General features: G+C 42.4%; 8 protein-coding genes, 1 long non-coding RNA gene and 1 pseudogene across 15 annotated transcripts; 4 read left to right on the top strand and 6 right to left on the bottom strand.

The window, feature by feature from the left end:
• Positions 1–91,991: 91,991 nt before the first annotated feature.
• Positions 91,992–115,707, bottom strand: LOC309795218. Its single transcript, XR_014292226.1, has 3 exons — positions 115,540–115,707; positions 93,950–94,146; positions 91,992–92,038 (listed from the first exon to the last, which is right to left on the bottom strand). It is a non-coding gene; the product is annotated as an uncharacterized lncRNA (long non-coding RNA).
• An 11,978-nt stretch (positions 115,708–127,685) lies between these two features.
• On the bottom strand, positions 127,686–177,984 carry SETD7 (SET domain containing 7, histone lysine methyltransferase). Its single transcript, XM_082644990.1, has 8 exons — positions 176,595–177,984; positions 167,734–167,863; positions 156,342–156,543; positions 152,440–152,629; positions 145,610–145,691; positions 143,223–143,340; positions 138,174–138,331; positions 127,686–133,375 (listed from the first exon to the last, which is right to left on the bottom strand). Exons 1-8 carry the CDS (start codon positions 176,632–176,634, stop codon positions 133,195–133,197), a joined length of 1,101 nt encoding a protein of 366 aa, XP_082501116.1. The 5' UTR covers positions 176,635–177,984; the 3' UTR covers positions 127,686–133,194.
• Positions 177,985–178,440: 456 nt separating this feature from the next.
• On the bottom strand, positions 178,441–258,973 carry LOC309798627 (transmembrane 9 superfamily member 1-like; annotated as a pseudogene). The gene is made up of 4 exons: positions 258,929–258,973; positions 194,352–194,975; positions 193,852–194,034; positions 178,441–178,571 (listed from the first exon to the last, which is right to left on the bottom strand). The product of its transcript is annotated as a transmembrane 9 superfamily member 1-like (transcript).
• A 14,564-nt stretch (positions 258,974–273,537) lies between these two features.
• Positions 273,538–303,954, top strand: MGST2 (microsomal glutathione S-transferase 2). Its single transcript, XM_082611140.1, is given in 8 exon segments — positions 273,538–273,633; positions 278,470–278,523; positions 278,526–278,568; positions 301,353–301,423; positions 303,193–303,200; positions 303,202–303,277; positions 303,364–303,466; positions 303,776–303,954. Coding segments are annotated over 8 exon segments (543 nt in total). The 5' UTR covers positions 273,538–273,575; the 3' UTR covers positions 303,906–303,954.
• On the bottom strand, positions 277,118–277,529 carry LOC309798626 (ribosomal biogenesis factor-like; the record flags this gene model as incomplete). The annotated part of the gene is given in 2 exon segments (XM_082611141.1): positions 277,118–277,310; positions 277,314–277,529. Coding segments are annotated over 2 exon segments (372 nt in total). The 3' UTR covers positions 277,118–277,154.
• Positions 303,955–308,087: 4,133 nt separating the features above from the next.
• On the bottom strand, positions 308,088–747,418 carry MAML3 (mastermind like transcriptional coactivator 3). Of its 2 annotated transcripts, none has more exons than XM_082644936.1 (5): positions 746,068–747,418; positions 493,921–495,426; positions 320,996–321,235; positions 316,437–316,521; positions 308,088–311,741 (listed from the first exon to the last, which is right to left on the bottom strand). In XM_082644936.1, exons 1-5 carry the CDS (start codon positions 746,539–746,541, stop codon positions 310,747–310,749), a joined length of 3,300 nt encoding a protein of 1,099 aa, XP_082501062.1. In that variant the 5' UTR covers positions 746,542–747,418; the 3' UTR covers positions 308,088–310,746. The 2 variants fall into 2 exon arrangements, with proteins under 2 accessions (XP_082501062.1, XP_082501063.1); XM_082644937.1 differs by having other exon boundaries at positions 316,437–316,518.
• On the top strand, positions 528,048–529,439 carry LOC309815232 (Golgi apparatus membrane protein TVP23 homolog B-like). The gene is made up of 2 exons (XM_082641893.1): positions 528,048–528,359; positions 528,598–529,439. Exons 1-2 carry the CDS (start codon positions 528,068–528,070, stop codon positions 528,963–528,965), a joined length of 660 nt encoding a protein of 219 aa, XP_082498019.1. The 5' UTR covers positions 528,048–528,067; the 3' UTR covers positions 528,966–529,439.
• A 204,879-nt stretch (positions 747,419–952,297) lies between the features above and the next one.
• SCOC (short coiled-coil protein) lies at positions 952,298–961,153 on the top strand (the record flags this gene model as incomplete). Its single annotated transcript, XM_082633965.1, is given in 5 exon segments — positions 952,298–952,453; positions 952,455–952,479; positions 958,338–958,409; positions 958,777–958,860; positions 960,304–961,153. Coding segments are annotated over 5 exon segments (480 nt in total). The 3' UTR covers positions 960,447–961,153.
• Positions 961,154–968,274: 7,121 nt separating this feature from the next.
• CLGN (calmegin) lies at positions 968,275–1,013,746 on the bottom strand. Of its 3 annotated transcripts, XM_082610963.1 has the most exons (16): positions 1,013,619–1,013,746; positions 1,009,851–1,009,962; positions 999,370–999,522; positions 996,567–996,640; positions 995,838–995,896; positions 992,483–992,624; positions 988,859–988,940; positions 987,255–987,447; positions 984,126–984,315; positions 976,016–976,129; positions 975,741–975,891; positions 973,992–974,207; positions 972,725–972,850; positions 972,337–972,508; positions 970,975–971,075; positions 968,275–969,153 (listed from the first exon to the last, which is right to left on the bottom strand). In XM_082610963.1, the coding sequence occupies exons 3-16, from the start codon at positions 999,511–999,513 to the stop codon at positions 969,073–969,075; spliced, it is 1,845 nt and encodes a 614-aa protein (XP_082467089.1). In that variant the 5' UTR covers positions 999,514–999,522; positions 1,009,851–1,009,962; positions 1,013,619–1,013,746; the 3' UTR covers positions 968,275–969,072. The 3 variants fall into 3 exon arrangements, with proteins under 3 accessions (XP_082467089.1, XP_082467088.1, XP_082467090.1); XM_082610962.1 differs by lacking the exon at positions 1,009,851–1,009,962 and having other exon boundaries at positions 1,013,619–1,013,745; XM_082610964.1 differs by lacking the exons at positions 1,009,851–1,009,962; positions 1,013,619–1,013,746 and adding an exon at positions 1,013,482–1,013,603.
• A 12,828-nt stretch (positions 1,013,747–1,026,574) lies between these two features.
• On the top strand, positions 1,026,575–1,055,129 carry ELMOD2 (ELMO domain containing 2). 3 transcript variants are annotated; one of them, XM_082611634.1, is made up of 10 exons: positions 1,026,575–1,026,679; positions 1,027,466–1,027,548; positions 1,027,812–1,027,959; positions 1,029,850–1,029,878; positions 1,038,688–1,038,785; positions 1,040,374–1,040,503; positions 1,042,927–1,043,060; positions 1,046,262–1,046,330; positions 1,047,078–1,047,211; positions 1,051,593–1,055,129. In XM_082611634.1, the coding sequence occupies exons 3-10, from the start codon at positions 1,027,818–1,027,820 to the stop codon at positions 1,051,736–1,051,738; spliced, it is 882 nt and encodes a 293-aa protein (XP_082467760.1). In that variant the 5' UTR covers positions 1,026,575–1,026,679; positions 1,027,466–1,027,548; positions 1,027,812–1,027,817; the 3' UTR covers positions 1,051,739–1,055,129. The 3 variants fall into 3 exon arrangements, with proteins under 3 accessions (XP_082467760.1, XP_082467761.1, XP_082467762.1); XM_082611636.1 differs by lacking the exon at positions 1,026,575–1,026,679 and adding an exon at positions 1,026,779–1,026,798; XM_082611635.1 differs by lacking the exon at positions 1,027,466–1,027,548.
• Positions 1,055,130–1,055,434: the final 305 nt, after the last annotated feature.

The following is a 1,055,434-nucleotide window of genomic DNA, read 5'->3' as shown; positions in this document are numbered from 1 at the left end:
GCCCTCACCCTCCTTCCCACTCAGGATGAGCTGGAGTCATCCTCGACCCCTCACCCTTACGCCTTCACAGCCTGTCCATCTTTCAGTCCTGCTGACTTGCTCTCAGAGCTCCCAAGCCCTCCCCCTTCTCATGCCGGCCTCACCGTCCCACCAGCATTCAGGGGCTCACCCCTCCCTCATGTAGACTGAAAGCTGACCATTCACTTTCCTGCTTAAAATGTTTCAAGGCTCCCAGCTTCTACACGCTAAAGTCTAAATTCTAAGGTCTTTGTAATGTGGTCCCAAACTGCATCTCTAGCCAATTCCCTGTACGCTCGACCTGTTCTGCAATTTTCTGAGGAAGGCTGGCCCTTTCAAGACTGTGCATTTGCACATGCTTGTCCCCTACCTAGAATGCCATTCCCACATCCATTTGTCTCCATTTGGAATCAACCTAAATGTCATCATGAACAGTAACTCTAACAGCAGCTACCATTCATCGAATGGCCACAGGGAGGTCTTCGTGCTGACCTCACATGTCCTGCTTCCCACCTCCTCCTGAGTACTGGATAGATTTGCACTTCCTGTCCCCTCAAAAATTAGGCATAGTCATAAGAAGGTGTAGTGAAATGTAAAGAAAGTAACTGGTGTCTCTTCTGAGTTAGAACTTTAAAGCCTGAGTGTGGTTTGCCAGATTTTTTTTTTTTCCTCCTGACTTAGGGTCTTGAAAAAGCAAATGTCAAGATAAAGCCATGATCTTTATCTTGATCATGGCTTTGCCTTTGAATGATTACAAAGAACAGGGACCACATTAAATGTGTAGTGTGAGTGAGAAATAAACATGTGCTGTGTTTGGTCACTGAGATTTGTGGGTTATTTGCTACTGTAACATAACCTCACTTATCCCGACTGCTCCACCCCTGTAGGCCAGCTGGTTGTAGTTAAACACTTCACAGGTGTTATCTCGTGCTGTCCTCAGAACATGAGGACTCTGTATCAGCCAGAATGGACTAGGTTGTATTGCAGCAAAGCATGACCCTTGGAAAGGCAGTGCCTTATAGAATCTACTTCTCACTCATGCCACATGCCCATCACAAGTTGGCTGCAGCTCTGATCATTGGCATCCTTACTCTGGGAGCCAGGCTGACCAAGCAGCCCTACATTTGGGCATTGCTGGGGTCATGATAGAGGTGAACAAGAGATGAGTGTCGTGAGCTCACTCTTACAACTTCATTGGCCCAAGTAAGTCACATAACCACGACTCATGAGTTCAAAGGGCAGGGAGGGACACTATAGGTCACATGACCACATGACCTCAATGGCACATATAAGTACAATCCTCCCCCAAGGAGGGACTACAAATATTTTGCACTATAGCAGAATCTACAACAGTACTCATTTTATAAATGAATAAACAGGCACCAAGTCACCTCCGAAGTCACCCACTAGTAAGTGGCCGAGCTGAGATTTACCCAGGTCTGTGTGAATACAAATCTTGTACAGTTAGCCCATACTAGCTGGTACTAATGTAACTGTCTCTCCACCACCTTTCCCCTGTGTGACTACCCAGGTCCCACAGGGAGTTCAGGGTGGTCTCTTGGTTCTTTTCGCCACTGGGAACTATCTGTTTTCCCTGGAGAGGTGGCCTAAAGCAGTACCCGGATGGATTTTTCTCCAGTGAAAGGCTAGACAAAAACCCAGCCACCACCTTAGTCTAGGTCACAGTGCCTCTGGATAGAGAATGTCTAAGCACGCTGAAATGTGCTAAGACCCATCAAAGAGCAATGTCACCAGGGAAGGACCCAGGGCTGTCATCTCGCCACACACTCAAAGTTTAGTGATTTTCTGCCACTGCAGAAGTAACACTCATGATAGAAAATGTGGAAAGAAAGGAAAATAGAGAGTGTCGTCCTGAATCCAAACATAATTACCGGAAACCTTTTGGAGTGTCTGATTCTGGGGCCTTTCAAGATAGAGTTTTGTTTTTACACAATCATGATCATACTTTATTTTTTGTATTGTATTTATTTTAATGAGATATAAATAAACAGAGACTAGAGTATATTATTACAATCCCCCACCTTTTGAATATCAATTCAAAGGAATCAGTATTAAGATTCTGACATCTGGGCTTCCCTGGTGGTGCAGCGGTTAAGAATCCACCTGCCAATGCAGGAGACACGGGTTCAAGCCCTGGTCTGGGAAGATCCCACATGCTGCGGAGCAACTAAGCCTGTGCGCCACAACTACTGAGCCTGCAATCTAGAGTCCGTGAGCCATAACTACTGAGCCCGCGCACCACAACTACTGAAGCCTGTGCGCCCTAGAGCCCATGCTCCGCAACAAAAGAAGCCACCACAATGAGAAGTCTGCGCACCACAACAAAGAGTAGCCCCCGCTTGCCACAACTAGAGAAAGCCTGCGCAGAGCAACGAACACCCAATGCATCCAAAAAAAAAAAAAATAGATTCTGACATCTAATATGTCAGAATCTTTTAATGTAAGAAATAAAATTAGAGATATTGAAGCTCCTTTGCATCCCTTCCTAGTCTTAATCCTCCCATTCTCTTTCCAAATTCTGCCCCCAAATTTATGTTTTCTTCTCATCCATGCTCTGTTCTTTAACACATGTACATGCATTACATCATTTTGTGTAATTTTAACATTTATACAAACATTATCACATTGATCGCACCATACTGCAAATTGCTTTTTCTCTAAGACTTATTTTTTCAGCTCTACCTAGTTTCTTTATTGATCTCGAATGCTAGGAGAAAACAAACAATGGTGTGCCGGAGCCTGCCCCAAGAACCTTCTTGCAGGAACGGATTGTGTGTTTCTCTTCCAGACTCTGTGTTCAGTGATGTCATGGTGGTAACTAGGAATCAGCCCTGGTGGGAGTTATTTACAGCCCGGAAATCAGCAAATGCTACAGATTCAGGCTTTTTCCCTTAGATAGTAGGTTGTTAAACATTTATGAGCAGTGACTGCAATTAATTTATTATTTCTCCCATCCTCTCCACCCACTTGGATGGATATTTAGGTTGTTTCCAACCTGTAGGAATTTCAAACAACAATACAGTGACATCATTTTACCTGGTTCCTCATAACAACCATGGACACCTGGAGGCAGGGTTATGGTATGTATATATTTAACTTCGTACATGTTGCCACAGCAAGAAACAATTTACACTCCTACAGCAGTGTATCGAATTTTGAGTAGCACTTGAAACTGAGTAAATGCACCTCAAGTTGGTGGGTGAGCTGATAGGTGATGGTTGTCTAATTTGCATTTCCTGATTACTAGTGAGGCTGAGAATCTCCATTTCCTCTTCTAAGAATTGTCTGATCTTCCCTTGCCTCTTTGGCTTTTTTCTTACTGATTTCCTGGAGCTTCTTACATAATTTTACTACCTATCCTCTGTCTGATCGTGTGTGTTGCAAACATTCTCTTCTAATTTATTGCTTTTCTCTTAAATTTGTTTATGGTATTGTTTTCCTTCAGAAGTTGCTGATTTTGATGTAGTGAAGTTTATCAATATTTTCTTTTAAGTATTTTGCCTTTTGTGTCCTCTTCAGTAAATACTTCTCTACCTGCTGAGTTATGAAGGTGAGCTATAGAATGTCTTTCTTTTATATTTACATTTAGCCCATCTATAGCATAATGGTCTGTTTGGGGTGAGGTAGGGATCTAATTATACACTTTTTTTCCACATGAAGTACCTAATATCCAAATCATTTATTGACTAATCCATCTTTCTCCCTCTGATTATAATGCCAGCTCTCATCTATACCAAGTTCCTGTATAGGTGTGGGTTTATTTCTGAACTCTCTATTCTATTCCATTGGTCTTTTTATCTGGCCCATGTGCCTTAGATATTATAGTTTTATAATAAGTCAGTATCAAGTAGATCAAATGGTATAGTCTTTGTTTTTCTCAAAATTGTCTTGACTATTCTTGGACCTTTGCTTTCCTATATAAATTTTCAGTTGATCAGATCCCATTAAAAAGCCCGTCGTCATTTTCATTGAAACAGCAAAGAATTTATAAATTTAACCAGGGGGAAATGATATTTTTCTAATGCAGAATTGTCCCATCCATGGTCATGATCTATCTCTATATTTATTCAGATATTCCTTCATGTTCAATTGTGTTGTAATTTTCTTCCCCAAAATAATAACAAACATTTATATATTTATATGTGCCAATTACTCTTCTAAACGCTTATATTTAACTCAGTTAATCTTCCCAGAGAGGTACATATTATTGTCTCCCTTTACAAATGGGGAAACTGAGGCAGAGAGTGGTCAAGTAATTTACCCAAGCCAGTTAGCAGTAGGGCTATAATGTAGAACCAGGCATTCTGAGTTGGAGGCTCTTCTCTGACCCGTGCTGCTATACTGCTTCCATATAGGGCTTGTACATCTGTTCTTAGATTTCATCTTAGATACCCTATAGATTTTACTGCCTTTGTGAATGGAGTTTGCCTCTCGTATATGTTCTAAATTGTATTCCTGTTCAGGAGAAATGCTATTGACTTTAGTGTGCTGTCTTGTACCCAGCAGTTATGTTGAACTGTTATATGGTTTTAAATAGTTTGAGAGATTACCTTGGATTTTCTATGTAGACAATCATGTCTGCAATTAAAGACAATTTGGACCTTTTCTTGCCAATCTTTCCCCATTTTATGTCTGGCTCAGTTGGTTCCAGTATAAGGTAGAGTTGAATAGCAGTGGTGACAGAGGGCATCTTTGCCTTTGGTCTAGCAATGCTTTTAAATTTCCACATGAAAAAATGTTTGCTGTTGGGTTTTGACAGGTGCTCTTTCTCACCCTTCCTAGTTTTCTGGGAGAGTTTATCAAGAACTACTATCAAAATTTGTCTAATGTGGGGTGTTTTTGTTTGGCTAGTTACTTTGTTTTGCTGTATCTATTGATATGATTATCTGGCTTTTTCCTTTTAACCTATTAACGGAGTGAGTTAAATTAATGGTTTATCTTTAAACCATTCTTGCATTCCCAGAGTGGACTCAACATAATCATAAAGTTTTACTGACACGTAGCCATACTCATTCATTTATGCATTTTCTATGGCCACTTTCGCACCATAATTGCAGAGTTGTATAGTTGCAATGGAGGCCATAATGTCCACAAGCCTAAAATACTTACAATCTGTTTTTTTAAGAAAAGTCTGTTAACTTTTCCTAGAAATTTTATAGGTTTGGGTTTTCCGTTTTGGTCTATGGTCCATTTTGAATTAATTCTTGTGTATGATGCGAGATAAGTTTCATTTTTTTTGAAGTATAGAAATTCACTTTTACACACACACAATTGTTTTAGCACCAATTGTCTATTTATTCTCCAATGAACTACCTTTTTATTTTTGTTCGAAATCAGCTATATCAGCTGCCATAAATGTGTGGGTCTATTTCTGGGTTCTCTATTCTGTTCCATTGATCTATTTGTTTACCTTGACATAATACAACCAATACCAATGTCAATTACTGAAACTTTATAATAAGTTCTTGAAATTAGATCATATTAGTCTTCCAAATTTGTTCTTTTCTTTCAAAGTTGTTTTGACTATCTTAGATCCTTTGCATTTCCATGTGAATTCTAGAATCAGTTTGTCAGTTAAAAAAAAAAAGCTTACTGAGATTTAATTTGCACTGTGTTGAGTCTATAGATCAACTTGAGGAGCACTGACATGTTAGCAATATCGAGTCTTCCAACCAATAGAACACTTTCTCTTTATTTAGGTTTTCTTTAATTTATCTCATGTTTTATAATTTTCAGTGCATAGGTTTTTCACATCTGTTAGATTTATTTCTCCATACTTCATATTGTAAGTGATATCTTTAAATTTTAGACTCTGATTGATCTTATATCCTGCAAATTTGTTAAATTTATTATTAATTCTGGTAGTTTTTTGTAGATCTCATTGGATTTTTACTTAGACAATCATGTCATCTGTGAATAAAGGCAGTTTTACTTCCTTCTTTCTAATCTGAATGCCTTTTATTTCTCTTTCTTGCCTTATTGCACTGGCTCTAACCTCTAGTACAATGTTGAATAGTCATGGTACAAGTGGCTGTCCTTGCCTTGTCCCCTGTCTTGTGGGAAAGTATTCCATATTTAAGACCATTAAGTCTGTGGGTTTTTCAGAGATGTTCTTTATCAAATTAAGGAAGTTCACTTCTATTTGTAGTTTGTTGAGAGATTTTTTTTTTTTAATCAGGAATAGAGGTTGGGTACTGCCAAATGCTTTTTGTGTGTCTGTTTAGATGATTGTAAAGTTTGGATTTTTTATTGTTAATATGATGAATTACATTGATCAATTTTCAAATGTTAAACCCAGCTGGCACGCCTGGGATAAACCCACTCAGTCATGATGTATTATCATTTTCCCCTGTTATTGGATTAGATTTGTGAAGAATTTTCGTGTTGATGTTCATGAGGGATATTGATATTGGTTTGTAGTTTTCTTTTCTCAAAATGTCCTTGTCTGGTTTTGATACCAGGGTCATGCTGCCTCACAGAGTGATTTGGGAAGGGTTCCCCTTTCTTCAATCTTCTGGAAGAGATTGTGTAGTATTGGCATTATTTACTCATTAAATATTTCATAGAAGTCATCAGTGACTGGGCCTGGAGTTTTCTTTGTGGAAAGGTTCTAAATTATCAATTCAATTTCTTTTAATACTTATAGGACTACTCAGGATATCTTCTACAGTAACCTTTGGTAATTTGTCTCTCAATGAATTTATCCATTCCATCTAAGTCACTGAATTTATTAGCAAAAAGGTGTTCATAATATTCCCTTATTATTCTTTTAATATCTGTAGGATCTGTAGCGATGTCACCCTCTCATTCTTGCTACTGGTAATACTGTCTTCTCTCTTGTTGTCCTCGTAAGTCTGGCAAGAGGTTTATCAATTTTATTGATACAAAAGCTCAAAGAAACAGCTTTTGACTTCATGAATTTTCCCTATTATTTTTGTTCTATATTTTGTTAATTTCTCTTCTGATCCTTATGATTTCCTTTCTTCTTCTTACTTTGGGTTTAAGTTGCTCTTTTTTACTAGTTTCTTAAGGTGGAGCCTAGGATAATTGATTTGAGAACTTTCTTTTTTTCCAATATAGATGTTTAGTGCTATAAATTTCCCTCTAAGTATTATTTTAGTGACATATCACAGATTGTGACACGTTGTGCTGTATAAACCACACACTCTGTTGTCATTATTTTTGTTTCAAGAGCCAATTATATTTTAAAGAGACTAAAATAATAAGGGAAAATACCTTATATTTACTTGTGCAGTTACCATGTCTGATGGTAATGCTCTTCATTCCTTTGTGTATATCCATATTTCATCTAGTATCACTTTCCTTCTGTTTGAAGGACATCCTTTAACATATTATATTTAGGATCTAGTAGAGGTGAATTCTTCTAGTTTTCATAGGCGTGAGAAGCCTTTATTTTGCTTTTATTCTTGAACGACTTTTTTTTTCTGGATATGGACTCTAGGTTGACAGTACATATTTTTTCTTATTCAGTACTTTAGAGATGTTGCTCCACTGCCTTCTCACTTGCATTGTTTTCTACAAGAAATCTACTGTAATCCTTATCTATGTTCCTCTGTATGTAACATGTTCTTTTCCCCACCCCCATCCTTTCCAGCTACTTTTAAGATTTTATCTTTATTATTGATGTTGAGCAATTTACTTATAATATGTCTTAGTGTGGGTTTTCTTCATTTTTGTTGTGCTTGGGTTCATTGACACTCTTGTATTTGTAAGTGTATAGTTTTCATCAAACTTGGAAAGTTTTTGGTCATTATTTCTTCAGATATTTTTCTATTCCTCCCTGTTCACTATTTCAGGGACTCCAATTGCACATATATTAAGCATCTTGAAGTTGTCTCACAGCTCACCAAGGCTCTGTCTCTCTTTTAAATTATTATTTTTGTTTTTTTATTCACTATGTTTCTTTTTGGATAGTTTCTATTGCTGTCTTCAAGTTAACTAATCTGTTCTTCTGCAATGTCTACCCTGCTGTTAATCCCATCTGTTGTGTTTTGCATCTTAGACATTGTAGTTTTCATCTGCAATAGTTTGGTTTAGGATTTTTTATATCCTAAACCAAATATTTTTTATATCCAACCTATATTTATTGTATGTTCCATCTTTCCTGTAACTTTTTGAACAAATGGAATAGAGTTATAATGACTGGTTTGGCATCTTTGTCTGCTGATTCTAACATCTGTGTCAATTCTGGATCAGCTTCAGCTTACTGACTTTTCTCCTCATTATGGGTTGTATTTTCCTGCTTCTTGGCGTGGCTGGTAATTTTTACATTGTTTTCTGTCTTTTATTTTTTTAATTTTGAAAACAATTTTTTTGAAATATAGTTGATTTACAATGTTGTGCTAGTTTTAGGTGTATAGCAAAGTGATTCATATATATATGTGTGTGTATATATATATATTCTTTTTTAGATTCTTTTCCATTATAGGTAATTTTTTTACTGAATGTCAGACTTTTACCTTGTGGGATGCTGGGTATGTCTGTAGTTCTATAGCTATTCTTGAGCTTTTTTCTGGCTTGTTGTTAACTCAGAAACAGTTTGATCCTTTCAAGTCTTACTTTGGTGATTTGCTAAGCACATTTGGACCAGTTCTCAATCTGGGACAAATTATTCTCCAAGACTTGCCTGAGAAGGCTGCCCAATGCCCTGTGAAATGTAAATTTTTCCAGCAGGCACTCTTCCCAAATCTGTGTGTGCTCGAAACGCTGTTCCCTCTGGTCCTTTTGGGTGGTTCTTTCCCTGACTTTGGTTCTTTCCTCCCGTGTATGGGCTGAACAGTTCTGAGCTGAGTGCTCATGCTGGACCTCTCCATACCTCTAGAACTCTCTTTGTAGCTCTCTCCTCTACATTATTCTGCCCTGGGTACTCTAGCTTCCTTGATTTCCCCAGAATCTCAGCCCAGTTTCCTCAGCTTGGGGATTTTACCAGACTCAGCTTGGACAATGTCTCCCTGACACATGGCCAGGAAACTCTCAAGGCATAAACTGGAGCAATCATGGGCTCTCCTTGTGTGTTTTCATTTCTCAGTGATCACTGTCCTTTACTGCCTGTTGTCCAGTCTCTTGAAAACCACTGTTTCCGATGTTTTATCTTGTTTTTCAGTTGTTTTGGGAGGGAAGGTAAATCTGGTCCCTGTTATTCTTTCTTGGCTGGAAACCCATCAGGTACATTTTAAGCTTTGAGTCATCCGTCCACACTTGGCTACAGAGAATGGGCAGGTACCTCCTCTTCCTCCCACTTAGCAGTGATAGGAGCCTCAGCACAGCCCCCTCCAGAGCAACACTCCTCATGACTTCCCGTCATTACCCACCACCCTACCCTGTCAGGAAGGGGTGGAAGAATCCTTGCAACCCGCTCTTAACATTTTTCTTTGAAAACCCGTTTCTTCATCTGGTTCCCCACTTTGGTGTATTATATTTATTTTATCTGGATATCTCAGTGAGGATTAAAGCAGATGATATACATAGAGCCTGGTATATCACAGGTGCTCAGGGAGTATAGATTGCCCCTCATTTCTCAGATTCTGCCAGCCCACCACTCAAACAAGGAAGTCAAGCCTTGAGGGGATGGGGTGCTCAGAGCAACACCTCTTTGCAGTACCAGGTAAAGCAAGAGTCCCTCCCCCCATTTAAGCACCCGAATTAATCCCATCCACAGCTTTCAAACTTAATACCAAAGAGAAATGGACGGCATCCCGTTTTACCCCACAGACTGGATTCAAGCAAAATAAATGGGCACAGAACTAATCCCCACACACCAGGCCAGCCCTAGGGAAATTTGGAAAACAGGCAATTAAGCACGATGGAGCAGTTTGGCCTAGGAGGGAAATGACCTTGCCTATACATTACTCTCTGGTGATCAATAATTCACAGCACTGCCAGCTGAGTGTGCAGCCTCCACTCAGCCACCCCTCTGACCAGACATTGCGAGAGGGTCCTGAAGGTCCCATGCTCATCCCCATGTCTCACCCAGGCCTGGCGGTACCAGGGAAGAAGACTCCAAGTCTCCTGAGGGTGGGCTCCCAGGAGATCGGTGCAGCAGCCCAGAGCCAGACCCTCATCTGGGGACACATATTCATCTTTCAAGGGGAGACTGCAGGACCCAGCCTTCCACAGTGAGACGGGGTTCTTCTTTCCCACTGGCAGTTCCAAGCCACCCTCTCATGACACTTCTTCCATGAAGCCTTCATTGATTACTTCAAAGCTTGAAGTCATTGCTGAGTCCTTACAGCATTTATTCACCATCCATTAATTTAATTAGAAATTATTGATCACCATTAAGTATCAGGCCTGCAATGGACATTGGAGCAGAGACCAATGACTAACACACATTCCTGACTTCAAGGTCTCAAGTAAACTCGAGGGACAGATTCACGGGGAACCAGATGGACAGATGGACGAGAGCCATCCAGATGATCACAGAACACATTAGCATTTAAACCTCAAAAATGAGGACCATGCTGTTCACTGCTGCTGAGCGTAACATTCCTGGACACAGAGCATGAGGGAATCTACACATCTCAGGCCACGAAGAGAAGGTAAGATTGGGGAACCACTCACATGGCATGCACTGTGCAAATGCTCTAAATGCATTATTTCACTCCACCTCCAAAACCTCAATGGGTAGGCACTATTAGTGTCTCCATTTCACAGATGGGAAAATTGAGGCTTAGAGCAGTTGAGTAATCTCTGTCAGATCACTCATGAGCAGCAGATGGGAGGTGAAGCCCGGCAGCCTGGCTCTAACACTGGGTTCCAACCTCTCCCTACGCTAAAAAAACGGGCACCACCCCATCTAGAATTGCAGGCTTAGCCCCATCATTTCATACCCCCTTCTCTGCTTTACTTTTTATCTCTTTAGTAATTATCACTAACATAGCATATCTTTTAACAACTTATCTTAGTGTTGTTTGTTTCCCCCGCTTCCCCCATTTCAGCCTTGGAGAATGTCAGCTCCACGGTTGCAGGGACTTTTGCTTGTGTGTTCAGTGCTGTGTTCCCACCCACCTACCACGCCCCATCCCCCCCACCCCACCCCCACCCCCGGTGCCTGGCAGGAAGTAGAAGCTTATGCAGTACTTGTTGGATGGATTAATGAACAAATGCATGATTGGGGAAGCCTGTCGGCAATGCAGATGGCCAACCCGTCTCCTTCCCTCCCACCACAGTGGCTCCCATAAGGAGTGGTGCAGGCTGCCCCACAAAGTTTTTGCCATGGGCCGATGGTGCAGGGCCGGCTCAGATGTCTTGGTGGGTCAAGCCAGGGGCCATGCTGGGTGGCAGGACCATCCCAAGCATCCCTCAGGGAACCAGAGAGGCAAGTCCAATGGGGCTGTCAGAACCCAGAGGGCCTTGGAGATCCAAGGCAGAGGCAACTGATTCATACAGGAGGGCAGCTGGGCCTGTCACGGAGCAGGGCTGGAGTTGGGGGATCTGTCACTGTGGCTGGGATCTACCTACTAGCCTTGCTACAGAGCCTGAGAACTAGGGTCCTTGAGGGCCCAATGGTGCCAGGGATGATGGGAAGCGTTGGTCAGCACCCTCGGGTTGCAAGTGACAGAAAGGCGGTCCAAACTGGCTTAGCAAAAAGGGGACATGAATCCAAGCTTCAGAAAGCAGACCCAACCTGGGGGACACATGGCCCCTGGAGCTTGAACTTCATCGGACCTCATGTGCCTCTCCTCTCTGTTTCTCCCAGGGGCTGGCTTCGTTCTCCACCTGCTACAGGCAGGCTTCTCTGGGTGTGGGGAGACCACGGCTAGCAGCAGCTCACATCTCACAGCATCTCTGCTGGAGCAGGAAAGCCGTCCCCACTCTCTGCAGTCACAGACCCCAGCCTGGACACCTGCCCACTCCTGGACTAGTCCCTGAGGCCAGGGAGGTCCCATCTTTGGCCTGCCCAGGGTCATGGTGCTGAAGAATGAGACTGGGGCTGGGAAAGACACCACGACAGCCTCAGCCGTCCTCTGGTTCTAGTCGCAGCTGCGGTGGACCATTGGCCAGGCTCCGACTCGCCCAGCTGCCAGGTCCCCTCTAGCACTCTGGCGTCCTGCTGAGTTCTGCTCCCAGGCCTTCACCGACACCCCTGGGTCTTGAGCCCGTGCAGCCTGGAGTGCGGGGAGTCAGTGCCACCTGGGCACCCCGACTTATTTGGAAGAAGAATCCCTGGAGAACTGCTGCTACCCCTCTCCTTCAGGGATCCGTTCCAGAACATTCCTTCCACGTCTCAGTGGACCGGAGCCCCCTTTCCCCACAGCAGGGAGCAAGCGATGAGCCCTGGGATCCCCTCCCAGCTAGACTGCCTGCACCCACATGCTTTCCAGGCTCTGATTGCCAGGACCTCACACTCAATCACATCACTGAGAGGGCCCAGTGCATTTGGGAGACTCTGAAACATGGACACAAGGAGCAAGACGGGCCCCCGCGACAGGGAGGCCTGTGTGCAGGGCATGGGCCCCGGATCTGGGACTGGATTTCGGGGTCGGGATTCTGACCTGGGACCAGCATGAGAGGAGCACCGAGTGGTCGCTGAGGCTGGGGCGCTGCATGAGCCGCTCCCGCCCAGGGATCCAGAGGGATAAGAGCCTCCCAGAACTGGAGGCTCTCACAGCGGTCCTTTCTGCCGTATGATGAGCACCTACTGTGTGCCAGGCATGGCGCTGGGTGCTTTGCTGGCAATTGACCAGGTGGGTGTCACGGGAGCCTCTTTGCAGTTGAGGAAGTGGAGCGTCCACACAGCCATGAGTTCCCCGGGCAGATTCAGGCTCTCCCTAGGCTCCTTCTCTTCCTCTGGTCCTTGTTCAAATATCCCCTTCTCAGATAGGCCTTCCTGGATGTGACGCCATTGCAAATGGCAACTCTGTCACTCTCTGATTCCTTCCCTGCTCCATTCTTCTCACAGCACTTAGCATTATGTGATCATTTAGAATAACATAATTGACCTAATATCATTTCCTTGTTTGTTTATTCACTCTCCATCTGTGTCTCTAGAACATACACTTCATGAGCACAGGGCTTCACAGCTAAAACAGTACTAGGCCATAGTAAGTGCGCAGTAGTTTCTGAGAGGGTGACTGAGTGAATGAATGAACAAATGAATGAATGAACAAAGGTAGAGTTCCTTCTTCTCCTACTTCCCCATGGTCACCATCGTCCAGGTGCCAAGTCCTACACATTTGCTGCAATCCCCCCTCCCAGCAGAGACTGAAGGGGGCTCTGAGTCACAGAGGATGCAGCCAGAGGAGCTGGAGCTGGGCTGAGACCCCAGAAGGCGCATCCCAGCTTCTTGGAGGCTGTGTTGTCCTGTCCTTCAGCCCAGCTTCCTCCAGGCCCCTGGGAAGTCCCTGTACTGGTGATAGGGGTGGGGTAGAGAGACAAGGGGGGCCTGCAGGGGTCTGTACCAGGGGCCCAGGGGCAGCTACCAGTGTACACAGTGAAGATGTATGTATGTATGTACATATGTATGTATGTATGTATCATGGGATATAGCCCAGTTCTCCAGGACTGGGACCAGCACCTGCCATCTGCAAGATGGAATCCTGGAGCCACGGGACACACATGGGCCTGCAAAGAGCGTGTGAGTGTGGGCGAGACACGAACTGCAGTGTACGGTCCTCCCAGCTAACCGCCCTCTGCCCCGTACGTCACTTGTCTCTCTCTCTCTCTCTCTCTCACAGGCTGCTCCGCACACGTCCATCCACCCTCTCTACCTGCTCCCTCTCTCCCTGTCCCCTTCCCTCCATTCATTTGTTCAATAACCACTTGCTGAGTGAGCTCTGGGGACCAGGTGTAAATCAGCCTGGGGACAGGCCCTGGAGGGCCCGTGGTCCAGAAGAGGGATCCGAAGCCCTCATATAAGTGGGGTCGGGGGGCAGGTCCTGGGGCTGCAGGGACACCAAACACAAGGAGTGCAGATGGGCTCAGCAAAAGCTTCAGAGGGAGCGAACATTTGAGCTGCGGATTGAAGAATAAGTAGGAGTTTGTGGGAGGAAAAGGCAGGGAAGGAGCCAGCAGGTAAAGGCCCAGATTCAGTCTCCGCCACTCAGCAGCTTGGACCTCCTGCTGGCCCTTCCCCAGGGGCCTCAGCCTGCTTGTCCATGAACTAGATAAGTGAGTCTCACCCCTCTCAGGTGCACAAACCCCCAGCACAGGACCTGGCAGAATGGTCCGGTGAACTGCGGTTTCCCCTCCCCACCAAGTGCCCCCCTCTTCCTGCCACGATGTCCCCCCAGTGGCCTGAGAACCCCACTTGATCTGCTTCCCTCTCCCCACTCCTCCCACCTCACTCCACTCTAGACACACTGGCCTCCCTGCTGTTTCTCCAACCTGCCTCAGGGCCTTTGCACCTGCTGGATTATCCCTTCACCTGGCTTGTTCTTCCTTTATCTCCAAGGCTTAGTCTCTCACTTTCTTTAAGACTTGGCTCAAATATTTTCTCAACAAGACCAACCAGGATTCTCCTATTTACGACTGCAACCCTCCCCCACAAGACACTCACCCCTACTCCTGGACCCCTTTACTTGGCTTTGCTTTTTTTACTTTGTAGCATAAAATACACTTTGCTTGTTAAGTGTGACTATTATTTAGTATCTGTCCCCCCCAACCCCTACTCCGAATGTCAGCTTCACCAGGTGGGGACTTTTGTCTCATTCACCCTGGACCCCCAGCAGGGTACACAGAAGTATCAGTGAGTGCTCGGAAAGTGAACAGAGCTGTTGAGAGGCTGGAGCCCTTTGTAACCTAAGTGAAGACAATGAATCCTGACCATCAAGATGACACACTTCATACGCTTTGCACACTAAGAGTGCTGTGTTAGAAATCGGACACGTACTAAATCGACTTACTGCAAAATAAGAGAGAAATTCACGCTGGCGTCTGAAGGAGAAGCCATGTCAGCAGCTGGCTCTCCACCCCCGCAGCTGAAGGCGCCCGGGAAGGATTGCAGACATGGAGGGTTGGATACCCTTGGCTTTGCTCTAATTGCTGCTAACCGTTCCTGTCCTCTGGGCTGCATTTACACTCTCCCCCAGCCCCCAGCCCGATTAATGGTTTTTTCTTTGGTCAGGAGCCGCAGCTTGAAAATCACACCCGCCTCAGTGTACTCTGTTACCTAGCAACAGCCATAAATCAACAGAACATGCTGGAATGTTCAAGCCAACCTCCCCGGCTGTTAGATGCTTCGGCTTTTTTGAAACCCAAACATGTTCATTTGCCCCCATGCCTCTTCTGCACCCACCTCTCCACCACTGGCTTCATAGAGCGCCCGGGTTGGTATATTTTTAAACTATCTTATGCCCTGTCTGATTTTGCAGCAGGGATCTTTTGTGCTTTCTCTGAACTCTGGCCATTGCCCAGGAATGGGACCAGGACTGTCTGTCCAGCCCGCATGCTTCCACTTCATGCAGCCAGGGGACCTGGATCGACCCTGCAGAGTGTCTGGACACACGGTCCTTACTGCAGGTCCCCAAATAGCCTGTCCACATGGCACCCTGGGTGGATCGGTATGGATGTGCAGTCCCTCCCCTGGATACCCTCACAATGACGTCTGTCCTGCATTCACTCATTCATTCGTTCAATCACTCAGTCATTCAACAAACAGTTACAGAGCACATCCCTCATGCTAGGCCTCTACAGGCAGAGAGGACTAAGCCCTGGTCCCTGCCTTCAAAGACCTCTCATTCCTTGGGCTTCCCTGGTGGCGCAGTGGTTGAGAGTCCGCCTGCCGATGCAGGGGTCACGGGTTCGTGCCCCGGTCCGGGAAGATCCCACATGCCGCAGAGCGGCTGGGCCCGTGAGCCATGGCCGCTGAGCCTGTGCGTCCGGAGCCTGTGCTCCTCAACGGGAGAGGCCACAACAGTGAGAGGCCCACGAACCGCAAAAAAAAAAAAAGAAAAAAAGCCAGGCTCAGCTAAGCACTAGATGGTTTAGGGCTACAGCTTTGTGATGAAACTGTAAAGAAACAAGGTGATGATAGAGATACCATTCAGGAGAGTGGTTACTTTTGTGGAGGGGGAGGGGGAGGGTTTGGGCAGGAAGGAGCACATAGAACAGTATGTTCTAGGCTCAGGGTAGGGTTCACAGCTGTTTTAATTTAATTTTATTATTATTATTATTTTTAATTTATTTAATTTATTTATTTTTGGCTACGTTGGGTCTTCGTTGCTGCACGCAGGCTTTCTGTAGCTGTGGCGAGCGGGGACTACTCTTCGTTGCGGTGCGCGGGCTTCTCATTGCAGTGGCTTCTCTTGTTGCGGAGCACGGGCTCTAGGCACACGGTCTTCACCAGTTGTGGCACGCTGGCTCGATAGTTGTGGTGCACATGCTTAGTTGCTCCGCAGCATGTGGGATCTTCCCGGACCAGGGCTTGAACCCGTGTCCCCTGCACTGGCAGGCGGATTCCCAACCACTGTGCCACCAGGGAAGCCCCACAGCTGTTCTTACTTACTGTTCTGCTCCATGATCTACACAGCATTATGGTATATCTATTTGTATGTGTCAAATAATTCTTAATTTTAAAAATATAAAAATAGAAACTAAAAGTGCCAAGGATTTTTTTAAAAAGTGAGGTGGAAAGGTTCACTGGGTGTGCTGTGGAATATTAACGAGGGACAGCAGTTTGCCAGGGGGGCTGTGAGAGGTGACACCCTCAGCGTTCGTTCCAAGGCGGAGGAGCACATGACTGTGCAGAGCCTGGGGAACCAGGGCAGCAGAAGCCACCCAAGCAGATGGCTCATTCTCTTGTGCAAGAGACACCTGTGGAGCCCAAGATGCTCCCAGGCTGTGCGAGGGCCAGTGGGGGGACACAAGGTGTCTCCAACAGTTACCAACAAGGGAAAGGTCTCTTCCCTGAGCCTTGGTTACTTTTGTCATCTTTCCCCATCCTGGGAGGGACCTCATTATCTATCTTCACGGGGATAGTATTGTAGCAGGTGCCCCTAAATCTAAACCAGAAATCAAGAGGGATTTGGTCTGGAAAGGAGATGGCTAGGGACCATCTCTGTCCTTTCTGATCTGAAGGGCTGCCTGAGCAGTGGGATGAGCAGAGTGGGGTGTGGTGGATTTCTGGGGAGAGGACAAACGGGACAGAGTGCTTCTTTCCACGTCAGAGTGACACTCCTGCCTTCAGAGCTTCTCAGCACTGGAACCAGTGAGCCCTGGAGCTTCCCCTGTCACACGGGCACAGGGTCCTCCCTTCCTCCCTCCCCAGCCCCTTGGCCCCTTGGCCCCTACACCTGTCCAGTCCCTCTTCTGGGTCTCCCAGTGTTTCCCCCCTCCTCCCTGCAGGAGAAGGCAGCTTCACAGGGCAGATACCAAGCAGCTCTGACAAGCTTAGAAGAACTAAACGGAGATTTTAGTTGCTCCGCTCTGCAAGGGACACATTTACTGTTCGAATTCAGAAGTTAACTATCTATAAAACCAAAAAAGGCAACACTCTTAGGTGTAACATAATAGAATCCAGAGTGTCTACAACGTTTTGCTCACAAAGTTCAGGGTACAAACCAAAATCACTTGACATAAGAAGAAACATAGGAATCAACTGGGACTGACCTCAAATGTTGGAATTTGCAGCTGATAATTTTAAAAGAGCTGTTATCACTGTTCTCAAGGATGTAAAGGAAAATAAGTTCGTAGTGAATTAAAAGATAATCTCAGCAGAAAAATAGAAACTACTAAATGAACTAAATGGGAAATCTAGATCTGAAAAATATTGCACCTGGAATAAAAAATTCACTAGATGTACTAAAAGCAGTACAAATCCGAGAAGAAAAACTCAGTGAACTTGGAGAGAGATCGATAGAATTTACCCAATCTGAAGAACAGAGGAGGAAATTTAAAGTAACAACAACCAAAGTCTCAAGAACAGGACAATTGACTGGACAGGGGAGCCAGGGATCTTTTTGAGGTGATGGGGTGTCCAATAGCTGATTTGGGTAAAGGTTACACATTTGTCAAAACTCATCAAATTGTATGCTCAGGATACACTTTACTGCATGAAATTATACCTTAATAAAATTTTTTTATTTCAAATGTTGACATGGATCTCTGTGTTATGACTTTGGCATTTAGGCAGAAGACAAGCCGCTGACAAAAACCCCACCTGTAACACAGCTCCACCAATGTCCACACCAGATCCTGTTCCCACGAACTAAGAGCACAAGGCAGCTACTGAGGCAACCAGCACACAGAACTGATGAGGCCTTTGAGAAGTGACCTTTGAAGAGATGATTGAGGAGAAGGGGTCAATTGTGAAAGATCTGAGGAAAGAATTTTCAGACATGGAGACAGAAAAGGGAAGACCTTGGGTAAGTGTTCCAGTCAGCTGCTGTTGCATAACAAACTCTTCCTTAAATAGCAGTGTCTTTTCACCTTCCCTGGTTCTTAGACTGACTGGGCTTAGCCGAGCTGCTCCTCTTGACTTTCCTCATGAGGTTTGCAGAGAGAAGCTGGGGCTGCAGCCATGTGAAGGCTTGGTGTGGCCAGATGTCCAGGATGGCACTTTCCCATGCCTGGTGGTTGATGCTGGTTGTCAGCTGGGAGTTCAGCTGGGCTGGTCAACAAGAGCACCCACACATGGCCTCTCCACGAGGCTTGAGATTCTCACAGCATGATGGCCAGTTTCCCCCAGGGTGGACATCTCAAGAGCAAACTTGAAACACCCAGACAGAAGCTACATGGCTTCTTATGATGCAGCTTCAGAAGTCCTAGAACATCATTTCCACTGCAGGGACTGATGCTAAGGAAGACACCACAGCCAGCTCAGGTTCCAGGAGATGGAACCAGGCTCCACATCTGATGCAAGGAGCAGCCCTACATTCAGGGAGAGAAGAGCTGATGGTGGCCATCCTGGAGACTCTACCATAGACAGGAAAGAGCTGGGAGACTCGAGGAAGAGCGAGGAGGCCAGGGTTCCCAGCACACAGTGAGTGGGCATGAGAGAAATAGGAAAAGAGGCGGGAGGAGGGGAGGAGGTCAGGTCAGAGGGCCTGGCAGACTGTGGTAAGGACTTGAACTTCATTCTAAATGTTTCTCATGATCGGATTCACATTTTCAACAGACCATGCTGGCTCTTGTGTGGACCATGCATGACAGACAGATTAGGAGAATGCTGAATTTGTTCAGACAAGAGGTGCCGATGCCAATGAAGATGGAAGGTGTGGACTGATTCAGAACATATTCCAGTGGTTGGGCTGATAAACCTGCTGGTGAGCTGGATGTAGGAGAAGAAAGAAGAGGACCCAGGTGGACTCCTGAGTCTGGGGCTTGAGGTCTGGGGCCTGAGGAAAAGACCAGCCAGGGGAGAGGGGATGCTGGTGAGAAAGAGGGCTGGGCAGAAGAATCAAGAGTTCCACTGTGGGGCTTCCCTGGTGGCGCAGTGGTTGAGAGTCCGCCTGCTGATGCAGGGGACACGGGTTCATGCCCCGGTCTGGGAAGATCCCACATACCGCGGAGCAGCTCGGCCCGTGAGCCATGGCTGCTGAGCCTGCACGTCCAGAGCCTGTGCTCCGCAATGGGAGAGGCCACAACAGTGAGAGGCCTGCATACCGAAAAAAAAAAAAAAAAAAAAAGAGTTCCACTGTGGTCATTTAAGATTACAATGCCTGGTGTAGACATCTAAGACACTATCAAGTCACCACAGATGGGGATGGAAGCCAAGAAGCTCAGGGACAAGGCCTGGGCCTCAGTTTCCTCAGCTGTAACGTAAAGCACACCGGCATGGCTGATGCTGGGGACCTTTCTATCTCTGACCATGTACAACTTTGGGACACCAAGGCTGGGAGCAAATGTTGATGTTGTAACAGTTTCACAGGAGGGCTGAACTATGTTCTACTAAAGGCTAGAAGGCATTGAATTTCTCTGAGCTTGCCTCATTTGGGACCAACTCTCAGGCCACCTGCTTGTTTTAGCTGCAGAAGGTTTTGAAGGAGCACTCCCACTCTGCATGTCCTGTTGTACTGTGGCTTTGCCACTCCTTCTGCCAAGAGGTGGAGTTCATTTCCCCTCTATTTGAATCTGCGCTGGCCTGTACCTTGCCTTGGCCAATAGGAAGAGGAAGAAGTAGCCCAGGGTGACTCATGAGGCCTTGAAGCTATCATCTCTGCCATTTTTCATCTCTGAGCCACCATACAAAGAGGGCTGGCTGCCTTGCTGGACTCTCCCTTGGAAAGAGAGCAGCCCAGTCTGCCTCCAGCTGTTCTAACCATCCTGGCTGGGGTTATCTTGAATCCCAGTCAGCATCCACATGACTGCTGGAGGTCACTGAGCAACCCCAGGTTGACCAGCAGAAGAATCACCCAGCTGAGACCTGCCCAGATTGCAGAATCATGAACAAATAAATGGTTGTTGTTTTCAACCTCTAGATTCTGGGGTGGTTTGTTACACAGTGATATCTACCTGATACACTAAGTAAGGCCCATCTATCCCACTCCCCATGTCCTATCCTAAACTGGTCCTGTTCAAGATCAGCCCTCATTCTCTGGGCAAATCACTTTCCTTGCTTAGAACACAGTTTCCTCATCTATCACAAGGTAGGGTTGATCATAGTTGCTGAAGTACATTTCAGCTCTGAAAATTCAATGACACTGAAAGACCTGACTCAAAGTTAGAGTGAACGTCAGGGTGTGAAAACAATGACAATGTAGTGTTCAATTCTTAAGAAGGATAATCCAACCATTGTTTTAACCACAATGTTGAAAACACCTCGAACTTTTCAGACAGGAAGCTAGGTGAAACTGGGCTTCCTGTGGTTGAGAAAGGACAATTACAAAGCTGCAACACTCTAACTTTGAAAACAAAGGGTTCAAACAGGAGACCTTCTTGAGAGACGGTGACTTAGTCTGCATCTCTGTTTTTCCCGTAACAATCCAAAGACAGGGCTAGAGCAGTGTGTCAAGGATTTGTGAGCTGAAACACAAGAGATATTCAAGAGGGAAAGTTGAAATGTCATTTAGAAATCAGTGAGTGCAATGAAAAAAACCCAATTCAGACTGTGGCATAAGTAAATGGGAGATAAACCTTTACACCAGAGGAAATGGCACGTTCAGTAAATCTACCCAGAAATCCAACCACACAAATTCCAATTGCATTCAAGGGACCCGCCTACCTCTGATCTGATGAAGCCACCTCTGCCAGGAGCTCACAGCCATCAGGTGTGAACAAGGCTACCCTGCACTCACTTTTCCACCTGCCCTGGAATCTGTCTCTGCTCCCTTCTACCTGTGTGAGCTGAGCTCTCCATGCCTCAGTTCCTCCTGTGGTTTCCACAGTGCCAACAGCGATACCTTCCTTCTCTTTTCTTCTATTCCAACAACACACCTGAACGGCGTCTGGCCTGGGTAAGTGTTCGCTGTCATCAGGGTCTTTAGCCTTCTTTCTTGCACCCCCATGTCTAACTGATCAGTTCTTCTTGTTGACTCCGTTTCCCCAATGGATCTCAAATGCTTCTATTCCCCCACTTCCATGGTCATCACCACAGTCTGGACAACGACCGTCTCTTGCCTGGATGACCACAGGCTCCTTCAGACCGGTCTCCCCATCTTTAATCCTGCTCTCCTTCAATTCTGTCTACACAGCAGCATGAATGGCCTTTTAACACACAAGAAAGACCATGCCACTGACCTACTTAAAACCCTTCCCACTGCACACAGAATAAACCCAAACTCCAACCCTTACCCACAGGGCCTGGCCTTGCCCCTCATCCCAGGCTTACTCCCAACTCTCTCCCCTGCTCAGGACCCTGGAGACTCACTAGCCTCTTTCTCTTCCGAACATGGCTGGCTTGTGGCTGGTGTGGGGTTTTGACACTTGCTCTTCCCTCTCCCTGGAATTCCACCAACAGATCAACCCCTTCTTGTCTTTTCAGTCTCCATTCAAATGTCACCTACACAGGTATTCCCTGACCAGCCAGTCTCAAGTAGCCCTGCCCCGTCACCTTTGTCGCGTCACCCTGCTTTAATTGAATCACAGCACTTGTATCTCTCTGAAATTGTCTTTGTTCATTTATTTGTTTACTTCTTCATTGTCTATGTCTTTGCCTCACTCGGATGTACACACCCATGCTTGCTTGAAGGCAGGCACATACACATACATGCACATGCAGGCACACACAGGCATCGGCCCCTACACACACATACATGTGCACTGTGGAATGTAAACCTGCCTCTGTCTTCTTAGTTCTGTACCTCTCAGCCCCTGGATTGGTGCCTGATACTAGGAGACCCTCTCAGAGAGTGTTTGCTGAATGAATGAATGAGACTAAGCATCTGATTTGATTTTCAGCTCTTTCACTCACTAGCTGGGTATTTGAGAAAATCCCTGAGTTTATCCTAATATTAGTTTCCTCATCTATTAAAAATTGAGATAATAACTGTGTCTGTTTTATGGGGTGTGTGTGAGGTGTACCTGAAAAAACATGTTAAATACTGAGGCAAGTGCCTGATATGGAGTAAGTGCTCAAAATTAGTTGTTCTGGTGGTGATGGTAATAGTGATAATGGTGGTGGTGACAGTGATGAGGGTGTTGATTATGGTGGTGACAGTGGTAATGGTGGTGGTGATAAGGATAGTGATGATGGTGATGTTGGTAATGATGGGGCTGCTGCTGAGGATGGTGTTGATGGTGGTGGTGATGACTAATGAAGAAAACACTCAGGATGAAGCATCACCTGGGCCCAGCATTCCGTACAATGATGGAATGTATATAAAAGTGCCCAGCCTGGTGCTTGACGAATGGTAAGTGCCTAAGAACTGTAGATTTCAGTTCCATTCCATTCAGTTCAGAACAAATGTATCATCTTATGATAAAATTCAGTGAAATCAGATCCAATATAACCACACTTATAAAATTCTGATTTAACAGCATTAGCTGGTCATATCAGGATTATGGAAAGGACTTCACTGCACTTTATTGCATCGTGGGGAATTTTTAAAATAATATAATTAAATTTGCTCTCAATGTGAGGGTTTTAAAAAGACTTGCTGCAGCTAATATAATTTGATTACATCTTAGGGCTAGAAAAATCTTCCAAAGGAGAATACCTGATTCAGTCACTCACCCACTAACTCATTCATTCATTCACAAACATTTAAGAAACTTCCACTCAAAAATATGCTCAATTTCGAGGACCTCAGATATTAATGAATTGATTGTGTTACTGGAGGCCTTGGTTTTTTGTTTGTTTGTTTGTTTGTTTTTGCGGTACGCGGGCCTCTCACCGCTGTGGCCTCTCCCGTTGCGGAGCACAGGCTCCGGACGCGCAGGCTCAGCGGCCATGGCTCACGGGCCCAGCCGGTCCGCGGCATGTGGGATCTTCCCGGACCGGGGCACGAACCCGTGACCCCTGCATCGGCAGGCGGACTCTCAACCACTGGGCCACTAGGAAAGCCCTAGGCCTTGTTTTTCAATTCAATGGGACAAACAGGCACTGGATTGGGATGGGGTCTGTCCGAAGGGTTTTTGCCTTCCAGGAGCTGTGGAGCAGCAGGAAGAGGGGAGCCAGAGGGAAGAGTCAGCCCAGAGGAACCCTCCCGAGCTGGGAAGGAGGGTGAGGGGTGAGCAAATGAATGCCTTCCTAGGAAATGAGAGGCTCCACAGGAACTTGGAGGGAGGGGCTTTGGTAACCAGGCTGCGCAGACGGATGCCTGTTTGTGCGGCTCTGAGCCACTAGGTGGCGGGCTGGAGTGAGGCAGGTGAGCATGAGGGGACAGGTGCCTTGTGTGACAAGCCTGGGCTAGTTCACGAAGGGCATCCCAACCAAGTCAGCGAGCTTCAGCTTTCTTCTCTGGGTGATGCAGACTCAGGGAAAGGTTGCACACAGGAGAAGCCCCTGGCGGGGCGGGAAGGGTGCACCTAGAGGCGGGAGGCTGGGGAAGGGTCCCTGCCAACCCCCATCTCTTCCCCGCTTGCTCAGTTTTGTGCATCGGGGAGCACCCGCTCTGCAGACACCACCTATTCTCCCCGCGAATGAATCACCTACGGTTCAAAATAGGCAAATATTTTGCAAATCTCTGGTGAAAATAAATTAAATCAACACTAATTTTGAGGCTTTCTAAAAGTGTTCAAATGGGGTGTATGAATCAGGCCTCTTATATTTAGGAAGCTGAAGAATACAAAAGCAGAGCCATGTTAATGAGCAGTGAATTAATTTTATGTAGGGAAAAAATAACTTACCTCCCTTTGACATTTTTTTCTTTTTAGAAAGTACAAAACCTGGTATAATTGTTATTCTTTTCCCATGTATCTAAACTGCAGGTGAAACTATTGTGCAATTAATCTTTTCAATTTTGTGAGCCTATGATATTAACAGAAATTTAATTTCATCTATTGAATGAACCGCCCCACTGGGGGGTACTTATTGTATTCATTTCAATTCAAGAAACGCTTGTTGAGGACCAGGTAGAATCAGGTACTCTCCAGGTGTTCGCACATCTGTCCCACTTAGTCCTCCCATCTCTCAAGGCAGTGCCATCGTGGCCACTTTTCTGGAAGAGGCGGCTTGAGGTGTTACCCGGTGGGCCCAAGTTCTTAGCTCGGTAAGGGACAGAGCTGAGCATTTAATCCGCTACTGGCTGACTCCAGCGCCCTTGATGTTTCTAGAACTGCACCTCCTTGCCCTGCATACACAGAGACGTAATGCGGAGAGGGGAGAATGGTCATGTCATCTGAGCTATTAAATGGGGGAAGTTCAGATACCTGAGTTCTAGAACATGCTGGAAGAACGTGGGGGGGAGTTTAGAAGAGGAGGAGCGCAGTCAGCTGGTGGCAAAGCTTGGGGTATATGTTCATTTCCTGGGGCTGCTGGAACAAAGTACAACAAACTGGGCGGCTTAAAACAAGAGAAATAGGTCCTCTCTTAGTTCTAGAGGCCAGAAGCATGAAATCAAGGTGCTCGCAGGGCTACACTCTCTCTGGAGGCCCAGGGAAGGTCTCTTCCAGGCCTCCCTCTAGCTCTGGTGCTGATTAGCAATCCTTGGCATTCCTTGGCTCGTAAATGCATCACTATAATGTCTCTTCCTTCATCACATGGCGTTTTCCTTGTGTATCTCTGTGCCTCTTCTCCTTCTTTTTATTTATTTATTTTACTTATTTATTTATTTGTTTTGGCTGTGTTGGGTCTTTGTTGCTGTGCGCTGGCTTTCTCTAGTTGCGGCGAACGGGGGCTCTTCTTCGTTGCAGTGCACGGGCTTCTCATTGCGGTGGCTTCTCTTGTTGCAGAGCACGGGCTCTAGGCGCCCGGGCTTCAGGGGTTGTGGCTCACCGGTTCTAGAGCGCAGGCTCAGTAGTTGTGGCGCACGGGATTAGTTGCTCCGCGGCATGTGGGATCTTCCTGAACTAGGGATCAAACCCGTGTCCCCTGCATTGCCAGGTGGGTTCTTAACCACTGTGCTACTAGGGAAGCCCTCTATGCCTCTTCTTATAAAGACACCCATCATGTCACATTAGGGCCCACCCTAATCTAACATGACCTTTTCTTAATTTGCTTGCATTGGCAAAGACCCTATTTCCAAATTAGGTCATATTCACAGATACCAGGGGTTAGGACCTTCGCATATCTTTTCGGGGGGACATAATTCATTCTACAACAGGGTGTTAATAGAGATGAGGGCTGGTCAGGGAAGGCCTCCTGGAGGAAGTGACAATTTTAAAGATAGAATCAAATCAGCCCTTATTCAGTGTATCTCAACCAGCAAACCAGAGGCTCTGGCAGCCTGAGGTGGGAAAGAAAATCCTTCTCTTGTTTGAAAACCAAGGACTGTCATAGAATCCCAGAACCTTCTCAGCACAGCTGGGGAAAAGCAGTGAACACGTAGGGGGTAGTCAGCATCTATTGAGCACCTACTGTATACTGTGCCATCAGCAGGGAGGCAGTATTGCAGTGCTGACCAGCCAGGGCTCTGGACTTAGAGCAGCTTACAAGACCCTAGCAAGCGGCTCGTCACTCATGTCTTGGTTTTCTCCTGCATAAAATGAGAACAGCAGTAGTACTCTCCTCAAAGCATTGTCCTGTGCATCGATGAATGAGTACCCTATAGTCCTCGCAGGAGCACACGGCACGGAGCAGACACACGGGAAAGTTCAGCTCTCAGCAAATCCTCAGCTCCTTGCCTGCTATACAGCAGGCACTCAATAAACATCACTCCTTCAGCAAACAGTTACCAAGCTCCCACCCTGCGCCCTACCTGCGTTAGGCATTTGTGTCAGTTTCCAAGGCTGCCGTGACGGCGTACTGCCACAAAATTCTGGAGGCTGGAAGTCTGAAGTAGAGGTGTCGGAGGATCCTTCGTGCCCTGCCCCTCGGCCACCCTTGGCTTCCTCGACTTGTAGCTGCAGCACTGTGGCTGCTGTCTCTGTTGTCACATGGCCGCCTGCATGTGGGTCTGTTCTTACCAGGACACCAGTCATATCGGATCGGGGCTCACCCTAATCCGGTATGACTGCATCTTAACTAATTATATCTGCAAGGACCCTATATTACAAAATGAGGTCACGGGGCTTCCCTGGTGGCAGAGTCGTTAAGAATCCACCTGCCCATGCAGGGGACACGGGTTCAAGCCCTGGTCCGGGAAGATCCCACGTGCCGCGGAGCAACTAAGCCCGTGCGCCACAACTACTGAGCCTGCGCTCTAGAGCCTGCGAGCCACAACTACGGAGCTCACGTACCGCAACTACTGAAGCCCGGGCGCCTAGAGCCCGTGCTCTGCAACAAGAGAAGCCACCGCAATGAGAAGCCTGCGCACCACACGAAGAGGAGCCCCCGCTCGCCGCAACTAGGGAAAGCCTGCGTGCAGCAACGAAGACCCAACACAGCCAATAAAGAAATAAATAAATAAAAATGAGGTCACATTCCAAGGCACCAGGGGTTAGGACTTCAACATATATTTTGAGGGGACTCCATTCAACTCATATCAGCATTGGTAATTTCTTTTTCTGGCAGGCCTCCTAAGGCCACACTTCTGCTTGCTCCCAGCTGCCCACTAACTCCAATGCATCCCCAGAACCCTGACCCAGGCAACTCCAGGGGCCCCAGGACCACCCTAACTGTGCAACCTGCAAAGAGGATCATGACAAGGACTTCTTGTCCAGACAACAGAGCTACTGCAAATTCTCATCCATTGCCTTGTCTTCCTCTCAGTACCAGCCTGCGAGGTGGGAGTCAGCATCCCTATTTGCAGATACGCCAGCTGCATCTTAGAGGGGGGCTAGTTATCCTCTTCACCCCACACCCACGGGACCAAGCATAATGCCCAGCCTCCCGATCTCGGGCCATCTGTCCACCTGTCCACCCTTCCTCCCCAGGTGTGGTCAGCACCTCAAAGCTTTAGGGTCTGGGACTCCCCACCACCAGGCCCCAGGGGCACGTGTGGTCCATCATTGTTTTCATCAGCTTCTGCTAAAATTAGAACAGCTAGGACCCTGCACTGAATTTTCCATTAAAACATGTACTCAATTTCCTGACCGGCCCTTCATTCTAAGATTATGCAATTTCTTCTTTTTTGGGCATTAACAGAGTGTTTCTTTTATGACACGATGGTGATAATAGGTGATCCTGTTTGTAGAAGTCCTTACGTGACAAAAGGAACCGCTGGCGACATTGCTGGCCCTTGAGTTTCCGTGGAAGATGTCTCTGGTTCATGAGATCCTGCCCCAGACGGCCCCGGATTCCCTTCCACTGTACAATCACCCAACAGTCGTGGTGCGTATCTCGCCATCCCAGAAGTGTCGGCAACTCAGAGCGAGTCAGGGGCTATTTATAGATAAGCACAGTTTTCTTTAAAAAGCTCTGCCGCAGCTGGCTCCTCCACAGTTCCCCGCACTCCCGGAAAACGACCTGGTGGGCTTTCCCCTTCACCAGGACCTGGCGGCCAGAAAGAGAGCACCATGTGGATACCCACCCTCCTCCCCAGCAAGGCCACCAGGTGGCTCACCTGGCAGGTGGGCAGACCCTCTGGGTCGGGGGTGGGATTGGCCCTCCCTGATGACGCCCACCCCCAGGGACCACTGCCGGGCACCTGCCCTGTGCGACAGGCACCATGCCGCAAACACAGCTCACCTGATCTCCACGCAGCAGGTACCCTAGAAGCAGCCCATGTCACGTTCGTCCAAAGCCAGGCGAGGCAACCTGGCAGCTGGGTGAGCCCGGGCAACTTACTTAACCTCTCTGAATCTCGCCGTCTCTTCCGTGACATGGTAACAAGAGTGACTACTTCCCAGGGATCATATGAAGAGTACATATGACAAGGGAAAACACTAGCACATAGAAAGCCCTGCTTATGTGTCAGGCGCTGCTGTTACGACCAGTCTCTGAGTACATATCATCCCCATTTTGCAGATGAGGAAACAGGTTCTGCATCACTAGGAAGTAGGAGAGAGAAGGTGTTACCTCGCAGGCTACCTGGGAAGTCCTCCTGCAGAGACGCATCCCTCCCTATGCTCCTTGCCTTCCTTTGTCATTTCAGCAGGCATCCCTGGTTTGGGAAGGAGGGAAAAGACGTGGGTGTGAAAACCAGGCAGACGGTGTTCGGATCGCAGTTGCTACGCTCCTGGCACGACGGAGCCTCTGGCCCTCCCTGCCCTGGGGGTCCCGGCACAGTGGGGATGCCTGCGGTCCAGGGCTGCCCGGGCTTGGGGTGAGTCCGGCCCATTCTGGGGCTCAGTCTGGGGAGCCGCTTGTCCTCAGACATAAACCACATTTTCCATTGTCAGTTTCCTTGGTCACAAGGCTGCTATTTTGATGTCCCGTCTGCCCCCTTTTTGTGTCTGCCATTTAATTGGCTCCAAGCCTGGCAAACAGGTGATTTATTGGCCCCTGGACTTCCACTCCCTCCTAAACCTACAGCCAACGGGCATGGACTTAACCTGCCCAGAACAAACCTGGGCCTCGCCAGCCTGTCCTCCCTCCCTCCCTGGAGGGCACCTCAGCTGCTGACCTCGCCCCGACCCTGGAATTCAGCCTTGCCTCATGCTCCCTGGCTTCCTATCTCCGCTGCAGCCTCTCTCCCCCAGGCGTCTCCCCTCACCTGGAGCACCTGGATGGAAAGTCCTGATCAGCCCTCGGCCCTGCCCTCAGCCCGCAGACTGCCCAAGGCTCCCTGTCACTCCGGCCCTGCAGGCTGGGCTCTGGTACACCGACTGTCCCAGGCGCCGCCCTCCTCTGGGTGTTCCGGAGGCGCCTCCAGCTTTAGCTCAGCACAGATCCCCCTACAGACACCCTCCCACAGCCCTTTGCCCGGCTTCTTTCCCAGCACATCACATGCCCTTTCCTTAGGCTAAGGAGGTGGCTGATGGGAGTGGAAAAGAGCTGGGACTCCCAAATCTTCGAGACCTGGCTCAGGTCCCAGCTCTGAGCCAGCTGCAGAGTCTTAAGCCGAACGGAGAGACTGGCAGCTGGTGTCGGATCCTGCTGCAGGGTCAGTGGTGGCCCTCCAAAAAGATGCATTCGGGCCAAACCCTGAAACCTGTGAAGGAGGTCTGTGAGAGGTAATTAAGTTACGGATCTTGGGGTGAGGTCGTTACAAGAGGAAAGAGAGGGAGATTTGAGACCCAGGGAGAATGCCATGTGACGACGAGGCAGAGACCCAGGTGATGGGTCTACAAGCCCCAGGCAAAGAGCAGGTCTATCCGTGCGTGTCACCGTCCACCCTCCTTTTGGACAAGATCTCTCTGTCCCACGTTCGCGGCAGTCCTGCCATTCCATCCTGGTGAAAAACGACCCGGCCACATACAGATGAGGGGCTGCCTGGAACAGATGATGACAAGGCTGTCCTGCAGTGCCAAGCACAGCCCCCAACAAATAAAACCTGGCAGCAAGACTCTGGCTTGATGCTCGGCTGAGCTGCATGATTCAAGTCTGACAGGCACACAGTGAGAGCCACCATCCACCCACCACCAGGGCACTCCTCACCCCCACGTCAGGGCAGTGGGCGGGATGCAGGATGTGCTGGACTTGGAGCCTGAAGACTTGCCACTTTAGGAAGGGCCATGATGTGCCCGGGTGTGTGCGGAGTATTCTCTACAATGAGGAGGCACACATCCTGCACCCCCCCACCCCGCAGCTGCACTGGACACATAGAGAAACTGAGGCATGGAAGGGAAAGGACATCTCTTAATGACCCACGGCTTGAAAGGGAAATCCAAGCGTGCCCCGTTTCCACACTCTTTGTACAATGCTCTGTTGCCTCCCTCTGACAGTCATGTTGATTTCACCCAGGCTCAGTTTCTTCATCTGTGAAATGGGCAGAGAGGGGAAGCAGGTGAACCACTCTGGCCCTGGTAAGGAAAGGTCAGTCTGCTGACCGGAGGGCTGGGGATTGTTCTCCAGGAGCTTCCCTGTGCTGGTGGAAGGAGAAAGCGTGGAGGTCGAGGCTCTGTGTGCTGCTCCCCTCTCCCCTTCTGCCTTTACATCTCGTGAGGCCAGTGCCAGCTTGTGAGCAAGAGGTGACAAGGAGAAAGAAATAAAGCCAGTGCACTGATGAAGCCCAGGTGGGAAGATGAAGGTGACTGCTCCCTGATGACAGCGGGTTGGGATCCGGTGAGGAAAGAGAATGTCTCCCCACCTGCCTCCATGGTGGTGAGAACTGTGAAAGGGGGGCATCGGGAAGGCACCACAGGGAAGCCTCCGGGTTGGGTTACTAGGATTCTCCCAGATTCCATTGAGGACACAGGTGTCAATGAGTCCAAAGCAACAACAGGGAGATTTACAGAAATTCTCTGTAAACAAGAGATGAATAAAGAGCTCATAGGCTCACAAAGAAGGCAAACAGGGGAGAAATGAGGTGTCTCCACATATCATCTGGGGAAAGGGCATGGTCAGGCTGGGCAGCAAGAGCCTCACCTGTTAGCAGTGGTCAGAGGGCGATGTCCGGGCCAGGAAGGGAGGGAGGACAGGGGTCAGGGTCTGGGGCGATGACATCCGTCCGCCCCCTCGGTGCCAGCACCTGTGTGGACATCATCCCACCTGAGCCTCTCAGCATCCCTGCGGGCAAAGACTCTCACCTCCCCATTTATAGGTGATGAGACTGAGGCCCACAGCTCAGGAGGCCCTGGATGCCCAGAGGAGATGCCCAGACTCGCCCCCTGGACTGTGTGACGGATCACCCACTAGGAAGTCTGTGGTTTTTTTGGTTTTTGTTTTTGATCACCCACATACCATTTGTGTCATGTAAAAAGATTTACCACAGGAATAAATGAGAAACAAACAAAATACATGCATGTTGTAATAACCGAAAAATCCAGAAGACCATGAAGAGGGAGGAAGAGGGGTGCCCTCAGGCCCCCCAGAGACCGAAACTCATTCCTTTTCACGACTGTCCTGAAGCATCTCTTTGCCAAGGTGGTGTCTGTGTGTCAGGACTGTCACACTTGGGCTTTGCCTCATGTAGTGTGCATGTGCCGTCGGGGCCTGATTCAGTGATCTCGGGGTAGCACACGGCGTGGGGCAGGTTACCTGCAGACTCAGCATCACAGGCTCAGACAGGACTGGATCCTCGCCCACCTCTTACAGGTGGTGGAGCCGCAGCAGGACACAGCGGGCGTCTGCCTTGGCCTCGTCTTGATGGCCTTAAGGACAGGAGGAAGGTGGCAGTGCGGACCCCTGTCTGTGCCAGGCACTTTATACTCACCTCCATTCCACATCCTCACCCTCCCTAGGAAGCAGCTAACACGGCCCCCACTTGACAGACAAGAGAACTAAGGCTCAGAGACGGGCAGGCTCTTGTCCCAGGACACACAGCTGCTGTGCAACAGAAGGACGAGGGGGGATTCAGCCCAGGTCCAGCCCATGGTAACATCCCCCAGCACCCACACAGGGGCCGATTCCGAGGTCTGGAAGGTCTTTGTCCTGCTTCACTGCTGTGGTCATCATTGGTCCTGTCCTCCAACCTGCCAGTTCTCTGGAATATTCTCTCTGCCTGGGCCCCTGTGAAGGGTGGTGTGGTCTCTGAACCCTGAGGCCAAGCCACCATGAACAAAGGTGTTGTGTCTTGTCCCACGAAAGCTTTTTCCTGCCTCTGAGATGAGGAAGCATGTGTTGAAATACAGCGTCCATCTGCTGGGTCCCTGGTGACCAAATGAGAAGGGCCTCTCTGCCGACCTCCACTGGATACATGGCCTAGGGTCAAAGTGACCTTGTGCTGTGTTAGGATCATGAGTTGGGCCGCTTGTTACGGCAGCATAAGAGGTTTGCCAAATCTGTTCTCTGCCTTCCTAGTGAGGTGGCTAAGGAGTGCAGGTCTAGAAACAGGCCAGGCTTTCTGGCATCCTGAAAAGGATGATGATGGTGATGCAGGTGGTGGAGATGATTATGGTGAGGAGGGGGAGGATGCTGTAACTGGGATTGTAATGGTCTGCGGAGGCAGGGACCCTCATGCCATCCACCGCTGCTCCCCTTAGCAGGCCCCAGCTCACTTCTCTCTAGGAGGAAGGACTTGTTTGACCCAGCCCCTTTCTCCTCCTCTTTGGTACAAGCTGCTTCCATGAGATGTGCTCTCACTGGGCTTGGCCACACACACAGGTCTGTAGGGAAGGCTCCACTGCTGCAGGGGAGGCCCCCCACTTCTGTGACAGGCGGAGTGAGGTGCTAGAGGTCAGTGTTAGGAAGCCACCGGGCTGCAGGATAGCGCCAGTCTGCAACACCCACTTTATCAGGTACAAAGGTGGTATTTGGCCTCTGCCTCTGCCTTTTCCTCCTTCTTCTCATTCTGCAGACACTTACTTTGGAGTGTGCCAGCCCTGGTGGGTCTCTGGGAACAGCAGCGTGGCTGAGGCACAGTTAGTCCTGCCTTTGAGATGCTCAGGGCGTAAGGGGGCAGATAAGGGGCTGCAGGGGCTGTGGCAAAATGACTAGTTGGTTCCTGGCAGCTGTGTGCCCCACCAGGAGGCCCTACCAGACGCCCTGCTGTGGGCTTCCCTCTGTAGGCGATTAAGAGTCCAGGAGGGGGTGTAACGCTGAAAGTTTTTCAGGCCGGGTTGTCCTTTGTCCTTGAAGCACCACTGTCCTTGGGGCACCACACTAGATACCACCAAGGTGACACAGCACAGGCAAGGACAGCCAGGACTGCAGAGACTGGAGCAACTCATTTCTTCATCGAAGTTTCATTGAGGAAGGACCGTGTGCCAAGCAGAGGTCCAGGAGCTGCGTGTCTGGAGCAGAGATGGACCCTCATTTCCCCTTTCACCTGCTGCGAGCATCTGCTGTGCACTGCACACAACCAGAGGGATGGACCTCAGCTTTAGAAGTACAGCCGGATCTCGGTCATGAGCCGCCCCTCCAAGATCTCCATTCCCAAGAAATCTCCAAGATCAGCCTTCCACGCTGGCCCTGCGGTAGCCTCGGGCATAAACACGTAGTTATGAGAATTGGGGGCCTGGTCCATATCACCATTCACGTGGTACCCCATGAACTCCTGGATCCTGTGTACTGTTCGGTTACTCTGCAGAGACAGGAATGAGAAAACAGTGTTATTGTCCAGTACAATGTCTCCTGGGCGTCATCCTCACGATGGGAAGCAGGCTCACGGTATAACAGACAAGAGCTAGATCAGGACTCCATGTTCCATCTGTTTCTTTGACTTTAACCTTTGCGATTTGTCGCTTTTGTTATTGTAATCATACACAATGGCCTGCCTCCGGGGAACCCTGCCCCTCTGCCTGAAGGGTAAACTAAAGTGCCTCTGTTCAGCTCACAGGGAGACAATCTGACCCCGCCCACCTGTGGATGGTTGCAAGAAAGATGAAATTAACACATGCCCTCATGGAGGCTGGCCATTCCAGAGGATATTTGCAAATGTTATGGCCTTTTTACTTCACTTCCTCATCTCCTCCCGTCTCTGTGCTATAAAAGAAACTGGCATCCAAACCCTGATAAGATGGTTTTTCACAGACACTAGTCTGCCGTCTTCTCGGTCTGCCGGCTTTCCTTGCCTCAACACCTCGTCCCTGATTCATCGGCCTGTCGTGAGCAGCGTGAGCTTGGACTCCGTGAAAACACCGCCTCTATTCAGACACCAGCCTGGAACCAAGAGTGAACGAAAATAACCTCCTCAGAGCCTAAGTGACAGTGATGAGGTCACTCGTTGAAGCTCATGCACTTGGTTTGGAGAAAAGCCCTCTGGACCCACCCAGAGCCTGTGTGGCATCAGATTCCTTCCCTGTCCAGGAGCAGATCCCAAAGGAGGAGGGGGACAGAGACTGCACAACAGGCTCCTGAGAGCATAAGCAGAGGGTGTATCACGGCTGCAGAGGACCCTCACTGGCCATCCCCAGTTATCCTAGAGGCTGGCAGGGGTCAGCCTCCTCCTTTCAGGAGGTTCCCAAACCAGTACATCACGGACATTTGTCATGCTGACTGGTGCTGTCCAGATGTCACTTGCCAGGGCCTCGACTCACTCATCCAATTCTTCTGACCCCTGTGGGCAGGGATCATTGCCCCATCTCACAGCTGAGGCACACGAGACTTGGAGATATGACCTCACTTACCCAAGATCCCACACCTAGGAAGTGCACAAGCCAGGACTCAGGTTCAGTTCCAAATCCACATTCTTTACTCACTTCATTATGTTAGGACTTTGGGTTAGGATACCATGGGATATCCTAGGCTCAGAGCCTTGGACACACGGATTTGGATTATACACCTGGGTGTGGTCTAAGCTAAGACACAGTGATGCATTCCTATCCAGCCTGGCCCTGTCTGGCGGCAGAAGATGAAGAAGCAACACCTCTGTATCACTTTGGGGATTTCTATAGGGCTGTTGTGAGGTCGTGGAAGGAAGCAGAGGCATCAGAGGAGGACCCTCTGCTCAGCTCCTTGGAGGTGGAGAGAAAGGGATCCTTTTTCTTAGTCCGTGGGCATTGGTCAGCTGATACCAATTTGTCCCATTACAGCTGATGCTAATTTTGCTCGCTTGATTCAGGGGCTATCTGCCAGATTCCTGGACTGAAAAGTTACTAATTTTCCAATTATCCTTAACAGGGTCTTGGAGGGAGTTACTGAGAGTTGCATAAACCACCATCTCGTGAATACTCCTCCTGTCTACTTCATTTCCCTTTACTGGTAAGTGACTTTGCAAAGTGAAGGTTCACCTTTGTTCAGGCTTTTGTTAATGAATGTTCTGTAAATTTCCATTTCGTTCCACAGTCATGTCACAGTTCTTCTCTTGTTTATTGCTTTTTGCATCTCCAGGAAAAGAAAACAGGAGTCCTATAGTGTATGTGCAAGTCTCCTCAAATGCTATAATATAATCAGTACAAATGAGAAATGAAGTCATTTCAAGGAAATAGAGGTTTGCTGCTGCAAAAAAAACCTTCACAGTGTTTCATCTTGTCCTTCTCACTTCTTGAGTTGATCCGCATCTTTCACTTTAGATCAGTAATCATTCTAGATATTTAAAATGAAATAAGATATTGTTGCCCACATCTTAAAATCGGATATCCATTCCTGATTTTTGATTGAGTAGTACTTGGAAGTAGAATTAAGGATCTGCAAATTAGAAATGCTTCCTAAGTGTTTTAAAGGGGCTTTCAGGAAACTATTTGGTGAAATAATTTTCTATAACTTATAATGTCCTATCTTCTCTACTGAACACAGGACTGGATGGGAAATTGTAGAAGCCCTGGGATGAGTCATGTTCCTTTTTTAATAAACAGGTCTTGCTGTCTCTAAGCTGAACCTGGTCGCCTTTTGGGGACAAAGGAAAGAGCCCTGAGATGTAAAGAAGAGGAGATAACAGTCACACACCCAGGTAGGTGGGAATGAATAAAGCAGATAGCACAGGGGTGATGTCCAAAGGTGGAGGGGGAAGCTGGGCTTTAAAATGTTGTGTGGGAAGTTCTGCTTCAGTGGAAATTATGTTGAGAAGCCTAGGTTCTGTCTCTTGCTGTCACAGGGGTACCTGACCTGCTCCACTCGTATCATGCTCCTAAATCCTCTAAGGATTTTCCTTTTGCTCCAGTGATCTTCCATGGCAATCAGAGTGAGAGCCAAAGGCCTCCCCATGGCCAGTGAGGGTCTGTATGTTCTGACGCTTCTTCCATTGCTTATGGGGGCCTGGGAAAATCTGTGCACATACAGAGTTCTCTTATGGAGTTTATGTGAGTTTCTCCTCCCTTATCTGTGGAAGCACTTGTCTCCTAGAGACACCTACACATTCCACTATAACACTGGGAACGTGAGATTCAGGTCTATGTAGAGCAGGTTTCCTCATGGACCAGACCCTGTACTAGGTCCTCAGAAATAAACCTGGGAGCCTCACAGCATTTACCCTGGCCTCACGATAGAATAACCTGGGCCACTTCATTAAGAGAGCATTGATCTTGGGCCCCGGCAAAGACTAACTGACAGAATCTATGGGGGTGGGACACAGGGGATGGCAGCTCTAAAAAAAGTACATGAATGATCCCAAAGGGGAGTCAAGGCTGAAAATGACTTTGGTGAACATTGCTCATCAGAATTTCCTGTCTCTACAAATCACTTAGGGATCCCTTTAAAAACAGACACTGGGGCCCCCCACTCTCCAAGTCTGGATGAAGGTCATGAATTTGCAGTTTGAGCGGCCACTGAAGTTGCTTCCCCCAGACCTCATTTCCGGCAGCATCAATCTAGAGAAACCAAGAAGGGCGCCTGAGTGCCGTATACACAACCACCCTAACCGAACACAAACACTGCTTGTTCCCAGGGAAGACCACTAACAACTTCGGAAAAGATGACATTCTCTGCTCACCACTTTCAAGTTGAGCGGGGACTAGAGGAAGCAGTGGGGTCTGAACAAGACTATGATGGGGAAACAACATGTATCCGTTCTTGAAAGGAATGTGTCATGAGGACCTACTGCAGGTTCACAGGTAGGAGAGGACGCACTGTGTTCAAGACACTGTGCTAAGATCCTCCCATTGTGAGAGGTGACTGTCATCTGCTGGGAACTGGGTATTCTATGTTCATCTTTCCCAGGAGGATTTAGATGTCGGGCGTGCCTTCCTGGGAGTAGAGGTTATCGTCTCTTCTCTTTCATTATCCAGATGATAAAGATAAAATCCACCCACCACATTTCAAGTTCTTTGCTCTCCTTTTTCTGAGTCTGAGCATCAAAAGCTGTGAATGCCAGATCCATTCACAAATGTGGCAGCGTTCCCAGGAACTCTGGTCTCTGAGCTGCTCTGAAAAGGATGACAGAGGAATGCGGGCGGAGCCATCGCAGGACTTTTTTTTTTTTTTTTTTTTTTTGGTTGTTTAAGTGGTCATTTTAAACGGAATCTGAATTGACATTTCCTATTAAGCTCTGCAAGTGTGATTTTGGAAGAGGGACTATATTCTGGATGGCAATTCTGGAGCGGCAGAGCTGTGCCCGCAATGTTAAGCCTGAAGTATGTAACGGGGATCTGCGGCATCAGATGGGCTGCTCTAGAGGTGGGACTGGTGGGTGCCTTTTGCGTTTGTATTACTCAGGGCGATTCTGGGTGGCCAGGGCCTGATTCCAGACCGCTCTTGGGTCATATGCATTGTTAGAAGTACTGGATCCAAGGCCTTATGAGTTTCTCCTGCATTCCCTGTGTGTGCCTGCGTGAAAGTTTGGGTTAAAGGAAAGGCAAAAAAGGGAAGGGTTGTCAAAAACCCAGGGGTGGATGTGCCTGGTGGTCTAGTGGTTAAGACTCCTCGCTTCCACTGTAGGGGCCCGGGTTCGATCCCTGGTCGCGGAAGTTCCGTGTGCCGTGCGGTGCGGCCAAAACGACAACAACGGCACAAAGCCCGGGGGTCACAGCACAGGGCAGAGGGGGAGCTAGTCTGTGCTGCACACTGTGGTACCCGCTTGCCTGGACTGCGAACTGAGGTGTGTGGGCCTCATCAAAATGGGACTGAAGACTGGTGAGCTTGAGCCCCTGGCTGGTGAAGGCAGGAGCCTGTGACTGGGTGTTCTGGCCCTGCGAGGGGCTGGTGTGTGCCAGGAGTCCTCTGTGCCCTGCCCAGCACGTGGTGGCAGACTCCGACAGCGCAGGCAGTGTGGTGTTAACTATCAGGGGTGAAGTCTGGTCAAGTGAGGGCCTAGCTGCGCTGGTGTGCTGCCGACATGAGTGAGTGCGGGCAGGGAGAAGTGGGGAGAGGCTTCACACTGAGTCCTCAGGCCGCGCTGCACCCCAGTGACTTGTTTAGGGACTAGGTGAGGAAAGTGCTCAAAATGAAATGGGGCGCCGTGTGTTAAAGTATTGATTTATGCACATTCCAATTTTCAAGGGTTAATTCGAGCATACCTCTATTCAGTTCCAGCAGCCTCAAATCATAGGTGGCTTGCAGCAATTTATCTGCAGACACTAGGGGAGAGGCTTTTCTAGAGAAGACACCAAATCAAAGCAAGGGTAATAGTTGATTGTATCTTAACCAGTCATCTCGGTGTTGGAAAGCCTCGTTGGCTGTGTGTGGTTGATTGTTCTTAATTTATTTTCTCAGATTAATGTGCCTCAACTCTGGATTAAGTTTTGCTTCAATAGGCCACCAAAGCATGAGAGTCACCTCAGCCTAATGGCCTCCTTGTTTAATTACTTGAACACTGGAAATGCAGTAGGTGGGGTGTTATACTTTTCATCCATTTGCAAGGTAATTTAGCAATTGTCCACCTAATGTGGAAATGCACAGCCATGTTGGTGCAACAATTTCATGTCTCAGAACCACCCAGATGAGCCACATGTGTAGAAATCAAAGATCCACATTCTGTGACGGCAGGAGAAAAATACGTGTAACCATGTACATGTATAACTAGGGAGTGTTTCAGTAAAGCCTTTTTATTCATAATTACCATGGAGCATGATGTGTGTTTGGGAATGCGGGAAATCCATTTCTACTTGTGTGAAAATATCACCTTCATACGTCATTGGTTAAGGAAAGCAATTTGATTGACAGGAAGTTTGATTTGACAATATGTATGTCAATATTGAACCATGTACATAATATTTTATTGTTTGTGTACATGCAGGTGTGTATTATACATACTCAGATGGTTTTTACACTTGGAAATTGCATAGCAAGGAGCATATACTTGGAACTGATGATGTTACATCTGGAGATAAAATTTTATTGCTTCTGGGGGGTGGTTAATGAATGGACATTTTTCCTTGATTTTATTGTTCAAATATTTTATAATTTCGTATTTTATAATGTTTATTATTTCATAATTAAATTTGTTCCTATGCCTAGTAGTTTTCTATCACTGCTATAACATATGACCACACAATTAGTAGTTTCAAAAACACTCTACAGGGCTTCCCTGGTGGCGCAATGGTTGTGAGTCCGCCTGCCGATGCAGGTGACACAGGTTCGTGCCCCGGTCCGGGAAGATCCCACATGCTGCGAAGCGTCTGGGCCCATGAGCCATGGTCGCTGGGCCTGCACGTCCGGAGCCTGTGCTCCTCAACGGGAGAGGCCACAGCAGTGAGAGGCCCATGTACTGGAAAAAACAAAAAACAAAAACACTCTACACTTCATAAGTTAGAAATCCAGTGGTCTTGGCTGGTCTTTCTGTTTAGGGTCTTACAAGGTCAAATATCAGGGTTGCATGAGGCATAGGATCTTATCTGCAGCTTCCAGGGGAGAATCCACTTCCAGGACCATTCAGGTGCTAGGCAGAATCCACTTCATTCTGGTGGTGTCCATGCGACCCCTCCATGGTCACACCTGCATCCGGTGTCCCTAAAGGAGAGAAGAAGTATTGTGTCACTGCTTTCCTCATTTGCTTCTCTAATCCTTTATTGTGTGCTCAGTTGAAGGGATCATCGCACGTATTTTATGTAAGTAAGGTTATTACCTCAAGGTCTCAAACTAGAAACTATTCACAATTAGGTTATGATTTGAATGCAAATCATGGAATTAGTGAAGAGGAGAAAGAATCAGTGACCCTCCATCCACCCACTGCACCTACCATCCCCCCACCTCCATCCCTTGACTCCATCATTCTCTGTTCATCACTGTGACCTCAGTCTCTCCGCCTGTGTGACCTTTAGATATCTCTAGAACTAAGTCTTCCCCTTCTAGGCTTCTTTGTTGCCCTCCCAGGTCCATCCTGTGCATTTTCGACCTCCATCCCCATGAAAACTCTATCCCCCAGGATTCCAGGCTCTCAGCCCAACCTTCCTTCCCTTTATTGCTCCCAAGTCTTTTATCCTTCGTATCCTCCTTCTCCCTTGCCCTTTATCTTCCCCTCATTCCAATGACTTCAGCCCATATCTCATGTCCTGTATGTCTAATGCCCTCAGAGGATCCAGTCACCAGTTATCAAATGTCCTTAGTTTCCTCATGACCCTGCACCCATTTTCCCCAACCCTATAATTCCTGACTCTGCAACTTCCTCTGCAATTTTCTTGAATAGTTTGAGAAGAATAGGCGTTAACTCTTGTCTAAATGTTCGGCAGAATTCATTTGTGACGCCATCTGCTCCTGGACTTCTGTTTGTTGGAAGTTTTTCTTTTTTTTTTAATAACTCATTCAATTTCATTATTGGTAATTCGTCTAATTATATTTTCTATATTTCTTCCTCTTTCAGTCTTGGAAGATTGTACATTTATAGGAATTTGTCCATTTCTTCTAGGTTGTCCATTTTATTAACATATAATTGTTCATAGTAGTCTCATTCTCATTGGTACTTTTCGGTGTCATTTGTACCTTCCCTTTTTCATATCTGAACTTATTGATTTGGGCCCTCTCTGTTTTTTTTTTTTTTATAAGTCTGGCTAAATTTTATTTACCTTTCCAAAGAACCAGCTCTTAGTTTCATTGATCTTTTCTATTGATTTTTAGTCTCTATTTTATTTATTTCTGTTCTAATCTTTATGATTTTTTTAAAAAACATTTTTTACTAACTTTGAGCTTTGTTCTTTTTCTAGCTCCTTTGGGTGTAAGGTTAGATTGTACAGTTGAGATTTTTCTTGTTTCCTATGGTAAGTTTGTATCACTGTAAACTTCCCCTTTAGAACTGTTTTTGCTGCATCCTGTGGATTTGGATTATTGTGTTTTCACTTTCATGTGTCTCCAGGTACTTTTTTATTTCCTCTTTGGTTTCTTCAGTGATCCAATGGTTGTTTAGTAGCATATTGTTTAGCCTCTACGTGTTTGTGGGGGTTTTTGCAGTTATTTTCTTATAGTCAATTTGTAGTCTCATAGCACTGTGTTTGGAAAATTTACTTGATATGATTTCAATTTTCTTAAATTTACTGAGAGTTGTTTTGAGGTCTAGCATGTGATCTATCCTGGAGAAATTTCCATGTGCACTTGAAAAGGAAGTGTATTCTGATGCTTTTGGATGGAATGTGCCCCCCCATATATATATATCTCCATCCATCTGGTCTAATGTGTCATTTGAGGCCAGAGTTTCCTTATTGATCTTCTGTCTGGATGACTTGTTCATTGTTATAAGTGGGGTTTTAAAGTTCCCTACTTTTATTGTGTTACTGTCAATTTCTCCCTGTATGTCAATTAATATTTGCTTTATCTATTTATGTGCTTCTATGTTGGGTGCATAAATACTTACCATTGTTATATCTTCTTCTTGGATTGATCCCTTGATCATTATGTAGTGTCCTTCTTTATCTCTTGTAACACTCCTTATTTTAAACTCTAATTTGTCTGGGAGTTCCCTGGTGGTCCAGTGGTTAGGACTCGGATTTCACTGCCAGCCCAGGTTCAGTCCCTGACTGGGGAACTAAGATCCCGCAAACTGAACAGCCAAAAAAAAAAGGCAATTTAAAAAATCACTAAAAGGTTAAAAACATTGGTATGTGGAGCATGAAACACTTATTGGGATATACTAAAAGATTTGAAAAACTGAAAATGGAACTACCATATGACCCAGTGATTCCACTCCTGGGTAGATATCCAAAAATACCCCAAACAGTCTTGCAAAAAGATACATGTACCCCAATGTTCATAGTAGCACTATTTACAATTGCCATGATATAAGAGCAACCTCAGGGTCCAGCAACCAATGAATGGATAGAGAACAGATGGTGTGTGTATATATATATATATATATATATATATATATATAAAATGTTACTCAGCTATGAAAATATGAAATTTTGTCATTTGCAGCAACATGGATGGACTTGGAGGACATTATGCTAAGTGAGATAAGTCAGACAGAGAAAGGAAAATACTGTATAATATCACTTATATGTGGAATCTAAAAATGCAACAAACTAGTGAATATAACAATAAAAAAAAATCAGACTCACAGATGCAGAGAACAAACTAGTGGTGACCAGTGGGGAGGTAGGAGGGGTACTATAGGGGTTGGGGAGAGGGAGGTAGAAACTCTTGGGTGTAGGACAGGCTAAAGGATGTATTGTACAACATGGGGAAATAGCCAATATTTTATAATGAATGTAAATGGAAAGTAACCTTTAAAAATTGGATTAAAATTTTTTTTAAATAAAATAAAAAATTTAAAAGATTCAATATTCTCAAAGAATATTTGATAAATGGATATGCATTTCTCTAATTTTTACCTTAATGAATGCACTTTAAAGATGTGAGAAAGTATAAATATGTGACGGGGGTGGGGGGAGAACAAACTGTGGCACCACAATTTATAACACACACATATAGACACACACACAATCAACAAAACATTCTGATCTGTTGATGCAGTTATAATGTGCTTTATTAACATAGATCACAACATCCTTTGTGAATCATCAAATATGCATTCATGGCATCATTTTCAAAGGCTTCTTCAACACAGAATGTTAATCCAGCCTCCACTGCTGCCCTTGATTTGTTTTCAGAGATTTGTTTTTAATCTGTGATGCAAACAACTCCGTGCTCTGATTCTTTTGGGGTATGGAGTCTCAGCTCCCCTGAGGACAGGTGGTCATGCCCTCCTTCCGAGCACTCCTGCTGGTCAAGTGGGCCCTGAGAGGAGAGGGGGCTAAAGGACCTGAGGACTAAGGGTATCTTTGGGTAGATTTCTAAGGGCCACCCTCGCACAACCCTAAACCCACCATGTGATTCCCACCAACCCAGCAGCATGTTCCCTAGGCAACAGCAAGGCCATACCTATTCCAGAAGGAGCTCAGCCCCTAGGAATCAGGCCCAGGGAAACTACACTTTTAGAAGTTCTTACCCCAAACCTTCACGCTACTCAGTGGTCTCAGGTGTGCTGTGCCAGATAGCTCTAGCTCAGTACTACTGAATACGGGTCTGACAGAGTAATATCGGCACCAACAGAAAGCTTGTTAAAGATGTCATTTCATGAGCCTCACAGGAGAATCATCATTAAGAGTGGGGCCTGGGTTCCCCCCAAATTTGTAAGCATTTTAAAGCTTTGGAAGAAATGTTTGCTACGTGGCTCCCATGCAGTTTCTCATTAGTATTACATGATGCGTATTTAGCAATAACATCACCTGTGCCCTCCCCACAGAGTCTATTGATCTGGGTGGGAGCATCTGCGTTGTTTTAACTCCAGGTGATTCTAAGGTTAGGCCCGGTTTAAGCACGAGGGCTGCTTGGGTACCTTGATGAGAGTTGCTTCCAGTCTTTGGTCCTTTGGCCTCTGGGGAGGTATCGGTGTCTGCTCAAATGGGATTGGAAGGGGCAGGGCTGTGTGGCCCACTTGCTCTGTGCTGTAGCAGGGTTTCTGGGCATCTGTGTGAAGGGAGAGCACGTGTAGACAGGAAAGAAAAAGCTCACAGTTTGGTCTCCACGCAGGAGCTCCTTGTTCCTGAATCTCTCTTTTTCTGAAGGTTGGTATTTCAGCGTTTCAAGGCCTTTTGCCTGTGGGTATGGTGGGAACAGGTGAAGGAGCTGTGCTGATGCCGTTGAAGGCATATTCTCAAGATGCTGATGTGATTCCTCAACATGATATCAATGAGAAAATGACCAAGAGCGGGAGGAAGAAGAGGACGAAGTGGCAGTTTCTCAGGTAAATGTCCTGTCCAGGGTCAGAGGCTGTGTCTGCTTTTCCTCCTCAAATGTCATGGATTGGGAACCTGCAAACCTTTCATTTTCTACTTCTGACATTCCTCCCTAGCAAGGTTGTTTTCAACTACTTGTTTTTTTTCCTCCTTATGATAGTCAAAGTTAGCTCTTTAAAATATTTCTCCCCTGTGTTCCAGAGCCTTTTCCCCATTGTCTGCATCCAGGCTCCCTACAGAGCACAGAGAATTCTCACCATGAATTAATGACCTTCAACTATCGAAATTCCTGTTCCTTTTGTGAAAGATCAACATGGGAAGGCATTAGTATCCAAACTTCCCTATGGGATAATTTCAGACGTTGAGGTATTAGTGAAGAAAGGGAAATGGAAGGATTAATGAACATCTGAATGCAACATCAACTTATCACAACAGGATTAAGAAAATTCACTTTTAACTGGGATGGCATTAGTGGTCCAGATAACTCAAAGTTCTGAAAAAAAAAGTAATTAGGAGAGATTTGCTCTGTATATTGATAAGAAAGACTATTTAAATACAGTATTAGAGTCAGAGAACATGGGAGGTATATGTGGACTGAAATTTGCTTAAAACTGACATTTTTTTTCATGATAGATTCAGATTATGATTTTCTTATGTATTTTGCCCAGAATACCAAGGCAGTGATAATGTTTTGTGTGCTTCACTCACCTGATAATCATTTGTGCCATTACACCTGATGTTCACCTGGTGCTTTCTGCAAGCTTCCTCTATGAAGTTTATATGTTTTATCTTTAGTAAGGGTTTGGTGTGATTCACTGAAAAATGTGCATAAACCATCATGGTAAACCTTGAAACTCCCATTTCTTTTTAGTTTTCCTTTGCTTGTAGTTTGCTTTAGAAAGTGAACGTTGCCCTCTTTGTTTATTAAAGATATTGGTTTTTCAAGTGGAGTCTGTAATCAGTCAAGGCTTGTTCTTGTAAGTTTCCATGATACTCCACACTCACGCAACAGACATACGGTTCTTTATCACTTCTTTGCATTTTCCAAAAGGTTTACAAGGACCATATTATTAACGTATGCTCAGTTGTGTTAAATTTCTGAAACATAGCCCAACTCAAATGATAAATATCTTCAAAGACATCAAAGATTCAGAACCAATAGCTCTAACATCCTTTATATCATTGTCTCCCCTAGTGTATTTATAAAATGCAAATTGTATCATCCACAAATAGATTCATAAGATTTATCCAGTTAAAAGTAATTCATATTAATTCTTCTTTAAAAGTTTGGTAGAATTCACCAGTGAAGCCGTCTAGTCTTGGTATTTTTTTGTTGGGAGGTTTTTGAGAACTCCTTAACAGTAATTTGGTCTGTTGAGATTATTTTCTTTCTTCATTATTCAGTCTCTTTATTTTTTTTATTTTTATTTTTTGGTATGCGGGCCTCTCACTGTTGTGGCCTTTCCCGTTGTGGAGCACAGGCTCCGGATGTGCAGGCTCAGCGGCCATGGCTCACGGGCCCAGCCGCTCCGCGGCATGTGGGATCTTCCCGGACTGGGGCACGAACCCGTGTCCCCTGCATCGGCAGGCGGACTCTCAACCACTGCACCACCAGGGAAGCCCACACTGATTCTTAATGTTTAATTTCCATATATTTGTAAATTTTCCAGACTCTGTCCTGTTGTTCATTTCTGGTTTCTTACCATTGTGGTTGAAAAATACTATGTAAGTGAAGTAAGTCAGAAAGAGAAAGGCAAATACTATATGATATTACTTCTATGTGGAATCTAAAATATGACATAAATGAACCTATCTATGAAACAGAAACAGAATCACAAACATAGAGAACTCACAGGCGGTTGCCAAGGGGGAGAGGTTTGTGGGACAGATGGAGTGGGAGGTTGGATTTAGCAGATGTAAGATTTTATATATAGAATGGATAAAGCAACAAGGTCCAACTGTATAGCACAGAGAACTATATTCAGTATCGTATGATAAACCATAATGGAAAAGAATATTAAAAAATATAAAAATATTAAAAAAAGAATGTGTATATATATATATGTATATATAACTGAATCACTAAAAAAAATGCTTAGTATGATATCAGTCTTCTTAAATTTGCTAAGAGTTGTTTAGTGACCCATCACATGATCTGTCCTAGAGAATGTTCAATGTACAGTAGAGAAGAACATGTATTCTGCTGCTGTTGGATGGACTGTTCTGTTTTTGTCTGTTAAGTCCATTTGGTCTAATGTATTATTCAAGTTCAATACTTCCGTATTGATTTTCTTTCTGGATGATCTATTCATTGTTGAATGGTGGGTATTAAGGACCCCTACACTGTTTTTGTATTGTCTATTTCTCTCTTCAATCTGTTAGTATTTGCTTAATACATTAAGGTCCTCCACTGTTGGGTGCATATTTATTTGAGTGTTGTCTTCTTGATGAATTGACAACATAATCATTATATAATGACCTTAAATTTTTTCTTGTTGCAGCTTTTGCCTTAAAGTCTATTTTGTCTGGTGTTTTGTCTGGTGTAACTCTAGCTACCACTGCTTTCTTTTGGTTTCCACTTGTATGGAATATCTTGTTCTAAAGCTTCACTCTGAGCCTAATTTGTGTTTTTTACACTGAAGTGAGTCTCTGATAGGCAGTATATAGTTTGATCTTGTATTTTTTTTCCCTAATGTTTATGGAGTATAGTTGATTTACAATGTTGTGTTAGTTTCAGGTGTACAGCAAAGTGAATCAGTTATTCATATACATATATCCACTTTTTTTAAAGATTCTTTTCCCATATAGGCTGATCTTGTATTTTTATCTATCTAGCCACTCTATGACTTTTGACTGGAGAATTTAATATATTTATGATTACAGTAATTATTGATAGGTAAGGACTTACCAAGGCCATCTTATTGTTTCCTGGATGCTTTGTTGTTTCTTGTTCCTTTTTTCCTCTTTTGTTGCCTTTCTTTGTGAATTAGTGATACTCTGCAGTGGTATGTTATGATTTCCTTCTCTTTATATTTTCTGAATCTACTATAGGTTTTTGCTTTGTGGTTCCATGAGGCTCACAGAAAATGTCTTATAGATACAACAGTCTATTTTATATTGATAACAATTTAACTTCCATCACATCCAAAAATACCTACTCTTTTACTCCCCTCTGTGAATTTTTGTATATGGTATTACAATTTACCTCTTTGAATATTGTTTATACATTAAAATTTTTATACCTGCAGTTATTTTAATAATCTCATCTTTTAACCTTTATACTAAAGTTAACTGGTTAACACACCACCATATCACACTATTAAAGTATTCTTACCTTAACTGTGTACTTACATTTACAACTCTGTGGTGGTGTATTTTCATGGTAGTATTTGGTGTCTTTTTTTTTTTTTTTTTGCAGTACGCAGGCCTCTCACCGCTGTGGCCTCTCCCGTTGCGGAGCACAGGCTCTGGACGCGCAGGCTCAGCGGCCATGGCTCACGGGCCCAGCCGCTCCGCGGCATGCAGGATCCTCCCAGACGGGGGCACGAACCTGTGTCCCCTGCATTGGCTGGCGGACTCTCAACCACTGCGCCACCTGGGAAGCCCAACTCTTTTTATCTTTGCTCTCCTCTGAGTGTATATTTTCAACTTACTGTCTTCTAACTCACAGAAAATTTCTTCTGCTTGATCTGTTTATTTTCAAATTTATCCATTTATCTTTGGCTGCATTGGGTCTTCGCTGTCGCGCGCGGGCTTTTCTCTAGTTGCGGCGAGCAGGGGCTACTCTTCGTTGCCGTGCGCGGGCTTCTCATTGCGGTGGCTTCTCTTGTTGCAGAGCACGGGCTCTAGGTGCGTGGGCTCAGTAGTTGTGGCTCGTGGGCTCTAGAGGACAGGCTCAGCAGTTGTGGCACATGGGCTTAGTTGCTCCGCGGCACGTGGGATCTTCCAGGACCAGGGCTCGAACCCGTGTCCCCTGCCTTGGCAGGCGGATTCTTAACCACTGCGCCACCAGGGAAGCCCTCTTGATCTGGTTAGATATTGATGATGCTTATTGCGCTTCTTCTATTTTCCTTGTGATGTATTGACCGCATAATCGTATTTGAATTTCAGGTGCACAGCATGGTGAGTTGATACATTCACATATTATACTAAGAGTGCCGTTGTAGCAGTGGTTATCACCGCTATCAGGTCACAGAATCATTATTTCCTTATTGTGTTTGGAAAAATTAAGATCCGGTCTATTAGCAAGTTTGATCATAATATGATACCATTGTTTAGGTTCACTATACATCAGATCTTTAAGAATTATTTACTATTGGTTAATGTTTGTACCCTTAAACAACATCTCTCCTATTCCCCACACCTCAGGCCCCGGTAACCAACATTCTACTCTTTGTTTTTATGAGTTTGGCTTTTTAAAAAATTTTATTTTACATATAAATGATATCACATAGTATTTGTCTTTCTCTTTTTGACTTATCTCAGCATAATTTACCCAAGGTACATCAAAGTAAAAAATGGTAGAATTTCCTTCTTTCTAATGGCTGAATAATATTCATTGTGTGTATGTATATATAGGTATAGCTATCACATCTTTCTTATCCATTCATCTGTTGATGGATAAATAACCACAACAGGATAAATACCTGCCCCTAGGTTCTTCAGAACCTTTTTTTTTTTAAGATTCCATATATACGTGTTAGCATACGGTATTTGTTTTTCTCTTTCTGACTGTAGCTCTATTTACAATAGCCAGGACATGGAAGCAACCTAAGTGTCCATCGACAGATGACTGGATAAAGAAGATGTGGCACATACATACAATGGAATATTACTTAGCCATAAAAAGAAACAAAATTGAGTTATTTGTAGTGAGGTGGACGGACCATTGGATTTTTTAGAGAGATTTATTTGAATCTACCAATGGCAGACATTGAGATAAGTACTTTTCAATCTTAGAAATTCCTCTGATCAATGAACATAGGCTATCTTCCCATTTGTTAGTGTCTTCAGTTTATTTTATCAATGTCTTATAGTGTTCATAAGTAGAGACTTTTCACCAACTTTGTTAACTTTTTTCCTAAGTATCTTATTTTTGATGCTATTGTAAATTAGTTTATTTTTTCAGATGTTTCACTACTTGTGTGTAGAAATACAACTGATGATGTATGTTGATTTTATATACTGCAGTTTTACCAACTTTGTTGATTAGTTACAACATTTTGGGATTCCTTGGGATTTTTTATACACAAAATCATACCATCTTCAAATAATGAGAATTTTTGTTCTTCCTTTCTGATTTGGGTGCCTTTCTTTGTCTTTCCTGATTGCCCCAGCTAATACTTTCAGTACTATACTGAATAGGAGTGATTAAGTGGGCATCACTGTCTGGTTCTTGATCTTGGCAGAATAGCTTTTACCTTTTTACCATCAAGTATGATGTTAGCTGTGGGCTTGTTTTGTATGGCCTTAATTATGTGGAGGTGTGTTCCCCCATAATCAATCTATTCAGAGTTTTTCATCATAAAAGAACTGTATTTTGTCCAATGATTTTTTGGCATCTATTGAAATGGTTATGATTTTTATTTTTACTCTATTAAGGTGGTGTACCCCACATATTTATTTGTGTATGTTGAACCATTCTTACCTCTCAGTGATAAATCCCACTTGGCCCCAGTGTATACTCCTTTTAATGTATTGTTGAATTTGCTAATATTTTGTTCAGAAGTTTTGCATCTCTATTAATCAGTTTTATTGGCCTCTAGTTTTCTTGTAGACTCATTGTCTGGCTTTGGTGTCATGGAAATGCTGGCCTCATAGAACAAGTTTAGAAGTATTCCTTTCTCTTCAATTTTTTGGAAATTTTGAGAATCATTGGCATTAATTCTTCATAGGTTTGATAGAATTCACCAATAAAGTCATCTGGTCCTTGAGTTTTCTGTGTTGGGAATTTTTTGATTGCTGATTCAATCCCTTGTTATTGGTCTGTTCAGATTTTCTATTTCTTCCTGATTCAGTCTTTGTAGGTAGTGAATTTCTAGGAAGTATCAGTTTCTTCCTTAGTATCTAATTTTTTGGCATACAACTGTTCATAATAGTCTCTTGTGATCCTATGTATTTCTGTAGTATCAGTTGTAGTGTCTGCTCTTTCATTTCTAATTTTGTGTCTTCTCTCTATTTTCCTAGTCTAGCTAAAAGTTTGTGAATTTTATATTTTTGAAAATCCAGCTTTTAGTTTGTTGATCCTTTATGTTGATTTTCTTGTATATGTTTTATTTATTTCCACTCTAGTCTTTGTGATATCCTTCCCTCTGCCAACGTGGGAATAAATTTCTTCTTTTTCTACTTCCTTGAGGTGTAGAGTTAGATGTTTGAGAGCTTTCTAATTTCTTGTCGTATGCACTTATCACTATAAACTTTCCTCAATGAACTGCTTTTGCAGCATCCAATAGGTTTTGGTAAGTTGTTTCCATTTTCATTGGTTTTGAGATTTTTTTTTTTTTTTTGCGCTACGCGGGCCTCTCACTGTTGTGGCCTCTCCCATGGCGGAGCACAGGCTCTGGATGCGCAGGCTCAGTGGCCATGGCTCACAGGCCCAGCCGCTCCGCAGCATGTGGGATCTTCCTGGACCGGGGCACGAACCCGTGTCCCCTGCATCGGCAGGCAGACTCTCAACCACTGCGCCACCAGGGAAGCCCTGGTTTTGAGATTTTTAAAAAATTTCCTTTGGCTTTCTTTTTTGACCTACTTTATTTTTTGGAAGTGTGCTGTTTAGTTTTCACATATTTGTAGATTTTCCAGATGTTGTCTTGTTGATTTCTAGTTTTCTATCATTGTGTTCACATAGTTGGTATAATTTTGATCTTCTTAAATTTGCTAAGACATGTTTGTGTCCTATCATATGATCTATCCTGGAGTATGTTCCACGTGCACTTGAGCATAAGTTGTTGGATGTAATGTTCTATATACGCCTGTGAAGTCCATTTGATGTAGTATATAGACCAGTGTTTTCTTGTTGATTTACTATATGCATGATCTATCCATCGCCGAGAGTGGAGTATTGAAGTCCCCTACTATTAATATGTTGTCTATTTTTCCCTTCAGATCTGTATTTGCTTAATATATTTAGGTACTCTGATGTTGGCTGTGTATATTTATAGCTTCTTGATTTATTGACCCTTGTATCATTATATAATGACCTTCTTTGTGTCTTGTCATTGTTTTTGGCTTAAAGTCTGTTTTGTCTGATATGAGTATGGCTAGCTCCACATTATTTGGCTTCTACTTGCATGGAATATCATCATCCATCTCTTTACCTTGAGCCTATGTGTGCCTTTAAAGCTGAAATTAATGTCTTATATAAAGAACATAATTGGGCCCTATACATTTTTAGCCAGCCAGCCACTCTATAGCTTTGATTTGTGAATTCAATCCATTTACATTTAGAGTGATTTTTGATATGTAAGGACTTATTACTGCCATCTTATTAATTGCTTTCTGATTGTTTTGTAACTCCATTGTTTCCTTTTCCCCTCTGTGTCTACCTTTGTAAACTGGTGCTTTACCATGTTGCTGTGTTTCCTTTCTTAATGTTTGTGATTCTACTAAAGATTTTTGCTTTGTGATTACCATGAGGCATTCATAAAACATCTCATAGTTTAAAAAGTCCATTTTATGCTAATAGAAACTTATCTTTGTATGTCTATAAAAGTTCCATTCTTTTATTCTTCTCCTGTTATATTTTTTATGTTACAATATACTTCATTTTATTCTGCATATTTGTTAAAAAGCTATTGTAACTATAGATTTTTCTATTGCATTTTTCATTTCATTTATTTCAGCTCCAGGATGTTTTTTGGTTTTGTTTTTACAATTTTTGTCTGTTATATTTTTCTTTTCTTCATGTTTTTTCTGATTTCATTGAATTTTTTTTTCTGTCTTTCCTTGTAGGTCAGTGAGGCTTCTTATAACAATATTTTAAAATTATTTATTAGGTAGATTGCAGATTTCTAAGTATTTGGGATTGATAACTGGAAGATTTTTGTAATCCTTTAGTGGTGTTAGATTACTTTGATTTTTTTCTTTTAATGTTCCTGCAGTTTTGTGCTGCTATCTTCACTTCTGAAGTAGCAGCCAACTGCTCCAGCTTTTACTAATTGTCTGCAGGAGAGAAACACCTTCTGTCAGCCCTCTAGAATTAGAGATCCTGAGGCTTTCTCAAACCTTTATGGATAAACCTGTTTCATGCTTCTTGTTACAGCTTTTGGCAGAATTCTTTTTCTGTCTTTTTTTTTTTTTTTTTTGCTGCTTTTCACAAGTCGAGGGATCTTAGTTCCCTGACCAGGGAATGAACCCACAGCCTTAGCAGTGAAAGCACAGAGTCCTAAGCATTGGACTGCCAGGGAATTCGCATGGCAGAATTCTTAAGCTTATACGCCATCTTTTGATCTTGCAACACAGTAGTCTGGGTGCTGACAGCCCCTCTTTTATTCTCCTAAGGGTGGTGCTAATACAGAAATTTATGGTCTGTCTCTGGCCTGCAGATGTGAGCCATCTACCTGTGTGTGTTCTCAAACTCTGTGCCAAAGCTTGCCCTCAGTACTTTAGTTGGGAGCATACATGCTGAACTGACCACAGTGTGAGGATTTGTGTTGGTACAGTTTACAGAGGACCAAGGGTGCCCATTGGCCAGTTTGGGAGGATCTATGGGTGAGGCATCCCTATTGGCTCATGGATAGGCTTCTTGATGGAGTCTGTAATACAGCTAGTAGACTCTGCAGCACATTAATGCCTTACCAGAATCCTATCTGCTACGTCTTCCCCACCCCCAGTCATGCAGCTCATGATTCAGCACTCTGGAAGGGGCAAGAAAATAACAGGCCTTTTTGGCAGCATCCCATACAGTTGGAGAAGCTTCATGCTCACTCACATGCTTTCAGTTGCCCCTGCAGGGGAAATCACGGGCCAGGAAGATCTCTCTTGGCCCTAAATTGTAATCTTGGTGGAGGCATGATATTGGTAAAGTGAAACTACTCCCTTTACTTTGTCCAATGCATCCAAACTCATATATATATATATATATATATATATATATATATATATACATATATATATATATATATATATGTATATATATATATATATATATATGTATATATATATATTATTTTTTTCTCCTTCCAACATTGTGCTAATACTTCTCTACTAGAAACCTGGATATCCACAAAACCTCTTTTCTTCATGAGTAATGGATTAAAATAGTATTTTCCAGGTGCCCCTGGGCTTTATCCAAGAGGAGCCAGTTAACACATGACCGCCAAGTCCAGAGCTGGGACTGAGGTCTCTATGCCTATTACCCTGTGCACGGATGGGTGAGATTCCTCCTGGTCCCCTTGATGTATGGTGCTGTATTCTACACCTCGCACAAAGACACTTGTCTGTGAATGAAGCCAAGTTGTTGTTGAAGGGGGACATGAGGCACATGTTATTCAAACTTAATGCTGAGGGAACTCCTCTCTGAAGTATATTCAAGTCAAATTGGGTAACTCAACGTGAGCTTCCTTTACTTTGCTTTTATCTTTTCATTGGTCTTGAGACCTCAACCAGGAGGCCATCTGGAGTCTTCCTCACTCAGGGAAGAAATCCGAGAGAGAGAGAGTGAGAGTGAGAGAGAGAGAGAGGGAGAAGCTTCCCTGAGACAGATTCTCACATGGAAAAATGATTCGGTTCTTTGCCCCTCCTAATAGCATCCCATTCTCTATAAAATGACCCACACTTTCTTGACCCAGTTCAGAGTTTCTTCCCATGTTGGAAAAAGACCAGAACAAGTCAGGGAACAGTTATCCTTGCTCTTCACCTGTAGGAGTTCTCAGACTTTGCCTCGCATCATTGTTACTTGGAAAACATTTTAAAATTCCCATGCCTAGGACTTAAAAGGATTCAGTAAAGTAGTATTTCTGGGCATCAGTATTTTTTAAAGATCACCATGTTATTCAAATTTGCTGTCAAAGTGAGAATAAGGACACTTGCCCTACATAGTAAAAAAAAAAAAAAGTGCATGTGAGTCACCTGAAAATATTGTTAAAATGCTGTTTCTGTTTCAGGAGCCCTGAGTTATGCCTAAAAGTCTGAAATCTAACACAGTTCAGGGACGTAGACTACACTGAGACTACTAAGGTCCTCTTTTATACTCAAGTAAATAAAACTTGGTGTCAAAAGAAAAAAAAACCTTACAAGAGATGACTGGAAGTGAAAATATCTGTACAATATATCACATTGGGAGGATCTCATTATCATGAAGAAACTAAATATCATTTCCAATGATTTTTAATAACCAAAATTTACAAGATGAAGACCATATCCTCCATTATGGTTTTAAGTAGGACTTTTCCTCGTAGACAAAACTTCTAGTCTCAGGAGAGCCTCAGCTTAAAATATGCAGACCTTTTCATCCCTACATAGGTGTCTATTTTATCCAGTTTCCCAAATTCCAGTCACTTGCACACTGAAGACAAATCAATGTTAATTAATAGCTTCCTACTGACATTATAACTTAATATTTTCCAATGTGCTGACTCAGTTTCTTATTAATTTACTAATATTTTCCTTTATTTTGCTTTCAGTTCTATTGAGATATAATTGACATACAGTACTGTAGAAATGGTGGGTGTACAGCATAATGACATATTGTAAAAGGATTAGCAAACAATTAAAAAATTTTAAAATTTACTGAATACTTCATATGACAGTTTGGTAACCTCCATTTAAAACATAAGTTAAATTTACACAATTTATAACATTACATGAAATGGGCTGTGCAAGTCTCAATATTATCTGGTGTTCTGAAATTTGTACATAAACCACAGCTGGGGAAGTGCTAATTCATGAGACAAATTCTGCTCCTTTCTTCTTTCTTTTACTCCAGTAGTCGCCTCTGAGCCGTGTTAGCCTGGAGGCTGAAACTTCCATGCCTTGGGGCAGGGCGGGTCACTCCCCTCAGAGGAGACCAGAAGGTCGTCCTGGAGAACATGGACTAGGACACGGGTCAGTATCACCCAGGTTCCTCTAAGAGGTGAAACATCTGACTTGTAGGAGAAGGCTTCTTAGGAGGATGAAATGAAAGGCGTTCTGAACCTGGGGCCCTCCCCGCATCCCTTGTCCCATCATGAAGACAATTCTGAAGTGTTGGTCTGGAACATGTGTAGGTGGTGGAGTTTGGGGGCCAGTGCAGGCCTGGATTGGGCTCAGGTGAGGTGAGTTGGGTAGAGGCTGGGAGTCAATGCTTAGCATTGGGGCAGGTGTCCTTATGGTCATTTGGTGTGCCTGTGTGAATCCAAGTCCAGTTGTACTGGGAAGAGGATAAAGGCTGTGGATAATTCCACAGATCAGGTCTCTGAGTATCCTCAGAGGATAAAAGGGACCTGAGTCTTACTTTTGTGGGGGGAGAGGGGAGAGTGGAGGGGAGGTTCTAGCATAACAAGATGGAGACCCAGGCAGATCTCTTGCCTGCTGCCTGAGTTTGGAGTCCTGAGCACATTTACGTGTGAGACTCTCTGGTCTGCACATTGAGTCTACACTTCAGTGCTCTGTGGTTGGTGACGTGGTCCAGACCAAATGTCTTGGTGACAAGCTGGGGAACATCATAGGAGAAGCTCCCAGGCCTGTTGTCTGTCAGCTTGGCAATGATGTTTGAGCATTAACCAATGTGCTTGGGTGAGGTTGTGAGGTTTAACGATATCCTCATCTTGTCCTTTAACTGGTCCACAAGTTGAGACAAAGAGCTCAGTACAGAGCTCTTGATGTAAGGCTGTGCATGGCAGATGGCCCTCATATCAAGTGTCTTGAGTGATGGATGACCTGTGAAAACAAGTTCCTTGACAAATTTTTTAGTGACTGTGTGCACAGTAATTGGCTTGGAAGGATGTGGGAGAAGACACCACAAATATAAAGTATATTTGAATTGCCTCTCAATCAAGAGAAAAAAATAGAAGCAAACAAAAATATTTGGAACCTATGAAATTAAATTTCACTGTACAAGAAAAATGATCATTTTACATATGAAGAGGCACCCAACCTCAATGATGGTCAGGGGGAAATAAATTACAAAGCCAATGTAATAATTTTTCTTCTCTTATATAGAAAACGTAAAGTGCCTTTGTAGCGTCTCTTGTCAACATCAGTGGAAACAAGCCTTTTGATGTACTCTTGCAGGGAGTACACATGACTAATGTCCCTTTTGAGGCAGTTTGTCCCCTCTTTTGCTTCTACACGTTCTGGACTTTAGGGGTTCTGTGATGCTGATGTCTGTCTGATGATCTGGAAATTTGCTATGTCCTTCCACCTCTAGTCAATCTCCTTCAGGCATTGATAACTTGATTTCCTGAAGTAGAAGAAAAAAGGCAAAAAAAATCATATACACATTGAAACAAGACAGTGGACTACAAGGACGTGGAGTTCAAAAAGAAAAAAAAAAAAAACGAACCACCAAATAGTTCTGTCTCATTACTTCAAACTCACGCTTCGCCCCCAGACAAATCCCAACTCCTGGAAAACCACTCTGCAGAGGGAGCTGTCCTCTGGAGGTGGGGAGACTGTAAGTGAGGAGGTTAGAGGTGGGAACCTTACCAGCAGGAGACCTGGAGACCAGGTAACTTTTCAGAGCTCTTCCAGCCCAGAGAGTCCACCGTCCTTTGGGGGGATGGGGCTTCGTTAGGGGTAGGAGTGCCCACCTGGATCTGGAGATGGTGGTCCCATGCAGTGGGGACCAGGCACTACAGGTCCAAGGAGGGCTCAGTTGCTGCACCATCCTTCCCAGGTCCCTCTGTCCCAGGTCAGTCCAGCCTTGGGACCCAAGCCGGCTCATCTTCTAGGGATGGCACAGCAGCCCGGGTCACTGAGGCCTGAGGGGAACACACGAGGCATTGTTTTAAATTTAGTTTTTATTTTATATTGCAATTTAGTTGATTTATCATATTGTGTTGTTTTAGGTGTTCAACAGGTTGATTCAGTTGCACATAGACATATATATGTTCTTTTTTCCTGTTCTTCTCAATATAGGTTATTAAAGAGTGTTGGGTAGAGTTTCCTGTGCTAAACAGTAAGTTCTGGTTGATCATCAATTTCATATATATTCCGGCATATATGCTAATCCCACCTTCTCATTTGTCCCTTTCTGCTACCTTTCCCCTTTGGTGAACACATGTTTGTTTTCTAAGTCTATGAGCCCGATTTGTTTTGTAAATTGATTCCTTTGTATCAGTGTTTGAATTAGACCTATAAGTGATATCATGTGATATTTCTCTTTCCTTTCTGACTTACTTCACTTAGTATGATCACTTCTAAGTCCATCCGTGTTGCTGCAAGTGGCATTATTTCAATTTTTATGGCTGAGCAATATTCCATTGTCTATATGTACTCCATCTTCTTTGTCCATTCATTGGTCTGTGAACATTTTCTTTGCTTCCATGTCTTGGCCATTGAACATACGGATGCTATGGCCGTTGGGGTACGTGGGTGTTTTTGAATGTTGGTTTTCTCTGGATATCTCCAAAGGAGTGGGATTGCTGGATCATCTGGTCTCTTTATTATTAATTTTTTCAGGAACCTCCATACTGTTGTTTAACGTGGCAGTTACCAGTTCCCATTTCCACCAGCAGCATAGGCAGGTTCCCTTTTCTCCATGCTCTCTCCGGCTCTTATTGTTTGTAGACTTTTTGATGATGGCCATTGTGACTGGTCCGAGGTGATACCTCCTTGTAGTTTTGATATCTATTTCTCTGATAAGTAGGGATGCTGAGCACCTTGACTTGTGCTTTTTTTTTTTTAATTGGTGTGTGTAGAAGTTACCTCTTTAAATTGGCTTCTTCACGGTCGTCAGAGTTTTAAATTCTTTTTCCATTTCCTACCCAAGGACATTTCTTGAGGGCAGGTGTCATTTACAGCCCCCCAGGCTTTGTGACTATCAAGTGCTCATAAGCCCTGGTTTTAAAGCTGTCGTTGCGGTATTGGCCACAAGGTGGCAGGATTTCTTCATCCCCAAAGCTGGTTATTCTCGCAACAAGAACCTGAGAGAAAGTTGTATTTCTGGGTGTAAATTCGAGTGGTATGGGGCTGAACAATCAACCAAGGAGACGTCCCTGGCGGTCCAGTGGTTAACACTCTGATCTTCCAGTATAGGGACTCGGATTCAATTTCTGGTCTGGGAAATTGGATTGCCCATGCCACGTGGCCAAAAAAAAAAAAAAAAGAAAAAAAAGAAAAAGAAAAAAAAAAGAAAGAAAAACAACCTAAGAGGTTGCGTCTCATTAATTCTTTGCCCTTACACTTCACCCCCGGGGAAATTCCAACCCTTGGGACACCATACTGCAGAGGGAGCTGTCCTCTGGAGGTGGGGAGACTGTAAGGGAGGAGGCTAGAGGCGGGAAACTCACCAACAGGAGACCTGGAGACCAGCTGACTTTTCAGAGCTCTTCCAGCCCAGAGAGCCCACCGTCCTTTGGGGGCACTGGGCTTGGTTTAGGGGTAGGAGTGCCCACCTGGATCTGGAGATTGTGGTCCCATGCAGTCGGGACTAGGCACTACAGGTCCAAGGAGGGCTCATTTGCTGCACCATCCTTCCCAGGTCCCTTTGTCCCAGGTCCCTCTGTGCCAGGTCAGTCCATCCTTGGGACCCAAGCCGGCTGAGAGTCTAGAGATGCGACACAAGCGCAGGTCACCGAGGCCTGAGAGGGACGTAGGAGGCACTTCGTTTTTTAATTTGTTTTATTTTATATTGGAGTAGATTGATTAACAATGTTGTGTTGTTTTAGGTGTTCAGCAAGTTGATTCAGTGTTACATAGAAATATATCTGGTTTTTCTTTCTGATTATTTTCCCACATAGTTTATTAAAGAGTGTTGGGTAGAGTTTCCTGTGGCATACAGTAGGTCTTTGTGGATTATCGATTTCACATATATTATGGGGAACATGCTATACCTCATTTGTCCCTTTGCACCACCTTTCCACTTTGGTATCCATACGTTTGTTTTCTAAGCCTGTGAGGCTGTTTATGTTTTGTAAATTGGTTCCTTTGTATTAATGTCTGGTTTCCACCCTTAAGTCACATCATGTAATATTTCTCTTTCCTTTCTGACTTACTTCACTTAGTATGATCACCCCTAAGTCTGCCCGTGTTGCTTCAACTGGCATTATTTCATTTTTTTTTAATGGCTGAGAACATTCCATTGTCCCGCACCTAGGCATATAAACGGCGAAAACCAGAATTTGAAAAACTTTCACCCCAACATTCACTGTAGCACTATTTACAATAGCCAAGACATGGAATCAACCAAAATGTCCATCAACAGATGAATGGATAGAGAAGAACTGGTACATAGACACAACAGAATATTATTCAGCCATAAAAATGAAGGAAATCATGCCATTTGCAGCAATACAGATGGATCTCAGACGATCATACTAAGTGAAGTAAGTCAGACAAAGCAAGACAAATATCATATGATATCCCTTATAGGTAGACTCTAGAAAGTGATACCAATGGACTAATTTCAAGAGAGAAACAGACTCAAAGTTAGTTATTAGAGACGTGCAAATCAGAACTACAAAGAGGTATCACCTTGCACCAGCTAGAATGCCATCACCAAAAAGTCTACAAACTGTAAATGCTAGCGAGGGAGTGGAGAAAAGGGAGCCCTCCTACACTGTTGGTGGGAATGTAAACGGGTCACAGCCACTAGGGAGAACAGTATGGCGGCGGTTCCTTAACAAGCTAAAAATAGAGCTACCATATGATCTGGCAGTCCCACTCCTGGGCGTGTATCAGGAGAAAACCAGAATTTGAAAAACAAACATGCACCCCAACGTTCACTGCCACACTAGTTACAACAGCCAAGGCATGGAATCAACCAAAATGTCCATCAACAGATGAATCGATAAAGAAGAAGTGGTACATAGAGACAAATGAATATTATTCACCATGAAAAAGAATGAAATAATGCCATTAGCAGCAACGTGGATAGACCTAGAGATGATCACACTAAGTGAAGTAAGTCACATAGAGACAAAAAAATGTCATATGATATCACTTAGTAGTGGAATCAAATAAGTGATACCAAGGAACTAATTTGTAAAAGAGAAACAGACACAGATTTAGAAAAACAACTTATGGTTACCAAAGGAGAATGTTGGGGGGAAGGGATAAATTAGGAGGTTGAGATGTATGTAAACACACTAATAACAATGAAATAGCTAATCAACAGGGACCAACTGTATAGTTCAGGGAATTCTACTCGACACTCTTTACTAACCTATTGGAAACAGAATCCGAAAAAGAATAGATAAATGTATATGTATAACTGAATCAACTTGCTGTACACCTACAAATCACAACATTGTAATTAAACTTTACTCCAGGAAAAAAACAAAAATTAAATTTAAAAAAAACAAGAAGCGATTATCACAGGCATTTGGGTGTATGTTCTGGTTAATTCCCCTGTAATTTACAACGCACAGAGGAGTGCAACTAAGGCTCTGGTTGCCCCAGTAACCAGTGTTGGGCATGAAGAAATCCTTCCACCACGCTGTGGTCATTTTCTTTAACAGCAAGTTAAAAACCAGGTCATTTGGGCACTTCATACTCACAAGCACTCCAGGGCTATAATGACACCTGCCCTCAAGAAATGTCCTGGGGTAGGTAATTGAAAAAGAAGTCAAAGAGGGCAGCCTTTCAAGATGCCAATTTCAATAGGTAAATTTTACTCTCACCATTAAAAAAAAAAAAAGCACGTGAAAATTTCTTCAACATAGCTAATTATTAGAGACACGCAAATTGAAATCTCAACGAGGTATCACCTTGCGCCAGCCAGAATGACCACCATCAAAATGTCTACGTACTGTAAATGCTGGCAAGGGTGTGGAGAAAAGGCAAGCCTCCTACACTGTTGGTGGGACTGTAAACTGGTCATAGCCACTGTGGAGAACAGTATGAAGGTTCCTTAACAAGCTAAAAATAGAGCTACCATATGATCCGGCAGTCCCACTCCTGGGCGTGTACCTGGAGAAAACCAGAATTCGAAAAACATGCACCCCAACGTTCACTGCCACACTAGTTACAACAGCCAAGGCATGGAAAAAACCAAAATGTCCATCGACAGATGAATCGATAAAGAAGTGGTACATAAAGACTATAGAGGGCCTCCCTGGTGGCGCAGTGGTTGAGAGTCCGCCTGCCGATGCAGGGGATACGGGTTCGTGCCCCGGTCTGGGAGGATCCCATATGCCGCGGAGCGGCTGGGCCCGTGAGCCATGGCCGCTGGGCCTGCGCATCCGGAGCCTGTGTTCCACAACGGGGGAGGCCACAACAGTGAGAGGCCCGCATACCGCAAAAAAAAAAAAAAAAAAAAAAAAGACTATAGAATATTACTCAGCCATAAAATAGACTGAAATAATGCCATTTGCAGCAACATAGTATAATCATCCCTAGGTCCATCTGTGTGAAGTAAGTCAGATAGAGAAAGACAAATCTCATATGATATCACTTATAGGTGGAATCTAAAAATTAATACCAATGAGCTGATTTACAAAAGACAGATCACAGACTTTGAAAACATATTTATGTTTACCAAAGAAGAAAGGTGGGGTAAAGGGATAAATTAGGTGGTTGGGATTAAATATACATACTAAGACATATAAAATAGGTAATCAAAAAGAACTACTGTACAGCACAGGGAACTCTGCTCAACATTCTGTAAAAACCTATGTGGGATAAGAATTCAAAAATGAATAGACATATATATATGTAGAACTGAAGAAGTTGATGTTCACCTACAAGGAACACAACATTGTAAATCAACAGTCCAACAAAAAATTAAAATTAAAATTAAAAAATAAGTAATGAGACGCAAGCTTTTGGGTGTTTGTTCTGGTATAGTTGACTCTAATTTACAACCCAGGAACATGAATCCCACTAAAGCGCTGGTTGCCTGAGTAACCAGAGTTGGTCATGAAGAAATGCTGCCGCCTTGTGGCCGTTTTCTATAACAGCAAATTAAAACCGGCGCTTCTGGGCATGTAACACTCATAAGTACTGTGGGGCTGTAAATGAACTTGCCCGGAAGAAATGTCTTGGCGTAGGCAATCGAAAATCAATTCAAAAGAGGACAGACTTTGAAGAAGCCAATTTCAACAGGTAAATATTACTCACACCGTTAAAAAAAAGTTCAAAGACGCTAAACATCACTAATTATGAGAGACATGTAAGTCAAAACTACAAGGAGGTATCACATTGCACCTGTCAGAATGGCCATCATCAAAAAGTCTGCAAACAATAAATGCTGGATAGGGAACCTCCTATGCTGTTGGTGGGAATGTAAACTGGTCACAGCCACTATGGAGGTTCCTTAACAAGCTAAAAATTGAGCTACCTATGATCTGGCAGTCCCACTCCTGGGCATATAGCCAGAGAAAACCAGAATTTGAAAAGACACTTGCTCCCCGACTTTCACTGCGACACTATTTACAATAGCTAAGACATGGAAGCAACCAAAATGTTCATCAACAGATGAATGGCTAAAGAAGAAGTGGCGCATGGGCACAATAGAATATTATTCAGCCATAAAAAAATAATGAAATACTGCCATTTGCAGCAACACGGGTCAACCTAGAGATGATCATACGAAGTGAAGTCAGAGAAAGACAAATATCATATGATATCACTTATAGGTGGAATCTAGTAAGTGATAAAAAATGAACCAATTTGCAAAAGAGAAGCAGACTCAAAGACTTAGAAAACAAACTTACAGTTAACAAAGCGGACTGGTGGGGGGAAGGAATAAATTAAGAGGTTGGGATTAACATATACACACTAATACAAATCAAATAGATAATTACCAGGGACTAACTATAGATCAGGGAACTCTGCTCAACGCTGTAATATCCTATATGGGTACACAATCTGAAAAAGAATGGATATATGTATATGTATAACTGAATCAACTTGCTGTACATCTACAAAACACAGCATTGTAAATAAACTTTACTCCAATAAAAATAAAAACTAAATATATAAAACAACAAGAAGTAATGAGACAAGTTTTGGGGTGTTTTTTTCTGGCACATTCCACTCTATTTTATAACCCAGGAACTCAAGTTTCACTGTGGTTCTTGTGCCCCAGGAACCAGAGTTGGGTATGAAGAAATCCTTCCACCTTGTGGCCATTTACTGTAACAGCAAGTTTAAAACCAGTGGTTTTGGGTCCTTTAATATTCACAAAGACTTCAGGGTTGTAAATGACAGGCGCCCCCAATAAATGTCCTGGGGTAGGTAATGGAAAAACAATTCAAAACAGGGCAGACTTTCAAGAGGCCAATTTCATGAGGTAAATTTTACTCACACTGTTTTTTTTTTTTTAAAAAAAAGCACATGAAAAGATGTTCAACATCACTAATTATTAGAGACATGCAAATCAAAACTACAACGAGTTATCACCTCCCACCAGTCAGAATGGCCATCATCAAAAAGTCTACAAACAATAAATGCTGCAGAGGACCTGGAGAAAAGGGTACCTTCCTATGCTGTTAGTGGAATGTAACCTGGTAACAGCCACTACCAAGAAGAGTATGGAGGTTCCTTAAAAAACTAAAAATAGAGCTAGTATATGATCTGGCAGTCCCACTCCTTGGTGTATATTGGGAGAAAACCAGAATTCGAAAAGACACATGGTCCCCAACGTTCACTGCAGCACTATTTACAATAGCCAAGACATGGAATCAACCAAAATGTCCATTGACAGATGAATGGCTAAAGAAGTGGTACATACAGACAGCTGAATATTACTCAGCCATAAAAAAATAATGAAATAATGCCATTTGCAGTAACATGGATGGAACTAGAGATGATAATACTAAGTCAGATAGAGAAAGACAAATATCATAGGATATCACTTTTATGTGGCATCTAAAAAAATGATAGAAATGAACTAATTTATAAAACAGAAAGAGACTCACAGACTTCAAATATCCTTTCGGGAGAAAATTTTTAAAATCTATTACAGGTCATTAAATGTCAACCTGAAAAAAATAAGTAATAATTAACATTGTAAAGGTATTTATTCTCCTCAAATTAATCTGTACCAGGAATTAGCACACTAAACCATCAGATCACATCCAGCCCACCATCTTCTTTTGTAAACAAAATTTTATTGAATGGCAAAAAAAGAAACCCACGAGACATCACGTCACACCTGTCAAAATGGCTATTATCCAAAAGTCTACAAATAACAAATGTTATTGAGGATATGGAGAAAAGGGAACCCTAGTACACTGTTGGTAGGATTGTAAATTGGTACACCCACTATGAAAACAATATGGAGGTCCTGAAAAAACTAGAACTATCATATTTGCTAACAATTACACTGCTGGGTATTTGTCCAAAGAAAATGAAAACACCAGTCTGACAGGATACATGCACCCCAATGTTCATAGTAGCATTATTTCCAATTGCCACAATATGGAAGCAAACTAAATGTCTATCAACAGATGAATGGGTAAAGAAGATGTATACACAATAGACTATTACTCAGCCATTAAATAGAATCAAATTCTGCCACTTGCAACAACATGGATGGGCCTAGAATGTATTATATCTAGTGAAATAAGTTAGAGACAAATGCTCTATGTTCTCCCTTGTATGTGGAATCTAAGAAATGCAAGAAAAGAATGTATACAACAAAATAGGAATAGACTCAGAGAATTAGTGGTTACTGGTGGGGAGAGTGAAGGGGGGAGGGAATGATAGTAGTTTGTTTCTCTTAATCCAATATCCCTATGTAGAAAATAAACAAATTAGGATATATTGTACAACCCAGGGAAATATAGCCATTATTTTGTAATATCTTTAAATGGAGCATAATCTATAAAAATATTAAATCAATATGTTATACCCCTGAGACTAATGTAATATTGTAAATCAACTATACTTCAATTAAAAAAATCCATACAGTGGCTGAGTGGATTAAAAAAAAATCAATTATATACTATGTACAAGAGATTCGTGTGAACTTTAAGGCCATACATAGGATAAAACTGAATGACTGGAAAAAAGATATTTCATGCAAATGACAATTACCTGACTAGTCTATTATCAGGCAAAAAAGACTTTAAGTCAAACCTCTCACAGAAACAAAGGTTATCATATAATGATAAAGTGATTAATTCATCAAGAAATTATGACAATTATAAATATGTATGTATCCAGCATTGGAGCCTCTAAACATATAAAGAAAATATTAATACATATAAAGGGGAAAATGTGCAGAAATGAAATAATGGTAAGAAATGTCAATATCCAACTTTCAACACTGTATAGATCATCCGGACAGATTATCAATCAGAAAACATTGAACTTGAACACACACTTGATATCAAGTGAACCTAACAGACATATATAATACATGCCACTCACAGCAGCAAAATTTCCATTCTTCTTAAGTACACATAGAACATTTCCTAGGATAGATCAAACGTTAAGCCACAAAAGAAGTCTTCAAAAATCCAAGAAGACTGAAATCGTATCAAGTAACTTTTCCAACCACAAGGTATGAAGCTGAAATTCAATATTAAGAAGAATAGGGCTTCCCTGGTGGCACAGTGGTTGAGAGTCTGCCTGCTGATGCAGGGGACACGGGTTCGTGCCCCGGTCCGGGAAGATCCCACATGCCGCAGAGTGGCTGGGCCCGCGAGCCACGGCCACTGAGCCTGCGCGTCTGGAGCCTGTGCTCCGCAACGGGAGAGGCCACAGCAGTGAGAGGCCCACGTACTGCAAAATAAATAAATAATAATAATAATAATTGGGTAGAGGAGCTGAATACACATTTTGCAAGAAAAAAAAAAAAAAGATGGCCAAAGGGCACATGGAAACATGCTCAACATCACTAATCATCAGGGTAACACAAATCAAAACCACAACAAGATATCACCTTACAGTTGTCAGAATGGCTATCATCAATATGACAACAATTAAGTGTTGCTGAGGATATGGAGAAAAAACTCACCTGCATTGTTGCTAAGAATGTAAATCAGTGCAGCCACTATTGAAAACATTATGGAGGGCTCTGAAAACTAAAAAAAAAATAAAGCTACCATATGATTTAGGAATTCCACTTTTGGTTATTTATCAAAGAAAACAAAACCAAGCAAAAAACTAATTTAAAGAGATATATGCACATTGTTCATATATATATATATATATATATATATATATATATATATATATATATGCACTATGTTCATTGCAACATAACTTACAATAGCCAATATATGGTAGCAACCTAAATGTTCAATGATAAATTGATAAAAAAGTGAAATACATATATATATACACATATACATATTTATGTACACCTATACACACATAGATACACATATACACACATATACATACACACATATACATATATTATTATACATATTACTCAGTCATAAAAAGATGAAATCTTGCCATTTGCGACATGAATGGACCTAGAGAGTATTATGTTAAGTGAAGTAAGTCACATAGAAAAAGACAAATACCACATGATCTCACTTATATGTGTCATCTAAAAACAAAACAAACACAACAAAACCAGTCTTACAGACAGAGTTAAAAAACTGGTGGTTGCAAGAGGGGAGGTGAGTGGGTGTTGGACAAGACAGGTGAAGGGGCATAAGAAGTACAAAAGTCCAGTTATAAAATAAAAATTGACAAGAATTTAATATACAGAATAAAGAATATGGGTTCATGATATTGCAATCACTGTGGATGGGGACAGTTGGTTACTAAACTCATCATGGTGATTATTTTGTAATAAACTTAAATGCTGAATCATTATGTTGTACATCCAAAACTAACATACTATTGTATGTCAACTATTCTTCAATTAAAAAAAAAAAAGAAAAGGAATGCATGCCTGACAGCATTTTAACTGAGCCATTTCTTGGGAGTGTGTTTGTAACAAATAGCCTCGAGGAGTGAGGTAATGTGTCTCCCTCAGACAAGGAGTAAGCTTGCTAACCTCTCATTTTAAAAGCAATGGAGTCCTCAAACTCAGTGGAGTTCATCAATGTAACACAACTGAGTACACAGAACACCCAACTGGATCCCTCTGTGTCATCCCTGTTGGAATTGGTGGGGGAGGGAGAACCAATACAATATTATGCTCACGCTTGCTGTGCCATAAGTAATAAAATCTTTTGTCTCTGAAAAAAAATCTCAACTAAAGAACCTAACTTTACAACAAAAGGAACTATAAAAAGAACAAACTAAGCCCAATATTGGCAGAATGAAATAAATAATAAGGATTAGCAGTTATAAAAGTAATAGAAAGGAGCTTCCCTGGTGGCGCAGTGGTTGAGAGTCCGCCTGCCGATGCAGGGGACACGGGTTCGTGCCCCGGTCCGGGAAGATCCCACATGCCGCGGAGCGGCTGGGCCCGTGAGCCATGGCCGCTGAGCCTGCACGTCCGGAGCCTGTGCTCCGCAACGGGAGAGGCCCACGTACCGCAAAAAAAAAAAAAAAAAAAAGTAATAGAAGGACCTACTGTATAGCACAGGGAACTCTACTCATTATTCTGTAATGAACCTATATGGGAAAAGAATATTAAAAAGAGTAGATATATATATGTGTATAACTGATTTACTTTACTGTACACATGAGACTAACAAAACATTGTAAATCAACTATACTCCAATACATTTTTTTTAAAAAGTAATGAAGACCACATGTATAGCAGAAAGATAATAATATTAAGCAGTTTTTTGGGGAAAAGGTAAAATTGACAAACTGTTAGAATAACTAAGAAAAAGAGAGTATATATACATACATAATATTTATATATATAAAGCTATTACACTGATGCCACAGAAATACAAAGGATAATAAGAGACTACTAAGTATTAACAATCATATACAAACAACTTGAATTACATAGAAGAAAATGGACAAACTCCTAGAAACATACAACCTACCAAGACTAAGTAGTTAAGAAATAGAACATCTGAACAGACCAGTAATGAGTAAAGAGAATGAAACAGTACTGAAAAACCTCTAAATAAATGAAATCCCAAGACCAGGTGGTTTTACTGGTGAATTATGCCAAATATTTAGAGAGAAATTAAAGCTAAGACTTCTTAAATACTTCCAAAAATTTAAAGAGAAGGGAACACTTTCAAACCATCTTATGAGGCATTACTCCAATATCAAAACCAGATGAGGGCACTAGGAGAAAAGTACGGATCAATATCCCTGAAAAACATAGATGAAATATACTCAAAATACTGGCAAACTAAGTTCAACAGCACATTAAAAGGATCATTCACCATGATCAAGTGGGATTTATGCCTGGATGCAGGATGGCTCAATATATGCAAATCAATAAATGTGTTACATCACATTAAGAGAATAAAGGGAAAATATGGTCATATTAATAGATATGGAAAAATTATTTGACAAAATCCAACTTCATTTCATGAAAATTACTGTCAAGAAATTAGTTATAGGGCTTCCCTGGTGGCGCAGTGGTTGAGAGTCCGCCTGCCGATGCAGGGGACGCGGGTTCGTGCCCCGGTCCGGGAGGATCCCGCGTGCTGCGGAGCGGCTGGGCCCGTGAGCCGTGGCCGCTGGGCCTGTGCGTCTGGAGCCTGTGCTCCGCAGCGGGAGAGGCCACAGCAGTGAGAGGCCCGTGTACTGCAAAAAAAGAAAAAAAAGAAAGAAATTAGTTATAGAAGGAATATACCTCAACACATTAAAAGTCATATGACAAGCCAAAGCTAACAGTATATTGAATTACGAATCATGAAAGCATTTCTTCTAAGTTTTGGACCAAGACATGGTTACCTATTCTTGCCTCTTCTATTCAACATAGTACTGGAATTCCTAACCAGAACAAGTAGGCAAGAAAAGTAAAAAAAGTAAATCATAATCATAAAATTAAAGCTAAATTTTCTCTGTTTGCAGATGACATGTTTTTATATCTACAAAACCCTAAACATGCCACCTCCAAAAAACTGTTCAAATTAATAAATAAATAAAGCCGCAGGATACAAAATCAACATACAAAAATCATTTGTGGCTCTATACACTAACAACAGAAACTATCAGAAAAGGTTAAACAAGTCCCATTTACCCAAAAGAATAGCACCCAAAAGAATAAAATACTTATGAATAAAGTTAACCAAGAATGTGAAAGACCCGTACACTGAAAACTATAAAATAGTGATGAAAGAATTTGAAGAAGATGCAAAAAAATGGAAAGATGGCCCATGTTAATGGATTGAATAAATTAATACTGTTAAAATGTCCATACTATCCAAAGCAATCTACAGCGTTAATGCAATTCATGTCAAAATTCTGAAGACATTTCCCCCAGAAAATAGAAAAAGAAATCTTAAAATTCATATGGAACCTTAAAAGACCCAAGATATCCAAAGCAATCTTGAGCACAAAGAGCAAAGCTGAAGGCATCATGCTTCATAATTTCAAACCATACTACAAAGCACAGTAATCAAAGCAGTATGGTAGTAGTATAAAAACAGACATATAGAACAACAGAACGAAATACAGACCTCAGAAATAAATCCACATATTTACAACCCATTTATCTTTGACAAAAGTGCTGGGAATACACAATGAGGAAATGATCCTCTCTTCAGTAATTTAGTGGGAAACTGAATATTCACAAGCATAGGGAAGAAATTAGACCCATATCTCACACTATATACAAAAATTAATTCAAAGTGGTTTAGAGAATTAAATATAAGATCTGAAACTGTAAAATTAATAGAAGAAGATATAGGGGAAAAAAAACTTCTTTACAGTGGTATGTATGGGCAATGTATTTTTGGATATGACCCCAAAAACACAGGCAATAAAAGCAAAAAAAAAAAATTGAAAAATAGATTGCATTAAACTATAAAGGTTTGGACTTCCCTGGTGGCTCAGTGGTTAAGAATCCTCCTGCCACATGGAAGCAACCTAAGTGTCCACCGACAGATGACTGGATGAAGAAGATGTGGCACATATATACAATGGAATATTACTCAGCCATAAAAAGAAACAAAACTGAGTTATTTGCAGTGAGGTGGATGGACCTAGAGTCTGTCATACAGAGTGAAGTAAGTCAGAAAGAGACAAATACCATATGCTAACATATATATATGGAATCTAAAAAAAAACATTCTGAAGAACCTAGGGGCAGGATAGGAGTAAAGATGAAGACATAGAGAATGGACTTGAGGACAGGAGGAGGAGGAAGGGTAAGCTGGGACGAAGTGAGAGAGTGGCATGGACATATATACACTACCAAATGTAAAATAGATAGCTAGTGGGAAGCAGCTGCATAGCACAGGGAGATCAGCTCAGTGCTTTGTGTCCACCTAGAGGGGTGGGATAGGGTGGGTGGGAAGGAGACGCAAGAGGGAGGAGATATGGGGATATATGTATACATATAGCTGATTCACTTTGTTATACAGCAGAAACTAACACACCACTGTAAAGCAATTATACTCCAATAAAGATGTTAAAAAAAAATCCACCTGCCAATGCAGGGGACACGGGTTCGAGCACTGGGCCGGGAAGATCCCACACACTACTGAGCAGCTAAGCCCGTGTGCCACAACTACTGAGCCCACACACCGCAGCTACTGAAGCCCGTGTGCCTAAAGCCTGTGCTCCGCAGCAAGAGAAGCCACGCCAGTGAGAAGCCCCTGCTCGCCGCAACTAGAGAAAGCCCGTGCCCAGCAACGAAGACCCAATGTAGCCAAAAATAAATAAATAAAATAAATTAATTTTTAAAAAAAGACTGCATAGTTTCCAGGGAAACTATTTTTTAAAAAACTATAAAGGTTTGAACAGCAAAGGAAACAATTTACAGAGAGAAGAGTGTACCTATAAAATGGCAAGAAATATTTGAAAAACATATCTAATATATAAAATACATAATATGCTCAAACAGCTGAGTAGGAAAAAAACAACAAATAACCTGATTTTATTTTCAATGACACTTTGCTTTGCTTTAATATTTGTCTTTTTCTGCCTTTGAAGTGAGCTCTTGATTACAAAATATCAAATGACAGTCAAAAATGCCAGCCACTGGCACAGGATGGAGAAGCCCACAAGTAAGGACATATAGCAGCAGGTGGCAAGAGGTGGGAAGTGATTGAAGCAGTGGTTACAAATGTTCACAAGAAGCGAAAACTATCCAACAGATTGTGCCCTAATGTTAGTACAGGTTAGACTAGTCACTACCTTGGTGCTTGACCTCAGTATTTTTGGCTTCAGATTGTACATGGCAATACAATTTCTTCCAGTTAAGAGTTCTTGGCTTGCACCAATGACGGTAGCTGGAGGGCACTGGACCAGTCTATTAGTTTTTCAAAACGCTATTGTAGACCTGAAAGATGTACTGGGAGACGTCAGGAGCTCTGCACTTAGTGACAGCGTGTAACTGGGGTTTCCTGGCTGGGCTACAGAGCTTGGCCAAAATCCAAATGCCCTTAGTGAGCTTCAGGGATTGATACAGAATGTCCTGCCCTTCCACATTCGTCTTGGCAATAGTATCAACATTGTTGTTTTGCAACTTGCTGAAAACACTGTCAGCATTTAAATGACATCCCTTAATCTGAAACTGAAGTTCATTTTCATTGGGAATATCCTTCCATGTTGCAAGGAAGACCTGGCACTCCATTTTACTGTCTTCTACCAAAAAGCACGTTGAGTGGGATGAGGCAGCTGAAGAAGACATCAGTGTTGTTTTTCACAGCCACCTGCAGGTTGTTCAGAGGTTCTCTCTTCATGAATGGGCCCAAGATGTTGAGAGGCAGGGAGCCATCAATGCTCTGGTTTGGTATCAGTGGTGTAGGGATGGCCAGAGGAGTGCTGGGGATGACACCAAACCTATGATTGTTAAACTGAATTGCAAAGTCTGTCATGTGCTGCAGAGCTTTGTTGGTGAAGGTCATTTCCATATAGATGTGCCCTTGGCGGTGAGTAAATATTCCCGAAAACTTCAAGCCTTTAGCCTTTACTGCAGGCAGCCAGACAGCCTTTGGAGCCACATATCCACCAGGAGCCATGCCTATCCTCATGGAGAGGTCAAATAGGTCATTCAGGCCACTGCTGACCACAGCAGGAGTAGGTGAAGGAGCAGAGATTGCAGGCACTGATGATGGGATGAAGGATTGTCCCACCAGACTATCTAGCCCTCCACCCAGGAGATCCATCTTTTCGAATTATAGTTTTCTCCAGATATATGCCCAGGAGAGGGATGGCTGGATCATACGGCAACTATACTTTTAGTTTTTTGAGGAACCTCTATACTGTTTTCCATAGTGGCTGCACCAATTTACATTCTCACCAACTGTAGAAGGGTTCCGTTTTCTCCACACCCTCTCCAGCATTTATTATTTGTAGACTTTTTTAATGATGGCCATTCTGACCAGTTTAAGGTGATACCTCATTGCAGTTTTGATTTGCATTTCTCTAATGATTAGTGATGGTGAGCATCTTTCCATGTGCCTTTTGGCCATCTGTATGTCTTCTTTGGAGATATGTTTATTTAGGTCTTCTGCCCATTTTTTTGATTTTTTTTGTGTGTGTGTGATTGAGTTGTATGAGCTGTTTGTATATTTTGGAAGTTAAGCCCTTGTTGGTTGCATCATCTGCAAATAGTTTCTCCCATTCAGTAGGTTGTCATTTTTTTTACGGTTTCCTTTGCTGTGCAAAAACTTGTAAGTTTGAATAGGCCCCATTTGTTTACTTTTGCTTTTATTTCTATTGCCTTGGGAGACTGACATAAGAAAATGTTGGTATGATTTATGTTAGAGAACGTTTTGCCTATGTTCTCTTCTACAAGTTTTATGGTGTTATGTGTTATATTTAAGTCTTTAAGCCATTTTGAGTTTATTTTTGTGCATGGTGTGAGGATGTGTTCTAACTTCAATGATTTACATGCAGCTGTTCAACATTCCCAGCACCACTTACTGAAGAGACTGTCTTTTCTCCATTGTATATTCTTGCCTCCTTTGTCGAAGATTAATTGACAATTGGTGTGTGGGTTTATTTCTGGGCTCTGTTTCATTGATTCATATGTCTGTTTCTGTGCCAATACCATGCTGTTTTGATTACTGTAGCTTTTGTAGTATTGTCTGAAGTCTGGAAGGGTTATGCCTCCTGCTTTGTTCTTTTTCCTCAGGATTGCTTTTGCAATTCTGGGTCATTTGTAGTTCCATATAAATTTTAGAATTATTCTAGTTCTGTAGAAAATGTCATGGGTGATTTGATAGGGTTGGCATTAAATCTGTAGATTGCTTTGGGTACTATGGCCATTTTATCAATATTAATAATTCCAGTCCAATGGGATATCTTTCCATTTCTTTGAGTCATCTTCACTTCCCTTTATTAATGTTTTATAGTTCTCAGCATACAAGTCTTTCACTATCTTGGTCAGGTTTATTCCTAAGTATTTTAGTTTTTTGGATGCAATTTTAAAAGGGATTGTTTTTTTCCATTTCCTTTCTGATATTTCATTTTTAATGTAAACACATGCAACTGATTTCCGTACGTTAATCTTGTATCCTGCTACCTTGCTGAATCTGTTTATAACTTCTAGTAGCTCGTATGTGGAGTCTTTAGGGTTTTCTATATATAGTATCATGTCATCTGCATATAATGACAATTTTACCTCTTCCCTCACAAGTTGGATACATTTTCTTTCTCTTTCTTATCTGATTGGTACAGATAGACTTCCAATATTATGTTGACTTAAAGTGGTGAGAGTGGGCATCCTTGTCTGTGTTCCAGAAGGCTAAGTGCTTTTCACCATTATGTATCATATAGGCTGTAGGTTTGTCAGAAACAGCTTTTAGTATGTTGAGATATGTTCCCTCAATAGCCACTTTCATAAGAGTTGCTTGTGAGCTCCCAGAGCTCATAGAGGTGGCACCAAGAAGGAGGCTGCTATGGCAGCTCTGCCCCTCCCTTCACCCGCCCCTCAACAATGGTGTTTTGCTTCTATGGCCGGCCTGTGCTTCTTCTGCATACACCCAGGTTGGGCCGGTACCACACTCCAGCCCCTTCAGGCTGTCTCCATGCAGCCAACCCCAGTCCTCTCCCCTGGTTTTTCCTCTGAAGCCCCAGTTTTAACACCCAGCCCCACCCCACATACCAGTAGGCACACTTCTTGGGCTGGGAACTGCACAAGGTAGCACAGATCCTCTGTGCAGGTCTCTGTTTTGTCTGCTGCAAACTGGCTGCTGTGCTCTCCTCCAACCCTCTGAAGCTCCTTTTCTGCCCCAGATGATCTCCTCACTGGTGAAGGGGCTTCCCAGGGTGAGGGAACCTTTCCTCTTTCACAGCTTCCTCCCAGGGATGCAGGTTTTCTTCTTTTTTTCTTTCATCCTATCTCATTACATGGAGACCTTTCTTGCACTTCTGGGTGTCTGAGACCTTCTGCTAGCGTTCAGTAGGTATTCTGTGAGGACTGTTCCACATGCAGATTTTTTCTGACATATTCATGGGAGGAGATGAACACTGTGTCCTTCTATTCCACCATCTTGATTCAATCTCTATATGATTTTTTTGCCTTTTTTCTTCTACTTCAGGAAATCAAATGATCAATGCCTGAAGGAGACTGACCAGAGGCCCAAGGACACAAGAAATATCAAGGTCATCACACAAACTTCAGCCCCACAGCACCCCTAAAACCAAGAACTTGAGGAAGCAAAAGAGGGGACAAACTGACTTAAAAAGGACATTAGTCATGTATACCACCTGCAAGAGTATATCAAGGGGCTTGTTTCCACTGATGTTGACAAGAGACACTACAAAGGCACTTTACGTTTCCAATATAATGGGGGGAAAAAGCTATTACAACATTGGCACTGTAATGTATTTTCCCCTGACCATCATTGAGCTTGTGTCCTCTTCATATGTAAAATGATCGTTTTTATTCCTTTTACTGTGAAATTTAATTTCATAGGTTCCAAATATTTTTATTTGGTTGCTTCTATTTTTTCTCTTGATTGAGAGACAATTCAAATATACTTTATATTTGTGGTGTCTTCTCCCACATCTTTCCAAGCCAATTACTGTGCACACAGTCACTAAAAAATTTGTCAAGGAACTTGTTTTCACAGGTCATCCATCACTCAAGACACTTGATATGAGGGCCATCTGCCATGCACAGCCTTACATCAAGAGCTCTGTACTGAGCTCTTTGCTCTTAACGTGTGGACCAGTTAAAGGACAAGATGAGGATGTCGTTAAACCTCATAACCTACACCGAAGCACATTGGCCAATGCTCAAACATCATTGCAATCTGACAGACAACAGGTCTGGGAGCTTCTCCTATGATGTTCCCCAGCTTGCCACCAAGACATTTGGTCTGGACCATGTCACCAACCACAGAGCACTGAAGTGTAGACTCAATGTGCAGACCAGAGAATGTCAAACACAAATGTGATCAGGACTCCAAACTCAGGCAGCAGGCAAGAGATCTGCCTGGGTCTCCATCCTGTTTTGCTAGATCTTCCCCTCCTACCTACCCCCTCCTCACAAAAAAGTAAGACTCAGGTCCCTTTTATCCTCTGAGGATACTCAGAGACCTGATCTGTGGAATTATCCACAGCCTTTATCCTCTTCCCAGTACAACTGGACTTGGATTCACACAGGCACACCAAATGACCATAAGGACACCTGCCCCAATGCTAAGCATTGACTCCCAGCCTCTACCCAACTCACCTCACCTAAGCTCAATCCAGGCCTGCACTGGCCCCCAAACTCCACCATCTACACATGTTCCAGACCAACCCCTCAGAATTGTCTTCATGATGGGACAAGGGATGCGGGGAGGGCCCCAGGTTCAGAACGCCTTTCATCTCATCCTCCTAAGAAGCCTTCTCCTACAAGTCAGATGTTTCACCTCTTAGAGGAACCTGGGTGATACTGACCCGTGTCCCAGGCCATGTTCTCCAGGAGGACCTTCTGGTCTCCTCTGAGGGGAGTGACACGCCCTGCCCCAAGGCACGGAAGACTCAGCCTCCAGGCTAACACGGCTCAGAGGCGACTACTGGAGTAAAAGAAAGAAGAAAGGAGCAGAATTTGTCTCATGAATTAGCACTTCCCCAGCTGTGGTTTATGTACAAATTTCAGAACACCAGATAATACTGAGACTTGCACAGCCCATTTCTTGTAATGTTATGAATTGTGTAAATTTAACTTATGTTTTAAATGGAGGTTACCAAACTGTCATATGAAGTATTTAGTAAATTTTTAAAATTTTTAATTGTTTGCTAATCATTTTACAATATGTCATTATGCTGTACACCCACCATTTCTACAGTACTGTATGTCAATTATATCTCAATAGAACTGAAAGCAAAATAAAGGAAAATATTAGTAAATTAATAAGAAACTGAGTCAACACATAGGAAAATATTAAGTTATAATGTCAGTAGGAAGCTATTAATTAACATTGATTTGTCTTCAGTGTGCAAGTGACTGGAATTTGGGAAACTGGATAAAATAGACACCTATGTAGGGATGAAAAGGTCTGCATTTTTTAAGCTGAGGCTTTCCTGAACGTAGAAGTTTTGTCTACGAGGGAGAGTCCTACATAAACCATAATGGAGGATATGGTCTTCATCTTGTAAATTTTGGTTATTAAAAATCATTGGAAATGATATTTATTTTCTTCATGATAATGAGATCCTCCCAATGTGATATATTGTACAGATATTTTCACTTCCAGTCATCTCTTGTAAGGTTTTTTTTTTTCCTTTTGTCACCAAGTTTTATTTACTTGAGTATAAAAGAGGACCTTAGTAGTCTCAGTGTAGTCTACATCCCTGAAATGTGTTTAGATTTCAGACTTCTAGGCATAACTCAGGGCTCCTGAAACAGAAACAGCATTTTAACAATATTTTCAGGTGACTCACATGCACTTTTTTTTTTTTTTTTTTTTTTTTTTTACTATGTAGGGCAAGTGTCCTTATTCTCACTTTGACAGCAAATTTGAATAACATGGTGATCTTTAAAAAATACTGATGCCCAGAAATACTACTTTACTGAATCCTTTTAAGTCCTAGGCATGGGAATTTTTTAATGTTTTCCAAGTAACAATGATGTGAGGCAAAGTCTGAGAACTCCTGCAGGTGAAGAGCAAGGATAACAGTTCCCTGACTTGTTCTGGTCTTTATCCAACATGGGAAGAAATTCTGACCTGGGTCAAGAAAGTGCGGGTGGTTTCATTAGAGAATGGGATGCTATTAGGAGGGGCAAAGAACCGAATCATTTTTCCATGTGAGAATCTGTCTCAGGGAAGCTTCTCCCTCTCTCTCTCGGATTTCTTCCCTGAGTGAGGAAGACTCCAGATGGCCTCCTGGTTGAGGTCTCAAGACCAATGAAAAGATAAAAGCAAAGTAAAGGAAGCTCAGGTTGAGTTACCCAATTTGACTTGCATATATTTCAGGGAGGAGCTCCCTCAGCATTAAGTTTGAATAACATGTGCCTCATGTCCCCCTTCAACAACAACTTGGCTTCATTCACAGACAAGTGTCTTTGTGGGAGGTGTAGAATACAGCATCATACATCAAGGGGACCAGGAGGAATCCCACCCATCTGTGTACAGGGTAATAGGCATAGAGACCTCAGTCCCAGCTCTGGACTTGGCGGTCATCTGTTAACTGGCTCCTCTTGGATAAAGCCCAGGGGCACCTGGAAAATACTATTTTAATCCATCACTCATGAATAAAAGAGGCTTTGTGGATATCCAGGTTTCTAGTAGAGAAGTATTAGCACAATGTTGGAAGGAGAAAAAAATTATATATATATATATATATGAGTTTGGATACATTGGACAAAGTAAAGGGAATAGTTTCACTTTACCAATATCATGCCTCCACCAAGATTGCACAATTTAGGGCCAAGAGAGATCTTCCTGGCCCGTGATTTCCCCTGCAGGGGCAACTGAAAGCATGTGAGTGAGCATGAAGCTTCTCCAACTGTATGGGATGCTGCCAAAAAGGCCTGTTATTTTCTTGCCCCTTCCAGAGTGCTGAATCATGAGCTGCATGACTGGGGGTGGGGAAGACGTAGCAGATAGGATTCTGGTAAGGCATTAATGTGCTGCAGAGTCTACTAGCTGTATTACAGACTCCATCAAAAAGCCCATCCATGAGCCAATAGGGACGCCTCACCCATAGATCCTCCCAACTGGTCAATGGGCACCCTTGGTCCCCTGTAAATTGTACCAACACGAATCCTCACACTGTGGTCAGTTCAGCATGTGTGCTCCTAACCAAGGCACTGAGGGAAAGATTTGGCACACAGCTTGAGAACACACACAGGTAGATGCCTCACATCTGCAGGCCAGAGACAGACCATAAATTTCTGTATTAGCACCACCCCTAGGAGAAGAAAAGAGGGGCTGTCAGTACCCAGCCTATTGTGTTGCAAGATCAAAAGACAGCATATAAGCTCAAGAATTCTGCCAAAGATGTGATAGGAACCATGAAACAGGTTTATCCATAAAGGTCTGAGAAAGCCTCAGAATCTCTAGAGGGCTGACAGAAGGTGTTTCTCTCCTGAAGACAATTAGTAAATCCTGGAGGAGGTGGCTACTACTTCAGAAATGAAAATAGCAGCAGAAATCCCCAAGAATATTTTTAAAAAATGAAAGTAATCTAATGACATTAAAGGATTGCCAGTCTTTCAGTTATCAATCCCAAAGACTTAGAAATCTACAATCTACCTAATAAATAATGAAAAAACTGTTATAAGAAAGCTCAGTGAACTACAAGGAGAGACAGAAAGACAATTCAAGGGAATCAGAAAAAACATGAAGAAAAGAAAAATACAACAGACAAAAATTGTAAAAAAAGAACCAAAAAAAAATCTGGAGCTGAAATGAATGAAATGAAAAAATTAATAGAAAAATTTATAGCTATGATAGTGTTTTAACAAATATGCAGATAAAATGAAGTACATCATGACATAAAAATATGAAAGGAGAAGAATAAAAGAATGAAACACTTATAGGCATACAAAGATAAGTTGCTATTAGCATAAAATGTACTGTTTTAACTATGAGATGTTTTATGTATGCCTCATGGTAACCATAAAGCAAAGATCTTTAGTAGAATCACAAACATTAAAAAATTAAACACAGCATACTGACATGGTAAACCACCAATTTACAAAGGTAGACAGACACAGAGGGGAAAAAGAAACAATGGAGTTACAAAACCATCTGAAAGTAATTAATAAGATGGCAGTAATAAGTCCTTACATATCAAAAATCACTTTAAATGTAAATGGATTGCATTCACAAATCAAAGCCATAGAGTGGCTGGCTGGATAAAAAAAATATAAGGCCCAATTATATTCTGCATATAAGACACTCATTTCAGCTTTTAAAAAAAATTATTTGTTTATTTTTTGTCTGCATTGGGTCTTCATTGCTGCGTGACTTTCTCTAGTTGTGGTGAGTGGGGGCTACTCTTCACTGCAGTGTACAGGCTTCTCATTGCAATGGCTTCTCTTGTTGTGGAGCACGGGCTCTAGGTGCACGGGCTTCAATATTTGTGGCTTATGAGCTTAGTAGCTCTGCAGCATGTGGGATCTTCCTGGACCAGGGCTCAAACCCGTGTCCCCTGCATTGGCAGACGGATTCTTAACCACTTCACCACCAGGGAAATCCCCTCATTTCCAGGGGAAGTCCCCTAAGCTTTAAAGACACACTTAGGGTCAAGGTAAAGAGATGGATGATTATATTCCATGCAAGTGGAAGACAAATAATGTGGAGGTAGCCATACTTATATCAGACAAAACAGACTTTAAGCCAAAAACCACAACAAGACACAAGAAAGGTCATTATATAATGACACAAGTGTCGATATATCAAGAAGATATAACAGTTGTAAATATATACACACCTAACATCAAAGCACCTAAATATATTAAGCAAAGACAGATCTGAAGAAAGAAATAGACAATACAATAATAGTAGGGGACTTCAATACTCCCCTCTCAGCAATGGATAGATCATCCATAGAGTAAATCAACAAGAAAACACTGGTCTATACCTTACATCAAATGGACTTAACAGGCATATACAGAACATTCTATCCAACAACTTGTTCTCAGGTGCACATGAAACATACTGCAGGAAAGATCATATGATAGGACACAAACATGTCTTAGCAAATTTAAGAAGATCAAAATTATACCAAATATCTGAACACAATGATATAAAACTAGAAATCAATAAGAGCATATATGGAAAATCTAAAAATATGTGGAAACTAAACAGTACACTTCTGTGGGTCAAAAAAGAAAGCCAAGAGAATTTTTTAAAAAATCTCAAAACCAGGGCTTCCCTGGTGGCGCAGTGGTTGAGAATCCGCCTGCCGATGCAGGGGACGCGGGTTCGTGCCCCGGTCTGGGAGGATCCCACATGCCGCGGAGCAGCTGGGTCCGTGAGCCATGGCCACTGAGCCTGCGCGTCCGGAGCCTGTGCTCTGCAATGGGAGAGGCCACGACAGTGAGAGGCCCATGTACCGAAAAAAAAAAAAAAATCTCAAAACCAATGAAAATGGAAACACAACATACCAAAACCTATTGGATGCTGCAAAAGAAGTTCAAAGAGGAAAGTTTATAGTGATGAGTGCATACGACAAGAAATTAGAAATCTCTCAATCTAACTCTACACCTCAAGGAAGTAGAAAAAGAAATTTATTCCAAAGTTGGCGGAGGTTAGGATATCATAAAGACTAGAGTGGAAATAAATAAAACATATACAAGAAAATCAATAGAAAGGATCAATAAACTAAAGGCTGGATTTTCAAAAACATAAAATTTTCAAACTTTTAGCTAGACTAGGAAAATAGAAGACTCAAAATTAGAAATGAGAGAGGAGACATTACAACTCATACTACAGAAATACATAGGATGATAAGAGAATACTATGAACAATTGTATGCCAACAAATTAGATACTCAGGAAGAAACTGATACTTCCTAGAAACCCACTACCTACAAAGACTGAATCTGGAAGAAATAGAAAATCTGAATAACAATGTAAAGCTATTATACTCCAGTAAAGATGTTAAAAAAAAAAAAGAAAATCTGAACAGACCAATGATAAGGGATTGAATCAGTAATCAAAAAAGCTCCCAACACAGAAAACTCAAGGACCAGATGAATTTATTGGTGAATTCTACCAAACCTATGAAGAATTAACACCAGTAATTCTCAAACTCTTCCATAAAATGAAAGACTAAGGAATACTTCCAAACTTGTTCTATGAGGCAAGGATTTCCAGGACACCAAAGCCAGATACAGACTCTACAAGAAAAGAAAACTGGAGGCCAATAAAACTGATTAATATAGATGTAAAAATTCTGAACAAAATATGAGCAAATCAAATTCAACAATACCTGAAAGGGATTATCCACTGGGACCAAATGGGATTTATCACTGGGATATAAGAATAGTTCAATGGTACACAAACAAATATGTAGGATACACCACATTAATAGAGTAAAAATAAAAATCACATGATCATTTCAGTAGATGCTGAAAAAGTACTGGAAAAAATGCAATTCTTTTATGATTAAAAACTCTGAACAGATTGAGTATAGGGGGAACATACCTCCACATAATTAAGGCCATACATAACAAGCCCATAGCTAACATCATACTTGATGGTAATAAGGTAAAAGCTATTCTTCTAAGAACAAGAACAAGACAGTGATGTCCACTGAATCACTCTTATTCAATATAGTACTGGAAGTATTAGCTGGGGCAATCAGGAAAGACAAAGAAAGGCACCCAAATCAGAAAGGAAGAAAATTCTCATTGAAGATGGTATGATTTTGTATATAAAAAATCCAAAGGAGTCCCAAAATGTTGTAACTAATCAACAAAGTAGGTAAAATTGCTGAATATAAAATCAACATACATCATCAGTTGTATTTCTACACACTAGTAAAACATCTGAAAAAATAAACTATCTGATTTACAATAGCATCAAAAATAATACGATACTTAGTAATAAATTTAGTAAAGTTGGTGAAAAGTCTCTACATTGAACACCACTAACTAATTTTTGACAAGGTAACCAAGAACAACCATGGGGAAATATTAGTGTCTTCCATAGATGGTGTTGGAAAACCTGGATAAATGTAAGCAAAAATAAAATTGGACCCCTATATAAAACAACTCACAATAATTAACACAGGATGGATCAAAGACTTGAACCTAAGACTTGAAACCATAAAAGTCCTAAAAGAAAAGGTAAGAAACTCCTCCACATTGGTTTGGATGATGTGACTTTTTTTTTTTTTTTTTTGGATATGACATTAAAAGCACAAACAACAAAAGCAGAAATCAACAACTGAGAATAAATCAAACTTAAAAGCTTCTGTGCAACAAAATAAACAATGAACAAAATGAAAAGTCAACCTACCAAATGGGAAAAAATGCAAACTATATATTCAATAAAGGGGCATACAATCAAAGTACATTTAGAAAACCTCATAAAATGCCACAAGATACCAAATAATCCAATGTACAGATGGGTAAAGGAAATAGATTTTGTTTTTCCAAAAAAGACATACAAATGGCCAATAGACATATGAAAATGTGCTCAACATGAGTAATCATCAGTACAATGCAAATCAAAACCACAATAAAACATTATCTTACACCCGTTAGAACGGCTATCATCAAAAAGACAAGAGATAAGCATTGGTGAGGATGTGGACAAAAGGGAACATGGGAACTGTTAGTGGGGATATTAATTTTTGCAGCCACTATGGAAAACAATATGAAGGTTTCTCAAAAAAGTAAAAATAGATCTATTATATGATTCAGCAATTCCACTTTCTGGTATTTATTCAAAGAAAATAAAAGCACTAACTTGAAAAGATATATGCACTCCCATATTTACTGCGACATTACTCACAATAGCCAAGATATGGAATCAACCTAGGTTCTTATCAACAGATGAATGGATAAGAAAGATGTGATATTTACATCTATATATTTATCTATATATACATACACACAATGAATATTATTAAACCATTAGAAAGAAGGAAATTCTACCATTCTCAACATTGATGGCCTTGGGTACATTATGCTGAGATAAATCAAAAAGAGAAAGACAAATACTACCTGATATCACTGGTACGTAAAATCCAAAAAAAAAAAAGCCAAACTCATAAGAATGTTGGTTATCAGGGGGCTGAGATGTGGGGAATAAGAGAGCTGTTTAAGGGTACAAACTTTTAACTAATAGTAAATAATTCCTAAAGATCGATGTACAGTATAGTGAATATAAACAATGGTATTGTATTATAATCAAACTTACTAATAGACTAGATCTTAATTTTTCCAACCACAATAAAGAAACAATGATTAGAAAATTGAAATAGTATCAAGCATCTTTTGTGACCACAACACTATGCGTTAGAAATGTATTTCAGGAAAAAAGAAAAAAAAACTATGAAAAACAAAACACATGGAGGTTAAACAATATGCTACTAAACAACCAAGAGATCACTGAAGAAATCAAAGAGGAAATCAGAAAATACCTAGAAACAAATGACAACGAAAACATGATGACTCAAAACCTATGGGATGCAGCAAAAGCAGTTCTAAGAAGGAAGTGTAAAGCAATACAATCCTACCTCAAGAAACAAGATAAATCTCAAATAAACAGCCTAACCTTACACCAAAAGCAACTAGAGAAAGAAGAACAAACAAAAACCCAAAGCTAGTAGAAGGAAAGAAATCATAAAAATCAAAGCAGAAATAAATGAAACAGAAACAAAGAAAACAATAGCATAGATCAATGAAACTAAAAGCTGGTTCTTGAGAAGATAAACAAAATTGATAAACCTCTAGCCAGACTCATCAAGAAAAACTGGGAGAGGACTCAAATCAATAAAAGTAGAAATGAAAAAGAAGTTACAACTGACACTGCAGAAATACAAAGGATCACAAGAGACTACTATAAGCAACTATATGCCAATAAAATGGACAACCTGGAAGAAATGAACAAATTCTTAGAAAGGTACAACCTTCCAAGACTGAACCAGGAAGAATAGAAAATATGAACAGACCAATCACAAGTAATGAAATTCAAACAGCAATTTAAAATCTTCTAGCAAACAAAAGTCCAGGACCAGATGGCTTCACAGGCGAATTCTATCAAACATTTAGAGAAGAGCTAACACCCATCTTTCTCAAACTCATCCAAAAATCGCAGAGGGAGGAACACTACCAAGCTCATTCTACGAGGCCACCATCACCCTGATACCAAAACCAGACAAAGATACTACAAGAAAAGAAAATTACAGAGCGATGTCACTGATGAACACAAATGCAAAAATCCTCAACAAAATACTAGCAAACAGAATCCAACAACACATTAAAATGATCATATACCACAATCAAGTGGGATTTATCCCAGGGATGCAAGGATTCTTCAATATATGCAAATCAATCAATCTATGTGATACATCATATTAACAAACTGAAGAATAAAAACCATATGATCATCTCAATAGATGCAGAAAAAGCTTGTGCCAAAATTCAACACCCATTTATGATAGAAACTCTCCAGAAAGTGGGCACAGAGGGAACCTACCTCAACATAATAAAGGCCATATATGACAAACCCACAGCAAACATCATTCTCAATGGTGAAACACTGAAAGCATTTCCTCTAAGATCAGGAATAAGACAAGGATGTCTACTCTCTGCTATTATTCAACATAGTTTTGGGAGTCTTAGCAATCAGAGAAGAAAAAGAAATAAAAGGAATCCAAAATGGCAAAGAAGAAGTAAAACTGTCACTGTTTGCAGATGACATGATACTATACATAGAAAATCCTAAAGATGCCACCAGAAAACTAGTAGAGCTGATCAATGAATTTGGTAAAGTTGCAGGATACAAAATCAATACACAGAAATCTCTTGCATTCCTATACACTAACAATGAAAGATCAGAAACAGAAATTAAGGAAACAATCCCATTTACCATTGCAACAAAAAGAACAAAATACCTAGGAATAAACCTACCTGAGGAGGCAAAAGACCTGTACTCAGAAAACTATAATATACTGATGAAAGAAATCAAAGATGACAAAAATATATGGAGAGATATACCATGTTCTTGGATTGGAAGAATCAATATTGTGAAAATGACTATACCACACAAAGCAATCTACAGATTCAATGTAATCCTTATCAAATTACCAATGGCATTTTCCACAGAATCAGAACAAAAAATTTTACAATTTGTATGGAAACACAAAAGACCCCAAATATCCAAAGCAATCTTTTCTTTTAATTAATTAATTTATTTATTTTTGGCTGTGTTGGGTCTTCGTTGCTGTGTGTGGGCTTTTTCTAGTTGTGGCAAGCGGGGGCTACTCTTCATTGTGGTGTGCAGGCTTCTCATTGCAGTGGCTTCTCCTGTTGTGGAGCACAGGTTCTATGCACTGAGGCTTCAGTAGTTGTGGCTCAGGGGCTCTAGAGAGCAGGCTCAGTAGTTGTGGCACATGGGCTTAGTTGCTCCACAGCATGTGGGATCTTCCCAGACCAGGGCTCGAACCCGTATCCCCTGCAGTGGCAGGTGGATTCTTAACCACTGTGCCACCAGGGAAGTCCCCACAGAAGCAATCTTGAGAAAGAAAAATGGAGCTGAAGGAATCAGGCTCCCTGACTTCAGATTATACTACAAAGCTACAGTAATCAAGACAGTATGGTATGGGCACAAAAACAGAAATATAGATCAATGGAACAGGATAGGAAGCCCAGAGGTAAACCCACACACCTGTGGTCACCTAATCTATGACAGAGCAGGCAAGAATATACAATGGAAATGATAGCCTCTTCAATAAGGAGTGCTGGGAAAACTGGACAGCTACATGTAAAATAATGAAATTAGAACACTCCCTAACACCATACACAAAAATAAACTCAAAATGGATTAAAGACCTAAATGTAAGGGACTTCCCTGGCAGTCCAGTGGTTAAGACCCTGCATTGCCAATACAGGGGCCCTGGGTTCGATTACTGGTCAAGGAACTAGATCCTGCATGACGCAACTAAGAGACCGAATGTCGCAACTAAAGATCCCACATGATGCAATGAAGATCCCTCATGCCATAATAAAGATCCCACATGCAGCAACTAAGAGCCAGTGCAGCCAAATTAAAAAAAAAAAAAAGTAAAGACCTAAATGTAAGGTCAGACACTATAAAACTCTCAGAGGAAAACATAGGCAGAACACTCTTAGACATAAATTGCAGCAAGATCTTTTTTGACCCACCTCATAGAGTAATGAAAATAAAAGCAAAAATTAAAAAATGGGACCTAATGAAACTTAAAAGCTTTTGCACAGCAAAGGAAACCATAAACAAGATGAAAAGACAACTCTCAGAATGGGAGAAAATATTTGCAAAGCAACTGACAAGGGATTAATCTCCAAAATATACAAACAGCTCATGCAGCTCAATAGCAAAAAAAACTAACAACCCAATCAAAAAATGGATGGAAGACCTAAATAGACATTTCTCCAAAGACATACAGATGGCCAAGAGGCACATGAAAAGATGCTCAACATCACTGATCATTAGAGAAATGCAAATCAAAACTACAATGAGGTATTACCTCACACCGGTCAGAATGGCCATCAACAAAAAAATCTACAAACAGAGACTTCCCTGGTGGTTCGGTGGTTAAGACTCCATGCTCCCAATGCAGGGGGCCGGGTTCAATCCCTGGTTGAGGAACTAAGATCCCACATACCACAACTAAGCCTACGCAGCACAACTACTGAGCACTCGTGCTCTAGAGCAGCAGTCCCCAACCTTTTTCGCACAAGGGAGTGGTTTTGTGGAAGACAATTTTTCCATGGACGGGGGGAGGGGGGGATGGTTCTGGTGGTAATGCGAGTGATGGGGAACAATGGGGAGTGGCAGATGAAGCTTTGCTTGCTGGCCCGCTGCTCACCTCCTGCTGTGCAGCCTGGTTCCTAACAGGCTGTGGATCAGTGCAGCCTGGGGGTTGGGGACCCCTGCTCTAGAGCCTGCATGCTACAACTAGAGAGCCCACTCACCGCAAAGAAGAGCCCGCATGCCACAAGGAAGACCCAGCACAGCCAAAACAAACAAACAAACAAATCTACAAACAATAAATGCTGGAGAGGGTGTGGAGAAAAGAGAACCCTCTCACACTGTTGGTGGGAATGTAAATTGATACAGTCACTATGGAGAACAGTATGGAGGTTCCTTAAAAAACTAAAAATAGAACTACCATATGACATAGTAATCCCACTCCTGGGCATACACCCTGAGAAAACTATAATTAAAAAAGATACATGCACTCCAATGTTCATTGCAGCACTATTTAAAGTAGCCAGGACATGGAAGCAACCTGAGTGTCCATCGACAGAGGAATAGATAAAGAAGGCCTGGTACGTATATACAATGGAATATTACTCAGCCATAAGACGGAATGAAATTTTGCCATTTGCAGAGACGTGAATGGACCCAGAGATAGTCATACAGAGTGAAGTAAGTCAGAAAGAGAAAAACAAAATATGGTATATTAACACATATATGTGGAACCTAGAAAAATGGTACAGATGAACTGGTTTGCAAAGCAGAAATGGAGACACAGACTTGGAGAACAAATGTATGGACACTACAGGGGAAAAAGGGGGGGTGGAATGAATTGGGAGATTGGGATTGACATATATACACTACTATGTATAAAATAGATAACTAATGAGAACCTACTGTACAGAACAGGGAACTCTACTCAATGCTCTGTGGTGACCTAAATGGGAAGGAAACCCCAAAAGGAGGGGATATATGTATACGTATAGCTGATTCACTTTGCTGTACAGCAGAAACCAACACAACATTGTAAAGCAACTATACTACAATAAAAATTTTAAAAAAAGAAATAATTATTATGTAACATGACAGAGGTGATAAATATTGCTACAATGGCGATCATAGTATAATATGTAAATGTATCAAATCACCATGCTGTACACCTGAAATTCAAATAATACTATGTGTTCAATATATCACAAGCAAAAAATGCAATAAGCATCATCAATATCAAAACAGATCAAGCAGAAGAAATTTTCCATGAGTTAGCAGACAGTAAGTTGAAAGTATACACTCAGAGGACAGCAAAGATAAAAAGAGTGAAGAATGACTATGTGATCTATAGATACCATCAAAAGAAGCATCCTGTAAATTATGGAGTCTTAGAAGGAAAAGATATAGACAGAAGGCTTATTTAAATAAATAGTGGCTGAGAACTTTCCAAGCCAGGGAATAGATTTGGATATCTAAGTTCATGAAGCTCATAGGGTACCAGACAAACTTAACTCAAAATAAAAAAAATTCTTCTCCAAAACACATTTCACTAAAACTGTCAACTATCAAAAACAAAGAATCTTAAAAGCATCAGGAGGAGAGAGGCTTATAACTTACAAGAGAACCTTCATAAGATTAAAATTTGATTTCTCAGCAGAAACCTCACAGGCCAGGAGAGAGTGGGATGATATTTTCAAATTGCTCAATTAAAAAAACAAACAAAAAAAACCCTGCCAACCAAGAATATTCTATCCATCATAACTATCCTCCTTAAATGAAGAGATTAAAAACTCTTTTCAAAAAACAAAAGCTGAGGGAGTTCATCATCACTAGATCTGTCTTAGAAGAAATTGTAAAAGAGTTCGTCAAGCTAAAATAGAAGGACACTAAATAGGACCATGAAAACATATGAGGATACACAATAGACTTGTAAGTATATAGTTAGGTAAGAATACTTTAATAGTGTGATATGGTGGCGTGTTAAACACTTAAATTTAGTATATAAAGGTTAAAGAATTAGATTATTAAAAATAAGTGCAGCTATAATAATTTTAATGTGTAGACAGTATACAAAGAGGTAAATTGTAATACCATATACAAAAATTCACGGACGGGAGTAAAAGAGTAGATTTTTTGTATCTGATGGAAGTTAAATTGTTATCAACATAAAATAGACTGTTGTATCTACAAGACGTTTTCCGTGAGCCTCTTGGAATCACAAAGCAAAAACCTACAGTAGATTCAGAAAATATAAAGAGAAGGAAATCATCACATACCACTACAGAGTATCACTAATTCACAAAGAAAGGCACCAAAGAGGAAAAAAGGAAGAAGAAACAACAAAACATCCAGGAAACAATAAGATGGCCTTGGTAAGTCCTTACCTATCAATAATTACTATAAACATAGATATATTAAATTCTCTAGTCAAAAGTCATAGAGTGGCTAGATAGTTAAAAACACAAGATCAAATTGTATGGTGCCTATCAGAGACTCACTTCAGTGTTAAAAACACATATTGGCTCAAAGTGAAGCTTTAGAAGAAGATATTCCACACATGTGGAAACCAAAAGAAAGCAGTGGTAGCTAGAGTTACACCAGACAAAATACCAGACAAAATAGACTTTAAGGCAAAAGCTGCAACAAGAAAAAATTTAAGGTCATTATATAATGATTATGTTGTCAATTCATCAAGAAGACAACACTCAAATAAATATGCACCCAACAGTGGAGGACCTTAATGTATTAAGCAAATACTAACAGATTGAAGAGAGAAACAGACAGTACAAAAAAAAAGTGTAGGGATCCTTAATACCCAACTTTCAACAATGAACTGGTCATCCAGAAAGAATATCAGTAAGCAAGTACTGACCTTGAACTATACATTAGACAAAATGGACTTAACAGACAAAAACAGAGCAGTTCATCTAACAGTAGCAGAATACATATTATTTTCAACTGCACATTGAACATTCTCCAGGACAGATCATGTGATGGGTCACTAAACAACTCTCAGTAAATTTAAGAAGACTGATATCATATTAAGTATTTTTTTAGGGATTCAGTTACATATATATATATATACATATATATATATATATATATATACACACACACACATACATACATTCTTAATATTTTTATATTTTTAATATTCTTTTCCATTATGGTTTATCATACGATACTGAATATAGTTCTCTGTGCTATACAGTAGGACCTTGTTGTTTTATCTATTCTATATATAAAATCTTACATCTGCTAAATCCAACCTCCCACTCCATCTGCCCCACAAACCCCTCCCCCTTTGCAACCACCAGTCAGTTCTCTATGTCCGTGATTCTGTTTCTGTTTCATAGATAGGTTCATTTGTGTCATATTTTAGATTCCACATAAGAGATAACATATGATATGTCTTTCTCTTTCTGATTTACTTCACTTACTAAGTATTTTTTCAACCCAATGGTAAGAAACCAGAAATGAGCAACAGGACAGAGTCTGGAAAATATACAAATATGTGGAAATTAAACACGATCCTAAGGAATCAATGGGCCAAAGAAAAAGTTAAAAAATACAAAATAAAAAGACTGGATCACAAAGAAATAAAACAATCGCAAACAGACAAAATTACTATTAAGGACATTGAATCAGTTCTCAAAAACCTCCCAACAAGAAAATACCAGGACTAGATGGCTTCACTGGTGAATCCTACCAGACTTTTAAAGAAAAATTAATACTAATTATTTTTAACTGGATAAATTTTACCAATCTATTTGTGGATGATACACTTCGTATTTTATAAACTCACTTGGGGAGACATACACTCAACGATATACAATAAGTTAGAGCTATTGGTTCTGAATCTTTGATGTCTGAAAATATTTATCATTTGAGTTGGGCTATATTTCAGAAATTTAACACAACTGAGCATACATTAATAAGATGATTCTTGTAAACTTTTTTCAAAATACAAAGAAGTGATAAAGAACCATATGTCTGTTGCATGAATGTGCAGTATAATGGAAACTTACAAGAGCAAGGCTTGACTGACTACAGACTCCACTTGAAAAGCCAATGTCTTTAATAAACAAAGGTTTATTAATGTTTATTTTTCAAAGCAAGCTACAAGCAAAGGAAAACTAAGAAGAAATTCAAGTTTCCAGATCTACCATGATGGCTTATGCACATTTCTCAGTGAATCACACCAAATCCCTACTAAAGATACAAGAAATATATGAGCTTCATAGCAAAGGAATCTTGCAGAAAGCACCTGAACCAGTGAATATCAGGTGTAATGGGACAAATGATTATCAGGTGACTGAAGCACACAAAACATTATCACTGCCTTGGTATTCTGGGCAAAATATATAAGAAAATCATAATCTGAATCTATCATGAAAAAAATGTCAGTTTTAAGCAAATTTCAGTCCACATACACCTCCCATGTTCTCTGACTCTAATGCTGTATTTAAATAGTCTTTATAGATCTCTCCTAACTACTTTTTTTTTCAGAACTTTGAGTTATCGGGACCACTAATGCCATCCCATTTAAAATTGCATTTTCTTAATCCTGTTGTAAGTTGATGCTGCATTCAGATGTACATTAATCCTTCCATTTCCCTTTCTTCACTAATATCTCAACATCTGAAATTATCCCATAGGGAAGTTTGGATACTAATGCCTTCCCACGTTGATCTTTCACAAAAGGAACAGGAATTTCGATAGTTGAAGTTTATTAATTCATGGTGAGAATTCTCTGTGCTCTCTAGGGAGCCTGGATGCAGACAATGGGGAAAAGGCTCTGGAACACAGGGGAGAAATACTCTGAAGAGCTGACTTTGACGATCATAAGAAGGAAAAACACAAGTAGTTGAAAACATCCTTGCTAGGGAGGAATGTCAGAAGTAGAAAATGAAAGGTTTGCAGGTTCCCAATCCATGACATTTCAGGAGGAAAAGCAGACTCAGCCTCTGACCCAGGACAGGACATTTACCTGAGAAACTGCCACTTCGTCCTCTTCTTCCTCCTGCTCTTGGTCATTTTCTCATTGATATCATGTTGAGGAATCACATCAGCATCTTGAGAATATGCCTTCAACGGCATCAGCACAGCTCCTTCACCTGTTCCCACCATACCCACGGGCAAAAGGCCTTGAAACGCTGAAATGCCAACCTTCAGAAAAAGAGAGATTCAGGAACAAGGAGCTCCTGTGTGGAGACCAAACTGTGAGCTTTTTCTTTCCTGTCTACACGTGCTCTCCCTTCACACAGATGCCCAGAAACCTTGCTACAGCACAGAGCAAGTGGGCCACACAGCCCTGCCCCTTCCAATCCCATTTGAGCAGACACCGATACCTCCACAGAGGCCAAAGGACCAAAGACTGGAAGCAACTCTCATCAAGGTACCCAAGCAGCCCTCGTGCTTAAACCAGGCCTAACCTTAGAATCACCTGGAGTTAAAACAACGCAGATGCTCCCACCCAGATCAATAGACTCTGTGCGGAGGGCACAGGTGATGTTATTGCTAAATACGCATCATGTAATACTAATGAGAAACTGCATGGGAGCCACGTAGCAAACATTTCTTCCAAAGCTTTAAAGTGCTTACAAATTTGGGGGGAACCCAGGCCCCACTCTTAATGATGATTCTCCTGTGAGGCTCATGAAATGACATCTGTAACAAGCTTTCTGTTGGTGCCGATATTACTCTGTCAGACCCGTATTCAGTAGTACTGAGCTAGAGCTATCTGGCACAGCACACCTGAGACCACTGAGTAGCGTGAAGGTTTGGGGTAAGAACTTCTAAAAGTGTAGTTTCCCTGGGCCTGATTCCTAGGGGCTGAGCTCCTTCTGGAATAGGTATGGCCTTGCTGTTGCCTAGGGAACACGCTGCTGGGTTGGTGGGAATCACATGGTGGGTTTAGGGTTGTGCGAGGGTGGCCCTTAGAAATCTACCCAAAGATACCCTTAGTCCTCAGGTCCTTTAGCCCCCTCTCCTCTCAGGGCCCACCTGACCAGCAGGAGTGCTCGGAAGGAGGGCATGACCACCTGTCCTCAGGGGAGCTGAGACTCCATGCCCCAAAAGATTCAGAGCACGGAGTTGTTTGCATCACAGATTTGTCTGGAAATAAATCAAAGGCAGCAGTGGAGGCTGGATTAACATTTTGTATTGGGAATGGACAGAAGCCTTTGAAAATGATGCCATGAATGCATATTTGATGATTCACAAAGGATGTCGTGATCTATGTTAATAAAGCACATTATAACTGCATCAACAGATCAGAATGTTTTGTTGATTGCGTGTGTCTATGTGTGTGTGCTATAAATTGTGGTACCACAGTTCTCCCCCCACCCCCGTCATGTATTTATACTTTCTCACATCTTTAAAGTGCATTCATTAAGGTAAAAATTAGAGAAATGCATATCTACTTTTTGAATATTCTTTGAGAATACTGAATCTTTGGAAAACTTTATTTTATTTTAAAAAAATTTTCAATTTTTAATATAATTTTTATAGGTTACTTTCCATTTACATTCATTGTAAAATATTGGCTATTTCCCCCATGTTGTACAATACATACTTGAGCCTGTTCTACACCCAAAAGTTTCTACTTCCCTCTCCCCAACCTCTACAGTGCCCCTCCCACCTCCCCACTGGTCACCACTAGTTTGTTCTCTGTATCTGGGAGCTTACTTCTTTTTTGTTATATTCACTAGTTTGTTGTATTTTTTAGATTCCACATATAAATCATATCATACAGTATTTTCCTTTCTCTGACTTATTTCACTTAGCATAATGTCCTCCAAGTCCAACCATGTTGCTGCAAATGGCAAAATTTTATTTTTTCATAGCTGAGTAGCATGGTGTTGTATATATAGTAAGCCCCTACACACAAACAAATTCTGTTCCAAGAGCACGTTTGTAAGTCCAATTTGTTTGTGAGTCCAGCAAAGTTAGCCTAGGTACCCAACGAACACAATAGCTATATAGTACTGCACTGTAATAGGTTTATAATACTTTTCATAAAAACACATAAAAAACAAACACAAAAAATAAAACATTTTTAATCTTACAGTACAGTACCTTGGAAAGTACAGTAGGACAGTACAACAGCTGGCATCAGGGGTTGGCATCAAGTGAACAGGCAGGAAGAGTTACTGACTGGAGGAGGGAGGGAGGTGGGAGATGGTAGAGCTGAAGGATCGTCAGCAACAGGAGACGGAGGGCAAGCGGCAATTTCACTCGCTCCTGACATTGATGGCACAAGTTCCAGTTCCTTTCTGAAACGAGATGCATGTTCGCATCTTTGAAACTTGAAGGATTGTATGTAGGGTACTTACTGTGTGTATATATGTGTGTATATATATATATATATACACATACATACATACACACACCACATCTTCTTTATCCATTCATCTGTTCATGGACACTGAGGTTGCTCTTATATCATGGCAATTGTAAATAGTACTGCTATGAACATTGGGGTACATCTTTTTGAAGTAGTGTTTTGGGGGTATTTTTGGATATACACCCAGGAGTGGAATCACTGGGTCATACAGTAGTTCCAGTTTTAGTTTTTCAAATCTTTTAGTATACCCCAATAAGTGTTTCATGCTCCACATACCAATGTCTTCAAGATTTTAGTGATTTTTAAAAGAGCCTGTTTTTTTTTTTTTTTTTTTTTTTTGGCTGCAAAGCTTGTGGGATCTTAGTTCCCCAACTGACCAGGGATTGAACCCAGGCCATGGCAGTGAAAGCCAAGTCCTAACCACTGGACCACTAGGGAACTCCCAGACAGATTAGATTTAAAATAAGGACTGTTACAAGAGATAAAGAAGGACACTGCATAATGATCAAGTGATCAATAAAAGAAGAAGATATAACAACTGTAAGTATTGATGCACCCAATATAGGAGCACGTAAACACATAAAGAAAATATTAACTGACATAAAGAGAGAAATTGACAGTAACACAATAAAAACAGGGAACTTTAAAACTCCACTTATAACAATGAACAGGTCATCCAGGCAGAAAATCAATAAGGAAACTCTGGCCTTAAATGACACATTAGACCAGATGGATGGAGATATACGTATATGGCACACTCCTTCCCAAAGCATCAGAATACACTTCCTTTTCAAGTGTACATGGAACTTTCTCCAGGATAGATCACATGCTAGGCCTCAAAACAACCCTCAGTAAATTTAAGAAAATTGAAATCATATCAGGTATATTTTCCAAACACAGTGCTATGAAACTACAAACTGACTCTAAGAAAATAACTGAAAAAAACCCCAAAACACATGGAGACTAAACAATATGCTACTAAACAACCAATGGATCACTGAAGAAATCAAAGAGGGAAAAAAAAAAAAACCTAGAGACAAGTGAAAGTGAAAACACAATCCGTACCTACAGGATGCACAAAAGCAGTTCTAAAGGAGAAGTTTACAATGATACAAACTTATCATAGGAACCAAGAAAAATCTGAACTGTGCAACCTAACCTTCCACCCAGAGGAGCTAGAAAAAGAAGAACAAAGCTCAGTTAGTAAAAATTTTTTTTAAATCATAAAGATTAGAACAGAACTAAGTAAAATAGAGACTAAAAATCAACAGAGGGCTTCCCTGGTGGTGCAGTGGTTAAAAATCCGCCTGCCAGTGCAGGAGACACAGATTCGAGCCCTGGTCCAGGAAGATCCCACATGCCACGGAGCAACTAAGCCCGTGCGCCACAACTACTGAGCCTATGCTCTAGAGCCCACGGGCCACAGCTACTGAGCCTGCACACCTAAAGCCCGTGCTCCACAACAAGAAAAGCCACCACAATGAGAAGACCACGCACTGCAATGAAGAGTAGCCCCTGCTAGGCACAACTAAAGAAAGCCTGCATGCAGCAATGAAGACCCAACACAACCAAAAATAAAAATTAATTAATTAATTTTAAAATGTTCATACCTTAAAAAAAAAATCAATAGAAAAGACCAATGAAACTAAGAGCTGGTTCTTTGAAAAGATAAACAAAATTTAGCCAGACTCATAAAAACGAACAAAAAAAGAGAGCGCCCAAATCAATAAAATCATTTATGAAAAAGGGGAATGTACAAATGACACCGAGAAGTACCAATGAGAATGTGACTGCTATGAACAATTATATGCTAATAAAATGGACAACCTAGAAGAAATGGACAAATTCCTAGAAATGTACAATCTCCCAAGACCGAATGAGGAAGAAATAGAAAATATAATCAGATGAATTACCAGTAATCAAATTGAATCAGTTACAAAAAAAAAAAGAATTTTCCAATGAACAAAAGTCCAGGAGCAGATGGCCTCACAAATGAATTCTGCCAAACATTTAGACAACAGTTTACACCTATTCTTCTCAAACTATTCCAAAAAATTGCAGAGGAAATTGCAGAGTCAGGAATTATAGGGTTGGGGAAAATGGGTGCAGGGTCATGAGGAAACTAAGGACATTTGATAACTGGTGACTGGATCCTCTGAGGGCATTAGACATACAGGACACGAGGCATGGGCTGAAGTCATTGGAATGAGGGGAGGATAAAGGGCAAGGGAGAAGGAGGATACGAAGAATAAAAGGCTTGGGAGCCATAAAGGGAAGGAAGGTTGGGCTGAGAGCCTGGAATCCTGGGGGATAGAGTTTTCATGGGGATGGAGGTCGAAAATGCACAGGATGGACGTGGGAGGGCAATAAAGAAGCCTAGAAGGGGAAGACTTAGTTCTAGAGATATCTAAAGGTCACACAGGCGGAGAGACTGAGGTCACAGTGAGGAACAGAGGATGATGGAGTCAAGGGATGGAGGTGGGGGGATGGTAGGTGCAGTGGGTGGATGGAGGGTCACTGATTTTTTCTCCTCTTCACTAATTCCATGATTTGCATTCAAATCATAACCTACTTGTGAATAGTTTCTAGTTTGAGACCTTGAGGTAATAACCTTGCTTACATAAAATACGTGCGATGATCCCTTCAACTGAACACACGGTAAAGGATTAGAAAAGCAAATGAGGAAAGCAATGACACAATACTTCTTCTCTCCTTTAGGGACACCGGATGCAGGTGTGACCATGGAGGGGTCACATGGACACCACCAGAATGAAGTGGATTCTGCCTAGCACCTGAATGGTCCTGGAAGTGGACGCTCCCCTGGAAGCTGCAGATAAGATCCTATGCCTCATGCAACCCTGATATTTGACCTTGTAAGACCCTAAACAGAAAGACCAGCCAAGACTACTGGATTTCTAACTTATGAAGTGTAGAGTGTTTTTGAAACTACTAATTGTGTGGTCATACGTTATAGCAGTGATAGAAAACTACTAGGCATAGGAACAAATTTAAGTATGAAATAATAAACATTATAAAATACGAAATTATAAAATATTTAAACAATAAAATCAAGTAAAAATGTCCATTCATTAACCACCCCCCAGAAGCAATAAAATTTTACCTCCAGATGTAACATCATCAGTTCCAAGTATATCCTCCTTGCTATGCAATTTCCATGTGTAAAAAACTACATTTGAGGGTTTCCCTGGTGACGCAGTGGTTGAGAGTCCGCCTGCCGATGCAGGGGACACGGGTTCGTGCCCTGGTCCGGGAAGATCCCACATGCCGCGGAGCAGCTAGGCCCGTGAGCCATGGCCACTGAGCCTGCGGGTCCGGAGCCAGGAGAGGCCACAACAGTGAGAGGCCCTCGTACCGCAAAAAACCAAAACAAAAACACAGATTTATTTGTAATCTATGTAAATTTTGCTGTTCACCTAAAACTATGTTGTACATCAGAATCAAATATAATATTGTAGGTGAACTACATTTCATATTTTTTAAAATGTGCTCTCAGGCAGAATCTGCGAAGGAGGTCACAGGTGATAGTAATTAGAACTCACCACATCATCTTCATTGTAAGCCTAGAGTGATAAAGCACTTATGTAAATCTTTCCTCCCAAACTTTAATATGCATAAAGCATTCCAGCGCCGACGGAAGATTTGTGATTCTGCAGGTTTGGAGTGGGGCACATGACTTGGCATCTTTGTCAGGTTTTATCTTTGTGCTGATGCTGCTCCCCCAGACCTGTTTTTAGTAGCACGAGAGAAAGCAGGCACACCACACCTCAGCCCCTAACCCCAACCACCTTATCTCAAGACAACGACTGTTGGCTCCACCAAAGACCACCATCATGGTTTGGAAGGATCACATGTTTGGCTGGCACTTTAAGGTTTACAGAAGGCTACTAAAGGCTGCAACACCTGAGTAAATCTCTATTCGGAACCCAGCATGTATACAGTCACTAGTGCAATGTACTGAGCATCTGCTGTGTGTTTACAAGTAGGTTACAGCGCAGTGTTTTGGAAACCTCACAGCTATTATTGGAGTTAATAATAAAACCCTGGGATTTGGGCACTAGGAATCTCGTAATAACCATGAGGATGTAGATACTGGGACTCACCTTTCTGTCTCTCCTTCTGTTTCCCTATCATTGATTTTTTTAAAATTAATTAATTTATTTTTGGCTGCCTTGGGTCTTCGTTGCTGCACGCGGGCTTTCTCTAGTTGTGGCGAGTAGGGGTACTCTTCGTAGTGGTGCATGGGCTTCTCATTGCCGTGGCTTCTCTTGTTGCGGAGCACAGGCTCTAGGCGCACGGGCTTCAGTAATTGTGGCACGTGGGCTCAGTAGTTGTGGCGCACGGGCTTAGTTGCTCCGCGGCATGGAGGATCTTCCCGGACCAGGGCTCAAACCTATGTCCCCTGCATTGGCAGGCGGATTCTTAATCACTGCACCACCAGGTAAGTCCCCTATCATTGCTTTTCTAAAAAATGTTTGCCTACACTAGAAGCTACCTATAGATGGCTGGAGGAATATAGAAAGGAAGGGTATCTTAGAAGTTCAGAGAGTTTTCATTGTTTTATGTATATTTTCACTTTTTTTTCAAATATGGTAAAGTTTTAAGTTTATAAGTAAAAGCCAATCAGTTTTCCTAACTGGATGTATTTTTTATATTCCCATCAGCAATACATGGTAATTTTAATTCCTTCCCATTCTCACTAAAATTTGATGTTACCAATTTTTGTTTTTGTATTTAATTTAGGCATCTGGAAATTTGAGGTACAGTCCTATTATTGTTTCCCTGGTGTGTAGCATAAATAGATAAAGAAAATGTGATATATACAAGTGAATATTTTTCAGCCTTTTAAAAAAAGCACATCCTTCCATTTGGGACAACATGAATGAACCTGAAGGCCATTATGCTAAGTGGAACAAGCCAACACAGAAAGGAAGATACTGTATTATCTCAATTATATGTGGAATCTACTAAAGACTAACTCATAAGACAGAGCTGAATCTTGACTTTCTGGAACTTGCTGTGGGGGAGATGGGAGACGTTGGGGAAATGGTACAAAAATTCGGTTATGCAGGATGAATGAAGTCTGGAGCTCTAAGTACAGCCTGGTGAAACAGCCAGTTATAGGGTATATTATACTTGAGATTTGCTAAGAGAGTGTATTTGAAGTGTTCTCACCAGAAAAAGATGCAAAAAATGAGATGACAGATATGTTCATTCGCTTGAATGTGGTAATCATTTCACAACATACACGTTTATTTACAGTTTTGAACTTGACCAAATACTGTATCTACAGGAATGGAAGCAGCGTGCTGGATGGGATGGATCATGAAGTGCAGGATTTAATGAGAAATTAAGATGACACTGTAAATCAACTACACTTCAATTAAAAAAAAAGAACTCTAAAACATACAGGTCTTTGCTCTCACACACCTGCTTTAGGGTTTCAGCAAAATGTGAGCATCTTCCCCTGAGACGTGGGAGGAGCAGCCAACCCAACACTGATCTCCCGTAACTTGTGCAGGGAGGGGAGGACCCAGGGTGGGGACTGGCCTCCCGAGGGGGTGGATCTGGGCGGGGCTGGGGAAGGTGCTGGCTCCCTGCACTGCTCTCCCTGTCTCTGGGGTATTTCCCTCACTGTCTTTCCTAAGCCCGCCTAACAGAAACTTAACTTCCAGAGTTCACATTCTTTTAACCCACTTAGTCACTTCCCTGCCTATTTTATAAAATAAAACAAAAAGCATTTTAACATAAACACAGTTTTCTGGGACAATTATACTAGAAACTATTTTATTCTTAACAAGTTCAAAGAAATGCAAGTCATCGTCATCATCATCAATATCATTCATAACTTCTCCTGTCAGTTGATGACCCTTCAAGGGGTGATATCAGGACTCACACACAACAGAGAAAGGGAATTGGCCCAAATGAAGCCAAAGTCCCCTACAAAGCACTCCTTTGGGCACCAGCCACACAATCCTGAATTCAAACATTTTAGCCATTTGTAATATCCTTTGGGTCAGGCTCTGTGAAAGAGTTCAGGTAACATCAGCCATTCACAACTATCTTCTCACATGTTTGCTTGTGCCTTTCCTTAGAATGGCCATGTGATAGAAGTCTGACCAATGATACGGAGAGAGAAGATCAGGGGAGGACTGTGTTCCCCAAATCAAAAAGGAGTGGCTTCGAATCAAAACCTCTATGTCCTATCATATTCACATGGAACATGGTTTGAAGCTTGATAGTTGCGCAACCATATTGGAATTATGAGAGAACAAAAATGTGCTCAATGCCTGCATGTAGACAATGCCAGAAAGAAGTGAAAAATGAAAAGGTACCTTATAAGTTTTCACAGCCATTTTATCAGCTATGAGCATCTATCTGTTCCCTGTGTACATATCACCAAACATACATCTTCTTTTCTGTACATATGCATTAGCCCATTCTTGGTAGAGCTGAAAATAAACTACCAGCTACAGAAAATGACACATTACTATATTTCATTTATACCAGTGTTAAATGTGAGCATAACTTGCTACTCAACCCCATCATATCAATTACCACAACTGAAAAAAAATCCTCCTTCCACTTCAGTCAAGATGGGTAAAAAGACAATATGGGCTGTGAAAAACTTGGGAACTTCTAGCCTAGAAACTAAATAAACCATTTAAAAAAGAAATGCTCACTGCCTCTGACTGGTGAACTTCTCAAACAACTAAGTGATGCCTGGTACAGAACCCAGAACTCTTGACAAGGCCATCACTCTGTTAAGAGAAAGTGAGAAAGGTCCCTGCCACCTGTGGGTTAGCTTCCCTGGAAGGTCACTCTTTTAAAGTAGATACAATTTATGTTGCACTTGAATCCTATAAGTGATCTCAAATTTGTCACTTAAATTTCTCATTGTTTTAGAAAGAAATTGAAAGTACACATCAGAAACTGCCAGGGCCTGCATGGGTGACTGTAGGTGAGGAGAGCAGTGAGAACCCTGTGTCCATAACAAAGGCAACGAAGGATGATGACTGTGATTCATATGGAGCAAGGATGACAATGAGGTTAAATAAGAAAACTGGAGATAATTAGGAAATTAGATTTTTTCTCCTAAGATCAGAGTGTCAGTTGTGCAACCAGAGAACAGGTATCCTCTCTCCACATGCAGGATTTATTCAATTCTACATTTAATCCATTTTCTGTCTCTTACCTCATGCTACAGCATTACTCAATTGGAATATTTTTCTCCTAACTATACAGTATCTACTATACATCCATCACTGTCATGTGTGTTTGTTCACTCCATATAAATGCCTAAACAGCCCCATGACTTAGGAATTCTCCAGGTTTTCACCTGCTCAACTTGTCACAGTAAAGTGGATAATTTTGATAATGTCACTTATAAGAATTGGAAGAAACAATAACTGAAGAAAAGTTGTCTTACCGTTTCTCTCTAATTAAGAGGAAAGTAATGAACTCTTAAACAAAATCAACATAATATTCTCCCTGTGGAATTACCCTCATCTTCAAATTAATTTCTGAACACTAGTACATTTAATGAAAAGCATTCTTAAAGTGCCTGAGAATATCATAAAAGCAATGGTTCATGAATTTTGGACAAATAAACATAAACTGGGTTTTTCATGATGAACAGGCAACTAAACAAGATAGGATCTGCATGGGGAGCATCTCAAATCATGACTCAGGAGATATGAAATAAATCAATTCAATGTAAGACAAAATAAATTCACATTACAAATCTGTAAGTTTCCTTAGTCAGTAATTCATCCACAATTTTGAAATGACCAGTTGTGATCCAATATTTCTAAAGTATTTCTAAAGCTATGTATACACACACATTCTTACTTCTCAGTTTTCTTACTCCTAAATATATCTCCATATATTTACATATTGCAATCCATGTATATCAAAACCATGAGAATCAGTTTGTGTTTTGTCTGCCGAGTAAAGAAACTTGTGCAAAAAAAAATACAGGGTAGCATTTTTATAAATATCGTCTCAGGATTGCAAATGTATGGATTTTTATTATACTTGTGACTTTACTAAATTAACATTTTAAAAATAGAACTGTAACAGGGAAGAGCAAAATCTGACCCCATGTTGGATCTATTTCTTTGACTTTAAATTTTGCTTTTTGTTGCTTTTGTTATTATAATCATAAACAATGGCCTGCCTCAGGGAACACTGTCCCTCTGCCTGAATATTAAACTAAAATGCCTTTGTTCAGCTCACAGGGAGACAATCTGACCCTGCCCACCTGTGAATGGCTGCAGAAAAGAAGAAATTAAGGGACTTCCCTGGTGGCGCAGTGGTTAAGAATCCACCTGCCAATGCAGGGGACACGGGTTCGAGCCCTGGTCCGGGAAGATCCCACATGCTACGGAGCAACTAAGCCCATGTGCCACAACTACTGACCCTGCGCTCTAGTGCCCGTGAGCCACAACTACTGAGCCTGCGTGCCACAACTACTGAAGCCCGTGCGCCTAGAGCGCCTGCTCTGCGACAAGAGAAGCCACCGCAATGAGAAGCCCGCACACCTCAATGAAGAGCCAACGCAGCCAAAAATAAAAAATCAATAAGTAAATAAACAGAGATCTGAGACTTGGGAAACGCTACTAGACACTGTAAAACATGGTCCTCTTCCACAGGACCTCTGTGGGGCTTTAACGTGCTGATGTAGGAGGCAGGATGGTTATAGGGATTAAGGGCCAAACCCTGGAGTCACACAGACTTGGGCTGACACAGGGATTCAGGCATTCATCAGCTGTGTGATCTTGGCAAATGACTCAACCTCTCTGAGCCTGAGTTTCCTCACCTCTAATATGAGAATAACAAGAGTACCTCCCTCCCAGTGTGGCTTGGAGGATTCAGTGTGTCAAATTCCCATTCTACGAATCATAGCTTAGCCTTGGCCCCCGTGGAAGCTCAGAAAGAGCAGCAAATTGTACCCTGGGGGTTTTGAAAGAGGAGGAGGAGTTTTCCAGGGAGAGGGGAAGGGGAAAGGAAACCAAGGCAAAGGAAAAAGCAAGCACAAAAGCATGGAGATAGGGGACTGGCCATGGTGGACTTGAGAACGGCTGAGACCCAGACGTGTGGGTGACTCAAGCACGGTGAGTGTGGGAGTGAGAGAGGCAACAAGGGAGCAGCGGGAGAGCGGGGCTGGTCCCGAGCCCAGTGGCTAGGAGCCAGGGAACGGCTCTGGAAAACTCATCTGTCAACTGCAGCGAGCAATGGAGGAGCGCTATGTGCGTGGGGAGGAGGGGCCAGCCGGGACACGACCCTTCTCTCCCCCCGCGGCATGGCTAAGAAGTCCCTCTCTCCTGCAGGAAACGTGGAAGGAGATCTGGCCCCGCAGTCAGGCTCAGCAGAGCTGAGAGGACCCTCAGACAACCAGGGGAACCCCGAGGGATTAGAGCGGGTGAGCATTGCACTTGAAGCGACGCACTGGGAAAGGGTGCAGGCCGCAAACAGACCGTTTTGATTTACATTCCCCTGGTGTAAGATAGCAAACGTCACGTGACCAAAGGACAGAAGAGACACAATGGTAAAATGAGGGGGGCGGGAGCAACCCCTGGGCCAGTTTCCTTTCCTGATAAGTAAACTAAAACTAGGTCCCCAAAGTGCGATCCAGCTTCTCTCCTCGAGTACCAAGAGAATGCCCAGACACTCCTGCATTTGAAGAGCACCAGCCTGAGTGAGGTCCGGAAGGAACCACGCAGGCAGGCAGAGAGCAGCCAAGCCCCTGACCTGGAAACGGGGGTGGGCTTTCAACTCCCCACCGAGAATTGCAGCTCATCCTGGTTGCGCAAATTCTGAAAAATTAGGAAAGGAAAAAAAAGTAGGAAAGAATTAAGATTCCACACCTGGCACTTGTAACTTACAAAACAAGTATTTATTAATGTAGTTGTCCTTCTCTTGCTGTAATACAGAAGCATGACGCTGATGGCCTGCCACACTGGTGTGAAGCTGTTGAAAGCCCAACCAGTCACTGATTCCAACATTCCGTGACTGGCCTTTGTTAGGCAACGGGACTGCAGTCCATACAGGAAGCCGACCAACCCCGGGGTCTCCGGCCCCTGCCAAGGCTCACAGGGTGGGCCAGAGAGTGTGAGAATCGACAGCATGGTGCGGACGGACAGAGAAGGCTCTGGGCAGGACCCCGGTGTGAGGTACCTCCCTTGACAGAAGCCGGAGCTGTCCCCCTGCAAGGCGGCTCAGTCACGGGCCTGCTTCCCTGGGAAGCATCTCCCTTTGGCTGAGGGTCAGAAGGCTGCGCACACAGATCGCCCTGGGAAGCGGTCACCACACACCAACCCGAGCCTGAGCCGCCATCACTGTCTTTCCAGTGGGTCCACCCAGCCCGCGGGTGCTACTGCTGCTTGTGTGGAAGGGCCTTCCGGGGTGGTGGGAGCTCCCTGTGGATCAGGGTGAGTCCGCAGAGGATGAGGAACACTCCTCCTCACCACGGGACCTCCTGGCACTCTCCATACGACACAAAGCCCAGGAAGACCTGCGGGACAGAGACAGCTAGGAGGCCGGGTGGGCACATGCCCACAGGACTCAACCACGGTGGGTGGGCACCACCTGACTCCCCTGTGGCTGAGTGCCTTCCTAGGGCAGGAGGAAAGGTCTGGAGCTGGAAGTCTTGGGCCCGAAACCCATCTGTTACCTTCAGCATATCTCACCTGGAGAAGTGGGGAGGGTCCCTTCCTCACGGCATTGGACCCCAGCAAAGCACAAGAAAGCCCAGCAGATATATACAACAGAATGTTACTCAGCCATAAAAAGAAACGAAATTGAGTTATTTGTAGTGAGGTGGATGGTCCTAGAGTCTGTCATACAGAGTGAAGTAAGTCAGAAAGAGAAAAACAAATACTGTATGCTAACACATATATATGGAATTAAAAAAAAATGGTACTGATGAACCTAGTTGCAGGGCAGTAATAAAGATGTAGACATAGAGAATGGACTTGAGGACACAGGGTGGGAGGGGGAAGCTGGGGTGAAGTGAGAGTGGCATGGACATATATACACTAGCAAGTGTAAAATAGTTAGCTAGTGGGAAGCAGCCGCATAGCATAGGGAGATCAGCTCGGTGCTTTGTGACCACCTAGAGGGGTGGGATAGGGAGGGTGGGAGGGAGTCTCAAGAGGGAGGGGATATGGGGACATATGTGTGCATATGGCTGATTCACTTTGGTGTACAACAGAATCTAACACAGTATCATGGAGCAATTACACTCCAATAAAGACCTATCAAAAAAAAAAAAACCATTTGAGAAAAAATAATAAGAAAGCCCAGCAGAGGCTGGCAGCTAGGCCTAGCACACAGCTGGCCCAGCAAGTCCTCCCTGCCTGGACTGCAGGGCTGACTCGCTCAGCCTCACCTGGGAGGGAAGAACCTGGACCCTCCACGTCTCATGCCCCAGTTCACAGACCCCTGAGGAGCAGCAAACAAGTAGGCTTTTGACAGTTGGACTTCATCCCCACCCAACTTGAGAATTCCTCCAAGTATGAGAGATTGGAAGAGCAGCCACCAGGGGTCAAGCCACAGCCCAACCTCTGCTTCAGTTCCTGTCCCTCCTCCTATGTGGGAAAGCAGGGGTTGCCCAAGGACGACCCACCAAGAACCCTCCCAGAACCCAGGTTTGGGACGGAGGGACCGTACGCTCAGGCTACTCACCGAGCTGAGGACATTTGAAAAAGTCACCATGACAGAGGCAATGGCCGAAGACATGGAGAAACTGAGGCCCTGGCTAAAGAACATTCACATCAGAGAATTGGTGGTAGCTATCACAGTAATACCTAAGACACACATGCCCACGTTCGCCTGCAGAAGAACGTGTCACTGCAGCCGCGGCCAGCCCTGAGCAACATGACCAGCAGACCCCCTCACAGCACACCCAGGGTCAGGGTTACTGCTGGCAGCCACCGGGCCACCACAGCCTGGGGGTCCTCAGAGCTTTCCTGCACAGGATTTCACTTAACCCTCAGAAGATGCCACACCCATTTCACAGCTGAAACAAATTCAGAGAAGACACATATTTGGCCATCTTGCCAGCCTTGTGGCCTTGGGCAGAAGTAAAATGCTAATCCATATCCAGTTTTATGTTCTATTGAACACCAGTCCCTTACTGACCCCGCAATGACCAATGCTTGACGTGCAGTCCCAGTGGGCCAAGGAGTTATTACTTGGTCTGAGGTATGAGTAAATCAGGGGCAGAGTCCTCACTGCCCGGGATCAGGTAAAGCATGAATTAGTTGTCTTGCCCCCATTCTGTACAGGCTACAACCCACTCAGGCCAGTCCCACTGGGCATTCTTGAGCTTTAACTCTGTACCAGGCCCTGTGCTAAGTGTTTTAGGTACATTTTCATTTATTCCATAACTTCATTTTACAGATAAAGATCCTGAGGCATGAAGTCACTTGCCTAAAGTGCCACAGCAGGGGGGAGTCGCCAGGATTCTAGCCCAGGTAGTGTGGCTCCATGCTCTGAACTAGGACACAGACATGCCTCAGGAAACCACACCTGGGACTAATTGACTGGTGATCCCAGGGGTCACTTGGAGAACTTGCCGATTTCTTTCTTTCTTTCTTTCTTTCTTTTTCAAGGAGTGTATTGCGAGAAGTGAGGATCTTTAGAACCTTCCTATACAAAGAATATGCAGACCTCTTGCTTGGTTTTGACTTATAAACTTGCCTGCAGACAGAGCTGCGTCCTCTGGGGATGGTGCCCATCTAAACCTCAGACTCTTATTTCTTGTAACAGTCTTCCAGCAGCTGAATATATAGTGTCTTGAGGAAGGAGTGTCTCCGTATAATTTACATAGGAGCATTGTATGTGCCAGCGGCAGCCTGCTTGTATGAAGGCTTATGAAGGTCTGCTGCACAACTGAGAAGACTAGAAAACCTCATGGCTCAAGTCACTCGTCTTGCTTTGGACCACTTACTCCAAGAATTCCACCCAGCAGGATGGAAGCTCCCACTGGATTAGCTCTAAATAGGCTTAAACCTAAAGAATTAGCCTGTCAACTGTCCAGGTCAGGGACAGACCCTGGGTTGCAGATGCAATAAAGCCTCTTTAATAAGCAGAAGCTGGCTTGTGAGTCGGAATGGGAGAGGCAAAGGTACACCTTAGCAGATGTGGGCAGGCAGTTCGGGAGTTCTCAGCATAAGGGGAATATCCAGAACGTCTCTCTCAGTCTTCCCTTATACCTGGGATATCCTAAACTCCCAAGTTTTCTGGCATCAGGGTAGACCAGTCAAAACACCCACTAATTACACAGTTAAAGAGATGGGAAACAGGCTTCTCATCTTAGGAGTCACGGGGAGAGAAATGTTTAGGCACAAAGGGCTTAAAATGAGGGTAGAGAGTGGATGTAGGAGGTGTGTGTCTTCCCCAAGAGTGAACTAGTCCAATCGGAGGACAGACTTTAGGTCCCTGGTAAGGGAACAAGCCTCAGTCCCCAACATCACCAGATGAAGGTTGGGTGTGGTAAATGCAATATTGCCTGCCGTATCAGTAAACGAAGTATGTCACGGTCATCAGCGATTGCAGCCACCATCAGATGGTGAGCTGGTGAGCCCTGAGGGAGCTCAGGAAGGAGAATACCTGCCATCCAGCAGCCGTCAGACTGCAGCCAGTCCCTACAGCGAGCCCAGAGGTTTAGGGTTAGGCTTAGGGTTAGGGTTTAGCGTTAGGGTTAGGTAAGTCCCTGGCTTGAAGTCCTAAAAATTCCTGCCAAATAAAACATAACTCTCGGGCTTCCCTGGTGGCGCAGTGGTTGAGAGTCCGCCTGCCGATGCAGGGGACACGGGTTCATGCCCCGGTCCGGGAAGATCCCACATGCCGCAGAGCGGCTGGGCCCGTGAGCCATGGCCTGCGCGTCTGGAGCCTGTGCTCCGCAATGGGAGAGGCCCGCGTACCGCAAAAAACAAAAGCAAAACATAACTCTCAACTTTTAGGTTGTGAAAATATTTTTTTAGTCGACAGTTATGGCCGACCAACAAAGGGACCAGAGCAGATTCCTCTCCTTCACCTGAACTCTACGAGGATCCGGAGCCTTGGTACCAGCAGAGGCCTCTTATACCCATCCACCTCCTTGGGGAGTCCAGGTGAATTTGGGTGAGTCTCTCCTGGTTCCCCCGTTATTGGTTGTGCCACCTACAAATGGGCACTTGCCATCGACCTCTACAAGGATTAAATCATGAGCTGCTGCAGCTGCTGACCCCCAACATCCCCTGAAAGGAGTTCAGGGTGGAGATCAGAAATGAGGCCCTCTGTGCTCTGGAAAAAAACTGGCAGAATAGGTCTTCAGATAGATATTTTCAGGAGATGATTTTTTGAGCCCAATTCTTGCAATCTCCTCATATCTAGAAAAGTCCTAAAATCCTTCATGGCGACATCTGCTCCTGGTGACTAGCAGAAACCTTCGGCAAAAATATGTGCTTGATTGCATGGACTCCCCCTTCACCAAAATCACATATATACTGACCTCTCCCCCTGCCTCTTTGGAGCTGTTTCTCAGAGCTACCTGAAATGCTGTCTCCCGGGCTATAGTCCTCAGCCCCAAATAAAACTTAACTCACAACTCTCACGTGCATTTTTTTTCAGTTGACAGTTTAGGATTTTAAGTTTTATTCTGTGGGGGAATAGCTTACTCTTGAAACTTAGTTTCAAGAAGAGGCACCTGGGTTAACCTCAGTCAAAGGACTGGGAAGCTTTTGCTCAGTTTAGACCCTGAGCAGCTTATCCTCAGTGAAAGGCACTGGGAAGCCTCAGTTTAGATACTGAGTGGTTATCCTCAGTTTAAAGACTGGGAAGACTTTGCTCAGTTAAAACCTGAGTAAGGCCTTTTGGATATTCCACCTTGCCCTTCTCTTTCAGGAGACTTTGAGAAACCTTGGGAATTCACACCATGAATGCAAAAGAAAAATAACCGAGCTCTTTGGTTTCTCATTAAACAAAATAAGATGGCTTGCCAAATGTATTTAAAACCAGGGTCCATTTATTTATATCTTGCAGAATAAAACTTTGGAGACACCTGTTGGGGAAAATGTTGGCTTAGAAAATTGACTTGTTTTTTCCATTCATTTCAAATACATAACAAGCCTGTACTACTATGAGAATCTGCTGGGTGCTATGAAGTCTGCCATCGGGACTAAGAACCCTAGTCCAATGGAACCTAATCTGCGGACATAGGGCTCCAACATGGCGGTTGAGAGCGTGTACGTGAAGTCATTTGAGCCTAAATCTGGACCCAGCCCAGCCCATTTCTCACTAGCAATTGGACCTTAGAAAAAAAAATCGTGAAATGTCTTTGATCCTCGGTTTAGATTCTTCATCCGTGAAGTGGAGCTAAGCAGGTAACTACTATTATATGTGATTTTTAGATTCTTTTGAACAATTTTTATATTATTTTTTGGCTTGATGTGTGGATTGATCTGGACCCTTCCTCCTTCCTCTCTAACTTTGCCTCTTGGACCCCAGACTCATTTTGCTCCAGCCCCACTGGCTTTCTTGTTTGTGCCTTGAATAAACCAAACTCATTTCCCAAAAAAAAAAAAAAAACCTGAGTAAGGTGGGACTGAGTAATTAGGGAGAAGACTGGCCTGTCATTTTTCCTTGAATTGGCTACCTTAATAGAGCTTGTCGAAATAAAACTGAAATCTTATGAGAGCTTCTGAGCTCCAAAGAAGGGACTCTTTCCTCCTGGCTGGCAACAGCTTTCTCAGGCTGAGGCAGGAGGTAGATGGGTCCCCCCAGGGTAAGCAATTGGAGATTCATTCCCTGTGGACCGGATACTCCAAGATAAGAATAGCAGGACAATTGAGAGAGGAGGCTGGGCCCTGCCCAGATAGAAAATAAGACACCACATATTTCTCATTCTTGAAGTCAAGGAAACCTTCCCAACTAGAATGCTCCTTGGAAGTCAAAAAGGGACGGGGCGCCACTGCAAAATAAGTGATGCCAACTACCCATAGGCCTCTTTGGGGGAATTCATCTTGGCTAAGAGATGCCTGCACACACCTGGGAGGATCCTGAGATATACCAAATATGGACTCTGAACCAGGCAAATCAAAATGATTGGCCAGAGGAAACCCAGAAGAAATGCCCCATGTATATGATTTAAACTACCACACGGGCATGACTCTCTGAGTGATTCAAACCAATAAGACACAAGACACATGTACTCTACGCTTTTTTTTTCTCCTAATAAACACTTTACTTGTTTCACTCCTTTACGTCTTTGTGGGAATTCTTTTCTGCAAAGCAGCAGGGCTAGGGCCTTGTCGCTGACCACTGGTCCCTGGTGGTCTGGTGGCTAGGAGTCAGAGCTCTCACTGCCATGACCTGACCTCAATCTCTGGCTGGGAACCAAAATCCTGCTTTAAGCCACTGCAGGCTGAGGCCGCCTGAGATCAAGGCGACTGAAAAAGTTGCAGGAGCAGTGGAGGCAAGACCTCATGCCGTGCATTTGTCCCTATAGGGAAACCCACTCATTTAATTAACAACCTGCTCAACTGGGGACATGAATAAGAACTGGCCATTCCATGATCTGAGCACCCGCGGTAGTCTTATATGCCACTGGGAGAACCCGAGACACGTAAGAGGGAGCTGAAACAGCTCTGGGGAAAAACCTAGAGGAGTTAAGCTCTCAAGCAGCACGTTGGCCCACCACACGATCCTCACTAGCAATTTTATTTTGACAAATCGACCTCAGAATGGGAAATAAAAGCTTTCAAAACAACAAAAGAGGAACAACAGATTGCCAGCCTACAACAGATACACCAGCCAGGTTTATGTATGTACAAAAACACAAGTACTTACTTAATTGGAAATTAAAGGAAATCTCGCCCTAAAAATGAGGGGGCTCTTTTATTGTGTACACAGTCAATTTACATTAAGTTTAAAAAGCCAGCTTGGTAAAAATATCTTTTCAGAATTCTGATTTTAAACAAAGGCCTTCTAGGGGGGAACTCGCATTTCTCTTCCTATGTCTTTGAGATGTAAATATTCTACCTGATCTTCCTAGGATGTTCTGTGTGTATAAATGTGTATGTACTTGTTTTGAAAACTTGACCTCTGCCATGCTATTTTTGAGAGTAAACTCTCTGGATTTTACTTAGGTGACATCCTCCTCCACTCTTATGGGGAAGCCTCTTGTGTCTTATTGGTTTGAATCACTATTAATATATATGTTTTGTTAATGGCCATGAGGCAGGAGATTGATGGGCTCCAGGCTAGGCATTTACAACTAGCCTCCTGTTTACACTTCCTGAGGAAGGAGGCAGGTGAGCTCTAGGCTAGATATTTACAACCAGCCTCCTGCTTGCACTTTGAGACAGAAATTACAACAGGAACAAGGTAAATAGCTGGACTTTGTTTCCTGTGGACACTTTAAGATAACAGTCATGGCAGGGACAGAGAGGGGCTAAATCCTGTTTGAGTAAAAGATGAAGAGGTCACGTGTTTCCCATCCCTGGGGCAAAGGGAGACACTGCACCTTGGAGGCTTCTTGGGGGTCAGTAAGGAGGGGGCACCACCCCAAAATAGGTGATGCCAAGGCCCCCCATAGGCCTGTGGGCTGGAATCCATCTGTGAAAAAAGTTGTGCATACATGTTGGGGAGGTGTTGGGGAGGTCCTAGGGCAGCTCAGGTGTGGAAAAAGAAACCAGATAATTGGCCAAAGGTGAACAAAGACCCAGAAGAACTGCCCTATAGAAATGAATTAACCACCTCTTTACTGCATTCCTCATTAGGGGGGATGCCCACAGCTTTTCTCTCCTGGTGTGTATCTCTGCCTCACTTCTGTCTTAACTAAACAAACTATTTCTCTGTGTGCTCTCCCACTTGTTGTACCATGTCTCTAATAATAAACTTTGTACCTGTTTCTACAGTTTTTGCCTCCTTGAGAAATGCATTTTTCAATGAGGGCAAGAGACAGAGGAACCTTGTTTCTAGCCTCTAGCCCCTGGTGGACTAGCGGCTAGGATTCCTGGTTTCCATCTAGGCTACCCAGGTCCAATTCCTGGGCAGGAAACTAAGATCTCGCTTCAAGCCACCGCTCACTGCCCATCTCCCGGAGATCAGTCAAGTGATGGATTCATTTACATTGGAGAAACTAATAAATTGGTGAATCTAGAGCTCCCTCATTGTAAACAGCTGTTTTATTGATACCTATAAAAACAAAAATCAAACTAAAGGTGGAAAAAAGAAACATATCTACTGGCTAATCTAAGAACTTCTTTATTTTTAAAGCAAAGAAAAACTAGTTTGGGAAGCTTAATTTGTGGTCTTTGCTTCCCCTCAATGGGTCTTACAGATGCTAATAAAAGCATCAGAATAATTAATGTTAACAGATTTAAAAATTTTGTAAGGAAAGTCTAAATTGTAAGGAAATTTTTAAAAAGGACTTATCTTAAATGAATAAAGAAATCTTTAGATGGTTATTAAAAATGGGATAAAATGGACATTTATGTGATTAAAACATATGGTTTTGATATTACACTATGGTTAATGGGCCAAAAGGGACTCCCTACTCGTCCTCAACGTTAAAAGCCAAAGAGGTCCACTCTATTTACCTCAGTTAAAAAAAAAAAAACTATATATATATATATAATATATTTATATATATATTAAATATATATATATATATATTTAAAGGGCTGAAAAGATTTTTTTTGCACTGACATACCTAACCAGCAATTATTTGGGGCAACAGTTTGGCCAAAGAACCTGAGTTCCCTGGCTCAATCCCCCTTCTGGGGATCCCAGAGCTTCTATATTAAAATAGATAAAATGGACAGGGAACAAAAAGAAGAAAAACTTCTAGAACTCCTCCTATAAGATCAAAACTTGTTGATTGGATCCTAATGAAAGCTAAAGTTCAAGGTAAAAAAGTTGACAGAATTCAGATGAAAGTGTATAGAATTGGTATATTTAAATGGGCTTTATATAAGATGGTTACATCTCTTTTGTTTAATTACATTGTGGGGTAGGCATGTTTCACTGGGGAATGCTTCTCCTGTGTGGTATAAGACAAGGCATATAAATCTGCACCTTGGAAAATATTAATTGAACATACTAAAGGAAACCAATAGGGTTACCTGAGCCATACAAAATAAGTAAAAACTGGGAACTACCATTCAAGGGCTAAAAAACAAAAATAGTGATTTTTCTTTGGGTTTAAACTTGTAAACTCAGAAAGAAGGTCTTTGCTGAATGCCTTATACAAGCCTTTGAAGGCGTGATAAATTAAACTCGAAAGTTCTAGAACATAGGACTCGTAAACTTCAGTTTAGTTAGAAATCTTCTCACTGATATAATATATAGTTGGACAAATCAATCTTTTAGTATCCTTTAGGTGACAGGATGAATATTACACTAATTAAGTTTATTTGATATGATAACTTACTTCAAAACATTGTCAAGTGATGGGAGATGAACCTTAGGTTATAGTGTATGGATAGATGTTATTAATATAGCTATTCCAAAATTTATATGAAATTACTAACATCTAATATAATGTTACCAGCCATAATTCTAGTTATTCTAAAATGTTATATGTCACAGAAATATCCAGTTTCCTGATAATTGCATTGTACTCAAATCTTTAACCATGCTCTTTTAAGTTTTCTCCTTTATAGGCAATCATTATTTTACACTGATGCTTTTACAAAATGAAGATTTTCAAGAAGACTCATAAAAAGAACTTTTAAACAAATATAAGTTTCTGATAGCCTTCAGATAATACCACTGAACTGGGTAACAAATGACAAAACTCTAATGGAAAACCTGATTACTTCATCCAGATCAACAGGAATGAATTACGTGGGACTGAACTAACTTTTGTTTTCCAGAAAAACCTTTTCTCTTATGCTATGACCTACAACAAGTTGATAAAGCATACCTTTGTAAACAAAGATGAAACATTTATCTTTTTCTCTCTACCTGATCCTTCCAGAATTTGGCTTCTCCAGCTGGCTCTCCTGTGGACTTGATGGTTTATTATTGGGGTGGCCAAAACGCTCGTTCGGCTAGTGAATATGTTGTTCACTAAAGTTCTTTGTGAAAATGAAAAACGTGTCTTGGGACTTCCCTGGCTGTCCAGTGGGTAAGACTCTGAGCTCCCAAAGCAGGGGGCCTGGGATTCGATCCCTGGCCGGGGAACTAGATCCCGCATGCATGCCACAACTAAGAGTCTGCATGCCACAACTAAGAGTCTGCATGCCGCAACTAAGAAGTCTGCATGCTGCAACTAAAAAATCCACATGCTGCAACTAAAGATCCCACATGCCTCAACGAATATCCCGTGTGCCGCAACTAAGACATGGTGCAGCCAAAATAAATAAATAAATAAAAATTTTTTAAAAAGAGCCTGGCACAAAGTAAGTGCTCAATGTTAAAAAAAAAAAAGAAAAAAGTCTTTTAACTTAAAACCGAGCGAACTTTTTGGTCAGCCCAATACAACTGGATTACAACTGGTTATACTAATCATTGTTCTAATTTGTTCTTTGTTTCCGAATTGTTTATGATTTGTCTCCCTGCTGCACTATGACCTTGTCAGTGTTACTACCTACATTACTTATACCCTGCCTATTTTGCTGTCTCTTACAGTACTCAATGTGTAACCAGGCCTCCAACAAAATTGATGGCTAAACATCTCGAGGAAATAAATCACATTTGTAACTCTACATAGAATAATTGTAATAGTGTGATCCGAGGTATGGGAACAAGCAACAAGGGAAAATATCTCCTGGATCATAACAGACTAGTAAGACAGAGGATCCAGAGAATCTTTATCAACAGGGCCTAACCCAGAAATTAGCACCTGGAGTGGCGTATCAACACGAATTTTCGCCTGATCTGAGATGAGCCTCCTAGCGCCATGGGACAAAAATTGGTCATGAAATGTCTCCCAAATATTGGTCGAATTTCAGACCAAGAGGAGGAACTGATAAATGGAATATTGCCTGCCATATCAATAAACAGAAGATGTCACAGTCATCAGCCACCTCATGGTGAGCTGGTGAACCCTGAGGGAACTCAGGAAGGAAAAGAATACGACATCTAGCAGCCATCAGACTGCAGCCACTCACAAAGGTGAGCCCTGAGGAATCTCAGGATGTGAAAACACAGGATACTGGCCCAGATAGCTGAGGCGCATATCAAAGGAACGAGTTCAGTGGGCCGCCCAGACTCCTGCACCTTCCCATACATACAAAAGCGCTAAATTCCTTAACTTGACATATCTGTCTTTCTTTAACTAACAACAATCTTTTGACATTCAGAATACCTGCGCTTTGTCGCAAAACTCCTGTATATGCTGGCTCACGGAGCAGTTCTCTCAGGGTTACTTGACGTGCTGCCTCCCAGCTTGAAGTCCTAAAAATTCCTAAAACTTTCAACTTTCAGGCTGTAAAAATATTTTTTGAGTCGACAGGTGTGACTTCCAGGGTAGAGATGCTCTCCTAACCCCGCTGTCTGTAGTGCCCGGCAGCCGAGGGGACCAAAAGGACCACCGGGTGTGAGGCGGCCCTGGCGCCCCCAGCCCTGCTCCACCCTGGAGCCCAGCAGTCCCGCAGCGCCCCTCCTCCACTCAGCCCCACCTGCCGGCCGCCACAGCCGTGCTCCAGCTCCACGTCACTGCCCGAGGCCAGCTTGGCGGAGGCGGCAGCCAAGGCCCCAAACGCACTGGCGCCGGCGCACGGGCAGCTGAACATGCTCCAAAAGCGGCGCCGCATCGCGCCGGCCTGCAGGCGCAGGGTGAATCGGGGGGAGGCGTCGGGGAGGGCGGCGCACACACACAGCCGCCTGCGGCCTGCGACCTTTACGCCACAGGGCGCTACTCCACGGGGCGCTCCGCCACACCTCCGTGGGTGCCCCGCGCCAGCCACCGGCCTGGCGGAGTGCGCTCCGCCATTGGACGGCGGCCTCACGTGACGCGAGGCTTACGTCAGCGGGTTGGCCAATGGAGGCTCCGCGAGGGCCTCGAGGGGCGGGGCCGCCGGCTTCGGTCCTGTCGCCCTTGTCCCCAAGGTGAGCCGCCGCCGCGTTAGGTTTAGGCTTTCCGGGGAGCCTTCCGGGACCGTTGTCCGAGGCTGACAGTGGTACTGTGCTAGCTGTTGTAGAATAACTCTGCGTGATCTAGCAGTTTCAGTCCTTGCCACTAGGGGAGGTCAAGCATCAGCTTCCCCAGGGATTTTTTAAAACGCCGAATCCCGGTCCTGCCCCAGACCCATTGAATCAGAATCTGCGTTTTAACAAGACTCCCAGGAGACTGACCTACACCTTCTCGTTCCGGAAAGCACAAAACGTAGGGATGCTTCGGCAGAGGGCGCTAGAGACCTGCAGACTCAGCAAGAAAGCGGGCTGGAGGGTGGGACGGGGTTGGAGGTTAGGGCGTCTCACAAATCAAATGGCCCAGATGGATACACGCTCATTGGAGGAAATTTAGAAAGCATAATTAGGAGAAAATGTCATCCGTAATCACCCCACTCAGATAATCAGGATTAACATTACTTCCAATTTCCAATGCACTTACTTTTAAAATGTTTTCGTTTAAGAAGTAGTACATTTCTTTGAAAATAAACTGCTATTTAGGTGTATAAAAGCCTACTTCCGCCCTCCAGGAAAGTCACTGTTATTACAGAACTTTTTCTCTATGTATAGCTTTATATATAGCACACGTTAAAAAATAGTATATGTGTGGGACTTTTTTTCTAAACATGATTTCACAGTGCTCATACTGTCCAGCAGCATTCTTTTTTTCCATTCAGTAAATTTTCCTGTTAGTCCTTACTTGCCCTTCTCTCTCACAAGGTGCCTTTGTTGCTCTAATAAAAGCCAGGAAGGTTAGGGACTTCCCTGGCCAGTCCAGTGGTTAAGACTCCATGCTTCCAGTACAGGGGGCACTGGTTCAGTCCCTAGTTGGGGAACTAAGATCCCACATGCCTGCAGTGCAGTGTGGCCAAAAAAAAAAGTTACAAATTGTCTCATTTTGCAGCTGAGAAAATGGAGGCTCAAAGAGGCACGGTGCCACTGAACAAAGAGCTGTGTGAGATGATCCCCCCGGAAAGCTCTTATGTTACTTGGAACCTACAGGAAATTGAGTGGTGTTGCACTGGATAAACTCTTCATGCTTTATAAGGAGTCTTCTTAGAACAAATGATGCCTCCACCTAGCACGAGAGCATCTCAGAGCTACCTCCTCTGTAGGACGAGGTTGTGTGGTTCTGTGCTTGTTACCCTGTTAGCCTGCAAGCTCCTTGAGGGCAAGGACACATTTATTTCTTCTCTAGGTCCCCAGTGCCCAGCACAGGGCCTTGTTCTGGTGATAATGGTTGAGTTGCTACCGTTTTTTGGACACCCTGCTGGGAAGTGATTTCTGTCTCCTGGACAAAAGCTCCTGTGTACATACATACCACCTGCTAGCAATCTTCTTAAAATGAAGATTCTGATTTAGGTCTGGAGCTGGATTGAGGTTCTGCATTTCTACCAGGCTCCCAGATGGTGCTGTGCAGGCATGGTGGGGTGGCGAGACCACACAGAGTAGCAAGACTGTAACTGACGGTTGCCCTCAGCATACTCACGCAACTTGCAGCTTACCTGCCTCCCTAACTGGGCTCCATCAGGCAGATGCCATGCATGTTTTCTCTGTTTCTGCCACAGTGCCCAATACTGTGACCAGCTCCTGTCCTTGCTACAAGTGCTTGAGTGAACAGACTATGATTTGATTATAAAAGATAAATAAAATTTAAAACTTACTCACAGCATCGGAACCGAAAGTGGGGTCCGGCTGCTCACCACTCAAAAGCCAATACAGCGGCAAGACTGGCGGAAAGCAAAGTTTGCTTTATTTTGGATGCTGGCAACAGTGGGTTGGGGGCGGACTCCTCCCCAAAGACTGACTCACCCCCACCCCAACCAGTGGGCAAGAGCTTTTATAAGCAGAGGCAGGGGGCTACGTGCAGAAACAGCACCGTCAGCTCTGACCGTCATCTTGAAATTTGGTCATCGGTGGTCTGACCAGCGTCACCTTGATTGTCTTAAGTACGGTTAATCTTCAGCTCCAGGGTCGATTTGTTTCCATTTCTTTGAGGCCAATTCTCAAACTGTGGCAGCTTATGTCCTGCTTACCTTCTGGTTGTCATGTAGTTAACTTCTTCCACCTGATGGGGGTTTCAGTATCTCTAAGACAGCTCAAAGGATGCGGCTCAGAATATTATCTGTAGCCCTTGAGAAGGAACTAAAGGTCCTTGACTATGCTTAATGACTAAACTGTTATTATTTGGTCTCCTTTGACTGTTTTCCTTTGCTTCTGCATTTTCTCACTTCTCTAATTAAACTTATTCTTTGGCTAAAACTTTTCCATGGACAAAAGGCAGGCTGAAGACATGGGGGGCAAGGACTATAGGGTCCTGATTCATTTCAGCATCATGGTGCAAACTGGAGCACCCTGAACTGGGAGTGTGGAGGGGAAGGAATACCTCATCCCACATATATTTAAAAAGCAATGAAAACAAACCTCAAAGATGGCTTATGGACAAAAGATGACCTGTTGAATTCTGGGAGACCCATTCAAATTCTCCCTCACCTTTAGGGGCTAAAGTCACACACTTAAGAGGCCTTAGGGACCAAGGAGGGAATCTAAATATGAGAACCACCCCGCCCCACCCCGTGTGAGACAGGAGGGATGGGTGTGGCCTGTGACGACCTGGGGAGTGAATGTCTTGTCTCTCTCTTAAGCCTCCTCTCCAAACTTACCTCAGTCTCTTCCTCTCTCTCTTCTCTTTTCACTGTGTCCATTTATTTCTCTGCCCAATTAAACAAATGAGCACACAGGTACTCTGGGCCAGGCCTGTTCCAGGCAGCGGAGTTGCCAGGATGACTAAGATCCCTGCACTCCTTGGGTTCTGGGTTTTTGCAAAACATTCAGTTCTAACTCCCTGTCCTGAACCGGCTTAAGGCTTTATCTCCTTTTCCTCGCTATGAGTGATGTTATGGGATGAATTGTGCCCTCTCAAAAGATATATTGGGAAGTCCCTGGTAGTCCAGTGGTTAGGACTCCGCACTTTCACTGCCAGGGGTGCGGGTTCAATCCCTGGTCCGAGAACTAGGATCACACAAGCTGTGCAGCAAGGCCAGTAGATAGATAGATAGATAGATAGATAGATAGATAGGTGGATAGATAGAAGTCTTAATCCCTGGCACCTGTGAATGTGAACATATTTGGAAATGGGGTCGATTGCAGATGTGATCAAATTAAGATGAGGTCACTAGGATGGACCCTAATGTGACTAGTGTCCTTAGAAGAGACAGAGACCCAGGGGAGAATGCCATGTGACCACAGAGGCAGAGATTGGAGCGATGCATCTACAAGCCAAGGAACACCAAGGGTTGCCTGCAACACCACAATGTAAGACAGGCATGGAACAGTTTGTCCTCTGGAGGCCTGAGCCTTGCCAACACCTTGATTTTGGACTTACAGTGTCCAGAATTGTTAGAGTAAAATTTACCTCTTGAAATTGGCTTCTTGACAGTCTGCCCTGTTTTGAATTCTTTTTCCATTCCCTATCGCAGGACATTTCTAGAGGGTAGGTGTCAATTACAGCCCCCCAGGCCTTGTGAATATGAAGTGTCCGTAAGCATGTTATGAGAAACGGCCACAAGTTAACAGGATTTCTTCATACTCATCTCTGGTTATTCTGGCAACAAGAGCCTTAGAGAAAGTTGTGCTCATGGGTTGTAAATTCGAGTGGTATGTGCCAGAGCAAACACCCAAGGGGACTTCCCTGGTGGTCCAGTGGTTAAAACTCTGCGCTTCCAAAGCAAGGGGCACTGGTTAGATCCCTGTTCGGGGGACTAGGATCCCATGTGCTGCATGGCCAAAAACAAACAAACAAACAAACAAACAAACAAACAACCCAAGGGTTGTATCTCATTAGTTCTTCCCCCTTTCTCTTTACCCCTGGGGCAAATCCCAACCCCTGGGACACCATACTGCAGAGGGAGCTGTCCTCTGGAGGTGGGGAGACTGTAAGGGAGGAGGCTAGAGGCAGGAAACTCACCAGCAGGAGACCTGGAGACCAGCTGACTTTTCAGAGCTCTTCCAGCCTAGAGTCTGCCTGGATCTGGGGATTGTGGTCCCATGAAGAGGGCACCAGGCACTACAGGTCCAAGGAGGGCTCATTTGCTGGCACATCTTTCCCTGTACCCTCAGTCCCAGGACAATCCAGCCTTGGAACCCAAGCCTGCTCAGGCTCCAGGGATGTGACTCTAGCCCAGGTCATCAAGGTCTGTCAGGAACATAGTAGGCATTTCTTTTTTTTTTTTAATTTTAATTTAATTAATTGTTATTTTATATTGGAGTATAGTTGATTTACAATGTTGTGTTGTTTTAGGTGTTCAGCAACTTGATTCAGTTCTACATAGACATATATCTGTTCTTTTTTGGATTCTTTTCCCATATATGTTATTACGAGTTTTGAGTAGAGTTCCCTGTGCTAGACAGTAGATCCTTATTGATTATCTATTTTATATATATGTTAGGGTGTATGTGCTAATCCCAGCCTTTGAGTTTATCCCTTTCCTCCACCTTTCCCCTTTGGTAATCTTAAGTTTGTTTTCTAAGTCTGTGAGCCTGTTTCTGTTTTGTAAATTGGTTCCTTTGTATCAATTTTTGGATTCCACCTATAAGTGATATCATATGATATTTGTCTTTCTCTTTCTGACTTACTTCACTTAGTATGATCATTTCTAGGTCCATCCATGTTGCTGCAAATGGCATTATTTCATTCTCTTTTATGGTTGAGTAATATTCCATTGTGTGTATATATATATATACCACATCTTCTTTACCCATGCATCTGTCAATGGACATTTAGGTTGTTTCCACGTCTTGGCTATTGTAAATAGTGCTGCTATGAACATTGGGGTGCATGTATCTTTTCAAATTAGAGTTTTCTCTGGATATATGCCCAGGAGTGGGATTGCTGGATCATATGCTACTAGATGCTATATTTTGAATGGTTCTACTATATAACAAAATTTTAAGAAATTTCTCTAATATCTCAATTCTACTGGGATAAATTATAGGGTTGGCCAAAAAGTGCATTCGGGTTTTTCCATTCAATGTTATGGGAAAAACTCGAACCCACTTTTTGGCCAGCCCAATATTTTCCTTTTAGAAACCAATTTCAGTAGTTATGAGATAAACATTCATACTCCCCCGCAGTGTACATTCCACTCACATGGTAAGCTTGAATACGACTCTTTTTATTTCAAGCTACTTAAGATTTCCTTATTGTGGAGAAACTATATTCCTCTGCCCCAGGCAGGAGCTAGATTCTAGAGTTTAGAATAAGTTCGGGAAGCTGGTTGTCAGTGAAGGTATCTACGCGCTTCCATTTACCTCTGTATAGTTCATGCATGTGGTTAACTAGGAGATAACTTCCCCCGGTGATCCATGACCCTTTCACCACCCCACTGGTGACTCATTTAAAAAAGTAATAATAAATAAATAAAATGATAGGTCAGGGAAGTACAAGATAAGATTGATTTAGGACTAGTGAACTCATAACCCATGTTTTGCAGAAAACTGTGCTTTTAAAGAGCTACATGACCTAAAAATGCTTTTTTTTTTTTTTTTGGTTTGTTTTAAAAGAGAAACAAGCTTTGTTCAACTTAGTTTTATTGCAAGCTCCAAACGTGCTATTAGACCTTTTGAAATTTGGGCTTATTTTAAAAATAAAAAAGCCCTGGAAATTGTGTCTTCATTTGTCTATACAAAGTTCAACCTGATAATGGGAATAAATAGACATCAGCCCAGTTTTCATGTTTGTTTTCAAAATGTATCAAATCATCCTTTTGCTAAAGTTCTTTCTGATTCCTGTCAGAAACAGTTATGAGAATAAATGCTCACCGCAAGGGGGAGCTGGACCACGAAGAAATTAATGGGTTGTTTTGGAAATAGAAATAAAAACTGGGAGAGTGTAGGTGATTCAGGGTAAAACCATCAGGACTGGCAGAAGTGATGTTCACAGTGATTATTCCATTCGTTCAGTTGTTCAGACCAAAGATCAGAGTCGTCCTGGATTCCTTCCTTCCCAACGAACTAAGCCTGTCTTTCTCTTCTGATGCTTTGACATCTGGGGCCTTGCTGACCCTGGGCCACCAATTCCTTGAGACAGCAAACAACTCATCCTTTCATATGCAAACCAACCAATCCAGAGCCCATCTTGCAACTGGCTTCTTTCAGGGCTCTTTTTTAAACATCTTTATTGGAGTATAATTGCTTTACAATGGTGTGTCCGTTTCTGCTGTATAATAAAGTGAATCAGCTATACATATACATATATCCCCATATCCCCTCCCTCTTGCGTCTCCCTCCCACCCTCCCTATCCCACCCCTCTAGGTGGTCACAAAGCACCGAGCTGATCTCCCTGTGCTATGTGGCTGCTTCCCACTAGCTATCTAATTTACGTTTGGTAGTGTATATATGTCCATGCCACTCTCTTGCTTGGGCTCTTAAAAGAAGAGCCCAGGCCTCTATCACCCCAAGGCCAGGTACCAGGTGACTAAAAGCAGCCCCTATACCGCAGAGCCCGTTGAAATTATTCAAGCTAATTCTAAACCTTCCTGCCAGTTCCTTCCCCCAGAAACCACAATCAAGCCTCTTGTCCCTGTTTGCGCCTGTTCTCTCTGCCTCCTGACCGACCCTGGCGCTTCCCTGCGTGGCCCCTGTGGCTTGGTGTCCCCCCTCCCCTTGGGAACTGTAACTAACTTCCATGGCTCTGATCTGTTGGCCTCACTGTACCTGAGAAGTAATAAGACCAACACCTTAAAATCGCTACCCCACATCTCAGCAAATGTCTCTGCCTTTATGGTGTAGCCCCAGTTCAAGCACTCCTCATGGCCATCGCCCCTGTGTCCCACCCGCCATCATCTTGTTCTTCCTGTTTCCACCTGCCCACCACCCCACTCCCTGCCTCCTCATTCCAGGCTATTCTGCACCGTGAACAGTCAAGCTGAGCCTGTCACACAAGTAACGCAGGTCTTATCACTCTTCCCCTCAGAGCCCTTCAGTTGAAGCCCTAACGGCAATTATGGTTTCAACAGCATTTTTGGAACCTTCAGGAAACTAAGTTGGATAAAGCTGGTTTGTTTTTAAAAACACACAAAAGTGGTTTATGTCATCGGTTGACTTTCCATCCACTCTGAGTTAAAAACCCAGTCCTTAAAATGGCTTTGGGGGCCCCTATAGAGTTGGGTTCCTGCTTGCCCTCTGAGCACAGCACCCGGCCGGCCCTTTCTCCTCACAGCCCTGGCCTCCACCCTCCCAGACCCCCCTGATTTGCACTCCCTCCCTCAGTGCGGTCCCCCATCTAACCGCCACACCCCTTGCCTTGTTCCATAGCACTTACCTGGCACTTACAGCCATTCCTGTTTCATGATCAGTGTCGCCATGAAAACGTAAGCTCCACAAGGCAGGGACTTTGTTTTTGTTCACTGCCAATTTGTTAATGGCTTAGAATAGTGACTGCTAGATGGTAAGAAGTATGTGTTGATTGAATGAGCAAACCGAGAAAATGGTTTTTTTTAAAAACGACACTCCAGCTCAGTCATTCTTACATCAAGCATTTGGAGAATGCTTTGTATGCATCCAGAAAGACACACTTGCTGGCCCCGAAGCCTGTCATCTAAGGGGGAGGCCAGCAAGATGTTTCACTCATTAAACAATCGAGAATACAGTGTGGCCCATGATGTCCGTGGGTGCAGAAAGGGGGGGGGCAGTGAAGGCAGGTCATGAAGAGTCAGGCCAGCTTCCCCTGCCCCCTCCACCCCCCACCCCCCACCCCCCAAAGGTGGCATCCAAAGCAGAAAGGATACAGCTAGTGAGTCTCCTCCATGGGTCAAGCACTCAATCTTTTTTTTTTTTTAGGTATCATTATTAATGTAAATTTACAAGTAAGGAAACTGAAACATAAAGAAGTTTTATCATACAGTTGGGAAATGGCAGAGCTGGGATTTCAATCTAAGATGATTACCAAAGCTCTCTTAAACATTACAATCTGCGGACTCCCGTTCATTCAGTTTATTGAGTGCTTACTATGTGCCTAACGTTAAGACTTAGACTAAGGATATTAATCGTTGGTTTTACCCTGTGGAGAGCATGAGGAAGTGAAGGGCGGGAGGAGAGAGGAGCTCCCATAAGTGTGGTCAGGAGAGCAGCCTGGAGCCCAGCTGCCCGGCTTCATGCTTTGCCTCTGCCACTTCCTTGTGAGTTCTGTGACCGGGGTACCTAACTGCAAGTCAAGTTACTTAACATCGGTATGCCTCAGTGCTTCCCTCTCTAAAATGGGGTGATAGCAGTACCTATATCACATGGCTGTTTGTGAGATAAATGAATAACCTAAACATTTAAAACTGCCTTTAAACTTGACTAAGTGTATCTTTGTAGAACTCTCTCCCACACCAGCCACTGGAGAATTCTCTGAGTTGATTTGATTAATTAGAAAATCCATTTATGTATCTGAAGAGACTATTTCCTTTCTTCTCTGAAGAAAATGAGACAAAACCTGTGATGTAGAAGAGGCAGACACTGTGAGTGGTCAACCCAACCCTCTTTTCTCCTTTCTTCCTTGCTGGGAGAATCCCAGCTTCATTCAGGCCCTCCACCCTTCTCCACACAGCAGTAAGCTTCCCTCAGGTAATCATGGTGCCCCCATGGCCCTGAAAGGGATTCGTCTAGGTTTCCTCCATGGTAGAGACCATACAAGAGATTTTCATTTCTCACCCACTAGATGTTGCCAAATCTGGCTGTGATGTCTGCACCTGTGACACCCATGTTGTGACTGTAGGGTTAACTGGCCCCTAAGGGCAAACCGGACCTGCTAAGAATTGCAAAGCAGAAAGATAGAAAGTTGGTTAGAATTAACCAACTCCAGGGTCACTCAACACTTCTTGTTATGGGAGATAGTAAATCTTTATTGCTTCAGCTATACTGGGGCAGGGTGTTAGGCTTCTTGAAGCTGGAAGCATTCTGATACTTGCAATATCAGAATGATACTGATACTTGCAAAATCTGATACTTGCCAATAAAAATCTGGTAGCAATCTAGATGGAGCCATTCGTCTTTTTCTATGTACATTATAAGAAGTGACGCTCTAAATTCAAAACCATGGCTTTTGGTTTTCACAAAGAAACAAAACTTTAAGAGAAACACATACCAGTGTGTTGCAGGGGAGTTTGCATCATCTTTTTATATAAAAGGCAACAGCTGTTTTCTAAAATACTTTTGGGGCAAAACTTTCTAGTTGAACAACCTCAAACCAGTCAGATGCATAAAATCCTTCTGAATGATTGTTATCTAATTCTAATTCTAGAAATGAATAATTTAAATAATTTTAAGTCTAGTGTGAATTAGCAGGCTAAATGGTCTGGAACATTAAAACCCAAAGGCAGATATTCAGTAAGAAGTATATGTGGGATGAGTATTGAGACTAAAACAATTTGGCTTCAATCTTCCTCACAATCCCTTATGCTACAACACTTGAGCCTACATCCATCTTAATCTACAAAAAGTTGCCTGTTTGAGAACAAATGTATGGACACCAAGAGAGGAAAGGTGGGGTAGGATGAACTGGGAGATTGGGATTGACATATATATGCTAATACGTATAAAATCGACAACTAATGAGAACCTGCTGTATGGCACACGGAACTCTACTTAATGCTCTGTGGTGACCTAAATGGGAAGGAAACCCAAAAAAGAGGGGATATATGTATACATATAGCTGATTCACTTCTCTGTATAGCAGAAATTAACACAACATTGTAAAGCAATTGTACTCCAGTAAAAACAAACAAAAAATGTTGCCTTATCTTTCACTTTTGAGAGTTGAGCTTCTTAGACTTGCCCCAGTTTTATTCAATTTTTAATCTCACACCCCTCTCCCACACAAGGAGGAAGAATATTAATATTGTGTGTTAGTGGGTGAAACTCTGCCTTAAAGATCCAGCGTATGGATGTGTCTTCATCCAAGTGGGGAAACTGATCTAGCCCGGTTTGGATTGAGTCATCTCACTTGCTTCAATGGAAGGAAGTGTGATAAGATCAAAGAATGGGCCACCGAGGGAGGTAAGATAAAGCAGGCGGGCTCATGGGCTGCTTCAGTTTGACACCCAGCTTACTGGAATTCACTTCTTTGGGACCATGGGTAGATGGCCCAGCTGATAGCAAAGTACTATTTTTACCTCCTTTGTCACTGGCCTTTGTGCTTTGGGAATGTTGTAGGGGAGAGTTTGGGAACGTTGACAGTGATTGGGCAGAAATAAGGGGTTTCTGGCTTCCTTGGCTCAAAGCTGTCCTAAGATCACCAAGATCTACCACAACATCTAACAACGTTCCTGTATCTTCAACCACAAGTGGAAGCTTCCCATTCTTCAGATATTTTCCCTGATCTTCTGATTTACGTTCAATATCCTTAACATTTATGGAGTCCATCAGATACGTTTGGCTGATGTTGCTAATTTTTCTGGATTCACGGGTGTATGGGGTGCCATGCCAAATACACAGCAGGCCCCTCAGCTTTCCATACCCCTCCCTCAGGTCTTACTATGATGCTTTGAAAATGGTAGAAGGTTAATACAGTAAGTCCCCCACCTACGAACCTTCAAGTTGCGAACTTTCAAAGATGCGAACGTGCGTTTCATCAGCGTCAGGCATGAGTGAAATTGCAGCTTGCCTTGCATCTCCTGTTGCTGACGATCCTTCAGCTCTACCATCTCCCACCTCCTCTCCCTCCTCCAGTCAGTAACTCTTCTTGCCTGTTCACTCGATGCCAGTCCCTGGATGCCAGCTGTTGTACTGTACTACTGTACTTTTCAAGGTACTGTACTGTAAGACTAAAAATGTTTTCTTTGTCGTTTGCGTTTGTTTTTAATGTATTATTTGTGTGAAAGTATTATAAACCTATTACAGTACAGTACTATGTAGCCGATTGTGTTAGCTGGGTACCTAGGCTAACTTTGTTGGACGTACGAACAAAGTGGACTTAGGAACGCACTCTCAGAATGGAACTCGTTCGTATGTAGGGGACTTACTGTAACGTTTTTTTTTTTTTGCGATATGCAGGCCTCTCACTGTTGTGGCCTCTCCCGTTGCGGAGCACAGGCTCCAGACGCGCAGGCCCAGCGGCCATGGCTCACGGGCCCAGCCGCTCCGCGGCATGTGGGATCTTCCCGGACCGGGGCACGAACCCGTGTCCCCTGCATCGGCAGGCAGACTCTCAACCACTGCGCCACCAGGGAAGCCCTGTAACGTTTTTAAACAACTTCAAATGTAAAGTTTGCTTAGTAATTTAAATATACAGGAAGACATGGCAGAGAAATATGTTACTGCCTTCCTGCCCCACGCAACCAAAGGAAGACAATGACAGGTGATTGTATATTTTGTTTAATACTTGCATTGTTTCTATAGCGCAATTATAGCAATCTTTAAATTTACTTTTCATTACAAATATTTGTCAAGTTTTGTTTCAGAAACATTTTTCCTACTCTTGCACATGCACCCAGACACACTACAAAAAACTCATTCATAACACAGTAAGGGCAAACATTATTCATGTAAACATCTTTCATTAATTTCCCATAATTTAAAAAAATCATAGAATTATAGATATTGAATAAGGCTCATAGATTTAGTTTAAATTCCACAAAAGACCAATCAAAGATGCTCGTTAACTGTGATGAGGTTAACTTCTGGTTGCAATAAATGCCGAAAGCATTCTCCTGGCTTCCAACCCTTAAACATACCTCACAACCTGATCAATGCATTTCAGGATAAAAAGAGAACACAGAAAACCCAGGAGGAAAAACTTTTGAAGTAGGGAGCTCAGAACCATGAACCCAACTTTCCTCTATGATAAGCAGACATCATGTAGTCCCTGTAGTTTCCCAGTACATGACTTGAGATGAATGACAGTCATCCAAAATGTAACCAAGTTGTCTGTTACGATACATTGGTATGTGTGTACATATTGCTAGTATACACAGTGAAAATTTGTCATCATATTTATCATTTCATTATATCCAGGACGAAAGCGGAAAAAAAAAAAACCCACTCAAGTTGAATATCCTTATAAAGGAGTGTTCTAGTAAGAGTCAGGGGAGTTGGGAGGTATGTCCTAGAGGGAGGTGATTGGTCTTGATGTTAAAACGACTTCTAACAACGGTGTGTAAAGTCACAGACAGAGGAAGCAAGGATCTGCGTTATCCGAGGATGTCTCTCTCTGGTTGGAAGTTTGGTGCTTGGGTGCATAGTTTCCCAGAGCTGAGACGGGAAGTGTACTGTGCTGAGAAATGGGCCCCTTGCCAGCAGGACCCTCCTCCGTCCTCTCTCGAGGTGGAGGCCCAGAGGCAGGGACTGCTGGCAAAACCGTGAGGTCCCACCCGGGGGTCTGAACCCCATCTCCACTGAGGGCAGCCTCCCTGACACGTGTGACTAGGCAGTAAGGAAAGCGGTGGATGGCGGCCAGAAAACCCGGTTCCGAGGTTCCCATGGCCACGTCTGGCTTCTGATTCTGCTGCCCTGCAAAGGAATTGTGCTCCGGATAACTGCACCGGTGTCTCTAATGCCTCTGAGTCACTCACGGGCCCCCAAAGGCCCGGAGTGATGTCACTAAGGGTGGACATACCTCCACGAGCACCTAACTTCCACCAGGAAGCGGCTGAGGCACTGGGGAAGCCTACGAGCTCTCTCCACGTCAGGTGCAACAACGCGGGGAAGTTGCCATGAGTCAGAGTTTTTTGTAGGCTTTTTGATTTTGTAAAAATCAAAACTGATCTGCATTATATCTCAATAGACTCAGAATTCTCACCAAAAATTTTTGCAATTTGTCTAAATAGCACTGGAATAATTCAACTTCACTTAAATATATTCATTCTACCATGAAAATAGTTCATACAAACATCTATTTACATACAAACACGTTAAAATTTGTGAAAAGGGTTTCCATCCCTGTGGTTGTATGGCTTGAAATAGTTTTCATTGCTTTGAGTATGTCTGCACCCATTTGGCAAAATAAAACGATTACAATTTAGTATTTTAAAAATCAAAATGGACACTGAGGCTCCAAATTCCTGAAGGGAAGGATCAAAGACAAAAAAAAAAAAAACCAGTCTATCAAGGTACCTCAAGTAGATGTAAATTCAATATATTTTGTGAACCTTTGATCTGTGGCAAATAAACATTACGACTATCAGTCTTGCAACATGGTTTTGCTTGTTTTTCTAAAACGAAAGATGTCTGGATTCTAAATCACTACTCTTAAGACAGAAACTTGAGGCAACTGTTTTAAAACAAAGCACAACAGAAAACGATACCTTCCTGGAAGATCTTAAATGCATTTTGCAGTGAGTGATTTAAAATTTCATATAGTAAAGGAAATTTACTAAAGTGCCACATACGACTCACTGAGAAGACAACCCTTGAACTCACTGTTCACAGTTACTGCAATTTTACCTTTACAATTAAATGTTGTCAATGGTTACACTTGGCCTTCACTTTGGCCTTTTCAGGTTGTTGGTGATAAGGAAATTGTTTTTCAAGTGTGAAGAACCCCCAGAAGGCAAATAAGTTTAACGACAGCCCCAGACAGGTTCAAAGGGGTCTTGAACAACAAATTTCCTTCTCAGTTTCTCAGGCAGACCAGGGATGAAGCAGGTTAAAATAAGAATAGGTAACGCAAAACTCCAGTCTTCCTTGCCTGTAGCTTTTAAATCTCATCATTCCTTTGTGTCAGAAATTCAGTCCTTACGGTTGTTTTTTGTGAGTCCTTTCAAATGCCCATTTGGGGACATACTCCTACAGATTAGTTCCTATTCCTAACTCTAACACAAGATAATATTTTGGCATAGAAAAGCTGCTAAGGAAAGATCTAGTCATGCAGGAGTTGGACTGAGACGGCTCTGAGTGAATCTGATGGGGACCATGGCATCAGGCACCCTCCTCGTTTGGAGGAGAGCAGAAAGTTACTCCTTTATCCCCACCACCTGGACTCTTCCACATTTCTGTTACGATGCTGATGAAACTACCTGCTTCCTGACCTATTTCCTTCCACAGCGGACGTCAAGATTCAGTAGAAAAATACATCCCAAGGCTTCCCCCTCAGCTTTGGCTCAAACAGGGAACAAACCCTATTCCCTCACCAGTTAATTCCTCACGGGACCCCAACCCCCTTGACTGTTTTATCTACCTACAGAACACAGTGAATCTCAAGGCCCCCTACGACCCCACCCTGTGACAAAGCCTTACATTTGGCCGGGGGTGGGGTGTCAGGGGGACAACAGCAGCAGCAGAACCAGACGTGGACACAGAGTGATGGAGAGAGGTACTCGCAGAGGGACAGACAGACAGAGAGGGTCCAATGGGCCAGAGAGACGGGCAGGAGAGGAGGGAGAGAGGGAGCGGGCCAGAGGGATCAGCTGGCACGTTGTTACGTACAAACACCAGCCATTCTCACAGCCAACAGAGAGAGAGAGAGGAAAGGGTAGGGCAGGAGAAAAGAAGAGCCAGAGAACAAGGGAGACAGGAGAGAGGACGTGGAGAGGCTCAGCGTGGATGTACTGCTTCCTCTGATTTGTCTGAACGTCACAGACAGACACACTGCCGGGCTTTACACTCAGAGAGTTATTCACTCTCTTGTTTGAAAAATGGATTCGCTGGTTAATCACTATTTCCAACTCTTCAGCCACTTTTGTCAAAAGAAAAGAAAAATTCCATTTGAATGGGGTAGCCCATTGGGACAGAAATTACACCCCATGGCAGCCGGCAGCCTGAAGTCCTTGCTTTGGAGTCCTGCGGCATCCTCCCCTGACCGCACTCCCTGATCTGGCTCCGCAACCCAACTCACTGGGGTTGATTAAAGCCATCTTTCTCCTGAAGACACTCACTTACTTTGGGGCGCGTTTGAATGAAAGCACCTATCAGAATACAAGTCCCAAGGCTCTGCCCATCTGCCAGTTTATGGAACGGTCTCTTTCTACAGAATAGAAGCGATCCTATCCTGGTGCCTTTTATTCTAGAAACTCTATTCAGTTCACTTCGTAGAAGATCTTCCTGGCAGCCTCAGAACTTCTCACGAGTGAACCAGCAGCTTAGGTCCCTGAAACCATGGCCACCTAGCTGCACTGCTGGGGACAAGGGAGCTCTGGGAAGCCTGGACTTACCAAGGGAAAGGGCCACTTCTGTCACTGTCTTGAAGGCTGAATCCTGTGCCCAGGAGCTGCCAGAACTGAAAGTTGTGAGCAGCCCCTGATGAAGCACTTTTGTTAAATTCTTCCCAAGAGCAATGTGTAACTGACATGAAATAGCAAACTTCCTCCTGCCTGTTTCTTTTCTCTTTTCCTGCTCCCAGCATGCCTTCCCTACTAGCCAGAGCTACAGTGTGGAAGGCTTCAGCTTTCAAGACCAAACTGACTCGGTGACAGGTGCCCCAGCTGACAGTTGCAACTTGTAGCAACTGCTGCTTTCCAGACCTCCCAGCTCCTCAGCTGGGCATCTGAAGAAGACACAGCTATGGCATGTGGTGAGGGCACTTACAAAAACCCCAAACTCCCAGAATTCCCCCAGAGTAATCCCAGTCAGGTTACATACCTAATTAGCTAAACTAAAAAACAGGGGCTTTTCTCCTTATTTCTGCAGTTGTGATTACACACGGCTAGCAAAAATGGCTGAAATGCTATTGATATCGTTGCTTCTAAACTATACAGGTGTTAGTCTTAATTCACAAGGCTGTGAAGCAGATAAGTGCTTTGAAATTACAATGATGAAGAGTTTTAGCATTAAGGTTTGATTTGTACCTAGTGATCAGTACGTCTCTCTTAACAGTAGCGATTTAAAAAAAAACAAACAAAAAATGAAAGAAACCTTTTGAATTCTGTGTTATAAGTCAAGTTTGCTATTTGACTTTTGAATTCAATGCACTGTGCCACAAGCCAGACTGCTCTGTTATGTACATTTAATGTGTACCCAAGGAGAAAAAAAATTACTAGCACTATTGAAGATATTGCAAAATTGCCACGTCTACTGCTTAGAAATACTAATTTCCCTCTCTTCTTTCTTAAAGTATATGTTACAACTCTTCCATAACTTAATGCAAACAAAGTAAATTCATTTCTTCTCACATCTTAAAGCAAAGATACCTTTGTTTACATGCGAGAATAATAATTCTATAATAATAGCCCGGCCCTAGGAGCCAGGTCTTTATATTAGGACATAATAATGAAACAGTGATATAGAGAGAGCCAGAGAGACCTACACACTGGCACTGAAACGAAATCCATTTGGAACTTTTCTCTTGTGAAAGATACCTAAGATAGAGGAGAGGACTAAGGGGTGAAGTGACTCAAAAAGTGGGGTTCTGTTCGCTAGGGAATAAACAAAGCCATTCTATTGCAAGAACAGATCAAAGGTTAAAAGGCAAATGATACTACATTTAGAGAATAAAAATGTAGTAATTCTCTGTCCTCCATATGGCGCATATGCAAGTGTGATAACGCAACTTGCACTGGCCACAGAAATAAACCTCATGGAAAAGCCAGTGACTAAAAATGACTGAAAAACCCCCTTTTTCCCTTTTTTCAGTCTAATCGTTTGGCATCTCTGAATGTGGTACAGATTTAGTCTTGAACCACCCAAGAACATCACGCTGTCTTCTGTCAAGTGCTCAACAGTACCTCTCAGGAGGGCGTTGTTGCTAGCTAATTTTAAATCTGGTATGAGTAATACAGTCAGACCTAGTTAGTATTCGAGAAAGTTGTAGCGAACGCAGAGTGAGAGGATGTGATGTCACAGCATGAACAGTCCCTGGTTGTCCCGTTGTCGGATAAACGTAGTGCATAGATCCAAGTTTCTATTCCAGGTCTCTGAAGCCCACAGCCAGGCCTTTCACTTCTGCTGGGTGGCCTGGAAGGCCTTCAGCTCCACCTGGTACCACTCGGGGGCTTCAGGCCCACTCTTCCCCGGGGGGCTGTGGTCGTAGCCATAGGCAACAGTGAGTTCCTCGTCGGCCTCCACGGCTCGGAGCGTGCGAATGCATTTGATGGGTCCAAAACGGGGGTGGACAAACCTAGACATCAAGATGCACATGGTCATTCCCAGGCCGGACCGGGAGGTCAGATGCAAAGGCTAGAAGGGCTGAGGCAGGAATCACCCGTGTCCTTGCTGCGCCCTGGACACCACCGGCAGGTCCTCAGTGTGCGGGCCACAGAGGAGCCGGCATCAGCTTTCCCTGGGAGCCTGGTGCTCACGGGGATACTCCGGGCTTTCCCACCCAGACCTGGTAGTGGAATCTGCATTCTAACACCCCGCCACCCTCCCCCTCCCCGGTGATTCCTATGTACATTAAGGTTTAAAAAGCACGGCCCTATCTTCCTTTCTGAGCCTATTTGCCACTCTGTATTTGTAAATCAACAATCAGGATCTTCAACAAAAATCTGTCCTTTTTTTTTTTCCAAAAATCTGTCTTTAATGAGAAATCAGATCCAATGCGGTCTGTCAGCATTTCAGCTCCTCTGGCCTGTTGCATCAGATTACCTGGCTGTACCTCGGGGAAAGGCTTTGCCAGGGCACTTCTGGAGTTGTAAGAAAGAGCCCTGTGGATTTTCAAAAGCAAAAAACTCTGTTTTCCATCCTGTACCTATAGAGGAAGAGTTATTTTCTAGCATAAAAGTAAATGAAGACTTTTTTCCCCAAGAGGGAAGCCCAGACCGCTCTGCCATCCTGCTTCTTTCAGATTTCCCTCTGATGCACCCTGTGATGGGAGAGGCCGGGCTAAAGCTAGGATTACGCTCCTCTGCCAGAGGTTCCCAGCCTGGCTCACCTGCACAGCTCCCTGCAGGGGAACAGGAGCTAAATAAGTATTAAGAGACTCATCTCCTCTAACAGCTGCTGAAACCCAACACGGATAACCTGGAAGGCAGGCCACAAAGAAATTAACTTTGTTTTCCTATGCATCTGGTCAAATCCATTCAATTATAGTTACATTTTGAACAAAGGGCATTGAAACACCAAAGGAGGAGGTTCCAGGCCTGAAGTCAGAGGTACCTGGGGCTTGATGCAAGCGCTTGGTGGGAGAGGGGTGTGTCTGCAGCCTACGGACATATTTTGTGGGGAGTAAAAAGGAACAGCCACACCCTCACTCCAAGGGGGCCTCTATGTCCACGCCCTTTGGCTGTCCTGTTTCTTGGAAAGCACACTCGATTTGGGCCCGAAGACTTGGGTGTGAGTCCTGGTGTCACACATTATTACTGCCTCCTTCTGGAAAGCTCACCTCTGCGTCTCTGAGTCTCACTTTACTCACCTGCCAAATCATGATAACACCAGTAATCCTTATCCTCCAAGAGTCCTTGTGGTGACAACATAGGGTCACATAAATAAAGCATCAGTCGTGCAGTGCCTGGCACAACTGAAGACTTGTACCAGTTGTGACATGTGTAAGCAAGCACGTGGGTATATGAGAGCATGCACGTGCACAGAAGTCTCAGACTGGGCTCCAGCACACAGGACATCCCTGGATCAGGGATTTGGGAATTCAACTCTTTGTATCTAAACTAAAATATTTCATTAAAAAGTAATGGAATATTACTCAGCCATGAAAAAGAATGAAATACTGTCATTTGCAGCAACATGGATGGACCTAGAGATGATCATACTAAGAGGAGTCAGTCAGACAGAGAAAAATATCATATGATATCGCTTATATGTGGAATCTTAAAAAAGATGATACAAATGAATTTATGTACAAAGCAGAAACAGACTCGCAGACATAGAAAACAAACTTATGGTTACCAAAGGGGAAAGGCGGGGAGAGGGGGAGGGATGATTAACAGACACACACTACTATATACAAAATAGATAAACAGCAAGGACCTACTGTATAGCACAGGGAACTATATTCAATATCTTGTAATAACCTATAACAGAAAAGCATCTGAAAATGAATATATGTATATCCACATCATTTTGCTGTACACCTGAAACTAACAGAGTATTGTAAGTCAGTGATACGTCAATAAAAAAAATACTCCTGAAATGGAGCTCTAGTTAACCTTCTGGTACACTGAAAAAAAATTGCACAAGAAGCCTAAGATTTCTCTTATCGTCCTCTTGTATTTTAATTTTCTTGCTCATTATCGTTATTCTCAGGGAGTAGAAAATGGACAGACTGAAAAGACAGAACTCAATCTCAGGTGCTGATTCTTCAAAGCAGCCCTAAGGCACAATGGTTAAGACCACTTCTCCACTTTGACAAGAGCCCTGCGTTTCTTTTTTTTTTTTGCGGTACGCGGGCCTCTCACTGCTGTGGCCTCTCCCGTTGCGGAGCACAGGCTCCGGACGCGCAGGCTCAGCGGCCATGGCTCACGGGCCCAGCCGCTCCACGGCCTGTGGGATCTTCCCGGACCAGGGCACGAACCCGTGTCCCCTGCATCGGCAGGCGGACTCTCAACCACTGCGCCACCAGGGAAGCCCGAGCCCTGCGTTTCTTGTTGCTGATCTGGGACCAGCAGTAATACCAGGGGCCCCACGAAGTTACTGGGAGGATTGAATGACCATGTGCACAGAAGGCTTTAGCACAGCACCGACCTAGAGGAAGTGCTCAGGAAACACTGGCTGCACGATTAGCAGTCAGACCAAACCTCTGGGCCACACTCTTCGGTCCCTTGTCGACAAGTAACCTATATTTACAGAGAGAAAAGTAGTTCCTGCCTATCTGTCCATTTGGCACGCTGTACCGGACTCCAGTTAAAACAGCTTACAGAGGTGCTGTTCTGTTTAAGTTACAGTGTGCATAACAGTACCAATGAGTTTAGAAACAAGTGAATGCCATGGATTGGTATCTGAATGTTATATTTGATTATTATTCAGCTAGTCTCCCCAGGACCCCAAATAACGAATCGTTCACAGTGGGCTTGGGAAAAAAAACCCTCTAAGGAGCGACTTGATTTTGCACCAATGGTTCCTTCTCTTGTCTCCTGTGCTCTCTTCTTTTTGATGAGAAAAATCAGGTGCTTGCCATGAAATCACAGGGCTCATTTGTTTTAAGGGGCAGCCTAGGTAGCATTTGTTATCCTTAGTTACCACTGCTTTAAAGGGTTGTTGTTCAGCTGTGTGCAGCCTGCAACGATGCTCTGGCCTAATTCACACTGGCCGTGAAAGCCTTGGAGTTAATAACAGTGTCAGTTTCATTTCACATGACACATGTCCTTTGCCATTTCTACCCGCCCTTTAAACAGAAGTTGTAGCTTCAGTACTTGGTACTGGCTGCCAAGGAGAGCAAGTCAGTGCCAGAACAATTTTAAAGCCATCTCAGGGATGCAGGAAGGGACATTCAAATCCTGGCAATTTTCCTACAGATTAAATGCACATGATCAGATCCTGCTTATGTTAACAAGCTAGAGGACTAAGTGACAGCAAACTACAGCCGAGCAGAAAAGGTTGCACACAGCTGCCTAACTCCTAGACTCCTAGCCTGTCCTCAGGCTGAGTTAAGGACAGCAACAACATGGAATCTCAGCTGTATCCTTTAAGGCATAGTCGGAGATGCTTGCCTTTTGGAAGAGAGGGTTCAGGGGGCACATGAAAACTACTAAGATATTTGTAGGACTACTATGTGGAAGAGAGACTGACACTGTACACAAGAAAAAAAGGGAGGTAATTAGGGCCAAGGGCTGGATATTACAGGGAAACCCATATGGGCTCAACAGAAGGAACTTTCTAATCATCAGAGCCCAACAGCTAATTCCATGATATGTATTTGCTTGTCCAGACAGCCGCCTTTGTGGATAATGGTAAGGTTCTCATCAATGGAGGTTTCCAAGAGGTTCAATGCACCGTTGGAAGGGGAAGTAGGATTATCTGATTTTTTTAAATAATGATTTTGTTGAGATATAATTCATGTCTCATAAAATTCATCCATTTAAAGTGTACAATTCAGTGGTTTTCAGCTGTGCAACCATCGCCACTAATTTTGGAAGCTTTCATCAGCCTCAAAAGGAACCTCCACGCTCATTAGCCATCAACTTCTACTCCGCCCACCCCCACCGCCAGCTCTAGGCAACCACTGATCTGCATTCTGTCTCTGTGGCTATAGTGGACTGTTCATATACATGGAAATCATACACTACATGCTCTTGTGACTGGCTTCTTTTTAAATATTTAGTTATTTATTCTGGCTACACTGGGTCTTCGTTGCAAGCATGCGGGATCTTCGTGGCAGCATGCGGGATCTTTAGCTGCGGCATGCAGGCTCTTAGTTGCGGCATGCATGCGGGATCTAGTTCCCCCACCAGGGATCGAACCCAGGCCTCCTGCATTGGGAGTGTGGAGTCCACTGGACCACCAGGGAAGTCCCCATGACTGGCTTCTTGCACTTAGCATGTCTTCAAGGCTCATCCATGTTGTAGCATGTGTTCAGTATTTCATTCCTCTTGATTGTTAAATGATAGGGACTCTGATTTTACATGTTTTTTCCCAATACTGAGAGCTCATGCCCTAGGCTTAGGATCTTTTGGTTCTCCTTCCTTTCACATAATAAAAGGATTCCCTAATCTCCACTGTGCAGAGTCATTTCAATTTGTACTATTACTTCAAATGACACTACCCTTAATTTTCCAGAATGAGACAACTAAAGGACAAAAAAGCCACAATAAAAAAAAAAGCAACCACTAAGTATAGCATTTCCACAGCATTTCTACTCTTTGAAGCACTTTTCCATTTCTGAGTTTCAAGTTATAACCATGAGGCCCCTGGCCAGAGGACCCTCGAATATTCTGAGGAAGCCACCTTCCTCGAGGCAGGATGACACCTTTGAGGTGCCCGCCTCATTCTCGGGGCCCCAGCCACTGGCCGCTTGGTATCCTACTCACATGTCATAGATGCAGTTCGGAGTGAAGGAGTGATTTGCCTTGTGTCCCAAGGAGGCACAGTACTTGGATACACGGTTGTAGGGCTCAGGCACATCAATGACCGTTTCTTCATCGAGGGAGAGGGTGTTCCCATTAAGAGCCCAGTCCCTGCTGTCAACCTGTAGAAAACAAGTGAACATTAGAAAGGCCCTTCCTCCCAGGAGCTCAAAGGACACCGGAGATATTAACTCATTTGTCCTTAAACTTCACAGTTTGAGTGCCACATACATGGAAAGAGCCTAAGGCATCCCTTGCACCTCGATGGTGCAAACCCTGCACACTGATGGTGCAAAAGGCGTATGTGGGCAGCGCCAGGCAGCTCAACTTAGCATTTATTGATTTTCCCCTATCTTATATGAAAAAAAGGATTTAAAGTCCCTTTACAAAGACACAAAAAAATAACCAGATGTCTTTTTTTTTAACATCTTTATTGGAGTATAATTGCTTTACAATGGTGTGTTAGTTTCTGCTTTATAACAAAGTGAATCAGCTATACATATGCATATATTCCCATATCTCCTCCCCCTTGAGTCTCCCTCCCAGTCTCCCTATCCCACCCCTCTAGGTGGTCATAAAGCACGGAGCTGATCTCCCTGTGCTATGCGGCTGCTTCCCACTAGCTATCTATTTTACATTTGGTAGTGTATATATGTCCATGCCACTCTCTCACTTCGTCCCAGCTTACCCTTCCCTCTTCCCATGTCCTCAAGTCCATGCTCTACGTCTGCATCTTTACTCCTGTCCTGCCCCTAGGTTCTTCAGAACCTTTTTTTTTATTGATTCCATATATATGTGTTAGCATACGGTATTTGTTTTTCTCTTTCTGACTTACTTCACTCTGTATGACAGACTCTAGGTCCATCCACCTTACTACAAATAACTCAATTTCGTTTCTTTTTATGGCTGAAAGAAACATTGTATATATGTGCCACATCTTCTTTGTCCATTCATCTGTCGACGGACACTTAGGTTGCCTCCATGTCCTGGCTATTGTAAATAGAGCTGCAATGAATGTTGTGGTACATAACTCTTTTTGAGTTATGGTTTTCTCAGAGTATATAATGGTATATAGTGGCCCAGTAGTGGGATTGCTGGGTCATATGGTAGTTCTATTTTTAGTTTTTTAAGGAACCTCCATACTGTTCTCCATAGTGGCTGTATCAATTTACATTCGCACCAAGAGTACAAGAGGGTTCCCTTATCTCCACACCCTCTCCAGCATTTATTGTTTGTAGATTTTTTTGATGATGGCCATTCTGACTGGTGTGAGATGATATCTCATTGTAGTTTTGATTTGCATTTCTCTAATGATTAATGATGTTGAGCATTCTTTCATGTGTTTGTTGGCAATCTGTATATCTTCTTTGGAGAAATGTCTATTTAGGTCTTCTGCCCATTTTTGGATTGGGTTGTTTGTTTGTTTTTAATAAATTTATTTATTTACTTACTTATTTGTTTATTTATTTATTTATTTTTGGCTGTGTTGGGTCTTCGTTGCTGCGTGCGGGCTTTCTCTAGTTGCGGCGTGAGTGGGGGCTACTCCTCATTGCGGTGAGCAGGCTTTTCATTGCAGTGGCTTCTCTTGTTGCAGAGCATGGGCTCTAGGCCCAGAGGCTTCAGTAGTTGTGGCGCATGGGCTTAGTTGCTCTGCGACATGTGGGATCCTCCTGGACCAGGACTCAAACCCGTGTCCCCTGCATTGGCAGGCAGATTCTTAACCACTGTACCACCAGGTAAGTCCCGGGTTGTTTGTTTTTTTGATATTGAGTTGCATGAGCTGCTTGTAAACTTTGGAGATTAATCCTTTGTCAGTTGCTTCATTTGCAAATATTTTCTCCCATTCTGAGGGTTGTCTTTTCGTCTTGTTTATGGTTTCCTTTGCTGTGCAAAAGCTTTTAAGTTTCATTAGGTCCCACTTGTTTATTTTTGTTTTTATTTCCATTTCTCTAGGAGGTGGGTCAAAAAGGATCTTGCTGTGATTGATGTCCTAAGGTGTTCTGCCTATGTTTTCCTCTAAGAGTTTGATAGTGTCGGGCCTTACATTTATAACCAGATGTCTTGAATTAAAAGCAGGTGAGTGTTATGTCAACGAGTCAAAAGACGGCCTCTGTGTATGGGCCCCTAGGTTGTTTATTTCTTCACTGCTGGCTGAGACCTGTTACCTTAAAAGCCCATTACCACCAACCTTAAATTTTTACATACCCCGCTGTTCATTTAAATAGCCCAAACAGAGCTGAGTTTTAGCCATTCAGAGTTTGCTTCGTCCACAAAACCTCACCCCACATCTGCTAGGAGCAGATAGATAAACCCAGGACCATAAAGATGCCAGACTGTGGCTGTCCTTTGGAGTTCTTTGGCCCAGAGATCCTTCCCAGGCTACACATCACCTAGACATGTCAACCCCCTGTCCAGCCCCTCTCTCTCCCAGGAGTTCCCTTGCCCTGCTCCCCTGTGGACCTTGGCCCCTGTGCCATAAGCCTCTGAACGGCCTCATGCTGGGAGGACACACCCCTCTCATGCAGCCCCGCCCAATCACCACCCACCCAATATCTCTAAAGCTTGTTGTACGCTGCTGCCCCTTGTGGTCTTTTTCTGTAATCAGCCCTCAAATCCCTTGAACCTCTACAGAGAGAAGGATGAAGCCAAAGAAAAATGAAAGGAAGAACATCAAACAGAACCAGAAACCTAAGGAATGCAAAACTGAGCTCCAGAAAAGTCCTACACCTTTGCTGCAGGTGGGCAATTGGTGTGACCAGCAGAGTCACGGACAACCAGTGCGCTTTCTCACCCACAGCCGGACTCACTATCCGCTGTGCAAGCAGCAGGCATCCCTTCTCCCAACCAGACCTGACCAACAGGCCCCAGCATCTGTGCATGCCAGCAAGGACAGCGTTTTGGAACCAACGGGATCACACTTTCATTCAAAAGCTGTTGACACTCAGAGGTATACCTTCTCTCCTGTCTGTAAGCTACAATTATGCTTTTATCTGTATCTGATATTCATTCAACAGATATTGACTGAGCGCCTCCCATATGCTAGGCACTGTTGTAGGTGCAGGGGATACAGCAGTGATGAAAGTGAAAAACTCTTCACGGACTGTAACATTCCAGACGTGTGATGTGATGTGATATATGACACTCAGTACCATCCTCCTTATGTGGCCACTACTTGTGTATTTTTCTCATCTAAACTTCATGAAGGCGAGGAGGCACCCGCATTCATTTATATAGTGAGTTTCAGCACACAGCCAGATTCTGCTGTTAGAAACCTTGCTTGAATTCTGCCACTTACTATATTTGTGACCTTAGGCAAATTGCTTAACCTCTCTTGGCTTCAGTTTCCTTAGATGTAAAACATTTGAATAAATTATGTATCAGTATCCTGAGCCACCGTCCATAGGCTGAATTTCTTGGACTTTCTGGATTGACCATCACAAGGGGACACTGAGAGGCAGATCACAGCTCGGTTTGTGCACTGACATCTTTGTCTGGGCGGCTGCTTTGAATGTACAGTGACTTGATTATTTCTCGGCCTTTTGCTTTTTATCATTCCATAGGAACAAATGAAAAATGAAGACGTGAAGGTGGGATGTGAGTGGTCGGCTTAAGTCCCACCCAACTTCACACAGGTGAGACCAGGATGGACAGAGCCCTAGCTGTGCTCAAAGCATCAAGCTTTCGCCCTTAAACAGACACTTAAGGAAGCTAGTTGTGAAGTAAAGAAACAGAAACAAAAAAATATATGAAATCTGAGAAGTGTATCAAAGATTGTGTCTTAAAGGCAAGAGGTGATTCAACTCTTTAACTTTTAATCTTCCAGGTAAGATGTAAGCTATTGTATGGCTTTTGCACAAACAGAAGTAGGGGCCCTTCCTGTAAAGCACCCCACCCAAGGTCATAAATTAATTATTGACAGAGTCCGGTTGGATCTCAATTTTTCAGATACTGGGTGTAGTCCAATACAAAGCAATTACTGTCTCCCTGATGGCACCAGCTCACTTTCTATAAAATAGCTGTGGAATGTTAAAAAAAAAAAAAAATCATACTAAGGCTCAAAATAAAGAGGAAAATTGGGACTTCCCTGGCGGTCCAGTGGTTAAGACTCCGCATTTCCACTGCAGGGGGTGCGGGTTCAATCCCTGGTCAGGGAACTAAGATCCCACATGCCGTGCAGTGTGGCCAAATAAATAAATAAAAATAAATTTAAAAAAAAAGATGAATAGACTTGATTTCACAACAATTAAAAAAAAAAGAGGAAAATATCTGCTATAGACTGAATGTTAATGTCCCCCCTCCAAACATATGTTGAAATCTCATCCCCAATGTCAGGGTATCCGGAGGTGGGGTCTTTGGGAGGTGTTTAGGTCATGACAGCAGGCAGAGCCCTCATGAATGGGATTGGTGTCTTATAAAAGAGATCCCAGGGCTTCCTGGTGGCGCAGTGGTTGGGAGTCTGACTGCTGATGCAGGGGACACGGGTTCGTGCCCCGGTCTGGGAAGATCCCACATGCCGCGGAGCGGCTGGGCCCGTGGGCCATGGCCGCTGAGCCTGTGCGTCCGGAGCCTGTGCTCCGCAACGGAAGAGGCCACAACAGTGAGAGGCCCGCGTACCACAAAAAAAAAAAAAAAAAAAAGAGGCCCCAGAGAGCTCCCTCATCCCTCCTGCCGTATGAAGTTACAGCAAAAAGAGGGACATCTATGAACCAGGAAGCAGGCTCTCACCAGACACTGAATCTGTTGGCACCTTGATCTTGGACTTCCCAGCCTCCAGAACTGTGAGAAATCAATTTCTGTGGTTCATAAGCTACATAATCTACGGTGTCTTTGCTAAAGCAGTCTGAGGCTGGCTATAAGACAATATCCAAGCATTTTACAAAAACCCCTAGCTTTTTGTTCCTTTATATTCCTAGTGAATATTAAAGTAAAAGGACTAATGAGAAAATTAATAAGGGTGTTTGAAACAAAACTCTTTAACCAATCACGCTGATTTTCCACTTCTACCCCGCTCACCTCTTGGTGTGTAATTCGGACTCCATTATAAAAAGACATAACAGTATTGGGTCCCACTGCTACCTTTGAAAACAGTCCTTCTCCAGCACTGGAAATGAGAGATTCCGCAACATAAACCCTAAACAGAAAAAAGGGGCAAATAATGATTTTTTTTTTAGTTTGATATGTCATCCCTTACATCAACCACCAAAATATTCTTATAGCTACGGAATCCAAAATGTCAGTTCATAATAATCCAATGAGGAAGTAAGAAACAGTGAAACCACATATTTTGGCATTAGAAACTGGAGAACTGTTACTTATTTCTCTCACTTCTCTCTAATAAAGGGATTATTAGTATATACTCACAAGGTAACTCAGTGCTTGATATAAGGTTTTTAAAAAGTTGTCTGTTTTAATTAATGACAATTTCCACTGTCTTCCTAAACAAGGCGAACATTTCCCAAAGCTAATTAAAGCTCTACCTAAGTTTCTCAGTGCCAAATAGGAGGGAAAGACTGTTTTAATGGAGCCCCGAGATGAATCTTTTACATGAAAGAGTGATAAATAGTTAATAAAATATATCCAATAAGCACTTCCCAACAAAGGAGTTTATAGCAGATCAGCTCAAGGACTAAATCTGGCTGTGTCCATTTTTGTAAATAAAGTTTTATGGGAACACAGCCACAACTATTTGTTCAATATTATCTACGACTGCTTTAGCATTACAAAGGTAGACTTAAGTAGTTGCCGTAGAGACCCACAAAGCCTAAAATACTGACCACATGGCCCTTTATAGGACAAGTTTGCCAACCACTGGTTTGTAAGAAAACAGCACTCATGATTACGGAACTGTATTTAGTAAGTAAGTACATGCCCCATCCACAGGATTTCAGTTCTTCTGGCCCCTGTGATGTAATGACTCTGGTGGAACTGGTCATCTGGGATTTCTGTTATGTAGATCTTCTGCTTATTTGCTGGGCTGGAAGGCTGAATTATTGCGTTTACCTCTTGACTCTCTCCCTGGGACAGAATTATACGTCCTGCTGCTTGGCCGCATGACTGCCTTTCAGCTTGGTCTGAGGATACATCCCTGCCTGACTGACTTTGGTCTTGGCCATGTGATCTGCTTTGCGACTAGGCAGAAGTGACTGCAAAGCTAGGTCTTGGATATTAAGAAGCATGGCAAGTTTCTGCCAGCTTCCTTGAGTTTCCATTCATCTCCACAAGAAGAAGATGCCCCGGGGGGCTGTTGCTCCCTTAGCCTGAGTCTTGGAATGAAGGCATGTGAGACAGACTGGAACCCAACTTGAAACCTGGAGAGTAGCCTAGTCCAGCTGAGCCGAGGTGAGCCCAGTCAAAAGTGGCTGGACGTCAGCCAATCTACAGAAGCATGAGCGTAAAAGAAAATGTTTGCTTTCATAAATCACTGATAGTCTGAGGGTATTGTTATGTGGCATCATCACAATGACAGTAACAAAAAATGACTGATGCATACGGTTATGGTACTGTTGTGTTTTGGGGGCTAACAAGAGACCAAAGCTTTCTCCCTGCAAACAGGCCAGAGCCTCGTGTCAAGAAAGAGGCCATTCATTCATTGTGACATTGTGGTGTCAGCCTTGTCAGTTAAACCAGGGAAGAGGCCTTTTCTCAGATGGGGACAGGACAGAAACTGAATAGAAGCCACGCTTACAGAGTGAGACCGAGAGAAAGCCAACTGCAGATGGCACTCTTACCCACCAACAGGCCAGTCACTGGGGAATAAGAACCCCAGGCAGGGGACCAGAGAAAACCACACCAGGAATCAAGAGCTTAGAGTTTAGATAGGGTATGAAATGGAACAGGGCTTGACACTCTGGGAGGGAGCTTATAGAATCAGAAACTTGTAATTTATAAGCTGGAATGTTTTTATGCTTCTTGTATTTTCTTTGTTTCACTCCTGTCTTCCCTCAGTGAATAAAGAAATTATCTCACATTCCAGACCCCCTCAGCTGGGCTAAGTAGAAAAGGAGGCATTTGGTCCCTGCCTCGGCTAGAGCTTTCAAGAGTGTGAAATGCTCCCTAGGGGCCAGCAGGGGCTAAGGCACACACTGTGGCACCAGAGCCCCAAGAAAGGGGACACTTGAGCAGGGCATAGCTGGCTTCCTGGCCCAACTGCTGTCTTTGTAGAAGCTTCATTCTGGGACTGACACACAAGCTGTTCCATGCTTTATGGGTGGAAAAACTTCCTTACAGGGACAGATTCTATATGACAATAAAAACACTCCCTCTCCTCAGAACATATGAATATTTTTTTCTGCTCAAGAACTTGGCCTTAGCAGAGGGCCACCGAGGAGCAATAATTCCTATCATGAGGGTTATTTAATCTCACATAAACGGTGCCGTTTAAACCACATGGAAAAAATTACCTCTCTGATTCATATGGATCTGGAAGAAGAGCATTGGTAGAAATGCAAGATGAAGTTGACTTATCAAAGTGGTACACCGAACCTAAAAAGCAAACAAAAATCTCAGTACAAGGCCCAGAGTTAGGGAAGAGCATTCTCTCTATCCACAGGACCAGAAAGAGTTAAATAATGAAAAATGTTATTCAAGTTAGATCAACTAGAATGAAATTCCTCAATATAAATGGATAGTTTTTTTTAATGATAATAGGTTTTTATGATAAGAAAGTTTACTGGAGCCGGTTAGGGAAAAAAAAGTTTACTTATGCTGAGTAAATGTGCAAACATAATAAATTTCTTAGTTTCATTCTCTATCACATTCATCATGAATCTCTTGGTGATTAAAATAACATTCATTATATTTAAGAGAATTTACGATTGTGAATAGATAAACCCCAACTCCTCATTTTGTTACCTAGTAAAAGATACACATAAGAGTTTTATTTCTTTTCCTGAATATCTAAGTGGAAAAAACACATACAGATAATCAGGAAAAAGTTAATCTAAAGAAATAATTTTTATATTACTCCTGAAATGCTTTCACTTTATTCAAGAATATAATAATGAAGATGGATACCATGTTATACAGCATAATTTACTTTCTCTCTTTCATTCTACAAATATCTGGAATTACCTGGGTGGTCTACATCTAAGCATCATCCACACCATTTGGTACAACTGATGTTACACCTCTAAGATCATTTATGATTGGAGAATCATAAGTATAACAAATATTGCCATAACATCAAATATTCTTATCTGAGGGGATTAAAATCTGCTGTTTTGTTTGTTGAACTTTGTGATGTTGAATTGAGTTGCTAAAAGATATTTTTAGGTTATTATTGAATACGGCAATTGGATGCTTAGTAGATGGGAACGGTAACGTGGTAATATTAGTTCTAATTAAAATATGTGATAGAGGGACTTTCTTGGTGGCGCAGTGGTTAAGAATCCGCCTGCCAATGCAGGGGACACGGGTTTGATCCCTGGTCCGGGAAGATCCCACATGCTGTGGAGCAACGAAGCCCATGCACCACAACTGCTGAGACTGTGTGCTGCAACTACTGAAGCTCGTGTGCCTAGAGCTTGTGCTCTGCAACAAGAGAAGCCACTGCAATGAGAAGCCTGAGCACCGCAACGAAGAGTAGCCCCTGCTTGCTGCAACTAGAGAAAGCTCACGCACAGCAACAAAGAACCAACGCAGCCAAAAATAAAAAAATAAAATAAAATAAAATTTAAAGAAGTTCAATGCCGAGGGAATACTGTGTAAAAAAAAAATATGTGATAGAATGAAATAGTCACTGACTGGCTAGATAACATGCTTCCTATAGGCAGGTTTACACCAGTAATTACAGACTGCTGTGCAAGATGTAAATGGAGAGCTTTTAGGTTTGTTTTGGAGTTTCGTTCTCAGGTCTTAATAAACAGCCATCAGAAGTATCTCTTAAAATCCCATTTTTGCTTTTGAATTTTCTTTATTCATATGGTTTAAAAGCTGCTTGTGTAATTACAATTTTTAATCAAGAAAAAGCTTTGTCATGAAAATTTGAGATCTCTCTGGTCAGATCAGATTGGATAATAGTTTTAAATTTTTCTTGTGGTTTTTTTCATACTAGACACAGTCTATAGAATCCAACCACCCACCCTTGGCAATTGTCTCCTTCACTAAAAATAAATTCAGCCTCAGCAGAATTAAGGAGAACAGACTGCTTTTGATAAAGCATTAACAAAGTCATCTTATTTCTATTAAAGTGGTTCAGAAGCCAATTAGTAATTTATTCCAGAAACGAAGGTACACAACCGTCCTAGAATTAACGTTCGTTCTCTGCAAAGAATTAGCTTCAGAGCATCCTCCCAGAGCACAAGAAAGACATACGGTGTTCCAAAGGCTAATAAGTAAAGAAACACGTTTTGGAACTGGAGGGCTTACTCCAGCAAAGTCAATTATTTTAGGTACTAAGGCATCACAAATTATTCCATTAAGCAATTCCTAAGTGGTTACCAATGGCTACCGGGTCCTCTTTCTGTTTCCTTTTTTTATACAATCAAACCCCAAATTAACGGGCTTCCCTAGTGGCACAGTGGTTAAGAATCTGCCTGCCAATGCAGGGGACACGGGTTCGAGCCCTGGCCCGGGAAGATCCCACATGCCGCGGAGCAACTAAGCCAGTGCGCCACAACTACTGAGCCTGCGCTCTAGGGCCCGTGAGCCACAACTACTGAGCCTGCATGCCACAACTACTGAAGCCTACGCTCCTGGAGCCCCTGCTCTGCAACAAGAGAAGCCACCGCAATGAGAAGCCCGCGCACCGCAACAAAGAGTAGCCCCCATCACTGCAACTAGAGAAAGCCCGTGTGCAGCAACGAAGACCCAACGCAGCCAAAACTAAAATAAATAAATAAAATAAAACCCAAATTAATGTCTCAAACTAAAAGTCAGAAAACAATCCAGATCAGTCGGTGTCTAACCAGGAAACAGACCATTTGAGTATTTCAGAGAGAGAGAATTTAATACAGGGAATTGGTTACACAGAGGATGGAAGAGCTGGGAAGCCAAACAGGGCAGTGAAGAGCGCAGAAACTGGCAAGAGCAGGAGGCCAAAACCCTGAGCCACAGGGACAGAGGCAGAGGCACTCCTGGAGCTCTAGAGCTGGGGGAGTCCAGGGAAGCTGGACCCGCGGGGAACCGTCCTGCTGGGAGATGGAATCAGGAGACAGGCCACTGCTGGGGACTCTGCTGGACACAGAGAGGGCTTCTCCCTGCTCCTGTCCCTCTCCGTGTCCCCAGCCTGTGGCCAAACCCAGACAGAAGCCAGAGGCACAAGGACCTGGGAAATGCAGCCTGCAAGGGGCAGGAGCCCCATGCAGTAAAGCAGGGCAGGGAAAGGCTGAGGAACGCATCTGGACCAGCACACAACCCATTAAAGGAAGTTAGTTCAAAAAAAGAAGAAAAAACCACTTTCAAACCAAACATTTCTGTGGAATACACATTCTATTGTGCAGAAATTCTCCTGTGAATTCCCATCTCCCTTCCTTAGACTAATACTTTCCTCACAAATGTACTAAGTGCCAACCACACGTAAAGCACTGTGTTAGGGGCTGTGCAGATACAAGTGGGAGTCACATGTCTTCCTGCCCTTAAGGAGCTGATGCATCTTCTTCAACGCATACCGTCCCTCCCTCTACTCCCTTAGACAGGCCTCTGCTCCAGGCAGACGGAAGGCACCCTTTCCTCTTCCTCCTTTCCCCTATCGTTGGTACTATGACCTGTGACTAGAATTCATCCATTCACTTGACAAACGTTACTTCTAAGAGGGGAGCCAAGCTGTAAAGATGGAATAGGCAGGGACTTCCCTGGCGGTCCAGTGGTTGGGACTCCTCACTTTCACTGCTAGGGCCCAGGTTCAATCCCTGGTCGGGGAACTAAGATCCCACAAGCTATGCAGCCAAAAAAATAAAAACTAATAAGGACCTACTGTGTGGCACAGGGAACTCTACTCAGTCCTCTGTAATGGCCTATATGGGAAAAGAATCTAAAAAAGAGTAGATATATGTACATGTATAACTGATTCACTTTGCTGTACACCTGAAACTAACACAACATCGTAAATCAACTATACTCCAATAAAAAATTTTTTTAAATCAAATTTAAAAAATTGGGAATTCTGATTTAACAGTCCCAAAGTGGGCCTGACAGCCTGCATTTCTAAGAAACATCCAGGTGATGCTGATAACTGCATTTGAAAAAAAAAAAAAAGATGGAATAGACATTAGCCAGGGAATGGAATTCCTATGGAAAGAGGCAAAGAGATGAGGAGAAAAGAAATTCCAGGCAGAGGCACAAGGAGAGACTCAGCAAGAAGTAAGTGGAGACAGAGAAGCAGTTTGTGGATCCAAAAGCGCAGAGAAAAAGGAGGAGAAGGCAGTTGGAGGAGGATTTTAGGTGAGATACTCGACTTCTGTTTCCCTCGTCCCCTCCCTCAACCACTGGACCAGAGGCCACATGGCCCGAAAGCCCTCATCTGTCAGCCAGTCAGTGGTTCAATCACTGCAACTGGAAGAGGAAGGAGAGAGAAACCAAAGGAGCAAACACAGAGTAGAGACTGTGCCTGGTGCCTCCCGGTCACCCAGAGCAGCTATGGTTCCTGACCCTTTTTTTTTTTTTTTTTTTTTTTTGTGGTACGCGGGCCTCTCACTGTTGTGGCCTCTCCCGTTGCGGAGCACAGGCTCAGCGGCCATGGCTCACGGGCCCAGCCGCTCCGCGGCACGTGGGATCTTCCCGGACCAGGGCACGAACCCGTGTCCCCTGCATCGGCAGGAGGACTCTCAACCACTGCGCCACCAGGGAAGCCTTTCCTGACCCTTTTGAGACCCAAATTGTTCAACCTATCCTTAAAAGAACTGATGCCTATAGGAATCTTGCCAATAAATCCACCCCCCCTCCTTTTTTTGGCCTTAAGTTAGTTTGAAGAGGGTGTTTGTTATTTGCAACCAGGAGTTCTAAGAAAAATCATCATCCCCCGAGAATGATCACTCTCACTTCCCAAAATGTGTTTCGTACTTATACTAAGGAGAATGTAATAACCACAGTAACTTTCCTGATGGGGGCTTTATGGTAGGGGCCACTATCTGTATTTTATAATGAAAAAAACCGGGTTCTGAAAGGATAACTAACCTGCCCAAAACCATAATACAGTAAATGTTGACACTGAGACTCAAACGAGGTGACTCTTAAGACCAAGACTCTTGCCACTAAAAATGCTGCCCCTTCCAAATGCTGCCACTTTTAAAATCTGCATCACCAAGTGGGATCCTCCCCTAGCTGGAGTCTACTCATTTCTAAACATTATAACACTGTCTCCTTTTGGAATGGATGTGAAGAGTGCAGATATTAGAGTCTGAACTTCAAAGATTACTGTTACACTTAAAAAACCCTTCATTTTGGAATGATTTTAAATTTACAGAAAAGTTGCAAACGTAGTACAGAGAGCTCCCAATGCCCCTCACTGCTTCTCCTAATGTTAATTTCTTGTGTTACATGGTACATTTGTCCAAATTAAGAAACCAACATAGCTGCGTTAGTATTGACTGAACTCCAGACTTTATTCAGATTTCACCAGTTTTTCCACGAATGTCCTTTTTCTGTTCCAGGATCCAATCCAGAATCCCATATTGCATTTAAAATGCCTCAATTTTTAACTTAAAAAAACAAAACCAGACATTTATAACAACCCAAGTTGGACCTAAATGTAAAGTGCTAGGCTTCCTATTTTTGGACTACCACCCTTTGGAGAATCTCCTTCCAATCCAAACAGCTAAGTATTATTTAGGCCTATCAGTGCCTAGATATATTATCTTTTCTTTTTTTAAAAAACAATTTATTTATTTATTTGGCTGTGCCAGGTCTTAGTTGCGGCATGCAGGATCTTTAGTTGCGGTGCTCGGGATCTTTAGTTGTGGCATGTGGGATATAGTTCCCTGACCAGGGATTGAACCCAGGCCCCCTGCATTGACAGTGTGGAGTGTTAACCACTAGACCACCAGGGAAGTTCCTGCATTATCTTTTCTACTTTATTCTCCCTTAGACTTTAACTTGGATTGGAAATACATATACGCATATTTCAAGGAATCAGACCAATTTAGCTTTCTTAATATTGTGCCACTGAAAATACAAAATCTTGATTTTTTTTCTTTGTATATTTTCCAGATTTTCTACAAGAAATAATTTTATACTCAGAAAAAAAGTTTGGTGTGCCATCCGGTACTTTTTTTTTTTTTTTTTTTGCGGTACGTGGGCCTCTCACTGTTGTGGCCTCTCCCGTTGCGGAGCACAGGCTCCGGACATGCAGGCTCAGCGGCCATGGCTCACGGGCCTAGCCGCTCCGTGGCATGTGGGATCTTCCCGGACCGGGGCACGAACCCGTGTCCCCTGCATCGGCAGGCGGACTCTCAACCACTGCGCCACCAGGGAAGCCCCATCCTGTACTTCGAAAAGGAAATAGGATTTTTTCTATCATTGATTTCAATAGGCTCATTCATGTATGGACTATGTCCTCCAAGAAGATGCTAGACTTTGAAGAGGGCCCGGGTGCCAATGTGCATTTATCTTTCCCAGTCAGAGCTCAGGCTGAATCAGCATTACAATCTGTACCAACTTGGAGATCTACCTAATTTGATTCTTTATCAGTTAAATCATTAAACTGTAAGTTTTTTTCCCTGAGATATAATACTTAAAACTGATTGAATTAATGCTGTCATTTCTTCACTCCTTCTGTGCATTAGAATTATACAGCTGTGCCCTTGTCAGATGACTTTTTAGCATCTGCCACTAAAGTGCACGGTGTATATTACCCTGTCTCACCGATGTCCGCCTTGGCCATGTGACTTGCTTTGACCAATGAAAAGTGGGTGAAAGGGACTTTGTGTCAGTTCCAAGCTGAGGCTTTAAGAGGCATCATAGGTGTCTGCTCATGCTCTGGCTTCCTGTGACCACCTGAGAAAACTGACCCAGGCCACCACTGTCCCTTTAGATTGGGCCCAGAATTAAGACATAGAACAGACTCAGAGCTGACTAGAAGCCTCAGGTCCAGCCTGGCCTGGCCACACCCCACCTGGACCAGTTGAGTACAGTTACTTAGCAGACCTGTGTTTGCTGTTGTAAACCACTGAGATGCTGAGGCATCTGTTATGCAGCCAAGTTAATACACCAGAGTAGACAAAGAAATTAACTTCTCTTAAGCTGCAACAACCCGTTTTGGAATTAGAGCAACCCGTCTGAAGCAGATGCAACTTACTTCCAGGCATCAGTTCAAAGTGAGGCCTTCCTTCTTCAGTGGACAGAAGAGTAGCCAGTTTCCCTTCTATCATCTCTCCATCAATGAATTTTCCATACAGGGCAGTCCTCTCATCAGGGTACACATAGGCTATCTTCTCTCCAGTCATCTCCCCATCTTCATTGACTTCTCCTACAAGGCTGCCTCCATCCTGATGGGAGAAACCCAAAACCAGAAAATATTATATATAGTATTTATCTATATGACACGAGTGCAAGACATTTCTCTTGTGCACTGCCATGGTTAACAGCACTAATATGGATCATAACAGTTTCAGAACGCAGAGCTTTTCACATGAGCATGAAAAGCATGATGCATCTCTCCCCTCCCCATCCAGTCCCCTGTAAGTTATATGCACAGGGGGCATATAGCCTGATGTAGAGAGTCAAAGACGGAGTTGTGCTTTATAATCCTTGGACAAGCTACTGATACTCTAACTTGGTTTGTTATCTAAGAAACAAACATGTTGTATTTGTGATGTAAGTGACAATCATCGAAAGGAAATGTAACTAAGGATTACTTTGGGGCAATATCAAATGTGATGAGGATCTGTAGCAGGACAGTCTTACTATTCCTATGATTTCACTTCTCAAATATTGAATTCTGGATTTCTGGTCTATTAAGAAAATCTTTAGTTCCAAGGTACTTAAGAATTAGTTCAGTATACATGAGTAATGAGAGTTATCTGCACTTTCTAAGGGATAAACAAAAGGACTTTTGGACACTGCCTTTCTGAGAATTCTATACCATCACTTTTTTTGGAGTTAGAAGGAAAAGTGAAAAAAGATCAACTAAATTCTACTCCCTTCCCCATCACCTCTTTCTTCCCACTCGTCTTTATTTACTTCTCCCTTATCCCTCCTTCCAGGAGAGGAGTCAGCTGTGCTTCCTCTTTAACTGTCATTTGCTTCATTCCAAAGGGTCATTAAATGCTTCAGGGCAGAGGCTCTCAGAGAATTCTGTATCCTGGTACCAGTACTAGGGATACAGTAGGTGAAATAAACATTTTTAAAACTGAATTGGGATACTAAAACCAATAAATAACTTTAAAAAAATCTAATCTAGGGTGCAAGAGATGTTTCCCTTTTTTTTTTTTTTCCCATCCAGAAGGTCCTTATGGCATAACTGAAAATCTAAGACCTTCGTGGGTTTGACACAAGACTAGTAAGCCCATGCCATCTTCTAAAAGCCTGGATATTCCCCCAACTGAAAGGTTCTCGAAGCAGCTACTCAAAGTCAGTGACGTGGGACGACTTTTAAGTGATTCCAAATGCTGTTTACAGAGAGACCGCAGGAAGAAATACCACCAGGTACAGGATTTCTACAGTTCATCGTAGTCCAATTGCTCTTTGGAGAAAAAAGGTTATCAATTAAAAAACGAATCACAGCACTTCCATAGAAAGAAAAATACTTGGAAGCATTTTTCACGGACAGAAAGTGCATTAGGGACGTATTATTGCTCTTTCTCCTCCCCGAGTTAATTCTTAATAACCCAGCCTGAACGGGGATGATACTTTTTGCAAGATCTGCCTTCAGGCTTTCAGTGACTGAGCTGAATGGTCTTAGAGTATTTATGCTTCTTATATGCCGTAACTAATATAAGCCATCAACGTGACTATTTCTTCAGAACAGGATTCTGTCTTTCTAGGGTCTCACGCTTTTCTTCCCCCTTATGTGCTTTAAACTTCCAGTTTTGGGGGCAAATGATTTTATTTGTCTAGAATGATAAAGCAGAGATGCTTCTTTTTTTTTCCAAAAGGAGTTATGCGTTTTTAATTAAAACCTTTCCATCACTGTTTCAAGGTCACATTTTGAAAGAAATAAACTGTCCTTAGAGTGAGCTTACAAATCCTGTAGGGAGGATCATTATTTTTGCCTCCCCTTGTTCCTGCTTTGACTTCATGTCACAAACACTTCCTTGTTGGCTGTGTCAGGGGTGCTGGGGAAGAAATTGCTCCTTTCTCTCCTCTGCTCAGTGGCTCCCCCTCACGGGAGGAGCAATCATTCACTTGATTAGTGAGAAGGCAGGACCTGACACACCCACTGACACCCAACTCTACTGGGCAGGAGTTCACAGCATCAAGCTGCTGCTGTCACGTGTTCTGCACTTTCGCTCACCTGTCCTGGGAACTGGCAGTGCCCACAGGCTGCACCTGCTCCCCTCTCATTCCTCTCCTCTCCTTGGGGAAGCTCCCCTAGGCAGCCCGACTCCCCACGGGAAACCTGCAGCTTTCTAGCTGCTCTGTGGGCAGCTGGCCCATCCGTATAGTTCAGAGGGGCAAGAGTAGAAGCCCAGGCCACATGTCCAGTCCAACTCCGCCATAATGAGACCTACATCCTGGTCCCTGAGACCTATGTCTATTTCTTAATTGATCCCCCGTCCAGAGAGCAGAACAAGTGGGGTGTGATTACCAGCCTCCCCCAGCCCCGACCCCAAATGCCAACAGATACTGTATACAAAGTGTTATCAACCAAGTTGATTTTTACAGCTTGTAACTCCCTAGTGCTTCTTCCTTCCTAAGGCAGAGTCTTCTCTTGGTGCTTTAAAAGACAGCGATTAAGGCTGAAGGCTAAAATGCAGCTGCGCATTCTAGGTTTCAAAATGCAACTACGTTGAGCCAATCGGATCCATTCACCTTAGTTCATCCGTTGATCTCCTCTAGGGACTTAAATTGATCATAGTCAAATGACAGGTAGTGGGAGAATCTGGTAATCCATTACCTCTTTCCTAGACCCACCCTCATGAGGAATTCCACTTTCCCAGACTTCAAGATTCACTGTCCTATCGGCAGCTCCCAGCACTGGGCAGCAGGAAGCTTATCCTGCCTACTGATGAAGCAACAAAAGTTTCAGGCTTCCTAACTGGTAAGTACCTCCATCTCTTCTCCCTCTGTAACTGAAAGGACTTGTGAGCTATTGCAGATCCTACCAAGAGAATGTGTAAATGCTTTAGTAATTATTTTTAAAAATGTTTTACAATATTTTTTCTTATGCCTAGAGTATAACTTATTTTTTAGGAACAATAACGTGTAAATAGATTTAGCTGGGACTACTTTTCTTGTTATACGTGTTTTTATTAATACTTTTAAATCATAAGAGGATACGGTTAAGAGTAAGGAAAAAAACATATTTTGACTTAAGCTCTGGACAAAATAAAATATTAGATTAAATATTTCCTCAGGTTTATTTTCTGAAACATTTTCTGGAAATTCACTACAAACAGATGGGGTATTTGAAATGCAAAGAAAAATTACAGCATTAATTCCCAGCCACGGGTTTTGCCACATTTTTTTGCTCTAGTCAGCTCCAGAAAGATCATAAAATGTTATCAAATACTAAAAGGCAAGTTAATTTTAATCACCTTGATTTAAGCAAGATAAACCAGAAAGCAGGGAGTAGGATTGTAAAATCAAGTAACAATAGTATAGTAAGTCCAAAAAGATGGGAAATTGCTGGATCAGTTCTTACATATGAGAAAGAATAACATTAATTGCAACAACAAGACATTTCACCATCTCTTTCTATATCCCAAAGGAATATTTTTAAAAAGCAATATATTTTTGTCTTTATTAGTGGTACAATCAAACCAGTTTGTCCCAGTTTGTTTTCATCGTGACTAATCATTCCTTTCCAAAGCCACCCTGAGGAGGAATTCATAGTAGATCGGAGGACAACAATCTAAGTCAGTAGTGAAACAGTGAGAGGATATCCCCCTAAGCTGCTGGCTTCAGCTACTGACTCTCAAGTTTCACAGCCTCACATTTTCTAAGATAGAGAATACATTTTGTTATTCATTGGGAAGACTCGAAGCATTGTCTTAAAACTTGTTACTTTCCAGCAAAATGAACAGTCGTGAGGCTTACTGGGTAATATATCCAGCACACTCCATGCCGAATGTTATCTTTATATTGTCCCTTGAAGATCAGTCTTCCATCTGTGTCGTACTCCTGGGCGGGTCCATTCAGCTCTCCGTCTACATATGTGCCCTGGAGAACTCCTCCATCCTCATAAGTGTAAACTCCCTGGCCCTGCAGGGCATCATCCACATAATATCCCTCCAGGGTGCTGTGAGAGAAGGGAGAACAAAAGAGAAGAGTCAGACAGTGACTCAACTCTCTTAAAAGAAAGGATCACACCACGCCCAGCTCTGTTCCAATGCTGGCCTGTATTCAGTACATCCTCCTGAATTCTCCGAGATTGCTAGGAAAAATACTCCCAAGATGTGGGTAGGATTAGATACTGAGAGGGAGATTTAATTCCTAATCTCCTGGTTCCTATTAATCCAATTTCTCTACTGGAGGAAATACAGAAGAAAGAAGCCACAGGTGGAAAAGAACACACCTCATCTAAGTATGTTTCCAAGGCTAGATGCCAACCAATACCGGGCAATAGAAATTCTGGTGTTACCCTTTCCACACATAAACCACTCATGTTTAATTTCCCTCAAGAGTGGTCCAGAATTCACTGGGAGTTCTCAAGGGTCTTTCAGATGGCTTGTATATAGTGGTCTCTAATAATACAAATGTGGTTTAGAACGTGTAGATGTCTGCCTATCTGTCTTAAGCCATTAATGCATTATTTATCGGTGACAACCATAACTGGTATCCAATCAAGATTATCCCCATCCCTCTCTTTGGAAGATATATGGGGATTTACTTGTGTGTGCGTGTGATCATGGGAAATAGGGGCAAGTAAGGAAGATGGCCCCCTAAACCTTGCTAATATTAGCAGCCTGATGAAGTTGGAGACCCATCATCCTAGAACAGAAGAAAGCTCACAAGGGTGCTCATGGTGATGTTACAAGAACCTTTCTCTCTCCTCATAAAACACTTTTGGAATTTCAATACATGTTTTCAGTGTCAGCCTCGCAAAGGCCATTATGCAATGAAACTAACTTTATCCAAAAATTCCCTTCATGAACTGAAATCTGGAATGAGGGGAAAGACCAGCTCAAATTATTTTTTACAATTAAAAAGTAAGATGTTTAGCAACAAAGACGTTTTCATCATTTTAACATGTGCAGATAACACTCTTTCATTAATTCAACTAACAGACATTTACAGGGTGCCTTCAAGTAGTGAGCATCGTGTGAGGATCTAGAAAGCATGATGCACAAGACAAACACAAAACCAGGAGACAGGTGCTGGGGACAGGTGGAACCCACAGCGGGCCATGGGGACCGAGGTGGCTGCACCTGAGTCTGCCTGGAAAAGTGTTGTCTTGCTCTAATGAATGACAGAATGATCTGTAATTATTAAATGAAAAACACAGTCTAAATAACGATAGCCTCTGATTACATTATAATTATACTATTTGTAGTCTCCCAAGGAGATAAATCGTGCTCTTTCAGTTTTGTTTGTACTATCAATGATAAACAGGCCTAGTAAATTCATGAAGAGAAAAAGGTGCACTTTAGCACAGCCCTTGCATCAATAATCAAAATTCTATGTCAGTGAGGTCGGAATTAAGGGGATTCGACTGTCATTAGACTCCCGCCATGAAAAAAAAAGAACCTTGGTGAAGGATTACTAATCCACTGACATAATGATGCAATAGACAGGGCAAAAAACTATTTAATCATCTCTTTTCAGTTTGGGGATTGCCAGATAAAACAGAATATGCTCAGTTAAGTTTGAATTTCAGATAAACAACAAATGATTTTTTAGCATAAGTATGTCCCACATATTGAACGGGATATAGTTTTACTAAAATATTTTTCGTTGCTTATCTGAACCATTTTACCTGGGTGCTCTGGATTTTTATTTGCTAAACCTGGTGACCCTATTGACTTTGAATTCTCAGCAGCATTCAAAATGTTACTGTGTATGTTTGGGCAGAATTATCCCTTGACAGACTAGTCTGCCAATGTTTCTTAGGTTTATGATGAAATCTACAAGGCATGGGTCTCATGAATCACTTAACCAGTCATGTGGGTTTGCACATATTTCCCCCAGGTCATGTCCCGTAGTTTGTCCCGCCCTCCCTCAGAGCAGAACCTAACCTTATTAGTATCATAATCCTAAGAACAATTTGCACTTTCCCGTAGCTCAACAAACAAGATTCCCAAATGAAAATCCTTAGGTACTGGAGAGCAAAACTCACTGCATTGTTTTCCAGCCCCTGCCTGAGGAAACAGCTTAGCTTCCTTGGTACATTTTTTTGGTAGCTTGGATGGAATCTGATAACAAAATGGGGGCATGTTATCACATGAACTGGGGTCTCCAGGGCAATAAAAAATGATAAGGCTTTGAAATCCTTTTATTTCAAAGGAAATAAAAGCTTCTTAGTCTGGTGTTAAAGGCACCACCTTTCTTTCTAACTTCTTCCTCCAGAGGAGGCTGGCAAACCATGGCCGGCTGCCTGTTTTTGTAAATACAGTTTTACTGGAACACAGCCATGAACATTCCTTTCCGTATCCTCTGTGGCTGCTTTCATATGACAACAGCAGAGTTGAATAGTTGCAACAGAGGCCGAATGTGGCCCAAGAAGCCTAAAATATTTACTATCTCACCCCAGGCAGAAAAGGTTTGCCGACTCCCGCTCTAGAATCCTCTGCCCACATTAGTTTATTCACTGGCCCCAAGCACACATCTATGTATCTTAGCTCCTATACTATGTTTTCCCTGCGTCTTCCCTTAAAACATATGTAACCAAACTTTAAAATCCCTGAGGACACATTCAGGAAAAAAAAGTTAGGGGTCACATTTTCCTTTTTTTAAATTCAAAACAAAAATGACTTTGGGAAAAGAATGAATATTCTCCAACCTCTGGTCTTTTTCTATTTCAGAAAGAAATCGACTATGAGAAAATGGCACTATTTTGTAGCAACTCAATCATTAATATCTGGTCATATCTGAGAAGTAGCTACGGTGGAATAACTTTCTAATCTTTCTTGCTGAAACTGGATTGGGAGCTGCGTTGTGGAGGAAGGTGTGCTCATCACTGGCCTTCCCAGAGCCTACCCATCCTCCATATGGAGCCCTACTTCCCACAGAGTCCACCTTGACCTCTGCAACCACAGTCACTGAAGCCTAGTCATGGACTAATAATACAGGATGCGCCACGCCTTTATCCATGATCAGCTTACGGGTCCTATTTCTCTAAATAGATTGTAAGCCCTTTACAGGAACAAATTAGGCACTATGTATTCCTCCCTAACATATAAACACAGCATATCTTCAAGTGATATTTCCTAAATGAAAGAGTGGAACTGGGATAATCTTGCTTTGAGAAGAGAAAATTGAGAGGGAACATAAGGATGCTAAGAGTATTTCTCAAGTGCAGGGAGGATTCTTTATATGAAGGGTATGTGCATACAGTCTGCAAGTTAGGAAAGTTTCTTAAACACTATGCTTTATGTCTCCATTTGTAAACTGCAGTACTAATAGGGTTATTAAAAATTACATGGGTTAATACATATTAAGGGCTTAGAAGATGATCTGGGACATAATGATTGCTCGAATAAATAACGGCTATTATTATTAAGCATGAACTTTCATGAACATGATGGTGAGCTTTCTACTGAGAAACTTGGCTTAAAACAGCAGCATCAGGGAAATAGTTATGAGACACTGGAATAGATAGTCAAAGAAACTGACAACACTGCTCTAAATCTACTTTAAAAAAAAACAAACAAACAAGTAAGGCCTTCCGTGGTGGTGCAGTGGTTAAGAATCTGCCTGCCAATGCAGGGGAAACGGGTTCGAGCCCTGGCCCGGGAGGATCCCACATGCCGCAGAGCAACTAAGCCCGTGCGCCACAACTACTGAGCCTGCGCTCTAGAGCCCATGAGCCACAACTACTGAGCCCTTGTGCCACAAACTACTGAAGCCCATGCGCGTAGAGCCCGTGCTCCGCAACAAGAGAAGCTACCCCAATGAGAAGCCCATGCACCGCAATGAAGAGTAGCCCCTGCTCATCGCAACTAGAGAAAGCCTGCGCGCAGCAACAAAGACCCAACATCGCCAAAAATAAATAAATTATATATATATATACTACTTAAAAAAAACCCACACAAGTAAGAAAGATCCCTCTCTGTCTGAGGGAAGGATGGAATAAATGCTTCTTTAAGTGAAAAAAGTAATATGTATTCATTGTAAAATGAACAAACAAACAAATCAAACACTACAAAGATGTAGAAACTCCCAGTACTCTTACCCAATTTGGCATTTACCAGTTAAGACTTTTTTCCATTTATATATTAAGCATTTTCCCACCTGTGTGGTGTTTTTTTTTTTAACAAAAAGGGGATCATATCATACACAATGTTCTTGACTTGTATTTTCTTAAAATTTCTTTCAACATCTTGGCAGATTTTTTAGTATGTTAAGAAGCTGCAAAAATGGTTTGATTTTTCTGGTACCAGCATCTGAATCAAATAACTCGAAAACATGGAGAAAATGTAAAAATCAATTTTAATTAGATTTCTTTCTTTCCATATACACAGACCATTTTCATCTGTTTTATCAAAGCTCTTGTACTTAAATTTCCAGTATTAAATTAAATGAGAAAATCTAACTTGCAAAGAAATGAAAATTTTTTATAATTGTTTACCTAGACTGTTACAGCTGCAATCTATCCAACTATTTTCATTTTAAAATTCTCTTTAATATCTGAATACACAAAAGTGTTCTTAGGAGACTAAACAGCTTTGGCTTTCCTTCGTATTTTGGACTCCTGAAGGTTTGGGGCTTTCCAGCTCCTGAGGCATAAACTCTGTTCCCTCCCCCACTGTGTTCCTTTTCTTTTGCCTGGTATAGAATCAAGAGGGAAATTTTAAATGAATGATAATTTTACTTTAAATTCCAGTCTCTAACCAAATTAAATTGTGACTCTTTGTATTAAAACATTGTCTTAAGAACTAGTTATATGACAATATATATTATCTCTTTTTTTAAAAATTGAGATATTACTGACATATAACATTATACTACATATTATCTCTTAAAATCTTGAAAACTAAGTAAAGAAGAACATCAATAACAAACCCAAATCATCTGCTGGGGCTATATGCAACGAGAAACTTCAACTTCTTCCAAGATGTGACAAGCAAACTGAATGGAGCTCTGTAATGCTTCCATGTAATCCAGTGCACTATCTTCAAAGTTTCTTATCCTTTAATAGAAGATCTATGAGTCTGTAGGTTCTGGTTGTTATAAAGGCTCAAGATAACAGTAAAATATTTGAAGAGGAATTAGTGAAATTTAGTTTTGTTCTCTAAAAATAAACCCTGAGAAAACCCTGCTGGCCATTGTTATCAATGGATAATAGTAACAGCAGTAATAAAATATAATAAGAATAATGATAACAATAATAATCCATCCTTGACCATGAGGACATTATGCTAAGGGAAATGTCAAACAAAGACAAATACTGTATGTCCCCACTAATGTGTGGAATCTAAAAAAGCCTAACTCATAGAAAGACAGTAGAGCAGTGGCTGCCAGGGGCTGGAGGATGGGGAAATGGGGAGATGCTGGTCAAAGGGTACAAACTTCCAGTTCAACTCGGCTTGAATCTCAGCGCCAGCTCTTACCAACGAGGTCACCTGGGGCAAGTTATTTCATCTCTCTATGCCTTAGTTTCTTCATAAGTACAACAAAAAAGGATTATAAAATCTACTTCACAGATTGTTGTGAAGGCTACCTGTCCAGCGTTTGAGCAGATGGTAGGTATTCAAAGCTATCCACCTCATTCCCTCTCCCTTTCTTATACATCACAAAAATCTTTGCCTCGATCAGAACTGTTCCTTAGAATACAGATGAATGTATTTGTTGGGCCTGGTTCCAACAAAAGCGATACAGAAGGGACTTTTGCCTTGTGTGGGAGGTCAGGAGACATGAGTTCCAGCTCCAATTTCTCTAAAATGTGACCAAGCACTTTCTAAAAACCAAACAAAAGAACTCCTGCATGGACCTGTCACCTGGAAAACATCAGCCTTCTCAGTGGTTCATCAGATGGGCAGCTTCTCTTAGGTTACCTGGTCAATGATCAACTACAAGGAGCCCACTTAGCTGGATTCATTAGTGGAGCAAATCAACATCAGAAGATGACTTGGGCAGAGGAGGATGAAGTCATGGAGTAGCAAATAATATCTTGAAATCTAACTGGCATATCAGGAGGAAGCATCAATAATGTAAAAAAAAAAAAACCTGAATGAATTCACTTATCTCTATCTCACAATCAGGCTAAAAACCACATGATGCCCTAATATCTCACAGCCCAAAGTCAATCTGCATTGAAATATCTCTTTCTTGTTACCATTCTAAGATTTTGAGAAGTCCTGCTAAATTGTCTTTACATCCACCAATCTTGTTTGAGATGAGAACAATTCAGGAAAAACATACATTAACATGAACATCCAGAATCTGGGATTAGTATAAAAAGTAGAGATGTGTAAATCAAAGTATTCTGCATACTAAACATTTTGTAATACCTCACAGTACTCCAGCAAATCACTGGTGCCAGAGGACTCCAGGAACCACCCCCAACAAAGCCTCAAGATTCCTTTCTCCTCGCTGCATAAATGCCATTATCCCAGGACCAGAGCGGATGTTAGGAAGTCCCATTACCTAATCTTAGGACAATCTTCTTTTTTCCTTTAAAAAGGGGGGAGGGCTTCGCTGGTGGCACAGCGGTTAAGAATCCACCTGCCGATGCAGGGGACACAGGTTCGAGCCGTGGTCCAGGAAGATCCCACGTGCCGCGGAGCAACTAAGCCCGTGAGCCACAACTACTGAAGCCCATGCTCCGCAGCAGGAGAAGCCACCGCCATGAGAAGCCCACGCACCGCAACCAAGAGCAGCCCCCGCCCGCCGCAACTAGAGAAAGCCCGCGCACAGCAACGAAGACCCAACGCAGCCACAAATAAATAAATAAATAAATTTATAAAAGACAAACAAAAAAAAAATCTCAAAACTAGCGAACATTCTGAAGCTTCTGAAGCTGACACAGTAGTAAAAAGGTAAAAATGTACATTTTGGCTATTTAAACTGGTTTAGAAATAGCTAGCTAGTTCCTTATTTTACCTCGAGTATTCTCTGCCAACAGTGGTGGCAGAGAATAAGACGCTTAAATTCTCTGCCAACAGCGGTTTACCTCTGTGACCTGAGGATGGGGGTAAAAAAAAGGGGGGAGCATGTTCACTTTCTACATTTCTGTATTTTTTGAAGTTCTTTTTTCTACCAAGTATTTGCTACCTATGTAATTAAAAAAAAAAAAAATATTCTGCTTCTGTTTTTCCAGGCCATCTTTCCTGGTGATCTGAATATTTAAAATTCTTATTCAGGTTTATCATATTCTATGTAAAGGGGAAAACTGATTCCAGAACTTTCTTGATATAAATTTTTATTTGTTTGAAACGTTCTCATAAACCACACACCCAGTCTATGGCATAGATTGTGGTGACAGTTTCATGAACGTATACTTAACTCCAAATTCATGAAGTTGTATATGTTAAATATGTACAGCCTTTTGTATATGAATCATGTCTCTAGTTAAAAACAAAAATCGCCATCAGGTTTTATATAAGATTAGAATGCATCAGGCCAAATCTTCTGTCACTACACTAGAATTTTCCAAACACAGCCTCCTGTAACTGCAAATAAAGCCTCTGATGGGAACATAGGCGAGTACTACAGGTTTGAACAACTTTTAAAAACTCTACCATAAACCTTTTGTTTCCTCAACTGTTATTTCAAAACCTTGACGTCACCCTTTTGGGAGGAATTTTTCCAGACTAAAGCCTCCTGACTGGCAGTAAAAGCACTGAGTGCCCACTTTGTTTTACCCAATATATCAGACCCTAAAAATGGGAAGCAGTCATAGGGAGAAAAGTTAATAGAGCAGTGTAAACTAAGGTGCTGCTTCATTAGTGGTGACTGACCTCTCCATGGCCACTTCCTGCATCCCCCTTAGAAAGATCTAATAGATTCCACAGCCTTTATTTCAGTCATAAGACTCACTCACTAACTTTTCCGCCAATGCTTTTAGCAGATGTCTCATAACATGATCATTATTGGGCTTATGAATGAAGGTGATGAGGACCTTTTGAGAAACTGTCACCACACTGCTTCACCCCACGTCATAAAAGCAGTGATACTGACCTTCTCCCCTCAAGGTATTACCCCCATCTATCTGCAGAAGGCTAACAAGTGTAAACTTTTCAGGTCCTTGCTAATACCACCACTCTTTGAGTCTACCATTGGACCCAAGTCTCTCCAGGTGTTTGAGTGGTAGGTATAAAAACCAGTGAATTCGTGCCTCTAAAAGAAAAAAGAAAGGCAATGAATGTCTTTCTATTCCATAGATAGTTACTGGCCTAGTGCTTCAGCCTCAGCCAGTGCTCCAGCTTTCCCTGGTCATGACTCCCATGCAGATCACTGCATTTGTACAGCACACTGGGGGAACTGGATGAAGCTGGTCAGAGCCAGACGTGACTGGCTTGACACAGGGAGGGAGGGAGGTGCTTGGGAAGTCTCAGGCCCCACTCAGCCCCGCAGGGCTCATTCCTGACACACTGGTTGGGAAGCTCAGCCTAGCCCTTCAGCTCGCTGAGTCTCAGGTCTGTGAAGCAAGCCAGTAACCAATACTAAATTCAACGAAGCCTGCTGGACTGTTTTCCCAGAGTCAGTCAGTTACTGGGTATGACCTTCAAACTACGAGATTTAAAACAGCAGCATGTGCACGTGCGTGTGCGTGTATGTGTGTGCGTGTGAATTTTACCCTCTTTTTCGTCTCCCATCCTCATTTAGCAAGAATTTTTTTTTTAATACCAAATTAACAGAAAGTGCTATGAAGCATAGAAGATGGAACAGATACAGATTGTGCCCTCAAGGAAACCTCTCTCCTGTAGGGGAAATAAGACATTTATATAAATATATATTTGCTGAGTGAATAAAAGATTAATTGCATGAGGTAAACAGTGACACTTTCCAGAAAAGAGTTATAAATAAACTTCTATGGCAGTGAGACAGGAAAAGTTTCCTTCTGGACAGGTTAAAGGCATCGTGAGAGAAGAAAGCACTGATACCAAATCGAGTAAGAGGCTGCTACGGGACTCAGTGATCCACCAGGGCAGAAGAAAGGAAGCAGAATATTCGACCATTTAACATGAATAGTTTGGAAACCAATTTCTGCTAAAAAGAGGTGGAGTGTGGGGTTGAGGACAATGGGAAAGAGAAGGTTGGAATTAAAATTAAAATGTACAAAAGTTTTCCGATAGGTTTTTATTGCTTTCCTCACCCCTCCTCATATCAGATAATTGAGAGCCTGAGGACCTGTTAATATTTTTTAAAAGCGACTCACTCCACCTACAGAAAAGGGATTCTGGGTTACAAGCCAGTCCCTGCGATCACCCTTCAACTATCAGTCAGACGTTTTCTTTCCTGAAGGAATTCCAAGGAATAAGGAAGCTTCAGCTTATCACCAATGTCAAGAGTTTACAGTAAGCAGTGCTGTGTCCCACAGAATCCTATAACCTGCTTTAGCTAAATCCATTTCTGAATTACCCAGTCAAGTGGTATGAAAAGAGCTAGTCCTTCCATGGCTCTGAATTCCTCTAAATGCTGGAGAAATTCATACGACCACTTTTCATTTCTGAAGCTGGCACAGCTTAAAAGTCACTGTTGGGCTTCCCTGGTGGCGCAGTGGTTGAGAGTCCGCCTGCCGATGCAGGGGACATGGGTTCGTGCCCCGGTCCGGGAAGATCCCACATGCCGCGGAGCGGCTGGGCCCGTGAGCCATGGCCGCTGAGCCTGCGCGTCCGGATCCTGTGCTCCGCAACGGGAGAGGCCACGGCAGTGAGAGGCCCGCGTATCAAAAAAAAAAAAAAAAAAAAAAAAAAGTCACTGTTGGAAAGCTGGGCCCATGCAACCCCATCTCTTCTTGAAAGAGAAAAGTCCTAGTTATTTCCACCTGACTCAAGAGGGTGAGAAGCTTCTGCCTCACAGCGTTCTCATACAGGGGGTGAAAGCAAGGTAAAAGAACCCTGCTGTGAAAAATATTTTAACTAGTGGTAGAACATAGGAAATACTCGTTACGACATCAGCATTAAGGTATCGCACACAATGTCCAGTCACCCCAAAGACAAGCATTTAGAACACTTTGAGTCTGGAGCTGTACCCCTCCTATATCTACCCATCTTACTGCTTGGACCGTGAAGATATGGCTTTGAAGAACTTTGCTAAATAGTCTCCTGACTAATCTCAGGAGGAAAGAGAATATGCTGAGAAAATTATGAGGCTGCTGAACCAATGAGGTGGCTGAATCTTCTTTCAAAAGGAGATCAGGAAACTGGACCACGATGTCCGAGAGTGTGCTGAACACAGAGTGAGTGTGCATTACACTTGGAAGAGAGCGTGAATCAGCCACTACCGGAACTACACACAGTGGTCCCTGACAAAAACGATCCCCACCTGTGTGACTTTATGGAGACTCATTATCTGAAGGAGGAGGTGAAATCCATCAAAGACCTGCGTGACCACCTAACCCACCTGTGCAAGATGGGCGTCCCTGAATCTGGCACGGCAGAGGCTCTCTTTGACAAGCACACCTTTAGAGGCAAAGACGGCAGAGCTGAGTCTTAGGCCATAGCCACGGGGGTGTAACTAAGCAGGACGCTATGGGACCTTCCCGGGACAGACCCCTCCCCCATATCCTCTGCTGGATCTCCTCTCTGAAGTACCCAGATAACAGGAGCTGATGCACATTTCCGGAGTTGTTTTGCAGATGCTAAAACCACCACCAAATGGAAGAAATTAACTACTTGAGGTCAGACATGGTCATGACTACGTAGCCCACAGACCTGCTGGTAATGTTAACCCCTGTGACACCACCCTGTTCCCTCACCATCAACCAAGCAGAGAAATGTGTGCCAGCTGATCACATACTCTGGGACTCCCCTCCCTCCCCTGAAACCCATCTGGCAGTTGGGGTGTTTTGAGCACTAACTGCCCTGGGTTCATTGCTTGGCGCCTGCACTCAACGCTGCACCTTCCTTCACCGCAGCCAGATGTCAGACTGGCTTTACTGCACACGGGTGAGCAGACCCAAGTTTGGTGCAGTAACAGGGGGTGACTGACATCCCCGGTCCCCAAAGCAGTACATGCATGTTGGTGTTACTTTGACTTTTTCTATAAATGGTACTGAAATATTCACGTAAAATTCTCTCATTCATATCATTCCTCCAAATAAAGTAATTAGGTACCTACTCCCCGCCCCCCAACAAACGAAATAAAACAAAACCGTGAGGGCTACCTGCCATCAAAGAAGAAGAACTTCCCCCGTCCGTTCTTTTCTCCGTGAATGAAGTTGCCCTCAAATCTGTCTGTGGAGGAGTAGGTGACTGTGCAGAAGCCGTGCGGTAATCCATCATCATCCAGGTGCCCTGGAGAAAGGGAAACACAAGGCAAACCTTAACATCGTCCACGCTCACCCACCATCATCTGTGCTCAGATGCTGCCAGCAAGTGCCCCGTGCAGCTCAGGGGTCCCTTCCCTGCCTGAGGGGAGAGCGAACACCAAGCTTTCTCTGCCGGCATCGGCACCATCAACTCCGCTCTTAGGTACACTTTAGAAAGGACGGGTCCACAATAGAGGGCCTTAGACACGTGTAAGGTTATGAACCAAAACCACGCTCATAGTTCACTGGGGACTGAGAGTTATTCTCAATAATAACACTGCAGTGTGAGTTTCAGTTGACCCAGTACTTCCCCACAGGGTACTGCTTACATTTGGAATTAACGCCCCCGATCTCTCATGCTTCACGGAAACATAGCTGAGATGGCACACTGTCTTGGCAATAAGTTATCTGGTTCTAGAACTAAGTATACAATACGACTTCATACATCATTATATAGTATGATGTGGAGCACTGCTAGCCAGGCGCCCTCTGAAAAGGATAGAGCCACGTCTTCAAGACTGCCCTAATATCTACACCTCATTGTACTGACACATGAACTCAGAGTCCCTCTAAGCTTAAACTTAACATTGAACTTACTGCTTTACCTTACAAAATCTTTCAGCTTTGAATGTTCAGTAATACACCTTCTACCCACTGTGTTCAGAGGGTTTGTGCTTTAAATGTAGCTAGAAGTATCCACATGACCATTTAAGCAGTGATTTTGAACATCAGCAGCAATTACTACACCGTGATCTTTAAACTGCTGGTTCTTCTTGGGTCACCGATTGGTGTACTCTTATATTTACGGTTACAGTCAACGTTTAGGTTTTTTATTATTATCTACATATTTCACAAAACCCAGGAGTCACCTCACTGGTGTCTCCCCAGTCATTCTGGTGAATTAATTTTGCAGAGGCGGGTGAAAATGAAGGCAGCAGTTAATCTACTGGCTTTCTCCTGGGTTAATGACCTGAGTCATGGATGAGAAAGGTATAAAAGCATTAAATACTATGTGCAATGCAGGGACATTAAACACTTAAATGTGGCTTCCAGATGGCTCACAGACATAAAAGAAAACACAAAGCATATCACCACAATGAATGCTTTCCTCTCCTAAAAGAATTTCTTCTAAAGTGATAAACGAATATCATCCCTTAGAAGAGATAGGAAGTAAGCTCTCTTATAAAGAACGAAAAAGCTCTTTATTTGTACTATTGATTACACAGACATAAAATAAAAATGAACAAATGCACTGTTGTACTGCTACATCTGATTCTGCATAGAATGAATTACCTAGAATAGATTACATTAAAACATGGCTACTTAAATAAATCACAATCAATAAGGTTCCTTTCCTCTTAACCCAAATTTTTTTCTAACAAGGGCCAGGAAATTAATGGTTAGGAGGGAAGTAGGCCACAATTGCTTCCTTCTTGCTCAAAAACCAAAAACTGTACCTGACATAATTCAATGACACTTGAGTCATATGAAGTAATTTGCACAATTATTTTCTAAATACCTACTGATGGCGTTTCTCTCATTGAAATAAATTATATCTACTTTTTCTCCTTTCATTAAAAAAAACCACTCAGTGTATAGTTAAAAGCTTTCTTTTATGAAATGTTGCTCAGATCAAGTTAAATTTAGCTATTTGCATTGCTACAAATTTAGTATTCCACTTCTGATTTAGGTATAACTATCAGAATAATCATTTTGACCTTATATTGAGGTACTTACTAATTTATTGAAAACACTTTCCCCATAGAAAACAGTTCACATATTTCAGACTTTATAAAGTTAATGTTTGATAAAATTAGTTAGTCTACTTTAGATCAAGAGAAATATTATGATAAACATGAACACTAAGGGGAAAAAAAATCCAATGTTAATTCATTTCCACCTTTGCTCAGTTGCAACAGTCCTATCCTATTTCTTTTTTTTTTTTGCGGTACACGGGCCTCTCACTGTTGTGGCCTCCCCCGTTGCGGAGCACAGGCTCCGGATGCGCAGGCCCAGCGGCCATGGCTCACGGGCCCAGCCGCTCCGCGGCATATGGGATCCTCCCAGACCGGGGCACGAACCCGTGTCCCCTGCATCGGCAGGCGGACTCCCAACCACTGCGCCACCAGGGAAGCCCAGTCCTATCCTATTTCTGAATAAAACACTGCAGGTGCACCCTCAGCAATGGCATTTAGATATTAGAGAAACTTGGAAGCATCACAGAACACACTAAAAGCACCTGAAGGACAGTACTGAACCCCACTGAGATGAAAGCAAAAAAATCAACCCTGCTCCATGAAGGATGCTCACGCCCATGCCTCCTTCCACAGGCCAGTGAACAGAAGTCCCATCACCTGGTTAGGTTCTAGGGAGGGAGAACAGAGAAGCTGCTGAATGATGGCTGTTTCTCTGGTGACACTGTGTGTTTAGAAAGAAGGCTCAGACTTGTGACGATTCCCTGCCTTTCTAAAGGTGTTTAGGCTGCCTGCTGTGAGAAATCCCCCTCTATCAGATCACAGCAGAATCCTCCGGTTGGCTCATTTGTTTTGTTTTCTTCTCATCCTTCCAAAAGGAGGATGATGTGATCAATGACCAGGATGTGACCAATGACCGGGATCAATGAAAAGGAGCTAAAAGTTAAGGCTTGTGATCATTCAAGACTTCCACCCTGAATATGTAACAGCCGGAGGTGGTGTTCCTAGCAGTAGAACTTTATGTTTAGAACAACAGCCACAAACAAAACAATAACAACAACTAAGGGACCTTCCAAGGAAAGAAACGTCAGGAAGAAAAGACATTAGGCTGGGACTTCCCTGGTGGCACAGTGGTTAAGAATCCGCCTGCCAATGCAGGGGACACGGGTTTGAGCCCTGGTCCGGGAAGATCCCACATGCCACCTGTGCTTTAGAGCCTGCGAGCCACAACTACTGAGCCCGTGTGCCACAACTACTGAAGCCTGCGCACCTAGAACCCATGCTCCGCAGCAAGAGAAGCCACCGCAACGAGAAGCCCGCGCACCGCAACGAAGAGTAGCCCCTGCTCGCTGCAGCTAGAGAAAGCCCCCGTGCAGCAACGAAGAACCAATGCAGCCAAAAATAAATAAATTAATTTAAAAAAGAAAAATAAAGAAAAAAAAGAGAAGAGATTAGGTTACTGAGACCTCATATCTCCTATCAATGTTAGTGCAAGAGAAGCTTCTGGTACAACTCTTGTTCCACTGCCATTTGGACAATAAGATCATGTAATATCTGTCTTGCTAGCAACAGTCAATTTAATGGAGAGGGAGACTGATATACAGAGAAGAAAAAAATCTGTATACCTACTATGCATCAGGCACTGGGTTATGTAATTTCCTGTTATCCAAATTAAACCTTACAACCATCCCTCAAATTCCAATCTTATAGATGAGGAAGTCACTGCTATGTGCCCAAGAAACACATTACCTGCTACCCTGAATGCGCTCATGGATGCTGAAGGCCCCTTCCCCCAAACCTCCAATCCCTTTTCTCTCTGGTCAAGGGCAAACTGGCTGAACACCCTTTCTTCCCTGCCGATGGTGGAAGAAGTGACCTCTAAAGAGGGGGCTGTTCTCAGGTCCCAGGCAGAGAAGTGGAAGACGCCTTCGAAGTTAAGATAGTTCTCACAGAACCACCAGGATCTTCAGCAGCATATCCTGGTGGCAAATGCCTGTCTCTTCCAAGTGTTACCCAATGCAAAGAGAAACACTAGTCCAGCTTGCTCTGATTGAGATCAATCTGTGCAATGTGCCAAGTCAGCCAACAGCCTTCCGGGCCAATTCCCACTCAACAGAGGTTGAACGCCAACCCAAACAACAAGGAAAACCCACTTGAATGACTGCTCTGTGTTGGGAATGCGGTCCCAGCTCGTGTGCCATATATCTGTCTGCAGCACGGTTTTAAATATTGACTGAAGTTAGAGGAAGAGGGAATAAAACATAACCGTCTCACAAGTCTAGTTTTTCACTTTGTTCTAAAGATCATTATCTACTGAACAGAGAGAAAGTTCAATTTTTTTCCCCATGGGTTCCCTCAGAGCTTTTTCCTGAACCTGATGAGAGCCAGGCCTGTGTTCTATGCAGTGACGTTACCTCTCAGCACAGGAAATTCCCTCTGGATTGGACACCTGGCTGCTTACTGCCACAGACTTATCCACAAGAGATCTGAGTGTGTGTGTATATATGTGTGCGTTTCCCTCAGAACCAGAGGCCCTTACATGCGTTGTTGGTTTTGTATAATAGAACTACTTTAAAAAAAAAAAAAGTAATAATAATAAAAAGGCAAACTTATTCTGTTTAGTGCAAAGAATGTGCCCTCATGATGATACACTTACGCTGGTGGTTAAAAACATAATTTGAGGGCTTCCTTGGTGGCGCAGTGGTTGAGAGTCCGCCTGCTGATGCAGGGGACACGGGTTCGTGCCCCGGTCCCGGAAGATCCCACATGCCACGGAGCGGCTGGGCCCATGAGCCATGGCCACTGAGCCTGCGTGTCCGGAGCCTGTGCTCCGCAACGGGAGAGGCCACAACAGTGAGAGGCCCGCGTGCCGCAAAAAAAAAAAAAAAAAACACCATAATTTGAGTTTTGAGAGTAATCCCTTGCAAGAACTCAATTATTGTGAGGGTCTTAATTTTAATGTGAGGCCTACACATAGAGGGTGCTACCAGGACACCTAGCCTGTATTTTTCCTAAGTACAGAGCATGAGCAGTCTTATTAGAGACAGGCAGGATGAGATAATAGGGGGACTGTTAGAAATGCTCTTAATATTTGAGGGGTTGGGACAGTGAAACATGGAGATGCTTGTTTTCATTCTGGCTCCTTAGTTCTGGAGACTCTGCTATTTCCCATTTTTGAGGATCCTTCCTCGATGTCTCTTTTATGTTTCGAGGCCTTTCTGTTTTTTCCTACCCTCGAGGGCGCTACTGCAAAGAGCCTGTTAGGTGGTCGCCTCGCCAGCTCCCCACTGCCTGTTCATCCCATCCTCCCGCCCTCCCAGAGCAGAGCCTTCATCCTCCACTCCCAGCTCTAAAGAGCCCTCACATGGCCCACGGCCTCCAGACGGAGTCCACGATCTCGGCCTGTGACGAGCCTCCTTCCCCTGTCTCATCCTCCACTTTTCTCCTCCTAGGCCCTCTGTTACAGCAGAACCCAGGGATTCGTCTCTGAATGTACCTGCATAATTCCACTCCTCTCTTTTTTTTTCTCCCTTTCTTTTTAATGTCTTTGTGCTCCTGGGTTAGTATTCAATTAGCTGAAATTCCTTGATGATATTAATGAGTCACACGTAAGGGTGTCCCTTTCCTTGTAGGATGATATCCGTCTCATTGAATTTTGCCAATCTAATTAGAGAAAACTTTTATCTCAACATTTTCATTTGTATTTATTTAATGAAATTGTGTCTTTTCAAATGCTTATTGGTCATCTGCGTTTTTCTTGTGAATTATTGTTTCATTCCACACCTTTCTTTACTCCCAAAGTTCCCCTCTGGACTGGACTCAACTCCACGCCACCTCTTCCGGGAAGTCCTCCCCCATCTATTTCCCCAAGCTAGATGCAATTTTTACTTCCTCTCAACCACCATCATTCAATGGTTTAGATGTGATATATTTATTTCAAATTATATTAGGGACTACATTGTATTCATCTTTGTGTCTATGTGTAGATGAAGAAATAGACGTAATGACGATTTCTATTCCCAAAGCTAAACATCACGCCCAGAAGAACCAATGAGCCTCAAAGAGTTTTTTAAAAACCACAGCAGGAGCTCAGGTGATGTTTGCAGGCCTGCTGAGGCCCAGGGCTACCTTCCCAAGGGAGCGCAGCCAGCGCTGTACACAGACACTCCCTCCACCCACCTGCCCTCGGGGATTCATCCACCCTGAGCTTAGAACTCCACCCAAGCTACAGTTCCACCTGACAGAGAATCCAAATGTACGTGAGGTGACAAAAGACTCAAGTCCTGAAGAGATCAATTTCTTCCCCAGAGTATGTTTCTAAGGAGGAAGAAACAGAAGAAAAAGCGTATCTGTTGCAGAGGCTGTAAGTTAAATTCTCTTTCCCCAAATACATTTTTCTGAAAGTCACCAAACTCTTTCAGAACCAACCTCTAAAGAGTGACATTGATAAAGAACGACACTGATGCAACATTTAACTGTGGCTTCCAAGCTCAGTTACCAACTATTTCATATATTTGACTGACTCATTAAAAAAAAAGAAACATGTAGAGAAACAGTTTGGTATGGCACAGTGCGGTTCTGGAGGTCCAAGCCTGTCTCCTACCTGGCTGAATGTCCTCAGATTAGTTCTTAACTTCTCTAAGCCTCAGTTCCCTCCTTTGTAAAATTAGGATAATATTACTAGGCACGTGATAAGACTGAATGGATAATGTGTGTGTGAAACACTTAGCACAGAGCCTGCACATGTAAGGACTAAACAATTACAGCAATGATAATTTCAGCTAAGACAAATAAACTACCAAGAGCACAGGCTCTGTATGTGGAGAGATATTCAGACTGGCCTTTTACCAGTCCCCCATGCATGTGTTAGATGTTAAGTAAAGACTATTACAGACAGCACTTAAAAGTCCAAGAATGGCTAAAGAAAAGCCTACTTTTACACATGCATGCTCTAGACACTGTGAGTTTGAGCCTTGGGTGCATCTAAGGATTTTTAAAATTTCTGTGTTACTCTAATTGTTTACTGTTAGGTACAACTGAGTCACTGTGTGTCCCGGATTGCCCCAGACATTCAAGGTTTAAGCCAGTTGTCCCAGCGTAAGTATTAAATAGTGACCCTTCTCAAGTATGTTCTGATTTTGGACAATAATGCATGTGGTCACCCTACATAACAGAACCTTCCTTGCTTATATGAAGAAATTTCTCTGCTTTCACCCATTGAGCAATCTCAAAAACAACATCGGTGCATTTCTAAAGCTGCTTGTTCACATTCTGCAACGAGCCTGGGACCGTGGACAACTGGGCCTTGTGTTTCCAAACAGCTTCAAAGGGGAAGATGGGTTAACCTCGGGAGCACTGCCTGTGATCAAGGGTTTGAGTTAAATTTTTATGAGTAAGAGTAAACTTCTGAAGAATGAGAGCCAGTCCTAACAATTTGAGAAGAGCATTTTTCAATTATCTTTTGTAATATGAAGGCACACGTAGTCAATAATTTACATTTAAAGAAGGCTTCCAACTAACATCTTTGGGCCCCAGTAAGTCCCAGCATTGGCTTTACTCATTGGAGATAAACAGTTCAGGACACTGTGAAATTAAAACACCACCATCAACACCCCTTGAAGCTGGATAAAGAAATAAGAAGTTTCAATAGTTACATTAAGGCAGTTAGCTTTTATAGAATTCAGAAATCTTATTCTACTTAATGTCTCCTTAAGACCTCGGGAGCACTACAAAAGGAGTCAATGATGTTGATGTAAAAACTGATTTTTTTTTCTCCCAAAGTAGCAATAAGTATGCAACCTCATGCATCTGTAAGGGTCGCCACTTTGTCTTTCTTGACCATTTCTGAGAGCTTGTTTATACAAATTAGATAGAAACCATATTCAACCAAAAGCTTAAAAAATATTTACCTAGGTATCTGGTTAAAATATTCCGGAATAACATCACGCAACACTGCAAAACATGACGACGTACTGTGTACGGTAGAATCAAATAAATAAATACGCTGAAGAGTATTTTCCAGTATTCACTGTTACAAAATCATAACATCTCCTGATACAAACAACTAGATTGTATAACGTCCCCACCTCGCTTTTTAGAACCAGCAAAAAAAAAAAAAAAAAAAGGTGGAGAAACTCAGCAAAACAAAGTGGCGAGAAAAGTCGGGGGAGGGGCGCTGGAAGCGAAGGGGCGGAGAAACACGACACCAAGGCGGTGATATCACCCACAGCCAACAGCATGGAATTCAGAAAGTTAAGTGTCACCCAGCAATTTCAGTCCGGGCTTGCGGCGCGCCTGCACAGCGTGGCGGCGGCGGCACCCGCCTGGGAAGCAGGAAGGGGGAAGGGCGGTTTGACTGAGTTCGCTCGGGGGCAGCAGAGGCCAGAGCCACCCGCCTCTCCGCCGGCGTGCGTTCAAGCCCTGGGTCGGGAGCGTTGTCCATGGCTCTGCAATGATTTCATCGTTTCGGAGAAGCGACCGCCCGGACCGCGGCTGCCACGTGCCTGGTCCGGCCCCGTGCGCTGCGCCGGGGGACGGACCCGGACGCGGCCGCGGTCACCGCGGGTCGCAGCGGCGAGCGGAAGGAAAGGGCTGGCGCCCGGAGAGGGGCTCGGGCTTGCCAAAACCGGGCGGGGGGACTGCTCCACGGAGACGGCCGGCCGCGGGGGGCTGAACTCCTGCGCACCGCCACCTCCCATCCCCGAAAGGGGGAAGGCCGGAGTGCCCGGCAGGTTTCGCAACTCCGAAGGCGGATGCAGGCGGTGACCGGGCGGGATGGAGCAGCAGCGCTCTCCCGGAGACCCCGGCCCAGCCGAGACCCGTTCCCGGCCTGCGCCCCGCCGCGCAGTGCGCGCTCCCAGTGGCGTGGCCGTGGCGGTCCGGCCCCTGCCCAAGCAGCGGGCCACCCGCATAGGGGACAGTGGCGGCCGCGGGGCCCGGCGCCGCGCAGGTCGCAGCCCGCCACTCCTTCCGCGTTCCGTGCCCTCGGCGCCTCCTCCCCGGGCCCCAGAGAAATGCTTGTACCTTCCACAGCCTCCTCCACCATCTCGTCGTCGCTATCCATGGCGGCTGGGGACCCTGCCCAGCTCGGGGCCGCGCGGCTGCCTCCCGTCCCTCCGGGTGCTCCCGGCGGCTGAGCGAGCGCTGGGGCTGAACCCTGCGAGTTTGGAGGAGGAGGAAGAGGAGGAGCAGTCGGGGCTGGCTCGCACTGCCTCCCCCTAGAGCCCTTTCAATTCCTTGGCCTTAAGCTGCTCCCGCAGCAGCCGTCCCTCCTCCTTCGCCCACTTGCCCCTCGCTTCCGAGGCTCCGGGGTGCCGCCGTGGCCGCCGCCGCCGCTGCAACTTTCTCCTGTAATACCCCCTCTTTGTTATCGAGCAGCTGATCCGCTGACATCACCCAGCGCCGGTGCGCTCCCTCCCTCGCTGATTGACAGTTCCCCGTCCCTTCCCAGAAGTGAGGCTCCTTAAAACGAAAGACGCTCGGGGTCCGCGCTGACGCTACGCCCCAGCCCACCAGCCCCCGGGCCCATCAGGGTTTATCTTTTGCTTTTGCGAGGCTTGGTGCGCTCCGAGCGCCAAGCCTGGTCCTGGGCGCCGCGGGCTCCTCGCGGGCACTTGGGACCTCCGGGTATCCGCCCTCTGGGGCTCAAAACTCCGACCTCCAACTGTGCCGGGGACCACTTGGAAGTCCGCCTGCAGTGTCCGCCAGTGCCCCCTCGGGACAGCCTCCAAAGAGCAAGGCAAGCTAAGGCAGCGTTCCTAAAGCTCCAGCGCCTCAACTTCCTCTCGCCCTCGCCCCCACTTCACCCCGTTTGCCACCCGGAGCTGCACGAGTGCGGCACGCACTGGAGAGCAGGTGTCTCCGCGTTGCCGCATCACATCCGCGAGCAGGTTTCCCAAACTCAAGGGGGTGACATCCAGCCCAGATGCGGGTCTGCGGCTCCCACCCGTGCGCGCTGCGGCCCCCCCTCCTCGGGACCGTCAGGCGTCTCGGGTGATTCAGAAATTCAGCAGATCCAAATGGCAGCGGGCTCTTTATCAGGCAGGAAACAAGCGGCGCGGAAGGCCTTGGCAGTTCCCTCCTCGCGCTTGTGGTAACAGAAAAGGAGCCACCGAGCGGAGCTACTGAGGAGGGACCCTCCGTCTGGCGCGCCTCCCCCCCTGCACGTGTGATGTCCCCAGCCGTCTCCCTGTTTCTCCAAGTGCCAACCTTCCACAGATTCGGGCTCTTTAAGTGGAGAACATCACGGGGCACCCGCTTCGCAGCCCCGCCACTTAGCGTCATTATGGCGTTGCCTCTTACAGGTGGCGGCAAAGGGCGGCTGTAAATAGCTGGTTAAATGGATGCAAATGTACACAATGTGCCGTGGAATTACCGGGTGCCGCTTTGGGTGTCTGCCAAGAACAGCTACTGCACGGAGGGGGCGGGGGGGAGGATAGGAGGGAGCCGAGAAAGTTGTTCCATTTTGTTTTCTGAACCACGAATGAGACTTTGTGGATTTCAAAGTACTTCCAGTACCCAGGAGACCACGCCTTGCTTTTGGCTTTGTGCTTAAATGCCAGGTATTTTTATCGAGTATTGTGAGTTTCTTATTAAATTCAGTTTTTCCTCTGCGAAAAAAGAGAACAATGCTAGGGACATTTGTCCCATACACTGCCAGAAATTTCAACCCCTTTTGACTGTTTCAGAAAGAGAGGGAAGGGCCCTGGACCAGGTGTTAGGAAACTTGGGTCCTGATGCTGCTCACCTGCCTAAGGGCCCTGGGAAGACACTCCTCCCAGCCTGAATTCCTCCCCTAGGAGATCACAGGCTTCGGCTACACTGGTATCTGGCCCTCCAGCTTAGACTAGAGGCTCTGAGGTCCCCCAGCTTAGGCTAAGTTGATCAGAGGTCCTTCCGGCTTAGTCGATACCTTTCTGAAGTCTTCTGGCTTAAATTTAACCTCCTTAAAGTCCTCCAGAGCAGATACCTGGGCTCCAAAGCTGCAAAGAGAAGGGGTTCCTGCAGTGGAAGATGAAAGCCCCACTTTGGATTACATCATTTTCAAACATGACCCACAGAAACAGGATTTTATTTCTGATGTTAAAAAAAAAAACAGCCATCACGTACTGAGCTTGGTCACTCACTGGTTTTGAGTTATATGATATTTTTTCTCATTTTCCCCTTTTAAACATATCATCTCCTCTCTTACATGTTACACTGATGCACAAAAACCCGCCAGATAATCATCTTCTCCAGTTTCCAGTTTATTATCCAGGCAAAAAAAAGATGCCGAGGGACTTTCCTGGTGACGCAGTGGTTAAGAATCCGCCTGCCAATGTAGGGGACACTGGTTCGAGCCCTGGTCCCGGAAGATCCCACATGCCGCAGAGCAACTAAGCCCGTGCGCCACAGCTGTGCTCTAGAGCCTGTGAACCACAACTACTCAAGCCCCTGCGCCTGGAGCCCGTTCTCCACAACAGAGAAGCCACCGCAATGAGAAGCCCACGCACCGCAACAAAGAGTAGCTCCTGCTCGCCGCAACTAGAGAAAGCCCACGCACAGCAACGAAGACCCAATGCAGCCAAAAATAAATAAATAAAATAAATTAATTAAAAAAAAAAAAAGGTTTGCACATGAGGCAGGCAACACCCAGGACATAGTCCCAGCCCCCTCGCCCGACCACTCATGCCTGCTGACTCTGGGCCCAAAGTTTAGGCAAAATGTTTTGATGACTCCCTTAAGAGCCATTTGCATTTTTACACATCATTTTGTGTGTTTTCAATCCCCTTCTCTAGACTGACTGACTGATTCTTCTTTATAGACCCAGAACCCAGCACAGTGCCTGGTACAGAAGGAAGGTGAAGCTTTGTCAGTGATGATTGTGCAGAGAGGAATATTCTGTTTTATATAAACAGTGCTGAGTCTTTCTCACACTGCATCCTCTTCCTGTGTTTGGCAAAATGCTTTGTTTCAGTTCGAGTCTGAAGAGCGTTTTTGAGTTCTATTTTCCCACATCTACTGGCCCCAAATCTGCTTCCATTGCATTCTTTCCCACAGTTTTCTTCATTGAGAGCTCAGTTCATAAACCCTCTTTCCACTTGGCTTCCCGCCAGTCTCCTCTGTCATACTCTGTCCCCACCAGTGTGGTCATGGGCTAGAAAATCAATCATTGAGCTCTTAATCACAGTTTGGGGCGGCGGCAGCAGAGCTCAGCTCCTAACTCAGCAGATCCCAATGCACCAGAACAAGCCCTACCAGGGACGAAAAAGGGGTGGCTCAGGACATCCAACAGCCAGGCTCTGGGGTGGGACTTGCTTGCACGCTCACACCAAGGAGTGGCTCTTCTAAGATGCCCTGCCTTGCTTCCTCTGCATCCAAGGATAAATCCCTCTCTTCCCACTCAGCTTGGGAAACAGAAGTCCCTCTTCCACTGCAGGAAGCAGTCAAAATACTGAGTTATTTTATTCATTTTACCACCCATGTCTTTCCCCAGAGAAGGCTGGTGCTTACTTACAAGACTGATACAACTTTTGCAATAAATATATTTTCATAGGCATCATGTATTTTATGCATCTTTTTACACTGAGGGGGAAAAATTCTGTCAATTCACCACTATGCGTGTGGGCAAATAGTGAAAAGCCTAGTGGATGTGGGACTTGTGTGGAATTCATTAGTCTGGCTGTCCCTGAGCCCTCATCCTGTCCTGCTGGTAGGGGCTGGAGGGGCCCAGGCGGTCTTCAGGGTCTTCATGCTCCTACGAGGCAGACCCTCGCCCGGTGTCCTGGTGGATCTATGACTGGCGTGCCCGCTCTGTTTTGATCTTTTGCTTACACTGCTGGCAAGGAGATGAGGGCAGGATGAGTGAAGGAACTCTTCAATCATCATCAATACTCATTTGGGCACTGCTCACCCCTCAACAAGACTTTTTCCCACCAAATCTGCCAATGTGATTGAGTTTTCACCCTGTTTGTTTTGGTTCCTGCAAGGGCTAGCCATGCAACTGGTCAATTAAGCTCTCTGGACCTTAGTTTTCCCATCTGTAAATGAGCAGGTGGGGCTACCAAAATGCTAAGCTCAAACCTTCTCTGTCCACCTTTCCTGGGGAAAAGCTAAATAGAGCATGAAGAGCTCCGGGGACATGCACAGAAGAAGAAAGGGGAAGAAGCAGGAGCAACCCTGGCAAATGGGATATTCAAGCCCCCGTGTCATCTCAGCATAAGGGCCCTGAGATGTGGGGTTGAGGGAGGCACTTCATCTTGCTCTAGGAAGAGAAGCATGGGCCTTTCAGGAGAACCAAGGTTCTTGGCTTCTGAATCACTGAGTTGCTAATCAAGTGGCTAACTGTGTTAGTGACAACTGCAGAAGCTGGAGGGAGGGGCGGGGAGAGCAGCACTGAGGAGCAGGGTGTGGGGGAAGAGATGTGGATGAAAGGGAAGCATTTACAGCATGTGGAGCACAGCGAAGAGCAACTGGCAACATCAAGGGCACCAAATAAAGGTCCGGGAGCAAAGGAAGAGATGGAGAAAATTCATTCTGCTGGAAATAGACACGACTGCAGTCCTGAAGAGGACTCACAAATTCAGGGTGACCTGATTTGATTACAGCAACAGGAAGTGCAGGGGAGAGAGGGCAGGATGACCTGACCTGAGGAAGTGAATTAAATAATAGAGAAGACATCAGAGTTGCCATGGCATTTAAATATCTTGCACCACATTAAGCTTATTTTTCTCCCTTTGGCTTGATTCTTGTTCTTGCAACATGTTAATGTCATTGCAGTATATCCTGTAAACTAAATTTAGCCCTTTGGGGGCATGGAGGAAGGGAAGACACAGCCCAGGTCTCCCTATTTGGGTCCACTCTGGACAAATATTCTTCCTCTGCAGTGTGCCTGCTTCTTTTGGTCTTTCCATTATGGGATATGAAAACCTTTGTCAGGCTTGGGTCTGGTGAAGCTGCTGAATGACATGATTTGAAAAAAAAAAAAAAAGAAAGAAAAATTGGAAACGATTTCAAAGAGGTGATTGCTTTAGAAAGTACTTCAGAAAAATCAATAGGATGCAGGAATTTGAAAATACAATGATCATCAAAACCAAATGTGTTTTCTTAAGTATCAGTTTATTTTATTGCTTTTTTAAAAAATTATTTTACTGGGCTATAATTAAAGTTATTGGGTCCTGTAATCAGTCATGTGCAAATGCTAACATTGCAGGGGTGGGTACATGGTGTATCTTTTAACATTACTGTCCACAGAGTGAATGGAAGGGCATTTCCAGCTGTCTTATTTATCACAAATGTCACAACATTCATGACGGCTGAGATCCTGACCTTCCTCAAATAAACTCGCATTAACCAGACCCCAGAGACTGATGGACATACCCAAATTATGACCAACAGACCAGAATACTCACATTGCCATGCAAGATCAGTCTCTATAGATAAATGTACTTGAGAAGACAAGTTCCATCCAGATGTTTGCTTAGCCTGGAGTTAGAATAAATGAAATTTGTTGTATGGTCCACAGAGAAATGCCCCTGACACAATGCCCTGAAAGAATGAGGCACCCACCCCCACCCCCCACCCCCGCCATCCATCCTTGCTTAGATGGCCCTGCCACCTTCTGAGAGTTTGGGCTTCCTTTCTGTATGCACTAGTCTCTTCAAACCAGTTTCTCCACACAGCATCCTATACACCTAACTAGGCAGATTTACACTTTTAAAGTCATAATCACATTCCATGTCTACCTTGCTGATATTGCAGTCAAGTCACTTTGATGGGAATTTGGGGTATTTCCAAATTCTTCGGTCACAAATTCTGTCACTGTCTTGGTCTACTCCTGCTGAATTCTAGTCCAATCCATCATACGCACAGATTTTAGTCTAACTTTCTGAGGGTGACCTGGTTTCCAGATTCTTGGAGAAGCAGCTCATTTTGCTTCATGGGCTACCAACAGTGACCTAACCTTCCTTTGGCCACCATGCACTTTGAATAAAGAGATCAGGCTTATTAAGGTCCATAGGTCCTGTGATGAGATAGAGTTGTCCATCTTTTCCTGGGCACCCAACTCAAAGATATCTTTCCTCTTCTCTGCATGAGAAGAGAGGCTGGCCTTTTGCTATGGTGACTTAAGTTGTGAAATTTCACCTTGAGGATGCAGGTACTATCTACTCCAACATAGATGGAGAGCAAACAGGACTCTGATTTTGAACTCAATCCAGAAATGAAAATATTCACATGGCCTTGTTAACTCAAGTTACCAACAAGGACAGATTGACAGAGTGTTTCTGGAACCCCTGACATTGAAATGACATCCTTGACACATAGGTAGCCCCCACCCAGAGGGGCTTGTTGCTAAGCCACCCCTTCCCCAGAGGGACTTTGTTGGGGACCTGCAGTCTTTTTAAAAGTAGAGTGTCCTTTCAGGTCATTTAAGGTCCTATTGATCCTCCTTGCTGAGTCCATAGATCGGTTCCCAGGAAAAAATGCTGTGGCCAACTTTGGAATATCTTTCAGCCCAATTTAAAGAACCCAGCTCAGATGCTCCTGCGCTCAAGATAGAGGAACACAAAGAAGCAGCCCCGTGGCAGGACAGTGCAGGGCCTTGGAGAACAATGCTAGTTGAGCATCCGTGTTACGCGGGCAGGTCTTCTACAAGCCCTGAGCATCCTTTCCCAACCTGGCATCTGGGCAGTTCCTCAAGCATGGGCTGAGCATGGGTTTTCTATGGGTGTGGGCAGCCTAGTTATTGCTCAGCTGGGAAGACAGGGCACGTTCTCCATGCTGCCTATGCTCCCCCTCTCTGGACTGGCCTGCATCGGCAGGCGAACTCTCAACCACTGCGCCACCAGGGAAGCCTAGAAGTTTGTTCCTTTTGACCACCTTTGAAGGTATGCTTTTATGGGGGTGTCCCAGGTGACCTTCTAGTGTTTGAGATGACATACTACTTGGCCGCACATTGTTTGGTTTGTTTTTCTGGTGATGGTGGCTGAGGTAGAGGGCAGAAGTTACGTTTGCTGCTGCACTAGGCACTTGGGGTGCCTAGTACAGTCTGGACACGTAGGTGTCTAGGAGATGTGTGGGAGCTTGTTGCCAGGAGGTGTTCTCTGCCATTGAGGGACCAATCCAAACAAGCCCATCAGGAGCAGGTTGCTGAGAATAGCCATCTTGGGAGCAATTTATGTCTGACAGAGATTTTTGAGCTATGGACATGGAATAGGACAGAAAAATGTTTTTTGAAGAACTTCATTAAATTAAAAACAATCCAGTCTTTGGGGGGGGCGGTGCGGGGGGAGGGCAGTGCCGCACGGCTTGCAGGATCTTAATTCCCTGACCAGGGATGGAACCTGGGGCCCTGGAAGTGAAAGCACTGAGTCCTAACCACTGGACTGTCAGGGAATGCCCCCAAAACAATCCAGTCTTTTTTTTTTTAAATTTATTTATTTTTGGCTGCATCGGGTCTTCGTTGCTGTGTGCGGGCTTTCTCTAGTTATGGCAAGCAGGGGTTGCTCAGCAGTTGTGGCTCACGAGCTCTAGAGCACAGGCTCAGTAGTTGTGGCACATGGGCTTAGTTGCTCCGTGGCATGTGGGATCTTCCCGGACCAGGGCTCGAACCCGCGTCCCCTGCCTTGGCAGGTGGATTCTTAACCACTGCGCCACCAGGGAAGTCCCAACAATCCACTCTTAATCTATAATTTTAAATCACTATTTACTTTATTACTTTTAGAAGAAAAACACTACTTGTAGAGATATTAGAAAAGTAGAATATCGAAAAGAAGAAAGTAAAACTCGAAATCCTAGCAACCAATAGTAACCTCTATCAACAATGTGGTATGGGACTTCCCTGGTGGCACAGTGGTTAAGAATCCTCCTGCCAATGCAGGGGACACGGGTTCGATCCCTGGTCCAGGAAGATCCCACATGCCACGGAGCAACTAAGCCCATGTGCCACAACTACTGAGCCTGCACTCTAGAGCCCGCGAGCCACAACTACTGAAGCCTGTGTGCCTAGAGCCCGTGCTCTGCAACAAGAGAAGCCACCAGAATAAGAAGTCTGCATACCCCAACGAAGAGTATCCCCTGCTCTCCGCAACTAGAGAAAGCCTGCGTGCAGCAGAAAAGACCCAACACAGCCAAAAATTAATTAATTAATTAATTAAAAAAATTTTTTCATATTAGTTAACTATCCAATAGTATACTTGATTCTGTGTATTACGATTTAACATTTTTTTCATACTGTCATTCAAAATGGATTTGTGGGCAGTATTCTTAAAAGTAATAATAAAAATGTAAAAAAAATCTGTAATCTAGGAATTATGTCATGTATAGAAGTAAGTGGTCCTATGCTTTTGAGAACAGTAGATAATGTATTTGCATAGCACAATGACTGGAAAAGCATAAGCTAAAATGTTAACGTTATCTCAGGACAATGTGATCTCAAGTGCTTTAGTTTTTTTCTTTTTGTTCATTTAAAACAATTTTCTTGGGACTTCCCTGGCGGTCCAGTGGTTAAGACTCTGCCCTGTCAGTACAGGGATCATGGACTCAGTCTCTGGTCGGAGAACTAAGATCCCACATGCCACACAGCACAGCCAAAAGATTTTTAAAAAACCCCAAAAAACAGTTTTCTTATAATGACTATTATTAACTTATATAATTATAAAAGGATATTTTTTAAAAAAACCTACCAGCTGGAGACATGTTTCTTTACTTTTTAGGCTTTATTTTCTTTATGTGTAATATGGAAATTCTAATAATTTCTACTCCATAGACTGGTCATGAGGATTCATCAAGTAATGCAGGTAAAGCACTTTAAAGAATCCCAGGCACATGGTACATACACACTACCTGTTGGCCACAATCATCCCTGCTGTCGTTAATTAAAACTTCGGCTTCTAATCTTGCCTTCTCATGGAGTAGGAGAGAGGCCTTTCAAGTCAGTTCACTTCAGACATTGCCCTGCTTAAAACCTCCCAGTGTTGCCCATGTACTTAAGATCAGATCTAAACAGTTTACCCTGGTTGCAAGGCCCTGTAGGATGTGGTCCCTGACCAGCTCTGCAAGCAACTCTCACATTACCCTCCTTCCTTCTCAGTTGCTACACTCCAGCCACACTCACCCTTTTGTTCTTGGGATAAAATCAAGTTCTCTCCTACCACAGGGCCTTTGCACTCCCTGTTCCGTTTACCTGGAATTCTCTTCCCTGTAACTTCTTATAGCTGGGTTTTGGTGTTAGTGTAAAAGTCCCTCCTCAGGGAGGCCTTCCTGGCCACCTAATCAAAAGGAGCTACCTGGGCACACCTCTCCGGTTTAATTCTTCCTCTGTTTCATTTTCATCATAGCATTTGCGACATGTTGTTGTTTATTTGTATTATTCTGTTACCTAGTGTCAATCACCCCACAGACCTTGTTTGTTCAGTCAGAATTTCCACTGGAACACCTAGAACAGTGACCAGCTGGTTGTAACACTCAGTATATAGTTGCTGGATGATTTAATTAAGTAAGTAAATTATCTTTGTCAAGTGAATGAACAATTCAGTCACTTCTCACCACCTTCTCCTCAGAGGGCTGGTGTTTTCCTAAAGAGGAAGAAGGCAGTCATATCACTTTATTTCTAACCCTCTCTGCCAGTTAGAAAACGGATGATACAAACATCAAAATGGTTTATTTCTTAGGATCTCCCACATGTGGCCAGACTCATAGCTTTCCAACCCAGATTGAGACATTTAAACAAAAAGGGCTGATTAGGTTTCAAAAGAGAACCCTTGGAGGCTTTCACTCAGATACATGAGGCTGGACAGGCAGTCCCCACTCTACAAAGAGGTGGTGTTCACCGCGTTTCTCTGTGTATGTTGTTTGTTTCCAACACAGAATGCATTTTTTACTGGAAACAATGTTCCCAGACTAGCCCACAAAAGCCTATTTAACCTACCATGCTCAGTAGGAAAAAAAAAAAAAAAATCTTGGAAATCTAGGAAACAAAACTGGGAAAATGAATAAGAAATACAATTGAAATGTTTATCTTGAATACCAGTGCTTGAGGAAAAGCAGCTTCCAACAAAGGAGGATGGGGAAGTAGGGTGAAGGGTGTGGACGATTCAGAGAGCAGGGGGATAGCCAGCTGTCATGGCCATGCCTCACTCCTGCATCTGATGGACCGAGGCTGCTGACAAAAGCCACGTCTCCTAGGCGCGGGCATGTCTGAGCCTGTCTGAGGGAGCATTCCTGCAGATCTGTGTGCCAACAGAGGGCAGGCAGGGCTGACACCAACTCTTCACACGCTTAATTCTAGAGGCTAGAATCAACATGTGAGAATTCTTCCATGAGATCAAGCTCCAAGTATGTCATACTGGTGACCCATGAGCTTTCTCAGGAAATTTCTGCTTGAGTGATCTACGTATAAACATGACAACACAGCTTAAAAAAGAATAGGTTCGGGCTTCCCTGGTGGCACAGTGGTTGAGAGTCCGCCTGCCGATGCAGGGGACACGGGTTCATGCCCCGGTCCAGGAAGATCCCACATGCCGCGGAGCGGCTGGGCCCGTGAGCCATGGCCGCTGAGCCTGCGTGTCCGGAGCCTGTGCTCCACAACAGGAGAGGCCACAACAGTGAGAGGCCCGCGTACCTCAAAAAAAAAAAAAAAAAAAAAAAGAATAGGTTCAGTTTTGGTTTCATCATGGAAAATCATCATTTCATCATTGAAAATACCACAAGGTAATTTCAGTCATCTTTTCCCTGTATCTGATCTTTGTGCTGCCACTTTGAGGCCAAAGCTTTTATTGCCTAAAAGTTAAGCTTCAGAAAGCAGGGGAGCTCCTTTGATGGGAGCTTCTAAAATTTCTTGCATTATATTGCATAAGAAAGTGTTCCGTTTGGGAAAGACCCATTATCCTGAAAAACTCCAATCAACCCTAATTCTGGAAGTTTGTACAGAGCATCTCTAAGATAAAAACTTCACTCTCTGAAGTGGCTCAGTTTCATCAACTGTAAAATAAAAACAGTCACACTTTTCGTATCACTGTTTTTGTCACCTCTGTTATAAATACGTAGACTCAGTCATTGATTAGCTTATATTAATAGAAGCAGGGTCTTATCCCTGCTTATTTGATTTAAATCTCAGATGACTTAACCTAAAACCATTTTACATTTTACTTAATGTGCTTTGGTATTTACCTAATCGTAGGTATCTGGCCTGCAAGTTTACTTTAAACAAAATAATGACACTAGGCCATAAATATTGGCATCAGTAGTTGAGGAATTGCTTAGGTTTACTTTTCTAGGTTTAGTTCTTCCATGGAGGCTACTCTAGGGTCAGCAGCAGTAAGCCTTTGGGGTCAGATAGCCCGAGATCAAGTTCAAGTCCCATTCCTTTTTAGAGCTGTCTAATCTTCAGCAAATTTCTTAATCTGACTTGGTCACACCCGCCTTTTTTAAAAAATGGACATGACAATAAAATAAAAGTAGGGATGATAAACCCATTCCATGGTTATCGAGAGGATTAAATGAGACCATGCATGTAAAACCAAGCAATACATGGGGCCATTACTGTTGTTGTTATTATTATTATTACTTTAAAGTCTAGGTTGGTAATTGTATTCATTTCCTAGGGTTTCTGTAACAAAGTACCATAAACTGAGTGGCTTAAAACAACCGAAATGTATTGTCTCACAATTCTAGAGGCTAAGTCCAAAATCAGGGTGTCAGCAGGGCCCACGCTCCCTCTGAAACCAGTAGGGGAATCCTTTGTCTTTTCCCAGCTTCTCATGTTTGCCAGCAATCCTTGGCTTATAGGTGTATCACTCCAGGCACATGGCATTTTCTCCATGTGTGTCTTTACATGGTCTTCCCGGAGTGCATGTCTCTCTCTGTGTATTATTTTCCTCCTTTTATAAGGACCCAGCCGCACTGGATTACGGCCCACACTCATGACCTCATTTTAACTTGACTTCTGCAAAGATCCTGTTTCCAAATGATGTCACATTCTAAGGTCCCGGAATTCAGACTTCAGCATATCTTTTTTTTTTTTTTTTTTTTTTTTGCTGGGGCGGGGGGTTGGAGACACAATTCAACTCATAACAGTAATAGAAGTTTACAAAAAAAAAAACCTCCAGGGACTTCTGTGGTGGCCCAGTGGTTAAGACTCCGCGTTCCCAATGCAGGGGGCCTCGGTTCGATTCCTGGTCAGGGAACTGGATCCCGCATGCCACAAGTAAGACTCTGTGCAGCCAAATATATTAAAAAAAAAAAATTCTCTAAAGTAAGAACTAGCATCTCACGTTTTGCTGTCTAAAATCTCTTCCCCACCAGATGTTATTATCACTGAAATTTTGCTCATCAAGGATATTTAGATACAAAACATAAACTCTTAAGTTGGCTGTGTTTGTCAATAAACTTGAAAGCAAGGAATTTGCTTTGTTTAAAGGAGTCACTCTTTGCAGCAGGATTCTGTCAAGTACATGTTACCAGTGCCCTATCCACTCCCTTCCATCCAGACAGGCAAGAGCCAAACCCCATCCTCTTGTGGGTGGCAGCCAAGCCCCTCCCTGGGTCTTGATTTCAAATGGTCATTCAAATCCATCCTCATGGTCTCTGTTCTGCAACAGAAACCAGTGTCCCTGTTTTATGTGACATTTGGGATGTACTTGGCAACACCAGCTACGTGACGATGCTATCAAGTTGCCCTTAGTGGGGTAAGGGAAACTATCATAAGTTCTTGGAGTTGGAAGGTATCTTAGATATCATTTCATTCAGTGGTTCCCACATCTGGCCGTGGGTAGGGATCCCTCAGGGAAATTCTAAAATATAACAATTCCTAGGCTTCATCAGAGAGATATTCAATCAGAGTGGCAGGGGCGAGCTGGACCTTAAAAACGCTCTCCAAAAAAACAAAAACAAACAAACAAACAGCTCTCCAGATGAGGCCCAGAGAGGCTGACTGACTCTTCATGCTTGCTCAGTGTTTAGTCGTTGACTGACTCCTAGTTAAGGGCTGGTTCCATGCTCCAACTTTCTTCTCCAATGGTGCCAGGGCTTTAACCCTGGTGAGGTTTGCAAGGTAAGCACAAAGACTCTCACTGCTGCTTTTTCCAGAGAGCCTTTCCAGGGCACAGCAGGTGTTGGAAGCGTTTGTGATTTATTCGTCGTGTAGCTTTGCAGCGGGTTGTGCAGGCTGATATGTCTCCTTCTAAGGGTTCTGTCTTTTATATTCTTTGTTCTGACATAATTTTTTACATCACTGAGCCATGCTTCCACGTTTTAAAATATGAATGTAGTTTTCTTTTTTTTTTTTAAAGGAGAACTAAAAGGATAGTTATAAAGAGCTGTCAACACCTTTCCATCAGAAACCACCCATGAGAGGTAGAGAGGTTGAAGAGAGCGGGGGCAGGGCAGAAAGAAAAACTGCAGGAAATCAGGTTCCCACAGAAGTGAGAATTTGGGATATAGAAGAGGAGGGCAAGGACTATGATCCAGCTCCATGTATTAGGACACTGTCTGGCTCTCGGGGCAGCTTGGAACGAGTCAGCCGTCTCAGAGTTAAGCTGGATGTAGAGGAAAGTTAGGAACCCGGGTGTTGGAGTCAAGCAGACCTGGGTTCACATTCAAGCTCTCTCACCAATTAGCCACATACGAATGTCTCTGAGCCTCAGTTTTCTCATCTGTAACATGAGGGTAGTAGCACCTCATAGGATGGAGGTGAGACTTGGGGTGTCTGATACCTGGTAGACAGTATACAAATGGCGGTGCTATGATCATGGAAGAGTTATGTTTGGGGGACTTGTGGGGACCTTTTTCTGTCTTGCTTGAGGCCTTGTGCATATATCCTTCCAAGAGAGAACATACCACTTTAGCAAATCATGTGGTATGAATTGAACATGGCCCTACTTTGTTATCAGAGGGAGGAGGCCCTGTCTCTGACCATCTGTTCCCCTTTCTGGTCTCCTGTTGCTGGATCTGAACTAGCAACCTTTTACTTTGCAAAAATGTGTCAATGCAGGAGAAGCGAGTTATGTTGGGAGGGGAGATGGAGGGGGAGGCCTCGAGTAGAAAAGTGTAGCTGGCTTTGGAGAGGACCTGAGGTGAGGCCAGAGGGGGTCAGCTCCAGACACTAGGGTGCTGGGCAGACATGAGGTTGAGGACGCAACATCTACAAAGAAAGTAAGACAACAAGTAGGAGCAGAGAAAGCGGGGACGACAAAGACAGGACAGGCTTCTGAACCTTACAACTCCACCCAGGCCTACCTTGCTGGGTGGACTTCAGTTTAAGCTTTGAATTCCTTTCTGGATGATGACTGGTCCACCTGAGCAGGATGCTCCTCCCCAGGTCCCAAGTTTTTCATCTCTAAGATGGACAAAACCCAAGGCCTCCCTCCTACATTGATTAGAACAAGTGAGGAGAGATCAGAACAGCTATAAAATTCTTGACTGTATTCCTTGAGGGATACATGAAGAGACCCTCCTACACTGTTGGTGGGAATGTAAATTGGTGCAGCCACTATGGAAAACAGTGTGGAGGTTCCTTAAAAAACTAAAAATAGGGCTTCCCTGGTGGCACAGTGGTTCAGAATCCACCTGCCAATGCAGGGGACACGGGGTCGATCCCTGGTCTGGGAAGATCCCACATGCCACGGAGCAACAAAGCCCATGTGCCACAACTACTGAGCCTGTGTTCTAGAGCCCATGAGTCACAGCTATTGAAGCCCGTGTGTCCCAACGACTGAAGCCCGCGTGCCTAGAGCCTGTGCTCCGCAACAAGAGAAGCTACTGCAATGAGAAGCCCGCACACTGCAATGAAAAGTAGCCCCCCGCTTGCTGCAAGTAGAGAAAACCTGCACACAGCAATGAAGACCCAATGTAGCCAAAAATAAATAAAATAAACAAATTTATTTAAAAAACAACTAAAAATAGAATTGCCATATGATCCAGCAACCCCACTCTTGGGCATATATCCAGAGAAAACTCTAATGTGAAAAGAAACATGCACCCCAATGTTCATAGCAGTACTATTTACAATAGCCAAGACACAGAAGCAACCTAAGTGTCCATCGACAGATGAATGGATAAAGAAGATATGGTGTATATATAATGGAATACTACTCAGCCATAAAAAAGAATGAAAAAATGCCATTCTCAGCAACATGGATGGACCTAGAGATTATCATACTAAGTGAAGTTAAGTCAGACAGAGACAAACACCATATCATATCACTTATATGTGGAATCTAAAATATGACACAAATTAACTTATTTATAAAACAGATTCAGAGACATAGAGAACAAACTTATGGTTACCAAAGGGGAAAGGGGGTGGAGGAGGGATACATTAGGAGTTTGGGGTTAGCAGATACAAGCTATTATATATAAAATAGATAAACAACTAGGACCTACTGTATAGCACAGGGAATTATATTCAGTATCTTATAATAAACCATAATGGAAAAGAATATGAAAAAGAATATATATATATATAATATATATCTGAATCACTTTGCTGTACCTCCGAAACTAACACAACACTGTATATCAACTATACTTCAATTTTAAAAAAAGAGACCCTTGAGGGCACATTCCCTCTCCCCTAGGGCTTTGGAAGGGGCAGTCTCTAACCCTTGAAAGGACTCAGGCAGGTCTGTGGGAGCCAAAATGCATCAACCTTATTTCTAAACTTTCGCTCTCTTTGACTGTGGCTGAATTAGTTGAGTTGTATTAACACAGGGGTAAATGCTGAATTTTGTGTGAGTCCACTCTTCATGCCTCAAAGACAATGCCCAGATGTTATTTTTATCCCAGATCTATTCTTGGCTTCTGAAGGTTTCTAAGCCCTTTGATATAGTGATTATCACTCAATCACTTAATACCTTAACAACAAAGTTTCTAGACAAAACAGCTATCCAGGTCATATCTTCTCTCTGAGCCTCAGTTTAATACGTAAAAGAAGGTTGTCTGAACAGCAAGGAAGGCTCCTTATTGTGATAAAATCCTACATCTCAAGAAGCAATGGCCCCAGGCAGTCCTCGGTGGGGATAACGCAGGGCACGTGGTTGACTGTAACAAGCAGGCGAAAGTAGGATAAAATGTGTGTCGAGCATTCTCTCAAAGGGGAAGAATTAAGCCATTCACTCTTCTTTTACCTTTCGTTTAATACACATGTATTGAGCAGTCAGAGTGCATAAAGGGGGACTTCCCTGGTGGTGCAGTGGTTAAGAATACGCCTGCCAATGCAGGGGACATGCGTTTGAGCCCTGGTCCGGGAAAATTCCACATGCCACGGAGCAACTAACCCCAGGAGCCACAACTACTGAGCCTGCACTCTAGAGCCCGTGAGCCACAACTACTGAATCCCGTGCTCCACAACGAGAGAAGCCACCGCAATGAGAAGCCCGCGCACCGTGACGAAGAGCAGCCCCTGCTCGCCGCAACTAGAGAACGTCCGCACACAGCAACGAAGACCCAACACAGACAACAATAAATAAATAAATATTTATTTATTTTTTTTAAAAAAATGCATAAAGAAAGAGTGCAGAAAAGACAGGTTCTGAGGAAGCTCCCGATGGAAGGAGGTGGGGCGGAGCACAGACCTCTTAGAAGGGCTTGTGCTGGGGGAGAGATTGTCCAGGCGGTGACATGGGATGTAATCTTTACCCTCTGATTTAGAAAAACCCACCTAGTTTCTCTATAGGTACCTTTCATTTGTGAGGCAGTTAACCCTATTTTGGGCTCAAAACATTTGATCAGGGTAGCCATGGGATAAGAGAGAATCATGAAAAAGCACCCTCCACAAACATCATCTGATATCACTTATATGTGGAATCTAAAATAATGATACAAATGAACTTACAAAACAGAAATAGACTCACAGGCATAGAAAACAAACTTATGGTTACCAAAGGGGAAAGGGTGGGGAGGGATAAATTAGGAGTTTGGTATTAGCAGATACAAACTACTATATGCATAAAATCGATAAACAATAAGGACCTACTGTATAGCACAGTGAACTATATTCAATATCTTGTAGTGGAAAAGAATCTGAAAAAGAATATATATATAAATTATAAATATATAAATATATATATTATAAAGAATATTTTATATATACATATATATATGAATCCCTTTGCTGTACACCTGAAACTAACACAACATTGTAAATCAACTATACTTCAATTAAGAAAAAGGCACCCTCACAACCAGAGCTCAGTCGTCTGCGGGTCAGCACAGCCTCGAACTGGCAGATCCAGGATGAGGAAGCAGGTTCCATGATGTGTTCTAAGTTCCTAAATTGGCCCACCAGGGAAAGGGCTGTCCTCACCGGAGAAGAGACTGGTGGTGAGAATGATGTTCCACACCCAACATTGGCCTCTGATCTGCCAGTAGAAGTGGCTGGACATGTAGCTAGAGATGCAGCAAGTCAGGGCATACAAGATGGCTGCTGAGTTAATGGCCCCAGGATGGTGCACACTGAACATGCCCAGCAGTGCCATGACAATAATGCCTGCAGGGTGGTAGTGGAGAGCCTGTGTTAGGTCTCACTCAACCCTCTTCTGGCAATTTCAGAGGAATCAGCTAGCCCGCTTTCTCCCAGACACAGGGCTTCCTGGATATCCAAACAATATCCCCCAGTTCTGTTGTCTAGAAAGCCACAATAGAATAACAATAGAATATACACATCCTTGCTAGAGCCATCCACCCCTTAGGTCTGCCCCTCACCTTGGACAGAAGAGAAGATCTGCAGATATTTTTTTCTGAACAAACCACCTACTTGGTTCTACCCCTTGAGAGAAATCCCTGATTAATTTTTTATCACCTCACCAGTGCCAAGGGCCAGGAACTGGGCACCCACACCAAGCACAGCACAGAGCAGACCACGATATGGAAGGACGTGGAAGACATCTGTATGGATAATTTCCTAGCCATTGTCACCTTGGTCAAAGTCATCACCAGAACCTCCAGAGGTTGGCTCTTTATCCAAGTTGTACTGAGCCAGGTCCTTTCGAAGCACACGCATGAGAATGACAGCCACAAAACCCACCAGTAAAAGCACAAGCACCATGGAATTGATGATGGACTACCAATGGATTTCCAGTGTTCGGGGAAAGAAACCGCCATCATCACCATGCACCTGTCACTCCAATGCTCACCTGACGTCTCAGACCAGTGCACGCTGTAGGTGTGGGTGAGGCCTAGGAACTCATCAGGTCATCATAACCCATCTGAACTGTGGGGCTTGACATCCTGCACTGAGACTCTGGCACATATAATCCAGTCTCTGTGGAATTCTAGGTGGAAGTCTAAATGGGTCCAGAGTCCTGCCTTGTGGCTGTGAGGCAGGAAGCAACTCTCCTCCATGGAGCCCACAAAGCCACAGATTGGCAAGTTGTCCACCACAAATTCAAAACAGTATAGTTCCTTTATGGCCTGGCATAGCTGTTCCACCTACAAAGAGCAAGTCAGGAGTCAGACAAGGCTTCCCCAGGCATTGGATTAGAGCAGGGTCAGCACTAATGACATTTTGGGCTGGATAATTCTTTGTTGTAAGGCTGTCCTATGCCTTGTAAGATGTGCCATCCCTGGCTTCTTACTAGATGTCAGTAGCGTCCCCCAGTAGTGACAATCAAAAATATCTCCAGACATATCTCCAAATGTCTCTGAGAGACAAAAGCCCCCTGTTGAGGGACTTCCCCTGTGGTCCAGTGTCTAAGACCCCTTGCTCCCCATGCACGGGGCCCACGTTCGATCCCTGGTCAGGGAACTAGATCCTGCATGCCACAATTTAAGATCCTGCGAGCCGCAACTAAGACCCGGTGCAGCCAAATAAATAAATAAATATTTAAAAAAAGGAAAAAAACCCCTGTTGAGAACCACTGGTTAGACCCTAGTATGTTGAGATTCTCCGAAATGAGCAAGTATGACTTGACAGGATGAAGGCCTAGAAGAAGAGGGATCAGGTGTAGGAAGGTCTGGAGTAGACTAAGGAAAAGTGCCCTAAGATAGAAATTGCTGAAGAAAAAAGCATGACAGGGAAAAGTAGGTGGAGTGTACAGGAGCCAGTTAAAAAAGCCGAGACGTAGGAATGGAAAAAAAATGACTATGTAGGACTGATAGGTGGGCCCTTATTACCAACAGAGAAGCTTCGAGTCAGGAGCCCTGGGTTCTGATATCAACTCTGCAATCCACTATCCATGTAATCTTGAAGTTACTTCTGAGCAAGTATGTTTCTTCAACAACCAAATGCAAATAATACTACCTGTCCTGCCTGCCATATGAGGTTGTAGTTAGAATCAAATCAGATCATTTCCCATAAAGGTGCTTTGAAAACCAAAAAAAAAAAAGACACCCTACACCTCTCCCCATTCTCCCAGTCAGAGGGACAAGCCAAGGGCTGAAGTGGCCCAGTCTGCCTTCTTGCCCGTGTCAGGGCTGGGTTAGAAGCTCAGGTTATGCATGTGCATGAGCTAGGGAGTCTTTAAAATCCTAGCTTTTCCCCAATTTCTCCCTGAGTTTGGGAGGAAGTGGGTGAGACTGGCCTGAGGTACCTTAGGGCCATCTCTGCCTGTGGCTCTTTTCTCTTAAAAACTTCTTTTCTGGAGGTTGAAATGAATCTCCCCATCAGTCTGTGAGGGGGGGGAGGAGGGGTTATCATCTCTCATATTTCACAGACAGGAATAGTAAAGAATTAAAAGCTTAAGTAATGTTCCCAAGGTCATGTGGTGAATTAGTAACCGAGACAGGGAAAGGATTCAGGTTTCTGGTCCTTTCCGTTTTGTTGCCTCAGCATTAGATCTCGCTGTCTCTTGTTAGGATTAGGGTCTGTAGCTGTGTATTAGTTCCGTCTTAACTTTGCTCATTAGAAAAAAAAGTGGGGCAACCCTTCCTTTCCTAAACTTCTACTGCAAATCTGCTTTGTGACTTTATTGGGCAAGACCTAAAAGATGTTCGAATTTTCCCCCAGCACAGCTGAATATCCTTGTTCTTTTGGCTATTGGTATTCTGCAGCAGCTGTCTGACAGAGATGGAGCGCTCCAACAAGGATGGGCCGGAACTCCAGCTGCTGGTAAGCAAGTGTTCACTATTTATAGCCAGAGGGGGGCTGTAAAAGAGTGGAATTTTTTCCTTCTGAGTCGTTTTGATGCAACCAACAGGAAGTGGGCTCTGATAGATGCTAAATTTGATGACATGAATGAGGTCTATTACAGCACTTCTCAAACTTGTCTGTGCATCAGAATCACCCAGAGGGGAGGGGCTTGTTGAAACACAGACTCCTGGGTACCACCCCCAGAGTTTGTGAATCAGTAGATCTGGGATGGGGCTTGAGAAAATGCATTTCTAACAAGTTTTTGGGTAATGCTGATGCTGCGGGTTGGAGAACCACTGCTTTATTGTAATGGGTGGAGTGTCCGGGCAAGGGCCATCGTATATGGTAGCAGATTGAACCCAAGAAAGGCACTGACATGCACCAAAAGACTCTTTCTGGTGATCTTACTGTCCTTGTCCAATCAAAATCAGTCACTTCTGAGCCGGCATTTCCAGGGCAAAGGTATTATTTTATAAAGAAAGAAAATGGCATAAGATTTAAAGGATAGGGTTCATAAGAAATATGTGTGTATATTATTTAATAAAAATTATTCCCTCCCCCCCCCACCTTTCTCCAGTGAAAAAAGTGTGACTTGTTAGGTCATTTTATCACATCGCAATGTTTGGAGTCAAGACTGGCAGGTTTCACCTGCACTTTCAACTCCAGCCAGAGACAAACACCGGCCTTGCCGGCTGAGGTATCCACCTTTGATCCATGGCCAGGAAAAAGCAAGCAGACAAGTCCTGGGAGAACATGGCTGATCTGCTAAGTAGACCAAGACTTTGGCTTTGGCCTTTCAATTTCTGGTATGAGATGGGCCTGTTTAAGTTTCCTGCTTCTTTTTGAATGAATTTTGATATTTTATATTTTCCTCAAAAATGATCCATTTCATTCAGACTTTGAAATAAGGAATATATATTTGTACAAATGATTCTTTTACAAGAATTTAAACGTCTTATATACAAATATCAAGTCATTATCATTATTTTACACCTGAAACTAATATGATGTTATATGTCAAATATATCTCAATAAATAAAGTTTAAAAAAAGAAGAATTATAGTTTCCTATATATGTGTGTTAATCCAGTTCCTAATTCCTAACTTTATTTGTATTTTTCCCCTTTTTCCTTGATTAGTCTAACTTAGTGGATTATTTATTATTGTAGCTCTTTTCTCTTTTCTGGGATGAACCAGCTCTGGATTTCTTTATCAATATGAAGACCTGCAAAGGGTCTGAGATTTTATCCTATTCGTAAGCTAACAGGTTAGTTAGTCTGTTGGTAGAGCATGCAAGCCTGCCAGGTCCAAGACAGCTAGAGTATTAGCATTTTTGCCACTTCCCACAGGTCCTTGCCATGGAGGCCGTGGGATGCTTTCTCACGTAGTAGGTTGGAGGAGAGGAATCCGAATCCTAAGCTTAGCAAACTCAACTCTTTCATAAGGAAAGTAAGAATGCCTGCCCTTGGCTCCAGGTAGGGGCACTCTCTCTAGCTTCCCAAGCTGTTTGCTACACAAACCTCCTTGAAAAGATAAGTCTAGAACAAAAGTACTCAGTGTGTCTGCTCCTGAGATGTGCAGAAATGCAAGCCACCCATGGGAGCACTGTCTCCCAACAATCAAGTCCACTGACTTTGTTTTCAACATCATCATGTTCTGCTTTCATTTTAAATGCTATTTTCCTTAGATTTTAAAAATTATTCTTTTTTTAGTCTTCTTGAATAGTCACTTCCTTCATATTCATTCTTAAGCTAAAAAGGTTTTAAGATTATGACTTTTCCTCTGAATAAACCTTTGACTACATCTCATAGATGTTAATAAGTAGTGTTCTCTTGATCGTTATTTGCTAAATTATCTAGCTTTTCTTTCTTATTTAGGAGGTTCCAAAGGTTTGAACAAAATGAATCCATCATCTTTGGCTCTGCTACTCTCTCAGTCTACTCTGGAAGCTGTTGTCTTTTCCTCAAACTTTGTAGATTAAAGCCACAAAGCCCTTTTTAATAGGATCTATGTGACTTGTGTGCTAAACAAGTTTACATTGCACTTCATTGCAGTTTAAGAGGAAATGGGATTTGGAAGATGAAGGTTCAAGCCTGACTCTGCCACTTCATACTGGTAACCCAATAAATGCCCATTTTGAGTCTCACTTTTGTCCACAAATGTCTGATTGAATTATATTATCTCTCATGTCCTTTTCAATTTATGACTCTAAGAGATTTGGAATTAGTTTCAATTACACTCTGAATGATTTCTAGGCTGACTTGTTAGCGGAAGCAACACAGCCAAGTGGAAAGCTCTCTGGCCTTAGAAACCGGAAAAGCTGAGTTCAACCCTTGCCATGGGCAGCAAATGCTTGATTCCTCACATGTTTTCTTGTGTGATGCTTTCAGAGGAAAGAAAATCACATGGCCCTGGCAGCTCATTTCCTCCCCCTTTTGTAGCAAGAAGCCAGCTCAGTTGGTCAGAGTTCACTAAGGAAGAAAGAGCCTGGGACTTCTCTGGTGGCGCGGTGGTTAGCAATCTGCCTGCCAATGCAGGGAATATGGGTTCGAGCCCTGGTCTGGGAAGATCCCACATGCCGTGGAGCAACTAAGCCTGTGAGCCACAACTACTGAGCCTGCGCTCTAGAGCCTGCGAGCTGCAGCTACTGAGCCCGCGTGCCACAACTACTGAAGCCTGCATGCCTAGAGCCTATGCTGTGTAACAAGAGAAGCCACCGCAGTGAGAAGCCTGCACACTGCAAGGAAGACTAGCCCCTGCTCGCTGCAACTAGAGAGAGCCCGCGTGCAGCAACGAAGACCAAACACAGACAAAAATAAATAATTTTTTTTTAAAAAAGGGAGGAAGAGCCTGATGCTGGAGGCTGAGCCTGGGAGCTTCCCTGTTCTAACACGCCTGTCTGTTTCACAGCTCAGGAAGCTCCATTACTACAGAATTACCTAGATGTTCCCGTGCTTCTTTCTCTAAACGTGTGTAGAGCGCTAAAGGCATGGAACACCTCTCCTGGGATGTGTCTGTCTGCCTCCTATGCTGAGTCCCACACACCTCTCTGGGGCATGATGGGACCTCAGGGATTCACGAACACTCGTTACTTCTATGCCTTCAAGTTTCCCCCTGATAAATCCTAGTTTTAATTAACACCATGTGTGCTGTTAATATGTGTGTTCCTGTCCTTTTCGTACAACTCATACTGTTGTTTTTTTAAAAATAAATCTATTTATTTATTTTTGGCTGCGTTGGGTCTACGCTGCCGCGTGGGCTTTCTCTAGTTGTGGTGAGCGAGGGTTACTCTTCCTTGCGGCGTGCGGGCTTCTCATTGTGGTGGCTTTTCTTGTTGTGGAGCACGGGTCTAGGCGCGCGGGCTCAGTAGTTGTGGCACCCGGGCCTAGTTGCTCCGCGTCACGTGGGATCTTCCCAGACCAGGGCCCGAACCCGTGTCCCCTGCATTGGCAGGCGGATTCTTAACCACTGTGCCACCAGGGAAGTACCCAACCCATACTGTTCGGTGAGCATCATACTAAGTGCTTTACACACAGCATTTCATTTAATCCCCATAACGAGCTTGACTGTCAGGTATATTATCCCCATTTTACAAACAGGGGAAACCTAGTGCTCAGAAAAGTTCAGCAATTTGCTGGAAGAGGCAAAGCTAGAGTTTGAATCAAATTGTTTGGTTTTCGGGCCTGTGCTTTTAACTCTAAAAGGGCTCCAATCACATCCTAGACATCACAGATAATTTTCCTGCAGCTGGCGCAAAAAGGTCTTATTAAAAAGAAAAATCAGTATGTTAAGACAATTTTTTTTTTTTTTTTTTGCGGTCCGCGGGCCTCTCACTGTTGTAGCCTCTCCCGTTGCAGAGCACAGGCTCCGGACACACAGGCCCAGTGGCCATGGCTCACGGGCCCAGCCGCTCTGCAGCATGTGGGATCTTCCTGGACCAGGGAACGAACCCGTGTCCCCTGCATCAGCAGGCAGACTCTCAACCACTGCGCCACCAGGGAAGCCCCAAGACAACTTTTTTAATAGATGAACATAAAGTGTAAGGGATGCCTTTTCCAATATTTCTGAAAACACCATGTGGAGAAGCAGCAGCTCTGATGTAACATGACTATGTTGTAAGAGGCAATTAATACATGGTGATGAAAATGTTTTTAGGGTTGTTCTTTTTTTTTAAGGAAAGGTTCAATTCAAGATGCATTCAGCACTCTTGAGGATGCAAAGCCCAGTCTCAGAGGGAGGAGGGAAGGAAGGTCAGGGCTGGCGGTGGTGTTTCAGGAAGCCCAGTACCTTGACCTCTGAGGTCCTAAGGCCAGAACACTCAAGGTAACTGCAGCTTCTCATTCTTTCCTTGCTGCTCTGTTAACACGATTTCCCAGATCTCACAGGAAAATTATTGGGAGCTCTAGTGTCTGTGAGAGTTCCCCAGCACTGCTGCTTAAAGAAAATAATTTGTTGTCCTACTGGTGACATGGTAGACTGTGACTAAGGACACCCGTTGTACAAAGGCAGATGGAGGAAAATCTTCATTTTTAGGAAATTAACTTGATTATGTTTCATGAGCTAAAAATGACCCTTTGGATCCATAGTGCTACAGACCCACATGGGTCTGTAGAGATTCCCTACCTTCCTAACAGCATTTTGTTACAAAATACTCTTTAATTCTTTTCCATAAGGCTCAAATGTCCTACTTTGACATGCTATTTTCAGTTTTTGTGAGCAAAATACTCTTCTGAGACTTGCCAGCACTCACATTAACTCATTCCTTTCTTTTCTCCCGGCTCAGCAAATAACAGATTCTCTGGGGTCCGAGCAGGGCCTAGTCTTCTAGATTCCCCCTTGACTCGCCTGTCATCTGATTTAAACAGATTCTCACTTCAGGGGACCCAGCAGTCCTCCAAGTGTCCCCGGAGGACTTGTGATAGCAAATATGTGTATATACTCTCAGCACCCAGATAGGTATAAGTATGCATCCTCGCTGAGCGATGTGCTAAAACAGTGAGGTGAATGGCCTCACTGGGCTTGTGAAGTAAAGCACAAGACTTTGCTGGTATACCTAAACGCAGATGCATGGAGAGCCACACAGAAACACATGCACGTCCATATAGAAATAGATACATTACCCAGAGAAAGCAGATGGAGGCTCGGAGGACTTCCTATAAGAGGTATATGTCAGGGAGGAAGAAATTTTCCTCTACCCTTCTAGGTTCTTTTGGCTGGTCTAAGAATTAATTTGACATAAGATGGATGAACAGGAGAAAATCAAACAAAAGTTTAATAACATGCATACAAGGGAGAGACCCAGAAGTGAGTAACTCGCCAAAACGGCCGAAACCCTCACCTTAAAGACCATCCTCAGTTAAAGACAAAAGAGGATGTTGGGAATAGTGGTTTGGGATCTCAAAGGGGGAGGAAGGCAATTGACATGGAGATGGAAAAGCAAATGTTTGGTGAACAAATGTTTGCTGGGCCATGCAGAGATAACAAGACATGGAGAGGAATTTTGACAAACAGGCCTTGCCAGGTTCCTCCCTGTCTGCGCACCTAGTTCATACTATAGTTACCTATGGTGAAGGCTCCCTTCCTGGAACTGGTCCTCTATCTCCATCCTTTAGGCAGTTAGGGGGAAGATCAAAGGTTCTTCCTGAGTCTTTTGGGCCTTGATTATTTTCAGCTCAAAATAATCCACATGCCAAAGGGATATTTTTGGGGTGGTGAATTTTGCTCCCCTACACCAACAAATACCTTCAATAGACTTTTGATTTCAAAGGATGCCAGGAATTGAGAGGCAGGTAAAATTGGCACAAACTCAAGAAGACAGCTGCCTTGATGAGAATAGGTTCACAGACAGCTCAAAGCAAAAAAATAGGGTCCTGGAATTTCATGTAGGTCTAGTTCCTAGCTTGGAATCTAGGAAAAGGAATAATTCTAACAATGTGACTTGCTGTGATTCTTCAGCACCACCAAGAGAGAGGAGAATTTGATCTACACAGGGGTGTGCCTAGTAGGAAAGTGGTTTTATGTAAGTTGTATGGGTGACTTGTGTGAATGTCCTTTAAACCTATGTAGTTTCCTTTTTACAGATTCCAGATTCTTCTATATTAGCCTTCTGATAACTACTTTGGCTCCCCGAGAGGTCTCTAACTACTGCTCAACTCAGCAGAATTGTAGTAATACCAAAGATAGTTTCCCTTGGAGTTTTTTTGGGTGCTTCCTAGAGAAATACTAAATCAGGTATGTCTCCCACTACAAAAATAAAAAGTATATCCTGGTGCATAAATTAGTCTCTTGAGAGTTGAGGTAATACAAATTCATTCAGTAGAATGTGAGCTAAGAAAATGGAGTTTATCTTTAACGTCAGCCAAAATAGCACTTCCTAAAAGAATTTACACTAACCCTTCAAGAGGTAAGCTCATAGCTCTCATTCATCCATTCATTCATTTACTCACTTATTTGACAAATATTGATTTAACACTTTATATATGCCAGGCCACCTTCTAGGTGGTAGGGATACATCAGAGAACAAAATGCTCAAAACTCTCGTGGAGCTTATATTCTGGTGGAGTTACTGCCTTGGGCTGTCCTTTTTTTTTTTTTTTTTTTTTTTTTCTTTTTGCGGTATGCGGGCCTCTCACTGTTGTGGCCTCTCCCGTTGCGGAGCACAGGCCCCGGATGCGCAGGCCCAGCGGCCATGGCTCACGGGCCCAGCCGCTCCGCGGCATATGGGATCCTCCCAGACCGGGGCACGAACCCGTATCCCCTGCATCGGCAGGCGGACTCTCAACCACTGCGCCACCAGGGAGGCCCTTGGGCTGTCCTTTTATGGAGCTTCACACAGCGTGCTGTTACTCATTTGTGTGATCATCTGATTCGTTTTTTTCCTCTTCTGTAAGGTCGATGAGGACTGGGTCAATTTTGCTGAGCACTGTACATCTAGCACTCAGTGCCAACTCGTAAAAGACACTCAATAAATATTTGCTGAATGAATAAATTAGTAAATTCTCAAAGTTTTACAGCTGGACTCTGGGCCTCAAGCAACCGCTCCTAAACCCTTAGAACTTTAAGGAGTATGCATGCTTGGTAATGGCTAATGGGCATTGCTCTCTTGGCAGGAAGTGAGAGAGCCAGGATTCAAATCCAGTCTTTCTGACTCAAAAGCCGATGGTTTTTTTTGCTTTGTTTTGTTTTTGTTTTTGCAGTACACGGGCCTCTCACTGTTGTGGCCTCTCCCGTCGCGGAGCACAGGCTCCGGATGCGCAGGCTCAGTGGCCATGGCTCACGGGCGCAGCCGCTCTGCGGCATGTGGGATCTTCCCGGACCGGGACACGAACCCGTGTCCCCTGCATCGGCAGGCAGAGTCTCAACCACTGTGCCACCAGGGAAGCCCAAAGCCGATGTTTTTATTCACTGTACCAGGGGTCTCAAACTGAGAACCCTATCCCGAAGGTATTCAGAGACTTATCAAAGGGAATGTAGGTGCAGGAGCTTTTAAGGGTATGGTTGATTTTACTTTCCAAAAATGGCTTAAACAATATTTCCATCCGCATCTTTTTCTGGAACCTTGCCACGCCCCCATCAGAAGGAGGAGTCTGCGTATCTTCCCCTTGAACCTGGGTGGGCCTTTATGAACACCTCAACGAATAGAATGGGCAGAAGTGATGCCACGTGACTTCTGAGGTGAGGTCCACCTGGCCCCTTCTCTCGGGATACTTGTTTTTGGAACCCAGCCACCATGCCATGAGGAGGCCCAGACCTCATGGAGGGGCCCACATGAAGAGGAGCTGTGTCGGGGGTCCCAAGGCCACCCCCAGGTTTGATGATTCACTATGAGGTCTCACAGAACTCAGCATAGAGTTGTGCTCGCGACTAAGATTTATTATATGAGAGGATACAGTGCCAAATCAGCAAAGGGAAAAGGTGTGCGGGGCAAAGTCAGGAGAAACAGGCACAAGTCTCTGGAGTCCTCTCCCTGTGGAGTCACACAGGACGTGCTGAATTCCTCCAGCAACGAGCTGTGACCACATGTGTGAAATGGCATCTACACAGGAGGGCTAAAAGACAAAGTGCCCAAGGTTTTTATGGTGGGCTGGTCATGTAGGCACCCTCTGCCTAGCATGTGCCAAGATTCTAGACCCCCAGAAGGAGGCTGGTATTTAGCATAAACCACATTGTTTGTATAAACAATTTAAGCAGAGAGAGCCACTCTTATCAGTTAGGGAGGTGAGCAACCTCCCCAAATCCAAATTCCCAAATACTAGTCAAGGACCAGCCTTGCCAGTAGGCCTTTCTAAGGAGAGCAGTCAGGCCCGCTGCACAGGATATGAAGTCTGCAGCCTCTGCCCCCCTGAGCTCCCAGCTGACAGCCATGGACAACTTGACATCCATGTGTTGTCTTGGAAACCCATCCCCCAGCCCTTAGCTAAGTCACGTGGAGCAGGGGTGAGCTTTCCCCTGTCAGCCCTACCCAAGTGACAGATTTGTGAGCAAAGGAAATGACTGTTCTTCTTCTTATTTTTTTTTTTGCGGTACGTGGGCCTCTCACTGCTGTGGCCTCTCCCGTTGCGGAGCACAGGCTCCGGACGCGCAGGCTCAGCGGCCATGGCCCACAGGCCCAGCCCCTCCGCGGCATGTGGGATCCTCCCGGACCGGGGCACGAACCCGTGTCCCCTGCTTCGGCTACCAAGTTTTGGGTAGTTTGTTATGCAGCAATAGATAGGGAATCATTTGCAGATTCGAATGCACCATTTGTCCTCTTCTAAAATTGATCATCTTAAGAATCCAGCATCACAATAGATCCTTTCACAAAAGCCAGTCTTCACTGTACAATTAAGGTGTGTAGTCACCCTCCTGACTCTTACCAGGCTGCTTTGTCCTAGATTTACCTGTAAAGGGTCAGATAGCAGATATTTCAGAATTTGTGGGCCACATACTGTCTCTTTGAATGTTCGTCTCTCTCTGTGTGTATGTGTGTGTATGTGTGTGTGTGTGTGTGTTTTACAATCCTTTAAAAATGTAAAAACCATTCTTAGCTTGAAGGCTGTACAGAAACAAGATGGGCAGAATTTGGTCAGCACCAGCTGGCCTTAGTTTGTCAAACCCTGTCCTAGATAATTAAAAAAGCAAAAAATCACAAACAAATAAAACAAAACCTCCAGTGCAGCAAAGAAAGGGACAATTTGAAATAATGGTGTCAATACTGAAAAACAGAATGGCTCAAATATTTGGTAACACTTTTGCAAGCCAGGTGGTTTCTAACTTTTTGCTTTCAACTGTATTGAAGGAGACCTAATCACATTTTTATCTGGTAGATCATAAAAAATAATTCTAGATGTTAGATCACTGTGAGATTGTTGGTCTATAACTTGGAAGTCATTCAGAGAATTAAGTAAAATTGCAGTTACATAATTCATTCCATTTTCATGTCAACAGTATTCTTTGGTGCTGTGTCTATAAAAAGTAAAAATTGGAGGGCTTCCCTGGTGGAGCAGTGGTTGCGAGTCCGCCTGCCGATGCAGGGGACGCGGGTTCGTGCCCCAGTCCGGGAAGATCCCACATGCCGCGGAGCGGCTGGGCCCGTGAGCCATGGCCGCTGAGCCTGCGCGTCCGGAGCCTGTGCTCAGCAACGGGAGAGGCCACAACAGTGAGAGGCCCGCGTACCGCAAAAAAATAAATAAATAAGTAAATAAATAAATAAAAATTGGAATAGAATTCATATAGAAGCCTGTGTCATTCTAGCAATAAGTAATGTTAATTTTAAAAAAAGAACTAATTTTGAAAAGTCCCATCTTATTAAGAGCTACATTTCCAATAAAATTTCACTTTTCATCTTTAATAAATATATATATGTTGTTTTGTTCAATTGTATACTACTAGTAATCGTAATAATAACTTAATCCAAAATAAAAATTTTTTAAACTCAGAGCCTAATAGTTACAGGAAATTTAAATAAATTTCAATTTCAACTTCTATACATACATTTATGACAGATAATGCAAAAGAGTGATCAATAAAATACTTTTAAGAATAAAATATATTACATTAGCATAAAATTCAATGGAGGAAGTAGGATGGAAATAAAAGCTCAAGGAGAAAAAGGAGCAACATAAAATTTCCAATTGTCAAGAAGAGCTTATTCTTGTATTTTTTTTTTTTTTTTTTGCATTATAAGGGCCTCTCACTGTTGTGGCCTCTCCCGTTGCGGAGCACAGGCTCCAGATGCTCAGGCTCATGGGCCTAGTTGCTCCGCGGCATGTGGGATCTTCCCGGACCGGGGCATGAACCCCTGTCCCTTGCATCAGCAGGCGGAGTCTCAACCACTGCGCCACCAGGGAAGCCCTATTCTTGTATTTTTAAAAATTGGATGATGCTGGCTCTCAAATTGCTGCCACTTTTAGATTCCACTGGATGTATTTAAAGGAGTGATAGGACGGTTTTATTTTAAGATGTCAATATTTACAATACAGCAGAACAGTAGTTCTCAAAGTGTGGTTCCTGAGCCTTAGCACTGGGATCACCTGGTAACTTTACAGAAATGCAAATTCCCAAGCCCCACCTGAAACTTACTGAATCAGAAACTCTGAGGACGGGCCCCAGCAATCTGTGTTTTCACCTGCCCTCCAAGTGATTCTGATGCCTACACAAGTGTGAGGACCACTGTGTCATCCGTTGCTGCCTTTGCAGTTACTTAAACTTATAATAGAAAAATTTTAATGTCAATTTAAAATGTGTGAGGTAATTCCCTGGTGGTCCAGTGGGTAAGACTCCACACTACCATGCAGGGGCCTGGGTTCGATCCCTGGTGGGGGAACTAGATCCTGCATTCATGCTGCAACTAAGAGTTCACATGCTGCAACTAAGAAGTCAGTGTGCCACAACTAAGAGTCTGCATGCCGCAACTAATGTTCTGTGGTATCCTAAATGGGAGAGAAATCCAAAAGGGAGGGGATATATGTATATGTATGGCTGATTCATTTTGCTGTGTAGTGGAAGCTAACACAACATTGCAAAGCAACTATACTCCAATAAAAATTAATTTAAAAAAAAATGTCTGCATGCCACAACTAAGAGCCCGCATGCTGCAACTAAAAGATCCTGTGTGCCACAAATATAATCCGGAGCAGCCAAAATAAATAACAAAATAAATATTTTTAAAAATTAAAAAAAATAATCTGTGAGGGGACACACCGACTTGTAAAAAATTATTTGATGCATACACAAGCAAAAATGTTCGAGGACTACTACACCAGACCCTGAACCTCTTAGATCTTTCAGCTAAAGAAAGTTTTCTCCTGAAGAGGAATTAGTGGCTCGGACAAGTGCTGAGGATGGTTTCGCATAGAAACGGGATAGGATTTGGACAGGCACAAGAGAGGACAGCATGGCAGGCAGAGGTATGGAAAAGGCTCAGAGGTGGTCGAGCATGGGCGTGGGTGAGGGAGGAGTTGGACTAGGCTGGTGCACGGGGTGTGGGGAGAGAGCAGTTGGAAATAAACCTGGAAAGACAGGGTTGCAGTGATGCCAGGACTTTATTTTGAGCAGGAGAAAGATACAGTCAGAGATGTGCTTTTATGGAATGAGTCTTGCATAGATCAGGTGGGAGAGACTGGAGGCAGTGAGATCAGATGCTAGGGCGTCACCTTGGAGCCCGTCCGCACCCCAGGAAGGTCACTACCCTCTCTTAGCTGGAACGGTCCTTGTCTGCCATCACTGAAAAGTGCAGGTGATGCCCACTGGGGTATAATAAGTATATCTGGACTTTCTCCCTGGTTCCTGGCACAGAACTCCTCAAACCCTTGGAATTTCCTGAGTGACAGGAGTGTCTTTTGTTCTTCATAAGGAGCCCCCTTTTGAGCACATCTGAGTTTACATTAATGAGGTGACTTAAGGTGGGACCCCTAGATCCCCTCAGATGGGGCTGGTCACCAGAAAGACCAAGTGATTAGAAGGTTGGAACATTCAGCCCCACTCACAGGCTGGGAAGGGGACAGGGGGGAGCCGCAGATAAACTCTATTAAAACTCTCAAACAGGGCTTCCCTGGTGGCGCAGTGGTTGAGAGTCCGCCTGCCGATGCAGGGGAAACGGGTTCGTGCCCTGGTCTGGGAGGATCCCACGTGCCGCGGAGCAGCTGGACCCGTGAGCCATGGCCGTTGAGCCTGTGCGTCTGGAGCCTGTGCTCCGCAATGGGAGAGGCCACAACAGTGAGAGGCCCACATACCGCAAAAAAAAAAAAAAAAAAAAAAACCAAAGAACTCTCAAACAATGCAATTTGATGAGCTTCTGGATTGGTGAATGCACCCATGTGCCAGGAAGGTGGTGCACCCTGGTCCCCAGGTACAGAAGTTTCTGTATTCAGAACCCTTCTGGACCTCACCCTACGTACCTCTTCATGTGGCTGTTCATCTGTATCCTTTATAAATATCCACTACAATAAACTGACAAATGTAAGTTCATGTTTTCTGAGTTCTGTGAGCTGCACTAGCAAATTACTCAAACCTAAGGAGGGGGTCGTGGGAACTTCCTATTTACAGCGAGTTGGTCAGAAGCACAGGTGGCAACCTGGACTTGTGACTGGTGTCTGAAATGGGGACTGTGGGACTTCAGCCCTGAGCCCCGTGGGATATGAGGCCACCTCCAGGTAAAGAGTGTCAGCACTGAGTTAAATTTGTAGGACAGTCAGTCAGTGTCCACTGAGAACTGGAGAATGGCTTGGTGGTGCTGGAAAACACTCCAGGCCCCCCAACGCAGGACAAAGTTCACCCACCCCAGGGAGACTAGGAAACCCTAGGGACAGAGAGAGTCATGCTGTTCTGAGGCAGCTATGTCCATCTGTTGCTTTGGGCTCATTTGAAATCTTGGCCGTTCCCTAAGTCGGGGGCCCACCTCCTGAGATCAGTGAGATGCGTGCAGAATGCCAGGAGTTGTTCAGGCAGAAGGAATTTACAAACCCCTGGAGTACATTATTGTTATCTTTGTTTCCATTTAACCAAGGACTCACCAGGGAGAAAAGATATTACATCATCAAAGCACTCTCTCATTGGCTGCCCATTTCCCAAGGGGCAGGTTCTCTTTCCAGTTGCTTAGTTCTCCTAAGTATTATATGCGGCACAGAGGCAGGTCCTGTCACTTCAGTTTCCAGATTCAATGCCTCTGATGTCATTAGGTTATGGCAAGAGAGTGAGATCACACAATGATGGTAAATTTTAGTTGACAGTGTGATGCACCTTAGAGTAAGCTGCTCTGAGCCTCATGTTTTCCCCTTTAAGGTTGCTTTCAACTTTGCATCGCTACATTAATTCATAATGCAATATGCATAAGGGATGGGGATAATGAAATTGTGACACTAGGTCTTCTACTTAGTGTCTTACAAAATGGGATGTAAATGAATTGGATCTGTCGGTGCCTTTTATCACAAAGCTTTGATCTACAGTTCCTGCAAAGATTGCTGTCCATGTGCTGATGAGTTTCAGGTGTCATCTCAGTTTTCATTATCTGTCTCATTTTTTGCAGATTAATAATTGAACCGATTTTTTTTAAAGTCATATATAATTATGTTGAAGAAAAGGAGGCAATTGTCACAATTTCTTTTCTCCAGACCTGAATTTGATGTTCCTTTTGGCTGAGAAAAGTTAAAACAAATACCTCATTTTGGGGGGCAATTAAAAAGCAACATAGCTCTAAAGTGAAATTTCACTTAATCTATCACACAGTCCTAATCATTTGAGGAAAAAAAAATGTCAAGAATAAAATTTCAAAGGGATTCTATTTAAAAATAGCCACTGGACATGTACTGTAATAAAACTTTTAATGGCCATTTTATTTTTCATTTCTGTGCTCATCTTTAGTGAAATTGATTGGTGGTGAATAGAACCAGTGTGAAGGCCTGGGAGACAAAACTCCTTGGTTTCTGAAATAATAACAGGTAGCATCCTCTGGTGACTTAAGACTCTTTCTCAGGAACTTACAGCTCCCTCGAAACAGGCTTGCCCCATCCCAGGCACATTCATTCCCTCTGGGCTAGAGGGGCTGGAGGTGGAGAATATTACCGCACCAGCCACATTTCTCCTGGTCTTCCAGACATGACGGTGAGGAAACCCTGGGAGGTGCCATAACTTTTCTGAGGATCCACAGCCCTGATCAAGTGAAACTGAGGCCTGGGGGCTCCTGGGAAGAGCCTGCCCATATACGTACAGCTCTTCCAGAGTTACACACCCAGCAACTTCATGGTTCCAGAGTTAGGGAGGCTGCAGGGGAACCAGATCTCCTGAAGCCTCTCAGCATCACACAACTCGGAAGGATCTGACCCAGGATGTGCTTTTTTTTTTTTTTTTTTTCCCCCTTTCTCACACTAGTCTTTCTGGAACACAAATCAAATTCACTGTAATGATGTCCAAAGGAAACCTTCAATAAAATGGTGTTTTGTGAAGGGCTTTTCTGATTTCAGAGGGTGTTTGGGGTGATTTTTTACTTCTGAATGTTAAGAACCAATAGAGTATTGTGGTTCAAAGCTCACGCTTTGGAGTTATACTGGGTTGGGCTCCTGGATTCTGTGGCCTTGTTAATGGAAACTTTTTGAGCCTCAATTTACTTCTCTGTAAAATGGGGATACAAAATCTACATCAGAAACTTGGGGTATGGATTAAGTAAGATAATATGTGTGTATACATATAAATAATATTTTATAGTACAAATATATAATGCTCAGCACAATGCCTAGCACATAGTAAACACTCAAAGTAATTAGATTTCTTCTTATTACCACTACTATTATAAATCTGATCCTTTGTTCACAAGTTCCAGATGCTGAATCCTTTTCTCTATGCAAGATAACCCAACAAACTCTGAGAGAACTGGGGTAGAGAAAGAAGTACTTTTTTTTCTTTTCTTTTTAAAATAAATTTATTTATTTTTATTATTTTTTGTTGGCAGTGTTGGGTCTCCGTTGCTGCGCGCGGGCTTTCTCTAGTTTCTGCGAGCGGGGGCTACTCTTCGTTGCTGTGTGTGGGTTTCTCGTTGCGGTTGCGGAGCACGGGCTCTAGGTGTGCAGGCTTCAGTAGCTGCAGAACACGGGCTCAGTAGTTGTGGCTCGCAGGGTTTAAAGCACAGGCTCAGTAGTTGTGGCACATGGACTTAGTTGCTCCGCGGCATGTGGGATCTTCCCGGACCAGGGCTCGAACCCCTGTCCGCTGCATTGGCAGGCGGATTCTTAACCACTGCACCACCAGGGAAGTCCGAAAGAAGTACTTCTGATCTCCTCTTAAGGAGTCCCTCTCTTTCCTTGGTTCTGGGAGACTGGGTCCAGGCTGGGACAATTCCCTGGTGTCCCCAGCCCCATCCTGAGCAAGCTGAGGATTTTCTGTCAGGTACAAGGGTACGGAGGTCTGCAGAGTAGCTGTGGGATGGATCTCTCTTCCAAAGGGCTCTAACTGTTCCTATTTCCCCAACAATTTCTCTTTTGCTGGAATTGGAAACAGCCTACCAGGCTAATCATTTTAGAGGACAAAACATTTCCAATCCTTACCAAAAAAATCTTTCTAAAGAAGTGTCTCGGCTGGGGACAGAGTGGAGACTCAGAGGGTCCTGGTGAGGACGGTGAGGCAATAGCCTGTTCTCCCATCAGGCTGTTCACAATCTCTGACTCCCCGAGGGCTGAGGAGCCTTCTGGGGAACACACGTCCTTACTGACCTTGAGGACGACTCACTGTAAAGGGCTGAGCTGCCTTTCCAGAGCTGCTTCCCACCCAGGCAGCACGACTTCATCCCCTGGGGGAGAAAAGGGCTTTGTGCCTGAATTGAAAGGGCTTGTGACTAAGGCTTCTGACATTCTGAGGCTCAAGGACCCTTGTGTTGTCAACCCCGTAACTGAATGTAACCAGGGAATGTTCTGACTTCACCAGCGACAGGAGCTCGTGGTCCACTCGGAGTTTCAGAGCTGTGCCAGCCCCAGGGACGCCCAGTGGGGCAATGGCTCTGTGCAACCACTAGCATGGAGGGGTTCTTCTGGGGTCAGGTTTGAGACCCCCTCTCAGCGAAGCTTACAACTTTAGGGACACTATAAATACACACCCTGGGGATTTCCTAATACACTCAAGGGAGGGGAATTTGGATGTCAAGCTGGTGGAGGCTGTGAGTCATGGAGATTTGGATATTAATATTGATGGCATCCCATTTGCGGTCACAGACCAGTGAAGCCTGAGATATTCTGGCTACAGAGACACAGAAACAATTTCCACAAGATGTATTTTTCAGGATTTAGCGCTCGATTCTCTAATTAAACCATTTATTATCATTCACAAAAAAGCCCCAAACTGCTCAAGGTTTAAGCTGGGTCTTTGGGATGACCACTCGGTGGAAAATCTAACCCATCGCTTCATGCTACTTCTCCCCTTTTCACCCCTCCATGAATGACAACTTGCTTAACTCCATTGACTGATTTGACCAGATGTTTGGCATGGTGTAACAGAATTCAGTCAAAATGGTGGAATTTTTTCACTTGTCTAATTGTTGTCTCGGTTCCTGGTGGCTACACTATTCTCTAGCAGTAGTTTAGAACCTCTTAAAACAGTTTCTCCGAGTGATTTCCCTCACAGTCCTATGAAGGATATAATAAGGCCTTTACCTCAGGAGCTTCAAATGAGGAAAATGGTGTGATTCCAGGCAGCGATAGCTCTTGACGGTTTCTCCTACCTTGTGTGGGGTTGAGACAGACGCCTTTCTTTCCCTTCTGAGTCAAAGGCAGTAAACACTGACCCAGTGAGAAGGCTTTGCTGATCAAACTAATAACGCAACGCTTTGAAAGCATACTTCATTATTAGGAACTTCAGGGTATCTGTTATGATTTCAGTCAGATGCCACTGGCTTTCCCACATCATAAAAGAGGAGTTACATGAAAATTGCACAATTTTGTTATAGGAAACTGCAGAGGAAATTTCACCTTTCACCTGAAGCCCTAGGTCTGAGAATTGGCAACTATGATGCCATGGTCAGAATATGGAGTTGATCACTCCTTCCTCCTTCTAGCAATTTCTCCACTCAGCTTCTAGGACCTTACATGCTTCTGTTTCTCCTCAACTTGCCCGACTCCTCTTCTCAGCTCTTAGCTGCATCCTCTGAACGCTGGCATGGCTTCCCTCATTTTTCTTTCTTTTTTCTTTGGCCGTGCTATGCAGCATGCAGAATCTTAGTTCCCCATCCCCAGCCAGGGATCAAACCCACACACCCTGCCTTGGAAGGGCAGAGTCTTAACCACTGGACCACCAGGGAAGTCCCATGGCTTCCCTCTTCTGTCTCCGTCCCTCCCGGGGTTACATCACAGGCCCCGTGGCTTGCCATGCTGCCGCATCCTGGTACCTCCGTACTTATGGCTCAAGTCCTGCACTGCCCTCAGCTCCAGGCTTGCTCATCCAGCCGCCCGCCCAACATCTCCACTGAATATCAAGTAAGCCTCTCAGACCTGACGTGTCCAACACTGAGGTCCTAGACTCCTCTCCCAACCCTGTTCAACTCATATCTTCACCATCTCACTTAATGGCAATTACATCCTCATGGTTGCTCGGGTTAAAAGCGTGGTCATTGCAGTGAATTTAATGATGTTTCCCAAAAAGATACAGCCACGTTCTAACTCCCAGTACCTGTGAGTGTGACCTTATCTGGGGGAAAGGTCTTGGTGGAGGTAGTTAAGGATCTTGAGATGAGATCATGCTGAATTATCTGGGTGGGTCCTAAATCCAATGACCAGTGTTCTTATGGGACAAAAGAGATGACATAGACAGAGGAGGAGGCCATGGGAGGGTGGAAGCAGAGGCTGGAGTCCTGCAGCCTCCACCTAGGGAAGGCCTGGATCCCCAGAAACTGGGAGAGGCAAGGAGCAGAATAGCCCCGGAGCTTCTGGACTCCGGGCAGCCCTGGCAACTCCTTTGTTTCAGCCGTCTGGCCTTTAGAATCGTGACAGAATAAACGTGCGTCGTTTTAAGCTGCCAAGTTTGTGGTGGTGTGTTCCAGCAGGCACAGGAAATGAGTAGAGCGTTCTTTAACCTTTCGCTTCCTTCTTCCTCTTGAGCCAGCCTCCCAGAAAATCCCGTCGGCCCTTTCCCCAAAATACACCCAGAATCTGACCACTTCTTACCACCTGCATTGCTGTCTACCTGGTCTGAGCTCTTAACGTCTCTTACCTGGAATATGGCAATCCTACTAGTCTCCCTGATTCTGCCCTTGACCTCCCCCACCCCAACCCGAGATCCTTTAAACACAGAAGTCAGATCATGTCATTCCTCTAGCTGCCATCTCAGAGTAAGAGCCAAAGTCTTACTAACTGTGGGCTACCATGGCCTTCGTGATCTGGGATGACCTCTTTGATGTCTCTAACCTCATCTTAGACTACTTCCCCCTTGCTTACTCTGCTTCAGCCACTATGGCCCCTTTACTCTTTCCTGTATGTCCCAGTCATGCATCTGCCTCAGGGCCTTTGCACTGACTTTTCCTTTTCTCTGGAACATTCTTCCCCCAGATACTTCCATGGCTACCTTCCTTAATTCAAGTCTTATTCATATATTTCCTCAGTGAAGTCTCCTCTGACAATTCTATTTAAAATAACAACCCTTATACATGTTTTATCCACCCTCTCCATACTCATATTGCCATCTAAATACTGTATATCTTTTTTCTTTTATATAGTTTTTTCTTTCTTTTCTTTTTTTTTAAAGGGCTTCAAATGCTTGGCTTTTTTAAAATTTATTTGTTTGTTTATTTATTTATTTATTTTTGGCTGTGTTGGGTCTTCATTTCTGTGCGAGGGCTTTCTCTAGTTGTGGCAAGTGGGGGCCACTCTTCATCGCGGTGCGTGGGCCTCTCACTATCGCGGCCTCTCTTGTTGCGGAGCACAGGCTCCAGACGCACAGGCTCAGTAGTTGTGGCTCACGGGCCTACTTACTCTGCAGCATGTGGGATCTTCCCAGACCAGGGCTCGAACCCGTGTCCCCTGCATTAGCAGGCAGATTCTCAACCACTGTGCCACCAGGGAAGCCCTGTTTTTCCTTTTTTTAAATTGAATGAAAGATTCTTTAAATTCTACAGTGCTTTACAATTTTCAAAACTTTCACACACGGTTTCATATAATCCCATAATGACCATTCCCGCCACCCCTAAGTTGCCCCGCCCCTTTCCTCTCCCCACTGATAATCACGTGTGTTCTCTATATCTGTGAGTCTGCTTCTTTTTTGTTTTATTCACTAATTTGTTGTTAAATACTATGTATCTTACTTGTTTATTTTCTTTATGGTTTTTCTCCACCTGCTGGAAGGTAAGATCCCTATGCATAGGAAATTTGGAGGACTTTTTTTTTTTTTTTTTTTTTTTTGGTACGCGGGCCTCCCACCGCTGTGGCCCCTCCCGCTGCGGAGCACAGGCTCTGGACGCGCAGGCTCAGCGGCCGTGGCTCAGGGGCCCAGCCGCTCCGTGGCACGTGGGATCCTCCCGGACCGGGGCACGAACCCGTGTCCCCTGCATCGGCAGGCGGACTCCCAACCACTGCGCCAGCAGGGAAGCCCTGGAGGACATTTTTTGTTTGCTGTCAGCCTCTAGAACAAGGCCTAGTACATAGTAAATGGTCAGTAGATATTTGTTTAATGAATAATTGAAAATCAGGCCACCTCGATGCAGTGGTCTACAGGAATAAATGCCACAAGATGGCACATCCTCCCTACTTTATGCTCCCTCTCATCTTCTAGAGACCAAGAAGAGGGAGAGAATTTTATGCCATCAAAAGCTGCACTCTTAAGAAATATATTTACTTAAAATTTTTAATTGTGGGAAAATACACAAGTTACCATCTTAACCATTTTAAGTATACAGTTGAGGGGTTTTAAGTACATACACATTGTTGTACAACCATCTCCATCATCCGTCTCCAGAACTCTTTTCATCTTGCATTCCAGAGAGAAGGTCACAGTTCCATAACCTCGAGAACCACAGAAGCCCATCATGGGACTGCCTGAAACCAGCCTTGAAGGTTCTGAGATGATCCAGGGATGACAAGAATGCAAGCACTGCATGCACCCTGATTCTTTTTTTTTTTTTCTTTATAACAAATTTAATCAGTTATACATATACATATGTTTCCATATCCCCTCCCTTTTGCGTCTCCCTCCCATCCTCCCTATCCCACCCCTCCAGGCGGTCACAAAGCACCGAGCTGATCTCCCTGTGCTATGTGGCTGCTTCCCACTAGCTATCTACCTTACGTTTGGTAGTGTATATATGTCCATGCCTCTCTTTCGCTTTGTCACAGCTTACCCTTCCCCTTCCCCATATCCTCAAGTCCATTCTCTAGTAGGTCTGTGTCTTTATTCCTGTCTTACCCCTATGTTCTTCAGGACATTTTTTTTCTTAAATTCCATATATATGTGTTAGCATACAGTATTTGTCTTTCTCTTTCTGACTTACTTCACTCTGTATGACAGACTCTAGGTCTATCCACCTCATTACAAATAGCTCAATTTCATTTCTTTTTATGGCTGAGTAATATTCCATTGTATATATGTGCCACATCTTCTTTATCCATTCATCCGATGATGGACACTTAGGTTGTTTCCATCTCCGGGCTATTGTAAATAGGGCTGCTATGAACATTTTGGTACATGTCTCTTTTTGAATTATGGTTTTCTCAGGGTATATGCCTAGTAGTGGGATTGCTGGGTCATATGGTAGTTCTATTTGTAGTTTTTTAAGGAACCTCCATACCGTTCTCCATAGCGGCTGTACCAATTCACATTCCCACCAGCAGTGCAAGAGTGTTCCCTTTTTTCCACACCCTCTCCAGCATTTACTGTTTCTAGATTTATTGATGATGGCCATTCTGACTGGTGTGAGATGATATCTCATTGTAGTTTTGATTTGCATTTCTCTAATGAGTAAAGATGTTGAGCATCCTTTCATGTGTTTGTTGGCAGTCTGTATATCTTCTTTGGAGAAATGTCTATTTAGGTCTTCTGCCCATTTTTGGATTGGGTTGTTTGTTTTTTTGTTATTGAGCTGCATGAGCTGCTTATAAATTTTGGAGATTAATCCTTTGTCAGTTGCTTCATTTGCAAATATTTTCTCCCATTCTGAGGGTTGTCTTTTGGTCTTATTTATGGTTTCCTTTGCTGTGCAAAAGCTTTTAAGCTTCATTAGGTCCCATGTGTTTATTTTTGTCTTTATTTCCATTTCTCTAGGAGGTGGGTCAAAAAGGATCTTGCTGTGATTTATGTCATAGAGTGTTCTGCCTATGTTTTCCTCTAAGAGTTTGATAGTGTCTGGCCTTACATTTAGGTCTTTAATCCATTTTGAGCTTATTTTTGTGTATGGTGTTAGGGAGTGATCTAATCTCATACTTTTACATGTCCCTATCCAGTTTTCCCAGCACCACTTATTGAAGAGACTGTCCTTTCTCCACAGTACATTCCTGCCTCCTTTATCAAAGATAAGGTGACCATATGTCCGTGCGTTTAACTCTGGGCTTTCTATCCTGTTCCATTGATCTATCTTTCTGGTTTTGTGCCAGTACCATACTGTCTTGATTACTGTAGCTTTGTAGTATAGTCTGAAGTCAGGGAGCCTGATTCCTCCAGCTCCATTTTTCGTTCTCAAGATTGCTTTGGCTATTCGGGGTCTTTTGTGTTTCCATACAAATTGTGAAATTTTTTGTTCTAGTTCTGTGAAAAATGCCAGTGGTAGTTTGATAGGGATTGCATTGAATCTGTAGATTGCTTTGGGTAGTAGAGTCATTTTCACAATGTTGATTCTTCCAATCCAAGAACATGGTACATCTCTCCATCTATTTGTATCATCTTTAATTTCTTTCATCAGTGTCTTATAATTTTCTGCATACAGGTCTTTTGTCTCCTTAGGTAGGTTTATTCCTAGATATTTTATTCTTTTGGTTGCAATGGTAAATGGGAGTGTTTCCTTGATTTCACTTTCAGATTTTTCATCATTAGTATATAGGAATGCCAGAGATTTCTGTGCATTAATTTTGTATCCTGCAACTTTACCAAATTCATTGATTAGCTCTAGTAGTTTTCTGGTAGCATCTTTAGGATTCTCTATGTATAGTATCATGTCATCTGCAAACAGTGACAGCTTTACTTCTTCTTTTCCAATTTGGATTCCTTTTATTTCCTTTTCTTCTCTGATTGCTGTGGCTAAAACTTCCAAAACTAGGTTGAATAAGAGTGGCGAGAATGGGCAACCTTGTCTTGTTCCTGATCTTAGTGGAAATGGTTTCAGTTTTTCACCATTGAGGACGATGCTGGCTGTGGGTTTGTCATATATGGCCTTTATTATGTTGAGGAAAGTTCCCTCTATGCCTACTTTCTGCAGGGTTTTTATCATAAATGGGTGTTGAATTTTGTCGAAAGCTTTCTCTGCATCTATTGAGATGATCATATGGTTTTTCTCCTTCAATTTGTTAATATGGTGTATCACGTTGATTGATTTGCGTATATTGAAGAATCCTTGCATTCCTGGAATAAACCCCACTTGATCATGGTGTATGATCCTTTTAATGTGCTGTTGGATTCTGTTTGCTAGTATTTTGTTGAGGATTTTTGCATCTATGTTCATCAGTGATATTGGCCTGTAGTTTTCTTTCTTTGTGACATCCTTGTCTGGTTTTGGTACCAAGGTGATGGTGGCCTCGTAGAATGAGTTTGGGAGTGTTCCTCCCTCTGCTATATTTTGGAAGAGTTTCAGAAGGATAGGTGTTAGCTCTTCTCTAAATGCTTGATAGAATTCGCCTGTGAAGCCATCTGGTCCTGGGCTTTTGTTTGTTGGTAGATTTTTTATCACAGTTTCAATTTCAGTGCTTGTGATTGGTCTGTTCATATTTTCTATTTCTTCCTGGTTCAGTCTCGGCAGGTTGTGCATTTCTAAGAATTTGTCCATTTCTTCCAGGTTGTCCATTTTCTTGGCATGGAGTTGCTTATAGTAATCTCTCATGATCTTTTGTATTTCTGCAGTGTCAGTTGTTACTTCTCCTTTTTCATTTCTAATTCTATTGATTTGAGTCTTCTCCCTTTTTTTCTTGATGAGTCTGGCTAATGGTTTATCAATTTTGTTTATCTTCTCAAAGAACCAGCTTTTAGTTTTATTGATCTTTGCTATCGTTTCCTTCATTTCTTTTTCATTTATTTCTGATCTGATTTTTATGATTTCTTTCCTTCTGCTAACTTTGGGATGTTTTTGTTCTTCTTTCTCTAATTGCTTTAGGTGCAAGGTTAGGTTGTTTATTCGAGATGTTTCCTGTTTCTTAAGGTGGGATTGTATTGCTATAAACTTCCCTCTTAGAACTGCTTTTGCTGCATCCCATAGGTTTTGGGTCGTCGTGTCTCCATTGTCATTTGTTTCTAGGTATTTTTTAATTTCCTCTTTGATTTCTTCAGTGATCACTTCGTTATTAAGTAGTGTATTGTTTAGTCTCCATGTGTTTGTATTTTTTACAGCTCTTTTCCTGTAATTGATATCTAGTCTCATAGCATTGTGGTCGGAAAAGATACTTGATACAATTTCAATTTTCTTAAATTTACCAAGGCTTGATTTGTGACCCAAGATATGATCTATCCTGGAGAATGTTCCATGAGCACTTGAGAAAAATGTGTATTCTGTTGTTTTTGGATGGAATGTCCTATAAATATCAATTAAGTCCATCTTGTTTAATGTATCATTTAAAGCTTGTGTTTCCTTATTTATTTTCATTTTGGATGATCTGTCCATTGGTGAAAGTGGGGTGTTAAAGTCCCCTACTATGATTGTGTTACTGTCGATTTCTCCTTTTATGGCTGTTAGTATTTGCCTTATGTATTGAGGTGCTCCTATGTTGGGTGCATAAATATTTACAATTGTTATATCTTCTTCTTGGATTGATCCCTTGATCATTATGTAGTGTCCTTCTTTGTCTCTTCTAGTAGTCTTTATTTTAAAGTCTATTTTGTCTGATATGAGAATTGCTACTCCAGCTTTCTTTTGGTTTCCATTTGCATGGAATATCTTTTTCCATCCCCTTACTTTCAGTCTGTATGTGTCTCTAGGTCTGAAGTGGGTCTCTTGTAGACAGCATATATATGGGTCTTGTTTTTGTATCCATTCAGCCAATCTGTATCTTTTGGTGGGAGCATTTAGTCCATTTACATTTAAGGTAATTATCGATATGTATGTTCCTATTCCCATTTTCTTAATTGTTTTGGGTTTGTTATTGTAGGTCTTTTACTTCTGTTGTGTTTCTTGCCTAGAGAAGTTCCTTTAGCATTTGTTGTAAAGCTGGTTTGGTGGTGCTGAACTCTCTCAGCTTTTGCTTGTCTGTAAACGTTTTAATTTCTCCATCAAATCTGAATGAGATTCTTGCTGGGTAGAGTAATCTTGGTTGCAGGTTTTTCTCCTTCATCACTTTAATTATGTCCTGCCACTCCCTTCTGGCTTGTAGAGTTTCTGCTGAGAGATCAGCTGTTATCCTGATGGGGATTCCCTTGTGTGTTATTTGTTGTTTTTGCCTTGCTGCTTTTAATATGATTTCTTTGTGTTTAATTTTTGACAGTTTGATTAATATGTGTCTTGGCGTATTTCTCCTTGGATTTATTCTGTATGGGAATCTCTGTGCCTCCTGGACTTGATTAACTATTTCCTTTCCCATATTAGGGAAGTTTTCAACTATAATCTCTTCAAATATTTTCTCAGTCCCTTTCTTTTTCTCTTCTTCTTCTGGAACCCCTATAATTCGAATGTTGGTGCGTTTAATGTTGTCCCAGAGGTCTCTGAGACTGTCCTCTGTTCTTTTCATTCTTTTTTCTTTATTTTGCTCTGCAGCAGTTATTTCCACTATTTTATCTTCCACCTCACTTATCCGTTCTTCTGCCTCAGTTATTCTGCTATTGATCCCATCTAGAGTATTTTTTATTTCATGTATTGTGTTTTTAATCGATGCTTGATTCATCTTTAGTTCTTCTAGGTCCTTGTTAACTGTTTCTTGCATTTTGTCTATTCTATTTCCAAGATTTTGGATCTGGGAAATAGAATCTTGGATCATCTTTACCATCATTATTCTGAATTCTTTTTCAGGTAGACTGCCTATTACCTCTTCATTTGTTAGATCTGGTGGGTTTTTATCTTGCTCCTTCTCCTGCTGTGTGTTTTTCTGTCTTCTCATTTTGCTTATGTTACTGTGTTTGGGGTCTCCTTTTTGCAGGCTGCCGGTTCGTAGTTCCCGTTGTTTTTGGTGTCTGTCCCCAGTGGCTAAGGTTGGTTTAGTGGGTTGTGTAGGCTTCCTGGTGGAGGGGACTAGTGCCTGTGTTCTGGTGGATGAGGCTGGATCTTGTCTTTCTGGTGGGCAGGTCCACGTCTGGTGGTGTGTTTTGGGGTGTCTGTGGACTTTTTATGATTTTAGGCCACCTCTCTGCTAATGGGTGGCGTTGTGTTCCTGTCTTGCTAGTTGTTTGGCATAGGGTGTCCAGCACTGTAGCTTGCTGGTCGTTGAGTGAAGCTGGGTGCTGGTGTTGAGATGGAGATCTCTGGAAGATTTTTGTCGTTTGATATTATGTGGAGCTGGGAGGTCTCTTGTGGACCCGTGTCCTGAAGTTGGCTCTCCCACCTCAGAGGCACAGCACTGACTCCTGGCTCCTCAATTTGGGATGATGTGTTGTCTATTCATGTATTCCACAGATGCAGGGTACATCAAGTTGATTGTGGAGCTTTAATCCGCTGCTTCTGAGGCTGCTGGGAGAGGTTTCCGTTTCTCTTCTTTGTTCTCACAGCTCCTGGGTCTCAGCTTTGGATTTGGCCCCGCCTCTGCGTGTAGGTCGCCAGAGGGTGTCTCAGACAGGACAGGGTTAAAGGAGCAGCCGCTTCGGGGACTCTTGCTCACTCAGGCCGGGCGGGAGGGAGGGGGACGGAGTGCGGGGCGAGCCTGCAGCGGCAGAGGTCGGCGTGACGTTGCACCAGCCCGAGGCGCGCCGTGCGTTCTCCCAGGGAAGCCGCCCCTGGATCCCGGGACCCTGGCAGTGGCGGGCTGCACAGGCTCCCGGAAGGGTGGTGTGGGCAGTGACCTGCGCTCGCACACAGGCTTCTTGGCGGCGGCAGCAGCAGCCCCAGCGTCCCACGCCCGTCACTGGGCTCCGCGCTTTCAGTCGCGACTCGCGCCCGTCTGTGGAGCCCCTTTAAGCAGCGCTCTTAATCCCCTCTCCTCGCGCACCAGGAAACCAAGAGGGAAGAAAAAGTCTCTTGCCTCTTCGGCAGCTCCAGAGTTTTCCCGGACTCCCTGCCGGCTAGCTGTGGCACATTAGCCCCCTTCACGCTGAGTTCTCGCCGCCAGCCCCAGTCCTCTCTCTGCGCTCTGACCGAAGCCCGAGCCTCAGCTTCCAGCGCTGCGCGCCCCGGCGGGCGAGCAGACAAGCCTCTCGGGCTGGTGAGTGCCGCTCGGCACCGATCTCTGTGTGGGGATCTCTCCGCTTTGCCCTACCCAGGTATGTGGGGAGTTTCTTGCCTTTTGGGAGGTCTGGGGTCTTCTGCCAGCATTCAGTAGGTGTTCTGTAGGAGTTGTTCCACGTGTAGCTGTATTTCTGGTGTATCCGTGGGGAGGAAGGCGATCTCCGCGTCTTACTCTTCCGCCATCTTACCCGGAAGTCTCCACCCTGATTCTTTTTTTTTTTTTTTTTTTTTTTTTTGGAGGGACTGGTTCTTTATTTCAAAAAGACATTATCAGTTTGCAGTATCAAAACAGTTACAGTATTGGTTTTTCTTTCTCCCAATCAGCCCCCAAAGAGACCACACCAAAGGAGTATATTCAAGCCAAGTAAGCTGTAGGATGCCCACCTAACAGACCTCACTGAAACTTCACCAAAAAGGGGGGGATTGTGTAGGGAAAGAAACTTTAAAAGATCAGCACACTGCCAGCCCACAGACTGTAGACAGCTCTCACAGCCAGATGGTGCACCCTGATTCTTATCTACAGCCCTGCTTCTTTGACCACTACTATAAGATTCTGTGCTACCCTCCCCAAGGGAGGACACAGTTTGGGGGCCACTAGCCTGCTGTGTCCCCCTTTGCCTGGCAAAGCAATAAAGCTATTTTTTTCTACTTCACCCAACAACTCTGTCTCTGAGATTTACTTCGGTGTCAGTGTAGAGAGGCCGTGTTCAGCAAAAATGCCTCCAACGTTGTTCTTTTTTTTCAAGATTGTTTTGGCTATTTGGGGTTCATAACAACTTATAACAGAGAGTTACTATCTTTACCACCATTTTACAAATAAGGAATATGAGGCACAGGAGATAAAATGACTTTTCCAAGGGCACAGAACTCATAAATGGCCATGCTTGTTTTCAAATACAGGCAGTCTGACTCTAGGATTTATACTCAACTGTTATAGTCTATTGCCTCCCAAGTCTTTAAAACAATCTTCACCTCTCTACCCTATTCATATATATATATCTCATATATATATATATATCTCATATATATATATATATCTCATATATATATATATATATATATCCCATTTCTCTCTAGAAAAAAACAAACTGTAAAATCTCACCATTGGAAGAATCATCTTGCAAGCAGTTGCATCTTCCAGAAAGCATTTGCATCATAATGCTTGGGTTCTGGCTCTTTTTAAGAACCTTGGGGACATGAGTTTCTCCTCTGGTGGGTTTATACAGATATACAGTGCTTTAAGCAAGTAGGAAAGTGAAACTAGGAATATTCAAAACAAACAAAGTCAGAGGGTGGTTGTTTACATTACCAAAGGACTCTTTAATTTAGAAAGGAAACCAGTCTTGAGTGCCTATAAATAGCCGCTCCCTTGTGCAAATCAGTGCTTGTTTATTTGACCAAATGGTTGAGGTCAGAAACACTTCAAACTCAAATGTTAACAGGTCGGCATGATCCTTGGAAAATCAGCAGAAATGATGGTAAGTTATCGCTAAAATGATGATGTAATCCGTGAGAAAAAAATGTATTTACTTTGTCCTCCCAAATTATCTTCAAATGGCACTTTGGAAAACACATCTTTGACGTGAAGCTAAGCATAGTCATACACGCGGTTGCTATGTGGAACTGTCTGGCATTGCAAGTCACACAGAATTTAAAATTGGAAGACTGTGTAGCTGTCAGCATTTTTACAAGATCAGGAGATGAAAAGTAAGTCTGTTTACAGACAGGCAGCCAGACCCATAACTTCTCATTTACAAACAGCACACAGGCATCTTTTTATGTATGTGGTTTGTAAAAAAAAATAGCAACTTGGGACTTCCCTGGTGGTCCAGTGGCTAAGACTCTGCGCTCCCAATGCAGGGGGCCTGGGTTCGATCCCTGGTCAGGGAACTAGATCTCACATGCTGCAACTAAGAGTTCACATGCCGCAACTAAGACCCGGCACAGCCAAATAAATACATTAAAAAAAAAATAGCAACTTGATTTTCAATCTCAATAAAGGTTTAAGGGCTTTGGAAAGCACTTAAGTCTTAGTTATCATAAGCAGCTACTTACAATACAGTGTTAGTTTTCCAAATGACATTAAATTCTACCATAAACAACGTGGCTATTTGAGGAGAAAGTGTAAACGCAATCTGAAATTTCGTATTTCACAAGGAAATCTTAATATTCAAAACAAAACTCAAGGTGACACCTGCAAAGGCTTTGGAGGTTATGTGGTATATGTATCTTTTATCGACTTCATGGTTAAATACATCATTCCAGTTGATTTCTTTTAACGGTAAGGAGAAAATTCAATTTCTTCATGAGAAAATCGCATACAGCAGCAGGTAACTAGATTTGTGTCAGTCTTGACAGACTTACAATGAGACAATTCACTTCTGTCACCAGAGGGCACCAAAGCTCAAGTTGCTAGGAAAATTGCAAACCACTGGGTCACAGCTGTCGAGGGGCTAGAAACTCCTGAAAGGTCATTCTGGGGTCTCTAGACAAGACATTACCTAATTATTTCAGAGGACTGAGAATATCGCCTATAAGGAACCATTTCCCTAGCTTGTTTTCATAGCTCAGTCTATTATTTATCAACTCTCCCAGCCAAGAAATCCTCAACACCAGCTCATTGACTCATCCATCTCATAGATATTTATTGAGCATGTACTATGTACTATGCCCGGGAAGTAGTGGTGGACAAGAAAGGCAATCTCTGCCCTCTTGAACCCATAGCCTAGAAGAGAAGACTGACTCTAAACAAACCCTTACCATTCAGTGTGATGTGGGTGATGGAAAGGGCAGACAGGACCTGTGGGAGCAGTGAACTGGCGGCCTCACCTTGTCTCTGAGGTCACGGACGTGTACTCCTTTTCTGTTGCTTCTGTAACAAATTATCACACACTGAGTGGCTTAAAACAACAAGAAGTTATTGTCTCGCAGTTCAGGAAGCCAGAAGCAGAAACTAGGTGCTGGTAGGGCCGCACTCCCTCCCAGGGCTCCTGGGGAGAATCTGCTCCTGTCTGTCCCTCTTCTTGGGGCTCCAGGCATCCCTTGGTTTGTGGCTGCATCACCCCAATCTCTGCCTCTTGGGGCACATTACTGTCTCCTCTTCTCTGTGTATCTCCTCCTCTGTGTGTCTACATTATAAGGATCCATGTGATTGCATTTAGGGCCTGTTGTGGACTGAATGGTGTGCCCCTCAAATCCACGTGTTGAAGCCCTAACCCCAATGTGACCATATTTCCATATATGGAGATAGAGCCTTTAAGGGAACAAGGTTAAATGAGGCCATAATGGTGAGGCCAATTCAGTAGGACTGGCAGCCTTAAAAGAGGAGGAGACATCAGATCTCTCTCTCTCCCCCCCCACCCCCCAAGGAAAGACCATGCGATGACAGTGAGAATTCAGCAATCTGCAAGCCAGGTAGAGAGGTCTCACCAGAAACCAACCCTGCCAGCATCTTGATCTTGGACTTCTAGCCTCCAGGACTAGGAGAAAATAAATTTCTGTTGTTTAAGCCCCCCAGTGTGTGGAATCTTGTTATGGTAGTCTAATGCCCCGCCCCACCCCGAATGATTTAGGAAAATCGGGATCCTTAGCTTAACTACATCTTTTTTTTTTTTTTTTTTTTTTGGTCGTACGCGGGCCTCTCACTGTTGTGGCCTCTCCCTGTTGTGGCCTCTCCTGTTGCGGAGCACAGGCTCTGGACGCGCAGGCTCAGCGGCCATGGCTCACGGGCCCAGCCGCTCCGCGGCACGTGGGATCTTCCCGGACCGGGGCACGATCCCGTGTCCCCTGCGTTGGCAGGCGGATTCTCAACCACTGTGCCACCAGGGAAGCCCTGATTTTATTTTTTAAGATGAGAGATAACGAGTATGTTTAAATGCTGATGGGAAGAGTCTGTAGAAAAGGAGAGACTGAATATTGAAAGCTGAGCCAATCTGTTCCTGAGAAGGTGGTAGAGGAGGGATTCAGGGTCCAGGAGGATAGGATGGATGAGGGTAACCCGTCCGCTGTAACCAGAGGAAAGGGGGAAGGTGGAAGAAGGCGGGTGTGATGATTTGGTGGCTGTTACAGGTGCTCTTTTCTGGCAGCATCTACTTTTTTTTCTGGAGGAAGCAATGTGTGGTGATCTGCTGAGGGTGCAGTGGAAGAGACAGGATTGCAGGTGGAGGTTTGCAGCAGTCACCCTGGAGATCAGGAGAGTTGAGTCAAGAAGGATGGGGGAAAAAAAAGAAGATAAGAAACAAGGCGGGGCTGCAGAGATCAAATAGATGTTACCTGGGCAATAATTAAGGAAGCTAGTTGGAAGAGTAAGAAATTACTGTTTTAGGTATGATTTCTGAGGAGGCGTGGATCTGGTGTTACAAGGTCAAGAGTATAACAATGAAGTGAAGAGTGCTGGTTATCATGGTGGATCTTGAGGTCACCCAAGATGCTGACAGGTTTCAGAGTGGAGAGAGGAGCTTAGATCAAGAGCCAAAATCTTCACTGGAAGACAGGAGCCTGCGTGGAGTAGGGTTTTGAAGGTGAGAAGTCCTGGAGCCAGGACTTTAGAAACGGTGTTCCTCTGGCTGACAGAGGTCTACAGATCAGTCCAAGGATGGCCTGGTTTTTTTTTTCAAACTGTGATAAAAGCTAATTAAGATGCCTTAGTGAAAAAAACTGCCAAAAATAATCTATCAACTGGTCCAGTCAATTGTGCAATAAATGAATGCAGCAGGGGAAAAAAAATCCGCAAAACAGTTAATGGTTGTCTTCATAAAGACATTCCCTTAATATGTGTCAATGACTTCACTTCATAGACTTTTTTTTCCATTATAAACTGGTTTGCATTATCCATTCCTTGATTCCTTTTTCTAAGTGTGTTTAATCCAGAGTTGGGTAAATCTCTACTTTAAATGCCACAGTTAAGCCTCATAATTCATTTCTGTCTTAGTGGCAATGGAACGGAGCTGACCACTATACTCATCATAATAGCTTTTAATATCCTTATTGAAGAGAGCTATTAATTTCACACACCCTGCCTTCCTTTATTCCAAGTTAAATCCTGCGTCTGTTATCTCTTTCACAGTGTACATTTCTCTACCCCTTAATAATTTTATATGTAAGCCAAAAAATCCCCCTTTTAAAAAGCAACAGATTGGATAGAACCATGTATTTTTATTAAGAGCATCTGAAGACAGGTCGGTACATGGACATTGGAGAGATTATGTCTAGGAAAATTTCTACCATAACAAGGGATTATTTTTTTGCAGATATAATTTTTGCCATCCTGTGGGTAAGCCAGGGTCTGTGTCTGATCTTCAGCAGAATGAAAGCAGCCCCAGAGGAGTTTCTTTTTACAAACATCTCTACTGGTGAGGAAGCTGCCATAGGTACAGCTATTGTATGCCATTAAGTGAGAATTTACAGTGTGCCAGGTTCTGCGCTAAATATCTTAGATGCACCCAATTTTGTTTTTTTGTTTTTTTTTGGCCTCCCCATGGGGCTTGTGGGATTTAAGTTCCTCGACCAGGGACTGAACCTGGGCCATGGCATTGAAAGCCCGGAATCCTAACCACTGGGAACTCCCAGTACACCACATTTTAACATTACAAAGCCCCTATGAGCCCCTTGTATTAGCCCTATTTTATGGACAAGGAAGCGGGCTTAGAGTTTAGATATATGCCTGATGGGCACAAGTCAATAAAAAGCAAAACTTGAATTCAAAACAGATCAGTCTAAATCTAAAATCCATGCAGTTAAAGTACTGTTTGCTGCTGTGATAAGAATTCAGGATGAATGTGCATGCGTGTGTGTGTGTGTGTGAGAGAGAGAGAGAGAGACAGAGAGAGAGTTTGGCAGTGGTAAAGATGTTGGCGGAGGGACAGGGACAGGCATATAGAATAAAGAGTGTGGCAAAAGGTTTGGGAAGAAGTGAAGCAGAGAAGCGCCAGAACTGAGAAAAAAATGTAAAGAAGCACAGATATATATTTAATGGTGAAACTCCAAAATGAGGTGTGCGGGAAACCCTCACCCCTTCAAGAATATGCTTTTTCACTCTTTTACTCCATGGAAATCAATAGGAACAGCCTAGAATCTAGGGGTAGCCTAGAATAAGTTTTCTTAACAGTATTCTGATCTTCTTATCTGTAATCATCTTTTCTTATCGGGTGGGAGGACTATAATTGGAAGCCCGGCCTTCCCTTAGACTGGGAGCAGACACGTGACTCCAGTTACGAGAGTCACCTGTTCATCTCACTTTGGAACTTGACTCTTAGTGGCACCATCTCATCCCAGTGGTTGGTCCTCATCAGAATTTTCCAAACCTGTGGTTGCTATTTAGACTTTGATTTTAAATCTGGACTCCCAATACCATTTCCTTGATCTTATGCCAGTACCACAGTCTTGATTATTGTTTCTTTGTAATAAGTTTTAAAATTGACAACTCTGACCCATCCAACTTTGTTCTTATTTTTCAGGATTGCTTTGGATATTCTGGGTTCCTTTCATTTCCATATGAATTTTAGGACCAGCTTGTCCATTCATTTCTGTACAAGAAGGCAGCTGAGATTTTGATAAAAATTGTATTGAGTCCATAGATCAATCTGGGGAGTGTTTCCATCTTAAGGACGTTATCTTCCAATCCATGAACTCAGGAAGGTTTTCCATTTATTTAGGTCTTTTAAAATGTCTTTCAGCGCTGCTTTGTAGTTGCAGTGCTTACGTTTCTTTTATTAAATTTATTCCTTAATATTTTCTTCTTTTTTTTTTTTTTTTTTTTTTGCTGTACGCGGGCCTCTCACTGTTGTGGCCTCTCCCGTTGCGGAGCACAGGCTCCGGACGCACAGGCCCAGCGGCCATGGCTCACGGGCCCAGCCGCTCCGCGGCATGTGGGATCCTCCCAGACCGGGGCACGAACCCGTATCCCCTGCATCGGCAGGCGGACTCTCAACCACTGCGCCACCAGGGAGGCCCAGTATTTTCTTCTTTTTAAAGCTACTGTAAATAGAATAGTTTTCTTAATTTCACTTTTGGATTGTTCATTATTAGTATATAGAAATACAATTGATTTTTATATATTGATATTGTATCCTGACATCTTACTGAATTTGTTTATTAACTCTAATAGTTTTTTTCATGGATTATTTAGGATTTACTATATAAAAGATTATGTCATCTGCAAAAAGAGATAGTTTTACTTCTTTTCCAACTTGTATCTCATTTTCTTGCCTAATTGCCCTGGATAGAACCTACAGTACAACGTTGAATAGAAGTGGCAAGAACTAACATCCCTGCCTTGTTCCTGATCTTAGAGGGAAAGCATTTAGCTTTTCACCACTAAGTATAATGTTAGCAGTGGGTTTTCCATAGATACCTTTTTATTAGATTGAGGAAGTTCCCTTCTATTTCTAGTTTGAGGTTTTGTGGGGTTTTTTTTTGTTTTTTTTTACCATGAAGGGATGTTAGAATTAACTACATGAAAAAGACCTGTGTTCTATCCATCCTTTCCCCACCCCATAGATGAACTAGATCCACTCCCGTTAAAGCAGAGTGAAGGAAGAGCACACAGATAGGCATCATGTTGCTGGAGCTTTGATACACATCATATCATGTTGTAATTGCTAGGATTATCTTTGCATGTAAAAAAGAATACTGACCACAGTGGCTAAGCCAAAGAATGGCTCATTTTTCTGATGTAACCATCTGGAGGTGGTCAGTCTGGGGCTTATGTAGCTGTTCATGGATGTTGCCAAGGACCCAGGACCCTTCCAGCTTCCTACTCTACCATCATCAGACCTGGTGTTCGTCTTCTTCATTGAATGGCTGTTCCACCTCCATGACCACATCTGTGTTCTATGCTGGACATAGAAGAAAATAGTGAAAGGCTATAAGGATGAACTAGGTGAGTCTGTGCTTTTTCTCTTTTCTTTCTTTCTTTCTTTTTTTTTTTTTTAGTTGTGAAAACAGTAGTATTCCCAAGAAGCTCCATTCAGCAGATTTCTGCTTTTATCTCATTGATCAAAATGAGTCACAGGGTAATCTCTAGTTGCAAGGGAGGCTGGAGCGATGGATATTTTTAACTGGGTACATTGCTGCCTGGTTAAAAATTGAGGTTCCGTTGGTAAGAAAGAATGGGAGTCAGGGAGAAAAAATAGGTGTCAAAGTCAAAAAAAAAGGTACCATACAGCTAAGAAAAGATCCTTCTTTCTTGGAATTTTGGAAAAATAGATTTGGAAATTTAGATTTTCTTCTAATGCTCTGTGTATTTTTCAGGTTTTTCATGGTTAATTTCAGTTGTGTTTCTAAAGAGGACTGAATCTGTAGGTCCCTCATCATAGAGCTGGCTTAGAGGGCAGCCCTCCTGTGGTCACGTGGCAGAGAAGTTGCTCCCTCAGGCCACAAGCTGCTGTTCTGATCCTCCAGTCCAATGGTCTAAAGCAGGGGTCAGCAAACTTTTTCCTAAAGGACCAGAGAGTAAATATTGAAGGCTTTGTGGGTTACATGGTGTGATAGACTGAACACTGAGAGGTCCACATCCTAGTCACCAGAACCTGTGACTTTGTTACTTTCCATGGCAAAAGAGATTTAGCAGTTGTGATTAAATTAAGGATCTTGAGATGGGAGATTATCCTGGATTATCTGGGTGGACTCAATGAAATCATAAGGGCCCTTATAAGAGGGATACAGAAAGGTCAGAGTCAGAGGGAGAGATGATAAAATGCTACCCTGCTTGCTTTGAATATGGCAGAGGGGACCATGAACCAGGGAATACAGATGACCTCTAGAAGCTGGAAAAGGCAAGGAAACAGATTCTCCTCTAAGGCCTCCAGAAGGAATGCTGTCCTGCAACACCTTGATTTTAGGACTTCTGACTTTCAGAACTGTAAGAAAATAAATTTGTATGGTTTAAGCCACTCGTTTGTGGTCATTTGTTACAGAAGCAACAGGAAATGAATACGTAACAGTTTCTACCACAACTACTCCCCGCTGCTGTTGTAGTAAAAATAGCCATAGATAATATATAAATGAGTGGGCGTGTCTGTGCTCCAGTAAAACCTTATTTACAAAAACAGGCAGGCTGGATTTGGTCCATGGGCAACAGTTTTCTGACCTCTGGAATAGCCTCAGATATATACCACTATTCTATGTAATCTCTAACTTTGAGACATAGTTTGTCTCCATGTTCAAATTACAATACATAATGTTCCAGTGAACATTCTTGTGGGCAGTTCATTGGGCCTATGTCAGATTACACGTCCAGAATAAATTCTAGAAATGTGATTCCTGCGTCAAAGTGTGTGTATCCTTTTCCCTAGGCTGACCTTTTGCAAAGCCACAATAATCCACACTCCTGGGGGAGCGCAGGACGGTCTACCACACGCTCAGAGTAGCCAATTCTTGGTAAGTAGATGTAGGGACTGGAGTAAAACACCAGGATAATGGCTCACGTTCATATTTTATACACAAATTTTAAAGCACTGGGGCAGGTTATTTATCTGGTAACCCTGAATTTAGACTGTTTAATGTGCAATTTTAAATATGGGCAACAGAAAATAAAATATAAGTTCTTACTTCTGACACTTAAGCATGCTAATAAATGATTATAATCTTTACATTTTATTGGCCCCTGGAACTCAGTATGTTCTTAGTTGGCAACAGTACTTGGATTCGGTACTCTACATGTTGGCCCATTGGGAATGAAAATGGCTGGGTGCATGTGACTTTCTCATCAATTGTTTAAATAGAGACTTTCAAGGACAGTATTTCTGGAATGTGCTCTTTTTTTTTTAAATATAAATTTATTTATTTGTCTGCGTTGGGTCTTCACTGCTGCACGTGGGCTTTCTCTATTTGTGGCGAGCAGGGGCTACTTTTCCTTGCCATGCACGGACTTCTCATTGCGGTGGCTTCTCTTGTTGCAGAGCATGGGCTCTAGGCACATGGGCTTCAGCAGCTGTGACACGTGGGCTCAGTAGTTGTGGCGCACGGCCTTAGTTGCTCCGTGACACGTGGGGTCTTCCTGGACCAGAGCTTGAACCCATGTCCCTTGAACTGGCAGGTGGATCCTTAACCACTGCGCCACCAGGGAAGTCCTGGAATGTGCTCTTGATGAACTTATTTTTATTTTAAGAAAATTTATCCTTGTATTCACAACCTTATTTCTGTCAGTCTCTACAGGAGTTTGGAACCCCTGATATGGGGTGGTAGCATACAGGGAAAATGATTAGTCGATTCATTCGTTGCTATTTGGAGGGAAGAAAAATCGATACCTCCTATTTTCCAGCAAAATTCATTGTTTTTCTTTTTTTTTTTTACATCTTTATTGGAGTATAATTGCTTAACAATGGTGTGTTAGTTTCTGCTTTATAACAAAATGAATCAGTTATACGTATACGTATGTTCCCATATCCCCTCCCTCTTGCGTCTCCCTCCCACCCTCCCTATCCCACTCCTCTAGGCGGTCACAAAGCACCGAGCTGATCTCCCTGTGCTATGCGGCTGCTTCCCACTAGCTATCTACCTTACGTTTGGTAGTGTATATATGTCCATGCCTCTCTTTCGCTTTGTCACAGCTTACCCTTCCCCCTCCCCATATCCTCAAGTTCATTCTCTAGTAGGTCTGTGTCTTTATTCCTGTCTTACCCCTATGTTCTTCAGGACATTTTTTTTCTTAAATTCCATATATATGTGTCAGCATACAGTATTTGTCTTTCTCTTTCTGACTTACTTCACTCTGTATGACAGACTCTAGCTCCATCCACCTCATTACAAATAGCTCAATTTCGTTTCTTTTTATGGCTGAGTAATATTCCATTGTATGTATGTGCCACATCTTCTTTACCCATTCATCAGATGATGGACATTTAGGTTGTTTCCATCTCCGGGCTATTGTAAATAGAGCTGCAGTGAACATTTTGGTACATGACTCTTTTTGAATTATGGTTTTCTCAGGGTATATGCCCAGTAGTGGGATTGCTGGGTCATATGGTAGTTCTATTTGTAGTTTTTTAAGGAACCTCCATACCGTTCTCCATAGTGGCTGTACCAATTCACATTCCCACCAGCAGTGCAAGAGGGTTCCCTTTTCTCCACACCCTCTCCAGCATTTATTGTTTCTAGCTTTCTTGATGATGGCCATTCTGACTGGTGTGAGATGATATCTCATTGTAGTTTTGATTTGCATTTCTCTAATGATTAATGATGTTGAGCATCCTTTCATGTGTTTGTTGGTAGTCTGTATATCTTCTTTGGAGAAATGTCTATTTAGGTCTTCTGCCCATTTTTGGATTGGGTTGTTTGTTTTTTTGATATTGAGCTGCATGAGCTGCTTATAAATTTTGGAGATTAATCCTTTGTCAGTTGCTTCATTTGCAAATATTTTCTCCCATTCTAAGGGTTGTCTTTTGGTCTTATTTATGGTTTCCTTTGCTGTGCAAAAGCTTTTAAGTTTCATTAGGTCCCATGTGTTTATTTTTGTCTTTATTTCCATTTCTCTAGGAGGTGGGTCAAAAAGGATCTTGCTGTGATTTATGTCATAGAGTGTTCTGCCTATGTTTTCCTCTAAGAGTTTGATAGTGTCTGGCCTTACATTTAGGTCTTTAATCCATTTTGAGCTTATTTTTGTGTATGGTGTGAGAGAGTGATCTAATCTCATACTTTTACATGTCCCTGTCCAGTTTTCCCAGCACCACTTATTGAAGAGACTGTCCTTTCTCCACAGTACATTCCTGCCTCCTTTATCAAAGATAAGTTGACCATATTTGCGTGGGTTTATCTCTGGGCTTTCTATCCTGTTCCATTGATCTATATTTATGTTTGTGTGCCAGTACCATGCTGTCTTGATTACTGTAGCTTTGTAGTATAGTCTGAAGTCAGGGGGGCTGATTCCTCCAGCTCCATTTTTCGTTCTCAAGATTGCTTTGGCTATTCGGGGTCTTTTGTGTTTTCATACAAATTGTGAAATTTTTTGTTCTAGTTCTGTGAAAAATGCCAGTGGTAGTTTGATAGGGATTGCATTGAATCTGTAGATTGCTTTGGGTAGTAGAGTCATTTTCACAATGTTGATTCTTCCAATCCAAGAACATGGTATATCTCTCCATCTATTTGTATCATCTTTAATTTCTTTCATCAGTGTCTTATAATTTTCTGCATACAGGTCTTTTGTCTCCTTACGTAGGTTTATTCCTAGATATTTTATTCTTTTGGTTGCAGTGGTAAATGGGAGTGTTTTCTTGATTTCACTTTCAGATTTTTCATCCTTAGTATATAGGAATGCCAGAGATTTCTGTGCATTAATTTTGTATCCTGCTACTTTACCAAATTCATTGATTAGCTCTAGTAGTTTTCTGGTAGCATCTTTAGGATTCTCTATGTATAGTATCATGTCATCTGCAAACAGTGACAGCTTTACTTCTTCTTTTCCGATTTGGATTCCTTCTATTTCCTTTTCTTCTCTGATTGCTGTGGCTAAAACTTCCAAAACTAGGTTGAATAAGAGTGGTGAAAGTGGGCAGCCTTGTCTTGTTCCTGATCTTAGTGGAAATGGTTTCAGTTTTTCACCATTGAGGACAATGTTGGCTGTGGGTTTGTCATATATGGCCTTTATTATGTTGAGGAAAGTTCCCTCTATGCCTACTTTCTGCAGGGTTTTTATCATAAATGGGTGTTGAATTTTGTCGAAAGCTTTCTCTGCATCTATTGAGATGATCATATGGTTTTTCTCCTTCAATTTGTTAATATGGTGTATCACGTTGATTGATTTGCGTATATTGAAGAATCCTTGCATTCCTGGAATAAACCCCACTTGATCATGGTGTATGATCCTTTTAATGTGCTGTTGGATTCTGTTTGCTAGTATTTTGTTGAGGATTTTTGCATCTATGCTCATCAGTGATATTGGCCTGTAGTTTTCTTTCTTTGTGACATCCTTGTCTGGTTTTGGTATCAAGGTGATGGTGGTCTCATAGAATGAGTTTGGGAGTGTTCCTCCCTCTGCTATATTTTGGAAGAGTTTGAGAAGGATAGGTGTTAGCTCTTCTCTAAATGTTTGATAGAATTCGCCTGTGAAGCCATCTGGTCCTGGGTTTTTGTTTGTTGGAAGATTTTTAATCACAGTTTCAATTTCAGTGCTTGTGATTGGTCTGTTCATATTTTCCATTTCTTCCTGATTTGGTCTTGGCAGGTTGTGCATTTCTAAGCATTTGTCCATTTCTTCCAGGTTGTCCATTTTCTTGGCATGGAGTTGCTTGTAGTAATCTCTCATGATCTTTTGTATTTCTGCAGTGTCAGTTGTTACTTCTCCTTTTTCATTTCTAATTCTATTGATTTGAGTCTTCTCCCTTTTTTTCTTGATGAGTCTGGCTAATGGCTTATCAATTTTATCTTCTCAAAGAACCAGCTTTTAGTTTTATTGATCTTTGCTATCGTTTCCTTCATTTCTTTTTCATTTATTTCTGATCTGATTTTTATGATTTCTTTCCTTCTGCTAACTTTGGGGTGTTTTTGTTCTTCTTTCTCTAATTGCTTTAGGTGCAAGGTTAGGTTGTTTATTCGAGATGTTTCCTGTTTCTTAAGGTGGGATTGTATTGCTATAAACTTCCCTCTTAGAACTGGTTTTGCTGCATCCCATAGGTTTTGGGTCATCGTGTCTCCATTGTCATTTGTTTCTAGGTATTTTTTAATTTCCTCTTTGATTTCTTCAGTGATCACTTCGTTATTAAGTAGTGTATTGTTTAGCCTCCATGTGTTTGTATTTTTTACAGCTCTTTTCCTGTAATTGATATCTAGTCTCATAGCATTGTGGTCGGAAAAGATACTTGATACAATTTCAATTTTCTTAAATTTACCAAGAAATTTAAGAATTTGTGACCCTTGATTTGTGACCCCAGATATGATCTATCCTGGAGAATGTTCCATGAGCACTTGAGAAAAATGTGTATTCTGTTGTTTTTGGATGGAATGTCCTATAAATATCAATTAAGTCCATCTTGTTTAATGTATGATTTAAAGCTTGTGTTTCCTTATTTATTTTCATTTTGGATGATCTGTCCATTGGTGAAAGTGGGGTGTTAAAGTCCCCTACTATGAATGTGTTACTGTTGATTTCCCCTTTTATGGCTGTTAGTATTTGCCTTATGTATTGAGGTGCTCCTATGTTGGGTGCATAAATATTTACATTGTTATATCTTCTTCTTGGATTGATCCCTTGATCATTATGTAGTGTCCTTCTTTGTCTCTTCTAGCAGTCCTTATTTTAAAGTCTATTTTGTCTGATATGAGAATTGCTACTCCAGCTTTCTTTTGGTTTCCATTTGCATGGAATATCTTTTTCCATCCCCCTACTTTCAGTCTGTATGTGTCTTTAGGTCTGAAGTGGGCTGTTGTAGACAGCATATATGTGGGTCTTGTTTTTGTATCCATTCAGCCAATCTGTGCCTTTTGGTGGGAGCATTTAGTCCATTTACATTTAAGGTAATTATTGATATGTATGTTCCTATTCCCATTTTCTTAATTGTTTTGGGTTTGTTATTGTAGGTCTTTTCCTTCTGTTGTGTTTCTTGCCTAGAGAAGTTCCTTTAGCATTTGTTGTAAAGCTGGTTTGGTGGTGCTGAACTCTCTCAGCTTTTGCTTGTCTGTAAACGTTTTAATTTCTCCATCAAATCTGAATGAGATCCTTGCTGGGTAGAGTAATCTTGGTTGCAGGTTTCTCTCCTTCATCACTTTAAATATGTCCTGCCAGTCCCTTCTGGCTTGCATAGTTGCTGCTGAAAGATCAGCTGTTAACCTTATTGGGATTCCCTTGTGTGTTATTTCTTGTTTTCCCCTTGCTGCTTTTAATATGTTTTCTTTGTGTTTAATTTTTGACAGTTTGATTAATATGTGTCTTGGCATATTTCTCCTTGGATTTATCCTGTATGGGACTCTCTGTGCCTCCTGGACTTGACTGACTCTTTCCTTTCCCATATTAGGGAAGTTTTCAACTATAATCTCTTCAAATATTTTCTCAGTCCCTTTCTTTTTCTCTTCTTCTTCTGGAACCCCTATAATTCGAATGTTGGTGCATTTAATGTTGTCCCAGAGGTCTCTGAGACTGTCCTCAGTTCTTTTCATTCCTTTTTCTTTCTTCTGCTCTGCAGTAGTTATTTACACTATTTTATCTTCCACATCATTTATCCGTTCTTCTGCCTCAGTTATTCTGCTATTGATCCCATCTAGAGTATTTTTCATTTCATTTATTGTGTTTTTAATCATTGCTTGATTCATCTTTAGTTCTTCTAGGTCCTTGTTAACTGTTTCTTGCATTTTGTCTATTCTATTTCCACGATTTTGGATCATCTTTACTATCATTATTCTGAATTCTTTTTCAGGTAGACTGCCTATGTCCTCTTCATTTGTTAGGTCTGGTGGGTTTTTATCTTGCTCCTTTCTATCTTCTCATTTTGCTTATCTTACTGTGTTTGGGGTCTCCTTTTTGCAGGCTGCAGGTTCGTAGTTCCCGTTGTTTTTGGTGTCTGTCCCCAGTGGCTAAGGTTGTTTCAGTGGGTTGTGTAGGCTTCCTGGTGGAGGGGACTAGTGCCTGTGTTCTGGTGGATGAGGCTGGATCTTGTCTTTCTGGTGGACAGGTCCACGTCTGGTGGTGTGTTTTGGGGTGTCTGTGGACTTTTTATGATTTTAGGCAGCCTCTCTGCTAGTGGGTGGCATTGTGTTCCTGTCTTGCTAGTTGTTTGGCATAGGGTGTCTAGCACTGTAGCTTGCTGGTCGTTGAGTGAAGCTGGGTGCTGGTGTTGAGATGGAGATCTCTGGAAGATTTTCGCCTTTTGATATTATGTGGAGCTGGGAGGTCTGTTGTGGACCAGTGTCCTGAAGTTGGCTCTCCCACCTCAGAGGCACAGCACTGACTCCTGGATGCAGTGCCAAGAACCTTTCATCCACAGGGCTCCTCAATTTGGGATGATTCGTTGTCTACTCAGGTATTCCACAGATGCAGGGTACATCAAGTTGATTGTGGAGCTTTAATCCGCTGCTTCTGAGGCTGCTGGGAGAGATTTCCCTTTCTCTTCTTTGTTCTCACAGCTCCCGGGTCTCAGCTTTGGATTTGGCCCCACCGATCCGTGTAGGTCCCCGGAGGGCGTCTGTTCTTCACTCAGACAGGACAGGGTTAAAGGAACAGCCACTTCGGGGACTCTGGCTCACTCAAGCCGCGGGGGAGGGAGGGGCACGGAGGCGGGGCAAGCCTGCGGCGGCAGACGCCGGCGTGACGTTGCACCAGCCCAAGGCGCGCCGTGCGCTCTCCGGGGAAGCTGTCTCTGGATCCCGGGACCCCGGCAGTGGCGGGCTGCACAGGCTCTCCGGAAGGCGGGCGTGGACAGTGACCTGCGCTCGCACACAGGCCTCGTGGTGGTGGCAGCAGCCCCAGCGTCCCACGCCCGTCCGTGCCCGTCTCTGGAGCTCCTTTAAGCAGCGCTCTTAATCCCCTCTCCTCGCGCACCAGGAAACAAAGAGGGAAGAAAATGTCTCTTGCCTCTTCGGCACGTCCAGACTTTTTCCCGGACTCCCTCCCGGCTAGCTGTGGCTCATTAGCCCCTTCAGGCTGTGTTCACGCCGCCAACCCCAGTCCTCTCCCTGCGCTCCGACTGAAGCCCGAGCCTCAGCTCCCAGCGTCGCCCGCCCCGGTGGGCGAGCAGACAAGCCTCCCGGGCTGGTGAGTGCCGGTTGGCACCGATCCTCTGTGCGGGAATCTCTCCGCTTTGCCTTACCCAGGTACGTGGGGAGTTTCTTGCCTTTTGGGAGGTCTGCCAGCGTTCAGTAGGTGTTCTGTAGGAGTTGTTCCACGTGTAGCTGTATTTCTGGTGTATCTGTGGAGAGGAAGGTGATCTCCGCGTCTTACTCTTCCGCCACCTTCCCCGGAAGTGGCAATTCATTGTTTTTCTAAGACTGTTCTTTGACTCTTTTGGTTTTAGCAAGGATCCTCCAATTGGGGGTTATATTCAGATTGGCCACAAGTTTTTGTATGATTCTTGGGGGAACTCCACAGGTGCAGTGTCAGGATCCTGTATTAGAATGAGATACAGTGTGTGTAGATGCCAGGCGCACACTAATAATAACTAACATTTGTTGAGGATTTAGCACATTCTGGATAAGGGAAAATTATCCCGATGAACTCCGACACCATCTTTGGGATCTAGACATTACTATTATCTTACCAATATTATTGTTGAGGAAACCAGGAGTAATAAGTAACTTGCCCTAGGCTAACAGTTAATAAATAGAGTTGCTGGGAGAGAATTTCCTGGCAGTCCTGTGGTTAGGACTCAGTGCTCTTACTGCCAGGTGCCCAGGTTCGATCCCTCATAGGGGAACTAAGATCCTGCAAGCTGCACGGTACAGCCAAAAAAAAAAAAAAAAAAAATAGAGTTGCTGGGGGTTGAACACAGGCAATTTGATTCCAAAGCCCACACTTTGCATTATGGATTATAATAAATAATCAATAGATTCATTTTCCTTTAATTTATCCAATCATTCGATCAGTAGGTGTTTGTTCATTTATTGGGCTTAGTATATATCAATAAGCAAAACAGATAAAATTTCTGTCCTGTTAGAGATTACCTTCCGGGGGGGCCAAGACATTAAAAAACCAACAATTAACATACTAAACATATTAAATCAATCAACAATCATAAAGTATGTTGGAAGGTATTAAGTACAATGAAAAAAAAAGAAATAGAGCAAAGGTAATGGGAGCCAGGAGTGGGTGTATGGGCTTCGCTGAGAGGGTGGCGTTGAGCACAGATTCAAGGAAAAGAGGGAGTTCTTTGGATTCCTATCCAATCCTTTCTTTCTATACTTGTGAACATTTCTCAGTGAAATTTAAACCAGAATATCTGCCACCGCTTATCTAGAGGGTGATATTGTATTTACTGTACCATCTGTAGGCTCCTTGGAATCTTCATCCAGCAGAGGACTCAAACTTAGATGATCAAGTTACTAGGAAGTGTAACTAATAATGTATAGCTCAGCCTCAATTATTTGGACATTAGATGAAAATAGAATCCCCCCCATACCAGTATATCTGATTTATGTACGTATGTTGACTCAATCGCAAGGACATCTGTAGAACTCAGGGGCAAGATACACAATATAGGCAACTGACTTAGAGAACCAGGAGAGAAGCTACTGAAAAATAAAACCAAACACCTGTTTCCTCTCTGGCTTTGGTTGTCAGGCAAACACATTCCAGTGAAAACAGCACAATACATGAGAAGTACTGAGGGTTGTTTGTTTTTGCTTTCACTTTAGATGCCTGGTGTCTTAACATAAAATATTTATTGAACTGCATTTGAGAAATATTTTGGTAGGTCACTTATCACAAAAGAAAAAGGAATTAAACTGCATCCGCATCCACATGTTTGGGCTGAGTATCCAGTTTGTTTCAATCCTTCACGGGATTGTAAATTCCATGAGGCCGGAGTGTGTGCCTTGTCTTGGTGATGCTCAATACTTGTTTGTTGAATTAAAGGATGAGAAAAGGAAAGAGGAAGGCAAGAAAGAAAAAAGGGACAGGAGGGAGGAAGGAAGGGAGGGAGGAAGGGAGGGTGGAAGGGAGGGAGGGAGGGAGGAAACCTAAGGAAGAAAAGAAAGAGTGGATTCTATTTATTCAGGAGCCTTAGATATATACTGAGCAGTATTCGAACAGAGGATAGTAATGTAAGATTAGGCTGCAGGGACAAATCATTTAACTTTTGTGCTGTATGTGTGTGCACTAATTGTTTTTTGAGTATAACAATTGTGAAAGAGGCATTTGTGCTTGCAAAGAGCGACACTAATTCACTCTTTGGCTGGTGTGCTGATGCCTGTCTTTGGGAGGTGAAAATCAAGGCAGTGGCAAGAATTTTCATAATGATTTTTTTTTCTGTACAACATCCATGTCAATCAATATTTGACCATGTATGGATTTCAGCTGAGAAAAGATCCTTTTATTAGTAATTTCCAAATTGCAGAAATCAATCTAATGGTTTGTGTTGAGCACTTTTAAAAAATGGTACAGAACAGAAAAGAATCGAACAGACCAGAGTACATTGTATGCTGTGAGGGTGAGTGTTGCGTCACACGTGTGTGTACTGGATGAAGAAGTAAAATGCATTTCTTACCATGAAAAGTGCTTATTTTTTATTATTTTTTATTTTTTACTTTTTGGCCACGCTGTGTAGCATGCAGGATCTTAGTTCCTCCACCAGGGATTGAAGCTGTGCCCCCTGCATTGGGAGCGTGCAATCTTAACCACTGGATCTCCAGGGAAGTCCCTGAAAAGTGTTTTAAAGAAAAGTTTGAAGTTCAAACTTTGAATCAATGAAGTGATTGAATTGGTATAACTACGATCTCCAGGTCAGGAGTAAGCCACTGAAATCCTTCTGAAGCTCAAATCATATTGAGTTTAGTAGAGAGGTATTGAGTGAACTTCTATCCTGATTTTAATCCAACTTCTATCACTTCCTAACAGCCTGACTCTGGGCCTTTGTTTCCGTATGTGTACGATGGAATAATAGGAGTATCTACTTTAGAAAGTTTTTTGTGCATTAAAAATGAATTAAGGGCTTCCCTGGTGGCGCAGTGGTTGAGAGTCCGCCTGCCGATGCAGGGGACACGGGTTCGTGCCCCGGTCCGGGAAGATCCCACATGCCGCTGAGCGGCTGGGCCCGTGAGCCATGGCCGCTGAGCCTGCGCGTCCGGAGCCTGTGCTCCGCGGTGGGAGAGGCCACAACAGTGAGAGGCCCGCGTACTACAAAAAAAAAAAAAAAAAAAAAAAAAAAAGAATTAATATATGTAAAGCGCTTAGAAAAGTGCCTGGCACATGGTAAGGACTATATGAGTATCAGTGATTGTTATTGTTATTTTGGTTGCTGTTGTTGTGACGTGATGAGCCCTCTGGGAGAAAAGACCCAGACAATGTCTTATGTAACCCGAGACCGAGTATTAGTTTCATCACATGCAATACTTTGTACCTATTTGAAGTCGAGTCTGACTACCTGGCTTTTAAGCAGAAACATCCGACACCTTAGAAACCAACCATCTCCCTGGATGTTCTTCTATCGATACATAAGATCATATGTAGTAACTAGGGGGCATGTTTTATTTGGATACGCAGTGTTTATTGTGTGTTTCTGTTTAAAAACATTTTTTTTTAATTTTTAAAATTTGAATGCCCTAACTTCTTACGGTAGAAACCAAATTTCTTTTAATATATTACATATATATGTACACACTCAAGTGAAACATATGTACTTTGAGGGGATCTGTTTATGTTCCATTGGGAGTCATTCCTTCCTATCAGGAATCTCACCTGTTGTTTTGTGCATTTGGTCAGATTCCTGACATGTGTTGTTTCCTGTTGTTTAGTAAAGATGCTCTTCCTGGTATATACTAAACCTGGTGACTTTTTTGGAAGATTTTTTTCCTTTTGATTTAATATACTGAGAAAGAAATGGGAAGGTTAAGATCAATTTTAGGAGTACTTTGGGTTGTGTATTAAATAGCCATTCATTCTGGAACACAAGGGTAGGATTGTAATAAAAGGTGATGGAACAGTAAAAAAAAAAAAAAAAAATTTACCCCAGTTCTTATCACTTCCTATTGGCTAAAGCCACTTGACAATTTATGTTATCTGTCTGATCCCTCGATGCATATGACTTTTAAATCCCTGCTAAAGATTGAAGTGCCTAAAACTTCTTCACTCTGCACTCTGCACTACTCTGCTCGTAGCTTCAGATCTTTAAACTGAATTAACACATTATTACTTAACTGGGCTGCCTGCTTTCCTCCATGTCTCCTGGCATTTTACCTGGATGCAAAGGGCAGCAGTTGCTCTGCTGTAAGCATCTTATCCAGCTATCTTATGGATATCACTCTAAAATGGAAAGAAAGGCTTCTATGAAGCACATATTTTTCCAGGCACAAAGACACACACATCCATCTAGGGACCACACCAGACTCCTGGACTGAACTCCAGAACTCTTACGATGGCAGGTAGAGGAGGTGTGGGAATGTTCTGTGTCTATATTGCAGCCTAGAGTACAATCAAATATATGTAAGCTGGTGTATTATGGGCTTTAGCTCATTTTTAACAAGGTCTTGAATTTACATGGCACCATTCTCTAAAAAGCTAGCAATGTACACAAACTGGATCTAATTCATCACCACACCAATTCCTTTAGAGTAGATAGGTGGGTGGCATAGAGTTGGGGAAGATGGAGCCATCCAATGGCTGCTCACATTAAAAATATCTAAGGTTAGATAGCTGAAAAAGCCATAGGTTTCAACTATTCCACAAAAAGAGTACAGAGGTCTGACTTTTCTGGTTAATCTGATGGATGTAGATAGCTCAGAGCTACATCATCTGGCCATCCCTATTGATAACATTTGCCATTTCACATAGGGCTGCATAGACTCCCAAGGTCTACAGTTCCCTCAACGGCCACTAGAGTCACTGAGAAGAAAAAAAAAACTTCAGAAAACACAGCGTGAATAATAGCAGCAAGAGAAGTTCCTGGTTAGAGCCCACTCATGTATTTTTGAAATGTAGGTCAGATTTAGAGGAAGTGAAAGAAACTTCCTGTTGAATTTTCGTTTATAGCATGTGTCTGGAAATCTCTAAATGTAATTTCTTGGTGTAACATAAACTGCAGAAATCTGGGATGTGTCAGTCTGCTTTATGTTTATTGAAGCCATTCTATTTGAAGCTGAAATGTAAAATTATATAGTGGAGTGAAGAGCTACAATTAGTTTAACAGACATGACCGTATTCCTCAATTGAAAAGCTGTCAAGACCTCAACAATCAGATACAAAAAAGATCCAGGAATGCCATGAAATCTTGTGTACTAGGAAAGATTACACTTCCCTTTGGTGGCTACACATCGCTTTGAATATTGTACTATCGTCTACCCTCTTTTTAAAATTTTTAATTTTTAAAAAATTGAAGTATGGTTGAGTTACAATGGCCTGTTAGTTTCAGGTGAACAGCAAAGTGATTCAGTTATACATATATATCTCTCTCTATTCTTTTTCAGATTCTTTTCCATTACAGGTTATTACAAGATATTGAATATAGTTCCCTGTGTTGTACAGTAGGTCCTTGCTGTTCTACTCTCTTTTCTGTGGTTTAAAAAAAAAAAGCACTTCCCTAAAAGTCACAAATAATGGGGTATTTTTGTTTTGTTTTGTTTTTTAATTTTTGGCTAGGTCTTTTTTGTTGTGCGCCGGCTTTCTCTAGTTGCGGCGAGCAGGGGCTACTCTTCTTTGTGCTGTGCGGGCTTCTCATTGCGGGGGCTTCTCATTGCGGTGTCTTCTCTTGTTGCAGAGCACGGGCTTGAGGCGTGCGGGCTTCAGTAGTTGCAGCATGTGGACTCAGTAGGCGTGGTGCACAGGCTTAGTTGCTCCGCGACCTGTGGGATCTTCCCGGACCAGGGCTTGAACCCATGTCCCCTGTATTGGCAGGCAGATTCCTAACCACTGCACCACGAGGGAAGTCCACAAATAATGTTTTTATAAATTTGAACTGGTTAGAACAACTTAGATGTTCTCATGACCACAACCAAGCTCTCAAAATAAAAAGGGCTTTGGCAAAACTAAAATTCTCATCACTACCGTGTGACAGACACCCCCATTTAACTTATCTATAGTCTACTTTGATTTTGGATTTTCCTTCTAAATTGAGGTGAGGACTCTATTAGTTGTAAAAGGAATGCTACTTGATGACACTTGGTGTCACTTGTAGCAGACACTGTTGACGGCCTAGGCAACCAACAGCAGAAGCTGATTCTGTGGTTGTGTCCACCCTAATATGTTCTGTGAAGGTCACTCTATTTCCTATCTGGGGGGATAGGTCATCATTTTGCTGAGCCAGTCACGGTCATCCCATTCTCCTTGACAGAGCAGAGAGATGGAGTGAACCTGGGTCCTTCATGATATCATGAAACCATCAAACCCTGAAGCAACCTACACAGAGGCTTTTAAAAATGTGAGATAATTAATTTTTTTTAATGTGTAAGCCAAATTCAGTCAGGACTTTCTGTTACTTGGTTCCCCAGACACCCTAATATTGCTGCAAAGAAAGTATCTCTGTAATGCTATTGGGGGTAGAGCCTTCTGCTTCATGGGCAGAGCTAAGACTTTGCCTCTGAAAGACTAGAAAGACAGCATACTATTGAGCAAAGAGCCCTGGATTTAGGGTCAGAATAACCAGTTCTAAATCACACCTGTCATTTACTATTTGTGTGCACTCAGGCAGGTAATTTAGTCTGCCTGAGTCTCAGATTAACAATACCAACTCATGGGCTGATTATGAAGGTTAAATGAAACAATGTGTTTCACAGGCCATCAGATGGAGTACGCTTGAGGGCCAATATTGTGTTGTGCTTATCTTTGTTATCCCTATCACACACTGGCCAGCATATAGCAGCAAATACTTATACATCATCCACTCTGTGCCCATGTTTTTCATGTATTAAGTATTTTTCATGTATTTTAAAGCTCATTTAATTGTATTAACTCATTTAATTGTCACAACAACACTATTCTTTTATTCCACTTTACAGATGAAGAAAGAGGCTCAGAGAGATTAAATAATTTGCCCAGGGTCATCCCGATAGGAAGTAGTAGAGACAGAATTTGAATCCAGGCAGTCTTTAAAGTCTAGGGTCTCAACTACACAATATTCTACATAGTGGGGGCTTAGTATTTACTTAATGGCTGAATGGTACCTGTGAAGTTCAGTGAATATTTATTGAACAGGTGGGATGTAGCAGTTGAATAACAATTTCTCTTTCTTAAGAAGAAATGTTATACTTCGATTTTTTTTCTCTTGGAGAAAAAAGTAGTTCTTCCAGGTTTAATGAGATTCTGTGACCATGGATTACTTTGGGGGGGCATTTTCCCATCCATGTTAATGAACGTGGCCCCCAAGGCAGCCACCAGTAGGATCAGGTCTGAAAACAAGGATTATTCAGCACCCTTTTATCATCTGACTCCCATGTATAAACAGCCCCCAAATCACGTGACTCCAATTGATTAAATCAGCCCCTTAAACATCTCCACCCCCATTAAATCAATCATCCTCCTTAAATCTCCTGACACCCATTATACCAATCAAACCTGTTAGGTTTCCTGACCCCCCCAAATCAATCTGCCTTCTTAACTCTCCAGACACTCATTAAGTCATTCTGCCTTCTTAATTCTCCTGAACCCCATTAAATCAATCACCCTCTTAATCCTCGACAGCCCTTAAAACAATAAGCCCCCTTAAATCACGTGATTGCTTTGATTCAATCAGTGCCCTTAAATGGTAGGGCTACCAGTGATTCAATCAGGCCCATTGCATCACGTCACTCCCATTGATTAAATCAGCTCACTTAAATATTGTTAACCCCTTTAAATCAATTGTTCTTCTTAAATCTCCTGACTTTCATTAAACCAACCAAACACCTTAGGTTTCCTGAGTTCCATTGAATCAATCTGCCTTCTTAAGTCTCCTGACACCCATTAAAGAGGATGATTATTTTAAATAGGGTCACCATATTTAAGAAGGCAGATTGAATCAATGGGGGGTCCAGCCCAGGAGGGGGGCGGTTCCCCATGGGGGATGGGGGCAGGGTATCCCCGAGGGGTGGCCCTGGCATCCCCCTGGGGTACTCAGTTGTGTATATGCATTGTGTACACAAAGTTCTTTTGGGGAAACATAGTATGTCCACCGTTGTGTATATGTATTGTGTACCCAAAGTTCCTTTGTGGAAACAGTATGTACACTGTTGTGTATAAGCATTGTGTACTCAAAATTTTTTGTGGACACATAGTATGTATACAGTTGTGTATATGCATCGTGTCCACAAATTCCTTTGTGGACACACATTATATACACAGTTGTGTATATATATTGTGTACACAAAGTTGCTTTGTGTACCCATATTCCATACACAGTTGCATACATAGGTGCTGCCCCCCCTGGGGGGGTGGTGCTTGGGCTGATTCAATCAGCCCCTTGGATAACGTTACTCCTATTGTTAAATCAGTCCCCATAAATCAGGGAGGGGCGCTGTCCCCTCTGGGACAGTCTCTGAAATGCAGAATACGCTTAGTTTTGTCTATCATCTCCTCTCCCAAATGGTTAGTTAGAGCACATGCTCGGACAGTTCTGGCCACTAGAACGTCCTGGTCACACACCCATGAGTTGCTGTAGCTAAAGTTTGGTTCGGTAGCTAAGTGTCTCATTCCTCTGCCGTGTCCCCAGTCCCTGGGGCACTCCCGTGCCTCGGTCACATCTTCAGCACCAGTGGTACTCTGCTCGCCACCCCCGAACCCCCTTCCCCCATGAAAATCTGTGGGCAGCAAACTGTCCAGAAGTAAAGAACTCTAACAATGGAATCAAACACATAAATGACAAAACTCATGAACTGCACACCAAGTTATGTAGTTGACTCGTAGCTTAATGAATACGTTCTTCCTCTGAGGACAGTGGATAGAAAAACATTTCTCAACTCCAAGAGGTCAAGCTGACAGGCCCGCAGGAAAGAGCTGGTTTGGGAAGGACGCCTTCTCCAAAATGACAGGTGACATCTTAGAAGGAGACCACCTACTTGTATTTCCAACATTTAGTTGTCTCAGTGACCCTGTCACCTCTGAAGTAGGTGGCCTTCCTGCTTTCCTCTCCAGGCCTCCTTCTATCCTCCCAGGGAAGTCACAATTTCCATTATCTGCCTAAAGTCTAGTATAGAATGTAGAAAGCCAGCTGTAGAACTGGTCTTTGTGGAAATATTGCTTTCAAATTCCTTCTATTCCAGACTTCATACACCTTATAAATATAAACAGAACAAGAAATTTAGCAATTTTATAGAAAGAGGACCTAATAAACATTAAACTCTAAACTTAGCACTGTCCAATAGAAATATAATGCAAGCCACAAATGTGAGCCACATACGTAATTTAAAATTTTCTGATAACCACATTAAGTAGAAAGAAACAAGTGGAATTCATTTTATTTTTTATTATTATTATTTTTTAAATTTATTTATTTAATTTACTTTTGGCTGTGTTGGGTCTTTGTTGCTGCACGCGGGCTTTCTCTAGTTGCGGTAAGCAGGGGCTACTCTTCGTTGCGTGAGCGGGCTTCTCATTGTGGTGGCTTCTCTTGTTGTGGAGCATGGGCTCTAGGTGCGCAGGCTTCAGTAGTTGTGGCTCACGGGCTCAGTAGTTGTGGCTCATAGTCTCTAGGGCGCAGGCTCAATAATTGTGGCCCACGGGCTTAGTAGCTCCGTGGCATGTGGGATCTTCCCCAACCAGGACTCGAACTGGTGTCCCCTGCATTAGCAGGCGGATTCTTAAGCGCTGTGCCATCAGGGAAGCCCAGAATTCATTTTAATAATATGTTATTTAACCCAGTGTTTTAAAAATACAACCATTTCAACAGGTAATCAACATAAAATTTTTGATGAGCTATTTTATATATTTTTTCATATTAAGTCTTTGGATCCAGTTTTACACTTAGGACACACGTCAGCTCAGACTAGCCATTTGTACTGCACTAACCATTAGTACTCCATTTCCAGTACTCCATTCCATCAGCTACATGTGGCTGTTGGCTATGGAATTGGACTGTGCCTTCATATCTTTTCACATATTCTTCTAATTCTTCTGAAAAGTGACATGTGTTTTTGCATGTATCTAACCAGTTGTTCACACTCTCTTGGATTCTTTTCCCCTGAATTACTGTGTATATGAACACATCACATGTATTTATATGTGGCATGCATTATGCATATTTAAATATGCAATATATGTTTATCTCTAAGACTGGTGTGACCCATATAAATAGCTTACCATTTATAAAATCAATCTAATAATCTTCTGCTGTGTTACTATACTGACTGTATGGGCATTCATCTATTGGACATCTGGGTAATTTACCACTTTTCTCTGTGACAAATATTACTGCTATGAATGTCTCTTTTTTTTTTAGAGTGGAATTTGTTTTTTCTCTTTCTATCTTTGTCCTTTTTTTGCCTATTCTACTGTCTTTTTCAGGATTACAGAAAGTGAGATTGGGAAACCCTCCTCCCTCAGTTGGTCCAGGATCAACCAACTTTCCACTCTACAAGCGCTACCTGGGGGCATCTCTGTCTTCTGTGATAAATTAAAATCAGTTACCAACCCTGGGCCCAAAGCGGTTAATTCATCAATGTGTAAAGAAGAAACAAAGATGATGGGGGCGGGGGCCTGAAGGGTATAGAACAAACAGCTTCTTTCATAAAAGCTTCTGCAGGAGAAAAGCAAAGCCCCTTTCATTCTGAAGTGTAAGGAGAGAGGGTGTAGTAGCAATAGATAGGAAACACAGGCATGAATATGGATATAGTTTTCCACACGGCCCCACTGACTTGAAGACAACAATGAGAAAGCTATTATGGCTCCTATTCCAAAGGTGATGGGCTGGATATAATTAGGGATTAAATCTGAAATTCCCAGTACCTACTCAGCATCTCGGGAACTTGACAAGCTGCCATCACCCCAAGATCCCTGGGAGGAGCAGTGCGGCTGGCTTAATCAAAGAGGGCATCAGTGGGGCCTGCTCATAGCAAGCCACTTACCACAGCGCTAATGAACAGGGAGGCCTTCGAAGAGGGGAAGTGGAGCAGTGGTGTCACTTTCCCTTTGTTGTGTGCACATCAGCTGGCTTCTCCGCAGGGGCGGTGACTTGTCAGAAAGGAGACAAGTTGCTAGGTAACCAGGGAGTATGAGGGAAGCCCCCTCCCCCATCCCCAGGGAAGCAGAGTGCCAAGGGGGCTCCAAGAAGGATTTGTTGGTTAAAAAACAACCAAAAACAACCATAGCCTCAAACGTGGAAAGATTAACTGCTACCCTGAGGAGCAGCAGGCTACTTTATTTTTTTTTTTCCGGAAGGGGAAGGCTAATTGGAAGAGAATTACTGTGACCTGGGAGTCGAAGGAGAGGGAAGGAAAGGGAGGGGGAGAAAGCCAGAGAGTACAGGGGGCACAAGTATTAAAAAGAGGGAGAGGGAGAAGACTGTGGGAAAGAAAGCATCTCCATCAACTCTGGAAATGACCTTATTACAGGACAGTATACTGGGGCCACCATGAACTCCAGGGCCCTTAGAGGGTTAAGATAGTCTGTGCAAAAAACAAGTTAAAGGGCTTCTCTGGTGGCGCAGTGGTTGAGAGTCCGCCTGCCGATGCAGGGGACGCGGGTTCGTGCCCCGGTCCGGGAAGATCCCACATGCCGCGGAGCTGCTGGGCCTGTGAGCTATGGCCGCTGAGCCTGCGCGTCCAGAGCCTGTGCTCCGCAACGGGAGAGGCCACAGCAGTGAGAGCCCCGCGTACCACAGAAAAGCAAAAAAACAAACAAAAAAAGCTAAAAAGTATGGTCTCTGTACCAGCCATGTCTTATCTGGAAACTTTTTGGAATATGTCAAGCCCTGACCCAGGCCTACTGCTTTAGCAACTGTGTTCTTTTTTTAAAAATATTTATTTATTTATTTATTTTTTATTTATGGCTGCACTGGGTCTTAGTTGCGGTGGCACTAGGGATCTTTCGCTGTGGTGCACGGGCTCTTTGTTGCAGTGCGCGGGCTTCTCTCTCTAGTTGTGGTGTGTGGGCTCAGTAGTTGCAGTGCACAGGCTCTCTAGTCGTGGCACACAGGCTCCGGAGTGCATGGGCTCTGTAGTTGCAGCGTGTAGGCTCTCTAGTTGTGGTGTGTGGGCTCAGTAGTTGTGGCTCACGTGGCTTAGTTGCCCTGTGGCACGTGGGATGTTAGTTCCCCTACCAGGGATTGAATCCGCATCCCCTGCATTGGAAGGTGGATTCTTAACCACTGGACCACCAGGGAAGTCTGAGCAACTGTACTTCTAACAAGCCCTCCAGGTGATTCAGAAACATATTAGTTTGAGAGCCACTGCTGCAATGGAATGAGAAGCGTTTGGAGGCATGAGCAGGGACATGTCAAAGCAAAGATTGCATGCTGCAAAGTTAAACAGGCAAGGAAAACTTCATTCAAGGCTATTGCAATAAGGGAGAGAGGCCAGAACTCAGTCTGAACTTAACTCCCCTGGATCAGAGGGTGGAAGGGTTTTTAAATGCTGGGGTGAGCTAGTGGAAAACTACTGGGCGGTGTTAGGGCGCTGTCAAAGGCCATCTGTGTTTGCTCATAAATCTCTCCTGTCTTTTATATATATATATATATATATATATATATAAATTTATGTATTTTATTTATTTATTATTTCTGGCTGCATTGGGTCTTCGTTACTGCACACGGTCTTTCTCTAGTTGTGGCGACCAGGGGCTACTCTTCATTGTGGTGCATGGGCTTCTCATTGCGGTGGCTTCTCTTGTTGCAGAGCACAGGCTCTAGGCACGTGGGCTTCAGTAGTTGCAGCACGCAGGCTCAGTAGTTGTGGCTTGTGGGCTCTAGAGTGCAAGCTCAATAGTTGTGACACACAGGCTTAGTTGTTCCGTGGCCTGTGGAATCTTCCTGGACCAGGGTTCGAACCCGTGTCCACTGCACTGGCAGGCGGATTCTTAACCACTGTGCCACCAGGGAAGTCCCTCTCCTGTCTTTATGGCAGAAGTTAGCTTTACAACTGGGAGCAAGGTGTTCTCTAACGTTAGGCTTCTACCCTCCCTCAGAGGCTGAGAGATAGAGAAGTTGTCTCCTCTGATGATTACCTTTCAAAGAGACGGTCCACAGGTCCTAGAGAAGGACATTCCTAGAGCCATATTGAAGGTGACAGGGATGATAGGCAGTTTATTCCAGAAGGAGACTTCTTCAGGGTGATGGAGCAGGGAGAAGGATGGAGTGGCGTGGGATGGAGAAAAGCAGCTCGTGTGGAGTCTTTTCTCTCGATGCTGCTGCTGGTTTCATTTCTTTCACGGGAAACCAGACAAGGGCACACAGAGAGCGCGGGCACACGGAGAGGGAGGGCACACGGAGAGGGAGGGCAGCTTGGGCTTGATCCGCCTGATTCTCTCAAAAGGTTTGCTTGGAACCAAGTGTCTGTGGTTCAGATGACAAGCCCACGGCTGTCCTAGTCAGCTCAGGCCAGGTCTTCACTGCTGCACCAAAAATTGTAACTTCCCATAGGCCTCCCTTTCAGGGACCTGGCCAAGATGAATAGCCTTCCAAGATGGATTTACTGGAAGGCTTCAATGCCTCTAACTGTGGGGTTCCTGCGGCGGGGTATGGCCACTCTTGTCTTTGAGCATTAGGAGTCCTGCCAGAAGGGCTGGCTTTCTTCCCACCTCCATTGTCTGCCGTGGCTGTGCTTCTTCCACCTCACTGGTGACCGAGCACGCAGCACTGATCAAGGCTGAACTGTTCCAAAGGACGAAGAGGCTTTTGCTAGTGACCTTTTGGATAATCTGCCTCACTCCTCCCTTCTTCTCTTTTTCTCAGAATGGTAAGGAGACAGCTGTTCCTGGAAGCCTAGCCAAGGCCAGGCATGAGAGTGTGGCTAAGGCACTGTGGGAGGCTGTGTAGCTCCTGTATACCCAGTCCTGGTCACCACCCATCCTACAGCACCATGGCTCAGCTGACCTGCCTCCTGCTCTGAACAAGGGGTGAGGCCACCAGGACCAAGGGCTCTGGTGCTTAAGGTTGGCTCAGCTGAAAGACACATGCACCCCAGTGTCCATAGCAGCACTATTTACAATAGCCAAGACATGGAAGCAACCTAAGCGTCCATCAGCAGATGACTGGATAAAGAAGATGTGGTACCTCTATACAATGCAATAATGACTCAGCCATAAAAAAGAATGAAATAATGCCATTTGCAGCAACATGGATGGACCTAGAGATTATCATATTATCATGTCTCTCAGAAAGAGAAAGACAAATACCATATGATATCACTTATATGTGGAATCTAAAATATGACACAAATGAACTTATTTACAAAACAGAAACAGACTCACAGACATAGAGAACAGACTTGTGGTTGCCAAGGGAGAGGGTGGTGGGAAAAGGATGGAGTGGGAGTTTGGGATTAGCAGATACAAACTATTATATATAGGAAGGATAAACAACAAGGTCCTACTGTACAGCACAGGGAACTCTATTCAATATCCTGTAAAAAGTCATAATGGAAAAGGGAAAAAAACTGGCTCAGTTGAGTACCAACCAGTGTCTGCCACAGCCCATCTCATTTGTAAGATGCTCCTGGGCCAACCAGATGGTGACATTTAATAAATTAAAAAGGTGAGAATTCCCTGGCAGCCCAGTGGTTAGGACACTGGGTTTTCACTGCCAAGAGCCTGGGTTCAATCCCCAGTTGGGGAACTAAGATCCTATAAGCCTCACAGCATGGCCAAAATAAATAAATAAATAAATAAATAAGCTATGAAAATATCCATCATTATCACTTTACCTTGTCATCACTAGCTCATTTGTATCCCTAGACTGTGGGCTTCTTAAGGCAGGGCTGAATCCCAATAAATGCCTGTGTCAGTGTATGAGTAAAAGAATGAAGGGGTGGGCTTCCCTGCTGGCGCAGTGGTTGAGAGTCCGCCTGCCGATGCAGGGGATACGGGTTCGTGCCCTGGTCCGGGAAGATCCCACATGCCGCGGAGAGGCTGGGCCTGTGAGTCATGGCCACTGAGCCTGCGCGTCCGGAGCCTGTGCTCCACAACGGGAGAGGCCACAACAGTGAGATGCCCGCGTACCGCAAAACAAAACAAAAATGAAAGGGAGTGCCCAGGACTCCTTTTGTCCACCCTGTGGTTGCCTCTTACCATCCCTTTATTTTTCTGGTTTTTTTTAAGAATTACTTTTTATTGAGGTAGAGTTGATTACAACATTATATAAGTTTTAGGCATAAAACACAGTGATTCACAATTTTAAAGGTTATGTTCTATTTATAGTTATAAAATATTGGCTGTTTCTCCTGTGCTGTACAAAGTACCCTTGTTTATTTTATACATAGTAGTTTGTACCTCTTAATCCCTTATCCTTATGTTGCCTCTCCCCTCCCTCTCCCCAGTGGTAACCATTAGTTTGGTCTCTATATCTGTGAGTCTGTTTCTTTTTTTTTTTTTTTTAATTTATTTATTCTTGGCTGTGTTGGGTCTTCGTTTCTGTGTGAGGGCTTTCTCTAGTTGTGGCAAGCAGGGGCCACTCTTCATCGCAGTGCGTGGGCCTCTCACTATTGCAGCCTCTCTTGTTGCGGAACCCTGGCTCCAGACGCGCAGGCTCAGTAGTTGTGGCTCACGGGCCTAGTTGCTCTGCGGCATGTGGGATCTTCCCAGACCAGGGCTCGCACCCGTGTCCCCTGCATTAGCAGGCAGATTCTCAACCACTGCGCCACCAGGGAAGCCCTGTGAGTCTGTTTCTTGTTTGTTATATTCACTAGTTTGTTTTATTTTTTAGATTCCACATAAAAGTGATATATGATATTTGTTTTTCTCTTTCTGAGTTGCTTCACTTAGTATGATAATCTCTGGGTCCATCCATGTTGTTGCAAATGGCATTATTTCATCCTTTTTTATGGCTGAGTAATATTCCATTGTGTACATGTACAACATTTTCTTTATCCATTCATCTGTTGATGGACAATTAGGTTCCTTCCGTATCTTAGCTACTGTAAATAGGGCTGCTTACCATCTTTCATTTCAACCATAAAAATCTTTTTGAGCTCCAGAGACCAAAAAAAAAACCCCAACAACAACAACAAAGCTGTGCTTTTTTCACCATTCTTTAGAGTTTGAGAATTGTTACCAGAAGAACTATATGTAGACTGGCAATCTTGGTAACATTCATGGATATTAAATTAATAAAAAAAAACTTAACTTAACCAGAGAAGAACATCATCTAGCACATGGTAACACTTTTTGGTTGAACTGCTAATAACCCAATGAATCCAGAGGAAACACCTATTCCTGAAAATTATTTACAAAAATGGCCAAACCAACATTTTAGAGTGTGAATTAGTCTAAAATAAAAGATTAATGCGACCACACCATAAATAATTCACCAAGGAAATTATTTAGTGAGTGCTTACCATGTGCATGGCAGGCACCTGACCAGACACAGAAATGCTAAGACCACATTTACCTCCTGCAGGTCTCTGCAAGCAAGATACCCTGATGATGAAGAAAGAAGCCCAGGGAGCCTGGAATTGTGCACATAAACATAACATTTCCAAGGCAAACGGTTTTAAGAGACCCATTTAAAAGACACTATTCTAAATAAATTTAAAACAAGAACAGCATTAAATGGCTCCCGGGAATACCCTGGCAGTCCATTTAAGACTCCACACCCAGAAGCCTCCTCGCTGCCAAAAAAACCCCACCCACCCAACCAAACAAACCGCCCCCCCGCCCCAAAATACATTAAATGGTTCCCATTTTAAACTGTTGGTGCTGAAGAACAAAGTAATTTTCCTTGTGATATAAACTCTCAACACAGCAAAACCAAAGGATGACCTGGAGAAACTAGTTTTAGCCGTAAGAGGAAAAGATTGGAAACGAACCAAGCCATATCCCTCCGAAGTGTCTTTATTCCATCTAATTTTAAGGAACAAGCTGGGATGCTCTTGTAAGTATTTGCATGCAAAGTAGGCTGGAAATTGGCCTTGTTTAAACAAGTGCTCCTAGCAAGGCCTCCCTCCCTCGCCCACCCTTGGCATCAGGGACCTGCTGGCCATAAAAGAGGCAGCCACGTGAGCGTTGCAGCTGAAAAGAAGCCTCTGAGTCGCTCAACTGTTTAAGTAATTAATGCAGTTCTCCCGCTAAGGTTAGAAATGAAAGGAAGGGGGAATGAATTTCTGAACGATCCACCACTTTGGGTCCATTATGTGCTTGCAAAGAGAGATGCAACGTCCCCACACCCACGTGTGGCTCTTCAAGCCTCTTGTGGAATCCTCCCTAATCCCAGGCATTCCCTGGAGCACAGCGAGGCCTTTGGCTGCAGAGTGGCTCTCAATGGGTCGATAACCACAGGCAAGACTCCATACATTTATTTATTTATATTTTTGGCTGTGTTGGGTCTTCGTTGCTGCGTGCAGGCCTTCTCTAGTTGCCGCGAGCGGGGGCTGCTCTTCGTTGCAGTGCGTGAGCTTCTCATTGCTATGGCTTCCCTTGTTGTGGAGCACAGGCTCTAGATGTGTGGTCTTCAATAGCTGTGGCATGCAGGCTCAGCAGTTGTGGTTCTTGAGTTCTAGAGCGCAGGCTCAGTAGTTGTGGCGCACAGGCTTAGTTACTCCGCAGCATGTGGGATCTTCCCGGACCAGGGTTCGAACCCGTGTCCCCTGCATTGGCAGGCGGATTCTTAACCACTGCACCACCAGGGAAGTCCCAGGGAAGCTGCTTTTGATCCTGGCATAAATCAGAAGGAAAAAAACAAAACAAAACAAAACAAAAGAACAAAACCCACATCTCCCACCACGGAACTTTAGTTATCTAAACTGGGATGTTTAAAAACTAAGCAAATCTTTGAGAGGTCTATAAAGTGGCCCAAGGTGAAGGCAGAGGGCTCCCAACTCAAACAATTGCTTTTGCTGGAGGCAGAGTATTTGCCGTAGTCTGACAGCCAGCCCCAGAGATCCAGGGAATGGGGAACAGCAAAAGGGGACTGGGGAGGTGCGTGGGCTGGCCAGGTGAGAACCAGTGTCTTATTGTGTGACAAATCCGCCACTGTCACATCCCTCCCCTCTCCCTTTCCCTCTCCCTTTACACCACCAGAGCCAGACCTTTGCAAAATTATGAAGAAAAATCTAGGTTCAGCATCCTAGACAAACCTCCCCCCCCTGATTATTATTTATATTTATTATTATTAATTTTTTTTCCCTGTGTTAGTCTGCTTGGGCTGCCATAACAACCGTACCACAGGCTGGGTGACTTAAACAACTGAGATGAATTTTCTCATGAACCTGGAGGCTTGAAGTTGAAGATCAAGATGCTGGCAGGGTTGGTTTCTGGTGAGGCCTTTCTTCCTGGCTTGCAGACAGCCACCTGCTCTTGTGTCCTCACATGGCCTTACCTCTGGGCCTGTCAGCTCCTCCTGTCTCTTCCTCTTCTTATGAGGACACAAGTCCTATTGGATTAGGGCCCCACCCTTATGACCTCACTTAACCTAGTTGCCTACTTAGAGGGCCTATCTCCAAATTTAGTCACACTGGGGGGTTAGTGCTTCCACATATGGATTTGGGGGACGTACAATTCAGCCCATAGCACATCTCTTTCCTCTTCTTTTCACCTTAGCAGGCCTGTCCTTTTTACTTCTCTCCCCAAGACTCTTATCAAAATATTCACTCAGGAAAGGGCATAGTTGGCACTGCCCTAGGCATATTGGGGGGGAGATGTAAAGAACTGGATGCTTGGGAGGTGCCCTTTGTTAGAGTCTCCTCAAGATACCATGAGTGTAAAATAACTAGACTGCAGAGCAGAGTATGGATCCTGAGGAGTGCTGGAACTAAGTGGCTACTACACTGTTGTTCTCCTTTTCACATTTAGCTTCTAGAAAAAGAGAGTCACACTTGTTTTATCCATTTTCTTATTCCCTTTCATCCCCTTCTTATTCCCCACTTGGGTTCCACCGCAATTCTGAAATGTTTTTTATTGAGATGGCTAAAAAGTACTTACCAAGCACCTCCTTGTGTTACACTGTAAAGGAAAACCTGTTCCTGTGGTTCTCTACTTTCATACTTCCGACACAAGATGTGGGCTTATTCCCATGCTGACCAATTCTGCAACACCAGCTGGGTGTCCTACAATTTAGTTCAGTTCTGACACTCCCTACCTAGAGCTGGCATCAGATTCCACAGGTAAGGGCTCAGTCCCACAAGACTGTCCCCATCCCCAGATGCCAATCGCAAGTCCAGATTGTCACCTGTGCTTTTGACCTACCAACTGTAGGTCGGAGGTTCCCACGATCTCCTCCTCCAGTTCCATTAATTTGCTAGAGCAGCTCACAGAACTCAGGAAAACAGTTTACTTACTAGGTTACCAGTTTATTATAAAAAGGTATGTCAGGAGCAGCCAGATGGAAAAGATGCGTAGGGCAAAGTATATAGGAAGGGTCATGGAGCCATTCTCCCTGCACCGCCATATGTTCACCAACCCGGAAGGTCACCAACCTCCAATAGGTCACCAATAGCTCCAATGGCTCTGGAGTTATTTCAGGAACCAAGGCCAAAGACTAAATATTATAACAAAAGATGCTCCCATTCTCTTATCACTTAGGAAATTCCAAGGGTTTTAGGAGCTCTATGCCAGAAGACCAAACGTATATTTGTTATTATAAGTCATGATGTCATATACAACTCTGCACATTTCATTCATTAATTTAGGCATGCATTCAACTGAGCACTGCGTTTAGTCACAACCCACTTTCCCCAAGTCTGCATCCCTGGGGCCTTGCAGACAAATGTATCTTTGGTTCTTGGATCATCTCCTTATTAGACTGGGTTATGCGATTGTACATACAATTTCTCTCCTCTTATATTTGAATTAGAAAAGTGCTTTTCAGATTTTAAACACTGTGGTTTGCATGATGTCACTTTAACTTGGGTAATAACAGGAAAGTGAAAAATTTGCTTTATTAGAATAATGCCATGCCTGTTGCAACTTTGTATTCTGGGGAAGCGGCAGAATTCCTCTTAGAGGTTGATGGCTCTTTTCTTTAGGAAAATACCTTGACAGGCCTTACGGAAATAAAAGGTGGGACCCCCGTGGTGGCAAGAGTTGTTGTGAAAGGACTGCACCACTGAATGTGTGTTCCCTGTATGTGAATTTAAGAGCATTATCCCGGAAGCTTGCAATAAAAGGAGTTTGGGGGACCAGATGTCCCAAAGAAGAAGCAAGGTAGAGAAGGGTCTCTGTGGAGAGAGGCGACCTGAACAAAACTGGCAGAGTCAGGACCCAAGGGGAAAACTGGTCCTTGAGAAATTCCTATTAAGGACTCTAAGACTTCATAGGTGATGTTCAGTTTTAAGTTATTTCTAGCCTATGCTCTGCTATGTCTCCTCTTTTATCTGCGAATAGTTGGTAAATGTCTGTTACACATAACAACTTTGTGCTAGTGGGGCTTGGGGAATGAGAGTAACCGTGGCCACCATCGAGGGTCATGGTGAGGGAGAGAACAAGATGGAGCCCCGCTCTCCAAGGTTTAAGCAAGAGAGGAGAGACCCAGATCCTTTAGAGGTCTTAGGGTGGGTCTTCAGTATCCACGTAGATAATCCACTCAACAGTAATCCGTCATCTCCTCATTTCCATTGATCTTGTCCTCCAGCCTGTCTCAGCCACTCACTCTCATGGTCTTATCAATTGCCGCATCTCTTCCAAAAGTTTGATTTCAAGCATCCTAATCCCTGATTACCCTTGCATACCCTTTTGGCTCACTCCCTGTAGCACCTGTGCTCAGAAAATGATCAAGCACACATGGAGTTTTAACCCATTGGCTCTCCCAGCTTTGCATTGCTATGCACCCTTTCATAACCTCACTTATCTCTTAACCCAGCCGAGAGTCTTTGGGTCATTCTTAAAATCATCTTCAGCTCTTCCTTCCATCGGTTTTTCTTGGCAAGACTCCAGTGCTACTTAGATCCAACTCTCTGCCTATTCTCTGTCTACACCTGAAGAAAGCTGAAGGCTACTGGGAACAATCACATGCTCTGCTGATTGGTCTCTCTTTAACTTTATGAACTCAGACTTCACGTGGGCTGTTATCAGTCTGGGTCCAACCAGGCAAAAAGAAACTAAGTGTTTAAAAGAGTGGGAATCTGATACAGGGAATTGGTTCTGTAAGTGATGGTCAGACTGAGAAGTCCAGGTCGCCGGAGAGGCAACCCGAAGCTTAGCAGTAGCATGGAGCTCTGCCAGCCTTAGGTTGGAGACAAAGATGGGGACGGCATCACCAGGGCCAGGACCAAAGTCACTGGGTGACAGGTGACCACGGTAGGAATGTTCAGAGAGAACCAAGATGAGATGATATAGCCCGCGGGGATCGGTGCTCTGCAATAGTTTGTTCTCACTAAAATAGACACTCATCCTGGATACAGATTTGCCTTCCCTGCCTGAGATACATCTGCCCAAACCACATGCGGCCGGACTCACAACTATTGCATATACGCACCTGTGGCTCCAGCATCCTATAACTCTACTGCACCATGATGTAACACGTGAGTACAGAAATCTGAGGTCTTGAAGAAGGCAAGAAACCCTTAAGAGGGCTGAGTAGGGGCTGGGTTGAGAATTACTTAGGTTATCAAAGTAGTGTTAGTTTTCCCTCTGAGGGGAAGAAGAGCAGTCTGAGAACAAGAAGGTGCTGGAGATCCATAGCTGTCAGATGACCACACAGTCATTCTCCAGCTGAGGGCAACCCAGCCCTCAGCCTCTGGTCATGTTGGCCACTGTCAAACGGGAGCAGCCTTCTTTAGTTTCTAATTAGGCATTTCTCTTGTCTTTCCTCCACAATTCTCCCTTGGGGAAGAGACGACCTCTTTGGGATTTCTTAATTCTCTATGAATTTCTTCTAAATGAGGCTGCATGTAGCCTGGCTTGGGGACATTCCCAGATTCAACAGACCTTCTGGCCTAATCTTTCAACCTGGGGACGACTATGCCATCCCTACAGCCACCCAGGGTGTGTCGGGTAGATCCAGGTTTCCATCCAAGAGCTGTCTCCCAGGTAGACAGACCCCAGGGCAGGAGGGAGTTCTGTGGGCTCTGGGAGTGCACTGCATTTGGGGGTGTTCAAAAGAGAGAGATGAGGGGAAACCGCTTTTCAAAGGGAAGTAGACACTTGCTGATGTTCTAGTTAGTTCATCGGTTAGAGACCCCAAACCAGATCCATCAGGGTTACCATGTGAGCCCCGCGATGGGCCATTTTGCAGTTACTTGGATTATTTCAGCTATGTTTATCCTTAACATCACACACTTGATGAAGTTCATGAGCACATTGTGACCTATGACTTTTCCTGTGACCTCTTGGGGCTAAACTTAAGCACAAAATTCTGCCCTCTCCTCAGGATGTTTAAACATTAGTGATCGGATCCTGTTATGGACTGAATTGTATCCCCTCACAAAGTCATATTATTGAAGCCCTAATCTCCAGAACCTCAGAATGTGACTGTATTTGGAGATAGGACCTTTAAAGAGGCAATTAGAATAAAATGAAGCTGACTGTGGGAAACAGCATGGAGGTTCCTTAGAAAACTAAAAAAAGAAAAGATGAAAACTCTAATTTGAAAAGACTCATGCACCCCAATGTTCACAGCAACCCTATGTACAATAGCCAAGACATGGAAGCAACCTAAATATCCATCAACAGAGGAATGGATAAAGAAGATGTGGCACATATATATAATGGAATATTACTCAGCCATAAAAAAGAATGATATAATGCCATTTGCAGCAACATGGATGGACTTAAAGATGATCACACTTAGTGAAGTTAGTCAGAGAAAGACAAATAGTGTATGATATCACTTACACGGAATCTAAAAAAAAATACAAACGAATCTATATACAAAACATACAGACTCACAGACAGAAAGCAAACTTGTGGTTACAAAAAGAGAATGTGAGGGGACGGATAAATTAGGAGTATGGAATTGACAGATACAAACTTATACATCAAATAGACAAGCAACAGCATTTACGGTATGGTACAGGGAACTATATTCAGTATTTTGTAATAACTTATAATGGAAAATGAATCTGACCAAAAAAATGTAGCCAAATCACTTTGCTGAACACCTGAAATGAACACCATACTGTAAATCACTATACTTCAATTAAAAAAAAAAGAATAGTAATGCACACACAAAATAAAATGAGACTGCTTGTATGTGCTCTAGTCCAATCTGGCTTGTGTCCTTCTAAAAGGAGGAGAATAGGACACACAGAGAGATCGGGGATGCTCACACAGGGAAATGGCCATGTGAGGACACAGCAAGCCACAGAGAGAGACCTCAGAAGGAAACAAACTGTCCTCACCTTGGCCTTGGCCTTCCAGCCCCCAGAACTGTGATACTTTGTTATGGCAGCCAAGCAGACTAAGATAGGTCCTTTAGATTTGGGGGGTGGGGGGGGTCGTGGGAACTCTGCGATGGTCCACGGGTGGGAAGGGTCTGTGTGGGAAATGGCCCACCAGTCGCTCTGGGGACCGGCTGCAGGCCCCGACTCCGCACCACCCAGCCTGCCTGCTGACCTCTCTCTTCAGGACACACTATTCCCTGATGTGGGTGGGACTCGTGCCCTGGTGTCAGAGTTGGAGAGAAAATAGAATCGAGATGTGGGTTAGCAGTAGGATGGGGAAGGAAGAAAAAAGCAAATTCATTTATAGTCTGTGGAGAGCCAACCAAGGATCCCGGTGGGAAACAGGGCCGGGCAGAAGGCTCCGCTTTCCTAAATAGAACTCTGTTTTGACACTCTCCCTGCAGCTGTTCCACCCCACGCTTGTCTGTCTCGCCAAGGGCGCCGGTAAAAAGCAGCAGGACTTTAGCCTCTCACGGCGCCATCTGGTGGCGCGCAGGGAGAGGTACAGTGGTTCTTGTGCCCACAGCCCGGTCTCCCCACAGCCAGAGAAATGCCTTCTGTACTTTAAGAGTAATAGAGGGGTGGGAAGCAGCCTCGGGGAGCAGGGAGATCAGCTCGGTGCTTTGCGGCCGCCTGGACGGGTGGGATAGGGAGGGTGGGAGGGAGATGAAAGAGGGAGGGGATATGGGGATATATGTATATGTATGACTGATTCACTTTGTTATAGATCAGAAACTAACACACCACTGTAAAGCAATTATACTCCAATAAAGATGTTTAAAAAAGAAAAAGAGTAATAGAGGGGTGGATACAAAGACTCTAGGGAAGAATGGGATGATGCAAAGAGCCGTGGACTGGAGTGAAAAATGGACTCTGGCTTTGAATCTTATTAGCGGCACAATCTTGGGCACGTTGATGCATCTCTTTGTGCCTCAGTTTCTTCATGTGAAAAATATGGGTGACTAATACCAACCGGATTTTGTAAGGATTCATTGTGATAAAGCCCCCCAGAACAGGAAGGTGGTGCCTCCGTGAATGCTTCTTCCCTCCTTTTCTTCATTCCTCCTTGTATTCTGCACCCCCTCCCCGCCCCGACACGATTTTGTAAATAATCAAAAGTTATTACTGCTGCAGGCACGGCCTTTTTACGTTTAGCGGAGGGGTTGAGGGAACGGGGTCTGGAAGAACCTGAAACTGTGTTGGGAGAGCAGCGGGGAGCGGGTCCCGGGAGTCCCAGCTGGGACTGGGAGACCCCTAGGCTCTGCCCTCACAGGAATCAGAGTAGCTCAGACCTGTCCTTAGACCTGACCTTGACTTCTTGTTTCGGAAGAGGATCCTGCCTACCTGTGGTAAGGGACAGAAGGTGGCAGGCTCCCATCACCTCAGGCATCCAGGCACTGGTGATTGTTTTGCATTATTTCCTTTTGAGATCTCCTCCAGGCCTAGGGATATTATAAATCCGTGAACTAAAGCGACATTGACAAGAACATCAGTCAAAAGCACCAATTATCTAAACATGCAGTGCAAAACAGGCTAACAGCTTGCATATACAGGACATTTGCAATTTGGGTTAAAAAGTGAGAGAGAAGAGAAAGAGGGGCGCTGCGTGCTGAGAAAGGGTTCCAACATATTAAAGGTAACTAAACTATTTCCCCCTCACATTAAAAATAATAATAATAAGTAAACCTGATGGTACCTCTCCTGCCAACACTGGGATATAGGGCATGGGTTTATATATGGCAGCTCTTGCAGATGCCCCGTTCTTTCCTGGAGGCTCCCTTTGCCTTCTCTAACACACTAGCCTTGAAATACATAATTCAGCCGGACAAGGGTCCCAACCAGAGACCTGGAAAATATTCATCGCAAATGAAAGGAGATTCAGGGACAGGCTTTTAAGCCCTCTTGGGGCCCTGGAGTCTTAAGGTCAATGACTTTGAGCCTCTTGGGTGTTCTGGGCTCCTACCTCTTGCCATATCCAATGCACACACAGGTACCTCGAACTGAGCCACCTCCTTTTTTTTTTTTTTTTTTTTTGCGGTACGCGGGCCTCTCACTGTTGTGGCCTCTCCCGTTGCAGAGCACAGGCTCCGGACGCGCAGGCTCAGCGGCCATGGCTCACGGGCCCAGCCGCTCTGTGGCCTGTGGGATCTTCCCCAACCGGGGCACGAACTCGTGTCCCCTGCATCGGCAGGCGGACTCTCAACCACTGCGCCACCAGGGAAGCCCAAGCCCCCTCCTTTCATCCAGTTCCTCGCTCAGTAAATTGCACTAATGATTTCAATTAACATCATGAATCTACCCGGTTGCTCCAGTCAGAAACCAGAAATGCGAGAATCCTGAGCTCCTGCCTTCCCTCTGCCTCACCCCTGTATCAGACGTATTAGCACACCCTGCCTGACGCCTTGACCTTGTGTCTCTCCTGAATCCTCTGCCACACGCTCTACCTAGGCTCCACTGTGGTTGGCCGACTCCCTGTAGGGTATCTGTAAGCTGCCATCTGAGGACCCCCAGCCATACTGCTGGTGTCCCTGGCTCCTGTCTGAAGTGCCACATGGCAGGGTTTGGGGTGAGGTCGGGCCAAATGATGCAAACCAGAAGGCTGAGTCATTAACCTGTGACAAGGGTGTTCCAGTGACTTCAGGGGTGACAAATTACCCCAAAGTTCAGGGGCTTAAAACAATCATTTAATTAGGCTCGTGGATTATGTGGGTCCGTAGGGCACCGTAGGACTGGCCTGTCTCTGCTCCTTGATGTCTGAAGCCGGAGCTGGGTGACTCACGGCTATGAGTGAACCTATGCTCGTGCAATAGAATCACCCGAAAGTATCTTCACTCCCAGGGCCGGCAGTGCATGCTGGCTCTTGACAGGGTCTGTGGTTGGAGCTACAAAGCAGAGCCCCTCCACCTGGGCTCTCTGTGTGGCCTGGGCTTCATCCCAGCACAGCAGCTTTAGGGTCGTCAACTCCTTACAGGACAGCCAAGGACTCCAAGCACAGGTGCTCCAGTGAGCAAGGCAGAACCCGCATGGCTTTTTAGGTCCTAGCCTTGGAAGTCCTACAGCATCACTTCTGCTGTGTTCTCCTGGATATGAGTGAGTAATTCAGGCCGGTCCAGATTCACGAGAGGATACAGTTCCCATCTCACGATGGGAGAAATTTGCAGATGTGTTTTAATGGGAGAATTTGAAGATATGTTTTAAAACTGCCACAGGGGAAACTTTGACCAGTGAGAGATGGGAGATAGAAGCTGTATTCTCCTTCCTCTCTCCAGTGGACTGTTCTAAGGTGCAGTTACTCTAGCACCCCATCCAAAGATATCCTGGGTGGCTGGCTGGGTGCCTGTTCAGTGACTAGCTGTGTCTCATCACAGCTTATCTGGAGCAGTGGTCTGGGTGGAAACGCACTGCTTCCAGTCATTCTGCCTTACTTCCCTTTCCCTCACTCTTGCTGTCCTGGTACCCGGCCGTCCAAGTAAAGCATCAGCATTTAAGCCTTGCCTCAGGCTTTGCTCAGCCCTGTATCTCAGTACTTAGCACAGAGCTTGGCGAGTGGTAGGTGCTCAGCGCATTTGGGAATGAATGAATGAACGGACAAATACTACTTATGTGTATTCTTTTTTAAAAAATTTATTTATTATTTCTTTTTGGCTGTGTTGGGTCTTCGTTTCTGTGCGAGGGCTTTCTCTAGCTGCAGTAAGCAGGGGCCACTCTTCATTGCAATGCGCGGGCCTCTCACTATTGCGGCCTCTCTTGTTGCAGAGCACAGGCTCCAGACGCGCAGGCTCAGTAGTTGTGGCTCACAGGCCTAATTGCTCCACGGCATGTGGGATCTTCCCAGACCAGGGCTCGAACCCGTGTCCCCTGCATTGGTAGGCGGACTCTCAACCACTGCGCCACTCAGGGAAACCCACGTGTATTCTTGAGAGTCTTCACATTCCTTCCTTTCCTTGCTTTAGATTTTCCTCTGTCGCTATGAAGCGGGGCTCTCACTGCATGTGTGGGTGAAAGCCCCATTCTCTGATGTTTTATCAGCCAAACTCTCTGCCTGATCCTGAGAATCTTTCCAGACTCTGCTCAGCTCTTTGACCTGCTCCTCTACAAAGAATTTATGTAAAATACTTTGCAGAGTACTTTTAAATTTTACAAAACTCTTCTAGAAGCCAGAGGTACATTGAAGGATCAAAGTCCAAGATGTGGTATTTGATTCGTCAAAATATTTACCAAAAGATGGAATCTCCTCTCTTGGCTGCTTGTCCACCAAATGGGACTTCTTTTGTCTTTTCTCACCTTTCATTCCTGACTACCTCCTGCAGGGATGCCAAATGTGACGTGTTGCCTCCTGTTTTGGACCGTTTCTCAATGGAATGTAAGCCTTTAGGGCAGAGTCTGTGTTTGGCTTGTGTCTAGTTTTGAGTGGGTCAGGACTAAGGGTTAAATTCTGGTCATTTTACATTTAAGCACCAGTGGGTTTTTTTTTTCTTGTTGTTGTTGTTGCGGTATGCGGGCCTCTCACTGCTGTGGCCTCTCCCGTTACGGAGCACAGGCTCTGGACGCGCAGGCTCAGCGGCCATGGCTCACGGGCCCAGCCACTCCGCGGCACGTGGGATCTTCCCGGACCGGGGCACGAACCCGCGTCCCCTGCATCGGCAGGCGGACTCTCAACCACTGCGCCACCAGGGAAGCGCGCACCAGTGGGTTTTGTTCCTATCACAAGCTCTTGCTGGGAAGTGTCCATATGTTGATTTCTGAAAACCTGACATTTTTTAGGGCATCCTTTAGAAATGATTCTGGCAAACAGTTTCTGTTAACTGACTTGTTCCAGTTTTGCTGATGTGCATTCTCAGGGCATCTGGAAAGCTGGAGGAGGAAGTTTAACTGAGCCGGGAGGCTGGCCCATGGTGACGCTCCAGCTTCCTCCCAAGGTTGCTGAATCCCTGATTTCTGGTAACCCTGGGATTTACTCCCCCTAGTGGTTTGACAAAATATAACTTCTCTCGATGGAAAGGACAAAGTTTCAGCTACGACTCCCAGCTCTGAATGTGTGGCGGCTCAGAATCTAACGAATGCAAATCAGGGATGAAAAGAGATGATAAGCCGATGGGTCCTCTGAGAAGAGGATGGGAAATCGGCTCATGGAGGTGGGAGGCGCAGAGGGCGGAGGAAGCTGTTTTGGCTAAAATTCTGGTCCCAGAAACTGCCAGAGACTGAAATCCCGAGGATGCTTTGCTAACGAAGTCCCAGAAACAAAGGCGAGAACCAAACACAATCTAAGGTATAGCAGGAGGAATAAACAAGAAGAAAGAAAGGAAGAGAAAAGGAAAGTGAAAACCAGGCATCCAATCTTTGAAATTCCTTATCCTCTTGCTAAGGTAGCAGAACAAAGCAGTCAGAGGCCTTCAGGCCTCGGTTCGTGTCCCGCAGGGTTTTCCTGTTTGGGGGTTATCCACTAGCATTGTGGGACCCTGTGGCAGCTGACTACCCTGAGAGGTGTCTTTCTCTTCCGTCAGAGAGATAATAGCCTGTTAACCTCAGAGTCTCTTCTTTCCCATTTAAAAGTAGCAACCCCATGCCTGTGGTTCACCTGACTGCATGGGGATGGCTGGTGAATACAGACAAAACACAAGACCTGGATTATCTACAAAATACAAGCATACCCCTCACCCATCACTCCTAAACAATGATAGACACAGGCTTTAGGGATATTAACTCGGGAACAGGCTTGTGAATTGGACGTGGCCAGTTACCCAGAAATATGTATACTATATATATGTATGTAGGTATGTGTATATATATATATATTCTTTTCAGATTCTTTTCCATTATAGGTTATTACAAGGTATTGAATATAGTTCCCTGTGCTATACAGTAGGTCCTTGTCATTTATCTATTTTATATATAGTAGTGTGTGTCTGTTAATCCCAAGCTCCTAATTTATTTTGTTATATTTCTTCTTCTGCAGGACCTGACTGGGCCTTCGATCTGATAGATGGGTGTCTGGTGAGTCATGTTGGCCCAGGCTGGGCTGTGAGGCAATTACCATGGTTTGGCGTGTCAGCCCCGTGGCGGATTTAGTGCCACATTTCAAAGGCCGAGCTGCTTTTAACTGTTTGCTCTTAATCTGCGACCTTTTGTGTTTTCTCATCAAGAGCGGGAATAGCTGCCCTTTCCTTTGCTTTAACAAGCCCCGGAGAGACAGGAGGGGAAGCCACAGTCCCCCACTTTTTTCTGAAGTAGCCCAATCACACTGCACCCTCTGCATGCTAGATTTCTGTCCCGCCTACATAGGATGGGATGCCTAGTGAAGGAACCAGGCAACGCACGAGAGACGAACTAACATTTACGCCTTAAGGACAAGCCAAAGAGAAACGTCGTGTTTTCGTTCAGAGGAGGCGAGCTCTCTTCCTTTCGTGTGTAGAAATCTCAGTACGTTTTTGGAGGTAGTAGCTGGCCGTGCTGATGTCACAAGATCCAAGAGATTTCTCAGTTAAATTCGTGTCTATTTCAAAAGCGCCTTTGGTGATTCTAAAGTGAGAACTGCCAAGTCTCGATGGACATCAAAACCAGTGAGCGGGCAAGTACTGGTGGACCTGATGAGGAATGAGCTGAGACACCGGCTCCAGCCAGACTGCTCTCTGCTGAGAACTCGGAGCACCCCTTCTCCCCCACCTCTGCCTTGATTTCTCTCCTGTGTCTGTCTTTTTCTCCTTCCTCCACCCAGGCACCCCCCCATAGTCCTGCCGTGGAAATCTCCCTCCATTTCTCCTGGGCTGCACCCTGAAGCCCCCAGGATCCCGTTCCTCCCACCCTCACCTCTTCCCCCCTGCCACTGCAGAAACTTCCATACCCTTTCCTCTTCCTTCCCGGGCTCCAAGGACACCCACTTTGGCTCCCACCAGCTGGTTCATTCCCCCAACCGCACCCCAAGATGGTGTGTGATCGTTCCTCTTTGGGAAGCAGTGAGATGGAGTGACTAGACCAGCTTCCCGAAGCTCTCTGGGTCTCAGTGTCCTTACCTGTAAACTGAGAATAATTTACAGCTTTAGAGCAGTGTTGTGTGAGTTATATGAGCCTGCGGATGCTTAACCAACATGAAACTGATGTTCAAAAACGGATCCTGAATGAGGCCTAGAAATCTGCGTGTTTATATCACCTCAGGTGATGGTGGCAGGTGGTGAGGACTGAGAAACACTGGTTAAGACGGTGGTTCTCTACCTTGGCTGTGCATTAGAATCATCCGGAGAGTTTTTAAAAAGTTCAGGTGCCTGGGTCGAACCTGAGATCAATTAAATCAGAATTGCTTTTGGTGGGGAAAGCTAAGCGCCAGTATTTTTAATGACCCCCAGGTGATTCCAGTGTACAGCCAAAGTTAAGCACAAAGGCTTTGGGAGCAGCAGGGCTGGGCTGTACTGACCTTGGGCCAGTCACTAACCCCTGAGCCTCCGTTTCTCCATCTGAACAATGGGAATAAAACATGTGCTTCATTGTTGATTAGGCAGATTAGTTGAGACATTTCTGCATGGGGCCTGGCACATTGCTTGAAACTTCCCTTCTGTTGAGTGGAATTGGGAGCTGGGGTGGTGGACATCAGAGCGCCCGTCAGACTGAGGCCCATCCAGGGTGTCTCAGCCCTCTGGGCCCAGGGTCCTCCTGCCTCCTGCTGCTGTGGTCCCAGCAAGTATATATGAATCCAGCTCTGAGCATGGCCCACAGGGAGCCTGGCTTCTCTCCATGGGGGGGGGGGTGGGCAGGGAGTTTTTGCCAACAGCCCTCTTTTAAAAGTGCTTCATTTCAAATACTATTCGGTTTAAAAAAATTTACTAACGATTAAACAGAAGAGGCAAATGAAGTGTTAGTTCCTCTCGTTGTTGTTCAAATGCCAATATGCAGCATGTTATCTCACTTACGGGTTACAATTTTCTTTACCGTGAAGCCACCTGAGAACATGGCCACCATTTATAATGTTATTTTTGTGAGAATATGTGCCTTGAGGTCCAAACATTCAGTTTACAAATCCCCTTTGGAGACATGAGGGTAGCGTGTGTGTGTGTGTGTGTGAATATATGTGTGTGTTACTGTGCATATTTATGAGAATGTGAGTGTGTAGGAATGTGTGTGAATCTGTACCTGAGTGTGTTTATGTATGTGTGCACGTGTGTGTGTGAATATATGTGTGTATTACTGTGCATATTTATGAGAATGTGAGTGTGTAGGAATGTGTGTGAATCTGTACGAGTGTGTTTATGTATGGGTGCGTGTGTGTGTATGTGTGTGTAGGGCTGCGTGTGCGGGGGCTTGTCGACGAGAAGTTCTAATTCCCCTCCCCGGTCTCTAGATCCTGCTTTACGTTATCCTCTCCCAAGCCTTATGTACACTGAAGACAACTCAGGTTCAGACCTATTACTGTCCAGAGCCGTTCTGAAGCAATTCAAGCGCTCTGTTTCCATTCTTCTGGGAAATTATAACGGCATCCTGTGATCATCGCTGCTTTGTACCGGGCCCTTCCCGACAAATAGACCTTGTCTCTTCTGCATTCACTAGGCCTGAGGGCATGGAGGGGGCGGCAGAGAGACCTCGTGGATGCCCTGCCACGTGCCACGTGCTGTGCTGCTTGCTTCCCGCATGTTATTTCACTGTCATCAGACGGACCCTGTGTGGTTGGTCCTATGATTTCCCTTTGAGAAAACAGGTCAGGGGATATTTAGCGACTCGCCCACACCATACAGGGATGTGAGCCTAGATCACTAGCTCAAAGCTTGTGCTCTTCTCACTACACTACGCTGGGGACTGATCTTTAGTTTCCTCTCCTTTCTGCTCCCCTTTTGTCTCTGCCTTTGAGCCTGGATGGGACATTCCTGGTGTTGGATGACTGTCAGTTTCCGCCTGAGGCTTGGTGTAACCTACTCTAATCCTCTGCCCTGTGCCCTGCCCATCCCAGGGCAAAGGGCTCCCCAATGTAGGAAATGCCTTAGCACTCTGTAGCTTGATTTCCACACCCAGGGTCACAGAGCGAAGTGCTCCAGCTTCTGAAGGGGGAGAAAATGTTCTGCAGGACCGCTGCAATTCCCTGAACGTTTGCAACATGTAGGCTGGGGCATAATTTCTCAAGTTTGGTTAATCTGAGCTTTGTTTAAACAATTGCTGCATTGTTAGGGTGTTTTCAATTGGTCAGGGCTTTCAGCAAGAGAATGAAATAAACACTAGGCAGGTGGAAACCCTTTTCTGGGCTCGTTTTCAATCAGGAGTATTATGGTCCTTGATAATTGTGATCACTGACGGTTTCTGGGCATCCTCGGGCAGGCGGTGTGTTTTCTGTCTCTCTGCGGCCAGGCCTGTTGGCAGCAGAGGCGTCTTGCCGTAGTGCCAGTGGAAACCAGGACAACAAGCTGTCGTTTTTTGGAGGGACAGGGGTGAAGTCAGGGAATAATTAAGGGGGTGCAGTTGGCCTGAGAGAACATGTCTATGGTTATATATATATGTATCTTTTCATCTATCAGCAAAATTATTCAGAAATGGGCTTCCCTGGTGGCGCAGTGGTTGAGAGTCTGCCTGCCGATGCAGGGGACACGGGTTCGTGCCCCGGTCCGGGAAGATCCCACAGGCCGCGGAGCGGCTGGGCCCGTGAGCCATGGCCGCTGAGCCTGCGCGTCCGGAGCCTGTGCCCCGCAACGGGAGAGGCCACAACAGTGAGAGGCCCGCGTACCGCAAAAAAAAAAAAAAAAAAAGAAAAAAAAGAAAAAGTTCTCAGCACAAGAAAAAAACTGTAATTATGTGAGATGATGGGTGTTAACCTAAACTTATTGTGGTGCTCATTTTGCAATATATACATATATCAAGTCATTATGTTGTACATCTGAAACTAAGACAATGCTATATGTCAATTATATCTCAACTAAAAAAATTTATGGTCACCACGATGATGGGAGAGTTGGGGTGACAGTGGGAGGAAGCCTGGCGGGGGGCTTAGGGCACTGTTGGAATATGCTGGACACGGGTTCAAATCGTAGATCTTCCATTTACTAGGGAATAAAGTTAGAATCGTCTTAAATTAGCATGTTAATCTCAGTGGGGTTAAAGAAAATCTTCCATGGCCTCTCTTTTCCCATGGGAGGTGGGAAAGGTCTCATCAAGGCCTTGGAAAGCCAGGCAGGGGACTCAGGAGTCCAGACTTCGGAAGAGAAGGAGAGGGAATTGTTTTCGAATTGGCTGAGATGGGTTAGCAGCAGGTGCTGAGGCTGGAGGGCTAACCCCGCAGGCCAGGAGATCTGAAGCAGGTGGGGGAAGCTGTGCCCCATCCAGGTGAAGATCTTTGACTGACAGCCTGGACCCGCCTGCCTCTCTGATTCCTGTTCCGGAGCAAAGGTCACACAGCCGCTGGAGCCTCCTTTTTTTGGTTCTCTCCTTTCTCAGCTCTGTTCGCCTTATAAGGAAGGTCAGCCTTGCCAAGTCGGAAGTGCCTCTGTTATCTTCCCCTCGATTTCTGCGAATAGTCCCGTGAACCAGAACTTTCCACATGAAAAATGGCCGGGAATTCGAGCTTGCTGGCTGCTCTCGCCGTGCACTCTGCCTGTCAGCAAAGTAAGCGTCCCGGGGTGTGTGTGTGTGGGGGGGGGGGCGGAGGGAGGGAGCGTTTTGGGATTTCTACTCACTTGCTGGTGGTCCGTGGGCTTTGCAGAGCACGCTGTGCTCAGGGTCATCGGTGCCCCCTTCCCTGGGGACAGGCAGAGATTTGGAACATTCCAGGGGTTAGTTCTTCCAGTGGGGATGCGGTGGGCCTTCGAGCCCAGAGATTCTGCATCACCTGTAGTTACAACCCACAGCCCAGTTCGAGTGAGCATTAGAAATGCGGTAACCTGGGGGAAGTGGGCTATAAATATTAAGCTGGAGTGTTCCAAAGGTAACATTGTACCTGCTTATAAATCATGGCTGTGATTTCTTGAACCCTGATCTTTAAATTACTGTGTGTTTCTTAAATAAGCTGGGTATGGCAGGTATGATGATCAGGTTAAAAAAAAATCCTCCTGAAAAAATATGAGCTTCAGATTAAGTAGTTCATTCTAAACTTTAAAGTGCCTTCCCACTGGGATTATTCAGTATCCTGATTGCCTGGTTAAACAGAGGCTTCTTCTCCTCTGGGGTCACTTTTGCTCAATTCATGTTATCTTAGGCACATGCTTCCTTAACATGCAAAATGGGGAAAAGGGTCTGAGCCCTGGTGATCAAGACTTCTTATCAAGAACACGTATTTCTTTTTCTTTTCTTTTTTTTTTTTTTTTCCGGTACGCGAGCTTCTCACTGTCGTGGCCTCTCCCGTTGCGGAGCACAGGCTCCGGACGCGCAGGCTCAGCGGCCATGGCTCACGGGCCCAGCTGCTCTGCGGCATGTGGGATCTTCCCGGATCGGGGCACGAACCCGTGTCCCCTGCATGGGCAGGCGGACTCTCAACCACTGCGCCACCAGGGAAGCCCCAAGAACACGTATTTCTTTATTTTCCCAGTGTGCTTGTACCAGGAAACAGGGCAGAGCAGCGGACTTCTCAGCCCCAAGCACGGAGGCACCACGGTTTAGGATAGATAAAGAGTCTGCACGCACACTCAATGGCAGACTTGCTAGCCAGTCTGTTTTGTGAATTTATGAAAACATTATACCTTAAAACACATGTTTTGTGGTTTGATTTACCGTCTTTTCTGGAGTAAAGCAGGATGCTTATAGCCAACTAAAGCAGCACTTAGGTCTGAAACACCTCGTGTTGACCCTCTACACGTAGGCACTGTCCACCCCGTGTGTGCCCACGTCCTGGCCCTGCAGAGAGCACAGGGGCAGGTCCACGGATGCCCCAGGCTGGCATAGCCTCTGCCATCCCTGCAGAGAGGTTCTGTTTGCTGGTGGGTGCAAGGGATGGTGTGAATTGCAGTCTGAAGTTAAGGCAGCTGAGTTGGGAAAGGGAGACTGGGCCAGTGGTGGTTGGTGATAGACGGGGAAGAGAGAGAGAGGGAGGGAGTTGGCATTAAGAACCAGAATTCGCTGCTTTAGCGAAAGTCTGGTGTTTACAGAGGTGAGACGCCCTGTGCTATAGTAGAAGCAACTCAAGGCTTGAAAACAGACTTGTATCTTCTGGTCCAGCCACTTACAAGCTGGGTGCCCTTGGCCGGGAAAATCTGTCCTTCAGTGTCCTCATCAGAGAGGGTTAAACAGGACACTGGGTAGGAAGTGCCCACCATGGTGCCTGGCCCAGGGTTGGTGTTCAGGACAGTCACTTCCAGTCCTTGGCTGCTTCCCCACAGAGAGAAGCTTCTGGTGGATTGAGAGGCAGCCTTGCGGTGAAGAAGCCCAGCTGTGGCTGGGCTGAGAGTGGGGGGCAGGATGAGGGGTCTTGATTTACTTTCCCCAGCACACGTGTCCCCCTGGAGAGAGCAAAGGAAGAGGAAAGGCAGGCAGAGCAAAAGGAGCTTATTCTCAAGTAGGTTTTAATCAACTCATAAGAGGGAAATAAAATGGAAGCTCTCCAGAAAAACGTGGTGAAGGAGCCTTTCCACCCTCATGATGTTGCCCCGGACTGTAGCCACAGTCTCTCTGAGGCCCCTGACCTGAGACTCCTTGGAAGTGGAGCTGATGCACCTGAGTCCTCCTTCCTGGGGCTGGAGGTGGGCGGGGTCATCGCTTTACTGAAGCTCATTCCTCACATTTGCTGCTGCTCCAGACAGATGCCGACCAGGTGCAATGAACAACCAGAAAAAGCCAGCCCTGCAAAGCTTTCAGTTTATTCACCTTCATTTGGAAGCTCTAGGTTCTGGCATCATTGCCAATAGAAAAATCTAGGAGCACACATCTTTCATCGTTTCCGTTTTATCATGAAAACAAGAAGCCTTGCCTGGTGTGTTCTCTGAGGCTGTGGAGCGCGTTAGAAGCCGTGGTTAACAGCAGGGTCCAGGATGGCCAAGTCCCACTTTTCCCCTCCATAGATAGACCTCTTTGGCTCCAGCTGAGGCCGTGAGCCATTGGCCTCTCCAGCTTTATGCTGCCTTGAAAAGACTTAGCCCAGGGTTGGAAACCGTCAGTGCCTAATCCCACACTTATCTTCACTCTACTCTCCCAGAGTTCAGTGATACAACTACAGTTTGAACAAGAAAGAGGCCAGTCCTAAGTGCTTACACATTTAGATGTTCAGCTGTAGCTTCTAAATCAGGACCAACACTTTATTTGCAGCAGTGGGGAATGAAGAGGAAGGAAAGTAGCCGGCTGTGAGAGGCTTACTCGACCCAGTTCAGTATTTACTGACTTCTTGTTGGAGGGGAGATAGTACCATGTTTCAGGAGGGAACACATGGCCCCTAATACTGTCACACAGTGAGAGACGGAAGCTGCAAACTTGGTTTGGAAAAGGAAATCATTTTTAAATTTTTATTTTAAAATTTTATTTTATAAAATTAAAATATTTTATTTTAAATTTAATTTATATTTTATTTCATTTAAATAAATTTAATTTATTTTATTTTAAATTAAAATATTTTATTTTAAAAATTTAAAAATTTTAAAACATTAGCAAGTAGGAAATGGATATCAAGGTAGTAAAATAAGGGAAACTCCAGGAAACTGTGAGAAACTGAAACTGGAAGAAATCATCTGAAGGGAAATAATAGACCCCAGAAGTTAATTACAGGGTAAAACGAGGGAGATAAGGACAGGAGGTGAGAACTATTTACAAAGGAGGAAATGTGGGTCTGAAAGTGAGAGAGGGTCACAGAACTGATGATTAGAGGCAGGTGATCCCAGGCATTGGGGTTTCGTAATCTAATGTATTTTCCATGCAGCAAATGAAGAAGAAAATCATAATCATTTCATAATAGGGAAGCTGAGTCCTGCAGGGAGCCATCACCCCCAGGTTTTCTTGTGACCCACCCCTTCCTGCCCCTCCTCATCTCCAGGCAACTACTGATCTGCTTTATGTCACTGTAGATTCACTTGCATTTCTGAGAATTTTATACAAATAAACTTATACAGTAATACTTTTTGGGGGGTCTTGCCTCTTTCATTTACAATAATTTTTTGTATAAAACAATTTATTGGTCTTTTGGGGGAATTTGATGCATCACCAGTGTATTACAACTGAGCCATTAATCTTGTAGCTTCATCAACATTAACTGGTTCGTTTTCATGACACTGCTGAGGAATCAGCTGTTTCTGCAGAGGTTCAAGAGAAAGGCCTTTTGAGAAGTGTGCAAGTTCCTTTTGTATATCTACGAAAGCTTTATTCACTCAGTTATCTTTTTCATCATTCACAATGTTTATCTTAAGATTAGTGGTAACTGGTTTTGCTTTATTTTTAACCTTAAAGCTTCTTTGGCTGGCTATGTGGAATACATTCCTGGACTTCTGCCCTCTTAGTTTGTCCTTGGCCAGTGTCAGACCTCCGATACCCCTCGTGCAGCTGCTCAAGTTCCAGGTGACACCAGCTGCACACACCTCATTCTGCATAATTATTCTGAGATTCATCCATGTTGTTTCATTTATTAATAATTCATTCCTTTTTACTGTTGAATAGTATCCTGTTGTATGGACAAAGCACAAACTATGTATCCACTCACTTGTTGATAGACATTTGTGTTAGTCGGCGTTCTCCAGAGAAACAGAACCAATAGGATATACACACACCCATACACACTCTCACATATCTATTTTAAGAAATTGCCTCATACAATAGTTGGGGCTGGTGAGTCTGACATTTGCAGGGTGGGTTGCAAGACTGGAAATTCCAACAAGAATTGATGTTGCAGTCTTGGGTCCAAAGGGAGGCAAAAATCTCTTCCTCTTTGGGGGACCTCAGACTTTTTTCTTAAGGCCTTCAACTGATTGGGTGAGGCCCACCCACAATATGGAGGGTCATCTCCTTTACTCAAAGTCTACTGATGTAAATGTTAATCACTTCTAAAAAATACCTTCACAGCAACATCTAGACTGGTGTTTGACCAAACATCTGGGCACCATGGATAGCCTAGTTGACATATAATCTTAACCATCAGGGAGTTGTTCCTAATTTTTGGCTATTATAAATAAAGCTGTTGTAAACATTTGTGGACGGGTGTTTTTATGGACATATGATTTAATTTCTCATGGGAAAATTCTAGTTGTGGAATGACTGAATCATATGGTCAATGTATGTCTAACTAAAAAATTCCTTCCAAATGGTTTTCCAAAGCAGTTGTATCATTTTACATTCCCACCAGCAGTGTATGAGAATTCCAGTTGATTTTGTATCTTCACTTGTCTGTCTGTCTTTTCTAGTTGGTATGATCTGTCTTTTTAATTTTAGACATTTTAATAGGTATGTAGTGTATCTAACTGTGGTTTAAATTTGCATTTTACTAATGAATAATGATGTGCCACATGTTTAATGTTCGTTCCTCTTTACTTGCAGGTTATTTCGCTTTGCAGGTAGGAAAGGTGAGATCAAAATACAAAGTTACACCCCCAGCGTCTCTGGGTCACCGGAGTTTGAGAGAATATTTCATGCACAGTGAGTAATGCTTTTCCCTTCAGGGGTATGGATCTGCCACATACAGACAATTCCTAATTAGGGGAAAGATATGCAGAGAAGATATGCCATTATAACAAACCACTCTTCATGGCCAAGACCCTTCTCGTGATCCTTGAGGTTCGAAGTAGGCAGTGCATGGAGTTTCTACCCACCTATATTACAAATTCAGAGGGTACATTTACAAAAAAGGCTGGGATCTTAGGGGGGATTGCTATATGTCTCTAAGTGTGGCAGTTTGGTCCAAGAGCCTGGAAGGGGCTCCCTGAGAGTTCAGTAGCCTCATGTTGAAATAGTTATGCTATCAATTTTCTATCTGAAATCTTCTTCCTCTCCACTTCAAAACAGAGGTAGGTCAGTGTTATCCTCTGCCAATAACCTACTTCCTAAAATCAGAAACATATAATAATGAGAAAGCTTTCTATTTCATATGTATTCATAGTTTTTTTTTTTAACATCTTGTGCTCCTTTTCAGATCCACACAGAATGTTCCACTATAAACACCATGAATTTGCCTGATGCAAGATGCTAGGGCTCCCTTTACATTTAATCCCCCAAACCCGGTGCTTTTAAAAACATTGCACATATCACCATTTATACATTGCTTGGTTCTTTTGTTAATACTTTGGGATTTTTCATCTTTGTTCATGAGTGAGGTTGGACTCTAATTTTTCTTTTTTGTATGGTCCTTGCTCATTTTGGTATCAAGATTATATTAGCCTCACAGAATGAATTAGAGAATTATTTTCTCAGAGTTTTAATAAGATTGGAAGAGTGTGTTCCTTCAAAGTTGTTAGAATTTGCCTATAAAATGATCTAGACCAGATGTTTTTCTTGTGAAAAAAATTTAAACTATGAGATTTGATTTCTTTAATGATTGTGGAATTATTCAGGTTTTTTATTATGTCTTGAATTAGTTTGGGTCAGACATGGCCCTTGAACTGTGAACATTGGTCTCTTGTCCATCTAATTGCTCCAAGGAGAATGGCACACACTGTTCCCTAGGCTTGAAAGTGTGATGAATACCACTGGTAGTACAAGAGATAATTTTAAGAGGTGCATAGACATGTTTAAACATTTTAAAAAATGTGGTAAGAATGTGTAACTTGAGCTCTACCCTGTTAACAAAATGTTAGGGTATAATATATTACTGTTGACTAGAGGTACAATGTTGTACAACAGATCTCTAGAGCTTATTCATCTAACTTGGCTGAAACTTTATGCCCAAGGTATGATTTTATTTTATTTTTTTAATTAAAAAATATTTTTGTTTATTTATTTATTTTGGGTTGCATTTGGTCTTTGTTGCTGTGCACGGGCTTTCTCTAGTTGTAGAGAGCAGGGGCTACTCTTCTTTGCAGTGTGCGGGCTTCTCATTGCAGTGGCTTCTCTTGTTGTGGAGCACGAGCTCTAGCTGTGAGGGCTTCCGTAGTTGTGGCACGTGGGCTCAGTAGTTGTGGCTCGCGGGCTCTAGAGTGCAGGCTCAGTAGTTGTGGCGCATGGGCTTAGTTGCTCCGCGGCATGTGGGATCTTCCCAGGCCAGGGCTCAAGCCCGTGTCCCCCTGCATTGGCAGGCGGATTCTTAACCACTGGGCCACCAGGGAAGTCCCCCAAGGTACGATTTTAAATACCATTGGACCACATGATGAGAAGGTCATTTCCACTGTCTTTGAATCTTTCTGTTATATCACGTGGAAAGTATTGATTTGGTGCTGGTATGCCCCACATCCCCCAATATTTATTTTTATCAGGGTAATACATGTATGTAGTCTGAAAATAAAGTGAGGTCACAAGCCTTATAACAACAAATAATTCTCCTTATCCCCCACCCATCCCCAGAGACAGCCATTGGCGCTCCTTTTGACTACGACTTTGGTATTTATTTCCATATTTCTAAATACTATGTGTTCACTGCTATTTATTGACTCACAAATCTTAGACATTATCCATTGACTTCCTTTTATGGCAGAAAACATTTCATGTTCCTCTGTTTCCTCTTTGCCTCACTTCATCCTTCCAGAAAAGTTATATCACTTTGTTGAGTTAAGTCAATGTTTATGTTGTTGTGATTAAGTAGATAATGTTCAAAGCTGAATCAAGCAGTATACTATGGTTACATTTCCTTCTTGTGTAGTTTTTTGTTTTACACGGGGTTAATAATTGCCTCTTTGTTTGTTTGCTTAGTTTCATCTCCGAATCTTCAGCAGAACTGAAAATTTCCTCTCAGTACATTTAAATACATTCAGTAAGCTAGTAATACCACTTGTTTTTTTCTTGGAGTCATTTGTGCTTTAGTCTTCCATATTTCTTCTCCAATCTGGAGGTTGCACTTTAGATCTGTTACATAGCTGTCATCCCACAACTTCCTGTCATCATCTTAGGAATTTCCCTTATACCCTACTGATTTGGATCACCTGTTTCCTGGATTTCATATTATCCTATGTATTGGTTTTTCTCTCTCTTTTTGGTGGACCACATCCTCCAGACACTTCCTGAGAGAAGGGGAATGGTAGGTCTTGACACTTCTGAATATGCCTTTATTTCTCTGTGAAAAATCCTTACCCTCAGAATTTCGAAAACATTGTTTTCATTATTATCTAATTTCCACTGCTATTGTTGAGGTGTTCTGTGCTGTTCTGATGCTTTGTTTGGAAACTGTAGAAGCTTTAGGGTCTTCCCCTGATCCCTGGCCTGGGGTGTTACAGTGCTGTGCTTGCTCAGAGGCATTTTTCTTCACTATGCTGAACCCTAGAGGAGGTTTTTTCACAGCCTGAAAACTCATGCCCTTCTGTTCTAGAATATTTTAAAATATTGTTTACCCCTAAATTTTGTCTTCTTATTTTCTGTGTTCTTTCATTCTTTTTAAAAATATTTATTTATTTATTTGGCTGCACCGGATCTTAGTTGCAGCACGTGGGATCTTCGTTGTGGCCTGTAGGATCTTTTATTTATTTTATTTTATTTATTTATTTTAAAATATTTATTTATTTATTTATTTGGTTGTGCTGGGTCTTAGTTGCGGCAGGTGGGCTACTTAGTTGCAGCTCGCCAGCTCCTTAGTTGCGGCATTCAGGCTCCTTAGTTGTGGCATTCGAACTTAGTTGCAGCATGCGTATGGGACCTAGTTCCCTGACCAGGGATCGAACCAGGGTCCCCTGCACTGGGAGTGGGAGTCTTAACAACTGGACCACCAGGGAAGTCCCTCATTCTTTTTTAAAAATAAATTCATTTATTTATTTATTTTTGGCTGCATTGGATCTTCGTTGCTGCGCATGGGCTTTCTCTAGTTGCGGTGAGTGAGGGCTACTGTTCATTGCGGTGCGTGGGCTTCTCATTGCGGTGGCTTCTCTTGTTGCGGAGCACAGGCCCTAGACGTGCGGGCTTCAGTAGCTGCAGCATGCAGGCTCAGTAGTTGTGGCACACGGGCTTTGTTGCTCTGTGGCATGTGGGATCTTCCCGGACCAGGGCTCAAACCCGTTTCCCCTGCACTGGCAGGCAGATCCTTAACCACTAAGCCACCAGGGAAGCCCTGACCCTCATTCTTAAAATATATATTAGTCATAAGTTGACCTCCTGGACTGATCTTCAGTTTTCTTTCATCTTGAGTTTTTCATCTTCTTGGACTTTTGTTCTTTCAGGGAATTTCTTGAACTTCCAACTTTTTACTGATTTTTTAAAAAATTCAAATATGAACTTAATGCCTAAGAATTAATTTTTATCCTTTGATTGTTCTTTAGTTCTTCTTGTTGCTGCTGCTGTTTTATCATTCCTTTCTCGTTTCATAGATGCAGTTTATTCTCTTCTATCTGAGGATTTTAATGATTTTTAAAAAATCTTCCTTTATCATTTCTGTTTCTTCCAAGTTCCTTCTTATTTTTCTATTTTGGCCTTTGTCTTTAATTTTTATTTGTTATTCACCTGTTAAATATTTTTTGAGCACCTCTCTATTAGGCACTGTTGGGAGATAGTACTGAACAACTCCAACAAAGATCCTTGCCCTCTTGAAGTTTACCTTATAGCCAAGGAAGACAGAAAATACACAATAAGCAGATAATACCATAAGAAAATAAGATATTGTGTAAGAGGGTGGTGTTAAGCTATACAAGAAAAACAACAGCATTATATAGGAATGTGGGGGAGGGTTGCTGGGGGGTGAGCTAGAGTGGGTTGCAGTTTAAACAGAGTGGTCAGTGTAGTCCCCACTGTGAAGGTGGCACTTGAACAAAGACTTGAAGCAGGTGAAGGAGTTAGCCATGTGGCCATGTAGGGAAGACGCTCTTGAGATAGAGGAAGTAGCCAATGCAAGGACTTTAAGTGGAAATGTGACCGGTGGGTTAGCAAAGAAGTTAGTGTAGCTGAGAGAGGAAGCTGGCAGAGAGTGGTAGGAGGGAAAGTCAGAAACGTAATGGATGACCAGACCAGGCAGGGCCTTGAAGGCCATTGTTGGGACTTTGGCTTTTTCTCTAAGTGAAATGGAAAGTCATTAAGCAGAGGAGTAACATGATCTTGTATTTTAAAAGGATCACTTTGTCTGTTTTGCAGAGAATAGACTGTCTGGGCGCATTGGTAGAAGCAGAAAATACAGTTAGGAAGCTACTGCAAAAATTCGGGTGAGGGATGATGGCGACTTGAACCAGGAAGATAGCAGATGACATATGAGATATGACAGATTCTGTATATATTTTGAGGGTAGAGCCAATAGGATTTCAACAAATATGGAGTGTGAGAAGAGTCAGGAACGGCTTTCAGATTTTTGGCCTGAGCATCCTGAAGGATGGAATTGTGATTAACTGAGTCAGAGAGGGCTGCAGGAGGAGCAGTTTTGGGGGGAAGACCAGGAGATGGGACTTAACGCTACAGCTAAGGAGAGGCTTTAGACACTGTGCTCTACTAAGCTATTTGGATCGTTTGTTATTGCATCATAAACTGGCTAATACATTGTTGCTTACGCATCCAAGCAGAGATAGAGAGTAGACAGTTGGATATACCAATCTGCATTTTAGCAGGGAGATCTGAACTGGAAATATAAATTCAGGAGTCATTGGCACATGAAGACGATTTAAAGCCAGGACACTGGATGACATCTTTAAGGGCGTGGGTATAGGTCAAAAAGAGGAGAGGACCAAGGACTGAACCTAGAGCCCTCCAGCCTGATGAGGCCAAGAAAACAAGGGTCCAGCAAAGAGATCTGAGCAAAATGTCAGGTCATTCTTGATTGGCTATCTGTGCAATTTAAGAAAGAGGCACTAGGGAGAGAGCTGGGGGCTCTGTGTGCACAGACGGGGCTTACTGAGTAGGCAGCTTCACTGAAGGGTGATGGATCAGGAGGCAGCTTTCTTCTGGGGGGACCCCAGATCATGGCATCTGTAGGTCATCTTTATGGGACCGTTAACTTCCTCTAGGAAAAGAACCCTTAACTCCCCCATGAGGGAGGAGGGAGTGAAGGGTGAGGGAGGAGGGTGGGTATATTAGGCCTGCCGTCTAGTCGTCTGACAGGGTGGTGGGTGTAGGAAGGAAGCTTCTTCCGCTGTGCAGTATGTGGATTCGCACGATGATCAGTACAGAATTTTACCCTCACGCTCCACTGTTCTTGGAGCCCCCAGCGATTCTCCGGTTCAGTTTCTCCAGACAATAATCCTCCCGTCTCCTCTGACGGAGGAGTAGGGTGGGGCTCAGAGGTGCGGCAGAGCCACAGGCCTCCTTCTACAGTCTTTCAAGAATTCTTCTGTTTCAGCCTTTGGCCTCCAAGGGACCTGGGCCCCAGGTGCTGAGCCTCTTGGGTTCTGGGATAAGGTTTGTCTCAGTCTTTTTTTTTATTTGCCGTGCCGCATGGCTTGTGGGATCTTAGTTCCCCCACAAGGGACTGAACCCGGGCCCTCGCCAGTGACAGCACGGAGTGCTAACCACTGCGCTGCCAGGGAATTCCTTGTCTCAGTCTTCACTGGTTCTTCCTCCTAGAGGCACGTAGCTTCAGCTTTCTGCACTCTGCCAGCTCAGCTCTCGTTCCCCTTGTGCTGGTTTTCCTTCAGAAATTGGCTACCATCTCTCTTCCACTGCTGTGTCTGCTCCCGTTCTCTCTGTTCTTAAAGACTTTCTATTCCTTTACTGGCATTTTAGTGAGGTTTCAGGAGGGAGAAGAAACAAACACGGGTTCAATCTGCCATGTTTAGCAGGAAGTCCTTGGGATGTGTTCTTGACACCATCTGGACACCCATTTCCCCCCATTCAGCAGAGGAAGGGTCTCCAGCAATCAATAGCATCTAATAAGAATCTGACAACTTTCTGTTTTCATGGCATTTATTTTTATACTTATCTTTTATTTAGAAAGTTATACTCTTACATCACTACCGCAAGTGGGAACAATTTCATTTTTCCGAATTTGCTTGAGTCAAAAAGAAGTTGATTCGTAGAAAAATAATAAGAGGTATATGGAGAAGCTAAATTTTTGGCAGTACTATATTAACGTTTGGAGTTTGGGAGATACCATACTATTCATACAAGTGATCACAGGAGGAAATTCTGCATCTTCTCACTTTGTCTTTCATGTTCTGAGACTTTGTTGGTGAGTGTTGGCTTTCCAGCAGGCTAGATTCTTGGGTCACTTCTGGTTCTATGTTCATTCACATAGTTTTCACAGATTTGATTTTCTTTCGAGTTACTGCTCTCTTCTTCCTTTTCTGCATCTGGACTCCTCTTGTCCTAGGAATAAAGCTGGACACCATTTCCAAATATTTCTCTTAAGTTGCTGTTTATAAGTATCCAAATCCAATTTCCTTGTTAAATGTGTTTTGTTTGATTAATCATGGCAGAACAGAGAGGGGTTAAAAAATAATAGCCAATATTAGGGTGGGGTGGGGGATTTGGAGCCATAAAATACCTTTAAGGTCACAGTATAGTTGTCCTGGGTTCTCTCTGAAGGGTGGATGGGAATGGTCCTACTCCCTTCTCTGAATTTCTTCTTGGATATTCCAGGGCACTAGAAAAGTTCTTGTCTTAGGTTCGAAGGTTTACGATGAACTTGGCCAGATCAGAGAAGATTCATGGCTGGTGAAGCCATTTCGACTTTATCTGAAGTAGTTAGGGCAGGAGCCCCTGGGATAACCAGTTTATTCCAAAGCCTACTTGGCTACCTATTCTCTTTTTCAGGGAAGGCTCCCTTGAGCTCTGCAAATCCCCAAGAGGGAATGCACTTTCTTTTCTGGCTCTCCTGGACCAAAGCATTGAGTCCCTTCAGCCTCCCTTGAAGATCTTATGGCCTCATGAGTAACAGAAACGCTGCCTCTTCCCCTAATCTTTCTCCCGCTGCTTTGCCCTAAGCGTAGCCAAGAAGCCCGCTGTTATGACTAATTCTTTCTTTGAGCGGAATTTGACATCTCATAGCAACCATTTCAAGGTCCCTCTGACCACCCCTGAAGTACCTGTTTCCTGTCTGAGGGTCGCCTCAAGTTGGATACTTACTTGTCAAGCAGCGATGATTATTATGGAGCCCGCTTACCCGAGTTACTAGCCCAGGGCCCCTTCTCTAGAGGCCCCATTCACTTCCTCTTCCCTTCCTCCAGGGAAGGCATTAGAGGTGACTCTTTCTAGAGTTTTGCAGTCTTTTGCCAGAATACACTCTTTGAAATTATGAAAATAGCAGCTACAATTTCACGGAGGGCCATTTCTTCATGGTATTGCTAAGCTTAGAAAATTCTATCTAGTCTAATTTGAGTACCTTGATCCCTTTAGATTAAAGGCTTTTATAAATTTAAAAAGTAGATCCAAGTAATAAATTGATCTTGTTGTAATTTAAATATATTTCCTCTGATTCTGTCCTCACCGGAAGAGAAGAATAGCTGCTGATGACCTCACTCTTTTTCATACATTTGAGGACCGTTATTAAATGTCTTTCATCTTCTGTATTTTGAGGCAAGGTAGCAGAAATTCAGTTTTTTTTTTCAATCATTAAAAAATTTGGTGGTTCTCTTTAGACTAAAATGTTTCATATTATTTCTAAACCTGGAGCCTAGAAATGTACATAGTATCCCAACAATGGTTCCATCAGTTCTGGGTGAGGTAGTTCTTTCTTGTATGTACTCGATTTGCTTAATGCTGAATTATTAAGTTCCTGTTCCAGAATTAACCTGCCACAAGGCACAAGTAAACCCAATCATCATGAATCTGAGAACTGTTTAGAAATGTTAGCCTTTTCTTACTCTACTAGAGTTCTTCTTTTTCTTCTTCCTTTTTTTTTTTTTTTTTTTTTTTTTGCCATTTACTAACTCCTTATAGTCACTTTGAATCCCGAAATTAAAACTGTTGACCATAATGCATGCCTAAAACCTATGGAGAAAAGGAAAATTCACAAATAGAGTAATTTTTCAAATATTCTGCAACACCAGGATTATAGTAATGTGAGTCACCTACTTTTGTAGTAAGTACAAAAATGATAAATAATAGAGAGACAATAAACACATCTCCATTCTTATTACAAGTGTACCAATCTTACATATTAGCTGAAATCCCAAGATGTACTTTTTCACTGAGTTATAAAGGGCTTGGGTTCTCCAAGATGAGAGAATGACTAAATGATGAGTTCTTCAAATTCCACCCTCCTCTAAAACCCACCTTGTATTAGTCAGCTGGGGCCACTGTAACAAAATGCCATAGACTGGGTGGCTTCAATGACAGATATTTATTTTTCACAGTTTTGGAGGCTGCAAGTCTAAGATCAAGGTTCTGGCTGATTCTATTTCTGGTGAGAGCTTTCTTCTCTTGGCTTAATGTGTCCTCACATGGCCTTTCCCTGGTGGAGGGGTGGGAGAGGGAGAGAGGGAGAGGAGAGAGAGAGAGGGAGAGGGAGGGAGGGAGAGTCAGAGTCAGTCAGTCTGGCAGGTGTCAGAGAGCTCTGGTGTTTCTTCTTATAAGAAGATCCTATTGGATCAGGGCTCCACACTTCTGGTCTCATGTAACCTTAATTACTTCCTTACTCCAAATACAGCCTCACTGAGGGGTTAGGGCTTCAGCATGTAAGTTTTGGAGAGACAAACATTTAGTCCACACCACCACCAAACAGCTTCTGTCACACAAGCTGGGTGATTCTCAGGTAGTCAGGGGACGAGAGGCAGCTAGAATTTGGTTGAGCTGCCAGCCTTACTCCCTCATCTCCCCATCCTGTTCCTTATCAGCAGTACCACTGAAGTGCTAGTTAGATTTCATGCCCTCCTGCCATTAGCAGCAGCCTCCCTCCGGTGTCCCAGAGGGTTGTTTGACAAGGAACGATTTAGGTAGTTACAGATCTATATAAAAGATTAGCTCCAGCAACCTCTCATCCCCAAGCCTTTTCTGAGCATATTAACCTGTTGCTCTGACCCCCCAGCCAGTGTAATAATCCAAAACACTTCTTAGGGTCAAAAGCCAGCAGACCAAGGCTGGGTCATCTGTTAATAGAGCAGTAGCTCATGGAGGTCTGCAACCTACTGGTGGTGTTTCAGAACGAGTCACCAAAACAAAAGAAGAAAGAAAAAGGAGCAGCAAAAATCTTGAACGAGGGAAGCCTCCTTTAAGTTGCCTTGTCTGCTTTTTATGTTTAAAAGATGTCATACTCTAAACATGGCATTAGAAGTGTCCTCTGGCTGTTCAGGTTTTCCTCTATGGGAAATGGTTCAGATTTTCTATGAACACGATTGTCATAAGCAAAGTTTCATGTTGAGTGTTTACGAGAAATCTGTCAAATAGCAGAAATATTCAGAAGTGTTTTAAGGCCAAAGATTTCCCAAGTGATGTGTACACATTGAGGGAGCACACTAAGGACTCTGCTGCGGGGGTGGGGAAAACATTGGAGCTCCTATTCATGTTTACTCTGAAAACATCATCCTTTAACTTCTATCTTGTGTTGTTTTATAATGTATATGATGCTCTTTTCCAGTCGAGTGTTTTAACTGTGCTCACGGATCAATCCCGTATTCCCAGTGGTTTAATGTAATGGAAGTTTACCGTTTTTCTTGCTCATGTCAAGTCCTACTTGGGTGCTCCTGGTTGAGTGGCCTTTCACATGGTCATTTAGGGACCAAGGCTTCTTCCATCTAAGGGTTCTGTCCCCATCCGGGTCCTCAGCATTCTCTCCATTGCAACCAGTGCATGGGGTGAAGGGAGCTTGGCACACCAGCTGCTTAGCCATGTGGCTCAGAAGTGACGTATTTCATTTCACTCACTTTCCATTGGCAAGAAGTAGCCCCACTAAGATCCCAGGAGGCTGGGAAGTATATCCCTGACTGGGCAGCTACTGCACAGCACCAACTTCACACCATCCCTGTTGTCAGCCAGCCGCCTCTGCTATAGTAGGACATGTGGATATTTTTTATTGGGGTTATGCAATTTAAAAAAGTCACAGACTAGGGTTTTAGGAACTGCCAGAATTCAATATGATTCTTTCTTTTCCAGTATGGGGTGAGCTTTATAGTACATACACTTAACGACAGAGACAGGGCCCAAGCAGTACTTAGTTTAGGACTACCTTCACTGCTCCCAGCCTTCGGGTCCAGACAGGGATCTGCAGTGGTCACATGTCCTGAGCCCCCAGGCCCAGGCTCCCTTGGAGTTGGGGACGGACGATGGGGGCTTTCAGTGGCTTTAAATATTCAATCTCCATGGGCTCCATTGGTCCATCTTCTAGGGTGACCAACTCTTTCCAGTTTGCCTGGGACTTCCCCAGTTTTAGCACTCCGATTTCTGTGTCCCAGGAAATCCCTCCGTTCCAGGCAAACCCCGGATTGTCCTGGTTTAAAAAATCCAAGTCCCACGTTCTGAAAACCTGTTCAGTCCAGGGCAAACCAGGATGGCTGGTCACCCCACTGTTCTTCCAGTAAAGACTCTTTCTGTTATTAGCCCTGGGTGGAACTTGAGGCCCATGGTGACATCTGCCTATAACAAAAGAGAAGCTTCTCCCTCATCTTTTTATGGGAAGCTTAAATATCAAAGAGCACAGGATTATAGTGCAAAGAGGGCTCTCCCCAGGGAATGAGTAGACAGACTCAGTTTCTCTCCGTGTGGACACGCAGGAAGCGGGGCGGTCCAGCAGTGGTCAGAACCCACATACTCTCTGTTCCCATGCAAAGGGAAACTGACACAGCTGCTGCCAGCTGATTTCTGTCCCGTTTCTGTCCCGTAGATGTTTCCTGAGGATCTCCTATAATATAATCTGCCTTCATGTCCAAAAAGAGATCATCAATTATTTTCACTTTGGTTTTCCTGGCGAGGTGACTGTAATTAGTCACTGATAGGATTGTAAAGGACACATTGTCAGTGTTTGGTCCCCTTGAGTTAAACAGTGTCTGTGGACAGCTCACTGTGAACAAGCTGTTCTGGAGCACATCCGGGCGTGGACCACTTAACGGTGCTGTGGGATCTGCAGGGACCCGAACGTGCTGGTGGTGGAAGGACATGGTCACGTAGTGGAGGAGGTGCAGGAGGTCAGACTGAGCAGCCAGAATGGGATTCTAGTTTTTTTTTTGTTTTTTTTTTGCGGCACGCGGGCCTCTCCCTGTTGTGGCCTCTCCCGTTGCGGAGCACAGGCTCTGGACGCGCAGGCTCAGCGGCCATGGCTCACGGGCCCAGCCACTCCGCGGCATGTGGGATCCTCCCGGACCGGGGCACGAACCCGTGTCCCCTGCATCGGCAGGCGGACTCTCAACCACTGCGCCACCAGGGAAGCCCAAGGGATTCCAGTTATTTTAACGCCAAGCAATACCTGGTGTCTTCAGCAGGCAGCAGCAGGGAAGACCCCTGGCAATAGCAGGGCCCCAGGCTGGCTGTCAGAGAATTATTTTCAATCTCTGAAAGATGACAGTGGGACACATCTTCAGGGCTTAAGGCGGGTCGGTAGACAAGGGACCAGGAGAAAAGTACAACGAGCGCAGCTGGCACGTGAGGTCAGGGTGAGACCAACAGTGACTACCGGCTTATAGGGGACCAAGAGTCTCATTTCTTAGGAGAGGAGGGTGCAGAGATATGGCACTCAACTGCCCACGTACACCAGGCTGTGCCCTCTGGGAGCACAAGTGCAGTTACGCTCACATCCCTGCCTGAGTCTCCTTGACTTCTAACCGCTCCCCCGGGACCTCGGCACCCCTTTCCCCCATCTTCTCAGTTACTTCCTGGAGCCCCCGGGGACGTGGGCGGGGACAGCTCTGCTGCCTAGCAGTTGAAGGGAGGGGCCATGCCACTGCCCTGCTCCAGTCCTCCGGTCCTGTGAGTTCGGGACCCCTCCCCAGGTTCTGGAGTCTTCCATGACTGCTCTCCGGCGGCTCTTTGGTCTGTGACAGAGGGAGGTGAGGGCTGTGGCTCTCTGCAGCTGTTTGGCCCTTCTGTCTGAGGCGTAACACCGCAGGCATCTGGAGTTTCACCAGTCCTTTCATGAAGACCGTCCTTCAGCTTTCAGCCTGGTCTCCACTCAGGTGTGAAACCGGTCCCCTGGCCTGGGCAGGGGTGGGAAAGACCCCAGAACACCCCTCCGTTTTCCTCATTTCCTCTTTCCTCACTGTTTCTTGCCCAGAGGACTTCTTCCTCTTGCAAATAAGAGACACAAAAGCACACCTGCATCTCAGTGTGTGTGGATGGATGCCCACAGGGGCCACAGACCCAAGCTTCTGCCTCTGCAGCTCAGCAGACTTGGCTGGGATGCTTTTATATAATATCATCTGCCCCACATGCCTAGCCAAGGCTGCTAGTACAGTGGGGAGAAAAAACCTTCTAAATAGTTAGACTTTATGAAGAATAATATGGATTGGTTTTGAGGGTGATTTTTAAAAAATTTTTTTATTTATTTCTTTTGGCTGTGTTGGGTCTTCGTTGCTGCGCGCGGGCTTTCTCTAGTTACAGCAGGAGGGGGCTACTCTTGTTGTGGAGCACAGGCTCTAGGGCGTGTGGGCTTTGGTAGTTTTGGCATGTGGGCTCAGTAGTTGTGGCTTGCGTGCTCTGGAGCGCAGGCTCAGTATAGTTGTGGCGCATGGGCTTAGTTGCTCTCTGGCATGTGGGATCTTCCTGGACCAGGGACTGTGTCCCCTGCATTGGCAGGCAGATTCCCAACCACTGCGCCACCAGGGAAGTCCGAGGGTGATTTTTTAAAAAAATCTCCTCGTGGCTGATTTTGTGTCGTGTTGTGGAAGAACTTACCCTTTAAATTTTGGGATAATTTAAGGTGTTTTACAAGACTAGAAGATGGGACAATTGTGTTTTGTTTCCAAAAAGGATAAAACTCATAGAAGAAGACAAAGGGGATAATATCCTTGACATTGGGTGTGGAAAATAGAGCAAGCTACTGCTCCTGTTCTCTTTTACTTCATGGAAAACAGGTCCATGGATTTAGCCGAGGAAAAGGAAATGTTTTTTAACATAGCTGTCATTATTCTGACTGTTCACATTTGTAAAGTACCTTTTCACGTAACCTACCATAGGAACTCACAAACTTTAAAAGACGTTAGTATAAAGGCAACCATCAGAAGCAAAATAATGCCAAGGATAGGAAATGGCAGAAAGACAAAACTCAGTTATTTCCCTAAGAATGAGAAAGTTGTGGCTATGGTTTGTGAGGGTATCAATGTCAGGCCCTGGACAAAATATTCCTTAGGTCATTCCAGTGGCCTTTCAGGCCTTAAAGGCAACAGTAAAAAAAAATGAAGAGGAAAGCATTTGGCATTCATATTCTGCATTTCTGGTGTGCCAGGGGTCTGATGATCGCTCTTCTGGCTCTTAGAGAGGTGAGTGGGTGACTTTACCATCGTCATTGCTGGCTCAGGGTTAGAAAGGTCCACTCATGCTTCTGACTCTGCACCAGCTGTGGTCTTTATATGAGCGCTGAGTTATGCAGTTAGTTATGAAGCTTTTTACCCAGCTTTAAGAGATGGCTGAATGATCAGCAGGGAGTTTTTTCTAATGTAGTTGAGTCAGAAACTAATAAGGTTGAGTTGACCCATCCACAATTTCCTGTAGATTTACGGAGAATGAGGAAAGAATGATGCTTTGTAATTAGGCTTTCTTCTTCTTTTTTTGAGTTAGAGATTTTTTTTCAGATTTATTGAGGTATAATTGCCAAATAAAATTAGAAGATATTTAAAGTGTACAACATGATGATTTGATAAACGTATAATTTGTGAAAGGATTTCCCCCACTGAGTTAATTAATACATCCCTTACCTTACATATTTACCCTTTACATATTTAGTCTTTTTTTTTTTTTTTCGGTGAGAGCACTTAAGTTCTACTCTCTTAGCATATTTCAATTATACAATAAAAAGTGTTATCAACTATAGTCACCATGTTATATACTAGATCCTCAGACCTCATTCATTTAATAACTGAAAGTTTGTACCCTTTTATTAGGCTCTCCCTATTTTGCTCACCCTCAGGCCATGACACCTACCATTCTACTCTCTGTTTCTGTGAGTTCACCTTTTTTTTTTTTTTTTTTTTTTTAAAGATTCTACATGTAAGTGATACCATGCACTATTTGTCTTTCTTTATCTGGCTTATTTCACTTAGCATTAAGGCCCTGCCGGTTCATCTAGTTTGTCGCAAATGGCAGGATTTCCTTCTTTTTAAATGTTGAATAATATTTCATTACATTTATGTATATCACATTTTCTTTATCCATTCATCCACAGTTGGATACTTAGGTTGTTTCCATATCTTGGCTACTGTGAATAACACTGTAATCAAGATGAGAGTACAGATATCTCTTCAAGATGGTGATTTCATTTCCTTTGGTTATATACACAGGAGTGGGATTGCTGGATCATGTGGTAGTTCTAGTTTTCATATTTTGAGGACCTTCCATACTGTTTTCCATAGTGGTCGCATCAGTTTACACTCCCATCAGTGGTGTATAAGGTTCCCTTTTCTCCAAGTTATTGCCAGCACTTGTTCCTTGTCTTTTTGATAATAGCCATTTTAACAAGTGTGAGGTGATATCTCACTGTGGTTTTGATTTGCATTCCGCTGATGATTAGAGACATTGAGCACCTTTTCAGGTACCTGTTGATCATTTATGTCTTTGGAAAAATGTCTTTTCAGGTTCTCTGCCCATTTTTTAATTGGGTTATTTGGTTTTCTCTGCTGCTGAGTTGTATGTGTTCTTTGTGTATTTTGGGTAGTAACCCCCTATCGAATGTGTGGTTTGCAAATATTTTTTCCCATTCCATAGGCTGCCTTTTCATTTTGTTGGCAGTTTCCTTTGCTGTGAAGAAGCTTTTTAGTTTGATGTAGTCCCACTTGTTTATTTTTGTTTTTGTTGCCTTTGCTTTCAGTGCCAAGTCCAAAAAATCATTGCCAAGGCCAATGTCAAGAATATTTTCCCCTATGTCTTCTTTTATGAGTTTTATGGTTTCAGGTCTTATGTTCAAATCTTTAATCCATTTAGAGTTGATTTTTGTGTATGGTGTAAGACAGGGGTACAGTTTCATTCTTTTGCATTTGGCTGTCCAGTGTTCTCAACACCATTTACTGAAGAGACTATCCTTTCCCCATTGTATATTCTTGGCTCCTTTGTAAAAACTAATTGACCACATATGCATGGGTTTATTTCTGGCTGTCTATTCTGTTCCATTAATCTATTTGTCTCTTTTTATGCCAATACCATACTGTTTCAATTACTACAGCTTTGTAATATAATTTGAAATCAGGAAGTGCAATGCCTCCAGCTTTGTTCTTCTCTCTCAAGATTCCTTTAGCTATTCATGTTCTTTTTTTGGTTCCATATGAAATTTAGGAGCTTTTTCTATTTCTGTGAAAAAGGCCACTGGAATTTTGATAGGAATTGCCTTGAATCTGTAGATTGCTTTGAGTATTATGGACATTTAACAATCTTAATGCTTCCAATTTATGAGCATGGAATACTGTTTCATTTATTTGTGTCTTCTTCAATTTCTTTCATCAGTGTTTTGTAGTTTTCAGTTTACAGGTCTTTACCTCCCTGAGTAAATTTATTCCCAAATATTTTATTCATTTTGATGCAATTGTAAATGGGATTGTTTTCTTAATTTATCTTTCTGATAGTTCATCATTGGTGTATACATACACAAATGATTTTGTACGTTGATTTTTTTAAAAATTAATTAATTAATTAATTAATTTTTGGCTGCGTTGGGTCTTTGTTGTTGGGTCTTCGTTGCTGCGTGCAGGCTTTTGCTAGTTGTGGTGAGCGGGGGCTTCTCTTCATTGTGGTATGTAGGCTTCTCATTGTGGTGGCTTCTCTTGTTTCGGAGCTCAGGCTCTAGGCACATGGGCTTCAGTAGTTGTGGCACATGGGCTCAGTAGTTGTGGCACATGGGCTCAGTAGTTGTGGCTCGTGCGTTCTAGAGCACAGGTTCAGTAGTTGTGGCACACGGGCTTAGTTGCTCCGCGGCATGTGGGATCTTCCTGGGCCAGGGCTCGAACCCATGTTCCCTGCATTGGCAGGCAGATTCTTAACCACTGCACCACCAGGGAAGTTCTGTGTGTTGATTTTGTATCCTGAAACTTTACTGAACTTACTAGTTCTAACAGTTTTTTGGTGGAATCTTTAGGGGTTTTTATATATAATGTCATCTGCAGAGACAGTTTTACTTTTTCCTTTCTGATTTGGCTGCCTTTTATTTCTTTTTCTTGCTTAATTGCCAAGATTTCCAGTACTGTGTTGAATAGGAGTGATGAGAGTAGGCACCCTTGTCTTGTTCCTGAGTTTAGAGGAAAAGTTTTCAGCTTTTTATGGTTGAGTATGATGTTAGCTGTGGGCTTGTCATACATGGCCTTTATTATGTTGAAGTGTGTTCCTTTTATACACAGTTTATTGAGAGTTTTTATCATAAAGGATGTTGAATTTTGTCAAATGCATTCTCTGCATCTATTGAGATGGTCATGTGATTTTTACCCTTCATTTTGTCAATGTGGTGTATCACATTGATTGATTTGTGTATGTTGAATCATCCTCGCTTCCCTGGGATGAATCCCACTCAGTCGTGGTGTATGATCCTTTTAATATATTGTTGAATTCAGTTTGCTAAAATTTTGTTGAGAATTTTTGCATCTATGTTCATCAGGGATATTGACCTATAATTTTCTGTTCTTGTAATGTCCTTGTCTGGCTTTGGTATCACAGTAATGCTGGCCTCACAAAATGAATTTGAAAGTGTTCTCTCCTCTTGTATTTTTTGGAAGGATTTGAGAAGGAATGGTATTAACTGTTGTTTCAGTATTTGGTAGAACTCACCAGTTGTGGTCCTGGTCTTTTCTTTGTCAGGATGTTTTTGATTACTGATTCAATCTCCTTACTAGTAATTGGTCAATTCAGATTTTCTATTTCTTCATGTTTCAGACTTTGTAGGTTGTATATTTCTAGGAATTTATCAATTTCGTTTAGGTTGTCTACTTTGTTGGTATATAATTGGTCATAATAATTTCTTATGATCCTTAGTATTTCTGTGTGATCTATTGCAGTGTCTCCTCTTTCATTTCTGATTTTATTTATTTGAGTCTCCTTTTTTTTTTCTTCTTGGTCTAGGTAAAGTTTTGTAAATTTTGCTTAACTTTTCAAAAAATCAGTTTTTAGTTTCATTGATCTTTTATCTTTTTAGTCTCTATTTCATATTTTTTCTCTAACCTTTGCTTTTTCCTTTCTTCTACTAAGTTTGGGCTCAGTTTGTTCTCCTTTTTCTAGTTCCTTGAAATGTAAATTTAGGTTGTTTATTTGAGATCTTTCTTTTTTTCTTAATGTAGGTGTTTGTCACTCTAAACTTCCCTCTAGAACTGCTTTTGCTGTACTCCATAAGTTTTTGTATATTGTGTCTCCATTTTCATTTGTCTCAAGATACTTTTTGATTTCCCTTTTGATATTTTTCTTTGACTCGTGTTCAAGAGCATGTTTTTAAATCTCCACATATATATGAATTTTCCAGTTTTCTTCTTGTAATTAATTTCTAGTTTCATACCATTGTGGTCAGAAAAGATGCTTGATATGATTTCAATATTCTTAAGTTTATTTATTTTTTGATCTATCCTATTCCATGTGCACTTGAGAAGAAATGTCTGTTTTGCTTTTGTTAACTGGAATGTTCTGAATATGTCTGTTAGGTCTACTGGTCTAATGTGTAGTTTAAGCCCAATGTTTCCTTATTGGTTTTCCATCTGGATGGTCTATTCATTGTTGAAAGTGGGGTATTGAAGTCTCCTACTCTTATTGTATTGCTGTCTGTTTTCCCTTCAGATCTGTTAATATTTGCTTTATATATTTAGGTGCTCTGATATTGGGTGAAAAAATATTTACACTTGTCATATCTTCTTGATGAATTGATCCCTTTGTCATTATGTAATGACCATCTCTATCTCTTGTTAAAGTGTTTGGCTTAAAGTCTATTTTATCTGAATCTCTTTTAGGCAGCATGTAGCTGGGTCTGATATTTTTTTATCCATTTAGCCACTGTGTGTTTTTTGATTGGAGACTTTAGTTCATTTACATTTAAAGTCATTATTGATAAGTGTGAACTTACTATTGACATCTTGTTAATTGTTTTCTGGCTGTTTTGTAATTCCTGTGTTCCTTTCTTGCTCTCTTCCTTTGTGATATGATGATTTTCTATAGTGCTATGCTTTGATTCCTTTTTCATTATCTTTTATATATCTACTATAGACTTTTTTTTTTACTATAGACTTTTGCTCTGTGGTTACCAAGAAGCTTACCTAAAACATCTTATATTTATAACAGTCCATCTTAAGCAGATAGCAACTTAACTTTGAATGCATTCAAAAGCTCAATATTTTTACAGTCCTTCCCCATTTTATGTTTTTGATGTCACAGATTTATATTTTTCAATATTGTATAGCTATTAATAAATTATTATTGTTTTGTTTTTAATACTCTTGTCTTTTAACCTTTATACTAGAGTTGTAAGTGATTTACCCACCATCACTGCAATATGAGAGAATTCTGAATTAAATTATATATTTACCTTTATTGGTGAGTTTTATGCTTTCATATATTTTCATATTAGTCATTAGCATCCTTTCACTTCAACTTGAGGACCTATATTTTTTACATATGTCAGTATTTTTTATTAATTTTTAAATAAAAATTTCAAAGGTTACTTTCCATTTACAGTTGTTACAAGATATTGGCTCTATGCCCCATGTTGTACAATACGTCCTCGAGCCTGTCTTATACCCAGTAGTTTGTACTTCCCACACCCCCACTCCTCTAGTGCCCCCTCCCACACTGGTAATCACTAGTTTGCTCTCTATATCTCTGAGACGGCTTCTTTTTTGTTATATTCACTAGTTTGTTGTAAATTTTTAGATTCCACATGTAAGTGATATCATACAGTATTTGTTTTTCTCTGAAGACCTCGCTTTAACCTTTCTTATATCAAGTCTGGTGGTGATGAACTCCTTCAGATATTGTTTCTAAAATTCTTTATCTCTTCAATTTTGAAGGACAACTTTGCAGGGTAGGGTATTCTTCGTTGGCAGTTTTTTCTTTCAGCACTTTGAGTATATCTTCCCACTCCCTTCTGGCTTGCAAAGCTTAAAATTGCTTCTTTGTTTGCTATGGTCCTGTGAGACTTGTGAATGCAAGCCTCATGGGCTATCAGAGCTAGGTGATTTGGAGGCCGGTCCCTCAGAGAGAAGCTGCAAAAGCTGGGGTGCCAGATGTGTGTACAGACTCCTTCCAGACAGATGCTGGCAATCTGGTTTTATCAGTGGAGCAAATTGAAGGAAGTAGGCAAGAGAAGTGCCCATGAGCTCCCCTGGGCTCCAGAGAGGATCTCAGCTAGCCCTTGTATATGTGCTAAACTAGAAACTGGGTCTCCAGGCATCAGCTTGTAAAGTATGGAGTCAGACCCTTTCTAGAGAAAGACTGGAGACAGGAATTTTTGCCTGCTCCCTCTGCACTGAGCCCTGGAGGCTTAGCTGTACTGAGTGTTCATGTGCTCTGTTAAGAATTGCTTCTTTGTTTGCTATAGTCCTGTGGGTCTCATGGATGCAAGCCCCATTGGCTTGCAGAACTAGGTGTTTTGGGGACCCAGCCCTCAGGTGGAAGTCTTAAAAGTTGGGGTGCTAGATATGCAGTCTAAACCCTTTGCTCCTCAGGGAGAAGCTGGGGGTTGAGGATTTTCTCCTGAATGTATGGTGCTATGCTAGGGGTGGCGTTTATGATGAGAGTGTGTCTCAGCTTCTCCTACTTATTTCAGTGTGGCTACCATTTCTTTCTTTTTTTTTTTTTGGCCATGCCACACAGCTTGCAGGATCTCAATTCCCTGATCAGAGGTTGAACCTGGGCCACGACAGTGAAAGTCTGGAATCCTAACCATTAGGCCACCAGTGAACTGCCAGTGTGGCCATTTTCTTATTCGCCTGATGTGTAGGAGTCATTCAGCTGGTTTCTGGATTTCTTTCCAAGGGAATTGCTCTGTGTGTATCTGTACATTCAGTGCATCTGTGGGAGGAGGGAAGTTTAAGAGCCTCCCATGTCACCATCTTGGTCACAAAAGAAAAGAAAAGAAAACAAAACACTTTTTTTTTTTCATTAAGAAAGAAAAGAGAAAAAAAAAAGCAAAAAAAAGAAGGAAGAATCATTCATGGTGACCTGGGTTAGAAGACTCAGCCTTCAAGAACCAGAATCAACTGTTTCTGGGTCAATTGCCTCATAACCTTACATACTTAAGCTTTACGGCTTAAGGAAGGATGTAGGATCATTTCTAATCCTGTAGACTGTGACTCTTCCACCAGGATCAACTCAAGACCTCATTATGAATTACATTAAAGTTTTTTTTCTGGTTGTGATATTGTCAGGAAAGAGCTCAGCCAACCTAACCAAGATCACTTGGGGGTGTAGCACAGGAAGGAAGATGAATATAGTTCATCTTTTTTCCTTTTGCTAGGTGCAGATGAATTAATTATAGTTCCCAGAGAAGCATTCCCTTTCGCTTAAAATAGTGTCAAATTTTCCATCCAAGTCTTCTATGAATAGAAGCTATTTGACTTGACATTAGGACAGAGCTTTGGAATCTGGAGATGACACAGACTACCTCTGTTTCTCTGCAAGGCATCCATCAGCTTGGGTTCTCAGTCTTTAGTTTTTTTTTCCTCCATAAAATGGGAATGAAATACACTCATTCATTTATTTCAGGAGGCTTTAGGGGAATTATTTAAAAACCATTTTTAATGTGCTGAGTAACTCAAATGGAAGGCAATAGATGCAAGGGAATTCTGGGGAAGAAATCCATTTAATGTGAATTGAGTTATTTTCTGGGTTATTTAGGTAAGATACAGAATGATCTTTAGGCTCGGAATCAGGACCATCTCCAGGCCTGTCTTTTGGAAAAGAGCTACACTTCATTTCTATTGCTGGCAACTTACATGTAGGAGAGTGATTCTTAGCCCTGCTCTGAGGTTTAAAAAATGTTTGAGTCCCACCTTGAAAGACTAATTTTACCTGTAAGGACATTTATGCTCTTTAGGTTAATTCTTATAATTATTTTTGTAAGAAGAGGGCAGACATTTACCTACAGATGAAAACTCACTGCTTTGGTGTATAGTCTTTTTTCATAAAATAACCCACGTCTTTATTTTCTTCCTGCAGACAAAACTGTGTGGAGTTTTACCCAGTATTTATGATTACATTGTGGATGGCTGGATGGTATTTCAACTAAGGTAAGTTTAATGATGACTGTGGTCCTTACAACTATTAAACAGCAGATACGCAACCAGACATCTACTGATCCTGGAAGTTGTTTTAAACACAATAAGGACTGTCTGTTTGCATCCAAGAACACTGTGCTGCAGATAGGCTAACTTTGGCGTCATTGCAATTTAATTCAGTGATTTTTTAAAAACTTGGAACAAACTGTACGTGGGGGAATCCAGAATGAATATGACATGCGATTTTGTCTTCAAATCTAATATGCTAAATTCTAATTTATTTGCAGGAACAGAACACAAAATTAACAGTTCACCCTAATAATTATAGCTAATATTTATTGAATACTTACTTTGTGCCAGGCACAGTTTTTAAGTGTCATGCATGTATTATCTCATATGTAGGATTTACCTTCCTCCGTAGCAGGGTCTGTAATTCATTCCTGCTTTACAGGTGAGGAAACTGAAGTACAGAGAGGTTAAGTCGTTTGTCCAACTTAACATTCCCCAATGTAGGAGGAAAGTAGCTTTCGAGTGCAGAGCAGGGTTTATAGGTATTTGACCCAACAACCCGTGTACTTTTTGTTAAGAGTTTCCAAGGATGTAGTGCTGCTACTCCTGTATGTAGAAGTTCTATAAACATCTGCTTTCCATTTGAATGGGGCATCCTTGGCGAGCTGAGGGCTGTACCCAAACTCTGCCTGCCCCTTTCACGGGAGCTCAGACTAGCATCAGCTACCTTATTTGGAGAAATTCAATCCCTTTTTCTTTCTGATAACTCTCGTGGCCTCATTTGGGTTTGACACTTGATTGCTACGATTTAAATAACCCCCAATCTAGCTGGTTTTTAAAGGCAACCCTATCACCTCCCCTCCTGTCATTTTTACTGTCAACTGAGAAATTTCAGCTAAAATGTCCTCTAGAGAATGACTTAACTTTTTTCGAACCTATATTTTTATCCCTTAAGGGCGAGAATGAAGGCGGCAGGTCCTTGTCAGGTGAGACCACATTCACAACTAATAACAGAAGTGCCTTTTGATAATGGGGCTCGGCCTCTGCCATTTGAACCCTTGGATTTCACTGTGATGGGCTGCATGAGGCTGACCGCCTCTTTTCTTCCTGCAGACAGAACTGTGTGGAGTTTTACCCAGTATTTATGATTACATTGTGGATGGCTGGATGGTATTTCAACCAAGGTAAGTTTAATGACGACTACGGTCCTTACAACTATTAAACAGCAGGTACGCAACTAGACATCTACTGATCCTGGAAGTTGTTTTAAACAAACTAAGCGCTGTCTGTTTGCATCCAAGATCACTGTGCTGCAGATAGGCTAACTGGCGTCAAAGGATATCTTGGGTATCTTGTTGTAATTTGCACTCTTTCTCATCCAGAGTAGGTTGCCTATTAACTGCCTTGAACAGTTCTCATTGGATTTGTGGGAGTAATGGATTAGATAGGGAGTTTCTAAACCGCACCGTGCTCAGAATCTCTCCCCTTCCTCAGAGGCCAGGTGGCCCTTCCACCCTTTCTCCTCCTGCTCTCATCCTTCGGGGCCCAGCACAGGTGTCACCCCCTCAGAGGGGCCTTCCGTGACCCTTCCTAAAGGCGGCCTCCTCCAGTTCCTGGCGGCCCATCCTCCTTCATTTCCTTCACAGCACGTTCAAGTCTATTTTTCTTCTTGTTTTCCCCTTTGTTGTCTGTCTTTGATGATAAACTCCATAAGGGCAGGGAGCTTGTATCTTTTTCACAGCTAACTCCAATCCTTAGAATAATACCTGCTATATAGTAGAAGCCAAAAAAAATGTTTATGACCTAATAAAATAATGAATTTCATTTTATCCAGCATATCAGAGTCCCACAGACAGACTTCTCATGTTTCTAAGAGGGCTCTGGCAATTTACATGTGTGAAGTGTTGAGGAAGACAGAGGGTCCCTAGTGTAGGGAAGATATTGAGAGTTTTCATTGGACTGGATGGCAGAACATAACCCACATTTTACATTTCTTTTAGGTAAAATTTGTATTTAGTGAAATGCACAAATCTTAAGTGTACCATCCGATGAGTTTTGACAAGTGTATACACCTGTGTCACTCAAATCCCTATCAAGATATGGAACATGACAACCACTCAGAAAGTTTCCTCAGGTCCTTCCCAGTCCCTTTCAGAGGCAGACAATGCTCTGATTTTTTAAAATCATAGTTTAGTTTTGTCCATTCTAGAACTTTCTATAATTGGAACCATAGTATGTACTCTTGTATAATGCTTCATTCACTCAGCAAAATATTTTTGAGGTTCACCATGCTGTTTGTTGCAAGTTGTCTGTTTCTTTTCATCGCCAGTGGGCCTCCATTGTATGGTTATCACAGTTTGGTTATCCATTCTCCTGTGGATAGATTTCCAGGCTGTTTTCAGTGTTTGGCTATGAGTAAAGCTGCAGTGACCATCCTGTACAAGTCTCTTTATGGACATGTGCTTTCATTTCTCTTGGGTAAATACACAGGAAAGGAAGGAATTGCTGGGCCAGAAAGTAATGTTTAGTTTTATAAGACACTACCAGAACTTTTCCCACAGTGGCTGCACCATTTTGCATTCCCACCAATAATGTATGAGATTCCGACACCCCCGATATTTTATGCTTCAGTCTGTTTAAACGTCCGCCAGTCTGGTGGGTTGTGCAAGTGGGGTCATCTCATCGTGGTTTTGAATTGCAGTTTTGCTGATATCGAATGATGTTGAAAAAAGTGTCATGTGCGTATCAGTACATTTGTTTATCTTGCCGTGTGAATTTTCTATTCAAATATTTTGCCCATTAAAAACATTAAGTTGTCTTTCTTTCATTATTGAATTGCCAGAGTTCTGCACACAAGTCTTTTGTCAGATACACGTTCTGTGAGTGTTGTCAATTTTCACACCGCGTTTTGAGAGGCTGCCATCATGTTCTTGTCTTTTTTTTTTCTCTATAGTTTTTGGATACTTGTCTAAGTCTGGTGTACATATATGTCCATCACCAGTATTTCTGGGGATACTCAAAAGCTGCTAACAGAAAAGGTAAGGAACACCCAAGAGTTGTGTATTTAGACGAAAAGTAGCAGGATGGAGTCTCTGTTAGCTTCCTGTTCCTGAGGGTGATACAGCGCTGACGGCTAAGACGGCAGAAGTGATCTGCGTTGCCTGCGGCCACGTCTCGCCAGGCCCTCCACAAGTAGGTGTGAGCCAGGAGATCGCAAGGATAAAACTGTACACTAAGTGTGCACTCTCTTGGCCACACTTTAAACCCTTGCACGCACTGTGCACGATCTCCAAATTTACCAAAAGGAAATAATCCCTTTCGGCTGTGATAATCCTCTGAATGTCCCAAAGGGGCCACTTGACCTCTGTGGCTAGGCATCCTCTTTAATTTATCTGATGAATCAAAGTGTTCAAATGGCAAAAACATGGGAGTTCTGGGCGGTGTCCACAATGAGAGTTCTGCCCCAGGCTCCCCAGCTTCATCCCTGTAGCCCAGTTTATTTATCACCTCTCTCTCTCTCACACATCCGCCCGCAGGATCACTGGTTTCCGGTTGAGTCTGGGGGTTTTGGCCTTGTTGACTGTCCTAAGCACCGTGGGGACTGCAAACAGCTTTCTGGAGGAATACCTGGACTTCAGTGTTGCCAAGAAACGGAGGCACTTCTAACGTTCCCCCTCCCTTTGCTCAAAGGCTTGCAGAAGATGTTTCCACTCTAAAGGTTAGATGGTGCCACTTGTTCAATTAAAAGAAGTAGGTCTCCTTTTTTTTGAAATGGCTTTGTAGAAACATCCCCTTTAGATCTTCCTGTTAGTTTAACAACTGTAGTTTGCTCTGAGGGGGAGGATCCGTAGCATCAGTGGAAGTGGGTTGAGCCCAGGTTTTAGAAGCACATGCCGAAGTCATGACTGCTGGTGTAGGGAGAAAGCAGCCTGACCTGTCTGTGTCTAGGGCTTTCCGTGGACCACTGCCGTCACTCACCTCTAAGACTGCTTCTCTCTTGATGGAAAGTTCCAGATAGATGCTGATAAGGCAGCTGAGCGCACTTCATTAGTTGCAGGAATGCAGCAGTTGGTGAGGGAAGTCAGGCAAACACATCAAGTAGCCAGAGAAGGGAGTCATCAACTAACAGCACAAAACACATCTGGCTGTGAAAATGGACTTTGTAACGAACAAAGGAAAAAGAAAAAAAAAGGTCTGTCATTTTCAAGAAACCATCCAGAGAAGTGTGCTCGGGGGATATCTTGGCCCTGGGCAGGGGAAGGAGGGTCATGGTCGTGTCTGGAGAGCCTAGGCTGGGTTCCACTGCACTTCCCATGCCACGCGGCGCTGGGGGCCTGCTGCTGTTGGACCCTGACGTGCAGTCACTGTCTGGCACGAGGCAAATGACCCTTCTTCACTTTCTTCATCTGTAAAATGGGAATGAGTCTTCAGGGGCCTTAGGAGAATGGAATTATGAGCACATATAACTTTTTAGTATCAGGAAAAGAGCTCTCTGTAATTTTTCTAAAGAAAGTGGGACAGCCTTGAATCTGGTGTAGGCATCTCCAAGAAACTTTTTATTGGGCCTTTTTTTGGTGTGTGGGTACAAAGGCAGTTACAGAGGCTATGAATAATAGAGAAAAATAAAGGCATTAAAACACTAGCGTTTCCAAAATAGTAGGGGGGAAGACACGACAACCTCTTGCATCCCAAATAGCTGGGCTAAATACCCCAGAGTACACTGAGAATGACCAGTCTGGGAATGGGGTATCTGGATATCAGCCCAGTTCCCCCACTAACTGGCTCTTTGACTCTGGATAAGGCAGCTCACCATAGAGGTTGTACAGCAAAAGAAGTGAAGACTCCAGGGCCAGTCAACACTAATCCTGTTCTACCACTCACTGGCTATGCTACCACAGCCGTGTAGCTCTCTGCCTCCGTTTTTTGTTTGTTTTTTTTTTTGCGGTACGCGGGCCTCTCACTGTTGTGGCCTCTCCTGTTGCAGAGCACAGGCTCCGGACGCGCAGGCCCAGCGGCCATGGCTCACGGGCCCAGCCGCTCCGCGGCACGTGGGATCCTCCTGGACCAGGGCACGAACCCGCGTCCCCTGCATCGGCAGGCGGACTCTCAACCACTGCGCCACCAGGGAAGCCCTCTGCCTCAGTTTTTTTCTCAGGTAAAATGGGGCTAATATTTTAAAATGCTATGATTCTAAGGTCTTTTTACTTTTTAGTATTTCAGTCAGTTATAGTGACTCGTATTGTGACATTTTAATTGTTTTACACATTGAAGACAATAAAGGAAGAGAAAGTGCAATTTTTTTTTCATGGAGAACTTAAATTTAATGTGTCCCACCATGGGGTAAAGTGCAAATTTTTGACCATAAAGCATAATTACTGCAAACTCATTATCCTTTGGAAGTGGGAAAAACCCCACAACTTTCCAAATCTTACACTTGAGAATTTTTAAACAATTTCTATCTTGCATTTAAATTGGAACTATTTAAAGATGTAAACTATAAACACACACACAAAGACACACACACAGAGTTTGGTTAGACAACATATGGAAAAAAGATGGTCCCACCCGCATTTCAAAGCCTTTTATCTTTAAAAATATCTGAACTATAGAATTTATTTCCTTTGTTCCAATTCTATTGTCACCAAGGCAACCTCTTGACAATTTTAATTCCTGTAATTTGGTTACATGGAGCAAACGTGTTGGCCAGGGAGATGTGAGTTTCTGATCTGACATACCTATTTTTTACATATTAGTAAATTGACTGATTTTATTTTTAGAAATCAGATTCCTTGCCTCAAAAAGTCAATGTTATAAACAAAGGGATGGAGAAGAACTTTTCTGCATTAAAAGATACCCTTAAGAGGCATAAAACCCAAATGGCAACGTGGGATCCTTCATCAAATCCTGGTTAGAAAAAAACAGCTATGGGAGACATTTGGGACAATTTGAATAAGGAGTGAGAATTAGACATCAGGGAATTCATTGTGTTAGGTGTGATAATGATGTTGTGTCTAGGAAAGAAAATGCCCTAATTCTTTGGCGAGGTATGCTGGGAGGTTGAGGGGTAAAGTGACTGCGCGTGTATAGCTTACTTTGAAATGGTTCCACAAAATATGTATGTGAAGCATATATGGTGAAGAGTTAACAAGTATCAAATCAGGTTGGTAAGTGTATAGTTATTCATTGTACTATTCTTTTTTTCTGATGGTTTGAAAATGATTGTCATACAAGTTTAAATATCTGAAGCAAAGTTAAAAGCTAAAGTCAGGTTCTCAGTAGCTCTGAAGAGTCTTATGTTGAGTGCTGCATCCTCCTTGACTTGGGATCTGAGGTGGGGATAGAACCATAGCATGAGCTGTGGCCCAGCAGCTGTCCTGGACGTGGCAGGGACACTTGGGCCCCAAGTGTGTGAATGTTGCCCTCATTACCTCCGCCTGTTATGAAATGAAACAGGTGTCTGTAGTAACTTGTCCAGAGAACACCAGCATGGAAACATAATGTCCTTAGAACTTAAAATGAAAAATAAGTTAGAAAGATAAAGGACTGATGACACAAACAAGCAGCCCTGCTCTCTTCCAAGGTATTTTTCCTCTCGCACTTTGCAGGATTGGAAGTAGAGGAGGTGTGGCCAAAAAAGTCATTAATAAGGAAAAATATCAGGTCATTTGTTTTTTATCCTTTTTCTCTAGATACAACCTTCCTTGAAAAGAATGGTTAAAGGCAGAAATAGCTCCTTTAATGCTTTCGAATGTTCCTTAACTTTCAGCAATAAAATACCTCCTTCTTACGGGGCAGGTGCCTAGTGACTTCTTGGAAAGATGTTTATTCTCCTTCTTCCCCCGTTATACACTTGCTGTGCTGGGACTTTATAAAGGTCAACACGATTATAAATAAGAAATTTTAAAGGAGAATGGTATTCCATCCATCCAGTGCAGTAAATAAAAATATGTGGTTTTGACCCATCAGGACAAGGAGTAGTACTCAGCCCTTCTCAGACTTCATGTTTTTATTCTGTTGTCAGCCTTCCCATCCCCACCCGTGAATCAGTTCATTTTTGATCTCATGTCACTAAGCCCATATCACTGGGACAAAGCCCAGTGTCACATTGTTTTCTACATGGTGTTATTTGTCAGCTGGTCTGGAACCGCAGCCCACCATGGGTAGGGCTGGCCTCTTCTTCCATAGTCAAGTTCACTCTTTCTCTTGGTTTGTACATATTAAAACTCACCTTTGCTTTGGATCTATTTTTGATGATGACCTTTTTCTATTCTTGTGGCCTCTTTTTCTGCTTCACCCAGACAGTTTTGAAACATGTTGCTTTACCATGCTTTTTAAAGTTTGATGGGAAGACTTAGGTCAGGTCTTCTAGAAGTGGAGTGGATTCACATGTGTGTGATTTGTCACCAAAGGGCTCCCAGGAGGGGAAACTGAGGGAGTGGGGGAAACAGGGCAGAAAAAGGCAGGAAGCCAAGCAAGGGGGCACCTTCTGGCAAAGTCCCAGCCTCTGCCTGATCCTGCAGGGGACCTTGGAACAGAAATGATATCTCAGGGTTTGTCCAGCTCCTGCACCAGCCTGTCATTCGTCAGTCTGGGTGGTGCTGGCCAGGTGTGTGTGTGTTGGGGGGGGCGGGGCCAGGCCCAGTATATTCCTTGAGTTTTCTTCCTTTTTAAATAAAAAGTTTACTATCAGTTTCCAAGTTCGCTGAGTGAACCAGGTGGAATTTGAATTGTTATGGTTCCGAGTCTACAAATGGATTCAGTATATTCCTTTCATAGATGACTCTCTTCTTTTACCTTTGCCACATCTCCTGGAGTGCAAATTTAGAACATTTTAGTAGCGTGGTAGAATTAAAAAGGCTGGGAATGACTGATCTCCACTGTTACTTGAATGTTTAAATAATGATATAAAAATTTGGAGACTAGAACTGTAGTTAATCAATTAAAACCCAGGCATAATCCATCTGCTTAACTAAGGCTGGAGCTCCAGTGACAGTCCTAAAACACACTCAACTTTGGATTGGTTCAGATAATGATCTTTTATTTGTTTTTTTCTTTAAAAGTGGTATGTCAACATCACTTCATTTCTACATTTCAGAGTTCTGTACATTTCTTAAAAGGAAATAAGCAATGCTCAATGTACAAAGTAAAAACAGAAAACTAGAAAAATCTGAATCAAATGGAGGAAGTTGCCATAGGTCATACAGTACAAATTAGTAATATGATGTCATCTGAAGTGCAATACCACTGCTGGGATGATGAGTTAAGGAATGAAATAAAAATACTCTATTTTAAACAAACAGTATATATATATTTATATGTATATTTTTTACAGATAGTAGACCCAGTGATATCTGTCATATTGTAAAAACTTATTTACAAATAACTTTTTTTTTAGACATTACATATACATCAGCACCGTAGTAAAAACAAAAACAAAACAAAACCACCTTGTTAAAATCTACCTCTCTATGTAGTTGGTCCCAGTACTGAGCATTCGGAGGAAGCTTTAAAAAGAGCATGGAGCACCCCTCCCCCTCCATCAGCCACCTCCAGTTTCTCATCATTTCTTATACATTGATTTCCTGTACCTTTCAGAAAAAGGTAATTATATATTCTGTGTCTTCTCATTTGTTTACTTTCTTCTGTTTGTTTTTGGTTTTCATCTGTTTCCACTCAAGAGTTTTCCTGGCAGTGTCCCTCAGTGTGAACAGGGAGTTCACAGTCAGCCTGCCACCCACCGCCTCTTCCCAGGGGTGGCCCACTTGTTCTCCATCCTGCCCTTGGCTGAGGAGGGCCATGACCTTGGTACTTGGCGAGCGAGTCAAGGGCAGTGTTTGCCTGCCTGCCGCCTCTCTGCATCCTCTGCCCCCAGCTCTTCCTTCGAACCCCCTTCCTTCCCAGGACCCGCCGCCAGTGCAGCCAGTCTGGCTCGGTGGCTGGGCTGGGGCTCCGGTGTGGCGAGTTACACACGAGTGCGCAGACGCAAGCCTGCCTTTAGGATGCGGAGGGCGGGGGCGGCGGGAGGAAAGCTCACCCCACTCTCACTCACTTAGGACAACGGTTATGCCCCGCGGCCTCCAACACCTGACCGTGGGTGGGGAGGAGAGGACGGATGAGATCAGCTGTACGACAGCGGAGGCTGTGGATCCCTTCAGACAGACTTCAGTTAGGGCAGAGTTGAGTGAATTACCAAGAGAACGACCGTACAGACCTTCAGGAGGGGATCGCTTTGCCCACAGGAAAGGAACCATACCTGCTTGCTTTTCGTTCTCAACATGTGGGACGTGGAGCAGTCGACTTTTCAGTTCCTCAGCTTTCAGGGTTTGAGATTTGTCTTTCCGGTGAGTAGGGATGAAGGGCCGGGCTGATTTTAGAGCATCACCCCTAGGATTTTCCCAAAGGGAGCCAGAGCCAGCGATGTCCAGGCCAGTCCTCCCTGGTGTCCCAGAAGCATAGAGTGGCCCGCTTAGTTCCAGGCAGAGAAAGAAAACTCCAGTGTCACCTTTGCATTTCAGGCACTGTCTAAGTTCTTCTCGCACCTATTTTCCCTCTGCCCGGGCTCCCTGAAGACAAAAGCTTCATTTCTTCTTGGCAAGGGCAAGGGCAGGCTGGGGTAGAGCGAGGAGGAATAAGGACAGGGACCGGGGAGGAGGGCGGCCGTGCTAGCAGACACACAGCGTCCAGCCTGGGCCTCTCCGTCCTCGGCCTCCAGGAGTAGATGGGGACTGCCCAGATGGGTTGGGTCCTATCGGGTCCTCAGGAGGCTCCAGCTCAACTCCCCAGAGCAATGGCCACCCCGGTCACCAGCAGAGGGCTGCCCGCCCAGGACTGTCAGGACCCTTCTCCAAGCTCACCCTGTGAGGCAATGGCTCCAAAATTCCTGAGGGTCATCACGGGCAGGAGACAGGCCTGTAGGATCCTGTGTCTTCCTGTGACATCTCACTGTTCTTTGCACCCACCCTCCAGACCAATAGTATGTCTTGAAGCCTGACATCTCTTTGTAGCCGGAGTTCAGCGCGTTTCTGACATGTGCTCTTGGCTTGTGCCACCACCCAGCAGGCTCCGTGGGACTCTCAGTCCCAGGCTCTCTCTCCTTTGTGTCTCCAAAGCTACAGACTCTGGACCAGGGCCAGGAGGGGCTGACGGCCACCTCACGTCAGGCAGCAGTCTGTCTTGGCCAGAGCAGCTCTTGTTGGGCCGGACGATCACAGGGAGGGCCGAGCAGAGGGGCTACAGAATCATCTTCCCCACCTGTCTCTGGTGCGTCCCCCTCTTTCGCAGCGGGATTCGCAGGGCGTCTGTCTTGATTGCTGTGTGAAAATCAGGTGAAATGAGGCCCAGCGGGGCTGTGGATTGGCACCTGGATCTTCCACTGTCAGCCGGCTGCAGTTTTGCTCAGATTACGCAGGTCAAATAAACAAAAAAACAAGGATGAGGCAACATCCTGTTTCTTTTTCACGGTTGAAGCTTTAACCACTAGAGTTGTGGCTGCCGGGGCCCCTCTTGACTAGGGGTTTCCAAACAATTCATCGAGCTCCTGCATCCACTCATCCCCCGGCCCACCTTTGATGATGGCGTCCACGAGATCGGCACTGTCCGAGAGGCTGGGGAAGGATGCCCCAGCTGTGTCGCCACTGTAATTGTATGACATGTCCTGAGGGGGGTTCCGCTCGTAGCCTTGGCTCTGGCTGCTTGAGGCAAAACTGCCACTGGACATCTGCTGCTGTGCCGGGGGCTGGCTGAATGCTGGCATGCCGGGAACGCCCTGGCTTAGGCCAGACATGACCATTGGCCTGGCCTGGCTGCTGCCTTGCTGCCCCGGGAGCGGTGGCATCATCTGCCGACCCATGGCAGCTGGGTTGAGGGTTCTCACCGTGCCGGTGTTCGCATCCACCACCTGGCTCAGTCCCTGTGGGAAGTGTTGCTTGGTCAGCCTCGGTTGGCCAGCTTGCAGTGGGTAGCTGGCGCCGTTGTTGAATGATGCTAATTCTCCACTAGTCCTCCCAGGCATCCCCTGTAAGCTCCTCTGTTGCCAGCTCTGTGTTCCCTGCTGGACTGTTCCCATAATGCTTTGCAGCCTCGGCGGGCCCTGGGGCCTGGGCAAGGCCTGGCCTACCGGCCCCTTCATTTGCTGGTGCTGCTGGGTAATGGCCGAGTTCACCAGCATGCTCTGACCAAAACCACTCACCATCCCAACCCCTTGCCCCGAGGTGGGCTGCCTCGGCCCCTGGGCTTGGTTGTGTGGGATACTCATGCCACTTTGGTTTGGGTGCTGCAACATTTGGGTCATTCCTGTGCTCATATTGTACATTCCCGGTTGGCTGGTAGGTGGGGTGCTATAAGGGGCCAGTCCCATCTCTGACTGGGCTGCTGTGGCCATTGTCCCTGGGTTCTGGGAGGGTCCCATTCCCATCATGCCTGCGTTCTGTGCCATCAACCGTGAAGTTCGCATGCTCTGGAGGGCTGTCTGGCTTCTCACGGCTGCTATGTCCTGGGGAGACCCTGCAGGGAGAAAAGGACAGACCTGTTCACTCATCTCTACAAGCAATGCATGGTAACAAGTTGTTGGACTTTTCTTTGGGACTGACAAAATTCTCTTAGATGAAAGGAGCTACTCATAATAAATCCTTAAAAAAACCAGAGTATTATTTTTCTGACTGTAACATATGCTGATTGTAAAAAATTTGGAAAATAGTGAAAAGCATAAAGATGAAAATTAAGGTCATTCCCATCATCCAGAGATGACCACTAACTTACATTAATATATAAATAGACACGTCAAAATTGGGACCATGCAGTACATAGGCTTTTGTAGTTGACTTTTCTATTTGATATACCCTGATATTATTTTTGTTCACATTTCAGAAACAAATCGTTTCTCACCCGTCTTGATATGATGCCATCCTCAACCAATAAGATACCATCTTTCTGGAGGTGAGAGGAAATTCACCTCCTGGGCTAAATCAGGCAGAAATGGCTGATCACTTTGCATATCCTATTTGTAAAGTGGAATATGGTTCAGTAGAGAATACTATCAATAAAGACCATTAGGCTAATTTCCCCTAAGACTTGAGTAGGATTTGAGAGGTTAAAGGCTATCACTTCTGCTAAGAAACTATTTCGACAGATGGGACATTTCTTGGATCCACTCTGTAGACTTCCACATGCTCCAGATTCTCTGAATCATAATATGTCGGTGCGAACTGGCCAGCTTCCTGAGTTAGAAAAAGAAATCATCCTCCTACTTGCTACTTGGCAATGAACTTTATGCATTTCTCCAACAAAGGCTACTCCTTCAAATCAGCAATGACCACTAAGGCAGTTTTAATGATGCTGCTTAAAAGTTGACCACAATATCAATGCCAAGTCACTCAACCCTAATCAGACATTTGAGTGAGTCCTTCTTTACACGTTTCCGGGAAATTTCTAAACCAGTCAAGAGAATAGAAATGTCACCCTTAGAACCCGTCAGTGTTGTCAAGGGCTAGGAGGTGCACAGAAATGGATTTTTCTGTGTCCCTGCTAATGATTAAGTCTATGAAAAAAAAAATAGTTTTTTTCCTGGACATTTAAAAAAGGTGCAGCATGGGAGCCAATCGATACTATAAGCAAATTTGATCCTACCTGGAACCTGGATGAGAAACCAGATGAGAATAGTGTAACCTTGTTAAGCCTGGCACCCTGGCAGATAACTGAAGTGTGTTTTTGTCTTCCTGATGGGGTTATTGATTTCTGGGCAGCAAATATGTCTCCATATTTTCTTTCTTTCTTTAAGAAAGAAAATTATGGGAATTTTGATTATGACAAGTTTTTGTGGCTTGAGATCAATATCATGCTGAATTGAAAAATGAAATGGTTACTGTGGGGAAAGCAGAAAGATCTGGGGGAGATCCCTAGAAACGTTTCAGTTTTTTGTTTTGAGCTTAATTGTATCTAAGTGGAGTTTTTAAAAAAAGTTCCTGATTAAACACTGGATGGTGGTATATATTGCAACTTGCAATCTTGTTATGAAGCTTTGTGACCTTAACAACTAAATTTGTATTGACTACATGGCCAATCTGATCAACTGTGGTGAAATGGGTTATTGAGTTGCTTATAAAAAAATTTAAGGGGGCTTCCCTGGTGGCGCAGTGGTTGAGAGTCCGCCTGCCGATGCAGGGGATACGGGTTCGTGCCCCGGTCCGGGAAGATCCCACGTGTCTCGGAGCGGCTGGGCCCGTGAGCCATGGCCGCTGAGCCTGCGCGTCCGGAGCCTGTGCTCCACAACGGGAGAGGCCACAACAGTGAGAGGCCCGCGTACCGCGAAAAAAAAAAAAAAAAAAAAAAAAAAATTTAAGGGAAAAATATTGCTAACTCAGAGATTGATTGGATAGACCCAGATTACATAAACAGGCTGCTGGAAACAGATGGAAGGACTTTTCATATTTCGGACATTTTTGTTGTAACTTAGAATAAATATGTTGAGGGATTAGATATTGACTGGACTAATTTTGTGAATGAGAAATAGTTTCCTTTCTTTAGAGGGCAAAAATGCTGCAGTGCCTCTTAAGAAGTATCAAACCATTAATCCAAGCCGACCTTTATTTTTACTTGGTGTCAATGACTACACTATCCAGATGTAATTCTTATTAAAAAAAAAAAAGGACCTTTTAATATCAGCAGTCAGCACCATATTTTCAACCTAAGAAAAACAAAAAACCTCATATTAATCTGGTTTTATGAACTTGGGTAATTTTAAATATACAAAGGAAAAAACTTCAAATGCCTTCAAAGAATGAATGCGTCTTTATCTGACAACTACATATGTTAAACAATGGACTACTTTCTCTTCTTTTTTATTTTTGTCTATAACAGATATGACTGTGAGATACTGTAGTCAAATTAATTTTCTTGTCTGTTGGTTAACATCACAACGTCAAAGAAAATTTTCCATATTCAAACAGAGACGGTAACATGCAATTTTTTCCCTAGAAGGGTCTGTGTTCTATTTTCACTCACAAGAAGTCTATACTTATGTAAAATAAGCTTTTCCCCTAGGCATGTAACATTGCCCAGAGACACAGAACTCAGTAAGAGAAAGTTCGTCTTTAAAACCTTTGAAAACTGTAGTGGTCAGTGGACCTGTAGGTCTCAGACAAGTTATTCCTAACAGAACTTCTCTCCAAGGACAATATTTTTTAATCTATGAATTTGCTATTTTCCCAGATACATAACATTATGATATCTAGGATGTCAGTAAAATACATGAAAATACAGAAGAAAAATTTAAAAATTATCATATCAACCAGCTTAGGAACCCTAAAATGTCACTGGTTGTTTACCCTAAGCATAGCTAAGTTTTTTAGGTTGATTACCTGTGATCTGGGGTTTTAGAAAAGTTCAAAGAGTAGAACTTTTAAATTGGGTCCAAACCATTCAGAATAACTCATAACATAGAGGAGTTACTAAATTTTGGTGGGTCCCTATATTCCAAAAAATAATACATGAGCTATGAACCTAGGAAACTCAAGGGACACAATACCAGGTGCATCAGATTTAATGGTTTAAATTAGTTCATAATACAAAGCACCAGTTCCCAAAGTATGGCCCCAGGCCAGTAGCAACAGCAACTGTGGGGAACCTGTTAGAGATGCAAATTCTCAGGGCCCCGCTCCAGACCTACTGAATCAGAGACTCGGGGGGTGAGGGCGGGCTTCTGTTTTGAACCAGCTGTGCTGGTGATCTGATGCAGGCTCAAGTCTGAGAACCACAGGTACAAAAGAGGGCTCCGAGTCTGCAACAAAAATTACACAGGTAACAATGACTATTTCCCACTCTTCCCTGCCACTGACCAAGTGAGAAACAGAATTCTTCAAAGAATATTGGCACTGATTTAGTGCACAGAACAATTCCCTTTGTCCTTCCCTGTGTCGAGGCCAAAGGGATCTGAAGTGATATAAATGTCCCAGGGATGGGAGGGGGTGAGAGTGGCTCAAGCCCCAGGGGGTCCACAGGCAGTCTTCAGGGAGATGTGGCCGTGAACATCAGTGGCTTTCAGACTCTTTAAGCCACAACTCATAGTACATACACACGTGGGTTTAGGACAGAAACAAAAGTTGCCCTAATTATGATACACTCCAATCATTTCTATTATTTTGTTAAAAAATGTTGGTTGTGGCCAATTATCTTCACAACCTACTTGAGTGTTGCAACCCAAAGACTGAAAAAAGGCTACCCTAGATCACAAAATTTTCACCCACAGTCTGTGGAAAAGGGTAACACTTGTGAAATGATCCACAAAGTTTGTATTTATTTATATATATGGATATTTCTGTGCAAGGGGCTTCATAGCTTCTGGCAGATTGTCAAAGCAATAGGTAACATTTGAGAAGTTAGGATGCACTGATCTAGGTCTTCAAAAAGGACAGCGGACAGGAATTAGGATTTCTGCTGCTTCATGACCCCTGCGGCTCCCTGAAAACTCATGTGGATGAGATTGGGAAGGGTCCTCAGACCCATCCTCCACCCCATACAAGACCCACAAGGGACCCTCTCTGTTAGAGAAGGGAGCGACTGATATTTGAGTGGACCTTCTACTTTACAGAGGAATGGCAACGCCAGACAAACAGTGCACCCATTGCTCCTGGGGCCATGATTCAGGATTTGTGCAAAGGGCGGCAGGATGAAGAAAGTCCAATCAAACTCAAGTCCCTATTTGTCTTCTATGTTCAGCAGAGATTAGTGGCTGCCAAAAGCCAGATTATTTTACTTCGGTTGCTGGAAGTGAGGGCTATGGTCAGCTGACCTGCTGGGATTAGCAAGAAAGATGTGACACGGGATTCCCCCCACTCCTCCCCATGGCCACTGAGATGACGATCCAGACTTAAACAGGGCTGATATTAGGTCCGTCGGCGCCTGTACGTCTTTGCTGGTTGTTAAACCACCGAAATACTTCCGTACCTTTGGTAAAGAACAGCTGCTCCAGTCCCACTCCCACCGCCACCCCGCCCCCGCCCCGGGCCCACCAGGACCTCTCTGGGGCCCAGCAACCCAAAGGTTAACGCCTGGGATTCTGATTGGTTGGCATCATCAGTTCTTAAATATTTTTAATATTACCTGGACACAAACACAGCAGCCGTGGCATTGTCACTGGCTCTACATTCACTTACACTTGCCCACTGGAAGGGATACAATGGCAGAGGTGTGCACCGGCCTCACCTTGAAACTGGGCGACCTGCTGCACTGGGTACGGGTTGCGCGGCCGCTGGAGGTGCTGCCGGGGTAACTGCGGCGGCTGCAGCTGCTGAAACGATAGGACAAGGAGGGCCGGGGGGCGGGGCGGGAGGAGGCGCACAGTTAGATCTCCTGGCTGTTCTGAGGAAGCGGTTTTCAAAAACTGAACTCTGTACTGAAGACTAACACGCATACAGGTCAGGGCACAAGCGTGTAGCATCCATGCCCCGTGCGACGGATTTTCACAAAGGAACACGCTCGTGGGTCGAGACGCAGAATGCTGCTAGAAGCCCCTCCTGCCCGTTCCCAGCCACTGCTCTTCCCCTGACCCGTGGGCGCACCATCCCAGCCTAGCAACAGGTTAGTTACATCTGCTTCTGTGCTTCAGGGAAGTGGCCTGAGACAATGTACTTGAGCCTGTTTTCTGGAGTCTGGCTTCTTGCATTCATCGCGTTTGGGAGCTCCGTCCACGGTGATGCCTGCAGTGGGGTCCATTCATGCTCACTGTCGAGTGGTATTCCCCCCATAAGAACAGCCCACGATGCCTTTGCCCGTGCCATAGGGGTGGCTGTTCAGGGTGCTTCTGGTTTCCGGCTGTCAGAGCCCCGCCTCTGCTGCAAACACCCTCGGTGCACACCTGCGGCATTTCTGCCCTGTGGACTTGCTGGCTTCTGAGGGAGGTGTAGCCAGGGAGGCAGTTCTGACTTTGCTTTTCCGACATCAGCCTGCGTGCTTTCCTCAGCACGGTGGGTACCGAGCTCAAACGGACAAGCAGCTAACTTTTTTTTTTTTTTTTTTTGCGGTACGTGCGCCTCTCACTGTTGTGGCCTCTCCCGTTGCGGAGCACAGGCTCCGGACGCGCAGGCTCAGCGGCCATGGCTCACGGGCCCAGCCGCTCCGCGGCATGTGGGATCTTCCCGGACCGGGGCACGAACCTGTGTCCCCTGCACCGGCAGGCGGACTCTCAACCACTGCGCCACCAGGGAAGCCCTAACTTTTAATGACCTAAAACAGATGCTTCGGGTATAGGAAGATGGGATTCTCAGGGCCTATTAAAAAAAAGGCTCATTTTATTCCCAGGAAGCCACCCTGCCTGCAAAATACATCTCCACAAGCCAAACATACAGCATTTACTGCCTTGAGGAAACCGCGTGGGATTCCACGTACACCAGGAACCAGGAGGCCTGCGTTTTAGGTTTTCCTCTTCCAGTCACGGGGCTTCTGCACTGCCGGCACACTGTTACCAATATACAGGGAAGGCTATTATGATCATTATCATGCTGTATGTGAAAAGGGAGAGAAGAGAAGAGTGAGGTGCAAAGAGCAAAGAAAGGGGTTTTCGTTCTGGGTCTGCCGTCAAGGAGCTGCGTGACCTTCGGCATGTCATCTAACCTCCTCTGCAGCTGTGGAATATGCATCAAGCACCTTTCATCTGCAAGGGCTAGGAAAACAGACAAGGGCCCCGCCCTTTACAGTGTTCATTATAAAAATAACACACATTGACCACTTCTTAACACATGTGTTTATTTCTATTTTTTCTCTTGTTTTTGTTCCTGGGCAGCTCTGTAATTTTCCTTTTCTTTCTTTTTCTTGACAAGGCCAGCCAGCACTGGCAACCAAAGAAAAGAAGGGCCTCTGTTCACCCCATCCTGTGGTGTTTTGCACGAAACCGTTGAAATGAATTAATTGTATAGACACAGCGTAGACAAGAAACCATGCTAATCTTTTAGGCAGCAATCTAAGAACATTACTGAGAGTAAGGTGAGCATTTAAAAGCTTCTCAGAAGCCAAACTTCCCATATTATGTAAGAATTTAACTGTCCCACTTACAGCTGGGCATCAGCCCTGGGGTGGCCTGGGGTGGACTGTCGGTCAGCAGTCAGGGGGCCCAGGTGCCAGTCCTGGCCCTGCCCCTCTCTAGCTCTGCGATCTCTGAAAAAAATAACGTAAGCTCCCTGGTCTCAGTCTCCTCGTGTGTAAAATAAAGGGACTTCATGATCCTCAATGTTTCTTTCAGATCCAAAATTCCAGATTCCGTTGACCCTTTGTGAATGGGTGGGATTTGACACGCTCTGTGCTCTTGAGAATTACACATTAAATGTTAATTCACACCTGCTTTCAACTTGCTCTGTTCTGATTTCTAAGTCCACTGAGAACCATTTGAAAGTTCCCAAAGATATGCAAGATATCCCCGGTCTTTCTGTTTTCCCTCACATGTCCTTTCCGGAAACCCAAAGTGTTCCCAGTACGCTGTTGGCAAAATTGAAAGTGTTAGGATGCCTTCACTGCCGCTGCAGGGACCAAGGAAATCAGCTTGGCGTTGATACGGCCACATTCAACCTCAAAAGTGTAGGCATCAATAAGCACTTTCCCCAGGTGCAGGTGAGATGCTACATCCCTCTGACTTACTTCTGGGCTAGTCCCACAGGATGGCTGGCACGTGTGGCTGCAGCTCTTACGCTACCTCCCGTGACACCAGGGTCCAGTGGCAGATCCACACCTTGTGCAGTTTCCGAAGGGTTTTACACTCATGACTCACGTTGAGCATCAGGAGGAAGGCTGGGAGATTAGGAAAACCTTATTTGGCAGATGAGGAGAGAGGTTAGGTGGTTTTTCCAAAATCATACCGTAAGCAAAGGATGTGACCCAGAGTGAACTGTTCTTTCCTTGGTTCCTCTTCAGCTCCCGGCACACACAGTCGTTAAGGAATTATACTCATTTTTTTTTGCAGTTTCCCATTTCCTCATCTCTTCTGAGGAGCCCTATGTCTGTCTTTCTGTGTCCCGGGTTCTGAGGGGTCCCACACTCTCTCACCTCATGGTCTGTGGGCACCATCCTGTGAAAGCAATGCTCCCGGTCTCCTGCCTTCCCCCTCATTCCCGGGGTTGGCTGACCTTGCCAAGAGGGGACACCCCTGGGCTGGCACAGCTGAGTTTGGCCTGGTTACCCCGACTCCCCCTTGTGTCTTGGTCACAGCACAGACATCAAAGACCATCTCTCCAAGGATCAGGCACACCTGAAATTTCCTGGGATTGGCTGAGGGGCGGATTTGCAGAGCCCAGCTTCCCCTCGGCAGCTCCATTTATCACTGTCTGAGAGATACGAGCGTGGCTCCTTGTCACACACCTTATGCAGGGTGAGAGGGATAGAGGTTTGTTTGTACAAGAGATGCCAGGCAGCTGACTGACCTCAGTAAAAAGGGAGATAATTACACAGCTGTTCAAGAACAAAAGCGAACAAGGGAACATAAGTGAACTGTGCTCAACAGTACAATTTTTCTATTTGGGGGATGACTGGTGTTACTTTGAACTGCTGCCCTTGGTTTACTAAGGACTTCGACGTGTCTTGTGTCCTACACAGCCTCTCCTATAGATATGGTGGAGGATGCTTAATACATTTCCGAAATTCTGATCCTATTAGGAACATTCTAGAAGGGTAATTGTGGGCCTTGAGCCTTAGATGACAGCCTCACGTCTCCTATAATAGAAGGGTGAGACGTGCTGGAGAGGCCCCCACGGGAGGCATCCAGGGACTCCTGGGGAAGTCCTCAGGCCTCTCCCGAGATAACACGAAATCAGGCAATGGCATCTCGAAAAACAAAACCCACTGAAACTGAGAGGAGTCGCCCGCATGGAAGGCTTTCTTTCAAAGCTGGAGGAATTATATATGTCAAGGGTTGTCAAAGATGCCTAAGGCAAAGCTTTCTCTGTGTTAGGCCTTTAACTCAAACATTTCCTGAGCTGTGTTCAAAGCTGCTGGGAATTTTCTCCAGTTGGCACCCTTCCTGTGACCCCGAGTTCAGGCTTCCAGGTAGTTCTGTGGGCCCTATTATTCTGCTATTGTTCCTGTTCCATTGTTCGTAACCAATTCTGTAAGAATTCTTCTCAGTCCCTCCTCCTGACACTTTCCTCCAAGAAGCAAAGTTCTCTGAATTATTTTTTTTCTTCATGCTGGAAATGTCAGAATTTACGAAGAATGTGAGCCAGCCCCCTTCCGCCCTTGCCCCCCATGCTGATTCTACAGACCCCGGTACCAGAAGCCAGAAGAAAAGAGCCAGACTTGAACCGAAGAACGGTCTCTGGCAATTGGGTCTTCAAATGGATGGCTGAAGCCTGTCTTTTCAGAACAAACTAATTCATGCTAAGAAAAAGCCTAACTAACGGAAAGGTCTACATTCTGCAGGTTCTTCTGTGATCTCAGGAAATGCTGGCTTGTGAATTTCTCTTTTTTTTTTTTTTTTTTGCGGTACGCGAGCCTCTCACCGCTGTGACCTCTCCCGTTGCGGAGCACAGGCTCCGGACGCGCAGGCTCGGCGGCCATGGCTCACGGGCCCAGCCGCTCCGCGGCATGTGGGATCCTCCCGGACCGGGGCACGAACCCGCGTCCCCTGCGTCGGCAGGCGGACTCTCAGTCACTGCGCCACCAGGGAAGCCCCTGGCTTGTGAATTTCTTGATGAAGGACATGAACTGAGACCCCCTCACAGACACCAGGCACTGAATAAGCGTTTGCCGAACGAATGAATCACACCACGGGCGTGACTTACCTGCTCTGCCAGAATCTGCTGCTGCTGCTGCCTGTGCTCCCGCAGGAACTGTTGCTTCTGCTGCTCCATCAGCTGAGCCCGCTGATCAATGAGCATCTGCTTCATGAGGGCTGCCTGGGGCTGGCTGCCCAGGAAGCTGGGCCCCGCGGGACCGGCTCCGGAGACCATGCCGCCTGAGCCCGGGGGCACGGAGGACTGCATGGGGCCCGTGGTCCGGGGAAGCCCGACCGGATGCTGCTCCTGGAAGGACAGGAAGAGAAGAGAATGCAGCCACTCCACATTTGAAGGAAAGCACAGGGGTTAGGGGGAGGGGGTAGGTCCCGGCTTACGGACCTACGGGAGCCCAAGTGGCACACATTCCATTTCCATAAAAAGAACCCAGTGGTCCTCAAACCTGGCCTTACCACAGGTAGGACTGGAGAGGCTACAGGGCGACAGTCATAGAGCACGGCTCTGGGAAAATCTGAGACCAGGTCCAGTCGGTTTCTGACGGGCCTGGCTAAGGAACAAGAACCGCGTTTTCAGCTAACAATCTGTGCTCCTCCAAAGGAAAGGGGATAAGCCCTCGGGTGGGGCTCATTTTAAGTCTGGAAGGAGACATCCTCACCTTACCTCTTCATTCTTACTGCCTGCCTGGCTAAAATGGGCTTTTTAGCTAGTAGGAGAGACATTTACAGAAGACTGCTGGAGTTGATTCATCAGCAGATTGCTATCTGATGAAATTCTAATTAATTGTGACATTTGAAAGCTTTGACATGTGTAAAAAAAAAAAAGCCTGCTAGTGAGAATTGGTGAGAATTAGGAGTGTGTTACCCTGACCAAAGATACGAAATCTCCCAACACCTTTAAAGACAGAATTGGGTCTCAGGTGTCTGGGATAACTTAAACGTGGGGGGTTGAATTGGGTCTCTTGATTCTATAATTATGTGTCAGTCAAATCAAATCACATGATGGCAACTTTTAAGGACTGGTCCTTAAGGAACAGGAGGTAAAGTGTTAGAGAACTCCTCACACACAGCCCAAGCCACTACTTGGAGACTGTACTCAGAGGGGAAATAACAGCCCGACGGTGTAGACCACTGGGGAAAAACAGCTGATGGGAAAAGCAGGTGTGTGACCTTAAGATGTAGTTTCTCGATGCTTCTTTTCCTGTTCATTCTATCAAGCATAGCTGGTAATGGCAAAGTATTGTCTGAACATTTCACAGAAAGGTTTCTTTTAATTCACTGAAGTTTCAAGTAATTAATCTGAACAAAGAGAAGCTGCTGTCTGAGAGGTACACAAGTTAAATGGGTATACGTGTAAGGACATACACAGTCATATCGTGAGGCACGATTATGAGACTTAGATCATGAGAAGTGAATGTGAATAACTACAGTATTTAAATTTTTGTATCCAGTTAAACTGGATTAAAAAAAATTTCCTCATTGTAAAATCTAGATATTCTTTTTTTCCACACTGGTTATTATTTCCAGTTATATGGGGTGAAGGAAATTAAGACGACACCGATATATACAGGCAAGTGACTACCTTAAATGGATGTGGAGTTATCAAATTTTATTTGCAATGGTATTTCCATCGTTATTAATGCATTCCTTCATTAATGCATGCAACTAGCCTGCTTTGTGAACAACATGTATTTTATCCGCCTCTTCTGAGCCATCCTATATGAAAAACAGGGTGCAGTCAAACTGGATTTTAATATTTGTCCTCTTTGTGTTGGTACAGTCAATCATGTGGGCAGTTTCCTCTCAAAACAGAGAGTTTTGTTTGACACAGCTCCTAGAGACGCAGCCCTGCACTGGAGCCCCCGTAGCCTGGGCTTGTTGGACCCCCTTCCCGCTACTGTGTGGAGCTCAGCCATTCACGGTCTTCCTTCCAGGTACACCGAAACCGCATCTTCAGGGACTCTTCGTCCCTCCCATCAGCACCCAAACAAAACAAAACAAGCAAAACAAACAAACAACCAAACCAAACCCCATTACTCCTCTCATCTGGGAAACAACAGCTCAAGAAGTTTTGGTTAGTCAGTGCGGTGGCCCAGGTCACACAGTTAGTAAATGGAAGAGCCAGAACTTGCAGAACTGGAACACTGATTTTGAGTCTAAATTCAGGATTCCTTCCACAAGCATAGGCCTTTCCCAGACGATGGGTCCATGGTGCCAAGTGTGTGCCTAAGAATTGCCTGTAGACTAAATATATAGTGTGTCTCCCATAAATACACTGTGTTCTATTTTTCAAATGTTAAGTGTGGTGTGACTGAAATTAAAACTTTTTGTCTTTGTGTATTTTCTCTGTACATAGACAATTATTAGGTAGAGAGCTATGAGATATTAATGTTAATAAAAAGACCTTATACTCAGCAATGCCTGGAACTTTATGCCACCAAAAAGTTTACTTTAGGGCTGACCCCTGCAGAGGTCACGGTATTTCACTCTTTCATTTCCCCCCCAAACTTGCTACCTGTTTTCCAAACCCTTCCTTCCAATGGGATGAAGCTGTTTCTTGCCACCTTTGGAGACAAGTGGCTGATTGACTTAATACTTTAACAAACGAATTCACACGGACGTGCAGATAGTTGACCAATCAGCGAAAATACAGATATACAGTTTTTTTTCTGTGTATTTCAGAATATTTGATATTTTCCAATTTTGATAATGTGAAGGGAGTTGAAAAGAAAATGAGACCCAAGGGAAGATCAAGTTCTCTTTGGCTTGGTTTTATGAGAGGACTGGGCTGGGCTGGCCCTGTTTATCTTCGTACACTTTGAGATATTCTTGTCCTGTGAGACTAGCCCTCAAGTACCCGGTGAGCTTGCCCAGGAGCCATAAGTAGTGACGTGTTGCTCTCCCAGCCTTCTCTCCACCCAGAAAGAAAGAGAGAGGCAAATGAGCTGAGGATGTAGATTCATCTAAGCCTATCTAGTCCCTGTCTTCCTAGACCAAAAAGAAATACAAGTCCGCCACTTTTCAAGAGTTCAATTTACGCCACTTCCCTTTTAAGAAACACCTACACTGGTATCTGTTTTTGCTAACTGGAAGAAATCTGAAGAGGATTTTCGCTTTTACCAAAGAAGGTGAAAATCTAAGATAGCGTTCAGTGTTTGTTTTGCAGAGTGACTGTAGAGACAGCAGGCGCCTCCAGCAACAAGAGGGGCGCCACCAAGCGCCTTCCCCAGGAACTACACTCAGCGTCAAGCTGCCATAGCTTTGAACTGTGTGAGCATCTGTGCTCTATTTATTTCGCACATTCTTAGCAAGATGTGTCCTAAGGTGCTTGCTTCTTCACTGTAAGCCATTTCGGCTTAGGAAAGGTTTCCTAGGAAAGCTCTACTTTCAGATGGGGCGGGGTGTTGCTGAACTTCAAAAGCACAGTGGGTAAAACCCTTCCCAAAGGGACAGTCTGGTTATTACCCCCCAGGATTATGTATTTCCCCCAATGGTTCTCTCTCAAAGATTTTGCTTTCAGGTTTCTCACCGAAGACCTGAAGACCGAGAGGCAGGAGGGTTATGTGCACTTTTAAAGGACTGCCCTCCCTATGAAACATTTGTGAGCCTAGGTTGATACACCTTTCCCAACCAGCTCTGCTGCATTCAACAGCAGGTGAGTGACACCCAGAGCCCCAGCCTCAGGTGTGTATGCCAAGTGTGAAGACGCGCCCAGTGACACCTTACACATTGAGCTGGCTGAGGCCATTAGCGGATGCATATGACACGGTGGCTTTTAACCCCCAGTCTAAGAGGGCTTAATGGGCATCAGCCTGTCGAATTTCAGAATTTCAAGCCCCCGCTTTTGTTTCTAAGGAGGACACACACTGTGCGTGCAATCAGAGAAAACCAGGCCGGGCTTTCGACACCAGAAATGTAATGCCTTGAAGCCAAATGATGCAGTATTTTTAGTTTTAATTACTAGCTTGTTCTCCACTCCACCCCCTGCCCAACGACCTCCCTTGCCTTCTACCCAGAATCTTAATTCAGCCTCTTCCTCTCAGAAATCCAATTGACTACATAGATCTTCATTACTCCCCAAAGCTCTCACTCTTCAGTAAATTTTAAAGGGAGGGGGGAAAAAAATCAAAACCAGTGAAACTATTTTACATACCTTCTCTTCCAGGGAAGAGATCTTAGCAATTTTCTAAGGGCTGGAGATAGGTAAGAGGTGTAAAAAACACCCTAATTCCCCCACAGAGGCAGTTTTTACTTCAAAAAGCAGCTGTGGTAAAAATCTCTCAAGAGTAGCCAGCTGTTTATTTATAAATCTGTGCGTACGGAAGCTTTATTTTCTCTTACGTGTTTTCAAGAACATGCCTTGTGTTGGGGTGAGAGGGACCGGGGTTGCTGGCGGTGGACCAAAGACTGCTGACTCCTTGGAGGGGGGATTGCAAGAGGCTTCCGGCGGTGATGGGGACTGGGCTGCCGGGGCTTGGTGGAGAACTGGCTGGAGGACGCTCAGGGCTTCGGCCTTTTTTCAGGTGCTCTCGTCGGGGGAAACAAGGAACAGCTGCTGTTCCTCCTCGGCCCCAGCAGATGGTGGTGTCAGCCCAGTCCTCGCCGCCAGCCCGCCCGCTCCGCCCGCGCGGCGTGTCCCCCCCGCCCCCCTCCCAGCCTGCAGATGGCTTAATCAGGACTCGCCTTCCTCCCCCCACCCGGTCCCCCCGGCCCCGCGCGTCTGGGCTAACGCTACGAGCGTGGAGCCAGGCAGTCAAGTGTTACTGCGTATAGCAGGTAGCCTGGCAACTGAGAGCATAATACCGAGCAGATGGTGTGCGCACGGCGTGATGGACATCACACACGACAGCCTGAGACAATCCAGGAATTCCCTGGTGACTCGAGGCCCTCTTTACACAAAATGAGTTCTCTCTCCAGTGCCGTGTATCTCTGGGGTTATCTCCCTCCTCTCTCCGACTGACACTGAACTGGTTTCTTATTACTGACCTTGCTGCCAGCCCGAGGGGAGGGAGATTTCTCGTGTGGGTGGGGGAGGCCGTGGAAGGAAACGGAAGGGCCCGGAGATGGAGGAGGTGATGGGGGCGTTGGCGACCCGAGAGGGGAGGGACAGTGGCGTACCCCAGACCCAGGGGCGGAGTGTCCGAGAGGGTCAGCGTTCCCCGTAACCCGGGCTGCACGAAGCCGGCGCGGTGAGGGCCGCGCCGGGGGCGAGCCTGGGCTTAGTGTCTTTGCCATCGCATGGCTTACGAACAGCCTAAATGAAATTTAGGATTTTACTCAAAAAGTCCCCTGGGGCGTAATTTAGCCTCTCGACTCGAGCCTATATGCTTACAAGTCCTTAGGGGACTCTAAGAAGTCAGGAGTGAGGCCCGTGCGCCCCTACCGGGGCCGAAGATGCGTCTCCGCGCAGGCGTCCTTAACAAAGAAACCGACTAGGCGGTCTGGGCGCGGGCAGGGGAGCGGAGGGAGGGCGTGCGGCGGGCGAGCCGCCCAGGGGCCCCGGGATCCTCGGCCTGCGCGCTGCTCCGCAACCTGGGAGGCCGCTGCGCGCTCCCCGGGGCGCATTTCACCTCCCGCTCCGCACCACGTCGTGTGGGCCGGTCGCCGGCAAGGAAGTGGGAGCCGGAGGGCACTGGGGGAGACAGGAGGGTAGTTCACGGTAGGAAGAAGTAAAATTAATACATAAACAAAAAGCATGTCCCAGAAGACAGACCTGCGCTTTTCACACACACTGAAGTGGATCAATTAAAAAAAAAAAAAAATCCAGCCCCAATGGAATTTTGCCTAGATTCTATACAACAAGCCACTTCTCTGTCCAACCTCTCACCACTGTCGGGGGTCTTCTCCTGCAAAGGTACTGTTCAAGTTTTAAGTTTCAGAAGGAGGAAGTCTTTTCAAAGGTGGAAGCTGACGTTTCACGCAGAACCTCACACTTGTTGGGAAGTTCAGTACATTCATGTCAGAGAATCCGACACCCACTGCAGAGCTGGCTGGAGGCATCCGGCTGTGACTCCCTGGGGCTCAGGTGGTGAACTGGCTTCCTGAGGCTCAAGGGGCCATCTGACCTCTGGGTCTCAGTCCCCACCTCTTCAAACGGAAATCCTATCCATAGGACTCCTCCCTCGACAATGGAAACTTTGGAGATGAATGAGCTACAGAGGGAAAATGGCTAAGAAGGTGCTAAAACGTCTTCCAGTTTAAGTGTGGGCTGTTGGGGAACCATGAGGGCTACATCAGGGGTTCTCAAAGCGTGGTTCCAGGACCAGTACCATTAGCATCACCTGGGAGCTTGTTAGAAATGCAGATTCTCAGGCTCTGCTCCAAGCCTCCTGAACCAGAGTCTTTAGGAGCAATTTAACACGCCCTGCGATAATTACCATGCCCCACGTTTTGAGACCCACTGGGCAAATAATCCTGGTTTATGGGCACTGACTGCAACCTGGGGTATCAGCGCTCTCCGTGATTTGACTGCAAACCCTGCACTTTCAAAAGCAAGTCAGAGTGCTGAGTTACTTAAGTTTCTATTGCCAATTCTTCTGCATTTGGAACAGAACTCTCTAATTTTCAGAGGGCTGTGCAGGCAGTGTAAACTCAAGAATTCCGAAAGGAGCCTATGCCATGATTCTTCCAGAAAGGTCGGTGCTCCTGTAGCTCTGCTCTGGAGGCGCAGCCAAGAGCAAGGAAGGGGTGAAGCCAGTTAAACTCCCTCCCTTACTCAGGGAGGAAGCATCAAACATCACTAGACTTCCCATCCCCTGGTCTGCTATAAGGTAGGAAAGCTATGATTTGAGGAAAGTCCCCTCTTCAAAGAAGAAGAAGACCAGAAGCAACAGTGGAAGAAGACAACTAACACTTATGGGGCACCTACTGTATGCAAAACACTCAGCTCAGTGTTTTCTTCGGTGTACTTAAAACTCATTTTGCTGATTAAAAAGAATCCGAGTCTCTGAGAGGTTAAATAACTTTGCCTGATGTCCCACAGCTGATGGTGGTCTTTGGGATTCTGACTTTTCCACTGACCAGAACATGCATCTGGTCTAAATTGAGCAGACCACCCAAGAGGACTCTGGAATAATGAGAAATGGGAAGGGGTGGGGGGGGAGAGGAATGGGCATAGAATAAAAAGGTAGACACTCGATTGGGATCAAAGGATGAAGCTGAAAGAGCACAAAAATATACATCATTTTTTATATGTTGCCTGATACCCCAAATTAGGATGCCTCTGTGGTATCAACTTTGACATTTAAAGAAAGGGCGTAAGATTAGACCATTCAACCAGAAATGGAAGGAAGAAACAAAATAAAATAAAACCTTAGAATTCTCTTTGAAGTTGATCAAGTGTCAGGGCAGAAACTTGGTTTCAGGATGGTGGCTCCTTTTACAGACTTTCTTTGTGCTTGTCCAGGATAATTTTTCAATGTGGGTTTGGAGAGTTGCTTGTCATAAATTCATAGCAGAGCCCCAGTAGGCCCACCCCAAGATAATCTGCTTCTTCAGCAGATTACTGAAGAAATTTGGATAAAAAAAAGTGTTTTGTGATGTGTCGTGGCTGTGTTGCCAAGACAGTTGAGGTTTGAGGCAGTTTACCGGTTTAGGAAGCTTATCACAGACAGGGCAGTAACTTGGGGCCCAGTGCTAAGCCTGCTAAATGGGTTCAGGAAAGTTCTTTGTTCGGCTTCTAAGAAGGAGCAGTTTACATTGGGGGAAGCCAACAGGCTTGGGTAGAAACTCAGCTCCATCGAGGGTCCCGTGACTGGCACGTAACACATAGCTTGTTATCACTGTTATTGCTATGACCTCTTGATTATGCAGCTTTAGAAAGTCAGGGTGAAGGAAGTGCTATGGCTCTGCTTCTAGCTTAATTCCTAAGATAATGACGTCTAAGACTTTAAACTTGGCTTTCTTTCTAGATTCTCAGTGAGCAGGGTGGCATTCCTACCCGGACTTTTGATTCTTTAACAAATGCATGTTTTGCTGACTTTGCCCCCAATCACGGGGAAAATTTTAAAATATTCTCTAAAAGTATTTTAAAAAGGCAACATTCATTTTTAACACTCACAGGCAACCATGTTAATATTCTGATGTGTCTCTGTGTTTCTTCTCAGCTCCCCACCCAGTGCACTAATATATTTTCCATGCCCATGATCATGGTATATACATGATTGTACCAGTATTTCTTACTAAGTAACATAGGAGAGGTAGAAAGTTCCAGCTTTCCAAATGCTTATAAGCAGTCATTTTCTGGTAGGATATTACCTTATGACAACATTCCTGCAAGGTCTTTAGGTTTCGTTATGAGGCTCCCAGCATCAGCACAGAGCTAGGTCCACGGTTGCAAAACAGAATAAATATTTGCTGAACTGAACTAATTGTCTATGATGAATTGTAGCTTAGACCAAGATCAGGTATGACCAGAGAGGAGGAAAAAAGACAACCCTCATAATGGACTGCTTCTCCAGGCTACCGGAGCTTCTGCTGAAGATGAAAGAAAGGGTTAAAGTTGCTGGTCCAGAGTAAGATGGGAGAGTGCCATCAGCGACAGGAAGGTCAGTTTTTCAAGGACTTACTTGGAGGTAAAAACAACAAAAATACCATTTGTCCTTATCAGTGCTTTGAACATAGTTACCATAGGTTCCTCCAGTGGAAAAACAACTTTGAGGGTTATGCTTTTCCTCTGCCTTTGATGTAAATTATAGAGTCCTTCTGGTCCCTTTGTTGTGATTAATTCCACCACCAAAGCAACTCTAAATTGGTTAGAAGTTCATTAGTGTGCAACAATAGGAGCTTGATTAAATAAATTATGGTACATCCATACCATGAATACTAGGCAGCCAATAAAAATCATTCCTTTTCAGATTATCTAATCAAATAAAAAAAAGCTTACAATATATACAGTGAAGAGAGGAAGAAAAAGCAGTTATTAGAACAGTAGCCACAGAACAATCATGTTAGGGGAGGGTTTTAAGTGATTTTTATTTTCATACTCTTTCAACTTTTCTATTATGAACGTATTACTTCAAATAAATATTAAGTCTCATGCTCTAAAAAACTAAAGTCTTTAAGTTGACAGAAAAAGAAAGAAAAGAAAAAGGGCCTATTTGCTTGGTTTCCAGGAGGCCACAGTTCTGATGTGGAGTGAGGATCTCTTAGTTCCTGAGCAGCTCGTGGCATCTTTGAAGGGGACGTGGCACCAGCCACATCCCTGGGCCTTCCTCCAGGAAGCACCTGACTGTGCCCGGGGAGAGGACTGAAGGCTTCCCAGAGGAAGCGATGTCTTGGAACGGCTCAGGTGACCAAGAGGGGAAGGGGCTCCAGGGTGGAGGAACAGAATGATCAAAGACTTGAGTACATCATACCCTGAAATTCCATCTCTAAGGACTCGTCTCCTGGAACTATTCATAGCTTTGTGCAAAGATTTATCTTGAATAGCGTGAATGGTTTTGAGTAGCAAAAAAAGAAACCACCTAAACGGCCAACATTTAGAGGATTCATTAAACTATAATACAACCTCCCTGCCTCCCTGAAAAAAACCCAAAACCTCATTAAGATTATTTAGGTTCCACAGATCAGGAATGGAACGTAGCGAGTTTGAGAGGGGCTCAGGCTGTATCCGGGATCTGGACTATTTCCACCACTCACACTGTGGGGTGTGCCACAGACATCCTTAACGGGGTAGTTTTCCTGTCAAGACCTGGACATGGCATGAATGTGAACAAACTGGGTTTGGCTACAGATTCAGTAACTAGGCTAGCTTTTCGTTGCTTCAACAAAGAGCCCCCAAGTGCCAGAGAAGGCTCCGAGGGGACTGACATCTTCCAAGAATCCTCTGATGCACCTGGCCAAGCGTCCCTTTGGGCCTCACCCTGCTCTCTGGGTTTTTTTCTCCATTCTAGGCTCGAAACCACAGAGCAGGGTCAGAACCAGCCCAGCCTTTAGAGTTTAAGAACTTGTGAGATGAGTGAAAACCGCTGTTGACCTGTATAGGCAGTCTCCTCTACAGGGCTTAAGAAAACCCAGCCCAGGGGCTTGAGACCTGCCCCACAGAGGTGGATACCGCATCTGCCCGCATCCAAGTGACCACTGTCCCGACACGACTGCAAGTGGTTTGTCAGTGGCTCCAGGAACTAGGCTTTTTACCCATACGCCTGCTGCCTTTGTTTCCCCCTTGATTTAAACATCGAGAGGGGGAAGGAGTCTCAACTGTCTTCAGCCGAGCTGCTGGGAAATCTTTCCTCCCGAGCTACTGTTCCCCCATGCTGTACCTTTCTCTTTCATTGCCCCTTCCCCCCTCCCCTTTCTGATGAAGTCATCACAGCCAAGACTGCATAACTGCTGCAGAGACCTATCTTGTGTTATACTGGGAGTCAGGCCAATGTTTCCGTTTACAGCCAAGAGCACCACCATGCTGCCAAATGGCGCTCTCTGCTGCAGCCACTACAAGACAGGAAGAAGGGAAGGAAGGCTTGGAGCTGGAGGGCTTGCTGTGCAGAGAAGGTTTGGGCACATCCTCCATGCTCTCCATCAGCCTTGGGAGGGTGGCTCAGGGATGCTCCATCTGAATGCCTGGGAAGAGCCACTTCCACAAAGTGGTCCCCCTATTCCCCCTGGCCCCCAGGAGACGCTGCCAGAGGGAGGGTCCGTGTCAGCCTGCTCTGCTGGTTTTCTCACGGTTGAACCTGTCTGTGGGCAAACCAGGTGTGATCACAGCGAGGCTCTGGAGGAGGACAGCCCTCACCACAGCCCTGAGAGCAGAGCTAAGCCAGCCGTCGTGGTGGGGTTACAGGAGGCCATGAGAAAGGAGAAAGAAGAGGAGGAACATTTAGAAATCTGGGGCTGGTGCTTTACACACTTAGAGATTTGGGCTGAGAACCAGGTTCTTAGAGTAAGCAAGTCTAGGACAGGGGCTCACACTGGGTCAGGGAGGGCCGATGGGCAGGTAGTGATGGGGGGCCACTGACCCCTAGGCCTTACGTCCACAGTGGTCTTCCAGTTCAGATCATCAGATATATTCTTTCTTTTTTTTTTTTTCTTTTGGCTGCTGCATGCAGCATGTGAGATCTTACTTCCCAGATCAGGGATCCAACCTGTGCCCCCTGCAGTGGAAGCATGGAGTCTTAACCACTGGACCACCAGGGAAGTGCCCAAGATCCTTAGATATATTCTTCACACAAGGTTTTACAGGGGGTCACTGAGAAACCCTGATATGATTGAAAGGTACCTCCTATTTTATGGCTTAAGTTGTGTCCTGTAACTAGATCACACTGCTCTAAGTCCATTATGAATTAATATTCTTCATTAAGTCCTGTGTTTATCTTGTGAATGATATAATTACACCAGACTGTGTTTTTTCTTAAATAAACTTTGCTTTCTTTTTTTAAAAAAAATATCTTAAAAAAAAAAAAAAAGATACAAAAGACCCCGAATAGCCAAAGCATCTTGAGGGAGAAAAACGGAGCTGGAGGAATCAGACTCCCTGACTTCAGATATTATAAAGCTACAGTAATCAAGACAACATGGTACTGGCACAAAAACAGAAATATAGATCAATGGAACAGGATAGAAAGCCCAGAGGTAAACCCACGCACCTATGGTCAACTAATCTATGACAAAGGAGGCAGGAATGTACAGTGGAGAAAAGACAGCCTCTTCAATAAGTGGTGCTGGGAAGACTGGACAGCTACATGTAAAAGAATGAAATTAGAACACTCCCCAACACCATACACAACAATAAACTCAAAATTGATTCGAGACCTAAATGTAAGACCAGACACTATAAAACTCTTAGAGGAAAACATAGGAAGAACACTCTTTGACATAAATCACAGTAAGATCTTTTTTGATCCACCTCCTAGAGTAATGGAAATAAAAACAAAAATAAACAAATGGGACCTAATGAAACTTCAAAGCTTTTGCAAAGCAAAGAAAACTATAAACAAGATGAAAAGACAACCCTCAGAATGGGAGAAAATATTTGCAAATGAATCAACGGACAAAGGATTAATCTCCAAAATATATAAACAGCTCATGCAGCTCAATACTAAAAAAACAAACAACTCATTCCAAAAATGGGCAGAAGACCTAAATAGACATTTCCAAAGAAGACATACAGATGGCCAAGAGGCACATGAAAAGATGCTCAACATCACTAATTATTAGAGAAATGCAAATCAAAACAATGAGGTATCACCTCACACCAGTTAGAATGGGCATCATCAGAAAATCTACAGACAACAAATGCTGGAGAGGGTGTGGAGAAAAGGGAACCCTCTTGCACTGTTGGTGGGAATGTAAATTGACACAGCCACTATGGAGAACAGTATCGAGGTTCCTTAAAAAACTAAAAATAGAATTACCATATGACCCAGCAATCCCACTACTGGGCATATACCCAGAGAAAACCATAATTCAAAAGGACACATGCACCCCAAAGTTCATTGCAGCACTATCTACAATAGCCAGGACATAGAAGCAACCTAAATGCCCATTGACAGACAAATGGATAAAGAAGATGTGGTACATATATACAATGGAATATTACTCAGCCATAATAAGGAACAAAATTCGGTCACTTGTAGAGATGTGGATGGATCTAGAGACTGTCATACAGAGTGAAGTAAGTCAGAAAGAGAACAACAAATACCGTATATTAACGCATAAATGTGGAACCTAGAAAAATGGTACAGATGGACCAGTTTGCAGGGCAGAAATTGAAACACAGATGTAGAGAACAAACGTATGGACACCAAGGGGGGAAAGTGGTGGTGGGATGAATTGGGAGATTGGGATTGACATGTATACACTGATGTGTATAAAATGGATGACTAATAAGAACCTGCTGTATAAAAAAATACATAAAATTCAAAATTCAAAAAAAAAAAAGAAAACATATGAGATGCCTCTGCTGCTTTAAAAAAAATAAAAAAACCTTATTGGCATTTCTTCCGTTTGTAAATACACCTGGTGACTCCAAAAAACAAACGTGGTCCAGGCCTTTTGTTAACTTTGAGAAGAGTTGGGGACAAACTGGGATAAAAATAGCCTTAGAAGGAGTATGGGCCTCCAAGGGACTTTCCTCCATCACAGTGAACAGAGCTACACACACACACACACACACACACACACACACACACACACACACACACACACACACACACACACACACACACACACACACACACACACACACACACACACACACACACACACACACACACACACACACACACACACACACAGTAACCTAGATAAAGGAACCTGGAAGCAATCAGAAGCCAACCTTTCCACAGATCTTAAACTTTTCACTCATTTTACCAAAACTTCTCTCAGGTAGCGTGATTCAACAGTGCTTGGCATATAGCAAGTGCTCATAAATGTTTGCAATCATTATCATCAATATTAATAATCATGAGGTATTAGAAACTTTAGGCAGTGCCTATAAGTTCAGCTCATATTTTGTTCTTTCTTAATGGTCAGATCAGTTCCTCATCCTTCTGGAGAAAAAAAATCCCTGTTCACAAATGACCACCTTTCGTTTAGGATAAAAATTAAGTTGGTAACTAAATATGGAACTAGACCCTGGAATGAGGGTGAAGTTTATGTGAAACTTTCATTTTCGTGAGGAATAAATCCATTCGTGTTGGCAACAGCAATAGAGGCCTTCTAAGATGGGGGTTATGGGCCACAAATCTTTTGCCCCACACATCCCCTCTAAAAGCCTAAGTATTTTTGCTTAAACATCTGGAAGGTATCACCAGTTTCCTATTCCTTTCTACCAGAAGCTAAAGCCTGGTCTGACCCCCTTACCATAATGTCATCACAAATGCCCAGCCCTCCCCACTTTCCCCCGAAGTTGCTTGTGTTAATTCTTCCTCTAGTTTAGCCCCTCTGCTTCCCAGATCCGGTCACCTTTACAACGTACACGGGATTCACCTAAACCTGCACAGCTCCTTTAAGAGCTTCCACAACTGCATCTTCTCTCCAAGTTGACTGCTCCTAGGAAGGTCAGGCTGATTGATGCTGGAGTAGGACTAGCAGATCTAACTTGCTGCTCAGGGTATTTGTCAACCCGGGAAAGCTACCCCAGCCTTGAGGAGCCTATTTCTGCACTTTACCTTTTGACCATTTCTCTAATACACGCTTAGTTTCTTTTACGTTGGTCCAACTAATTTGCTTTACTTTCTCTTCTTTATCCTCCCCCTATCTTCATAGAGAATTTCTCAATCAGAAATGATGAAATCCTTCCAAGTCAACCAAACCTTTTCTGGGAGCTGAGATGGAGTATAAATGGCTGGAAGCCTTTATACACAGGGGTGGGGATGACGAACCTCTGAATTCAACTTTAAGTCTGTCTCACGTCCCCATCATGTGACACACAGGAAAAGACAGCGAGAGTAAGATTTCCTTCTTTATTTACCTTAGGTTCTCAGGGCTTAATTTTTACGGAAGTTTACTTTTTATGTAGGGCCCAGTGAACACTACCTCTTAATTCATATTTAGAAGCATGTAAAACAGGCTGACAAGGCCAATCTTTCATTCCTTTTTGGATATAGTAGTAGAGAATTTCCCAGCAAAGAAGGAAGCCACTGAGTCCCCATTAGCCAGTAAACATAAGCCCTCAGGAGTGGATGTCCATGTACAGTCTTCCCTGTGTATCTTCAGGGGGTACCAGGACCCCCCTGTGGATACCCAAATCCATGGATGCTCAAGTCCCTTATATAAAATGGCGTATTTGCACATAACCTATGCACACCCTCCCGTATACTTTAAATCATCTCTAGATGACTTATAATACCTAATACAATGTAAATGCTATGAAAATAGTTGTAAATACAATGTAAGTACTATGTCAATAGTTGTCAGGCACAGCAAATTCAGGTTTTGCTTTTTGGAACTTTCTGGAATTTTTTTTCTGAATATTTCTTATCTGTGTTTGGTTGAATCTGCAGATTCAGAATCCGTGGATTTGGAGGGCTGACTATACAGAATGCTGAAAGATATCTCACAACATGGAGAGGCCATCCCCTGCCACAGGGCCCAGCCACGTCACCACGGAAATACCTGGGGCTGTTGCCGGGTCCCCCTCGCTCTCAGCATGTCCCAGAGGCTCACTGGGGACAGAGCCCCAATATATCCCGTAGTCAGATGCACAGACACCCTGGGTAGGAAGCTAGAGAGGTCTGGAATACTCTGATTCACTTTCTGCTAAGGGACTCAGATATGGAAGGGTGATGAGGTCAGTAAGATATATTGCCAAGGCTGCTAAACTAACGGAAGTTCAGGGATCTGGTTCAAGAACGTGGAGCCTCATGCCCGTCACTGGACATCATGGCACAAGCCGGAGTGCCATTTTCAGTTCAATTTCCAGGTCTCAGAATTGATTAGTCCTAGAGAATCCTCGGCCACAGGTAAAACCAACAAACCAACCAACAAAACAAAAAAGCAAACAACTGACCTGTTTAATCAAATACCAAAAACCCATGGGCATGGGTTGTGTTTACAACTTCACTTTGATTTTACGTGCAGTAGAATACTACAGTTCCATGCCCAAAATGGAAGCCCACCGAGAAAACAAGCATACACCACAAACCCTTCACCCGTAGTTGGAGCTCTAGAACATCATGCGTGGAATGTATAATTTGCCATTAAAGTTTTCTTTCAATTCAGATATAAGATCCCACTTTTAAAAAAGTTTTGAGGGGTTTCCCTGGTGGTGCAGTGGTTGAGAGTCCGCCTGCCGATGCAGGGGACACGGGTTCGTGCCCCAGTCCAGGAAGATCCCACATGCCACGGAGCGGCTGGGCCCGTGAGCCATGGCCGCTGAGCCTGTGCATCCGGAGCCTGTGCTCGGTAACGGGAGAGGCCACAACAGTGAGAGGCCTGCATACAGCAAAAAAAAAAAAAAGTTTTGATTGCTCCAGGAGTCCACAGGGCCCTCCAGCACCCCAGCACAATGGCAGGTGTTGTGGGTGGAATCTAAGAGAAGGGCAACCGTGGCCTCGGTTCTGGAGGGACACTGAAGTCCCAGAGGAGAGACAAAGTTCCCCTTCGTTGAAAAGCTCAAGGACGACCCCAGCCTGTCAAGGGTTAGACTGTGGCATGTGCCCTGGTTCCACAGGATTCCCACAAAGCCCTCCTGGTCAGTCCTGGGGTGGTCAATTACACAGTGGAAAGGGGGTGGAAGGGGACACAGGACACAGGGGTTCTAGGGATTGTTTGACCCAGGGCAAGTCACTGAACAGCTTTGAGCTTCATATTCTCCTTTATAAAATGAGGACACCTGCTCAGGTGAGCTCTCAGGGTCTATCTGCCCTAAAATTCTCTGGGAAGAGCTTTATGGATAAGGGGGGGACTTGACTGGGAGCCTCGATGTTAGTGTAGATTTGGATTTGAGGGAGCAGAGAAGGAGGGAGGAGTAGCCACGGGCAAGGAGGGAGGTGGCCGTACTCAGGCCCCAGCCGAGGTGTGTGCTGGGGCGTGAGGGAGAAAAGCCTCGAGGGGCAGGGTGGGTCTGACCATGGACAGGTCTGAGTGCAGCACAGACGTGTGCCCCAACCAACAGCCAGGTGCCACAGTAGGCTCTTAGAGGAACTAAAACAATAAAAGCAGGTAAGGCAGAGATGAGAATGGGGCTGGATCAGAAGGAAGAAAGTGGGGAGGGAGGGTTGGGAGAAATCCATCCAGGACCTGAAGGGGAGGTGGCCGAGAGAGACTTTGTTACTGACAGTGGGAACTGAAGAGTAAAGAGTCAAATTTAACTGCAAGGTCTATTTCGACAAGAATAAGAATTCACACGCTCTTTGCTGAATGCAGATGTCTGGGGTCACTCCCTGGTCCACTGGCTCCCACCTCCTCCCGTTCACTCCCAGACCTTTCTCTCACTTGGCCCTCCTGTGGCTACTGGAAATCTGGCAGAGATAGAGATCCCTGCTTAAAATTTGAGCGGCTATATCAATTTACATTCCCACCAACAATGCATGAGGATTCCCTTTTCTCCACACCCTCTCCAGCATTTACTGTTCGTAGATTTTTTGATGATGGCCATTCTGACCAGTGTGAGGGAAATTGATAACAGCCACTATGGAGAACAGTATGGAGGTTCCTTAAAAAACTAAAAATAGAATTACCATACAACCCAGCAATCCCGCTACTGGGCATATACCCAGAGAAACCATAATTCAAAAAGACACATGCCCCCTGATGTTCACTGCAGCACTATTTACGATAGCCAGGACATGGAAGCAACCTAAATGCCCATCGACAGATGAATGGATAAAGAAGATTTGGTACATATATACAATGGAATATTACATAGCCCTAAAAAGGAACAAAATTGGGTCATTTGTAGAGACATGGATGGACCTAGAGACTGTCATACTGAGTGAAGTCAGAAAGAGAAAAATAAATATCATATATTAACACCTATATGTGGAATCTGAAAAAATTGGTATGGACGATCTTATTTACAAAGCAGAAATAGAGACACAGACATAAGAGAACAAACATGGATACCAAGGGGGAAAGTGGGAGGCGGGATGAATTGGGAGATTGGGATTGACATATATACACTATTGATACTATGTATAAAATAGATAACTAATGAGAACCTACTATATAGCACAGGGAACTCTAGTCAGTGCTCCGTGGTGACCTAAATGGGAAGGAAATCCAAAAAAGAGGGGATATATGTATACCTATAGCTGATTCACTTTGCTGTACAGTATACACTAACACAACATTGTAAAGCAACTACACTCCAATAAAAATTTTTAAAAAGTATACAGGAGGATGTGTGTAGGTTATATGCAAAAACAAACAAACAAACAAAACCGATGCAGCTTAATAGTAAAGAAACAAACAAGCCAATCCAAAAATGGGCAGAAGACCTAAATAGACATTTCTCCAAAGAAGACATACAGATGGCCAAGAGGCACATGAAAAGATGCTCAACATCACTAATTACTAGAGAAATGCAACTCAAACCTACAATGAGGTATCACCTCACACCAGTTAGAATGGGCGTCATCAGAAAATCTACAAACAACAAATGCTGGAGAGGGTGTGGAGAAAAGGGAACCCTCTTGCACTGCTGGTGGGAATGTAAATTGACACAGCCACTATGGAGAACAGTATGGAGGTTCCTTAAAAAACTAAAAATAGAATTACCATATGACCCAGCAATCCCACTACTGGGCATATACCCTGAGAATACCATAATGCAAAAAGACACATGCACCCCAATGTTCACAGCAGCACTATTTACAATAGCCAGGTCATGGAAGCAACCTAAATGTCTATCGACAGTTGAATGGATAAAGAAGATGTGGTACCTATAGACAATGGAATATTACTCAGCCATAAAAAGGAATGAAATTGGGTCATTTGTAGAGACGTGGATGGATCTAGAGACTGTCATACAGAGTGAAGTCAGAAAGAGAAAAACAAATATTGTATATTAATGCATATATGTGGAACCTAGAAAAATGGTACAGATGAACCGGTTTGCAGGGCAGAAATTGAAACACAGATGTAGAGAACAAACGTATGGACACCAAGGGGGGAAAGTGGTGGTGGGATGAATTGGGAGATTGGGATTGACATGTATATATTGATGTGTATAAAATGGATGACTAATAAGAACCCTGCTGTATAAAAAAATAATAATCTATTAAAAAAAACTGAATGTAAATCATTCCACAAGGAACATTCATTTCCTTGTTCTCCCAACTTTTTAAAAACTGACTTTATTTACATCTGAATTCAGTACAGGGTATTTTAAACATAGCACCTGGCTTTTAACCGGGAGTAGGATGGTAGGTGTATACCTTGAATATTTTCAAAGCCCTGACAATATATCCTGGGGATGAAAATGCCAAACAATAACAGGAAATATGCCCAAAACTACTTGGAGAAGAAGAAACCTTTTCATTTTTGTGCTTCCTTACCTGGTTCCCCCAACTTTCTATTTCCTGCTAAGTGTTTCACTTAACTTTTTTTTTTTTTTTTTTTTTTTTTGCGGTACGTGGGCTTCTCACTGTTGTGGCTTCTCCCGTTGTGGACGCGCAGGCTCAGCAGCCGTGGCTCACGGGCCCACCGCTCCGCGGCATGTGGGATCCTCCCGGACCGGGGCACGAACCCGTGTCCCCTGCATCTGCAGGCGGACTCTCAACCACTGCGCCACCAGGGAAGCCCTTCACTTAACTTTTTTAAGAAGGCCTGATGAAGAATAATGAAAGTTAGAATAATAATGAAATAATAATAATGAAACCCGATTTTATTAACCCAATTAAAGGGTTTTAAGGACAAGCAGAATTTGTAACAAATATGATAACTAAGTATTTCCACCAAGGCCGTTAGTGGGTTTATGCTCTCTAATAGATTTTTTATTTTTATTTATTTTTTATTTTTTTGGCTGTGCCACACAGCTTGAGGGATATTAGTTCCCCAGTCAGGGATCGAACCCAGGCCCCGGCAGTGAAAGCGCTGACTCCTAACCACTGGACCGCCAGAGAGGTCCCTCTAACGGATTTTTTTAAAAGTCAGCAAATCACTCTGAGCCTTCATGCTAACCCTTGTTTGCAACAGAAGGGGTGTGATATATTTTCATAAGAGTTAATGTTGCATTTATTCCACTGATCTTTTAAATCTCAACTGGAGATGGGAGTAAAAATAATTTCTAATAAAATAGTTAATCTCTAAGAAACCAGTCAGGCCATTGCAAATTTATGATTGAAGAATACGTTGGTGGCTCCAGGTAAAAACATGCTTTATTATCAGCAACTTGGAAACTAGGTGTCTCCTCTGAACAAATGAAAAATCTCCTTGAAAATCTTCCTACCCGGTATTGAGAGAACGTTGAGAAGCAGGCGCTCTGGTCTACAGCGCTCTGAAATCTCCACGGGGCTCTGGAAAACGGACTGCTTCTACCTATTTGTTCTGTCTTCTAATCTGAGGGAGGGGCCGCAAATCTCCCCATCTGCCTCTCTTGCTCGTTCTCGCTGGGCCCCTCGTTGCCATGGTCTTTCCCACAGTGTCTGAAGGAACAAGATTCCTCTGACGCCTGACACTGGACCTCTGCGAGCAGCCAATTTGTTTTTCTTTCGCCTGCCCCTCCCCCTGCCCTCTCCCTTTCTATTATAGCAGATTCTTTCTGTGCATCCACCGAAAGTAATGTGTCAAACTATGATTATGTTTTCTTTCATTAAACAACTAGAAGAGAGACAGATTGCTTTCCTTCCTTTGACCAAGTAAAGGTAATAAAAGGCCCAGGGAAGGCAGAGGTGGGAGGGGCTTGCTGCAGTCTGCGGTCCTGGGCTAGGCCAGCTCTTGTCGGGGGTTCATCTGAAGGAATTCTGGGCCACCCATTCCCAATTTTACTCAGTGGCCAAAGGCCAGCTGCAGCAGGCTCTCACGGTGTCTGCATCCTGAACAGCTGAGTCTGTGCAGCCTGCAGCCCTTTTGGCTTGTGCACTGGGGAGAAGCAAAAGGGGTGAAAATAGAGGGAGGCCCTGCCCTCCAGATGTGCAGGGAAATCAGTACTTAAATATCATTTCTGTAGGATGGGTTGCTTTTGAAGGGAGTTAGTAGGTGGGGAAAAAAAAAATCCATTGAAACCCTTAACACTTACTACCACATCCATACTATCTACACTGCTGAGAAAGGAAATATAACTTGGGAATTTGTGTGTTGAGGAGAAGGGTAGAGAGCTTAGGGAAATTTTCTCTCCTTTTAGAAAGGGATTTTTCCTTCAAGTGTCTTTATCCCTTCAGAGTTAGAGAATGAATTTGTGGGGGAAGAACTTTAAAAATTCTGGTAGGCTAGTTATTCCCTGCAGACATGATTTTACCATGATACCTGTTAGGTGCATCATGAATGCACGTGTAGAGCTTGGAGGGCCTCTGACGACGACTCACAGTAACACCGGCCTGTGGTGCCTCAGCTTCCCTCCACTCATGGGCTCTCTGTAAGAGTGCCTCCAGCCCTTTAAATTGTCAGGGGGCTCATTGAGAAGGGAGTCCTTGAGAATCGAGACTCAGATCACTTGGGCCACTTCCTAGGTTGGGGTTTCTGGAGCTGGTCACCACGAGTCTCTCTGTCGATTACTTGATCACTTTCCTTTTAGGGGCTCCGGAGAAACAGGACCACCCCTCAAATCAGAGCCACTAAAGCCTTCAATACCAGGAGGAGGGGCTAGAAGCCGAGAGGAATGGAAGTCACGTCAAAAACCACCGGAGAAAAGGATATCTGGGACTGAACTGCAAAAACAGACAAAATGCATCAATGCAAATGATGGCAATTGAGGGAGCAAGATGCAATCGGAGAAGAAATCAGGCTGAGAAAAGTCCAAGAACAGACCCTGGCTGGCAGACAACTCCATCCCCATCCCCAAAATCAGGACGAGATTTGGTTTGGAGAAATTCTTATCCAAAGCTGTGCTTTCTGGTGCCTATACCTTTGCAGGTTAAAGCCTGAAAGCACTATTGGGGTGACATTTCTTATTTTTCTTTTACTCCCAATGCAAGCAGCTTTGGAGAGCCAAGCAATTTCGAGTGAATGCTTCTGAGGTCTTAGACAGTGGAAGGGCAGGGGAAAAATCAGGAAGGTCTTAGCCGGACCAGATATTTTGTCGACAGCCGTTTTCAAGGCCTGCAAGCTCACCCCAGCTTTGTGTTGCTGGCCTCAGAAGACAGCTTGTCTTGGGGGCCTCCCTTTGTGTGAGCGCCATTCAGAAGATCGTGTGTCACTGGCCAGCAGAGTATGGGCATGATTTGTGGCTGCTTAAGCCCTTGAAGCCCCAGAGGGTACCTCCTCCTTCCCATCTGGGCCCTCCAAACTGTCATCAAAAAACCCCAACAGTTCTAAACAGAGCTCAAATGGAACAAATAATTTCTTCTTCAGGAAAGATTAGGAATTTCTTCATATTGGGGAAAAACAAAGAATGGTTTATAAATGTACAGGTACTATATTTACAATGATATGATACACCCTGATTATTATTAAGTGAAAGCAATTTCATATTTGACCTGACACTTCTTTTTGGGTATCTTTGCCTTAATACCAATTTTTAAAATATGAAACATATATTCATGCTAGAATACTAAAAAAGGTTTCCACTAAGACAAATGGCTACTCAAGCACCATGGGGCCAGGGTATAGCTTTGGTGGCTTTAACATAGATATTTGCATGTATTCCCTTCCTAATCTGTTTTCTCACAGTGAAAATCTGATTTTTTTTTTAAGGCAAAAGCCCAGCCGCAGGAGCAGCTCGTAAACCTCACCACAGACATAGTACTTGGGGCAACAGGAGCTGTTTCTTTTGGCTTCTGAGCTCTGGTAACTGTCAAGGGTGGGGGTCACCGATCAGAGAAATCTGGAAAGACACGAGTCTGTCAGAACACGTGAAAGCACTTGACACGGAAGCCACGTTCGTGTTGCACAATTTGCATGAACACTTCTGGACAAATTCTGTTTTCACATGCAATTCACAGACCCGCAGCGGCAGGGCTAATTGGTGAGGTTGCCACTCAAGTGTGGTACTGAACAGGGGCTCTCACTACACGGATGAATAATACAGAGTTTTGAGCAACTCGGTAATTATTTTACAGTTATTTTGCATCACCAGCATTCCATTACCTCTTTGTCCCATTCCCCCCACCAGAGTGGAGTTGAATAAGAGAATCCACCCCCCTCCCCCCAAAAAAGTGAGACTCATGTTATTTGAAATCAGCTTAAGAATAGGAAAAGACATGGCACGGAACAGCTATCATTTCATTAATATGGATGGATTATTCATGTCACTAGAGTGACAGTGAATCTGATTTTACCCTGAAGTGCCAATAGGATGCCAAACACAGCCGTGAAAAAAAAACACAAGAAACTCTGGATGGTAGCATGCTTTGGAATTCATCTGCGAGAATTCCAGTCCTCCAAGATAAGGTAGCTCCTGGCCCACATGATATTTCAGTGCTAAGTGGGAAGGAAGGGAGGGTTAAGCTTCCCTGGGTGCACCCCCTGCCCCCCCCAATACGAGAAAGAGAAGGGGAGGTAACAATTCCCCAGCCCCTTCCTAGGTGGCATTAGAAGCTTGAGAAACTTAACCCCGGGCGGGCCCTCTCCTGTGGTTTACTCTCCACCTCCAATAAAATCAATGGATTCGGAGGGAAGGAGAGGCCGTCCTGCTGGAGGGTCACTAGTGCTCCTTCTGCAGACCATCCAGCATTTGCTGCCTCTGCATTAAATGCAAACCAGGCTGCCTGTAGAAATGGTCTTTGGTGCAGTTTGGGGCTTTCTTCCCCTTTGTTCCTCGGAGATATTAAGCCCTCTATTCTCTCTGACTCTGAGTTACTGATGGGGCTGTGTCTAAACCGTGTTGCGTCACTGGTGAAATCTGACACACTGGCTTCCCCCTCCTCCATTGTTCACTCTGTCTGACCTCAGTGCTGAGCCTACACTGGTGCAGCTGAGAAAAACAGACATTTAAGGAGGCAGTTAGGCTCTCTTTAGGCTCAATTCGCTTCTTTTTCTTTTTCACCTAAAAATGGTCTAAGACTACTGTAGTTTGTTTGTTTGTTTTTTAACAGTGCACTGAAAGATTAAACTTTTTTTTTAAGTTTATTTATTTTTGGCTGCGTTGGGTCTTCATTGCTGCGCGCGGGCTTTCTCTAGTGGCGGCTAGTGGGGGCTACTCTTGGTTGCGGTGCCCAGGCTTCTCATTGCGGTGGCTTCTCTTGTTGCGGAGCACGGGCTCTAGGCACGCGGGCTTCAGTAGTTGTGGCTCATGGGTTCTAGAGCACAGGCTCAGTAGTTGTGGTGCACGGGCTTAGCTGCTCCGTGGCATGTGGGAATCTTCCCGGACCAGGGCTTGAACCCATGTCCCTTGCATTGGCAGGTGGATTCTTAACCACTGTGCCACCAGGGAAGCCCTGCTGTAGTTTGAATTTCAAAAGTCAGTGATACATTTTCATCCTAGCATTTCCCATCAGCCAATCTCATCACTACCACCACTACCCCCTATCATTTTTTTTTTTTTAATAGAGGTGAGAGGAGGTTTGGGGAGAAGGGTTTTTGTTTTGCTCTCACATTTCTGATTTCAGCCTTAGTTGAAAATGATTATCCTTTTGTGGGCAGTAGGAGCAGAAGTGTCGCCTCCTGGTTGGGACAGCTAGCAAGCTGTCTCCTGTGATCCAGTCATTCCTTTTGCCATGTTAAAGACTTTCAGACCTGAAAATCAGCCCAAGTTTCAGGCTCTAAGTCTGGATCTGGCATGCAGTGTAGGCAAAGGACGAGTCTTAAGTGGAGGTAGGGTGGGTAGTTACCTGTAGGTATGATTTGCCAGATAACAAAATGCCTCTTAAAAATCTCTCTTCCAGGTCTCAATCTCAGTGTAACATTTTCACCTATGTGTTTAGGTTTTCTAGAAGATTGCTATGATACTTAACATATTACTGAGAGTGATATATATATAACTCACACAGCCCCTAACCCTAGAGAGTTAGGTTCTAAGGGGTGACACACAGGACTGGTAGGTTCAATGAACCCCGGGGAGCCAGGGGACAGGACCTTGTGCCTGGCAGGAGGGAAGGAAAGGACAGTGAAATAAACCCAGCTCAGTTAGCCGTTTTGCCCACAGCAAGTCACAGAGTTACAATGACATCTGTGACCTCTAATCCACAAAGGATCCATTCTTACTTTTTGTAGTGTCTGCATGCAAGGTTATAGCCCCTTTGTTAAAGAAAGGTACACATTCAAGCAGAGACTTCCACGGAGCCCGCAGGAGAAAGGAGGCCTGTACTGCATTTATTACTACTGTGCTCTGGGTCCAGCAGTAGAAATCTGAGGCTCACAATAATTAGCCTGACTCTAAAACACAGACTTGTCTTCTCCCTTGCGCCTGACTCAGAGATTCAAATTCTAACTTTCCTTGCAGGTAGGGATTGCAGCGATTGCTACCAAATGGCTATCTTTAGGTTCTCCCTAATACGTTGTATTTCATCAACTCTAAGACTCATAAACTTTAAGGTACACGTTATGTACTGCTAGAAAGAAAGAAAAAAAGGTACGTACGAAACTATGGCAGGTCACCAAGTGTAAGGTGCATCCTGATTTCAGAGATGTAAAACTGTGTATCTCAGGCTCAAGGGGAGATGGTATTTAGGCCCATTGGTTACGTGGGCCCAGACTTGGGCCGAGGCTCCTGTACAACCAGTAGGACCAGAGCGGTGGTCACTCCTCCACCCACAAGTGGCGTCCACCCTGGACTTAGCCATGCTCTCTCTGTGCTCACGGCCCCATCTCTGAAAAAGGGTGAATGACGACACCCACCCCCACCCTGTTCTGTGGGAACGAAAGGGGAAAGTGGCCGTGGGTCACCGGAGCTTCGGTGGCCAGTGTTTCCCTCTCACGGCTTCATTCAGAGCAAGACTTGGAACAAACACCTTCTGTATTTTTCTAAATGATAGTTAAAAAAAAATCTTTACCACAATGCATCGCACATATTTCTTCCAAGAGAGCATGTGTATAGATAAGAGGTAGCATGGCCAGTCAAATAAACCCAGGGCTAGCACCGAAATCATTTTAGTTCGATTCTAGAAGAAAAACGCTAGGGGAAGGTAATAATTTTAAAGGAAAAAAATGAGCCCCTACATTTATAACCATAGTTCTTCATCCTGCTAACGCTTATGGTCATCAGTGGCCTCCTTGTGGTGACAGCGGGATAAGCTAAAAGGAAGAAAGAAAATGGAACAGCAAAGTTTTTGCAGGCTGGAGTGATTTTTTTTTTTTGGACCTATCTGCTAGGTCAAGACAATAGGATACAAGACAAACCTGAGGAATTTATTCTTCCTGTCTTCAAAAAGACTTACTGCAGTCTTGCATCTTATTCAGGAAAGGGCTCAACTAGTAAAAAACAGATTTATGGAAGGACTGGGTGCCACACGACTCAATGTCTATTTTCCGTCCGTCCTTCCCTCTTTTCCTCCTCCCTTCATTTGTTAATTGTGGTAATACTCCTTCATTTATCATTTCCATCATTTAAAAATGTACAATGCAGGGCTTCCCTGGTGGCGCAGTGGTTGGGAGTCCGCCTGCCGATGCAGGGGACACGGGTTCGTGCCCCGGTCCGGGAGGATCCCACATGCCGTGGAGCGGCTGGGCCCGTGAGCCATGGCCGCTGAGCCTGCGCGTCCGGAGCCTGTGCTCCGCAACGGGAGAGGCCACAGCAGTGAGAGGCCCGCGTACCGCAAAAAAAATAAAAATAGAAATGTACAATGCAGTGGCTTTAAGTACAGTCACAACACTTGTAACCATCACACTATTTCCAGAAGTTTTTCATCATCCCAAGGAGAATCTGTGTACCCATTAAACAGCCTTCTTTTCTTTGTTCTTCTTTGTTTATTTTTGCTACGATCATTTTCACTGCTATTATGGGTATTGATAGAAATTTGGAAAGGAATGTGACAAAGGCAAAATGGGAAAAGTCCTGATCAAAAAGTTAAAGATGAGTTTTAGAAGCTGGTAAGAGAACTGTTACAAACAGGCCTTTATAACCCAGGGTCTAAAACTTACTGTGAAAATAAATGTCGATTTTACAAAATGACTAAAGGGGAAAAATCTGTATTGGGGCAACTGCAGGCCTTTTATGCTACTGACCTACACACTTCCCTGAGGCTGAGGTCAGAATCAGTATGTTTGCATGGCTCCTCAAGCCGGACAGATACTAAACCATCAAATCCTAGCCCTGTTCACTTCTGTCCGTCCATCGTCCGTCTCTCCTTCGTTTCACGTGTCCAGCTTTAGTGAGCAGGTGTGATACATGTACCAGACCCAGTGCTAGGCACTGTGGCTACAGAGACACACAGGCACTGGCCCACCCCCAAGTAACTCCTACATCAGACGGGAGATCAATATGGAAACAAAGAATTATGTAACGAGCAAAACACAGATGAAGGAATGAATAATTCTGTCCTTGGACTGGGGTGCGGGCAGGAGGTGGGACTGAAAATCCTCGTCACCCAAGGCAAACTTAATATACCTCCTGTGTGATTGTACATTAATATTTGATACTGTTACACAGTTATAAATATGGATGTATAGACTATGTATAATATGTTCAACTATAACGTTAGTTGAAAAGCGGACTATAAAATAGCATATGCCCAATGACTGCTACTGTGTTAAAACTTAAACAAGTGTATAATGTGAAAAATATAAATATGTCGTGTTAGGTTGATGAATTTTGGGTGTTTTTTTTTAAATTTAGAAATGTAAACATGCTCTTATGTTAATATAACATTCATTTCCTTAAAATTGTTTTCCTTTTTGATTATAAATTTATCCACCATAGAAAAATTGGACAACCCAGAAAAATATAAAACAAGAAAGCAAAAGCATTGGTAATCTTTATCAAAAAATGATAATCACTTGGTAATTTTCCTTCCAAAGTATTCAGTCAAATAACATAAGGATCATATTATTTCATTGCATGGCTGTGTTATCATTTATTTAACCAACTGTCTACTGTTGGACATTTAAATCATTTTCAATTTTTCACCATTTTAATTCATGCTGAAATGAACACTCTTGTCCATAAACATTTGTGCATATCTCTGATTATTTCCTTGGGATAGCTTCCTAGAAGTACAAGTTCTGTGTCAAAGGGCATGAATATTTTTAAGGCTCCTGTTTTGGAACATATTCCCAAATTGCTTTCTGGAAAGATTTCAACTATTTACACTCGCATCAGGAATATGCAAAGGGTCTCTGTATTACATGTTGCATTCAATTTTTTAAAATGACCAATTGCTCCAGTGCAATTATGATTCTACGTGTTTCCTTCCTAAGGAATACAATGGAAGATGCTGCAAATAAGATTAATTTATAGCATGTTGTCATCTCAGCTTTTCCCTCAGTTTCTTGTCCTCTACCCAAAGCCTGGGGAGTAGGCCTGGTCAGGCTTTGCTTTCCTTAATCAGCATGCTGACAGCAGATGCCTTCTGCCCGGCCTCTTCAGGGTGGTAAATGCCTGGGTGCCACAAACACTATTCCTGGGGGCTGTCACCTGAGATTCTTCAGCTGTCTGCTCGCAGCCAAGGCCCCCGTGTATCAGAGTGAAAAGGCACGTCTTTATTCCTGGAGTTGGCTCGGCCAGCTGGCCAGCACCAATTCTTATGAATGACAGCTGTTTGCTGTTCCATATTTCAACAGCCCTAAGCCAGGAGAACACCTGTAGGCTCTGAGAATGAAAAGCGCCTGGAACGACACTGGAGAAAGGCTGCTTTTGTTATCTGGCTTGGACATCACACTACTTTAGCATCTTGGATCAAAGATAACTATGCCAATAATGAGGGCAACCAATCAAGTTAGAATCTATTGCTCTGTTACAACTGCAGTTGATTTGATTCAGGGTTTCAAATAACTTTTTTGGTTCCCCATATGTGGTTCACTACAATAATGAAAAAAAGAAAGAGAGAGAGAAAGGTTTTGTCTGTCAGTATTAGATAAACATCGATGCACGTAACAAAGAGACACTGGGTACTTCTGATGACACTATTAGAGGCTAGGAAGTTCTCCCAAAATTTCTGGTTGTCTGAAGTTCAGGCAGTGCATCAGGATATGACAATAATTAAAATAGAAAAAAAAAACACCCCAAAACTCTTAACTCTGTAATTTCCAAGTCAATGTATTTAATGGACCTTGTGGGGTCCAAAGCTGGTTGAGAACAGTTTTTGCAAGTTTGAAATTAAATTTCTATTTCTTTAGAACTTATGTTGGGATACTCTTGGTGGTCTGAGAATAGATATGTGTGAGAATGGGAAATGGAAAGTTAACTTAAAAGTTATTTGTTCATCTACATAATTCATCAGAAAAGCTGCACATAAAAGACGAAAAAAAAGCAGCTTTCTGTAGACTACTGAAGCATGTGGGTTGTCTGAGGAAGAATGTTCTTTGAACATTCTAATCCCAATTTATTAGCTGTTTTAGTATGTTTTAAGAGTAACACTTCCCCACCGTGAAAAAGTTGATGATTTTGAAAAATATGATGTGTGTTGATAAAGGGTTATTCACTTTAAAGTCTACCATGGTGTTGAATGAAATGGATCTCTAATTTTGAGAAGATTTTTATTATGCCCCTCAATACAAACTAAAGTCAGAAGTATGTGGGTCTATGTAACAGAATCACATTTGGCTGAAAGATGGCCTTAAAAAGTCACCCCTCGACATTCTCACAGAGTAGCCCACAAACTATACCTGGGAGTAAAGTACTCCAAGCCTAGATCTCAAATAGACCCAGACGTACCAGCTAAATTTGACCTCAAAGGGAAGCTGCCTTGGAGAAGGTGGGGTGCAAATGCAAGCTACTGGTAATAAAATATTCCTGGAGATGACTTGGATGCGTCTAAGCAGTTAGGCTGTGCTAAGCCGGTTTAGGTTCCTGCCCGCATGGACCAGCTCTTTGCTCACTGTACACCCCTTCCCCACCTGCAACTTTTCGTCTGGACTCCGTCAGCGTCTGACAGCTTGGCACCCGTGAAACAGCTGTGACTAGGAATATCAGCACACAATATTCTTGAGAACCAAAGTAATTCTGAGAACCAGGTAACTCAGAACCAAACAATTCCCTCAGGAAACATCCAGGTTTTTGCAAAGCCCAAATCCCCTGCCCTTTTCCCCAAGGTTTTTTTTTTTTTTTCTGGGGCAGGCTTTCTAGCTTTGCAGGACCTGATATGAATGCGTGACTAAGTCTCCTGCCAGTACGGCTCTACCATCAGCAGCTTGGAAGCAAATTCTCACGGCAAAGAGATACCCACAGTGGGACCAGAATGACATCAGCTACCCCATGTCCCCCTGCCCCTTGCAGCCTTAGACTCATGCCCCTGAGGATGGTGCTGCCATCTTGCTAGCCTGATGGCTGGGCCAGGGGGTCATGCTAGACTCTTCCTTTCCCCTCTCATTCTCCAGGTCTACTCCATTAAAGAATCTGGTAGCTTCTATCTCCTTTCTATCATCCCACCTGGTATTTCATTGGTCCAGGTCATCAACACTTCCCTTGGGTCACTCTGTTAGTCTCCTCATTGGTTTTCCATTTTTCTCTCTTGTTGCCCTCCAGCATACTCTCCAGTCACCCAGCCACGAGGCTAATCTCTCTGATGATGCCTGTACTACTCTTCATCCCGCCCCCGGCCCTTAACTGCATGCAGGGTAAAAATCATATTCTTCAGCAGGGTGTGCTTCGCGACCTAGCTCTCCAGCCCCATCTGTTGACTGCCCCCATCCTACCCCCCCCAAAGCCAACTCTGGCCTTACCAAACTACTTTTATTTGGCTGAATGTGTCTTGCACTCCCCTATCTGTTTCCTCTGCGCCAACCCCCCCCCCACTTTCATTCTTCACCTGGCTAACTCCTTCTCCTCATCCTTGAACACTGAATTCTAATATCACACGCGAGAAGCATTCCCTGTCATCAGCTCGGCTGGTTGCTTCCTCTCTGAGCATCCAAAGCACCCTGTGCTTTTTCTCCGTTGGCCTCCTCACTGCCTGGATTAGGATCATGCACTTACCTGTGCATCTCCCCTGTTAGGCTATGAGTCCCTTGCCAGCCTTCATCTTTGTACTCACCTGCCTCTTGCAGGTGAGTACCCGTCACACGGTAGGGACTCAATGAGTGAGTGAATGAATGAATGACAGAAAACAGGTCTGTGATTAGCTCCTTCATATAACCTTCTAAATTCCCTCTCAACCCCTCCTCAGGTCAACTCAGGATAATAACCTTTTTTTTTTTCGTCTTGGGAGAGCGCCGTCTGCTCCTATCTAAACTACAGCTCTCAGCGTCTACGGAAGAGAAGGTGTTTTCCTACCTGGCAGATGCCTGTGTACACATTACTGTATAAAAGAAAAGAACTGAGGAGGCACTGTAGGACCTAAATACATCTTCTAAGGTTTTTTTGGACAATATTTTAAGACGTGGCTACTACAGCTGATGGTTATCTATGTGTGTGTGCAGAAGTGGCCAGAAAGACTGATGCGTTCCCAACTGTTCATTTGCTACCAGACATGTAATTTGATCCGTGTCTGAAACCTCTGCTTGTGTGACCTGCTGTTGCCTTTTGAGGTTAAGTTCTTGGCATAATGGTCACTTCCATTTTCCTTTCTCCTCTCCTGCCATGTATGATTGCAGGATTAGGCTGGGGTGTTATCAAACCCTTCTTCTGGTCCTTTCTTGTTTTCCTCCTTTATCTTCCATCAGCAACTTTCCCAGGACAGGCTTTTCCACATTCCTACCTATGCCATCTGATGACTAGCTTGTCTCTTCCCCAAGCTCCTCTAGACAACTCATGTTTCCTCGAGGCTTTCCCTAGACCATACTGAATTTTCATGAAGATTGCCAGCCACTGACAAGTATATCAACTGATATCCCTGTTTCCAAAATATCAATCACACATTCAAAGAATCACTGAGCTGGAAGGGACCTCTAGGCAGCGCTGCACCTGAACTTCTCTTGATGAGAATCTATTAGGCATTTTGTTAGATGTTTGTCCATCCATCCATCTGTGAAAAATCACAGTGATTGATTGAGAGATTGGTTCTAAACTGAACCTAATGTATTTGGAGACAGATGTCCAACATATCACAGTCACCCAGAGGGAACCTTCTCGCCCATATGATTCCTCTTCTAAACTCTGATGTTCAAACTGACGTTTGAGGGGAAGAGAGAAATGTGTCCAGATAGAACTCTCAGGCTGGATAGTGGGGGGCACTGCAGTTATGACAGAAAGAGGAAAACCACAGCTGGAGAGCAGCCAAGGAATTCCTTTGGGGAAACAATATCAAGAGGTTTGGGGACTACCATGTGCTGCCTTGAACATCAGCAGAAACAGAACACACTTGGCTGAACAGGGAGACGCCCTGGGGGTCCCACCATACATCCCACTCTTCCCGGGGGCCCGGTCTTCTTCCTCACCTTGCACCAGCAGCATTTCTGCCTAATTCTCCTTTTTTTTTTTTAAGATTTATTATTTACTTATTTATTTTATTTATTTTTGGCTACGTCAGGTCTTAGTTGTGGCATGCGGGATCTTTTGTTGTGGCACATGGGCTTCTCTCTACTCTAGTTGTGGTGCGTGGGATCCAGAGCATGTGGGCTCTGTAGTCTGTGGCACATGGGCTCTAGTTGAGGCGCGCAAGCTCAGTAGTTGTGGCCCGTGGGCTTAGTTGTTGTGGAGCGCGGGCTTAGCTGCCCTGAGGCATGTGGGATCTTAGTTCTCTGACCAGGGATCAAACCTGAGTCCCCTCCATTGTTAGGAGAATTCTTTACCACTGGACGACCAGGGAAGTCCCTCCCTAATTTTCTAGCTGCTCTCAGGCTGTAGGTGTGGGAAATCAAGCCTAGGTCTTGCCATAAATTACGTTAGCACATAGGCAAATTGCCTTCTAGATTATAAAAAGAATTAGGAGATGTCAGAGGCTATCTCTAGGATTATTGGACCATTTTAGTTTGTGTTTTCTTTACCTATATTTGTACTTCCCATATTTTCATAAGAAGTATGCATTATTTTAATATTTGGGGAAAAGAAAAATGATGAAAGATAAAACTTTTTTTTTTTTTTTTTTTTTGCTTCTGTGGTGGTAGAAACACTGCTGATGTTGAAATGAATGAATGAATAACATGAGACTAGAATGAATAATGAAGCCTAGAGTCAAGGCAATAGCTCACTTTCGCACGGGGACTAAAGGTGAACGTGCTATTGATTTCTGGCAAAATTTTTGGACCAAAGATTAAACACTTAATTTGTGAAAATAAATTAAACAAAGAATCCACCTTCTGCATTATTTCTTACTGTTGTTAATCTGTTAGAGTGGAGGCGTGCTACGTATATAACGTACCTCAAACCAATGGGATATTTAACGGTGTCTCTCATGATGACTTTTGGACAAAAGAGAAAAAGGGGCAGAGAATTCAAAGGTAGGTTGCTTGGAAGCTGATGGAAATTCTGGGCCCTACTGGTGCCCAGATGGTGTCAACCCAGAAGGAGTTCTCTAGTGGGGAACTATAAGGCATTGTCGTTGATCTGGAACACAGGTATGATGATACACACCTGAGCAGATGAGCTCAAAACTCTACCCGTGGAGTTTCTGAGATGCTGGAAACTTGAGTAGAAACTCAGATCAAACTTAACAGAGCTAACTGTGGCAATTTAGGTGAAAAAAATCAGCTACACAAGTTCAGGAGGGGAGGTAGGGCAGTGGGTTAAATAGAATGCGAGCTTTGGACAGGCTGCTGAGTTCAACTCCCAGGACTGCGGATAAATGACTTAACCGCACTCAGCCTCAGTGTAGATGGGAGAATTAAGGAAAGCAGTGATGGTACAGTGATCCACAAGGTCCCTGGCTCATGGGCACAGGGTGTGCTCAATAACCAGTAGCTGCTATTAGCACAATTATTAAACGTGGTCTGAGGAGCCTGTCGTATGCAGGACACGAAGGAGTTTCACTGCCCACAAGAGTAGTGAGAACTGACAAAGCGACGAGGCTGTAAAACAAGGGAATTCGACATCATACCACTATAGCCCATACTGATCAGAAGCCCTCTGGAACATACTGTTCAGCTCGGGACACCATGTCTTAAGAGAGACCTCAGGAGGCTGTAGGGTGTCCAGTTGTGCGACATGATAGGGAGAAATAGCTGAAGGCACTAGAATGATTTCGTAAGGAAAAACGAATCTGATATGGGTCACGATAACGCTCTTCCGATATGTGAAGTGTTCTTATATAGCAGAGTCAAGTTACTCTGCTGTTCTAGAAGACAAAGCTCTGAAAATCGTCAGCGGTGTCTGCTTAACAAAAGGGAGAACTTTTCAACAGATGTGACAGAGGAACAGATTGCTTGGTGAAGCAGCAAGTTCTCGGTCACTGCAACTGTTCAGAGAGAGAGTCTGGGTGCGCATCCCTTCAGGGAGATGGAGAGGGTTTCACAACCGCTCTCCTCCAGCAGCCACTGCCTCTAGTGCTCCCCCCACCTGGCTCCCTTTTGTCCCATTAATTACTACCAGGTAAATGCAGAGTCTCCCGATTCCCAACTTTTTCCACTAGGGCAGAGAAGGGACATTCTCATGTCCAGATGCATATTCACCCCACAAGTGTTCACTGGTAGCCGTCTGCAGGTCAGGACCTGTGCTGCTTGACAAAGGCAACAAAGAATGGAGCCAGCATGCGCCCAGGGAGCATGCAGGCTGGTGAGAAAACAGACCCCTCAACAGATTCCCCGGGAAGGGGTGAGGCCAGGTGCAGTGATACAGGTGAGCACAAGGGGCCCCGGAGGCACAAAGGCAGTTCAACTAACCCAGCCGGACTGGGGCAAAAAGGGTCAAGGTTTTCTGGGGGCGTAGACTCTGGAAGCAGTGCAGAGGTGGGTCAAGGAAAGTAACAGAGGCAGCGGGAAAAGAGGAGCAAAGGGAAGGAGGTAAGATACAGCGTCTCCTGTGTCGCTGGACTGGGAAGAACAGAGCATGGGGCAGGAGGAAACGGGGCTGGAGAGTTGAGCCCAGACAGTCCCCCATGGGTTTCTTCTTCTTTTCTTTTTAATGTTATTTATTTTTGGTTGCATTGGGTCTTCGTTACTGCACGCGAGCTTTCTCTAGTTGCAGCGAGCAGGGGCTGCTCTTCGTTGCGGTGGGGGGGGCTTCTCATTGCGGTGGCTTCTCTGGTTGCCGAGCACGGGCTCTAGGCGCGTGGGCTTCAGTTGTTGCAGCATGCGGGCTCAGTAGTTGTGGTTCGCGGGCTTAGTTGCTCCCCGGCATGTGGGATCTTCCCAGACCAGGGGTCAAACCCATGTCCCCTGCATTGGCAGGTGGATTCTTGACCACCGCACCACCAAGGAAGTCCCCACCATGGGTTTCTAACGGCTCGCAAGCCACATGCACAAATTTGAACCACACACAGGACTCTTCCTCAAGCTGCAGGGTCCCGGCTGGTCCCCGCCCTCTAGGAATTATTGCGCAATTGTTTGTTTCACTCCCTTAGGTCTGTTCTGCTCCCTGCGGGCAAAAGCCTTGTTTATTTCCTTCACTGTTATATTCCCAGTACCTAGCCCAGTACCTGGCACATAGTAGGTGCCCAATAAATATGTTTTCACTGAAAGATTGGAAAAAGAGAGGATGCAACCTCACAGGACTGTTGTGAGGTTTCTCTCCGTTACTATGCATATCTTGTTTGGAGCAGCCCCTGGCCCTAGTAAGTCCTAATAAGGGAGAGTTGTTATTGTTATTACTGTTACTCATTAGTGTTTCTTGTTCTCCTGTCTGGTTGGCTTTGCAAGCCCACTGCTTAGTACCTTTGCTTTTGTGGCCACCCTTGTTGAATACATTTTGATGAGTAATGGTGTTTGCCAAACAATAAGATCCCAAAAAGAAATCCTTGAAGTACAGAGAGTTACGGAAGTACTTAGCATCATAAACCACAAAATGACATGTGAAGGGGACAGTTGAGAGATTGGTTTCCTCCATGGGATCCTCAGGCCTATCTCTGCGTTTCTTGGAGAGAAGGTGTACGCGTCAGACAAGGCTCCACTGCCAGACTGATGGCTAAAATGTGTGCCCCCAATGTGGCCTCTGGGTAAGAGGCAGGTGGAACACTGTGGGGATAGACAGGCTCTGTAGACCCCACTGACTCTAACGAACGTCTGAAGGGAGTCTGATCTGGTGGGGTGAGGGCAGGCACGACCCCATAGCCTCCATAAGGAGGGCAGGAGTTGGGGGGGGTGCTTATTTGTTGGTCCAAGGCCAAAATCCAGGCTTCCTCACATTCCTCTGGCTTCTCTGGATGTAGCGTCTTCCTGGTCTGTGGATGGCCTGGGATTGGCTGATCTTAGTTACAGGGAAACTGAGCAAGGGTGTTTGGTGTACACTACTGCTTCTGAAGATTCACGGGAAACATAACTTTCTCTGAGAATCCAAGGCCTTATCCAAGAACAACAATTTAACTCTTTAGGGTCTGGTAAAAAGGTCAGTGCATCCCCTGTGGACAAGAACTTTAACTCCAGAGGGGAAATTCTTCCTTTCACAGGTCTCCTACGAGCCCGGGAAAGAATTGAACATTCTTTGGCTTTCTCAAGTCTCAAAAGGATACGCTCCTTAAAGAAAATCCTGGATCTCTCTCCTCCCCTCAATGACGAAGGCACTAGGCAAGGCTGTAGAAGAGTCTGGATCCTGTGAGACCATGTACGGAGCTGCCCTGAGTCTGTTGCTGTGCAGCCGTCTGTTTAACCAGGTACAAGGATGGGGCTAAGAGGCGCATGGAATTAAAACATACCTGGTATAGGTCCCTGTACCTGAGCTTCTGGTCGGATGTCGAATCAGGAGAGAGAATGAAGCCTGGTGTTCAAAGCTCGGGTAGGTGGAATAACTTGGACTGCCCAAGTCACCAGAATTACTTCATTAATCTAACTGAAACAACCTGCTCAGCACTGGATTAAAAAAACTCATGTTGATGCTGTCCCTGTTGATCTGGCTGAGTGCTGGACTGAGAGGGTATATTTAGCCTCAGTGTGCTTTTGCAGGATTGCATCTTGCAGCTCAACAGGCAATATCTGGAGTCACCGCTAAAGATATCGCTGCATGTTCAGAAATGTACAAGCAGCTGTAAAAGTGGAGCTATGGTGGTCAGAGGGCTGGAACAGGCTCCCTTTCAAATGAGAGAGGCTGCTGAATTAAACACTTGAATATACCGAGTTCACGGCAGGCGGAGTGCACCTGACAGGTTAAAAATAGCCAAGGCTGCAGCACTTCTGTTGCTAAAATAATACTGAACTGATACACTCCTCTTCTAAACCTACAAAGAAATGGGTGAGAGGGGAGAGGGTGGGCTCTGAGGTTCCCAAAAGAGGTGAGAAACCATGCCACAGTGAAGGAAGTAATTTCCTACCTCTGCCACTTTCCAAAAATAAATAGCTTCCCTAAGTAAACTGAAGCGGCAGTAATCAATATGTTATTTTTTAATAACGCAGGACAGAAATGGTAGCTCCAGAAAGACACTGCATACCTGGATCTGCAGTCCTGCTGACATGCCATCCTGCTGACAAGCACACCCTTTCCATCTTGGTCAGAAACCATTTACTTTTTTTTTTTTTTTTTTTTTTTTTTGCGGTACACGGGCCTCTTACTGTTGTGGCCTCTCCCGTTGCGGAGCACAGGCTCCGGATGCGCAGGCTCAGTGGCCATGGCTCACGGGCCCAGCCGCTCTGCGGCATGTGGGATCTTCCCGGACCGGGGCACGAACCCGTGTCCCCTGCATCGGCAGGCAGACTCTCAACCACTGCGCCATCAGGGAAGCCCAAACCATTTACTTTTAAACATCATTTTGCTGGACTCTCTCATCAGCAACCCTACATCCTGCTCACTAATGCCCGGCTGGAAAGGTCCCAACTTACTCCGGTCACATGCCTGGCAGAGCCACTTGCTTGAGTACGGACAAGGGTGAGTATGTGTGATTGTGTGTCGGTGGATAGAGCAGGCCACTACCCCTTCCAGAATGCTCAGTGGATCCAAGCACAAGTTCACATTCATTCTTTCAAGAACTTCATTCCTAGGACGTGGCCTCACCTCCCCAAGTCTCAATTTTTTTAAAATTAATTTTTATTGGAGTATAGTTGTTCTACAATGTTGTGTTAGTTTCTGCTGTACAGCAAAGTGAGTCAGCTATACGTATACATATATCCCCTCTTTTTTGGATTTCCTTCCCATTTAGGTCACCACAGAGCACTGAGTAGAGTTCCCTGTGCTATACAGTAGGTTCCCAAGTCTCAATTTCTCTTTCCTAGAATGTGGAGCTAAAAAAGAGCACCCTGATGACCTACTAAGGTTGTCGTGGAGATAGAACAAGCGAATGCAGGCGAGAGCATTCTGTGAATCGGAAAAGCTGGAAGCTTGATGGAGGATGTGTTTGCTGTTGTGATTGGGCATTCTATTGGAAAGGCAGGGAAGGAACAGCAACATCTCATGTGATTAGAAAGTGCTGTGCACACAGACTGTGTTCTCTTGTGGGATGGAGCCATCTCAAGCAGGTAAAAGCAATGCCCACATCCCAGCTCAGAGCAGCAGAGGGTACAGGGTATTTTCTGCTTCCTTTCAACCTCGACTTGGTTCCTTGTCATAATCTCTGGCTCTACTCTTGTTTCAGTAGCTGCTCCTCTTCTGGGTGGCTCGCAAAGCAGGGTTGGGCCTGGAGTCATTGGGAAGCAGGGACCGAAGCAGATGTGGGCCCAGCCTTGATGTGAATGGAGCTAGGTTAGCCCCAGGGCCTCCCCTGGGACTGGTCCCCCAGGCTGGTTAGCTCTAGCTGGGAGGACGAAAGATGCCCATCTTCTCTCAGGCAGCCCCACTAACAGCTGCTGTTTAGCCATCACTTAACCGAGGTGATTAAAAAATATACAGGGGTGTTGTCTAAATCTGGGAGAGAATATTAAAAACGGAAATTACTTGTTGTGTAAGGATGGTGGGATTATGAATGCTTCCCTTGCCTCTCCCACACTATCTTTTCTTTTTCTTGGCTGCACCAGACAGCATGTGGGATCTTAATTCCCTGACCAGGGATCGAACCCACACCCTCTGCACTGGGAGCACAGAGTCTTAACCGCTGGACGGCCAGAGAAGTCCCTTTCTCACACTATCTTAATGTTGTTAGTCTTTAAAATAAAGAAGGAAAGGAACTGTAATTGGAGTTGTAACATTTTATAAAATGGCATCCGGTTACCTTGGTCTTGCCTTTACTGTGCTTGAAAGTGCAAAGTTAAAGAAATGCCACGTAGGCTAAAGTATTTCAATGTAATGATTATATTTTCACCCTCTAAAATGTTTTAAGGGTGGCCTCCTTCACTTCAAGGTACTTTTTGGAGTATGCAGTAAATGGCAAAGGGAGTGAGAGGTTTAAACATTAGAAATCGTATCATAGCTTTTTAATTTGGAAAATGCTTTGACATCTATAATCTTTTCAATTAATGAAGGACGAACTGTTTATCGAGAACCTACTATGGGCTGAACATGGGGCTGAGTGTTGTGTATTTCCTCTTCGTTCATCTTTTTCCCTATTCTCCTACTACAAAGGGATCATCACTGGTTGCTTTGTAAGGCACTCAGCAGCGACCTTGCTTCATGCATGTTTTTTTTTTTTAAGCTGTAGGTGCCAAAATAATGGCAGTGAGGGGGAACTTCTAATAACTTGGGGTTCGTCCAAAGAATAACAATAAACCATTAGAAAATAAAGCCTGGCACCTTAGGGCAGACCTTAGCTGTTTTTTCAGGGGACAACAATAGAAGGGGCAACTTCTCAGTCCCTCTGATTTTTCTGCACACCATTTCCTCTAGCTTGATTTCAGAAATCACTCACTCTATTTGACAAGGAGGTACATGGAGATAAGGTGACGTGAAGGTTCTGGTTGCAGGGCACCCAGCAGAGGAGGAGCAGAATGGAGGAAACAACCAAGGTTTGCTGGTACACTGTCTCCCTGGACCCTGGCTCTATAACCAGTGGAGCTGGTGAGCCTCACAAGATTTTATGTGTGAAGCTGAGCTAGTTACTTACTTTCTGTACTTCAGTACAGTAAGTCTCCTACATACGAACCTTCAAGTTGCGAACTTTCAAAGATGCGAACGTGCGTTTCATCAGCGTCAGTCGTGAGTGAAACTGCAGCCTGCCTTGCATCTCCTGTTGCTGACGATCCTTCAGCTCTACCATCTCCCACCTCCTCTCCCTCCTCCAGTCATAACTCTTCTTGCCTGTTCACTGGATGCCAGCCCCGGATGCCAGCTGTTGTACTGTACTACTGTACTTTTCAAGGTACTGTACTGTACGATTAAAAATGTTTTCTTTATTTTTTGTGTCTTTTTTATGTATTGTTTGTGCAAAAAGTATTATAAACCTATTACAGTACAGTACTATATAGCCGATTGTGTTAGTTGGGTACCTAGGCTAACTTTGTTGGACTTGCGAACAAACTGGACTTACAAACGTGCTCTCGGAACAGACTCGTTTGTATGTAGGGGACTTACTTATATACATATGAAACACTGGACGTAATGATACACGGTCCTCCCTCCCTCACAAAAATGTCTTGGGTACACATAACAAGTGTACACATCACCATGATTGCCCATTTCATTAGCATACAAATTTGGTCACTTACATAAACCAATTTATATCTCTTTGCCTCCCAAAGAAACAAACACACAAACAATAAGACATCAGCACCGTAACTTTCCAGTTGGTGAAGGTGATTAATTCTAACCTAAAAACTCCACTCTGGGTCAGGCCCCCCATCCATCCATTCAGCTCAGCACTGAATCTCTTTTGGTGGCACCAAGGGACAAGGTGAGGGACATGTGAAGGAAGATGGCTGTCAATGTTGATGTCAACCTCAGATGGTTAGGGCCACACACCAAACCACTGAGTTTTCTCTAACACCCCTCATCACAGACCCATCATCCATGAAATTGGTTTAAGCCATTTAAAAAATAGCTTTGAAATAGCCCTGGTGGCGCAGTGGTGAAGAATCTGCCTGCCAATGCAGGAGACATGGGTTCGAGCCCTGTCCCGGAAGATTCCCACATGCCGCGGAGCAACTAAGCCCGTGAGCCACAACTACTGAAGCCCACGTGCCTAGAGCCCGTGCTCCACAACAAGAGAAGCCACCGCAATGAGAAGCCCCCGCACTGCAACAAAGAGTAGCCCCCACTCACTGCAACTAAAGAAAAGCCCAGGCGCAGCAACGAAGACCCAATGCAGCCAAAAGTAAATAAATAAATTTATTTTTAAAAAAAAGCTATTTGTAATTCTGGCCTTACCACATCTTAAGTTAATGAAATTAGGGACTTCCCTGGTGGCACAGTGGTTAAGAATCCGCCTGCCAATGAAGGGGACACGGGTTTGATCTCTGGTCTGGGAAGATCCCACATGCCGCAGAGCAACTAAGCTCGTGGTGCCAAAACTACTGAGCCTGCGCTCTAGAGCCCGTGAGCCACAACTACTGAGCCCGCATGCTGCAACTACTGAAGCCCATGTGCCTAGAGCCCATGCTCTGCAACAAGAGAAGGCACCACAATGAGAAGCCTGCGCACTGCAATGAAGAGTAGCCCCCGCTCGCCACAACTAGAGGAAGCCTGTGAGCAGCAACAAAGACCCAATGCAGCCAAAAAAAAATAAATAAATAAATAAAATTTTTTAAAAAGTGACGCTTAAAAAAAAAGTCAATGACACTCCATAAGCTTATGAAACCTGCCACGTAAATCAGTGATGCTATTTTTTTTTCTTTTGAATTTGCCTCTTTCAAACTTCAGGGTGGTCCTCCTGATTTGTCTTACTACATCAGGATTTGGTGAAAATGTCCGTGTTGGCACTCATCACACACTTGGTAATTTAAACAAAAAATCTGATTACATACAGCTTCTCTCAGTCTTTCTGTATTGAGACAGAAGAATCCAAACGTTAACATTTATTCTCACATAGTATTTTTTAAACCAAAGTTTCTTAACATTGGTCTGACTACCACAAGTCAGCCACAGATGGGCATGAGATGGCACGCAAAGTTGTGTGGGCACATGCTTGCTGTTCTCTTTGAGATTCGCAAAGGCTTCTGTGACTCCAAAAAGCTTACGGACCACCACCTTTGATCACTTGGTTCCTTCCTGAAGCTTCTTTAGTTCTGGTTAGCTATTTCTTGAGATATAGTAGCCAGAATGGCATGTAAGATTCTAGATGAGGACTGTGAAAATTCTGAACAGATTATTTTGTTATATATTTGTAATCCTTCACCAGCTAATGTCTGTTATTTTGGTGGGTTTTTCTGGCCATAGTAGCCGCCCCTGTATCCATGTCTTCAGACAATGGTACAGAAGGACACTCATGTGTGTTTTCTGAACGGAATCCCATACCTTGGGATATTCTCATACCATTAGTGCAACCTAATTTGGATCATTTTCCCTAGATACACTGCTTTCCGTTTCTCCACACTGAGTTTCATCTGCTGCTTATCTACTTCTCAGCTGTAGAACCAACACAGATCTTCTGGAATTCATATAATGTGGGTTTGATTTTTGGTTGTGATGAAGTGTCCTCTGCAAACCTGCATATTCTCCTGTGCACTAAATCACTTTAAAATAAGTAACCAAGTCCATGTGGCAGAAAGAACTTACTGCCCCCCCCAACCCTGCCCTCCTCTGTCCATACTGAAGAGTCACAACTGGGAAGGGGGCAGCCTGGCAGAGACCACAGTTTCCAGAATGCCTTGCGTTTAGCTAGGGCTAAATAACGGGTTCTGGCCAGTGGGATGTAATTGGAAGTGAATGGTGTCCCTTTGGCCAGAGTTGCTTAAGAAAGGGGGTGCCTCCTCCATCACCCCCTTCCCTCCACTTGCCAACAGGATACAGAGGAGTCTGGGAACTTGCCGAGGGCAGAGGCCCAAGAGGGAACAAACTTGGGCTCCTGTGTCACCATGTGAAGAAGAGCTACCCTGGTGACCAAGGACACCCACATCAGAATGTTAGGTGAGAAATGAACATCTGTGGCTCCACTGAAAGGAAATGTAGGGGGTTTGCTTATGACAGCAGATCATATTCAGACAGGCCCCCACTCAGACTATGTCCATCCGCAGAAAGTTCCGTCGCTCTCTCTCCTGTAGTCAAAGGTGTCTATATCAGTTCCCCAGCCACAAGAAAAAGGTCCTCTTGTAAAATCCTAGTGTCTAAAACATTGTCATAGTTTTTTTTTGTTTTTTTTTTCTTTTTTTTGCGGTACGCGGGCCTCTCACTGCTGTGGCCTCTCCCGTTGCGGAGCACAGGCTCCGGACGTGCAGGCTCAGCGGCCACGGCTCACGGGCCCAGACACTCCGCAGCACGTGGGATCTTCCTGGACCAGGGATAGAACCTATGTCCCCTGCATTGGCAGGCAGACTCCCAACCACTGCGCCACCAGGGACACCCCAAAGGTATATTTTTTGATAGTCTTATGCCACAGGTTTAAGTGATTTGCCTGAATCCAGGTTCTAGTAAAAGGTAACATATCTGAAAAGTATTTTTGATTCTTTGAACACAAGTTGCTTTATAATTCCCACATGTCAGTATGTATTATTGCTCAGATTAATCTGGCCTTAACCATATAACAGTGAGGGCTCTGCCAGTCAAGTATAAACACCCGGTTGTATTTATACGTATAAGTATCCCCTTATGAATGGTAAATAACACCAGATCCCTAAACTGTTCTACCAATGTTTATGAAATACAGCAATATCAGCGTGAATTCTGGTCCTGCTCTTAGTACCACTATGAGGGAGAGAAGGTGGCCTTGGTGGCCAAGGTGGAAACCAGCTCTGCTGTGGTGTGCTTGGTCCTGGCAGACGGATGAGTTTGGGTCAAGAAAACTGAGTCCAGAGAGCTACTGCGGTGCTTTTGGACCACCCAGCTGGACGATCTCCCTTCAACAACCTCTTTCCCCTCAGGTCAACAGTGTGTTTCCCCCCTCTTTTCTCCCAGGTGGTAATATAGGGCAAGAGGGTTTACATCCACCTGGCCTCTGTCAGCACTGACACAAGTGTCCATAACTATGGGAGTGGAAGAAGAGGAGCCCTGGGCTGTGGTTAGGCCCAGTCCCGGCTGTGGCTGCTTTGGTAAGAGTGTGCTTTCAGGAAGAATATTCCAGTCTTCTTCCAAAGCTCACCTCCTGGTGAATTCACTAAAGGAATTCCAAGTCCCAGCAGAAGCAAAGGCCCTACCATTAGCAAAGGCTTGGAGAACTCCGAGGTTGGCAGAGAACCCTTGGGTTCTGAGGACTTGGCCAGGAGCTGGGGTCAGGCAGGTGGAGGGCGGGGGGCTGAGCTGCATGGGGGCAGCCCTTCTCTCACAGGAGGGTGGGCACCTCCCTCACACTGGAGGGGCTCTGAGGCCCCTGAATCCTGATGTAGCAGCAGGTGAGGTAAGTTGAAACATGCTCTCCAGAGGACACATCTCAGGAACATGGAACACAAAAAATGCTGCTTTTGGGGCTTCCCTGGTGGCGCAGTGGTTGAGAATCTGCCTGCTAATGCAGGGGACACGGGTTCGTGCTCCGGTCCGGGAAGATCCCACATGCCGCGGAGCAACTAGGCCCGTGAGCCACAACTACTGAGCCTGTGTGTCTGGAGCCTGTGCTCCGCAACAAGAGAGGCCACGATAGTGAGAGGCCCGCGCACCGCGATGAGGAGTGGTCCCCACTTGCCACAACTAAAGAAAAGCCCTCGCACACAAACGAAGACCCAGCACAGCAAAAAATAAAAAAATAAATATATATTAAAAAAATGCTGGTTTCATGAAGTGTACTTTCCTGCGCACATCGTGCCATAATCCATGGGAGAAGGCCATCTGCCCGACAGTGACACTCTCTAGTTGACTGAAATGAGACTTTTCTAGGAAACCCATTTTAAGTGGTGTATCTTACACGAGGTGAATATAGTAACAGTATAATCACCAGGAAAATTTACATGTATATATGATGCTTATCAACGGTCAAGAAAATCTGAGTGATGCTGAAAACCTTCCATGTCAAGGCTCCTTTTCTCAGGAGGATTCAGAGACATCCTGAGAAATATTTTCATTATCTCTGAATATGAATAAAGTAAATAATGGTACTGGGGAAAAATCTTTGGACCCTTCTGGCTTCAATAGGCTAAGGGTGGAAGCTCTCAGAGTCTAGCAGTTATTCCCACGGATGAGGAAGGAAAAGACCATCCCCACTTTAGTACTTAACTCACTAAGGACCATCTGTTTGTGTCCCTGGTAACAAGCCCCTCCCGAGGTCCGAAGGGACCTGATATAGAGGGTGGAGGAAGAGAGACGGGTCGTGGTTGGGATGAAGGACAGGATAGGATCCTGATATCAGAGGGCCAGGCAGGCACTCGGTTGGAAAGCTGTTCTTTGTTCCTAAAAATAAAACGTCTGAGCCTCCCTTTTTGGATTCTTCCTTGGGATGAAGCCAGCCAACTGCTGGCCTCTTTTTAGGATTAGCTCAATTGCCATCAGCCCAAAGGTGAACTCCCAAGACCCTCAAGATCTTCTGGCTCCTGGCAAAATGCTCCACAATAAAGTAAATGATGTAAGACTAAGTCTCTCTTGAAAGGATATGGCTGCAGTGTATATTTGTAAAGTAAAATAGGCTCAGCAAAAAAAAAAAAAGGCTCAGCAGAAAGGGTGAGTGGGCAGGACTCAGGAGACAAAACCGGGTCGGAAAGGCTGCCCAGAGGTGGTGAAAGGACTAATGCCTGGATGGGCAGTGTGCTTTAGAAAATTCTCTAGCAGGGCTGGTGGCAAGGATGCCTCATAGAAAGACCTCCCATGAAGGATCCCTACCACACCTTCCTTCTAGAGAGTTCTCCATTCATGAAGTCTTCACCCAAAGTTACAGCTTCAGTTAATAATATGACAGTGATGTATTATGCTGCATATCTAACCAACAGAAGGGTCGCAACCCCTCTCCTCTAAAGAGGCTCTATTTGGGGAAGGTTTTGGGTAGCCGTCATCTAGACCGATTACACGCTGTGATGGGTCCAAGAATCAGAGCCGTTTCTCAGAGCTCTTCTAAGATTGAGCCTCATGTGATGGGCGGATAGGCCTGTGTATAAAGAGCTCTCATAATCCAAAGGGACTCTTTTTGCAGCGTCCGTCCTAACTATTCCATTGTGCAGCCAATTTAAGACGAAATGCATAAACAGAATGTCAAATGGTGAAGAAGACCTTCCCTTGCCTGGAAGAGGAAAAAGATTCTGTGAGCATTGGTGCCCATGCTCCAATACATTTTGCCCATCAGCAGACACTGGGAAGAAGATTCACTCAAACCCAAATCACTATTTCCTACATCAGTAGTTGGGGCTATAGGATGTAAAATAATGAGTAAAATCACTAGTTAATCTACATACTATGCCTCCAGAGTTCAGCTGTTGGAAATAATTTTCTGGTTGAGGAAACAAAAGATGTAAAAGATTTCTCAGGGACTCCTTAGTTTTATCAGAGTCCAAGTTTCCCAGCCTAGGCCAGAGTTTCTTCATTAGGTGGTCCAGTGAGACCATGTGTACCAGAATCAGCTGTAGGTGCTTTGGAGATTCCAGACTTGGATCACAGAAATGAGGCCTGAGAATCTTCATTTTGAGCAAGCTCACTCACCTGGTGATTCTTTTGCACACTGAGGTTTAGGAATCATTGCTATGTCTTTAACCTCCCCTTACTCTTTAAAACAAGCAAACAAACAAACAAAAGGACATTACAATTCTTCAGGTATAGTTCCTGCTCAGCCAATTCACAGACATTTTAAAGAAGTTATCGTAACATTATTGGCCCTCCATTAACCTTTACATGTATTATAGCAGGCCTTAAAGAATACGCTGTCCCAAAATGGAATGGGTTAGTGAATTTTCCATCACTGGAGGTGTTCAAGTAGAGGTTGGAAAACCACTTAGCAAGGATACTGTAGAAAGGATTCAAGTGTCAGTAGAGGGTCCCAGCCCTGAAGTAATGTATTACATTTCCTCCAGCTCTATAATCCTATGATAATATTATAACAAAATCAGCTTTAATATATCAAATACTACATTTTCAAAAGTCTAAGTGTACACTCAGAAATTTTATTGGTAGCTTGTAAAAGCAGCAAGAAAACCAGTCTATAAATCTGAAGTCCAGAAGCTGAGGACAGAACCAACAACGAACTTGGGGGATTCTTTTTTTTTTTTTTTTTTTTTTTTGCGGTACACGGGCCTCTCACTGTTGTGGCCTCTCCCGTTGCGGAGCACAGGCTCAGCGGCCATGGCTCATGGGCCCAGCCGCTCCACGGCGTGTGGGATCTTCCCGGACCAGGGCACGAACCTGCATCCCCTGCATTGGCAGGCGGACTCTCAACCACTGCGCCACCAGGGAAGCCCTGAACTTGGGGATTCTTAGCTTTAATTCCAGCTCTGAAACTTATTGGCTGGTAGGGTGCTCATGATGACAAACAGATAAAGGGCAAAGAGTCGGTCATCTTCACAATGGTCTACACATCCCAAGCATCCTGATATCTGATGTCACAGACATGACTGCTGAGCCTTTTCACCCTTCATCTTGGTGTTCATCAGATCATAGACCTTAAATCACTCCCAATGCTTTGGGTTCTTCAACCCTAGAGAAGGCTATCACTAAAGGACCAGGGAATCACAATCCTCACGAGGATAAATGCCTGCCCGCGCTGGTGGATGCAGCTGTTTTCTACCACCCTAGAGTTTATTCTTCACTATTCAGGAATGTGTACGTGTGCATGGATCATTGCTACTACAGAAGAAGAATGCCGGCAGAGATGGGGGTGAGGATGGGGCTACAGTTAGCGTATTACCCAAAGGCTCAGTGTAATGGGAACAGAAGGTAGGCTCGTGCCAAACAGAATAAGAGGGGGACCCTGACGTTCCCCAATTAATAACACCAGCAATTCATATTAAGCGCAGAGTGCCTTGGTGGAGCCGGAATGATTTGCTAAAACCATTTACAGGTATCCTCTTGATAAAATGACTGCCAAATCGCCCACCCTTCAATCCATGTTGTATGGATTGTACACAAGCACCCTGACAGATTTGGACCTCAGACTTGAAAAGAGCACCTTGAGGGGATGGCTAAGAAGAGAAGTGTTCAACTTGATGAGAAATTACGACGACAGGACCACCGTGAAGTCACATGTATGGATTCTTTCCAGTTGTGCCCTTTACTTCTGAGACATGTTTCAAGTTTTGGAACTTAAAACACACGGAATCCAAAACCACACCTGGCCATCCTAGCACTGTGGTTGGTACATAGTAGGCGTTCAATCCACAGTTGTCAAAAGGATGAAGAGAGCGAGTGAATGAATGAGTAAGTGAACAAATGAATGGAGAGACAGTAGTAGATTCCAAAAGTAATTAGGGCTCAATCCTGTAGCCCACGTCTACGAATGACAGCCTTTTAGAAGATGCCGGTATTTTAGCTTCAGAGACTGCTAAGTATAATTTTGTGACGTACGAACAGGATTTAAATTCTGCTGTGTTCCTGAATGATCAAGACAGAAAGACTCCTAAGAAGGGAAAAGAGGCAAGGGAGGGGAGGACGGCAGGAGGAAAGTCATGCTTAAGAGCTAATTGAAGATTTCTACTAGTAATTTTTAAATCTTAAGAGATGAACTGCCTAAGCCATGATAACTGAATTCAGTGCAAATGTTGGTTGTAGGATGGCTTGAACCGTTACATGATATTTTATTGAATCTTCACACTGCAAATTTGGGGGAAATTAAGCTGTTTGTAACTTACTTTGGAGGAAAGAGAAACAATGTGCATGTAAACGTTAGCCAGGTTGATGACCTGTCTTTTAGTGCAATTTGATAGTTCCACCTGGGACACAAGCCAAACTCTCTTTGGGGAAAGACTTACTTTTAGAATACCAGCAATCTCCAAATCCATAATGGTGAATTACACGGGTCTGAGAATAAGAGGAAAAGCCACCACGACTAGAATGAAAGGATAATGCAGGGGGACTTGGGCTTCTCCGGGCTGCATGGCAAATGATTCTTTGGGTTTTATACGGCTCCTTCCTCGGCCCTGAGAACTCTTAATCCTATTTTCATTGCCCTAGTAAACCAGTAAATATTTTCTCCTCCTAGACTGCAGTTACTCACACAATAAACAGGTAATAAACATTTTACTGCCCTAAGCAACCTTCTGCTAGGCAGGCAGTCAGAAGAGAAAAGCCTACGCAGAGAGTAACCCCCTACAGGATAAACTGCGGGGGGCCAAAGGATGTGAGTAACCCTTTTAATGTCCTACACCCTCTCTGGGCTCCAGGAGAGTGACTAGGAGCTGCTGGGGTGCATTAGCCGGCCTCCGGGGTCTGGATTCCTCCCTGCTTGATGCCAGTCGGGAAGATCTGATTTCACCAAAAGGTCATTTAGTTGCCATTTCAAAGCTCTGTCTAGCTAAATTAAGGATGAGGAATGAAACGGGAGTTTACAATCTCCCAGGTGAAACCATGGGCTGTGAGGCTGGAAAACCAAAGAACGGACAGTTAGCAGCTGACTGAAGTAGTTCTGGGAAGAGAATGATTCTGTTCAGTTTCTGCTTGATCTCCAGTTTGCATGTTATTTTCCAACACATCCTGGTTTCATTGTGACTGTTCACATCCTCCCCCGATATCAAATCAAATACTTGTTATCATGTGTTGACTCTGTGAAAGGCACGGTGGACATCCTTTGGCATCCTGTTTTTCCACTGTACTTAGGGTTCCCTCAAAAGCCCGTTACCTTCAGCTTAGTTGAGAGCATCTTATAGTTCCAACTGCTTAGGAAATATTTCAGTTTCCTTTAACCTTGAAGGTACAGCTTGCAGCTATGAGAAGACTCGGCACCTTTCCCCATCTCAGGGAAATAAGGGCAAAGCCAAAGAGAATATGAGAAGCTCTGTTTCTTCCTCTGCCATTTAACTTATTTATGGGAGATGAGAATCTTACTTACATAAATATTTTCCACCAAACAGCATGCCAAATGTGAATGTATTAACCCAAGGCTAAATGATAAACGGATCTGCATAAACAATTTTCCAATTCATCTAGGTTGAAAGAATGATTATTTCGTAAATCAACAGTTCTTTGATATCATTTGCAGTTAATTTATGGTATTTTGCTCTGATTTTATTTTGGAATATTCATTTTTGTTGTATTTTATGGCAGAAGTGTTGCGATTTGTCTAGCAAGAACTAAAACATGCTGACATGTCTAAAGAGATCTATTTGAGGTCAAATCGCATCCAGAGTGGCTGCTGTCTTGCCTACACGACCCTAGAAACCCCACACCCACTTCTGCTTTTTTTTTTTTTTTTTGAACCTTTCTTGAGAGGGTCAAGGAAGTGACTCAGCAGATAACAGATTAGAAAGCACTTTGAAGATGCACATTGATAGATAAAAGAAAAATAAAGAAGCTACTGCTCACTACTGGAAAAAGTGCAGGGTGTGGCCAGGCTACCAGCCATTCTGGCAGAGGTTTTCAAGTAGAGTCTTTCCCTGAATTGTGTTTGGATGACTCCTACAAAAGCAGGATGGAAATACACCCAAAGCAGATATCTGCAAAGTGGAGCCCTTAATTCCCTACACAAAAGCACAAACACTGGATGGCAAAGCATAGGTATAGACAGAAGCAAAGGGGAAGAGAGCACAGGTGGACCAAGGATCCAAGTCAAGGGGTTTGTGAAAAAAAGGGGGGGTGGCTAAAAAAGCGACTGACAAAGAGCAGGAAACAATCTTTCTGTTTGACCGGCATTAGACTGATATTCTGTGTCCTACTTTGGTTCTGGCATTTACAAAATGACATGGAGAAAACTGGTGAGGACCCAGAGACCAGCAACAGCCATGATTCAAAGGATAGAAAAAGGGGCCACAAAGTGAGATGAAAGGAATTGGGTTGTTTATCCTGGAGCAAAAAAGGTTAAGAGGTGACAGAAACAGTATTCAAATACAGGAAAGGTTTTGGAGGGGGACTGACCAGCTTCTCCACGTGCAGGGAGACTGATGCGAGGTAACAAGGGACTTAAACAGAAAGTTGGGATAGCCTCATCCACCAGAGGCCAGACAGCAGAAGCAAGAAGAACTACAATCCTGCAGCCTGTGGAATGAAAACCACATTCACAGAAAGATAGACAAGATGAAAAGGCAGAGGACTATGCACCAGATGAAGGAACAAGATAAAACCCCAGAAAAACAACTAAATGAAGTGGAGATAGGCAACCTTCCAGAAAAAGAATTGAGAATAATGAGAGTGAAGATGATCCAGAACCTCGGAGAAAGAATGGAGGCAAAGATCGAGAAGATGCAAGAAATGTTTAACAAAGACCTAGAAGAATTAAAGAACAAACAAACAGAGATGAACAATACAATAACTGAAATGAAGAAGACACTAGAAGGAATCAATAGCTGAATAACTGAGGCAGAAGAACAGATAAGTGACATAGAAGACAGAATGGTGGAATTCACTGCCATGGATCAGAATAAAGAAAAAAGAATGAAAAGAAATGAAGACAGCCTAAGAGACCTCTGTGACAACATTAAACGCAACAACATTCGCATTATAGGGGTCCCAGAAGGAGAAGAGAGAGAAAAAGACCCGAGAAAATATTTGAAGAGATTATAGCTGAAAACTTCCCTAACATGGGAAAGGAAATAGCCACCCAAGTCCAGGAAGCACAGAGAGTCCCAGGCAGGATAAACCCAAGGAGAAACATGCCGAGACACACAGTAATCAAATTGACAAAAATTAAAGACAAAGAAAAATTATTAAAAGTAACAAGGGAAAAACGACAAATAACATACAAGAGGACTCCCATAAGGTTAACAGCTGATTTCTCAGCAGAGACTCTACAAGCCAGAAGGGAGGGGCATGATATATTTACAGTGATGAAAGAGAAGAACCTACAACCAAGATCACTCTGCCTGGCAAGGATCTCATTCAGATTCGACAGAGAAATTAAAAGTTTTACAGACAAGCAAAAGCTAAGAGAATTCAGCACCACCAAACCAGCTCTACAACAAATGCTAAAGGAACTTCTCTAAGTGGGAAACACAAGAGAAGAAAAGGACCTACAAAAACAAACCCAAAACAATTAAGAAAATGGGAATAGGAACATACATATCGATAATTACCTTAAACATGAATTAAATGCTCCAACCAAAAGACACAGGCTTGCTGAATGGATACAAAAATAAGACCCATATATATGCTGTCTACAAGAGACCTACTTCAGACCTAGGGACACATACAGACTGAAAGTGAGGGGATGGAAAAAGATATTCCATGCAAATGGAAATCAAAAGAAAGCTGGAGTAGCAATAGTCATATCAGATAAAATAGACTTTAAAATAAAGAATGTTACAAGAGACAAAGAAGGACACTACATAATGATCAAGGGATCAGTCCAAGAAGAAGATATAACAATTATAAACATATATGCACCCAACATAGGAGCACCTCGATACATAAGACAACTGCTAACAGCTATAAAAGAGGAAATCGACAGTAACACAATAGTAGTGGGGGACTTTAACACCTCACTTACACCAATAGACAGATCATCCAGACAGCAAATTAATAAGGAAACAGAAGCTTTAAATGACACAATAGACCAGATAGATTTAATTGATATTTATAGGATATTCCATCCAAAAACAGCAGATTACACTTTCATTTCAAGTGCACACAGAACATTCTCCAGGATAGATCACATCTTGGGTCACAAATCAAGCCTTGGTAAATTTAAGAAAATTGAAATCATATCAAGCATCTTTTCCAACCACAATGCTATGAGATTAGAAATAAATTACAGGGAAAAAAATGTAAAAACACACACACACACACACAGGCTAAACAATACGTTACTAAATAGCCAAGAGATAGCTGAAGAAATCAAAGAGGAAATCAAAAAATACCTAGAGACAAATGACAATGAAAACACGATGATCCAAAACCTATGGGATGCAGCAAAAGCAGTTCTAAGAGGGAAGTGTATAGCAATACAATCCTACCTCAAGAAACAAGAAAAATCTCAAATAAACAACCTAACCTTACACCTAAAGGAACTAGAGAAAGAAGAACAAACAAAAACACAAAGTTAGTAGAAGTAAAGAAATCATAAAGATCAGAGCAGAAATAAATGAAACAGAAACAAAGAAAACAACAGCAAAGATCAATAAAACTAAAAGCTGGTTCTTTGAAAAGGTAAACGAAATTGATAAACCATTAGCCAGACGCATCAAAAAAAAAGAGGGAGAGGACTCAAGTCAATAAAATTAGAATAGAAAAAAAAAAAAAGAAAGAAAGTTGGAGCACGTTCAGTTGCCTAGAAGGAAGAATTCAGGGAAAGGCAGGAGAATAAGTACTATATGCAGGTTCATATGGATCTTGGACTTAACATGTCCAGACAGAATTTCTGTTCTTTTTTCCCCCCAACTCATGACACTCATGACGTCTCTTCTATTTCAGTAGACAATACCAACACCGACCCTGTTGGCCAAGGAAAAGTCCTAGGAATCATTCACATGTCCTTTCCCTATCCACCCCAATCCAGTCCTTCAGCAGATCTTGTCAGCTCAACCTCCAGAACAAAGTCTGAATTGGACCACTTTTCAAACTGCACCACTACCTTCCCCATCCAAGCCATCAGCATCACTTGCTTGGACTCAAGCCAGGAGGATCCTTGTATCCTCCTTCAATCCATTCTCCATAGGGCTGCTTTTTAGAGCATAAATCAGACCATGTTGCTCCCCTGCTCAGCACCATCCAAAGACTTCCCATCACACTTAGAATATAACTCATCCTCTTTACCATGGCCTTCAAGGCTCTGCATCACCTGACTCCTGTCTACTGCCGGGGCCTCATCACCTCCTCCATCCCTGTCTCCCTGCTGCTCACTTTAGCCACACTGACTTCCTTGATGTTCCTGAACAAGACAGCTTCATTCCATCTTTGCACCCGCTGCTTCCTCAGCCTGGAACATTCTTGTCTGACATCTTCACTCAGCTGGCTCCTTTTTGTCAATCAGGCCTCAGCTCAAGTGTCACCTCTGCAGGCCTCCTCCAGCCACTTGCCATGCACAGTCTGAGAGTGGGGACTTCATCTTTTTCCCAATGGTGTCCTCAAGCCTCAGACAGGTACCTGACGCATTGCAAGTAATGCAATAAATATTGGTGGAATAAAGGATAGGTTGACTATAAAAGGAGGTTGTTATATCCCAAGAGAGCTGGAGATGAGAAAAAGAAACTGCTGTGAATGGACGAGATGATCTTTTGGTCAGAGATTCACAGGGCTGTGTATCTTTGAAGTGGGGAGGTGGCCTAGCCTACTCCACTGAGGTCCTAGAGAAGAGTAAAACCAGTGGGGCATCATCCTTACTAGGGTCAGGGAATTTTAGGAGAGTTTCCCTGAGCAAAGGAAAAAGCACAGAGGGCTGACCTTGGGTCTTGGAGGACAGTCACAGTGGAAGGAGAGAAGGATGGGGATGTAAGGTCCACCACCCCACTCAAAAACCGTTGAGCTGGATCAGCCGTTAGGATGAACTGAGATGTCTATTTCCTCTTTACTTCATAAAGAGTCATGAGAGGCTCAACTGCTCCCTCACTCTTCCTGAAAGTGAGTCCACAGCCCTGCTTCCATAACAGTTATAAGGCCCTAGTGATTTTAAGTTACCATAGGAAATGCTGTGAGTCATCATAAATCTACGTCACATCGTCTACTTTTTTAAAAAAAGTTTTATTGGGGTAGAGTTGATTTACAATGTTGTGTTAGTTTCTGCTGTGCAGCAAAGTGAATCAGTCATACATATACATATATCCACTCTTTTTTAGATTCTTTTCCCATATAGGTCATTACAGAGTATTGAGTAGAGTTCCCTGTGTGATACCGTAGGTCCTTATTAGTTATCTATTTTATATATAGTAGTGTGTATATGTCAATCCCAATCTCCCAGTTTATCCCTCCACATCTCTGATTCAGAATTGGACTAAGGAGGGACGGGAAGGACCACTGGAAGACATGGTTGCAAGATTTCCGTAGGCCTTGCATGCAATGACTTTCCATTGCCCCAGCCAGTTAGCCAAGGCTTTAAGATCAGGGTCAGTAGTTTCAATTTTATTTTTGCCCTTAATGTCCCCGAAGAGCCTAGGGCAGCCTTTGACGGGGGTGGGCGGGGGACGGGGAGCTGTGTAAATGTTAATGATTGATTGACTCATAGACCTCACAGAATGCAGACTCTTGCAGGTTTCTAGTAGGCTTTGCTGCCCCTCAGTTCAAAATCTCAAAGTGTTATAATCAGGTGGCTGATAATAATTGAAGACAACTGAAGTAAATTTAGAAATTTAATTTAAAGAATACTTTATGACATCCTCCCCCCAAAAAAAACCCCCTCCAAGTGGTCACAATTTTAATTGTGTTTTTTAAGGCTTATAGCCCTGATTGTTTATATTTAACATTGTTTCTAAAATGTTTAAGAAAGGCCAGTGAAATCTCCTTAAATTTAGAAACAGAAGTTAATATCTGCTGTCTATTTCTAGAAGTATTTCTCAGGCTGTATCTGTATCCTGGGATTTGCTAGCAATACATATAAGCATAGGATATGATGACAGACTGGAACATGAGCTGGATTCTTTATAAATCAATAACTGGAGGAGGGACGAGGGACTGTCTGCTTTGGTGATTTCATTTTTAGCCACAGCTGGCCAGATTGCTTATTGGAAAATAAAAGTCCTGGCAGATTGAGCTTGACAATAACCAGCCTTGACTACACTGGCCCCTTCTCCACTCTCTGCAATTAGAATGAGTGGAGGAGGGGAGGCCGACAGGGAAAGCCTTCTCCCGTCCTCTGTCACAGATCCGTCTTAGTTTATTTTGCAGGGCACAAGCCATATGGCGCCCATGTAAAGTGCTGTTCTCTGTCAGCTCGTGGACTCTGCTGTTCTTGTGCCTCCAGGCCAGCTGAGGTGCTGCTGTTTCTGACTTCCAAGCTTCTTAAGAATCACATGAAAATCGGGAGCTAGGCTATCCAAAGCAGTGCCACTATCTGCACTTAAGTAAAATTAAATAAAAAATTCAGTTCCTCAGTGGTACGAGCTACTTTTTGAGTGTCCATAACCACATGTGGCTAGTGGCGACTGCACGGGACCATGCAGATAAAGGACAACTTTTATTTATTTATTTTTGCGGTATGCGGGCCTCTCACTGTTGTGGCCTCTCCCGCTGTGGAGCACAGGCTCCGGACGCGCAGGCTCAGCGGCCATGGCTCACGGGCCCAGCTGCCCCGCGGCATGTGGGATCTTCCCGGACCGGGGCACGAACCCACGTCCCCTGCATCGGCAGGCGGAATCTCAACCACTGCACCACCAGGAAAGCCCAAGGACATCTTTCATATCACAGAAAGTTTTATCACGTGGCCCTGATCCAGAAAACTCACTTGGTGCCCAGAGGCCCTTCCTTCCCCTGTTCACAGTTACTGAAATCTTCACACCTTCGTGGTGATGAAGAGAATTGGGTCTCTTAGAATTTGAGAATTTGCTGGGTGCCATGCATCTATGTAAAATGCGGGCACCACAAATCTGTGACCTAGCTCAAGGAACCTCAAACCAAGGACTCTGAACGAACCTCAGATTTCTCAGTGGAAGCCTACCCTGTGCTTTTATTCTACCAAACTGCGAAGGCACATGGAACGCTTTACCCTGTGTTTGCTACCTTTTCATTGGTCATCACCTGTGATCCCTGACAGAGATGCACTTCATCCTCTGTGGGGCTCTGCATGTGTCTCCCTTTTCTGATGACAAAGAACTACAGAGGCTCTGAGAATTAACCTTTGCTTCTAGGGCAGTCATTGAAATCATAATTTCGATGCTCAGCAATCACTATAACTGGTTCCACTAACTTCTTACCCATAATGCCTTTGTCTCTGAATGCTGCTTGCATTGCATATTATGAATTCTAAGTTCTTAATTTACTTACTGCCCTCAAAATGTGTTGTACATCATCATCAAAAAAATAAAGTTGCAGAAGAGAACCTAGAAACACCCTAGGACTTCCCTCGTGGTGCAGTGGTTAAGAATCCGCCTGCCAATGCAGGGGACATGGGTTCGAGCCCTGGTCCGGGAAGATCCCACATGCCACAGAGCAACTAAGCCCATGCGTCACAACTACTGAGCCCGCGTGTCGCAACTACTGAAGCCCGCGCGCCTAGAGACCGTGCTCTGCAACAAGAGAAGCCACCACAATGAGAAGCCCGCGCACCACAACAAAGAGTACCCCCCGCTCGCCGCAGCTAGAGAAAGCCCGCACACCGCAACGAAGACCCAACGCAGCTAAAAATAAATAAATAAATAAATTAATTAATTTTTAAAAATTTAGAGACGTCCTAAAACATGAAGCAATATAACGCACTCTTTCCAATTTGGATCAGAATTTATTCTGTACAACTCAGTTGCTGAACTTTTGGGGTGTGAACAGTAAATGGGAAAGCCCTTTATACTTACAAATTGATATAAAACTGGGGAGTTCTACAGTTTGCCAGGTTGAGGTGTGGTGATTAAATTTGGTAAACTTCAGGGTCTTGACATTTGATAAACCTCAAAGTCCCAATTCTACTACTAGATTGGATTGATGGTAAGAGCTTGATTCTAATGATTTTGAAGCACTCATCCATAGAAGCTGCACTGCACACCCATTATGGCTATTTTCTCTGCACAGGCCTCATTTGTTTTCCTGCATTAGGCAGGATTAGCTATTATTGTTCTAATGTCATAGGCGGGCAAGCCGAGGTAAAAGACTCACGCCACCCCATAGGCAGTGAAGTTTGGTTTTACTTCCAGGACACTGAACACAAGCCAAGCTTATTTCATGTCTAGACCACGTGGGTATGGTGATGCCTTTGCTGCAAAACTTGAGAAAATATCTGGCACCCAAAGGTCAAGGCAATTGACTAAAACGAACAGCATAAAATGGTAACAATGACAAAATCCCTTCACAGCATTTCCCCCACGTGCCAGCACCCCGTTTATGTCATTTGATTAGATAATATATTCGATTATCCGTTTGGTCCAACGGAAGCTGAGTCTGACTGGAGGCAGGAGGATGCTGAGTGCCAGGGAGAACTGCACTACAGAACACAAACATTGAGGTTAATCTGGTGGGATGTGGAAGGGAGAGGAAAAATGATGACATTCCAAATTAAGGCTAGATCTATACGCCCAATTCATAAATCAGCTTTAAAAAATAATCAGCCAAAACATTTTTGGGAAGAATTTAAGTGACTTGTAGGCCAACCTGGCATAGTGAAATTTAGGGTTCACGTGGACACAGAAACAAGTGTTGGCTCACGTACCTCTGTAGAAAAGACTCCGACGGCTCTCCCCATCTTAACAGGCTCTCAGGAACGGCAGTACACAGGCTAAGTGGAGGTGAGCCTTCCTCACACCTCTTTCAGTCGGTCTGTACTGAATGGCACAGTCCAGCCCAGGAGCACCTGTGGGCTGCCCTCTTTTATTGTGGAGGCGGTGGCCAGGGCCCAGTGGTGTGGTGTGTGCCTGGAACCCACAGCATCTGGGGGAGAGGCTTCACTTTAAACAGAGGTCTCTGCTGTCAACCCCTCAGCTGTTCGTGGCTGGAACATGTCCGGGGCTCAATTCTGAATCATTTCTTACCTAAAAGCAGTCTTCCCCTCTATCTTTCAGATGGGGATTTGCGACATCCCAAGTAGGGCCTTACAGTTTTATTTGCTGCTCTTTCCTAGGCTCCAAATTTGGCTGTAGGCTGCCTATTTCCAGTGTCTGGGAACCTCAAGAAGGGAGCAATGCATAAAACCTCCAGCTAATACGAATCCTTCCCCAGGGCTTGGCATTTAGCTGCAGCTCCATCAGGCATTTAGAATTGTGGTGGCGGGGGGGGGGGGGGGAGTCACATGCAGCCTCCCTGAGTCCAGGGGCCTTAAAGACAATGTGGTCCTTATAAGCCCGTTTGTGCTCCGACTAGCTGTGGCACAGGACAATGGACACGTGCAGCCTGTTGTTGCTATGTAAATGCCACGTCCAGGGCAGTCTGCATCCGGCAGATGGCTAATTTCTCTGCTCTAACCTCATTTCTCCAGTGTTCCTGTGTTGGTGTGATGTCCTGCCCCTGGAGTCAGGTCCTAATGGCTGTCAAATGTTCAGAGACAAAAGTGGCGTCTACACATCATTCCTGCAAAGGCCGCGACTGGCTGGGAACTGCGGCGGCGGCGGGGGCAGCGGCTGTAGCCCAAGCTGCGTGGTGGGCGGCACCTGCCAGTGCCGGGCTGCTCAGGGCTGGCTTTTCTGCGTCTAAGTGTCAAGTGGAACACTTTCCTTTGTTATCGCCTGCAGCCCCTGGACCCCATCGTGCTGAAAGCCCTGTGTCTTTCCGTTGGGATCAATAGCCACTTCCTTAACTGCTCCTTGCTAGCTCACACAGCCTCTTGGCATCCGTCTGATCGTGCAAATTTGGGCAGGGCCAGGAGAGGGCTCACTGGCCTCGTCACAGATTGGGGGGTGGCGGTGTGAACCCGTGGCCCTTCGGAAGCCCCGCTGCAGCGAGCAGACAGGTAATCCTCCTAGCCGGGGACCCTGCCCGTCAGCGATGGATGCGCATTCATCTTCAAATTATGTTGTGTGACAGCCTGGGCTGCTAAACACCATTTTAACATGCAGATTGACTCCTCCGAGCCTCTTCATTATGCATGTAGCGGTCTGTTTTCAGACTAACCAGCATGTCAGAGAGGCCCGCCATCCTTTTTCCACCTGGGGGGAGGAAACAGCTCACTGACTGTGGGGGGGAGCCGTGGATATTAAAATGCATATGTTTACATTCCTGAGCGTCCGCACACAACTGCTTTCCCTGATGCAAGAGAAGCCGGAGAAGAAAAGACAGGACTCTTGGTTCTGCCATTCTAGGGCAATGGCCATGCAGAACAAGGTGCCTGTGTTGCAGACAGGAGCCAGCTAGGCAAGGCCAACCCGATGCCCACTAGCCCGCCTGGGTACCTCCACACAAGGTCTCCCCTTATCGACACAGACCCCCTCTCCTTTCTCACACACACAGCCTGAAGTATTTTAAGCAGCACACTTGCAATTTCCTGTTTCTAAAACCGTCCTGCATCTCCACCGGCATTCCAAAGGATCTTGGCGAGTGACAGGAGGAGCCGATTCAGAGTGCACGAGCACAGGGTCTGGTGAGGCGGCTCCGAGGTTACCTAGGAGGTTTGGGGACCTCCTTACCACCCCTTCCCTCTACTCTTCCTGGTGCAATTTACTTCCACTTGCTAAGGATACTTCCCTATGGCCCTAGGCTGCTACTGCATGAACACTGATGTTTTCTTGTGTGTGTGTGTGTGTGTATCTCCTTTCTCAGGATCTCTTTCCCCTCCTTAAAAAGGAATCACGTTTGCATTGCTTTGTAAAATCCTACCTGTTCCTATTTAGTCCCCTGGTGTAGTATTTTGTCCGTTTTTCTAGGGCCTTACGCCTTCACCCGGGTATGCCCTGGCCAAGGCAGCAGCCCCCTTCTTTCACCTCCGATCAGCAGGGGCTTCCAAAACTGGGGATTAAGGGGCTCCCCGGCTTCATTTCTTTGTTGCCACCAGAGAGAGATCCTGGACAGGCTTAGAAGGCTAGCTTGGACACAAAAGCTTACGAGCCCAGGCTGACACCTGGCTTCCTAAATGACAGCCACCCTGCCACATGCCTTCGGGGGGGTGGGGTGGGGACGGAACACATTGTCTGAATTCCATCCTGCCCCTTAGCTTCTGGGTCCTCCCAGGCGTTGCCAGATCCTGATATCAAGAGCATGGATGAAGTTTTGCTCTTTAGATGTTTAAAATATTAAACAGCAGAGTTCATTTTAGTAGGGCTCTGGGCAGAAAATAAAACTGACAGCAGAGCTGTATTCCGAATTCCCTTGGAAAGGCTGTGAGTAGGAAGAGAAGGGTTACCGATGCTTGCTCTGGGATCAGAGTGCTCCTGATGAGTGCCCTGGGCAGTAAATGCGGCTTTTTATTTTTGTACGGAATACGGTGATCCCTGCCCCCACTGACGAGAACAGGTTGCATGTGGTTGCTGGGCAGTTGCTCGGCTGGTGTCACACTGTACAGCATTGTTTGGAAAGACATCACCCAGCAAGAACAATATGGCTACCCAGCGCCTGAGGTGATGTTCATAGAGAGATCTGTCCCCTTGTTCACATACCACCTCCCTATTTTTTTTTTTTCTGTGATAAAACAAATGGATTTCCTGAATTTAAAATGCTACTGAGGGTTTTTGGTCCTAGAACTACTCTGGGTTTTAAGAAAGCCCCTTGACTGACAAATGAGCAGGTGCCAACTTGTGCTTTGCAAGCTTCTCATACCTGTGAGAAGGAGGGCTGTGAATTTCAACTCCTAGAGTTACTTGCCACATGGACCAGGGAAAGTCACTAAAGCTTGAATTTTAAGTTGGTGGTGATGCAATGGGTAAAATGCATGGTGTCCCCCACCAAATACATATGTTGAGGTCCTAACCCCTAGGACCTCAGAGTGTGACTGTGTTTGACATAGGGTCTTTAAAGAGGTAATTAAGGTTACATGAGACCCTTAGGGTGGGTCCTAATCCCGTATGACGGGTATCCTTGTAAGAAAAGGAGTTAGGACACAGACACACACAGAGGGAGGATCTTGTGAAGACAGTGGAAGAAGACAGCCACCTACAAGTCAAGGAGAATGTCTCTCAGAAGAAATGAGCCCTGCCAACACCTTGGACTTCCAGCCTCCAGAACCACGAGGAAATAAATTCTTTCGTTTGAGCCACTCAGTCTGTGGTCCACTGTTACTGCATCCCAAGCAAACTAACACAGGGGCGATGAGTACTGATATACCTTAAGGATGTGAGAAACAGTAGAAGGGGAAAAGGGGCATTTAACAGTATTTTGGGGATTTCAAGCATCATTTTAGCTGATCTATTTTAAGAAGCCCCGTAAATCTCAGCCCAGATGCTACTTTCACAGAGATTAGGTGGAAATTGGGTTGTTTTCTGTTGGCAAAATACCTGTAAAAGAGTGGCCGCTCTTTGGCTTCCTGTTCTTAAGGCAGAACTGACATCTTGCACTGAGAAAATGCTGTGAAGGACCTCGCTGGCCCTTCAAATAAATCTCTAGATTTTTGTTTGAACCAATCAATCGGTTCTCCAAGGTGTCAGCTGGTAACAAACACATCTGTCAATACGACAGTCTTGCGGTCCCCGGGCAGGTTGTGTTCCCAGCAGGAAGCACGGCTCAGCAGTTACTTATATTTGGAAAATGGATAACCGAGGATTATGTGTTTCAGGAGGTGAGGCTGAAGTGGGGTCCAGGTTAATGCTAGTACAGTTTCCACTGGAGAAAGAGAGCACCATATATTGATTTCAGGGAAATGATACGTGTTCCCAGCCTTGCTTTCCAATCCTGCTTCTCATCTGTCTGGGGCCTTCCTCCGGCAGAGTCTGAACACCCTCTGCCTTCCAGAAGCACCCCTGCCAACTGTTGCCGTAGGAAGTGCTGAATCACGAGAGCACGGGCGGAGCAAAAATAAATATTCTATGTCTAAGAGAAACATGGACATGACTTAATTGGGTTTGCTGAGTTTTCTCTCCCGGGCTACAGGCGGCACTCAGCTGAGCCCTCCCCATTCTGTATCCCCACTCAGGCCAGTATCCCACAGGGAGTTTCCTTACACTTCACTTACTCATTCTCAGCCGAACAGACACAAATGTTAATGTAATTCTGTGTTCCTTAATCAAATACAAGTCCCCTCCTGGAACAGGGAGACCTACAATTTAAAGGAACACTGGTTAAAGATCATCTGATATCTTTGTTTAATATTCTTTTTTGTTGAATTCACTGAGTGTAGCCTTTTCATATCATAAGACACCAGAACCAAGGAGGAAGCATCCCTTTCTAAATTGTTTTTCCTCTTCTCTGTATTACACCTCCTCTTCTTTCTTCCAAAATGCCATTTTCCAAGTCAGTAAGCTTATATAAATCCCAAGTCACACTACTTTTCTAAACGATTTTCAAGTCCCTTTTCTGGGATTTAATATCTCCTATGATAACCAAAAGTGGACACAGAATAGCACTAATGTTTTCTAAGTTATTTTAAGTTTTCTATATTATTTTTTCTTTTAACCCCCCAAGCATCCTATTGGCTTTTTAAATTGCTGCTGGATGCCAGACAGGTATTTTCCCCAAGTTATCAGCCATGACTCTTAAATTATTTTACTATGAGTTCAGAGCCTATCAGAGATTATGAGAAATTGAGATTATTTTCCCCAAAGCGCATTATTTGACACTTAACCAAAATGAATTTCATCTGCTTTCACACTACCCAATCCCCTAGTTTGCTTAGCTTTGCCTGAAGTGTTTCATAGCAATCCTTAATTTTTTTATTAACTGCGCCAATTCAAAGCTTCCTACTTAACTCTCTGCTTCAGAGCTTTCGCCCTCCACTCTCTTCACACTTTTGGAAATCAGTGCCTTTTAAAAGGTGTGGAATGAAGCACTCTTTGGGTAGATGCTACGCTAAGGGAGACATAAAAGATCCCAACAAATTAATGACAACACACCTGAAGGTTAGGCTCCAGAGTAAAACTCAACCTCACAAAGCACCTTCATTCCTATGCTGAGAAGAAATGATCCTAAAATGTTTCCCCTTTCATTGGGATATTAAATTAAAAACTCAGATAGGGGGACTTCCCTGGTGGTCCAGTGGTAAAGGATCCACCTTACAATGCAGAGGATGTGGGTTTTATCCCTGGTCAGGGAACTAAGATCCCCACATGCTGCGGGGCAACTAACCCCGCGGGCCACAGCTATTGAGCTTGAGCACCTCAACTAGAGAGCCCACGTGCCGCAACTAAGACCCAACGCAGCCTAAAATAAATAAAAAATAAATCTTAAAAAAAAACCCCCAAACCTCAGATAGGAATCCTAGCAGGCAGCTAATTGTCCTGTAGAGCCACCCTCTCTCCTGTCTTCCTTTGTGGTGGCAGCTGGGGGCCTGCCGAACACTTGTCTGCCTGTCCCTCTTCTTCACAGTGCTTACTTCTTTTAACTGAATAGAAACTAGGATCAGTGAGTTCATCCGATGCTCTTCCATGGTTATTTCCTGGTTTCTTTTCTCAGATATTAAGAGAACGATAAATATGTTGCATCTTGTCACCAATTCTTTGCTCCAAGTTGTCTCTAATCCTTTCTGCTACACAGTCGGAAGAGGAACTAATAAAATGAAATCCTCCAACTTCAACATGACCATTAAGAATATTGCTCTTGGGCTTCCCTGGTGGCGCAGTGGTTGAGAATCTGTCTGCCAATGCAGGGGATACGGGTTCGAGCCCTGGTCTGGGAAGATCCCACATGCCGCGGAGCAACTAGGCCCGTGAGCCACAACTACTGAGCCTGCGCATCTGGAGCCTGCGCTCCGCAACAAGAGAGGCCGTGATAGTGAGAGGCCCGCACACCGCGATGAAGAGTGGCCCCTGCTTGCCACAACTAGAGAAAGCCCTCGCACAGAAACGAAGACCCAACACAGCAAAAATAAATAAATTAATTAATAAACTCCTACCCCCAACATCTAAAAAAAAAAAGAATATTGCTCTTATACGGGACTTCCCTAGCGGTCCAGTGGGTAAGACTTTGCCTTCCAATGCAGGGGGTGCAGGTTCGATCCCTGGTTGGGGAGCTAAGGTCCCACATGCCTCACGGCCAAAAAACCAAAACATAAAAGAGAAGCGATATTGTAACAAAATTCAACAAAGACTTTGAAAAATGGTTCACATCAAAAAAAATCTTTGGAAAAAAAAAATATTGCTCTTATGGAAACAACCAGAGTGTCCATCAATGGACAAGTGGATAAAGATGTGGTATATGGAATATTGTTCAGCCGTGAGAAAGGAGGAAATCTGGCTGTTTGCAACAACTCAGACAAAGCCAGAGGGCATTATGCCAAGTGAAAGAGGTCAGACAGGGAAAGACAAATATTGTATGATCTCACTTATATGTGGAATCTAAAAAAGCTCAACTTGGAGAAACAGAGTAGAATGGTGGGCAGTGAGGAAATGGGGAGTTATTGGTCAAAGGGTACAAACTTCCAGTTATAAGATTAACAAGTTCTGTGGATCTAACGAACAGCTTGGTGATTATAGGTAATAATGCTGTATTATATACTTGAAAGTTGCCAGGAGAGTAGATCTTAAATGTCCTCACCAGACAAGAGAAATGGTAATCACCTGAGCTGAGAGCAGTGTTAGCTAATACTATGGTGGTAACCACTGTGCAATATATAAATGGATCAAATCAACACGTTGTACACCTTCAACTTACACAGTGTTATCTGTCAATTATATCTCAAGAAAGCTGGAAAAAAAAGAATGGGGCTGAGACGACTAGTTGCCTGTCAAGTATCCATTTCCCCATTTTTAACTGGGCCCACTGCTATCCAGCTAAAAGACTATAATCCCCAATCTTTCTTGCTGATAAAAAGTGGCCAAGAAACTAAGTGATGTAAGTGATGCAAGTAAGTAAGATGTAAGAGAGTTTGGGGAGATCTTCTTGGAGATTCCCTTCAAAGAGGGCATGCATTCTTCTGTTCCTGGAAGTTCTGCCTGGAACTCTCATGTGATGGCTGGAGCTCTAGAAGCCATTATAGACCATGAGGGTCACAAGTTAGGAATGGCAGCGTAGAGAGTTGGAAGAAACCTGATGGTTTCATGGCTTTGTGGAGCTGCCGTACTAGCCCTGGACTGCATACTCCTGTACTTCCTGTATAAGAAAAAAATAAACTTTGCTATTTTTTAAGCCACTATTTCAGGAGTGGGGAGGTGAGGGTGGGGGTGGGGAACCTCTGTTTTTGCAGCTGTATCTAATTTTTACCAATTCAGAAAGAGTTGGCTTAGGTTTATTTCATATAACCAAGACCTTTTAATGCTAGAGAGTGGCCTTAGAGATCATCATGTAAAATCCTTTTAAATACAGCCAATTTATTTCATTTGTTGAGTCTACTACGTGAAAGTCAGTAGACTAAGTGCCATAGAGGAGGCAAAATGCTGTGAAATATGGTTTTCCCTTAAAGGAGCTTTCATCACACAATTGAAACTAGTATAAGGCAGAATATGTCAAACATTGTAAGACAGGAACACACAGTGTACTGCAGAAACATTGGGAGAATTACAATTGATGAGGAGGCAGGAGTGGTCCTGAACCAGGGAAGGCTTCACAAAAGGTGTCAGAACTGAGTCTTGAAGAGGGGTAGCATTTCATAGCCAGGGTGGACAGAGGGAACTACAATCTAGACAGGGGGAGCCTTGTGAGCTAAGGAAGGTGAAGAGCAGGTGAATCCAGTCTGGGTAGGAATTGTTGGTGTTCTGGTGTGAGCAGATACAGGGGGACGTAAAGATGCAACAGGGGTAAGGCCTGGATGGGAGCTTGGAATCTGAGTCTTGAATATCATGTCCGTTTTTATTTCAGTCTGTAAGTACTGGGAAGCCATCAAAGTTTTCTGCCCAGAGAAGTGATATATAATCAGTTTTTTAAGGGAGTCTTGGAAACAGGAAATATTGGAAATGAGAGAGGAGGTTACTCCAACAATCTTTTACAACCTCAACGAGGGCAACGTTGTTCAGAAAGGGGGTGATGCAAAGGGCATGGAAAGATCTGTATCTGGGGGTTGACGCTGACTGCACGTGGGTGACTGAAAGGCTTTGAAGCTATTAACCAGACTTTGAGTAGGCCAAGCCTGAGGCGCCAGAATGATATTCTCAGGAGAAGTCCAGCCGACTGCGGGAATGCAGGCACATGGGACATTCAGACCTTGTTTGGAAGCTCAAGTGGAAAACGAATGATTCAGACTCTCAACTAACACTCCCTGAAGAGGCTGGAGGCAGGCGGGGCGCAGTGTGGGATGGAGGGCCACCCACCTAGCCTGAGCCATGAGTTGACTCTACTCTAGGGACCAGTGGAGAGAGAGAACATCCACATCTGGAATGAAGCAGAGGGCTCGGGATGCAGAAGGAAACCTAGAAGGCACGAGTCCCAAAGAGACGACTGAACACACACGTCAGCAGGTGATGGAGCAAGTGAAGCGTGGGAAGAAAAGCGAACGGCAGGCAGGCCTCTGGCGAACCAACCATTTCATTTATGGTTTATGGGGAAGGTAGAACGGGAAGAGGTCAATGAGGAATACCAAGGGCAAGTGGCCGGAGCGGCAGGAAGAGAATGAGGAATGCAGTGAAGACGGCTTCCTTATAGAAACCGCAGGGGCTGTTAGAGAGGGTCTGGGCCGTGGACTCAGGGGAGCTTGGTGTGGACCCCGGATCCACCGTTTCATGCCTGGGTGACCTCAGGGAATTTAGGTGAACTCTGCAAATCTCAGTTTTATCACGTGTAAAACCGGGGCACTGAAAAATACTAACTTCTCATGGTGTGGTGAGAATTACAAAAAGCTTAGTAAGAGAATTATGGTAACAACTTGAGGAATACAAGTCAAGGAAAACAAACTAATAATAATAAAGAAAACCCCAACAATATATTATTCTCCACCTCCTTTTAAAATTTTCACAGTAATTGTTGTTTTCTTGATGTGTAGATAAAACCACTTTTTTAAATTGTGGAAAATATACACAACAAAATTCATCATTTGAACCATTTTTAAGTGTACAGGTCAGATCGGTGGCATTAGCGCATTGACAAGGTTGTGCGACTATCACCACTTTCCATTTCTAGAACATTTTCGTCATCCCAAATGGAAACTCGGCACCCATTAAACTACTGCTTACTCTCCCCAGTCACTGGGAACCACTATTCTACTTTCTGGCTCATGAATTTGCCTATCCTGGGTACCTCATATAAATGGAATTGTACAATATTTGTTCTTTTGTGTCTTAGTTCATGTGTATCATGCTTTCAAAGTTTTCATCCATGTTGTGGCATATATAAGAATTTCATTGTTTTTTTGTTTGTTGTTTGTTTGTTTGTTTGTTTGCAGTACGTGGGCCTCCCACCACCGTGGCCTCTCCAGTTGTGGAGCACAGGCTCCGGACGCGTAGGCTCAGTGGCCATGGCTCACGGGCCCAGCCGCTCCGCGGCATGTGGGATCTTCCCGCACCGGGGCACGAACCCGCGTCCTCTGCATCGGCAGGCAACTCTCAACCACTGCGCCACCAGGGAAGCCAGGAATTTCATTGTTTTTTAAGGCTGAGTAATAATTCCATCGTATACCACTTGGATTATCCACTCATCTGTTGATGGACATTTGGGTTGTTACCATCTTTCGGCTATTGTGAATAACGCTGTATCTGAGTAATTTTTTTTAGTTTAATTTAAATTTTTTTAATACAGCAGGTTCTTATTAGTTATCTGTTTTATACATATTAGTGTATATATGTCAATGTACCTGAGTAATCTTAAATTAAAATCTTCTTAATCAATCAGCTTTTGACTAAGAGCCCACAGCAACAGGGAGAAACCTGAAAAATTTTCTAGTGTCCCCTCTTTTTTTGTTCTGGGATTTTGGTAAAGGAGGTTATGTCATTTTTTTTTTTCTTTTTGCGGTACGTGGGCCTCTCACTGTTGTGGCCTCTCCCGTTGTGGAGCACAGTCTCCGGATGCGCAGGCTCAGTGGCCATGGCTTACGGGCCCAGCCGCTCCGTGGCATGTGGGATCTTCCTGGACCGGGGCACGAACCCGTGTCCCCTGCCTCGGCAGGCGGACTCTCAACCACTGCGCCACCAGGGAAGCCCAGGTTATATCATTTTAAATCACCATATTGATGAACATTAAACAGAAGTTTTGAATAGAAAACAAAGCTGACATCAAGACATCAAATCAAGCTTAAAGACACTCCTGCTAGAAATTTTTCTTAAATTTCATCTTAACTCTTAATATGTACTGAATTTCAAAAGTTTTGTAATAGAACTATCCTTATTGTTACATAAATCTTTAGTCTTATCCATTGTCCTCAAAGATAAAGGTATCCTTTAACCCAAACAGACTATTTCATTGACTTACAAAGTTATAAATTTTCTCTCAAGTTGCATGATATAAGTAAGTGTTCCCTTCAGTGCATTTATTTATCTTTTAACACTATTAATTTCAAGATGAGAGTCAAGGCAACTTGCTCATAATACAGGGAAATTCACCTCCTGAAGGTAACCATTGAGCTGTTTGGCCACAAGGCACATTATTCCAAAACCAGTATTATTCCCAGAACCCTGAGCATATTTTACAGCGTTTCTAGTGCATTGTGTTCTAGCCACATGTTCTGTATTGCTTCTTCACCAACTTAAGCTACTGTTAACAGCCAGCTCCTTAGATCGTTATAGTAGGTGTTCCTTCCCACAGCAGCCACTGGAGACAGATGGCCACAGCGATTATGGAGGCTCTCTCTGCTGGAGAGTGCTGGATACGCTCTGGAAAGCTCTGAACTTAGAGCTTTTCAGTATTTGGGCCCATGCGTATTATAGGTTAGAGAAGCATTAATACAGACAGTGCTCCATAAGCTTTTGCTGCTTTGAACAAATGAATTCAATTCAGTCATTTTCTGAGCACTTGCTAAGTTTCAGGCACCGTGACAAAGGCCAAGCATGCAATTCTCATGGAGATAAGGAGAGAGTAGAACAAAAACTGTCACATACAAAAGGATGAGACTCAGGCTACTAGTATATGAAATCTGAAAGCGACCCAAGAGGTCATCGACTCCAAGGCCTCCCTTAACAAGGAGCAAATGGTATCCTTTACAAAGAGCATATTTACAACAGTATAGATGAGTTTGGAACAGAGATTTAAGCTGATGTCTTAATGCCAATTCAGGTTTAAAATATTTAAGAAAGAAATTTTGTTTGACATTGATTTATCTATGTCCTTTATAAACTAATATGCTCTGAATTACAAACATTCTACAATAAATACTCTCTCACAACTCTACAGAGTTTAAGTGAATTAACCAAGATCATACAAGCTTTTCTGTTCTGGTCTGTTATTTTCAGATAGAAAGCATTAAAAATGTCACGTACTTTGTATGTGTAAGTCACCCAGATAGCAGTAAGACTAATGCAATGCACTCAGTGCCAGACTATGCCAAAAACTCTTCTTTTTCTGTTTACAAGATTTTTAGAAGCTACGCACACTATTAACATTTCTTTGGATGGTGGAATTGTTGCTCTGGTAGAACAGTTTTCTTTCAGACCTACTAGAGAATGGACTTGAGGATATGGGGAGGGGGAAGGGTAAGCTGTGACAAAGCGAGAGAGTGGCATGGACATAGATACACTACCAAATGTAAAAGAGATAGCTAGTGGGAAGCAGCCGCATAGCACAGGGAGATCAGCTCAGTGCTTTGTGACCACCTAGAGGGGTGGGATAGGGAGGGTGGGAGGGAGACGCAAGAGGGAGGGGATATGGGGATATATGTATACGTATAGCTGATTCACTTTGTTATACAGCAGAAACTAACACACCATTGTAAAGCAATTATACTCCAACAAGGATGTAAAATAAAATAAAATAAATAATAAATAAATAAAAAAGAATGCTAATAAGGATGAGTAGCATTACCTCACTGGTAGAATCCATTCTTACTTATCCAAAGAAAGGATTTGCATTTATTCACATAAAAGCTACCTCTTAGACTATATGCTCTGGGGTCATCCCTTCCACCAGTCCATCTGACCTAAACTTAAGAGTTATAGATTCATGGAAAAAGCGCTAACCCCACCTGCTCGTATCAGAGATGTGAACATGAAGACGCGGAGTGGCTGTGGGACCTCTCAGTAGAGGACTCTTACTGATGCTAGTTTCCCTATTCTCCCTTTTGGTATCGGTACCCCAATTTCTCCTTGGGGAGCCATCTCCACTAATGCTTGTGGAACCACCAGGCAGGTGCCTTGTTCTCCTCTTACCAAGGTGTCTGCATATGACCCACTGGCCATACAGACACTCTCTCCTAAGTCTCTGAGACTCAAGCAAATGGATACAAAGATGGAAAACACCTGGGATTGACTCATTCTGGCAGCGGCATCCTAAAAGCCTAAATACCACTTCCTGTTAAAAGAGCCCTGGAGTTGCCCTTCCTCTCATGCTTTTCCATGGTTCTCCAGCATTCTGGAACCTGTGAGCTACCTAACAGCTTTTCCATCTTTTTTTTTGGCTCTGGTTCACATGAGTTGATTTCTACTGCCTTCTATACCGGAGAATCCAACTTACATATCAAGTTCAGAAATGCTGATCTTCAGCTCCAGAGGGTATTATACACATTCTTCTACAATTTATTTATGTGTTATCAGCAAGCATCTACAGGTGCGTGTTTGCACGTTCCACCTATAGTGTCCACCGGTGGGGTACAACCAGTAATAGAAGACTATTACTATAGTTGTGCAGTGAGAATACATTAGTTTTCTAATTAGAAGGAAAAAGAAAAAACAAATGGCGGGCGCTGCACATCTTGGCTACTCATCTTTTAACATTAGCCAGAACTTCCTGTCAGAAAGTACTCCTGTACCTAAGGCACAGTCCCACCTGGGTAATTGATGTTTGTGCCTATGAGCCCTGGGCTCTGTTATGATCCCAAAGTAACATGGAAATCATTACCAAGTAAAGATTACATTGTACTTCCTTCATTTAATGTAATGTATTTTTTGGGAAAATTAACAACATTCATGATCCGTATTCAAGTTACTTCAATAAGATTAATCAGAACACCATGCTTCCTTCAAATGCCAGATAACAGACAAAGGCATCACATATCTTTGGCCAAAGAAGGATGCTCTACCTGGGAAGGCTGTCCTTCTCTCTGACTTGGTGTGTAGTACCACACCGAGGGTCACGTGCAGAATGGTGCAGAGGCTAGTAAGCTGGCTGGATCAGCAAAATCAACCCAGACAACAAATGGGGTGGCCGGTGTCCTCACACCCAAGTTGACTGGGCACTGAATGCCCGGGTGCCTTACTCGTCTCTCTCTGTTCCTGGCCCTGCCTATATGTCTATTCACAAGGCTCTGTGTAAGCATCCTGTCATTTCTAACCACTTCCATCTCCATGTTGGCAATTCCTTGGCTCTATAATGTGAACCCCAATGACTTACTGAGATGGCCTCCAAACTTGCGCTTCTACTTGGTCTGAAAAGCTCTCTTCCAGTTTTCCAAAGGACCTATTGGAAAAATGCTAGCCTCTCTGATCCCAGTTTTGTGACAAAAATGTAGCTTGAGGGGGCACATCTGGATTCTGTGCAGGAGGAGCACATCTGTATTCCGACTCTTGCTGCTGGCACCGCCAACAGCCTTTACTCCTCAGTGGAGCTGGCCAAGATTTCCTGTCTTCACGCTGCTTAATAGACTGGGGTCAGGTGCCAAGAGGTTGCCTGCCCTGAAGGCTTCTTTTCTGAAAGAAGGTAAGAATTGGTGGCAATGGGTGATCTTATTTGCAAAGCAGAAATAGAGAGACACAGATGTAGAGAACAAATGTATGTGTACCAAGGGGGAAAGGGGAGGGGGTGGGAGGAATTGGGAGATTGGGATTGACATATATACACTATTGATACAATGTATAAAATACATAACTAATGAGAACCTACTGTATAGCACAGGGAATTCTACTTAATGCACTGTGGTGACCTAAATGGGAAGGAAAGCCAAAAAGGAAGGGATATATGTACACGTATAACTGATTCATTTTGCTGTACAGTAGAAACTAACACAACATTGTAAAGCGACTATACTCCAAGAAAAATTAATTTTAAAAAAGAAAAGAAAGCTAAAAAAAAATTGGTGGCATAAGCTAAAAAAAAATTGGTGGCAATGACACCTAGAAACTCCCAAATAGCTGAATTTTTCAAGGGAAACAATCACTCTGCCTTACCAATGCAGTTACCTCTCTTAGAAAGTGACTGAGACTGAAGTTATTGCTTCTTCCCCAGGGTTTAGAAAGGGCAGCTCCACAAAGTTAGGTGAGAAAGCACGGGGGAATCAATGGAAGTTCTGCTTCATACCTGTCAGGTATGTCAATAATCCATCCTGAAATTCAGGAAAGCCTGAAAGACTGTCTCAATGGAAATTTCATTAATAGTAGTAATAATAAAAAAAGACTAACCCAGCAACAGCCCTATCACAATGCTGAGTTTCAGAAACATTTTACTCAAGAGGAAAACAAGCAAGTAAATTTGGATGCCCCTTTAAATGTAGACTTCTGGCTGTCGTTTTATTAAAACAAAAATATATAAGGATGTTGACTAAATTTGAATTTAGTTGAATGGGTCATGCTTTGTGTGTCATGCATCTTATACATGAAATGTCTTTGAATGCATTTTAGTGAGTGTTAAGGGTGAAATTAGAACGGTTTACAAATCGGAGGCAATTTCCTGTTAAATTGTCAAAGCTATTTTGTTCTAGGAGCTTCTCGGGAATGTTTAAGGCACTACAGTTCTTGTGTTCTCAAGAAACCGAAAAGTGGAAGAAAGATTCAAAGTCACAGTTTCCAGGAAGGAATGGACTCTGTTTTTTTTTCTCCATGCTACAGACTTCTAGGTGTCAGGTTGACAAATCTTCCTACCACAAAGATGCAGTGTCTTGAAAGCTGCAGGCCAGGAAGGAGCTTCTGTCCTTTTAGCAGACCCTCTTGAATGAAGTTTTAAGCTGATACCACTTATGATGTGTGGTAGTGTTGCTGTCGGGATGTAAAACGCTTCTGGAGGATCCTAAGTTACTCTAGGAGAGAGTGGTCCACTGTGCTCCCACGTTTGTAACTGCTCAGAAAGGCACCCACAAATACATTCTCTCCTTCTGTCTTTCACAGGCAGACACACCCACTTCACGCACCTACCTACCTGCCCCCATCATAAGTATGACTGTAACTTCTTCAGCACAGGTGTAGACAATGCCGGCATTTGGTCGGGTAAGATTTAGGTACCACTGGAAATCTCTTCCCTGAGATTGGAAACTAGTTTCTTTTGGGCAGGCAGTTTGAGGTGAGAGTTCATCAGACGTGGAAATGTAGGGGCTTTAGTTTTTTGTTCTAGAATGCCTTTTCTATATATTTTTTTACAAACAAAGGATAAGATCCGCCTCTGACATTCAGTCAGATTTGTTACGCATTATAATCCTTGGCTTACAGACATGATGGACTATTATGAGGCTTTAGGAAGTGCTGATATCTGCTAGGGCTTTAGAGAAAGGAAAAACTTTGAAAAAAGAAGATATTTTACGCTTCACGTGTCTGACAAGGGTGTGTGCGGCCAATTTACAGCAGGGGCTTAATATATTTTTGATGAAAATTGCTGCAATGTGGCACACAGATTAAAGAGAAAACAGCTATTTTGTACTGACAGCAGTAGATTCTGACATGAAGCCCAGCTGGCACAAAGATCCTACATGGATTTTAAGAGATGCTACCGTCTTCCCAGGCTTTTCAGAGGCATTTAAAAGTCCTCCAGGCTAGAGGACCCTATCAGAGTTTTCTGTGGGTGTGAACTCTGTGGCTCCAACCTCTAGAGGAATTAATCCATTATGATGGAAAACCTAGTTATGTGAATGTGTTAAAAAACAAACAAACCATCATGGATTTACACGCCATGGTTTAGCTCACCCTTCCAGAAAATACAGCAAACACTTCGTATTAGAATAATGAGACTTAAGGCAGCGGGTAGTTCTATAATTTTCTACAGTAATTATAAAAAGGTTACAATATATATGTTTTAAAGTGATCACACATCAAAAGAGGGAGATAAATTAAGAATATGAGATGAAGAGATACACACTGCTATATAGAAAATAGATAAGTAACAAGGATTTACTGTATAACACAGGGAACAATATTCAATACCTTGTAATAACCTATAGTGAAAAATAATCTTAAAAGAAAACTGAATCACTTAGATGTATACCTGAAACTAACACACCATTATGAATCAACTATACTTCAATAAAAAAGGGATTAAAACATTAAAAAAAATCAAAAGAAGGGTATTCACCAAAGCCAAGCATAATGCCTGGGACATAGCACGAATGAACGACTAAATGAATACATCTGAATGAATGAATGGATGAATGAATGGTGATTAGCACAAAGACTCAGTAGTTAGGTTTCACAGATCTTATTTTACACCTGAGCACTGGACTTGGACCCAGAAAACCTTAGGTAGATTATTTAATTTCCCTTATACTCTATTTCCTCATCTGTAAAATGAGGCTAATAATTCACAGGATTGTTGAGATGCCTAAAAGTGTAATGTCCAAGGGCCCGGCCCCTGCATGTGTTCCAGATGAGATTGCTTACTGAAACTGAAGCTTTCAATTTGTTCTTGTAATTGAAGAAAATAATATCTATGTCATGTGAAACTTTATAGTTTACTTCAACTAAAGTTTGTATTATTTTAAAATCATAAAACCCACGATAAGATATACACACACAGGGCTTCCCTGGTGGTGCAGTGGTAGAGTCCGCCTGCCGATGCGGGGACACGGGTTCGTGCCCCGGTCCGGGAAGATCCCACATGCCGCGGAGCGGCTGGGCCCATGAGCCTTGACCGCTGAGCCTGCGCGTCCGGAGCCTGTGCTCCGCAACGGGAGAGGCCACAACAGTGAGAGGCCCGCGTACCGAAAAAAAAAAAAAAAGATATACACACATAGATGATGTTTATAATTAGAGTCCACTTAAGGGGTGGTGCTGGCCCTCTGGGCTATGAACATGTCAGCAGAATCATGGTGTGGGATCGGTCTTGGGGTCAGGAAAGCGGGGTGAGGGGCTATGGCTAGGCTCACTTAAAGCTAACAACTTCCTCTGGCGGTGAAGAGATAAATCTAGAATGTGACACTGGACAACTGACCCAGTTTCTTCAACAAGTCAAGGGGGTATAATAAAAAGGAGGCAAGGGGATATACTGCTCCAGGTTTATAAAAAGGAGACTTAAAACAAATACCCCATTCTTGGCAGCAAGGGCACTACTGGCTGGCCAGCGACTGTGTGGAGAGGTAGAGATTGAATTCAGGTGGATTTGGAATTTGCTTTAAAAATACTTCAGCAGGAGGAACAAAAGAATAAATGAAATAAATGTGCTCCCCACCACCATCCCCGCCAAGAAAGAGACTTAAAGATTTAACACCCAAATCCCGCGGGTGGACTCTGGATCATGACCAACCATAAAACCAACCATAATAAAATTCAAAAATTCAAAAAAACACAAAAAACAACCAACCATAAAAGACATTTTTTATTTTATTTTATTTATTTATTTATTTATTTTTTGCGGTATGCGGGCCTCTCACTGCAGTGGCCTCTCCTGTCGCGGAGCACAGGCTCCAGACGCGCAGGCCCAGCGGCCACGGCTCACGGGCCCAGCCGCTCCACGGCACGTGGGATCCTCCCGGACCGGGGCACAAACCCGCGCCCCCTGCATCAGCAGGCGGACTCTCAACCACTGTGCCACCAGGGGAGCCCCATAAAAGACATTTTTGAGACCATGTTCATATAGACCAAGCAATGACTAATAATTTTAAGTGGGATAATGACATTGTGGTCACCTAAATATTCATATTTTAGACATGAATATGTATATATACAATGTAGGGGCAAAGTGACCTCAGGTCTAGGACTTACTTTAAAATACTTCAGCACAGGGGACCTCCCTGGTGGTCCAGTGGTTAAGACTCTGTGCTTCCAATGCAGGGGGTGCGGGTTCGATCCCTGGTCGGGGAACTAAGATCCCACATGCTGCATGGTATGCCCAAAAATAAAATAAAATAAATAAAATACTTGAGCACAAAGAAAATGTGCAGGGATTAGTGAAGAAAGTGTGGCAATATCTTGATAATTGAATTGGGGTGGCATATATGTGGGAGTTCATTGTGGTAGTCCCTCAACTCTTGTTTCATTTAAAACTTTTCATAATGAAATATGAAAAAAATAATTTACCCTTTTTGGGACTTGGTCAAAATATTTAAAGTGAGTGGTATGCATTAGGTTGATTTATATGAAATTGCCAGTTTTGAAATCAGAAACCGTTGAACATCAGCAACTTTATATGGTCCAACCCAACCCAATCCACAGGCTTCCAAAGCACCTTTCATCTCTGATTGTCTATCCCTAATCCTAGACAGATCGAAACTCTGCACACAGCTCAGTATCCAAAGGTGTTGGAAATTACAGGGATGGGCAAAAAAGTTAGATAGTTTGCTAACCACCTTTGATAACTGCTTCTATTACAACTGTATTGCATTTGTTAGTATTGAAAGGCACGGGTCCAACTAGACCTGGGACGAAGCTTTGGAATTTTCCTTGGTTCCATTACATGGAAAGAACTTACCTGCCTGCAGGAGCCTCTGCATGTACCTTTAAAACGTGGATAACAATGCTACTTTGCTCACAAATTAATTCAAGCTATAATGATGTGTTTAAAGGGGCCAGTTAAAAATGTCTCTTTTAAACCTCTCAGAAATACTAAACACAGGATATGAAATATAAGTAAAAAACCAAAAATTTTCCTTGCCTTTTGTACCATACATCTTCTTATCGTAAAGTGGAAGGGAAAGATAAAGTCAGCACAAAGGCCATAGCTGTTACCTGCCTTGGCTTTTTATGGTTGGGCCTGCTAACCACGGGTCATGGTGTGCTTTCCTGATGTTATTTACCCCTAGTACAAGTTATCACATCACTCATAGTGTATGAGGTAAGACAGATGAGGGCCAGTCCCACCAAAATATTGCTTCCTCCAGGTATAGAAAGTAGAAGCCCTCAGAGACTGACATTCTGCCGATTTCTAAATTTAGTCCAGGTCTCACCTCCAAAATTAAAGAAAACAACAAAACTACTTTTAGTAATGTACTTTAAAATAGGGAAAGTTATCCAATTTAACTAGGATGTATAAGTATTTCGTTTAAATCCTGATCTTCCTACCAGGCCCATTTGTGACTTTCACCCATTACATTTTGTAATTTTTTAATATCTAATACATTTATCTCTTTATCTGAACTGGGCAGATTAAAGGCAGCTGAATCTCTTGGCCTATAAGTCATTAGCTTAGGCAGTTAAGGTTTTGAGTTTCTTTCCCCGGCTTTCTTCTCTGTACCATGGATAATAAGAGCATTCTGACCCCAGCCGGCCTTACTGCAAACCCTGTTCTCCAAGGTTTAAGGATTGGATGAGAACATTCAAAAGCATGACCTTTAGTGTTCGTAGGTGAGTAGGGTCATTTTTTGGTGTGTGAAGTAATAATTAAATGACCCACTGCTTCTAAAGTGAATCACTTCCATGAGTTATAACCATTGCTATTTGTTTGGGATCAACCATTCCTCAAGTGATTCTTGCAAGGCAACCGCTGCCCCGGATGCTATACATCAACCTAATGTTACAAATTGTCTAATGATCAAGGTGGCTCTTCTACTTTCAAGGTTAAAGCAACTCAACTCAGAAAATAACTGGACAAATTTTCACAGATAAAGTGTGTGTGTGTGTGTGTGTGTGTGTGTGTTAAGGAAATAGATGGTTAATCTAAACCCTGGGCAGTGGGAGGGAAGCTCAAAAATCCAAGGAAGGCAGTTCACTGAACTCTTTTTGCCCTCATATGACAATATATTATCAGGTTCATGTAAGGAAACTGGAAATGAAGCTTATAAACTAGAAGTAGGATGAGACTGGGGCGGGGGAAAGGAAGGAAGACAGGAAGGAGTTTGAGTCTCATCTTTTCTCCAGGTTGAAGCGATCCACGTCTTCTGTTCTCTAGAAACAAAAGACCGGACTTCTGAATCAGGCAGTCCCCTGCTGCATCAAGTGAGGACCAAGCACAGCTACAGCTGATATCAATTGTGGTGCTTTACAATTATTTTTCCAGAGGGAGGGCTCCCAGTAAGCCCTGTGACTCACATTTAAACAGAAGCAAATGTACGTCAATATTTACCGTCTCAAGTTTCAGGAGGAATAAGGGAAACAGGAGAAAAGCGGGAATATGAGACCAAATATTTATACTACCAAGGAAAACGTGTAAATCTTTGTATAAAACGTAACTGCACTGTAAAAGACTGTATTACTTCTTCCACCATATTAAAGAACGTATATTATTATCGTATTAAATCTATGCCAAACATTATTTTCATTTTGGAAAAGAGTAGCCAGGCTAGTTCTTTCAGACTTTAACAGCTCCTACTTTCCTTTTAAAATGTTACATGCACCACCCACAGTAAATACTCGTAAATGTTTCCTGGTGCAGGTTGATGAGTGCAGTGTTTTAAGAGTCGTTAGAACTGGAAGAAGGCCATTTCTATGTCTAGGTTTGCTTAATGATCATCTGTGCCACCTTCCTTGAAAAGGCAGAGTCCCAGAGTCCTCAGAGAAGAGTCACACAGAAGCCGACATGTGCGTGGTCCCAGTAAAGGCAAATTTAGAAAGATGTGGCTTTTCCAGGGTCTCAACTCTAGTATATGGGAATACCTACGTACTTAGTATTCGATTTGATGAGGAGAATAAATAAAGATGAAATGGAGAGCGAGGTACATAACTCACTGAAAATTATAAAGATTCTTTCTCAAAGAGTTATGGATCAGAGAGATGTTAAAAAGAGAAGAAAAAAAAGTGCTGCACCTCTTCAGTTGGACCTTAGTAACAAAGGAGGCCTCCTTCACTGAAGACTGTGCACACAAGACAAAGCAGAAAGAATCCCAAAGGCCTCTGATTTGTTTTTATTTGAAAACTCAAAGTCTGCTTTAATTTTTGAAAGGAATGGAAGATAATGACCCAAAATACGGTAGACTAGTTTTACAAACAGGCATTTGCCCAAAATGAATAATAATTTTGCGTAAGTTGTAAACAGCACTGATTTCATTTATTTTGCAACCAGTAATCCTGTTGAGGAAAGACAGGGCTGGCAAATTGTTTGAATTATGTGCAATGTTTTTGGCCCTTATTTGGAAAGTTGGAGGAAATCCTGGCTGAGAGAAAAAATAAGATGACATTTGGATGCTTGTAAAGAGCTGCATCCAGGTGGGAAGATTAATTTTCAGGGATCTGGTTTGGTGCTTATGGGGTTTCGGATGTGCCTGGGCCTGACTGACAGATCAAGTGGAATCTGCTTAGTTCTTAGAAATAAGCAGGCTTCTAAGGGACCTAGGAGCCCGCTATGGGATAGGCCAGTTTCCACGGCAAAGTCCACCTTTAAGCACAGGGCTCTGACCATCACCAGACCTCTCCCTGGGAGGGCTGTGAGCACTCTCCTGAGGAGAGCTGCCAGATAAAATATAGGACACCCAGTTAAATTTGAATTTCAGACAAACAACGTACACTAACACAAATACATACTAAAAAATTTTTGTTTATCTGAAACTCAGGTTAACCGGGCTTCCTGTTTTTTGTTTGTTTTCTAACTCTGGCAACCCTACTCCCCAAATAAGGTACTTTGCCACAGGGCAGGGTTCAGTAGCACTGCTTCTGGGAGTGTTGAAGCCAGAGGCGGGAGCAGGGGCAGACGCCCCAGGCTCAGCAACAGTGGACTTTCTTCCTTGGACAGGAAGGCCATGATCTGTCAGAGTGAAGACGGTAAACGTGAGGATAGATTTTGACTTGGGTCAGCATCCAAAGGAGGTCCAAGTGTAAGAGAGCAGGAACAGGGTGTGTGTGTACACGTGTGGGCACACACGTCTGTTCATGTCCACATCTTTGGAAATTCCAGGCAGCAGCGACGCTTAGCAACAGGAGCAGCGCAGATGACTAAAGTGGGAAAGTTGTTCAATGAGAAGAAAAGATGTGAAATAGGCAGGAGTGCAGTCTTGTGAAGAGTCAGTGCCCAAGTACAGGCAGGTTGCAGCGGGTCTAGGCTCCCCAGATGCCCAAGTGACCTGGGCAGAAGGGGGCCAGATGAACAGACAGACTGCCCTCTTCAGGATGGCTCTGGGTGTGTGGTTCAGGGTGTTGTGGTCTGGCTATTTATTTTTTATAAATTTATTTATTTGGTTTTGTTTTTGGCTGTGTTGGGTCTTTGTTGCTGCGCACGGGATTTCTCTAGTTGCGGCGAGCGGGGGCTACTCTTCGTGCGGCGCGCAGGCTTCTCATTGTCGTGGCTTCTCTTGCTGGGGAGCACGGGCTCTAGGCACGCGGGCTGCAGAAGTTGTGGCACGCGGGCTCAATAGTTGTGGCGCACAGGCTTAGTTGCTCCGCAGCATGTGGGATCTTCCCGGACCAGGGATCAAACCCGTGTCCCCTGCATTGGCAGGTGGATTCTTAACCACTGTGCCACCAGGGAAGCCTGGTCTGGCTATTTCTAAACACCAAGGTTCTCTTTTGCTAAACAACAAGTTTCAATCTTAGGTCTCAGATCAGCATCACACTACTTCCAAATCCCAGCTACCAGTGACGGGGAGAGCTCTAACTCTAGCCCACTGGGATCCAGCTGGTCCTGGATGGGGTGGGTAGAGTTCAGGACAGAGACGCCTCAAGATATCCTATAACTGGGAACATTTGGAATGAGCTGGTTGGTTCTTAGCTGACTAGAACCTCCTACTGGAAGATCACACAGTTGGCTCTCTGTATCTGAGGGATCCACATCTGTGGATTCAACCACCTTTGGATCTCTGTGGTTGGTTGAATCTGCAGATGAGGAACCTGGGGATATGGAAGGCCAACAGTACCATGTCATTTTCTAGAAGGGACCTGAGCATCTGAGGACTTTGGCATCCATGGGGGGGTCTTGGAACCAGTCCCCTGTGGATACCGAGGGATGACTGTATACATCTATTGTGAATCTTTCCCCGGGCATCTTTCCCCAGAGTGCCTGGATACAGCTGGGTCCGTGTTTGTCATAGTGTTTCTTTCTCTCTCCTTGATTCCCTATCTCTCCTATCCAGAGTTTACTGTTGAGTTTGTTCACTACTTTCCCATGAACAACTCACTTCTTTTTGCCCTCTGCTATGCCTGTCTTCCTCTCATTACCTTAGCTTTGGCTTACTGGTTTTCCTTTTGTTCGTTCATTCTCTGAATAGTTTTCTATATTTCCCTTGACTCAAAATATTGGGGTAATACAAATTGCAAAAAAATATATATTCTTTTAAAAAATCAAATTGAGTATAACTGTTATGGGACCACAGTCTTCCAGGTGGGGCTGTCTTATAACCTCTGAGAGACGGATGGAAGTCAGAAGAGTGGGGTCCAGTCCCAGGTCTGCTGATGGTTCAGTGTGGGTCTCCAGTCAGTCAACCTCCATTCCTTCATTTTAAAAATGAGGATAATCATTCCTTCTTAACAGGACTGTTGAGAGTATTAAATAAAATGCATGTTTATACATTAAATATAAGCACTTGTAAAAGTGCTTTGGAAACTGAATAGCACTTTTCAAATGTAACATATTATTATCTAAATGACAAAAATGTCTTATGCCTCATTGTACTCTACAGCAAGCAGTGTTACATGAATATATATTATAGTGCTTAGAAATTATACAACTACCCTTCATAAATATTCCCCTCTCAAATAGCCAGATTTGTGGCTTTTCCAAGATACCTAATAATATGAACTGCTGAATGCTCCATGAAGTTTAGGGACCAATTTAAAATGCAGTGCTGCCAGGTAGTTTCCAAAAAAAAGTTTCCAAAAGAAATGTTTTTTTTTTTTCTTAAACCGTAGTTTACCATACTCCTTCAAATGTTATATAGCTTACCTTTTTTTTTTTGGAAAAAAATAAAGATTTTATAAAGCAAAACAAAATAAAAACAGAAGCCCTATTATGAAGTTCTAAGAGTTATATGTTCTTTTTCCTAGGCATATCATCATAAAGAGAATTGTTGTCAGCAGGTGTTTGGGAGATGTGTAAGTTAATGACTGTGATTTGCTATAAAAGCAGTGGAGAGGGCTAATTAGTGCTGGGAATCTGGCTCTGGTGGAGGTTGAGATGTTTGGTGTATACGAGGTGGCAGCTGAATGTTACCAACACTGCCACATGCGTCCACTGTGTCTCCTTTACTGCAGTTCCCCCAGAGCCATGATGAAAATAATAACTAACCCTCTAAGCACTTTACAGGTTATAAAGTACTTAGGTATATATGGGCACACACATATCATCCCATTATATCCTCTCTAAATTCCGTGAGTAGGTCTTACTCCTCACAATTTCATAGAAGAGGAAACAGAGGCCAGCACCGAATACCTTGCCCAGGGTCACACAACTGGTGAGTCCAGAGCCAAATATCAACTTGGGGCCTGGGCTCCAAATTCGACACTGGTTCCACTGCACCCAGGTCACATGACATAGGTACATAGGGCGTGTGGGGATATGACAGAATCTCCATACGCAGTGTGCAGAAAAGTGTCGCAGAAAAAGCTGGGGATCAGGATACCTGACTTCCTGCCTTGGCCCTGGCCCAGAAGAGCTGTGTGCCCAAGGGTATGTCTCCTCAACAACTTGGGCCTTTGCTTTCTCTTCTGACGAATGAGAGGTTTAGAGCAGTGCAGTCATTCTCAACTGTTTGTAGGGTCTTGGAGAGTTGGCAAGCACATGAAATTCAGCTATAGACTCTCTCCTCAGAAAAATGCACACACACACACAAACACAAACTCGCTAACAATTTCAGGGCATTCATGGATCCCAAGAAGACTAGATGGCTTTTGGCTAGTTGATTTTTAAGGTCTGTTTGTGCTCTAGAATTCTGTAACATATCCTCTTTCTACAAACATAGTAATTTAGGTATGCATTATGGTCTCGTCTGTGTGTGTAAGTTCAAATAGTGCTACACTAACATGTTTACTTTTGTCCTGGAAAAATGTATGCTTTTGGAAAACAAGTTTTACTGAGGTAAGGCCTAAGATTTGACTTAGGAAGAAGTGTGACTTTAGAAGTAGGGAATAGTGGGTCTAGAACATTGTTATTTAGTAATGATAAACAGCAATGTGTTTAAAAACGAATTTATTATAGACGTGAAGTTCATTTATTTCTCACTTACTCATTGACTAAGAGTGGTGTGTTATTAGGGACAGTCATTGATGATAATATAAGAATAGCAGTTGGACATTTCTTGTCTGAGAAATAATACCTTAAAATGGGTTAATTTAATCCCATTAGTTTTTAGATGGAAATTATTTAATTACTAATGACTTCTAGCTTGTCAAGTTCTGTTGGGTGTTCTCATAGTCTAACCCCAATTTAGCTAATCAAGACCCTCCTTTAAATATGTCACTTTGCAGTGATTTCAGAAACAGAAATAATTAAACACTTGAGTTACCCAGGAATAAACTTAATAAGAAATGAATAGGAACTATATGAAGAAAATTAGAGAATCATAAAAGAAGACTTGAATGAATGGAGATAAATTTCATATTCCTGAATGGAAATACTGTATATTGTGAAGAAGTCAATTCTTCCCAAATTATTCTATAGATTGAATATAATTCAAATCAACATTCCAGAGGAATTAATTTATGAATCTAATGAAATGTTTTTTATAGTTATTCTGGAAAAATAAACTGAGAGGGAGAGCTAAAGCAGCTAAAGAAGAGCAATGTGTGATATTATAACCTACTATAAAGCTAGAGTAATTGAAAATTGTGCTATTGAGGTAGGAATTGATGGGTCAATGGAAGAGAAATGATAGTTCAAGAGGAGATCTTAGGAACTTATATGTTAAAAATATGGGGAGGGGGCTTCCCTGGTGGCGCAGTGGTTGAGAGTCTGCCTGCCGATGCAGGGGACACAGGTTCGTGCCCCGGTCTGGGAGGATCCCACATGCCGCGGAGTGGCTGGGCCCGTGGGCCATGGCTGCTGGGCCTGTGCGTCCGGGGCCTGTGCGTCCGGAGCCTGTGCTCCGCAACGGGAGAGGCCACAACAGTGAGAGGCCCGCATACCGCAAAAAAAAAAAATATGGGGAGGGACTTCCCTGGTGGCGCAGTGGTTAAGAATCTGCCTGCCAATGCAGGGGACACAGGTTCGAGCCCTGGTCCGGGAAGATCCCACATGCCACAGAGGAACTAAGCCCATGCACCACAACTACTGAGTTTGCACTCTAGAGCCCGAGCCACAACTACTGAGCCCGCACACCACAACTACTGAAGCCCGAGCGCCTAGAGCTCGTGCTCCGCAACAAAGAAAAGCCACCACAATGAGAAGCCCGTGAACTGCAACAAAGCGTAGCCCCCGCTTGCCACAACTAGAGAAAGCCCACACGCAGCAACAAAGACCCAATGCAGCCATAAATAAATAAATAAACAAATTTATTTTAAAAGAAGCGTTAAAAAAAATATGGGGAAAAGAAAGATCATTAAATAGATAAGAGTTGGGAGAAAAATTTGAAGGTAGATCTGGACTCACAACTACACCAAAATACATGTTCTGGAAAGCATATAATTAACTGTAAAAAATGAACTCTAAAAAATGTTTAAAAAGTCAATATTTAATGATTTTGGCATTAAGTCTAGGTATAAAAATAACTAGAAGTTACAAAAGAATAAGTTAATAGTTTTCCTTACATAAATATTTTAAAACTTAAAAAAATAAGAGGCAGATTAAAAACTGGGATAAAATATTTACAAAACATGCAAATTTTAATTTTTTTTTTTCTTTGCGGTATGCGGGCCTCTCACTGTTGTGGCCTCTCCCGTTGCGGAGCACAGGCTCCGGATGCGCAGGCTCAGCGGCCATGGCTCACGGGCCCAGCCGCTCCGCGGCATGTGGGCTCTTCCCGGACCAGGGCACAAACCCGTGTGCCTTGCATCGGCAGGCGGACTCTCAACCACTGCGCCACCAGGGAAGCCCAATATGTAAGTTTTTAAAAACAAGAAATATCTCATTTTAAAAATGAGGAACAGGCATAAATAGAAGATAATTTATGAATGAAAAATATAATTTAGCCAATAACTCTTAACAAAGACGTTTAATCTCACTAATGATTATACAAATGCAAATAAAAATATCAAAATATATTTTTTACTATTATATTGCCAAAATTTTTTAATCTTCATAATTCTTAAAGCTGGAAAGAGTATGCAGAGAGAGCTCACTCAGATGGCTGGTGTATATTGAATAAAATCTTTCTGAAAACCAATTATGCAACACATGTCAAGATCCTAAAAAGTTGTTAATAACTTCTAACCCAGCAATTCTTCTTCTAGGAATCTATACTATAAAAATAATCAGAAATTCCACTGAAGATTTGTTTACAAGGATGTTCGTAAACAAATAAAATGTTCAACAATCAGAGACGGATTAAATTTTAAATAATTTATGGCATAGTCATACCAGGGGAAATTATACAGGCATTAAAAATCATGTTTTATAAATAATGTTTAATGACAAAGAAAAAAATTCTCAATAAAATAAGCGAAAAAAGTAAGATGTAAAGCCGAGCGCTGCCTCATTTAATGCTGAATATATCAAAGCCTTATATTAGTCTTATGTGTGTAGAAATGACTAGAATGAATCGCTTCAAATGATGTCAGAGAGACCATCTTGGATGGTACACTTATGCATGATTTTTAAAACACTTCATGTGTATATTTTTTAAAAATTTCTAAAATAAACATCTTTTTAGCATTAAAATATAATGTAGAAAGTAGTTTGCTAAAATTCACCACAATAATTTAGAAAGACAATATATGCTCAATGACAAATGAAACTATGTTTCATCAGCTGCTTCCATAGCTGTTTCTGCCACTTATTTGCTCTATGACCCTAAATAAGTCACTTATCTCTCTCTAAGCTTTGGTTTCTTCAGGCTAAAAATAGCTACCAACAAGACCTGCCATATGGAAAACTGCCTTGCCAACTGTAAACCATCACACACATAGAAGGTATTATTACTAGTTGTGTGTGTGTGTGTGACTGAATTTAGAACTCCAACCTAAACGGACCTTGCGGATTAAAGCAAAAATGTACTAACCTATATCTGAGAAGCCTCGGTCGAGAAAAACCTTAAAGTGAAATGTACATACTTGTGTCCTCATACACAGGAGCCATCTTTGGTCCCGTGTACAAGCACATGCTGACCTGTAACTACTGGCTTCGTAGCCAGGAGAGGAATGTTTGATCACTTCAAGGGTTATGGGTGGAGAAGAGAAGAGAAGGATCCAACCCAGGAAGGGCTGAGCTCAGACTCCACAGGATACATCACCCTAAAACACCTGGCGCCTTTGTGGCAGAAGTGACTTGGGGTGGAGTACACCTAGTGTTCGGCCTGGGGTACGGCAGGTGGAACACAGTCCGTGGCCCACACTCCGCTCTGCTTTCGAAGTGAGTAACTTGGTGTCAAATAAATTGGGAAATAAATACAGAGGGCTGACTTTATAATTAGCTTGACAAAGGTAAAAAGGGCTCTGGGCATGAAGGATGCCTTCCAAGTCTGATATTTTTTCTGAACAAACAAAACACATGACCGTGAATTTTAGCTTAGCAGTTTCCATGTTCGTGGTGAGGGTAGACAGCTCTGAGTCACAGCTTGGGTTAGGAGACAGTCAGGATTGAAGGGAAGTAGGGGGAACGTATGCTTCTCCACTCACGTCCAGCAACTCCTTTCCCTCACTTTCTCCTCTGTCCACGGGCACAAAGCTGAGGATGGCTACAACGTACAGTGTGTGGAGAGGGACAAGTCGTCCAGCTGTCACAGAGGCTGTGCGATTGTCCTGGCTTTTCAAGCTGCGTTCCTAACACAACGCTGAACTCTACTCACCCATCATTCATTCATCCAACTATCCATTCATGTATTTATTTATCCATCCATTCATTCTTCAAACAGCTGTGTGTGCCTGCAGGCCCCTCCCCCCTCCAATCTCTGGTGGCCTCAATAGTTTCAATGAACATACATCAGGGGACAAGGGAAGGGTGTATATCACCGGCCTGTGGCCAACCGCTGTAGGCACCACACCACTTCTAAGCCCTGTTATTTGATTATCACCATCTTTATTGGCCACAGAGGGGAAGGGATATTATAGCTCTGTGGCTTTTGAGAGTTCGGTCCTTAGTGAACTGCCAAGCCTCAGCAGCAGCTCCCAGATCACAGTGCGGAGGATTTTTATGACCGCATCTCAGTTCTCACCAGAAAAGGCAAAAAGGAGGGAGCAGGTGACACATCACAGAATACACAGCAACGGAGAAGCCCAACAAAGCCAAATCCTAACCATCCCCCTCTTACCTTTGCGTCCTCTCCCTCCCACTTTCCCTGTCGACCCTCCCGATATCCCCTCCCAAACTGTACTCCAGAAGAATTTAAATTGGCTCAAGCTCAAAGAGATGGAAACATAAAACTGACTATTCACTATATTCCGTGCCATGCTTTTTTTTTTTGTCAATATGGATCGCTGAGCCCACCCTGGTGTGAGCAACTCCTGAGCAGAGGGGGTGTGCATATGGGTGAAAGTACGTGTGTGTGGGATGAGCCAGAGGCAAAGGCACAATGTGTGTGTGCGTGTGTGTGTGCATGTGCGAGAGAGAGCAAGAGAGAGCGAGAGAGAGCGAGAGAGAGAGAAATAGAATGTCGGTGTGTGATTCCCCCCCTTTCTAACCATGGAGCCTGAGAGGCACTCTTCTCTCAGAGCAATTACTACAAATGATTTATGTGGCCAGTCAAGAGGGCCTGCCAGGGTTCTTATTTCATCTCCAGAAAAAGGAACTCTGCTGGAATGTTATCAGGGAGCTTGGGATTAAACTGACAGCTGCCTTTTGTTTTCCCTGTGAAAGAGCTTCTCCTTTGGACTCTGGCATTTGGCTTCTACACTGACAACGAGAACTCAATGGAGGCAAAGACCAGCTAGAGAAGAGCCTCGAGGGAAGGGCACCATTTTTCAACGGCAGAGGCTTCTCTCTCTCCCTTACTGTATTTATCTTGAGAGGATGTGTTTGTAGCTGCTGATTTTAGGAGGCAGTCTGGCTCATGTGGATTGGAATATGGTTTATTTTTCACTGTACAGAAATAACCACAGCACTAAACCTCTCTCCCCTGTTTCCAGTGCTCATTTAGCTGGAGAGAGGAAGACAAAGGTCCCTTCCAATGTAAGTTATTAAATGTGACGGTCCCTGTCCTCTGCTAGGGTGGAGCATGGTGACAGGGCCTGGGGTGTGACAGGTGATAGGGCATGAGGTGTAAAACAAGGCACGACTCAAAGCACTCAAAGTACATACAGGCAGGAAGATTCTACAGACAGAAAAAAGACAGAAGCCGTATGTGTTCTCACCCTCTGGCTCCCAAACTTGAACAGACCACTGCAGTTTTCATAAATCCTCAGTTGTGGCTTGGTTGGCCACAGTCCTCCTCTCACGTTAGCTTCCCCACCTCCTCGACTCAACCTGGTTTACAAGGTCTTCACACGGCTTTGCTGGGTGAAGGGAGCAAAGGGGCAGTCAGTCATCGGGGCCGATTAAAGAAACACACACACACACACACACACACACAGTGATGGTACAATGACTGCATAATAAAGCTCTGTAGATAAATAATAGTAAATACAAATTAAGGAAACTCTCAAGACATCAAGAGAAGAATGTGGTAAAAAGAGGTGGATGGGGGGCGGGGGGGTGAGAGCTATAAAGGGAAGGAATATAAAGGAAGATTAAGGATTATAATAAAAGACATGGACTGTAAAATCATCTTTATAATCTTATATTCCGCTATGTCTTATATGCAGTCATTCTATGCTAAAAATACGCTTTTTGACTTGTGTTCCCCAGATTCCATTTTTACTAAATGCTCTGCTAACAGGTATTCTGTAATGCTGAAAACAAACTTAATTTTTATCAAATAATATACATCTGTATAGGTCTTCACAGCATATGCTAACAGCGTGGCGTGTTCGGAAATCAGACTGGATCACAGGGAAGGGAGCTAACATTTACGGAGGGAATATTATGTGTCTGGTATGGTGCTATGTTTTCTTCTAGATATTTCCTCCTTTATTTTTCACTGCGAGTCTGTGAGGTAGGTATTTTTATTCTCACTTTACAAATAAGGTTATAGGTGCCAAGGGAGATTAAATAACTCGCTCAAGGATATACACCTAGTGTGGCAGACACTACTAGCTGCCCAGCTAATATTCCTTTTACTTTCTTCGTTAAAATACTGATTGTATTTGAGGAGGGACTTCCAAGCTTCCCTTGCAGCTGGGGTGGTTATGTAATGCAGTTCTGGCCAGTGAGATGCACGGAGAGTATGCTGGGAATTTGTGATTGCCCCCCCGCCCCTTGTCCCTTTCTTCTTTTTCCTCAGCTTCCAGAGTGCAGGCGTCAGGCTGGTGGTAGAGATACTATCTTGTGACTTGAAATAACAAGTATTAGGATAAAAGCCACAGACTTGGGGTGGGAAGAGAGAAGGAGGTGGGAGATATCTGACATCATGGATCAGTTGCATTTCCTCTCATCTGGCTTCTTATTACATGAGGAAAATGAAACACCTTTTTTCTTTTTTTATATTAACCTAATGCTTCTTGCACATAGACAACCGTGATCCAAGCGGCAAAGCTAGCATTAGAACCCAAATCAAATCTCCCTAAGGACATCGGTCATATTATGATACTATGATAACACTATCATACTATGATACACTGTGTTTCCAGAGTGCCCACAGTCTAGAAAAGCCTAGGACAAGGGGATGGCTGGATTTCTTCAGTTCGTAAGGAGTCTCATAGCTTAGGTACTTCTAGTTCCTTAGGCTGCTCTGGAGTTTGGGCCGGGATCTCTCTAATCTTCCGTAAACCAGGGAAATCTGATTTATGTTACCTGGGATAGCTCTAAATCTCATTGCATTTCTTAAGAGTATTCTGATGCACACCCGTATCACTATGGCAGCCCCAAGTGGAAATATTCCAGGATGTGGGCCTTGCCAAGTAACCCTGACAGTTTTATTTTGATGCATATGGAAACAGTGTATTCCTTAGAAACAAAGGGTCGCTCATGAATTGCAGTTAAGCATGGCAGATTGAATACATGTTTATTTCCACTCCTTTTTTTACCATACCTCCTTACACTCCATAAAAATGACAAAAAAGAGATTTTTTTTTTAAAGAGCAAAACTCTGCATAGAGTGGATAGGGAAGGAGCCAAAAGCAGATATGAGATGTCAACATAATTTTGGAAACTGGAAAGCAGATGAATGAGTGGTAACTAATTTGGCAGAGCAGAAAAAGCCGTAATCTAAACTTTCAATGGGGGAAGCTAAGGAGATGGAAGCCGATGTATGTTAAGAACCTTAAAAAGCTCAGGAACTGGAGGCACCACATATTTCTGATGATGGGGTGTAAATGGGGCTAAAAACAGGAGGGTTGGTTGAAAGTCTGTATAAGAAGCATGAGACTCTGAGACCCTTTTCCTACTGCACATGGCCATGTGACTATTTCTTCTCCAGCCTGAAAGGGTTGGTGGCTTCCTCTCTGAAGAAGCAGAAGCAGAGGGATCTGGCACTTGGACACAAAGCACAGTTGAAGGTGGGGTTGCTGTACTGGAAACAAGGTAATTGAGTGGAAACTTCCACGTCACTGGTGAGGTAAGCTTCCCCAACTCCAAACCCTTCCTCCACTTGCCTTCAAGAACCCTGGCAGCATCATTAAAATGTCTACAAATAACAAATGCTGGAGAGGGTGTGAGAAAAGGGAATCCTCCTACGCTGCTGGTGGGAATGTAAGTTGGTGCAGCCACTATGGAGAACAGTATGGAGGCTCCTCAGAAAATGAAAAACAGAGCTACCATATGATCCAGCAATCCCACTCCTGGGCATATACCCAGACAAAACTATAATTCAAAAAGATACCTGCATCCCTATGTTCATAGCAGCACTATTCACAATAGCCAAGACATGGAAGCAACCTAAATGTCCATCAACAGATGAATGGATAAAGAAGATGTGGTACATGTGTACAGTGGAATACTACTCAGCCATAAAAAAGAACTAATGCCATTTGCAGCAACATGGATGCAACTAGAGATTATCATACTAAGTGCAGTAAGTCAGAAAGAGAAAGACAAAGACCGTATATCACTTAAATGTGAAATCTAAAATATGGCACAAATTAATCTACCTACAAAACAGAAACAGACTCATAGACACAGAGAACAGACCTGTGGTTGCCAAGGGGGAGGGGGGAGGGATAGGGATGGACTGGGGGTTTGGGGTTGGTTGATGCAAACTGTCACATTTAGAATGGATAAACAAGGTCCTAATGTACAGCACAGGGAACTATATTCAGTATCTTGTGATAAACTGTAATGGGAAAGAATATAAAAGAAGAATGTATATATATGTGTAACTGAGTCCCTTTGCTGTACAGCAGAAATTAACACAACATTGTAAATCAACTATACTTCAATAAAAATAAATAAAAATTAAAAAAAAAAAAAAAGAATGCTGGCAGCCAGTCTTACATCTCCTAGACAGAAGGTCAGCATACTCTTCTCTAGGGAAATTAACCAGCCTAGGAGAAATGACTGATAGATCTTGGATGCCCCATGGCTGGGTTCCAGGCCAGTCATCACCACTTGAAAGTCTTCACATATAAACATAGGACTCCCAGTTAGACTGTTAATACTTCCCTCATAACAATGAATATACAGGCAAGAATAACCACACATTTGAGGAAAACCTCTGACACAAAATCCAGACTCCAAATAAACAAATGAAAAAGAGAAAATAAAAGCAAAAAAGAGAACATTAAAAAAATTATTAATATATTCTCAGGAAAAATGCACTGAACCTATGAATTAAGAACAGGATGGGGCTTCCCTGGTGGCGCAGTGGTTGAGAGTCCGCCTGCCGATGCAGGGGACACGGGTTCGTGCCCCGGTCCGGGAAGAGCCATGGCTGCTGAGCCTGCGCGTCCGGAGCCTGTGCTCCACAACGGGAGAGGCTGCAACAGTGAGAGGCCCACGTACCGCAAAGAAAAAAAAAAAAAAAAAGAACAGGATGGTATAAGACTAAACATTTAGAAAATTAAAACAGAATTTCTATAAATTAAAAACATGATAGCAGAAATAATATCAAAGTAAAGTGTGGAGAGGTAAGTTAAAAAAACTTTTGAAAAGTAAAACAAAAGTGAAAGAGATGGAAAACAGAAGAAAAAAGATAAGAAAATAGGGGCTCAGTCCAAAAGTTACAACATCCAAATAGTAAGTCCAGAAAGGAAGAGGAGAAAACAGAGTGGAGGAAATTATCAATGAAATCATAAAAGAAAAATTCCCAGAACTGAAGGACATGAGTTTCCATATTAAAAGGGCCTAGAAAATTCCCTGAACAATAAATACAAAGAGAGCCATAGTAGGTACATCACTGTGAAATTTCAGAAAGCCAGGAATTTTTAAAAATGCTATAAGTGTCCAAAGAGTGGGAATTAGAATGGCAATGGACATTTTGACAGTGATCTTGGAAGCCAGGAAAAAATGCATTAAGTGCTTCAAAATTCTTCCTGAGAGTTATTTATAGCCTAGAATCCTATATCCGGTCAGATACGAGAGAAGAAGAAAGCTGTTTTCATATATGCAAGACCTCAAAAATTTACCTCTCATGTAAATTTGTGAGTTCTTAGGCAGTGATGAGAGGATACATTCCACTAAACTGAGGACAAAGCCAAGCTAGAGAAGACTTGGGATCTATGAACACCGGATCCAACGTAGGAGCAAAAGGTGAAACGAAGGCGGGAGATGCCAGCTCTGCAGCAGCCTCAGCACCAATCCAAGTGGGGGCAGAGGATGCAGACCTCCAGGAGGAATGACTCCATGACGAAGTGGACTGATTTCCTGATGTTTACACATGTATCAGGCGGAGATCTACACTGCTGATGAAGAGTCTGTGGATGATTTAAGGACAGGAACATAAAAAAACTAAGCAAGCAAATAAAGCGATAGAGCCAATAACTGCGGGAAAAACAAGAGACGTATGAGATAAAAATGTGATCAAAGTCCATCATGTGTCTCAGCTGTGAATGACATTTATCGAGCCATAACACACACACAAAATACTGATGTCACCAAAAGTTGTGATATAACGGTCGTTAGGAAGAGCGAGGAAGATGGAGCATGTTTGAGAGGCTGAAGGAGTAAGTGAGATAAATCCATATTTCCCATGGTAAGGTGTCTACAGGTAATAACTAAAACACAATAATCAAGAGATAACTGTACAAACACGTCATTTAAAAACACGGAGGTTCAGGACTTCCCTGGTGGCGCAGTGGTTAAGAATCCGCCTGCCAATGCAGGGGACACGGTTCGAGCCCTGGTCCGGGAAGATCCCACATGCCGCAGAGCAACTAAGCCCATGCGCCACAACTACTGAGCCTGCTAGCCACAACTACTGAGCCTGTGTGCCACAACTACTGAAGCCTGAGTGTCTAGAGCCCGTGCTCCGCAACAAGAGAAGCCACCGCAATGAGAAGCCCACGCACCGCAACGAAGAGTAGCTTCCACCTGCCGCAACCAGAGAAAGCCCGGGTGCAGCAACGAAGGCCCAATGCAGCCAAATTAATTAATTAATTAATTTTAAAAAACCACAGAGGTTCATACCAGCAGAAACAGCTAGAATATGTTAAAATTTTGGGGAACAGCCATCAGGAAGGGAAGAGGGGTAGGGTAGGGCTACTGCTTTCCATCATATCAGCTGTACAGAGCTATGTGACCTCTCAAATTATGAATCCATGTTATTGCGATAAAGATACTATTGGGAAACAAAAGAGCTGACTAGTTATCACCGAACACTTAAACACAGTGAAGGTGATTGAGTGTGTCTAATTCCCTCAGGCTTTGGAAGCCATCCTGAGGGCTTTTCTTGTCCCAGGGGAACATTTCAATGGTAGTAGCATTGCTTCCTACAAACTGGTGCCTAAGCTTCTCTGAGTCCTGACTTGTGGCTGCTGTGTAGATATGACCACACTGCAATGAACTGTGCTTCAGATCATTTTCGATATGGCTCTGAAAGCTGACAGGTGGGTGGTGCAGCTCCCCCCAAGATCCGGCAAGCCAGGGTAATAATGTAGTGCCTGGGGGGCTCTCAGACTTGCTGGGAGTTTCCTGAGGACCTTCTGGATCCTAACTGATCTGAACTCCACGACCCTCCATTGGACTGTTGCCAAATGAGGCCAGCAGCTGGCCTTCCCTCCCTCCTCCAGTCAAGGGGTCAGGGAGGGATCTAGGGACGGGAAGACAAAGGGAGAACTTCTACAGAGAGTCTTCTATGTGATTCCCGTGGCTCTGTTACTGAAATGAAAGAGTATCATTAGGGTTTAGAGTCTAATGAGGCGGCATTAGATAAGCCAAGGAAAAGCCACTGCATGTAAAATATGATTACTTGGAGAAGAAATGCACTTGGATTTGGACCACATGAGAGCCAAAACCTAATTCTGATGAAGTGAGAATAAAATTCTGGCTATAAGCAAGGCAGATTGGAAAGGTGGAAAGCTCTACTTTTCAATGAGAGACAACGAGGTCTATTCTACAACTGTGTGCCCACTTAAGTGTCCATAAAATGGGTGGCTTGTAAATTCAGAAGTAAGGGATGGTAAAATCCCAAGGGGTACTGTGCTTGCTGAAAGAAAACTCTTCAAGGACTCAATCACTTATCTTAAAACAGGTAAATACAGCCTGTTCAGTAATAATAGGCAACATAATGCAACATAATTATTGAGAGCTTATAAGTTGCTAGACTCTGTTTTAAGCACTTAATAAATATTTGCTTATTTAATTCTCAAGACAGTTCTATGAGATGTGTACTATGATGTGTATGAGAGGAAAGAAGTCTCCATTTTATAAAAGGGAAAAATAAGATACAAAGAAATTAAGTAACTAGCTCAAGATTACAGGTAGTAAGTGGCAGAGTGGAATTCAAATCCAGACTCTTAATTTACATCATCTCTAGGAATGGTAACATTGAATGATAATGATAAATAAATGCTAAAATGGCAGGAAAAGATATTTTGCATTCATGGTGCCTTCTTTACAGGTAATATTTTTTTACAGGTCACATTCTCTTTATATGGATCCCAGCTCAAGCTGCCAGAATTCAACCAGGATAAAGTTAAGTCTCACTTCAAAACTGCACTTTTCTCTAAAGATGAGTTTCAGAAATCCGTTCTGGGCTCCCTCCCTTGCCTACAATTCTTCTTAGACTTCAGAGATAAACAGTAGCTTGAGCAGCAAGACTGCACCAGTAAGAATGACATAATAAATAATACTTATAACATTTGAACCCCTGTGTCACTAGGAAAAAAACCCACTCTTTATCGAATGGTAGAAATATCACATCTGTGCATATGTTCACCTCAGCCCCAATATAATTCTTTTAAGTCTGCCAAACTCTGAGACCTAGAAATGGTGAGTCAATCGGGAGGGAGGGAAGAAAGGCCGGGGGTGGGGGGAGGCAAAGATAAAAATAGAGATGTTGATTGCATTGTTTCTAATTCCCTTTAGCTCAAACAGCCCCAGCCTGGGGAGTCAACGGCAGGGACAAGAGGACACGAGAAAACAAGAGGCGCGATGCTCTACGGGCAGAGCAGAGGACGTGCAGGCGATGCAGACGGCCACATCAGTAACGTCATGCCACAACCAGACCAACAGCATCGAGGCTGTGGTGTGAGTTCAAAAACAAACAAGTGGAAAGTGCCGAGGGATAAAATGGGCTCAAATCGATGAGCGGCAGTGTCGCTGACCCTCTGGTAAAAGGCTGCCTTTTGTAAGAAGCCCCTGATTGGGGGGAATGGGGCCTGCAGACCGGGAGCCTCAGAGGCCAACTTACAGCGCTCAAACAGAGTATTGTTTCCTCCGGGGTATAAGGCTTACTGTGATTCCAGACATGTCGCCATGGCAGCAGTGGGGGAGGGAGGGAGAGAGGAAGGAACAGATGCGGGTCACCAAGGTCCTAATTCTCATGCAAGGGCCCCATGCTCTCCCCTTTCCCCTTAGGGGGTCCAGTGTGGAGCTGCGTCTTCTCTCACTACTCCACGGACGTCAGTGCGATTCCATTTAAGAGATCTTTTTGAGTGTCTGCTATGTGCAGGTCTTTCAATTCTAATTAATATTAGCTCCCGTGAAAACACCCTACCTCTCCTTGATTATGGAAAACTGAAACGGGAAAAAGACCTAGTTTCCACACGCTCAAAGTTGATCTTTTCCTATTCCCAAACTTATGAGGAGACATAGGTTAAAGACACACAGTCATATACATGGAATATAATGAATGTAGATGAACTTGATTGTGGTCCCCAAATGCTAACCTTATATTTCAATCAGAAAGAATGAGGTAGTCCTTCAGCATCCTTAGAGTTACTGTGATGGTCTTCCTCTAGTTTCTTGACTGCATGTGACACTGCTAGGTCCATCTTCTCAAAACATACCTACCCATGTGACGTAACCCTGCCTACCTTCAATGGTGATCCAAAATTATTAGCTTGGAATTCAAGATCTGCTATAGCTGCTCCCCATCCTACCTACTAATTTTCCTCTATCTCAAATGTGTCCATGTTCTTGGAAGGGCGTAATAGGTAGAATGAATAAATAAGTGAATGAAAACATAAAAAATAATAAAATAGGGAAGCAAACCTCACAAAACTCATTTCCATCTCAATCCTTTGGCTCATGCAGTTACCAGAGGTCCCCATCAACATTATGTTTTCCTGGCTTTCATCCATCCAATTTCCACCAAGGTCTAGTTCATATCTCAAAGGGTCCTTATATTTAACATGACCCAAATAAAACACGTGATCTCCATCCCCTGTATCTCAGTGACTGAAGCCTTCATGATCAATCTAGTTCATAAGCCAGAAACCTAGGCTCCATCTGAGAGAATCATCTTTCTCTCTCAGTCCCCATTTCAAAATATTGCCAAATCCTTCCACTGTCACCTCCTGAATACATCTCAACCCCATTCACTTCCCTCTGTCTCAATATCCAATCACTCCATCACTTCTATCAGTCTTCAAATGAGAGAACTTAAGTCTACTTGCTCTATCAGTTCTCCCCGTTGTGGTCAGAGGGATGTTTTCAAAATGCAAGTGTGACCATATCACACTCTTGCGTAACGCTCCTCAGTGGCTTTTATGGCTCTTAGGACAGTGGGTAGAATCCTTACAACGGGCCCTGAAACAACATGACCCCAGCATATCTCCCAGCCTCGTGCCACCCCACTATCCTCTCTGTGGGGCCTCCTGGCAGCTCCACTTCTCGCCATCTTGCTCCGAGCTTGGACTTCACTACTCTATCTCTCCCAGCTGGAATGCCCTGCCCTCCGTCACACTCCGCCCCACCTCATCTGCTGGTGCAGTGGTTCTCAAACTTCAGGGCCCATCGCAATCACCTGGAGGGCTGGCCAAAACCCAGAATGCTGGGCCCCACTCCCAGTTTTTGATTCAGTGGGCCTGGGGTGGGACCCGATCATCTGCAATTCTAACAAGTCTCCAGGTAATGCTTTTGCTGCTGGTCCTGGAACTACACGTTGAGAATCACGGCCCTAGTTACCTCCTACTGGTTTTCTAGATCTCTGAGAAGTCTTCCTTGTCTGTTTTGCCCTTTGCTAGGCTATACATGTTCACGGCCATCTATACATTTCCTTCCCAGCGCTGGCCTTCCTCCTGGGCTTTAATTATGTATCTGTGTGATCATCTCACTAATGTCTACCTTTGTATTAGACTCTTGTGCATGGGGTTAGGGACCATGTCTGTCTTGTTCAGCATCCTGTCCCCAGCGGCTACTGAGTACCTGCACATAGTGTGTACTCCACAAATATTTGCTAAATGTAGACTAATCTCTTCTATGACGTTTCCTTTAGTTAACTGAGGTCATACTGCCGTGCCTTCCTGTGCTGCTTAATTTTATGTGTTGACTTGACTGGCCTAAGGGACTCCCGGATAGCTGATAAAACATTATTTCTGGATGTGTCTGTGAAGGTGTTTCTGGAAGAGATCAGCATTTGAAACAGACTAAGTAAAGAAGAGTCCTCTTACCAACGTGGGTGGGCATCATCCAGTCCATTGATGGTCAGAATAGAACAAAAAAGTGGAGAAGGGGCCAATTCACTCTCTTTACCTTAGCTGGGACGTCCCTCTCTCCTGCCCTTGGACTTTGACCCTCCTGGTTCTCGGGTCTTAGATTCCGACTGGGACTTAGACCATCAGCGCCCCCCTGATTCTCAGGCCTTCAGACAGGGACTAAATTATACCATCAGCTTTCCTGGTTCTCCAGTCTGCAGATGGTATATTGTGGGGCTTCTTGGACTCCATGATCATGTGAGCCAATTCCTATAATAAATCTCCTCTTACATATGTATCAAAATCTATATCCTCTTGATTCTTTTCTCTGGAGAACCCTGACTAATATACTTCCTATGCATGACTATTTTACTTATAAGAAGCCCACCTTACTTCAGAGCTGATATACTCTAGAGCTTCCCTAGAGTAGGAAAATCATCAAATACTGTCGAATGATACCTGATACCAATGTCAGAAGCAGAGAAGCTGCTACAAAACACACTAATGCCTGTTGTGAGGCCCACTTTGAGATTGAAATAGGCAGATACCCAGATATACTGCATGAATGACAGCCATCACCTCCCACCAGGGCCTCCTCCAAGGCCAGAGAGAGAGACACCCTGCAAAGAAAGAGGCAGACTTGGTGTCTATGCAGTGCCCTTTGGTTTCTTGGCTAAGAAGCTCCTCCAGTCTTGGTTTCTTATCAGCAAAATGGGGATAATAATAGTACTTAAGCCTCATAAGATTGTTGGAATGATCAAATGGGATGTTATATGGAAAGAACTTAGCGTAGTGCTTAGAATGTAGCAAATACTCAAAACTGTTAGCTGTTATTATGGGTTGGTATTACAGCAGCCTTGGCAATCTGGGTCTTTTAGGACTAGTCTAATTTCAAATATTCTGTCCCAAGGTCACATTTCTTGACATTTTTGGTCCGGAAAACATGGTTGCACGTATCTTCGTATTCATATACTATCTTGTATTTGACTGAATTCAGCAAACACGTATTAAGCAACTACTGTATGAGGTCATCTGGCTTGGCATCCATCAGAGGTATTTACAGATGAGTAACAATCTGATGGGGGAGAGAAACATAAATCACAGGCTAAAATGTAAGGCAGAATGAAATAAACATGCGATGAAGGCACCTATAAAAGTGTACAGGTATGGAAAGGAACGTCAGATCATTTCTGACTGAGGTGGTATCTGATTGGACCTGAAAAGTAGACAGTGATCCTGAGGAGCAAAGAAGCAGAGCGTTTTGGGCCATTCTGGGCCAATGGAACATCATTAGCTGAGGCTCCGACACCCGGAAGTGCATGGGTCACTCAGGGGAAAGAGAAAAGAACAGTGTGCCTGCAGAGATGAGAGACATAGTGAGAGGGAGAGAAAGTTGCAAAGATATTTGGGGTCAGAATGTATATAATGTTTTTGTTTTTTTAATTTTATTGAAGTATAGTTGATTTATAATGTGTTCATTTCTGCTAGACAGCAAAGTGATTCAGCTATACCTATATACATATATATGTGTGTATATATGTATATACACACACACATATATTCTTTTTCATATTCTTTTCCATTATGGTTTATCACAGGATATTGAATATAGTCCCCTGTCAGATTATATGTAATCTTGAACATAATGCTAAGAAGCTCGTATTTTGTTCCATGGGTAACAAGGTTCCAACTGCCTCGTCTATATGACTCTTCCTTCATGTGTTACGTTTTTTCTCAGGTTTGGCTTAGGGTAGACCGGTGTGATGTCTGCAATCCTTTGATTGGCTAGATTTGCAAGGCTAACCCTCCATTTGCCTTCTGGGGCATTTGGGGTATTTTCTTTCAATTGGGCTCTACTGCCAACTGGTAAGTGGTCACGGGGAGTGATTATGACTTTATTTTCTAAACACCCAAAGGCTCTCAGAGATACAATAAATTGTGAAAGCCAGATGAGCCCAAATATCTAGATATAATTAGGTAGCTTCCTTACAAATGCTTGACTCGGATTTCTCTCCACTCTAACCCTACCGAGATGCAAAGGCTTTCTTCAACTGGTTCTGAGTGTTTACATTTTACACTTTGTCAGAACTGGGGGACACACAGAGTCCTCCTCTAGAGCTGTCTTCTCACGTGTTGAAGCACCTGTTCATTTTCTTCTGCTCTGACATGTCTGGTAAGATAGGACTTTGATGCCTTGGGCTTTCTCACTTGGTCAATGGTACTGTGCTCAGCACTCCCCAATACTCAACCTTTCTCCCTCTCTTTCACCCCTAGCATCACAGAGACATTGCCTTCTTTGCATCCATACGACTCCCACACGCGAGGAAGGCGGGCATGATGGGTGCTGCCCTGTCAGCAATGCAAATCTCCCACCTGCCATTTTCCTGATCAGGAAAACGTTTGTCAGACACTTCACCAGCCTTGAAGAACTTGGCAACAAAGCAGCTGGTACACAAACGGCACAGAGAGCTCTGCTTTTCTTTGAAAGAGACTGCTTTTGAAGGAACACGAAATTGCAAAAATATCGGCTTTGATGAACTGTAACTTCAGGTTAAATGTGTTTTAAAGAAAAGAAAAAAAACTTAAGAGGAACATAAAGTAGTTTCAAGACTGATGTTGAGCTATCCTATCACTCATTTTACTGGGAATGTATAAGAGAAAGTATTTCTTCCAAAGTCACAATTTTCTCCGGGTTATTTCTTCAAACATTTACTCCAGATTTAGTTATTGGGAAAAAATTCCTCACCCTTATCCTCCATTTCATTAAACCAAAAATCCAATCTCAAGTTGTTCTCATTCTCACTCTTCTTTAAATGTTGGGATCACAGGTAGTTTTATATTCCACCTTATTTCATTTATTATATCAGGGCCACTTCCCTATGTTATTAAACACTCTTCTAAAATAACAGTTTTGAAATATTCTTTCAGTTGAATGTATCATAATTTATTCAATTAACCTCCTACTTTTGGTCATACAGTGCTTTTTTCCCCAACTTTCACCACTACAAATAATGCTGCAGTGAACATCCTTATATATATATATAGAAGTGGAATTGCTGGTTCAGGGGATAGGAGTACTTTTGAGGACTTCTCTGCACACTGCTTAACTGTTCTATGCCTATTTCCCATGTGGAAAATGTTTGGTGACACTGCTTGAAGGTTCCTATGAGAAAACCCATTGTCAAATCAACTGGAAGCAACAACTTCTATTATCAAAGTAAATCTACTGTTATCATTATAGGAATGCATTATTTTGTATGCTTGCCTCGAGCTGATCACTGAGTTTCAGTTTCATCCATTAGATGTACTATCTATTGCAAAGGTTGTCAGACACATGTATTAGGGAATAAGATAATCTAAGTAAGCAGGGCCCAGCTGCCGGGCATGTCTTTCTACCACCAATCAGAACAGAAGAGTCAGGGAACCTAGTCTGGCTGTTAGAACCCACCCTTTCTGAGTTCAAAGCCTGACTCTGCACCCTGGTAGCTGGATAACTAAACCAGGCTCATTTTCTTCCTCCATGTAAGGAGGATAATAGGTAATCCAAAAGTAGAGGATTCATTAAATAAATTATGATACATTCAACTGAAAGAATGTTGCAAATAATAGTGCCTAAATTCAAAAGAATGCATGAGGATTAAGTGGGATAAAACACTTATCACAGTACCAGCTGAATGGTAAGCATCCAGGAAGTACTTATTTTTCAAAATTATTAATTCCACGCTCACAATTACCTAAGGAACTTCAATATTTGGAGAGTAGATGAAACCAGAAATAAACTGTCTATTTGGGATCCGAAGTTTCTAAATTTCCCACAGCTTCCTTAGTCCTGTGTGTGGCTAAGGCAACTGAAAGTCAGATCATCATCACAGTGGCAAACGAGGGAGTTGGGGCCCTAGAGACAGACGGAAAGGGCTGCGGCTGGCCATGCCTCCCACTCTGTGCTTATCGTTGGGTTTCTAGTGTGAGTTCTGGGCCCCAGGCCTCCTGCCGGTCCCACTCTGGCTCTCTGGGCAACAGGTTTACTGGAGGAAGAATCAGGCCTCGTGCTTCTGAATCTCAGGAGTCTCCTTATTGGCCCCAGGCACACATACAGGCAGGGCGTTTCTGCCAGGGTAAACGTTCTCCACACTTAAGCACAGCATCTGCTCCGTCAGAGGTAGGGCTTCCTTTGAATCCATTCCTTTGCTTTGCGGACCACAAACAAAAAGGAAGCAGCTGCACAAGTACACACAGACATCAGGGTTTCGGCAGGATGGCTGCCTGCGCTGGGGAGTGTGGACCCACTTCACTGATCTGCTCCGTAGTCCAAGCCCTAATCAGGCAGGAAGCCAGGAGTCCTAATTTCAGTCCTACTGAAGGAGTGGAAAAGAATCAATCAGAACTCATCTGCTTTGCTTTTGAACTAAATCGATGCCATCACACCATCTTTACAGTGATGCAGGAAGCATAGCACTGATTCTGAAGAACAGAAGAAATGATCGTCTATTACCTCTCCCTGAAGTGCTCTGAAATCAGGCAGGGTGATGGGTGTGGGCATATTTGCCTTGATTCTTCCTATTTAGCTGCAGGTGTAGAACACATGCAGGGAGGGAAAGAAACCATAGTTTTTAAATGCATAAAATGGACCAAATACAGGGGAACACTTGGACATTTTGTAGTTTTGTCTTTGGGTGTTAAGGAACTCTTAATACTGGCTTAGTCCTTCTTAGAACATCAATAAATAATTCCTCATCATTCAAGTCATCCACATTTTAATAACTGTACTTTGTGATTCTATGAACATGACAGTTGTCAGGAAAAGATTAAGTTTGACGCCGCAGGTTACGTAATGAACCACTGGCAAAAGTAGAATAGGAACCCAGAACTCTAGCTGGGAATCCTGAGATGAACTGGGACTGCTAAGGCCAGCCCTCCACCCCAAAGGGAGGACCTTAACCATTTCGCCCACCTTCTAACCCTGAACTCTTTCATAGACAAACACACATACAGAGTACCACTGGCCATGGCAGCCCTGGCAGGTACAATTAAGATACCCAACCACGGCTGCCGCCGCCGAAGTCACACCTCTCTTGGGTCTTCAGCTTCATGTGTCTGCGTGTGAGGGTTGGCCTCCCCTGTCCTTGGTGTTTGGTGTGGGCGGCTCGTAAACCCATTGCCCAGGCAGGACCTTCACTCTACTCTGTGTTCAATTAATTAAACAACGAGACCATTAGATTGAGGTGTTCTGATACTTTAGCAGCCTCTGCAAGCAAGCAAACAGATACCTAAGCCTGTGATGCCTCAAGGTTAAGAAATCAAAACCTAAGGACAACAAATCACAGCCAACCGGGCTTTCCCAAATAAGACAGACGTAGAAGCTATAGCTAGTCAAATGATTTCCCTCTTCTGCCTCTGCCTTTTCTGTATAAAAGTCTCTCCCCATCTCCTGTCAGTGCAGCCCGCCTCACCACTTCTGGTTTGGTGCGTCCTGATTCGAATCCATTTCTGCTCAAATAAACTCGTAGACATTTTAATACGCCTCAGTTTTAACACCTCCTTCACTCTGCTCTACTTATTTTTCCACAGCATTTACAACATTTACAACTAACATACTATATAATTTACACTCATTTATTATGTTTAATGTCTGCTAGAACATAAGCTGCATAAGGGCAGGAATCTTTGTCTTTTTCATACACAGATATGTTTTAAGCGCCTACAAGAGTGGTTGGTACACAGCAGGAACTCGATAAACATCTGTTTAATGAATGAATGTTTATTTGCCATTAGAATCTAATTAGAATTTAGACCCTAGTTAAGCAATTGCTAAGTTTGCAGCCCAAGACCTGTTCATCTCTTTGAAATATTTACCCCCATCCTCCATCCCTCAGGCTCAAAGCTGCTCCTGGCGTCCACAAAGCACTGAGCTCTGACACTGCCAAACAATCACTGTCACTCGGTGAAACTGAGGAGGAAGTAAAATATTTACCGAAGCAGAAACTCGGGGTGGGGGTGGGGGCAGTCTGGGTTGTTTTCACTTAACTAACGATGCCTGTTGACTTCCCACCCCCATCTTGGTATTTATTTCAGAAGCAAAACAAGCCACTGTAGGACTTTGATCTGTGATTCAAGAATATCCTGGGTTTTTGTTAAATCTGCAAATTGCTTATATTGCTACTAACTCAAACGAGAAAAGATTCTTGCTTAAATGGCTTTCCATCCTCAGAAGGTCTCACACCTTTGTTTTCAGTAAATGTTTGAGAATGATCTTGAAAGTATGCAAGAGAACAGACGATAAAAAATAAACGCATACTGAAGCTGGGTATCTTTCAGGTTCTCCCAGTCTCTGAGAGGTATAATTAGGGCAAATAGATAATTTTTTGCCCGAACCAGGAGAAGTGGCATCAACAGGACATCTTGGGCAGATTCTAAATACGGTTATCTTAGGTATAATCAGCTTCTGTCACTACAGAGGATGGGAAAGGGCCAGCAAAGATGAGTGCCTCTGAAAAGGTCAAAAGCATCGTGGTTTGCATCCCATTCCGTTTGAATTCAAGGGTCAGTGGATCAAAATATTCATATCGCCAATTCACACTAATTTCACTAGTTTGTAAGTATTAGGCAAGACTGTTCAATCAATGACCTAGCAAATTAATCTATTTCCCCCCATTAGTTTCTGACTCTCTAGCATGACAATATCAGATACCCTGTTAAAGCAAAGGCCCTTCAAGCTGTGCAACTGACGCGTTCTGATTCCTCCTCCGAGGCCCATCTGTCTCCTTACCGCCCCTCCCAGCACGATGCCCCCTCCTCCGCTCCAACCAGGCCCCTACTTTCCCGTTCTTTCAGTACAATCAGAATAAGTGAAAGAGGACCCTGATGTTCCAGAGGGACCAGGCAGTCTGAAAAGGTACGTCTTCAACATCATTAGCAGTTCATCTTCTAAAACCTCAGGGCAGCCCCTAGGCAGCCCCTCCTGCAATCCCCCTCCCCCCTCTCCCCGCCACCCCTCTCTTTTGGTGTCGGCTTATCAAATTAATGAAGCCTATCTAGACGGGAGGAAGTTGGGGTAAGACAGTGGCTTAAGAGCAATTCAATGCAAGCCCCTCCCTCCCTTAAAAAGATAATGGGGGAAAAAATCAGAATATCTTTCTTAGAATGGGAAGAGGAAAGGGGAATGCAGCTGGGCGTGGGGTTGGAGGTTGCCACGATCGTCTCCGAGTTCCCTGAAGGAGGAGACGTCTATTTACTCTCCCCGACTGCACATTTGCATGTTAAAAAAGCGCAGTTCCTTTGTGGGCAGGATTTATCCGGGCCGCGTTTCCGACTTAACGGAGCAGAGTGTGGGGTGAGGACGCCAGGTAAAGGATAAAGCAACGTCCCTCGACCCTCCCTCTCACCTTCTTATAAGACAGTCCCCTCTCTCACACAGAGGTTCAGGGGGGCCAGGGTGAGATTTCTGCGACCCTGGGCAGCGGCTTGGCGGGCGGCAGAGGGCAGATCCCACCCTCCGGTCGCGGGCAGCGTGGGCTGCGGGCTCCGGGCCGCAGGCTGTGCCGTCAGCGCCTCGCCTGCCCTCAGATCCGGGGAGGAAGCATCTTTCAGCGCGAGGTACAAAACACATCAACATCCCTCATCACGCCACTGACCTAAATATAGACAATGACTTCAAGGGGGAAAAAAAAAGTTGCATGTTCTTCTATACCTGCAAACGCTGCAGAGCTCTTCAAACAGGCCCTGGCAATGAGGAACAATAGATAACCAGTCAGATGTGAAGGCAGAAGGGGAGAGAGGCGTGTTCTAGAAGATCGCTGTGATAAGGCCATTAGAGTTGCTCAGCGCAACATCAATCCTCATTTGTAAGCCGGGTTCCCGATATCACCCTGGGAGTGGTTTTGTGTCCCTGGCCGCTTCTCCACCGGGAGCCCTGCTGGAGGAAGGGGGCATGTGCCATGGGTCTGCCTGGCTACGCGAGGCCGGTCTTTTCACTGTGTAAGGCAGGTCTCTGATTCAAAGAAAAAGGCCACTTGAATGAGAAGTGTTTCCTTCCCATTGGAGGAGAGCACGTGGTGTCAGTTTCTTTGTTGTTCTTGAGCAGCCTTCCCCAGAAGCCACTTTTAGCCATCCCCAATCCCAGCCCTCCACTTTAGCATCCCAAGTCAATGCCCTCTTCCACATCGTTTTTTTAAAAGTCTATTTATTTATTTAATTTTGGCCGCACCGCGTGGCAAACGGAACTTCCCCGAGCAGGGATCGAACCCATGCCTTCTGCATTGGAAGCGTGGAGTTCCAACCACTGGAACACCAGGGAAGCCCTTCCCCATCATTTTAGGCAAAACCTTACTAAGGACTTGGGAAAGCTGGCATGGGCTAGCTCACTTTTTACACCACGAGGGGTGTCAGGAAAGATTACTTTTCCCTCACAGTATGAACCTGCATTGGGTAGAGTCTTTTAACGCCATGTTGATAAGAGTGCTTGCCTTTTTATTAACTTGGGGATTATTCACCGGCTGGGTGAACAGAAGGGCCATAGTAGAAGCTTTTATGAACACGAATCCCATAACTAGGGGCCTTGGGAAAGATATCTGAACAAATGTTAAGTATGGATGGAACGGTGTCATCAGCAGTTAGGACACAATTGTGGGCAATCAATCGCTAAGGAGAAGTCACGTGTCTCTCACATATTTCTACTGCTCTTTCTGTTCCCTCAGTCAAATATCTGCATAAGAACAGCCTGCGTGGAGGCTCCCCAAGTGTAACATAATTGCCTGCTGTTAGAGAACCAGCAAGCCACTTCAGGCTTAAGCTGTCCACAACTCCGGTATTTCTGCTGAAACACAAACTCCTGCTCTTTTGTATTAGCAAAGTGTCCACACGTGCAGCCATCAGTTTGTTTCTTCAGAGAACACATCCATGTGTTCTTGATAGGAACATATTACACCATCATAAAAAGAGCCATATCCCTTGGAAAAATAATAATGGGAAATAATAAAACACATCTCATACAAGATAATATAAGGATGCTAAAGACACCACTACAAATGAAATGAAATAAAAACAGTGGAAGAATCCTAACAAGAGTTGAGAACAAAAAGAAGGTAAACCAGAAGCTCCAATTTAAAACAGCAACGATGAAGGAAAGGTCTTGGCAACAGCAGACCTGTATTTGCCCAAGGTTAGTACAATCTCTGTGCGTGATAGTCTGGGTACCATCATCTCTGTGGTTTCCCTAGCACAGTGAATACTCCAGTGCTCACTGCTCTTCTAAAAAATGAGGCTGAACCAGAGCAAGGAAAACAGGGAGCTACACGTTCTCAGAATAAAAGGCACCCGGAGGGTGATGGAAGAAAATGGCTCTGGATTTCAAATACCAGTTTTAGGTCACCACAACCAGAACAGGAGTCTAGCTGTTTTATGATGTGTAACAGATTCCCAGCAATGTCCTTCAGGAACAAAGACTGACCGCTGATGGTTTCTAAAAAGGAACTGGGGACTGGGTTCAGGTGAAGGTGCTGGGAGATCCTGACACGGTAACAGGGAAGTCTTCAGAAAATTTGCCTCTACTGGGTTTTGGCCTCCCTACATAGACCCTTGGAAATACACTCTCTCGGATAAGTGCATGCAATTAAAAATTACCAAGGACTAGAGGGAAAAACATAGATAATAATTTGGTCAAGAAGAAATATGCCCAGAGTCATTTTTTTCCAATCCAATATCTTTGTTAATTAAGCATTTTCCAACCTCTGCTGAGAATACTAATAGTAATCTAATACTATACTACTCCTGACTAATAAAACATATTTATGAAATGGAAATATAATGTGCCTATTTCCAAACTGTGGTTATAAATGACTTACTCTAAGCCACCATTTAAAGTGGTTTGAGAAATGAGTCTTTAATAAAGAATTGATGAGGACGATGACTGCTGATAATAATTCTATTTGGTGAGATTATGTGGTTTGCTATGGCAATTTGAGCTGAGGTGATTGCCTCAAAAATTACTGCAAGTAACTAATATAGGGAAATTTAATTGATGATAAATATAGTGGTGGTATGTCAACTCTTGAAAAAGTGAGCATGTAATTGAAGAATCCGGCATCATCTTGTCTGCTGATTACGCTGCCATTACAGTGCTGTCAGAATGTTATCTGTCTGACGTATCTGCACATAGTAGGGATATAAGAGGTGAGAGAATAAGCACCTATAATTATTCCTCAATGTGGGATCCTATATGCAATTATAGTTCATCATAAACCCATTAACATTTAGGAAAGGACAATTATAGTATGGCTCAGGATAGAGCCATAATGGTGCTTGTAATCATCAGTAAAGTGGATGTTCAGCATGGTTAGAAAGCCTTGACACTAGGGCACGAGCATCTAGCCTGAGCTTTTTAAAGGGAGGGAAGAAAACAAACCACCGAAGCTCACTTCTTCGTTAATGATATTACTCCACCCATAGGTCAGGGTGTCTTGACTTGAGCAAAGCATTGGATGTAACTTCTTTCACCATCCTTTTGAACAAAGAGTGACGTATAGGAGCAGAACTGTAGAATATTGTATTCACATATAATCTTACTAAACACCAGACACCGTCTGAGACAGTGGAAAGCCACAAAAAAACAAAACACTGTCTATCAAGGAGTTGAAAGTCTAGAGGGGCCAAAAGAATGAACAAGCAGTTAAAGGCAACATAATCAGTGATAAATGTTGCAGGAGCTGTGTGGAACAGGTGCTTCACGGAGATGAAAGGTTGAAAGTGGGCCAGAGAAGGCTTTGCAGAAGAGGCAGTTCTCTTTTTTTAAAAAAAAGTTTATCTTAATTGTTGATGAATTATGGTCTTTATTTATAATGTCAAAATAAAACAAAACAGATGTTGGCTTCAAGGGTTAGTTGTGGGGTGGAAACCTCTGGTGTGCCCCCAGCTCCATGATTCCAACAGAGCTTAAGAAGTGATTCTTTTTACTTCTTACCAGAAATACTTTTATTTTTGTTTTTACTCTTCTTAACTCTGTTCATTTGTGCATTTTTCTTTTCTCCTTCCAGTTTTATTGAGATATAATTGGTATATAGCACTGTATGAGATTATTATATAGCAGAATGATTTGACTTACATATATTGTGCAAATGGTTACCATAAAAAGTTTAGTTAACATCTGTCATCTCATATGGATACAAAAAAAGAAAAAAGAAAAAAGTTTTTTTCCTTGTGATGAGAACTCTTGGGATCTACTCTCTTAACTTTCAAATTACCATACAGCAGTGTTAAGAATAAGTCCTCATAATAATGCTATTTGCAGCAACATGGATGGACCTAGAGATTGTCATACTGAGTGAAGTAAGTCAGAGAAAGACAAATATCATATGATATCGCTTATATGTGGAATCTAAAAAAATGGTACAAATGACCTATTTACAAAACAGAAATAGAGTCACAGATGTAGAAAACAAACTTATGCCTACCAAGGGGGAAGGGGGGGAGGGATAAATTGGGAGATTGGAATTGACACACACACACTACTATATATAACATAGATAACTAATGAGAACTTACTGTATAGCACGGGGAACTATACTCAACACTCTGTAATGACCTATATGGGAACAGAATCTAAAAAAGAGTGGATATATGTATATGTATAACTGATTCACTTTGCTGTACAGCAGAAACCAACACAACATTGTAAATCAACTATACTCCAATAAAAATTATATTAAAAAATTTTAAAAATAAAAAAGAAATCTTTCTAAAACACCGTATAGCCATTATGTTGTACATTACATCACTAATTCTCATGTATCTTATAACTGGACGTTTGTACCTTTTGACCACCTTCGTCCAATCCTCCCCGACCCCTGAGACCTCGCATCCACCTCTGGTAACCACAAGTCTGTTCTAAGAGGTGACTCTTGAGTTAAGCATTAGAGGAGGAGTAGAAGTTTATGAGTCAGAGAAAACATGGCCAAAGCCTCCCAGGCAGAGACCTAGCATGTGTGAAGACAGGAAGAACACGTGTGCTTGAGGAACTGCAGCAGCGGGTCTCGGAGGATGTTTTGGGGGGATGGGGATGTTTGGAGATGAGGCTGCCAAGGTTGACAGGGGGCAGACAATGGAGTTGGAGGATGTACCCTGGGGGGTCTAGATTCTCCTGCGTGGTGATGGACAACCACCCATGAAGGAATTTTGCTGTTTACATTAGTGATTTGTATACTGGCATCATAAGCAGGAAGAATGACAACTACAAGGAAAAAGAATGAACTTTACCAGGCCACAAAAAGTAAGTACTCATACTTGAACACACAGATTCATAAACACTAATTTCTCTTGTACTGCATTAGGAAAATCTTGTCTAAATGTGGTTTATATGAAAAGATGTGAAATTTTTAATTGATGCACGCATCTTTAGGATGCAGACAAGGTGTGATCATTTTTACTGAACTCTGCCTTGGTCAAATGACACCTGGGGTTTTGTATACAGATCTGGGAATCTCATTTTTAAAAAGACAGCACATCAGAAAGAGGACAGGCCTGGTGACAAAGGGTCAGATAATCATGCTGATATAAGGAATAGTGGAAGGAACTGGGAATCCAAGTTGGGAAAAAGAAGACAGAGAAATATGAAAGCTTTTTGTTAGTTCTCTAAAGGTTGCATATGAAAAGAAGGGTAGGTTTACCCTGTTGTCAACAGAAAAACAAGGTGGTGGTTATGTGGACATAGATTGCAGCTGAATGCAAGGAAGGACTTTCAGATCATTCCATATCCAAAAAATGAAAATGGATGACAAGCCAGGACTCAACATTTATCCTGACAAAGAAGAGTTTTAGAGGAGATTGCTGCTCTTGGCCAGAGGCTGAGCTGGATGACCTTGACCAAAATTTTGATGCATAGATTCTGTAAAATGGCAATACATCCTGGCTCTCTCAGGTATCTGTAATTTCCAAATAACTAATGATCCCATGCTATTTACATCTCCGGAAATCTAATTCACGTTAGAATAATTATCATCTGTTTTTGCACATTGTGCCAGTTTTTGAGGAGGGTAAAGAAATAAGACATGATCCTATCACCTCTCCTGTCCTCAAGGAGGCACGCAACATGATTCTATGCACAGTCACTGATCTTTTATGAAACTGGGGCTTGATCCCAACTTGTCATTAATTTGGCAGCAGAAATCATTCAGAAATAGTTTTATTAGCAATGGAGCTTATAATGACAACTTGAAGATGTGAAGGGCTCCCTTGAGTTATAAAAAACAAAACAATAAAAGTGATATTGAAAGAGTGTTTAGAGCATATCAGGCACTCCACATTCTGGCTGCTACGCAATAAGGAGACTATCAAAAAACAGAGAAGTTTTCTTTTCCAAATTTGTGCTGAGGACACAATCATGATCACCCAAATCCCTCAGAGACTGGGGGAGGTTTCAACTTTCATAAGCAAGGGGCCATCAATGAGGTCATGGTGAGAAGGTTTCCAATTACTTGCTGCTAAACCAGTAGAAGTATCAATTTCATACACCAGAGATCCATTTCCACCTATTATTTATTATAAACTCCTCAGGGTAAAAATTAACTTGAGACTGCTGTTTTAAATTTTTTAATGATTTTTAAAAGCCCAAATGAAGGTCTTTGATTCCGCTGGGGGAAAAATAATCAACATTTAAAATCTTAAAATGAAAATTTTGAATTAACCGAACATTTTAAGATTTATTGACACCAGGCTCCAAACCCAAACCCAAGGTCCTGACTAGAGCGTTTAGAATTATTGGCTTCCGTCTCACTGTGGTCAGTTTTCCTGTATGATAAATACACTACTCCCTGCTTATTAATAAAAGCATGTTACATAGCAACTTCTTCTATCACTGACCAAGAGGCTGTGGCCTTCTTGATTCCAGTGACCAAGGTGACAACCAGAATAGTACTTCTCACCTGACAAAGGTACCAGATACACGTACACACTGGAGAGTAGCCTTAGACCCAAGCCCAGGATTGCCCTCTCCTGTGTGTGGCCAAAGCCGGGATTCTGAGCATGCGGCCAGGAGATAAAAATCAATCAAACCGAACATGATACCCTGAGGAACAAAGGCCAGCACCATCCTGGGGACTTGACTTCCCCACATATTTTAATCAGGATTGTTTTCCTCCAAATGTGCAGGAGGCTTGAGGGAGGAGTTGCATGTAGTTTACTGTCTGTACCTCTCATCCCCCTAGAGAGAGAAGACACAGTAAATACAGCAGGAATTTTGCCTGGTACCTTTTTATGAAATCTACAGCCTCAAAAGGAAGGATGTGCAAAAGTTATTACTTAAAAATAATTTTCTTTTAAAAAAAGAGAAGACCTTCAGATTTAAAGTGAAACACATAGAAAAGCAGAGGTCCACGTGATCCCATAGTCTGTGTAAACGAATGATCTTAAAGGTTATGTGGCAGTAAGTTTAAGTATCTGATATTTGGATGTATCATCCTTCCGTGACCAGCATGCGTTCTTCCTCTTAAATTTTAAATAACAACCTTGGAAGAAAGGAGACACATCTCCTTTATTTCTAGTTAAGAAAAACAACAACAGGTCAGAGAGTATAACAGTAATTTATGATTTTGCTAGTGTATTATCATCCAGTAATAAGTGCAACTTGAAACTGCCAATTATCTCATAAGAGGGGTATTACCTTCCCGTTCTCAATGACTCCATCAATAAACGTAGGTTCAGCGCGCTCACTCTTCTTCATGTCACCAGCAGCTTTTTAGCCGCAGAAATATGCCAGGGCAGCACAGAGGGGGAAAAACCCAAAACAATCAAGACACAGACACTCAAGTCAGCCCAGCCTGTGGCTCGGGGGAAGCCAGAGAGGGGCCGGAGGAAGGCAGAGAAGGCCAGGGGGAGGGGAGCAGCGTGGAATCGCCTGGAGCGGTCGGTAGGTCACACACATGCGGTGCTCGGCAGCAAACTCAGTTTACAAAGAGACATCTGTTCCATTACTCCAATGCATTGTGGCTAATTACATCCTGGCCCGTCTGTGAAATGACAGCCACTTATTCTCCAGTGAACCGTAAAATCTGTACATGTTCGATCTGGGGTATGAGAACGGCGTGTGGAGGCTGGAGTGGGAGGCAAGGGGCGCAGCCAGGGGGAAAGAGAAAAGAGGAGAAAACCCGAGAAATAAGGTTTTCTGGCAAGACGATCCCGGTGGGAAGAAGACGAGGAGAAACAGAGTGTTTCGACGCCCCAGGTTTAAGAAGGAAGCATTTGTTTTCGGCGGCTGTTGCTTTTCCTTCCTATGCAAGGACGGCAGGGCCCAGGGCTGGTCGGGAGAGTCCTCCATCACCGTTGCCCGGGGTTGCAGCTTGGGGACAAACGCACTTGCCCTTTTGCTAGTGTCCCCAGGGGCAGACCCAAGAGACGCAGCTGGTCGGAAGCAGGGTGAGGCTGCTGATGGGGTCAGGTTGGGGGTCCTTCTAGAATCTCTTTAGTAAAGTGAAGAGCTGTATCCATGCTCACTCAGGGAACCTCCACCTGCAGCCCCTGAGAGGGAAGGGTCTTTGAGACACTGTGGGTGGGGCTCGGTTCCCTGAAGAGTGGGAAGAAACCTACAGCGAGGATTTTTAAGAGGAAAAATCAGTGAACGAAGCTGGGGGGGAAAAAAAGAAGGATGCTCCCTCGTGCTTTTGGTTGACATAAAAAACTTTACCCTAACAGAGATCCCAAATCACTTGGGTAACCTGGTGACAGGTACAAGAGAAACAAATGGAAAATACAGCACGCTGCCATTTTGGAATTAGGCTTCAATCCACTGTGGGTTTTAATAGGAAATCTACCTCCATTCCCACACAAAGCCTTCTGCCAGAGGATTTACACACTTCTTTGGGACTCTGTATTCAACAACTGATGATATTAGGGGTTTCTAGTGTGGTTAAACATCCATCTTTTCTTCCGCTTGGAACAATACTATCTTCTGTGGATCACAGTTGCCGGCTTGAAAGATCTGGCAGTTCTCTGGAGGGAAGGGTTGCCCTATAGCCTCTGCTTGGTGCCACCACTAGACGCAGCCTGGTCCTACTCTTGAAAACCCAAATTGCCGCCCTGCTACGAGGCCTGGGGGATCCCGTGTGCCACCTGTAAAACAGTGCTCTTCAAGCTTGGAGGTGCACAGCAATCACGGGACTGTGGTGAAATGCAGATTTAATTCAGTAGGTCCTCAGTGGGGCCTGAGCTTCTGCATTTCTAAAAAGTTCCAAAGTGAAGCTGATGCTGCTAGCTTTCTGGGGAGCAGCAAAGCCCTACAATTACTACCCTGCGCCCCCAAATTCTGCCCAGTACTAGTCGGGCCCGCGTCTGGGAACAGTGGAATAAAGGAGAATTTCTTGAACATGAAGCACTGCATAGAATTGCTCTGGAAATTTTACTAATTTTGAGTCAAAGTCATTTCAACAACTCTGGATTGACTACAGAGGTCATGAAAGGGTGACCACCCCTTCCCGGGACAGAGGGGAGAGGAGTTAAGAATAGTTAGAGAGAGGGTGTGAAATATGAAGTAGGCCCTGATTTTCTGCTTACCCCCAGACGTGAGTATTGTTCAGTTCTCAAGGGAAAAGTCAGCTTAAAGGAGTCCTGGGCTTTTATTCACTTTCCACCAATACATTTCCGGTTGGATGAGGAAGCAAACCGCTCTGGCAAAGATTCCAGTTACAGGGACAGGGGAACAGGACAAGGGGAGCTCCCTTGTTCTGATACGTGTTCTCGCATAGCGATTTGGATTTAACGAAAGTTAACTACAGTAAATGTTTTCGTTAAGAGCGGGGGCTAAGGGAGAGCGGTGACCCCTTCATCCCAGCTCAGAGGTGGCCCGTGTGTCCACAGCCTGTACAGGGACCCTTGGCTGTGTGCACGTGTGTATTTCTGTCCTGTGTTGGTAGTGAATGAGTTTTAGCTCAGGCGCCTCAGGACACCTTATATTATGCAGCAAATCTAAGTGTTCAGTGAACGTTGCTGATCAATTAAGACGCGTTGAGTTCAGCTTTCATTTATTATTTGAGGTATCCTAACACTGATTTCATTTCGGTTCTTGCCATATTCCTTCCAGACTCTGAGCCTATAGGCTTCCATGAGCCAGAAAGCCTGTGGTTGGGTTTACAAGTCGGTCCAGCAGTAGGTAAAACATACAGATACCAAGGATAATATTACACGTTCCCAGACTGAAAAACTAGTTTTTTAAGGTTGAAAGGAGGCTAGAAATGATCTAACTCGACCTCCCCATTTTACCAGGGGGCACTGTCCCCATTTTCACTCGATGACCTGTAGTCACTGAGGGAAAATGAGTGACTGGGTCGTGTCAGCTCTTGGACTTGAACCCAACCTTCTTAATTCTCGTTGGGAGTTTTTTCTATCACATCCTGATGCCTCTCGCCCAAAGTTTAAGAGAACTTTTCCAAAGAGGTCCTTCATTTCCTTCGTACAATAACAGAAGAATCCAATGTTATTTTCATGAAGAAGGAATTTACTGTGGCTCAAAAGAAGCAAATCTAAATGCAAAGATTATAAGTGAAATTCCACTTATGTCATAAAAAAGAATAACTTTATAATTCAGGGAACTGATATTCAGGAACATGTTTTTATGCTTATCCTTAAAGGTAAAGGAGCCTCGAGTGAGGGGGTCTGGGGGCTGCACTCATGCTGCAGATGACACAGAACCTTATCAGGGAAGCCAGTGAAGGTGGTGGCTCGTCTGGCCCTCGGCTCTCTAGGCCTGAAACGCCAGTAAGAAGATGTTAAGACTCATCATTCCGTCTCTGTACGTCCATAACAGTTTCTATACAGAAACCACATTATAAAGTGCACCAAAATAGAACATACATAAATAAACAGATAAATACTAATAGAGCAGGAAAGTGTTACAGAGACCAGACGAACATCTGCATTTCAGCCGCTCAATCAATTTGTCTGCTTTACACGTCTACTGTCTGCCAACTCGTCAGTAAAAGAAAAGAATCTAGAAAGGGCAGTTGAGAGAAATGCATCAATAACAATAAAAATCACAGACCTATACAGGGTAAGATTCCATGAGCAGGAGTTAGCTTGGTAATAGGAAATACCCTCAGAGGGTTGTCATCAGAACTATTTCCAATGTAAAACAACGAGGACGATCAACTTTATTCAATTATCAACTTCTGCTGTCTTAAGGCCATGTTTAGGGGTGGTCAGATTACCAATTAAAAACGGAATACCACAGTTCCAGCAAGCAAGTCCCAGGAGCTTAGCAAAGTGCTGGAGCCCTCCTTTGATAGGGGGCTGGGGCCTTTCTCAGCTGCCTGAACCTGTGCATTTCTCCAAAGGCCAAGGAATGCTGCAAAGCATGGACAACTCTACTCTTGATGGAATACATCATTACTCCCACTTACAAACCAATACTGTCTTTATTATGATTCGACTATTTTCCCAAGAAGGTATGGCAAGCTTACAGATCACCTAGAATTTGCTGGAGAGTTACTAACCCCAGTAACTAACCCCCAAACCATCCCTTTCCCAGTCTCTTTTCCCACAAGAGCACAGTTCAGTTCTCTCAGATTGGGTGAGAGAAGGTACTTTTCCCACCATTTTTTTTTTTTTTTTTTTTTTTTTTTGCTGTACGCGGGCCTCTCACTGTTGTGGCCTCTCCCATTGTGGAGCACAGGCTCCGGACGCACAGGCCCAGCGGCCATGGCTCACGGGCCCAGCCGCTCCGCGGCACATGGGATCCTCCCAGACCGGGGCACGAACCCGCATCCCCTGCATCGGCAGGCGGACTCCCAACCACTGCGCCACCAGGGAGGCCCTTCCCACCATTTTTTATAGTACATTATTTTATATAATAGTCATCTATATTATATTAATTATATGTATACTCCAACAATTATTTTATAATACTATTCGTTGTAAGGATAATAAAAACTATTTTGGCTGAATAAATAAAAACCATATAGTACCGCCTGCATTAGATGAAAGGGATGGAAGATGGGCTAGTTGGGAGACCTGTCCGTGCTAGATTACACTCCCAATAAGTGAGCAGTCTGCATCCGCGGAGACGGGGTTTGGGACGCATTTTCCTAGGTCATCATGACTGGGATAACACGAAGTGTTAGAGGCTGCCCTGTACACGCCACTCTACCAAATCTCCCTCAGTTAATAAACGATGTCTTCTTTTGGTTCCAAAGCTAATAGTGGTATTAGCATGTATGTGAATCTACTATTAATTCTCAACCAGGCACTAGATTTTTAACTTTTTGGGGGGTGGTTACTTCTGAAAAAAATACTGCATTTCAGCAGTATTTCCTTACCTTACAGATATTTACCTACCCTAGAGGTATTCCCTCCTGTCTAGTATCATTTCATGTCTAATTTGGGGGGATGAATAGTATCCTCTAGATATTGTCCAATCCATCTTTTTCTTCACCCCTGAGCACTCCTGCTTTGTCCATTGAACTAGTTTGGGGAAACCAAGATGTCTTTCTTAGAAACAGGAATCCTAAGGTTAGAAAATGCATTTCTGAGAAAAGGAAATTCTGGAAGTGTTGCTGTTGAGGTCCCTGAATCAAAAATGTTTATTCTTGGTTCTTCTACGCATTTGCTTTTTGCATTTCTTTCTCTTGTACAATGGATGAACTGTGTAAATTTCCTGCAGGAAAATGGTGTTGTTATGTTTAGGACAAGATGCGGTTTTGCACATTCTAGCCCCTTTCACCCTGGAGCAGAAAACCCATTATTATTCTTCTTCACTAATTGCCACTTTCAAAGCCTCCCTATAGAATCAAGATACGGTATGCACCTCCCTTTCTCAGCTTGAAATGGCGAGGTTAATGATGGTGCAGTGGCCTGTCTGGCACTTGACACAGTGTCAGTGACACAGCTCTAGATTTCTGAGGTCTTCGCTTCTGATCCATGGCTGACGTCACTTGAAAACATTCACCCTAGAACATTCAGGTGGGCTAAGTGCAAGCCTCAGCCACATTCTCAATAAAGCGGAAAAGCTGTTTCAGGGAGCAGATTTCTGGGAGCCAGGTGGCTTGCACATCTGCAAGTCTGGCTTGAGGACACCATTTGCCATCAAGAACCTGCTGGCACAGTTTCTCGTCAGAGCAGCTTACTACCCCCCCCGTGCCCCTCCCCACTCCTCATGGGCACCGAGGCATCTGATGCTCAGTTGGCATTGAGAATTCATCGCTGTCCACCATCACACAAATCAGATCCTACAAGAGCAAGGGGTCGAGGGCTTAAGCACTCTTGGGACACCTGCTTTACCATGATGGGGGCTAAGAATCAATCGCTTTCGGCCTGTTACCCACACTTTCCAAATACAAATCATGATGACCTAGCTCAACTTCCGCTACAGGGTACCCCATCGTAGGAGCAGACGGCTCCATTCTTTTTTAAAATGGAGGGCACTTCTGTTGACATGCCTTTTACACCTCCCTCAAGAGGAACTGTGTTTGGGAGCAGAGATGCAGCCCGTGTGTACACCCAGCATGTGTTTTCTTGTTCCCACCCTACATTGTTTGTTGAAATAAATATGGAAATAAGGCTGAGCAAGACAGCCAAGCCAGCCAAACTGAAATAAATTCATCACTCATGGGCTCTCAAGGGAAGGAAACTGTGCATTTTTTTCTAAATGATTATTTCTGAAGCACTGAAGGAATGGCTGTATCACTAATGAGGCCTGTACGCCATGACTGCTGATTATAAATGACCCGCAAAGAGCCAAGGAGATGGTGGGGATGAAGGGGACACCGTGGGAAGGGGTGGGGAGGAGGGGCTGCTGCTGGGGACAGGTGGTGGACATGGTACCTGGAATCAACCCCCCCTGCTTTTCTGACCCAGCACTAACGCCCCCAGCAGAGCGCGTGACTTACTCTGAGCCAGCACAGGCGAATGGGAAGGTATCAAAAACCCCCAAAGACAGAAAAGCATCTTGTGTAGAAGTACTTATGCCACTGCGAACACCTCTCTCTTCCTGCGGGTGGAAGTCCTTGGCAGCATCCCAGCGCCTGGGATGCAGACAGCAATGACATACAATCCATGCTAAGCCACTAAATGGCGCCAAGGCCCCTGGGATCCCACCTTGGTGGCTGTGTACTGGGCGTATAGGACAAGAAGGTGCAGATGTAACTACAGTTCATGGGATGGGATCTCTCCCCAGAGCAGCTGGTGAATTCCAAGCCAGGCTGACAACGACGGCCTTGCAGACTGGGTAATCATAATATTTGGACAGAGAAAGCCACGACAGATCCTGATAACACTTCTCAGAGCTTCGTGATTCAGTGGCAGTATGACGTCGTAGGATGCACTTGAGGAAAATGCCCAGATGACTCCTGGCGTGACCTAATAAGAATCATTCAGACAGAAGAGCCCGCTGTGCTGTGTCAGCAGCAGCAGCTAGAAGAAAAGGCCTGGCAAGGGATATTCTTGACAGATGCAGCGATCCAGTCTCCGAGAGCAAGGGCAGAATGATACGGCAATTGCTTTTTAAATGGGTGGATTGGGCTTCCCTGGTGGCGCAGTGGTTGAGAGTCCGCCTGCCGAGGCAGGGGACACGGGTTCGTGCTCCGGTCCGGGAAGATCCCACATGCCGCGGAGCGGCTGGGCCCGTGAGCCATGGCCGCTGAGCCTGCGTGTCTGGAGCCTGTGCTCCGCAACGGGAGGGGCCGCAACAGTGAGAGGCCCGCGTACCTCAAAAAAATAAATAAATAAAAATAAAGTAAAATGGGTGTATTTTTTAACCCAAGGAAATGCGTTAATTATCCTTATATCCTTACAGAAAGGTAGAGGTGGAAAGGAGCTTCTGCTGCCTGTCAAACAAAGAAGCTGTGACAGGGCATGAGATATGTTTGCAACGCGCAGTAACGCCAGAGGTTCCTGAACTCACAGAGCATGGTTGCCCTGCCTGCCCTTTGCAGCCAGCATGCTCTCAGGCAACACCGATGGCGCTGCAAGGCAGCTTCTCGTGGGTCACGTGCATCCTGCTGCACGTGGATTCCTGGATTGAGGCTCCTGTGGTGAGAGTGAAGGCCTGCTCTTCAGCTCTTGATGAGCTTCAGCTCTTGATGCAATGAGCACTCTAGCTGTACTAGGTTACCAGCAGCTTGTCTGCTATGGGGATTGCAGGATGAACTGAGGATTCTGGAACAGACCCTCCGTTTCCTGTATGTCCAAAAGGATAACAAGACTGGAAGCAAAAGATAAATGGTTTCAAGCATTATACAGGCAGTCTGGTCCCCAAATGTGTCCAGGGGATGCTCATAACATTGAGAGGAAAAAGGAGGAAACAAAAGACGAAGGATAAAGTTCCGCTCCATTTACTTCTGCTTTTCAGCCTTGTTTGCTGTGGTAAGAAAGACACGTGCATTTTACTCCCTCTCTGCAGCTCTCCACGGCAACAAAAAGCCACATGTTGGCAAAGAGAAGGGCGACACACGGAGGGTCCCAGCGATCGTCTGCTTCACCGCTGGGGTGGGGGGGGTGCGGGGGGGCGTGAGTGCTACCCCCAGACCTTTCTTTCTCTCTCATCTTCTCCATGGATGGTTAGAGAATAAACAGGGGTTCTCAAACAATCCTAACAAAGAAAAGAATTAAAAGCCACCCTTTCCAAGATTCGGTCTCCTTGCTTTGCTGCTCCCTACAGAGGAGCAGAGAGAGTCCTGCCGAATGCCGCCTCCCAGCGCTGACGCTCTAATGAATCTGACCCCTGGCTGCAGCTCTAAAAGGGTGCAGCAGTGTGTCAATGTAAACAGCTAAACCTAGTGTCATGTCAAGTGGTAACAAGGCCACTGCTGGTTTTTTACAAGCGCTGTGCACTTAGCAGATAAAAATGAGCATGCTATCGCCGGCCTCCACAAGTCACACTTATCAACAGTGAAAAGAAACAATGCTTTGTTCGATAGGTGTTGCTTGGTGCCAGTGACAGGAAGTCAAATTTCTTACGGGCTACCCATTAGCATGATGAAAGGGCGAGTAACAGTCCGCATTAACAAAATCTTTTTGCGTGTGTCCACGGTGACCAGCCCAGAGCTCCTGATGTTCCCTTCAATTAAGAGAACTAATTACCCTCCACAATGCCACCTGGGCTCGAGACAACCAGTGTCAGGAAAAGGGCTTTGACAAACACATTTATTTGTCCAGGACCAAGTCCAGGGCCAGCAACCTCCATTCTTCCTGGGATCACAGTGGAGCCAGATGCACAAAAGATCAATAAAAGGTCCCGGGTTCACAGCGGGATGGGGGCAGTACCTGCAGACAAGGGATCCCCTGGGAGGCCCTGGGCTCCCAGCCATGGCAGCGGCGATGCACGCACGCCCACTGCAGAGAGCAGCCCTGCAAGTGTGCCTCGACTGGGCCCAGGGAGAAGTTCTCCTTTGAAGAAAGCCAAGAGGCTTGAAAGATGTCAAACAAGGAAGGGGGGTTGAAAAGAAGGGAGAGTTGTTTCACTGATGCTCAGGTAGTTACTCTTTTTTTTTTAAGATTTTTAGAAATTTCATGTAATGTCTGAAACATTTATATTCACATATTTCCATACAAATAACCCAATGAAAGTTTAGTATTACTTGTCTGTTTGTTCGTTTATACTGAAGGTTCTTATTAGTCATCAATTTTACACACATCAGTGTATACATGTCAATCCCAACTGCCCAATTCAGCACACCACCATCCCCACCCCACCGTGGTTTTCCCCCCTTGGTGTCCATACTTCTGTTCTCTACATCTGTGTTTCAATTTCTGCCCTGCAAACCGGTTCATCTGTACCATTTTTCTAGGATCCACATACATGCGTTAACATACGATATTTGTTTTTCTCTTTCTGACTTACTTCACTCTGTATGACAGTCTCTAGATCCATCCACGTCTCAACAAATGACTCAATTTTGTTCCTTTTTATGGCTGAGTAATATTCCATTGTATACATGTACCACATCTTCTTTATCCGTTCGTCTGTCGATGGGCATTTAGGTTGATGCCACAACCTGGCTATTGTAAATAGTGCTGCAATGAACATTGGGGTGCATGTGTCTTTTTGAATTATGGTTTTCTCTGGGTATATGCCCAGTAGTGGGATTGCTGGATCATATGGTAAATCTATTTTTAGTTTTTTTTTTTTTTTTTTTTGCGGTACGCAGGCCTCTCACTGTTGTGGCCTCTCCTGTTGCGGAGCACAGGCTCCAGACATGCAGGCTCAGCGGCCAGGGCTCACAGGCCCAGCCACTCCATGGCATGTGGGATCTTCCTGGACCGGGGCACAAACCCACGTCCCCTGCATCGGCAGGCGGACTCTCAACCACTGCGCCACCAGGGAAGCCCCAATTTTTAGCTTTTTAAGGAACCTCCATACTGTTCTCCATAGTGGCTGTATCAATTTACATTCCCACCAACAGTGCAAGAGGGTTCCCTTTTCTCCACACCCTTTCCAGCATTTTTTTGTTTGTAGATTTTCAGATGATGCCCATTCTAACTGGTATGAGGTGATACCTCACTGTAGTTTTGATTTGCATTCCTCTAATAATTAGTGATGTTGAGCAGCTTTTCATGTGCCTCTTGGCCATCTGTATGTCTTCTTTGGAGAAATGTCTGTTTAGGTCTTCTGCCCATTTTTGGATTGGGTTGTTTGTTTTTTTAATATTGAGCTGCATGAGCTGTTTATATATTTTGGAGATTAATCCTTTGTCCGTTGATTCATTTGCAAATATTTTCTCCCATTCTGAGGGTTGTCTTTTTGTCTTGTTTATGGTTTCCTTTGCTGTGCAAAAGATTTGAAGTTTCATTAGGTCCCATTTGTTTATTTTTGCTTTTATTTCCATTACTCTAGGAGGCGGATCAAAAAAGATCTTGCTGTGATTTATGTCAAAGAGTGTTCTTCCTATGTTTTCCTCTAAGAGTTTTATAGTGTCCGGTCTTACATTTAGGTCTTTAATCCATTTTGAGTTTATTTTTGTGTATGGTGTTAGGGAGTGTTCTAATTTCATTCTTTTACATGTAGCTGTCCACTTTTCCCAGCACCACTTACTGAAGAGACTGTCTTTTCTCCATTGTATATCCTTGCCTCCTTTGTCATAGATGAGTTGACCATAGGTGCATGGGTTTATCTCTGGGCTTTCTATCCTGTTCCATTGATCTGTATTTCTGTTTTTGTGCCAGTACCATGTTGTCTTGATTACTGTAGCTTTGTAATATAGTCTGAAGTCAGGGAGACTGATTCCTCCAGCTCCTTTTTTTTCCCTCAAGACTGCTTTGGCTATTCGGGGTCTTTTGTGTCTCCATACGAATTTTAAGATGAGTTGTTCTAGTTCTGTAAAAAATGCCATTGGTAATTTGATAGGGATTGCAATGAATCTGTAGATTACTTTGGGTAGTACAGTCATTTTCACAATATTGATTCTTCCAATCCAAGAACATGGTATATCTCTTCATCTGTTGGTATCATCTTTAATTTCTTTCATCAGTGTCTTACAGTTTTCTGAATACAGGTCTTTTGTCTCCCTAGGTAGATTTATTCCTAGGTATTTTATTCTTTCTGTTGCAATGGTAAATGGGAGTGTCTCCTTAATTTCTCTTTCAGATTTTTTATCATTAGTGTATAGGAATGCAAGAGATTTCTGTGCATTAATTTTGTATCCTGCAACTTTACCAAATTCATTGATTAGCTCTAGTAGTTTTCTGGTGGATTTTTAGGATTCTCTATGTATAGTATCATGTCATCTGCAAACAGTGACAGTTTTACTTCTTCTTTTCCAATTTGTATTCCTTTTATTTCTTTTTCTTCTCTAATTGCCATGGCTAGGACTTCCAAAACTATGTTGAATAACAGCGGTGAGAGTGGACATCCTTGTCCTGTTCCTGATCTTAGAGGAAATGCTTTCAGTTTTCCACCATTGAGAATGATGTTTGCTTTGGGTTTGTCGTATATGGCCTTTATTATGTTGAGGTAGATTCCCTCTATGCCGACTTTCTGGAGAGTTTTTATCATAAATGGGTGTTGAATTTTGTCAAAAGCTTTTTCTCATCTCTATTGAGATTATCATATGGTTTTTATTCTTCAATTTGTTAATATGGTGTATCACATTGATTGATTTGTGTATATTGAAGAATCCTTGCATCCCTGGGATAAATCCCACTTGATCATGGTGTATGATCCTTTTAATGTGTTGTTGGATTTTGTTTGCTAGTATTTTGTTGAGGATTTTTGCATCTATATTCATCAGTGATATTGGTCTGTAATTTTTTTTGTAGTATCTTTGTCTGGTTTTGGTATCAGGGTGATAGTGGCCTCACAGAATGAGTTTGGGAGTGTTCCTTCCTCTGCAATTTTTTGGAAGAGTTTGAGAAGGATGGGAGTTAGCTCTTCTCTAAATGTTTGATAGAATTCACCTGTGAAGCCATCTGGTCCTGGACTTTTGTTTGTTGAAAGATTTTTAATCACAGTTTCAATTTCATTACTTGTGATTGGTCTGTTCGTATTTTCTGTTTCTTCCTGGTTCAGTCTTGGAAGGTTATACAACTTTCTAAGAATTTGTCCATTTCTTCCAGGTTGTCCATTTTATTGGCATAGAGTTGCTTGTAGTAGTCTCTTAGGATGCTTTGTATTTCTGTGGTGTCTGTTGTAACTTCCCCTTTTTCATTTCTGATTTTATTGAGTTGAGTCCTCTCCCTCTTTTTCTTGATGAGTCTGGCTAATGGTTTATCAATTTTGTTTATCTTCTCAAAGAACCAGCTTTTAGTTTACTGATCTTTGCTATTGTTCTCTTTGTTTCTATTTCATTTATTTCTGCTCTGATCTTTAGGATTTCTTTCCTTCTGCTAACTTTGGGTTTTGTTTGTTCTTCTTCCTCTAGTTGCTTTATGTGTAAGTTTAGATTGTTTACTTGAGATTTTTTCTTGTTTCTTGAGGTAGGCTTGTATAGCTACAAACTTCCCTCTTAGAACTGCTTTTCAGGGGCTTCCCTGGTGGCACAGTGGTTGAGAGTCCGCCTGCCGATGCAGGGGACACAGGTTCGTGCCCCGGTCCGGGAAGATCCCACATGCCGCGGAGCAGCTGGGCCCGTGAACCATGGCCGCTGAGCCTGTGTGTCCGGAGCCTGTGCTCCGCAACGGGAGAGGCCACAGCAGTGAGAGACCCGCGTACCGAAAAAAAAAAAAAAAAAGAAAAGAACTGCTTTTCCTGCAGCCCACAGGTTTTGGATCGTCGTGTTTTCATTGTCATTTGTCTCAGGTATTTTTTGATTTCCTCTTTGATTTCTTTAGTGACCTCTTGGTTATTTAGTAACATATTGTTTAGCCTGTATGTGTTTGTGTTTTTTACATCTTTTTCCCTGTAATTAATTTCTAATCTCATAGCGTTGTGGTCTGAAAAGATGCTTGATATGATTTCAATTTTCTTAAATTTACTGAGGCTTGATTTGTGACCCAAGATGTGATCTATCCTGGAGAATGTTCTGTGGGCACTTGAGAAGAAAGTGTAATCTGCTGTTTTTGGATGGAATGTCCTATAAATATCAATTAAATCTATCTGGTCTATTGTGTCATTTAAAGCTTATTTACTTTCATTTTGGATGATCTGTCCGTTGGTGTAAATGAGGTGTTAAAGTCCCCCACTCTTATTGTGTTACTGTCAATTTCCTCTTTTACAGCTGTTAGCAGTTGCCTTATGTATTGAGGTGCTCCTATGTTGGGTGCAGATATATTTATAATTGTTATATCTTCTTCTTGGATTGATCCCTTGATCATTATGTAGTGTCCTTCTTTGTCTCTTATAACATTCTTTATTTTAAAGTCTATTTTATCTGATATGAGTATAGCTACTCCAGCTTTCTTTTGATTTCCATTTGCATGGAATATCTTTTTCCATCCCCTCACTTTCAGTCTGTATGTGTCCCTAGGTCTGAAGTGGGTCTCTTGTAGACAGCATATATTTGGGTCTTGTTTTTGTATCCATTCAGCAAGCATGTGTCTTTTGGTTGGAGCATTTAATCCATTCATGTTTAAGGTAATTATCGATATGTAGGTTCCTATGACCATCTTTTTAATTGTTTTGGGTTTGTGTTTGTAGGTCCTTTTCTTCTCTTGTGTTTCCCACTTAGAAAAGTTCCTTTAGCATTTGTTGTGGAGCTGGTTTGGTGGTGCTGAATTCTCTTTGCTTTTGCTTGTCTGTAAAGTTTTTGATTTCTCCATCGAATCTGAATGAGATCCTTGCCCAGTAATCTTGGTTGTAGGTTCTTCCCTTTCATCACTTTAAATATGTCATGCCACTCCCTTCTGGCTTGTAGAGTTTCTGCTGAGAAATCAGCTGTTACCCTTATGGGAGTTCCCTTGTATGTTATTTGTCGTTTTTCCCTTGCTGCTTTCAATAATTTTTCTTTGTCTTTAAGTTTTGCCAATTTGATTACTGTGTATTGGCGTGTTTCTCCTTGGGTTTATCCTGTATGGGACTTGCTGCGCTTCCTGGACTTGGGTGGCTATTTCCTTTCCCATGTTAGGAAAGTTTTCGACTATAATCTCTTCAAATATTTTCTCTGGTCCTTTCTCTCTCTCTTCTCCTTCTGGGACCCCTATAATGTGAATGTTGTTGTGTTTAATGTTGTCCCAGAGCTCTCTTAGGCTGTCTTCATTTCTTTTCATTCTTTTTTCTTTTTTCTGTTCCGCAACCGTGAATTCCACCATTCTGTCTTCCAGGTCACTTATCCGTTCGTCTACCTCAGTTATTCTGCTATTGATTCCTTCTAGTGTCTTTTTCATTTCAGTAATTGTATTGTTCATCTCTGTTTGTTTGTTCTTTAATTCTCCTAGGTCTTTGTTAAACATTTCTTGCATCTTCTCGATCTTTGCCTCCATTCTTTTTCCGAGGTCCTGGATCATCTTCTCTATCCTTATTCTGAATTCTTTTTCTGGAAGGGTGCCTCTCTCCACTTCATTAAGTTGTTTTTCTGGGGTTTTATCTTGTTCCTTCATCTGGTATATAGCCCTCTGCCTTTTCTTCTTGTCTTTCTGTGAATGTGGATTTTGTTCCACAGGCTGCAGGATTGTAGTTCTTCTTGCTTCTGCTGTCTGCCCTCTGGTGGATGAGGCTATCTAAGAGGCTTGATGGGAGGGACTGGTGGTGGGTAGAGCTGACTGTTGCTCTGGTAGGCAGAGCTCAGTAAAACTTTAATCCACTTGACTGTTGATGGGTGGGGCTGGGTCCCCTCCCTGTTGGTTGTTTGGCCTTAGGCAACCCAACACTGGAGCCTACCTGGGCTCTTTGGTGGGGCTAATGACAGACTCTGGGAGGGCTCACGCCAAGGAGTACTTCCCAGAACTTCTGCTGCCAGTGTCCTTGACCCCACGGTGAAAGACAGCGACCCCCTGCCTCTGCAGGAGACCCTCCAACAGTAGCAGGTAGGTCTGGATCAGTTTCCCCTGGGGTCACTGCTCCTTCCCCTGGGTCCCGATGCACACACTACTTTGTGTGTGCCCTCCAAGAGTGGAGTCTCTCTTTCCCCCAGTCCTGTGGAAGTCCTGCAATCAATTCCCGCTAGGCTTCAAAGTCTGATTCTCTAGCAATTCCTCCTCTCGTTGCCAGACCCCCAGGTTGGGAAGCCTGACGTGGGGCTCAGAACCTTCACTCCAGTGGGTGGACTTCTGTGGTATAAGTGTTCGCCAGTCTGTGAGTCACCCACCCACCAGTTATGGGATTTGATTTTACTGTGATTGTGCCCCTCCTACCGTCTCACTGTGGCTTCTCCTTTGTCTTTAGATGTGGGGTATCTTTTTTGGTGAGTTCCAGTGTCTTCCTGTCGATGACTGTCCAGCAGCTAGTTGTGATTCTGGTGTTCTCCCAAGAGGGAGTGGTAGTTACCCTTTAATAGAAGAATTTTAAACAGATCCACATATGCTAACATTATTATCCCTCGTTTCATATACAAGGAAACTAGAGTACAGAAGAGGTCAGTGACTGCATCGCACATCCAAAAAAAGGAAGAGAACTTGTATTTTCTGAGTACCTACTGGGTATCAGTCATTTTCAGATACATTTTCTAGTTGAATCACTTCCACCATCCTAGGAGGTAGGACTTCCAGACACACTCACTCAGAGACACACACACACACCCCTGAGGAAACAAGCTGAAGGAGATTCATCAACTTGCTCAAAATCACTCTCCTAGGGCCCATTCACACTTTGAGCCTTCTGACTCTAAAGCCCTTCTCATCCCACTCCAAGCTGCTCAAGGTCGTTTTGGCTCTGAGCCCGTGTGCAAGAAGCCAGGTGATCTGATTTTTAGAGTTATTCGAGTACTTTTGAAAGCCACAGGGGCCTTTAGGAAGCTTTCTGTCTGTCTGTGGCCCTGTTCCATCAACGAGGCTTTAAGACAGTAAACAAGGAAAACAAGCATGGCTCCTTTTGTTGTTGCACATGCTTTCTTCAACTCCTTCTCCCTCTAAAGGAAAGGCAGGACTAAAACTATAACTCACGACCTCTGTTCTTCCCTGAAGCTCTAGGTGTATCCGTTTGATAATGGGGCTCTGGGAATTACCTAGTTTCCCCAACCCAACTCCTCAATCTACTGTAGAACTTAGCATTCAACAGAAGGAATATGCCTATCTTTTGCCCAAAGGTGAGTATGGTACTAAGACACATCACCTTTCTGGATCACGTGGGTCACATTTAAAAACACACCAGATAATAACTTGATATGTCACAATTTTAGATTTACTACCCATTGCCAAATACACAGAAGTAGAGTGTATGAACTAAAATGCCAACTTACTGGCAGGTCTTAATTACCCATGTTTAAAGATAAAGCAAAAATAAAAACAAAAACCTGTTCATTAACATTCATGATAATTTAATCTAGCCCATATTTTTGGATCTTCCCCAGCTCATCAAGTCTTTTGTTGGAAAAAAACTTATAGACTCCCTCTTCATAGATATAGGTAATTATATACAGTTTGGGTTTTTCTAGAAATTACACCTAAACTAAAGTACCTTAATTCATATGCGTCTTCTAATGAAATGGCCACTATCCTCAGTTGAAGATCCAGAACTCTCCTGCTTGGTCTGGTCCTATCCTAGTCCTGAACCTGACTGTTCATGGAAGGAACATCCCCTAATTTCCGGAGCCCTCACTCAAAGGCCTGATGAGGTGACCTCCAGTGGGCGGCATTATGGCCATGGCGAAAACCCCACCCACCCAAGGAAAGACCTCTGCCCACAGGGCCCCTGGGAGGTGCCATTTTCGTCTTCTATTGCACTCACTGATATTTTAAAATTATAATGACTCTATATCCCAAATGAGTCCTAAGAACATTCCGAATCAGCTAATTAATAAATCAATTGCTCTTGAGGGTGGCGTTTATCAAATTCACAACTAATATGTGAGGTGGGGTAAGAGCAGGAGTCTGCAGCTGCTACATCGCTGGCTCTAGCAGGCACCACTTACGAAGGACCCAGCTTGTTCCCAAACCTTCGCCACTCTCTGGCTGTAAGCTAACGTGCACCTTCAAGCAGCTGTGCGTAGTATTTGAGTCCACTGGGGCACAATTTCATCGACAGAGACAGCAACTTACAGATTAATGAGTGGTCGCTTGAAAGAATGAAGAACAGGGACATCCCTACTAATCAGACACTTGGTGTCCCATATGGTGACAGTAATTGAAACATCCTTCTGGTCACACTGTTGACCTAAGATTAAAATCAATTAGGTGCCACCGTTTAAACATTGGTGGCATTCTAGTGTCTTTATCTTGTTCATTAGGCACAGATTTGATGTGGGAGTAACAGTACCAAGCTGGTGGGTATACTCCTTGGCAAAGAGTAGGCCATTGGTAATCTCTTCAATCTCTTAAGACTGTATACTTTTTCTAGCAGGCTTCAGAATCACTGCCAACACATCTGAACTTGGTCATGACAATGAGGCTCTCAGAGCAGCTTGTACTGTTCTTAATCCTCTGCTTGGCACCTTGTGAAATCTCCATTTCTCAATCATAGGCTGTACCCTCCCCATCATTCAGCCACTGCTTTGCTTCACACGTTGTTAAGGGGCTGGAATTGACAGTGTGGGTGAGAGAAAGGAACTATGGGGAAACTACCCAAGTGTGCAGGCCACCAGTAGCGGAATGACATGGAGTCGGACTAGAGGACAAGGCAGCAGAGAAACTGGGGACTTGGTGAGCAGAGAGGAACAGAACCACTGCTCAGAGGCCAGAGGGTTGGAAAAAGCCTATCACTGGTTTAGTCTGCATCTGGCCCATACTATTCACCCTCCTTTCCTTCTTTATAGTGTCAATGTGGTTTTTGCAAGGTTTTTATCCTGGAGGGGACTTCTTTTTTTTTAGAAGAGATAATGGGTGTTGACTTCTCAGTCAAATAGTCACTAAAGCTTAATGGCTCCCACAATGGAATTCTGAGGGCAGACATCAAGGAGAGACTGTGTGTGTGTGTGTGTGTGTGTGTGTGTGTGTGTCAGAAATGGCACAATGTCCAACAGAGAGGACACACCAAAGAAGTAAGAAGATGGAAGTAATATCTTTTTTGATCCACCTTCTAGAATAATGAAAATGAAAAATAAACAAATGGGACCTAATTAAACTTAAAAGCTTCTGTACAGCAAAGGAAACCAACAACAAAATAAAAAGATAACCCACAGAATAGAAGAAATATTTGCAAATGAAGCAACCAACAAGGAATTAATCTCCAAAATATACAAACAGCTCATGAAGCTCTACATCAGAAAAACAAATAACCCAAACAAAAAAATGGGCAGAAGATCTAAACAGACATTTGTCCAAAGAAGAAATACAGATGGCCAAAAAGCGCATGAAAAGATGCTCAACATCACTAATTATCAGAGAAATGCAGATCAAAACTACAATGAGGGGACTTCCCTGGTGGTCCAGTGGTTAAGAATCTGCCTTCCAATGCAGGGGACAGACGTGGGTTTGATCCCTGGTCAGGGAACTAAGATCCCACATGCCACAGGGCAACTAAGCCTGCATGCCGCAACTACTGAGCCAGTGCACTCTGGAGCCCACGTCCCACAACTAGAGAGAAGTCCGTGTGCCACACAAAAAGATCCCGCATGCCACAACCAAGGTCCCTTGTGCTTCAACTAAGACCTGACTCAGCCAAAAAAAAAAAAAAAAAAAAAACTACAATGAGGTATCACCTCACACTGGTCAGAATGGCCATCATCAAAAAGTCTACAAATGATAAATGCTGGAGAGGGTGTGGAGAAAAGGGAACTCTCCTACACTGTTGGTGGGAATGTAAATTGGTACAACCACTATGGAGAACAGTATGGAAGTTCCTTAAAAAATTTAAAATAGAACTACCATATGATCCATCCAGCAATCCCACTCCTGGTCATATATCTGGAGAAAACCATAATCTAAAAGGATACATGAACCCCAATGTTCACTGCAGCCCTATTTACAATAGTCAAGACATGGAAGCAACTTAAATGTCCATCGACAGAGGAATGGATAAAGATGTGGTACATATAGACAATGGAATACTATTAAGCCATAAAAAAGAATGAAATAATGCCATTTGTCGCAACATGGATGGACCTAGAGATTACCATACCAAGTGAAGTCAGTCAGACAAAGAAAGACAAATATCATATGATATCACTCATATGTGGAAACTAATTTTTTAAAAAAGATACAAATGAACTTATTTATAAAACAGAAACAGACTTACACATATTGAAAACAAACTTACGGTTACCAAACGGGAAACATGGCGGGGGAGGGGGATAAATCAGGAGCTTGGGATGAACATACACACACTACTATATATAAGATAGATAACCAGCAAGGACCTACTGTATGGCAAAGGGAACTCTACTCAATACTCTGTGATAACCTACATGAGAAAAGAATCTTAAAAAGAATGAATATATGTATATGTAAAACTGAATCACTTTGCTGGACACCTGAAACTAACACAACATTGTAAATCAACTACACTCCAATAAAATTAAAATATAAAAAACAAAGAAGTTAAGAAGATGGAAGGGGAGAAGTGGGGAGGGTGAGAAAGGGAGAAGGAACTGGACATATGGCTGTATGAGACAAGAGCACATACATACAGGGGTACGCCAACACAGAAATGGGAAAAGACATAAGAAGGAGTGCCTTCTTTTTGAAGTGTAGTTGATGTTGTGTTAGTTTCAGGTGTACAGCAAAGCGATTCAGTTATACATATATATATATATATATATATATATATATATATATTCTTTTTCAGATTCTTTTCCCTTATAGGTTATTACAAAATATTGAGTATAGTTCCCTGTGCTATACAGTAGGTCCTTGTTGTTTGTCTATTTTATATATAGTAGTGTGTATATGTGAATCCCAAACTCCTAATTTATCCCTCCTGCCAAGAGTGAGTGTCTTTATCCAAGGTCTAGGTGTCTGAATCAGGTCAAATTGGCAGAAATACCCAGGTAGGAACTGAAGCTAGAAAAACTAAATAAGAGCAAAGAAATCACATTCTGCTGCATGGCAAGTTCATTTCTGAAGACAGAGATGTCAGAAAGTGTCAATTTATGTCTGTATCCTCTTCATGACTGCACCAAGATCTCACAGAGTAAGTGATGTCAGGAAGCAGGAAACCACTTTGACTACAATTTTACTTAACTCAGTGTTTTTGGATTTGAAGTAGATGCTTATCTGAACGAAAGTATTTGTGATGTGATTTCTTATTTTCACATATGCTGTGATTCTTTATTTTCTCTTTTGCAGTCCCATTTATAAAAGTCTATGGTAAGTGGTATGTAATAGTTTCATTGACACCACCATCTCCTATACCCAACATTATCATTCTAAAATACAAACTGAATAAATACATAGGTAGGTCATTTTGAAAGCGATTTTTATTTGCCCAACAGATTGAATCCGGGCAGTAGTAAAATTACAGTTGGTTAAGTAAATCTTGAGTCAGAGTAAGGTTTATCAGGGTAATGCCGATCTTTAACCCTTAAGTCGAGAATATATCTTTAGGAGTGGGAGGAAATCCTAACATTCCTATAAACAGAGAATTCAGAGTCTGAAATGCCCCAAGCAGACTTTTCTGCAGTTATTTGTGACAGCTTGACAGTGACAAAAAAAAAAAAAATCAGAAGCTGAATTGGGAGATTGGGATTGACATATATATACTAATATATATAAAATGGATAACTAATAAGAACTGTATAAAAAAACAAATAAAATAAAATTCAAAAAAAAATCAGGAGCTGGAATGCTTTCTCCCCAACTTTGTGGCTGAATGTTTATGCAATCTTCCCTGGATTATTTTGTGCCTTAATTTCCCTTCCTGCAGATTGCCGGAAGCTATAGATTATAAGCTATAGCTAAGCTATAGATTATAACAAGCTAGCACTGCACCCTATTTTTCTTTTACTAGCCAGATTCTCTCACCAAACTAAGCATTTCTGTCTATGAGGGGAAGGGTTTAAGAAATAAATGATCTATGAATAATAGTTTAAGTATTATTTTATATTCCAAGATGTACTTTAAAAGAGTCATTCGTTGATGGCTTTTGGTGGCAGAGCTTTTCTCTAGAGTTACAGTCCTTAAAACAGCTCCATTTTAAACATGTTTGCTTCTTCCCTACACTTAAAAATACCTTTTGCGTGGCTTTCTCAGGATATCCTGTAATTTAGGAAATCAAGGTGATTCATTTTGATATTTTGGAGGAAAACTGTGTGGTTTCCCTGTGAAGCTACTGATCCATGCAACAGCTCTCTGAGAGCAAAAAGGCAGTGCAGAGGGAGCCCAAAACAGGATCATGAGACTGGATGGATCTGCTTTTTCTCACATTATTCAATAAGCTTTTTCACAGTCCACACCTAGTATTTTCTGAATCTAGGCAGGCCAGCCATAGGGAAATGGAACTTCCTTCTCTCTTCTCTTTCTCAGTCTCCTTTCTCCATTGTTCAGGTTGTGTAAAATTAGAACATTAAAACACCACACATACTGCCCTTTTCTTCTGGGTTATAGCACAGGTCACGGTTAGTCTGGGTGGGTGTGGGAAGTTGGGAAGCTGAGGGCAGTGTGGAAAGAACACGATCACTCACTGATTCAATCTGTGGAGCAAATCATGAAAACGTTTGTAAAGTGGTTCCTGCAAGAGTCATACGGAATTTCAGAACGCTTGTTTTAAATGTGTTTCCATGCATACCTGATCCTGTCATTTTCTCTCAAGGACTTCTGACAGCTCAGGTTATAAGGAAGCGTTTGGTAAGCTAGAACACCTTTTCTGGGACTCTCTACGAAGCTTTCTAAATCTGATTTAAAGAGTTGGGAATGATTAAAAAACAAAAAAGTGCTGTGGCTAGCGCTAGCAAGTGGACAGTACTGGTGAACTGTTCAAATTAAGCACAGAAAATAGAATCTTCAAAAATACTTTCCAGCCATGCCTAGTCGCTGATCACCAAGCCCGCGGTAATGCAAGAAAACAGACTTCACCTGATTATTGTAACAACAGAATACACTGCTGCTTCTATTGTTGTGAAAGACTCGCTTGAAAAGGAAAGTTAATCTGGAGGAATGAATGAGCAAAGTGCCAAACCCAGGTTACCAAGCCCAGGGGCCCTCATAAGCAGAAACCTCTGTCTACGTGGGACTCAGGAAGAAACCGAATTGGGAATGTTTGTTTGTTTGTTTGTTTGTATGTTTGATTTGGACAGAAGACTAGTTTAGGGATCTCCAGTCTCATCGGTTTGAGCTATTTTTCTCTTAAGCATGTGCGCTTAGTGAATTATATATTGTTAGCGACCCTGGGGTGTGCAATCCCATCTCTTTTAATACACTTTTCCATTCTGACAAGGAGCTTCAGTGGCTTGGAATAATCTCCTTCAATTGACAAAAGCAGCCCCCAATTTCTAAGTTTTTAAACCATTAGTGGCTGATCAGTTGCAACAAATATGCTGCCGCCGCCGCTGCTGCACCTAATGATTAAATTTTAAATATTCATGATGGATGGATGTCTGTGTGTGTGCACAGAAATGACACGTCGACGGCTGCTTCTCACCAGGGCACCGTTAAAGCTAAGCAGAAGCTGCATGTGTCAGATATTTTCTGGTTAAATATTCCAGTCATTAAAAAAATTATTCTATAGATGCAGCAGCATTAATGTGTGAGATACACACGTCTGGAAATATACAGTGCTGAAATGGGTAGAATCCTTCCCTCAAAAATAGCCCTTTAATCATTAAAAAACAAAACAACAACAACAAAAGAAACCGCTGAATACACCAGCAATTTTGATAGTGGTTATTTTGGGTCATGGTGATTTTTCAGTGATTTAAATTTTCTTATTTCTGCTTGTCTGTATTTTTCGAAAACATTTTCTACAATAAACACAAATCATTTTTGTAATAAGACAAAAGATAACTTGAAAATCCCATGCTAAGAAACATAACAACATTATAATAAAATTTTGACCAATTAAAAAAATTCTTCATGGAGAAATATGCACTTATAGGTTACAAAAATAAACACAAAAGAAGAGAAGAGAGTAAGTTTTGTCTAAGTTTTAGCTATGAAATAAGTGGGAAATAAGACCTAATTTTCCTCTAAGAATAGAGAAAATGCAAGTCAATTTTTAGAGGAAATTCAATAGAGAGGATACAGCGATCTGGAGGGACACATTGACTGAGATGAAATTAAATCAAATGTATTCTTTGGCCATTGTTTGTGGCTGAGACTACAAACAACTGAGAAAAATTAGCTGAACTGAAAAATGCCCGTGGTTTCAATCCGCTAGGATGCACCCCTGTTTCTTTCTTATGTCTCTCTTCTTCCTGTTCAGCAATACCTCTGCTCCCTTTTTACTGTTTTCCTTTTCTGGAGATCTTCCTCACATACATATTTAAACACCATTAAATCTCATTGTTTCTTGCACTGTACATGCATACCATCTTTTTCCAAATGGACGCCCATTTGATAGCATAGATGACTATCCTGATCACAGGAAAAGGGAAAAATAATGAACAAACACAGGAATCGGAGACGACAAAACCAGACATGCTTGACCTGCTCTGTGTATGCGAGCAAATACTCAGGCTTGTCATTCTGTAATAGGATTCCATTAGCTCTCAGACCAGTGACTAACTGGTTAAAAGGAAAACTGTATCAACCGCTTGGCTCTGATTGGTCCCTAGAAACTTCCTGTAGAAAAGAATTAGAGCAAATACATTGAAAGGAGGGCCCAGATCCTGCGCCTACAAGAAACATGGGGGAAAAAAAAAGACAAGGTCTGACCTCACTGTTGATGGGTGGGTTAAACTGTATACCTGTGTCCGGCTCCCCTCCCCCAACCCCGGCCCAGTTAAGAGGTTAAACAAGGATTTTAACCAGAAGAAGAAGGAGAACCAGCAGGGATGGGAAACGGTGAAGGCAAAACCAGCATCACTGGAAAGAATAGTTTAAAATTTTGAGTCTGAAAATCACTTGCGTCCTAACAATACTGAGCTTGGTGGCAACAAAATCATCAGGTTCAGACTAGTTACCAACCCAAATGAGATCCACTGTCACTTAACCGCTCAGCTTTTAACGTGTCATGTTTGTTCCATCCTATCAAAATATCCCTTTACAGCCCATTTGCGGTTCAGTTCGTTTCTTTGAAATTTTACATAAAATTCTGAAAAGTTATTTTTCTATAATTGTTAATATTTTAAATGGTATTGTTATTTAGAGAAGTTATAGAGAAAACCATCTCATAGGAAAACACGGTTCAGGATGCTTACTAGAAACAAAATTACACATGGACATTTTCACTATATAAAAAACCTCGTGTTCCATGACTTCTATGAGGTTTACGGGGGAACAAGAATTCCTAGTTTTGTAGACCATATCTTTTCAGTTTGCTTAAAATTCTCACTTGACTAAAATCGAATTTATTTAGAATCACTGTTTTTTTTCATTTTTTTTTCTTTCTAGACCCTGTGTATTTGTAGCTAGTTGACCTGTAGCTTGTATCAGAACAAAAGAAACAAGAGCGAGTAGTATTTTATGAAATCTAAGCTTCTATATGATTCTATGTAAAAGAAAAGTAAACATTTAAACAATGGCAAGACAAAATCCTAAAAGATAGTTTCAAGCTGTTATTACTGTCTCAGCCCTCTCTCCTCATCCAATTAACCCGACCATGCAAAATTACGATGATGGTATTTCCTGATTTGCTCAGGACCTCTCTGGCTGACAGCATTGTCCTGGTGACCCGTTTGGTGAGTGCCGCTTTTCACTCTCAAAAGTGTCCTGGTTTGGATGAAAAATTAGATGGAATTGCCCAGGGTTTTCCACGAGCCCACAAGATAATCTAGGTTGTGCTGTCAACATCTAGCTTCGGTGCAAACCTCAACCACATAAATTTTCTTTGCTTCCAAAAGGACTGTTGAGAATAAAGCTCTTGCTGTACATATATACCCATGTTAAGATAGACAGGACTATTTGCAAGATGAAAGGAAGTAAAGAGAGAGCATTCTACCAAAATGTAGAGAATGGTCGACCCTAGAAGATTACTCATCTTTTGAGAGCCTCTTGCCAGAAAAGCGGCAAATTGTGGTCGTTTTAGATGAAATTTCTTTGGATTTTTAACATTCACTCTTTGAATGACTTAAGTTCCAGAACTTTCTCTAATTACATTCTCCTTTCAGATACCGTACTCTTAGGTGCCTTCTTTCTGAAGGTACCAATGACTCTATAACCTTGCAGACTACCCAGTGGGGTTCTGATAGCTAACCAGAACCAGAAACTGAAGGCCAACCTCTTCTCAGATACAGAGCATCACAGTTATGGCAATCCAACTTTTTGGGATGCTGTTTATGTATGGTCTAGGTCTGCTATTGGCTGGCGTGTTTCGTTTCACAGACTTAATATGGACTCCTTTCTTCTTCTCCAGGGCTTTCTGAGACTCCTCAAAAGAAAGACAACTTCCTTTCACTCTGAAAATCCGATTTATATTGCCAGTGCCCAAGGCTGTAAATGCTGGAGCTTGGGGAGAAATATGGAAGAGAAAGGGCAACCAAATTGTTTTAGAGTATAGAATACCTTCAGGCTTTTTCTCTTCTCAACTGCTGACAGCCTATATATAAATAGTTCATTATTCCCTTTTTCCATATAGAGGGCCCATGTTCATTCTGGGCAATATGGGGCTGATAGAAAGAATAACTGAACTAAGTTGGGTGGGCAGACCGGCCCAGGCCCTTATGCAGAAAGTGGATTTTGAGTATGTGGCTTCAGGACTTCTCTTGAGAGTGCAAAGGAAAATAGGAAAGCATGGTCATGTTTGTAGACTGTGATCATTTCGGTCATGTTTGTTGACTGATCATTTCGGCTTTCTCACGTTAAAACAATGGCTGCTTGTGAACAGCTGCTCATGCAAGGAGGGTGAAGGGCCACTCCTGTGTGAAACTGACCTTACGACTTCTTGAGTGAATAGCTGAGGGGTCACTAATAGGAAGTAGAGAAGTGAAAGCCACCCTTCTAAGTCTGTACCTGGTCTCTCTCTAACAAAGAAAGGGGTTCTAAGAGCCTGATGACCTCAGGACTTGAATTTTGAGCTGGGCTGGCAACATGGCAGGCTTCACCCTGATTCTTCCAGCTACATCACAGGCTATACTAACTATACCAAGTAAGAGATTCATAGATTCACCACCTATGGGAATCAGGCTCAAAGGAGGTACAAGTTTTGGAACTATTGAAAGCACATTTTTGGACACTTGTTGTATACTGCTAAAGATCATTTAATCAAGTATATCATCCCTGTGTTATTGAACAAAGCTTGATGAAAACTTTGTAAGGCATAATTAGTTTTAGGGGGAAGTTTCAAGTTTTTTAACTTCTCTGCAAATCAACCTGTGCCCATGTCATAGTCACAGAGTAAACCATAAACGATACAGAAACCGTCCCGGGTCTAAAGATGTGTGAAACCTATCATCAATAGCTTAATTTTATTCCCAGTGTTCACGAAGATTCAGAGGCTATGTATCTTTAGTTGAATGGCACTTTTCCCGGTTCTGGACTGGTAGTGATCCATTCCCGGAACTTCACCCTTGCCAAAGTGCATGAGAAGCATTCTGGTTAATTGTCTCTGCCTTTCGTACAGACATGGCTATTGTGAAATAGAAAAGAGCACGTGAAGTTTGCCTCCTGGCTCTGCTCTTTATGAGTTGGATGATCTTGGCCAAATCTTGAACCCTCTATGGGCCTCAGTTTCCTTATTTGTAAAATACTTGTCGTTGCAGGTCAGAATTAAGAGAAGTAACATATGTGAAAATAACCTGTAAGTGGGAACGCACAGTACACACATTATCACTGTCTTTTTGTGTTACAGATGCAGAATTGATGGCACCAAAAGACTAGGATAAAGAACTGACCAGAAGCACGAAGCAATCCCATTACAGCCCTGCACTCAGCCAGCACCTATGCATCCAGGGCACTGTGCGCCCTCTCATTTCTGCTTCCACCTATGCACACAGACGAAGGACGGGCTTCTAATCCACTTAAAGGTTCATCAATTTCAAATGGTACCATCAAAAAAGTTGCTTCTTTCTTTATAATAACAGTATGTTCCCCCTTTGAAAATGGTAAAGAATAAACCAACTAACCTTGCCAAGGATGCCCATATATTCCAGATCCAGAATACATAGTCTTTACTTTCTTGAATAAACAGAGTGAAAGAGGAGCAGGTGGGGGGCCTGCAGGTGTATTTGCTGAGTGTGATGAGGGAGCAAAGCTGGAAGGATGCTTTGAGCATTATGGGGAAGGCCTGGAGGTCCCCAGGGGGTAGGGTTTTAAAGACTGGGTGACAGGAACACAAAAGGCTCTTCAGGAGGCAAATGATCTCTGATCACCTCTGTGCCGAGGAGAGCAGCGAAGCTGGTGATAAACCCCTCAGTGTTAACTCCCTTGCTAAAGTCTTTAGACGCCCTAGTCAGAAAATTGGAGGGTGTGAAAGAGGGAAGAAACTTCAGTACCCCCCAAGGTTAAGGGAGCTAGCTAGACGTGGTTCAAATACCATCTCGCCTGTTACCAGCTATGAGACCTTGGGTAAGTTCCTTATCCCTTCCATGTCCTCACTTAAAAATGGAGGAAAATAATCTCATGGGTTGTTTGAGAATTAACTCTGTTGTCTATAAAGCGTTCACCTCAGTGCCTGACAAATAGTAAGTGTTCTAAAAATGTCAGCTGTTTTTGCTACGAATTCAGCTTCTTCAGTTCCCAGCAAGAAAACTGAGGGCCGGAGAGGTATAGTGGCTTGCCCAAATTCACAAGATTCAGATTAATGGCAAAATATGGACTACACACCAAATCCTTTTGCTGATGTTCCAGTACATTTTCCTCCACATCCTATGTGGATTCTGATGTCCACTGTGCCCCAGGGATGGTCATCTGTTGATGGGCTCTGAGGGCCCTTCTAGGTCTATAGAATCAATGATGCTAAATGGCGGAGTAGCACACACACCATTCCTCCATGTTCTGTGTTTCACGGATGACCCCAGGCTGCAGATGATCCACTCAATGCTGATTCGGGTTTGGTGGCAACAGCAGAGAGCAAAGCCATGGTCTCCAGTGCGGGGGATCTCTTGATCCAGGCTCAAGATCATCTCTCAGAGCCGAGTGCTGTTTAGGGATTGAGGCTGGCCCTTTGCTGCAGGACATGATGTTGGGCACGCTAGGGCTCTCAGCACGGTAGCTGTCAGACCTGTTCCACTGGAGGGGTGACCTCCTCTGTTGATGGCCTCAGCCTGGTTCTGGAATCTGAACCTTAGATACCCGTCTTCAGGCTGACTCTGATTCTTCTCAATCTCCCCTCCCAGCTTCCCTCTATTTTCTAAATCATCTACGTGCTCTCACCCTGGAGAAAGGGCAATCAAGCTTGCTTAATCACTAACCTCTGTCTACTTTCAACTCCCAGTCAACGGACTTGGTCCTGAGGGTTACTCTGTGTCTTAAACTCTGTCTCTTATCCCTAGAGTTGGATCTGTTTAGATGTCTGAGGTTTCTAGAAGATTCACCAGAGGATGAATGGGGTGTCAATGGAGCAGTTGTCATATGGTAAGCAATCCTGTTCTCACCCTATTTGAATGTGAACTTCATCTTGTGCTACACGCTGGTGGGTCATAAATCTCAGGGTCTGACACTTTTGGAGGTCTGAGGGAATGAAGCCGCCACAAGATAAAAAATGTTTCATACAAAGAGATGAACCAATATCAGAATAAAAAGTTTGTCAACGTACATGTTAGAGAAAAAAGAAATTGTCCAAATAAAATGGCTTCAGGGATGTGTACGGTTGAAGCAATTGTAAAAAAGCAGCAACCCCTCTCCTCATCTTTCTCCCTGTTTTTGAACACATGTACTAGATTTATCAACCTAGTGGCATATCTACATTGCATAATGTTCTTTGCTTCCTATTTCCAAAGGATTTCAGTTCTTCAGATTTAAAATCACCAGGGAATTTATAAGGAGTGAAAAATATTCCAAAAAGGTTGTTTGATAATCCTAAATGGAAAACCTTACATTGTTATGGCTCCCTTTACTTTATGAAATGCTTTTCTATACATTAGCTCATCTTTCTTACGGGCATCAGAGGTTTGATACTGTTTGGAGAGCATGAGACTAGTTCAGGTCTGTGCAGACTGTATTACAAACCCCTTCTTTCTAAGTTTTAATTTTCACAGGGCAGCAAAACATTTCGTAAGTCTACAGGAGAACAAAATAAACTCATTATGGGGAAACCATTACAGGCTTCCTCATAAAAATTCCTTAGAAAAATTGTTCTGTTCCAAATGTTGGCTCTGGAAAACTCCCACTCCCCTTGAAAACTGATAAGGTCTCACTTCTTTCAGGGCACCTGCCTCACACACTGACTCCTTCGCCTTTGTCTGGATGTGCATCCTTCCTCCGACTCCACAGGCACCTGCCTTTGCCAGTACCCCAGCTCATTCACGCTACACTGCAACCATCTATCTCCCCTCCTATGGACCACAAGCTCCTTGAGGGCAATGCCAATGTTTTTTATCTCCCCTGTTCTTACAGAGTGAGGCACTTGGGAGGGTTTCAATATATATGGAATGAATGGAGAGAAAAGCCCACAGGGAACAGATAGATACCTTATGGAAAGTGTGAGCATGAACTGGGTACCTGCCTGTGTAGTCAAAGAATATTCTGAAGCAAAAGGATGAATATAGCTTTTACAACTTATGAAGTCAAAAGGCAAATGGGGCAGAGGAGAGTGGTCAGGAGAAAAGATTCCCCTGTTGGAAAAAGGACAATCACGAGGACCTGCAACGTAGGGGAACTGGATGGATACAAGCAGTGACTGACCTTAACTCTCTCTTCCAGCTTCCAGAAGTTCTCTGGATAGAAAGATACGGGGGAAGCAGAATGAGCAGGCAGTGCTCAGAGTCAAATGCCAGGTATCAGAGAGCAAATGAATGGCTTCATCCTGATGTCTTTACACCCAGGCATTTGAGGCTGGAGTAAAGCCTCTTGTCTAAGTTCCATGAACTGCTGGAGTCTGAACGAAGGCTACACGTAAGCCAGGAGAAGCTTGTACCTTTAAGAAAAGTGGCCATCTTTCACCTTTAAACTTTGTGGTTCTGGGAGGGGCACTGGGGAGCGCTGGTGGCCCATCCCCTTGACCAAAAGAAAGTAAATCAACTATTATAACCTTTGCTATTATTGAAGAATATTACTTGTAGCTCTCAGGAGACTGTGACTAATAAACTGTACCTATGTGCTACTTTGTAACAGTAACAGGTCTTCAAGACAATAATATGTATATACCAAGGGGAGGCAAAACTGTCTATGAGTACCCATGTGGTTCCAAATTTTAAATTCGAGTAGTGGAAATAGGAAGGAAAATCCAAATAAGAAAAAGTCATGAAAATAGGACATAAAAAAAGATAATTAATTAGCACAGGATTAATGAAGTTTTGTAATTTTAAACAATAAAGAGAACGCAAAGCAAACAGGAAACACAAATATCGGTGACATTAAACACCAAAAAGAAAGAGGAGTGGGAGTCGACTTCACCTCTGTGATGGGTTTACTGCTGGCTGAGGCAGGAAGAGGTTTAAAGGAGATTAAGAAAGATAAACAGTAAGCAGTCTGTCCTGCTACTCTTTATTTGGCTGCCTGCGTCCAGCCAAGGGGAAGGTCTGTTTCTGAGCTAGTGGGCTCTTGTACAGCCAACAAAGCCAGGAGGACAGGCGAGGAGGGAGTGCTCACTCTAGAACACGATGGAGGTTCCAGACCTCACTGCCCCCAGCCCTCCCCCGTCCAGTGAGCATGAAAGGAAAACTGCCACCATCAGACGCCGATCTGGTGGCCTTGGATCTTCTCCTTTGGTGTACAAAAAAAATCAATATCTTGATCATAATTTTTCTGGTCTTTTGTCTTGACTAAAATAGCCCTGTTTATTCTCAAAATCACAGAATTTCAAAGGTTGGACATTATAGGTCACTAAGTCCACCCATCAAGTGGCCATCTGGCCTATCATCACCTCTAGTGACAAGGACCTCATTTCTTCCTGAAGCAGTTCTTACCATCCTCGAGCAGCTCTGATTATTAGCAAATTCTTCCTTAGATTAAGCTAAAATTTGTCTTTCTGAAATATCTACCTTTGGCCCCTGGGGAGAGAATAAATCTAAACCATCTACAATATGAGAACCTTTCAAATATTAGAAAATGCTATTATGTACGACTCAAGTCTTCTCTGCTACAGGCTAAATATACTTTGTTCTTTTAACCTTTTGTCTTATGATTTTAAACTTTCTCACTACTGTTGCTACTTTTCTCTGAACTCAATCCAGTTTTTCTATCTCCTTCTTAAAGTAGTCACTGGACATACGTCACATAATATGGTTTGACAAGCACCAGTCACAGTGAAACATCCCCACCATTTTGGGGGCTACCATACACTTCCATCAGGCAGCTGCAGACCAAAAGGAGCATTCACTACATGTACTGACCATCTATGATGGGACAGGCACGGTAAGCACTTTACATGCATTGAGTTAAATTCTGAAAATGAGTCTATGCGTAGGGGCTGCCATACTTCCTATTTTACACCTAAGGGCCCAAAGACACAGAGAGGTTGAGTAACTTGTTTAAAGTCACACAGTAACTGGCAAGCCTTCCATGGATTCCTGATATACTTTATTTTGATAGATTCTGTCCAACTTTCCAAATTGTGAAGCTCTTTTTAGACCTCCATTCTTCCCTTCAGTCTTCTGTATTCATCATTTCTCCCAGCCCATGCCATGTCCAACTCGATAAACGTGCCCTTTATAACTTTATCCAAGTCATTCATAAAATTTTGACCAGGACAGGACAATGGCTCGGCTGCCTAATGACTCTTGGCTCCTTTTTTTTTTTTTTTTTTTGCAGTGCCAGTGGAAATTATTCCATTTGGTCAAATGAGACTTTATTTAAAAAATGAATTCATTGTAAGCTCCTTGAATGCTTGTCACATATTTCTTTGCATCCCACACAGCTAGTTTAATACTCAGTAAAAATCGTTGAAAGAAGTACTGTGTTCTGAAATATGAAGCCCGAGGAAAGGTTCAAGGGGGTGGCATATGTACTGCCTGCAGTTCTAGGATAATAGGCAAACAGTTTCTCTACCACTGACTGTTCTGTCATCATTCCAGCCTTGTTCTGTTGGCTATTCTGTGCTTTTCGCAAGCCAGAAACAGTGGTGAACAAATCCAGATATAATGCTTTGGAGACAGGGGATCTAACGGGACACTGAGAAGTTTAGAAGATGAACCACATTTACGATTGAATTTATCACACTGGATCAGAAGTCAGGTCAGAATGAGAAGTTATCTGTCCACCATGACAAGACTGGAATCTAGGAGCCAGAGTAAAAATAAAGAGAAGTTTGAGGCATACCCCTCACCTCTGAGGATGCCGTCCTGCATTATTCTTACCCCAACTCTCAAAACATAATGGCACCACGATATCAGAGGGCAGCCCAAGACCTTACAAACCACCATCCATCTCAGCGGGCCATGGATCTGCTAACACGGTAGGCCAAATCATGTCCCCAGATCTGTACTCACAGGAAGAAAGGCTCTGATTTTATCTTGAAAAGTCTTGTCTCCTGACGCCAGTGTTATCAGAGTTTCTACTCTATATTATATAAACTACCTTGAAGTACATTGGAATAAAGAGCCCTGAGACTAGTGTTAACTTCAAAAATAGTAACAAGCAATTGGTACTTAATAAGTGTCAGGAACAGCGTTAACTGATTGACATGCACTCTCTCATTTAACGGCCACAACAACTTTATGAAAAATATACTAAAATGATTCCCGATTTACAGATAAGTAAACTGAGACAGAGAGATGTTAATTACCTTGCTTATAATTAGCAGAGCCCTAAAGCTTGACTCCAGCATTGTTGAACACTTATCCTCTTAAATACACTGTGTGTTGGTCCAGGTCTTCCAAGAAGTAGACACCAAGACGGTATTAAAGGTGCCAAGATCTCTTTTTTTTTTTTAAAGGGAAAACACTCGTGTGAGAGAAAATGGGAAGAGAGGCTGTCAGATTGCGCTGCGAGGCTACCCCAAGGGAAGGCGAGAGGGGGACGGTCAGTGGGTGGGTCTTAGCCCCGCTGTCTGGGGAGCCCCGAGTCAAAGTCAGAGGAGCCCTGGGTCGCTCTGGGCGGGGCTGCCTTAGTCCCCGGTTGGCTGGGAGCCAGCGGCCGTGGCAGCGCGGCCTCTGCAGACAAGCAGCAGTGGAGCCCAGAGAGCAGCACCCAGAGTTCAAGGTCAGCCAGGCACAGGTTCACGGCAGCACGCTGCCTCCACAAGGCCTCCGGAGAGGGGCCCTCAGTCTGTTCTTAAGGTGTAAAATGGACGTCTCATCAGGAGGATTTTCCTTTGTCAACGAAGACGTTTCAACACCCAAGGCCTGAGTTGCTGGAATCACTAATTCTCAGGCCGCAGAAGCGGAGGGTCGTGGCCGGTGGGAGTCTGAACGGGTCCCCGGCGCCTGAGAAAGGAGGATGTTATCATTTCCTACCAGCGTCAGGAACAGACTCACTTCAGGTTTATCCCTCTGCTTCCAAAGAATGTTCTTCTGCAGATGGTTTCGTGGATTCTCTGAAAAGCATCTGGGAGAGGGGTTCCTCGTGGCCATATTCCAGAAAGTTCCCAAAGAGGATTTCCTGTGCGTGGATCTCATGGAAACAAGCAGGGAATTTCCAAGGATGAGTCCTGGCTGAGCAGATGCTGCTAACACACGGTCCTTTCATCTTCCCTTTCTCGTATTTTTCTCTGGTCCTAATCAAACCAACCATTGCTCTCCCACAAAATAAAGTGTGGCAGATCCACTGCCTTTATTTTGTTGAAACCCGAGGAGAGCCAGGCTCCTTTGTGCACTCTGGCCGCTGTCCTGCACCCACTCCATCAGGACTGGGTCAGGTACCACTTCATCCATCTTCTGAGCTCTGGCTCCAGCTCAGGCTGTGAGCACAGATCACACATACAGGGCACCCAGTTATGCCTTGTGAATGTGCCTACACATATATACCTACCTATACATAGAGAAACACACAGAATATACATACATGTGTAAAAAACTGCCAGAACTAAAGAGGAAGCCCCACTTATCCCTGGCAGACTTGGGAGCACCATGCAATTCATCTGTCGTTTTCCAGCCCTTGACCTCTTGACCTCTCTGTAGTGTTGCCTGGTGGCCACCCTCAGACCCCAGGACATCACTCCTGCCTGGCTGTCCCCATAGCCCCCAGACTCCCAGCTACTTCTTTCTCTTTTCCTCCTTTTGTTTCCTCCTCACGTGCCTAATCCTTAAATACTGGTGTTCCCAAAGGCTTATCCTCGGCTGGTTCTCCTGTTCCTGTGTGCTTTCTCCCTGCAGGATTCTCTGCACTCTCCCTTGCTAGAAACCTCAGGCAGCCCTGGCTTCTCCGTACAGATCTTCCTCCTGCCCCTTCAACTTTGTCCTACCATCAAAATTCCAACCAACCGGGGCTTCCCTGGTGGCGCAGTGGTTGAGAATCCGCCTGCCGATGCAGGGGACACGGGTTCGTGCCCCGGTCCGGGAAGATCCCACGTGCTGCGGAGTGGCTGGGCTCGTGAGCCATGGCCGCTGAGCCTGCGCGTCCGGAGCCTGTGCTCCGCAACGGGAGAGGCCACAACAGTGAGAGGCCCGCGTACCGCAAAAAAAAAAAAAAAAAAAATCCAACCAACCTATCACAAAAGAGCCTCCCCATGACTATTCCACTGGGTTAAGGGTACTAATATGTATGAATGTCTGTCCAATGCCACACAATCTGTCAGGTGTTTTACATACATATTATTTCACAAGCCTTACAACAATCAAGCAAAAAAGATCCTATAGGGGCTTCCCTGGTGGCGCAGTGGTTGAGAGTCCGCCTGCCGATGCAGGGGACACGGGTTCGTGCCCCGGTCCGGGAGGATCCCACATGCCGCGGAGCAGCTGGGCCCGTGAGCCATGGCCACTGAGCCTGCGGGCCCGGAGCCTGTGCTCTGCAACGGGAGAGGCCACAACAGTGAGAGGCCCGCGTACCGCAAAAAAAAAAAAAAAATCCTATAAATTCCTATTACAGATAGGGAAGCTGAACTCAGAGAGTTTTAGTTCATAGCCTAAAATTTAAAATTGGTCAAGAAGGGTCTTTACTTTGAATCAAGGTCTTAAACTCCAAAGGGCAGGCTCCCCCTTCAGCCCACCATCAGGCCCCTGCACACTTGCTCTCCTGCCGGATGGTGGCCTCCAGACACTCCCTGCTTGGGGCACTCTGGGTGTGGACAGCATTACTTGTTCCAGAAATGAGCGTGATCATGTCTCTTCCACAAGCCCCTGTGGATCGGACTCCAGGATTAAGTCCTTCCTAGCTCGTCTGGCCAGCGGTTACCAGGCTTGTCTGAACATTGGAATCACCTGGGGAGCTTTGACAGCTACCGATGCCTGCGTCCCACCCCCTGAAACTGTGAGTTCACTGGTCTGGAATGTGGCCTGGTTTTGACATTGCATAAAATCCCAGGTCATTCTAATGGACAAGCAAGCTTGGAAACCACTAAGTTAGGCACCAATGTCCCTTCCATTTTGACTCTTTCCTATCTCTTCAGCAAATATGATCTCCCAGCTCCAAACCCTACTGTGGATTAAACCATCCAGTTCCCTCTCCCGGAGTCCTTTCTCTCTTTGACCAACTTCTACATCCTTTGATATTCAGCTCAAATGTGCCTTTGAGTTTCTCTGCCCTGACCACCCCACGCTGCCCTTTGTGTTTACTTCCTAATATCTGTGCCTTCTTCCACCTTCTGTGATATTATCAGAGCAAGCATTTTTCTTGTACACTGTAGCACAAACTCTTGACATGTAAGGGGAATACATCCAGAAACATCCTTACATCCAAATTTGCAAATACTACTAGAGCAGATACATTTCCCCAGAAAATACAACCAACTATAACTGAATATTTCATTAGGGTCACACCTTCAGATCCATAGTGATTTGACCAATATGGGACCAAAGGAATTTTTAAAGCTTTTAAAATAATATCTGCCGCAAAAAAATAACTGCCCACCATAGGTGTCAGTGACATCACTATTATCGTAACGCCAGACGTGAACTTAACCAAATTTGTAAAAATCTAAACAGTAGGTGATGGATAATAACAAATTCTCATTTCATGAGCAGTACTTTGAGGTAGACGACAGGCAGGGACACAGAGAGGGAAAGAAAATTCAGACCCTGGGCCATCCTGGGCCACTGTGGGCTCGTGCACAAACTCTGACTTGCTTACTCCTTGTACTGGTGTCAAATTCATACTCCAGTATAATTATTAATTACCTATACCATGGTTCTTTGGCTTTACTTGTGAAGAATAAAAATCTTGAATGATAAATTTCTGAATACTGTAAGTCAACCATGTTCACTTACTTTTGCCCTACAATTGCCATCAACATGTTCTGGGGCCAAGGGACAATGCTAGGTGAGGTTAAAGGACCCAAGGCCTCTCAAATTCCCTGCCTGATTAGAAGTAAAGCTAAGTATGGATAAAAATACTTCTAGGAAATAGTAATACAAAGTTGCATCTTGATTTTTTTTTTGCTACAAATCTTGTTACTCATTTTCTTCCCTCCTAAATCAAATACTTTATTCATAGAACAAAAAAAAGAATTTGTGATACGGAGATAAATGATAAGTATCATTAGAATTTTCTCCAATTCCACAAAGTATATTTCTGCAAAATTTAAAATATCTTTTCCTCTTTAATTCTGCAAATAGTGCAATTTCAAATACAGCAACTATCCTCTCTTTGTCTAGCTAAATCTTCAATATTTATACTCAATAATCTACATAAGTTATTTTTCAGTATTCTAAAAAGTAATTTTTTTCTCCTTGGGGAATCAAAATTAACCTTCAATTTCGTTCTCTTCTGGGGAGTACAGCATGGTGGAATGCTTCATTCTGAAAGGGCTCAGGGGCCAGTATACAGCACGCAGATGGCCCAAAGTGCAGGAGGAAGATGGGGCCAGGCAGCCTTGAGGATAAGTCGTTCCCAGTCTCTGCTCTTAGCTCCAAAACCATCTTTCTTTTTGCCTTTCATATCTCTTGTCACTGAATTATAGAGCCCTTTGGCTTCTGGAAAAGCAGTTTTTTTCATTCTCTAACTAAACACGATAATAAATGGAGCCCCGGTCTTTGTTAGAGGTGGTCCAGGTCTGGCCTTCTCCCTTCTTTTCATCAACCTCTCTTCCAGCTGTTTGGCTGCTCCCAACTTACCACCCACCCTGCCCCCGAATGAACTGAGCAGCCTTAATGACTGTGACTTAAACACACTCCTCCCTAAGTCTTCCTCCTTCTCTTCAGTTTTGCCCTGACACAGGCATTGAGGGGCCCCTGCCCTGACCCCCAGCTTTAGAGGGCCCAATCAGGTCTTCCTCCAGCCACCCCTCCCTACCAGGGCAGGTAGTCAGCAGGGCCAAGGAGAGAGGAGCCCATGTCTTCCCTTCTAGACTGTGTCCTGGATACCTGGAATCCCCACATACCCTGCCCAGAGAGCCTCAAGTCTGCTTTCCGAGCTCTTTGCTCTGGAAGGTGGACACACAGCTGTGTGCACTTCCAGGCCCCAAAAGTGGACAAGGTGGGTGTGCATGGGGGGTGTGGGCTAGAAGGTCCCAGAAGTGTGGGAGGCCCCCGTGGTATAGCACAGAGCCAAGGACGGGAAGAGAACTAGATGGTCCAGGGAACCCACGCTGCAGAACCGATTCTGCATTCAAACCTGGTCTTCCCAGTTGCTATGAAGTTACAGTTGTCAAAGCCAGATGACAGAACATATTTTACTTAACCGTTAGCTACAACTAATACATATGAAGCATATGGTATGTGGGTCTACCTCTGTACTCTTGTCTTGGGCCCATAAATGTTAGGGGCAGGCCTCTTTCTCCTCACCCAACGATTCTCTTGCAGATCTTCTCCCATGCCGAAGTCCCATGCCATCTCAGCTGTGACGACTAAACAAAGTCTGCAACTTCAACGTGTTTATTTCCCTTCCCGCCGGCCAGGCCTTCTTCTTTGCACTATTCCTCTCCTCTTCAGATTCAGTCCCTGACAGAAGACCCTGCAGTTCACTTGTAAACAGGGAAGAGAAGCTGTCGTGTGTCCCACTGAGAGGTTTTCACGAAGCCTGGGTCGTCCTGGGTCAGCCCCTTTCCAACATGGAACCCGCGTGCAATGGTAACCACAGACAGACAGGTGACCCCTTTTTTCTCTACGGATCTTCCTCCCTTCTTCAGTGTGTTATTTCATCCCCTCATTTTCAGACACAGAGGGAGCGGCTGTGATGGAAGCCGGCCAAGTAAAGATGGGGGCGGGGGAGCAGTGGGCAACTCCAGTTTGACGCTAATGATTTGTGTACAATTCAAGGTCAGAGAATGATATGCGAGGCTTGTGCGCCCACCCACACAAGCACACACAATTTAGTGCTTGATTATATCAGCATATAGCGCTAATACATCTCCTGCGGCCTTGTTCACTTGCCTCTCCAATTAGAAGGAAACGCTGAGGGCAGGGGACCACATGTTAAGCTGCCTTTGTTCCCCATAACACCCACCACCTTATTAGGCACACAACAGGCATGTGATAAGTACGTTTTGTTAAAAGAAGCTTGTCTCCCTTAATGAAACGTGTGTTCTTGAAATGTTCTGAATCAAGTGAGTTTTTTGGTAAACAATTCCATTTTAGCGATACTGGGAAAGTTGCAACGGGAATAACAGGATACTAAGCGATCACTATTCCATTTGGATTGTCATACATTTTTAAACTCTTGGGTCTAAATTGGGGAATCTTATTCTGGGGGGGAAGGTGAGTGCCTATGAATCCCCTGTAATTGTATACACATTTGTTTGGGGAATGTGTCTTTTTCTGGTGATACTGCTGTAGCTTTCATTGTATGTGCTACTTAAAAAAGAAACAAAAAAGTTAAAATCCATGAGCCTGGAAGGTACTCAGGAAGTTGGTCTAAGCTTCTAGGGAAATAATTCAGCAGCTTTGGTACGCAGAAAACACTGATCAGAGCCAACATCTGCTGAGTCTCTGCTCCACGCCAAACATTTGACCTTCACCATAGTTAATTTTCCCTGCAAGGTAGGCATTATCACCTCATTTTGCAGATGAAGAAACTGAAGAGACCCGCCCCAGGCACACAGTTATTAAACATCCAATGTGAGGTCTGAATCAGGATCTGTTGGATTCCAAATTAGGAAGCTTTTCATGAAAACTGTCTGTCTCTCTCTGATGCCCTCCCTAAAATAATGATAATAATAAATAAATTAACTTTGGGTAGATTATTATTATCCCCACTTCACAGATGGGAAAACTGAAGTTAAGAAATATATATGAAATTCAAATATACATGATACCTTGAGGAAGACTCCACAGCTGGTAACGGAAGGGGCCAGTGTTCAAACTAAGGTCCGTCCACTTCCTGGGCCCACTGTTCCTCACTGCCTTTCACAGCCCCCTGTGGGGATGGCCTGGCCTCCCCGTGACTCTTACACAAGAATCATGTATAAGAGTCCCCATGACTCTTATACCAAAAAAATGGTTCCTGGTTTCAATATACCATAATACTTTTTAACCAGAATTCTGGATACTGTTTCTCATACATGATGGTACTTAGGGCTGTTTAGGAAAACAGTGGCTGGGCCTTCAGTGGAGCAGCTGTAACTGTCCCTCTTCAAATTTCCAGGAATACTACCTCCACATTTATAAGGACCTCAGAGACAGTACTGTTGATACTGGATATAGACGGAAGATTGGCTATAGGATCATTCAAGATTCATCCGATATTATGAACTCATTCCACTTAGCTACTCAGCTTGGTATGAGGAGAGTAGATTAATATGTGAAAGCGTTGTTAGCTCTTTGAGAGAAAATCATATTGAAATTCAGGTCTAACTGGAAGGCAGTTTTGCACAGTAGTTAAGCAAAGCCTGGGCCCTGAATTCAAAGAGATCTGAGTTCAAATCTCCACTCTCCCCTTGACTAGCTACATGCCCTTAGAAAAAAAAATCACTTGACCTTTCTAAGCCTCAGTCGTCTCACATATGAATGGAGATAATAATAGGGTTATGACAAGCTTCGTGAAGATTAAATGAAGACACATAGGTAGGCTGTGTAGAACAATGCTTGAAACATTGTATTCACTAAAAAAAAAAAAGGTAGTATTTTGGTTTTTTGACTTTATGTGTAAAGAAATCGGATAAGGAATTTGTAAGATTTCTCCCTCAAAATCAAAACAGGATAAAGGATACAAATAAATTCTCCTTCTCTTTGAGTGATAGCACTGAAACTCAATCCTGACCAAAAAAAAAAAAAAAAGTTCAGAGGAAAAGATTCTAAAATAAGTCTTTTCCTGTGCATAGGTTTATCCAAATTTCCTTCCTAATTATATTTATTACTGTTGACATTTTATTACTTAAAATAATCTTGTGTGATCCAGAAAGAGTCACAGAAATGGGTGGGGCACACTGAACTGTGCTATGGTCTTTCTGTACATGTCACCGTTAGAACTAATTACAGTGTATCTGTAGGTTGGTTCCACATCTGCGGAGTCAACCAACTGTGGATCAAAAATACTTGAAAAGAAATTCCAGAAAGCTCCCCAAAGCAAAAGAATTTGCCATGCAGCAACTGCTTACATAGCATTTACATTGTAGTAGGTATTATAAGTAACCTAGAGTTGATTTAAAGTATAAGAGAGGATGTGGGTAGGTTACAGACAGATACTATGCCATTTGATGTAAGGAACTTGAGACATCCTCAGATTTTGGTATCCATGGGGGGTACTGGAAACATTCCCCTTGGATACCAAGGGATGACTGTATTTCAATCCCATGTTGGTGTGGGAAACATGGCAAAGTGAAGACAGATTGAAGAGCCTGATTGATACTTTCCAATTCTTGTTTCTATAGTAATTTAGTGTATGTAAGACAAAAGCCTTTAAAAATACAAATTTTCAATCAGAAAAGAAATGGTAAGTGCTGGTAGCAAAGTGGAGATATATGACTGCACACAACAGTGGGAACTGCACTCTTCCCTCCCAGCTGACACACAAGCCAATTAGATCCACCTAGCTGTTGGATCCATGTTTTCAAGGACCCACGGAAGGCAGCTTTCTAAAAGCAATGCAATTTTTGTTTTAAATATGCAGTGTCCTTCGGTGAAAGTAACACGGAGGTTGAGGTAACTTCAGAATGCTGGAGACAAGAGTTCTTTATCCAGAGATAAAGATGAAGAGACCCAGGAAGCTGGATGAGAATAACGTAAAAATGTCTGCCTGCATTGTTGCCAGTGTGCTTAAATGATGCTATAAAGTGGGAAGTCTCGGACATTTTCAGATTGCTGCTCCATGACCAAAAGGCCTGCAGAGCAGAAATATAGCAGTTCCACAACCAAGCAAACCAAAACCACACCGGCCCAGACCACCTCCCAAGCCCAGCTCCAACGAAACGCACGCAATTCTCATACAAAGAAACATCTACCTGGAAGATGGGGATGGGGGGAGGGGGAGAGGGGAAGGGACATAGAACTAAGTGTTAAATCCCTTTTACCGGTTATTACTTGGAATAAAAGTAATAACCTTTCTTTTATTCCCCTGAAATAAAAGCCACTGCCTTGGCGAGGGTAGGAAAAAAATGAGACCAGAATGTCAGACGTGATCTTCAGATGGCTTTCTTGTTCCCATTTCACTCTGTGAGGGTCAACCTGAAGGCAAAATTGCATAATGTTTAAGAGCTCAGGTTTGGGTTCAAACAGACTTTCTTTTAGTTCCTAGTTCCAATGCCGACTGTGTGACCTTGAAGAGGCTACTTAACTTTGTATGTCTGAGTTTCCAGGACATTTGAAGATGACATGCAATGATTCATGTCAAGTGCTTAGCACAGCACAGATCTTGGCACACAAAGCATTGCACGGATGGGAGCTATTCATATGCACCACCCTTTAGATCGGAGTTTCTCAACTGCGGCATTATTGACATTTTGAACTGGAGAATTCTTTGCTGTCGGAGCCTGTCCTGTGCATTGTAGGATGCTTAGCAGCAGCCCTGGTCTCTACCTACTAGACGCCAGTAGCAGCCTTCCCTCCCCTAGCTGTGACAACCAAAAACGTCTCCATGTTGCCAACTGTCCACCGGGGCACGCGGAAACAAAATTATCCCTAGTTGAGAACCACTGCTTTGAATCAATCCAGGTTCTAGAAGAGAGGATAACTCAGCTCTTCTCCTTGACATGTGTATATTTTAAGCCCCAGCTTTAAAAAATTCATACTCTTATTTTGAAAGCTTAGTAATAAATCACACAACTATTGGGGGGTCTTAGTTTCCTCATCTTGAGACCATTATTTCAAGGTTCCCTTTTATTCTGACCTTGAAAATTCTATTCCTATCTCTTTCATTTCCCCAAGGACTTAAAAATGATTTCTCCTTATGAGGAAACTTGTATATACAAGTGCTACATCTTCAACTGGAAAAATCAGGAAATATAGATAAGCAAAAAAGAAAGAAGGGAAAAAGAGAAGAAATGCCATTTATTTATACTTCCAGCAGTTAAAACTAACTAGGGTTAACATTAGGATGAATGGGCCTCCCTGGTGGCGCAGTGGTTGAGAGTCCGCCTGCCGATGCAGGGGATACGGGTTCGTGCCCCGGTCTGGGAGGATCCCATATGCCGCGGAGCGGCTGGGCCCGTGAGCCATGGCCGCTGGGCCTGCGCGTCCGGAGCCTGTGCTCCGCAACGGGAGAGGCCACAACAGTGAGAGGCCCGCATACCGCAAAAAGAAAAAAAAAAAAAAAAAAAAAATTAGGATGAATGTGTTTTCAGATATTCTTCGAGTAAATATATGTGTGTATATACACAAACACACATGTACATATACACTCATACAATGAACACATATACACAACAGGTATTTCTTGTATGCTTGTCATTTTTCCCCAGTCATTAATTCTAGCTATCTCTAGATCTAGTGCTAGACGTTATATAGTTTTTCTCTTGTACAACTTCCCTCAAGAAGTGGTTCATCAACTCATGGTTTCAACTACCACCTGGGTGTAAATAAACCTAAACCCCACAGTTTTGGTCTTTTATTCCTCCACTGAAAATGGAATGTCCAACTGACAAGTATGCTAAATAGTGTTCAAACTATTCCCTTTGGACAACTCTCCCTTTACCTGTAACTGATGTCTCTCCTCAGTTTTTTAAGTCAGAGGCTTGGAAGTGAAATTTGACTCCTGTTTTCCTTATTTGTCCCAGCTCATGCGCATGGTCACTTTCACACCTCTTACTTTTTCTTTGGATCTGTTTCCCAGGTCCTATCAGTCAGGTCCTGATTATTTTGTTCCAGGTGTCCTGTTTCCCAGCATCTCTCGTGCCAGTCACTTGAATCAAGATAGTACCCTCCTCTTTTCAGAAACCTACAATGACTACCCATTGCTTCTTGTATCACAGGTTAGATCTCAGTAACGAGTTCCAAAGGGCTTCCTCACTGCCTCAGTCCCCTCCCAAGGTCTCATCATTTGCTGCTCAACTTATACTTTTTGTTCCTTATCAGCTCTTCGCAGCCCACAATTCCCTGATTCCCTTTTCCTGAACAGTCCATTAAAAGTAAAGTACATCTGGGGGATTCCCTGGTGGCGCAGTGGTTGAGAGTCCGCCTGCCGATGCGGGGGACACAGGTTCGTGCCTCGGTCCGGGAAGATCCCACATGCCGCGGAGCGGCTGGGCCCGTGAGCCATGGCCACTGAGCCTGTGCGTCCGGAGCCTGTGCCCCGCAACGGGAGAGGCCACAACAGTGAGAGGCCCGCGTATCGCAAAACAAACAAACAAACAAACAAAAAACTAGAACATGAACAAGTTATCCTTCTGCTTATATTTCAGTTACTAGTTGTAGCTAATTATATATTACATTAATAGGGTGTATCTTTTGTACAGATTATTCATAAATGCTTGCTTTATTTTGGTTTCAAAAACACATTTTTCATCAGATTGGGTGGAATGTAGTTACAATACTAGGAAGTCAACCCCACTGAATGATTTTCTTGTAGCAGTATTTCTCATCAAGGTACATGCATTTACTTAATCCAAAAGACAGCTAGTTTTCTCTATTAAAAGGTGTACAAAAGAATAACCTTTGAATTTCATCACTGTAACTTGGACAACATGTCACTCTATTGAATATAAATAGGAATCTGTATGCTGTTATTACTTAAATTTTTTTTTTTAATCCAGCTTTTACTAGAGGATAAACTTCTTAAGGGCAGGAACCATGCCTTTTACATCCTTTGTGATGCTCACAGCAACGGGAATATAGCTTCATTCTTGTGCAGTTGGTCCTCAGGAAATGTTGCTGGTGATTCATATTTGAAGGGGAAATGGAAAGAAAAGCCCGAAGGACTTAAAGGATTTGCATGCACGCATCTTGCTGTGAATAATACAAATGTGGAGAGAGATGACTAAGTGGACAGCATGGGGCACTGCGGGCTTTGGCCCCTGTAATATGCAATAATAGGAAGCTACAACGTGACTAACAGCAGCACCCAGGTCATAAGATGGAAGACGGAGGAACCGAAGGATGTGCTGGAGGAACTCTGAGGTGCCGTGGAACTGCAGCATCAGCACGAAACGGCTTTCAGGGAGAAATACTTCAGTGGGAAACACAGCCCAGAGGACGAGGGCAAGGATAGAAGTCATAGGATAGAAGCCACAGGACAGAAACAATAAATGCCTTCAAGTGAAAAGATGAGGGAAAGAATTCTTAAAGCAGAAGTGAAAAAAATCACGTAACTAACAAGGTTGGGTTTAGTGTCAACGAGATGGTAGCTCAGATGCTAGGTCTTCTAAAATTGTATTTCCTGCTTTAAATAAAAGCAAAGGCTTCTTTGCACTGGACCTCAGAATTCTACATTAATTCTCTGCCACAAGTCATATTTGATATTAGGACCAGGGCTGCAAAATAAAAAGAACCAAATTTCTGGCGTGTTGGAGCCTATGATTCCCGGCCTCCTCCCTCCCCTCCCCTCCCCAACTCTGGACACCACGCCCACCCACGTACCCACCAGATGAGTCTGCTCATCTTTGCCAGCTCAGTTTTCCCCACCCTAAGCATCTCTGTGCCAATACCACTTAAGCACCTTATGAAATGTCAAAAGCCTTTCATGGTACTTATGGTGTCCACAAATACGTCCACAAATTTGTGACACTCCATTCAGAGGGTAGAACTAATTCCCCTCCTCTAGAAGGTGACTGGACCAAATGATCTGCCTCAAAGAAATAGAATAACGAAGAGGCAAAGGTCTGTGACTTCAATACTATGTCATACAATGTATGGTGACTTCCTCCTTGCTTTTTCCTGCATCACTCACTCTGGGGAAGCCAGCTGCCATGTTATGAGAACACTCAAGCAGCCCCGTGGAGAGATCCATGTAGTGAGGAACTGAGTCCTCCGGTCAGCTGCCATGTGAGGGAGTCCCCGGGGGGCAGATCCTCCAGCCCTCGTCCAGCCTCCAGATGACTGCGGTCCAGCTGACAATGGGACTGCGACCTTATAAGAGATCTTGAGCCACAGCCACCCAGCTCAGCTGCTCGTGAATCTCCTCAGAACTGCTTGTTCTTTTAAGCTGCTAAATTGGTGTAATGTGTTACATATAGATAGAGAACTAATATAGTAAAATTTCCAATAGAGCTCTTATTTATTTTGGAGTTAAGTTTTAAAAGTTTTACTAAAATGCCTGTTTTACTCTAACCAACTCCCCAGAGAGAGAGAGAGAGAGAGAGAGAGAGAAAGAAAGAAAGAAAAAGAAAGAAAGAAAGAAAGAAAGAAAGAAAAGCAGTTTTAAAGTAATAATAGTTTTCATTATTTTGGGAATACTTGTTTACCTGCTCCTAATACACAAGAAGTTTAGATGTTCTAAGTGTTCATTTGAATTAAATCCTGTCTCCTTTTAAGCTTCTGATTTTGACAAAGACAAATGATTTTTGCCATATAGTAAGATTCTAGAAATAATCAGGCCTCAAAGAGTCTAAGAAACCTCTAAGGTAAGGGATGGGGAAGTAGCTAGATTTTCTCTTGAGGTGTTTTTGCTCATTTAACAGAAATGAACAAAAAGTATACATATTCATATTGTATGTTAAAATATGACAAGTAATTTTAATTTCAAACAGAGATAATTGCAGGAGGAACAATCTTGTTGTGGCCAGGATGAAAGAAAACTCTTTTTATCAGCACTTAAAACTTACTAATAGTGGGTTTTTAAAAGAGAATATTAATACACTTTTGCCATTTTGTTTGCAGTCCCTGTCCACATAATTTTCCTATATAGAATAATATGTTTCTCCCAGAATCTTTCCATCTTTGTATGCCCAATACCTAGATATTTCAGGTATATAATCAATGTTTACTGAATGAATGAATGAAGTTAGCTTAGAGGAAAACTGAAACACAGTTATACTCTCCTAGAGGATTAAAAAGGTATGAAAAGCTTATGATATGATTAATGTTTTACATTTTAAAAAATGCATATAGTACATATTATGGGTCTGATACTATTCTAAATGCTATACATAAATTAAGACACAGAATCGTCATAACAATCCTATGATTATAGCCCCCATTTTCTAGATGGAAAAACTAAAGCTCAGAGAGAGCTTCTGTAATCTGCCCAAGGTCCTACAGGTAATGAAGAGGTGAAGGCAGGATGTGAATATCCCTCCTAGCTCCAGACTCCACTCTTGACCTGCCAGGGCAGCTCCCTAACTGAGCTCACACGAGCTCACACCGGCCGCATCTCAAGTCCAGAGAAGGTGCAGGTGGCTGGCGAGAGAACTGTACCTGCTTTGTGGCGTTCGGGGCGGGGGGGGGGGGAATTGTGTTTATTCACGAGTTTCTCTCACTAGACCGCCAATTTAACACTCTGTCAACTGTCCAATTATTCACGTTTGTGTGGAGCTAAGTGGGTTCTTCTCCAGCTGCACACCTTTTTTTCTCAACATAATTAATGAAGCTCATCAAAACCCTAGAAAACAAGCCCAGAGCACCAGCCACTCTCATTGACATGTTAATAGGAGGTCAGGCGCTCCTGACCCACCGCAGGATGTTTATATGGCCCCAAGGCTGCTGCTTGCAAATGTTATATGTTGACAATAGGGTCTGAATGAATAAGGGAAGCCCCGGGTAACAAACGGCTGTGGAAGTATCTGAAGGCCGTGGGCCACTCGGAGCAGGTGAATTCTAATGACAAGGACACAGAGCCTGCTGCGTGTGGCTCTCGGGATGTCGGGAGGGCAATGGGAGGCACCAGTCTATTCTGTCCAGTTGAGGGTCACAGAGCTGTTAAGAGGTGACATAAAGAATCAGCGGCTCTGAAACAGCCAAAACATTTTCATCCTGCTTCACCTCTGGTCCTGCCGATCGCCTTTCTGATCACAGAGCAGACTTTTGCTATTGTTGTTTCAGACCTGCCCTGTCCAACACCTGGCCACTAGCCACGTGTGGCTACTGAACACCCAAAATGTGCCTTGCAAATTGAGTTGTGCTGTACGTGTAAAAGACACACCCGATTTCAAAGACTTGGTATAAAGAAAACAATGTCAAATATCTCATTAACAATATTTATATTCTTTGACATCATATTTTCATATATTGGGCTAAATAAAAATAGATTAAGGGAATTCCCTGGCGGTCCAGTGGTTAGAGCTCCCCACCTCCACTGTAGGGGGCACGAGTTTGATCCCTGGTTGGGGAACGAAGATCCCACATGCCGTGTGGCACGGACAAAAAATAAAAATAAAAGCCTGGCTTAAATAGTCAATTCATTTGCTTTTTAAAAAATACATATATATATTAAAATTAATTTTATCCGTTTCTTTGGGCCTTTTGTGACGTGGCCAATAGAAATTTTTTAATTCCATGGTTTGTATTTGTGGTTTGTATGATATTTCTATTGGCAGTTCCGCTCTCGAGTTTGTCACAGCTCTGAGAGGCCAAATGATTTTCTCTGGGCTTTTCTGCCACAGCAAGGAAAATCTTAGTAAGAAGTGATATTGAAACTAGCATTGTCTGTCATGAAGGCTGCTCTACAGTCAGATGTGAACCACCCTGCATTCCAGGGCCTTTGGTCACCCTTCAACCTGATGGTTTCACATTCCAGGCCCCTCAGGGACAGCACAGCATGGCACCGCGTGGCACACGGTACTTGGATTCTTACTGCACTGACCTGAGAAGCTGACTCTCTGCTCTGCGCTTAGTGGCTTTTAGGGAATGAGCAGGTGTACCAGAGCCCCAACCTGTGGTTGTGCAATTCATGACTAGCACAACAGTGTCCAGTGGAGGGTGCAAGGGGGCTGCAGCTTCACGCCTGGGATGCGTATGGGGCTGCAGCTTCAGTCCATCTTCTCAGAAGGGGTGACCATTTCCCGATTCTCACCCAGGCACTAGAAACACTAGCCGTGGCCTCAGGTGCACTGCTCTCTCCCCCTAGAGATGATGACCTTTTTCCTTGCACCACTGTCTACCTTCAGCTTGGCACTGCAAGCATTTGTGGCCTAGCAAGCTCATTAATGTCCTTTGTAGGAACTGGCTGGAGCCCAGCGCAGAAAAGAAGCCCAAATAAACTTTCAAATGTGTCGGATGCAAAAGTAATTAGGGAATGCAGGTATGTTGATAAAATGTCTTCTAGGAAATCATAATATTAATAAATGAGAGTTATCAGTTTGGATACTATATGGAGTCAATACTTACTCTTTAGTAAGTGAAAATGTATAGATAAGCTGCATAAGCTCATGAATCATATTAACTAATCATGACAATGTATTAGAAATGTAACTAACTCATGAAAGGTATTTTGATTCTTTACGCACGGGGTCAGATGCAAACCACTTGGTGTCATAAAAAAGATGAATTCCATAGAAACTTGCTCAGAAACCAAGATATAATAGAACACCTTTGTATCCGAAAAACAGCATTTTGTTTTTCAAAGAAAAGTCCAGAGTTGCTATGAGTAGTTAATGAATGATGATGTACTATGTTTGAAAGCTTGGAATCCTGCTCCTCTCATATTCTCGCACGATGGCTCTCTTTAGACAGGACTTTTGAGTAATAGGTAAGATGTGACCAAGTCAATCCTTATGATAGAAATACTAAGCAAAAGGAACATATAATAGTCTATTACTACTCTAATGAAAACAACTATTTTCATAATAATATGAATTTATTGAAAACTAAACCCTTGTAAAAACAAAAAGCCCAACTACAAAACACAGGAGAAGCTATTTGTGGCTCAATTTAACACAAACTTTTAAAAAAGTGCTATGTGCTTGCTTCACCCTATTGCAGAGCGTGGAACCTGTACCTTAGCAAATGAGAGATACAAATCAGCAGAATAAGATAAATAATATCAACTGTTTGAGTTGCTTTTAAATACAAGTAAGTTTTGATATTTAGGTGTATATATGACATGCTTATCATCTTTCAGAAACTATTATACTACCCTAATATTTAACCTTATGGTCATAAGTATTTGATTCATTTCCCTTTCATCTCATATATTCAATCACCAAGTTCTGTTATTCCTTTCCTCTAAATGCTGCTGTGTCTGTTTTTCCTTAAAATTTAAATGCTACATCCAGATCGAGATTCTTACTGTCTCCTACTTCAAATAGTAGAAGGTCCGCTAGCTGTTCTCCCACGCCTTTCACTTCACTATTCTCCAAGGGTAACCTTCCCTCCAGACTGGCCAGAATCTGTATCATCTCTTTTTTTTTTTTTGCGGTACGCGGGCCTCTCACTGCTGTGGCCTCTCCCGTTGCGGAGCACAGGCTCCGGACGCGCAGGCTCAGTGGCCATGGCTCACGGGCCCAGCCGCTCCGCGGCATGTGGGATCTTCCTGGACCAAGGCACGAACCTGTGTCCCCTGCATCGGCAGGCGGACTCTCAACCACTGCGCCACCAGGGAAGCCCTGTATCAGCTCTTAAGGAACAACCCCTTGCCTGCACCAGAATGTCTTTCCACCACCTTCAACGCATCCAACTCCTACCTATCCTTGGTCTGCCTCAAGGCTTACCTCCCCCTTGGAGGCTTCTCCTTTCCACTCTTGGCAGTCCTGGCCGTCGCCTCTCTCTGCCCATGAGCCTTAATGTAGAATTTAGTAAGATAGCACTTAACCACTTGTTGCCTTGTATTTACTTGTTCATAAGCCTCCTCATCTCCCCAACCAGACTGCCAGACACTGTAGATGATATTATTTTGATATATCTTCTTAGTCTATATTTAGAATTCTAAGAATTTTAGGAGTGAATACACTTGAGGAGGGTTTGCCTGGTCAGGTTTCACAATTTTATATACTTGTGATAGACCCTTAGGCTAGTAGGCTCCTGTCAGGGTAAAAATAAAGCCAGATCTACTCTCTTACGGGTGAGTGCACTGGATACCCAGTGGGAGCACTGGGCCGGGGCTTAGGGTTCAGTGAACAACTTTGCAAGGAAGGGAATCTAAGACTCAGGAAGTAGAATTAAACATAGCATGTAGCCAAGGCAACACCTCCGCAAAGCCCAGGAACATCTGGGAAAGGTGCTTGGATGCCATTCTTGATGTAACAGTGTCAGAAAACAGAACCCCAAGTTGTGACCCTCCTGATGTGCCTGCCAGCAGTCTTGCCCTGAGGAAGATGTCCTAAAAGAGGTCCTCAGTAAGCCTTGTGCTTCCTTTAATGTGTGCACTTTCCATGCCATGGCACTCTCTACAGATCCCAAGAAAGCAGCTGGGCACACACAAGGCTGGGCCCTCAGCAGGTCCTGAAACAGAGGACTGAATGGCCAACCCTCTCTCTGGGGGACAAAGGGAAATTCCACCCTTCACCACGGTGGCGGGGGGCATAGAGGATGACCTGCTTTGTCCTATCGAGAGAATCAAGAGGAGTAATTCTATGATTTACAAAACATAGCCAGGATCCACAGGATTTGATCTCTTAAAAAAATCACTCTATCCTAAAAAAGAAAAAGAAATCCAGGAAGCGCAGAGTACCCTAACTTTTCCATCTTACTCCAAACGATACAAGTCGGAGACCTTGCAGAATTTATAGTTCCACGGACAATAATTTAAGCATATGCAAATACTGAGCAATGAAATAAACATAGGTTGTTTTAACTGTAGTTCCAGTTACCTTATGTACTATTTCTCCAATAGAAAATGGTGGTGGATTGCTTATTAACATCCACCTTCCCAAGCCTCATCGTAGACCTACTGATTGTGCACCTTTGGCAGTGGAATCTGATCCCCTGTATCTTGAACGATTTCCCCAGGTGATTCTTAGGCCCACAAAAGTTTCAGAACCACTGTCTGATGGGTTGTAAGCTCCCTCAGTAAATAAGAATATTCTCATCCCACAAAACCTTTAAAGACTATTCTCAGAGGGGGCTAATTAAAACCTCTTTCTTCCACAGTACTATTATAAAATGAATTCCTTTCCTAAAACTTTTCTTTTTCTGCTGTTTACTCTTAGCCTCATATTTCTAAGACTCCGACAGAATATCAATCAGGATTTTCAAAATATGCCAGTATGTGGATGCAAATGACCTATTATACCCATGAATTGGAACATTTCATGTATTATCTGGAATCTGGTAGTGCTTCTGCCCACGGGTTTCCCCTCAGCTGGGAGGCCCTGGATTAAGTCAGTGATGAGGGTTCTGTCAATATTTTACCTTGCATCTGAGTTGCCAGATGCTATTGGCTTAGTCAGGGTCATGGAACTTAAATTGTTTCTATAGTCCTTGAAGTAAGTCAATATTTTCAAGATTCTAAAAACTACTCAATGGTTATAACCACCAGATCTTACTCTAAAATAGCATGATGGTCATGTTGACACTGCTGTCTTTCTGAACACATGTATTTGACATGTAAATTTTATGTCAAGAGAGCACTTTAGCATTCATGAAATCAGCTCTATTAAAGCCCAAAATGTTAGAAGCAGTAACGTGAAATATGCTGTAACATATAAATTTCAATATCGGACAGTATTCGATATTCATATAGAAAGGTGTTGAAAGTCGCCAAGGAAGCCTCTGGTAGACTGAACATCCACATTTGTCTTGGATTTTCCTACTCCCTGGTATAGTGACAATAAAGGAATAAAAATGACATAAGCATCCAAAAACAAAGAGGGTGGGAGATGGAAATAGCCATCCAGGGTGTCAACAAAATTCTGGAAGATGAAAATCAGATGGCTGAGTGGTGAGCGACTGAGCTGTTTAGGGAAAGCTAAATCTAATCCGGCAGCGGGGAAGCCAGAAATAAAGCAAGAGGGGTCAAGTTAAAGGATGCTGTAAAATCTCAGGAGTCAGAAGCACCTCTGAATGCCAGGGTGGGAGGTGTGGGGTGCACACAAAAGGAAAATTGGCTAAAGTTCTGTTTAATGAAGAGGTGGACCAGACACACAACCCCAGACTGGAAGAAGGAGTGGGGAGAGGTGAAGCCACAAAACTCTGGAATCCTGCATCCCAGCCCTGGCTGAGGGTGGTCTGAGGAGCCATACAAAACAGGGAAATTAAGTGAAAGTCTACAAAGTATTTACTGAGATACCTCTCACCATCACCACCACCTGCCGATTCCCTTCCTCTGCTCAGCTCCTGAAAGCCGGCCTCTAGATTTACAACTCTCTGTGACGAAGTTGAGGGAGTCTTTTCTGACTGGCCCTGGGGGGAAAAATCTGTAGACACTGGCCCAGTGAAGTGGCTGGGTTCTAGCTCAATCCCCCTACAGTGAAACCCAACATTTGACAAGTCCTATCTAAGCGCACAGAGCAACTAGTTAGCTTTATCGTGCCTCACCCTTTAAATAAACAAACATGTGAGAAAAGCTTTCAATGTGAAAGAAAGAAAAATAAAATGAGCATATGGAAAATGGTGCTTAGGAGAAACAGAGACAAAGCAGGGAGTACAAGAAAACTTAATTTTAAAATGATAATTAATAGCTTTAGATCAAAAAAGGGTAAATCAGAGAACAAGGAAGAACTTATGGAAATTAAAAATGTGATAAATAAAATAAAATGTTTAATTTTAGAGTTGGAGCATAAAGTTAAGAAAATCTCACAGAATGTAGAACAAAAGGACAAAGATATGGAAAATTGAAAAGATATGAAAATTAGAGAACAATCCAGGAGGTCTGATACATGATGAATAAAAGTTCCAGAAAGTTAAAAAAAAGAGAAAAGGGAAGGGAGAAATGATCAAAGAAATAATACAAGAACATATCTTAAGGACACAGTTCCAAATTTAAAAAAAAAAAAAAAAGGTCACAGTACCAGACATAGTGAATGAAAAAGGGCTATATTAAAGCATATCATCAAGAAATTTCAGGGATAAAAGAAGATGTGAAAAGCTCTCAGAGTGAAAAAACAGGTTACACACATAGAGTGTGTATCCAAATGTCACTGGACTTCTCAGCAGTATGAAAGCCACAGGATGGTGAAGAAATGCCTTTACAATTTGGATGGAATATGTTTTCTTGACTATAATTCTACATCTGGCAAACTATGAGTCAAATGTTAGGATAAAGACATTTTCAAAAATCATCTTCATAAAAAGTCTCCTGTGCACCATTTCTTAAGAAGCTCTGAGCATGTGCTCCGCCAATTTAAGGGACTAAGCCGAGAAAGACGAGGAGGAGGGATCAAGAAAAACAGATAATGCAACACAGAAGGGGGTGAAATATTCCAAGAATGATGGTGAAAGGCAGTTGTATGACTTCAGTTAAGCAGCCGACCAAGAAAATGTAGGACAGAAGAATATTGGCATAAGAGCACATAAGCCTTCGGGAGAGACACCGAAGGAAAGAAAGAAAGAGAGGGAGAGGGAGAGAGAGAGAGAGAAGGAGAAAGAGAGAGAGGGAAGTAGGAGGTGGGAGGAGAGGGAGGGAAGGAGAGAAAGAGGGAGAGAGAGAAAAAAAGAAAATAATAAAAAACAGAATATTTGACGTACTTGATCATAATGAAAGTTGTACACAGTCAGAAGGGTTGAGGATAGACTGAAAGTAGGTGCAGAGATAACATCAATTTAAAAAAGAGGCAGTCAGGGCTTCCCTGGTGGCGCAGTGGTTGAGAGTCCGCCTGCCGATGCAGGGGACGCGGGTTCGTGCCCCGGTCCAGGAAGATCCCACATGCCGGGGAGCGGCTGGGCCCGTGAGCCATGGCCGCTGAGCCTGCGCGTCCAGAGCCTGTGCTCCGCAATGGGAGAGGCCACAACTGTGAGAGGCCTGCATACCACCAAAAAAAAAAAAGAAAAAAAAAAAGAGGCAGTTATAAATTCCAGAGAAAACAGAAGGTTATACAAGAAAGGAAATATAACCATAGTATACTACATAGCTAAACTGTGAGGCAGTACGCAAAAGTCAGCCATGTAAATATGCAATACTTTCAAAATCATAATTTGTGATATACTGAGTTCTACTGAGAGTATGCGAAGAGAAAAAGAGAGGCGGTGTGTGGAGGGGGTTGTTTGTGAGGAGGCAGTGTAAGTGAGTTAAATCCTCGTCTTTTATAGAATCGAACAATTGAAATATTGAGGAACAGCAGTTTATGGAGATAAATGAGAGAAAACAACTTCATGAATTGAAGCAACTGCCTTTGGGAAGCAGAAATTAGAATGGAGGGGAGGAAGCAGGGGGCTGCTCTTTCTCATGATAAGCCTTATAGTACTATTTGATTTTCTGAACTAGGTCGTGTATTATCTGGATAAAATAAACAATACATAATTTACAAAAACTAAACAAAGAGGCACCAAGTTTTTTGGGGTTTTTTTGTTTGTTTGTTTTTTTGCGGTACGCGGGCCTCTCACTGTTGTGGCCTCTCCCATTGCGGAGCACAGGCTCTGGACGCGCAGGCTCAACAGCCATGGCTCACGGGCCCAGCTGCTCCGCGGCATGTGGGATCTTCCCGGACCGGGGCACGAACCTGTGTCCCCTGCATCGGCAGGTGGACTCTCAACCACTGCGCCACCAGGGAAGCCCACCAAGGTTTTAAGGTTAAGAAAAATGTATCTTCAAAGAGATTTCCATGATGCCTGTGAATACTGGAGCTCTCATCCTTCTGTGGTGATTTTTATGGCTCCAAAGCTTATAATAATATACCTCACAGGAGACCCAACAGACTTTGGTAAAATAAAATTGAAAGGGGAAAACATTCTGTAAAATATAAGCATATATGGACTCATTATGATAGACCCAGCCACACACAGAAAACACACATATGAAGAATAAAGTAGCAAAGTGTCTATGATTTATCTAGTCCTATGATTGCAACTAGTAAAAATTAACATCACATTTTGGAAATCATTCACTTTCCATTCTTCCCCGCAGGAATTATTCTTGGGGTCTGGGTATCCCTGTACCCTTCCTTGACCAGAAAGTAGTTATTTGCTTTTGCTTTACTTCTTTCATAGTTGCTCCATTGTTTTTTCGCTTGTCGGACACAGAGACAGAGTTTGCCATCCCAGCAATCTCATTGTTGTTCCACTGGTTCAAGATAACCACCTCCTATCAAAGGATTCTTTTTAGACTTGCCTTTCCAGTTTTTCTATTTGATCTCAATGGCAGCTCTGTGTTATCTGTGCTAACACTCTCCCCATTGGAGCTGATAATCAACTGTAAACATATTTTTGGTCCAAACTTTGATCATTGCCATCAAATGACTTATGAAACTTCCTTATGTTTAAGACACAGCATTCTGTACTATACAAAAATTAGTAAAAACAGAGAGAGAGAGAGAGAGAGATATCCTGTCCTTGAGAAACAAGATCAGGAAAACAGACACAACCAAAGTAAGTTCTGGTTATTTCATCACAGAAACACATATTTTAAAAATTAGAGAGCAATCCAGAAGGTCCAATACATGATGAAGAGAAGTTCCAGAAAGTGCAAAAGGAGAAAAGGGAAGGGAGAAATGATCAAAGAAATAATAACAAGAACATATCTCAGAGAAGAGTTGAAAGCTTATAATGGTGGAAATTTTATTAATATTTTCATTGTCACTATTTTAGCTGATTTTCATACAAATTAAGAGAAGATCGTAAGGAATGACAGGGGATGTGGAGAGAGAAAGGAAAAGAGAGTGAAGTGTGGGGAGAAGGGGTTTGAACTACCTCCTAGAGGAGGGATTCACAACTCATATATGTAAATGAATAGAAAGTAATGGTATCACCTCAATCCTACTGGCAAATTGGATAACTAAGGATTTTTTTGAAAAAAAATCAGTAGAATGTAAACATTTAAAAAATAGGGTATTTTCCTTCCTTAAAAACATATTTTTCCTAGTGGTAGAATTAAACATACATGTATGATGGAACATTAAAAAAACTAAGTAAAGTATAAAGAGGATTTCTCAAAAAGATACATGTACCACAATGTTCACTGCACACTATTTACAATAGCCAGGACATGGAAGCAACCTAAATGTCCATCAACAGATGAATGGATAAAGAAGATGTGGCACATATATACAGTGGAATATTACTCAGCCATAAAAAGGAATGAAACTGAGTTATTTGTAATGAGGTGGATGGACCTAGAGTCTGTCATACAGAGTGAAGTGAGTCAGAAAGAGAAAAACAAATAGCATATGCTAAAACATATATATAGAATCTAAAAAAACGGCACTGATGAACCTAGTGGCAGGACAGGAATAAAGACGAAGACATAGAGAACGGACTTGAGGACACAGAGCGGGGAAAGGGAAGCTGGGATGAAGTGAAAGAGTAGCACTGACAGATATACACTACCAAATATAAAATAGATAGCCAGTGGGAAGCAGCCGCATAGCACAGGGAGATCAGCTGGGCGTTTTGTGACCACCTGGAGGGGTGGGATAGGGAGGGTGGGAGGGAGGCTCAAGAGGGAGGGGATATGGGGATATATGTATACATATAGCTGATTCACTTTGTTGTACAGCAGAAACTAACACAACATTGTAAATTAATTATACTCCAATAAAGATGAAAAGAAAAACACAATAAATAATACTCAAATAAATGAAAGAAAAGTATGAAGAGGAAAATGATAATTGCTCATAATTTTACCAACCAGAAATACCATTCTTAATATATTAGTTATTCAGTATTTTTCTATACCTATTAAAAAACAATTTGGATTGTGACATACAAGCTGTTATTTGATCTGCTCATTTCACTCATACTTTGAGCATTTCCATGTGATTAATCATTCATTAATAGCATGATTTTCATGTACATTATTCATTTTTCCAAAATGCTTATTTTGGTCCTAATTTTCACAATCATAAGTAAAACCATGAGCATAACCTTTGTACATAAATCTTTGTTCAATTCTCTAATTATAAGAAATAATATGTAAATTCTGAGAAGTGGAACTACCAGATAAAACATATTCAAAATTTTGAAATAAGTTGTGGGTTTTTTTTTCTCTATTTTTGGCTCCCTCTTCCTCAAAGCCTCCAGGAACAAAGTGAATTTCTATTTGTTCCTGAGAGAAATGGCGTTTGCTGCAAATGTCCCAAATAAGTAAACGTCTGTATAAGAAAATTATCTTGAAATAAATGTTCTAGTGTTATCGGCTTCAGTGCTTGAGTTACTCATTAAAACTGGGCGTTCATCATGGTCCTTGTGGCCAAGAAAGAGTAAAGTGAGTTTTCACTAGCAACAGCAGAAAACAAATTTGAACTATACCTGTGTATAATTATACTTTATATCTTGCCTGTAATTCATGCTTGTATTTGTGCAAAGTACTCGCGTAGAGTGTAATTAACTATTCCAAGAGCTGTGTCAACACTTCTCCACAATCAGATAAAAGCATGAAATAAATGGTGTGTTTGCAGAAAGACAGTCACATGTTGATATATGTATGTGGAAGCTTGTTTCAAACAGTGGTGAGTTAATATTTCATTAAAAAGCATGCTTTGCTTGATGGTTCTTTATGAGGTTAAGAAATGCTTATTCTAATAAGGAAGGTTCTGCGCATCCTGAAAGCACCTCGTGAGATGGAAGGAGGAGAGGAAGAGCGCACAGATTTAATCTAGAAAAAACCATCACTTCTGTTTCTTCATCACTTGACTGAGCCCTTTCTCAACATGACCTCTGCAGCTCAAGGCTTTGGTTACTCATAGCCAGGCAAGCATAAGGACCTGAAATAAGCACCTTTAAAATTCATGTTCCAGCAAAGACAGGAGCTTCGTCCCAAGCTGGCAAATTTCAAAAGACGTTTAAGTGAGGGTGGGGAGTGAGGCTGGCTTACGTTGCACCCACATGTCTGCAGAGTTGAAACCACTGGTCTGGTCTGGAGGAAGGACTCTAGCGTAGCTGGTGTGAAAAACAGCGGATGTAGAAGCACAAGATGCCTTAAGATTAAGAGCAGACCGTTCTGACAGCCTGCCATCTCATAAACCTCTGGGCTACAACAAACATCCTTGTGTATTGCCTATATTTTTGCCTGCTTCAGAACTTAATATTGAAATGTATAAAATGCTGCCTTTTTCCAATGGTATATAGAGTTTTAATGAAACCAAGATAAGACATAAAAGTTCCCATTTCAATGATGTTTTTCTACCAGCGACTGATTGCCGTCGATGTCAACCAAGCTATAGTTTTATTTCTCCAGGCAGAATTTCTCTAGAGCCGGTCAGCATGTGCAGACAAGAAACCACTACGAGGTTTGGGGGTTGGAAGGGCTGTGAAGGACAAGCATCAAGCCACAGAGCTCAGGCCTCTGCAGGCCGGCACCACCTCCAGCCCTGCAGGCTCCAGCAGGCTTGGGGAGGTGGGGTGGGGGGCTGGGGGAGGGCGCACACATGGAGAGGCACGTGCAAACAGTGCCTGGTGATGCAAGATCTGCCTGCCTTTCTTCTCAGCGCTTCCAACGCATCCCACTGTGGATGCCTATCCAAGCACTAGTCTGGACCTGTTTGCACGAGGGCCCCTAAAGCAAAGACTTTCCTGCAAAGTCTCCAACTGCAATGCAAATGTGGGCATCGGGGCGGACTGAGGCGCAGAATTGTGCCTCCACAACTGACAGCAGTTGGCAGTGAAATGATGGCTCATGAATTCACCCATGCCGGGGTAAGATCAGTAGAGCCGCGGATTTCCCTTCGCGCCCTGCCAGGCAGATGATGTGTTAAATTAAAGGAGGGTTGGCTGCTTGCTACACTGGTCAGGGCGAGGAGAGCCCATGATGGTCAATGCGAGTCCACTCCCCAATGGCTGCCACTTATTTTTACCATGGATCCCTGAGAGCCCTACACCCCGATACCAGGATGTCATGAAGAAAGACAGTGGGAAAGAGGAGACTTTAACAGAGCACTAAGAGACGGTCATCATCAAATTCTCCCGAATCACAGCTGAACGAATTGGAGAGGTTTTACTAAACTCTCAAAGTCACGAGGCTGAAACAGCTTCTAACGGTGCCAGTACATTAACAAATGTTAAAACGTTACACGGTCCTGCCAAAATCTACCCTCCACTTCCCTTTGCAAACACAGAAAACTCTCCCACCTTTGAACATCAAGAATCCAAATTTCCATGACTCATAACTCGGTGAGACAGGCCAAGGATGTTCAGAACCTTCTCAGACGGTTGTAGAGATCCCTAAACGCGCTGGCCTTCCCGCCACCCCCAGTCCTGGACCGCATGACCCGGGAGAGAAGCTACAGGAGAACCACGTTCTGTCATGGGACCTCGACAGCCTGCTTCCTTCCTAGTGAGCATGTTAGGCCATTTTCGCTTTCTTATCTGCTGTCCAGAATAAAAGAAGTTCGATTCCCAGGCATTCAAATACAGCAAAGTATACTGCGCCGCCTTTCCCCACCTCTTAGGAAAAAGAGGAAAAAAACCTCCAACAAACGTAGAAACTACATGAGGATATGTAAGAAGGATTTCCACAGGTGATTAACCCCCTGCCACCGAAGCACGGGGAGCACCGCACGCCGACGGTCTGCAACGCACGCCGAGAGCACCTCCAAGCGCGTCCCACTTTCACACTTACCTGACCATGGGATGGAAGCGCCGGGTAAGCCATGGGCTGATTCATCACTCCCTTCTGCTTGATGAGAAGCATGCGTTTCTGGTCCTCACTCAGGTGTGCCCTGGGGGCCTGGAGCTGCGGCTGCGGCTGCGGGGGTTGCTGCTGGATGTAGGGCATCAGGGGGGTTTTGCCGGGGTTGGCCATCGGGGGCGTCATCCTCTGACTCAAGTCTGCATTAAAATGGGTCAGAGGCTTAGTGTTGCCGTAAGTAAGAATACTGTGCTGTTTGTTTGAGGAGTTTGTACCCAGGTTATTTGGCTGCTGATTGATCATATTCATGTGATTCTGAGGGAGGTAGTTATTCATTGTCGTCTTCTGCAGGTTGTTGGCCATGGGAGGCACTATAGGATTTTGGTTGTTAAAGGCTTGGGGGTACATCATTGGGCTATTTGGTTTTTCCGCAGTGAAAGCTGCTCCGTAGGGACTGGATGGAGGCCCTAAAGGAGACCAACTTGCAGTCTGATTCGAGTGCTGCTGCTGCTTCTGCTGCAGGAGTTTGGCCCTTTGCTGTTGCTGGGCCGCCATCTGCTTGAGCTGCTCGGCTGGAGACAGCTCAGAGCCGGGCACAGCACCAGGCCCCGACCCTGCACCAGCCACTGGCACGGCGGCCGGATTAAGGAGATAACCATTTCCAGGCCGAGGTGGAGCCTGGCCTGGAGCGTGGGCTTGGTTCGGAGTTTGAGGGGACTGCACAGCACAGTGTGCTGGGGAGCTGGCAGGGTTGGGGGCCGCGGGAGTGCTGGCCACGGGAGGTAAAGTGGTGGCCGTGGAGACGGTAGAAAAGGGAGGACCAGAAGAAGAAGGCCGGGCCTGGGGAGAGCCCAGGGAGACGTGTGCAAAAGGAGAGTGGGACGGGTCACTCTTGGCGCTGGAGCTCTCCTGGGAGATGGGGGTCTCCGTGGCCGGCTGCGAGAACTCTGGTTCCTTCTTCTCTTCGAAGTCTTCGTTGAACAGGTCCTGTATGTCATCTTCAGGAACTGTGTTGGCCAGTTCATCGATTAATTCTTGCCACTCCTGATCATTCAGGTTAATGTCTGAGAACAGCTTGTTCTGATTCGAAAGAGACGTTTCTGATGTGTCTATGCAAGTAGGGTCATCTAGAGGTTCTTGTTTGAGGTCCTTGCTCTGCAAGATGGTGAAGCTGTCCTCCAGGTCACTGCAACCATTCACAGGAATTTTAAGTTCTGGGAGTCTCCCATTCTTACTCAGATCTTCCAGAAGCCCAGGAGTGTGAGTCCCACTATTCTGCAAGGGCAAAGAAGGCTTCAGGTCAAGTTGGTGAAGAGGAGAAGCTGAAGGCAGTGGCATGTTGTTGGGCAAATTGTTGATGGCTTCCATCCCTGTAGGAATGTCCTTTCGTATTCGCTTGCTAGTTGGAGAAAAACTCCCATCACAAGCACCATTCTGCTGGTCTCCATTAAGTGGTGATCGGGCTCCTTCCAACTTCCTTTTCACAGTCTCTTGGAGCTGGAAAAGAAACAGGAAAGAGAATAACTAAATCTCCAAGTCCTGGTTTACTTACTCATTAAGCATGGCGGTATGCATCACGACGAACTCATTTTTAAATGGTTTAGAACACATCAGAAAGATGTTATACTTCTAATTTCAAAATTGGCCAGGCTTCAATTCAAATTCTATGGGAAAAGGTTTTGCCCAAAAGCAGAGCTCATACGGCTAAGAGATAGAAAGCAAACTAAAGACTAGAGGGTGGAACAAAAGAAAAGAAAGAGTTAAGGCAATAATTCTCCTATTGGGAAGCATCGTCTTATTATTATTTTTCAAATGAATGCTACGTGTGAGACTTGGCCCAAAATGTGTCATGCTCTAGAAAGGTGCTAAAACCTATCTTAAGTTCTTGTCGCATCTGACTTGAGAACGTTAAAGAATTAAATCAACAATACTTTACAGAACACTGAAAATCCTCCAAGATTACGGAATTTAACACATTCGCTGAATAACACAGAAATGAAGATTCATGGTTAACATCACCAGAAACTTCGTTTTGGTTCTCATTTTACTTGACCTCCCAGCAGTTCGTGACGTAGTAGCCTGCCCTGTTCTAAAAGTATGCTTCCATGGGTTTCCATGATACCACACTTTTCTGGGTTTCCTCCATTCTCTCCATCTGTGCTTTCTCAGTCTCTTCTGTATTCTTCTTTCGCTCTCCTAAGTGCTGGGATTCTTCATTGTTTGGTCTTAAGCTTCCTTCTGCTTCCAAGGCACAGTACATGTTGTTTTCTTTTCTTGGAACATACTTCTCCCCCATGCCCTGGTAACAGCTACTCATCTTCCAGGTTGTAGCTTAGACTTCACTTCCTCTAGGAAACCTTCTCTCACATCCCTTCACCCCAACTACAATGGGTACCTCCTTTGGCCCACCTGCACTGGGTTGGAAATCCTGGAATACGTTTTCCAAGCAACCTCTACTTCCCCATCATAGCTTCTACCATACTTTGGGGCAATTGCTTAAGTGTCTGTTTAGTGAGCTCCAAGAAGAAGGGCTACGGCTGACTTGCTTACTGTGTATCTGTGGGGCTGCAGGTAGGGTTCAGTTCACGTTCATAGCAGTGGTTAATAGTGGCAAAAATGAATGATTCTATTGTTTCATTCACAGGGGCTGAGGGAGGTGAGCTTGGATCAGAGCAGGAGGCAACTCCATTGACATGAAAGAATGCTTGACTTTGAGCTTCTACATTCCTGGTAATGGAATCTCTCACCCTGGAGAGTATTGTGTCCATTTAACTGGACTCCTTTGAAAAGCCCGGGGGAAACGCTTGGTGGATGATGACAAAGGGAAGGCAAACTGGGTTAGACAGAGGTTTCAGTAACTTTGCAGAGCTGAAGGCACAAGGCAGGGTGACCTGGGGAAGGAGGGAAGAGGCATAAGAGCCCCACTTGGGCACTCTCCTATCCTTGCCAGAGGGGCTGCGTATCACAGGAGCAAGGGGGGAGAGGGGCAGGCTCCCCTCTGACGCCCCACTCACACATGGAACTGGGAAGGCTCCCCGGCCGCCACCTGTAGAATAAAACCCTTCCGGAGACAATCTGGGGGATTCTAAGAAGTGCTACTTTATTGCCTTTCTCTCATAAGTAGAGAATTCCATTTTAAAAGGAAACAAAAGAGGTTCTTAAGTAAAAATCCAGTCTAACCCTTGCTCCTAAACTTTCTATTTTTAATCACCAAACATTCTGTAGTTGCTTGGCAGGTGTCCTGAATTTCTGAAAACAAGGCCCCAACTGGGACACAATGGGATTTGACTTCAAACAAGATCTGGCTCAATCCATCATCTTAAGTAGAACCTGCTAGAAAATTACGTTATTTATTGAACAAACCAGGAAACCGTGGTTCTGATCGTAGATATGGCAGATACTTGAATGTAGCTCCAACACAGTGGCAAGTTCAGATATGACAGCTTCAGGGTCTAAAGGAAGTAAAGCTCCGGGCCCTCGGCACCTCCTGTAGGGATGTTAACCTTAAAAAAACAGGCACTTGGAGGGGGAAGATGGCGGAAGAGTAAGACGCGGAGATCACCTTCCTCCCCACAGATACACCTGAAATTCACCTACACGTGTAACAACTACAGAACACCTACTGAACGCTGGCAGAAGACCTCAGACCCCCCAAAAGGCAAGAAACTCCCCCACGTACCTGGGTAGGGCAAAAGAAAAAAGAAAAACCAGAGACAACAGGATAGGGACGGACGGAACCTGCGCCAGTGGGAGGGAGCCGTGAAGGAGGAAAGGTTTCCACACACTAGAAGCCCCTTTGCGGGCGGAGACTGCGGGTGGCGGAGGGGGAAAGCTTCGGGGTAGCGGAGGAGAGCACAGCAACAGAGGTGCGGAGGGCAAAGCGGAGAGATTTCCGCACAGAGGATCGGTGCCGACCGGCACTCACCAGCCCGAGAGGCTTGTCTGCTCGGCCGCCGGGGCAGGCGGGGCTGGGAGCTGAGGCTCGGGCTTCGGTCGGAGCGCAGGGAGAGGACTGGGCTTGGCGGCGTGAACACAGCCTGAAGGGGCTAATGCGCCACAGCTAGCCGGGAGGGAGTCCAGGAAAAAGTCTGGACCTGCCGAAAAGGCAAGAGACTTTTTCTTCCCTCTTGGTTTCCTGGTGCGCGAGGAGAGGGGATTAAGAGCGCTACTTAAAGAGCTCCAGAGACGCGAGACGCGGCTAAAAGCACAGACCCGAGATGGGCGTGGGACGCTGGGGCTGCTGCTGCCGCCGCCAAGAGGCCTGTGTGCGAGCGCAGGTCACTGTCCACACTTACCTTCCGGGAAGCCTGTGCAGCCCGCCACTGCCAGGGTCCCGGGATCCAGAGACGGCTTCCCGGGGAGAACGCACGGTGCGCCTCGGGCTGGTGCAACGTCACGCCGGCGTCTGACGCCGCAGGCTCGCCCCGCCCTCCGTGCCCCTCCCTCCCCGCGGCCGGAGTGAGCCGGAGCCTCCTAAGCGGCTGCTCCTTTAACCCCGTCCTGTCCGATCAAAGAACAGACACCCTCCGGCGATCTACACGTAGAGGCGGGGCCAAATCCAAAACTGAGACCCAGGAGCTGTGAGAATAAAGAAGAGAAAGGGAAATCTCTCCCAGCAGTCTCAGAAGCAGCGGATTAAAGCTCCACAATCAACTTGATGTACCCTGCATCTGTGGAATACATGAATAGACAACGAATCATCCCAAATTGAGGAGGTGGACTTTGAGAACAAGATTTATGATTTTTTCCCCTTTTCCTCTTTTTGTGAGTGTATGCTTCTGTGTGAGATTTTGTCGGTATAGCTTTGCTTCCACCATTTGTCCTAGTGTTATATCCGTCCGTTTTTTTAAAATTTTTTTCTTAATAATTATTTTTTAATAACTTTATTTTATTTTACTTTATCTTCTTTCTTTCTTTCCTTCCTTCCTTCCTTCCCTCCTTTAGAGAACGACTCATCCCAAATTGAGGAGGTGGACTTTGAGAGCAAGATTTATGATTTTTTCCCCTTTTCCTCTTTTTGTGAATGTGTATGTGTATGCTTCTGTGTGAGATTCTGTCAGTATAGCTTTGCTCCCACCATTTGTCCCAGGGTTCTAACCGTCCTTTTTTTTTTTAATAATTATTTTTTTCTTTTAATAACTCTATTTTATCATACTTTATTCTATTTTACTTTATCTTCTCTTTCTTTTTTCCTACCTTCCCTCCTTCCTCCCTCCCTCCCTCCATTCTTTCTTTCTTTCTACTTCTACTAATTCTTTCTTTCTACTTTTTCTCCCTTTTATTCCGAGCCTTGTGGATGAAAGGCTCTTGGTGCTGCAGCCAGGAGTCAGTGCTGTGCCTCAGAGGTGGGAGAGCCAACTTCAGGACACTGGTCCACAAGAGACCTCCCAGCTCCACATAATATCAAATGGCGAAAATCTCCCAGAGATCTCCATCTCAACACCAGCACCCAGCTTCACTCAACAACCAGCAAGCTACAGTGCTGGACACCCTATGCCAAACAACTAGCAAGACAGGAATGCAACACCACCCATTAGCAGAGAGGCTGCCTAAAATCATAAAAAGTCCACAGACACCCCAAAACACACCACCAGACGTGGACCTGTCCACCAGAAAGACAAGATCCAGCCTCATCCACCAGAACACAGGCACTAGTCCCCTCCACCAGGAAGCCTACACAACCCACTGAAACAACCTTAGCCACTGGGGACAGACACCAAAAACAACGGGAACTACGAACCTGCAGCCTGCAAAAAGGAGACCCCAAACACAGTAAGATAAGCAAAATGAGAAGATAGAAAGACACACAGCAGGTGAAGGAGCAAGATAAAAACCCACCAGACCTAACAAATGAAGAGGACATAGGTAGTCTACCTGAAAACGAATTCAGAATAATGATAGTAAAGATGATCCAAAATCTTGGAAATAGAATAGACAAAATGCAAGAAACAGTTAACAAGGACCTAGAAGAACTAAAGATGAATCAGTCAATGATGAGCAACACAATAAATGAAATTAAAAATACTCTAGAAGGTATCAATAGCAGAATAACTGAGGCAGAAGAATGGATAAGTGACCTGGAAGATAAAGTACTGGAAATACCTGCTACAGAGCAGAATAAAGAAAACAGAATGAAAAGAACTGAGGACAGTCTCAGAGACCTCTGGGGCAACATTAAACGCACCAACATTCGAATTATAGGGGTTCCAGAAGAAGAAGAGAAAAAGAAAGGGACTGAGAAAATATTTGAAGAGATTATAGTTGAAAACTTCCCTAATATGGGAAAGGAAATAGTTAAGTCCAGGAGGCACAGAGAGTCCCATACAGAATAAATCCAAGGAGAAATACGCCAAGACACATATTAATCAAACTGTCAAAAATTAAACACAATGAAAACATATTAAAAGCAGCAAGGGAAAAACAACAAATAACACACAAGGGAATCCCCATAAGGTTAACAGCTGATCTTTCAGCAGAAACTCTACAAGCCAGAAGGGCCTGGCAGGACATATTTAAAGTGATGAAGGAGAAAAACCTGCAACCAAGATTACTCTACCCAGCAAGGATCTCATTCACATTTGATGGAGAAATGAAAACCTTTACAGGCAAGCAAAAGCTGAGAGAGTTCAGCACCACCAAACCAGCTTTACAACAAATGCTAAAGGAACTTTTCTAGGCAAGAAACACAACAGAAGGAAAATATCTACAATAATGAACACAAAACAATTAAGAAAATGGGAATCGGAACATACATATTGATAATTACCTTAAATGTAAATGGACTAAATGCTCCCACCAAAAGACACAGAGTGGCTGAATGGATACAAAAACAAGACCCATATATATGCTGTCTACAAGAGACCCACTTCAGACCTAGAGACACATACAGACTGAAAGTAAGGGCATGGAAAAAGATATTCCATGCAAATGGAAATCAGAAGAAAGCTGGAGTAGCAATTCTCATATCAGACAAAATAGACTTTAAAATAAAGACTATTAGAAGAGACAAAGAAGGACACTACATAATGATCAAGGGATCAATCCAAAAAGAAGATATAACAATTGTAAATATTTATGCACCCAACATAGGAGCACCTCAATACATAAGGCAAATACTAACAGCCATAAAAGGGGAAATCGACAGTAACACATTCATAGTAGGGGACTTCAAACCTCACTTTCACCAATGGACAGATCACCCAAAATGAAAATAAATAAGGAAACACAAGCTTTAAATGATACATTAAACAAGATGGACTTAATTGATATTTATAGGACATTCCATCCAAAAACAACAGAATACACATTTTTCTCAAGTGCTCATGGAACATTCTCCAGGATAGATCATATCTTGGGTCACAAATCAAGCCTTGGTAAATTTAAGAAAATTGAAATTGTATCAAGTATCTTTTCTGACCACAATGCTATGAGACTAGATATCAATTACAGGAAAAGAGCTGTAAAAAATACAAACACATGGAGGCTAAACAATACACTACTTAATAAAGAAGTGATCACTGAAGAAATCAAAGAGGAAATCAAAAAATACCTAGAAACAAATGACAATGGAGACATGAAGACCCAAAACCTATGGGATGCAGCAAAAGCAGTTCAAAGAGGGAAGTTTATAGCAATACAATCCCACCTTAAGAAACAGGAAACATCTCGAGTAAACAACCTGACCTTGCACCTAAAGCAATTAGAGAAAGAAGAACAAAAACACCCCAAAGTTAGCAGAAGGAAAGAAATCATAAAAATCAGATCAGAAATAAATGAAAAAGAAATGAAGAAAATGAGAGCAAAGATCAATAAAACTAAAAGCTGGTTCTTTGAGAAGATAAACAAAATTGATAAACCATTAGCCAGACTCATCAAGAAAAAAAGGGAGAAGACTCAAATCAACAGAATTAGAAATGAAAAAGGAGAAGTAACAACTGACACTGCAGAAATACAAAAGATCATGAGAGATTACTACAAGCAATTCTATGCCAATAAAATGGACAACCTGGAAGAAATGGATAAATTCTTAGAAATGCACAACCTGCCAAGACTGAACCAGGAAGAAAGAGAAAATATGAACAGTCCAATCACAGGCACTGAAATTGAAACTGTGATAAAAAATCTTCCAACAAACAAAAGCCCAGGACCAGAGGGCTTCACAGGCAAATTCTATCAAACATTTAGAGAAGAGCTAACACCTATCCTTCTCAAACTCTTCCAAAATATAGCAGAAGGAGGACCACTCCCAAACTCATTCTATGAGGCCACCAGCACCCTGATACCAAAACCAGACAAGGATGTCACAAAGAAAGAAAACTACAGGCCAATATCACTGATGAACATAGATGCAAAGATCCTCAACAAAATACTAGCAAACAGAATCCAACAGCACATTAAAAGGATCATACACCATGACCAGGTTGGGTTTATTCCAGGAATGTAAGGATTCTTCAATATACGCAAATCAATCAACGTGATACACCATAGTAACAAATTGAAGGAGAAAAACCATATGATCATCTCAATAGATGCAGAGAAAGCTTTCGACAGAATTCAACACCCATTTATGATAAAAACCCTGCAGAAAGTAGGCATAGAGGGAACTTTCCTCAACATAATAAAGGCCATATATGACAAACCCACAGCCAACATCATCCTCAATGGTGAAAAACTGAAACCATTTCCACTAAGATCACGATCAAGACAAGGCTGCTCACTCTCACCACTCTTATTCAACATAGTTTTGGAAGTTTTAGCCACAGCAATCAGAGAAGAAAAGGAAATAAAAGGAATCCAAATCGGAAAAGAATAAGTAAAGCTGTCAATGTTTGCAGATGACATGATACTATACATAGAGAATCCTAAAGATGCTACCAGAAAACTACTAGAGCTAATCAATGAATTTGGTAAAGTAGCAGGATACAAAATTAATGCACAGAAATCTCTGGCATTCCTGTACACTAATGATGAAAAATCTGAAAGTGAAATCAAGAAAACACTCCCATTTACCACTGCAACAAAAAGAATAAAATATCTAGGAATAAACCTACCTAAGGAGACAAAAGACCTGTATGTAAAAAATTACAAGACACTGATGAAAGAAATTAAAGATGATACAAATAGAAAATTAAAGATGATACAAATAGATGGAGAGATATACCATGTTCCTGGATTGGAAGAATCAATATTGTGAAAATGACTCTACTACCCAAAGCAATCTACAGATTCAATGCAATCCCTATCAAACTACCACTGGCATTTTTCACAGAACTAGAATAAAAAATTGCACAATTTGTTTGGAAACACAAAAGACCCTGAATAGCCAAAGCAACCTTGAGAACGAAAAATGGAGCTGGAGGAATCAGGCTCCCTGACTTCAGACTATACTACAAAGCTATAGTAATCAAGACAGTATGGTACTGGCACAAAAACAGAGAGACAGATCAATGGAACAGGATAGAAAGCCCAGAGATAAACCCACGCACATATGGTCAACTTATCTTTGATAAAGGAGGCAGGTATGTACAGTGGAGAAAGGACAGCCTCTTCAATAAGTGGTGCTGGAAAAACTGGACAGGTAGATGTAAAAGTATGAGATTAGATCACTCCCTAACACCATACACAAAAATAAGCTCAAAATGGATTAAAGACCTAAATGTAAGGCCAAAAACTATCAAAATCTTAGAGGAAAACATAGGCAGAACACTCTATGACATAAATCACAGCAAGATCCTTTTTGACCCACATCCTAGAGAAATGGAAATAAAACCAAAAATAAACAAATGGGACCTAATGAAACTTCAAAGCTTTTGCACAGCAAAGGAAACCATAAACAAGACCAAAAGACAACCCTCAGACTGGGAGAAAATATTTGCAAATGAAGCAACTGACAAAGGATTAATCTCCAAAATTTATAAGCAGCTCATGCAGCTCAATAGCAAAAAAACAAACAACCCAATCCAAAAATGGGCAGAAGACCTAAATAGACATTTCTCCAAAGAAGATATACAGACTGCCAACAAACACGTGAAAGAATGCTCAACATCATTAATCATTAGAGAAATGCAAATCAAAACTACAATGAGATATCATCTCACACCAGTCAGAATGGCCATCATCAAAAAATCTAGAAACAATAAATGCTGGAGAGGGTGTGGAGAAACAGGAACACTCTTGCACTGCTGGTGGGAATGTGAATTGATACAGCCGCCATGGAGAACGGTATGGAGGTTCCTTAAAAAACTACAAATAGAACTACCATATGACCCAGCAATCCCACTACTAGGCATATACCCTGAGAAAACCATAATTCAAAAAGAGTCATGTACCAAAATGTCATTGCAGCTCTATTTACAATAGCCAGGACATGGAAGCAACCTAAGTATCCATCAACAGATGAATAGATAAAGAAGATGTGGCACATATATACAATGGAATATTACTCAGCCATAAAAAGAAACGAAATTGAGTTATTTGTAGTGAGGTGGATGGACCTAGAGTCTGTCATACAGAGTGAAGTAAGTCAGAAAGAGAAAGACAAATACCGTACGCTAACACATATATATGGAATTAAAAAAAAAAATGTCGTGAAGAACCTAGGGGTAAAACGGGAATAAAGACACAGACCTACTTGAGAATGGACTTGAGGATATGGGGAGGGGGAAGGGTAAGCTGTGACAAAGCGAGAGAGAGGCATGGACATATATACACTACCAAACGTAAGGTAGTGGGAAGCTAGTGGGAAGCAGCCGCAGAGCACAGGGAGATCAGCTCGGTGCTTTGTGACGGCCTGGAGGGGTGGGATAAGGAGGGTGGGAGGGAGGGAGACGCAAGCGGGAAGAGATATGGGAACAGATGTATATGTATAACTGATTCACTTTGTTATAAAGCAGAAACTAATACAACATTGTGAAGCAATTATACTCCAATAAAGTTGTAAAAAACAAAAACAAAAAAACAGGCACTTGTCTTAAAAATGAACCTGACTTTATTTTTAAAACTACAGGTCCACGATTCTGTTCTAGGCCATGAAATGGACGGGGCAGGATGGAGAAATAAAGGCAAATGCTCTGTTTGTTCTGCTGGAAAACAGTGGTGGCCGAGACCATGGAGACAGACAGGTCTGGCTGGGAACACCAAGCCACACCTCTTATCAGCAGAGCAGGCCAAGGTGGGTGAGTCAGAACAGGGCAGTAGCAGAGGGAGATCAGCTCGTTGCTTTGTGACCACCTAGAGGGGTGGGATAGGGAGGGTGGGAGGGAGACGCAAGAGGGAGGAGATATAGGGATATATGTCTATGTATAACTGATTCACTTTGTTATACAGCAGAAACTAACACACCACTGTAAAGCAATTATACTCCAATAAAGATGTTAAAAAAAAAAAAAAGAATAGTAACACAGAACAGTAATAGTAACAGTAACACAGAAACAGCCCTACTGGCCCTGGAGTTAGAAAGCTTGGCTTCAAACCCCAGAACCTCTACCTAAGAGTTAATACATATAAATATTGCCTGGTACTTCATAAATGTTAGCTGCGATACCCTCCATTAGAAAGTGAGTTACATGAAGGTAGGGATTTTTCTGCTTTATTCCACTACTGGGCCCCTACTGTATTTATTATCAAAGTAGATAATAAATACATGTTGAATGAATGAATCCTGGAAAACTTATTTAAACTCCCCTAAGCTTTGGATGCCTTATCTGTAAAATGGGTTAATAATATCTAACTCCTATAGTTACTGTGAGGATGAACTTAAATGAAATAATAGGGAAAGCACTTAGCTTCATGTCTGGTATCGTGTAAGCACCCACTATGCCTTAGCTATTACTATTTTAAAAACACAATTAAATTTTTTAAAAATGCAGTGATATCAATAGTCACAACTGCAGCTGAGATAGATTAGTTCCTGGATCTCTAAATACAAATAGGTAAAATGATAGTACTTCTGTTCCCTAGCCTGCAAAAGCCTAACGTTTTCCAAGCACCTTGTATAGCTTTTTAAATATGAACAACAAAAGATCAAATTTGCAATTCAAGCCTGAGTCCAAGTGCTAATGTATTTGTGTCCTAGATTGTAGAACAGCACTGGATGGTTGAGGCTCAAATCAAATACATTTCCAGGATGCAACCTGAATGGAGCTACTGAGTATTTCCTTTTCCTTCAGGGCCTAGAGTTCTCCATTGCTGGCCCCTTTAACCCAAATCTTGACATATATTTCCTGTACCAGCGTTGGAAATATAAGAAAGGCATCATGGAAGATACACTGAAACCATGTTATAGTTTTTAGTTGTATCCAAAATAGCAGAGCCATCTAAGCATCCCTCTTGTGTCTCATCATCCTTTGCTAGTCTAGCTCTCTCCTCATTCTCTCTTGGGAGATAGACGGAGAGTGGGCAGGAAGAGATCGACCTGCGGGCTGAGGAACTTGCAAGCACTCTGCTCAGTGAGCATGAGAACGGGAAATGTCCTGGGGGCTCCCCATCCCCGCAAGGATTCAGGTCAGGGTCTCATCCCGAACAGCCTTATCTCAGGAAGTCCCTGGCCCTTCTGCATCCCAAAGCTGGAAGCCTCCTTAGTACAGTCTGTGCTCTTGTGGAAGAATCACAGGAACTCTTGACCGAGCTTCAGCTTCCTTGTTCCGGTATTCTTGTATTATTGCCTATACACGTTTTCTCCCATTAAGGGACGCTGCGGTGCCAGGAGCTGAAGCTGCTGTTCATCCCCTGCCTAGTACAATGGGGGCTGCTCTCATGTGTCAGTTACTCTAAGGGAAACCATTCCTCCTCCACAGTGGCTCCAGCACGAGTCTCTCGCCTACAGTGTGGCTTGATGGCTTGTGTTTCTGTCAAACTGTGTGTGTGTGTGTGTGTGAGAGAGAGAGAGACAGAGAGAGACAGAGAGAGACAGAGAGAGACAGAGAAACAGAGAGACAGAGAGAGAAACTTAGAGGCAGGGAGATACAGAATGGGTTTGGGAGTGGTGATATGACACCCAGACCAGTAGTAATAAGAATAGCTGTGTCTTTGGGGTTATAAAGCACTTTTACATAGGATCGTATATTATCCTCATAGCAAATCTTTGGGGCAGGTCATGTGCTGGTCTGATGGTTCAACAGAGAAAAGGGCAGTGTTTTGGAGGAGGTGGAATGGGGAAGGTGGATGACAAGGAGGAACATGGCTAAGATAGCTAGGCCTCTGCTGACATTCCCAGCAGATTCTAACGGGTCCCCTGGGCCAGTGTGTCCATGATGAAGATATTCTTTCTTCCTTTAGACTCTTAGCAGTGCTAGTAAGTTCAAAACAAAACAAAACAAAACTCTCATTGACTTGTCCCAGACTTTGGATGAAATTGGGGAGGATCAGGGAGCTTGGGAATAAAAATGGTGATCCTATTATTAAAATAATGAAGATTTTAGGATAGAAGATATTGGGGGTAACTATCAGATTCCTGTCTCTTACTCCTAATGATTCTAAAAGGTGGGTAGGATTTATTAGAACCATTTACAGAGGAGAAACTTTAGGTACAGTGAGATTAAACACTGTGTCCCAGATTACAGAGCTGGGGGTTGGGGGGAAAGGCGGGTGCTCAACCCGGATTCAAATTCAGACTCAGGTGTGACTGCATGGCCCACACTCCTGATTCATGCAGGCGGTGAAGCACAGTCGTGCCTTCATCAATGGCCCTGGGCTCCCATGCTAATCATGATAAAGTTCTTTCAGACTTTTCAGGACTCATCCTTGCTTGATTCCACCCTCTCCCCACCATCCCCAACCAGTTACACCTTGAGGACTATCTGTTCTTATCCTTAACGATTTTTATTCTCATCTTCCACCCCCAATGCCACTACCTTGGTTCAGGTCATCAACACTGCTCTCATGATTTCTGTAGCAGCTCTTGACTAGCCTCTCTGCTCCAGTCTTGCCTCTTCTCTAACCGATTCTCTGTGTTGTGGCTGTGATTTTCTTTATAAAATGTGGACCCAGGGCTTCCCTGGTGGCACAGTGGTTGAGAGTCTGCCTGCCGATGCAGGGGACACGGGTTCGTGCCCCAGTCCGGGAAGATCCCACATGCCGCGGAGCGGCTGCGCCCGTGAGCCATGGCCGCTGAGGCTGCGCGTCCGGAGCCTGTGCTCCGCAACGGGAGAGGCCACAACAGTGAGAGGCCCGCACACCACCAAAAAAAAAAAAAAAAATGTGGACCCATTCTTCACTTGCAGCTCCTCTGGAGCTGTCTGCTGTCGTCAGCATCACCTAAGTCTCACACACCGGCCCTCCACAACTTGATCCTGACTCCCTGCTTACGTCTCCAGTCTCAGCTGTCACCTCCAAACTTTTTCCCCTCCACTGGCCCTCCAACACCAAGCAACCCTAAACCTTCAGGTATACTTAATGATTTGCCATAGTCGGGATGCATGGTGTCTGTTCTCTGTCTCTCCGAGTCTTTGTATATGTTATATACTCTCACCCAACTTCCTCACCCGACCAATTCTATCCGTCCATCACCATTCAGTTTAGACATTACGTTCTGTACAGTCTCTCTTGACAGCCCCTCCCCGCACCTTCAAATCTTGGAGACCCTCTATGTGCTCCCACGGCATCCTCGAACACATCACACCATAAGAGCTTGCCTTTTCCTTCATAAGATTGTACGAATGAATGAAAACTAAAAAGATTTCTCAAATAACCACACTCAGTTTGTGTAACAAGATCCCTAAAGTAGGCATTTGAAAATGTTGGCCTGTATGGTGTTTTAATGACAATTGAATAAATGTACAATTTATTTTGATTATTTTAAAATGCTGGAGATGGTTCATAGACTGTCCCTTCCTTAAGATTTTTGAGGGCTCTAAGGGTCCAGGAAACCTATGCTGAGAACAACTCAAGAGCCTATGAAGAGCATCATGGAAAGGAAAAGTGAACCTGAAACCCAGAGACTTTATATAACATTACCAAGGTCAAGTGTTTTGACACGGATGTGAACTCAAAATGCTGGATGTTTTCATAGTTGAATTGTAAATTTCCTTACAAAGGTTTCAAGTGGTTTTCACCTGCCAAAGCACCCCCTCCAACCAAAAGTGTGAGTGAACTTCCTTCACCAAATATTAGAGACACAAGTATTTCCCAAGAATTAAAGACCCATTGGAATCTCAGCCTGCAGATGCTATAACTAATTTAGAGGCTCCAAGATAATATTTTGGTCATTCTGATCTGCTCTGGTCAAACCAGAAGATGATTTGGTTTAACCACATCAATTTTCATTTGGTTATTTTCTTCTCATTCTACCAGCAGATAATAAGCATATGAACACACAGATAAATTTGACTTGCTTATTTAATGTATTTGATGAGTGACCCAGAATATTCATGTGTTAGATATTTTAATTAGTAGAATATGAATAGTGTGCGAAACATTTCCCGAAGTGTCTTCTAGATTTAAGCGTCCTTAGAAAGGATCTTTGGAGGTTTATTTAGAGGTTCAATCTTCTAGACCAGTGATTATCCGACTTTAAAGTGACTTGAGAGGCTGTTAAAAATGCAGGTTTCTTGGTACCACTTCCTCAGTTTGATTTAGTCGCCCAAGGTAGGGCCCAGATTGGGGCACAGGTTGGCAGCACAGGCATCTAAATAAATATAATAAAAACCTCTGATTTCTCTAAGGTAGTTGGTCTAGCGTCCCCAGTTTTTAGAAATTCTGATCTAGAAGAACAATTCTGTCGGAGTCCTGAAATTCTGAAGTTGTTTGTTTGATTAAAAAAATATACACACACACAAACCCAATGTCAATATCAAATGTTCCTGAGTTGACTGGTGATACTCTGGGACAGCTCATCAACAGGACTAAGAAACAAAGCTCTAGATGGAGATATTTCGAAGCGCAGAGGATCTTGAATACTGAGGAGCTTGCTGGATTTCTACAAGACTTTGCATGAAAACGTTTATTTTTTATGTTTTCACTCCTCATGAACTGAGGGTGTGCTGTATGCCTGTGTGCCAGGTGCAAAGGAATGGATTCATTCCCCAAAACAGAGACCACACCAGAAAGTGAACACATGTCAGCTGTATATTGACAAAAGTTGAGTATGTTTGTTTAAAGGGGATCTACATGAAGGGTAGAACAACACACACAAGAAAGAGATCTCTTCTCACAACTCCTGAAATACACCTTGTCAGCCTTATATACTCCTAAGATCATTTTAGAGAGAAAACAACTTTATTACATAATAAAAGTCATATGAATTTAAATACACACACACACAATTTCCCTGAGAGCCAAGAGTTTAAAACCTCTGCTTGTGACCATCCCAGGATAGATACAGCTTCTCTGGACCTAGTCAGTAGGAAATGACGGGTCCCCGGAGGGGATGTCAGTTAAAAACCTCTGTTCTTGGGACTTCCCTGGTGGTCCAGTGGTTAGGACTCAGCGCTTTCACAGCTGTGGCCCCAGGTTCAATCCCTGGTCAGGGAACTAAGATCCCACAAGCCTCGTGTCAGGGCCAAAAAAAAAAAAAAACCAAAAAACAACTCTCTTCTGAAATGCTCCAGGAAGAAAAGGATCATCGCAGAAGGGGCCTTGCCCTCCTGGAAAGCATCTGAGGCCTCAGCTACAGAGGCCCAAGGGAATGCTGGGGTACTGCTGAACCCCCAGCGCAAGGGGACAGGACCTTGAGTTTATTTTTATAAATGACCATGATCTTTTTCCTTTTTGCTATGAGCCAGATTTAAAACTCTATTCTTAAGCAGTTTTAGGTATGTACACACAAGAGTGGTCATACCTCTTTTCAGTGTTTGGAACATGGATGCCCACCCAATTCCAGCTGCGAGCTGCCAAGATAAGAGATTCTTTAAAAGCATTTTAAATCTTTTGTGCATGGCTGAATTTTTAGGTACGCTTTTATCCTTCAGTTATGCCTAAATTGGACCAACTTTATCCACAACAACACATTGAGAATGGATCATAAAACAACAGGAGCAGTGGCGATCAAGGCCCTTGACACTGATAAACACTAAGTCCCAAGATCTCCTCAAATCTCCATATTTCCAAATACATGAATGTTCATAGAGGCTCTTGGCTTTCTCTCAGTTGAATGAATAAAGTATATTTTCATCACAAGTCACATGAATTTGTGTACTCTTTATATCTGAAGTAATGAGGTTTTTCACAAGCTCCATACATGTAGTCCAAACTGGGGTTTCAATTAATTTATTAGCTACTCATTAAAACCGAGACTGTGATCTCTGCAAATGCCAAGGTTATATGACTTTCAAATCTCCTCACATAGTTATCAGTTGAAAGCTCTAAACTTCGAAGTTTTTATTAGAGACTTTGGTTCACTGCTTACTAAATATTTCAAGATTGGCATTTAATATTATAATTGGCTGAGAGCTTCTAATGTACCAGACATCAAGCTTAATGCTTTACCTGTATTACCTTGGTTAATCCTCACAATGCCCCTATGATGAATGAGGAATGGGCTCAGAGAGGATGGTCATTTGTCCCAGGACACACAGCAGAGCCTTACTTGGGTCCATCTGCCTCTCAAATCTGCGTTCTCACCTACTGTGCTGTTCTGTATCTGATGACTCCTGATCAAACACGAGCAAACCTTGCTTAGAAATTCTGGGAAAGTGTTTTAGACACCTGTGTCGTGACAGCCTTAGAAGGATGTGTTCATGTTTTTGAGTCAGAGCTGCCTGATTCCCAGAAAAGTGTGGTGTTCCTCTACAAGGAAGGATGTTACTCTGTAAATTTAGCATGTGTTTGAGAAGTGATGATAGCTGAAAACTTCAGGAGGTAGCAGATGTGTGCATCCCGGTGGCAGCTTCCTTTATTCAGTAGATTTCTGTAGGAGAAACTCCGCTGAGATCTGCAGTTGCCAGTTGCCATCAGAATACTACAATCTGAACACTGAACTGCTCTGTCTTTTCAGATACATAAACACACACACACGCACACGCACACACATGACACTACATTTATTTTTAAGGACAAGAAACAATTTCCTTAAGAATATCTCCTACTAGAAGTCACGCATACTTTACCTACTCAAACACGCCTGTATGCGTGACCTTGTATTACAATCTGAAATTCCTAATGGCATTTTACTTAGAGCTGTAAAGAAATGACAGCGAAGGAGGTCAGGGAAGAAGAAGGGAAAACCATAGGGAGGAAGAGAGCAAATGAAAAGATCAGATCTTATCTACATCCTTCACAGCTGGAGACTTAACACGGACAGCACAGACCAAAGAACAGGCATATTGGAGCGAAGCATGAGGTTTCAATCTGTTTAGTTTCTGGGAGGAGGGAGGCGGGAGGAGAAATACTTCAGGGAGGCCGAGTACTTTTCTCTCCCTTGGGTAGGAATCAAGAATATTTTTATTTCACTGTTTACTCAACACGTCCCTTCTTTTTCAACGAGAAATTCTCCTTTTTGTTTTTAGCCCTTTCCAGGAGTGCCTCCATGGCACTGAAGTCCCACACCAGTTTAGGGGACGCAAATAGCCCACTGCGCCTGGTCCTGACACAGCTGTTGAATAAAATCCCAGCACTTGCTATCTCCCTTTGGAAACAAAAGTATCGAAATAAGATCTCCTAGTCTATAAAAAGCCTCTTGTTTCCCTCAGAGAGGCAGGCACTGCTCTTCCTCGGGCAGTTGAAATTCACAGAAAGCAAAGGTAAGAGCTACCCTCCTGGAAGAGAATTCTCCATCTCTCTCTCCCTTTCACACAAGCGCAAACATATGCACGCGCGCGCGCGCACACACACACACACACCATCTTAGTGAGCAAACAGGACATTTTCCTTATTTCTGGATGGCATCTGACCCCCACACCTCCATTTCTTAGCAGGTTTTTACCCCAAAGCTGAAAGCTAAGGGACTTGCCTGCATTTGCCAGCAAAGGGATCGCCATTATTTACATCTTTGGAGTAACTTTGTTCACAAATAGGAAACAAGGCTGGAGGAGAGGATTTTTGTCTCTAGGATGAATCCTCCGTGGGTGACGAGGCCCACGTGTAGAGAGGCGCTTTCTCACATTCAGGCAAACACGGGTATGATTTAACTGGCTCCGAGAATGTTCCAGTGGGTAGAGGCAGGCAGGGCACCACGCACTCAACCCATAAACAGCTGGGCTCCGAAAACTGTCGGCTGAGCTTTCATCTGTGGGGAGAAGCTGCTCGGCTTCAGCCCACCAGCTGAAATTCATTTTTCAAAAGAAATTAGACGGAGGTACTGTTGTTATAGCAACAGTCAAAGTCACGTACACAGCCTCTTCCCCACAGCCTCACTATGGCCAGTGATTTCAGTTACGCACAGGGAGTGACCGAGGCTGAGCCCGGGTGGACCCTTTCTTTGCCCTTTAAGGAGTGGAAGCCTAGATCTCCTATGTCCAATCTGAAGCTAGAAGACCAGATTCTCAAGGTCCACAGAGTTCTCCCAGTCCTGAAAGTCGACGAGCAGAGAAGCTCAGAGAAAAACCTTTGCATCTGATGTTTTCATCTCTTGGGTAGGAACTGGACACGTGACCACTGAATTTCCTGGGGTTAACCACGTACTAGTGGTTTCAGAATGGGAATTTCCAGTGAGTTTGGTAATGTTGGCCATCACCACCACATTCTCAACTGCTTCGTTACTTTCGTCCTCCAAGAGTTTATTCTTGGGGGTGTGGAACTCCCAAAATAATAGCCTAGTCCAAGCCCCAGAAACAACAGTCAACTCCAAAATGCCCCTTTCTTGACGAAAATATACACCTATTACCCAACCTTTATAGCAAATAACCTTCCCAGGCAGATGGCAACATAACAGTCTACATTCACCCCAGAGGTATCCCAAGGTGGTAAAAATCTATGAAGCCAGTGTTCATGATGAACGTGAACTGTGTCCTCCCCAAATTTGTGTGTTAAAGCTCTGACCCCCAACAGCTCAGAACATGAGGGCACCTGGAGATAGGATCTTTAATGAGGTCCTATGGGGGGCCCTCATCCAGTCTGACGGGTGTCCTTATAAAAAGAGGAAATTAGGACACAGATACCCACAGAAAGAAGACCATGTGAAGACACAGGGAGAAGACGGCCACGGACAAGCCAAAGAGAGAGGTCTCAGAAGAAACCAACCTTGCTGACACCTTGATCTTGGATTTCTATTCTCCGACCTGTAAAGAAATGCATTCCTGAAGTTTCAGCCACCTAGTCTGTGTGCTACTCTGTTACGGCAGCCCGAGCATACTAATGCAACTAATAATCTGATTTAGACGTATCTCTGTCTTCTCAGTATCTTACACAGGTTAAGCACTTCATAACTATTTTAAAGGAAAATCTTGCACGGATGTGTTCACGCTTTGATTCAACTAACGGAACACCTACTGTGTGCCAAGTTCTAGATCAGGCACTAGGGTCTCGAGAGTGAACAAGATTCAGTCTCTGACCTCAGGAGCCTTCAGAGTAGAGGGGAAAGAAGCGGATGAACAAAGACAAGATAATTTGACATAGATGCCTGTGCTGTGGAAGCACAAAAGAAGGGCGTGTTACTCAGTCCAGATGAGGTAAGGCTTCCTGGGGGGACTGGTATGTAAGCTGAGACTTGGAGGATTCACAGTGAGGAGAAGGGAGCATGGCTTCTAAGTGAAACTCAAGTGGTAGCGTCTGAGTGCAACAGGGACGCTGGAGAAGGGAGAGCTATACAGATCATGGAGGGCTTGTCTGCCGTGTTAAGAAGTTTGGACTTTATCCAGAGGCTTTGAGAGACACTGGAGGAAAAGGGGTCACTTGCAATGCTAACTTCTGATTTCATAGTGAGAGACACTGGTTGCAAAAGGTAAGGCACTTGAAGTGATCTGTATTCGTTTGCTAGGGCTGTCATAACAAAATACCACAGACTGGGAGGCTTAAACAACAGAAATGTATTTTCTCACAGTTCTGGAGGTGGAGGTCCAAGATCAAGGAGTTGGCGAGTTGGGTTTCTCCTGAGGCCTTTCTCCTGGGCTTGCAGACAGCCACCTTCTCACTGTGTCCTCACATGGCCTTTCCTCCTGTGGGTGTGCATCCCTGATGTCCTTCTGTGTGTCCAAATTTTCTCTTCTCAGAAGGACACCAGTCAGATTGGATGGAGGCCTACCCTAACAGCCTCATTTTAACTTCATCACCTCTTAAAAGGCCCTATCTTCAAATACAGCCCCATTCTGAGGGCTTCAACATATGGGAGAAGACACTATTTCAGCCCATAACATGATCCAACATCATTCCCTGCATGGCTGATCAAACCAATGGCTAAAGTCACCCCTTTTTTTTTTTTTAATTTACTTATTTTTATTTATTTATTTTTGGCTGCGTTGGGTCTTTGTTGCTACACGCGGGCTTTCTCTAGTTGCGGCGAGCGGGGGCTACTCTTCATTGTGGTGCATGGGCTTCTCATTGCAGTGGCTTCTCTTGTTTCTGAGCACGGGCTCTAGGAGCATGATCTTCAGTAGTTGTGGCACACGGGCTCAGTAGTTGTGGCTCGCGGGCTCTAGAGCTCAGCCTCAGTAGTTGTGGTGCACAGGCTTAGTTGCTCCGCAGCATGTGGGATCTTCCCGGACCAGGGCTCGAACCTACGTCCCCTGCGCTGGCAGGTGGATTCTTAACCATTGCGCCACCAGGGAAGTCCCTAAAGTCATCCTTAACTTATAAATCAATACAGCACACACTTGGTCTTGAAGCAAGTAGCTCAACAAATGCTATTTGGTACAGAACTTAACAGCATATTTTTTAAAAAAGTGTTTGTCTCCCAATTTTAAACCCAAATTCAAAAGACACTTCATATCTGCCCCCAAACTATTAGCAAAGAAGTGTAGTCAGAGGTGACTCCAAGCAAAGCCTCAGAAGTAGCCTGTCATGATTTAGAAGGCTCTGAAAAATGACCAGTTGTTCCCTTCAGTTTAGTAAATGTTACTTTACACTGATAATTCATGTGACCTCAGAGAGACACAGAGGGAAAACCGAGGCACCGAGAGACGAGGGCTACAACCTAACTCAGAGAACGAACAAGGAATGATAGAATTTCCTGCTCCAGCCCGATGCCCCGTGCAAGAAATCACTTTGCCTGTAACAGATTCAGAGTTCGTCAACTTTCTGTTCAAATTGTGGTGCACTGTAAATGTACTGTAACAGTGTAGAGTCACACGTATGTATTTCAGTGGTTTTATCTTTCTTACCTAGCCATCTAGGTATTATTTATGCGGTTTCCATCATAATGCTACAGTTAAGTTTGCGTAATATTTTCTGTAACCACCTACTTTTGCATGGTTATGGTTCTCTAAAGTCCCCTGGGACAGATTTTTTTTCACCTCAGTCTCAGTTCTGAAGTAAAATATTTTGGTAACAACAAATGATGACTTTGGGGATATTCTGAAGTTATGTGAATGTAAAAAAAAAAAGAAAGGAGGATTTTTTTACTGCAATGAATACTTTGCTACCTTTTGTCCAATCAAACACCACAAATCAAAAAGAGCTGAACATAATAAAGGCATCAAGCAAGGCAGTGTAATAGATTTCACTAAAGACTGCCCACACTGCCAGATTTAACTAAATGAGGTTTGCATTCACATGCTTATCAGTATTTAAAAATTCCCTGAGTGCACACAACAGAAAACATCAGGAAGTTGAAAAGCAAAACTATGCATGTGGTGTTTTCCAGTTCTCACTGAAGCACAGCAATTAAACAAACTTAATTATGTGATCCGGCAGCAGTGACCTAACCTCTCGGGACCTCCGTTTCCTCAACTGTAAAAGGAGATGGGGCTGGACTACCAGATCGCCAAGGCTTGTTCCAGCTCTATTTAGACTCTGGATTCAAATCAGTGACTCACTTTCAAAATCACCCTGGAAGGCACTGTTAACTCAGAAGTGTAGCTGTATTTGGCAGGTAGTTACTGAGTAACTAAGAGCCTCATTTTAAGTCAGGGAGCAAGAATCCATTACACCCTTCTGCAAATGTTTCCTGGCTTTAGTAAATTAGAAACAAAAATTACACTAAATATTAAATCACAGAGGTCTTTTAAAAAACCAGAAACCCAAGTGTGTAAATCACAGGGTTCATTTAAAAGAATTTCTCACTTTATGATGGTCTGCTTGGTATCAGGTGCTGAGCTGGGTGCAGAAACAGGAAAGATGCAGAGGATCCTTGCTTTTAAAGAAATTCAGAGCCTGTTGCACATTTTCCTTTTGCTCCTAAGTATCTATTGGACACTTTCAGGAAATGCTCCTGTTGTGCTCGTTGTCCAGACATAGACAACAGTGATGTTTCCATTCTGGTGACCAAAATTTGGTTAACTTTGCTAATTTACAGGATGATGCAAAGCTGTTTCTTCATTTCCACCATGAGCGATTTTTGAATAAATGAACTTAAACTACATGAAGAGTCTAAACGTGCCAGTTGGGTAACTGGATACTGCACCAGGTTACAGGGAGAAGCTGTCCACCTTTTCTGGGCATGGATCATTGTGTATTTCACCTAGAAGATGCAGATGGGTGTGGGTCTAATCATAGGCTTAGAGTCACGGGCCCTGGGTCCTAGAATCACTTCTCTCATGGCCAAGCTGTGTGTTCTGTGGAAATCAGGTGACTATTCTCCACCTCCATTCTCTCCTGGACAAAATACTCTAAAATCCCCTATAGATCTAACAGCCTAGAATTTTAATCTTTCTAGGTCAATTTGGATATAGTTGGAAGATGAGCCAACTGACATTTTAGGTTTCCTTTTAACCTTGTGGTTCTTTTCTAAAATATGTAACTAATTCCTAAATTTGAAAGAATGAAAAAGTTTGTGACTATCACTGTTTCTGAATACGTTGTGTAGTAAAACCTAATTCAATTCCTGCTAACTTTGCCTTTAGCTGTAACTTGGCTAAGGGCCAACCTGATATTTATCCTTATGTTAAAAAAAAAAAAAAAGAGCTCACTATATGAAAGAAAAGGTATAATAAAGATTATAAGGGGAACGCTTAAGCTACTTAAGACAGAAATGGGTTTCATGGACTCAAGGACTCAGGAGACTCAAATTTAAATAAACGATTGATACAGGTATTATGATTCCTTTTCATATATTAATTAAAGTAGTTCCCGAGGATGTTTGTTTGCTAACAGTTTGATGGTCTAGTTTGAATTGCAGCTGTTCCTTTAAAATATATCACAGGTAGTATATATTTACTCCTATACTTCAATTCTTCTCAATTCGGGCAGCAGTTTGCCCAAATTAGTTTAAATTAGGGAGAGTCTATTGTATTCATAAACTCCTCATCTAAATGACAGAAATGATGACTATAAAATTCATCTTAGATTTGTTGGAATTCTGCAGCTTACCATTTAGTCTGAGACTCGTAAAGAATGAACATGGAATGATTAATGGCCATTGTTGATTTCTTACAGCTGTAACTTATCAGAATATGTATACTCTAATACTGTACCCATGGTAATTATCTCATTACTATGAAGTGTCACAGAAATGCATTATGCGAAGTACACGTTGAATCACATTTAGCAATTTCTTTTTATGTTTAAAACCCTGAAGCTTAGTGTTCGCTAATGGTTGGAGCATTGTATGCAAGTTGGGGGCTTTGCAAGAGAGTTGGGGGCTTTGCAGGGAATTGGGGGCTTAGCATGGGAGTCACGCACGTGGGCTGCAGATCCCGAGCAGAACCATCACCACCTTTGTGCCTCTGGTCTCTCTTTGAAACTTTTCTGCACCTTAATTTCTAATTTGAAAATGGGCATATTCATGCATGACCCCTACTATACCTCATGGAAAGGATTAAGCAAATTAAGTCTATAAAACAGTTGGTCACTAGGAGGAAAGGCATTAACAAAATTACTCAGCACACTGCAGTGGTGACTTCTCCAACTACATGAATATTTAATAAGCAGGTACACATAACACTTGACATTTCTATGGAGCTTTTCATGCAAGCATCTTAACATCACTTAAGGAAAAAGAAATGCATGGCAACAATGATCAAAGATCTGAGAAGCGTCAGATCATTGGCCAGAGAGGGTAGAGACACAGAAGCTTTGTTTCTAACATCAGAGTGTTCAAAAGCAGTAGGGCATCCAGACCCAGTTATCACATAAACCTGAAGATAGGGCCTTAGAAATAAGGCGATGTTTCTTTGAGTCACCCATCCATACATCTGAGGGGGCCTGAACAACGTGAGAGCAAAAATTCCCAAAGAAAGTGAACACATGGTTGGAGACGGGCCCTCTTTTTTCTTTTAATTAATTAATTAATTAATTAATTTTTTGGCTGTGTTGGGTCTTTGTTGCTGAGTATGGGCTTTTCTCTGGGTGCAGCGAGTGGGGGCTACTCTTCGTTGTGGCACGCGGGCTTCTCACTGTGGTGGCTTCCCGTTGTGGAGCACGGGCTCTAGGCGCACAGGCTTCAGTAGTTGTGGCACACGGGCTCAGTAGCTGTGGCTCGCGGGCTCTAGAGCACAGGCTCAGTAGTTGTGACGCACGGGCTTAGTTGCTCCACGGCACGTGGGATCTTCCCGGACCAGGGCTTGAACCTGTGTCCCCTGTATTGGCAGGCGGATTCTTAACAGTGCGCCTCCAGGGAAGTCCCGGGCCCTCTTAATTAGATGAGAGCAGTCAGCAAAGAGACAAAGAAACAGAATCAGTGAGAGATTAAAATAAAACATTAGGAAAGTGGGACAAAGCAAAGAAGAACAATTTGTGGTCAGATTTGTCATATCAGTTGCAGCTTTGAAATGAGATCTAAGAGACCATTAAATTAGTACCAGAGTAATTCAGTGGGAATCTAAGAAAGGGTTCCTCCAGGACACCCAGCAGCATCAATATCACCAGGGAACTTGATGGAGATACAAATTCTCGGCTAGTTCCCCAGACTTCTGGATCAGAAACTCGGAAGGCGGGGCCCAGAGTCTGTGTTTCAATCAGCCCTCCAAGTGATTCTCCTGAGCTGAGAATCCTTGTTCAAGAACAGTGCAGCCTGTCCAACAGAACTTGCTGAGAGGATGGAGATGTTCTGTATCTACGTTATCCAATACATTAGTCTCAAGCTGCATGTGGCTGTTGTGTACTTGAAATGTGGCTAGTGCTACTGAGGAACCAATTTTTAAATTTTGTTCATTTTAATTAAATTTAAAAGAGCTGGGCTTCCCTGGTGGTGCAGTGGTTGAGAATCTGCCTGCCAGTGCAGGGGACATGGGTTCGAGCCCTGGTCCGGGAAGATCCCACATGCCACAGAGCAACTAAGGCCATGCGTCACAACTACTGAGCCTGTGCTTTAGAGCCCGCGAGCCACAACTACTGAAGCCCGTGCACCTAGAGCCTGTGCTCCGCAACAAGAGAAGCCACCGCAGTGAGAAGCCCGCATGCCGCAACGAAGAGCAGCCCCCACTTGCCACAACTAGAGAAAGCCCGCAGGCAGCAACGAAGACCCAATGCAGCCAAAAATAAATAAATTAATTAATTAAAAAAAAAAAGAGCTGCACCCAACTAGGGGCTACTCTATTGGATAGCAAAGTTCTAGAATGCTGCTGTGAATGAATGCCAGGTTTTTGGTCAGTAAGAGAAGCAAATGGTGAAGAATGGAGATGCTGTCTGTGACTCTTCTACAGAAGAAATCTCATTTGGAAAAGTTGGAGGGAAAGAGGCATCGTGGCTTGTATGTCAGGAGGTGAAGTCAAGGTTTTTCAGGAAAAGGAAATCCTGAGTGGGTTCAAAGGTGAAGGAAATCAGAGGGCAGGAGAGGTGGACATTAAGAAAGGAGGGACACATGAAAAATTGTGTTGCTAATGTCTAATTCTGCTAAAATACCCATAATATAAAATTTACCATCTTAACCATTTTTAAGGGTACAGTTGAGTGGTATTAAGTCCTTTTACACTGTTGTACAACCATCTCCACCATCTGTCTCCAGAACTCTTTTCTCTTGCAAAACTGAAACTCTATACCCATTAAACAATAACTCCTTATACCCCCTCCTCAGGCCCTGGCAACTAGCATTCTGCTTTCTGTCTCTATGAATGCAACTATTCTAGATAGCTCATAAAAGTAGAATCATAGAGTATTTGTCTTTTTGTGACTGGACTATTTCATTTAGTATAATATTCTCAATGTTCATCCATGTTGTAGCATGTGTCAGAATTTCCTTCCTTTTTAAGGTTGAATAATATTCCATTATACATATATACTTATCTGTCCATGGATGTTTGGGGTGCTTCCACCTTTGGCTGTTGTGAATAGTGCCTCTATGGAGATGGGTTCATAAATATCTCGAGACCTTGCTTTCAATTCCTTTGGGTAAATACCCAGAAATGGAATTGTTGGATCATATGGTAGTTCTATTTTTAATTTTTTTGAGGAACCACCATACTCTTTCCCATAGAGCTGTACTATTTTACATTCCCATCGAGATATTTGCTTTTGAACCAATGAAGAATGGCACATCGGAGCCATCAAAAGACGGCTCTAAAGACAAGCGTGGGGAAGAGGTATGTTGAGATGGAAGTGTGGGGGCGGGGGGCGTGTGGACAAGGCTGCTCGGCTCTAATGGTTTCAATTTTTTCACTGAAGTTGATGTAAGGACCTCACCTCCAAGGAAGAACACTGCTAAGAAGGAAAAACCAAGGGCTTGAGGAAAGAAGTGAATGAAGGTTTGTAAAGTTAGTCCTTCATGAAAGAATAACAGGATGAATGGATAAAGAAGATGTTGTATGTGTGGGTATGTATATATATATACATACACACAGATACATACACAACAGAATACTGCTCAGCCATAAAAGATAATGAAAGAACGCCATTTGCAGCAACATGGATGAACCTAGAGATGATCATACTAAGTGAAGTCAGACAGAGAAAGACAAATATCATGTGATATTACTTATATGTGGAATCTAAAAAATAATACAAAGGAACTTACTTACAAAACAGAAATGGACTCACAGAGATAGAAAACAAACTAATGGTTGCCAAAGGGGAAGGGCGGGTAGGGATAAATTAGGAATTTGGGATTAACAGATACAAACTACCATACATAAAATAGATAAACAACAAGGACCTACTGTATAGCACAAGGAATTACATTCAATACCTTGTAATAACCTATAATGGAAAAGAATCTGAAAAAGAATATATATATATACATATATATGTATATATATAAAACTGAATCACTTTGCTGTACACCTGAAACATTATAAATCAACTAAACTTCAATAAAAAAAAAATTAAAAATGAAAAAGAGCAGAACAGGGAAACTTTCCCAGGGCTCTGAAGCAGAGGTATAGCCAGGACTGTTATAGGACTGAATTATGCTTCCAACAAAAAGATATGTTAAAGTCCTACCCACAGGACCTCAGAATGTGACTTTATTTGGAAACAGAGTCACTGCAGATGTAATTCGTTAAGATGAGATCATACTGGAGTAGACTGGGTTCCTCGTCCAACATGAGTGGTAACATTCTTATAAGAAGATGAAAATGTGAAGGCATGGAGACACACAGGGAGAATGCGACGTGATGGCTGAGGCAGAGATTGGAATTATGTAGCTGCAAGCCAAGGAATGCCAAAGAATTCTAGCAAACCATGAGAAGCTAGGAAGAGGCAAGGAAAGATTCCATGCAGAGTCTCAGAGGGCCTGCTGACACCTTGATTCTGGACTTCCAGGCTCCAGGGCTGTGAGACAATAAATCTCTGGTGCTTTCAGCCACCTAGTCTGTAGTACTTCATTATGGCAGCCCTAGGAACTAATACAGCTGCAGAGTATGAATCTGCAATAGGCCAAGGTCATCCCAAGCCAAGGTCAAAATGAGTACTTCCAAATTACTTTGCGTCCCACCCACCAGCAATATGCTTTCTGATATACTGCAATAATACAGGTAATCAGTCAATGTAACATATATTTTGAATCATAGTCCTTGCCAAAAGATTTTCTTTCTCTCAGGAACAAATGGTGCCTACAGATAAATTGTATGCTTCTAAGAACCAAGGGAGGAAAGAAATCTCAGAATCTTAGGGGAGAAGCACATGGAGTAGATGTGTACAAGCAATACCTCGGGGCTGTCGTTACCTGGAATTCTTCTTGAATTCATTCAGACAAGCTTGTTAAAACAATTAGAGGCTTGCAAACTTTACAGGGAGGTGGGGAGATAAGGAAAGCATCCTTATCTCTTGCTCAGTGGTATATACCATTACAACCAGCAATGGCCACATCAGCACAGCACACACATGGGCTTTGGGTTTAGATTAACAGCTGTCCTTCCAGCTCCCTCACTAACTGTCCAACTCTGCACAAATCACTGAATCTCAGTGAGCTTGTCTCCTTATATAAAATGTAGATAACACATGGGACTGCTTTGAGATCATGTCTTTGAAAGTACCTAACAAAGTGCCTGGTCCCCTAATAATAGGTTCTCATTCCCTTGCTGTCCCTAGTTATGCTGTCCAAGAAGGCAGCCCTGAGACACCTGTGGCTACTGAGCACTTGAAATGCAGCTACTGCAAGGATGAAATTGAAGTTTTAATTAAATTTTTAATTAATTTAGATTTAAATGTAAAAACTGAAGCAGTATAAAATTTTTCTGGTAAATACAACTTTAGCATAATGGTAGGAATACACTTCACTTGATTTGCTGCATCGCATAAGATACAGTATTATTATTATGTGTGTGTATCAGGCACCAGCATCATTTCTAATGCTGCACATGAATGCTGTCACTGATCCAGCCAGTGGACATCCTGATTCATTTCCCCTGAATTTTTTTTCTGGGCTGTAAGTCTTAGTATGGCTCTTGCTTCATCTGTAAAAATCAAAGACTTTTCTAATTTTTTAAATTCTTAAGTTTGTCTGCTTTTGCTGACTTTGGTCTTTAAGTGCCAATGATTTCGGGAAAACAGTAGTACAAATATTTTCCTACTTTTACACTCGAGTTTTATGGCAAAAGTCAGCATTAAGGTGACGAGTGCCTAGAGATTAAGCCATTTAAGAAAAAGTTGCCTGATATATCCAGACAAAACTATAATTCAAAAAGATACATGCACCCCTATGTTCATAGCAGCACTATTCACAATAGCCAAGACATGGAAACAACCTAAATGTCCATTGACAGATGAATGGATAAAGAAGATGTGGTATATATACACAATGAAATACTACTCAGCCATAAAAAAGAATGAAATACTGCCATTTGCAGCAACATGGCTGCAACTAGAATATTATCATACTAAGTGAAGTAAGTCAGAAAGAGAAAGACAAATACCATATGATATCATTTATATGTGGAATCTAAAATATGACACAAATGAACCTATCTACAACGCAGAAACAGACTCACAGACATAGAGAACAGACTTGTGGTTGCCAAGGAGGAGGTGGGTGGGGAGGGATGGAGTGGGAGTTTGGGGTTAGTGGATGTAAGCTATTATATACAGGATGGATAAACGAGGTCCTACTGTAGAGCACAGGGAACTATATTCAATATCCTGTGATAAACAATAATGGAAAAGAATATTTAAAAAAAGAATATATATATGTATAACTGAATCACTTTGCTGTACAGCAGAAATTAGTACAACATCGTAAATCAACTATACTTCAATTCAAAAAAATAAAAGCTGCTTGATTATGAATCCTGGGTGAGTCTATGCCAGAGGCGGACGTACAGTGGTTGTGAGAGCTGACGGGTATAGGGTCAGCACTGCCACTGACTGAAGCACAAGACAAGGGTTGAAATCCTTCAAATGTCCCAAAAGAAGAGTCCGTCTGGCGCACCGTGTAAGGGGAGCTCGGCCATGGCTGACGTGGCAGCAATATGGATTATTTGGTTGAGCAGGATAACCTTGAGTGTTTGCCAAGTCAAGACACAAGTCAAAAAAACAAAGTCTTTCCCTCGCTGCCTACTTGTCCTCCTCCCTTGAAAACATACCTCTTGCTTTTGTTAAAATTCACCTACATCCTAGTAAAAGAGGAAGAGCTGTAAACTGCGGTTATAAAGAAAAAAAATCCAGAAATATCTCAAGTTTTAAATTTCTTGACAAGAAATGTATCCAGTTAACAAACTCTTTCCCTCCTTTCTCACCCCCTTCCACAGCCCCTCGCATTAAGAAAAAAAAAAAAAAGCAATTAGACTCTGGCTTGTCGTGAAATGCACACAGTAAAAGTATCACTGTTCCAAAATTCCAAAGCAATTTCACAATCCTAATGAACTGAGGGAGGAAACAGTTTTTTGTTGAAGTCTTGAAAACAATCCCCCCGTTGCTATGTGGAGTATCTTTATAAACTGTAAAGGGATTTGCAAAAATTAGCTTGTTCCTTCAACACACACTCACTGAGCATCATTTATGCACCAGGCGCCCCAGGAGAAGCTGGGGATACAAAGATGAATAGGACGTGAGCGGTCTGGAAGAGCTGACAGCAGAGGGAGACAGTCATGATTATTACTCATCATAATGTGGCCAGGCTTCCCATGCCCTGTTCCTACCTCTAGCTCCAGGAACCTTGATTTTAATTCACAAAGAACCATACTGTGGAGAGAGGAGAAAAAAGAAAAAGAAAATGACCACAGTAAAGCCTGTAAAGGTGGCAGGTCTCTCTAGAAATACAGCTACTCTGTGAGCTTAGACCTCCTTTAAACGAAGCGCGAGGAAAGGAAAGAACACAGCCAAACGCCTAAGCAAACTGTACCAGGCCCAACCACAACAGACACCTAGGGCCAGACGAGAGGAATTCAAAACAAATTGGGAAAGACAATCATATACTGTGTAAAAATCAGTTAAAAAGGAAAACGAAACAACCTGGAATAGAGTCAAAAACATCTTTCTCTCCTTGTCCTTTGCAGAATTGCCCCAGAGTAACATCTGAAGAAAGACATTACCTTCAGCTCCACTGGAAACGTGAGGTTTCACAAAGTAATCCAAGTTTGGAATTGATAACCCAGTTTCCACATATTTTGGTTTTAACTCAGATGAAACAACTCAAATATCCAAACTCAGGTTTTCCTGATGTGATTTTATGCCTGCTTAGAATCAGAGGCTATGGAGAAAAGTATATACACAATAAATCTAAAATCATTCAATTACCTTAAGTCAATTGGGAGGCTTATATTTACTGAGAATAGGCATTTGACTCCCACAATACAAAGACAAGCAAATGACTCCCATGTTGCAAAATCATTCTAAGTAGTTTATTACTCTGTGCTCAGTTGTTCAAGGGGCAAAGAGAAAGGCTTGGGAGCTTGATCAGGAAAATACTACATCTGTCAGCTGGCAGCAACAGCGCGCCGACACAGCCTCTTGAATTGACTGCCGAATGAGCATCAGCTCACAGGAAGGGAAGAATTCAGCCCCTCTTGGGAAACAGATTCATGCTGCAAAATGATTCAAGTTAATTTCCTTCAGTTAATTAAGCCGGTTTCCTTATTAGCAAAGGGAGATGACCAAGTCTAGTTCACATCTAATGACTCACAGAATGATGAGGTTAGCTAGCCCCATCTCTCTATTTAAACTTGACTTTTAGATAGAGTCTCAGAGAACTTCCATAAGCAGTACTAGCCCTACCCAGTATTTAGTTCTGCTTTTTACTACTGTGGAACCAAGGATTCGCTCAGAAATGTCCACGTGAACTACCACGGAGGTCTGCTAACTGCGAAAATTCACATACTGCTTCATCTCAGAGATGTGTATGTGTGTGCGTGCGTGCACGTGTGCATGTGCACACCCAAGGTACCACGACATCCGGTATCCTTGAGAGGCTGGGGACTAAGCAGTACTGCGGGGTCCTCTAAACACCCCTGTGACATGGCACCTCACATGGAGGATGGGTTTATGGTGAACACTTCCTCTTTACCTTAAGCAAAATTTTGATGGTGATGAGGGGTGGGTACGGGGACAGGAATTCCTCTGGAATGGCTCGGGGATCCAGGTCCAAACCCGGGTAAGCCTGATGGTATTGCTGAACCAAATCTACTGTTACCCAGACGGGCCCCAACAATTTAAGCCCTCCTCCAAGGTACCAGCAAGTAGCAAACATTCATCATGTATCCATTCTATGCCAGCCAAATCCCAAATCTTTTCTCTCAATTCCCACATCGACCCTGCAAGGTAATAAACATCATTTATACAAATGAGGAAACTAGGGCTCCGGGAGATGAAACAGACTGCCCAGGGTCACACAGCTCATGTGAGGGAGTTGAGACTTGAATTCCAAAGCCTATGCTTTCCGTTAGTTTCATGCCTCTCCGCTTGTGAATGGAATGTGTTTCTTATTTCCAAACTATTCTGAAATGCGTGTGGCTCTCAAATGAAATAGGGAAAGAGGGGAGGCATCTTCAGAAATGCTCTTTCTCTGCAGTGGGCGGCTGGCACATAAGGAAGTACTGTCTGAAAGGGGATTTCCTGTAAGGGCTGCAGTCCTTTCAGATGTTCTCAGAACAGTTCTGCAGCTGAGTTGCTCAGGTAGAGATACATACTGGCCACTAACCCAACCCCAGTCTGATCCTAAAGAGCATGGCATGCCACCCACGTAGGCCATGGGAATGACCAATCACAGGGACGACCACTCTCCAGGGATATCTCTACAAAGGCACCAACACAAGGACGCATTTCCCAGGAAACCAAACTTGCTCATCAACCATGGTTCACCTCTGGAGCTGTAAAAACTCACATTATACTGGCACTGCCTTCACCTGGATCTCTGTAATTCTCTTTATGTTTCTTTATTAATATCCTTCACTTCAATTTCACTTTCCTCATAGACAGGGATAATATTCTGTAGTTCAGAAGATGACTGTATACACTAAACGAGGTAACATAAGCAACGTATCCAACAATGCCACTTGAAGACTTCCTGTAACTTTCCTCTTCTACTAATGATTCTGTAGTGACCAGTAGGGATTTCCAAGTGGGTGTTCCTTTTCCCCCTGTTCAATATTTTTATCAAGGATAAAGATAATGCAAATATACAGTTTTAGATGATGGAACCAGGGTTCCACAACATGAATACTGCTGATTTTTTAACTTGAGGTTTACATAAAAATGGATTTTAGGATCTCTAAGAATCCCCAAGAATTGCATGCAGAATTTTGTGGTTGTATGCCCTTTTTCTCAGGAGAGAGGATCTAAAGCTTTCATCAGATTCTCAGTGTGGTTCATGATCCTCCAAAAGTGTAACAACAGGCTGGCGCGGACTGCCATGTTGCAGCAGGACAGTAATGATGACATTGAAGATGTTTCACTGTTTGATGCAGAAGAGGAGACAACTAGTAGACCAAAAAAATCCAAAATCAGACACCCAGTGGCATCATTTTTCCATTTATTCTTTCGAGTCAGTGCCATTATAGTCTATCTTCTCTGTGAATTGTTCAGCAGCAGCTTTATTGCCTGTATGGTGACAATTATCTTGTTGTTGTCATGTGACTTTTGGGCAGTCAAGAGTGTCACAGGTAGGGGCTTCCCTGGTGGCACAGTGCTTGAGAGTCCGCCTGCCGATGCAGGGGACGCGGGTTCGTGCCCCGGTCCGGGAAGATCCCACACGTGGCGGGGCAGCTGGGCCCGTGAGCCATGGCCGCTGAGCCTGCGCGTCCAGAGCCTATGCTCCGCAACGGGAGAGGCCACAATAGTGAGAGGCCCCGTGTACTGCAAAAAAATAAAACAAAACAAACAAAAAAAAGAATGTCACAGGTAGACTAATGGTTGGCCTGCGCTGGTGGAATCATACTAATGAAGATGGAAAAAGCCATTGGGTGTTTGAGTCCAGGAAGGCCTCTCCTCAAGACAGTAAAACTGTTTCAGAGGCTGAATCAAGAATCTTCTGGTTAGGACTCATTGCCTGTCCGGTGCTGTGGGTAATATTTGCCTTTAGTGCCCTCTTCTCCTTCAGAGTGAAGTGGTTGGCGGTGGTTATCATGGGTGTGGTGCTGCAAGGGGCCAACCTGTATGGCTACATCAGGTGCAAAGTGGGCAGCAGGAAGAATTTAACCAGCATGGCTACATCGTACCTTGGAAAGCAGTTTTTAAGACAAACCACTGGAGACGATCAGACCTCCTGAAGAGAGTGAGGGAGCCTGTGTGTTCTTTCCACTGGGAACAACTGAAGGGTGTCTTGACTCTGAACCTTTAGAACTCAGTACCTATTGCAAAGAGGAGTGTTGGGTTTGTTTTTCCATTTTAAAGTTTACTTTAAAAAAAAAGGAAAAGTAGTTTTCATATTAAGTTTTTACTTTCTAGCACATGGGGCTTGAAGGTGTGGTGTAGCTAGAAACATTGTTAATATTTGGTTCATGGTGTACATATGTGTATGCACATAGTCGTGTAAGATCTGTGTGTTAAATTAACAAAAGTGTTTGTGTTCGTGCCCATATGGAATGGAGACCTTTGCATTTTGATCCACAGAACAAGAAGGATGTTCCTAGTCTATCTCAAAACTCTCTGTGTTTACATACTATTTCTGTAGATTATTTTAGGTTTTGCTTCCATGGTAAGAGTGAGCACTTTGGCTTATATAGAGAGTTAGAAATAATTGTTAATTTTACACTTAATATATACTTCATGATGAAACTTCTTATCCTAGGCATTTACAGGAAGGTAAAAACCAAATTTGGGCTATTGGTGTTAACTAGTTTCTAAAATTTTGTTTATTTTTATTTGTAATGAGTCACGTACTTAAGGCCCAGTTAATATAAAAGGAATTTTCATAGTTTATGTTCATGGGATACGTAGGCATTGCTGCTGTTCTATTTATTTTGGGGGAAAGATAGCCAGATTTTACTTTGGAACCTTCCAGAAGCTCTTCAGTGGTCCTTGGCCTAATGAAGTCTATCTTTTACCACTAAAAGAGTATTATTCTTATGTCATAGTGAGAATAATCATTTCAATACTTGGCATTGTAAATGCCTAAAAGACGTTTTATTTTACGAATCTTTTTTTTTCTTGCTATAATGGGGATATTGTAAATCATGTATTTGTATTAATGGTATTTCTTAAAACAATATATGTAACAATCTGCAAACTATTGTACGCATCTGTAAATTCTGTTGTAGGTACTGTAAATTTTGTTTTAATCGGCAGATTATTTTGTGATTGTATTTATACATTGTTAAAATTTTTTTGAATATGTTTTGCTTAACTGAATGTATCTTATTGGCATGATAGCGTTAAAGGTGCATAACAACAGTTCTCCTACAGGTTAGCAGTAACAGATCAGGTTGGGTGGAACCTGTTTTATAAGCAGCCCTGATTTCCTCGAAGTTCAAAGCCATGTGTTTTTGTAATTCCAGGTTACAGTAGTGAATGTACATTCTCCAGATCCAGGGGGACTGTGTATGTTCTATACTCCTGGCAGCTGGAAGGCTGGGCTTGGTTCTTTCTGTGTCTTCATTCTCATCAGGCAGCAAGAAGGTATAACCAGGGCACAGAAGGCCCCAGAAACCATATCACGTGAGAAACAGATGAAGAACCAAGTATATTTTGCTGGAGAAAGAGAAGAACTGGGGAGTAGGAATGCCAGAGCTCCTCTTTAACTAGCTGACCATTGCCATGTAGGAAATGGATTAGATTTAATCTAATGTAGCTCCTCTGATATGAAACTAAGATCAAGGGTTGGAAATCATGGGGAGAAAGAATCCAGCCTCTCTATAAGGAGGAACTTCTGAAAATAGAAAGGGCTTCACTGTGAGGCTATTGAGCTTCCTGTCCCTTGAGTTTTCATACCAAGCTGCATGTTCATCTGCCGGGGATTTGTAAAAGGGATTCTTTATTGGGTGGAAGGTAGGGGAAAATGACCTCTACGATTCCTTCGAATTCCATGATCTGTCTATTAAGATTTTATATGTCTTATTAAAATTTATAGTCAAAGACACATACACACGTTCCTTCCCTTACTACATGTATTAGATCCTTGTGGTGAATCATTTTATAAAGGGGATAATTACTTCTTTAAAACTTTTGATTTCTATGTATTCTGTTGCCTTCAAACGGAGCAAACCTATGCCTGGATGCAGCGTCTGTGTTTTTAGCACACCGTCCGCCCATCTACCTCCTTGTCTGAGTCTCCCCCGCCCCCAACAGCCTTCACCCAACCCTCGCCTCTCCCCGGGCCTCTTGTGCTCTCTACCTAACCGGTTAACCTTGTTTCTCATCCTACGGTCTCTCCAATCTATTCTCCACGAGCCACCAGAGGAATCGCTTAAAACCATTCATCAGAGCATGTCTTGCTGCCTAAGGTCCTTCTCTAGATTCCCATTCTCTTCAAGTCACCCTCATGGCCTGGAATCGCTGGATGACATGGTGTCTCCAAGCCCATGGCAGGCCAGGCTCCCTCCTCCACCACACTCTGGCCACCGGGGCCTCTCCTCCTGCGCTGCCTCTGCACCTGTTTCCCCTCTGCCTTGAACCTGCCCCTCCTACCTCCTGGTCATCCTTCAGGTTTCAGCGCAAGTATCATGCTGTCTCAGTTAGCCTCACCCCACCTACGCTTGAGCACATCGCTGTTTTATTTCCTTCACACCCCTTATCACAATGTATAACCATTATGCTTCTTACTTTTGACTTGGTATTATTCCCCCATCCAAGTGTAGCTCACTGGTGATAAGGACCTAGTCCACGTTGTTGACTGATGTGTCTGTGCCCAGTGTCTAGCCCCTGGTTGAGGTCAGTAGGTATTTCCCAAATGAAAGAATGAATGGGTGAGTGAGTGCATGAACAAGCCTGTCCCAGTACAGTTGTCCCAGTACATCCCAGTACAGATGTCCCAGTACATCTGTCCCAGATGGTCAGCTCTGCAGCTGTGCGTGACCTTGTTCTTCTCTTAGACTGAAATGAATCCACTTCCTTGCTGCCTGTCCTCTTACCTAGGACAGGGCTGTGTAAACAGCAGGCCCTCTAGAGGATTTTCCATGGGCCCCCAAGAAGCTCACTAATATAAAGCTAAAGATTAGAGAAAAACAACCTTTTTTACTGAAGAAAGACATTACCCATGCCTCGGAGTGTCCACTGAGGGGTAAAATCCTAGAGAGGACTAACCCAAGTCCCTAAACCTAGGATAGCGTATCTCTTCTTCCTCCTAGGGCTCTCGGGGAAAAAAGTATTCTGGCTGAGAGGAACAAGAAATGCTGGAATGGGTTACTGAGGAGGTGGTAGAATCTCCTTTTCTGGAGCTCTTTAAAAATAGAACAGCCATCTGGGATGATTTAGATATGGTCTCCACTGGAGAAGGGGGTGAAAAGGGAAGGAAACATCTCGTTAGGTTCCATCTCGTCCTTGATTTTCTGATATTTCACTTTAAGTTTTTATTCATGGCAAGAGCCTGAAGGGAGCTAGGAATTCACTTTTTCTATTTAATGGAAATTGAAATCCCATTTTACTTTGAACTGTAATTCTGCTATATCACTCTCCTTCTCTCCTCAAATGGGCAATCTGGATGTTATAATTTTTTGGTTAGGTAGAAAGTTTGGATGAAACTTAACTTCCATTCTCTTTCCTAGAAAGGAAAGCAGAAGAATCTAAGATGGAAAAGTTTAGATGCTGGGAAATGACAGGGTGAAGAAGACAAATCTGTGAGGGTCTTGCTCAGGCCACTGAAAAGGATCGAGGGACAGGAGCAGCCCAGGAAAAACAGGCAAATTTATTTTTAAAGTGTTTAATGCTTATTCTACTTTTTTTTAATTTATTTTTTTCATGGAAAGGCATTTTATTTTAAATATAGCAGTGTGTACATGTCAATCCCAAACTCATAGTCTATCCCTCCCCCCTCCCTTTCCCCCCCCAACCAGGTAACCATAAGTTCATTCTCTAAGTTTGTGAGTCTAAAACAGGCAAGATCTTGTGGGATGTCATACATCCCACAATAGGGACCTGCCGTGGTTACATACAGAAGTTAAGTCTAGAAGTAGTCTACTGTTTGTAACAATTCTTCATTTTTTGTCCTGCCTTATTTTTTAATGGAATCAAGCTTGGGAAAGTCAACATGTAAACAGCATAAGGCATGTTTTTTCTTATATATGGCTATGAAAGTATAGCAATTGAACTATTTCCTAGCTCTGTTCTTATGACTCTTGCTTGATTTGTCAAAGCTGCATAGTTGAAAGAATAATAGATTTTAATACACAGAGCCTGAATTTGACTATTTTTACTATAGAGGCCGCACTGTAAAAAGCCTGGTTTAATGTTCCTCAGAAGCATTTGTAGCCATAACTCTATTTCTAACCTAAATAAACCTGGTTGTGATGATCAAATACATTTATTTTTAGATGTTCATTACAGGCACCATTGTACGTAACAAGCTACTGGCCAACAGGACTCTAGTTTTGTTTTTTCTTTTTTCCAAAAGGAATACAAATGGCTTTCAATGATGAAATTAACTCTTTTGCCTTTCTGTAAGTTAATGGATAATCCATATTTTTATGGAATATTGTGTTAAGTCAGAACGAAGTGTGACCATAAAGGTCCTCACAAACCATACTTGAAAGACGGCCCTGTCACTTCCTAGGACATCCATCAAGGCTACGTGCTGCTTCATCTCCTCACTGCTTCCAGCACGTGGGCTGAGTGTCCATGGGCGATGTCCCTGTGGACCTCTGGGTGTGTCTGTGTCCACTTATGCTAGAAACAGAACCCGAATGCTGGACGTTCACAGAAAGAAAATTCTAAGGTAGAAATAAGAACAAAACAAAGAAAACGAAAAGGCAGAAATGGGATATTCTCAAAGGACTGGAACATGAATTACCTTAAGGGGCCTTCATGATGCAAAATCCACACACCATTGTGTTGTGGTCCATTCTGTTGTGTAACTGTTTGCTAGAGTGGCTATCACCCACCTTTCACTTCTGGATAGAGGACACATAAGGGTTCAGGGCAGAGAGAAACACCTGATCCTTTAACAGAGCAGGATTAAGCGTCTGCAGGAAAGTTGTAGTTTCTACAGAACATGGCTCCAACTTTTCCTCCCATGAGGCCTCTGTCTCAGTGCTGGAGCCCCTGGGGTTACTGCCGGGGGGTGAGTGAGGAGCAGGGTCCAGCTCCGGCCAGAGCTACAGAGCTATGGCACACGGGGATTAAATCCCTGGGGTGAAGCCTGGAAGGGTTTGGGCCCAGCCAGGTCGGATCTGAAGAAAGCAAAACCTCCTCTTCCCACCCCCACCCCCAGAACCTTCTTTCTATCTGCTTTATCACCTTCCCTTTGCTCCACCCACACCAATAAGGGCAGGTGGCGGCAGCTGACAGTACAGCCTCCCACACCCCACAGGCCGAATCCCCCTGCCCTCTTTTCTTCTTACTCCTCATTTGTCTCCAAATTCAACACCACCACTCCCTCGGTGCAAAGCAAGTGTGTGGAGCTTGCTGGGGCTTGCAACAAAAAGTGGGGGGGGGGGGTCAGTGCTGCTTTCCCACAGCTCTTCCTCTGGCACCGCAAATGTTACCGCCTGTCTGCGGGGAGACTGCAGTTCTAACATAATGAGGTATTAATGAGCTTTGCACATGTCCCCAGCCACATTTCCCTCCCCACCCCGACCCTGCACCCCCCTCTTCCGCAGAGAATCTGCTCCTTCCCTGACACTGCAATTCCTCCGCCTCCCCGCCCCGCCTGCCCTCTCCCCGCTCCAGCGGCCCGGCTGCCCTGCGCACCTCAAGCTGCCAGCACTACAGAGCACCGAATGGGCTGGCACCGCCTTGTTTCCTGGCCTAATGGATGCTTGTTTAAACACTGGGGCTGTTTGCATTGCTGCGGCTCACTGCATGTTAAACACAGTCCTCTGAAACCCTATGCCAATCCAATAAAGGTATCAGCAGTTCAGTGCGGGGAGGCAATTACTAGAGGGTCCCAAGTGTGCCTTCGAAGCTCAAGGAAGGAAAATGTGATCGAACAACTAAAAGGAAAATCTGATTCGGCTCGGCATCACGGGGAGGACACAAGGCTTAACTGCAGCCAGGTCTTTGGAGGGCAGAGAGAAATCAATGAGGGGCCGGGGGAGCACGCACGCAACGTTGAAGGGCCGTGAGCCAGCCTGTTAGGAACCCCGGCTCCTGCCTCCCCCGAGAGACACCTGCCTGTCCTCCCACTTGGGTTCCCTTTATCTTCCTTTCTTCTCTTTTTATTCCAAGGGGTAAACTTAGTTATTTTTTAATGACAAACTGCCATCCCTCGTAACACCCTCCACCTCTCACTCACCTTTAATTCCTTAAGCACTCATATTAAGAAAAAAAAAAAAGGCTTTTCTTGTGCAAGATCATTACCATATCAAAGGCAATGAGCGCAAAAATGATAGAGGGATAATATAGCCGCAGAGAGAAGGCAGGCCCGCTTCAGAGACGACGGTGGGTCCCTAACCTCAGGCTAGTGATCCCAGTCGATAAGGCAATGGATTGGTTTTCTGCCTCAGCTAAGTCGGGAAGATCAGGGGAATCAGATGCAAGATTTAAATTTATTTCTCACTCAAGAAGCAAAAGTTTTGGGAAACCCTCTATTTTTAAGTTCTGGGCTTCGGTTTCTTTTACTTTTCTCTGTTTTTCACTTTCACATCTGCCCCGCCATGGCCCTTGTGTCCCGAGGAAGCGGGAGACGGCAGCGGTGGATGTCTGGCCACGCTAAGAAACGCTACGCACGGCGCTCACTGGGGCGCCATCCATTTGCCAGGAGTTTTGCCAAATCCCTGTCTCTTCCCCGACGTTCCTGGCACAAGGGATACAGCCAAGATGAAGCAGAGCTGCTGGCAGCCTTAGCCTGCAGCAGCCCCCGATCCAGTGGGCGTAAGGATAAAGCTCTCCCTTCGAGGCGGATGGCGCTGGAGTGCGAAGGCGGTCTGCGGCCCATGTGAGCTCTGCCCACGATAGGGTTCCAGAAAGGTAATTGACACGCTGAAAAGCAGTCAATCTGCAAGCACATTTGTGGAGCCTCCAGACCAGCATTCGCTGAGTCCCCAGAACAACAGAGGACCTGGCCTTGCACCCCTGACTTGCCTTTTTGTTACTCACTGCACCTGCTGTAGAAAAAACTCCGGCTCCCACACCCCAGGCACCAGGTGGTGGGGAACCGGTCAGTGAAGCTCCACTGGGCCGGCAGCGTGGCTGCACTGCCCCGCCTGCAGGGAGGCACGCGCTCCCGTACCTCCGCCTGTCTGGGAACAGTCATGGCAAGTCACGAGGACAGTAGCTTTCAGGGTCCATAACTGCTGACGTCAGGTCAAGGACTACTGTTTACATAAGCAAGGAATGGTGTATTTGGTTCTTTGTGTTCTCCTTGGTTTCCTGACTTAACATTCACGGAATTGCCTCATCATCTCAGGCCTGGAAATACCGGTGAGTGCACTATGGTAAAACCCTTCTGAAAATTATAGTGAGTGCCTTGCTTCTCCTGCACTTCGGGGAATGAAGTATTTCATTTAAGATGCACACACACACACACACTGAGGCTACGTCTTTTAAGTGCCAAAATAATTTTTAAAGATTTGAAACATTTATGATGAAAAGCTTTCTAAAACTATTTAGATGCTTCCCTAGTTTATTAAAATGTAGGTAACTTTTTTGAAACTCATAGGGTCCTAAGTTACTGACCCCGTTGTTGGTTATAGGTCAGCTGCTTAGTTTCTTTGGCTTGGTAGTTGATTACTACCTCCCTTTATTAGGGAAGAAGAGCTCTGCAAAAGAGGATAGACCAATATATTTAGGAGACTCGCTTATAACCCTGTCTTGAGACACCACCTTGCTATAGTTCCAGAATCTAATGTCTCTAGGAATGCTAGATCTGTTTCTCAACAAGACATGAACTCTCTCCCATCCCCACTCAGCAGAAACATTACATTTTAATTTATTTTTTCTTCTTAGTGTTTGAATATCACCATGGAATCAAAAAAACGTGATACTGACCCCAGACGACTTCAACTTACTCTCTTTATCTCTCCCCAGACACAGAAACTCACAAAATCTCTGAGCTCCCATAATGTCACTCTCATCCAAAGATAGCAGCAGAATTGTACTAAAATCTCAGAAATTCTACTGCAAAGATGGAGAAGTATGGTAAAAGAGAACATGCTGTTAATAGCAAGTCTGAGATGATCAAAGTAGAGGCAACAGTCACAGGGGGACAAAGATATTCCTTTTCTTTTGATTGCTTCTTTGTGTGTACATAAAGAGGCTACTTTAACTTAAAATATATAAAGATCCATCTCTGAGATCTCTACTTTTATGTTATTTACATAAAAATGTTTTCATTTTTTCTAATTTGTAACCCATGAAATTTTCTCTCCATGTAAACATCTTGAATTCTGTTATCCTGAACCAAGAAATGGCATTCCTTCTCACCACCATGAAAGAAAAATCATACCCTATTGTAAAATTGTTAGATGACTATGAAAATCACTGAAGTCAGTTATCGCAAAGTATACTTTCATCATCTGGCAGGTTTCACTCCCAAATACTACTTCTCTCAAAGAGGTGTGGCTTTCACGCTTTGGTATCCTACTTGGATACAGATGTGAAAATCTCTCTTACCCTCAGGAAATGAGCATCTTATTCATCTCATTTCAGTATCCATTTAGATCATCACTTTCTGATGACCAAAAATTGCTGGAATGCTTTGTTAGGAATAAAACCTGGGATTCCTAAACCTGAGTTTCTGATGATGGAAAAACCCAGATTAACAACTGTAAGAACTCTGGTTTGGTGACCTTTCATTACCCTTTTTCCTCCAGGGTTTAGTCACACAATCAGCAAAACACGATTTCAGCTTCTGTTAGAAGGATCAGACTTTAGAGCAAAAAATGTCTTTAAGATTAGAGTAGGGGCTTCCCTGGTGGCGCAGTGGTTGAGAGTCCGCCTGCCAATGCAGGGGACACGGGTTCGTGCCCTGGTCCGGGAGGATCCCGCATGCCGCGGAGCGGCTGGGCCCGTGAGCCATGGCTGCTGAGCCTGCGCGTCCGGAGCCTGTGCTCCGCAATGGGAGAGGCCACAACAGTGAGAGGCCCACGTACCGCAAAAAAAAAAAAAAAGATTAGAGTAAAAGCATAAATTAAATTTGGGCCCCTAAGCAAACGTTTAAAGAGGTCCCTCTTTCATTAGCCACCGCAGAAATGACCTCAATCTGCATTGTGCAAAGGGGTGGGAGAGAGGACTTTGGGGAACCCTCACTGGAGCAATTGGTCCTACTGATAAGATAAAGTGGCCAAGAAACAAGGCATTGTCCCTAAACTAAGAGTATAAAAATAAGTATGAATGAAGTGTAAGAACTGGGGCCAGTGCTGTCACCTTCATCCTCAGCATGCAGAACAGAGACCATTGATGACCCTTGGAAATGGTACCTGTCTGGTGAAGAACAAGTTCACAGAGGGTTTATTATAGTCTGTCTATTTTTCTGTATGTTTGAACATTTCCAAAATAAAACGTTTTGAAAAGAAGTATGTCGACTGGTTCACTGGAAAAGGAGAATGCACAGCGGGCAAAGGAGGTGAATATTGTACCAGTCCCGCCATCTTAGGACTGGCGCCATCTTGAGCACTCCACCAAGTCCCGATGCAAGAAGAAACAGGAGGGTGGAGAAAAAGCACAGGACCAAAGAGGGCAGCCTCTGCTCTTGCTGAAGAACTTCCCAGGGTGACGGGAAGGTCCAGGCAAAGGAGAAAATGCTGCTGTTTGCATCACGTTGTCAGAAGAGATTTCAGACAGAGCCCCGGTCAGCTGGAAACCCCAAACATCCACATACAGAGATGGCATATGTTCTGTAGTTTCTGACCAGAAGGAAAGAGCTTTTTTGCACAGGCTGTTAGACCCATATATCTAGAAACAAGTGGAAACAAGAGATGTAAGACATGGAAAAGAATGACGACTAGAAAGAATACAAGGGATGTTTGACTGCTTAACTTTCTTTAAAGGTAGTTTGGATCCTCTCTGGATTAAAGAAATGTTTACAATATTAATCACTAATAGCCTTCCTTTAAAAAGTTTTTTTTTTAATTTTGAACTATTTTTTGACCTACAGAAAAGTTGCAAAAATAGTACAAAGCCCTTCTTATCCTTTACGTTGCTTTCCTTAATGTTCACGTCTTACTTAACCACAGTATAATTATCAGGAACAGGAAATTAACACCCATACCATATTGTTAATTAAACTACAGACCTTATTAGAATTTCACCATTTTTTACACTAATATCCTTTTGCTGTTGCAGGATCCTATCCAGTTATCTCTCCTTACTCTTTTCCAGTTTGTAACAATTCCTCCGTCTCCCCATGTCTTTCTTGGCCTTGACACTTTTGAAGAGTACTGAACAGTTATTCTGTGGAAGGTCCCTCAGTTTGGGTTTGCCTAATGTATTTTCATGGCTTGAATGAACTTATGCCTTTTTAGCAAGCATACTACAAAAATGACGTTGTGTTCTTCTCAGTGCATCAAGGGGTTCATGATGTCATTATGGCTTATCACTGGTGGTATTTGCCTTGATCACTTGGTTAGAACAGTGCCTGCTTGTTTTTCCACTGTAAAGTTTCACTATCTTTCCCTGTGTAGTAACAAAGTATCTTGAGGGGGATATGCTGACACTATACGAATCCTGTTTCTCCTCAAATGTTACCCACTAATTTTAGCATCCATCTGTGGTCCCTGCCCGAAATAAGCGTTACTGTGGTGTTTGCCTAAGGGTGATTCTGTTTCCCAATTTCCTTCCACATTTGTTATCTGGAATTCTACTTAAGGAAGAGCTGTCACTTCTCCCATGTGTTTTTTTTTTTTTTTTTTAAGCAGTATGGACTCCTGGATATATATTTTATTCTATGGGTTAAAATTCAGTACTATCTTTATTTTTTTGCCCAAGTTGTACCAGCTTTGGTCACTAGGAACACATTTACATCGACTCCTGTGTTCTTTTGACAAGCCCTTGTCTTTTGAGGGGGGTGTTTCCTTATTTGCTGGCACTGTTAAGATGTTCCAGGTTCATTTTGTATTTTCCCTGCCTGAGGCCTGAAAAACAACTGCTTCTCCAAGGAGGCTTGGTTCCTTTTATTGGAGAATGGTGTTTAGAAACAAGATATGGGTGCTGAGTGAGCTTCTTGTTTCTCAGCAGATAGGCCTTCTCATCAGATAGAGCTATGTAATATATGTATGCATACTAACCCATTTATATACATGTATGTATATTTCTGTATCTCTCTGTGTATAGAGAGTAGTTTATGCTACTACTCTGATCCTGATCCAACACCATAGGGTTCATTTTAGCCTTCCTCTCTCCTTATTGATACCTTTTTTCTCCATCAGTGTGATGCCCATAATAACTTTCTTTTAACTTAAAACATAGTTTCACTTAATAATCAACTCCAAAGCCATTCGTTGATTAGACTGGAAATGGAGTTATTAATTTAGCAAATATTCATTGACAAGTACCGTATTCGTCTAAGGCCCCATACAAAGCTTTCTGGATGGAACAAGGATGACTCTTAGACCCTGCCTTCAGGTAGTTTATGGGCTACTAGGAAATATATAAAAATAATACAGAAAGTAAGGAGTGTTAGGAGAAACAAATAAATGGCGATGGGCGTGAAGAGGAAGGAGAAATGAATTCTTATTGGAGGGATATGGGAAGGCTTCCTGACGAAGCTATGGATCTTTAAGGATGGGCAGGGTGGCGTCTGTAAAGATTAGGGGAAAGCATTCCAGGAAGAGGAAACAGCTTGAAAGAAAGCACTGGAAGGAGGCTGTGGAGGCAAGGCGTAGAAAAAGAACAGCCATGTCCAGGGGGGACCAGGCCAGTGAAGGCAGCATGGCGGCTGGAGCTGGATCACAGAGCACCGTCGACAACTGGCTATGGTGGAATCTGGGCTCTGTCCGTGGGCGATGGAGAGCTCCTGAGACTTTGCGAGCAAGCAGTGACCAGCTAGGAGTGACATAGTGGGACTCAGAAGGGAAGGGGGGAATCTGTGGATCAGAGAAGATCAATGCAGGAGAGAAAGCAGTTTGGAAGCTACTGATATAGGTTAGGGGACCAGGGATGGTCTGAACTGCAGCAAGAATGACAGGTACGGAGAAGAGGTGATGTATGTGAGGAGCAATGGTGAGCCACAATCAACAACACCTGACAACAGATTAGATGAGGAGAGTAAGGCAAGAGTCAAAGGTAACTTCCGGATTTCAAGGAGGTATATTAAAAAGCTATTCGAGTTAGAGACTACGACATAACCAAGATAATGGGAAACTGTCCAACGGCCCCCAAAACGCAGGGTTGAGGTAGATCACTTCCCATGTGATCATTTTGGTGCTTTGTTATGAGTGGACAGGAAAGGAGAGAAAAATCAAATGTTGTTATATCAAGCAGTGTTGTTCCTTTCTAGCAGCAATGCTAAAGGTCCAGTACAGTAAAAAACTGCATTAAAAAGCAAAATGAAATTTCTAGATGATAATGAAATTTCATTTGCCCATGATGCTGGTTAGCCACTGGCATTGCTAATCACCACAAAGGGATATTTTTTTGAAGTTGGATAGTTAGCACTCTCTGGACTAGAAATTGCCCACATTTTATCCATCATGACTTGGAGGCTAGTAAAACAGAGCCATTATATCACTCTAGTCACCAGGGAGTTCTAGAACACTGAAGTTCGAATGAAACCATCACAGTGCCTCTATTAATGTTGTCTCACTATTCAGATGTGATAGTTTATCTCAGGGAACAGCTGAAACTCAAATACACTAGCATCTATACAATCAGGACAGCACTTATTAGTACATAATATACAGGAATAGGCTGTGTTTGCTGGAGTATATTTGGCTTTTCAGGCACAAGAAGCAACTACGAGTCAACTGTTGTTATGCCACAGTCTCGGTTGATTGTGTTCTTTTTAAGGAAGAAAGGAAAGAGCTAAATTTGTTCATTTGTTTTGCAAGATGCTAGACACTTAATCATGCTATAGGGCCACAGAGAAGACAGAAGTGGAGGAAGAGAGCACGTACTTTTTCTGCTATTAGATCTGATGAAGTTTGGAACTGCAGACCCATTGGCTGTAGGGAAGTCTGGCATGGATGCCCAGCCTGGCCCCAGCCAGGGGACCACGTGGGGATGGGCCAGCATCCACTGTCCACTATCGCCTGCCCCGCCTTCCCCTGGTTGTAGAGGTGAAAGGTCTTCAGGCCTTGTCTTAGACAAGGTGTCTCTCCTACACAAACGGTTCTCACAGAGTAAAGCTGCTGGAATGGTTTCTACAACAGATATTCTTCCAGGAGAAATGGAGATCCTTTTAATCAGGTGGAAGACAGAGGCCTACTATTCTTCTTAAGTGGAATCAAAGGAGTCACACTGAAGGAGAGAAGTCCATGTTGTCCCGTCCCATGAAAAGCTCTGTGACCAAAAGAGTTGTCCCCACCGGAACACATTTCCAGGCAGAGTCTCTGGACCCGAATTCATACCCTGAGTTGACAGAGGGGTTGAGGAAGACCCTGCGCTGGACCTTCATGAGTACAAAGACGGACTGAGGATGCAAGGGAGGAGAGGCCAGTCTCGCCATTTTGAAGATACGAAACAGCCGTTCCCGCAGGGATGAAGCTCCCTCCTTACGAAATTGCCATATTAAAAGACATCGTTATCGATTAAGGCAAGCAGGGTTGGCAGGACTGGAGGGTCAATTACAAGTACTCAAACACAGCAGCAAGGAAGAGTTAAAGGCAAAAACTGCAATGCGGTGAAGACACATCACTGTGCGCTGTCCCCGTCCCCCCACCGTAACCTCCTCCCCTTCATGTCACTTTCCCTTTTCTCTGTCCTTCTAAGTCCCTTTTTCTGCTTAAATGGGGAGTAATGGGACACTAGACCTTTACACCGTTCATTGATTAACCACACGTTAGCATGTTCACTGCTTAGGTTATCATATTACTAATTGATTCCATGATTGTTTTTAGATTTCTAATTATGAAATTGAAGGCTTTGTCAGTGCTGTAGGAATTTTCAAGGCTTGCCCAGTTGTAGGCTGTGTGAACGGAGCAGTCAGAAGGGCAACTACAGTCGCATTTTTAGTTCTCTAAAGAAGAAGTGAGGTGGCAGAGTTGGAAGATGAGTCCATGTTTCCTTTGTTATCCTGGAATCACTTAGGTTATGGTTCTTGTGTCCCAAGATGCTGTGAAGGAGCCTCCAATTCCAGTGAGACTGACTATGCAACTTGTAGGACCCAGTGCTAAATGAAAATGCAGGACCCCTTGATTAAAAAATGAAGAGTCTCTGGGCTTCCCTGGTGGCGCAGTGGTTGAGAGTCCACCTGCCGATGCAGGGGACTGGGTTCGTGCCCCGGTACGGGAGGATCCCACATGCCGCGGAGCGGCTGGGCCCGTGAGCCGTGGCCACTGAGCCTGCGCATCCAGAGCCTGTGTTCCGCAATGGGAGAGGCCACAATGGTGAGAGGCCAGCGAACCGCAAAAAAAAAAAAAAATGAAGGGTCTCAAGCTGGTGACAGCAGAGCATTCACCCACGCCCCAAGTTCCAGAAGCCATGAAGCCCTGCTGTTCTGCCTTCAAGTCCCTCTTCCCTGAGCAAGCCTGTCGTTCCTGGCACTAAAATTCACCAACAGGCTAAGACACTACTTGATTGTGACTGGGCTTCATCTGCCATTTCTTCTTTGGACCTTGTACCACCTAGAACTGCAGAGACATATTAAAATGTTTTCCACTTTATGTTTTGCTATTTTATGCAATATTTGATTACATTATCACTTTTGAATCCGATGTTCTGGAGCATGTCCCCATACCTGCTCTAATTATTTTCTACCAAACTGAAGTTGTGGATATTTGTGTAGGTCAATGGAAGGCATTCTCTTCATCAGGGGCCTTTATCTTCCTCCTACTTAAACATCTTCACAGTGTCAACAACCCTCCCATGTCATCTCCTTCAGTAATCCCTGTTTCTGGAATCACTTTCTGAAGAGTGAAAAGAACTTTAAAAAAGTACTTTCTATAGAAACAATTTCCTGATTTCCTTAATTCTTTGAATAGTGCTTTTTTTGACTGCCTTCCTTTGACCAAACGTAAGAGAAGTATCATGTAAATAAAAGGTATTCTGTTCTTATTTCTCTGATCAGGACACTAATTTTCTCCTATGCTTGAATTTTTTTGTTTGATTAAAAAAAATTTTTTTTAATTTAATTTTTTTAGAGCAGTTTAAGGTTCAGAGCAAAATTGAGGGGGGAGGTACAGAGATTTCCCATATACCCTCTGTCCCTGTGGTTAAATTGTCATTGCTTAATTTATACAGTCATCCCTCGATATTCACGGGGGATTTGTCCAGAACTCCTGTGGATACCAAAATCCACAGATGCTCAAGTCCCTTAAAAAAAATGGTGTAGTATTTGCATATAACTTATGTACATCCTCCTGTATGCTCTTTTTTTAAATTAATTTAATTAATTTATTTATTTTTGGCTGCGTTGGTTCTTTGTTGCTGCGTGTGGGCTTTCTCTAGTTGCAGTGAGCAGGGGCTACTCTTCATTGTGGTGCGCAGGCTTCTCATTGCGGTGGCTTCTCTTGTTGCAGAGCATGGGCTCTAGGGCGCGAGGGCTTCGGTAGTTGTGGTGCACGGGTTTAGTTGCTCTACGGCATGTGGGATCCTCCCGGACCAGGGCTCGAAACTGTGTCCCCTGAACTGGCAGGCAGATTCTTAACCACTGTGTCACCAGATAAGCCCCTCCTGTATGCTTTAAGTCACCTCTAGATTACTTATAATACCTAATAGGTAAGTGCTATGGAAATACAGTAGACCCTTGAACAATGGGTTTGGACTGCTGAACTGCAGGGGTCCACTTATATGTGGATTTTTTTCAATAAGTACTACAGGACTACAGGATCCACTGTTGATTGAATCTGCGGATGCTGAACCACGGATATGGAGAGCTGAGACACTATTTTCCAAACAAGTCTCTGCTAGGCCAAGGAAATGTCAACCAAAAAGCTAAAATCACCACAAATTCCAAGTAAGTATCGTCAACTAATAATCTTTATTTCTAGAAAAATGTTACCCAAAGCCCCTCTAAAAGTAGGTTTGCATGAGAGACAAACCACTGGAAAAGATACTGTGATACTCATAGACCTAATCTATTGACAGTTTCAAATACTTTCACGAGCAGTGTTGATCTCCCATATCTCCATTTTCAATGAAGGGACCAAATGCTACAAGAATTTGTAGCTTCATTGGTCATAGCTGGTGGAACCAAGGAGGAACGCCTGATCCAAGGAAAGCCTGCTGACTCTGTATGACACAGTCTGGCTTGAAAGATGAACTTGCTCCATCAGCCTCTGACTCTGGGAGATATATCGGGGAATGTAGAGAAAGAGATGCAGTTAGCAGTACAGTTTAGCAGAACCAAAAGGAGAGCAACACAGAGAGAGGCCAGGAGCTGGGGGTGAGCCACGTGGGGAGATCGGGTTGCACAGAAATTACTTTCAGGAAATAGGTTGAGAGAGGAAAGAAGGGAGGGAGGGAGGAAAACAAATGAGAGAAGGAGATACGTATACCGACAGGACAGATGACAGACCACGTGACCCTTGAGGGCGTGGTTTGCCCCTCGAGATTCCCTTGTTGGCTTTTTCCACTCAGGCACAGCCCATAAGCCTCCGTAGAGCGAGCCTCTTTATCTTCTGAGGTAAAATGAATGTATCACTGTTCCTTATTCTGTAGCTTGCCGCCAGAGGCTAACCAAAACACGTCAAAACATCTTCCTAAAAGGAGCAAAGTACGGGGCCCTGGGGTGTGTGTTTGTGGCGGCGGGGGGGTGGGCAGGATGGAGAGACATCCAACACAGAACACATTTTACATTGAAGAGCCTTCCTTCTTATAAATGTGAATTTTTTGAAAATTTTTATTGTATATTGGAGTCTAGTGGATTAACAATGTTGTGTTAGTTCCAGGTGTACAGCAAAGTGATTCAGTTATACATATACATGTATCTATTCTTTTTCAAATTCTTTTCTCATTTGGGTTATTACAGAATACGTCATTATCTGTACAGAACCACAGAGGGCTCTTTTTCTGGGATGGTAAAGGCCTGGGTCCTGCCTGTAAAAGCCAGCAGTAGCCGCTGTACTGTCGGGCCTGATGCCAGGGCCGGTAGTGGAGTCTGTCACAGTCCTTTGATGTTTCCAGACAGGACAGCTTCTGCCTGCTAAATATTTATTTAATTCAATTTGGCCAATCAAACTTCAGGTCTAATAAACAATTACAGTAACAGGCAACTCTTAACCCAGAGTCCTTCTACTTCCTGAGGTCAGCCTGGGGCTTTGTTTGAAAACCAGGAGCTAGCAAAGCAGGGAGGGGGAAACCCAGAGAGAGAAAGTGAGAGAGAGAGTGTGTTGTGAACATGTTTGTGCGTGTGTGTGTGTGTGTGTGTGTGTGCGTGTGTGCGTGTGTGTGTGTGTGCGTGTGAATGTGTTGAGCGGGGGAGGGAGAAGGAAGGGAAGAAATGGAGAAAAACCAAAAAAGGAAATGGGAGGCTGCGTGAAAAGACATGTAGAAATCCTCCTCTCTCAAGTGAACATACAGATTAACATGTAAAAAAGCCAACCGTGGGCTGGGTGTTCAGCCTCCCTTAATCAGAAGGCAGACGCCCCTCACCTGCCTCCTCCTGGCCCATCATACGCTCGGAAAGAGGGCGGAGGAAGTCAGCGGGGGCTCTTCGGCTCTTATTTCTACCTCCATCCAACGACAAATATGAACCACGTGGCTCTCCCTACCCCTTACTTAAGAGCATGTGGAGAGAAGGGACCTCACCTTGCAAAGGGCTGGGCAAATACCCAACTCAACTCTTCCCGCGGCTTTCCTCCGTGGCAAGGAACTCTGGTGGGCTGCCGCCGTTGTTTTTCTAAACCTCTTTGCCCTAACACCACTTTGGAACATAACATGGAGTGCAAGATTCTTTATCTGCGGAGAGAAAATAAACCCTGAGGCCTGCAGCAATTTTCTGCTTGTTGAATCTTGTGCCTGGTTTGTTTCAACAAAGCCCGGTTTCCTTAGCATCACCTGGCTCACTATAGAACGGGCACTTCCACGCGGCTGTAACCGTGTTCAGCCAAAGCTCTCCGCTTTTGCCAGACACTTCATGTCCTGGTCAATGTACTGCTGCCAATATCCACTCAATTAGAAGGGATTCATCATCCATTTTACTGCTCTCCCTACTGTCCATCATCCCCCTTCCTCAGCAAGACATGGGGCCCAGCAGTCCTCTCCTGTCATCCAGCCTTCCCGGCAGATGCAGTTACATGGCAACCATACAGACACTTCTTCTTTTTTTTTTTTCCCCCGACTGATATTCTATGAATCCTTACAAGTTTATTAGTTCTGACTCATAACAATCCATCAGCCATAAATGCAATAAATGATGCTTGTAAATTAATACCCACATTTCAGCAGAGGAGGTTTTACATATTAAATTATCTTTAAAGTCATAAATAAGTAACCTACGTGAAATAGATTGAAGCAATAGACATATCTCCCCAAACAATACTCAGGAAGCTTCCTTTTTACCAAGCAAAAGCGATTTCAGCAATGTCTTGTTCATAGATGCCCTCTCTCCACATTCCCCGCCTTTCCTCTCCAGTAACATCATAGATCCATCACATCCAATATTGGGGTTGTTCCTTTCTTAGGAAGAAAGGTGCTGCCTTTATCTAACACTCATTCTCAATGCTTCGGCTGGCTTATTGTTTTAAAAGAATAATTTAGAAATTTTCCAAGATATATTTACTTCCACGGCCTCCTCTTTATCTGTGCCCCCATCCCCCCAACAATGCCACTTGAATAGCCTTTTTAAAATCGCTTTCTTCATTTTTATATAACACTTTTATTACATGTGTATAGATCTATAAAAAACATGGTGTTCAGTTTTTTTCCTGTCCTTTATAATCAATGTGTTGCAGGTAAGTAATAGTACACCAAATTTTTTTTTTTTTTTTTTTTTTTTTTTTTTTTTGCTGTACGCGGGCCTCTCACTGCTGTGGCCTCTCCCGTTGCGGAGCACAGGCTCCGGACACACAGGCTCCGCGGCCATGGCTCGCGGGCCCAGCCGCTCCGCGGCATGTGGGATCTTCCGGGATCGGGGCACGAACCCGTGTCCCCTGCATCGGCAGGCGGACTCTCAACCACTGCGCCACCAGGGAAGCCCCCAAATTTTATCTTTACGAAGTAATGAAGTTATGGCATTTGTGGTAATGAAGTATCGAGTCATGGAACACAGTTTCATTCAATAAATTGTTTTGTGTGAACATTTAGGTTCTTATAGTTGAATGTTGGGTTTTGGATATGACCTGAAAAGACTATCCCAGAAGGATCCTTAGGACCTCATTCCCTACTGAAAATTCTCCTTCTAGTATCTGTTTCAGCATTTAGATTGGGCTTTACCACTGACCTATAGGCTTCTTCTACCTTAAGAACAGACGTACTGAATTTGAAAGTACCTTGTCTCTTTCTCTATGTATCTATAAAGTTTTGCTTATCTTTGCAATTTATCAAAAGAGTATCATACTTTAAGTAGGGAGTTGATTTTTTTCACTCAATATTATATTTCTAAGATTAACTAGCTTTGGGCTTCCCTGGTGGCGCAGTGGTTGAGGGTCTGCCTGCCGATGCAGGGAACGCGGGTTCGTGCCCCGGTCCAGGAAGATCCCACGTGCCGTGGAGCGGCTGGGCCCGTGAGCCATGGCCGCTGAGCCTGGGTGTCCGGAGCCTGTGCTCCGCAACAGGAGAGGGGGAGAGGCCACAATAGTGGGAGGCCCGCGTACCGCAAAAAAAAAAAGAAAAGAAAAGATTGAATAGCTTTTAAAAAGTGACCTCCTGAAAGGAAGTTCTGTTGAAATCATGGTTTTGGTCAAGCTTTTCAAGAACCCAAAACATTAGAAACTCATCTTGTTTGGGAGAGCCAAGAGGCTGATTCAGGGGCCAATAGTCTATTCTGTTATTTGATGAAAGCAAGGGAAGTCAAGTTTCTACCAGGTATCAAACAACTGTATCCCATTAGCATCCAAAAATAAGTCAGAAAACACTTGTTCATTTTTATTTCTAAACAAGGGGAACAAGAAGGAAAGAGAGGCTGAAATGCTATTTGCCAACTTTTATTTCTAGCTACATGTTCTGAAAGATACACTCAGTAAAAAGGTTTGTAGAGATACTTTTCTTTCAGTACTGAATTCAAATCTGCATAATTTCATCAAATATTGCCCTTCCTGGAAATATAATGATTATTGCACTCTTGTTTCCTGTAACTAAATATTTTATTCTTAACCTCAGTCATAGATTTAACCCACCACCACAAAACCCCACAGCACTCGTGTCAGTGACAATTTAGAGTGAATTAGGGCTTAATGGCAAAAGTCTGGTCTAGACAATGCTATGTCAAGGGACATTTTTATTACTTGTCCTCAAAGGCAGCAACAGAAGAACTCGACTTTATGTTGGCCACTCCCGTAGCTTCACTGGCTCCTTTCTAAGGTCTCTTTTTACCCTTGCTTCTCTGTACACAGATGTGCTTTCTGCTGATGAATTTAGGAGAACTACCTCCATAAATTACATTACACTGTTCCTGCCTTCATGCAATTTCCCCAGACTTCAAAATTTCACCAGCCGGACAGATCAAGATACACGGACTTCAACTCAATATCCCTACTGCATTCTGAGGCTAGACAGACGAACGCTGATTTAGCGGTTGTCTTCTAGGTAAAAGCGCTTCTTTGATACCACACACACAGTGCTCCCTGCTTTTCCTGTCTCCTGTGCCAGTGTGGAGGCTTACATCCCTACAGAATCTGGTCGCCAAGGGCTATGTGTGGTCTCTGAGGCCAAGAGATTTTAAAATACAGGCAATGACATATTCTGAAACTATAACAGTGAACGTTTTGAACTGCCCGTAGTCCCTGGGTAGGTACTTAGTACTAGAGATGGGGAGAGACAGGGCAGGGATACTCAGTCCTGGGCATCAAGGGCACAGAATAGCCTCCAGATGGGGGGAATCACAGGGACCACCTCGTCCAACTCCATCCATTCACAGCAAGGGAAACGAAGACCCGGAATCATGAAGTAACTTGCTCAAGGTCACAGAGCCAGTTTGAGGCAAGCTAAGGCCAGAACCTGCATCTACTATCAGTTAGTAAGGCTTCTTACACTTCAAGCCACCTCTGGATTGGAAAATCAGAAAATATAACGACACTTTAATGCATACGCCATATTACATTAGCACATTGCGTATTATAATCATGCCTGGGTGACGAGATATGAGACGGCTGTGGGAGTGGAGTGATGGTGGTGGTGGTTATAAAAGGGGGTGAGATAGTTTAATAGCCTGCTGCCTTCTGAAACAATGGCACAATTTCCTTTTGCCTCCAGGGTTACACAAGGGATCAAGGCAAAACTCTAACGCAAACTATTATATATAGGAGAGATAAACAACGCAGTCCTACTGCATAGCACAGGGAACTATATTCAATACCCTGTGATAAACCATAATGGAAAAGAATATGAAAAAGAATATATACATGTATAACTGAATCATTTTGCTGTATAGCAGAAATTAACACATTATAAATCAACTATACTTTAATAATTTTTTTAAAAAAAGGTGAAACTCTAAATTAAAACAAAAATAGTTCATTCAAGTCAATGGAGGCTATCTTTTCCTTGATAAAAGTGGTTTAAAGATATATATGATGTATTTTATATATATCAAAGATATATCTATTGTATCTATATTAAGTAATGTATCTGTGTATATATGAATATATTCTAAAGGTATATATGTGTATAGCATGTACTGTAATTTTAAAAAATGGGACTAATTTTTTAAAATTAACTTATTTATTTTTGGTTGCATTGGGTCTTCGTTGCTGCACGTGGGCTTTCTCTAGTTGCGGTGAGCGGGGGCTGCTCTTCATTGCGGTGCACGGGCTTCTCGTTGCAGTGGCTTCTCTTGCTGCGGAGCATGGGCTCTAGATGCGTGGGCTTCAGTAGTTGTGGCTCACGGGCTCAGTAGTTGTGGCTTGCAGGCTCTAGAGCGCAGGCTCAGTAGTTGTGGCTCACGGGCTTAGTTGCCCGGCGGCACGTGGGATCTTCCCGGACCAGGGCTCGAACCTGTGTCCCCTGCATCGGCAGGCGGATTCTTAACCGCTGCGCCGCCAGGGAAGTCCTGAGACTAATTTTGAGGTATGGCCAATGGTACTCACGGTGCAATCCAGTGCACAAACACTTTTGGATATACACAAACCCAATTACTGTAACGTGTGGTACAGCTATTGTCTGTGCCAGACACGATATTCCTAGTCATCTTTTCTACCCTTGATGTACATATGACTAAAGAGTCTGTCACTAGGAGTGCTTCCCACACTGCAAACCACGAAGGCTGGCTTCTAATTTAAGCCTCTGTTCCATGAACAGCTTTACTTCCTCTCCCTCCTGGAACACAGGATACCTTTACTCAAGAAGACCCACGGCCACATCACTGATTCTTTGCCACTCTTCATTCTTCACATTCGGATGCTACCTCTTCAATGACTGTCTCTTGTATGTGTTTCTTCCTCTTTCACTGCCACAGACTTGGTTGAGGTTCCCTTACCTTTTATAGAAACTATTACTGTAAAAGTCTTGATTCTATCCTCATTTCTCTTCATTCTTGACAGAGGCATCAGAATGATCATCCTAAAGCACAACTCCAGACATCATTAAGTTACTCAGAAATCTTCCATGGCTCCCTAAGGCTGAGTGACGTCCAAACGTCTTGGCATGACCTCCCAGATGCTCCAAAAGATGGCTCAGTCTGGCTTACGACACTGACTCAATTCTCTAGGCATCTCCTGGTATTCCTATCAAGTTCCTACTGACCTCTGTTTGGAATGCCCTTTTCCCACACTTTTATCCCCACCCCAGGCTCTGTCACCACCAGCCAGAGCACTATCTATCCTTCAAGGCCCATACTCAACAAATCCTTTCCCAAATCTCTCAGTTACAATTTAGTCTCTTCTCTCCTGGGCTTCCACAGCACTCTGTTAATATCTCTAATGATAGCTCTTAATACATTATTATATGTCTTTTTTCTCCATTCAACTATAAATTTCCTGAGGGCTTTGATACCTCCTATATGTCTGAACAAGGCACCAGTACAGAGCCTTCTGCACAGTGCTTGAATTTGAATGTACTTCTCACGCCAAATCATTTGTTAGTGCTGTACTTTTCCGACCCGCCTACCTCTTCTGCATGGTTTAAAATTGTTGTTTAGGTGTACCTTTACACTTTCTCTTCCTGGCCCTTCCACTGCCCCAACCACTAATACTTCATTTAATCTGCCAGCAGCCACCTTCACTTGTATTTAGCAAACTTATTTTCTCCACATTTACTCCAATTAATCTATGTCATATCGGCACAATATCTGTCTTAGTCCATTTGGGCTGCTATAACAAAAATATCATAGACTGGGTGGCTTATAAACAACAGAAATTTATTTGTCACTGTCCTGGAGGTTGGAAGTCTGATATCAGGGTGCCAGAATGGTCAGGTGAGAACCCTCTTCCAGGTCAAAGACTTCTCCTTGTGTCCTCACATGGTGGAAGGGGCAAGGGAGCTTTCTTGGCCACTTTTACAAGGGCACTAATCCCATTCCCACTAATCGCACCTAATCACCTCCCAAAGGTCCCACCTCCTACTACCATCACCTTGGGGGTTAGGTTTCAACATATGAATTTGGGGGACACAAACATTCAGCCTACAGAAATATCTCAAGGTTTACTAGGGCATCTAAAGTAAAGGATGATTGGAATCTGCACCCCTTACTTCCTGTCTATATGACTTCAAGCAAGGTACTTAACTGCTCTGAGCCTTGGTTTCCTCACCTGTAGAAAAGGACGGCAATTCTTCAACTCCATGAGGATTACTGCAGTGGTAATATAGGTAAATCACCTGGCATAGAGGAGGCATTCAATAAATATTCTGTGGTAGATCTTAGACCTGGCCAAAGAAAGTCGGCTGAGAAAGGAAGCAAATTGTTCCCCTAAGCCTGAGTTAGCTGCCTCATGAATGAACCCAAAACTTGGCTCCCTCCTTGGGGGCCCACTTGGCTTCTCTCCAGCATGCTGGCTTTCTGAATTCCTTCACATGGATGCCATTACTTGTACATTACATGTACAACACGATGCAATGCCCGGCACATGTCACCCTTCACTTTAAGAGCACAGTAGAGCTCAGTCTCCATTTCTGCCGAGTCCCGGTACACAGAGACATAACACCAGGGGACTGCTGTTCATTAAGATTTACTTACATAACTCAGGAGTTGGCTCAGTTCTCAGACTTTGTTATTAATGGTATTGTCCTGTGATCTATGTTAAATATAGATCATGAGCGATGCTGATGAATGAGCTGGATGTCACATTTGTGTTAGTTCAGTTACAATCATACGTTAAAATGCTCTCCACCCCTACTACGTAGATTTGGTCTAGGGTTTCATTATGATGACATAATATTCCTTTCATTTTCATAAAGACATAAAGACCTTTTTATTTTGTGTTCTATTTCTAGATTTAGCTGTACATTATTGGCAACTTATGCTGCCCACATTACAGAATTTGGTAATAACTTATACTATCTTTGAAAATTCTTTTCAGGGTATAAGATTTTCTAGTCTAAATTGTTATATGTGTTTAATCTTTGGTTTTCCTACCATATTGTAGATTCTGCGAAATAATCCATGGACTCATGAATTTATCTGTAAGTTTAACTGTAAGTTTCTGAAACAAAGCCATCAACACACAGAGGTAGGTCGATGAATTAGGTATAAAACTTTCAACTTGTACTATATTAAGAAGTTTTCTCCCCAAGTGTCATGCTGTAGGCTTCTTCCAATGCACAAAACTAGGGTAATCCTAATTTGCCATCACTGCTGATGGTGGTACTGGAGTCCTTTTTTCAGGGTTGGGGGAGAATTCTGGAGGCAGAAAGAATGATAATGATGACCAGACATCAACAAGGCACGTGCATGTATGTGTGATATGTGTATGTAGGTGTGTCAGCACATGTTGTGTGCATGTGTGTATCTTTAGAGAGTTGAGATACATGCTAAACCTCACTAGTTGCAAGATATAGAGAGAAAGTCAGCTTCTGGGCCCTTTGATCTAACATGCCCTCATATTTCAGGATGAAACACACACCTGAGTGAATTACTCAGTCTCTCTTACTTCCCGTTAGAAACCTTTAACACCAAACAAAGAGACAGAGCATCAAGGAGGACTCAACCCAAAGGATTTCATTACCTTCTTTAATAGCCAAGCTAAGAGATTCAGTAGTCCACGCCCACTTAACCGTGGGCTGATGAACACAAACACAGGGCTGCAGCTTTGTTCTTTCCCATCCTCTGCCCTGCTGCAAACAAGTTGTGGCCTGGAACCACTGTGTGATTACTGAAGTCAGTTCTCTGTGATGAATCTGGTCATGATGCTGACTGGAAGAAACGAACCCGACATCTCAGCTGAGAGCCACTACTTTATGACCATGACATGAGGCCCTTGGGCCCCCATCACCTTAGGTTGTATCTTATTTAAATCACTCATCAGAAAGATGATTTAAAGCAAACTTCAAGAAGGTACAATTTCATGACTCTTTTTTCTTACTGAGGTATGCTCCCTGTTGTATATATTCCTACCATTGATGAGAAAAAACTCAGGTTTCTGGTTCTCGCATGTAAAAAAGACACATAGTATATGTGTAAACTACATAGAAACACATGTTGGAGTAGTTACATTAGAAAACTGACTTGTGATTTGGTTATTTTATTCCTCAGAGCTAAATAAAGCAGCTATCTATGAAGTTACAGTGAGGCAAAGCATTTTCAGCTTGACAGGTTAATTTGGGCAACATATTTTGCTCTGCTATATTAGAATAACGACCATCATAATTCAAAACAATTAAGTTTTTGCCAAGGTAAAATGTTTACATAAACGTGTTTGTATTTTGATCTTTTTCTTCAATGAAACATATAATTTCATAACAAAAATATAAAATCAAAATTTATTTTACTGATACCTATGAAATGGGGTGCTGACAAAAATAAAAAAGAATGTTTTGGGCTTCCCTGGTGGCACAGTGGTTGAGAGTCTGCCTGCTAATGCAGGGGACACGGGTTCGAGCCCTGGTCTGGGAGGATCCCACATGCCGCGGAGCAACTAGGCCCGTGAGCCACAACTACTGAGCCAGCGCGTCTGGAGCCTGTGCTCCGCAGCAAGAGAGGCCGCGATAGTAAGAGGCCCGCGCACCACGATGAAGAGTGGCCCCCGCTTGCCACAACTAGAGAAAGCCCTCGCACAGAAATGAAGATGCAACACAGCAAAAATTAATTAATTAACTCCTACCCCCAACGTCTAAAAAAAAAAAAAAAGAATGTTTCACTTAAATAAAAAGATTCTTCCAAAATGAAACACTTAAAATATAAGATTGTTTTGAATAGCACCTTGCCCCTCCAATCATATAATATCAAAGAATAGAAAGCTTCTTCTATTAGAGGAAAAAAGTTTATAATCTTTACAGCATATGGAGGTAAAAGAAGATATTGGAGAAGGCAGGCATGATTGACAGGAAAAGAATAAAGAGGACCCACAATTGATGGGGCCTGGAAGGGCTCTAGAGAGGTCACAGATTGCCAGGGGCTGGAAAAGTAAAGTGTCCCTGCTTTGAAAATAGAGAAAAGAAGTAGAGAAGAAACAAACTGAACATTAGAGAAGAAGAAAAGGAAGCCAGTGGAATTTGAGCCCCGGGGTGGGAGGTGGGTTATGGGGGAATGGGCACAGGAGGATGTTTACAGTTTATTTAAGGAGATAAGCCCATTGCAGCAATCCTGGAATTCTAGGGAATGATCAGCTGTGGATCCACGTGATTATGTAGAGTATCATTTGGGCTAAAAGGCAAATAGAAAGAACCAGGACCAAGCGTGGATGTGTATCGAGTTAGATTTAATACCTACACTGGACGTATGCGATTTACTTGTTTAGAATATGTTCAATGGAGATCTTCTTGCAGTAGCAGATTTTATATGCTAAATAGCTCCCTTCTGTTGATTATCCACAATCTGTTGATTATTCACTACAAAAACTCTGAAATACAACACGGTATTAAATGTTAGGTTGCAGTCCAAAGGCAAAAGTTTAAAAAAACGGAGGATTCCCTCACCCCAAGTCCTAGGAAAGGATAAAGGGAAGTTCCAGGAACTTCTGATTTGAGGTCGTCTCTGGGCAGTTTCATTCACTCTCCCAGGCTTCCCTTTTTCCTTCTTATTTCCCTGGGCCATTAAGGGGAGTTTTGCTTCTCTGCTTTTTAAATTTTAGTTTCTCAATTAAGACTAAATTATTCCAAGGGAAGTAACTCTTCCTATAGGGCACAGCATGGTGACTAAAGTTAATAATAGTCTATTGCATATCTGAAAGTTGCTAAGAGAGTAGACCTTAAAAATTCTCATCACAAGAAAAAGAAACTGTAATGTGCGGCAACGGATGTTAGTTAGACTTATTGTGGAGATCATTCCACAATATATACAAATATCAAATCATTATGTTGCACATCTGAAATTAATATAATGTTGTATGTCAATTATACCTCAATAAAAACATTTTAAATAAGTATTTGCATATCATATCCTGAATTTATCAAAAGAATTTTTTTAAGTAAAAAATCATTTAATCTTAAATTTGAATTTAAAATATCAATCTAAGTCCATGACAGTTTTTCTTAAAAAAAAACACACACACAGTTCCTAGCTCTGTCAACTGAAAGGCCTAAGAGCAATGACAATCCTGTAGCAAGGAGCGCCCCTAGGGCCCAGTTTGTGGCCTCCAAAGACTATCTTCCACTAAAATGAAGGAGTCCTTGGAAGAATGGCTGATTCCAGATTTTTTTTTTAAGACTGAATTATTCCAAAGCAAAGAACTCTTTCTATTCCTGCAGATTATGTGAATTATCATTTTACTTGCTTCTGAAGAATTCAGATGTTTGAATGACTTCCAGCAATACACTGATGTGACTTTGTCAAAAACCTTGTAAAGAAACACTTTTAAAAAGATGTATCCTTAAGCCCAGAAGTTTCATACTTGGTATTATGGATCGATGATTGCTGGATGCCATGTCCTCTTTTTTAATAGTCAAACATTTATCCTTAATACTAAAACTAAACCACAGACAAGACAGCATTTTCCACAACACTCTTTCAGATACAATTTGAAGTCAAAGCTTTAACTGCATGGAGGTATTTAAAGGTTAACAAATCATCATGTTAACTTTAGCTTCACCAACTTTGTTTCACTGAGTTTAGATAGCCTGATACGAGATAGATATTTAATAAATGTTTGTCCTAGGCAGATTTTCCCCTACATTTTATAAAACTAGATCAAAATTTTATTTCAATTGTTAGAATGTTTCAATTCCTCTAGGTCATGGTTTTACCAGCACAGCTTCACCTACCTACCCATGTACATCATACCAAAGCATTTAAGCAGGCAGTGGTTTTTAATAAGCCACTGTATGAAACAAACAAAAAAAAGGGGGAAGGTGTTGCCTGGGAGCTAACAGCTGTAATGAGAAGCGGATTGCTCCCTGATAAATGTATGCACTGCACATCTCCTCAGTCCTGATTAACTACATTCTATTTTAGCATCAGACATCTTTTTTTTTTTTTTAAGATGTTGGGGGTAGGAGTTTATTAACTTATTTATTTATTTTTGCTGTGTTGGGTCTTCGTTTCTGTGCCAGGGCTTTCTCTAGTTGTGGCAAGCGGGGGCCACTCTTCATCGCGGTGCGCGGGCCTCTCACTGTCGTGGCCTCTCTTGTTGTGGAGCACAGGCTCCAGATGCGCGCAGGCTCAGTAGTTGTGGCTCACGGGCCCAGTTGCTCTGCGGCATGTGGGATCCTCCCAGACCAGGGCTCGAACCCGTGTCCCCTGCATTAGCAGGCAGATTCTCAACCACTGCACCACCAGGGAAGCCCTCAGACATCTTCTAATGAGAAAATGTTAAGTTTCCCCAAATGGTATGATGGTAGAATCAGAATGGAAAATACCAATAAAACTTTGTGAACACTATATACCCCCCAGATGTAGGCTGGTTTCATCCTTATTAGTTCCATCTTGATGTCTTTTGAATGAATCATTCAACATACACAATAGTGAAAACTTAACTATGAGCAAAGTGTGGCAAAATCTTAATGTTCAGAAGCTATAGATAATATATGCACCAGACTCACACTAAGGTCTTTAAAGGCAAGGTGGTATTTATTCTTCTTCTAGATAAACCATCCAGGCTGATTCTTTCAGACTCAGGGAACATGGGTTTCAGCAAATTTTCATGGTTGATAGGAAGGACTTGTGGCCAGAATCAAGTACTTTTCAGTCTGTGAAATGAGCCTGACAATGTGAATAATCTCAATGCAGTAAATTTTTTTTTGATGCTAAACACACAGGTATGTACAAACACAGAGAGGTAATTCCTGAATAGTCAAGAAATAACTAGACCAAACACATAGCTGCTAATTCTGGGGATAATATGATGAATAATTACAATTTTTTTTAAATATAAGTTTCCATGCTGGAAAAAATTTATTTCCAGTAGAATAATTAGTGTATTACTTAAGTAAAAATCATAATTAAAGCCTTCCAAATAGCCTAAGTTGACATCCCTGGTTTTATTCAAGTAAACAAATATTAAGTACTATGGTAAGAGCTACAAAAAGAGGAATAAAACATGCTTCCTGCCTTCAGGGAGCTTATCAATTCACTGAGAGTCAAGAAATAGCATATTTCTTAAAATACCATATATCGACTCCTACTGATGCTTAAAGGAAAACAAAAAAGCACCTGAACTTCTCCAGACACACATACACACACACACACACTCCCTTTACAAAGGCAAAGGTTGCAACATGCTATAATTAAGCTCACATCCTGGCAGTAAAAAACACAAAGTTTTATTCTAAATATAGAGGAAGACTCTCCACATTGCACAACCTCTCTGTTGTTGTAAAGCTTTCATCACTGACATGTCAGCATCACTGCTGCATACAAGAATCACTCTTTCTGAAAATACACGGACAGTACGCATGAAAATTGGACCACGTTAAATTTTCACTAGCAGTGGAGATTTTCTTAACATCTCGGGTAAACTTTATTCCTTCCTTGTCCCTCCTCTAGCTTTAAACTGCTATTTAAATGGCATTTTTCTTCTTGCTCCCAAGGTAGTGAAGTGCTGTTTGCCAAATGGACATGAGACCTAGCCAGAGCCCAAGGCTTAGGTCTCAGTCCCCAGATCTCCTCCAGGGATGAAACTGGTCTGCAGCAGAGAACCTACACACACAGGCTGGCTGTCAGGCACCCAGGAAAAGTCCTGCTCAGTGAAACACCAACCATACTAGCGTGAAAATGACCACTTCCTAACACACCACATTGGACTCAGTACTATTTAATAAAACAATTACAAACCTGAGAGCAGTTGAGCGCACACCTTGCAAAACACCCCCAAGCCCCTAGCAGAAGGTAGGGCTGATGTGAATTTACGGAACTTAAAGAACATTAGAGGACTGTGGTAAGTGTTTGAGCTTTTGTATTCCTGACACCTGGAATTCAGCTACCCATGGTGAGCCTGGAGCAAGGTAACCCCTCTAAGGGTTACCCCTTAGAGTAACCACCCAGTTCCTTCAATGGAAAAGAGTGATAATAATAGTACCTTCTCTGTTGGATTATTGTGAAGATTACATGTGATGATACATATAAGGCCTTCAGTATGGTGCCTGACGCACAGGAGATCTTAATAAAAGGTAACTAGTATTAGTCTGTAGGACAATAAAAGCCACTGCTCTACACCAAAAAGTTATACATGGAAGTATACAAAACAAAACCTATGTAGAAAACCCAACAATTTACAGAGATAAATTAGACGTATAGGAAGGAAACACACTCCCAAGTGCTGCTTCTACTCTGTGCTACACTTGGGAGTCTAAGAACAATTGACAGGCCTTTCGGGGAAAATATTTCAGCTTTCAAATAACTGCTTGGAAAAGGACTAAAACCATATTTAACTGCCTCTCGGGCAATTAGACCATGGCCACTGCCACATCTGCTTTTTGCTCATCAGGAAACTGCTTCCAAGACATTTAACATTCATAGCTGTATTAGCTCATTATTAATACCCCGGAAATTCGCCAGGACACTATTAACTTCAGCGCAGAATTGGACACAAGGAGGCTCCACCTTGGTTTCAGCTCATCTAAGGGGATTATGAACGGAATTCCCTAAAGGACAACACCAGAAAGTAGTCTCAAACATGGACTGGATTAGAGCAAAGTTCTAATGTATACTCTACTTCTAAAAACTTTTCTTCAACCATCTCCATCTTCTACTCAGACTTTATCTCTTCATATTCCGAGGAAGTAATCATTATAAGAGCAAACATTTATGTGGCACTAACTATGTGCCTGTAAGTGCAGACACTTACATATGTTCATACATTTAATCATCACAAGAGCCCTAAGAGGTAGAAACTATTAGTATCATCCCCATTATACATAGGAGGAAACTGAGGCACAGGTGGGTTAAACAACACACCAGTAGTGCCTGAGCTGGGATCTGAACCTGGGCAGTTTCATCCCAGGGTTCGCACTCTCCCCTCTAGCGATGCAGCCTCTGTGCCTTATCGACACGCTTCTCAACGTACAGAAGTGGTGGTAGAAATTAAGTTACTCTCAGGCTCTAATCATAAGACAGAGGCAGGATCAGGAACTGAACTCTCACTTTTTCAGTGCTCTGTGTTAGCCCATGTGCTGTTCCTCTGACACCAAGGTCAAAAGAACTCTTTCCAATGAATGCCCATTAAGATCAAAGATTATACCAAGTATAATTTGTCACAAGGAAACCAGCAAGCATGTCAATGAGACAGCCTGACTTATAACATGTTTTACTCTAAAGAAATTTCTATCATTTGACATATCATCTGAATATAACGTTCCACTCCCAATGTACAAATCCTCCATGTGATGGTTAATTTTATGTGTCAACTTGACTAGGCTATGGTGCCCAGTTCTTTGGTTAAACACCAGTCTAGATGGGGCTGTGAAGGTTATTTCTTTAGATGTGATTAACATTTAAATCAGTAGACTTTGAGTAAAGCATTGCCCTCCTTAATGTGAGTGGGTATTATATACACATCCCTATATATGTATATGTACATATATACCCACACATTGTCGACATATAGGATATATGTGATATATATAATATATATGATGTATATGTGTGTACATGTATCTATTTCATATGTAAGGTATATATATATATATATATATATATATATATATATCTTATCTTCATATATATATATATTTACACACACACCCCTATGGGCACATATACCCTATTGGATACGTAGATATATGTATCTATATATCCTCAGATGCATATCATAGACATATATTTGTCCTCTTGGTTCTTTTTCTCTGGGGAACTGACTTATCCACCCCAGAACCCAGCCTCTATCACTTTTACATACAAGGCTCTCGATATACAGTCACGAATTGTTCTAGGTAGAGCCTCCTTCCTGATTTCCCATTGTAGTCCTTACAAGAAAAGATGAAGCTGGCTATCTTAAGCACAAGCACACAGACTAACAAACTTTCTGGAGCTGGGTAACACACTCTTCCTGGTTTGACCATGGAAGATTCTAATCCACATGCCCTCTGTGAATGGTTGTGGTTTGACAGGCTACAAAGACACACACACCCTGGCCTGTGGAAGGCCCCAGACAGGGCCCCAGAGACCCGCTGCCACCCAGCTCAGAATCCTGCCAAGTCCCGTCCTGTGGGAAGGGCACCACACACCATCGTGGCTTTGGGTGCCACTCTGGGCCAGCCCCAGAGGCTTGAAGAGGTGCTTTGGTTGACGATGGTATTTTGGTAACCATTTCCTCCCAAGATCTGGCGAACTCCCTCAGGACTCCAATGGCTCCCAACTTCTATTTGCACGTGGGTTTGGCTGTCATCCTCTTATTTTGCTGGCTGGCAGTCCTCCCATTTATTCCAGCTGTCCGAATTCCTCTCCTGTCCCAGCTCCCGAAGAAAGGACCCCATAGAAAACCAATATTTACTTCCTTAAGAAAAGATCTCAAAAGACCCATCTCCTTCTTTTCCCCCCTCCTTCTGTCTTTCTCCCCATGTCACCCAAACCACAGAGCCCTGGACTTGGTAAAGGGCCAGTGCTGGGAGCCGGGAATAAGTCACACCGAGAACATCCACAGTTGCCCAGAGCTGTTTTCCTTGTGGCTTCTTCAGTAGCAGGCACGCTGCCTTCAGTGTTTACAGTCAGCAATTTCGAATGTGCTGACATGGAGAACCGTGACCACAGAGGCCACGCAGACCAGCAAGGAAGAGAAAACTCAGGCGGAAATGCCCGGGGGGACGCGAGGCTTCTTTCCTCCCCTGCCTGCCGGAGCTCCACCGGTGAGGCCACCGGTTCATGGAGGCCGGGCTGGATGGTAGGGAAAAGATGCGGCTCACCTCCTTCTGCTTTTTCCTTCCATCACTGCTTCATCTCAAAGCTTCTATTCTGGGGGCTGACGCAGGCAGAGCTCTGGAGGAGGGAGCCATCCTCCGCCACTGACAGGAGGTGGCGGGAGGGAGGTTAGGCTGCGATGTTCCCAGCAGCTTCAGAACTTCTCCCTCTCCAACGTTTAACTTACAAAAGTTCTTTATGTTGCTGATTTGTTTTTGCTCAATTTTTTTCCCCTCTAGTAGCAAAGAAAGTTTTGTAAGTAAAAAAAAAAAATGCAAAATTGCTGTGTAGCAAGCCTAGCAAGAGAGGAGGCCATGGGGAGGGACCATTAAATTAAATCTTGAAAAGGACGATAAGAATATTGCTAGAATGTTTTATAGGTAGACTGGGATTTGGGGATTCTGGAATCCCTCTATTCTTGGCTCTATCTGGGTTAGATAATAGGGAAATCATTTAGTTTGAGGAGGTCAACTAGTGTTCAGGTGGGCAATGGAGTTCCTTGTTCACAGACAGATGCAGTGGGGCAGTTCTGGGACCTGGGCTCACGTACTTCCAGGCGCAAAAGCTGAACTTGATCTTTGGCCTTCTGAATAAAGTGGTCATTCTCAAACTCTCACAGGTCACATCTGGGGTATAAAAATCCCTTACCAACCTCCCTACTGTCCTCCCACATGCCAAGAGTCAAAAACCCCACTCACTGTAATTACAAAAAAAAAGCCAGGTACATTTGGGGATGAAAACTATGGCAGAATGGCTAGCTGTCCACCCAAGATGTGTGCCCCCCTTCACCTGTATGGATTGGATACTGGTGATTGGTTGCCCAGTAAAGGACTACATTTTCCCAGCTCTCCTTGCAGCTAGATGGAGATATTGACTTAGTTATTGCCAAAGGATTGTGGGCAGAAATGATGTGTGCCATTTCCAGGGGTGACCCCTAGAAACCTCCAGCAAGCAACCTCCCCATGATCTTCTAGGCTCTCTCTTTTCCCCATCGGCTGGAAGCAAAAGGTTCCAAAACCCATGAACAAACTTCAAGATGGAAGGAATGTCCACTGAATGCCCACATTGGCCTGTTGCACAAGACAGAAATGAACTTTTAGTGGTAAGCCACTGGGGATTTTAGCATTCTCTATTACAAAAGCTACAGCACAAAATCAGTGCATCATCAGAGGAAAAGTATCAATTTAATTAGACACAGTGACATAGACGTTAAACATCGATACCATTTGGGTTAAAAAAAAAATTCGCTTACATATGCATATATATGCTTGGGATGTCACTAGAAGGAAACATAAGAAAATGGTAACAGTGGTTGCTTTTAGGAAACGGAACTGGGAGACAGGAAAAAAAGGGGTGGAAAGGAGATTTATCTTCCACGATATACTGTTTTTAACACTTTGTACTTTGTGCATTTATTACCCAGTCAAAAGTTACATTTAAAAAACACAAATTCTGAAAGTACCCCATTTTCTGACCACCTGGAGAATGCTTACAGACAGGACTATTAGTCCCAAGGGCCTTTTTTGAAAACCAGTGGTATGAAGTGTTGACATTTAAAAATACATAAAACTGTACTTTTCTTGAAAATTCCAGGGATGGGCAGAAGTAGCTGCTATTCCCACAGTGCACCTGAGTTCTTGGGGTAAACTTCCTCATCCTCTTAGAGACCTTCCTTTCCTTCCAGTGGTGACAGGGGACTGAAATGAGAGAGGAGTTGTCCCTTCTGCTGGATCAGGTTACTGCTAACTGTGTGTCGCACAAGTTATGCGTAAAAAGAAGGAGTCCTGGACCTCTTTCCTGAAAACTTGGATTCAGTAGTTCTGAGGTGCAGCCTGGGAACCATATTGTTAACAAGTGTCGGTGGACTCCCATGCCCAGGCACACTTGGGAAACCCCATTCTCATCTGTCTGTGTGTCCTACCTGTCACCTCGGATGAGTTGCTTCACTTTCACATTTTATCTCCCTGGAGTACAGAGAATGAAATTTCTGACCTATGAAACTCAGAAGTGTCTGTTGAGACTAAGGTGATGCCTGCAAAAAAGGCTGAACTCCCCACGTCATGAGATTTACATACAAATGCCAATGATGATGATAATTACTGTTGGCATGTGTGTTTTGGATTCCTGTTTTATGTTTTAAAATTCACTTTATCAAAAAAATACTTCATTTTGAAAGAGAAGGGTGGGGGTGAAAAACATGTCTCTGTTTCTGTGGAAAAGCTTTTCTAAGAATTTCTGCTATGCTGATAGGTGTTTCGTAGTGAGCTCACACTGGGCCGATCCTCCACCCATGACAAGTACGGCTGCTTCCAGAATGCACAGAGCAGGGTAGGAGCCATAGGGAAGCTCCGTACGTGAGTCCACTGGCTGGAGGCGAGGGCAATTCAAACACAAGGATATTCAGGCAGCAACTGGTTCTGTGGCAGATTACCATTTGGAACGGGGATGGATGCAAGAGATTCACTTTGCATGAGAACTATCTCATGCAGTCCAGCTGGCCCTGGACCATTTTATTTTCTGTTCAGCTCACAGGTCCCATCCTTATCTCTGAATATTCTAAAATCTTTCACACCAAAAGGCCATCCACAGCCAAGCCCTCTATGCAGCTCAGAGTCAAACTGGTTCATGTCCCTGATTGCAATTTTCCTGTACATCAATTATCCAAACATAGAGAGGACAAACCATGGAGATGCTTCTTTCCTGGGAAATAACCTGAGTGGTTAATAAAACTTGTTTGGAATGACACGATGCGTTTTCTAAAATATCTTAAGAGTAAACCTTGATATTTCCTAAGGAATAACTTGAAGAGTTTTTTTTAATTTAAAAGTTTCTCTATAAAACAGAGGGGAGAGGAGGGAGAGAATCAGTACATTTAGATCACAAGTTTTCTGTTTACTTTTTGGAGAACATTCTAATTTTTTAGCTATCAGGTCCAAAAAGGGAACAATATTCACCAAAAAAAAAAAAAGAGATAAAGATGTGAAGTGATGGACATTAATTAACTAGATGGGGGGAATCCTTTCACAATGTATACATATATCAAATACCTTACAATTTTATTTGTCACTTATACCTCAATAAGGCTAAAATTTAAAACAAATACAAAGGGAAATGTTAACATGACCTATTATGAATACAAATTATTTCCCTTTTCTTTTTGGCAACTACCTCATACATCGGGTGCTGTTTAAATTGGTTTTATCTCTTTCCATCCTTCTCAAACAAATGAAAAAAATGTCCCTGTTACAATATTTATTATAAAGCATCCTTAATTCCAAATGGGCTCCCTGTACTGCAGAGTGTCTTTAAATGGACCACCTAAAAGCCTGCAGTAGAGATTTCTGGGCCTCATCAGAGCTGGCTGTCCTCCTTTTCTGAGTGTATGGGAGGATTTCCCAGGCTCCCATGTGGTTAATCTGGGGCCATGCAGCTAGTCTGGCCAATAGGCTACGAGCAGAGAAAGAGCCCCCGTGAATTCTCCACCTTTTCTTCTGCTGCTGCAGCAAACCTTGAGGTCACATATCGAGATGGCAGTGTCAAAAGATGGTGGAGCCTCTGTCAGCCTGGATCCCCGAGTGGCCAGGTGGAGCGGAGCCTCCGCACCCTTCTCCCACGAACTTCGAGTTGGAAATGTGGCAGGAGCAACATTTGTTGTGTTAAGCCAGTGGGATGAGGGGGGCAGGTACCACTGGTTACCGCAAGATAATCTTGCCTTTTCTGATTCACCAAAGCTACTGGTCTAAAATCTCTGAGTCCCAGTCAGGACACTGGACTTCCTATCAATGTAATTAGTAGACAAGTCACCTAATCTTTCTGAGTTTAGGGTTTTTTGTTTGATTGTTTGCTTTGTTTCAGTTTGTTAACTGTACAATGGGAATAATATATTCTGGCATGTGTACCAGCCAGGGATATGTGAGCATCAGATGAATTTTTCTGAAAGCATTTTGAAATCTGTAAATCACAACCCTGGATGTGAAGTGCTAGCCTTGCTGCGGTGGGTATATCTGGAGAACTTAAGGGGCTAAATTTGACTGCTTTTTGGGGGATCGGTTATTAGAATTCGTGGCTTCGTCATTCTTCAAAAGCCAAGCAGTTCATTCCACTTATAGATCAGGATCATGAAAAGTCACATTCTGATACCACTTGGAGAATAATTTGTTATCTTAAAAATGTCAGGGCTAGCTGAATGGTTTCAGAAGCCTCACTTCCAGCAAAAGCAAACTCAACAATTTTGCCTTTGGCATAAAAAGAAAGGGAAAATAGAGGCCCCAAGTGAAAGGTCTGGCACAAAGCCCTTCACTCCTCCCACAGCCTGTCGGAGGGGAGGAGGGAGGGAGAACACAGGAGAGGAACAGAGAGCTTGGGCATTCCAGACTCCACCCCTGCACAGAGAGGCAGGGAGAGCCATGTATATCCAGGAGGGGTAGTACAAATCTATGCTTGTGTTACTCTCACAAAGAAGACGGATTTCTCCGTAGAGAAGAGGGGAAACGGAGGAGATGGCCTCCACACAGAGATCTAGAAGCAGGGCCAGCGTCTGCGTGCCCCGCTGTCCCTGACAAAGGGCCGAGGCACTCTGATTATAACCCAGGAGAAGGGCCTCCTGACCCTGTCAGCAGACACCGACCCACAAACAGATCTGCAGAGGGCTGCTGGATTCTCAGATAATAACAGCTGCCTTTTTTTGAGCACTTACTAAATGCCAAGCACTGACATTTTAAATACCGAGAAACTGAGTCACAGCAAGGCTAAGTAACTTGTCTGAGGTCACAGAACTGGGATATGGCGGAACCAGGACATGTACACACGGCTATACGTAAAATGGATAACCAACAAGGACCTGCTGTATAGCACAGGGAACGCTGCTCAATATTCTGTAACAACCTAATTGAGAAAAGAATATGCAAAAAATAGACACATGTATATGTATAACTGAATCACTTTGTTGTACACCTGAAACTAACACAACATTGTCAATCAACTGTACTCCAATACAAAAGGTTAAAGAATAAAATAAAATAAAAAGATAACCAAAAAAAAAAAAAAAAAACCAACCCAGACAGTCTAGCTCTAGATGCTGCAGTCTTAACCACCGCATTTATCAGGGAGGGATAGAAAAAGGGAGGGAAAATAGGGGCAATCCTATCACCTGCTACGTGCCTTGCAATGGGCTTCAGACACTTTAACTCGCTTCATTTTCATGTCTTTTCTAACAACTGGTATTCTTTCCCCATTTACAGGTGAAGAAACAGAGGCTCAGAGAGGTCAATTAAGTTGCCTAAAGTCACAGAGCCAGAAAGTGAAACGTCAGGAATCAAGTCCAACCTGACTATGCCAGATTAAAGTGGGAAGGTTTCTGGCTGAAAAATATGCCAGAGTTTGGGGAAGAAATCAAATACAATATAAGGCAGAGAAAAGAAAGACTATGGAAGGTAGGTAGAAGCTGGCACTTCTGGGTTCTGAGAAATAGAACAGATCTAAATATAGGCTAAAACCTATTGATAGAGTTCCCTTTATCACAGAGCCTTTTTGTCCTTAGGGTAAAAAAGATGGTGAATTGACTGTTTGGACCAAAGAGAGATAGTCCTGCACATCAAGCAAACCTTTTTTTTTAACTCAGCAAATGGAGTTACTACGAAAGTAGCTGATCCCTTTTTTGGGGGGGGGCTGTCTTTACATCTACTCACACTAAATTGTTATGATCATATACTTCCACATTCCCTAAACTTATGGATCACTGAATAATTTTTAGTTGTTTTGTTGTTATTTTGCATCATTTGCATAACCCACAGCTAAACTGTTCTCCCAACCTCAAGCTAGAGAGGCGCAATGCAATTATGACACAGGAGCAAAAGAAGCTCATTAACATACCCATGACTGACACGGAAGATCATTAATTAGGCATTCTGAGCATAAGTATATATGTATAAATTAGCATCTATTCACCATTTAAACTGTAAGAGATTTTTCATATCTGAATATTAACTATGTTGGAAAATTACGAAGTTTTCCTGAGTGAATTCCACAAACAATATCCAGCCCCGATCCCAGAGACAAAATGAAGAAAAAAGCTTCTGTGAGCAGACCAGACACAGTGGAAGGAGTCAAATGATGTTACGACTCTTCCTCTGTCAGTGTCTTCATTTGTCTGTTTCCTCTCGTTTGTATTTCTGACTACTCCGTCTGTTGGTAGCTGTGCCTGTGGACCCTTTTCTGTCAACAGAGCTTAGATATGGCTCTACCACTGATAGTCTAGAGATGCTCTGCCTATTTCTGTATTCTGTCTTTGCTCAACCATTTATTCTTTCACTACATATTTATTGGGTGTGATCTCTGTACCAAAGACAAGGTGGAGAATACATACATGCATATGGCAGCATTTCTACTCTCAGGGACTTCATAGCGTAGCAGGAAAGGTGAGACATAAAGTGTACACACAGCTAAAATGTTAAGGGAGGGAGTTACACTGCCACAGAGTACCAACCTGACTCAAAGGAAGAGCAGACTTCTTCAGGCAGGGGGAGGACTGAGGAGTACTTCGTGGAAGAGATAGCACATAAGCAGGACAAACAGGAAGAGTAGAGGAAGTGGATCTGACCAAGTTTGGGCCATGTCAAGAGAGTCGCCTGATAGCAGAACCATAAGTGAGTCAATGACTATCATCACACTCAGGTCTGTGCTAGGTTTGTAGCCAACAGGGCTCCTTCTCCATTTTTCCAGCGTGGCTAAAGTACCTATCCCCTTAGGGCTCTGGAAAACTATTAGTATCAGGAGCACAGTGATAATAACACTCTGTTGTCCTTCACGTATATGACAATGATACTAATTACTTTGTAGAGCTGTGCTTGCATTGTCTGTCTTGCAGTCGTGTTGGATTCAAGCCAGCACATCCATCAGCCTCTACTGATTTCTCTTGGGACCAGTGGCACACTTTCGTAAGATGGCTATCCTGCATGGGAGCTGGAATTCACAGTTCTTAGACCATTTTTTTCCCTAGTTGGAGCTAACAAGTCTCTGTGGGAACTGAACGAAAGAGCTTGGTCTTTTGGGCGCCAGACAATAACCATCTGGGCACACCAACCACATGTGTTTCACTGGTATGTCTTTTCCAGCAGAACGAAAGCATTTTAACAAAATCACCTATATGAAGAGAGGCAGCCAACTGGGTAGACTGTAAATAGGGTAAAATCTCAGAGTCTCCCCAGTTTTTGACATCTACCAGTACAAACCAGGTAGCCCAAAGATCGATGATGCCCAGAGCATGGGCCTTTCCTAGCCCTCTTGAGACTGCATCCAAGGGGATTCAGGTTGTGGGGCTGCTTTCAGGCTGAAATCCTTCTTCTGAGGCCTCCATAGCAGGAATAGGATTTAAGACGTATCTCCTTCATATTGGGTACCACTCTACGGCAGAAAGGAAGGTGGCCATCATCAAGGTCGGAGTTCAAGTGTGCTCATGGAATTAAAAAACTAAGTGGCCAGCAGTAGTTTTCATGATTGTCTGAGCCTTTTTGGCCTCAGCTATTGGCAGGTATTGAAGTTTCTGAGGCAATATGGGTCCTGAAGGAAATGAACAGTTACTTGTAATGGACTAATCTGGCAAAACATTGACTGTCATTGAAGAAAAAACCAGGATGACGACTGCTGATTTCTTCCATGCTCCTAGGTAAATAGAAATCCATCTTCTGTTTGTAGGGCAGATATATGTACAGAAAGTATAAATATTCCATCTTTCTAATGGAAGAACTTTTTAAGTCCATTAGTACCCCTGATTAAAATGCTAAGAAAATTCTTGACTCTTAGATCATTATAGTGGGTAATAATTATTTAATTGAAGCATCATTCACTGAGATTGTTTTATATATCTCACCCCACACCTGACAGGTAATGGACACATACCAAATGGAAAACAGAGACTATCATTTAGTTAGAGGGAACCACAGAGATCCAAGTTATGCTTGGCCTAGAAATTCAGAGGAAAAGAAAGCTCACAGTGGTCTGAGTTCACTTCAGGAGGACTACGTGAGGGAAGGAAAATAAGGACTTGGGTCCTACAGCAAATGAGAGTTACATGATCTTCTTGGTCAGAGTCACAACTCTAATCTTGGAAGTACACGCACAAAGAATCTGAGTCAGATGATAGCAGTAAAAATTTTCTCAAATTTCCTCATGTCAAAGAAGGAATATAAACATGTTGTCCTGTGGGCATCTGTTGAAATGCATCTGTTTTAGAGATGACCAGCTGTAGCCAATGGGTATATTTACCCTCCTTGCCCACTACCTTCTAGAACTGGACAAAGCTCTTCCCAAGGTGGTCATCTGACAAAGACTGAATCCTGGATTTTTATGCTGAAATTCCTCTGCTATATCAAGGGTAGTTTGTTAAAGCTTCACAGAAAGAGATGCTCTGAGCCCAGCCTACGGAGACATGTTCCAATTTAGGCTGTGGAATGAAAATTACAGGGCAGTCACAGAGGCAAGTTTAAAATTAGGACAGACTTCACTTTGGGCCTCTTCAGCCTCAAAGAGGTAGTAGAAGAGGCAAAGGAAAATGAAAAAAAAAGAAACAATTAACAGTAGGAACTTGAAAAGCCGAATCCTCAGCCTCCTGCCCCCTTCCTATGGTCCTCCTGACATGCTAAGCTTTTTGCACACGTGAACATCAGCGCAAGCAGCTTGCTTAGTCCCTCAGCAGCTTCACGGGAGCCACAGCCTCTCAGGGCCTGTGAGGAAATGCTGGAGGCAAACAGATCAGGAAATCCTGGCTGGGGGAAAAGGAAGAGGAAAAGAAATGGGGGAGATATCTCCCCAACCCAAATGCTTTTACTCACGTCCCCGCGGCTCAGTCCACCAGTTACCTAGGAGTCCCCCAGGAGACAGGTCTGTTGCAGACATGGAGCCTTCTTAGAGAGCAGGTGAGTCACTAAGCACAGTCCAGCAACGGAGCTGGAGTTGCAAGGTAACAGACAGAAACTGTCACCTCTTCGTTGCCCTGCACCCTAACAATGGCCGTCCTCCCGAAAAGGGTTGTCTCTGGGAAAGTGACTGGGGGCCGCTGAGCTGGGTTTACTTCTCAGTCTGCAATGTCATGCCTCTGTTTCTGAAAGTTAAGAAAACAACACTACCTACCTTTACCTTCTTTTGAGAATTTTGGCTGGGTCCTTTGTGGGTAAAGAGTTTGAATTCCTCTGAGGTATTCAATGATTACTAAATGGGAGAGGAATTATTTTTACTATTCCACAAAAAGGGTTCTTTTCACTTGAACTCGATTTTCAGAAAGCTCAAGGGTATACATACTTAACAACCAACAGACAACCCTCCATTGGATTGTCCTGAAGCAGGTACTGAGTATTTGAACAAGGTAGGGAGGAACCAGTCAGATGTGATTGTCTTTGCAAGGTCCCCAAATGGGCCCATCCTGGGACCCCCCCTTTTTCAAAATCATTTGTTAGATTCACTTCCTGGTCTGACTTCCTGGAAGTAGACTGTCTTTTTTTGGCTGCACCACATGGCTTGTGGGATCTTAGTTCCCTGACCAGGGATCGAACCCGGGCCCTCAGCAGTGAAAGCATGGATTCCTAACCACTGGACTGACAGGGAATTCCCTAGACTGTCTTATACGTGCCTTAATTTCTGGTTCTACATTCCTAAGAACCAGAAAGTAGAAGTCAATAAAATGTGGAAGAATGGTTGCTGTCATGTTTGACTCTTACTGATGCTCTGAAATATACTAACCAAGTCTGTTAAAGGAAATGCCCATTCTTGCTGTCTCTTTGGGGAAAAGTTCTCAATAAATGGGCAACAGAATGAGTCTCCAAAGAAAGTGTAAACACACTCCTGACCTAATTCATCAAACTAAGAAGTCAGACATAGTAGAGGGTTGGTTATTGCTCATCTAAGGCAGCCACGTTAAACCTAAAACTTTCTTAGTTCAGAGAGTGTTAATAACTCAAATCATCGTAACAGAGGGCCTCTTCCAACAGCTGTTGCCTTTTAGGCTACAAAGCTTACTTTGTCAGAGGGATTTCAGCTCGAGTTAGAGAACAACTAGTTATACAACTTGATCTCATTGAAATATTTGGTGCCTGCTGATATGTTCAAACAAATTCACCAGATCTTGATTATGTTCTGGCAATTAAAGCTATTAAGTCAGTAGATAGACAGCAGGTTATTTCATTGCTGGTGGAAAAAGCCAGCTTTCTTTTCTCCCCTTTTTATGTGACAGCACTGTAATTAGCCTTAATCAAATACTATTTGTGTTAGGTGCTGTAACTTTGCTTCCTTAGCCAGGAAACTCTGCCAATCAGGGAGAAGTAAATACAACTTTGGTCAAAAATCAAGAGAGATGGATGAGATGGGGTAAATGGGAACTTCGGTCAAAAATCAAGAGAGATGGATGAGATGAGGTAAATGGGAACTCTCCGTACTATCTTCACAGCTTTTCTGTAAATCTGAAACTGTTTTAAAATAAAGGCTTTAATTTAAAAAATTCAGAAAGAGGGAAGAAGAAGGAATGAGAAAGAGAACTGCTATTTAATGTGAGGCTTCAACTTTAGCAGGTTACCATGTAAGATCAAGGTTTAGAAATAGTTAAATAGTCCAAAAAATATGGTTCCCTTTGGAAATTCCAGGTTATTCTCTCTCTACACTGGGGATACGGCTGTGCTGCTTTTTTTTTTTTTAACCTCTGCAAATAAGTTTGTAATGGGAGACTAGAGGCGGGTGAAGGGAAAGACAATACCATGAATAAAATGGCTTCTTCGGCCATTTATCCAAACTTCCAGTTTGTTTCTCTGTGTGTCTTAAACCTACCATTTCTTTCAAAGAGCAAAGAGCTCCTCAGATAGTGAACAGGTGAGGCAGTGTGTCCTAAAGTTTATGTTCATACAAATCACCTGGGGATCTTGCGGATCACATTCTGATTCGGTAGGTCTAGAATGGCCCCCAAGATTCTGTGTTTGTAGCAAGCTCCTGATTGGCGCCAAAGCTGCTGGTCCACGGACCATACTTTGAGTAGCAAGGGTGTAACAAATAGTACTTGGGTGAGTAACTGCTCCCGGCCAGAAGCAACACAACAATATCTTGACTACACGATTGACAACGAGATGTCTGCATGAAGCAGTTGCCAGCAAAACAGATATACGTTTTCTATTTTCCTTGGCCAATCATCCCTTGTGTCAAAAATTTGAAATACATTAGTAGAATGGCATTATACCAGGGGTCAGACTGTCCATTAGCTCAGAGAATCCCAATAATAGAAGTTAACTCTTTATTCTTGTTCAAAGTGCCCCAGCATCAGGGAAAATGGGCAAGTGGCGGGGTGGAGGGGTGGTGTGCAGGGATCTGATTTTTATTATTTTGACTCTATGTCTCCTCACACTTCACATTCTACAATATATTTATAAAATACTAGCTATTAGAGCTATTAATATTTTGAGGTTAAGGAAAAAATGTCATGTAACTGTTAGAGCTTCCCCAGAAGCACCCTATTATTTTCAGAGCTGGATCTTAGCTCTCTTCCACAAGGGGGACTGTTGCAGGATGAAGGACCCCCTGTCCTGTGGCTGATATTCATTTGAAGATATGATTCATGTTATTCCATCCAAAATGGTAAGATGAGGCCAGCAGCTACTCTGAATAACAGAAAAACATATTTCTTACAACTTGTGGAAAATATTGTGGTAACTGCCACAAATGCCACATTTCTGGTTCTCCTCCACTAGGTTGTTTACCCCTTTAATACATTTTTGAATTCCAAACCATGGTTCTACTTATTTTGGATTTCTCCCATAACTTGATTTATGCAACTCAGGCTTTATATCCAGTGATATGATGATAAATATTTAATAACCAGCTCCCCAGGAAAAAAAAAAAAGCCCTGGTATGTAGCTTTTGCCAATGTTTATGGTGTAAATACAACCACTGTGGCCGATTTCAAGTACCAACCTGACTTTACTGAACCAAAAAACTAGAAAGAAATGTGCATAATCACAAACCTGTATGAATCAGCTCTGGTACACAATAACAAGTGACCCTGAAGACATAAAACACTGTTGTTTTCATAATTAAACTGTAATAATCTAAAAAGGACTAAAAATATTCCATCATTCCAAAATAGCTTGTTTCTTAAATTTTTTTTTTTTTTTTTTTCACGGTACACGGGCCTCTCACTGTTGTGGCCTCTCCCGTTGCGGAGCACAGGCTCCGGACGCGCAGGCTCAGTGGCCATGGCGCACGGGCCCAGCCGCTCTGCAGCATGTGGGATCTTCCTGGACCGGGGCACGAACCCACATCCCCTACATCGACAGGCGGACTCTCAACCACTGCGCCACCAGGGAAGCCCTTAAAATGTTTTTACTTTGTTACCGAAGAAGTCCATAAGCCCTTGTGTCTCTATAAACCAAAAATAACTCCCGGCTAGTTTCTTTTTTTTTAATGACAATCTCGCAATCTGTATAATCACCACAAAATAAGCCATTTGGATTTTAATGACACAAACATGCTGAAAGTTCAGAATTCTTCTATATGACCTTGTAAGTTTTTGTTTTTGGCTCATTCTAAGCTCTTCCTTTCATGAACTATAAGGCACAGCTCAGTCGGCCTCTGTGGCCTATGGATCTGGAGAAAAGGCTGAAATCACCATCACTGTGGTTTTTATTGTTCCCTACAACTACTTCTGAGACTAAAGGCAGCTTCATGTCTTTATTTCCTCCCCTATATCCGAAATGATTTGCTTCAAATTAAAAAACTATTTTATATTAAAAGGACACTGGAATGAGAAAACTGCATTTAAACAAAAAGTTATAACATAGGTGTGTTTTTTACATATTTAATGAATATAACTCTTTCTAACGTATCATTCCTTCATCCCACTTTTAGTCTACCTGAGATTCCTTATTTAACTATTTCATATTTTTACCCATGTACACCTGCTTATTGCCAGTGAGCTTCTTAGAAGAGCACAAAAGCAAAGAAGGCTTCAGCTCACAGGATGGGGGAAGGGAGGATACTGGCGAAAAATATCTGGCCAAGTAATGTCATTACGCTGAAGAAAAACATTTGCATCAGGACTACACTCATGTCTTTTTGCATCAGCAAAAGCCAAAACCAAGCAAACAAAAAGCCACCACCACTTGCCCACCACCCCGAGTGCAAATGATTTTGTCAGAGCAACTGACATGAAAAAATACTGCTTGAAACACATCAGCGGAAAAACACTGCTTCAAATCAAGGCTTCCTGCTCGCTCCCATCCTGTTCCCTTTGTGTCTTTGGAATTGTGTACCCTGTGCACCTATTAACTCTTGGAAAATATATGTTGTCATGTCTTCCTAATTCTTGAACTTTTAAAATTCTCTTTTGACTGAGTACCCCGTTTAGGATGAATGCACTAGGTTATAAGACATGCAAAACACAGCACAGTATACTCCCTGCCGTTTGCCACATGTTAGCAACTAGAAACATGCAAGGATTCTTCATGTTAGAAAAATGGTGGAAGTCAGCTCATCAAAGGTAAAACAGGCAGCATCTGTCCCTGCCTCTCCTTTTCCTAAGACGCAGTAAAATTCAGTAGGTTTGTCTCTAGTTTGACAGGATTATTAATGGGATGGGCTTACCACTCCTGTGGATGAGTCTGTTAGCCATAGGAAAGCCTTTTACTATCCTGGATGTTTCTTACCAGTGCCTGAGGACTGCCAGCTAATCTTCACATTAACTAGAGATTTCTGGCTGGTGATCCGTTTCTAACAGAGTCAGATGGGTAACCTTATTATCACTAAATTGGAGCCCGTTTTTTTTTTTTTTTTTTAACAGACATTTTTACATTAACCAGAAGACTGGCTAAGGCTTTAACACTGACAAAAATATTCATCATGAAAGACAAAGTATTCACAATATCCAGTTTTCTTAAAAGATTTTGACAGGGACCTCTTGACGCGCCCCCCATCGAGTGCACTAGCTCCGCTGCGTGAAGACATTACAAAGGAGATGTGAGGAATGCAAGTTCTATCTGAGGGCTACGCATAGAATGGACATGGACTTGGGAGGGCGGAGACATAGATCTATCTGGTACACAAACGACCATTCATGCCATTTGTAACAACTGGGGATAATTATACTCAATTTAAGGGCAAAACCAAAAATGAAAAATCCTTATATTTTCCATCAGAAGAAAACCACAAATAGACAAAAATACACAGCAGCAATGGAAAAGAACCCTATTAGGGAACCTCCACAGATATTTGGGGATTCTTCACTAGTGAGTAAGAGGTGAAGGAGAGAAGGAGATGGACAGGAGACACTTAGAGGTCTCAGTGAAAGCAGTCACCCCTGTTAAATACACAGTTCTTTCACCTCTCTGTCTCTGTGTTTCTGCCCTTCCTGTTGGTAGCATTTGGGAAACAAAAGAAGGAAAAGGGATTGAGAAGTAAGCTGGCATTAAAATAGTACAATCTTATTCTATCTTCCTGCAGAGCCGAGAGTACATGCCTCTTTAAACATAACATGAAAAAATATCAAGTTGCTTTCCTATATAAGGGACACACACACACACACACACACACACACACAGAGGCAATTCGTCATCCCCAGCAGTTTCCCAAATGAAATCTGCTGTCCTGAGGTTGCTTGCAGAAGACAGCAAGAGAGAGAGGCTGTCCCTGCCAGGTCTGAAGAGTTCTGGAGGGCACCTAAAACTGAAAGCTTTTAGCAAAACACAGATGCAAGCAAATGGCAAAATCACAGTGTCTGCAGGACTGAATTCTGGTCAGCACAGGTTTGGATATGATTTCTTCAAACACCTGGGCAAAGGGGAAGGGAGCCTCCCTGCCTCTTGGCCGGCCCTGAACTGCATTCAGGGTTCACTGCTCTATTTATTTTCTTGCTATACTTTCATCTAAACTCAACTTCTCTTTCCCAACAGACACACCCCCACGGCTCCATCTGATTTTAGATTCACATCAGGGTGTCTATGTTTCCTTAAGGATATGCAGAGGGTGGGCAGAGGCCCAGGACGAGTTTATATGCATTTTAAGTCAAGCAATACTACGGACTCCACCTGACCTCCATTAGCTAGCTGCTTCTGCCCAGTGCCTCAGTCTCCTCTGCTCAAGAAGGCTGCTAGGGCTTCCCTGGTGGCACAGTGGTTGAGAGTCCGCCTGCCGATGCAGGGGACACGGGTTCGTGCCCCGGTCCGGGAAGATCCCACATGCCGCGGAGCGGCTGGGCCCGTGAGCCATGGCCGCTGAGCCTGCGCATCCGGAGCCTGTGCTCTGCAACGGGAGAGGCCACAGCAGTGAGAGGCCCGCGTACCGCAAAAAAAAAAAAAAAAAAGAAGGCTGCTAACCCCTCTTAATAATTCATTTCAATTAGCATAAACTGAATTCTTGAGCAGCAGGCAAAACCATTCTTACAGTAACAGTAGCTTGATATTTATATAGAGTTTATTATGGCTGGACATTCTTCTAAGTGCTATATCTATGTTAACTTGCTTAATCCTCACAAATTCCCTATGAAGTGGGCTTTATTATCCCCATTTCACAGATGAGGACACTAAGGCACATAGAGGTCAAAGACCTGCCCCCTTGAGAGATAAAGGGGCTTGAAATCCTACAGTGCCACTTCAGAGGCTGGAGCTTAACTACTACCTCTTGGTAGGAATTTTTCCACCAAAGATGACTGTTTAAATGCGCTCATTTTCAAATACTTTCGTGGTTGTGGGGATTACAGAAAACAAACCCTTTCTGTTGAAGAGTGGAGAACAAGAAGGCTACTGATGCTTTCATTTACCAGCATTTTCCTGTTCTGGGGAAGCAAGCCGACCAGTGTGTAGCCCCAGACCTGCCCAGTAGCATTGAGACAAGTGACTATAAACCAGACCAGATGGCAAGAGAAACAGGTAAAGGATGCTGGGTGGCCTGAGCCAGGGTGAGGAGGGAGGGAGAGGGAGCAGGGCCAGACAGCTGGTAAATGGAGGACCTCAGGTGAAAGCCCATGAACCTGCAGCACGGATCATGATAACATGGTAACAACTCGGATCCTTCCCTGACCAGCAGAGGAAGCTTGCAGAGTGTCAAGGAAGGGATGGTCTGCAATCCTCTTCCTCTTTCCAGACCTCCCACTGCGTTGATAATGCTGGGCTGACCAGAAACTTGTATATGATTCCCACAACACAGTTCAGATAGATAGATAGATAGATAGATAAGAGAGAGATTGGTTTAAAATACCAAAGACTAAGGCAGTTACCCCTCACTTCACCTCAACTCCCTTCTGCTGTCCCACATTTTTGCACCAGAAAATTATACTTGGAAAAATGAACACACACACACACACACAGTATCTCCTTTCAGCATATTCTTTTGTCAAGGACCTTTATAAGGATGAAGAATTTCCACATTTCATAATTTATAACAAACTTTTCATTTGGGTATTAAAATGTAGACATCTGAAAAGCTCCCTGACACCACTTCTCCCTACAATGGTAACATATTTATGTAAAAGAATTCACAATACAGATTTTATGTTAATATTCCTTAATCTTTACTTCTGGCATTTCAACTGAACTGCCCTCATAGGAAACAGCTTTCAGATTCCCCTTCAAATATTCATAGGGCGTACAGTAGATGGGGAAATTATGCTCGACAGAAACACATCCATCCCGACTACCCCTCAACCTGGCTGCCCCTGAAATTTCAGGAGCCATGACAACACTGGCGATTCTGCACCACGGACTCACAAAGAAGTTTCTGCAAGATGAAGCAACTGATGGAGTGGATACATGCTAGGTAATGTCCTGGAGTTCCTACAATCTTCCTAAGATCAGATGAACCAGGTTTTTAGACTTGGATCTTCCACTTAACATCTGACCTTGGGCAATATTCAACAGCATTGGATGAGGGTTTATTTATTAACTCTGGGCTCTGAGGTCAATGGGTTATGAGGGATGCAGTCCCTGCCACAGTCTTCCAGAGATTTAGAATTTAATGAAAGACCTAGAACTATAAACACTAAGCATAATCAAAGCACAATGCGACCGTTGTCATAGAAGTTGTCTGCAAATGGGCATCGTGGAGACGCAAGGAATCAGTAATTAAATTGAACCGGGAGAATCAGAGCAGGCTTCTTGGACCAGGTAGCATTTGAGCTGAGCTTTGAATGCATGCATTGTTTTTGATATGTGGAAAGAAGCTGGGCAAGAAAGAAGCACATGAGCAAAAGCTGGAAGCAGGAAATGCTGGCTGCACGCTAAGGCAGGAGAGTGGGCAGGGTACTGAAGCTCAGTTCGTGGAGGAGCATAGTGGGAAGAAAGGAAATCGTGGCTCTGAAATCATGGCAGGGACTCTGGACTTACTCTGCAGGCAATAAAGATCCCCTCAGAGTTTTAAAAGGAGAACGGAGCAGTGGTTTTAAGAATGGACCAGAGAGTCAAGAGATTAGTAAGCAGAAGGGAGATTAGGATGCCCAAGTAGTTTAGATGACAGATGACAAGGAAAGTCATTTAATTGCTCAGGGCCTTAGTATCATTTTTTTTCCTCCAAATGAGGGGAAAAGGTCAATCATGGGATAAATGAATCTAAGTATTAATATCTTGCGGTAGACTTATGGGCTTTTTCTCCCGGGTTCTAAGTGTGCCTGGTACCTAACTTCATGACAGCAAATTTCATGGAGTTCTCGTGGTTCACATTCATGTCTGGCTTCTCACTATTAGAAGTGCCTTATGAGCAGAGCCTATGCCTTTTCATTCTATTTCCAGAGGCCTAGAAGGGTACCTCGCACATAGTAGGCAGTCCAACATCTGAATTACTCTATTATTTCCAGTTCCCAGATAAAGACGTGGAATTTCCCATGATCACTGAGAACATAAGAATCTACATCTCGGGTTTACACTATTCGCTAGAAACTGTGATACTAATGCTAAGGCAGCCTTAGAATCTACATCTATGTTTCAAAGACCTTGGGGTTAGTTTGCAGTCTCTTCATATCTCAGTTTTCCTCTCTAGTTCGTGAAAGGACAGCCATCAGCCTCCACCCCCTTTGAATGATCTCCCCCAGTTATGAACACTCCCCCATCCTCTGAGCGATTTAAATGGCACTGCAGCTCCCACTCACCACCACCCTACTGGGCCTCTGTCGATCAACTACCAATTCAGTGATTATACACTAATCTACTGAAAGTACCCAAAGGACTCCCTTCATCCCCAGTGCAACAGATTCTATTTCAAATGTCAACTTCCCCCATATTCTTGGACACACCAGATATAACTATATTTAATGATGCTGGTATCTAAACTATCACAACAGAGCCTATAGAAAAAAGCCTCAATCTTCATGAATTGCCAAATTCAGAAATACAATAGCATATAATTTGCCTTGTACTTCACACTAATATAAATATGACTGAAAACGTAAGGGGTCTCTTCGATCCCTATTGACTTGTTTCTCTCTTAAGGAATTATTTTTTGCATTAGCCCAATTGTTCTCTGAAATTATTTAATTTTTTTTAATTCATTAATGGCGGTCAACACCTCCATTCTACTGGTTAAGAAAAATTACTTTCTAGCCCTCTTCACTTCCATCTCCAATACTACTTTTAACTTTCTTTGGGGAGCTGTTTCTCACAAAGCCACCATGCTTCTATCACTCTATGAAAATTCCCTCACTCAGACTTGGAAGAGATCCTTACAATGGTCAGTTTTTTGCAGCTGGGGTGATTTGCAGGGGGCTTGTCTCACTCACTAGTGAACCCACTTACTCTGGTACCCAACCAGCTCATAAAGGCGAGACTCAAACTTGTGCCTTGGCAGAATTACAAATTTCTTCCTGTCTCAGATCTTTTGGGTTTTTCAAAATACACAAAATGTTCAGGCTATAAATACCAGGGGTCTATTAAGGAACCAAATAAGTGTTGTTCTTCATAGCAGTGGCCACACTGGGAGACAATACCAGGGTTTATTACACAATATATCCAACCCATTGCTCAAAATGTTTGTGGAGCTCAACTTTGAAATGACGGTCAGAACCAGTTTACAAGCCTCATCAGAAACAGATGCCATGATTTATAGTCACATCTTGTTGATCTCCAGCCACTTAGCCACTGGACTTAGCGCCCTATGTTTTTCAATTCGTACAAAAGTCAAATCCACTAAAGTAGTTATCACCAAAAAAAAGTAATAGTCAACAATGTGCTAAAATGAGAGAACTTTGGGGAAAGATGAAAATGTTCTATATCATAATTGTGGTGGCAGTTACACAAATATATACATTATCTAAACTCATAGAAATGTACACTAAAAAGTCATGCATTTTATTTTATGTAAATGATATCTCGATTTCAAAAATGGACACAAGTAGGAACTCTGAAGAAAATTTCCAAAGAGGAATTGTCCATATCCTAAGTATGAAAATAAACGGATGAAGCGTTTCACAACTCTAAAGGAACAACATTCAATTAGAGTACTTAGAGAACTATAGACACATATACATAAACATACAAGGAGATACCACAGAGAATATTTTCCCTATAATATGCACAAAAGTACCAGATATTTCATTTCATCTTCCATATGAATACATATCTGGATTCTTTTTCAGTAAGACTATTTCTGATGCGTTCATCGAACCATTTACCATTTATCTTGGATTTGTGACCACCGATACTCATCTGTTAGACGGCTCCTTAGAGTAAGGGTCCAGTGGGCAGCCATCACTCAAGCTGCTTGGCTCAATCAGGAATCTCCTCCTTCCTCTCAGCATTACTGTCATCAATGATACACTCAGCTAAGTTAACAGACCTAGTCGTAAAGTCGGACCATGGGTCACTAATACCGGCCTTTAAAAGCCAGAAGGATTTCTCCACAAGTTATTTCAAACCTCAGGAGCTTTGCTCTGGCTGCCATGCCTGAAAAGCAATGGCAAATTGCGTTTGCTTTCCATACTTTTTCCAGTTGTTTTGATCATATGTAGGCCAAACTCAAACCAGTGCTGAATTTACTGGCAAAGACTGAAACGCTGGAAAATCATTATTGATTTGTGTGGGTGGGTCTAAAGGTTAAGTGTAACGAGTCTATGTTCTGGACCACAGACTCTCGGAAACCACTTTGTTTTGCTGTGTACTTATTACTGAAACAGGGTCTTAGCATCACCCCCACGTTGGCGCTATGTTTTCAAGAAAACCCTATGCTTCACAAGGACATCTCTGGGTCACAGGATGAATTAGGTCTCCTGAAATAGTCCTGATAGGCCATCAACATCTGTACACATCGAAAGATCATGTCTGCCATCAAAACCAATAATTCTCCAAAGAAACAGCTCAGAGGATGGGACTCAGCCATGACTGGTCTTTCCCTTTTGGACAAAGAATGATTAAAAAAATTTCAATTTCAATCCAAATTGCTTTGATAAATCTTATTGAAATATTGAAAATAGCTATATCATGTAAGGATGATAGAATTACCTTTTACCATTTCATCAGAACAAATACCTACAAGAAAGGCAACATTTTTCATTCTTTCATCTAACCGCATTCACAAGCAAGTCCCTAAAATCCAAAGCCAAATCACACACAAGTATTTTACTTGGCTTTCTGCATCAGAATATCTGTGAATTCAAGATGTGGTTGATGCATTAACAGGCTATAGTGTTCCTTTAAAAACAAACAGACAAACCAAAAAAATCAATTTACTTTTATATTTAACTGAACTTAAAAAGCATCTGTTATATAAGTACTACGTTAGCTACTACTACAGGGGACTTTGGAGAAGTATAAGGCATGGTATCATACATTAATGAGCTTATAACATCATTACAAAAGGCTATTTACTACACATTAACCACTAGCTAAGTGGATCTGAGTAATGTCCTAAACTCTGCTGAGCTTCAGTTTCCTCATTTGTAAGGTGAAGGAGTCAGAACAGATGATTCCTGAGGCCCTTCCAGGTCTCAAATTCCACAGACCTTTTGGTATGATACCCATGAGACCTGCTTCCAAAACAGAGCAAGACAGTATATGAGAAAGACCAAATGCATGCTTTACATAATCAATAAATATGATAAAAGCAGAGAGAAATCCATGTTGGGTGCACAGGTTTTCTGGAAAAGCAGAAATTTCACCTTGAACTTGAAGGGTGGGTAGAATCTGAAGGGGGTGGGGATTGTTCTTTTTACTGAGAGGGAAGAGGGCTTTTGCAGGATGAGGGGGAGAATCCTGGAGTAGGGGCAAGAGGACGGGGAGTTTGTGGATAACGGGATTATATGCTGTCAAGTGGTGGGTTTAAGCAGGGGAAGTAATGGCTTGAGGATATGATCCTATTAACCTGTAAGTCAGATCACACAACTTCTCCGAACCACCCAACAGCATCCCATCTCTCTAGATAAAGGCTGAAGTCCTTGCAATGGTCCTCAAGGCCCTGAATCATCTGTTCCTCCCCAGCCCCATTAACTCTCTAACCTTACCTCCACCTTCTCAGACCTTTCCTCAAACACCTGACATGCTTCAAGATTTTACAAATGCTTTTCCTCTGCCTGGACTGCTCTTTCCCTGGGGATCTACATGTTTGGCTACCTCTCCACGTATTTGCCTAAAACTCACTTTCGCAGTGAAGCCTTCCCTGTCACCATATTTTAAATCAAGCCCACTCTTTCCCTACACACACACACACACACACACACACACACCCGCACCCTATTTCCCTTCTCCACCTTGTTTATCCGTAGCATCTACCATATTCTACCCTACTCTACCATTTATTCATTTTGTAAAATGTCTGTCTCCATATGCAACCCTCCCCCCCTTGCCCTGAATGGAATGTAAACTCCATGAGGGCAGGGATTTATTTTTTTTTTATTTTTTATTTTTTTTGCGGTACGCGGGCCTCTCACTGTTGTGGCCTCTCCCGTTGCAGAGCACAGGCTCCAGAAGCGCAGGCTCAGCGGCCATGGCTCACGGGCCCAGCCGCTCTGCGGCATGTGGGATCTTCCCGGACCGGGGCACGAACCCACGTCCCCTGCATCGGCAGGCGGACTCTCAACCACTGCGCCACCAGGGAAGCCCGAGGGCAGGGATTTTTGTCTGCTTTATTCATGGCTGTATTTCCAGAGCCTAGAATGATATCTGGCCCATGTGAATAAATGCACGAATATAATGAAAAAGGCTTGAGGCCAATGAATCTCACAGGTTGAACTGCAAGGGGGAGAGCCTCGAGGTTATTACCATCGGGGGAGTGTGAGGTTATGAAAGCTTGAGCTAAAGAAGGGCCACGGGAAGAGGGAAAGGGCTGACTTAGAGATGACACCAGGAAGTAAGAACCAAAAAGGACTGGTCATGAATTCAACATCCAGGCATGGATTAAAGGAAAGATATTCACCGTGGGAGTTAGGAGAATGTTCAAGGGCAAAAGAGGAACTGGAAATGCACTGAAAATAAAATGGGGCACAGTTTTATAAACAAATGTCAGTTGGATTTGACTTCAGTTGTTTCTCAACAGAATTGATGGCAATTTTCTTCCTGCTTACATTTCTGAGAATGGCTGAAAGGAAACTAAAAGAAAAGGAAAGGGGAAATATACAGCATGCCATGTTCTCCTTTTAAGGCAACTTCAGCCTGAATGACAAGGCAAACCTCACCCCCATTTCACAATTTCTTCTCTAGCAGCTCTTAGGAACACAAAACAGAATACAGGAAAGACAGATCTGGTTCTTCTGGGGTTTGGTTCTTTTCCTTTCTTCTCTTCAGTGGGTTTTCTCCTCGCATAAAATAGTAATCAATGCAGGTGATAATAAATCTTTCGAACATCAGTTTTGGAGTAATTAAACATATTGGAACTGGAGAAAGCAAGAGAGTTTGTGACATAGTCTTTATCAGTATGTGCAGGCTGGAAGATTTGACTAGAGTCACAGCAAGAAAATACTATATATGTGAGGTTGATGTCTTATTCATGCATTTCTTTTTTTTTTTTTTTTTAATTTTGCGGGCCTCTCACTGTTGTGGCCTCTCCCGTTGCGGAGCACAGGCTCCGGACGCACAGGCTCAGCGGCCATGGCTCACGGGCCCAGCCGCTCCGCGGCATATGGGATCCTCCCAGACCGGGGCACGAACCCGTATCCCCTGCATCGGCAGGCGGACTCTCAACCACTGCGCCACCAGGGAGGCCCCATGCATTTCTTAAGAAATGATTAAAACATGGTATGTTAACATACAGTCATCCAATATTATTTGGAATCATATGTGATATCTTCAGAAGGAAAAAAGGTGGATGGTCCTCTTTCTTTTAATGATATCTCAAGTGCAATTGAGAAGGTACAGACAGTGGTATATATGTAGGAAAGGAGCTTTAAAAGAGAGTCCTACACTTCTGCTAACTCAGATTTTACTATGACCTCTTGAGAAATTCAGTATTTTTTCCCAGAGGCATACGCATAATTAAGTTTGCTTCTATATTTATTTTTCTGCCTTTCAAATACATACAACAAATCAGCCTTCAATCAGTGGTTCTCAATTGGGGGTGATTCCTCCCCCACCCCGGGGCCACATTTGGCAATGTTTAAAGACATGGTAGCTGTCACAAGTGCGGGAGGGTAGGGGCTGCTACTCGCATCTAGTAGAGAGAGTCCAGGGATGCTGCTAAACATCCCACAAATACGCAGGACAAACACAACAAAGAATTATCTGACCCCAAAGTCAACAGGGCTGAGACTGAGAAACCCTGCCCTAAATCATCTCTGATAGAGATCACCAAATTATGAAAGTAACAACCTGTTTCGTCTAAGTGTGTCTTTCACCTAAGACTAACTAGAAAAAGTCAAAACTCACAACTTGCATTGTTTAAAAATGCAATACAGCTCTGCTTTGGAACATTCTGTTCCTATTGGTAATGCTAATTAAGAACATGTAGATTAAATCTCCAGATAAGCATTAAAAGGATATTCTATGCTCTCTTCTGTTCTTGCACGGAAATTCAGGGCAATGTATCACCATGGAATCGGGAGACACCAAAACTGAAAGGGCCCTTAGAGGTTATCAGGCGAACCCTCCCATTACTATGGGGGTAGGAGGCGGGGCGGCGAGAGATGCCCAGCGAGCTCAGGGCACTTGCTTCCCGGCCCACGGCTCAGCTGGTTAGTTTTACAGCTGGGACTGGAACTCACCTCATCCCCCATGCCTGTGCTCCTCCTACTTGAATGAGAAGCAGCTGTGAACAATGGAGCCCAAGGAGATCACAAAGAAATGCTTGGACCACAGTCCACCTCTAGACACCAGCCTCAAAGGCAATAAGCTACTAGGGAGCCGCAAGGCCTGCCAGGCTCTCCGTCCCTGGGAGTGGCGAGCTGCCTGAGCAGAGGAGGCTTCAGCACCACGTCTGGCTGCAGGCCTCTCCCCAGGCCCAGCCAGCACTAGCCGGAACCTCTAGAGGGCGCTTGTTAACGTGAGGATAGAACAAGCCCAACAGGTGGCAAGGGTGGCATCTCAAGCACCGCTTCTCTCTGACGGGAAAGTCCTACCAAAACATGAAGATCTGGAAACACTTCATAACCGAGCAGCCTCGGAGGGCCTCTCTGCTCTTTCTCTTCCCGGATCGGGGGCAGAGGCACCCCCACCACACCCTCCAGGCGCTCCCCTTGACTTCCCAGCACAGCTGCATCCCAAGACGGGGAGAAGACACAAGCGCACTGGGCAACTGCGACACCCTGTCTCTCCCAGGTCTCCAACCCTGGCCCCGGGGGGTTGGTTGTCAAAGAACCCGGGGTCCTCTCTGCCTCTCCACTCCCCATCTGCTCTCCGTGGCTCCTCCACCCTCCCACGAATGACACACCCGCCTCCCACAGACCTGGCAGGTCAGCCTGCCCCTTTCCAGCTGCCACCACCTGGCCCTTCCCTGTGGAACTGGCTGTAGAACAGGAAGCAGATTTGTCACTTCTCCATCTCCAGATGGCACTGAAACAAAGACACATTCTCCTTTCCCTTTCAAAGGGCTTTATAACTAGTTACTTTTAGAGGAACTGACAGAAACAAAAGCCACAAGCCTTCCTGTGTGGTATCAGTAAATCATAAGCTCGGCCACTGTTTATTAGGCATCTTGTATGTGTCTGGCCCTGTGTTAGGAGTCATTCCGATATTATCTCCAAACCTTTCAACAACCCTGTAACACAGGTATTTTTACTTTCACTTTAAAGGTGAAGGAACTAAGGGTTAGAAATGATGTAAGATCACAGCCAGTAAATTAAATTTTAAAACATTTTAGTCTAAGTTGCCTTTTGCTTCAACATGATGTAAACGAGTCTAGACTTGCCTGGCTCATAGCTCCCTCCTTAAATCTTTTTCTTTTTAATTTTTTTTGGCTGCGTTGGGTCTTTGTTGCTGCGTGCAGACTTTCTCTAGTTGCCACAAGTGGGGGCTGATCTTCGTTGCAGTGAACGGGCTTCTCCTTGCGGTGGCTTCTCTTGTTGCAGAGCACGGGCTCTAGGTGCACAGGCTTCAGTAGCTGGCGGCATGTGAACTCAGTAGTTGTGGCGCACGGGCTTAGTTGCTCCACGGCGTGTGGGATCTTCCTGGACCAGGGCTCGAACTCGTGTCCCCTGCATTGGCAGGCAGATTCTCAACCACTGTGCCACCAGGGAAGCCCTCTCCTTAAATCTTTTTCATCGTGATCACTTAAACCTGCCTTCTGACATCTTGTGCCTAGAGGTCAAGCTCATCCATCCTCCCCCCTATGGAGACCAGCGTCTTCACCCAGCTGTCTGCCCCATCTGCCGGGCCCCTTCCACACTGCCCACAATGGTGTCCTCCATCTGCTCTCTCAGCTCTACCCAGGACTAGCTGCTCACAGCTGGACTATCCACCATTAGCACATGGGGTCTGAGACCATCCTATTGTCCCACGCAGGGTCTAGGTAGGTATAGACAGAGACTCAGGGCCTGACTGAGCATTGAGCTGTGTTTTCCTGGACCATCCTGCTACCTGCTTGGCTGGCCTGCCACAGAGCTTCTGACCTATGGCTCCCCACCCTCAGCTTCCTGCAGAGACTAAGCCCAGCCCTGGACCTAGCTAGCTGTCTGGAGGCTCTCACCCCTACCAGTCTCTTTATCCTAGCACGGGAGCTTCACCTTGAAGGGCCTCTTTGGCTTTCAACACGTCTACACATAGATGACAAAGCCTGTGTCTGCCCTTAGCATCAGATGCCACCCTCCATCCTGCTCCCTTTGAGACTCCCTCTCCCCTGCCCACATACACACCTCCCTTGGCTGTTACCACTGCCTTATTTTGACTTGATTCTGTCCCAGTCTCTGAGGCTTGATGAGGGCCTCTGGCCAAGTCAGCATGCCCTGCCCTCCATTACTGGTTCAGACTCAGGCTGCTTCTCAGATGGGAGAACATTTCAAAAATCAAACACCTTGGGCCACGTGGTTTAGAGTCCGCCCACCCTCTAGGTCTCAGCAACTTAGAAAGATGCATAGAAGTGCTTTTAGTCTAATAATAGAAGTGAATAAGTGGTCCACATCAAGAGTTCCCCTACTCCAGGGGGTTCATTATCCATTCAGCAAATGATTATGGAGTGTCTACTATGTAGCCAGCACTGGTCCTGGTGTTTGGTACTGGGGATTCAGCTGTGAAAGAGACAGCGAAGGTTCCTCCTCTCAAGGAGGTCATATTCTACTGCAGGGAGACTAGTGATAAATGAATTAACAAATGAGAAAAATAACCATTGGTGGTAAGCTCCATGCAGGGAAGTAAAATAGGGTAATGTGATGGTGTGGTCAGAGAAGGCTCCTCTGTGATCTTGAGCTGAGATCTGAATGAACAAGAAAATCCAGGCAAAGGTCCTGCGTTGGGTCTAGAAAGAATGCCAGTATTTTTTTTTGTTTTTTAAAAAATAAATTTATTTACTTACTTATTTATTTATTTTTGGCCGCGTTTGGTTCTTCGTTGCTGTGTGCAGCTTTCTCTAGTTGCGGCAAGCGGGGGCTACTCTTCATTGCGGGGCACAGGCTTCTCATTGTGGTGGCTTCTCTTGTTGTGGAGCACGGGCTCCAGCCGCGAGGGCTTCAGTAGTTGTGGCTCTCGGGCTCTAGAGCACAGGCTCAGCAGTTGTGGCACACGGTCTTAGTTGCTCTGTGGCATGTGGGATCTTCCCAGACCAGGCCTTGAACCCGTGTCCCCTGCATTGGCAGGCAGATTCTTAACCACTGTGCCACCAGGGAAGCCCCAGTGTTTTTTTTTATATAACCTTTAATTTAGAATAGTGTACTAGTTTTCTAGGGCTGCTCTAACAAAATACCACAGCCTGAGTGGCTTAAACAACAGAAATTTTCTTCCAGTTCTAGAGGCTGGAGGTCCAAGATCAAGGTGTCAGCACTTGGGTTCTTCTGAAGCCTCTCTCCTTTGGCTTGAAGATGGACACCCTCTTACAGTTTTTTCATACAGTCATCCCTTTGTGCATGTGTACCCCTGGTAGCTCTTCCTTTTCGTAGAAGGGCACCAGTCATACTAGGTTAGGGCCCCACCCTAATGGCCTCATTTTAACTCAGTCACTTTTTTAAAGACCTTGTCTCCAAATATGGTTATATTCTGAGGTACTGGGGGTTGGGACTTTGGCACATGAATTTAGGGTGGAGGGGGACACAATTTAGCCCATAACAAAGAGTTTTAAATTTATAGGATAGTTGCAAAGATAGTATAGAGAATTCCCATATACTCTATCCCCTATTATTAACATATTAGTATGGTGCATCTGTCACAACTAATGAACCCATACTGACCCATTATCATTAACTGAAGTTCATACTTTATTCAGATTTCCTTAGTTTTTACCGAAGGTCACTTTTCTGTTCCAGGAGCCCATCCAGGATACTACAGTATTTCTAGTCACTATGTCTTCTCAAGCTCCTTTTGGCTTGGCTTGGGGATCATTTCTCAGACTTTCCTCATTTTTGATAACCAGTTTGGAGAGGACTGATCCACAATTTGGGATTTGTCTGATGCTTTTCTCATGGCTACACGGGTGTTACAAGTCTTTGGGAGGGAGGCCACAGAGGTGAGGTGCCATTTTCATCACATCTCATCAAGGGTGCATGATATCAAAATGACTTATCACTGCTGATATGAATCTTCATCATCTGGCTGAGACAGTGTTTGCCAGATTTCCTCACTGGAAAGTCACTCTTTTTTCCCTCTTTCTTCTTCAGCGGGAGGTCACTGTGTGACTCTGTGACCGCTTCAGGGGGAGTGGGAAATTATGTTCCACCTCCTTGTCAGTGGAGTAGTTCCATAAATGATTTGGAATTCTTCCGTGCAGTGGATCTGTCTTTCTCCCCATTTATTTACTTATTCAATCATTTATATCAGTATGAACTCATGAATGTTTATTTTATACTTTGGGTTATAATCCAATGCTATTTTATTTATTTTGTTGCTCTGATGGTTCCAGCGTTGGCCACTGGGAGCTCTTTCAGTTGGCTCCTGTGTCCCTTTGGCATACCCCTATTATTGTGGGGGTTTTTTAAAACACTTCCTTACTTCTTGACCTTACAAGATCTTCCAGGCTCATCTTCCTGCTCCAGCCCTACAATCAGCCATTTCTTCAAGAAGTCCTGGTTCCTTTTGCTGGTGAATGGTATTAGAAACCAAGATCTGGGCACTAGATGGGTTTGTTGTTACGAGGGTGTCATTTCTAGGCCCTCTTAACTGGTGGAGCAAAGGAATGTATATGTGTATAGTAACGTGTATATACACACATCTACAAATGTTTCTATTTGTATGCAAATGTACCTATATTAAGCCAAACACAAAATCATACTAATGTCTCCAACTCTATTTATGAATCATTCTAGCCTCCTCTCCTTGCTTCGCTGTAACCCTCCACCTCAACAGTGAGACCCCTGCCTCCCACAATCCACCATTCATTTACTTAATTGTTCAATTCCAACATGAGTTACCATTGTTTCAGAACTATTCATCTATACTTTCTATAGGGAAAAGCTATCAATTAGAGTACAGTGCTTATGTACAGCCCCTTTTGCCTTTAGTTTTGCGGGCTTCACTCATTTCTAAAGCTACTTAGGTCAGCACCTTTATCCTCCACTCCCTTCAGTGAAGTTGTATCATATATATAGATTTTTTTTGTCGCAATCTACATTCTATCCTGAGATCCTCTGACTCCCTAAATATATATCTGTATATTTAATTTGTGTACATTTAGCTTCACTTTTTGTGCTGAGAAGTTCAGTAGGTCTTCACAAAGTCAGTGTCATGTATTCATCATTACAGTATCAGAGAAAGAATAGTTCACCACCCTAAAAAAAATCCCCTGTGCCTCACCTCACCCATCATCCCTTCCCCTCAAATACGTGCCAACTGCCATTCTGTTTATCTCTATCGTTTTGCTTTTACAGAACTGTCATGAAAATAAAACCACACAGCATGCAGCCTTTTCAATCCAGTTTGAACACCAATGTTTTTATAGCGGGGTGATGGTTAAGTGTGTTACCTGTTGCTGAGTGGTAAATAAGTACAGAAGAGTGACAAGTATTAGCAGAGCACAGGCTTGATCTAGAAGTTTCCAGCAACAGAGCTGAAATTACTGATTGCTATTTTAGTTCTCAGTGTCAGTGACTCAAAAATGAGAGGAGGACTGGAACATCGACTCCAGAGAAGGGAAATCTTGCCGTGGAACAGAGCTGTGGAGAAGGAAAGATCAAATCTCAAAGACGCTCAGATCCTCAAGGATCTAACACCACATGTTAGATAATAAGCAGAAAGGATGAGCCAATACTTTGCAATAATTGAAGTCTCACAGCAACAATAAAATGTCAGCGCTTTTAGATGTGTTTCATCTATTTATTTGAGCTAAGATGAATTGTGATCAACAGTGAAACATGCCTGTCTAACCTGGGAATCACTTAAACCAGCTGTCCATGTCACTCAGCTAAGAGGCCCCGAGTGAGGAATGACTATGTCCAAGGATTAAGATTCTGTCCCCTCTAGAAATGACCATGTGTAGGTAGGTGTCCTAAAAAGCCTCATCCAGGAGCACAGCATGCACAAATTCGCCCTAGCTTGTGGGGAATTAGCTAGAATTCCACTGTGTGCTACAGATACCAAGGAGTGTTGAAAAAAACAAACAAAAAACACCAAAAGAGGCAACAAAGATCTCCACTGAGATCCTTACAACAGTTTCTATAAATTATAGAACGCCAGCTCTTGAAGGGTCGCTATGGAAATAGACTGGATCTCTTTGCTGTCTCTAAGGTGACACCTCCTCATGTTCTTCCCAGTCTCATTCCTGATGGCCTCCCAAGTTCACTGGTGGACCTAGTAACACCTCTCATGTTGTTTCTTCCAGCTCGACTGAAAGCAGTGTGAGGATGAGCAGAACAGACCAACGTGTGCTTTCTACCATCCGTGGCTCTCGTTTTTTTTTTCCTATAGACTGCTGAGTATAAACTGTGCTCTTTCTGATTTTGGTCATAGACAGTATTATCACTTGTCATCAGAGCAGTATCACACATAACAGTCATTTCTTTATTCTTCTCCTCCCAGCTGACCCCCTCCCCCTCCTACTGTGTTTCCTTGGGTTGAGTACCGAAGTTTCTTAGTATATATCAGGGACAGGCATATTTGCCAAGATCCAAGGATAAAGCATCTTGGAAGGAAGCCAAGAAAATGGTGTAGCCACTGAACTTCTACTTCTTTTTATAACTATTTTAGTCATTATCACTGGATTAAACACATGTGCACGCACAGAACTGATTAGTTCTGGTTGTTATTCATTATTCTCCCACTTCTTGTTTCTAAAAAAATCTGCATCACAAACAACCCTCCAGGATCTTATTCCAATCAACCTATCTCCAGTCTTACAATTAATATTAATAATACAGCCACTATGTTGTTCGACTTTTTTTTTTAAGCAACAAAACGGAGGCCAATGAATCACAAATCTCCATGAAAAGGAGGCCAAAGAGGTTAACCAGAGAGTAAACTTGACACTGCAAAGCAAGAACCACTCCCACCCCACCCGTGTTTCCCTGCTCACTAAAGCTAGTGGTTTGGGTTAACACAGAAGACACAGTAAATACACAGTAAATTGTACACACAAAGCAGCCATCAGCAATTTGCCTGGTGGGGTCAGATAGCATGTGGCTGATAGGTCTCAGGAGATGAGGAACAAACAGCCATGATGGATTAACTGATTGCTATTGGCTGTGTGCTTGCCCTGCATATTTCACCATGGACAGTAATCAATTGCTAGGGACCAGTCATGATACCAATCAAACGCACTTAGCACTTCTGCACTATCAACCTGAGGGTTGCCGACCTGCCAGTCTGAAAAGGCTTAAGGCTGTGTGAGAAGTGATATGTGAGGTAGCCACTGCGAAGCCTTTAGAGCAGCAGAAAGCAGGCTTCTTTCCCTTCACGTTAGAAAGATAAATGGATAAATGAGCCACTCACCTGCCCTACATTAAGGTTTTGTTGAAAACTTGCACCATATTCCCTGTCTCTCTCTCTCCCAAGGGGATGACTGTTTATAAACATTTGGGCGTAATTTGAGGTATCCTGGTCAGCAGTTTCATGTGAGTCAACAGCCTCCAAGAAAATGACGGAACAGGAGCTGTGGTCAAGCAGGAAAGACAGCCATCCTATTGCTTCTGGATCCCATCAGTCCCCATAGAGCTCTGTGGCTATGATGTCACTCACTGTTCATTCTGTGATGGAAACGCTACACAACATCACTGTATGCCCAGAAGGCTCCTTCTGTTCTCTACGTTGTCCATGAGAAGCTGAAAAAGAAGCCAGCCTCTCTGTGTTCCCAGCATGTCAAAATATAAGTCAGTTCCATCTCTTCTTGGGCTTGGGCATCTTTTTTTCTCCCTTCACAGTCATCTTCATTTACAATATGGGAGTTCTCCGGAAGAAACACAGAGTGGTAAGTTTACAGAGTCTCTCTTTTCCACCCCTCACCGGGCTTCTGGTGCCCCCTCTTCTGTGGCCTGTTTGTTTGGTGCCAGTCTTCTATGAAATAGTGGGCTGCCCCACAATGACGACTTGGATAGACGTTTTGGCTTGACAACAGTGGTAACTAATCAGAAGGGCAGGGAGCCTCAGAAGAGTTGTCCCACACTTAATTCTTAAGGTTTATTTTTGCTGCATTTTAACAGTTTTTCCAGACAAGGATAAATTCCCTTTTCATGAGCTGGAGAGAACAGCAAAGTCAAAGTCCATTAAAGGCTTCCAATAAACTGCCGTTTACAAATCACTTCAGTTCTTTAGCTGTCCCTGCTTAAACTTACACAAAACAAGGATGGGAAGGGGCAAGACAGAGCATTTTAGGATGGTGGAAATGGTGTACATCCTCAGTACTGTGGTGGTTACACGAATGTATACATTTGTCAAAGCTCAAACTGTACACTTAAAATTGGCGCATTGGTTGTATGTAAGCTTTATCTGAAGAAAATTGAGTTTAAAAACTCTGGATGGCCAAGCAAAGCAACTCCCAACTAAGGAGCCAGATCCTCGGATGGGGAAGTGAGATAAACATGTCCTTGTCTTACCCCCTATTCAACAAGGGGTTATCATTTTCAAATACTGCACATTCCTTGGAGAATCACCCAGCCCTGCTCTGCCCTCAGAGCAGCAGTGCAGAATCCAAGCTCTCAGAGCAGCGGCGCAGGATCCAAGCTCTCAGAGCAGCGGCGCAGGATCCAAGCTCTCAGAGCAGCGGCGCAGGATCCAAGCTCTCAGAGCAGCGGCACAGGATCCAAGCTCTCAGAGCAGCGGTGCAGGATCCAAGGTAGTGCTCACTGCTTGAAACTGCCCCTTCTCTGGCTGCCGGCAGCTGCTGGGTACAGATGTACTAAGTTGCAAGTCGCCTCCACTGGTAGAACTCCCTCTTCCCGGGCATTTATGAACTCTGTCTATCCAAGAGCACAGCCCAGAGGAGGGCTCTGGCAGGGAGAGAAACAAGAATCCGTGGCCAAGGACACAAATCTCCCAGGACCACCAAAGGCGTTGTCCTCCAACAAAAGAATGTTGGGAATGGATTCTTCGATATCCCATTACCAAGATTTTTCCTAATAGTATGCACCACTTTACCTATGCCACAAGGGCACTGTGAGAATTAATGAAATAATGAACTCTCTGGAGCACTTTCCCAGAGGGAATGCCAGGCGAATCAGAACCATCAGCCTCCCGCGAGCCAGCATTTAAGGACAAAATACTTTGATGGTTTTAACTGCCTTTTCCCTGTTCTTCGTCCCTATTATGGTAATTCTATGATGCAAACCTGGACAAAGATTTTGTTGAACTTGTCACTGAATGTGTATAACTTTTCAGCTGAACTTTCTCTGGTTTGGGATGTTATTACACGTCCATGAGTCATGGAGCTCACAGGACTCACTCTGAAACCCAGAGATTCTACCTACTTCCTATCCCACCAGCCTCACCAAATGATTTGTGCTAAGCTTCCTCCTACTACAAAGGATACATAATCTGATTGTCTTTCCACCCAAGTGCTTTGGTCACGCTACACTTTGTCTCTGAAAACTAATGGCCCAAGGCCTTTAGAGGGCTGGATCACAACAGGGAACATGTGAACACGTTAATGCTATAACTGTGACCCTGGTGTTTTAATAATTTTGTTTATCTCGTTCCTGCACTTAGCATCACTGCTTCCGCCATGCGCGCGCGCACACACACACACACACACACACATTTACTTCAAGAATAATTTAACTACCCAAAGCAATCTACAAATTCAAAACCATCTCTTTCAAAATTCCAATGGCATCTTTTAGTGATATAGAATCCTAAAATTCTTACGGAACCACAACAGACGCTGAATAGCCATATCAATCTTGAGAAAGAAGAACAAAACCGGAGGCATCATACTTCCTCATTTCCAAATATATTACAAAGCTACAGTAATCAAAACAGTATGATACTGGCATAAAGACAGACATACAGACTGATGGACAGAGAGCCTAGAAATAAATTCATGCATATACAGTCAACAACTGGTATTCAACGAGGGTGCCAAGAATACACAATGGGGAAGGGATAGTCTCTTCCAACAAATGGTGTTGACAAAATTGGATATCCATGTGCAAAAGAATGGAATTGGGCCTTTCTCTTATACCATACACAAAAATCAACTCAAAATGGATTAAAGACTTAAAGGCCTGAAACTATAAAACTTGTAAAAGAAAACATAGGGGAAAATCTTCATGACATTGGTCTTGGTAATGATTTCATGGATCTGACACCAAAAGAACAGGCAACGAAAGCAGACAGACAAGTAGGACTACATGAAACTAAAAAGCTTCTGTACAGCAAAAGAAACAATAAACAGAGTGAAAAGGCAATTTTAAAATTGTTGGTTATAAGAAAAACTGAATGTTCTTTATATATGAATCTTGTATTCTGCAACCTTGTTAAACTCATTTATAAATTCTAATTGTTTTTTTTTGTGTGTGGGTGGATTCCTTGTATTTTTGTAGATTTTCTACATACAGGATCAAGTCATCTACAAATAAACTTTCCATTCGTGATGCTTTTATTTTTGCCTTGTTGCATTGTCTAGAATTTCTAATATTGAGTAGAAGTGTTAAGAGCAAACATCCTTGCCTTGTTCCCTATCTTAGTGGGAAAGCATCTCATCTTTCGCTATTCTGTACGATGTTATTAGCTGTAGGGTTTTTGTAGGTGCCCTTCATCAGGTGAGGAAATTCTCTACCATTCCTAGTTTGTTGAGAGTTCTTACCATGGCTGGGTTCTGGGTTTCGTTGCTTTTTCTGCATCTACTGAGATGAAAACATCCAATCTTTTATTCTATTAATATGGTATATTACATTAATTAATTTTCAACTTTACATTAATGGAACACAATTTCTATGAACTGCTTTTATTCCTGAATATAGGTCACACTCTCTTCTTTCTTTGCATATCCCACAATATTTTGTTGAAAATGGACATTAAAGATGGATATATTGTAGCAATTCTGGATTGTGATATTTTCCCCCTGAAGGTTTTTGTTGTTTCTGTTTCTGTCTATTTCTTGAGGTGTTCAGTAATTTTCCTGGATTAATTCTGTGAAATCTATCACCTCTGTAGTGTGAGGTCACTGACGTCTCCTCTCTGTTTGCTTTTCTTTTTTAATCTTTGTTTTTCTTTTTAATTCTTCTTTCCTAGGTGTCACCCCTGTGTCTGCATAGCTTAATGCTGGGCCAATGATCTGACAGCGCTGTGATCAAGCACCCTAAGCCAGGAAGACTTCCCATTCCTGCTGATGGATCTGTCTGTAGACAGAGGAGCACCCTCAAAGTGCAGGCCACTTTCAAGCGGATCTCAGCTTGGGCTCTTCACCAAGCCCCTCCTCATTTCCTCTGTGTATGTGCTCAGCCTCAGGGTTGGCCAGGAGTGCATGGATAGCTTGACCCTCTGTTGTCCGCTGCATATGTGGGCAGCCTCATCCAGAAATATGCTTACCCAGCCACACCTGCAACCCCAAGGTAACAGAGCCACTGGCCCTCCCCAATCCCTAGCCACCAAGTTCATTACGTCCACCTCTGGTCATGAGTGTTGCCCACCATTCCAAACCAAGTGAGTCCTCTTTGAGAGCAGCAGCAACCTGCCAGTCCTTGGGGACTGTGGTCTCCTCACCCCTACAACCTCCCCAGTGACTGGGCCGCAGGCAAGAATTCCATGAACTCCCACTCTTCTGGACAGAAGTTCGGCACTTGTTCTAGTATGAACATTTCTCAGATTGTTTTTGTGCCTTTATTCAATTGCCAGAGCACTGAAATGATTGCTTTTGTTCATTTTGTCCAATTTTATATTTGCCTCTTTAAAGAGAGGATTTGTTGACCTCCTTACAGAGCCAGAAGTCCCGCCCCAGGATTTATTTTTAAATGCTATGGAGACTACACGGAAACTTGGTACTCCAAATTATTTATATCCCATCCAATATGATTTTTACAGTGTCAAATGTTATGTAGTTCTTTGTAGGTCTGATAAAACATTTATCTTTTCAAGTAAAGAAAGTCCAACTTGAAACTGTGGAATAAAAACACTATTGATAAATTAAAGATTTAAGTCGAACCATTTGGGGTCCCAGTTCTGGATACACAGTAGAAACTCAGTAAATGACCCTTGCCTCATAGATGTGAATTACCACATATATTTTGAGAAGAAATGTGCTATTTCCCCCCATTTTTTACAGTATTTCTGCCCACTATGTTTCATCAAGCATTTATAACAAATGCCATATGAAGGATATAATTAAGGATTACTTAAAAAATACCTTCCCTAAAAACATCCAATCATAGCTACATTTTACTTTTTCATATGATCTTCCTCTTGCAAATCACAGTGGGTTTTCCATTTAATCTCAAGGGAGCATCTGATTGAGATGTTGTTTAAACAGCAATACCAGTTGATTAATGTATTAAAACTGTGAGAGTCATCTTCATTTACCTCAGCAAAGAAGGTTCCTTACTTTCAGTGGTGCTTTATTGCTATAAGTCTGAAATTACGGGACAAAAAGAGCCAGCAAAGCAGCAGGATATCCAGAACCTCTAGTCCCTATCTCTGAAATTAAAAAACAACACAGCAGTTCCCATGGCACGATCCAACCTGGGAATAAAAAGCGCTTTGCCGACATCAACTAAAACTCACCACAGCTGGTGAAGTTAAAATCAATACCAGCCCCTTAAAGGAACATAAACGTATCTGCCTGAGATCATGTAATAAATTGGTACAACAACCAGAAAAGTAGACCAGAATGCTTGTCCTTTCATCACCATATCCCAGTCTCCCTCTACTTACAACAAAACCAAACCATAGGGCCAGTTACCCAAACCTTTATCCCAGCACCACTTCTGCTTGAGAGTTTTCCTAAACACAAAGAATGGTGGTGTGGAAGAGGACAGAGATTGGTTCAAGATCCAGCGTCTCAATGGCGCCCTCAATAGAGAAAGGACCAAGAAAGAGCCAAGAAGTAAGAAAAGATATGGTCTTCCTTCCCTTCTAATGGATTGCAAGTATGATCGCAAAACCAAATCCACAGGTGGATTTTGCTGTTTCAGCCCAGAATGGAATAGCTGTCTATTAAATTTGCAACATTCTTCTCTAGTTTTCCCCATGAGCAGCTGCAGTTTTAGCCACCATCAGTTCTTACCAGGTTAAAACACATTTTCAGAGCTTCTTCTCTATAATGAAACCACTTTGAAGGTTCCAAATTGCTTTCTCATGGGGGGCGTTAACCCCTATATCCTGATTCCTGATAACTATTATAGTACTCATTTAAGAAAGGCAGGGAGCAGGTATTATAATTCCAGTGAAAGGAAAGCCAAGAGCTTAAAAGATGCCATGAGGTCTCAGAGTTCATAAGTAGCAGTGACAAGTCAAAGTCGCTGAAGTTGGTACAGAGCTGTGTCTAAAAAACTGGGCTCACCCCTATCCTGAGTGCTTATAAGATATGGGTCAAAATTACAGGTGGGGCTTCCCTGGTGGCACAGTGGTTGAGAGTCCGCCTGCCGATGCAGGGGACATGGGTTCGTGCCCCGGTCCGGGAAGATCCCACATGCCGCGGAGCGGCTGGGCCTGTGAGCCATGCCCGCTGAGCCTACGCGTCTGGAGCCTGTGCTCTGCAATGGGAGAGGCCACAACAGTGAGAGGCCCACGTACCACAGAAAAAAAAAAAAAAAAAAATTACAGGTGAATACAAAAGCCAGATGAATACTCTCCCCTGTTTGTACATCCACGCACATGTACACCTTGATTTATCAAAGGTATCATTTTGAGTATTAATTAACCCAACAGTGTTTCCCAATTTATCCAGATGATTCTATAAAAACCACAATGAGTCTTCCCCCATATACCATAACTTATTTGGATAATGAAATCTATGTTTGCCTCACAAAAATTTATTACTATTTAATCACATCCTTGGCTTAACAGATACTATCCACCGACACTGGGGGACAATTTTCCTTTTCAAAAAACCCAGCAAACCCAGATTCACACCTGGACTACCATGCCTTTTTCACAGCAACATGGAAAGATGAAAACGATTCAAATGAACACTATTGATTTTTCTCTACCTGAAATCTGTTCTGTTGAACTCCTAATTACATTTGGAATAAGCTTAAAAATCTGAAGAGTTATTCCAGTTGAGGCCCCAAATGGGAAAACTTACATAGAAGTAGAAGCAGAAAACACAAATCAGGATTTTAAATGTCACAGTGGGAAAGAGTAAGATTAGTCAACTTCCTATCAAATTTATTTTCATGATACATTCGTAAATATTCAGAGGACAATAATGACTTCAAATTCCATCACACTAGGGGTTCTAAATACTAGACTTAAACTCAGAAGACCTGGAACTTACTGTTATTACCATTAATCACTTATGAAGTAGCAACCCAGCCCTAACACTGTGTCATTACATGGCTGCCCACGGAGGCTTACACTCTGGTGTAGAATCAGAATATCCACACAACACAGAAAATAGAAATTATATGAACACTGCTACCCCATCCCTTGATTTGTTTACTAGATATACCCAAACCATTTGGCAGAGAAGAAACTTGTGTGTATTACAATTCTTTTCCAATTACATAGCATCCCTTGCCATCCTCCTTCACCAGCAGCACCAGTCCCTTGAGCAAGCGCTGGCAGACCCACGTGGAAATGCTCTGTGAAGGGCACCAGGAGAGCAGTGTGGGGACAAGGCACCCAGCTCCAGTGTGAGACAAAAGATCCGGGCGTCCAGGAACCTGAGCTTTGAATAACACAATTTGACTGGGTTGATGCTTCAGTTGACCAATTCTTTCTCAAAATTCCTCGCTGTAAATGTATATGAGGATTTAGGATTCTAGAGTCCACAGGAGTTAATACGTTTTCCTGAACTGGTACCAGCCAGGACTTCATCTCCTGCCCCTGAGCCTGTCCTGTGTTGATCCTGCCACACCAGATTGGGGCACATTTGGAAATGTTGCTAGGATTGCTTCTTGGGAACATGGGTTAGGCCTGGGTTACCTAAGAGAAAATTTTAGGAGGAGCTTTTGGACAGAGTTCCGGATATACTGGGTGGGAAGTACCTAGTGAAAGAAAAATGCAGGACACACGTTGGGTATAAGGAGAAAACGTGCTCAGTGGTGACGAGGGAGGGGATAGGTCAGGGAGAGGTGCAGGAAGGAAAGGCAGAAACAAGAGCTCTGGCATGGCTGGGGCCCAGGGACCGATACCTGTAAGGCCAACACGATGAATCTCAGATAGCTCAGGAGGGCTGTGAGAAACACAGGGTCCTATCTCGCTGGCTTTGCCATAGAGGGCTAACACCAGGCAATGCTCTCGTGCTGTGTTTAGGGATAACATTTTGCCAATGACATCTTTCAAAGGGGACCAAGATATTAGCACGTGCCTCTGAAGGAGTCTTGAAAGAGCACCAGACTCAAGCCCTCGTGTGGCCACGCGTGGGCTCAGTGTCCTAGGAGCCATCCTGAAGCATCCTCTAAGCTCAGTTTCCATATCTCTAACAATGAGGCTCCTTGAATTAAGTCTGTCCCAGCTATATGATTTCTTTACATGGAGTGCTTGAAGTGCCCCCAAGGAAAGTTTCTGTGTCAGTTACAAATGGCTTTCAGAGGCTTGTCAGCCCCACCTTTCTCCCCTGCTGTCTTCCTCCTCAGCACAAGCAAGAGAATCACTTAAAAAGCATTGTAAGCTACAAGTAACGGGCAGAAGAGAAGAGAGACTGTAAATGAGCTCTTTAGAGTGAAGCTCCACTAAGCCATTATTAATGCTTTACACCAGCCAGAATGTGGATGCACGTGTTTATTTCAGAAGCCGTTCTCAACATGTACCTGGCCGTTTAAATTCACAAGGCATTTGTCGTCACATTTCGTTTCTTGTTAACAATGGCACAGAAGCCAGGGCACACTGACAGTTCTCTCCATACCCCCGGAATACTGGGGGAGGGGGTGTTCCTCAGCAGCATCCCCCTTTACCTATTATTGGTGTGCTACTTAAGGACAAGCCCCAGCCCCCCACTCATGCCCCACCCCCAGTATATACTGTCACTATAAACTGTTACATCAAGAACATATAACTCCCAAATACACACAGGCACACTGTCCATTTTAAAGGCATCACGTCTTGTGTCTTTGCTTCTTTGAAGCTCATTAGAAGCTGGACCTTTTGAGCATTTACTTCACTAAAATCCTCTCCGATCACTTGAATCATAGAACCAGTAAAGGCGGGGGGACGGGGACGGGGAGTAGTGGGAATAGAAAGAAAGAAAGAAAGAAAATGGGATGAACAGAGGCTGAGGGAGACTGGCTACGGAGTGGAGTGTGTGACACGAGCTACCCACCGCAGACAAAGAACACCAGGCGACGGAAGGGAGACAATGAAGGCTCAGAGCAAACGCAGAGCACGCGGGGCTGGCAGGGAAGCCCCCCAGCAGCCCCCTCCCCAAATCCATGCTCGCTTGGTGCCAGCTGACGGGCTCACAGCAGCTGCTCCACTGCGAGAGACTCACACAGTCATTTCCTGGCTAAAAGTATTTCTACCGTTTTAATTAGGTTTGCTTTTTTTTTTTTTTTTTTAAGATAAGAAATAGCACCTCCCCATCCCCACATTCCTCAAACACAGCTGTATTTTCAACCATCCAAAGAACAAACAATGATTTCAGTTTCTTGAAGAGTTGAGAATTGCTTGTGAAATAAATAATTAAGAGGAAAAGAGAAGTTGAGCAAAGTAGTTCAAATCGGCGCTGGTTTGAAAAACACACGTAGAAAAATTGGGGTCCTAAATGGAATGGGGGTTGGGAGACAGGGGCTGTTAATGTCGGTAACTTAACCTTAACCTGATGGTATCAGCACCCTTTGTCCTGTTTAGCTGTAGTGATAAGGCAATGCAGAGGAGTCGAATTTTTAATGTTTCATCTCTCTTCTTTTCCCAGAAAGATCTAGAACAGGTTCATTCACTCGTGAATCCTCATCATCCTTGACAGAAAAAGAATTGGGGATTTCACAAGTAATATGTGTACAATCTTCCTTAACCTAGAAAACATCAGGGAAAAAAAAAATCAACTCAGAAGTGAGATCTAAAACTAAAACATGGAAAAGAGGCAAACTAACAGTTGCAGCTGCTAAACAGCCATGCTAGGCTGCTGAAAACATGATCAGCACACAACTAGATCTTTTAAAAACCACTGTCTGTTTACAAACAAAGCACTTACTAAATATTACCCCAGGTAATAGATGATGACAGGAATAGGGTTTGCTCTTTCAAATAACAAACAGACTGGAAAAAAATATTTCAATTCCATCAGACAACAAATTAAAATGAAACATCCCTTCTAAACTGGAAGAATGCAGATCTAGCTGGGAAAATTGATTTACACCCACCCTCCATTCTCCCGAAAGGAGATTAGAAAGAGAAAAAAACAGAAAAACATACATCCTGGAGATGAATTTTGGTAATGAGCACTATAAACATTCATAGGGGAGATAGGTTCCTATTTCACAGGTCTTTGAAACAAAATATTTCAACATGCACACATTAGTTTGCAGTAAAATGCATCTAATGTTTGATTGTTTTTATATACACTGCAAGAGGGAGTTAAGGTCTTGTCACTCACCTGATGAAATCTGATCTCTCTCAAATCATCTCAGCCTAAGGTGTTAAAGATGTTACTGCTGTGACATAATTCAACCTCAAGACATCTTGTGGGAAACACAGGTCAGTTTTAAAGCACCAGGTGGGTAAACAGTCAGTATTTGAATATTCTCAAATTCAAGTATCCTGACCTTGAATTTTAGAGGTTGTATACTCATCTGTTGCTTAGAGGCTGCCACTTGACATCATGTGCCTTGCAAGGGTTTTCCAAATTTAAGTGGGCTTTATAAAATAAGCTGATTCTTTTTTATCAGAACAAATGAGGCATCCAAAAAAAAAAATACTCTTTTGCCTTGTCCTTAAGTCTAAGATGCCAATAGAGAGAAGGAGAATGGAAGGAGGAGGGACCTGCAGCCCTCCCCTCCCCAACTCATATTAGTGTGAACAAGACGTTAAGTTAGGGAACACTTCAAAAACCCTGAGAAAAATGGAGAAAAGGGTGGTTGGCATGTTTTCTCATTCAACGGAAGTAGTTCTGTTGACCTCTAATGGGCAAACCACTTCTGGGCCAACTTTGCATCCAACCATAGCTGACGATGAACTGAAATGGACACTCTATAGTCTTCCATCAAATTAAAACAATAAAACAAGGTAGTAATAATAACAGCAAATACTTACATATATCTTACCCTGTGTCAGACACTGTTCTAAGTGCTTTGCATGTATTAACTCATTTAAGCCTCCCAACAACCCCCTGAGGTAGGTACGGTATACACGTGAATATAAACTTGGTTATACCTGAGAAATAAAAAGCTTCATGATATTGGTGGTATAATGGGATAGAGGTGGGTAATAATTTTGAAAAGAAATCTCTGAAGACTACACATCCTATAACATAGGATATTGCCCTATATATTGCTGGGGGCAAATGTTACAAGAAGAAAACATATAGGGATCTCTTATCTGCATTTTGTTTAAATAGCTTTGCTCATAAATTTCCACTGAAAACTAATCTCTGTTGAGAAAAAAGTAAGATTTTAAAAAGATTAGAAAAAGAAGAGGATATGTAATAAAGGGCGGAAAGACTTCATAATAGCTAAAAAATCTACCATCAACTTGAGGAAAATTGTCTATACTCATTTCAAGAGCAAAAGAAAATCTCAGAAGAAGACTGGGCTGGTCCTTCTTAGCAATCATAATCAGCTTTTACTTCCTGGGATTCTTCCTAATACCAATTCCTAGCAGCTAAAATAATAATAAGGATATGGAAAATGAAGCAAAGGGAGAATAGGAAATGTTTATGTATCCTATTACATTTGTGGGCAGAGCGGGGAAGCCTCAGAGATCTAGAAAGAAAGAGGAAAAAGAAATAACTGAAAAAGGGTTCCTGTATCAGTTACTTTTGTCTTCTCACCCATTTTAAATTCAGCTCTTTGGAACAAAAAAAGGGGAAGGATGATCAGGTTACATTGCAAAGCCACTAGCCCAGGACGGCCTTGGAAGACCAGGTTGATCACACTCTTCCATCAACAGCTAACTGGGAAAGTTGGGGGAAAACACTAGTCTTACCAGACTCCAATTCTTGACCCTCTGTCTTTCCCATACCACCCTGGAGAAGCCACCGGCTTCCATCCACTAACACCGCTTCCCTGCTCTTTGACTAAAATCTCTGGGAAAGCCTTTCAGTGACATGGCCCTTTAGGCCACATTAATCCAATAACTCACAGTCATTCATTTGGTCCTAATGTCAAAGAGAATTTTTCATCAGTAAGAAATGGCATTGTTGGGTGTTGTTAAGTCACTCTCAACTGCTGAGAAAAGAGATTCCAATGTCTAGGATTAATATTTGTGATATTTACCCTAGAGTTAGAATATTTTTTAAATGTTTTCACATGGTGTTTACAAGTTGCTGACCTTTTAGAATCATATCACATGGTGAGGACCAAACATTTTCTGACCAAATATTTTCTCAAATAAAGTAGGTTTATTAGAAATACAGTTTACCACCTCTCATTCCCTTATGGCAGTGGTCCCTGAAGGAACTCCGAAGAGAAACTATGGGCCGATAAGAGATGAAAAGGCAAACGACAAATCTTACTCTTTTTTTTTTCCTCACAAGTTAAAAGCCTGCCTTTATATTGATTTTCAGATACTGAATATACATAGTTCATCTTTCAGATAATCTCAATGTGTCTTACTCTAATAAACAAATAAAATCTATGAGAATGAAAAAAAGAGATGGATCTATATCTGTAAACAACTTTTATACACACACATACACACACACACACACACACGTTAACCTGATACGCAATTGACTTTTTGCCATAGAAACACACTCTTTAGCAATGGATTTGACAGAAAGGGGACCGTGAAGTTGTTCATAAATTATAATTTGTATATTTGGCTTGAGTGGCTTGAATATCTAAAACAGTCATCTTTCCTGAAAATTCTAACACCTTCCAAACTGTGACTTGATGGTAGTTATTCCTGTGAGTTTGAGTTCTCACTATAATACCATGATCGATACCCAAAACACAGTCTGTGTGACACCACTGTACAGACATAGGCATCTATCTGCTCAGGTCTGACCACAGCTAACGCTGGACAGAACGGCAGCCCGAGCCTGTTGTTTACGTGTGATGTGCGTTTCAGTCACTAGAATTTTGGTTTACTAACTGGGAATTGCCAGGAAGACACAGACAGGGGTCAAAGTCAGGAACCGACGAGCCCCTGGTTCCCAGGCCTCACTCTGCAGCTTGAGCTCTCTCACTTTTCTTACAATAAGCTTTCCCTCAGCCCTCCCATCACACGTGTTGCCGATGCTAACCCACGTCCCTAGTCCGTGCCACAGTTCAGTGCAGACAGAAGGCATTCTCCCGGCCTCTTCCTTGGTCTCTTATTCTGGTTCACAAGACATCATTTCCTATAAAGTTTCTTGTCCTCAATCCACCATGCTGATCAATGTTTAAGAATCTCTACATGAGTGAATTCTCTTAGTCAACTGTAACATGTATTATAATAATAATATATCTTAAACATCACTTCACTAAGAAGTTCTCCTTAAATCAAGGAAACTATTCTCAGTAATCCAGACACAAGGGTTGGTCGTTTATTTCACTCAACATAAATGTACTGAGTAACTGGAAAGGTCTAAAATCACCGGAATTTTATCAGTTTAAGCTAAATTCATTCGAGACAGAATGTATCTTAGCATAATACTGTTATTTAAACATCCTAAGGCTGGGCTTACCATTTGTTGAACAAATGGCTGGATACTACAGACAATGAATGAACTTTTGGTTATTCAGAGAAATTGTTTTCCACTAAGATGGTGTGGAAATAGGCACTGCCTTGATTGGCTTCTTCCACATTCTAAAACTTTTGTTTCCCAGTGCAAAAGGTAACGTTACCCTCCTATGCATGAAAGTGGCATTGAGTATACTAACTCAGGGGAAGGGGCATCAGAGAAACTTCAGGCTTTATTCTCCACCACGCTCCACTTTTTTTTTTTTTTTTTTTTTTTTTTTTTTTTTTTTCTTTTTGCGGTATGCGGGCCTCTCACTGTTGTGGCCTCTCCCGTTGCGGAGCACAGGCTCCGGATGCGCAGGCCCAGCGGCCATGGCTCACGGGCCCAGCCGCTCCGCGGCATATGGGATCCTCCCAGACCGGGGCACGAACCCGTATCCCCTGCATTGGCAGGCGGACTCTCAACCACTGCGCCACCAGGGAGGCCCCCACGCTCCACTTTTAAAACATCATTCCTTAGCTACAAATACGAGGGCCCTGTTTAGAAGTTAGTTTTAGACCTCTCTAAAAATGGCTCATTTCACTTGATTCCAAATTGAGTACGTGGCATTCAGCAGGAGGAACAAATTTTTTTTTTTTTTTTTTTTTTTTTTTTTTTTTTTGGTATGCGGGCCTCTCACCGTTGTGGCCTCTCCCGTTGTGGAGCACAGGCTCCGAACACGCAGGCTCAGCGGCCATGGCTCACGGGCCCAGCTGCTCCACGGCATGTGGGATCTTCCCGGACCGGGGCACGAACCCGTGTCCCCTGCATCGGCAGGCGGACTCTCAACCACTGTGCCACCAGGGAAGCCCAGGAGGAACAAATTTAAATCAGATGTTTTGACTGGGGTGATTGGAAATTTGTACCACTGATAAGTACACCTATATATACACACACACACATCTATGTTTGTGCCATATGGCAGAAGTGTTTTCTAAATGTTAGCATTCATTCAAGCTGAATATGTAAATATATACTTATTTGCTAGTATAGTTGTATATGCTCTTTAATTCATTCTCTTTGTAGGGGGAAGATCAGTCTGAACCATTTAAAAATTAGAACTAAGAATTTTTTATTTAAAGAAATGCTGTTTTCAAGCACATGACTAACTAGAACTAAATCAATAAAACATGTGTTGCCAAGCGTCAAGTCCTTAAGGTACCTACTTGAATGCATTTTGTTGAGTATACTCACATATCCACAACAGTTTCATAAGATCGGCTCATGTTAGGAAAAATCCTTTAGGATCAGTCCAAACAAAATAAGTGTCAAAATATTTTGAACGGGGAACACACTTGATAAAAAATACGAATCTGGGCTTGCTTGGTGGCGCAGTGGTTGAGAGTCCGCCTGCCGATGCAGGGGACACGGGTTCGTGCCCCGGTCCTGGAAGATCCCACATGCCGCGGAGCGGCTGGGCCCGTGAGCCATGGCCGCTGAGCCTGCGCGTCCGGAGCCTGTGCTCCGCAACGGGAGAGGCCACAGCGGTGAGAGGCCCGCGTACCGCAAAAAAAAAGAAGCTATTTCTAATTTGAAATAAGGGAAATAAATGAAATAATGATCCCATTAAATAATGTATAAGAGATATATAGGCCCTAAACACTTTATTCTGATGACTCTACAAAGCAGAGAAAGGATATTCATTAGTTATACTCCAAGGAGGGTTTTTTCCCTTTTTGGGTCACGTACACTAAGGGGCCCTAATGATTTTTCTTAGCGCTTAACATTTGGTTATATACATCTAACCTCTCATCCATCGGTAGATTGGTAAGTTTCTACATATGTGGAGAAGAGATGCTTTCATTAGCATATTACTCACTTTTCCAAAGAGCTATAAACAATTTATTCTCTTAGTCAACCCATCTTAAACATTCTACCTCTGGGAAAAAAAAAAAAGGGAAAAGGGAGGAAAACCTTTTTCATGGAGAATTACAATGAAAATTTCTTCTTGCCTAAATTATCAAAACTTCTGAATTAGTAAGTCTAAATTGATTTTTACATATATTAGAGAAGTAACATAAACCTCAAAAAAAAAGTCTTACAGAGGTTTTAAGCAGTCACCTATTATTTAATACCTCTTCAATCAGACAAGTTTTCTGGTAAGAAAGGGGCCTTAAAATGGAAAGTTTTGAAAAACAGAATTCCTGCAAGTTTGACAATCAGAAAAAAATTTTACTTTGGAGCTAATTCAGTGAGGAAAAGAAGATGAAAGGAGTGCTGTTTAGATTCAAAAATGAGTTTTGCTTCTGAAATCTAAGCTTCCATTCCCCTGATGTATGACAATCTATTATACTGTATTTGCCAGAAGACATAAATTGTGTTATAGGTTGTGGTGACAGACATAGCTGGAAGGTCAATGTGATCCCCGTTGTCCCGCCTCACTCCCTCTTCCCAGCTTCCTCTGTATCATCAGCCATCCAGCCCATCAGCTCTTTCTTTGTGTTGCCTGCAGCTCTCAGTTTCCTTCCAGCTGCTGTACTCCCATCCAAAGTCAGCATTTATGACCTTATCCCTATATTTCTGAATTTACCACCAAGGGAGCTTTCTGCCTTCGTTCACCCATGCCCTTCACCACCAAAAAAGTGTCCCTAAATTTCATCTGGGCACTTGTTTAACAGTTTTCCAAGAGACCTCTTTGATTAACAAATAAAATCCATACCTTTTTAACCAGTGAGTCAAGTCTCCCCAGGGTCTGGCTCTAACCTACCTCTCCAGCTCTGGGTTCTATTGCCATCCTTCATCCTCACTGTCCAGTTACGTAGACACCCAATGAGAGAGCTGCCCTGGCACCATCCCATAGGGGGCACTGAAACACCACTAATAAATCAGAAATCCAGTGCCAGTTAACTCGGGTTTCTACCCTCAAACTCCTTACTCACTAGTGAAATGTAAACCAGACCCACTCCCATCAAAGCAAACAATGCCTCCAGCAAAGAGACCACGTGTCTGTAACCATGTAGATTACCTCCATCCATGGTGGGTACAACTAACTGTATCCAATTTTGAGTGATTAAAGAAAATTAAAATGAAAGACAAGTCCAAATAAGTTAAAATGTCATGTTGCATTCAGAGCATGTAATAGACATCTTAATTTTTTTTTTTAATTTTTATTTACTTAGTTATTTCTGCTGTGCCGGGTCTTAGTTGCGGCAGGCATGCGGGATCTAGTTCCCCGCACAGGGATCGAATCCAGGGCCCCTGCATTGGGGAGCACAGAGTCTTACCCACTGGACCACCAGGGAAGTCCCTAGACATCTTATTTTGAACATATAGAAACAGGAAGAGAAAAGTATACTGATCTTATTGATAGAAAATCATTTTCCCCTTACTCTCCCACTAGGAAATGTTCAACAAATATTCAAGGGGCCAGATGCTTAGCTTGCCAGGGGCACCCACATAGCTCTTCACCCTTGCCACCTGGTCTACCTACAGCCCCACGAACACACCTTGCCATTCTTCCTCTTCCTGGACTCATGTCTTCCCTTTCTCTGGAATACCTCTCATATTTTTTTCTCAGACACCTACAATTCCAACTGTCTTTTAAGACTCTACTTCCTTCTGTGGCATCTTCCTTAATCTCACCAGCCATACGCAATCCCTCTGCCCTCTGAAATTCTATATTATCTCTGACACAATGCCATACAGCCTCTGTGCCACTTTTCCTTTTTTAAGAAAAAATTTACACCTACCTCTTGCCAAGCCCTGTTCTAAGAGTCTTACATGCATTTTTTCTATTTATTTTTCAAAATAACCTTAAATAGTACCTTTATTCCATTTTACACATGAATAAACCGAGGTTTACTGAAGTTAGATAACTTTCCCAAAGCCATATATCCAGGAAGGGGCATGGTTTAAACCCAGATGTATCTAATTCTGCAGCCTGAGCTCTTACCACAGCACTTCAGTGTTGCCTCCCCAGCCATGGTTTAAGTTATTTGAGGGCAAGCATCATATTTTTGGTATCTATGTGCCTCTCCACAGTCCCCAAAAGAGATCCTTTCTTGACCATCAGGTATAGTCAATAAATATATGTTAACAATGGTGCTGGGACGCCTTGCCTCTTCTGACAGGAGTGCTGTGTATATTCCACTACACCTTCAACTGTTCTGAAAACACTTCAGCATGTGAGGAGACTTCCTTTGGTTGTATGGGCAAAGCCAGTCTCTGCAGGAGCAGCACTAAAGAAGCTACACAATTTGGAACCACCTTTCCATGATCTTCTGCTAAATCAGTCTTAAACGTTTTAGTTACAGGTTTTAAATCTTTCCTGGTCAACCTCTTTCTCAATTCTTCTAAAGAGCTCACCATCCAACATTGTTCTGACTTCCCAACACTGTAGTAGAACAGTAAAGTAATGCCATATGTTCATTTGTTAAGAAGCTTGACATAAGTATCCAACCAAACAACCAGAGAGTGGAGTCATTAAAATGACAAGACACTATACGGGATGTCTAAAAGTCTAATGAAGACATAACATAATTTGAAGTGAGATGGTTCATCAAAGCAGGAGGGAGTACAAAGATTTAGTTATATGCCTATCATTGCAAAAATTGGGAACAGCCTAAATGTCCAACATAAAGGGACTGCTTAAATAAATGATGGTGTATCCAAACAATGGAATACTACATAGCCATCAGAAATTATTCAGTCATTCAACCAATGCAAATGAATGCCTCATTTGAATGAGCTAAGTAAGAAAGAAATGACACCTGCCTTCATGGTGCTTAGAGTCTAGATGATGATATAGAAGAATATGTAAGGAAAAACATTTTTATATTGTTGAGTGACACAGTGGGTTACAATGGAATATAATTTATATGAATTAACTTTTTGTTGTTGCTTTTTTTTATAACTTGAAGATATACTTGTTCTGTGTTCATAGCATGCCTTGAAGAAATAGATATCTTCATGAGTAGGTCTGGCAATATTTAATTTTATAGGATAAAGTAAAGCTGCACATTCTAAAACAAAATTTCAAGTGAAAAGGAGGCAAGTATAAATCAAATAAAGATTAATTTGAATCTCAACTGAAACTAATTTTAGGATAGCTTTTTGAAATATTTTTATGTACTCATTATAAATATATATTATTTTAAAGTGTGAATTAAAAGGTTTCCATTAGTCAATTATGATGCAAAGGTATTGTCTATTGATGTGTTAAAAAAAACAGAAAGAGAAAGGAATCAAAGTCAAATATAAAAAGCAAAAAGAAATTTTAAATCTCTTATGAAATGGCAATAAAGAGGACATCTACCTCTCTGGGTTGTCCTGTTTTGCGTAAGTCCTGAAGATATATCCAACTAGCAAGAAGATAAACTCTATAAGAATATCTTAAGCTAAACAATAATAACCTATAAGATTTATAATATTCAAACCTCTTTACTCTTTCAAATTCTTAATTTTTAGGAATAGAGGGAAACTTCTTCAAATTGATAAAGAGCATCTATAAAATACCATATACTTAATGTTGAAAGACTGAGTACTTTCTCCCTTAAAATCAGGAACAAAGAAAGAATGTCTGCTCTCACCACTGTTAGTCAACAAAGTATTAGAAGTGCTGGTCAGGGCAATAAGGCAGGAAAAAGAAATAGAAGGTATACAGATGAAAAAGGATCTTTGCAGAGGACATGACTGGCTAGGTAGAAAACTGTAAGGAAGGTACAAAAAAAAGTTCCTAGAACTTGTGAGACCAGCAAGGTAGCAAGATATAAGATTAACATACAAAAATACAGTTATATTTTTACATACCAGCAAAAAATGTGGGCACCAAAATTAAAACTATAATGCCATTTAGAATCACTAAAAATGAAAAAGATGTAAATTTAACAAAACATGTAAGGACTTATATGCTGAAAACTAAAAACACTGATAAACGAAATCAATGAAGTTCTAAATAAATGGAGAGGCTTGCTGAATTCATGGATTGGAACATTCAACATAGTAAAAAATGTCAATTTCATCAAATTGATATAGAAGTTTAATACAATTTCTATCAAAATCTCAGCAAGGTTTCTTGTAATGACAAGAATATTCTAAAATTTATATAAATACACAAAGAAACTGAAATAGCTAAAATTATTTCTAAAAAGAAGAATAAAGTGGAAGGAATCAGTCTACCTAATTCCAAGACTTAACAGTAATCAAGACTGCAGTACCAGTATGAGAGATAGACAGTAGATCAATGGAACAGAATAAAGGACCCCAAAATACATCCATACAACATAAATATGTTCAAATGATTTTTTACAAAGGTTCAAAAGCAATTTCATGGAGGAAGGATAACTTTTTCAACAAATGGGCTGGAGCAACTAAACATTCATAGGCTGGGGGGGACAAAAAGAACTTTGAGCCAAACCTCACACCTTACACAAAAATTAACTCAAAATGAGTCACAGACTTAAATGTAAAATGTCAAACTAAATCTTAGCGCATAACGAATGAAAAAATCTTTGGGATCCAGAGCTAGGCAGAAAGTTGTTAAACTTTCTAACAAAACTAGAATGAGTAAAAGAAAAGTGAATAAATCAGACTTCACCAAACTAAAAGCTTTTGCTCTGTGAAAGACTCTTAAAAGAGAGGATGAAAAGACAAATTACAGACTGGGAGAAAATAATTGCAAACCACCTATCTGACAAAAGACTTGTATCTAGAATATATAAAAAATTCTCAAAACATAGCAGTAAGAATTCTCAAAACATAGCTAGCAAAGATACAGGAAAACTGGATCAATCACACATTGCTGGTGGGGAGGTGAAGTAATACAGCTGCCACAGAAAATAGTTTGGCAGTTTCTTTTAAAAAACGAAACATGCAACTACCATACGATCAAGCGATTTTAATATCCTGGACATTTATCCCAGAGAAATGAAAACTATGACAGCAGAAAAACCTGTACATGATTGTTCATAGTACCTTAATTCACAATCTGGAAATAACTCAAATGTCCTTCAAGAAATAAGTGGTTAAAAAAATCTGTGGTATATCCATACCATGGAATACTACTCGGCAATAAAAAGGAATGAACTATTGATACATACAACGACTTGGACAAATCTCCAGAGATTTACACAGTAAAAAAAAAAAAGCCAATCCCAAAAGGTTACAGAGTGCATGAGTCCATTTATATAACATTCTTGAAGTGACAATATTATAGAAATGGGAAACAGGTCAGTGGTTGCGAGGGTTAAAAAAAGGTGTAGCTATAAAAAGACAATGTGAGGGATGCTGGTGGTGATGGAAATGTTTCCTACCTTGACTGCATCAGTGTCAGTATACTGGTTGTGATATTATACTACAGGGCTAAGGATAGATGGGATCTCTCTGAATCATGTCTTATAACTACATGTGAATCTACAATCATCTCAAAATTAAAAGTTTAATTTGAAAAATCAAAAGAGAAATGAAGATCAGTGCTAGTCAGGGTCAGCTAACTTTCTACCAAATCTAGCTAACATTCTACCAAATCTAAGAGGTTGTCTACACACAAGTGCTGGTATAGATATCCCAAGTTCAAGTAACCTGAAATTTTAATTTAAGAACTAACCCTGATTCTAATTTAAAACCTCTTAGGTGTCCCTTTCCCCCATGTAACCACTTCTGCTGATATATGTACTGAACAAAAACCAAACAAATGTATAAGATACCATAAAAAAATTAAAACTCTTCACACACAGTGTTAAAGTGGAAAATGAATTAATTCCACATATCTACTTGTGGAATATGATAAATAAGTCAAACAATATCGTTGTAGCAGTGATAGAGTGAATGTTCTAAATAAGGAAAACAATCTTGTTTCTCTTAATATATTAATTTCATTAAATGAAAAGGAATAGAAAAAAGCATAGGACAATTATTTGGCCCTGAATTACTAATTTCAAATATTACATTCATCAAAATAGCTTTGTCCAATTTCATGCAATTCTTTTTCTGCAGTTAATTTTTTGTGTGTGAAAGGGAATATCCAACAGCCTCTTGAGGCCATGCTTCCCCTTTCATTTGTTAATGTGTCCACAAGCATTTTTGAGAGTCTGTTATTATCAGGTACTGAGGGAGGCAAGAAGATGAATTAGAAGTGGTCTCTGCTACTCATGTTTTAATAAGTTTTAAAAATGGGTTGGAAAATGAATAACTCCTCAAACCTTTCTTATATTTTTTTCCTCATTGTAAATAGTGTTTTTTAGTTTGCTGCCAGTTTATGTAACTAATCCCCTAATGTTGGGCATTTATATGTTTTCTCAACTTTTCATGATTGTAATTAACAAAGAGCAGTAATAACTGACAATAAACTAAAAATTTTAAAAGACGAAAAAACTAAAAGATGAAAAATTATTTAAAGAAAGATGAAATCTTAACTTCTCAGCTTAAATTGTTAATATGAAAAATTATTAATTGGAGGATGATTTTTTTTTCTCTTCCAAATTGTTTAAACCTCAGCTTCTTGACCAACTTGGGTTCCAACTGGTTTCTGTTGACCCATTTTTAAGTTACCCCTGAACTCTATCCTCCATCCATGCAGAACTACTTTCAGTTCCCCTAACCAGCTATGTTCTTTTCCAGGGATTTGGTGTGTTTTCCCAGTCTTGAAAACTACCCTACCCAACATTTTGACTATCTCCTACTAAATCTTTGGGTTTCAAATACACTTTTTTTGGTGAAATCTTCCCAGATCGCTCAGAAGGCCGGATGAAGCATACCTCATGTGTTCTGTTTCACCGTATTGTAATTACCCCTTCACTTGTCTGTCTGCCCTGATGGACCTAAAACTCTTTGAGGCAGGGATGATATTTTGTTCACTATTTTATCGCCAGCATTGAGAAAATGGCCTGATCCATAGCCGATGCTCAGTGAATAACTAAGAGTGATGAAAGAATGAGAATGAATGGATGAATGAATGAACAGATTCTTAAACCTCTGGCATAGGAAAATGGGCAACTCCTTGGTCACCCCGATAACTGATTCTCACTTAAGAACATGGTCAACAGGATACGCAGGCTCCCTGGAGATGCCCCAAATCTATCTTAGAGCTTCATCTTTTCATTGCTATACAATCTAGAAGCTTAAGCATCTTTGCAGAAAACACCACCTATTCTGACAGGTGTCTCCCATGAGCTACTCTTGGAAGTACCGAAGTCCTTTACAGCAAACACTTCAAGGTCCTCAAAAAGATACATCACGTAGCTTCAGTGTGCAATGGGCAGCTAGGAGTGTCCCCAGTGAAGCTGGCATAAAAGGCTGCCTGCAATGTACTATTTAGGTAGGTTAGCCTGACTGCTTCATTTTCCTGGAGAACTATTAAGGACCCGGGTATTTTAAAGTGAGGATTTCCTGGTACTAAGAGTCTGCCACTAAGTTGCCATCTTTCTCAGTATTGAGACTGCCTTAAACAGCATTTCTGAGAGAGCTCGGCAGTACTCCCAGGGACAAAGGCCTTAAGACACAGGATGTAGGCCAGCCTCTTGCTTTCTCACGTATACTTCCAGAGAGTTCTTCCCACTGCAAACAGCAGTGCTTTTTTGTCCTCCTGACCTTTGTCACCTGTGCTGCTGTACTGCATTTGGAAGTATTAACAATGGTCATTACCTGCCCTGTTTATTCAGTGTTAAGTATTAACAAGGCCTGTGCCATCTTAGCTGCTGCCATATTTCTCCAGGAAAGACGTGCCTATGTAAATGGCCTAATGCAAACAGGAGCCTTGTCTTTTGCTAGGTAGGGGCAGGGAGGAGACGTGGAGACAACTGAAAGGCTAGAACAAAACAGCAGCCATGTTAAAAACGTCGTTTTCAGATACACATAAAATAATTGCACCATGGCGGCTTCCCTGGTGGTGCAGTGGTTGAGAGTCCGCCTGCCGATGCAGGGGACGCAGGTTCGTGCCCTGGTCCGGGAAGATCCCACATGCCGCGGAGCGGCTGGGCCCGTGAGCCATGGCCGCTGAGCCTGCGCGTCCGGAGCCTGTGCTCCGCAGCGGGAGAGGCCACAACAGTGAGAGGCCCGCGTACCGCAAAATAAATAAATAAACAAATAAAATAATTGCACCATGAAATCTTGTTCATGGCTGATTTTTGTCTGTGCATTTGGCCACCTGAGGTTTTTGCTAATATAGGAGATATAAAGCACCTATTTCTGGGTTTGCTTATAATGGCTTCAAAGTTTGCTATTGAGTAAACAGTGTATAAATATTTCACAGAATAGAGAGAAAAGAAATAAGCCTTGGCACTGGACTCTCTTTGCTTAGGATTTGCGTGCTTGGTTTCTTGTGGGGAACCAGCTATGTTGGAGTAGGTGGGAGCCTGTTTCTGAGGGGATGGAAGAAAACTGATCATATTTACTTGAGCAATAAGAAGGGTGAAGGATTTGATTAAAACTCCTATCAGCTACTGCTTGTTAGACAGTGAAATTGCAAAACTTGCAAACAGGAGGGCCAAACACCACACAGACAAGATGAAATACAAATAAAAAACTGACTTGGGGGCTTCCCTGGTGGCGCAGTGGTTGAGAGTCCGCCTGCCGATGCAGGGAACCCGGGTTCGTGCCCCGGTCCGGGAAGATCCCACATGCCACGGAGCGGCTGGGCCCGTGAGCCATGGCCGCTGAGCCTGCGCGTCCGCGGTGGGAGAGGCCACAGCAATGAGAGGCCCACGTACCACAAAAAAAAAAAAAAAAAAAACTGACTTGGGGTTGGCGGGGGAACCTTTCACCTGAGTCAGCTTTTCTGTAAAAATTGGCTCACTCTCATTAATTTACCTAAGTTTAGGCTTGGGTCAGGTGACAAGGCAAAATTCCATCTTCGGAGAATTGCTGGGAACATAACTGCCAATGAAACAAACTGAAGCCAGATACGTATTTCCTGGACAAGATCTGATGCATGGAAAGCAAAGATGGGGGTCACCTTTTCATTTTTAAAGTGCCCAAGCAGTTACATAGAAATAAAACAGACAACTTACAGAAAACAGAATACTGTTTCTTTTCTGTGTGTAGACCCTTAAGAAATGAAACAGTGATACTATTTCCCTTGGGATTTACAAATTAGTGTGTTGTTTAAGGGCAAGAGCTTTGGAATTACACTTGCAAGCTTCCAATCCCAATTTAACCATTCTGTAGCTGTGATCTTGGACAAATTAACTTTTTAATTTTCTATTTTTCAAAAGTGAGCATGGATTACTAATATAAGAGAGATGAAATAGGGATGAAAAAATAAAGTGATTGCCTGGAAGTACTTTAGCAACATAACCTTTACGTGAGAATAATTGCTACCATTTATTGACCGTCTCCTATGGACCAGGCATTTCAGACACATCATTCTAAACTTTATACAGTCCTGCAAGGTTAATACTATTATCCTCAGTTTATAAAATAAGAAAACTCATGTTCAAAGTAGCTAAGGAATTAGACTTGGTCTCAAGGCTGAAAAATGGCAAAACCATCTACCTACATCATTTTTTTCCTCATTTTTAAAAAATGACCCAAGGATTTTCCTTCCCTTTCTGAGTCCTTTTTTTCCTACTGCTATTCCAAGTCACAACCACTTTGAGAGTCTTTCTTCCCTCTTTCCCTTCTTTGGCCAGCTTCACTTTCCTAAAATCACGTACCTACTTCCTGGTACCACTGACCCTAGTACTTCTACTTAATTTGGTTTGGTATGAGCCCCGTCCTCAACCCCACTACTCCTGTTAGATCCATCTCCACCATCTGCACCATCATCATGATGATAGCAGACACTTATTCAGCACTTTTCTATGTACTGGATACCTTATGAGATAGTTACCTTACCATCATTGTCCCCATTTTAGAGATGTGGAAATTGGGTCACTGAAAAGGCAGGTAGCCTACCTATCAGGGGCCCAGACTTCAGCAATCTGGCTCCAAAGTTCTTCATCTAATCCTACACTACACTGCTTCTACAACCCTGGAGAAACCCAAAGTAAGTCACTGATTCCAGCAAGAGTAAGTCGGAGCAGGAAGAGGAGTACCTGTTTAAAAAGTGGGTAAATACATTTTATGATGATTGAAATAAAATTGCTTCCTTCTTGTTGTAAATATGCATTTTAAAAAATCACCACGGGGACGTCCCTGGTGGTCCAGTGGTAAAGAATCTGCCTTCCAACGCAGGGGACACGGGTTCCAACTAAGCCCACGCGCCACAACTACTGAGTTCACGCACCTCAGTGAGAGAGCCCGCATGCTGCAAACTACAGAGCCCACGCGCCCTGGACCAGAGCCCACGCCGCAAGGAGAGATCCCGTATGCCTCAACGAAGATCCCGCACACTGCAACTAAGACTCAACGCAGCCAAAAAAAAGAATAAATAAATAAATAAATAAATAAATAAATACATAAATAGTTTTAAAAAAGGCAACAAGAAATTCTTGATAATTTTTTTAAAGTCTCTATGGATAAAATTATTTTATACTGGGCTAGCCTAGGAACATTGTTTTCATGGGAACATAAGTTCTGAGTTTTCAAAAAAGAAAAAACAAAACAAAAACTATTGGAACAGCCTGCTCATAAATTGAAGGCTTCCTTTATTTTCATTTGGGATAAAGTTAGGGAAACAGGACAGAGAGGGGAAAGGAGACATTTCAAATTCCTTGTGGATACAATTCAGAATGCGATCTGGATAATACATCCCAGCTTTCTAAGTGTGCTAAAAATAAACATAAATGGCTCGTTAGAGCTAATTTGGCAGCTAAAAGTGAATATTAATAACATAGAAGATCAATAAGATGCCTAGCAAAGAACAATGGATTAACTTGGTTCTAGAAATAGCAAAATTCGTGTAGGCCAGGGAGGAAGGCACGAGACAAGAGGCGCAGTCAGAAGAAGAACGCACCTCTTCCTTGTATGATTCAAGGAATTGAAAACAGACAATAAAATATGGTCGTCTCTTTTTAGCTCTACCCACTAAATAATCAATTTTTACCTTTCCCTCCCTACCTTCATCTGCCACTGCTAGCTCAACAGGAGAATGTATAACCCCTAGTTCAAATACAGGTCAGGATGACTATTAAAAATACTACGAGCTTATGCTATTACTTTCTCCCTCTATTCTTGTGTCGTGTACTCTATTTAAGAAAAGGACTGCATGAGGGAGTTTTTATTAGCCAAAGCATATTCAGTACAATAGGGGTTCCATGTTCAAATAAATCTGAGAAATGCTGCATGATTACCCCCCTTTTAAGATATTGAGGGCTCAGAGTCTTTCAGCAAAGGCACTTGTTTAACATAGGTAACCCAGTGTTTCCCAAGCCTTTTGGCCATATCATCCTTTTTTCTTAACCCCTATTAACATCTCTGTGCAGAATGAAGGTGAGAACTCTGGACCAGGAGGAGGTCAAACTGAGTTCCCATCTTTCCTTCCTGTGAGACCTGAGTCACTTGACTTCCAGGACTTCCGTCTGTTTAGCCATGAGGTTCTAAGAGTATGTTCAACTCGTCAGCTTAAGTGGCCTTGGGCAGCAGCATGGCAGCCGGGCTCTGAGGAGGCCCTGTGGACCAGCTAGCTCCTCCTTGCTGGGCCCACACCTCTGAGGTCCTCACATCACCCAGGGGCAGCCTGGACAATGGGTTCTTTCACACCCTTCACATTCGGCCCTTTATGCCCAGGCCTGAGCACTAGTATTGTGAAGGCTGCTTTGGGGGGATAAGTGGCGGGAGGGAAATTTGTAGAGAATTGTTAAAACAAGCTTACGTCTGTTCTTTGAAACATTTGCTGGCATTGAGACATGACTGTTAAAATAGTTTCCTGTGCTTTTTCATTTCATTATGCAAGTTTAATAAACATTATTCATCCAAAACAGAGAAATGAGGCAAACTCTTACAACTGATTTTTAGGCCTACATTCTTAGTCTCTATTCTAAGCTGATGTCACTTGAAATGCTGTTAACCCTGACATTTCAACTTTTCTGGGGAAAAAATGATCACGATCCAGAGAATGATTCCTGATACTGAAAACAGAACTTTTACACAGTTTCACAAATTATTCACCTTTTCCTTTTATTTACATGTTTTCCTTCTTCAAAACCATCTAAAGAAAACTAAGGGTTATCTATCTACAAGTTGAGGTTGATTGACTTTCTTGTTTTTACAACAAGGACATATTAATGCTATAACAGCAATAACTAACACATATAAGTGCCTAGTATGTGACACACTTTATTCTAAGCAATGTATGTATGTGTGCATTAATCTCAACAACAACCCTATAAAGATGGGTACTATTGTTATCCCAATTTTACAGATATGGAAACTGAGGTGCCAAGAGGGTAAGTGACTTTCCAAAGCCACACACCTCTAGGAAGTGGCAGAGTTGAGATTTGAATCCAGTAATCTGTGTTTTTAATCACCAGCCTATATGGGCCTCATGCTTAAATTTGTAAAACAATAGAACCATCACCAGAAAAATAAATAAATCACTGAGGGACATAGGTGGGGTTACATGAACTCCATAATATAACTAAAGACCTCTTGGTTCTATTGAAGTCAGATCAAGGGGGAAAGGCCTGACCTATATTAGAAGGAAATAGGTGGTTAGGAAATAAATGGTTAGATATAAGAAAACATGTCTGTCTTTTCAATGATATGAGACTGGCTTAGCTAAGGAGGCTGAGAAATCTCTTTCCAAAATGCTTAACAATAAAAGTGAGAGAACCATCTGAAATATTCTGGCAAAATTCTCACAGAAATTGAAATGGGCCAAGTTAACTGTCCTCAACCTTGTTATTCCAAGTCCTTACTGAGGGTACTCCATGATTATTTTTCCAAGTCATTAAAAGAATGTTCTTTAACATGTTAATGGGGGTGGGAGGGTGGTGAAGGAGGAGAGGAAGCAGGGACTGAGATTTAAAAGATTTAAGAGCCAGAACAACCAGTGTAATGTGTGGACTTTGTCTCCATTCTGATTGACATAAACCAACTAGGAAAAGGCTATTTTGAGATAATCAAGAAAATCTCATTATGGACTGGGTATCAGATGATACCAAGGAGTTACTGTTCATTTCATTAGGTCTCATAAGAGCATTGTGATTATCTGAAAGATCTCCATAATTTGTAGAGGTGCATCCTGAAGTAAATAAGGGTGAAACAACACGATGGCTGAGATCTTTACTTTGACCAAAAAAAAAAAAAAGAGGGGGCTGGATGAAGCAAGTGTGGCAAATCTTGGTAACTGTTGAATCTGTTGGCATACAAAGGGTCATCGTACTGTTCCTCTGCTTCTGCATGTTTGACAATTTTCGAGATAAAATGTGTTGATAAAGAATATGGAAGGATTTTTCCCTCCTGATGGAAAATACTTTGAAAACAAATACACTGAAAACAAACTACTCTAGCCATGGCCAGATGTGCACCTAGGCCGGGAAAGGGAAGTAAGGATGGAAGGGAAGAGCATGGAGTGACTATGGAATAGAGAGAGACAGGAAGGAAAAAGAACAATTCCATCGTTTCAGGGAGATTTTAGAGGACTAGCCTGCCAGCTCTAGTTTTGCCGATTCTGCTTAGACTTCCTTTAGAAATGTGCTTCTCATCGAGTATTCTCAACTACTTTGAAAAACAGTACATAAAATGAGCCCGGTATCCCTGTTCACCTTGGGTGGTTGGTGTTTATAATCTCACCCACCGACAGGCTCTCAGTCCTTAGGAGCAACTGGCGTAATCATTGGGGGTAGGTGGGTGTTTGTGTGTGTGAGGAGGCTCTCCATTATCGTGGTGGTTATAATGTACATCCTTGTCTTTTACCCATTGAATTACAGCTTTATTATAAGACCAAAAGCCATGTTTCCTTTTGGTATTCCAGGCGTGCTTACTAAACATCCATCTTCAGGAGAGCTGATACCTCTCAATAGTTAGGAAGTAAGTCTTTTTTTCCAAAGAAAAACCACACAGCTAAAACACTATACTTTCCCTAAGTACCTTTACTAGAGGCTCATGAAAACATATTAAAATACAAATAAAAACCTTTAGAGACAGGAATAAACACACGGAACAAATTAGTTGGTCCGACTCAACAAACACTACATTTTATAGCACCCTCTTCCCCCCTGACGAAAACAACCACTGATGTATTTTGTTTCTAAGCATACACTAGCTTTTTGCTTTTAATTACACTCTATGGTAAATTTTCCATTCTAGTTTTCTCACCTAACATTAAAAGATGAATATTTTCCTCTTCTAATTCTTCATAAACACCCATGAGTGGCTGGAGAATATCCATATCCTCACAAGGGAAGACAGGAAACTTAAACTTTTCCCAACTACTGGATGTCAGGCGGTTGCCATTGGTTCATTATAAATAATACTCTAATGAACATCTTTATGTGCAATACTTTCTTACATAATTATATGTATTTCCACAGAATTGATCCTCAGAGTAAAATTTAAAAATGAAACTAAGACTAGTATCTAGTAATTTACCTTAACACAAGAAGGAAAAGAATAATTAAAAAAAAGGTCCCACTGAGAGGTGAGTTTGCACTAGATGAGACCTAATGTCCTGACTCCAAAATCTGTGGCTCATACTATGTGCTTGAAGAAAAATGTCACTCTGTCTTGGTACTTCTCGGTTGCACACGGGGTTAACCTTGACCTAACCCTAGTCACTTCCCCTAAATGCTTCTTGCTCCCTTGATTTTCTTACAGTGTAACAACATGAATCTGCAGTCCTGGCTGGTCTGTTTAGAGTTTCATCATCCTTCTTTGCTCCCACAGCAGTTTGCTCCACCTCCAATGTTGCACTTCCTTCATTCTTCCTCATCCTGTAGTCCGTTGTTTTCATTATCTGTCTGCTGAGTCTCTTGAACTCATCTCTAAAGCTCCAACAGTGCCTGGGACTGTGCCCTGCAGAGTAAACACTGCCGGAACATTAGGTGATTTCAATCCAATTACTAGCATCATTCTGTTCCTGAGCAGGTTGGTTCCCTTTTTACTGTCCTCAGCCCCACCCAGCATTTAAAATTCCTCTCTATTTAGCTTCTTCTATACATTTAACATCCTTTCTCGGATAATTAATGAAGATGTTCAGTAAGATCTTGCTGAACATAGATTCTCATCCTCCCCTAGACTCGATGCATTGCCATTTATCATTATACTTTCAGTCCTTTAGGCAATTTTCAATCAATTTGACACAGTTGAGTCAATTTGAATTCATTTTCCAAACTAGATTTTATAAGACCTGGTGTCAACTCTTCCATTCACATCTGGATGTATGTAGAAATAATAATATATTCAGTGCATTCTTTTTTGTCCACTTGTTTTCAGATTTTCCAAAACAATAATCAGCTAAGTTGGTCTAACATAAAAAGCTTGATAAATCTATGCCAGTTGTGGCTCATGGCTCTAATATCACCTAGATGTTCGTATATTTACCTGTTCAAATACTCTATTTGTTGGCAATGTAGTTTTCCTAATTTATTTATTTATTCCACAACTGCCTATGGAATACAGTTGACCCTTGACCCGAGCATCACGGGTTTGAACTGCATGGGTCCACTTACACATGGCAGTTTTTCAATAAACATACAGTACTACAGGCTATGTGGTTGTGAAACGGCAGATACTGAGGGCCAACTATGGGACTTGAGCATCCACGGATTTTGGTGTCCCTGGCAGGTCCTGGAACCAATGCCCTGTGGATACTGAGGGATGACCGTCCTTACCATGGGCAGGTACTGTGCTTGGAACAGGTTTCAAACTAATTCTATTTAGAAATGAATTATTCAGGGCCTCTTGTGCTGTGAAAGATACAGGACAATGCTCTCTTAAACTGTTCATTTTTACTATACATTAGCAACACTGGATCATAGATGGGGCAGGAAGAAGAGAGAAAACTGAGTTTGGAGTCTTATTGGAAGGTATGATAAACAGGTTCCTGGGGTAAGAATTCTGAAAAAAAAAATAAGAGAAGAGAATGGAGCTGTGCTTTACCTGTGCTATCTCTGCCGACAATTGAATATTCATTCTTGGACACTGGATAACCATGCAGTGTCAGTCTGTCTGTCTGTGTGTGTGTCTCTCTCTCTCGCATCCATATTTTGATGAATTCATTATTACTTCCATTAACACTGGTTAGCACATCATCCAAGACCCCGCCTATTCATTTGTTTTCTTCTTCTTTTTTTTTAATGAAACAGGTCTTCATTGCTGTTTAATTATCCTTATTTATCTTCTTAAAGGCCAGTCTTAAAAAGCAGTTCAGCAGCTCAGCCATTTTGCCATCAATAGCTCAGTCATTTGAGCATAATCATTACACTTATCTCCCTATTCATTTAACGTGAGGCCTCCTTTATCTCTGGCATGTCTTCCTTTCTCTTCTTTATTATGTTTGTATTATTACCCTTCGCACCACTGACTGCCATACATACTTCTTGGCTGTAACTCTGGAACCTCTTTGATGATTCATGCTCTCCTGTGAGAGTCCTACAGACAGACTTCATCTACTCGCAGGTTTCTCCGTTTTCTTCCCCTATTTTTGCACAGTTGTCACTGTCACTTGGATATTTCTTCTGGTTTTCCCAAGGACCTCTGGCCTTTGTGGTGAAACCACTGACCCGAGTTGAAGCCCCTGTCCCAATGTTACAGGGTGAGAAGTGCCACAGAACCATGGGAGCAAGCTCACGGGTCAGAGACCGCTTAGATACACACTCTCCTGTCCCCAGGGGACAGATTCCATCTCCTCAGTAAAACCAAACTCCGCTCAGCACAGTGGAGCTGATTCAACTGGGGAAAAGGGAGATGATCCCTATTTGTGAATCTCCCACCTCAAAAGAGCAGACTGGGCCACTTCCAGCCACGGTCCCTTTCTTCAAAACTGGCACTGCCACTAGGACAATTAACTACCTTCCCTCATTTATCAATTATGCCTCAAAGGCCACAAACTAAGAGAAATACTAAATTATCTTTCTTTTCTGGGTAATATCCATGCTTATATTCGACTTTAGATATTCACTCTCTTTTTTATCCCTTTGTTATTCGTGTGCTACCTGAATTTGTGACTGTTAATTGCTAGGCTAGATTAATTTCCAACTGGCTTTCACCCTGTATTACAGCACAAAAAGTATGTTTGTTAAAAATAGGGAAATTTTAAGAAAAAGATTCATTTTAAAGAGTCCAACTAGGAAGAAATCACAAGCTAAAGAAAAAGAGGGTCTATCACTATATTAGTAAGTATAATACTATTTGCAAATATTACGTCTATCACTTCAATTATATGCTTCTTTTTAAAAGACTGAAATAAGATACCCCTAATTATTACATAAATGCCAGCTTAGCAAATGTGTGCGTTTTTGTTTCAAAACCAAAAAAAGTAAAGGTGTCAATTTATTATGTTCTTTAAAATTCACACCAAATTAATCAATCTAAATTTTTTGGTCCCAAACCTGTATTTTTAGCTAAAGTTATCGTGGATAGTTTAAAGAGGGCTCTTTGCTTGGTTTGGCAAAATAAGATGATGGAAACAAAATGAGTTGATTTTTTTCCTCCTCTATCTGAGCGAGAGCTAGTCAAACATTCACACTCTTTTCATTTGGGAGTGCATGATATAGCATGTCCATGAGGAAGAAAAAATGAATAAAGTGAAGTACGGATCTTTTTTTCCCACCACATCTTTCTCTTTGCTCATCCTGGTTTCTCTGTGTCCATCTGGCCCCCAACTTATTTCCCCCACAATTCTTTTCTCTTCCTTTAATTCTGGCACTGATCCTGTCCACAGTTCACTCTACCCCTCCCCTCCCATTTTTAGGATAATTGCATTCTTCATCTTTAAATGCCACACCAACCACACAGCAGTAACCTTGTGGCAGCTTCTTAGGAGACAGCGGATTAAATTATTCTAAAATTACAACCAGTTATTGATAAACTACCACACATAAGACACTGGACACCAAACACCAGCTTTGGCAACAGGTCCGCCCTAAATTGTCCACACACATGCAAGGGGAAAGACTGTCTCCGGGGGGTGAAGATACGACACAGAAGGTAAAATCCGCTTTTCCTAACAGGTCAAATGAAAACAAGGGCCAGGCTTGGATCGGCTTATTCCAAGGCATGTCACCCTCATCCCATCCACCTCCTCCTATCCTTCCCTTTTCTTCTAATATTTCTTTCTTTCCTATCCATTTCTGCTTCTGTATTTCCTTAAAGCCATAGGTTCCTTTACCTCATCGCAGCTTCATCCCCTTCAACTCTCAGGCATCTAATCCCCCGCAACGCCCCCCTCCCACCGCTGCTGCTCCCCAATCCCTTGCTGGCTCTCCATCCTAGTCTCCCAGCTTGCTGAGACACAAATGCAGGCTTCCAACACTGCCAGCTAAGTGCTTCAGGAGGAGGGAGTTCTGAAGTTACCCGCTGCTACTGGGCCAGCCTCATAACAGAGAAGACAGTTTAAACCCCAGGGATGGTAAAAATCATCATCATTATTACGTCTCCAGGCACTGCAGCGCTAGACAGAGATTAAGGCTGCCACCTTTGATAATGAGAAACTCAAATTACATAGGTTGGTTACACAGCATCAGCATATAATACCATCTGAAAAACTCAAGCTCTAGTTATCTCACAATAGGCAACGACAGCAGAGACGAAAATCCAACTAGAAAACAGCTGCAGAATCTAGTGATACTGAGCTTCTGCACTAAATGACCCTCTCCTTCAATATTGCCATGAGCTGGGATTCTTCCCTCTGGTCTGTTACATTAGAAAATTTAAAAATTGGGCATTTAAAACAAATTGGAGCACAAACAGATTAACAAAAGAGAAAACTTTTCCACTATTCTTCCAAGGCTTACTCATTCTATGATTTAAATATTTATTCCTCAAATATAGCCAGTGAGTGTCCATGTGAAATCATCAGAACGCTGGACCTTCAGCTCTCCTCTAAGGGTTAAAGCTGAGATCGTGTGTATGTAATATTATTATTGAAAGAATAAATATTTAACAGTGAACTAATTTTTTTTTCTTGTAGACTACCGTGGAGAACAAAAAGCTTCACATTGGTTCAAACTCTGAGGAAGTTTGTGACTGTATGTGAGGGAACTGTAAAGTTATTAGGGGATAGGCAACAAACCCGCTGAGCCTGTCACAATGCTTTCACTGAAATTTTGTTATATTAAATTTTGATTCAAATAAGTAATCTATTGGCAAAGGCTTCGCAATATTGGTTATACCAATATTTTCAACAAATGACAATGTTGAAGTGGAATTTAACTTAAATTTTATAATAATCCCGTAGTAGTGGCATGGAAACTTTCCTCCACAAATTTTAATCTTTCATAGAGTTAGCAATCATGATGTTTTGGAAATGACAAGATTCGTTGAAACGGCCTTCCGCCATCTTTACTTGCCAAGCTGCATCTGAAAACTTTCTTCTTTCATAAAGATTTTCCTGCTCTCCCAATTAGGTGATCTCTCCAACCTCTGAACTACACTCAAATTCTCTTACGGGTCTATTTCCAGCCTTGCTTTATCCCCAAGCCTAAATGGAAGCAATTGTTGTACCAGTAACTGTAACTAACTCTGCAGCCTCTGCCTTGGCTGACTGGCCCGGAGTCTTCTGTAGCGAGTACTACATAAATAAAAACTGTCCAGTGAAAATGCGGAATTTTGGATTCTAACTCTAGCTGGGTCTCAGATTTGCCTCAGCTTTTAACTAGACAGGTCTCATTTTCCCACCCACGCAACAGTACTCCCATAACTCCAGGAGTTTCCGTATCGATTTGATCTATGGTTTTAATAGAATCATCAATGGAGATGGTTCTAGATATAATTTAGTTCAACCCACTCATTTTCAAAGATAAGGCAAAGGCAAGGGAAGCTCAAAGAGGTTAAGTGCCCCTTTTATCAGAGTTGGTGGTAAAATTCAGACAAAACTGAAAGGGGCTGCTCTGCAGATGACCTGGTCTTGGAACTGGTTAGACCTCTAGCACTGAATGCGGAGTGCGTTTAATCTGAGTGAAAATTTCAGACTGGAAATCATTCTGTTCTCAAGGAGACTGAAATTGTTAATTAGTTAGAGTTAAACCAGAGATTTAAAATCATCTCACTTCTTCTCCATTCAATTCCTCACCAAGCCTCAGCAGGCTCAAAGCCCTCTGACTATAAAAACTGTTCGTTATTTGAGAATAATGTCTATTGCACCTTACATAAAAGAGTACTAGACTCACACACACATTGCTGGTACAAGTAGGTAAATGGGCACAATCTTACTGAAGGGCATTTAGCCAGATATTATAAAAGATTTTAACATGTGTGTCCTCTTCAACCTGTCAATGTCACCTCTAAAAATTTATTTTAAGGAAAACTCACTAGAGATCTAGGAATATGATCAATTTTTCTCTTTCTTTCTTTGCACTTTTGGAGACATTCCAAGGTTTCTTACAATGAATTTGTCAGTTCTGCCACTGGGAAAAACAAAAAACAAAAACCCTCTCGTTGTAAAGAATGAGGGGATGGAACAGGTTGCTGACCCTCCAAGGTTCCTTTTAGCTCTCATGCTCTGCTTGATGTTTTCTTTTTTTCTGGTCAAAGGTTATAGAAAGGGAAAAACTGTGTTTTCTGGAAGAGGTCACCAACTTGTAACTGTGAAAACAGCTGTTCAGAACATTAGTTGGTGTCTGAAGTTTTTTTTTTTTTTTTTTTTTTGCGGTACGCAGGCCTTTCACTGCTGTGGCCTCTCTCGTTGTGGAGCACAGGCTCCGGACGCGCAGGCTCAGCGGCCATGGCTCATGGGCCCAGCCGCTCCGCGGCATGTGGCATCTTCCCAGACCGGGGCACGAACCCGTGTCCCCTGCATCGGCAGGCGGACTCTCCACCACTGCGCCACCAGGGAAGCCCTGTCTGAAGTTTTGAAAAGCTATAGAAGAACAAGGATCCAGCTGAACCTCTTCTGTGCATATGGATTTCACATAATCAATAGACCTAAAAATACTCATTAAACACAGCCTATGACCGGCATGGCACTGAGAGCTCTGTAGAAACACATCTCAGCAGCATTTCCTCGCCCTTCATGACTATTTCTGCCCTGTAGCAATGACAGTAAGCCCATGAAAAGATGACCGGGAATGAGAGGCATAATTAATTTCCAAATGCAAAAGGTAGGCATTTAGAGAAGGGAGAAGCTCAGGCTTCATGACACAGAAAGGCTTTGCAGAGCAGGAAGGATTCAAGACTCGAAAAAGAGATGGAGGCAGAGTCTGGGAAAGGGCCGACCTGGGAGGAGAAGTGGAGTAAATAAAGGTATACAGGAAACAAACATATGGGTACCAAAGGGGAGAGGGAGGGAAGGAGGGCCAAGTTAGGAATACGGGGTTAACAGATACACACTACTATACATAAAATAGATATGCAACAAGGATTTAGAACAGGGAATTATATTCAATATTTTATAATAACCTCTAATGGAATACAATCTGAAAAAATATATATATAACTGAATCACTTTGCTGTATGCCTGAAACTAACAGGATACTGTAAATGACCTATACTTCAATTTTAAAAAAAAGGTCTGCAGGGCCTCATGTTCATGAGACATTTCAAATGTTTCACCTACAGGATGAAGTTAAAACTGATGGCACACGGAGCCCTTCTCAATCTCACCCAAACCTCTAGCTTCAGTTCTCCCTGCTGTTCTGAATTGCCTTCCATTTTCTCATTCCTTGCCTTAGCATAGGCTGTTCCCTCTGTTCTTCCTTATTTCTTCCCCTGAAAATTCCTTCATATTTTAAAGTCCAGCCCAAATGTCACCCGCCCCATGAAGCCTTCCCCTAAGTGTCCACACAGTTTGTGACACCCTCATGCTTTGATTATTGCTTCTTTCTATAAGAAAACATAAGTACTCTGCTTATGATTCTGCGCCCCCCTTTTGACCATGAACTCCACAGGCATAGGGGGCACATAGTACTTTGTGTTATTTCCCAGACTTTGTATTATTAATCATGAGGAGTGTGTCAAAAGAATTGTTGCCAAAAGAATAAGTGAATGGGGCCTCCCTGGTGGCGCAGTGGTTGAGAGTCCGCCTGCCGATGCGGGGGGTGCGGGTTCGTGCCCCGGTCCGGGAGGATCCCATGTGCCGCGGAGCGGCTGGGCCCGTGAGCCATGGCCGCTGAGCCTGCGCGTCCAGAGCCTGTGCTCCGCAACGGGAGAGGCCACAGCAGTGAGAGGCCCGCGTACCTCAAAAAAAAAAAAAAAAAAAAAAAAAAAAAAGAATAAGTGAATGAATGAATGAATGTAAGTAAAAGTGAAAACTGGAGGACAGGGTGAAGAAAGGTTTTTCTGGTTTTGAGTGGGAGAATACTGAGAAACAAGTCAGAGGGAAAGGCTGACTGGGCCCAGCCTGAAGGGCACCTTGAGTCTCTAACGACATTTATTTTTAACTTTTTATTTTAAATTGGAGTCTAGTTGATAAACAATGTTGTGTAAGTTTCAGGTGTACAACAAAGTGATTCAGTTATACATATACCTCTATCTATTCTTCTTCAAATTCTTTTCCCATTTAGGTTATTACAAAATATTGAGTAGAGTTCCCTGTAATATACAGTAGGTCCTTGTTGGTTATCCATTTTAAATACAGCAGTGTGTACATGTCAATCCCAAACTCCCTAACTATCCCTCCCCCTCCCCCTTCCCCCCTGGTAACCATAAGTTCATTCTCTGTGAGTCTGTTGTTGTTTTGTAAATAAGTTCATTTGTATCATTTTTTTTTAGATTCTGCATATAAGTGGTATCATACACTATTTCTCTTTCTCTGTCTGACTTACTTCATTCAGTATGACAATCTCTAGGTCCATCCACGTTGCTGCAGATGGCATTATTTCATTCTTTTTAATGGCTGAGTAATATTCCACTGTATATATGTACCACAACTTCTTTATCCATTCTTCTGTCGATAGACATTTAGGTTGCTAATGGCATTTGACCAAACACTCACTGGGGGTCTATTTTGGGCCAGATGCTACATGAGGCATACAGTGCAGTGGTGAAGAGCACTGAGTAGCTGGATTCAAAACAGCCCTGATCGGGCCTCCCTGGTGGCGCAGTGGTTGAGAGTCTGCCTGCCGATGCAGGGGACACGGGTTCGTGCCCCGGTCCGGGAAGATCCCACATGCCACGGAGCGGCTGGGCCCGTGAGCCATGGCTGCTGAGCGTGCGTGTCCGGAGCTTGTGCTCCGCAACAGGAGAGGCCACAGCAGTGAGAGGCCCACGTACAGCAAAAAAAACCCCAAAAAACAAAAAAAAAGCCCTGATGCTTATCAGCTCTGTGATCTTGGACAAGTCACCTCATCTCTCTAGGTCTCAGTTTCCAGGTGTGTAAAATGGGTGTCAAGACAGCGCCCATCACACAGGGTTGTCAGGAGGATTCAATCATTTATGGGTGAGAACAGTGTAAATGGTGGCACATTGGCAAGGCACTGAGCGTAAAATGGAATGACGTCTGCCTGCGTTGAGCAGTGGTATGAGACTTTGAAACTTTCTTCAATTCTTATTTTTAAATCTTCATAAGATATATTAAATAATTTACCTGCTTTTGAAAATACAACTGCCTGCACATAAATTGTTTTTTGATGACTAATCATCCTGCAATGGGTCTCAGAGTCATCATTACACACAGCTCTTCTCACAGTGTAGACTAACAATAATAATAAGAAGAAGAATGACAACAACAACACAGCTTTGAATAGCACCCAAGTGTTTACCAAAGGCTCCTATAGCTTTCACAAGAACCCTGTGAGGTAAGCCAGCCAAGTATCATGATGGAGGCCAGCCTAGGACCCAGAGTTTCCATGTACCTGACAGGGGTCCTACTGCCTACCAAGTGACATCATAGAAGACAGGGGGCTAAATACAACCTGAGCCCTTGTCCCAACCTGGAAGTTGATTCCTTATAAATGAACATCTGATGTGTGGTAATTTGGTTGTGATTTGACTTTGACAGAAATTTTTGACCAAAAAAAGGAAATGCTTAATAATTTGTTGAGGTTTTACTGTCCAGTGTTCATATATCTATAAATTCAACTATTCAGTAACTGAGCGAAGTTTTGTTTTGCTTTGGACTTGAAGGGGGTAATAAAGAAGGCATTTCTATTATTTGATTGTATGTGACTCCCTGCTTGTCTAATTCCAGTAAATTCCACTTAATGATATATAACCAAATCAAATCATGCATTAGTAGCAGTTATATATGGGTAGAATCAGACAGAGTAATGTTTACAAACCCTGCCAGAAGGCAATTTACCAGACGCAGGTCAAAATGTCTTTAGTTGTCCAACAATATGAGTCTAGGAAGACCTGAGGTTAAACCCTCAGAGATAGAATGTCCATGTTCCAAATGACTGAGATCAATACAGTCCTTTTCAGAACTGATGTTTGAACTCAAGACCAGGTTTTCCTCCCTGTTTTTATCCAATACCACAATCAATGGAGTCATCACTTAATAAAATACAGATTTTAAGAGACAAACCATGTCTTTACCTCTAGGGAAAATACGTAAGTCTTACCCCTAAAATGTTCATAGAACAATAAAGTTGAACACCAAATTGCTCCATCTAAGGTTGAGGGGTAAAGCTTTAGTTTATTTCCTTTCAGAACTTGCTGTTTACTTCCCCCCGCCCATCCTCCCCACTTTTATTTTTAATTTTTTTTTTTTTGCGGTACGCGGGCGTCTCTCTGTTGTGGCCTCTCCCGTTGCGGAGCACAGGCTCCGGATGCGCAGGCTCAGCGGCCATGGCTCACGGGCCCAGCCGCTCCGCGGCATGTGGGATCTTCCCGGACTGGGGCACGAACCCGCGTCCCCTGCATCAGCAGGCGGACCCTCAACCACTGCGCCACCAGGGAAGCCCCTATTTTTAATTTTTAAAATTGCATTATAGTTGATTTGCAACGTTGTGTTAGTTTCAGGTGTACAGCTAAGTGATTCAGTTTTACATGTATATATATTCTTTTTCTAATTCTTTTCCATTATAGGTTATTACAAGGTACTGAATATAGTTTCCTATGCTATACAGTAGGTCCCTGTTGTATCTATTTTATATGTAAAAGTGTGTATTTGTTAATCCCAAACTGCTAACTTATCCCTCCATCTCCTTCCCTTTTGGTAACCGTTAACTTTGTTTTCTATGTCTAAGTTGTTTACTTTTTTGTTAGAGGCTTTTCCCACTGTATTTCTTACTGAGGAGCTCACAGAAGATGAAGCAGCAGAGCTGGGAATGGCTTAAGATGAACTCAAACCAGAAACAAAGCATATCTCCAATGGGGAATGGCTTGTATAGTAAAGTAAGGACCGGGACATCTTTCTTTTCTAAATGGCTTGTCGTTGTATCACAGCCTTATGATCGTCATAGTATTCCTGCTTACATACCCTGCCGGTCAAGGTTTTCTCTAAATACCAAGCGCGTGTCTTTTTCTAACGTATCTGAGGCCCATTCTGACAAAGTATTGCTAATGTGAGGCAAGGGGAGAAGGTACCAATTGCCCAGGTCGCAGCCTGCACGGCCGCAGCCGGTGGATACGGCAGTCGGGGAGCAGGACATAGAGACCTCAGTCACCCAACACGCAGGAACATGCGTGTTTACCGACTGCCTCTGCATTGTCAGCGAGCACTACACGGAGGATGAAAGGGCTATAGTCACCTCAAACCTGCCCCTCTTGAAACGGCCATGCCACTGCTGTGCTGCACAATGACCCTTTCAAGTCGGCACCTCGGCCTCGAGCCCTCTCACTGCTCAGTGCAGACGGCGTGGTGCGGCCACAGCTCCCTGCACAGCTACAGTAGCAGGATCTCCCTGGGCAGAAGGAACAGAGATGCTGAGAAGGAACAGGTCCCGTCTCCCGCCTCAAACACACTTCCAGTCTTCCTTTTCCCGCTCCAAGGGAAGTGTTCTTTCTTCCTGTTTCTACTTAATAGTCACACAAGGATAATTTACTTAAAAGTTGTTAGGTCACAAAAACAATCATGCTCTCTTTCATTTCTTTTGCCAGCAGTTGGTCCCCTAGAGCTGATCTCAAGCATCAAACTCTTGGTGTGTATTTTAGAACATCTTGAAATGGGGAGAGGAACATGGGGAGGGGCTGGTGAAAGGCTATAGAGTTTCAGGATGCAAGATAAGTAAGTTCTGGAGATCTATTGTACAACGTGGGGCCTATAATCAACTGAATTGTATACTTAGGTAAATTTGCAAGAGGGTAGATCTTATGTTAAGTGTTCTTACCACAGAAGGAAAAAAAATTAATCTTCTAAACAATAAAACAGAGGGTGCAGAAGGAAATGTTTGGAGGTGACAGCTATGTTCAAGGTCTTGATTGTGGTGATGGTCTCACGGCTGTATTCTTATCTCCAAACTCAGCAAGTTGCATTACATTAAATATGGACAGCTTTCAGTATGTCAATCAGACCTCAATAAAGTGGCTTTAAAGAAAAAAAGCAGGGCTTCCCTGGTGGCGCTGTGGTCGAGAGTCCGCCTGCCGATGCAGGGGACGCGGGTTCGTGCCCCGGTCCGGGAAGATCCCACATGCCGCGGAGCGGCTGGGCCCGTGAGCCATGGCCGCTGAGCCCGCGCGTCCGGAGCCTGTGCTCCGCAACGGGAGAGGCCACAACAGTGAGAGGCCCGCAGACCGCAAAAAAAAAAAAAAAAAAAAGCAAAGAAGAGCCCTTGAAGGTGACATGGCTCAGGAGCACAACATGCTACACGCTGCGGTCACAGCCCTTCTCATGGCTCCTACGTCTCCCTTTCCAACATGGACCGAAACTGCCTTCAGCCATAAGAATTTACGTCATACCGATACCGGCACAAGTTCCAAGGATCCCAAGCATAAGCTGACATCACTGTGGCCCTGCTTGGGGGTGACAGAAAAAACGGAAGTAGAAGACATCATGTTATTTCACTGGCATCTCTTACTCTGCTGCTGACTGTTACACAATTCAGTAGATTACCGGGAACGTGAGGCACTAAGAACCCTGATTTTTCTTTCCCGGAATATCCCCCAAATTAAGGCTGTTTACAGTGAAGCACTATAAATGCCTTCTGACCCTCTGCTTTAAAAAAAAAAAAAAAAAAAGACTAAGACGTGAACGAGAAGTTCCCTTAGATTTTCACGTGAATCCTTACCACGTGAGGATCTTTCCACTCTAAAACAAGAGTTTGCACTTTAAACAGAGACTTCAATAAATTAATGCATTAGCTAAAAAGAAATGGCCTCAACTGAAATGACTAAGCAAGTGACCTCAATATTATTTCCTCTCAACAGCCTAAGCAACATAAAAAGAAAATGAATCCAAAAAGGAATCTGAGTAATGCCCTATGTCTACAAGATTGCATCTGAGGAAGAGCGCGTCTCCATGTGACACGACTTGTGGGAGGGCTTCAGTTCTGCAGCTTCAGTTCTGAACAAACTGGCGTCTCTGTTTCACTCCGCACAAAGCTAACTAGGTATTCCAGCTATCCAGGTTTGAAACATAACCAGAAATGTACCCTCCTCCTTCAGTAAGACAAGGCCCAGTGAGCTTAGGGGTGACCCAAGGCACATGTATTTCAAGGCATGTCAAACTGTACTTTTCAGAAAACCATTTCCTTTAACAAACTCTTGGCAGGCACCCCGACTAGACATCATCTATAAGGGCCTTTTGTCTCAGGCGGTGCTGCTCTGCTGTATGGGCCTCTCTTGGCAGGCAAAATTGGTTTGGCCGTCCATTCTACCCATCAGGTGATAGAAAACTATCAATCAGGCTAAATGCAATGTGAGAGAAGTCTCTTTAGCCAATTAGTCAGTAATGAGAACATTAGCCACGATGTCTTCTGCAGAGGGCACCTTAGCCATTCCACTCGAGTCTGAGAAGAGGACAGTCTCCGTGTGATTAATAAAGATCACAGGCTGCTTCAGAATTTCTACATGGGGGAAGAAGAAAATCAGAGAGCGATGCAGTCGGAAGCGCTAGATGTTTTCAGTGTCATGAGTGCTCTAACAAAAACACAAGAAACACAGAACCAGAAGACTTCAGATCTGGAAGCAACCTTGAAGATAATTTGATCCAGCTCCTTCATTTTACAGATAAGGCAGGGAACAAAATGACTCGTCCAAGGTCACACAGCTGGCTGGCAGAGGTGCGCCTCTCATGACTCGAAGTAAAAAAATTAAAGCTGTTGAAAACACACAAAGAAACCAAAGGCAACACAGCCTACACAAGGCTTCTGATTTTTTTTTTTTTAATTTTAACCGACCCTCCCCCAGGTCATACGGAGGCACAGGTGTGTCCTCCTTGCTGTCCCCCCCATTCCATCTGGGTGATCCAGGTAGAGCGCACCTAGGTAAAGAAATACCCTCCCCACCACCACCAAACATCCTCCCCAGTGTCGTAGGACGTCCTACCCCAGACAACACTGATATTTTTAAATGTGTCTTTTGCCTCTCCTCAGGGCAAGGATCTTGCATCTTACTTCCCAGACTTCCTAAGGGAAGCACAATGACTGCATATGGTATCTTGAGGAAGCACTGTTTGTATTTAGAGCAATGACTTCTAAGCCGTACGGTCTGAGTCCATAATGCCAGTTCCACCACTGACTAGATGTGTGGCCTCGAGCAAACAGTGCACTCCTTGTACCTCAGTTTTGCCGTCCATAAAATGGGGATAATAAGAATACCTACCCCTCAGGGTTGTTATCAGGATTAAAGGAATTCGTCTACACAAAACACAAAGGACAGGAGCTGACACGTGCGAGCTCAGCTGTTATTCGGAAGGTGCTCTTGGGATGACAACTACGATGACAGGGCTACCTCTGTGTGTACAGGAATAACGCGGTGGTAAGTTAGGGCGAAGTAAACAAATTCCGTAACTTTCCTTAGGATGAGGTCTGAGGGAATGACGGAAGGAAGAGTTAAGTTTCAAAGGGAGAGGCCAAGGTGAGGCTGGTGTGGTCGAGACAGTTACCTGTGAAAGGTATCACTGAAGCTTTGGATGATGATGCCATAACATCCTCCTACCTGCCTGCTGGAAGGCTCCCCAGCAGGGTCACCTGGACACAGGAGGGGGAAATCTGTGTGCCCACTCACTCCTGCAGCCCACCAGCCAAGGGGCCCTGTTTCAGGTGCCTTCGCTTGGCCACTCAGCTCGAGTGGTCTGAGAGCCCAACACACCGTGGTCAGAAACATCCCCATCATTGGAGTCTCCTCATGTTACAGATCCAGGTGACGTCACCTCTTCCATAAGGCTTCCCTCACCTGTTCCTCCCATTGGCCCCTTGCCCTGTCACTGCTGGTTTACTTGTATGACTCCCCCACTCATTCCACTTCTGAATTTCCTACTCCCCAGGAGTGTTTCCTGAACTCAAGGTCAGGCAAGAACTTGACAAAAGGGCCCCTTCAGTGGATTGTCCCTGTGCCACATGCACCAAACAACAAGAGCTACTCTGATATGGAGTGCTAACGCACTGGCAGAAAATGCCTCTGAGACTTTGCTGTTTTATCTTTTAAGAGCAAATATACTCTTCTATCACCTCTAGCAACCATCCCCCCGCAAAGAAAAAGAAGACACACATGAGAGCAGAGGCAAATTCCTCTGCCACTGCTGGGGCAGGGAGACAAACACACCCAAACACTCACAGAAGCTAAACAAGAGGACGCGGGAAAGGGAGCACAGGGAGACACGGGTGGACACACGCGTGAGACCACAAGGCACTTGAGAACTGAGCATTTAGTGTAGAAAAGGAAAAGGGGAGGGATGCTGCCTGACTTCTGGCTCTTTCCCTTTATATAGTATGAATATCGAGTCTCATATGAGAAAAACAGAGGGAGAGGGAGAGGGAGAGGAAGGGAGACAGGAGGGAGAGAGGGCAAGAGGGAGAGGAAAAGGGGAGGAGAGAGGGATGCCTTCTCAGTCTCACTTCTGCGCCATCACAGTGTTGAGGGCGTCTCCAATCATCTGAATGAATGAACTGATATTTGGACAGGAGACAAGGAAATATATCTTGAACTTAGGAGATGCCTCTCAAAACTTGTCAAAACTCCCAAGAGCAAGGTGCTCCTCGTGTGGTTCTCAACCACTATGTAGAATTCACAAAGGGAATTCATCTCTAGGCAGAAGACGATGAATGTGCACAATTAATGCGACCCTCTCTCTCCCATACAAGGTTAATACAGCTGCCATCCACTAACGTGCCCACCCCTCCTTCCTCTAACCCTTGGGTACCACATTACATCTAACATGATGTTAAACAGAAATTAGAAATTCCAACGCACACCACCTCAAAAAAAAAAAAAAATCAAGAATACACAGGGTAAAGTGCTTAACAAAAGGAAATCCTAATTTTGCAAAAAATGCAAATGTTAAATTACACACAGAGTAATTGCCATCTTTATGTCTTTCATGCTGACCTCATCTTGCCAAAGTATGGGAATCAGCATCAGGAATGAACCTGTTACTGACTTAAATAGGATTCAAATATATATATTATGCATAATGATAGTCTTTTTCCACTATTACATAAACATAAAATATTACCTCCTTCCATTCTGGAGACTTTATGACAATCTGAGCTAATACGCTTAATTCAACTCAAGTCCCCGAGAGAACTGAACTACCGTTACTATTTAGCCAAGTGCTGGATCCATTCTGCTTGTCTGTGAAATGCATTCTATGAAACTTTCATGGAATCACTGTGTTGTATGACACACCATGAATGTATTTTAAACTTTTATATTCCTGACATTTAAAATAAGACTTTATTTTCTTTAGATAAGAGTTATTTAACGTCCAACAATATGCAAGCATTTCTATACAGATGCAGATTGAGCTATCTTAATTTTAGAGAGGCAAATTACACTGTTTTGGGAGAAAGTCTTGAAGCACCAACTAGGAATGAGCGTGGTATACACCTACCACTGGATACTACGCCTTCGCTAGCCCAGGCTCCGTGGAGTAGACCAGAGGTAGGACGATGACAAAGAAAGGCAGGAAGAAAGAGAACAGAAGAAATAGAAGAGAAGAGGAAGCAAGGCAGAAGCATAACTACTGAAAACCGGGGAAAGAGAGTTAATCCCATCCCCCCTGCCCTCCCCCCAGCAAACAATCAAAGGCGTGATCTCACCTCCCGCACTGTTTAAGATGGGAGAACATTTTTTTTTTTAAATGATTCAGACAAGGAGAAATGCAAAGAGAAACCAAACTAGGATTTAAAGGGAAGGTTGCAATTCCGTCAATGCAGAGAGGGTGAGTATTTCACAAGAGACCTCTAACTAGAGGAGATCCTAGTGAGACTAGGTGGGTCGCCATCTCTCGTTCATGAGATAGAATAAAACAGTTAACCTCTACTAAGGTCTTACTAAGTGTAACGTGCTGTTCGGAGCACATATTAACTCAGTGAATCCTCACAAAGCTCTGGGGAAGTGGGAACTATTATTATCCACGTTTTACTAGTAAAACGGTCAGGAGTGTACCCAAATCACACAGCTGGGAAATGGCGGAGCTGGGAGTCAAACCCAGCTGTCTGACTACAGACCCAGCGCTATTAACCATTTCATTAGGGAGGGAGGAAGGGAGGGAATGAAGGAATGAAGGAATGCAAAAGTTATGCTGATTGTTTCTGACTTGTGGCTTTAAAGGCTGCTGGCAGAGCTCGTCCCTACCACAAAGAACTGCCTTATAAACGTGGGTCACCAAAACCATGCCTCACGCACACCCCTATCCGCACCGCACCCTCGTCCCGACCTGGTCCTCTCTCTTCAAACGGGCAGAGTCAGAAGTAAGGCTGATGTCTCCTTTCTCTGACCCTGTCACGTCGGGACCATGCGACAAGGCAGTGCTGCACACAAGAGTGACTGCGGGGCTTCCTCTGGGGCCCACGGCGCTTCCTGCTGGAGGAGAGAGATGGGTCCTGGTGCCCTGGCAACGTGCCAAGTGGGCACACACTTTACATGAAGTTTGAAGTTTCAGTTAGTGGCAGGATCTCCACTTCCTGTTCCAAGCTGTTGAGTAACAGTCGTGCACCTCACAGCCCCGAGGTGTCTCCGCTTGCGTGGTAAAGACCTGAGAGGCTCATAAAGCAGGTCTCCCCTATGGGGCCAAAGAGATAAAGTCTTCAAATTCATCAGAACTGTCCCAAGATGCGCCACAGCACTAAGCGTATGACAGTCTGAACATGACATGCATGTTTTACCATGTATTTTCCCCTTCCCCTCTGCTTCTCACCCTTCTTCCCTTTATTTCTCGAGTCTTCATTTATGGAGGCAGAAGAGGAGACATTTCTAGACTCATTTACCTCAAGTTCTGGTCCACTCTCAGATCCCAAACAGCATGCTTTTCCTCACCCAGCTTCGATTTTGTTTCCCTACCTTTGAGAAATGTGCTGTTTCAAAAGCCCTGATTTTTAGCTTATAAGAATGCGGAGGAAGAGGCCCCCAGAAGGCAATACTGTAACATTTTCCAAGCAGTCATCTGGGGGATTCATGACCTTACAAAAAGTTCTGGTGGTTTTTGACATCCAACTTCCTTCCCTTCCCCAAACTCTCTCCCTCTCCCCAACTCTGCCACATGTTTCGGGGCAAGTATTTGGACGAGTGAAGAATTAAAAACTGAGAAAAGTGAAAACGTCCAACAGTCACAATGATTTTTTCTTCTTTTAAAATTGCAGCACTGTAGCTGGAACAGCTTCACAAGTATACACCATATATTTTAATCGTATCAACTGTGCTCACCTAGCTTCAGCTCTTGGGAAAATTCTAACAAAGACAACACTCTCAATCAGTTTAAAATAGTCTATTGTGACAGCAAAGTACCTTGAAAATTGGTGAAGACTCACACATAGAACCAATTTCCCCTCTAGGGAAAATCAGTGAATATAAATTCATTAGGGTAGTTAATTCCACCATGTAAGCAGTTCCTGACATCACTGTTAATACTTGGAAAAATAAGCAGCCTTTTCCAATGAACAGATTGTAAACCCTAAAGTGAAGATGGCTGAGTCCTGATTATGCTCCCTTATAAAAAGGGAATCATAATACATGTTCTTTTTCCAGGGGGAGGTCTTAAGAATAAATAAGACACACAGGTAAAAATATTGGATTGGCCCCAAAGGTCATTCGGGTTTTTCCAGAAGATGTTACAGGAAAACCCGAACGAACATATTGGCCAACCCAATACTTTTAGTTCTTGTGGGTAAGGCGCTATCTAATCCCAAGATAGTTCTATAAGAAAAAAAAAAAGATTGGTGTGTTCTCTGAAGTTGTTCTCTGAAGTTTCAATGAGGGCTATGGGCCCAAAATGTTTGAAAAGCAGAAAACTGTTAACACTGGAGATACTGTCAAAATACATTTCCTTCTGGTTAAGAAAAGGGGGGAGGACTGAAAGGGTGGAGTGGAAAGGAATTGTCATCAAAGCATTGTTAATACGAACTGAATTATATCACAATGACGATACTTCAACATGGGGAATGAAAATTGTCCCGTATTATTGTGGATTGACAATATGACAATCGTTCATTGAGAATGGATGACAGCTGTAGCATTAGAGCTCGGTGAACAACACAGGATGAATGAGTGTTACAAGTTCTTCCAGAATCGGCCCCTATTTCACAGGAGTTTGTATCAACCCAAAATAAATACATGCCAGTTTTTCACTATCTCAGCAAATTTAGCATCTCTTGACAAACCCCTGTGCTACCAGCGGCCTCAAAGTGCCAATGGCATGTCCCTGCTTAGTGGATTTGCAACAGCTGTGAAATGTCAAGTCAAAATGCCACGAAAGATCTATACAGCGCCTCAGCAAAAGAAAGGGCAAGAAATGGTAACATGCCTACGCCCGGACAAGTGTGAACTGACATCGAGCTGTCTCCTGATTCACGGGAACACTGCTTCTGCACCTCTGCCTTGGCACCACCTTCGTTCCACCAAGCACGAGAGTCATTTGCGTGCCTCTTATTCGCGTAAAAGAACGAACACCAGGTATGCTACTTGAAATTAACACAGATGCCAGAGATATTTACATTACCTTTTTATACGCTATACAAGTCATTCCTGCTTACTTAAGAAAAGAAAAGCAAGGGAAAAAGCACAAAAACCACTCATAATATTACCACAAAAAGATGAGCCCTGGTCACGTTCACATTTTTCTTTCCAGTTATAATGCATTTTTATATTCGTATTTTTCTTTCCAGTTATATGCATTTTTAAAAAGCAGAATCTGCTCTTCGTTCTGTTCTAGTGCCTGCTTTTTAAAAATTTAGCAATCAATATATTGTGAACATTTTCCCAATCTCATTAAATATTCCCCTAAAATATAATTTGAATGGCGACACATGCTCCATTTTCTACATATACCATAATTAACATAGTTAATCCGCTATCGTTGGACATTTAGGCTGTTTCCAACTTTTTTACTATGAAATATAATGCAGCCAGTATGTAACATGTGTATACTCACTAATCTCTTGGAATAAATTTATAAAAACTCGTACTGATTTTCTATGATCCTGACTGTGACAACACTCTAAGTGAACCTGGGGGGCAGTCCTTGGATAGGTGTCTAGAGCTTAATTTACGTATCATAAGAGCCTCTGAAGTATTGGTGAGAGTAGTTGAAGAGGTATAAACAATGGGCAAGTTCTTCACTTCATACTTCGAGAAAACGGAACCACTTATCCCTTAATTGCTGTGGCCAAGCCTTCTAGAGCCAAGCAAAGCAATCTGTCTTGGTGGGTGAGGGAAAGAAGACGGTACGTAAAGGGAGAGGAATTACGTGAATATTCTCTACACTTCCAAGCTCAATATTAAATAGAAACTTCCTCTAAAAGCATAATAAAATGTGGGAGTTATTTTATGCTATTTTCCAAATATTTCTAACTTGCTATCTTCCAGGCACACAGCAGAACTGCACTTCCTGGCCCTCCTGTGGTCAGACGGGATCACGTGACCAGTTGTGATGAATAAAGTGTGAGCAGAGTGCCAGGTACCATTTCTGGGCTGAAACGTTAAATTGCTGACGTTAGACCCTCCAAGAGCTCTCTTTCCTTTGGCTCAGCCACTGGTGTGAGATAGCGGCTAGTTTCATCAAGCATGAGTCCCTGAGCGATGATGATAAGCAGAGTCCCTCTTCCCCCTGCCGACCCACAATAAATATGAGCAAGAATGAGAGTTTTGTTGCTTCAAACCACTAAGATTTGGGGGCTGTTTGTTACTATATCATCACCTACCCTCTCTTGATGGACAAATACGATAATATTTCACGGACCTTTGCTGTCTCATGATCTGATTAAAATATTTACATAAAATTCCACCCTTCTCTACACATATAATTTGAAAACCTGGAGAGTTACAGACCTAATCTTTAAGGTCTCCTGGGCTTTATGATGTGATCATTCAATGGGTATTTCCAGTGCCTTCTGGGTGCCAGGCACTTGTGTTACATGCTTCGGGAAATATGGAGACACAGCTGCGGCCCCGAGAAGCTTAAAATAAAGTGGGGAGGATACAGTTTCAGAATTTCTATAAAGGAGGAATTTAGGGTTAGCAATTGGGATGCAAAGGGCACTTGGGAGACTATCTTGAAGCTGTGTTTGCATAGCAAGCGCAGTCGGTGTGTAATTATATATTTATTTGAAGTGGCTTTGCAGGGAGGCTGATGGGGAATATTGTAGTGTCGAATGCCCTCCTCTGAACTGCCCTTAGCACCACCAAGGATACAACAAATACAACTCAAAGCAGATGGCGGAGAGCTTCTAAAGAAAGAGGCTGTGGTGTTCAGAGCACTGGAAGATGCAGTCTGAGTGGGAGAGACTGAGAGAAAACGCACACTGAGGAAACCGAATCTGAGATGGGATTTGGGGGGCCAGATTGCCACAGGGAGAGACTGGAGGCAGAGAAGCCATCTGGAAGGAAGGCCCAGTTTAAGCAAAGGCACAGAGGAGAGAAAACAGAGGACATATCTAGAAAGGTATCCAGGGCAAAGAAGTCAGAACTAATGTCTATGGAGTTCGTCAGACAAGTGCAAATTTGGGGAGAGTGCTGAGGGGCTTAGAGGGATTTGTGCTTGAATAGCTGAGTCACGGAATTCAGGGCAGCAGAGGTAGGCAGGATCCAGGGGTTTGAAGGAAGAGAATGGTCAATGCGTTCTCTTCCTTCAGCAAGCAGAGCTGGTCCTGGCAGGTTGACGTGGCTGAAGCATGGCGCCTGTGTCTGAACAATGAAGGTGATAAAACCGAGAGGGCTGCAACCCAGAGAGGGAGGTACCAAGGCGGACCTGGCTTGCACTGTGTTTCTAGCTCAAAACTTTCAGCACAGGACTGAACATAAAATAGGTGAGTGGTAAATGAATAACTGCTAACAGTACTACCTCACTGACCGACTGAGGGGCAAGGCAGTTCTACAGGGCCGGCAGGCCAGTCCCCTCACCTCCTTTTAACTTCTTTGCCCACTTTCGGAGTTTTATTTTGTCATTGTGTCTCCCTTCCAAAAATGGGCACAGCAGAAGATGAAGGTATCACTCAGATCTGAGCAGTGGGCTACCTGCAAGTAGTTCTGATTTAATCTGGAAGAGACTGAAAGTGAGTGAAATGATGTCTGTAGATTATCTAGGAATTGTAGCTTTAAATGGTATATGTGAGAACTGTATTGCCTGGTTTTTACCTCATGATAATAAGAGAAAGCTAAACTCTTAAAAAGAAAACCATTCCAGGTACTCAGCATCTGTGAAGGTTTTTCACTGGTAATTCCCTTTTGGTTAATCTGATCCCCCATGCTTCCCTTTATGAAACCATTTTTGCTTTAGTTAAAAAAAAAAAAAGAAAGAAAGAATGACAAAAATAAGTCTAAAGGCTGGAAAAAAGCAGGTGGAGTGGGAGAGTAATGATCACTTTTCTGTATGATACTGAGTAAGTAGACTGGACTTCTGGCCCAGGAGTACGATAGTATTTCAAGTATGAAAGGAACATTTCTTGAGGGAAATGGACAGTTTAACCACGAGTAGCGTCCTTTTGATATCCCACCAAAACACAGCAAATCCAAGAATAGGTTACAGGAAACCACAACTCTCTTGACTGAGAAATAAACACAGGTTATTTTTTCCAAAGGCACATGAGCGCCCAAATAATAAGCCACCTCCAGAAGGTCAGAAGAAATTTATTGGGAATCTATTGGACACAGAACCAAAGAAAGCCTCCCTGTAATTGGACTTCACCTGGTTGCAAAAGCAGTGGATGCCTTTGCTACTTTTATGGCCAAAGATAGCAAACATTTTCCGTGGAGAACTTAAGTGGAATCTGTTTTGTTCTAAGGTCAGATCTACAAAGCCGTAATCACCCAGGTAACTTGGGTCTGATGCTGCCCAAAATATCCCGGTAATTACAGGAGAAAGGTCATTTTCTCTGTATAATCGCAACTATACCACTGGCTGTCTACACTGGCACTTATCCAGTTAAGAACTGCCTTTCATTTCACTTTGTGCTTGCACAGACCTTGCCAAAGACAATGACATTCTTAACAGGGGATTTTTTTTTTAAATTGCCTTTATAAATATTCCTTCTCTCTTGCTCGTTCCCTAGGATAACCTGATGACTTCCTCCACAGGACAAGATACAAAATATCCTCCGCTAATTTGTGCATTCAAAGAAAGGCTTTCCGGACTGGGAGAATACTGTGAGACAGAAAGGAAATGGAGAGGTGAAGAGGAAGAATCAACTGAGGGTGCCAAGATCTGCAAAACTGGGGGGATGAAAAGATTCGTAGCTATGGAGAGAGAGGGAGAAAGAGAGAGGGAGGAGGAGGAAGCAAAGCAGATGTGCAGGTCGACAGACGTCTTATTCAGAGTTTGAGCAGTTCGGGGGCAGAAAGCAGCACTTCGGCCCGCCTGTGACTGCTCAAGAGAAGCGCCCATTCCTTTTCCTCACAAAGAAAAAATGGCATTTATCTCAAGTACAGCGAGGCGTGCGAGGCTTCACCTCCCCCACCCTCTTTCTTCGCTCTTCCTCCTGCCGGCTCCCTCCCCGCCTCCCCTTCCTGTTGGAAAAGAAAAGGTGGGAGGGGAGAGGGAGGGGGAGGAGGACCCACCGGCCACAGACAACGCGGTGGGAGTCTCTTTTCTTCGGCTTTTACCAGCCTAGGGGGGTCAGGATGCGATTGGTTCAGCTTTATGTGTGATCTGGTGCCTCTCACTTAGCAACAGCGGGCAGGGAAGGCAGGAAGCGACGCCACCTGGCTCCGGCGAGGGTGCGGATGGCTTAAAACGCGCCACTCGCTCCGAGGGAGACAGAAGCGGGGCGGGGCAGGGAGGGGCGGGGCGGGGCCGGGGTGGGGGGGGTGCAGTCTGAGCTTCGCGTATTGTACCGCTGAGAGCAGGGCTGAATCAGGGTGTTAAGTACAACCAACCAGCAGGCTAGGGGAGGAAGAGCGGAGACTGGACAGGAGCTATTTTTCATGAGTATCTGGGTATAAATCATATACACGTATTTCTTGTTTGTTTGTTTAAAGGGCAGACGACACCGTGCTGCCTGGGTGGTGCGTGGGCAGAGAGGTGGGTTCTCTAGGCAAAAAAATAAGAAAAGGAATCTGAAACTGTCCAGTGGGTTTACTCCGTTTTATTTTGTTTTCAAACCAGGGTGCTACTAGAAAAGGAAAAGGAAAAGTGGGTGTACTTGAAAAAGCAGTTGGCTGTGTAATCCCAGGATAGGATTTTTTTTTTTAATTAGTCAACACAGTAGCTGTTTCTAAATCCTAAGTTCCATTTTAGCGTTTGAGAATTAACTTTCTGGAGTGGAAAGTGGCAAAAGAGAAGTACGTCTCTGCTAGAGAGAGATTTTTTAATTTCTGAGAAGGATGCCGACAGAAGTTCTGATAGCTCACACAGCCTGAATATAACAGGGCCCAGGGCCAATAACAACAAGGAAATGTATTCCGCTATTCCATCTTCTTTCATTTCTCTTAATAGAATTTTCCCTTCACCTCCACCCCAGGTCCCCCACCAGACTTTAGAAGGATTATCTCACCTATTTACCCACCTCAACTCAACCCACCCCATCACATCAAACAGCCTAGTCTCAGACTCTAAACTATAGATGGGAGAGTATCTTTTTCTTCCCTTCTTAGAGAAAAAGGGTGCCTTTCAGCATGGGCTGGAGCCTTTCATTGGTATCAACTGGGGCCCTAGAGACAAAGACAAGCAGCCCGGAGGGCACAGATGGACCTCTATCTGCCCAAATAAACCAGACCCAATTAACCCCTTCAACTCTGAGCAGTAAAAGCCACTGACTACAGTGACACCTACTGCCCGGGGCGCAGCTATACAATCTGGTATCATCTACCAGGTTCTCACAATTTGCTCCACTGGTGTGGGCTCCACGGAATACGTTTCTCTCTACTAACAGCTGAATGAAGACACTTTTAGCCTCTGACTCTTGGCCAACCTCAGCACCTGTAACTCAGGAGCTCCTCAGGCGCCAGGGGTCCTCACCCCCGGGGGTACAAAAACTCCCATGTATTGAATATAAACTGACTCCCTCTGGCAGTGATTCTACACATGAGGGAGAGAAAACACAGTTTCATAAGAGCCCACACCCCGTTCAGAATCACTACTAAGGTGAAATCACTTTTATCAACAATCCTCTTTGACACCTGATTAAATTATCCTGATTTAATTATCCTGATTAAACTTCCACGGAAGTTTCCAGTATCCACAGACTGGTACTCTGCAGGGAAAAATATGACAGTGAAGGGCTACTACAATGGAGATATTTAGAAACTCCACTTCCATAGTTTATATAATAGCATGTTAATCAATCCACATTTCTTTTACTCTATGTGCTTAGTCAGATCCCAGAAATTCCCTGCCGTTGAAAAAAGAAAATCCATGTCATTATGAAAGTTAAAGTTATACTTTTCTGAAAGCATAGCAAAAATGCCACGTTAATGACAAAAATATCCACAAGTCTTATGATTCTTTTTTACAATAAGGACAAGAAACAATTTCGCTAACAGAATCCATGATTTCTCCCAAAATAGGCACTAAGTTTAAAACCATATTAAAGGTGCCAGGATGATCATAAAAGTAATGGGTCAGGAGGTACAGCTTGATTCATTTTTGGCAAAAAATATCTAATGAGTCTTCACCAAGATAGGTACACCTTGAACAGAACACAAGCAATGCTGAAAATTCAAACGTCACTCATCTTTAAGGATGCTCAGAAGTGCTTGCAAATATTCTGCTTTTTATTCCCACCTTCCCACTTGGAATGCTAAGTTGTGATACGCTCATTTTCCAACTGGCAAACAGAGGAGTCTTGCAGCTCACCCAAGGTCACAGAGCGAGCCAGTGGAGGTGCTGAAATCAGAACAGGCTTCCTGATTTCAAGCCCAGGGCCTAGCCTTTGGGCCACTAGAACCAGGCCATTCTCTGAATCACAGTGAGGTCCCCCTCATACACTTACAGATACCTCATCCCTGTGTGTTAAATTTCTGCTCCTGTCTCAGAGTTGAGATGTCATTCTACTTACATTCTCCTTCACGTTTCTTATTTTGTGATGTCATTTATCAGGTGCTTTCACCCAATGGGTTAAGGAAGAAAATTAGTATGTGCGAGGCTTGAGTAAGACCTACAAAAAAACCCAGAAATGGTTCACACATATGTCAAATGAAAGGCTAAATTTACCCACCTCTAACTACCTAACTGTCTAGCATTTTAACATTAAAATGAGTATTAAGTGAGGATACTCTGAAAAGTAGTCGTAGGGACTCATCACTAAGACACAATCCACAAGGTGGAGCTGCTATGGGGCATCGGCTACACGGTCTAATTATAGCACAACAGGGAAACTTTCATTCTTTTTCACAGAAGTTCACACCCACAGAACATACCTGGAACACAAACCCATATTGTGTGTGCACAGTAAAGCTCTACCTACCACTATGCCACAAATCACACAACCCTATGTGCAGATATCTGGTCAGTGGGGTGAGGGTGGTGGAAATGGCATCCACAAATGTCCCTCAAAAATCTCACTTTTTTATAAGGAGAGGCTCCTTCCCTCAAAATATTCTTAAACTTAAAACTATTTCCCCAGGGCTTCCCTGGTGGCGCAGTGGTTGAAAAAAACAAAAAACAAACAAACAAAAAAAACGATTTCCCCATAATAGGGAAGTAAATGGTGATCCATCTGTCCCCATGATTCTTTTCCAGACGCTGTTTTTTTTGTTTTTTGTTTTTTGTTTTTTGCGGTCCACGGGCCTCTCACTGTTGTGGCCTCTCCCGCTGCGGAGCACAGGCTCCGGACGCGCAGGCTCAGCGGCCATGGCTCACGGGGCCCAGCCGCTCCGCGGCATGTGGGATCTTCCCGGACCGGGGCACGAACCCACGTCCCCTGCATCGGCAGGCGGACTCTCAACCACTGCGCCACCAGGGAAGCCCCAGACGCTGTTTTAACATGAACCCAAACATCCAGCATTAACCTAATGGACACCACTTACGAGTTGTATACGAATAGCTATAAACAGGCACCGAGAACTCCCCTCATTCAAAATGTGAAAGTTGTATCTTTTCAGATCAATCATGCAAGATGCAATCGCACAGTTTTGAGGGGTTACACATTCTTCAGACGGTAACGTGAACTGTCAGCACCAACAACCAGCCTGGTTAGCGTTGGATGGACCGCTTCAAAGTCAGCAAGTCTGATGCTTGCCTCTCCAAAACGTCCCCTTCAACAACATTCTTCACGTCTTCCACAGCACTAACCTGGAGGCGGGGGCACCTTTGACTGCTCCCCACCTCGTCTCTTTCAGTGACTTAACCCCTTGGACTATTCTTTTGGAACATCTCACATCTGGCTCCCATTCCCATCTGAATTCAGGTAACCCAGGTTGGGAGCACATCCCTTTACGCCTGTGTCACTGCAGGGACCACACCCCCAGATCCTGGACCCTTGGGTTCCTCCTCTGGGCCAGGTAGCTTCGAGACACTGTCTGCCCTTTGCCCTCACAACCAACAGTGGTTCTTATTTATTTAATTGTTTCAGATCTAAAGAGATTTGCTGTAAATGGCTCCTACATTTCCACTTTTATAAACAAAATAGAACACCATAAACAGGCATGTGTGTGTATATCTATAAACATTTTTTTGAAAGCATAGACCAGGGCCAGCAAAGGGCCACTTAGTAAACAGTTTAGGTTTGGCGGACCAAAAGGCAAAATCGAGGCTTTTATGTAGATACATAACGAGAGAGAAAAATTCCCACAAACTTCTTATTGACAAAATTCAATACTTTATTGGTGGACACAGTTGAATTTCATACAATTTTCATATCTCATGAAATATCCTTCTTGTGAATGCTTTTCAACCATTTAAATATGTAAAAATCATTCTTAGCCTGTGGGCCACCCCAAAACAGGTGGGGTGGGGACGTTTTGGCTCACGGGCCACAGTTCTGCAAGTCCTAGAATATACACCAAGTGGTGAAAACTGTGGTTAGGTTGAGGGAATGGGCAGGAGAGCAAAGAGATAAGTCCTTTTTTTCACTTTTTAATTAAGACATTTCTGTATTATTTACCTTTTCATTACAGGCATGGATTATTGTACTTTTATGATTTGAAAAACAGTCATGGAAGACGTGATGTGATTGATTAATTAAAGACTTCTTCAGAGCTTTCAAATTCCTCCATATCCTTCTTATTTAACTTAATTTCTACTACTATTCTCTGTGTCTCTTCATTATTTGCCTAAAACCCTATGCCCCCCTCTTGTTTTCACACCTTTGCTGCCTGGGAACATCATACTCGTATTTCAAGGCTTACTTCCTAGTCTTAACTTCCTTAAGACTCCCATGCCCAAGAGAGTGAAGGGAAAGCTTCAGTTCTCCGATCATCACTTGTCAGTTAATTTAGCGTGTGTTTGTCTTGAGTTCCCCACAGGCAGGGACCACCTTGGAACCTTCGGCAGCACCAACCACTAAGAAATCTCCACTTAGGTGTTCAACAAACACTTGACAGCTTTTTGGTCACCCAATGCTAAAATACAGTTGTAGAATAGCTAATAAATAGTCTAGGATCCGTGGATGGAAGTTAGAAGGATAGAAATGTTGGCTTGATATATGAAAATATTATTTTCTAACTTTCAAAACTGTCCAGCAATGAAATACGCTGCCTCTTGAAATAACACATTTCCTGACACTAAAAAGTATTCAAAACACAAGTGGATGACCATCTGTCAGAGAGTCTATGGAAGGAATTCCTGGATTATTTAGGTCAGACCACATGGGCTCTCAAGTCCCTTCTCACTCAAGAATTTGTTATTCTTATTGATACTCTGCCCCTAACCCAAATATCTCATTTATTGTTAAAATTAAGTGATTTGAAGTAACAGGGGTGACACATTCACAACTCAGATGATCAAAAACTCTACTTTGCCATTTGCTGCAATTCTGTGGGTATGACAGGATGGTATTAATCGGCTTGCTCTAGGCAAGCTTAGTATATATATATATTTTTTAATTAATTTATTTTTTTTTTTGTGGTACGCGGGCCTCTCACTGTTGTGGCCTCTCCCGTTGCGGAGCACAGGCTCCGGATGCGCAGGCTCAGCGGCCATGGCGCACGGGCCCAGCCGCTCCGCGGCATGTGGGATCTTCCCAGACCGGGGCACGAACCCGTGTGCCCTGCATTCGCAGGCAGACTCTCAACCACTGCACCACCAGGGAAGCCCAAGCTTAGTATATTTTTGATAAACTACCAATACTGACGTGAAAGATGCCAGAGCCGTGAGAATTTTTGCCTCTTGTTTAGACAGCTCCCTGGGGATGGTTTTCTTATTGTTTTTGTTTATCCATTTGTTTGTTGATTCTTTTTTTTAAAGGTTCTTGGGTTGCTGTCACAGTCAGCTGTCTGAATGACAACATGGAAATCATAACTACACCTATATTTTGCTTATCTTGCATCCAGCTTTCTAGAGACTTTAGAACTCTGGGAAAACCTCAGGTTCAAAAGGAACTTAGACACACATACCCCACAACCTCTTTGGAGGTAAAAAATATAACCTCTGAGCACTCCGCGACATGTAAACAAGGTTCCAAAATTACATGTCATGGGTTCTTTCATCATGTTGCTACTGAATACCCACCCTGGCCCAGGCAGTGCGCTAAGTACCGGGGACAGACCCTAACTCGAGGACTTATACTGTCACCTAGAAGGGCCAGTCAGTGTAAAAAAGGAAAGAAATACATCGACTGGCTTTCAGTGTCTATCAGAGACCAACCTTTTTATTGAAGAGCCTACAAATGGAGAGCTGGTGACAGGAGAGATAACAGGGGAGAAAGAAAGGCGTAAAGGAGGAAAAAAAGGAGAAGAATGAGAATCAGTTGCAGCAAGGCCACGTGGCATTAGAAGTAAGGAGACGCTGACAGAGAGGAAAGGGGGCCCCAGACGCTATTTGGAGCTTAATACTGAACCTTCCGGAAATCACCGGGGCACCTACTCCAGGTGTCCACAGCCTCCAATGCCACATGGTGCCTTCACTTTAGCAAACTAAGCGGTGTTCATAATCAGGAATCACTTCTCTATACTTGCGTGTCCCAAGGACTCTCTAAGGGTATCCTGACATGAGTTCTAAAAAGCCTGGAACACACAGTACACCTTCAGCTAATGTTGGTTTTCTTTTCAAAGTCTCCTTGGGTCATTAAGAAAAGATTCAATCATGTTCTGGCCGTAAAAACAAATCTGGGAGTAATATTAACAGCTTCTAATTACTGAGTGCTGACTGTGTGCAGGCACTAAGCTAAGCGCTTTAAATGGATTTTCCCAGCAGCCCTATTACATAAGACCCATTTTTTGGATGTAGAAACTGAGGATTAGAGAAGTTAGAAACTTGCCCAGCATCATAAGGCTAGTAAGTAACAGAGCCAGGACTTAAACCCAAGTGATCTAACTCCAAATCTAGGACTCTTAAGCACAGAGTTAGAATGCAGTAAAATGCCTAAAATACCACACTGACTTGCCTTTTCAACTTCAGAGGCCTTCTCACCTTCAGGCCATGCAGGAGCTGTTTAATGTTTGAACATCAGAGAATGAAACGGTAACAGTTTACTTGTTAATAAAAGTTTAAAAGTTCTTCTCTTTAAAAAAGAAACCACAATTAATAAAAACTATATCCTAGGAATCCGAAACAAAATTTGCCCCAAAAGACTGATCCAGACTCCAGGGACTATTTGCCAGAGGCTATTTTTTTCTGAAATTATAGGAAGAGGAAAAATCAATTTATTGGCAGTAAAACAAGAAGTCTAGGGAATTCCCTGGCGGTCCAGTGGTTAGGACTCTGCGCTCTCACTGCCGAGGGCCCAGGTTCAATCCCTGGTCAGGGAACTAAGATTCCGCAAGCCGCATGGCGCAGCCAAAAAAAAAAAACCCCAAAAATCTAAGGAACAGCCTCTTGGTCAGCGAAAGAATGTTCTAAGGTGATGGCTAAGATAACACTTTATCTGGCTTTAAGAAAAATATGGCATTCCACATAGTTGAATTATCCAGAGAGCGAAGTTTAGTCATTGAAGTAAAAAGCTATTTTGATGGAAATCTTTCTAAAACATGACATATTTATATTCATATATTCTTAAACGGAAACCATTTTCTCGATGATTTATTACAGGATCATCATTATGAATATTATTAGTAATAACAGGCTGCTATTCAATTACTTCTGGGGGGTTGTTAAATAAACCCAGTAGAGCTCTTTGCCCCTGCCTTACATGACCTCATGACAGATGACTCCAAACTGCCATGCCTTCCAGGTCTCCAAGTCTGCTTTTATATTTCTTTTTAACCTCCTCTCTGCACTTCCTTTTCTGTGTGTGTGAGTTGTTGTTTTCTTTTTTTTCTTTGAATTTTATTTTATTTATTTTTTTATACAGCAGGTTCTTATTAGTCATCCATTTTATACACATCAATGTATACATGTCAATCCCAATCGCCCAATTCATCACACCACCACCCCACTCCCCTGCGGCTTTCCCCCCTTGGTGTCCATACGTTTGTTCTCTACATCTGTGTTTCAATTTCTGCCCTGCAAACCAGTTCATCTGTACCATTTTTCTAGGTTCCACATATATGCGTTAATATACGATATTTGTCTTTCTCTTTCTGACTTACTTCACTCTGTATGACAGTCTCTAGATCCATCCACGTCTCAACAAATGACCCAATTTCGTTCCTTTTTATGGCTGAGTAATATTCCATTGTATGTATGTACCACATCTTCTTTATCCATTTGTCTGTCGATGGGCATTTAGGTTGCTTCCATGACCTGGCTATTGTAAATAGTGCTGCAGTGAACATTTTGGTACATGACTCTTTTTGAATTATGGTTTTCTCTGGGTATATGCCCAGTAGTGGGATTGCTGGATCATATGGTAATTCTATTTTTAGTTTTTTAAGGAACCTCCATACTGTTCTCCATAGTGGCTGTATCAATTTACATTCCCACCAACAGCTCTCTGCACTTCTTGCTTTCACACTGCTTCTAGACTGCTTTCTTATGTTTCACATGGTTGGTTTGCTGAGGATCTCAGGGTGGCTCCATACCCTCTCCAGGGTTAATTGTAAAGGGTTTCCCCCTGCTACCTTGCTCTGATTTTTTTGTTTGTAATGTTTATTTTGGTTTTCTTTCAAACTCACTTCCCAGTTCCAGATGCTTGAGGTTGATGGAAGCCTAACCTCCAATCAAAGGTAGAGTTACTCTAATTTTTTTCTTTAAAAAAAAAAAAAAAAAAGTGTTTCTTCAAAACCAGAGTGTGGATTTCTGGAGAAGCTTTATTTTATTCACCTGAGAAATCAGGACCATACTTTTTTAAAATTAAATGTCATCATACAATGGAACAGGAAGGGGAAAAAAGTGTGATTCTTTTAAAAAGTAAAATAGAATTTTGTTTTCCCTTAAACACTTCATTTGTTTTTGGTGATAGTCCTTCAAGTTTAGAGTATTTTTTTAAATTACACATTTAAGTTACATTGGTAAGAAAAACAAGCCAACATTTGATGTAATTCTTTCATTATTCCTGCTTGATTTTGGTCAATGAATGGATAGATAGATAATAGACATGAAATGGAAGGTTATATATAATATATATAACCTTATATATATTATATATATACATATTTACAAACATATATATGGCATTATTGATACTATGTATGTTCACAGTATTTATATTCTGCCTGTCTCTGTTATGTTATTTCATGTTTCCATGTTTCAACAAAGTACCCAATCACTATGTTATAGCTTTCTGAAATTCCTATTATTTTAGTTTCGCTATTCCCCTATTACTGAACATTTCATTTGTTTTTACAATTTTGTTGTTGTTTAAAAAAACACGACAATGAATGTTTTCATAGAAATTACTTGTTCTTCTGAATTAATCCTTTGGGTTTAAACATGGATCTTTGTGCTATTGACCCAGTAAAAAAAAAAAAATCCAAGCACAGTTAGAATAGAGAAACAGAAGAAAAAGCAAATGAGAACAGGTATGAGAGAAATGAAAAAAGAGTCTGGGGATGTGTTTTCTCCTGAGAAGGCTGCATCTTGTATGTAAAACGCTGGTTATATCATCGGTTCTACTGTGAATGCTGAACAACACTACAATTTGGGTGAAGATTGTTCTTCTCGCTGTGGTTTCATTTATGGCCTAGGAATTCTAAATGGAGAGCAGAAACAGGGTTCAGTGCTTTCTAGAACAACTGCCATTATTTCTACTTGAGGTTTCCTTTCATTTGTAAAATTTGTCTAAATGGAGTTGGATACTACAAAGAAATAGTTATTTTATCAAAAGCTTTTAGGGTGACTTTAAGCTTGGAAGTGAAGAAAAAGCAACTTTCTTATCCGTTGTAGTGTCCCTAGCACATTCACGGGAACACAGTAGGTAGCTGACAAGCACAGTCAAGGGAATAAAGTTAGGAATGCAGTAAACACTTCCAGAAGGAATGACGGGTGGCAGAAAGTGGTTCCTTTCTCTGAAGGAAATCACCTTCCCCTACTCTACAGCACACTTATGGATGGAAAAGTCTTTAAAATCTGATAATGCATAGTTCCGAAGGAATGTGCTTTAGGAGCATTTGCTGATGGGGATGCAGGTCAAAGGAAAAAAGAAACACTCGTACGTTCTCATGATCTGGTTATTAAGGAAATAAAGTAAATCCTTATTATAAAATAAACACAGAAAGAAATGGGGTGAATAATCAATACAGGGAATACTGCGTCTGAACCTGAAGATAGTCTGATACAGGTCAAATTTTATAAATTTGTGTTTGTATATTCCTCGCTGAAGGGAGTCAACTTTATAAAGAAGGCTGGGGCAAAAAACAGACCTTGGTGATTTTAAATATGTCTGTAAGAGTTAAAGATCGGGTTAAGAGATAGGAAAAAAATAAAAGGATTTGTTAGTTTTGCAGAAACTGTCAGGGTTTCTATGGCGTTGCAATGGCAAAATCAAATATACATCTTTTTCAAATAGAAAGGTAAGAGGCGTTTAAAACATAGGTAAAAATGCTTTGCTCTGACAAAATAGTTACTATATTTAGAACTCAAAAGAGCCTTAATTTTTGATGTATGATGTGATCTATGAAGCAATATCAATTTTTATTTATATTAATGAAATCTGGAAGAGTCTAGCTGGGATTTGCAAGGGCTTCAAAGAAAAGGGCCAGGGAAGCTATTAGAAGTCACAGACATGATTAGCACAAGCTTGAAATCAAAGTAAAAACTGTGAACCAAGATGCGCTAACTTAACCCTCAGACCCTGCCTCTGATACAGCTTAATAACACAGATCCTAGAAAACATTATAAAGATTTCTTTGGACAGTGCATTAGATCAGTGCTAACATGGCCAGTCACAGTAAATGCACAGAAAGCCATTTCAAAGCCAGATACTAAATTAAAAGGAAAATTAAAGTCTTATTTTATGGATTTCCCCTACAGAGAGTGTCAGATCCTACATTAATGTTATAAAACACTTTTAAATAGCCATTGCCTGACTATCACTGTTATAAATGATATTCTGATGTTCTTAAATATCTAGAATCTATTTAAACACAGGTACTGAATATTTTGTACTGTTCATAACAGAAGTAAAGGGTTTGACCTATTCCTAATTACAGTATTAATGCAACGATCTGTGTGATCACATATAAATAGAAATCTAACTGCACATGCCACTGGATTTCAGCCAGAGGGTCCAGGTTCTAGCTGAAATTCAATGACATCAGCAGAGAATAATCCGCTCAGCTAAACAAGCAGGGAGAATAAGCAACTGTGGTCCCAGAAATTTTTGGTTTTTATTCCAAGTTACCATCAAGAAATATGATGGCTCAGATTTTGTATCATCAGTAGTGACAATAAGGCATGCACATCTGATGTGGATTTCTACGTGGCACTCACATGCAGAGATGGATTTTTCAAAGCTCTACTCATCTCTCCCCTTTTCCCCTACTCCCTCAGCCATCAGCACCAAACTCTAGAGTCATATTTCATTTCTCAGTGAACACCCTGGGAACAGCCATCACTTTTTCCCAGAACTGGACTCAAAAGAAAACACCATCCCTAAGTAAGTTAAACAGTTCAATGCACCAAGGAGATTTATCATAGAGAGAGATCTGCCTAATGAAAGTAATCCCCTAACCATGACACGGAAGACTGCTTTCTCTCTCTGGTTAAAAAACACACTGCCTCTGACAGAGAAGCAAGACAGCACTCAGGCACCTCTAATATTAGCGAGAAACAAAATGCTGCTCTTAGAAGGTCTGGTATTAGAAAACTCCGAACGATGTCTGTAATCGGAACAATGATCAACGTACACAACGATGCAAGTGTTCCAATATGTCAATTCAAGGAAAGTAATGAGACTAAGTTTAAACCCAGTTACTGAAATGCAACCATGGCCAATAATAATATAGATCTCTCTTCCTACTTAATGAAAAATTTTAAAAATCCGAGGTTCACAATGGAAACGGGCCTCAGGAGGAAAGCGGTTGCCTCTTTCACAAATGGTCACCTTAGTCCAAGACTTCTTACTTAGACTTTATTTGGTGTTGGCAGAAATTGCCACTAACTGGCAAAAGAAACTAAGAAGAGGATGACAATATGGTGCCTGTATATTGCAACTGCCACAGAGCCCAGTGTTTTGACATTGTTACTGAAACACACTCAACTATTTATGAGCTAAGTTGAATCAAACAGTTGGTGTGGCAGAAAAAACATCTGTGAAGTCTTTTTGTCTAGAAAGTCACTAAGAAAAGGATGGGGAAACACAGCAGTCACACAAACACAAATACCTCTAAAAAAAATCATAAATAGCACTGTCAAGCAGGAACAGATAACTCCTACCCCCAACATTGTAACAATACCCTGCCGGCGTTGCCACTCAGGATTCTCAGGCAGTTCATCACTGTGGATGGCCAGCTCTTCTGGAGAGATGAAAGTTCCCTCTTTATCCACAAAAAGTACTTTTTAAAATTAATTATTTTGAATATAATATCTTTCTGACTTAGACCGTCTTGGGGCCAAGTGATCTGTGTTTTAACAAGGTGAGTTTGACATAGGCTAGGGTTTAAGGACCAGTGTCATCCACTAAATGGCTCTGAATTTCTGTGCTCTTAAGAGTTTTCTGTCTGCTTTCATTGGGTTTTCCTTTTTTTTGTTATCGAGTTATTTCTGCCCGCCATGGATCTGCCTCTATATTGGTCCTTCTCCCTTCCAATTTGCTCCTTTCCAATTTGCATCTAATCTGCTACAGACTTAGAGATCAGTTTTCACGGTAGTTAAAAATCATGTGTAAAATACAAATACATAGGATCAAATGAGTCAAGAACTGCATTAAAAACTGGGAAAGCGGGCCTCCCTGGTGGCGCAGTGGTTGAGAGTCCGCCTGCCGATGCAGGGGATGCGGGTTCGTGCCCCGGTCTGGGAGGATCCCATATGCCGCGGAGCGGCTGGGCCCGTGAGCCATGGCCGCTGGGCCTGCGCGTCCGGAGCCTGTGCTCCGCAACGAGAGAGGCCACAACAGTGAGAGGCCCGCATACAGCAAAAAAAAAAAAAAAAAAAAAAAAAACTGGGAAAGCACCCTTATCAGGGGAATGCATAGTTCTAGAACATAGATTTTTGAGTGTCTATTTTGGCTATTTAGAACCTTTTCTGCTTACTTCCTTAATTGTACAATATTTACTTGCTTTTATTCTGATCAGTACAGGAGGTTGCTGAATAACTGAGTTCCAGAAAATGAAATGTTTCTGTGGTTTACAAGTGAGTCTCTGCAACATTCATCTTAGTATTTTTAACAGGACTGTAGTGACTACCATTCATTAAATATTTGCTATGTGCCAGACACTGTGCTATATGCATTTTATATACATTATTTAATCAGATCCTCACAACAAGAAGTAGGTATTATTATCATTCTAGATGAGGAAACAAGAGGCACAGAGCTATTCAGGAACCTGCCTAAGATCACAGGGCTATTAAGAAAAATAACCCATATTCAGGTTAGCTGGATTCTAAAGCCACCTATTTTCTTTTTTTTTTTTTCTTCTCCTTCTTCCTTTCTTCTTCTCCTCCTTTTTTTAAAAAAAAAAATCACTGGGCTATGTAGCAAAGGGGTAGCCAGGTGTGAACTCAAAGCTTAGAAAAGGGGGCGGGAGCAGGGATGAATCTCAAGAGTAGGAAAGGACTGTGGTGAATGGCCAATATTCAGAAAAGGAATAGATGTGTTCTTCCTAGGGAGGAATCAAGGGAGACAGAAGATTCAAGTCATGCCATCCTACCTAGAAAGTCAAAGCCTGCCAGTGTCCACAATAAAAGAGGCTCCTGATCTATTTTCCACAGGGGTCCATATTCCCTTTTATACGCTACTCCGGGGTCCTCACAGTTATTATTTAAGCTTGTTTGAAGCATACATGATCTTTATATTTGTAAACATTATGAGGTCAGAATCTTCTGCCACATGGCTGAGATACTATAACTGATAATAATTGACCATCCAGACTACTATAAATTGAAACATCCTCTTTACTTCTTACTTGGTTTGGAAAGGGATTTCCAGTTCTCTTTCTCTTAGCCTATGATTTTGCTAAACACACAGTAGCACTATATGCTGTTCAGTACTCTCTAAAATATTTAATGTACAAACAGATGCTATGGGTGGATAATGGTAGAATAACAGACATTGGGCATGTTGAAAAGAGAGCTCGCTTAAGAATGTGTGTCATGACCAGTCAGAATGACCATTATTAAAAATCCACAAACAATAAATGCTGGAGAGGGTGTGGAGAAAGAGGAACCCTCCTACGTTGTTGGTGGGAATGTAAATTGGTGCAGCCACTATGGAGAACAGTACGGAGGTTCCTTAAAAAACTAAAAATAGAGTTACCATATGATCCAGCAATCCTAGTCTTGGGCATATACCCAGACAAAACTATAATTCAAAAAGATACATGCACCCCTATGTTCATAGCAGCACTATTCACAATAGCCAAGACATGGAAGCAACCTAAATGTCCACTGACAGATGAATAGATAAAGAACATGTAGTGTATATACAATGCAATACTACTCATCCATAAAAAGAATGAAAAAACACAATTTGCAGCAACATGATGGACCTAGAGATTATCATACTAAGTGAAGTAAGTCAGAAGGAGAAAGACAAATATCATATGATATCCCTTACATGTGGAATCTAGAATATGACACAAATGAACTTGTTTACAAGACAGACTCACAGACATAGGAAACAACTTATGGTTACCAAAGGGGAAAGGTCGGGGAGAGACAAATTAGGAGTTTGGGATTAGCAGATACAAACTACTATATATAAAATAAATAAACCACAAGGTCCTCCTGTATAGCACAGGGGACTTTATTCAGTATCTTATAATAACCTGTAAAGAAAAAGAATATGAAAAAGAATATATATATGTATGTATAACTGAATCACTTTGCTGTACACCATAAACTAATACGACATTGTAAATCAACTATACTTCAATAAAAAAAATTTTTTTTAAGAAAAGAATGTGTGTCACACAGCATCAAGGCAGACCTTGTGCTCCCCTCTCCTGCCTCCTTAGAGCTGCTGGGAAAACTCCATTTCTTATTAAAGAAATCAGAAACAGACTTCTTATTTCACCAACTGTATTATAATCCATATTTAATCACATAAATGGGTCTCTGCTTTCTAAATTACAAACAATCCACTTTGATTTGATTCTTCAAAGGATCTGATCTTTAAGGAGGTATTTCAGGAAAAAAATGCAACCAATAAAGTACCTATGGGGTGACCAAACTGAGCGGGAAATATCTAACTGTTTCACTAAGTGAGATATCTTAGCATTCTCATTCAACACTCATGCCAGAGGAAACGGAAGAAACACATTATAAGCCTTTTGTGTTTTGATGAGGAAGACATTACATAAGACAAAAAGGGGAGCACAGTCTTATCCAAAGTTTACCAAATTGGTGCCATCTAAGTGCTCTATCATAGGCTTTTACTGAACTGTACGTGTTTCTGTTGTTTATGGTTGGGCTAGAGGTGCCTTTTTGCCATGAGGTGGCTTTTTGCCATTTCACACTTCAAGCATTAGTTTGTCTGGCTGACTCCTCAGGGAGAGGTGGAGGGTAGCCATCAAACTTGGGCCCTCTGGTTCCTGGCAGATCAATAACTGGAGCCCTTCTGACTCTGCTGTAGCCTGGTCTTTTTTGGAAGCCAATATAGTAAGTCCCCTACATACGAACGAGTTCCATTCTGAGAGCGTGTTTGTAAGTCCAATTTGCTCGTTAGGTCCAACAAAGTTAGCCTAGGTACCCAACTAACACAATCAGCTATATAGTACTGAACTGTAATAGGTTTATAATACTTTTCACACAAATAATACATTAAAAAAATACAAAAAATAAAGAAAACATTTTTAATCTTACAGTACAGTACCTTGAAAAGTACAGTAGTACAGTACCACGGCTGGCATACAGGGGCACATTCGCATCTCTGAAAGTTCGCAACTTGAAGGTTCATATGTAGGGGACTTACTGTATTTCACAGTATATTGTACTGATCAGCTCAGACTATCCAATGAGACCCACACACCTTCCTTCCCGTCTCCCTATCACAAAAACCATCACTTCCTTTCCCTCATGACCTTCATCCCTCTTCACCTTACCCAAAACAACAGAACAGCTATGCCCTAATTATTACAGTGGGACTCTCTGATCTTATTCTTTAAAGCTCTCTTCTAATTACCAGAAGGTTTTCTCAAGGCTCTTTTCAAATTGCTGAAAGGTTCCAATCACTCCAAACGTCCCATCTCCTTAAACTGAAATTTTTTTCACCATTCCCTCTGAATTGAGGTTGTCTTTATCTTTTGTTGACATGTAAAGTTACTTACAGGGCAGACCTCCTATCCACGAAGGCATCTCCACCATCAAATGCCAAGACTTCATAAGGAAGTAGAAGTAAAAACTTGTTTTTCTACAGAGGACGTACAGCAAAATCCAAAAGCCACTTTGTGATGGGTACGTATACGGAAGTGAAACTATGAACTGACATTAAATTCTCAGCTGTGTTTGGAGTTATGGTTTGCTTTGACTTTCCTTTGTAAAATTCCATTAAAGTAGAATCCCATCTCTCTTTTTAAGTTTTTTTTTTCTGATACACATTGCTAGTATTTATTTTATTGAAGCAGAAGGAAAATAAATATAATAACTGCTCATATCAGTTGGCTCTATTGATGGTGCTATTTCTCATATAAAATGCAGCTGATTCCTTCTGCCTCCGGAAATCAGAAGCAGCCTTTCACCCACAGAGCTGTAACTTTTCAAAATCAATGGTTTTACCATCTTCGAGACCTTCTGGATTGAACTCAGTCCAGACAGTCTCTGCTGACCTTCACAAATCATAAGCCTTGCAAAGCTAACAGAGTTTGCTGTGAGTGTGGGCCTTGACTCATCCATATTAGATTTTTGAAACCTTTGGCAGAGTCCTGCCTTAATAGTCTCTGGTAGCCCACAAAGGCGTTGTAAGTTTCACTCCCTCTTTAAAAAGTAATCTAACATGTGAAAATCCAAAACTATAGATCAACTGGATCCCTGTGAGATTATTCTCATCATAAAAACGGCCCTCCTCTGCCCAGTCCCCTGGCACCATATTCCTGGCACCTCCACCAGACAGACGCTCCATGTGGAAGCATGCCACAGCTCAGCTCCTGGCATGGAGAAGCTGCTCGATCAGTGAATGGCATCCTAACTTCACAGAAGGATTTACTCAAGACCTTCCTCGTTGTGAGAGCTTAAATGTCAGGCCTCTTAGTTAGCACACACTGTTAGCAATGATTGATTTACCAGCAATTTTCCAAGACACACCCATGTGTCTCATGCACCAGGCAGTCCAGAAAAGATGGGTGAAGATACGTAAATCAGATGTATGAAGCATCCCCGATTAGACCTTTGCTCTTCAAGACTGGGGTGTTAGGGCTTTCCTGGTGGCGCAGTGGTTGAGAGTCCGCCTGCCAATGCAGGGGACACGGGTTCGTGCCCCGGTCCGGGAAGATCCCACATGCCGCGGAGCGGCTGGGCCCGTGAACCATGGCCGCTGAGCCTGCGCGTCCAGAGCCTGTGCTCCGCAATGGGAGAGGCCACAACAGTGAGAGGCCCGCGTACCGCAAAAAAAAAAAAAAAAAAAAAATAGAATCAGAATCCTGAAAGGGCACGGATTTGAGCAGCAAACAGACCTGAGTCTGAATCACAGCTTTGTTACTGGGCAGGGCTGTAACTACTCTGAGGCTTGATTTTCTAACAAGGGAAGTGGGCTTGCTACCTTTGAAGTTGCTGTGAGGAGTAAATGAACTGTGAAATAGCTAACACAGAAGACACGCAAGAAAGGCCAGCTCCTGACATGTGCTGGCTCCCTGAATAAAGTCTGCTTCCTATCCAAAACAGAGGTTTTAGGAAGTATCATCCTTACACTTACAGAGTTCCCTCTCAAATATACACCTCTCAGACCACATAGATCGGTGGCTTGCCCAATGTGACATGTATGTGGATAAATGTGCCCTGGAATTAATCTAAGAGGAAGGAGTTCCACTTTCGTTCAGGATACAAGTATATCCATAAGAACAGGAGCAGGGGGAAAAAATCATATGGCTGGAAATGACTAACGTGAAGTTTGGGGATTGAAAGCTGAATAATTCCAAAATAATAAATGGCGTTAAGTGAATCCCAGCTATATTCCCACTAAGGTCACCAGAGGCAGGGACTATATGTGACACCGGAGGCTTGCATAGGAGCTGCTGTAGAAAGCTACAGCCTGACCTGGTCTGGAATGGCCCAGCTTTTGGCCAGCAGGGCCAGACCTGCCTCAGAGTCTCCCATCCTCCTAGCTGCTGCTTCCTTTCCTGGAGATCACATCCAATTTTTGATTAGTATCACTTTGAACCTAATAGCTTTAGATCCGTGTTGAGAGATGAACCACAAATCTTTTTATCAATCAATTATTCAGACACGGAAGGGGGTTTTATCCCACACAGGCTATTTTTAATCTCAATGACTCCCAGTCTTTTACGTAAATGGGTTATAGGACCAGCATCCCTTCCACGAGCCGCTACAACAACGATGTGCACCTATGAATACCTGAGTGACCCTGAGAGGCATTTGGCATGCTTCTTCTCCAATCTCAAGGCTTTCTGGAATACTTTCCCTAATTTGGAAGCAGGGAGAGGGACTCAGGATAGTAACGGAGGAAATCATGAAATATTACAACCCCAGTGGATCACGGGAAGTGTGTGTGCACGGAAGAGATTGAGAGAGAGAGAGAAGAGAATAAGAAAAAGGAGAAGAAAAAAAGAAGGAACAGAGGAAAGGAGACCCAAGGCTCTCAGAAAGGGTTCAATTCCCTCTACTGCTCAGGTACATAACTTGAGTCCGGTTATTGAAATGGCCAAGAGTTTGCAAATCTCATCAGGGGAGGGAGAAAGCATAAGTGGCATTTACTACAAAACTTGCTAACCATTTCTCTATGTTATTAAATTATAATGCCCCAGAATATAAAAGTCATTGGTGTGGGGAGGGGTGTGGTTGAAAGTATTAAATTCCTAAAACAGCACAGTTTTCTGTATCGTCTCTACTATTCTACAAAAAACGTAGTCAGCTACCAAGACCATGCAGCTATTCTACTTGTGACAATAAATATAATACAACACTGAATTTTTCCTTGTATTTAAAATGTATACTTCGGGTAATACGTAAGTGTCAATCTTATCCTGATTTTATCTGCTTTTAGTGAACAGAAAAGGAAGGATAAATTGAGGAATAAAGATCATACAATAACTAGAGTAAATACTGGTAATTTTTAAATGACTACAGAAACCACTACATTTGGAATTTATGCCGTCTCTAAATTAAGTGACCACTGTTAACACTGCAATATATTCAGATCATAAGCTATGATCCTTTCCAAGAAAATTAGTAAAAAATCATTAAACCACACAATATTTGGTATTAAAACTTGATTCATTTTTAAATTCTGTAGGCAGAGCTGATTCCTGTAGTTATAATAGCCATTCCTAAATCTCAGTGGCTTAGAAAAACCATTTTGTTTCAGTGAGTCAGGAATTTGGGAAGAGCTCATTGCATCATCAGATGGCTCCAACGGGCTGGCTACCCAACGTGGTTCATCCACATGGCAGGCAACTGACAGTAGCTGTTAGCTGGGAGTTCCACTGGAGCTGTCAAGCAGAGCATCTACCAGCGGCCTCTCCAGCGTGGCAGTGTCAGGGTAGTCGGACTTCTTACGTTGCGCTGGCCTCTAGAGCAGGAGTCTCGGGAAAACTGGGTGAAGGCTACCATGGCCTTTTCTGGCCTAGACTTGGACACCTTGGAAATCACAAAGCATCACTTCCATGTATTGTATTGGTCCAAGTAGTCACCAGCCCACCCCGATGCAGCCCTCCCCTCTCAATGGGAAGAGGGTCAGAAAGTCCGGGCGTCATGTTTTACAACTGTCCCAATGGTTCTGGCAGTCTTTGCGTTCTCTGCAATTCTTTGCTGATAGCTGAATGTATGCCCATGAGCCTGAGCACACACAGGCTTTGTACATAGCATGTGTTCGATAGATGTTTGAAAGGCATATCAAGAGTACTTTTCTTAGAGGGAAAAGTAGGTCATGGCCATCAACTTGAAGTCAACTCACAAAGGAGTGTTCAAAAATCTGGGGTGTATCTGCGTGCTTAGCCAAGGGTCTCTGCCTAGGCACTTTTCAGACTAATTGGGCCAGTTCTTAAATTTGTAAGAGAATGAAGACAAGCATGTTGTAAAGAGAACTCAACCGAGAGCTTACTCTGTCAGCTTTCAAGTGAGAAAAATGTGGCGCTGAGTCCTGACCCTCTCACATACACACTGGACCTTAAAAAGCATGACTTTACCCTTCTAAAACCTTTATCTCATTTTTAAAACAATAACAAATAATACCACCTATCTCATAGTGCTGTTGTGAGGATTAAATGTGTAAATATCTATAAAAGGCTAAAACTATGGCCAGACACATAGTTGGCACTCAAAAGGTATGTGTGGTTTTTGTATCATTATTACTATTCAGAAATTCTTAGGCCACTCCAGAGTACATGGTAAGCAGTCCTTAAACGTTAACTTTTAATATAATTATAACCTCTAACCCTCATCTTGTCCAGTTTCTATCCGCCCTCTACCTTCCCCCTACACCCAAACATTGAAGGGGCTGCTGACAAAATTCACAATTTGACAGATCAGACTTTCAGAACTTCTTACACTCCTTACTTATGATCTGAAAAATGTGAAAAAGAACAATGGAAATGCCCAAAGATGGGTAACTTTAAGAAAGTTCAGGTTTTGTAGGTTCCTTGAATATTCGGATAATCAATATGTGATTTTATCAGCTTGGACTTGACCTATGAAAAAAAATTTCCCCTTGACTGCTGCAACTTCAGAACGTTATTACCCTGTAGAAGGCAAAGCGTGGAGTCTTTTTCTTTTCACAAGGTTCCACTATAGCGTGGCTGCCTCTTTCTTCAGTAGAGGAGAGAGGACCAAGCAGCAAAATTCAACTGCTAAGTCTAGACGTAGGATGCTAGGAAAAGAGGAGGAGGGATGACTTTTGTAGCAGAGGGCCTACAGATCAGAATATATAGTTAAATCATTCTATAGAGAAAGATCACACTAGAGTTGGGTTTTTTTCTGTTTTGTAAATAAGTTCATTTGTATCTTTTTTTTTAGATTCCACATATAAGTGATATCATATGGTATTTGTCTTTCTCTGTCTGACTTAATTAACTTAGTATGATAATCTCTAGGCCCATCCATGTTGCCGCAAGTGGCATTATTTCATTCTTCTTCATGGCTAAGTAGTATTCCATTGTGTATATATACCACATCTTCTTTAACCATTTATCTGTTGATGGACATTTAGGTTGCTTCCATGTCTTGGCTATTGCAAATAGTGCTGCTAGTTTTTTTTTTTTTTTTTAATAGTAAACTAAAGACAAGATAGGCTCTTAAGTTCTGTGATGTCTGTCCAGGTCACTGTTGCATTTCTGAGACCCACTTCAGTATCTGGCACTAAGCAAAGGCTTCAGAAGTATTTGCTGAATGAGCTGCATAAATTCATGTTAAAATCAATGCCTGGGAAAGGACCCCTCTAGATGTTTTAACCTAAGTAAGTACTTCTTTTTTTTTTTTTTTTTGCGGTACGTGGGCCTCTCACTGTTGTGGCCTCTCCCGTTGCAGAGCACAGGCTCCGGACGCGCAGGCTCAGCGGCCATGGCTCATGGGCCCAGCCGCTCCGCGGCACGTGGGATCTTCCCAGACCAGGGCACGAACCCATGTCCCCTGCATTGGCAGGCAGACTCCCAACCACTGCACCACCAGGGAAGCCCCCTAAGTAAGTACTTTGAGGCCCACAGAGCATCTTATTTTAATCTGATATAACCTTATTTTTCCATTATAAAAACATTTCTCCCTTTTGAAAGGGAGCTTACTTTTTCAGTGCACTGATGAAGATAATCAGAATAAAGTAGGACACACTCTGGAGGGGGGGGAAAAGGCAAGCAACTAAAGTGAAGGCAGCATCCCCCAAGCAAGCAAACAAACTGCACAGCAGCTCTCAGTAGACACCCAGGAACCAAAATGAAATTGGACTTTGCTTAGCAAAGCCTAACTTCGAATCTTGGAAAATAAATCCCTGAAATAAGAATGGCACCTCTGAGATGATGAACAATTTTTAAAGCCTCAACACAGAGGGGGCAAATGCCTTTAAATGAGCTCCTTGAGAGAGGAGGGCACCTACCAAAGGCAGTCAGGCTTTGATTCATTGTTATCTGTATTTGCACTTGATTGAGCCTTGTTGGTACACAAATGATTTTTCCCCTTGCATCTGGTCAAGGTGGTCATCGTTTAAAATCACTGGGAAGTAGAAATGCCCCTTCCCTCTCCACGGGGGAACCTCCTTCATGCCAATCACCTCACAGCAGGGTCTGGCAGCCCAGCCTCCTTGCCAGCCCAGGGTCCTTGTGAGAACCGCCAAACTTCCCACAACAGACAACAGCGTGCCGCGGAAATATGAGGGCGGCATTGCTCGGCCCCCAACTCCAGCTCCCGGGATCACTTGCCTAAGTCTCATTTTCTGTAGCCTCCTTTGTCTCAGTTCCTGGGGATTCGTACCATGCACTGTCATTGTTGGGGAGGACAAATACAACCGGCAGTTTCTCAACAGCTGTCTGCAGGAGCTGCCGCAGAGGACACACATGTGCGCAGGCACGCACACACACACACACACACACACACACACACACACACATTCCCTCCCTCCCTCCGAAACACCATCCACACAGGCTGCAGGCCGCCCTGAACTTGCTCCGCCCAGCTGGCTCTGCCAGCCAGCCTTTTCCTGGACATACGTTCCTGCGCCTCCAGGAAACCAGGTGGGAACCAACACTTGCTGGGCTTTCTCATTTTACAGCTTTTACACAGAGGTGAGACCCCCTCCCACGTTTCCCATCGCCCCCATGAGCTTTAAATGTTAACAACAGAGGGGTGAGGATGCCCACTTTCTGAACACTGAGAAATCCAAAGCGGCCGGCAATAAAGCTCAACACGTACACACTAGCCCAGGACTTTTTTTAAAAAGCACATCATTTCTTAGACTCACAGCCTCACAGTAATCATAATTTTAAAAAAAACCCGCAATGAAAATGGATCAGCAGACATCCTCTTTCAGATTCAATGATAGAAATGGTTACATTTATAATTTTACAAGGACTGGGATTAAAAAAAAAAAAAAAAGAGCATCTGCCTTATGGTCTCAGTGACCAGCTGGACAGATGGTGAAGAATATCATTAGTTAAGAAAGCTCTCATTCATTATCTGCAAGTCCCTTGGGCAGGCTGGGGTGGGGGGCAAGAATGTCCCAGAATGTGATATTTGAAGAATGTGTGTGTGTCTGAGATATGAGTCCAGGCGGTGGACATGGGGGAGGAACACACAGCCCGTTGTGATCCAAACGGCAACCACGAACACCTCAGCAGCGGTTTGTCACACAGACACTTCCAGCTCCCATTCCACCGGCTCCCTCGACAGTATTAACAGCGAAGAAAACCATTTAGAGGTCACCATAGCTGCCAACAATCCCTCCTTCTGTAGACATGAGTACCTCTCCATTGGAAAAACATAAAGGGCCACAGAAGAGGATATGCTGACTGCAACTGGCACTTCTCTGGCACCTCTTCTGGGTTCACATGGACAATGACAAAAGAAACAGGGGGTCTGGTGTGTTCATCTCAACCACAGGGATTCCAGGGTAAAACGTCTCTAAATTTAAGTCACCACTCCACCTGGGTAACAGAAAGTGTGTGCGTGTGTGTGTGTGTGTGTGTGTGTGTGTCTGTTTGCGGGGGTGGGGGCAAAGGATAACAACAGGCCCCAGTGAAAGTGATGGAAGGACCAGAAATCAACAGATCTGTGACTGTCTGGTTTTCTGTACCGATTTATATCTACCTTTTCAGCTTAATTTCTTATAAACTTCCATCAGAGGGACTCTGGTACCGAAAGGATAGATGAGTTCCTTGGCCCTTTGGATCTGTCTTCCCACCTGGCACTGAACATCTACTGGGTATGAGGTGCTCTGCTGGGAACCCACAGGAATACAAGAGAAGCAGAGGTATGGGGATCCCCGGCCTGCCATTTTGGGGTAGAGGGTGCGTATGAGTGGCCATCAATCAAAACTCATAGCTTCTGAAGCTGGAAAAACTAGTCTTCAAAGTCACTCATATATTGCTTTTTGCCAACAACTCACATTGGTGCTGTGGAGAAATCTAAGAAATTGGTCTATTCATCCCCAGCTGGCCCCAGCTTCTCTCTGTTTTCCTTCTATCTGCCAGCTCTCCCTGGTTCTTGGAAAACACCTCAGGCAGAATCCTCAGCTGCCACCACAATGACCTCTAGGGGGAGAAAACTAATAGCAATGACAATAACAGTAATTTTTTCCCGTGTTGAGTGCCGACTATGGGCTCAGCATCTGTTCAGTGCTTGAGATCTAGCACTTCATTTAATGCTCATAACGTCTCTCTGAGGTTGGTATTACTGCCACTGTACAGATGAGAAAACTGAGACTTGGAGAGGTTAAGTGATTTGCCCAAGGTCACATGGCTAGCAGGTGACAGTGGCAGGAACCAGACCCAGCTATGTCCCCTTCCAGTATCAAGGCTCCTAACCACTTCACTATAGGGAGTCTTTCCTATATTCTGGCCAAGACATGGCTGGGATTTTCCAAAACTAACTGTACTGAAGAATTAAGAAAAAACTAAAATATAAATTCTTGGGGGAAAAAAAAAACAAGTTAAAATGCAAGTCTCTTGTGCTCTTTTATTTTTGGCTGTGCCGTGCAGCATGTGGGATCTTAGTTCCTCAACCAGGGATCGCACCCAGGCCCTCTACACTGGGAGCACAGAGTCTTAACCACTGGAGTAGCAGGGAAGTCCCAGCCTCTTGTGCTCTTAACATCAAAATCTAAATGTTTGGGCTTCCCTGGTGGCGCAGTGGTTGAGAGTCCACCTGCCGATGCAGGGGACGTGGGTTTGTGCCCCGGTCCGGGAAGATCCTACATGCCGCAGAGCGGCTGGGCCCGTGAGCCATGGCCGCTGAGCCTGCACATCCGGAGCCTGTGTTCCGCAACGGGAGAGGCCACAACAGTGAGAGGCCCGCGTACCGCAAAAAAAAAAAAAAAAAAAATCTAAATGTTTGTCAGTGAATAAGTTTACCAGCCAATTTTCCTCCCAGGATGTTAGGAAGAATATATAACACATGTATACTTTAAGTAGTTTAAACACAATATAAAAGCTATTTATTATTCATTCTTTCTAGGAATATTCCTTCTCTATCCCCCAACTCAAGGTCTATGAGGATTAAATGAGATATTATGACTGAGGATTCTGCTTTAGATCTTTCTGCGCAATCGAAAAAAAAGGATATTTAACATTTAAACTTTGTATCTTTAAAATGAAAATACAGGCCTATTGCATTTATAAAGCAAACAACAGAAATAAAGCAAACTAATCTCCTTGACTGGTGGAGATCTCAGGATGAAGGGTACACATGAAAATGGGACAAATGAGATTTCTGTGCTCAGGTTCAGAAAAGTCTCCAGTCACTTGGTCTTGACTTTGCAGTTTTCTTCTCTGCCTCTTCAAGGTCTCAGGCTCCAGGCCCCCCGGCAGTCCTGCCTTCACCTGTACCCTACTTCTCTGGTTGCCCTTTGGTTCCTCCGACTTTGTTGAGGCTGTTTCAAAAGCTCTTTTCCTTTGCCCTTTATTCTGAGCTAGCATTTGGCCTCACTCATGGCCTCTGCACAGGGTCATCTTGACCTGAAACCTGCCTGCATCTTTTCTATCCCTTCCAACCATCCACTGCAGAGTTTGTTCTTCCTGAAAATGAGCTGTCACACACAGGTTGCTACTCCCTGACTGGGGCATGGCTCCCACTCATAGGCAGACACAGAGACCACAACTCATCCTCAGAAACTTCTTCAAGTACTTTCATTTGAAACGTCCCAAAGAGTCTTCTGTTCATCTCTCCATGTCTAGAGCAGAAATCTTATCATTGTAGCTTTATAACACCAATGTTCCTAATTTATAGGAATCTGCCCAGTCGGTACTTCCCCAAAAGGTATTAGAACAGCATGAGAGGCCGTTCCCTCCACACCCAACAAGATCTGGTGGCCCCATGTCAAAGGCAGCCCTGAAGTGTCTCTCCACTGTGGAGGCCGATGCTTTTAGGCATCGTGACACCCCTTCCCAATACGCTCCTGGGTTTTGGAGTCAAAGGGATTTGAACTCAAATTCCAAATCTCACAAAGCCCTGAGACATTAGGGCAGGCCATTAAAACGCTCCGAGCCTCGGTTTACTCATCCTCAAAGTGGGGTTGATGATAAATAGCTATCTTATGGTTGCCGTGGTATTTACGAGGGATGATGCATATCAAATCTTTGCGCAGAGGACTAGTAGTATTTATCAAAGGAGGCACGATCTCCTTCTGAGCAAAGCCGAGTTAAAAACAAGTCAGCTCCTTCTGTCCCCAAATACTTCTAGAAATGAATCAGGTGCAATCAACAGTCTTTCCTAGAAGTGAGGGCCGTCCCTCCTTCCCTCTCACGCATTCCAAGAGGCCTGAAAACAACAGGGATAAAGAATGTAGGCTAGGGCTTCCCTGGTGGCGCAGTGGTTGAAAGTCTGCCTGCCAACGCAGGGGACACGGGGTCGAGCCCTGGTCTGGGAAGATCCCACATGCTGCGGAGCAACTAGGCCCATGAGCCACGGCTACTGAGCCTGCGCGTGTGGAGCTTGTGCTCCACAACAAGAGAGGCCGTGACAGTGAAAGGCCCGAGCACCGCGATGAAGAGTGGCCCCCGCTCACCGCAAGCCCACGCACAGAAATGAAGACCCAACACAGCCAAAAATAAAAAAAAATTAAAAAAAAAAAGATTGTCTTACCATACTATGCAGAAACAACACATTTACATGAAACGTATGGGTTACTATCTACAAAAGAACACAGGACAATTAAAAAAAAAAAAAAAAAAGAATGTAGGCTAAGGACATGAAGGCACCGCAGTGTCCACGCCAGCACCAAGGAACAGAACTAGGATGATGGGTTTTATAAAATGTCACCCACTCCCACACCAATCATCTGCAGCTTGATCAAACTGCTAGTGCGAGCCTCGTGACCCCTAGTTTAGTTTAGAAATGGCAGAAGGACCCTCGAGAAAATGAGGACTCTTTTAATCATTACCGTTTTTATTACATTTCTGTGCCTTGCACACAGTGCTCTGAGAAACCCTCCAAGAGCTCGGGGCTGTTAATGGGACACCAGCTCTGCCATGGGGATGGGGGTGGCCACTTAGAACTTTACTTTTCGAAGAATCCCACACTCTGCTCCTGAAGCCTGCCTGGACTTGATGAGCCATTTAGAAGAAAAATTGAAAGATGGCAAGTGAAGGATTCAAGGAAAGAAAGGAGTAGGGCAAGAACAGACTAGAAGGGCATAAAAATGAAAAGGCAGCTATAGAGTCAAATACATTCAGCCTTGACTCCAGCACCCACTGCCCGAAGACAGGAGCTGCTTCGTGCTGGGCTCAAGGGTAGGGAAGCTCCCAACTCGGCACAGGTTCACCAGAGCCCATCCTGAAGACTGGAAAGGAAAAGAAACGGAGGGGGGCTCCCAGCCCCTAGGTCCTGAAGACCATCGTCACTAGAAGAAAGGCAGGCAGGAGAGAGAGAGAAAAAGTCTGGGTGGGCGCCGTTACCGAACCATGTCCACGAGGGCAGGTGAAAAACCCCAAGGGCTCTGCTCATCCAGACATGGGCACTCTGTCTTCTAAATCCCCTTCTGGGGTCACTAAGAGAACTGGGCAACATCAGGACCAGGAGCTCAGGGCCCTCTCTTTCCTAGGGCTCACCACGGGCAGGGAAAGCCCTGCCTCACTGTGCAGAAAGGAGGGCAGCCTCTTCAGCAAAATGGGCTCTTTTGGGCTGCACCACAGGGCTTGTGGGATCTTAGTTCCCGACCAGGGATTGAACCGGGGCCCTTGGCAATGAGAGGGCAGAGTCCTAACCACTGGACCGCCAAGGAACTCCCAGGATGGGCTTTTAAAATAGAACAAACTGGGGGATGGGCTTCCCTGGTGGCACAGTGGTTGGGAGTCCGCCTGCCGATGCAGGGGACGCGGGTTCGTGCCCCGGTCCGGGAAGATCCCACATGCCGCGGAGCGGCTGGGCCCGTGGGTCATGGCTGCTGAGCCTGCACGTCTGGAGCCTGTGCTCTGCAACGGGAGAGGCCACGACAGTGAGAGGTCCACGTACCACAAAAATAAAAAATAAAAATAAAATAGAACAAACTGGGGGAAATTGAATTCATGAGTGAATGCAGTTCATGTAAGAAGCAAATGGTAGTTCTACATATCTGTATTTTTACTCCTTTCATTGGGAAACTAAAGAGTAAACAACTCCCATCTCCAAAAGAAAGTTTCCTCTAAATGCTAAAAAATGTTTAGTCAAGGTTAAGCCATATGTAAGAGTAACTGATATTTCCCAGATGTCCCGCAACCAAATACTGACTCTGCATTACTAATCTCAGGACTTTCTTATTTGCCGCCCTGTTTATAAGCATTCAAAGCCAAAGACATGAAGTTAGCAGAGTATTCATTTTTTAATTGTTATGTAAAAGTCTCAGACTGACCTGTAAAATGTTTGGAATCACAGAAGGTGTAATTCACTCCGAAATACATGTTTACAAGATGCAAGACGGTTGTTTGGATTTATTTCAAAAGTATTTAAGAACAAAAAAAAAATACGCTACTCCCTTACACAAAGAATACCAGAGTGTGTGGTAGTTAATTCGGGGAAAAAGAAGTGCATGCAATCATGTAGATTTTTGAAGTAAAAGTTAATCTGCAGGAAGCAGGAAGTTAAGACATGTAATTAACCCCAAGGTACACAATATAAAGAATGGAAGGTAAAGACTAAGGAAGGAGCTAGAATGAGCTAGCACAGAAGTACGTGCAGAAATGACACACAGCTGAAATATCTCTTCTTTAGCTCTTTTCCTCCTTTAACCATCACAGACAGACGCTCTGGTCGTGGGTCAGAATGTGCCCGAAGACAGTGTTATTCAAAGTATGGTCTATGGACCGAGTGCTCATTGCCAAACCGATAACGTTCCACACGCCCAAGATAAGTTCCAGCTTTGCGAGTGCGAAATAGCAGCTGTTACAGAGATCTGTAACTGAAGGAACATTCCAAGCAGGTGATCGTTTTTCTAGCAATTCATTTTTACTGTGTTTTCTCAATGTATCGGTCCACCATGGATTGGAAATGGAAGAAGAAACGGGTCTTTCACCAGAGGCAGTCTGCAGAGCGCTGCTAAAAACCTAAAACCTAAAATTGTAGATGGTAAGCTCTCAACATCGAGTTAAGAAAATACAAGACATTTTCCATTGTTCAGTTTTTACCTTTGATTTATGTTTCCCCGATGCAGAAGGCTGCCTGGCTGGTGCAGAAAATGATGAGAGAAGCAAGATGTGATGGCTACTTTAGCTGAAGACACTGATTCCCCTCAACCCCACCCCTGGTTTTAAGCTGTTGATCTAGTCCACATAAGGCAAAACCCCACATAATCTTTCTGTTTGTTTGTATGTAAAAAAGAATTCTGAATGGAACAGTCTACTCCAGAGGAAAAGGAATTAAGACTTTTAATGATTAAGCACAGCCAAATATTTATACATCATTAAATGCAAAATACATGAACGGCTAGATGGGTGCATTTCTCACCCATGCCTTACTGTAAAGGAATGTGTTACAATACCTGGACCGCTTTACATTCTCGACCTCTTCTTTATTTTTTGTTTTACTCTCTGTAGTTATAGCAATATGATTTTTATCTTCTAAAAATATTTGAGGCTTCCTCTGCCTAGATATTTTTTTCCCCTAGCAATCGGTTTATGAGGAGGTGTGGGCATAAAAGATGTCCCTGTCATAACATTAAGCACATCAAGAAAACCAAAATATACATTCACATTTGTACATGAGCACAAGTGTAAACCCACATCTACAACCCACTCCTGAAGTCCCAGCAGCACAATCCTCCCTGTCTCACTGTCTCATCACTGGGAAGAAAAACAGTAAGCCTGGGGACCACGCGAGACAACACTCCCATTATTTACCAACAGTGAGTGTTCACTGAAATAAAACCTTTCAGCTATTGCCTTGGTGATAGTAAGTCAGGTTCAAGTTCAATATGTAAATGCCAATTGCACTAAATATGCAGGCACTGGTTGGCTGAAGAAGACAGGGGGCTCTGAGACTGGGTGAGCCGGGGAGAAGTGGATGGGGAGGTGAAAACAAGTCAACAGGGACTCCATTTGAGAAATCCTGTTAGTAAATCCTCAAGTCTCACTGGCACGACCTTATGAACAGCTTTAATGTTCAGCCGCTCCCACAGACACGGGGGTCATCTACGGGGAAGGTAAGAAACAGACTGCATGCCCTACACCACTGAGGATGTGAACGGTGCAGACCTGCCCCTCGATCTTCATAAACAGGCCCCTTTTCCCATCAAAGGCCTTTGCAGAATGAAGCTGGAGTTGTTTATCCTGCTTTCTTTTTCTATGAGGTTTCCTTTCCCGATGTTAAAGCCTGTCAACTTTACTGCCCAGAAACCTGTCTTCAGAATAGGACTTTCTGCTTTGAAGACTCCTTTTAAGAAATGTCAAGGGGCAGTAAACATAAAATAGGATCCACGGCCCCACCAAGGACAACAAAAACCGGGCCCAAGCTAATCAGTCTCGCCCATAAAACACAGGCTCTATCTCTCTCTCTCTCACACACAGTAGCAGCCCAATAAGATCTGTTGAGTGAATGTAAGCAACAGAGTAGGAAGCAGCTGAAGAGAAAGAATTCCTGCTGTGTTTTCCCCTTGTGCCTCCTTCCCAGTCAAAAGGGTTCAAGAAGAGAATGTTTTATGGCACACTGCTGTTCACCACTAGGAGTGTGAGTTTATTCTGCCCGGGGGGCCCAAGTGGGATGAGTTTGGTCATCTCCATATGTTCTCAGAGTGAAATTCTTCCCTTTCTTCCCTTTCATTTTGCAGGCCTGGTCTAATTTAAAACAAGCTCTACAGAGACACAACACACTACACGGGAAAGCAGCGATGCTCACTCTGAGAGGAGAGTTAGGCCTGCAGGATGGAACGGCCGCAACAGAACGTGAGGAAGGGTTTCTTTCCATTGGTATCTCACGGCCTCCCTCCTTCCCTGTAGCCTCTTGGGCCTCCCGTGGGGCTCAGCCCACAGTCAGGGCCGTTACCATGGCCAAAAGCCTGCATCCATCCACGGAAGACCATCAGAGTCCTCTGCATGTGACATCTAACGTCACAAGCCAAGTCCATCTCGGCGACGGATGTCGGGAGGTGAAGGTTCAAATGAGGCAGTCACTGAAGCACCCACCGGGCTTTCCCCAGATCAGAACTAAAACCACTTAGGGATTTTTTCAAAAGAAACTGAATTGGGGACTTGCCAAAACTGCTACAAATAGACCCTGAAGTTGGAGACCAGAGGGAGACTCTTGGGCCCCACGGGGACTCAGCTCGTACCAACAGCCCTAAAATCAAAAGGAACCAGAAAAGGTTCTGTTTACAAGTCAGCTGTGCTCCTGAGGCTCCATCCAGCAGGAAATCTCTGAAAACAGGTGAGGCCAGCCAACAACTCCAGTAAAAGGGGTATGTTGTTATTATTACTTTTTTAATAACAATCCTCTGACATGTGCATATACAGTCTACTCTGCATTCTTTCTATGATCAGTTTCATTTCGTATTCACAAAAAATCTAGGAGGGAGAAGGGGAGAAATGATTAGTCCCATCTTATGGAAAAGGAAATTAAGGCTCAGGATGGCAAAGTGATTTTCCCAAACTATCTGGGTAGTGAGTAGAAAACTGAAAAAACCTCTCAGGTCTCAGCTCTTTCCCCTGCCTCACAGCTCACCTTCAGAAAAAAGCCTTGCCTCTTTAGAAGCAGTAAAGGATTTCTCTTATTTTTCCCCATATTGCCCGTTCTCCTTAGGTATGGGAAGAAAATACCTCCTACATTTATCCATACAGCTGATACTCAGCAAATCGTGTCTGAACCAACAGACACTCCCACCCCCATACCATTTCAATAGACCGTCATCCTTCCTGCCCTGGGCCAGATTTAGAATATCTGTGTGTTGCATATGGAATCCTAATAGTCAGAAGAAAAAGAAGAAAGACAGATGAGTATGCTCCTTGTTTGCACATAAAGGTCATCTGGGGTCCTCAGGCCTGACACTAAGACTTCCCCGAATCGTGTTCTTTTTCTCATATGCAGCTCCATCTGGAAAAGTTATGCCATCCACCTCTCTGGAAACTCCAGTTATTCTTCAGTTTTACCAGAAGGTTCCCCTCAGTCTTCCCTGTTTTAACTAAGCCAAAGGACGGATTGTTCATGGCAGGATTTGGGGGTTTGCTTTGGTTTTAAAATCAACTAGCCAGTCCCTGTCTGTCCCAAGCTGTTAACAGGCATTTGGTTCCCTCCACGCCTCCTCCAGGCCCAAGTTCTCTCCCACACACGGGCTCCTGCAGCCTTCAAAGGAGTCAACTGGCAAAAGAAAGACTCTAGGTTTTTTAAAAAACCAACCTGCTGACAGTGGACCTCAGCCCTAGGAATACCAGGTGCAATTCACTACTAACTCTACTGCCAGCAGAGAATGGCCAAACCCATCTCCTCATTTCTGGAGATATGTCGCCAACACTCAGCAATCAGTAAGAATGGATGAATGAATGAATGAATGAATGACTACCATTATCCTGTAATATGCACTTAAGAGAAACTTTTCCAAACTCTTAGAGAAAATATAAATGACTGGACAAGCTAAGGATCAATGATCACTCAGATATTTATCCATTAACGGCATACACAACTTGAAAGCTCTGTTTACTTGTCTCGTTACAATCATTTCAATGGTGTACTTGTTTACAAAACTTTTCTCAACTATTTTTGATGATTTGCTGTCACATGAGCAACGTGATATGCGTGTATACACCAGTAAAGTGCGTAAAGCTGGCACTCTCTTGTTCTAAAGATCAGACTCCTCAAAGACAACTGAAATACTGTTGATCTCATTATACATTTTTACTGGTAGATCAGCCATTTCGAAGTTTATTTCTTCCTAAACCCCCAGCTTCCTGTATCTGAGTGTTTATGTCTCAGATTTCCCCCATCACCTCATTTCCCATCACTTTATTCCTAATATTCTGCTTTTCACTTCAAGTTACTATGAAACACGACCTCAAACCAGCATTTATTTCCTGACCTCCAAAATGAAAAAGATTCATAAAGAAGAAAAAAGAGGAAGTTTTTTAGCAACAATTTTTGGACCCCATAAACAAGCCTTATTTTTCCAGAGAGAGAGAATCCTTTAACCTACTTTGTGGACTAAATCATGCCTTGAACACATGAGGTTCAAGGTTTTATCAAAAGTGGGGAAAATACAAAGGTCTAATATCTAAAATGCTAAGATTTTTTCCCCTACAATTAACCACCTAGTCCAGTAGTAACCTTAGAAAATATTATTTTTAAAAGGACAGTTCACACAGTTTGGTGTTGTGTGATTGCTACCGTTTCTGGGGCTGCAGTTGCTGAGTGATAATTTGGAAATGCTCCCTTTTTAAGTCCTCTCTAAAGCTTTCTGCATCTGAGGATCTGCTCCCAGGACCACAACCAAGCTGTCAGCAGGATGTGAACAAGTTCACAAAATCGAGGATTTGTTTACATTCCAGGCATAGTATAGAGAAGCTGAAAGATCTAACTAGCTGCTGTCTAACCTGTTCTTGTCTCTGCTTATTTCTTCCCAAGCTCTTAACAAACAGGTAATGGGTAGTAGTTAAACATTTGGGACCAAGTTATTCATCTTGCTTTGCAGATCACAGGGCTGGTCCCAGCAGAGCATCCAGTAACTTCAAAGGACACCCCTAGTTTGGATCAGTTTCACAGGGGACAGAGCCCGGGCCCAAGGGTGCCCTCCTAAAACTCAGGACCATTACTTCATTCCCCGCCCCTGGTTACCTGAGCCACTTGAACTCCCCAGTCATAAGCCAAAAGGGTTCCCTTCTCAGCCCTATTTGACTCTTTCTGGAAAAGGAAAACAGAAGATGGGTCTCTACCCTGGCCCCTCCCACTTCTTAATGACTCCCACTCTCTGTGCCCAGACACAAGCTACTTAGAAAAGTCGTGTTTTTAGAGCTACTTGGTCAAAGCAGGTGACACACTGTATGGAAGTGGGAATTCTGAAAATACGTCCAATTTCTTTTCTTATCTCTCACCCAAGAGCATGCTTAGCCAACATGTACCTTGTAGTTTTAATTTACAGTACAGTTTCAAAATGAAAAATGAGGCACCCAAGTTGTTTAGGAACACGCAAAATCCTACCTGTTGGGTAGAGCTACCTTCATTTAGAGTCACATTTTCCCAGAAACTCTAGCTCCAGGTGTACTGAAAACCCTCATTTAAAATTATTTTACACCTGTGGCCGTTTGTCCTACAGGCAGCTTCTTAGGCCTCTAATACTTTTGTCAGTATTTATGCTTTCTCCTTTAACTACTACTGGTCTAAATTTACTTTACTAAAGGAAATTCTGGCCCTAACTAAACTCATATAAACTTTCCATTTCACCAGGATGCTTTCTCTTTTGGGATTCAGCATGTCTTTTCTGAATCTAAGTAACAGCTCTTAAAGGCCATCCATGAATGTTTATTTTCCAATATAAGAGCATCTTTCTGTACATACATAAAACAGTAAAAGCTTCATGGAGGTGTCCAAAGTCGCTCTAAGTTGGGACTAGCTGATCTTCACAGAGGATTTGAATGTCCCCCTGTGGGCTCGGCCTCATAAGTGTGGCCCTAAGACTTTGTCCCCTCAGTGTCCACTGCAACTTTTCTTTAATTCCACTTTGGTAAACATACATTTTCAGACTCAAACTCTCACCAGTTCATCTCTAGTATCCATTTCTTTTATCTTCTTTTGTCTCACAATAGAGTTAAACAATATACTATTTAATTGTCAAGATGCTTCAAGTGATTTTACCTGTTTTATTTCAATGGTCTTCTACATCAGTGTGACACAGAGAAGATCAGGAAATCTAAAATATCAAAAATTACGTGACTAGCTCCAGATCCTTCCGGTATGACAGAATCATTGCTCAAGTACCAGCTTTCAGACTCTCACTGGTAGGGTTAATTTGTCATAGTACTGTCTCGAGAATATATAGTAAATATCAATGGAACTTGAACCACTTAAAAGGGGGAAGGAGAAGAAGAGAGAGAGAGAGAGAAAAGAAGGGGGGAGGAGACAAAGTAATGAACAGTAAACTACTTCACTAGAAATTTTCTTCCTGTTTTTTGACTATGCCCCCACCATTTGACTCAGGAAAAAAATGAAAACACAAAATGGACTCTTCTACCAATCACTTCCCTGTATTACAAACTTCCATTTTTGTGTGTGACTAGATTTCTTTAGCAATCATGTTCTCTGCTACTCAGCAGAGGGTCCATCTATCTTGTACATCTCGCCACTGAATATTATTTTAGATACTCATGCCTGTCATAGCATCCCATTCTAAGCCAAATAAAATATCCTATTAAGCAATATTTGCCTTGACATTCTGTTATTTGGAGGTTTGTACGGTTCTTAGTTCTTCACGGTTGTAAATAAGGCTGCCACAAGGAACTCCATGCTGTACAAGTATTTGGGGTTTTCTAGAAGGCTCTGAAAAGTCACATTTTAGCTCTTTTTTACTTAAAGCAAGATTTTTCTCTGTATATATCGTATTCATTTACAGAAATATCAACAAAGTGTAAGCGAATATGGTTTCCCACATTTTGATCAACACTGGGTTTAAAACTTCTGTTTGCTTTTTCAGTCTTCTAGGCACGCACCTTCATCCTGAAGTTGTCTTAACATGCGTTCCTTTAATTTCTAAGGTGTGCCCTTTTCAGAGTGATAATTTACAGTCTGTATTCCACCCTATGTAAAAACTGTCTTCTTCACTACTCACACTGCCTGTTTTTAAGCAATGAATCATGCCATCGGTAGGAAAAGGGGTCAAAAATCATTGTCTAATCATAACTAACTATGCCATCAACTCTTGAGGACAAAACCCACAATTCTTAAGGAATTATGTTAAGGAAAATGGGAAATATTTAGCCTTCTAGAAATGAGTAACAGTCAATCATAAATACTTATTAACAGGTTCCCCCATAAGCAAAATCATTCCCACAAAATTTTGTTCGCACAAAATTGACCCAGGAACAAAGGGAGAAAGTCTTTTCCCTTCCCTGCCTTACTATTCTCCACCATCCACTTACCACCCACCCCCTTCTCCCAGACACACCCTAATTTGTCCATCACATCAGGACGAGTCACCCAGGGCACAATCTCCTAATCTTCTTTGAATGCTCCCTCTTTCAACCAGTTCTTCTACCTCCAAAACACCTTTTCCTTTCCAATCCCACTGTCCCAATGGGTTGGCTTTCCTCACTTCTGCTCAGACCGATGCATTTCCCAGCAAGCTTGCTTCCCAGCTTCCAGTCTCTGGCCCTCCATCCATCCCATGAGCTGCTACCAGATAAATCTCCTATAGCACAGACTGACCTGTCCGTCCCTGGCACAAAATTCTGGGGGGCTTTATGCATCACTAAAATACATCGCAACTGGTTCCCAACCAAGAAACCACATTTCCAATAGCACTCTATTTGTATCTCTCTTTGGTATTTGTAAGCTTGAGGAAAGGGAGTCTGCATTATCACCTTTATTTCTTCATAGTGCTTAGCAAGATTTTGAGTGTATTCAAAAGAACTAATTTGAATTAGAGTTTCTCGTGTACCCAGTTCTTAGTACTGATTCAGATGTAAGCTTCTTAAAAACAGTGTCTTAATTATATCTCCCGTGGTTCAGTTCTTCTATGTAGTAGAATTTCCACAAGTAATTGTTTAACAAATGAATTAAGGAACTGAGAGCTCTTAATTCCAACCTGGATCCACTAGCTACGTGCTCCAGGACAAGCCACCTAGAAACATATTGGTATTAAAAGGTCAACTGAAAGGAAGATAGCCATATTCAGGATACTCCTATAAATTGGATATCAAAAAGAACATGCTGTAGGGCTTCCCTGGTGGCGCAGTGGTTGAGAGTCCGCCTGCCGATGCAGGGGACGCGGGTTCGTGCCCCGGTCCGGGAGGGTCCCGCGTGCCGTGGAGCGGCTGGGCCCGTGAGCCGTGGCCGCTGAGGCTGCGCGTCCGGAGCCTGTGCTCCGCAGCGGGAGAGGCCACAACAGTGAGAGGCCTGCGTACCACAAAAAACAACAACAACAACAACAAAAAACAATCAAACAAAAAAAAGAACATGCTGTAAACATAAAATAAATAATAGGCCTTCAGGCTAAGCTCTATTACCAAATCATAATTAACATACTGATATGCCACAGAAAGAAATGTGTTACTAAGAGACTAATCAATATACTTTCTAAAGAAATTACAACCCTTCGAAATCTACTTCTTCCAAAATTATCATAAATAAGGCTTAGTTTGCTTGATCAGATCTTGACCAAAAAGAAGAAGGAGAATGGAGCTCCCCCTTGACATCAGCTACCCATTTTTCTTAATCCCAGCATGATTTAGCAGATGCTGCCTGGACTAATTGTAGGAAATTCCAAATTCATGCTCTTTCTTTAATTAGCTTCATGACCTTGGGCAAGTCACTTCACCCTAGGGGTCTGTTTCTTCACCTGGGAAATAAGAGGGTTTGGCTCTGATCTTTAAGCTTGCATCCAGCTCTAAAATTCAATTCAATGATTTGTGAGTTAAAAATAAGCTTTTCGCTGATACCCACAACAGTATGAATGAATCTAAAATGCATTATGCTAAGTGAAGAAAGGCTCAAAAGGCTACATACTCTATGATTACCTTCACACGACCTTCTGGAAAAGGCAAAACTAGGAGTAGAGAACAGATCAGTGGTTGCTAGGGATTAAAGGTTGCGGGGGGGGGGGAGGGTTTGACTACGAAAGGGTAGCATGAAGAAATTTTCTTTGGAGGTATAGCAATGGAATTGTTCTGTGTCTTAATCGTGGTGGTTACGTGACTGTGCATTTGTCAAACTTCACAGAACAGTACACCGAAACGAGTGAATTTTGCTGTACATGAATCATATGATTCAAGGTCTTAAAAGACATATTTCTCCATATCCAATGCAATTTTCGACAACATAATGCACAGTTTCCCCCAAGAATAACACTGACCTTCTGTATTTGCCGACACCACTTTGTTCCAAGACTGATGAACCAAGTTTGTATCCAAATACTTTGCTGCTTGTTTTTGTGGTGCTATTGTCGTTTTTAACCTTTAGACATAGTCTACGGAGTCCTTTCTGTGAAGCTAGTTTGCCAGTGTGGCACACCTCACAATGAAGAAGTAAAATGAACCCAAGAAGGAATGATTCTTGGGCTGCCCAGGCCCCGCCCGGTGTTCACGGAATGTTAGAATGTTCTTACTCTTGTGATTCATACCAAAGACATGAGTAACAACAACGACTCAGCAGTAAGAACAGCAGCTACCATTTAATTAGCACGTACTGTGTTCCAGGCACTGCTGCAAGAGCTCACATGCAGCCTCACTAAGTGCTACACTAACTCATCTACTTCTCAGAACAATCCTGCACGGGGTTATGCCATCCTCATTGGACAGTCGAGAAACTACGAGATTAAACAATTCCTCAAGGTCAGATGGCCAGCAGGTGGCTGAGTCAGAAGGCAAATCTAGATAGTCTAATTCTTACCACAATGCTAAGATCCTGTGTAGGAAAGTTGATTTAAAGGAGCAATCTATTCATCTTCTTGGACGGTCTTATTCATTAGCTACTACTAATGTGATTCCACAAATTCTCATCCGGGCTTTCTTCAGAAGTTGAACAGAAAGCCTTTTCTAATTACACAAGCCAGTATGTCTACCTCTGCCTGGTGAGTTCACGAAGAAGTGGGCATAGCAAAAAACCAGCTGTATCTTCCTAGTCTGCACTCAGGGCCTGCAACAAATCTGGCCTCAGCTGAGAGGCAAGCTTTTCTCGAGGCCTTCCAAGACTAGGCAAGAGAAGGATTGTGCTTCTACCTGCCACTAGAAAGGGTCTACTTTTTCCTGTAATCATTTTGCTGATTTTTGTAGGTTTGGGCCTCCAGGTAGAAACATGTCCCAAAGCAGACAAGTGCCTGTTCCTGAAATGACCAGTTCTCTGCACGAGGCAAAAGAAGCTTTCAACCAGAGGGAATGGCTGGTAAAACCTAGGCTAGGCTGAAGGAAATCAACCCACCCAAAATGAGTCCATTAGACAGTACTTGTAAGGTATTTAGACCCTGAGAACCCTGTTTGAATGTAGAAAGGTAGATTACACAGAGAAAGGCTTCTCAACTAGTTCCTGCGTTTGTTTAGTCTGCTTACCTCTAGTCCAAGCTAATCATCTTAATGGCTGTTTAGGACCAGAACAGGGTTGAAATGGCCTTTCAAAGAAAGCAGGGCAGGCCTAGCCCAGCCTGCGCTAGTTTGCAACTTCCTCTTTCCCCACTCCTTCTGCAGGACCCCAGACTTCTCCTTATTATGAATCTCCACTCCATGTAAAACAACACATCATGGTTTTTGTTTGTTTGTTTCCTTTTTGGCTGCACCACACAGCATGTGGGATCTTAGTTCTCCAACAAGGGATCGAACCCACAAACCATGCACTGGGAACACAGAGTCTTAACCACTGGACCGCCAGAGAAGTCACAACAGACCATGGTTTTATTTATGTCTTATCCTTCTCTTCAAACCAGACTATAAGCTCCCAAAAGGGCAGGGACCTTCTTTTTGTTCCTTGCTATATCTAGCTAATTGATCACTTTTGCAGTAAAACTTAAATTAAAACAAACAAACAAATCAAAGGGTTAATGGACTTCTTGGAAGGAAAGAAGGCAACCTGGACTGATTTTAAGGCCCCGCTTTTCCCTGAGGTAGACACCAGAATCTTGTGACCGAGAGTTAAACCTGTCCCTCCCGTAAGGGAGCTTTTAACAAAATCTTCACACTAAACCAACTACCGGTTTACCCGAATCCAGGGCAAAAATTTCCAAAATTCTAATCCGACTGGAGGTCGGGGTGTGTGGGGGGGGTGTGGGAAAGGCAGTCAGCGCAGCCACCCTTCTCCAGGCCACCTATACTCCCCCTCCTCAAAGCAGAATCAGAGGAGAAACCGGGTGAGGCAACGTTAACCGGGACGCCCTCCTCCAATTAATGTGTTATTGCTCCTTTAAAACCGAGAACAAACGGCCGGCAGCTCGTGATCCCGGAGGCTGCAGTGCGGTAATTGTCACTTAGCCACTTAACTCCCCGCCACACCGCTCGCTCTCTCGTCCTGGTTTCTCTCTCAGCCAATTACTGCCGTCATTTGCGTTTCAATGTGTGCCGTCAGGGGCCCGGCCCAGGCGACGACCACGGAACAGGAAACCTGGGCCCGGACGTTGGCTGCCAGGCGCTGCTTTGTGGGAGCTGCAGGGGTGTTCAGGAGAGGCCCACAGAACCGCTCCAGGGGGACCCCAGGCCACCCCGCCACACCCCGGTTTTGTTCTGAGCCTGGTCTACACTGAGGCCGCCAGGAGGAGGGATGTCTGACCCTTAAGAGCCCCAAGTTGATAATAACGATGGTGATATTAACCATCACTAGAATTTTAGCTGCTGAGCGCGACAGCAGACGAGAGACAAGCAGGGGAAGTAGGCGGGGCGACTGCGATGTATTATTGTGAAATCAAGGCAGGCACAGTCGCCAAACGTGAAGACGGCAAGATCTTAATTCAGTTCTCACTGCTCTTTTTGCACTCAGATTTCCACACAGGGGGGTTATTCATCTGTTATTTCACCCTAAAGTGTAGGGAACGTGAACCTTCCCAGGCAACCCTGAGGTGAAATATCTAAAAATTCTATTGGTAGCCTGCGGTCAGCTTACAGGTTTGTGGTAGATATGTAAATACTTTGTCCAAAAAAAAAATGATTTAAAAAAAATTCCTTAAAGGCATAACCAGATGTGAATTTTCATAATTAAATCAGGGGGAAAAAAAGAAAAGGCTTTGCCAGATGATGTGTCCAGATTTTCGATTTCTGAAAAAATGTCCTTTCTGGTTGCTCAGTAGGTCCTAACCACGAAAGTGAAGGCTAGTCTTTTCAAATATTTTATTTACTCTGCCTTCCTGGATCAAATCTATACCACTGTTCGCTGCATTAAGGCTTTTATCCCAGAAGGTTTAAACCTCCCGCCTGCAGAGAAAGCATCTTAGTTGAAATGGTATTAGCCTAGCTTGAGACATCCTTTGGAATACACTTGGTCTACTTGGGATATACAAGCACGGGTTTTAAACCCTGACTATGGGAAGCAAAGGGGAAAGGATGAGAGGCTGAGGAACAGCCCGGGTCTTTTATAACCGGCTCCTGCCCGATGCACAACGGTTAGCAGCCACCAGGAAGGCGGCATGGGCCAGTGCGGAGGGCAGAATATCGGCTAGCTGGTGGTAAGCGATCTCTGCGTTGTCAGCATCTTCCTTTTCCCAGCTGAAGAGCAGTGAGGTTGTCTTGCTCACCCTGCATTTAGCAGCAAGCTTCCTCTTACAGTCCATCCTCTGAAGCCCCAGCAAGCGCGGGAGGAGGGCCGGCAGCTGAGGCTGGAAGAGACCTGTTCTAGCTGGATCCAGGGGGCCCAGTCTCTGGGTCTAAAATAAGACCCTTAACTTCTCTGCCAATGAGGTTCGCCGGGCCTGATGACGTAACAGGCGCCGGCCGTTCTATTTGCAGGCTAGGTCCTTGTACACCAGGATTTCATCCAGGTAAGGAGGAATTTGGGAGGGGGAGGGGGGCGAGGCGCGGGAGGATGAACCTGTCCTCCTGCTGCGTGTACAGCGAGGGGCTGAAAGGCCTGGTGAGCTGCCGAAGTAATTGTATACCTCATCTTGGGCTGTGCAAAGACGAGCTGGCCAGGCTCTAGCGAATCGCCATCCTCAGGCTACATGCTCCCAACTGAATAACAGAGAAGGGAATCTGTTCAGTGCCCAACAAAGAACACCCACAAGTCAGATAAAGTTAACCAGGAGGCCTCCCCGTGCTGACCGTGGCAGCCACACTGGGGGACACTCGGATTGCCCTCACTCCTCTCCTCTTGGCTCTTCTAATTAAGAAAACTTTAAACCTCAACCAGTTTGCTCCTTTCTTGCTCCTTTGCAGTCATCACCCTGACCCATCTCCGATGAGAGAGAAAGCACTTCAAAAGATGGAGAGCGTGGTGCCTAAGAGACCTGGGGGCCAGAGTGTGAATTTCCTAATTAAGGACCAGCACAAGAGTAACTTTCTCTTCCTTTCCGCTGTGTTTCAAGCTGAACAAACTATTCAGGTCTCTTCCCCCCACCCCCTTCCTCCCTCTTTCCTCTGTCTGTTTGGGTCTCTCTGTTTCTCAACTGAGCCATAGCTTCTGAGTTCTGAAGTGTGCAATAAACTGTTCTTTTTCTTTTGTCTCAAAGCCAGAAGTCACTTTGTAGAAAAACAAGTTCCTCTTCTCTGGCCCTACCCCCGGTGAGTGGCAGTCCCTTGGAGGTATGGATGGAAGCCTGCCACTGATGGCCCAGAACAGGCCCCAGGCCAATCAGCAGGGCGGATCTGAGCCCGCGTCTGCACAGGGGCTGCCTTGCCACAGGCTGGGCTGCCGCCACCCACCATCCCCAGAGCTGGGCCTGGGCTTGGGGGTGGGGCTCAGCCAGGGGCCCCGCCTTCCTCCAAATGTCACAGAGTCCCCTGCCATCGGGGTGCAACATACATTTCCCTCTTTTGTCAGATTTAACTTTGGCTGAATGAGAAGAACCTTTGTTCCCACCTTATCTATTCCCAGCAATGCCAGCTGCTGTCTCCAGCTTTCACAGAGCAAATCCGTGGGACCCTCCAACCCCCGATTCTCCAAGATCATACTGAGAACTCAGCCTGGACCACCAGGGCTTCCCTGGCCATCTTCACAAAGCTGAATCCATTACTGTCCTCTCCCACGTGACCCTTCCGTTTGTGACCGCACCTGCACTCGGGACTAGGGCTCATGCTTTACTGCGCCCGCTCCTCACCGCCTACAGCCATCAGCAAGCTTTTTTTTTTAAACATCTTTTTAACAGCTTTAACAGCTTTACAATGCTGTGTTAGTTTCTGCTTTATAACAAAGTGAATCAGCTATACATATACACATATCCCCATATCTCCTCCCTCTTGCGTCTCCCTCCCACCCTCCCTATCCCACCCCTCTAGGTGGTCACAAAGCACCCAGCTGATCTCCCTGTGCTATGTGGCTGCTTCCCACTAGCTATCTATTTTACATTTGGTAGTGTATATATGTCCATGCCACTCTCTCACTTCATCCCAGCTGACCCTTCCCCCTCCCCATGTCCTCAAGTCCATTCTCTACGTCTGCGTCTTTATTCCTGTCCTGCCCCTAGGTTCTTCAGAACCTTTTTTTCCCCCTTAGATTCCATATATGTGTGTTAGCATAGTATTTGTTTTTCTCTTTCTGACTTACTTCACTCTGTAGGACAGACTGTAGGTCCATCCACCTCACTACAAATAACTCAATTTCGTTTCTTTTTATGGCCATCAGCAAGCTTTTTGAATTTTATGGCACACACATTTCTCAAATCCAGTTCCCAGAATCTAGAGATGAGGCCACGACCCTAGTTCAAGCCCAAACCCCTCCTGCTCATAACTCCAGTGCCCCCAACACACACCCACAGGAAGGACCTAATCCGTAACTCCAGTGCCCCCAACACACACACACGGGAACGACCTAATCCAGAACTCCAGAGCCCCCGACGCACACCCACAGGAAGGCCCTGATCCGTGACTCCAGTGCCCCCGACGCACACCCACAGGAAGAACCTAGTCCGTAACTCCAGTGCCCCCGACGCACACCCACAGGAGGGACCTAATCTGTAACTCCAGTGCCCCTCTCCTCTGCCTGCTCGCCGGGCCCCTCATCGTGACATGCAGAACCTGTGCTCCTGTCCACTGTCACTGCAGTCACTCCCTGATGCACAAGCTGCACTCAGCACTGCCCACCCCCGGGGTTCTTCCTGCCCCTCCTTCTTGCTCAGGCTCTCCTGAGACCGGCCCCTCCCCCCTTCACCCAGCTAATAACGATGACTTTGCCCCGGCTTCATCTTTCTTTGACTTCTCCACCTCCCGAGAAGGGTACATGCTGCTCTTCTGGGCCCCCATCATGTTCACACACATTTCTGTGTGTGTGTGTGTGTGTGTGTGTGTGTGTGTGTGTGTGTGTGTAAAATTTCTGCTTGTGGTCTCAGCACCCAGTTCACACAGTGGACATCTGCTATAGGCAGCAGGTTCTCAGCAACTGGGATCCTGCACTTGGGCTTTCAGATGGCTGGTTAAAGCCATCTATTACTGCAGGGCAATCAATACCTTGGTCCGAATTAGATCCATTTTTGTGTTATCTATTTAAAGAAGACAGACGCCAAGACACCAAGGACTGTGTCTACGTAACATGTTTTGTCTGGCAACTTATCTACTTCGGGTACTTAATAACGTGATGGACTTGAAGGTAATGACGATGACAGTGACGTCAACCGTAGCAGGAAACTGGAGATGATTAGACATCCTTTTATTCTTGGAGGCTGGGTCGTTGCTTAAAACAGTACACGATGAGTCACAGGATGACAGCTCACTTGTCTTGAAACCTTAACTAACCAGAATTCAGGCTGGAACCTCAGTCAGACACACTCCAGAGAAGCCAAGTATCAGAAAGTGCACAGGGCTTCCCTGGTGGCGCAGTGGTTGAGAATCTGCCTGCCAATGCAGGGGACATGGGTTCGAGCCCTGGTCTGGGAAGATCCCACATGCCGCGGAGCAACTGGGCCCGTGAGCCATGGCCGCTGAGCCTGCGCGTCTGGAGCTTGTGCTCCACGACAAGAGAGGCTGCAACAGTGAGAGGCCCGCGCACCGCGATGAAGAGTGGCCCCCGCTTGCCGCAATTAGAGAAAGTCCACGCACAGAAACGAAGCCCCAACATAGTCATAAAGAAAGAAAGAAAGAAAGAAAGTACACAGAGTAGAACTTAAAGAGATAACTTTCTAGGGGGCATCTGGTCTGCATTCACATATTATTTGTTCTCGCTTTAACTCCACCCTCCAATAATCTGTGCCATCTCATGCCCCAGGTACGGCAAGTTAGATGTAAAATGTGAGGTGGGGTGGAGAGGGGCTCCCAGGGGCCGATGCAGTGGTAGCGGTAGAAGGGGTAACACGTGCAAAAGAGGAGACAAACTTTAAAAGAACAAAGAGTACACAGCAGTCTGGGGACATTGCACGTCTAGGGACAATGAGTGCCACACGTATGAACAGACCCTAATGACACCATCACACAACAGAGGTGCAATATTTACCCTCATAATGATGACTGAGATAGCAAGAGAGACTCGAATTCTGTCCAATATTCTCTACTTGCAGAGAGAAGGAAATGTAAAATATTTTAAGAACGCTTTCTAGCAGTGTGTGGTTGGGTTTTTTGTTTTGTTTGTTTGCTTGTTTTAAGTTTTAGCACTTACTGGGGTAGATTGTGCTTATCTGGAAATTTTACACTGAGATACCCGACAAATGAACCATTACTTACCTTCATCAGATTGGAACTGTTAAGCAACCACATCACAGGATTTGCCCACCAAGAGTATGCGACCTACAACTTAACACCCTAGAGAATTCATCTGCACAGGCAGCTTTATTTTAAAACACAGTGAAACAGGAAACCCTATCTGCCAAAAAACTACCAAATATAGCATGTCCCACACCTTCCCTTCCATGCAAAACACTCATGGACTTAGATTTAAATTCAGGTCAAGAGCACAAAAATGGATCTATCTCAAGGCAGGTCCCATTTCCAAAATAATTTTCTTTAGGTCTTGATATCAAGGTCCCTCTCCTCTCGTGATCATGGTATCTCCCCTGCAGGTAAAAATCTCTCCCCTCCTCCCCTCTCTCCAACGCCTTTCCCCACCTTTTCTCAGACCCTCAAATGTACAGGAGCAGCTCAGACAAGGGAAAAGGCGGATACTAGGTTTTGTTCATTTCAAGCCAGTCATGTGGGCCTCGTTTCTTCAGTGGTTCAGCCAGTACAACCCAGGTAAATCCAAAGAAGGGGAGGGCTGGGGATATCTGGTTATTTTTCCACAAAAGATAGGAGTTTGAAATGGGATTAAAAGAAAAGGCTGTCGGATTTAAAATATTAAAGGAGAAGCTCTTTTAGAAACAGGATATTTTGCAAGAAGGAATGTACCCCGGGGAAAGAGAGGATGGAGGCTGGCCAGAAAGAAGAAATGGGTTAATCCTACGATCAACATCAAAGAGTTAAGGGGATGATGGGAAAGAAGGTGAAGTTCGGCCACTCATCTGACCATTCCTGAAAAACCAGAAACTTCACAACTGCACCTCCCAGCTCACTGTTTCTTCCCTTCCTGGTGACAAGAGGGAGGTGATCACTCTTAGCAAGATGGGAGAAATTACTACAGTAGTCCCAATATCGTGTTTCTACCAAATGTTTCCAAACCAGCATAGGATAGGAAGCACTGACCAGCTCTCTCTGACTGGTTTGGCATTTTCTCAAACCCCCCATGTTAAGAAACTAGTCTTAAAAATAACCTTTTGGTTTTTTTTATTTGTTTGTTCTGTTTTTTTGTTGTTTTTTGCAGTACACGGGCCTCTCACTGCTGTGGCCTCTCCCGTTGCGGAGCACAGGCTCCGGACGCGCAGGCTCAGCGGCCATGGCTCACGGGCCCAGCCGCTCCGCGGCACGTGGGGTCTTCCCGGACCGGGGCACGAACCCGTGTCCCCCGCATCGGCAGGCAGACTCTCAACCACTGCGCCGCCAGGGAAGCCCAAAAATAACTTTTTGAAAGCTACAAACCTTCAAGTCTTCCATATTTTTCTCCACAATAGTTAATGACAAAGTAGTAGGCTAAAGAGAAAGAAGCGTTAGTGATGCATTTAGTCAACATTCATTGAGCACCTACTATGCGCTTGGTCCAGTGAATTAAGAGTGCTCACATTTTCAGGGGGCTTCCCTGGTGGCGCAGTGGTTGAGAGTCCGCCTGCCGATGCAGGGGACACGGGTTCGTGCCCCGATCCCGGAAGATCCCACATGCCGCGGAGCGGCTGGGCCCGCGAGCCATGGCCGCGGAGCCTGTGTGTCCGGAGCCTGTGCTCCGCAACGGGAGAGGCCACAGCAGTGAGAGGCCCGCGTACAGCAAAAAAAAAAAAAAAAGAGTGCTCACATTTTCAAACTGGGCTAACTTCTATTTTGCATGCGTGAACTGTGTTGACTGATACCCAAACAATATTCTGATAAAGAATATAATAGAGTACACTCAAATAGGCAAAGGTTGAAGGGCTACACAAATCCAGGTTCAAATTCCAGCCCTATTACATTGCAAGGTGTTGTCCTTGGGCAGGTAACTTCTCTAGGCATCAGTCTCTTCACCTGTTTAAAGAACGACCAGGTTTCATTGTTTTGTGAAGATCAAATGAAACATGGGATGTCAAGCACCAGGCAGAACGTGTCACCTGGCATTTAAGCAATCAGTGAATTCAATGAATATTCACTGAGCACCTACTACATGCAGGCAGCATGTAGCATGCTACTACATACATCCAGCCATGGGGTCTCAGCAACAAAAAGGAGAAGAAATATCCCTCTTCTCCCCTCACCCTTTATATATCACCACCCAGACTCATCAGGGTTCTGAAAACCTGTGAACGTGAAACCAAGTGGATGCCGTGCCGTTACTCCAGATGTCCTTGATTTTCAATATCTCATTTTGATGTGCATCAAGAATTGCATTTTTAGGTGAGATTCTGCTTGCAGCCCTGAGTCCTGAGCACTCGGGCACAAAGCCTCTGTGGTTACTGGTCCGTGTCAGGCCATTCACCCCTGGCCTTCAGGGTTTAGGCAGAAATAGAACTTTAGAGACATAGATTGTTGTCCCTTTTGCTCTTAAAATGAGCAAGGTGACTTATTTGGGGGGGGGGGGGGCAGGTCTATACAGAGGAAGTTCCCAGATGAACTGCTACATTGTTTCCCTTACTCTCTGACTCATTTTTACTTTTCCTTCCCAGCTCTGTCTGTGGCACAATACATTCTTTGTGTACAAGATTCTAATATACAATAAAAACAGTTACTAGGCTCAGAATCACTTAGGCACAAAACAGAGAGACAGTATCAGGTAAACGGACATGCACTGTGTCCTTTACGTTCTTATCTTACTTTTCTTTATTGATAGAATCGATAAATTGTTATCGCCCGTTATTTTCAGCGGGGCGAGGCGATGAGGTTTTGTGGAGAGTCAGAGATGGTTGGCTTTGAAGCTCAACCCTCCTCATTTCTAGGTCTCGAATGTCAAGGAGGTTCTGAAATGCTTCTAAGCTTCAGTGACCTCATCTGAAAAATGGATTTTTGAGAGGAAGAAATTAGATAAGGGATATAAGCAGAGTGTCTGGACACAGTGAGGCATTCAGAAAAAAAAGATGTTCCACCACCCCAACCCCACCACACACCCATCTCAAAACCTTTCTCTTCCATTCAAATGCCCAGTGACCGCCCCTGGACGACTGCCCTCTGACTGGCTTCTTGGCCTCCTGTCTGCAATTCGTCCAATCCATCCCAAACCTGCTGTGAGACATAGCACTCAGAATCAGAGATCGGATCATGGCGCGCCCCTGCCACAAATCCCCACGTGGCCATCACATTCAGAACCACTCTGCGCTCAGAGCCCAGTCCGCATGTTCCCCACCCATCCGCTCGGCCTCACCGCCCCACGCCAGCCCCACCTCTGCCCCCTGGATGCCGGCAGCCCAGGCTCCCAGCCACTGTTTGCGGGTCACACCATCTGCTCTGCGCGCTCACTCTCCCTCCTCCGGGATGCCATGCCCCCTCCACCCCCTCCCATCTGTAGAGACCACTGTCTTCTCAAGGCTCAGCTCAAATGCCAGTTCCCCTTTGAATTCCTCCCTGATTTCCTGGCTGACTCAGCACTCCACTCACACTGATGATATCTTTCCTAATTGTATTAAGTTTTGTGTTCTAAATTTACCCACATCCATGACAGTCCTTCTCCACTGCATTATTGTTTCTGCCATGCTAGAGACCACTTTTTTTTTTTTTTTTTTTTTTTTTGCGGTACGCGGGCCTCTCACTGTTGTGGCTTCTCCCGTTGCAGAGCACAGGCTCCGGACGCGCAGGCTCAGCGGCCATGGCTCACGGGCCCAGCCGCTCCGCGGCATGTGGGATCTTCCCGGACCAGCGCACAAACCCGTGTCCCCTGCGTCGGCAGGCGGACTCTCAATCACTGCGCCACCAGGGAAGCCCTCAACTAACTTTTGAAGGAGATATATATAATGTGTTGGAACCGAAAAGCATCATCTGTGCCCTAAGTCTGGGTCTTCTGTAAGACATCAGCCAGGCAAAATGCGGTGGGAAACTCCAGACTTACATGTGTAATGCTTTGTGTTGTTTTGTTGTAGTGCTCAGTGCTCAGCAAAAAGCCTGGGCCATTAGAAAATGAACTCTAGCCTGTGCCTGTGGGCATCACACCCTCCATATACGAGGTGGCACCCACGAGGCACTGTATCACTTATTCTTATACCAAAACCCTGTAACACGAGAATGATTTCTGACTCCATCTTAAATTTAGATGGGGAAATTGAAGCCTAGAGATTTTGTAACTCTCCTGTATTCGTTTCTATTGCTGCCATAACAAAATACCAGGCTGAGTAGCTTAAGCGACAGAAATTTATTTTCTCCTAGCTCTGGAGGCTGGAGGTCCAAGATCAAGGTGCTGGCAGGTTTGGTTTCTCCAAAGGCCTCTCTCCTTGGCTTGCAGGCAGCTGCCCTCTCACTGTGTCCTCACGCAGTCTTTTCACTGTATACAGTCACTCCTGGTGTCTCGCTCTTCTTACAAGGACACCATTCATACTGAATTAGGGGCCCCACCCTTTAACCTCATTTAACTTTAATTATCTCCCTAAAGGCACTATCTCCAAATACAATCACATTGGGGGTTAGGGCTTCAACCTATGAATTTGCGGGGGGCACATAACTGAGTCCATAACACCTGCCCAAAACACAAAGCTAGTCAGTTGTGGAGCCAAGGTGTACCTACTGGCTCCCTTCCTATGATCTACCCAATTGCTGTCTTTGCTGCTTTGCCATCCCACCAACGCTTCATTCTGTGTCTGGAATGAAAATGGCCCGTTACACAGTTAAGGGAATGAAAGCCAGAGTATGGCCATAAAGAGAGAAAAGAAGTCGAAATGCCGAAAATCCAGAAAAACTGACTCTGCAAAACAGGAAATGCAGCTCACACCCAAACTTATTCTTCTGTGGCCAAGTGTCTCCTCGCGCCCCCACGTTGCTGGCTTTGTTTTAACAGTAGGAAATTCCCTCATCCTCTCAGATGGTGAGGAAGGTCTTAGGGACCAGTGCTTGTTCTCCTACTAAAAGCCATTGGACTGATATGACCCAATAATGTGCTTTTTCCAAAATTACAAGATAATATACAGTTTAACTCTTTTCATCATTTTTTTTAACCAAAAAAATTTCAAAGACCCTCTTCCAGTACTATAGAGCTCATAAATGTAATTAATAAAGATTTTCTGATTAGCCAGAATATGTTAAATTCGAAAAAGCCAGACATGCTTTTCTCCTTCTCTCAGATAATGCAAGGAAGAATCTTATATTTATAAAAGCACAGGCTTTCAACTATATTGGATTTTCCTTTAAAAAGAACAATAATTTAAAGTGGTTGCTAGCAGAGAATTAGGTACATTTCAATGGGTATTTGTGTTCTGAAAATCTTAACTGAAACTCTTTTATTGTTGTTGTTTATGTGTGTGTTTGTTTTGGTTCTGAGGGAGAGATGAGGTTCTTTTGTGCATTAGGAAGCCTTTCATCTGAAACTGGTTTCATAAAAAATTAAACCGGCCTATTGGAGATACAGCTTTATATAAAGCATAAAGACACGCTAAAAATATTGATTTAAAAAGATATGAAAAATCAAAATGGTTCTTCTGTGTGAATCAGTCTATAACAAATATGAGCCACAGCAGGACTGATGTAACTTGGAATGAGATGACATCTGTGTGGACCATTTACCTGTCCTCATGATACCACTTTCCTGGGCTCTACAAGACGGTCCAGCCTTACCAGCTAACCCCAGGGATGGCTAGTAAGGTAGAAATTCCACCTCATCTTCAGTCTCGTTGGCTACTAGCACACTGACACCAAAGCAACATTGTCAGCTTCATCATGGCAGAGACCAAATTTTGGTTTATAGAGCAACCCATCCCACTGGTCAGGAAATGACTCAAACAATAATATTTCTCCACTATTCTTCTCCCAGTACAGTATGTACTATTGTACACATCATATCAGTAACCTCTGTTCTCGAGCAGAGATGCTCATTTGGTACTAAAAAACAGTAATACCACACCTTAAATAAAAGAATTAAGGCATCACTATAAAGGGGAGTGGGGGATTGGGAGTTTGAGATTAGCAGATGTAAACTATTATATATAGGATGGACAGACAACAAGGTCCTACTGTATAGCACAGGGGACTATATTCAATATCCTGTAATAAACCATAATGGAAAAGAATATGCAAAAGAATATATATGTATGTGTGTGTATAAATGAATCACTTTGCTGTACACCAGAAACTAACACAACGCTGTAAATCAACTATACTTCAATAAAATAATTTTTTAAAAAAAAGAATTAAGGCATCATTATAAAACATTTTTTTACCAGCCAAAGGGATTTTAAATTACATATATATGTCATGTGTATATTTTAATAGTCTAATAGCAGCACTGTCCTTTATCGGAGATATTAATTCAACGCCCTCTCAGCTTTTCTCTCTAAACTTCCTGAATGGGTGTAGAGAGTCCAGAGTGCTTCTGTGAGGAGTAACAGATAATCCTATTATTTTTACTGGGATCCTCTGCTTAGCAGGAATACATCCCGGGATCCTTGTCCTGAAGCTCCTTGACTTGGCTGACCACAGAAAGCTTTCCACTCTCTTCAAAGCCACCACCACCAGCATGGAACTTCCTTAGGCCTTGTGTCCTATCACAAAAAAAGATGTTGTGTGGAATTCCCAGGCGGTCCAGTGGTTAGGACTCATGCTTTCACTGCCAGGGAACCCTGGTCAAACCCTGGTCAGGGAACTAAGATACCGCAAGCCGTGCGACCAAAAAGAAAGAAAAAAAAAAAAGATGTTGTGTAAAATAAAGTCCTTTTTTGGGTACTTCATATTTTCGGATAAAGCATTTTTTCATACTTAGAGAAAAAGCCCTTTAAAATAGTGACCAAAATAATCATGACACTAGATTTAGCCAGTGGTGGATCCAGAGGTTTCATGTGAAACTAGATTATCACGGTCTCAGCCTGACGCTCCATTTCAAATTCTCATCAAGTCTACATCTCCAGATCTCCAGATCTACTTTTTCAGAGCTAACTTAGGGGCAGTTAGTGTCAAGGATCCCTACAGAACCTCTTAGTACTTTGTGCAAGGAATAACAGGAATGAAACACGAAAAGACCCAAGAGGTCAGCCCGGCCTCTGTCTCACAAAACAGGGCATCTTCAAGTTAGAGCACATCTGTTTCTCTTGTTTACGAAGCCCAGTATTGATAAAGTATAACAAACAGTTGCCTGTTTAAATAGCTTAATTGACAAATTAATAAGTGAGCATGTAACTCTAAGAAGCTGTTTGTGAGGAACATGGAGGGAAAAAAAATGACACCCTCTTCCACAGTCTGGTCAATATATCCATGACATACCAGTCGAATGATGGAGATACTGGCCCACTGATGCTGAAATCCTGAGATCCTGATGTGCAAACACCCAAAGGAATAACTAGGGAAACATTTCTGTCCTTGAAGAAATTATAACTGAATATGATTCCAAATTCAATAAAGATTTTAAATGACCTAGCATGGTTTTTCTACCTCAATGCTCCTAATCACACTTTTTTGTTTTGTTTTTTTTCGCGGTTCGCGTGCCTCTCACTGTTGTGGCCTCTCCCGTTGCGGAGCACAGGCTCCGCGGCCATGGCTCACGGGCCCAGCCGCTCCGCGACATGTGGGATCCACCCGGACCGGGACACGAACCCGTGTCCCCTGCATCGGCAGGCAGACTCTCAACCACTGCACCACCAGGGAAGGCCCCTACTTTTAAGACTCCTTACTGGCCCCATCAGTCTGCATTATGCTATACCACTAGGGACAGTCATTCTAAAATGAACAAATCATTTGGCATCAATAGTTCAGGATATTTCTTTGTAAAAACTCACTTTTCTTAGAAAAAAAAAAAAAAGAACCACTCTAGAGACACATGAAAAGACTCTAGGAGAGGAGGCTTAAATTAATTTTCCATTTCCTGCTGTTTCCCCAAATCTCCCTCTTTGATTAAACATTCCCTGCTTGGAGGCAAGGGTGGACTGACTAATCCTTCTCTTCAGCCCTGGGTATCACAAGAATATTCTTTTCCTTCCAATTGCTCCTGACTATCATAAGCCTCAGCTCTGGTCAATGGATTTATAGCACTGGGAGTAAATATCCTTACATAACACACTGTTAAACTGCCATATGCACGAGTCTTAGGCATACCAATCCAACAGAAGTATATATTCGTGTGCATGCCCCACAGACGAGTGAGCTATAAAAGTCAAGAAGAATCTTCCTCATGAGACTGGGACCTTAGACTCTGGTTTCTTTGAACAAAACAAAACAAAAAAATCGGTATTTCCAAATACCTCTAAAAGTAGCAGGATTTGAAATCTTATATTAACAAACTAGTTTAGTGTGGCATGGAGACTGATGTACACCAACACTCAAATTCCATCGCTTTTTATGGCTTTAATGTTCACCTTTTTCTTAATCATTGGTATCATAATTGCCTGGACTGCTTGGAAGTCACTGACAATCATAACTTGAGAAAAATTCATTATTTTTCTCTTTTGATCTAAAATAGACAAGGCTTTGGGAATTCCCTGGTGGTCTAGTGGTTAGGACTCCGTGCTTTCACTGCCGAGGGCGCGGGTTCAATCCCCAGTTGGGGAACTAAGATCCTGCAGGCCACGCATATAAAAAATTTTTTTAATTTGAAAAACGAAAAAATAAAAAAAACAAACAAAACAGACAAGACAACAAAATCATGAGATTCATTTCAGAATAAAATCTATTCATCAAGGAGTTAGGTTTAAAAGGAGCAGTGCCTTTATGAAAACAAGAACACACAAAGCAGAGAATTTATGACCATTACTGAATGGAGGACTAAAATCTCCATTATGTATATAAACTACAGGATGAAAATATATTGGCCAGCAGTTAGTACAGAGACTAAATCTGAGTCTAGTTTTCAATCAGCTACTTGGGGCTTAAAGCTGAAGAACCATCACCACTGAGTCCTTTGAATGTATAAATCTTCCTCATCTTAATTATTTAAATTATTTCTCTGGACTGAGGGCTGACCAGACTCTTCTACCTCTTCTGCCTACTAGCTCCTTCTATTTAGGTTTCTTTAAGGAAACAAGAAAGCCCTCAACCAGAATGATGGGGAAAAAAAAGTGGGGTAAGCAAAAAATATTCTGAAAAAGGAGAAGGCACAGGGGGAAAAATAGAAATTGAACAAAATCTAGAGGGAACTATCATGCAAGTCAACAACCTCTAGCTTGTAAAGACTTAAAACAGCAACCACAATCTTTGGACCCCAAGACACACACACATACACACATATATATAGACTATGCTAACTCTAGAGAATCACTTTATACACCTTTCCCCCGCACCCATCCGTCAACTAACTCAACACACATGAGTACACACGCACGCACACACACACACACACACACACACACACACACCTGCCATTCCAGAATATGTCATGGTCTCATTCTTTTGTGTCTTTACTCACGATGTCCTCTTAGCCTGGAATTCCCTTTTCTCTTCATCTACCTTCAAATGATACCTTCATCTACCTGTAATAACCAGTTACAGCATGAACTCCTCTTGGGAGTCAGATGGCCCCTGCTTTGTACTCCTCAGTACATATGTCTGTTATAGCACTTAACAATCTGTATTGTAATTACTAAATGTTTCCCTGCGTCTCCAGTGAAACTGTGAGCTCCTTGAAGGCAAAGCACATCTCTTGAAACCACATGATAAGGAAAAAATACATGGAGTCTGGAGTCAGACATTTCAATCTTGATTTTGCCAAGGCTATTTTCTGCAAAATGGTAATGATATATCAACTTTTTAAGAATACTGTGAGAATTAAATAATTTAATTACTTTGCACATAGTAGGTCCTCAACAAATGTTAGAGCTACTTCCTTCTGAAGCCTAGTACAAGCAAAATACCTACTATTAAGTACATGTCCAACACATGTGTGTGGATTAAACTGAATCCCTAGGACTCTGACTGGTCAGTTATATGCCAATGGCATATAAAGGTAATTTTACCTACTCTTGTTAACTTAGATTTCAGTACTGAAGTATATACCAGAGAGGATATTTCAAATAAAATGTCAGAAGCTGGGGCCACACTGTCTAACTCAGGGGCCCATCAGGAATGATCGGCTGCCTCGTCTGTTATGCCTGACTCACCAGTGAACAGACTGACCCAGCCAGGAATACTTCTTTTTAAACTCCACAGAACCTCTTTTTCCTCAAATATAACATGGAAATGGAAATATACATGATTTTCTTCTTCCTATTTACCAAGATAGCATTATTAAATGAGAACTACAAAGCTAGTTTCAACTTCTTGAGACAAGGCACCACACACACACACACACAAGTTATATTCATTGTTGCTTAGCATTTGAGGGTTTCAGTTTAAAACATTTATAAATGTTTAAGGAAAGACAGAAAACACTGAGAACAGAAGAGATGAAGAGAGAAGAAGAAAAAAAAAGAGGAAAAAATAGGTGTGGTAACAGTGCTTGACAAAGAGGAATCTCTCCACATTTGAATGTACCCTCCTACATTCAAACAGATTTAGTCCAATATGCATGACTGAGTCTAACACTCCACTTCACAGAATACTTAAAGCGCTGTATAAGATTTCCACAATAATGACTTCTTACTAACAAAAATTCAGTGAAGCTCTCCGGAAAAAGAAGGCTGCAAACCTCTTGCAGTGTGCACAACTGGTTTCCCAGCCCCCCAGCAAAGCTTCTAGACCACACGGTGTCTCCTTCTCCTCTTCTGAAGCCACTACATGATCACATTAGCTCAAGGGGGAAGGAGAAAGGCATTGTGTTAATTATGTGCACGCAGACAGCAGTGCAACATCCAGAAAACAAATTTTTTTCTTTTGATAGTCCACTTTCCTCTTATTAATAAAAAGTAAAAACTCTGATTTCTTCAGAAACACCTAGAGCTTTTAACGGAAATCTTCAACTTGGCTCACTTTTCTCCAGCTGATCCTATAAACACTGCTGGCAATTTTTTCCCCAATGCCTCTAACATATTTTCACTTAGCACCAGTTTGATGTATAAGATCTGACAGCCCGGCAGTTATAGGCCACCTGCATCACTGTTGCCATGACAACAGTGAAAGACAATCCATGATCCCATGCCCTGGTCACACGTTTCAATACAGCTTATCTGTCCAAAGCCACTGAGTCTAATGGAAGAGAGTAATTACCATCTTCCACTCATTGTCAAAATTCCCACCATATAATGCTCTTCAAAATTATTTTATTCCTCTCACATGGCTGCTTTGCAAAAACTAAAAGAAACCTTAAGTGGGAAGGGGGGTGTAGGTGGGAGAAAGGGGAGGCTGTGACTGGTATAAACGCAGCTGACTGTGTGTGAACTGTCCCTTTGCAGCGGAAGAAGGCACCAGCCAGCGAGAGGGATACAGAAACAGGTCAAGTTCGTTGGATACCATCTTAAGATGTTTAAACATCTGAGTAAGGAAATTAGTAAAAATTCCCAATTTCGGCCTATGCTAAAGGCATTTCATTACTACCACTGCAACCCTTACATGGGTATCACTATCCCCCTACAGTACGTGGCAGTCACGGCAACAGTGAACAGCTCACAAGGATAGAAAGGAGGAAGAAGCAGAGGCCTTCAGTCTGGATCCTTCTCCTACTGTCGTTTTTTCCGGCACTCTTCAACCTCTCTCCTTCACACTCCCGTAATAAAAATGAATGTGTGACTGTCCGATTTTTGACATGGAGTCTATGGAGAGAATCTATTCTTTTTTTTTTTTTTAATTTTTTAATTTTTGCTGTGTTGGGTCTTCGTTTCTGTGCGAGGGCTTTCTCTAGTTGTGGCAAGCGGGGGCCACTCTTCATCGCGGTGTGCGGGCCTCTCACTATCGCGGCCTCTCTTGTTGCGGAGCACAGGCTCCAGATGCGCAGGCTCAGTAGCTGTGGTGCACGGGCCCAGCCGCTCCGAGGCATGTGGGATCTTCCCAGACCAGGGCTCGAACCCATGTCCCCTGCATTGGCAGGCAGATTCTCAACCACTGCGCCACCAGGGAAGCCCGACTGTCTGATTTTTGAATTCAGTCCTGCACATTCTCAGTGGTGGGTACAACAGTGTCTTTAAGAAAAGTCTCATTCTTACAGTATTAAAAAGTGAACTTCGACCAGCAAACACTTTTGTGGAAAAACCTTGTGAAGAAAAGCACTTACAGGAAAGAGTCGTTAAACTGAAAGACGAAGTCAAAAGTCACATGGACTTGAAAAGCGAACTAGGAAGAGCAAAAAATGGACAAAAGGGCAGAGAAAGGTAATCCCCAGATGCAGGCGCTCAACTCCTGGTAAGACTGCTCCACCTTTCTTTAACTTCAGTCATTTTCATAGAGATAAAATCATGGCCATCAACTACTCATTAACTCCAAAAAAAAAGTCATATGAAGCGGGACCTAGCTTCCTGGTTAACAAAAAATACTCCCATTAAGACAGAATAAGCAATTTCAAATGATGGAACAAATACCAATCCACAAAAGGACGAAAGTAATGTGATGTTTAAGTATAAAAAATTAATTCTTAAATTAGTATTGTACACCTGTCAGAATGAGCCTGAAATGTTTTATTTAGGCTAAATCCTAAAAACCACAGCCATAAAACATTTAACCAGCTGTCAAAACATTATAGTTATGAACTAACATAACCTACACTATGTATTAAACATGGCATTATGAAAATTATACAACAAACATGGAAAGTCTGACTAGCCAAAGGCCTCTGTGACACAGGCCTTCTTAACTTCCCTTGAGCGTCCTTTGGCTACATTGTTGTCCATTAGCAGTCCTCATTGGAGGCCAGAAAAAGATGGTCTGGGAGGAAACTGAGGCTGAGGCTCCTAATGGAAAAATTCAATAGCTTGTGTAATTTTCCATAGGACACCACAGATACAGATGCTAGCAAACAATGGGTGTTGACTAAATCTCTAGTCAAAACAGCCAACCCGTGACCAGAACATTCCAATCAAATCAGCCAACTTAAAACACTTGGATGAAACTTTTTTTCAGTGGCGGTGGGGGAGGTTAGGGGGGTGGGGAGGAGATCAAGCCATTTTATAGAGGGACTTCGGGGGAGGGTCTTGGGGCTGGGAGGACAATGAGATCTGAGTCCTTCTCCGGGCCAGGATCTCCCCAGCTTCACAGTGGCTGAAAGGATGAAACATTTTTATGTAATCGTTTGTGGATTTCACTTAGTCATCCTAGCTTTGTCCCCTCCTCCTTATGGTGGAATTTGAAAAACATCATTTAGATAACAAGAGCCAGATAAATATAAAGGTATTGACAGAGTAGAGCCTGTAAACTCAAGTCACCATCAGCAAAGAATTTCCTATCTGTTACCCCCAACTGTGGGAGGAGATCCAACTTGTAAGAGTCTTCTCTGATGCCTTTTGTAACCCTCATTTAAAGGACCTGCCCTCCCACACCACCTCATCTGAAGAGCGAAGTCTGAAAACTGGTTCAGAAACCTGTTCTTGAGCAAGCCAGTAGCTGCCAGCACCAACCCAAAGAGTAGAAGTATCTGTTCTCCCCTTTCCAACCTGTCCATTCCTGTGGTCCCTGCCCTTGCCCTCTTCAGCAGTCCTTTGTCTTCTTGATCTTGACGTTTTTGAAGATTACAGGCCCATTCCTTTACAGAACGGAATGGGTATGTCTGATGTTTCCCCATGATTAGATTCAGGTAATTCTTTTTTAGAATAACACAGTGTATCCTCAGCGCATCATACCAAGGAGCACAAGATGTTGGTTTGTCTCTAGATTGTCAATGTTAACTTGGATCAGTTGGTTAAAGTGATATCCCCTAGGTTTCTCTACTATAAAGTTACTCTATTTGGCTTCGTAATTAACAAGCAATGTGTGGGGAGATACTGAGACTATGTAAATATCCTGTTCCTCATCAAACTTTCACCTACCAGTCTTACCATACATGGGCCATTTGCAACTCCATCCTTCCTTTTGTATTTAGTGGCTGGCCTTCTAAGTAAGGGTTTTACTCTCTCTCTCCCCCACTCTATTTATTTACTCAATTCCTGTATCAGTATGGACTTAGAGATTCTTATTTTACTTATTTATTTATAACCCATTGCCATATTTATTTTGATGTTCATTTTCTCCCAATTTGACCAGTGGGAGCCCATCAAGCAGGCTGTTCGACCCTTCTTGTTTTTTTTGTTTGTTTGTTTGTTTGTTTTGCGGTATGAGGGCCTCTCACTGTTGTGGCCTCTCCCGTTGCAGAGCACAGGCCCCGGACGCGCAGGCCCAGCGGCCATGGCTCACCGGCCCAGCCGCTCCGTGGCACGTGGGATCCTCCCGGACCAGGGCACGAACCCGTGTCCCCTGCATAGGCAGGCGGACTCTCAACCACTGTGCCACCAGGGAAGCCCCTGTTTGACCCTTTTGATTCTCTGACCATTCCCCACTTGTTTCTGACTCAACAAGATGTTCCAGGTCCATGTTGTACCTTCCCTACCCCAGCCCAGGAAATGGCCTTTTCTCCGAGTCATGCTCCATATTTTTGAAGGTACTATGTTGACGTGATGGTTTCTAAGACTATAATGCAAATACATTAAAAGGAGCAATGTAAAAATGAAGGTTAGTCTGTTCAGTATAGCACAGAAACATCTCTGGTCATGGAAATATCGCGGGCCCGTCTAGAGATAGTAGCCTCGTGCACCTTTCTTCATGTCCGCAATGCCAGCGATATCAGAACTGGCTTTGCATCTGGCTCTACACAGCTGGGCTATGGGGCAGCTGTAGGCCAGAGAGGAGAAAAGTGAGAACACAGCGATCAGTGCAGGACAGTGGACACAAGGCACAGCATGTAGTCTGCCCTGGGCAGGGCCAAACTCAGCAAAGATTCTTTGCTGAACCAGTAGCACCTACCCAGGGAGCCTACAAGGAGGAGACCCTTCCCTTCTCCCATCAGTACCAAATGAATTATCACATTTCACTTGCTCAGAAAATAGCTTCTGGTTCCATGTTACATACAACTGCTTAGTAATCTCTGACTGATTTGTGAGGGGGAAGATACTGTGATCTGTTCTTTTCAGAAAGGAAAAGTAAAGCAGAGACACTTCTACAAGATGCTCAGGAGCAAAAGCAGTTTCAGGTTTTGTGGGGCCTGAAGCCTGCAATATTTAACTCTTTAATAGTGAAATTACTAATATAAAATAAAGCATGCCTATATGAAAATTTCTCCCAGAACTCTGTGAGGGCTGGGCAAGAGAGGAGACCTGAAACTGAAGTTTCATTCACTTCATGGTAAAAATCCACCTCTGCTCAGAAGCCATTTCAGCTTCTTGCTGTGGATCCTAAGGTCTAGCAGTAGGAGAATAATTCTTCAAGGAGGCTGGTCAGACATCCCTCCTCTGGTCTGAGAAAGTCAGAGCCTCTAGGATCTACTCCAGGAAACAGTCCATCTACGACTTGGGCTTCAAACCCCACCAGTATCTTTCAGCATAAAGTAGGAAAGCAGCCGGAACTCCCACAAACGCATGAGAGCAACCTGTTTGGCAGAGCAGTGGAGAGTCTTGTTGGCTGTTTGTTAGCCAACTTCATCTGTACACAGATGCCAGTCTGTCTCCCCAAGTGAAGCGACACCGCAGCTAGGTACCTAGAACCCCTTGATCAAACTTGGGTGACAAATCCTATCCAAAGTCATAGGTATAGCTTGAAACTGGACCTGGAACTTCAGGCTAGGTCTAAGGGATGCTACTCTTCAGGCTGTGGGGAGAACTCACATTTTGGATCTGACTTTCATGTTATTTATTTATTTATTTATTTTTCCGGTACGCGGGCCTCTCACTGTTGCGGCCTCTCCCGTAGCGGAGCACAGGCTCCGGACGCACAGGCTCAGCGGCCATGGCTCACAGGCCCAGCCACTCCGTGTCACGTGGGATCTTCCCGGACCAGGGCACGAACCCGTGTCCCCTGCATCGGCAGGCGGACTCTCAAGCACTGCGCCACCAGGGAAGCCCTGACTTTCAGGCTCTTGTACCTGCCTTCTCCTCCACTGCACTCACCCCATTTTTCCCGGTACTTCATGTTCACTGAGCCTATTACCATTGGCTGAATTCATTCTCACAGCTCCGTGCTATGGATTGTGCTGCTTTCTATGCCTGCAAAAGCTTTTCCATCTTCTCTGCCTAGAAAAACCCTACTCATCCCCCTTAAGGCCCAGATCAGAGGCCAGCTCCCTGCACAGTCTTGCCTGACATGCTCTTTACCTGCTCTCCTTGACCTACAAAAGTAGATTTAAATCATTCTAACCTTTGTGTTCCTATAATAGTTTTTTTTATAAGTCTATTAGAGCCCTTATCACGTTATACTGGGGAATGACATGTAAAATTCTTACCAACTACATTAGTACAAGGCCCATATCCATGTTCTTCTTTGAATTTCCAGCAATCTCTACAGTACCTGGTACAGTGGGGCTTTAAAAAAATGTTTGCTGAATTAAAGACTGTTGCCAAAACTGCAAATGTTCTTTTCTTTTTTAAGCCTTATCTTAATTAAAATAAAACTACAATATTATTGGGTTTTAAAATCATGTATCTGTAGTTGTATACATGTAGTTGTATATAATTGCAACATAATCAAACTGCTGATATTTTTAGGCACCTCTTTCCCTCGAAACCCTCCTTAGTTACCTTTGACAAAATATCAGTGTATTTCTACTGTATAAGTTCTGTGTATGTGTGTGCCTTTTTCCATTTTTAAAACTTTTTATTATCAAAAATTTCAAACATAACAAACAGAATAATGTAATGAATCCCCACTGTCCAGCTTCAACCTTTGGCCTCTCCTGTTTCATCTATTCCTCATACTCAATGCTCTGGTCTGAATGTTTGTGTCCCCCCTCAAAATTCATATTTTGAAATCCTAACCCCCAGAAGTGATGGTATTAGTTGGTGGGACCTTTGGGAGATGCTTATGTCATGTGGGTGAAGCCCTCATGAATGGGATCAGTGCTTTATCAAAGAGCGTCCAGAGAGAATCCCTAGCCCTTTCTGCCACGTGAGGGTATAAGAAGAAGTCTGCAACCCAGAAGAGGACCCTTACTAGACCATGCTGGGACCCCGATTTCAAACTTCCAGGTTCCAAAACTTTGAGCAATAAGTTCCTACTGTTTATAAGCCAACTAGTCTGTGGTAATTTGTTATAGCCGCTCAAACAAACTATGACACCTAGTTTCCCTTCCATATATATGAAAACAAATCCCAGTCATCGTATCATATCTGTAAATATTTCAGAATGTACCTTTAAATGTTATTGCCTCTTTTTTCAAAAGCATAGTCATAATACCCTTAACAAGTCTAAAAATACTCCATAATAATTCCTTAATATCGTCAAATATTCAGTTAGTGTTAAAATGTTGGACTGTCTCAATCTTTTACACTAGATTTTTAACAGGGAAAATATACTGTTACTTCATACAACTCAAACAAGTTGCCCTGTTTAAATTAAGAACCCCCAACTTGTATCCTAACATTCTGTAACATTCCACAGGACAAGACTCATGAAGCCTCATTTCACTGCAATGTACTAATTGAGCTGCTGAATTTTGTTAAACATTTGTCCTATATAGACATGTAAAATAATTTTTCAGTTCATTACCTTTCTATCCAAAGATTTTATTCCACAAAGATTTCCACATGAGTTAGCACTAAGTTTTGAGTTATTCATGGCCCACAACAATACATTTTATTTTTAAGTCTTAAAGCACAAGTTCTTCCTCTTCCTGAAACTCAAGGGTTCACTCTTAATTAACACAAGTGCTTTCACTCTAAATTTTCACTTTTCAAATAAAACTATGGCCAGAAAAGAAATGCCCTCAAGAACAATTCAAAGGTAAAGTATGCAAACCTATAAACGATCTCATAAGTTTTACTTGGGCATGAACATTAATACAAAAATGTTTACATCCATAATAACACAAATCAATGAGCACAAAAGACCAACACCAGGATAAATCTGGGAAGCAATTGGTCTCTTCAGGCAGAACCTAGGACTACGGGGATATTCAGAAGCAAGAGAGAGATTTAAGAACAGTTTCCTAAATTCGTTTCTTGATGACCCCAGACACATAGTATATATTCCTTGATTTGGAATCGGAACCTATGCATGAAGAGCGCAATGTAAGTGCACTTAATTTATGCAACTGAAATGAAAAACTGAATACAAATAACCAAACATTTATAGGCAAAAATCTTGCCATTAAATGAATACTACGGCAGAGACTTTGAGAAATTAAGACTCTTTCCTATAATGCAAAAATCATCCTTTTTAAATTTAGGTTTTAATATAGAAGGCTTCCCACCAAAATCACAAAGTCACTAGAAACACAGATATCAAGTTAAATATAGAAAAAATGTATTAATTCACACTAACAGATGTGAAGGTGGTATGGGCTAATACAAAGTTAGGAATTACTTCAAAATGGGTACAATGTTATGGACTACGAATATGTGCTAAATACATGTCCTTTAAGATCCTCACTTTGGTGATTTTATTTGTAATTACTGTTTCCCCTGTTTAAAAAAATAGACGATTCTAAATAAAAGCAGTTTGTTTTATTTAATGGGTTAAATATCCTCCCCAATTTTTGTTTTATTTACTCAGTTAACTTGTTTACTGATACTCTTTTATATATGGTATAAAGGCATATTACAATTACCACACATCTGAACATCCGGGTTCAACTTAATCAAGTCATACTGTATTCCTATATTCTTAATGTTTACTTTTTTTCATGTGTTCCAAACAACTCCAACCTATATCCAGGGTCCCCAGAAAATGGGCCCTTTTGTACTTTAAGATTCAGGGAGCTCCTTACCCATCGCTGGCCCGTAAGTGTTCCTAGGGAAGACACTTACACACAGAACATTGTGCTTGCGTGTTCAAGGCTACTGCCGGGCTTCCGAAGTCAAGAGGGTGACTATTCTACCTCAGTACAAGGACGGGGAGGCTGACAAAGAAACAAAACACAAGTCACGTGGAGCCAGCTGCCTTTTGGATGCCTTGAAGGATTCCTTCAGAAAGTCACTTAGAAACTGCCACTCTCACCGCGGGCGCCAAACCCCTGCTTCCAAAGTTGCTATTCCCTTCCATCCACCACGGCTTAGGCCACTTCCAGACCCACCGTGAGAGCTGGTTAATACCCTACAGGGCAGGAAGGGAATCATGCTTCAGTCAACTGAAAGTGCAGCAGATTTTCAGGAAGCTCAACACAGCCAACCAAATTGAATCAGTAACACTTATCTTGTAAAGCAGTGTCATGGGATTGTTACTGATGACAAAGGATTAGCACTTTGGATTTACATCTCCACTGGTAGATGAGACTTTTAAAAAGCATGGGGCACTTCACCCACAGATACAGAGCCCAGCTCCTGAGGCCACCTCTGCAGTGTCAGCGCTCAGACTGCAATCGCTAACAACCGAGGCACCTCAACTCGTGCTGGAATCTCTCTACTCACAAAACAGGCCTAGTGCCTGCTGGGACTGTCTTTCCTCTTCCTCAGCAGAACAAAATAGTTCTACTTTTTGTTCTCAAAATGCAGGAGTACTTCTCTCTTTTTTTTTTTTTTAATTTATAGTTGATTTACAGATTTACAATGCCAGTGATTCAGCAAAGTGCTTCAGTTATACATACATATGTTCTTTTTCATATTCTTTTCCATTATGGTTTATTACAGGATATTGAATATAGTTCCCTGTGCTATACAATAGGACCTTGTTGTTGTCTCCTCTTTTATCTTTAGTGTGATTTGTGGTGATTTTTAGGGTCTTAATACAAATAAAATCCTAATTATAGGGAAGGCCATTATCTTATATCTTTTTTTTACTATAATCCCAAGGTAAATGTTTGGGGCTCGTAATTATATTGATACAAATACTTCCCTCAGGTTTTCTTAAACACTCGTTGTTGTCTCTCAAATAAGACTTTTAAAAGGTGTTTCCAATAAAGGGAACCTCTATAATCACACTTCTAACTTAGGGCTGCTGACCACATAAAAATCCAATCTCGAAAAATAAAGTTAAATTTGAATGCAACTTTATGTTTTTAATCATATGCTAAACATAAAATTTAAAAAGTATGATTTATAGAATACTTATTTCCTTAAGAAAATTTCAAATGATCCATCAGTGACAAAGCAAGGTACTGCAAATCAGAAATCCTTTGAAAGATATAAAGTTTTTTTTTTTATTCATGAAACACGTTAACATAATAAGTAGAGAACAGAGAAACTGATCTAATCTGATGCCACCTTCTCGGCTTTCATTAAAGTACAAATTAAAAGTTTCTAAATAACAGCTATATCCTTAATAAAATTACAAAAGCCTGAGATTATCCAAGGAGCAAAACATGTTCTCTAAGTATATCAGACAATGGGAGAGGTCCACAGTTCAGATTAAAGAGGATCGTTTTATCTGGTAACTCTCTGAGCATTCTGTGTGTACATGTTTTTAAGGCTTCTCTGAGATAAACACACCCAGTAATATATGCAAATATACAAAAGAAGTCAAACCCTAAAAGAACATACTAAATTCATTTTTTATAATGATCTAAAATAAGAATCAGGACATCCACAGCAGGCGTTTCTTCAGAGTCTATAGCTAGACATTTGCCACAAAAGATTTTCTGTCTGACACCATCTACAACCCATAAGGCAAAATAAATACGGGTTTTTCCTGTGGAAAAAGAAAAAGAAGAAGAAAAAAAACCTGTGTTCAGTCTTTTAAAAAATAATAGTCATGAGCACGGACTCTAGAAGCCGCCTGCCTGAGTTCAAACCGCAGCTCTACCCTTACTAGTTGCCTGACCTTGGTCAAGTCTCTTAGCCTCTTGTGCCTCAGCTTCTTCACATGTCAATACTCATACTTCATTGGTTGCTTTGAAGATTAAATGAACTAGTACAGTGTCTGGTATGTAGTAAGTACCATACAAGTACTATCAGTTAGTAAGAAAAATAATTATATATATAAATATACATATACATATAAATATATAAACTATATTTTCGTGTAAGGATCTGGTAGTAGAACCATAACCTTAACCTTCACTATATTTGCAGGGCTTCTATACTCCAGTGTGAAAACATATGAGTTCCTAACAAGACAGACGTACATAATGTTGGAAATACTTTGGACACCCCTGATTTGTTCCTCTGCTCAATGTTTATATCGCAGCCCACTGGAATTGAACAAGCTGTAGCAGCAGAAAAGAGCAGAATACTCTCTCCAACTGCAAAAATAACATATCCAAGAGCCCCTTCTGATCCACTGATCCAGGTGGACTCGATTCTATCCCTCCTGCCAAAGCCTCTGATGCCACAGGGGAGGGGCACAGGGGCCTCCTTCTAAATGCAGTCATCCAAACCAACCAAATTATTTCTTGACAAGGGATTTGGAAATGAGTGTCAGCTTGTTCGCTAGAGGAATGGCAGCTAGAAGCAGCTTCTGTTAAGGGCAGCTTCCATAGACATTCTAAAGTCGGAGTCTAGGGCTTCCCTGGTGGCGCAGTGGTTGAGAGTCCGCCTGCCGATGCAGGGGACACGGGTTCGTGCCCCGATCCCGGAAGATCCCACATGCCGCGGAGCGGCTGGGCCCGCGAGCCATGGCCGCGGAGCCTGTGTGTCCGGAGCCTGTGCTCCGCAACGGGAGAGGCCACAGCAGTGAGAGGCCCGCGTACAGCAAAAAAAAAAAAAAAAAAAAAAGTCGGAGTCTATATGACAGCATTTCCCACGGAATTCAAGGCAAAAGTTCAGGGTGGTGTAAGAGGGCTTTCAGAATTCACCCTGAGAAGGTCATCCTCAAGGTCTTGTCCTCAGCTCCAAGCTCATGTGATAGGAAAACCTACTCAGTTTTTCACTACATAACCCATTCTAGAAACCACTGGAAAAGATGTTACTGTAAAATGAACAATTTTTAACAGATATGCTTGAGATGGAATTGTAAACGTTTGTCTACTCATTTCAGACGACATGAAAAGAACCTACCTTCAGCCATTAAAGTCTTATCATCTGTAGAAATCAATTTAATTCAACTAACTCAACGGATACACTTTTCTCACCTTCCTTACACCTCACAATCCACACTTGGGTATGAACTGGCAGTTCATTTAGGGCATGACCGTTACAGACTTCCTCAATACTTTCCCCTAAACGGACTTTGGGACACACAGTATTTATGCATTTCAAGACAGGCACCCTTCTGTGGTCCAACATCTCTAAACCTCACCATTTAGTCCACTGCTATTACCTCTACCAGAGAAGCAAATTAATAATTACTGTGGGCTGGAGAAAGAGACTTCCAATCACAATCCATCCAGTTTGTCTCCTAAGGTTAAAAGCTAACCAAAGTGTGACGCCTGCCCTGTGAATCTAAGTGCCTCTCCTAATGAGTAAGCAGCAGGCGGAAATTACAGGTTACTACCAATACGTTATACAAAAAGCAACACATGCAAGCTAGAAGATGTCTTATAAAACTAGTTATTAACCAAAGAGTAATTAATGAAACCTTTGACTGAACTAATATTCTTGTTTCTCTATTTCCTTATTGATAACATGGAACTGTGTGAATGTCTAATGTAGATTAATATTTTAAATGTATCTAATCCTTAGGCCTCATGCTTCCACATTAATCTTTTGCATTTTGTTGCATATAATCCTTTTCCCACAGTTCTAATTTTAGATATAGTTAGTCCACTCGAATTAATCTTTTCCCATATAAAGACCGGTCACAGCTAAGATCTAAGTTTCCCCTTAATCTTTTTTTTTCCCCTCATGGAGAAACATATGGATTATGTTATTAACTCTTCCTTTTACTCTTTTCATTTTGAAATTACCAACCAACACGTAGGGAAAGGGTGTCCTTCACCTCTTGTTCCCAGAGCTAAAGAATCACAGTAACATACCGTTTGTAGTTCAACAGCATCCTTAGGAATGGGTTACATCGTGGTGATCTTTATTATTTTTTTTAAAACAGGGTGGTTTCAGGGAAAATGTATACTTCCAATATCAAAGCAAGTCTTTGAGGCTAAAAACTCTGAATCTAGACTAAGGGACAGACTTAACATTAAGCTTTTTTTTCAAGCTTTTTTAAAAAAATTAATTAATTTATTTATTTTGGCTGCGCTGGGTCTTCGTTGCAGCACGCGGGCTTTCTCTCATTGTGGTGAGAGGGGGCTACTCCTCATTGCAGTGGACGGGCTTCTCATTGCAGTGGCTTCTCTTGTTGCAGAGCACAGGCTTCAGTAGTTGTGGCACGTGGGCTCAGTAGTTGTGGCTCGCAGGCTCTAGAATGCAGGCTCAGTAGTTGTGGCACAGGGGCTTAGTTGCTCCACGGCATGTGGGATCTTCCTGGACCAGGGCTCGAACCCACGTCCCCTGCATTGGCAGGCAGATTCTTAACCACTGCACCACGTGGGAAGTCTCTAAGCTTTTAAAATAGCCTGCATTTTCTAAGTTTGCAGAAGAGCTATTTTACGGAAAATTCTGCCACTGGATATGCTGTAGATAGAAACGTCAAAAGGCAAAGTCATTTTCACTTGGGTGCATAAACTGTGATGAGCTCAGACTCAATTTCTTGGCTTCTTAAAGCTTTTGTTTGTTTTATTTTGCACGGTGGTCTCTGAAGCTAAGAAAGTTGTCTGTCTCTAGCTGTGTCAAATAGGCTCAAGTATTAATGTCTCAGTGGGACTTACCAGAGCCCAGGTACAATTTAAAATGTTAAAGACTCCTTATGTTTACATAAATAATCCAACCTTTGAAGCCTTAGAAACCTGGCTCGGCCACTTTACAACATAACATGTCTTTCCCTTGATTCTAATGGTAAGTAAGTTCCAATGTTCTTCTGAAATCAATCAGAAATATTCTTCAGCTGCCGATCATGACTAGTTTACCACTTCTAAAGGGAAAAAGAGGTGACAGGCTATGTAGACTCTGGAGGTGAAGGGAAAGCCTCTATTTTCATGTATTAGCCACTGATTTACTTATGTTGATAGAGACTCAATACGGCAAAGCAAAAAGTAGAGTTTTCCAGATAGGCTTTATGTAATGAATTGACTTTGTTTCCTCAAAGTGGCATCTAGACAAGTTTTATAAAACAAAACAAAATTTAGAAAATATACTAGAGGTATCTGTACTTAAAAGGTGCTGAGGCTGGGACTTCCCTGGTGGTGCAGTGGTTAAGAATCCACCTGCCAATGCAGGAGACACGGATTCGAGCCCTGGTCCGGGAAGATCCCACAGGCCATGGAGCAATTAAGCCCATGTGCCACAACTACTGAGCCTGTGAGCCACAACTACTTAAGCCTGCGCGCCTAGAGCCCGTGCTCCGCAACAAGAGAAGCCACCACAATGAGAAGTCCATGCACTGCAACGAAGAGTAGCCCCCGCTCGCTGCAACTAGAGAAAGCCTGCGCGCAGCAACGAAGACCCAACGCAGCCAAAAATAAATAAATTTATTTTTAAAAAAGGTGCTGAAGCTAAAGATTTATCTAAAGAAAAACACTTTGGTGACAGGAATAATCAACCTTGAATCCATTTAGGAAAACCATTTGTAAAACTGAAAGCATCATCATTTCTTAAAGCACAGCAATATTTAACTACTAAGTAAATATCTACAAAGTACTTCAAGTGCTTAGAGTTTTGATCCCACTGATAAGGTTTGAGCTTTCCTGAAATACTTTTCTTCCTATCTCATCCTTGCACATACTTTCATATATTCTCTCTCTCATATGTAACTTTCATTCAGTCTTCTGTTTCCTAGTTCCTAAGTCTGATGGGTTCAGAGGACTCCCCTCTCTGGCCATGGACAAAAAAGCACCACAGCACAGTCCACCCCATCAGAAGACTCATGTTTGACGGCCGGTATTAGTCCTCATAATTTAGATCTGAGTGAGATGAAGCATTTACAGAGTAAAAAAATTTAAATTTAATTTCATGGAGCAGCATTGTTAAAGGATGGCTGATTTCTTTTTGTGGAGCCAGGCACTGCATAGACCCTCTGAATAGTGAAATGAAGATGGGGAGAGAACTCACTTATAAATAAAAAAAGGGAGAAATGGACAGGGAGGGAAAGTCTTTGTAAGGCTTTTGGGATAGACCAACGTGAGGTCTTTTTTATTCAGCCTCAAGACAAACACTCGTTGTGTCACTATTCACTTCAAACCCCAAAGTGAATAAGGTTTGAGATGCAAATCCCTAAGGTTTACTCCAGTTTTTAGGAAAAACCCTGTCAGATTTTCCTCCAACATTTCTGAACATTTACCAGTAATTAACTATTCATTTTCTCTCTTCTCAAACTTCTAACTTGAGCAGTCAAAATGCTTTTCCTTCCAACAGACCACACTTTATCCCTTTCTCTGAGGTTTTTAACCATCACACTTTCTGCCTTTTCTCTCCAAAATTTCTACAAGGCTTCCTGTACATCTAATCTTCATCCACCACTGTGTACACCGCCATGTATTGATACGTCAGCATTATTGAACAGAAAGCTAAAAAAAACAACTGCTACTCTGAAACAATGCTCAAGATCCTACCATCTTGATTAGCCCCTAAATGTACCCAAGACCAAGCCCATAGAGATTTATTTTTACAGCTCCTTGCAGGGGCTGAGGGCAGCACTGTCCCTGATGCATGATACAGCCCCTTCAACTGCACTGACCAGGTCTGGTGGGAAAGTGTCTAGGAAGGAAAAACACTCAGACGTTTCCAAGTCTCTCTTAATCTGGAGACAAATAATAACCATTAGGAAGCGCTCTCTCAAAAGCCTTGGGGACCCTGCACAAGTTATCCCTGAGAAGCACAATAAAATCTAGATGAAAGAACAGAAGCCGGGGCTTCCCTGGTGGCTCAGTGGTTGAGAGTCCGCCTGCCGATGCTGGGAACACGGGTTCGTGCCCCGGTCCGGGAAGATCCCACGTGCCGCAGAGCGGCTGGGCCCGTGAGCCATGGCCGCTGAGCCTGCGCGTCCGGAGCCTGCGCTCCGCAACGGGAGAGGCCACAACAGCGAAAGGCCCGCGTACCGCAAAAAAAAAAAAAAAGAACAGAAGCCAACAGCTATCACAAAACAGAAGCCCAGGCACTTCTTTGACAAGGAGAGCAACCAGGAAGGTGGATTTAATGTTTAGACTATCAGGCCTATTTCCAACTCTAATTAGTCTTGAGCTGACCCTTCTTCATAGTCCTCTAGCTGGTAAACTCCTAGAGCATATAGATTACACCTTGTCCTTACTACAGAAAAGCCCATGATGCAGGCGGCAGAGCCTTGAGCAACCTGGAATTCCATAATTAGGGTCATGAACAGAGTAACTTTTGTCCGGCATCCGAAAATCCCACAAAAGCCAAGTCTCACCAGGCTGATACCCAGTCTACGAATGCCCTACATCCAATGCAAACAGTCAAGAGTCTATAATGCAGAAGAGGCAAATTCTTCCAAAAGAAATGATTCATAGAAATGAATCATTCTCTAATGTTCTTTAATTAAAGAAAATGGACAACGACTTTGGTTTTTTTAATTAAGCCCAACTTTAGCTTAATTTTTCAATATCCTGAAGTTTTGACGTTCAATTCGTATAGATTCTATTAAAAGACACTCCAACTCATATCAGAATAGAAATTAATATTAATATATATAAACTGATACATACTCAATAAAAGGAACTTTTTTTTTTTTACAAAATAAAAGCCATTAAATGTGTATATTTAGAAACAATAAAGAATTCACCACGAAATATGTATCGGCAATCACATGGCTTTATTTCCTCTTATTTGTCCTTCACAAGAATCCAAATTATATTATACATATACACTTACTCATACACAAGGCAAACCAACTGATCATATCACTCCTATGTAGAGGAGAATGTATAAGTTTTAAAGAGGCAACACCATAATTCAATTTAATGTATCCTTTTTAAAAAATAATAATAATAATAGTAATAATTAGACCATAATATGCATTGTAAAAACAACTACTACAGGGCTTCCCTCATGGCGCAGTGGTTGAGAGTCCACCTGCTGATGCAGGGGACATGGGTTCGTGCCCCGGTCCGGGAAGATCCCACATGCCGTGGAGCGGCTGGGCCCGTGAGCCATGGCCGCTGAGCCTGCACGTCCGGAGCCTGTGCTCCGCAACGGGAGAGGCCACAACAGTGAGAGGCCCGCGTACCACAAAAAAACAAAACAAACAAAAAAAACTACTACAAAATTACAAATAGTAAAGAAACCCTAATCTCCAATAGACTTACCAACTACTTAAAGGGGCCCCTCTCTTTAATGTGAGACCTCGTAGCCATCTCCCTACCTTCCCACGCATGTTGTCTTTTCCTGTCCAGCCAGCCTCTCCTCTTCCACACTTCTCACTCACCGCCTCTACACACACCATCCCACTGTAATGACTCTGACAAAAAGCCAGGAGCTTCCAGTTGCCAATCCCAGGGCACTGCTTGGTCCTTACCGTGCTGCATGTGATACTACACTCTCCTTAGCTGTCGATATACCACTCTCCTGGTCCTCCTCACCAACTGGACTATTCCTTCGTTATCTCTTTTTGAGGCTCTCCTCCTCTAAAAATACACTGAATGTTGTTTTCCAAGGTTCCTGACCTCCTTCTCTTTTTTCATGTTATACACCCTTCGCCAATTTCATCCACTCTGGAGTTTTAGCCATCTTCGATGTCTCTGCCTACAACTCAGAACTCTGGACTAAATTCTAAGGCCTGTATATCCAAATGACTGCTGGACATCCCTTTAGGATGGACCATAATCTCTTTAAACTCTGCAAGTCCAAAGATGAACTGATCATCTTCTCTCCAAAACCTAAGGCATTTCGTATACTGGGTGACGATGCCATTAGCCGAGCCAGAAACCTAGAAGTCATCTCTATTGCTCTCGATAATTCCTGTCTACTCAATGAATTACTTCCTCGATCTTTTTTGAAAATGGTTTCATGTCTCCATCTCTGCCTAACACTCTCCTACTTCAAGCTCTTCAACATCTCCTGCTGGAGTATTCAATAATCTCCTAACTGACCTCCCTGCCTCCAATCCTTGTCTCAAACCCACCCTTCACGTGGTGGACAGTATGCTTTATCTCAAGATGGCTGGCCACGTCACTCCCTTGTGGAAACTTGAATGGTTTCTCTTCACCTATATCATCAGATTTAAGCTCTTGAGCATGGCATATAAGGCCCTCTGCCTCCTAATACCTGCCTATCTTACCAGCCTCCTCTCCCACCATTTTCTACCCTGAAACTTCCGTCTCAACAACACTAAGCAACTCGCAGTTCTGTGCTGATGCCTTGTGTTTCACACCTCCATCCTTCAGTCGCCCAAATACTCTTCAAGCTCCTCCAGGGCATGGGCGGTAGTTCAGTTATCACTTCAGAGCTTAGCCCAGCATCTGGCTCATTAAAGGTGCCCTGTGAATGGTCAGGGATAAATAATGGAAGACAGTATATGGCAAGTCCAAAATGAATGACACTGATAGAAAGCGTTGAAGAAATTTGGACTCATGTTGAAAGTCACTGCAACAGGGTCTACACATGCTGAATACTTTCCACACAAGAAGTACAAGAGAGCCTGCAAAAGCTCGATTCCTCCTTATGACGCCTACCACACACCTAGAGTCATGCTCTATTTTTTTTTTTTAGAGAAAACATGTTGGCTACTCTCTGAGCCTGCCATCACGAGGCACAAAAGTGGGCATCTTGGTGATGTGCTAATACTAACAGCTGACATTTATAGAATGTTTATTGTGTATCTCAAACTTTACTGAAAATTCTACATGAATTCTACCTCTCAGTCTTCACACCAGCACTGTGAGGATGGAACTACTGTTATCCCGGCTTTACAGGTGGGGAAATTGAGGCCCAGATATTAAGTAAACTTCATTCAAGGCACAGAGATTTACTATTAAGGATACTGTTCAGTAGAACGCAAGCCAAGCCTCCATATATATTTCACTTAGTTTCCAAAATTATATGTGTGTATCAGAGCTCCAGTGGCACAATCGGTTAGCACGCGGTACTTATACATGTGTGTATCAACAGCCGACCCTGAATGAAAAGTCAAAAGAATCTATTGTGTCATCAACCGTTTGAGCCACTGCTCTCACCAAATAAAGTCACTTCACTAAATTACAGAATCATGCTTTCATCCAGTGCTTCACAGACAGTGTCCCCAGCACATCAAGACTTAAGTGACAAGAGAGACAGCTCCTCTTTTCCCCTTTCCCTGTGCCCTGACTCTCTTTCGCCCCCTCATCTGTCCATATTCCTCTCCGGTTTGCTCCAAACTTCTCCTCCCACCTTTGATTACGGAAGCTGCTTTAGAACATGTAAGAGGCAAGATCTCTTCTCCATAAAAACAGAACGCTCATCACCTCAGGAGGTACAGAAGCCAAAAATATTCATAAAGAAGGATTTAGGGTGAGGGAACTCTGGTGGTTTATAAAAAGGGAAAGATAGAGAGGGAAGTATGGAACTCAGAGAGGAACCCTTATACCAAGGGATAGCCATGCTTGTCTCTGCAATTAATTAAGGTATATATGGAGCACCTACTCCGTCCAAAGCACTATTCTGGGCCCAGAAGACAGGAGGGAATAAAAGAGACAAAAATCCCTGCCTTTCTGGAGCTTCAAGCTCTGACCACTAGTCATTCCTTTTAGGAAGCACCTGTGCACCTCAGCAACTGGGTCTGTGGAGCCGAGGCTGACCCTAACCTTGAGGACCTGGTGCTCTTGGAAAACCCTCTCTCCGTGTGCTGTCAAAAAAGGGGCATTTTCGGGCTTCCCTGGTGGCGCAGTGGTTGGGAGTCTGCCTGCCGATGCAGGGGACACGGGTTTGGGCCCCGGTCCGGGAAGATCCCACATGCCGCGGAGCGGCTGGGCACGTGAGCCATGGCCGCTGGGCCTGCACGTCCGGAGCCTGTGCTCCGCAACGGGAGAGGCCACGACAGTGAGAGGCCCGTGTACCGCAAAAAAAAAAAAAAAAGGGTTATTTTATACCTAATAGTTTGTGCAACTATACTTCAATAATAATAATAGTAAGGTGCACACACACAGGCTCTCATCAGGCACTGCTCCGAAGGCAGCTATGCTAATCCTCTAGATTTGTGCTGAAGCCCAAATAAGATTTTGACTTTGGCAATCTGGTAGAGGAACAAATTGATAAAAGTAGATGGTACATTTTGAGAACAGCCATGGCTATCAGGCCACACACAGGAGCCAGGCAGCCCAGAGCTGACCCCTAGCACCCCAGAACCGGCACCCTGCCCTTAAGGTCAGGCTGAGTGGAAAAAGCCAGTCAGGGAATAAATGGGAAAGAGTAGCATCTGGGTGTGGACCTTCAAGATTTCCCTTCAACCATGTTCCACAGCACAAGTAAATAGTCTTAAACCCATCATTCTCCTCCTAGGACCAACACTGAGAAGTAGTTAGACAGTTGTTAGTCACACATACGCTGGAGGAATACTGTCTGGGTTTGAATCCCTGTCCTGCCACTCATTAACCTTGGGAAGTAGTCAAAACCTGGGACTCAGTAGCCCCATCTTTTAAATGGAAATAATAATTACAACAGCCTCACAGGATGGTTGTGAAAATTAAGAGAGATGATAACATGTAAAGCATTTAAAACAGTGTCTGGCACTCAGGAAATGCGAGCTGTTACTATTATTATGCTTTCCATCAATAGGATCATGGAGGCCCCCTTCCAGGTCATGGCAAATTCTGGAAGCTATGTAGTTGTTATATAAATGAATAGCTTAGAAGCATGAGCTGTTCCATTCTGAGGTAAAAAAATTATCCAACCAAATTTCTAAACACAAACGCACATACACACACAATTCTTATGCATGTCTTCTTTCTCCAAGTGAGACAATTATTTTTTTTATTCCTTCTTTCTTAATAACTGCCCCCGGCCCTCTGGAAGGACAGGCTGAGACTCTGTCTGCCAGAGAGCTGAAACAAATAAAAAAGAAAATGGGAACAAGAGCAGTTTTCAGGCTGATGGCCAATCAGTATAGCAACTAAAAGAGCCAAAGCATACGTGGTCATTTACAATCAACACACCTTAATATTTGTTACTATTCTAATGAATATGCAGTGATGGAAAGGTCACCAGTAATAAAGTCTAAGCCGGTGTTAGCTGAAGCACAGACACGAGAAATAGGTGAGAAAAAATTAACTTAGGAAAAAACCTGTCTGCAAACTTAAAACCAAGAAGGTTAAGGTTTTTGGTTTGTTTTAGGGAATTTTGTTTTGTTTTGTTTTGTTGCTTGATTGTGGCATGGGATAAGACATTTATCAGTGTATCAGAGCAACAGAATCACCCGTGTAAATCCCAAGCCTAAAACAAACATTAGACTCAACCAAGTTCATTTCTTGCCCTTTTAATTTGATTGGAGTGACTTTTATCTTTCACCTTGGAATTATAAAACAATGAGTTGTTAGCAAAACAATCTGAATGTGACTTAATTCTGGGGCCTTCTCCTGGTTTTTTTCATATGCTTGTCAAAACTACTCAGACAGAACCAGAGAGAAAATATGCTTGCTCAAAGGAGAAGATGAATAGGCCAGAAAAATGGCTTTGTACCCAAGAATCTGCTAGATAGTGTATTCCAACTAAAAAGCTTTTTGTTAGTTTTCTTGCTTTGTTGAGATGGTCCAAGAACTCTAAAATGTGAAATTCTTTACTTAGAAAATGTGCTGGTAAACCTACTACAAAGTAAACATCTTTAGAACTGAAGAAGCAATATCTACATTTACAGACTGTGTCTTCCTTGTTTGCATAGTTTGAGTCATATAAATCGGCCCACTGCTCATCCTCATAATTTTATCTGCCCAAATGCATATTTCTAAAGTAAACTCAGCTAAAATACTGTAATACAGTATTACATTGTTTGAGATAGTCTACCAGTAAGAAATTAAGAGTCTAAAAGAATCACCCTGAGGGTCACCTACACATACGTGCTACAAAGGCCTGTAAACTGAAGTTTGTACAATGACTTTCAAAAACTGATTAAGATCCCCGGGATATTATTTGGCCTTAGTAAAGGAAGGAAAATGATTTGTAAATTTACAAATCATTAAGAAATGGTACAAAAAAGGACACGTTGGTTTCGCTCTTAGATGGCAGGTGGATACGCGCTGATTGAAAGACGAGAGAAAAATGGCTTCAACCAACTAGAAAAAAAAAGTTGGGTTTTCCAGCCACATTTTAAGACTCCAGCCCTGAAGTTTAGGACTCATGCCATAATTAATAAGGACGTGATGAAATATCTCAGCCAATATTACAGTTCAGGTCCATTCAAGAAAGAGCTTTGGAGTTCCTCCTATACAACAGGCTCAGTCTCTGCTTTAAAGAAGGTCGTCACACAGTGTTGGCCACTCACCCATAAAAGCTATACAGGACAAGGACCACTCATATATATGGTGCTAGGAGAGCATGATGAGGGAAGGAGGGGCCCAGAGTTCTTAACAGAGAGGACCAGCAGAATTAGGAAACAATTCTTCACATCCTGCTGACTTGCCGAATTTTACACACCCTATTTCCAAGCAGGGCACGTGCACATACGCATTAAATTTATAAACTACCATCTGTTAGACAAAACACTTCAGTCAGTTCAGTGAACGTTGAGATCTCTTTTGTTCCTGTTTCTACCTGGTGGGAACCTCTAGGTAGCCTGAAAGAAGGACGTAGATACTCCTAGGCTTTCAGGTAGTACCAGCGTGGCTACACAAAGTTACTAAACACTTGAATTTTAGAAATATTTCCTTCCTCCTGTAAAGTGTCCTTACAAATCAATGGAATCAAACCATGAGTTTTGTGGTCCTAGGAGACTCAGTGATTTGCTCAAGGTTATATAGTTTGTTGGGGAAAAGCCTGAACTAGACCTGATTTCCTGGCTCTCCATGTAATGTTCTTTGAGCTAGAACAAACTGCGCCCCGATCATGGGGATGGGAGCCAGAGACAGAGCATTTGTTATATTTGATCATCAGAAAGTCTGTCTGTATTATACATAGAACAGAGATTACACAGCCACCCAGAGGAAGTTACCGGCTTGGTGCTGGTTGAACCTGGGAACCCTACAGTGCAGGTTGGGAGAAAAACAGGGAAAACCCTGACAGCAGCAGACCTCCGCCGCTGAGACCAAAGGCTGGCGTGTTCACATGCGCCCAGCACCCACCACCCCGACAGCACGGGGCAGAGCCCTCGTCTCGGGAAGGATGGGACTCCCTGGGTAAGGGGTTAGAGGGAGGAGACCCTCTCAAGAGGTGGCCTCGCTTCTCCCCCTGCAGAACCACAAGCTGTGAGAAGGACGCATTGCAGACGCAGAAGGTGCCTGGGAATTTGTGCAGAACCAAAAAGATGGGTCGGTAGGGAACAAGCCACGAAGGAAAGTCAGAATGGGATTTCCACGAGGCTTTCCATGTATCTCCAAGACCCGTGCAGAAACATTTCCTCTCACTATTTCAAAAAGCAGTGAAGGGTCCACGTCCAAACGTCTCCCGGCGGTCCCTGCCCTTTGTTACCTCTCTTCCCCCCTTTCTACCCAGCTCTCTTCCCAGAGCCCCTCTCCTCCATCTCCACGGGTGGTGACAGTGGGGCAAGGACATCTGCAGTCGCCCACTGCTCCCAGCACCAGGCCAGAGGCTGAGAAGCAGCAAAGGAGACGGTTCTTTGGGTCATCTGCCTCCAGCCTCCTCTCAGGAATGAGACCTCTGGGTGTCCCCCAGTCTCCTGAATACATGAATGCTCTCTCCGATTTCTATGACATCAGAGATGTCACCACTTCCATATGCTTCTCTTAATAAGAAAGGTTCAGGGCCTTCCCTGGTGGCGCAGTGGTTGGGAGTCCGCCTGCCGATGCAGGGGACACGGGTTCGTGCCCCGGTCCGGGAAGATCCCATATGCCGCGGAGCGGCTGGGCCCGTGAGCCATGGCCGCTGAGCCTGCGCGTCCGGAGCCTGTGCTCCACAATGGGAGAGGCCACAGCAGTGAGAGGCCCGCGTACCTCAAAAAAAAAAAAAAGAAAGGTTCAGGACTTCCGTGGCGGTCCAGTGGTTAAGATTCCGTGCTTCCACTGCAGGGGGCACCGGTTCGATCCCTGGTCAGGGAACTAAGATCCCGCATGCTGCGCGGGGCGGCGAAACAAAACAAACAAACAAACAAACAAAAATATCCTTTAAAGAAAAACAAAGGACCCTCCTTCTAAAGGCACAGTGGTCATGAGACTGTTCAGCACTTGGGCAAAAGGGTTTTGTTTACCTACCGTAAGGAGCAGCCAAGGTGGGTCCTACGCCAGTGTAACCATCGCCCCTGTTCTCGGGCTTGTCCACACTCTGCAGCTGGTCCCTGACCTCTCAGCATCACGCATGCGTCACTGATAACAAGCTCAGGAAAGGGAAAAGGAGGAGAGCCGCATTCTCTACGAATGCCTGTGTTCCTTGGTCCTTCTCTCCCAGCAGAATAGAGTTAATCAAGCAAGAGACTCAGTAAAAATAAGAAAAAGAGACGTTCTTATTCATGTATTGACACTCGCCACAAAATCTGGCCTATCTCAACGTGTCACTTTCCTTTCGCATCTACCTGGTCCTCTCAAAGGACCAAAAAAAAAAGAGGAAAAACAAAGGTGACTTCCAGGTAACGATGTTCCTCACAGCTGTGCAGTCAAGAGGAGGAAAAACACCCTTTCTAACTTCCTCTGGCACTAACTGAAAACTCTGGACTTTGGGGAGGCTATTAGAAAAAGGTTAAATATGAGACTCGATAATGACATACCAGGGGACTCATGTCAGGGTTGTCTGAACACTACTCAGAAGCAATTGCTGTCGAGAGCTGGCGACCAGTTTAAAGAGCTCTGGAAGAGAGGCGACGTCTGCAAGTAGATGCCTCCGTGGTGCCCTGGGAGGAGCAGGCTAAAGACTTCTTATTTTGAAAATATTCTTGAAATATCCTTGAAAATATTCATTCTCCGTTCTTTAATTCAAAGATTACTTGATACTCATATCCGGTAATTCTTTCCCCTACGCGGCATATTTTCTTGTATTGTTCTTTGTTTAATTTTCGTTTTACAAAGACATAGCTTTATGTACGCACCAGTACCCTCCCCTTTCTTTCACTGCTACAGCGTTTCTGGTCCACATCTTTAGACTTCATATTTCATTTATGCTAAACAAATCTGTCAATTATTTAATATCATCAGCAAGCATTTACTTCAAAAGTCATATTGGTATAACTTAAAAATGAGTATGCAACCCTTTCCTGCCCCTAAAGCTAGATCATTCCCTCTTATAAAATTTGTACATTTACGCAAAGCACTTTGTACTATCAATTACAGGGTTTGAACAACCAGCCACTAACGCTACCTGATTGGCTTACCATCCCCTGGTGCTTTATGATGATAACTAGGTGGTATATAATTACACAGTCCCCAGAAGATACTTATAATTGAATCACAGGGCATTTTGTGAATGTTTGGGACAACAATTAGAGGACCACAAAGTGACAGTATTTCTAACTCTCGCCAGCTAGAATGTAAATGAAGCACCCTAAAATTCAATTATAAGAGTCCTTTAGGTATTAAATAATTATAATACAAATCACATTGGGGGGGGAGTTTTTTTTTAATTGAACTCTCCCCATAACCCCTTAAGATTTTTATTTCCTAAGTATAAAACAACACAGCTGGATTTTCAGATTCACGGTTCTTCATCCAACCGGAAAAGCTGTACCAAATGTAGAAGGTCAATAGGCTGTTTCTACTTTTGCTTTGCCACCCACTCATTTAGTGACCTGGTAAGTGGGCTGAGTCTCACTGTAGCTCTACTTATCCCATAAGCGCACTGCATAATTAGAATATCCAATATTACTGTGCAAATATAAAATGGCCAAAAAGATATTTACAAATTTAATCCAGTGGGAACAAGGATACTTCGTCTAGCCAAATGTTCACCTATTCTGAACACCCCAAAATGTCTTATCATTTCTCACCTTCTTCCTCTTGTCTCCTGCTTTCCTTTCTAGCTCTTTCTTTTTCCTCTATTCGTCCCTTCCAACTTCTCTACCAGCTGTCCCTTGAGCGAGGCTGTAATAGTTGTAGCAAAACCTCCAGAGTAGCTGTGGGTAGCTCCACAGGTGCCCAGGACAAGGAACAGGGAGAGTCAAGTGTAGGTCTTTTTTAGTCATTGTCTTCTTGCTTCCATCTCTTAAAGCGAGACAAGGTTAAGACTGCTCCCCTAACTCAGGAAACTCAGGAAGGTAAAAGCCGAAATACCTCTCCCTTGATTGACTATGACTTGTGGAAACACACCATCAAGGGAAGGTTGACAGGATTTCACACCATCAAGGAGCTCCTACAACCAACCCAGCAAGTAAGCAGCAAACAGCACCCCACTCATTCCTCGGGACGCTCTGCATCACATCCAGGGCACAGGCATCCACTCTCCCAGGCCCCGAATGCTACGGCAAGTGCCTCCCCACTTATACCAGATTTATGGCAGATCGATTTTCCTCCATTTAGAAACATTTTTTTCAAGGCCAGTGAACACAAATGTAAAACTAAAGGCCTGAAAAAATATCAGTTCCCCCAGAAGAGCGTTCAGATGTACTCTCTGATTAGTCATTAGTAGAACATCACAGAAATAAATAAATATACATACACATACATATGTATATTTTTTCCCAGTAGATTCGGCCTTGGAATGACATTTGTTCATGAGAAAAAGAAACTCACTCATTCCAGCTTCAGAATACAAGCTTTATGGGTGTTCTGCAAAAAAAAAAAATCCCATAGAGATCAAGAATATGGTGACATTTGGTGCTCCTCCATCGTCGTATCCCCCCGCCCCGCCCCCCCCCCCCCCCCCGTTTTCTCCTTTCAGCTCCTGAAATAAAAATATTCTCAGGCAGGCAGCACAATAGCACAGGCTACCACCCTTCCTCATGGAGTGTGATTCTCTCTGAGACTCGCCTTCTGCTATGTTTGCAGGAACCACTCTCCCAGGACCGTGCGGCCCTTCTGGGTCTTCCCTTGTGCTTTGGAGTCAAGAAGAGAGGAACCAGAATGAGTGACCCTGACTCCGTAGAGGCTGGCGTCCTAAAGGCTTTAAGGATGGTGGCACGACTCCGGCCGATGTGGGGCACACGTGCGGGGCGGCCAAGGAGACCCCTCTGAGGAAAGTGAAGTTAATTAGTCTTTTTATGCACACACACATGCCAGCTTCACACATTTAAAAAAAAGACCCATGCTAAGCAAAAGGCCTATTTTAGCAACGTCTTTTAAAAACTAGATAGACGGGCACACGTGCTCCCTGGGAGCAGCAACACTAGCCCTAACGTGCTTGCTAGCTTTAGCTGTTCTAGCCTTTAGAGTGAAGAGGGAATGTGCAAAGTGCATCTGAAAGGCACTAAACACAAAACAAAACAACGGTTGCTCGCAAGAAGAAGTGAGCCCCCGGTGAAGTAATGCATCCCTAATAATTCACTGGCATGCCTGCAGAAAAGTTTCCTTTGGTAATGGAGCCACTGGGCTGCCATGGAGAAAAAAGATCCCAGTTTCTCCTTGCGGAACAAATGATCTGATTAGTGACCAAAGGAAGGAGGCGTGAACGCTCCCCGAGCCTGAGCTTTTCCTCGTGGCCAGAGTCAGCCACCGTACAGCACGGCTGGCCTGGAGCCAAGAGCCCTCCTGCCAAGGAGACTAGAAGTTTCTGAAGAGCCACCACAGGCCCGGTGCGGGGAGAGTCACCCAGACAAAAGCGAGCCACCGAGTTCAACAACTGGCTTGCAAGGCACCATATGCTCTGCAATATTGTTCTGCTGCAGCACGGGGGACTGTGCGCGGGGTTCCCGCGTGCTGCACAGCTGTCAGCCCAGGAGCTGTTTTATCATTATTTTCACTGTTTTATTACTTTTCTGGGAATTCAAATCAGTGTAACCGCGCCTGATGCACCGGGTGAAAAATGGTGTCTCCCTCCCCCTCCTCCTTCAACCTAATGAATTGCCTTTTTTCATATCAAAGAGTAATGAGCACCAAACCACATAATATTTATTCATGGAACAAAAGACAGAGGAATGGAGCGGGTGGGGGAAGCAGAAGCAGCTCCTGGGTGTGGAGAGGAGAAAAGCTGCACATTTTAAAGGAGCTCTTCACGCTGATCCCTAGTGAAGATTCCCTGCGCAGGGAAACACACACCTTTCCACTCTCCCCACCTCCTCCTAGCCCACCTTCAAGCTAGTTCCGGGTCAATGCTTAGAGATCCTGCAGCTGAGAGCTGACAGTCACCTAACGGAACTCATCCCATAGACTGGACCCTGAGCTGTCTCAACATTTTCTTTCTCAGTGAAACTCCCCTACAAAGCCTTCTCTCCGCTCCTATGAGCATTAAACCAGTATATCTCAGAACGTTCTAGATAGATCCCTTTTTTCCATATCATCATGACCTCCACTGTGGATAAGGGCGTGATTTGGCCCAGGGAGGAAGCTCTGTAGGAATAATGGCTACACGGGAGCCTTATTTGCTCATTTCTCTTACTTAGATGTTGCGAATTTTACCCCGCCCCCTTCCCTTTTTGACACAGTCAACCTCTCACACTCTGTTCCACACATTTCTTTTTAATCCAGAAAAGAGAAAATAATGTACGAATAATTTAATCCAACCAATGAAAAAGAATACATATATTATTATATGCATATATATAACCGAATCACTGAAACTAACACAACATTGTAAATTAACTATACTTCAATTTAAAAGTGGTTAAAAAAAAATGCTATGCTGGGATCACTAACCAGTAGAGAAATGCAAATCAAAACTACAGTGAGATATCACCTCACCGGTCAGAATGGCCATCATCAAAAAATCTACAAACAATAAATGCTGCAGAGGGTGTGGAGAAAAGGGAATGCTCTTGCACTGTTGGTGGGAATGTAAATTGATACAGCCACTATGGAGAACAGTATGGAGGTTTCTTAAAAAACTGAAAATAGAATTACCATATGACCCAGCAATCCCACTACTGGGCATGTACCCTGAGAATACCATAATTCAAAAAGAGTCATGTACCACGGTGTTCATTGCAGCACTATTTACAATAGCCAGGACATGGAAGCAACCTAAGTGTCCATCAACATATGAATGGATAAAGAAGATGTGGCACATATATACAATGGAATATTACTCAGCCGTAAAAAGAAACGAAATTGAGTTATTTGCAGTGAGGTGGATGGACCTAGAGACTGTCATACAGAGTGAAGTAAATCAGAAAGAGAAAAACAAATGCCGTATGCTAACACATATATACAGAATCTAAAAAAAAAAAAAAAAAGGTTCTGAAGAACCTAGGGGCAGGACAGGAATAAAGACACAGATGTAGAGAATGGACTTGAGGACACGGGGAGGGGGAAGGGTAAGCTGGGACGAAGTGAGAGAGTGGCATGGGCTTATATATACTACCAAATGTAAAACAGATAGCTAGTGGGAAGCAGCCGCGTGGCACAGGGAGATCAGCTTGGTGCTTTGTGTCCACCTAGAGGAGTGGGATAGGGAGGGTGGGAGGGAGACGCAAGAGGGAGGAGATATGGGGATATATGTATATGTATAGCTGATTCACTTTGTTACACAGCAGAAACTAACACACCACTGTAAAGCAAGTATACTCCAATAAAGATGTTAAAAAAAATTTATGTTGGGAATAAAAGTATTTTTTAAACTATGAAAAATATTTAAATTCTTAAAAATCACACAATAATCCACTTCTTCTTATAACCCGGGCCACCCAGATGGTGGTGAATTTTAACACTGAAGAATTTATCTGGATAATTTCTCTCAAACCCAGTAATGGAATCCTTTGCTTAAGCAACACTCTTGCTTCCTCCTCTTACAGTCTCAGTTCTGTAAGTCTGTCAAAGCTAATTATCTCTCTTCTCAAATTGATTGCTCTTCAGTGTATCATGAACACACAGATTACGAAAAGTTGAAGAAAACAAGTGAAGTGTGCATTACACTGTGAAGGAAAAGACAGACATAAATAATTACTCAGCGTATCTACTCTCTGTTAATAGAGTAATGAAAATGGCATTAGGAAGAAAGGATGAGATGAGAATACCAAAGCCGGCCAATCTCCCTTCCCTCTTCCATATATGGTTGTCCCCGCCCCCATGAGCCAATATGAGAAACTCCAACACCATCACTTTAGGGTAGAGAAGGAAGCAAACAATTCTTAGGTTGGCAGTCCTTTGACATTCCAGACCACAGATAAACACGGAGCCTACCAAACCAGTAACACAGACAACCTGCACCTCAGCAGAGGGAACAAAGACACGATTCTCCCAGGCACACACTATCATTAAGCTCCCTTCCTTGAAACTATTGTTACATATTTCCAAGTGTTCCAACTGGAATCTCAGACCACAAACTTCAGGTTAAGAAAAAGCCCTTGAATGATTCATATCAGTCCTTTCAATCTAAGACCAGGATCAAACACTGAAGGAAAAAAAAAAAAGCAACAGTCCATTTGAATTTCAGTAGCTGGGGTGCCAGATTTCCCAGATCCCCAAAGTACCAGTTTAGCCTACTTTGCCACCCTCCAAGTTACCATGACATGGTCAAAGTTCATCGTGGGCTCCAGACCTATTCCACTCTAACATATACAACCTCCCCCAAGATATTTTTTTTTGATATGGTCATCCAATGTTATGACAAACAGCTTTTTCAAATAGTCCTTCAATAGGTTCCGAGAAGTCAGCAGCATGAAATCCAAATCTCAAGTCATTGTTTCCGTCCTTCATGGAAGAAAACGAACGTGTTTTGAACATGTTTTTAAAAATCCAATAGCAGCTGCAAACCATTTAGGAATTCCCAGTTAAACTGCAAAAGACATTTTCAACCGTTTTAGCTGCAACAACTTCTAAACTGAGAAAGCTGCTTCTTTATATAAACCACCTCTGTTTACCCAACACCAGAGGATCTCGCAGGAAAGGGCTACTGCAGGATGTGAACAGTAAGAGAATGTTACAGCCAGGGAGGTGCTGATCTGCACACACCACTGTGAGGAAATACCTGAAGTGATTAAAGATAAACACCACCTGCATGCTCTGCAAAGGCAGCCACTGCTGCAGCCACATTTCTTGTCAAGGAGGCCGGGAGGAAGGACGGACTGAAATGCCACAGTAGATTAGAACTGGGGACGAAAGGAGCCCAGAATAGAGGATGGGAGTGGGCCTAGGGGATGTATGTTTTACCCCCGCTGGGAACTCGCTTAGCCATTCTGAAACCAAAACTCAAGAACCAACCATTAAAGCAGTTTTATTTCTTTTACTTAGTATCCAGAAAATTTTGTCCAGCTCTGATAAAATGCCCGATTTCTTTGCATAAATGCTAACGTTAACCTCCAGATATACCTCTGAATGAATTTATGTCCATAGTTACTGAACTCTCTTCAAAAAAACAGGTCTGAAACACTTCCTTTTCGTAAGATATGTTTTTTAAAAACTCCATAAATAATGAGTTAAGACTTGATTCTAAGCATTTATTACCTGTTCCAAATCATCTCTGGACTCTTTCAAAGAGAAATAAGAAAATACTTTTCAAAGGAATTAGCAATTAGAAGTTTACTGCAGCATAGCTGTAATCTCACCAGCCTTTGGAAAGCAGTTTTTATCTAATAACGATAATCAGATAGCTATGAAACAACTAATATTCAAAACAGAGAAGCATTTATCTGTCTACAATCATGTAAAGGTAAAATGTTATACTTGGGGCAAAATGCAAGGCAGCTGTCCACCTTATACATATGTGGAAGTAATCCTTCAAAGAAGACATTCTAGTGCTAGAAATGAAAGAAACAGATCCAGGAAAAATCAGGAGCAAGCACAAAAAAAGTCAGATGACACTCCTAGCAAAAACTAAACTTCACTGTTCAAACTTGGCTGTCAGCAGAAGAGTCAAAGGTTGAAGTTGTATTGCGTGACCAGAGCAGCAACTTGAGGAATATCTACGTTGATCGTACTGGCTGGCCTAGTTGCAAGATTAGGAGAAAGGTTCTTATTTTATGTGCCCAAGCAACTCTTGCTATGTAAACTACTGAAGCAGAAGCTATCCAGCTGTCTTTAAACTGAAGCCCCCTCCCCTAAAGGCTGCACTGAGCACACAGCTGCATTTGCTTAGCAGGCCAAAGGGGTTTTTCCCACTAAGACGCTATGCAGTGCAGCTAAATGGCAGAAAATGGCTGCCGCTACTCTGTATCTAGGTCATCAGTTGAAGCACAGCGCTTGGTTTATTGGAATCACTCGGGAGAGAATGACCTCTAAAGTGGACACCAATCACCTACATCTCCACCCTCGGTTTACTTCTGTTGTTCACATCACTGCCACCTACATTTTGTACAAGTTTCCAGGTCCTCCTGTCACTTGACAAAGGTAAAGCATGAGATGGTGGTAAAGGAGATGAGGAAAGAGGGACACATGAGGCCGGAGGTATGTGAGGCCGAGAGACAGCAAAGCGGTGGGGGGGATCCTCGTTAGAAAACAGCAGGGCCAGCCGAGGACCAGCACTACCACGGATCTTCATGTGGGCTCCTGTTCAAACCAATCTTAAAACCTAAAGGAAGTTCAAATAGGTGACGATTGCTCCTTGGGAGGTCATGGTTAGTTAGAAAAGGCAGCTGCTCACTCACCCTTTTCAAGAGAGAACGCTTCAGTCAGGTGAAGGCAGAATAATGTTGTAGCCAAGAGCGTAGATCCTAAAGCCAAACTCCTCCGGCTCCATAAAAATATAGACTATAGTTCTTCGTATCGCGCGGCAGGGCAGCTGCCAGGCCAGAGGTAAATCAAAATGACCAAGAAGCCTGAAGGAGGGCGGTCTTGAGACCACTTCAGCACCTGTGTGTAATGAAAACTGATAGGACTCACTGTGGAAACAAACACTAAAAGGCAGCTGTGGAGGCAAGTCCATTTTGAAGCATTTTCTACAGCTGGTCAGGTCAGCAGGTTGTTATTACCATGTTACACAGATGACTGGATTAGTCAGGGTAACTGAACCTGTAGGAAGTGGCAACTCACGGACCTGCAATTTTTAGGAGCACTCAAAGGCGCACCCGCTGCCACCCCAGGTACTGTATCACCAATGGATACACATTTGACACATAAAGCCATGCAGGCCTGGGGAACACAAAGCTCAGGAAAGGTAAAGAGAACTACAAACTTGTTCAAGACAGTGAATTTCCCACTTTCACAGCATGAACAAGAGCTGTTAACTAGAGTCCTACTCACTTGGTCATTGGGACCAGATGAAAAGAAAGTCATTCGTGTAAGATGTGTGGCCAGATCTACAGCCTTTAAAAAGTAACAGTGTTCACACAGACTGCAAAGACACACACCAGTCGCTAGAGTTGATACTTTTTTTTTTTAAGCCATATTTTTCAGGAGACACAATTATCATTTGCCCTAAAATAGGGTGTAATAAGATTCGAGGTCTATGTTAAACAATATTAGATTAAGAGATTTTGTTGGCCAACTTCTTCTGTTTATACATATTACATATACGGAAAAAAGTCCAAATCTGTGCTACAGAAATGCTCACATATACAAGGATATATGGATAAGGATGTTTATTGCAATTAAGTAAGGCTTAATTGGCAGAAAATGAGGAACTACCAGAGTCTCTCGAAATAAGGGATCATTCAATAAATTATGGAACATTTTATTATGGAATGCTATATAACAGTTTAAAAAATGAGTTGAAGATCTATGTGGATCGAATTGGACAGGTCTCCAAAATATATTATGTGGAAAAAGTAAATCTCAGAACCACATTTATAATATGACTCCATTCAAGTAGGAGAAAACTAACGTGTGGTGTGTGGTGATGTACACTATATAGTATATATGTGAGCAAAAAAAGAAGGTCTGGAGAGAGAGATTCTCTTGATAACTTCTGGGGGCAGAGGGGAGACACTGAGGAAGAGGAATCAAGTCACTTAATCTACTCATTTTCACTGAGCAACTTATTCCACAAATATTTGGAGTTCCTCCCATGTACAGGTAGGTCTTTTTTTGGCGTTGCTTTTTTTTTCTTTTTTTTTTTTTCTGGCTGTGCCACGTGGCTTGTGGGATCTCAGTTCCCTGAGCAGGGATCGAACTCCGGCACTGGACTGCCAGGGAATTCCCAGTTCGATCTTTTTCTATCATGAGGATATAAGGAGGATTAAAGAGACACAAAGGCCCTATCCTCTTTTCACTGGTATTTTATTTTTATATTGTTTTAAAGTTTTATAATTTAAAAAAGATGTCATCTATTCTCCAACATTTCAGCCAATTGAACAACGTTTGCTGGCACATTTTCGCTCATCAGCACAGCCCATTTCGTCTGTGAACAGCTTCCATTTTCATATAATTGTTTTTTTAATATATTAAACCAAACCTTACTCCTAATAGCCGCCAACCACTGATCCTAACTTTATCCCCTTGAGGCCATAAAGAGCACATCTAATCCTTTTTTCACATGACAGCCCTTCAGATATTTTAAGAAAGCAATCATATCATCCCTGAAATCAGACTAGACACCTCCAGGTCTCCCAGCTGTTCTTCATGGGACATGGTTTCAAGTCCCTGCACCTTTCTGCTTGTTTCTTCCTAAATGCTCCCTCTCTTTGTCTAATTTCCTCTAAAAGCTTGATGTCAAGAGGTGATTATGGTGCTACAAGTGTTTCCTAGTCCAAACAAGGGAAAGAAAGAGGACCGTCAGCCTCGTTTTTAGCAACCATCCTTTAATCTCATTCTCCACCACACCACTAACCCCCGGAAAGACAGTGAAATAAATGTTGCTTTAGAAAGCAGTGCAAGAAAGCTATAGAAAGCTTGCAAGAAGATACAAAGCCTTTAGTATCCTTGGGATTTTCCTAAATGTTGGGTTATTAATGACTTCCATTAACACGTTCTCATAAAACCACAAAGACCATTTTATACAGCTAATCTGAAACATGAATGATGCTCTGCTGTGAGTCCAACCAGAGCAAGGACCCTGGTTCATTACTGTATCCCCAATGCCTAGAAATAGTGTCCAATATGTAGCAGTTGCTCAAGCCCTCACCATGAGACCTTGGCTTATGCCTGAGTGAAATAAGCCCCAAATCACTCTAAGTCTGCACTTGGGTGGGAGGCAAGCAAGTAAGTGATAGGAGAGTAATTCATAAAAATAAGCCTAGCCTTTGTGTAGCACCATCAAGTCTTTGGGACTCTTACATATATTAATTCATTTGAGCCAAACAATCGCTCCAGGAGGTAAAAAGAATGACTACTGTTCACCTTCCCAACATGAAGTGAAAAGCCAGACTGTCCCATGGCCGGAGCTGAGATGCAACAGGGTGGGCGGCGTTTTGACTTCTTCCCAGGGACTCTCTACCTCCTAGCAGCATCCACTCCCCTCTCCACCCGGTTAAGTAGTAAGAGTGTTTTTGAAAAGCTGTGAGGAAAGCCACACTCTGTACTTTCAACATTCTAGGGGAGCTCCTTGTTTACGGCAGGGTTTCTCAAGAACAGCAACACTGGTATTTGGGACAGGTTGACTCTTTGTTGTGGGTGCACTGTAGGATGTTTAACAGCTTCCCTGGCTTCTACCCACTAGACAGCAGTAGCACCCCTCCAGTTGTGACAACTGAAAAATGTGTCCCAATGTTGCCAAATGTTCAGGGCGGGGGCAAAATCTCCACCGATTGAGAATTTCTGATTTAAAGGAATCCTATGGTAAGTCCATTTAAATGGCAGAAGTAGTCATTTAAAGGAGCATGGAAATATTTTAGGAAATGTTTCTTTTTCCAGATATTGGAATACAAACAATAATGCCATTAGCTCTGAAAAATACATATTTGAGTTTTAGTAAGGTCTGCAGGTTCAGAATAGACTACTAAAAGCGTATGTTATCGCCATAAACTCCCAAGGTGCCAGGATACTATCTGTTTACCCCAAATGAGCAAAACCAGTCACCTCTTTTGCCACCCATTCCAGGAGATGCCTCCAAAATCCTCACCCCCTGCCTCTCTTACCTTACCACTAGAGCTCCTAAAGTCCTTTACTGGGTACCAGTCCCTTTAGATGCACTCTCAATCACTGAGTTACTTTCAGCATCTAGCAAACAATCAAAGAAAGAAAAATAACCCACCACTGTGAGAATGAAGGGCACCAGCAGAGCTTGTCTTAGAGCTATGCAGTCCTTCTGAGTCACAGTTACGACTCAGGTTGGATCTGCACAAATAGACTCAGCACTTCAGCCTCTTCTTTTGAAGGGAAAGAAGCCCTGGCCCTGCCATGGGTTTTCTGGAGGTTGAGAAAGATCTTGTGAGAAGGAAGGAAAGAAATGATACAGTAATGTATCCTAAAAATCGTCTTCGCACACATAAGCACAAGTGAAATGTGTTGAGGACTGAGAGTCCATAACGTGAAACATTACAAAACCAGACGCTACCCAACGGAATGGAGACTTCAGGAGTTAGAAATTCTGGAGGTTGTTAGTTTAAAGAGTTCGCTCAAGTTTTCTATGGTTGTGAAGCCATTGCTCAAGGAGGATAAATGTTAGTTATTCTTACTTTAAAAGATTCTACTCAGCATAAAGGTCATTCCAACCAATGGAAGGTCCAATATAATTAAAAGAGGTGTCTATTCAATTATTCTTAGGAAATCACTTTCCTTATGTCAGAGGAAGTACTGAAGGCCTTTTGAGATTTATATTAAATTCCCCCAAGAACAGAATGCACAGCTTGCCATAAAAAAAAAAAAAAAAAAAAAAAGCACTGATCCATAGTAGTAACGGCTTTTTCTACGCACGTGTGTATGGCGGCCCTAAGGGAACACCGTGTTTCTTTCCCAAATGGAGTTGCTTATCCACAGCTCAAAAGCCCCTCAACTGTTTAACAGATGGAATAGCCAGGTATACTTTTAAAACAAAGTGTGCGCCTTCTCTGACCCACGGAATAGAACCTTATGATCTTTAAGTATTCATTAGACGGCAGACCCTCAACTCCATCTTCTGAGTGATTTTATCCAGTCTTATTCCTTTAGTTCTTTAAACTTTGTTAGATTTAAACAACAAAAAAACGTTGTTGTTTTTTTTTCCTAAGTTTTTGGTGATAGCTGATTTTCCAAAAGCTCCATTTCCATCTCACAAACATGAATAGTGAATTTTTGAATGTGTCTGTCTGAAAAGCATGCTGTATTTTTTAAATGAAAACTTGATTTGGGGGATCCAATAACTTTGGCGCAGACATCTGTAAATCAGCTTCTTTTGCAATGTCAAATTAGTTTGAAACAACACGGAAGTAAGCATACTATTTTACTGAAAATGTCACAGGAAAGGGGAATAACTCAGCCTGAAACTGTTGAGAAGTCACTGGCATCAAGTCTAATGCTGATTAAAAAACAAACACCTGTTATTCCCTTAAACCTAGCTTAAATAATGCTGAAAATCTAAAAAGAACATACTACGCTGTCAAAGTCTTGGATGCAAGAGTGTGATTTAGCTTTTTCACTTCCATGAAGCACTACGGACTATGTACCAGAATCATTGAATGAATGAATGACATTTTAAAATCCAGTCTATTCTCTATGATTTTCACTAATGAAGAGTAAATGGTATACTGAATCAAACCCATAATTATTCCAAAATAATTGGTATCTTATCCAATTGTTTCATTAGTTATAGAGGAGGAAGCACCAAAATTAAATTTCTCTTCTTATTGCTTCTTCCCACTCTTTGGTAAAAGTGCTAAAGATCAGTGAAAAGACCAAAAGGTTGGCAGCAGGAGGCGGAAAGAAAAACAAGGCAAACAGCTGGATCTGAAAACTCAATAATCAGCCTCTGAATAATAGAGTGAAAAATGCAAAGCTATTTGGGAGAATCAAAAGGCAGATATTATGAAAATCTTGGGACTGAGTTTTAAATATGTTCCTTCTTATGAGACTTTGATGTCTGATTTATTTCACAGTTCTCTATGATGGGTAATGTGGAAAAAGATGACAGAATTTAGCCATCTTAAGCTCAAGAATGTAGTACAGAAGTGTTAATTAATACACATGGAGCACTGATTGCAAGTAAAACTCTGTAAGCGACACTAAATAAACCCTAAGTACTTCAGACATATCCAAGAACTACTACATAGTGTGCAGAATGGCTTATCATACTAGATTCCTCCTATAGTAGCAGCACGGATGAGAAAGAGGGAGAGGTTCCCCCATTCTTATCTCAACCAAATGGAAAAACCTTGTCAGGAAGCCTTTTTAACAACAGTTGGCTATATTGGTCTCAGAGAGGTATTTAGAAAATAACTCTATGTAACTCCATTTTAAGGTTTAAAATCCTCATCCTTCTTACAGAAATGTCAGTACACCTTGTCCGGGGACTGTTCATTTTCCTCATATCAAGTGGCAGAAAACCTCCAAAGATTCTAAAGCTAGCCCTTATGATTCTAATGCAAGTGGATAGAAAGTATCAAACATGCCATCTGCCTGAAAACTCAGCATTCCCTGGGAAAGGAACTCAGCCTCAAGAGCATTTTGTAGATTATGATGAATGATTAACCAACTATGCCTCTATTTTTCTGATCGTTGGCTGCCCATTACTAAATAAAATGTACCACAACTAAAGTACATACATAACACAATTAAACATGTACTGTAGCTTTGTTCAATGCTTCTTGAGAATTAAAAGACAAACACTTGTGAAGCACAGGGAAATGAAATTCCAAAAAGTTTTCACAAACTTAAGGCACACCCTGTGTGGGCTATGGAAGGTTTTTCAAGGGACACTATCAATCCTATCACCCAGGAAAGCAGAACAGGATAAGCCAAAGAAAAGGTTCATAGGAAAGATTTAGAAATGGTTTGACATTACAAGCTTGCCAAAAAACCTGGATACAAAGCCAGTAATTTACCTTCAACAGGATAAGAAATGGGAAACCGGATTCATTTACACGGAGTTTTAGCCCTGGACTAGTATGTTGACATTTCCTGGATCTCTTCCAGGAGTAGATGAAAACATTTTGGATAGGTTGCAGTTTTCTCTAATACTCAGCGTTTAATATGCTTATTGTCAAATGAATTTTATGGGGTAAACTCTTCAGAGCAGGAATCACATGGATTCATACAGTCTTTAAGCTGTGTATAAATTAAGCACACTCTGAAAGTTATGATGGCGCTATGAAGTAGAAAGGTTATGAGAACACGGAATTTATCCAGGTCAAGTAAGACTACCACCATTTTGAAATTCTGAAGACTGCATTGTCATGCTTTTTGGTATGCCTGAATGATTACACCTTTGTCAAGCCACTCTGTCTTTGGCTTGAGAATGAATCTGTCAGTTGGAATTTATCTTAAAATTTTAACCAGGACTTCAGATTTAAGTACAGAAAATGAACAATGTCTCATTCTGCTACCACAAATTAAAACTATTTTAGGAAAAGACACCTTTTCAATGAGATTCTCTAATAGGTGAAATCAATAGTTCTCAGCAACAACTCTTTTGGAGGGGAGGAGGGGGAGACCCTTCTGAATAAAGAAAGTGTGTGTGGGGAGAGTCATTTGACTACATGTCCAGAAACTACCTTTCACCTTAAGTAATGTAGCTTCCAACCCAGGCCTGGGCTATCCACTCTCTAACAAGGCTATTACGGACCCACACAAAACCGAGGCCCCTCCCAGCAGCCTGGAGCCAAAGGAAGATTTCTATTTCACCTCACCCACCCTGCTTCTGGTTTGCTTGTTTGCTTTTTTCATGCCTATGCTTGTAAATGTATAAGAAAACAAATCAAAAGAGGTAAAGCCTTGATTAGACTGCCTTCTTAATCCAAGCCAAGCAGAAAAAGAACTAATCAATATTTAGTACTTTGGACATACTGGCCCTCAGAAGGTAAACAATAGCAATAAAACAGAAAAGAATCCTATTCATCTTTATTTTTATCATCACCATCATTATTATTTGCCTCTGGTTGATTATGGCTTTTCTTTAGGGGTTTCCAAATAGCTCAATCTGAGAACTAATTATAATTGCTCTGTGCCCCGCCCCCCTCCCAGAGCCCAACTAAAATCCAGCAGCTAATTCAAAAAAAGGAAGATTAACGTGGTTTTCTGCAACCTGTTCTCAAGATTTTATCTCACACACAGGCTAAGTTAAAATACTCTTTCATTTCAGGGGCCAATGTACAATTTAAAACTATTTTTAAAGGAAAAATAACTTGTAGAGGAGGATGTTAACTTTTTTCCTTTCTTTTTTGTGGTACCTAGAATTTACATGCAACTCTTTGCTTAAGGTTTAAGGCTGTTTATTTTCATCACACATACTTGGACCACATATCAATGGGAGATGCATATGTGAAATACAGTTAAAGCTAGAACATACTCCTGTACATCGGTATAATCGATACGCTAAATTATTTTCACAAAATTGATAGAAAAATATTATTTTCAGGCAATCATTTTTCAAGTCTGTTAACTTGCTGAACTGGGATTCACCATGAGATTTACTGCTTCGGTCTCATCCACTCAAGTAAGCACCATCTTTTTTCATTTTCAAAAGTAAGCTCTGGCTTGGGCTTGCTACCTCCTTCCAGGTAACTTCAGGACCCTGGGTTTGCTCCCACCTGCGGGTGTATCATAACCCAGGCGCGCGCACCCAGAGTGCCCCCACTACCCCTCCCAGGGCAGATATGGCACCCTCGAGAGAACACAACCCAAACGCTAAAACTTTCCGGCCGCAAACTCTACTGATCTCGCCCGCGATCAAAAGCGACCAGGCACCAGCTTTTTGTTCCAGCGCTGCTCAGCTGGCGAGGTAACGCCGCAACAGTCCTCCATCCCCAAAGGTCGGGAGAGAGGCCGTGGGACTGAGATTTTTGGAGCCTCCCGAAAAGCCCATTCCTACGCAATCCGACCGTGTGGGGCGTACAAACACAGGAAAAGAGGGCGTGGAGCAGGCAACGACGATATTCTCAGCGCCTTTCAAATACTACTTGAGCCTTAGGTTCACGAAGTGAGTCTCCCCATTGGTGGCAGAGCGCGACGGGGGGTCGGGGAATGGGAGACGGCGCGGACCCGGAGAGAAATAGGTACCAGCAGGGAATGCGAGATACAGTCAAGATGCAGGTCCGACCCCGCCTCCGGGTACAATCAGAAAAGCTACAGTGTGTCAGTGGTTTTCGGCTTCCTGTTTGTAAAGCGAGAACCTCCCTCCCTGACTCCGTGACCGTCGTTCTTCCTCCCCACCAAGTCCGCCTCTTCTTCGCGCTCCGGGCTAGCTCGGCGGCGGGGGTGCTGGGGAGCGCGGGCCCGCGGGGCGGGGGCGGCCGCGGGGGGGGGGCAGGGCCTCGGGGCGCAGCGCCCCTCCCAGCCGGGCAGCCTCCGGGGCGAGCCGGGCCGCGAGGCGGACAAAGCGCCTCCCGCTCCCTCCCCCACGGCCGCGTTCCAGAAGGGAGGGGGAAGGCGGGCTCGAGGAAGGTGGGAGGAGGAAAAGGAGTACGGGGGGGGGGGCGAGGAAAGGGAGGAGGGAAGGTGCTGCCGGCGGGACTGGGCAGGATCGCGCCGAGGAGGGAGGGGAGGAAGGAGGGGCTGGGCGGCCTCGGAGAGCAGGGAGGAGGGAAGGATTCTTGAAGCCCAAGATAAACAAATTGTTCCTCTTCACGTGCGGGGTGGGGGGAGGTGGGGAGGGTGCGGAGTGAGCGCGGCGGCCTCTCCTCTTCCCCTCCCCCAAGCCGGCTCTTTGTCACGGAACGCCCAGCGAAAGCCCGCGCCCGCACCACCTCCGACGCCGACGACCCCCAGACCGGGGACGTGTGCGATTTATAAGCCGCACAACAAGAGGGCCTCCCGCGCCGCCGATCGAGGTGCGGTCTGCAAGGGAAACGCGAGAAGGCGCGCGGCCCCGCTACGCTCCCGGATTCCCACCGCCCGCCCCACTCCGCACACGCGCGCAGCCCAAATCCGGGCCGTGCGGCGGCGGAGGAGGCTGCAGACACCTTTCTCAAGCTTCCGGCTCCCCCCCACGAAAGGAAAGCAAAAGAACCGGAGAGTGGAGATAGGAGAAAGGATTCTACCCTCAGGGTTAGGGGGTGGGAACTGCCCCTTCCTCCCGGAGAAGTTAAGCCATTGGCTGCTCCTCCTACCTCCAACCCACCCACCCAGCCATTTAAGCCTCTTTCACCTCCCGCTACCTTCCACTCCTCCGGGCTTATCAGACTGGCCCGGAAAGTTGGCGGGGAGCGGGGCGGGAGAGCAGCGGAGAAAGCTCTGTGCAAGCAAGTTTAAGAGGAGGAGGGGAGAGAATCCCTGGCGAAGTTGCGTGGCGGGGACTCTCCCCTCCCGCCCCGGCGAGTGCCGCGACCCTCGGAGCCGCTCCACCTGCCGGGCCGGCCCGGGGTCTCGAGCTGCGAGGGAGCGCATTTGCGCCCCGCATCCGCGCGCGCTCTCGTGGACGCGCGCGCGCGCAGCCACCTTCGCTTGCTTCTCACCCACCTCAAAGTTCATTCACAAAACTCTCAGACTTTATCAGCCCAAAGAGGGTGAGCTGGGGAGAGGAGGCGAGAGCATCTCCCTTCCTCCTCCTCCTCCTCCCAGGTTCGAGGGCCTGGTGCCCGCCCAGAATCTGCGACAGCATCCATTTCTCCCTGCACTCGGCGGACGTACTGAGAGGGGTGGGCGAAGGGGGACCGGTCTGGGGAGCCCAGGCGGCCAGGCGAGGGGTGGGGTGGGGAGCGGTGAAGAGGAGGAGCGAGGTTTCAACTCTGGGTTCACTCTTTCAAATCGGTATCTAAGAAAGGGAGAGGGGGCTAAAACTTTTCCAGGGCCTCACTCCGACGCTCCTCCAGGCTCCCTCCGCCCCTCGCAGTCGTGACTGGCTTCTCCCCCTCTCGCCCCCTCTTCCCCAAATCTGACAACCCTGACAGATGAACAGGTAGCGGCGACGGCAGCTTTTACCTCACAAAAGTTGACGTTAACCCTTCGGCTTCAGCCCACTTCGCCCGCCGTGCAAATCAGATCCCCGTGCCCCCCGTGTAAGAAGCTCCACGCCCCCCCCCACGCGCGCGCCCCGTGCCCGCTGCCAGCGCGCCCTCACCATGATCAGCGTGTGGTTCCTCTGCTCCGCCGAGGCAGCCTCCGCATCTTGCTGGGGTTTGCTCTGGTGCTGTTGCTTGCCCGTGCCGGCGCCCGATTTCTTGGCCCTCTGCTCCAGGGTCCGCTGGTAGAGGCTCACGGTGTCCCGGCGCTCCAGCTCCAGCTGCGCCACCTGAGCCTGCTGGTACCTGTTCTCGCAGTTGACGTGGTGCCGCCGGCAGCCCTCGATGCGCTGGCGGAGCCGCTCCACCACCGTGCTGTGCTTGGGGACGGCCGCCGAGCCGCCGCCGGGGCCCCCGGAGCCGCCGCCGCCGCCGCAGCCGGCAGCGGGGTGATTGCTAGTCGGAGCAGCGGGAGTACTATTGGGAGTATTATTCACACCGATCCCGGCCCCGCCGAGGCTGCTGTTCAGGCTACTGTTGATGCAAATACTACTGCCATTCGCGGCAGCAGCGGGGGCTGCGAAATCCCCCATCCTGCTCCCCGGGCACACTATTTTGGAAGAACTTTTTTTATCCACCCCCTATCAGCCTCCTCCTTGGGTCCAAGGATTAAAATAGTTTAAGTGGAACGCGGGGGAGACGCAAGCACATGGATGGAAACAGCGATCCCGACCGGGCGAAAAAAAGGGGGAGAGATTTTGGGGTGGTTTTTTGTTGTTGTTGTTTCCTTTTTTTAAACTGTAAAGCTCGAGGGGAAAAAAGGGGGGTGTTATCAGAATACCATCAGACACCTATCAACAAAAAGAATCACAACAAACTGAGCCAGCAGCAAATCGGGTTGCAACTCAAGGGAAGATCCGTTCTTCGCCTGCCTTCTTTTTATAATCCATTATTTTCTAATAAATTCCAGGAGATTTCCGGTGGTTGGCAAGCATTTTCTCCCTACGTACCGAAAAACACACCCCATGTACACACACAAGCATATGCCTCCAGTGCGGACACGCGCGACACACACTCACTCCACACCGCATCGGAAAACGGCAAGCTTGCTTATTGCATTTTCCTTCCACAAAAAAAGTTTTGGTGTTTATGCCGCCCCGTGTTCTCAAAGTACTTTGGCTGCTCAGTTGCATTTCACAGGAACCTAGATATCGAATCCTCGGGCTGGGGGAAGTAAACACATGGACAGTCCGAGGCGACTGCAAAAGTAGATCGGTGAAGTCCTTTGCAAAACGCCGCGCGGAGAGCAGCCCCTAACGCTCGGCTGGGCTGCCGCTGCCGCCGCTGCTCCTGCCACCATCACAATGATCAACTGCTCGCCGCCGCCGCCGCCTCCTCCTCCTCCTCTAGCTCCTCCACCTCCTCCTCCTCCTCCATGCCAGCGGAGTGATATCAGGACGCGCGAGCTCAGTAAACACGGCAGCGGCGGCGGCTGGAGGCCGTGAGACAAGCCCCGGGACACGGCGCAAAACCCGGCGCGGACTCTCCGCCGGCAGGAGCGGGCGCGGCGCGCACCGGCACCCGGCTCCCGCCTCCCTCTGCTCGTCCTCCCCGCCCCTCCCACGCCCCCAACCTCACTGCCACCCGGACTGGGAAGCCGGCGCTGCCAGAAAAGAGAAAAAGAAAGATTCTGGGGGATCTCGGGAATGAATCAACTTTTGACGCGCGCGCGCGCCTGTGTGTGTGTGTGTGCGCGCGCGCCTGTGTATGTGTGTGTATGTGTGTGCGCGCGGACGACCGTGGGGACGCGCCTGGCTGGATTTAATTTCCTTATTCCAAACGAGGTATCAAGTGATCCCAAGTTGTTGTTATACGTTTATACATTATATTGCAGAACTGTGCATGACCAGGCAGAAACACTGAAGCTTCGCAGCAGTTGTCTGTTATCCCTATCCATGTGGAAAGAAAAAGACAAATGAGTGGCTTGTTTTTAAAACCCAGGTAGTAAGTCCTCGCTAGTAGTAACCCTGCTTGTGGACACTTGTTCAAACTCTAGGCCAGTCTTAACACACAAATGCCAAATTATGAACGAAAAGAAATAGGCAACAAAAAACTTGGAATATTATTTAATTCGCTGTACATAATGATTGTTGCTATTAGGGCAATTACTGTTTTACTTACCCTTGGAAAAAAATTAAAATAAAGCAAGCAGGGACTTGGAGGTGAGACGAACATTTTAACAGACTGTTTTGAACACTAGGTGCTAATGACAGCAGTAATTAAGGGTCCTTCGTAAATCAAGTGGAAAGATTGCAGATTTCATGGATTAGAACTATAGGAAAAACACAGTATTTCATAACTGTCATAACAAAAACAATCAAATATGACAGGCATACTTTATTGCTAGATATATTTCTTTCTGTTTAAATGAATTCACAATAAGTACAATTAAAATGGAAGAACAACCACAGAAAGTAATCTAAACTTTCTGTCATCTCCCCAGATACTGAGTATCAAAAAAAAAAAAAAAAACCCACTAACAACAACTAAGAATCAAATATAATATCCTTGAATCTGGACTTAACCCATTGCAAATACGTAACTTTGAAAAAATTAAAATGGAGAAACTGTTTCTGTGATCATTAGTAGGACAAAAATCTTGATTGTGAGCTGTTAATAATAAGGCATTTTGTATTATCTCAATAAATCTTATAGAATTAGTTTTTTGGGTAAAAATACACCTCAGTTTTCTAAAATAGCCAGGAATAAAAGAACTTCGGATCTCATGCATTAGTCATGAGATCTGATTTAAACCATCTTCATTTCTTGGCATTGCAGATTAGCATAGGATGCTATTTCTAACCTCATAGTGTCAGCAATAAGAAGCTATATTTTTCTTCAATTAATCAGGTCTATATGGTGAACTATATCTTTAACATCCATTGAATTATCTGGTAAAATGGGCAGCAAAATCTTGATTGGCATGGTGTGAGGTCACCTCTAAGCAGTGAAACCAATGTGAAAGAGTATCTTTCACTGAAGTTGCCATACTTTTTCAGAGGGCTAGTTAGTTACCATACAACTTTGTGTATCGTAACTAACTGCCCCTCCTTCAAGTCTGTTAGGAAATTAAACTGAGTTCTATAGCAAAAAGTCAGTTCTGATTCTAAAAACATAGAGAAAATTATAAGAAATTATAAGAAAAAGACATCATGAAGTGGCCTTTGTCTATTGCACATGTTCACTAAATAATGTCTGTGTTAATTCAGGAAACATATGGTTTCACTGCAGAGAGGAAGCTATGACTCTGCATTCACTCTCCTCTCTCTGCACTAGAGTCTAATTCTTAGCCCTCCTCCTACCCCATGGCACCTATATCACCTATACAAGATTGCAATTTGATTTACAGAGGCAGCAAGTTTGAGGGTCTTGAGCATTGAGTCTTTAGTCTGGAGACTTGGGTTCTAATTCTAGCTTTTTTCCTATGCCTCAGAATTTAACTCTTCACTGAGAGTTTGTCATTCTGAAAAAAAAAATTCCAACGATAGCAGCAACATGCATTCCCATTGAGCTGTTTACCTCTCCTATGATGAAAGGAAGCCAAAAATACACAAGAATTTGCATCCTTCCCTTTGGGGCATGAGCAGGTGGAAGAGCACATTTTGTGGCTTTACCCCAGAGCTCCCCGAAGACAAGTGGAGCTACTCTTGCACAGCCACAGTATAGTTTGCTGCCCGAGTTTAGTGCATGAGTGGACTACAACACACACAAAAAGGCTGGCTGACTGTTCATGGGTATATGTACACACACACACACACACACACACACACAAGGCATCAATCTTGTATCTCGTCAAGATAGTGGGAGTGGCAGCCATGAGCTCCAAGACTGAAATGTGGGGAAAAGAAGGACTGTGAAGCTGTGTGATGGCGAATAGGGGCGGGGGGTGGGGGGGGGGGAGTCTTTGAGGAAATTGACCTGTGCAGTAAGTCTTCCACTGTGACACACTTGAGGTCGGAAACCCCATCCTAACTGTGCAGGACGATTAGAAGAAAAAAGCAGGAAGTGAACAAGACTTAAGTCTTGAGCAACATAGGCAAGTTACCCTGAATTAGAGATGTTCGTCTGCTCCAGTGCCTTTAGAAGAAGCAAAGGCTTTCATACTGGCTACTTCTAGATTCTCATGATATCTTCTTATAAGGTTGCCAGCTTTGCTGGTCACCATCGTAAAATACTCCTTGAAAGTCATAGAGAAGTCCATGTTCTGGGGAAGCGAGTTTAGTCCCTTCTCTCTACCAAGCACTCTGGTATCACAACCATCTTTATCTTTTATGTGAGCCTGCTACAAAGCCAAACTTCCGGATGGGAGCTATGGACACATCATGAGTGCTATTGCTCTAGAATGGCGAAGAAATCTGAGATGCCATAGCAGTGACGAGAAAGAAATTACGTGGTTGTATCCCGAGACTTTGATGATATCTCCCTGGATGCCAAGGAGAAGAAGGGCTGGATGAAGAGGTACCTGTGCCAGGTTGTCCTGAGGCTCTGCCTCTAAGCCAAAGCTGGCAGTTCTAAGAAGTTGAACCAGATTCCCTATTCTTTAGGTCAACTCTGCGTCATCCTTCCATGTCTATCTGATAGGGCTCAGTGTCTCAGAGTCAAGAAAGAGGTCTCTGGGTAGAAACTCCAGTGTATGTGCCACTTCTGCAGCCCTATTAATGTGGATCAATAGCACTGGCTTCCTAATTGTCCCCTAAAGAATACTTGGTGACCAAGGGAGAATAGGAATCCCCTGCTGCCCACCTACGGGTAAGCAAACCTTTATGTGTACCCACAGAGTGGGCCCAGGCGGTCCTGACTTACTAGCGGCGGTGGGGCGTGCCCTCAACCATCTAACGAGAGCTATCGCTTCAGTAATTCCACAAATAAAGTTACGGCCTGCTGTGTGCCAGGCACTGTGGTAGGCACTGGGAATGCAGCATGACAGTGTATGGAACATAGTCCCTATGGACCTGGAGATGATCACACTAAGTGAAGTACGTCAGACAGAGAAAGACAAATATCATATGATATCACTTTTATGTGGAATCTAAAAAACAGTACAAATGAACTTATTTACAATACAAAGACAGACCCACAGACAGAAAACAAACTTACTGTAGAAAGCAAACTTATGGTTACCAAAGGGGCAGGAGAGGGGAAGGATAAATTGGGAGTATGAGATTAACAGATGCACAGTAACCACATATAAAATAGGCAAACACGAGGACCTACTGTATATAGCACAGGGACTACATTCAATATCTTGTAATAAACTATAATGAAAAGAATTGAAAAAAAGAATATAGATATATACATATATATGTATAACTGAATCACTTTGCTGTACACATGAAACTAACACAATATGGTAAATCAACTATACTTCAATAAAGAGAAAAAAAAGAAGAACACAGTCCCAACCTCAATGATGGCCAACTAGACTCAGCGCGGTAGATGCAGGGACTAATATGGGACGAATATGAAGTGGGTATGGGAACACGTAAAAGAGGCCTCAAGTGCATGCTTGGAGGTCTAAGCAGGCTTCTCCAGAACTCATGCTCAAAACTGGGTAGACATGAGCCAAGCTAAGGTTGGTCGGGGGTACGAAGTGGGGAGCTAGGAAAGAGTGGAGCAAGGCTCTGAGACCTATTGTTTCAGCAAATCCACACTCGTTTCCTCTCACAGGAGCATGAGTGTGAGAGGGTGTGATTAGAAATGAGTCCGAGGCTGGGAGAAAAGCAAGAGCCAGACCGTGCAAGGCCATCCAGAAGTCTAGACTCTATCCTTGGGACCAGGCTACCATTGAAAGGATTCAAGTTGATTACACTTTTTACTTTGGCAATGCAGCAGATGTATTAGTACACTGTTTTCTAGAGCGTGTTCTGAAGAACCTGGTCCTATAAGATGTTTCACCAGAAAGGTTTCTGAGTCAAGTAAGTTTAGGAGATGATCTGTACTGCATCTCTCTCTCGAAGATTCATTACCACGGTGAAGGCCGCAAGAAATCTTTCAACAAAGCATGTTTAACTTTGTTTAGCCTAGCGGTGCCAAAGTCCTGTTATCTCCCACAGAATGAAACACACTCTAGAAAGCTCTGTGTAGGAGAGAGTAAATATCGAAGGTAGTTGTAAATCTACTTAAGTTCACAATTGCCTGGGCAGGTAGTCTGTGACAAAGGCCACACTCCCCTTACCATCTGCTTTGCCAGGATCACTAGCACCCAGGGTTCAAGACCCTTCCCTAACCTTAACTGCATGTGTTGAATTCTGACCTGTAAGCAGTAGGGAAGCAGCAACACAAAGGCAAAAATCCCAGAAGGGGTAATGTGACTAGACTTTTTCAGCATTAGTACTTTGAGTGTCATGTTAATGTCTATCTCTATATAATAAAACCTCCTTATTAGGGGGAAAGGTCAGTAATTATTTAACTGAAAATCTTAACTATGTAATATCTTTAAAGATTTAGAGTTGTATAACTTTCGAGGCATGCACTCTATCTAGTCTAACAATTACTGGCCTCTTAGAGCTACTTTAATGAGCTCCTTCTACCTTGTAAACCAATTGTATGTAGGTGACATCCCCATGGACAAGGGGTGTTTCAAAAGTTTGTTTCCTTAAGTATTTAAATATTCCTAACAAGACCCTGATTCCACGGACTTCCCTGGTGACGCAGTTGTTAAGAATTCACCTGCCAATGCAAGGGACACGGGTTCAATCCCTGGTCCGGGAAGATCCCACATGCCGCAGAGCAGCTACACCCATATGCCACAACTACTGAGCCCGCGTGCTGCAACTACTGAAGCCTGTGCGCCTAGAGCCCGTGCTCCGCAACAAGAGAAGCCACCGCAGTGAGAAGCCCGCACACCGCAACGAAGAGTAGCCCCTGCTCGCAACGAGAGAAAGCCCACCCACACCCAGCAACGAAGACCCAACTCAGCCAACAACAAATAAAGACCCGTTTATGTGATTAATTTTCACTTTTTAATTACAAAAGGCTTTACTTAGCTCTAGACCAGGTCATAAATTTGAGAGGAATGTGAATTAATGGGGTTTATTTTCTTGTTCATGTATTTTAATATGTATATAATAGTTTTATGGTTATTAGGAGAAAGTTATCTAAAGTCCATGGCAGACAAAATTTTTAAAAGCCTTTCGTTCTATTTCACATGTACCTCTATTCCCAGTGCTAAGTAGTTTGAGATAACAAGGCATCGCCTTGAACAAGGTCTGGCTTCCATGCAAGACATTGAAGACCTCTGAAATTTGGGGAAAATATTTATAAAATCTCTTATTTATTGAGGCCTATCAGCAGCCAAATTGTTAACTTCAAAATCAATTATTTAACAAATAATCAAAGAACTGAAAAATTGTACTTTTTTGTAGTAAACGTTTACTGGTGATCAGCAATAGCCTAGGATATAATTTTAATGGTCAACAGTCACTGAAAACTTGCTCTATTGCAGGTTCTGTTATTAGGCCCCCACTTCACTGGTGAAGAAACTGAGGCACAGAAAGCTTAAGGAACTTCCCCCAAACCAGAGATGAAGAGTGGCAGAGTCTGAACTTGAACCCAGGCTGTCTGACCCCCAGAGCACACACACTATTGAAGAAACACGACATTAGAAGAAGGTCCCTAAGGTTCCTTCTAATTTTAAGGGTCTACATTTCTATGAAATTAAGATCACTGACTTTGACCCAGATCTCACTTTAACAGAAGGCTCTTGCTGCAATGCTTAGGTGGGTTTCAGCTAAGGAGAAATTCTTCCAGAAGGCTGTCTTTGGCCAGGCTTGCCTCAGCCCCAACTCTGGGTTAGTCACCTTCTTGGTACTCTGAAAATTATGTGCAGTTCTCTGTCTTGGCACTATACTGTCACATCATATTATAATTGTCTATCTACTTGTCTGTCTCTCGCTTGTGTTCTATTAGTCTTTGGACCTAACACAGGGCCCGGCCATGACAGAGCTCCGTAACTGCATTAGAGATCATGAGTAAATGAAAGAGTGAACGGTTCAGTTTACCAAAATTACAAAATGGGAAAGGGAGTTGTGACCAGTCCTCAACAACAGTCCCGAGGAGAGGAAGACTGCACTACCATTCTGTAGAAACTATTTGAATGCGGTATAAGAAAATCATAGTCAGGTGTGGCTTACTTTTTCAAAAGGCTGTTTCTCAGGGGTTTGAGGTATTCTATAAATTGGCTTAAAGAGGTGCAGGGGTGCAAGAAAGGCAAATGGAATAGAGCCAGCCTCTTACAGATTCTCTCAGAGCATCAGCTGTCTGTCAGCAAGGGGAATGGCTCATGTTTATTGTACATCCATGGCCATGGTCAGATATTAGGCAAGGCTTTTCCTGTGTTAACCAATGTAATAATCCCAACAACCCTAGGAGGTATGTAAACTAGAATTAGCCCAAATGTGCTCTAACATGAATTCAACTACATGCTCTCAGTTTTGTGTGTATATGTATATTCCATCTCTTTCTTCTGTGCTCAGAAATGAAAAAGGGAGGGAGGGAAGTTGCTCAGAATCAGTAGAGGAATGTAATACACCATGTATATTTACTTCACTTCATGGATGGTGTAAGGGTTTTAAGGTGATTACAACTATACGCCTGAGAAAGGTGTAACTCCACCATCTTTTTTTTTTTAATAATTTAAATTTATTTATTTATTTATGGCTGTGTTGGGTCTTCATTTCTGTGCGAGGGCTTTCTCTAGTTGTGGCAAGCGGGGGCCACTCTTCATCACAGTGTGCGGGCCTCTCACTATGGTGGCCTCTCATTGTGGAGCACAGGCTCCAGACGCTCAGGCTCAGTAGTTGTGGCTCACGGGCCTAGTTGCTCCGCGGCATGTGGGATCCTCCCAGACCAGGGCTCAAACCCATGTCCCCTGCATTGGCAGGCAGATTCTCAACCACTGCACCACCAGGGAAGCCCCTCCACCATCTTATTATCCCCATTTTACAGGTGAGAAAATGAAGGCCTAAAGAGTTTACATAACTTGTATCCAAATCAACTCCAAAGCCTCTGTCTTATGCACCTGTGTGAATTCAGCTTTGTGTTTTGTTGTTGGTGGTGGTGTCTTAGAGCCCTTCTGTTGCTGCTACTGTCACCCATCCAGCAAATATTTATTGACAAGTCCTATATTAGATGCAAGGGATGCATACTTGAACAGAAACATTTTCCTCCCCAGGGGAGCTTAATAATCTAGTGGAGAGAAGGAAAGATAAATCATACAACAGGCTAACATAATTGTAGTCAGCTCTTTTTTTTTTTTTTTTTTTGCGGTACGCGGGCCTCTCACCTCTGTGGCCTCTCCTGTTGCGGACCACAGGCTCCGGATGCGCTGGCTCAGCGGCCATGGCTCACGGGCCCAGCCACTCCGCGGCATGTGGGATCTTCCCGGACCGGGGCACGAACCTGTGTCCCCTGCATCAGCAGGCGGACTCTCAACCACTGCACCACCAGGGAAGCCCTGTAGTCAGCTCTTAATTGACCAGAGTTTGAGGGAGTCATAGGAATGGGTTTGTCACAGTTAAGACAAAACCTGTGAGAAGGGGATTGGAAAAAAAATTAACCTAAGCTTAGTCAGAATGACAGCCAATATTAAGGGAAGGTTTACTGTTCTACACATGCCATTCAAAAGGTAAAAAAATAATAAGATACAACAGTTTAAGTATACAAAGCATCACTTTCACTGTCTGATGAAAAATCGCCCAAAGCTATCTGCTTAATAGTTTAATATTGCCTGTTCCTCAGCTGAACGCTCCCTTTTTAACACTGGAACAAAGCCTAAGCAACATCAGTTTGTCTTTGAGCAAAGTACATTCTTCACTGTCACTCTAGTAGACAGTCTAGGTCAGCAGTTTTAAAGCCATGTTGAGCCCTAAGAATTCCCTGGGAGGGGCCTCAGGGGCTGGGCATGGCGGGGAGAGGAGTTGGTTGGTTCCTGGCTGCTCTTCAACTCAACTCAAATTGGAGTAAGATTGCCTTTGAAGAAAGGGTTCCACAGCTAAAAAGTGTTTGAAAATAGTTTTATGTTTCATCTTGTTTTGCTGGCAAACTCTCCTTCTCTCCCCAACCCAATCTTCATCCCCCATCATGCACATATTATCATTTCACTCTTCTTGATGTCACCAAATTCTGGTTCACACTGGCTCGGAATTGGTTAACTTTGGCTCCAAAATTGAGTGATCCACTTGTTAATGTCAGCTTCCTCAAATTTCTCTTCTTTTCTCTGAGCTGGGCAGGTATAAGGATGACCCAACTAAGTGTGCGCTGAGGTGAAGAAAACCATATCGTCTAGAAATACACTGGGGGAGCACTGTGCATGTTTAAAAGGCATGCTAGCATCATCTGCCTGGTGTAGTGGTGGGGTGGGGTTTGCAAGACCCTAGAGTCATGCAAAGGTAGACGGTGGATAATCTCCCTGCTAAGAAGGGTATGTCCTGGTACCACAAGGGTTTTGTCTTACTGAGTGGGGTATACAAGTTTGGGACTACGGAGGGGGGACAGCTACTAAGGATGGAACCTCTTCTGCTACCCCCAGTTTCTTCTTTGAGTAAATGCCAAACAAAGTGATTTCAAGGTCCACCAAATGATTAACCTATCCAGGCATCCACATACCTTGGTCCAGTCATGCCTCTGGTTATACGTTGGCTTTTGGGGAGGCCAGAAAATCATCGAATGTGAAATGTGACCATTTTAGGATCAGTGTATTAGTTAGCGCCTGTGAGATTTAAAACAAAGGTCTCAGCTTTGGCTGCCATGCTTTTCATTTCTTCTGCATCCCTTCCTGCCAACTCTCTGTTAAAGAAAATCTTCAGCATGGGAAAAGGAAAAAGCCTGTAATACCTCAGGTGCCATAAGGAACAGACGAGGCACAGGGATGAAGTGATGGCTGCTCAGACAGGGGAAGTTTATTGGTCCAGTTCTGCTCACCATCGGTGGATTAGTAACTGACAGATGTTGCAAAAAGACAAGAAGAAAAGGCTGATTGGCAAGGGTCAGCGTCACCCAACCTTAAAGTAGAAGCAATATGGTATCTGTTGGTTAAAATGAAGTTCCAGCCATGGACATTATACAGATCTGTAGTCATTAAAAACTTTGGGGTTTTCTTGACACAAGCACTGGTGTTTTTTTAAAACTATGTTAATCTCCTTAAGTATTGTTGCTTTTGGCTTCTCAATTACCATGCACATGTCATCCGGTAACAGAACACCTTTACAGTTTTTCAAACCCTCCTACCTACATTCTCAGCCCATGAACTTAGCAGTGGGGTGGGGAGACTGAACGTTCCCTGGTTGCAGGGGCATGTTGGTCACCCAGATCACCTTCCTCTTGACCACAGTGATTGATGCAAAGATGGACGTGTGACTCGGACTGGTCCAATTAAAGCTCTCTCTGGGAATTTTGCTGGAAATGCCAGAAAAGGAACATTTTTATCCTCCAGGAATCATGGAAGTTAAGGACCATAAATGCCTGGAGCTGCCTGGGGCCAGCTTTGATGTAGCAAATACAAAGCCTATTGGAAAATAAAGCCAACTCAGAGGAAAACAGAGCCAAGAAATGGAGAGTCCTCGTGACACCATTTCTGTCCCGAATCCAGGTGGGCCTACGGCCAAGGTGCCCTAGAAGTTTCAATTATATAAGCCAATAATTCTCCCTTTTCTTACATTTTCCTCCCTCCCTTCCTTCCTTCTTTCCTTCCATTCTTTCAACTGTGTGTGTGTGTGTGTGTGTGTGTGTGTGTGTGTGTGTGTTGTAATTGAAATATCCATCAATTAGGGACTGGCTAAATAAATTATATAATATCCAAACAATGAATTTTATGCAACAATTTAAAGGATTCATATATTATTGCACACATGAATTATCGCATTACTTATCAAAGCAAAAAAAAAGTGAAAACCACTATTGGGGGATGGGAAAACTATATTATATCCATACACTCAAATAAGCAACTGTTAAAAATGAGTCATGTTCAGTTATATTGATTGACATTTAAAAATCTTTAAGACATATAATTAATTGATTTTCAAAAGCAGTTTATAAAAATGCTTTTATTTTATAAAATTATGTAATTTTGTGTATATAAATCTAGCAAACTCTAGAAAGCTAGTTATTCATCATTATTTTGGGATTTTAGGTGCTTTCTACTATCATTTATTCTTTTCTTTATTGCTCTAATTGTATGCTTATATAATAAAGAGAGAAAATGAAAACTTTCTATTTTCTAGAAAGAAAGGACAATAGAGAAAGGAAAGGAAGGAGAATTTGAAGAGAAGGAAGAATGGGAGTGTCTGTAGTCTGAAGGTTGCCTAAATGATTTAGGAAAAGATTCAAGGAGTAGGTGATATCATCTCAAGAACCTTTAAAAAATATTTTCCAGATGGACAGATGAGGAAAGGGCATCCAGAAAGCTGAAACAGCAAAGGTGAAGGGGTTCAGAAAAATGAGAAACCATTGTCTTAAGAAATACGTTTTCTGATACAGCTAAATCAGTGTTGGTAAATTAGCATTTAATCTTAATAACTAGGGTGGGATCAATTAAAGTCCATGTTAATACAAGGAATTTCATATCAGGATTGCATATGGGATGCACGAGGGAAAAGAAAAGTACTGCATCTCAAGGACACTGGTCTATGCACCCAGTTGCTTGAGTACATCTCTCCTTTGAGGTCTAATAATATCTCCAACTTAACATGTCCAAAGCAAAACTCTTGATTTCCTCTCCAAATCTGCTCCTCCTCCATAGTCGTAAATTTTATGTGTCAACTTGATAGGGCCACAGGGTACCTGGATATTTGGTCAAACATTATTCTGGTGTTTCTGTGAGAGTTTTTTTGGATGAGATTAACATTTAAATCAATAGACAGGAAAGCAGATTGCCCTCCCTAATGTGGGTGGGCCTCGTTCAATCAGTTGAAGGCCTGAGCAGAACAAAAAGGCTGACCCTACTGCAAATAATAGAGAATTCTTCTTGCCTGACTGCCTTCAAACTGGGACATTGGATTTCTCCTGCCTTCACACTGGAACTGAAACACATTGGCTTTTCCTAGGTCATGAGCCTGCTGGCCTTGGGACTGGAACTGCACCATCTGCTCTCCTGGACCTGCAGCTTGCCGACTCACCTTGCAGATCTTGGTAACTGTCAGCCTCCATAATCACATGGACCAGCTCCTAATAATAAAACTCTCTCTCTCTCTCTCCCTATATATATATATATATATATATACACACACACATGTATATACGTGTGTATATATATCTATATACACACATGTACACATGTGTGTATATATATACACACATATATACACACGCGCTATTGGTTCTGTTTCTCTGGAGACTCCTAATATATTCTTCCTTTCCAGTGTCCCAGTAACAGAAGAAATGGTAAAATCAATCTACCAGTGCCTTGGTAATAAAAACCTTGGGGTCATCCTTGACTGTCCTCCTCTCACTCCTAAGATTCAGCCCAAAGCAAACCATGTCAGCGCCACATTTAAAATATACCCAGAATCTGACCACTACTCACTTTCCCCCTGTTCCCATCATGGGCTAAGCCCCTGTCTTCCCCCACCTGGACAAATGCAATAGTGTCCTAACTGGTCTTCCTGCTTCTGCCCTGCCCCTTTACAGACAAGTATCCACACAGCAGCCTCACTGTTCCTTTTCAAATATGTCAGTCAAATATTCTCATTTGGGGTGAAATCCAAAGTCCTCACCGTGGCCTGCAAGCTCCCGCAGGGTCTGGCTGCTGCTTCTACCTCACGGGCTCTGTCTTCTGCCGCTCCTTATTCACTCTGCTTTCTGGCCTCCTTGTCTTTTTTCTTCTTCTTCTTTGCTTTAATAAGCCAGAAATTCCCTCTCTTGTAATGTTCTATTCCCAGGTACCCATAGGGTCTTGCTAACTCCCTTCAGGTGTGTCCCTCAGAGACCTTCCTTGCCAACCTGTGTGAAATAATCCTCCCCCACCATCTTAGCCTGTTTTGAGTCATGTTTTGCCACCAGGCACACAGTACATCTTATTTTATGTATCTTCCGCGTCCCCTTCTGGGATGTGAGGCCCATGAAAGCAGACAATTGCTTTGTTTCTCTATCTTCTGCACGTGGAGCAGAGGCTGGCACCTGGGGGGCACTCAATACCTGTTTGTTGATGAATGAATGAGGTTTCCTTCCATACACTGAAGGAAACAAGATACTTTTGATGTAGTAATAGCTAACATTTATAGATCGCATACTATATAGTGGGCACTAGGCCACGCTTCTGATATAAATTAACTCATTTTTTCCCCACAACTCTAGCATTTTCTGAATGAGGAAGCTGAGGCAGGGGTAACTCTACCAATGTCACACAGCTGATAAGGGATGGAGCCTGGCTTCCAGCCCAGGGCAACTCAAGAGGCCATGCTTAACCATTCAGAATATACTTCTTGCAAATTCATTAAGAGACACTGAAGAACAGCAAGGATTGAAAAAAGGTGTATTCCCTAAATTTATTTTCCAGGGATAAAAATATTTCCTGCTACATAGTATCTTCACCAGTTTACAACTAAACAGCACAGCGTGCTGAGAGTAAACAGACAGTAGAAAGCTTTGGACCCTCGCAGTTTACACTGTGACACCTTTGAAGCAATTTGAGAGAGACTAACAAAGTAACAGCAAAGACTCGTTTGAAAACCTTTCTTGGGTCAAGCATACCTTGTAAATTTGGTAGGAGCTTTACAAACCCACTTGAAGATGCTGGCAGTCCTTTTTACCCTCGTGAATTTATCCTTTTGTGTATCCGGCCAATACTTACTAAGTACCATTAGGTGTCAGGCACAGTTCTAGGCACAGGGGGTACAGAAATACCTTCTTTCACAAACTCTCATTTCCACCTGTAACAAAATGGAGCTTATAGTGATTTGGAGCTAAACTCTGCAGTCAGAGACACATGGGTACAAATCCCAGCCCTACTGTTACTGGCTACATGACCTCTGGCCAGTCATATAACTTGTCTACATCTCAGTTTCTTTGTTTATAAAATGGAGGCAATATCGATTATGAGACCTACCACACCAGTTTACTAGATGGATTAAATAAGATTGCTTGGGGACTTCCCTGGTGGCACAGTGGTTAAGAATCTACTTGTTAATGCAAGGGACACGGGTTCGAGCCCTGGTCCGGGAAGATCACACATGCCGCGGAGCAACTAAGCCTGTGTGCTGCAACTACTGAGCCCACGTGCTGCAACTACTGAAACCCGCACGCCTCGAGCCCGTGCTCTGCACCAAGGGAAGCCACCGCAATGAGAAGCCCACGCACTGCAACAAAGAGTAGCTCCCGTTCGCCGCAGCTAGAGAAAGCCCATGCGCAGCAACAAAGACCCAATGCAGCCAAAACAAAAAAAGATTGCTTGATACACACTAAGTATTTGGAAATATACTACCTGTAATGGTGACCTCTGTGATTCTGAGTATGGTTTTGCACGAATGATGACCTCAGAGTTTTGTAGATGTCTCTTCATTTAAGGGACAAGAGTTTGACAGAATTTTAGTGTCTTGAAAGAGTGCAGATTTAGTCAAGATTTTCAACCAGAGTGCTAAACTTTGTGATGAAGTCATAGGGTCTTACACTCACAATTAGACATCATAAAAGAACTATTAAAAGAACTCTGATTCACTGATTTGTTCATTCTTTTTTCCTTCTGGGGCTATCTGGGAAAGCTGCCCATTTGCAGAGAGCTCCTTTGGCTATCTTCCTTTGCCTTTCAAAGCCCTCAAAAAAAGTTCTTAAGTACCTCATAATGGGTCCAGGAGATTGTTGATTTTGTTTGTAACATGTCAGAAGTAACAATTTTTATACTACTAATAGACTCACTATGAAGTATAAGGGATATCTCAGGTGGTTTTTAAATGGACCAAATATTTGTATTTATTTTAGGTCCTTCTGCCTTCATGGACATTAGACCAGGAGTTAGGAGCCATAAGTTCTAATCCTAGACCTGATACTAGTTAACTGTTTGATCTTGACTTTACTGGTGCTTGGTTACCCTATCTATGTATATCAGAACGTTAGTGTCTACATCATCCTCCAAATCTAAAATTCTACAATCACCGATAAATAAAACTCATGAGCAAGAAATTTACCCTACTTGGTACTTGGAACTGAATATGAGAATATAAGGACTTATAAAGGAAAGGATAAGCACAGGGGCTCTTGCATTTCTCTCAGGGGCTCTTGCAGTTGTAAACACTGCTACAGCCATACAACAGGATAGTAATAAGGGTTAAGGTAATAATATACATCTTTTTTGTTTTAAGTATAAAGATATGCAATAGTTACATTCATTTCCTTGAAAAAAATCAGACGTTCAAAACTTATTTGAAAGCACAAATGCTAACATAGCTAATGCCATGTACAGAAAGTTGAAAACTAAAGCTTTCCTTACCCATTGTTCAGTGACTCTAACCAACCCCACAGCATATTTAGTTAGAATAAATATTAGATTTGAGATTCAGTCCAGACCAGCACTTCAGAGGAGGCTGATCTTCACATGAGGAGTTATCATCCAGCACATAACTTTTTGAAGGCTTTAGAGTCCTTTGAGATAAAAGGGACACTTTCAGGCTGAACTCCTGAAGAAACAGAATTAATAAAGTGTCCTAGCTTAAAACCATTTTACCCTTGGGAAGCAGTAAAGCTCATCCAGGACAACTGGCTGTATTTTGCAGACTGAAAGGGACAAGTGAGTTAATGCTTTGGTGCTCGTATCCTCTTGGCAAGGAAAATGTTTCCTAACATTCCTTCTGATTCTCTGAAAAGTTGGACGCCTTTGCATAGAAGAATGAGTTTGCGGGGCTTTCCAAAGGGAGTTCGGAGACAGGTTGTCAAAAATCGTGCCTAAGCCAGTGATGTTCTGAATCCGTTGGGCTCCTAATTACTGTCCTCTGTGAGCCAGGCAAATTAACCTGGGCCCATTGCACTGCCTGAGAAGAAATAAAGAATCAGTTAAAAAACGGGGGGGGGCGGGTATTGTATTTTTGCATACCTGTTACCCTTCAGTTTGATTTTCCTGGGAGTGTGTGTGCAGTGTGAGTATTTTTGTTGCAGACACATTTTTGACTCCCTGAGCTTGATGAAATAGGGAGCTAAGTAGAAAATAAGACATTTTAAGAATCCTTGTCATTGCAGTGGAGTAATTTTTAAATAAAATAGGCACTTGGTTCATGAAAATTATAGCTAAATGAAATAGAATGAATTTAAAGCATTCACCCTCCTGAAGATTTAGCTGGTCAAGGTCCTGAATTTTCCTTACCTCACTGCATGGCTATGGATATTTACACAACTGAGTAGTTATTTATAGAAACTACCACCAACAACAATGAACATCCTCAAGAACAAGTAGATATGAAAAAGAACTGATTAGGAATTTTGGAAAAAGGCACTCTTTGAAATTAAAAATCTCAATAGATGGGATAAAGTCTAGATTGAAATCAGCCAAAGAGAGAGTTGGAAAAAAGTGTGGAGAAATTCACACAGAATGCAGCACCTGGAGACAAAAACTACTTAAGAGAAGTTAAAGAGTCATGAATAATAGATGCAGAGGATCCAAAACAAATATTTAGGAGTTCCAGGGGAAAATAGATGAAAGAGAAAGACAGGAACAACATTTGAAAAGATGAGACTGCGAAATTTCCAGGATTGAAGACATGTCCTCAGGCTGAAAGTTCACAGCATAAATAAAAATAAATCCATATTGTAGGAAAACTGTAAAAACATCAAGGGCAAATAGAACAATCCTAAAAGCTACCAGAGAAAAAAGACAGGTTGCCTACAGAAGAATAACAGCTGAGCTGGCAGCCCACTTCTCATCAGCATTGATAGATGAAATAATTATCCAGACTGCTGAAGGAAAATAATTTCCCATCTAGCTAGATTCTCATGCCAAAACTAAACTAGCATTCAAAAGAGAGGCAAAATAAAGATATTTCACCCACGGGAAGTTTACCCCTCGTAGATCCATTAAAGGATTAACTTGAATTTAAAGAAAAGAGCCTAATAATAATAATTATAACAATATCTAACACTTTACATGCATCAACTATTTTTAATCCTCACAATAATAATATGAGGTAGATAAATTTTTAACCTCATTTTGAAGTGAGGAAACTGAGGTACAGAAATATTAATGCCTCCCAGATAGTAAGAATGAGGATTTGAACTAGGTGGGCTGGGAAGATATTGGATGAAAGAAATATAATAAGCAAAGAAATTGACAAAATAAGTGGATATATCTTAATTAACCACTGACTGTAATAATTAACTGTTTTACTTAGAAAAAGAGGAAAAACTAAAACTCTATATAATAATAATTTCAGGAGTTGTTCTGTAAGTGGCTAAATCTTGCCAAGACCCTCAGTGTGTTTAGGAGAATGGTGGTAAAGAATAACTTAAAACATTTAATGGAAATTTATTATTACATAGTTAAAAATATAAGGGTAACAACAGCAAGGAGAGAAATGTAATTTATAGTTTCAAAATAAGCAGAAGAATATTTAATGGAATAAAGGCATTTACCAATTCAGCAGAAAACAAGAAGAAAAATTATAAAAAGGGAAAGAAAACAAAATACAGTAGTAAAGATATGTTCAAATATATCACTAATCACAATAAACAATTGTGAAATGAAATTTAATTGTTAAAAGAATTTACTAATGTATTGTATTTTTTAATTAGCCCAAAATTCTATTATCCAAGTTTTGCATCTGCCTCCTATGATTAGTATCATTTTAATCGATGATATATTGAGAACATTCAAGAAGTGTATCCTGCATTATTTATTTTAAAAACCCATATTTAAAAACCGAGATGTGTGTTTACATACCCATTATGATAAGGGAAATTATAACCCAAATGGATATTTATAAAAACTGATATTTCAGGAAAGGACTTGAAGTAAGAAGTCCTTTCCAACTCCTTCTTTAATTGGAGAACAATTATTTCAGAAATACATGTTTTCCTAATGGTAGTCCAGAGTAAGTCAAAGGGAAAACATTTAGCAATCTTAAATCTTTTACCTCCTAAAATTTTAGAAGGATAGCTATCAGAATGATTTTCCAATCAACATTATAGGAAATCTTCTAGTTGATAAAAGGCCACATGTCTACATACTTCTTAAAAGTTGAATGACTTTTTAATGTATCCAGATGAGATCCAACATTTAACATATTGAATCAGAAGGAATAATTTTTATTGTCCATATACTGTATGAATATGAAACTAAACTGTAATTCTCCTTGATCAATACTGTAGATTCCACGTCATGATTAATTCCAAGAAAACAAATCTCTGCATCTTTTGTGGAAACTACTTTTCAATTGTAACAACATTCTCAGAAAGTTTTCAGGTTGTCATTATCTTTCCTTTTGGACGGCAAAGGGCAAAAGATTCCTGAACAGGGCTTCCCTGGTGTCGCAGTGGTTGAGAGTCCACCTGCTGATGCAGGGGACACGGGTTCGTGCCCCGGTCCGGGAGGATCCCACATGCCGCGGAGCGGCTGGGCCCGTGAGCCATGGCCGCTGAGCCTGCGCGTCCGGAGCCTGTGCTCCGCAACGGGAGAGGCCACAACAGTGAGAGGCCCACATACCGCAAAAAAAAAAAAAAAAAAAAAGATTCCTGAACAAATAGCCTGCACAGAGAGAGCTTCCTGGAACTACCACCACAATCAGGACAGAAAACTGTACCATCACCACAAGGCTCCCTACTGCTACCCATCCATCCCTAACCCCTGGCAACCACTAATCTTTTCTCTATCTCTATAATTTTGTTATTTCAAGAGTGTTATGTAAATGCAATCATTCAGTATGTAACCTTTTTTTTCACCCATCATTATTCCCCTGAGTTTCATCCAAGTTGCGTTTATTGATATTTCATTCCTTCTATTACTGAGTACTTTCTTTGGCATGGATATACCAGTTTGCTTATCCATTCACCCATCGAAGGAAAATTGGATAGATTCCAGGTTTGGGCTATTATGAATCAAGCTGCTATGAACAGTCATGTACAAGTTTCTGCATGAACATAAGTTTTCACTTCTCTGTGGTAAATGCTCAGGAGTACAGCTGCTGAGTCATATGGTAAGTATATGTTTACTTTTAAAAGAAGCTGCCAAACTATTTTCCAGAGTGGCTATACCATTTAACATTCCTACCAGCATTGTATGAGTGAACCAGTTTTTCTGCATTCTTGTCAGCATTTGGTGTAGTCACCATTTTTAATTTTAGCCATACAGATAGGTGTTAGTGATAACTCAATTGTAGTTTTAATTTACATTTCCTTAAGGGCTGGTGAAGTTGAACATCATTTAATGGGCTTACTTGCCATCTCTGTACGTTCTCTTTGAGTGTTGGTTCATGTCTTTGGCCCATTTTTCTAATTTGATTGTTTACTTACTGTTGTGCTTTAAGAATTCTTTATATTTTCTAGATACAAATCACTTGGCCAGTATGTGTTTTGCAAATATTTTCTCCCAAGTTGTAATTTTTCTTTTCAGCCTTTTAAGAGAGTCTTTCCCAGAAATACAGTTTTTACTTTTAATGAAGTCCAAATTATTAGCTTTTCCTTTAGGGATTTGTGATTTTGGTATCAAATTTAAGAACTCTGCCTAACTGTATGTCACAAAGGTTTTCTTTTATGTTTTTTCTAAACATTTATAGTTTCGCATTTTACATTTAAGTCTATCGTTCACCTTGAGTCCATTTAGTTAATTTTTGTATACAGTGTTAGGTTTAGGTGGGTTTTGCTCTTTTGTTTGTTTTGTTTTGGATATTGGATATCCAAATATTGGATATTTGTTTGGATATTTGATTTGGATATTTTGTTTTGTTTGCTCTTGGATATCCAGTTGGTTCAGCCCATTTGTTGGAAAGGCTATCCTTCCTTCGCTGAATTGTTTTTGCACCTTTGTCAAAAATAAGTTGAGCATATTTGTGTGGGTCCCTTTCTGGGTTCTCTATTCTGCTCCACTGATCTGTGTGTCTGTTCCTCTATATATGCCACAATAGTCTTGATTACTGTAGCTACATATGTCTTGAAATCAGGTACACTGACTCTGCCTACTTTATTCTTTTTTAAAATTGTTTTAGCTATTCTAGTTCCTTTGCCATTTCACATAAATTTTAGAATAATCTTAACTATGTCTACAAAAAAATCTTATAGATATTTTCATAGGGATTGCATTAAATTTATTTATCAATTTGGAAAATTGACATCTTTATTATGTTGAGTCTTTCAATCCATGAACACAGTAATGTTTCTTTATTTATTTAGATCACCTTTGATTTCTTTCATCAGCATCTTGTAATTTTCATTATACAGATTCCATACATTTTTGTTAGACTTATACTTGAATATTTAATATTCTTTGGAGCAACTGTAAATTGTTTGCATTTAAAAAAATTTTTGTTTCCACTTGTTTGCTGTTAGTATATAAAAATGCAGTTGATTTTAGCTTGTTGATCTTATGTCCTGTGACCCTGCTGAACTCACTTATGAGTTCTTGGAGGGTTTTTGTTGTTGATGGTGGTAGAATCCTCCAAATTTTCTAGGTATAAAATCCTGTTACCTGAAAATAGAGACAATTTTATCTCTTTTCAAAGTTGTATTTTTTAAAAGTTAAGTCCTTTGCTTCTTTCAAGATACATGGCTTAAAAAGATTCTGAAAATTTGAAAACAAAGAATGAAACAAGATACACCAGGCAAATACACACACACACACACATATACACAAAAGATGATAGAGACTTAATAATATCAGAAAAATTAGAATATAAGCATTAATAAAGATAAAAATAGGACACTACGTAATATAAGTATCAATCCACCAAGAATACATAATTATCATGAACTTCTGTGCAGCTAACAACATGGTCTCGATATTAGTTAAGCAAAAACTGACAATTATAGAGACAATTTTGCAAAATATAGTGGGTAATTTGAACACACTTATATTAAAAATGAATTGATCAACCAGAACAAGATTACAAGAAAATAAAAATTTGAAAAATAAAGTTATCAAGTTTGAGTTAATATATGTGCATAAACACACACATGTCTTATATCCAACTAATAGAATAAAGCTTTTAATTTCAAGTACTAGTGGAACTTGTAAAAAATGGACCATCCAAATGAGGTTACAAATTTCAAAGTAAAGTGTCCATATAAACCACAATCTCTTGTCATGGTACACTTAAATTAGAAACCAACAATAAAAAGGAAACCTAAAAGGCACATATGTTTGAAATATTAAAGATACACTTAAGTAATCCAATGATTAAGTAGGAAATCACAATGGAAATAATAAAATATTTAGAAATAAAAACTATGAAATTACCACCTGTCAGAAACTGAGATAGGCTAAAATGGTATTTTAAAGATGAATTGTAGCCTTAAATTCCTTTATTAAAAAGGTATGAAAACTGAAAATAAGTGAGCTAGAGGAACAGAGTAAACCTGGATAGAGTAAAAAGGTAGGAAATAATAATAATAAAGCAGAAGTTAATAAAATATCAACAGAAAACAGAAATAAGAGAAAGGCAAGCAAATCCAAAATCTGCTCTTTTGCTATTTTATTTATTTATTTATTTTTGGCTGCGTTGGGTCTTCATCGCCGCGTGAGGGCTTTCTTCTAGTTGTGGCACGCGGGCTTCTCATTGCGGTGGCTTCTCTTGTTGCGGAGCACAGTCTTCTCATTGCGGTGGCTTCTCTTGTTGCGGAGCACAGTCTTCTCATTGCAGTGGCTTCTCTTGTTGTGGAGCACGGGCTCTAGGAGCGTGATCTTCAGTAGTTGTGGCACGCGGGCTTCAGTAGTTGTGGCTCACGGGCTCTAGAGCACAGGCTCAGTAGTTGTGGCCCACGGGCTTAGTTGCTCCGCGGCATGTGGGATCTTCCTGCACCAGGGCTCGAACCCGTGTCCCCTGCACTGGCAGGCAGATTCTTAACCACTGCGCCACCAGGGAAGCCCTCTTTTGCTATTTTAAATTAGAAGAATCCTTCATATTGTTCAAATTTTTAAATGTATGAACTAGTATGTAATTAAAACCTTACTTTCCATTTCTTTTACTTTGCCATCCAATTTCCCTCCCAAGACAACAAGTATTATCTTCCTTCTTATCTTTCCAGTGATAACTTTTGTACAGGAAGCCAGTATACGTAGATAGTAGCCCCTTCCTTTTTTTAGCTCTGGTAAACTGGATGTATTGTTCAGATCTTTAGCAAGACTGACATAAGAGAGAGAGAGAAGACACAAACAATATTAGGAATGAAAAAGAGGACATAATTATGTATATGGTAGAGATTCTAAACATCCTAATTAAATAATAGGCCAATCACTTTTCATATGTATGCCAATAAAGTAGAAAACTCAAATGAAATAGATGATTTTTCAGAAAAATATAAACTACCTGGATCAGTCAGTGTTCAGTCATGAAAACAGAGCCTCTCCAGGTAGGCCAATAAAAGGGATATATTACAGGAGATTCGCTTCAAAAGGAAAACTTCAAAGTGAAACAGCAGGTGGTGAGCCAACACTGAAATTAGTCCCATCAGGAAGTTATTACTACCGCTAAAGCTGGAGGGACCAAGTGGGGCAGTTGGCATTACTGGGGGGTAAGACCCAGAGTCACCAGTGGGAGCTGGATTAGTGGCGGGGGGCTGCGAGGGAGCTGGACCATGGGGAAAAAGTGGGAGCTGGAACCCCAGGAGAGACAGACACTGCCAGAGGCGGAGAGAGAATGGGAAAAACGCCTGGGCTTCCCTCTTCCTCTGCCCGATAGTCCTCTGCTAGTGCTCACCATTGACCAAAACTAGCTAATTGCATAGGAAATCTCAGTCATGTGGTTTGCAGCAGGAAGACAGAGAAATGATCTGAGAGCAAATAGGAAAGAAATGACAGTCTTAAAATGGACTCAAGAAGAAAAAAACTCCCAGCAACAGTAAACCTGCAACCATCTGCAAGTAAAATATTCTCTCTACCCTCCCTAACCTCCTAACCTCCAAAGACCTTGGACCCAGACAGTCTGATAGGAATTGAAACAGATAATCCTAATATTATAGAAATATTTTGAAAAACTGAAGGAGTGGAAAAGCTACCCAAGTCATTTTATGAAGCTAGTATAAGTTTGCAATTACAACTAGAAAGGGAGAGCATAAGAAAAGATAATCATAAAAACAACTGTATCTCACGTATAAACATAGGAAAATCCTACGTAAAATAAGAACAAAAATTGAATTTTACATATATATGATATATCATAATTAAATGGAATTTCCCCATCATGCAAGGATGTTTCATCATAAAATGTATGAATGTAATCAGCATTGTCAGATTGAAAAAGCAAAGTCATTCTCAACAGGTGCAAAAAAATGTTGGGGATGAAATTAAACATTTAAGATTTTTAAAATCTTAGTAAATTATAAATAGAAGGGAATTCCCTTCATCTTATTTCTAGATTCACTGTTTCCGCTCTATCACCTAATATTTTCTCCTCAACCCAACTAAATCAGTCTATAACTATCACCATTTTCACCGCCAAGTTTAATGGAAAATTATTATTTTGGTCTCTCAGCAGCTTTTGACACAAAGGATCTCTCCCTCCTTCTTGCAATACTCTCCTCCCTTGGCTACTATGACCCTATGGTCCTGATTTTCTTCCTGGGTCAGTGGTCATCCGTTCTCATTCTTATTCACTGGTGCCATCGTATCTTTTTGGTACGTAAATTTTAAAGTTCCCTGGAGTTCAGCCCTCCATTCTCTTTGTTTTCCCTCCTCTCTTTACACTTGCCATCCTGATGATCTAATTCATTCCTGTGACTTTAAATACCATGTGTTCACTGATATGTCCAAAGGCATATCCAGCCCCAACTCCCTGGTTGACATTCATTGAATGTAACATAAGTATCTCAAACCTAACTTGTACAAAGCAGAACTCTTGGTTTCCCTTTTTCTTTTGCCAACACACAACCTTTACCTCTCTAGGGACTTCTTAACTCTGTCAAGGCAACTTCATTTACTGTTGCTCAGGCCAGATATGTAGGGTCATCCTTGACCACTCGCCTTCCATCTACCATACATCCAACCTCTCATTACACCTTGCTGGTTTCATCTTCAAATAAATCCTTAATCCAAGGACTTCTTACTACCTTCACAGCTATCAACACAGTGAAAGCCAGCATAATCTCTTACACAATTGATTGTAACTGTCTCTCAGCTTCCACTCTTATTCCCTGTAGTCACTTCTGCCAACAGCAGCCAGAGAGAACTTCTTAAAATGTAAGCCCGTTCAACTTGTGTCCCTTCTTATGACTTCTCAAAGCCTCCTGTTGGTACTCGGGGTAAATTCCAGTCTTCTTGCCATCAGCTACGTGGCCTGACGATGCTACCTCAGTGGCTCATCTCCCACTGCTATTCTCCCTGCTTGTTGCCTTCTGGTTACACTGCTTTTCATCTGCTTCTTAGACATACTAGGCTCATGCCTAACTCAGGCATTTCTTTCATTGCCCACTGCATGGACTGCCTTTCTTCCAGATCATCACATGGCTTCTGGTGCTCAGCCAGATTCCCTTCAGAGGGTTTCACTACCTCAGCTTCTAGAATCTCAGTGGACAGCCTGCAGTGGATGGCCTCTTCCACCTTAGCTGTTCATGGTCACACTACTTCCTGGGATAGCTGCGTCTAACATCTGATCCTTGCAAGGTTGTAAAGGCGAAGTTCCCTTGCCCCTACTTATTCTACCCCTTGGATGGGGTCATGGTAGCTTAGAGCCCCCTATTGAGGTGGGCAAGGCTGTTGCTGGACCTGCACTGCAGCTCCGCTTCTCCTTCTGCCCACTCTTCTCTCCTTCCCCTCCCTTCCTAATATACACTCCGGGTGCTGAATTCCACCTCAGAGCCTGCAACACACAGCCCAACTCACTCTTATTCAGTTCTCTGCTCACATGTTAATTTCTCAGAGAGGCCTTCTCTGAATACCCTATCTAAAATAACCATTCCTCTATAACTCTTTATTTTTCTACATATCATGTATCCATTCCTGAATATGTGTGTGTGTGTGTCTGTGTGTGTCTGTGTGTTTCCCTCTCTATCTTGTAAGCTCCATGAAGGACTTTGTCATATTCACCACTCTGTCTGCATCACTTAGCAAAGTTCCTGTCACAGAGAAAGCTCTGAATAAAAATGTGCTGAATGAAAGTCTCAGTAAACCTGATGATAGACATCAAATATAAAAAACAATAGAAGCCATTTTCTTAACTGTGCAATTTTAGAACTTTAAAGTAAGGAGAAAAACATGGATACCTGATACTACCCCACTCTTCAACAATAAGATGAAAATAATGATTAGAGGAACAAGAACTGGAAACAAAGAGACAAAATTATCTTTATAGGTGAACTATATGATTGTCTCCCAAAGAAATACAAAAAACCGTGCTCAGTAAGTAATTGGTTAGAACGAATAGGAGAATTTGGCTTACGCCAGTAAGATCAAAGTACAGCTCTACGGCATTTCCATAAACAAGTAATAATTAATCTGAAAACATAATAAATGAAAGAATTTATAAGAGTAATAAAAACCATAACTACTTAAGAATTAAGTCTAATAAAAGTGTATAAGACGTTTTGAAGAAGTGTTCAAAAAATTTATCGATGAACACGCAAGAAGACTTGAAAAAATGGAGTGAAATGTTATGATCATGGATAAGAAGACTTAATAGATTAAGAAGAAGTCGACTGACTCTAAATTAATCTAACAGGTAAATACAACTCCAGTGAAAACCACACTGGAGTTTTTCACAGAACTGGACAAGCTAATCCTAAAATTCATTTGGTAAAGGGCAAAAATTAGCCAAAAATTTTTGAAACAGAAAAAATTGGTATAATCCTGACCTAATATCAGATGGGAATATTTAAGACAGTGTGACTTTAGAACAAGGAGAAACAAATCAATGAGACAAACATGAAAACACAGAAACTGGACTATGGAAAACTTGGGGTAAGACAGAGGTCACATCACAAATCAATATCGATGTTAGTAAGTAGTGCTAAAATAATTTGCATGGAAAAGAAATGAGCCCTACCTCATACCACACCAAAAAGTTCAGATGGATTACAGAATCAAATGTGAAAAACAAAATTTTTAAAAGAAAATATAATTTTAATTATAACAAATCAGTGTAGGGAAGAATTTATTAGATAAGATATGATATCCCAAACCATAAAGAAATAGTGATAAATGTGATGACATCATAATCTTAAAATTCAGCATCGGGCTTCCCTGGTGGCGCAGTGGTTGAGAGTCCGCCTGCCGATGCAGGAGACACGGGTTCGTGCCCCGGTCTGGGAAGATCCCACATGCCACGGAGCGGCTGGGCCCGTGAGCCATGGCCGCTAAGCCTGTGCGTCCGGAGCCTGTGCCCCGCAATGGGAGAGGCCACAACAGTGAGAGGCCCGCATACCGCAAAAAAAAAAAAAAAAAAAATTCAGCATCAAGAGCAAGATCAACCACACGACAATAACAACCAAACCCCCAAACATGTAAAAAGATAAGCTACAGACTAGAAGACATTTTGCTATGTGTTGAACTCACAAAGGATTAGTAAGACAAACAATTCAATAGCCAAATGAACAAAAGATATAAATAGACAATTTATAGAAGGAAACTGAATGGTCAATAAGCATGCTAAGATGGTCAGACTTACTAATAATCAGGGAAGTAAAAATAAAAATGAGATACCACTTCATACCTATTGGATTGGAAAGACTAAAAAGCCTGACTCTAACAGGGACTTTGGTGTGCTAACGTTGGGGATACAAATTGGTAGAACAACTTTGGAGGACAATTCAAATAGCAAAATTAAGATGCTTATACTTTTTACCATCCAGTTATTCCATTTCTAGGAAATATTCTCTACTCAAGATAAACTCTTACACAAGGAGTAGAATATTCACAGCTGTGTAATTTGTAGTAGCAAAATATTAGAAATTACCTACATGCCCTTAAATATAGAGGAATGACTGTATGAATTGTCAAATGCAGTCATATAGTGAAATACTGTGCAGCTGTGAAAATGAATGACCTAAAGCTACGTTTCCATGTGAATAAAACTTAAAAAAATATAATGCTGAAAAAAGTAAGCTGGAGAATATAGAGAGTATAATAATATTTATTTACAGTTTAAAAACAAAAATAAAATGCTATCTGTTGTTTATGGATATATTATGCACTTACGGATACAATCCATATAAAACCATTCATGGGAATGCTACACAACAATTTCCCTTTAGGGAAGGAATGGAGGGAATATGATTGGGAAGGGGTACACAGGAGGCTTTAGTGATATGTATGTTGTTTTATTTCTTTTAAAAAAAGATTTGACCTAACTACGACAAATTGCTGAGATTTGTTAAAACTCAGTGCTAGGCATAGAAGTGTTTATTATGTTTATTAGATTATTATTTGCACTGCATGTATGTTTGAAATATTTTATCTAAAACATTTAAAATTTAAGGTATTTTATTTTAAAATCAAGAAAGATTATCAAAATGTCCAGTTTCTTCAAAATCACCTAAATGCCCATGAATAGGGAACTAGTTAAACAAATGTTAGTACATAATGAATTCTAGAGAGTAGATGTTTTTTGCTGTTGTTCTCTATTCCTTAATGATTATGTGTATTTTTATAAACATAATAAAACTACTGAAACAGTTCTTCAGAAGTCACCTACCATAGAACCGTAAATTAAAATGGAAAAGAATGACAGGAAAGTGGCAGGGCCCAGTGGGAAAAGGTTTGGGAACCAGCAGACCTGGGTTCTAGGCCCAGCTCTTCCCTTACTTGCTGTGTGAACCCAGACAAGTTCTTCTCCCTCTCTGGGCTTCAGGAGCCCCATAAATAAGTTAAGGAGGCTAAAATGAAAAAGAAATGCCAATTTTCACTTAATTAAATGTTCACTGACTTTTTTTTCAATTTATAATATTGAGTGCTGGCAAGGCTGCAAGTAAATTTCACCCTCAATCTCTGATGTTACGTGTGTGAATCAGTATCACATTTTCTGAAAAGTAATTTGGTAATATGGAATAAGACAATAGGGAATTATCCCGAGGAAATAATCAACCATGCACACAAGAATGTACAAGCAAGGATGTTTTAGTTAACAACATTACTTAGAGCATTAATGAACTGGAAACAACATAGTTGTCCAACAACAGGGGATGGCTCAGTAGATGACAGCACAAACAGGAAAATACTATGTTGCCAATCAAAAGCATATTTTTGAGGAATACCTAATAATATGAAATATGCCCACACAAAAAAGATATGCTTCAAATTTTGTCGTATATATATTTTAAACGACCAGGAAGAAACACACCAAAATTTACCAGTGTTTATCTCTGAAAGGTTAGATGATCAGTGACCTTTACTTTTTAATCTGTTTCTGTATTTTCTAAATCATATAACAAAAAGAAATTTTCTGAGCTGAAAAAGCTACTTTTTAATAAAGAAAATAACCCTCATCTCTGCCCCTTCCTGTCTCAGCACTTCATCCCCCTCTCCAGTCCAACTGGCACTAGACCACAGAGCACATAGAGATCCCTGGGTTACAATCCACTGTGAGGAATTACAAGTCACCATTATAAATTGCCCCCTTGTCCAGACTCTCTTTTCAAAAATGTAAGCAGGATTAGATGCCTGTGCAGGTCAACAAATGAGAAAAGTTAGTGAAGGTTCAACATTTTATTCCCCAATCTTGCCCAAGTATATAAATATTCCTTATTATCTATTGCTCCTGGTTTAATAGCCATTCCATCGCCCTGAACTGGTTTGTGACATGACCTGATACCATTTGTTGCCCCACGGGAAGTGTTAAACTATGAGAAAAGAGGGGTGAATTAAATGAGGAAGAAAAACTATCTCTACATCATAAAACATACATGCTATTTCTAATTTATTCCCGTTCAGTTGAAGCAACATACCTAATGTGTTACTAACATTTCTGGTAATACAGTATCATTGTTCCCTTTAATAATGTGGAAGTGTCTGTAACTCTCATTTGGACTTGGTGAATTACTGTTTTATTTAATGAAAAAAAAAAGATAAATTGTACTTGATTTGTATTTATTAATTTCTATGAATTTGGTATATGACATTTATGAAAGCTTAGGCACATAATTTCTCCTTTCTTTAATTTAAAGCTGGGGAACTGTTTAAATATAATTTTAAATGGTGCATAAAATGCTTCCTGACATGTTTGTCTTCTGAATTTCCAACACCCTTAGTTGCCATTTCTATATGATGAACAAACATTTTCTCAAATTGTGGTGAAAGAAAAATGTTTCCTGTTTAGTATTCCTTTATTAAATCTGAGCTCTTGTATTTTGAGTTTTCTTGAGGTTGATAAGATGAGTTGCAATTGCAATCTGGTTCATGCTTAACTCAATTTGATAGGTAAGGCTTTGCAGGTGTAGCAATCATCAATTTGGTGCAAAACCTCAGAACAAAATCTAAAAATAGATGTCATTTTGATAGTCTTTTGAGGTGCTAGGAGAAGTTAAGTAATAGACAAAGTACATTTCTTAAAGAAAATTATTATTTCTCTAAGTATTTCCTAAGCATAAAATAGCTTTTCCAACAAAAGAGGTATTTTTCTTCATATTTAATTTCTTTAAAATGATTCTATTTTTCCTATTCTGTATTTTGGTCAAGTTAATTTGTAACTCCTCTGAAAAGCTATATAGGCATTGTTCAGATAGGGTTCACTTATTCTAAAATTTCAATTTTTGAATTTTCAAATACATGGAAGCTTTACATAGTATTTTTCTTTCTTCAGAATAAGAATCAAGTATTTATTTGACCTTATTTTTAATCAGAACATACTTGAAAAGAAAAATCACTGACTCTTTTATGAGAAATCAGTGAATAAAAAAATGGAGAGGCTCAAAGTACTGCTGTTCTACTGACTTCTGTCATTAAAACAGATGTTCTCTATAACCTTGACCAAACCACTCCATCCTCTAATCAGAAAGGAGCAGACTTGTTTGTGGATTTATGATAGATGTCTGTGCCAGAGCTGGGAAGACTGTCTAGGACTGTGGGCTCTTTTATAGACTGGTTTTTGTGCTGAAATTTGGCTCGTAATTCTTATTTTAATTCGTCTTATATACTTTCACCCAAACATGGTTTGCTTTATTTTTTTAAAAAAAGATCTTATTAATTGGATAGTTCAGATGTATTCATCGCAATTATGAGTCGCTATGGCTTTAAATATATGAATGACTTGCTGATGTCAGCAGCTAAAAACTAATGCTGCTGATATCAGCTGACAGGACACTAATTACTAGTTATGTGGCTATTGCCTGCTCAAGGAGCTATTCAGTGAGTTATGATTTAGAAAAGCTGGAGAGCACAGGGCTGATTTGTGAAGAGATATCTAATAGGAAAATACCACCGAAGTTCTCAGATGGATCCTCATGACAGAGATCTATCTAATTAGGAAGCGTCTATTTTAATACAGAACCACAGAGAAAGCCCAGCTGGAAAAGAAGAATTTACAGGAAGACACAGAGCCATCACTGGTCCAGCTGACAGCACATGCAATCTAAGCATGTTTCTCAGCGTTTAATCAATAGTGGCTCTAGGACAATTACTCGCTCACAGATGATCCATCTCGTCATCTCTAGAGGGAGGGTCTTCACAGGTGATCTGGATGGAGAGCCCCCGTTCAACCCCGCTTGTCTTACCTTCAGAACTGAGGCCTGCCCAGGAGCTAGACACTCACTAAATTATCACCGGGAAGGTAGCAGAACTGGCAATGTTCTGTCGTTGGGTGACTAAGAATGTCACTCTAGCTCTGAGATGCAGGTATCCAGGTGAGGCATGACAAGGGGGAGAGTGCAGACTTCTAGTTCCATGGAAGGATTAGGTTGGTCAATTCTGCTAAGAGACCCTAATGTCTCTGAGGACAAGAACTTGTTGCTAAATTCATATTCTATGTGTGTTCAATAAAGACTGATAGACTGACCATAGGGAGATCTTTGGGCAAAAGAAAAAACAAAAACAAAAACTATAGCTTTCCTCTGAGGCTAAGAAAACAACAACAAAAAATCTGGTCTTATTTGCCAAATATGAGAAGACACCAAACCTTCAGAGATCTGTCTTTCTCTGTGGAGTTCTCTGTGGAGGACTTCAGTTCTCCAGAAGTCCACGCAACAGCTTAAGAACATGTTTGCGGGAGTGAAGCCAGGCACAGAGATGCAGGCATTGGCCTTTACACCCTAGCTGGCTTCCGTCTTCTCTCGCCTCTCTGTCTGTGTTGTCAGTTGTCTTCGGAGAGTTTTACAAACATCTGCTGAGCAGGCTGTTAATGAGTCATGCCCGCTCCCTGTCTTAACTTTGGCACGGCCTCAGTCTCTACGAAGGGAGACAGGACAGAGGAGGAAAAAGTGTTTTGAAAACACTTGCTTATGTTGATACATGTTTTATCGTTGCTGATCTATCCATGGAATAGGTAGTAGGAAATCATCAGAGGTTATTCCAGAAAGATCAACAAATTGATTCCACCTATTCTAGAGTCTTTAATCCAGAATATGAAACCCTGGCCTGGGCCACAGGGTGGGATGGAAACAGGAAGTCTGTGAGGCCAAAGAGAACAGTGAGTATTCAGCATCCAGCTCACCTGCTGAGCAGCTAAGCAAGTTATACATCATCCTGTGCTTCAGGTTATCAGCAGTGAAGTAACTCCTTATATCCTATGGCTGCGGAGAGGGTGAAATAAGATCATGCCTATAACAATCTTAATATGACACCAGGCACTGTAGGCATTCTGTCACCAGTACTTGCCTTCGTCCTTTGTCTTATTTGGGGCTCCCCCCACAGCAGACCCTGAGACGAGGTGTCCAGGGCATGGATGCTCCAGAGCAGTGGAGAAGTGAGACAGGGGCCAGGAAGCAGCCAACAGGATAAGTTATTAAGATGGATACCCATGTGGGTGACTGGAACTTAATCCCACAGAGAAACAGTGCAACACAGAACCTCAGTGTACCCCGCCAGAGGGAGGAGAGCGCTGGGGTATTTATACACTTAGTCCCGAGACTCATTGGCTGAAGACTACTGGGAGGGAAGTAGATTATATGCCTGGCAATTCCAGTTTGCTCTGTGCCTTCTGCTGTTCTGGGGGGAAAGCTCTCAGCACAGACATGCAATTCTGGCAGCTGGAAGTCAGCTGAAGCACTCTGAAATTTCTTAGGGATGCGGGTGAGGCAATAACAGACCCAGTGGGGGAATGCCTAGACATCTAAAACACAGTAGTTTCCATCAAGAAGCCACCAATCAAATAAGGAAGATAGGACCAGTTGAAACTTCAAAGGAAAAGGTTTGTGATGCCAAGATGTCTGTAGATTGCAGGTGAGATCCGCACCTGAATCTCCCCAGGGCAGCACTCACTATATCGGGGCCCCTGGCTCTTAGCCCAGCATTTGATCTGTCAGCATCCAGAGAGTGAATTCAGAGGAGCTATCAGACTCACGTTAACCAAGACCCACAGAGTCTGAGCAAAAACCTCGAATGCCATGTGTAGATCTGCATTTCCTCTCTGTAGGCTGAGCTCCATGAAAGACCACATTATAATCTTAAAGTGGATTTTAAAATGGAGATTCAGAAAAATGGATGCTGTTAGGAATGGCTCCTTAATTGAGATAGTTGGAGGAAATCTTCTCCACCAAAGGGATGGCTTTGCCCATAGGGATAGAGGCAAACAGTCTATCCTCACGTCCCCAACTGGCTCTGCCAAGGATGGACCCTAGCTCTCCTATTTGTGGCTTCCAGACAAACAAGGTACACCGTGGTTAAGAGCAAAGAGTCTGGAGGCAGGACCTGGTTCAAATCGTGTACTACTATTGTATTAGCTGGGTGACCTTGGCAGCTATTTCATCTCTCTGTGCCTCGGGTTTCTCATCTATAACAATACCTATTTTATAGAGTTGTGAGGATTATATGTAATACATCTCATATAATACATATAAAGAGTCCAGAATAGTTTTTGATACCAAGTGAAGTGTTAGTTATCATGACAGCTGCTATTCAGACCACCCCCTCGCCCCCAACCTTTAAGTTGACACAGTCTTTCTTTAGGTATGGTAATAGCTTTCAGCAAGTTTGACTCTGTTCTTAGAACGAGTTTATCTCACTAAGGTGTCCTTGCTTATTGTCCTAAAAGGTCTGTCATTTGTGGGTTGGGGAGGGGGATGGCTTTGTTTTCCTCCCATTTTCCTTGCTATCCATATAAATACAGAAACAACTCAATTGCAGCAGCACAACTTGGGCAGAGCTCAGGAGACCATCACAAAGTGCACGGAGGTTCAGAGGCCAGAGGGCTCCCTGAGGTATGGAACAGGAGCGGCGCAACTGCATTGTGCTGATGGCTGAACAAACAGCAAGTCTAGAATTTTAGGTTAGGACAGTGTTTTCAAATGTTGCACAATGAAGAACATCTTTAAGTATTTGGCCCTGGAATGCACTCTGGGATCCTGCCAAGAGTGTCTCTCTTACAACTTGGGGCCAAAGCAACAAATCAAACCCCCTGTCAGATTTAGCCCTGATAAGTGAAGTATGTTCCTTGATGGAACCAAAGATTTCAAACCATCCAGGAGGACAACAGGACTCCTTGAAAAGGGAATGGAAGGCCTCAGTAAAGAATGCATGCAAGTCAATCAAGTCAGACAGAGAAAGACAAGTAGCATATGATATCACTTATCTGTGGAATTTTAAAAAAATGATACAAATTAACTTATTTACAAAACAGAAATAGACTCACAGTCATAGAAAACAAACTCCTGGTTACCAAAAGGGAAAGGGAGGGGGAGAAATTAGGAGTTTGGGATTAACCTATACACATTACTGTATATAAAATAAACAACAAGGACCTACTGTACAAGTACAGGGAGCTATACTCAATATCTTGTAATCACCTATATGAGAAAAGAATCTAACAAAGAATGAATATATGTATATGTATAACTGAATCACTTTGCTGTACACCTGAATCTAACACAACGTTGTAAGTCAACTATACTGCAATAAAATCAAAATATTAAAAAAATAACCTATAATGGAAAAGAATATGTGTATATATGTGTATAACTGAATCACTTTGCTGTACACTTGAAACTAACACAACACTGTAAATTAATTATACTTAAATTTTAAAAAAGAATGCATGCATTGAAAGAACTGTTAGAAAACCTATCAACTACAAGTGTGTTGGAAAAGATGCTGGACTTACAGGCCCTGCACACTCCAGGAGAAGAAACAGATTCCTTGAAAAGTGAATTGAAAGTATCACTGCAGAATGTAGACACTGACAGAACTCTAAGGGAGCGGAGCAGGAGCAAGTGTGTAGAGAGGATATTAGACTCAGAGTGAGAAGCTCAGGGTCTCTTTCAAATGGGTCACTAATTGGCTGTGAGACTTTGGGAAGGTCATTCAGCCTTTCTGGACTTTCTCTATCAAATGAAAGGTTTGGTTAGTTGTTCTGTAAGATGCATTCCAAGTCTAACACTACTCTGTGATTCAAAATATTGAGAGAGATGGAAGAGGGGTCGAGCTGTTTCAGTTGGAAAACAAAAATTACAGTGTTCCTTCAAACTTTCCCCCCATCAATCCACGATCCCTGGCAAGAAACCTAAGTGTACTAAAATGCAGCCAATTAACATTCCTTACTACTACTCTGTCATCAATCATCGTGAACTCAGAGAAGGCAGATGCGTAAGTAGCTATAAGACATATTCTTGTAGATTGGTGTGTTCATATCCCACACATTTAATTTCATCAAACCAGAACCCCATTCCATTCTTCAGAAGCACAGTGTACTGTGGACTCTCCAGGCCTACACAGAGAGAAAAGGTGCTGATAGAGCCGTTAGATGAGGACCATGCACTGCCCACTGGAGCTGAGCTACGTGGCGTCATTGGTGACTTGAACAGTTTTGGTGGAGTGGTGGTGGAGAGAGCCTGATCAGCATTGGCTTCAGGGAGAATGGGAGAAGAGAAACTGCAAACAGTGGGAACAGACAGTTCTTAAGTTCTGCTGTCAAGGGAAAGAGATAAATGGGATGCAGTAGAGTCAAGAGGGTTTTTTTTTTCAAATGGGAAAATAACAACATGGTTGTCGATAATGAGACTTCTCCAGTAGAGAAGGAACCCTCGATGATACTGGAGAAGAACGGGGACACTTGCTGAGGCAACATCCTTGAGTAGGTCAGAGAGGATGGTACCCAAAGGTGGAGTATATGGGCACAGGGAGGTAGTGGTTGGATGTGGGTATTGGGAGAATCACTTGTGTTTTCTCAGTGAAATTGGAAGCAACACCATCAGCTGAGAGCAAAGATGGGGGAGGAGGTGTTGGAGGTTTGAAGAGACAGCAGACATGAACTGGTCACCTAGGAACATGACAAAGTGATGGAACCAGGATGAGTTCCAGGCAATATCTAGGACCACCTGAGGTTAGTGACCATGAATTTAAAGTGAAATCACTCAGCATGTTTGGGTGTTTACCTGGCCATGCTGGGAGGGTAGAAGCAGGCAGAGGTGAAATTTAGCTAGGGTTTTGGTTTAGTCAAGCCAGTACAAGGGAGAGAGGGGCAAAGGAGTCAAGTCTGTATGCAAAGGGATGATTAGAAAGATAGACTGTGGAATTTAAACTGGGTGGGGAGGAGAGAGGGGATGGCAAGGGGGTGGAACAGTGAGAAGGTGATAGGAGCATTGGATTAAAGTCCTGGTACAGAATTGTCTATGTTGGGGTATGAGCTCGAAAGATAATAGGCAGTAAGGTAAGAGAGTAGCATGCCTGAAATTAGGATTTTAAGGGTGTTGAATGTATTAAGAATGAAAAGGTCCAAGGTATGGCCATAGAAGTGAGTAACAGAAATTGAAGAGAGAATAAGGCCATTGGAGCAAGGAGATGAAAACCTGAAAGGCCATTGTATTAGAAAGAATATCTGGTTATTGAAATTACATGAGTAATAATCAGACTGATTTTGAAGACAGTGATAGCGTGTCGGTTGCTAAAATCTTCAAGAAGTGAGGGGTAGTGGCCTAGGGATCAGTAAGAAGCTGAAACTAGTGGATGGGAACATCTGATGAGTGAGATTCAAAGCTGAGTGTTTTTAGGAAGGAGAGAGGGAGCACGGTCTCAAAGCAACACAGTAGAACCTGGAGAACACCCGTTCCACCCGGGCTCCATCTTATGAAGAGGAAATAACTACCAGACCACCTGAGAGGGTTACAGGGAAGACATGTCCTCAGGGAGAGCCGGGTGTCAGCCAGAGGAAGGTCAAGGAACATTCTTCTTCAAAGAAGCTGAGAATATAGGGCAGGTGTCAGCAAACTATAGCCTGTGGGCCCCCTGTTTCTGTAACAGTCCTACAGAGAGATGTGGAGGGCAGCAAGTGAGTGAGGGGGGCTCTCCCTTGGCCCCCACTGCTGCTCACGTGTAGGCTGAGGCTAACTCTGAGTGCACGCTCTTTCTCTTCACCAGTACTGACCAGTCTCCAGGCCAGCAGAGGGGTTGATGATCCTAGTTAGAACACATCATTACCAAATGTAGCCTTAGCCTTGATTCATTCCTCTTCTTAGACTGGGCATTGCTTGCCAGAGTCTCCAATACAAAAGGTACTCATTCCAATTGAATATTAATGCTTCACAAAATTGGAGGACTTTCAGCGTGACCTTCAGTAAGGTTAGCTTGATTCTGCTTTATGACCAATGGCACTAAACACCATTCGTGTGCAATAACATTAAAGAATTAAGTTAAACATTCAAAGCAGATGACTTAGAATACACTTAGCTTTCTTTTTCATTTTCCTGCTGCACGCCCCAAAACTAGTGATCCGACTTAGACCATTGCACAAGTGATCAGACCAGAGAAGAAACTGTGACACACACAGATTTGCTCTCTTTCTTGTTTTATTGACCAAGGAATAAAATAAAAGGCCTCTCTAACAGCTGCAAATTGGAATGGAAGCCACACGTCTGTGAACATTTCCCAGCCTGAGTCACATCTTGCTCAAATGACCTAAACTTGAGGATTGCCATGTTGACCAGGAAGTGCTTTGCCCTGATGGCAGGGATTGGTCGTTGGTTTGCCTCTCTGTGAATCCCTTCCAATGCAGTGAGCACTTTCCAGCTGCCTCTACATCACACCCGGAAGGAGCACAGAACAGAGGTGATCCGTTGGTGTGCATCCCCCAACATTACCTGTTTATTTGGATAATTTCATTTAAACTGTCTAGAAGGTTTAGGTGGATAATAGTTTTCTCTTTTTTTTTCATTTGCTCATTTGTACATTCGTTCATTAAATGTTTATTAAGCAACTGCTTTTTATTTTTCAGAATACTGCTCAGCAAAGAGGAAACCAAGCCAAATTAAGATATGCTCCCTACTCTCGTTTTCAAAAAGGGGTGAGGGCAAGGTGAGAATGGATTCTGGAAATTAAGAAACTTACTGATGGTTTCTGACAAGGTTTTAGAAGAGACTATTGAGCAGATGTTTTGTGAGCACTTAGACCAGAGGGCAGTGATGATCGGGAGTCAGTGTGCATCCACCAGAGATGCACTGTACCTAACATACTTTTCTCTTTTGGTAGGGTTACGAGACTACCAGATCCAGGAAATAATATAAACCAGGTGGCTTAAGTAGCATTTCGGGGTCTTCACTTTTTCCTTGTGGACTTACAGGAAGATGAATATTAAAACAGTGGATGGATTTCATTCATTCTTTTATTTATTCATTCATTCAGCAAATGTTTATGGTGCCAACTAAACAGAGTGTAACGTACTCTGTTAGGTGATGGGATGATGAGATGATCGATGCTTTTATGGAACTTACCATCTATGGCAGGAATGAGACAACTGCCATGCAAAATACACACTGAAACGGGTAACCCATAGGGGACTCGCCAAGAATATTGATTAATACATTAGTGTAAGCCCAAAAGGAAGCTTCTAGTGGTTTGGGTGGCAGCCTTGGCTCTGGGCTTTCCCAAAGTTTTATCAGTAAATTGGATGATAATACAGAAAATATTATAATATTTTGGAGGAGAATTAATGTATGCCCATATGTTAAAGAACATGCAAAATCATTCTCAAATAGATTAAAAGTGCTAAGTAATTCAAAATTATATGATAGTCTGGTAGAAAATAGACTAAGATGTTTGTAGATCTGTAGAGAAATGGTAATATTCTCAGCTCTAAAGAAACATAAACCATGTAAACAGAAAAGACTGACAAACGACAGGTTTAAATAAGCAGACATTTAAAATATCTATACAATGCAGAATAACATCACTAATATTAAAAGGAAGAAAAACCAGCCTGTTAAAAAGATCTGCATCAAGTATGACAGAATAATATCTATAATACGGAAAAAACTGGATTTAAATTTATAAGAAAAAAACATGATGAATAGAAATAATAATTCACCAAAGAGGAAATACACAACATATTTAAAAGACACATTCACAGGAAGAAAGTTCACACTTTGCAGAGCAACAGAGTCTCAGAATCTCTGGGTATCACTGTCTAACTGAAGGTCTGGCTTAATGATGGACATAGGGGTCTCAGCAGAGAAACCCCACCAACAGAAGAGGTGATCACCTCCCTGACATCCTTTGTGCTCCCATAGTATCCTTTCTGTATTTCTCTCACTGTGCTTATTACTTTCTGTTCTAAATACTACATGCCCATGGGCTAAATCTCCTTGAGTGAAAGAACCACAACATGTATCTTTGTATTCCCAGCACCATGATAGGGGCCCATACTTGCTAATTATGAAATAAGTAGCATGCACATTCTTGATCAAGAGACAATGGGTCATGGAAGGACATGGGGCAACTGGACACAGCAAATTAAAGAGTGGTTAACAATATGACCAGGCCCCTGCACCTCCATGCTGTGCGTCTAAGAATAGCTCTTGGATCTCCTGTACTCAGGAAAACACTGGCTCTCCCTGGATATATCCTCATCGTTAGGAAGAGTTAAGACGTGGCACAAGAACTGTGCCCACTCCTGGCAAGACCCTCACCCTTCTTTCTAACCCCTCTAAACACTGGCTGCCTCAGTATTTGCCTTGAGACCATCTGGACCAACCCCACCATGGTGTGTATTCCTGTCTACTTCAGTCACCATAGGATGCTCAGGATACCCTTCATCCCCAGGAGTCTTACTCACATGGGCAGTGACGCTGCCACTGTCTCTCCAACTCCTGCCTCCCTAAAGAGGATCTTTTGTCCTATGGCCTCTGATTGGATTCAGCTAATGGAGGCTGGGGCAGGATACCAGGGGCAGGAGGAAAGGGAGTTTAGGTATGTATTCTCCTGACATCCTCTTGGTTGGGTTACGATGGATTGCCTGCATCCCTCTTCCCAAGGTCCTAGATTCTGCCAGGCAGCCCTCTCTATCAAGCTACTCTCTCTGCGTTTCTGTAACCACTCTCTTCCTGCCCTTCTAGGTGGCAGTACCTCCTGTTTGCTGCTAGCCCCTGGGCACTACATCAGCCTTGGTTGGCTTCCTTAACCCCTGCCCATATTTGCAAATAATCCCTTTATTAAACTCTTTTCAGTTGCCCAGTTCGAGTGTGCCATCTGTTTCCTGCTGGGATTTCGACGAATACACCGCTGAATAATTAGTTGTTGGATGTATGTGTGGCTCTGAATCTCTGTAAGAAAACTGAGATCACCGGGAAGCATTCTTTGCAGCAAGGGTAAGTGGCTGTGGGGATGGTGGGAATTTTCCTCATTTCGGTAGGTAACCTGACCCTGGAAGCACAGAAGGGAGGAGCGGCTACTTAGCCAACAAGGCAGAGGGTGGAGGAGGAGGGGCAGTCATGGATTGGGAGGAAGGCACAAAGAGCCAGGATCTGAGACATGGAGCCGACCGGAAGCAGCCGTCAACAGGAGCCGCAGCAAAGGAGACGCTACCGGTGGAACTCCGCAGGAGTCCCAAGGAAGGGGCAAAGCAGTATGTCAGGCTGTGGTTTCACAATCCTAGACATGGAGGCTGGGCCAGAGAAATAGTGCCTCCCCTCTCACTTCTTCCTACTGCCCGACCCACTGCTTCCTTAGAGCCTCAATGGGCACGGGCAAGCGGCAGTTATCAAAGGCATGAAAATGAGAACAACCTGGGTCATATTACCTCTGCAGAGTCAGCACTTATATAACTGGTGAAACTAATATACTCATGGACTTTGGTAACATTATAAGTCAAGGCAACTCTTTCAGAAAGCTCTATGGCAATATGCATTGCATTTTAAATAAAATGTTGTATCTTGTGACTCTGTAATCCCATTCCTAAACGGGCACCCTAAAGAAAATGTGTAAAGACAAATTTGCAATATGGCATTATCCCTAGTGTCAAACACTGTGTAATATACAATATTCAATGAAAAGAATCAAATGTAAAAGTGTATGAGGCAAGAATATACAATGGAGAAAAGACAGTCTCTTTAGCAAGTGGTGCTGGGAAAGTTGGACAGCTGCATGTAAATCAATGAAGTTAGAACACACCCTCACACCATACACAAAAATAAACTCGAAATGCCTTAAAGACTTAAATATAAGACATGACATCATAAGACTCCTAGAAGAGGGCATAGGCAAAACATTCTCTGACATAAATCATACCAATGTTTTCTTAGGTCAGTCTCTCAAGGCAATAGAAATAAAAGCAAAAATAAACAAATGGGACCTTATCAAACTTACAAGCTTTTGTACAGCAAAGGAAACCATAAACAAAATGAAAAGACAACTTAGAGGCTGGGAGAAAATATTTGCTGATGATGTGACCGACAAGGGCTTAATTTCCAAAATATACAAACAGCTCAGACACCCCAACAACAAAAAAACAAACTACCCAACAGAAAAATCGGCAGAAGACCTAAACAGACATTTCTCCAAAGAAGACATACATGGCCAACAGGCACATGAAAAGATGCTCAGCATCACTAATTATTAGAGAAATGCAAATCAAAACTACAATGAGGTATCACCTCACACCAGTCAGAATGGCCATCATTCAGAAGTCTACAAATAATAAATGCTGGAGAGGGTGTGGAGAAAAGGTAGCCCCCCTACACTGTTGGTGGGAATGTAAATTGATGCAGCCACTATGGAAAACAGTATGGAGGTTCCGCAAATAACTAAAAATAGAGTTGCCGTTTGATCCAGCAACCCCACTCCTGGGCATATATCCGGACAAAACTATAATCAAAAAGATACATGCACTCCTATGTTCATTGCAGCACTATTCACAATAGCCAAGACATGGAAAAAACCTAAATGTCCATTAACAGATGAATGGATAAAGATGTGATATATATCGGGTTCGATCCCTGGTCGGCGAAGATCCCACATGCTGCAGAGCAACTAAGCCCATGCACCACACCTACTGAGCCTGTGCGACACAACCACTGAAGTCCGTGTGCTCTAGGGCCCACGTGCTGCAACTATTGAGCCTACGTGCTGCAACTACTGAAGCCCACGCACCTAGGGCCTGTGCTCTGCAACAAGAGAAGCCACCACAATGAGAAGCCCGCACATTGCAATGAAGAGTAGCCCCAGCTCACTGCAGCTAGAGAATGCCCACACGCAGCAACGAAGACCCAACACAGCCAAAACAAAAAAAGTAAATGTACAATGGGCAGAGATATAAAAGGTATGTAGGTATGCATAAAGGCAAAATGTGAAGAAAATAGCCAGCAATGAAAATAATATCAACAGAATAAAATTTTTCTTTTTATTTTGGCTGTGCCACACAACTTGCGGGATCTCAGTTCTCTGACCAGGGATTGAACCCGGGCCTCTGCAGTGAAAGTGCCAAATCCTAACCACTGGACCACCAGGGAATTCCCCTAGAATGAAATTTTAGATGATTTTTTCCTGAAATTCTTCAATGTTGCTGTAACATTTTTACAATCTAATGTAAAAAAATGCTTTCTAAATTTTAAGTGAACACCACCAGGAGGGGTCACATCACTTCCCTTTCTATAACCCTCCAATATTCCAATGATTTCCTTGTGCAATAAAAATACCATGCAAACCCCTTCTGTGGTGTTTAAGGTTGTATCTGTCAGGCCTCTGACACCTCCTGGATCTCATCTGTTGACTCTCCTTCCCTTGTCCACTATGTTCCAGCCCTCCAGGGACGTTATGTGCCTTGGAAACACCAACCTTATTCCTGTTTTAATCTCTGCTCCTCCTGTTTTCTTGGTCTAGAATGCATTTTCTTCAGGTCTTCACACGGCTGCCTTTTCCCATCCTTCAGCTATCACTTCAAATGTCACCTTTTTAAAGAGGCTGTGGAGACACTGACTATTATCTACCCAACAACTGAACATCTCTAGCTCCCACCAGGAAACTCTTAAGGGTTGGGTCTTCTTTTACCCTACCTGAGGAAGCTAAGACCTGGGCACATGGCTCAAATGCAGCCAATCATTTCCTGTTCCTACATTTCAAAGTTGAAGAGCGTGATGATGCATAGGGACAGGGATAGTTGCAGTTTCCTTGGTGACTCTGGTGCCATGGAGAGTCCAGTAGAATCCTGATAATAGCTAAAGTTGGTGGTGTTCATCACAGTGATGGTTTAGTCCAGTGGTGGTGCTCTTAGCAGTGGCCATGGCTGGTTGGTGTTGAGCTGATGTGCAGACTACCATGTGATTTTTTCTTGGTTGTGTCTTGCCTCCCTTGGGTCCTACTAAAGCTGGGTTCTGCAGTCTATGTATCAATGCTATTAGTTACCTGAAACTCTTCCCCAAAATGTCTTTTCTGCTTAAGTTTAGTAGAGCTGTTTTCTATTGTTTGCAACCAAGAACCTATACAAAGACCTTCCCTGAAAGCCTAAGCTAAAACAGCCAGTTCCCTATCCTGGTTGTTCTCTATGACAGTATTCAGTTTTTCACAACATGTACCACTATCCGAAGTAATTATTTTGTGTATCTGTTTTTATTTGTTTAGTTCTTTTATTTAATTTATTTATTTTATTGTAAAATTAATTAATTTTAATTTAATTTAATTAATTAATTTTATTGTAAAATTAATTTTAATTTAAAATTAATTAATTTAAAATTAATGAATATAAATATTCATTTAATAAATGAGATAGAGAGTAGAATGGATGCTAGAAACAGGATTCCAAGAGACATAAGGACCAAAATTAATATGAAGAAATCTAATAGAATAAATATGAGAGCTGACTTTAGGTTGATCAATCAATCGCACAAGTACAAGATTGGGGAGACCTTACTTTTTAGGAATTTGAGGGCTAAAAATGAAAAACCTATAGGTTGTGATAGACTGCAAGCTCAGTAAGACTTGACTTCTAAAAAGGGTGCAAGCAATCTTAGGGTATTCTAACAGGAATACATAAGGGATTTCTGCTTCTGGCCAAGGTGAATTAACAAGGACCAGATTTACCTTCTTGCCTTAAATAACTAAAAACATGGGACAATGGGCTTCCCTGGTGGCACAGTGGTTGAGAGTCTGCCTGCCGATGCAGGGGACACGGGTTCGTGCCCCGGTCCGGGAAGATCCCACATGCCGCGGAGTGGCTAGGCCCGTGAGCCATGGCCGCTGAGCCTGCGTGTCCGGAGCCTGTGCTCCGCAACGGGAGAGGCCACAACAGTGAGAGGCCCGTGTACTGCAAAAAAAAAAAAAAAAAAACATGGGACAAAACATGTGAAACAATTTTTTTTTAGACACTGGACCACAAGCAGCCAGGAAAGTGATTATTGAGAGAGGGGATACGAACAGATGATCTTTACAATTGCCCAGTGTACTGCCTGGATAATGTTTTCAGGCCACAGCACAGGGAGGGGGAACCCAGGCAGAGCCAGGCAATCCCCATGAATTGAGGAGATGGAGCTGGGATTTCAAGGACGTCAAGATAGCTAAAGTTCAATGGTCAGTGTATCAGAAAGAAGAGAGTTGCACGGGGAGAGAATCCCAGAGAACAGCAGAGTGTGCCCCTTAGTCATCAGCTAAATACTGATTGGCGCATGTGAGTGAGAAAATAACCCATTCCACTCCTAGATATTTACTCAATAGAAATGAAAGATTTGTATGAGAATGCTCATAGCAGCTTTATCTGTAATAGCCAAAACCTGGAAACAAACAACTTGTCCATCAACAGATGAACAGATACACAAAAAGTCCTATATCCATATAATGGAATATCATTCAGCAGTAGAAAGAACAAAATATTGATACACACAATAACATGGATGAATCTCAAAATAATTATACTGAATTTACAAAGTCAGACAAAAAAATGCATACATTTGATTCCATCTGTGTAAAATTCTAGAAGAGGCAAACTGACCTATGGTGATAGAAAGCAGATCAGTGGTTTCCTAGGGATGGGAAGGAGGGAGGGAATCCGTATCAAGGGGCATGAGGGAACTTTCGGGAATGATGAATACGTTCATTATTTTGATTGTGAACATTTCATAGATTTATACATATGTAAAAGCTAATCAAATTATACAATTAAAAATGTGCAGTGCATTGTACACTAATTATATCTCAATAGAACAGAAAAAAAAAAGAAAGAAATACAGCATGCAAGCAAGATATTTGATAGTGTCATGGTACCCCTCACCTAGAATCCTCACCCAGTTCTTCTCACGTGTGCTTTAGCATAGAGAACAGCGAGGCTGGTCTCCTACGCAGATGATTGAAAATCAGCTAGACTCACTCAGGAATGATTCCTGCACAAACGTCAACTAAATATTTGTTGAATGAATGTATAGGTGGATAAATGAATGTATTCCTCCACCAAAGCCTATAGGATTCAAATTTGTGCCTCCAGAAAAAATTTGGCCACACAAAATTTCACACAAATGAAATGTCACACAGATTCTTAAAACTGAAAAATTTAAATCCTCACAGGCTAAGGGCCTATGCCATCTATTCTGGGGACTGTAATTTAAGAGCTTGATGTCTATAAGAGAAAAGAAACAGATGAGAAGTCTGATGTTTAGCTGGGAGAAGTTTTAAAAGAGACCTGAACATTTTCTTCAACACACAGGAGGAAGATAAATTAAACACATTTTGTGTAACTAAAACCGAGGAGTTGATGGCTGAGAGATGGATTTTATTTTATTTTTTATTATTAATTTTTGGCTGTGCCATGCAACTTGGGGGATCTTAGTGCCCCAACCAGGGATCAAACCCAGGCCCCAGCAGTGGAGGCACAGAGTCCTAACCACTGGCCCACCAGGGAATTGCCTGGGAGGTGGATTTCAATCCCAAAGTCAATCCTGAAGCTGGACGTGATGCCCCTCCTCTCCTTTCCCACACGTCCGTAACACACTGTACATGGGCCGCTCTAACACTACTATACCCTATTGTGATTATTACTTTTTAAAAATGTTTTCCTGGCTAAATTGTGTACTTTTTGGTTTTAGATAGCAAGACAAAATAGGATAAAGATGTCAATTATTTCTAAATTCCTCTACAGTCTCACTACAATCCCATTTAAAATGTAAATATGTTTTCCTCTTCCATCCTCTCATTGTTTTGAACTTGAAAAAAGAAATGTGTCTGAAATCAATTTGGAAGAAAAGATGTGAAAATTGTCAAGAAAATTCGAAAAATAAAGGGGAAGAATAATGCTATCGCATTAAACTGTATCTACAGTAACTAAAATACTTTGATTTTGATGTCCAAATAGGCAGATCAATGGAAAATAGTGGTGTCTAGATGAATCAATGTAAAAGAATAAAATGCATCAATAAGTAGTGAGGTGGGAAAATGTTTGAGACACCCAGTTACACACAGCGTTTATATTTGCGGGGAAAACTACACAAATAAAAAAATGTGTGTGTGTGCGTGTGTGTAGACTAGGGTGGGATTTATTCAAGAAAACTTTGTGAGTGATTTACTTTCATTGAGAACCAGGGTGGGGCAGACCTGGGGTTAGGAAGTGAAAATGGACGAGATGGGCACTGTTCTTTCACTTTATTCACTTCTGTATTTTTGGAAATATTTTTATATATTGCATGGATGGGTTTTAATAAATTACAGAGAAAAAAGAGGAAAGGGGAGAAAGGAGAGAAAAGGGCACAGAAATCACAGAGAATGGAAGAAACTAAGGATGGGCTTTGAAGTCATAATGACAGGTAACTTCTCTAAGCATCAGTTTTTTTCCTATAAGATAGGTATCATAACGTCTCCTTCACAGAGTAGTTTTTTTGTTTTTGTTTTTGTTTTGCGGTACGCGGGCCTCTCACTGTTGTGGCCTCTCCCGTTGCGAAGCACAGGCTCTGGACGCGCAGGCTCAGCGGCCATGGCTCACGGGCCCAGCCGCTCCGTGGCATGTGGGATCTTTCCGGACCAGGGCACGAACCCGTGTCCCCTGCATCGGCAGGCGGACTCTTAACCACTGCGCCACTGGGGAAGTCCCACAGAGTAGTTTTAAGCATTTAATGAAATAATTTATGAAAAGGACTTAGCCCATCATAATCAAGCATTATACAACATCTATAATAATTACTATTTGCTACTACTAGTTACTATTATTTATAGTCCAAGAAATGTGCAGTTGGAAAGTTATAAGAACACCCCAAATTCCTTCACAATAACCTGGAGGTTAAGCTCAGGGAAGAAGGTGGCTATGAGATTATAACCAGGAAAGCTTTAATCTAATCAACTGCATTGTGCTCTGTCTGAAGAAAGAATGTGTTAACTGAAGTAGGAATATGATCCATATGGAAACTACAAAAGGATCTACTAGGAGAAATGAGAGAGGGTTTCATCTGTTGGGAGATGGATGCTGATTAAAACAACCTTGGGATTAAATCTTAACTCCTTGGATAGATTTTGCTATAGAGCAAGAGTACTACTCTGACTAATCAACACATTGGCTCTTACATGGATTATTTTGGTGTAGACATCAGCCTCTCTTGAGTTCAGTTTGTGTGGGGATCCTTGACAGTCTGATCTCATCTAGGCAGACAGAAGACAAGTTTTGGATCTAAAAGCTGAAGTCCAATCCCTAGAACTTTATGATCTCCTACAAACAAGCTTTTGTGCTATGGGCCTGAAATGAATGAAGAGAAAGGAGTTTTCTGTTTTGGAGAATTAAAACTTCAGCATGAATGAACAAGTGGATGGATGAATGAATACATTAGTACTGGAAGGAGCTGTCATATAGAAGTGTAAACTCTGCATCATTGTATTATTTTTACCCATGGGATTGCTTCTCCCTTGTTTCTAGTTGACCGTGCTATCCAGATGATCAACCACCCCTGCAGTAGCTGATCGCTGTCAACCTCTCCATCTTCTTCTTGCCACGTTCCCTCACCCACTGCACTCCAGCCTTCCTGGCCTTCCCCATTCCAGAATGCAATGCCGCTGGCTCTGTGCCTGGCTCTTGCCTTCCCCTTACTTTACATCCCAACTCAGCGGTCACTTCCTTAGAGCCTGGGATCAGTCTCCCCAGTGCCTCTTCCAGTTTCTCTATGTAAAGTAATCACCTTCCCACCCCCAGCACCACCGCATTATTTTCCATCACAGCATTCAGCATCCTATATATTTTATGGAATATTTTAGTTCTTATCTGCTGAGAAGCAGATGCCTAGATGGGATTAAACATACAAGAGATTTACTGGGAGAATTGCCTGTGATGGATAAAGGGAGAGGGAGAGAGAGGAAGTGAGGAGAGCCACCAGCTACAGGTCTGACAGCCCTGAAAGGGAGAGTGAAGGAAGGAGAGATGGGTAGGAAGAGTCATGAAGCGCAGCACAGTTCAGAGAAAGTTTTAGCCAGGATTATGGGAAATCTGCCAACCAAAGTCACGTGTTGGGGGAATCCTAGCTCTTGAAGGAACAGGCTTTCATCAGCACCCACCACCATGCTCAGTTGTGGGTTGGGAGCCCACAGGTTAGGCCTTGGTGCAAGCCCAATGGCGGGTCCAGAATGGCAGCAGCTGGGACCACCAGTCACTTACACTCCCTGTGGTCAATCATTTGAGAAGTGCATTTTCATGGTTGTCAGATTCTCTGAACTGAATGTTCGTGTCCCTCCCAAACTCATATGTTAAAGTTCTAACCCCCATTATGATGAAATTCGGAGGTAGGACCTTTGGGAAGTATTAGGTTTAGATGATGTCTTGAGAGTGGAACCCCATGATGGGATTAACCCTTATAAGAAGAGGAAGAGACCAGAGCACTCTCTGTCTCTCTCCCTCTCTCCCTCTTTCTCTCTGTCTCTCCATTACGTGAGGATACAGCAAGAAGTCTACCCTCTGTAAACTAAGAAGTGGGCTCTCACGAGACCCTGGATCTCCTGGCACCTTGATGTTGGACTTCCCAGCCTCCAGAACTGTGAGAAATAAATGTTTGTTGTTGAAGCCACCCAGGCTCTTCTAGGATAGGGGGGTCCCAATGTAACTGACATGCCACCAAATGGCCAGATGTTCTCCTCGAGGAATATTCCATATTGGGGCTCAGCATTGGTCTCTATTGCTGACAGGTTGGACATTCACAGGCGACAAAAGCTAGTTTGGCCTTGATAAACAGTGAGTCCTGTGGGCCCTCCAACCCAACATATATAACGTATCTATCCATTCCATCATGCCCACTTCCCTCAGTCTTCTTATTCCTTCCTCGACCACCTGCCAGGGTAACTCAGGCATTGCACTTTGCTTGGCATTGTCCAGCAATTTCTCCAGGCTTCTAAGAAACCACCCTGTTCCCCAGGGTCCTTGCTAAGGTGTTAAAGCAGTGTCCTGAGAAAATGTCTCTAAAGCAATAAATTCCTGTTTATCCTGCCTTTCATTTGACCCTATTGATCAAGCACCATCAAAATTCAATTCCAGGGGTACTCCCCTGGCTTCTGCTGGTACATGCTGGCTAATTCTTGCAACACCTTTAGTAAATAATCTCTTTCTTCCCTTGTCAGGCACAGCACATCCCTAGCCAGGTCTGCTAGGGAAGTAACACTAGTTATGAGTTTGGCAACGAGAGAGAAGGTGGGGCAGCTCCTGAGAAGGGCACTTGCGGCCCCTGAGAATGAGGCACTGCAGGGAAAGTGCTGGTCCTTCTTAGATATATTAGTTTTTTATCACTGCCTAAGAACTTGCCACACCCTGGTAGCTTAAAACAGCACACATGTATTATCTCACAGTTCCCGTGGGTAGGGAGTCTTTGCACCACTTAGCTGGGTCCTCTACTCAGTGATTCACCAGGCAGCCATCAAGGTGTTGGCCCAGCTGTGTTCTTTCCTGGAGCTCAGGATCCTCTTCTAAGCTCACGTGGTTTTTGGCAGAATTCGGTTCCTTGCGGCTGTAGGACAGAGGTACTCATTTTCATGCTGGCCTTAAAAATGTCAGCCAGGGGCCATTCTCAGCTCCTAGAGGTGCCCCCAAGTTCCGGGCCACACGTGCCTGTCATGAGCCCTTTCACAAACAGGCAGCTTGCTTCTTCAGACCCTCCAGAGAACTCTCTTATCTCCAGGAGGATCTAAGGCCCTCTTTTAAGGGTTTTCACCTGATTAAATCAGGCCTAACGAGGATAATCTCCCTCTTGATTTGGGAGAATGGATTTGGGAAATGAATTACATCTGAAAAATCCCTTCACCTTTGCTATATGCTATTGCCTGCAAGCTAGCCCCAAGTTCTGCCTGCACTCAAGAGAGGAAATATCCACAAGGGCATGACTCACTGGGTTAACGTTAAGGTGTGTCTGCACATTAGGGAGGTGAGGGTCACCACAGGAGCATGGTGGTGGATCCAGAGGAGCAGCAGCTGGACCTTTTGTCAATTATGGTCCCTGCAGCGGGAGACCTGAGCAGCACATTTTCATGGCTATTATCACAATAATCATTATGGTATTAACTCAATCTGAAACCCATGAATTTGATAATGTATTATATGTTTATTTTCTTCTCTACTGGACTATTAGTTCTTGCAGGGGTAAGGACTAAATCTATCCTTTACTCTTACATCATTGCCTAGCCCTCTCATGGCCTAGCACAATGCTTTTGTACACAGCAGATGCTCAAAATATTTGTTAAATGAATAAATAGCTTCAGTAGCAACAGCCATTTTATTCTGACACTGTCCCCTGACCAGATTTAACTCATCTAAGGGTGACATCCTGACCCAAGCTAAGCCAATGAGTCTCTTCCCTAAAATTTTGAGTTGAGGCTGACAGATGATTGGGCTAGCCACGCTCTGGGTGGCTGAACAGTAACTGATAATATTCTCCAGAATGCCTTCTGCCTTGCGGACCAAGGAGCAGTGGCTGCCAGGCTGGGGCATGGAGGACATACTGCAGATGCGCCAACAGAAATAGAGAGAAAGGAACGCTGCAGATACATGTTTCTCCTAGGACCTCTTCCCTGACTATCAAGAGGTTCCACGGTGTTCTTCTCCCAAATTTCCCTGTTTTGCTTAAAGTAGTTGGAGTTGGATTTGGAGTCCTATGTAATATACTCTGGAGGTTAGAACATAGGCCAGCTAGCAGCTCCCCACAGCCTTAGTTCGTGAAGCTGTGATGTGGGGAAGGGGGGTGGTGTTAAGGAATGAGATGGGCCTTTCTTTTTGTATATGAACAGTTCTTTAATCAAATTTAAATATGCTGATGGTCTGTTCAATTGTAAGAACTTTTATACAGTGAAAAAGAACACATCATGGCCCGCCCCCGCCCGCAGGGATTTGTTCTGGAAACTTAAAGTTTCTGCTATACTGTGTGCTGGAGTAGAAGTTGCATTCTAATAGGGCCGCATGGGCTTTCTGATGAGAATATCTCTTCTTTGGTAACACTCTACCGAATTTGGGGATTCAGAGCCTTCGGCACCTGGCTTTGTTTAATGCCTTCTTCCTGCTGTAGAGCCTATTTGGAGGCCCTGTATTTCTTGGCAGCTGTGCTGTTCTGACATCATTTTAAGTCAATTAAAATTATTAGTGTAGTTTTATTTAAAAAAATTTTTTAAACATCTTTATTGGAGTATAATTGCTTCACAATGTTACATTAGTTTCTGCTGTATAACAAAGTGAATCAGCTGTACATATACATATATCCCCACATCCCTTCCCTCTTGCATCTCCCTCCTAGCCTCCCTATCACACCCCTCTAGATGGTCACAAAGCACTGAGCTTTGTGATCTTCCTGTGCTATGTGGCTGCTTCTCACTAGCTATCTATTTTACATTTGGTAGTGTATATATGTCCATGCCACTCTCTCACTTTGTCCCAGCTTACCCTTCCCCCTCCTGTGTCCTCACATCCATTCTCTACAACTGTGTCTTTATTCCTGTCCTGCCCCTAGGTTCTTCAGAACCTTTTTTTTTTTTAGATTCCATATATATGTGTTAGCATACAGTATTTGTTTTTCTCTTTCTGATTTACTTCACTCCATATGACAGATGCTAGGTCCATCCACCTCACTACAAATAACTCAATTTCATTTCTTTTTATGGCTGAGTAATATTCCATTGTATATATGTGCCACATCTTCTTTATCCATTCATCTGTCGATGGACACTTAGGTTGCTTCCGTGTCCTGGCTAATGTAAATAAAGCTGCAGTGAGCACTGTGGTACATGACTCTTTGTGAATTATGGTTTTCTCAGGGTATATGCCCAGTAGTGGGATTGCTGGGTCATATGGTAGTTCTATATTTAGTTTTTTAAGGAACCTCCATATTGTTCTCCATTGTGGCTGTATCAATTTACATTCCCACCAACAGTGCCAGAGGGTTCCCTTTTCACCACACCCTCGCCAGCATTTATTGTTTGTAGATTTTTTTTTTTCTTTTTTTTTTTTTTTTGTGGTACGCGGGCCTTTCACTGTTGTGGCCTCTCCCATTGCAGAGCACAGGCTCCGGACGCTCAGCGGCCATGGCTCACGGTCCCAGCCGCTCTGCGGCATGTGTGATCTTCCCGGACTGGGGCACGAACCCATGTCCCCTGCATCGGCAGGCGGACTCCCAACCACTGCGCCACCAGGGAAGCCCTGTAGATTTTTTTGATGATGGCCATTCTGACCGGTGTGAGGTGATACCTCACTGCAGTTTTGATTTACATTTCTCTAATGATTAGTGATGTTGAGCATCCTTTCATGTGTTTGTTGGCAATCTGTATATCTTCTTTGGAGAAATGTTTATTTAGGTCTTTTGTCCATTTTTGGATTGGGTTGTTTGTTTTTTTGATACTGAGCTGCATGAGTTGCTTGTATATTTTGGAGATTAATCCTTTGTCAGTTGCATTGTTTGCAAATATTTTCTCCCATTCTGAGGGTTGTCTTTTCATCTTGTTTATGATTTCCTTTGCTGTGCAAAAGCTTTTAAGATTCATTAGGCCCCATTTGTTTATTTTTGTTTTTATTTCCATTTCTCTAGGAGGTGGGTCAAAAAGGATCTTGCTGTGATTTATGTCATAGAGTGTTCTGCCTATGTTTGAGAGGAGCCTTTTAGAAACAGCTAAACCTTGCTCTCCAGCAATGAGGCTGGTTACAAAGGACAGAGGCTGGGGATTCTGCCCCAAAGAGGAGCTGGCTGGAGCCCCTCAGCAGCCCCTCAGGAGCCCCTCAGCAGCAGGAGCTAATGTGTAGAGTGTGAAGCAGCCGCTTTGGGGAAACTGGAAGTATTGTTACCACTCCAAGTTGCGTGGCTCAACCCGCGCCATGCAGTCAGGCAGAGAGATTAGCCGGTCATGGGAGGGGTCAAGTACTCTTTCCACTGAAGTCTCCTTGGGACACCACCTAAGTCAATGGATGCCAATGGACATTTGCAGGTTATTCTGTAATATATTGATTTATACTTCAGTAATCACTGTTAATGTGAAATAAAGGTGGTTCCAATGCAAGGAAGAGGGTCTGGATGCTGATGAGCATAAAAACTGACTGAGGGTTGTTGCGGAGGACAGGAGACAAGAGGAGTAGAGTGGGGCAGAAACAGGAGAATTCCGTGGAACAGAATGATGAATGTGAGAATAGAAAATTTTGGCAAAATCTTAGGAGGTGTAAGTGGGTATCCAATGATAGGAGGAAAGATGAAAGGGATAGAAAGATATTCTATTTATTCCCGTGGGAAAGAGGATAGAGAAACAGGTATTTATTTAATCATTCATATTTTTTCAGCAAGAATCCATCGGCACCTACTCTGTGCCAGCCACTTTTCAGATACTGATGACACAGTGGCAAATGAGCAGCAGAGTCCTTCCCTTCACAGAGTTAACTTTCTTGTGGCTCTAATTGGACAGAGCATCACTCGTCACCACTCTTTCTCCATGGTTAGGGAAGGACTGACTTTATTAGTACTTGGGTGGGCACACAGATCTCTCCCCCAACCCCTGATGCCATCCTTAGAAAAGCACTGAGTGTGGAGTGAGGGCTGGGATGAGGAGACCCTGCAGCATACTAAAGGCTCAATAATGAGGAGACAAGCAAGAGAAGGAAGGAGAACGGCCCTTACATTGGGATCAGGCCCACTGTGGCAGACATGGCGGGCTGACAACCGCAATTCACACTTCCCTCAAAGCAGAGATGCAGCTGCTCAGCCAGAGACCACAGTTCCCTTTGTATCTAGATGTGGCCGTTGGAATGGTTGCCACAGGAATAGGAAGACCAGTGATGTATGTTACTTCCAGGCCAGCACTTTCTAAAATATCATAGACTCAACTTTCATATTTTAACATTCTACATACTCTTATTTGATAATCCCCAACTATATGACACCAGGTTCATTCCATTATTATTTATATGATGATGTAATAAAAAATTTCAAATAATTTTTCACACCTTTACTGTATTAAATTTTATTATGAAATATAGCATGTGTATATTTTTAAATTACTACTAATAACTTTCAAAAAGAATATGTATATACTTATTCCTTAACCAACAAAGATGCATGGGATTCCAACAAAAAGCAAACAACAATCTCCACTGAAGATAAACTCACACACAAAAATTACAAATCACACACAGGCAGCAATCTGCTGTGAAAAGAGAGTCAGCAGAAACATCAAACAGGGACATGAGGGCTTCCCTGGTGGCGCAGTGGTTGAGAGTCCGCCTGCCGATGCAGGGGACATGGGTTCGTGCCCCGGTCCGGGAAGATCCCACATGCCGCAGAGCAGCTGGGCCCGTGAGCCATGGCCACTGAGCCTGCTCATCCGGAGCCTGTGCTCCGCAACGGGAGAGGCCACAACAGTGAGAGGCCCGCGTACCGCAAAAAAGAAAAAAACAAACAAAAAAAAACAGGGACATGAGATAATGCAACATATTGAAAGAGGTAATAAATCAGCTACATTTAAAATTATGAAAGAGATAAGATAGGGAATAAAAACCATGAGGGAAAAATAAAGAATTTGTGGGAGGGAGGAACACAAAGAATTAGTGGGAGGGAGGCCATGGAGAGAGGAGGGGACCATTTTAGTTAGGTAATTGACTAATTCTAAAAGGACCAGTTTCGGTGCAGATAGAAAAGTAAACAAGACCTAAGAAGACAGGAAGAATCAACAAGTAAAGAGGGTGAAGGGATGAGGAAGATGGGAAGAGAAAACTTAGCACCGAGTTTCTTAGCAGCAAACGCAAAGCGGCAAACACATTGTACGTATTGCCCCAAAGTCAACAAATATAACAGTTCACCCAGGCAGATGAAGTGTTTCTGGCCCTGAGATGTTAGAAAAATGTATTCTGAAAGCATCTTTACATAAAGTGACTTGAGTGCCACTGTGAACTCTGTCTCCAACAGTAGATTTACCAAAAATGCAGAGGGTTCACATCTGGCTTTTCATTGGTCAGCCCTTAATGAAATGGGAGGACATAACTTAAATCATAAAAGAAATTCTCCGGAAAGTAAGAATGATAATCGTTTGGTGTTGGGATGTCAAAACTTACCAAAGGAAAAAAAAAGAAAACCTAAACACAATGACATTATGTAATCACGTATATACAGGTTTATCGCATTTTGATAATTCTTGACATATCTGAAACTTTTTCATTATTATTATATTTGTTGTGGTGATCTGTGATCAACAACCCTTGATGTTACTACTATGACTCTCAGACGATGGTTAGCATATTTTAGCAATAAAGTGGTTTTTTTTTTTTTTTTTTTTTTTTTTTTGCGGTACGCGGGCGTCTCACTGCTGTGGCCTCTCCCGTTGTGGAGCACAGGCTCTGGACGCGCAGGCTCAGTGGCCATGGCTCACGGGCCCAGCCGCTCCGCAGCATGTGGGATCTGTCCCCTGCATCGGCAGGTGGACTTTCAACCACTGCACCACCAGGGAAGCCCAATAAAGTATTTTTAATTAAGGTATAAATATTGTTTTTTAGACATAATGCTATTGCACACTTAATAGGTTACAGTATAGTGTAAACATAACTTTTATATGCACTGGGAAACCAAAAAATTTGTGTCACTCACTTTATTGTGATACTCATTTTATCATGGTGGTCTGGAACTGAGCCCGCAATACCTCTGAGCTATGCCTGTATTAAAAAATGTCATAAAATTTTGGAACAATAGAGAAAATATTACTCTAATCCTGAGTTTCTCAACCTTGGCACTACTGACATTTTGTACTGGACAATTATTTGTTATACGGAGCTGCCCTAAGCACTGTAAGAGGATGACCAGCGTCTCTGGCCTCTGCCCAGTAGATGTAGTAGCATCCCCTCCCCCCCAACCCATACACTCCCTCTGGCCAGTTGCAACAACCAAAAATATCTCTAAGTATTGCCAAAAGTCCCCAGGGGAAAAAAGCAACTCTAGCTGGGAACCACTGTTCTAATTATACCAAGTAAATACCATTCTTTCATATATGCAATCTTTTTCATATGTTATACATATATATATATACGTATATTGAAAGTTTCATTCAAAGAATGTTACAGATGGCTAGAGCAGACTCCTGGCATTTGAGAAGGATACCCAAGACCTTTGCAAATCCCCAAGTCGGCAAATACCACTTTAGCACATAAAATCTCCCGTAATTGTGCTTGAGAATGGAAAGAAAACAGTGAAACTGCTCCCAGACTCAGATCACGAGCAGCTGACCAGCTTCATTCAGTAGCTGAAGTATCTGGGTGTCTACTCTCCAACCCTGCAGCTCATTTTAATCAAATTTGCCTCAGCTAAACTACAAATCAGTACAGGTCAAGGGTCTCCTGGGTCTCTCTGGAGTAATTCAAGCAGTGAATCTAAACTCTTTAAATGCCAAGGGACTACATGGACCTCAGGGCCTGTGCTGCAGATGCCTGACAGTCCTTGGACGTAGGCTGGAGGTCCAGGTGCTATTGCAGGGTTAAAGCCTAGTAGGGCATTCATTTATGCAAGATAAGACCACGAGACCTAAGTGTTTTAAAAGTGGTTTGTTTTGTGGATAAACATATTTCAAAACATAGGTAATGGTAGAAGGGTGATGATTAAAAAAATAATACAGATGAAAATTTAGAGTTTGGTGTACAAGCTGGACGCCAATACCTGATGTTTCACATCATCTCCAAGGCCCAAAAAGCTTGTCTTGTGATGACCCAGCCCTGGGACTACAGAACCAGCCTGGGAAATTCACCTTCTGCACAGGGGAGCCCATGGCAAATAGTTTCTGCCCAAGGATGAGTTCGGTGGTCTGCTTAGATTCAGGACCTCAGAGACAATCTGAACATAACCTCAGGCAGTGCCACAACTGAAAGTCCCCTCGGGTATAGACAGAGCATTCAAGAGTGGAGAAGAAAACTGGCTCAGGAGTGAGAAGATCTTTGCTCCTGATCACCTTGCCTCCCTGAACATGGCCAAGTGAAAGTTTGCCATGCAGCCAGTACCATTTGTGAGGGCTACTGGGTTATGAGAAATTAATGAAAATAAGCTTTGAAAGCTTTAGAAGGCAAGGCATTTGTGGCAAATTCGTCTCATCACTAAACACTGCAATGCACCCCAAAGTTATGGGGAGTATAGAGAGTAGGTTCTGAATGTAGCTTTTCACGTGGTCAATTCTTGGTCAGTGTAGGCTGTGATGTTGCTTTTCTCTAAAATCTTAGAAGGCCAGGAGCAAGGGTGAGTTTAAGACTTGGGAATTAAATCAGAATGGATCTGTCTTTGTACTCACACCTAGAGGTTAAAATGAGATGATGAGCTATCAGGACAAATGGTTCACAAAGTTTTCAAATCATTCAAGTCTTTAGTCCTGCCTTGTTCCCATTTCCCGTGGCCCAGCTTGGTGGTGAAGAGGAGAGAGGAAACCACTGGATTTTGTACCTCTGCCACATACAGGGGCCACTCACCAAGTCAACTCATCTCTCTAGACCTCAGTTCCCTCACTTGTCAAACTGGAAATTTGGGGCATGCCCACCTCCTACGGTTGTGGTGAGGTTTAAATGCAATGATATGCTTGCACAGCATAAAGTACAAAGCCTTTTGAAAACATCAGGAGATATCCGGCAAATATACTGCTCATTATCAGCTTCACTGCTACTTAGGATGGACATATATACACTACCGACTGTGAAATAGCTAGTGGGAAGCAGCCGCATAGCACAGGGAGATCAGCTCGGTACTTTGTGACCACCTAGAGGGGTGGGATAGGGAGGGTGGGAGGGAGACACAAGAGGGAGGGGATATGGGGATATATGTATATGTATAGCTGATTCACTTTGTTGTACAACAGAAACTAACACAGTATTGTGAAGCAATTATACTCCAATAAAGATCTATTAAAAAAAAAAGATGGGTGAGGAAGGTCAGAGATACTGATGAATAAAAAGAAATCTGAGAACTGCCTATAGATTTTCAGAATTCGTACTATTTTCCTCTCTCACCATGTTAGCTACAAATGTTCTATTCTACGGCCATGAAAAGGAAATGTTTACACATTAACATGGTTGACTCTCAACATAGCTTGTACAAGAAAGAAAGTCTCAAAATAATACATAGAATATAATTGCATTTACATAAAATTCAGGGAAACACGCACACCAATAAGGTGCTTCGTGATATGCACTTATGTGGTAAAATTATAAACAAAAATGAAGGAAGGGGAATACGTTGGAGAGGGTTTAAAGGGTGTCTTAAAAGTTACAGGGATGTGGGACTTTTCTGGCAGTCCAGTGGTTAGGACCTGGCACTTTCCCTGCTGGGGCCCAGGTTCAATCCCTGTTCGGGGAACTAAGATCCTGCAAGCCACTTGGCCAGAAAAAAAAAAAAAATATTGCAGAGATGCATTTCTTAATCTGGGTGGTGGAGACAAGTATGATCATTTTATTATTTTCATTTAAACTATAGTTTAATAGTCATAGTTTAAGAATAATTTAATAAGAATATATGTATCAGTACCTATATGTATATATACACAGACACCATATAGTATATATACACATATTTTATATACATACCTACACTCAGTGTATATGATATACAGAATAAAATATTACGATTCTCCATGCCTCTAAAATCATATTCTAATAAAATCTTGTTGACATAAGATTTTTTCCCTCAGTTTGTTGTTCATGGCTCAGCATGGAACATCAATAAGCCTCATCTAGAACCAGTTTCCTCTGCCCTATTCACGTCCCACCCATTATGGACATCGCAGTTTTGCCAGTTTCTCATGGTTGCCCAGCATTTCTTGCCTGCCTCAGGCACTTTGCACCTGCTGTTCCTCTGCCAAAGGGGCTCCCTCCCCAGTCTCGCATCCTTTAGGTCTCAGTTTAAGCATCATTTCTTTTAGGAAGTCTTTCTGTCTCCTCTGATGAGGTTAGGTTCCCCTGTGACCTGCTTCTAGAGTATCCTGCATACGTCTTTTCCAATACTCATCACACTTGTAAATACTTAATTTCTGTCTTCCCAATAGACAATAAACCCTAGAAGAGCAACGCCCATCTGTTTGGCTTACTGCTGAATCACTAGTGCCTAGCTAGGGCATCCAGTGAGCATACCACAATATGTGTTGAATGAATGGCGAGTGAATGGATGATGAATGGAGAGAGGATGGATGGGTGGATGGATGGATGGACAGATGAAGGACAGATGGCAAAACCCACAAATTCCCTGGCACGTATGAATATGAGATTATGAAATAAATTTTATCGGCTACATTTTGGGCATTGCTTCATCTACTCTTTTCTAAGAGCTTGATGAACAATTAGCACCAGCTCTAAACAGCTGAAAGAGTTGTCACTGAGATTTACCTTTACTATATTAATCTGGCCCAGCAATTGCTTCTTACTGACTGTGAGAAGTTTTGATTGGCATGGTGATGTCACTTTAAATGCCTCGATGAGGTCTTTCTTTCACTGCTCTGTAAGAAAAAAGGACAGGTTCCTCTCCGAGAGAGGCAGGGGATAATGCATTATCTGAGTTATCACTGTTCAGTCAAAAAATGCATGAAGGAGCCACATAATTCATCTAGACAGCAATCACCATGGAGTTATGCAGGTCTCTCATGTAGGTGATGAAACAGCCAAATTCCCTGACAGTGGTGAATTACTCCTGTGTCGCTAAATAGCGATGCCAAAAGAAGTGTCAAGGCCACAGACGTGCAGAATGGGGGGGCTCTTCAAACTGCACGGGTAAAACTTTGATATGTTTTATTGCTTTCTTTTCATCTTGATCGTTGAGGTTTTAAAATGAAATTACAGGGATGCTAAGCCTAGCCAATGGGCAGGGTGATTCATTTCTACTTGGCAGTGGTGTGAATATGGTGGCTTCAGGCCAGGCCAGGCCTGGGCTGGGGCCCCTGTGCCTCACTGTCCCATCACCACCCCTGTGGCTCAGCTGGCACCTCAAACCCTAACAAACAAAGGGTCCATGGCATATGGTAGTTTTTCCTTTTTCAGCTATAGTCAAACAATTCAGCAAATACATCTTTTTTTCTTGTGGTTAAAATACTGACCTGATGTAATAAACCTCTGACTTTTAAAAGCCTTGCAGTATGAGAGACAGGCTAACATCTGAGTTTGAAATCTGGTGATTAGGAAGTGTTTTCAATGGCCTTGAGAACTGCAGGTAAAACATTAAATTATACTAATATTCTTGTTTAGTTAAACTTTTTAATATTTTTAAAAGCCCTTCACAATATTGTGGATAAGTAAATTCTTGGGCCCAATTCCAATTTGAGCCAAATTCCAACTAATAATGTTACACCCATAACCCTTCTCCTTAACAGCCCATAACATTAAACTGAAAACAGGATTCTTAAAACACACTCTTAGGCTGCCTATCCATGAAATAAGCATTACAGACTTTTATCAGATGTCTTTAATAGACATTGTTATTGAAAAGAATATTACATAAAATAAATTTAGACCGTTAGTCTAGCACAATTACTAAGGGAGTATTGCTACATGTTCAGGTAATCACATCTACACTTAATTGAGGGGGGAAAAAAATCTGTGGCCATGACGATTTTTTGGTGGTGGTCAGGGACTCATTTATCCATCCAGCTCATTATCCCAGATTAGGACTTGTTAGTGCCTTCTCCATATCATAAGCCCCAACTTTCAGAAAATTAAAAGTTGGTCAGAAAAAAGAGCTTCAGTTAAGAAGCATCAGCCTAACAGCAAATCCCTTATAAAAATCTTAGGGAAAAAAATTCATCTCTTTTTCAGTTACGAGTGCCAAAAAAAAAAAAAAAAGTTTTGTGGTTTCAGGCACTTCTAAATTTTATAATTTGAAAATAAGTTAGAATTGAAGCAGCAAAAAGAAAGCTCTAAATCCATAACATGGACTTAATGCCTGTGGTGTGTTTTGAAGACAACACAAAGCTAGCAAAAACAACCGAACTGGGCAGGGGAGGCGGCGGATGAATTGGGAGATTGGGATTGACATATATACACTAATATGTATAAAATAGATAACTAATTTTAAAAAAAAAGAAAGAATGAAATATGCAAAAAAAAAAAGTGGAGAAAAAAAACCAACAACCGAACTATTTGTTGGGAAATATGTTGTCTTGTGCCTGAATATTTCAAAAAAATACCACTACTTGTGACAGAATTGAATTTTGTTGTCTGCCTTCAGGCCTGCAATATAAAAAATATTATGCACTGTTGCCAATTAGGTAATAACTGGAATATATCTGACATTTCTCATTCTAGGGTATTGAACCAAGTAAGGGGGGAAAGACCCACTTTTCTGGTCAATGGTCTGTCCTTGTGATAGCAAGCTCTGATGGAGATAAATCAGGGGCAAATGGCCATTAAGACAGGCCTGATATTTTCATTTCCTGTTAACAGAGAAAGAATGTGAAGGAGGGTCTTAACCAAGATGACTCAGCAAATCAAAGCTGAAGTTCACGTCTTTCCCAGGTGAAGCTATATTTGCAGCGTGTTAGGCTGTGGCTTCGTCCTTTTTATTTAGATACTCTGCATTTGGGCAGGTCTGGGAGAACAGGATGGATCAGCATTTATTACTGGGGCGGTCCTGCCCGAGGCTGAGCCTGCGCAGAAGAGCAGGGGCCAGCATGGGTTTTGGATCAGACAAACCTCCATCTGATCCTTGTTCTGTAACTTACTGGTTAAGTGACTTTGGAAAGTTATCTGAGCCTCTGTCTATGCATCTGTAAAATGACGCTAGAAGAAATATATACCACTTGGGTAGTTTCAGGCGTTGCATAAGGAAGAGATTTTGGCAAGTAGTAACAGTAAAGGTTAGCTATTATTCTTCTTCTCAAATTCCAAAACTTGCTTCCCAATTACCAGTAAGTTACATTCTGTAGATGTGGTACTATCTAACAGGATCGATCTTACTACTTTATATATGTAGGAAATAGCAGGCTATGATCATCTCCTTTTATACATATTTTGGAAATCTGACCATAGTTAGTTAAAGAAGCAGCAATGAGAAAACAGCGGACGCAGGATTCAGAAAACCTGGTTTGTGACCCAGCCCCACAATTTACCACTTAAGCAAGTTGCTTAAGCCTCTCTGAGCCTCAGTTGTTTCTTTTTTGTTTTTTCAATCTGTAAAATTGAATGATAAATCTTACCTACCTCATATAGTTCCTGTGAGGATTGAATGGGAAGATAGATGTGAAAGCGTTTTGGAAACTATAAAGCACTTAGTTGAAATACATTAGAGTATTTTTTACAATTTTTATTAGGCTCAAAGTCACTTATGATGACAGATTTCTTTCTCCATAATTTTTTTCCCTTGAAAGTGTATTCTTATTGGGAATGATTGTTATTTATGACTCATTTATTAATAGGCATAAAATTAGTTTTTATGACAGCCTTTTGCAAACAGTAAACCAAAAATGGATTCATGATTTGGTAGTGCTGTCCGGCTTTTCTCCTTTTTTGAAGTGGAGCCTTCACAATTTGTTGGAGCAAAGAAAAGGGCTGTATTGCTTAATAACTCTTCTACTAAAGTTCACCCTACCTGGCCTTGTTAAAAACACACACACACACACAACTTGCGTTGACCAAAGGAGAGAATTTCAATTTGGCTGAACTTCAGGGCTTCAAGAGCTAATCTCAAGTGACAGAGTTAATGAGAAATTTTGACCAAGAGAAGACGCTTACCTCCGGAAAAGGAGGAACATTTTGTATAAACACACTGACTCCTTCCTCTGGCAAGGTTGTTTATGCTTAGTCATCGGGAGTTTCAGCTGATCTTTGATCCACGTGGGCTCAGTAATTACCAAGACATTGACTACCTACAGCCTAGAGAGAAAAGGGAAAGCCTGGCCTACTTGTAGCGTGGATACCTGAAAGAATAACTCAAGTTAACGAAATGCTTTCCTTGGAGATGCCATCTCTTTATTTTACGGTCACACCTGGTATAGTCCGTCTGATACCAGGTCTGCTCTGCCCAAGGAAGAAGGAACTTTGAAGTAGGAGAGAATCATGATTCATATCTCCAAGTGTTATTCAACGCCATTCAGACTTCCCTGTCTTTAGTACAATTACTGTCTGCTTGTCTTTAAGGAAGCAAACACTGCACACTAAAATGTGATGACCTCTCAGTTAGGCAGTCACTGTCCCTCAGCTCCACACCCACCCTTGTATACTTGGCTTTCTGAGGCTGGAGCTGGAGTCAGCAAACCATGATTCCCCTTTGCCAGCAGCTCCAATCTGAGAACTGTGGTTATTAGAGGGAGCCTGCAAAGCTGGAGGAGGAGAAGGGACTAACTCCTTCCCATGTCTGTGAGCAGCCCCCCAGCCAGACTTCTTCACTCAGCAGAAGCAGTTCTTTCCCACAGCAGCGAGTGAATCCAGTGTTTAGTTCACCCAGCATTTGCAGAACCAGCCATGTTGTGCATCCCTAGTCACCAGCGCCAGCCAAGTATCACCCCCTTCCCAGGGGTCTGAGTTTTAGCTCCATACGGCATCTCCAAGCTCCTAGATTTTGATAATTCCATCTTCTTCCCTTTTCCCCCCAACCCTAGTAGTATCTTATTATCCTCTTTTTACACTTTTAGTTACCTTGTTAACAATGTTGTACCTAGTTATGAATTCCTTATATTAAATTCTCTCTATTAAAATAACTAGGGCAGTTTCTGTCTCCTGACTGGACGCTGACTGATACAGAGCTGACAACCTGGATTCATGTGTTAACACTCCCACAATATTGTCTGTTCTACAGTAGCTTGTAGTCAGCATCTATTGCATTTGTCTGCCCAGAAAGCAATCTTTTTATTTTGGCAAGCCTCCCTCAACTCACTCTCTGTCCCTGTAGTTTAGGTAGGACTGTCTCTACCCCTTGCTCCACGGGAAGGCTTGTGACCCAAGTCCAACAAATGAAATTCTGTGTGTCACAGCCAGAGTGATTGCTTTAGTGGGTGGACATGTGCTCCAGATGGACTTGAAGTCAACGTCACCTCCTTAAACTTCCAAGTTACATAAGCCAAGAAGTTCCCATGCCTTAAAAAAGCTAGCTTGAGGGGCTTCCCTGGTGGCGCAGTGGTTGAGAGTCCGCCTGCCGATGCGGGGGACATGGGTTCGTGCCCCGGTCCGGGAGGATCCCACGTGCCGTGGAGCGGCTGGGCCCGTGAGCCATGGCCGCTGAGCCTGCGCGTCCGGAGCCTGTGCTCCGCAACGGGAGAGGCCACAACAGTGAGAGGCCCGCGTAATGCAAAAAAAAAAAAAAAAAAAAAAAAAAAGCTAGCTTGAGTTGTGTGTTTGCTGCTGACAAGCTCTTAAACAAAAGGGATGAAACTTTAACAGTAGTAATTAAGTAGAAATTTGGTGGATGTGTGGGTGACAGGTAATTCTCCATGGCTTTCAAAACATATCTCCCCAATGGAGCTGGTAGTGGCAGGTAGGTGTACACCTCACTTGGTCCTCCTCCAGCCTGGAGCCTGGCTGGAACTCTTGTTGCCCACTTCCCCACAGGGCTGATTCCACGTGACCAGGGCTGGTAAGTAGAGAAAAGAGTCTTCAGGGCAGTGGCTTGGTGCTCTGGCGTCCACAATGTGAGATGAACGTAACTTTGTAGACGCACATTCTAATAGATGATTTAGCTTAATTATCTTACACGGTGATGGAGACGGGACAGAAATACTTCCTCATATTATCTTGTAAACATGACCTATCTGAAACTGATATCTAAGCTAAGATCGGAATAGGAAGAGAACTGGCACTTCCTGAATACCCTTTTAGATAGAGACTGGGCTAAGCATTTTCTTTTCACAACCAACCCAGGAAATATATATCATCACCCACTTTTCAAAGCTGAGAAAAGTGAGGCTTAGAAAGGACCCTAACCCTAACCCTAAGCAATTTGTTCAAGGTCACAAGCGAATAGATTCAAATCCAGTCCCCTTTGACATTGAAATCCATTCTCTCTCACCACATCAGGTGATGGCTTCCCTGAGGAAGTCAGCAGATAGTTCAAAGAGAAAAGATGATCACCGAAAACACCTTGTCTCTTACGTTTCTCCTTGTTTTTCCACATCTAAAGCCCCAAAGCAGAAACATGGCTGGAAATCTATCGTAAAGGCAGGAATTTATCCTGTATATGGGGGAAGCAAATCCAAAAGCAATAGTATGTTAGAAAAGTCTTAGGCTGTTTCTAGTCCAGCCACAAATACACAGAGGTTTATATGTGTGGAGTGGTTTACTATCATTCATTAGTGTATTTTATACTTCGCTGAATTTAGATAGGCAAATTATAGAAACACTTTATATATAAGCCGAACATGTCAGATGTCAGGACTCAAAATATGTGTTCAATTAAAAAATACATCTCTTAAAACCAAAGCCCTAAAATACATATTAAGCGATACCCTAAGCTGAAGGTAAATGAGATATGCCACCAAACAGATATTAAGTGACCTACATTCAGTACAACCTCCATTAATGAGGCAAATGCATTCCAGTGGCACACTTTAGTGTCAGAAACTTCATTATCCGATGAGGCAATAACACAGACATCATAAGGACCCCTCCAAGGAGGACAGAGAAGAAGTGGGTACAGTTTAAAATGATTAAATATGAACCAAAAGAATATAAATAGGTTGCCCGAAAACAAGACTCTGGAAGCTCTAAATTAGAGGAGATTAAGAGGTAATGGGGGCTTCCCTGGTGGCGCAGTGGTTGAGAGTCCGCCTGCCGATGCAGGGGACACAGGTTCGTGCCCCGGCCCGGGAGGATCCCACATGCCGCGGAGCGGCTGGGCCCGTGAGCCATGGCCGCTGAGCCTGCGCATCTGGAGCCTGTGCTCCGCAACGGGAGAGGCCACAACAGTGAGAGGCCCGCGTACCGCAAAAAAAAAAAAAAAAAAAAAAAGAGGTAATGGGACCCTCAGGGTTAATCTGTGCTCCTCCAGAGAAGTGGGGAAAAGGTCTGGAGGAGAAGCCTGCGGGAGTGGCCTGGATTGGAGCAGAATGGACCCCACCTGACCTGGTCACTCCAGCAACCCCAGACCAGGCCTGGAGGGGCTGGAACTGAGCCTGGCCAGACAAGCCTCTGAAAGGACACAGCTATCCAGAGCAGAGAGCAGCACCTCTGATGCCACAGGGGCCCCCAAATCCACCAAGGTCACGCTCAGCATTGGAGTTACACGATTTCATTGCATCACGTCATCCCATCCATCTGCAAGTCCTTTCACAAGGGGGACGTCTGTCATTATTCCATTAGAATGAAAAGACTGAGTCCATTTACCGGGTGGAGGTTCCACATTGACTAAAACTCTCTTAGACTAAAGTGCTGCTCACTGACGAATCTGACGATCAGTACATGACAGTGACCCCGATGACACCCTTCTCTTCCTTAACAAAAGCAAGGAAGTGGGGAAGTGGGTTGACACAGGGCAGCAGAAGGCACAGAGGAGGCAGCCAAAGGGTTATGAGACTCAAGAGGCCGGGGAACCCCTGCATTTTTGCTGATTTCGTATTTATACCGTAAACCATGCAGGACAAACATGCTCTATTCACCGAGGTATTTTTGTCCCGTGCAGCTGTGTGGCTTAGCAGGAGCTTTGCTGCCGAGCCATATGACTCATGCCAACGCTGGCGCACATGATTTATGAAGACTTAAAGAAAAAGAAAACAGCCAGCTTCATTATGGAGGGGCTTCGCTTTCAGAGGATTTGTTCATCAAGGATTAAGGTGCCATTTCTTGCTCTCTGGGCGAAACAGTGGGGCTGCCTCAGTCAGCCACGGGCTGGAGGACAGCTTCCAGCTTCACCCCTCCCCCTCCCCCACCCCCACCCCCGCCCTAGCCCCAGCTAAATGAGGATGCCTCTAGTGTAAGAAGAGAACAGACTTGTAGCCTGAGGATGTGTGGCCAACCGCCCTATCAGAGGTGTTGCTTACACTTGGAGCTGCTTCCCTCCCAGACAGGGTCTGCAGCTCAGGACATGGGAGAAGGTTGAAAAGGGACCAGGTTTTACTGGTACCCAGGCTGGCAGCGTCTGTCAGACTGTCTCCCTGCCTCACGGATCGGGAGAGAGAAGCTTCAACAGGACTCCTTTCCCCAGTCCCACTTACACTCCCCACGGCGGGTCAGAAAGAAAGGGCTGGGATCTCTTGCTCGAATACATTTCTAACTCCTACCCTCTAGAACTTTCCAAACTGGATTGACAAGCCTTGGTGCTTTCCTACTCTCCCTCCCTGTTTCAGCTTTCACTTTCAATCACGGCCAGGTCCACATTTACTCCTTGAAAAATGGGAAAATCAGGCCAGTTGGTAGCCCAGGTTTGTGGCTATAATACCTCACAGCTGCTTTGTGACAAAGTAGCTTGGATTAAGAAAGCGGCTTTGGTGATATCCTGTTTATCTGCTTCCAGGAACACGCTGTCACCCACCCATACCCTCACCACAATGGAGCAGAATAAAAGTTGATGAGAATTTGTGAATAATAACTTGGTCATGGAGCCTGCACCTTGGACACTTTTACCTTCAATTAAATTGCGGGAGATTCAGGATAAAGTCTGTGTTCATGCTGTCTGACTTGTTCATCAGATGCTAAGTGAATCATTCCTATGCAAGATGAGAAGAAAACAGATTGGGAAATTTTGCAAAACAAGAACTGAAATGACAGATTTTTAAATATTAAAAGGATTTACCAGTTGCCAACAAGGTTCTATTCTAAGTCAGAAAATAAAACAAATAAATAAAAGTTTGGGTGGAATTTTTAATCTTCCAGCAAAAGTGTTCAATTAAATAGTTTATCCTTTGTTTCCTTTGGTTGCAGTTAGTTTGGGGAGAGTGCTTCCAGTGTAGCTTTTGGTTTATTTGTTTACTTTTTGTGTGGTCCAGTCCCAACCCCCACCAACACACACACAAAGGACCTGAACAACCAGTTACAGGTAGTTGCCATAATCTCTCCCCGTGGAAGCTTTGAAGGTGCTTCCAGCTGCATCAAAGTGCTTCATTGCTCCGCCCTCTTCAAAGCCCGGTGGCCAGGAACTTGTCGTGTGGTCTACCTTGTAGTTCTATAGGAGCTATACTCTCTATTTATTATGCAAATTTTTTTGGAGATGCCCTGGTATCTTTCTTGACTCACAGCTTAGCCTCATAGTAGCTTCTTCTAGCTGGGATTAGGACTGTCTAGGAAAATTATCTACAGGAATACATAAGGGTCAGGACTGCCTGAGACTAACCCTGCTGACTTGAGGTCCTTTCAATGTCTACAATGCCACACCCTGTTCAACTATTTGACAAGGTTCTATCAGCACAGTAGCTGGGGAACTTTCCCCTCAGGAACCTAAAGGGAGTTCATTAGTTTTGATTTAAGTTGTTGTTAAAGAAAAAAAACAAACAGTTTTACCTTTGTAAAAATTATTGGTAGAGGATTGTGAAAGGAACAGGAATCCTACGATACACGAGAAAATAGATGCTCCAGGACAGGCTGTCTGATAGAACTTTCTGCAATGATGGAAATGTTTTGTAACTCCGTGCTGTCCAATACAGTAGCTCCCAGCCCCACGTGGCTGCACAGCACTTGAAATATTCCTAGAATATGACTGAAGAACTGAATTTTCTATTTAATTTTAATTAATTTAAATTGCCGTCAATGGCTAGGGGCTACTGAATTGACCGGCATGGCTCTAGGAATTAACAGTGTGTGTGTGTGTGTGTGTGTGTGTGTGTGTGTGTGTTTAGAAAATGTAGAACCTCATGTGGAAGAAAGAGAAGGAAAAGGAAGAAAAAATATTGCCTACTTGGATTCTACTAGAAAAATTCTTTCCACCCGTCACCGTAATACCTCCACCCAGGCAATAAGGAGATTCTAGCCATCAGGCCCAAAGAGAATAGTGTCATTGTGCATTTCCATTACTCACATGGGAACAGGACCGCAATGCCCATGCACAGGCTGGCACTTCTCTGCATTCACACCTCCTGATTGATAGCATTTCCAGCCATCGTGTGCAAGGCAACGGACAAGGGGGAGAGGTAACGAAATGGACTCCTCGTTGACCAGCCCAAGCCCATCATGTGTCATTGCGTGGGGCTGTCACTTTTATACATCAAGGGTGCCCGTTACCAGGTAAGACACCTGCCCTGCCCTTTTAAAGCGACTTAAATCAGGAGCTGTACGAGTGGAGAGGGGTCATCAAGAGGCCACAGGAATCTCAGGCCTGTCTGCTGGTCTGATGTTGGCCTTGAAATTGTTCCCTGAGCTGGCAAAAACTGGATTCTGAGTACCTTGCTGGGGACTCCAAGCCGTGTGGATGCTGTAGGCAACCTCCCGATGGACCAGAGGAAGGAAGCACAGAGAGACATGGGTGGGAGTGTCTGTATGTGTGACGGAAGGTCCTTGCTGATGCGAGGCTGGGCTCCAGACACAGCAGCAGGAAGGCAGTCCTCCACCCCTGTGTCCCACCCCGTCCCCTATGTTCATTTTCCAGCTACGTTCTAATTAGGAAACACTGAAGAAATCTTGGAAAATATAAAGAACCAGACATTAACAAGTTTTTCTCCATCCAGGAGGGAAAAAAGAAAAACCAACTTGTTCATTAACCCACATTTCACTTCTGTAAAGTTGTCCTTTTTTCTTTCCCACCTGATGTCCACATCTGGGCACAGAGTTTAGCCTGGTACTGAAATGTTTTAACTGCTGCTGTGGCTGCCGTACTTCCTATCCAGGAGAGATGTGCCTTCTTCATCATGAATTCTTTTGTTTTTCCCTGTGGCCAGCTGCTACAAAGATGCAGTCAATTTAGCTTAAACAGGATGAGGAGTGCTATTTGATATGTCAGCCAGGCACACTCCTCGAAATCCAGTGCTCAGCAGGTACAGCTTTCAAAAAAAAAAAAGTCTGGGGGCTGCTTCCAGAGGGGCAGAGACTTTGGTTGCAAGCCTGGGAATAAGAGCAGGGCTCCCCGGAGCGCAGACACGGGTCTCTCCGTATTCGGCCCCGGCAGCAGTGGGAACAGCTTGCGCCATTTCTTTCTGCCTGTCTTCACCCTCGTCCCACTCCTCCCCTTCCCTTGCTGCCACCGGCTTCTATCCCTATTGTTCCCTTAAGCCCAGCAGCCAGTGTGCAGCCAGGCCCAACACGCGCTCCCGTTCCCGCAGCCAGCAACTTCCTCTGAAGCTGCAATGCATAATTACAACCAGCTGCTATGGGCTGCTGGCCGGCCAGCTCTGCAAACAAGCATCCTGATACCCCGAGTTCCAGGGAGGCAACAGCCTGCTCTTGGCAGCAGCAAATCCTCCAGAGGAAGTGCCCACACCCTTGGAAGACGAGAGAGAGAGCAGCTCTTGTCCCTCTTGTCGCTCCCGGAGGCCAGCAGTATCCTCTCTCCTCCGTGTCCAGAGAGGGTCGTTTTTACTGTTCATAGGAAGGTAAGCACCTTCCTTCTGTCACCTGAGGCTGCCCTTGCCCTGATGGCCTATTGTCTGTGCCGGTGTCACCTCGAAGCAAGAGGTTGTGTCCTAGGCCTCACTCAGGGGGGGAAGGAGCACGAGGGAGCCTGGCTTCCAATGAGCACGTCAGCTGAACATGGACAGCGAGATGGGGGTGGGAAATGCGCACTGCCCTCAGCTAGCAAGAGGCAAAGAGACAACTGATGTTGCTTTTAAAAAAACATTAAATTAAAAAACATCAAAAATGTTTTTCATTTAAAGTGAAAATCCAAACAAGCCTGACTTAGCCTTCTCGATCTAAGGAAAGCAGCAAGTGGGCACGAGAGCTGAGGACTCGCCCAGGACCCGCCTCAGAGCTGTGGGTTCATTTGGGGGCCTCGGTGATCCTTCGGGCTTGGCTACAAGTATGACTCTGATCCAAAATTAGGTTTTGAATGTGTAACACGAGGCTCCCTGCCCCACCGCCGTCTTTCTCTGCCCTCCGCCGTTTCTTCAGAGCCTGGCTCTGGGCCAGATCTGGCCCTCTGGCTCCTGGGGGATGGGCCGGCCGCAGTGTTCTGTTTTGTTCTGTTTCCAGGCAGGGTTTCAGGAGGGGTGAAGGTGCACGGGCTATTCAGGAAGAAGAGGGGAAACTGATAACGCTTGGGAAGGGCATCCGACCCTCAAATCACTCACCCCGTCAACCCAAAGCTGGAGGAGACCGTGCCGGTAGGAGGGCAGGCGTGCCACCCGGGGCTGCCCACGTGGCTTCTGCCCACCTGTGCTTTCCAGCTTGGAAAATAGGTCCCAAGAGGTCTTCAGCAGCGAAAGGCGAGCCGGGCTGGGCCGGCTGCTCTGTCATGTCCAACGGCAGCCACGGAGGTGGGGAGCCGCTGGGAGGCTGCTGTCGAAAAGGAGCTGCTCATGTTACAGGGCAGCTTCCCAGGGATGCTGGCCCTGGCAGGAGCAGCTCAAGCGGGGCAGACAGGAGCATCTTCAAGAGGGCTCGTCCTCTCGGTCTGAGCTTCGGCAGCCGGACCATGGGCGGCCACAGCGGGCTAGCTGGCTGTCATGTTGGGGTTCCCGTTCACAGCCTTCTTTGTCTCACTGTTTAAAACCCTCAGTAGAACTTTTTTGCAGAGTGGTACCGGGCAGGGGGTGCTTCCTTGGAAGGAATTTCAAAGCAACCTGGATTGGCAAAGGGCATGCAGAGAGCTAGTCACCCTTGAATGTGAGTAAACAGTGGGGTTAGTGCCTCATCCGCTGTGGCTTTTCTGTGTTTCTTCATCAGTCTCTGATGATCTTTGCAATTGAATTCCCCACAGGAAGAAAAAACTACCATTTAAAGTGATGTTTTGGTGTTTAACCCACGCTTTCCCTTTGGATTTTTAAGTCAGGATACACTTTAGAAGCACATACAAAGCAAACGTGTGTCTGTGAGAGCATCACGACGTGGCTATTTCAGCCTGATTATGACTTGGTGCAGCTTGACGGGCTCCCCCACTGAAAGCAGCTAAGAGGTCCCAGGGACTGGGTAATGTGATTTGGGGCCGGTTTTCCTTCGGGCTGGCAATGCGGAACAAGCTTAACAAGCAGTCATGTCTGAGCTCTCACTTTACCGCAAACCTTGCTTGAGGACATCAGGCTCTAAAGGGCTCCGTTCCCAGAGAAGAAGCATGAGAAGGCAGCTACAGCCCCGTTATATCAATGAGTGGAGAACAAAAGATGTGCAAGAACAGGAAGAGAAAGAAGTTCAGTCTTCAGAATTATCAAAAATGAGATTGATTGATAGAAGCGCCAGATTATGAGACAGGAGACTTAGATTATTTTCCTAACTTTGCCCCTAATTATCCGTGTGGACTTGGTCATCTATTTACTTCTCCTGGTTTAAGTTTTCTCATCTGTAAAATGGGGGTGATGATACCATCTCGCTGCTAATCTACCATGGCTGTGTGTGTGTGTGTGTGTGTGTGTGTGGTGAAAACAAGCACACTAAGAATGTTAAAAGTAGTTGAAATGCATTTTGTAGTAGGAAAGTAAACAAGTATAAATATTAGCAGCCGTATGTGCATCTTGTACATGCTTAGGCTTATTTGTTTATTTTTTAAACAAACATTTAGGCCCTGTCATTGAAATGGGTTTCATGGTACGCCACCCACTGATAAAGAAATGCAAGTACTTTTTCAGGTATAAGATCATCTGCTTATTTAAAAAATATACGTGGTCTGTAATTTTTCGCCCACCAGGTGGGATTTTACTTGACCAAGTAAAGGGAAGCATGAAGTCTTTCAGGGCCCTTAGAGCATCTCTCAGTGCTTCACAAAGATGTTCCTGACACTCTGAGAGCCAGGTATCGTGTATCACTCTTTCCACCAACAGATGGAGAAACTGAAGCATGAAGAGGTGAAGCGAGGTCATCGAGGGAGCAGGTGATGGGCTGGCTTCTGGTCTCTTGCTCCAAGCCCTCCTCCACTTTGTCTGTCTCATAAACAGCCATCAATACCTTCATCTCCAGGCCAAACACTGTAAACCAGGACCAACAGGGTACAAAGCATCTAAGTGCAAACGGGATCTCCACCAACCTGGGCAGAGCCAGGGTCTGAGCAGAAACGAAGGAAAGACAAGTGTTACCACTGGGGGCACAAACTCACAGTGATGTGCCCGGAACAAGGAAGTGATGAGTGAAAGCTCCACCTGATTGGTCCATCCAGCACTAACAGATCAAGATCATATCAACCTAATGGCAAGACCTCCTCAATGTTTACTTTATTTAATAATCGATTTTTGACACTATACTTAGAGATTTTTCTTCCTTAATATCATAACTGGCTGATGACAAAATAATTAAAACTTCATGGGAGTCTTCATATGTTGTGATATGCATAATCATGTATAAGTCAACCAAACCTTAGGCTGACTGAACATTTCTACTTAAAAATTAAGGTTGTGACCCATTTTCCTTTTACATATTGTGTATCCAAATACATACCTTATCTCTGTAGGTTTTCAGCCTGGCTCCGCCACTTTGTGACCTCAGAGCAAAAGCTCTGAGCCTCAAATTTCCCCCCTATAAATGGGGTAATCAGGTCTATCTCAGATTATTTTTTGCTAAGACTAATTGACTTTATGTTTGTAAAAGTATCAAACACAACCCTTGGTACATAGACAGTGCTTAGTAAATGCTATTTCCTTCTTCCCCATTTTGAATATATTCTTCATAAAGCACTTTAATTGTTGGAAGTACTTTCATGTATACTGTGAGCAATTCAATAAGGTAGCTAAGGGGCGTGTAATTATCCCTTCCAAATATACGAGAAAACTCTGTCCCTGAGAGGTTAAGTAACGTGCTCAGAGTCACACAGCGAATTGGTGCAAAACTGGAAGCCTGGCACCTAGTCCTGTGATTCTCTGGACCTGTGATCCTTCCAGAAACTTCCATCCATGGCCACCATTGCCTCTACCTGAATAGAATCTCCTCATTTGCCATCTACCCCAAACCAATTCCAATTCTCAGGAGATGGCTCCTTGGTGCCTCTTTCTGGTCTTCCCTGCACTGCCCCAGCTTCAGTCCCATCCCATTCCTCAGGAAATTCCCTCTACCTCCACCCCGAGCTGGATGGTCAGGGACTAATCCACGTGGCATATAAATCAAAACGAATTGGGAAGGAATGTTCTTGTAAACAAAAGAAGTTGAATTAGATACCACCATACACATTATGTTGTTCAGTATCTACAGCGTGATAAAATCATCCCAAATGTCACCAATCCCTGGGGTATTTTATTAATAATTAAGTATTTTTAGTTCACTTAGGAATTCAGATTCCATTTAACAAGAGAATATACACCAAATATGTCCATTATACTGCAGCTTGCAACAGAATGTTAGAGATCTCAGTTGGGTTTCTCCAGGACAGATGACAAAGTTAATGCAGGTGTCAGTCTTTCCTAAAGGCAGCATAGGAGCCAAAAGTAGCATCCTGGATTTGTGTTTATTAGGAGTGTTTATTAGAATGACTAATAATGGGAGACAGACGACTTGGCAAGAGAGCTGAGAGAAGCCGAAAGGAAATGGGATGATCTCTGCAGTATATAGGGCGGAGCAGAGACCCAGTGTCTGAGGTAGAGTAAATCATTTGTCCTCACACTAATTTTTAAGGTTTTTAAAGACTGAAATAGGTAAAGAAGGCCTTGTTCTATGTGCCTCTTAATGCAAAGGCCGCTCACAGTTTTAATTAGCTTACTCCAAAATGATACATGGCCCTGGACACACACACACACACACACACACACACACGCACATACCATATACTTTTCTTTTAAAAAGCAGTTTTCTTTATTTGCTTTGTTTTGTTTAAAATGTTATCTGATTCTCTTTTCTTCTTCTCCATTTCCTGGGCAAAGTCAGAATGCTGAATATCTTGAAAGAAAGAAAGGGAAGCTAGCAGACAGATTGCCAATCTTCTTTACGTCTTTCAGAGATTTACTGTTTCTTCCTAGGCCCACCAAAGAAGATTCCTTTTGAAGATGATCAAGGAGAGAGAGAGAGCATGAGGGGTAAGACCTGGGGAAATCAGTTGACCCCATCCTCGGCCCTGGGGCTCTCCTAACTAGCTTTGTAATGTGTGATCTTTTGGGCCTGTTATTTAACCTCTCTCTCTCTAGGCCCCCTCCCCTACCGGTAGAAGTTTTCATGATCTAGAAATCCCTTCTAGCCTTAAGGTACCAGAAATCTAGGCTTGAAGCAGAGAGAAGTTTTCTTCTCAATGGTGGCTGAAGGATTTTGCAAGCTTTTAGCAGAAAATGACCGTGGATAAATTCTTCCACTTCCTTGTTTCCTGAACTGAAACTATGTGCAAATCAGGCCACTTCTTTCCTCCCTCACTTAAAGCATCTGCCAACCTAATAAAAGAGCCATAAATTTGGTCATAATGGCCCCAACAAAGGAGAAGGATCCTCTCCTAACCAGGGAGGTTGGTGGGACAAGCTGTCACCAGGAAGCAGAAACTGCAGGGAAGATTGTTCTTGTGTCTACTGTAACCAACCTGGGTGCCAGAGGACTCTGCAAAGCCGTGAAGCAGCAGGACTTACTACGGCAAGTGGACTTGGTTTGCTTTATAGTCTATTCACTTTCATCCTGATGTTATTAGGGGTCAAGGTCCAGCTAGTACTGCCTCCAGGGACTTCTGGTCTGAGAAAGGTGTGTGTGTGTATAGGAATCACTCCCTAAGTGTCTCTAAAACTAGTACTTCTTGCTGTTAGACACAGGGTCCAGACAAGTGGACTTGAGTAGAGATTCCCACTCTTCTCTCAGGAAAGAATCGACATGGCTAGAGAGGAATGTGAGAAGAAATGGTGGATGGGGGAGGGGGAGAGAGGAGGGAGAGCTATTTATCACATAGCAGCCTTGGGAGAGCAGCAGAGGAGGAGGGGCCGAGTTTCAAAACACCCTGTGGACTTAGAGACTATAAGTATGATGGAGGAAAGATGATTTAAAGTCAGATAGATTAATAAACTCAATTATCCTGGATGGCTTTCTTTAACTGCTGGTTTTCCTGTTCTGAATGTCACGGTTGTTTTTTTCCTGCTAATACCAGCTCATCCCAGGTGACAACTGTGTGTATTCTATTTCACCATTTTTGGAAGCAGGTGTTGAGGCTTCTTACCTTGCCTTCACAGACACATACACAACCACCACTGCCCTGAAAGTTTGAGGAATTACTGTCTCTTAAAAAAAAAAAAAATCTAGACCACTCTTCGGGTATTGTCAAGGCTAATCAGTTGGAACTATGCTTATAACCAAGTGGAGTCCTATAACCTATTGTTCACAAGTAGATGCTTCAGATAGACACTGAGAAGTTATGCCACAGGGCATGGACTTGATCTTCAGCGGATTAAAATTATGTGTATGTGTGTGAGTTGGGGCAAGGGGTTGTTATTTGGCTTAGCTGCTGTAATTTCTCATGCTTTTGGCTCCTGGTAAAGAAAAGCATCTCTGGGCTTCCCTGGTGGCACAGTGGTTGAGAGTCTACCTGCCGATGCAGGGGACACGGGTTCGTGCCCTGGACTGGGAAGATCCCACATGCCGTGGAGCGGCTGGGCCTGTGAGCCATGGCCGCTGAGCCTGCGCATCCGGAGCCTGTGCTCCTCAATGGGAAAGGCCACAACAGTGAGAGGCCCGCGTACAGAAAAAAAAAAAAAAAGAAAAGCATCTTTGAGATTTCTAGGGCTCTGAGCATGAACATAGATTTTCCCCACTTGTAGGAGTAGGGTGCAACCAATTCACTACACCGATGATTAAATTGTGGCCCAGAGAAGTGAGCCAGATTAAGTGTGTTTACCCAGCTGGTTAGCCACAGAGCCAGAGAAGGAAAATGGGCCTCCAGGTTCCTTGTTCTGAGCTCCTTCTACCCAGGTGGATTCTAGGAGATCTGTTTCGCAGAACTTCCTTTCCAGTTTGTATTCAGCTGGAGACAAGAAATCATATTATGGGTTTATATATCCAAAGTGTTTACCAGTCAGACATTCCCCAGCACTCTCCACTCTCACCCACACTGTTGGAAGGCTGTATATCTGCAAAAAGATATGGCAGGAGCACATATAGGCACAGGACAAATGTTCTTTTTTAATCAAAGTCCTTCTTCTTTGCCCCAAGGTTAATTTCCCTTTGGCCTTGACTTCTTTTTTATCCCTGTCTATTCACTTTTATTAGTTTGTATGCTAACACTTAAATACACCACCTTTAAATCTGGGAGACACGACACACAGCTAAATGAGACCCATATCACCTAAAAAATAATCTAAGTTTGTGTGATATTTCTTACGTTCACCCCTTGGTGATCACATGATGGGTGGGAGCTTTGAAGTCATGTCAGTATCAACTCTCTCCTTGTGAAGATGAGGTTAAGTGACTTGCCCAAGAATAACAGGCAGAGCTGGAATGAGACGGTCCCCATAGACCCACTGACTTTTCTTCTTTCTATTATGCCACACTACCGACCTGCCAAAGTTGGGTTTTATATCCTCTCTTCATTCTTTTTTTTTTTTTTTTTTTTTTTTTGCAGTACGCGGGCCTCTCACTGTTGTGGCCTCTCCCGTTGCGGAGCACAGGCTCCGGACGCGCAGGCTCAGCGGCCATGGCTCACCGGCCCAGCCGCTACGTGGCATGTGGGATCCTCCTGGACCGGGGCACGAACCCATGTCCCCTGCATCGGCAGGCGGACTCCCAACCCCTGCGCCATCAGGGAAGCCCCTGGAGTATATTCTTTTTTTTTTTTTTTTTTTTTGCGGTACGCGGGCCTCTCCTTGTTGTGGCCTCTCCCGTTGCGGAGCACAGGCTCCGGATGCGCAGGCTCAGCGGCCACGGCTCACGGGCCCAGCTGCTCCGCGGCATGTGGGATCCTCCTGGACCGGGGCACGAACCCGTGTCCCCTGCATCGGCAGGTGGCCTCTCAACCACTGCGCCACCAGGGAAGCCCCTCTCTTCATTCTTGTCCAACCCTGGTACAGATAAGATACTGATGGGCAACAAGATGGACATGATTAGGGCACAGACAGGAGGAGCGTATGGGGAGGACAGACTGAAGCCTGAACCACCCCGCCCACACTGCTCCATACACTAGCCACAAGCCACATGCGGATATTTAAAAATTAATTACAACTAAATCAAATTGGAAGTTTATCTCTTCAGTCCTTCACCTTTCAAGCGCTCAACAGCCACAAGTGGCTCATGGCTGCCATATTGGGCAACACGCATCTGGAGCATTTCTCCCATCACAGAAGCTTCTACAGCACAGCTCTGCTCTACCAGACCACCAGGACCTAATAAGAATAACTATCGTTTATTGAGCCTCAACGGCATACAGGCCTTACTGTTGGTGTTTTATGCCTATTATTTCATTAATCTTCACAAAACCCATGACGTCGTATTGTTTGCATTTGACAGAGCAAGGAACTGCTATTAAAAATTCTTAGTAATTTGACCTTTAGGTTTAGTAGTAAATGGCAGAAACACGAACACGGACCTGTTAATAGCAAACTATCATATGAGCTCTAGTTTCCTGTGAGGAGCCATAAAGACTGATAATGTAACTAAAATTTACTGAGCACAGACTGTGTGCCAGGCACTGTTCTAACAGGTAACACGTACAGTCATTGAACCCTCTATGAGGTAGGCATGATCATTATTCCTATAAAGAAATGAACTTAGAGAGGTTAAGAAACCGTCCCAATGTCAACCAGCTAGTAAATGATGGAGTGAGGATTTAAACTCCGCAGTCTGCGTCTAGAAGCTGGGTGCCAAACCACTACCCCATACCGATGACCAACTGGCTGCTGCTTCTATGTTTGTTGTATAAAAGGCAAGGACCAACCTGTGGCTTATGAGTCCAATTCTTGTTCACAAGGGTCAGTCACTCTTTCCAGATGGGCTCTTTCATGGAGCCAGCTGTCATATGCCTCTGCTCAGAAGGATCGGCTCCATTTCTCCTTGCTTCTGGCCAGCAAGGTCTGTTGCTCTCTCTGCCACAGCTAGAAGTCATCACAGAAGTCACGCTTGAGTGGTTCTTGAAAGCAGTACTTTGGCTTACTCCTTGGATGTGTCCCACCTTAGCTCACCACAGGACATCTTCACGAGCATCCTGTTGACATTCCTTCTTGACATTTGGTCGACCCAGCTGACATCCCTTCAGTCCTGGTGGACTGGCTGCGTTCCAGGCACGTTGGTGAATCTGTCTTACACTTTAAGTTAAATTTCTAGCAGTAGACAATCCTCATGAGCTGACTCAGGAAGTTGGCTGTGATATTTATGGCACTGGTCTGTAGATTTTTATTTACTCTGGTCTAGAACCAGGTGCCAAATGGGTATCATACTCCACCTGCCAGCCTCATCAAGATATCCTGATTGCTTTTTGCTTAAGTTTTCTATTGCTTTGATACTTTTAGAGCATTACTGCTGTCTGAGAAGAAAAATTCAATGAAGGATTTTTTCTGGTATTTCGGTAGTGAACTTCTTTTGGCTACTAATGGGATTTTCATTGCATGGGTTAGTATTTAATCATGGTCAACTTTTGACTCCTCACACCTTTAGCAGTATTATAACTTTGCAAGATGGTCCAAAATCGTTTGGAGGCTGTTTCAAGTAGGGTGGCTGCTTAGTAGTCACCACATAACAGCTCATGAATGGCTTTAACAGAGAATGGCCTGTGGGTTGTGAACTTGGAAGCACCTCACTAAGACCTCGGAACTTAGGTTTCTTGATGTACTTTGGAACAAATAAATACTCAAGCCAGTCTCAAACTGTCAGTGGTGTGAACTGGCTGTGGGGAACACCAGTAAATACCTGGCAGAATCTTCACGGGGAATCCCATTGAGCTTCTTTAGTCAAGTCAATAACAGATCTTGTGTAAGTCAACTTGCATTATCAAAGACCTCTGTAAAATTGGTGGATACACTGCACTTCCTCTACTTGATGTACCACAAATACCACAGGAAAGTCACTCCCACCTCACCACTGCAGCCCAAATACACGGCTGTCTTTCAAGGGTACAACTGACCTTATTGTGCAATCACTGGTTTGCCAGGATGCTGACATGAATTTTGCTACAATAGAAAAACTGCTGGAAGTTTGTGAGAGCTATTTGAACATTCTCATATATTTTTCTTCTCAAAAAAGTGATGAACTTGAAATCCTGCTGTGTGTTCTTGGCACTCTACATAACAAAGAATGGTAAATACAGCGATCTAAGTAGCTTCTTCCATTTCAACTTGAAAATTTCCTCAGATGCACGTCCGTGATCATAATTCATGATTCCAGCTTCCTGGTTGGAACAAATTCATATTTTTAAACTAAACCAGCATGGGTGCTTCAAGAGGTAGAACATTCCTTCTTGTGAAGAGACTCAAGCACAAGGTGATTGGGACGTCCCTGGCGGTCCAGTGGTTAAGACTCTTCCAATGCAGGGGACACAGGTTTGATCCCTGGTCAGGGAACTAAGATCCTAAGATCCCACATGCCATGTGGTGTGGCCAAAAAGTTAAAAAAAAAAAAAAAAAAAAAAGGCAATTGGCTATTTAAAGGGTGAATCGTGAAGGGGATTTCAGAACTGATCGCGTGGCCAGACTAAATTACCCAATCAAACCTGACAGGCTATGATTTAGCATGTTTTCTAGTCTGCAAAGTTCTATATTCACAATGTTCTACTCTTTTTTTTTTTTTTTTTTTTTTTTTGCGGTACGCGGGCCTCTCACTGTTGTGGCCTCTCCCGTTGCGGAGCACAGGCTCCGGACGCGCAGGCTCAGCGGCCATGGCTCACGGGCCCAGCCGCTCCGCGGCATGCGGGATCTTCCCGGACTGGGGCACGAACCCGTGTCCCCTGCATCGGCAGGCGGACTCTCAACCACTGCGCCACCAGGGAAGCCCCCATAACGTTCTACTCTTTGAACACATCACACTTTTTTCTTCTTAGGGTCGTTGTCCACCTGGTATTTTTTCCCTGAAATGTCAACACATGGTTAAGGTTGACCTTTTTTATTGTTCAGATGTTGATTTAAATTTTTTCTTCTTAGGCCATTTCTAATGCCTCTATCTGTAGAGGTAGAGTACGTTATTTTCTATCGCTGAATCCATTTAATTTTCCCCCCAGATGTATGCAGTTTGTGGGCATATCTACATTTGTTTGTGAGTCAGTTGTCTGTAGACTGTAAGGGGGGATACATTTCTGTTTTACCCATTAATGTTACATCTATACTCAGCACATAACAGGCATTAAGCAATTATTGAGGGACTTCCCTGGTGGTCTAGTGGTAAAGAATCTGCCTTCCAGTGCAGGAGACGAGGGTTCGATCCCTGGTCAGAGAACTAAGATCCCACATGCCATGGGGCAACTAAGCCCATGTGCCACAACTACTGAGCCCGAGTGCCTCAACTATAGAGTCCGTGTGCCGCAAACCACAGAGCCCACGTACCACAACTACAGAGCCCACACGCTCTGGAGCCTGTGTGACACAACTAGAGAGAGAAAACCCACACGCCAAAACTAGACAGAAGCCCACGCGCTGCAGTGAAGAGCCCACGCGCCTCAACCAAAAGATCCCACATGCCACAACGAAGACCCGACGCAGCCAAAAATGAAAACAAATAAATAATTGTTGAATGACTGAATGAATGAATATTAAAATCAGATTAAAGGCATTTATCGAATCCAAGCTCCAGGACTTTTGAGATGGAAGACATGTTCAGAGAAATCTATGCCATTGTTGACCAGTGACGTATAAATATCCTCAGTTTCTTCTTTTCTACAAGGTTCATGGTTGAGCTATGAAAATTTCTAAGCACTATACAGCTATCTTTGATTAGATTGCACGTTGGAACTTGTGTACTGTACCATCAGAAATCCCAACAATAGAAAAAAAAGGGGGTTTGTTTTGTTTGTTTTTTAAACAATATCCTGGGCTTGGATATATCTGGATAGTCCATCAGTTCCTTCCCAGATGGTTTGGAATCACCTGATCATCCTTCAGCCTCCACATATCTGCAGCTTGTCTGAATGCAGTGGGTGTGTCCTTGAGGTCTTCCTCTGGTCCCGTGGGTGGACAATAACCCTGCCCGTGGGACTCGTGGTCACCATGGTGAACTCTCCAGGTGGGGACAGGTCACACTGACTATGATAGGACCAAAGTAGAAGGCACCAATGACCAGATGCATTAGGAATAAAGAGGGAGGGAAGCAGGGTCCTGAAAATAGAAATCACATCAAAAAATGGATGACGAGTTGATTATGCCTTGAGGCCTTTGTTCAGGAACACTCTGGTACTATAGAGGGAAAAACGACAGTGTCATATTCTTCTGTGAAGTGTGAGTTGGTTTTTCTTCAAGAGTTCTTCCCAAAGAAGGCCTTGTGGGCTGTGGCTAACTCCATTTTCCATTTTTATCGAGATTTGTTCTTTAATGCAAAATGTTATTCTCTTGCCAAGGATTGCTGTATCATCACATTAACAATAAGATAAACAAACTTGACAAAAATTCAATGAAAACAATAAGTATGGTAATTGCATCTTCTTGTCCTAGGTATTCCCTTTTTGTTCTCAATTAAAAAGCAGGCCCAGCAGTTGTGTATGCTGTATCATTTGTTCACCTTAAATAAATACTTTTGAATCTAAAAATATAGCAGAAATAAAACTTTCTGAAAAAAATAAAAAACTGAAAGTCAGAATCACATCGAAAATAAGAAATGGATTTTTAGGGGATCAGGATGGTCTTTAAAAGGTTGAGGTTTCCTGACAAGCCAACTCTGTTATGACCCTAGATCCATGGGGATCTAAGGGTCTATACAAAACAGGCAGCCCCAGACATCTAGCTGAATGGTACAGACGCCCAGGAGAATATTTTGGATTTGCTTAGACTTAACAGAACTATGAGTTGACTATACTTATTGGCAGATATTTCAGGAAAGAACAGGATTTCAAGTAGCATTTGGTCAGCTCAAGACTATTCTCTACTAATTCATTTTAATTAACTCTGCTTGAATTCAACACATGATTCTTGATTGTGACTTGCAGTGAACACGTGTGAGACCCCTACTAGAGGTAGTGTACAAGTGTGAGTTTGCTACTTTTAGGGGCATGGGCTCAGCTGCATGCTTTTCTCTCCAGATCACCGATGAAAATGACCAGGAAAACTTCGGGAAGAAGCAAAGTGACTGACCACTCTAGCTTCCACATCTGATCCGTGGAGTAGCCCAGCTCTGAGCCCTTCAGGGCATGGTAACCTGTCTCTACCCACCTGACCTATAGGCTTTTCAGCAGCCAGCTCCTAACATGAAGAGAGAAAGATCTGACACAGCCTCCTTTGCTGTGCTCACACTTCCACCATGACGTGCTCAAACCAGCACATCAGAACAGACACACTCATAATAAGACCAAAAACCAGGGCTTCCCTGGTGGCGCAGTGGTTGAGAGTCCGCCTGCTGATGCAGGGGACACGGGTTCGTGCCCCAGTCCGGGAAGATCCCACATGCTGCAGAGCGGCTGGGCCCATGAGCCATGGCTGCTGAGCCTGTGCATCCAGAGCCTGTGCTCCGCAATGGGAGAGGCCACAAAAAAAAAAAAAAAAGCAAAAAGCAGTGACAGCGCTGGCAATTTTATACCTGGGCCAAGTGCCAGAACTGGCTCAGGCGGGGAGGTACAGGGAGGGGAGGAATGCCCTGTTCTCAACCCTTGGCGAAAACAAAGGTTAGGGCTACTATTAACTCAGTGCTGCTGGCAGACTGTAGCTTAAAGTTTTTTCCCAGAACCTTTGGAGGTGGGGCCTTCAACTGAGGTCAAAAGGGGGCCTTTCAGACCCCAGACATGTATTGGTATATGGAGCCAGCAGAGGTGACCAGGTGAAGGGGCAGGACCCTCACTACCAGCCCCACTTTGGCCAGTGGAAGCCCCCTGGCTCTTTTGAGTGTTGCTAAATTAGTCATCTACACAGCATCTGTACACCTAAAACAGGCCTGAATGTTTTTTATCTCACAGTTTTTCTGTGAGTCAGGAAATCAGGGATGGCTTAAGGGTGTGTTTCTGGTTCAGGGTCTCTCATGAGGTCAAGATGTCAGGCTGGGCTGTAGTCATCTGAAGGTTTGACTGGGGTTAGAGGACCCATTTAATCCAAGATGGCTCACACACAGGGCTGGGAAGTCAGTGCTGGCTGATGGCAGAGGCCTCACTCAGTTCCTTGATATGTGGACCACTCCATACAGCTGCTTGAGTGTTTTCACAGAATTGGTGGCCAGCTTTCTCCACGGTGAGTGATAGGGGAGTCAGCAAAATGGAAGTCACAACATCTTTTATGTGCTGGCCTTGGAAGTCACACACTGTGATTCTGTAACATACACTTGGTTACACAGGTCATCCCTGCTTAACAGGGAGGGGACAACACTAGGACATGAATATCGGGAGGCAAGGGTCATTGGGGGCCATCTTGGAGGCTGGCTACCAAGACTGCCTGGTGGCCCAACCGCTGCCCAAGGGACACGGTCTTCTCCCAAGAGCTATACAAATTCCTGAGCTCCTCCCAAGAGCTATGCAAATCTGATGCTCGTGGAAATACCCAAGTGTCCTTCTGGAGAAGGGGCAACAGTTCCCAACCTCCTGCCTGCCTCAGGTAGGGGGTGGGTCAGCGTCACTCCCCAGCCACACCCCTGCTTGGGCAGCAGCACACATGTGATGAATGCTGACAGTCACCAAGTCACTGACTATCCAGGCACACACCATGGCTTAGAATGCAACTTTAAAGCAAGGCCCACCCCCAGAGAAACTTCCAGATGGAGTACTGCTCTAAAATTGGCATTTGGTGGCCCATTTTAATAAGCCTATTTAAGTGTCTGAGTTACACCCATGAGGCTCTGGGGAGAATGTACCCTCACTGGATTTCTGCTCTTTTCCTGGAAGGGAAATAAAGCTTGCTGACTCAGAAAGGAGTACAGAAACTCACTGTTAGTAGTTTTTGGGGTTCAGCTTTGGTGGATGTCTGCAGAAACTCCAGTGACTGTTCATTATCTTTTGCAAGATTATCTAACCTACCTTCAACTGTAAACTTAAAAATTTACTGAACAGATAGTATTGGGTTGGCCACAAAGTTCATTTGCCAACCCAATACATGAATGAATTTTTTTGCCAACCCAATACATGCCTAGCAGTTTAGAAACGTTATCTGCTTTCATCTTCACAGGAACTGTTAGGTAGGTATCGCGACCACCATTTCATAAAGCAGCAAACTGAAGCTCCGCCCAGCTAGCAAATGTGGAAGTCAGAATTCCAACCTGAGTGTGTCTGACTCCAAAGCTCGTGTCACACACTGTCTGTCTCAGAACTTTCCACCTGAGGAGGGAGAATGTATATCCAAGGGAGAGGAAGGAGAGGAGCAGGGCCTAACACAGCCGCAGACCAGCCTCGGGACAGGGAGAGGGACAGCATATGAGAGCTGCAGAGCGACGGACAGATGGCATCTTCTGTTGGGAGTGACCAGTCTGAGGATGTGCCTCGGCTCCCCTCTTGGCCCCCTTCTCCTCAGTCTAGGCAACAGTGATGCCAGATCTGTTTCAAGGGCAGCAAACTGTGTATCTCCCTCCCCCTCCGAGGAGAGTCAGGTTGTTAATGATAAGTTCCTCTAGCCTGGCCTCCTGCTAAGTTAAGCACCGCTTTTGAAAAATCCTCACAACATTCTTATGAGGTATTACTGCCTCTTTTAATAGCTGGGGAGATGGAGGATTGGGGAGTTCAGGAACATCCCCAGGGTTACAAAACCCCAGGTGTCAATGCTCACGTTTCAACCCAGGCTTCTGACTTCAGGGCCATCAAGCATCGTTAACACCATGTTCTACTAGACAAGAGGTTGGGGGTCGGACGACCGCGTGGCCCGTTCATCGTCAACTGACAGCGCCAGCCCGCGACACGGAAGGGGCAGGCTCGGTCAGACTCCTCCTGGAAGGAGGCTTGCTGATGGCGCCAGCCGGGCCCAGGCAGCCACATGGGACCCTGCTGCTCTGAGGCTCAGCGGACCCTGCAGCTTGGGGACCTGAACCGCCGCCGATCCTGTCCCTGGCCTTGGCCTTGCCCGAGGCGGAAGGCAGCCCTGCACGCGGCTGGACAGCATTTGGGGTGGCCTTGGGCTCCGATGCCTGGGATGCGTGAGCTGGGGAGGGAGGTGTCCGGGCTCAGGCGGGCACCAAGGACCGGGGCGTGGGGCTCTGCACCCAGATCACCAACCCCACCGGGCCCCCCACCCCCCATTCCCGCTACCAGTGGCCTGTGTGCTCCTCTGGCCGGAGCCCTGGCCGGGCGCGGCAAGGCGGTGAAGGGTGACGGGGGGAAGGGGGGGCGCCCTGCTCCCGGGCCGCCGAGACCCCGGAGGCTTTGTGCGTTCGGAACCGGATTCCCCACCTCCCTTCCCCGCCTCCCATTCCCGCTTTCTTTTCCCCTAAACGAAGTCCCAGTAGAGTATCCAGCAATTAGCACGCGAGGGGGGTGGAAGGCGGCGGCGGGCGGGCGTGTGGGCGACGAGAACCGCCCCCCGCGCCGGGTCGGTCCCGCGCTCCCGCCTGCGCTGCCTTCGTGCGCCACCTACCGGCTGCTCGCGGCCGCTGCGAGCCTGCCAGCGCTGTTCCTAGGCAGATCTTGATCTCCGTGGACAATAGACAATGGGATTTTTTTTTTAAACAATGATTTACTTTGGGGGGTGGGGGTAAGGAGAAAGGAGGGAGGGAGGAAGCGGCAGTGTGTTTGTCATCGCTTTAGAAAAAAATCTCTGTTCTATCATTGTTTCTGCATATCCATTATATTGAGGACAAAAGAATCCCGTTCTGGAACAACAAAGCCAAGGGAAATGTTTTCTGTGGCTGACATTTCATTGTGTGCGCAAGGTGCTATATTATCATGGGGAGAGATTGTAAAGAGGATAGGGCAGAGCTTCGGTTCAAACGCTTGACTCTTCTGCGTTAAGGTGTGGGCTTTCTTGTATGAGCCCCGTTTTATATGGCCTCATAGATCTCCAGAACACACAATTCCATATTTCTATGTAGTTGCCCAGCCCATCACAAGGATTTCTTGTGGATTATTTTCGCACCACCTCCAAGGTCTATTCTCTTACAGCCAACAGGGATAATTACGCTTTAGTTTCACAACCTCCCTACACATCCCTTACCAAAAGTGTCCTAATTTTTAGGAGCTGTTAGAGCCCTGGAGAACACTTAGTCCAACACCACCACCTACACACGCCCCCTGCCGGCTGTACACGTGAAGGAGGTAGAACGCCTTGTCCAAAGGCACACAAATAATTAGAGATGGAGCCAGGACCAGACCCTTGTGTCCCGAGAGCCCTGGTTTCTATTAATGACCTGCTGTTTGAGGTCCTGATGCCCAGCACCCCATGACTCACTCACCCTCATGGCCTCCTTTCTGGCTGGAGAAACCCCTGCACGGTGAGCTGTGTGCACAAAGATGGGCCATAACTCTGGATGGGGGTGGGCTGACATGTAAGCTGCCTTGATTGGCGGCAGCCCTTTCATTCTCTTTCCACCCCTTCCCCTCTGTACAGAGCGAGAAGCAGGGGGCTGGTGGGGGGCTACAACATGGACGTCATCTTCATTAATTTTTATTATTTTGCTGTGATACGTTAATATGTGAAACCTATGCAGTTATCCACAACTCTCTAGAAAATGCTTCTCCTGAGATGCAGGGCTTGAGCAACACCCTCCATCCTGCCCCCACCGCCCCCAGTGCTAACCCAGCTGCTGGGAACACAGAAGGAGTGTCCTCCATCTTTGGAAATTGTTTTCAGTGGTCTCCTGACAAAGATGGTTTGCCCTTGGGAACTTGACTAAGATTTCCTACTTAGGTTCATGAAAAATCCTTGGGGAGATGCAGATAGCTGCTCATATTGTAGAACAGAGACATTTTTCTTCTGCCACCTTCCAAAACATGCTACAACAGACGGTGCTCCCCTTTCAACTCTTAACTGTGTCATACTAACGGAGACAGAAGGATTTTCAAGTCTTAGATGAGAAATTCAGTGAGCATCTTTGCACATCCAAAATAAGTCAACCCGTCACAGAAGTCTGCTTATTTTAAAGGTTGTTCATTCTGTTTAAAGCAAATAGACCAATCTCACAATCTGCAGACAAATAGACAACAAGCCGAGGAGGTTTCAAAACAAAAGGCCAGAACATTCCCTAACTCTCTTTAAACTGTCTTCTAAAAGCATAGAGAAGAAGAAAACACACTTGGATTGCAAGCAATTCCTAAACCTTTCTGCTGAGTTTTGGCACTTTATGAGCTTTGGTTTATACAGGGGCCGTGTGACATGTTAACAGGGAGTTTAGATCTCTAAATCTAGTTTTCATCTGTGCCATGTTTCCTACCCGGCAGTGATTCATCCTGTCTCTACACAAAGACCCCCAGTTCACTGATATTTTGATATGACAACCACACACCTACAAACAGCTTGCCTCAAGGATTTTATGAGAATCAAATGTGATCAAATGAGATGATGTAGGTGAAAGTGCTTTAAAAACCTAAAGTACTCTTCCGATGTGAGGAATTATTCCCATGTATTTGAAGTTCTGAAAGTACTGAAATCATTCATTGGAGCTGTGCCATAACTCTTCTGTAAAGTTGTGATTCAACCCATTTTTCAGACAGGAGCTTAAGGTTACACATCAGGGGTAAGGTTTAATGTAAATTTCAGAATATCCAAATCTCATCTTAAAGAATACCCTCACATCATCTTGGAAGCTGGTAGATACTAAAACACTGGTGACTCACTGCTTCCCCAATGTCCTTATTTGGTCGTATGCAAATAAAAATGATTATTTTCAGATTTAGGTTTTCTCAAATCGTGGTGCAAGCAGCTATTTTTGCTTTTGCTTTAGTCACCATTCTCTGTAGTAGAAAGTGTACTTAGAGTTGTAAAAACTGTTTTTTCATTTGCAGCCTAAATTTAGATATGGAATGCAGCAATTAAAGTACTCTCTTGGTCAGATACAGGAGTCACCATAATTCAATCCAGTATCTCTGGCACATGGCCCTCATTTCTACACACGGAAGGACTCCACATCACTAACTTCACAAGTTCATGCTTCATGACACTATCTACATAGCACCTATTCACATAGTATCTCTCTTCAGGACACCTCAAGTGACTGGCAGATGTTCTGCAACTGTTTCCCTTAATATCCGTATAGGAGAGATATGGATCCATTGAGATGACACTCAATTTGTGGAAAGTGAAAGCTCACCCAGTCGGCTGGCTTCTATATGACAGGCCCATGAGGTGTAGAGCCCTGTACTGGCTCCTCAAGAAGAAATGACTGATGTCTCCAAAGGCCAAATGAATCTTAGAACCCCAACTTCCCCAATAGTTGTTGTCCTATCTTACTAAGACTGGTCCTGCTCTCAAGTTTCTCCAGAGGTCAATGCCTAAATACCTCTTGCCCATGAGGTTGGCTGCTGGGTCAGGGAAGTTTGGGACCCATGATTTAACCCCAGGCCTTTACAAAACCTGCATCCCGGACCCGACTCAGCAAACTCAGCCATGACTAACTTCCTGTGAATGGACCTTCACATGTGAATGTTGACGATGTCCCTTCCAGGATAACCAGTCTAGACTGGCCAGCTGCAAGAATGATTCCAAAGTGGTTTCAGTTAAACCACATTCTGGTGTCTATTTCTTTTCTCTTTTGTAAGGCTTCCCATGGTTCCCTGGGGCCAAGTTGGTGGCTCTAACTTCTTGGAAGCTTCTGTTTATGGGGCTTTGTGTTTATGAGGCAGGCAGATGAGTGTCAGCTGGGTCTCTTTGTGCCTTCTGGACTGTCTTGTCCTTTCAGGATCGAGATTTTGTGGTCGATCTGAATCTGACCCCAAATCCTGATGAAACATAGGACAGGGTATTGCCACTGCAGCTGCCCTAAGACCAGGAGATAAAGAGGATGCTGGCAGGTGTGGTGCCTTAAGTGACCCGGTGTGCTCCCCATGCCTAAAGCCACCTGCCCTACATCCATCCACCTCAGACCGGGGCTTGGTCAGTGCAGCTTCTCTCTCCCCTCCAGCTCGACCATCTGTACCGTGGACTTATGTCGCTATACATTCTTGCAGTGTAGGGAATGCCCAGCGGACAGGCAAAAATAATAATGTCATTCTTCACACATTTATGGTATTTTGGCAATGTTTCTAATAGCCACTAAGGGGCAAGAGTTTATCTTGCTATCTTACATCTCATAAATCTTTTCCTTTTTGGTTCATCACTAGCGTAAATTGTGCTTAGTCCAATAACAAGGTTAAAATTATAGTGCTTTTCATCATTACACAGATGCTCTTGCCTCTGACGGGGACGATGGCTACATTGGAAGCTTAGCAAATTTACTTTTTCCCTTTGCCTGCATCAGGGGGTCATCTGGAAGATAAGCAAAGGTTTTCACTTAGCTGCGCACAGGCATTGTTCAAGGCCTCTGTGTGTGTAAACATTTACGGGAGAGGTCTGTAGCCTAGGGGGACAGTCAGTTAATCTGTCCTCTGCTCTTCCTGTGAGTTTGTTTTTCAGACAAATAAAGGGAGAGTCATCTGAGGTATCTCCGCAGTGTTGAGGAACCCAGGCTGTGTACATACAGACAAGTTATCAAACTTCTCTGTGCCTCAGTCTCCTCATTTGGGGATAATAATAAGGTCTCATCAGTTTATTGGGAGGGTTTAAAGCAATCGAAAGTGCAAAGAGCTTAGTACAGTGCCTGGCACATAACAAGCTCTCAGCATCTGCCGGCATCCTCCTCCTCATTGTTTCCATCCTCCTGTTTCCATGTGAGAGCCTTCTGCCCTGGCAGGTCCCTAGAGCTGCCAGAAGAATCCATGTACCTCTGGCTATGGTGCTGGGACTCCCCATATTAACCTCTGCTCCTTGGGCAGGGGACATGCCCAGGCAGAAGTGGTGACAAGCTGGTGAAAACTCGCATCGCAGGCGGGAATGGCGTCCTGGGGTCCTGGGACAGTACTGCGTCTCCTTTCTACTGCTGGTGGCCACTGCTCTTCCTGCAGGTGGTCATGGGGCTCTCAGCCTTCCAGACCCACACCACACGGGGGCTTTCACCCAGGCAGTCTGTGGAGATGCTCTTTCTCTACCCTCTGCCGAGCACTCTACCAGCTCTGTAGATCCTTTCCCTCTGCCCACACAGCTCCGGAAGGCCCAGATGTGGAAATTACCCCCATTTTCTGGCTGCGATGTTTATTAACAATTTCTCCCCACCTTTTACTCATATCTGAACTGAGGTCTCATCTTGTCCCTTTTTCCGGAGTTACACGCTCATTGACCACTTTTTGCGGTATTCTGTGCAAATTCCTCCATCCCCATGTCCATCAAACATCTAGTTTTTGATTGAGGGTTAGGTTAGGACATTTTCTGCCTCTCTCCGGATAAGACACAGTCCGTATAATCAGGCTGTCCTCACCTGAGGCATTGGCCCTTCTCTCTGGAATAGCAGGCCTGTGCCAGGCAAGCCTCTCTCATTTACTCTCATTATTTCAAGTTCCTTATTTACAGACTTGGTCAGACACTCATTCATTGTAGAAGCAGAAGATCCCCTTTCGATGGTTTGTGAGTTGGAGCACAGCTCTCCCTCAGGGGATTCTGGGTCTGCTTTCTCTTCTCTTTCTGAGCTATTAAGTAAGCCCCAAGAATAGCTTGCACCTTCTTCTCCTAGGAGCCAAACCCACTGTGGAAACTAGAGTTCAGGTTCAGTTTTTTGAAATGCTGGCATATCATATGGGCTGACCATTTCCTCCTAATAATAATTCTTTTGTCTATCATCTATCTATCTATCTATCTATCTATCTATCATCATCTATGGTTTTTTGCTGGTTACTTCCTTATATCTGACCCAGTGTACTTTCACTGAAAGGCAGATATGCCAAGATATGACTGATCACTGATATAATGGCCTGGTTTTTGTCAGACTCTCAGTTTGCTCTCAACAAGTGGAACTGGTAACATCTCACATTGGAATGCAATAGAGAAATGCCTGGAAATGCACACAGACAGGATTATTACTGAAGCTGATATAAGTCAATGGAAAAACGCATTGGCAAGGCTCAGACACAGAGGAAACACCTTGCCTACGAAAGGTTGACCAGTGACCAATATTTATCCAATGAAAAAGGGTGCCCATTTTGATTCCTCTTTCTCCTATGCAGCCCTGTCTCCCATTGGTCACTGAGTTCTGTTGTCCTTTCTTACTTCACAATATCTCTCAAAATCTTTTCTTTCTTTTCATTCCTACCACGCTCTAATATTGGTGAAAGTCTTCTGACCTTGTGTCTGGTCCATTACAACAGCATTCCAGCTGGTCTATCTACTTTACATCTTTTCTCTTTAAATATCATCTTAAAACTGCCATCTGATTGATCTTTGTAAAATACTACTTTCTCCAAACTGCATGACCCACAATCCTTCAGTTTCCCTATAGAAAAATGTCCAAAATACTGATGCTATGGCATTAGTAACCCCCATACACACAAAGCCACTCTCCAACCTAGTCATCTGTTTCCCACCTTTATTAAGCCTCCACCCCTATCAGACGATTTTTACTCCTTCTCATCCAAAATGTGCTCATGTCATTCCAGTTCCTGGATACACCCTTCCCTTTTCCTTCCTGCCTTTCCAAATCTTCTCCCACTGGTAGAGACTGGGATCAAAAGCACTTCCAGCTTGAAATGATTGCTCTCCTCGGAACCCTCTGAGGCGTTATCATTTACAGTATTTGATTAATTTCACGTACTCAACAAACACTAACTCATGACCTTTCTTATAGTGTTTTGAGTTGCTCTCTAACTTTCGTATGATTATCTCTTCTCTCATGTCCTGGGTGGTGAGTTCCTTACAGATGGTTGATTCATATCCTAAGTTTCATTGCAAGTATCTTGCCCAAACCTTGCACTAAGAAGTCACTGAGGAACGTTGGATTGAGTTAGCAGACGAAAAAGCAACTGAAAAGGAAAACGAACGAGTCAAGCCATTTTCATCACCAACGCAGAATGACAGGTCCAGAGTTTTGTTCCTGTGCATGTTAAATTTGGGGGGATGATAGAGAATGTGTTTTTCATAGTGTTACATATCTAGGAAGGATCTTGTGAGGCCATCTTGTCCAATTTCCTGGCTCTAAGCCATCTAAGACAAAATGAGATCTGTCATATGCTTAAAGAACTCAGAAATAGAATTCCTTGGATCTTTTGGATAACTGAGTTTCAGAGTTGCGTCAACTTTCCCCTTAAGGCCATGACAGTTCTCTCACTAGTCACTCTAGGTCAATGTCCTGAAATTTTAGTTTACCTTGGCAACTCCTATAGTGTGTGTTTAAAATGTAAGTTCCCAGGCTCACCCCAAAGAATAACATTCAGTCATTCTGGGATGTGGGCACATGAATCTGATATATATATATATATATATATATATATATATATATGAAATGTATATGTACATATAATACCACACTAGTAATTATGATACAAGTGGTCTGGAGGACACACTGTGAGAGTAAAAACTGTTCCGATTTAATATTTTTAAAAATGTTAGTTCAAGCATATTGATCTAGGACCAGTTTTGTGAACATTAACAAACAGCTGATTAATAGTTTTTCTTAGTCATTATGTGTCCTTGCATGAGCATTTTTAACCCATCTTTATGAAGCTCTGAGAAACATTTGGTCTTCCACACAAACTTGTCGAGCACCAATGTGCCGGTGTCAGAGTTATAAAGGTGAATGAATTATATACTAAGGTAGATAGATCCTCATTTTTAGGAAGCTCATAGCAGAGCAGGAAAATGAAATACTATGATGATGACGGTGCTGACCTATAACCTTTCATCTGAAGTTTGTAGACATTATGTAAGTTCGTGGCAGTCCAGCAGGGGCAGGGACTTGGGGTCCATGGCTCATGACACTAGGTAGAAAGCGGGTATAACGTGTCCCCCTAACTTTGTGCCTGTGGAGATAGTGAAAAGAAAATGCCATCTCCCCATCGCTCCAACGGCCTTGCAGAAGAGATGAGCGTAGTCAGTCGGTCAATCATGCCTCATTGAACATTTGGGATGGCTAGTAGTCGGTAAGGCATTTGGAGAGGACATTGTGGCCCCTTCCCCCTGCCCTAGACTTTGCCATAACAGTGTTACAGTCCTTCCCCATCCGTCTGAGTCCCTTTGATTTCACTGCAACCCATGCTCAAGGCTGAGTACCCTCTTCATTTATGAAGTAAACAGTGAGTAGTCCAATGTGCAAGGCACTTGCTAAATGATGTGATGAATATAAAGATGAATCAGGTACGGGTCCTACTCTTAGGGAACTTACATCTAGTGCAGAGATACATCTGTATACAAATACCTTGTCACAAAGTCAAATATACGCAAATACACAGTGGGCTTACTTTCAGCCAGGGTTGGGGCCAAGGGGGCTGGAAATATGGGAGGGGTGAGGAGTGAGAGAGTGGTGCCTATGGGGGGGCAAGTTCAGGTGCCGTGTCAAGGTGAAGGTGTTGAGGATCTGCTGGTGACGACGGCCAAGGAGCAGTTAGAAAAGGTGTGACCAGAGCTTGGAAAGCGGTAAAGGCAAGAGACACCAGTGGCATAGGAAGCTGCAAGACTAGGTTTTATTGTCAAAAGAATCTAGCTGGCAGAAAAGGGAAACTGACACTCAGGAGAGGTGACTCAGACATACAAGATGTTCTTCTTTGGCAGCACGGTAGTGACTGAGAGATGGAACTTGTAAAGTCTGAAAGATGAGTTAAAATATTTTATTTACAAATATAACTAATACAGTACATTTTATTTGTTCCCTTTGATTTTTTTAGGAGGAGCTTAAAATGTTTCCATGTAGCCCAACCAATGTCTCTCTAGACCTGTGAGAGAGAGACGTTTTAGTATCAGATGAATCCCTCTGTGTTTGTTTCATTCAGGAGGAAGTGGAGGGGGGAGAGACAGAAGAAAGGAAAGAAGAGAGAGAACAGGATCTCTTTTTCGTGGTGCCTACATTTGTTGACACTGAGGAAAACACATAGTCTGGCTGTGACTTGATTGGGATGATACTCAATTTGGAAGGCTGGCTTATTGTTAGGGTCTCAAATGGTTCAAAGTTGAAGACCCCCCTCTCTTTCGCCTTTTGGGTTAAAGCCGTCATCTCCAAAACTCAGCCCCACAGTCCTCCTGTGCTTTGCTCTCTCTCTCTTCTTGTCTTTTTATATCTTCCTCTCTCCTCATTTCTGAAAGAGAGTGTTGGGTTCAATGATTTGGGCTGCTTGCATAGGAGCGGAGAAAGCGGGGAAGAAGAAATAGCCATAAGAGAATAACATCAAAGTGTTGATTTGAAAATTCCCTTAGAGTAACTGTTAGAGGCACGTGCAAATTAAAATCATGGGCATAATCCTGTTCCAGTGCATTTATGTCTCTTGAAAAATCACATGCATCTGGAGGCTGTCCTTGGAGGAGGGCCTAGTGGAGATTCCTTCCAGAGTAACTACAGTTGACCCTTGAACATGGGGTTCAGAAGTGCCAAGGGCTGCACCATCGAAAATCCCCATGTAACTTTTGACTCCCTCAAAACGTAACTATTGATCCTAATAGCCTACAGTTGACTGGCGACCTTACTGATAACATAAATTGTTGAGTGACACATATTTTGTGTGCTATATGTATATATTATATACTGCATTCCTACAGTAAATTAAGCTAGAGAGGGACTTCTCTGGCGGTTCAGTGGTAGAGACTATGCTTCCACAGCTGGTGGGCCTGGGTTCCGTCCCTGGTCGGGGAACTAGGATCTTGCATGCCACACGGCGCGGCCAAAAAAAAAAAAAAAAAAAAAAAGTAAGCTAGAGAAACGAAAAACTGATTAAGAAAATTGCAAGAGAAAATATATTTACAATACATATATACATTTATTGAAAAAAGTCCACGTATAAGTGGACCCGCACAGTTCAACACACCTGTGTTGTTCAAAGGTCAAGTGAAGTAGATTTTCAAAGACCTAGTGTTTATGTTTGCTTACTTGACATCAAGTTCCCTGGAGGAAATTGAGACCTTGTCTTCCACGACTTCATTCTGGACCATCAGTGTTGCAGAGCCTGTAACCCACCTGCACAGAGGCCAACGAGAACGTGCTAACACACAGCTGACGGCGGGCCTGGCGGGGAGCAGGCCCTCTGCCTTCTAGAGCTGCTCTCCAAAGCTCTTGCTGAGCCGCCCTGGGTGAGAGGTGAGCTAATTGCCTCTGAAACACCCCATCTGGGAAGCGGCCTTTGTTTGAGCGTCTCCGGGAATGAGAGCAGGTTATCATTGCTATACCCAGTGGTCTGACAGAGCAAACGGAAGAGCTCTGTGAGGTGAGGAGAGGTGAGCAGAAGATTAGTGGGGCTCAGATGGGATCACTGGAAAGGCAGAGGGAAGGCAGTAAATTAGGCCTCTTTTTTTCTTGGGTTGGTTATCATATCGCAAGAATGGATGAAATAGGTCAGCGACCCAGGGCTGAAAAGCAAGATCAGGGGGGTCCAGGGGGTGAGCTGAGGACTGAGGCATGTCTGAGAGTGAGCTGAGATGCTGTTGTTGGAGGCTCACGCTTAGAAAGAGAAACAGGACGGAGTAAGTAAACAGCTCCCTGTGATTAACTGGAGGTCATACTATCAGAGCCTAGACCTGCCAGTAGGGAACAGGTTGGGGAAAAAGGGTCTCATGAATGGAGATGCAAATAAAGAAAGGGAGTGGTAATGGTTCCTGCGGTTCCGGATTGCTTAACGTCTGACTTCCATGCTGACTGCCTTCTGGTTCTGTGACCTTGGGAAGTTACTTAGCCTTTGTGTGCCTCTGTTTCCTCACGTGTGAGAAGGAAATAATCATTGTATGAATAATTTCATACATATAAAGCTCTTAGAACTGTTGTTAACACTTAGAAAACACTCATAAAGGCTAGCTTTAACAATTTAGAACATATTTTTCAACACCCCTGCAAGTTCTCTGTAGTATGCAGTGCCATTTGAGAGCATTTTACTCACGATAGAACTTCTTACAAAATTGGAGTCAGTCCTGGACCTCCTCTGGGGGTCCAGAGGTTAGGACTCTGCACTTCCACTGCAGGGGGCACGGGTTCGATCCCTGATTGGAACTAAGATCCCAACCGCCTGCCGCGTGGTGTTGCCAAAAAACAAAACAAAAAAATGGAGACAGTCCTCTTAAACCCTACCACTGCTTTAGCAACTAAGTTTATGTCATATTCTAAATCTTGTGTTGTCATCCCAGCGATCTTCATAGCATCTCCACCCAGAGTAGATTCCATCTCAAAATAACAATTCCTCATTTGTTAAAACTGTCTCATGAGATTGCAGCAATTCAGGCATCTGCAGGCTCCACCTCTAATTCTACTTCTCTTGCTACTTCCACCACATCTGCAGTTCCTTCCTTCACTGACACCTTGAACCCCTCAAAGTCATCCATGAGGGGTAGAATCAATTTCTTCCAAACTCCTGTTACTACTGATATTTTGACCTTTTCCCATGAATCACAAAAGTTCTTAATGGCATCTAGAATGGTGAATTCTTTCCAGAAGCTTTTCAATTTACTTTGTCCAGATCCATCAGAGGAATCACTGTCTATGGCAGCTATAGCCTTACAAAATGTATTTCTTAAATAATAAAACTTGAAAATTGAAATGACTCCTTGATCCATGGGCTGTGGAATAGATGCTGTGTTAGCAGGCATGAAAACAACATTAATCTTGCTGTAAATACATCTTCATGAGAGCTCTTGGGTGACCAGGTGCACCATCAGTGAGCAGTAATATTTTGAAAGGAATCTTTTTTTTTTTTTCTGAGCAGTAGGTCTCAACAGTGGGCTTAATATATTCAGTAAACCATGCTGTAAACAGACGTGCTGTCATCCAGGCTTTGTTCTTCCATTTATAGAGCAAAGACATATTTCTTAAGAGCCCTAGGATTTTTGGTAAATGAGTACTGGCTTCAATTTAAAGTCACCAGCTACATTAGCCCCTAATGAGAGAGTCAGTCTGTCCTTTGAAGTTCTGAAGCCAGGCACTGACTTCTCCTCTCTAGCTATGAAAATCCTAGATGACATCATCTTCCAATAGGAGGCTTTTTGTCTATACTGAAAATCTGTTGTTTAGTGTAGCCACCTTCATTAATTATCTTAACTAGATCTTCTGGATAACTTGCTGCAGCTTCCACATCAGCACTTGCTGCTTCACCTTGCACTTTGATGTTATGGAGACGGCTTCATTCCTTAGACCTCAGGAACCAACCTCTGCTGGCTTCAGACTTTTCTTTTGCAGCTTCCTCTCCGCTCATGCCTTCATAGAATTGAAGAGAGTTAGGACCTTGCTCTGGATTAGGCTTTGGCTTAAGGGAATGTTGTGGCTGGTTTGATCTTCTATCCAGACCACTAAAATTTTCTCCATTTCAGCAATAGGGCTGTTTCACTTTCTTATAATTTGTATGTTCAGTGGAGTAGCATTTTTAATTTCTTTCAAGAACTTTTCCTTTGCATTCACAATTTGGCTAACTGTCTGGTGCAAGAGGCCTAGCTTTCAGCCTATCTCAGCTTTCACCATGCCTTCCTCACTAAGCTTAATCATTTCTAGCTTTTGATTTAAAGTGAGAGACATGTGATGCTTCCTATCATTTGAACACTTGGAGGCCACTGTAGGGTTATTAACTGGCCTAATTTCAATACTGTTTGTCCCAGGGAATAGGGCAGCCCAAAGAGAGGGAGAGAAATGGGGCTACAGCTGGTCGGTGGAACGGTCAGAACACACACATTTATCGATTTAGTTCCCTGTCTTGTATGGGCACAATTCATGGCACCCCAAAACAATTACAATAGTAACATCAAAGATCACTGGTCACAGATCACCATGACAAATACAATAATAATGAAAAAGTCTGAAATATTGCGAGAATTACCAAAATGTGGCACAGAGACATGAAGTGAGAAAATGCTATTGGAAAAATGGTCCTGTTAGACTTTCTTGATGCAGGGTTGCTACAAGCCTTCAATTTGTGAAAAATGCAATATCCGCAAAGCACAATAAAGCAAAGTGCAATAAAACAAGGTGCGCTGTATTGTCAAGAGTCATTCACCATTTCAGAAAATCACATCACAGATGGCAAAACAACCACCTGTATGGGCTGCATTGTGACTATTATGTTCCTGGGGTCTCTCCACAGCGGGGAAACCTCAGGACGTCACTGTGAATTCTAGGGTCACAATGCACAGTCCCTGAGCATTTACATATTGAAATGACAATTATTTTATTATAAATAATGTGTCTTTATATCAGTTAAGGTATGGTGTTGATTTCTTTTTGAAATGAGTGAAGATGTTACATTTATTCATTTCATCAGGAGATTAAAGGGACATTGCAAAACACTTGTTATAACAGCTTAGTTAGCTCTCATAGGTTTGAAAACCACAGGTTTTTAGAGCCAAGCTCAGCACAATCGTAACTGTTATGGTTCCCAGATATCGCCCCTGAGACAGGGGAATCAGAACCCAAAAAGAGAGTGTTTCACTTGGTCTAAATTAGCTTCTGTCCTCTCTTTGTTAGGTATTTAAATGCTTGTTTGCTGGTCAGGGCATTCTGGTGTATAGCCTGCACATGCCCTCAAGGATCTTGACGTCTAGTTCATGATTAAGACAGAGTGATCTGACAAGTTTCTATAGAATATGTAACTTCAAGAGGAAAGACCATCTTTTCTTTTCCTCATGTGATTGCTTCTCTCTCTCCCCGTGGGAGCTAGATCACCCCAGAAAAACCTCTTCCTGTCCTCCTTCCCTGTGAAAAGACCAAGGCACGCAGGCAGGAAGGACTGGAGGACCCCCTTTCACTGGTGGAGAGCTATCTCCTCACCAGAACTGCAGTCTGGGGGCACCCACTCCCAGCTGGGTAGATATGGCAGAATTAATTCTGAGGCCCCATCTCCAGCTTGATCGTTGTAAGTCCTTTCATAAGGGGATCTGTTTAACCCCTGATCTGTGTACCCCCTGACATGGGTAAAGAAAAAATAGGAACAGTTGCAGAGAAATGCTGTGGTTGAGAAGGTCTTATACACCTAGACAACGGCTGTGTTGCCTGACAGTCGTGGGGAAGTTAGCAAGTGGAGTCAGTTTTCTGGGGGTAGGTCCTGATTTCAGTTTCTTCCTATTAGTATATTAGAATAAGTTAATAGTGAAGATGTTAGAGCCTAGTCTGGCAAAATCAAGAAACAGTAAAGAACCATTAAATCTTAATCTAGGATTAAGCTGTATGCAGAGATGTACTGTTTCCCAAAGATTAAGTCTTACTGTCTCTAGGAATTATAAGAAAATAAAAAGGAAGGGAGGGAGGGAGGGAGAGATAGAAGGTGGGAGAATAGTTTGAGAAAAACTACTCATTAAGATGGAGGAGATCTATAAAGGTTCGGCCAGGGACTCACTGTATTTTCAAAGTTAGTCACAGCAATATTTCCCATCCCACAAGCTCTCCTGCAAAGAAGTGGGGTCCAACTCCCTTCCCGCTCGAAGGAGACCCATCATGAGAGCAGAATACCACCTTCTGATGGACAAGAGAAAACGTGAGGATATTTCTATGGATGATTTGATACCAAACCCAGGCCATGTCTGTTGGAGCTGAGGATGAGCTTACAAAAATGGATCACTGACAAAGCCACATTGCTAAAGAGCTGGCGAGTCAGTGAGAGTCAGTGAGCTAGAAAGCAGCGAGCGGGGAAGAGACAGGAAGAAGAGGTCCCGGCTGGGAGGCGGGAAGAGCAGGTTGCCCAAAGCTGGAGATGCGACCAGGGTGGAGCCTTAACGAGAAAGACTGTTATTGGACAAGGTTACATCAGTGTAGTCAGAATAAATGCCATTGGCTGAGACCTTTGAGCAGCTGACAATGATCTTGGGCTGAAGTATAGACATGTGCAGGATCCTGGCTGAGTGAGAATGGCTTCGCGGGCTTCCTGCAGTGCACGCCCTGGCTGTTGCCCCTGGGTCTGTTTCTTGCCCTCTCTCTACCCTGTTCTGAATCAAAGGGTCTGACCTTTGTCGGTTGCTTTTCCCAGACTGGAGGATGGGAGGCACTGATGGGTGAATGGAGGGCGGGGTGGGGAGGGAGAAGCAGGGACTTCTTTCCCTCCTCTGCAGCTGCGAAACCTCCCTGGCTCCAGTGGTTGCCAGGCAGGTCTGCCCACTGTGGTTCCAGCCTGCGTCTGTTGACAAGGCCCCCCACCCCCCAGCTCTGGAATCCCCTCCCCTCTGTCCTCTGCCCTGCAGCAGTGTCAGCTGCCGACATTTGCAGTCTCTGGATGCCTCCCTGCCCACCCCCGCCCCCCCGCTGGACTCTGGGCTCTTCCATCCTCTGTGTAATCAATCCCTGTAGTCAAGATCTCTGTTTCAAATTATCTGGTGGTTTCTTGTTTCCTGGTTAGATCCTGACTGATATCCTGCTCTGGTCTCAGGAGTGGGTCAGCTCTGATGCAGGGGGAAAGCTGCTAAGGACCAGCATGGGAACACCTTGCGGGGACAGATTTATTGGAAGGCACAAGGCCTTTGGGACAGCTGGGTATGTGCTTGCCTACTCCCATTCTCTCCAGAACCACAGCACCTGTGGCCTTAATGGAGGGAATTTAACAGAGAAATAAGCAGAAAAGGACACTCGCTAAAGAATTCACTAAAACAGTGCCACGAAGGACCCCAGAGACAGGATACAGCTTATATCAACTCAGTTTAGAAATAACCAAGGTACTCTGGTCGGGGTTCATGAGTCACTGAATTATCACGGCATTCTTGGTCCCATGGACTATTTGTAGCCTGTGTCTGGCTTCGAATACAACAGAGAATAGTGTTGAGTGCCTCTAATTTAATATTCCAATAATATTTCCACCACATCAAATTCCCACTAGGGCAAATGTATACAAATGAATCATTATCATTTTTTCCCCTTATCCAAGCCAAGCCGCTCGGGCCTCTGCTAAGAAATGTTGATAAAAGTGATGAAAACAAAACAAAGCATACATTATAATGTCATTTAAAAAATAAAAGATTTCCAGGAGATCCTTTGTTGTACTGGAGCACAAGCTTCATGTTTAAATGACTTTTTGTTTTCCCTTTTGGATAATCACAGAGAGTAATGCAACCAGAGTAATCCTTGGCTGCTGGTGAGCTCATCGTTGAGCTCCTGCTGACGTGTGGGATCCGTCAGAAAGCCCAGGATCTCAGAGGGAGCACCGCCCTGGAGACATGAGAGGGGGCGTCACTCAGGCCTCCCGTGCTTCCATTCAGAGACAACGGGAGCGTCACGTTTGAACTGGCTGAACATGACCCCATCGCCTCGCTTGGCGACAGCGACAGGAGCAGACCTGTCTCACGGGCACTGTAGACTACAATGGGAGAGAGAAATACCATCTGGGACTGTGTCCTTGGGGGAATGTGATTTTTCATGCTGGGTAATGAACCTGCAACAGGGAAGGGCGTTTCACTGTGGGTTTTACTGCACCAGGCGATTCTGACAGGTATATAGACACTTATTCCCACTCCCAGTCATAAGGTGAAAACAATCGTGGGGAAGCTGCTTGGCTTGCAATGATATATTTGGGGAGAGGATTTAACATCAGACATTCAGAACAGAGAATAACAGAATAAAATTAGAAAGTCTGAGGGTCGTCTGCTTATTTGTTTCACTCCCTTCACTAGCAAAAGAGCTGCAACCAAACATGTGGTAGTTTAAAAACACAGCCAACAAGTTCTGTGACACTCCTCCCCTTAAAATGCGGGATCCTTATCTCCTACCCTTGAGTCAGGGAGGCCGCTTGTAAGTGCTTTGACCAATTGTGTACAGCAGAAGCCACAAAATGCGACTCCTGGGGCTGGGTCATAAAAGGCCATGTAACTTTCACCCTGTTAGCTGGAACGCTTTCTTAGAGCCTTAAGCTGCCATGTAAGGAGTCTGTTTACCCTGAGGCGGCCACATGGAGAGGCCACATAAAGGAATTCTAGTGCACAGTTCCAGTGGTACCTAGCCTTCAAGCCATCTGCAAGGTACCAGAAATGTGAAGGAATCAGCCTGTCAGCCAGGTAAATATCTCTAAGTGGCTTCCGTCAATGCCTCATGAAACAGAAGATCAGCCAGCCAAGCCCTGTCCAAATTCCTGACCCACAAAATCATGAGATATAGGAAAATGATTGTTATTTTAAGCCACTACATTTGGGGGTAACTTGTTATGCAGCAATAGCTAACTAGAAGATATTCCTAACTAGACAAATCTTTAAATCTACTCCCAAGTGTATCTTAGTAAGTAGAGCTTGCCACATAGTAATGTTTCAATGTCAAATAGCCATCAGCACCTTTTACTGAATGCCTGTTTGTAAACCCCAGTGCTGCGTGGGATTCGAGGTATGTGGTTCAGTCTCTGACCTAAAGGATCTGATACAATAATAATCATGGGATATCATTTATTAAATGATTGCTATGAATTAGGCTAATGGCTCTCAAAGTTGGTGCTGAAACAGCAGTGTCAGCTTCACCTTGGAATTTGTTAGAAATGCAAATCCTCAGGTTAACTTTACTGAATTAAAAACTCTGAGGGTGGGCCCAGCAATATGCACTTTAATAAGCCCAACAGGTCATTCTAACACACTCTGTAGCCTGAGGATAACAAGCACTTGACTTTACCTAACTGAATCCTCCCTGTAACCCTGGGTTTCTTTTTCTTTCTTTCTTTTTTTTTTTTTTTTTTGCGGTACGCGGGCCTCTCACTGTTGTGGCCTCTCCCATTGCGGAGCACAGGCTCCGGACACGCAGGCTCAGCGGACATGGCTCACGGGCCCAGCCGCTCCGCGGCATGTGGGATCTTCCCGGACCGGGGCACGAACCCGTGTCCCCTGCATCGGCAGGCGGACTCCCAACCACTGCGCCACCAGGGAAGCCCAACCCTGGGTTTCTTGATTGACATTTTGGGTGAGATAATTCTTGCTGCGGATGACTGTCCTGTGCATTGTAGGATGTTTAGTAGCTTCCCTGGTCTCTACCCACCTGATGCCAGTAGCACCTGTCTCCCCAGCTGTGACAACTAAAAATGTCACCAGACATTGCCAAATGTTTCCTGGGAGTTAAAAATCATCTCCTGTCGAGAACCACTACATTAACCATATGAGGTAGTATTTTCAAATATACCCAGGATAGGGCTTCCCTGGTGGCACAGTGGTTGAGAGTCCGCCTGCCAATGCAGGGGACACGGGTTCGTGCCGCGGTCCGGGAAGATCCCACATGCCGCGGAGCGGCTGGGCCCGTGAGCCATGGATGCTGAGCCTGCGCGTCCGGAGCCTGTGCTCCGCAACGAGAGAAGCCACAACAGTGAGAGGCCCGCGTACTGAAAAAAAAAAAAAAAAAAAAAAAAAAAAAAAATATATATATATATATATATATATATATATCCAGGATTAGTTTTAATCAGGTATGGAAAGGTGCAGACATGGAAATGACTGTCATAAAGGAAGAAGATTTTACTCACGTTTCCCTAGAAACAGTAGTGGCATGCCAAGGGGAGGCCATTTGGGTAAGCCCCAGGGTCAGTCAGGAGGCAGAGGGAGCCGGGGAAATCGTGGGCAAGAACATTTATCATGGCTTCTGTGGGAAGAAATGGGCAAAGTAGGGCAAACTGGCATAGGATTGGCTGGTTTGAATAATCTTAGTGGGTTCTGGGGCCTATGGCCTGTCTCTAGTTGCCCTGGGGTAATTAAGGCAGGGTATTCATGGTCCAAATAAATGTGAGAGTCCATAAAGGAAGTGGTTGGAGCTATGGAATCTGGATTGGTTGGTTGGTATAGGAAAGGCATGTCTGCAGGCCCAGTCCCTTGCCAATTCTAGAAACTGGCTAGCTCTGGGAGGGACATTCTCTCCAGAGTCAGCAAGGCCCCAGATGTCAAAGCATCAGAATAAGAAAAAAACATGCTTAATGCAGGTAGACAGAATCACCTCTTTACAGATGGCAAAGCTGAAGTCCAGAGAGGTAACCTGCTGTAAGTCACATCTCCACCAAGGGGAGGACCCAGATTGAAACCTAGGTCTACTGGACCCCTCCAGCTATGCTCTGACCCACTTGCCATACTGCTATTCATCTAGCTAATGAAGTATGGGAGCATCTATAACTATATAAAAAGATAACTGACAGACAAAGGAGGAAGATGATTTCTATATAAAATAATTACACTAAGCGATGAGGAGATCAATTGTAGTGGTCAAAAAACGCTCTGTGGAAAAAAAATTTTACTCAGATTTCTGGTATCTCCACTCAGAGACGACAGGGCCATCAAGCTTGGTGGGTGGGTCTTCAAAGTTGGATAGAATGAGACCAGGCAAAATGGAGGAGGGAGACTATTCTGAAAAGATGGGAAGTGATGTGATCACGAGGCTCAAAGACAGTAATGTGCCAGGTCTGATGAAAACCCCATGTGTTAATAGGCTGCTTTGGTTACTTGAAAGTCAATTAGAAGGAAAGAGAAAAGGGAGCTGCAGCTGGATGCCACGCACTTTAATAAGCTAAATCCATCAGAAGCAGTGCCTGGATGTATAAAACATTCAGCATGATGGACGAAACAGCAACAATATACCCCCCATTTAAAAGTAGTGCCATCATTTAAATGTCTGGGCAACATGAAATGGAGAGTCAGAATCAAGCTGGAAATTTCCACTTTGACATCTTGCAAGACAGTAAGTTAGGCTGGGAATCTCTGACCAACAGAGAGAACACAGACAAAGGAAGTTCTTTCTACTTGGACTGAACAGAGTGTTAAAGTTTTTGGCAAGTGGAATTGACAGCCGTTCGTTCACATGGATGTTTCTGGGTGCTCATGCTACGCCAGGCACTGTGCTAGGTGATAGGGAGTTACAAATCGTTAGCCATGTTCATAAAACAGGATCTCTGCTGTTGAGGGACTAACAAAGCACTGGCCTCACAGTCTCCACAGCACCAGACAGAGCAGAGGAGGCTTCTGTGCAGCCCAGCCTTGGAAAGGTGTAATGAATGGGCACCTGTCCATGTGCTGAAATTCCAAGAGGCACCTGCAGAGATGCGGGCAGCACAAGGCTCTCACCATCTCTGGGCGGGGAGTCTCACCTTGCGTCCTCATCTCCGATGGGTCCAAATCACCGGGGGCGGGCGGATGGCAGTTAACAATGCACATTCTCACTGGGTCCCACCCCCAGAGAAGCTGATTCCCTGGGTGATAAAAGAAGCACTACCATAAACCCTTGATAACTCTGTCAATCCTTTTGTTAACAGTTAATATTTCAGCAGCTGGAATTGGCAAGCATTTAACTAGAAAGTAAGCTCCAGAGGGCAGAGATGTCTGTTTTGTTCACTGCTCTATCCACACTGTACTTACTAGCTCTTTCTTGAATGAAACAATTGGATACATAGGCTTGGCAGAGGCAGGGGAAGGGAAGAAGTCACATCAAGAAAGAATAAGAGGGCTTCCTTGGTGGTGCAGTGGTTGAGAGTCCGCCTGCCGATGCAGGGGACGCAGGTTCGTGCCCCGGTCTGGGAAGATCCCACATGCCGCAGAGCGGCTGGGCCCGTGAGCCATGGCCGCTGAGCCTGCGCGTCCGGAGCCTGTGCTGCGCAACGGGAGAGGCCACAACAGTGAGAGGCCCGCGTACCGCAAAAAAAAAAAAAAAAAAGAAAAAGAAAAACAGGGTGGGGGGAGGGATAGTCAGGGAGTCTGGGATCGACATGTACACACCACTATATTTAAGATGGATAACCAACGAGGACCTACTGTATGGCACAGGGAACTCTGCTCAATGTTATGTAGCAGCTGGATGGGAGGGCAGTTTGGGGAGAATGGATACATGCATACGTATGGCTGAGTCGCTTTGCTGTGCACCTGAAACTATCACAACATTGTTAATCAGCTATACCCCAATATAAAATTAAAAGTTAAAAAAAAAAGAAAAAACAAGAAGAAAGGGTACCTCTGAATAAGGGAGGTGGAAGGGGATTGTGTGAACTTGGCTTTTACCAAAGTTCTGCTGTCAGGGGAGAAAGCCACAGGTCTTCACTCCGCTGAACTATTGATAGAATTACAAGTTAAATGGCACCTCTTAAACCATTGTTCTAAGAAACTCTGTGCTTAGGGAACAATAACCGTTCAGTACCTTTCCAACCCTGTAAAGGCTCCTCTATCTTACTGTTTCTAGCCCTCAGCCCAGGCCATGTTCAGAGAGCACAAATACCAACATTTCCAAGCTATAGCAATTCTCTCTCAGGGCCCCATGTGCTTATGTGGTTCAGTGTGAACTCGGTCCTGCAGGGGCCCCGGAATGCCTTGCCTCTTCCCACCTTCTCCCTGGGGAGAAGGGCACGCCCGCCTGAAAGTGCAGTGTGACAGGAACAGCTCTTGGAAAGGATGGAAGAGAAAAATCAGGACATCTCACCAAGTTAAGCAAACACCTAATCAAACGTCTGGACTGAACGATTGTCTTTTAGGTTTTTAAAAAATTCTTTTCAAAGGGAAATGCTGTTTTACTCAATATCTATCAGGCGTGAGGTTTTCAACCCTATTTTTTTTTCGCCTGAAATCCTTATGTCCTTGAAAGAATTCTCAGTTCTGGTTTTGAATCTAATTCACTCTTCTGTTGACACATCTTCTTGGGAAAGATACTTTTTTCTTATCCATTTTCCCACTTCATTTCTTGCTTATCATTTCTGTATATTTTGGCCTAGTTCTCCTTTTGCTTTGGGCCAGCAATGGGTGAGCCTCCAGAGGTAGGCAGGAAGGTAGCTGGTCTTTTGAACAGAACCAAGCAGATCACAAAATGTCTGTCAAATGAACATGTCGGCCTCAAGCTTTCCACTCTGATGGGGCTCAGGGCTGAGCTCTGATTTGCTCTAGTTAAAAAAAAAATTCCCCTAATTTCACTGTCAAGATTTTGAGAAGCATTCTCATGGTTTTAAAGAGATTATTGCATAATTTGCTTCATGTTTAAAGAATTATATTGTTAAATAAATTTAGCTCTCCAGATTCTAAATGACAAAAACAAGTGAAGTTACATCATTTGAATTATGAAGTGATAATGTCTTCCAATTCTGCCCCAATCAAAAGTGTAACAGTTTAAAGCTTATAATAATCATGTTCAAACATATTCAGATTATAATTACTTTTCTTCTGATAATGATAGCCCGTCTGATTGGATGATTACCTATTTGACTTTGATAAGTCTCAGAGGTCAAAAAAGGGATAATTGCAGACATCTGTTTTCTATGGAAAATATAATCTCAGAAAATAGTGTTTAAAGTGACATCTGCAAATATGTGTTTTAGAAAGAAACTGGCTGCACGTTTAGAATCATAGGGAAAAGAAGCAATTCCTAAGCTACTCTGTATCACTCTGTCTTTGTAAATAGAAGAACAAGTTTAACGTACTAGTATTCATGTATGCGTAAGTGATTACAAGCAGGCATGATTATATTTTGTACAGGTAGAATTAGAAACGGAAATAGACTGTGAGAAAGGAATTTGAAGGAATCTGTGATAGAAAATGACACAGAGGCTTTTTCTCTTTACTTTTGCTTAATTCAGTCTAGACATACGTAGGTGTAACCATTTTCCTGGTTGGTTTTTATTTTGAAATTGGAGCTGGAAGATCTTGTGTCCTTGATTTCTCCTTGTAGGTGACCTCCTCCACTTGTGAGATAGCTCTTAGTGGAGAAGGAGGCTCCCTCCTGGCTGCCATGATTCTTTCTGTACAGGAGGGGCCAGTTCCTCTCTCTGCAGGTGCATCAACATCCCAGCCCCCTTAAGGAGATGCCAAGATCCCCTCCCTCCCTCCCTCCAGCCAGCAGCTACATTCTGCAGTAAAAATGGAGAACTTTAAAAAATGTTCCCTTCCACACATAGTAAAACTCCCTTGGTTTTAATTCATTAACTCAGAGTCTTTTTTAATTCATGCAAGACCTGGGTTATCACTTTTTCCAGATTAAGTTTCTTAAAATATAACTTTCACCAAGCACTTTCCTTTTCAAAAGGCTTCAATGGCTCTCCAGTATCTATAGAAGGAATTCCAAACTTCTCAGCAATTCTTGATCCTTCATCATCTGACCTTAGCGGGACTTTAGTTCCCCGATCAGGGATCGAACCCACACCCCCTGCAGTGGGAGCGCAGAGCCTTAACCACTGGACCTCCAGGGAAATAGCTTTATACAATTTTAAAGGTTATTTTCCATTTACAGTTATTACAAAATATTGGCTATATTCCCCCATGTTGTGCAATAAATCTTTGAGCCTTACTTACACACAATAGCTTGTACCTCCCACTCCACCGCCCCTGTATTCCCCCTGCCACTGGTAACCGTTAGTTTGGTCTCTGTATCTGTGAGTCTGCTTCTTTTATGTTATATTCACTAGTTTGTTGTATTTTTTAGATTACACATGTGAGCGATACCATATAGTATTTATCTTTCTCTGTCTGACTTATTTCACTTAGCATAACGCCCTCCAAGTCCATCCATGTTGCTGCAAATGGCAAATTTTCATTCTTTTTTATGGCAGAGTAGTATTCCACATATTACAATGTACAACTACAATACATATAAGTACCTATTAAAATTTGACCCAGGTCTACCTTAAATCCTATCTTTTCAACAAGCTCTTTGTCTGAACATGTAGGGGTGATGACCCGCTAAGAGGGCTCTTTCTCTCCTTTGAACTATTACAGTATTTATTAGCTAGAGTCTAGACCACCACTTTTGCATGAAACATACCACATGCTGCCTGGTGTCATGGTTGTGTCTGCACACGTCTGCAGCCACAGTTAGCTGTGTCCTGCTATGGAGTGCATGCCCAGGCCTTCGTCCCAGCTCTGTAACAGCCTTTACCAAATTGTGTTGTATCTTACTGTGTCTGTTTTCCCCAAAAAAGAGTAAGTTCCTTGAGGCCAGACTCCGTATCTCATCCATCTTTGTATCCCAAGTGCCAATACCAGTGCCTGACAAATAATGTTTAGCAATCAGTCATTGAGTATTTCAGGGAAATTAGATTATAAACTCCTGGGAAACAGTGAAGGAGCCACAGAATTTCAGGCAAGGGATGGACCATGACTTATTTTCTCACAGTGCCTAGCAAAGTTCTGAGCAGATATAAATACTCAATACTTACTGATTGATTGATTTATGCTTAAACTTTTTCAGAAGAGGAATAAACCACGTATATTAGGGATGGTGGCCAACTTATCTCAATTTTCTCCTAACCGTCCCAGTTTTAAAACAAAAACTTCTGTGTCCAGGAGTTACCCTGGGTCCCTGGCAAACCAGAATGGTCAGTCCACCTAGAGTTCTCATGCACATACCAACAACATAAATGCTAATATTATTCTCCCTCCTAGTTAAAGATTTTTAAGGACCTCTTTTGCAATCTTCACTTGAGTTTCTGTATTTTTCTTTTTGCAAGTCTATATGGTTTTATTAGAACTTGACCTGTACTTTGCATTTATATAGCATTATTTTACCAATTTTCAACCTAATCTCATTGACTTGATTGTTGATAAGCAATAGAATTATTCTCACATTTAGCTGAATGAAGTGATGCAGAAAAGTTTTAAAATTTTGATGATATTAAAATTTAAACATCACAAAAGATGTTTAAATATCAGAAGAGAAAAAAGGATTTTTGACAGTATGGTGACCTCATGAAATCTACAGGCTCCCTTCTTTTTTTTTTTGAATTTTTGAATTTTATTTAATTTATTTTTTATACAGCAGGTTCTTATTAGTCATCCATTTTATCCACCTCAGTGTGTACATGTCTATCCCAATCTCCCAATTCATACCACCACCACCCCTCCCGCCACTTTCCCCCCTTGGTGTCCATACGTTTGTTCTCTACATCTGTGTCTCTATTTCTGCCCTGCAAACTGGTTGATCTGTACCATTTTTCTAGGTTCCACATATATGCGTTAATATGCAATATTTGTTTTTCTCACTTGAGTTTCTGTATTTTTGAAAGTGACTTTAAAAAAAGTTTCTTGAAGATTAGTCTAAAATCTGGGACAAATTTTATAATTTTAAACTCTAAAAATGTATTGTTATGCCCCTAGTTTAAATTAGTAAGATGTGACCTGGGTAGGGCAAAGCGGAGAGATTCCCTCACAGAGGATCGGTGCCGAGCGGCACTCACCAGCCCGAGAGGCTTTGTCTGCTCGCCCACCAGGGTGGGTGGCGCTGGAAGCTGAGGCTCGGGCTTCGGTCACAGAGCAGGGAGAGGACTGGGGCTGGCGGCGAGAACTCAGCCTAAAGGGGGCTAATGTGCCACAGCTAGCCGGCAGGGAGTCCGGGAAAACTCTGGAGCTGCCGAAGAGGCAAGAGACTTTTTCTTCCCTCTTGGTTTCCTGGTGCGCGAGGAGAGGGGATTAAGAGCGCTGCTTAAAGGGGCTCCACAGACGGGCGCGAGTCGCGACTGAAAGCGCGGAGCCCAGTGACGGGCGCGGGACGCTGGGGCTGCTGCTGCCGCCGCCAAGAAGCCTGTGTGCGAGCGCAGGTCACTGCCCACACCGCCCTTCCGGGAGCCTGTGCAGCCCGCCACTGCCGGAGTCCCGGGATCCAGGGGCGCCTTCCCTGGGAGAACGCACGGCACGCCTCGGGCTGGTGCAACGTCACGCCGACCTCTGCCGCTGCAGCCTCGCCCCGCACCACGTGCCCCTCCCTCCCGCCCGGCCTGAGTGAGCCAGAGTCCCCGAAGAGGCTGCTCCTTTAACCCTGTCCTGTCTGAGCGAAGAACAGACGCCCTCCGGCGACCTAAATGCAGAGGCGGGGCCAAATCCAAAGCTGAGACCCAGGAGCTGTGAGAACAAAGAAGAGAAAGGGAAACCTCTCCCAGCAGCCTCAGAAGCAGCGGATTAAAGCTCCACAATCAACTTGATGTACCCTGCATCTGTGGAATACATGAATAGACAACAAATCATCCCAAATTGAGGAGCCTGGAGTCAGTGCTGTGCCTCTGAGGTGGGAGAGCCAACTTCAGGACACTGGTCCACAAGAGACCTCCCAGCTCCACATAATATCAAACGGCAAAAATCTTCCAGAGATCTCCATCTCAACACCAGCACCCAGCTTCACTCAACGACCAGCAAGCTACAGTGCTGGACACCCTATGCCAAACAACTAGCAAGACAGGAACACAACGCCACCCATTAGCAGAGAGGTGGCCTAAAATCATAAAAAGGCCGCAGACACCCCAAAACTCACCACCAGACGTGGACCTGCCCACCAAAAAGACAAGATCCAGCCTCATCCACCAGAGCACAGGCACTAGTACCCTCCACCAGGAAGCCTACACAACCCACTAAACCAACCTTAGCCACTGGGGACAGACACCAAAAACAACGGGAACTACGAACCTGCAGCCTGCAAAAAGGAGACCCCAAACACAGTAACATAAGCAAAATGAGAAGACAGAAAAACACACAGCAGGAGAAGGAGCAAGATAAAAACCCACCAGACCTAACAAATGAAGAGATAATAGGCAGTCTACCTGAAAAAGAATTCAGAATAATGATGGTAAAGATGATCCAAGATTCTATTTCCCAGATCCAAAATCTTGGAAATAGAATAGACAAAATGCAAGAAACAGTTAACAAGGACCTAGAAGAACTAAAGATGAATCAAGCATCGATTAAAAACACAATAAATGAAATGAAAAATACTCTAGATGGGATCAATAGCAGAATAACTGAGGCAGAAGAACGGATAAGTGAGGTGGAAGATAAAATAGTGGAAATAACTGCTGCAGAGCAAAATAAAGAAAAAAGAATGAAAAGAACAGAGGACAGTCTCAGAGACCTCTGGGACAACATTAAACGCACCAACATTCGAATTATAGGGGTTCCAGAAGAAGAAGAGAAAAAGAAAGGGACTGAGAAAATATTTGAAGAGATTATAGTTGAAAACTTCCCTAATATGGGAAAGGAAATAGTTAATCAAGTCCAGGAGGCACAGAGAGTCCCATACAGAATAAATCCAAGGAGAAATACGCCAAGACACATATTAATCAAACTGTCAAAAATTAAACACAAAGAAATCATATTAAAAGCAGCAAGGCAAAAACAACAAATAACACACAAGGGAATCCCCATCAGGATAACAGCTGATCTCTCAGCAGAAACTCTACAAGCCAGAAGGGAGTGGCAGGACATACTTAAAGTGATGAAAGAGAAAAACCTGCAACCAAGATTACTCTACCCAGCAAGGATCTCATTCAGATTTGATGGAGAAATTAAAACGTTTACAGACAAGCAAAAGCTGAGAGAGTTCAGCACCACCAAACCAGCTTTACAACAAATGCTAAAGGAACTTCTCTAGGCAAGAAACACAACAGAAGGAAAAGACCTACAATAACGAACCCAAAACAATTAAGAAAATGGGAATAGGAACATACATATCGATAATTACCTTAAATGTAAATGGACTAAATGCTCCCACCAAAAGACACAGATTGGCTGAATGGATACAAAAACAAGACCCAGATATATGCTGTCTACAAGAGACCCACTTCAGACCTAGAGACACATACAGACTGAAAGTAAGGGGATGGAAAAAGATATTCCATGCAAATGGAAACCAAAAGAAAGCTGGAGTAGCAATTCTCATATCAGACAAAATAGACTTTAAAATAAAGACTACTAGAAGAGACAAAGAAGGACACTACATAATGATCAAGGGATCGATCCAAGAAGAAGATATAACAATTGTAAATATTTATGCACCAAACATAGGAGCACCTCAATACATAAGGCAAATACTAACAGCCATAAAAGGAGAAATCGACAGTAACACAATCATAGTAGGGGACTTTAACACCCCACTTTCACCAATGGACAGATCTTCCAAAATGAAAATAAATAAGGAAACACAAGCTTTAAATGATACATTAAACAAGATGGACTTAATTGATATTTATAGGACATTCCATCCAAAAACAACAGAATACACATTTTTCTCAAGTGCTCATGGAACATTCTCCAGGATAGATCACATCTTGGGTCACAAATCAAGCCTTGGTAAATTTAAGAAAATTGAAATTGTATCAAGTATCTTTTCTGACCACAATGCTATGAGACTAGATATCAATTACAGGAAAAGATTTGTAAAAAATACAAACACATGGAGGCTAAACAATACACTACTTAATAACGAAGTGATAACTGAAGAAATCAAAGAGGAAATTAAAAAATACCTAGAAACAAATGACAATGGAGACACGACAACCCAAAACCTATGGGATGCAGCAAAAGCAGTTCTAAGAGGGAAGTTTATAGCAATACAATCCCACCTTAAGAAACAGGAAACATCTCGAATAAACAACCTAACCTTGCACCTAAAGCAATTAGAGAAAGAAGAACAAAAACATCCCAAAGTTAGCAGAAGGAAAGAAATCATAAAAATCAGATCAGAAATAAATGAAAAAGAAATGAAGGAAACGATAGCAAAGATCAATAAAAATAAAAGCTGGTTCTTTGAGAAGATAAACAAAATTGATAAACCATTAGCCAGACTCATCAAGAAAAGAAGGGAGAAGACTCAAATCAATAGAATTAGAAATGAAAAAGGAGAAGTAACAACTGACACTGCAGAAATACAAAAGATCATGAGAGATTACTATAAGCAACTCTATGCCCATAAAATGGACAACCTGGAAGAGATGGACAAATTCTTAGAAATGCACAACCTGCCAAGACTGACTCAGGAAGAAATAGAAAATATGAATAGACCAATCACAAGCACTGAAATTGAAACTGTGATTAAAAATCTTCCATCAAACAAAAGCCCAGGACCAGATGGCTTCACAGGCGAATTCTATCAAACATTTAGAGAAGAGCTAACACCCATCCTTCTCAAACTCTTCCAAACAATATCAGAGGAAGGAACACTCCCAAACTCATTCTACGAGGCCACCATCACCTTGATACCAAAACCAGGCAAGGATGTCACAAAGAAAGAAAACTACAGGCCAATATCACTGATGAACATAGATGCAAAAATCCTCAACAAAATACTAGCAAACAGAATCCAACAGCACATTAAAAGGATCATACACCATGATCAAGTGGGGTTTATTCCAGGAATGCAAGGATTCTTCAATATACGCAAATCAATCAATGTGATACACCATATTAACAAGTTGAAGGAGAAAAACCATATGATCATCTCAATAGATGCAGAGAAAGCTTTCGACAAAATTCAACACCCATTTATGATAAAAACCCTGCAGAAAGTAGGCATAGAGGGAACTTTCCTCAACATAATAAAGGCCATATATGACAAACCCACAGCCAACATTGTCCTCAATGGTGAAAAACTGAAACCATTTCCACTAAGATCAGGAACAAGACAAGGCTGCCCACTCTCACCACTCTTATTCAACATAGTTTTGGAAGTTTTAGCCACAGCAATCAGAGAAAAAAAGGAAATAAAAGGAATCCAAATTGGAAAAGAAGAAGTAAAGCTGTCACTGTTTGCAGATGACATGATACTATACATACAGAATCCTAAAGATGCTACCAAAAAACTACTAGAGCTAATCAATGAATTTGGTAAAGTAGCAGGATACAAAATTAATGTACAGAAATCTCTGGCATTCCTGTACACTAATGATGAAAAATCTGAAAATGAAATCAAGAAAACACTCCCATTTACCATTGCAACAAAAAGAATAAAATATCTAGGAATAAACCTACCTAAGGAGACAAAAGACCTGTTTGCAGAAAATTATAAGACACTGATGAAAGAAATTAAAGATGATACAAATAGATGGAGAGATATACCATGCTCCTGGATTGGAAGAATCAATATTGTGAAAATGACTCTACTACCCAAAGCAATCTACAGATTCAATGCAATCCCTATCAAACTACCACTGGCATTTTTCACAGAACTAGAACAAAAAATTTCAAAATTTGTTTGGAAAAACAAAAGACCCCGAATAGCCAAAGCAATCTTGAGAACGAAAAACGGGGCTGGAGGAATCAGGCTCCCTGACTTCAGACTATACTACAAAGCTACAGTAATCAAGACAGCGTGGTACTGGCATAAAAACAGAAAGATAGATCAGTGGATCAGGATAGAAAGCCCAGAGATAAACCCACGCACATATGGCCAACTTATCTTTGATAAAGGAGGCAGGAATGTACAGTGGAGAAAGGACAGCCTCTTCAATAAGTGGTGCTGGGAAAACTGGACAGGGACATGTAAAAGTTTGAGATTAGATCATTCCCTAACACCATACACAAAAATAAGCTCAAAATGGATTAAAGACCTAAATGTAAGGCCAGAAACTATCAAACTCTTAGAGGAAAACATAGGCAGAACACTCTATGACATAAATCACAGCAAGATCCTTTTGGACCCACCTCCTAGAGAAATGGAAATAAAAACAAAGATAAACACATGGGACCTAATGAAACTTAAAAGCTTTTGCACAGCAAAGGAAACCATAAACAAGACCAAAAGACAACCCTCAGAATGGGAGAAAATATTTGCAAATGAAGCAACTGACAAAGGATTAATCTCCAAAATTTATAAACAGCTCATGCAGCTCAATAGCAAAAAAACAAACAACCCAATCCAAAAATGGGCAGAAGACTTAAATAGGCATTTCTCCAAAGAAGATATACAGGCTGCCAACAAACACATGAAAGAATGCTCAACATCATTAATCATTAGAGAAATGCAAATCAAAACTACAATGAGATATCATCTCACACCAGTCAGAATGGCCATCATCAAGAAATCTATAAACAATAAATGCTGGAGAGGGTGTGGAGAAAAGGGAACACTCTTGCACTGCTGGTGGGAATGTGAATTGGTACAGCCGCTATGGAGAACAGTATGGAGGTTCCTTAAAAAACTAAAAATAGAACTACCATATGACCCAGCAATCCCACTACTAGGCATATACCCTGAGAAAACCATAATTCAAAAAGAGACATGTACCAAAATGTTCATTGCAGCTCTTATTCACAATAGTCCGGAGCTGGAAACAACCTAAGTGTCCATCATCGGATGAATGGATAAAGAAGATGTGGCACATATATACAATGGAATATTACTCAGCCATAAAAAGAAACGAAACTGAGCTATTTGTAATGAGGTGGATAGACCTAGAGTCTGTCATACAGAGTGAAGTAAGTCAGAAAGAGAAAGACAAATACCGTATGCTAACACATATATACGGAATTTAAAAAAAAAAAAAAAAAGTCATGAAGGACCTAGGGGTAAAACGGGAATAAAGACACAGACCTACTTGAGAATGGACTTGTGGATATGGGGAGGGGGAAGGGTAAGCTGTGACAAAGCGAAAGAGAGGCATGGACATATATACACTACCAAATGTAAGGTAGATAGATAGTGGGAAGCAGCCGCAGAGCAAAGGGAGATCAGCTCGGTGCTTTGTGACCGCCTGGAGGGGTGGGATGGGGAGGGTGGGAGGGAGGGAGATGCATGAGGGAAGGGATGTGGGAACAGATGTATATGTATGACTGATTCACTTTGTTATAAAGCAGAAACTAATAAAAATAAATAAATAAATAAATTAGTAAGATGTGGAAAGGCAACTAGGAGACTTCCTTTCTCAGAGTGGGCTTTCTCTTTCAGGAGCTTAAAGAGACAGAGCTCAACACAGACTCCAGCCTGTGACTTTTTGACCACTCAGTAATTGGTGCTCCTTCACCTTCCAGTGGAGGCCACAGCCCTCCAGGCTGCAAGCCCCTGCCACTGGGGAGAGGCAGCTGCTGTGAGTCACCAAGTCCCTTTTGTGGAAGACCAGCCTCCTTGGATCCTCTCGGAAATCTTTTATTAAATCTAAGAATTTTCATATTCTCCACACTGTTCCATTTTTATTCCATTCCACATCCATTGTTATTGAGGGAATATTTACTTGCTATTGAAGGGAATCTTATGGGACGTACAGTCAATAATTTCATCAAGGAATAACTTATCTTTGCGCTTTTGGTGAAAGGGAGGGGAATAGTTTCACTCAAGGAGCTTATGAGCTTTTGAAGAATATTTACAAAGAGATATTTTTAGACAGACAAAGAGATTATTATTTTCCCATTTTAGTAGAAAAGCAGCATAAAAACATACAGGGGCTGAAACAAAACAAAACAGTAGAGACATATCCAGAGGATGTGATGGCCATTGATTTCTCTATTAGTCACTTAACAAATTTCCACAGGGGATATGTGTTTATTTCTAGTGAAAGTCTCAAATCATTACCCTGAATGTAACTTACATGACTGAGATTTGTTGGCTCTCAAAGGAGAGGAAGAAGGTAAAACAAACACAAAAATTTACCGCAAAACTTTTTTTTTTTTTTTTTTTTTTTGTGGTACGTGGGCCTCTCACTGCTGTGACCTCTCCCGTTGTGGAGCACAGGCTCCGGATGCGCAGGCTCAGCGGCCATGGCTCATGGGCCCAGCCACTCCGTGGCATGTGGGATCCTCCCAGACCGGGGAACGAACCCATGTCCCCTGCATCGGCAGGCGGACTCTCAACCACTGCACCACCAGGGAAGCCCACCACAAAACTTTTTATTTTGTCAAAGGTGACAAAACTTCTAGCAAAAGCAAATTTTTACTATAGTGGATTCTGGAACTTTGGCACACTTGCAATTCATACCATTTACATAATTTTGTGGTTTCATTTTTTTGCCTCTTTTGAGATATCTATGTGAACTACATCTGGCTGTCTAAGGATGTGATTCCCTTTTATGCCAGGAAATTAACTTCCAGCTAACAACCATCTCCACTTGCTGACATAACTCTGGTCCTAATGGTCCTCATTTCGTACCTAGGCAACTGTAATATTTTCCCTGCATTCACTCTGCACCCCACCCCATCTGTTTGTCACAATACACAGAGTCAGTGTTCAGTGTGTGTATATAAGCGCATCATCCTCCCCTCTCTCCCCATTCTCTGCTTAAATCCTTCCTTGGGTATGAAGTATGCTGAGGTTGAAGACCAAGTTCCTTAACATGGTCCTCAAGATCCTTTGCAATTTGGCTCCACTATTTTTCTGTCTCATGATGTACCGCTCTCCCCCTGTCTCTCTGCACTTCAGCCAAGCCTTCATCCAGTTCCTCACACCGGCCATGCTTCCTCTCACCACAGGGCCTTTGCACACACTGTTGCTTCCACCTGGAACATTCTCTCTCTCCCATTCTCCACTTGGTTAAATCCTTTTATACCTCTGAGTGCAGCTCAAGCACATGTCCTTAGGAAAGCCTTCCCAGGAACTCTTATTTAGGTCAGATTCCTTTGTGATATGTTCCCTGAAGTCCATGTTCCTTCCCTCAAGCAAACTAGTGTGAGTACATAATGACACACTCATTTTTGTGATAAACTAACCTCTATCACCAACTATATGGACCATGAAAGCAGCGACCTTGTTTTTGCTTGATAGTCCATCCCCAGTGCTCAACAAAGTGATTGGCACATGGCAGCCGCTGGTCAACTGCTTGGAATTCCTTGGAAGGATTTGCTTTAAGGACTATCCTTGTATACCTGACACGTTAAGTAAAGCAAGTACTTGACATGGAAATATCAGAGGAAAATTCTAGCTCTGATTCTATTCTTCTGGCTTGCTAGAAGATATAACTGATTTGCCTTGCTTTCATGCCTATAACATCAGAATAAAAATTCCTGCCGCCACTGGGCTCATCACATCGAAAGTGCCATTTTCCAATGAGTCAGTATCTCTGCATATTGTATTAGCTCAAACTTTAGACGCTGGTTTGGCTGCTGTAACAAAGAGTCCTAAAAGTACAGAGCTTAAACAAGATAGAAGTCTATTTCTCTCCCAAAGAAAAACCCAGGTAAGCATTCCAGGGCTGCTGTGTTGGCACAATGGTGTCAGCCACCCAGCCTACTTTTTTTAGGCCGTGACACTCAAGGCTTGTGGGATCTTAGCTCACTGATCAGGGGTTGAACCTGGGCTACAGCAGTGACAGCGCCAAGTCCTAACCACTGGACCACCAGGGAAATCCCCCCAACCCCAGGCTTCTTACATCTTCTTGCTCTGTCATCTCAACTTATAGCTTCCACCCTGAAGTACACGATGGAGGCTCCAGCTTTCTCCATCACAGCCACGTTCTAAAAAAGGGAGAAAATGGAAGGGGGGCTCTTCTTTCTTCCTTTTAGGGACATGAACTGAAGGTTGCACATACCACTTCCAATGTCACTCCCTTGCCAAGAGCTGAATGATATGGCCACACCAAATGCAAGGTACATTGTATTGTGAAATTTTACACAGTGTTGTGTTTTTCCCATTAGACTTTGGGTTTGTTGAGGCTAAGAATATTATCTTGTCCTTCTTTGTGTCCCTCCTTAGTGCCTAAATGAGAGGCTGCCATATAACAGTCCCTCAGTAATTGCTTATTTAATTAGTGAAATAAGTCAGACTTGATGTGGGTCCAGAATAGCTGAATGTTGGTATGGCAGACATTTGCTAAATACCAGTGCTTTTATACACTCCTAGAAAGAGTGTATTCAATCTTTCTGGCTCGCTCATACATCAACTTTTATAATTCAACATGAAGATGAATCAGAGCTGTTTCAACTGGTGTTTAAGCCTACATATTGGCTTCGTAGAACTCATTTTTCTGGGGAGACGGTCCATGAGATTTTCAAACTGGATGTAACCTGAGGGTTTGAGAACCCCTGGTATGAATGTGGGATTTGAGGAGTCCCAAGGCATCTGCTGGAATTCAGAACCAATTGAGAAATAAGGCAAAAGACTAAGGCAGATGGAGGCCAAACTTTTCACCTGTATTACTACAAAAGCTGATATTCAGGAATGCGGCATAGTTATTTACAATAGCCAAGACATGGAAGCAACCTAAATGTCCATCGACAGATGAATGGATAAAGAAGATGTGGTACATATGTACAATGGAATACTACTCGGCCATAAAAAAGAACAAAATAATGCCCATTTGTGGCAATATGGGTGGACCTAGAGATTATCATACTAAGTGAAGTAAGTTAGACGGAGAAAGGCAAATATCATATAATATCACTTATATGTGGAATCTAAAAAAATGATCCAATGAACTTATTACAAGGCAGAAACAGACTCACTGACATAGAAAACAAACTTATGGTTACCAAAGGGGAAAGGGGGGGAAAGTTAAATTAGGAGTTTGGAATTGACAGATACACACTACTGTACAAAAAATAGATAAACAGCAAGGACCTACTGTATAGCACAGGAAACTATATTCAATGTCTTGTAATAACCTACAACAGAAAAGAACCTGAAAAATTATATATTACATGTATAGTATACGAGTCACTTTACTGTATACCTGAAACTAGCACGATATTGTAAATCAACTATACTTCAATAAAAAAAAAGAATGTGCATATCTGTTTTGGAAGACAAGTGGTCTTCCCAATACTGAATACTAGACTTAAGCAAACTTACTCTACAGCCCTGTACCTGAGCAGACCATCTTTTCCCCTCCCTACCAAGTGAGCACCTTCCCTGAAAGAGGCAAGCAGAACAGGCTTCCAGTGGACAACTTATTCCCAAGAAAGACAGAGGAGGAAGAGGCCAGGTGGAACAATCTCTTCCAAAAGTCCCCATCCTATTAAGTCACCCTTTCTTCCCCGGGGTAAGGAGTGGGGGAAGGCCAGGGGTTCTATGCTAACGAGACTCCTTCCATGGGTATGGGGAAGAAGGGTTCTCCCATATCAACCATGGTTGAAAAAATATTTCTGGTCATGAGTCCCTCTTTCTTCACTGGTTAAAGGAACTGGTTAGAGTAGGCTCCAAAGCCTTTCCCAGCCCCCAAAATATGTGAAACAATTCCAACTATATATTCATGGCTTCAGTTGTTGGTGATTTGGGTTATGTGGGTAGCTTCCACAGGCAGTGATCTATTTCCCGCCTTTTAGCCCCAGTCTTTGTCACTTGGGTCCCAGAGAACTTACCTCTACCTTGCAAGTCCCTCACCCAGCTACAGGGCTGGGGAGAGGATGGTCCTCCTTTATCTACAGGTTATAGGACCACTTAAGGCACAGGGAATATGAGGAACTTTGTTTGAACACTCTCCGTGCTCCCCTAATCAGCTTACTTAGGAAAAGCAGAAGAAATGGGAACGGGGAGAGTTGGAAATGAAGCCCCTTGAGCCACTGGAGAGTCTGGGAAATTGGGGGTCTTGGCATCTTGGTCTCCGACCTTGATTATCCCAGTTTATAGCTGAACAATGCATTTTCCTATTTCAGGTGCTCTCTAGAATGAATTCCTTGCAAGTGGTAAGGAAATTGAGTGTCCTATATGCATGTAAATAGCATCCTTAATCATCATCAACCAATGTGCTACACTTTCCTTGTAATGTTTCAAGAAAGCAACCCAGGTGTTCCCATGGCCTTTAGAGGGATTTTCCTTGATTCTGTAAAGCCTTGAGCAAAATTGAAGCTCTGTAATAATACCGAGCTACTTTTGCATTTATTCTAGTCTTAGATTTGAACATTATAATATTAGTTGTTTAAATTTTCATAGATTCCAAGGTTCAGAAGAGTCCTGGGGAAGTCATTTAAATTCATCCCCCTGCAGGTCTCTAGGTAGGTCTGCAACTTGGCTAACAAAGACAAATTGTTTTCTGTCTGATTCGGAAAGGTCTCCAGGGGAAAGATTCTGTAACCAACCACAGTCATCACAAGTTAATAACGTGAGTGTGTCCCCACTTTAAGAAAGCCTGACTTGCGAGTCTTAGAAGGCAGGATAATTTATTGAGATGCTAACCTGTGCTTTGTTTTCCTTAATTTGCCTCCCCTCCCTCTGCCTCCCCCCATCCCTTCCCTATGAAGGTGGCCAGTCCTCCTTCCCTTCTCTGGGAGGTGATAGGATTTACTTGTGCTGCGTTCTTACTGCTTTAGTAGACAGAGGCACAGGGAAACGGAGTGCATGTGCCCATGTGCTAACTCTAAAGTTGGAATCCTTTTATTTTTAATTTTTAAAAAAAATTTTGTTGGAGTATAGTTGCTTTACAATGTGGTGTTAGTTTCTACTGTACAGCAAAGTGAATCAGCTATATGTATACATGTATACATATATCCCCTCTTTTTTGGACTTCCTTCCCATTTAGGTCACCAAAGAGCATTGAGTAGAGTTCCCTGTTCTATACAGTAGGTTCTCATTAGTTATCTGTTTTATACATCGTAGCAATGGTGTATATATGTCAATCCCCATCTCCCAATTCATCCCACCACCACCCTTTCCCCCTTGGTGTCCATACGTTTGTTCTCTATGTCTGTGTCTTTATTTCTGCTTTGCAAAAAATATAAAAAAAAAATAAATAAAGTCAGAAGCCAACTCCTCAAGGAACTGTGGAAGGAGACAGGCTCCTTAGAGGGCCCAGCACTGCCCTGGGAGACAGGAGCTGGAACTACGGGTTCTTAGAAATGGTCTTTATCTCTTCGACCTCTGATCATCTGTAAAATGAAAGGTTGATTTAGTGACATTTAGGTACCACCCCGCTTTTGATTCTGTGGGATTATCCATCTCTTTAGCTCTGACTCCCCAGGACAGCTGTGGAGAATTTGCTCAAAGGCTTTTGGTGTAGGGTGGCCAGCTTGAGCAAAGGAAAAAGGACACGCAATACTTGGAACAAACTTATACTAAAAATTATTTGTTGTTTATCTGAAGTTCGCATTTAACTAGGCATCCTATATTTTATCTGATAATCATATCTGGGGGCACCTGTGTCTTGGGAGGCGGGAGGCCGAGGGTGGAAGAAGTTGTCTTCTGTTCACACCCGTTGAGACTGCACCTACTGTTAAGGAAGCAGACTCATCTATTTCCTTTCCCAGTAAGTATATGCCTAGTTTATTTTTACGTTTAGAGAATGGGCATCTTGGAATGAAAACTCTGCCAGGACACTTTTCTTAAAATCTTCAAAATAAATATTTAAGAGGAAAAATAAAAATGGAGTCTACCCACTTTATTCAAGGTCAAAAATTCTAAACTTTATAGAAATTAGAGACCAGACCAATGAATCCTACAACAAGGAGAAACCAGCTATTCAAGTGATCAAAATGATAGAAGTTCTTCTATATCAGCTCTCCCAGGAAGGACGTGACAGGTGTTATCAGCGGGAGTTATATTTTTCTCCTGTCCTCAAAGTTTCTATGACACAGGAAAGCAAATGGAGTCAAGGTTCCCATCACCTTTTCTGTAACACTATAGGCTTTTTTTTTTAATAAATGTCCCTTTGAACTTTACATTCCTTATTTTGGAATTGCATTTAATATCACTCTATGATTTAAGGAGATCATCTGCAAATCAAGCCAATCTGATGACACAAGTTGGGCTCCCTGTGATTTCTTGACACAAAACAGGTCAGGATCTACAAATGAACGTGGAAAGAAAAACGATTTATATTTTGTCCAATTAGTGCATATATGACCTTTGTGTAAAAGGAACATGGCCTTGGGTGAAAGGACTCTTACTGATTTATCCCATTTTTAATCCAAGTAAGGTACCAACACATGTAGGATGCAGTAACTCACAGCCTCAAGATTGAATGCTGTTAAAATTTGCAACAAATTTAATGTCAAATATGTCTTCACCCATAACAAGGAGGTCATTCTATTAGTGAGTAGGTCTGGGCTCCAAATTGGAAGTTCACTGTCCAGTTTTAATACTTTAGTGGAATCTAAAGCTTTGTGAGTGTGAATGACTGACTCAGTGCTGTCAGCACATCTGTGTTTGAATTGAGATTAACATAAGGATGATGTGCAAGAAATAGGTACCCTTTAAGGATGAGTGTGTGCGTGTGTGTGTGTGTGTGTGTGCAAGAGAGAACGATCTGAGAGACTGAGTGAAAGAAATTCATTTATCAATGTTCAATTTTCCTCAATGTTAACCTGATTGCTCTCTCCTTTCGTACTTTATGATCTAGAAATAGGTTTGCTTTGAGTGGCAGGAAGTGCCAAAAATCCATCTATTACTCTGAATTTGTTGTGTCAAGAGATTTTTCTTGCCTTGCATTTATAGGAAGGGTAAGTGGAAAGCATTCTGGGTTCATGAGAGAATGCCAGTGCGATTCGGCTGGGAAATACAGGGAGGGGCGTGGCCTGGATTCTGGATCCTGCTTCTGAAGTGCATTTGAAATAACTTAACGTGCTCCAGCGTTTTCTGAGGGGCAGGATTGTCCTGCAGAATAGATAAAATGGTCCAACTTCAAGTAGGTAGACAACTGTTTCAAAGAAAAATTTGGGGATGATTAGCCTTGGCAGTGTTCTGATGCTAAGCAGGGGTGGAGAGTCTAGTGCAGGACTGAGCCCGGAGAGCAAGGGCTGGGTTGAAGGGGAGAATTGCATCAGATGTGATGTTGCTTAATCAAGGTTAAAGCCTTAGCCTGTTACCAGGGTGAGCAAGAGGCAGTGAATCTGACAACAAAATTGCTATTTATCTCTCTCTGAAAAAGAAGGACTAGGAAAGGTGGGAGGAAGGAGGGGGGGACGAGCTTGGACTCTCTGTAGGTTATTTCTGAATAATGGAAATATTTTAAAGTCTTGTTGTAATTAATCAAATCTGTGTTCTTTCAGAGAACAAAGCTAAACGGCTTCATCATTAATGGCTTACTGTAAAAAGTACAATCATGCAAATTTCACCTAGTCTCCTATTCATTCCAACTGAAAACTCTAATGATAACAGTGAACATCCTGAATTTTTCCCGGGGGCCAGACATCACGCTCATAGCTTTGCACACATTATTCTCCTCACACCACAGATGAGGAAACTGAGGCTTAGAGGATCTAAACGAATCTCCACATCTCAAAGTTTGTACGCGGTGTAAACGGGATTTGAATCTCTGAGGTTTAACTCTAAAAGTTGTGTTCATAGCCATTACATTATACTTCTCCTCCTGCCCCTGTGCAACAGACACATCCTTGCAATCAGGAGCAGGTTTTCTTAAGGAACCAAAGGAGAGAAGAGCCAATTTAGCTGATAGGAGGAAAATTCTTTGTTCTTCAAAGAAACAGGTCTTTGAAGATCCCAGGTGGCTGAACGGAATAAACGGAGAGAGTGAGCTTATTTGATGCGGGGCCTGGTTTCCTGCCCTAGCGGATCAGCAGTGGGCCAGGGGCCAGTCCCTTGAAGACACAGACTGAGGACAGAGCCCGCAGGAAAGGAGCTCTTGGTCATTGCATTCTTAGTTGGGGTCGTGAAAAGCTGGGGCATTTTTAGGTGTCTCTAGATTTTAATGTTTATCTTTGGGCAGACTGGGGATGCCAAGAGACATAATATGGAAATAGGGCTTTTCCAAATTTCTGGAGAAATTTGATGAGAATGCAGTATTCCCCTTGTAACAAAGGTTAGGTAGGGAAAAACCCGCTTCCTTTTTCCAGTGGACCCAGATAACGCTGAGCACTAACTACCGTGTGGGTGGGCCCATCTGTAAGTGGGAAGGGCCAGACAGACCTGGCTTCCCACCCATGCTCTTCCACGCAGGCAGGCCCCTTAAGCCCCCAGACGCAATTTCCTTATTGATTCCACGGGATGAGAATGCTGACCTTGCTGGGTTGCCATGAGCATCGGAGATCATGTAAGATTGTACCTGGCACAGAGTAGGTACTTGATAAATGGTAGTTACTACAGGTGCAAAGTTTTTACTGGGTGGGTAGGAGAAGGCTAAACCAAGAGAGGAAAACATTTTAAAAGGCTGAAAAAAAAAAAAAAAAGGGAGGGATGGGACCGTGGCATCTGGTCCGTGAGCCCTGCTGCCGGCCCTCCCTAACTCTGTTCTTTCAACAAGCCATGTGTAGCTTGCGATGGATGAGACCCGGTGTCTGCAAAGACAAACCCGAGCCAGGAGGTGATGTAACATGGAATTACAGCCCGCATCTCCCTCTAATGAACCAGCCTGCTCGTTAAGGACGCACTGATGTCAGGGGCCCAGATGGGGTGGCATGTGCAGTTGTGCCCCTCGCCCCCTCACATGCAGGTGGGTGGTTGGAGCACACGAGCATGACTGCCAATATCACGGCTGGTTAGTTCCCGGCCCAGCACTGGGAGGGGCGGTGTGATGTATGCAGGAGGAGGTTGTCAAGGACGACCATGGGAGTCATGCAGCCTTCACGCTACCTGGGAAATGGACTCTTGCCAGCCAAGAATGCTCTCGAGAGTTCTCTGAGTGGAGGTGCTCTGGGAGTGAGAGCGGCTGGTCCCCCAAAGGGCTTGCCGCTCAGCTGGAAGACCACACACGCGCCAATACACACATGCACTCTGCACACATGGCACACGTATGCATGCCACGCGCAGACCACACCTACATATCATGTGTCACACGTGTGTACACACACCTAACACACACACCCTCTACGTATACCACACACATGTACACAATCACATGTACACAATTACATGCATACCTACCACAGACAGGCCACAGACACATATACACACGTATCACACAAATTTACATGTGCCACGTGTACCACACATCACACGTTTATACACCACGTGCACCAGACTCATGAACACACCACACTACACATACCACACGCATGCAGCATACACACATATCCATATATATCACACACGTATACACACGTCAACCCCACAGTCCTCACGCATCTATACCACACAGACACTGCACATGTACACAAACTGCCCCGCATCATACCCCCAACATGTACACAACTGTGCTACTCCCCACAATTCCCTACATACTACATACACACCACATCAATACATATCACACATATACACACGCATATATACTCCATATCACACAAACACACTCCACACTCACAGTACAGACTTGAATACACATACACACACCACATAAACACCCCCCACAAAATGCACAGATGTATTCACACCACACACATGAAAACACATTTCCACACACTACACATATACCCACACACTATACACACACACCATGCATACATGTCTTACAAACTTACCTCACACATGTACAGAGATCCTCCCATACCCCACATATATCACATGCATATTCACATACAAACATGAACACATATGCATCATCCAATCCACCCACACATCACTCACACATACACATACCACACATGTGTATATACATACATAACACATCCAGCCGTACACAGCACACACATCCATACACACATTCAAACAACTCCACCCCACATCACACACAGCCCTACCACATACACACACCACACAAAATACACATGCCGCATACGACGCAGTAGAAAAATTAGGGTGAGGGTCCCCAGAAACCAACTCTTAGCTTAGATTTCTCTTATTCAGTCATAACTTTCTACCACTTTGGTTAAGTTGGGGAGAAGCTAAAGAAGACCCTTAAAGGTCCAAAGAGCCTAAAAATAGAGACAGCTGTAACTAGAGCCTAAAACCCACACTGGCCAGTGTGGTAACGACCATGGCTTCCAAAGCACCACGTAATGCTGAGGCTGGCCGTCTCAGACACATATTCCAGATGTGTCAGGCCAGGTCACCCCGCTTGGAATGCCCATCTCCCTCCAACTTGCAAGTGCCTCTTTCCATCTATGAGTAGGAAAATAAGGCAGTGTCAGTACCAAGGAAAGGTATCGAGGAGGCGGCAGTGACCTGCCAAACAAGTCTCAGTTTACCTCCCATGGAAGCCCTTGATGCCACCGTGAAGACTAAGCGATCCCTGATTTAAGATATTATTGCTTCCGTGTGGGCTTAAGCATAAAATTTCCCTGCCCGTGTGAATGCAATTCTCTGTTTAATACCCAATTATCCTGCCCATTGCCAGGCAGGAACTTGGACCCTGGGGAGTTCATCTGGGTGCATGTTAATTGGCTGACCAACTGACTGAATTCTCTTGTTCAAAAACTTGGAAGAAATGACTCCAAATTCTAAAAGCAGGGAATTTTAGTGGCTATGTTGTTTCTGGGGCTAGTGGAGACTTTATTAAGGGTCACTCTCATTTCTAGACCCACATCTGACCACTGGGTTTGCGGTTCTAAGTTCATGGAATTTCAAAGTTAGAAGCGACCATACATATCATCCCAATGCAAACCCCGCCCACGACGTGAGAAGTTGGCGAGACTCTGATGTGGATGTACAGGCCTCGTGATGGCATCCATGTCAACTCTGCCGTCACATTTGCCTCCCTTTCTGCTGTTCTGGACACAGCTAGAAGTAGCTCCTGGCCCACGTTCTGGCTCCTACAGTTATTTGTTGTCCAGGGTTTTCTGTGTCCAAATGTCTGGGCCCTGTGACGTGAGAGCTTGAGAGCTTCCATACTGCGTATAAATGTAGTTATCATAATAAATCTCAAGTCAAATCCCATACTAACTTCCCCTAGCCACCCCACACACTCCCATCTCACCATGCAATCAGCTGGCATATGGCTTAGGAAATATTAGCCACATACCAGTAAAAACAAGGCACAGTTAGGAAGCATATCTGCTGTCAAGAAACCATGCAATTAATTTCAAAGTAAAAAAGAACTGGATTATCTGTGCCGTGGCTTTCTTCACTAGCACAGGTTATTGGGAGAGTTGAGTAGTATATTTCCTTCCTACTTGAAGAAAGTGCTTATAATGTAATGATGGGAATCCCTCCCCTTGACATTTACCCCGGGTGGAAGTTTGTAGGCGCTTATGTCTGGTACCTTTAGTTGACAGGTAAGGAGCAAAGTACTAGAAAAAATAACCTTGGTGGCCTAGACCATGCAAAAAAAATCGCTGAAGCCCTAACTATTGCCGCTCACCACGACCCCATGTGAGCATGACATCTGCCACTCACAGCCACACTGGGGTTGAAGTCACACAGACGCTTGCTCTCCAGGAGTCAGTGGTCAGAGTCGGGCAGGCCAAGTGCAATCTGGCAGTGGAGTTAACAGAATCAAGCCAGGCAGGAAGGAAACTGCAGGCAAGGGCTGAGAGTCAGCAAGAACAGCACGGAGGGGAGGTGATACCCAAGATGAAAAGAGACACTGACCTGTCCTCCAAGTTGTCCTGCCTGCTGGCTGGGCTTGGCTCAAACTAGGGTCATAAGACCACCCGCAGGGAAATCACCTGAGGAGCTTACAAAGATGAAGATTCCCGGGTCCCTGCCACAGATCTGTTTAATCAGCATCTTTGGGATCCAGGCCCAGGAAAAAAAAAATATATATATATATATATTTTAACAAGTTCTCTGGGTGATTCTTATACAATGAAATTCCAGACTCGCTGCTCTGGGCACATTGGGCAAACTCTGGCAGGGGACGTCCACCTGCCTATTAGGTGTGAATCCGCATGTGATGGCGGATTCTCTTCCCCGTGGTGGAAGAGGGGCATGTCTTTACAAGCCCCACTGGCCCCCATATTCACCAGGATCAAATCCAAAACGGGTGTTAATGAGCATGTTCTTTTTGAGAAATGCCGTTTCAAAATCCCAACCAGGCGATGGGCAATCTCTTAAGGCCGAATATAAGCAACAATTTATTCCCTCAGAACTGGTAAGGGTGGAGCGGCTGTCTTTTCTAGCTGGATGTGCGGAATTAGAACCTTGCAAAGCAAATGCAGTTCCCCCGGGGGCCCTGCGCATGATTTATTTCCGGATTTAATGAATGGCCACGTGCCTGGGTTAGTGGAAAATAACCCACAGACCGGCTCATCCCTGAAGTGCAGCGGAAAAGCCTCTCTCTCTGAGGCCACTGAAGGATGCTGACCCATTTCCACAGCCTAATCTCCCCGCAGAGCAGGTGACACGGCGGTGGACCAGGTACACAGGCTGCCGCCTTTGCCTCTCAGAACACAGTTTCTCCACATCCTACGCGAAATGTCTATCGATCGGCGCGTGTAGCAGATGTCAACAGTGATTGTCGGAAGGGACGCTACTCAATATCACAAGGTCACGATGAGGAAAAAACCTCATAATTCACTATCCTGGTACACAAAGCACCGGGCATTGCTTTCTTCCTTCTTAATAGTATCTTTCCGTGGCTGCCCAGCGACTCTCTCTCCCTGTCACTGGCCTTGCCGCGGGATTTAGGTCTTACATTCGCTGTTATTTACCTGTTTCTCCCCTGGCTTAACTTTTCAGATTCATGTCACAGCCCACACCTGCTTTATATGCTCTGGCCCTGCCGCAGCCCCGTCGCACAAAAGGCTGATTTAACTCCTCAAGAGAAAGCCGTTATTTTATCAGCCCTGGGACTTTTCTGAATCGTCCTTTCTGCCTGTTCGGAGCACCATCTCTATCCTGAAATCATGTTTATCGGTGCTTAACTGATTTAATAGGCACCTGCCTTGCAGATGTCCCATCGGGCTTAATGAATTCATTAGTCTGTAAGGTTCGGTGAAATTCAAGGAGGGAATGAGGTCTGGTGGGCGCTGCTGCCCTAGCCCACACAGCTCTCAGAGACAAATCACACAAAGCGCCCCCCCTCTCCTCAGATCCCCCACCCCCCTTCAGGAAGCGCAGCCACCTTGATGGGAAGCAGGACAGTTTTTAACAACACAGAATTATCTCCATCCATATGGCTGCTCCTACCCCAAATTACGACGTAGGCAAAATTCATATCCAGAGGTACCACTCTCTTACTCTTTTTGCATATATTCGCCCCTTGATTCATTCATTCTCTCCTGTCCTCCCACGTCCGTCCCTCCTTTCTCCCCATCCCTCACCCTCTGTCTCCCTCCTTCTCTAGGGAACGTTCCTTGCTTGCACCCTGATGTCAGAGAAACATCGGATAAACTGATTCACATTAAGGAATAAGCAACTGATAAGGTTAACATCCCTCAACAGCATGTGTCTTTTCAGAGGAAAATCTTAAATCAAAGGGCAAAACAGATACTCATGGTGGAAATTCACACACCGGCACAGAGGTCAGGGAAGGTGGGGTTTTCATTGTTCTGAAGTCACAATACTAGTTAACATACTTCTGTCTTTTCATTAAGGTTAACAGAAACCCCTGTTTCTTGGATCACACCTAACAGGTATCAGTTTCATTCCATATATTCAGGAGTGTCAGAGACGCAATTCTTTGCTTTCCTTTTTTCTTTTTGAGCCTCCGTTCCTCTGAGGATTGCAGAAATTGAATTTCAATTAATTTGGCTTCCCTGCTCCCAGCGTTCCCTGGGTTGCATCTAAATTTTGGAGCCTTCCATAGTGCCAGGTATTGGGAGGGGACATCTGGTCCTCAGGATCATTCTCCATCCATGCTGGCCTCCCCCGAGGTGTCTAACTCGCCATCTGGTCTTCAGTTATTGGTTCACCAGGGGGCTGCTGAGTCATCCCTTTTTCCTGACCACGGGACACCTTCACATCCAGCTCTCTCTCAGCTCTTTCCAGGACCTCTTTGGCAGGTAGGTGTTAACTGCTTCTGCCACCCAAGTCTGGGCCTCAGAAGAGGCTGTCCAAAACCTTGCCCCATTTCTTTGTCACTCACATGATTCCGAGCAGTGCCCCACACCACGGAGGGGCATGAGAATAGCATTATCTCGTGGAATCACGTTGATTCCTGGGCTTTAGTTGGGAACCTGGATGCAGGTCCCTTCCTTCTCTAGGCAGAACCAACCGAGGTGCGTTAGGAGGATGTCTGTCTTTCCTCTTCAATCCTGCATGGCTGGACCCCTGGAATGTTTCTCAGGGACCCACCAGCCTTTAAGTGCTTGGAGCGTTCTTCCGACTCCCTTCCTTGCCATGGCTAATTAGTTACTCCTCTTTTCTCTAATTTTTGCTGTGTCATCCTTTTCCTGAGGTCAAAAATGCAAAATGACTGAAAAGAGGGATGTTCCAAGGGATGCAAGTAAAAGGTGGACAAAGAAGGATTTTATTCTAAACTATTCAGCAAACTATAAAATGCTGTGCTAGCCATTGGGAAGGTTATAAAGTATTACAGAGCACAGGTCTATCTGCAAGAAGCCTACACAAATAAATGTAATGCTAAATACCAATTCAGGAGTCAAATGAATTGATAAGGAAAAAAGAAGTCAGTTCGTAATTGCCCCCCCTCCTTTTCCTTTTCTTTTCCTTTTTTTCATTTTTCCCTTTCAAGGAATTAGGACTCTTCAGCTGCCAGTGGAAATTTCTTAAAGTTAGAAGCCAAATAGAATACGAGTCAGACTCTATATCAACAAAGATGACTATAGCTCAAATCTGTGATTAGACTCAAAACAACAAAGCTTTACCATGGAATTTACTTACTTCGAGCCGTACTGGATACAAATGAATTCTAAGACTAAAGGATTTGAAGAGCCCCCTTTAGAATTGTAATGTCATTTGCCTCTTTAAAGATCTATGAGTTTGGAGCCTTTATTGCTAATATTTTAAAAATTTAGAGCAGCAGCCACACAATTTGGGGACTGGGGTGAAAGGAGATGGTTGTATTAGTTAGGGTAAGTAAGCCCAGCTCCTGTAACAACCCCAAAGTCTCTGTGCCTGAACACAGTGAAGGTTACTTTTCACCCACCTTTGCAGTCCATTGTTCCCCAGAGTCATCTGGGGACCTAACCTCTGCCTTTAATGAGTGGCTCCCAAGTTCACCCTGGGTGTCGACCTTGGGCCAACTAATGGGGTTGAGAGAGCGCGCAAGTCATGCCGGATGTCCTGTGGGCCTGCCTCAGCGGTAATGATGTCACTTCTGCACATCTTTCACAGAATTGTCACACGGCTCCATCTAATCAAAGAAGGCTGGGAAATGTCATCTAGCTGTGGACCCAGGAGAGAAAGGCAACAGGTTTGGTGAGCACATTGCAGCTTCTCTGCCATATTTGTAAGCAAAATTCTCTGACGGCACAAGGTTCCCAGTGACTAATGCTTTGTTAGCAAAGAACCAGAATTGTTTCATACATGAAGAGAGCTGGAGCGTCAGAGAAGCATGATGCTTCCGTGTGACCTCGCTTCCTTCTTCCCGCTCCCCCTTCCTCATCTCAGTCCGCCCTCCTTGGGAGGATAGATAGGCGAGGCTAGAGCCTGCATCTTTACATTTGCTGGCACCTTACAGGTTTCTTTAGAAAGCAGAGGCACGAGCAGTCAGAGCCCAGCATCTCCTGCAGATGTTCCTCAGTGCCTGACCCCAGATCAGAAAGCACAGCATATGAATCATCAGCACTAATGAATGTCAGCCTCATCACTGGATGTTGGCAGAAGCTCAGAATAGCCCTGGAGAGAAAGCCGGGTAGCTATGCTGGGCAAGAGGGGTGGGGAAGGACCTAAAATCTACTGAGCATGTGGATGGAAGCCAGCCTGTGTCAGGAGGGTTCTCATGGGAGGTATTTTGGTCTTTCTTGTGCTGTTCAAGCCAAGCTCAGACTCTGTAAAGCACTCATTTTGTTGATTGAAAGGGAATCGTTCGGAGGCAGAAAATGTCAACAGCACTAGTAGGAATTCTGCTTTTGCTCTTTAGCATCTAAGTGGCTTTAAGGAAATGGATTAACTTGGTGTTTTCAGAGGAAATAGTCTTCAGCTCCTGTCCTCAAACACATCATGTGTACAGGCAAGGAAGGCAGCCTTCTTCTGGAATGAGCCACCACCTCAGGACAGAGGGCTGGCACCTCCCTAACGGCAGTGACATTTTGATCGATAGATCAGGCTTGAGGAGCTGGCTGGCTTGGGCAGCCATCTTCTTACATTACACACGCCTCAAAAAACTGGGGCCTGAGGAAAGGGACATTTGCCACTCTGAGCTAAGCTTACAAAAAAGCCGAGAGGATATTTAGGTCATGGTCCAGGGAGAAAGGCAGTCGTCACCCTAGAGTGGGCACTGCGGGCGGAAAATGGTGGAGAACTAACCTGGGCTTTTCTCCCAGCTTCAAGATGGGGGCATATTTGAAGCTGTAGGTGAGGATCGTGCATATATCTGATGGGGAACTTACAGCAGAAAGGACTCGGTTGTTCTTTCCTCCATACTTCTAGTAAGTTCTAAAAGAGTAAGGTTTTGAATGTTCCTTCCCAGGGCCTTTTAGCTAAAAAATAATTCCTCTTCATCTCTGCAGAATCAGGAGAGATGGAGTATACAAAATTTGAAAGTATCTTCCTTCTGATACTTCTGTACTTGTGGGCTTCACAAATATTCAGTCCAGCAAACTCTTCGGTGCTACATACAATCTCATAACCCTTTTGTTTACTACCGAGGGTCAAGCTCTTAATCATAGCTTTCCTCAGAGATGGCAATTGTACCGGCTGTTGGCTCCACAGAGATTCATGCTAAGCCTCTCCTAGAACTCTGTCACCAACACCTTTCTCTACTGGAGTGAGGTCGGGGTCCTGAGGGCTTTTTTTTCTGGTAGGATGGATCCTTGCCCAATCCTGCCTAGCTAAGAAAATAAAATGAGAGCCTGGGTCTCAGTTGTGAAGTTACAGAGTTACAGCTGAACGTTGATAAATGCAAAGTACACATTTTCCCATAACAGTCAGCCTGCCGTGGAATTACATAATCACTCTTTTCCTGAGAATTTATGTTTCTGTAAAGAATCCTAACTGTCAAAAGCACATGGAACATGCTTTTGATTTCTCTAGCCATGGATTGGATCAGCCGGGTTTTGTTTTGTTTTTGGTTTTTTTTCAGATTACAAAACTAGAGACAAGGTCCAGTAACCACAGAAGGTCAAGGGGTTCTTTGACATTTTATTTTTTTCATTCTTTCTATCATGCTCTCATCAATAACTTATTGTTAGCGACTTGCTATGGTCCAGGGGGTAAGTTATACAGGAGAGGAGAACCTAGTTGACAAAAGGTATTAAAGACATATGGTGCTTTGAGATTCTTGCCTTTAAAGAATTAGAGGAATTGAAGAAATAATCAGGAATCATGGATTTGATTTCTGGCATGGGCCCTGGACCAATCAATGTAAGACTGTGCAGAGTCAGTCACCTATCTAAAGGGTTTCATTTCCCTATTCATATGAAAAATCCTTAGATGAAATGCACTAAAAATAAGCCAGATAGTATTTCTAGTCCTGAAGTCATCCTAACTGGTCTCTCCAGAATGGATATCATCCTCAATGATAATCAGGTGACTTGCTAAGATTAGAAGGGGAAATAAATCAGCTAAGTAATGCTTATGTCATTCATAAGAAACCAAACTGAATATCAAGAGACATTATCAAGGTAGGTGTTCCTATACATGTATAGTGTTGGAAGCCAGTAATGAAAGTAGATTGTAGATGCAGTTACCCACTAGAACATTTAAATGTGTCCTTATTTGACTGTGCAATCACATAGTCAAATATATTCAAGGGCGGTTTCCTTTATAAGAAAAAGAAAGTAAGTGAAATGCTCAAAGATGACATTAGCTCACTTTTATGTTTGAAAACTTAATTGCACCCAAGTGAGAAAATACAAAATTAAAGTTCTCACTGCAACAATTGAGCCTTACAGCACCGTGTAACAAGGAGAGATTTTGCCACACATATTGGAACTCAGTGTGATATGGGCACTAAAACCTGGACTGGGGAACTGCCTACAAATCTATTATTGCACCTTTCCTAGAGCCTGAAGGAAAGCTTTCTTTAGAGATCATGCAAAGAGCCTTTATCTTGAGAGTTACACCCAGGAGTGCATCTTGGATTCCACCAATTGCAGGGGGTGACAGAAAGAAATTACCATTGATTGAGTGCCCTATTCCTGGCTAGACATGGGTATGAAGTTTATCTAAAAATCATTTTGTCTTTCACTGTCCCCTACACCTTGTCTACCAAGACAACCCCATTGATTCAGAAAGATGAGACAAAGCCTGTGTGAGTGTGTGGAAGTGAAGCCTCAGGCCCCGTGGTCCTGCCACCAGCCTTGTTAGGTTATTGGAGCCCATGAAGGACTAGAAAGGCACTTTCCAGCGCCGTAGCTGGGGTCCCAATCTGGTTCTTTCCTTTGCAGCCTCCTGGAGTCTTGAGGATGTCTGGGATAGCTTCTCCACACTCAAACCAGCCCGGAAGAGCCCAGGTTCCTCTCCCCTTTCTCCAGGATTGTCTCCTGAGCTCCTGAGCTGGGGCTACGGACCAACACCTTGGACTCTTATGTCTTTGTGAAACACCTACAAGAATCCGGAGAAGAGGAAGTAGAACTCAGTCTAGTGAAAGTGTTCAGAGATTTTTCACCTAAATTCCTCTTAATTCCTTTCCACTCTCCTCTAGGGCACACTTTAGGGGTAGAAGCGATAAAGAAGACAAACATGGCCTATGCCACCTCCACCGCCTGCTTGTAGATCATTCACTCATTTATTCAACAAATGCTAATTGAAAGTCTGCTATCGTGTTGTGCTAGTCTCTTTGGGATATTCCAAGATGATCGGACATGGACCATACCTTAAACTCATTGTGTTGTTTGAGAGATGACACATGCACAAACATCCGTAACATCAGCGTGAATGTGATGAGTGCAGTGGGAGAGACCCAAGTACCATGGGGGTTCGGACTCCAGCAGAGGCTTCAGGGAGGGAAAGACATGTGAGCTGGGCCTTGAAAGGGAAGAGCATGATGCTCTGGCATGGCGAACCACAAGATGTCAGCACCACTGATAGGATGACAGTAGATAAAGAGGGAAAACAGGGATTCATTTTTGGTGGGGGGGCGATGGACAGTAAGGTAGCAGGTAGGAGGTGGGGAGAGAGAGGGAGATAAAGCGACTGACTCCGGACATGTTGAGTGTGAAATTCCATTTGGACCTCCCAGTGGAGCTTTCCAGCAGACAAAAAGAGCAGAGTCTTGAGAAAGTTCAGACTTGGGATCATACGTGCACACAGAGGCCTGTTGAGCTATTGGATGTTGCCTAGAAACAGGAGCTAAGCAATACAGAGAAGCAATTAACACTCTAAGCAACAGATACTAATGTCTTCATTACTTACAGGCAGGCCTTATACCAACACGCAGGGAGAAATTCAGCTTTCTGTCTGTGGAGCTTCTGGAAAAGCTTAGAAACACGGGGAGACTCTTTGCTAGATCAGTGCAGTAAGGTTGGTCTTGGTAAGTGGCTACTGTTGGGGGCATTTTGGTGCAGTGATCCCTGTGACTAAAAACTGACTTGTCTCTTTAAACGAAAAAAAAAAGTGCTGCACTTTCCTCCTCATTTAGAGCTGTTTTGAGGTTGATGTCATGAGTACTCCCTTTTTTTCCCTTTTGATATCTGGTAGACCCTGTCTTCTCAGAATGATGTAGACATGCATTCAAGCCCTTCTGTGATTTGACCAGTGCTGTACTATTATAAGCATTATTGATCACACAATCCATTAGGGCACCATTCACCATAAATAATTTATCTCTTCAGGCATGAGCTCGTCTCTGCCACAGATGCCATCAGCAAGAATCCCCTTCAGGAGGTCTGTGCTGGGGGAAAAAACAAACAAACAAACAAAAAACCAACAACTGCATTGCAAATGTAGTGTGAACACACAAGGCCCAGGGAGGGTTAAAAATAATGACTGAGCAAACCTCATGCCTGGAGACTGCATTCTACTGGGGGTGATCTGTCAGAGAAAGAACAGATCTGAGGTTTTTCAGACCAGCGTTGCTCCCACAGAAAGCATGCCGTCCTGACAAGTAGATACAAGCCTATCTTCCTAGCTGAGGGAAGCCGTTTAGGCAGTATATCAATATTTGTTGAACACACTAGAGCACTGCTAGATGTCATAATTGTCGGGACTGGAGGGGCCGAGGGAAGGGTAGGAACGGGGAGCAAAAGAAATAGTAGACATGCTCGCATTGCTGGATAGACCTTAGAATTCTATTGGTCAAATAGGAAAGTATGTATGATTAAAACTCTAAGATCTCTGGCAAAAACCAACAAAAGAGTGCAAGAGCATTGGAGCTCAGATTGCATCTATAACTTGCTAAGGCCATACACCCATAACAGAATGCTCAGATTTTAGGCTTTAAGTAGGGCTGCAAAGGAGGAAGAGTCATACAGACAGAGAGGTGAGTAGGAAAGATACTGTCGTAGGGGAGGAGGATGGGTGTGCAAAAGTCTGCAGTTGGGAGCTCACAAATCATGGGTACCAGCAAACAGATGTCAGCAGGGGCAAAGATTCCATGGTGTAAAGCCAGAGAGTGACAAGTCAGGATGCTGGCAGGGGGCTGCTGGGTTATGGCCTTCCTACACAACATTAGAGGCAGAGGGACCCGTTGTAGGGTAGACAAGACCTGGGGGAAAATCTTCATCGTTTTTCCCTTTTGGGTCCTTATTTCTTGAGCTTCCCACGCCTTCCCTGCTACTGTAGGTCTTGCTGAGAAAAAATTATCATTAGGCTTACTTATAATATGTTTATATACAACCCTTTGAATAAGCCAGAGTCGAGACAAGAAAACAGAGCTCAAGTCACACAGTTCAATAAAGGGAATGAACAGGGGACCTAGATACAAATAGATGGGAGAGCTGAAGAGCTAATAGGAGATGGTGAGGCAGAGATGCATAACAGCTAGAGCTGGAGGTATCAAGGAAGAAGAGCCTGGACTGTCCAGAGGACACTGGAGCCATGGCCAAGCTGCCTGGTGAGAGCTTGGACCACAAGGAAACACGGATACCACGAGAGATGCCACCCACGCAGAGAGAGAGGGATGGAAATACCCCAACTTCTCCCCTTCCTGTTAGGGCCTCTTTTGGCCTCACCTGACTGGAAGCCACTTGGTACGGAAACCTAGGAAATGCAGTTTGTACATTTGTAGGTATCTGTAGGGAAAGTGTGGGAAATGACTGGCTTTCCCTTGTTCAGTATCTGCAGATGACTCTCAAAGAAAAGCAATGCCTGTCTCTTGCAAGTGGATTTATAATTGGTGGAATCAGGTGTCAAGGGAGGTACTATCTACGGGCAAGATGTTCTTAGTGACTCTGCAATTAACACTACTCAGTCCACTGCCCGTCCCACTGCAGAGTAGCTGAAATCAGAATCGTTGCGTAGGTCTCTCCCAAGGGGTCTGAGATTCCTTCCACCATGACTGCCCTAAGGTTTGCTCTGGAGTGTCTGACCCAGGAAGGAAAGGGCTGCAGGCTCAGTGAAAGCACAGTAGGAACTGATCAAAGTGTGTGGTTTCTGCTTCTCTGACTCAATCCCAGAGGCAAAGTCTGTGGTCCAGAAGTGTCTGCAGTCTCTCTTTCCTTGAAAAGCTCCTCTGCTGTCATTTCTGAGCCTCTCTTGCTCCTCAGAGACCTCACACACCCCAGAGGAGCACTCCTGGCCTGTCTGAGTCTCTGAGGCTTGATGTGAGTAACAGATTAAACGATAGAAAAGTTCTGCCAAGCATTCCAAGGCCCTATGGACACTCCTGGACACTGGGTCTCCCATAGAAATCCTGTCCCCAAGGAGATGTTACTTAGTAACCTGTAGGGGCTGTATGCCTTTACATTAAATAGCTGGAACTTATTTCAAGTGATGGTCATCACTAGGGATGCCAATAAGAGGACAGAGGGGCTCTGTTGTGTTTTATCCTGAGGAGTTAACGCTGATGTGTATATCACACCGATTTAATATAGATCACTTAATGTGGAGTGATCAACCACAGGGCAGACGGCCCTACAGAGACATGATCCCTGCCCTTATGCCAGTTTAGTCAGGGCCAAGAAGAGGGTGTCATGTACTTGCTGGTGGCAGGAGCTGCTGCAAGCCCAGGACTCTGTAGGAAGAGCACTGATTTTTCGAGAGTAGGATATGATCACTGCGTCGTTCATCTGTTTGGTGCTAACGCCGCAATTTGCTGGTTCTTAAACAGAGCTTGACAAAATAGGCTTGTTGTGAAGCCAGGCAGCTAATTGTGCTGGTAATTAAAAATTGGCAGTACTGAGTTTGGCCCACGTTCCCTACCTCAAAACCTTCCAAATCAGCGTTTGCCTTTCAGGAGGAGAAAAAACACCTGCTCTGTTTCCCCCACTCATTTCTTAGGACTTGCAAATGCCACTTAGCTGCTGCTTTCACAGAGCCTGGAAGGATTTCTGGTATTTCATTCAGAAAGATCGCATGTGCACTGCCGTCAGCAGGGCTATATATAGGCAGGGCCCAGCGGAGGGCGACCTCTGAGAAAGCTCGGAGGAGCGGCCTCGTCTCACCCTCCTGCCGGGCTTCTTTGATGAAGGCACATTACGTTCAGATTTTCTGGCTCTGGGAAGCTCGAGTGTCCATTCCTGGAGGTTGGGGACCACGTGGCAGTCTGCAGCTCCCGGGCTTGTTAGCACACGCACATGCACGCGCACTCAGTGATGGTGTCCTCCTCCTATATTTATCCAGTTGCTGTTTCAGTGGCTCTGAGAAGTGTCTGGAGAACAACAAAGCTGCCTTCTCCTGCTAGGCAAGCTGTCTGAACTCCAGGGACAGGCTCTAACGTCTCGTTTGCGTGTGCGCGTGCGCGCGTGCACTCTCACACTCCCATGGGCGCACGCAGGCAGGGGCCGTGGTTCCCAGAGCTCCTGGGTCACTGGGAGATGCCCTCCCTCTCCCCCAGCCAGCCTAGCGCTTACTATTCAGAAGCCTGCTGCCTTCATGCTCTAGCCAGGGGCCCCTGTCCTTGCTCACTCCCGGGTAGGTCTGACTGGCAAGGGCACCATGTGCGCAGTGCGGAAGGGGAGTTGGCCAGGCCTCTGGAGCAGGACCAGTTGGCGCCAATAGCTGCAGTAAAGAAGGAGAACCTGGAAAGGTATCAGTGCGTGTCAGAGCTGAAAGGCATCCTTAATGTCATCTTCCCAAGACTGCTGTTTTGCAGGTGAGGAAGCTGAGGCTGAGACTAAGCAGCACTAGCTCTGGTCTCGAAGGCCTGCACTGCTGAATCCCAGTACCGCCCTGTACCCAGCAGCTGGAACCTTGCTTCGCCAGTGGGCCATTCTTCACCAAACATCCTTCACCAAACATCCTTCAGAATGGAAGGCCCAAAGACAACGTGCTAAAGACTGCTCACAAGTCTTAGGGAAGCCCACTGGTAGGTGACCCGAAGTGTGTTGGTGAGCAGTGCCTGGAGAAGTGATTGTACCTCAGGTCTCTGGCTTCTGCTGAGGGCCACCTTCTAACATACCCTGTCACCGCTCTGTGCTTGAGCCACCGTCACATCCTGCTGTGCCCTCTGGCCACCTCCTGGGCACACCCTTTTACAATCACCACTTTACACGGTGTGGACAAGCTCGGCACCCATACCCACAGGGTGGTTCATTCTAGAAAGGTCCAAATAGATAGCTGCAAATAAATCTGGGCTTCTCTGCCATTCCTTAAAGCCTAACCCCTCATGATAACTTATCCAAGAGAAAAATAAATCCCATCCCCAAATCTTGAAGAGTGATGAAGATCTTTATTAAAGCTTTCTTTGATAGAGGTAAGAGTGGCTCAGAAGTACCGTGACAAACTTGCTGCAAATCCCCTTCTCCATCCCTCTCTCCCCCAAGTCCCACAGCGCATGGCAGCTACTCAAATTTCTCTCTTCCAAAATCTCCAGCCCAGGTTGCCTCTCCTGTCACTCTCGCTTTCCCTATCCCTAGCTATCCTTCTTGGGTCCTGAACATTTTTGGTTTTGGTTTTGGTTTTTGCTTCCTTCGGTGGCTCTATGTCTTTTCCTGTTTAGATCAAACTACTTCTCTTCACTTTGTCCCAGTTGCCCTTTCTACCCATTTTCCTGACCAACACACCAGAGACATAGGAACTGAGCAACTGAGATAACAATCATCCTTCAAATGTGGGGAGAGGAATGGTTGTAAATTCTCATACATGGATTTTTTTTTAATCTTTGCCACATGGAAAATCAAGTCAAATTGATCTTCAACTAGTTATTCTTGGTTGGGTTGCTCCATTATTGAATTCCTAAAGTGCTGGAAGTAATATAGTATTAATTAAATAAATCTAAATCTAAATCTGATGCTTCATTATTTCAAATAGTCTGCTCCTGCCTCTCAGACACAGAAAATAGCCAGTTTCTCCCCTTGACAACCATGTTCTTAGGTTGCCAGCTGGATTCAGATCGCCTTTTTCATAGGTTATGGTCAAATCTTAAATAAATTGCAAAGAACAATAAACTTTTCAGTTACCTTCACTCCATGTGCAATGGATCTACGTCCCTGTTTTATACGAACAAGAACTCATCAAAGAAGCAGCAACCAACATGCTCAAAGCACTCAACACAACTCCTGGCATTTGAGGGACTCTTTCTTCTCCCTCAGAGGGTTCTGGTCTTGGACTATATGTTAGGAACTTTTGCCCTTTTGAAAGCCTTGGGAAGTAGCTTCAGCCCCTCTCGTCTCACCCTGTTTACTCTTCCCTGGGGGCCAAGTCATACCTTGTCTGCTTAGTGACTTTGGAAGGACTGAGGATGAGAAACTCAGCCCTTTCTTCCTCTTTCTTTTTAAATCTCCCCATTGAGGATGGGTGTGTTTTGCTCACCTCCTGCCTCATGAATGGCAGTCATGAGGGGTGCAGGGCCATCTGCTGCTACGGCCAGGTCTAAAGACCTAGCTCTCACTTTGTTTCAGTGGAGGGACACAGTAGACGCAGCTGATGCAGCTGTTTTGCTCTGTATGTATGTTCTGAAGGGCCAACCCTTCTTTGGGTGAATTGTACCAATTTTAGATTTGGGTAAAAATCATTAGGGAGTCTGACTATGGCCACAATGAAGACTTACTTTTCAATCCAGCTTTATCATTAGTAAAACATATTTTACAAATCATCTGTCTGATTTCTGCAACTGTTTCTCAGTAGCACTTGGGAAACCATAAAATGTGCATTCAGTTCAATTAAACTACCAATTCTGTAAATACCCCAAGGGAGGGAGCACAATAACTCATATCCTTATAATGAGTGAATCTGTATCATACAATGAACATTTCCCAAGTGTCCACCATGGGTGAGTCTAAAGCCAAGAGAAACCATAGGGCCATCTTAGATTAAGTTCTTAGAATGATATCAAGGGTGATGGTGGAGACCTCAAGCCCACCATCCAACGTACAGTAGATTTTTATCTCAGTGGCTGGTAGACTATGAAACCGCCCCTCTCCTCCTGGTGAGCCTGGGGTGCTTTGGTAGCAGCACAGTGGTGTGGTAAGGTGGACCTCAGGACCGGTGCTTGAGTGCATCCTTTCTTCACCCCAGCAATAAGACCTCGGGCTGGTCGCTTACACGCTTTTCCCCTTAGATTCCTTATTTGGGAAATTGGGACAGTACCTCTTAGGATCATTGAGGAGAACAAAATGAGAGAATTATGTAAAGATCTTAGAACAATACCTGGCAGGTAGTAAGAGCCCAATAAATGTTAGTGATTATTAGTTGCAGCAATAAAATATTTTTCTGTCACCAAAAATATCCCAGGAGGATGCATCTTTAGAATATGTCAATGGGAAAATGTGCTTTGTGTTTAAAATAATTTTGTTTTGCAAATATTTTAGGAGGAACACTGTTAAGTGAGAAACAGCTACATAGCTTTCTAGCAAGTACAAATTGGAGTTTACTTGTTAAAAAATAGAAATCCCATTTTTATTGCTTTCTCCACCCACAACATCTCAAGGAACATTTCTTAGCTGCTTTTACCCAAAGACACATGTCAGACCTAAGATCTAGTGACAACTGCCTCCTGAAAGTCTTGACGTGGGGTCCTAAGTCGGGGCATTTCTAATTTTGAAATGAGCTGTGTGGTTCAAAAGCTCCATGCTTTCCAACACGTAGATGATTGATAAGACTTTCTCGTTCACTGATCAAGCTTGGTAAAAAAGGAAAAACAGGAACTAAAAATACCCTTTGTGCTTGAACCAGGGGCACTGAAAGTAAAAAGAGACCCAGATTTACATATGTGATTACATAATTATATATTTAATTTGTAGTTTAGAGTAAAATTATCTTTTCAATCTAGGGATTTCTGTTGTCTCATCTCATAAACATGTAGCTGTTACTGCAACAGAGCAGAATGCCTCTTTGCCACTTTTTTTAAATTTAAATTTAAAGTACTGTTCACTGTATCAGCTAGGAATTTTACAACCTATAGAACTACCAAGAAAAAAAAATTATTTGAAGGTCACATCCGCCTTCACATGAGTTTTCTGTAAAATTGAGATGACATTTTACATGTTAACTAAATAAAGGTGACATAATAAATGATGGTTGATTAGGTTCTATTCCTACCCTCCAATTGGAATGTCCAGGTGAGAGGCTCCTTGGGTTACCTCTCCCTGAGTCATGCTCCATCTTTTCATGCCAGGGGATCTTCAGGTCATTTGATGCATTGTCATTAATTGTTGTACTTCCACTTGAACAAATTAAACAGTCACTAAGCTGAAGTTTATTCCGCAAGCAAAAAGTATCAAACTGGAATAGTGGATTTTAAACTGAGCATATGAGCTAGTGTGGAGAGTAATAAGAGCAAAACATTTCTCTCTTTTATTGCAAATCTTCCATTGGCACCTAAGAGATACGAGTCTCAGATCTGAGAGCCTAAGCTAGTATCCTGGGGGAGGTGGCCATTAAATTCAAGACTCTCTTGCTAATTTACAAATTAAAGCCAAGGGTAAAGGCAGGAAGTCATCATTTCATGAAAGAATGGAGTCCTAATCTTTATGTCCTTTTGGGATTTCAGGGCTTCCTGTGAGTGAGAACTCAGCGCCATATCAGGCGTCCTACACATTGGAGGAAAACAAAATAGGCCAGGCCAATTCTTTCTCCTGCATATGAATCTCAAGGAGGCAGGGAAGCAAGAGCAGCAGATGCAGAAGTTGGCAGAGAAGCCGGCTAGGTGTTTGGTGGAGACACTAGTCTCGGGAGCAGTGAGAAGTTGGTCTCTGAGGGCAATGAGATAACCAGGGCTAGAGGAGCCAATGGGACCTGAGACTGTGTATAGCCATGAGTGCCCCTCCAAGTCTCCAGGAGCCATGGCTATATGGTTGCTGGTGGTTCCCTGCCTTTTTTTTTTTTTTTTTTTTTACTTTCCTGTCTATTCTTACGATAAGCTCCTACCACCAAATGGGTCTGAGTCCCCTGAACCCAAGAGAATCAAGCACCAGACCACACTTTCTATCAAGAACCTGAGGACTAGGTGGCAAGTCGTTGTCCCCATAATATATCAGGACTCCTACATAAAGAATATGGTTCTTGACCCCAACAAATCCCCTGAACAGAATGTAGTATTCTTTCTTCGCAGTGAGTGGAATAATAAAAATGCAAATCTCTATTCTTCCCCTGGATATCAACAGACATTCCTTTTCTAGGGGGACATGACCTTTGAGTAATGATACAAAGTAGTATACTGTAGCTTAAATATTTTAAAAGAGAAGAATGTGGCTAATAATACCTAACTAACATTTACTGTGTTAGCTCCACAGGCTCTGTACTGCATGCCGTGATCTAATCCTCTCGATAGCCCTGTGAGATAGGTGTTAACTTGTCCCCTGTTTATATTTTAGTGACTAACCTGAAGCCACACAACTAGTTACTGGTAGAATTGGGATTCAAACTCTTTTTTTTTTGGTGTATAGTTGCTTTACAATGTTGTGTTAGTTTCTGCTGTACAACGAAGTGAATACACACGGTAGTGTATATATGCCAATCCTAATCTCCCAATTCGTCCCACCCTCCCCTTCTCCGCTGTGTCAAACTCTTTTTTTTACTGAAGTATAGTTGGTTTACAAAGTTGTATTAGTTTCAGGTGTACAGCACAGTGATTCAGTTATATATAATATATATATTCTTTTTCAGATTCTTTTCCCTTATAGGATATTGAGTATAGTCCCTGGGCTATACAGTAGGTCTTTGTTGTTTACGTATTTTATATATAGTAGTGTACGTATGTTAACCCCAACTCCTAGATCTCTCTCCCCCTTTCCCCTCAAACTCATTTTTAACTCCAGAGCCTGAGGTCCTAACCAGAGTCCTGTCATAGGAGCAAACTCTCAAAAACACACTTCATCCAGTCTCTGGATGGCATTTTCTGTTCCAGGACATCTTCCGTTAGCAGGTCCAAGGAAAGCCTACACCTCGCCTTTTTGGGAAGCAACTGGTTCCCCTCAGTGTGTCTCCAGTGATACCCACACTGTCTGGTGGAATCACAAGGAATAACCTTCCTCTCTCAGCATGCTTTTGAACACTTTAACCTAGATTTTTAGAAGTCTCTGCTTTACCTGATTCTTGCCTCCCCACCCCCAGAGGAGAAGAGTGCTGTAATATGATTTTATTAGATCAGAGAGATAAACCCAACATGTAGAGCAGCTGTAAGAGATCAGGTTGCTGTGGCCTTTTGTGGTGGTGAAACATTTCCAAAAATAAGAAAGTGAGTCCCATAACCAGGTCCCTAACTGTGTTTTTCCACAATGGCATCAGACAGAAGCTCTGGAAAATGTGATACAAAATGCGTTATCCGCCCCCAGCGCTTATTCCCATTGACAGAAACACTAGCAAAAAACACACACCTCTGCTATGGTCAAATCAAGGAGCTCTCATCGAGAAACCAGGGCTGGGGGCCTCAGTCAACAGAACTGAATGGGAGAAGCCTGGTAATTCTCTCGGTTGGGCACTTTGGGGACATTTTCATTCAGATGCTTACGTGTGTTTTATAGGATCCTTCTTACGACCTTGGTGGGAGGCCGGTCAGAAGGAGGACAGTTTCCCAAGTCAATAACCACTTCCCAAGAAAGAAATACAGGGATTCTTTTTTCTCTTCTAGCCACAGATTCACAAATACACTTTTTTTTCCAGTTGTTTGTAATGCATAAAGGTCATCATTCCAACTTATGTATATAGCACTATATGTTTTCACAGAAATACGTTTGCTTTACTTACACCTTTATAGGAACACACCTCCTGCTTAAAACAGTCAAACTGTGTCTTTGTTTCAGGGTCCTAAGTGAAAAATAGCAAGAACAAGAGAGAAGAGGGAATCTCAGGGAAGGGGTGTGCAGAATCCCCTGGGGGATTTATTCAAAGTGCCTTTCCCCTGCTGTCTCTACCACCCCACACCCCAGGAGGAATCCTTACAGTTGAAGGCACATCCAACCCCTCAGATGTATCTAAGTGGGGAAAAATTTGGAGTCGCTAGAATCCAAAACATATTCAACAGAACAATAACTATGTCCCTGAGAATGAAATCCTTTAGTAGCAGGTATGATTCTCAGTCCACAAATTAAGGAGTGCAAGCAATATTAAATCTGTAGTTCTAGAAATCAGCTAAATTCGAATTTGAGCCCCTATATTGCTGGGCTCATGAGAAAATATAATCTCCGTCACTCTGGTGAGCTCCCCTCCCTCCCTCAAGGTCACATCAGGTGTCCAGCACATTCTGCAGTGTGAAGGTGTCTGTGGAGGTAAAGTACTCTGGTATTTTCCACCTGTCCCACAGGTTTCCACGAAGGCTTCATTGTCTTTGGTTGCAAGGGCTTTTCAGGACTCGTGGCACTTTGATGCTTCTGTTGACCTAAATCAAACAGACTGCCAGATACTTCTCCAAGAAAGATGGGTTTATTCAGGATCAACAGAGAATTGCAATTTGGGGTCTGCAACCATGATTCCCCAGCAAAAATGGAGAGAACTCTTTTATAACGGAAAAGGAAGTCGGGAGGGATAGTACACAAAGAGTCCATAGCTTTTCATTGGCTGAGTCCTTGCCAGGAAAGAAACATCTTTCTTCCTCCTGTCGGGCTCTGCTGTGGTCACAGAGCATGAGAGCTCCCTCTTCTGGTCTCTCAACGATTTCTTTTTTTAATTGAAGAGTAGTTGGTTTACAATGTTGTGCCAGTCTCTGCTGTACAGCAAAGTGACTCAGTTATACACATAGAGACATTCTTTTTCATATTCTTTTCCATTATGGTTTATCACAGGATATTGAATATAGTTTCCTGTGCTATGCAGTAGGACCTTGCTGTTTATCCACCCTTGTTGTTTATCCTTGTTGTTTATTACAAATGTAACAGGTTGCATCTACCAACCCCAAACTCCCAGTCCCTCCCTCTCCCTTCCCCCCTCCCCCTTGGTAAGCACTAGTCTGTTCTCTATGTCTAGGAGTCTGTTTCTGTTTTGTAGATAGGTTTATTTGTGCCATATTTCAGATTCCACATTTAAGTGATATCATATGGCATTTGTCTTTCTCCCTCTGACTTACTTCACTTAGTATGATAATCTCTAGTTGCATCCATGTTGCTGCAAATGGCATTATTTCATTCTTTTCTGTGCCCGAGTAGTGTTCCATTGTATATATGTTCCACATCTTCTTTATCCATTCATCCGTTGATGGACATTTAGGTTGTTTCCATGTTTTGGCTATTGTGAAGAGTGTTGCTATGAACATAGGGGTGCATGTATCTTTCTTTTTGAATTATAGTTTTGTACAGGTATGTTCCCAGTACTGGGATTGCTGGATCATACAGTAATCCTATTTTTACTTTTCTGGGGAACCACCATACTGTTTTCCATAGTGGCTGCACCAACTTACATTCCCACCAACAGTGCAAGAGGGTTCCCTTTTCTCCACACCCTCTCCAGCATTTGTTGTTTGTAGACTTTTTGATGATGGCCATTCTGACTGGTGTGAGCTGGTACCTCATTGTAGTTTTGATTTGCATTTCTCTAATAATTAGTGATGTGGAGCATCTTTTCATGTGCCTACTGGCCATCTGTATGTCTTCTTTGGAGAAATGTCTATTTAGGTCTTCTGCCCATTTTTTGATTGGGTTGTTTTTTTTTTGTTGTTGAGTTGTATGAGCTGTTTGTATATTTTGTGGTCTCCCAACTGTTTTAATTCAGGTTTCTGTTTATTTAATTTTTTTACACTTTCAAGTCATACCTAAGACAGGAGAATCTCTTGGTGGCTTAGGGGTCCTGTCTGCCCAGGTAGCATATACGGTGCCTCCTTTATGGCTTCTTGCAGCCTTCTCTTGCTCTAGTCCAAGGCCTCCCTCGATCTCACGTCGGTACAGGGGTATTTTTTCCAGTCTGGGAAAGGCTCCTTTGCCTTGTGTTATCCTCTTTGCCTCTTCCCACAAACCCCTATGTGTTCTTTCTCAGCCAATCTTCTAAGTTATACTGCAGGCTCAGGCTTCAGGAAACAACACCCAGAAATTCCTGGAAGTTACTTCTTCCTGTCCTACTACATACCTCCCTTGAGGCACTGAAACACAGAATCAGCTCCAAGTTTGAGAGAAACATACAGAAAAGCAAAATCTATATAAATTAGTGACACAGAATATTATCCCATCATATTAGTATACCCTCTTCATTGGTGACTCCCAGCTGTAGTTTCCAAATATACCTTGAGAGAGATTTTGGGGCTGTTGCGAAAATCCTCCAAAACTTTCAAAATCACATTAATGCTGATGAAATTTACATTTGAAAACATAACTAATGGTTCTGGTGAAAGAGCACAGATTTAAGAGCTGGAAAAAGCATTTTTCCCATCTTTCCAATAAGAAAAAAGCTGGATCAATGTAAAACTAACAATTTTTCCTGAACCTATCAGAGAACTGATATTGCAGGCAAACAACTAACTTAAAACCAAGAAAAAGACAAAGGCCTGCAGGGAGAAATAAGATTCAAGTGTTTGCTCACCTGAGACAGATGCTGCCGGATGCCCTAAAAGCTGGTAAGAAGATTAAACTAGAAATGCTTAAAGAACTGCTAAAGGCCAAGTGTGGGCCAGCTTGAGAGTGTGAAGTCCCAGGGGGCTGCAGACATAGGAGGGTTCACACCGTCTTTAGGTTTTTCTTCAAGGAACGTCAGGTACTCACCAAGAAGATGGGGAGAACCCTAAGAAAATGCCCCAAAGGTGCTAGCTAGGTAAGGAGAATAGCAGCTACTGGCCAAACCTGCTACCCTGATACATCTCCTTCATCTCCCCTAGGAATTACAGCAGACTTCTTGTGAGAAACTGTAAAATAGAAGCTATCTTCAATATGCTGAAAGGGGGGGGAAATGTCCATCCAGAATTCTACATCCAGAAAAAAATGTCCTTCTAAAGTACAGAAACAACAAAGACTTTCTCAGACAGACAAAAATGCAGGGGCCTATCTACCAGCAGCAGACCTACGTTACAAGAAATGCTAAAGGACGTTCTTCAAGGTAGAAATTTGTCACAGCATTGGACCTGCACCGAGAAATGAAGCGTGTCAGAAATAGAATAAATAAAAGGCTTATAAAATCATTTTTGTCTTATTTAAACTGCTCTAAAAATAACTGACCATTTAGAGCAACAAGATTAACAATATATTATCGTAGTTCTAACATTTGTAAAAGTGAAATGTATGAGAACAATGGCACATCAGAGGGAGAGAGAAATTGGGAATATATTGTTATAAGGTTCTGGAATTACATGTGTAACAGAATAATATTACTTGAAGGTAGATTCAGATTTTTTAAATGTATATTGTAAACCCTATGGCAACCAATAAAAACATTTAAAAATGTTGAACTAAACCCAGGGAAGGCAGAAAAGGAGGCAAAAAGAAATAAATAAGTGAAAGAAATAGAAAATAGCTAGTAAGATGATAGATTTTAATCCAACCATACCAATAACTATCTTTAATGTGAACAATGTAAACATACCAGTTAAAAGACAGAAGTGATCAGAATTGACTAAAAATAAAACAAGATCCAAGTATGTGCAGTCTATGAGAAACTCACTTGAAATATAGAGGCATATTTAGGTTAAAAATAAAAGAATGGAGAAAGATATATCATGCAAACACAAAGTAGTTATATTAATTTTAGACAAGGTAGACTTCATAACTGGAAATACTTTCAGAGATAAAGAGGATATTACATTATGAAAAAGGTCAATTCTCCAACAAAATATAACAATCTTAAATGTGTATGCACCCAACAATAGAGCTTTAAAATATATGAGGCAAAAATCGGTAGATTATCTTAAAGGAGAAATAGGCAAACCTACAATTTTAGGTGGAGACTTCAACAGTCCTCTCTCAGAAACTGTTAGAACAAATAGGCAGAAAGTCAGTGAGGATATAGATGACCTAAATAACGTCATCAACCAACTTGTCCCATGTGACAGTTATAGAGCACTGAATCTAGTGCCTTCTTCTCAAGTGCACAGAGAGTATTCTCAACCATATCCTTTTAACACTTTAAAAGACTAGGAAATATATAAAGTATATTCTCAAACTATAAAGGAATTAAACTAGAAATCAATAATAGAAAGGTATCTGGTAAATACCCAAATATTTGGAAATTAGGTAACACATTTCTAAGTAATCCATGGGTCAAACAGTAAGCCTCCAAGGAAATTTTAAAATATTCTGAACTAAATGAAAATAAAAATAAAACATATCAAATTTTATAGGATGCAGCTAACGTGTCTTTAGACAGAAATTTATAACATTAAATACTGATATCAGAAAAGAGCTACAGAATGATCTGAATTTAGTAACCTAAGCTTCCAAGAAATTAGAGAGGAACAAATTGAGTTTAAAGCAAGCAGATGAAAGGAAATAATAGAAAACAGAAATCAATGAAATTGAAAAAAAACCCAAAAACCCAATACATTAAATCAACAAAACCAAAAGCTGATTCTTTGATAAAGTCATGAAATTGATAAGCCCCTCATCAGGCTGACCAAGAAAAAGAGAAAGACATAATCTACCTATATCAGGAATGAAAAAGGACATCACTACTGACCTCACAGGCACTAAAAGCATAATAAGGGAATACTACAAACAGCTTTATGTTCATAAATTCAACTTAGATAAAATGGACCAATTTCTTGAAAAACCGAAACCACTAAAACTCACTGAAGAAGAAATACTTAACTTGAATAGTCCTATATCTATTAAAGGAATTGAATTTGTAGCTTCAAAAATTCCAAAAAGAAAACCCAGGTGGTTTCACTAGTGAATTCCACAAAAAATTTAAGGAAGAAATAATGTCAATTATACACAGTATATTCCAGAATATAGAAGAGGAGGTAATATTTCCCAACTCATTTTTATGAGATCAGCATTATCCTAAGGCCTGAACCAAACTGTATATTGCAAGAAAGTAAAACTACAGATCAAGATACTTCATAAATGTAAAGGGAAGCTTCTCAACGAAATATTAGCAAATTGAATCTAACAATACATTAAAAAGATGATACATTAACAATTGGGATTTATCCCAGATCCCAAGTCTAGCTCAAATTCAAAATTCAATCAGCATAATCTACTGTATTAACAGCCTAAAAAATACACACACACACACACACATACACACACACACACAGTTATCTCAATAGGAGTAAAAACAAAATTCTACATCCATTCATTATAAAACTCTAGAAAAACTAGGAATAGAAGAGAACTTAATCTTATATAGGGAATTTATGAAAAATCTACAGCTAACATCATATTTAAGAGTAAGATACTGAATGCTTACCCCCTAGTTTAGGAATACGGCAAGAATATTCAATCTCACTATACCTATTCAACATCATGCTGGAAGTCATAGCCCATGAAATAAGCTAAGAAAAATAAATAAAAGGCATACAGACTTGAAAGAGATAAGACTGTCATTATTTGAAGACAACATGATTGTTAATGTAGAGAATTCCAAAGATCTACAAAGACACTCCTGGAACAAATAAGTAAGTTTTAAAAGGTCAATATACAAAAGCCAATCATATTCCTATATTCTGGCAATGAATAATTGGAATTTGATATTAAGAAACAATACCACTTACAATTACACTAAAAAAGTTAAGAAGTTAGGTATAAATCTAACAAAATATGTGCAAGATCTGTAAGCTGAAAACCGTACTGATGAGAGATAGTAAAGAAAATCTAAATATATTGAGATCCACTATGTTCATGGTTTAGAAGCTTCATGATTATTAAGGTGTCATTTCTCCCCAAATTAAAATATAGATTCAGTGCAATCGCAAGCAAAATCCCAGTAAGCATTTTACAGATGATAAGCCAATTCTAAAATTGATATGGAAAGGTAAAGGACCTAGAATAGCCAAAACAATTGTGAAAAAGAAAAGAAAAAGAAGTTGGAGGACTCACACTGTAGGATTTCAAGACATACTATAAAGCTACAGTAATCAAGTCTGTGTTGTATTGGCTAAAGGATCGACGCAGAGAAGAATGGAAGTGAAAGGTAATTCATAAATAGACCCATAGAAATATAGTCTACTGATTTTTGACAAAGGTGCCAAGGCAATGCAATGGATATAGGAGAGTCTTTTCAAAAAAACGATGCTGGAACAATTGGATACCCATTGGCAAAAAAATAAACCTCTACATATACTGAACAAAAAAGTTAACTCAAGATGGATCATAAGCCTAAGTGAAAAACTTAAGTGTAAAATGATAAAACACCTAACAAAAAACGTAGCAGAAAGTTTGTAGGACCTTGGGTTTGGCAACGAGTTTTTAGATTTGACACCAAAAGCACAATCCATAAAAGAAAAAAAATTAATGAATTGGACTTTATTAAAACTTAAATCTTTGCTCTGCCAAAGATACAGTTAAGAAAATGAAAAGACAAGGTAGTCTGGGAAAAAATTTTTACAAATCACTTATTTCACAAAAACTTGAATCCAGAATTAGTTAAAACTCAACAATAAGAAAAGGAACAACCCAATTTGTAAAATGGGCAAAAGACCTGAGCAGACATTTCACCAAAGAAAATATCAGTGGCAAATAAGCATATGAAAGATGTTCAACATCGTTTGTTACCAGGAAAATGCAAATGATAACCATGATGTGATAGCGCCGCATACTTCTTAGAATTGCTAAAATCAAAAAGCCTGACAGCACCAAATACTGGTGACGATGCAGAGCAACAGGAACGTTCGTTCCTTGAGGGTGAACATGCAAAAGAGCACAACTATGCTGGAAGGCAGTTTGGTCATTTCTTATAAAGTTAAACATAGACTTGCAATATGATCCAGAAATCTCATTCCTAAGTATTTTGACTCCAAATGAGTTTAAAAACGTATGTTCACACAAAAAAATTATATAAGAATGTCTATAATAACTTTATTCAATGTCACACATACTGAAAACAACCAAGATGTTCTTCAAACAAGTAATGGATAAATGAATTTGATATATCCACACAATGGACTATTACTCAGCCATAGGAATGAATGTGCTTTTAACTCACACAATAATGATGAATCTTAAATGCATTCTGTAAGTGAAAGAAGTCAGACTCAAAAGGCTACATGTTGTATGATTACATCTTTATGAAATTATTGAAAAGGCACATCTATAGGGATAGAAAATGGGCCAGTGGTTGCCAGGGGTTGGGGGAAAAGGGAGAGGTTTTCTACAAAGGGGCTGTACTGGGTAATTTTTAGGGTGATGGGATGCTCTACATGGTACTGGGGTGGTAGAAACATGACTCTATGCATTTGTCAAACTCCATAGAACTGTGCACTACAAAGTGTGAACTTTACTACATGCACATTGAAAAACAGGATGTCCAGGAGATCCTTATTGGGATAAGGAATGCAGAAAAATACTATTTGCTGAGTAACAACTATTAAAGTATATTGAAGAGTAGAAAAAAAACCCAGCAAGAAATATAGTGTCATGACTTCAAAAATGTTGGTGTACAATCTCTTCACTTTTGTCCACTGCCAGCGATGCATGAATGCTGTGTTAATGGAAGCTCCTAGGAGCAAGGCCTGTGTTTGTTTGCCTCCCTCTACAGGTGGGTGGGTTGTAGTACAGTCCTCCTACATGAGTAATCTACACATACCCCTTTTAAGAGTAAAACTTCTTATGGGTTGTCAACTCATAATGTTGATGTCTTTTACCATCTTGTCTTTTTTTTAATGTTTTTATTGGAGTATAATTGCTTTACAATGGGGTGTTAGTTTCTGCTTTATAACAAAGTGAATCAGTTATACATATACATATATCCCCATATCTCTTCCCTCTTGCGTCTTCCTCCCTCCCACCCTCCCTATCCCACCCTTCTAGCTGGTCACAAAGCACCGAGCTGATCTCCCTGTGCTACGTGACTGCTTCCCACTAGCTATCTATTTTACATTTGGTAGTGTTTGGAGGTCCACTTATACACTACCACTCTCTCACTTTGTCCCAGCTTACCCTTCCCCTTCCCGTGTCCTCAAGTCCATTCTCTAGTAGGTCTGCATCTTTATTCCCATCTTGCCCCTAGGTTCTTCATGACCTTTTTTTTTTAGATTCCATATATATGTGTTAGCATACGGTATTTGTTTTTCTCTTTCTGACTTACTTCACTCTGTGTGACAGACTCTAGGTCTATCCACCTCACTACAAATAACTCAATTTCGTTTCTTCTTATGGCTGAGTAATATTCCATTGTATATATATGCCACATCTTCTTTATCCATTCGTCTGTCGTACCATCTTGTTTTAAGAATATGTATCAACATACAAATATATACATTTTTGCTTACAATTCATATACAGCTATGAAACCATAACAAAATTATAAATCAGACACAAAGAAAACTGCAGCCCCAATAAAGCTCAGTCTAATAATATTAAATTGGTGAAACATTGCTCACAATGTGGTTGGGTTTTTGAGGTAAGCATCCCTGACTACCGTTAGGACTACTCAGTGTTCCTGCTAATACTTTCTCTGCAAACGATTACACAAACCTCCTTTTTTTACAGCCTACCTGACATCATGTAAGATGGCTTGAAGAGGCTGGAATCACTTCCCACAAGAATACCGTCATAACTACTACTAGACTCTGTGTAATTATCCTATTTCCATCTGCCCCTAACCTGTGATAAACGAAATTTAATTCGAAATTTAAACTTGGTCTTCGTCCTCTGAGGAGCTTAAGTGCGAAGACATCACGAGGATGCAGATGGACATGATGTGTCTGCGTTTGAGGAGAAAAGACTATTGGCGATCATGAGGGAAGGCTCTGCTCTCTTTCCCCGAGTCTCTGCCTGCTCTAGAAGGTCCTGACGAGAGGAAGGTGAAAACACCACCCTTAGGTGGGATTTCAAAATCTGGTACCACTACACTGATCTGCTGTGAACGATTTGCAACTCCCTAAGATTACAGTAATGTTTTCTACTGTGCTTTCAAGATCGAAAAAAATCACTCATAAGTGGGCAGCACTCATAACTCAACAATTTGAACAGAAAATTTTTAAAAATTGACACCTGATTCTATTGATTACTTGTGATTTGGAGAAATTCATGCCACAACAACGAATAGTCAAGTGTTAATTCTGGAGTAATTTTTGCTATATGTCATACAAAAATAAAACATGTCTTTTAATTTTTGCAGTGGTGTGGCCAGCTTTTAATTGAGTCTGTCAGATAGCAAGTTAGGGGCTGGACTAGGACTGCGTCAGAGAAAGATGCTGACGGGCATATTTTTCTGTAGTGCTGAATGTGGCTCCTGGTTGGGCAGCTCAACAGACAAAAGAGTCAGTGACCTCCCTTCTCCCTTCCTGCCCTGCATGTGCTCCCAACACCACGCTTGAGAAACAGCTGCAGGAAAGTGGATACATGTGTGCGTGATGGAGCCAGAGCCTGGCAGCCAGGCTCACCAGCCATATTGTCCTTGGGCAAATCACCAGCAGCTCTGGGCTTTCATCCTCTCATCAGGAAAGTAATGGTAATAGTGATGAGGTTCAAGTGAGGAGACGCATGTAACATCCTGAGAGAAAAGCTTGATACTAGGACATACTCTATAAACGTTAGCTGTTATTATTGTCACAGTTAACGCTTTGGGTTGGAATCACCCATTTCCACCCTTTGCTTTAAACTTAACTGGTCTATGAGTTCTGGGAGGGCAGGGACCATAACTCCTTCCCCTTTGTACCTACGGCCCCATGCACACAGCACTCCATCAAGGTGTTTTGAACTGAAGAGAGGGAACAGAACTGGAAAATTGTTTGAGAAAGCAAAGAGATTGCAACCAAACAAGGGACAGAAATGAGTAATTTTCACTTTGGAATGGAGGATAGTAATGGCTGTGTGCTACCTTAGAGTCAACCTCTGTACCAACATAACTTCATCTCAGTGCATTTAACACAATTTTTCTCACAGTGCCTTTCAGTAGACTACTGGAAAGGGTTCTGTAACTAAAGGTTGTTTTGTTTTCTCTGCTGCAAAATAGACCTGAATGCTAATAAGCAAACCAGTTGTCAAAAAGTCTTATCCTAAGGTGCTGGAAATGATTTTGATTTGGGTGTTGGTTATATATTACATATCTATAATCTTACAATTTGCACACTTTACTACATATGTTATATCTCCAAACAAAATCTTGAAAGGCCCTTTGCCTATCAATAGCAATTCCATCTGACACATATTTACAAGATCACCGTTGCTACCCTGACAGTCCTTTCCTTGATACCTCCCAAAGGCATCCTGTGTATACATGGCATATACAATTACGGGAAATCTCCTGTCACTCACTATGAATAGGCATAGTCCTCAAGGATTCAAAACACTGAAGCCAACACAGCCCACATACTAGGAACATACTGACGCTAGCAAGCCAACCAATTAAGCTTTTCAGACAAGGACTGCAGTTTCCACACACAAGCAAGTATCAATTTCTTGGTTCCTAGGAGGGCATGTGAAATTTTATTAAAGTCAGATTTAATTCATGGGTTTATTTTTTCTCAACAGTAAACATGTTTTAATAATAAGAGGCAACTGATCTTGATGGCATTAATACTAATAAATGCCTAAGCAGGATTTGGACACGAAAATAAGGATAGTTCACCTTTGAAAAACATAGATTAGGAAGAGTTTTCATGTGGAGAAGTGAGTTCTGGCAATTTTTCTCCTTAATACGTGAATTTAATTTATAAACAAAGTTTGTACCTGTTAGAGATGTAAGAACAGTTTCCATTGCATCCATGTAGGACCACTGCTAGCATTTATGCAAATTAGAAAAAGGCACACATGTGAAGTCTGGGGCACAGCTTGGTGAACAGGAATAAGGGATGGATTTCAAGCCCTACCTTCCTCTACCAGGCAGCTCTGCACGGGAATAATTGCACGACATTTTCGGCAGCCCAAGTCTGGGCAGTGGTGGCTCCAAGGGGATGCTTGAGGGTGGTATTTAATCCTCTCTCTCTGCAATTATTTGATAAGAACAATAATCTTTTTATCTCATGTAAAATGTGGCTCCAAGTTGCCCACCTGCCCCCTTCCAATCAGAATGCTGACCTTAAGTTCTTCCTAAAGAGAAATTCTGGACCCACTACTGAATTGTGGAAATGAAACATTTTCCATCCTGTTCTCCTCTGTTTTCAATCTACCCTGCTGGGAAGGTCTTGTTGACATTTTCCGAGTTGCCTTTTTCTTAAACTTTTCATTTCCTGATCACGCCCTAGCCCCTTATTTTTGCAACCGTGGATTTTTCTCATGGCTTAAAATTTTTTGTAGGGGGAAACTGAGACCAGGCATGCATTTAAACATCTTACAGTCGATCATGTCTCAGTTCGTACCTTAACTGACCGGACAACAGTTCTTAACCCCGCTGACTACGCTGTCCTTTGGAAACAGTTTCTTCATTTGGCTTCTAGGACACAGCTCTTTGGATTCTCCTTCTCCCATGCTGGCTGCTCCTTCTCAGTCTCCTGCACTGATTCCTCTTCATATTCCTGATTTCCAAGTGTTGACTGACATCCACAGACCATCCTCTCCTCTGTTCTGTCTACACCATTGTCTCAGAGATCTCACCTGGCCTGTGGCTTTACACGCCATCTATCCCGGCCAACTCCTAAGTTTATATTTTCCTCAACCTCTGCCCTGAACTCCAGACTCATATTTAACTGCTTCCTCAACATCTCCATCTGGATGTTTAAAGGCACCTCAAACTTGACATACCCCAAAGCAAACTATTTTCTCCCTCACCCCCAGGGGCACTTCCCACAGTCTTTTTCACGGGGGCAAATGGTACCTCCTTTTTTAGTTGCTCGTATGGAACACCTTGGACTCATCCTTGGCTCATCTTTTCCTCTCACTCCCCACATCAGCAATATCAGCTGGCTCCAGATGTGAATATGTCTGGAATTGGACTACTTCGCACCACCAGGTACCACTCAGGTGGAAGTCAGCGTCACCTCTTGGCCCGGATTCTTGCAAGTCTTCTAATTCACTTCCCTGCCTCTGCCCTTCCTCTCCTCCCCACTCTCCAACCAGAGTCAATTTTCTTTAGTACAGTCAGAATGATCCTAAGTGAACCTACGTGAGACCGTGTCTCTCCTCTGCATGATGTGTCCCACCTCCCAGAGTGAAACCCAAAGAGCTTGAAAGGGCCTGGAAGGCTCTATATGGGTAGGCCTCTGCTGTATTTCTGGGTATCTCAAGCCTCATTGTCCTTTGGGACCTTCTTTGAACATGCCAGACTTGCTTCCACCTCCAGGTCTTTGTACCTGCTGTTCTTTCATCCTTCAGATGTCCTCACATGTGCTTTCTCAGCTCCTTGAGTCTCTGCTCATGTGTCATCTTACCAGATAGGCCTTCCCTCACATACTATATTAAATAACACCACACTCCTACAACCCTCTCTGTCCCCTTTACCCTGCCTTATTTTCCTTCATAGAACTTCACAGTACTTCTCTCCAGTGTATGTGCATGTCTGGATATATACATTTGTATATATTGTACATATAGTATATTTATATTTCTCTCTATATTTGTGTATGTATATGTGTGTGTGTTTGATCATTGTCTGTCTTCACCACCAAGAATGAGGTAAGCTCCATGATAGAAAGCATTTTGTTTCATTCATTGTTACAGCTCCAGTACCTAGCATGTAGCAGGTGTTCAATACATATTTGTTGAATGAATGTTGAATCAATCTAGTCAGTTTATACACTGACTAAAACTTATATGCAATATATAAAATAAAATGTACTAAAATTTACCTAAAAATTTCCAGAATTGGACATCTTGAAAGGCATTGAAAGAAATACAGTATTTACCCTTGAAGCACATTGAAGCCATATAATGTTTGATGAATAGTGGACTGAAATCCACCATCTTTGTGCTCCGTGAGTAGACTACCTAAAGGTCATTGGGCAGAACAGAGCTACTAACTAACATTACTTAACCCTTTGTTGGCCTTGTGCTGAATCACAAAACATTAAATTTACTATATGTTTTTCATTTCTACCAATTGCTATTAAATTTTATTACTAAATACATGTTATATACCCATCTAAATGAGTATATTATGAATGTTGTGGTTCACTATTGCAAATGCTGAAGAATCCAGAATGATGCCTTATGAAGGAATATCCATCACTGAAGTCAGGAATCGTGTTCTATTTATCATCCTATTGCCAAAGCTAATTGTGTATTTTAAAGATTTCTTGATGTGAGCTGTTAGCATATTAAAGTATATTTACTGAAATTCAATACCTGATTCAAATGACATATAATTTAAATATACTTATGAAAACCATAAGATAAATTTATTTAAAACAGGGCAAAACTAAGGACAAAATTTTACTTAAAATACCACACTAATAGCTAACCTAGTTCCTAGTAGACCAGAGAAGAGGGCAAATCTAAAATTTCCTATTTCCTTTCTTACGTATTTTAGTGTTTGATCTTTATCTTTAAAATCAACCTAGAGTAGTAAAAATACAATATTAATCAGATTGTATATTTTGATGCCTGTGATTATAGAGGCCATGCACCAGGGTGGTTGGTGTGTGGGCTTTGGACTTTTATTGCCTGGATAGGAATCTGGCTCCGCCACCTCCTGGCTGTGAGTCTTGGGCAAACTCTCTCATCCAAGTGTGTCTGTTTCCTTTTAAGGTTGTTGTGAGGAATAATAAGATGGTTACAGGTAAAACACTTAAAATAGTGTTAAGCATAGAGTAATCACTCAACAAATACTAGCTATTAGGGCTTCCCTGGTGGCGCAGTGGTTGAGAGTCTGCCTGCCGATGCAGGGGACACGGGTTCGTGCCCCGGTCCAGGAAGATCCCACATGCCGCGGAGCAGCTAGGCTCGTGAGCCATGGTCGCTGAGCCTGTGTGTCCGGAGCCTGTGCTCCGCAACGGGAGAGGCCACAACAGTGAGAGGCCCGCATACCGCAAAAAAAAAAAAAAACAAAACTAGCTATTATTATTAGCTACATATAACGTAAATAAAGTTCTGCCATCACATTCCCCCTTTGTAGCTAATGGGCTGAATTAATCCAATTTGCACTAATTTGTCAAAAATATCCAAATAGTCTCACGTGAAATTACTCCTAAAGAAAGAATCTTTTATACAGCAGAGGAATGCTTAGCACCTTCTTTAGAGATGCCAGGTTCTCTCCAGGAATCTCCTGATCACATGCACTTCAGATGTCATAATTGGTACTCAGAGCCCTTAGAGATGTTTCCTGTGTTATTGCTTAGAAAAACCTCTGAGAAAGCCATAGTAAACACTAGCTTCCAATGTGCTTCATTTTTTTTTTTTTTTTTTTTTTTGGCTGAGCTGTGTGGCTTGCGGGATCCTAGTTCCCCGACCAGTGATCGAACCCTGGCCCCAGGCAGTGGAATTGCACAGTCCTAACCACTGGACCACCAGGGAATCCCCAATGTGCTTCATTATTGAAACTGAATTTTGAGATCATGACAGAGTGTGATAATCCTGATTAGTTTACTAATTCTCTTCATTTTAGACTTTCTTCAGCTCTGTTACCCCCAACACCCATTACCATGCACACACACACACACACACACACACACACACTCTTATATCTCACACACCACACTTAAAAATGAGCGAAAATGATTTGTTATGTAAGTATATTTGCCTTAATGTATATGCTTTTGAATCCTGTTTTAGGGAAGATTGTATTTTAGTAAAGATTTGTATCCTTGCCTTAACCTCCTTCCTAGCCTTATTAATTCTATGAGACATGGTAGACTAGTCTTATGCTGAATTTGAAATTGTTGGGTATGTTATGATTTAAGGTACTACATTCATTCATTCATATTACGGATAGTCAGGTAAAACATGGATAATTTTTTTCCTGATTGGATTTTCTTAATCGTTTTTAAAAAATTGAGATGAAATTGACATAACGAGCAATTAACTGTTATAAAGTATTACTATTCAGGGGCATTTAGTGTATTCCCAATCTGGTCAACCACCACCTCTCTCTAGTTTCAAACTTTCTTAACACCCCAGAATAATACCTCATACCCTTTAAGTAATCACTCCACATTCCGTCCTTCCCTCATCCCCTGTTTTATGACTCTATGGTCTTGCCTATTCTAGTTATATCATATAAAAGGGATCATACAATATGTGAGTTTTTGTGTCTGGCTTCTTTTACTTAACATAATGTTTTTAAGGTTCATCTAAGTGTACCATGTGTCAGTACTTTGCTCCTGTTTATTGTTGAACAAAATCCCACTGTATTTATATATCACAATCTATTTTTCCATTCATCCATTGATGGGCATTTGGGTGTTTCCACCTTTTGGCTTCTAAGAATAATGCTGCTATAAATATTCATATACAAGCTTCTGTGTGGATATATGCTTTCATTTCTCTTGGGTAGAGTGGAATTGCTGGGTCATATGGCAACATTATGTTTGACTTTTTGAGGAACTGCCAAAATGTTTTCCACAGTGGCTGCATCATTGTACATTCCCACCGGCAACACACAAAGGTACATATTTCTTCATATCCTTGCCAATACTTATTTTCCATTTTTATTGTTGTTGTTTTTATTAAAGCCACACTACTGGGTATGAAGTAATATCTCATTGTGGGGTTTTTTTTTTGTTTTTTTGTTTTTTTTGCAGTACGCGGGCCTCTCACTGTTGTGGCCTCTCCCGTTGCGGAGCACAGGCTCTGGACGCGCAGGCTCAGCGGCCATGGCTCACGGGCCCAGCCACTCCGTGGCATGTGGGATCCTCCCGGACCGGGGCACGAACCCGTGTCCCCTGCATCGGCAGGTGGACTCTCAACCACTGTGCCACCAGGGAAGCCCCCTCATTGTGGTTTTGATTTGCATTTTCTAATGACCAATGATATTGAACATCTTTTCATGTGCTTATTGACCATTTGTAAATCTTCTTTGGAGAAACATCTGTTCATGGCCATTTTAATTTTTATTTATTTATTTATTTATTTAAGAAGAAAAAAAAGAGAATTTTATTTGAGCCAAACTGAGGATTATAACACAGGCAGCAGACTCTCAGAAAGCTCTGAGAACTGTTCTGTTAGAAGACATAGTCATATACATTTTTAAACTTCTTTATTGGAGTATAATTGCTTTATAATGATGTGTTAGTTTCTGCTTTATAAAAAACTGAATCAGTTATACATATATCCCCATCTCTCTTCCCTCTTGCGTCTCCCTCCCTCACACCCTCCCTATCCTACCCCTCTAGGTGGTCACAAAGCACTGAGCTGATCTCCCTGTGCTATGCGACTGCTTCCCACTAGCTATCTATTTTACATTTGGTAGTGTATATATGTCCATGCCACTCTCTCACTTTGTTCCAGCTTACCCTTCCCCCTCCCCATGTCCTCAAGTCAGTTCTCTAGTAGCTCTGCATCTTTATTCCCGTCTTGCCCGTAGGTTCTTCATAACCATTTTTTTTTTAGATTCCATACATATGTGTTAGCATACGGTATTCCTTTTTCTCGTTCTGACGTACTTCACTCTGTATGACAGACTCTAGGTCCATCCACCTCACTACAAATAACTCAATTTCATTTCTTTTCATGGCTGAGTAATACTCCATTGTATATATGTGATACATCTTCTTTATCCATTCATCGGTCAATGGACACTTAGGTTGCTTCCATGTCCTGGCTATTGTAAATAGAGCTACAATGAACATTGTGGTACATGACTCTTTTCGAATTATGGTTTTCTCAGGGTATATGCCCAGTAGTGGGATTGCTGTGTCGTATGGTAGTTCTCTTTTTAGTTTTTTAAGGAACCTCCATACTGTTCTCCATAGTGGCTGTATCAATTTACATTCCCACCAACAGTGCAAGAGGGTTCCTTTTTCTCCACATCTCTCCAGCATTTATTGTTTGCAGATTTTTTTTTATATTGTAAAATGTTTCAAAAATGTTTTTTTTCTTTTTTAAACTTCTTTTTTTTTTCTCTTTTTTTTTCTTTTTTTTTTAAATTGAAAGCAGCATTCCTATAAAGGCTTACAAGCGCTTTTTTTTTTTTTTTTTAAAGAAGATGTTGGGGGTAGGAGTTTTTATTAATTAATTTATTTATTTTTGCTGTGTTGCATCTTCATTTCTGTGTGAGGGCTTTCTCTAGTTGTGGCAAGCGGGGGCCACTCTTCATCGCGGTGCGCGGGCCTCTCACTATCGCGGCCTCTTGTTGCAGAGCACAGGCTCCAGACGCGCAGGCTCAGTAGTCGTGGCTCACGGGCCTAGTTGCTCCGCGGCATGTGGGATCCTCCCAGACCAGGGCTCGAACCCGTGTCCCCTGCATTAGCAGGCAGATTCTCAACCACTGCGCCACCAGGGAAGCCCCTAAACTTCTTTATTGGAGTATAATTGCTTTACAACGGTGTGTTAGTTTCTGCATTATAATAAAGTGAATCAGTTATACATATACATATGTCCCCATATCTCTTCCCTCTTACATCTCCCTCCCTCACACCCTCCCTATCCTACCCCTCTAGGTGTTCACATAGCACCGAGCTGATCTCCCTGTGCTATGCAGCTGCTTCCCATTGGTTATCTATTTTACGTTTGGTAGTGTATATATGTCCATGCCACTTTCTCACTTGACCCAGCTTACCCTTCCCCCTCCCCATGTCCTCAAGTCCATTCTCTAGTAGGTCTGTGTCTTTATTCCCGTCTTGCCCCTAGGTTCGTCAGAACTTTTTTTTTAATTCCATATATGTGTGTTAGCATACAGTATTTGTTTTTCTTTTTCTGACTTACTTCACTCTGTATGACAGACTCTAGGTCCATCCACCTCGCTACAAATAACTCAATTTCGTTTCTTTTTATGGCTGAGTAATATTCCATTGTATATATGTGCCACATCTTCTTAATCCATTCATCTGTTGATGGACTCTTAGGTTGCTTCCATGTCCTGGCTATTGTAAATAGAGCTGCAGTGAACATTGTGGTACATGACTCTTTTTGAATTATGGTTTTCTCAGGGTATATGCCCAGTAGTGGGATTGCTGGGTCATATGGTAGTTCTATCTTTCATTTTTTAAGGAACCTCCATACTGTTCTCCATAGTGGTTGTATCAATTTACATTCCCACCAACAGTGTATGAGGGTTCCCTTTTCTCCACACGCTCTCCAGCATTTATTGCTTGTACATTTTTTGATGATGGTCATTCTGACCAGTGTGAGATGATATCTCATTGTAGTTTTGATTTGCATTTCTCTAATGATTAATGATGTTGAGCATTCTTTCATGTGTTTCTTGGCAATCTGTATATTTTCTTTGGAGAAATGTCTATTTAGGTCTTCTGCCCATTTTTGGATTGGGTTGTTTGTTTTTTTGATATTGAGCTGCATGAGCTGCTTATAAATTTTGGAGATTAATCCATTATCAGTTGCTTCATTTGCAAATATCTTCTCCCATTCTGAGGGTTGTCTTTTCATCTTGTTTATCATTTCCTTTGCTGTGCAAAAGTTTTAAGTTTCATTAGGTCCCATTTGTTTATTTTTGTTTTTGTGTCCATTTTTGTAGCAGGTGTGTCAAAAAGGATCTTGCTGTGACTTATGTCATAGAGTGTTCTGCCTATGTTTTCCTCTAAGAGTTTGATAGTGTCTGGCCTTACATTTAGGTCTTTAATCCGTTTTAAGTTTATTTTTGTGTATGGTGTTAGGGAGTGTTCTAATTTCATTCTTTTACATGTAGCTGTCCAGTTTTCCCAGCACCACTTATTGAAGAGGCTGTCTTTTCTCTATTGTATGTTCTTGCCTCCTTTATCAAAGATAAGTTGACCGTATGTGCGTGGGTTTATCTCTGGGCTTTCTATCCTGTTCCATTGATCTATCTTTCTGTTTTTGTGCCAGTACCATACTGTCTTGATTACTGTAGCTTTGTAGTATAGTCTGAAGTCAGGGAGCCTGATTCCTCCAGCTCCGTTTTTCTTTCTCGAGATTGCCTTGGCTATTCTGGGTCTTTTGTGTTTCCATACAAATTGTGAAATTTTTGGTTCTAGTTCTGTGAAAAATGCCAGTGGTAGTTTGATAGGGATTGCATTGAATATATAGATTGCTTTGGGTAGTACAGTCATTTTCACAATGTTGATTCTTCCAATCCAAGAACATGGTATATCTCTCCATCAATTTGTATCATCCTTAATTTCTTTCATCAGTGTCTTATAATTTTCTACATACAGGTCTTTTGTCTCCTTAGGTAGATTTATTCCTAGGTATTTTATTCTTTTTGTTGCAGTGGTAAAGGGAGTGTTTTCTTAATTTCACTTGCAGATTTTTCATCATTAGTGTATAGGAATGCAAGAGATTTCTGTACATTAATTTTGTATCCTGCTACTTTACCAAATTCATTGATTAGCTCCAGTAATTTTCTGGTAGCATCTTTAGGATTCTCTATGTAAAGTATAATGTCATCTGCAAAAAGTGACAGCTTTATTTCTTCTTTTCTGATTTGGATTCCTTTTATTTCTTTTTCTTCTCTGATTGCTGTGGCTAAAACTTCCAAAACTATGCTGAATAATAGTGGTGAGAGTGGGAAATCTTGTCTTATTCCTGATCTTAGTGGAAATGGTTTCAGTTTTTCACCATTGAGGACAATGTTGGCTGTGGGTTTATCATTTATGGCCTTTATTATGTTGAGGTAAGTTCCCTCTATGCCTACTTTCTGGAGGGTTTTTATCATAAATGGGTGTTGAATTTTGTTGAAAGCTTTCTCTGGATCTATTGAGATGATCATATGGTTTTTCTTCTTCAATTTGTTAAGATGGTATATCACATTGATTGATTTGCATATAGTGAAGAATCCTTGCATTCCTGGGATAAACCACACTTGATCATGGTGTATGATCCTTTTAATGTGCTGTTGGATTTTGTTTGCTAGTATTTTGTTGAGGATTTTTGCACCTATATGCATCAGTGATATTGGCCTGTAGTTTTCTTTCTTTGTGACATCTTTGTCTGGTTTTGGTATCAGGGTGATGGTGGACTCATAGAATGAGTTTGGGAGTGGTCCTCCTTCTGCTATATTTTGGAAGAGTTTGAGAAGGATCAGTGTTTGCTCTTCTCTAAATGTCTGATAGAATTCACCTGTGAACCCATCTGGTCCTGGGCTTTTGTTTGTTGGAAGATTTTTAGTCACAGTTTCAATTTCAGTGCTTGTGATTGGTCTGTTTATATTTTCTATTTCTTCCTGGTTCAGTCTTGGCAGGTTGTGCATTTCTAAGAATTTGTCCATTTCTTCTGTGTTGTCCATTTTATTGGCATATAGTTGCTTGTAGTAATCTCTCATGATCCTTTGTATTTCTGCAGTGTCAGTTGTTACTTCTCCTTTTTCATTTCTAATTCTATTGATTTGAGTCTTTTCCCTTTTTTTCTTGATGACTCTGGCTAATGGTTTATCAATTTTGTTTATTTTCTCAAAGAACCAGTTAGTTTTATTGATCTTTGCTATCATTTCCTTCATTTCTTTTTCATTTATTTCTGATATGATCTTTATGATTTCTTTCCTTCTGCTAACTTTGGGGGTTTTTTGTTCTTCTTTCTCTAATTGCTTTAGATGTAAGTTTAGGTTGTTTATTTGAGATGTTTCTTGTTTCTTGAGGTAGGACTGTATTGCTATAAACTTCCTTCTTAGAACTGTTTTGGGTGCATCCCATAGGTTTACGGTCGTCGTGTTTTCATTGTCATTTGTCTCTAGGTATTTTTGATTTCCTCTTTGGTTTCTTCAGTGATCTCTTGGTTATTTAGTAGTGTATTGTTTAGTGTCCATGTGTTTGTATTTTTTACAGATTTTTTCCTTTGATATCTAGTCTCATAGCGTTGTGGTCTGAAAAGATACTTGATACGTTTTCAATTTTCTTAAATTTACTGAGGCTTGATTTGTGACCCAAGATGTGATCTATCCTGGAGAACATTCCATGAGCACTTGAGAAGAAAGTGTATTCTGTTGTTTTTGGATGGAATGTCCTATAAATATCAACTAAGTCCATCTTATTTAATGTATCATTTAAAGCTTGTGTTTCCTTATTTATTTTCATTTTGGATGATCTGTCCATTGGTGAAAGTGGGGTGTTAAAGTCCCCTACTATGAGTGTGTTACTGTCGATTTCCCCTTTTATGGCTGTTAGTATTTGCCTTGTGTATTGAGGTGCTCCTATATTGGGTGTATAAATATTTACAATTGTTATATCTTCTTCTTAGATTGATCCCTTGATCATTATGTAGTGTCCTTCTGTCTCCTGTAATAGTCATTGTTTTAAAGTCTATTTTGTCTGATATGAGAATTGCTACTCCAGCTTTCTTTTGATTTCCATTTGCACGGAATATCTTTTTCCATCCCCTCCCTTTCAGTCTGTATGTGTCCCTAGGTTTAAAGTGGGTCTCTTGTAGACAGCATATATACGGGTCTTGTTTTTGTATCCATTCAGCCAGTCTGTGTCTTTTGGTTGGAGCATTTAATCCATTTACATTTAAGGTAATTATTGATATGTATGTTCCTATTACCATTTTCTTAATTGTTTTGGGTTTGTTATTGTAGGTCTTTTCTTTCTCTTGGGTTTCCTGCCTAGAGAAGTTCCTGTAGCATTTGTTGTAAAGCTGGTTTGGTGGTGCTGAATTCTCTTAGTTTTTGCTTGTCTGTAAAGGTTTTAATTTCGCTGTCAAATATGAATGAGATTCTTGCTGGGTAATCTTGGTTGTAGGTTTTTCCCTTTCATCACTTTAAACATGTCCTGCCACTCCTTTCTGGCTTGCAGAGTTTCTGCTGAAAGATCAGCTGTTCACCTTATGGGGATTCCCTTGTATGTTATTTGTCGTTTTTCCCTTGATGCTTTTAATATTTTTTCTTTGTACTTAATTTTTGATAGTTTGATTAATATGTGTCTTGGCGTGTTTCTCCTTGGATTTATCCTGTATGGGACTCTCTGTGCTTCCTGGACTTGACTATTTCCTTTCCCATATTAGGGAAGTTTTCAACTATAATCTCTTCAAATATTTTCTCAGTCCCTTTCTTTTTTCTCTTCTTCTTCTGTGACCCCTATAATTCGAATGCTGGTACATTTAATGTTGTCCCAGCAGTCTCTGCGACTGTCCTCAGTTCTTTTCATTCTTTTTTCTTTATTCTGCTCTGCAGTAGTCATTTCCACTATTTTATCTTCCAGGTCACTTATCCGTCCTTCTGCCTCAGTTATTCTGCTATTGATCCATTCTAGAGAATTTTTAATTTCATTTACTGGGTTGTTCATGATTGTTTGTTTGCTCTTTAGTTCTTCTAGGTCCTTGTTAAATGTTTCTTGTATTTTCTCCATTCTATTTCCAAGATTTTGGATCAACTTTACTATCATTATTCTGAATTCTTTTTCAGGTAGACTGCCTATTTCCTCTTCATTTGTTAGGTCTGGTGGGTTTTTACTTTGCTCCTTCATCTGCTGTGTGTTTCTCTGTCTTCTCATTTTGCTTAACTTACTGTGTTTGGGGTCTCCTTTTTGCAGGCTGCATGTTCGTAGTTCCCGTTGTTTTTAGTGTATGCCCCCAGTGGCTAAGGTTGGTTCAGTGGGTTGTGTAGGCTTCCTGGTGGAGGGGACTAGTGCCTGTGTTCTGGTGGATGAGGCTGGATCTTGTCTTTCTGGTGGGCAGGTCCACGTCTGGTGGTGTGTTTTGGGGTGTCTGTGGACTTATTATTATTTTAGGCAGCTTGTCTGCTAATGGGTGGGGTTGTGTTCCTGTCTTGCTAGTTGTTTGGCACCAAATTCATGCAATCTTCAAATTCATATGGAACTGCAAGGGACCCCAAATAGTCAAAACTTTATTTAAAGAAGAAAATGTTCGAGTACTCACACTTTCTGACTACAAAACTAACCACAAAGCTATAGTAATCAAAACAGTGTGTTACTGACATAAGTACGAATGGAATAGAACTGAGATTCCAGAAATAAACCCCCCAAAAAATCTATGGTCAATTGATTTTTGACAAGGATGCCAAGACCATTCAATAGGGGAAAGAATAGTCTCTTCAACAAATAGTGTTGGGACAACTGGATAACTAAATGCAAAAGAATGAAGCTGCACCCCTACCTCACTCCATATACAAAAATTAACTCAGAATGGATCAACCTAAATTTAAGAGCTAAAACAATAAAACTAGTAGAAGAAAACATAGGAGTAAATATTTGACATAGATAATTTAAATCCACAGATAATTCTCCACTACAGTTAAAAGTGAACATCTCCATTATAACTTTGCCCAAAGACCATGGGAATAGTGGCAAAGCTGACTGACTTGAGTTTTATCTCTTTTCACTCCCCTGTCCATTAACATAGATACTTCATGAGAAATGTTCTTGAAGGTAATCAGAAAGAAGGCAAAAAAAACAAGTGCCTAGGCTAATAGTAACAAAAAGTACAATTGGCCATAAGTAATAAAAATAAAACCCAAATACATAGGTTAAACCAAATGCACACTTTGGTTTCTAAATTCTTTGCCAGGAAAAATGGTATAAATATAGTGATTAAGAGCACAGACCCTGGATCCAGAGGGCCTGGATTCCAATCCCAGCCTTACTTAGCTGCTCGTCTTTTATTTAATCTCTCTCTATTCCTCAGCTCCCTCATCTTTAAAATGGAAATAATATTAGTGCCTACTTCATGGGGTTATTGCTTAGCACTAGTAACTACTTAAGTGTGTGCTATTATTTCTAGGACTGACAGAGGATGGATCAGGCAAGAGAGGTATTTCTATGCTTCCATGATTATATATAGAGTTGCTAGAAAAAGCAGCTCGTATGGTAGCCATGAGCATATGCCTTGTAGACCTCCAACTTTGGTGTAACTGACCAAGAGCCCCAGCTGCTGTGCTCTGAAATCCATCACCATATTTGCACAGAGGTCTCACTTCCCACCAGCTGCTCCCATCCAGTAACTAAGCACTGCAGGAGTGCTAAGGGAGACCATTCCTGGGAGGAACAGGACGCCTCTTATGGTCAACTTTGGCTTGAGTACTCTTTGAAAACCTTGTTGAAATTTCCCTAGTCTGAAGGACAAGCTAGACTTTCCATCCTGCTTTGTCAGCTCTGAATCATGTTCTGATGGCTCTCCCCGCCTTTCCTGGTTCCATCCCTGTATTCTCTCACCCTTTTAATCCCACTTTAGTGTCCGATTCTTAGAGGACTAACACAGTCTAGCATTCAAAACTCTCTTAGCTACGAGCTTAACCTATATGCCACCTTATCTACTATCTCTTAGCTGCATGTACCTTCTACTCTTGGTTCCCAAATGTGCCTAATGCTTCCTCATCTCTGAGCCTTTGTCCATGTCCCTTCACTGAGAAAGCACTCACCACCCGGCCATTTTTGCCTATTGGATGCCACTTGTCACTGATCAAGCATCTCAGATGTCACTTTCTCTAAGTCTTTCAAGATCTGCCAGCCAGGTATACTCTTTACCTTCTTAAATCTCAATGACTCTTGCCTTTGAGCTTTTTAATAAGCTTATTAACAGCAATAGCTATTTCTTACTTTGAGCCCTCCAAAGTCCCCAGCTTGTATCAAATAGGCACATAATATGTGTAGGATGGAATTGGAAAATTAGGGGGAATTCTAGTGAAATTTAATTTTTAACATTAGTACTTCCAACAGCTTACATCCATTTTGCCTGATATAGCAACAATGAACTCAGATGAACAAAAAAAATCCTATGTATCAAAGCACTTAGGGCAAAATATAGCATGTCGTAACTCAATTTTAATACCTGCTTAAAATTCTTCATCAAATTTGGCTGATTTTTCCCCCCAAAGAGTGACGATGTAAATTTTTTAAAAAGTTTTGGGTTTCTTTATGTATATCGAGGGGGACTAGGGGAAAAGAAAAACAGCTGTACAAGAAAATTTCCTCCTCTAGCAAAGGGCCTTTGGCCTAAGGGCTGGCAAGGCCAACATCTCTCCCCTTTGGCTCCTCCAGAAATAGAGAAGGGAGATCCTGTCATTTTAATGAGCTTTCATGGAGTAATTACAGTAATATGAGAGGGCACTGATGAGCTTAATACATAGGGAATCTTATTCCCTCACATATGCCTGATGGTTTGGAGTCATTATTGTAGTTGACACTGATCAAGTGCATTTTATTCATGTTTAATCCTTACAGAAGACATTGTGATACAGGATAGGAAATTGAGGCTCTATGACCAAGTCATGTGCTAGGTCACTGACCCAAATCCCTTAGAATTTTATTGTAGGTGTCCAAAAGATATGTTAATCACATAAAACTCAATTTCTCCCCCCAACCTCATTCCAGGGCTTTTGGGGCAATGTTCTTGGACAATTCAGTCTAAGCAAACTGACACTGGATTGAAGGCAAGGTTTGACATCTAGCCAGAGTACAGCAGGTGTGCCAACTCAACAGCTTCAGGTCAAGGTCTGTAGCTCTTTAACTTGGGTCTCTAATCATTTCCGGTTAGGTCCACAACACGCAGTAAGAACTCCTCAGGTGGAAAGCAGGAAGAGGGTGGCTTGTGCAAGGATCAGATAGCACCTACGTGGGCACTCATTTATTAATTATTTAACAAGGGCGATCACATGAGAGAACTGCTGTTTCCCCTGCCCCCATTTTTCTCACTAACAGGCCTGAAAAGTGAACAAGATGGACGGGTCCAGCCAAGAGGAAGAGGAGGATCGTACTTTCACTAACATTTCTCTTGCAGACGACACAGGTAAGGAAGAACCTGATGAATTCTGAAACATAAAATTCAGCAACTGCTCAGCTGTTTTTTTAAAGCTATAGTTTTTTTAATGGTAAAACAGAGTCATTGTAGAAAACTTGAAAAAATATAGCTACAAAAATAAAACCAAAAAATTGTTTAATTAAGAACTATTTTTCTTTTTCCTTTAAAATTAACTGATTATTTTAAAGGTTCCTGTGGTTGAATTACACATACTTTAAAAAATCAATCGACAAATAAAAATATAAAACGTTTATTTCCTAAGAGCTCAGGAAACATGACCTCAACATATGTAAAGTATATGTTATATATATAAAGTACAGACGCCCCATTTATATTACTTAGCACCAGTTTGCCAATATGAATTCAGTGATGAGAGAAGACCTAAAACAACCCAGGATATTATTACCCTAATTTGTTCAATTATAGTCCACTACTTCTCTATTTTGTGAAATAATTTTATCATTTCTGAAAAATGAACTAGAATACACTGCAATTTGCTTTAAAAATTATTGCAGAATATGTCTGGTTTTTAAGCAAGGACAAAGTTTGCTGAATTCCACACGAGAGAAGGAAAAAGAGGGGAGCAGTAGTTCTAAAACGCTGATGGAAGGGATAACTATGGCTCATTCAACATCCGTGAGAAAACAGACACTGCTGAGTGGCACAATGTTAACTGGAAACACTTCAAACCTATAAGCAACTAAGTCGTGTGTGTGTGTGTGTGTGTGTGTGTGTGTGTATGTGGGGGGGGGGTTGGTGGCGTTGTTTTGTATCCAAGTTCCCTTAGCACATAGAAGCCAGCAAGACTGCAGCTAAGCAATGGGGGTTACTGATTCTGATTAACAGAGCAGAGCATGAATATTTAACATCAGTTGCTTTCATACAGCCACGCTTCTCCACTTTCTCCCTAAATGCTCAGATTCAAAAAGCCTCTTTCTAAAGTGTGGCCAATTAGCCGAACTGCCAGCCAGCCAGAGCTAAGCTTGGCTTCCTGGCACCGCGTAAACATGCTGAGGGCTTTGAAAATCAAACAGGAGCATTTTCAGCCTTTACGACGCGAGGAAAAGTACAAGGTCCCCGGGCTGTTGAAGAAGTGGGATACCGCTGGCCTTCACGTGCTCCCATCAGGGCGTTTTAGAAAAACGACAGAGCTGCAGACGGCAGCGAAGGAAACAAAGACCCGGGGAAACCTGCTCCTTAGCTTGTGGAAGGCACGATGAGCTCTGAGCGTGCGCGTGGGGAGTCCTATATGCTGTGGGCGGGTGCGGTTCCTACGGGGCGCTGGCTTGCTCCGAAGACGCCCCCGCCCAGGATTCTTTCTCCCTTGTGACGTGGGCTGGGCCTGAAAGCTGATGCTCGCTGAGGCTGAGAAGGAGCCTTTGTGAAACAGATGATTTTCATCCAGTCCTGGGCACCGCCTCATCCCTAACCCTCCACGTCTCATCCTCTGCCGCCCTCGCGCTTCCAGGGCCCACAAAAGCAGAGGAGGGCGGGGATTTGAACTCAGGTGTCTAATCCAAGGTTGGCAACGGTTTGGAGAGGGACACCGTCGAAGTTGTTAGCTAACCGAATTTGAGGCCGGCAGTAGGCGTAGGCGCGGGATACAGTGATAAACTGGGACGGGGTAAGCAGGATGCCTGGGTTGGTGGTGAGCTGTCGCAGCCGAGGGAGGGCTTTGAAGGCTCCTTGCTCGCCCTCAAGACCTCCTCATCCCTGGGCAGATGAGTCACAGAATCTTGGGGCACCAGGGGCCTTCAGCGATGGTCCAGCGTGGTAACCAGCAGTGGGCTGAGGCACTAGCTCTGATTCGTGCTGCTTCAGCCTTCCAAGACGGCAAATGGAAATTACTCATGTACTTGTAGCAGGAAAGAACTGAAGCCCCAGGTTCTTTGACTTTGGGAGATAAGTGTATCAATTTGTTGTAGCAGTACTGGTACGCTCTTGTTAATAAAAGGTTCTTGGTCTTTGATAAATAAAAATAGGAAGACAAATTATTATGAAACAAATGCAGCTTGTTCACAATTTCACATTAGATTGAACTACATTTCTTTCAATAACATCTATTTCCATGCTGAGTTTCCTGCTGTTAAGAAGGAAAACTTAAGAATGAAGTTTTAAAGAAATTGAAATTTCTTTCAACTTAGGTGTAGTATTTTTTTTTTCAAATGATTACTAAGTTTTAAGGCCACAAATACTTATTAAGATGTTTGGACCTGAATACTTAATTTGTGGAACTGTTTGGTATTTCTCTTGGCCTTGGAGAACTGTAAAAAAATTACTTAAAATGAAGGGCACCATGAACCAAGGTAGTTTGGGAATCTCTGGTCTAAGCTGTAACTGGCCTCCCTTCTGGGTGGCAGACACACAGTGCAGGACAAAGACATTTGATAGTATTGATCTATCCTTCCTTCCTGTCTTTCTGATCCCCTGGCTTTGATGCTACCACACTTCTCAGGTGCTCCTTTAACCTCTCCTCATCATTCTCAGGCTCCTTTGGGAACCCTTTCCCACAAGTCTTTCCCCAAGATTCTGCCCTTGGCCTGCTTTCCTTCTCTCTCTGGTTCCATGCTATATACCAGTGAATCTAAAACAGCTTGTAAATTCAAACTCATTTAGGGCCAAGCAGCGTATTTGTGGGAAGGAGACAATGGTATATCACTGTTTATTTCATTCAGTTTCCAAAACAAACTATTGAAATTTCTATGCTCATTTCAGTTTATTAGGTTTGTCCATCATGTATCTTTTCCTTTTGTTTTTAAAAAGTTTACTTTCATGGGGTAACAACACTTGAGATCTACCTCCTCAACAGATTTTTAAGTGTATAATAGAGTATCATTAACCACAGGCACAATGCTGTACATCAAATCTCTAGAACTTAATCATCTTACATTCCTGAAATTTTAAACCCGTTGATAAGCAATTGCCCCTTTCCCCCTCGCCCCAGCCCCTGCAGTCATCATTCTATTCTTTGCTTCCATGAGTCTGACTGCTTTTTAATTTAATTTAATTATTTAATGTTTTTTGGCCACACAGCATGCAGGATCTTAGTTCCCCGACCAGGGATTGAACCTATTCCCCCTGCAGTGGAAGCATGGAGTCCTAACCACTGGACTGCCTGGTAATTTCTGAGTCTGACTATTTTAGATACCTCATATAAGTGGACTCATACAGTGTTTGTCCTTCTGTGACTGACTTGTTTTACTTAGTATAATGTCCACAGGGTTCTTCCATGTTGTGGCATATTGCAGGACTTCTTTCTTTCTTAAGGCTGAATAATATTCTATTGTATGTATATGTCACATTTTTGTTTATCCATTCATCCGTTGATGGACGTTTAGGTTGTTTCCACATCTTAGCTATTGGGAATAGTGCAGCAGTGAATATGAGAGTGCTAATATCCCCTCAAGATCCTGATTTCAATTCTTTTGGATAAATATCCAGAAGTAGGATTATTGATCATATGGTAGCTTCATTTATAAATTTTTGAGGAACCTCAAGAGCATTTTCCATAGTGGCTGCACCATTTTACATTCCCTTCAATAGTGTAAGAGGGTTCCATTTTCTCCACATCCTCACCAACACTTGTTGTCCTTTGGGTTTCTTTTGATAGCCATCATAACAGGTGTTAGGTGATAGCTCACTGTGATTTTGATTTGCATCTCCCTGATGAGCAGTCACACTGAGCATCTTTTCACTCACCTGGTGGCCATTTGTACGCCTTCTTTGAGGAAACGTCTATTAAAGTCTTTTGCCTATTTTTACTTGGGTTAGTAATGGTTTTTGTTACTGAGGAGTTCCTTATATACTTCATTGTAAATTAACCCCTTGTCAGGTGTATCATCGGCAAATATTTTCTCCCATTCTGTACATCTCCTTTCTACTCTGTGGATTGTCCCCTTTACTGTGCAGCAGTGTTTTTGTTGATGTAGTATATTCCTTGCCTACGTTTGCATTCGTTACCTGTGCTTCTGGTGTCACGTCTATGAAATTATTGCCAAGACCAATGTCACAAAGATTTTCCTCTATATTTTCTCCTAGAAGTTTAATAGCTTTGGCCTTACATTTAAGGCTTTAGTCCATTTTGGGTTTTGTGAATGCTGTTAGATAAAGGTCCAAATTCACTCTTTTGCATGCAGATATTCAGTTTTCCCAACACCATTTATTAAAGAGACTATCCCCATTGTGTGCTCTTGGCACCCTTGCTGAGGATCAATTGACATACATATGGATTTATTTCTGGACTCCATATGCTATTCCAGTGCTCTGTATGTCTTTATGTCATTACCATACTGTTTTAATCACTATGGCTTTGTAATATATATATATATATATATTTTTTTAATATAATCGTCTATTTTTTTAACATCTTTATTGGAGTATAATTGCTTTACAATGTTGTGTTAGTTTCTGCTGTATAATGAAGTGAATCAGCTATATGTATACATATATACCCATATCCCCTCCCTCTTGTGTCTCCCTCCCACCCCCTCCCTATCCCAACCCTCTAGGTGGTCACAAAGCTGATCTCCCTGTGCTATGCGGCTGCTTCCCACTAGCTATCTACTTTACATTTGGCAGTGTATATATGTCAATGCCACTCTCTCACTTTGTCCCAGCTTACCCTTCCCTCTCCCCGTGTCCTCAAGTTCATCCTCTATGTCTGTGTCTTTATTCATGACCTGCCTTTAGGTGCTTCAGAACCTTTTTTTTTTTTTTTTTTTTAGGTTCCATATATATGTGTTAGCATACAGTATTTGTTGTTCTCTTTCTGACTTACTTCACTCTGTATGACAGACTCTACGTCCATCCACCTCACTACAAATAACTCAATTTTGTTTCTTCTTATGGCTGAGTAATATTCCATTGTATATTTGTGCCACATCTTTATCCATTCATCTGTTTATGGACACTTAGGTTGCTTCCATGTCCTGGCTATTGTAAATAGAGCTACAATGAACATTGTGGTACATGACTCTTTTCGAATTATGGTTTTCTCAGGGTATATGCCCAGTAGTGGGATTGCTGTGTCGTATGGTAGTTCTCTTTTTAGTTTTTTAAGGAACCTCCATACTGTTCTCCATAGTGGCTGTATCAATTTACATTCCCACCAACAGTGCAAGAGGGTTCCCTTTTCTCCACACTCTCTCCAGCATTTATTGTTTGTAGATATTTTGATGATGGCCATTCTGACCCGTGTGAGGTGATACCTCATTGTAGTTTTGATTTGCATTTCTCTAATGATTAGTGATGTTGAGCATCCTTTCATGTGTTCGTTGGCAATCTGTCTATCTTCTTTGGAGAAATGTCTACTTGGGTCTTCTGCCCATTTTTGGATTGGGTTGTTGGTTTTTTGATATTGAGCTACATGAGCTGCTTGTATATTTTGCATATTAATCCTTTGTCAGTTGCTTCATTTACAAATATTTTCTCCCATTCTGAGGGTTGTCTTTTCATCTTGTTTATGGTTTCCTTTGCTGTGCAAAAGCTTTTAAGTTTCATTAGGTCCCATTTGTTTATTTTTGTTTTTATTTCCATTTCTCTAGGAGGTGGGTCAAAAAGGATCTTGCTGTGATTTATGTCATAGAGTGTTCTGCCTATGTTTTCCTCAAAGAGTTTGATAGTATCTGGCCTTACATTTAGGTCTTTAATCCATTTTGAGCTTACTTTCATGTATGGTGTCAGGGAGTGTACTAATTTCATTCTTTTACATGTAGCTGTCCAGTTCTCCCAACACCATTTATTGAAGAGGCTGTCTTTTCTCCACTGTATATTTTTGCTTCCCTAATCAAAGATAAGGAGACTATATGTGCATGGGTTTATCTCTGGGCTTTCTATCCTGTTCCATTGATCTATATTTCTGTTTTTGTGCCAGTACCATACTGTCTTGATTACTGTAGGTTTGTAGTATAGTCTGAAGTCAGGGAGCCTGATTCCTCCAGCTCCAATTTTCGTTCTCAAGATTGCTTTGGCTATTCAGGTTCATTTGTGTTTCCATACAAATGGTGAAATTTTTTGTTCTAGTTCTATGAAAAATGTCATTGGTTGTTTGATAGGGATTGCACTGAATCTGTAGATTGCTTTGGGTAGTATAGTCATTTTCACAGTGTTGATTCTTCCAATCCAAGAACATGGTGTATCTGTTCGTTTGTGTTGTCTTTAATTTCTTTCATCAGTGTCTTACAGTTTTCTGCATACAGGTCTTTTGTCTCCTTAGGTAGGTTTATTCCTAGGTATTTATTCTTTTTTGTTGCAGTGGTAAATGGGAGTGTTTCCTTAATTTCTCTTTCAGATTTTTCATCATTAGTGTATAGGAATGCAAGAGATTTCTGTGCTTTTTGGGGTTTTTTTTTTTGCAGTACACAGACCTCTCACCACCGTGCCCCCCCCCACCCCGTTGAGGAGCACAGGCTCTGGACGCACAGGCCCAGCGGCCATGGCTCACGGGCCTAGCCGCTCCGCGGCATGTGGGATCCTCCTGGACCGGGGCACGAACCCGTGTCTCCTGTATTGGCAGGCGGACTCTCAACCACTGCGTCACCAGGGAAGCCCTGTGCATTAATTTTGTATGCTGCTACTTTACCAAATTAATTGATTAACTCTAGTAGTTTTCTGGTAGCCTCTTTAGGATTCTCTATGTAGAGTATCATGTCATCTGCAAACAGTGACAGTTTTACTTCTTCTTTTCTGATTTGGATTCCTTTTATTTCTTTTTCTTCTCTGATTGTTGTGACTAAAACTTCCAAAACTATGTTGAATAACAGTGGTGAGAGTGGGCAACCTTGTCTTGCTTCTGATCTTAGTGGAAATCGTTTCAGTTTTTCACCATTGAGAATGATGTTGGCTGTGGGTTTGTCATTTATGGCCTTTATTATGTTGAGGTAAGTTCCCTCTATGCCTACTTTCTGGAGGGTTTTTATCATAAATGGGTGTTGAATTTTGTTGAAAGCCTTCTCTGCATCTATTGAGATGATCATATGGTTTTTCTCCTTCAATTTGTTAAGATGGTGTATCACACTGATTGATTTGCATATAGTGAAGAATCCTTGCATTCCTGGGATAAACCACACTTGATCATGGTGTATGATCCTTTTAATGTGCTGTTGAAATCTGTTTGCTAGTATTTTGTTGAGGATTTTTGCATCTATGTTCATCAGTGATATTGGCCTGTAGTTTTCTTTCTTTGTGACATCTTTGTCTGGTTTTGGTATCAGCGTGATGGTGGCCTCATAGAATGAGTTTGGGAGTGGTCCTCCTTCTGCTATATTTTGGAAGAGTTTGAGAAGGACTGGTGTTTGCTCTCCTCTAAATGTTTGATAGACTTCGCCTGTGAAGCCATCTGGTCCTGAGCTTTTGTTTGTTGGAAGATTTTTAATCACAGTTTCAATTTCAGGGCTTGTGATTGGTCTGTTCATATTTTCTATTTCTTCCTGGTTCAGTCTCTGAAGGTTGTGCTTTTCTAAGAATTTGTCCATTTCTTCCAGGTTGTCCATTTTATTGGCATAGAGTTACTTGTAGTAATCTCTCATGATCCTTTGTAATTCTACAGTGTCAGTTGTTACTTCTCCTTTTTCATTTCTAATTCTACTGATTTGAGTCTTCCCCCTTTTTTTTCTTGATGAGTCTGGCTAATGGTTTATCAACTTTATCTTCTCAAAGAACCAGTTTTTAGTTTTATTGATCTTTGCTATCGTTTCCTTCATTTCTTTTTCATTTATTTCTGATCTGATCTTTATGACTTCTTTCCTTCTGCTAACTTTGGGGGTTTTTTTGTTCTTCTTTCTCTAATTGCTTTAGATGTAAGGTTAGGCTGTTTACTTGAGATGTTTCTTGTTTCTTGAGGTAGGATTGTATTGCTATAAACTTCCCTCTTAGAACTGCTTTGTCTGCATCCCATAGGCTTTGGGTTGTCGTGTTTTCATTGTCATTTGTTTCTAGGTATTTTTTGATTTCCTCTTTGATTTCTTCAGTGATCTCTTGGTTATTTAGTAGTGTATTGTTTAGCCTCCATGTGTTTGTATTTTTTACAGATTTTTTCCTGTAATTGATATCTAGTCTCACAGCGTTGGTTGGTTTTTACCTTGCTCCTTCATCTCTGTGTATTTCTCTGTCTTCTCATTTTGCTTAACTTGCTGTGTTTAGGGTCTCCTTTCCACAGGCTGCAGGTTTGTAGTTCCCGTTGTTTTTGGTGTGTGTCCCCAGTGCATAAGGTTGGTTCAGTAGGTTGTGTAGGCTTCCTGGTGGAGAGCACTGGTGCCTGTGTTCTGGTGGATGAGACTGGATCTTATCTTTCTGGTGGGCAGGACCATGTCTGGTGGTGTGTTTTGCAGTGTCTTTGAACTTAGTATGATTTTAGGCAGCCTCTCTGCTAATGGGTGGGGCTAATGGGTGGGGCTGTGTTCCTGTCTTGCTAGTTGTTTGGCATGGGGTGTCCAGCACTGGAGCTTGCTGGCCACTGGGTAGAGCTGGGCCTTAGGGTTTAGACCAAGATCTCTGGGAGAGGTCTTGCCGATTGATATGACGTGGGGCTGGGAGGTCTCTGGTAGACCAACGTCCTGAACTCGGCTCTCCCACCTTGGAGGATCAGGCCTGACACCAGGCCAGAGCCCCTAATCCTGTCAGCCACATGGCTTAGAAGAAAAGGGAGAAAAGAAAGAAAGAAAGAAAAAATTTTAATAAATAAATAAAAATATAAAATAAAATAATTAAAATTAAAAATTTTTTTTAATTATTAAAATAAAAAGTAATAAAAAAGAGAGCAACCAAACCAATGAGCAAATCCACCAATGATAACAAGCACTAAAAACTATATTAAGATAAACATAAAAGTCAGAAACAAGTCAGTCGCAGACAGCAAACCCCAAGTCTACAGTTGCTCCCAAAATCCACTGCCTCAATTTTGGGTTGATTCGTTGTCTATTCAGGTATTCCACAGATGCAGGGTACCTCAAGTTGATTGTGGAGATTTAATCCACTGTTCCTGAGGCTGCTGGGAGGAATTTCCCTTTCTCTTCTTTGTTCCCACAGGTCCTGGGGTTCAGCTTTGGAGTTGGCCCCACCTCTGCATGTAGGTCGCCCTCACGCTTCTGTTCCTACCCAGACAGGATGGGTTTAAAGCAGCGGCTGATTAGGGGGCTCTGGCTCACTCATGCCAGGGGCAGGGAGGGGTACAGTAGTTATAATATGAATGTGGGGCGAGCCTGTGGTGGCAGAGGCCGGTGTGACGTTGCAGCAGCCTGAGGCATGCCGTGTGTTCTCCTGGGGAAGTTGTCCCTGGATCATGGGACCCTGGCAGTGGCAGGCTGCACAGGCTCCCAGGAGGGGAGGTGTGGACAGTGACCTGTGTTTACACACAGGCTTCTTGGTGGCTGCAGCAGCAGCCTTAGTGTCTCATGCCCGTCTCTGGTGTCCTCACTGATAGCCGCAGCTCGTGTCCATCTCTGGAGCTCGTTTAGGCGGTGCTCTGAATCCCCTCTCCTCGTGAACCCCAAAACAATGGACTCTTGCCTCTTAGGCAGGTCCTTAGACTTTTTTCTGGACTCCCTCCCACTAGCCCCTTCAGGCTGTGTTCACACGGCCAACCCCAGTCCTCTCTCTGGGATCCGACCTCCAAAGCCCAAGCCTCAGCTCCCAATACCCGCCCGCTCTGGCAGGTGAGCAGACAAGCTTCTTGTGCTGGTGAGTGCTGGTCAGCACTGATCCTCTGTGCAGGAATCTCTCTGCTTTGCCCTCCGCACCCCTGTTGCTGCACTCTCCTCTGTGGCTCCGAAGCTTCCCCCTCCGCCACCCGCAGTCTCCGCCCGCAAAGCGGCTTCCTAGTGTGTGGAAACTTTTCCTCCTTCACAGCTCCCTCCCTGAGGTGCAGGTCCCATCCCTATTCTTTTGTCTCTGTTTTTTCTTTTTTCTTTTGCCCTACCCAGGTACGTGGGGGAGTTTCTTGCCTTTTGGGGAGTCTGTTCTTCTGCCAGCATTCAGTGGGTGTTCTGTAGGAGTTGTTCCTCATGTAGATGTATTTCTGATGTATTTGTGGGGAGGAAGGTGATCTCCACATCTTACTCCTCTGCCGTCTTGAAGGTCCACCTCTGTAATATATTTTTATTACTCTGAAATCACGAAGTGTGATGCCTCTACCTTTGTTCTTTTTTTCTCTCAAGTTTTTTCGGTTATTTGGGGGCTTTTGTGGTTTCATATTACTTTTAGAATTGTTTTTTCTATTTCTGTAAAAAATGCCATTGGGATTTTGATAGGAACTGTGCTGAGTGTGTAGATTGCTTTGGGTGGTATGGTCAATTTAACAATAGTAAAGACTAGTACCCTGAAAATGACAAAACAATGATGAAAGAAATTAAAGAAGATACAAACAAATGGAAAGCCATCATGTATCTTTTAAATATAGCAGATATTACTCTTAATATGGTTTATTTCACAGTGATGTTTCAAGTTTAATTCTTTCAACAAGGACATGGTTGGTTTGCACATCAAATATATGGCAACATTATTAATTTCACAACATCATTTTCTTGGAAACACACAGTCCTCTTGGACTAGATTTCTTTTGCTACTTTTGATTAAGAGAACAAGAAAAGTTTACTTTTCTCTTAACTCTACTGTAAGCAAGGCAACAGCAATTGTGATGATGAGATAGCAACCAACGCTGAGCCTCTGGGCCAGGGGCCGAGCCAGGTGAGTACTGAGGCTCCCGAAGAGCATGTGCCCTGCTCAGAGAGCCAAGCTGCTTCCCACTTCTAGCTGACTGCTGTCATGAGAGAATGGAAATGCAAAAAATCAGAGTTTTCAAGAGACACCAAAAATACAGGGGTTTTTTTGGTGCAACTTCCTGATTCTTCCCTGTTTTCCACCTAATCCTAATTTTAAAAACAATATCATGGAAGTCCAAACAAAACACATCTGCAGGCCTGATATGACTGCAGAAGAATGTATTTTCAGACTTCTGTTCTCAAATCTTTATCGTTTGTCTTTATCTCTCTTCTTAGTTTCTGATTCATAATCCAACTGCTTGCTAGAACCTAGATATGTCCCAGGTGTCAAATGAACTCATCTTACCCCTTGGACGCCCATAAACTGCTCCCACGTATGATTCATAATTTTAATGAATGGCCACATCATCTACCCAGCTCCTTAAGAGAGAAATTCACATGTCATTGTCCCATTATCATTTCTCACAACCCAATCAAATCACTGATTCCTGTTGACTTGACCTTGAAAATGTTTCTCAAATTAATCTGGCCTTCTCCAACCTTATCGCCACTTCCCTGATCAGGCCCTCATCATCTCCCACATAAACCACAGCATCAACTGCCCAACTGTTCTTCCTATTTCAATTTCTATCCCTTCACATCTCTCCTCCACACTGCCTATATCACTCCCTCTCCCTGCAGAGACTGATCGATGCCTTGCATCCCCTGCTGGCTGAAGTCCAAGACACTTAACGTGGCATTTAAAGTCTCCCTCTTCCTGGCTCTACCTATCTCTTCAGTGTCATTTCCTGCCACACAGCTTGGGCTCAGTCGGAAACACTTAACGTTCTATGTACATGCTGTCTATTTCATGCCTCTGGACTTTGCTCATACTGCTCTCTTTGCCTGGAATAACACAACTCACCCTTTCTTGCCTGGCTAATTCCTATTCATCCTTTAAGAACCCACCCAGGCATCACCTCCTCCAGGAAGCCTTCCTTGACCTTCCCAGGCTGAGTAAGGTTTCCTTTCTCCTTTCTGAGAATGCTAAGCTTATCTCTACCTATATTTTTTCACAGCATATTATACTTGTATGTATATGGGTCCCTTCCACCAACAGACTGTGAGCTGCTGGAAGATGGAACCTGGGTTTTAAAATGTCTGTACTTCTGGCACCTAACCCAATGTCTGGCACCTAATAGACACTCAAAACATTTTTGCCAAATAATTCTGATTGAGTTTGTGTGTACACTGGGATGAGGGGCCCTAGCTGAGAACAGACTCCTAAGGTCAGCTTTCCTAAATCATTTCTAGTTTTAAGAGTTTCTTTCCTATCTCCACTGCTGGGTCATTTAGTTCTGCTTTCAGAAAACATTTATTGAGCACCTACTATCACTTGCCAGGTAGTAGACAGGACCTGGCTATTTAGAGAATTGGCTCAGAGTAGTGTGGCCGAAAGGGCTTGAACTTTGGAGTCAGAAATGCCTGGACTTGAGTCTGTTGGACTTTTAGTGAGTTATGTAACATCCCTGAGCCTCAGTTTCCTCGGTCGTGAAATGATCATAAGAGTATGTCTCTGAATTGTTTTGAAGATTAAATGAAATAATAAAGGAAGCTTCCCGAACCAGCCTGGCCTACAGTAAGTATTCATACGTTTTAGTTCCTCCTTTGCCCACTTCAAAGAGATCACACACAAGTTTCTTAAAAGGCTCCAAGATTTGTCAACATTGGTTGTCACGGTAACGGCAGCGCCCTGTGGATGCTGCTCTATAAGCGGGACTGCTGATGCCTTCTTGATGAAGAGGCTTGTGGTAGAAGGGGGCGGGGGGTGGATACGAACAAACCCTTTAAACAAGAGCACGATTCTTTTCTGATACAAATAAGACAGCTCCTCTTCTTCCTCCTCATCCTGGCCCTCGCCTCTTCCCTGCCAGTATTCTTCCCACCACTGTCCTCCTTTACGCCTCAGCCTCCTTCCAGACTCTGCTCTCTAAAATCTCTCCTGAATAATAGTCAAAGCTGCTTCTGCGTCTGTTTTTGGCATCCCAATTAGCCCTCATTGTAAGGTGGTAATAAGCTTCCTGGAGAAGTGGCACAATTGTAGTGTGCTTTTATTTGGTACCTCTTCCTACCACCGTTCGGAAAATGTAACAATACCCCCCTCGTGCCCCGCTGAAAGCTTTCAGAAGGCCATCTGCCATCCCCTCAGCCAAGCAGCAGATCAGACATGACGACCTGCATTAGTTAGCACTCCAAGTAGAAGGTATCAAGGGCCTGTATTCCTTTTCATCTCACCCTCCATTATAATACGGGCTAAAGAAGGAAACATACTCGTGGCTACCCAGCTGGGAGACACACTGAGTCATAGCAGGAGTCTTGTCCGAGAAAAGGGAGCAGGCTTTTCTTTTCTGATGGTGAATGGAGCCAGTGTTTGCAGCCAGCACCACGCTCCAGCGTCCCCTGCACTGCTGGTAATGGCTTGACCGCGTTACCCTGGACCTCATGGGATGATACGGTGCTGATGACTCCTGGAGTGGAGGCATCCTTCAATAAGTACACAAGGATGAGGCGAGGGTTGGTCGCACGTGCTGGTCAGGAACAGTGAAGCGCTCCCTGTGTCACCTCAGTCTACACACTCCAGTGAATTTGGCCATGAATATTAATTTAAAAGATTATTCAGACATACTTAGAGATGCCAAAAGAGATCACCTCTAGAATGGTACAAGTGTTTTTGTTTTTAGTGGCTTGAACAAGGGTGTTTATTGCACCAGCAATGGCAGAAAGTTTCAGCAAATCTTAATTGGCATTTGGGATCCATATAAGTATACATAATGACATTGGCCAAGTGAAATCTCTCTTCCTGTAAGCTGAAGATAATATGGACAGTGGCATTAGGAATACCTCCCCTGGCCCAGCAAAATGCCTTTGAGACTTAGCAGAAGAGATTCAATAAGAAATAGGAGATTAACTCTGCTTCTCCGTAGCTTCTGAGAGTGCTATGACTCTGGGGTCACTAATGTATCGCTAGAAATTGTAAGTGCTCTTTCTGCGAAAAAAAATCTTCCATCAGAAGAAATCCACTTAACTGAAATAAAACAATCTAGCATAATGCAAAAACTAGTTTTAATAAACAAGCTTAAGAAACAGAATGTTAGGGCAGCATCTAAATATTTTCAGTAATCTAGATTGTTCTCTAATTTTCTCATCAAAACGTTAAGTATTAATATTTTGACTCTTCCTTTAAAAGACAAAACCATCCATCAATCGCCTTGTATCAGTAATGTGGTTTTTCTTTATTAGATTAACAACAACAAAAAAGGGAGGACAAATGTTTTATGTTAAATTTATATGAAAGCCTTCATAATTGTGCTAATTTTTTTTTCCTAGAGAAAAATCCAGAAGAGATTCAAAAGATCAAGGGTGAACTTGATTTACCTGAGCTCATGAGCTAATGAGATGCTGACCTTCCCCACGTCTTTTTCCTGTCAAGAAGGGAGCCAGGGGGCTATTTTCCATCATGGCGACCTTCATTTCAAAAAGGCCCTAATTGGATTGGATCCACTTTGGACACATTTCCCCTCACAGGCCTCCAGCCTGCCTGACTTGTTCCGAATTTGAGGGTCAGAGCCTGGTTTCCTTAGACTCTTGGGGTTCCCCTGAGAGACCCTTCGAAGGTTCTCTCTGAGCCTTCAAAGAGAATCTGGAGTGTAGAGAGGAGGAGGAGGATGCTTAAAGAGCAGGGCAGACTGGAGGACCCAGCTTCAGCTGTGCTCCTCAACCCTAGGAATAATGTTTAAGTGATTCAAAAGCTCTCAGTGACCCTACAGGAAACAATATGTACTCCAATCACAGAATCAGAGTTGTTGTAAAAGCTGTTTCAGAAAGACATCTTTTGCTTTCACGGATAGGCTTTAACCTTCATTTTCAATCCTTGAATTTGACATTGGAAATGGAAGGGACTCAGTGGCAGCCCCCATGAATGGTCCAGGAGAATAGTGAGCCTCCCTTGCCAGCTTTTTAAAACATCTTTATTGGAGTAAAATTGCTTTACAAGTTGTGTTAGCTTCTGCTGCACAACCAAGTGAATCAGCTATACGTATACATATATCCCCATATCCCCTCCCTCTTGAGCCTCCCTCCCACCCCTCTAGGTGGTCACAAAGCACCGAGCAGATCTCCCTGTGCTATGCAGCATCTTCCCACTAGCTACCTATTTTACATTTGGTAGTGTATATATGTCAATACTACTCTCTCACTTTGTCCCAGCTTCCTCTTCCCCCACTGTGTCCTCAAGTCCGTTCTCTATGTCTGCATCTTTATTCCTGCCCTGCCACTAGGTTCATCAGTACCATTTTTTTTAGATTCATATATATGTGTTAGCATACAGTATTTGTTTTTCTCCTTCTGACTTACTTCACTCTGTATGACAGACTCTACGTCCATCCACCTCACTACAAATAACTCAGTTTCGTTTCTTTTTATGGCTGAGTAATATTCCATTGTATATATGTGCCACATCTTCTTTATCCATTCATCTGTTGATGGACTCTTAGGTTGCTTCCATGTCCTGGCTATTGTAAATAGAGCTGCAGTGAACATTGTGGTACATGACTCTTTTTGAATTATGGTTTTTTCAGGGTATATACCCAGTAGTGGGATTGCTGGGTCATCTGGTAGTTCTCTTTTTCGTTTTTTAAGGAACCTCCATACTGTTCTCCATAGTGGCTGTATCAATTTACATTCCCACCAACAGTGCAAGAGGGTTCCCTTTTCTCCACACTCTCTCCCACATTTATTGTTTGTAGATTTTTTGATGATGGCCATTCTGACTGGTGTGAGGTGATACCTCACTGTAGTTTTGATTTGCATTTCTCTAATGATTAGTGATGTTGAGCATCTTTTCATGTGTTTGTTCCTTGCCAACTTTTTGTTAGAGCGACCTGGATCCTCCCTCCACCAGCCTCCCTGGGATGCACACAGCCAACAGTCACCTCTTTTCAGCCCTTACTGGTTTTCTTCCCCATTTAATCATTGCTCCCTTGTTTCTCCACACACACGTTTCATTGTCAGCTTAATGACTTTGGCTCAGACTACTTGGCTGTGCACATGCTTGGTTCTCTCCTCGCTGGTAGCATGACACTAGTAAAAGTGGAAAAAGCTTGCATTTTAAAACACATTCGTCCTTTCTTATCCCTCCTGAGAATCTTCACTACCTTTTCCAAGCAGACAAAAGACAACTATTATTCCTTCACCTATGTGAATATTTTGCTTTCATTTGCATTCTTGGTGGAAAGGTTAGTGGGGTTTTCTAAGGTCATGATAACTATTTAGAAAGCTTTGTTTATAAAAGTATTTAGAAGATTTTTTTTCAGCACTGTTTCTTACCCTTTTTAATTTTAGAATTTTAAATGGCTTGAGCTTCTTTGTGCAATGACAGTGTTCCTCAATGTACAGTGGATTCCTGTCCCTTCTGCTTTAAAATAGTGTAAAAACAGAATTTCTGTAAATACAACGTAGTTGAGAATGGACTTGAGGACATGGAGAGGGGGAGGGGTAAGCTGGGACGAAGTGAGAGAGTGGCATGGACATATATATACTACCAAATGTAAAATAGATAGCTAGTGGAAAGCAGCCGCATAGCACAGGGAGATCAGCTAGGTCCTTTGTGTCCACCTAGAGGGGTGGGATAGGGAGGGTGGGAGGGAGATGCAAGAGGGAAGAGATATGGGGATATATGTATATGTATAGTTGATTTACTTTGTTATAAAGCAGAAACTAACACACCATTGTAAAGCAGTTATACTCCAATAAAGATGTTTAAAAAAACCCAAAAAACATAGTTGATATATAATTTGAGCAAGTCACAGTTGGCAATGATGGTTGGCCCCTAAACACTAAAATTTTCAGCCAGTGCCTCTATGTGAAATACTTAGTGATCGTCAAATACACAATTGCCCAGGGAGAGCCTATGTTTCAAGGAATTTCTCAAAGAATATATACTTGTAGAATATTTCCTGCTAACACAAACAGTAACTCCTTTATTGGTCCATTTTGTAAGTTGGGACATTATCCGTTTTCCATAGTATGTAATCATTTGACTGTAAAAGGAATTAGGCAAATTCACAACTAACTGGTCATTTTTAAAAAGCAAACTGTATGTTTAATATTTCTGTCATGTTCCAATGATTATATGTTTAAGGGGTTCTTTTTTTCCAACCTTTTGTTTTGGGGTGAGGGAGACAGATAATCTAAAGCAGACATTGGAGAAAGATGATTAGTCAGCTGTCACTCTAATTTTCCTATAGGTTCTCAATTCTGGAGACAATTAGGAAAATCAGTTGGTTTCTTTAGAAATCCTGGTGAACTCTTTGGATATTTGATACCATCTAAAAAATAACCCACATTCACCACAAATAAAACTAAGAGAGTCACAAAATTAAGTATTTGGAGTAAGCCCACATTCTATTAACTAGTCATGTATCTCTTAGATGAATGTTAGTAACATTTATTGAGAACTTAATACGTCCCAGGTGCTGTGCTCAGAACTTCACATTCATTATCTCATTTAATCCTCACAAATAGCATGTGACCGACATTATTATCCCTGTTTTTGAGATTGAAGACTGGGGCTCAGAAAGGTTTAGGAACTTGTATGAAGCAGAGCTGGGATAGCAGCCCAGGTCTGAGTGACTTCAAAGCCTTCATCGTATGACAGTGCATCAGGATAGCAATTACCAGATTGCATAACTGCATTATACTGACAAGGTGGAAGCAATAAGGTGCCCGCTTTGCAGGCACTGAACAATGAAATATGGTCCCTTAGTTATGTTATGAGGTCACTGTTTCAAAAATGTAATCATAGATTCAGAGGGCAAGAAGAGCCCCAGAGGCTCTCTAACAATATCGGAGTATGCTCAGACAAGAAAAGTAGAATATAAAATTGCACCTATGTTGTGATTACAACCATGTAAAAGTAATTTATGTATATGGACTAGGATGGGATGAGAACTTGGGAAAATGTATTTACTAATGTGTAGGGATGTTATTACATTTTCATGTTCTATTTATACAATAATTTTTTTCTTAAAGATAAGATTAACAGAGGTTTGTCTGATATATAGAAGAAAGATATTAATCCTAACATGAGTACTGATTTTGAGAAGCATGTGAAAATGCCAGTGCTAGGATTAAGGACACCTATCAAAACATCACTACTGCCTTTTGCACTTTTAGTGATGCATGCAAAAAGTTGTATTAGGAAAATAAAATGTAGAAAGTGGTAGATTTGGCTATAGGACACACCAGGCACAGAGGGTAGGGAGAAGGGGAGATAAGACATTATATTGTAAATGCCACCCTTCAGCATAGTCCTATCTTATTTAAGTTTTATTTTGAAACAATCTCAAGTGCCAAAAACTTGCAAGCATGTGAAGAAGGATCCTTTTTTCCTGAATTATTATTATTATTATTTTAAATAAATTTTAAATTTTAAATTTTAAAATTTAAAATTGGGTCTTTGTTGCTGTGCGAGGGCTTTCTCCAGTTGCGGTGAGCAGGGGCCACTCTTCGTTGCAGTGTGCGGGCTTCTCATTGCTGTGGCTTCTCTTGTTGCAGAGCACAGGCTCTAGGCACGCAGGCTTCAGTAGTTGTGGCACGCGGGCTCAGTGGTTGTGGCTCACGGGCTTAGTTGCTCCGCGGCATGTGGGATCTTCCCGGACCAGGGCTCAAACCCATGTCCCCTGCGTTGGCCGGCAGACTCCCAACCACTGCGCCACCAGGGAAGCCCTTTCCTGAATTATTTGAGAGTAAGTTGCCAACTCAATGCCCCATCACCCCCGGACACTTTAGTGCGCATTTCCTATGAACAAGGATTATCTCCTTGATAATCATGATACAACCAACAAAGTCAGGAAAATGACATTCATACATTACTGTCACCTCATCTTCAAAGTGCATTTAAGGCTCACCAGTTGTCTTGATAATATCCGTGACAGAAAAAGCACCCAGCTAGAATCATACATTGCATTTAGTTGTCATGTCGATTTAGCCTCCTTCAATCTGGAACAATTCCTCAATCTTTACTTTTGTAACCTTGATACTTTTAAAGATTATAGACCAGTTAGTTTATAAAAGGGTCTATAATATTGATACACTTGGCAAGAATATTGGAAGTGATGCTGTGTTCTTCTCATTGCACCCTATCAGGTGGTACATAATTTCTATTTATCCCTTTACTAGTGAGGTTCACTTTGCCCCTTTGGTTATGGTGGTGACTTACTCCTTTTTCTTTTAATAATAAGCAAGTATTTGGGGGGTGGGAGATATTTTGAAACTATGTAAATATTCCATTTCACATCACACTATTATGTATGTATGTATGTAAATCAGAATAGACTCATGATTTCCTAATTTATTGAAATTCTCAGCATGCCCTTAAAGAAGGAGAAGAGGAAGAGCTACCTACTATCTTGAAATCTTTTATATGTAGTATTTTAATCAAGCATATATGGATTCTCTTCCTACTGCCTTGAGTTAGTAAAATTCTCACTTACACTCACTTGATTTCTTCTTCTCTTATAAATTAGTCTCCAAAAGAGAGATAGGGAAGAATGACCAACAAGGAAAAGTTGCACATTCTTTTGTCCATTCATCCACTCAACAAATATTTAATAAGAGACTACTATGTACCAGGCTCTCAGTTCAGTCTGTCACTTCAGTGTGTCTGGTTTGAGCCTCAAGCGGTGCTTCCCCTGCAATGAATGGCCACCACGTGGACGGTGGGTGTAGACAGCACGTGTTCCTATTACCATGTGTCTGGGCTCCCCAAAGTGTTAATCTTAATTCCTCTCAGAAGATGGAATGTTTATAAGCCAAACACTGGTATTTCCACATGGACCTCAAATTCAGGATTCATGTTAGGGTTATGATCTTAACTTCCACATACCAGATGGGCCATGATGACACAATGGTCAAGATACAGAGCAGAAATGTCTTTGTCATTTCACTAGACTACTTATTGTAACTCTTCCTCCTACGTTTGTTTTAAGGAAAACACCATCACATTCGGTCTCATTTTCAATATTCTAATAGAGGTCGATTCATCGTAGCATCATTAATTTGTTGTACCTCATGCCTTCTCTTTTTTCTCACATCTTCCTTATTCCCTCCACGAATTTTAAAATCCACTCTGTTCTTTATATTTACCTTGACTTTTCTCCCTCTCAACTGACGTCTCTGGTCTTGTTTCTCCCTTCCCTGCCTTGTTCTACCTTCCTCTTTTCCACCTTCCCTCCTTCCCATCTACGCTGTCCTCACATCTATGCTGTCCAAGGTCCTCTTCCTATTTCCTTCTTCCTAATCTCATGGCCTGACCTTTGCACTTTTTGCTCCTCTGGTCCAGGAGGTGAAACAATACTTCACTAGTCTGAATTGAATAATTTGGGGGAAAAGTTTTAGTTTTATAATTTTAGTACATGGAGAGGAAGTCTTTAGCTCAGATAAATTTAGGTTTAAGCACATATAATTTGCACATTACAATTATTGCTGCTAAGTCTATTAACTATTCACACGTAAATATTGCTTCACAGGCTAGTTATTTCCCTTATTATTCATTTATGGAGGATGCCTTTTCCTTAGGCAACAGTGAGTAATAATTAAGTTTCCAAGCTCTGCAGTTGAAGTCCCTGAAATCAAGTCCTGGCTCAGCAAACTATGGTAACACTGGGCAAGTTATTTAACCTCTCTAAGCTTTAGTTTCCTCTTCCATAGCATGGGGATACCAAGTACCTACCTTCTAAACATTTTGTAAGAATTAAATAAAATAGTTCTTGTAAAACTGTGGGGCACCTGGTAAATGGGGGAATAAATGTTACATATATTATAAATATAGTAAAAATACTTGTGATGTACAAGGGAAAATTCTCTACAACTAATACCCTTGACTAAACAAATGATTTTTGAAGTTTGTAAAATTGTCACTGCTAATATGCAAAAACTAAGCTCAAAATATGAATTTTGGGTTGTAGTTAGCTAAAATCCACGACAGTTCTTTATTGTTCCACCTGAAACAGCAATTCATTTTCTATTTCTGTCACCACCTCAGTCCTAATAATCCCTTCCCGAAAATTCCATAAGCTCTATGTATTTAAAGATATAAAAGGTGAACGACTTATGGTTAGGAGGTTTTAGAAACCTTTTTCCATCAGCTTGGTGACTGACCTAAAGGGATTTACAGGTGTTCTGGTCAACACATAGGACTCTTCCAGTGAAATGTCACCATGAGGTAAGCCCTTCCCAACCTCAGTGGATTCCAAGGCAGGGAAACCACATCAAACCCAAGTGGTGAGAGAAGCACTCAGTGCTTCAGGAAAGACCTATAGAGTCTGGGAGATTCTGGGCTCTCTACACAGTGGTATAGTGTCACCAACCTACAAAGTCTAGGTCCTGAAGTCACCATTTCAAGAAGGCAAAGTTACTGATGGAAGAGGAAAATCTTTCCAAGAAAATTCTTTGTAAGGAAAACATACAGAAAAACCAAAGCAAAACAAACAAAACAACTAACAGTTCAAGCTACTGAGTTCAAGAAGAATTAAATTCAGTGGATTTGGCCATCAAATGGGCTGCAGCTCAGAGCTAGGAATTTGCTCAAAGTTAGAACTTTGGAACCAGGACTTTCTTAGTCAAAGCTATACAGTTTGAGGTTGTTTTCTGAGGGAAGGACAAGGGTAAACAGGCAAAATAATACAGTTTCAAAAGTAAGTCTTCTGCTAAACAATGATAGCCTTTCTCAACCAAGCTTCCTCAAAAGAACCTTGGAACATGGAAAAGGATCTGAGTGACTACTTTCTCAATTCTCCCAGGGATGACACATAAGAAGTACCTTTCTAGATGCAAGGGGAGAATTGATTTTATTTCATGCAATGAATACCTTAGGTGGGCTTAGTTCTCTCTCAGAACCTTGGATGAAAAAGGGCTGGAGTCTGATAGGGTAACCCACCCAGGTGGCAGAGTTGCAACATGGTACTATCATTTTCCTAGAACTTGAGACTAAAAACCATGGTCATCGTGGACCCTTCCTTCACTTTTATCTTCCATAGTTGATTAATCTGTTAACACATCCAGCTTCTACTCTCTTTAAAATGTTTATGGTAATATCCCTTCATCTCCTTTTCCACTGCCTCTACCACTCACGACTGAATTTTATAACAGTCATAGAGTCATATAACCTAGCCTCTAGGAATATCAGTTTTCTCATGTGCAAAGTAAAGATAATCATAGTACCTACCTTATAGGTACTATGATTATATGTATATATATATATTATATATATATATATAATATATACATATAATCATAGTACCTACCTTATAGGATTATGGTAAGAACTGAATGAATTATTTTATGTTCAGTGCTCAGTACAGCACCTTACAGATAGTTAGAACTCAGTAAGTGTTAGCTATTACTGTTGTTATCATATACTCCTCCTCCTGTAGTGTCTTCCTACCGATTCACTCTGGATACTTAGCTCTCCATATATCTTTCTAGAAAACATGTCACTCACCACCTTAGGAATCCATTGGATCAAATTCCTGCTTGGCTTTCCATGTCTTCCTCAGCTGATTCATTCATTCACTCTTTCATTTATTAATTTTTTCCAACTTACTTCCTACTACTTCCAAACACGTATCATTCAGCCATTCATTCACTATGTTTATATTGCATCCCTGTTATGGGCCAGGTATTGGAGATACAGAAAGAAATTAAGGGAGAAGCACTGCCAACTCTCATAATAATTGCAGTTGGGAGAAAATCAAGTCTACTAGCCAGAAGTCTCTCCATCATGTCCCTACCCCCAGATGTATTCCTCATCCAGCCCCACTCTCTCTCTTCTCTCCAAAGTTCTGTCATACTTAGCACCACCCTGCTTTACAGTTGTTCTAGCTAATGTGGGTTCGATATGTCTTACCAACTAGATTATAAATTATTTGAGAGATTTCTGTATTCTCTTAAGTGAGAGACTTTTTGACTGAGATTGACTCATTGATTTTTATAAGGTGCAGAACACATGTATCCTCTTCTGGGTCCATAGTTTCAAATTGTAAATATCTTTAAAATGTGTAGTTTAGTGGAAGAAGGAGAACTTATATTTCTATCAGTTAGAATATGTATTCACTTGGACTGAGAGCTCTTTGAGTTATTATAGCTGATGTTTTTGACTATTAATAGAAGATTAACTAGTACCTGAGAGGTGTATATTATTTTGTATTTTCCATTATTTTGTATAGAATCAGAGAAATTTCCTAAATAAATTCTTTGTTTTGATTATTCTTGCTGTATAACATATCCCAAAACTTAGTGTTGTAAGGCAACAACCATTTTGTTTGCTCACTGTTCTGTGGCTCAGTGATTCAGGGGGTTTAGCTGGGCAGTTTTCCCTTGGGAATCCCTGATGCCGTTGCAGTCAGATGTCAGCTGGGCTGAAGTCATCTGAAGTTTGAAAAGAGCCTTAGACTTATTAGGCTTTTAGTTCCACCCCTGAGGTGAGACTTCAAGCAAGTCGTTTTATTTCTCTGGGTCTCATTTTCCACACATAATGAAATAAAACCAACAAATCCTTTCGAGAGCTCTTTCAGCTCAAAAGTTGATTCTATGAAATGAGAAAATAATGTTTGGATATGAACAGCTACAAATAAGTCATTGTGCATAACTAAGGTCATTCTACAAGTAGAAAATGTTACTACATGAATGGAAAACACAGGATTGATATAAGAAAAATCTTTTGTGAGTTATCAATAGAAACTGATCTTGAATCAATTTTGCCACTAGAGGTCACTAGCGTACCATCTCAAAGAGAATATATGCCATCAAGTCACTAGCAGTTCCCTCTCTCTGGCCCCTAAATGTTGTTCATGGTGTCTTTTAGTGTATTCTGAGTATCTCCCGACAGCTGCCAGAGACATAAGTTATGGTGAGGTGACATCAGTTGTCACTCTAGGTGATAGTTCATGCGTGCCTAATGTTCTGTAAGTGTGAAGAACCACCACTTGGACCATAAGGAAAATGACTTCTTTGGCTTTGCTGCCCTCTCACTGGGATGTGTTAAGGGGCAGTGAGATAATTTGATAGAAAGTCATGTGAGCTCTGAAGTGAAAAGACACTGTGGAAATACTGTGTCATCCTCTAATGCAGCACAGATATGTCTGCTTTTCATGAGACAGAAAAAGGAAGGACCCAAAGCAGAAAATTCATTCATTCACTCATTCAACCAGTATTTACAGACACACATGTGGACACTGTACTGGCAATTGGGCTGCATTCATGAAACTCAGCTGGTTCTTCTTCAAGGGCTTTAAGGAATCGGGTATAGGAGGGTTTCTATTCTGATACTCTCAGTACTCACAGACTACCAAGCACTCTAATTCCATGTCTGCAGGTGGTCACTTGCAGCATGGCAAAAACAGTGGCAAAAACTGATGATACTTTTCTGAGGTGATATTAAGAGTAGACTATACACCTTTGACATTAAATCCAAAACTAAACCACAGAGATACGTACCAGAAAATGTTAAAATGCTGAGTTGGGCTGTGGCCAATGATGCTTGTTAGAAAATATACTAAAACGTATTTTGACATAAAACTTTTTAACTGGGAGAAACAATGCTCTAAGTGAAATTAATGCCCTGAAACATAAAGATCTATAGAGAGCACCTCTGAAGAAACTTCTGTGAGAAGGATGGACTCCAGGATGCCTCTGAAGGGCATATCAATTTTCTCCCCAAATGAAAATTACATCCTATTTACTTATAGCTTGCTTCATGATGTGCATAAAGGAAACCTACTTCAAACTCCAGAACTCAAATTCTACCATCAAGGATGAGTAGCAAGGAGTCCTGCACTCTTTCCATAACTTTAGGAGTTATTTTTTCTATAGCTTTAAGGGGACTTGAACTGTTTAAATTAGTTGTTATCAGCATTTAGACCAGACACAGAGGCCATATCTGAGCAGGATGGGCAAAGCCCTATTCCTTAGCAGCAAGGTGTTCTCTTGTTTTCTGCCCTCATTAGCAAAGAAGAAGAAAGAAGAAGAAGAAAGGGAGCCTGGATCTCTGCTTCAAGTTGGGGAAGCCTTGATCTGCTTTTGCTGTGATGAGTGTGACTAATTATCCTGGCAATTATTAATTTTAACCGTTTGTTTTCAAACAAACTACAGACAGCCTTGTCCTTCCTTCTGATTGTTGCAAAGTCTGCTGAAATAGCGAAAAAGAAAGGGTAGGGGGAATGTTACAAAATATGACTTGATTTATTAGAAAATTTATTTACTATGATTATGCCATTGACTTCTATCAATATTAATGTTTCTTTGATGCCAGCTAGTGTAGTTTTCTTCCTTTTTGACTGACAGGCATCCCACCAACACTTTATGAGACATTTTGTCCTATTTCCCTCGAGATAATTGTATAAGGAAGGAGGAAGGAAAATAGGAATTTGTCACAAACTAAAGAGGTTAGAGGTTTGGGGGAGGGGCAGTCTGCCATGGGCCCTGAGTGTCACTGCATGTTCTTGCCGGTTTGCCAAGAACACAAGGATCTGCCCGACCTTTATTCAGGCTGTTTCTGAGGGTGTGTTTGCAGAAAGCAACTCTAAGGGATGAAGTAATGCCTTCCCCTGGTTGAAGAGCAAGCTTGCTTCCACTTGCCGTAAAAGCAATAGCTTCCCTGAGCTCAGCGTTCCTCCCTGTACAATAACCATCTGTGTGTGCAGGCATTTATGGGGGGCTTGGGAGAAATGGGAAACAGAAGCAAATCAGCATGAAGCTCACGCCGCTGTGAGTAACAAGAGTCCTTGGACTCTGACGCAGGCATCTCATGTCTTCTCCCAGCATTCACGAACTCATAGTAGGCTAACTTGTAAGCTTGCGAGCTGTGTAAATCCCAGATCCTGACACAGCCTGACAGAGGAACTCTCCCAACTTGATTATTTAGTGTAAACAGTTACCAGGGAAACAGAAAACTATGAGGATTACGTTTGTGTATCAAAAGTAAGAAAATCCATCCGCAGCCCAGCATTTTAGAGACTTGCTAGCAACTCATGTGCATTCTTTTTATGAAATGTTATTTTCTTGCAACCCTGACTCCTAGGCCCTTCAAAGAATCACTTTGTCCTATTAAAACAGAATCCCCTTTATGCTCCAAGAGCCCAATGATTAGTCTTGATTTTAAAGCAGATTATTTTATAAAAATTTAGTGGAACGGGTACTCAGCTGAAATGATTGATAGTGGTAGATTCATGTGTAGAGAATCACAGAAACCCCAAATCACAAAAGCTAAAATGGAGTGGCTCAAAGATAACTAACTCAGGAAAGCTCTCAGATCTTATGGCAGGTACGGTGCTAAGGGCTGGACTGTCAGACACAACCAAAGCATCAAAGGTTGACTCTTAAATATGGGAAACCAACTGCTATAACTCACTGGTAGTGTTACTTGATAAATTCCTCAGTTATTTTATACAATATTAGAGAAGCAGAATTAACTTTATCCCAATCTCTCATTTGAGGAAACAGGGGTCTATGGTAAAGTGATTCATCCCCCATAACCTTACTGTCAATTTCAAATATCTGAATATGCTACAGCATCTAGCTCTAAGGAACACTAAAGTAAACTTTTAAACTAGTGAATATATGAAGCATTGAATGAACACACATAGGTTAAGTCAGAACTGGAACCCAGGTTTCCTCTTCTTCAAACCAATGTTTACTGCACTGTTGATAAACCAGGGTTTTCCAAACCAGACATTTGCATACCAACGTTGCAATTTTTGCCATATTAAATTAACCATTTAATTAACATCACTTTTGAACTTAGCTTTGTTCTAAACAACAACACCTTCAAACTGAGGGTTACATATTTTTCTATTATGATAAAATATGTAACTATTCGTCATGTTCAACCAGAGCTATAAGCATCAATCTTTGGGAAACACTGATTAGACAATACTTTGTCTAGAGAAAAATAAGCATCAAGACTGCACAGAATCATTCCTTACTATTTTCATTTTTGTCAAGAAGTTCAAAGCTTGATTCCATGGAGACCCTGAAATCCTTCTGAATTTTCATCTGAGAAGCACTAAAAATACACTGGTAATTTCTTACATTTTCTCTATTGAACAGATGAATGAAAATGATTCTGTTCAAATTAGCCAACTATTGGTTATTATCAGGAAATTATCATCTTCAGAAAAGTATACAAAAACAACTTAATTTCCAAATAGCAGTAGAGCATACTATTAAGTCTAGTCTTGAAATCAAGTCTCCACAAGCAGAAAATATTCTTTACTCACCAAATTCAGGACAACACTCATTCTCCAATGAATTCAATAACCTTTCAAGGGAAAAAAAATAAGGAAAATGTGAGTTCTTTTTTAGGAAAGAGATGAAACACATTTTGCAAATTAATGAGTGTAAAGTAGGAGGGAAAACACCTGGTTACACTTGAAAGTTATCAAAATGCCTCCATTTAGCATATTTCACTTTAAAATATCCACAGTATGTTTAGATCCCTCTAATTACTGAAAACAAGTTCAAAGTTTTTATGTGCTTGATGAGAGTATGTCAGACTAGAACATCAAAACAACCTTGGAGGTTCTCTATTTTATTATTTATTATTTCTTCCTCACATAATACTTTGTCTTGTAACAATAGTTTTCCATTTGGAGTTCCCCATTCCCTATGAAGAATATTTTAATTTGTGCTTTTATTTAGATGGTTTATAATATATGCACCTTCCAGATCACATGAATGTCCATCTTATAATCAAATATTTCTATACAATTTCAGTGGTTCCTATTTGTACTTGAATGTTTTCCTTATTCGAAAGGGAATTTTGTGGCTACTTTTAAACGATTTTTTATTGAAAAAATGTAACACAAATATGAAACACCATGTAAGTAAATAATTTAATGAATGTTCACTTCATGACTAGTTTGCCAAGGTTTCTACTCCCTTTTTATAATCACTTGGGTGTACTGTTCTTTTTTGTCACCTTTTTGCCATTTCAAGAATTTTTTTCTATTCATTGAAGGACATAACTATCAGCAACACTGTTTTATCCAATTTGCAACATTTTGTGAAAGATATGCTTCTTCTAATATTATGGCTACCTTTTTGTGTGTTATCTTCTTCAGATAGCTTGTCTAAAGACTTCCTTTAAGTTTAAATTCTCTAGCAAGATATATGTTTGATTCTGAAATTTTAAAAAGTTGAATGCTCTAGAATTACTGTATCCTACTTATAGTAATCATTTTCTTGCATTTTAAAAACAGTTTTATCATCCAAGGGTGCATTCCAAATAAACCATAGGTTTTTTGGGTCTGTTTTTTAAAATGTATTTTAAGTGTCTTTTTATCTACAAGTCTTCTTTCCATTCTTTTTTCTTCCAGTGCGATTTATTTGTTAAGGAAAAGGGCTTTGTTTCTTCTTATTTGTTCTTGTCCTGTTGTTTTGTTCCATTGTCAGATTTTGCTAAGTTTATCCAGATGGTAGACTTAACATATTTCTCTGTCCTCTGTATTTCCTGTTAAATTTCTAGTTTATGGACTTGATTGGGTCAGGCTGCATTAAAAAAAAACTTTCTTTGCAAGACTATTTCATAGGTGGTTTTCTCATATAAGCATTTAATGGTAAAGAAATTTCTCTAAGCACTGTTTCATTGCATCCCACAAATTTTGACATGTTTACATTTATTGAAAATACTTTCTAATTTCTCTTGTGACTTCTCTTGTGACCCATAGTGTCTTTAGAAGCATGTAGTTTAATTTCCAACTACTTGGTTTTCTACAAATATCTTTTCGTTGTTGATTTCTAGTTTAATTCCTTTGTGGGCAGAGAAAATATTTTGTTATGACTACAATCATTTAAAATTTGTTGAGGTTGTTTTATGATAGAATATGGTCCATTTTGGTGAATATTCCATGTGCATTTGAAAAGAAGACAAGTTCTCTAGTTATTGGGTGGAATGTTCTATAAATGTCAAATGGGTCAAATATGTTGATAGAAGTTTTTATTCTGGTCTTCTATATCAACAGTTCCCAAATTTGCCTGCACTCTGTTGAAATCACCTTTGTAAACTCCAAAAATATTCATGTCAGTATCCCACCCTAGAGACCATAATTTAATAAGTCTGGGATGTAGCCTGTTCTTTGGAGTTATTAGGAGATTCTTAGGTGATTCGAATGTGAAGGCAAGCTTGGGTCCTGGGTTCTTTATCCTTACAGGTTTTCTGTATACTTGTTTTACAAATTACAGAGAGGGGAGTGATGAACTTTCCGACTATTGTTGTAGGCTAGTTTCTTATTTCAGTTCTATCAGTTTTTGCTTCAGTGCCACTTTGTAGCACTGTTACGATTTTGCATCTTCTTAATGAACTGACCCCTTTATCTTGTTTTAATATCAATCCCCCTGATTACTAGTAAAGGTAAACATTAAAAAAAATCTTTCTGACCACTCAGTTTTCCTCTTTTGTGAGTTGCCTGTTTATGTTATTTGAATATTTTTTTATCTGTGTCAGAATTCTTAACATTTTCAGAGATTTACTATATTATTTCAGTCTGTGGCTTGCTTTTAACTTGATTTAAAATGTCTTCTCATCTGTGTATAAAACAATCAAAATTTAAAATCTTTTCCTAATGAATGACACTGTTTTGTCTGGTTTAACAAATCCTTCTCTACGGTGGTGTCATAAAGACATCTGTGTTTTCCTAAAAGTTTAGAGTTTTTTCACATTTCACATTCACTTCATTTGGAATTTTATTTTATTTTTGGTGTGAGATCAGGATCTAATTTCATATTTTTATATGAATAGCCAATTTCACTAAAACCACCATACTTTGTTTTTATATAGCCAATCAACAAAGTTACTGTGCCAATTTTACTACCAAGAATAATGAGTAATAGTTTTTCGCACAACCTTACCAACATTTCTTCCTTACCAGACACCTTTATTTTATACCAACTTCCAGGTACAGGTACTTGCTTTTCTAACTTTATTTTTGTCTATTCTTGTGTTAATATTACATTTTTAAAAGTTGCTTTTAAAATAGAATTACCATATGATCTAGCAATTCCAATTCTGGACATATACCCAAAAGAACTGAAAGCAGTCTCACAGAGATATTTGCACATACCACATTCATAGCTGCATTCATAATAGCTAAATGCAACTCAAGTGTCCACTGAAGGATGAACAGATAAACCAAATGTGGTATATACTTACAATGGAATAATATTCAGCCTTAAAGAAGAAGAAATTCTAACACATGCTACAACATGGATGAACCTTGAGGATGTTATGCTAAGTTAGTCACAAAAGACAAATATTGTATGATTCCACTTACATGAGGTGCCTCAAATAGTCAAACTGATAGAGCAGAAAGAGTTGTGGTTGCCAGGGGCTGGCAGCAGAGGTGAATGGGGAGTTGTTTAATGGGTATAAAATTTCAGTTCTGCAAGATGAAAAGAGTTCTGGGGATTGGCTGCACAACAATGAGAATATACCTAACACTACTGAACTGCACACTTTAAAATCGTTATTTAAATGGTAAGTCTTTTATGTATATTTTACCCTATTTAAAACTAAAAGCAAAAAACAACCCCCAAAAAACCTGTTCTTCTAGAAAAAAAAATCTGCATTTAATAGTTCTCTTAGTCTTCGGTGTTCTGCAGTTTCACCACGATGTGTCCAGGTATAGAATTCCTTATTTTAATCCTGCTCAAGAATAAGTGCTTCTTGGGCTTCCCTGGTGGCGCAGTGGTTGAGAGTCCGCCTGCCGATGCAGGGGACACGGGTTCGTGCCCCGGTCCGGGAAGATCCCACATGCCACGGAGCGGCTGGGCCCGTGAGCCATGGCCGCTGAGCCTGCGTGTCTGGAGCCTGTGCTCCGCAACGGGAGAGGCCACAGCAGTGAGAGGCCCGCGTACCACAAAAAAAAAAAAAAAAAAAAAAGAATAAGTGCTTCTTGAATCTAATTCAAATATTCCACAACCTTGAAAAATTCCTACTTACTACTCTTTAAATACTTACCACACCCATTCTCTCTAGTCTCTTTTTGACACTCCTGTTAGATTTATGTTCAATCTTTCTTATTTCTCATGTATTTAGCTCCTGCATTGCATTCTAGTAAATTTTCCTCATAGTGTGTATCTTAGTTCTAGTCAAATGTATAATTCTCAAACACTGAACGGAAAAATTTTTTCTATATTCCTTAAAAAAAGTAAGGCTCTATGTCAGCAAACTGTGCTAGAAGTAAAAAGTCAAGAAACAGGTAGACATATGACTCACCTCTACAACTCAGGAGAATGTGCCAAAGCCAAAACAATAACAAATATTCAAAGCCAGCATTGCTGCTTTGTGTCAAGTGCTAGGTACCTGTGAATGGTACCCAGCCTGATTACATTACATCCCAAAGCCTGGCACACAGCATTTCACACTGCGTCTATGACCTTGAGCAGGAAATTTATTTACTCTTAAGCTTCTTTCTGTGGGTTGCTGTGAGGCTCAAATGGGATAAAGTGAGCAAAAGTGCTATACACCAAAGTAGTATTAAGGTATTTTCTCAATTCTAAAATATTAAATGGTCTGGCGCACTATGGATTTTATGATAGTTTGGGGAAGATGCGGAGAGGAACAGTCCGTTAGACGTACACTTAAGAGATTTCTGATTTGGGAAACTAAAAATATGGAAAAGTCTGCTTTTAGAACTGAAGAACCAGGGTACTTTCTCTGTTATGTCCAAACACGTCCTTTTCTTGAATTTGAATGATTTCTCTCTCGCCCAGTGTTAGGTTTTACCAACCTCCAGGTTTTACCAACCTCCTTCCTCACAGCTGTCAGAATTTTCCACACTGGATTTCTTGACCCCATTTTCACAGACCGGCTGAGACTGAGGAGCTGCCTCGCTCGGACTTTCGCCCGCTCAGCTTAGCTTCTTTACTGTCATTGGCTGTTGCTCTTCCCGGACCCGCCCACAACGACCTCAACCCTGATTGGGTGCCAGTGCCCTTTTATTATGGCAAAAGGTGGATCCCGAGGGTTAGAGGTAGGAAGATTGGGGCGTCGTGTAGCTAATGCGCAGGCGTGCCTTCTTGAGAGGGGATTGGCTGGCGACGGGCCGGGACGGGGCGGGACTCCAGCCTCGGCGCACGCTCTATGGGCGGAGAGGGCGGGGTTGCCGGTGCCAGTTGGTCCGAGTGTCCAGGCCTGAGGTGTCCTCCCGATCCCTCCCCTCTGCCGGCGCCTCAAAGGGCAGGTGAGGGCCGTCGTGGGTCGCGGAGGGCCTGGCCTCGAGCGACTGGAGTTGCGGCCTCGGTACTGACGAGAGCCTGGAGGGAGGGGCGGGATGTACGCCGTCCGGCGCACGGGGACCCGGGAAGAGCGTCGTACGGCCTGGGCGTTAGGTGCGCGGCCGAGGCCTGGCTCCCTGCAGAACCCCTGCGCAGCCTCTTTTCTCATCCTCTCGCTGTTGGGCGGAGAGGTTCCTTTGTGGAGGGCCGCCCGCGGTCCGTGGCGCGGACCTCCTGCCGCCTTCTCCCCGCGGATCCTGAGTCTAAGGCCTCTGTCCGCCCTGAAGTGGGACTGCGGGAGGGGCGTTCGGGTGTGTTGGGACCTGGCACGCCTGGACTAGCCCGCGGCTTCTCGGCCGAGAACTCGGAGACGGGGGCGGGGGAGAGGACGCGGGGGCGGGGAGGGAGCCGAGTGAGCGGTGAAACCAGGGCTGGCGACATCTTTTCAGGCTCTGAAAGTAGCTCCCGGGTTAGTTTCTCAATGGGCATCTTTCAAGCGTCCTGCTGGACAAGTTTGGGGATTTAGGATTGTTGGAAAGGAGAAACAGGAGACGTTCCTGAAAGACAAGATTTTCGTTTGTATCGATTCCAGTACTATGACGTAATAATATTAAGGACAGATGGTGTGCTCTGTTCCCAACGCTGTACCTGAGAATCCAAAGCTCTGCCTGTATATTCCGTGCCTGTACTCATTCACTGATTAAACTCAGTATAGCTAACCACTCTGGGGATCTCGTTTCTGATCAAATATTTGGCCAAACGGTCACTTAATTTTGTGGAATTTAAAATTGGACTTAACCAGAACAAGTCAGACTTTGAAGGGACTTGAACAAGCCATGTTGAAAGTCGTTGCAGCTTGCAGTGAATGAAATTTACCTTCAGTTTTTTAGATAGAAATAGCAAAGAAATTTGACATCAAGGGTTGCAAAACGTTTTGCAAATTTAGATTAGGGTCATATTAAAGTGTCTTCCATTGCATAATGGAAAAAGCCGGGACTTTATAGTTAGATCTGAGTTTAGATTCTTGGTACAGACTTCGGCTGTGAACTCTAAGGCAAGATATGTAGCCTTTCTGAGATACAGGGTCCACGTTTGTAAAGTGCCACGTCCTGTTGATTTGATGAGCTAATATATGTAAAGAATTTAGTATATTAATGTACAGTGACGTTTAGTAGTCTTGCTAGTTCCATTAGTAAGTAGATGACGGATGATGAAAATCAGTTTTAGATGCAGAAAAGTTGAGAGGTTTAGGTTGGGTGGATATCGGAAAAGTCAAAATCTCAGGTCTCCGTTGTGAGCATAGTGTGGTGGAGTGGTGGAAAAAACTAGACTGGGACATTGACTGTATGTAGTCTTGGCTCTGTCTGTGTTAAGTATTACTGTGATCTTAGGTAGGCCGTTATCATCTTGGCCTTGGCTTAGTTGTAAAAACGAGGCAAGTGGACCAAGTAATTTTTAAAAATTCTTCTTGTGGCCTGAAGTAGATCTAAAAGGTAGAAAAGATAATAGCTAACATTATTGAATAACTACTGTGTATTGTTATATTTTATATATATATATATATCAACTCATAATGTTCTCACAACAAAACTATGAGGTACATACTGTTATTAACCTCATTTTACAGATGAGGAAACTGAGGCTGAGATGTTAATCTTACCTAAGGCTCCAGAGCTTATAAATAGGAGAGCTAGCATTTGAATCCAGGTAACTTAAATCCATGTTCTTAATCACTGTGCTAAACTGCCTCTTATGAAGAGCATGTCATGGTACTGTTGGGCATACTAGAAAAGAAGGTAGAGGTGTACTTGGTAAGATGATAGCCTTTGGTCACAGTTGACTGTGAGGGCATGGGAAATGGGTCTGTACTAATGCTTGCCACATTTCTGGATCCTTGTTCTTTCCATACTTTTGCTCCTTGGACTTAAATTATCAAAATAACTCTAGATTCTCTTCCACTGACCAAGGCTAGATGAAGATAGGCACTAAAATTTACTGTGATTTTTGAGAAAAGTTTTATGAGATCTGACCTCGGCTTAGGTCAGAGTTGAGGAATCCCAGACAGTCATATCCATTGCGGAGAGCTAAGGCAGATTTTGGATAAGCTAAGGCAGATTTTGGATAAACAGATCAGCTTTAGCACCCCACGTTTATTTCGGTGTTCCCACACTTGAGATACTTTGGTCTGGGTTCTCTTTTATTTATTTATTTATTTTTTTTTTTTCCGTACGCGGGCCTCTCACTGTTGTGGCCTCTCCCGTCGCAGAGCACAGGCTCCGGACGCGCAGGCTCAACGGCCATGGCTCACGGGCCCAGCCGCTCCGCGGCATGTGGGATCCTCCCGGACCAGGGCACGAACTCGTGTCCCCTGCATCGGCAGGCGGACTCTCAACCACTGCACCACCAGGGAAGCCCCTGGGTTCTCTCTCTTTTAATGTCAGGTTTGGATTTATGTGTAGGAGCAGAAGGAGTTGAAAATGAACTCCTAAGAGCACATCTGACACAGCATTGGATTGATATGATAGCAACTATAGATTGAGAAGAAGAATTTTATAGTTGAAAAATTCAATCTTGTGTCGAGTGCATATTATGATGTAGTTAGTACTGGGCTAATGTAGGCATTGCAAAGTTTGAGGATTGACCCTATTTTGAAGGAAGTAAAATCCATGGCTAAAATACTTTGACTTAAAGAGCTCAACAAACCTTTTGATCCCATATATAAAATCTGTTTATGACTCTGGATGTCCTGACAGACTTAGAATGTATACAGGAGTAGCGTTTTGAGACTGGTCTATTTGATCACATCACAATAAGAAAAAATTGCTACTTGTGTTTTTTTGTTGTTGTCATGCAGAGGCAGCCGGTGATACTCTGGTGTTGCACACGGCTGCCACATACAGTTGGGCAGGTTTTGCACTGTTCAGCCCTCAGGGCAATCTTACATGGGCTATGATATGAGTAGTGCTGTCTTGGGTTATGTGGTATATCCTATAGCACTGTCCTTGCGCCCTGCTTTTGTGCTCTTGCTTCCACCCCAACCTGGACGTGTTTTTCTAAGAGTAATTTTTCTAAGAGTAATTTTGTATTGTTTGGGTTATATGTGGCCAAAATCTCAGAAACTGGCTTCTTTTTCCTTACCTACTACATTGGTCAGCCTGGAACACTTTGCATTTATGGAAGACTTCTGGGTTTAATTTTAGTGTTAGACTAAAATACAGGCAAAAGAAGTATAACCCATCCCTATACTAGATCTGATTTCAAAGTTGAGTGCATTGATTTTGTGATTATCTGTTGCTTTGACTTGTGTATCATATCACTCTTCTCAGCTGTCATGAGAATTCTGTTTCAGGTGTATTCTTAAAAAGACTGGATATTAGAAATCTGGAGCATTTAATATACAGGTTTCCCCCTACTATCTGAAAGTAGAGCATTCCTACCTTTTGTAAGCTGAAATGGCGTAAAGTGATGAAGCAATTATCTTAGGACACATCTTGCTAACAGATGCACAAAATAAATAAAACACTCACAAACACAGGTCAAAGCTGTGGTGGCTTGAGGCTGAGCTGCTGAGTGTAGTTCTCAGGGAAGGAGCTTGGTGTCACTGCTCAGAGTGAGTGCTGCCTCTGTAACACCTTGCTGCAAAACAAACGCTGAATGCTATTTTTGTTTTTTGCCTTTTTTTCACGAAAGTGGAAATCCTCATCAGATTTCTTTTGTTTAGCAAAAGAGGTACTAATATAGGTCTTTTATACAAGCGAAGTGGCATAAAGCAAACTTTTAAAAACTGGGGAATACTTCTCTCATGTAGCAGGGGAGATAGCCAAGTTGAAGTGTGCCGTTGCTGAGTATTCCCAAGATCACTTACTTTTGCTTTTGGCTGTTACCTCTGTCATCCCTCCCAGACAAGTATCAATAGTTGAAGTGGTATGAAAGGGCTCTTGCCTGGGGAAGGGCCAAATAAAGTTTTCACTGCTAGCACTCTTCCTCTTCAATTATAAAGACACATTGATTGAATGGAGAAGAATAATTTTTGAAGTGTGGTCTTTGAATACTATTATACAAAGCATTTAATGACTTAAAGAATTTTTGAAAAAACATTTCATAATCAGTCTATTTGGATTTATGTGTGTGTGTGTATAGATACATATGTCGTGTAGTTCTGTAGTAGTATTTATTGAAAAACATTTGAGTGTAAGTAAACCCGCATAGTTCAAACCCTTGTTCAAGAGTCCTCTCTGTGTGTGTGTGTGTGTGTGTGTGTGCGTGCAGCTATATCTATCTATGGAAAACGTTTTCTGAAGTACAAAGAACCTGAGAATTAAAACCAGTGAGGGAGAGTAGCGCTAATGCTGTATAAGTGGGAAGACTTGGGGTAGATGTATTAAGCATTATTTTTAGTGTTACTTCTTTAATAAAGCTATGTGTAAAGGAGGTTTAATATCTTTCTTTTTTAGACTGAGTGATATCTTACTTGAGAGGTAGTTTATACATGTGTACACTGAGCATTCTGTTGCCATGTTCATGCCAGCATCTGAAGTGTCATGAGGGAATATACAATATACTGATCACTGTTTTGATTGTGATTCTAGTTCTGGTATGTAGACATCCTTGTTCAATAGGTTTGGGTTCTACTGTTCAGCATATGGAGGCATAACAATGCCTTGGGTATAGTAGGTGCTCAATAAATACTTGTTGAAAGAGTAACAACATTGACTAAGATCTAAGTTGCTTCACTGAGTAAATTAGATTGGTTAACAAATCTGTTTTCAGTAATAATCTGGTACATTATTTAATAAATTTTGAGCACATTGCATGTGAAATGAATGTTAGCAATAGAGCAGAACATGTTTCACAAGGATTTGGAAATTGCTCTAATATTTTGGAGCCTTTTATGGACACAAGAAAATGTTAATATTTATTTACTCATTTACATCCTAATTAATCTATTTTAACTATAACCAGGAGGTGACAAGTACATATTTTTCATTTAACCCATATTAGTGTTTCGGATAACTAGTATTTTTCTTTTGAATTTTATGTTTAAAAAGTGTTAATTGGTATATATGAAAAAATGTTTTAATAATGAAGAATATTTTTAGAGAGATTTGTCTTCCTTGCTGCCATTATCCTTAATGTAAGAGCTTTTTCAATTTGCTGTGTGTTCTTTATCCATACTAAAGATTTTTCACATAATTTACATCAGTGAATATACAATGGCATAAACATTCTTTCATGTTATTATAGTCATAATTATTTTTAGTAGCCACTCCATTAGAAATGGCAACTATAATCAACCAGGCTCTGAATGGACAGTTTATATTGTTTCCAATTTACTGGGTTATAAATAAGGTTGAAGTAAAGATTTTTATGGATGTAATTTTTTTCCTTCTTAATTTTCCTTAGGCTAAATTTCCAAGAGTAAAATTACTTTGTAAAAAATATTTAAATGTTTTTGTGAATCTTGTTTATTACTGTACTGCTTTCCAAAAATATTACGTTTAAAATTTGTGTCCAATATTTTGTGTTAGTTTTTCCATAACTTCGCTAGCGTTGATCATCTTCTTTTAGAAAAATATTTTACGAAATATACAGTGGTATTTTATTATGCATTTCTTTGACTACCAAGAAACTCAACATTTTCTCTTATTTACTTAATACTTCTCTTTGTAAACTGTAAATATTCTTTGCTTATTTCCCCACTGGGTATTTATTCTTAGTAAAGCATGTGAAAGGAGTCCTACTGGGTCACTTAATTTTCTTTTGAAAAACAAGCTTATATTTCATTACTCTATGTGTCTATGTTTCTAACTTTTTCTTATTGCAGACCATTCATCAAGAGTTTTGTATCCAAGGCCCAAAAGTTTGTTACCGAAGATGATGAATGCTGACATGGATGGTATGTTCTTCGTTTTCCTTTTTGTATGGTCCTGGTTTTGTGGTGCATACATTGCTTTATTAAGCAATAGGAAGAGCAGAGAATCAATACTTAGAAGGCTTTGATCTTGGCCAGTGTACTTATTTATAATCCCATCTAGTTCTAGAAAAGATTTAAGGCAACTTCCATTCTTTAACTATGAGATGGCAAAACATTTTACCTTCACCTTGGTGTCCTCATCTGCCATGTGGGATATAACCTTTTATTTTACAGGGCTCTTGTATAAGTCAAGTAAGAATGAATATAAACCATTTTGCAGATCTTTTAAGTGCTATACTACACAAATGGTAGCTAATATTAAGAGTAAATCTGAACCTTTTCATTACAGCAGTTGATGCTGAAAATCAGGTGGAACTGGAGGAGAAAACACGACTTATTAATCAAGTGTTGGAACTCCAACACACCCTTGAAGGTTAGCTTGTGTTTTGTATTTTTCTTGACTAACATCCAGGTAATTGAAATTGTAATTGTAAGCAAATTGCTAAATTTGTTCGTTACTGTGCACAGTTTTTAAAACTATAAATTTCAAAGTCTACTTCAATAGTTTTTTTTCCTCTCCTGCCTGTAGCTTTGGCTGGTGATTTCAAAGAACAGATACATTTCAATAAGGAAGTCAAATAGTGTTCTTATGCTTCCCTCTTTAAGGTCTAACATAATGAGCCCCATTTAAGTCCCTGCATTGTGTTACTAAGTCCACTTTAATAAAGCTTATATGAGAGTAAAATCAGTGTATTAGCCTTGGGGATTATAAGGGAACTGATCTGAGTTTCTTCATTTTCTAAATGTCTTGCATAAAATTAATTCCACCAGTGAAACATCTTTTGGTTTTCAACGAAATTAAGAGGTGGTGGTGGGTTTTTTTTGAAATCAGGTTGAGCAGATCATGTCATTCCAGTGGCTTCCCATCTCACAGTTAATGGAAGCCAGGTTCCTCTCTGTAAGTCTCTCACTTCCCTTTTACCTTTCAGTCCTGTCACATTCCCTGACTGGGACACTTCAACCTCCTTGCTGTTCTTTCAGCAAGCTTCTCCTCAGGGTCTTAGCAGTTGCTGTTCCCCTGTGCTTGAATCTTTTCCCTTAGTCATTTGCATATCTATGTGGCTCATTCCCTTACTTCCTTTAGGTCTCTAGCGAAATTTTCTTAATCAAAATAGCTGTCCCTGACTATACTGTATCACAGGACAACTGCCCTTGGCTTCCTGTGACCCTTACCCTTCTTGCTTTTTCTCCTGACCCCCACCCACCCTAAGCCCCATTAGAATGTCAGCTTGTTAAGGGCAGGGACCTTTTTTGTTACTGTTGCCTCTAGAACAGTGCCTGTTTCTTAGAAGGCACCCCAGTAACTTAGTTGCTGAATAACTGAGGTGTGGTATCTTCTTTTTTTAATCATCAAGAGCTGCTCTTTTGAATTTCTTGCTAATGTAAAAATACAAAACGATCAATTGCTTGGAAACTGACTGCCTATATCCAGTATGTGAATTCAGTTATGTTCACCTACTACACTGTCTTAAATATTACTAGTAAAGACATTATGGTTTTATGATGATATGAACCAAAATTCACATTTTAAAAAGTGTTTTTTTAAATAACCATTTTAAGAGTTAACTACTTAACAAAAATGCTGTTTACAAAGAATAACATTTAGTCTAATGTGAAATCTCTTTTTAAGAATTTTGGCTATTGATTTGTACTCAGTTTACTTTCTTTACCTTAACTTCTAAAGTAGTCTGAGTTTAAAAACAGAAAATTTAAGGATTGTGGTATTTCTTTTAAGAATGAATCTTAATAAGCATTTTATAATACGGAGTCATTGCCATCATTTTATTGACAATGTGCTTTTTTATTTTCCATATAGATCTCTCTGCAAGAGTAGATGCAGTTAAGGAAGAAAATCTGAAGCTAAAATCAGAAAACCAAGTTCTTGGACAATATATAGAAAACCTCATGTCAGCTTCTAGTGTTTTTCAAACAACTGACACAAAAAGCAAAAGAAAATAAGGGATTGATATCCCTTATGTCTATGGAATTGCTGCTGATCTTTTTTTCTTTAAAACTTGGATAGATTCCAAAAGTTATAGTACTTTTGTTTGTGGCTTCACTGAGTATTTATGAAGATAATGTCAGATCTAAGCAAAATTAAGAGTGTAACAGAAGACTTCCATGAGTTTGTGTATTATGTTAGTCTATGAAAATGTGCAAAGGTATTGTAGAGACTTTATAATTAGAAATGCATATATTTATGAAACTTGAAAATGAATGTTATATCAAATTTGCTTTGATTTATAGGTTTAGCATTGTCTTTTATTATAGACATAGTTAGAGATAGAAGAAAATAACCACCGTGTTGTGAAAAAGTGACCAAAATCACGTACTGAATGCACAGCTTTATATACCCTGTCCACCATCGTGTGCCTCTTCTCCATTTGCTTTCTTCCCATTTTCCTTCCCCTAAGGAAAAAACTGGTTTCACATTTGTAAAGAGTGATTTCAGTAGTTAATCATCTAAGAGAGTAGCCCGAACTCTGTTGAAACTTAACCAAAATAAGATATTTTCTCAGTTTAGGGCTTATTTGTTATATTTAGTAATAAGATAGGATAGTTGTTTTCTGTTTAATCAATTGAAAACGGGGGCTATAAAGATGAAGATTTTTCTTTGAAACTGAATTATCGTATTGGGAAGATTTGTTGTTAAAAACTTCCTTTGCGGGGCTTCCCTGGTGGCGCAGTGGGTGAGAGTCCGCCTGCCGATGCAGGGGACACGGGTTCGTTCTCCGGTCTGGGAAGATCCCACATGCCGCGGAGCGGCTGGGTCCGTGCGCCATGGCCGCTGAGCCTGCGCATCCGGAGCCTGTGCTCCGCAACGGGAGAGGCCACAGCAGTGAGAAGCCCGCGTACCGCCAAAAAAAAAAAAAAACTTCCTTTGCACAAAATAATCCACTTGATACCTGAAAAGATGAGCTCTGGTTGTGTGTGTGTTTGAAATAGAAAATTTTGAGGAAATATAGAAATAGGGTAGGAGAAGTATTTAATACTTGGTAAGTACTTGTAACCAACTCCAAATGTTTTTACTCCAGATTTGTGTTATCTCTGGCACAGATTAGATTTGGGGGGGGTATATATAAGAAAATGGATTAAATTTGGCTAACCTTATGTAAACCACACCTAGAAGAGAATAAAATTTGGTCTCAGGTTTATTTGCAGTACCCAGATGATCAACTTTGCAAAGTCCCTTAAAAAGGTATTAGTATCAGAATCATGAATAAAATGGGAGAGTATTACATGTATACTAATTGATGCTTTCTCAGTATTTTATCTCACTACTTCTCCCAGAATTTTCTGTAAACCCAACTACTGGTTTGCAGAGTTTTAGTCATTTAACACTTTTTTAAAATTTAGTTTGTACATTCCATTTAGTAAAGAAATCTATCAGAAGTAATGTTAAAATATTAAATAGGAAAAGAGATCCACTAATATAGTTTATGGTTACTAAATTTAGGCTAATTATGGAATAATCTTAATGTTTGTATTGGTGTTAAGATTTGATGACTTTAGCTGTATGAATATATAATAGTCATACTGCAAACATTTTGCATCCCTTTGTGACCTAATTTTTAAACATTTAAAACTGTGTTGCCATTATGCTTTGCTGTTTAATAAAAAGCTGTTTCAAAAATTGCATGTGTTTTGATATTATTGTGTAAGTAACTGGGATATATACAGTGGTGCAGTGGTGTATCGGGGTTGTTCAAAGCCACAAGATAAGTAGCATATCCTGTGTAAGTACCAGTTACTGGATGTTTAAGGGAATACTATTTTTTTTAAACTAATTTATTTGTATTATTTTTGGCTGCATTGGGTCTTTGTTGCTGCTTGTGGGCTTTCTGTAGTCGCAGCGAGCGGGGGCTACTCTTCATTGTGGTGCGCGGGCTTATTGCGGTGGCTTCTCGTCGCAGAGCAAGGGCTCTAAGCGCGCAGGCTTCAGTAGTTGTGGCTCGCGGGCTCTAGAGCGCAGGCTCTGTAGCTGTGGCGCATGGGCTTAGTTTCTCCGCGGCATGTGGGACCTTGCAGGACCAGGGCTCGAACCCATGTCCCCTGCATTGGCAGGTGGATTCTCAACCACTGCGCCACCAGGGAAGTCCGGGAATACTATTATTAAAACAAATATAGGATATTATACCTTAATTTAAAAAATAAAAGCAAAGAATTCAAAGAAAAAGATCCAAGATTGCCAGGGGAAAGGTGGTTGTATTTTTTAGGTTAGGCTAAGCTCTTGTAATGAGATGCAGTGCTAAAAAAAACGCAGAAGTTTCTCTTCCAACTAATGGTTCTGAGGTGAGCATTGTAAACTAACAAACAGGCTTTGTGAGCTGGGGATTTCTCTGCCATTTTCAACCGTGGCTTCCAAGTCACACTAGTTATAATCACCATTCTGATTTGCAGAAAAATGCATGGGGTACACATGCAGGGTTTATGGGTTGGGCCTGCCTGGCAATGGCTCATGTCTTCTTGCATTCCCAAGGGCGTGGGGATTTAGATGCAAGAGGAGTGGCTGAGAAATGTCGCTGGCTGGAAGCCATATTCCAGCTACGACTTTATTGTGGACGCCGACAGGAGGAGGGTGGCAGCTTCAGCCACAGCCCTCTTCTCTCGCTATTAAGTATCTGCGCCCAGCCTTCGTCCCATACACACAACGTACTCAACCTCTCCTCATCCACTTACTGACTCGGCTCTAAATCCAGGGCTTCTGTCAAGGTCTGTCAGTTGTAGATGTGACTCTTAATAGTCTGACTGCCTCTAAACTGATGACAGATTATTTGCTCTGCCCATTTATAATGGTGTAGTGGGGATAGGGTACCTAAATAAAAACTCGAAATTTGGACAACGGAATAAAGGGAAACACATCAAAGCAGCTGTGGAATACTCCTGGGAGAGAGACCCTGTGAAGATCCTGTCTCTGATAGTGGATGAAGTTCCTTGATTAGACCCTGACTGTAATCTCTGGCAAGGGACTACCCTTACCCATTGCTCTCCATGGCTTCCCCCCACTGGAAAGTTATTCCTTGTCCATTCCCCCGCCCCCCACCCAGGACTCTGAAGTACTTGGGAGTGTTCCCCTCATGGGAGTTGTGAAAGCAGTCCGCTTCACGCTGGTGTGAGTCTGCCGCCCGTCGTTTGTAGGCCAAGCTCACGTTTCTTGGGCTGTACAATTCCCTCAAAAACAACCTTGTCGATAGGCTTCAGTTCCATAGGCTAGGAATGACAAGCTCTTTTCTAGACCCAATTCCCAAAGTTTGCTAGCTTTCCTTCCTCACAGGACCCTGCCTCTCTTTAATGGAGGCTACTTTGAAACCAACTGAAAATAAGACTCCACTGGGACTGCAACACCCAGGTATCACTGCAGGGCTGGGTCCCTTTGATTGCCTTAACACTTGGAAGAGAAGTCTTAACTGGCCTTCCCCTTCTACCTCCCACACCTCAAAGATAAAACCATTTTGAACTTTTTCTGCTATTCAGGGTACAGAAGCAATTAGTTTTTCTAATCTTGTGAGGTACCTAATATGTGTGATCCTTCTCTATTCCCTTCCATCTCTGCTTGGACACTGGTAAGTTCCTTCTTGCGATACCTTGCTAAAAGCATCAAGGAACAGCCAATTCATTTCACATTTTGGCTTATCCAACTGCTGTCCTACAGCTGTTAACTCAGGTGACAAAATGTTACCCGAAATACATGCCCCACCTGCTCGTCATATGAATGGTAAACCAGTGCTATATATTCTGTTTTCGTTACAGCAGTATCTTCAGGACGTCATTTCTATATTAGAAATACAGGTGGTAAACAGTGTGCACAGGGACTGTGCCTAGCTTCTGATCAAGACTCTCTCCTTGACCAAACTTTAACCAGGTTCTTCTGAGCCCTCTTTGTCTAGGCCTCATCTTAGGCCCTGTCTTCAGCCTGCCTAGTCCAGTTTTAGTAAAAGTCCTGCTAAGTGAATCTGATCACCCTGCCTGCCTTCAGCAAGAATCCTGTTAAATCAGCATGGCAAGCACCCTTCTACCTTCGATGTCTCCTCTTAGGAATTTTCCATCCACCAACCCTCCCCGGACCCACTCTGCTCAACGACTATAAACCCCCAGCTGTCTTCACTGTATCTGGAGTTAAGCCCATTCTCTCTCCCCTATGGTGGTAGTCTTGGCCCTACTGCAATAGTCCTGAATAAAGTCTTCCTTATTGTTTTAACCGGTGTCAGGATACATTTTTAATAGTGATACTTCCTAGCTCTAAATGCTGGTGGCATGATGACTGGCAGGGATCGCTCTTCCTCAGGGTGTCCCAGTAGAACTTCCCTCAATACTAACACTAGTATTCCATCCAAAATTTGTCCTCTTTATATTCACTTTGGACTTCACTTATAGCAAGTTAATACAGCTCACAATCCCTTATCTGGAACTCTTGGACTAGATATTTCAGAATTTGGAATTTTCCATTTCGTAAAGTATTATGACTCATCTACCAGTACAGCTTGGGGCGGCACTTGGAATCAAATACATTAACATTTTTTAGCGAAATATATGAATTTAATACTAAGTTACGTAAGTAAAGACTACAGATAGCCTGTCAGGGAGGTCAGGTTTGGCTGCCAAATGAGTTTTGATGTCAAACATGAAAAACTTCAGATGTACAGAGATTTTTGGAATTTGGAATTGTACGTGTAACGATAAAACAATTTGTGGAGAAATAACCAAAATCATCCAAGCATGCAGTTCCAACCAGTTTATGTCATATTTATATTCCTGATCAAGTCCTTTCTCCAAACGAGAAGTGAAAGGTGAATTATATATTCTAGAATTACTTTTGTGGTCCAAAACAAAGCAAAATTGATCTTAATTCTTTAGAATGCAGTCTTTCTTTACTTTCCCCAATAATTTTGTTTTTCCCTATCTTGAGTTAACACCCTCTAGTGGTTGTCATCAGATATTCAATGCTGATATAATCAAAATTGCCAGCAAAGACCAGATATTACTTAGTTGGTGAGACCACTTGTACATCATGAAAGAACAGAGAATGTGAAAGGTTAACTAAATGAAAGGTTAACAATTTGAAGAATGACTTAATTGCGTCTAGCTACTCCATCCTAAAAACAAGCTACAGTCTATTTCACTTAAATCATAGAGATTAATGGTATTTGAAGATATTTACTATAACAAGGACTTTATGTTGGCTTTAGGACCTAATTTAACATATAATGGAAGGGGTATTGAGGAGTGATGACAGAAGCTAAAGTAATATATTGTAATCAATTATATAATGTATTGGCCTTGTTTTAAATTTTCTATTATTATCTATAGATGGCTTATCAAATGTTTAGTCTAAGTAATTAAAACTTGAAATTACTCCAAAATTTTACAAAAGATGTAAAACGCTATTCATTTAAGAAACACAAAATATGTGGTAAGATACTATGTTAGGTGTTAAAAGATCATTTAAAAAAAATTATCCTGTTGCCCATTTTCTCTATTGCTTTTCCATGTATTTGGATCTCTACAACCTTCAAATGCATTCAAAAATACATTTTCGGGCTTCCCTGGTAGCGCAGTGGTTGAGAGTCCGCCTGCTGATGCAGGGGACACAGGTTCGTGCCCCAGTCCAGGAATATCCCACATGCCGCGGAGCGGCTGGGCCCGTGAGCCATGGCCGCTGAGCCTGTGCGTCCGGAGCCTGTGCTCCGCAACGGGAGAGGCCACAGCAGTGAGAGGCCCATGTACCGCAAAACAAAAACAAAAACAAACAAACAAAAATACATTTTCTCTCCCATCAACCTGCTTCATCTGACCTGTCAGATTAGGGATAATTTTATTTCCTTAACTACTCACAGCTGTCATACTACGGAAATGGGAGCTATAATTTGGAAAGAGATTATTAGAATTTATGTAGAAAATGCTTCTATTATGTTTAAATAAATCTTTTACATGAGATTTAAGTAGTTATCCAATATTAACCATATGATAATTCATCTCTAAATCCTGCTGAAGTTAAAAACAGAACCACAATTGAAAAGAGAACAAAAAAGCTTCATAGGTACCTAGAGTGTAATATATTTATGTTTTAACTATTCTAAATAGTTTTCACTGAAAACTATTAGTTTTCTAAATTAGTATTCTAAATTTCCAAGGTACATTATATTCATTGCTAGTGGTTAATTTTAACACGTAAGCAGGTTCATCCTCTGTGTTTTGCAAATGTAGACTGACACTTTAAAAAGGCTCCTAGTTCTAGTAGTATGTATCTTCCTAGAGGAATGACCAATGGAAGCAAGGTTACCTTAAAAAAATGTTCAAGAAAAGGGAAGTTACTTTAGCCCGGTCAAGTTAAAAAGCCTCTAAAAAGGCCAACTGAAATAAAGGGCAAAATACATTTATTTTTCTCCTTTATTAGAGGAAAGGATGAAACTTAAATCGTTTTAAACAATAAAGTCACATTACGGTGGTAAAAGGAAAAAGCCATTTCGTTATTAAAGAAGACTCTATGCTTTGTCTACTGCATGGATCTAATACACAAATTTAAACCTATCAGGCATGGTACATCCACAGAGGGTACATCCACAGGAAGGAGCAGTGAACTGGCAAAAACTGGTTGCTCAGATTTTACCACTACAAGCTCATGGAGTTTAACCAAATGTGAAAGTTAAAATTAATCTGCAACCAAGAAAGCAAAAAAACCACTTTAATAATCTTTAGAAAAAAACGATCATATATAAGACACTTGTCGGCAAGAAGTTTTCCATAAAGTTAAGAAAGGATTTATCTCATGAAGTAGTAGTTTACTTTCAGAAACAATCTCATCTAGAATCATTCAATATGTCTAGTTCACTTGGACATTCCAAATACAAAGCAAGAAAGGGAGTCCTTGCAAGATGTGTTTAGTCAGTTTTAAATAAATACAAATATGGTTAACTACATATTAAGATTGTCCACCACCAATTTATGGAAAGTTCAGAACACAGCAATGGAATAAAGCACTTATATTCATTTTCAGTTCACTCCCTGAAATAAGGAGTGAATAGTGGTTATACTGGCTGTGTTTGGCTTCCTTTATGTCAGAGAAGCTAGAGGCTCCTTTTCCTTATACATAAGCTTTAAATGTACTACTGGGGAGGGGGATGTACAGGAGGCGGGCTTACCCAAGGATGGGATGTATATGTCCATGAAGGAATCGAAAATATTACCCAACTAGTATACAGTTCTCTAGATAATTGGTGTTAAAGTAGTTCCATGGTCTCAAAGATTTAGATCACCTTCCAAAGGGTCTGTCACCCAAACATGAAAAATTCTTAAATATGTTAAATGGAATAACACAGCTCTACTATAATGTACTTCTGTGACTTTTGGTACCTACAGTTGCTCCTTGGTATCCATGGGGGGTTGGTTCCAGGACACGTGGCAGATACCAAAATCCACAGATGCTCAAGTCCCATAGTTGACCATCCTTATCTGCAGATTCTGCATCAGAGGATTCAACATACCGTGTAGTACTGTAGAATTAATTGAAAACAAAATCTGTGTATAAGTTGGACCCACGCAGTTCAAACCTCTGTTGTTCAAGGGTCAACTGTGTTTTAAAAAGAGGAGCAACAGTCTACCATAGAGGCAGCTTTGAAGCTAGATGAGACAACAGATTTGAATTTGTCAGAAAATAGATTTGACTTTGTCGGAAAAAAGATAAAAATACAAAGCATGATAATTGATATCTATTAGCCATTACAATCTCTTAATGATCAGATAAAAGAAAGACTCCCCAATAATAATTTACCTATTAAAGATGGTATCATTTAAAGAAGAAAAAATATTTAAATTTTATTTTCAAGAGCCATGTAGGCATAAGCAATCTTGTAAACAGAGTAAGCCGTTCTGGCATAAAACAACTGTAACAACTTCAAAAAAATCTGTACACCATTTCGTTTTGATAAACCTCTTATCTCTGTATTCAAATATAAGTATGCTGCACTATTGACCAGTGATTCTATGAGTGACACACAGACATTTCAGTTTTGTTGATTGTCTGTCAACAAAGCACCTCTTTAAAGAACTCTATAATTTACGTGAACAATGAACCATAACTATAATTTGACACAAAGTAGGTAAATGTGGGTCACATACAACACTTTCAATTGTTGATAGAAACAAACACAGAAACTTTATTGCATTTAGCTCTGTACAACAGAACTCTTATTTATACTATGGAACTACCAGTTATACTGTAGTATAGCCGTTTAAGGGGAAATTCCAATAACTGATTCTTCCAATAGCAGTGAAGTTGCTGCATATTATTTTGCTCTGTAGAAACCAAAACTTTCTCCAAACTATTAAAACTGTGTAACTTCTAATGCTATTAATCTCTTAAAATTTGACATGTAATGTGCCACTTTTCTTTTATTCTAAATTCAAAGACCAGGTTAACTTCAAAGTTTTTTTTTTTCTCAAAAATAAGATTAAAATAAATGTCTGAAAGAATATCATTGCTAGATAGTAGAAACAGGATGTGCAGATTGAGTCAAGTTCAGTTCTGGCACACCGACTTGAGAACGCCAACTCTCTCTCTTAGGAATTAAAAATACTTGAATACAGGTTACTCCTTTCGTACTCTTCTTTTGCGTACTGACTTTACTGGCCCATCTCCAGATCCTGTGCTCTCATCTGCTTCCCTCATCTAGGGAAAAAAATATGAAAACGTTTATTTTCATACAGTGGGCAACTAGTAGAGAGTAGTAAATAATGTATTTCTTATTCTCTAAAATACATGTTTCTAACAAAACATCTTTATGTTTATATATATCTTTATCTTTATGTTCCTTTACTTAATAACTGATCAAAAACGTGTATATAAATTGATGTATTTCAATTTGTTCATCTTTTGCCATGATTACATTTTTAGAATAACTCTGTTTGTCAAATATGCATCTGACAAGGAATAATGCTAATAACTCAATTCATGATTTTATTTCATGATTTACAACTTAATCTAATGTCATGGTTAATTAAAGGTTACATGATATTTTCATTGTGGGATATTAAGCATTAACTATACATCACAATGTTTCTGTAAGTAATGAATTGCTGAGCTGGTTTTACAGAGACTTTTTCAGAACTTCTGGTACCTAATACTTTGAGAAAAATTAACAGAGAGGAAAGGGAAACATTAAACTTATGGTTTGGGCTTTTTCTCTCCTTTAATTCTTATCCTTCCAGAATAATCGTTTATATATAAATTAAAATTGTATAACAATAAAATAATGCAGGTATTATACAAAATAGTTATAATTATTTCTAAAGGTTATATTATATAAAAATTGATTTATTTTAGCTCACTGACAAACACATAAGAAGATTAAAAGACTGAAAAGATGGAATTTAGATACTTTTAAAGGTACACAAAATATTTTACAAAGCAAAATATAACTAGGATACACATTCAGTGAATGATTCCAAGTATTATTATTAAAAGAGTGACAGCGGGAAACAAGGACTGTTTAAAACTCTGTTCTGGAAGAAATTATCTTCACCCAGCTCCCTCTAAATAAAGATATTCATACTAGATAATGAGCCCCAAAACCCATTTAAAAAAAAACTCACTAGGCAGTTAAGACCAGTAACCAGGTATATGTACTGAATAAGCTTTAGAAAACAATTAAAACAATAACAACAGAAGTTTATCTGGGAGATTTCTTCAAATAAACAAAACAGCAAGTTTATCTCATCACATGCAACAGCCCAGGCATAACGGACCTTTACCCTACCTAACTCTAAGCTATGAGAGTGCTGGGGACCGCGACCAGCAGGTTGGGTTATGCAGCTCTTAGAGGGCTAGAGAAGCAGAGAAAACAGGCTTGGAGGGGTATATACTAGGTGAAAGAAGAAAGCTCGGGTTCTGAATTATACCTGGATGGTTTCTGATTCCATAACTGACTATAAAAAAAGGCACTGTGGAAAGTTCTATCATACATCAGGTTGGAAAAGGGGGCAGACATATCAAGTTAATGAAAAACTAGTTTATTAAAGATTTGAGAAAAACACCATTACCAGGCATAGTACTCAACTACCCAATGAATGAAATCTTTCAAAATGTTACAGTTAAATAACTGTGACAGTGAGAATGTTTTCACAATGGCTAAAAGAAAATTGTCTTGTAATAAACAGAATTACTTTTTAAATATTCAGATGATCTGCTTATTACACCTTTCAACAAAACACTTTAATGAAGTCATTTTTTACAGACGTAGCTCTCTCTTTATATTTTGTAAACCAAAGGCTTACTTTATACTGTTTCATTAGGCATTAAGAGGACATAAATTACATTATTTTCATGCTTTCCTTAAGGACACATTTTAAAGCAATATGTATGCTCTTAAGAAAGCTGGGAGAAATATGGCAAAAAATTCTTCAAAAACCAGATTGCTTTTATTAAATATTTTTTTATGGATTAACAGTCATACATAGAAACTAGTTTATTTTCTGTTAAAGAGTTGCTTACCTCATCCTCTGATCCAGACTTATTTGATTTATTACCTTCTTCTTGTCCTTCTATGGTTTCAATTTCTTCTTCACTCTTTTCCTCAGGTTCACCTTCCTCTTCTAGAATTTTTTATTAAACAGATTTTATTAAAGGCAAAAACTTGAATTAGAATTTTGCTACTTAAAGTATTAAAGTGGAGGGATGTATTTAAATTCCAATATTTAAAAGCAATTTCTTCCATTAGACATTTTAAAAAATTTAAATAGAAATATTTAGTTTACCACATTTTATAAATAAATCATCATATTTGAGGAAGGGGGCAGGTTTAAAGAATTTTAAAGCACTCAGTCTGTATGTAAAATGAAAACCAAAGAATGTGTGTGTGTGTGTGTGTGTACACACATATATGAAAATATACGTGTGTGCATGTGTGTTTTGAGAGAGTATGTTTTTTTTTTTTTTTTTTTTTTCTGTACACGGGCCTCTCACTGCTGTGGCCTCTCCCGTTGCGGAGCACAGGCTCCAGACACACAGGCTCCGCGGCCATGGCTCGCGGGCCCAGCCGCTCCGCGGCATGTGGGATCTTCCGGGATCGGGGCACGAACCCGTGTCCCCTGCATCGGCAGGCGGACTCTCAACCACTGCGCCACCAGGGAAGCCCGAGAGTATGTTTTTTAAATCAACTGTTTCATCAACTATTAAGTTAAAAACAGTGCTCAAGATATAATTTAGGTTATAAAGGGCCCATTCTGGAGCCTGGCTTGGGATGCCTGACAAATATCAATAGTTTTATTGCTACCTCAATGTGCATAAGGAAGTCACACTGGAGAGGTACCAAAAAAAGCCTCAGCTGTCTTCAGTTCTAACATCTTCTGGAGTTTAGTAGAGGGTGGGAAGGGGACGTATGATTCAGCAATCCTTTCAAGAGATTAAACTATTTGTTCTACATGATAAATTATCTGATAAACAACAGCCCTTGGGAGACTTGGTGTGGATTTTGTTGCTGCAATCACCTGCCTTAAACCGATTACTATTCTACAGAAGCCATGGTCTGTACCTCCCATCTCATCCTTGGAGGGGAGAAAAATCTTTGCAAAAAGCTACGGCATATGGGATTCATAGTTGCTAGGTTCTGAAGCAACTGAACAATTTTTACACCTCTTTCTTCCTAGAAAACAAAAGTCATACGTTGGATGTCTGCTCAGGTACAACCCAGGCAAGGATGTTACTCCTCTTCGCCAGTCACGCCTTCTTGGGGATTCAAATGGTATACATTTGACAACAAACAAGTGCAACAGCCAGTGTTTACCACTTAATCTACTATTTTAAGTGAGCTTCGCCGAGCTTTGTCCCCATTATTAATCACCATCATCGTCTTACCTTTTTCAAGAATTTCACCATCACTTTGCTGTTTTTCCTCTTCCAAGTCTTCCAAGTGTACTGCTTTCTCCAGGGCTGCTTTCTCTCCCTCCTTCTCTTCTTGCTCTAGTGCTACCTTTGTTTGTGGTTTACATAGGTCCAGTTGTTTGAACTCCGCATCTTCATATCTTTTCTGTCGCAGTTTAACACAAGCTATGTTTACTAAAAGCAAAGCGCTATGTACAAAAAGACTTTTTTACAATAAGTGATATCATAGCGGACTATCAGTAAGAACTTACAGGCAATTTAGTTTATTACTTTTAAGAGCCACGTGCTCCAATATAGAACTCCTAGACACTGAGAGATTTTTTTTTTTTTTTTACTGTTGACGAAAATTCATTTTCTTTACCTTTACTTTTCTTGGCCAACAAAACGAGGTGATTAGTGCTACCGGGAGCACTGCTGTCACAAGGTAAATGAGCCAAAGCCATGGGCGCTCTTCAGTAGCTGCCATCAACTGTTTGTAGAGACTAGGCTAGAGAAGAAGTAAGCATAAAAAGGCATATAGATTTTATAAACCTTCATTCAGAAATACAGCCTACAGAAACAAAGAACTTATTTCACCTAGGTGGTTTGATATTAAGGAATCATGAATTTGTAAGATAAAAAAATATTTTATTTTCTCGTTTTGTGCTTCGTAAAGTTTAAACAATTATTCACATGCATTGCTGTTTGACACTCTGTAGTAGAAGGTACATCATACTATATAGGTGAATATTGCTAACCTACCAGCAAGAATTAGGACAGTTTTCTCTTTTGGTAAGTTCCAGGACAGAACTACTCTTTATGGATGTGTTATCTGGTTCATTTAGAAGTACACAACTCTCTGATAACTCATCCTGTACTTTTAAAAAACTTACTAAAAAAAAAAAAATCAACCGGATAATCATTGTTTTCTTTTTCTTGTTTATTAACAAATTTTACACACAACCTTCAGGAAGGAAATTGTTTCTCTTACTAAAATAAAATCTAAAATCATCAAATGTTTTAGTTAAAAGAGTTTCCAAATGAGAATCCCTTTACCTTTACTTACTCTTCTGATGGTTTTTGCTAATATCCAAAGAGACCTAATGTGAGGTACACATTTTTCTTTACAGTAGTTGGTTTTAAATATAGATTCTCCAAGATGCATTGTGTTGAAATACTTAGCTTATTCTTTTCTAAGTAGTGTTAAGATTTGGGGAAAAAAAACTGGAACATAATAATATTAAATTTTAAAAGTTTCTATACTCCTCTAAGTGAAAAGTAGTTAATAAAGAATATTTAGATTACTGTTCCCATTTAGGCCTTAAATTGATAGGTGACAAAGATATTAAGTCTCATTTCTAGTAGTAGTAGTGGTCTCATTTCTATAACCATCAAAAGGCACTCAATCCCATTATGCTATCATAATTTAATAAATGAAATGAAGACTTACATATATATAATTCATTATTAGTTTATAATGAAGCTGTATCATATTTGGTAAAGCTAAATACTCTGTCTACATAAATTTATTTAGATATGTTTCTTTAGCATTTAGTAATTATTGCACATTTATTTACCTTTTTAAAGGCCATTTGTACAACCTATAACCAGGACCACATCCTATTATTACCATATGGTAAATACTGTACCTCATTATCATTTTCTATCATTATTTTCACTCCCCAACCATCTGCAGCCCAGCGATCTGCTACTTCCTTTTCCGAACAAATAATAAAATTATCAAAGTAGATATCAGAGGTCATGGACCAAAGCTCTAAACCAAGAGCACGGAAGGAAGTCAGAAGAAATGGGTGACTATCTTCAAAATAATCTGGATTAGGAATTTTTCGAGGACTCCAGATACCCTGTGAGAAAAAATAATTCAAAGACATTTTCAAATAAAATAATTATAAATGTTACTCAAGAAGTAGTTGGTGTTGAATGAAATTAGCAATACTAACTGGAAAAAAGAAAACTTTAACTGATAATTAATTCATTAGTAATTCACTAGAAATAAAATCTTGTTTCTTCTTATCCGGAACACGATGTTCCCTATGAAATATATCCTGTACATGATGTTCCCTATGAACAATGACTTTAAACTCTGCAAAAGGGGACTTCCCTGGTTGTCCAGTGGTTAAGACTCTGTGCTCCCAATACAGGGGCCCTGGGTTCGATCCCTGGTTGGGGAACTAAGATCCCCCATACCACAACTAAGCCCACACACTGCAACTACTGAGCCCGTGCGCTCTAGAGCCGGCACACTGCAACTAGAGAAGCCTGAGCGCCACAATGAAGACCCAGCGCAGCCAAAATAAGTAAAATAAATAAGTAAACTGCCCCAAAAAAAGAGGCAGAGTGAAAATCCAATACAGAAACTTGAGTAATTAAATTTCACAACTGACACTGTATTAGACAAGTTGGGGTTTTTTTACATTTAGTAAAGATATTCAAGGCAAGATTCATTAAAATTGTTCAAATCAGAGATCACTGTATGGCAAAAACGGAACCGCACCTTTCAACATATACTCGTGATAGGCATCAATAACCAACCATGGTTGAATCTCAGAAAAATTATTCAACACAGAAGTTCCATTAGATCTTGAATGATTAAATTCAACCAAATCAAATAAATTGGACAATATGATCACTCACTGACTTATTCCACCATCACATATGTCTATTCTGTGCCAGGCACTATGCCAGATGCTAGGATACAGTGGTAATCAAGGCAGACATGGTCCCTGCATTATGGTGTTTAAAGTCTAATGAAGGAGATAGACGTTAAAAAAGTTACCAAAACAGACATTTTGTGATAAATACTATAAAGAAAAACTACAATGAGCAAACAGAATATATAACTGTATATATAAAATAAATGTTAGAAAATGTCAATGAATAATTAGATAAAACTAGAGGGTTAAATGGATAACATAAGGACTTCTACCCCCAAAACTAGGTATACTCAAAAAATATCTGATTCATATTAGGGAAAAAAATTCAATTTTAATAATACCAGAGAGTAAGGAGCACGTTAATTAAGCACAGACGTTAATTACTAAAATGTACAACCTGAGTCTTCTTGATCAGAAGTCACTTCTTATATTTAATTCTAAAATGAAATTTTACTCCAAAGTGATCATCAGTATAAGGAAAAATATAGTATAAAGTAACTTATCTTTAGTTCTTAACTTTATTCCCCCAGAAAATTAAATAAGGAATGTTTCACTTTTTAAACATAAATTAGTTGGAGTCTATGTTCTTTGACTTCTTAAGATAGCTAAGGCACACTATTATACAAAGTCAAATTTCCTGAAGTTAACATAACATTATCAATAACTAGATAAATAGCACAACATTTTAAAGTTTACTATGGGACTGGAACAAGTGGTTATTACCTGGTAGTTAGGGTTATCTATCATTGGAGGTCTCCATACTCCTTTGTATTTTGGGTTATCTATCATGGGAGGGCTCCACTCACCACACCCAATCCGACATGCTGGATTAGAAATCTGAGGTGCCTCCCATTCTCCATCCATGTCTTCGTTCCTTAGGATATTAGAACAAAGCAAATGGAGTAACCTCAAGTCTTTCCTGTCAGTCATATAAACTAGTAACAAAAAAGCAAGTAAGAAACATATGAAATTGACATTTGAAGATGAAAAATGCTTACCAGTCAATGGGTTTTTCAGCATTAGGATCTGGAATAAATTTCGGTTCATTATCAAGCCAGCCATCAGGTTTAACAACACTTGAATCTTCTATTTGGGCAGGTTCACTTTCATCCCTGTAAATACAGTACTTTACACTAATTATTAATTATTCAAGCAGTTTAAAAATGCATGCTACAAAGTTCATAAGGTACCAAAAGGCGTTTCCTACCCTGTCTTTGTACCTACTACCTCCCCTCTCTCTCATCCACCTAAATCTTCTACTATACACTTTTTAATATATATTACTTGTTATGTTCTATACACACATGCACATATGTATGTGTGTGTGTATATGTATATATATATACACACATATATATATATATATATATATATATATATACACATACTTTTTTTACACAAACGATAGCATTCTATACAGAGTATGTTAGACCTTGCTTTTGTTCACTTAAAAACTCATTCATCAACAAACATATACGGGATGACTACTGCATGTCAAGACTGTTCTAGGAGCTCTGTTTTATATAAATATATATCTGCTTCATTCTTCTTAACAGTTGCATAGTTTTATACTTTGTGAATATATCATAATTTATTTAATCTATCTATTGTTGAGAATAGTGTTTTCAAAAACTTACTATGATGAATAATGCTATAATTAATATCCTGGAATATATTAGAAATTAATAAGAAATTAGTTGTCAGCTATATGAAGTAAAATTTTTTTCCAGTTTCTCATGCATTTTTTAATGTAGCTCATGGTGAGGTTTTTTTTTTTTTTTTTTTTTGCCATGTAAAACTCATTTATTTTCATGTAGTTGAAATTTATTAACATTTTCCTTTATGATTCTTCAATTTTATGTCATATTTGGAAAGGTCTTCCCTACTCCAATATTATTTTTTAAAAACTCTCCATATTTAATTCTAGTAATTTTTATATTTTCATTAAAAAATAACACTTAGAAAGTAAATTCTAAAGTATATAAACATAGTCACAGTAAGTAGTGAATAGAATTACTAACATAATTTTCGTCTTTACAGAAAAGTAAAAATTTTAAATAAGAAGCTACATTATGATTTTCCAAACAAAACTTGAATAACAAACTGAAATAATCAACAATATATATGTAAAGACTGAGTAACAAACTGAAATAATCAAATCTATGTATGTAAAGACTTGTACTTGCCTGTTATCAATGTTATCTTAGGGTCTCTGAGGGCTCAGAGTAACCAGGGTTTAAAATTTAAGGGTGCATCTTTTTTAGCACTTTATAAAAAAAATTCTCACACATTTCACCTATCAGAATGAGGTTGGTATATATAGTTTCTCTCATTGTTTCCCTCATTGTACAGTTGCTCTCATGAAATTGTACAGTTTCTCTCATGTCCCAGCCCTACTCTTTATGGGCAAACAAATATGAAACAATGTTAGAAAGCCCACATGGAGGGATGTAGTCCTACCTTTTCTGATAGCATGAATTCATGGAAGTGATACACTAATAAGTGACTTATTAATTTTTTTTTAAATGTACTATTCTTCCTACCTTGCACAAGTTACTTCCTACCTTGCACAAGTTACTTCCCTATTATACTATTTCCCTTAAGGCAAAGACATTTTCACTGCTAACCAGTACCCCTATTTATCTAAAACAGAGTCAACATGTTAACACTTCTGGTTTTCCAAGACCAACATTCTATGTTCTGAATAGGTGGTAAACCCCAATGTTTACAAACAACAAGAACTTGAAGAAATAGTAATAGACACTTTCCAAAATGAAGTACACAGAGAAAAACTGGTTTTAAAAAATGAATAGATTCTCAGTGACTTGTGTAACAAATGTAAAGCAGTCTAACACACATTTAAGGGCATCCCAAAAAAGAGATGGGGAGGCATACATAAATATTTAAGAAAATAATGGCCAAATGTTACCCAAATTTGATATAAACTATAAACCCACATTTCAAAAAACTCAAAGAATCCAAAGCAAGGCAAATATACACACACACACAAATGACATCGAGGCACAACAAAAATCAAACTATTGAAAACCAGTAACAGTGAAAATAAATCTTAAAACCAAATAGAAAAAAATGACATATTATGTAAAGGAGAACAAGGATGAGAATAACAACTGACTTCTTATCAGAATCAGTGTGAGTCTCATGATAAGGAACAGCTGTTGCAAAATAACTATCAACCTATAACCCCATAGTGAAAAATCCTTCAAAAATGAAGGCAGGATAAAGAGATTTTCAGACAAATAATTTAAGAGAATGCAATGACAACAGGTATGTACTACAATGTATTCAGACAAGTTTATCAAGCAGAAGGAAAACAGTAACAGACAGGAATTTCTATCTACATAAAAGAAGAAGAGTACCAGAAATGGTAAATATGTGGGTAAATAAAAGAACTTTTTCCTCATAACTGTCTGATAAAAAGAGACTGATAGAAGAATAAATATGCAAGGCCTTCACAGTATATAAAGAAGGAAATGTATGATAATAGCATGAAGGATGTATGGGAAAAATATAAGACTCTCATATGATTTACTTAGACATGAAGTGGTATAACACTATTTGAGAGTAGACTGAAATAGGTTTAAGATGCATATTGAAAACACTAGAGCAACCAGCAAAACAACAAACTACAGATGAAAAGCCAAAAAGCCAATAGAGAAGAAAAAATAGAAGACTCAAATAAAATATAACTCAATCTGAAAAAACCCAGGAAAAACATTTTATAAAAAGCCACAGAATATATGGGACAAAGAAAAAAACAAGTAGTGAGATGGTAGGTTTACACCCAACCATAGCAATAAGTGCATTAAATATAGATGGTTTAAAACACTCAAATTAAAAGGCAAGACCCAAATGTAGTTGCCTACAAGAAAATCACCTGAAAAATAAAGGCATATACAGGTTACAGGTAAATAATGGAAAATACTATTCAATGGAAACATGATTTAAAAGAAAATTGGAGTGCTGATTTAATATCAGACCAAGTAGACTTCAAGACAGAGAGTATTATAAGAGTTTATAAAGAAGGACATTTTATAATAATAAAAAGGTCAGTTCCTCAAGAGGTCATGAAATACTGTGAACTGATCTAGTAACAGATCTTCAAAATACTTGAAGCAAAAACTAATAGAACTCAAAGGAGATAAAGACAAATCCACAATCACAGTTGAAGATTTTAGTTCTCTTCTCTCAGTAAGAGAACAGACTGAAAACCATCAAGAATATAAAAGCTTTTGAACAGTTCTATCAACCATCCTGATGTAATTGATATTTGTGAATGTTTTCTGACCACAATAGAATTAACTTGGGAGTTAAAATGAAAATTATATCTGGAAAATCCATAAATAATTGACAACAAAGCAACACATTTAAAAATACATGAATCAAAGAAGAAATCACTAGGGAAATTATAAAACAGTATGAACTGAATATATATTTGTGGAACTTAGTTAAAACAGTGCTTAGAGAAATTTTACAGCTGTTTCTATCGGAAATTATTTTCTACCTTAATAAGGTAGAAAAGAGAAGCAAATTAAGTCCAAAGTAAGAAGAGGAAGGAAATAATGAAATACAAAAAAGGCCAATGATAGGGAAAAAACTAAAACAACAGGTGGTCCTCTAAAAAGCTCAATAAAATTGATAAACCCTCAGCTAGACACATCAAGAAAAAACACTAATTGCCATATCAGAAAAGAAAGAGGGGACATCAGTACAGATCATTACAGACATTAAATGGATGATAAGAGATGCTGGAACAATTAGACACCCATATTTTTGAAAATTAATCTTGATTTATACCTCACACTACATACAACAATTAACTCAGAACAGAGTTTTAGTCAAAACTATTTGTCTAGAAAACAAAAGAAAATCTTTGTCACATTTAGGCAAAGACATCTTATCTTAGTAAGATGCAAAAAGCATGAATCATCAAAGACAAATATTGACAAACCGGACTTCATAAAAATTTAAAACTTCTGCTCTCTGTTATGAAAATTAAGACAAGCCCCAGAGTGAAAGGAAATATTGCATACTGCATATCTATATTAATTGACTATTGCTGCATAACAAATTACCCCAAAACTTAGGGGCTTAAAGTAACAGTTATTACTGTGGTGTCTGTACTGCGAAATCTGGGTGCCACCTAACCGGGTCCTCGCCTCAGGGACTCTGGCACTGGCAATCTCAGACTGAGGTAGGCAGCTTGTGAAATGGTTTCCAATGATCCTGCCTCCTGGTATTCATGTCCATGTGAAGTCTCCTCTCCTTGAGTGTGGGTGGGACCTAATAACGTGCTATTAATGAACAGAAATTAGTAATGGTATGTTACTTCCAAGATTAAGTTATCAAATACTGTATATTAGTTTCCCTAGGCTGCTGTGACAAAACACCACAATCTGGGTGGCTTAAAGTGACAGAAATTTATTATCTCACAATTCTGGAGACTAGAAATTTGAAATCAAAGTTTTGGGCAGGACCATGCTCTCTCTGGAGGCTTCAGGACAGGATCTTTCCTTGTTTCTTCCTTGCTTCTGGTGGCCACTGACGACCGTTGGCATTCCCTGGCTTGTAGATGCATCACTGCAATTTCTGCCTCAATTGTCACATCGTGTTCTCCCTGTGTGTCTGTGTCCAAATTTCCCTCTTCTTACAAGGACACCGGTAGTACTAGATTTAGGGCCCACCCTAATCCAGTATTACTTCATCTTAACTTGATTAGAGATGCAGAGGTCCTAATTCCAAATAAAGTCACAATTACAGGTTCTGGGTAGACATGGAATTTTGGAGGACAGTGTTAACCCAGTACAGACTGTAACCTCCATCTTCTTCGCACTCTCTTCTCCCCTCCCTTCCCCTCTCCCTTGCTTCCGTTGAAGACAGCTACCATGTTGTGAGATACTCTGTGGTGAGGCCTAGATTGCAAGGAACCAAGGGATGACTCTGGCCAACACCCAGCCAGGAACTGAGGCCCTCAGTCCAACAACAATTCAGTCCCTTGAGAGACTGAATCCTGCCAATGCCCACTTGAGTGAAACTGAAACTGGATCCGCTCCTCATTGAGCCTTTAGATGACTATAGCCCCAGCTGACATCTTAACTGCAGCTGAAAGGCCCAGGGCCAAAGGACCTACTAAGCTGCAGTCAGAATCCTGAATCACAAGAAACTGAGAGATAACAAATGTTGTTTTAAGCCACTAAATTTGGGGGTAATTTGTTATACAGAACTAGATAACTGACAAAATACCTGTATCCAGAATATAAAGAACTCTCATAACTGAATATAAAAAAATAACCCAAATAAAGCAGTGGAAAAAATTGAAAAGATACTTCTCCAAAGAAACTGATATGAATGGCAAGTAAATGAAAATTGGGGAAATTAAGGATTAGTCATTAGGGAAATGTAAATCAAAACTACAATTAGATACCACTACAAACCTTTTAGAATACCCGAAGAAAAACAGAAAAACAAAAACAGATAATACCAATAGGTCAAAAGGTACAAACTTCCAGTTATAAGATAAATAAGTCCTGGGGATGTAAGGTACGGCGTGGTGACTACAGTTCACCACACTATATCATATATTTGAAAGTTAAGAAGAGTGAATCTTAAAAGTTCTCAAAACAAGAAAAAAAGCTGTTAACTATGTGAAGTGATGGATGTTAACTAAACTTACTGTAGTGATCATTTTGCAATATATACATATATCAAATCATTATGTTGTACACGTAAACTATTACAATATTATATGTCAATTATATCTCAGTTAAAAAAAACAGATAATACCAAATGCTGTTAATGTATAACATCTGGAACTCTTACATAATGGTGGGAATGCAAAATGGTATAGCCCTTTGGAAAAGTTTGGCAGTTCCTTACAAATTTAAACATACACTTATTGTACAATCAAACTCCTAGGTATTTATCGAAGAAAAAGGAAAAATTATGTCTATACAAAACCCTGACCACAAATGTTTGTAACAGCTCTATTCATAATTGCCCCAAACTGGAAACAACCAAAACTTCCATCAATATGTGAATGGATAAATAAATTATGATGCATCCCTACAATGGTACACTACTCAGCAATAAAACAAAACTAATTACTGATACAAGCAAAAAATACAGATAAATCTCAGAAAGCATCATTCTGAGTGAAAGAAATCAGAAACAAAAGTTATATACTGTATAATTCCATCTTATATGATATTCTGGAAAAGGCAAAGCTATAAGGGACAGAAATCACATCAGTAGTTCCCAGAGGTTAAAGGTGGAAGGAGGGAATTGATTACAAAAGGATATAAAGGCCTTTGGGGAATGATGGAAATATTCTACATCATGACTGCGGTAGTGGTTAGATCACTGTATATATTTTTCCAAATTCATAGAACTGTATATCTAAAAAAATGGATTTAACTGTATGAAAATTATACTTCAATAAATCTGACAGAAAAAAAACATGCAATCAGAATCCAGCAAACATCCAAAGGACAATACTTGTTGACCAAGGAGATTGCAAGGTTAGTCAACATCAGAAAATCAATCAATATAATTCACCACACTAAGAAAATAAAGGAGAAAAACCACGTGGTCATCTCAATAGATGCACAAAAAGTGTTTTACAAAATATGACACCCAATCATGGGGAAAAAAAACTTAGTAAACTAAGAATAAAACTTTTTTTACTCATACTTAGTACATCTACCTTTATGTAGTCACCTCCCAACTGTACTAGGGTTGGTCTGTATGACATGACAATTACACATATGTGAAAAGACATCTTTGCCCAAAATTTTTAGCCAAAAAACCTTTCCGTTTATAAAACTGTATTCAATGTTCTAAATGAATTTACAACAAAAGGCATTGGATTATAAAGTCTTTTAAGGGACCCTGTAAGGTTCTTAGAACAACTACAGGATAATGTTATAAAAATATAGTAGTATTACAGAATACAGCTGAAGTGATGGCATGTCACTTTTGAGATTAGGTTATAAAAGGCACTGCAATTTCTGGGGTTGTGCTCTCTCCCTCTTGGATCACTCCCTCTAGGGGAGCCACCTGCCATGTCATGAGCAGACCTAAGGAGAGGCCTAGGTGGCAGGGAACTGAAACTTCCCGACAAAGGCTACAAGAAGCCAGTGGGGAGTGGATCCTCCAGCTGCCCAAGTCAAGCTTTCAGACGCAGGCAGCTCTTACTGGCAGCTCGACTGCCACCTCAGGAGAGTCTGGGCCAGAACCGGGGAGCTAGCCACTCCCAGATTCCTGCCTCTCAGGAACTGGGTGAGTTCATGTTTGTTGTCTTCAGTTTTTTGGTAATTTGTTACACAGCAATAGATAGCCAATAGGGTGGGTTAAATACATAAAGACAGACAATCTACTTAGCAAAACCATAATTAAGAGTTAACTGTCAGCAGGGGAAAAAAAAACGTTCTTAGGAATAAAGGTAACAAGATTTTAGGGAAAAATTACAAAACATATTTGAAGGACAAAGAATATCTCAGTTAAATGGAGAGATATAAAAGTATCCCTCACCATCTGAATTCAAGCTATAGGTAATCTGGAACTGAATACATTTCTTTTAAGGAAAATATTCATAATCCTGTAGAATGGAAACCACACAAATACTCAGCTAGTGAACATTTTATGGTATGAGTAAATCCTATATAAGATGCTGAGAATATGGCTTTTTAAGCCAACTAATCATTAACTGAAAACACCGCAACTATGTAAAGTACGCACACACATACATGATAAAGATCAAACTGGGAACTAAAATTAAACTGTTGGTGTTTTAGATTCATGGAATTTTTTCCCCCACAGCATTGAAAACATACAAAATACAAATACTATATTGAAAAGGGCAACAAAATTAAAATATTAATTAAAATGAAAATTAAGATAATTAAGAGGCAGGGGAGTGCAAAATCCGTTTTAGAGAAGTATTTCACCCAAAATAGTCAAAATAAGTAGTACTGATGTTTAAAAGAATAAGCTTCATTGGTTGTAAACTTCACTTAAACACACGTTACTTCAGATAAACACACGTTACTTTATGCCAAAGAACGCTTTGCTACTGAATTCTTTGCTTACCAGTCTTCTGGTTTGACAGCAGAAGGATCAGGGATTTTTGCTCTTTCATCCCAATCATCAGGTTTTTTATCACTGGGATCTTCAATTTCTTTGGGAGGACTGATAGGAGGAACCACATCCTCTAGTAGGTTTCCTTTGTTTACAACTATCTGATCAATTAATACTTCAAATGTGTCATCTGGATTCATCACTAAAGACCAATTTAAACATATTACACTTATCATATTGACAGACATGACATGTTAAAGATAATCTTCTACCCTAAACTTCATGGGTAAAATTTTCTCTCAACCACAATAGAGGAATTACCGACGTATTAAATCAAAATACACTGAAATCACTAGATATAATGCTTTCTAAAACCAAAGATAAAATTTTAAGTAATAATAATAATTTAGTAAAACGCTCCATTACTTCTAAAATAAAAAATACCCAATAGCTAACTCAGCTTAGGACTCACATGACCAGTCAGCTTCACTCTTTCATAGTTAAAAGAATACAACCCAATCTTCACTATTTTAAAATAATTTTTTGAAATGACCTCAAACTTTAAAAGTTGCAAGTATGCTATAAAGAACCTTATTTTTTCTTGAATTACTTGAGAGTAAATTACTGACCTCATCCGTATCATCCCTGAATGTTTTAATGTATATTTCCTATAAACAAGGACATTCTCCTATATAACCCAAATCTAGGCACCAAAATCAGGAACTTAACATTGATACATTCTTATGATTTCCTAGAAATCTATAAAGCTCATTGGCATTTCAAATTTATTGATTCATACACCATAGTGAAAAATGTCTTAAGGATGATTGAAAATATTCAACGTCATACTTTAGTACGTTTGTTTTGAGGTAAATTCTAGCTCTTTAAAAGTCCCTAAGCCAAAAGTTTCATAAAGGACCCCCTTATCATTGTAATGACAAAATAAAAGCTCTTTCTCCCTTCTGTAAACATGGGGTGGGGAGTCACTGAGTATAATTTATATCTTTGGAAAGAATTGTAAATGAAAGTAGCTGCTTAACGTTTGCTTTTAGTAAGTTAAGGAAGTAGGAGCTGTCAATAAATGTCAGGATGATCCTGACTTAACTAGGTAAATGGGCTACCACTTTCTGTAAAAGCAATTCTGAAGTAATAACAATCTCCAAAGGTTTCAGTCATAACAATGTCAAATTATTTATATCAAAATCAAATATTGCAATTTATATACAAACTCAAATAATGTAAACGAACACTCAGTATTTTCTCCCTTCTCTTTTTTCTCCACCATTTCCTCTTCTATTACAGCTGAGATTATAAAACTATATTACTACACAAAAGAAAAAAGTCAAGATTGAAGCAGAACTGAAAATAAGATCTTAAATGCAAAAATGTGCTAGACCCTTTCTAATAAAAAAAAAGACATTTCTCAAGAAAAATCCCGAAAAGACTATTTTCTGAATAAATTTTGCATCTGAAATGTTTTAAAATTATAATAAATCAGAAAAGCACATGACAATTACACATATGTGAAAAGACATCTTTGCCCAAAATTTTTAGCCAAAAAACCTTTCCGTTTATAAAACTGTATTCAATGTTCTAAATGAATTTACAACAAAAGGCATTGGATTATAAAGTCTTTTAAGGGACCCTGTAAGGTTCTTAGAACAACTACAGGATAATGTTATAAAAATATAGTAGTATTACAGAAAGTTTTTTTAAAAAGAAAATAGCCGCTCGATAATCCTAGCACAACAAAAGTTTTTGTGTATAGTAGTAAGAAAAGCAAATGTTTAAGAGTCAGACTTGAGTTTTAATTCCAGTCTTAACCAATTACTTTTGTTTCCTAGGGCAAGTTTCTTAACCTAAATTAAGGCAAAATAGAGAGAAACACAGGACGGTTGTAAACAAAGTGTCTAGCATAGAGCATGGTACCTATCAGGTGATTAATAAAAATTAGTTTTTTCTAGTCTTTTTCTTTTTGTTTGCACAATATGTCTAGTGGCCATCAGGATGTGCCTCCAATTTGAATCTCGTTTTCTTTCCCAATTTTAATATTATAAATGTCTCTTCCTTGTTGCCAAATATTTTCATAGTTATCATTTTGTATTGTATAGAAAGAAAACCACTACTGTAACATTTGGGTTGCTTCCAATTTACAGTATATTTTTACACATAGGTCATTTTCTTTCCTCTGGATTATTTTCTTTGGATAAATTCCTGAAAGTGGAATTGTGGCCTTTGATTACACTACCAAAGTGCTTTTGACCAGGTTTATACAAAGTCTAATTAAAATTCATTTTTCCTAGTTATAATTTCTCATTATCTCTACATTTCTACAGTTTACTTTATGCTCCCCAAAATGTCTAGTACTATTCCAATTTCAGAAAAAGGTATTTGATATCAATGCTGATATTAAAAATAAAATTGGTCCCTATGTTGGCAGACAAAATGAATGTTTCTGTAACTGCAGTTTTTGGAAAGAAAACTGAAATATCTTAGTCTTCGATGGAGTTGTCCTGTTAGGTTCTGACATGCTGTGATTTTAAGTAATCATGGGCAGAACAAACCTCTATAATTGTATGTTCTTGGGAAGAGGAAAAACAATCCCATGTAGTGTTCCTCCTAGTCAACATATACGCAAACTCCTAGTTACAAAGGTAAAGCTAAGTATGTTAATAGATGGTTGCTCAATGCTTTCCCTTTCAAAGTTTTCCCACAACTACCACAAGGCAGGACCCAACAATGACAACTGCCTATAGAATAAAGTCTAATATTAAGGGCTTCCTCCTCTTTAACCTTTTTCTCCAGTTTTCTATTCTTTCAGCACCACTAATGTCAGGGTGCCTAAAATATCCCTTTCCTCTCCTATCTCCCACATTGTATCTACACTTCAAGACTAGGTCAAATATAACCGCCTTCACTAGGTTTTCTCCAAGTTTCCAAACTGAAAGTAATATTGTTTTTGAGCTCTTAAGTACCTCATACGACACTTTACTTTCTACCTGTGCTGTAAGTATGTGTCTTATTCTCCTAAAGAGATAAGCCCTTAACAGAAGGACCTGTGTTTCTCCCAAAGCACTTGCCATGAAAACATTGGTAGTCAACAAATATCTTTGAATTAATGAATGAATTAAAAGGACATACCAAGGGTATAAAGATGAGTCCTCCTGTCTGTAAAGAACTTTTTAAGGTCTACATCTGGAGGTTTGGCATGCTTCTCTTCAAAAACTCCAGTTTGGGGATGTTTATGTCGGAAGATAAAATGAAGTTTATAATCTTCTCCACATTTATCTGGTCCAAACATAATGGTGTAGGATGTTTTATCATAAAAGTTTTCCTTCAAAAAGAGATGAGTATTGGGATTAGTCCAGAATTAGAGTATTTAATGGATTTCTCTATTCTACCCCATTGGGTAGAGTTCACAAAAATGTATCAAATGCTAATTCACCAAAGAATTAGTTGACACAATTGACAATAAAGGATGTGGAAAACACAACAAATTTTATTTCAAAATAGTTTTTTAAGTGCACACACTAATTCTATCCTCAAGATGTAGGAGAGAAGCTGGAACCACTCTAGCAACATCATAATGTTTTAGTTACTCTATATAGATCTGTATTATTAATATTTTATTAAGAAAATTAAGCACAGAGAAAAGCATTCTGTGACTTAAGACTACAGTGCTTACTTAGCCATTACTACTATTCAGTAAGACACCAGAAAATGGCACCCCTTAGCACAATGTGAAGAAGAGATTCAGACTCAAAAACAGACACAGCAACATGCTCCCCATTTTATTACTGGTCATTTCTCTTCATTTGGAATGGACACTGGTTAAGAGCATGGGATCTGGAGTTCAAATCCTACCGTTGCCTTTAAACCAGCTGTGTGTGGCCCTGAGCAAATTTCTTAACCTCCCTATGGTTCTATTTCATTACCTCTGATGAAGATAATAATAGTACGTACCTTATAAGGTTTCTCTGAGGATTAACTGAATTAATTAGATAACGTGCTTAGAAAAATAGTTGGTATTTGACTTTATTATTGCCATTGTACCTTCAGGTGATCATCACCTCACAATACCTAAGTGTTTCACCATCTACTACAAATGGCTTCCCCTTTACCGGATCCTAATAACAGTAAATGAATCCTTTAATCTGTTTCATAGCCACGCATTCTGACAAATATCTCATTAATGTCTCTTTATCTTATTTTTGTTATATGCAGAAATCCTGACATAGCCTCCTGTAGGAGGATGCTATAAGAAATGTCTCCAAACTTCAAATGGTCCTAATGTAACCTGCTTCACTATGAAAACATTTTTAACTTAGTAAATTTTTGCAGACTGCCAATTCCTGAACTGGCCTGCCTTTTTAATTTGGTTCTTTGGCCATTTTGTTTTACTACTTTGCTCCGTTATCTTACTTCTCCTGTGATTATTATTTTGTAAAGAAAATAACTGTAAGCTGATCTTTTAGTGACATTTATAAGCACCAGGTTATTTTTTATTTATAGACATAGCAAACTTTTTTATGTGGCTAATGATTACAAAACTGATGCCATCAAGTAACACAGCTGTGTATGAAACTTGAAGGCACACTGTAAAAGCTATATAAACTCACGGTGGATAAAAATTTTCAAAGTTATTTTCGATTTCAGTTGAAAATGAAAATTTCAGTTGTGTCAATTGCTCCTTAAAAATACTTATTAACTTTAATAAGGTTTTCTTAAACATTAAAATATCATACCAGATTCAAACCATCAGTGTCTGCTAGGAGTTTAATGTATGCACCTCCACAATCAATACCATCTTGAAAATTTACTTCATATCTAAATGAAGGGAAAAAGAATCATACTGCTGATAAATAAAAATTACTAACTGTTCTTCAAAACCTAATGTTTTACTCTCAATTCATTTAAACACAAATATTTTACATTACCAGAAAGCTCATACAAAGCATATCCACAACCTATAGGGAACAAGCAGAAATGACTTTTCTGTGCACATCCTTAAAATACTAAAAATAGAATGATTATAATCAACTATACAAAAGCCAACCAATTTGTCAAAATAATTTTTTCATCAAAACTGTTGAATTAAGAATAAAATACTTCGACTAAAACTTTTAACAGGAAACTTCAAATTAAAATAAGGTACGTACTATGCATAGTCTTTATAAACTAAAAACAAAGACTATGGGGGTCATGGCTACAGCATAAATTTCTAAGAAATTGCTAATGATCCTAGATATCCAGTCTGCTACTAATTTGTCTTTTAGTTCAGCTACACTGAAACCATGTTAAATAAGTTGTACATTTAATTAAATACCACCAGCAAAGAGATTTCATAATCTCAGTCAATAACCTGGAATATTTCAGATCTTAACAGCCAGGAGATAGGGGAAACACAGTGTAACAGCTAAAAGAGTGAACTGACATGGCAGGCTCTTCATAGATTTACAACACTCTAATTCTCAGCAAAAGTTCCGTTGTTGTTTTGTCTTGTTTAGGCAATGACAGTCTTACTGAACACTATTTAGAAGAGATTTTCAGTAAGTTGATGAATTACATGTGACAAACCGGTTATCAAACTGAAAAACAGTGAAAACCAAAAAAGTTATGATTTGGTTTAATGAATTAAAGCAAAAAGAGATGAAAACTAGAGGAGCAACAAGACATAGTAATAATTTTAATGAAGGACTATAGTTTAAAATGTTTCTGAAGAAAGTTTAGAGACAAAGTAAAAAAAAAAAGCATACAAAACTTTGACAGTTTGAACCCAATTAGTATATGTATTTTGTATAGAAAAGAAATAGAGAAAATACAGTAAACTTTTAAGTGATCATCTCTGAGTTGCTGGAGATTATGGTGATTCCCCTCCCTACTTTCTATTCTGCTTTATTTCTCAAGATATCTCCAACAGTGGTTACAAGCAAGTACTTCTGAGTCAGGAAGACCTGAGATTTTTTTCTGGATTCTGGTAATACCTCGGCTAAAGGCACGTTACTGAAGCTCTAGTCTCTATTTGCTCATCTGTAACGTGGGAATATTGCCCATACCTACACCTCAAAGGACTGTTATGATGATTAGAAGTTGTCATGCACAGTGATGAGCCAATAAATGCTCAAAAATGTTAGCTTCTGTTATGATCAGAAGAAAAGTTTTGTTTTGTTCTTTTTCATTTTTTAAATAGTTTGTTTCCTCAAAGCCTTATCAATACTTTTAAGCAGTAGCTGATAAACTTTTTTTTCATGAAACATGTCTTTGAAGAGTACAAAGTAAAAGGAATGCTGCATAATGTGAACTAAAGGTAAATATTTGCTACTCTAAGTAAAATAAAATAAAAAGAGATATAGTTTTAGTATAGGTGATCCAAGGAGAAAGGGTTCTGTGAAAAGAACTAGAGAGAACAATTGTGTAAATTGTCTCTATAAATGTTAAGACAGCTCTGCTGTCTTAGTATGCCTAGACTAGATCACTATGTCTATTTCATACGCTGCAAACTTCCAGATTTTTCAAATCATTAACTGATGCCTAGTATAAATAGTTCACAATGGATTCGAGGATCAGTGAAATGTATGTCATAGAGCTTCACTGCTGCTAATCTTAAATCATAGGAAAAATGAGGACAAATGCAGAATATATGTTAACCCTATTTTCTTTAGAGTAGCATTTTCTAAACTGTCCCATGAAATAGTAATTATTGCTAGGGGGGTAAAAAACTTCTGTGGTCAATTATGTTTGGGAAACAAAATATTCAAGTTAAAAACAGGTTTTCATACAGAGAACTTCTCAAAGTCTTTAATGGGCAAATATGCTTCCTTATCTTTAAGGTTCAGATATTCTTAGTTTCTAAAACTTATATGACCACGTAATGCATATTAATATGTACACAATTTGGAAAAAGCAGCTTTAGAGTAAAGTTATGTCATAAATCTATAGTATTTATAGTAGTTAATATAAAATTTCTTTTTATTTATCTCATTTCATCAAAATTAAGAATAACAAATATTCACTATCCTTCTTTGAACTGTTTTCAAGCATATCGAACACTGCTACTCCATTCTTCTTGATTCTCCTTTTCTTTTTTCAGAATAATAATTTCACAACTGCTTTAATAATTTTTTTAGACTTATTATCCTTGCTTCTAATCTTGCAAGCTATCTTTCACTTGCTTGCCTAGCAATGATTTATACTTTCTGAAAATGCCAAATTTGATTCATTTTACTCTGGAGAAGTTAAACTTTATATTATTTTCCGTTACCCTTTCATTTAAGCCACAAAGGATTAAAATAGAAAATGATATTATATTCACCTAACTTCAACAGAATAAGATTACTTTCAAATTTTCAAGAAAAAAGAAACCCCAAACTCTGAATAATGACATATATCAAGCTCAAATATTAATCCCAGTAAGTACTTATAGCAATATTTTTCATTTGTTTAAATGGTTGTATACTCTTTGACATTATTTGATATTTTACATTTATTGAAATAACAGTGCAACTAAGCCAAAGCATCACAGCTGAAAAATTAGCCCAATTATACCAAATGCCATATTGTTTTAAATTTCTAAAATACAAAATGGCATTTTAGTTACACCACATAGGAATATATTTAACATGTTAACAAAAAACTGAAGTGGTTCTGGAGTGTTAAGTTTACAGTTAATGGTATTTCCTTACACTGTAATTAACTTCGGACAGCCCAATCTTCTAAGGTAGAAAGCAACATTTCTACATTTCCTTTTCTTTGTTTTTAATATGAATTTCATTGTTTTTGTAATTGTATTTGTACACATCTATTTTGGTTTTATACCAGTACAGGTGAAACAAGCTTGAGGAATTTACACTTGATTTTACGACAGTTACACATGCAAACAACATGACAATAAAACTAGTTTATGTCATATAGCAGGGGAGGGAAGGGGTGACTGTCTGTGAGATCATGTGCCCTTTAAAAGGGCACTTTCTCTTTAAATGAATTTGCTGCCTTTGAATCTTATCACTGGTTTACCAGCAATATTTATGGTTCCATTCTGAATATACTGAGGTTAATATATCTTAATAGCAAGTCATTTTAAGTAAAGAGTTAAAATAAAAATGGTGATTTTAGTATGCACTATATAGTTTATGGTGGTGGAATGTTGCATATTATAGCATATATTATATAATTTTTCAACTAACCTGCTTTTCACTCGAAACCTCAGGGTGTCTGTGTGTATACATGCATTAAGTATTTAAGCAAATGAAATGGAAAAGGAAAATCTGGTTTTTTATGCCCATTTTATACCCATTATACCTATATTCAGAAACCAAACTATATAAAACTAATATAAATGTCAGAAAAAGTATTAAAAACATAAAACTTACTGTACTATCAGAGGTTTATCAGCAAAGATGAAAGGTTTTGCTAATACAGCAGATATTGCATGATGCTTTGCTCTAGATTTCAACACCAGTCCTCGGTCACCAGGTACTCGATATTCTTTCAATTCTTCTATTTCCCATCTTCCTAAAATACAAACAAAGCAAGTTAAACTAAAACCAAAAACATTGACTTAAGAATTATTTATCAGAAGTGGTGACCAATAAGATTCTTCCATGAAGGCTACTTGGGAAAAATAAAATCACATTTTAAATCAGAAAATAATATCTGTACCTGTAGGTATGTATGTTCTCTTTTTCTCTTAAAACTGTCGAAACTAATAAATAACAGACCCTACAGTATTTAATTAAAGCACCTCTAAAGCTGGCTTAGTTTGGATTTCTCTTAAAGACTGTAATCAATGAAATCACAAAATGTGGTTTGTCTCATACGGTCTATCAACATTGTATTTTTAAAATGAGGTATTTTTAAATTACACAGGAGACAAAATACATCCTTAACACAAAATGAGTTTGCCTCAGTCAATTTTTTTGAAATTTATGGTATCATCAGCTACTTTTCTTACTTTGCAGAAGTTACTGTAGAGATTTAAATTTTAATTTGAAAATTGTTATGCCCAGAGAACACAAACTAAAGTTAACACTTCCTAAGCTAAGCCAATCAGTTCTCAGAACTTTTGGCCAAGGAAGTCATACATACTAGATAAGCACTAGGTTGTAGCACAGAGAGCACTAGGTTGTAGAGCTGAGTTAGGTCCTCTCTGGGCTGGAATTTCCCATGTTTAAGATCAGGAAGCTCCTGCAATTAGATCACAGGCAGCATATAATGCAAAGCTAGACGGGTTAGCTGCAGCCCCAAAGTTGTGGATTGGACTCTCCTCCTTTACTCTTTTTAAAACAGAAAATAACTAAGTTATATTAATTTGTATAAAATGTTCTAGCTTTGAAAATTAGAGGTATCGCCTATTCCAAGAAAACTCAATTTAGCGAAAACTGGCTATTTTCCGGTATTGTGCCAACTTGAAATATTAATGGGCACTTTTGAATTACTAAGGTACTTTATACACATTTTTTTCTTTCTAAAAAACAACAGTGCAAGAACCTGACAGTCTCATGAACCAGAGAGGGGTATATTTTGGTCTATCATTGTACACACAGTATTGGGTTTTTAAGAATATATTTTTTAAAGTTTTCAAGTTTCTTTTCCTTTTTGTCCCCTAATTTGGCTATAGTATACTTTTCTAAAAAAAAGTGAATTCATTTGGTTTTTCTTCTCTCACACTGATGAGCAACTGTATTATCACTACTAACCTGTGGCTTGACCTAATCACAAAGGTCTTCTTTTAAGAAGTAACAACTTTATCTTTAGGGGTTTTAGGATACTGATAGTAAAGGCTTTTTAAAACTATGTTGCCTTCTTTTGTAATTACATGCATACATTTATCTGCTATGAAAAGGTACTATCTAAAAGTACTACTTTAATTTTAGAAAACCTGCGACAAGGTGATTATTCTTCAAGGACAAGAGGTTTTTCCCAACTTCAAATCAACAATAACTTTTCATTAACCAATTATTTACTCAAATTCTATACAATGCCAGGTAATATGAACTCTGATGTAACTATAATTTCAAAAAGAATTCACAAAATTTTATAAGATATCCTGAAAGTTGGTCACTTAAAGAACTGGTGATTTTTTAAACAGCTATACTTTTATTAATAACTTAATCTGAAAAATTTAAGTAAGTCTCCTCCAAATGCAAACCCTGTTACCCAGCACTTGTTTCACAGAGATTTGCTTACTCCTGAAAATATAGGAATTAGTTTTACTCAAGTGGCACTTGATGGAAGCTGTGATTAACGACTAGAAATACTAAATATTCCTGCAAAGAAACTGATATTGGTCTCAACTAACCACTATATAAACAACATTGCTAATATTTATATACAAAATGCCATTTTCAGGACCTGGAACTTTAAGAGATTCTGTATTTTTCAAAGTTGCTTTCAAGAAATTGAAAAAAGTCAACCAAACATACCAAATCTAATATGCTAAAGAATTATTTTTGTGGATAATTTTGTTTAATAAGACTATAGACCAAACTTAGGTGTTAAGAAGCTTGTTTTCCGCTTGCTTGAGTTCTAATTCTAAGCTGGTGGGGGAAAAACTCATTTAAACACTAAGTCATTTTTGTCCAGCAAGAAATAGAGACAAACTCACTCCTAAAATAGACCATATCCTAATTTTAGGAAAACTCCATCAACAGATACTTCTAAAACACAAACATAAAGCAAATATCTACCCAATGCTGTTCTAAAAAAACTGTAAAGTAAGCTAAACATAGATGTTTTAAGTCAAGCATTCTGTTTGATGGCAGGTATTTCTGTGGGTATTATTTTAGGTAGTGTTCTATCTCTGCAGACTTGCTGCTTCTTCGAGGGAAATTATTCTTTTCTCTAAATGGATTTAGACTGAATGCAGTATTGCTTGTTCTGGGCATATGGTAGAGTTCTTTTTGGAGTACATAAGCATATACGCTTTTGGGGATGGAGAACACTACAAAGGAAGACATGCAGGCATGATCTTTATCTCATACTAAAACAGACACTATGGAACGGAAGTAGACAGCTGCCATCCTATACATGCTGTTAGTTGTTCTGCTGTTATTCTCATGTAACTCCTGTTGGAGTCTCAGTGTGAGGTCACATGCTTATGGGTCTGAGGTCCTCTGAGAGAGAGGAAATTCCCACTAGATGTCACCTTGACTGAGGCTGATCCTGCTTTAGGATGTAACAACTGAGGAGGCTGGTTTTAGACTAAGAAGAGGAAGAAATTCTTCTGTCACACTCCAGGAGAGTCCTGTTGGGGAAGAAAAGGTGACCCTTGCATACAGGACTTTTCCTTCACAGTGAAGTGTGAAGATAACCTATCAGAGATGCGGTGATAATGGCTGTGGGCTTGGAGCCACATGTCCCACAGCTCTCATAAATGTCCTCTAGGAGGACCCTGCCAAAAGTTATAACTTGATCTAGGCAGCCCATGCTTGAGAGAAAACAGTAGAGAACAGCAGTAGCCTGGGAGATCCTGCAAGAGACTAACTGCAGGGGAGTGAAAATTTAACTGTTCAGAGTTAGAAAACTGGATGGTAGCTTAAGTATGGATTACCTGGACTTCCAGAAATATTGGAAAGGAGACAAGACAAAAGACTCTATTTGTCTTTTGACAAGATTCTGTTGTGAAGCAGGATGGGGCCTCAGGTATATTTAATAAAAATATAATCTCAAAAGCTAGTGAACTCTGGGTCATACTGGTTATGTTGAATATTTAAATAAATATTTTACCATCATATATAGAAATCTCCGCATCTGTATCATCTTTTTTTGCTTTTGATAAGACCCACCTACAAATAAAGTTGAAAGAAACGTATATCATTAAAAATAAAACTAACAATTTATAGATACAATGCATATCAGAAATACAACAGAAGATTACCCAATAGTTGCTTTTCCTTCTAAGATAAATGAATACTTAGAGGCTAAGTAAGGATGTCTACACATAATCCTGTAAAGCTAGAGTTAAATTAAATTTAGAATCTGCAATTTACTAGCTGTATGATCATAGCTAAGGTACACTAAGCCTCAGTTTCCTTACTGGTAAAAGGCAGATAAAGATAGTTCTTACCCACCTACTTAGGACAGTGTTTGGTATACAATGATCAATAAATAATAACTTTTATTGGTTTTTTACCATTATTTAGGATAAAACATTAACTTGAATTTGTCATCTGAAATTATGTTATTAATATCTGTTCTAAGGAATGAAGAAATGTTGTAAGTTTTCACTTTACATTCATGATTCATTTGTATATTTTCCTTGTATAAATGATAACAATTCAAATTAAACACTTCTATCAATAATAAAAATGTGTTAAGGTATTGGTTTACACCGTGAAATAAAGTATGTTAACCCTTTTTTAAGGTACTGTGGTACAGGCAATTTTCATAGGCTAACAACCAATAACTTCAAAAAAGCTAATCAAATCAAGGAAAAAATTCTGAATGAATACTCACCCAGCCAACCTTCCACTATCAAAAGTTTCCGTAAAATATACTTCTCCTATAGGTTGAGGTGTCTTATATTTAATCTAGAAAATAGATTTAAAAAATCTAAAGTTATTCACCTTCACAAATATTTTAATTAAATAATCTCACTAATTAAGAACCTAGTATGGAATGCAAATATAGGTAATATAGATAGATGGTAGGTGACATGGTCTCTGGCCTCAAAACTTTGTATTCTACTGGTAAGAAAATACAGAAGAATATAAGAGATACACAACGGAAAAAAACTCTATGTGCAAACAGAATACACTGACTCCTTCTAACACAGGAGGGATGGGAGGAAGTAATTAGCCAAGGCCTCATGATGCAGTGGACCTGGCTTTGAAAGGATTCTAACAGGTGACAATATTTGAGGATAAAAAATCACTAGAAGCAAAAGATGAAAAACATATAAGATGAAAAACTTAGTAAGCACATAGGTTAGTTTAAAATTAATTCTTAAATTTCACTGTTATGTGACTAGAGAATGATGACAACATTCTGAGAAATTAGAAACCCAGAGGAAAAATAAGATTCAAAAGAGAAAGGACTGCAAAGCAATTATCTCAAAGCATTGTTTCAAGTGCCATGTAAGTGTTAGCTGCTATGATGATAATGATGGGGGGGGTGTGATTTGATGGCTCTTTTAATAATATTTCTATGCGGGAAGTGCTTTATTGTTCCCATTTTACGTATGATGAAACTGTGGGAGACAGGCAAAATAATTTGCACACTGTCATACAGTTAGACACTTGCAGGACTTAAAAGATATGAGCCTAGGTTCTAAAGGTTATACAGTTACCCACTACACTATACCAAATGCACCAATAAAATAATTTAAATTAAATTTATTGACAAATTGTCAAAAGATAATTTTTTTTTTTTTTTTTTTTTTTTTTTTTTTTGCGGTACACGGGCCTCTCACTGTTGTGGCCTCTCCCGTTGCGGAGCACAGGCTCAGCGGCCATGGCTCACGGGCCTAGCCGCTCCGCGACATGTGGGATCTTCCCGGACCGGGGCACGACCCGTGTCCCCTGCATCGGCAGGCGAACTCTCAACCACTACGCCACCAGGGAAGCCCACTGTGCCACCAGGGAAGCCCTCAAAAGATAATTTGAACTGATGATGAATAAATAAAATTTTGCTTACAGTAATAGATAAATCTTGGTCCTTTCTTAATCAGCCTTTATGATTTTACCTATATGATTAATTATGAGATTTCTTCTCTCAGCCTTACGAGAAAAGGATGCAGAAGTACTTTTACTATTTTCACTGTCCCTACCCTTCCCTAATAGTACATTTCCTGTCTAAGGAAGGAAAATCAGTAATTAAACAAAATCCCACACACTTACTAACAGGTCAATATTCTGCTACCCAAATTGCCAATCTCCCATGAAGTTTTCTGAATTAGAACTTACAACTTTACTGTTCTCTATATTTTTATGGATTGGCAAAAATGGGCAATGGTGTTACAAGAGGCTTCCTTCTGTTAGATGACCCTTTAAATCACCAGCAATTTATTTTGCACTTTATTTATACTTTACTTGTACTTTATCATATCTAGATTACTCATGCTATAAAATTAGAAGCATCAAAAATTGTTCCTCCCATTTCTTATCATCTTCTCAAATTATCATCAAATATAGTTGAGTCGTAGGTATCTGAAATTTCTTTGAAGTATTAACCTCCAAAACCCTCGTAGTAGCTGTATCTAAGTCAGCCATAAGCACTTTGATTACTACTTAGTTTCTGTGGATCACAGAACCAAGTTTTAAAAGAAATGTCCTTGTGGAGCTTAAAACTTAACAGGAGAAAGAATATTCACCTTAAGCAGCTAAACAACACTTGCATTTGCAAATAAAAGACTCTAAAAGGAAGTCTGTAACAACTATATATTATTCTCCTTGGCCCTTTAAACAGCGGCTAGCACAATATAATTGATATTTCCTCACCAAAAATATTTCTGAAAAAATTTTCTGATTATCTCAATATTAGATATGAATATTCTCAATGTGAAAGCTCTTATGGATTGTCAAAGTGTACAAAAACCTCCAGACTCCTGTTTTCCAGACTCCTATCAGTCACTACCTCAAGACAGAAACACTGTGAGCCTTACTAAATGCCTACCTCATCATCACTCCCCTTTCTAATTCATCCTATTTAGCATTTTCTTTCCTCAGAGAAATAAAGAAACACTACTTTCTTTACTTCTAGGAGAAAATTATACTACCTTTTCTTTTATCTGAAAAGGGCGTGCAGTGTCAGAAATAAGACTAAAAACCTTTCCCTTAGCTAAAGTATTTAGTCCTCTTTAGCCAGTGATGAACTCCTAGTTTGATAGTAAAGATCTTCCCCATATTTATTTGGTAATAAAACTGTGTTAGGTGCCATGCACAAATTAAAAACACAGCAACAAATAGTTGGAAAAAGGCAATGTTTTTTCTATTTATATTGAAACTAAAGACTATTGGAATAGAAATGAATCTTAAGAAATTAGTCACCCCTATGTATCATGTAAAAGAATATTTTATTACTTTTTTAAAAGAGTTTTTTGATGTGGACCTAATTTTTAAGTCTTTATTGAATTTGTTACAATATTGCTGCTGTTTTATGTTTTGGTTTTTTGGCCGCGAGGCATGTGGGATCTTAGCAGCTCCCCACCAACCAGGGATGGAACCTGCATCCCCTGCACTGGAAGGTGAAGTCTTAACCACTGGACCGCCAGGGAAGTCCCTAAAAGAATAAATTATAGCTTGTTTCTCAATAACCTTACCTCTGAGGAGAATTCATTTTCATTAGCATCAATCTCTTCTGAATTTTCATCAAAGTCTTCCGTCTCAACATTATCATCCATAAATTCTGCATTAATTGAGATGAAAAGAAGACCCAAACATAGCCAAAAGCCTTGGAAACGCATATTGATTATCTGTGAAATTGACAGTAATCAGTAAAAACAAAACAAAGTTGTGAAAAATATGTGTAAGTATATTTACAAAGAAATAATTTCTCCTTAATACCTCTTTTTTTTCTTGGATGGCTTTTAAAACAAATCATTACCAAACTTACTTAAATTATGCTTTGAACAAGTGATAACACAAACTTCAAAATCTTACAGGAGTCTACAGCTGAAGGCCTGCTTCTAAAAGCAAAGAGCCAAAGGCACAAACCTAAAGATATAGATATCAGTGACCAATGAACTCATAATATGTGGACTCCTCTAAAAAAAAGAAATAAGGATCGTGATTCCTAAATGTTCGCTTGAGTTACTTTTTTATTATAATGTTGCTTAAGTGTATATAACCATACAATTGGAAATTTTACAATTATAAAAACAAAATATATTTATATGTAAACACCAAAAAAAGAAAAATAATTTTATCACAATTGAATGTGATAGTATTTTACTGAAATCAAATCACAGCTGGAAATTCAAACAAATATAGGATTTATCGCAACCAGGTTGAGTGCTATGAATAAAGTTCTTTTGCATTTATCATCCCCATAATACTACCATGAGTCAATTGTATAACCATTTCTCTATTCAAATACTGCAAAACCTCTGTTCCTTATAGCATTAATTGAGATGAGTAGAAGCCAAATATTATTTGGCTGCCTCCTGGCAGAAATACATAAATTATATAATTACAGCCCCCTCTATTCCCATTAGCATGTTAAAAATGAAAGTTTTATTTCTTGGTGCCAGTGGACTTTTAAACAAGTAAATATGAATACTGAAATAGTGTGGCAGTCTTGGTTATTAGGTGGTCAGTCATTTAGATGATCCAGAGTATAGTTATATTACCATCAACATGAAAAAAATTTTTTTAAAGTATATTCTTAGAACTCTTATATTCTGCAGAACATATCTACAGACCTATATGGGTCTGCCTAAGAAACACTGAATTTATGAGATAGCACTCTACACCCACCAGAATCGCTATAATCAAAGAGAGATAATAATAACAAGTTTTGGGAGGCTGTGGAGAAACTGGAATCCTCATACATTGCTGGCAGGAATACAAAATGAGCTTTGGAAAACAGTGTGGCAGTTTTTCAAACTGTTAAAAATAGAATTACCTTATGATTCAGCAATTCCACTCCTAAGTATCTACCCAAGAGAAATGAAACAGATGTCCAAACAAAAACTTGGAATGTAAATGTTTAAAAAAAATTGTTAATAATAGCCAAAAAAGTGTGAACAACCCAAATGTTCATCAACTGATGAATGGATAAACAAAATGTGGAATATTCATACACTGGAATATTATTTAGCAATAAAATAGAAAGGAGTACTAATGTGTTACAAGACAGATGAATCTCAAGACAGATGAATCTCAAAAACATTTTGCTGAGTGAAAGAAGTCAGTCATAAAAAGACCACATATTGTATGACCCCATTTAAATAGGCAAATCCATAAAACCGGAAAATAGATAAGTGATTGCCTAAGGAAAGGAAAGAAATGGGAAGAAAGGGTTAATGTGCACAGGGTTTCTTTTGAGGGTAATGAAAATATTCTAAAATGGGAATATGGTAATGGTTGCATAACTCTGTAAATGTGTTAAATATGTTAAAACTCACTGAATTACCCTCATTAAATAGGTCAACTTGTAGGCATGCAAATAATATATCAATTAAGCTGTTTTCGAAAAAGAAGCATCAGACTATAGAAAGCATTTTTCCATTTGGTTAGCTCAACTAACCCTTTTCAATGAGATCAAAACTCTACATGAATGTACGGGCCAGTTAGCTTTAATTTCTTCTAAAGGCCACTGGGTACAACTTTAAAGTTTACTTTGAAAATTGCAGGTTTAAAAAAATCAACACCATTCTACCATAATATGAACATTCTATATTAAAAGGTGTGTTAATACCACCATTTTTACAGACAAAGACAACACAAAAAATGATGCATACTAATCATAATTTGATTAGAAGAGTTTAATCTCTCTTGAGTCATAAAAAAGAGTTTAACTGGGATAGAAAGTAAATATAAAGGGATCACTTTGACTTAATAACAGTAAGGTAGGGGTTTTTTAAATTTTCACTAATTGGCACAGATATGAGTACATTTACACATTGCTTATTAAACTGTTAACAACCCTAAAAGCTTCATTGTTCTAAAAGTTTAAGAGCCTTCCATGACTTATATAACAAAGCAAAAGGTGTTTTTCTTGACTTGCTATCAATAACATTTGAGTAAAATAGAAATGCATAAAATAATAATAGCAGTAATAATGAACATTAATATCACTTTAGCCCCATATCTTCTCCTTCAAAATGAATGCACAGTTTAGTTTCTTAATAATTAAATTTGTTGAAAAAACATGTTCTAAGTGCTTTGTTTGAGCTCTGGTGGATTGGGCTGCCAGAGAAGAATTAAGGGGAAACCAAGCAGGCAGTGTCCTCTCTGGAACCCTACTCTTACTTCAGCCAATTTTATTTGTTTTCTTTCTTTCTTTTTTTTTTTTTTGCTTTATATAATTTTTTATTTTTTTATTTAAAAAATTTTTATTTTATATTGGAGTACAGTTTATTAACAGTGTTGTGTTAGTTTCAGGTGTACAGCAAAGTTATTCAGTTATACATATACATGTATCTATTCTTTTTAAAATTCTTTTCCCATTTAGGTTATTACAGAGTATTGAGCAGAGTTTCCTGTGTTATACAGTAGGTTCTTGTTGGTTATCTATTTCAAATACAGTAGTGTATATTATTTATTTTCTACATTAGGTTCTTCCTAACTTTCTTTCAGAAACAGTTGCCAAAGCTTCAGAAAAAAGTTTAGAAAACCCTTTATCTGGAAAGTTTGTTTCTTCTCTAAAGTTCTATGACTATAATCATTCATTTTCATAAAGGAACTAGCTACTTTAATCTTTGCAACCTAGGACATCACAAGGATAGCCATTATTACTCCCAATCTACAAACTGAAAGCAGAAGGATTCAAAAACCTCATCAAATTCTCATGACTGGAAATGTGAGACAAGATGAGAATCCAAAACTTTACATCAATATACCATTCTACTTCTTATTTTAATCTTACCCCACTGATTATATGTTTATTGATAAAGCAATGGAAAGAAATTGCAAAAATCGTAACATAATACATTTCAAACCTCCTGGAAATTTCCAAAATTTAGATGATTATTAGTATTAAGCTATGAAGATATTCACCCAGAATGGTCATATCAACCTTACTATACAAGTGGAATACTCAAAAATAAACTGTAAGTGGTCATTAACAATTCTGCAGACAATGCAGTTCTACAGGATAATAGTCTCCATTAAGAAAATGATATAGTCCAAGGTTGTTTTTGCTATTTATTCCTTTCTTAAAAAATCAGAAATACAGACCTAACAGTTTCTGCTTAATTCTGCAGTATTCTATCATTATTCAGTGATGCACCAACGGACAATTGAGAATTATATCATGAAGTTTGCAGTATTACTTGGAGGTCTACCATGCTATGGTGCCAACATGTCATCAAGCTCCAAACAAAACTGTGAGGTTTGTCACACATCATTTCTTAAGAAGAGAGGTAAGATACTGCTAGGCCTGCACTGGAGCTTTGAGAGGCCTGACAATGGGGTAATTTACAAAACACTGAAGTAACTAACTTGTGCAGTTTAACATTATTATTATTATTTTTTTTTTTTTTTTTTTTTTTTTTTTTGCAGTACGCAGGCCTCTCACTGTTGTGGCCTCTCCCATTGCAGAGCACAGGCTCCAGACACGCAGGCTCAGCAGCCATAGCTCACGGGCCAAGCCGCTCCGCAGCATGTGGGATCTTCCCAGACCGGGGCACAAACCCGTGTCCCCTGCATCGGCAGGCGGACTCCCAACCACTGCGCCACCAGGGAAGCCCAGTTTAACATTTTTTAATTGTGGTAGAATACACATAAAAGTTATCATTTAAACCAATTTTAACTGTTCAGTTCAGTAGTGTTAAGAACATTCACACTGCTGTACATCTTATCTCCACATCTCTTTTTCCATCTTACAACACTAGAATCCTATACCCCTTAAACAACAACTCCTCTATATCCCCTTCTCCCAAGCCCCAGGCAACCACCATTCTTTTGTTAAAAGAATTTTAACAAAATTTTGTTAAAAATTGTTTCTAACAATTTTTTTGGTGGAATTTTTACGTTTTCTACATATAAGATAATGTTGTCTGTGAACAGAGATAATTTTACTTCTTCCTTGTCAATTTGGATGTCTTCTTCTTGCCTAACTGCTCTGCCTAGGGCTTCCAGTACTATGTTGAATAGAAGTGACAAAAGCAGGCATCCTTGTCTTGTTCCAGATCTTAGAGGGAAAGCTTTCAGTCTTTCACCATTGAGTATGGTGTTAGCTGTTGATTTTTCAGATATGGCCTTTATTACATTGAGGTAGTTTCTTTCTATTCATATATTGTTGAGTGTTTATCATAAAAGGGTGTTGGAACTCATCGGATGCTGTTTATGCATCAGTTGAGATGATCATATGGTTTCTTTCCCCTCCATTGACAATGTGATGCATTACACCAATTGGTTTTCATACGTTGAACCATTTTGCATTCCAGGAATAAATCCCACTTGGTCATGGTGTATAAATCTTTTTTTTTTTTAAGCCTATAGTCATGTATTTCTTATTTTTTTTAATTTTTAAAAATTTTTTGGCGACACCACATGGCATGTGGGATCTTACTTCCCCGAGCAGGGATCAAACTCATGCCCCCTGCAGTAGGAGCGCAGAGTCTTAACCACTGGACTGTCAGGGAAGTCCCAATCTTTTAATGTGCTTTTGACTTTTGTTTGCTAATACTTTGGTAAGGATTTTTGCAACATTATTCATCAGGGATATTGGTTTGCAGTTTTCTTGTTGTTTCTTTGTCTGGTTTTGGTATCAGGGTAATACTGCCCTCATAGAATGAGTTTGAAAGGGTTCCCTTCTCTTCAGTGCTTTGGATGAGCTTGAGGAGAGTTGGTATTTTTCTTTCAGTGTTTGGTAGAACTCACCAGTTAAGCCATCTACTCCTGGGCTTTTATTTGTTGAGAGGTTTTTGATTACTGAGTCAATTCCCTTACTAGTTACAGGTCTGTTCAGATTTCCTACAACATCATGATTTAGTCTGAATAGGTTGTATGTTTCTAGGAATTTGTCCATTTCATCTAGGTTATCCATTTTGTTGGCATATGATTGTTTACAGCATTCCCTCATAAAATTTTTATATCTATAGAATCAGTTATAATGTCCCCTCATTCATTTCTGATTTTAATTATTTGAGTCTTCTTTTTTAATTCAATCTAGTTAAAGGTTTATCAATTTTGTTGATCTTTTCAAAGAACCAACTCTTGGTTTCACTGACATTTTCGGTTGTTTATCTATTCTCTATTTCATTTATCTCTTATCTAATCTTTATTATTTCCTTCCTTCTTCTAGCTTTGGGTTTTTCTAGTTCCTTAAGTTATAAAGTTAGGTTGTTAATTTAAGATCTTTCTTTTTTACTGTAAGTGTTTACAGCCATAAATTTCCCTCTTAGCACTGCTTTCACTCTATACCATAAGTTTTGGTCTCTTGTGGGATTTTTTTTCCATTTATCTCAAGATATTTTCTAATTTCCTTTCTTTTTTGACCCATTTGGTTGTTTAAAAGTGTGTTTTTTTTGTTTGTTTGTTTTTTTTGCGGTATGCGGGCCTCTTACTGTTGTGGCCTCTCCTGTTGCGGGAGCACAGCCTCCGGACGCGCAGGCTCAGCGGCCATGGCTCATGGGCCCAGCCGCTCCACGGCATGTGGGATCTTCCCGGTCCGGGGCACGAACCCGTGTCCCCTGCATCAGCAGGCAGACTCTCAACCACTGCGCCACCAGGGAAGCCCTAAAAGTGTGTTTTTTAATTTCCACATATTTGTGGATTTTGCTGCTTTCCTTCTGCTACTGATTTCTAGTTTCATTACACTGTAACTGGAAAAGATACTTTGAATGATTTCAACTTTTAAAAATTTGTTAAGACTTGTTTTGTGGCCTAACACATGGTCTATCCTAGAGAATATTCCATGTGCACTTAAGAAAAATATGTATTTTCATCAATATTCATCAGGGATATTGGTCTGTAGTTTTCTTACAGTGTCTTTGTCTGGCTTTGGTATCAGGGTAATGCTGCCCTCATAGACTGAGTGTGTAAGTATTCCCTCCTCTTCAACTTGCTGGAAGAGTTTGAGGAAGACTGGCATTAATTTTTCTTTCTGCTATTGTTAGGTGAAGTGTTCTGTGTATGTGTATTAAGTCCAATTGCTTTATAGTGTTGTTCAAGTCTTCTAATTCCTATTGAGCTATATGGTTGTCCTAAGTTATACAGTTTTAGTGCAGCAAGAATTTGTTTATATGGTATAATACAGAACTTTTAGTGCTGACACCACCTCCTTGCCTCCTTACAAATGTATAAAAGATAGCAAGCCCATGGTTCTAAGCGTCCTGAGTATTCCTCACTCCATACAGGTTGCTGAAATCGCAAAATATCTGTGCCTTCATGAAGAAGAAAGGAGGCACTGGAGAAGCACATCCATTTGCATATATCTTTGATCTCCTGTATGTTCTCTGCACTGCCTCTGGGCTGGTTCAATAACAAATTGAAATATAAGTAACTTTGGCCAAGTATGAGATACTTGGGAGAGATTGCTGGCTGATCAACAAGCTATTTTCTCTTTTCTCAGGAGACATGACTATACTATATTTTTCTTGGAGTTAAGCATGACTCAGGTGAATGGAGTTAAATGAGACCTAGGAAAGCCAATGATATAGTGCTAGTCTGAGTTTAAAGGCCTGGAAGCCAGGAGAGCCAACGCTAAAAGCTCTAGTCTGAAAGCCAGCAGGCTCAAGACCCAAGAGGAGCCAATGTTTCAGTTCGAATCCAAGGGCAGGAAAAAAACTGAAGTCCCAGCTCAGCCAGTCAGGCAGGAAGAGTTCCCTCTTCCTCATTGGAGTATCAGCTTTATTGTTCTATTCAGGCCTCCAACTGTTTGGATGAAGGCCACCCACCTAGGGGATGGCAATCTGCTTTACTCAGCCTACCATTCAGATGTTAATCTCATCCAAAAACACCCTCACAGACACACCCAAGATAATGTTTGACCAAATATCTGGGCACCCTGTGGTTCCATCTACTCCTCAGGACACCAGCAACCAGAAATTATGTTAGGCATCTGGGATTTTTAAATTTTCTATGTGAGCATTATCTTATCTAATATATACTGTTAACTAAAACTGAGTATTTTTTTTTCTAAATCAGAAGGACTTAGAAACAATGAAAATATCTCAAGAAATACAGTAAAAAGTGGGGAAAGAACCGTAACAGCAGAAATAATAGTTGAAAATACAACTTTCTGGTGATTTAGGCAAAGACCTACAAAGTGTTGCAAAGATTCTGGATCTGATCCTATAAAATTCAGAAAACTACTGAAGGTCTGAGATTAGTGAAGTGATCAGAGCTGAAATCCAGGATATGGGGATGGTATTTGGTCATAGTAATTATAGAAAGAATGAACTAACTCTGCACTGGGCTTTAAAAACATAGCTACACACTAAAGTTAAAATGGACTAAATAGCATCATTTTCAAAATAATGGTTATATAAACCTTATAATGATACATTTATTTATTTAGGATTTATACTACCTCTACATAGTTCCAAAAGAACTGCTTGAGGAAACTTGCAGCAGAAAACAGACAAAAATATAAGCCCACCGAGAGCCAGAATTCTCACGTCTGTATTCACAGTGCTAGCCAAAGAGTGCTGATACATGGTAGAGAACGATACATATTCACAGAATGAATGAATGCATAAATGACAAGAAAAAAAGGTTATGGGTGGAGAGAAATAGATGTTACTAAGCAACAAACTAGAATGACTTTATTGTTGTACCAGCACTGCAAAGATAAACTTGGCAAAAGGGTTTCCAGGCAGTTAGGGGAAGGCCCGAAATAAAATGAAGGAGTTTTCACTGTCTATAAAAGTCTACAAGATCCTTGGAGGAAAAAATCCTTTTTTACAACTTAACTCCTAGAAAAGTTTATGGACTGAATCCTTATATAATAGATGTCTTTAACTATGGTTTTATGACAGAGAAATGGGTATCTCAATGCTTCCAACAACGGCCCTCTAAAGTTTTTTAGAACATTGTTAAAACTTAACATAGTTAAAGCTTTCCTATAGATAAGGAGATAATAATCTAGAAAGTTTGCAGTTTTATGTTCTAATTTAATATGGGGGAATTAAACATATTTTTTCATTTTTACTCTACATCTATGAAGAAACATCTCATTGTGAGTTATTTCAGAATCTTGCTGTAGACATGCTGCATTTTAACAACTCAATTCATAATTTACTAGAAAAGACAGTAAACAAAAAAATTAGATGAAAAAATTTTGGGTTACCACATCAGAAAAATAAAACTGTACAAATTTTCACCAAAATTAGAGGGTATTCTTGGAATTATCTGGCTATGTAGGCTATGTAGCACATAGAAAGTTCACTTTGAAGGATCACAAATAAGGTGGAGAGGTAGGTAACAGTGGCATCTTAAAGAGGCAGCCTACTTCCAAAGAAGCGCAAGACTCCATTCGAAATGCAGGTACTTATTCACAGAAGAAACGAGCATCCTTCAGAATAAGCTGCACCAGGGATTTATTAATTTTGTGGTGGCTAATGTTTCCAGAAATTCAAGACAGGTTAGCCAGTAGATAATAAAATTCATCATTCACAAATTCATTTGACAAATACCTATGGTTGTCAATTATGTGCCAGGCATGATGTTAGACACTGAATTTACAGTAATTAGTAAAACACACATGGCCCCTGATCGCAAAGAGCTTACAGTCTGGGATGGAAAGCAGACATTAAACAAATAACCCAGGTATATCATGTAAACTGTAACAAGTGACAGACTAGTAAAGAAGTTTTAAGAGTTGGTAATTGGGGAACTGAATTTACAGGGTAGGGGAAAGGGCAGAGAAAGCCTCCTTGAGAAAGTTACATTCAAAGTGAGGTGCAAAGAATGCAAAGGACTGATTCCCCTAGGCCAAGGGCAAAGGAAGCTGCACTTGAGAAAGGAACTGAAAAGGGAGGAATGGAACAAGGAGAACAGGAAGTGCTGTTTCAAGTATTTACTGTGTTTCAGACATGTTAATTCCAATCCTTACAGCTACTCTGCGGTGAAGGTATTAGTACCCCATTATACATAAGGAAAGCAAGGCTCAGGGAGGTAAGTAACTTACTCAAGGATATAGAATGCTAATAAACAACAAAGGCAAGACTCAAAGTTAGGTCTATTCAAACTCTACATTCCTTTCATTAAGGCTCTAAGGTTAGAAGGTTTAACAATTTAACTCACTAAATGGCAGTGAGGTTCTAGGCCTATAAAACACAAGGTTAAATATTTTGTTAGTATGTTCCATCCTGTAGACATCCATTCCAGTTTCTGTGGGCTTTATATTTTAAAAGCCATATTTTGAGGTGTATCCAAATTATATTTTATGCACATATATCTAGTTAGCTGGTTAAATGGCCTTTAAAATCTTTCCAGCAAAGATTTTAAAGCAGCTTAAGGCTACATAAAAATATAAAAACTAACAACTTCATAGTATTACCTTATACTCCTATGAGACTTTAAAATTTTATAGTGTTCACACAAATTTCAGAGTATTTAAGAAGATACTTGCATTTCTTAGTTACAAAACTCAAGGATAAACAGTAAGGCTTACTATTTACTATAATTATCACATGCTACATAATGTAAATGTTTCTAGGTATCACCTTTCCTTAACAAAAGCATCTAGAAAGAATGTATCCATGAACTGTTAGTACTTTTAACTTCCTATGGTAGCCACAACAATGACCCCCCAAAGATGTCCACACCCTATTCACTGGGTCCTGTGAGCGTGACCTCACATAGCAAAGGGGACTTTTTAGATGGAATTAAGGTTGTTAATTAGCTGACCCTAAAATAGGGACAGTATTCTGTATTATGCAAGCGGGCCCAACATAATCACATGGGCCCTTAAAAGTGGAAGAGGAAGTCAGTGAAAGAGGGCAGAAGAGATTTGAAGAGTGAGAGGGACTCCGCCCACCACAGAGATCTTGAAGATGGAGGAAGGGGGGGGCATGAGCCAAGGAATGTAGGTGGTCTCTAGAAGCTGAAAACAACTCTCAGCTGACAGTCAACAAGGAAACAGGAACCTCAGTCCTACAACCAAAAGGAATTGAATTCTGCAACCAACCTGAATGAGCAAGGAAGCGGAATCTCCCCGGAGCTTCTAGTAAGGAATGATGCCTTGCCAACACCTTGATGTTAGCTCGGTGAGACCTGTGTCAGACTGCTGACCTAGAGAACTGTGAGAAAATAAATTTGTGCTGCATTTAGCTGCTAAGTTTGGTACGGCAACAATGAAACACGAATACTTTTATCGTTCTTGTACTTGGTTCTAGCTTCTTTGGAACAGTTCTACCAACCACGTCTCAGCTGGTAAAGGCAATAGCATTTTTCAGTCCTGTTGCCGACTGCTCTCTCTTGACCTTGCTACGGCCTCCTCGAAGCCCTCTCCTCCCGTGGTTTCTATGATGCTATTCCTGATTCTTGATTCTCTTCATTTCCTCGGCCGCCTTCACGGGCTCTTTCTCTAATCTCCTGTAAATGTTGCTGTTCCTTAGGGTTCTGTCCCCAGACTTTCTCCTTACCTTTCATATACTCTTGACTTCTACCTATAAAAGCTAGCTAAAAACTCCCAAATGTTATCTCCACAGCACAGAGGCCACTCTTTAGTTTCAAATCACTATCCATCTTCAAGGATGTACCAAAGCCTCTATTAATTTGAGGCTGGTCCTTCCTCCCAAAGCTGTTCTCTATCTCCTCAATTCCCTTCTCCCATTAACTTCACCTCCAGTCAACCAAATCAGCCAAGTTGCTTTGCCACTATCTTAAGACTATTCTTTCTCATTGATATCCTGTATCATTGGTAACGAAGTGCATTTGGATATTTCTTGAATGTATCTTTCTATATCCATGCCACAGCCTTAATTTGGGAATCCATGGTTTCCGAAAAGGATCAGTAAACTTCCACTTTGCTTCTTCACTTCCAGCCTTCCCAATCAATCAATCTATCTGCCACCTTCTCTCCAGCATGAATTTTCTAAAAAAGAACAAGTCTTACTTTACTACCTATTTATAAAAATGTTCAATAGTCTGTAGTTCTCAGTATAAATTCTGCCCTTTTAAGGCTCATTTCTTACTCTTAACACTCACCTATTAACACATTCATGCTTTCTATATACTATTTCTTATAACTGAAGTGCCTTTCTGCTATCTTCTGCTATTCAGTTTTTTTTTTTAAACTTTACTGGAGTATAATTGCTTCACAATGGTGTATTAGTTTCTGCTTTATAACAAAGTGAATCAGTTATACATATACATCTGTTCCCATATCCCTTCCCTCTTGCGTCTCCCTCCCTCCCACCCTCCCTATCCCACCCCTCCAGGTGGTCACAAAGCACCAAGCTGATCTCCCTGTGCTATGCGGCTGCTTCCCTCTAGCTATCTACCTTACGTTTGGTAGTGTATATATGTCCATGCCTCTCTCTCGCTTTGTCACAGCTTACCCTTCCCCCTCCCCATATCCTCAAGTCCATTCTCGAGTAGGTCTGTGTCTTTATTCCTGTCTTACCCCTAGGTTCTTCATGACATTTTTTTTCTTAAATTCCATATATATGTGTTAGCTTATGGTATTTGTCTTTCTCTTTCTGACTTACTTCACTCTGCATGACAGACTCTAGGTCCATCCACCTCATTACAAATAGCTCAATTTCGTTTCTTTTTATGGCTGAGTAATATTCCATTGTATATATGTGCCACATCTTCTTTATCCATTCATCCGATGATGGACACTTAGGTTGTTTCCATCTCCGGGCTACTGTAAATAGAGCTGCTATGAACATTTTGGTACATGACTCTTTTTGAATTATAGTTTTCTCAGGGTATATGCCCAGTAGTGGGACTGCTGGGTCATCTGGTAGTTCTCTTTTTAGTTTTTTAAGGAACCTCCATACTGTTCTCCATAGTGGCTGTACCATTCACCTGCTATTCGGTTTTAATGGCTGACTGAGGACTCACCAACACCACTATGGCTCAAAAGTAGTGTTTGAAAAATCACTATTTAAAGTTTTAGTTGTCATGCAGCTTCAGGAGCTCAACTACAAAATAATATGATAGAAGGTACACTGAGCTTGGCACCATGGCACCAAGTTTATTGTTCTGTTATTAAAAACGGAAGGGCTTCAAACTGTTCTAAACCTTTTTTTTCATTTGTTAAGTTTAAGGGTTAACCTGGATGATCTAAAGTTCCATTAAAGTTAGCAATTCTAGCTTTGTAGTTAAGAGCACTAAAACTTATTAGGTACTGAAAACAAGCAATAAGGTTAATTTATAGCACTGTTCAGCTTCTACAGATCCATTAACATGCATCATTCACACACAATAATTAACTTGATTAGATAAAGGCTATCTTCGAAGGACTTAGAGATAAGGTCTAAACCTGACTGGAAGATCAAACCAATGAGATATAAAGACAAAACTGTAAACTGAAAAGAAGTCAAACAATTACCAAAAGGAGGGCTACCTAGAGTGATTAAAAGACCTAGAGTGACGTAAAAATTTTAAAGCAAGCAAATTCAGAAGGCTAGATCAGGGTTTTGATGGCTTTTATGCATCAAAAATCTTCAGTATAAAATAACTCTCTTCTAATTAGAGAGGTCTTCCCATGGCCACTCGATTTACTTTCTCCCTTCTGAACTTTGTTGCCATTTGCTTTTTTTTTTTTAATTCTACAGTGATTTTTAAAACATTTTTATTGGAGTATAATTGCTTTACAATGGTGTTAGTTTCTGCTTTATAACAAAGTGAATCAGTTATACATATACATATATCCCCATATCTCTTCCCTCTTGCGTCTCCCTCCCAATCCCACCCCTCTAGGTGGTCACAAAGCACCGGGCTGATCTCCCTGTGCTATGCGGCTGCTTCCCACTAGCTATCTACCTTACGTTTGGTAGTGTATATATGTCCATGCCACTCTCTCACTTTGTCACAGCTTACCCTTCCCCCTCCCCGTGTCCTCAGGTCCATTCTGTAGTAGGTCTGCATCTTTATTCCTGTCTTGCCCCTAGGTTCTTCATGACCATTTTTTTTTTTTTTAGATTCCATCCTCTTTGTCTCTCAGGCAGATGCTATAAATAAAATCAGCTCAAGTATCTGATCATTGTAAACAGGCTTTCGGCGATAATGAGTCTCGAGTCCTCAGGGCTTCGTGGGATTCAACACAACCCTCTAGGTCCCTCCCTATCCGCGCGCACCGGGCCCCAGGCATCGCCTCGAGGGAGCGGCCGGGAGTCAAAGGACACACCCCCGTGAGGGTTAGGTCCCTTCGCCTTTACAGAGGCGGGGAGGGCGTAAGCTGAGCCTATTTTGGTTTGGTTCGCGTTTTTGTGAGAAGTAGCCGGCGGAGTGAGCAGCGCCGAGAGGCTACTGGGCCCCTTCTCCATCCCTCGGGAGCGCGCACCGGGGATCGAGCGTGGAACAGGGCTGAAATGGCAACCGCTGGAATAACGGACTCGGCTCCCTGGGGCCCCTTAACCGTCGGGGACAGGCCAGGCTGAGGGAGACACCTGGCCTTCCCGCGCCAGCCCCAGCGAGGCGGTGGACACAGCAGTTCCGGAGGACCCAACGGACGCGGAGGTGGCCTCAACGCCCGCCTCCCGGGCCGGCCTTCCCACTCCCGAGGCCGGGAGAGCCCGCCCCAAAACCTCGCTGGCTGCATCCCCATCCCCGAACTCAACACGCACCCCCTCACTGGACCCTACCGGTTCCTTCTAGCGGCTCGCCAAAGAAAGGGGTGCGGCCCAGGAATCTCCGCCCCGAGGGAAGAAGCCAGGACTCGGATTCCTCACCCCAGCCCGTGGGCAAAGGGACGCGGGAAAGTGGCTTACTGCCCACGCACCTGCCTTGCGGGCCCGTTTTCGGCAGTGGCAGCTCAGACGTCCGAGTCGCTGCCACTTGGTCCCTGCGTCTCCCTACAGCAATCCCGCCGGCGGCCGCCCAGCAGCGACTGCTAACTGCGCATGCGCGTGCGGCCGTGGGCGGGGAGAAGGCGGCGGCCCGAGGCGAGTGCCGCGCGCACCTGCACCGAGGGGCTCAACGGCCGCAGAGGGGCGACGCTGGGCGAGGCAGGCGCAGTCGGGCGCACTCTCCCGACCACGCGCCGCGCCGCCGCAGCCGGCCAATCGTTCCGTGGATCCGGCTCCAGAGCTGGCCTGGAATTCCTCCTTATCCTTATCGTTATCCATCCGAAGACTTTTCCCTCCCGCAGAGCGCCTGCCCTCTGCAAACTGTGAGGTTCTGCTTCCTAATGCACATAATTAGGTCCTGAATTTTGAGTAAATCACATTTGAGCAGCGTCCAATTAGTACCCCAGGCCTTTCATGGAGTTCTAGATGTTCTGATGAGACGTCATTGTGGTGGGCAGGGAGGCTTACTATTTCGTGACAGTGTATGATATAGATATGTTAAATGTTAACGTAATAAATGTACTATATGGTTTCTTTTCGAAATGCTACTGATAAGAATTGCTAATCTTCTACTGTGCTCAGTCAGCTCTAAGGGCTTTACATTCCTTACCTCATCGAACTGTCCTAACAACCCAGGTGAAGAAACTGAAGGTAATTACTTGCCTTTGACTAGCAAATGGTGGAAATAGAGTTCAAATCCAGGCTTCTCTCAGAGCCTGTCATTTTATTTAATTCACACTAAAAATAAAAATAACAGCATAAACGTAGTATTGAATCACGTTTCTTTGCCCCACAGGTGTTGGTCATGCAGCTCTTACTACTTATATTTGATAGTAAATCTTGACTTTGATTTTGGTATTATCACGCTTTCAATTTTATTGGTAAAATAAAATATTTGACTTGTGATACCTCCGTTAAAGAGCCTCAGTTTAAGGGAATTGATGGTGCTCCATGCATAAGATATGATTGTTGGCTAGATGTCAAGGTCATTGAACATTTTTCACATTGCATCCGTGATAAGGCCACCATTTCTAGACTTTTGACGCTGTCATCTTCTGGAGCGTGTTTGGATAGCATTTAATTTATGGGTTAAAAAGGACAAAGTTATTTGAGGTACTTTGTAACGGTATTATCCTCTTAATTTATTATGTTAGGCTTTCCAACTTCTGTTATTCAACATAATTCTGTGGCTCAAAACAAATACATTTGACTTGTTAGAAAAAAACTTCTGAAGGATTCACTCAAAGTTTGCAATGAGGAAGCTGAAAGCCGAAAATTTGGGAACAGAGAATCTAAGCTAAATGGGCCATTAACCTGACCCATTGATGTGAAGATTTGTTAAAACTCCAAGATTCTGATACATGCTTAATTCTTTGTTTGACTCTTTTTTTTTTTTTTTTTTTTGCGGTACTCGGGCCTCTCACTGTTGTGGCCTCTCCCGTTGCGGAGCACAGGCTCCGGACGCGCAGGCTCAGCGGCCATGGCTCACGGGCCCAGCCGCTCCGTGGCATGTGGGATCTTCCCGGACCGGGGCACGAACCCGTGTCCTCTGCACCGGCAGGCGGACTCTCAACCACTGCGCCACCAGGGAAAACCTCAACCTTTATTTTTATTTGCTAAATTGGCAACCCTACAGACAGCAATAAACTAAAAACCTTGGCGCGTTTCAAAGTGGTAACGCACACGGTCCATTGGAGAAAGTTCAGGTGCTAAACCAGCGCTCTAAATTGTTGATCACTTCTCCGTCATCTCATCCCTTTTCAGCTTCGCAAAACAAATACTTTAGGGAGCCTTCCAGTGTGGCTCAAAACTATAACGTAGGACACGAAAGAGGAGAGATTTGCTGGCTGTGTAAGAGGAGTTCCTTAAGTCAGACATTCACATTTCCCTGAAAACGATGGGGGAGAAAACGACGAAGTGTGGGGAAAGGTGGGCACAGAAGGGGCCCCTGAACCTCTGAGAGAAAAGAAGCCCGCAGACGCAAGAGAGGACCGGGCAGCCGCGCGCACAGCAACGGTTGGCGCGCGCGCACGGCGGGGGTCACGGCCACCCGGTGGACCAGGGACGCCCGTTACAGTTTAACCGCCGGCGGACAAGGGCGTGGTGTGTGTGTGTGAGGGGGGGGTGCCCTACATCTGAAAGCTCCTAGTACGTCTCTCCCCTTCTCTCCGACCCGTCCTCCCCAGTCATCCCGGAGCCCCGAAGCCCAGGAGGCGAGAAGGAAGCGAGAGAAGCCAGCCGCCGCTTACTGGTGTGAGTCATCCTGGAGATGCAGAAGCAGGAGAAACTGAAGAGCAAGACGGCGACGAGCGCGATCAGCAAGTTCACATGCCTGGTCCTCATGGAGCTGACTCGACGGGCTGCAACCGACAGCGCGACGCGAAGAGCAGAGCGGTAGCGCCCACGCTGCCCGCCGAGGATGGACACGCACGGCGCCTGCGCCCCGCTCCCCGGCGTCGCGGGGCGGGGCGGGGCGGGGGACCCCCGGGGACCCCCTCCCTCCCCCCTCCGGCGGGGGACCCCCTCCCTCCTCTCTCCCTCCCGGCCACCCTGCACACCTGCCCTCTGGGAGCTCGCTTCACCGAACTGCACCCTTTGCCTCCTACCCTACGGCTCGGCACTTCTGAGTCCTGAACCGCTTGCCAGGGCTGCTGGTTATTAAAAGAGAGAAACTATGGGAAAGCTCCCCACTGCCCGGCTCGAGGTGAGTGCTCAATCACTTTATTGTCCTGTAGTAGGAAGTGACATTTGTGCCAGACTCTGGGCTAAACAGTTTCATATATGATCTCATTAAGTCCTCACAACATCTCAGTCTTTTTTTAAAGGTATAAAATGAAGATACCAATAATATCTACCTAATATGCTATGATTATCTTCATTTTATACTTAAAAAAAATGGAGCCACAGTAACATTGAGCAACTTACTGCAGGTTGCACAGCTGGACGTGTTTCCTGTACAAACCTTGTACATGGATAAGAAGTTCAGACAGAAAATATGTGTCTTTACTTGGAGTTTACTAGCCTTAAATAGTAGCTATCAGGTGCTCAAATGACTTAGGAGGCTTAGATGCTTGTGTGGAGAGTGACCAAGCCCAGACCTTCAGCTTAATCTCCTTACCTTTATTTTCTAATTTTTGTACCCCTCCCCCAGGAAGGAAGCAAGGAGTGAACTTTTGTGAAAGAAGAAAGTTGTAAATATAGAGAGCAGCAGCTCAAGGGAGATTGGCTGGGCTCTGCCAAGTTCAAGGTATCAATTTCTCAGACCTTTACCCACGACTGGGAAACACTAGGAGAACGTCAGTAGGGCAATACTCTCTGGGCAGCTTGAACATGGTTTGCTATCTGGGTTCTCCGCTCTGATCACTCTTCTTATTTGGGATTCCCTGGCAGTGTCTGGTAGCAAGCATTCTACTTCACAGCAGCACTGCGCCACTGGCTGGGTTAGTTTCTGGCCCCATGAGAGCAGAAAGATTTGACACATGCCAGCCTGAGGATGCAGGTATAATAAGCTGTGTTTTCTCATGAGTGAATGGCTAAGAGTTGTGGCCTTCAGTTAAGCAGGATTCAGCCAGATCCCAAAGGAGGAAGACACTTTATTCTCCTCCATCCCTTCAGCCTCTTGCCAGTGCTTCCCATTGGCTAAGCTCTACCGGAAGCCAGAAGAAAAGGAATTTCAGCTTGATGTACTAAATGCTAAATTATACGAACCTTCCTCCTGGCCATTTGAAGCAGGGTGGAGAAAGATGTAGAGTAGATCGAAGTGAGAGAAGGAAGATATCCAGCACAAAGGTATCTCCAAATCAGTATTTCATTGTTCTCTTTCTTGAACTCCAGTTTCTCATATTCAGCTGCCTTCTCAGAACTTCTTGGATGTCCCACAAGAAGATGTTCAGACTTTCTCGTCAAGCTAGCTATCTTCCCAGAGTCCTTCGGCTTTTATCAATGGTGCCATAGTTCTTCTGATCAATTTACTTTTTTTCATTATATCCCATCATTGATAAATCTTTAGAGCCCTCCTCTGAAATGTCTCATTTTCCAGACTTCCGTTTCTATTGCTATCTACTACCCCAATACCCATAATCTTACAATGATACTCAAACTGGCCACACTGTCTATAGTATCTGCCCTCTGCAGTCCACTCTTTACTCCAGTAGATTACCAAGTAATCTCCCCAGTTCATTAGTGTCAGCTGTTGCTCTTGTTTAAAAAGCTCCACTCTTCCTTGGTGGTAAAGTTCAGTCCCTCAGGCTGCTCTCTGGTTTCTCAAGATTATTTCCCAATATTCCCTTATATGCCTCAAGGACCTGCCAGGCTCTTCTTTATTCTACCCTGAACATGTCACGTTCACTTTTCTCTTTCTGTGCCTTTTCTCTTGATGTTTACCCTCTGCCCAGGATGCCCAGCCTCCTCCCTGACCACTCAATTCTTTTCTACCTCTCAAGGTCTCACTCAAGTTTTATGTGTTTCATGAATCAAAACCTGACTACAGCAGACCACTTCTCTGAATTCCTTTAGCATCTCAGGTATCTACCTTTCATTTTGCTATATACCCTTATGTGCTTAGGGGTAGAGGTCCCCAAGATGAGCCTAAGTTACATCCACAGTTGAGAGAGAAATATGTTCAAAGCAGATTGAGTAATTGGTGATTGTCCTAAGAAATGTTAATTCCAGAATCTGTGTCAATGGTTAAGGAGGTTAATGGTCTAGAGAAGAAAGTTGTGCATGGATGTCTGGGGAAAAAAAGTCTCCCTACTTTGCCATGCCATGTAGACAAGCTCTGGGGAAAAATCAGCTGGCTGTGGGCAGAAGCTGGAGGCCTGTTTCCACAGGGATCATGGGAAACAGAGGAGGAAAAACTGCTTAAGAGCCTAACCACCCCCCCCCCCAAATAAACAATAAATTTACTGAAACAAGTCTGTACACATAAACCTTGTGCGTAAGGGTCAGTGCAATGAGAGCCAAACAGAATTTTGGTAGGCTTAGTTACATTGATAATTTACAAGGCCAACTCTGTATATATAAAGAAAAACCTCAGTGTAAACAGGTCTAATTGAACAAATATATTTGCCCAGAAAAAAGTCCTGGTATGATTTTCCATACTGCTAAAGTGAAGGAAAGTAATTTAATGACCAAGAGTTTCTAATTGTTAAGTCTTTCTAAATTTGTCTCTAACTGCTTCTGAATATCACTAGATTTTCATTGGTATCAGAGGGAGAAAACCAGGAGGTCTAATGGAAGAAGAGCTAGTGCTTTAGTTTATCCACGTAGTTGATCTCTGTTGGAAAACCCAGGGAGGCCATGATGCTAAGCATAGAAGAATGATTAATTTATTCAAAACACCCAGGCTTTGTGTGACAAACTCCTTGGTCGTAGAAACACTCTGTAATTGCATCAAGAGTCTTAGATCCAGGGCTTCCCTGGTGGCACAGTGGTTGAGAGTCCGCCTGCCAATGCAGGGGACACGGGTTCGTGCCCCAGTCCGGGAAGATCCCACATGCCGTGCAGTGATTGGGCCCGTGAGCCATGGCCGCTGAGCCTGCACGTCCGGAGCCTGTGCTCTGCAACGGGAGAGGCCACAACAGTGAGAGGCCGCGTACCGCAAAAAAATATATATATAATAATAATAATAAAGCTTGTGTTTTCTTATTAACTTTCTGTTTGGATGATCTGTCCATTGGTGTAAGTGAGGTGTTAAAGTCCCCCACTATTATTGTGTTACTGTCAATTTCCTCTTTTATAGCTGTTAGCAGTTGCCTTATGTATTAAGGTGCTCCTATGTTGGATGCATATGTTTATAATTGTTATATCTTCTTCTTGGATTGATCCCTTGATCACTATGTAGTGTCCTTCCTTGTCTCTTGTAGCATTCTTTATTTTAAAGTCTATTTTATCTGATATGAGAATCGCTACTCCAGCTTTCTTTTGATTTCCATTTGCATGGAATAGCTTTTTCCATCCCCTCACTTTCAGTCTGTATGTGTCCCTAGGCCTGAAGTGGGTCTCTTGTAGACAGCATATATATGGGTCTTGTTTCTTTGTCTATTCAGCCAGTCTTTTGGTTGGGGCATTTAATCCATTTACATTCAAGGTTATTATTGATACATATGTTCCTATTACCATTTTCTTAATTGTTTTGGGTTTGTTTTGTGGGTCTTTTTCTTCTCTTGTGTTTCCCGCTTAGAGAAGTTTCTTTAGCATTTGTTGTAAAGTTGGTTTGGTGGTGCTGAATTCCCTTAGCTTTTGCTTGTCTGAAAAGCTTTTGACTTCTCCATCGAATGAGATCCTGGCTGGGTAGAGTAATCTTGGTTGTAGGTTTATCTGTTTCATCACTTTAAGTATATCCTGCCACTCCCTTCTGGCCTACAGAGTTTCCGCTGCAAAATCAGCTGATAACCTTATAGGTATTCCTTTGTATGTTATTTTTTGTTTTTCCCTTCCTGATTTTAATATTTTTTCTTTGAATTTAATTTTTGTTAGTTTGATTAATATGTGTCTTGGTGTGTTTTTCCTAGGGTTTATCCTGTATGGTACTCTGTGCTTCCTGGACTTGGGTGACTATTTCCTTTCCCATTTTAGGGAAGTTTTCAACTATAATCTCTTCAAATATTTTCTCAGACCCTTTCTTTTTCTCTTCTTCTTCTGGGACCCCTATAACTCGAATGTTGGTGCGTTTAGTGTTGTCCCAGTGGTCTCTGAGATTGTCTTCAATTCTTTTCACTTTATTCTGCTCCTCCGCAGTTATTTCCATCATTTTGTCTTCCAGCTCACATTTGTTCTTCTGTCGGTTATTCTTCTGTTGATTCCTTCTAGTGTACTTTTTATTTCATTAATTGTGTTGTTCATCTCTTTCTTCTTTTGTTCTTCTAGATCTTTGTTAAACATTTCTTGTATTTTCTCAATCCATGCCTCCACTTTATTTCCAAGATTCTGGATCATCTTTACTATCATTACTCTGAATACTTTTTCAGGTAGATTGCCTATTTTCTCTTCATTTATTTGGTCTTGTAGGTTTTAACCTTGCTTCTTCATCTGTGACATATTTTTTTGCCGTTTCATTTTTTTTTTTTTTTTAATGAGTGGGATTGTGTTCCCATCTTACCAGTTGTTTGGCCTGAGGCTTCCAACACTGGGGTTTGTAAGCTATTGGGTAGAGCTGGGTTTTGGTGCTGAGATGAGGAACTCCGTGAGACCTCACTCTGATGAATATTCCCTGGGGTCTGAGGTTCTCTGTTAATCCAGTGGTTTGGACTCAGAGCTCCCACCACAGGAGCTTCGGCCTGACCCTGGGCTCGTGAACCAAGGTCCCGCAAGCCGCCAGTTCACTTTGGGGTTCCTCCCCTCTTCTTGGGCTTCAGAGTCTCCCACCAGCGGCCATCAGGCGCCCTAGTTGTGGGGAGATGCTAACTCCGTGTCTTTCCACACAGCCATCTTGACTCCGCCTCTCATCAGGAACCTTTGAGTCCCAAAATCCCAGTGGTCGCCACGAGGTGGCAGTATTATATTTCATTCAAAGCCTCCAATTTGCATGTATTGTGGTGTCAGAAACTTGTAAAATTACGTATGAATGTGTGAGAATAGTAGGGTCTCAGCAGAATCCTTGGGCCACTACCCATTACATATTTTTCGTAGCTTGCCAAATATTCCTGTAAGGTGTTGTGTCTCCTTTTTATTGACAGAGTCCTGGAGGGGGAGTAATTTATTGTTTACCATTTATAAAACACCTCTGGTGGCCCAAAGTTATTTTTAGAAATTTCACTGATTTCACTAAGCTCTAAATCTTTTTTATTTAGTCTACCATCTTCTTTATTTTCCAAGCATTGTTTTGCTTACCAATGTGTATGTGTCCTATTTTTTTATTAATTTTTATTGGAGTGTAATTGCTTTACAATGTTGTGTTAGTTTGTGCTGTACAGCAAAGTGAATCAGTTATACGTATACAGATATCCCTTCATATGTACACTTCTATGTATAAAATAGGTAACTAATGAGAACCTACTGTATAGCACAGGGAACTCTACTCAATGATCTGTGGTGACCTAAATGGGAAGGAAATCTAAAAAATAAGCTTTAAATCTTAACTAGATTGATTCAGCTAGTCATACGTGCCATGACAGCTCTCAAATCTCCTGAGTTTCTCCTTCCAAGGTGGGGAATGATCATAATGTAATCAGTATAATGAATTAATTTTGATGGTGATCATGTCTAAGTCCGCTCTCACCAAATTGTAGCAGTGAGCTGGAGAGGTCAGATGTCCTTGGAGAAGGACCATAAATATATTACACATTCCTTCTCATGCACAAGCAAACCGATCTCACTCTGAGAGCGAGATCAAGAAGATAGCATAGCTGAAAAGGGAACCCTCCCACACTGTTGGTGGAAATGTTAATTGGTGCAGCCACTATGCAAAATAGTCTGGAGGTTCCTTAAAAAACTAAAAATAGAACTACCATATGATCCAGCAATTCCACTCCTGGGCATATATCCAGAAAAGTCAGAAAAAAAAAGTTACATGCACCCCAATGTTCATAGCAGCACTATTTACAATAGCCAAGACATGGAAGTAACCTAATGTCCAAGGACAGATGATGGATAAAGAACATGTGGCCCATATAGACAATGGAATATGACTTAGCCATAAAAAAGAATGAACTAATGCCATCTTCAGCAACATGGATGGACCTAGAGATGATCACACTAAGTGAAGTAAATCAGACAGAGAAAGGCAAATATCATATATCACTTATATGTGGAATCTAAAAAAAAAAATACAAATCAACTTAGTTGCAAAACAGAAACAGACTCACAGACATAGAAGACACATTTATGTTTACCAAAGGGGAAAGGGGAGGGGGAATAAATTAGGAGTCTGGGATTAATAGATACATACCACTATATATAAAATAGATAAACAACAAGGATTTACTGTATAGCCCATGGAACCATATTGAATAATAACCTATAATGGAAAAGACTCTGAAGCTGTACACCTAAAATTAACACCATATTGTAAATCAACTATAGTTAAGTAAATTTAAAGAAAAGAAGAAGAAGGTAGCATAGTTGAATCTATCACAAAAGCAGCTTGTTTAGCTTGTTGAACGTTAGCTTGTTGAATGTCTTAGGCAGTTTCTACAGTGCTTGGCAGAACAGACACTAATTTAAGTCATGGTAACTACCTTGTTCAAATCATGATGGCTAACAGTTATTCCCGTGGGTCTTTTCTCCTGGGCCACAGAGGATTAATAGAAAGCATTAGTGGAGATTCTGCCCCCATTGTTTACTAATGAGAGGTGAGATTTCCTGTGTCCTTCCCCAATCTGACACTGCCTGATATTTACTCCAAAGGAAGGTCTGAGCAATCTTCAGGGCTCCCATTTTACATGTCTAATTAAAAATCCATAAAGGGCAGACTTCTCTGTCTCTTAAAAGACATTTGGCTTTAAGCTGGTAGTGACAAGGAACTTCATCACATCCACTGTAATTACAGATTCAGATAAAAGGAGGCACTGGGTAGTTCCTACTTTCTTATTTCTCCAGCTTCAGCTTCATCACGATTCTGGTGCTGCCTACCATAACATTTTCATTTGCTGCAAACTTCAATTTTCATACCTTAATATTGCCCTTCCATTCCCCTGATGATATTATAGTACATTTTGCATCATTGTTAGATAATCCCCCAGAGGTTTTCCACTGTCCTCTGCCGCTCAACATAAACTATATCATACAGTCTTGGACCTCCTAACAGGGGTCAGTTGATGATTTCTTTTTTTTTTTTTTTGCTGAACGCGGGCCTCTCACTGTTGTGGCCTCTCCCGTTGCGGAGCACAGGCTCCGGACGCACAGGCTCAGTGGTCATGGCTCATGGGCCCAGCCGCTCCGTGGCATGTGGGATCCTCCCAGACCGGGGCACGAACCCGTGTCCCCTGCATCGGCAGGCGGACTCTCAACCACTGCGCCACCAGGGAAGCCCCAACTGATGATTTCTTGACACTCAAGTTAGTTGTCCTTTTCTACCACAGCCCTAATGATGAATTAAAATAACTTCCCTGTGCTAAATGCACCTTATTTCCCTATTTCAGCACCCTTATCCCTAAACTCATCCAGGCTGGGATAATTGGGACAGATCTGATAGATTAACTTAGGTGAGGCCGACACAGGAGCCTGAATAGTTTTCCCTGCTACCAGCTATTGTTAATGTGCCACCAAACCCTCTGTAGGGAATCTGTCAAAATTCTTGCTTCTTTACTCCCCCTCCCCCTTTGTTTTTTAAAAACAATCATATAAATAGTTCTACCTGATTCAATGGTTATTTCCTTTGTTCTGGTTAATATCTTCACCCCAGCCCATTAGCTTAATTTTGCATAGCTTAAATTTTCTTTTCATTGGTAAACCCCATTACTAGTAGCTGTGAGAACAAATTTGCCTTGGCATTCTGTGTATTTCCTTGTCCTTCCATTAAAAAAATATTATATGGGGAATCCATACACGAGGGGTTCCCCCTAAGCACAGTGTCTAACTTAGTTTCAGGAAAGTGCAGCACAAATCATCATAAAACCAGTCAGGGTTGCCACTGTCCATAACATTTTTAATGCTTCTGCAGAAGTAATCCATTTCACTGTTAGTGAAAGGAGTATACAGTTTTCCTTCTCCGTATAAACTCGCTGCATTCCAGACTTCACACACTCCACAAGAGGGCTTGATATTTTATTTGGGTCCTCCATGGATCAAACCGCAAACACTGTAACAAATTGTTGATTAACAGTCATACCAAACAACTCTATCCATTAAGCAGTTTCTAAAATCAACAGTGCCTTTGTTGTTTAGTCTGAGAATCCAAGAAAAGCAGAGATTCCTCAGTACTACACAAAAATATAACCAAACTCCATTACACCATAGCCTCTTTCCTCCTTGTAGGTGTATCTGATAAGGCCTGGTAGAAGCACACAATTTAGTTCAGAGACCTAAGTAGGTCCCACTTTCTCCTTGAAGCCAGAATTCTAACCTTAGGATCTAACCACCATTTAGCCAGCCACAAAGGAGAAAGACAATAAAATGAGAAAGATAGGAGGCCAATCTTCCCTGAGGCACAGGACTGGTTTATTGTATCTGCTAGTTATATGCAAATGAATTCGTGGAAGAGAGAAGAGGAAATCCATATGCACCTGACATGTTAATAGACAGTGATCCTGCTTCCAATAAATGCAGTTCAACCAACTTCTCAGGTTCTGACCAAACAGGTGAGCATTCTCCTCTCTTGGAGAAAAACATGGATAGAAGTGGGCCAACAGGCAGCATGGAGACCAGCAGAAGGGTTCCTCTCTGCACCACCACCCCCAACTCTCAGTGTAGCACATTGAAAAGGTAAAAGGATTTTATAATTGTATTACAGAATTATCTCACTTTCTATTCTATGAAGGTTTTGTGTAATAATAGACACCTGAAATATAGGTTTGTTTCTAGTTCTTAATTTGCCAATTTGGCTGTGTACTTTGCCTTTCTGAATCTTTTTATGTACAATAAAAAATATTCATTGAGATGATCTTTAAGTTCCTTTCAAGATCCGAGTCTGTTTCATTATTATAGTATATGTCCAGGTTTCATTACCAAGTTAGTTGCTTCTATGGGGCAGGGATGATGGCTTATGCACCTTTCTCACATGTCTAGCGTTTTACAATTAGCACCTTTTAAAAAAACGTTGGTTGAGGTGTGGAAAAGTGTGTACTGCTGCTTCAGTTTGTGCTAACAAGGGGTTGGAGGTGGTATATATATATATTTGCACAGAATGTCCCTGAAGGTACAAATAAGCAACTAATACTGGTTGCTTTCGAGAAAGGGGGCTGAGGGACCAGGAGTTGTGCATGGGTGGGTGGAAGTTATTTTTCCGTGTAAATTGTCCTTTGTACTTGTAGTTTACTCTCCCCTTGTTCTTTCTCCTCCAGGCATACTGCCCTTCCTGCTATTCCTCCACCTTATGAAGTATGTCTTTGCACTTGCATTTCTAATGTCTGGAATACTCTTCCTCCAGATACTCTCACTCCTTTACTTCATTCCGAACACTGGTCAAATGTCACCTTAACACGGAGACTCCCCTGTCTACACTGTATGTAGAAACTCTCCCTCCCCTCCCTAATACCCCTTTAGTACCACTTGACATACTAAATATTTGCATTTATTTAATGCATGACTCCCTCTTAGAACACTGCCTGGTGCATCAACGGCCAATCAACAGATACTTGAGTTAATGAATGTACTGTTTGAGGTTGGATTTTTTTAAAAAGTCATGTGCATAAGTTACTTTTTCAAGAAAAAACTAGCTAAGGAATAAATGTTCCATGTACTATTAGATGTTTATCATTACAGGACAAAGTCTAAACTTCTTTACTCAACGTACAGGGCTCTCCGTATCTGCCACGTAGTAGCCATGGGCAAGTCATTCAACGTAAATTCTGTTTCCTCATCCGTAAAGTGGGACTGTTACTAGTTACTTCACAGAATTAAGATTAAATGCAGGTGAAAGCACTTTTGTAACCCTGGCGGTATGAAAGTTACACAAAGCACATCGCTTCTCCCGTGCTTGGAATCTAGGAGTAGTACACCGCTTCAGCTTGCGCAGAAGACCTGAAATTTAAGGCGAGAAAAATGTGCGGAGCCGCTCTGCCGAAGACCGATCTTTGGCGCGGGGCGTGCCTCAAGGTAGTGGTTGCCAGGGAAACCGTCGGGCGTCCCTAGAATCCGAGCACGCGCGGCTGGCCAGCCCAGCTCGACATCCTTTCAGAGATAGCGATTGGTGGAGCTCGGGCCAATCGGAGAGGGCGGCGGGGCGGGGCCGGGCAGTGTGCCGGGAAAGGCGTTCCCGCCGCTTCGCTCCCCGACTTCCGGGTCGCGGTGCTTGCAGGGAGCGTACCGCGAGTAGCGTCGTTTCCGTTGCCGGCAGTTTGCAGTCGGGGAAACCGAGGCAGCTCCAGCTCCTCCTAGTTCTTCCCGTTCCCGTGAGGTGGCTGCTGTTTCTTTTCCTCTCGCCCGGTGCAGCTTGGGTGCGGCTGCGCTGAAGGCGCGCGAGCCCCGCGGCGTCCTACGGAAAGTCCCGCGGGGCTGCCGGGCCGGCGGGGCTTTGTGCGAGCGGTTCCCTCCCACTCGCGGGCAGGGCGCGAGCTGGGCTGTGCCAGGCTCCGGGAGGGGGGCTCGGCGGCGCAGCGGCTCCCCGAGGGCTGGGGAGCTCAGGCGCCTTGAGGCTGGCGTTCCCTCCGCTTGGCAGTTCGGCTTCTTTTGTCCTGATGAGCGCGGACCAGATGGAATCATTTTAAAATCACAGTTCAGCCAGTCTCTGTGCACTGATTCTGCACTGACCTGCGGGGATCTCGAATTTGACAGTCCCTCGGGAGATGATCTATCTGTGGGAATGTTTAAGGCAGGAAAGAGATGAGCATTTTTGTTTTTAAGTAACTCCTCCTGACTTACATTTCCCCGACCCCGCTTCATTTAGAAGCCGAAGATTTTTCTTATGGCATAAAGATTCAGTTTTATCGAGGGTGTAGTCTATTACTCTTCTTAGTATTTCTGCCGTTCACCTGTTGAATGGAAAATCAGCAATTAGCCACGGTGTGATCTACTCCGTGTTCAGTTTGTGTACTTCATTTGTAAGCCATACGTAGTGTTTTTATCTGCTGCCATCACCTGACTGTGGGACAGCTGTAACTGGGATTATCCACAGGGGTTAAGAAGACATTCTTTATACAAACAATTCTGATATATGGTATATTTGATTTAATTGTTGCTTTAGGTGGGGTCCTTTTGTTCTTGAACTGTTGAGCCCTATTCTCAAAGAATAAGAAATTAAATAGTGAACTGAGAGCTTGAATCTAAGTAAGTAGTTTGATTTTTACAGTTAATTGTTTAAAATGATAAATTAACCGTTTGGCCAGTATCATTTAATTAATCTAAGTGGAATATATTACACCTGGCATTATTGTCTTAGATGCCTAAACACTACTACAAAATAGACACAATGGAACAACATTATATCTATTAATATAATTTGGGATTTGATGAGTTGGATAAACTTATTTTTTCTCTTTTTCTAAATCCAATTTAAGGTCGTTAAACCTGTCATATATTTCCTTCTCCAGGAAAAAATGTTTATTTCTTTGTGGGAGTTCTTCTATGGGCACTTCTTTCGATTTTGGATGAAATGGCTCTTACGACAGATGACTGGAAAATGTGAATTGCAGCGAATTTTTGATACCTATGTAGGTGCACAAAGGACACACAGGATAGGTAATGTTTTTCGAAAAATGATAATTAAAAACGAATAAACATTTAACTCTGAATATTTTTCTCAGTACTGATAGTGACAATAGCGCTTGCGTATCACGATCAAGTCACTTAATCTCAGTTTCATGATCTTTGAAATCTCACTTTGAATCCTTCCAGCGCTAAAACTGATTCTATAGAAAAAGAAACTATTATTTAATTCTGCATCTGTGCAAAGAATTACCTTCTCTGGCTCCTGAAATTCATCAGTTTTACCTTAGATTATGGTTGCAGCCTACTTTCTAGAGAAAAATCTCTATACTTCTATAAGCCCTTTGAAATTTTCACTTCAGTGAAGGAGATCCATTTTTATATTCAGCATCCTTCAATCTTTTAATCTCTTATGCAGTTCATGAAAGAATAATAACAGGTATCTAGTGATCCCTAGGAAAGATTATTAGACTAAAAATCTGCACTGTCCCATACTGTAGCCAATAGCCACATGTGGCTCTTGAACACTTGAAATATGATTAGCCTGAATTGAATGTGCAGAACTAGAAAATATACTCTGGATTTCAAAGGCTTTATATGAATGTAAAGGTATCTCATTAATAATTGTTTATATTCATTGTATGTTGAAATAATATTTTGGATCTATTGGGTTAACATATATTAACATTACTTTTATCTGTTTCTTTTACTCTAATATGGCTACTAGAAAATGTTAAGGTACATATGTGGTTTGCATTTGGGCTTGCATTATATTTCTATTGAACAGTGCTGCTCTAGTACCTTCTAAAATTGATCAGCTTTCAATACTTACTTGAAAATATGGCTTTAAATTAGAACACAGGAAGGTGAGAAATACAATGGAGGTCATTTCTCTTTGGCCAGAGTGAGGCAGACCAGGGATGGGCTGCAGTTCATGTTCACTGTGTCAGATGGAAAATCATGACTTAACCACAGCCTCTTTTGTGTTGAACAAGTGTGCTTCAACTAAGAAATCAACCCCTGTAAGATTTGAGGAGTGCGTGTTGGTAGCCAAGACAACGGGAAGAATGGCAGAGAAAGGAGAGAGTGAGCCTCAGGGCAGCTAGATGATTGAAGTTTAATTACTTCCCTAGATTTTTCACAACTTTGTAGCTGACTTAAATTATTGCCTGCTCTTTTGATTTGCTCTTTTGACTGCTCTGAGAAGAGCAAAGTACCTCTTGATAAGACCTCTTAGTAGTATTGATTGGTTTTTTATATTATGGCGGAAGAACACTTTAAGACTTTATTTTGCAGCAAGAACATTTTTCTTGAATTTTTCAAATTGCTGAGAAAAGGAGACTGTTTACTATTTGCCAGAAAAATTTGTAAATAGACCAGTAAAAAACGTTCTTGTGATTCTTGAAGCAGAAAGCAAGAACGAAAAAGCTCTTTTGCTTTTTGTCTGGTTAGAGAATGGTTGTCCAGATAATCTAAAGTCTTCCTTTTTGCCCCTTTGTTGTATGTTTTGTTTGCTAGCTCTTCAAATATAAATGCTTACTTCATAAGGCTAACACATGAAAAGGTAGTATAGAGTACTCTCACTGTATTCTTAAGATGAGTTTCTGGAACCCAAGCTATTCTGAGGCAGCCGTGGATGAATTTACAGCAGTTAGTAGACACTTGGGGGTCCGCACAGATGATTCTGGGGAAATTAGGTTGGTTTTACCTCTTTGGCTCTGGTATGTGTGTTGGGTTGAGAATTTTGGAATCATACTGTAAGGATAACATTTTTAAATATTTGCTATGTTATTCATGTAGAAATTATATCTTCTGGAACTATTAAAGTAATTTATTACTGGCTTGATATTTATACTATTTGTTTGCATAATAATTCACAAACAGCATTTAAGTAATAATATTCTTTTCTTTTTTTCATTTTAGAAAACTCCTTGACATACTCCAAGAATAAGGTAGGATCATATCAAGGAGATTATTCTAGACAACTTAACTTGGAGATACTTTTTCTTTAAAAGAATGTCTCAATTTTAGAGTGAATTATTTTTAATGTCCTACTAGAAGAGTCTTTGCTGTAAAGAGTATTGAGTGAAATTTTCCCACCTTAGAAGAAGTATTCTATTTTTTAAAACCTTTTTTTTTCTGTGTGTGTATGTGTTTGTGTACACTGCTCGTGCACAAAGAAGGTATTTGAATAATTTTTTTCTGTTCTGAGGTTTTGCTTGTTTATTTTACCTCAAAACTTGTTAGCTTTTGGGAAAGCAGGGTCTTAGGGGGAAAACTTTCTCATAGACTGTGTCCTTAGGATAGGTTTGGATAGTTATAGAAAATCCTGGGTCATGTACCTTTTTATCCAAAATAAGTCATACCTCATACTGTTTATTAGCTGCTGCTGTGTAACAAACTTATAAAATCTCAGGGCATAGGTTTATTATATAAATGCATTATAAATAAATGCATTATTTATTTCTTGCTCATGTGTCTGTGGGCCAACTGGAGAGGCTCTTCTTCAAGCTGGTGCCAAGTTCAAGTCTGTTGCAGTTGTCTCATTGTGGGACCTAGGTTGAAAAGGTACCTGGGAAATATTCTTCTCACAGTTGATCGTTGAACATCCAGCCACAGAGGCATATTTTAAGTTTTCTTGTGTCATGTCCATTAATATCCCTAAAGTAAGTTACTTGGCCAAGCCCAAGTCAAGGGGTGGAAAAATACATTATGCCCACCATGAGGCCATGTTAGGCATGTGGGTATATAATTCAATTACACAGGAGTGAAAAACAGGGACCAATAATTTGGTCTACCACATGCTTCCCTATAGTGCTTCGCAATTTTTTTTCTCTATATATAGATTATTTGGTGTGGCAAAGTTAAGAGTATGGAACATGTAGACCATTGTTTGAAATCCCATGGTAGATCACAGCCAGCATTAAACAACAACAACAACAAAAGGAATGGAATAGAAAATAATTAGAAAACAGCGGTCGTAGTAAGGTTAAATATGGTCTCATGAAAATTTAATTTTAGTTATCTGTGTGTGCATCTATCTCTGTTTTAGATATCCGTATATATGTTTGTATTTGGTCATGATGTACAATGTGGATCGAGAATATAGGGTCAAAAATTGTTGATTTGCTACTGTCTAGTGATATTAATATGAGTTACTGCTTCATGCTGGAAAGAAAATGGACACTGCTGAATATTGCAAGCATATCTGTTAAGTTTTGGAGAGTGACCTATAAAATAGGTGCTTTACTGATTTAGTTAGTCTTTTATTTATGAGTGGCCAATGTGGGAATAACTCATATACATGAATGAATACTGGGGAGGGGAGAAGAGTCTAGAGTCCTACCCCTTTGTTTAGAATCCTATAAAGTGATAAATATTCTTTTTTTTTTTAATGAGACTGTAGGGATCTAGATAGTTAACAAGTTGCTCGTTCTAAAAATTTGCTTATACCTATCCACTCGTATAGTTCCATTAATTGAAACTTTGGATGCAATTTCACAAAATAACAATATCATAAATTGTAGATGAACCTCTGGAGGGTTTCTGGAACTGGGAACTCACTTTCACATCTATCTGTGTAACCATCATTACCAAAATTGATTGTAATGACATTTTTGGTCGTAAAATTTACTTATGGGATTTTATATGTGGTAAAATTACCCCAAACTTAAGTGGGACTGCACACAAGATGATACTTTTTAAGAACTCTAGTGCCTTGGTCAAATCCTTGAGCGAAGATTTGAATGATTGCCATATGTTCAACATTCCACCAGGGTCTTTGGTATATATATAAAAAAAAAAGACTGAAATCAAATGTAATTAAAAACAGGCATTTAGAGACAGAAGAGGTAAATGTGGGCTGAAGTGTTTGGAGGCTTTAAGGTAGTGGTTACAAGTTAAAGAAAATAAAATGTTCATTATCTTTTATCTCATTTACTGGCAATTAAAGTTCACTTGAAAAGTAAACATTAAAATTGTATTCTTATGAATTTATTATTTAAAAATATAAATTGCTAATTGTGTTTCGGAGGGCATACTAAAAAGGAATAGTCAACAAATGGGTAGTTAAATACTTACGGAATTAAATCACAGGAGCTTTGCTTTCTTGTGGTTTTAAATCTAAGGTAAACTTGTCAATAAGCTAATAGAGGAAGTCTCATCAGTTTAAATATACAATTTATAGTGTGTATTGTGTCTCATTTGTATATTTCATTTACTTTGTAGGGTAAAATTGAATTCTGATTTTGTGATATTTCTATTAACCTGCTCTACTTTTATATTCCTATGAAAAAAATCTGAGTTCAGATTCTGATTGTATCACTGTCTAGTTGTTTGTGCAAGTTACTCATTTTCTCATTGTCAGAGGAGGTATTAATATCCACATGGTTGTTTCAGGATTAGAAATATTATTATAATGAAAGCAGCCTAAGAGAATACCCAGTACCTGATAGGTATCACTAATATTATGTTAGTGATGATGGGATTAAACCAACATACACTACAAAATTTTTAGAAGTTTAAAATATGCATGAAAACCTCTTAGTTATTTAAATACTTAACATTACCAATGATTGCTGTGAATAAAAGTGATTTTAATCTATTAAGGCCAGTTCCCTAAAGCAGTGATAGTGTGGTCCTATTGGGTTGTGAATTGTTCTGTAGTGGAAATTCTTTCCTTGATTGTTAAAAATTGAGTCTCATTTGCTTGTATTTTACATTAGGACCAACCACTTATCAATTATATATTAAGGATTACTAAAACTTTGGGATTTATAAATGAAAATGAAAACCTTTTTAGAACTTGAGGAGTCTAGTTCAGTATTCTGCTAAGAGGTCTGGCTGCTATTCAATGTATGGTAATGTTGCAGAGCTCCACTGTACTTATGCATATATGGGTATTTGAAAAATTTGAAATTTAGGGAAAGAACACTTTGTCAGTCTAATCATGTTTTTGATTGGCTGTTGTTTGGTTAGAGCTGCTGTCTTAGCTCTTAAATAGTAATGATAACATTCTAGCTATTGAATGATAAATTAGTTTTATAGCATCAGTTTACTTGTCTGTGCATTGATGGTATAGTAATGCACATTTGCATATCTTTTGGTCTCGAATTTTCCAAAATTAGACTTTAAGTACCTAACCTTTAAGTATATAACCACATAGGCATTGTGGTTCAAAAATGAAACATTCACACTCTGTGGTTACACTAACACAAATGTATATAAAATTTCCCCAGATTTGCTTGCATGGTGAAACTCACTGTTGATGTTTGTTGGCTATAAATATAATTTGGCTAGTCATATAATTTGTAACTTACCATCAAGGTAGGTATAATAAAAAAAGACTAGATTACTTTTATGTTTATTGAATGTTATTTTGTAATAAAATCATATGCATAAGCATATATTATTTTCTTACAAAATATATGATAAGTGATTTGTATATGTTGCTTTCTTGTTGTTTATTATCACCTCCTTTTTCTTTAGCTCTAAGGTAAACATCATTGGGAAAAGGGTCTTTGTATACTTACGTAGTTTTAGGTTAAAAGAGAAAGTTTTAGAATTGCTGACCTAAGAAATTCTTTAAGTCCTGTATATTCCAGTATTGAATATACCTTCATGAGCTCCGTGAGAACTTAGACGATGTTGGGATACATGAGAACTTAGAAAATGTAATGGGTTATATTTCTCCTCCATCCAGCTGTTATTTTGTTTTTGATTAGGAACCAAAGATCTACCAAAAGTTTAGAGAATAAGACAGAGATTGACAGATGGATAAAAAAGCAAGACCCAACTAACTGAATGTTATTTCAAGAAGCATACTCGAAACGTAAAGTCACAAACGAATAGAAATTAAAAGCATATACCATGCAAACAATAAGCATAAAAAAGCTTTTGTGGCTTTCTTTTAGAAAATATAAACCTGGAGTGTTACTGGAGACTAAATCTTTTTTTTTTTTTGGTAATGATAAAACGGCTAATTTATCAAGAAAACATAACAGTATTAAATGTGTATACACTTATTAACAAAGCTGCCAAATACTTGAAGCCAAAATAGACACAGCTAGACGGAGAAATATATGAACCCACAATTGTAGCTGGAAACTTTACTGCATTCTCTCAATAAATGATAGTACAACAAGAAAATCGGAAGGCTCTATACAATTTGAACAATACGATTAACCATCTTGACCTAATTGACATTTATAGAGTGCTACACCCAACAAATGCAAAATACATATTCCCAAGTACATATGGAACAGTCATATATAAATATCATATACTGGGTCTTTTAAGTCTCAGTAAGTTTCAGAGGGCTGAATGCAAACAGAGTATGTTTTCTGTCTCCAACAGCATTAAGTTAGAAATAAGAGGACTTCCCTGGTGGTGCAGTGGTTAAGAATCCGCCTGCCAATGCAGGGAACACAGGTTCGGTCTCTGGTCTGGGAAGATCTCACATGCCACGGAGCAGCTAAGCCCGTGTGCCACAATTACTGAGCCTGCGCTCTGGAGCCCGTGAGCCACAACTACTGAGCCCACATGCCACAACTACTGGAGCTCACGTGCCACAACTACTGAATCCCACACGCCTAGAGTCTGTGCTCTGCAACAAGAGAAGCCACTGCAATGAGAAGCCCATGCACCACAACGAAGAGTAACCCCACTTGCCGCAACTAGAGAAAGCCCGCGCGCAACAACGAAGACCCAACGCAGCCAAAAAATTAAAATAAATTAATTTTTTAAAAAACGAAATAAGAAAAATATAACATCTAGAAAATCCCCAAATATCCGGAAATTAAGAATCTGAGTAACCCATGGATCACAGAAGTACTCACAAGGGAAATTTAAAAAGAGAATTGAAGTGAATGGTAATGAAAACGCAACATATCAGAATTTGTAGAGTACACGCAAAGCAGTTTTTAAAGGCCTGAAATCAACGAGCTACGCTCATACCTTAAGAAACTAGAAGAGAGAAAATTAAACCCAAAGTAAATAAAAGAAAGGATATAATGAAAATAAGAAAAAATTAACAAAATAGTAAACATAAAAATAGGAAATATCACCAAGCTCAAAAGTTGATTCTTTGAAAAAATTAGTAATATTAATAGCCCTCTAGGAGCACTGATCAAGAAAGAGAGAAAGCCCCAATTGCCCATATCAGGAATGATAGAGGGGGCATCACCACAGCCTGAAGTCACTAAAGTATAAGGAGGTTCTATGGACAACTTGATGCCAATGAAGTCCATAGCTTGGATGAAAGAGACAAAGTGCTTGAAAACACAGTTTAGCAAAACTAACACAAAGAAATAAAACAATTGAAATAGCCATATACCTAATAAATGGAATCTGTAATTTAAACATTTTGCACAAAAAAATCTTCCAATATTAGCTTCACTAGTGAACTCTTATCAAACATTTAAGAAGAAAAAAATAATACTCCTATTACATAAGCTCCTAGAAAATCGAGTAGAAAGAAACACATTTTATGAGGCCAGTATAATCCTGATATTAAAACCAGACAAGGACACTGTAATAAATGAAAATTACAAATCAATATCCTTCCTGAATACAGATACAAAAATTCTTCATTAGCAATTTGATCCCAGTAATATATAAAAAGAATAATATGTCATGACTACATTTTCAAAATCAGTGAATGTAACTTACCACATTAACAAAGTAAATTAGAAAAATAAGATCATTTGAGTAGATACTAAAAAACTGTTTTGGCAGAACTCAATACCCATTCATGGTCAAAAACACTCAACTAACTAGGAGTAAAAGGAACTTCCTCCTCCCATTAAAGGCCATCTATGAAAACCCTGCAGCTAGCATGATAGGTATGCAACACTGAAATATTGAATGCTCTCCACACTCAGTTGGGAACAAGGCGAGGATGTTTACTCTCCTTTTATTTGGCATCGTGCTAAAGGTCCTAGGCAGTGTAGTAAGGGAAGGAAAAGAAATCTAAGACATAATGATCGAAAAGAAAGAAAGAAACTGTCTTTATTAACAGATGACATAGTTTGTGAGTAAAGAAAATCCTAAGAAATCTATAAAAATTACCAGCATTATTGATAAATGAATTTAGCAATGTTGTAGGACACAGTATGTCCCCGTATGTTAAGAGCAAACTTTTGGAAAACAAGAAAAGAACAGTTCCACTTACAGTAGATCAAGAAACGTAAAATACTCAGGGACAAATATACCGAAAGCTATGCGAGATGTCTGCATTACAGCTCCTGTTCCTGAGAAAACTTAAAATGGAAAGATATACTGTGTTCATCAACTGGAAGCGTCAGTATGCTTAAGATGCTGATCCCCAAACCGACCTATGGATTCAATGCAATTCCAATCAAAATCCCAGCAAGCTAATTTTGAAGGGAGTGGCAAGCTCATTTAAAGTTTATACAGAATTTTAAGGAAACGAGTGTAGCCCAGATAATCTTCTCAAAGAACAAACTTAGAAGATTGATACTGACTTAAAGACTTTCTAGGCAAATAGATAAATATAACAGACGAGAGAACAGAAATAGACCATACATAATTTTTAACAAGGATGCTAAAGCAATTCAGTGAGGACAGGGATGTACTGGAAAACCAATAACTTGTGCTGGAACAACTGGATATCCAAATTGGGGGAGGGGAGGCTCCTATCTCCCTCTACACGTGAAAATTAATTTGATATGGACTTTAGACCTATGTTTAAACCAAAACTTTAAGGCTGCTCAAAGAAAGCATAGGAGAATATACATCTTCTGCCATGGGTTAAGCAAAAATGTCTTTTAGAGAAGACACAGCATTACCATTTAAGTAAAAAAAAAGAAAAATTAGACTGCATCAAAATAAAATCTACTGGGCTTCCCTGGTGGCACAGTGGTTGAGAGTCCGCCTGCCGATGCAGGGGACACGGGTTCGTGCCCCGGTCCGGGAGGGTCCCACGTGCCGTGGAGCGGCTAGGCCCGTGAGCCATGGCAGCTGAGCCTGCACGTCCGGAGCCTGTCCTCCGCAACAGGAGAGGCCACGACAGTGAGAGGCCGGCGTACCACAAGAAAAAAACAAAATAAAATCTACTTATCAGAGACACCTTTAAGAAATGAATTGGCAAGACAAAATATTTGCAGCACATATATCTGATTAGGGACTTATATCTCGCAAAGAACTTTTAGAACTCAGTAATAAAAAGACAACACAATTTTTAAAAGGACAAGAGCCTCAAATAGTCACTTCACAAAGAGAAAAAATATTATTCATAGTAGTCTAAAATTGGAAGCAATGCGAATACCCATCACCGAGAGAATGAGTGAGCAAATTGAGGTGTATTCATACAATGGAATACTACTCAACAATTGGAATGAACAAATTACTGATGAAAGCAAGAACGTGGATGAATTCTAGAAACGTTATGTTGAGCAAAAGAAGGCAGACACAGAAGAGTACATACTTTATGATTCCATTTATATGCACACCACAAAGTTATGGTGATAGAAAGCAGAACAGTGGGTGCTTGTTGGGGGAGGGATTGATTGGGAAGGGGCATGAGGGAACTTTCTGCAGTGATGAAAATGTTCCATATTTTGATAAGGATGTGGATTATTTGGGTATATGAATTTGTCAAAACTGGTCAAACTGAATATGTAACATCCATTCCTTTCATTGTATTTAAATTAACCTCAATTTAAAGAAAAGTAATGGAATAGCTGTACATGACTTTTACTGAAACAGTTGCCTTTCTTAAGGTTTTCATCTGTCAAATATCTCCGTTCGATAATTATATGTCTGTTATCTCTTCTATACAGGATATGAGAAAATGAGTTAGATACAGTCTCTGTCCTCAGAGAATTTTCCACTTAATATATAAAAATAACTATACTATAGAAGGTGATAAGAGTCACAGAAAGGTTACAGGTACATTATTATGCAGATTCCAAGAGAGGAGGTTACTTCCACTTCAATAGAATCAGGGAAAGTTTCCTGGATCTGGTATGTGAGCTAGCTTAGCAATGGGAAGCATTGATATGTCTAGAGATTGGGAAAAGGATCATTCCAGAAGAAAGGCCCAGGATATGCAGAAGCATAACTCCAAGTATGATTAGATTATTTTGTCTGGAGTATAAGGAATATCAGATGGAATTTTGATAGTAGCTTAAAGAGGGATAAGAGTTAAAGAAACCTTATAAGGGTAAAGAAGGCCTGAACTTGCTTATTTCTTGAGAGGAAGGATCCAGTGGGCATTTATAAGACATATTATTTAAGAAATCTGTTTTATAATGCATAGAAAAAAAGACTGGAAGGATATCTGCTAATCTGTTACCAGTGGCTATCTCTGGTGGTAGGATTGAGAAGATTATTTGACTCTTCTTTTTGCTCTTCTGCATTTAAAATTTAAATTTTTTTCCTTCTGCATTAAAATTTTTTTATGTAAAAAATGTTTTATATTTTTATTATGTAATTTTAGAATTTTATAAAAAGTATTTGCTTCATAAGCATACTATGGTGGGAGCTTATTTGCTAAGAACTCATTGGCTTAGAACCTCTTGATTCTCAGTTAAGGAAGACTCCATCTAATACATCATGCTGCTTTTCTTCTATTTTATGTATGTATGATTTTAGCCCTACTGAAAATTTGAAACAAATTGGGTTTCATTTGGTTTTGCATTTTAATACACGCATTATGAAGTTGACTAAATACCTCAAAACATACTGTCCTTTTTCAGCAGTAGGGGATTTTTCTCATTCAGCTTTGTTTCACACAAATAGGTCTTACAGAAAGCGACACTTGTTGTTCAGAATGAAGTGGACAGATGTGTTGTAGACATAATGAAGGAAAAGAATATTAACCCTGAGAAGGATGCCAGGTATGTGTTTCTACGGTGTTCTCATGTATCGTATGCTTACATCCTGTGAGGCTGGAGATCTCACACAGCTGTGAAACGTTAGAGCTGAAGGGTTTGTGGAGATCATCTAATTCAACCCTTTCACTTCACTAGATGAGGAAGTGAGGTCCAGAGAGGTGAGTGATGGAAGCAGAACTAAAACCTATATCTCTGGGTTCCCAGTGCAGTTTATCATCTGCCTTCTCTAAGGTAACTTACCATTACTTTCCCAAATTTAAATAATGACTCCTGTGTCCTTCTTGTCCTTCAAAATGCAGTTCCTCTGTCCTCCTCCAGGAAGGTCCTCTCATACATTTAACCCATTGTACTGTAGTCATTGATTTGCTCTTGTTCTTCTCCAAATAAATGCTGAGTTCCATAAGAGGACTTGACTTACTACATTTCTGTGTTCCCAGCACAAGTATATCGAGACAGTAAATACTTAGCAAGCTTTTCTTCATTTGGTATTTTCTTTGTAAATATTGAGGAAGGAGTAATTTATTTGGGCTGAAGCAGGGGAGGGTACAGGAGAGAACTGTGACGATAGGTCCACAGAAGAGGTAACGTTTGAGCTGGACCTTGTTGAATGGGTAGGGGAGGACATTCCGTGCAGAGGAAGGTGCCAACAAGACACAGAGTCCTTGAGTACCTGGGAATGACAGGGAGTCCTTTGTAGCGGGAGCGTTGAATAGGCACAGAGCAGAGGTTGGAGAAGTGAGTGGAGTGCAAGATCAGAGATACATTGCAAGGAGGCTCGCATGCCCCACTGAGAGATTTAGATGTTGTCCTCTGATTCTTTTTTTTTTTTTTTTTAAGCAAACAAGCTACATTATCAGATATGTATTTTAGGAAGATGAAGGGTAAGTTTGAAGAAGTGGGAGGCTGGTAGGAGGAATAAAGACAGAAAAGTCAGGAAACTGAGTCATTCAGGCAAGAGATGATGAAGCCATAAATACACCAGGGTAAATGGATATATATGATGAGGGCTTTGAGGGACATTTCAGAGCTAGAAAGGATAAGGGCTCAGGGACCTTTTGATGTATTGTTGATGGAGAGGAAGGTCAGAACTCGGAGCGTTCTAGCTTGGGGATCTAGTGCTTAGTGATTCCACTAATGGATTTAGAGTTGAGAAAGAGCATGCTTCTTCAGGGAAGATGAGCAGTTGTGTTTGGAAGCACGGGGAGAACGTGTCACGGCATTGTGTGTTGCTGTATCCTTGGAAAATTAGGTCTGCTGGTAGCGTCTCACAATAAAGATTTGGGAACACATGAGATTGCCCAGAGAAAACATGGAAAGAAGTGAACGAATCAAGGATTTACAAAGTTTGCAGTTTTGGAAGTTTGCCTTTCCTACCTGTCTTGCCCTCTTTATAGGCCCTGTTTTATCACATCTTGCATGATACTTTGTATAATGTTTTGTGTTTACAGAGGCTCTTGATGCTTATTGTATTAAACCAAAAGCTAGGGAGTGCTTTCTAAATAGACATATGAACCACAAGCTATGGAAGGCATTACTTTGTTGCGATAAGAAGGTACGATTTTTTAAAAATAATAACTTTTATCATTTTCAGTTTTAAAATCTGTATGAAGGCATGCTTACTACAGATATCTGGTTATAAACAGCTCTATTTGGATGTAGAAAGTGTGAGAAAAAAACCATATGATTCTGATAACCTGCAACATGAAAAGCTGCTTCTCAAGGTAAGCTTTGGTGTTCTGTATTTGGAGTTACACTGGAAAATAAATCAGGCTTGAGCTAGTGAGGCCTGTGTGGAGAATCTGGAGGCTTACACAGCCATCTGATTTCTTTGCCTCTCAGAGAATTTTATATTGGTGAAAGATTTTTAGTTAACTATTTTTATAATTTCCTGATAGGCATCAATGAAATAGATTCAAATTTTATTTTAATGCTTTTAATTCTGAAATAAATTATAAACTTATAAAGGGAGATCTTTTCAACTGAGAAATATGAGTCCACAAGCTTCAGATTTTTCCCCCTACTTTTTATATAAATCCCCATATAAATTAGGCATTTTTTCAGCTTACTCTTGAATTATGAACATAGATGTCCCTTTTCAGATTATTTTGTCAGATCTTTTGGGATTTATGAAATGTGCCACATATTGCCACAATAGATTTAAAAATTAAGAGAGTAAAGAAATTTACTTAGGACCTTCCTATTTCTTATTTCTGAAGTTAAAATGCATAAGGCCAGTGAGATGCTGAAATTCGAGAATATCAGGCCTGGAGTAAGCTTTCCAGATTATCTGATCTAGTACCTTTATTGTAGGGATGAGGTTAGTTCTAAGGCCTAGAGGAGATGAAGTCATTTGCTTTAGAAAGATCAATTCTGAAATAGAGCTGAATCAGCTGCCCATCCACTTCACCTATTCTAATTATATTTTTAAATGGTTATAGTTAGGGAAAATAGCACATAGCACCTGGTGTTAGGAGTTTGTTATAAACTAAAAGTGCTGTGGAAAGAAACAAACGTTGAGAGTATTCAAGTAACAGTAAGAGACAAGTTTAAAAACAATAAAACTTGTTTTCAGGAGGAGATAAATATACACTTCACCTAATTTTAAAATTCAAAATAAAACTTGATTTTGTCAGTGAGGATAATAAAACTACTCAAAGGACTGTTGCTGCGGATTGAATTTTTATGTTTCAAGTGTTAACATAGTGCCTGGCACTCACTAAGGCTTGACCTCTTTATAGCTTCCTCGTCATCATTATTCCCTTAACTTCAGACCCTCTCTACACAATACCTTCCCTTTAGAGAAGGGGTAAGACCCGAGTCCTAGCATTTGAGTCAAGGGAATTTTCATCTTGGTGATTCATCATGAAACTCATTCCGAGGTGAAGAGCCAGTTGCTGGCAGTGAATCACCCAGCCTCACACATGCTCAGCAGGGTAAGGGGCTAAGGAGATCTGTCTTTCTTTAAGTACAGTCCAAGAGGCACCTTCACTAAAGTTAACCAGTGTTTAATATTCAGAATCCAAGGTTCCACCTTTGCCTATGAAATCAGAATCTTCAGGGGTGGAACCCCGAAATTTGATATTTATGCATGCTGAATTTTGAGGTTTAGTGGTCTTACCTTGTCTCTCACCACATCACTGAGGCCTCATCCTTGGCATAATCAAACCCTTGCTGAGCTCATGGAGAGAGGCTAAGGTGAGCAGGTGCATGTGTGAGTAATGAGAGAAGGGACCAGATAAAACCCAGTCTAATGATTGGATTAGCTTCAGGGCCAGAGTGCTGACCCTGTCTTACAGTAAGGTCACAAAGTCTTCACATTTCATTCTAGGTAGCAGGATACTCCTTTCATTAGGAGTCCTTTACTCAGCAGTACCTGAAATGGTAGTGAAGTGGGGGAAAAAAAAAAAGTGCAAGTATTTCTGTTTTGCAAATTTTCACAAACTTTCTTACCAACTTTTGTAAGTCTCTTTTGTCTGATGACTTGTGGTGTTGAATTTAGAAAATGACTGATTACATTTTTTAAATCTTATTTTGCACGAATTGGTTTGTTGCTATCCAATATTTGATAGCTGTTCTTAAATTCTCAATCTTAAGGAATATATTTACTTACAACCAAGTCATATTCTTTTTCTTTTAAAACTATGAAAATTTGTAAAATAATGATGATATAGGTTTTAATACTATCAGTGTTACTTCTCCATGATCCCCTCCCTATCTCAGATTTATTTTCCTTCTGATTAACGATAATCACCCGCCATTAGAATAGAGCCTACTTAAGTATATAGTGTTTGAGGCAAGGGCCAAGTGCCTGGCACTGTGTTCTTCTCAAGGAAGCAGTTTACTAATTCTGGTATATATGTATTACTTAGTAAAGACATCTCATTGTTTTCGATTTCTGTGTATTTGTTACCTTTTCAAAGTCTACTGTTCTTTGTATGTCTTTTAAATTGGAATAAGTATGCTACATTTTTTAGGCTAATTGAAAAGTTCTCTAAATATAGTCTTTGTTGAGCCTATGATTTGTCTACAAAAGTTGTTTAATTAAAAGCATTCGACTTAGCAGTATATCAGCTATGAGAAGAAAAATGTCTTGGTAAATTAAGAGCATCACTATTATTTGTAATATGGAAGCATGTTTGTACAGCTTTGGAATCTTCTAATGCCCACGAAAAAATTGAAGGCTAGAATCTCCAAGCAGTGGGCTGACATTGGTTTCCAGGGTGATGATCCCAAAACAGACTTCAGAGGCATGGGAATACTTGGATTAATCAATCTTGTGTAAGTGAAAATAAACTTTCTTTAATTCTCTAAATGAAATTACATGTAATCTCTAATCTTGTTAAATTTTAGTAAGAATCAATCTAGTTTTATACTATGTCTGAATTTTAATAACTGCTGTGCTAAAGGTATTTACTAATGCGCTGGCAACAATATGAATACATAAGCCATATACTGTGTGTGTGTGTGTGTGTGATTTCTTTACTTACCAATACTTGCCTCTTTCTTTCTCTTCCTGACCACCTTTCTGATACCTTTTAAGGAACTACGTGTACTCTTTTCTTACTCTCTTTATCCTCTTGCCTCTCTGACTTCATTTTAGGAGGTATAACCAGATAAGATAATAATAAAGCCTCTTCACACTTCTTTGCCATCTGTGACAAGTAATTTAAATCCCGGACTTTTCAGAGCCTATATGAACTGTCTCTTGTTTTTCTTCTTTAATATTTATGCTTGGGCACATGTATGAAATCTCAAAATATGTAACTAAAATCAGAATTGATAGCCAAAACTATTTTAGAAAGTAAACTGGAAGATTAATATGAATATGAATATGCAAGTGAAGATAGTCTAGTGTTTGGGTCTGTCCTTGAATTGTGATTTATAGACTATAAAATGCCTAGAATGGGAACGCTAACCATTAAGAAAGTTTGGATAATTGTTACTGTGAAAAATTAGTCCTGAAACTGAGCTAATTTATGTTAATATTCAGAAAAGGTATCTAGGTCAATATGGATAAGGCCGTTTGGGGGGAAAATAGAAGATAACAGTAGGGCTTCAATATCTACAATTTTTTCCAGTTACAAAAGTATTTCATTTTTTGTAATACCTAAATTGTATGAGCATGAAAGTTTTCCATTCATCTACTTTTCAAAGATAAAACACCGTTGTTTGAATAATAATAATAATTACAGAAAATTAGATTGCCAATTTTCCGCTTTGATAAACAGAAACTTCCATATGGGGACTTTAATTAGAATAAATGCAGTTTGTTTTCACTTGGAAAAATTATGAAATATTTTAAAATTCATTATTGTTCAGAACACATGGATCTTTTGTTTTTAGCGTTTAAAGACCATCTTTTTTCTTGGTACTTGTAAACTACACAGATAATTGAAACTTAATTAGACACACACATTCTTCTGATGCTTCCTTTCTTAACTTTTGCTGAGTAACCTTTCTTTTGGTTCATTTCCTCAGAAATCAAGATTTTTCAGCATTTGCCAGAAGATAATTTAATTTAGCTTAAAATTTAAATAATTTAATAGAATTTGATTCAAGACTGTGGTAAGGAGTTCTGATAGACCTTTAAATGATTTGCAGATATTTTTACTCTATTTAGAGCTAGCATCTACTAATTTGAAAAATGACCAAGATTCAGATATATTAATTATTTGATTGCCATTGATGTACTAGAGGTGCTTGAAAACATAAAATTAGCTCTAATTTCTCTATAATTATGTTTGTTGTCCTGTGTATGGAGCTATAACTCTTCAGGATCAAAATAAAGATACAGTCAAGAAGCAGGCAAGCTGTTCAAATACCTTTATGTAATGAATTTTTAAAATTTCTTGGCCTTTGTCATCAAATCTCTTGAAATATTTTGTTGCTTTGAAGGACAGCTGGTAGTTTGATAGATAACGATGTTTTAGGTAAATGAATGCTCAGGCAGGTATAAAATAAAAAGGATATTTTACAGAAAATGAATTGGAGAGAGACTGGAAAATTTTGAATAAATGAGGAAATAGAAGCAGAAAGGTAAAATATACAAGCTAAGGCCAAAAATGTATGTAGGAAGGGAGAGGAGGTAGGAAGGAAGAAAGGAGAAGGAAGGAAGGAAAGAAGGAAAGTAAGTCAGTGCAGATTATTGTAAGGAATAGGTCTCCTTATTACATAGATGCTTATTTTCCTTAGATACTGTTTACATAGGGGTTTCCTAGGTAAGTTCAGCAAGAAAATGAAAAGTTTCTCTGTGTTACAGGTTGAATATTTTAAAAGTAGCTTGATTATTGAAATACTAATATAATACTGAATTGTATTGAGTATCATGCAAAAAAAAATGAAATATAAATAGTCTACTAAGGGCATTTTAGAGCCTGCCTCCAGATAAAGTAGAAAATTAGAACATGTAAAGAAAGCATTGCCCTAAAACAGGACTTTTTTCTGTTTGGGGATTTACAGATCCCTTTGAGAATCAAATGAAAGTTTTGTATATTCTCTCCCCAGAAAATGTACACACAGAAAATGTATGAATAATTTAAAGTGATTCATGGATCCCCCTTCGTTCATGAATGATCATTCATTCATGAACTTCTAAGTTAACAATCCCTGTTTAAATGGGTTGAAAATTAGAGCCAATGAAGAAAAATGGAAGTCTGTAGTATTAATTTACAGAAGGAAAAATAGAGGGACATTTGGTTAGAAATTTCTATGCTTTATGAAAATGTCAATGACTGTGCCTTCTAAAATTTAAATAAACCATGGAAATCCATTTTTTCTTCTACTTCTTATCCTTACATAAACATCCAGCCAGTCATCATATGTGTATGAGTATCAGTGCATTATGGGGTGATCCAAAGTTTGAACAGATTTGGTCCCTATCTTTAAGAACTCAAAGAGGTTGCATTAGTACAAGCCAACAGTATGTATGAACATACTGTTTATATATTTCTCTGTTGTACCTGCTAATACTTCTGTTTTGTGGCCAGTATTTTAGTTACACCACTGATCAAGGAGTGGTTTTTTTTAGTGCAAAAAGGAAGGCTATTGACTTTTTTCTGATTGCATTGACAGTGGCATTAAGCAATATAGACTCAAGTTGCAACAGAAGGAATGAGCTCAGGTGAAAGGAAGTGTCCTAACAGGTACACAATGACTACTTTATAGAAAATTTAGAACAAACAAATAATCAGAACTCTAGATTTTCTTTTAAAATAGATAAAAGTCTCTTGTTAGATCATTTATTTGTCAAAATACTTCAAAGTCTAGCGAAGGGCCCATGTCCTGTACTAGATAGGCCTGATAGCTCAGAATTAAGTTTTGATTCAGAAGCATCTCGGAGTCACTGAAGTGACTTGAGATGGAGATTGGGATGCTTTTGGCAGTAAGACTGTCACTTTGACAGTAGCTTTTAAAATTGCTTCTGGATATCTTCAATTTGAATGACATGTTGATTTCATTATTTTTCTTAAACTTTCTCAGGTATTTCAGTGAAAATTATACCAGTGAAGCTCATCAGATTCTTTCACGTTCAAATCATCCAAAGTTAGGGTAAGCTGGATATGTTAAAGAAACCATAAGCTCTTGAATTGAAAATATTTCCGGGTATTTTTAAAAATTAGATTATTCTAGTTAATAAGAACCTCATAAAGAGTATTGCATGATATATTATTTTATGGCTAAATGAGATCATAAACCAATTTTGTATGTAATTCAATATCTTTTTATCACAAGGTGTAGTTTATCTATAAAATGGAGATAAGGACCTTATAAAAATTTTCTGAGAGATAGATTTGAAAATAAGAATATAGGAAATGGCTTTGAAATGGGAATAAGAAAATGAGAAATAGCTTTGAAACTTGTGAAGTGAAATGCAAGTTGACATCATATTATTAGCTTTATCATTATTTTTATATTCGATGATACCTATCTTTGAAAAAGCATTATAACACTATTATATCATAAAAATAAATACCCTGATAATGGAGGAGAAAATATCAGGTTACTCAGTATATTTTAGAAATCAATGAGGGTGTATGTAGTACTCTTTTTAATTTTTTTTTAATGATTTTGGTTTTAGATATTCATGTGGCCAGAGCTTTGTTTTCATGTCTTAGATAATATCCAGAAAATCAACAGCCTCTAAAGAACAAAAATTAATATGTAGAAATTTTTGTAAAATCAATACAGTGTTAGAAATGGATCAAAGTTACTTTTTACTAATTCCTTGCATAATTTAAAATTTACTTTATGAGCTATTTTGGCTAGCTGGGATAACTGGTAATGTTTCTGACATAGGTATTCTTATGCAATAGTTGGAATCAATCTTACAGAGATGGCTTATAGCTTGCTGAAGAGTGAAGCTTTGAAGTTTCACCTCTACAACTTTGTTCCTGGTATACCAACAATGGAACACTTTCACCAGTTTTATTGTGAGTATTGAAATGAGTTAAAAGTAGAAATTTCTAAGAGAATTTTTTAATCCTTAGGAAAGTATTATATATAATACCTTTATCAAATATATAACTTATACTTGTCATTTTACTATTTAGGATCTTTCAAAAACAGGAAGATAATGGAAGATGGGTATCCAAGAGTATCTTGTACTTCAGTTTATATATTTGCTGATTTAAAAAATTCAGTGAGGCAGTTTTTGACATGTATGCAAATGTAGGATTTATACAGTTTTTCTGTAGACATTTGTTTTCCAGTCAACTATAAAATGAATTTTTCTTCTTGTATACTGGTTAATGAATGCTGTTGAGTCAAGGAGAGATCATTTGGTTGCTCTTGTAAGGAAATTTAAAGGAACCTTTCACACACACACACACACACACACACACCTTTTATTTCAAGGCCAGGTTTTCTTGTGTTAGGTTGGGGGTATGTAATAAACTGTTCCTAAAGCAGTCATATCACTGCTGTTCCATTAACTTTTATTGTGATGATAGTTGAATGCTGAAGGTTTAATTGAATGAACCCATCTTCTGAAGATATTGCTCAGAAGCAAAGAATTCAACTCTAGCTTGGCTTCATACTCTATTTTTTCTTGATCTTTTTGTGTCTTTAGATAGGACATAGGAAACTAGCATATAGGAAACTACTTAGATAATAAGTGTCCAAATCATAACTTCTTCAACTCCATTCTTTTTTTTTTTTTTTTTTTTTTTCTTTTTGCGGTATGCGGGCCTCTCACTGTTGTGGCCTCCCCCGTTGCGGAGCACAGGCTCCGGACGCGCAGGCCCACCGGCCATGGCTCACGGGCCCAGCCGCTCCGCGGCATATGGGATCCTCCCAGACCGGGGCACGAACCCGTATCCCCTGCATCGGCAGGCGGACTCTCAACCACTTGCGCCACCAGGGAGGCCCCTTCAACTCCATTCTTGAAGGAGTCATCCAGGTCTCTCTTTCCCACAACCTCCCCTGCGTTTACTTAATCCCGAATTCCAGGTTTGTCTACTTCTTAAATTTCTCTTGCATTTGTTACTTTTTCCTATCCCATTGTAACTGCACGACATCAGTCCTTTGTTACTATGTTACTGTAATAGCCTTTTCCCTCGTTTTTCAGTGATGACCCTCTTCCAAATCTCCACATTGAAGGTATAGTTATTTTAAATGAAAATCTAGTCATTTTCTTTCATCTTGTTGCTGAGGAACTGTTTTTTCCCCCCACCAGTCTTATTTGATTTCCTCTCCTAAATCTCTCATTGACTTTGAGCATAGTGCCTAAACTCCTGGGACTTTGCTAACTGCCTCCAGATATTTGTTTTCTGTATGAAATAGATGCTTGTGTAGTGCTGCCTGTTGAACATAAATATAAAAAGAAACAACCAAAAAACTCACTCCCCCCAGTCAAGCATTTTACCATATTTAAATAAATACAGGAGAGTGACAGGTAGGAAAGCAGTACAAAATGACCTCTGTGCAGTATTGTTTTCCCCTGCAGAGGGGTAACTGGAGCATCTTTGGATACTGTTACTTCCAGTGCCCTCGACACCAGCATCTTGTTTGGCTCCTGACCAGGAAGAGCATCAGAGTAATATGTGAGGTGGAAAAGTCGTTATAGGACCTTCTTAGTTGCCTTGTTTCTATCAGTCATATCCATAGAGCTGTGGATCATCAGGAAAACAGTGAAGCTTATGTTTTTCAAATTTCTTGAAACATTTAAAGCAAACACACACACACGTACGTACATCCATCTTTTACGCAGAAGTTTCCCCCTCAAAATTGATTTTCATACCCTTTACCAATAAAGTTTCATGTCTTAATTAAGGTTCTGCTTTTCTAGGAAGGGGCGTATTCTGACTAGAAAATAATGTGAATCCTTATCTTTTAAACATACCCACCTTTTTTGGTTGGGGGACTGAGCCCAATTCGTTCGTACGAATCAGTTCCAAGGTAGTAGTTTCTATCTAAAAGAAAGAACTATATAAAGAGATTAGGTTTCACATTTTTTCTTTCCCTGTGATCTGTGTCCATCTCCCCTTTCCCCCTTGTCGCTCCTGCTATTTTGCTGTTGTGGTTCTCCATGGGCAAGGCAGAAGCAGTGAGTGGTCATTTAGCTCCTTAGCTCCGCTGTCACCTTTTGTACATCTAACATGTAAGCACATAGTCACTGTCATCCTGGGAAGTCACTGACCTTTGGTTTGGTGGTTCCAAAAAAATAACTCCTCAAATTTACAACCAAAAAGTTATGACTAGTAACAGCTTCATTGAGGTATAGTTTATATACCATAAAATTCACCTATTTTAAGTGTACAATGCAATGAGTTTTAGTAAATTTACTGAGTTGTACAACCATCACCATAATCCAGTTGTAGAACATTTTTGTCACCCCCGTAAGATCCCTCATACCAGTTTACAGTTAATCCCTGTTCCTGTGGTTCTCCTGTTTTTAATCCCTGTGGGAAAACCTCAAGGGTCCCTGCAGCTTTGGTTAGGGGCAGTAGAAGCATACAGGAAATTGTAAGTTTAGAAATTTTTTATGGTGTTTCTCTTGAGTCTGGTGTTTTAAACTCCTAGAGTCAGAAGGGCAATAGGGGTGCTTTGTGGAAACAACTCTTTTCCATCACTTCATGGCAAGCTTTAGGAGTCTTATGCCATGTATGGCCCTGCCAGCATCCTAGAATTTTGGTATCTTGCAGTTTCCTTATGTCTCATTAAATCAACTTAGCCATTACAGACAGTCTCAGTTTTTTGAGTCAGTCTTTTTCTGACACCAGTTTACATTATAATGACCTCACTCTGAAGCAAGAAATTTCTAGTATTTTACTCTTGAGCACTTTGTTCTAGACTATATAGTCATTTGAATAGGTAATGAAAGTAATTTAAAGGAATGGTAAACAGCTAAAACCTGATAGCCAGAAATACTAAAATAAGTTGTATTCTATAAAATTTAGATGGATGTCTGACTTTTCATACTACCTAGAACATTAATCTCCAAAGTTTTTGATTGCACACCCCTATCAGGATACGGGGGTAGGGTGTTGGAGAACACAGACTCAGTTTATATATGGATGAGTAATTTCTGTAGATGTACTATTGTGTTAATGTATGTACAAAATAAATTTTGAATGAAAGAAAGATTTAAAATATTAGTTAAAAATAGTTACAGGATTACCATTCTCAGCTTGTCTTTTGGGAACAGGAAGCAGATGGTGTGTGTCTGCTCAAAGAGGCTTTATTCTTTGATTTTTTCACATATCCTGGTTCACAAAAATCTGTTTTATCAATATATGAAGGGATTAATCTGAAATCTTTCTTCAGGGAACCTTCTTATGAAGTGCTGTTTCAATGTTGAAATGTCATGGTTCTTACCTGTTAATGTTTGCTTTATGACTAATGTTTTAAAATTGAATTTACGTTTATTTCACACTAGGCAATTATGATAGCCTAGCCACCCTTTTATGTAAAGTCACTGGCCTTATCCCCCCCATTTATCTGAAATAAGTCACTTCTATCCCTTCTTGAATAGCTTTTCAGAAGGGGACATGAGATTCTGGTGGAAACAAAGTCTAATTTACAACATAATAGAGACCACCTGCAAACTATGTGATTTGGGCAAGTCATTTAACTTCTCTGCGCTTCTATTTCCTCTACAGAAAAATGGGAATAACAGTACTGTATCATAGGATAACTATGAGAGTGAGTGAGCACATGGCAAGGACTATAGAAGCATTTGTTAAATAATTAAATAGATACATTTGGTTGAATCCAAATAGGGTTTAGGAGCGGTTTTAAATTCGCATTTTTTTGTTGTTGTAAATATGTCTGTTTACACATTTATCTGAAATACTTTTAATATTTTGAGTGTTGGCTACTGTAATAAGGATATTGAAAAACAAAAATATTAAGCCTATTTCGAGTTCATGTATTCTTTTCTAAAAGGGAAGGTGCTGATATGATAGTTCATTGAAAAAAGCAGAAATAACTTAGATTTATAAATCAAGTAGAAAACAGCTTTTCTATACTTTATCCATTTTCTTGTACTTTCATTTTTCTGTTTCAGGGGTCTCTGGGGATAACCTTTATTTCCTATTCTCAAGGTATCTTTTGACAGTCTCTATTAAATTTGAGGCATTTTGTTGATTTTTTTAGAGACAAAGAGTATATGTACTCTAAATATCATATTGAAATTGATATTTATTTTGAACATACAAAAATATTTCTTATAAAGTTCCTCAGGTTTCTAGTAGTTTAAGATGGTTTCTGATCATTGAATCCTATTATGGATTAGGATATACTTTTCAAATGAGATGGTTGGATGTGATTTCACTATTGAGCACTGTATTTATGGTTTCTTTTTAACTGCAGGTTATCTTGTGTATGAATTTGACAAGTTTTGGTTTGAAGAAAAGCCAGAAAGTATTATGTATTTCAACGTGTACAGAGAGAAGTTTCATGAAAAGATTAAAGGACTCTTACTGGATTGTAATGTATCACTTACTTTAAAAATATGAATCATCCGTAGTATCTTCTATTTCTACCACATTTTGCACACACAACAGAATTTATATGTTGTAATAGAAATTATCTGATCAATTACACTCCTTATATATAATTTCCTACAAAAATGTTTCAGAAATTCTATTTAAGAAAGCTAGTAGACAATCAGTGTATGTTTACACTTGTTTATACACTGTCCTCCAAAGGTACCTTATCCTTCCAAAGATCCCCTCTGTAGAGTCATGTGAACTACAGTTTGGAACTTGGGACTTAACCCATTTAGTGTAAAAGTACAAATCAGGTATTTTTGTTAACTTGATTGATTAAAATGTGTAAAAATCAGTTTTCATGTTTATGTATTGTAGCTATCAAGTTGGTATCTTTTCAGAGCTCCTAAGATTTTTTGTTTTTTAGTCTGGAAATGATTGTTTTTTCATTTTCTTTGCCTTATTTTATTTGTAGGTTAATTAACAGAGAGATTAGTTCTTCATGGTTTTCTTTGTTTGCATTTCAGTCACACGTCATACCATTGCCTCATAGGAGCAAAAGGAGCATATAGATAAGTCAGAGAAGACAAAGAATTATGGCCTTCTTTTCGGTTTCTCTGATTATGTCATGTAATAGGTAATGAGGGAATGACAGTATTAGTGATTAGCTTTTTTGTTTTTAAATACCACACTGAAATATCACAGTGGAATTTTAAAGCTTAAAGACATGTTCTCATCTTCAGTATTTGCTTTTTATCAGTTAGAGAGAAGAACTTGTAGTTAGTGCTTGGTATGAGGGCCTTTCATGAAGCTTCTCTATGGGTGTATGTTTATGAAAAGAGGTGCATTTGCTAAGAAAATCTTGATTATACTCAAAGAACAGGTGCTATTTCAATAAAGCTGTCTTTGAGTTTTAACAAGAGGAAAACAAAGCTTTTAAACATCTCAGTTATACATCGTTGGTTTATTTTACTTACTGTTAAGTCTTGCTTCTCTTTGCTTTGACTCCACAGTGTTTCTAGATAATGATGTATGGACTTCGTGGGTATTCTTTGAGTTAACAGTCTGTGGGGTTCTAAAGTAGCCTAAGGATAATGACTGTGCTTTTTGTATAGCTTTATTCTCCGAAAATCTCAGGAGAGCAGCAAGTGCTGTCAAGGATTATATAGGGATGAGATTCTAACAGGAACGATTTCTTCTTTGTGTGTTTTAGACATCTGTACTCATAGCAAAACTAAAAGTTTAAAGATAGGTTCATCTGATTACCAAATTCTCACTAAATCCTACAGAAAGCAGCCTATTAAACACATAATTTAATCTAAAACATGAGGATAGTTAGCACACCTTCAAAATGATATATATCAAGTGTTTAAGGACTGGCTTTTATGTGATATAGCAAGACCTGAAACTTTCAAGTATTTGTTTATATCTATTGACAAACCTCTCTCTTTAAACTTGCCAAAGAGAAGAGTGGTTAAAAAAAATAAACAATTGGAAAATAACAGATGCATTGTTGTCTAGCACATACATTAAAAGTGCATGCATTAAAATTCTTTTCTCAACAAGATAAAACTTAAAAATTGGGCTCATTTTATTATAATAGTGGCGAAATGCTTTTCAGTATTATAGGAATTTTAAAACTGGTTTCTTATAGGAGACGTCTCATCCTTGGGAGTATCTTAACTTCTTTAAATGTTTTCTATGCTTTATCATCCAGCCAGAGTTCTGTGAGATAAGGATCAGGTATTAACCATTAAAGTTCATTTTATCAAGGTGTTTACCATTACATGGAAAGCAATTGTTAGTCTTTTAGTTTTAGAAAAGGTTTACCTTTATATTTTAATCTTTTAACAGATAAGGTCTTGAACTGATTTAAACCTTTGTCTGTATGCTTAATAAAAGAATGATTCAAGTATGGAAGAGGAAACTTTTCAAGTAATTTAAGTTTTTCCCCTTCTAGGGAGTAAAACTTTTTAATAATGTTTTTAAAATGTTATTAGAAATTTTGTTCAATAATATATTATTTAAGTCCACCTCTGTTTGTATAATGTATTGTTCTGTTTTTGCTTAAAATAATCTGTAACCATTTCAGATACTTCTGTAGCGAATTGGTCTAAAAGCCACCAACAGATTCTGAGTTTTGATAGTTTGAAAGCCAAGCTAAGTGTCATCAGTTGTAAATTAGAATGTAACATGAGCCTTCTGACTTTCATGTGATAATGACATACATGAAAAGAAAAATATGATAATTGTGTCTGCCTTCCTACTTTTCCTTGCTTTCAACATATGTATGTTAGAGTTTTAGGTAGTCTGAAAATCCATATTTAGAATCTTACCTGTTTCTATAATAATAAAATACCAAAGTAGTGATAGAATTGAAGTAGCAGGAAAATTGTTTGTTTTAGCATCAAAAAAGTGAATCAGTGCTGAAATGAATTTTTGTATGTGCCAGATTGAAGAGTGAACCAGTGATAAGAATAGTCTAAAAATATAATTACAGTGGTTGCAGTGTAAATATGTTTTGAAAGACAATCTTTAAAGAATTGAGAGAAATCAGGGGATATCGGCGAACCTAGACCAACCCCTTTCTATGTATAAATATGGTGATATAGTTAGATATAACTGGCACCATTTACAGTTTAGAAAACAGAATCTTTTTCTTAAAAATGCCCGTCCTGAGTTTTTTCTATTTTAAGAGCAACTTGGATTTGTATGTATTTTTCTATGTGAAATACATGTGCTCTTCATTTTTATTCCAGTGTTCATAATTGTTTATGTGCTGTTTCTCCCCTTTGCATTCAGTGAAATAGAACTTGGTCAAAGATTTGCTCTAAGGAGAGAAGCGTTACGTGAGTGTGCAAGTGGAGTGCTCATTGCCAGAGCAAAAGAGATTACATGTTATCTTGGCACAGAAGAGAAGAAATTGGAGGGCAATAATGTTTATTATCCTTCTTGAATTAATGATTGGGGACCAGCAGCTATTTTCTCAGGATAAATGGTCCACCCAACTTCTGGGGAGGCTTAATTTCCATTTCATATTTATGACCTCTCCACAGAGTAATTTTTTTTTTAATGAAGATTAAGGGAATTGGTAAAAATCTGAGAAAAATCATGAGTGAGTTTTTTTTTTTTTTTTTTTCCTGGCTTCAGCTTTCAATAAGAAAAATGTTAAATGTAGTGCAGGTAAGACCCAACTACTGCATTACTGTTATAGGGCGAGTCTATGTTTTTGTTAAATAAAGTATTCAAAAAATATTTAAGCAGCAGCTTTCCCTGGGGGAAAGAGTGCTGGTTGGCAACTTAAAAAAATAGATTTTTGTCTACTTTGGATAAAGCAATTAACTTCTTATGTAAAAGCAATAGTTGAAATGCGATGTCATTTTGTTTGGAATGTTGTGAGCAAATAAAAACATGTTGAAATTGTTATAAGCCTTTCTGTTAATACTTCTGCTCGCTTCCCATCTTCCTCATCCCTTATTTAAGTCATTTATATTCATGAAATAATACTTTTCTTATTTAATCCTGTAATCATGTTCCTATAGAGTAAATCAGAATATACAGAAATTTTTTTGTGTGTGTGACTTTAACTCATCCACTAATTACCTATTTAAGATGTTATTGGATAAGAATAATTGATTATGAGGCCAGAAAAGAAGCTACCATCCCCACCCCACCCCCGTTCTTAGAAAGGATAGGAATAATTCCTACTTTACTGCAATATGT

This window comes from Mesoplodon mirus, assembly GCF_964341445.2.
Source record: "Mesoplodon mirus genome assembly, chromosome: 2".
Classification (NCBI taxonomy): Eukaryota; Metazoa; Chordata; class Mammalia; order Artiodactyla; family Ziphiidae; genus Mesoplodon; species Mesoplodon mirus.
The sequence above is the reverse complement of the archived record's forward strand: the minus strand, read 5'-3'. Positions and strand labels throughout refer to the sequence as shown.

Coding starts and splice junctions, on each gene's coding strand:
- SETD7 (XM_082644990.1), bottom strand. CDS start 176,634: ATGGATAGCGACGACGAGATGGTGGAGGAGGCTGTGGAAG. Junction 152,630..156,341: donor TGTGCTGGATATATTACCCA/GTAAGCCTCACG, acceptor TTCTCCCATCAG/GATGGAGGCAGCCTTGTAGG. Junction 133,376..138,173: donor CCGAACTGCATCTATGACAT/GTGAGTAGGATA, acceptor CTTGATGTCTAG/GTTTGTCCACCCCCGTTTTG.
- LOC309815232 (XM_082641893.1), top strand. CDS start 528,068: ATGATCCTCCAAAAGTGTAACAACAGGCTGGCGCGGACTGCCATGTTG. Junction 528,360..528,597: donor GGCAGTCAAGAGTGTCACAG/GTAGGGGCTTCC, acceptor AGAATGTCACAG/GTAGACTAATGGTTGGCCTG.
- MAML3 (XM_082644936.1), bottom strand. CDS start 746,541: ATGGGGGATTTCGCAGCCCCCGCTGCTGCCGCGAATGGCAGTAGTATT. Junction 321,236..493,920: donor CGCTTCCATCCCATGGTCAG/GTAAGTGTGAAA, acceptor CTGTCCTTCCAG/GAGCAGCATCCGGTCGGGCT. Junction 316,522..320,995: donor AGCAGATTCTGGCAGAGCAG/GTAAGTCACGCC, acceptor CTATCGTTTCAG/CAGCTGCAGCCGCCGCAGTT.
- CLGN (XM_082610963.1), bottom strand. CDS start 999,513: ATGCGTTTCCAAGGCTTTTGGCTATGTTTGGGTCTTCTTTTCATCTCA. Junction 976,130..984,125: donor GCTGTCAAACCAGAAGACTG/GTAAGCAAAGAA, acceptor CTGTATTTACAG/GGATGAAAGTGAACCTGCCC. Junction 972,509..972,724: donor GTTGGCCAAGAAAAGTAAAG/GTAAAGAAAATG, acceptor AAACTGCGACAG/AAAAGATATGAAGATGCGGA.
- ELMOD2 (XM_082611635.1), top strand. CDS start 1,027,818: ATGTTTATTTCTTTGTGGGAGTTCTTCTATGGGCACTTCTTTCGATTT. Junction 1,027,960..1,029,849: donor ACAAAGGACACACAGGATAG/GTAATGTTTTTC, acceptor TTTTCATTTTAG/AAAACTCCTTGACATACTCC. Junction 1,047,212..1,051,592: donor ACACTTTCACCAGTTTTATT/GTGAGTATTGAA, acceptor TTTTAACTGCAG/GTTATCTTGTGTATGAATTT.